Source organism: Spodoptera frugiperda, chromosome 23, assembly GCF_023101765.2.
Source record: "Spodoptera frugiperda isolate SF20-4 chromosome 23, AGI-APGP_CSIRO_Sfru_2.0, whole genome shotgun sequence".
Lineage (NCBI taxonomy): Eukaryota > Metazoa > Arthropoda > Insecta > Lepidoptera > Noctuidae > Spodoptera > Spodoptera frugiperda.
This window is the reverse complement of record NC_064234.1, coordinates 753840-1710785: the sequence shown is the minus strand read 5'-3', so window position 1 is coordinate 1710785 and position 956946 is coordinate 753840. Positions and strand designations below refer to the sequence as shown.

The 956946-nt window shown below is 36.4% G+C and overlaps 34 protein-coding genes and 3 long non-coding RNA genes across 71 annotated transcripts; 18 read left to right on the top strand and 19 right to left on the bottom strand.

Moving 5' to 3' along the window:
* Window positions 1–356: 356 nt before the first annotated feature.
* On the bottom strand, window positions 357–27809 carry LOC118266673 (solute carrier family 2, facilitated glucose transporter member 3). 6 transcript variants are annotated; one of them, XM_035580147.2, is made up of 13 exons: window positions 27560–27805; window positions 15695–15795; window positions 11011–11265; window positions 10374–10520; window positions 7433–7593; window positions 5460–5584; window positions 4760–4900; window positions 4007–4144; window positions 3518–3714; window positions 2879–3091; window positions 2200–2302; window positions 1617–1785; window positions 357–1225 (listed from the first exon to the last, which is right to left on the bottom strand). In XM_035580147.2, the coding sequence occupies exons 3-13, from the start codon at window positions 11038–11040 to the stop codon at window positions 1117–1119; spliced, it is 1533 nt and encodes a 510-aa protein (XP_035436040.2). In that variant the 5' UTR covers window positions 11041–11265; window positions 15695–15795; window positions 27560–27805; the 3' UTR covers window positions 357–1116. The 6 variants fall into 6 exon arrangements, with proteins under 6 accessions (XP_035436040.2, XP_035436038.2, XP_035436043.2 ...); XM_035580145.2 differs by lacking the exons at window positions 11011–11265; window positions 15695–15795 and having other exon boundaries at window positions 27560–27809; XM_035580150.2 differs by lacking the exons at window positions 11011–11265; window positions 15695–15795; window positions 27560–27805 and adding an exon at window positions 24201–24399.
* Window positions 27810–28055: 246 nt separating this feature from the next.
* LOC118266672 (protein HIRA homolog) lies at window positions 28056–39666 on the top strand. The gene is made up of 20 exons (XM_035580144.2): window positions 28056–28222; window positions 28302–28475; window positions 29261–29425; window positions 29798–29955; window positions 30187–30295; window positions 32520–32680; window positions 32969–33137; window positions 33627–33721; window positions 34122–34295; window positions 34617–34765; window positions 35129–35290; window positions 35638–35839; window positions 36120–36222; window positions 36516–36665; window positions 37053–37199; window positions 37523–37619; window positions 38121–38249; window positions 38839–38960; window positions 39047–39138; window positions 39408–39666. Exons 1-20 carry the CDS (start codon window positions 28186–28188, stop codon window positions 39543–39545), a joined length of 2733 nt encoding a protein of 910 aa, XP_035436037.2. The 5' UTR covers window positions 28056–28185; the 3' UTR covers window positions 39546–39666.
* A 9751-nt stretch (window positions 39667–49417) lies between these two features.
* Window positions 49418–211856, bottom strand: LOC118266615 (death-associated protein kinase related). Of its 4 annotated transcripts, none has more exons than XM_035580061.2 (7): window positions 211279–211854; window positions 52605–52776; window positions 52047–52347; window positions 51452–51680; window positions 51042–51343; window positions 50751–50878; window positions 49418–50473 (listed from the first exon to the last, which is right to left on the bottom strand). In XM_035580061.2, exons 1-7 carry the CDS (start codon window positions 211422–211424, stop codon window positions 50312–50314), a joined length of 1440 nt encoding a protein of 479 aa, XP_035435954.1. In that variant the 5' UTR covers window positions 211425–211854; the 3' UTR covers window positions 49418–50311. The 4 variants fall into 4 exon arrangements, with proteins under 4 accessions (XP_035435954.1, XP_035435957.1, XP_035435956.1 ...); XM_035580064.2 differs by having other exon boundaries at window positions 50324–50473; window positions 50707–50878; window positions 51032–51343; window positions 211279–211856; XM_035580063.2 differs by having other exon boundaries at window positions 50324–50473; window positions 51032–51343; window positions 211279–211856.
* On the bottom strand, window positions 96685–102566 carry LOC126912213 (uncharacterized). Its single transcript, XR_007706834.1, has 2 exons — window positions 102428–102566; window positions 96685–96886 (listed from the first exon to the last, which is right to left on the bottom strand). It is a non-coding gene; the product is annotated as an uncharacterized LOC126912213 (long non-coding RNA).
* Window positions 211857–215285: 3429 nt separating the features above from the next.
* On the bottom strand, window positions 215286–219504 carry LOC118267113 (glutathione S-transferase 1-like). The gene is made up of 6 exons (XM_035580911.2): window positions 219482–219504; window positions 218987–219130; window positions 218608–218666; window positions 218288–218438; window positions 217898–218091; window positions 215286–215507 (listed from the first exon to the last, which is right to left on the bottom strand). The coding sequence occupies exons 2-6, from the start codon at window positions 219125–219127 to the stop codon at window positions 215381–215383; spliced, it is 672 nt and encodes a 223-aa protein (XP_035436804.2). The 5' UTR covers window positions 219128–219130; window positions 219482–219504; the 3' UTR covers window positions 215286–215380.
* Window positions 219505–221403: 1899 nt separating this feature from the next.
* Window positions 221404–225590, bottom strand: LOC118266709 (glutathione S-transferase 1). Its single transcript, XM_050703296.1, has 6 exons — window positions 225442–225590; window positions 223924–224072; window positions 223244–223302; window positions 222681–222828; window positions 222069–222262; window positions 221404–221559 (listed from the first exon to the last, which is right to left on the bottom strand). Exons 2-6 carry the CDS (start codon window positions 224062–224064, stop codon window positions 221430–221432), a joined length of 672 nt encoding a protein of 223 aa, XP_050559253.1. The 5' UTR covers window positions 224065–224072; window positions 225442–225590; the 3' UTR covers window positions 221404–221429.
* Window positions 225591–228742: 3152 nt separating this feature from the next.
* LOC118266848 (uncharacterized) lies at window positions 228743–236481 on the bottom strand. The gene is made up of 12 exons (XM_050702928.1): window positions 236341–236481; window positions 235466–235634; window positions 234950–235008; window positions 233746–233893; window positions 232985–233178; window positions 232537–232656; window positions 231185–231192; window positions 230905–231050; window positions 230389–230447; window positions 229843–229990; window positions 229199–229392; window positions 228743–228887 (listed from the first exon to the last, which is right to left on the bottom strand). Exons 2-12 carry the CDS (start codon window positions 235613–235615, stop codon window positions 228761–228763), a joined length of 1353 nt encoding a protein of 450 aa, XP_050558885.1. The 5' UTR covers window positions 235616–235634; window positions 236341–236481; the 3' UTR covers window positions 228743–228760.
* Window positions 236482–236823: 342 nt separating this feature from the next.
* LOC118266711 (DNA-directed RNA polymerase III subunit RPC9) lies at window positions 236824–239126 on the bottom strand. 2 transcript variants are annotated; one of them, XM_035580216.2, is made up of 4 exons: window positions 238861–239126; window positions 238116–238236; window positions 237680–237832; window positions 236824–237152 (listed from the first exon to the last, which is right to left on the bottom strand). In XM_035580216.2, the coding sequence occupies exons 1-4, from the start codon at window positions 238866–238868 to the stop codon at window positions 237060–237062; spliced, it is 375 nt and encodes a 124-aa protein (XP_035436109.2). In that variant the 5' UTR covers window positions 238869–239126; the 3' UTR covers window positions 236824–237059. The 2 variants fall into 2 exon arrangements, with proteins under 2 accessions (XP_035436109.2, XP_050559255.1); XM_050703298.1 differs by lacking the exon at window positions 238861–239126 and adding an exon at window positions 238734–238752.
* Window positions 239127–241202: 2076 nt separating this feature from the next.
* LOC118266708 (glutamine synthetase 1, mitochondrial-like) lies at window positions 241203–242557 on the top strand. Its single transcript, XM_035580213.2, has one exon. It carries the CDS (start codon window positions 241289–241291, stop codon window positions 242483–242485), a length of 1197 nt encoding a protein of 398 aa, XP_035436106.2. The 5' UTR covers window positions 241203–241288; the 3' UTR covers window positions 242486–242557.
* A 141-nt stretch (window positions 242558–242698) lies between these two features.
* LOC118266707 (glutamine synthetase 1, mitochondrial-like) lies at window positions 242699–244234 on the top strand. The gene has a single exon (XM_035580212.2). The coding sequence runs from the start codon at window positions 242916–242918 to the stop codon at window positions 244128–244130; it is 1215 nt and encodes a 404-aa protein (XP_035436105.1). The 5' UTR covers window positions 242699–242915; the 3' UTR covers window positions 244131–244234.
* A 3059-nt stretch (window positions 244235–247293) lies between these two features.
* Window positions 247294–249273, top strand: LOC118266810 (plasminogen activator inhibitor 1 RNA-binding protein). The gene has a single exon (XM_035580391.2). It carries the CDS (start codon window positions 247496–247498, stop codon window positions 248663–248665), a length of 1170 nt encoding a protein of 389 aa, XP_035436284.1. The 5' UTR covers window positions 247294–247495; the 3' UTR covers window positions 248666–249273.
* Window positions 249274–249404: 131 nt separating this feature from the next.
* On the bottom strand, window positions 249405–350367 carry LOC118266806 (E3 ubiquitin-protein ligase HECW2). 5 transcript variants are annotated; one of them, XM_050703281.1, is made up of 16 exons: window positions 350215–350367; window positions 348309–348722; window positions 312854–312955; window positions 310611–312728; window positions 310350–310494; window positions 309841–310078; window positions 309259–309444; window positions 308708–308833; window positions 307775–307867; window positions 307217–307377; window positions 262030–262245; window positions 255673–255939; window positions 252837–253002; window positions 252302–252514; window positions 251489–251655; window positions 249405–251072 (listed from the first exon to the last, which is right to left on the bottom strand). In XM_050703281.1, exons 2-16 carry the CDS (start codon window positions 348673–348675, stop codon window positions 250814–250816), a joined length of 4824 nt encoding a protein of 1607 aa, XP_050559238.1. In that variant the 5' UTR covers window positions 348676–348722; window positions 350215–350367; the 3' UTR covers window positions 249405–250813. The 5 variants fall into 5 exon arrangements, with proteins under 5 accessions (XP_050559238.1, XP_050559239.1, XP_050559240.1 ...); XM_050703282.1 differs by having other exon boundaries at window positions 348309–348692; window positions 350215–350340; XM_050703283.1 differs by lacking the exon at window positions 308708–308833.
* Window positions 350368–350741: 374 nt separating this feature from the next.
* LOC126912210 (uncharacterized) lies at window positions 350742–351536 on the top strand. Its single transcript, XM_050703299.1, has 2 exons — window positions 350742–350910; window positions 351138–351536. The coding sequence occupies exons 1-2, from the start codon at window positions 350812–350814 to the stop codon at window positions 351285–351287; spliced, it is 249 nt and encodes an 82-aa protein (XP_050559256.1). The 5' UTR covers window positions 350742–350811; the 3' UTR covers window positions 351288–351536.
* A 327-nt stretch (window positions 351537–351863) lies between these two features.
* LOC118266811 (uncharacterized) lies at window positions 351864–353835 on the top strand. Its single transcript, XM_035580392.2, has 5 exons — window positions 351864–352086; window positions 352746–352885; window positions 353161–353334; window positions 353448–353602; window positions 353690–353835. Exons 1-5 carry the CDS (start codon window positions 351972–351974, stop codon window positions 353736–353738), a joined length of 633 nt encoding a protein of 210 aa, XP_035436285.1. The 5' UTR covers window positions 351864–351971; the 3' UTR covers window positions 353739–353835.
* LOC118266809 (uncharacterized) lies at window positions 353665–357505 on the bottom strand. The gene is made up of 5 exons (XM_035580389.2): window positions 357323–357505; window positions 357131–357248; window positions 356624–356817; window positions 355414–356044; window positions 353665–355164 (listed from the first exon to the last, which is right to left on the bottom strand). The coding sequence occupies exons 1-5, from the start codon at window positions 357412–357414 to the stop codon at window positions 354124–354126; spliced, it is 2076 nt and encodes a 691-aa protein (XP_035436282.1). The 5' UTR covers window positions 357415–357505; the 3' UTR covers window positions 353665–354123.
* A 236-nt stretch (window positions 357506–357741) lies between these two features.
* Window positions 357742–365239, top strand: LOC118266808 (tetratricopeptide repeat protein 27). The gene is made up of 12 exons (XM_035580388.2): window positions 357742–357907; window positions 357986–358368; window positions 358723–358984; window positions 359416–359650; window positions 359848–360072; window positions 360421–360592; window positions 360967–361042; window positions 361215–361389; window positions 363890–364076; window positions 364398–364573; window positions 364739–364886; window positions 364967–365239. The coding sequence occupies exons 1-12, from the start codon at window positions 357853–357855 to the stop codon at window positions 365231–365233; spliced, it is 2361 nt and encodes a 786-aa protein (XP_035436281.2). The 5' UTR covers window positions 357742–357852; the 3' UTR covers window positions 365234–365239.
* Window positions 365240–365859: 620 nt separating this feature from the next.
* LOC118266964 (rabenosyn-5) lies at window positions 365860–369978 on the top strand. Its single transcript, XM_035580637.2, has 6 exons — window positions 365860–366396; window positions 367201–367348; window positions 368314–368534; window positions 368775–368969; window positions 369293–369556; window positions 369767–369978. Exons 1-6 carry the CDS (start codon window positions 365974–365976, stop codon window positions 369839–369841), a joined length of 1326 nt encoding a protein of 441 aa, XP_035436530.1. The 5' UTR covers window positions 365860–365973; the 3' UTR covers window positions 369842–369978.
* Window positions 369979–370026: 48 nt separating this feature from the next.
* LOC118266962 (dynein axonemal intermediate chain 4-like) lies at window positions 370027–373701 on the bottom strand. The gene has a single exon (XM_035580635.2). It carries the CDS (start codon window positions 372445–372447, stop codon window positions 370222–370224), a length of 2226 nt encoding a protein of 741 aa, XP_035436528.2. The 5' UTR covers window positions 372448–373701; the 3' UTR covers window positions 370027–370221.
* Window positions 373702–373918: 217 nt separating this feature from the next.
* LOC118266963 (dynein axonemal intermediate chain 4-like) lies at window positions 373919–376842 on the top strand. The gene has a single exon (XM_035580636.2). The coding sequence runs from the start codon at window positions 374060–374062 to the stop codon at window positions 376268–376270; it is 2211 nt and encodes a 736-aa protein (XP_035436529.1). The 5' UTR covers window positions 373919–374059; the 3' UTR covers window positions 376271–376842.
* A 1146-nt stretch (window positions 376843–377988) lies between these two features.
* Window positions 377989–392609, top strand: LOC118267020 (uncharacterized). Of its 2 annotated transcripts, none has more exons than XM_035580754.2 (5): window positions 377989–378149; window positions 388490–388572; window positions 388661–389212; window positions 391332–391552; window positions 391888–392609. In XM_035580754.2, exons 1-5 carry the CDS (start codon window positions 378119–378121, stop codon window positions 392357–392359), a joined length of 1359 nt encoding a protein of 452 aa, XP_035436647.2. In that variant the 5' UTR covers window positions 377989–378118; the 3' UTR covers window positions 392360–392609. The 2 variants fall into 2 exon arrangements, with proteins under 2 accessions (XP_035436647.2, XP_050559251.1); XM_050703294.1 differs by lacking the exon at window positions 377989–378149 and adding an exon at window positions 388003–388404.
* On the bottom strand, window positions 392588–394378 carry LOC118267021 (THO complex subunit 6). The gene is made up of 4 exons (XM_035580755.2): window positions 394131–394378; window positions 393632–394021; window positions 393245–393407; window positions 392588–392988 (listed from the first exon to the last, which is right to left on the bottom strand). Exons 1-4 carry the CDS (start codon window positions 394232–394234, stop codon window positions 392671–392673), a joined length of 975 nt encoding a protein of 324 aa, XP_035436648.2. The 5' UTR covers window positions 394235–394378; the 3' UTR covers window positions 392588–392670.
* Window positions 394379–394577: 199 nt separating this feature from the next.
* On the top strand, window positions 394578–419145 carry LOC118267017 (serine/arginine repetitive matrix protein 2). 17 transcript variants are annotated; one of them, XM_035580740.2, is made up of 13 exons: window positions 394578–394729; window positions 394887–395142; window positions 400744–400851; window positions 409559–409774; window positions 409952–410011; window positions 410124–410150; window positions 410236–410268; window positions 410895–411027; window positions 412926–412978; window positions 413053–415215; window positions 415388–415477; window positions 416323–416418; window positions 418102–419145. In XM_035580740.2, exons 2-13 carry the CDS (start codon window positions 394904–394906, stop codon window positions 418217–418219), a joined length of 3336 nt encoding a protein of 1111 aa, XP_035436633.2. In that variant the 5' UTR covers window positions 394578–394729; window positions 394887–394903; the 3' UTR covers window positions 418220–419145. The 17 variants fall into 17 exon arrangements, with proteins under 17 accessions (XP_035436633.2, XP_035436629.2, XP_035436638.2 ...); XM_035580736.2 differs by having other exon boundaries at window positions 416290–416418; XM_035580745.2 differs by lacking the exon at window positions 418102–419145 and adding an exon at window positions 417579–417784.
* Window positions 418911–420851, bottom strand: LOC118267019 (peroxisomal membrane protein 2). Its single transcript, XM_035580751.2, has 4 exons — window positions 420589–420851; window positions 420342–420434; window positions 419978–420263; window positions 418911–419777 (listed from the first exon to the last, which is right to left on the bottom strand). The coding sequence occupies exons 1-4, from the start codon at window positions 420675–420677 to the stop codon at window positions 419688–419690; spliced, it is 558 nt and encodes a 185-aa protein (XP_035436644.1). The 5' UTR covers window positions 420678–420851; the 3' UTR covers window positions 418911–419687.
* Window positions 420852–421499: 648 nt separating this feature from the next.
* Window positions 421500–424180, bottom strand: LOC118266696 (uncharacterized). Its single transcript, XM_035580182.2, has 5 exons — window positions 423941–424180; window positions 423661–423792; window positions 423235–423401; window positions 423048–423150; window positions 421500–422932 (listed from the first exon to the last, which is right to left on the bottom strand). The coding sequence occupies exons 1-5, from the start codon at window positions 423999–424001 to the stop codon at window positions 421839–421841; spliced, it is 1557 nt and encodes a 518-aa protein (XP_035436075.2). The 5' UTR covers window positions 424002–424180; the 3' UTR covers window positions 421500–421838.
* Window positions 424181–424333: 153 nt separating this feature from the next.
* Window positions 424334–427936, top strand: LOC118266698 (thioredoxin domain-containing protein 17). 2 transcript variants are annotated; one of them, XM_035580186.2, is made up of 3 exons: window positions 424334–424614; window positions 426542–426623; window positions 427678–427936. In XM_035580186.2, the coding sequence occupies exons 1-3, from the start codon at window positions 424470–424472 to the stop codon at window positions 427829–427831; spliced, it is 381 nt and encodes a 126-aa protein (XP_035436079.1). In that variant the 5' UTR covers window positions 424334–424469; the 3' UTR covers window positions 427832–427936. The 2 variants fall into 2 exon arrangements, with proteins under 2 accessions (XP_035436079.1, XP_035436078.1); XM_035580185.2 differs by lacking the exon at window positions 424334–424614 and adding an exon at window positions 424838–425060.
* Window positions 427937–433338: 5402 nt separating this feature from the next.
* On the bottom strand, window positions 433339–479087 carry LOC118266697 (SEC14-like protein 2). The gene is made up of 10 exons (XM_035580183.2): window positions 478800–479087; window positions 444573–444642; window positions 443338–443381; window positions 439415–439535; window positions 437332–437483; window positions 436271–436409; window positions 435617–435816; window positions 435023–435168; window positions 434704–434852; window positions 433339–434467 (listed from the first exon to the last, which is right to left on the bottom strand). Exons 1-10 carry the CDS (start codon window positions 478860–478862, stop codon window positions 434316–434318), a joined length of 1236 nt encoding a protein of 411 aa, XP_035436076.2. The 5' UTR covers window positions 478863–479087; the 3' UTR covers window positions 433339–434315.
* On the top strand, window positions 439891–442340 carry LOC126912212 (uncharacterized). Its single transcript, XR_007706833.1, has 2 exons — window positions 439891–440444; window positions 440792–442340. It is a non-coding gene; the product is annotated as an uncharacterized LOC126912212 (long non-coding RNA).
* Window positions 444670–449949, top strand: LOC118266695 (armadillo repeat-containing protein gudu). Its single transcript, XM_035580181.2, has 6 exons — window positions 444670–445770; window positions 445847–446153; window positions 446257–446602; window positions 446719–447102; window positions 447207–447421; window positions 449748–449949. The coding sequence occupies exons 1-6, from the start codon at window positions 445175–445177 to the stop codon at window positions 449877–449879; spliced, it is 1980 nt and encodes a 659-aa protein (XP_035436074.1). The 5' UTR covers window positions 444670–445174; the 3' UTR covers window positions 449880–449949.
* Window positions 479088–479671: 584 nt separating the features above from the next.
* LOC118267175 (uncharacterized) lies at window positions 479672–480911 on the bottom strand. The gene has a single exon (XM_035580992.2). It carries the CDS (start codon window positions 480770–480772, stop codon window positions 479834–479836), a length of 939 nt encoding a protein of 312 aa, XP_035436885.1. The 5' UTR covers window positions 480773–480911; the 3' UTR covers window positions 479672–479833.
* A 333-nt stretch (window positions 480912–481244) lies between these two features.
* Window positions 481245–484867, top strand: LOC118267125 (probable RNA-binding protein 18). The gene is made up of 4 exons (XM_050703297.1): window positions 481245–481451; window positions 481657–481746; window positions 482005–482208; window positions 482433–484867. Exons 1-4 carry the CDS (start codon window positions 481437–481439, stop codon window positions 482700–482702), a joined length of 579 nt encoding a protein of 192 aa, XP_050559254.1. The 5' UTR covers window positions 481245–481436; the 3' UTR covers window positions 482703–484867.
* A 601-nt stretch (window positions 484868–485468) lies between these two features.
* On the bottom strand, window positions 485469–492611 carry LOC118267322 (RNA polymerase I-specific transcription initiation factor RRN3). 2 transcript variants are annotated; one of them, XM_050703291.1, is made up of 7 exons: window positions 491715–492611; window positions 491263–491359; window positions 488720–488872; window positions 488070–488282; window positions 487447–487811; window positions 487009–487237; window positions 485469–486616 (listed from the first exon to the last, which is right to left on the bottom strand). In XM_050703291.1, exons 1-7 carry the CDS (start codon window positions 492118–492120, stop codon window positions 486409–486411), a joined length of 1671 nt encoding a protein of 556 aa, XP_050559248.1. In that variant the 5' UTR covers window positions 492121–492611; the 3' UTR covers window positions 485469–486408. The 2 variants fall into 2 exon arrangements, with proteins under 2 accessions (XP_050559248.1, XP_035437145.1); XM_035581252.2 differs by having other exon boundaries at window positions 491263–491362; window positions 491715–492610.
* A 209-nt stretch (window positions 492612–492820) lies between these two features.
* On the top strand, window positions 492821–516315 carry LOC118267323 (guanine nucleotide-binding protein subunit alpha homolog). Of its 2 annotated transcripts, XR_007706831.1 has the most exons (4): window positions 492821–493535; window positions 505710–505978; window positions 510527–514764; window positions 514869–516315. XR_007706831.1 is itself a non-coding variant. In XM_035581253.2 (3 exons), exons 1-3 carry the CDS (start codon window positions 493035–493037, stop codon window positions 510882–510884), a joined length of 1128 nt encoding a protein of 375 aa, XP_035437146.2. In that variant the 5' UTR covers window positions 492821–493034; the 3' UTR covers window positions 510885–516315. The 2 variants fall into 2 exon arrangements, 1 of the variants encoding a protein (XP_035437146.2); XM_035581253.2 differs by having other exon boundaries at window positions 510527–516315.
* A 136110-nt stretch (window positions 516316–652425) lies between these two features.
* LOC126912211 (uncharacterized) lies at window positions 652426–655306 on the top strand. The gene is made up of 2 exons (XR_007706832.1): window positions 652426–652676; window positions 654867–655306. It is a non-coding gene; the product is annotated as an uncharacterized LOC126912211 (long non-coding RNA).
* Window positions 655307–685705: 30399 nt separating this feature from the next.
* On the bottom strand, window positions 685706–705584 carry LOC118266846 (integrin alpha-PS4). Of its 2 annotated transcripts, none has more exons than XM_050703289.1 (25): window positions 705374–705584; window positions 704416–704560; window positions 703127–703233; window positions 702517–702584; window positions 701865–701916; window positions 700042–700155; window positions 699422–699505; window positions 699018–699101; window positions 698581–698666; window positions 697833–698039; window positions 697312–697417; window positions 696326–696520; window positions 695672–695769; window positions 694914–695001; window positions 694286–694425; window positions 693301–693503; window positions 692419–692626; window positions 691454–691617; window positions 690419–690500; window positions 689573–689656; window positions 689014–689164; window positions 688561–688645; window positions 687748–687859; window positions 687257–687328; window positions 685706–686748 (listed from the first exon to the last, which is right to left on the bottom strand). In XM_050703289.1, the coding sequence occupies exons 1-25, from the start codon at window positions 705378–705380 to the stop codon at window positions 686635–686637; spliced, it is 2856 nt and encodes a 951-aa protein (XP_050559246.1). In that variant the 5' UTR covers window positions 705381–705584; the 3' UTR covers window positions 685706–686634. The 2 variants fall into 2 exon arrangements, with proteins under 2 accessions (XP_050559246.1, XP_050559247.1); XM_050703290.1 differs by having other exon boundaries at window positions 701883–701916; window positions 705374–705582.
* Window positions 705585–709606: 4022 nt separating this feature from the next.
* LOC118267025 (zinc carboxypeptidase) lies at window positions 709607–718075 on the top strand. The gene is made up of 9 exons (XM_050703295.1): window positions 709607–709816; window positions 710843–710973; window positions 711450–711528; window positions 711867–712017; window positions 713776–713936; window positions 716427–716514; window positions 716745–716947; window positions 717219–717306; window positions 717677–718075. The coding sequence occupies exons 1-9, from the start codon at window positions 709652–709654 to the stop codon at window positions 717859–717861; spliced, it is 1251 nt and encodes a 416-aa protein (XP_050559252.1). The 5' UTR covers window positions 709607–709651; the 3' UTR covers window positions 717862–718075.
* Window positions 718076–718226: 151 nt separating this feature from the next.
* Window positions 718227–738178, bottom strand: LOC118267024 (integrin alpha-8). Its single transcript, XM_050703288.1, has 25 exons — window positions 737982–738178; window positions 735798–735962; window positions 735422–735550; window positions 734671–734735; window positions 734163–734322; window positions 733571–733756; window positions 733158–733240; window positions 732690–732920; window positions 732233–732341; window positions 731577–731792; window positions 731148–731245; window positions 730627–730711; window positions 729856–729983; window positions 728353–728434; window positions 727812–727938; window positions 726960–727149; window positions 726426–726586; window positions 725937–726012; window positions 725409–725492; window positions 724707–724842; window positions 723928–724012; window positions 720017–720140; window positions 719469–719540; window positions 719187–719231; window positions 718227–718976 (listed from the first exon to the last, which is right to left on the bottom strand). Exons 1-25 carry the CDS (start codon window positions 737986–737988, stop codon window positions 718881–718883), a joined length of 2940 nt encoding a protein of 979 aa, XP_050559245.1. The 5' UTR covers window positions 737989–738178; the 3' UTR covers window positions 718227–718880.
* Window positions 738179–772174: 33996 nt separating this feature from the next.
* Window positions 772175–840397, bottom strand: LOC118266951 (uncharacterized). Its single transcript, XM_050703293.1, has 9 exons — window positions 840251–840397; window positions 779888–779970; window positions 777969–778536; window positions 777141–777249; window positions 776907–776989; window positions 775919–776055; window positions 773884–774064; window positions 773211–773362; window positions 772175–772301 (listed from the first exon to the last, which is right to left on the bottom strand). The coding sequence occupies exons 2-9, from the start codon at window positions 779946–779948 to the stop codon at window positions 772192–772194; spliced, it is 1401 nt and encodes a 466-aa protein (XP_050559250.1). The 5' UTR covers window positions 779949–779970; window positions 840251–840397; the 3' UTR covers window positions 772175–772191.
* Between the last annotated feature and the right edge of the window lie 116549 nt (window positions 840398–956946).

Genomic DNA, 956946 nt, shown 5'->3' with positions numbered 1-956946 from the left:
CGTGAGTATAGATTTGCTCCTTTAAAACCAAAACTGCCACGTTTGCCCATGTGTGGAAAAAATAGGGCGCTGGTAAGCGCTCTAAATTCGCTACTAAAAACATATTTTGAAAGTAGCGAAAACCTCTATGATACACACTCGATTCTGTACTGTGGGGCGGTAGCAGCTTGTCGAGTGGCTAACGTCAGATTCTCGAATATTTAATATTATTATTATAAATGCGAAAGTAACTCTGTCTGTCTGTTACGCTTACGCCGTTACGCCTAAACCAGTAAACCGAACATTTTGATGAAATTTGGTACAGAGATAGAACATAGGCTACTTTTTATAAGGCGTTTTAATTTTGACCACCAACCACGCGAACGAAGTCGCGGGCAAAAGCTAGTTATGATATAAAAATATAAAATTGCTTGTATTCTGTGTTGTAAAAAAAATTATAATACCTATTCCCCGTCAATTAACAATTTCAGCACATCCAACAACTTGATCACGAGAAATGAGAATACAGAGTCAAATGGTTTATATTGTAAAGCCATGCTCCCGCACGATTGATACCTTGGCCTCTCAGACCGACGTAAAACAACGACGACGTTCTATTTTGTCACAAAATGAGCTTACCTACTAATATTACTTGTATTTGTCTTTATACAGTTAATTAAAAAACTAGTGACGGTCGAGATCAATCAAAATTTGATTTTAATCCAAAGACTATTTTTGTATGGTATAAGCCGGTAAACGAGCAGGCAGATCATCTGATAATAATAAGTAATCGCCGCCGCCCATGGACATCCAAAAACACGAGAGACTTTACAGTGCGTTGCGCGGGCTTTTGCTTAATATAGGGCGCCAATTTAGCAGCAGGTTTTTCTGACAAATCACTGCAGCTGTCAAATATTTAACATCCAATGGTGTGACACTAATTAATTCCCTATTGGACGGTAAGTGAGAGGTCCTAGCACGGTGAGCGATACAGTAGCTCACATTATCACATATCACATACCAGTTTAATTTATATTAAATATTAATTCCATATTCTCATTTCTCTCATACAAACATAGCAGTCTACTTACGTATCACTCGTATCTATATGAGTTTGTGTCGCTAAGACATATGACGTCATACACCGGAGAGGTGAGACGCGAGTAGTGGCTTGGACTGCAGGCCGCGACTGCACAGCTGTGTCACCTGTGTTGGAGTCTTGCCTCGAGTCTCGGGGAAGTATATTCTGTGGGAGAAAAATATATTGGTTTTTAGGGCACATCAGTAGCCAATGTATGCTGAGGAACATTCTAGAATTTTTCAAAACGTATATAGCTTTTCAAATATTGTGTTTACCTTCTTGGAAGGTGACAGAAGATAGATGGGGCGATACTTATGTCGTAGAACATTCTAGAATTTTTCGTGCTTTACAGATTAATTGCACCAATAAAAGTTTTTTTTTTTTAAAACAAGAAGTTAATTATTTCCAAATTATAATTATTTTTACACAAAACGATACTTAACACATTGAACGCCGTGGTGGCCACCGGTGACCGACGTTAGCGGAGGATTTGCCTTCAATAGTTTTCTATTGGCAGTCAAAGACTTAATATACTTCTTTATTATTTTCTACTTACTTCTGGAAGACAAAGAGTACAGCAGTGACGCCGGAGAAGACGAGGAAGGAGTAGGGTCCGATGGCCTCCCTCATGGAGGGGAACGACATGCCGACGAGGAAGTTCCCTCCCCAGTTGGCGAGGGAACCCCACGCCATGCCCGCCGGACGGGGACCCACCTCGAATATCTCTGTTGATAGAAATGAGCATTGTGAAAATTGGGTGGGAAATTAAGAATAAAAAACATACCTTTAAAAATGTTATCGAATAATAATTATTATTTAAAACTGAAACACAATTTCTTTTAATTTTATCGTCACTTAGAAAGACGTGGTCTATACTTAAGAAAAGGTTTGTCAGAATACTCATTTAGTAGGTTGCTAGGGACAGCACAGACAGGTAAGGTCACAAAATTACGAGTTTTAAGAGATTACTGCAACTCGTCCCTCAGAAGCTGGCGCAGTTTTAGGAGATATCAAAGGCCCTTTTTATTATTAGACTATCGATAAAACGCAGTTTTAACAGATACCTAAGTCCATTTTTTATTAGATTATCAGTAACACTAGTTTAAGTTTATTAATGTGTTAGATGAGAGTCGACTTACCCGAGGCAATAAAGTAAGGAATGGGTCCGAGGCCGAACCCGTAGACTAGAACATACGACAGCACCGCTATCATACACACGTACGGCATCCACGACACTACGTTCTAAGGATAACACAAACATTCATTTAGTACAGAGACACCAGAACATACTGCCTACACAATTTCTTCTAAGATTGTTGTTAAAAATTGCGATAAAATATTACAAAGCTAGAATAGTTCGTAAGTGTATTTGCACGCTCAGTTGTCGTTGAACGTAACAATCACATGTGATACGTTTGAAGGTCTGCTTGTTTAGTTTTTATAGGGTAACTGATAATTAGTGTCCGATATTTAAACAAGTGATTGTACTCATCATTACAAAGAACTTTCCAAAGAAAAATTTTTCGTATACTCATTAGTTATTTTGAAAATTTACACGCGCGTGCAAATGAAATTTTGTTGTTTTGTTATGTAATAAAAATAAAACGAATGGGTATACAAAAGTTTCTTTGGGAAAGATGTTTGTAATTATGAGTACAATTAGGTGTTTCAATGTCGTTCACAAATTTCCAGTCACCCTATATATCTGGAAACTTGACTTAGATCATTATTCATGAGGAATCTTATTATAGTTAATGTGTATTAATATTATATTACAAAGTAAACATTAAAGTTCACAGAATATATGGTGTAACTCACCATAAACCTCATACAAGCAGCTAAAGCCGCCAGTATGACGGCGGCCGTGAACACGGAGAGCAGCAACAGGGGGCGGCGCCCGAACCGCGGCAGCAGCTTCAGCATCAGCACCGCCGTGCACACGTTGATGAACCCGCACCCTATCGTCGCGTACTGAGAGTTCTGCGCGCTTAACCCGGCCTGCTTGAATATTGTCTGCGAGTAGTAGAACACCTGGGGAATATTAAATAGATGATTATTGTCATTGTAAGGTAACATACATACGTGGATGTTGAACAGAGACAGCACGGTAGGTACGGTGGCTGCTGCGCAACGGGTAGCGGATTCTATTGACACGGAACATAACTTTTTGTGATCCACAAATTGTTGTTTCGGGTCTGAGTGCCATGTGTATGTTTGTAAACGCACCTACGCCACAGGAGAAAATCCTAGTGTGGCGCAACGTTTGTTTTTTTTTTAGTCTCAATGTTTCTTTCATTACGAGAACTTGACCCATAATCTTTACGTAACATTCAAAAGAGGTGCTAGTAGTGTTCAACCACAAACTTTCTAATTATCATGATTGCTAACACATACATGGTCTATACTATATGACAAACAATCACATAACGTTATCATTACAACTATCGTAAACCTCACCGCATTAATCCCGCTAGTCTGCTGTCCAGCCTGCATGGTACAGGCGAGCAGTAGGGGCAGCCTCAGGCGCGGGTCCCTCAGCACCCGCAGCATGGACCAGGCGCTGGACGTGGCCTGGGACCCTCGCACCTCCTCGCGGAGCACTTCTATGTCCTCGCTGAGGACGCTTGGAGACACGCCGCGGAGACGACTCAGTTCTGGTGAAGTTAGTAAAAGTTGTTGCATAATAGTTTCGTCCATAAAAGAGGGAAAAAATATGTGTAGATACACAGGGGTATAAAAATGTTGAAAAAGAACTTCAATTGTTTTGGATGCATAAAGCTGGTGGTAGCTTTAATTGATTGACGGACATAGGTCTACTAACCAATCGATCGATTGTCGGCATCTATCGGCTATCCACTGATGGGTGGGGTAACAAACTTAATTTTAACAGCAACATGTAATGGTTTTGTCGTAAATTGATTTATTAAAAATAAATACATATCTTACCTTTTAAAGCTCTCTCCTCATTTTTCTTAACTACAAATAAGTACTTTGGACTTTCTGGCAGTATAAATAACAACGGTAAACATATAATGACTAGCAACGCGTAGACGGACAGAAGGTAGGGCCAATCTTCAGCACGACCTGAAACAATGCCATAAAATTAAGATTATTAATTTGATAGACACTAAAATTTGTTCTACACAGAAGGTGGCATCTCTTGCGACTTAAGTCTTATATGTAAGTGTCAGAAAATGAGATCACAGGGTTTGTGTTAGATACCAATGCTCGTCTTCTTTAAATCATTGACTCCAAACAATTACTTTCATTTAATGACATAAGAATGTAGGGCAAGATGTTCAGTACCCTTAGTGCTTTAAAGTAATCGAAATGAGGGCGCGTTCGGTGCTCTGATTAGTTGGTTTATTTGAGCCGGCAAATCAGAGCGCCCAACGCGCTCTCGTTTCGATTACTTTAAACGTAAAGCAAACTCGGACTAATGGTACTGATGACATATTAAAAGTTGCAGGAAACTGGTCTTATGACTTATGACCCATTTGATGATGATGATAATTAACATAACATAAGATTCATTTTTGCATGATTTTGTTCATGACAAAATATTCTTTAAAATGATGCTATTCGAATATAGCACATTAAACGCCATGGGGGGCAAAAGTGACCGGTGCTAGCGGAGGATTTGCCTTCAACTGATTTTTGTTGGCAGTCAATGTATTAATTAATGGCCCTCCAACTCACCCAATATAAAATCTAACCCCATGACTTGTCCGACGAGGACCCCGACGTTGACCCCCATGGGGCACGCGACCCCCATGGCCCCGGTTAACGCCGCGGGGGCCAGCTCCGTCAGGTACATGGGCACTATGCTGGTGGTTAGACCTGAAAATTAAAATAGTATTAGATTTTAGGACCTTTAAATGAAAATTAAAACTAGGTAGGTGTAGACCCCATCAGATCATTCTGATTTTATTAAGGTTTAGTTAGAAAACTGTTTCGTTTTACTGTAACATTTTATTACACTCAAAAATCCAAATACAAATAAAAAGAAACATTCTTATTGTGTCCCATGACATACGAGGCTAGTCTAAGAACGAACGCCGCGTCGCATCGCACTGTCGCCGTCAGCATACACCGAGTCTACATACATGTCATTACAGAGAATTAAAATAACGAAACATCGAACATCCATTAATTCTTTAGTTGACTCAGTAATTGACCTCCAGAAAGAGAGAAACTGTCACTTGCGACTCGACCAATTCACCTCATTATTAATTTTAAATTAAATTGATATCTTCTAATCCTAAAAACGCCCTAGGGTCCGCCGATACATCGCATCGCCGCGTAGGTACGCTTATGAATATGAGTCCTGATGTAACTTGAAACTGGTTGAGCTTTCCTTTATTAGTTCACGTGTCTATTTAAAAATACTAGTACTTACCACCAGACAAGCCGACTAGTAATCTGCCTAATATAAGCATTTCGACTGAGTTAGCTTTTTGGCACAGCAGGAACAGCAGCCCGCCAGCGACTGACAGCACGCTCGTTACTACAGTCGCCATTTTTCTGCAACAAACATAATAACGATCAGGATTATTTAGAGTTTTGATCGGCAAATGAGCAGGCGGATCACCTGATGGTAAGCAATAAAACAGACTGCACGGTTGGCGCGGTGGCTGGGCAACTGGCTGCCGTACGTGTCGCGGGTTTGATGCCCGCACGGAGCAATTCTTTGTGTGTTCCACAATTTGTTGTTTCGGGTCTGGGTGTTATGTGTATGTGAAATTGTATGTTTGTAAACGCACCCACGACACAGGAGAAAATCCTAATGTGAGGCAACGTTTATTTAAAAAAGAAAAGAAAACAAAAAGAAAGAATTGTGTCACGTAAAGTTTATTTTGTTTTATCATAGTTTGACCATCTCTTCTAGTTACATCTAATGATAGGTTAATGAGAATGAGTGTGAGTCATACTAACTTGTGCATTCCATAATTGATATGTGGAATCTTAATATGATAGAATCAACAGTGTTTACTATTGGCTTGTTGCCTCATTCTCACAATACGATAGATGAAGACCCCTATAAAACATAAAGGGGTCAAAAAATCCGACCTTTCTATGATCAAGGGGGATTGAACTATGGTAACAAAATGAGGGTACACAAAGTACTCTTACATAGTACTATTCCGGAGCTGCGGATTGCCTAGCGGGTTACCGGGGCTCCGGATCGAAAAGCAGGAGTAGGATCGGGGTGGTTTTTAGTCAGTAAGGGTTTGAGACTCCCTCTCGCCTTGCCCAAGGCGGGGGAAAAGACATTGGATGATTTTCACCACCCAAAAAATGCACTACTATTACCATCATTCAATTATCAATCTCAAACTACAACAACACTTTTCAGGTTGCAAAAATAACTATTTTAAATAATAGATGTTATACTTTAAGCGATGAGCTTTAAAGTATAACAAAAACAAAAGGAATGGAGAATCAATGAACACCGTGGAATACGTAACGTAGTTTAATATTTGTAATAACCATCGAATGTTATGCAAACTCCTGCGCATCACGAAACGATGAAATGACACAAACAACGATATTTTTCTCAATATCGTGTCGTATGTTATAGTTTTTGTTTTAGTAATCACTGAGTGGAAAGGAATGCATACAATGTGTCTGGACAGGCTTGGTACTGTGGGTTTATGTTGATTGGTCGGCTGCGTGTTAGTATATTTTTATAGTAAAACGGGTTGAATAAACTCGACGCCTATGAGAAGGATTGGCGACAGAAAGCTCTACAAAGAGATGAGTGGAAGGAGGGTAGGGAGGACTTTGCCCTGCAGTATGTGTGACGACCATGACTGAAAATAAATAATAATAAAAACGGGATCGGGAGGTCTCTGTTCAACTTTGTATTTAGTTTTTTTTACAAACTTAATTAAAAACTGTATTGTAAATGGTTCAGCAGGTTTGGAGTTCATCGCGAGCAAACAAATGCGGTAAAGTTCTATCTCCTATAATCAATTATACAGAAACAAAAGATGCATAGACTTGGAGTATACTTATCTATATTAACGGCGCATTCCAATAAACTACGGATCGTTAACGGCGCATTCCGGATCGTTAAATTTGCGAGCCGTAGAATTTTGACACATTTTGTATGGAGCTTATGTCAAAATTCTACGGCTCGTAAGCAAATTTAACGATCCGTAGTTTATTGGAATGCGCCGTATATCTAGCTACTTCCGCGCGGTTTCACCGGCCGCGCGGCCTATAGGCTGCTTTGATAAATGCACTATCCAACACAAAAATAATAATTCAAATCGGACCAGTAGTTCCGGAGATTAGCGCGTTCAAACCAACTCTTCAGCTTTATAATATTAGTATAGATTAGTAAAAAGTACATAGTTCTTTGCTTACCTCCCTAAACTGTTTGCAAGTACAGCGCCGAGTATGGAGCCGGTGCAGCCTCCGACTATGAAGATGGACACCACGAACGACCAGAGCACGTTCAGCCATTTTTCGTCGAGGACCACGTCGTACCGGGTTATGAAACTCTCGTTGCAAAAACTTTTTATCACCTGAAATACAAAGAAAATATATTAGGTACTACGATTACGCTTTATGCTCCTTTAAACCGGAGCTGCGGACTACCTAGCGGGTTTACCGGGGCTCCGGCTCGACAAGCAGAAGTAGGAACGGGTGATTTTTAGTCAGTAAGAGTCTGACACTCCCTCTCGTTTCGCCCAAGGCGGGAGAAGTAATTGGATGATTATCCCCTTTCATACAAAAAAAAATGATCCTTTAAAAAAATGAAAAGAGAGATAATTGCAATTAGGGAACTTTTCCTCATACGTATTCAAGGACCTTCTATAAATTTCGTGAAATGTGTACACATAATAAATGTGACACCCGCTTTAAACAGAAAACTTTGGCTATAATCCGGACATAAATCTGACAACTGTGCTATTTCGTAAACCAAAAATCAGAAAGATTACCATTATGACTAAAATATATAGGTTTAAATACATGTCGGTAAGAAAGGAAGATGGCGAAAGGAAAAATACAACAGATTTGCAATAAAATCGCGACCTTTTATCGCAATAATCAATTAAGCGTTTCCCGGATTGCCATCCTATAATTACGCCACTGCTCGCTAACACGTAAAAGAACTACCTACGTGCTGACCTAAAGACTCAATGTGACAGTGTGTGAGATTAGTATTATGTTTGTTCTTTCAATTCTCTTTTATTATACACATATGCTACCTACCTACCATTCAATCAATTTTTATAATTATCCTAATCCTTTCCAAACTCATTCTTAATGAAAATAATGGAATAAAAAACTGCTTTTAAAAAACCGACTTCAAAACTAAAACAAAAAGTTAAAACTAAAAAGCATACAATGACTATTATAGGTAAGTGCTAACTGATATGGTAGAAGTCGGTACCTTCCTTACTGTCTCTCTACTAAACCAATCGTTATATTCTTACTAGCATACTAAACAACTTTGCTGACTATACATACATATGATTGACTAGCCCGCAATTACACTTTATACGATTTCGCATCTAGAACCAAGTAAGTACTATAAAAACAGAAGAAAGAGTTAATCAACGCCTATTCTTGATTGCATTCCCCGCGCACGTGTTTCTGAAGCCATTAATGTTTTGAAATGCTAGCTAGAGCCGCTAGATATACCTAAGATTGCCTTACTCATTCATTTAGGTTTTTTTTTATGATTATAGGTACACTAGCTTCTGACAGCGGACCACAATCTACCCCTGTTTCAAATTTCATCCCGATCCTTTTAACAGTTTTGACGTGGCTGAGTAACAAACATCGGTACACACAAACTCTAACACAAACTTTCCCATTCATATTTTGTAAGATGTAAAATATTTTTTTTATGTTCATATTAAATACCATATGTATACTATAATACCATTTTTATGTTCATATTTATTATTTAAGTGTGGGAGAGGCATGCTTCGGCACGAATGGCCCGACCGGAGTGATACCACGGCCTCACAGAAAACCGACGTGAAAAAACCCTTGCGTTGTATTTCGTTGTGTGAGTGAGGTTACCGGAGGCCCAATGACCCCCCGTCTCAAACTTCCCAATCCCCGATTCCCCAAAAACCTTTAAATTCCTAACCCAGCCTGTGGTGTTTCAGGTATCCATGGGCGACTACGATTACTTGCCATCAGGAGATTCGTTTGATCGTTTACCGGTACATAACATAAAAAGAAAACATGTTTAAATCTCATTAGCATCTATAATCTAATCTAATCTAATTGTCTTATAGTTTATGCCTTTTGTAGTGTATTTCACATTAATAACATTATGAAAATTATTAATATTTTTCCTCATAAATGATAGTGTAATGTCCATTCATGTAAACAGACAAGATACAAGATACCTATCTACATCTTGATAGCATTCACGCATAAAAAAGACATTAATTACATTTTTGCTTAGTCACCCTAAAATCGCGAGTAATTTACAAAATAAATGTACTAGCAAATTGCAAATTAACAAGTGAAGTAAACAATTCTTTAAGAAAATTGTATCTTTGTTTACATATTTCAAAAATGCTCAATTTCATGGTCGGATGAACACAAGCTCCCTAGTCACAATTTCTTATTAAAATGTCAGTTGAAGAAAAAACAGTAGGTGGGTTTCATCTGTGTACATAACATTTTAATTCGATAGAAACCAGAGAAATTGTATTGTACAGTATAAAATAAGAATTATGATTGGACCCACATTGTAAAGAAGGTAAAGGTTCTCCTCGAGTGGAACAAAATGACTTTATTTTAGAAAATTTTCACCTGATGGTAAGCAATCGCCACCGCCCATGGACCCGAAACACTAGAGGCGTTACAAATGTGTTGCAGGCTTTTTTGGGGTAGGAATTTAAGGGTTGTTGTTGTGGGAATTGGGCCTCCGGTAACCTCACTCACACAACGAAACACAACGCAAGCGTTGTTTCACGTCGGTTTTCTGTGAGGCCGTGGTATCACTCCGGTCGAGCCGGCCCATTCGTGCCGAAGCATGGCTCTCCCACACTTAAATTGTAAAGAAGTTATACTCGAGTGGAACAAAATGACTTTATTTTATGAAAATGTCACTCATTGCATATTAACTGACATTGTGCCCTATAGATAACAGGTTTTTTGTTCATGTAACAACTACTTCATATATTTCCAAAAGAAGGACATAGGTAAGCAGATTTTCATGAGAAATTCACGAGCCGACGGATCGCCTCATCGTAAGTGCTCACCGTCGATAATGGACACCCAGAGCACCAGAGAATCCCAAATACATAAACAATGTAACTACATAGGTACTTACGTCTGCGGGTGTATTAACAACTCCAATATTGTATCCGACAGGTAGCGAGGACCCCAGCGTAGTGACTATCCCAGCCAGGACCAGGTAGAAGGACCATCCCCCCTTGTAGTCGTGCGAAGTAGTTAGATGCTGGTGCTCGGTGGTTATCTGGGGGATAAAAACAAAGATAATAATAACTACATCAATACTCTAATAGTTTTCTTCTTCCAAATGTCCAGGTTATTTGGAATGATGATAGAATTGAATCTACATTACAAATGTTCCTCCATTAGAGTTTGCCCAGGGTTTTGCTTGACATGTAACAGATTTTTATCGTACTTATTTTGGGGAATATACTATTTGTTTATTCCGAACTACTTTCCTCGAATGCGTACGCGCATATGTTAGCTATTACAATATAATTTCAAAAAATACAGATTTATAATAGAATTTCATTTTCTACGGATAAGAAATTTTATGGTATTTTTAGTAAAACTATAACTAGAAGTAAAATTTCTCAAGGCGATCAAAAGTATCGCAACGTTCTCTGTTTATTTATTGCAAAAACAAACGACACTAGTGACACTAAGATTTAGAAAGTAACGACAAACCTTCACGACAATCTAAATCTACAATAACATTCAAAAAACCAACTTACAAACAAATTAACAAAATCTTTCAGCTTCATTTTTAATTCACAAAAAAGTCCTTAACACACACTAATTAATAATTACAATCCACAATCCACACTTTCACCACTTAATAGCAAACATATTAGTTATTGCTGTGGCCAAGTCGATGGTCGAGGGTAGGACACTGCAGAGAGCGAATACTGGCCAGTACCAGTCACACAGCCAACCGCCCACAACGAAGTAAGTGAGGGCTATGGACGCCGCACCGTGGCCCGCGATCGCTGATATTCACCGTCAAGGAGGTTTTATTGTGTACGGAGCAATTTCATACTTAGAGCTAGATGCTATTTCTGATGCAGGATACGTCGGATCATCGAGGTGGTCGGATGTAGCTGTTTTGATGAAATGTTATTGCCATTTTTAAATGGTTCAAGACATCTTGACAGAAATCTGTATGAGAGTAAAAATTTGATTTGTCTTGTGGTGTTATTTTCCGTGATTAATCTCACAGACGCGTTATAACAGAAAGAAGCTATATTTCTATTTTACATGTTGAGAGATGTTTATAACTTCATTTAATGAAATTTCACTGTAATCTTTGAGCATCCACGGAAGACCTGACTTGGGTTACCGGTTTTTCCCCTCAAAAATAAACTCTTCGGGAATATTAAAGAATCCTAAACCAGTGATATAAGGATAAATGGCTTGATATAAAATTTAAAAAAAATCATAAGCATGATATAGGTACTTAATTTTCCGTTGGTTGTTCCAACAAGGAAACTTATTTACGCTAGCATTAAATAAGATACCCTATTGTCTTACAGGAAATTAATTTACACAATATTATTAAACACCTTAGTTACCCAAAGATAACAAATGCTCGTTGTGTTTATCGTAAAATTAATTTCCATATTTAGGGAATAACGTAATGTTGGTGATGATTATAAGAGCAAACCTCGGCAACGGCTGGCCTAATTTGCCAATTCTTTTCACAGATATTATATTATGTGGAAAATCTTAGTCCATACTTACATAGTAAAATAGTAAAGGGCTGTCTTGTACTAAAAGACCGAATTAAAAGCAAATGTTATCAGCCACAGATAACCTAATGTCCCACTTTTACGTTGATGAATGAACATAATTATCACACGAATTAAAGGATGCTCTTCATTTAGTAACTGCGTAAAAAGTAAACGTAAACATGACATCATTAATATCCATGATTGGATAGTCTATAGATTTTAGAACCCATTAATAAGTAGGCTCTTTATTGCTGTTGAGTGTGGTATTAGAGTAGGTCAGTAGTTATGTATTTAGAGCAGCGGTTCTCTAAGTAGTCTGGACTACGACCTATCTAAATTAAGTTCCTGAACTCAGGGCCCACCTTCAGGGAATTAAACCGTTGCCAATATGAAAAATAAAATATAGAACGGTTGGTTAGTGTATTTTTCTACAGACAAGGCCCACTAATACTTCCCTTGCGAATCCTGGTCTAGAGAATTTCAAGACTCCAAACCTACGTTAAGAAACAAAGTGCTTCATTTCAAAGTTGTTTTATTTGAAAATAAATAAATGCAGTTGGTCGTAAGAGACCAAGAAAAATAAAAATCCAATTCGTTGAAAGTGTTGAGCATAGAAAATCATTGATGCGACTTTTAGAAAAATCTAGCTATTCACATTACAACTGTAACCAGTTTTTATAAACATTTTAAGAAGCAAATATTATTTTAACTGAAAAGAAATCGGTACAAAACTACTAATAAAACTTCTTGCTTCTTATGCAACACTATTTTCCATTCCTTTCCTTTCTAATAAGTGCACTTAGGTCATTCACCAGCAGTTTGAACACAACAAAAACTACAATAAATACCTGTTTTGCCCGCCACACGGGATTGTCGGGATCCAATTCGCAAGGGACCTGATTTGGAGAGGCTTCAGACATTTCAGTCTCATTACTGGGATTATAAATTCCCTGCATTTCGTTTTATTTTTATTTTGGTGGATTCATTTTCACTAAGAACAACCACTTACTGGTGTAGCGTTTTCTACTTTGTCGATGATAATAAGTTTTGAAGGTACGAATACTGTGAGTAAATAATTGACTATCTTTTTCCAATTCGTTCTGCTACGTTATTCATTTATGTGAAATATTAGCTCAGACAACCGGTTGAATACAATAAATTATTGGGTGATTTGAGGAACTTGTTCGTAAGAAGAATAGGCTCCACTCAACTAATTTTTTTCTTCTTATAAAGTAAGCCCTCTGAATTATTAATCTTCTTAGATATAAAAATGAATTTCTGTCAGTCTCGCTAAAACTCGAAAACGGCTGGAGCGATTTGGCTGATTTTGGTCTTGAATTATTTGTGAGGTTCAGGGAAGGTTTAAAGGGTAAGAAACACATGATTGAGGCAGTACGAAGTTAACTGGGTCAGCTAGTTAACTATAAAAAATAAAACCGTTGACGTATTTACTTCTTTTCAGACGAAATCATTTAGGTACCGAGTATTTTAGGCGATAATTCTGAACGGCTGAGGTTTTTATGGTGGGTTTTCTGGACCAAAAAGGGATTCAGTAATCTCTAGTACTATGTATCCATGAACTATATGTGTTCACCCGTAGGCTATATGACTGATAGATGATTGGAAAGTGTACAGAAGTTTCCCAGCTAATGTAGGTTCCTCTAAACAAGTTTGTAAATAGTTAAAGTCGAGAAAGTGATCTTGAAGACATTACTGATGGGATTAACGATGAATTTAAATACCTGTGTAACTAGACATAAAGTGCATTATTCAATGGCGCATTACTATTGAAATACTAACTAGCACAGCGCAGTTATTGATAGAATGTCTAGTTTTATTTAGGATACCTGTCTTTAGGTTAGTAGGTTTAGGACATAAGAGTTAAACATACATATTATCTATTCTTAAGGCCAGTCAATGACATTCAAAACGTTGTTGTTTTGTCTGAGTTTTGAAAAAGTAACATTATTTGTTTTCATTATACTATCTGCCAAGGAAAATTTGTATAACTTTACTCTTTAGGGAGTAATTTTGTAAGTTTTAATATCATTCTAATAACCGAAGCAAAGATAATGAAAATAACGCACTGAATCTGAGAAACGTTCTTATTAACAATTTAAATGGTAGGTACACCATGGGTGTAAATAAGACTTAGGTATTGTTACCAACTTAGTTTTATGTGTTTAAATACATAAACTGGTAGCAGACGTGACATATATATATTTTATTGTGCATTTATGCTAAGTAAAATGCAATTTTAATCAGTAAGTTACAAGTTACGCCCTTAGCGTATTTTTCATCAAGTCAAAACCACGTTTAATTCCCGCCGCAACGCTTAAAACTTTATATACCTACTTAGTTAACATAATTAACGCAGCGTTGACCTCTAAAATCGTCCAAATAACATTCATAATATATTATGTATTAACATACACATCGGTGGGTATTGTCAATAGTCTACGTGTATGAGTCACTGACTTATTATTCAAGAAAGAACCGATTACTATTTTACTACGCTTTGTATCAGTACAGTATATTCTTAGTTCGTATTAACATGCCCACAAAAATCTGGCCGATTATAATGTATCATATTTCATGTCTACCGCATTAAGACCACCACCATATCATAGGGGTGACCTATTATCCGGAGCTACAGACAGCCTAAAGAATTACCGACTCCGGCTCAAAGCAGAAGTAGGAACGGGGTGTTTTTAGTCAGTAAGAGTCTGACACTCCCTCTCATCCAAGGCGGAAGAAGCCATTGGGCCATTTTCTCCCCTTAAAAAAGGGGGTAAACCTATTGCAATACACTAGACACTATCAGTGCTAAAAAGGGGTTCGGAAATCCGAAAACCGTGATATCATGATAATGTTTATTTTCAAGTAACGACATCTCGACCTACGAGCTGGTCTCGTCACGGTAAGATTGTAAGGTTTAAGTCTAAAGTCTAAATACATAAAATCCATTGTCATACTCACACATTAGTACACACCTACTTACGACACAATACCTACCATAGATGCTTTATTTACTCAGACCAAAACTTATTTAGGTAATGATGTTTTTGCATGACATACAAATTATATTTATTGTAAGCATTAGACAAAACACGAGACAATCAGTCTCGGTCCCAAGCACAAAACCTTTTCCCAACGAACAGGCTAAGAAGGTGAAAGAATATTAACAAAATGCAAGTTTTAATCAAGTCTTGTCAGAAGTCTGGTGGACTGTCTCTCTCTTCTACAATGAAGTGTTTCCATACGTATAGGTTCACACTGGTTAGAGATGGCAATATAAAACATTAAGTTTATCAGAGAGCGTTGATTTCCATTCTCTACTAAGTGTAGGACTTTAGTCAAACCTTAGAACAACCACAAGAAGAATAGGGGCTGGTTACAAATCAAAATGTAATTGCCTTCACCGCTTGTTCACCAAGTCTTCATACATTCAGCATCTGCTAAGTTATTCTGTAACTGTGTATTCGAACCTTTCAAAGTGAGCTCGATTGCATTCTCACCCGACAACCAATGTCATGGCGGACCGCAATCGAGTTCACTTCTTTCGAATTGAAAGTTACAGAATATCCTAACTGATGCCTACATTAATTAGTCAAATGCTTACACAAATCACATTTAGATGAAAGCCAACATACAATTAAAGCGTAACACTGTGACATCAAAAGGATACATATAAGACAGACGGTAAGGGAGAACATAGTTAGTCCAGACAGGAAGGTCATGTACTCGAGGAGTATAAGCACTAACGATGACGCGAAGCCAGCTACCAACCTGAAAAGAGAGAAAAAAATCTATGGATAATGGTAAGTTGAATTAAAGTTAAATGAATTATTACTGTCAGTAGCAGCACTGTCGTGGCGTCGTGTATCGCGGAATGCTGTTAATGAATATCAGCCTCTAGCATGGCCTGAAACTAGTCGAGTTCCTCGTCAAACAGCTACGTGAGTAAGCTGATAACATAATAATTAATTTTGTATGTTTCACGTAAGTTATAACAATTGTATATAATATACAGGGTGACTTTGAATTCGACGTATTCCTCTCGGGAGGTGATAATACAACTAATTTCCTACAAAATTAGACCTGAGGTCCTTGGTCCGAAAGTGGCTTATTTCTGAGATATTCCACATTTTTGGTTTTGGTAAAAAAATCCCGAATTGATTACAAAAACATCAATAAATAAAAAAATACTGGTTGGATTTTAGTAGTTTTAGTTTTAATCGGTTGCCAATACATCAGTTATCATTTATAAATACTAATAATGGCAGAAATATCATTCGTTTTAAAATAGCAAGTAATTTCTTATCAAATTTTGTTTTGTGTCACTAATTTGGTCAATAGAAAACTGGATTTATTTCAAAAAAAATATATGACACTAAGCGTACAAACTATTAGAAAAACTTCCTTGGTTTATCAGCTAACCAGAAACGTAAAATTATTTACAAAATTCTCAAAAAGAAATGAATTAATTGATGATAAGTAGAATGTAAAGAGAAAAGGGCAATTTCAAAAACATCTTAATTTGCAAAATTTTGTTCAAAGTGACCACCCCTATGACGAATAACATGCCCGAACACGCTTCCTTATCTCTATGACGGTCACTCTTGGGCTGAATATGCGTCTTATTTCGTCACTATGTTCAAATATGTTTCGAAGAAAAATTTCGATGCACGGCCAATTCCGTCTGTATAAACAAGGGACCTTGTGTAAAAATCAACGAGCGTTAGATTCTGGACACCGCGCTTGCCATGTAGTTGGACCCCCGTGCCAACGTAACGCCTGGGAGCCAAGGTATCCAACCATTGCCCCAAAGTAGTTCGATGGTGCGCTGGATAAACTATCACAATATCCATTATTAACCCCAAAAGCCAACGAAATCCAAAAAACAAAACCATCGGGTTCGCGCATACGGTTTTAATTCAAATGTTTGCATGGGTATCATAAATAATTATTTTATTGGACCCTACTTTTATCCAACAAATTAAATGATAAGAATTATGAAGAATTTTTAAGGAATGAGCTAGGGTCACTGTTTTAAATTTGAATTTAGAAACAAGATGAATTATTCTACTTAATCAATTAATTTATTAATTTGATTGATGAATTTATTCCACACGACGATTGTCAAGTGCATTATCGAACTACTGTGCGGCAATGGTCGGATACATTGATTCTCAGGCATTGGATTAGTAGAGCGGTCCAACTACATGGCATGCACAATGTCCAGAACCTAATGCCGGTTGATTTTTACATGAAGTCCCTTGTTTATACAAACGGAATTGGCCGTGTATCGAAATTTTTCTCCGAAACATATTTGAAGATAGTGACGAAATAAGACGCATATTCACTCCAAGAGTGACCGTCATGGAGATAAGGAAGCGTGTTCGGGCATGTATTCGTCATAGGAGAGGTCACTTTGAACAAAATTTTGCAAATTAAGATGTTTTTAAAGTTGCCCTTTTCTCTTTACGCTCTACTTATCATCAATTAATTCATTTGTTTTTGAGAATTTTGTAAATAATTTTACGTTTCTGGGTAGCTGATAAACCAAGGAAGTTTTTCTAATAGTTTATACGCTTAGTGTCATATATTTTTTTTGAAATAAATCCAGTTTTCCATTGACCAAATTAGTGACTCAAAACAAAATTTGATAAGAAATTACTTGCTATTTTAAAACAAATGATATTTCTGGCATTATTAGTATTTATAAATGATAACTGATGTATTGGCAACTGATTAAAACTAAAATTACTAAAATCCAGCCAGTATTTTTTTATTTATTGATGTTTTTGTAATCAATTCGGGATTTTTTTACCAAAACCAAAAATGTTGAATATCTCAGAAACTAGCCACTTTCCGCCCAAGGACCTCAGGGCTAATTTTGTAGGAAATTAGTTGTATTATCACCTCCCGAGAGGAATACGTCGAATTCAAAGTCACCCTGTATATGATATGTAATTGTATAGAAAAATGTTTTTCACCAAATTGTGTAGCGCGCAGCGTGTAGTTTCCACGCGAATTTACTCTCAACCGATGACGATGTTGAAAGAACCTACCTATGAATTAACATTACATTGTAGGATGGAATTAAACCAAACCCTTGACACGCAACTCAGGGCTGCAGCCTTTTACCATAGCAATCAAATCTAATTAACATGCACCTTCTGAGAAACCATCATTAAGACTTGAATTGATTTAAATCAGTTCAAAAAAAAAATCGTAAAATCTTCAAGTATTATTCTCTAACGTATCTAAGACCCGCATCCATATCTACAAAAATAAGAAACAGAAGCAATATTTAAGATCTCTGAAACATTCTGTAGTAATTTCCAAGATCTTTCTAAAGTACCTACACTTTTGAAATATCAACAAATAAAGAAATAAATAATAATCAGTGAGTCTGTCCGTCAGTGAAGCTAGGCAAGGTATTAATGGTCAAAGTCCCAAAGTCCTAAGTCAGAATGGAAAGCAGACTACAATACCACAACACAATACCAATACCAGACAATAATACCAGGCCTAGTAAAAACAAACTGATTCAACTTAGTACCTGGTATTTTCATAAAATGCCCCGAATTGAGGCGGCAGTCAAAACATTAACCCGACACCTATACCATGCAATGCAGATATTTTTCTGCAATTGCTTTTTAACATCAGACCTCTCGTATTCGTTAACAAATATCGGAAACTCGTGTTACTGCTACATCCACGCATATATTATGTAACTCATAAAATGTTTATGTATAGTAATTACAAATATTATTTTAATGTCCCTTTATGTAAACAACTTACTTCTCCTAGCCCGCGTTCTTCCATGTTATTCTAGACCATAATTTACCTTTGTTCCGAATTGTATCTCAATCCCCTTGGCCCTTTTGACGTGATTGTAACAGTAACAGACACACAAACTTTTTATAATATTAGTAAGAAGAAATGTATTTTATTATTGCTGTATTTTTCTCAAGTTGTTAATTTTCTATGAACAGATAAAAGATATGTTTATATGACCTAGGACATATAAACGTAAAGGAGACTACATACGAACATAATTATTTTGATATTGTACCTATACTAGAAAACAAAATTACACCCGTTTTGTTATTAATTTAGTCAAAACAGGCTAAATGTGTGGCTTAATTAACTCAAAGGGCAATGAACTTCGTATTACCGATTCCATTGAAATGCGAACTAAACAGTTGTTTTCGAAGTAGGCATAATTAACTAAAACAAAAAACTATAGTTAATCATGAACCTTCATTTTGTGAACTCTATTTTACCTATGTGACTACTTATTTACCTATGTGACAATATGATATGGCAATATTTCTCACCCCCTATTACATTGTACTTATAACACAAATGGTGAAAAGTGGGTGTACATTGTTTAGCCAATCCCTTCGCGGATAAAAAAGGCGTGAAGCTGTAGGTTGAAACAAAATACTATTATTAGCAAGCGCCATGATCAGTTAATCCAGTTAATCCGTGATCATGGCGCTTGCAACAGTGCCGAAATATCGGAAACTCTTCAAAATGAATAAACATGGTAAATATCCCGTCATAAGTTCTAATAATAGTGTTAGTGACCATGTCAGTTTAAAAACTGAGACAAAATATTTCAGAAACATACGAGATTTAGTGACAACCCAGCAACCAAGTTCAAGTCACATTTCTTAAACATAGACAGGCTCAGATCACTCGATATAGATAAAAAACGTGACCAAACTTTCGATAAGCCAATAATTAATCAAACAATTCAAGTTTATAGTTTACACCGAAAATTAATCTTGTTAATAATGAAGTTCGGTCAACAATCGGATTTTCACACGTGATCGAATACAAAGGAGTCATGCGATGCGGACATTACACGTGCAACTGCGCCGGCGCAACACGAAAGGCATGTTTACTTCGACGGAACAAAGGTTACGCATACATGACAACACGATAAAGTATACACTGATCAATGGCCGTTTTGATAATTAAAAAAACCTTTCGAAAACATGAGCTAAGAGGATAATCAAGCCCTTGGGAGTAATGCCTTATGTACACGTTTATATATGAAGTATACCATATGGGGTAACCTTTTTTGACTTAATTTAAACCACATATTTGCTATCTTCATACTGTATAATAAAGACCAAAATAAATAATTCATTTTGGATAATGCCCATATATGGGAAAAGCCCAAACAACAATCTCCCAAAACCGCAACTCCTGTAAGCCAAGACTACAGTACTACAGTAACAGTAGATATAATGTAATGAAAAGTAAAACACTGAAGTGCAGCGTGTCTTAGGGACATGAATAACTTTTTTTGAGGGGGGATAATCATCCAATGACTTCTCCCGCCTTGAGCGAGGCGAGCGGGAGAGGGTATCAGACTCTTACTGACTAAAAACTACCCCGTTCTTTCTTCTGCTTTTCGAGCCGGAGCCCCAGTAAACCCGCTAGGTAGTCCGCAGCTCCGGATCATGAATAACTACCTTGGATTGATAATGCTGCTGAACCAAACAAAATAATATTAGCACCCAAACAACTAAATCTTAAAGAACTAATAAAATCCCACCTTATTATGTTATTAACTTTTGATTTTAATAACAGTCACAATCATGATTTTCACACCTGTATATCGTACGTAATCGTCAATTATTTCACACATGCGTTTGCGCATTATTACTGAAACACTACGCGTGACTATTAACTAATACTATTACGTTGATAATAACCGATTATATTATTGAATATTATCTAATAGTTTCACATTCTCATAAAAATACGTGTTAAGCAGCACCTATTTGTGGCATTATGGGAAACAATAGAGTGTTGTATTAGATTTCCTAGTATACCTATAAATAAGAAACTTATTCATAACTAGCGGATGCCCCGTGGATTCGATCGCGTGGATTACAGACTTTCTGAGTAATAAAAGTCATCTTTGTTAGCGACAATAATTGTCCTGTCTGTGATGATACATCTTACCCAATACAGTGTGACATATCCATTTTCAAAAACTGAGTCAGACAGATACTTATAATACAGCATTTCATATTCAACAATTATTCTAATCCTAGCTACAAGATTGTATCTATGCAAGTACTCTCCGTTAGCTAAGTGAGAACAATCCGAATTTATATGTCGGACAGATTCCCCGGCGCGTCAACCGTTCCATCTTTTATAATATGCCTTCGGTAGTTTTTCGTCAACATAACTTTGTCGATAATTGCACAGAAAAAAAACCTTCCGTTTCTCCAAATAAGTTACCGAAACGTAGCCAGGATACGGACGCTAAGAAATCTATATTTGACCCATGTAGTGCCCGATAATAGCGTCCGTGCAACTCCTTACTTTGTCGTAGTGACCTTATTATTAGTCTAATTATCTATTACTAGTAAAATTAATAATAAACCTATTAATAAGTTTCTTTGATAAATTTTCTCTATATGTATTTCTTACTTTTTGCGCCAGTAAATTACAATAAAAATAAAACGTACTTTAAAAAGAAACTGAGAAATGTATCAAGCATATCACAGAGCACATAAAACCAGAAAATAATAAAACAAGACTAAAAAGCTCGCGTAAGTATTTATCATGTTTTTTATTCTAATAATAATAGAGTATCTCAATGCTATTTAAGTATCAACTGTTGCTCAATATCATATACCTTATCAAGGACAATGATAAAGGTACTGACTAGTAGGCCGCTCTATACCCGTTTTACTACTTTACTACGCATAGCACTGGTATTTTAAATTGGTATATAGTTTCAAACGTATATAATACTTATATTTTATCAATAAATGAGCCATTTTCCTGTTTTTAAAAACTACGATGCAGTTGCTAATTACCCGTTTTGGTCGATACTTTTTGACGGTTATGTTAAAACAGCTGTTAAAGTTAAAAGATATTGGTCCAATTACTTTTTGTTATCTCGTAACGGCGCGTCTTTTAAACCACGTGGGTTATCTCCACTACTTTCCATTTTTATCACAGAAAACACACTTAATTTTTTAAAGGAATTACAATACATACTTTTTCGTAAAACTGCACCCAACACAGACAATACACAACACTTGTTTTCGAGAAAAACAAATACATATATACTTCCATTTTCAAAACCATAAACAGGAACACACACACACATACACGACAAAACGTTTACACAACACACAACAAGGAGGTTACATATAAAATAACTTCAGCTGCTAACCTTTTCTTCCCCGTGTTCCCGAACCATGTTTAAAAAAATATATTAGAACATAAACACTACTTAAGTTTAGGCGCGACAAATCGTGAATGCCGTGTATACTCGGATACCGCATGCGTTCGGAGGAGCTAACCTTGAACTCGCCTAACTGTTCTGAGACTGGTAACAGTCGTGTTTGACTTGCAAACAAATTACAACACAACTTGTGCGAGGAGCCGCGATGTTCTTATACACCGTACTAACCACGGTATTGCGTATCCATTAAGAAGATTTTCGTATCAATGTAAAACACGTGTTGGTCATGGAAAATGATGCATTATGACAACCTAAAAACTAAAACAAAGACAAACTCCGGTTTCTCCAAAAATAAACTACATGTTTAAGTGCCTAAGCATTTAAACAAATATTTTAAGGCCGTGATTTTAAACGACTTTTGGCTGATAAATGGATGAAGGAGGAATAACATAGCTAATATATAAAATAACTGCGATTGACAAGTAACCAATTACCAAGGATCTGAATGCATGTTTAGGAATACTAAAATTCCAGTTAAAAGAACTAGAAAAATATATGAAATTAAATTAAGCTCATCTACAGTAAATCACCGATAGACGGGTGATATTTGAAGAATAGTTAGGGAAATTGCTCCAAACATTAAGTAGAGCACTTGAAAGACAGATTTGGCGTGAAGCCAATCTCGACATCGAGAGATTGATTTGTAAACTGTACTTAGGTCAAGTTAAGCTGCTAAGAGAATATAAGATGTCAATTTTTTATTTTAATGTCCATTGCAGACTATATTTAAATATTCGACACGTATTTTTTATTTTCTTAGGGAAACAAATACTTTCGAAGATATATCGATTCCAAATATCCCGTGACGTCACTTCTAGGTACATTTTATACGTAGAAATCACGTATTTTCTCCCACTCCTAAACTTTGATTCGTATAAAATTGTTATCTTATATGACAAAATAAAAAATACGTAGCTAATATTTTTCATTACCATCATAACTGACTAATTAGTTTCATCCCGTCATCATGCCTATTGCACTGTTATGATGCTAGTACTCCAATGGTTACTCTTCAAGGTTCTTGTATTTTATTGATTTTTATTGAGATCCTGCAATCTTCTGTATTTTCATTATGACTCATTTCCTGCCATTTTCAATATGATTTTTGCCCTTCCGTTCTTCGGGTATTGTCGGTCGGCATTTGTCCTCTAGACAGTCTTCTTTGAGGTTGCGTTTGAGACAATTTTTTGCCAAGCTAATTAGCTTAAGCACGCAAATAACCTTATACATTGCTCGTAATAACTTTATCCACTCCCATATACTTTAGACGTGCGCACAAAAAAGAACAGTTGATACATGTATTCTAAGAATATTGCCATCTTGAAAATGAATTCGAAGAGGCATTTCTATAGCTTTATCCCCCTTCTTTTTGTCTAATATATGCTCTGCTGGGACATGCTGCCCTTTCTCATGGACATATTATATTTTTAGTACTAACACATACGGCAGCGTATACGATATCCGTCAAATTAATTTAATACGACACTCTGCGAGGTGATAATATTCGATCGCAGCGCCAAATTCCAAATTAAATTTGATATTATGTTGTTTAGAATATATTTTTTTATCTTAATTCAATTGTGTTTCAAAAAGTCTTGCAGAGTACCACAGAAGTAAAATGTATTTCAATCTTTTCTTCTAGATCAACTTCTATATTTCTATATTGACATCGATGTAGCTACAATTATGTGTCTTCGATGATCGTAGATTTAATGTACCGAGACGATTGAAGATCTCAACCATTCTTATCGCAGATTCCATTTATATAAGCAGGAGGACACCATAATAGCTCTTTTAATTATAAAGTAACACTTATCACGCCACCTCCACAGTATTAATTAACACAATATAAATAAAAACGAACAGGAAAATATTACAATAATAGATAAAAGTAACTTACTTCGCTAGAGGCCGTTGACCCCATATATTTAACTGGGATACACTTGAAAATTGAAATCTGGCTGATAATAAAACCAGAATGTATGAAACTAAGTATTTGATACAGCTCAAATTACTTTAAAAACAAACTGGATACACTATTCACGTGAGCGGTATTGGTGGAGTCGCCTGACCGCTGCGGAGCTGCGCAGGCGCACTACAACCGTAGTGTCCGATGCTCGTCATTACACCTCGTGTTTTGTAAACTTTGGATAGTCGCTGGCAATTTTAACCGGTTATTATCGGTTGTTGGGATAGGACCAAGTAATCAGGGATGTCACGAAGTGCACCAGTTGCATTTAAAACTTACATAATGGAAAACATGACTCGTTAATGTAAGCTGAAGATCTCCCTCATGCTCTATCGGGTAGAGATAAACAAATTGTTTACAACACTAAGTCGTTTTGGTAGATCATAACTCTCCGTAACATCCAAACGTCCTCATAACTAGAAAAACTATCCTATAGCAATCTATTATAAGCAACTGAAAAATGTCCAATGCAACTACGGGATAGGGACCCTAATGCATGAATGTGAATGATCCATGGTGCAAATCATCAGTTACAAGTTCCTAGACAATTTCAAGGATCAATAAAGGGCACGGCTGATAAGACTAGAGGAAACTGCCATAACTCAACGTTTGTTTAGCCGTCATATAGGAAATTACTCCAACTATAACTCCAGGCAATTAAACGATTAATTTTATGATTAGGTAGTAATTATATAGGAGAGGTAAGTGGCTGTACAAGTAGCTTGAACAAACACTGATAAGAAAATGAGATTACAGAAACTTATAATGCATTAACAAGATAAATAAGAAACAATGCCTTATTTTATGGCTTGATTTAATAGTCTCAATATTGGTATTGTTGTTTAAATACAGTTTAGTTTAAATATAGGCTAGATACCTCCAGATGGAACTTCACGAGGGTCGAGTGTGTCGAAGGACGTCATCTGGTCACATGCCTTTCGATATTTTTTCTGGTCTGCACCGGTTTTCTTAGATACTAGATAGACGTGTAAAAATGGGATGTTTTATTTACTTCTTTGTGATAATGCGGATCAGTTCTATAGAGACAGGGCGAGCTGGAGGTGTAGACTATCCATCTTAGACTTTATGAGTCCATTCTACATCCCAATATGGCGTCCAGAACTTTCAAATACCTAAATTGCAGGAACTGCACAAGAACACAAACTTGTTTATTTAAGAGTGTTACCAAGAGACTAATTGCCTCTTCATCTAATCAATTCTGTAGAAATCGACGACATTATAAGGTTTCCCTCGAGGCTTGAGCAATTACATTGAGTACCTAAGAGTGACGATATCCGCACTACTTCTAACTCTCTATAAAGGTCTTATAACTAAAGGCAAAAGCAATAAACTCCTACAGGCAGCAAGCAAGTCGTAATGTTTAATGGAAAGAAATGACCGTATTGTTTGGATGTACTTTAGTCTTTATTACGACAGTTAGACTTCGTACTTTATTTCTATCGTATACTTGACCTCCGTAACTAGTACCAGAGTAAATTCTACTAACACGGAAGCACAGTAGAGACTATGGAACCTTATCTAAATAATAGTCTCTGAAACCAAACTCGAAATGAATTGCAGTACGAAAAAAGTCGATATGGAAAATTAGCTTTTTATCAGAGAAGGACATAAATAGACCTACTTATACTCTCTTAAAAGGACTTCCCTGAACCAAACTCGAAATAAATTGCAGCTCGAAAAAGTCAAAACGGAAAATTTGCTTTTTATTAGAGGAGGATATACTGATACTCCGATGAAGTACCAATACTGGACTTGACAACATCAACATCATCATCAGCTGTAAGACATCCTCTGCTGCCGGATAACACCAGACTTCACCAGAGACCAATAGAAAAATCATTGTCCTAAGCAAAAATCAACTCCTATCACCTCCATATCTCTATACTCCCTTGGATTCTCATACCATCACCTTCTAAGACCACATCCTTCTTTTCTCTCTTTCGCCCAAGTACTGAACCACCAGCCCTAGCCCCTCACATCTACAATCAAGCTCAGTTCACCACACATATACCCTACAATGGCTCACTAATCCCAAACACATGAGCCTGTGTAAATACACATACTCCATTGAACCAGTTTGTACCGGTTACAACATACTCAATGCACTTACTTCCCACCTGGTGTTGCCTTACATCGAGTAATGTTTTTAATTATTAATGAGAAGATAATGAGTCACTTTAATAATTATAATGTAGGTATTTCCATAATTTTTTCTTATTCAGACTTTCTATTGTGTACTATTTTTTTTTTTCTATATGTTTTTTTTTATACTGCTGTAAGCTAATAGTCACTTTATTTTTCTTAAAGAAAATAAAGCTCAAAAATGTTTTTTTTTTTTTAACTTAATTAGTCAACATTTATTACTGTACCTAAGTTACATATTTTTTTATTATGAGTTCTGTTATCATAATGAAAACCTAGTGAATCATTCACCACAATTGTTTGCAACTACTGCATGGCCAGAGACCATAAACTACAAACAATATTGTTTCTTTATTTGCCTCGTGCAGCCTGCCTGTATAAACTTTGACATGTTTACACAACTCTGGCAAAGCTTGTGGCTAATATTATTGCTGCAATAACTTCAAGTAGACAATTAGCTAATTGTTTTCTAAACATTATTATCAAGTAGAAATATAGTTATGTTGCAACTTGCACTGTATTCAAGTGTAGTAAGGTTTTAGTTTAATTGGTGTTATAATGCTTTTTTTTTATAACTTTTATTAAATAATTATTTGAAGGGGATAATTTTAGAAATTGATAAAAAATGTTAATAGTGTAAAATAAATTAATAAATGAAATAAAATATCTTTAAAGTTACTTTATACATTTTTTTATTATTTTATCAATATTAAAATACTGATTTTATGAATCAATCACAATGCAAATCATGCATTTAAGTACCCATTGCATAGTAGCGTCAACGTTGCTATGGCAATTTGCAAAGGCTTTAAATGAGAACGCAAACTACCGATCCAACAAAACATTTACCGAAAAAAACATTGTAGACAAAAATACGTTCTTTATTACGTTTTTAGAATGATCCTACTGTCCCAATTTAAACTTGGCCGAATGCCCTACATTTATCCGCAACCCGCATCGCGTTGCGGTATCCCGTAATCTAGGTGCGTACGATAAACGCGACGGCGCCGTTATCAAAATACAAACGTATGACAAAAAGGTAACAGAAATCTAGTACCATTTTCATACTGGCTTTTCTACAGTTATTTTGCCAATTAATCTCTGTAAATCTATACAATAATACTTACCGGCTGTGATATAATTGGAAATGATCGTCGTGAAAGTGGCTCGGCAAACAGAGTCGAGTGCTCTCCTGACTCTCCCATAGCAAAGTTACAACCGCTGATAGATGGCTGGTTAAAGTTAAGAATCTAGCCGGTATCAGAGTGTCTGCTCCTCTCATACCGTTTTCTTTTATAAATGTATTTTAAAATTACGAAGAAATCAACAGAGCATGAACTTCAAAACGTGCACACAATCGCGTTTCAGTTGACAGTTCCAATAACAATCAGAAATCAATCTGTCAGCCTAAGAGACTTCTTGTCATTGTCGAAAATATCGAAAGTCCCTAAAAAATAATAGTTATTCTTCACATTACCGTATTATTCGTATTCATATTAATACGATTATTACTCATATCGATAAAAAGTTTGATAGATTTTAATTAAAACAGAATCATTGAAAGTAAAAAGTTTTAAACATTAAAATGATGAACCATGCTTCCGAACGCACTCCTCAAATAGCCGGGCGGGCGGCGTTGAATTGTTGATGCTGTCAGTGTCACTTTACAATAAAATAAATAAAGTGGGAAAAAGCTGTATTTATTTTGATTATTAGCTGTTATTTTCAGTTTAATTTAATCAACACATTACAAATGAAGCTGCTAAAGCCCAGTTGGGTGAATCATGATGGTAAATATAAGTGATTTTGTTATTGAAAAGCGACACTACTTATTGGAGGTTTCCTGGGACTAATTAGTATTATTTTCAGATAAACCGATATTTTCGGTGGATATACATCCTACGGGGAAGCGATTTGCGACTGGAGGTCAAGGCGGGGACTCCGGAAGGGTCGTGGTATGGAACCTGAACCCAGTTCTCTTTGAAGCAGTGGAGGTGGACCCCAATGTCCCTAAGATGCTTTGTCAGATGGACAATCATTTAGGTTAGTTGCTGCTTACACTGACTACAGCTACTCATACATATTCTATTTCAATCTGATATCTTATTGCGCATAATTGGATATTTATCCATTTATTGCTTGATTAATGCAAACTAAGACTTGTTCTAACAAAGTATGTTGTTACCATCCTGATTAGATAAAAATTTCAAATAAAACACTTATCTACTATTACTTATGCATACATCTAATCATTCAAACCTATTTTTATAAAATACTTAATACAATTTCACACACATTCCACATTGTTAGAACTTGTATTTTTCCTCACTTCTCTCAATATGAACTGAAAAGTAATAGGATAACCTATAATAATCTCTATAATAACTCTTAATCTTAACATCTTCTTCTAATAGTAAACACTATTGAGTTTGCAAGTCACCCCCTGCCTGTTTATCCGTATTTTTTAATATTGGTCAGGAGAGGCATGCAGGTTTGTATTGATATTTTAGTCCCCATAGTTAACCGGTTAACTATTCCACAGCCACCTGCACACCTATTTGCTATATCCCTAATCATTTCCAGCCAAAGACTTCTACCATATCTCGCAATAATCCTGCATCAACCGGGGATTGTCCTTAGGTATACTTTCATAGTGCGTACAGGGATAATCGCCGGCTGATGTGGACCCCATTACATTTAGATCAAAATTGTTCAACGGGCCTCTGCGAGTTGGCTTTGGCCCCTCGTACGCCTTCCAAATACAGGTCCGGGACCCTGTGGTCCCGAGATTATGTAAAGAACTTATTATACATTATCAAAATTTTCAGCTTGCGTAAATTGTGTCCGTTGGAGTAACGGAGGCAAGTACCTGGCATCGGGCGGAGATGATAGACTGGTGATGGTTTGGGGACTCAGTGTGGCTGCTAATGCCACTCCGGGCAAACATAAGGCTGAGACTTGGCGGTGCTTGGCTACGTTGAGAGGCCATGCAGGTTTGTAATGAAAATATTTCAGCATAACTTGATATCTTTTTTTTCAGTTCAGTTCAGTAGATAACCTTTGTTGTGCAGAATAGAATAAGTTAAGAACCACCTATACTCTTCCCCTGGGTGATATTAGAGTCTAGTAAAGAACTGCAATCTAGCCTATTTGCTAAGAATAGAGTTTATACCTAACTAATGTAGAAGAGGACCGGACTGAATAGTTGCAGCAGCCAAAGACTATTCAGTAAATACAAAGCTAAATAATATAATCACATAATCAGTACTAAATACATACATGTTTATCAACTGGTTTTAGAATTACTAATCTAACTGCTCTCTAAAGTATTAATAAAAAAACTTAATCTCGATTCAATGAAACAGGTGATGTTCTGGACCTGGCGTGGTCACCGCTAGACAAATGGCTTGCCAGCTGTAGTGTGGACAACTCCATCATCATTTGGAATGCAGAGAAGTTCCCTGAAATGGTGTGTGTGCTAAACGGACACAGTGGATTGGTGAAAGGTGTTGCTTGGGATCCGGTGAGTATTTAACTAACTTTATTATCTCTTTCGCATTATAGCAGTCTACTTATTTATTTGTTTAATACAGAGTACCTGTAAAACATTTTTCTTTATTTCTTTCTTTCTTTCTTTGTCTCTTTCTCCCTCTGTCTCACTCATTCCCTCTCTCTCTTTCTCTCATTGCAATTACTATAACTATTGTTGTTAAAATGTAATACTTTCTAAAGTGTATTTTGTAAATGTTTCCAGGTGGGCAAATACCTAGCTTCTCAATCTGACGACAAGTCACTGAGGGTGTGGAAGACTGCTGACTGGGCGCAAGAGATTGTAATCACTGAACCATTTGAGGAGTGTGGAGGTATGTAACTTTGTCTCACATTGCACATTAGCCAATTGCCACTGCATCAACCATGCAGCCTGTCTGTATTGTACAATATAATCTATTTCTGTTCCAAAGTTTCACTTGAATCAGTTCAAGCTACTGAACTGAGGTTTTGTGTGAAAAAGTTGACAATTATAATATTACTAGGATAGATCATCTATGATGATGATTGTATGTAGGCACGACGCACGTGCTGCGCCTGTCGTGGTCCCCGGACGGGCAGTACGTCCTGTCGGCGCACGCCATGAACTATATAGTACTGTACAGTACGTCCTGTCGGCGCACGCCATGAACTATATAGTACTGTACAGGCACGACGCACGTGCTGCGCCTGTCGTGGTCCCCGGACGGGCAGTACGTCCTGTCGGCGCACGCCATGAACTATATAGTACTGTACAGTACGTCCTGTCGGCGCACGCCATGAACTATATAGTACTGTACAGTACGTCCTGTCGGCGCACGCCATGAACTATATAGTACTGTACAGGCACGACGCACGTGCTGCGCCTGTCGTGGTCCCCGGACGGGCAGTACGTCCTGTCGGCGCACGCCATGAACTATATAGTACTGTACAGGCACGACGCACGTGCTGCGCCTGTCGTGGTCCCCGGACGGGCAGTACGTCCTGTCGGCGCACGCCATGAACTATATAGTACTGTACAGGCACGACGCACGTGCTGCGCCTGTCGTCCCCGGACGGGCAGTACGTCCTGTCGGCGCACGCCATGAACTATATAGTACTGTACAGTACGTCCTGTCGGCGCACGCCATGAACTATATAGTACTGTACAGGCACGACGCACGTGCTGCGCCTGTCGTGGTCCCCGGACGGGCAGTACGTCCTGTCGGCGCACGCCATGAACTATATAGTACTGTACAGTACGTCCTGTCGGCGCACGCCATGAACTATATAGTACTGTACAGGCACGACGCACGTGCTGCGCCTGTCGTGGTCCCCGGACGGGCAGTACGTCCTGTCGGCGCACGCCATGAACTATATAGTACTGTACAGTACGTCCTGTCGGCGCACGCCATGAACTATATAGTACTGTACAGTACGTCCTGTCGGCGCACGCCATGAACTATATAGTACTGTACAGGCACGACGCACGTGCTGCGCCTGTCGTGGTCCCCGGACGGGCAGTACGTCCTGTCGGCGCACGCCATGAACTATATAGTACTGTACAGGCACGACGCACGTGCTGCGCCTGTCGTGGTCCCCGGACGGGCAGTACGTCCTGTCGGCGCACGCCATGAACTATATAGTACTGTACAGTACGTCCTGTCGGCGCACGCCATGAACTATATAGTACTGTACAGGCACGACGCACGTGCTGCGCCTGTCGTGGTCCCCGGACGGGCAGTACGTCCTGTCGGCGCACGCCATGAACTATATAGTACTGTACAGTACGTCCTGTCGGCGCACGCCATGAACTATATAGTACTGTACAGGCACGACGCACGTGCTGCGCCTGTCGTGGTCCCCGGACGGGCAGTACGTCCTGTCGGCGCACGCCATGAACTATATAGTACTGTACAGTACGTCCTGTCGGCGCACGCCATGAACTATATAGTACTGTACAGGCACGACGCACGTGCTGCGCCTGTCGTGGTCCCCGGACGGGCAGTACGTCCTGTCGGCGCACGCCATGAACTATATAGTACTGTACAGGCACGACGCACGTGCTGCGCCTGTCGTGGTCCCCGGACGGGCAGTACGTCCTGTCGGCGCACGCCATGAACTATATAGTACTGTACAGTACGTCCTGTCGGCGCACGCCATGAACTATATAGTACTGTACAGGCACGACGCACGTGCTGCGCCTGTCGTGGTCCCCGGACGGGCAGTACGTCCTGTCGGCGCACGCCATGAACTATATAGTACTGTACAGTACGTCCTGTCGGCGCACGCCATGAACTATATAGTACTGTACAGGCACGACGCACGTGCTGCGCCTGTCGTGGTCCCCGGACGGGCAGTACGTCCTGTCGGCGCACGCCATGAACTATATAGTACTGTACAGGCACGACGCACGTGCTGCGCCTGTCGTGGTCCCCGGACGGGCAGTACGTCCTGTCGGCGCACGCCATGAACTATATAGTACTGTACAGGCACGACGCACGTGCTGCGCCTGTCGTGGTCCCCGGACGGGCAGTACGTCCTGTCGGCGCACGCCATGAACTATATAGTACTGTACAGGCACGACGCACGTGCTGCGCCTGTCGTGGTCCCCGGACGGGCAGTACGTCCTGTCGGCGCACGCCATGAACGGCGGCGGGCCCACGGCGCAGGTGGTGGAGCGGGACGGATGGCGCTGCGACAAGGACTTCGTCGGACATCGGAAGGCTGTCACTTGTGCTGTGAGTACTTCTTTGCATCGTTATTATTTTAGCCCATGGAGAAGGTCCTCACCCTTATTTCTTCGTTTTATTGCCCCTCATCCATCCTTCCTCAGAGTTAGAATGATAGACAATATCGAAATTATTTTTATTATCTGCTATTAACTGCTCTCTTATTTAAGACCCTCACACAACCTATTTGCTCTTGTCTGTCCTTAATGCTAAAGATAAAGATTGTTTATTTTTCGTCAGACTCCAATATTAAAACAAATGGCAATGAATTTTCTAATAAACGTTTGTTCTTCCCAGCGTTTCAACAGTAACATATTCGTGAAGGAAGGCAAGAAGTGTTGCTGCGCGGCGGTGGGGTCCCGGGACCGCGCGCTCAGTATCTGGCTGACGTCGCTCAAGCGACCGCTTGTCGTCGTGCACGACTTGTTCAGCGACAGCGTGCTGGATCTGTCTTGGAGCTCCGATGGTGAGGACTTGGAACCTTTACGTAAATAGGGTGACTGGTAATTAGTGAACGATATTTTAACACGTGATTGTGCTCATGATTATAAACAACTTTCCTAAAGACACTTTTTTTGTATATTCATTAGTTTTATTTTTATCACAATAACAAAACAACAAAATTACGCGCACGCGTGAATTCGTATGATCAGCTGTTAGCAAAGAGGCGCCCGCCACTAGTAGGGGTCTCTAGTAACCTCACACGGCTAAACACAACGCAAGCGATCTTTGAGGCAGATTGAACTTCACCTTTAGAGACGAAGATGATTAGTCCCACCCTACCCAGATCCTTCATGCTATATAAATATAACCATGAACCCTATATGCTCTCGCGAATGAAAATTCTATAATACATCTTATGACATATTCTGACAATGACACTGTCATTATAAATCGTAACGTCACAATTTATGTTTCAACTAATTTGAATTTCCCTCTTATTCGTGATAAACAGGTCTGAACCTGTTGGCGTGTAGTTCTGACGGGACGGTCGCCTGCATACAGTTCACTAACAAGGAGATTGGCACTCCACTCACCATCGAAGAAAAGGTAATTTTTGTTCTAATATCAATTTAAAATCAATCAGTTTTATGTTAGATCAGATTAGATAGATGATAGATTTAGATCTTTAGATCAGGGTTCAATAATAATTAATTTAAAATTGTATTGCATTAAGTTTTTGAGGACTTTAGTTCTACTGTAAAGGGTAGAGGTGATACTTAATTGACTGTACGGTTTCCGCGGTTGCTGCCGTGTAACGTGTCGCGGGTTCGATTCCCGCTTGGGACAACTCTTTGTGCGATCCACAGATTGTTCTGGGTGTAGGTGTGATGTTTATGTGAAAGTGTACGTTTTTTTATATATAAAAAATACTAATTATATTGTTTCTTAATTTTTCCCATATAAGTTAAGAGTCATTATGAGTAACAAAACATTTGTTTATCCCCAGAACGCTTTCTACGAGAAGATATATGGCAAATGTCTAGCCAACGAGTCGGGCGGCGACTTGTCGGCCAACTTGTTGGTCGAGTGCCCTGAGATCCTGCTCGCCAGGGAGAAACAGGAGGCTAAGAAAGAAGCTGCTAAAGAAGATTCCATGCCTAAGAATGATAAGTCACAAGTGGTGAGTCAAAACTTACTTTTTACCATGGATGTAATTGTAAATACCGTAACTAAATGTGTACTCAGCAACTAAGTATTTTCTCGCGTTTAATTTCATAGAAAACGGTAGTTCTCGAAATAAGTTGTTGATATGACCAGCTGGAAACTGTTGAATTATGGTATGGTTTAGTTAAATAATGTTCATGCACGCAACTCGCGTTATTGCGGTGATCTCAACTGATTTCGACTTCGATCGGAGCCCATATCTAATTTCAATCTTGTTACCATATGAACATTCTAATATATATGAGTCATTTATAAAAAACTATAATATCTTTCACAGCCTAAAAGCCTGCTAAGTCCGTCTACAGTGTCTACCGTCTCATCTTCAACCCCGCTGCGTCCCATGGACCGGCAGATTGAGACTCGTACGTCGGACGGCAAGCGGCGGATCACACCGGTCTTCATACCGCTCACACAGGCCGATGCCAAGTAAGTTATTATTATATTTTCACGGAATAGGAATATGATGAGCAGCCAAATCATTTGATGGCACCACCACGCATGTGATTCGCGACAGGTGGTGACCGTTTTCATCAATGTCTCTTAAATAAGTAACCCTTATGCAACTATAAGTGACACCTAAAGGTAAAGGAAAAAAAAGTTTAGGTGCGCTAGTAGAGTTACTTGGCGTTCCGTCACGCTAAATAACTCTTAGTTCAAAGATGATTTTAGATGGTTGGTGAAAATAGTAAATAGCCATCTACTACTAGGCCACTAGAGCCTCGAGTATACAAGTTGCTCATCGCCAGGCGAAGTAGTGGCCAAAATAATCACAACCATATTTTGTTCCAGTGAATCTCTAGGCTCCCAGCCGGGCGGTACGGAGAACTGCTTCAGCACATCCTCACAGAGCAAGTCGCGGATCAAGGTGGAGGTCAGGGACGACATCGTCATACATCCCAACGTCAGCAACCACGCTATCTCTACACAGAATAACTCCAGGACTAGCGATAAGTATGTACATATAATATGTATAAGTATGTACAATAATATGGTTTCCTACGGTATTTTATTTTTTCGTACCCGTCCCTAATTACTTTTGTACTGTCTCTTACTTTATAGTATTATTATAGCTTAGACGTAGCCACTGTAAGTCACGTCTACCATAAATTAGTTTTACGACAAGCATGACACTGATCATTAGTAGGTTTATGTTTAAACATTTAGTTTTCTGTATCATCATCAGCCCAGCAGGCAGTTCCCTACTGGCATTTCGGACCCTTCCTACAGTAAAAAAATATATATTTTTGTTACATACAATGTGTGTTTCCCAACATATTATAACCAACAATGTATTATAGTGGCCTAGACCAGCGCCTCCGCAAGCGTGGCGCGGCGTCCCTGCCGGGCCCCCGCACGGACGAGCTGGGCTCCAAGCGAGCGTGCGTGGCCCCCGCCCCCGCCACATTGGCCCCGGTCCCCGCGGGGGGCCCGGCCCTGGCCCCGCCCGCGCTGGGCACCGCGGGGCCTATTGTACGCACTGCTGGGGCACTCAGGCTGCAGGTATGGATAAATTAATAATCATCGTCATGTCAGCCACAAGACATCCTCTACTAATCATAAGCCTCTCTCAATGACTTTCAGATAGCCTGGTAGGAAGGAATCTGATATTAGTAATAATGTGACTAAAAATTATAATTATTGATTAATGACTATTATTCCGATAGCTAAATTCATAAATAGATTTCGATTGTTAAATAATTTTCGGTTGCAATATATAATATTTTCAAAACATATTAAAAACAGCATTACATTTCATTCAATTATTGTATTTTCAAAACAGGTGGTGAACAAGGCATGCAACACCCAATACGGCGCGCTTTCCCGGCTACAGTTACTGCCCAATAATTCCGCTTCCAGCGACCCTGTGTGGGAAACATATTTAGGTATGCAATTATCAGTTAATTATTTTAAAAGAAATATAATATCAATTTCTCAAACTATTGAACAAAAGCTATACCAGTTTCAAGTCACACTGGGACTCTTATTCATGAGCAATGTACTCGTCGCGTCGCGGCGATATCGTGCAGCCTACTGAGTTGGTGGTCAAACTTAATACTGGTAATTTACCGAAATTATTTGCGGGAGTAAGCTGTATTTTTTATTTAATTTTGTTATGTCACACGATGGTCATTACACTAGAACATAATTTAGGATTAATTATTACGTGTGTGTGCAGGGTCCCCGGTGTCGTGTATAGCGTGCGACGTGCGCTGGGCGTGCGTGGCGTGCGCCGACGGCACGCTGCACGCCTGGACGCTGCAACCACACGGACCCGGACACACGCCCGGGCACGCGCACACGCCGCGCCGCGCGCTGCCGCCCATCGGTATGTATACCACTTTTACTGAAGAACCCCCAATTACCCCACTCCCCGATTTACCCAATAATCTCCCTCCCGAATAACCCCCCTACCCCAATCTCCGCCCCCTAAACACCGAAAATTCATAACCAACCCTGATTGCTTACCCTCAAGTGATCCGTCAGCTCATTTACCAGGTTATCCCATAAGAAACGACAATTATAAGAACAGTAGGTCTGGTATCGCAGACCTACTCTTTCATTCGCACGGCAAAACTTAACACAATCCTTGTTTTACATCAATGTTCTGTCAAGCCTTAGTATCATTCCAATCCAGTCATGCTAAAATATGAATCTCCCACACATAACTACATAATAATTTTACTATTTACTAAATAAGCAGTTTGTTCCGCAGCCCTAATGTCGCAGGCAGCTAAGCTGACGTTATCGGGCGACATCCTAGCAGTGGTGACTACATCGGCCGAGCTCGCCATGTGGAACCTCAGCACCGCCACCTGCGTCATACGACCGCTGTGCTTCCGGTCACTGCTCGCCCAGGGAGGTAAGATATAAGATCTTACGTTAGTGTTTAGTAATAGATTAAAATAAAATTAGATTATATTTGTTTAGTTAGTTTGTTAAAATTCCCTGTGATATCCGAAAAATTTTAGATGTCATATATGGCTTACTTACGTGAAGTATAAGAGAAAAGCTCGACTATTTTCAAGTTGTACCGGGACTCATATTAGCGTAGCCAAGTGTTGAGTATATAGCGCAGAGATTGAACTATAAACTACTAGAGATTTTTGCTATTAGTGCACTTAAGCTTATTATTTAATTAATTAATTTAGAATGTCTAATAATATTTTTTGTATATTTGTCCAGTGACTGTGACCAACTGCTTCCTACTGGACGATGGCAACCCCCACCTGTCGCTCAGTAACGGCAAGAGCTACATCTACAGCAAGGAACTTTGTGCTTGGTGAGTGTATAAACGATAAAATTAATGCCAATAGGTTCACCCCCTACCACATGGGACTCATAACTTAGTGACGAAAACTGTGTGTTACTTTATATACTGATCTTCTGTCTAGCTATTTGTTAATTTAAAAAAGTGGCGTTATGTTTGAGGTTCTAGAATGTTGATTTTAATATGAACAGATATAAAATGTAATTTTAGCTATAAAAAATATTTTATCACAACTTGATAAGGTTAAAAATGTTTTTGTCAGATTCGTGAAGTCTCATAAGTAAGCTTTATCCTTGTATATTAGGGCCATAAGTCACCATGACGCCATGGTGACGTGGCCAGCGACGCCGCCAACCAGTTCGAGTTGATGAAACAATGTTTAACATGTTACTTTATTCTTTGATGTGCAATATTTTGATCTTTACTTCATAGTTACCTATGATATTTGTACCGTATGTACGTCCTAGAAGTAATCTAGCTAGTATAATAGTAACATGATATATGTGTGTGCAGGGTGGTATGGTCTGACGCCAGTGACCCAGTGTGGCGGTGTAGCGGCGCGGGCCAGTCCCGCGGGGCGCGCGCCCCGCTGCACGCCGTGCCGCGCCCCCACAGGACTACACACAACGCCTTCGCTAACAGGTACGCTTTAAATTATTGGCCATAACAACTATACATTGTACTGTTTTAATTCTCTAAACTCATTCTTATGTTTGTCGTATTCGTTCGTGTCTTATAATTAAAATCATCACATCCTTTACTGAAAACGATTGAAGAGAAGCTTCGGTAGATTACTGTTTCCTGTGACCTCTCGCAACCGGCATTGGTTCAGACCATGGTGCGGAGCGAGGGGACACTTTGGGCATCGGGTATCGCGCGACGATCTTCGACCACCGTAAGGTCTGGTTCTGGTCGGACGGCGAGCTACCCTTGCTTGCCGTCCGTGCGGCTCTGTGCGTGCCGCGCGCACCTCATAGAGCCATCAGACCACCTCAATTGGGGCCCAGTAGACTGATGCCGACCCGAAACTGCGGACTGCCTAGCGGATTACTGGGGCTCCGGCTCGAAAAGCAGAAGTAGAAACGGGTAGTTTTTAGTCAGTAAGAGTCTGACACTCCCTCTCGCCTCACCCAGAGTGGGAGAAGATATTGAATGATTTTCCCCTCTTAAAAAATCTTCATTATAATAGTACTGCATAAAATGTATAATAACATGAGTATGTCCCCCCCAGTTACAGCGCGGTGGCGGCCCGCAGTTGGCTGGAGGCGCAGGTGTCGTGCTGCGTGTCGCTGCGACTGGCGCGGGACTACCGCCACTGGGTCACTGCGCTCTTCACGCACCTCGTCAACCATGGTACTGACAATTACTCACTTATATCACTATATCATGCCTCATTTCACCTACATTTTTTTTTAACATTTTTTGTGTATGAATTCCAGGCACAGAAGATCAGCTACGCTCAATATTGGATGACATGCTGGGACCGAGCCACTTGACATCTACACCCAAGAAATGGCAGTCCACGATATTGGTACGTTCCATTTCCATTATTTCCAAACAAACAGTTCGCTTGTACATATTTTCTTCGCAGACTTTCTGGCCACAGATAATATAGTGTTATAGAGAATATCACCATACATAGAGACAGAATTTTGTTTTTTGTAATTGTGATAAAAATAAAACCAGTAAGTATACAAAAATGTTTCTTTGGGAAAGTTGTTTGTAATCATGAGTACAATCACGTGTTTAAATATCGTTCACTAATTACCAGTCACCCTATATACCATATTCTTCTCCCAGGGTATAAAGAAACACGACCTTCTAGAAGAGTTCCTCGCGCTGCTGGTCCGTCAGCTGCGCTGGCAGAGGATGTACGCCGAGTACAACGACCAGCTCGCGGAGATCAAGAGCATGGCCACCGTCGTCAACGGACACTAGCTGGTCAAGGAGCGAGACAAGTGTATGTAGCTTATAATGTGTTAGAGTGAGAGCAACGATCTCGAGTGGTGGAGAATATTAGTTGTATAATGTGTTTTTATGGAATGGAATTTGCAAAATTTTCTAAAAATACCTTATTACGAGGATTTTAAGGTTGATAATTCTTTTTGTGCAAGGTAAACTTCTTTTTGCATAGTGCTTTTCTGGATAGTGTTTTAAAAATTATTGTAATAAAAAGAGGTAAAGACGTGATATTAATAATCAACTTGTAGAATAATAAAAAAAAATAATTAAATATGACAACAAACTGAAATGGATTAAAACATATACATACTATAGGGCGCACAGAACTAGTTCATTTGTCTTTTGTTTCAATGGTTGAACAATTATTATTCAAGATATTTTGAGATTGGTCATCAGTCATCATTGTCTAATCTCATTTACGTTGTAAGCTGTAGGTAAACCGCCACCTAACTCCTATTCGCCAGCTAAGTAACGGACAACTAGTTCCGCACGCACTAACACGTAGCCTTTTATGAGGTCGATTAACCTCTTATATATAAGACACAACAGAAAATACGTTATGTCTAGAGTGGACCCGCGTTTCGGCACAAGACCAGTTAAATGATGATGACATATTAACCTCTGGCTGTAATTTCTACAGTACGTAAATAATCTGCAATGGACCTTCGATCATTAATCTTATCTTATTCTATTATATAAAAATAAGTCGGGTTTTCCTTCCTGACGCTATAACTCCAGAACGCACGAACCGATTTCCACGGTTTTGCATTCATTGGAAAGGTCTTGCGCGCCGTGAGGTTTTTAGCAAAGAAAAATCTGAAGAAAATCAATAAAATAGCCCGTCTGGTGACGAAACGGAGTTCGTCGGGTTTTGCTAGTTTCTTATAAATTTTGCTCAAAATTTGCAACTTGTAAATTGTTTTAAAGACTTCACTTCTAATTATTTTAAGTTCAATACTGCCTTAGTTTTATCAAGGTGTATTCAATCAATTTTAGTAGGTTGTAGAAGGATGACAGTAGTCACTGCAAGTTTCAAGTACTAACATTTAGCCGAATCAGAGGGTGTACTACGAGTTTGTTTTATGGTTAACGAGATATAACTACAATAAGCCCTCTGTTTGGTTGATTTATTGGAGCAGGTCAATCAGACCGTCCAAAGTGGTAACATTTCCATCTCGTTAACACGGCGTCCTGATGTAGACGCGAAGGGGATGCGGTGCGGCGCGGCGCGAAAACAAAAACTGTTAAAATCTATTGACGTGGCCTACGCCATCAACCGCGTGAACTGGATGAGGTGCCGTCACGTTTTTGTTTATAATGTCGGAAACAAAAACAAAACGAAGCGATTCACATGAACGCTTTGTGACGCGTCGCGACGCGACAGCTATAACCGCATCGCGTTGAAATCGTGTGTTACCGCATCGCTTCGCGTTCGCTGCTAGATCGCTTACACAGGACGTCGCGTAAACGTAAAATACTCGTATTAAACCCTCTGGTAAAGATTTAGTTTGACCGCTGGGATAAATACTGACAAAACTAACTGGGTTACCACATCGAAAGTGCCTGTAGGTGTGTTCCAGGTTAAATAAATGTAAATGTATTGACATTTGGGGCTCATTTTCTAAGAGTAAAATAATTTCATGATAAAAAATATGAAATGAAATAAACAATCTTGTAAATATACATGTCTTTAGTTTTATAACAGAACTCACGACCTCAGTGCGGTTTCATCCGGTCTGCATCGAGCAGAGCTGATGTTTTATAGCCTAGAACAAAAAGACTTGTTCAATTCGGAGCAGAGACTGCATATCGGTATAAAATATTTAAATAGTACTAGTAAAATTTCACTACTCTTATTTGTATACCGGCTTTTGAAGCATAATTTCGGTATCAGATATTAAAATTTGATTAGAAATATATGAGTACTCAAATGTATATACTGGACTAATTTCAGTACAACAATTATTTTAACCGATACTTTATTTCTGTACCAAAACACGAGGCGGCGCGCGACAGATGGACTTTAGTGCACGAAGGAATAAGGGCGGGGCGCGGATAGGGGAGGACAGATGAGTTAAACAATCGAGAATAACCGATAATTCATACGAATATCTTACTTATATGGATATGATACAGATAAATTACCGCTACCCAAATCATCTGTTATATATGTACCAAAATTATACGATACAAGAATAATTAAGATACACGAATCATTTCTGTTTGAATATCTGTACGTTATTTTTGAATAACAGAATGTTTATGGTATGACGTCATACAGAAAAAAATGTACAGAAATTTATACCGGTATACAGTTCCTGATTCGGAGGAGTAGTTTCCGAAATAGGTGCGTCCAAACAAACAAATTCTTCTGCTTTATATATTATCAATACAATTTTTTTTTTTCAATCTAATAATCGGTATTGACATTATGAAACAAGAAATCGAATGGACTACCTATATAGTTCAAGTCACACCTTATTTTGAACGAAATGCGTTTAAAAAAATGTAGAATTGTGGGAGACTATAACATATTGTAAGAATAAAATTACTCTTAAATGGTTGCGCAGGAGTGGAAGCAATAAGATTGGTCGTTGTAGTAGGTGTTCGGAGATAGATCCGCCTTATACTGTAGTAATATTATAACGTTACCTATTTAATAAGATATTGCACTATAATTTTACAGGCGCCGTGTTTGGATACATATTATTTCGATATTTCAATAGGTATAATGAAATATTCAAATAATTATATAAACACACTTTCATTAGTTAGGCGTCTGTATAATTGAATGCGTATCATTGGCAGTAACACTGATTTCAACTACTTATTTACGTAAGCAGTAAGTTCAACTTTTGATATTTTTTGTCAAATAGTTGTTCAAGGAATTTGGTCTTTATTTACGAAATAATAAGGGAAATTTTTGTTGCAGTAGAGCTATCTAATTATCTTTTGATTTGTCATGTTTTCTGCATAAAGAATAGAGTTTATTTTATAACGTATACAGGGTGTCCCTGAAGTCGACGTCCAACAGGCACCAGATGATCGGCAAGGTTCCAAATGTTATCAGAAAAATATAAAAAAAATGACGAATGCTGCAAGCGAAATCACGGGTAAACAGACAATGTTGTTTGACAAGAGATCCTCGCTGATTTTCAACATGATGATAACAAATCGCGTGCAAAGTGTTGTCTAGTGCATACGAGGTTGTAACGTATGATTTGAGTACACTAGAAGAATTTTTAGTAAGTTCAAATAAATTCATCGAAACGGAGTTTCGTTGAAAAATCTTTTTTTGTGTCGAGTTTAAGAAATAATTTGCAAAGTGCTATACCATTTTATAATTAATTAAATGCGCCAACTTTGGTGAAATTTGCCACTACTAGCGCCATACATAATTTATTCAGTACAGTCACTTAAAGTAAGGTGAAAATTTTATTCAGAGTATTTGGTTCCTCTAAAACTAACAATGTTTTCCAATCTAAAGCAGTTGGCTAAGAATTTATGATTCCATATTACTGGAGCACTATTCAGGATAATGTAAGGAAGACTGCAGACGAAAAAATAAAGATTTGTAGCAACAAGAGTCAAAAGACTGGCACAGGGTGTACTTTTTCCTGGATAACACATAAGTCACTGTAATTTAAAAACTGTAGGACTTATATTTTTTTATATTTTTCTGATAACAGTTGGAACCTTGCTGATCATCTAATGCCCGTTGGACGTCGATTTCAGGGACAACCTGTATAATGTTTACTTTCTTTCTTTCTGTAATTAAATTTAATCTTTATTTTCAATATCAATAAAGTTGAGTTTAGTCAGTGTTGCCAATGATATGCTATGTGTATTAGTAATTATGTTCACACAACACCCCCATACAGTTGTGTTCATATCAACTTATGAAGTAGAGAGTAGGTTAAGTACCATGTGTATCCTGTTCGTATATTAAACATATGGTTTGGAGACTGACATCATAAAAACTGGTGAATGTGATTTAATTTAAAAACTTATTATTTAATTTAAAAACTTAGTATTCTAGGGTAAAGGCGTGTCTGATTGTAGCTCTTGTATATTCGTATTTAGTTATTAGAATGTACATACAATAAAATGCATCTAAATATACAATTTGACTGCAAAGATGGCGCAGTGGCTTCGCAACCGACTACTGCGTAACGTGTAGCGGGTTCGATTCCTGCATGTAGCAACTCTTTGTTTGATCCACAAATTGTTGTGGTCTGGGTGTCATGTGTATGTGAACTTGTATGTTTATAAACGCAGGACACAGTAAAGAATACTAATAAAGGGCCACAAAATTTAAAAAAAAAACCAAAAAGTTACGTTATGTTCAATTGTTATTTCATGGTCTCTCTCCAAACCATATTTAAAACTATATTGTAATCATAACACCAATTACTGTAATCAATCATACGTATATTACTCAGTAGATACTAGATACATAGAGAGAACTTTTGTTAATATTTTAAATGTAATCAATATCGTAATATCATATACACTTGATATTTTTGTAAGAAAATTATCCCTTCCTTACTCTGGCCTGCTCCTAAGAAGGGAAATATACTTACACAATTTTATTATCTTCTGAAATATTTAATACCTTTTTTATAAAGAACTTAAGGGAGGTTTGCCACAAGAGATGGGCTATGCTATGTTGCTGTGGACGCGTTTGGCTTCCACCAAACATATTCATTAGTACACATAGCTTAGTGTACTGGTACAGTCGGACTCAGACAAGCTATGTTTTTATGTCATGTTTTTATATGGAAAGATGCGTGCTATGGATGGATACATAGCATACTCGAACTGCTCATGTTCCTTGCACAGCCACATATAACTTAGTATCGGTGGCAGAGGCGGCCTTAGGGGGTGGCGAACAGGGCAATCGCCCGGGGCCTCGCTCTTGCAAGGGCCTCGCGCTACACAACCGAAGCAAATTTAAAAAAATATAGATTTTATTTAACTTTTTATTTTGATCCTTAATTACTTATTCAGGTTATAACATAGCGGTAAATTAAAATAAAGTTAGTTACTTAACTAATTCCATTAAAATTACTAAAACAGCTTTAATTTTACAATAATGTCTTGGCAGTGTACTTCCAACGCATTTGTTGCAAAATTACAATAGAAATTTCTAACAGTGTAATTGATAGTACTTGAATATCGCGCCTCAAAATACTTGAAGATCTGTTTTTTAATCGTATAGCATTCGGGTCAGCTCGGGAGTCGAGACAGTTAATGTTCTGCTATTCTATCTCTCGGGGAATCCCCGCGTTTCATTTCGTTCGTCAACTCTTATCACCTTGGAATTATTTTACTTACAATATGAGTTACAAAGTCGTTACTGTACCGTAAATATCTTTCAATTTTACGTTCTTATAGTATTTAAAGTATTGAGTGAGCTGGAAATGTGTAAAATATAGTACCTATTTGAAGTATTGAGTAAGCTGAAAAAGTGTAAAAAACTGTGTGATACTTAAAAAATATTTCTGGCTGTTTAATGCGAAACAATACAAGATTTACGAAATGAGTTCGGGTGATCGTGATGTCGGTAGAAAATTTGAGTCAGGTAGTTCAAAAAAGAAACGAGCTATCAAAAGAAAGCAGGTACAAGAAAATCTACGTGGATTTTCTTGTACTTGCTTTCTGTAAGTAAAATAATTCCAAGGTGATAAGAGTTGACGAACGAAATGAAACGGGTAACATGTATAATACAAAAAGATTAAAGGAAATTAGTGATAGTGAACTTTTGAAACGATGCAGCGACTTACGAATATCTATGACAGTAGGAGAATCATGTGATATTGATGGACATGAATTGTACGAAGAACTGAATATGTTCATTCGTGTGTATGAAGGAAACGACGACATTATCTCGGTGCTGAAATACATAATAGAAAAAAATTAACCGAAGTTTACCCCACTATCGAAATAGTCCTGAGAATTATTGCCACCACACCTGTTACAGTTGCGTCTGCTGAAAGGAGTTTTTCGAGGCTTAAAATCATTAAAACATATTTGAGGAATTCGATGACACAAGATCGGCTTTCAGCCCTTGCTATTCTTTCCATCGAAAATGACGTAGCTCATTCGTTAGATTATTCTGTTTTAATTAAAAATTTTAGTCTTAGGAAAAGTCGTAAACATCAATTTTAAAATGTATCATCCCTGTATTTGTTAATTTTGCAAATCTTTCAAAGTAAAATCTTTTAAAACTCAAATTTTATTTATTTGTATTACTTTAGTATTTCTCGTCAAACATAACAAGTACCTAAACCAAACAACCAGACCTACTTTCGCATCACATACTTTTTACGAAGGACAAAGGGCCTCGCAAAGACCTGCCGCCCGGAGCCTCGCAATGGGTAAGGCCGCCGCTGATCGGTGGAAACGGTCACATAGTTTGGCAGCTTACATTTTCGTAGGATAGGCTATAGTATTAGCAGCATAGCACATTTCCAGTGCAAAAATGCTAATCTTCGATGAAACTGTAGGAATGTCTAATACATCTTAATTTTTTGGTATCTAGTGTTAGTTAATTTCTAAACTGCAAATAAGGAAAACTAAATTCGTTCTTCAAAATCCATCCCAGAGATATGTTTGTGTAGATAGATTAAATTAAAATGCACGAGTACAAGCAAGCAATGTGAAATAGTTCACTTACTTTTTGGGATTAATTGACTAAAAATTGTATATCGACTAGAAAGAAAATGGATAAAGTTCATTAAAATTTAAAATAGTAAGGATAGGTATTTGAAAGTTCGAGTTGAAGCGATAGTTATTCTTGCGAATGTATGTCGTTGTGGTTCATTTCGTCTAGTGAATTAATTGATATGATCTCGTTCAATAAATTAAAGTATGAAATACTGTATTTGTAGGTACATTAGCTATATGTAAGGAAAATACTGACATGAATCAGTGATGAGAGTAAAACTGCCTTAATGGATGTTCCAACTTATGAAAAACATGTTATTTGGCGTTCCATTGTCACTATCTACACCAGTAGGAGGCAGGCGTAACGATAATATGTAGTCTGTAAAAATATTTCTCGGATCTAGTCAAATTGGTTCCCTGACAAAAGTATTATGCACTTATTTTGGACAAATACTAAAAGTAATTCCGTTTTTATCTTAGTAATGGTCAAACAATTTATACAGAAGTTAAAACTCTGTTAATGTGGTTCGAATATGAACCTTATTGCAGACTCATTTAACTCTATTCTTACTACTCAACTTACCATTCTCTTCATTTTACGTTCTGGTCAGTGCCGGCGTGAGGGCCACTGACACCCCGGGCGAAAATATTGTGGCGCCCACTTGAGGGAAGCAATATCAAGTGTTAGAAGTAGTTTTTAATTTTTTTTGGCGCCCCCCAGAATTTTCGCCCTGGGTCATCGCCCCATCACGCCCCCCTAACGCCGGCACTGGTTCTGGTCAAACTACAGTGATGTATTTCATTTAAACTGTGTATTTTATGCTATCTTAGGCCTTCTGTATCCTTAGTTTGTTTTACGTTTAACGAGATCGAAACGCGTCCTCGTTGGTTCATTCGCACTGACCAATCAGTTTCGTTTTCGTTGAACGTAAAGCAAAATCATACTAAGGGTACTGTCCACGTTGCGTCATTTGGCGAATGCTTACATTCGCCACAAACTCTCAAATAATAGGCGGCCTGTAACTGACAAATGCTTGCATCCTGTTTCAAAACGAAAGGCGGCAAAGGTAAATCCGTCTATTTTGTCATTCATTGGGGGAGGCCTATGTCAAGCAGTGGACGTGTGCTGATGATGCATTCGTCTATTGACGCAACGTAGACAGCAGGCCGTATGTATGTGTTTATTATAAGAAAACATTAAACGTTGTGATTAATTTGTATCTATCCAATAATTATACGTAGTTGTAATGTTTACTTCTATACCTAATGCGCTCTAAGAAGGTGCGGCTGACAGATGCCAGTATGACGTTGACGTCTCTCTTTAGGGATGGACATTAGAAAAATCTTTTTTTATCGCTATCGATACTCGCAGCATACATTTAATTCTCTTGAATTTTTTTATTAAATGTGTGTGTTATTTAGTTGTGCAGTCTAACTACGTGTATATACTTGTCAAAATAAATATTTTATGACCGAGCCCTGAGGTGTTTCAGAGTTACAGTTTTACAGAACCGTGAAGAAAACAAGGATATATTAGTTTGTATATGTTAGATTAAGTACCCCCACGCATTATCAATGGCGCCGGAAATGTCTAGAAAAATGCCTACTACATATTTCTGCTTAGATAATGTCACTGTGGTTTGGGCAGAGAGAGCCGCGTCTACAGTGGATTTACCCACATAATTAAAGGTTTTTTAAGAATGATAATTGAACGACGCACGATTTTCGTTTTTTATTCTAAAAAAACATCGACTACCTATCCATCGTAGCCGTACATCCCATCACTAAACACGACTATGGCTTTACGTTATACGCATAACACTTTACTTTATTTTTCATTTCATTAGATTTTAATTGAATACTAGAACATTCCGGTTGGTTTTAATTTAATTAACTACGCATCCGAATGATTTAACATAATACGAATGTGATACAGCTAAAATATTAAGGCATAATTTTTAAATCGCAGCAACTTTCAAGAGTGATACGAAACGTTACTGAATCTGTCAGCCGCACCTTCTTAGAGCGCATTAGGTATAAACAGTTCCCAGTTCTGCTGTATAAAGAAATTGGAACAAAACGTGCTATGTATTATATTTAAACATAATGTACATACAATGAAATAATCGATATTTGTAATCGTTCTTGAAAATAAAAAATATATTCTGTAATATGTTTTCTGATACAAGTAGTAGGTGGGCTGCCCTGGACTTTACGTAAATATCACTTTAGAAGAACTGATTTTGAATTCAATTGATGAGAGAGTCCAATTATCATAAGGTTTTTTACACCATAGCTCTAATAACATAACTGACTGAAGTCTTCATTGACTTAAAATACCCTTTTTTGTTCACCCAACTTAATGGTAACTGCTTGTATCATTGAACGTGTCGATATAGTGCCAAGTTATAGTATTGTATGTGATCCGACATACAACTGCACGGCAAGACTGTTTTGTAGAATTAGAAATAAAATCTGTATTTCCTGTATTTATGATTTTTATTTACCTACAACAAACATCAACAGTACATGACAGTCCACTCCTTTTTTAGGGTGGACGGGGTTAATATTCAAATAACTTGTACTTGGGCGTGGCAAGAGGGAGAGTCAGACTCTTGAATAAAAACCACCCCGTTCCTACTCACATTCCACTCCTAGATATATCTAGGAGTGGAATGTATAGGTCTCCTCCAATCTTATGGGCAGACGTGCTCCACCGTAGGCCGCATCATCATTTACCATCAGGCGACATAGCGGCAAAATGTCGGCCCACTTAACATTAAAAAAAAAATATCTCGAAATAAGGGGTTTGCCTAAATCAAATGTGACTAGATTAAAATTTAAGGTTTATCAAAGAGCTCTACTCAGCCAGGTTTCCTCCAGTTAGGACCTCTAGTTTTTGAGATATTTTTTTGTATTTGGATTGTAAAAATATATTTAGCCCTACAGTAAAATTGGGTGCGTGCGAATAGCCTGACATCCATTTTAGGAGTATCAATACATAGAATTTTCAGGGTTAAGATTCGATTTCCAATTTCTGTCTCAGGGCAGAAAGAAATGGAAAGCAATATTATCTCAGCAACCATTTCTACATTAGCTACTCCAGCACAGTGCTGACATGTGCTGGCTAATAGTACTGGCAGCATTATAAGGGTTTGTTATATAAAAGAAACAGCGAGTATTTTATATCACAATAATTTATTTTATACAAATGAGTTATTGATCACAACAGCTTTTAAAGGTAATGGATCTTCGAGTTTAGTTGAACAAAATGAATTCAAATGGATGAAAACAATAGTATACAATACAATATATGAAAATATTTTCAGTATGAAGGATGAATTAACTACACTCGATGAACTTTCTTCATCTAAGCACATTTACAAAGAAATTAAGTCGCAAGATTTGAGCTCATGACATTCATAAACAATTTAATTACCTACAAGCAACATCCCGTAAACGGTCACACACGGTGATAAAATTTGAATATTGTACAAGACAACAACTACACCGATATGGAATCGTTTCTCCTACATTAGAAAATTTTGGTCCCAACACTCGAACATATCGGCAATATAATCTATACCGCTCCGGCTAACATACAACGTACATCATCTGTTAAACCATTTGAACACTTAGACGCTACAATATAACTGTGGTCGACACATCATTATCTAAGTCGCGGCTCCGCGCCGCCCTATGTACACCACTGCCCCATCTGTATACATGCCTCGATACTCAGTATCTGCATCGGCAGCGCGAACTCTACCACTTACACATATACAAGCGCAGGGAGTGCGCGGGCGCATCATTATGCATTTTGTACCGTCGGGGGAGCGCCGCGGTCGGCTGTGAACCTGTGTCCCCGCGACCGGGGCGCTCGCTAAACAAATATACAACTGTCTGGCGACACTTAGCCTATATGTACAGAGACAGAGCAACCCGGCCACGGCTAGCCACAGCTAGGCAGAGCTGGCCACCGCTAGGCAGAGCTGGCCACCGCTAGGCACAGCTAGCCACGGCTAGTCACAGCTAGTCACAGCTAGCCACGGCTTGCCGCAGCACAGCCACAGCTAGCAGAGCACGGCGCGGGGCCGCAGGGCGCGGCACGTGCAGTCGGCGCCGCACTCGTGCGCCGCCAGCGACAGCTTGGCCGGCTTCTCGTAGTCCGGCTGGAACTTCTTGCACAGCGCCAGCACCGACGGCGCGTGCGGCGGGGCCGACTTGCGCGACACCTGCGGGAGACACCCAGTCAGTCACCACGTACATAGCCGACGATATATGCTAAACTAAACCTAAAGTAACAATACATTCACGAGTACGAGTAGCGTCCCCCGAAGCGTCACTCCATGCAAGCGGCCGCTGCACGTCACATCACATACACGTACACGAGACCAGCAGTCCTAGCAGTACCAAGTATCAGCCCGACACAAGCACACAAGTAGACATCCAGGCTGTATGTTCTAACCTGACCGACGGCTGCGGGGCTCAGTGAGGTAGTGCGCGTCTCACCTTAGGCGTGGAGGGGGCGTCGGGGAAGGGGGGAGACACGTCGCGCGCGTGCGCATGCTTCAGCGGCTTGTCGCGCTCCTCGCACTCCTCGCGACCCTGTGCCGAGGATGGCCGGGACTCTGATGATTCTGAAACCATGTCATACATTTACTTGTAAACGTTACAGTTTGCCATGGTACGACAGATGAGAAACAATGTAATGATTATATGGAAATATGGAAAATTACAAGTTATAGGAAAGCTAGGAAGAGTAATATGAGATGACGATGACGATAACGTACATTAACTCACCTTTTTCATCATCATGTGACCCGTTGGTCCCATTACAGCCGTTGACGCCGTTGTGACCGTTTACACCATTGACCCCGTTTACGCCATTAACGCCGTTACACCCGTTAACTCCGTTAACGCCATTAACGCCGTTAACTCCGTTGACGGCGTTGAGGTTCTCGTGGTTGTCGTCGTCGTCGCCGTCCGCGTCGGGGTCGCTGGCGAGCTCGGCGTCAAACCCGACGCCCACGATCGCGCGCGGCAAGTTCGCCTCGTCTTTCAACCAGGGGTGCTCCAGGCACTCTTCCACTGTAAGACGACCCCTGAAAAGTGCAAAAGATCACATTAGTATAATTTATAACAGCAAAACCAAAAATATAAGCAACCAACTGAAAAGTGGCAAATGAAGAAGTGCTTCAACGAACACTCACTTAGGATCAACAACTAGCGTCTCCTTGATGAACTGAATGGCCCTCTGCGAGACTCCTCGGAACAGGTCCTTGGGGAAGCTGAGCTGGCACTGTGCTATGTTGAGGTAGGTCTCCTGTTTGGTCTCGCCCGCGAACGGCGAGTACCCACTGAGGAGGACGTACGCCAGCACACCAACTGACCAGATGTCTGCGGCTAGCGAGAGGGGCTCGTACGATAGAATTTCTGGGGCTGTGGAAAAATGAAATTTCTTTTAAAATACTTTCGATTCCTATAAAAGATCACAAAAGTTATAGATTTTCTCTGAGTAGTGTGCTATATATTCCAATTAGGTACTGTACTTGTTCCTCATTACGCTTAAAAAAATGCTTCTCATGTGTCTTGAGAAACAAAAAAATATTTCTTAAGACCCAAATAGAAACAGATATTTTTCAGGGCATTCTTACTCCCTACTCATTAAATGTCGATGGCAGTTAACTGAACAAAAATTTTCACTAAGCCTTGTATGTAATGCCAGTCAGACAGTTCGGCCCTCTAAAAGAAAGTCCAAAATTGGCGAATAGAGAACGACTTACTTAACTTATAGAGAATACTCACCAACATAGTCCCTTGTGCCTAATATCTCCCGGACGTGTGCTCCGGGCTGTATAGCGCGACTGATACCGAAGTCACATATGAGAAGTTCTTCTCCGCCGGCTGTGAGTAGTAGGTTCTGTGGCTTGAGGTCGAGGTGTGCGACGCGGCGCGCGTGTAGGTGTGCCAGCCCCTCCAGGACGTGGCGCAGGGCCCTTCGCGCCGCTCCCTCGGACAGACGGTCTTCTTCGTCGAGGAGACGCTGCAGTTCCCCGCCAGCACATAATTCTAATACAATCGCCACTTCCGAACGGGTTTCGTATACCTGGAAATGAGATGTGAACAGTCAGATGTGATATAATTCTTAATGTGTTTGCGATACCATTTTTTGGGTAGGTATTCTGTTTATGTACACTACCTTCTTATAAAATAATGCCTCCAAGACAATGAAATTTAAAAGTGGAGGCTCTATACCATCTTAGGGCTGCTCTCTATTAATAGTTCTTCTTCATTCATCTTTGAAAAACTGTCTGATTCAACTTTGTTTTTGTTTTAAGACGAGAGTATGTAAGGTATTCTCACCTCGTGTAGACTGACGACGCGCGTGCACTCCGCGCAGAGGTCGAGCACGGCCACCTCGTGCAGGATCTCGCGCGTCGTGTCTGCCGCGCGTCTCCGCTTGCGAATGATCTTTGCCGCGTACTCTTCTCCAGATACTAAGTGGCGAATCTTGCGAACTGACGCGAACTTGCCCCTGGAAGAACAGAAACAAAAATAACGTTAGTAAAGAAGTCCAAAAAGTTATTAACTCTTCCGTAATCACACAAGATTATCTCCTTATTCGATAAATGCCATAACACAGGACAAGAAATACCTGCGTAAAATGAACTGTCGTGTAAAGTGTAAATATTGACGTAAGTATTTAATTAAGGAGACAACCCACGATTGGTTCGGTCTCGTGGATGTTGGATATTCAGGCCAGTAGGAAGGGCTTACACAAATTTATGTAATGTGCAAATCTGAAATTAGTTCCCATTGCGATAGCAAAACGGACGACATAAAATCCAGTGCCAGCGAACAAATTTATCGAAATAGAAAGCCTCGCAGCCTACAAAATTGACTGGTTACCCTTAAATCAGGTTTGAAGGCAAATGTGATATTACCGTCATTGTAATCGGTTGATTTCATTACACTGTCGCCGTTTAAGACAAAGTGTTGCTCGTAAACACATCAGGCGCAGCCATTAGGCGGCATTAGTCGGAATAATTACCAGCCGAGAGGAACGGCGCGCGCGCACTCCGCGAGGGGATCCTTACAGGTGATCTATGGAGACGTCGTACATCAACGATTTATGGAAATTGGTTCCGAACTATTTTTATGGGACAGCTCAAATATATTGGTGCGGGGAGGCAACAAAATGTGTATAAGTAACACCGACGGAGCATAAAGTACGGGTCGGTTCCCGATCTAGATCAGGAACTCATAACATTGTGTTCCTACGTACATTAGCATAGCATAATTAGCATAGGTCGTTATTTAGACTTTCTCTTTCGCGCATAACGAACCATTTCCCAAAACTAGTTGCTGGAGTAAGTAGTAAATTCTCTAGAATAGGTCTCATTAGGGCCGTAAACGACGCTGTTACGCCACGGAACAAAGGTTTATTTACGTTACGGGCACATATTAAGTAATTTTCTTATACTAACATTGAGTGAGAAAGCCAAGTGTTTAGGTTTGCGGGTAATTCTAAGTATCGCATAAATCTGAGGTTTGATTGCGCGCACGCAGTTTGCAATTAAGTAGCTGCGTGGTGCGGGCGCCGGCGCCGCCAGTACAACGTAGTGGAGACAGAAGTACCGTTTCACAACGTAACCGATTTATATAAAGGAAATTATCTCTCTCAGACAATATTAGATAATATTTACATTAATAGTGGCGTCGATTAGATGACACCATCTTGAATAAAGGAAAATCTTGGATAATTAGATGACAGACAGACACGGACAATTCAATTTGACGTTTCAAAGGAAAATCTTGGATAAAAAATACAACCAAACCAAATACAATCAAAAAGTTTATTAAACACTAACAAACCATATTTTTAGTGGATATTCTGAATTACCTGTCGCGGTCACCGCCAACACAGTTCTCCGGAATATACGCATGTAAGTAGGCATGATTCAAGATTTACAGCCGGATCCACTGTGTGAAATATTTCGCGGTATTCCAAACTTGGGATGTGGTTGCAATGTGAACGCATTGTAATAATTATGCCTTGGGAGTAGATATTTGCATAAAGTGAATAGTTAACGGGTTATTCACGAACTAGGGGTATATAAGCACGATTTTTTTTGCCAAAAGCTTACATACTTTTACTATCATAACACCGTCTTTGATTTAATCCTTTTATACGATACCAAAAACCCAAGCACAATTTACAAAACGGAAACATCGGTGAATCAAAAGCGCGTTAAAATTCTAAGAACTCTGACGCACGAGATGAATCCCACTTGATTCAATTCAGAAGTTATTCCGCCATATTTCTGGAGAAGCAAACAATTGGTCACAGTCACCGAGTAAGGAACACGACACACGAATATTGAATGACATGTCTCATATAAACACACGAAACAATACAAAAAAATCTGAATAAAGAAATGTTCCCACGTATCTAGCTCAATGTCGTTACGTGGGTAACCGACTATATTCTACTAGTTAATTAATAAAAACAGAGAATTCATTGTAACATGAATTTAATACCGTAACTGTACTAAAAACCGGAGCGGATTACGTAAAACGTAAAACAATTGGGTATTGAGGCCAATGTCGGCACGTGGAGGACGTAGTGAGGGCAACAGAGGGCATCGGAGGGCATTGGAGGACAACCTGGGGCGGGTAGAGGGCGTATCGCCACCCCGTGCCCGAGTGACCTCGCCCCGGGTCACGGCTGCCCGGGCGGGGTGGCGGCGAGACACCTATTTATAGATTTTGTTGGGTTTGCACTTCTATTTCGGGTCGTTTGCCTTTCGTTGGTTTAAAAATAAATAAAGGGGTGTTTTAAAGTATTTGGAATGAACTTATGAACTGTCTGTCTGTCTGTGATATCTTAAAGTATATCAAGTTGAAATGCTAATACACGCATTGCGATTGCAATTTTAACACGCCTTAGCTTAGCCTGAAATTATGAGCATACATATACTTTCAACTCCTCAAAATTATTCCCATTCAGGACACGCAACAAGGTTTTACACCAAAGACTCCTTAAATACGAGTAACACAGACTCAGAAATAGCTTCAAATACAACAATTCACAAAACAAATAATACTTTATTAATATCAAGCAACAATTACTCCAAAATACGTAATAGTTACCTCACCAGCACATCGAAACAGAATCAAGGGCGTGCCAGCAAGGATCGATAGTCCCGCCCCCTAGCGTAACCCAGATACAACAACTCGACCATGAATGGGGGATGACGCGGTCTTTGCGTAGCGTGTGTAAAATTAATTGAATGGATCAAATTTAAGATTTAGGAAGGAAATGTTATGGAAATGGTTCGTTTTAATAGAGGGTTGTTCTTGGGTCATATCACGGCGTAGAAAATTGATTAGATATTTTCTTAATGGATTTATTTTATATATGATTTATGTAAGGTCAATCTTTCGCATTTGATATATTATTATTTGTCAATATGACAATAATTATACATTAGCTAACTATGAAATAAAGATGGATAGGTTTGGATGAAATATCGCTAATCCGCCCACCTTGCAAAAACGTATTAATGTAATAGACACTTTATAAGTTAGCTGCGCAAGAGTGCCTATCATGTAAAACATGAGAAAACACTGTTGACACCGTGTCACTGTGTCAAGTCGCGCGTTGACCTAAGATGCGCGTGCGCATTCCGCACAACTGTTGCGCAGCGCAATCGCGTATGTAGGCAGATATATTGTGATCTTTCATAGAATGTAAAAAGTGAACGTTGTATTTATTACTTTTTGTAAATTGAAGTAGTTTAAAATATTATTCAACGAAACATTACTAATTTTATTATTCCTTTTCGCGGTTAATTTGTTGACAATTACGTAAAATTTAACTTAAATCCGAAGAATAAATATTTCACGAAGTCTGACCAAACAATCATTTGACGTCACTTGGTAATTCCAACCAGACTCGGCTCATCATACCAAAGTACTTACTCAGAGGATACTCGAAATAAATATCATGCAATGTTTTTGCCCATTTAAAGTCGGCATCCAGTGATTGCGGCTTCAGACGAGAAGTCTGTGTACAGGCATCGAACGCCGACGAATTTCGGCGAAAATGGCCGCACCTGCCCAACGACAGCTGCGCCAGAGTTGCAAAAACGCAACCCGTTCAAACGGATGCAGGGCTTGTTTTTTAGGAAACTCTAATTTGATACATGATAACAGAATGACAGAAAACACTTGCAAAGTTGGTTGTAACATTGCATTAAAACCTTGTTTATGAGTCTTGTCTGACTTCTGAGTAACCTCCCGCCTGTACAAAGATTGGTATGAAGTTCATTCCACTTGAAAATTCGATACCGTCACCGAATAAAGTAAATGGGAGTGAATTGGAAGATCGATGCAGACGATAGTGTAATCAGAATGAACTACATTACCACTGGCGTTTACTGCCCCACCTACAAGATAACTATGATGAATCGAACAACGACTGTGAGAGATAACGTTTCAGATCACGAGATTATGAGTTTCGAGCAACACCGAGCGTTTTATGCAACGAACAACATCTTATTAAAAATATCATAATCAGTTACAGCGCAACCCGAGCTTCAGATCATAGCAATTTAGTTACTTATGGCTCTCCATCAAATTGATAAAGCTGGTCTGCAACACGTATTTATGAGGAGCTGTCAACTTCATGAATATGCGAGCCGCGGGTAGTGCACCGATAAAACGGTAATTTTTTCATATAAACCGTCGCCGAGAGTGGTGGTGCGTCGTTATAAATCACAATCACGTTGATATGGATCCGTTCATCATAGTCGGCGTTCACTTTCCGCCGGGGTCCCGTAATAATAAATGCAGGCCGGGTGCAGTGCGGCGCGTCCATTTGTTCCGACTCACTTTCTGCATAATAAAGCGATTTGTGGGCGGGTTGCGCCGCTTGAGCAACGCGTCATTAGTCGCGTGCACTTCTCACGGTGCGTGGCGCAACAGGCGCAACGGGCCTGACAGCGAAACCCCGTCGCGTTGCGCAACACGCTCCGATCGATGACCGACTAAAAGCGAAAAGGCGTCCTTGGCAGTGAATCGAGTGCGCGTACGCCAGTACACCGTCCGGTAACACTGGTAAACAGTATTTTTGTTAAACAAAATAGAGTCGGTTTTTTAAATACTACTACCTACCCGCGTTGCGATCACCCTCAGTTTCCGTTAAATATAAACTAAATTGATTACGCGAATTTTGCTTACCGACGTATGTACCCGATAAATTAATATTGAATTATTGAAATTAAAACGGTTTCTTTTTTTAATTGTTTTTCTGTACATCGTAATAAGATGCGCCATCCTGATCTTTAGTTACGCGGTCATTACTATTAAAAGTCAACGTCGTAATTTGACACCATTAGTTATTGTTATTTTAATTGTTTTGGCTTTCCGGTGCGAAATTTGGACAAAACCTGGACTCCTAGTGTTTGTTGTGCACAATGTATTAGTTTATTAACATCATGGGCTAAAGGATCGACCGTTTGCAGTTCCAATGATATGGTCTGAACAGAAAGACCATGTATCAGATTGTTATTTCTGCCAAACTTCTATCAAAGGTATTAATCACAAATCTAGCACACGGTGAACTATCCGAATTTACAATCTGCTCAAAGATCTATCTCACACAGTGATGATCTGCCTGTTCGTCAGCCTCCAGGAAACACGGATGACGAGAATTCTGATTCCTTCAACCTCTTATCAGCTTACAAGAATATGGGATGCAATATGTCGCTCAAGATACACTTCTTACACTCTCATTTGGATTTTTTCCTCAAAATTTGGGAGCCGTTAGTGATGAACACGGCGAGCGATTCCATCAGGATATATCCAACATGGAAAAACGGTACCAAGGCAAGTGGAGTCCGAACATGTTGGCTGATTACTGTTGGACACTCAAAAGAGATGTACCTGACGCTAAATATTCCCGAAAATCCTGAATAACAGTCAAATGTTGATTGTTTTTCTTGATTAAATTAAATTTTCAACCATATTTACTTAAAAAAAGTGTATTGCAGTTGCAAGAAAACTGAATAAATGCAGATTATTAACAGGCTAATTGTAGATACAAAATATCCCATTCAAATTAATTTAACTTTCATTGAGGTCATTTTTGTCACACAGTGTAATTATTCATAAGCGTTGCACAACCGACGCCTGCGCCGACGATCGATGCGCCGTCAGCGCGATGTGCGCCCGATACCTCCGCGCCGATGGCTATCGACACGCTCCATCGACCGCGCTCAGCGTAACAGGACGCCTCCAGCGTCATCCATCATCTCGAATCGTATTTCTTAATCACATCTTATAGATAATAATGCGTTAAATCGTACATCGGAGCGCGACTCCGAGTCCATTGAATCATGACTCAGCTGCCACGAATGTCATAAAGTTTTAGATTCGCGCGCTGGTATGTTTGCTTTATAAATATGGCTCGGTGGACAGGTGCCCTCGCAGCGCCGGCGTCTAGCTGCTGGACTAAAAAGGTCCGATCTAGAAGCGGTTACGGTCAGACGTGGATGGACGAAACGGTGCGGCGGCCGAGCGGACGGTCACGAGCCCGATTTGGTTGTGATTAGTGGCCGCGGACGTCTAACTGTGTCCCAAGGAGGATAGCTGTCGCATAAATATGGAGAATGACAAAACGCGACGACCTTGCGCCTTGTTAATTACTATAAACAGTGCAAAATGCATAGACAGCCAATGAGATGATAATGCAGTGACATTGAATGTTGTGTCGCAGACAGACGTTCGCGTGTGTAAGACAAGCAAACGGCCGCAGAGGCGCGCGGCCGACGAGTCGACGGAAGTCGTAAAATTTTACAACTGTTGTCGCCGGGCCTCGATTAGATTTATAGAAAGCTTTACTGCTCCCTTGTGCTGGTACAGGCAATCGGCCAGCAGTAGCAGGGGTCAACACACTAGTCAGCGTGACTCGCACTCGACCAGACAAAGCGAACACAAGGGGTGCTCCGACGAGATGCAATCAAATTTTAAATTAGAAATGTGTACGTCAATCGAAATGAATTACACCCCTAGTTGGGGAGCTAATTAGTTTTATAGATCGAATTTTCTATTGTTAACTGTAACAAGGATTTGTGGGTTAATGACCCAATTCTGATGAGGGATGCTTAATAAAAACGTATTAGAGTTCGTAAAATAAAACGTACTCCTGCTATAACAACATCTATTCAAAGCATTCTAGCTACTTTAAAACTCCATCTAAAATAAGGTGATGCAATCTGAAATAGCTAGCCTAAATATCGACCTTCCTGCGAAAGGTACAATGATGTCTGAACACTTAAGAAAGAGCCCCAATCAGAAGAATAGTAAAGTGGATTGCAGTGTTATTATCTTTTTGCTAAGTGTTGAGGTTTTATCTGGGCGTGTGCCGTGGTATTACCGACAGTTTGGGAGCAGTTGCCTCACACCGATGCCATCGAGTTTGCGCAACGTTAGATTGATGGGGCTCACTAACAATGACTTGAGTACCTCGCTGTTATCGAGACACCACGACACCGCTCTCGCAATGCTGATAGCTGTGAGATATCACGCAAGGGGTTCAAATGTAGTTTCATTGTTAAGAACATGTGACAAGGCTTTTGGGTATTCATTCATCATAATGCTTTGATACGATACGAAATGGACCAGGAATAGTTATATCTTTGGGGCACTGTATCAAACTCACGAAAACTTTCTTTATAGAGTCATATTTTTCTTAAATCACCGATACCAAGACAGGAAGAAATATCGAGAGAATGTTTAAAATTATAAAAATAAACAATATACAAGTATTTTGCACACAATACTATTTTCTTTTAAAACTAAACATGTTAGAAGACCATAACTATGAATATTTTATAGAGGTGGTGTCCTAACCAGATCCATATACGGCAGACAAGCCTACATAATATTGTGCAAAGATAACATAATAATGTGAACGGTGGGCCATTAGAATAGGAATTAATGATTAATAAAATACTTTTATTGTAGTTTTAGTGCATTATTATTGCGAAAATTGACCAATAAACGGTTATAAGAAAAGGTTGGAGGATCGAAACTTGTTTATTAGAACATTGTGGCTATGAAACCAAGTTTTACTGAAACTTTACTTGTGTTTAGAATTAGGGAAAACAGCATTTCAAAGATCCAAGTACATAATTGGATTGGACTTTGTTCTCATTATGACGAATCGCTTTCCTACTGTCCAACGCAGTTTTCCCTATCACGTGATTTTAGCCATGCCTAAATGATTTGTTTCTATAAAAATAAAGTGGTATACTAATTAGGATGACACACCAAAGGCAAATTTTTTACGATATTTTTCCGCTTGTCATCAACCCGCATGTTTATTATTGTCAATTAGCAGTCCTAAATCTAGAGAAGCGCCCTCTGCAGTAAAAAATATAAGTAGAAAATTATGACTGTATGGAACTAACCTCTCGGGTTTTGCAGCCACATCTTAAGTAGGATAATATCTAGTACGTTATTAATGTTATTGGAGCGTCGTGCGCCTGCGCAGGCTACGACTAGCGGGGGCGTGCCGCGCAAATAAAGACACGCACCGTTATAAAATATAATTGTTAGTGCTAATACATTATTAATTGTTATTTATTATTCACATTAATAGTTATTTAGAGTTATGACATTTTCATGTGTCTAAATGTAAAATTGCTAATATCGGTAAATCAAAATTATAATGTTTGTAACAGAGATCGTCACGAACCACTGTTACTGCGGTATAAGAATTGAGAAATTCATAAAATCTTAGCCTAGAAATTGCTTACTTTTGTGAAATTACTTATTTCAGTCCCATAGCTACAAGGGACAAGGGCTGCGCCTGCGCAACGCACGCCGTTTGAAACGAAATGTAAATTTTATTGTGTCGCAGGCGTGTCGCGACCAAACATGCAAATTAGATTAATTAAAATTCCATAATATAGGCGCCAGGGTTGACCCTTCGATCACTTACACTGAATCCCTTCATCATTAAAGTCTAACAAGAGAATTTTACAGTACAAATCATTTATCGTTCAGTGTTCGTACATGAAAAAAATACCCCATTGTTCAGCCGAAAACTACTGACATGTGTATTATCTTAAGACGTCAACATGCTAAAGGTAGGTTTCTACCTACCCTAGCATATTTTGTTTTTGTAAAACAATATAATATTCAAGCCATAACGCCATAAAATATGTAGACAGAATAACCATCATCATTATAAACATGTGACAATTTAATCATTATGCATTGAAGGTTAGAAGTACGTGGAAGACAGCTTCGATTTATTGGCGCTATCAAATTTCCTGGTAGTGGCGCCACTGTGCCACATTGGTGGGATGGAAGTACCAAATATGTAACAATGCAGTTTTAAATAAGAATAGACATGGAGTGTCACCTTAATTTAGTGCCATGAATACAATTTGCCGTCTAAAATGACATATTGATTTATTTATCTATGGCACATGCGTACACGCAATAGCACTTCAAAGTTGTACAATTCGAAGAATTTATTTTATCATATCAATCTCGTGTATTGGTAATGTTATGACAACGAAATGTCAATTGCGTACTAGCCCTAACTTTATACAAGAGGGGCGAGCAAGAGGGGGGCGGGGCAATCGGTGCGCGAGCACCTGCCGAGCCAGCGCGTGCGCAGCTGACGCTTGAAATATGGAAATTGGGAATTTATAGCAACTTTATGAAATTTCGATTGTGGCGTCGTGTCTGGTTGCTATGCCAGGTGCAGCTAGTTTGTAAATTGCAGGGAAACGGGGTGGAGTTACATTTTAAGTTCCCAATTATTATTAGTTATTACCTAATATTCTATTCATGAGAATAACCATATTAGAAAAGAAACGAACTATTACAAAAACATCCAACTGGTATATGAAACAAAAAATCTGCTGTACAACCAAAAAAGGACATCATAAATCGAAGAACAAATCTATTTCATACATACAACGTTACGGTCAATTCCAACAAACACAAGCCGCGTCACTAGCCGCTGATAAAAGGTACTTCTCCATAATCCGACGACTGTTAAATGATTCATAAAGCAATTACATTTTTCTGTACCAGTATAGAGTTACCGCCTGGCAATCATATCGCCCACGAGCACATTGTATGATCAGAAACAATCACGGAAACGGGCTGCAGATTGCTACTTAGACCCATCAATAGCTTTAACAATGGTGTAGCGTAACAGCTAATTAGAAGCACGAGTAGTGTAGTGGGTGAATCTGATGTAGATTAATTATTAATTATGTTTTAGAAGAAATTTTGTTGAAAATGGCGATGATAAATGCAAAGCAATTCGTTTTTCTAAGTCCTATGAGACGGGCCTTTTTTGATGACGGGGAGAAACCTTCAAAAGGCACCTAGCTTTTTGGGGATAATAGACTAGGGAGTGTAGGATATTTACCTCACTAAAACCACCCGGTGGCCACCCTCAACACATGAAAGGGGCACCGAGAAAACTTGCGGTAATTAGCAATACCTACGTGTCAACTTTCTTTTTAACACTATTGTTAATTATCTAGTCTAGCTTCTACTATAAATACTCGAAGTCTTTCAAGATCATTTGCTTTACTGATGGTCATAAGCTTCATCGTATGTTAACAGAAACTAACATTTATATATGGTTTATTAATCGAAGTCTGAAGATAACGAGGCAGACGCATCACTAATTTAAATATCGTTTTCGTGAAGTATTACCGTTTTAAATAATATTTTAACGAAATCAATTGCGAAACAGTTGCGGTCGTATGATTTTGTTTGACCTAATTCAAGTTAAAGGGAACCGTTGAAGGTAAATTCGTCATACGCCTGTCACCGTGTTATATTAGACGAGCTGAAGTTTATTTTCCTCAAATCACACGTAATTTATGTATAAAACTCACGAACAAATCTCAGAAAATATGAATAGTGTTTACTTTTCCATTCGATGACATTGAAATGTACACAAATCAGCAGTAACATTAATCACGCACCTTGATTTTGTTTTGATTTTACGTTGTGATGACTATATGAAGGCATAGCAACACTCGGGGCTGTCCTTGTCACCAGATCAGCGCTCCAAGGCGACTGAGTGTAATCAAACGTCGCTTTATGACACAGCCTAGTGATTCGCGACTAATATAGTCATTAGCATGAGCTTGGTCTCCTCAATAAGTCATTATCACTGCACTAAAACGGTCTCAGATGCGCGGGCGCCGCGGAAGCGTTACGTCTCACAACAATTATTAATAGGTGCGCCCACGCAACACCGCCCATCGCCTTTGATACGCCGTCACCTGACGTTTTACGAGCAAATAATTGTATGGTTTTGAAGTTCAAGACTAAAAAGAGTAAACACCAAACAGGTTCTTATTGATGTCAAGTGCGGTAAATAAATAAGAACCGTCTGGCTCTTTCACCATCGCTTTTTACGATGTGTTATAATTGTGGGAACAGATATTATATATTGTCAGCGTGCAAATGCATTTCTTATGTCAAAAGTCAAAAGTCAAAAGTCAAAATCATTTATTTCAAATAGACCAGGAAGGCACTTTTGAACGTCAAAGCAAATATAATAATATTAATAACGTCTGTCTGTCGGTCAGTCCTCTAGTGAAGCTATTTGCTCGTTCCAAAGTGTAGATTCCTATGGAGAAGAACGAGCAAGAAACTCCATAGGTTACTCTTTTTCAATCAGATTTACAATACAATTCTTGGTTACATTGTTTCGATTACTTCAACTATGTGAGAACAATGTAAAACTAATAATTATACAGTCAAAGCGATAGAAAAAGAAAATAACCTAGAGGACAATAAAAATTAATGCAGTCCGGAGCTGACCAGTCCCAGTTGACAGCGCCCGTTCACGAACATGACACGTACACCAGCACCGCCCAACTCAACCATGTTGCAGGGAATCGAGCGATCCAATGCCCGTGCCACCGCCAATGAGACCTTTGAGTGAGCATGACAACTCCAAGCTGACATAAATGCATTCTATTAGTCTAATTTGATTTTAGTTCATTACAGGGCTCTCACATTTACAATGATTGTATAAAGTAGAGAACACATCGAAATAACATGGTTATATTACAGAAATTTTTCGTTATCCTGTGGAGCCGGACCAGCTTGCCTCCAAGCATTTTTATCTTCTATGTAATCATTTACTTTGTAGTATGCTTGTCTACATAACGTTTTTTTAATACAAAGTTTAAATTTTGATTCATTCAGATTCTGTATTTCCATTGGAACTTTATTATAACATTTAACACAGAATCCCATAAATGACTTACTTATTTTTGACAATCTAAAAAATGGTTGACTTAATCTATCCTTATGCCTAGTTTGATAGTTGTGTCTGTCAGATACTTTCGCAAACAAATGTAGGTTTTTTCTAACATACATAAGATTTTCATAAATAAATTGACATGGAACGGTCATAATATTGATCTCCTTAAACTTTTCTCTGAGAGATTCGCGACGACCTAGGTTGTAAATAGCTCTGACGGCTCGCTTTTGTAGGATAAAGATAGACTCAACATCAGCAGCCTGTCCCCACAGCAAAATACCATACGACATGATGCTATGGAAGTAACTGAAATATACTAGTCTTGCCGTGTCTATGTCAGTTAGCTGTCTGATCTTCCACACAGCATAAGCTGCAGAGCTCAATCGTCCCGCTAGCGATGTAATGTGAGGACCCCATTGCAATTTGTCATCTACAGTGATTCCTAGGAAAGTAGTCTCTTTTACAAATTCTAATTTCTGACTATTTAATAATACATCGCATTGGTTAGTCTTAACATTTGGCAAAACAAATCTAATACATTTTGTCTTTTTATCATTTAATACTAGGTTATTTGATGTAAACCAATTTTGAACCTTCATTAGAGCATTATTTACGTCGTCATAATTATTTTTTTGTCTATTTATTTTAAAAACTAATGATGTGTCATCAGCAAATAATACCATCTGAGGTTCATTCTGAAATAAATGGGGCAAGTCGTTTATATATGCCAAAAATAGGAATGGGCCTAGTATTGAACCCTGCGGTACGCCCATAGACATGCTAGCACCCGGTGAGTTTATTTTATTTACTTGTACTTTAAGTTGCCTATCCCGAAGGTACGACTTCAATAGATTTAGTGATATACCCCGAATACCATAATGTTCCAGCTTCAGCAATAGAGTCTCGTGTTCAACGCAGTCAAATGCCTTCGAAAGATCACAAAATATTCCGATAGCATCCTGTGCGTCTTCCCACGAGGCGAACACCCGCTTAATTAGAGCTACTCCAGCGTCAGTTGTACAGCGTCCCTTGGTGAACCCGTATTGTTGATTGTGAAAGATAGAGTTTGTGTTGAAGTGATGCAGCATTTGAGTAAGCATCAGTTTTTCAAACACTTTACTGAGCACTGGTAAGATAGAAACCGGCCTATAGTTATTGGGCTCCGCACTATCACCGGATTTAAACAATGGAACAACTTTACTATGTTTCATTAAGTCTGGGAAGACTCCTTGATCTACACTTTTATTAAAAATTAAAGCTAAGTAAGGTGCTATAGTCTCTATAAAAGACTTACACACCTTAACCGACATTCCCCAGAGATCTTCAGTTGACTTAACTTTAATATCTTTGAACGCTTTTATCACTGTTTGGGGGTTTGTGTGTTGAAATCGAAAATCTATTGAGCATTTCTCGACATTCTTTTTAAGAATATCTATAGATAGTGTTGGAGATGATTTCAAGGCTTCCGTAGTTTTAAGTGGAATATTTTTAAAAAAAGTTTCGAATTCCTGGGCAACTTTTATATCTGTACAAATGCGTCCATTTTCGGTATTTAAATTAAATTCAGAATTACGTTGTTTATTTCTACCTGTCTCGCTATTAATTATGTTCCAGGTAGTTTTTATTTTGTTATCCGCGGTTCTAATTTTACTGCTAATGTACAGAGATTTAGCATGCTTACAAACCGTTTTAAATATTTTAGAATACCTTGATACATGACTGCGAAAATCCTCACTATTATTAAATTGTCTCATACCATATAACTCAAATAACTTTTCCCTACTTATACGAATACCTGGTGTAGCCCAGTCACAAAATACAAATTTACTTTTAATGTTTTTACGTTTTAAAGGGAAGATTTTATCAAATTGTGTTTTAACAATGGACAATAAGTTGGCATAAATCTCACACGGGTATTTACTATCATGTATTTGGTCGCATAATTCATTTTGTAAGTTCTGGTTCAACGACTCAATTTTTTTATCTGTAATTTGCCTAAACATAATTTCTCTTTTTGGTACAGTTGTAATAGTATTAAAATTTACTGTTAGCCCACTGTGATCTGAAGGTAATTTATTGACAATGTCTTTATTAAAATAATCACAGTTACAAAAAATATTATCGATACAAGTCGCCGAAGTGGATGTTACTCGGGTGGGCTCAAGAAAAATATTAGACAAATCAAAACATTTAAAGAGACTTAATAAATTAGTACTATTTGAGCCGTTCTCCAAGAGATCAATATTAAAATCGCCACATACTATGGTACATTTACTATTGGAACACGTTTTCCTCAATACGTCTTCCATTACTGAGCTAAAAGTATTAAGGTTCTGTAAATTAGGAGGTCTATAAACACATACTACAATATGCCTATCCAGCTCAACACAGGACAACTCTATTGTATGCTCTATCGAAAGTGATGCAATGTCATGTCTTTCTTTATATTTTACTGATTTTTTTATTAAAATCATGCTACCACCATGTATCATTATTTGACGGCTAAAATAGTTACCAACACAATAGTTTTTAAAATTTATAGATTCTACTTGATAGCCTTTCAACCAATGTTCCGTTACACAAACAATATCATATTTAAATTTTTCTAAAAACAGTTCAATCTCTAAAGATTTTGATGAGAAACCCTGCATATTTTGACTAAACAATGTCAACAAGTTATTTTGTTTATTCTTATGTACTATTTTGGCTTTAGAGTTTAATATACTGCCAGAAGATACCTTACCAATGCATGAAACTTGGTTATCTTCTGTTGTCTCAGACATTAGTTTAAACCGTTATCCGGAGTATTACCCACATTTGTCAACAAATTGTGAGTCTCCTTCGTACTATTATATGTACATTTTATCTCTATATTATTAGACTGTCTATATAATATAGATTTGTCACTTAAATTATTAAATACTAAATTAATAATATTTGCTAGCAGACTAGCAAGTAAAACTTTACATTTTCTTGGAATAAACATGTATTCCTTGTTCAAATGAAAACCACTAACAAATTTGTTAGTGTCAAAAAATATTAATTTGTCCTTATGACAACATGTCAACATAGAAATTATTTTATTTAAATAATATATATTTTTATTTTCTGATTCTGACAAAGTGTCAGAATATGGGAATGCACATATTGTTCTCATTCCTACATCTAAATCTAGTAAGGTGTTGATACCATCCACGATGTCCCGCTTTTTTACCCTTGTACTATCGCCCATCAATAACACAACGGGTTGATTTTTTGTGATACAGTTTTGTTTTATTCTTTGTATCATTTGGCAAAATGTTATATTATCATAACAGTAATTAGTTACTTTATTGTTAGGATTAAGGCAATTTGAAATAAGTGACCCAAAACCTGCTCCCATTGAGTCTGTGAACACACTAGCATTGTTAACAGTAGATTTAACAATAGATTTAGTTATTGTATGCGCTACAGGTATAGGTTCTGGCTCAGGTTGCACGGTGTGGGTACAACTACATGTTAGGTTATTTGCTAGTGACTCATATCTCTCGGCACTATAAGTTACTAGGTCGACTAGCTTACCTGCCTCAATCATGTGTTTACTAATTTCAGATTGGGCAGATTCATATTTTTGGAACATTTGATTTAAGAACATTTCCCGTTGTAAAAGTTCTTGTTGAAGAGCTTTAACGTCTAACTCATAAGTTGCCTTACTTTGTTCCAATTCACTAGAACAAGTATTTAACTCACTAATTAAATTAACTTTTTCTTTCCTTAATTTTATATTTAAATGTGAAAGATTTTGCCTCTTTTTAATTTTCTTAATTATTTTATTTATTTTAATATACTTTTTAATTTTATTACGGCTGCATAGTAAAGGGCATGCGGTGATGGTATCATCACCAGTCAAATCTATTGTAACGGCTGGTTCACACATGTCACCAGATCCACTCCCAACCAACTCGTCATAAAGACTTTGAGTGTTCTCAGTTTGAAAAGATTGTTTTGAAGCCTCTAACCTGTGTATCGTTTTGTCTGCTTCTCTCAATTTATGCTCCAGTTGTGTTATTTTAGTGAGAGCATGTTCATGAGTGTCACTACACTGCTGGAAGGTAGCGACCTGTTTAATTAACTCACTATGTTGTTGTAGTAGATCTACGCTCGAACATATGACTAACCAGACGTTCAATTGCCGCATCGAATCCGACGGATGCACGTATCAATTAGGTATAAATATCGTAGCAAATTTCAGCTAACGGGTACAGACGATATCTTTTTACATTGAAAACATCGAAGGAGATGCTCACAGCTTAAGATATTCAAAAAAGTTCACGTGAATAATAACGAGCCCAAAGGGATAATTCAATTTTATTTACGACGGTCAAATTGAAAACAACACGATCCCGAGTGCTCATTAATATTAATTCAATTGAATACAAATAATTTAATTTAAAACTGTATCCCGCAAGGTATGATATTATCCCTAACAGTCTCGGGGCACGCAATTCAATCCGCAAGTGGGTAAATCTAGAGCTTCCTCGTGCAGATAGTTGCGCACGAGTGTATCATTGTATTTGCATCGATACGAACCGGTCGCCGGTCTAATTGACCGGTACATTGTCGCTCACCATTTAGATCACTTTGTTGAGATAAGATGCCAGCCTGAATATCAGTAGGCTGTTGCAGATTGATACTTGGGACTTGTGAAGTTTGTGTGAGATGAGAATGAAGTGGTAAGGAACTTGAGTTGTATATTTTTAAGTAACATATCCCTTCTTTTTGTGTGACAGCTAGGTTATAGTTCCAGAATGCTCCCGGTGAGATATCTAAATAAATAATATGTATTTCAAAGGTGACTGACTGACATAGTGATCTAACAACGCACAGCCGAACCCAAAGGACGGATCTGGCTAAAATTATGCATGCGGATAGATGATATGACGTAGGCATTCGCTAAGAAAGGATTTTGATTAATCTGCTTCCAAGTCCATTATATTGTTAATTAACTTATTTATTCGACCTATAATAATAATAACAGTATCACTACTCCTACCTGCATTAACAAGTATTCATATATGAATATTAAAACATATGATCGTTATACATTCTGCGGTGCTATGTACGTGATGTGTTATTCAATTAGATATAGTCTTTGGAACCGGTTCTGCAACTAATTGTCGGTGTATTGTCAACGCTTGTTAATAGTTAATCTATATAGATAACATCTGATGCTGATTTATTGTGCTCCACTTCAATTATTCATTAGAAATAATGAGTATCCAAGTAATCTTCCTACATGCAACGCCTTTTATCCCCTAAGGGTATGCAGAGGTGCACATTACGGCACGTAATACCATTATACAATGTAGGTACACCCAATTTTCACAATTTTTGTTATAGTCCCATGTAATAGGGGGTGAGCGGTTTGCCATACTGGGTACAATTTCAGACACCGACTGAGAAATTTCCGAAAATCCGCAAATCGTCCAACAAGTTCTAACATAATCGGAAAAACGTTATAAAATGTTTAAATGAAAATATATCAAATTGTAACCCTGAATAAAGAACATAATTCAACATTACGCCATCGCTACAGGATGTTTCACAAAACTACCCAATATTAAACCTAACTTAATTAGTTAACCATTCATCATTAATCCATTACCGTAGCGCAGTCTTACGAAATTAAATCGATTTGTTTAGTCCATTATGCGCAACACTTATCAAATAAACGTTAAATAGTTACCTTGATAAATGAATGCTTCATTTAGCTTGTGATTAAGTTAGAAGATTTTGTAATGTCGATGTTTTTGTCCGAATGATTAGTCGATTAGTCGATTAGCCGAGCGTCCCGCGGTGAGGACTTAGAAAGTGAGGCGGAAACATGGAAAGATGTGTGTAATTATGTTCAGACGGAGATACTAATTAAGTTATAGTATGTTAGGTCTTCCTGGTTAGGTTACATAACTATGTCTCGTATAAATCATAGGATCCGTGTTATAATTTGACATCAATTATGTTCGTTTAGTCCATACTCGGCCCCTCGGTCCCTAAAAAAGATTTGCTCATTGGTGACACTAATGAACAAACTCGGCCCCTAAACACAGTTCAAACTGGACCCCGGGTGGAGGTGAGAGTGGATTTTCATACAACAGACAGGCAAATCTCGTCCACTTTCGGCCACTAGTTTGAAAAACTAATTTTAAACGTTTACTTTTACCATTTGTTAAAAAAGGCTTAGTGAACTTAGAATCCTAATTTCGCGTTTGACAAATACGATTACAATGATCCAGTGGTTAGTTTTACAAAAGAAAACGTTTACACAAATATCGTGCCAGTAACACGAATAAAAATACTTCTATACAACAATATTGCTCCACAAGACACTTCAAAAACTAGTCCGACAATACTTGCATCGAGATAACGCTTTACTTAGAACTTAGAAGTGGCGGCGTCTGGGCAGAAAGAAAGCGCTAGTCTCAAGGCCGGGCCCACATATAGATCGCCCAGTTTAGCACGACTGCGTGGCAACAATGCTATGTAGACTAGACATACATGCTTACTTTTGTTTTAAGTTTAGATTAGAATAAAAACACAAAGGTGTTAAAGTTGTAGTAATGTCAAAAATTATGAAGAAGATTTGAAGATGGTGGATGATTAACCATCTAACAGAAATAAAGAAAATTAAATTTTTGGACATAAAATGGGCACTTATGAATTTTTGGGTGGCAATGAATGTATTTCATATAGTTTATTTATAACTTTCCCAGAAAATCCAAGTTTACACGGTAGCGATGGAAGATACTCGCACGTCTCATCTCCATACTCTTGAAGTTAACCGGCGAAATAAAACTTTGTAAATTACAATTTAATAGACTATCAAAATCAAAGACGATGTACACTTAATAACTCGTCAATCTCGCCCGACGAGTTACCTCAAATGTTGTCTTGTACAAAGAGATGCGTTCGTTGCTACTCGTACGAAACTTTCTCCCGATAACCTTTCGGTTACTCTCGAAGCGATCTCGTATCGGGTGACCTCACGACCACCAAGTTCTTTGCAGTCCGTACGTGGTTGCCTGTTTTCTATTCAATTCTACTCCAAATGCGTCGCAATCTGATAGTAGGGGCGTTTGTTAACCACGAATAGGGTTGCTATTTGGTGAAAATGAAAGTTAACTTATGTTTTCTGCCCTTAATTAGAAGTGTTTAGATTGAATCATGCTGTATAAAGAGGTCTCTGGAAAATTACTTGGTACCAAGTTTGGTGGTAAAAGTTTGATGTCCGTCGTATACGTATGCGTTGATAAGCTTTAAATTAATGGTATTCAATTACCTTTTAAAATAAAATTGATGGCACATGACATGACCAAAAAGCTTCTACCGGATGAGTGAAGTAAAGCCCACTGGGTTTGTACTCGTAACATGAATACTAATTAACATAATTTAGAGAATTGGCAGCCCTACAAGTACAAGGTACAAACAATCTAAGCTGAACCCGATTTAACCTAACAAGTAGCACAGTTCCGCACAGACACGACAAAAACACGAGACCGATGCATCGATACTATCTACCAATTTACCGATCGATCGAAAAGAGCGCAAGGTCGCGCATAATGCGCGTGCGCAACCATTGTTGGATCAACACAGTTGGCTGTTATTGTTTTTTGCACGATGTCGATATTTAATTAGATAAATTATTTAGAACTACATTTGGAACACTCATGTGGGTCATTGTCAGTTTGCCGAAGATGCTTTTGTTAAAGATGTTGATTCAAGTATTTTCGAAATATGGACATGGTGATGATAATGTGTTTAACAAACTTGAATCAATCTGAGTACTTATGTATTCAGGTATAACAGACCTTCTACAAGTTGTCAGAAGCACTTAACAACAGATTTGTACATTATTCTTTAAGCGAATAAGGGAAACGCTTTTCTTGACAGCGTGGGTTGGGCTCTTGCGTTTGAAAAGTTGCCTACAGGAGCAATTAGTGTGCGAACACACATCGCCACGCCTTCGTCTAGACGTCTGACGGTCTAATGCCTGCCGCTAACGCTCACGGAACAACAACACTTTCCCTGCATACCATTTTCCATCATAATGACAGTCGTTAAGGACTTTTCAAGCGATATCTGAGCCCCTATCTCTGCAACAATTCAAAGGACGAATCAATATTTCAGCCATTACCGTCCGTCACTACATGTTCGACATTGTGGACGACCGATAGGCGATCGCTAGCAATTAATGTTTTGTCAACAAGTAATTACGTTCGGAGCGGTCGTCGGGACTAACCAATTTACTACTCGGCTACTGGACAACATTGCATGTTATACGAATGACAAATACTTCACAAACGAGGCTAGTGTATGCTCATTTGTACCGTTGTACGTTTGAAGGAGTTTGTTAATTCACTTATGACAGGCGATGATTGATGTTGTAGCATTTAATTGGTGACTGCGATTTGTATCTTACGCGCCGAGTTAATTGCTGTTATCGATACAAACATCGTTGCATCGAGATCTCGATTAGGTATATAATATCTAATGGCGACCGGTAATGAGATGTAATAAATCATCTCCGAGGTTGACGCACCGGGATGGAGGGCGAATGATATCGGCGGAAATGGATATTATGATAACGATGCGCCCGCGCAGCTCGCCGTGCGCGCTGCGGGGTTAGCGTGCCATTTGCAATAATGCGAGGGACGGTAATGTATACTAAGGAGACTCGATTGAGTCGTACATTTTAAATTCATTGACGCTTGTATAAACAAAGACACAGTTGAACATTTCTGTATTGCTCTGAATCGTATAAAAGCTGTTATTCATTACGTTGGAAATCATATTTCTGTCTTTGTTATGACAATGTATGTGTATTTAGTTGCATTTATCCGATGCAGTTGAACGACAACGACTGTCTTTACATGTGACTTCATAAATATTGAAATTTTATTGATAGCCAGCCTGTTACAGTTGCTCGCTAACTGGATTGAGTGCATTTTGTAGTCAGCATCGGCTGCCGACTTAAGTCCATCTTTGGGAGGAATGCGTGATAGCTGCATCGAATGATAATTTGACTGAAGCGGAGTATTATCGGTGGCACAACGGTGAACCTTCATTTCCGCATTGTGGTGCGTTGCAAGACAAGAAACCTGCATTAGCAGAACTTTGTCTAGGGCGGTTGTGCGGCATCGCAAACTGTGCACACAATAGCTCAGAGCGCGACATTCCGTATTCCAGGCACGGTGCGCCGGCTCACATTAAAGACACCGTAAATTACATGCTTATCTCAACACAGAGTAGCGGTACATGTGCCGGCACACGCCGATCAATGGAGTGCTCAGCACCCGTTTATTAGCAGTCTATCCCTGCCCGTGACCTACCTCAATATGGGTCATTGCCAAAGCGCTGTTGAATTTTACGATAATCGCTTGCGAAACTACCATTGGCAAAATTTCAAGATGGTGTAGTGGCGTCTGTAGTAAGTCTGACAGGATTGTGGCTCAATCTGAGCGCATGCAGTGAATCATCACCGCCACATAGTACGTCCCGGAATGGAATCGCGTCCATTGTGATGACGACTCCCGCTTAGATGTTTTTTCTTATTAGTACGAATGATTTCATACCTAATTTCTCTAGCCGAGAGTTCACTTTCCGTTTCATGAGCAGTGAATCCGGTGCGTCTGGACGCTGTGTGTGATTTTAATTTTAGAATAACGGAAACCGCGGTGCAGCGCTCGTCGCGGCGGAGTCGCGTTTTCTCGTTTATTTTCCCCCCGGCCTTCGCATGAATGGGATGCCGCACGCCGCCGGTGCCGCCGGGGCGACGGTCAACGTTCAGCCGCGGGCCGCTTTCATTTCAGGCGCGGACACTCAATAATATGGAATGGATTTATAGTTCATTAAGCTGTGTGCGGTAGCGGTGCATTCCTGGCTGCAGCGCTGACGGGCCTGTCGGCTCGCGATTTGTTAAATAAACATAATTTCGGTTCGTCGAACTGTGCCAGAATAAACACGGTGTGCACCGTCTAATATGGAGAGTGAAAGCGGCGCTGGCGGGTAGTGACAAATTCCTCGCCACGTGGCACGTGTTACACCCGCGGTAACATGAGCGGAAGGAATGCGCCCCACAGGATTGGAAGCCATTCAAACTATTCGTGTTAACATCACGAGGTTCTAACAATCGATTATAAATATAATACGTTTAAATCCGTTTATGTATTTTCTTGTAGACTAAGTCGGTATTGCTTAGTAGCGCTTAGAAGAATGTCCGCCTAATATCTGGAAATCAAGCAATTTATAAAATGAAGTATTCCGTGCAGCTGATGCAACAGGATACAATGATCCATTAATATTTTCTGTGATACGGCAAAGCAGCGACCGGGCAGCGCGGGCATTATTTGAGGAACAACCATGGCAGAGTTTAAAATAATGTATTTATTGAGCAGGTTGCGCGTTAAGAAGTTAGTTGGAGAGGGCATTAAGTGTTTGATTTTATTCAAATTCCTTAGTTCGCTGTTGTTCAGATTATATTCGACGAGTAATTACTTCGTTTGCCACGTTTAACGTCAACTTTTAAGTGCGCAAACTCGGAAACGCACTTTACTAGCGTCGGGATGCACGACTTTACGTGCGGGGTTCTTAGAAATGCTTTCGTATAAACTGCATTTTCATGTTAAAAATGTAAAAATACGGCGACAACTTTGTAAGAGGTCGTTTATTCCTGTTGCAGTTATTAAAGATAACTATCGCAAGTTATTTGCCTGTCTATAACGCTAATGGCATTTTGAATTATGTTGAGGTCTCAAAACAGGTACAATTCAAGCTCCAATTTTCTAATGATGACAAAACGATTAACGTTATCCACATGTGAATCTAAGTATAAAGAAGTTATAAAAATAACCAGACCAAAATAAAAATCAAGGTAGGTTTCGCTTTTAGCCCTAGTTATGCGTGACATTCAGGCTGACTCATTCGCTCGGGAGGCCAACGCCGCTGTTTAGGTAAAAAAGTAAACACACGACGCACACATAGTACCCGTCCATTGACACATACGGACAGACATATTGAAGTATATAACAACATACATTGTGAAACTGGTTTTGTTGTATATAGACCATAATATGACAACTAGTTCAGATTAGTTCTAGATCAACGAGGATCGCCAGAAGGTATTAGACTAAATTATAGCTTGTTCCAAATACTGACATTTAATGTTTGATATAAATAATGAAGCTAAAGGAGTGGGTCGAGATATTTGACAGTTGGTAAGAGGATTTTGATCGTTAAATTATATTAGCCGAGTTAAAAGGCTCCAGGCAGATATAATTTGAGGAAATGTGCGGAGAATATTTTTATGGTAAGAGTAAGTGACCGCTGAATTAGAGTTTGGTTTGATATAGAAGGATTAATGCCGTTAAAGATTTTAAAATAACAGTTATTGATAATGATAGTGTATCAGCGATATAAAAATACACTAATACTGTAGGACGAATGAATAAGAGAGAAAGAGAACAAAGCAATGAAAGATAACTAGCAAAACATAAAGAGGTGGTCAATGGTCATTACACCAAACAAATTGGGACCAAAACAGTGTGCACTCAAAGCACGTAATTACAAAATTAAAACATGTCAGACAATGGCATTTCCGTTGTGAACTGTTCACAATATTAATTAACAACGCACTTTGCTTTTCCAATTAATTCTCAGTGGCGCTCAATTGAGCACGTGTTGCGAATCTACCTCTTTGTTTATGCACCACGTTGCGCATTATAATAATGTATGGATACTCGTGTGTGTCTCACAAGGTCTAGGTTATATGGTCTTGCTATAATTTTCTATAGGAAACTAGAGTGACAAGATCTGTTTTGTTTGCTTCGTTCAAAATCCAATTCATACCTTTGTAAGGAACCCGGAACTAAGTATTACTATAGTTCACCAATTTCCCATTACAAATAAAAGTAATTGGGATTTCCACTCTTTTTTAACTCATACCCGTATCTTCAAGAAACGTGTCCGCGTGTGACTCACCTGTAACAAGTAAAAAAATAAAAATCAGTATAAATCAACAAACACACAAACCAAACACATTTAAATACTTGCGCAGGAGTCGCGAAATTGGACCTGTTATACGAGATATCTAAACACACAAAAAGCGAATGTAAATCAAAACGGTCGTGGGAAGTGATCGTTAAACATTAGACTCGTTCCTAATGTAATGATTGTTGTAACCTATATTTATTTAAATTTATTGCCATCCTAAATAAAGAGCAGCTGGCAACATTTGATACTTTGTGACACTTTGTCTGGTGGTGGCATTTACATTAATTTTTAGGAGTGAGTCAATATACCTAAATTAGAAGTTCGGATAGGCTGACAAATACAGGGTGCATGAACATAAATGGACTTGTCATGAAATATACATACAATAACAAAGATAGAAGAACGCTAGCAACTATTTGATCAAATCAAAACAAAAACAACTAAAAGTATGTGCACACTAAACAAATATCAATATTGAAACAACCTCTTAGACAAAATAGAGAAATCAAGTTCCCACAATCATGATGATGGAACAGCGGGCGCAAACAACGTTGATGTGTTAATAAAAACGATCCAAGTGGTTAGTGCAGACGTGTCGCAATAATTCGGCGCGTGGGCAGCTGCAACGGTCACTACTCTGCGCCCACGCACAACTGAAGACATAGATAACTTCTATATTATTTGAAGCCTTGCGAAATAAAGACTTTGAAGGTGATGAGGCCATTCTTATGAGGAGAGGATTCAATGCAAAACAATATAACATAGAAATAAAAAATATAATCACATGATTTAAATCATCTTAGGTAAGGAATTTAGCTTTTGGAGCAAAATGATCCTGCCCAAGAGTCGTATATCGGAAGTTTCAAAGAAAATGATATCAAAGCTAAACCTACGGTTAAGAAACATCCAAGATAAAAACTTATTGTTACCGTCAGATAATGATATCATAAATCGCCAGATACACGATTGTGACATAACTACGACAGACGTGGCGCTTGTCACGTGAATAGAACTTTATATAAAAGGACAAGTAATATCAAATAACACGGTAGCAATGAAGCTGTCAGATATGACGAAAGCTGTGTTTATGTTAAATCGGATATAACAAGATGTAATGACGGCAGTATAATTGAATTTGTCCGTCAACGTAAAAGGTCAATCATGTACCACAGGTCGTAATTCAATATATATTTTAACCAAGAAATTATGATATTTAACATAACCGAGGTATCCATTCAAGAAGCACAAATAAACGCCGACGCTATTTTAAAGGTCTCCCATTGAATTTCGTTCAATAGGAATTTCTTGATGTAAGATTGTATTGGATTTATAGTAATTGTTAATTTCGAATCGTACGTTAATGAGTCGAAGGTTTTCATCAGATTTTAATCTGTTTTACTCAACGAGCCATGTCTTTATCTGGATTAACCTCGAAGGGACGATGGCTGAATATCTATTATTGCCTAGTTTGACCTTGAAGCTACTGAGAATAATAACACAATTTATTGGAAAGTAATTGAAGTTCCAAAAAACGGTAAACTTGAAGTATTATTTCACTTTCGAAATAATTTATGAAGGTTTTCAACTCAAGGATCGGAGTGCCGTTTAAGTCTATTCATATTTAAATGAAATCACATTTCCTACCATAATCTGGTCGTTTTTATGTATCTACAAATAGTACAAGCACATTTTTAAACGCGGTCTCATTGATAGTCGCTACTTCATTTACATAAATGTCCACTTCATTTAGTAGTAAGCGATCCTTGTGTCTGTTATCTAAGGAAGTGGTTACAATCAAGTCAACCTCGCATTTTCCCTTTTTCACCTTTTAAGATGTTGTTTTCGTTGATATCATTTTGGTTGAGTCAGACTTTTATGTTAAACGGGGCTTTTGAGTTATAAATATTTAAATGAATGATCTGATACGAAATATTTTGATCTTATTCAGTTTCAAATTCCACAACATCTGGTTTAGTTAACGTATGAATGCAAAATCTTGGATGGGTTCCAGCTTCGTCCTAAAAGAGCAAAATATGAACAACAGTGTTGTGCCAAACTTTGAGCAATAAAGACGTCTGGCGCAGTTTCTATATCTGTGACCGAAAGTAAAGAGCTTAGTAGTTGCATTCTTGCTGAAACTTCACACTGTATTCTTGCATCGTCTATGTGTAGGCAGACTTTTAAAAGATTATACAGCAGACAGTGTGGCTTTAAAACTTTTTGTATTGCTCTATAACAAAAGGTTATCTTCTCAAGAACTTGGCTTAGCCTTTGCAGACTCTGTCAGGACTAAGACTCTTGTCAGAAGTATTAAATACGTTTTAGGCTAAAGATGTTGTTGATCTTTTAAATACTACAATAGAGAAAGTAAGTTTTTAAAAGTCCAGACGACTTACACCTTTACATTTTTCTTTACACCTTTACTTTAGTTTACCACAAGACCTTTTTATAAAGAATCTTCTTGGAATGTATGTTCGTGACTTCCCAAATAAGGGTGAAGTGTGTTCCTATCCTTAGACCACACGGGCGTCGGTCTAGACAAACCTGGCAGACAGGGAGCAATTTATTCGGGACTACGACCCCACGACGGCGCGACTGCGTACGTTCATATTGATCTCGTTGACTCTCTGCTCAACTAATTCACGCACTATCATAATAACTTTATTTACAACTCTTTGGGCGTGTGAATGAACGCCGTATACTTTTAGTATGGTAAAGTAAGTAATATATATGTACTCGTATTACCTACTTTTTCTAGCCTTGTATGTACATATATGGACGATTTAAGCAGTTCAAGTTATTATAATAATTAGTAAAGATAATAGTTTATACCTAACATTAAAAATAAATTCGCTTCTATGGCAACCTATATTAGAGATTGAGGTCTCCTCAAATAACATATGGCAAGAATTGCAGTGGCTAACTGATTCGTAGCTTGCGCAAGCGTTCATACTCTCAATTAGCTGCCATTGCGCACTGATTGAGTCCATACTTCATAGTTAAGTTTATTAATGTTTTCTCCTCACAATTAGTAATTACTATGATATCGCAGAGGTGGGCTTCGCATAGCAAAGCAAGTCTGACTAATGTTTTAATCACAGTTTTGTTGTAGATATTAATTACAGCGAAGCATGCCAGTGTAATCTCTTTATTCTGATTAATTTTCATAAATAAGGCGAGAGCTTATCGCGTTAGCAGGAAATAAAGTAACGGTTTTCTGGGGTAGCGCATAAGCTTCGCATTAAAATGGCGCACGAGACACGCCCCTAATGACTATCAGACTTCGTTATACATTGGATTTTAATTTAGAAACCCGTTCTATTAGGGGAATTGAACATATTACTGTTAAATAAAAGCTCTAAAATATCAGATAAACGTCGGTTATTTTTAAATTATAATCACATAAACTGTCATTGTTATTCCTTCGCACTAAGATTTTCTATATTCGGTATGCATATTTCTGAGCAGATATGGAAATTTAATTGCGGTGCGCCCGCGCGGCGTCCCGACGCCAGCCGACCAATTAAATATATTGATAGCAATAATACCTTATATGGTGAGCTGTCATGAAACATCACACGTGACACCTATTACGGTGTGAATGTTAGTGATTGTGACACGATACTTACTACCAAACTATGCAGGGATTTATTGACCGTGCACGTAATTAAAACTTGGCGACGGTTACAAACGTTACAAACTTGTGATCAGTCAACACGATTACATCTTAACTCGCAGACCGGTCGGAAAATCGGTCAATTCCATTCAGCGTAGGCGGCCACTAATGGGCGAATTTTTAAAGCCTTTTATTTTATTCGTATTAGTCTATTTTTAACGTTTGCAAAATGTCGTTAATTTAAACGGTTTATACATATTTGTATTGTTATCGCAAAAATGTTAATTTTAAGATTCTTAAATTGTCATATAATTTTATTTATTGTTTCCTGTCATTCGTTTTGTTGGTCAATTTTAAAGAGTCAACCAATAAAGGAGTACAATGCACTACCATTTTATCACTTAAAACAAATTCCATATGCACACGTAATCGTAACCTGGTCTATTTGACCCGGGGCGATCACAAATAACGTCCCTCTGTCCGCTGCTGTGAATGGGCCGACCATTCATCGAGTGCGACGGTTAAAGACGCCCATTCAAGCGACCCACGCATGCCGTGTGTGACTCCGGTGACCTGGCCATAGTACCGGCTAAAAATACCAGTGGACGTGGTGCATCTACCTTCAGATAAGTTCATGCGATATAATGTAAGTCTTTGTTGATAGGAAATAGTTTCATTGATAACATTTAAATTGAATTAGTCATAGAAATTATTTTGGTTGAGTAGAAGTTTTACTAAAATAGCTTAATCAAAATAAAAGCAAAGTTACTCCGTAAATTCGAAGCAAAATCAAGAACTGGCATTGAAAAGAAACCAAACGTGACATGTCAAAAACATTGTACACACGACACGATGCATGCACCCGGAACTACCAAAACCCTTGACACGCAAACCACCATGACTCATGGAAAAATCTAATCATACAACACCATTGAACAATTTCCATTAAACTAGAACGGGTCATGAGAAAGCCCAACGCGGAAACCAAAGAACAATGATAGTTGTTCACGAAACGCGGGAATATAATACAATTACTCTGTAATTTCTATTACATGTGTAACTTAAAAGATTCCGGACGTTTCTGGTACAAAATTGATTGGGTCAAGGAGACAGTAACCAGTGGAAATGGATTTTAGAAAATTGTGGACAAAGAACGCGACATTCTCACAAAACGTGTTCCTCAAGGAAGTGTACTGGCACCAAAGATTTTTCTAACACCTATGACGAGTTGTGTAATAAAATTTTACAACATGAATATGAGAATTTTCTGCTACAAGATACTTGACAAACGTACGACATTAACAACGTTGTTTTAGTAGATTCAAGTGAGAAACTCAAACACGACTTCTGTGTAAACAGAATTACATAACGTGTTCCTCGAACGACCCGAACGCTATTGAACTTCATACCAGGAACACTACAAACCGTGTCAGCCAGTGTCAAACGTTGTTTACTTTCAACAGAACATGCTGCATCATCGTCTCCGAGACAGCCTTGCAAGCAATCACCTCGGTCACTCCTCACACTCCTCACTGATTGATATTAATCATTAACATCGAACATAATAGGAAGTGTTGTAATTGGACTGTCAAAAACCGCAACAACAACAAAGGAATTTTATTCAAATAAATTGTTGGTACGATCAAATTTAATTCTGCATTTAATGATAGTATTGTTAAGCATCATTGTAGTGATGAAAGACCCTCATGGTCAGTATTTCATGTTTATGGCCGTATGAATATGGATAAGCATGGATAGTATACTGGTGTGAAAATAACACCTTAATACGTGGTAATGAAGCAGTTGTGGCTTTAGCTATTTGATCATTGTTGCTTTTTATTACACAACATTGAAGGAAGGATTTTAAATATTTTGCCAATTAAAGTGTCTATAAATTTTCTAACTTCATTGTACAAGTTGTCTTCATTATTTATACTTATATCCTTTAATTACGTCCAAAATATTATTTTCCTGTTTATTTAGACTTTAGACTGATTCATTTATAATTAATTATTTGTTAGTATATAAAACGTATGTACAAAACTGTAAACGTATTTCTAATTTAGTTTCTGTTATAACCACAGGCAGTACGCAATGCAACGTCAATGGATCATACGATGTAAACGAACTTAGTTACTGAATGACACAAAAGGCTATAGGTACAATAGGTGGAGTTTAGTTGGGGTTACATTTTGAGTCATTGAATGAGATAGAAGAATTTCCATTTAAAGATACACAAATCAAATCAACAACAAAGTTCAATAACCAGGATTTTATAAAAAAACCTACGAAATTCTTTAAATCAAAGACTATCAACCATAGTCATTCTTGCCATAACATTCACAGTCTGTCTCAGTTCGTCACACTGCGAAGTGCGAACACGTTTAAGACTTTTGGTCATAAGTTTCAGCGTGGCTTCTCACAGCAGTGTCTATGACTAAATGACTAAATAGCCAGAGGTGGCAGTTTGTCGGGTCGGTAACCGGTCTAGGGTCAATTTGCCGTGTCTGCCGGGTCCGTTAGCAGCCCGCTTCTCACGCCCGTAGACAATGACTATACAAACACATTGTGCGTCTTGCGTTTAGATTGTGGAGCTGCGGTTTCTGTTAAGTCTTTTGTTTAGATGTCGTTAAACAAATTGATATTCTCAGTGATATCTCACTGTAATAGGCTAAAGTTGGCGCAATATTTTAATACTACAACAATGAAGTTTTGTTTTAGTATGCCAGTGGTATTTTAAAATATTACAGATAATATGTACGAAGTAAGTAATGCGTATAAAGCTGCAACAGGTTATCCGATTGAATCACTAGCTGATAACCTCTGTCAATCTCAAACAAAGGAAAGACATAACTTTTCTTTATTATATAAATATGCTAAGTGCTTAGTAACACGATTGCATAGCATAAATATCCCATAAATATCAGAAGTCAACATTTTTATCCGCGGACATCGCGCGGTAGGCGGCACAGATAATCAATTGCTGACTACATAGCTATGTAATGAAGATAATGATAAGTGGTGACAATATTTATGTCAACGTCGACAGGGTGACAGGCGGCGACGTGGTGAGACATTAGGGGTGTCAAATGTCCTAATATTTTACGTGACATGTCGTTCATTTGAGTAAAGGTGGCATGTCGCCGGAATTCTAAATTGTTTCCTGTTTTGTAAACCAAGAAGGGCAATTTATTAGAAGATGCAGCAGAACTAAAATACCAGAATGTCATCAGATATATTTCAAACGAAAAGTTGCGCGTCATTAAAAAGCAATGAGGCTTTGAATTTTCATATTTTCCTGTTAACGTTATGGACTTACAAATGTAAATAATGTTCCGCCCCATATGCTGGCTCAATTGGCGTACTTAAAAATACAGACAGATGAGTCTATGTGGAGCCTCATCCTTTGTGAAGTCCACTCAAGTCAAGTGCGTATTGTCAGCCCTGGAGAGGCGACGACCGACTACAGCGAGCAATAATTGCATCGATACGTGGGGAATTATTGTCTATATGTTTGCACAAATCACAATAACTCATTATCTCATTGTTGCCATGTCATGTGTGAATGCTGTTCGGTTATTTGCGTCGCAAGCAGTTTGCTGTGCGTAATTCAGAAGTGTCTTTTAAGAAATATTCATGATGATTATCTGATTTGATATTCGTTTACACAATTTTATTTTCTTGGTCTGATATTATGCGTAGGTAAGGTACGTACTGCTTTAATTATATTTTTTATGTGAAAGAAATCTTACACCAATTAAAAGTTATTTGGTTCAGTGAATCTACTGATTGAAGATTAAGTTAATTTAACACTTCAACAGTTTGGGTCCCCTAAAAATCGCACCAATCATTTTTATTCTTCCTTTTATCTTAGATTGTTTAATCTACACCACATTTTGATGTTGTAGACATTCATAATCCCAAAGGCAATATTTACTTTCCCCTAAAACCACTTCTTACTTTAATAATAGTTGCAAAAGATGAGGGGGAGATAGAAGCAAGAGGGGTGTCCCCTTAAAAGTTTAAATTTTATTACTTTATTAGATCTCCTAGTTGATGTTTGACAACAGAATAGACTGATAAACATTCTATATAAAATTTAATATAAACGATACAGATCTAGTACACCGAACACTAGAATTGTATCAGATTGTTATTACTTTTTGCCGCTGCAACACGTCCATCTCAGCACAATTTCTATTCGCCTCAAGAACAGCCGTGATCTCTTTCATCAGAAGAACATTCTCTTAGAAACACAACACGTACGTATCAGTTTCTACGGTTGTCTAGACAATATTTTTTCTTCACAGCAATAGGTTTTTAATTAGTAGATCGGTAAGTAATAAGCGATGGTTGGTAGGGCATAAATATTGCATGAGTTGCGCAGGCGCCGGCGCGCGGCGCGACGACTTCGCTCGACGACGCCCGAACGCGTGGCGCGAACGATAAGATTGCGCGGATGACAAATAGATGGGAACCAGTGATAGAATGGATAAATTATTGATTATAAATGTATGTTTATTCAGTTTCCAATTTCCTGAAATGCGTAATGGATGCTAAAGTTAGCTGTTTTCGGGTTTATTCTGCAAGTTCATTTCAAACATCACATCTAGATCACTGCTTTTTATTTAGGTTTCCAGTATAATTTTCTTTTAAATATTAAACAAGCATTATTTTCCCTTTGCTGTTTTAAAAGCTAATTTCATTCCGACTTGTCTGATTTATTTCAATATTTGTGACGCAAAAACCTAATCACTTTCACGTCCGCATTAGAAGATAAGGCTGTTTGCTGTTTTTATTAAATAATCCCATTTAGGTCTATATCAGACACGTGTAGAGCAGTCATTAGCATGTGATAAAAAACCAAATATTATCAAATCGCGATCATCCAATCGCTTGTATCATCGAAAACGTTTCTGCGCACGTGTGGTTCCATCACACCGCCATGTGTCGCAGGTCTCTTTACATATCCGATCGCATAATTGGTGTTTTAAAGCTTCGATTATCCGGAAACATACCTCTTGAATCAATGGAAGATTATGAATTGCCTGATATCTAAAATTTTGAAGATTCTGTATGTAAGTTGATTATGTTAAAGGATATTTTTCATTATTATGACTATGGACTTATGAATAAAGTGAATTCCTTTACAGTGCGCATGCGCATCTATGACAAACCATTTTTATTCAGAGTATTTTAATACTCTTATAAGAGCTTTATTTCGATGTGTACGTGTAATTTACATTTCTTTTTAACCTTTCAACCGATTTGTTGTACAAATTGTTCGTGTTGAATGGGAAATTGCTAAAAGTTAGCGGTGCTGTATGCGGAAGGCGAGTACGGTTTAACGGTCATCGTCTCAGCGGTCGTAAAACAAGGAATTTTCTAATTATTTCTGTTTCTGTACTGTTACCACACATGTATAAGAGAAAGACGGGCATAATGAACGACTCTATTAGTCGTTTGTTTATCAAGCCGACGTAATATACGAAACGGCTGTACAGACTCTAATAAACTTCGCAAACGTGTAAATCGTGTTCTAGTAACTAATAGTTATTCGATCTAGTAAAACATAAATAAAAAAGAAACGTTTTATTGAAACAGATTTACAAGCAAAACGTGTAAAGGCAATAAATTCGTACGGAACCCAATTCACGTGTCAACCGCACCAAGTACCTACCTTTTGTTTTGTACTGTATCACGCACAATGAATATTTCAATCGCGCATAATGTTTGTCCAAGACGTAAATTAATCAGTAACTGTTTTATGTCAAACAATCATGGCAAAGCTTGAATTCCAATACTTTAATATGCATTGCGGATTTGCTGGAGTATTGGCATTAAGTATAGCTTATAAATAACGCAATGGTATGGACATTATAGCCCCAAAGTTTAAACAGACATGCTTATTGAAGTTTAGTACTAGAAATACTTTGTATTGATACGTGTTTAAATTCATAAACCTCAAAATTTTACAAAACATATATTTACTAATCCATCTCTCAACGTCACGCCTTTTATTCCCGAAGGGGTAGGTTCACATTACGGCACGTAATGCCGCTATACAATGTATACCCACTTTTCACCATTTGTGTTATAAGTCCCATGGAAAGAGTGAGCCTATTGCCCTAAACTGGGCGCAATTCCAGACTCCTTGCTACCACTGAGAAATTCTCGAAAAACCGATAAAAGCCCAGTAGTACTTTGCCCGACCCGGGAATCGAACCCGAGACCAATCGTCCGGCAGTCGCACTTGTGACAACTCGACTATATTATTTACTGATCCTTTTAAAAAATATAGACATGATGTTCATGTAGTTGTATTGTAATTTATGTTCTATGTATTTGATACGAGTTCTCGGTATTGGATCGAAACTCTATTAACGAAATTGAACAATGCGATTTGATCGACTGATGCGATCAGCTTAGAATTTTGATGGATTGGAATTGATAAGTCTGTTCACTATTGTTGATAGCCAATAACGTAGTATAACATGAAAAAGGCATTATTAACTTTTTCTAATGCAAAAGTTAAATAATGATGATCAATGAATATGGAAACATCGTTTCTAATCTACATTCCGAATTGTGTAAAACAAACTGCGAATATAGGCCAAAAGTCAACAGATTTTAATCGAGCCATCTGACCGAGTAATTGAATTACAAAACCTCACTTATGACTCGCTTCCCCATCGCGCCGCAATCTCCCCTCTAGAACGCAACTTCCAGACTCCCCTTCAGATTTTCATCAAACGAGCTTAATTTTTTCGCATCCAAATGGCGGTAACGGTCGTGAACCCCGCGGATTCAACGGGCCGGTCAACGCACTCCGGCACGGAAACGATTTCAGAGCGAGAGAAAAAAAATCGTGTTGCGATGAAATTTCATACTGACAGCGATTCCGATGTCTATTGAGCGTGTAACGTGCGAGAGTAAACGGAACTCTTTAAACGCACATGTTGACTAACGTTTTACCGCTGCGATTGTGCGAATACCGGCCGAATGTGGCTTTTTTTCGTTTATTTTTTTCATGTTTTTGATATTGGATCCCTGGGTGGGCTTTGAATGGAGTTTTGTTTTTAAATAAGGCATGACATAGGCATCAAATTAGGGTTCGCGTGCTCTTTTATGGTAATGAGGTCGATGATACTTCAAATGCAGATTTCAAAGGAGTATTCTCATGAATTTCATGCTGGAAAACTTGAAGTTCTTATTTATAAAGCAGCATAGTAATTACACAGCTAGTAAAAGCAAGACATGCAACATTTTATAAGACAAGAAATAAGTGAGATCTAATTTGAAATAGATAAATATTTTCCATATAAAAACTAGGTCTGTCTGAGACTGGATTGTGGAAAAGTTGTTTAACGATGGGCGTGGGGTTAAAAGAACGTGACTGAGCGGGACAGCTTCATGGTAGTTAAAAATTACGTAACTTTTGTAATCGATTTGGGTGTAATTAACGTCACAGATCGCAGCACGCGTTTTGATTACCAGAAATTAGTTAATTAGATTTAAAAATTAGTATTAAAGTCTTTTTATTAACACAATTTTGTATAAGCTTAATAGTTCCGGGATTTTAATACAGCGAAGAAGATTTTAATAGACATAATAGAATTGGATTTTAAATGTAAAACAAGTAATTTTATACGCAAATAGTTATTTTATTTTATTCTCTTAATATGCCTGAAGAGATGAAATTATTGAATGTAGAACGACGATCAATCAGCGCACACGCAGGAAGTAAGAACTCAACGAGATTTATTAAATAATCGTTTCATACTAAATACAGATCGACCTTTGGAAATTCTTTTGTGTCTAAAACACAACAATGGAGATTTAATAGAGGAACAACAATTAATAATCACGTCCGTGTTATTGAAACGAAATTACAATTGTTTTATTAGGTACTAAAGATGCAGTTAAAAAGCCGCAATTATAAGTGCGTACTACATCAAATAAGAATATAAATCAATATTGTAATAAATAAGAATATATATAACTTTATCGGTTAATTAATACAAAGTAAATAAACAGCGGTGAAGATGAAAAAGGGTTTACGCGCACCGCGGTGTTCTTCTTCGTATCACAAACAAAGGCTTGCGCGGGCGCAGCGAGCAAGTTCATTGCCGCGAGTTGCGCATGCGATGTGCGATAAGCCCAATTTGGATGCACTGTGACGAAAATCATACGTGCTTGCACATAACAATGTTTTTTTAGAAAAACCTGGTCGTGAGCTGGTTACTAATATTTGGTCTGTTGTGACGAAACTATGACAAGACGACGATGCGTAAGACAATTGTCTTTAAGGTGCAATATTCCTTGAACACCTTGATAAACAAGCTTTATTTATTTTCATGTCTCCCTTACCTCATGTATAGCGACGTGACCCCAAACAGGCAATTAAACGAATCACATCATACATTTATTCTAATTAGGATCCCATGAACAACAAACATTGTGCACTTAATTAAAATGACCTGTCAACAGGAAAACACTATATATAGTGTACAGGGAAATCCGATTGTAGAGCAGGAATTCTTTACATTACATAGAAATAACTATACCTGAGTACGTGAGTTAGACAGTAGACCATTTGCATAGTCAAATGTATACTAAGTAGAAATATTTCACTCGGTTTCGTAGTAAAACAATAAACTGAGTCACGCGACATTGCAATCAAAATGCAATTTTACTACCAGACTCGGTCTGAAAGGAATTTACGTAAGTCATTTGTCAACTGCGCAAATCGTCGCAGCAAGTCTAGGTAGGAAGCATTGTGGAAATCTAGAAAGATTTTGCTTCTGTGAACTTTCATCATGACTTGTTTTCTCAATCTTCTTAAATTCAGTAACTATTTCTAAGTTTCTACTCAGAACGAAATAAATAAAAAAGGTTGGCGAAGCAAACAGAACTTCATAAAATTAGTAGTAGGTATTTGGATCCTAATCCTAAGTAAAGCCAATTATGTAATAGTCGTAAGTTAGGTTTGATTAAGAGCTATTTTTAATTATAACTTTCGTGAGATATATTAGATTAATCTAGCATAGCTTGAAACTAGTCGAGTTCCTCTTCAAACAGTTACGTGAGTAAGCCGATAACAGCTATTTTATTAATAGATTTAGAAACTATTTAATAATGAATAACTCGCGAATAGGATGAATACCCCATAATATAACATAAGTAAAGTTCCCTCGTCTACGCAGGCTCTTGTAAATACTAAACTAACACATTTCCATCAATACAAATCCATCTACATTTAAGCCTAGTTAACTTGTAATTTGTGTCTTAATCCTATTTGAACAGCGTCGGTTTGATAGATTGTAACAACAGCCATAAACTGCTCCGGCTAATGCCTCGTCTACGGTTATTTTAAGAGTTATGTGGCACTTATAGATAGGACAGTTTCATTGTAAAACGTTATTGGGGTTTAAATAAAAAAGTGTGGACGTAAATACAGAAGCACAATCGTTACACATGTAGCAAGAAAAAGATTTGTTTGTTAATTGAAAAATCAATAACTTAAAGAGTCCCTCTGTGACCCGAAACTAGTAAAGCTCGAGTAAAGAGTAAAGAGTCCATTTGTGAGTAAATCGTGATTTTAGTTAATTTTGTATGTCTCACGATAGTTATTATAAAAACAAAGTTGCATAATGAGTTATAGCTACATCACCCTTCAAGATTAGCAGAAGATACTCTAAATGAACTCTTCAAGCCTTTAACAAATGGAAACCTTTTGCAAGTTCTGTTCATATCAATCGTGTTATTGACTACAGCACGACTACAGCAGGCTTCCCTATCACCCATAAAACTACAATTTATGATAACAATTAACAATAAATTCCAGAGTTCCATTCCATACGGGACCCAAGCAAATCGTTGAGCCGGCAAGAGACCCGTTAATCCCACATAAAAAATTGATATGTCGCCCTAAAAATGAATCGACCATAATGGTCATAATCCTCCTACGAAGTCATATATTACGGAGACATGTTCAAATGTAGGTAACAGTGTCAGAGACCACAGTGGAACTGTGTGAACTTTAATATGAAATGTGGAAACATAAAGTTCAGAATAAAATGACCATTAGTGTTTCCTGTAATTTGTGGAGGATGCGGGCTTCTAATGTGGTGTTTAGTGCTGGTCTGTGGTGGGGTATTTACTTTAAACTAGGAATATGTGTGGAACGAGTATGGTTTTTACATTTTTTTCTTTATGTATTTATCGTAGGGGATTTCTTTGCCACTATTCTTAGTATCAGTATCACCAATCAAGAAATTATTTTTAAAATTAGAATCTTTGTGTTATGAATTATGATTTATTTAAGTTAAACGTTTAAATGATTTCGTATAAATTACAAAATGTAGGTAAATTGTAATTTAGTGACTTGTTAATTATAAACAACCTATTCCAAGGATATATGAGATGAGAATAGTCCGACCTCCTGCTGATACGAATTAAGAAATAATTTTCGAAACCGAATTCCGATTACGATTTATGTTTTAGTGAAAAATACGGAGAATCGAATACTGTTAGTAAAGAGACAAACCAAAATGTGTTCCTTCGCCAACATAGGAAACTAAAAGCCTTTAGTACGTTTTTTTAAGCAAGAAAGCACACGGCCCTCCTTATGGTAAGTGGTAACCGTGGCCTATGAACGCTTGCAACACTTGGGGCATTACATGCGCTTTGCCGACGCTTAAGAAACCTATTTACTCCCTTCTTGAAGTACCATATTGAAGTCATCGCGGGAAATGTACCTGTAACAAAAACAATAATTTTATTATTAAACATTCATTGAATTCAAAAGCCAGTTTTGTGGTTAGTACAAGGTTTGTAATTGTACGAAAGAAAAAGTCATTCATATATTTTGGATAAGTTCAAAAAGCACTTTTAAAGTTGGTCCTAGTCGTATTCACACTTAATTTATTCTAAAACAAATGGTCGCAATGCAGCAAGCCACGGGAGAAGCTATGCTCATGTAAAATATTGTTCGAGGCGCGAACCGAGAGAAAGTTTAGACATTGGAAATCGATTTACAAGTGTATAATAAATAATAAGGTGTACCCACTGCTATTGACTGATGCTGTAAATTAAGTATCGATAATACATCGATAATGTCGATTGTAAAGTCGATTGTTTATCATTGAAATTAATTTTGTATTTAGTTTTTGAAAATTTAGACGTAATTATGTAAAATAAATGAGAAACAATGACGCTTAAGATGAACTGACCGAATTACAAATCCAATGGAGCGAAATGAACCAAACGAAACAGCTGCAATCAAAAACGAACAACTAAAAAGAAATCTGTAACAGAGAAAACAAAACTACCCACTTCGGTGCGTCCCTCCATTGTGTTAATTACTACAGAAGCAGACAGACGGACAAAAAACCCACTCGACTTTAAAATTACAAGCAACGGAAAACAATAAATAAAGCAAATAAGACAATGGGACCCTCGGGGCCGTATCTCGAAAGCGAAGGACTATTACGAATGGTAACACACAATAAAAAGGTTCCCACCTACGTGGTGAACACAAAAAAGGGGGGTTGGATGGGCGCGCACGCGCATATTTTCAACTTGGGTGAGTTTGAGTGATGTAAGGGGACGAACGTGGCGTTTTAAAAAACTGGAATGATTGACAGAATTTTTAATTGTTACTCTCAACAGTATTAAATGTAATAAATCTGTTTTTGTTTTGTAAATTTTCTATTAGGGGTTTTAAATTGTTTACAGTAGGTATACTAAGCTCCTACTACCACTTTTTATTTAGTTACAGAATAACACAAAAAGATATCTAACAAAAACGTTTAATTAGATACTTAATGAACATACACTAGTCCATATTTTGTACGTATGCAATATTGGCATTATTTAGGCATTATCCGCTATCATTTTCAAATTGTGCCCTGCCCAAATCGCCGCGTACGCTGACATACCACGTGTATTCCGAGACACAGAACGACACATTTGTCACAGAGTCCTGCTTATGATAATATTTCGCCTCCACGCTAAGGTGAGCGGCAGGACAAAGCAACCGCTTATCTACATGATGGATACTCTTGTATACTCTCTGTTTGCTTATCTTTTGTAAAGGATAAAAATCTTTTAGTCAACGTACAAATTGAGGAGGCGACGAACACTTTTTTTTCTGTCGTACAATTTTCTCACAATGGACAACATGATTTAGGACTTTAAAGCACTTAAACGGACAATGTAATCATAAAATTACAAATAGACAAGTTCTACGTTGCCATATTTCAAGACGCGCCGGTTCTATTTGTTTTAGTATCTTCAAATAAAACAGTTTTAACAGTCGGTAAACACGGTCCCCAATGCGCAGTCGTTAAAACCGTCGCGACGCAAGCGCAACTCGAGCGCATTCACACTGATCACAACTGTAGACAACATAGTATTTTTCTCAGCGACTTAATAATGGGAAGAACAACATAAAGTCAGTACATAAGCTCACAGAATTTACACAGACTTGTACGAAAAGGAAAAAGTCGCGCGACATTCTTACGCGTTTCAGCGCAAACATTACGACTTAAAACCGGCATTAAAGTGACATACAAGCAATTAAACATGCGCCGGCGCAGCGGGATTGAGTTTACATTGTTGTACCAACAGTTAGTAATATACGTCGCGCGTGTTAACGTGTTTTTAAATATTTTAGTCAATGGTCTACGTGGGCCTTGCACGTAGATCATTAAATATGTTTAACTCGACATTTATTTTCGTTAAGTAATAATTTTTATTGCTCCTGTCGTTCATATTTTCAGCATGTTCGTTAAACAGCGTGAACTGTTCAATTAATATTGAGGTTAATGTGGCTTTTATCCTTATGCATTTAAAATGATGTAGTATATAGCCGTAATGATCGTTTTAGTGAATAATTCTATCCTCACTTGAGGTAGGATAAAATGCATAATGTATACGTGGAGTAATGCACTCGAGATGGTAATTTAATAACCAGGAAATAAAGTTAAAATTCCTTTGTTTGGGATATTACTAATGGTTTATATGCCGTTACTCATTGCTACACGGATGCACTCAGGGACGCATGAGACAAAGAGAAGTGGAAATAAATAACGCAGTAATTATTTCCTTACATCATCTCGTTATAAACACAATTCAATTTAAGATTGACTATTTAATTGAAGGCACAACTTCACGTAACTTAAATTAATCGAAACTACACCATCCCTGTATACCTACCTATCTACCTTTTAAATTGATAGGGTTGTCAAAAACACATTTTTAATTACTTGACCAATACAAACAAAATAATTATTTTACCTGTCAAGTCAAATAATGATTTTACGTATAATTAATATCCTTGGGCTATAAACTTCATATATACGTATTTAGCATACGTACACAAGTAAAATTATATTCGTTAATTTACCGTGTGAAATACGATGAGCAAAAAAACCAGAGGAACTCATTAGAACATTTTTCAAAAATAAACTTTATGTCATGGAGAAAAACTACAAAATACCATGAAAACAATAAGTCATAGGGCGTAGTCCGTAAGTCAGTATGTTAACATAAAACGTCGAAGTTAATTGGCGAGAGAAATTCGTAAATTTGAGGCTAGCGTGAGTTCTGGCACTACATCTCAACGAACGATAATATTTTACAAAGATACAGCGGTAGTTAACTCTTTGGTTTAATTATTAAAGAGAAAAATGTTCGTGAGAGACATGAGCCTGTACTTGACTTCCAACATATAAAAACAAGATTTATAAATAAGTTATAATAGGAAGAAAGTCTGTTTGTCAATCAACCACGCAATTAAAAACTGCTGTACCGATTTTAATCAAATCTACACAAATGCTGAGGGAAGTAGTGAATGAAACTATTGTTTCATAGCATATGTCGAATTCATTTTCCGTCAGTCTCTGATGCATTTTCAAATATTCATACTTGACAATAAGAAAAATGATAATCACAAGTGGACTATGTTTTCAATAGCAGGCCTTGCGAACATTCGCCGACTTGATAGGAATGTCGTCCAAGTAAATGCACCCGTATGGGAATACTGCAAATGAGGTCTTAATTAAGACATCTATCTGTATTGTACGCAGCTATAATATTTATAAAAGGAGACAGTTTTTTTATACGTATGCAAGTTAATTGAGACATTGTTATAAAAAGTAAAGCAGGGATATAATTGGGTTCGAGTATGCGAAGCGCGTCGTGCCAACCCTACGACTAGATCAACGAAAATAAATTTCTTGAGGCCTGCTTTGGTCTCTGTAAATTCCAATGCACTAAGGAATACAAAAAAAATATTTAACAACAATTCCTCTTGTTAAGTTTAGCTACCAAATATAAGAGGAAATTAAGTAGGTACTCGGACAGACAAGAATCTATCTACAAGTGTGTGCTTAGCACAAATAGTCTAGCCTCTAGGTAGCCATAATCCTAATGGCAAGCAATACAAAAGCATTCTTGTTGGTTTAACGACTCACAAGTTCGATTTAAAGGCCTTACATTGCAACTTTACAAGATCGACGTTCGTCATGAAACATTCACAGAACCATAGTCAACAGAGGGCAGGACAATGTTTTATGTTGTTAGGTTGGCACTTCCGCATTCTCTAGAGACAGTGCACGTGACGTAGGCATTGTGTGCACTAGGCACTATGTACTAGGTACACTTGTATAACATACTCAGCTTTGTCCAACAACGTATGGTTCCGTGAATATTGTGATTTACGATGAGTGGTTATTGATGTCTCGTTTATTTATATTGGTTGGTGATAAATTGCATCGTGGTTTATTATTTTATCGTCACTTTGACAGCTGTCATTTTTGACAGAATTACTCGCGGTGCAGAAAAAAACGTACTATGTTATTGTCTTATTTTTATAGCTATGCAATGTATGTACTTTAAAGATTGGATACGTCCGTGCATGTCAAATTTTATAAGGTTCGAAGATGATATGAAACAAAAAAGGAAATTTTCCGCAAGATAACCAGCGATTACGTAGCACTTGGATGCCTGCCCGAGGCTCATCCCACGGTACTCTTGCATAACAGGATCTCGTTCCGTGTTTTAACATCGCATCTGCGCAAATCAATCAACACCAAGCTATGACAATGATCAATTTGAACGACGTGAACGCACGATTCACCGTTTTCCGAAATCGTTCGAGTTCTGAGAAACGGGAATCTTGTGATTTACCGTTTTAATTCCCACAGTTTTCAAGAAACATGTGCACGGGTATTTGCAAAAAATAAATAACGTTGCTATACTATAGTAATTAAGAACATGGCTGCAATAACACTAATATTTGTGTAGCCTGGTTACAATTTGTTGATCTCTCACAACTTGAATATTAAACTGCAATGCAAACGAGTGTTTGAGATTAAATATTTTGTTTTGTAATTTATTATATTTGTTGTACTTATAATATCGATAATGAAGGTTACGGTATTCTCTTTGTTTTACGAACAATGCCTTGCATAATATTATCAATATTTGTTAGACATTAAAATATACATTGCGTTCTTTATTTTCAACAAAAGAGGTAAACATTTGCCATTACACCCACGTTTTTGAATTCGCGAGTACCGGGCGCTTATAAATGACAACAGTTATTCGAACGTGTCGACTGTGAACCTATACTCAAGTTCCATAGTGCTTCATAGTCATAGCACTAGGAACAAAAACCTTTGCACGCAGAATCCGCACTTATTCACGCCTCGAACAAAGGCTGGGGTACTTGAGTGCTGGCTTGCCAATGTACCCGGCTGCCCTCAAGAGCTTGGCGACAGAAAACCGAAGGCATTTTGATGAAGCTGCGGGAAATGAGGCGAGGGAAATGCAATGAATTTAATTTTATTTGTGCTGTACGGCTGTGAGTGCGTGGGGCAATAACCTAGTGAGTGTTAGTGCAAATGAGAGCAAATACTGCCATGTTTGCCTTATTTTAAAGCTGTTTTTGCTCTTTACTTATTTAGCTATTAAAAGGATTTACTTTTCAATTTAAATAAGAAACTGACAACGACTTTTTGGACTTTAAATACTCTTTAGGAAATCTCCTAATAACGTGTTGATTAAAATAATTAAATCTACATTAAAGTTCTATTAATTTCCGCGTTAAAAACAAGTAAAGAACTACAGACTGTACCTGTTTGTAGTTCTTTACTTTTGAATAGCACATTATACTGTACCAGTATTTAGAAATAAAAATTGTATGTGTCATGTAATACCACGCTATTTCCAGCCTATGTATACTATGTGTCACATTAATCACTAAAGTAAATAGCACCTGTGTTGAAAGGTTACATAACTATGACGTCATTAGGTCTTAGTTACGCGTGCTTCTGATATGACTTTGTTATTTTTATAAAAAAATGCATTTCCATTTGATTTTCTCGCTTTTAGGTAGATATGGCTTTGTTATGTTTTAGATAGATATGCTATAGTGTTACGGGTTAACTTATACAAATGAAACGCGTCGGTTATTGTATGCCCATTTACTACACATTTGCAGATTAACTTAATAGCTAGACTTAAACCTATGTTAGACTTAGCCTAAACTTAATCTAATTTGGACGCCAGGAGAGTTATATTTTCTGGTGAACTCTGCCAGCACCTCAACCCGCTAGCTCGTATTCTCAGGGTCTTGTTACATGTATTAAATTCTTGCAACAAATATCCAAACTAAAAAGGGCGTTGCTTGAAGCTATAACAATGACAACATAACTATAAATACCTAACATGGATAATCAATGTTATACGTTCCTTAAGACTAACACTTACCCCTGTTTGGATGATTTGGATACACTTGCACAATCACTATGCCTTTAACAGTATATTAAATAGTCTCTCAATATGTTAACATTTCTCCACTATGTACGGTGGATGATGGCGCTCAAATAATTCACAATGACCTTAATTTTATTTATGGACACACGTCCATCCAATACAACAGAAATGTCGGAAGTGCTTCACCCTACCCCACACATGATGAAAATCAGTTAAAATTACAAAATCAAAAAACAAAAAGAATACCCGCGACCTGGGATCGAACTCAAGACACCTCGTTCATGTTTCAACAGCGTAAGCCACTCGACTACGAAGGCACGTGTGATTGATGACGAAATAAAGAGTATACTCCCCACACAATTTATATGTCCCTTGAACATAACATATACCCCCACCGTAAGGAAAAAAAAAAATTTTTTTTTTTTTACACTCTTTTTAAGTCCTTAATATGCCAGACACCAATAGGTTTGCCAAGAGTATTATTTAAACGGAAGACCGATTCTGATAGTTTTGCTGTCACTATAGCTTTTTCATATTTTGGTGCCAACTTGGCCATAAATTTATTTTGTGCTTGCGATAAGTACTTTGTTCTTTTCCAGACAACGTCCCCTACTTGAAAAGACCCTTCATTGCGTTTCCTGTTATAAAGCTTGCTGCTTCTAATATGAGATCTATTCATATTTTCGATGACATTCCTATACACCTTATTTCTAACTATTTGGCTTTCTATGAAAAATTTTGTGTTAACTAGCAAATTGTTGATGTCTGGAATCAAATCCCATCCAGTATCTGAGCTGGAGGTTGAAGTTTCTCTTCCTAAAAACAAGTATGAGGGCGTGTACCCGGTAGTTTCATGTACCGCAGTTCTAATGGCGTGCGCGATTTCTTTAAGGTTGACGTCCCACTCATTATGCTTCTTTGACTTTATGTAGGATGAGATCATAGTGCCTATCACCCTATTAACCCGTTCTGTGGGGTTACTTTGTGGATGGTAATTTGGAGTAAACCAAATTTTGTACCTGTACTTTAGCGCTAAATCTCGAAATATGTTTGATACAAATTGTTTGCCATTGTCACATATGATGGCCTTTGGAGCTCCGAAGAGTAAAATCTGACTTTCCAATATTTCACATATTTTTTCTGTCTTCCCCGTTCTAAGAGGAAACATGAGAGTAAACTTACTAAACCAACACGTAATGACCAAAAGCATAGTATGACCGAGTTTGCTTTTCGGAAAAGGGCCCATCAAGTCCAGTGATATGACCTGCCAGGGTCCCGTGACCTCCCTATGCTGGCCCATGTGTCCTAGCGGTAATTGTTGCGGAACTTTAAATTTTGCACAGGTCTCACAAGATTTTATGTACTGCTTGATATCTCGGATCATGTGAGGCCAGTAATAATATTGCTTCACTCTGAGAAGAGTTTTCCTGATACCAAAATGTCCTGCAGTGGTCTCATCATGACACTCTTTTATTACCTTATTTCGCAAGTCAGTTGGAATAAAAAGTTTAAATATGGACTCACAATTAGGATACTGTTTAAGTTTCACTTTTTTAAATAAAAGACCATCCCTAACCTTCCAACTTACATCGCCTTCCTCACCACTTAAAATCTTGTTTACTTTTGCCTTGTACCAATCATCTTTATCAGTTTCACCTATGTTAATCGAATTAACTTCTATACTTGATTCGACAGCTCTAGAAAGGGCGTCAGGCACCGTATTACTCTTTCCTGGTCTATGGACGATCTCAAAATTAAATTGCTGAAGTTTCATTGCCCACCTAGCCAGTCGCCCGTGAGGATCTTTCATTTTATGTAACCATTGCAGTGCACTATGATCTGTTATTACCGTAAATTTTGTTCCATCTAAATATGGTCTGAATTTTTCAATTGCATGAACTACACTTAATAATTCTCTTTCTGATGTGGAGTATCGCTTTTCCCTATCTGAGAGTTTCCTACTTAGGTATGCTATTGCTTGCTCATTTCCTTCAACCTTTTGGCAAAGTACCGCCCCAATACCCTTACTAGAAGCGTCACATTGGACTATAAATGGCTTACTATAATCTGGACAAGACATCACCGGTGTCGTTGTGAGCAGTGTTTTAAGTTCTGTAAATGACTTTTCAGCTTCATCATTCCATATAAGCTTTTTACTTTTCTTTGTTTTAGTGAGATTGTGTAGAGGTGCTGCCACCATGGAAAAGTCCTTTACAAAACGCCTATACCAGCTAGCCAGTCCAATGAATCTCTTAAGCTCAGTCATATTTCTGGGTCTAGGAAAATTCAGAATTGCCGCAACCTTATCGGGATCCGTGCGAAGTCCTTCTTTATCAACTATATACCCTAAGAATTTCAAACTTGGCCTTGCAAACTTGCATTTTTCAACATTAATGCTTAGATTGGCGGTTTTTAAAATATGCATAACTTTTCCTAACGTCTCAATATGTTCTTCGAAATTTACTGAACAAATAACTATGTCATCCAAATATGCCCAGACCTTCCCTTCTAATGCATGAAATAAAATATCCATCAGTCTTTGCTGAGTTTGGGAAGCGTTCACAAGACCGAAGGGCATAACCTTGAAATGAAACAATCCGCGGCCCGGAATAGCAAAAGCAGTCTTTTCCTTACTCGAGTCCTCCAATTCAATTTGCCAAAATGCTGATTTTAAATCAATGGTACTCAAAAATCTGGCGTTTCTAAGACTGTCTAATATAGTTGATACTCTAGGTAGCGGATATGTATCTCTCTTAGTGACCTTATTAATTTGCCTACTATCCAAACACAACCTATTGTCACCATTTGGTTTTTTTACAATTAGCACTGGAGAACACCAGGGACTATGAGACGGCTCCACTACGTCTTTTTCTAACATTTCATCTAACTCACGTTCTATTTCTTTTCTGATTACTGGTGAAAAATTGTACTGCTTTTGATGTATTGGCTTGCAATTCCCTGTGTCAATTTCATGTTTTATGATGGTTGTGCGTCCTAACCCTGATCCAATTGTTTGTTTCATCGTGTTTATCAAATGAGTTAGAGATTCCTGCTGCCCTTCACTTAGATCATCTCTTGACATTACAGTTGGTTCTTGAGACGATAAGGCGCTAACCATTTGGCAATAATCTGACGTTTCTCCTTTAAAATCAATGAATATACCAAACGTAGTAAAAAAATCTTTCCCTAATAAAACTTTTTGTGATAAGTTAGGCATGACCATCATCCTTACTACATTAAAACGACCGTTGAATTTGACAGGGACATCTATGATTTCTGTGATGTTATGACGATTGCCATCGGCAGTAGCAACCTGTAAGTCCTGCGAGCGGTATGTTTTCAACCCTAAACCTTTTAAAGTCTTTGCTAGTTCACTGTTAATGACAGTTCGGTTTGCCCCCGAATCTAAGAGACCTACATATGTAATGCCCAAAATATCTATCAGTACATAGTCCCTATTATCATTGTCTTTTTCTAGTACTACTGGATTCAATTCCCCGCGAGACATAAAATTCTTAACCGCCCTAAGCCAGTCCTGCCACTCCTTACCATTTCTATCTAGGGGAAAGTTTATTTGGCAGGTTTGGAACTTTCCCCTACAGCGTTTCCCTTACATACACAGTCTTTAATTGTCACTCCGAAGCGACCGCATTTGTAACAAAATAACCGCTGTTTAGGAACAGTACATGACCTAAATAAATGTCCTACCTCGCGACAATTCCAGCACCTACCAGTTCCCGCCTTTTGAGATTTTGAAGTAACGTTGTCAATTTCAATGTTTGTCGAAACTTCATTAAAAGTTTTGTTGACTACTGGATTTTTATAAGCTAGATCAGGTTCTAAATTAATTCTCTGAACTCTAGGTTCTTCAAATCTATCACAATTTATTTTAGTCCGTTCAACTATCCTCAAAACATCCACTATTTCGGAGACAGAAAAAAAAACATCTCGGCAAATGGCCCTTTGATAATATGGCTGTATGTTACGTAAGATGATTGTTATCTTCTCCTGTTCTGTGATCGGTGACGGTAAGCGATTAAACATGTTTTGAAGAATTGACATGTAAATTGTGATAGACTCGTCCTTTCCCTGTGTCCTTGCCTTAATTTCCGCTATCAAATCATCTTGGTAAAATGGGGATTGAAACGTTCTTTTTAATAAGAGCACTAATTCCTTCCAGCTTGTAGCATAAACTTTGTTAGCCCTGAACCATATTAAGGCGTCCCCCTTAAAGAAATCTATCGCATAACGCCACAAATCTTCATCGGTTGCATTCCTGGCTTCTTTAATCTCATTAACACGCTCAATAAATGCATTAACGCTGAGGCTATTGTCAGCTGAAAAATGAACTCCCCATTGACTAATCGGTACAAGTTTACGCTTCGAGAAATCTATATCCACTGTAGAAGTTCTTAGTAACTTTGGTTTAATTTCCTCCGGATCGTGATAACTATTGTTTAAAGAATTATCATTCTCTAATTTCCTAATGATATTATCCCCTATGTCGCCTAAAGTTTCCTGTAAAACCTGCTTAATTTCCGAAGTAATCTCGTCCTTATGATCCTCGATGTCATCTTTCGCTACAAGCCTGTTTAAGAGGGTATGACAGTGTGTGGATAATTCTGTCTTTATTTTATCATCGGCCTCTGTATCAGTTTTAATTAGCACCAATCTATTTTTTACATGGTACAACCGTGACACTAGTCGTTTAAATAAATGTCTATCGGGTTTTCCCGTTATTTCGTCAATACACGCGGCTAGGGTTGCTAATTTTGTTTTGCAACTATCAAGTTCCGCGAGAGGCGCTGCTAAAACATACCGAGGAGCCCTGATCTCGTAATTAACTGTCCCCGACTGTTCCGTAATAAGTAATTCTTTCAAGAGTTTCTTTAGCAAATCGACATTTCCCTTAATTGAAACACCTCTCGACTGAAGTTCATACTCTAATTCCTCTTTTAATAAATAGTAAGGATCCATAACGCAAAATATGATAATTACTTAACACAAAATATAAAAACTATAAATGTGAGGTATCGTCCACAAACGTACAATTAGTAAAAGTTACAATATGACATTAAACCAATTACCTAACAACTACCCTTCAATCTAAAATTGTTAAAACTCAAAACTAAACTAACGAAAACAATTTACAGATACCTACAGAGCTAGTATAATCATTTAACGTTGGGCGCTATTTTGTTACGGGTTAACTTATACAAATGAAACGCGTCGGTTATTGTATGCCCATTTACTACACATTTGCAGATTAACTTAATAGCTAGACTTAAACCTATGTTAGACTTAGCCTAAACTTAATCTAATTTGGACGCCAGGAGAGTTATATTTTCTGGTGAACTCTGCCAGCACCTCAACCCGCTAGCTCGTATTCTCAGGGTCTTGTTACATGTATTAAATTCTTGCAACAAATATCCAAACTAAAAAGGGCGTTGCTTGAAGCTATAACAATGACAACATAACTATAAATACCTAACATGGATAATCAATGTTATACGTTCCTTAAGACTAACACTTACCCCTGTTTGGATGATTTGGATACACTTGCACAATCACTATGCCTTTAACAGTATATTAAATAGTCTCTCAATATGTTAATATTTCTCCACTATGTACGGTGGATGATGGCGCTCAAATAATTCACAATGACCTTATTTTTATTTATGGACACACGTCCATCCAATACAACAGAAATGTCGGAAGTGCTTCACCCTACCCCACACATAATGAAAATCAGTTAAAATTACAAAATCAAAAAAACAAAAAGAATATCCGCGACCTGGGATCGAACTCAAGACACCTCGATCATGTTTCAACAGCGTAAGCCACTCGACTACGAAGGCACGTGTGATTGATGACGAAATAAAGAGTATACTCCCCACACAATTTATATGTCCCTTGAACATAACAATAGTTTTAGAAATATAACATTACACTACATTATAGGTACTTTATTATTACATTTTAAACGTAGGTATTATACATTCAGGATGTCCTGACACACCAAAATAATCCCAAAAAAACTTTAATAGCAACGCAGGAATCAAAAATAACACATAAAAAACTCTTTAACATCATACATTTTACACTGAATGCTATAAAGTTAAGTGATACAAACAGTAATTTATAATATCATGACACTACACTTAAAGCCAGCAATAATTGTGTGGTAGCTGTCTCATTTCGTTGAATGATAATGGCCGTTGCCATATGAGATGTAAATGAAATTATCACTTTTTACTTTTTATTGAAAACATTTACGTCAACCTTTGCCTGTGTTGAAGGTAACAATATGACTAATGAGAAGGAAATAATTGCTATATAATGGATATAATTGGGATTTATTGACAGCCTCGGTCGTGATCTCAACTCTGGGTCAAACTTATAAGCTGTGTTGAAGTCAAAATATTTAATGGTGTTTTAAAACTTAACGTGGAAGACTAAAGGGGGGCCTTTATTCAACCGTGGACGTCTTCCGGCTGAAGATGATGATGATACCTATGAGTATAGAAAGGAAGAAAATAGGCAAATAAATAATAGATGGATTTCAATTATGATGAATGTATATGAAGGCATAGATAGGAGTTTCTATGGACCCAAACAAGTTGGATGGAATAAGAACGACAAGAACACGTCCGAAATGGAAGACACACACCAATTCTAGACGTTATATTACTTTATATGGACAATTACACTCGATAGTTATTTGTAAAAACAAAAATATTACATACTACACAACTCTATCAGCGGATGTTGACATAAAAATAGAACATAGGTTTGATAATCGGGTATTATGACGCACATGGGTAAGAGCTTAGCGATTAATCTTTGATTAAGACGGTTATTATTAGTCCATTCATTAAGTTAATTACAAGTCGAGTATGATATGAGGCAGACGAATTATCAGACACCGCATACAAGTACAAATACTTTGGCTGAATTATCGGAATCCCATTATCTTAGTATAATCATCCGAAGCGTCATCTCTTCCATGGCGCACCTTCGTCATTCTGACCTGATTGAGATTTACAGACTAAAAACGTTCCTACTCCTGCTTCGAGCTGGAGCCCCGTTAACCTTTACGTCGTCCGCGGCCGGTCAGGATCACAAGATCCCTGCCTTCTACGACCAACCTCAACCACCATTTTAAAGACCATTGGTCCATTGTGTCCAGTAACTCAATACAAAAAGCAATAACTAAAAGCATTGAAGGGTCAGTAATTAGTAATGTCGGAAATGAGCCAGTAGTCGTTAGTTCATAGTCAGAGTTGGTCTAATTTATTCTCGGTCCTGCTATTAATCACAGAGCTGAAAAGGGAAGGAATACAATACAATAAAATATGCTTGTCTGTAGTGACTTATTGCTGGCTGTTGCTTAGGGTCACTGAACTCTTATATCAATAGTTCCTACCCGAGAAGGAATAGGGATTATGTTTACAGTTACAGGTAAACTTTAATCTTAGTCTGGATTTATGTGAGATGTTAAGACTAGTTATTACTAATATGAACTTAACAATTTTCAATTCATTCAGTTTTTATAATAATTATCGTGAAATAACTGTTTACTCCCGTAAATATATTAACAAAAACTCTACTAAAGTAGGCTGCGCGAGACGTAGCCGCGTCCGCACACGCTGTTCATGAGGAAGAGTCCCTATGTAACTCGAAACTAGTAGAGCTTTTCTCAGTATATTTAGGTGACGTGAGTCAAGTGAAAAATGTCTATTTAAAATAAAAATATTATTAAGAAAACAGCTACGTACCTTGGTACACCTTTTCCTAACAGTAGATAACCTAGCACGAAATGAAATGAACCTATCTAGTCGTAATCAAGAAGAATGTGTTACAACATGTTTCAATAGACAGGACATACAAATGCAAACTTAACCTTTAATGCCATCCAATAGGTGTACGACTTATCTTTGTCTACAAAAGAGAAAACTGGTAAACAAGCCGAGTGTATCAACAGAGCAGAGTTATGTTGTTGAGTAAATAAAACTTAATTAAACAAGCGAGGTCGGCGCGGACGCAACCTTTAACGGTGCAACCACATCTACAGAACAGACGGAACAACTGCACAGGAGTCGAAATCTATTCATTAACGTAAGTACGAGAGATTTTGTTGATATGATATTGAGGTAAAGTTGGTTGGGAGTGCTGTTATACTCTTATTAGTGGTTTTAATATTGCACGCCTCCTATGACTTCTTTAGAGAGCATCTACCTTTATCTCTTTACTATCAGAAGGAAAATAATAGTAGAAAGGCCCACATTGGTTGAGGCATAACTAAATTAACTAAAAACCACGCACTACATTTTGTAGAATATATTTTTTCTTAAAAAAGTATTAAAATAAGCCACCAACATTTCTAAACAAAGTATGGCTTTACAAATACATACACAAAGTATATAATTACAGCTGCCACTAAAGTACTACGAGCAATTCCAAACATAATAGCATCATTTCGCACTCTGTATTGAGCCGTCAGCGTCACTCGCATACAATGCGTGTGCGCATCGCCAGTGACACCGGACGCGGCCCGTTATGCAGCACATCGATCATGCGACGAACTTTGTTTATCCATGCCCTGACCCTAATGAGGTGCACATTATTACAGGTACATAGTGTAATGAGTTTGTCATTTTTGTCATATGAATGATGTTAACATTATCTATGGTCTTATGTTCCGTAATGTATGGTAATGTGGAGACGACATGCTTGTAATTAGTAACTTGTATCTGTAATACAATCGTATTATCATAATTATTGATGTTCTTACATTATTAATGTTACTTCAATGCTAGAGATATTATACCTATTGAATGTCGCGACTATGTATGCAGGTTATTTAATCTGCTCTCAAAATATTGGGTTACACTTCAACAATGATCCATTAGTATTAGTGAATATGATCGATGCTTAATAAATATGAGCTTAAGACGTATTAGGCTCAACAACTATACAATAATCACGTACGACAATTTATTTTATTGCTATAAGTCTAAATACATTAACACGTGCGTGCCTCCCAACAATGTATTTCTCGTCATTTCTGCTTGACCTTTTTAAAACGAGCAAAGCATTAATTTAAGACTAATGACACTTAAGGTTCTACAGAATTAGTTTCTGGTTAATATTAGAAATCCAATTTACAATGACCATGAAAGTTTCAAATAATTACTGTGTTATTGACATGTATGTTATGTATGTCACTAGTATGTCAATGTCAGTAATATTTAGGAAGACGGTTTGTTATTTGCATACATTAATATCTAAGTTAAATGCTTGTTGGATTGTATTAAACTGCGATTAAAAACAAATTGGTATGAGATGGGAGTGCAGCGCGTTGCGTGGGCGGCATCAATTGGACGCGCGGCTTCACCGCGCATCACATTTGCTCTACGCAACGAGCCATCAAAACTGACGCACAAATAAAACGGTGACAGATGGAAAATTGCAATCTGCACTCACGACATGAGGGATAAGCAGAGAGAATAATACAGCACTTCTCGTTATTGTCTCCGGCCGAGAGTGGCCATTAGTCGCGGAATTTTATCGCGTTTATTGCTTCGCTAACTTTTATGTCTGAAACGTACGTTTGTGGAATGTGGAGAAACAAACGACTAGACATCATATATTTAATGTCCAATGCGTAAACTTGTTCCAATTAAAATGCCACGCAAACATCTTTTATTATACAGACTCTCTCTAACTTAATCTCTATCAGCAAACAGAGATTTAAGTTATCTCGATATTACTTTTTTCTGAACAATCGATTAAATTAATCGAATAATTAAAACTCGCATATACATGGTAGATGACATCATCAATTTATCGTGGATGTGCCCAATACAAACATTAAAATTTTTTAATCACGCACAAATGACTCGCCGACAAAATAATCGATATCATTTGTTTGGAGAAAAAAACGACCAGTAAACACACAACGATACTCGGATCGATTGTGTTTAATGGTTAGTTGATTTTAATCGAGAGGTAATGAAACAAGCCGGCGGATTCCCATAACAAGGTTAGTGGATTGAATGTATCTAGTTCGCAGACGAATAAAAATATTTGCTCGACACAGATGGGAATTTACATGGCTGTAAATTCTTCACTAACTACAAAGATATGTAACAGAAAGTCCTATAGACCTTTTTGAGAATTAAATGAACATTCCGCCTATATAATATCTGGCTGTCCGTATCAGGATGTTGCATGTATGTAGGTTGATATGTTTTCACATTTGACGTCCGACTTCTGTCCGTCTGCTAATTGCCTTATAAAAAATGTATCTAAGGATAAACTACTGGGTTATTACTGCAACGGTTATTTGCCTAAGTGCAGTTCTGCGCCAATTACTGACAGTGTAAATTATGCAATTAATTAGAAAGCATGAAAACGCTTAAAAAGAGTTCGGCATTATATAACACCTTTCGCGGGATCTGGTGGTTTTTGTAATTGTCACGATCATTCGGGCGCCCAACGCATTTACACTTCGACGATTGCAAAACTTTTTTTTACAAGTGAAACCGATCAAAAATGAACGAATGCCGCTCATTTCTGCAAAGATCAAGTTACAATTTGAATATAAAAAAATATGAATTGGATTTCTCTTTGATTTTATTGGATCGATTCAAATCAATTACGATGGACCAGAACCTAATTTCTTTGCAGTTGTTTTGACAATCAAGTTTAATGTTACGCATTTTCTTTTAGCAGAAAATCAGACTTGATGAATCCAACGCTGAATCCGTCAATCACGGATTTCTAAAATTAAAAACCAATTTCTTTTTCAAAGATTAAACAGTAAAAAATAAAGTTATTTTGTATTTACGTAACAATACATAACAAAGCACATTGAACGCACGAACATGGCTATACTGACATGAAGAAGCATCCACTTACATCACACCTATTAGGGTAATGGACACGAATTAAAAATCATTTCCAAACAGATTACGGGTTACACAACAGAAATAGGAAATACCTGCCTTAAGAGGATATGTTTTGTCTAACTAGTTAAGTGAACAGTTCTCATAACACAACGCCTTAAGTACTGCAGATAAAATGGTATTACCAAAAGGTGATTTGAATAGAGTATTGTCCGGAACGCTTATCTCCTTAGTGTGCCTTTGTTGCATGCAAATCTCGTCTCATCCATTTTGTTCGATATCGGTCAACGAAACTTCGTGATACAAGACGCAATTTGCATCAGATTAACAACTGACTTATGGCCAAATTACGGTGTTACCAGACCGAACGATAATAACATATACAACCGGATTTATTTACGGGGACAATGTGAAAAAATATATTCATCGTAACGGTATTCTTGATGGAAATGATAAAATATAGTCGAAAGGTCAATGGGCAAATTGTATGGGAAAAAAACCCACAGCGGACAGAAATGAAATTATCAGGATATATGAATAAAATGTGTCTAGTTTATCATGGTAAGGGTCGCTTTCTTGTGGGATGTGGGAGTATGGAGAAAAATAAACTTTTACATAATTATTTATTCGGCGTGATCAATATCCTTAACATAATTCGCATAGAGCTGAAAATTGGCATAGGCGTTAAGTACATCATTATAAACAAACTGTCAAAAATCCCCATCGATCTCACTTTTGGTAAAAAAAATATTCAAGGTTAAAAGGTCAACATTACGGTTTTTATAATTTTTCTCGAAAACGGTAAGTTCTATCGTTAAAATATGTTCGACACAGTTGTAGATCATACAATTTTCTACAAAAATGGTTTATCGTTTTTAGTCTTACGACTTTTCATTTGTGAGATATCACGGTTTTAAATAAATAAATCATAGTTTACATAACTCAATGAATTTGACTCGCTATCTCTCACGAGATTTTACCTGCTGCACGGCTCCTAAACAAACTTTAACACAAAAAGAATAATTCGATTCAGATCAATAGTTCTTAAGATTAGCGTGTTCAAACAAACTCTTCTGCTTTAAATATTAGTAGGTACTACTTCCGAACTGATTTATCTGCTACTCAACATCTATTAATTGTAGCGAGATATTTTATAGCGTATAGCCTTTCTCGATAAATTGACTTATTCAACACAAAAATAATAATTTGGTGCGAACCCGTAGTTCTAGACATTAGTGCGTTCAAACAAACTCTTCAACTTCAAATAATAGTAATACTCCTGCTCGGTTTCATTCGCTGCTCGGCCCCTGTTGACCGTAGCGTAATATTTTATAGCTTAACCTTCCTCGATAAGTAGACAATCGAAAACCCAAAAAAATCGCAGTGGTAGTTCTGGAGATTAGCGCGTTAAGAGATTCAAACTAATTCTTTAGTCTTAAATATAAGTATCACTCCCACGCGGTTTTACTTGCTGCTCGGCTCCTAGTATATCATCATAGCGTAATGTCTTATAGCCTATAAGCTTCCTGGATAAATGGACTACTCAACACAATATAATAATGGTCTATAAGAACTGAGCAGAGCGATTGAAACAGCGCCGGAATACTTAGTAACTTAGTATATAGGCTAAAGAGTTTGTATCTTTGAACGCGCAAACCTCCAGAACAACAACATTGAATCGAATTATTCCTTTTGTGTTTGATAGTCCATTTATTGAGGAAGGTTATAATTAATGAAATATTACACTATGCTTAATAGAAGGCGAGCATCGATTGAAACTGCGGAAAAGTAGTACTAATCTTTTAAGCTGAAGAATTTATAGAACGCGATAATCTCAAGAACTAGTAGTCCTAATCGAATTGTTTTTTTGTTAATTAGTCCATTTATCGAATTTTGTTATAAGCTATAAAACATCATTCTACCTACAATTAAAAGGAGCCGAGCAGCAGGTAAAACCCCGCGAGTATTATATAAAATATGTTTTATTTCATTAAAACCGCGATATCTTACGAATGGAAAGTCGTAAGGGTAAAAACGATGAACCATTTTTGTGGAAAATTGTATGATCTACAACTCTGTTGAACATATTTGTACGATAAAACTTGCCCTTTTCAAGAAAAATAGAAAAAACCGTAATTTTGACCTTTTGACCTTGAATATTTCATTTGGTAAAAGTCAAATCGATAGGGATTTTTGACATTTTGTTTATAATCATGTAGTTAACATCTATACCAATTTTCAGCTTCATTAAGCGATTTGGGAAGTATATACAGGATGCGACTTAATTTCGTCTATTTTTGGTTGTAACTTTTTTGTCCCATGGATTAAAAAAAAAAAATGATACCTAATGTTAAGTAAATTTATACTCTTTCATTTGATATCATTTTCATTCGTGTCCGCGACCGGGTCGGATTCCGCCCAATGACCTTTGAGGCTGTGTTATGACACCCATTAATTTACCAAGTAATTGTTGGAAAAAATTGTGGCGGACCACACAAGTTTGACAGCCACAAAGAAATAAGCCAAGCTTAATGCTTTGCTATTTCCAAATGTGAAGAAGTAACTGGCTTATAAGGTCAACTAAAATTCAGTGTAAAAAATGCCATAAAGAAACCGAATCAAGGAAGCGAACTTAGAACAGAAGAATCCGTGAAAAATTGCAGACCTGTGCAAAATCAAAATAAACCGAAGGTAATAAAACATGACAAAAAGTAGCAGTTTATTTGAAACGGGCTAGTCGTGACTGTGATTAATGACCATTAATTAACCGGCTCCGCAAACTGCAGAAGATGAAAATTGGTTTGCTTTCATTTTGGACAATGGTTTCCCGAAGTGGGACACAGCCGTGAATGGGGACAAAATATGACGCGGAATGATCGAGGAGCGGCAGACTGCCCGTCGCTGGCTTTCTCCGTGATTGGTTACCAATTAGCCGTTCCGATCTGACAGCACGCTGGATATACGGCCAGGAAATTCGGAAGACACTGTAATTAGTGGCGACCTCATTTAAAATTTAAATTTCATTCCGAGAATATATGGGCCATCTTTTATTACTCTGAATTTATGCATAATCATTTCTGTGTAACCGCGTTACACTTCTGATTTCAACCTTTACAAAGCCGTATTAAAATTGAATCAAGATTTTCTGAGTTAAAGGTATGTACGATGCGGAACCTTGAATACTTTTAGACCCTGAACAATTGTTTAAAGATTTTCAAATAGACATTACTTTTCGAATTTAATTCGGATAGCATAGAACAAATCTCAAATATACAATAGGCCTACATCAGCCTGCATGGTGTAGGGTCGAATTAGAAGCTATTGTTCGAGGCACAGCGGCATTAGGGCCTATTGTTTCATGTGCAAGCGTACGTCCGACTAGGAAGGATGCGAGACAGGTGTTAGGAGATCGGGTCAAGGATAATGACTCTAATGTTTATATCATTGTTACTGGTACAGGTACCATAGATCACAGAGATACTATTGATATTACAATACAAATATTGTTAGAATGCCGAATAATACAAGTCAAAAGGTTAGCAATGAAAAAAGCGTTATGTGTAAAGTCATTACAAAATGGCTGGTTTCTGACAAGTTTGACTAATGATTGGATAAAAATTGATTACTGGTCACGAATAAACTGGCGAACGAAGGTCGCTCGCTATTGACAAAATACAAAATTAATATACTTCCTAAATAAAATTCAGATAAAGATCGTAATCGTGCATTATTTACATATCGATTTTAGAGATATCTAAATCATTTCGTAATTTATTTCGTTTATTGTTGGACATTAAGCCTCCATTTTATTCAATTGGGTCTTTTCTAAGAAATGGAGTAACGTAACCATAAAATGGACGCATTCAAGTGGAATTATTTTGTCAATGCAGTGAATATCGATATAAAAAGAACTTTAATCGCGACGGGGGCCTTTCTAAACATCAAGGCAGTGTTAAATAGTTAATTTATTCACCATAGTCGGTACCTCCGCCCGGGGCTCGTCTGACAGGTGTCGTGTGTGGCTCAATAAAGTTCCTTACCTGAAAAAAAAAAGAAAAAGTGTTTTACGACCAATTACTCAAGGACAAATTGTAGCGCTAGATGTTAAGAAACTTGGACCGGTTACGGTCAGTTTCACGTTTATTTATAGTGTCCGTTAACATATGGGGTTGAATAAACATGTTTTAAGAACGATATATTCAGTGTACAAACATGAGGAAGGGCGCATCAAAACGTTTGGGTCGACGCCTTTCGAGTACAGACCACACAGAGGAGTTGCCGATGGTATGTATGTAAACAGGTGATCTGGAGCAGGGTGGAATCAACTTCCAGAGAACGCGACGTGTGGTCCAGTTAAAAGGGTCCTGGTTACAGTGGTGTGTTTAGATAAAAACCAACAAAGTGTAACCGCGACAGCACGCATGCGTCGTAAAGCGGACGCTGCGCCGCCGCCGCCGGCCATATGTCAAAAGTCAAAGCATTTATTTCAATTAATCCTAAATTAGGCACTTTTGAAACGTCAAATTGAATTGTCCGTCAGTCTGTCTGTCAGTGAAGCTAGGCGCTCGTTCCAAAGTGTTGCTTCGAATGGAGAAGAACGAGCAAGAAACTCCATCGTTACTCTTTTCAAAAAATGTTTTTTACAATATCTCTGATACATTATTTGATCATTTACCTATTGTCTATATATGTAGGAACAATGTAACGACAATACGACGTCAGAACTATGGGACAATAAAACCAATTTGTAAAGAATATAAATTAAAAAAGCGGGTTGTTTCAAACATAGTGCCCACATATGTACACTTACAATTTTGAAATAATGCTTCTATACAAATAAAAAATAATCTTTAATTTAATTTTTCAAATAAAAAAATAATAAATAACTGCTTGATGCCACAGGATCCCTAGACTACATTGGAATAAATTACTACTTTAATTTAACGTGTAACTAGTGATCGTATTAGAGCATTGTCTAGTGTGAGCGAGTGTCCAGTGGAGCCGGACCAACATGCTGCCACACATTTTTATCTTCAATATAATCTGACAGTTTATAATATGCCTGTTTACACAGTTCACGCTTTATACAAGATTTAAATTTTTTCTCGTTCAGATTCAGTATGGTGGTTGGTAGTTTATTGTAACACTTAACACAAAATCCCATGAAGGATTTCTGCACTTTGGACAATCGGAATTGCGGTATAGCTAACTTATTTTTACCTCTCGTATTAAAATTGTGTCTGTCGCTTCTTTTTTCAAACAATTGTTGATTTTTTCTCACGTACATAATATTTTCGTAAATGAATTGAGAAGGCACTGTAAGAATGTTTATAGTTTTAAATAGTTCTCTCAAAGATTCGCGACGGGGCAAGTTATATATTGCTCGAATAGCTCGCTTTTGCAAAACAAAAATTGATTCTACATCCGCAGCTCGCCCCCACAGCAAAATGCCGTAAGACATTATGCTGTGAAAATAACTAAAATAAACAAGCCTTGCCGTACCTACATCCGTCAGCTGCCTAATCTGTCTAACTGCATAAGCAGCTGAGCTTAGTCTCCCCGAAAGTGCTTTTATATGGGGCCCCCATTGCAATCTGTCATCTAATGTGATACCCAAAAATACAGTCTCCTTAACAAATTCCAACTTTTGTCCGTTCAAAGCAACATAACATTCGTTATTTTGTACGTTTGGCAAGCAAAATTTAACACATTTGGTTTTTCTCTCATTAAGCGCCAAGTTATTAATAGTAAACCACTCATAGACTCGAAGAATGGAGCTGTTCACGTCGTCAAAATTATTCGTACGTCGACCTATTTTAAAAATCAGTGATGTATCATCTGCAAACAGAACCATTTTTGGTTCATTTTCGAATATGAGTGGCAAATCGTTTATGTACACTAAAAAGAGGAAAGGACCCAATATTGAACCTTGAGGAACGCCCATTTTTATCTCAGACCCTTGTGAATTAACACCGTTAATATGAACTTTTAGCTGCCTATCTCCTAGATATGATTTTAATAGACGGAGCGCAGTGTTTCTAATCCCGTAATGATTTAATTTCAGCAAAAGTGTCTCGTGGTCAACGCAATCAAATGCTTTTGAGAGGTCACAAAAAACACCTATGGCATCCTGTGCTTCCTCCCAGGCACCAAATATTTCTTTCATTAAAGTAACACCGGCGTCAGTTGTACAACGACCTTTAGTGAAACCATACTGCTGATGATGGAAGATGGAGTTTTTATTAAAATGATGAAGCATCTGAGACAGCATCAACTTTTCAAACACTTTGCTAAGGACCGGCAAAATAGATACAGGCCTATAATTATTAGGTTCTGTGGTTTCACCGCTTTTAAATAGTGGGATAACCTTGCTATATTTCATAAGGTCAGGAAAAACACCGTCATCTATACTTTTATTAAAAATCATAGCCAGATAGGGCGCTATAGTTTGAATAATTGTTTTGCAGACTTTCACTGATAGTCCCCAAAGATCTTCAGTTGATTTTATTTTAATTTCTTTAAAGACCTTTACGATCTCTAGAGGATTCGTATATTGAAAAATAAAGTCATGTTGACATGATTTTACATTTTTTTTAAGCAAACTAGCTGAGAGTGTAGCTGAAGAATTTAAATCTCTAGTTATTTTAATAGGAATATTAGTAAAAAAATTTTCAAACTCCTGTGCTACATCACATTTTGAAGAAATTTGTCCAATTTCAGATCTTAATTTAATTTCTGAATTATGTATTTTTTTCCTACCAGTCTCATTTTGTATAATTTTCCAAGTTGTCTTTATTTTGTCATCAGCTGATTTTATTTTATTGCTGATATAAAGACGTTTTGCGGCTTTGCACACTAATCTAAAAGTCTTTGAGTACGATGTTACATATTGTTGAAAATGGGGGTCGTTATTATATGGTTTCATGCCATAAAGATCAAAAAGTTTATTTCTACTCTTTCGAATACCTACAGTAGCCCAATCGCTAAATACAAATTTGGTATGAATATCTTTATTTTTGAGTGGCAAAATATTGTTAAATTCCTTGTTTAATAGTTCAAAGAAATCGTTGTACAACTTATTCACATTACTAATATCAAATGTTATTATACTTAATTTACTGGCTAAAGAATTGTTTAATTTCTCCAAATTTCTAAATGTAGTTTGTCTAAATCTTATTTGAGTTTTCAGCAAAGGTAAATAAGAGCTATACGCAACCATCAGTCCACAGTGGTCGGATGGCAAGCTATTTATAATATGTTTTTCTTTGTAATCACAATTACAAAAAACATTATCAATGCAGGTGGCGGTCGAGGATGTTATTCTAGTTGGTTCTAAAAAAACATTTTTTAAATTAAATGATCCAAACAAATTTAACAATTCCATACTGCTTGTACTATTTTCTAATAAATTAATATTGAAATCGCCACAAACAATTATTGACTTGTGACTAGTAGAAACCTTTCTTAAAACATCCTCCATGACAGAATCAAATAAAGGAAGATTCTGATAATTAGGTGGTCTATAAACACAAACTACAACATGTCTATCCAGCTCAACACAGGACAACTCAATGGTGTGTTCAACTGACAGTGCTACAATGTCTTTCCTTTCTTTAGATTTAATACTATTTTTAACTAATATTAAGGACCCACCATGTAATATTTGTTTTCTACTGAAATTGCTAATTACATTGTAGTTTTCTAGATTTAAAGATGTTAGTTGGTCCTCCTTTAACCAATGCTCTGATAGACAAATTAAATCAAACTTAGTTTTTTCTAAAAACAGCTCTAATTCTAAGATTTTTGAGGAACAGCCTTGAATGTTAATATAAAATAATTTAAGGTTGTGCTGCTCCTGTGTATAATTATTTTGAAATAGTTTTATACTGCCAGAATTTACCTTATCATTCATATGATTTATAAAGGTACCTTCTGTTGTCTTATAATCTAGTTTAAACCTAGTGTCTCTGTGCTGTTAGACACTCTAGACAGCACAGATTTGTCACTACAACTACTATCTGTTATATTAGTTATAACAGTGTTAATATTATTTGCTATAAGTATAGCAATTTTCTGTCTACATTTTTTTGAAAGATGTATACCTTTCTTGTTAAATATAAGATTACTAATAAATTTATTAGTATCAAAAAATAAAAGTCTGTCATTTTGACATGTCATTTTGTGTAGTATGTTATTGAGTACACCTATGTACTTATTCTTTGAAGAAGAAAGTGTATTTGAATATGGGAAAGCACACACAATTATTTTCCCACTATTTGATTTTAATAAGGTGTCCACACCATTCACAACATCCCCCCTTGTTAATCCTAAACTGTTGCCCACCATTAAAACTAAAACTGATTTTTCATCCAAGTCAGTATGAGTTATTTGTTTTATAATTTTGTTATAACTCTATGGCGGAAGCGGTTCGCATTCTTAACGAACGTTGTTAGTGGTACAGATACAACGAAACCTATTTAAAAAATCGACGACACTAATGAGAGAAACCGCCGTGAAAAATTCACCTAAAAGGCCCAGCAGGGAATCTGTTTATTTCGCGGTTTCTCTTCCGATCTGTCACGAGTATATTATTAGGCAAACCTAAAACGGTCTCAATTGTTATTTGGTTGCTATATCAAAGACACAATGGCTTACGAAACGTTAAGTTCAAGGTTTGGAAAATGGATTTGCAGCAACACAACGTATTGCTCTTTCCGCATTCTGAGGCCACAACGAATCGTACGGTAGACGCAGAGGCAGTAATCAGTGATCCATTAAACGCCCATGCTGAAATTAGATAGCACACACAATGGGAATAATTACACGGCGCTAAATACGCGGAAGACCTTCAGAACTCTGAGCACGACGAAAGATTACACGCCAAAATATAGGATGGTCCTTCCGTTTTGTGGTGGGTTACTGTAATGACAGCTTCTAGTTCAGAAGAGGTAGCAACTTCTGCATTTAGAAGGATTATATTCAAATGTATGGACGTTGAAGTAAACGGCTTTTTGTGTGTGGACCCTTGGAGCGTTACTAATGTAATTCGCGAAGGGATCTCTTGGTTACGTCGAGTACCAAGGTCGATGTTTTTTGCTGTCGTCTTTTATGTCTCGGTGGAAGAATTTACGACAGGCGGTTAACATGGCCCGCACGCCTAATACGACGGGATCGTTACATGCAAATTACTTACGATAAGGGGTTTATTACACAACGAATGGACATTGACCTTGTCAAATGGTTTAGGAGACATACCATTGTAGGATTTTTTAATTTCAAGTATTTCCGCGCGGTCATATTATGATAATACATATTCTAGAATAAGACAATTATTTTCTTAAACACGACTATAGTTTTAATTGTTCGTGAACGATCGCGTGTGGGAAACTCACGCATTGTGTTTTCCACCAGCTCCAATATAATAATGGAACTAACTAATGTGCATTAATATGTATGCTCATATGTACTCACATACATAATCATTTGTTTAAAACGAGCAAGTTACCTACCTGAAGGTCATAGGACACATTAAGTAAATAATTTCAAAACTGAATTCTTAATCACAGGTTTAATGGGCGTGTTAAATGCTATTTACAATAAATACGTAGTAAAATTACTAAGTATGAAGAGGACTAGGTAAATCACATACATATTTATAGAGAACTCTGCGAGATTTGAAGAGGTCAAGTTAGAATGGTTGCAATACTGGTTGCAAGCGATACTGTGTCAAGTGGAGCTATTAAATAATAAATATAATTGCATCGTGTTATAAAAAGTAATAATCTTTTATTGCTCAGGACGTATGCAAGGTATCATAATCGTAACGAAGCCGGTCTTAGCAATAATTGTCACAGTGCAGGAGATAACAGTACAATATCATCACGGATACATATTTAATTGTCTTTGTAATGGCTCGCATAGATATTTTACGTTGTTTGTGACTATTATAATGGGAAACTAGATTTTATGCTACACATAACTGAGGTGTTCGTTCATCGTGTTTCTTTGAAGTGATCATATTTTTATTGGTATAACTAGCTTCCGCCCGCGACTCCGTCCGCGTGGATGTCGGTCTTCGCGTGGATGTTATATTTCTCCATTTTGAGTAACTCTAATAATGACATTTTATAAATATCTATTGGAGCCAAATACGGTGAGCCCCATAATAATTAAGGGTATCCCTCTACTGCTGTTGAGCTTGCGTTCTGTAGTATAAAAGTGAAAAATTAAGTTTTTTTCTACGTATTTTTCCAGGATAAAAAGTATCCTATTTTATGCCCAGGATAATAAGGTATAATTATACCAAGTTTCATCGAAATCGAACCGTTAGTTTTCACGTGATGCCTGAACATACAGATAGACAGACAGACGGACAGACAAAAAAAAAATAATCACATATTTGGGTTTGGTATCGATCCAGTAACACCCCCTGCTATTATTTTTTTCAATATTTTCAATGTACAGAATTGACCCTTCTACAGATTTATTATATGTATATGTATAGATAAACCTAAATACCTATAACTACTATAATTAATAATACCTATACCTATAATTAATAAAAGTACCTACGCTTTTACCTACTTAATATTATGGTAATTCATGTATGTCTTTGGTGTTTCTGTACCGATTTCTATGATTCTTTTTTATTAAATAGGTAATAATGTGAACATTTTTTAATTAAGGATAAATGGGTGCTATAAACGTAAGAATAGGTAGACAAATATAATCAGAAAGCTCCGAACTGCTAAGCTATCGGGAGTTATACGTGTTATTGTGAGTCAACTATAAAAGATAGACATTTGCTGTCGTGGAATATTTTTTAAACAATTTTAAGGAGAACATTTCCGTCATACATAATTTCTGTGTAGCTTTAACCATTAAGGCTGCACACGCGACGGAAGCTAAAAAAATGGAGTAAGTTCTCCTGTTTTCCCTACATTTCCCTTCACTGCTCTGCTCCTATTGATCGTAGCGTGATGAAAAGTATACTATAACCTGCCCAGGAGTATGAAGAACAATTGTACCAAGTTTCGTTGAAATCTGTCGAGTGGTTTTTATTTCTATAAAGAATATACAGACAGACAGACAGACAGACAGACAAAAATTTTTCTGATTGCATTTTTAGCGTCAGTATCGATCACTAATCACCCGCTGATAGTTATTTTGGAAATATATTTCATGTACAGAATTGACCTCTCTACAGATTTATTATAAGTCTCTGCGTTTGAATTTAATAGATGTATACTCACTTAGGGCATTGAAAAAATAGTTTAAAAACTGACTTAAACTAACTTAAAACTAAAGAAAGCTACGAATTACGAATTTATAACAATTAAAAAAGAAACTATATTACAACCTATCCTCTATGCTATAATAACCAAGCTTAAACTAAATAATTTAAAAGAAACGACTTAAATCTAATCTAATTAATTTATAAATTAGACTTACAATTTTATTAAAAAAACTAACTACAGTAACTACTAATAATTGATATCAAACTAAACCTACGTTAAATAGTTTAACCAAAAAACCAGGAAAACCCAACAAATAAACTTATTAATTGACAAATACAACGAAACCAATTTAGAATATACGAAACAGCAGGACCACTACTGACAAATAATCATACGACTGATAATACACTTTTTCTACGATAGTACCGAAGCGCTCGGCCGATACCCAACCAAATGAATGTAACGAAACCATAGCGCGATCTATTTCGATCCCAACGCCATCTATCGAGGATAAAGACAACTTGGATTATTTATTTATACTCCGTTCGGGCATTTTCTTTGTACTAAAAGTTTAATTATATTGATATTATTTTTTTCATACCTTTTTACTATTTATTTACTTTTTTTCGATGAATTAAAACAATAACATGAACCGAAGTCGTGTAACGATCGACATAGAATTATCTATACTCCGTTAGAGCATTTTCTTTGTACTAAATGTTTTATTATATTGATATTATTTTTTTCATACCTTTTTACTATTTATTTACTTTTTTCGATAAATTAAAACAATAACATGAACCGAAGTCGTGTAACGATCGACATAGAATTATTTATAAATAATTTATTTCTTATTTTTATTTTTTGATTTTTGAAATAAAAATATATCTATGTCCTTTCTAAGGTTCTAAACTATATCTGTACCAAATTTCAACCAAATCCGTCAAATAGTTGCGGAGATTAATGGTATAAGCATAGAATGTTCGACGTGATTCTTTAATTTGACACAACTTTTTTATTTATGAACCGATTGACATGAAACAAACACTAAATGTAAATTTAAGCATCCCACAATATATTCGTGAAAACCGCATCCAACTCGGATCAGCCGTTTCTGAGATTAGCGCGCACAGACGAACAGACAAACAGACAAACAGACAAACAGACAAACAGACAAACAGACAAACAGACAAACAGACAAACAGACAAACAGACAAAAAAAAGTTAATTACATTTTTGGGTTCGACATCGACATAACAATAACCCCTGCTATTTTTTTTATTTTTATTTTCAATGTACAGACAGCACTTTTCTACGATTTTATTATATGTGTAGATATAGATATAGGCAGATAGATATAGATATAGATATAGATTTTTATTTTTCGATTTTTGAAATAAAAAATCCTATGTCCTTTCTAAGGTTCTAAACTATATCTGTACCAAATTTCAACCAAATCCGTCAAATAGTTGCAGAGATTAATGGTATAAGCATAGAATGTTCGACGTGATTCTTTAATTTGACATAACTTTTTTATTTATGAACCGATTGACATGAAACAAACACTAAATGTAAATTTAAGCATCCCACAATATATTCGTGAAAACCGCATCCAACTCGGATCAGCCGTTTCTGAGATTAGCGCGCACAGACGAACAGACAAACAGACAAACAGACAAACAGACAAACAGACAAACAGACAAACAGACAAAAAAAAGTTAATTACATTTTTGGGTTCGACATCGACATAACAATAACCCCTGCTATTTTTTTTATTTTTATTTTCAATGTACAGACAGCACTTTTCTACGATTTTATTATATGTATAGATTGCTGGTGTAATTTCCGCATGCCAATTATAATGAAGACATCATTGCATTCAATAAGATTAATTATTTGATATCACTAATTTAACTGTAGGAAGACATTATTAAAGTATAATTTCAATGAAGGTGATTTAAATACTTTATTGATCAAATTACACTTTCAGAGGTGTGTCTGATGGTGAGGATGAAATAAGGAAGATAATAATTCGAATTTTCTTCAAGAACTTTGAAAAAATGAAGAATCATAATCACAACGCAAGCGCCTAATTCCCACAACATACATATACAAATACTCGTAGCCACAAAAGCGAGGCATAAATAAGAGCGTCAGATCTATATCGCAAATCTAAAAGGGAGCGGCGTACGAAGGCCGCGGTCTAGTCACGTTTAGAAAGACTAGCAGATATCATACTGGTCTCTCAGACCCCATATCCAACACCCAAGGTTGGTCGTGACTTGGGCCCAAAGGTCAAAGGTTACAGCGAAAATCGAACGCGTCCTGACAGCTTGACGTATGTCGTAGACAAAGGTTGATAAATTAAATGCTATCGTGCAGTCCAATTTCGAAATGTTTATTATGATATAGTTTTGATATTTGCGAAACCATTTCTCGTTTATATTTTGAGTGATGTGGCAATTTAGTTAGAGCTTGGCTTCCATGTTTCTATTAGTCCATCACTAAATTGGACTACTAAGCAATATTTGCTTTTGTTAAATTCTCATAAGCATCGTTTGAGACACTCCGGACCTTGAAATATTTCATCCAAACCGGAGGTCATTCATCACGACTCGCAATATTTTCTCAGGTATGATATTTTTTGTTACCATTATTGTAACGTAAATGAACTCTTCAGATGTTCGGTCAAGCATTTCGATGGCAAGCGGACAAAAAGCACCAAGACTGCTGCGAGTCCAATCGATTATAGCCGCTCGAGACGGTCCGACCGGGCAGCGCCTTTGTTTCCATTTATCGATTGCGCAACATCGATCATCAGTTCCGATGTATAAACAAAGATCTTTTTATTCAGAAATAGCATTTGGTGTAGTTGCGATTTCTCTCTGGTACATTTAATCCGAGCCATTGGCTTTATTACAATGGCGTGCGTCATAACTCAATAGAGTTGTCTAATCCGGCCACCATGTTTTACAATAATTAGAATTGTCAAAGTAATAAACCGTAACTATGGAAATTGATATTGTACCAAGCACGAACCTGTTATGGTTTTGAATAATTTGCTCGGTGTAAATCCGTGTAATGCAAAATAGAAAGACGATAAGGCATTGTAATGTTGAGAAAATTCAGGTTGAAATTGGCTACATTTGGATTTCCTTGAAACGGAATCAATTAAGTTTGCAGATTTTAAATACAAATATGCAAATGACATTCGGTGAAAAACAAGCGACATAATTATTGTTTTCAGATGGAAGTTATGACGAACTGGCGCAATATCTTGGCGTAGAGTCGTGCAGTGGTGAAATTGACGGTTGACAACGCCTATCTATTAGGTGTAACGTGTAAGTAACAAACCTTGTTACCGAGCGAGTCTCATTAGCGAGCCGGAAACAGGGCGAGGGGATGTCGCGAACGAAAATAAATTTGAGCGAACATGCGCAGGCGCTTAATGAATGCTTAACGATGGCGCATTGTTCATTTTCAACCGTTAATTTTTAGGCTTGTTCCTCTTTCAATGTACTATTATCATGTAGAACAGCATTCTGTTGTTGCATGCTAACTTTACCTTATATGTATAATTGTACTCCGAACGCTGATATACAGGTGTACCCAAAACTTCTTTATTTTCAAAGAGACCTGGTTGTAGCGAGGATTAATAAAAGTATCGACGTAGAACAGGTTACCAACATGTTTATTGAGGACAACCCTCAATAAAGAAGCCCCTACATGCAATATTTTTAATATCTCCAACATGTAAACAAACAAGAAGCTATGGCCACAATGTCGCGTTAATCCTTCTTTATCTATGCATTCTAGTCATTATTTTTTCTCTTAAGTTGTGTGCGTATTTCGCGGTAGATAACATAATCTGGCGGTAGCGTGCGACAGGTGGTTTAATTAAATTTATCGCCCGGCCCGTGCCGATCGGCCGATGTTATCGGCGATCGCGGTAAATGAGAGCAAAACAATGCACCAGCGCAACTGCGGTAGGTACCCGATAATACTGCTGCACGCACTATTGTACATTATAAAACGGGACCGTGAAGCTTACAATGTTTAGGAATAGATGGCCACACAATGTTTAAATTATGTGCCGGCGGTATCAATGGTTTTAATTAACGCGATTGGATTTGAGATTGGTAAAGGTTGAGCATTGATTAAAATGCCAACATTTATTATTGAGCTGGCCTTACTAAATGAGCACTAGTTAGTCTAAGTCAGGCAGATGCACGATGCGACGTTTCTTTAAAGAGACTAGTTAAAATGTTCATTAGCTGTAATCATAAAAACAAATCATGACACCCAACTACATTCCCAAGCTTCCTTGGCATACAGTTCACCATTCACGCACATCTCTCACGCGCGTATACGCATCATTTCTAATTACCGCAAGCGGATTCGCCGCTTTTGTATTTCGAACGCGGACAAGCGCGCGCAGGCGCTACACAAACTAGAGCGTGCGAACGCCACGGCCGTCCGCTTATGGTAAACGCTGATGAGCAACGCGCTCGTGGCCCATCACTAATTACCATGCCTTAGGGTCAGCGTGCACTTCCCTACAAGATAAAAACGTTTGTACAACATGCATTTTACTACAAACAGTCCTTGCTTGTCCATATCTGTCGTAAAATGCAAGCTTTGGGTGTTGACAATAGGATGGGAAAGTAAGTAAACTGTCTGGAGGACCACAACACATTTTAAGGCACAGATAACATTAGCACAACGCCAAACTGGCATTTTTTATGTTTCTGTTTTGAAGATTTTACATATTTCTTTTGTCAATGACACTTGAAATCAATACAACTTTTTTATTAATCTGCTATTGGGCGTTTGGCTTACCTTTTCATATATGTGCAACTTATATCAAACGTACTATCAGCCTTTTATTATCATAAAAAAAACTAAACAATAATGGATTAAACTTACATAAACCAACGTCAACAACCTATGTAAAGCTTTTTGCTGGCATTAACGAAAAACAACGCAGACCTCGTCTTACTCTTGTTGTGTAGATGGATTCATCAGATTTGTCCCGGCTCAAAGGTTTTTGTCCGCGATTCGTCTCGTCGGCGGTTCATTAAGACAATTGGAATGAAACCTGAATGGTCCGGTCACGTTTTGCGTGGAGGAAGCTCATGTCATTAAGGACTATTAAGAAGGCTCATGTAATTGCTTGTTAAGCCGCGACAAGGTCGAACGCCATACTTGTCATTTCTTTCTATTATTAGACTGCTGTAAATAAAACCATTCATTAAATTTTATGTCTCGCAAAAAGCCGTTGCAATTACTAGAAGTATATGTGTGTCGTGGATACTTTTTTTGTTAAATATTTCTAAAGATCGTTGTGTAGGGAATAAGTATCAGTGGTTTATGGTAGAACTATTTTATCTGTAGTTATATTTTGAAGGTATTTTAGACACTACGTTTTAAGTTTTTTGGATTATTTGCTTACATTTAAACGTGACCTAAAACTAACTTCCTTATTGTTAAGCGTCCAAACCAGTTCCAATTTATTTGCTTGTTTTAAGTAACAATCTAGCAACATTATACCATAGTTTTTTCACAAGCATCCGCAATCCGAGTAGCAATAACCAATTTTTGCGATTACCATAGAAACATCAATGATTTTTTGTTTCTGGTTTTTATGTAGGAAAATAATTGAAAATTCAATTATATAGCAACAGTTCGCCGAATTTCATATTTCGCGCCACCAAATTGGATGACGATAAAATAATTATCTACTTGAAATTGATTTTTGGGTGTAACGAACTATGGTCATTGTATTTGTTATAATGATCGAAGAAGATGAATTTTCGCAATTAATTTTACGCTTGCAAATGGCTCCATTAACGCGGTAATGACAAATTGGGTGCGAAATGGACTGTTTCTTAATTTTACTCAAGAATGTAGTCATTTTAAGGTTTATATTAAATTGCAATATAATATCTCATATCACTTTTAATAATCTAATAGTAATTTACGCTGTAATTATGAGTGACACTTAACACAATTACCGCCAAGCCCTAGTCTACACGGACATATATCATGACATTCCTCAGAATATTATAAAGTGAGAAACGTATGTATTGTTTATGTCGCGTGCCTTAGACAATCCGGCTCGTTGTACCACTGACCTAGCACAGCACACTTGCTTGTTTTTGCATCGTTCGTATGTTAGCAAAGGAAGATTACTGGTCTTATTATGGAACGTTGGTAGCCATCATCATAAATTGAAAAGGGTTGTGTTTCTTACGAACCAATGTTGAACAAACATTCACATACTTAAACCTGGTCGTACTTTAATTAAGTATCATAAAAACATCATTCCGGGTATAAGGATCGCATAAATAACGTCTCCAGACTGTTCATAAAAACTTCACACCTATAAACGGTCCATAAATCCCACCTGTCATTGTCACTCTGTACCAATTAAAGCAAGACAGCTATAGTTATAGAGCGTATTAATTATAGAACTCTTACTAATGGCCACGAGCAATGAAATAAGTATATAATTTTAAAATTATAATACGGGTGTCATTCTGTGCAGACTCATTTGACGCTTTAAATGGGAAAATATTTCATTCACACAAAAAGTGTAAATAAACCACAGTAAGTTTTACAAATGGAGTAATTTATTTATGGGATGGAACCATTAGAGAGAAGACACAATTTCCGTAATACATTTAATGACAATTTATTCGTGACGTCACACTCGGTTACTAAGCTAGCACCAGAGCCATCAGCCCAAGAAGTAAAACAAAAGGCCACACGCCCTACACGTTAATGGACTTATAATAACAAAGACCATGAATAGTAAACGTTGTTCTCATGGACATGGACGCTCCCGTGGATAATGTCCACAGTCATTAGCGAACAGGAAGCGACACGGCGAATTATTGCCACCGCATCCATGGGCTAATTGGAAAATCTGCTGCCACCTACATGCTGATGGTATGTGCTGAGCTTGTAGCAGTTGCAAGTTAGTTTGAATATGCAGCCAATAAATTTGTGGCAAAAGACAACAAACTTTACCCAAATCGCCTTTAAATGAGGTCTTAGAAACACAAAACAGATAATGGTTCCATGGTTCCAAATTTTAAAGAAAATATGTAGCACAAGGCCCATATTCAAGCAAACAAAACAATAACAAGGTTACAGCCATTGCCCCGTCAAGACAAAAGACACTCGATCGGCGATTAATCAATGTGATGAACGTTCAATATATCCTTACCGAATCCAAGTGCACGTAAATTATCTCCATTACCGAGTAACACGAGTTTAAATGCCACTAAATACCAACGAAGGGCCTCAAACCGAATGGAGTGCTGCGCACACGCCGCGAAAAAGTAATCTTTATTTAATTAAACGCTTTAATACATATCAATAAAAATGCCGACCTTTAGGGAACGAGTTGTACGCGAGCCTGTCCGACGACTAATGTTTAACGCGAATTATTGGAAGAAACACAAATACGTGGAGAACGCGCTGCAGCGGAAGAGGAATGCAGGGCATTGGGGCTTCCTTGAGAATGTCTTAAGCTTGTTAGCTTTTGAAGACATGCACATGACTAGAAGAATTGGAATAATGGACGTAAAGTGACGGTAGGTCTCGGGCTGAATACCAGCTGAGTCCCACGGCGCCAGTGACGACCTCGCACACTTACCGCCTTCCCCACTTGCAGTGTAACTAAGCAGAGGCATGGCCCATACTACTATATAGAACATAATAAAACTGAATGCTAGTCTAATAAACGCTGGGGAAGCTTTACAGCCGATAAACAGCTAAACGGATTAGACTACATATTAATTATCCGTCATGGAGCAACATTCTTTCATTTTATTGCCTTTATAAATACGCCCGATATAAATTGCAGCTATTCAGCTGGTTACTTTCGAGAGACCTCGATATTTCATATGTTGCAACTGGTTTCATTCAACACAAAATATCTACACACATTTAGATGACATTTGGCTGGCGCAGTTCGTGACTGCAAAATGACAAGTCGTGGCATTCTCAAGTATTTTTCACCTTTGCGAAAGGAGTCGTGATCGGATCGGTAACAATCGTAGTTCCAGGCGGCCGATCTAATCGAAATAGGTCGTACATACGTTTGGTGCGCGGGCGCACGGCATGCTTGCGCAATACGAGCAAAGGGATTTACTATTTGAAAGGTCGTATAGGCAACAATGACAAGAATATTGCACGTGGATATCGTTCACGTTTGCATTGAATAGAACAGGACTCCCGACAAAAGCAATTAGGATTACAATAGATTAGTTATCGCATGTATGAATAAAAACAGTTTCTGATCGACTGATTAGAACGGATTAGTATGTGCACATAATCTGTAATGTTTAACAGTACCTATACATAGTTGCGATTCACCATGATAGGACAGAACACGTATGATTTTCTTATCGGGAGATAAAGTAGCGGTGCAGGCGATGGTCACCGGGTGGTTGGACCTTACCCTGATCCTTCGGTCCTTGTCAGCATCAATCCGGTTGTTCTTCATTAACATCGGCAAGGCTTATTTTTAGCTCGGCCGTCCGCTATCGTTGGACGTTTTTGCTGCAAGCCGGCCCGACATGCCTCTGCCGTAATTTTATAGTTCCGGAGAAACGGTTAAGGGAAGCGACATACGCACTTAAACGCCGCTAATTATTTGTTAAATGCGCTCGATGGCGCCATTATGAAATATCTGTGATGTTGGGAGCCGTTTGTGGGAAATTATGTTTCAGACTAACGATCTTAAAAGACGTTTATTGATCGTTTATTATAGTATTTTATGGGGTCTTCGAGAGAGGGTTGTATTTAGACAGACGATAGATAGATCCTAACATTTTATGCCTCCGTTTATTGGGAATATATTTACTGTACTGCTTATACATTTTAATCCATTAGGAACGATGACCAGACTCAATAAGCTAATACGGCGAATATGGAGAATATGGCTGCAGTGCCACAGAGTATATGTGAGGTAATGCTATGTTGGAGACACAACAAAGGATAAGCAGACTGTTCTGGTTGCACAATGCAACAGCAACAATACCGTGGCGCCGACTGAGCCATGCGCGTGCGTCGGATTTATCGTCCTTTATGAATAGCAAGAAATGCAAAGCTACAGAAGGCTTATAGACGTTAGACTAATTAGTTACGTACATCAAGTCCGAAATTAATGTAGAAATAAATGCGTATTTATATTCGCAATTTTGCTGCTACCTTACTTAATTTCTTGATATCTTTACTTACGATAACTGAGTTAGCAGTCGCTAGTTTCTACGATAATATCATATTCACAATGAACCTTCTCTTTCGAAAACTGTCAAGGCACAACCGTTACGCACGCGCCCTAGGCTTCACTGCTTCATTTGCGTACACCGACTCCATTAGTCTGATATTATGACATCTACCGTTATTGTGCACGATACATTCGTTAGTAAAATCAGATTAGCCATGTCGAGTAAAATGTCAAGCTAAGCGATACATAGCCGTTGAGAAACAATAGTACGCGGACCGCGGTATTGAGTGCCAGTAGGTATTAGTAATAGGTTAGCGGTTGGCAATATGCCACGGAACGATTGAGTCGAGTTATTCCCACGTACGTGTCTTAAAAGGGATAAAAATGTGTGTGATGTATGTATGTCCGTGTATGGCTGTGGGCGGGACCGCGGCGAGGGTCTTTCGCATGAGTCAGTTGGTGTTAACTCGTACCTATGTGATTGAACATGTTCTAACCCTAGCAATATCGTTACCCTCGGCTAGGGGAGATACTAATCGGATATCAGTTGACAAGGTGTAAGTAATTGTAGCCAATAAAAGTTGTCAACATCTGATATTATATATTGTAACAACGCATCCATAACGCAAATGGGCCCTTGAAAAATTGCTTTGTTGTGGAAAACTTGTCACCATAAATAGATAGGTATATTGAGTCAAATGTAAAGAAAAACGAATCAAAGGTAAAATCATTGCTAAACAATATAAAAAAAAAAAACTTTAAACTAATCGGTATTATAGGACAAAACAAAATGTAATGAGTAACTAATTGCATATAAACGATGTATTCAAACATTCTCACGTTACTGACAAAAAGTCACACGGTCGGATGCAATACTGAGTAAAGGGTAATGATAGTGGAGTCTGTGTACTTAGATTAAGATTGCTTTTTACTTGATTTAGTTGAAGCGTTGCGTACAGACGCGGTTTACTATTGTGACATCTGCGTTAAGAAAGCTGGGGTAATTTCACGAGTGACGGGATTTGGACACAAGAGCGCCGAGCGGGGGAAAACCGCAAATAACTTAATATTATTTTTGGACGTTATAGAAAAGTGGGAAGACCAAGTAAATTGTCTTTAATAGTAATACAAATCTAGGACACATAGTTTATATACATATAATTGATACAAAACATTGATTCAAGCCAAAAACCGTCAACAAAACAATATTGTACCATCAACTAAGACCACCAAAGTAGTCAAGTTAATTTATTTATCAAGCTTAATTCAATTAAAGCATTCCTTCAATTCCAATGGCAAATTAAAGCATTGCTAATGGATAATATGTTGTGCACTGTGCAACTAAGGATTTAATTAGCAATTTGCAATTAGACATATTGTTTCTGTACTATTTCACTGAACAAAATATGGACCTTTATTTTTTAAAGTTTGGCAAATCTGAAATTAGCTTGTTGCCAAAACAAAGTTCAATGAGGCATGAAATTAGAGAGCCGAGAAATCTAGATTATAAATTAAGATAAGTTCCATTTAGGGTGTTGTAACATCAATATCAAAAGGATTACGAAATCGAAATTAGTGATCGATTGGAATACAATTTTGGAATACAATCAAAACAAAGATTTTTATTTGTTAGAATGGCATTATGAAATGAGTGTAATCATCATTAGCAGATCACGATAATCCATGACATTTTTTAAAGAATATGTAATTTGTCAAAGTGAATATCATCAATAATAGATTATAAGAGAAAGATTATAGACAAAGATTTCATCGTCATTATTATATTTCGTGACACTATGAAAAGTTTGCACAATGCAAATACGTTTTGAGGAAACAATTTAGCATTTGCGATAGGTTAATTACACCTTAACAATCAACGTTTAAAAGCACGATTTCAAGGCAAAATCTAATATATCAGCTATCAGGTGACGGTTCTAAACAATAGGCGTCGCGGACGTTGCTGACTCAGCGGCCTTGCGCGTGCGCATCACTACCAGCACCGCTGCGCCGGCGCATCGTTTCACGTCATTGTGTTTTATTCAATAAAAGCTCGTTAACCTGCCGTAATTCCTATTAAGTAGCTGTTAATGCCGCCTATTGTTGTTCTGACGCGGTTTTTATTGTATTGCCGGATAAAAAATATTTATGAACAACAGATTTAGTTAGCATTGTTTTCGTGTGTACCGAAGCAACAATTCGGATACATTAAAATATGGTAACTGTAAGTTTTTTATGGAAGCTAACCTAACAGTTAATAATACATATTTTCAAAACAATCCAAAGCTTTTTATGTTAATCAGTAATACCAGGTATTTTGATAAAGTGCTGATTGATGATCCCCTCGGGGAAATAGGCAGTGTTTGTTTTCACTATGACAGGGATTCTTAGTATGAATGCGCCGGCGCCGATACAGCACGGTCATCCGATAACATGGCGTCTGATAACACGATAGGTCTGTCGTAACCCGTTGTATAACGATGCGAACAATAAAAACATGATACTGGTTTAAAAGTCGAGGTACTTTCACCAAGCGTTAAGCACCCTATCGAATGACAGCATGTTTTTGGGAGACTGCCAAGTCGAGTGCTTGCCAAACTTTGTTTTATTACGGAAACTTATAATTTTCTTTGTATATTTTTACTTGCATTCCACTTCATATTTTCTTGAATGCACTTTAAACTATATGAAGTTATCCTCAATTTTAAGGACAACCCTTTTTGAACTGTGTTTGAAATGCCCGTGCTACTTAAAGTACTTAGTACTTAGTAAAGTTCTGTGAAATGTAAAACTGAATTATGAGAAAATTTTAACGAATTTTAGTTCAAAGCCATGAAAATTATGCGAAAAGCTCCCAAATGTAGAACTACGAATAATACATTTTCGTAAAAAAAAAATAGAAACATTGAGTACAACGTGAAACACAAGTATTCTTTTACACATTCAGGAACAAAAGCATCTACCATTCTACCAGTATCGTTTCAGATACATTCACATTAGCTAAAAGACAGGCTTTTAGCCAAATGTGTCGCTTTGCATGGAAAGTATAGTGAGTTGAGTGCGTTTCTGGTGTATGCGTTAATCCCCCAACCGCATGCAATACACCCTCGTCATTACAACCCCCTTCAGACAGATGAGTCTTTTATTCATGTGTGTTTGGAAAATCTTTGCATATGAGTTTTAAAGAGGAATAATTTTCGTGAAAAATATGAAGGAAATTGAAGATGTGTGATTGATTAACGAAGGTTTGGGTCCTTTTGGGATTAATATCATTAATGTAAAACAATTGGCTTACGCATTTGGTAAAGAATTTCAGTTTTGACTAAATAATATGTTTGTCTGTCTTTGAGCTAGTACAGCTAGTAATGAACTAATATGCAGTTTATTTGTTGATGCAGTTTGACAACAAAGAAAGGGATCAAAACAATTACATTTACTGTTTCATGGTCTTCGTCCTCCTTTTTGTATAATTACAATTGCGTTCGATGATATTTAAAAACCAATATAAATACGGCTTTAAAAAGAAACTATAAAAAAACAGTTACAATTATTGCAGTTTCAATATCATGCTGAGATACATATAAAAGTGTACCGGATATGCATTGCATGCGTGTGACGTAATGCATTCTAATATACAATGTATATGGAATTGGAGTTACATAATATATTTTAGATAAAATACAACGTGAATGAACATTTGGAAAATTTATTTAAAACTTCTAAAAGTTTCTAAGTGGTAGAAAACATCTTGTTTTAACGTGATCAACGTTTTTACAGGTGGAAATGGGGAAAACTATATTATAACTAGAATTGACCTATTTACGACCAAATTACATATGGAAAAAGATAGACAAACTACATCACCATCAACATAACATTCAATAGATTTAAAAAATATTTCTACAGTAACATTCTACAAAACGGCTGATAATCTTTAATGACGATGTGGCGCCAAAACACACTAACAAAACGAAACGTGACCGTTTACAATCACATTTTACACATAACAGATTTTTAAACAACAAAAACACGTGACTTCTTTGTATAAATTAAAGTTCCTACATATGGAATTGATCGTTAACATATTTATTTATACATACGAATAAATAAAAATCTGCATAAGATTGTAATTAAAAATGATAAGTTGCTTGTTTAATGTAAACACAAGAAAATATAATTGAGTTAAACAGATTTCTCGTTCCGATGTTGTAAAAATATTTGTTTACATAAACATTCTATAAATAAAGACTTAAGAATTCGGTTATTCTCTTTTAAAATTACGACAGTATGTGATATGGTACCACAAAATATGAATGTAGAGGGAACTTCAAGTAGGTACCATGATGCATGACAAGGGACTTTCCTCGGCAATTCTTGATAATAATATAAAGATAAGGAAGATGACTAAACATATATACTTAAGAACTACAATTGCCATTTGACACACACATACTTCAAAAAATTACGCATGTTATTTCCCCGTATGGGTACAATACAAAACGTAACCTCATTCGCATCTGGTCTTTACTGAGTCTTTCCTGCGAATGAGACTGTAATTGCTGGTAATCGTACAACCACCAGACGAGCGAAGCAACAATAAATCAAATACTAAGTAATCCATTCAACAATGATTTCATTCTTAAACACACAAAAGACGTCGACAATCGAGACAGCTAAAGACACGTGAACAAATAATGAACAAAAAAATGTTAAAGATAAACGATAATACCACTGAAATATTACATGCGTGACTCTCAGATTAACTCTAATGCTTGTTGACACTTCGTCTTGATCTTGTAACAGATTCGTCGGTGTACGTAGGTGTAACTCATTGTGCACCAAAATTATATTAAGCTGTAGTAATCGATAATTTTTTGCGAACATAAACTTAATAGCTATTATTTTCGCCTAACAAGGTTCTGTGTACTTTTTGTTCCCAATTCAAAGCAGGAAATGTTTAGATTTGGACAGAATCAATGTCATTAAGTTCATTAGTTTAGAAATGTTATTTCAAACCGTAAAATAACTCCACTTGAAACAAAGGTATTCGATTTCCCAACAGTTGGTCCATCTGACATTGTAACACTAGACTTGATCCAAATGCCAGACAACACATGTCACGCAGACGACCCGTCAAGAATGTTGAATTACTGCATTATACTCACCCAAACATCTCTCTCCGAATGCATCCAAGTTTAAAAAGCATGGCGCCAACGTCAACGAGGTCTTTACGCAATATAATACATAAAAACTCTTTTAGAATAGGTGAATTGAATTTTTATAGTCATTTAAGCCGAGTATCTATGTCGCGGCAGTAAACCGTGCGCTGGTACAGTTAGGAATCTGATACGTGAATGTGGCATTCTAACGTGCGCCTACGCACCCATGATACGTCGCCATCGTTTTTGTTGCAAGAAAAGCTTAATGGCATCAAATTAGGTTTGTAATAACCAACGATGTAGTTAATGATGTTCGACTAAATACGATAACAGGAATCGCAATAAAATGCTTGATTAAGTACGGACCAGTCGGCATTGTTCACGAACGCTTCCGACAGAAGCTAAGTTATTCAACCGCCTACGCCAAATTAAACGGCGATCACTTTGCATTAGAATTAACACCATTGTCGCCGATAATCAATTACGACAAACCCATAAATGTATGTCAGCTGTTTAAATGTATGCAACGCGTTAATTGTGCAATTTGATTTATGCGCCTTGTCACAAGCTCACAACAGCAAAGAGAACGCACGTGGTACATGTTAACGATATTGTTTGATCGAATGATACCGATTAATCGTCGTTTATGTGCTGTGTGGGTCGAACCGACAACATATCCGATATTTTCTACATTATACGGTTACTTTGTGGCGACCGCGAGCTGATTATGGTAAAACGACAAAGACCGTTACGCATAATATTAGTGTTATAGAATATTTAAAGTATTTAGATAACCGTTAACTCGCTGCTATTCGGAAAACAATAAGCAATGACCCTGAATTGTGGACACTCACAAGATTTGCATCCTAAGTAAACTGTGCTGTTGTTGGAATGAAGTTGTTTGCCGTTTAAACAAGGGGAATATTTTCGTATGGATTGGCAAACAAGCGGGCATTTCGCGGGCGTGCATTAACGCTAAGTAATGTTCAAACAAACACAGTCCCACGTTGGGCGCCAGTGGGGCGCCTCGGATTATGCACCCGGCACGTGATGCGTTCAACTGTTTACACTTTAATACTTCCTCCCTTATGTTTCTATGTTTATATTTCGCAGCTCAATAAACAGAAACCGTTCCCGCTTTCATTCAGGGACCCTACAGCTAAAATCCCCTGCTGAGTACAATGCATAATACTTTTGTAAATGTGCATGACACGTGTCCAGAGACCGCCGTTAGTAATTTCCAAGTGAGAAAGCTAACAGTATTGAAACTAATTGCGTATAAATCATTGTGATTGGGTAACGTGACGGGTGATTGTGACAATTCTGATGGAAATTTACCAAACAATGGCAAGTCGGGACGCCAGCAGTTGCATAGACAATTTATTTGTAGTATGCAATGGGTGGTAACAATGGACGATGCAATTACCTAATAGGATTTAAGAGCATAAAGTAAAAACAACACCTACTTTTTGGATACATCCAACGCACTCAAGTAAAAAACTAATAAGGAGAGAACTTTCACGATCGCAACCAAAATCTCGGATGTCAATGCGAGGGCGAACCAGCGGAACATCTTTCTACAAACAGGAACGTGTCTGGACATGCAAGTGTGATTGTAGCGCCTACACCGACCGTTATAATGAGCCGACCTACTTGCATTCAGACACTGTCCCTCATCAATGCAGCTTTGAAGTCGGATAAACGAGTCTCGAGTTACATATGTTAATTTTAACGAGGATAATGTTACAGGTGTTGCACGTTCTAAAATACATAATAAAGGAAGTGTGTCGCTACGAACTAACTTTTAGAAAAGTTAAAGTTATGTAACTTTATCATATAGACACAACAGGAAAATAAAATCTCATCTTTTTGACATTTATTTTAAAATTCTACGAATATCCGATCAAACGGCGTACGACTGTGTAAAAAGACCATATTTGGCACATAAAATTGTTCATTAGTATGTGGTGCGCGAGCGCACCGTGTGCTGTGCATTATTGATGCGCATTGCCTATATCTTGACTCTGTACACTAATGGGCCACGTGTGCTGATATCGGATATCTTCCACAACGTCATAATTGTCAACTTTAAAAGCATACAGTTAAGAAACAATTTCGTATGGCAATATTTTTATTCAAGTCCACTATTATGATAAAACTATAACCTTCTGAGTAATATTGGTAAGTAACACTAATGCGTTTTTGTATGCAACAGCCATAAATATGATATATCTGGAGATACGCGAGTCTTTAATACCGTGTAGACAATTTCTTGAGAACGTAATGGACAACACACATTTTAGTTACTGGTGATTCGTAATAAAAATATTTATTTTAATTCACTTAAAACGGAGTGTCACGTGAGCCTTTTAAAACCTTTACGGATATTTGATATGGCGATTTGACAGCTGTCATAATTTAGTGAAACGTTAAAGCTGAGAATAGGCTGTTGTATTCGAATTCCGAATAAGGAACACAACAAATAATATTGAAAATTGACAGTTGAACAAAAATGTTATTTTAAAGCCGTCTGGAGTTGGAGACTGGCGGTCGATAAATCCTGTTCGACGTATACTTCAAGGGCGTGCGGCTATTTTTAGCGCGTCCCGAGCGAAGGCCGCCGTTCCAGGCAGAGGCACGAAGGACGTCGCGTCCGGACGAACACGAACGTTCGGATCGGAGTTCGAATTTTAATGTTTTTTCTCCGAATCGCGACGGCAAAGAGTGCCGCCTTTTGGGGGTTAGATGTGTGTCGCAACCCAAGCAGGTATTCGTACGAGGACCGAAACAAATTCGTTGCATGAGTTGAGAAATGTAATTTACGAATCATTTTCAAATTAAAGGGATTTATAGTGAACCATCCTAAAGGCTTAATCGGAATCAAATGCGAAGTTAATGATACAGCTTTGGACATTTAAGCCGTATTGGGACGATAGTGTTAGAGAAAACAGTCATTTAGATATATGGTTACGAGTAAAAAACTCACGAGGATTTGTAATTGAATAGCTGTAATATATTTTCATTACGAAACACAACACTATAACGCCATAGAAATAAATCTTAGCTTAGTTAAGTCATCTACATAGTGTGTGTAGCATCTAAGGTCCCATTCAAAACAATTAAGACAAGGTTGGCAATATTACGAAACGATGGAAAGTTCCATTATATTTTAATACAGAATATTATATGGGTATTTATTGTTATTATAACGTGTTATTGTTTATTATCCGATATTATGACAGCGATGATGCAACAAGGAAAATGGACGATGGTTATAAACAAAGAGAAGTAGACGAGGAAGCTTTAGTCCCGTACCGGGTCAAAGCCGATTTGCAAATCTGTTTAAAAGTGACTCTTATTAAGAATCAATTATTATTATTTTAGGGTGTTCTTAGCAGTAAAAGTTTCTGATATCAAATAGCTTTAAATGTAGATCCTTCGAACAGATAAAGTAATTAACTATGATGCTACGATTTACGAGTTCCATACTAGAGAATTGTAGTACTAAAATGTCTATGATTAGCTATCTAAACTGACAACGACGAAACAACAAGAAACATAATACATACAAATCCGAATGGCGACAAGGTATTAGCAGTGACATACCCATTAAGCTTGTAAGATAATATCTGTCAACGCTGCCAACTTCTCCATCTTCGGCTGATGATCATCAAAATGCAAATACAGCGTCCGGTTGTACACCATTAACGTCCATCTCAACACTTTTGATAACATTCTTAACACTTAAACTTAATAAAAACATCCGTTCATTTTCCGCTCCGTGGAAATTATTAACAATTCCGATTTTAGGTCAATCAAAGTTTTAACTGCCTTTGGTTTTAAATGGAATATCTGTTATATCACACGGAATTTGAAAGGGTTTATTACAGAAGCCATAAAACCTGTGATTTCATAACACTGTTAATTGAAAAACCCATAAATACATGTTCTACGTTATTATTGATTGCCATAAACCTTCGATCCGAGATTCCGTGCAAATTCTATCAAATATTTATGGAAATTCGGTACCGAATTCTCGTTACCTAATAACACGAATATAATATTTGTGTTTCGCCACACCAGGTAGTTGGAACACACAACATATTAATTCTTTGATTCTTTTTCTTATAATGTGGCATTATGTAAGGATGACTCCTGCGTCAGATATGTTGTTAGCAATAGATTATTTTGAACCAATCATTTGTTTGGATGATCTCATCTGATGCATATAAGAACAATCTCCGATAATGAAAGATTTACATCATATGAATGTTATTTAAGTATAAGAAACTGTAAAGGAAACTGTCACGGTGACTAATTGAAAGGACGATGACAATGCAAGTAACAGAGTAAGTAGTCAACTCGGACCACATACCTACGGCCCATTTGGGACGAGTTGCAGAAAATAAAATTAAATAATATTTTTAGTGGTCAACTCGTCCCACGTCACTACCACAATGAGATAAGGTACAGTCAGTAGCAAAAGGGTTAGTGTGGAAATAATAAAGTTCTATTACTATGTTAAAAACAAAAGATTTTCTAGGAACTTCATTCTATCTAAGTTATCATTTAGTTCATAAGTGACCGCCATGGCCATTGTTAATGCCACACATGTTTACTACTCTTAATAATTTTGGATAACACATGAATTTGTGCGATTGCTAAAAAAAAAATTAGGTAGTAAATGATTTAACCGACACTAAAAAAAGAGATTCTTACTTCGTAAGGATTTTTTAATATGAAATAATCTATGAACAAAATGAAAGTAAAGAAAAAAAATATTTTTAATCTTGTGTTGCTAACTGTACCAAACATTGATAAAGTTTAAAGATCCATACAAAAAAAAGAGTGGGACGAGTTGACCACTAAAAATTTAATTTATTTTTAATTTCCCCAATTCGTCCCAAATGGGCCGTAGGTATGTGGTCCGAGTTGACTACTTACTCAAGTAACACAGACCCTAACGGCGCGTTCCAATAAACTACCGATCGGTAAATTTGCTTACGAGCCGTAGAATTTTGACATAAGCTCCATACAAAATGTGTCAAAATTCTACGGCTCGTAAGCAAATTTACCGATCGGTAGTTTATTGGAACGCGCCGTAAGGCAATAAAGGGATAAACCCAAGCCGGCAAAAGGTTACATAACGTTGCATTAAGTTGATGTAACAAAATGACGGGACAGACTTGCGCAGGAGTTTGACACTGCATCACTTTCGTACAGTGAAAGTATGATTTATATTAAGGATACGAGTATGCTTCGAGGCATTCAATTTATATCGGCGACCTTTTATCTATACATATAATAAAATCGTAGAAAAGTGCTGTCTGTACATTGAAAATAAAAATAAAAAAAATAGCAGGGGTTATTGTTATGTCGATGTCGAACCCAAAAATGTAATTAACTTTTTTTTTGTCTGTTTCGGCGACCTTTTATTGTATTGTCTGTTCGTCTGTGCGCGCTAATCTCAGAAACGGCTGATCCGAGTTAAATGCGGTTTTCACGAATATATTGTGGGATGCTTAAATTTACATTTAGTGTTTGTTTCATGTCTCGTGAAGAACATTCTATGTAATCGTAACTATTGTTCACAAGTATTTAGAGGTAAATTTACTTACTGACACAAATACCTACTTAAGAAAAAAGCCAGTCCAAGGCAAAAATTGGCCACTTTCCGTTAAAACGGCCATAAAATGTTCGATAATTCATTGGGCCAAACATTGACCAATTACCTCTCGTTCGCTATTAAGGAACATTAAACACTTGTTGAATAAATCTTGTGGCCACTTTGCCGTGTTGCCAAAAACATGACACGAAAAGGTGCGCGTGCTCGGTATGCGCCCCATGATTAACTGTGCAAATATTGGACATTGATTTACTTGCACACTTTGAACAGTGTTTTTGGTTTTTGATGGTATCGTGAAATATGGAAGAGAGTATCAATAAATAATGGACGATAAATACGATATTTTTATTTAAGACCCCTAAAACACTTTCTGCTTATTCTGCTACGTGACTATAATAGTAAATGTGCACTAAAAATACGAGAAGTTTATTAATATTTACACAGTACTAAATTACTAATTACTCCATCATCTAGCGAAGCAATTAGCTGTACAGATAGTAAACAGTAGTTCTCGCAAGTGTTATTGCGCATGGCTTGTAAACGAAAACATTTTCCATGACGTGCGTTGTGCAACACATGGCTATACATTACACGTTAGCGAATAAATATCAAGTGAAACAAAGAAAAAACAAGTGAACATGAGTGTTTGTATGTTCGCAGTTCATATCTGGCGGTAATTTATTGTGGCGCCATGTTGTGGTGGGACCGACGCGTGCGCACCGCAAGCCCACCTTAATACGTCTTGGATTAGATGAATACTACAAATACAAGTTATTATGCATTTAACGTAAAATAGAGTTAATTGCATTATTTTCTATAACTACACTTTTATGTAATGAAACAAGATTAAACCATTTTTGGTGATCATTTGATTTCCTTAATAGATAAAGCACTTAAACGGTCGCGGCCGACATAAAAGTCACGCACGTCACACGTGCAGCCACGTTACATACTTTCGACCAAAATGGCATAATGATATAATTATGTTCAGCCTAAGTATCTAATCGTTATTTTTTTCAAGCCGAGGCCCTTGAATAGACTAAAAAATATCCGATAGAATTTGCAATTCCTTGGCGTAAGTACGTCTATTTTATCGGTGGCCATAACTCGTCGGGACAGGTTCCGTAGGCGGGTTGGGTTGCAATAAAAAGCGGGGTGGTTACCGAACGGAGCCGGGTCGTCGCCCCCGCGCGGCCTTCGCCCCCCGCCCCGCGCCCGCGCAGCAAGGACGTCGCCCGCCGTTGCATAACCACTCGCACGCAAGTCGTTGATACCGTTCTGAGATGCGCTCGGTGTCGTCGTATAGGCTGCGAGTGCACCGGAATGAAAATAAAAGCTGAATGTACGCATAAAACCGTCCTATTGCTATTCATATAAACGTCAATTATTGAGATTTTTACACGACCACTCCACGATATTGACTTAATCCATTGTAATTAGACGATTTTCACTTTCCAGCAAGGTTACTTGCGTTTGTTGATTAATTGTGATTAATTATGATAACACAACACGTTAGCGAGATACGTTCTACGTTGTTATGAATAGCATCATCGTTAGATACCAATAAGTAATTGCGACCAAAGCCCATCGTTCGCGGAAGCATAACTTCATTAGAAATGGTGTGTTTATCGTACTAATAAGAACGTGATCTTGACAGAACTACATTGTGGCCTTTCGAGTTTCCTCGATACATAACAAGTAAGGAAAATTCTTAGCCCGGTTTTCTAGGTACAAGATTTTGCATTCCCAAGGACCTCATTAATATTCAGAGCGTATTTACATGCCTCCGTAGATAGAGACTAATGGTAGGGGGCCAATTGAGACTCGAACGTGCGCCTATAATTGTAGGAACTGGCTGTAGGGCCGAACGTAGCCGCGGGCGCAAATTATAATAGGCTCCAACGAACAGCCAATAATAATTGTGTTGTATTGATAAATGCCAAAAAAGATTTAAACTTTAGTACCTAAGTAATAAATAGAAATATTGAGGATCAACGTCAAAATAAAATAGTGTTTTTAAAGTACGGGAAATATTGAGGTAGGTCGATTAATTGTGAACGGTTTAATATTCGTGTAGCATGGTCTAAAGTAGGTGACTTACTTGCATATAATTATTTGAGCAATAATTATGGTATCAGCCGTCAAGGTTGGAGTATGCAGCGGATATAACAACTGACTATTAAACGTTTTAAGGTTCAAATAAGAATGATATTTTATGTACGCTATTAAAGCTGTTTAAAGTGAACCAATCATTTACTTGAATACTATAAAATCTATACAATTTACATACAAACAAAAATGACTGCGTAGAATGTCAAACACCATGCACAATTCCATTTATTTTGCAAAATGGCATCAAAAGCACATCTCTACATCATTTGTTTAAATTTCAAGCCAGACCCTACTCAAGATAACCAACTTAAGGGATTTGAGAGGTGTCTCAACACGGTCCGCCGACCATCAATCACTGGAATCCTTACCACAATGGGTATCAGCAGAGTTCGTAGAAACGTTACTGTCGACACGGCTCTTACCTGTAACAAAGACAGATATGGTTAGCTAATGCAACGCTTATAAAGTGCGGCCAGGAAAACTGTTATCGATACTAGCAAGTTCAGTTTTAGACAAAACACTGCCTAAATGGTTTGAAACAGTAAACATGTCTACAATTAAATATAACTTTTATAACGTAAACAATAGAGATAAAATCTTATGAATTTAAAGATTACACACAATGTTTATTTTCTAAATTGCAACAAACTTATTCTTCACCTTTAAAAACTTCTCAGTATCGTATCGCTGACATTCAATTTGTCTAAACTAGTAAATATCAAGCACTTCGCTCGCTTTATGGCCCCGATCAATCTCGCCACTCACATCCAACCTAGGAACAAAGGATTAGCTGAACATTTACCATTTATATTCTAAATATCAACTCGGTTTCGCAAAGGCCCTCTGTTTACTAGTCCAAAGTAATTTTCTGTGTGAAATCATGCATTGTGAGGCACTTAGTGATTTGATAGTTTCAACAATATATCCTTTTGAGATTGAGAAATACTTTATAGTGTAAAATTGAAAGTTATGTTTGAATATTAATATAAAATCTTCCGAAAGTCCGATCGTGATTTAAGTGTCATAACAATGCTGCAATTTTAAAGTGATATTGGGAGAATCCACTGTAACTGCAGCAAACATTTAGAAGTTTCATCATTCAGCAACCCGAGCGAAAAGAAGAAATTTTCGAAACTGTTCCTATAACTAAGAGAAGGTACGTAATATGTATATGGACATAGGATATTGACATGGACGTACATATTTCGTGTCTACTATTAAATACACAAAGATGGTAAAACTGACGCAACACATGAGATTATTACGTCAAAATAAATCAGAGAACTGCTTATAAATATAAAATCAAAACTTTTTATCAAGATAAACGAGAAAAGGCTCTTTAATAATATCGAGGTCAGTGAGTAACTGCGATAATGAAGTTACTGTATACAGAAGCCATGCGATATCACTTGGCTCTTATCAGTTATTACTCAAAGCACTAACAGGGAATGCAAAGGGACATAGCATTAAATGGCAACACGCATTTGGGACGCTTAAGACGTGTTTATGCCATACACCACATTTCCAGTTTCCATGCTTTTTGAAAACCAAAAACTCCGAAATTCTTTGCTAAACTCAATAGTAAAATCTCAGATCCCTTAATCGGAAATACCATTTGTGAAGAGGCATGTTTGGCATTTACAACGATGCTTTAACACCTTATATGATTAAGAAATTAATTGTAGTTTAAAATCTGGTTAAGTTAAATCATTATGTACAAACGAAACATATTTAATAACAAAACACGACCGTCAGTGACCCGCGCACGCTATCGGTGCGATCTGAAGCGGAACACGGCCACAATGCGCGAGCGCATATTATATCGATTACGATAACGCCCCTGACGCATATCAAACTACGACTGGGTTTATGAGGGCGGCTCCGAAGATAAGAAATGCGAATATTTCACTAACAAACTATGTATGTCACAGTTAATTTTATCCTGACATTTAAGATGGTACTTTTTTATGTCATAAAATTCCAAGATTCGTTTTACTGCTAGGAATTTTATAATATTAAAGTTATTTTTAGACACCAAGCATTGTCTTCTTGTGCAAGAAAGGATAATATTTTTTTAATAATGCCACGGCGCGACATCTCATCATAATCAAGTTACACGGAACAAAAACACATAAATATAATAAATCCATTCACCGACACAATGCGTTCATTAAACGGTCCGCTGGCTTTACCAGAGTTGTAATAAAAATCCATATAAAGTCTAGGAAAAATATTAATTCATGAATTGTGCTGAGTTTTTTGTGGTGCAACGGTCATATATGGCGACCACACACGGGCACTGCAATGATGCATTGTGGCCGGAGTGAGAGACCACAGAGTAGATTTATGGCGAACAGCACCGGCGTGTATGGCTAGTGTAACAGCGTCCCTACATGTGGATTTATTTTGTTTATGGTCAATAGGTGCATAGCTACACCGAGGCACTGAATGTTACACGCATCGCGCGCTCAGGTGCGTCTGTGGTCCAAGTCATACGCGACAGAGTGATGTTCACTTTGAATTTGCTTTGTTGCAAAAATTTTCCACACTGTTCTGTGTATATATCTTTGGAAAATCGAATAACGACTGCAATAAAATTTTCCCTTATATAACACCTAAGTATCATCATAAGCAAGGTGAAGCTTCACGAGATAAAAAGGACTTATAGATAAAATTTTATTACTCTCAATGCTATGACTTTGAAGTAGGTACCATCGCCAACTCTTGTAACTTACACCAAATTAAGTTAAACCGTGTAAAAGTCGAGCGTGCTCAATAAACGCGATAAACAAGCGATATACTTAGGAGTCGATAAGTCGCGCGACACGGCGATAAGTCGTGCGACAACGCGATAGTCGAACGTTTGTATGTAAATACTGTCTGCTACAGATTCAGTATGGTTTTTGCCAAGTTTGGTTAACACGTGCGAGGCTTGTTCATTCAGGTGACTCATAAACTCTGTTGCTACGACTAATCTTAGTCATATCATAATGTATGTGGTTTTTATGTTACTGTTAAGTTATATTTTATTGAAACATTAAAATCGTTCTTCAATTAGTCACGACAAAGGGCAGACATATTTGTTTAGCTGCTGAGTGAAAATCAAATAATGTCCAGTTAGTTCCGAGAATAACACGAGGGATTGATTCCAAATATAATATTCACATTTATAAATCATATCCCAAAGATGTTTTGCTTAGGCTTTCACGCGTGTCGTGACAGATTGCGGAGTTAATTTAGAAAGAGTGACCTTAATTTTTGACAAGCAGATTGAAAACATAAGTAATTTATGTAAGTACAAGACAATGCTTTTAAAGCGAAACCACAGCGGATTAGTAACATCAACGGGTCGATTCCGAGATTTTCGTAAATGGAACGTGAGATATCGCGTGCAAAATTATATACGTGATTAAATTTCGCGATTTCATTTCGAATGGCGCTGCAACTGCCGTGTTTGTTTGAACACGCGCGTTGCGTAAATGCAACCATCGAATGGCCGCAAAGTGACAACCAACAATTTATCTAGCAAATAGCAAATAACTGCAACTGTTTGAGTGTTTGTGTCTAGTGAGGTTTCAGAATACGACCTTCGACTCTTTCCCGTGAGAAAAGAAGTAAAAATAATAAGGTTTTCTTTCCTGTAATTAATTTTCTAAATCTATTGTTCGTAACTTTATAGTGTATTAGATATAATAACCGTTAATGGGGTCAAGTATACCGGAAACGCGTTGCCCGCTGCGCACGCGCTGCCCGCTCCTATTCAGTCTTTATCGTGGAACACAATGGTTGTACAATATTGCAGTTCTATCTGTTATTGTTGTACTCTTTCGTTTGTGCGTACAATTTACGCAACGAGTGGAGTATCACTTAAGTGACGTAGATGTAATTATGATTTATTTATCAGACAATAACAACAGTCTTGCATAAAACTTGTCGCATTTGTATATCAGATGTCTTAGGAGATAAACTACGAGTAACATCAATGTTTAAGATTCCATTCATACTAAATCTGTGTATCACAAAACTCATGAAGGCTCGTTAAGATAAATATCGTCGAGACGAGGCCAATTACATTAATTGGCGCGTTTAATATTCTTTTCACTGCGCAAACGAGTGTCGATAAAAATCCACGTTATCCACATTCTGCACATTTGCATTTGTCGGCAGCAAGTAAGGAACGCCAACTCTCTCGATTAGGGTTGAGTGTTGAGGGCGGATGAAAATGGAAAATAATTAGAAAAGTATAATTGTTTCAAAGTTTTTCACAACAAGTATGATGATAAGTAGTAGTATACTTAGAAAAAAAGGTTAAGGTTTGCTTATTCAACCAGACCAACCCCAATGCTAACTTTCAGTCGTAGGGTTATGATCTTATAGATACATACCCAACTAAAATCCTCATTTAAAACCCTATTTCAAAAACCAAAGAGACACTTAGCCCAGCTCTAAGGATCCACTTCACTTTTACTGGTAACCCTACTAGCCAGCCCTATTCCACGTAATACGCAATGTGATTAATGGCGATGTAATAGCTCTATTACGTGCCTCTGCCGGCACTCCGAGAAATTCCCGTCCCTCCCGCAACAAGCGTATTAATTGACATTTGAGAAAGCTGATTTAATTGCAAACATTAACCAAAATGTTAAGGTGTCAGAAACGATTATCGCTCTTGACTTTTTAGGACCCCACAAAAGGTTAATAAAGAGGTATTGAAGTGTAATTTTGATAAATATCTTCATTGCAGGGCGTCTCGATGTAATGTGATCATTAATTAACTTTTTGGATTTATTGTTTTGTTTAATGTTAAGTCTAAGTGTCAGGGGCAGTCGGCCACATCTGTGTCGAACGATTAATATCTGTCATCGTTACATTTTGTCTTGAAACAGACTGACAATTGCATTCCGAAAAATTATTACACGCACACTGTGTACGATGTTTATTATCATTAATAACTTAACATATTCTAACAGCTGCATTTCCATATTGTGAATTAAAAGCAAAATGAAACCTTGTGTGTGAGAATTTAATTAAACCGTTCAATTAAGAGATGATATTCTTGGAACAAAGACATGCGGATAGGTCTTTTGAAGTTCATTATCCAAAAAAGTAGAATTCACAAGGAAATCACGTCAATTTTTACAATTATCAACAAGACTGTCGTTCGTCGCTACCTTCAGTATAATGAGGTCGCGCGCTAATAATATGCGCACACGCGATGCAGCATAACATTGCGAACATTACGCCGGCGATTACAGCACATACAACATAATTATACATAACAACAATTATAAGTTTTGTGAGAACGTTACATATGGCTGGCCACGGTTACTACTGAACACCAGTCCGGTGTGAGCCACTTGTTTTTAAAGCAGTTTTACGTGTCTTTGAATTAAATTATCTACTTCGTTATGTCTTCCTTGTACACCCAAGTTTTTATGCTTGTTAAACTCATAATAAACGTAGCTTCGTTTTAATTGTTAATTTTTGCATTCCACTTTGACCTTTTACTATTGGAAAGGCTCACAAAGGGTGTATTACTTATACAAAAAGTAACAATTGCATAAACCGATTCCATGCTGAATGCTCCAACAATTTTTCCGTTACTGCAACTTATAACAATAGTCAGGATGATCAAAGAGAAACACCAGCAACATAGACCTCTCGTTGTACTGAAAGCTTACTTCCAGCTAGGCCAGATTATGTTGGATTTTCCAGCCCGATCTAGCGTCGCCGGTACATCTAAGCAACATGTATAACTTGTATTGTGGTGTAACCTAACATGCAGTGACGTTGTGGCCCACAACCGTAACAGAACTCCCTCAGATGATGTAACTTGACGCAATCGTTAGAATCTAACCATATCCTGTTATCTTGCTTTCTTGGTTTACCATTAAATCAGTCAACATTCAGTTTATTGGTTGGTTCTTTTCTTGAACGGTTAATTTTTACTCATGCGAAGAATAAAGATGTTCTACTGTAAATGTATCAAGAATATAACGAAACATTTGCTAATTTTTTGGTGTCATATCATGAAGTCACTCAACAAAAATGTCAGCAAAACTGATGAGCCAAAATATCCAGCATGTGTTAAAAGTCTTTCAGTCCAATCATATGTTTACTTCAGAAATATGATCAGCAATATTCTGTTTCAGGAGTACTTGCGTCATTTCCTATATAAAAGCTCGCTGATATCAGACGGGCATTATGGTACAGATCGAGTGCTTGCGACAAGAGGGCGCCACCGTCTTCTCGAAGATGCAAGATTTATGCGCCTGCGTCGTGCGCTTAATATTCTACATCCGGCAGCCACTTTCCAAACAAGCGTGTTTGAAAATTGCCGCATCTCCAGCACAACACGGCACAATAAATGAGGAACGATTTGTAGCTGAATTAGCATTCATTTCGGTATCATTACACACATTTTTGGAACAAAATATGGCTCAAGTTTTGGTAATTAATGGAGAAGTGATAGTTTTCCCTACCTACGCATTGTTTTCGTAATAGAAAACTAACATTTCTTATTTTAATATCCCATAAAATTCCATTCAAAATCAAAATGTTTTCTGCAGATGACTGCAACATGGCTTGAAAGCATTCAATGTTCATTAACGCCTTACCGTTTTACGTCTACTCTAATAAAGAGTTTCATTGTTATGGACTCTCTCAATTTCACTCGACGTTTCATTCACAACCATTTTACGATTCAAATAAACAAGCTGTGCCCATTTTTGTATCGCGCCATCGGAGCAATAAACTGTTACAAAGTACACCTTCCCAGAAATGTGTTTTAGAGACAAAACGTGCACTATGGCACGGTTAAATTGCAAATTTTATGGGTTTGACTAAGCCGCCCCTGGTGCCTGCGGCCAGTTCAAAGGGCTACCCTCTGGCCCGCAAGACTGGGACACGATATCAATGCATCGACCAAACAAAAATACACCTTAGTCTTTGTTGTGTAGAGTCTATTCTGAGATCGTTGTGTGAATAGCTATTGTCAAAAGCATAAGCATTACAAAGAGCAAAGGTTCCGAACACTAAAAATGGGAATAAGCATTACTTTCGTTTCGAAACGAACAATGGCCGCGGCACGGTGGGTTTATGGGAGAAATCGCTCTCAAACTAGGAAGCAAGTAAATCGAACTACACTAATTTGTTTTGCCTTTTGCAGTAAACTGAGAAAGCAACATTTATGGGTTAAGCAACCATGTATATAATGGCTTTCGAGTGGTTTTCAATTTCACATGAGCAATAGGAATCACATGAATCGAGTGTCTGAATAAGCTGATGATCGTATACCGCTGTTTTATGTATCTATATTGTACTTTCTTTGTTTATGTCTATGTTTAATGCCGATGAAACGAGTTTTCTTAATTGTTTCTTACTTGTCTTGTAGTATTCGAAAGCGATGTGCTGTTTTGAAAAGTTGCTAGTTGAGCGTTAAGAGAACATCTATTTTAACAGTGCACTATTTAATCTAACAACGCATCTCACCATTAAGTAAACCAGCGAGGTTTCATTGAAAAACATTGATTTCATCAATATACGTGCTCCTGTCCCTAACCTAGAAGATGTAGCGAAAAATACCGAACAAGGCCGATGAGGCCGGTTGTTATTGCGCCCGCGCAGATCCACTGATAGCAGAACAAGAGGAAAAATAGCCGCGTAGGCAGGTGCACGTAGCTAAAATTTAGTCTAATGAATGGATTTCAGACCAAAATCTAGCTGTGCACCGTACTATCGCACCATCTTACTAAGAATACACTATTCATAAGTCCGATATAATCTTAGCATGCAATTTTAATTCAATGTAACAGATTATATCATTGAATTATTACTGGTTTTACAATTCTATGAAAAAGTTGAACTAGTTTCCAGTCGAGATTCATGGAAAATATTTACATGATATAACACGAATTTTATGTGCGATAACAAAATTTAAATTAGGTTATGTTTTCCTCTCTATTTGAGACCAAATGTTGGTTTAACTTCGCCTATTGCGAAATTTTATAACTCCATAAAATGTAAGCTAAATACTGACTCACACATGAATACAAACAATGGACATTTTGAGAGATTTTACTCAAAATACAAAGCTACTAATTAGTACCTACCTATTAACCAGCATAAAACGAAATGTACATTTCGTAGAGATAACTAATTGCGGTGTTGTTTATGAGAATTCTCCAGCATTAACGTTTAATTAAGATCTCAATCGTGGTGGCGACTCGTCTCCCCTTATCTTAACTATCCATCAAATGTAGCGACATCTAGGCAGCCGAGATAATCTACGCGTTGACGTATGGCCCAACATTTAGGGACCCGTGTTTTATTTCAAATAAATAAATTATATTTTAAAAACTTATTAATTACATTGAAACTTTCTCCGACCTAAGATCTTTTAATGAGCATTGTAATAAACATGAGCAATGCAATATACATCACCAACCCACTGGCCGTACATTAAAGGGTAAAGTTATGACAGTGGCGTTAAATTAGCATTAATAAAGAATTTAATCATAATATCTCATTAGTAAAACCTAGCACAGGTAACGAAGGTGTGAAATCATCACACATCTTTCAGGCTTCTCTTGGCTTACCATCAAAGAATTGAACGCATGAGGTAACTAATCGTGGGATCTTTGGCAAACGCAATCAGTTTCAACATGACTTTAGCATTGGCAAATTCAACTGTATCAAGGGACATTCATCTTAACGACCCTTACGAAAGCATGAGACGTGGTGAGGAGACTTTGATTTATCATGTTGATACCAATCTAAAAGTGGCACCAAAATACAGTGAGCTGTTATGAGTGATATACCTTTTGCATCACATGAACCAAATACAAGCTGCAGACAAATATGTAGGTAGAAAGAAAAACTGACTCATAAAGAAGGCGTTTGCTGTTATACAGCAGCTTTGTTAGTTTTGAAGGCGCCAAGTCAAGTATAATCCCCGTTGTCAAAATAAATCTGAAGGTGTGAACGCGCTGTATAATCCCTTGACCTATTATCCCCAGTAGGACGATGGTCGGAAGAACAACAAAACATTCCTCAGACATTGCATCATAATAACGCTCATCTGACGATGAGTAATGGCTTGTTAGAACCTTAATTTGTTGGTGACGTATGGCTAATACATAATAGATGATGCTGGGTATAATAGTGTAAAATTATAGGGTTCTTATTGGAAATCGATTTGGTGACGACATTATCATAAGGCCTTGGTTGAATAATTAATACTCGTGCACGAATACCTTGACGTAACGTAATACCTTCATATTACGTTTTTACCCTTATATCAGTTGTTTTACTCTCAAGAAATCAGTTGATGACTACTTTTCTGCTAAGTAAATCAAAAGTGGAGCCCTAATTGAGTACTGAGTAAAGGTGATTTGCAAAAAGTAACACATCCATCACAAGAAAATCGTCACACATCTCGAACCTTGATACCCAAGGTTGTTACCTTAATATCAGTTCTCAAGAACACAATCAGGAGATGCGATCATACAGATTCTTTCACCATTTGTACGAAGGAGGCAAAAACATCAAAAAGGCCGCGTCCACACACAATTAGCGCGGGTTCTAAGAGCAACCGACACTACCTCGCGGCAAAAAAGTGATAAAGTACAACATGTAGCCGGTAAGGGTTCCGCAGAATTGACACACATTGACCATTAGATTGTAGACGTAGAGGTTATTATTTATTGTACTTGGGTGTAGATTTTTAGTACAATGGGAAGTTTTTATGAATACTACTTATGGTTTCACAACTTTTTTGGCAATATGATAATAAACTTGTTAGAGGTTGCATAGAGGAGTTCTGATATTGTTAATAACAATTATTTCTTAAATCTTGATGCACATATCAACCCATGTCTACAACACCAAATATATCAGATACTAAACATAATTCATATTAATGCTTCTAAAGTATTTTATTAACTAAAGTATATCAGTTTTACGGAACCCGCAGCCTCATCACGTGGATGTCGGACTCGTCTCATGACCGGGTCACGGCACGGAACCGCGTTAACTGACCGTGCTCCTACATAAGGGATAACACCTGACTAAATATTTATGAGGTGCCGTGTGATCTCCAATTAATTTGAAGATATGTCGAATGCATCAACGCCGGCGCAATGTTTTGACTTTAACAACGATGCGTCCGCTTTCTGAACTCGATTTTAAAGATGAATAGACTTGCTACAAGACTACAACTAGCATTGGAAAAAAATGATACATACTCCATTAACATAGTACCGTTTTTTTTTTGTTATAGATCAAGTACATAATAATGACTGTCTTTTAACGATTTCTGCTAAAATGGCACACACGACAATAAAATTAAAACCAAATTCAAACATAAGTATTATCTACATCATCATTCAAGTTCTAAGAAATACACACCGCCACAGTGAATCGGGAACAAAGAATCGAAACCGTCATTCGGTCTATTGAATCCATCGAAGGTTCGAATGGAAGTGACATGCTTTGTTATAGTGTTAGTGTAAAATAGACATGTTGAACAGTTGAGTGTTTGCGTGTCATTCATACAAGGATACTTTTTTGTGGAGTTATTTTTATACTTATGTACCTATTGCTTTACATAATAATACAGGTACTCAGTTACGTATGCTATTTCCTTTGCCAGTAAATGGTACTTGTACTACTTAATAGGACCTTTTCCGACCAACTTCTTTGTATTTTCTGATAGTTCACATTGAATATTTTTTATACTTTGCTGTGTGTTAAAATATTTTATTTAACACTAAAGCTCAACGGCCGTTTTTTTCGAAACAACGTCATAAAAATCTGAACTTGCGCAGGCGCACCCAGGGCGCAACACGTCCGACATTGTTTTGCGTTAATAAAAAATATGTACGAATTATGTCGACCTTGTATACTTTTTGACATTTCCTTATATTGCTGCCTAGTATTTATTTATATAACCTTAATTTTATTTAGTCCTTACTTTTTGTTGATCAAGTACCTGACTCGCTTATTCATAGGCATTGAGTTTATTTTAGAACTGCAATAAAAAGTTTATGTTATTGGAATCAGTAAAGTGATGAGGTAATAACATAATCATTCTGAGCTATGTACTAAACTGAAACATTAAATTCATGTGCAATAGAGTTTAAAAATCTTATTATGTAAGATCCAATAGCAAAGACTACTAAGAATTCGATTAAACGCCAACCCAAACATTGTAATTAGCTTGCTAAAGCAATACTTTGAATACTCGTATACAGAAATTAGAGTACTAAATCGTGTTCCATTATAATAACAATTTAGTTAGGTACGTAGAAGCGAGCACGCTGCGCACTGCAGTGAATGTAAGGTCAACATGGATAACAAAACGACAGTTTATTTATTAGCATACCCCCCGGCTGTTCTACTATTACCATTGTCAGCTGTAATACGATTATGTCCAACTAATTGCCACCGATCTTAATCTGCCAACTCTAACTACCCTCACGCCCATATATCGTTCACTTTGACATATCGCGGTAAGCACTTGACTTTGACATTTATAATTACTTGAATATTGAATGTTATTGTTTCTTTGTTCGCCAATTTAGTGTACGGACATCCTTGACCTGTCGGTAAAGCGATTGCAATTATAACTATTAAGCGGCGCCTACGCACCTCGAATACGCAGCGCACTCTCGTTTACGTGGGCACGAAATTCACATCAACAGGGATTTTAATATAAATTAATTCTACCGTATCGTCGGAAGTGCTAATTACATGGCGAGGTGCGGCTCTGACAAGGGATAATGGCGGCTCAACACAGCATCAGTCTATAAACTATTATTAGATAACAACAACCCACATTTAGCTAGAAATATCGTTTTGAGAAACGGCCGCCGCCCTCTGAAATAATTAACATTTATAAAATGTGAGACTGAGGTGTTATTTCCCGGAAATAACACCTATAGTAAGCTGGAGGCCCTGAGCACTGTTTTACAGGTGACTTGTTCAGAGTTTGTTTACATTTTGTTTGGCCTCAGGCAGGTGACATTACTAGGTCGATCGCAGGAGCAAGCAACTCCAATTGCAGAAAAGGACTAATTGTAATGTTACAGTGCAGCTTTTCAAATGATGTATAAAGTCCAGATGTATGAAGTCTGACGTGATTTCACGAATCAATCAGTTACTGCTTCAATTGCGCACCGCACAATACTATAAGCTGAGCACAATGTAAACCAACATGAGTAAATGTATCAACGACTTCCTTTCTTTCCACTTCGACGAAGTTCACTTTGTGTAATTAAACAAACGGACGTTAGCCCGTTGCCGTAAGGTCAAGCGGCTTGCTGCAATGTTTTGGAACAATGCAACATGGCGGCTGGTTGCAACTGTGATGGTGTATCGCAACATTAGTGTTAATACTCCGGCCATAGATTCCCGCGGTCACTGTCTCGTTGCACAACGGTCGCGGCGAGGTATTCACGAGTTGTTTACAGAGGTAATTAAGCTGTCGGACTCGCGCCGCCCACTGTGAAGACGCGGACGTTTCAATTAGTCGCAACTAATCCCAGCTCTCGTGGAATGGTGTCGCAACCGTTTGCACAATCGGCGCGTTATCACGACGCGAGCTGATAAGCGGCGTCTCTCGTGAGAGTCGTGCAAATATTGCAACACAGCGCCGCTGCAAGTAAATGTAGAGCGTGCGCATGACACTAACATAGCCAATTATTGTGGCTCGACATGAATCCAATCTCCCATGATCCCAGCAAGTAAACTAAGACTTAAGAAATCCGTATGTATGACATCGATCGGGACGCGATGCCCTCAAATATGTTTCTGCGAATGGTTTGTGTTTGCGTAACTGTGGGTAGGCGTTAGCAACGTGTCGCGAATCGTCGCTCTAGATGCACGGAGACAATACGTTGCGCCAGCGCGAGGCACGACACCGGTTTGCGCAAGCATACAGCACTTAAACAACGTGAAACTCTTGTATCTTTCGATTTACGGATCACGGAAATCTTTACCCCAAAGATAAACAGGGTATTAAGTCAATCTGCCCACGACTGTGGCTTCTACCAGCAGTGCCTTAGTTCGTGATATTAAATGGGAGAATAATTTCATGTAGAGTCATAAATAAAGATATACTGGATCCCAATCTCGAGGACAGCTGAAAGTAGCTCGACTTAATGCAGTGCGTAATTTGCATGGGATCGTATCGACGGACTATCAAAGATGTTGAAAGAACCGAATAGCCCTCGAGTCCCCCCAGATCGCCCACTCGCTCTCACGGCGTTGGCGTGCTCCAAATTAATATTATATTGTGTTACAATTACGGCAACGCACACAGATTTATCTGACTTTGCAATAGCCAGCCGTATCGGCGTGTATATCGCTCTTATTTGGGTCGTTCCAAATTGCTTCTCTTATCGTATTTTCGCCAATCAGTGGGCGATTGCTAACCAAATTGTCTCATCCTATTTCATATCTGCAAACAGGTTTGACGGTTTAAAAAAAATTGTAAGATGTATGTACAATACAATAGTCTCCGAGTGTGATCGAGTCTCGATCGGTAACCTGACCGGCGTGGGAACAAACAGCGACAAATATGCGACAATAACCTTTTGTTGGGCTGTGCGTGCCTCGCACTCTTGCAGAATATTCCGCATTTAGAGCTAGGCTGCACATGGGGCACTCGTTAAGAGGTGCTATAAAAATAGTTCGACGCCATTGTGTCTAACAAAGACGTGTTAAAAATTCTCACATCTTAAGTTGGCTAAAGAGGGAAAGGTATGTAAATGAGAATGTCTCAATGAGTCAGAGAAAAAGTTAGCAACCGGTCAGTTATCACCTCGGAGCGCTAACTGTTGTATCGATACAGCTTTTTTGTAAGGTCGTACGGTATATGTGGATAGTTTGGATATGTTAATGCATGTGTTTATCATTACCAATTCTTAGAAAGTAATTATAACAGACACTTCCGACGCCCGGAGAGTGTGAACGGACGGACTATACATTTGAACTGTTGTTTAGCACTGGAATCTTGTTATCGATAGAAGAGACAATGAAAACTCGTACAACTGTATAAACATGCTTGAAGACGACATGAACATCGAGCTAGCAACGGAGAGTGCATTCCTCGTATTTGTTGGCTGCAAAGCAAAGTTTTCTTTGGTAATTCATAGTCAAATACAACGGTCGTTCGTGATTTGCGTTTGTGTTTGCTAAAATGTGACCGGATCGTCAAAGAGACACGCCCGATAGGTACAGTAACCTCGATGACTCATGGACTCGCCTGCCGTGGAATCATAACGAGAAACCGTTGAAAAATTATCAAATAAATTCCTATTTTGTTGTTGTCTAGATTATTTGACAAGATGGCGTATTTTGTAGTAAATATATATGGAAAAAACAATCAAATGTGATGAGACTTAAGTGTGTTAGTAAAATAACAATAGTTTAGCTCATTAGTACTACTTATATGTCTAACACAGATCGTGAAGGTTGAATACATGCAAAATCTGAATGTAGGACATGAGGCAACCCGCTGCGTATCGCAACTGCGACTCAAATCATTAAAGCACATACAATAACTCATATTAACTGTAATACTACAGTTAATGCCGGCTCCATTTGCAATAAAAAACTAATAACCATCCGCAATTAAATGGTTGTTCTTGACCTGAGGAATAATTTTATTTATATCTGATTTGATATTGATTGCTTCATGGTTCCCTCATAATGGAACCTATCCAATACTGATGATTTAAACAGTTTTCTTATTCAGACTCACACAATTTTTATATAAGAAAAGTCCTAGCGTATCTCGTGTTGGCTTACTATATTATCTGATTACTTATAAAGCACAATCTTCAATACAAGTTCTTGCTAAGACCATTCTCGTAAATGCTTTCAAAACAGTTCGCAGTTATACTCAAACATTTAGGTCAAGGCATCCATACCAAGTCCTTTAGCATCCGTGAGGCAAAATATCTCATACCTCCCAGCGCAGCATAAGGCATTTCCTTATTGAGCAGACCGTCCCGTGGCAAGATCTCCAACTATTGGAACTCCATGATTATATCAGTGGAAGTAACTGAGAAATGGAACTAGTTATTGCTTGTGACAACTATAAAACGTTATTTATTAGTGTTTGTGAGCTTAGAGCTCTTGATGAATTTATACTGATTTGTATCGTCTTAATAATTTATTTGTTGCACGCGTACTGTACTCAAATGGTATGCAAATAAATCGTTGAAAGTTATCAACACTGAACTGTCCTCAATAGTGTGGTAACATTACAATGTGATTTATTCAAAGTCTCTTAACATTTTGGATGCGGGTCATTTGCAAAATGTTTGGGTGCGCAAGAGCATGATCTTGACACCGACTAGGTGATAGACAATATATATAGAGAATACATGTCAGTAGAACGTACTGATACGTGGTGAGCCTTATTTACATTTTACGACGTCGCGTGTTGTGTAAAAACATTGCACTAGCTAGTCGTAAACTAGCAGTTTCATGTATGATACGAAAAAGTTAAGATTCCTATTATTTTTGATCATGATACAATGTGCTAAAGAAGTTAATGAGCTCTGTAAATTTTTCCAACAACCTAATTATTTCCGAATTAAAATGTAAGTATGTAAATTGGCACGTTCCTGATTATTCTGTGGTCATCAAATTACCTTTTTTTCTTCTTTTGTAACTGAGAATAGTTTGCAACAATGTAGTAGAACAGGACTTAATAAAGTATGAATCCTAAATGACGACCACCCGTATTCTGCCAGGCCGCACGACGCTAGTTACCTTTGTCATTTAAACGTAATATATTTCAATTGTCATTTAAGAGTCCTTTAGACATAGTGCGGCGCGGCGGTACTCAGAGTCCTGGCTCATTAAATATTAATCATGTCCTAGCATCGGCAAAAACGAGATAGATCTGATAGACGTCGCGGTACCGACATATGTCCTCCTATTGAAGCCCACACAATCGTCTATTGACATTGACACGCCTAATTACAAGACATGCGCATATCGACCGCGAATACATCAACCATCGGTCACCGCCATTCTACTCATTCAGATGTCAATCCCACTAATAGTGCATAACCTGGTAACTTTGTGAAAGCACTTACATTTAAAGAGATGCGAAGATGGTTGTAGTCACAGTATTTGGCAGCGTAATATCAAACTCAAATTGGAGTAGTAGGTACGACCTTGTTATTGTATTGTAATAAGAAGCAAAATATTCTATTGTAAGCTTGGCTTGCGCACGCGCACCTTCACCAACCTGAGGACAGCTGCACTTAGGTGTGGTGACATTTTATGGTTAAATTTTTGCATGCCAATAAACTTCTATGTTGAATGTGGCTTATTAATTCAGTATTGAGCGTTGAATTCTAATTCCTTCTGGTCAATGGTTTTACTCAACATTTCTTGTTTTCGAATTGTATTTCTTGTTGAGTTTCTTTCCCAGCAGCTCGGTGGTCGCTTTTAAATTTATATTCTGTTATCTTTTTGTCCATGACAATAACAGGCGAAATAATAATTTCCGCAGCTGTCTGCATCATAATCGGGTTCATTGTCAAGATTAGCTCAACGCACGCACAGCTCTTCAATATTTTTGAAAAATCTTTTGTTAACTTACTGATTCTTTTGAGATTGTAAAGGTGTACTCGTCTCCCTAAATATATTCGGGTTAGTGAACTGTTGAACATGTTTTAACGAGTGTATTTGATTTTTGCGCAGATACCTTCCGTAGCCGTTGGCCGCCGTGAGTCATCCTCAACGTGTTTCGATTTTTAAAAGGTGTTTATTGAATTGACAGGTTCAAGCACCTAAATAAAATATTGATTTTATTTTAGTCCTAAAAACTTTGCTTTATATTTGCAGTCTTATTTTTGGAGTCCTCATCAAATATTAATTTTTTTGGACTTCAGAATAGATCTATGATGAATTTCTCTATTGTAGATAGGTTCACAATTCGATATCTTAGCGAAGACACAAGATGCGCCTCATTAAAACGATCAGACAAGCTAATCTACCATGGCATGCAACACGTTGCTGTAACAAGCCAACAAGCAAGTCCACGTAACTTATATTTCTCTTTAAAATATTGCCTTTTTCATTCAGCCATATTGTAATGTGGGCTGTAATGTATTCAGGCTTCCAGACTTGGCAAATTGGTCACACTCCACATGTGTGCAACTTAAAAAAGGCACTGCATATTGCATTTACACAATAGTTTTCACTCTCATTACTGTTATTTAAATCTGCTGTTGAAGTTTTTGTAAAGACAAGTCCTTGGGCACGCTGATTGTTCATTCTTTACGAATTATTCACTAATAAGTGCTTTTGTGTCCCTATTATCATAACAATAAGCATAGCCTTGTGAGAATAAGGATATTAATTCTCATATCCATATTTTATCTCCATTATTGTACTCAGTACCTACATTTATTTTTTCTTTTTGTTTATCTTATGTAAGTGCTGAGATTGTATCGCCATCAATGGAAAGTTCTAGAAATTCGTAGTCAACATAGCAGTGGGCAGTGACTTATTTATCAATCAAACTTTAAAAAGTAAAACGCAACTGGTGCGGAACGGCCTGCTTTACTATCAATAAACGAAATTAATGATTTTACAGCGGGGTTTTAGTTTAGGGGCAATAAATAGTTTTTATCTGAGAACGGTTGATCCCCATTCGTCAGCAGGGCAGCACTTAGCGAATTGGGGCACGGTGCGCGCGCGCAACTGCTGCAGGAACACGCAGATCACGACGCCCGCCTTTCACCTTGTGTTTGTGTTGCCAGTGTGAGCGAGACGCGATTTTGTAAGAGTTTTTATATCCTTAAAATGTGGCGACACTAAATATCAAACATTTTAATTAAGAAATAAGTAGGGGTCAATACACCGTTACAGAAGTATAGTTTTTCTGTGTTTAATTATGAAATGTTCCAAAAATTAAATAACAGTTTCAGCAAGTTCATAAGTGTCACGGTTCCAGTAGTACAAAATGTATCCTCACTGTCACGAAGTTTTTCTTGCACAGTGGTGCCACCCACAGATTACGCTGGGTCACGTAGAAACCATTCAAGTGTCATTAGCAGGCGCATACGCATTATTTTATTAAACGCTAGTAAATTATGTGTGAGTCGAATAAAAACGTGCATAATTACCTACTACACCGACGCTTAGGACAAATGTATGCCACACGTTCGTATCAAATGTAATTAGTAAATGAAAGCAAACCCAACGTATTGCTGTGCCCATTCCATTAAGTCTATCGCGTTCACAGTGAAGAACTGCAGAATTTAAAACAGTCTTAGGAATTAATAAGAGCAAAACACGACTTAAACAAGAATGTAGAATTCTGAGATAGTAGCGAGCGTTCCAACATTATCTACAGGAATTTAAAATACATCATAAAAATTATAGGCCGATACATCAGCCGCCTTGTAACTCTCTTGTACAATCAAGATAAAAACTCTTAATGATGAAAAATAAAAGTGGTATCTGACAACGCGCTTCGATTTTGTGCAGTTCGTGTGAAGAGTAATGTAGTGAATTGAAGCGCATGGTGTGATCAAAGGAGTGTGCGCGCGCACCGATCACGAGTGCCATTGCTGTAATAGAATAATTAATGGGCGCCGCCGGACCGCGCCACTCCGAGGGTCACTGACAGACCCGCTCCCTTCCACATGCGCGCGCGTCGGAGTGTGAGGGCGAAATGTGAATGCAAGTTCATAGCACTTTAAGGGTGTGCGTCTAACCGAAATCGTGCATCCGCTTCATCACGGACGCCTAACATCCATTCACGTCGGCCTGAAAGATATATTTTCTATTGCAAGGCGCTGTTATCTGTACTCATTTAAAAGCTAAACCCGTTGCCATTAATCTTCAGATAATTTCCATTTCTCCTAAAAACTACATGCGCAATTAACAGAACATTTATTGCTTCAATCAATTTGGTACAGATATAACTAAAAATTGAAATATAAGTCTTCTTGAAGTTTTGAAATTTGGTAAATTGTATACAATAGCGTGAAATATTGAGGTACTTTGGTGCGGAACAAACTGAAAACCTATAAATAATTTGTAGTTTCTAAAGTCTGTTCCACTTACGAAAGCGGCTGAAGGCTCAGTTATTATCAACCATTCAAACGGTAGTGAACAATACCCTCGGTTAGGGGGTCGGGCAGACAAACTCATGCAAATATCCGACACTTAAAGTAATCACCGGTTGGCGGCTACTATTGTTTTCGGTGAAAAGATTTTTGTGACGCAAGGCTCGGCCAACGGAACTCATTGACGCCGAAATTTGCACCGTTTGTTGGTAACGCTATCTCGAAAATATATTTGCAGATTTTTGGTGAAGTGATGTGAAGTTTCGCATGTAAGTAGGTACATGTTACAATGACAAGTTGTTCAAGGACTTCGCACAAGATTTCGAGAGTGTTGGTTAGAGAATATGAAACCGAAATGATGTAAACTGTTTAATATTGATTTAGTTATATCTATATACCTTATGCAGCAGAGAGCATCCTCTTAGCACGAACAAGAGTGGGGCATGCGGCATAAAGTTATGCTGTCAAACGGTGACGGTGACGTAAAAATATATTGATTGCTGTTTATATCATCTGATCTCTTATAAATGGCAGATGTCAATCTTGAAATGCGTTTAACGATGCTTTAGAGTCAGTAAGAAGACACTATAAATGGCTATTCAGTTTTCAGCCTATGGTAGTTGATCCCTGTCGGGGTGGTCGACGTGCTCTAATGCAATGCAAGCTCGCTCGAGGCGCTCCCGACTTGAAATATCACGGAATCTTGCGGTAACCCAGATGAATATATGTATGTATTTCTATATTTGAAACTAGATATTAAACGTTTCCAATGTCCTTATAGACACTAGCGGCTGCAAGTGGCGAGCAATTACTATGATTTCAGTTTATAAGTAGATGGGTGATATAATTGTCAAAAACAAATGCATTATTCGGACGACCTCCGCGGATATGGCAAAGATCATTATCGCGGCCTTCAACGTGACATCCGTTGTTTTCCAACGAAAACTTGCGAGGTGGTCGTACTGGTCACCCACGACAAAGACGTGGCTCGTTAGCCGATTTTATTGTGAACCAAGCCATACATGGGGAGGCATGAGCCAGGTATAAACAACTTAATGGCAGGGCGCAAAATCGACGGCAAATGACCGACATGTTTCAGAAGATACTTTTGGGCATTTCGATATCCGCAGCTAAAATTGCCAAGTTACGTCATGACCCGCATGATGCAATATTCAGGAATTCGAGTACAATTTAGGGTAAGTAAAGTGCATAACACTCGTGCTCATTCTTCAAGGACATGTAAAGCGACAAAAAATATCAAGTTGCTTGCTTTGAGTCGAGCATGAGTTTGTACAAAGTTTAAAAATAACGTACGTTGTTTTTACATTCAATTGTATTAACGGTTTGTTAGTTGTATTTGCTTAATGTTTTGCAAATGTGTAAGCAAGTGAGAGGCCACGTATCTCGGAAGTTACGTGCGAATGTGTCGGAGGTCCAAGAGCACGATAGTGATCTGCGGAAGCTGCACTTACGGGAGCCAACTCTCGCTCCTATTGTGAGCAGTCGCCGCCATCACGGCGATTGCCCTCTGAACTACAAAGCGACGGAATAGCAACACACGCGCCTCCGAACACAATAGAAACAAAACTCCGGCACGGACTCACCGGGACACACCAGGAAACGTTCCGCTCTGCATTTCTATCTGTGCGGTAAAAGGAGAGAGTTGCTCGGAACACTGTATCGAGTTACGAGTGTCCGTTTCAAATGTGAACGACAACCGCGGATGTGTAACGTGAATATCGCTAGAAACACCGTTGTCTCAATTGCTCGGCGCGCTCCATGACAAAGTGTGAAGTGGAGGGCTCGGTGGTGCGATCACCGCAAACCACGGTCTTTGTCGACAGCTAATAACATTGAGAAAACGCTGTAATCGCGCGACCCACTTGCGGGCCTGCCCTGCGGTGGGACCGCTACGCCATCTCAATTTCGCGTCGGCTCTTGCGGGCCGTTTTTCACCGATATATGTCCGATGCTCGCGCAAGATAAAGGCGTGGTAAGCATAATGATGGAAATGGGAGCCGGTCCGATCCGATGCGGAGCATATCCGCTATGCCATCGAAGGATGCTATCAGCCAGCCACGCGTTTAATGCTTCACTGTTCTGGATCGCATTCCAGAAATGGCTATATAATATTGTAATCTCACCTTGACATTTGCAATTCCTGTGACGAAAATATTTGGTTTTCAAGTGGTTATTGTTGGCGTACGCGTAGTGCTCGGGGAATGGAGAGTTGCGCATGAGTGCGACACAATGGCGAACTCTCGTCGTAAAAGATGGCAGGAACTAAAAGGTTCCCGTCGTCATTTGACCGATTGGCCATAAAGCTCGAGGCTCCGACGATAGTTTTGTCCCGTTCGCCCGACGATTGAATGCGCTACACATGATGTATGTTTCCATACGTTAGAGTTTATTATCATCCGTGCACGCTATTTATTGTACTACGATAAACGTGAAGAATATACAGTGCACGAGTATAAGTCATATAACAATGCGTCTGATATGAGTTGATTTCAAATATTAAATACTTAGAACGGAATCTGCGGAAATAGATGTAAGTTTATTTTGATGAAAGACTGATCAAAATCATAACTTGTGGTTTACCTTTGCACAAAGTCGTTATGATTTTAATAATAAAACAAATACAATTTGTCTTACATAATGTATTAAGTCATCCAACGTTACCCACAAAGCTTCCACCCGCGAGATTACGACAGCTATGCAAGCGGAAATGTATAATTATTGTAATTTTATTTCGTGGTGCGCGTGCGACACCGAAATCGTGACGTCACGTGGACAAGTCGACTACGAAGAAAATGGTGTGATTCATTCGTCAAATCGTGTCCGTGAGGTGCGCGGGCGCATATTGATGCGGGCACGAACCGTGCGCCCTCCGTGCATGCCTAACGAGGGACCATGTTTTACTGACACTCATAACGGCTGCCACATACCGAGTAGACGCACGCCTGGAGCTTCCACAACACCACACTTACCTGGAATGAGAAAAATAACACATTAAGTTCAATGTTACCAAGGCAGTAGAACTGATAGACTTCCAGTATCAACCATTAATCTTTTAACAGTTCTTTATTTACAGATAAACCAAAAAAATAATTGCATTGATGTGGAAAACATCAACACTCTTCCTAAACTTAAAAGCATGCCCCGAAAACTGAAATAATGATAGAGACATTAAACACTACGGATACATTGCAACATTTGCAACACATTCGTGGCCTAACATCAGATATTATCGGCATGATAAATGTTTTCATACAATCATAAATTACAAAGTAATCCAAAACGTGGTTGTTTATTGTTTTTTATTACTACAACACCATAATCCAATATAATTGCGAGGTGAACGTAACAATTGCTTAAGAACAAACCCGAGACTGGAGAGACAGATCACTTGGTTTGCGCAAACGTAGAGACGCGCAATAGTTTCATTAGAACTATGACATTTACATATGTTTCTGTAATTGAATTAGGTAGGTATGAAACGAATCGGTAGCCCGCGCGTACCGCACAAAAAGGTGCAGTTGTGCAACAATCGGACGCAAAACGGCATAAACGGTTCAAGGTGGGCTTTTTAATCGAACATTGATTCTATCAATCCGTAATTTACTATGTCGCAATCATCATAGTTTGTTTCTAAATGCGTGTCACGTTTTTGTGATTAGATAACAGTTAATGTCGATAATAATAAGAAAATAAGTCGGTCATTCTCCTCTATGCAATACTTGGGTACGCATATATCCCGTCTAACTCAGGGTACGGATTTCTCCTCCTTCTAGTAAAGCTCAAAGATCCAATAATTATACAGCATTTGCATATTATGTTGCAAAGACTTATTTGCTAATCACTGTAGACTCAATATGCGAATACAGCATGTGACTTTTAATACTAACACTAGCGTCATCGCGGCAATAGACTTAAATAAAGCAATACATTCTTAAGACAGTTAACCCGCAACAATGTGAAATATCACCGTATGCGACTAGCAAGTTCAGTCAATAGTTCGCTAACGAAGTTCACACCCGCCACGTCAATAGTAGAGGCCCAATTGATAAGTGCCGAGCAAAAAGCCGTATGGAATTTCTGCTCGTAACTTAACAATGGTCGTGTTTCGCTGTCGCCGTTTACAACGAGGGTCCAGGTCAAGCGAATACAGTTCTCGTGTCGGCTTTTCACTCGCGGATTGTGGAGATTGAATGCGCGCTGACGAGCTGACATTAGGTGAGGGTAACGATGCCCAGCACGAGGTCACGATATTGTATACATAGCATAATAATTACACGCTTCAAATTTAAACACAAATACTATTACTAAAACTACGACAAACTGCGTCATTCTCAAGCAACAGCAAGAAACGCTGCGAAACACGCAAAACATAATGTGTCATCGGAGCGTGGTAACTGATATTACGTCAACAATCGTGATGGAGATGTCGCAAACGATACGTGTTCAACCTATAGCAAAATTAACAATGTCGAGATGTTAGCATCCGAAACCGATACATATCGAAGTACGTACTTAGTGCAGCTTCGTGTACAAGGCATGTGAAGCAAACGCAACAAAGGCTGGTTGCATAACGCGGGAAAACTTTAGATCACGACACGGCCGGCCTGCAGCGATTATCGAACGAAGAATACCTAATGTCGATGGTAAACATAGTAAACACACAATTAACTCTTCAGCCCAAGCTTATAATTTAGCTGAACGTCACGCCAGCGATAGCTATGTGCGCTGTCGAAGCGTGTGCTTACACTCGCGGTGCCCTCATCGGACCAATAATTCCACGCTGCACCACGATCGTTAATTAAAAAATGTTATCTCATTAATCAGGCGCCTGACCGCACTCCGATCGCGATCAGTAGCACCAATTTATTACGCTCCAGATAAGAGCTAGTTCTTAGGATCGTGATCAACATACCTACAGATATTATTTTATTGGTAACAAACGAGAGTTTCTCATAATGAGACATTCTTATCAGGACTATAACACTGTGGTAATACATAACATCCACAATCAACAAACCTATCGGAACTCTGGATTTCACATGACATACATGAGCGTAGTATTTGAATGAGAAGTAGTCTCAGTCGCGCAGAAGTTTGCATAGTAACTTACACGAAGCAACTATTAGACTAGGTGTCGCCCGAGTCGTTAACGACTTCATGGAAGGCATCGAAGGCGCTGTTACTCTGTGCACTTTTGTGAAGACAAGATTCTTGCTAGCTAGCGTCGCTTAAGAAGGTAAGACCGTTCCCTGACTAGCAATTTTTATGAGTTCGATCACACGGTGTGCAGGGTCCGCTTGTTCTAAGAAGTGCAGCGTTGCACCTCGTGTGTTTGACCGGTGTTCGCTGATTCATGTTCCCATAATAATGTTGTATCGACGTCGGTTCCCGGTGGCGGCGGGTGGTCGCGATAACGCGCCGTGCGCTCGCGCATCTCAGCGGGCGCATTGTCTAACTATACAGTGATAAGATAATTATATTACTCCACGCCTAATTTATTGTCCATGTTATCACCCCACCTCAATTAGAACAGACGACAATATTGTATCATTCTCCCTGCCTACTTGTCGTGCATGGTGCATCGTGTAAACAATAAGTTCCATTTCATCGTTGTGTTGCATTATAAAAGTGAAAATCAACAGTTAGTATGACGTGGCTGTCGTATCCGGTGGTGGTCGGGGTTCCTAGCACCAAATAGGACACTTCGCTTTCTAGGAAAAGCCTGGCGAAATGACGAACGACAATGCACGACCAGAATACAAACAAATCATTAAGCCGAGCAGTTCATATTACATCCTTGATTAATCATCGCCTCGTTGCAGCGAACAACACTTCTCAGCTTTTATTTGTCTCGAGCGCATCTGCGTGCACGATTCGGTTGAAGCGATGTTAATTATTGTGAAGGGGACCTAAAATGAGGGCACATTTCAAAGAAACATAATGAGCGTCTCCTACGTTTTATAAACATCACAACTAAGGTGTGTTGGGTCAAGGTGATCACTTGTGCAATGTTGGAATAGAGACCAATCGGTTGCTAACAATAGAGGAGAATGACTTTATGGGTTGCGGTTTGGTTTAAATGGATCGGTTCGTTGCGTCGCGCGCTGTTGGCCGGCGGCGGCGGTGTAAACGACCTATGGCAGCAGCGCACACTTCACCCAGACTAATGGAATTCATCTCACACCACGCGCGGTGCACCCGTGCCCGTTCCGTTACAAACAATGACCTCCCCACAATTACACGCCGATTCAGTTGCACAACCTGGCATTACGCACCGAAACAAAATAATCGAAAAACGGTACGGAAGAAATTCAATCACAAGACACAAACGATGTAACGGGACAGTTAAATCGCGTCAAGCGAAACGAGAGCATTTAGTTGTCACATAATTACCTGACAGTATTCAAATCGTTCTATTTGGCAAACGTGTGGTACTTTCTGCGTCAAAAAGGAACGCATTCGAGAGCCAGTGGACCTCCGATCCGCCCACCGGTACCCGAACTGGGTCACTGCCAATTTGCGAATCAGGCATCATTGTAATCGCATTACGACATGATCGCGACCGGCTGACGCTCCGAAATTGACTTGATCCACAGTGTAGCCAGGCGGCAACACGACATTGGAATCTGAACTTGGATGTTATATGCCATGACCCTCGCCCATGACATGCGTTGGACAAAATCAAGATATTTACGCAATGATGTTGACGTCACATTTGAATATCTGATATCGTTGTACGACTAGTAAATTCTACTAAAGTATGAATACAATGTTCGCATACAAGTACCGACGCAACATCAAAGTGACCTTCTGCTGTAAAATTGATCATATGCAAAACATTAATTTTTAAACTTACAAAATGGCGACTGAGAGCCGCCAGCGGTCAATATCTGATGTCGATGGACCAATTGACGGGTAAATAACTTCATCTCATCGCATAAAAGATTATTACCCATGTAAAGGGGAAGCGTGGTTGTATCAGATATATGCGTCTCCTCGTCGAGATAGTCTCCGCAGTAAGATGGGAGATTACACGCGATCGCACCATCACATACAGCGCGTTGTTTGAACGCTACGAGTCGCGATGGGAACTCCAAACAACCTTAGAATAACCAGTCATAAATACGTCTCCTGCGCCGATATGAAGCGTGTTTCCGTTCAGATAAACTCACATAATGCCCGTAATTTTATTGGTGTACATAGTTTAGGAAGTCGTAAATGAAGAAATAAATACCGAACTCTCTACCAATACAGGAACTTAAAGCCTCCTAAAAACTTTAACAGAAAGTTATAACGACTGTGTACAATGGGTGTTTATAAAATCGATTAATTCCATTAAAGCATAGCGCGCTGTGGTGATTTGCGACTTCGTTGCGCGTAATTATATCGCTCAGAGGGTATTTATTGCATATTTTAATTTAAACGACATTAAAATAGCCCGGAACTGAACGTTCAAGGGCGAACCACAACAATATTTCACGCGAAATTCCAAAATATTCGGCTAACACCTTAATCTCCAAGAAATAAGAATCAGAATCGTTACCAGGCCGAAAACCGTACCGAAACGCATAATGCGTGCGTTGAACTTAAAAGGTTGTGACAGGGGTATTACGGTAATTACCTTAATTTGTAAACACAAAAAACGGCCGTCGACTCCTCGTATGTTAACTGAGCGAAAAATTAAATAACTGAGATGGCGGTGAACAAGAGTCTGCGAGTAACTATTAATTCGTTTAAAGTACGGATTGCGAACCAATTAACGCATCGCGCGCCCGTTTGCGAGAGCATTATCAATTTTCCGTTGAAATGTATAATTGCACAATATTTTTACGGATACTTATTCATCCGAAGCAGATATTCCCGAGAAGACATTTATAAATGAATTCGTATTTGTTGCAGGCCAGCGGCGGTCTCTAAAGAAGTTGCGTTGTGCGCTATCATCGCGGAAAAAATCGCTCCAATTGAGTTGAGGCGCGGCTCGAGGGCGTGCTCCTAACGGCGGGCTTTGCATATCGCTTGCGTGAATCTTCCCGGTGACGAGCACCAAAGGAATGTGTCGGGAAACTGCGAAGCTGGTCGTTGACTGATTGCCCAAACAAAGCATCGCCCGCAGCCGCCCGCATATGGTCACATCTATTGTATAAAAACAAAGCAATGAAATTATTGGTGAATCAGCGAGCGACGCCTTTTGCGTAAGGTCACGGTTTAACACCTCATTCACCAAGGATTCCCACGATGCGTAAATCAAATCGTTTAACGAGGAAATCGACTCTTACGACGACATCGGGCTAGGTTTAATTAACCAACTCCTTAAGTGGACGACCTTCGCTGGTGACAGATGCAAGATTAATTCGCAAATGCGTATTAAGATGAGACATCTCTTCATCGCTTCGGATTAACAATTGCAACGAACATTGAATGAATGTAACCAGTTTTTTTGTCCTGTCTCTACGAAGAACAAACACGCATTCATTGCAAAACTTAGTTGAAAATCCATATATAGAGAAGTCAAGTTTATTTGGTGCAGGGCCCTCGACATTCCGTTGTTTCGACACTGTCGTTTCAAATTCCTTAACCAACTGATATGTGGTTACGATCGGGATGTGCTTAGACGGGGACCATCTAAGGTTTGAAAAGGGCTCAGCTGAACATGAAAAGTGTCGTTTGGTCCTCAGTAATTGGGCCCCACATAGGCGGCTTACTGAAAATGGTATGCGCGTGACCATCCGAGATATAATCCGAGCTATCTAGTCTATCGATAGTGATTTACTGTGGTCATTAGCATACATGGAACAGGTGTATGGAAGGTGATAATTGCGTCCTCTAACTGTGTGTAAACGATTGGCGCGTTTAGATAACGACGTACGCCATTTGCGTGTGCGCAGTACGCTCCTTACTGCTTATCTGTTTGTTTGAGCCTTTTGTGGACAGGAACGGTGGCTGGCAAGGTAATTGTCTGTTTTTCCGATACCTAGTAATAACATTGCATGTACACGTTTTATCATTTAGGGCGAGGTTTTCATGTATAGTTTTTTAGTTAAAATATTTTAGAGTAGTTAAAATAGTGCTGATAGGATGTTCAAAGAAACCTTGTACTTTTATGGTTTAGGTGATATAGTTTACGTTCTAACTAACCTACCATAACCGTGAAACTGAATATAATACAGATACAGATAGTTTTATTCCTTAGCAGCTTCGAATCCCGTTGGAAAGTCCCAGGGCGCCGAGGGCGACGGAAGCCGGTCTTCCGGCACGAGCCCGGCTAGCCGCCGTGCATATTGAATGCAGCTAATTAATGCCGCAGCTAACTACGATGCTGATATGAAAGTAAATGTTACCTCTTTTGTCCTTTAACGGGTAGTCCCGAGGCGGTGGGAAAATGTTGCTATTTTCTTTTTACATATTTTGGGCTTATTTTTGGATTCGATTTGACGATTATTCTATTGAAGTATTTCATCATCATCAGCAAATTTATATGTATTACATACAACAGAATTAGAATGTAATGGAGAACAATCTAGGTAATGGCCTAACTTCCGTACAAGTCTTAGATAAAATGAATACAATCAGTTGGATACTACATTACATAGTTTATAAAACCTTTGCTCCTAAACTGTTCATTACTATTACTGCTGATAAACCTAGAATATTTCCAGACCTGTCGTTGATTACATGATCTATTCGCACGTGAGATTGTTTATGTTGCTTATCAATCAGTTATTAGTTACTACAATGTGCTAATTATTTATTATGATATTTATTGCAGACGTCTTGTCTAGTCTATTGGATATTTATAAAGGTTTGTTGTAGCTACGTTTCTGTATTTGCCTTTACTATTATTTTAAGTCTACCTTTAATCTAAAGCAGCTGCAATTATTTGGCTATGCAACTTTTGACCCGGCAAACCGACCGCCTCTAACATTTTGTTCTTACCTTTAAACCTTCCCTGGACTTCCACAAATAATTCAAGACCAAACTTAACCGAATCAGTCCATGTGTTCTCGAGTTTTAGCGGGACTAACGAACAGTAATTGATTTTATCATAGTACTTTAGAGAAGACTTGTAATATACGTCTCTAACAGCAATTAACGCTTTATCTACAAGATAATGAAAGAATAATTAAACATGCAGAAGCAACACTGCAGATGTTAAACAAACAGAATGACGTTGACAAAATAATATGCACATATACTTAGTACTATTAGCGAAGTATTAAAATTCCTTAACGCAATGATATGCAAGTCTCTACTGATAAGAAACATTCATATCATTACATATTGTTCATGATAATTATTGTGAAGCACTGGCGACCTTTGAAGCAAGAAATACTGAGTAAATCCAGACTAATAAATAAAATTGAGTGGAGTGTCTGATTGTAATATTTATACCTATATTTTTGCCACATGCATATGAATATTTTTATCTATGCATACGTTTGTTTCATCTAATCTCTGAAATGGCTGGACCGATTTTGATGGGACTTTTATTGGCAGGTAACGAATGTACTAAGGAGCAACTTGGCTGTTTTTATAAATTTTAGAAAATAAAAAAAAATTGAAAATAAAGTCACAAAGTCCGTAATCGACGCTGACAGCGAAGCTGCGGGCATCAGTTAGTAATAAAAATATCACAAAACCAGAGAGGTCAAGAAACCCAAAACTGAAATCCAAGACTCCCTATAAATAAATTATGAAGCAAAGAAGCCGAGAGCAATATGTTTACCTGTCCTGTCCCCTCTATTCAGGAGAGGGAACGACGATCGTTTCCTGAGCCTCCCCTACCTTCCTACAATTTCTTTGGTAACTTTCATGCGTGTAAACCAACCCTGCATTTCCCTAGAGACATGAAAGCTACATAAAGTAAACGATCCTTCAGAATATAGACTTTAAAAATAGTTAGCATGACGCCCAAAGCAACTAAATATAAGGGGATAAGAGATACTAGTCGGTTTATATTTCTGAAAAAGGACAGTACATGCGTTAAACCCTTTCTTCCATAGGTAAAATATTTGGTAAAACTATATTTCACATAGACAATGAAACTAGTTTGATCATAATAAACACTCACAGTATAATTTATATGAAGGTAAGGTAGGTACTATTGGAGTTAACCACAAGATTGAACGTCAACCAGACAATGGGACCATAAAGGACAGCAATACATCAGAATAAACCTGGATTTAAGTTTATTATGAGTTAGTGTCAACTGTCAAGTAGAAAGTGTCTTATGATGGAAGTAGCACAAACTACAATGTGGAATATATTTAAAGTTAATAACAAAAGCTTCGTTGAGGTAGTAATTAATGGTCATAAGTGGTCATAAAATTACTTGTTCAAACTTAAATGTCAACTGCTAACACTCCTTAGTAAGGTTAGGTTAAGTTCATTTTCCGCGAATATCGACGTATTTTCATTGAAATTTGTCACACACAATAAAGAAATAAACTTGGATTTTACACGTCGCTAATCGCTTACTATATTACATTCGTATGTTACTAAGACAAGTTAGAATAATGCACTAAATAGGCATGGAATTTTCCTCACACACCAGTCCTAGGCACATAATTATAGAAAATAAATTCTAAACTGACAGCGCGGAAAAGATTATTACGGATAAGTAAAGAAAAACAGAGAATTTCTATGGATATTTTTACTGTGCGAAGAACATACAGATTGTATCGATAATGAAAACATAGACATTACACGTAACGATATTCTCACGAGGCCTGCGTACGCGCACGCCCTTAGCCGAGGTTCCACGCCAGCAGTTCGACACGGTCCCTGGTCGCCCTAATGGTGGCAGATGCTCCCCTACACTTCTGAATACGTTGCCCTTGGCATTTCACGGTGGACGACTTTCGTTGTACAAATGAAACATCTGACAATCTTAAGAACATTCTGGAAAACAGTTTAAAGTATTCATTCATAATATTTTTCCATCAAAGGATTCTTCATAAAGATCTGTTTACAACGTCAATGTTCACATGCACATGTGTTTTCAATGAACGTTTGATAAACAAGAATAAAAGTGTTAATACTAATACGCAAATACTTTTACGTCATACTCCTCTTGACGATCGTCGATCAAACAGTAATTAAGTCGTAGACACGATCATTGATCACCTTAGTCATACATACTCAGAGGAATGCACTGCCATAATTTAAGCCATTTTTCAATAACATTAATTCAAAATCACGGAGTAGCGAAAGCATTTGGCAAATGAAAAAGGAAAGTGGTGTGCGGCAGGTGCGCGCGCACATCGCGAGGTGAGCCCTTCCAGGGCGAGGGAATGGAATGCGACTATTATTTATTAGAGGAGTCGGCGCCGGCGCACGCCACCGACCTTATGATACAGGGTGCTATGGGAATTCTTCAAATTGTCTGAGAATTCTAAAATGTTTGAAATTTTAGCCTCGCGATATATTTTACCTGGTTTCTTGATCAGAATGCAAAAAAAATGTATTTGTTATGGGATTGGTTTTATTTTAATAACAAACAAAGACGCCGATGCTGGAGGATCAGATTACAGCGTTGAAGATTAACGTTTTACTGTAGGGAAAGATTATTGTTACAACAATTTTGGTCAATCTTATTACTTTATCACATTCTTGTTGGAAATGATAATTTCCTGTTACCAAACTGTTCTGTTAAATACCTATTAGGTAAAGGCGTGCCAGGTAATGCAGGTATGTCTGATATTCACTTCGTACTGTTTCTGATTAGAACAAACCCCATCCTGTATCCATGAAGCTAGAGAAGTGCACGTTATCGGTGGATGCTGTGGGCATCGCTGCGCCGGCGCCGCGCTCCGCCATTGTTGAGCCCCCTCCACCATGCTAATGTTCCACCCAGCCGTAATGTCCGATACTCGCGCTCAGATATAATAACAATAAAATAACAGATATTGGCCAATACGAATTATGTTTTAATTTTAGTTCTTAGCCGAGAGCTTTGCTTTGCATTTCCTTTTATATCTACTTGAATTGTTTGCGAGAATGCCACACAACTATAAAGTTACGATAATTTATATTGAACAGTCCCACTGTCTATTATGAGAGCTCCAAACTCGGCAAGATTGGTATTCTTAATAGCTCTGCGTTAATGATGTTCGTTAATCCTGAAACAAACTTCCACATTCCGATCGGCGTAGCAACCAGACGAAACCGACCGAATGGTGTTAAACGACTAGATCAGGAAAGGCAAACGGTTCTAGGTACTAATAATAAGCGAATTTCTCAGGAACCGCTCGTAAGTTCACACCTCGAGGATCACGTTACTGGTGTTTGGTCGTTAGCGCCGCCATTACCGCTGTACGGGTAAAGAAGGACATTCATGGTACGTGGAATATGTCGGAGTAAGGCTGAATTCTGATGGTTACCTTGATTGTGGACTTTCTTAGAATTTGTTTTTTCTTCAGTTCAACATATATTATAGCATTAAAACAGAGAAACTTTTCTTGGTTTTAAATGAAATTAATACGACACAAGATTCCTGATTCAATTACCCTTGAGAGTGATCAGATACGAAAACAGCTAATACATCACAATCAACCAATTCCAGTTTGTAACAATTTTACTTGAGAGCCAACACGGAAACGTCCGTGGGCCGAATACTCCACACAAGAATTTTGACGAGCATTAACGTTGACGACAAACAGCGTGTCGGCGTGATTTAAACGAAATGCGTACTGTGTACAGGGCTCTTAACTTAGGTGTAGGCGAATAAATCTGGGGAACGGGCCGTTAAGGGGCAATTGTGCGTCGCCGAAACGGCGTCCGTCGGCAATTTGTCGCCCGACTACCGCCAGACGCAAGTAGGAAACGACTGAAATGTCTGCAGGGATTAGGGCTGGGTTCTATGACACTCTTAGAGTCAGTTGGATCTTCTACCCACGCTTATCATAAACATCAAAGCGACATCAAAGCGTTGCATTAATAGCATCTGTAATTACAGCACCTTTGAACTCGTTCCATATATTTTTGCAGTAGTAACAAAAATGAGGAAGAAGGCTATCAAGAATTCTGTTAACAGAGAAAGTCGTAGCAACCAGTATTCTGAGTGCAGTCCTTATCGCTGTGTTTACACTACAAGATAATTAGATAAAACTGACAGTAACAAATTACATTTTCCTTGGCCTTTAAATAAAAAACGTAACATAGGAAAATTACATTGTCGGTGACATCCTTGGATCTATGAAGCAAGCCAGGACTATAAGGATTAGTTACACGAGGACAAACAGTTCTACTTCACGCTGTTGGTAAAATTATTGTGTGTTAACACAGTACTAACATCAAAACTATACTTAAACAGGGAATAAAACTTGGTATGTAAGGCCCTAGCCGCAACGGTTAGACGACTGTCTGATAGGCTGGCGACGCATGCGATTTTCACACAACAATCTGTTGACAGGACTGGTGTTGGCACCGCGTTTAGCTGTGTAACATGTTACATAGCGAGAACATTAACATGCCGCTGCAACATGCAGCAATTAGTTGCTACGGAACCGTGAACAATATCGTGAATCAATAAAACCTGCCGCTATTTCATGTCAAGAGCCAAGGAAAATGAGTAATGATAAGTGGATTACAAGCGTTCACGGTAACTGCTAAGTAGCTTCGCGTAATATTCAATTAAACAGAGACGTTCTACGGAGAAAAGTATCAAGTATGTAAACCAATGGGTTGTATTGTCAGTAAGTATTATTACGGTCTAAAACACGATTCCGTAAAATGAGTGACGATATTTCTTGCCAAAGATTATCTTATGAATCCTTCCTGTGCCAAAAAGTCCCAAATTGCAAAACAAATAAAAATCAGCTGCTCAATTTGCAAGCACGATGACCAGTTTACGTTGCAAAATGCCTTACCAAACATACTATTACCAATAATAATAAGTGCAGGCCAAATGACCATACACTCACAAGCTGATTATTAAAAAAAGTTCACATTACCAGTGTTACCATCCAAACCGACCGTTAAGTGTTGCTTAACAGTTTTTTGTGGTAATAAAACCAACATAGCTGTCGATTTGCGAGTGTACATTATTTAACGACTCAATCATGTAATAAGGCTAGACCACAGTAAATACAAAACAGTATCTTAACTGGACTATTATGTTATAGCGGTAAGGTCATCAGCAAACCCCTTACATGAGCTGTTTCGTTCTTACACTGTAATATTCATACTCATTGTTCACTGTCGAAACTTATGATGCACTATGGAGTTTCCTCTTTCAGATTTTACCTGAGTTGTTTTACTTTTGGTTATGTCACTGTGGTTGGAACTTGTCTGACACTGTTATATTTTGGAGCTCACCTGTAATTAGGGTCACAAGCCAAAACGAATGTGTAATCAGAATTTTGTTGACATTTCACATTAAACTTATTTGTGGTTCACTTTAAGATGATGTTTGGGAGGTCGGAAATCGAGATTGCTGAAATGTCCAAATGTCGTGGAAACCTTATAATTATAAAAGTGTAATAAGAATAAGTATGTCGCACGCGAATTTAATAAAAACGTTGTGGTAATATATTGCTCAATACATTTTGAAATAGGTAATTCCAACCCATATTTTACATACTTTCGAATTTTAAGATATTCGCTGATAAATAGCAGACCAAAAATCATATTTGTCAATATTACGTCAACTTTATAATGTGATATTCAAATAAATTGATCAACATGCCATATTTCACATTGAGTTGACATTCAGCGGGCCGACGATGTACAATATAAATAATTTTATTTAAACACCGCAAATAACATCAGTCCCAGTAATGATGAATAAATGTCCGGTCAATTGAAGCCACTAATGGAACTTGAAGATGCTTTACTTCTTTAATTGACTTAACAAGTACATGAATCAGAAAACTAATTATAGAGTAAATATTTCAAACTAAAATACGGACAATAAAATGATGTGAAAGACCTCATAAAACTGAATAAAATTTATGATCGTTAAATGGTTGGCTTGTCCTTTGGCACTGTCGCCAGCACTTAATATTTATGCATTATAATTGTGTGGGCAAGTGGCGCATGCGCCAATTAAGCAAATCGATCTATCATAATCATATCTAACGTATTAATAGAGAGCGGTGAGCGGCTGCGCCCGCGCCATGCAAATGCTGCGCGAAACGTGTCAGGGAGACTCAAGTGTTGTCGCGCTGCTTTGTGATTGTCGTAAGCACTTATTTCGACCTCAACCAACAGATAATAATTATTTCCCTTTTACTGCTCAGCGGACAGTGAGAATAGAATTAATACAAGTTAAATTACTTTATCCGTTACTTTGGTACACCACCAACGGCCTTAACCAGAGCTTTCCCTCTGAACAAACGGTGCGAGAACAATGTCCAAACCCTCGCCAAAACCCCATAACTAATAATGACAACATAAAGTAACGCAAGTTTCATTTTGCCATTCCAATTTCCTTCCTTTGTGTTTGTAGTTTTGTACTGTTGGGTTCCCAATGAAATTTTCCTTGGTGTCGTTATGACATACCGGACAATATTAATCACAGTAAGAGCTAGCACGCAGCAAATTACAGAGTTAAGTGAAAATAATTACGTCGTGTGAACGATAAACACCATACAGATCGTAGAAACACTTTCGATGTTACGCAACTTTTTTTATAAGACCAAAGGGCTCACGCGCCTTTTCTTTTATGTAAGCAAAATTGCTTATGGAAAGCGAAGGACCGGGCATTGTACTCGCGGTATCTTTGTCAGGCCATCTTGAGAGGATGATACGGCTGCCTATAAAGATAAATCTATGATGTCGTATAGCAATAAATTTTATATTGCTTTCCAAACTGATATATAATAAAAGGGCTCCAACATCCAACACTACTCTAAACTAAACCGCTCTAAATGTCTGCAAGTTGCAAACGCGTCGTATAAATTCGATCGGTACAAAGCTGTTAATAATGGCGAAGATAATTTTAATGGCTGTTGTAATACACACGATTGTAATGAAACAAATAAACTAGATTCGAGTGGGTTTTCGAACGCAAACCGTGTGGAAGCATGTGTTAATGTAGTGGACACTTCGTATTCAAGAGTGGTGAACGCGTTTCGTGTGCATGTCATCGTGAATAGGCAAGCTTACATTTATATTCTGATCGTACAAAGAAGGTATCCAGGTGTTTTACGTACAAATTATGAGATAATTCGATAGATCGATAATAAAGGACTCGTGCTGCATATTCTAGAGTTTAAAGAAACAATAGACCATGATGTGAAAGAATCGTACGATCCGAAGCAAGTTATAAACTTGGACATAAATAAGCAAGTAGGTGCTTTAGATCTAGAACAATAGAACAGCCCACTTCAGTAGGTTCTTTCCCATGGATCTCGATCCACCGATTACCATTACGCAATAACTATAACTCTGAGGTTTTACATAGACAAGATCATGTGTTACAACTATTCCATATCGGTGCTTATTCAACTCGGCCGGTTTGCAATTCTAACTGAACGGCTTTGGCTTCTATCGTTGTATTTGTATGAAATACTGTTTATGTGTTTTTATACGATTTATTATGGGATTTGATTCGTTTAGTGTATTATTATTGACAGTCATTTCGAATCAAAGTAGGACGTAACGGAAGCTATTTATTTTCGTAATTACACGTGGTTGTCAAGAAATCTCCTTTAATATGGAATCCAATGCAGTACTTAACAGCATTGATGAATATTCGATTACTTTTTGCGCAGTAGTCCGCCCTCACACAAAAGAACGTGACCCGATTTTCAATAGAACCATTTACAAATCGCATATCAACACTTCTAACCAGCTACATTAAAGTTAGTCATAACATTTTTAAAACAGAAGTATTGATGAAGAAACAAATGGAATTGTTTGAGTTAGTGTGAATAAGTCTCATGGCAATAACATTCCAACAGCACAGCTTCATAGAATGGAAGTGAGCTGAACTAATTAAAGTGAATAAACAGTCAGGTCGCAACAGTAAAGCTAACAAACGTTCGGCCGAAACAATACCGGGGGAGAATGTAAACATATTGCAAATATGTTAGTGCACAACTATTTCTATTATAGTATAGTGGACAACATTACTGATTAATGTTATTAGAGGTTATTGTTCTGTTGTGCAAACATCAATATGTTGAACATTTGGAATTGTTTAACTCACGCTAATGAGTTTTAATCGTAGATTCTTTTGAGATTACCTCTCCACAACTGCATTTAATGTGACACTATTTGTCAAAACACAAGGAATTCCGGAATGATGTTCCTTTAATAATTTATTTGACGTTATATTCAGACAATGACGTCTTTAAATAAATATTTAATTTAAAATTGTTAGGTAAGTTCAAATAAACATGACGTTCAGTACTTCCCCATTAGCCACCAAAACCCAGACAGTCATTTATTTAGATAGCGGTCACAACATTCACTGCAATTAAAACTCTAGTCTCATTAGTCAGACAGTCGATTTTACCTTGATCTAGGGATTTCAACAAGCTATAATCCACTTTGATTGGATATCAAGTTAATTACAATTAAGATCGAGTGTTAATTTCTCTCAGAGGATTAAAGGCCTGTACGAATGTTTCAATGTCAGAGAAAGTGGTTTCGTACGTGATGTGCAACTGCAATTTTCTAATCCACACTTCCGATGCGAACATTAAAAGCTCGTTTGTAGACCAACAATGTAATATCCTGTGAGCAAATAGTTATGTAAAGGGAAATTACAGTGTTATGGTATTATGGCTTGACATGCATCCAGTAATGTTGACCTGAATTAAGGTTCCATTCCATTACCTACATTTCGTTACGGCAGTAAAGATCTATCCATCTATATCTCCAGATCTACTCCCAACGATTAACCCGATTACATCGATTCGACACAGCTACGTGGGCTGTCAACGAATAATCAAATATTTTTATTTTTTATAAACAAATACATTGACAAGTTTTCTCACGAATGTTTACTAGTTTATTCACATAAAAAGTTTCACTAATGAATTCAATATCTATCGATTTGCGACTCCATTAGAGCGTAAACAAATCTTGACATTCACCTTTCATTGGCGATCGTTTATGGCGAATTTCCGGTTGGTCACCGCGAAAGCTGTCGTCGTGACGAATCAGCGATCGAGATCGACGCTCCGATCCCAAACACCCGAATACAGGTTCAAGATCACGATACTTTCGTTAAAGAAATCGTCTGCGGACGTTTCGTAACCGTCGACTTATGACCCGGCCCCTTATAAAATAACAACGTAACCAAAACATGTCGAAAGTTCGCCAAAACTTTGAATTCTAACGACCGATTTATTTGATAATAAAATGTGTAGAGTATTAGAAACTACCTACATGTGAAGCATTTTTATTTTAATAGGTATGTAAACAAAAAAATATTTCTCGACTACGAGTAATCGAGAAATCATTCATATTGGATTTGTAGGTGAGAGCATAACCTAGGCTAGGTTGGATTGAAATATTGTGTCGGATATGAAAACTAAACTTTCAACGTAATCGATATGGGCTGTTACAATACTAAAATTATTGCGTCCTGTGGGTTTTCTGCGTGATAGTCTCCGTGGTCACTGAGTCACCAAGCAACGAATAACGATTGAGTTCAAGTTTATTCTTGACACATTAACTTCTTTATGACAGCGATTAAAATATAAAACACGTGATATTTATGGGTTAACACATTCCCGTCTATGGTTAAGATCAAAACGTTAGTATAGTGGCAGCAGTCGTAAAAGGAAAACCTTGTTTATGGTTTGTAAACACACGTGTAAAAGTTTCAACTTTCGACTTAGTCTATGGAGTCCTGATCGCATTAATCTTGCACAAGTACGCAGGTGGAGCGGCGCCGGCGCACCACGCTGCCACCCACTTGTCGAGACTGAATCTGTTATGACTTGAGATACTAAATACCGCTTCATTTTAGTGCTAATGTTATTTGACTGAGGCTATACAACTTCACTTGTTGCAAAGCCATAAATTCCTTTTCGGATGTAAATGCAAATTCAAATGCAAAGGCGCACAAGTACTGAAATGGAATAATAGTGTTGTACCAGCTTCAATACATCCGATACAAAAACATCAAACAGATTGAAAGTTTTCAATGCATTGACAGCTATAGAGTGTCGGTCTGACACAGTTTCAGGTCAAAAATCCGAACCTAGATAAAAAGCAGCAAATAAAATTGATTATAAAAAAGTGCAATGACCTTTTTACCATTATTGAAAATAAGGAAACGTGAACATCTGTTTCTATACAAATAGTGCTGCATGTTTATTTATCCAAAAGGCGAAGAAATCTAGTTTTAGTGGAAACTGGAGCAGAAGCATTCCAGGCGATTCGCGGCGCCAGCAATTTGTTAAACGGATCAGGTTTATTAGATGCGGTGACGTCACTATTGTGGAACAATGGCAGCCATGATAGGTACTGATTGTTTTCGTTGGCAAAATTTTGCACTTCTTCTTCAGTAAATAAATGCACCTACTAGACACTAGCGTTTTTTCTTTTTATTTCTTGGTGAATATTGTTTGACACAAGTATTTTCTATTGATAATGTATGCGTTATGAAAGGCAATTTAATTACCTGTAATGAGATTGTTAATTTTTTGGTACGGAGGTTTCTTTAATGAAAACAATTTTATAATCCAGTCCAGTCAGCATCGAGTTTCACAAAGCAAAGTACTAACTTACATTATGTATATCGTATATTTAGTACATACTTGTTTACGATTCAATATTCTATTGTATTTGTATCGACAAGATATCTACAGCTACTATTTACTGTTAGCATGTTTCGTCGTGTTTACATCGTAGCCGAGGTTAACACCCTTAAGCCGGTGCGATAAAGAAGAGCTGAAGAAAACATACGTATTTATCAATAAATAAATAAACTAATACTTTTAACCCAATTTAATAAACTTTTCTTATTATTAAATCTACCTTTAGATATCAGTTTTACGTCACGCAACTCAGACTTTAGTTTTATGAATTGTAGATACCGATAAAATGCCATATCTCAAATATTCGAAGACGCATATAATGCCAACAAATTAAGGAAAATATAATTCGATATTGCGCACTTTTAATAGAAATGTATATGGACTTTATGCTTACATTAATATTTTACAAAGACTCGATAATTTATTAATGAGGCTTTCATTATAAAGGTCTATTTTGCTTTTTAAGCACGGACTTTCGTCATTTGCATATCTTTTGTGCAAAATTACGACAGCGATCAAATAAAACGTTATCTTTATCTTTTGTGGTATGCAAATTTGTTATGGAGAATCGGCCAATTCACCTTTGACACTATTATAGAAGTTCTGTATCAAAGAAAACACGTTGGTCCAAAAAAACATGCTATTTCTATTCAACATTTCTTGAACTGCGGAAAAACACAAGAACGTTAGCTCAGAACGCATTACAACCACCGTTAGGTAACATCGAATTATTAATCGATATTTTTATAACTTTATCGATTATAAACTAACGACGACCACGCAAAGTAATACCAGTTAATTGCTGAGATAAGATTATTGTATGATCGTAAAATATTATCGTAATTTGTTAGTGCAGTGATCAAACGCTAGCCTTATGCAATGGGTAGAGCACCGTGGACCGTGGGCGCAGTGTACTTTATCGAGTTTCATTATTATTTCTTCCAATAAACTTCTGTTTTATACAAGATAAGTAGCAAACACAGCAATATAACCATAATATTTTACAATCAACAAACACATACATAAAATTCTCCTAAATGTACCTATAACTGCGAATCCTTTTTCATCTTATAATGCGGGAGCTCTATAAATAAAGTAGGTACGAGGCTGCTCTTCACATTATTTATTTTGTCAGAGCACCCAAAAACCGTATCCAAGCTTACGTCACGCAGGTAACTTCATGACATAATGTACACAAATACTTCAATTTGAAGTGTGCAATTTGTTTATGACTAAAACATTTCGAAGGTCACTGCGGAAGGTCGAGTGTTCGCTATATATAAATTAATATGTAAACTTTTGATATAATCGCGTTGTTCTTTGAAACATTGACTGATTAGATGTGATATTAAAAATAAGTTTTTGTTTGTTTTCATAAGTAAAAGAATCCTATCGGATCATGTATGCACAGTGCCAGGTTTGAATTTGCAAAGACGAACCATTATCTCAATTATAAGATCGATACTTTTACAACTAGTACCTTAGAAAAAAAACCATGTATAACCATAACTTTACTAAAGATACTATAACTTAACCATCAACACCAATTAAAACCACCCCATAACCATAACCGAATTACGCCAAACCCCGCAAATCCCCCTGAAAGGTTCAGAAGTCCAGTACCTAATTTGAATCAGTCCGCCTATCACAGCGTTAATTACTCGCCTAATCGGATCAGCCAATTGATAAACGGGCTGGCATGTGTGTCAAGTGATAATTAACTGACATAGGACGGTAATTAGCTGAAGAGGTGTTGCGACATTTAGGCATCGTGTCAACAACCTTGCTCTATTATGAAGACAGTTTGACGTTTTGTGGACGTCGAGAGTAATTACTTAAGATACGTGGATTTTCAACTACTCGTAGATAATTCGGTTTGCTAATTAGAACTGATAAGTTTTGAAGTAGAAATTTTGTGTTAAACTGTTTAGTACCGTACCTTGAATTTCAAGACAAAGTAGTGCTTAGAGTTGAGGCAGGGTTCAATGAATGTTTTGATATTTACCTGTAACAAAATAAAAACAAATCATTAATACAGATAACGTAAGTAATAAACAAAATAAATACATTTGTTATTTTTGTTCATAAAAGTACTGTATGTTTCCGTATGACTAAATAAATCTCGTTTTATATGCGCAATCTGTGGTTTAGTAAATTCAATCACAACGAGTCATCGATCGGTTACTCGATAAATATTCTGTTGGAAAATACCGAATGGGCGTTTAGCTAGTGATACGATAAATCGATTGTATGTCGTGTCGTGTTGCGCATCTGTAATCGATATAATCGCCGGATCGAATCATTGGGGGCTACGTCATCGCGATGTTTCCATCGAACGCGGATTGTTTACAAAACTAAATGTTATAGTGCAAAATGACAGTGAGAGAAGGAATCGTAATTTAATCGAATAACTAATCCTCGGAAGGCGAACGAACTAACAACAAGAAAAATGTAATCACACGTTTAGCAGTGACCTAATAGCAATCTTAATTAGCAACATTATCTCTGTATAAAGAAACTGAACAATAACGAATACAAGAAAACAAAGTAGTATTATTGCAAGAGAAGATACAAAACAAATTAATAATAAAGTATCGTGGCAAATAGCTCAATAGCAATTGTTGAGCTGAACAATTGGCGTGACGGGTTGACCCGGGAGCCAATCACAGCTAATAAACACAAATTAACTACTGATCAAACAGATGGACAGTCGGACTACTTCTCACATGGCATGGAATAAATAGGCCAATCGTTGGCGGCATGGCGGCTGAGATTCGTTTGTTATTCTTCCTAATTATTATTGTTCTACAAACGTGCCAAGCATCTTTGACGTTTCTCAGAACGGCATGTTTCGCTAAATTGAACACATAAATAATGATGTGCAATAAAATTAATCAATAGGAAGTTATTTGATATTTCGTTTTGTCTATCGATTGACTATTGTTTATGACATTTTGTTTAACAAACATCATCAACTACATTCTGTCCTTGAGTAGTCACAATAGAATAATAATAATTACCATTAATCATCGTCAACTCCACGAAGGGCTCTATAGTTTCGCAATAAGACAGATCGATTGACACGGGAGGAGCCAAGTGGGCCGAATCGATTCTGATTAGTTTCGGCACTGTATCGGCCAGCGATTGCACAACTATTAAGGTTAATACCGTTCAAGGACTCCATCCGGCATATTGAACCGATTCGATCCTTTATTGTCATGGTACTCGATTAATAACAAATGATTTAATAGCGCTCATTGTGCACTGTCAACTTACTACTAAGTTCACGGCTGCATTGAATCGAGTTGTCGATACTCGATACGCTCGATTTCATAACGATATTAATGCGAGTGAATTGGATCGTGCGTAGGAATATTCATCATGATTGTTGACAGCCGTTGCGTTAGAATGGAGTGCAAATGATTGATTGGACACGCAGAAGAAGACAGTGTATTAAGTCTTGTTTTTATTAAAAAAAACCACGTCAATAGAACTACATTTATTCAAAGAACATGCAAGGTCAGATGGACATCAATCAAAACATCACAAAGAAAAGTAGACGTAGACTTTCTTTTTATTAGCACATTGCAGCGTCGCAAAAGGATTTCTACATGTAGGAAAAAAGAGTAAATCCACTCTTCATTTTGCTCTAAAACCGCTCATCATTATGCAGACTCATGAATAAGACAAGACACGAAACAGCCTTTTATGCATCAATCGATTTAAATTAAATTCATCGGGAGGCGTTGTCGTTGATCTTTTCACATCACTCAAACAATTAAGAATTCCGAAATCGATTATAACATCGATGTTAAGGACAAAACTGAAAAGCGCCGACACTAATAACTGGATCGGTGTCCCTTATCGATACTATTTATCGCCAATTGAAACCGCAATATTTCGTCACATCGAGAGGTTTGTATCGAAATAATTGGGACATAGACTTTAATTATAGACTAGCAAGATATGATATTGCATCTTAATTGTACAGTATAGTCTTGAGTATTTCAATTAGGTTGTATTGACGTGAAATTAGTATTGACCTTGGTACTTTCATAGGTTGGTTCTATTTTAATTGCACAATGAGTTGAGTGCACACAAGTCGTGCGCAGGAGTCGATAGATGTTCGTGACCGCCGCGTCACATGTCGACGTGAACTCTTCGCCCTTGTAGCTAGCCAGCTAATACTATGTATTCAATGACATGTACCAAGGGACCATTCGAATTATGTTTTGTAATTGAACACAGCTGACGATTTAATTATTTTGGAATAGTGTCAATGTTACCTAAGTACGTTACGTCTCACAATTATTAAGCAATCGGTGAGATTCCAATCAAGTAAATGTATTACGTATTATTAGCTTGGTCTATGATTCACCTTATTAGTATTGTCGAGGCTTTACCAATTTGTTACACAAATCCATGCAATACAAATAGCTCAGTTTTAGTCACGTCAAGACTGCAGTCACTTAAAATATTTAAGTAATTTGTAAAGCTCTAACTGAGTATGAGTGTAATAACAAATAAACCATTCGACTCGACAGTTATAGAAGCTAACCGCTTCCCAGAAGTGGCGCTAGATAAACAAATTGCACAACGTTTCCTTTATTCCCATCCAATGCGGAAACCGACAAACAGATGCATAAAACATTCAAGATTGAATTGTTAATTGTTAAAACATATGTAATGAGCAAATGCACCGCGGCGTCGCGACGCCTGCGCCACTACTCAAAGAATTAGGTCGTTGGCGTGCGCCGGCGCCGCGCTCTTCGTGCGTGCACTGTTTACCTAAGCTAAGATATATGCTCACGTTCCTAGCTTGCTCCTGAACGGTTGAAAGCATGACTAATTAATTGACGAGCACTGAGCGGATGCACTCACTCGCATCTAACGCGATGAGGTGTTTTAATTATTGTATTTGAAATAGAAAGTAATGAAGAAAGTATTGTTAAAAAGATTAAAATGATCGGTTTATGTATTTCGACGCTTGAGATTAACACGCGTATGAAAATAAAGGATTTAAAACCCGGATACGGAATGTCATCCGTTCCAGAAGGACGTACATGCAATGAAAACGAAACAAAGAGTGTTGCAAAAGTTGCAAAAATCCTTAAAGGGCCATTTAGCAAAACAGATGACAAAGATAACACTTTAAACGTACACAAACAGGTAGAGGAGGCAGAGTCTACTTCCGCAATTATGCGGCGACGCCGGAGGGTTACATCTGTTCTTACTAAAAGGTTAACGAGAGACATTACGCACATTTTTGTCTGCACAAACGGCAAAAACGTTGATGGGATGCGAACGGAGAAATTGAACATCTTACTGTCATAAGACATCACTGTCACTGACATGGGATTTACGTAATGTTGAGACTGCTCTACAGGTGATTATGGCAATGGAGGTTGTGCTTTGATTTCTCTATGAGATAGATCCCACTATTCATCTTCATACACGTCAATGAAAATATGAACGTGTTGATATTAAACTCGTTATGTAGCCGATTTTACAGCGACACATTGACACATTTGTCACAAACCGTCCACGTTTGTCAATTTGCTGGTGATAAATTGTAAACTCACAAATCTAATTGAAAACTAGACTTCACGTATGGTCACAAAACAGGGTCGTCGTGGCGAACTCGGCGTGCGTGTTGAGCGTGTGTTCCATGCTTTATAGAGCGATATGTAAGAGGAGATCAGGTTTACCGTAAGGCCCGATTACGTCGCTTATAAATCGAATCCGGCCCGGACAGACGACACGTAGCGAATTAACGGTAACGCGCCGAATTCGGTCGCGTGCGATCTGTTGATTGGTGACTGAAGTTCAGCTTTGATAAAGACGATCGACCGGCTCCAAGTATTGGAAGTACTGGATGCTTTTAATTAAAGTTTCAATCTTCAATAAGGCCACATGTTTGAGGATGTCGTTATTTATCGCCCGAGTACGAACGAAGAGAGGAAACCAAATTAACAGCTTGTAACAGTTTCACAAATGATGCTTATCAAGTTTGCGGTCTGTGTGAAACGTCTAGCAATTTAAAACAAAAATTAAGATACAAACAGTTAAGTTAATTAGCATGCGGTGTAACGGTGAAACACATCACAAATCTGTCACGGTGCTTACGAGGTAACAAAAATATTATGTCAACTTTATTAATGCCACGCCATCGGCACAGTAGCAGCTGCACTATAATGAAGCGATTTTATGCAGAGGCTAGTTTGACATCAAAAAGGAACAATAAAATTAAAGACAAGCTCAGAAAATGTAAGAGGAGACGATGGTTTTCCACTGGTTAAATAAACTAGTTAACGAATCACCATTTAGTAAATACTTACCGAGTTTAAATATGCATTCAACTTTTAGTACTTTGTTACATGTGAATTCAGAATAGCCTAACCTAACCCTAGTGATATGTCATGGCGCATTTTTCTAATTTGAGTAATAGATTAATTAAATGAGGTCTAGCTACTCTCAATTGGAAATATAAGAGGATTTCCATGGTTCTTAGCCAACAAACCTAGCTGAGCATCGCTTCTCGACTGTGTAGAAGTATGATTGCGACCACAAACTAACGGGGCACTACATTTTACATTTCATGAGCACAAACAGCCCCGTGGGAAACGTCAACTGAGGCTCTGTGGCCCTGTGTACCTTCTTACCCATACCATAGCGTAGGAGTCCGCGTTTATTTGTCTACGCCTTTTTTACCTCCTTGTTAAAGAATGAACACTTTTCTAGAAGACTCGACTAATATCTATAATTTCACATTAATTAACTTATAAATAAATCGTTTGAGGTAAAATTATTTAAAGCGGGAAAAAACAATAATTAGCAAAAACAAATGTTGAATACAAATACATATTGTATTGTACAAATACGATTGTTAACCATTATCTATTATATATTGGTTTATATTAGCAGTATTTACCTATTTATTTATTCATTTAATAATGGAAAAACATTTTCAGCACCTGATATTGATTTTATTTATACATTATGTATCCTTATGTGTCCTTCAAAGCTGAAATGTTATCCTCGTGGGTACATGTTCACTACAAAAATTTCTGGATATTTTAGGACACTAAAATATTAGAACTTAATTAAGTACCAACTTTCAGTTAACCTACAGACAATGGCGGCAATTTTCAAAAGCACGCTAACTAACAAAACAGTGGCTAGTTCATTATAACTAGTTATTAAAACTTTTATTGCATTTAATTGTTAACTGACATTACACGTGAGGATCCGTTTAACTGGTGTGACTCTGGCTCGCAATTAACGCATTAAGGTATTGGAACCGCGACTGATAACTTCGTGCGACAAAAGAAACGGTACAGACAAGAGAGGCCAGGTTTTAATTGCTGGAACTTTAATTAGAATTGTCACAGTAACCTCATTAACTCATTAGCCAACAAGATGGTTATAAATACTAGTCCACTATGATAATTATGATAAAATATTTTGATATCTTTATAATTACATTTGCACCAACGGTAAATGTGTGAATCTATTTTTAAGTACGCATCATTATAAACAGACAACAAGTAACACATTAACTATGAAACCAACAAACAAATAAACGACGTAATTAGCAGCCAACTAGCCAACTTACACCTTGCATACGATAAGTAAACAAAAATTATCAAGAGGCCATAAAAATATTTATTTTCACAAAAAACCCAAATTAAAAAATACTTACGTAGTAAAAATGGAGTATAAAATGATATTTAAATACGTTATTTATCTCGTAACGATGGCTGTACGTATGTAATGACAACCACACAGACTGGCTGATCGTTTTACGATGTAATTTATTTAAGTGATAGTAAAGATTTCATCAATATTCATTCATATCATAAAACCACAGGAAACATTTACGAATATTAAATAAGATGCGTCGAATTTCGTGGCCATGATGCCAAGTGTCTGCTTACTAATTAATTGAGTAGGTACTCTTCAATCGTATACTACGTCAAATTGAATATGTAAATAAACTTATATTTTGTCATCGTAATTTAACTTAATCGTAACATCGTAAAAAGTTAGTTTAACTTAAACTAATAATTAAGAACTGAGACTAGAATTCTTACGGAATAGCTAGATATTATATCTCGTTGAGATAGCATCAAAATAACATATCGAAGCTAAAAGAATCGTATAAGCTGTTCTAACTAGCAAGTAATATTATAATCATGAAAACACAGATAAGAGGACGGAAATAAAAACGGATCACAATAAAAAAAAAATTAACAGATTGCGGTAAATTGATGACCTGGCATTTGTACAATAATCACGAAGGAATGCTGGATAATTACCAATCACCAGACATGAACACCAAGTGCAACGACCCCGACTTCCGACCCCTGTTTTGGGGCAGACGATCGCATTATCCACGTCTCATTTCAGTCGAAAGAATCCCTACAAATTACGGATTAAAACTAGTACCTACTTAACGTTTCCGACAGATTGATTGCAGTGCCTGCCTTTTTAAATCCCATCCATAATTTTAGTAACGACAGTAAAAATGTTAATAGCCACATGTAAGTTTACCAAGAACCATCTGCATATTCCGTGAGGACATCAATCTCATGCAAATTACTTAAACCACTCACCCCACATGCGCTTTTGGCTATTTTATTAATGAACGCGATATTAATAATCAATTTAAGCTTCGAATACTGTACTTTTATACAATGTTGCTATTTTTTATGGGTGTGCATTCTTTTATCCTTCCGACATGGAGGTGCGATTAATTTTATTTTACATATACGAATTTCACAGCAATAAAACACAACATTGTTTTCATTCCATTAAATGGTAATATTTTAAAACATGCACTCCAACATTTTAAACTTAAACATTAATATAAAGTGAGCATTACAATGTGAATGCATTGTTTAATAAAAACAGCCGAAGTAACTTAAATTGAATACATTAATATGTTTGTTTTGCTTTACTGAAAACAAAGACCGGCCCGACAAGATAGGTGAGCAAATAAATAATATACATGTCATTATAATCAGACTTAATTCTGAAAGGTGAACAATAACAACTGAGAACAATAAGTATTCCCTGTTTATTATGTGTTGCGGTATGGCATGACCTAGCAGCTCGAAATAGATTTATCCTGTTCCAATCTACAGTATAATAATAATTGAACGTAAAATACAAACAAAACCGCCGCCATATTGAACACATCAACTAACGATGGGAACCCGACACTGAGACACAGCCGTAACGAGACACGCTCATTTCTTTAACAATGCACAACCAAAATAGGAAAACCACGCTCGTCAAGAAATCCGCACCTGCCGATGACCTCGAGTCTAACGGGCATCCCTCCGGACGGCCAGTGCTACGGAAGCTATCAGACGTGAGAATTGCCTTACAGCATGTTGGTGAACCAGGGATCTACACTGGCTGGTGAATTTATCCAGCACTTTGAATAAAGGTCGCGAGGTCGAGAGCACTACAACGGCTGGTTTGCGGCGTCAAAAGACTAAGGTTATGTGTGCCGAATAACTGTACAAATAAACATTGGCAAGTATCATCAAATTAATGTTACACGTGAGTCATGATTTAGTGATCCTACTGATAACCTTGCGTCGTCATCTGAGAGCTACATTAAACGATTGCTTGCTAACTAGCTGGTTTAAATCAAGCGTTTACTTTCATATATTCATGGGTTTATTTAGTGTTGCAACTTCGTCGTGTCGCCTTGAATATTATTACTCATTAGATTAGAAACATACCGTTTTATACGTATAATGAGGAGTAAAGTTTTCCCACGGTGTATGCCCACAAATGACTAAATAACTGTCGGTGTTCCGCAACACGTAAGCATTGTTTCGTCTTACAATATGGACTTTCATCCTGAATATGAACAAACGTAACCCAATCTACGCTTCAATAAATACATATCTCGTTTCCAGTTTTTTTTTGGAATTTAGACGAACAATCTTAAAACATCTAATGATTCAGAAATAAGAAATCGAAATCAGTTTTCCCCAGACAATCTCCAAATTACTTAGCAAAGATAAATAATGGGAGGGCGTTTAAAATGTTCACCTGTTTAAACTTATCCCTCCGACAAGCCCAACCTCCGTCTGCATAGAAATCTAGCATGCCATAGAGATAGCAAAACAGATCGACAGAGCAAAAGGCTATAGAAACAAAACAATTCCGCAATGCAGCAGGATCAATTAATATTGAAATAGGCAGACACCCACCTGCTCTGCCATGGTAGAGATAAAACGCGACCGCCAGACAATATTATGATAAATGGCACGTAGGATATGGACGCCATAATTTATGACTTGTATGCAACGATAGAAACGCTTCCTTACACTTCACAGGGCCTCCATTAGATTATAATTATCAATTAACCTCTTAACATAGCGTTTTCTATTATAATTTTATTATTAATGAACCCTTATTTTGACGTGAAGTTAAATCAGAACCAGACATCTTTTAGATTGGCGTGGAAGACTTGTGGTTAAAAATAACAAGGATGATTTTGAAATACTGGTAGTTTGGTCCTATTAAACTTTTTCTGATCACACAACGTGAGTGAATTAGCCGAATCCAATTTGTTTCAAAGTCACCGCAACATTGTATATAGCAATAAATTTCCCACCAAGAGTGTGTTGAAAGGAACATTGATTTATTGAAATACTGTTGGTACGTGATCCTCGAGAACGTGTTAAGCTGTCGGTTAATGTAACTAGCCGGCTAGTTGAACTTCGTTAGACGGGTTTAATGTCGATGTTAAATAAAGAACTTTTATGAACAAGCTGCGTTCCAATCCAACCACTGTTTCTGTTTGATTCTTTAACTTAAAATGTAATCCTTTTTATAGAATTGTCTACCGCGAACTCTGACAAAGGACTATAAAACGTCTTGATGAACATGACAAATAACGAGACAAATTGGATGAATGGATTGAATAGTGTTCATAAGGCTATAAGGTGGCGCCGTGCAATGACACTGGTGGCCGACGCACCCAGTTATAATCCGTTTTATTGGACATAATCTTATCAACGTGACGTATTCCACAAAGGACCAGGCGGAAGACGAAATATAATATTAAAATAAACATTCTGTAAATGGCAAAAAACGATTTAGCCGAGTGCGTACGTTCCTGCAGAAACAAAATAGCACTATTGAGATAAAATTAAGTCACAAAGAAACCCGGCCGGAGGTCACGCAGTCACACTTGTCGCTCCATTAATTCCGTGTTAAACGGCAATAACTTTGCCGTTTTACGAGTCGAATATCTACTGAAATTAATTAACAATACGAGCTTCCGTAGTTGATGCTGTGCGAATAATCGAAATGTTTATTTAAATCGGCAGAGGTTAAATTTAATTTCAAGATGAACAATGATTATTGGTTAACGCGATTTCACGCACTTGCCCATATCATATTTTATGCCATATTTGGGAGCGGAGAAGACGAAATAATTTTACCAACTTACAGAAATTATTGGGAAGCGGTTGTGCAAGTTATAGACTGATCAACGATTTTAATTTTTAACATTTGACAGGTGACATTTACTTACATCACGTCTTTGAATCAATTTGATGACTCAGAAGGAAGGAAGATAAAATCTGTTGCGAAAAATGTTTTGCATACTTGACTTGTTCTTAAATCACATTCAATGGTCATATCAATTTCATAGCGGAAATGAGAATTTGCGTTGAACTCGATTATAGCTTTTACCTAAAAGGGAATAGCGGTTAATTTCATGTGCCGTTCCGTGACCGAACCTTCGATGTGGATTAGTTAAATTAAAATCCTTATTAGTTTACGCTGACGGTATCGCCCTGGTAATCTCTAAGCAACAGTTTGATCAATATGCTGTAATTTGAGCTGTCAACACCGCTTACAAGGAAAACGTTCAAGTACCAAGTGTTAACACAAGCGGTAATAATTGAATACTAGCATTAGGTAGATGCAACGCGAGTAATTAGCTTAGAAGCGTACTAGAAGAGTACCTAGTATAGTATACTAAAAAGTTGGGCGAGAATTTTCCAAATGTTTCTATTGATAAGGCAGTTCTGATTCAATACACGTAACGTATTAGGCGCTTCGTAACACAATAGTATGCAAATATAATGAGGTATACATTAGAAACATAGTACTATGGATCGATTACTCATATTTTACTGACGAATTTTCATAAGAATTACTGAACTATCTTCCATACATCGTACTTACAATCTTTGTCCTCGCCTCTTGTCTATTTCTATGTTAAACCTTATCATATCAGTAACCTTCACGACAGATAGGAATTTATTTACGCAAGATGGATCGCAGCATACCACAGTAAACTAATCGCTCATTCTTATGTAATGGACCTCGTGACCGGGTCATCTGCGAAGCGTCATAAATATCAACTATGTAACAGACACAACTTAAACAATTTTAGGAGTTTTGATCGATGACTGCGAACAGGATCTAAAAGAGAAATAGTAGATACTATTGTTAAATGTACTATACAGACAATTAGACTATATTTAGTTTGTTGAGGAAAAAATAGCAGATGGGTAAATTATATTCGTCATTGTTCTAATTATATCCAGAAGAGAGAATGGAAGAGGAATGAGATTCTATTTGACAATAAAATGTCTACAAAAGTACGTCCTCTTTGATCACTCTTGCGATACATACAGGGTTTTTAAGTAGATAATACGGTTTAGGCTTATCTGCGTCGAATCGATAAACCTGATAAGGATAATTCATTTATCAGCATTGCGTTGTTTTAATATTCGTAAAAGTAATCCGGATGGTTCTAGAAAATTAAAGAAATTAACATGCAATCAATCAACTGCTAAGTACACAATAAGCAAAACAAGTTGTACTTTGAATTAATCATTTCTAATCGAGCACGTTTGTCACGGACCGCGATTAAAACACATCTCGATAACTACGCAGGAGGCCTGAATCATCAAAGTATATTTGAAAGACGAAAAAACGTGGCGGTTTAACTCACTACCTAATCTACCACCCACATGGCGATCAAATTGGTTCTCAGTTCACACACAAACCAAATTAGTGCTAAACACATGTGCTTGTGTGTACGGAAGTTTGAATCGCTAGCGCAAGTAGTCAGACCAGCATCACAGTCAACGATGTCATCGCCAGCCATGTTTCTGACCATAACAAACACATAAAACTGGCTACTTAAAACTGTAAAAAAAATAAACAGCTTCTTGGTAACATTTGCAATTTCGCTGTCCTTAATTTCCCAAGAGCTGACAGAGTTTGACTTATTCGTCAACTCGGCCGCAATAAACTCGACCGCGCGGTCGAGTTGGGAAGATTTAAATCTACCTATTATTTCATTGTGCATCTCGACCGTAGGAACATTCACTATGCGGTCGAGTCGACCCGGCTAATTTTTGTGATTTTTTTTTATTCGTCATCTCGACCAAGTACAAAATGTACATTTGAGTAGAAAATGTTTAAGGCATATCATGGAAAGATTTATTTTGTTAGGCCGATTAAAATGCGTGCTGTGCAACACCAAGATCGTAGATGTTTCATTACAATCACCCTTTAGTTTTGTAAAATGTAGCATTTTAATCATGACCTTACATATATCCTGATTAGTGAAATAGTTTTGTCTCTCTCTCGCAACTTGGACTCAACTCAACTGAGCAATGCTTGATTAAAAAACATCTTTTTATGTCCTTAATTCTAATTTTAAGTTATTTTATATTATATAATATACCGATAGAAGAACAAAAATTTAATTAAAAACGAAACACTTTTGTATATCACTGTACAATTAATGCCTCATATTTTCAATGTCGGTCGAGTTGACGAATAAATGATACTAATAAATAGCTTCATCAACTCGACCACGTAAATCGGCCGAGATGCATAATAAAAAAATAATTAATGTTTGAATTTCCCGACTCGACCGCGCGGACGAGTTTATTGCAGCCGAGTTGACGAATAAGTCCATAGTTTGACCGTTGTACTGAATTTGAATTTCTTATTGCAAGCAAAAAGTAGTTGCGATCATGCATAGAGTACTGATTTTTCTCTTTACATATGGATTACTGATGGCGATGCATGATATAAAGTCGATGACGCCGGCTTACAGACAGATACACATGTAGAATTATGCAAATCCCTTGCAAATCTTTCCTTGTAACGAATACGGTAGCCATGTCGATTTCGCATAAGGCGCTTACAACAAACATTGGTCATGTTACGTACTGGAATTATTTATTCATGGTCAAGTTTATGATCAATAGACTGCACTGTTATCGTATTATCCTGAATTATAAATGGCTGCTTTAATACAAGATATTTATACATACAAAATTCAATTTACGCAGTAGTGTTTGAAAGTATAATCCAAAATCTTTACTAGCATCTTCTAACATAAACTAGGATCATTACATTGTAGGTTATCTTATGAAATATTCTCTTTTGTTCTCTCGAGTGTATACGGTGAGTATATCTGCTCTGAGAATGGAACAAACTGAATCATATCACCATTTCTATGCAGAACAGTCCAGCTAGTGACACGGCACCGGCATAGAATGCCTCTGCAATCGAACTTGGCGACGTTCCCAACCACCTAATAAGATTCATAGTGTAAATCAACCAGTAATTTAATACTCTGTCATTACTTCCTTTTGTCTTTGATCTGTTTTAAAAACTTTGACCTTAGTATTCCTTTTTAATATAATATGAATATTTATAACACTGTTTTGTTTATCTGAATTGTGATAGGCCACCATTTATAGTTTATAATTAATGTCATGTTCAATGTCTAATTTGATCTAATGAAGCTATTTTCCTGATAAACGATATATTTGTTATATTAAACGATTTAGCACGTAAATATTGCGGAAAGGTCGTGAACGCCACACGTCTCTATAATTTATTGATCTCTATGTGCGTAGGCGCAGCCCACATACCATTAACTCAAATAACTATGGACGACCGTCCTGTAACTAATTCGTTTTCGCATACCTAATCCAGAATTAATTAATATGGCAGTGAACATTTCTTATTTATTGACAGTGACAAAAAATTTAATTTATTAGTCTTCGTTGAATGACAAAGCTCTATAATTACGATTTTTAAGATACAATCTAAAGTATGATTCATCTAACCGGCATCAATCGAATTTATAACTTTTGTGAGTCTCGTCAAGCACATAAATAAAAAAGAGGCACGGGAGAACAAATACTAATTTGAAGTAGTTATTTTTATAACAAATGATTCTCTCTATAAGAATGAAATAAAAAATACAGGTAACACTGAAGACATCAAAGCCCTAGAGCCCATAACATTAAATAACACGTTACACTAATAGAGGCAATTAGCAGAAATGTTTACACAAATTAATCACGACCCGAACACATCCATCCACCACTAGGGATGACCATGCGCAATTAATGAGAGATAATCTTGTTCATACAGTCACTATTTCTGATGAAACTAGCAATCGTAAAATCTTTGCAGTCGATGTGAGAACTCGTCGGCAAATGAAAACATTGGAACCGGAATACATGTCATAAGGCGGTTTCTTCATAGCAAAGTAACATGTGTACAAGTCTATAAATATTTAAATATGCTACAGAGTTCACTTAATATTTCTTTAAGAGTAGGTAAGAATCAAACCAAATACGGAATAGAATTATCAGATTTAATTCGTATAAGGTGCTACGAGTATTTACAAAACATTTGAATTGTGGACGAATTACGAGCTCAAGGAACCTCTAAATCTTAGTATCCAATAAGCTTACATTACATACGAGGAGGAAGAGATGTTTTATCGATGCGAGCCTGGACAAAATGCCGCATACCAATTATGGGGGACGCAACACTAGCGTGAAATATGGCCGGCGTGGCCGCAGATACCGGTGAGATTTGCCCTAGGAGTAACACTACGCGGTGTTGAATTACATGATTTACACCCTTCAATACGTACATAACAAATATCTGATACAGGTATAAAACAACACGTCCACAATAAAGATTAACAATACAGATGTTTGTATAACCAGTTCGGATATCGGATACATTAAAACAGAAAACTAGAAGAAGTAAATTAAGTAAATAACGCATAAAACTGATACAGGACAGGCAAGTGTAAAAGAATGCTGTTATTTACAAGAAAGTAGAACCTGACTAGAAAACTGTAACAATTAAGTTGGAAGATGAAAATAATGATCATCGCAGCAGCTGACCTTGAGACAAGAAAACACTTAAACAAAGACTGATCACAAACAACACTTATTATCTACTGTGCGAGAGCATGTGACAAGACGAGATCGAGACCGTTGCCACACCGGTCATGATGTGCGAACGCATTCCTGATTTGATACAGAGAACGCTGCGTCAGCGACGGTGCAAGTGTACAAACACATTCACACACGCTCAAATGAATATTTACACGAGCGCTTGCACAGATAACAACACATTTTGAAAGTATCGTCGAAGCAAATAAAAATTCCACCACAATAAACACAGAACCAATTAGCAACAGAAAAATAAGTAAAAAGAGAAATCGGTTCCATTATCGGCTGTTCACGGATCCGTACAAAAAATCAGCTGCTGTTACAGTTTACGGTGGCAATAAACGTTATTTGCGCTGTCGTCAAATTCTGCCTTTAGTTTATTTTTGTGTAATGGCCGTGACCTCTTCACCGGGAGATATCAGCGAATGACCAGCCGCTCTCGCCCCTCTATCGCTTTCTTCTGACCCGCTTTTCATAAACAATACTTCGACAACGGCACACCGCTCGCTCGGACGCGAGAAAGTAGCCGATAACATGCAAGAGGCGATGCCAGTATCAATTTAACCAACAGCCATAACATGGCCCTGCTGAACAACACTGCCGATGCATGTTGCAACGAGAATCTAAATACCCAATTGGTTACGGAAAAGTAATATCCGATTGCGAATGCAGTTTAATTTACAGTGTGAACTATTACGATAAACAATTCGGATGAAGTGAGGTGGATTTTCAAAATAACATTTCTGTTTGTTTAACCATTACACAGAGTTTCCACAACATTATAACTACAGTCGCATTTTGATGCGACACGCCACCCTAATTGAGACAGATTATTCTCTATTCAAAAGGACAGCCGCGCGGTACCGTTACACTGGGGGAATAACAGACCAGATGTCGCCTTTATTCGTTTACCGGCGACGTCGTCAAGTTCCAAGCTATAATATAAAACTTCATTAGCTTGGTATATTTAGTTATAGATTTACAAATTAGATGTTCGATCATTCTCGTCTTGTACAGGCAAATCAGGCATTGTTTAACGAAATGAGGATGTACAGAGTAAGAGATCTCGGCCACAAAACAATGAAGGTCATAAATCACAGTTTCCTTCGTATAACAGTTGCATCCTACGGCAGAAGCTTCGCGGCGGCAATCCGGCGCACTATCTAAATTGATGGTTTCCGGTGCACATTAGAGCAGAGTCTATCGCGCAGCTGTCTGCGTACGCGACACACTTCATTTGCCACTGCGCGTGCGCCCCGTAGAAAGTGACGCTTTGTCATCGTCCATACTCGCCCAAAATCGAACAAACTAACGTTAGAAAGAGACAAGTAAATGCAAGCCGGTGCAAGGTAAAACGAGAGGGTCTTTCATTGTGTGAGAACACTGAAGTCGCACATTTGGCGTGTTGGCATCCGCGCACTCTGTTTCACGGTTTGTTTGATCTCGCACATCGGCAGGATTCTGCGTCGACAGCATTATCCGGACAATATCTGAACACTAATTTATCGGAGCGGACGATGTTAGTTTCTGAACATAGAGATTGTGATCGAGGAGGTTTCTCGTAGCGGTCATCATCTATGTTTACCATAATAATCGGTCACCGAACCGTGCAACTACATAATTGAATCTAATTTCCGGTGATTTAATCATTACAGATCCATCAGCTGACACAGTTACAGTTCAAAAAAATATATTAGTAATTTCAGCTTCAATAGTTATTTTGCTACCGATAGGATTAACAGTATTATTTAAGTAGAATTCTAATAGTTAACGAAGTTTTTGTCTAACTATTTATTATTCAACGTGATTAGAATTTTTTATTACGGTCCATATTAGTCGCACACGTGGGTGGTTCTGTATCCAAGTAACAATTGATTAACTCTAGAAGACCGTACAGTAGGAGATACCAAACACACGAGAGATCGGGTTACGGTCGTTAATCAAAGCACCTGACTAGGAAGAAGATAAAAGATAACTCGTCTTTGGCGACAAAAAACCGAGAGTTGAGTGACGACATACAGCCGACGACGACGGCAGTGGCCCTCACTCCTAATGGCCTTTTTAGACACGTTAACAACGTTCCACGAGGCTGTTTTCAGTTCATCACTCCTAGAACATTGAACTCTTCTATCCTATAGATAAATATTTCGGTAGTTATTCGTTAGCTGACAATTTGATCATCTCGCTGTTTGTGACCATCGACAATCTCGAAGCAGCAGACATTTTGACTCGTTGTATTAGTCATCAAGAAAAGGTTAATTAAAAATTAATATTTTGTATCTCTCACAGGTTTGTGGCTCACGGATGAGTCAGTGGTCGGAAGGATGATAATCGTTTAGATCGGTCTTCGATTACGTCACCACTGCCTCTGTAGGTACAAATCAATATTTTTTGTCCCGAAACAAACATACAAAGATTGTTGAATTTTGACTCGGTAATCGAGCTAAATATAACCGTTTAAAAATGAACTTACTGTTGTGATAAATATGGTAATCATTCACTCACCTGAAACAAAGTAAGGTAACATTAGATAAGTTGTATAAAACATAGGGCTAGCCAAGAACAATGGGCGTAGAGAAAGGCCAAAATAAAGGTCAGGGCTGCGACGAGTGTCCCATTAAATATTCATGGGTGTATTCGCATATTGTATGACAAAGAACATATTTTTAATGCGCTTGGTGCAATAAGAGAGGACAACGCTTCAACAGAGAACTCGGATCATAAAATGGTACAAGGTGACATTGAGAATACGTGAATTGACCGGCGCCGGCGACGGAGGCGGTGGCTCTCAAGTTTTTAGTTTTGCATTTCCTCTTATTCAGATATTTTTAGAGACTACGCTAAATATTTGCAGCATCTTAAAGGTAATTTAAGAACACCTTCCATTTTTTTTTCGTATAAATGCTTTAAGCTTATGTTTAATTTAAGAAAACCCTACTGCAAATTTTTTGGAAGAAACATATTTGTATTATGCTTCTTTTTCATTACAGGAAAGTCATGTTAAATCCAAATCTTGGACTTTCTTTTGCTGCGTTGAATGAAATCTTTAGTAATTTCAATTAATTATATTTAAAACGATCCTCTCGATTATTTCCCCACTTGTGCCACATGAAGGTATCGTGGTTGTGCCGCGGGGCGGTGCACGAGTCTGCACGGTTATGCTAATGCACAGATGCGCCTTTTCAGACCTGTGCTCGCCTGACCACCCCGCAAGCACTTACAAAGTTGCACAACCACCATCTACGTATCTACCTAGGCAACGATGCTCATATTCGCAACAACTGCAACAAGTTATGCATGCGGTTATACCAAACGAAGATTCCCAGATATTGACAGGACAAAAATGGTAGATAACCTATCTTAGTAGCAAGCAACATTTCAAAATATTGATTGGTATTTGTTCCAGTGTTGCCATTCGTCTCTTTAACTAAATAGAATAATAGAAATTTAATCTTAGGTGTTCATAAGATTTAATTACCCTAAGCCATAAATCGACTCGATCTGGAACCTAAGTACAGCTAATGGCAAATACTTAAGTACAAAAGTAAGACGGGCATTTGTTTATTAATAATACCGATTAGGTGTATAAAATAATCATAATATAAATCCTTCAAACAAAACAAACTTTATATTAATGAGTGACCTTAACAACGTTGCCTAATTATTATTCAAACGTTATGAAATACATGGATCACGTAACCGTGTAGTATTTTAATCACACAAATCAACCTACCTATTACGTACATTTTTAAGTAACTAAGTTGTGGATAAGCAGAGCATTAATTTCTGATCATATAGCAAATAGAGAACTTAGTGTGTTCAGTTTGATGTGTGGGGAGCTGGCACGGCCGGCGACGGCTCCAATTACCCGCCCCGCTGCGCACGCGCCGCCGACTACGCTGCCCTTGGACTAGCTGCTTACTTCGCACACGATATAACCAAAACAAAATGTGTTCAGTTCAAGCCAAACATTCGGAATGGAATGCTGTCTGGGTTTAAGTTAGAATAAGCATAAATTAATCTAAATCCTGAATACCGCATCGGCGCGGTTCTAGTCTATCCGTCTGCGCAAATAAGCAGAGTGCAGCGGTCGTAATCCTGGCTGATTGTAACGTATGGGGGATAGATCCGAGCGGCCGACAGACAAATTCGCGCGGTCCTCTCCTTCGCGATTAGCATGACATTCCATTTCTTCGCCGGATTGAGCCGTCAGAGGCTACAGGAGATTTACGGCGGCGATAGCGAGCGCCCTTCCGCCGTGCTGATAAATAGCCTCTCTAATTATATTTACGCAGCGCCGGTCGACGCGCTATAAATCCCCACCGTGGTATGCAGGAATAACATCGCCGTTTACAGCCAATACGAGCCGAATCGTAGGATCCATCATCGCTGACGTGAGTATTAGGTCGAAATTAGTAAACTAGCAATAAAATGTAATGCATTTCAGCATTAAAGTCAGCATCACTTACACAAGTTTAGTGAGCAGCAGCACGCTCCACAAATCATGTCGTATAAATAGAACGCATTCTTAGGCAGGATGCACGTGAACGTGACGCCCGATACCGTAGCTACCGACTGGATGGAAATACTCCGGAAGTGTACAATTAAAGACAAGCGAGATGCGTATGACGGACGAGTCACTGAACTCGGTCCAAGGTTATGGAAGGGAGTGTAAATAGTCTCAACGGCGAACCGCATCCATCAAGCGTGCAAACAGTGTAACCGAGACACGTCAATATTAGTCCGAGACCTTTGTACGGATACATAGGTATTACCACCTCAACGCATTTGCATCCATACCGATAACGACGATAAGGTAAATTATGTTTCCAGGTAGAGTGAAGATAATGACATACGAAATAAATAAGGTAAGACTTGGCCTAATTTCTTAGGAAAGTCCATTTATGTTACACTAGCTTTTGCCCGCGACTTCGTCCGCGTGGTTGTGTTAGTGGTTGGTGGTCAAAATTAAAACGCCTCCTACTCTTTTTATTTGCTATAAAAAGTAGCCTATGTTCTTTCGTTCCCCATAAAGTATCTAAATACAAAGTTTCACTGTTACAGCTTTAAAAATGACGAATTTCCATATGACCATTCATCCCCTATTTTTACCCACTCTCCCCTATGTTACAGCTTTAAAAATGGCGAATTTCCATATGACCATTCATCCCCTATTTTTACCCACTCTCCCCTATATTTTGCAATAAAAAGTAGCCTATGTTCTTTCGTTTCCCATTAAGTGTCTAAATACAAAGTTTCACTGTTACAGCTTTAAAAATGGCGAATTTCCATATGACCATTCATCCCCTATTTTTACCCACTCTCCCCTATATTTTGCAATAAAAAGTAGCCTATGTTCTTTCGTTTCCCATTAAGTGTCTCAATACAAAGTTACACTGTTAGAGCTTTAAAAATGACCAATTTCCATATGACCATACATCCCCTATTTTTACCCACTCTCCCCTATTTTTAACCATTCTCCCCTATTTATTTTTTTGCAATAAATAACAAAGCATGAATAACAAAGTTATGACATTTCATTATCTACACTAATATTATAAAGAGGAAAACTTTGTTTGTTTGTTTGTTTGTTTGGTTGTAATGAATAGGCTCAAAAACTACTGGACCGATTTTAAAACAATAAAAAACAATAAAAAGTAGCCTATGTTCTTTCGTTCCCCATTAAGTGTCTAAATACAAAGTTTCACTGTTACAGCTTTAAAAATGACGAATTTCCATATGAACATTCATACCTTATTTTTACCCATTCTCCCCTATTGTTTTGCAATAAAAAGTAGTCTATGTTGTTCTTCAGGGTCTATTCTTTCTCTGTACCAAATATCATCAAAATGTTCGGTTTACTGGTTTAGGCGTAACGGCGTAAGTGTGAGCCGCGACCTCTCCCGCACGCGCACCCCTGGCCTTAGCGACGTCCACTTCGCAACGGGCCGTGAAGCAGAAATCGTAATATTTTAATTTCACCACAACTTCAAAACCAAACGTCCAATTTTAATCATTCAAAGACCAAATATTATCAACATAAACTGTACTTATTGATGAAATAATTTATTTTGATAAGGATTAATAGCATGAGTAAAATAAACGCGTTTAAATGTAGTCCAAAAAAATTCAAGATTTTTAAATAAAAATGTGGTTGTTGTGCCTCACTCGACATAGATAGGTATAGTGTGTCGCGGACTTTTTTGTAGATATTTATCAGATCTACAAATAATTATAACATTTTATGGTTCTATCTTTTGTAGTTTAGGCAGCGTACGCAAAATAAGTAACTTCTTTGGTTGATTTTTTTCAGTTTGTGTCCGAAAAATCCAAATATCTTACGGAACCCTATTTTTTTCCAAAATAAAATATAGCCTATGTTACTCGTGGATAATGTAGCTTTCGAATGGTGAAAGAATTTTTAAAATCGGTCCAGTAGTTTTTGAGCCTATTCATTACAACCAAACAAACAAACAAACAAACAAAGTTTTCCTCTTTATAATATTAGTGTAGATAATGAAATGTCATAACTTTGTTATTCATGCTAATGCTAATACGTCTGATTCAGGCGAAAAGCAATTGAGCTCACTGGGGCATCCTAGATAGATCCAAACACTAACGTGTAGTGCCCAGGCTAAATGTTAACTTTATTATAGTTAACATATTATTTCTTCTTTCAGATTCATTAAACAAAATTTTACACTAAGCTAAAATCAAGCATGTTTATTTACTTCGGTCAACAAAAACAACGTAAACCACATATTTAGATCTAAAGAATAATAAAGTGTGAGTAACTACTCCGATATTCTAATATTCCATACGATATCGTATTCTAAAATTAGTTCATGACACTAGTCTGATAGGCGATGCCATCTTGCATATCCAAGATTGTCAATACTAAAAATATTGTCAACGATAGACAGGACTGCGCCGTAGTCGTCGAGCCGATAATATCGCAGGAATAATCTAGGTATGCGATCCATCCAACTATTTCGAGACTGTGATCTTCTCGCCAACACAAATATAAACATACAATAACCGCCTCTCCTGATGAAGTAATAAGACAGTTGTTATTATCGAGTGCAGGTCGCATAACTAAACGCGATAGGGAAGATCGAGTCGCGTATCATAATCAGTCAACGTTTAATTCATACAACTTGTCAAGCGAGCAGTTTCTTAGCTGCTTCGTAATTAGGTATATCGAGATCTGAGTATTACTGCCCATATCTAGACGCCGAAGGTCGGCCAGACTTTCGCTACGTAGCGGCGCTGCGTGGCCACATTATGCCAAGTGGCCCAACCCGAGTGTCGGAAAATCTAGTCGCCTACACGAATGCGCGGTTAATACGCGATGCAGACACCGCGCGGCGGCGATCACATTACCATACAGACAATCTAAAAGTCAATACAGGAGCCGTGTTGACATTGGCCCACCGTTACTGTTGGTTTTGTAACGATATCAAAAACCCGCATTCCAGCGGCTGTGTTGTTGAATGAGAGGCTCGATTGTTCTCGAGCGGCAAGCGAACGCCCACGTGCGCCGAGGTGTCGCGCTGATTGCACAACCAGCGGTCGGCGCACGCCCGCCTGCGATCCCGACACAGGTGACCATTTGCCCGACGACCTTGCGAATGAAGGGCAAGTCCATCGACCACAGTCACCAGGACGTCGTAAAAGAATTACCATACCTCCAAATTACATAATTACCAACCAAAATTGATGAGAATAGATGCAGTCGTAGTTACATTCAGGGCGGTAGATGTAGTAAAATAGATCATGGGTTAAGAAAAATAGTTGTTTAGCCCAACGCAACGGTAGATAAGGTATGGTATATGCGGCGGACGCGCTGGCCTCGCTCGCGTGCCGCTGCATACGGATCGGGTTTCGTTCCGCAAACTCGAGATAACTGCAGCACACCGTCGAGACTCACTGCATATTAGGAGCCGACTTTGACACATATGCAGCAGTAGCCTTATTGTAACCTCTTACTACTGTTGTCTTATTTGAATTAGAAATGTGAGGTTCCGCTTTAGTCAAATAACTAGTTAATTGAGTTTCCTGACCGCTGCGTTGGTTAGTCATGTCATGATGCCAGAGCATTCCGAATGTCTAACGGGCTACGGCTAAAAACAGCGTTCTAATAATCGACACTCGATCTAAAATAGCCTCGTGACAAACGAAACCGAAAGTGATGCGTGATGCAACGGACCCGAATTTAGCTGGTGCAGCCCAGGGCAGTGCATCGGCCGCGAGGGAACGCTGAGGCCGGCGCCGCGGGTGCCAAACGGCTGGCATTTCGCACTAATGACACGAATAAGATATTAGCACGGATAGCTTGCCAGTCGGCGCCGGCATCCAACTCAGGTATTCGGGCCGATCGTAGAATCAAAATTAACTAACCCGCGACCGATTTATATCAACAAGGTATTTATAAGAAGGTAAGTTAATTTAAATCTTTAACAGAATGTGAGAAAAAGAAAACCGTTATGTCACCACATGAAGCTTATTAAATAATTCAACTGTGTAATCCGATGGACTTGGAGGTGTCGTTGATATGCAAAGCTTGTTGGGCATAATCGTCTGCGTGCATGTGCATACGTTTGTAAGGGCGTGTGTGGAGGGAGGCAAAGCGGCGGTGACACGGCGGCCGCGGGTCGGAGGTCCGGCCGCATTCCGCCGCCGCATGAAAGTGAAACCGCTTCGACGACCAACCGCTCAGCTGTAGAAAGTCCACGATTACATCTCGCCAGCGCCGGCGTCGCCGGACGAGCAAAAACTGCTATCGCGTCGAGTCGCGCCGGGCTCCCGGGAAACGAGGCGCCCCAGGCGACGTCGCGCGGAGAAATTGCCAATAACCGCTGGCGGGCGCTAAATGATTCCTTTCATTTACCTACTCAAACGCCAGTCGGCCATACCTTGTTGAAATGTTAAATTTCACTTAAACTAACCGTAACCAAGTGACCGGGGGCTATTTCCGATAGTTGACTTTTGTGATAAATATGAAATAAATAACACCATCTAATTATAGAAATGATCTAACGTTATTTTTAATATTCGTTACTCCTATCGTGTGGAACAAATGTTAGAAAGAACGTGCATATCCAGTTTGGGTATCCTATTAGGGTTACCTAAATAGAAAATATAAATTAAATCACGTTAATCAAATTACATACGAGGTGTACATTTTCTATAATCGTGAAATTGATCAAAGAAGTATGTCGTAATATTCTGAATACCTAGTATATTTATTAGGTTAAGTGATCTTCCTCGGACTGGTTTAAACGCTCGCCCAAGTTTGTTGCCACTAATATCCATTTGCGGACTCATATGATGACCACTCCTTTATTGGCGTAGTAGTTCAGTAGTCTGTTTGCAACGGAAACATACTAAGTAAATACGTGAACCTAATGAGCAACACTAAACGATGACTTTGTGAATGGTAATTAAAATCAATTCTTCGTACTAATTTTATATGGGTTTCTAATAAGCACGAAGCATTCCATGGAATATTTAATGCATGCTTTGTAGTTTATGTACTGAACTGCACTGTACTGTACTCGGAGACATTTAATGATTACTGAAACTATTTCTTAACAACGATTTTATTCCGAAAAACTGTCATGAAATAACTCTGAGTACGGCTGTAAGAGTCAGAAAAACGATTGATAAACTTTGTTTTGTGTTTGTTGTTTTGTGATTGTTTAGTAATTCTAGATGTTGCACCATAGAAGATCCAAAGAACTGCTTCATTTCTTAGAACACAACAAAGGAAGTATATTGTATATCAGAGAACCGAGCTCACATTTTAACACCATCGCTGTCTAACAGTATCTGCGAAAATCTAAGTAATTAACTAATGTGATTATTATAAAAACTCACACTGCAAGACTACGACACATGGTGAGGGGAAAAGGCACCTTTTTTTCCAACCAGTAGAACTTGTCGGTAGCCGGTATAGAAGAGGGGAGAATACTAATCATTTGACAAAAACTACAATTAACTGGTTGGCAGCTAAGTAGGACCGGTAGTAAAGAACGGTACACCCGTGACTGCATCGTCACGAACTAAAGAAATGGACGGTTTAGAACGATGCAAATTAAATGTTCGCATAAAATAATGGTATGGCGTGATACGGCAAGCGTTTTGATACTTAACGTATGTTGAAGTTAGTTAAAGGAATAATTATTTTATTTGCACGTATTTATTTAATTTCAGCCATGGTCGTCCCACTGCAGGGCAAAGGCCTCTATTATCCTTATTTATACGTGACTAAAATATATTTTCCTGAAAATTTACAAAAATATTGCAGTTTAGAATCTCAAAAGTAAAATAACCACATTCTGAACGTGACGTCTGACGCCATTCCCATAATTGCGTCATAATTGTGTCAATTCTGGAAATAGACATCGGGTAGGAAATTATAAAATTCACTTATAATACATGTGTACAATGCTACGTGTGATATTCATAATTCTAGTACTATTTACGTGTTATACTTGTTAGATAGCTATCGTAATCGAACCCGTCTACAACTCGAAACAACAGTATGATGTGTTTTACGTCACACACACATAATAATACATATGTATGTCTTACTAAATGCTGACGCGCAACGAGGCTTGATAAATGATACTCAACTTACTCGCGATTATTAATTAAAAATGCACTTTATAATTATTTTAATAGAGTAGTATCTCGTTTTGTTTTTAATAATGTATTAAATAAAACGAACTATTCAGGAACGTTGCGATTCCTATGTTAATTTAATTTGCTTAAATAGGTAGTTATGGTCGAGTAACTAACTAATTAAATTGGTAATGAAAAAAATACATAAGTTATCAGTTATTGGTCAATATTACACCTGTTTTCGTCGTAATTTGGAGTTTTGGAGAGTTCATACTTAATCTTTTACTAATCACATAGATTATTTGTAACTATTATACACAAGTGACTACATGGAAATATTTGACCATGATAGTTAGTGTTGAATAGCAACAAGTGTGGTAGGTAATTGTACGTTACATTACGTTAAAATCGTCATTTGAACATGAATTTAGAGTATTGTTTGACCAGTATCCACTTTAAGTAGTGATAAGTGCCTATTAGATACTAACGTCGGATTTGATAAACGCAATCAGCTGTTTTAAGTATTCACAATACTTGAACAACTACAACTACTACTGGTAGGTAAAATACCTACCTATTGATTCCGTTCAGAATATTCAGATTGACTTGTTAATTAATATTAATTTCATTGTTATATGCAATATTGATTAATATGTCACTAATCTTATACTATCGAGTCTATAACAGCGCCTTCTAAATTAATTAATTCATCAAACTGGGTCGGGTAATCAACTTCTTGCGACCAACAATAACTACATTAATTTAAATACTTACATATTGATATTATTATCAATTATAATGTCAATTAATTCTACTAGTCACTAGTAGAATTAATACACGTCGTTACACTAGTAACTAGTGTAACGACGTGTTTCTTATTAGGGAGGTTAGTTATGTACTGCAACGCAATTCGTAGTAATTAGACTCTAATTATTATCCTCTAATTATTAGTGGAATACCTATGTAAACATTAAATTAGGTAGTTACTGTACTTTACTTTTTATAATCTTTCAATTGTTCTAACAATTTCTTAGTACAAATCGTGTTCTACTTAGTACGCCTACTACCTGACACCAAGATAAGATAATTCAGTTATTTTTTCGTAATCTTAATCCACGTAAGCGCGTTAAACTTAGCGCCTTACTCGGAATTCTTCAGAACCGTACAAAATGTTCTCGTGTAGAGCAATTCAACGGATAGAATGTAATCAATATCATGAAATTTTCGGTACATGCAATCTAGTATTGTGGTATAATTCAATACCGTGACAATTACATTTTTTCACGCGTTTTTCAATTCTATTCTGTAAGAGAATAGACTACTACACACTACACTACCTATTGTTAAAGATTTGGGGGTCTATGTTCACCAGAGGATGTCTTCTTAATTCAAGAAAATATAAGGGTTAATTTAAATGATGATGACTAAAATAGCAAATCTACACGACAAAAGTTGTCAAAAAGTGTACCTATGTACTGTCTCATGTCTGTAATATAGGTTCCTATTATCGTTATAGTTATTTCACGAAACGAACTGTGCTTTAAAACTAGGTACGTCAACCCCAACCGCAAAGAAAGATGGCAGCTGACAAATAAAGGCGGGAAAACGGACATTCAAGTTGCAACGGCTGAATGGCCGCGTTCCTCGACATTTGATCACAATGCCGACTTTGTGTTCGTATGCACGGCGCATATTCTCGACAGACTGATTGATTCACTAATTATGTCACGTTGGGCGACAGGACGGCTACCTACTTGACGTTTAATGGGAGACTGATGTCATGGTTTTTAGAAGCAAGATTGAGGTGTAACCCCTCACTTAGAAATGAGAAAGTTACACTATGCTTATGTACATAACGATAATAACTAATAGCCTAAATAGCAAAAGACAAGGATTGAAACCTAGGTAATTTAGGTAGATAGAAAAATTCTAGGATCATAACATCCCTATGATAGAAGCTTATAACAAACAAAAAACGATTGTAATTTAGTTAAGTAAATGAAGCCAACTATGGTTCATGAAATGAGTAATAAATATAGTAAAGGTAACAAGGAACTACCAAAAATATAGGTAGTTACTTAGTTTAGTATCAGATCAGTAATTGTATACATAACTAGTTATTTATACAATTTATTAGGCCACTAAAGATGATTACAATAACTTTAATTAGGTATGTTTCCATTTAATTGGTCATTTTGTGCTATGATTGTTGAATTTTATTTGTAATGCATGTAATGAATGAGTTGTTATTTTTTTTATGTAAGTTATTTTATGTAAGTTACTAGAAAAATATAAGCAAATTGCATATTTTAACAAGATTATCTAATTACATGGTATATTTAAATGAACTGTAAATACCATTGGTCATTAATTACAAATACATAGTCTAAACAATTGTACAAGATTTATGAATATAAAAGAAAAAAACAGTAAACTAGATAAAAATCACATTTTAAATATTACCAATGTCATGATGAAACCTTGTAAATGAAATAAAACTGTTATCATCTTCAAACAATTCTTATTACATCAATTAAAACTTCTAGAAATATAGTTTTTAAAAAGATAAAGTTATTTATTAAGTAAATAAGATTTTATGCATGTTTGTACACTATGTTGGTAACATCATTTTGTTTGCATTGAAAATTGTTTTAAGTCTTCCTTTATAGCGAAAAATACTTGTTATCAGTGTTATCTTGCTCCTTTACACTCATCACTCATTATTATCAAGAACATGCTGATAAATAGTTAACTTTGCCATTTTGTAACCATATTGAAAACAATATAAATTGCACTAGGCACAGGTATCTTCCATTCTGCCAATTTATATCTATTGTATTGGCTGTATGACACACAGTTATGATAAAGTTTTAGATTATAGACTGCCAGCCACTTTGTGATAACAATAATATGCATAAAATATCACATCATAACACATTTTATACACTTTTTTGAGACTTAAAACACATTCCAATAGCACAACTGAAACCCTTTATGTCATTCCTGGTAAGAATTCATTAAAACTTGTTAAGATAATGACACAAAAAAGTTTGTAAATAGTTTTAACAACTTTGACAGCTGTGTGTGTGTGGGTAGGAGTGTGGGACCAATCTATCAAGACCAAGTATGCACGCAAAAAACAAAACGTGGTTTTTGCTTGCAGTTCCTTTGCTTGCGTCCTTAGCTACATTCACGAGTAATGAAAAAAAAACTTATTGTTCGCAGTCTGTCGTCAGGTATACGAAGTTTAAAAGTAAGTTTGTTTACCTTGCAAAGGGTGTCTGTTCGACGTGGTAGACGGAGGTGATGGGTTCTGTGCGCATGAGGCTGCGGAGCCGCTCCTCGGGCAGCTCCAGCAGTCCATCACTCGCAGTTTTGAAGTCAGCTTTACTCAAACCACTTAAAACACTCATTTTTAAAACGTGTAGACGACTACCGACCGAGTCGAAATCGAAACGGTTACAACTCAAAGCGTCACTAAACGAATCACAATAGTCCTTATATCAACGTATACACTTATTAATGTAAAAAATGGCATCAATTAGACCACATGAAACATTTTAATGCCTCCGGTTTCTCAAAAGGTAACCGAGTGCTCTCCGTTGTCATTGCGAGAAACGGTTACAAATTCATTCAAAACGCTCCACTTTGAATCGGCACGATAATTAAACAAACTTCAGTTTCACTTCATAATATTGTAATGAAAAAATATAATTTGTTTATTTACACACGCGTTCCGGAAAAACTAAAAATTGACAAGCGCTGCGGGACAGCTGCGCATCGACGAGTCGACCGCACTTCGCCGTACACGTTTCTGACGTTCCGTTGAGACTCGAACCGAGCCTGCCCATACCATTCAAATTCCGATTCCAGCGAATGTCGTTGTTCCAACGTTTTAAGTTCGAAAGTTGCAAAGCAAGGTCAATGTGTAAATAACTTAGAAGTTTTATTCCTCAACAATAGATGGCGGTTTTATCTAAAGAACGTACATAGTACAAAGAATTAAGAGATGGCGTTAGTAACTCATTCAACAAGTGGTGTATAAAAATAGGTTACATATTTCACTTATTTCTTGGTATAACAAACATGGGTATTCTAGTTAAATCATCATCATCAATCATTTCCGCATATTTTAAAAATAATCCACACACAAACACTATACGTAGCGCCACCTAGTGGTAATAAAACAATAAACATGATTGAAGTTTGTAAACAAAATTCTAGATGGCGTTTAAAATAAAGGAAATAGGAACATGATAGGAGTTTGAAAAGTTTTTGATACTGTGTTTTTGTCCACAAGATGGTGATAGTGCGAACTTCTAGATCTTCGTCCAATAAGAAATTAGGTAGTATCACAATTAATATTTTGTGATTAGTCTTCCTACATTTGCGCCATCTATACCCCCCCATATTAAATGAATACTAAAAGCATTCATTAAAACGGAGTTGAAGGTTGAAAAATTAAAATAGTGCATAATATTTATTATCCTTTGTAAATATACATTCATCTGATCCATCCATAACACTGGTCTACAAATTTTGACTTTAAAATAGTATTCTTCAAGCAAAGTAGTTTTTTTTATTTATCTTCACATGCTGGTAACGAAAACAATAATTATTTAGATAAATTAGTTTCCATTTATTAGAAACGAATTTATGTTTTTTTGCCACTCAGCCAATTTCTCAAACCTTTAGGACACGGATTGCAGCAGAAATGTGAAACCCAGCTTTTGTCCTGGTGTGATACGTCTTTGTTAAAGTAGTAAGAATAGGCTTTTTTATCATATTCGATATAGAACACCTTTGTTTACTAAAAATATCACCTCTCCGCAAAAGTAACAAAAATTGACGGGATTATTCACTCATTTCCGAGACATTATGTTATAAAATATTTTTTAGTTTCACTTTTTTTTCACTTTTAGCACATTTATTATTCAGTAATACATAACATAGCACTAAAGTACGATATTTTTAACATTTGATGCCAACTAACAAAGTTAATCGTAAAATTTGGGAGATATGAGGTATCTTGAAAACTTAAACTAATAAATTACTTTACTTATCAAATCGTATTTAGCATGTATAGACAAGCAAAAATTAGTTAAAATTATTTCGGATACTTTTTCATTGTAAACTAGTGTAATCAGTCAAATAAGGTATTGCAAAAAGCTTTTCTACTCTCATCTTGCGATTGATATCATACATAGGGGAAGTCCGGGAGAGTTGAACCACTTTTAATATAAAATACCATAATTATTTGTTTATTGGGTTTAGAGAATCGATTATACACTTATGTGATGCCTTACTTTAGTAGGTATATTTGTGCTTAATTATATTGCTAATAAATGCGCTAGTAACATTTTATTGGCATTTTACTAAAAAATGAAAAATGAGTCAAGTCTCCCTAACAACAGGGACACTTGAACCGAGGTATGGGGAGAGTTGACCATATTGTTTTTGTGGAAAATAAAAATCATTTTCGGCTTCAATCATAGTTTTAATATCTTATCTTATACAGTAATTAACTTGTTTTTAATACTGCTATCAAAGAAAATGTAATTAACATAACATTCTTCAGGGTTCCAAATGGCAAAAAACGGAACCCTTATAGATTCGTCATGTCTGTCTGTCTGTCTGTCCGTCCGTATGTCACAGCCATTTATTTCCGAAACTGTTGGGCCTACATAGTTGAAACTCTGTAGGTTGATGTATTTTGATAACCGCTATCCGAATTTTGAATAAAAATTAATAAATTTAAATATTAAAGGGCATATACATGGAACTGATTAAAAAAAAAATTTTTCAGCTAACCTATCCGTGATGGGTGTCTATGGATAGGGCTTTAAAAAAGGCATTAAGGTTCCTAAAACCATTTTTCGTCAAAATCAACCGTTTGAAAGTTAGACGCTTCCAAAGTGAAAAAATTAGTGAGTGTAAGTGTAAAATTTTAAAATAAGAGAGTGAGAAAACTAAAAAAAATATATGCTGTAGATTTCAATAGAAACTAACAACGAAAATTGGTTTGAACGAGATATCATTATTAGTTTTTAAGAAATAAAACATTTTCAAAAACCGCAAATATAACTTTGTCGTTCATACAAACACTATGCAAAACCAAGTTATTTTATAACTTTTATATTGTGGCATCTATTTGCTACTACGGAACCCTTCATGGGCGAGTCCGACTCGCACTTGGCCGGTTTTTTTGTAAAATTGTTTCAAAAATGCCATATTTATTTTTCAAGTTTGTCGAATAGAAGCGCCTCCCTTAATTTCATCTATGGCATTTTGCAATTCCATTTTTGTGAGTTTTTTTCGTTTGCGAGCATTTTCAGGAGGCTTGTATTGAAAAGGCATCGTACAAGTTGGCACTGCAAAAACAATAAATTATATTAAGACAGAAAAAATATATTAAGTAGGTATAATTTCCCTGCACAGGGAGACATGAACCACTGAGCAAGTCTCCCCCAACCACCCTGGTGCAACTCTCCCGCTCACACTAATTCCCAATTTAGTTTATGACAAACAAAAACCGCTGATCGTAGAGAAAAAACACTAAGCACACGTCAAACTACATTTGTTTGGCAATATAATAATATCAACACACAATACGTACCTCAATAAATAGGACAGCAATCACAAAACTACTTAAAACAAAAAAATATACTCCGCAGCAACAGAAACACGTTTTACATTGTCACTGACGAACCACACCACTAAGATGCAAAATGGCTGCATACTTATGATTGGCCTCTTGAGTGCGACCAATGAATGTTTTGACGTTTCGTTCGCACTAAATCCAAATACAATTTTGAAAGGTGGTTCAACTATCCTACCTGGGCAAGTCTCCCGGTTTTCCCCTACCTAACTGGTGACCAACACCCAGTATTTCAGCCCCACAACACAATGTGTAGGTGTGTACTAATTTATTGCTTTTAGTGTGGCAGAGCCATAGTTCGGCACGAATGAACCGGCTCGACAGGAGTGATACCACAGTGACTTTACAGAAAACCGACGTGAAACAACGCTTACGTTGTATTATTGTGTTTCGTTGTATAAGTGAGTTTACCGGAGGCCCAATTACCCCCCCCCTTCCTTCCCAATCTTCTCAATCGCCGATTCCCAAACAGCCCTTAAATTCCTAACCCCCAAAATGCCGACAATGCACTCTGGTGTTTCGGGTGTCCAGCGGAGCGGCGCGGCGGCGATTGCTTACCACCAGGTAAAAAATACTAAGATTTTCTTTAAAATAAAACTAAGAACTATATTTATTTTAATAATTTTATTTAATTAATTACTTAGGTAAGGAATTTAATACAAAAATACAATTAATTAATTAATTAAAAATACATTATATTCATACAATAAATTATTTTCTATTTTTCTGCCAGGCTGCATTGGCGAATTCATCTAAAACTTTCACACCTGGTAGTAAGATCTTCTTGAATGATGGGTGCTCTTCTAACCTGGACATCCACGCAGACGTCAGGGGAAACCTTTAGAAAAAAAATTGACAGTAATTTTATTAAAGAGAATATATGGATATTATAAATATTTTAATACTGGGTGATGGAGAGCTTGTATAAATAAGAAAAAAAGCTTAAATAAAGCTTGACCGACCATAATTTCAGATTTCGTGCTATTAGATTTAAGAAATTGAGAAACTTTCGAAAAACTAAAAACAAATACAATTCTTTTCTCAAAATCAGTTTACTCACGTAAATTAATGGAGAATTCTTCTCTTCATCATGAACAGCGTGCGCCGACGCGCCCATTAATTTACGTGAGTAAACCGTGTTTTAGTTAATTTAGTATGCTCACGATAGTTACTTATTATAAAAATCACTATTAGGTAAGACCATTTGAAAACGAGACAGTCTAATAAAGCTGTAGGGTTCAGTAAGGCAACGCACACTAACGTAAGCGTTGCTTATATAGGGTGTCCCTGAAGTCGACGTCCAACAGGCACCAGATGATCGGAAAGGTTCCAAATGTTATCAGAAAAATATAAAAAAATTCTAAGTCCTACAGTTTTTAAATTACAGTGACTTATGTGTTATACACGAAAAAGTACACCCTGTGCCAGTCTTTTGACTCTTGTTGCTACAAATCTTTATTTTTTCGTCTGCAGTCTTCCTTACATTATCCTGAATAGTGCTCTAGTAATACGGAATCATAAATTCTTAGCCAACTGCTTTAGATTGGAAAACATTGTTAGTTTTAGAGGAACCAAATACTCTGAATAAAATTTTCACCTTACTTTAAGTGACTGTACTGAATAAATTATGTATGGCGCTAGTAGTGGCAAATTTCACCAAAGTTGGCGCATTTAATAAGGATTCTAAAATGGTATAGCACTTTGCACATTATTTCTTAAATTCGACACAAAAAAAGATTTTTCAACAAAACTCCGTTTCGATGAATATGTTTGAACTTACTAAAAATTCTTCTAGTGTACTCAAATCATACGTTATAACCTCGTATGCACTAGACAGCACTTTGCACGCTATTTGTTATCATCATGTTGAAAATCAGCGAGGATCTCTTGTCAAACAACATTGTCTGTTTACCCGTGATTTCGCTTGCAACATTCGTCGGCAATATTATCGCTAGACGAACTGGTGTTGTGCATCTCGAGCCATCGTACCCGGGCTTCGGCATTTTAGCTGAGCACTGGCTTTCTTGCGCCGTGTTATTTATTTTTTAAATTATTTTTTGCTTTACCTGCAATTCCTTGTAACGGTGCAAATAACTCTTTCTCGACAAACTAAAGAATATTTGATGCTTCATCCCGCATTTGATCACAAGGCATGAACACGTAACTTAATCGGAGGATTCACCCATTTCTTTTTTTTTTTTGATGGGGTTATGACGAGTAATTGTGCGTAAGGGCTCATGTACACCATACCACTACCGCGTCGATATGCTGTGTACATGAATCTGCCGCGTCCGTTCCTTTTGATTGTGTTTGATGCACTATGAACATCATATTGCAATCATTCAATATTATTTAGTGAAACATGATACACAACATCAGTTCCTCTAGTAAGTCTATTAATATTGCCAACGAAAGCTGCAAGCGAAATCATGAGTAGACAGACAATATTGTTTGACAAGAGATCCTCGCTGATTATCAACATGATGATAACAAATCGCGTGCAAAGTGTTGTCTAGTGCATACAAGGTTATAACGTATGATTTGAGTACACTAGAAGAAATATTAGTAAGTTCAAATAAATTCATCGAAACCGAGTTTCGTTGAAAAATCTTTTTTTGTGTCGAATCTAAAAAATAATATGCAAGGTGTTGTGCCATTTTAGAATCCTTATTAAATGCGCCAAGTTTGGTGAAATTTGCCACTACTAGCGCAATACATTTTTTTTTAAGTATGGTCACTTAAAGTAAGGTGAATATTTTATTCAGAGTATTTGGTTCCTCTAAAACTAACAATGTTTTCCAATCTAAAGCAGTTGGCTAAGAATTTATGATTCCATATTACTGGAGCACTATTCAGGATAATGTAAGGAAGACTGCAGACGAAAAAATAAAGATTTGTAGCAACAAGAGTCAAAAGACTGGCACAGGGTGTACTTTTTCGTGGATAACACATAAGTCACTGTAATTTAAAAACTGTAGGACTTAGAATTTTTTTATATTTTTCTGATAACAGTTGGAACCTTGCTGATCATCTAGTGCCCGTTGGACGTCGACTTCAGGGACACCCTGTATAAACTATTGTCACGCGCTTAGCGCTCTCTGTTGTTATACACTAATCGTAGATGTAACACCTAGGTATGTGACCTAGTGAATAAACGATTTAAGTGATTACTATCTATCATTATACACAGTACCTAAAAAGCTAAACTCTAACCAGATCAACACTCACTTCGAACCATCCAGTTTATGAGCAACCTGGATGGATATGGCAGTAGCGCCAACGCTCAGGTCGGCTATAGTTAAGTGATCAGCTGCAATATACTTGTGATCTTTCAAATACGCCTCCAGCACGCTGTATGCCGCATCAATTTCCGCTTTATGCTGCTCTGTAGGACCGTCTAAGTCTCCGAATACAGCTGGTAACTAGAAAAAATAATAATATTAATAAAAAGAAAATTTTATAATCTTGCTGACTGTAGATTTGGAAATTGACAGTAAAACAGCAGCATGCCGTATTATCTTCAAAGAAGCAGGCAGATATGTTTTTTTTTAAGTATGGTTTTAGATTTCAGAGACAATTTTAGTGATATTGTATGTTTTCAGAAATATTAATACTTACAACACAGCCCAACAGTTTGAGGAAGAACACGCCAGCATTGAAGAACATGCACTGGTCGACAAGGGCGCGCGTGCGCACGTCGCTCGGGTACAGAGACTCGCGTAGTTCACCTCCACTGTACACTGATAGCAGGTACTTCATGGTTGCATGGCTGGAGGAGAAATATAATTAGGAATTACATAATCGTTAAGATAAATAATTTTTTGTTCAACCTGATGATTTTTGATTATCTTGATGTTCCTTGGGAACCTTTCTCAATGAAAGAATGATTTAGTTAATAAAGACTAATAACAATTAATAGTAAATGATAAATACCTAACCTTTCAGAGATGATAAAGTCGCCGTCTATCAATGTCGGGATAGTTCCCATAGGATTGCGCTGTAAAATAAATAATTCTGTAGAATTTATATAAATTATATTATAATAAATAAAGTGACAATAACTCACAATAAACATAAAATAAAGACTGGCTAAAGTTTGGCTAAGCCTTGCTATCATAACCCAACAATCAGTTTATAAAAAAAAAACTAATTATTATATTTTTCGGTCAGCAGACGCGACGACGGTCTCCGCGTCGTGTGTCGCGGAATGCTGCTCATGAATATGAGTCTCTAGCATAGCTTAAAATTAGTCGAGTTCCTCGTTAAATAATTACCTGACATTGATAATATAGACCATAATATCACCCTTTGTTATACCTTCAGATGTTCCGGCGACTTATGTTCCATGTGAGGTAAGCTGACGTCTTTCAGGTCCAGTTCCAGCCCGATGATATCAGCCAGCATCCGCACCGCATTTGATGGAGGGCTGGAGTTGCTCTTGTATAGCAGTGGCGCCATATTCTTTATTGATAAAAAATATGTATTTATCTATACTAATCTGTACTAATATTATAAAGAGGTAAACCTTGTACCTATGTAAAATGTAGTTTGGCGCTAGTCTAGTAGCGAAGCTAGTTATAATTTTTTATTTAAAAAGAATGAAGGAAATCCTTATCATTGTAACGTGGATCCCTATTTATTTAGGAACTCACTCAGATAATTACAATAGGTACTACACTAAAACTCAGGATAGGTACAATACAACAATAAAAAAAATTAAGAAATTGGTATAACTTCTAACTAAAATCATAAACTGGTTAGTGAGAGAAGAACTATTTAATTTAAAAATAATTAAATTGATAGATACACAACCTTTACTCTAAAATTCAAAATAACACTATACAAATACATACCTAATAGTATACTTACAAATATATGTATGTAATCTCGAGTTACACACGGCAGTTCACACGATCCTAAACTCTTATCATTGCAATTAACTGATAAGAGTAAAAAAAGGTTATGTTTATATCAACAACCAACAATGATTTTGTTTTTTTTTTATAGTCATGTGAACTAAATAATTACGTCCCCTAAGGGCGCATACACATGCGAGTCTGCGGACGGCGACCAATGGTAGCTAGCCTCAAAGAGCCAGACCACCACAGATGGGGCCCAGTAGGACTGATGCCCGATCCGGAGTTGCGGACAACGTAAAATATTACCGGGGCTTCGGCTAAAAGCAGGAAAAGGAACGGGTGATTTTTAGACAGTAAGAGTCTGATACTTCCTTTTGCCTCGCCCAAGGCGCGAGAAGTCGTTGAATGATTTGCCCCCTCAAAAAAAAGGGTGCATACACATCCCCTAAGGGCACATATACCGTCGCCCTCCCCGCTAACTGTCGTATCTCACAAACCGACGTATCTGCACTGACATTTAATAGATACCTTAGGGCTTTAGGGCGACTACAAAATTAAAGAATAAGCCAAGACCTATATAAAAAAACTTTTGAATTCATTGATAAAGCCACAAATAACGCATCTACAGTAATTTAACTGTAACGCCCGACCGAAAAACGGTTGCCCTGGAAAAACATCAATTTGTAGTTAGGACAGTTAGCCGGGAGGGTGACGATACATCCCCTAAGGGCGCATACACATAGAACATCCGATTTTACACTGGATCCTTTTTAACAGATTCGTCGCTATTAGAGGTAATTTCACACATCATTTACTGTTTACAGAGCATATACGTGCACACAACATATACGTGCCTCCATTGCCTCGATGGTCGAGTGGTTGCACTCGCAAGGGCGACTACCGGACAAGGGGTCTCGGGTTCGATTCCCGGATCGAGCAAAGTATTTTAACGGTTTTTTTAATATTTCTCAGTAGTAGCACGGAGTCTGCCCATATGGCAATAGACTCACCACCTGTTTCATCGGACTTATAACACAAATGGTAAAAAGTGGGTGTACATTGCATAGCGGCATTACGCGCCATAATGTGCACCTATGCCTATATACCTTCAGGGATAAAAAGGCGTAAATATTGCAGCCAACGCCCTGACATGTTGTTACATAACATTGACCATTGTTGTAGTAATTATTTTATTAACATTTTTTAGCACACGACACCACTAAGTAATACCGTTATCACACTCTTATCACGCTATATGGTTCAGTAAGTCATGTTATAATTTCGATCAGTCATGCCAGTATTGTTGGTCATGGGTGGGTTATTCCATGGTCACACGGCACCATTCCTTATCATGGAGTGATGGGGAACTCATCTGCAATCGATTAAACAGGGATTGGCATTTTGTGGTGAACTTCTTTGGTGAATAGGTGTTGTTAATATTTTTATGTAAATTACTTTTTTCTCTTTTGTAAGAACGTGCATATAAGTGATGAGCGGAGTATATTTAATACTTTACAAGATTTAATTTTTAATAATGGCACAAAGCGTTACTGAGGAAAAGTGGGTAAGTGCACACAAAGAATAATGAACATCTCTAGAAACTTTGTTAAATAATTTTGTATTAAGTTGTGAATTATTGTTTTCAAATTCAGATTTATTTCACTAGATTAGAGTATTCTGTCCATACACAAAAACCCTGTATGTTTGATTAATATATATTTTAACCTGTTTTACATTCAAGTTAAAAACCTAAATCCACGGAATACAGAAAAGCATTACCACCTCAATAAACATACAGCTATCTGTATGTTTATTGAGGTGGTAATGCTTTTGTATGTATAGTATAGGTTAGTAGAAGTCAATAAAAAACTAAGACAATTATTAACATTTTATTATACAATCTACTTCTTCTTATTCTTGTCCCAGGCGGCGTTGACAATGTCTCCGAGGATCTTGGCGCCGGGCACCAGGTACTTCTGGACTGATGGGTGCTCCTCCAACCTGGCCATCCACGCAGCCGTTAGGGGGAACCTGGAAGGGAGAACACATTAAGGGTATAAGAAAATTAAGAATACTAAAGTTTGTTAGTTTTTTACGCTAGTATATAGTTATGTGTAGCTTTATACGCTGAACTGAAATCTTGCACGCTTCCAAGGCTAATTTATAACCGTGCACGCATGTCAAAATTAACACAGAGTTATTTAACAACTTGAGATTTAGTGCCTCAATAAAATTATAATATCAGCTGAGTGATAACCACAAGGGCAACGACCTCACGGCCAACCATGTTGCTAGTGCTTTCAATTTTACGTTGGTTTGAAGTTTAGACAATTATCAATAAATTTTTTTAACCATGGGTTAACATGATGTTCCCATAACGACACCTATAAGTGATAGAAAACCCGTTTTTTGGAATAAAAGCTACGAATAAGCGGAATTAAAAATAAAAATCTATTGTATTGTTAGTATAGCATCAATTTTCGCAAAGTAACGCCTGATTCTATTCTAAAGAATAAAAACTATTTTAAAGTTTAACTTACTTGGCAGCGTCGAGTTTATGTAAAGGTTGCATAGAGATGGTGGTGGCTCCGACGCTCAAGTCGGCGATGGTGAGGTGGTCGGCAGCGAGGTACTTGTTCTTGGCCAGGTACGCCTCCACGATGCCGTAGGCTTCGTCAATGTCTGCCTTGTGCTTCTCTGTTGGACCGTCCAAGTCACCGAATATGGCAGGCAGCTGGAACATGAGGAATAAATGTACTTAAGTATTTATCGATATGAAAACAGATTTAACGCTGATTTCTTTATTTCAAGCAGATAGTGTAGGTACTAGGTACTATAAACAATATTCAATTTTATTTGGATAGTTTACTGATATTATTGATATGATTTTCTGATTTTTTCTTTTGAATTACAAAGTGTTTATAAATGTATTGATATAGTTCAATAAAGATTTTCTGGGGACCACGTGATAATATCGTTATATCGTGACGAGTAGGAATTATCGAAAGTTTGAATTAACGAGAGTCGACTGTAGTTCGATTTTATCACAACCCTAGCAACATTAAATTCGAAATTCCACTGGCACCCTTCCCAAATGAAATCGAGTTCTATCTACCTATTATTACGAAATGAAAACAAGTTAAAATACTTACAACAATAACTTTGAGCCTGATGAAGAATATGCCGACGTTGAAGAATATGCACTGGTCCACTATGGCGCGCGTGCGCACGTCGCTCGGGTACAGAGACTCGCTCTTGTCACCGCCGTACACTGACAGAAGGTACTTCATAGTGGCGTGGCTAGGAGGAATATAAGAATGATATTATTTAGAATATACTTATAGTATATTATATAGTAAAAACACTAAATGACCTAATGTACTTTACATTATTCGTTCGTATAGATATGTACGATACCTCAAGGAAATTAAATAATTGTACCTTCCTGGACTATTTGAAATAAATAATTTTGACTTTGACTTTATTGCCTTTCTTCGGTCACAATAAAGACCCGATCTAGCAAAGGGTTTTTGGCTACCAACCCGCTTTCTGCCAAAACGGCGAATCGAAGATGTGGCCGAAGATGGAGCACACAGACATAGAAAATACCTATTCACTCTGACCTAAAAAGATCCGGGTTGTTTTTCCCAGATGAACAATGTTCAAGTAGTAAAGTACTCGTAACTATGAGCAATGTTCTGTATGAAATTATTACCTTTCAGAGATGACGAAGTCCCCGTCAACCAACGTTGGTATAGTACCCATAGGATTGCGCTGCGGGACAAAATAATAAATAATAAAATAAAGATATGAAATATTAAATGACAAATGGCAATAACCAGTTCTAGATGAAATCAATTAAATTTCGCGGTCAGTTAACTTTAACCTTGTAAGTTTCAGCAGCTCTTTAGATGTGTAGAAATATAATTATTAGCATTTTAATTAGTCTTTTTTCAGTAAAATAATATTATTTTAAAAATCGCAAAATACATATTATTAATTATTTCCCACGTACGTACCTATTTGCATTTAAGCTTGTCGTATATTAAGTGTGGGAGAGCCATGCTTCGGCACGAATGGGCCGGCTCGACCGAGTGTGTTACCGGAGGTCCAATTATCCCCCTTCCCAGTCTCAATCACCGATTCCCCAACAACCCTTAAATTCCTAACCCCAAAAGGCCGACAACGCACTTGTAACGCCTCTGGTGTTTCGAGTGTCCATGGGCGGCAACGATTGCTTACCATCAGGTGATTCGTCTACTCATTTACCGGCTTATTCCTATAAAAAAATGTATTAACATAGCAACATACATAATTATGCTTTATTATTATTTACCTACCACCTACATATTTGCATTTATACCTATTATTTTTCTAATTTTCTGAAGAACTTACCTTCAAATATTCAGGGGACTTGTGTTCGAGTGCACCAAAGTTGACATCCCTGACTTCGAGTTCCAGCCCGATGATCTCTGAGAGGATCCTTAGCGCGTTGGCGGGAGGGCTGGCATCTACCTTGTAGAGAATCGGCGCCATCTTGTGTTCTGGATGATAAGTAAAGGTAACTTTTAAATAGAGGAATTTTTATGGGAAAGATAAAGTGATTAGATGTGGTTGGATGCAAAATTGCATATGGTTAAAGATTGAGCTCGATGCAGATGCCGATTCTCTACAAGGTATAGGCAAGCAAACGAGTTGAGTGATTACCCGATGGTAAGCAATCGACGCTGCCTCTACAAATCCGTAACACCAGAGGAGTTACAAGTCCGGCAGTTGTAACTCCTCTGGTGTTGTATTTCAGTAGTGGTGATGGTGACACATTACACCGCGTCAAAAACTTGGGATAATACAACAGACAAGAAGGAAAATATACAAAGGTAATAACTTCTGCCGAATCATTCAATACATTTACTATATATTTACAAATCGTCATCCGATGATATGTACACAACTACACACAATCACAAAACTGTAGAAGAACAATAATAAGCGTGATTTTCCACCAGAAATGTACAATGTTACGTTGCTGTGGATGCGTTTGGCTTCCACCAATCATATTCATTGCTACACATAGCATAGCACTGGTAGAAACGGACTCAGCTAAGCTATGTTTTTTAAATGGAAAGATGGGTGCTATGGATGGCTTCCCTGCTATCGATACATCGCATACTCAAGCTGCGCATCTTCCTCGCGCAGCAACATAGCGTACTATCATAAGTTCACAGCTTAGCCATTACATCTTCGCAGCATAGCTAGCACATCACTCACTGATGGAAAAGCACACAGCATCAATAATTAAATCAATTATTATTACATGTGTCGGGGAAGATCGTTAGTTACTTGGAAATTAAAAACAGATCCCAAATGATCTGAATGATCAGAATGTAAATCCCAATGCTCTCAAAGAAGTATGTGGGAATTCATTTTGATTTAGGCAGAAATTACAATATAAGAAAAAAATATATTGAGCAAAAACATAAAAGCTGTGATTAATCACCAGTATAAGTATTAAGATAAGATTTTTAATTAATTACCTACATAGATATGAAACGCTAAATTAACAATAAATAAATAAATTAGTCTGTACCTACTTTTTTCTAGTTAAATGTGCACTAAGCGCTTACATAAAAAATATAAAAGCGATGAAAAGGAAGCTTAGATGCTACTTCAACATTTTTACTTAATAATTTATGTACTTCAGTAAAAATACTTATCTAACAGATACCATCATTTAAAAATACTAGAATTTACTATTACACACACAAAAACCTCTCATGCCATCAATCCCACTCCTATATCTACGAAACAGATCATAAAATCGTCTGAACGAGATACAAATAACACTTAAGTTTATAAACAATTAAACAAGTAATGCTAATTTGTTTATTCATTTTAAATTCAAAGCAAACTCACCGTGTGTTTAGAGCCAAGGTCTGCTTACAACTGTCGAGTTTAACGTATTATTATATAACTTATATACGTATCTATGTATACTGGATATACATACCTAATCGTGGGTAGATAAGAAAAATTTCATACACCGTACTGACAATGCATAATACTAACATACTGTGATACTACTATTCATTTTATCGGCGATGATATAACAAAATTATTGTTCCTCTGTGATGATTGTTGTTTTCATTAAAAGTAGATAAAGTTTTTATTTATAACTAGCTACTCCCACACAGTTTCACTCGCTGCTCGGTTTTGTCGTAGCGGGATATTTTATAGCCTATTTATAGCCTTATATAACCGTCCTGTACAGCACAAAAATAATTATTAATATCGGACCAGTAGTTCCAGAGATTAGCGCGTTTAACACGTTCACTGTCTAGTGACTCCAAATGCAGCATTTTTATCACACTTACATGTCCATGACTCCGGTTGGAGTCATAATCCAAAAGTAAAGGACCATGCAAAAAATTGTATGGGCAGTGTCCCATCCCATCAACAGACATGGGACAAGTTTCAATATCATCATTACGTCCCATGAAAAGTACAGTACCAATTTTTAGTTCGGAATTCGATGGGATTTTTTTTTAAAAAAGACTTGAAAAAATAAGGTATTTTTATTTTAAAATAAAAAATGACATTTTTGACGATAATTACAAAAAGCAATTGCTACAATTTACTACTCCGACTCACTGGAGTATCGCCCTGCACAGCGCACCCGACTCACTGGGCATGCAGCGGCACAGTTCCGACTCACTGGAACTAGGGACAATCTACACTGGCTCTGGCACCGCCATCTCAAGCATCGACCGCCGTCTCAACAGGATTGACCTCCGGTCTTGAGGGGAGTGATGTGGCCACACCTGATAATTGGGTAGTTTCCTAGGTCAAAAATAAATTATTTTGATATCCCAAAATAATCGTTTTTTATTCATTCATTTGACGATATACTTATTTATTTAATTTTTCTTGCTATTTTTTGCGTAATAAGTATGCTATTTGACGCAAAAAAATTATGACGTCATAATTTGCAATGTCATACAAAATTCATAGAAAAGTAACGTTTTTGACATTTCGATAAAAGTATTGAATTTGACTAGTAGGATAATACCCTATTGACAGATGACAGAAGTTGCACATAGACTATCGACGAGAAAATCAACGGATGACGTCATAAATATCCTGAATCGCACATATGAAGTTTACATGCGAATTAACACGGATAGAAAATCCCAACGAACAACAGCTGGGCAGAAAGCCCGCCAGGCTGCTCACCTCGTCTGGTCGGAGGATCTTCCTTTTCTTAGGGAACTTTACTCTCTGTTCCCTAAAGGTCCAATAAACAGGAGGCAGCAGGAGGTTAGTAATAGTCGGCAAACAAGCCGATAACGCATAAATAAACGACGCGAACACAGCAGAACGTACTAGCCACGACTGAGGGAGGTGCGCGGGCGCAGGCGTCGAAAGGGTGCGCTCGGGGTAACCGAGCAAAGAGGGCGGGTAAAGTACGTCTTACGGCTAATCTCTCTCGAGTTTTTTTTAAATAGTACATTTTTAATTCAGTTATTAATACTTCATAAAACTGTATAAGTATAACATATTTTTTTTTATTGCACGATAACCCCATATCCTACAGTGATGTCGCCATAGTAAAAAATAATCATAATGTCTAGATGTATTTAATGAGATAGGTTTGGCATCTATTGATGATATGGGACGATTTTTTGCATGGTCCTTTTATGTTTTTTATATGACCGGACGTATGAATAAGACGAAAAAGATTTTCATGGACGTATGGTTGGATAACAAAGCTACCGAAAATTTTAAAGAGCCACCGTAAAATGTTGCCAGTTTCCTATATATGAAGAGGGTAAAATAAAACGAGTTTGTAGATGCACGTATGAATATTTTTTATGACTTTGTACTGGGACAGTGAACGTGTTAAAGAAACAAATTCTTCAGCTTTATTATTGTAGTTAATTAATGCTGTGAAAGATATCATATAAACGAATATTAAAAAAGGAGCAATGAATTGATTATTACCCGCCCTACTAGTAAACAACTGTCTATATTTATTTAACTATTTCTAAATTAATTATGTACGTAAACGCGTCGTGTGTCGCGGAATGCTGCTCATGAATATGACCCTCTAGCATGGCTTGAAACCAGTCGAGTTCCTCGTCGAAACATTACGTGAGTAAGCCGATAACATAATAATTTATTTTAAAAAGGCTACAACCAAATTAAAATAACATTTCTTACCAGATTCCTCTCGCTGAAATAAAACGCACTTATAACTTAATGCAATCTTCAGATCACATCGCCAGACAATGACATGACCTTAATAGTATAATAAATTAACTGTTCTATAGGTATGTCTCAGTTGATACATGTTAATAATGGACAATACGTTGTAATGAGACCTGAAGGACGTTTTATTACATATCATAATACATTAATAGGTAAATATTAAAGTTAATATATTTACTTATTTAAATAAATATATTTATCGTTGCAATATATTTCTCAACAGTACCTATGGCTTCCCTAGTGCAGAAGCGTGCGGTTTAGAAGCCATTTCAAGCTTCATTGAAATAAAAATAAATAAGTGCATGTCGTTTCCAGCACGCATTGAGCAAGCATAGTGATTAATGCTCAAAGTTTCTCCATGTGAGGCCCTTGGTCAGCAGTGGCTACTTATAGGCGGTTGATGATGTTTCTAAGACGTACTGCGTGGTTTATACGCAGTCAGAAACTAATTGTTTTCAATAATAATTATTAATTTATCATATTATTTTCGTAAACCGATTTGACAATACAATATACGTAATACCAACGTTACAATTAAGTACCAAATATTAAGTCATAAACATTGATTTAATAAATCAATGGTCATAAATCTAACGTATTAGATATTGGTGAAATCGATACGACTATTAAGTCTAGTATTCCTTATTATATTATTGATTTTTATGTATTATTATTAATTACCAATACATAGCATAAAATAAAGTCGCTTTTCGGTGTTTGTGTGTGTATGCTTAGATCTGTTAAACTATGCAACTGGTTTCGACGCGGTTTTTTAATAGATAGAAATTTGTTAACCAGTTTTATGTTATTATGGAATGAAAAGATGTGAAAAAAACTTAACATAATGAGGTACATAGGTATTTATATTACGAATTACGATATGCAAACAAAAGCATTAGAACTTTTCTCTAATCTATTTTTTCAGTATAAAATATAAAGGTAAATAATATAAAAAAGATATAGAAATTTATTGATTATTTCTTGCAGTGTAGTATTGCATGGCGGTGTTAAACTTGGCGATGCCAGGCAGTCCTATTTGTATGAAGTAGGGCTCCTTCTCCACCAGAGACAGCCAGTTCCAAGTGTTGGGGAACCTGTCGAATTATATTAAAATCAATAAATAAATAAACACGTAACAATCTTATATATATAAAATGAATTGTCCGTTAGTCTCGCTAAAATTCGAAAACTGCTGGCAGAAAGTAGTACAGATCTATATTATACTAATATATTATAGCCAAAGAGTTTATTTGTTTGAATGAACGCCCAATCTCCGGAACTGGTCCAATTAAAATAATATTTTTTGCATTGGATAGTGCATTTGTCGACAAGGCTATGGGATACAAAACAAGCCAAGCAGCGGATGAAACTGCGCGGTAGTATCTAGTATGAAATAATATCTTACTTCTTATGGTCCAGTTTGTGTATAACCTGTGCCGCTCCCATGGTCATAGCTAGCGACAGGTCCGCGATGGTGAGGTGGTCGGCTGCGATGTACTTGTACTTCGACGCGTACGCCTCCACCATGCCGTAGGCCTCCTCCAAGTCATTCAGGTGCTTCTGTGTAGGCGCTTTCATGCCTTCCATTATTGTTGGCAGCTGAAAATAGAGTTCACTTAATTATTTATTATTTAATTAACTAAGTACAATTGACGAAAACTGATTTTATTTGTTAATTAGTTAATTATCGTCGGGATCAAAATAGGATTTGACTATAAACTTTGTATGTATAAAATCGTTGTGTGTGAGTGAGGTTACCAAAGACCTAATTGGGAAGAATATTCCCCAACAATCCTTAAATCCCTAACCCCCATAAGACCGGCAATATACTTAGTGTTTCGGATGTCCATTGGTGGCGGCGATTGCTTATCAGCTTATACCGTAAAAAAACAGCCTCTTCTTACACTTAGCGGGCGATTTAAAATGTTTTAGTTTATCAGAGTGATTGTTGCTGGTCCATTCCTTGTTTGACTTTAAACAAAATCCGCGAGAATAGTAATGAAAAAATATATACTATTCACACATACACAGTTCACAGTATATACTCACAGCAACAACTTTGATCCTGACGAAGAGTATCCCGGTGTCGAAGAACATGACCTGGTTGACGACGGCCCGCCTGCGGACGTCGCTCGGGTACAGGCGCTCGCTGTGCTCTCCGCCGTACTTCGATAGCAGGTAGATCATTATTGCGTGGCTGGAGATGGTACAAACCAATTTATAAGCTTAAATTTGGCAGTACAGGTTTTGATTACTTTTCGTTGATATTAATAAAAATTTAAGCGTGTAAGTAAATAAAAAACCGAAGATAACATGGAATGTGGCATTGTGCTCTGTATGGTACTTACGCCATAAAATGAAGTATGTATTACATTGTTTTAGCGCGATGAAGTTGTTATGTTTTTTCTTATATGTCTATTGACTCAAAGCATGAATGATTAAATTGGTAAATACACAAAGTATGCCAATAGATGACGCCACTCGTCTGTTTGTCGATATAATTATATTTTAGTTTGATGCGATGCTTTGCTCATATATATATTTTTTAAACTTAATCGTGGTACACTTTCAAACTAATTCAATTGTATGATTTACCTGTCAGCCAGGATGAAGTCATCGTCGACTAGTACTGGAATCGTTCCCAAAGGGTTCAACTGCAATTATTTAAAATAAATAGTGTATAAAAAGCAGAATTTCTCTTAATTCCCTTCAATGACATCCTAATTTGAAAAGGACTGTCTAAAATAGGACTAATCATATTTTGTGGTGACAATAAAAAGCTAGGAAACTTAATAATGACATGGGATTCATACTATAACTGGCAAAATATAGGTCTCTCTCTACATACCTCTAAGTCTAAAGGATCTATTCAGCTAGTTGAAAATTTTTGTAATAACTATCATGAGACATACTAAATTAACTAAAAACCATGGTTTACTCACGTAAATTAGTATCGACAAATATAAATTAATGAAATTAACGCGACGACGCCGCGTCTGCGCACACTGCTCATGATGAAGAGTCCCTCTATGACTTCGAAACTAGTAAAGTTTCTCTATTCATTTATGTGAGTAAAACGTAATTTAGATGAAAATAAAAGAACTCTATTACCTTCAGGTAGTCCGGGGACTTGTGTTCCATCTTGGAAATGTCTGGCTCCTTGTAGTCCAGCTTGAGTCCGATGATGTGCGCCACCATGCGCACGGCGCACGCCGGCGGACTCGCCGCCAACTTGTACAGGATCGGCGACATACCAACTGGAACATTTATTTATCTTATTCATATTATAAATGGGAAAGTTAGTGTGTTCTTATGTCAAAACAGCTGAAGGCATTGGGATGAAATCGCTGGCAGAAACTAGCTTAATTTAGCTTAGTGCCAGTGCCTTTACCTGTGTTGCTGAAGTATGAAAAGTAGCTTATGTGTTACTTCTGACCATAATCTACTCCTGTTTCCTTCAGCCGATTTGACGTGATAGAGTAACAAACATGCACAAACCTTGACATTTATAATATTAGTAAAATGAAGTCAGAACGACGTGCACAACAAATTTACATTTGCTAGTTAATATTACATCTAGTATAGACTAATAAATAAAATTAGAATGTCTGTTCATAATATTGAAATAGTCAATTTTTACTAGATGCATATAAATAACCATACGATACATACATTTTTGTCTCTGTTTGTTGTGGCTAATCTCTAAAACGGCTGGACCGATGTACTAAGGAGTATCTTAGGCTACTTTTATTAGTCACAAAGTCCGTAATCCACGCGAGCTAAGCTGCGGTAATTAGTTAGTTCTAAACAACTATTTCACAACAAAACTACTATAAATGAATTATTTACCAAAAACATAAATAAAATTAAAAGTAAACTCTTACCAAACACAACCACAATCGGGTACACAATATGAAATAAATTTCGTGACAATTGTTATCCTCAAAAGATAAGAAATTACACAAAGATATGCAATGTGTAATCAATGATAACTGAGAGTTCAAAGTTACTATGTCAGATTATTACAGATAATTATTATTGTATCAAGTTCTTGTGACAGTGGTCTAATTATGCATTATAATTGTGTAACGAAATGATAAGAAACATGTATTTAATTATGTTTTTTGATTACGTATTGATTACCTCCACTTATCGTTACATTAAAATATTATATATATTTTGTATGCTATTTATTCTTATTCTTAGTTCATGTTTGGCCAATTTATTTTGTTGTTTTTGAAATTGTCCCTTTGTTTGTTTTTCATTTCATCATGTCGCGAGTTTAAGACATGATTTTTTGTGTGAAGTTAGTTCCAACTAAGTTAAGCTAAGCCTATGTCACTCTCCAGCCTTTCAAGGCCGAAAAGTGACATAGGCTACGTTTTGTCTCTTTCAAACCCTCAACATTCTCAAAACATTCGGCAATTTTCAAGATAGAAAGCTAAAAATTGGTATGTGGACTATTTGTGACTAAATAAAAAATAGTGTATCTACTAATAAAAAGCCGCGGACGGAAGCCTAGTTAATAGCATCATGAATTTATTGTTATTAGTGATCCTTCGTACTACGACAGATCGAGCTGCAATGCAAATACTGAAATACACCATCCATTGGTGACACATTGTAGTAGTACCCATATACAAAAGATTAGCTTACCTTTTCCTCCAATCGGGTTTATTCTCAAATAATATTAGACTCTTTCATAAATAATAAATAATGATTTATTTCTTTTCTAGTTTCGACTTATTGTGCTGCCAGATTTTATTGATGACTTTCGCGAAGTAAGCGACGCCGGGCGCCATCACAGTTTTGAACACTTCCTCCTCGTGTAGACGAGACAACCAGTCCGCGCAGCGGGGGAATCTGCAATTGATATTGAATATGAAGGTTTAAAATATTTTACCTCGTTAGTAGCAGATACATGTGGAATTAAATAGTTTCAACTCGTGTTCAAATATTCAAACACAAAACGCTCTCAATAATATTTCTGTCACTACAAATTCTTTGAAAAAGACCCAGAAACTTCTAGCTAAGGTATCGTGCTATCTCAGGCTGCCTTTGTAACTCAAAACTAGTAGAGCTTTTCTTACTATATTTACATGAGTCATTCGTTATTTTTAGTTAATCTAGTTAAAAATCTATAATCATATTATGTAATAATATAACATAACTACTTTGTAGATGTACTCACTTATCTACATCCGTTTTAATGAAGGTCTGCGCGGTGGAGGCCGTGGCTCCGACGGCGAGGTCGGCCAGCGTGAGTCGGTCGGCGGCCACGTAGGCCCGCGCCTGCAGGTAGGCGTCCACCACGGAGTACGAGGACTCTATCTCCTCTATGTGCTGCGCTGTCGGCGCGTATATACTGCCCGTGAACGTTGCTCGCTGGAGGTGGACACATTTTTTGTGATTAGCGTTAATTAATGTTATTTTTTTTGTTACTTTTCTACTTGAAGACGGTGCAAAAGTGTAGGTGAACAATTATTTAAATGTTATTTTATTATTATAGTCACTTTTACTGCCGTACTCAGAGTCATTTAATGGTTACTTCACCCAGTTCTCAGCAATTGTTTTCGGTACTAAGGAATGGTTAAATTAATCTTTAAATGTCTGAGTGCGACAGTTAGTCAGTTATGTTATAAAACTTCACCTGCTGAGTTAGGCTTAAGGATTGATTCCTAGGCCAAAAGAAGTATTATCGACTATTCCATTTTGAAAGTTTTAGAAATTAGCATGGGGGCTGGTATTATGTCCAATGTACGGATTGCCGTACATTGGATGGTAGGCTGCTGGCTATTGTAAGCGGCCTACGGTTGGGACTCACAGCGGTCAAAAAATAATATTGCACTGTCTTTGGGCATCAAAAGTACTCTTTCTGTTAGGTAAGTGCTAGATAGAAGTAAATATTCTCAACACATTCCAGTCCTCCTTTAAATTATGTGTCTCACTCACCCCGACTGACATAAAAGCAGCGAAGAACACGCCGGCATTGAAGAACATGCACTGGTCCACTACGGCGCGCGTGCGCACGTCGCTCGGGTACAGCAGCTCACGCTTGTCGCCGCCGTACTTAGATAGTAGGTACTTCATTATGGCGTGGCTGAAACATATATTAACACAATATTAGCTTCTGCCAACGGTTTCGACGTCGTTCCTGTGGGATAAAAAGTAGCCTGTGTCCAATCCAAACTACACCTTCTACTAAGTCTTAAAAATATTGGCTGAAATCCGTATCAAAATCGGTTTAGCCAAACAAGAAACGATTGTGTACAAACATACACAGATACATCATTTTCCTTTAATAAAGTTGGTAAAGCCTTTCTAAAGTTTGGCACTTAGTAACACATTGAACAGTTTATTTTATTTCTTTATCAGATTATATCTTTGATTCCTGGATATGTTGTACTTTTGCACATGCTACAAAGTCCATCCAACCACCTTTATTTAATCAGCAACGGAAATGTTATCAAATAATGTACATATGTGTAAACAATATATATGTACATGATAACTCAAAGAGAGCAAGATAATGCTATATTTGTGGTCTTACCATTTATAATCTTAAAAAATTTATAAATGCGAAAGTTTCTATGTTTATTACACTTTCAAAAACTGCTGCTGAATGGATCGGCATGAAATATTAAACAGGGATAGATCTAGGGTCTTGAATAACACAGTGGCCTTTTTATCCCACAGAAATGCGGGTGAAGCCGCTGGCAGAAGCTAGTATACATAGATTTTATTAATAAATACATGAAGTCTGTTTTTCATGTCGTAGCAATGGTAGAGTATGTGAGTCTCATGTGATAAGTAAATATCAAGCTCTTGCCTAAATCATGCACACAGAATTTGGAAAATAAAATATTCGAATAATTTGTTATTGATGTTTTTTGCCTACATTGACCACCTTTCCAGGCAGTAAGGCAGACAAAAGATTATAAAATAAAATACTATGAATACTGTATAACACTCCCACAGTTGCTCGTGTAGTAAAAAGAAAGATTTCTCAGGACTTTCTTTGAGAGGTCATTATGAATAGATGGGGCCATCACTGGACAGCCTCCGTGCAAGTCTTATTTCTAATATTACACCTATTGCTGATATTTGCAAGTTGGTAGATTGTAATATAAAAAAATGTATACCTTATAGTCAATACCTTTCAGAAATAATGAAGTCACCATCTTGGAGAACTGGCACTGTACCCATGGGATTTAACTAAAATTATTAAAAATCATCATTAAATAATTATGTTTACTAGTAATTTAATATACAGTTTCATACATTCATAATTATGTTGACTCTGATTAAATTGGGTTTATATTTTATTGTTCAAGTGGTTACAAGGAAGACGGACTGACTGCTCAGGTGTGGTAGCTAGCCAGTTCTAAGGCTCCTGCGTAAAGCTGAAGAGTTTAGTTTGTTTGCTGTAATCTCATGAGTTACTGCTAGTAACCAGTAAGGTTCAATTTGAATATTTATTTTTAAGTTGGAAAGTGCATTCATCGAGGAAGGCTATAGGCTATAAAACATTATGGTAATAATTAATAGGAGTTCAGCTGAGCCAGCGGTTAGATAACTAGTTACATTTACATAGAATAAAGCAACTTTACAATAAAGATACTAACAATGATCTTATTTATTAAATTATAATAAAGTTCCCCGCCTCACTCACCTTTTTGAATTCAGGGGACTTGTGTTCTAGTTGCAGAAATTTGACGTCGTTATACTCCATTTGTAGGCCAAGCATGTCGCTGAGCATCATCGCGGCGCGGGCTGGAGGGCTGCCGGGGGCCCGGTGGAGGAGCAGGCGAGACACCGACATGGCTCAAACTCAGCTTCAACTTTAATATTGGGAAAATATTACAACTTACATAAAATGTGTAATACAAACTGGCTCAAACTCAGCTTTATACTTGGAAAAAGGTTAAAACTTACATAAAATGTGTATTAAAACTTGTTTTAGTAAATTAATATATACTAACAAAGAGAACTAATAAATGTACCTATGTAAATAAGAACCTTTGGAGTTAACCCATTCAGAGGAAGACTGTTGCCTTTTTTAGTTACATTCATTATGTCATTTGCATTTCAATGATGCTTAAACAATAACAATTAGGTATAGATTATCAGTCTGTATACTGTGAAGACAGTAAATATGTAGGTTAGCGCATTATTTAGCTAAGTAGATAATGATATAGACATTAGGTAAGTAATAAAATATACCTACGTTTCATTTTTTTTTAAATATCATTTTTAACAAAAATGTTAGTACTGTATGAAAACAGAAAAAATGTTTTTAATCTCAGTACCTATGTAGGTACTTAGGTAGGTAGATAAAAGTTCCTACCTATCAAATTAGGGTTAGGTTATCTAACTTATTTACCTTTTACCATTACATACTAACGATAATAAAATTGCGCTACCAACATAATAACGCGAAAGCTATAAATAACCTGCCCTAATGTTTATTTTATAACATACATAACCTCACTTTTTAAACGCATATCACGCATGCGCACAAAAATAAAACAAAAACAACTTACTTACATAAATTGCACAATTCGACGGCACTGTTCACTTTCACGTTAAAAAACACAATGAAATGATTAAATAATGTCTCTGATAAAACAGATAAACATGACAGCGTGATTATAACCTAAAAATAAAAAAGAAACAACACGTGGTGACCTTGATTTTTGATACGCACGATGCCGGTTGACCACGTGCTTTTAAAACTGCGAAAACAAAACCAATTTGATATTTACGTAATACAAAGTATTACTATAACTTTAAATTGATAACTTAATCACTTTTTATGACTTTAAGTACCTACCTACTTATGTTAAAATATTGAAGTTAGAGTACCTATGCTATGTCTTATAGACCTGAATAGTTAACAATTTTAATATTTTATTATACACTTTACCTACATACGTAGGTAGTATTTTATGTTAGTCATACATTTTCTAAATAACATAGCAAATTTTGGTATCTGTAAAGAAGGTCAGTAACATGCATAAACAAAGGAACTTTAAACTTTGATAACTCAATTGAGTTACGTGCTATATTATTGAGACCACATTTTACACTTATACAAATACATACATCAATATTAGATACATTTATATCTTCATCTCAACACTTCTTAGATACAGTCATTACAAACATATTATTAAACGCACTGAACCTATTACTTATTCTAACAACAAAAAAAAAAATGGATATCACTATTCAATTTCTTCGGTTTTAGATTGGCTTTCATTATGTCAAGACTCATTCGCTGGCAGGCATTCATTGGCTAGCTCAATTATTTTACGGACATCTTCTTCTGATAGACGCTCTTCACTCTCTTGGGCGATCTGTAAATAATACTTAATTTAACAACAGGAACTTTAGTTAGCAGACAAATGGAGAGTTGTCGTACTACATGGAGGGCTAGGAGGAGCCCTTTGTTCACAGACACGTGGGTGTCATCTGGATGATAATAAAGTTGATGATGAAGTCTTATAAATCAGAGTCATATATCATTAACGTTTTTTGTTAACAAAACTAAAAATCTATAGTATTGTTAGTGTAGCATAGATTTCCGCAAAGTAACGCCTGATTCTATTATAGTCTATATATTATAGTCTTATAACATTAAGTTAGTGAACCATAGCAAGGTATGCAGTCCAAGTATAAGAAGTTTTAGATTTAATAAAGATAATATGGTCAAGTATTTTTATTATCCGTTAATGAAATAGAATCCGCTATATTTATGTAGTGCCCTCATTATATACTAAAGCTTTACATTTGTAGCTTTGTATGTATGATAAAATTTGTTTTGTGTTTGATATGGTTTCCTTATGGAAAATAAAATGCAATGGTATGTAATTTTTGTGCTTACCAGTTGAATTTCCAGTTCCGTTCTTGGAGGAGTGTTGACCATCATAAGCTTCTCAGTCTTGGTTAACTTGAAGTTCTTCAAACCGTCTAGAAACTTCTTTATACTTGCCGGATTTTGTTTCTTACAGTCTGTATCTTGTAGGTAATGTACGGTCTGCAGTATAAAAAGAAAAATTATACTTTTAAGTCATAAATAAATGGATGTTTTAATATCATGACTTATTCACCACATGGACATAGAAATTACTTTGAAATGACAAGCTATTCAGTTCTGATATGTGTGATAGTCATGATTTGTTTTAATTTAAGTTAATGTATAATATAATTGAACATAACAATAACATAGTGAGCATGATTTAAAAAATTGACATCCATTGACAAATGAAAATTTAAATTGATATAGTTAAAAGGCATAGTAGTAAAATTGAGACTCTCACCTCATAAGTGACCGTAGCAAGTGATCCTTCACGTTTGTGTTTCTTCTGTGTGCTGTCTTTGAGCTGTTGTAAGATCTGCATCACTTCATAGTTACACAGGTAGGCAGCATTCACTTTTGTGCTGTACAATCAAAAGTGCATTCATTAGGTCAGTAGGTATAGGTATGATAATATGTAGCTCATTGAATATGCCATTTGTTTGAAAATTATTTCTCACTCTATAATCCACAACTTTTAAACTTTACTATATTTAACTTAAGATATGCCTTCAAGTGTGTACAACTATATTCTGTTAGCAGTAAAAAACTGTGTTTTTAATTATTGTTTGTTATGAAAGATTATCGCCTACTGGTGATATATTATTACGTGTTTTATTTATACACTAGCGGACCCGACAGACGTTGTACGTCTACACGTAATTTGAAAATTTTTCGAATCCAATGTAAAACATTGCAAAATCAACAACTACTAATAAATTAAAAATTAATTAAAAAAAACATTTTCTAGCAGATAAAATTGGGAATCTAAACCATTCTCAGATCCCCTTGAACACACACAAAAAAATTCATCAAAATCGGTCCAGTCTTTTAAGAGAAGTTCAGTGACATACACACTTACAGAAGAATTATATATATAAAGATTAACCAATCAAGTAAATAAGTAATAAATCCGCCCCGAAGGCTACCCACTGACCCACTTCTTATAAAAATATCGTTTTAATACAGTATAAGGAAAATATACATACGTTTCCATGTCGATAAAATTGTTATTTAGCGTGTTTACAAATTGTTTTATTATTAATAACTATTTTGGCTCATTTATATTAGGACTTTTTATTTGAATAATTTCAAAACAATTTAACACTCGTTTAATATACTATCATAATGTGTATATGCGGATATAATGTACTATTTAATTAACTAAAAAATTCAAATAATTTCAAATAATCGCACAGGAAAATAATGGCAAATAATCACACAGGTGACAGTTATTTTCTACTGACAGTTGACATTGACAGCTGAAATCATTAGCATTTTGTCTTTGTTTTAGTAATGTTGACTTGTTTTTGGTTTTTGTCTGGTTATAAGAAGTAAACGAAGGCACATGTTATGAAATACATGATTTTTTTTTTTTTTTACTTTTAACCTTTTGACCGCCAGAGCATAAACGCTTCGCCGTGCCCTCCACGCCGAGACACAAATTCAACGAAATAACCTTGAAAATATTAGGGATTCCAAAATGTTATCGATAAACCAAAGTGAGTAATAATTTTCGTCTGAATTTGGTTTTGAATAAACTGCTTATAACATAAAAAGAATATTTATTTAACCTAATCTCCCACTGTAATAAACTTAAGACCACATTAATAGCAACTATCAATGAAATATCAACCTTTTGAGACACAAAAATACATATAAAATTGCAGCAATGGCGCGGGCAACTATCCATTTTTTTTAATCTCTCGTTTATGATTAGGGATGTAGTTAGCTGAATAATGTAACTTATCGAGTTCATTTATGTATTAGGTAATCCAATTTGAAAACTGCTAAATAGGTATCTATAATATCTATATAGGTATATAAAAAATCTGTAGATTTTAGTGATATTATTTATACACTTTCATATTCTTAAAATAGTTGCCTTGTATTTGTAAAATGTCACATGAAACTTAAAAATATAAAAAATCAACAATCGTATTTATTTATTATGCTCATTAACAGCCTTGTAATTGAAAAAGGTTACGTGAAACTTAAAAATATATAAAAATCAACAATTGTACCTATAAAACATTATGCTCACTAACAGTCTTGGAATTGTAAAATTTAAAACTAAATTGTATATTATCTATAATTATTATCAATAACAAAAATTTCTGATGTTGATAGTAACCTACAAAAATATTTTATAATTATCTAGAATGCGCAATAGTTCTTCTGTACTATAAACCTCTTCACTCGCCATTTTTGCAATTATAATATAGGTACTAGATAAAATATTTTTTGCAACTTCCCCGCATATAAAAACACGGCACGCGCTTACGACGTCACGAGTTTACCTTTTTTCTCAGAGACTAAGGTTATATATATACTTTTTAATAGTTATTACAAAAAATAAGCGAGTCATTTAGCTGAAGTTTTAATATTACTTGAATTACACTACATCACTAGTAGGCATGTATACATGCCATTGGCGCGAGAGAACATGCTTTTTTAGCCGATATTTAAGTTGTTTTTATCAATCAAATATTAGAATAACTATATTGCAATTTTGTTCACTGTGTACAATTATGTAATAACTGGGTATTCAGTTCTTAAGATACATCAATAAAACACGTGAAAGTAATGATTTAATGTGTTTATTTTGTTTTTCTCTGTGATCTGTTTCTTGGCATCTATAGATGTCGGTGGCGCACAGGGCACGCTTGCGCATGACATCTATACATGCCATTGGCGTTCAAAAGGTTAATGGGTCGACGTTTGACCGCTATCTCACCTGATGGTAAGTGATGATGATTAAAATATAAAATCTCCCAATCGATTTCGATCACGGTTTCTGTCTAACTAGACTAGCCTACTATGCAGAAGATATTATAGTGCGCATATTTGCACTTTCTGTTCCCTCACTCTCTCCGACACAACCTGAGAGAGGGCAGGCTCAGGACCAACGGCTTTACGTGCTTTCCGATACACGAGGGTAAAACATCGCCGAACTTAAGGACTTCGGGCTAATAATGGCCATTTTACTCAGAAAATGTAATTTTCACTTGTGTGGATTCGAACCTACGACACTTTACACAGCAGCCGGTCACCCAACCACTACATACATGAATATAGTGGAGTGTTGTAGCGCCCGCCGCTCCACACCGTTACCACTGTGCTGCTGCAAGCATTTGGGAAACCTCGCAACACGCTTGCAAGCGTGTGGTAGCCACTAGTCCGACTTCATAGAATAATACTTGTACATACTGTAGCCTGTATTATACCTAAAAGGTTTAGTTGTTATAAGTTTAGCATACATTTAATTAGTAACAACCTATTATTTTCCGTTACATTTGTATGCATGGCTTGCTAGTTTTAGTTGAGAGATTCCATGGCCAACTTATTGATAACTTTGATAGTAGCATTTCCTAGGCACAGTTCATTATTTTTTATAAAACTTCCTTTTTTGTAACAATGTATTTCAAAATATTCAATTCAGTATTTTCTCATAAAGGCAAAGTCTTATCTAAACTGTTTTTTAAGTCCCATGTAATCCGAAACTTTAGCCAAGAAACATTTTCTACAGGTTTAGCAAACACGACCAGACCTTTAAACGCGTATATGTTTCATTACACAAATTTAAAATTACCACAAGATAAAATATTAGCTACGTATGTTTGGATTGATGGAAGTGGTATCAACATGCGTTGTAAAGATCGTGTTTTAGATAAAGTTCCTTGTGATTTAAATATGGTTCCGAAATGGGCATTTGATGGAAGTTCAACCGGACAGGCAAGAACTGAAGACTCAGATACCATATTATTACCAGTCGCTTTATATAAAGATCCAATTAGAAAATGTCCACACGTTATTGTTTTATGTGAAACGTATTATGGTGATGGCACTCCTACACCAACAAATCACAGAGCTCATTGTGCAAAAATATTGAGCAAACTATCAGATCAGGAGCCATGGTTTGGAATAGAACAAGAGTATACCATGTTTGATGCAGATTTATGGCCCTTGGGTTGGCCAAAAGTACGTGGATATCCCTATATAAAATCTAAATATTCGTACTGCGGCATGGGTGAACATGTTGCTGGAAGAGAATTGGCTGAATGTCACGCTAGAGCATGCCTTTATGCAGGTATGGACTATGGTGGGTCCAATGCAGAAGTTATGAAGGGGTCCTGGGAATACCAAGTGGGGACATCAGTCGGAATTAAAGCTGCAGATGACTTATGGCTAGGACGATACTTGTTAGGGAGGATCGCTGAACATTTTGGAATAATAATAAGTTATCATCCTAAGCCTATGGGTAAGAATCAGCCAGGAGTTGGGTGTCATCATAACTTTAGCACAAAAAAAATGCGTGATAAAGGAGGTATTACGGAAATTGAAAGAGTGTGTAAGGAGTTATGTCCTAAGCATGGTGAATACATGAAACAATACGGTCTCGGAGACGGTCAAGAAAATCGGAAAAGATTAACTGGGAAATTTGAAACTGCTTCTTTTGATGTTTGTAAATGGGCCATTGCTGATCGTACCGCTTCGATTAGGTTGCAAAGAAGTGTGAAGACTAAAAAAAAAGGTTTCCTTGAAGATCGCCGGCCTGCAGGTGACTGTGATCCATACAGAGTCTGCGCTCTTATTGCAGAAACATGTGTCTGAGCCATAATTATGTAATTTCTACATGTTTCAGTATTAATTAAATTTTTGTGTTTACTCGTTGTAATAACTAAACATCTGTCTTTATTTGTCCGCTTAATACCGATTAGCAGGCATATGATTGCGTTATATAAACCACAACTGTAAAAATTGGTCAAAAGCGGAAAAATTAAGTTGCGGAATTTTCAGGACTTTGCTTTTATCATGCTTAGAGGTTCGTTCACAAAAATAGAATAATTACTGGCATGTTAAAATTTTCTGTTTTAAAGCTAAGTTTTTTTAAAATAATCATTTAGAATCGTTTAAATTTATCTAAAGAAGCAAAAACATAAAACCAAAGGCAGAAACAAGAGCAACCTAAAGATCAAAAGTTGGTAATTTTTAAAAATATCAAAATTTTAGTAATTTTGTTAATAAAATTATAACTAAGAAAATGGAATCCCTGCTCAGGAGGTGCCTTTCAATCAGCAAACCTAAACATACTTTGCCTATCATCAAGAGGCATTTAGGATCCCACAATATCAATCATATCATGAACAAAAAGGTTTTGGATCGGTATTTAAGACTTCCATTGCCTTGTAATAAGGTATTGGCTACCTACATTTGGATTGATGGTTCTGGCGTGAATATGAGGTGCAAAGATCGGATCTTGGATTGTGTTCCACACACCCCAGATGCAGCACCAAATTGGGCATTCGATGGCAGTTCTACGGGGCAGGCCACTACGGATAATTCTGATACGACATTGAAACCAGCGGCAGTATACAAGGATCCCTTCCGAGCCGACCCCCACGTTATAATTTTATGTGAAGTACTTCTTGGTGATGCCGGAAAACCGGCAGCGACAAATAACAGGAGTTTCTGTAATGAATTATGTGAAATACATAAAGCTGAAGAACCGTGGTTCGGATTGGAGCAGGAGTACACTATGTTAGATGTTGATGGCTGGGGCCTGGGCTGGCCCAAAGGAGGCGGGTTTCCTGCGGTAAAATATCAGTACTCATATTGTGGTGTTGGAGCTAAATATATAGCAGGGCGAGATTTGTCTGAAGCCCATAGTAAAGCGTCCCTATTCGCCGGCTGTGATTACGAAGGATCAAACGGTGAAGTTATGTATGCTTGTTGGGAGTGGCAGGTAGGGACAACAATGGGTATCAAAGCTGCAGATGATATGTGGATGACACGGTTTATAATGTCTCGCATCGGAGAGGATTATGGAATAGATGTCACATATCATCCGAAGCCTTTCGGCCACCTGCATCCAGGTATTGGTATGCATCATAACTTCAGCACAAAGCGAATGAGGACTGCACCCGGTGGATACGCTTTTATTGAAGAATGCATCAAGAAATTGGAAAAGAACCATATGAAACATATGAGAAAATACGGAAATGATGAGGCGACCAACAGAATGCGATTGTCCGGAAAATTTGAAACGGCGCCGTTTGATAAATTTTCTTGGGGTATCGCTAACAGGAAAGCATCTATCCGTCTACAGAGACACATTAAAAAGAAGGATAAAGGTTTCATGGAGGATAGGAGACCCGGTGGTGATTGTGACCCATATCTTGTGTGTGGGCTGCTAATGGAAACTTGTTTGGGAAGATCAGCAGGTTCAGGAGGTGGTTGTAAGAATCCGTGTAAATGAACCTTCACACGTAGGTAGTATAATTTAGATTATTTTTATTCATTTGCCTTTGGATACTATGTTATTGTATAGAAATTTCAAGTAAATATTGAGAGATCAATAAATTGACTTTGATTTATGAATCACAATGAAAGGAAAGGAGTGTAGAGTTTCCCTCTTTGGTCTTCCTATGCCATGCTTTAAGTGTGGGAGAGCCATGCTTCGGCACGAATGGGCCGGCTCGAGCGGAGTGAAACCACGGCCTCACAGAAAACCGACGTGAAACAACGCTTGCGTTGTGTTTCGTTGTGTGAGTGAGGTTACCGGAGGCCCAAGCGCTCGTGCACACGATGCCGTCACCGCGCCGATGCCGCACCGTTAGGTCTCGGCCTCGAATTTTGCGGGCAGCGGGGCGGCAGCGGCGGCGGAGGCCGAGGCCTTACGCGACTCATATATACAGTGTAACGGTGCGATGTCGGCGCGGCGACGACGCGGTGACGGCATCGTGTGCACGAGCGCCAATTCCCCCCTTCCCAATCTTCCCCTTCCCCATTCCCGAACAATAACCCTTAAATTCCTAACTCCCAAAAAGCCGGTACGCACTTGTAAAGCCTCTGGTGTTTCAAGCGGCGGCGCCGATTGCTTACCATCAGGTAATACGTCTGCTCGATTACACAAAAAAATGCTATACAAAATTGTAATAATTATTTTTTAATGCCGAATTCACCAACGTCATAGATAGATATTTGAGAAAATTATTTGCCTTTCTCTTAAATTACCTTTATCTACATTTCACCAGACATGATTAAGGCCTCAGCCTCGAATTTTGCGGGCAGCGGGGCGGCGGCGGCGCGGGAGCGGGAGCGGGGCGGCGGCGGCGGACCCGTTCTCGAAACTAGCGGGCAGATCGCGCGGCACTACAGCGGTGTAGTGTTGTGTTCGTCGTTGTGTTGTCGAGATATTTGTTTTTATTAGCGAACGAAATCTTTTTGATTCAAATTTATTCCTAACGCTCGATTTACTGTGGGCTAAAGAAGAAGACCTACTATAGGGCAAGGAAAATAAATGGCTTGTTTTATCGAAATTATGAAGAACAGAGACAAAATCCCGACAAATTCTACGACTACACTAGAATGAGTGTAGAAACTTTTGACTATATTCTTGAAACTATCAAGAGTGATTTCAGTTTTTGCTTTAGTCTTCAATATTCAGTTCGTTTTTTATTTCTTCCCATAATTGGTTAATTTTTCTTCTATTTTTATGGTTCACATCTTTGCTGTTCCATATGGGTGTCCTCTCAAAGATTTCCGAAATCATTTGCTCTTGCACGTCCGAGGACATTTTGATACGTCACAAAAAAAATGTAGGTACACAACACTATACTACAATGCAGACGCGCAACGCGGGCGGTCACCGCTTGACTGGAGTGCACCGCTCGTTGCCCGCTCCCGCGCCGCTCCGCCGCCGCTGTGTTCGAAAACCGGTCCATTTGATTATACGCATAAGATCCTGCCGCTGCCGCGCCGCTGCCGCCGCCGCCCCGCTGCCCGCAAAATTCGAGGCCGAGGCCTAAAGGCCACAAGGCCCATTCGGTTACAAAAAGACAAGTTAGTGTTACAAAAGTTGTAAGACTAGGGGCATTCATATTCATGGCGGAATGGCAGCAGCGACTGTCGCAACCAAGGGCTGGGCTCGCTGTCATTGCAGCGGTAAGTCCCCTCTTTGAGGAGTGGCTAGAGAGGCGCCACGGCGTCCTCACCTACCGCCTGACGCAGGTGCTTACCGGACATGGAAGCTTCGGTAGGTTCCTGTTTCTGATTGGGCGGGAGGAAACGCCCGGGTGTCATCACTGCGAAGACCGCCCGGAGGACACGGTGGAACATACGCTTGCGGTCTGCCCTGCGTGGGCTGAGCACCGCCGTGTCCTCAGGGATGTGGTCGGCGACGGCGCCCTCTCGCGTCCGGCACTGATACAAGCCATGGTGCGGAGCGAGGGGGACTGGGATGCCGTCTCCTCCTTCTGCGAAGCAGTCATGCTAGCTAAGGAGGAGGCGGGGCGCGTGAGGGAACGAACTTCCTCACGCCCCAGCCGTCGCGAGAGACACTCCGGGCGTCGGGGATCGCGCGACGATCTCCGGCCACCGTAAGTGCGAGTCTGCGGACGGTGAGCAAGGGTAGCTCGCCGCCCGACCAGAACCAGACCCGTGCGTGCGGCGCGTCGCGTTCTGCGCGCGCCCCAAAGAGCCATCAGACCACCACAGATGGGGCCCAGTAGGGCTGATGCCTAATCCGGAGCTGCGGACTACCTAGCGGGTTTACCGGGGCTCCGGCTCGACGGGCAGGAATAGGAACGGGGTGGTTTTTAGTCAGTAAGAGTCTGACACTCCCTCTCGCCTCGCCCAAGGCGGGAGAAGTCATTGGATGATTTTCCACCCTAAAAAAAAAAAAAAAAAAAAAAGGGGCATTCATATGAACGAAATATTATTTATTATGTATGCGCGGCAGTTTGGCATCAACATCTACTTAAGCATGGTTGTGGAGGAGCCAATTTGTTTATGGATTTTATATCGAAGGCTGAGATGTCGCCTATTTTTCTTCAGAATCAATATGAATGCAGAAAATTAAAACAAATTATTTTGTTCGAATACTAGCTGATGCCCGCGGCTTCGCTTGGATAACGGATTTTGTGACTGATCAAAGTAGCCCAAGTACTTCTTAGTACATCAGCGACCAGTCAATTCAAGTCCCGTCAAAAGAGGTTCAGCCATTTCACCACATTGCAATTTTATTTATGTATAGATTCTTTATATGTAGTTAATATTTCAGATAAAATCTCTTTTTTCAATTTCGTTAATATAAATAGTACAGCAAATCGATAGAATTCTAGATGTTGTCTTCGGTGCTTATTTTTCTTGAACCTATGCGTACTAAAAATATAAACCAACAATTAGTAACTAACTTGTCTTTTTGTAACCGAATGGGGCTTGTGGCCTTTAATCATGTCTGGTGAAATGTAGATAAAGGTAATTTAAGAGAAAGGCAAATAATTTTCTCAAAAATCTATCTATAACATAGGTGAATTCGGCAGTAATAAGGGCTTTTTATCTTTTAGTTTGCTTTCATAGAATATCAGTGCTACCAATAAATCTCTGGTTTAAAAATAGAGGAGTGAAAACCATAGACAAGAATTTAAAAAGAAAACTGTTCCGCCATTTTCATTCTTTTCTCTATTCCTTTTCGTCATATGGCGTATTAGGTGCGTTCGCTTACATCCGCCATATTAAATGAAATTAATAAAATAAGACAAAATGTCGCCTTACTAAAGTGCGTGAAAATAATCCACCAACATCCAGTTATTGTGTGATTAAATCATCAAGAGGATCACAATGGAGAATTCCTACGGTGTGGGGGTTGTGAACAGATACGCTCTTTTCTTGGACGATGAGTCCGATCCTCTTGATGCGTTAAAAGCGCGAGAGCAGGCGAAGGAGCTCAAAAAGAAAACCAAAGAAGCCGAGAAAGAGAACAAGGGCAAACCTGAGACCAAACCTAAAGGTGGCGCTCCCGCTACCAGGAAAGGTATCAAGGAAACCCAAAATGTAAAGTCTCAAGAAAACAGGAGCGGTGAGCAACAGAAGGCCAAGGGTCCTGCCAGGCCTAATGAACGCAACACGGAGCGTCCTCCTCCGCGTCGCCGCGAGGATCGGCCGCAGAACGGTGCCGTCGAGAACAAGGATGGAGCTCCACGACCACCTCGGCGTGAGTTTGGTGATCGTAGGCCCAACTATGAGCGACGTAATTTCAGCGAGAATCCTGATGGAGCCGAACGCCGCGGGCCTAGACCGCCTCGTGAACCTCGTGAAGCTCGTGACGGACCGCGCGGGCCGCGTCCGTACGACAATAGAGGAAAGCGTGAGTTTGACAGGAGATCCGGCTCTGACAAGACCGGTGTAAAGCCAGTAGACAAGCGCGAGGGCGCCGGCCCTCACAACTGGGGTACTCTCAAGGACGACATTGACGAACTCAACAAAACCGGTTCTGAAGGAGAGGTTGTTGAGGAGAAGGCGGCCGACGCAGCTGGCGCTGGTGACGGACAGCAGCCAGAGGCCGAGCGCGCTGCTGCTCCTACAGAGGAGGAGCCCCGCGAACTCACACTTGACGAGTACAAGGCACTCCGAAATGCCCAACGCACGCAGCCGCAATACAACCTGCGGAAGGCCGGGGAGGGTGAAGACCTCAGCCAGTGGAAGAACTTGGTGATGCTCGAGAAGAAGAAAGAAGGTGAAAGAGGTGAGGATGATGATAGCGATGACGAGTACGATATGGCCGATTATCCGCAGCGCGTGGGTCGTCAGAAGCGTGTGCTCGGCATCGAGTTCACGTTCAACGACACAGCGCGACGCGGCGGCACGGGAGGCCGTGGTCGTGGGCGCGGGCGCGGTAGAGGCCGAGGCCCGCCACGCGAGCCCGAGCCGATGGAGGAGCGCCCGCCAATGCGCGCGCAGGTCGCACCACCAAAAGTTGATGACAGCAAGGATTTTCCCTCTCTTGGCTAGACTCACAGTGAGCCTTCGTTCTTCTCCCTTTCGATAGAGTTACAAATTAACATATTGTATGTACCGTTATTTTTGAAGTAAATATACAAAATATTTACACAAGCGTGTATTATATTACATTATAAAATGTAGTTGATTTCTTCGGAAACCACCTTTCAATTTACTATTGACAATCGGGTTACATTGATAAAGGTTATAGGGAGTTGACTAGTCTTGCTCGCCAATCACATAGGATGTTGTAGAGGGGGAGGATTATTTTTAAGAGTTTTTAATTTTGGATTCACATAGCTACAATATGCATACGGAACTATAATAACAGTAGCTTTTACGATATTGTAATCACATCAGCTTATGATTTAACTGAGTTTTATGGAATAAGGATTTTAATCTTACTGACTGTGACAAGCTATGAACTAACTCCGTCACAATTTAGAGTAGATCATGCAAAGTAACCCTTGTTGCATTTTTATGTGAGTTTGTGTTGACAAAATGCAGACTTTGGGAACTGTAAATAGTTGATATATGTTAAAAGATAAGGTCTTAAAAATAACAAGGTTGATTTTTGTTGTTACACAACTTCAGAAAAAATAAACATTTTGTATGTGTGATATTTTTTCTTAATTTCTTCCTATTTTCTCTACTCCTCCCCCAGCCTTTAGCTAGTGATATCCTAATTTGAATAATTTGTGCAGAATTTGTGCTTGGTGTGACTGATCAGGGGTAAATAAAAGCATTAGAACTGAAGTAATGTTGTATATTGACACATTTTATCACTTTCACACAAAAACAATTTACTTAAAATTTAAGGTAATAAAAACAATACACATTTTGAGTTAAATATTCAATATAATAGAATTATTACTTACAAAAATAAACATCAGTTACACATATGTGTTTGTTGATAAGCACAATAAATAAGATATTTACATTCTGAGACAAAATACTGTCCTATATCTGAATGTTAAGACGAGCAACAACTATTTATTATGAACCACAGCATTACCATTTATAACTATACAACTGATCAAATTACAATTAATATAACAAAGGAACATAAATTGTTTACAGAATTCTGGCTAATTTGTTCAATCATGATTTATTTAAAAGTTTATAATATAGGGATAATGTAGTTTGAGTTCACACAGCAGTGATTGACAAAATATACAAGTGTTTGGATATTTTAATTCCAACTAAATTATTGATAATGTAGCTGACTAGTGTTTGCTTGCAATTGAAGACAAAGAACTTAATTATTAAATACTTCTGAATTACACATGTTAAATACTTCTTCATCATCATCATGTTCATCATGTTTCTTAGCAGTTAAGTTGCAAATATGAAATGATTTTTTTAATTCAACTATTTATTTACGCAATAATATTCCGTGTTCACAATAATTTAAAATTAATGTTCTTATCAAAGGTGATATAGGTTACAATTATAACATAAATTAGTGACGTAAAAGCGTAATTACTAAACACAGGACTTAAGTCCCGTTTCACAGCCACAATATACGTTCACTTATAACAAAAGCGATAATAAAGTACAAACCTCGTAGGTCACGTGGCCCGTTACAATAATAATAAATACCTAGGCACGTCAACACATATTTTCTTTATTAAACTGCTAAAATATTTCTATCTTTGTTTGCCTGTTATACTATAAATTGACTATTATTTACATTGACAACAATACTTGTAATTAGTCACAATTATTTACAGCTTCTAATATATACGGTTTCTTACATACTTCATACAGTACTCTCAATCTCAATCAGTGGTTGAATAAACTTCTTGACAGTCATTTCCGATGTTAATAAATGTGTTAATTTCAAGAGTAGTTACAGTTCACATTCTCAGTTATGATTACTAGTCTTAAATATTTATTACAACTTCACTATGCGGGAAAAAAACGTGGTTATGTAGTATTTTATCACGAATATCGTATCGTACGTAGATAAGGTTTTTTACCACAATAACGACCATGGTGCGGCCGTAACGTACGTAACTCGTGGTCGAGTTCCAGTATTCAGAATAATATGAAGCATTCGCTACTTGAGCTTTATTTAAGTAATGTTCACCGTACTACATCGTCACAGATGTACAGTACGAAAAGCGTATTCATTCAGAGTTCACGGCAGTGAAAGCTTCACTCGATGCCGAAGGTGTTGGTTTCCTCGACAGCCAGCAGCAGCTTCTCGTGCAGCAGGTGCGGCGTGGGGTAGGGCGGCAGGTCGAGGCGGTTGAAGCACGTGTGGGCGCGGGGCAGCGACTCCACGCGGCCCCAGCGCTCGATACAGAAGCGGCGCGGGCCCGTGGAGCCGCGCAGTGCTGAGAAGCCTTCGTACGGGATCGACGACGTGCCCGTCACGAACTGCACCAATCGCAGTCGTTGCTCGTTCGTGAACCTGTCACATACAAAAATGTATTTTTTTATTATAGTAACAAAATAGGTACATCACAAGCTGGTGTAATACTACATACATAATACATTATTCTACCTCATAGGACAATGATGTAGGTAAGTTCATGTATCCATATCAGTAACGTTTATTGAAGCGATTTCTATGATAGAGGTAAGGTGAATTTTATTATTATTAATTCCTTAGGGCCGTTGTTATCAAATGGATAAGCACTAGGTAAATGCTAGTACAGGATAAGGATAGTATGTGTTTCACCATCTTGTACGACATCTATTTTATTTTTATTATACAACTATATAGTAAATATTTCTCTATATGTACTAAAGTAGTTCTATACGGTCATTTTTAAAAAGTTAACTTCGGGGAAATAACATTTAACATTGTAATGATGGACTATTTACCTGTCAATGGCCTGCCAGAACCAGATGATGACAGGGTGTGCGTCGTGGTAGCCCCCTCTGTATTCTGTGTTGTTCCTCCAGTCCGCCACGTCCAGCTCGGGCGCGCCTGCGATCACCAGTTCTAACTCCCGCGCGTCAAACGCTGCCACTAACCGCGGGTCCACAACCTGGTGACAATATATATATGTACATTACTATTAATAACTAAATACGTAAGTACCTTTGTGGAGGAAGAAACTACTGAGTGCCTCCTGCTACGAGGCTTACATTCATACATGGTTAAATGGTCATACTGGCACGCTGGTTACGGTACTCTGCACCAAGCTTTTTCAGTTACGAGTAATAACTAAGGGTAAGAGTTATAAATAATTAAATTTAACTGAGATATGTGTATAGAAATAAAATATATTACATAGATGAACTACCTATACCCTAGTAGGAGTGTACAGTAGTGTAAATAATATGAGTTGGTTCCGTAAGTGTTGGTTAGTGTTCGATAGATGGCGATACCTACTTGTCTTTTTAGACACGAATTTTAAACCAACGAAGGTAACTTGTTGTATTTATTGAGGATAGGTTTGTCATGTAGTTCTGTTCTTCAGGTAGGTTGGACTCCCACCTTTGGAGAAGTATTTTAGTAATTGCAGGTGCAGAGTACTAATGTTAACTGTGTTAATGTTACGTTTAAATGTGGTTAACGTGTATGTATGTACATAAGTAAGGCCATTGGTGAATAATGTTGGGGGCGAATTAGTCTTGCAACAGTTTCCTTTCGGCAGTTGCACCTTTATGAGTGTAGCTCTAGTAACTGACCTCGTGGAAGCCCCGGACGAGCCACTCCGTCTGCTCGGCGACGCCGCGCTCGACGCGCCAGCGCACGACGCGCTCGAGGTACTCCTTCTTGTTGCGCTCGGTGACGGCCAGCTCGCGCCCGCCCGGCTTCAGCTCGCGCTCCAGCACGCGCCCGTCCGCCAGGCGCTCCGACACCGCGAACGTCAGCTCCAGGGACGACACGCATCGCGCTGACTGGAATACGTACATAACTTTATTATTTACTGTACCTACACGAAAAATTTCTCTAAAATCTATATGATTTAGGTAAACTACTACCTCTAGGCCCATCACTATTTACCCCCTTTTTCTTGTCTCGGCTTCTGATGTTTAAGGAAGGATTCAGTACTGTATTTAAAGCACTAGTCTTGATTTAGGAATTCTCAGTAGAAATCGGCGCATGCATGCATGCATGAATGTGGACGTAATTGGCTATATGAAACCCTTATTTTAGGGAAAATTTAACAAACACTGACCTTACTACATGCTAGCAGCTAAATAATGCAAGTGATCTAACCTGTAACCAGCGCAATGAGGCAGCGAACTGTGCGTCGAGAGCGTCGACATCTTCCAGCGCGGGCGGGAGACGCAGCAGCGCTCGGTACAGCGCGCGCGTGAACCACGCCTCCAGCAGGTAGCCGTGCACCAGGGCCAGGCCTAGCACGCGCCCGGAGAAACGGAACCTGGTGACAAAGAAAACATGTTAAAATTATGTGATGCATTACGACTATAACTAGACTATTAGGTATGTCGTGCCTGTGTTAGGAAAGAACTAGGTAGATATCAGGTAGAAGTTTTTTCTGTCAACTCTTTTTTTACTAGTTTCCTCAGATTCCTCACGCCTGTTACATATGCGGCATTAGATCCAGTGTTCTTTAATTAATTCTGTCGCAAGTATAAGCAACATATTTTGGGTAGAGGAATGGTCTAGACATGCATAGTTCAGAAATTTTTCTTAATTTACCAATATAAAATTATAAAATGAAATACCAAATGGCGTTTACTTATTTCGGTAAGCTTTGTGATCTGAGATCCGTGTCTAAAGCGAGTTCAAAATTAACATGTGACCTAAATAACATTTGATTCGTGTAGGAAGTTTTCGAAGTTCGCCTGACCAACCAGAACCCATGCAACGGTGCGTAGAAAACGTTACACATCAGTTAAATCGTAACTCGATATTATTTATTATTAAAATAGTTTAATGCACAAAAACTTTTAAAGTGATTGTATATCTGTTTGTTTGTAACCAAATACATGATGTTTGTTGAAATCTGAGACGTGCACGGTTCGGGTGCGCATGCGCCGAAACGTTGAGTAAAAATAAACACAGAGGGCGCTCGCGGCGGTGTAAAAATAAATCATATTAACGGAAATATCTGTTGTGTTGTGGAAGGGATGCAATGTATATGTTACTTGCAGGAAGATTGTCGTAAGCACAGAATGAGGGCAAACATCGTAAAAGCTGGGATGTATCAGTATTCAGTAGGATATTAAAAGGGGGATTTTGATTACATACGATGTCAGTTTTAACATAGGTCATCTTGTCATAACTGCCTCATGAAATATACTTAGTTAGATTATTAATTTAATGGAGATTTTTCAACTTTTGTTAGTATACATAAAAATAAAAAGTTAAATATTGCATATTATGACTTTTTTTACAAAACATAACTATACTACAAACTTCGTTTATTTGAAGATTTCATCACAATATTCCCATGAATAAGGCATTAAATATGTATGTATAAAGTGTATGATAAAATTTTAACATTTTGTTATTTACTTAGTAGGTACTCATTTATTTTACACAAAATTACCTATTTTATTATGCAAAATACATGACGGCAGTTTCGGTAAATTAATATGAGGGAAGTAATAGTTTTATTGTTTTACTTTTTTATTCAATTTATTATTTTATTTTGGACGTCTTTTGTTTAAGTGTGTGATTAATATCTTATTGTGAGATGTAAAAATTTAAAAGTTAAATAGATTTTTTATAATTATGTAAATATAGAAAACTCAACATTTTTTTTATGTCTAGTACCTAAGTGGTAAGTAGCACGAATATTCTTACTTTAGATGGGAAAAAATATTTGTTGGTCTTGTTTTTCAAATCATCGTTTTAATCATAAAATATTATGAATTTTATGCTTGGAGACTTAGTTATAAGAGGCTGTTACAATGATTCTATAATAAGAATAACACTATTGAAAAATAGTACATATGTAATTGTGCTCTAAATACATTTCTGCATTCCCTCTGGCGTTAACAGGCGTGATGCAGACTATGTGCTTGTAACCTTCATAAGTAAATAATATATATCAGTTGTACTTATTATGTCCAATTTACATATCACTGTCACACAGACAAACGTTTACATCCTATTGGTTTACAGGAAAACATCAAATATTTTACTTAACTTATAGTTAATAAATAATAATAATAGGCCAATCACTACTAGAACCAGGAAGCTTTTGTTAATAATTGTAATTTGAATTGTTTATTTGCATGTTAGCTATTTTAGAGGCTATTGCCACTGTTTGTCCGTCTTTAAGCTTACGACCTGCTCTGTTCCAGATACTATATAGTTTAAATTATATCGTCGTTTGTCGACTTTTTGGCGCCCAACAAGCATAGTCTTATGTATGTAACTATGTATGTATGTATGTTTTCATGACACTATGTGAAACGAAATCTAAGTACCTAGGCACCAACTCATGTATATTTGTTTAATTGTGTGCTCAAAATATTCATGAAAAAGTCTAATTTATGTCCGTTCCCAGGTTCCGAGATAGCTATTGTGTTAATATTAATATATTAGGTACATAGGTACATTTACATTTCTATGACAGGTACAATGGAGAACAAAAGCGTGTCATGAGATATTTTATTGTTTTATGAAGTTTTAAAAGCTTTGTATCTCTGTTTTTAAATTGGGTAGGTATTTTAAGGACTATAGGCATTTGGTTGAAATACCTACTATAAGGCCAGCCGTACACGGACTGCTTCAAGCAGTTATAACCGACTGCTTGAAGCCGCGACTGCGCGATGAACTATAGCCATTCATTCGCTGCCGTACACACGACTGCTCGAGCAGTCGCGACCGCTTCAAGCCGTCAACAGCTTCAAGCAGTCGACGCCGACCGCTCGAGCAGTCCGTGTACGGCCGCCCTAAGTTGAATTCAGGACTTCAGGAGAAATCAGAAAAAGGTGGAATAATTACATATTGGTGATCACCAAATAATTTAAGTTATCTACGTAGGTTAAGCTTTCAGAAGAAGAAAACCTATTATTTATCTGTCATATCTGTTTAATCTTTTTCGCTCCTATAAAACTATAAAATCTGTACTCACCATTCATGATGGTTGTCGACAAACGCCGACATGGGTGACACGTGGACTGTGTAGGTATCATTGGCTGAGTACTCGAAGAGTCCGTAGTAAGGGTTGAAGAGTTCCCTCGACAGTAGGAAGAAGAACTCCCTGCTGGGTCCGCCATAGTCCAGCCCTTCTTCCCCGTCCCATAGCACGCAGAGCTTGCCCTTCTGCAGCTCTTTCTTTCCACAAGACATTATCCTTCTGAAGGCATCTTCTAGAAGATGTTCGCGACGAATGTGGAGTCTGGAATAAGGATCGTTGTTGTTTTAAAAACAATAAGCATATTCTATTAAATATTTTATATAAACTAAAACAGTTCTTGTTGACTTACAGTCAGTTGCAGAAAACTGTCTTTAAATTCGACATTAGTTAATCCGTCATTATCGCTAATATTCCATTAAATTTAAAGACGTTGCACAAAACTGTTGCGGGTCCCTTTAATGGGACTTTAACTAAAGACGACATTAAAAAGTGTTGCAAGTTAAAACACATATTTTGAATGAACTGATTACGTAGTATTTGTATACTCTCTGGAACTGATTGAATGTAAATTGTCATTAAGGATGGAAGGAAGCGAATCCCGCTTCGAAAGAAACCGATTTTTTAAAATGACGATTTATCGATTGTGTTTGGATTTATTTCATGTAGTTAAAGGACACTATAAAAATCAATACAATACCATTTGTTACTACTTAGTTACTTGTAAATTAAGACTCAGTTATGAGTTTTTTCAGAGCTAATTACATTATTTACGTAATAGCTATATCTATATTTTGTATTTGATTAAATATCTCTATATTTGACAGATTAAGCATATGTGTTAATTTAATTAGCTACTATTAAATGTTTTTTGTAGTATCTTAATAGTGGAATACATATAAATATCAAATCTTATTCTAATTCACTGACCGATTCAATAATGTGTTCCGATTTAAATAGGTATCAACCTTTTTGGTTCGCGGGAAGAAATTCCTAGATCGCCAGCTCTAGTTGTCAATATTGTCATCGTGAGCGTTTCTGTCATCTCTGTATTTAGGAAAAATCCAAATTTTTTACGATAAAAATATTATCAATTGCTTTAATGTGGTGTTGAATTATCTTTCATTGGTATCGTAACAGCTTTTGTAAAAGAGAAGATTTAACGTAGCTTCTAAGTGTTTGTTATTGTTGTGATTAATTGAGAATTGGACTCGTCTCGAGTTTTCTTTTGTAGAAAGAATTTTCAGCATTATTCATTAACCATGGTATCTGGTGCAATACAGGCTGGTTCAGGCAGTATGCATCGCCCTTGTACTAACTTTTTAAGCAAAGAATTAACCAAAGAATGGTATAATATTGCACCCACAGAGGAAGTACGAATTGCCCCCATGTAATGACGGTATGGTATTTTAGTAAAATAAATATCTAATAAAATAAATTAATTTAAAACAAGATTAGTCGTTTTATTTATTCTTAAAAATATACAAGGTATATACATCTATTAATACACCTATTCCCCTAGCATGATATGGAAATACCGAATGTTATTTCAAGATGCGAGAAGATTAACAGTCAGTTGCAGAAAACTGTCTTTAAAATCGACATTAGTTAATCCGTCATTATCGCTAATATTCCATTAAATTTAAAGACGTTGCACAAAACTGTTGCGGGTCCCTTTAATGGGACTTTAACTAAAGACGACATTAAAAAGTGTTGCAAGTTAAAACACATATTTTGAATGAACTGATTACGTAGTATTTGTATACTCTGTGGAACTGATTGAATGTAAATTGTCATTAAGGATGGAAGGATGCGAATCCCGCTTCGAAAGAAACCGATTTTTTAAAATAACGATTTATCGATCGTGACTCGATTTATTTCATGTAGTTAAAGGACACTATAAAAATCAATACAATACCATTTGTTACTACTTAGTTACTTGTAAACTAAGACTTAGTTATGAGTTTTTCCAGAGCTAATCACATTTTTTACGTAATACCTATATCTATATTTTGTATTTGATTAAATATCTCTATATTTAATAGATTAGGTATATGTGTTATTTTAATTAGCTACTATTAAATGTATTTTGTGGTGTCTTAATAGTGGAATACATATAAATATCTAATTTTCTTCTAATTCCCTGAACCGATTCAATTATGTGTTCCGATTTAAAATAGGTATCAACCTTTTTGGTTCGCGGGAATAAAATCGTAGACCAGCCAGCCCTAGTTGTCAATAATGTCATCATGAGCGTTTCTGTCATCTCTGTATTTAGGAAAAATCCTAATTTTTTACGATAAAAATATTATCAATTGCTTTAATGTGGTGTTGAATTATCTTTCATTGGTATCGTAACACCGTTTGTAAGAGAGAAGATTTAATGTAGCTTCCAGGTGTTTGTTATTGTTGTGATTAATTGAGAATTGGACTCGTCTCGAGTTTTCCTTTTGTAGAAAGAATTTTCAGTATTATTCATTAACCATGGTATCTGATGCAACACAGGCTGGTTCAGGCAGTATGCATCGCCCTTTTACTAACTTTTTAAGCAAAGAATTAACCAAAGAATGGTATAATATTGCACCCACAGAGGAAGTACGAATTACCCCCAGGTGACGGTGGCTTGGTATTTTAGTAAAATAAATATATAATAAAATAAATTAATTTAAAACAAGATAAGTCGTTTTATTTATTCTTAAAAATAACTACTTAATAGTTAACACTTCTTTAGCATTTACCCAGTCTCTATAAAGAACAAGGTATATACATCTATTAATACACCTATTCCCCGAGCATGATATGGAAATACCTAAGGAAGGCCTATGTTTGGCAGGAAGCTGATCTTCGGTAGATCCAGTAGCGAAGAATCACAAACATCTATATGACGAAAATTGCGCGGACGTAGGAGCATAAAATTTGGTACACTTATAGTTTATGTGTAGGAGAAGTGCAGAACGCTAATATTTTTCATAAATAATGCTTATAAAGTACATTCATAATCAATAAATAAATAAATCAATAAATAAAACATTACACACACTACCATGCATAGTAGGGGAAGGTAGGGTAATTGAGAACGGCGGGTAATTGGGAACACGTTGATAAGTCCCACTTCCCCTCCCCGTATCCCGTCTCGCGGCTATTCGAGGTATGCTTCCCCCGCCCCTAAGTGCGCAAGCGACAGTGGGAACTGGAGGATGCACGCATCTTGACACGGTGAGTCAAAATGTTTTTATTGCATTTTTGTTATAAATTTTGTGTTTTCATACATTAGATGCAAATGTCATATTTTTGAGTACAATGACACCATATTTCGTAAGTTTATTTCATGGATAATCCGTTTTAAAATTTTACGTGTTATAGGATTCACTTATAATGCTATCGAAGGTCGCGACCAGTTTTATTCAAATTATCGACTGCCGGTAATTAGGAACGGTGGGTGGCGGGTAATTGGGAACGTTCATATTTACAATTTGTTTTTATATTTTTATTACAATACAATTTTTTTAGATGAGGCGTGACGTTGATGCAGCCAGACTGAACCAGACACCACCAGTTCAAATATCAGATTCACATGACCACGATAAAGCTTTGGGCACATGTGCAATGCACTTCCAGAGAGACCAGCAAAAGTTACGTGTGTGATATGTGTCATGAAATGAAAAAATATTTTTTCCGTTATAAGCAGACAGATAAATAATGTTTTTAAGTAATAAAAGTTGATTCCTTTTTTAAGAGAAAATACTGTTTTTTGCCTTTTAAGTTAAGTGTTCCTAATTCCCCCACCTTCCCCTTTCGTATTTGACAAAACGTCAAATTGACAGACATTGCGATGATATTAAAAGAAAAAGAAATGAAAAGAGGTTTCTCATTGAAGGAGGTTAATATAATGAAGAGGTTTGGTTATTCATGATGCGCCGGAATATATTAATTTGAATTTTACAAAACGAATAGCAATTCGTTAAATAAAAATTATCCTTGAACGTATGTTAAGTGGTATTGTAAATTAAATCGTATATGGTCGAATTTCGACCACTAGGCGGCCACTAGTATCAATAACTATGTGAGGCCATCAATAGCTTTATTTCTTCGAGTTTCAGTTTCTAAATTGAGTATCTCGCAAATGCGTAAAGCTTTAGAAATCCTGTATCTCACACGAAACTCTTCTCCGTCATGTTTTTCAAATAAATTTATCCTATCTGGTACACGACGTCGTCGTGGAAGGAGCGAATAAAGATGATAGGCTTGAAAGGGACATTATAAATAATACTGTAATAAAGTAAAAAAATATTACTAGCACTATTTACAAAAGAATTGAGAGTTTAATAACAAGTTTAATGGATGTTTGACTAGGCATTAAAAATTATAGCCCCAAACTGTCAATTTAATGCTCCTTTAGCGCTAATGACGTTTTGTGCAACGTAAAAAATAGGCTAAAGTCCCGATTTGACGTTTCTTTAATTAAAGTTAATCCGGCATTAAAATGAGATAGAAATACTTCTTTGTGCAACACTTTAAAGCTTCATTAATATTTAAAGTCACTTTAAAAATTTAATGATCGTTCCTGCAACTGACTGTAAATGAAATTCATAACATTTCAGGAATTACAATTTATTTTTACAGAACTATTATAAACCAACAATCCGTCTCATCGACCAATATTCGAATTAATTATTTTCCGCCATTTTTAGGGTTCCGTAGCCAATGGCAAAAAACGGAACCCTTATAGATTCGTCATGTTTGTCTGTCTGTCTGTCCGTCCGTATGTCACAGCCATTTATTTCCGAAACTGTTGGGCCTACATAGTTGAAACTCTGTAGGTTGATGTATTTCGATAACCGCTATTCGAATTTTGAATAAAAATTATTAAATTTAAAAATTAAAGGGTTTTTACATCCATACATGGAACTGATTCAAAAAAATTTTTTTTCAGCTAACATACCCGTGATGGGTGTCTATGGATATGTCTTTTTTAAAGACATTACTTTAAAAAAGACATATCCATAGACACCCATCCAAAAGGTTCCTAAAACCATTTTTCGTCAAAATCAACCGTTTGAAAGTTAGACGCTTCCAAAGAGGAAAAATGAGTGCCCCCCCCCCTCTAACTTTTAAAATAAGAGAGTGAAAAAACAAAAAAAATATATGGTGTAGATTTCAATAGAAACTAACAACGAAAATTGGTTTGAACGAGATATCAAAAACCGTAAATATAATTTTGTCGTTCATACAAACACTATGTAAAACCAAGTTATTTTGTAACTTTTATAATATGTCATCTACTTGCTGTTACGGAACCCTTCATGGGCGAGTCCGACTCGCACTTGGCCGGTTTTTAAATATATCATTTGACGTTCCATGTCAGCTAACATTTATTTTAAACAGTTTATGTAGTCTATGAAATGACGAAAAAGGTTTAATATGAAATGACGAAAAAGGTTTAATATATTTATTCGTATGAATAGTACTCAGTAATTAAATACTATTATATTATAATTACATCCTACATTATATCTGTCTGGTGTTGCTAGTGGTTGTTAACACTAAGGAAGGCCTATGTTTGGCAGGAAGCTGATCTTCGGCAGATCCAGTAGCGAAGAATCTCAAACATATCAATAACTATGTGAGGCCATCGATGGCTCTATTTCTTCGAGTTTGTTTGTAAATTGAGTATCTCGCAAATGTGTAAAGCTTTAGAAATCCTGTATCTCACACGAAACTCTTCTCCGTCATGTTTTTCAAATAAATTTATCCTATCTGGAATTACACGTCGTCGTGGAAGGAGCGGATAAAGATGAAAGGGACAAAATAATACTGTAATAAAGTAAAAAAATATTACTAGCACTATTTACAAAAGAATTCAGAGTTTAATAACAAGTTTAATGGATGTTTGACTAGGCATTAAAAATTATAACCCCAAACTGTCAATTTAATGCTCCTTTAGCGCTAATGACGTTTTGTGCAACGTAAAAAATAGGCTAAAGTCCCGATTTGACGTTTCTTTAATTAAAGTTAATCCGGCATTAAAATGAGATAGAAATACTTCTTTGTGCAACACTTTAAAGCTTCATTAATATTTAAAGTCACTTTAAAAATTTAATGATCGTTCCTGCAACTGACTGTTAATGTTATGCTTAAGAGTTAAAATTCAAAATGTAGTTAAAAGTACTTTACTTGACCTGGAGATTGGCACTAACGAGCAGTCGATATAAAATGGGGAAGGCCTGCGTATAACAGCGGCTTGTGAGTGATATAATGATGATAATAATTGCTTTCATTGTTTGCCAATAAAAATAATACAGGTCGTACCTCGAACTCTTGTTCTGTATTAAAAACTAGTATTTTACAACTCACTTTAATTTGCCAGGCCCCTGTCCGTAGCCTTTGCTCTCTAGTTTCCTGTAAAAGGCTCGCAGTTTGGCCTCGAAGTCCCGTCGTTGCGGCGCGGGCGCCCTGGTGCTGCGCGCTGCAGCTGGTGACGCGGCCGGCGAGGGCGAAGCGCCTGCAGACGCCGCCGCTATGGAGCACCCGCCCGCCGGCACATAGCTCATGATCTCCTGCTCGAACAGGCTGTAGGAGACAGAAAAATATTATTTTGTAATTTCATTTTGAAATGTAAACTACAGAACTTTCATATTATGAGACCATGCTTTGATTTGTTCTTTTTATAATTTCAAAGTCAAAAATGTAAAGTTCAATCAATCTACAACGAAAACATTCACAGTGGCGCTGCTGTCGTTTTAGGCGATAACATTAGGAAAGAAAAATGATAAATATTATTAATTACATATTTAGTGAGTGTGTTGCTGATATTATTGCTTTTACGTAGCTTTAGGATAAAGTGACAGAAAGGTTTATCTATAGATGTACTGGGTTTAATATTAAACCCAGTCACTGTAGTGTGTCGCAGTGGCATGCCACAAATTCCTCTTTCGCTAAAGGGTCGTTTCGGAATTCACAGCAAATTCTTGGGAAATTCTCAAAGGAACTATGGTAGGTATATTCACTTGCAAAATATTACGGTGACTTTACATCGTACGTGGTTACCCATTTAATAAACTCCGTAAGAAATTAATTCTCCAACTTTGTATGTATAGACGTCATTGTAAAATTAATAGACAAATTAAAATATATGCAATGTATATAAGTAGATACCTACGTATAAAAATAAACGCTGGTGTAATAACAAACAATTTTCCCAACAATAAAACTTTGTTTAGATCATGCACTGAGATAAATAACATAAACTTATTAATTTAAATAACGTAGTTATTGCAAATTGCAAGCTTTATACAATTTCCTTTATTAACACATGAGGAAACAAATTATATTGTAGATTTGTATTTCTAAAACTCAATGTAGGTCGTGTTCAAGGTTCGAGGAATAATACTTAATTGCAACGTGCTTGATATTTCAATGTTTTATCGGCAGAAACGGTGTTAACGAAAGCGCATTTTCCTATTAATTAACAGATGTAATTATATTCAAATAAATAAACGCCATAACTAATTATGGTAGAGTTTATTAGGAAATAAAATTATTCAAAGTAATACCCAAATGAACGGTTTTTTATTACCTTTGCAATATTGTAGAACTATAAACTCTAGACAGCCGTATGTGTCATGTTAATAATAAATGCATACAGCAAGTTTATCGCACATGAAATCTCCACAAAGGTCGAACATAACATTTTGATGAGTACGTTTGTCCACATTTCCAACCTTGTTGCACGCAAAAAGATAAAACCATAAACACTGTACTCAAGTTAAAACCATGTCCTTTGTAATGAAACAGAAAAGCGAATTTGTATCCTATTTGTATAATCACTTCCAGTTTCGTGGTTTCAATTAAAAGTAGGCTCCACATGTGAAAGTGATACCTTAGTTATTTACCAGAGCGTGGACTATTAAACGTGTAATAATAAAGGCGAGCGGTGTGAAACCGAGGCTCATCCATAACGCGGCCAGCACCTGACGCTAATGTGGGAGGCTATGGACACGACTGTCTTCTAAAACAATTTACAAAAACATCCATTATTAAAAACTTCATCAAACAAACGAGATAACAGCATCTACAGACCATCTCCACAGCCGTACTGCCGCAGTGGTCGGCCGAACTGGCCGCGCGGAGCAATGAACCGTGATAGATCATGACCAAAAAGACGAGAGCAAGGCCGGCCCACATAAGACAGAGACAAAACGGCCGGCTCTAGGCCCGTAATACCCGTAATCGATTTAGGAGAGCGGGAGATTTAGAACCGCAACGCCCCCCGCTCGTGATCGAGATTCGGTAATTAGTATAATAATTTCATTTGGGCCCCGAGAGTTATACGTGAAGACACGCCGTGCGCACGCACACCTCCCAGCGCCTGCCTAGATCATTAGATAAAGCTATGTGTGCTTAGAACTGTAATCGATATTTTTATTGTTAGGCTGGGCGCCAAACAAAATTGGTAGACATAACAATTCTGGACAATATTTGATGTAATTTAATGTCGAAATCGAAACAACGACTTCGCCGAAACGTGGTTCGTTTAACATCACGTACAGGTCGGCCATATGAACCTATCCTATCGAGCCCTTTTACAGAGGAACCTTCGACTAATGTTTAGTTTGACCTATTAAAACGATCGTGCCAGAACCGCATTATGTCAGACACGTGCTCAATATTTTCTATTCAAGCTGGAGCATTGTTTGTCGGATCGAGTGCTGTGACAATGGCTGCAGTAATTGAGGAAACATTCGAGTACCTCCTGGCCCGTTGCTTGTGCTCTCCGTTGCAAGGCCGTCTCCCGAGCGGCCGCGACGGTGTTTTGATGGGAATGACCTAAAATTACCCACAACGATACACATAATATTATCTGTTAGATGAGTGTACGTGTAAATTGTACGGTTTGTTATAAGATCGGTGAGAAAATTGTTTCCGGCACGCTATGCGAGACCGGATTAGCATCGCATTTTTGTTAAAAGTCAACAAAGGGAATGCGGCTTAGTAGTTATCGTGATGGCAAGATGGACCAGTCATTACATGAGCATCCGGCGTCGTCGACATATATCATCGAATGCCACCAATCCCCGAAACTTAATGAGTATCGGAGGCATTCCCCCGGAGGTGGGGCGGCGCACGCGCCGCGGGCTGCGCGCGCGCCGGTCACGTACCGCGGCCGGCGGACAGGTGTGCGAGGAGTGTCTCGCTGGGGCACCGCTCATTGTATACACACAAGTGTGATAGCTGAGCAGATAACGCGGACGCTACCCGTGCTTGACGTCTCCATTCTGTGTCAGGGTTGAATCGAAGATGACGCTGCGAGATCCCATCTCGTGTCTGTAGTAGTTATTTAATTAACAGTGACCGTGTTCAGACGATGGTTGATAAGCCACGTCAAAGTCGGAGTTACGAGGGTCAGCTAAAACAGTTACTACGAGTATTGCTACGAAACTTGGCCGGTATAGCTTACAAGTAGACGACCGGCGCGCCGAGCACGTGTGTAACGTAAAAGCGTACTTTCTCTACAAGTTGCGCCTGCGCCCGTGGCCCTCGGCCGTAACTCATCGCCGAACAGCTGCCATTGATGATTCCTAAGAACACTTGCGAGTCGTTTGGAAACAATGCCTCCCGATGTTTTAAAATAACATATTGACTGTTGCAGTGTTGTCTGCAACAATAAAACTCCAGAAAGTTTGCGAAGCACATGTCGCGGCAGATGTTGCGACTTGCATGCATTTTACATTCTTGTAAGTGCAGTAACCACGCACTCGGTTCTTATTGCCATCGAAGAGGGCGATTATTTGGAACTCAAACTTTAATGGTCAATGAAATGTTTAAAATATGATACAAAGTTACACATTAGGCTCGGAGCTTGTAATTAAGGTCCCCTAAAGATAATCACCGATGATGAGCTCTCCTCGCCGCCGGCTCTCGCTGGCAACGCGTTAGAATGCCTCGCTGGGGGAAAGGAAAGCTGATTACTGGCCCCTGGTCACTTACATACCCAGTGTCATTTACTTGAAGCGTGAAGAAAATGTACTGGAGTGTTATGGAGAGATAGTGTTTGACTGGAGGCAAATGTACCCGTACCTAAGTAAAAATTATAAAATTATAAAGCTGCATTCAAACTAGAGCTTCTTTCATGCTGTACATAAATGTTATGTACATGTACAAAAATATCAAATTACTTCCGAGAATGAAGTATAACATTGACACGTCGTCGTCGATCCGAATCGATTGAGTTTATAACAATAGTTTGTTTAAATTTAAATGTTTAGTCCCAAATGAGTAGGTATATTACTAGAAGGCAAAACCGAATTATGAAATGGCCGACATTGGGGCGACCTTTGTGGAATTAAAGCAGATACGTGTCTAATAATCGTGCTAAATTACTTCCTATGATGAATGTGCACAAGAAACAAAAGTTGGTCTTTTGTGGCGCAACAAATAGGTGTTGTGGTCCTCGGTACATGTTTGGTACATAAATCATAATAATATTAAACTGAGAACGATGACATAATACCCCGTACAAACCACTCATTAAATAGAATAATGTGTAGATATTGTTAAAACAATAATAATAGGTTTATTTGTGCTATGTTTTTACCATGAATCCCAATATTTTCCCTGCGAAATTGATAACGAGAGGAAAGACGTTGTTTATCCTGGCGGACAGTAGTCGTAATAATACTGGCTGGTATATCTAATGTTCATGGTACATTAGCATTAACATAAAAAAATCAAAATACATTTATGTAGTAAATGGCGTTTAAATTACTTTAAATAATTCATCAACTCAGTGAGATTTCGTTGCGGATAAAAGGACCAAAATCAAAATGAGTTTCTCTTGTTGTTTATAAAGTAGCTTTTTGTTTTAAAGTATGCATAAACTTCACAGGCGCCTTGTGTGCAGGTAACTCAGTTTTTATTTTATTCATAAATATTTCATAGCGATCCCAGTCTCACCTACAAATTAAGTTTCCAAGAATTTTATAAATTGAAAAATTCTGAGATTATATAATAAAGATGATAGGGGATTTAGGGATGCTGCATAAAAATTAAATTTGCGTTAAATTAAGTCTTTAATGCGGGTCTTTAATACATTAATGTATAAGTTTTTGTTTTTTTCGTTCTGGAGGTGTGCCAACTTATTGTAATCGATTAGTCGAGCCCAAAAAGCTTACTAATAGCTTATTACAAAACCTGTACCTAGGCACCTATATTTTTGTACAGAATTTCAAAAAATAATGTGCTAACTCAGTACCTTTATCCTAATATGTATTATAAGAAGTGATGTGTATTATACTCAGTAAGTATATTCATCCTAATGTGTATTATAAGGAACAACATTACAGTATTAAGTATTTGTTGTTTATTTATTATTAGGGATTCAAATGGTAAACACTTACAAAGCATTAACGATTTTTTGATGACAAGTTGTCGAAAACGATTCATAATAAATCTTTTTCACTAAATATCCGTTATTTAAATGGAAGTTAAGTAGAAAATCATGGTACATTATTTGTCACTATACCAAAACTAGAACACGTTTCAATGGAAAAACGTATCATTGCATTGAAATGTGTTTATCATAAAGTTGAAAATTGTATGGCAAAATAGAGCCAATTTGAAGGATTTATTACGTTGCTATAGCAACTGGTGGACAACAGACAATAATGATATAAACAATAATTTTATCCCTATTTGCTTTGTAAATTATACAGCATTTTAGTTTGGGAATACCCATGATAATTAGTTTACAATTAAGTACACCAGTCCCTATCCTTAAAGTAATATTAATATAAGTTGCTATTTACTGCTTTGTTAAAGTTGCAAAGAGTCTTCTTTCAAGCTATTTTACCAAAATTATTAAGAACCAACTGACGGATATTTTACTTCTGAAATTAGTCAAAAAATGTGTTGATTTAGCGAGCTTAATTAGATATTGTGAAAACAGACCCTAAGTACGAAGTCATTGTTCGAGTTTAGAGAAACAAGTGCCAATGTAGGTTACGTTATTTTAGCGAAAAAAACATATTCCTCGATAATTTAATTCTAACAATATTCCATTAGTCCCATATAGGATAATAAAACAATAAATATTAAATTGTGAACTCATTGTAGGTATGATCATCCAATTAAAGTTGACTCTTCGTTACATAATCTAACTGTTTTGGTTTAAAAAAACATATTCCTCGATAATTTAATTCTAACAATATTCCATTAGTCCCATATAGGATAATAAAACAATAAATATTAAATTGTGAACTCATTGTAGGTATGATCATCCAATTAAAGTTGACTCTTCGTTACATAATCTAACTGTTTTGAGTTTATTTATCTGCACCACCACGTGTACAAAAAATGTGTGTTGTGTAGCAACACCTGTCGCAACCGAGGGCTGGGCTCGCTGTCATTGCAGAGGTAAGTCCCCTGTTTGAGAAGTGGCTAGAGAGGCGCCATGGCGTCCTCACCTACCGCCTGACGCAGGTGCTTACCGGACACAGGAATTTCGGTAGGATCTTGTTTTTGATTGGGCGGGAGGAAACGCCCGGGTGTCATCACTGCGAAGACCGCCCGGAGGACACGGTGGAACATATAACATAACACATACAACATCAGAAACAGGAACCTACCGAAACTAACCTGTTTGTACAACACACATTGTTTGTAAACGGTTTTTTTATTAATATCTCTGTTCCGACGCATTTTACGAAAAAATATTTATCTACAAAATTAAACTAGAAAAAATTTCCTACAATTTATGTATTGATAACTTTTTCATAAAATCAATAGTTTTTGGCGTACGAGCGCCGCAAAGTATTATTCATCTGCACCACCACGTGTACAAACAATGTGTTTTTTTTAAATGTATCAATTCTTAAAAACTAGTTATGATATCTCGTTCAAACCAATTTTCTTTGAAAGTTTCCATTAAAATCTACAGCATATATTTTTTTTAGTTTTCTTACTCACTTATTTTAAAAGTTAGAGGGCAGGACACATTCGATAGACCTCATTTTTCCACTTTGGAAGTGTCTATCTTTCAAACAATTGATTTTGACGAAAAATGGTTTTAGGAACCATGACGTATTTTTAATGGCCTATCCATAGAAAACCATCACGGATAGGTTAGACTAAAAAAAAATTTTGAAGAGGTGCAGTGACCGCGCGCTCTCCCCCTCTATCTCGGAAACGGTGCACCGTATAAAAAAAAAGTTTGGACAAAAGTTGTAGAGAATTTTGTATTCTACAATATTGGTATTGAATACAAATACCAAAAACCCATAGGAAAAGAGATATTTCGAAAAAACCGCAAAAACATTATTTTTGGGACCTTTGACCCTGAATTTTAAGGGTTGCTTACACCCTACCATATGTAGGTTTTGAGACAAGTTTCAGGCAGTCAATATACAAGTATATACAAAATTACAGCTGGGTATCTCAAATTCCGAGGTGAAATCCTAATTTGACTGGACTAATAATACTTTGCGGCGCTCGTACGCCAAAAACTATTGATTTTATGAAAAAGTTATCAATACATAAATTGTAGGAAATTTTTTCTAGTTTAATTTTGTAGATAAATATTTTTTCGTAAAATGCGTCGGAACGGAGATATTAATAAAAAACCGTTTTTAGGCGCCATTTTTTCAATATGGCGGCGCGAGCGGCAGGTGTACGAGGTGGCAAAGTTGAAATTCGAAAAGAGCATACCCAAATCTATAAATTCACCAATTTTCAAAACTCCCGGAAAACATTCCAGGTAACCCCCTTTTTATCTACCAAATGACTGGACTATTAATTGGTTTTATTAATGTACTTTATATGCAAGTGGGACTTGGCGGAAGTGGACACAATGGGGGTTTTAGTAATAGGGGGAAACAATGGCTGACATGGGACTTTGTTAAACTCTGACCTCTCAATTACATGTTACCAACACTGCTCAATTATTGCAGCGTATTATACAGACAACACGTTAATGGATGACTGTCATTCTATCCAAATGCAACTGTAAAATTACACGCAGATTAATCACCATCCCCATTATTCACAGTTCAGACTAAAACTATTTTATTCAACTTTCGCAACATTTTACTTTCTGTACATGACTTTCGCAAAAAAAGAAACAATTATGAGAAACAAAAACTAAACTAGAGCACACATATCTTTGTTAGAGATTTACTTAATGATTCTTGAAACTGTTAAATGCCACACCGAACGTGTATACGAATCGAAGGACCGACTTTTGGATAATGACGTAACACGTGTTTTAGGACCCTATTTCTTATTACAAAGACCAGTGTGTTTACAAGTGTTGACATAAAAGACGAACGGAGCGATCTATAAACGAAATGTGGGTAACTCGTGCAATGACTAATGCTTAATGACAGGAAACGCAAGGACAATGACCGATTGGCAGGAACACTCCCGCGCATCGACTCAACAACGCAGCCTTTGCTTTGTTTCTTTATTTTCTAAACTAAGTAAGTGTACACTTCAATAATCTGATTGTTAATATTTGTTGTATGAAGCTGATAGTGATAGTCTGTAAATGAAAATTAAATATTTTGCGGGAAATGTTTCATGAAAATAGGTTAGTCTGTTGTGATGAATCACGATAGGATTTATATATTTAGATGTATGCTTTATATGTGTGTGTATGTAATCATCTTCCTCGAACGCTATCTTCCATTTTAATAAAGTTCAAGGTGTTGTGAAAACGTTTAAAAAAGTGATATGACGAGTCTATTGTAGACTTGTAGGCTGTCAGCAATCCAGTCCTTGGGCATGTGAGTGGCTACACCAGTTAGACTCGTCCCACAATGCCACTCCAGCCGACTGCCCCTAGTGTCCAACTGAGCCCTATTGTCACGCACTTTGCGTTTGCGCAGAAAAAACAACGCCTTGGTAACAGTAGACGATTCAATTTTGTTGTGTAAACTAAAAAAAGAGAATGATATTGACATAGTGGTTTTTCCTCTGTAAATTGAAAGTAAAGTGGGATATAGAATTACTAACTGTCTGATACAATACTTTAAGTAGTTTTGGTCTTCCATCACAACAAAATCGAGACACCCTGGATGCTTTTAATCCGTTTTTAAATAGTAAATGGACATTAACAATTTTATTTATGGACCATATTAAAAGAGGTACCGGAAAGAATATGAAAATAGTGTTATAAAAACAATGAGCATAAGAAACTATGATTCTCCACACACGTTATAATCTATAGCGCGGTGTTTGTCCAAACGCGAGAACCGAAGCTAATGTGGTCAAAATGCTTTATACACCAAACTGATTTGCCGCTACTAACGATTCTATTTGTAGAGGCATTAGGTACAAAGTTGCATCGCCCATGAGGTCAGATGAATGTGTTTATCTGTATCACATCGGGTCCATCTAAGAGAATGATAGTTCCCATATCGAGTGGATTACGACCGAAACCATTACGCTTTACGACGATTTGATTGGTATCCCGCAACAAACGATATAGGAGCACGCCAGCGCCGTATAAAGTATAGTAACGACACGTAAAAAGCCCACAATTTACGACATCTCGTAAAACTTGTGTCCTATTGTTAATTTAAAAGCGATGAACGGCGATATCTCACATTAACAACGTTTGTTTTAGCCATCGATAACGACGGACGGGTAATTATTTTACGATTTGTTAGTTTTACGAAATATTGCTTGATATGTCTTATCGATTTCTTACAATGCGAGGTGTTTACTGATCTGATCCATTTTAGCGATAACGACTAACTAAATACCAAGCCTGACAGACATGTAGTTAAATTAATTTAATCATAATCCTATCTATTTTGGCCTCCGATATTGCATCAATTATAAAGAATAAAAGATTATCAGGTAGACAAAAATAATATAGTAATGATGTTACAAAAGAGTACAACTCATTTATAATAGAGCTGATAACAAAATTAGACGAACAAAAGCAAACAAGGACAATGCTGGAATGAATAAGTAATGTGCACCACGATACAAATAGTAACCAATATGATGGCTTACTGAAATACCTGATGACGTCAACGTTACAAAGCTATATCCAGATATTTGTTATCACAGATGAGTATCACGCAACGGCATTTCCTGGAGTCGAGTTTATGTTGAGTTTGGCACAAGACACAAATTCAAGAAATTCGCAAATTTGATAAATGGTTTCCTGAATTGGCTGCAAAAGCTTTCAATCCTAAAAATGTTTTCCCATCTTTCGAGTAACTACATCAAAGGAGACAAAACGATTCGGATATCTTGAAACTAAAAAACGGTTATCCGATGCCAAACGACCTATTGAGCATTTGAGAGGGTTTCTTTGACAATTACCGCGATTCCAGAAATTTTGGAGGCACAAAGAAGATCTTACAATTGAGAACCTTTCTAGAGCATCTTGACAAAGAAGCAGATTATATTGCAAACATCTTTGTGTTGTGTTTACTGGGGATGTTTAATGCGAATCTCCGACACTTGTTGATGCGTACGCCTAACTATGTTTGGCTTACGGATTATTTACGACGTAAATCTTAAACCCTTCTTTTTCGGAAGATCTTTAATGTTTCCGTTTCCTACATCTTTTAGAAATACTTTTTATAACATGTCACACGGCTCTCGTAAAGTTATTAGTGTATAAAGTGAGATAAAAATATTTGCTTATCACTATCACCCAAGCTTAAGAAATAGCCTGTTATTTATTATGTACATTTAAGTTAGGAGGTAATTTTCGCCGTAACATTTATGGTAGACTTTAAACAGTCGCCATTAACTTCATTATCTCTATTCAAGTGTCCGTTAAGCGATCAATGATCATTACTCAGGTTTATTTATCTTATATTTGGTGCCATAAAAAGGACATAGACTAAATCTCCAAATTACGTATTCTCACGACCATTAAATTCAGAACAGGATATATATTTCTGGAGACGTAGAGAAAGGAAGCCATGTGTCATAGAATTACATAAACAGAACAAAGTTAAAACTGTTTGAAGGAATTACTGTCCTTGATTTTGTAGATAGTTTTTGGCACGGTAAGAGACCGAAGAGAGACAAAATTGCTGATAGGTACTAAGGCCGGAAACAAGTCAACTTATGGTAATATCCGGCCGAGCCAAATAAAGCGAAACCTATCGAATTTATATTTAGTTGCGCATTGTTACAACAAATTACTGTTCGCCAAGCTTTAGTGAGCTTTTAAACACAACTGCTTTTTAGCTCTTACAGACTTTGTTGCAGATTTTAATTAGTTATCAAGAAAATGAATATAGATCAATCTCAAGCATTAAGGTCGATCGAGATTATTACGGGCGGACGTTGCCACATTTACGGAACTTTGCCCTATTAATTTTAGATAGGGTCCGATAGCAGCAGCCGGGCACCGGTGTTGGCCAATGCCTTGTGACGTCATAATAATTGGCAATCCCGCAAAATTACACGGTGCACAAGTCAGCACAACTTATTCGAGTCCACGATCGGAATCGTGAGTTGTAACGACGCATTGTGATCGATGTCTACGCCAGTTACTGTACCGTGATATAAATTGTAAAATGCTCTGTGGTCTCCCTTGTTACGGGAAAATAGGTCGTCCGGAAACGCGATTGACCTCCACATTATTTATCCCCGAGTTCAAAGGGCTGGGAGACTGTCAACAGTTTTACAACTCAAAGCAAAGCTTTAGTTGTTCTGTTTAGAACTGCATTTTAGTTACGTTTTGTAAATGAACATCATAAAAAAATCTTGGTTTATTACAATTTTTAACCCGATAATAAAAAGATTTTAAGAGTAATCAATAAATCTGTATTCAACTCGCACTGTTTTATTGCAAATACCTTCACCTAAATAGTCTCAAGTAAGAAAAGTTTCACTTGAAACAATAAGATTATTACATAAACTAGAAGAATACATAAGTTTTAATACCCATGCGTGCTAATCGCTGTGGCGTTTTACACATTCATCATTCTACTAAATTGCCCAAACTATATTTATAGGTCATCTGAAATTGCACACAATGTACCATATTTATACTTCTTTAAGCCCATCTATCCGCTTAAAAAGGCTACGTGCGACATTAAGGACCAATTTTATACCTACACAATCGTTATTGTAAATGATAATGACTGTTTGAAAATTCATTACTTGTTGACTCAATGAGACCTTATAGGAACTAGAAAAACGCACTACGAATACAAATTGTTTAATTTTTATTTACGCAGTTCTAATATAAAATCTTGAGGGGAAAGTCCAGAGTGAATCTGTGAGAATACTAGTTCACAATTCAACAATGATGAATGGTACGCGAGTGGATGTCAGCATAGATACGTGGCGTAATTTTTGCATAACCCACTGGAGGTTTTTACTTCGTGAGATAACAGAAAACAAGAGTTTGATATGAATGAACACATTAATAAAAACGTTCAGTTTGTTACGCATGCAGCTGAAAGCGCACGCATCTTTATGATGCGACGAACGTGCGAATAGGAACACTTGCGCAAGCGCACACTGCTTCGTCGTCTCTCCGCCTCACTGTCGAGTTATGGGCTTTTATTGCCACTATTTATTTACTCTAGTTGCGTCTATGATAAATCGTCATGATAAACCAACTTTTCAGAACTCACTTTCTCTATTTGAACGTGTAAAATGGTAATGAGAGAAAAGTTTTGGAAATTATTACTTCGCCAAGATGATTTTGATTACTTACAGGCTGAAGACAACGCCAAAGGTTTTCGAGATGACTCCCATGGTCTTCTTCCAACCCTTAATGAATTGGCGGCGGCGCGCCCCCCGGGGCGGCACCGCGCGCGCCCCGAGCTCCGTATAAGAATTAATTTTGTCGGCCTTCGGAGACCGTAAGGAAACTCCTCATCACTGGCTCAGTCACTTCACTGATCAACTTTGGTAACGCACTGTCATGAACTTCTTAACTCATCTCAAGAAACAATATATCCAACTGTTACAAGGGTCCCACCCTCGGCTGTCGACATACGGCTTGCCTCATTACAATACAATCCACTCCTGACGACTTATTTCGATTGTCCAATTTGAATATCAAATCGGTGCACTGTCACGGAAGGTTCGATTCACGTCGCACTCCAGGTGAAGAGTGTTCGGACGGTGCGTGCGCTCGGCGTGCTCGCGCGGACTACACTGCCGTTACGATACAATCACAGTGTCGTAGAGCCGGGGACGCTCTATGCCCGCTACGGGGTTGTTGTTTAACTTCGTAAGCTCGCCTGACTCACGAGACACGCCGCTATTGCGTTTTTTGACGGCATTATATCAATGGCCGACATAACACGACATTTGATGCAGTTTTCGTTTAAATTTAGCGAAAATCTTAACGCGGAAGACACCTTGGGGCACTTTGTCGGATCTTGCACGCGACAATTACGCACGATACAAAAACAGTGCTCGCTTTCATGTAACTCATTGAACGCCTAGAGGTGTTTGTTGCGTGAATGTCTTACCCTAAGACATCAGAATGCTGGGTACAGCTCGACAAGAGCAAAGTGACGTAATTGTTTAGTGAATTGTAGAGTAATCGCCTACGCATATATGAAATCTGCAAGGATGTTGGAGTGCAATCTTTCGTGCACTTTGTTGATGTCAGAGTGAGCTCAGAATCCTGACTCATTGCGGGCCTGGTACCATAAAACCTTATTTAATGCACAACCTATACCTATATACAACTTAATTCAAATGTTATTGTTATTCATCGATGAAGTAAAAAGTAAACCTATCCATAACGTCTTAAATTTTGTAACTTGTTGAAAACAATACAGAAGCAAATAATATGGAATAAGGTAATTGTAATTTACAGCGAGTATGTACTAAAATAACTACAGCTATTCGAACATTTGAGGATAATGGCAAAATGAATTTATTTGTGGTAAAATAATGTGTATTTCAATCCTTTGCCTACTCGTTTCTAGCTGGTTATAACTAGAACAGCGCGTACCCTGGCATTAAGTCATTCCTTTACATCCTTGGTTCTGAACCAATGCGCGCAAACAAGTGTCCATCAGCACGCAACTCCACTTACGATCTCAAGCTCAACCGGTAACATTATTACAGTATTTATAAACTATTTATAAACACAATCCCGACTTGAGACGCGTTCAGGACCGATGATGGAGGAACGCATTGACAATTTATTGAATTGCATATCGTCAGACATTAATAACTTCACTGGCATGTTGAAAGCTTTCAATAATTTATCGAAGTAACTTCTACTTCTTAATGTCAGAACAAATTAAAAACTCAAGTTATATGAAACGTTTCTAAATCTGGGATCAGATAAAGAGAAAAAAAATGTATGTATCTGATTTACATGTAGCGGGAGAGGTTTAACTAATTCAGTAAGTGCGTCAATAGTAACCCGCGTTAGTCACCACACGTGTGTAACATATCGCTGACCTAAATCTGCGACACTGCTCATCCCATTCTTTTCATTGCACCCGTATGCCACGACCTCTTTTGTAAGGAATATTTTAAAAAGATTTCTATCTGAAGGGGAACGTGAACGGAAAAGTTAACTTGTCGTACTTACCTTAATATCGACCAAATACTATTGAAAAGGACCATAATTAATAATTAATAACGCTTCATTAGGCGGATCGAAGGACCAACTTTGTAAGAACAGCAGTTGTACTTTGACCTGCTTCCGTGGCATGAAAGCTTCGTTTCAATAGCAATCAATTGTAGTCTTTTTCATTTCCCGATGGGCTTTGTTAATGGAATAAAAAGTTTCTAAACATTTCCCTGACACACTTATTATGTGTGTTGTCCTCCATCGGCGTCCTCGAGGTTCTGATGGGTCATACGATAGCTCGTGACGTCAGTACTCCCACAAGGGGGTTCGTAATGTAGTTTATCTTCCATCAATACTAATACGCCCTTGTCGCACCAATAATAGAGACCCTAGGACTCACGTTGTATTTATAGAATGCTTTTATTTCGATGATAGCTAGTTAGTAGCCATTTTATGGAACTCGTAAACATCGGTTTTTTATGATAACCTACTTTCAGAAAACGGTGTAGGTAGGATATGTTCTAAATATTGTTAACAATATTTTTGACGAGTGCCCATCTCGACTACGTATGTTATTGCCCCAAATATTTGTGTAAATAAAAATGGTTGTGTTAGTGTGTTTCGCATGTTTACTTTCGATTTTGCAAGAAGTACGCACGTACTATGGATGCTTTTGATCATAATAAATATTATAGCTTTTTGGTTTGCAAATACTACTTTGATAAATGTATATTGTTTACTTTGGTTTTTGACGATTAAATTACTCGCGGCCTTACATCCATAATAACATACACCGTGTTTATGTCTGTCAAATTAAATTAAATTAGCAAAATAATGGAGCATTGAATTGCGTGCGCAAAATAACAACCGACCTCGCGATTTTAAAATTGTATTTATGTTATGATTTATTTACCAAGACAAATGTCCTATGATGAAGAAAATATAAAACAAAAATGATACATTTAACTTCCATTACGTATGTACAGTTTGCGTATATTAAAACAAATTCCCCTGAACTTCGGACTGTCTAATATACAACTCACTTATTCTGTCACTATACTGAGCCATAGGTATTTTCTTCACAGAATTCCATTCTACACAGATGAATGAAAGCAAACAAATGACGTTCAGGACTACGAATTGTATCTTCCCTATGTACGAGTATAATGTAAGGTAAAGAAGTAATTATTGTACCTTGACGTCATCAAAACGTATTTTTTTCCTTCTTTCTCCAAACAACTTTGACGTCAGCAGTGAATCTTAATAAAATAGAACTGTTATTGGCATTTTAGACCTCACTTTAATATTTGTACCTTTTGGGGAATAAATAGTGATGTCACTTTCATTATATTGAACTATTATCTTTTAGACAAAAGCCAAAACGGGTTATAGGAAACTTCTTCATATCACAGACTGATCCCTGATATAATCTGATATATCGTAGATATATTGTAACAAATATAGACAAACTACAAAAAAACCTCACATTTCTCATTCAATCAAGTCACAAAACACGTAAAGGGTTATTATACCTTACGCATATGTACTGAACGAACTTAGATGCTAGACTGATTGGTCATCGATGCTACATTAGTCACTAATAATTGTGTAATTGCACCTCTATAGGTATAATAAATACGTTTCTTTACGTTAATTCCTTTCTACGTCATAGAAGTGTGCAATATTTCAAATATTGTTGTAATTAGACTTGCACAAGCCCCTTTTCCATTGATAAAATAAGAAATTGTGTTTATGCTTTTATGCTGGGTGTTAATGACTAATTATGGCCTGACTCTGGGGCCCTCCTGGGAGTGCTAAATAAATCTTCTGATAAAGCCATTCGCGGGAGAGGGCATCATGTGAAACATATGTAAGTTTTATTAAATTAGAATTATACAGATAAAGAAAGATAAAAGATTTTCATATAAAGATATACCTAATGTGAACTTTTTATACGTATATTAATTACGGACAGTTATCACGTTATATGCAACACGATATATCATGTCATGTGAGTTTTATATACTGAGAGCAATTTCAAGAACAATGTAAGTACCTAAGTTAATTAATTATTTAAATTAATTATTGTTCTGAAAATAGTGTTATTTTTATTTAGGTAATGACGTACGTATTTGAGAAATTCTTATATGTTTAATTGTTTCATTTTTCATAGGTCTGTTATGATACATTGTGTTTGGTAGAGAAGGAACTAAAAATTCGAGAATAGGTATACTTGGTCGACCCAAATTATCTATGAGTTACACGAGTATTTAATTTTAAAGGTAGTTTTTATTCAAATCGCGCTATCAATTAGAAAATACTATCTGAATTATTTTTAGCGTTCCAATTATATAGGACGATGAACTCGATTTTCTTTCGATTTATTAAATGTTTTTGAAAAACTCCGAATAATTCGTTACATATTACATATTTCAAGAAATTTTGGCATTACACTTAATCTACTACACTAAGCATTTTTTTTTTTTACCAAAACTGGACTTTGTTTTAAAAGCGAGGATACGTGATTTTCTAATTTAGTGTTTTATGGATTCTAATGAAGGAAATCTCAGCCTCATTCTAAGAACCAGATCAAGTCAGGCCTCGCAAAATCGCCATTACATCTTAATTTTACCTTGATTCCGATACCAAAGTCCACCTGACCACAATAATTGTGTAAATTCCAGACAAATGCCAAGTTATTACAGCATAAGTGTTTGTAATATGCTCGTGTGTAAGAAATTGTTATAATGATCCCTTCAATTATTTACGTAACCAGCCGGAAGTGTGTAATATGTATCTTATGTCTCTTCAAATGACCTTTTTGTTACAAAGAATTGTTCAGTTTGTGTCAATTTACAGATATTATTCAGAAGTAGTAACTCATTTATTATGTTGTAAAGTATTAACCTATTAACTGAAGTCGTTGTACAGTTCGCACAGACGTCCGCGTTGCGAAATTGTTTTACTAGCTTTGGAGCATTTCCTAATTTCTAGTAACTAATATTAATAACTATAATAGAAACTTTGGTCATTGTGGGGAATAATATTCTGCTACCAAATGTTCTGATCAATATTTCCTTTATGTCTAGGGAACAAAGGACCAATTTAAATAAATTTGGTCCTTCGGGCCGGACGGCAAATTTCTTTCAAACTATCGATTGACTTGGCGTCCGGGTGTGCGTAACAATCATCTCATGTATCCCTGTCAGGTCAGAGATGTGAATGGACCATCGCGCACGAGGAATGGCATAACTGGCCGGTTGGCTCCTGTGCGTGCGCCCAACACACTGTCATGTTCTAAGCTGTCAAACATCGTGTGGTATCCTACAATGTATGTATACTAACTGATAGCTCTGTTGGATATAAAAAAAATAAAAATCAAAGCAATCAAGTTCAATAAGTTATCGCTAGCCGAAAATTAAGTGAATTTTCTTCTTATTCTTTTTCAATTTCTTCTGCAGAGAAGACCAAAACTATTTGATATTAAAACTTTGCAATTTTGTAGTCAAAGTATTTTAAGCATACGAATAGTATTTCAGTATTTTGTAAGATAAAATCTGATATTTATTCAAGTTCAACGCTTAGTTGAACAGTAGAATTGGTCCTGAGGGACGCGTGCCCGACTCTACGTGATATGGAAGGCAAACTGTAGTTGTGTAACACGATATTTAAGAAAGCCTTCGCTTCCAATCATTATTAAGGACGTGAATGTGTTTATTCGAAATAAGATATCAGTTTTCTAGTACACCATGGACCAACTACTAGACAAGCTGGATTCACCATGGTGATTTTTCGAGCACAATCGTAAAAGCAATAGGCTACCCCAAAAGGCTTGTATAATAGTTATAGCAGTCATAACTTGTAATTGTAACGTTACTTCCAACTTCACAGGGTTGAAACCGAAACTCTTTCTATTGAGATCTATTGAGCAGGTTTTTAGAATTATTTCCGTTATTACCACCTTTCACAGCAATGTTTTCAGTATTGTCGTAAAATGGGCGCCGTTCATTACAATATGTAAGTACCTACTTTTACTTTCACCGCTGCTGTGACAAAGAGACAAGGGCGCGGGGCTCTATTCAAACGCTCAATGTAACGTTACATTGTTTGTCATCTAATTACTACGCCATTAGCTTGCCGAGAAAAGGATTTTTGTTACATTTGTTATTGTTAGTGACACGCGTCCTTCCAAAGCTCCGCTTACGGCGCACCGAGGCCTCACAACAATTGAATTCTGTTATACCTAAATAATTTGTGTAAATGTTTGAATGAGTCATGCTATGGCAAATATTCCAAACTAAAGTATATTTATACTGTGTTAACTGAAAATAACCAGAAGCTATTTTACTAAAAGCATATACAAATGATGTATGTGTCTGTTAGACAAATGACATCATTACACACTGGTGTTGCAACAATTTGATCTTCAATTGTTAGAATGGAATTCACAAATATTCTTATTTTTTCACTAGATTCAAGGTTGGTTACAATAGGACCGTACAAACAGATTGTATCAAACAAAACAGATTGCAGCACAAACTTGTACTTATATCGCCGATAATTATAGCCCAAGCTTAAGAAAGTTCAAAGAAATGGTAAATCAAAGAATTGAATCCCCAGAAATGGGCGGCTGCGCAGACGCATCTACCTGCGTCAAGGCACTACTGCGTACCGTTAGAGGTAAAAAAAAGCTATTGTGGCCCCAAGCTGTTGCCGGGGAAGCAAAGGGTGCACCGATTAGTGGGCTGACCTTATAAGCAATTATTTTTATAGTGAATATTCAGTTTAGGAAAGTTCTGCGTTAATTTTGTGGGTTATCTCGCTAATGCTAATTTCATTTGGAACTTTAAATCCGGAAGTTCAGTCAACTCGGACCAAAAAACAACATGTGAATGTAACAAATATGATTATTGCACGTATAGATTTGACACGCAAAATTATATTTAGAAACATTAACGAGGTCATATTTTGCAGCAATCAATCTTTGGGATACATACGAGGTAAAATGTAATTATCAAATATGAAAGCCCAATAAATACAGATGACAACAAATATAACAGTATTCTGTTATATTTTCTAAAGGAACCCCAAAGAAGAGTTACAAAAATCCGTGAAATGACGACAGCTGTGCGAGAAATTCGTGACATGTGAAATAAATTTTAAAACTTTTTGTAGATCAACAATGTAAAGCGGTTAATTTGACGGATATAAACGCAACTATGGAGTAACGGGAATGTTTAAAAGTCACATAACAGTAATCGAAAAAATAAAAACTATCTTTTTTCGACCAAAATTCTAATTGAAAGAAGCATGTTCACATTGCTGTACAGTGTGAACGTAATAAAAAAAATGTAAAACGTTCTATCATTAAATCATAGAGTAAACATAGAACTATAAAGTGTAGTGACACAGAAACGGTCTTCAGTTGAAACGGAAATAAAAACAAAACGGTTACAAATAGTTCAAAAGGAGCTATATCTGACGAAGGGCTATGAAACGCTGTTCCTTTCCTTTTGACTTCACTTTCTATTAGCAGTGATTTATATTTAACTTAATTAGCATTCAACTTTGAAGATTTCATGCAAATACTCATTATTTTATCCTGATTTAATCCAGTAACAAGTAAAGGTGTACACAAAATGTTCATCATTGTCAAAATGACACACTTCGGAACCTATAATTTGGAACTTGACACAATGCAAGAAACATATAATATTGTATTCCATCAGATCCTGACAGCATTCCGTTACAAGGATCGACGGTGCAGGATTCCTGCACAATTGGTGTGCATTGTCGCGTGTACACCTGCGCGCACGCATCTTACGGTTAGATATTTTTGGCGAGTCTTTTATTTGTGTGGGAACCGATGTTTTGAATAGCGCTTTTTATAACTTATTCCGCCATTGAAGATAATCTGAATAAACTTTATATACAACCATTTAGCAATGAAGGATTTATTCAAATAAAAATAAGTTATTTTTAGATTTAAAGTAAACAGAATGCGAAAAATATTGTTGTGAACTGCGCAGTTTTAGTACAATCTATAAAACCAAGAAGCTGAACGCTTACATTGTAAGAAAGAACATGTACTAAAGCACTTATTTCTCCCGTCTCCGTAATTAACTCGCAAAAAGTGTAACTTTACTTTTTAGTAAGGAATGTAAGAAGCCTGCGATTCAAGCCCTAATTACCTTCCAGTTGATTCAGATGCATAAAGGGCCGGCTTATCAGAGTTATCTATATCACATTGTCCAGTGAATCCATCGCAGATCTTATCTCCCATCAACCGTCCATTGTTTGCAGAACTAATTATACCTAATACCTTTAACGAGTGGATGCCAATGGTACTGTTGACATGCGATTAAAATTTCAGGCCATAATCTAGGACAAGGTTGTATTTGAGGCACCGCTTATGTTTTGGATTATACAATGGAGTAGCATAATGTTATGGTGTTGGTGTGACGTTATCTTTGTAGTTGGTCCTTTGTTGTAGTGTTTCAGAATAGTGAAGTAAATTATCTTAAAGACTAGAGCAAAGTTAGTCGGCTTTAATGTTTCCAATTTCATTTTAAAACCAAATCAATTCTTATTACTTGTTTTAGGAATTGGGGTGACTCTGGAAAGCTTCCATTGCTGAGGATATGTTCAATTTCGTTTGTCATCAAAGAACCATAATAAAACTGTTACACCGCGGACATCTTTTACCAAATCAAACCCAGTGAACGATCATGCGAGAATATCGGATTCAATACCAAATTATACAAAAATAGAACGTTTCTTTGGTAGCTAGTCACCATTTGCGTATCAACCCTGGCATTTGGAAAATGTCACACGGATCGTTGTTATATAAACCGCCTTATATTTGTCATACGAACCCAATATTTTATTAAGTGCATGACCTTCACGAAAATGGAGCACCTTTTATTTTTATATATGTTATTGTTGACGCAAACACTGTAATAACAGTAAAGGTACTCAATAATAATGTAATTTAGAACCACATAAGGATCAACTTTCCACGACAATGATATTAGCATTAAGAATTAAAAAAAAATGTTTTGCTCCAACAGTAATGCTGTTATTTTCTCATTATAAAAAAACTTTTTAAGTCCTTCAAAGCTTTTGCTAAGGACCTAATTAGAAAGCTCGATAGTCATTCATTACTAATACTAAAGTAATAAAGCTCTAATACTTGTACTAAAGCGGCTTCGTTACATGAGTTCGCGTGCGGGGCCTCAGATAAAAGCTATTTCCATAGCCTGGGTATAATTAACTAAATGGGTTGAAGGGTTTCTACATCACGTGACAGCAGCCACGGTGTCACGTGAACTGGAAGCCTCTCGCGGCCGCCCACGTCACCAACCCTATTACATTTAAATTTTCCGTACCTAAGCAATTTCTCATCAACGCACTCACCCACTGTTTACAGCTGAATTTCGATGAAGACCCTTACCTGAAACAACAACATTGTATTTTAATTGCTAATTTAGAACATTTCGCCAACCTCCCTGGTGTTATTAAAATAATATTGCAAGGATTGTTTGTTTGTTTTGTGCGAGCTTGCGGAGGATCACTGAACGGACTGAAATAGTCGACGCGGGCGATGCGGCGCGCGCCAAAATAGCGCCTCACACAGCGACTTGCGTATGCGCTTCTTTGTGAAACCCTATATTTGCCATTACCAGCATGAATTAGATTGTATGAAACAAAACAAGATAGCCAATGATGATAAAAACGGTAAACCAAGTCAAAGTACCTAGGTATTGTATTTAAAACGAAGCAGAATCGATGTTAAATAATGGATGAGATGTAAGTGCCAAGGTCTGAGGGGCCGTTAAGAAGCAGAGGCTTCTGAGTAATGGATACAAGAAACGATAGCTTATTAACAATAATTGCGGCGCAAATAAATCGTTCTGTAAGCGATGAGTGCCGACAGGAACATGTGTACCAGAGTAAACATGTGTCTGCGATATTGCATGCAACCTGAAGGATGTGTTAATGAGTATAACCTTGACGAGTTGTATGTAAGTACGTTAATAGTCCAGCGCATCCTTGGCAGTAGATCCATCCTTTTGTCTTCCGCCTATCTTCCACAATTTACAAGTTTTTTCGACTTTCCTAATTAGATCTGTTATTAGACCTCCGTGAATTTGATAGCTTATCTTTTCTTGATATTTAACTACAGTATAACCGGCCGATGGTTTCACGTGTATTCGTGAAGGTAAAACAAATATTCATGGTGCAATTTTTAGGTTGGAAATGGTGCAATATTTTATCATTTTGGTCTTGTGTACCGAAGGACCAAGTTATGAACAACCACTGTTTTACCTTACTACGTAGGTAACGAAGCCGGCACGTGTTATCGATATCATAATTAACTTTAGTTCCTTAAGGATAACTAACCAATGATAAATTAAAGATACTAATTAAATTTTCAATACTACTAAGCTTTGTATGTACAATGCAGTCAGTCAACACAGCAATGCGCATCGATCAGCTAGATAAAAGTTACAGGCAATCAGGCTGAAATATATTACCTATGTTTATTTTTTATTATCCTATATATATTAACAGATTGTCATCAGACGTCTAATAAACACACGATCATAAAGTGACATGGTTGTACACCAACCATTCATCGAAAGGTGTTGGTAGAAGTACACAATATATTATAACGTCACCCTTTTCTCCAGTTTTGTTTTGAGTCCTACGTACGGCAATACTCTTGTCATCACAGGGAAATCCAATGAAAAAGATAATTTTATAAGACTAAAGTCATTACCACAAACCTACCGATTATGGGTGGAAGTTTAAATGAATCATGTTTACTTTTCAGTTAATATTCGAAGTCAATCAGATGAACAGTTTTAAAGACAGCTTGACGTGCAAACACCGTAAGTGACGTAACACTTATCTTAGGAACCCGATAAACTCCTGCGCAAAGTGGAGCGAAGTCATAAACATTCGGAAGTACTCGTGTTAGCGATGGAGTGCTGTTGACGGTTAAAAGAGCTTCGTGTGGTAAATAAGCATTCAAAGATTATTCGTGAAGACAATAAAACAAACAGTTGCGAGTTTATTTCAGAATTTTGGTTGAAGTACTAAAACTGTACATTGTGTTTGTGCACAAAAAGAAAACGAGGTACGTTTACCATAAAAAAGGAGTTGAGTAAACATTTCTCTGACTAAACTGAAATGACAGAACTCTAATACGAAAAATCATTTTAACAAAACAGGATGTATAAATCAATATCAAGTTAAAGACTAAAACACTTGAACACTTTGTACTGAATTTAGCACTAACTATTCTCAATCAAGAACCAACTTGAGTTATACCAAGAAGAGGGCCATTAAAACTGCCAATTTAATTGTTTTCATTACAATCACTCACTACAAGTGGGTTACGAGAATTAATCTTGTTTGGGGGGCGATTGTATGCAAATACCCGCATCTCATGGGCTTGTGCGGAGCCGTCGATCCCTCATAGTACGGCAATTGATTAATTTTGTCTTGCGAAATCCTTTGTTATTCCGCAAGTACCTACCGTTTATGAAAGGGCAATTTAGTGCTCCAATATTGTTTCTAGTAATTACTTCACAAATCAAAATGGTAGACTTTGAAATGGCTTTAGATTAAGGCGAGTTAATTGAGAACTGAGTGTCACGTTTCTGTTTAACGGACTAGGTACCACTTTCCCTTCGCAAATATGACATAATAGGAAATATTCTTGAAATTGATAACAATACATTACACATTCTGTAAGTATTTTAGGTTCAGGTTTGAGTACCCAAAACCCGTTTGTTACCTTTTACATGTCATCAAAAATTTCCAAATAGAAATCGTTTATCGCGGTAAATGAGCCATAACATTGAATACTTTCATACACACTTCCTGTCATCGCTTTACCATTGTTAAATTAATGATGTTATTTGGACTTGTTTCATTTAATCTTTATCAGAAGTAAGAACTAGGTCCTATCTACTCCATTTCCTCATACCATGGCGTATCGCTATAATTTCAAGGAGTACAGGAGCACTTGTATTACTCAATAATGTTAGAAACAACAATGCAGCAGTTGCGATTGTCAGTAGTGATTATTTAAACAATGGACAATTAAACGTAAAAGTGTGTGTATGCGCATATCTTATGGAATAAGTACGGTATCATGATGTCCAAATGCGTGGTGACACCAATGGAGCCGCGTAATTACTGTACTACTGCGCAAGTTGAAAATTTATCTTTAATCTGCAGATATAGAACTGAAAATTGAAATGTATGAAGAAATTATACTGATTGCACTCATGCCATGACTTAAGACCCGCATTTTCGTACCGAAAGACCAAGTTTTATTGTTAATCCATCATTAACGTAAATGAAATGTTAAGTATATCTAGATCGTTTTATGATAATAAATCTACAAGAAATCATTTATAAATTACATATTTAAAAAAAAGTAAGTTTTAATTATATCGCATGTGTCAAAAGCCTTACTATAGTCACAGAAATACCAAGCTAAAGATAATTTTCATAAACAAACAAGCCATTTGCAAATGAGGTATTATAATTCACAGTAAGTACTATTATTTACCTGACCGCTTGCCACTTACTACGTAATGGTTACTACAATGGTACTTATTGACCTAATTGAGCCATAATTAGCGACTTGAATGAGCATCGTGTGAAATAAACAAACGTAAATAGTTGATTTGTTACAACAATGGCTTATTATGGATTGTTTGATTAGGATTTATAGAATTAAGCTGAATACTTCACACAAGTGCTGCTATTCCTTGGTGAGGTACTGGAACTATACCAAGATTAGGGTATTTTTTTGTGTGGGATTGAGGGTGAACCAGCTCACCTGACGGATGATATGACTATTGATCAGATTCGCCCATGGTCAGTGGTAATAATTCGTAATGCTTTGCCTGTCCTTCGGTGTTTATCTAGATTTATATTGGTCTAATTCTTATTTGACAATGTGCAACATTCAACTCTGCCTCAAGGGTTTGCAATTCATCTGTTCCGACCGGATGTTTCTACTTTAGGTCTAATCTGCCCCTATTTTTAATTATTCAACATCATTTTATTGAAGAGGCATCATTTTATCGTCGTGACTTTATTTTGATTTCGATACGAACTAGACATCTTACTAATCACCATATTTAATATTGTAAATAAATTAGTTAATATTTTTACTGATATTTACACTAGAGAATGATAAATGAAAATAAATAACAATTTACCTTAATTACGAATCTAAACATTTGTAATGTGTAAAGTATTGAATTATTGTGTAAAGTCATGGAGAGATCTGTTTATTCATCTACTCTATCATCAATGTAATTTAATGTATCAATTAATTTTAAACTACATTGCAATTTATCGGTTCAACGGCTAACGCTACGAGTATTAAATGTGTTCAATGTTCATCTAAAATTGGAAACCAAAGCGTGATGATCATGCTAATTACACCAATCGAGCTAGTTAAATCATGATAAAATAACAACTGAATACAAACCAAGTACCTATTGGGTTAATTTTAGAAACATCGATTACCTAATTATATCTGAACTAGATGCATTTTATGATACAAGTATTCGTTAACAAGTTCGGGTACAGCCATACATATACGAGTAAACATGAAAATGTTTAATATTACAAAATATTAGCTATAAACTTTTCACGTTTCCACGCGGTTTCCGCGTCTTTTTTTGATGAGATAGGCCGGCAAACGAGCTTATGAATCTTATGGTAAGCAAAAGCACCAAAGGATTTACAAGTGAGTGGCCTTTTGGGGGTTAGGGATAGGGTCTACGTGCAATTTCAGACTACAATCTGACTTCTCTTTCTTCATATAGGTGATCTCTCCATTAACTTGAAAAAATTTAGACTTTGTAATTTGTTTAAATTGTTAGACTTAGGACATCGATAGTTTACAACATATTGTATTTACTAATAAAAAAGGTTAACAATGTTTGCCACGTATGTGAAGACCTCTTATCATAACTTGATAGTATGCAATCGAAAGGCCGATTCGGTCTTGTATCTCGTAAGTGTAAATGATACAAGATGTCACTCAAGGTTGACTCAAGGAGTACAAAATATATCCTAAGAAATACCTAACAACTAGCAAATAATAAAGGCGAAAAGATAATAATGTGTTTAGTAAGAAAAACTTAACATATTATTATCTTCTCGACTTTATGTAAAGTAAGGGCTTTGTGAAAAATCTGCAAAGGATTATTAAGGACAGACAAAAATTTATTGATGATTTAGTAGTTTTCTGTAATTATGTTAAGCTTCTTAAGAATATCAAGTACGCCTGACTCCGAGACAAAGCAGCAAATGATGCGCGTTAACTACGTAGCGCCTAAACACGCAAACAACGGATGCACCGAATTATATAGCGACTACATACCAAGTTCAGGTGCAATATTTTTATTGTTTAATTGCGATCATTATCGCACCAATTTACGTATGATTGAGATTTACCTTGACACACGAAATTGTATATACAATCGTCAAATACTTGGTAACCTCTGATGCGGGCGAAAAAAGTCAGTGTTTGTCAGATTTTTGGTCCTAAGTTCCGAATTAGGACCATGTTTTTAAAAAACCAGTCCTTCAAAACTGATTCTAAGGGTCATATTTGTACAACTAAGGTATACAATTCTTTCGTAATTATATGTACGATGGGTATCATGGTATTAATTCCTATGACCTTCTCACGTGCTCTAGATAATGACAGGATAGCTTACGATACGGTACGATAATTTGTTGGTCAGCACGACCTAGTTGGCGTCCGTGATTGTATCGATTGTAGATATGTATGTATGCAGTCGGTATAAAAAAATGCTTTTCGTCAATATATGTATAATAGCATACCTTTATGGTTTTACACGTGCTTTTATCTGCCTAAAAGTATGGGCGCTTCGCCTAAAAGTTTCAGTGATAATAAAAGTTTTTTATCACAAAACTGGTACCTACCTACTTCCACAAGTCAGGTGTCCACACCAAATCATCAAAACAAGTTAAAAAGCCTAGAAGTGTCCAGAAGAATAATCGATGAAAACCCATCGGAAAATTCTCAATCCATCATTAATTTGCAAGAATAATGCGAAATGCAAACAATCTTATAAATTAAACAAGTCAGCAATCAAGTAATTACCAGATCACAGTTGGAACGAGTCATTATGCCTTTATAGGCGTTAAATGGAAAACCACAATAAAGATATTTGCGAAAACACAAGTCTTGACAAGCGTCCAACATTTCCACCGCCATGCTTTTATTTATTTCGCATTCTTTCGAGTTTGTCATCGTTTCTTCGTAATCGTAATGATTGTTATGAACTATACGTATTAGAATACAAAGAACTATATTCTCGGAATTAGGAATAGGTATATGTACATATATGGAGGGTCTATTATTTGCTAGTACAAGTGTTTTTCATCATAATATTAGGTCCCATTGTGTCCCGAACTACCTCGTTAGTCAATTTGGAGCTTTTATTATCAATGCGTACAATGGAAACAGTAAGAGTCAGTGTACTGTAAACGACATTTCAGAAAAGTTACTCATTACTTTAACTGAAAGTACCCTTAACCGACAAGCATACATGAAATGACTGAACTCGTAGCAATTGTGTGAGATTCGTAGCAATTGGCGTTCCAATGTCTCTACCTACCCATGGGAGACAGGCTATGTATATGTATATTACTCATTCGACAAATAAAACTGATATTAGGTACCTGTCCTTTTGCAGTTTTGACCTTATTAGAAAACTACGTAGGTATAATGTTGACTTGGACAGCTATGTATATGATTCATACAATCACATTGATACAATGTCCTAAAAAAGTTAGGGGAATCCGATTCATTTGGAGAACTGAACGCAAAAACTTCTTGAATGGTATCTTCCGTTTGTGGGTAAAAAAAGCCAACCTCTCCGTTCCAATTAAGGATACTACCACATAATCATTAGAACTAAGTAATCATTAAAACCCAAGAATGAGTTCGATTCCCTCTATAAGTATTATATTAAGATGTCCCCTAGAATTCGTGTTTCTTGGTGATTATTCTTCAAGATTGTTTGTTCAATTTACTTAACAAAGGATACAAAAAGGAAAACATGATGACACGCGATTTGTTCGTTGTTTGATTGCAAACAGCAATGATTTACTGAGATTTTGAAATATTGATTTCAAACCTTTTGACAAATAGTAAACAACGGCTGGATGCAGGTCGCTTCCAACCGGCCTATCTGGAAGTCATTGGGCGAGGCCTATGTCCAGCAATGGACGTCTTATGGCTGATATGATGATGATGGAACAGCTATCACACAGAGAACAGAGTAAACTTCTCAATAAGACCCATAATCAAACAGCTCGAATATATTTAAGAAACATAACAAAATTCTTCTGTAACTTTCCACCATTCTTCTCTAAAAGGGTCTGAACATATTTCGCGATTCAAACCAACGAAGTTAATTAATCCAAAGCCATAATCACACAATGAATCACTGGCTCACCATACACGTCCGGTAACACAAAATATTTCCATATCGGAAAATTTACTCATATGTACATAACCTTCTAAGGAGTGAAGTTACATGGAAACTCATAGCGAATATTTATAGGATATGTAAATAACTGAATACTTATTTAATTATTGTCATTAAATATTTCCACTCTGAAATCGGTGTGGAAAACATATTTTATTTATTACTTTCTGACATCTGGTTTTCTTGTGAACAGTTGTGCATTACACTTTGGCATTCCTTGTATACTTTCAACTGCCAGGAATACTTAATATTATATCAGGGAGGTACATATGGCAACCACTCGCTTAGAAATGTTCAGTAAATATAAATTATTTTGAAAATACACAGATTTTAATTAGTTTACCTATGTAGTGACGACTCTCATTCTAGACAGAAAAACTATATTATTTATTCCACAAATTACAATTTTTGACAAGAAAAATTCAGTAAACTCATTTCAAAGTACCTAAACAAATGTTATGTTTTCCTCCAGGTATTTATGTGAACCCGTTCCTTAATTTGTTTCTTCTACTTCTATGAAACATATAGGTAACTACGATTAAAAGTTCCATCACTTTTATTCACATATCTCACTATCAGACAATGACATGTCTAACCGGGAAGCTAAGCAGCAGTTAAAGAAATTATAACCAGAAAACCAGTTCACTTATAAGTAGTGCTTACTCAGAATATACTTATAAGTAGTACTTACTTAAGGTACTTCTCTAAGATCCATATTTCACACAGTAGTTTAGAATGATATATCACTCTAATCCTTACCGTCTAGAGTCAGCTCTAAAGATAAATGCGTTCACGGTCTGTCAGATTGTAAATGCAGATTGAAGCATGCGCAGGCGCACAAAGTGAAAACAAGTTGGAAAGAAAGTAAATTCACTACAATTGTGTTTTAATTAACATACGGGTGTAAGATTGTGTGCATAGATTATAATTTTTTTGGGCTGAAGATAACGTGTAGTGTTTTTAAAGTGCGATCTGATTTTTTTTTAGTGAGATGCAAAAGATGTTCAACTAAAATGTAGGTTGGTGTAGGTAATATTTTCTATGAGTTATTTCATTCTAATTTACATAATGCTTAAAAACGTGTCTATAGTCACAGCCAGACTCAGGAGACCTTTTCTTGCAATTAAAGAATTCATATTATTTTATAACAAAGCCTATATTATAACGACTTGGCCAAAAATATGTAGTTCCTAAGAATCTTCAAAGTTGTAACTTATTACGTAACTTAAAATAACTTTAAGCCGCTTTTGTAATCTGCCATCTGCGCAAATTAATCTAAATTCCCAGAAAGATTCCCAATTAAAAACTGTCAAACGAACATTAGCTGATGACATTGAAACCGTCAGATTCTACTTGGAATTTGGGACCTTTTGTTCAGAGTCCTTGAAAAGCGATCATCTTTTAAGTACAGTCCGAAGCAAAACTATCCGTTATAAAGTATATATTCGTAAGTATATATTCCACAAACGGATGGACGGACAGAAATATTTGAAAACCCATTTTGACAGTCGTATAATAATATAATATCCACTTTACGCCAGTTATCAATCCCATAAATTTATTATCAAGTTGAGAGCGTATTGTCATATTAATTTTACCTATAGTACTGAATACTAATGTACCCAACACTCTTTACTTGGCAGTCCCACTAACTGCTAATTCAAAAACAAATCATCTTAAAAAAAAACAGTGATAAAAATAACCATTTTGTAATTAAAGAAATCTGTGGTCAAATGAAACAATCATGATGAGTTCATTTCACGCAACCTACACACCGCAGAGTACCTCGAAACAATGACACGGTTTGGATGTAGCAACTTTGAAGTAACGCAACGCATTCGACAGATTAATGAATACATTGGAAATTCATGAAAAAAATTGTTAAGTTATTTTTATCACACAGCATCGAGGTCGAGTGCGACTGCCGAATTAGGGGTCTCGGGTTCGATTTGCGGGCTATATCACTAGGCATTTTTCGGTTTTTTGAAAATTTCTCAGTAGTATATTGTTATTTATTTACATATTTTTTTATTTGTGTCCAGTATATGGCAATATGCTAACCCCTTATTACATGAGACATTTTATTCTTATCATACAGACGCGAAACAGGTTATGCATTTTTTTCTTCATGACAAACTAATTCTATTACAAAGTTTATGATTTAATATTTGTGATGTCGACTGTACAGTAGGTACTTTAATATTATTTATGCTCTATAAACGCCAATATATTATTATGGCACCTCATCATAAATATACGGGACACGAACATACAACTATACTTCTCAGAACCCTCACAGAATATTAAAAACAAAAGACAAAGAGATAAATTATTGAACAAAAAACTGAATAAATGATTGGTATCGTCACTATTGTTGTTGACTTACGGAAAATTAAGTTATAAATCTAAGAAACACCATTAAAAAAATAAGGTAACAAAATCACAATGGTAAAAAAAAAACAATCTCGTTGATTTTATTTGCATTGCAGAAATATAAATGCAAACGATAAGAAAAATAATATTATGTAAATTTTGTGAAAAACAACTTCCTCTGACCTCCATCTTGCCGCATCGATATAGTCATCAAATCAACGTGCTTAATCTTCTGTATACATAAAACTCTCCTGTTACTGAATGAGTGACTGACTGACAACGCACAGACAAAACTACGGGACATTTTTTTTTTTTTAAGGGGGAAAATCATCCAGTGTCTTCTCCTGCCTTGGGCGTGGCGAGAGGGAGTGTCAGACTCTAACTGACGTAAAAACCACCCCGTTCCTACTCCAGCTTAAACTACTGGACTTAAGAAGCTGAAACTTAGCAAGTATGTTCTATAAGGAGTATAGGGGAGCGAGCACTAAGAGAAGATTTCCCTAAATTCCTATAGGGAACCCGGAGAAACGTGACTAATCTATTTATGCGTACGGAGTCGCTGGCAAAAGCTAATTTATACATAAGAAATAATATATAAAAATCAATCGCAGTTCGTTAGTCTAGCTAAAACTCAAGAACGGCTGGTTTGATTTGGCTAATTTTGGGTCTTGAAATATATGTGGAAGTCGAGGGAAAGTTTAAAATGTGAGCCAAAAATGTAGTAGTATGTGTGTAGTAAGACATACAAATCTGAATTCAGAAGATCTAGTATCTAGTAACCAAGGTCTTACCAACCTAGGTCACTATTTATCAATACATGTTCTAAATCTAAACAAAACAAGAACATACCCAAACCCTACTTAATCCAGTGATAAGTGTAACAAGATTAGAGGTCAGAGCCACTTGACACTTAATTGATTTGAAACATTATCACAAAACTAGTAAGGTTCAAAATGTATTGTAGATAGTAGATAGATGGGAGTAGCTTCATGTGCTTACGTCTAAGCATTTTCCGTGTTTATCAATGCTTGGGACAAGAGATAAGACTGGATCGTCCCGTAAGCCAGTAGCTAAGTCATTATGCCTCAACAAATGATCAGAAGTGTGATAAAGACGTAGAACAAATATCTTTAATGGTAGTTATCTTAAAACTATGGTCAGATATGAAACTGTAAGTGTTAGATCGACTTGAACTCAATTGGAGTGATTTTACTAATGGTTCACTTTTGAAATTATGTATAAGGTAAATGGATGGAGTGATGATTTCGAGTTGACTTACATGGTGTTGTTATAACTGAATAATTATTTTTAAATTTTCTAAATATAGTATTAATTTCTATCCGTGCCTGTCAATTTGTGTTTCCTTAACTTAATTTGCGGTTCGTTCTGTATGATTTTCCTGTCATATAAAATCAGTCACACACCGAAGCAGACAGATCCTATTTTGGAGTCGGTGTATATACATCAGAGTACGTCTCATTACATGATTGGATCCGATCACATAAAAGCTGTTGTATTTTATAAGACCTTATCTAATACTATTGTGCAAAGTTGCAAACCAACAAGTAGTCTAGCCAAAACCATAAGTAAAGTTAATAAAATGTTATTAACTTTGTCAATTATGTGGACGCCATGACATGGCCAGCGGTCCTTTAACTACGCTTGTCGCAAGGCAAAAGTAACAGTTAATGTTTTTGTAAAACGCGTTAAATCTACGTGTTTTCGTAGAACTGATCATTATGGTCATTTAAATAAAACTAAGTTTCTGGGTTGAAGGCAAAGGTACAATACAACTGTGCACGACAGCAATATTATAAGGTGGCGAGCCGCCCGCGACATGTACCAAACCTGATCGTTCCTGTTAAAAAGCATGTTTAAACACGAATATCAAAGGTGAGCGGCGGCGATCCTTTGTTCCGCGCCGCCGCTGTCTGGTTTAAACATGCTCCTGGGCTTGCACGAACTTGTTCGTAACGCAGAACGCCCGCGACGTGCACCCAGGACAGGAACGATCTTGTTTGCGCGGCCCGCCTATATAAGGACGACTCCTTTCGAGACGTCCTCAGTGTGTCAATGAACGTCATTATGTAAGTGTCGTAATGAACCTTTTACGTATTGTTAAATGTATCGTCAGAGTGTGTTAATTGTTGATTAATTAGTCGCGTATGTCAATCCACCACGGTGTTAACATCATTTGTAACCTATGGAATAAAGTATTGAGTTAAATCAGTACTAGAGTTATTTCTCTCCTCTACATCCTCATACAGTCTACTTGCTCACTGGACCACATCACGGGTACGTCGAGGAATAGATCCACAGCCTGATCCCTCCGACCCGCACATTCTGGTCCTTCAGAGCCAAATCAAGTTCCAGCAACATGGTCTTAACACGCAGCCGTAGTGGAGAGTCCAGAGGAGAGCAGACCCAGCAAGAGCTTTCTGTGACCGCCGGACCGGGTGCCAGCACCCCGGCACCAGAATCGAGCTCGGTCCGAGTGACGGACACAGGAAGCGGGTCTACGACGACCACTTACATCGACGCCACGCTCAAAGCCAGCGATACCAGGTCACGCGGTTCGACATATTCAAAGAAGAAGCACCTCACAGAGCTGCAGGCTAGAAAACGGCTGGCCGAGATGCAAGTTAAGCTGCAAGAAATAGAGCTACAACGCATCATAGCCGAAGCTGAGTCGAGCGACGACGAAGAGCTGAAGGACGACCTCGCCTCCGTGAGGACAGGAACGTGGCTAGCGCGACCCGCGCCGCCACCCGGAGGTGAGACTCGGCCGCCGCCTCACGACGCCAGCGGCGGGAGGATCAGCAGAGACGCAGCCCACGCAGCGACAGCGACGTACACCGGCGCCCCGGCGGGCGCGCACCCGCTGCGAGACGACGACGGCTACGGCAAAGTGCGTGAAAGTGTGTGTGCGAATACAAAGGGCAATATCGCGAGTGTAGTATCAGACGGTAATGTAAGTGATAAACTAATAGACGTAAGTACCCTCGCCGCGGCACTAGCGCAGGTCATGCGCAGTACGAGAGAGCCGCCGAAGTTCATGCAGCGGCTACCAGTCTTCGATGGAAAACCCGGTGAGTGGATAGCTTATAAGGCCGCGTATTGTGACTCACACACGTATTTTTCTAGCGTAGAAAATGTTGCTAGGATTAGGTTAAGCCTCAGAGGCGCCGCAAAGGAAGCTGTAGGGTGTCTATTATTTAGTCAATCTGACCCCCAGGTCATTCTAGATGCACTAGAAAGACGTTTTGGTAGGCCTGAGGCTTTGATAATTATGGAATTAGATAAATTAAAATTATTACCTAGATTAAATGATAACCCTAGGGATATTTGTATATTTGCTAGTCGTATTGCAAACACAGTAGGTACGATAGAAGCACTAAATAGAATTCACTATTTACATAGCCCCGAAATGTCGCATTGTATTATAGAAAAGTTAACGCCAATATTAAAACATAAATGGTATGATTACGCGGCAAACAGAAAGCTTGAAGATACTCCCGTATTAAAGCTCTTATCTATGTTTATGAATGAAGAGGCCGACAAGTGTAGCGCGTACGCACTGCCAGAGCGAGATAGTGATAACGCCATTGATGAACGACGACGGCGCAGAGTTGAGCGCACGTTTATGGTGAATACTCGTCAGAAAACATCAAGTGAGCGATGCCCGGCATGCAAGCAGCACGGCCACAAGTTACCAGACTGCAGTAAATACAAGCAGCTAGACATAGATAAGCGATGGAATATAGCGAAATCAAATAACATGTGTTTTAGATGTTTAAGAAGTAAACACAGAAGAAATATGTGCAGAGCGCCTACTTGTGACGTAAAGGAGTGCAACATGAAGCATCACAAACTGTTGCACAAAGAGCGTAATGTAAACACAACGCCGCCCGCGCCGCCAGCGATGACGACACACGAATCCGTGACGTCAGCGCGGGAAACAACTTCGCCTCACAATCGCCGCGCGTATCTGAAGATTGTTCCTGTGACATTGAGCGGACCATATGCTAGTCTACATACATACGCCTTGTTAGATGATGGGAGTACAGTCACCTTGATACCCGCGTCGGTAGCAGACATCCTAGGTGCAGATGGGCCAGAAAGTTCTATGTGCATACAAGGCTTAGGCACAGAGTTCAAGCACGAGCGAAGCCGAACCGTAAGCCTCCACATACAAGGCAAGTACCATAGCGCCCCACAGAAGATAGAGGCGGCGCGCACCGTAACTAGGTTGGAAGTCTCGGCGCAGACTGTACATACCGAAGACCTAAACAATTGCAGGCATTTAGATGACATTAGGAACACTCTTGTTTATGATAGCGCGCGACCAATGATTTTGATTGGTCAAGATAACTGGCATTTGTTAGTAGCCACGAAGACACGGACAGGTGCGCGCGACCAACCTGTAGCATCGTACACAAAACTCGGTTGGGTTTTGCACGGATGTCAGTACACAGGAAATAAAGACACAAGTACATTCTGCGGCCACATTACAGTCAAAGAACCGGTATGCTTAGAACCTAGGATACCTAGAGAGGACCTACAACAGAAAACCTTAGGTACCCTAGAACAGAAGAGTCGAAGATTACCCGACAGAAACTTCAGGAAGAAAAAACAACAAGCACCTACAGTAGTCAAGTCTCATCTAGGCACCCTAAAACGCCTAGATAAGAACAAACAACGCGCCGAAAAATCAAAAGTAATCGCCACCATACGAAATAACAGAGCGACGCCCGGCGACAGCCCGTTATCAGTGCTAAGTACATGCAGCGCTAGCGCACGGACTTCACATTCGCGCGGGAAAATCAAAGCGGTACAAGAAACTGTTGTACCCGAACGTAGGAATAAGCCTAAGAAGTTATGTATTACGTATTTACATAAAGGTTTACGTAATAGCGGGAATACTACGTACCCGTACTCCCGTATAGTCAATCAAGTACGGCCTCATGAATTAAATTATTATGGTCCTACAATGGTAGCTGTAGATAGGCACAAAGATAAAAGAATGTGTAAAGCATATAGGAATAGCTAGCTCAATTAGCATAGTTTTAGCTAGCGCCACTCTTAGGCAGTCTATAATTAGGTATTAGGTTAATTTATAGATATATGTGTAGGTATTAGGAATAGCTAGCTCTTAGCGTAGACTTAGCTAGCAACTAGACTAAAGTTTATAGGTATTAGGTATAGGTTAACATTTAGATATAGATTAGCTAATAAGTATAGGTATAAGCTAGTCTAGAATAGTATGTAGTGACAACGCTACCTAAGCGGCTGATAGGGACTTAGGTGAAAGCGCCATAAGCACTTTAAGTTAGGTTAGGTTTAGGTAGTGAGTCACATGCGTGGTCTATAAGCTGGAAGCTCGTACCACCGGTGTCGCCGTATCGGCGAAGATGGGAACGTGAGTGCCTGCCGCGCCTTTGAAACCGGCGGGACCCTCGGCAGCAGCACCCCACCCAAGGTTGGAGACGTCGTCGTAACCTACGACCCTGACCTTCCATGTAACACCTGGCCCAAGGGAAGAGTAACGCAGGTGCTACCCGGTGCAGATGTAGAGGTACGAGTGGTATGACCAGAGGACCCGTACTCCGAAGACCAGCGGAGCGCATTGTCGTGCCCACCAAGGAGTCGCCTGATGGCGACGGCGGGAGAAATGTGCACGACAGCAATATTATAAGGTGGCGAGCCGCCCGCGACATGTACCAAACCTGATCGTTCCTGTTAAAAAGCATGTTTAAACACGAATATCAAAGGTGAGCGGCGGCGATCCTTTGTTCCGCGCCGCCGCTGTCTGGTTTAAACATGCTCCTGGGCTTGCACGAACTTGTTCGTAACGCAGAACGCCCGCGACGTGCACCCAGGACAGGAACGATCTTGTTTGCGCGGCCCGCCTATATAAGGACGACTCCTTTCGAGACGTCCTCAGTGTGTCAATGAACGTCATTATGAAAGTGTCGTAATTATCCTGTTACGTAATGTTAAATGTATCGTCAGAGTGTGTTGTGTTAATTAAGTAGTCGCGTATGTCAATCCACTACGGTGTTAACATCATTGTACCTATGGAATAAAGTATTGAGTAAAATCAGTACTAGAGTTATTTCTCTCCACCAACATCATACAGTCCACTGGCTCCCTGACCACATCACGGGTACGTTGAGGAAACGATCCAAAGCCTGATCCCTCCGACCCGCACAACAACATTGGAATTAAAGTCACAGGTACTAAAGCCAACTACCATGTATGAATTCTGGGACAGGTTCTCGGATAATAAAGAAAAAAAGTAAAGTTTTGGTGTCACTATCTATAGTAACATGACTTTTTTTAAGGGGGGGAAAGTCATCCAATGTCTTCTCTTCTCTTTGGGCGAGGCGAGTGGTAGTGTCAGACTCTTACTGACTAAAAACCACCCTATTCTTACTCCTGCTTTTCGAGTCGGAGCTCCGATAACCCGCTAGGCAGTCCGAAGCATAGTAACTAGACTGAACTAGGGATTGCAATCCGGTATGATTTTCAATCCGGCCGGAATTCACCGGATTGATGCTAATCCGGCCGGATCCGGGCGGATCCGGCCGGATTTTAAAGTTACTTAGGGCCTAGTATTTAGTGGTTTATAGTTTTGATAATAATGTATAAAAAAAAAAAACGTATTTATGGAAAATAAAATCACTTTTAATTATATTTTTTGGTATTAATTATAATTTTTGGTACTATTTGTACTAAATCAAATTATGAAACTATTTTTAATAATAAAGTAATCAGTCTGACTCTCACTTATTGCTGTACCTATTTATGTAAGTATCTGAAAGTACTTAAGTAATAATAATACTATTAAACTCTTATTAATAATCTACACAGTTATATAACAAAACAGTCTTTTAAATTTGTACTTATAAAATCAACAACTTCAGTTCATAATCCTAAGAAACAAAACAAGAAGCATTTATTTTCTGCAATGCAAAATTCAAATTAAAATTATTTCTGTGCCTGAAAAAACGATCTAAGAAAACAAATAGTGTTTATTGTACTGTCTCCTAGTCTGCTTCTGATGGCACTACAAATATAACCTGCGGCAGAAAAGGCCCTTTCTGCCTCAACACTGGTTTGCCTAATCGCCATCAAGTAACTGTAGATCAGCGAAATGTGTTTTCCTTTTACTCCTTCTACTCCATAAGCAGTCATTTCTTTTTTAAGTATTTTCTCATAATCTGTTTCTGTTTTAGCATTAACTTTTCCTCTATACCCTAGATACATAAACATTTCCGTTCTGAATTTAACAAAAAAAGCAGGTAAATATTCTGACTGAACAAGTAATAAGTTAATAATACACGACTACACAATCGCATTGTGAACTTATATTGAGCTCAGAATTTTATTTCTCTTTCGGTTAGGTATTGAAATCGTGTATTTTTTGCTTTACCGGATCCGCCACCGGATCCGGCGCCGTCTCACCGGATCCGGTAGGTCCAAAAACACGCCGGATCCGCCGGATTACCGGATCCGCCGGACCGGATTGCAATCCCTAGACTGAACTCATTTTTGGCTAGTCCAAAAATATCATAGTAATCAGCCATTCTTCTTATATCAGACTTAGTACTAAAACAGGTATATGTATTATGTATTTAAAGTTCACATGCAATGCAAAGGCGGACCGAGTACATGTACTTATTGACATATGAATTTAGCCATTGAAGAATACTTGCAATACCAAAACAATTTTTAACTTTGACTTATTACTTCGAGTTTTGGTATTGTCTTACTAATTATACGCGTTTTATCTTTTCTATAGCTAATGACTGTACTATCAGCTTTTCTTTCGGTACAAAACAATTAGGTTTTTGTGTTCACCTGTTCGCTGGTAAACGATAAACACCTGACATTTACGATTGATGACAATTTCGACTATTTAAATGGATTTTTGGGACGACCGATAGTAATATGTTAGAAAATATTTCAAGTACTAACAGTTACTGAAGTAAGAATGACATAAGCTTTATTCACACTTGGTTCAGTTGCGTAAAAATGTTAACGATTGGCTTTGTCTGTAGTATAAAAAAATCTAATTTATGAAAAAGAGAAAAATTTAACTGGCGTTTGATAAAAACTATAATATTCCAACAGAAAACAGTTTTATACACGACAAACTTAGTTATAGTAAGACCGAGTTATTTTGTACATTCTAGGTAGGTAGTATGTACTGGCAGAATATATTAAAACTTTAGAAGCACGTAGTTATGCAAATCACTTTTCTATTACCTCTTACGGAAAATGATCTAGATGCAAAAGTGTATGTAAGTAGACCTAACGGAGACAATAGGATTTGTGCTTAGGGTTGTCACGTTACGTGTCAGAGATAGGTGCAAAATTATAAGCGCGAAGCAGCCAAGATGATACGAGTAATATGGTAAGTTTAACTCCTTCAGGTCGGAAAAGTAATTTCTTATTAAAGAATGTTAAAAGTAAAATTGTTATCAAAATCTCTTCCATATTATTTTGACTATTCACTAAACCATAATTATACTTTCTGTGTGGTTTAAATAAAAACATTAGGCTATCTAACGAAAAAATAAAATGCACAATCTTGCCAACCATACAAGCTTTAACGGGCGCAGACAAATGCATAGTGCATTCTAAAACCAACATTATCTTGAAGAAACAAATGGTGCAAGTTTTTATTAACAGTCTAGTATGCCTACCAGTCTAGATTACAAGGTATCCTAGATGACTAAGAACAAGTTAGTACTCATCTTACACCACAGATTGTCACAAATCATAGTGCTGATGACTCTATATTAACTTTTTATAGATTAAAATTGCTTGTTACACGAAGTGAGCTTTCAAATAATTACACACTAGATACTTAATTGTTCGGAAAAACTAGATAAGACTAAAACTAGATAATTGTACGAGAGCATCCATACTATTGTAAACTCGAACGATTTGAGAGACTCTTAAATTATATTTGTAACTCGATTGAGTTGGGATTTTAAGTTGGGGTGATCTGCAAATGTCTAATCTAGAACATCATCTTTACTAGGGAACCATTTATGTAACCCTACTTATTTACTTACGTTTTCCTTTTACATTTTACTGTATCTCAAACTATTTATTTTATCTTATTTAAAATTATAGCACAATGCTGGCACAAAGGCGAACATAATGCTATAGGCATTCTTTCTTGTCAACCTTTAGGAGTTGTGAAGACAACAGATACGTTAGGTTCAAATGAATCTGACATGAATTTTTTGATAAAACAATAATTATTTGATACTAATCTGTCCTAACAAAAAAATATAAATAAAACTAATACAAAGAGAACCCATACTGTCATTGAAAAAAAAAAGAAGTCATTATTACAGGTAACAAATCAATAAGCTTGAAATGAAACGTCATTGCATTGAAATGAAAATTAGTGATTCAGATGACGATACGTACTTAAGTACTTATGGAGGTAATTACTAGGGTAGGTACATAACTTGACCACATCGAATGATGACTGCAGCTACCCTATTTGAAAGCATGATTCACCTCGAACAAACCTCACATGACATCATCGAGTTAACTTAGTACTGGCAATAATACCTAATTAATCGACGTACCTATAACTAGGGATACATGAAAGATCTGCCTATGACTGCCTGCCAAATAAAACTAAACTTTAGCATCAATATAATAGGGTTTATTGTTAGGAAGATAAGTATTATAACAACAGCCTATGACTGCCTGTTAAACTAAAGTAGACTTTAGTGTTAAAAAAATAGAGTTTTTATTAGAATGAATGTTGTTATTTTTGCAAAAAATGCTTTATACGTGCGGTTGAGGATCTAGGATTAATTCGCAATAGTTAATAACTGGTCGCGGTTGCAGACGAACAGCAAAAACTGCAGCAGACCTACCATAACAATGTTTATACCGTGCTCGCCGGAGTTATGGAGGAACTATTTCTGGATATGACGGAACTTGGTGTAAAAACTAAGTTTTTTTTAATAGATAAGTCTGTGTAAAGAAATAGTAGTGTGTTGAAAGTTACGTTTTGTTGGTTTTCTGCACGGTTGGCGTAGTGGTTGGGTGACCGGCTGCCATGCGCTAAAAGTAATAATGGCAGGAAGTTTTTTCAGTACAATGACCATTATCATTATTAGCTTGGAATCAGGAAGTTCTGTTAACTGGCAAATATTGATAAGTTTTCAATTTAATTTTTGATTCTTGACTAAGCTATCGACCGATAAACATAATATATTAATTTATTGTTTGACATTCAAAAACACTTACTGACTCAAATTGAAATATATCATTAGACTTTTAAACTTATTTATTATTAACTTGTCCAAATAATCTTTTCATAAAATCACAATACTTGAATGAACTTATTGAATATTGAATAGCTAGGTTATTCTGTAATTGTCATTCGAATCATTCGAAGTGAGGTCAATCGCATTCTCGCCTGTCATTAGTCGAGATTATTCTCACAACCAATGACATTTTTTTGAGGGGGCAAAACCGTCCAATGACTTCTCCCACCTTGGGCGAGGCGAGAGGGAGTGTCAGACTCTTACTGACTAAAACCACCCCGTTCCTTCTCCTGCTTTTCGAGCCGGAGCCCCGGTAAACCCGCTAGGTAGTCCGCAGCTCTGGATCAGGCATCAGCCCTACTGGGCCCCATCTGTGGTGGTCTGATGGCTCTTTGAGGCGCGCGCGGAATACGATTCGCCGCACCACAACCAATGACATGGACCGCGATCGAGCTCACTTCTAATGTTTCGGATTGACAATAACAGAATAACCTAGCTTGTTGAACCTAGAATGTAACCTTCGGTCAACAAAGTGCAATACCCTAAGCCTAAGCTTTGAGTAATTTCTTTGGTATATGAGTCATGAAACTAGTACATTCAAATAGTTAAACTATTTACTACTTTAGAGTGCCTACTGCCCTTCACCGTTCAAACTAAAATATATAATTTCGTTCAACTGTCATGACAGTAATAATAACGTCTAATTACATATAAGGTTCACTAGTGGTAGAATACATAATATGATTTATGTTTAAAATAATAAAGTGTAGTTTTCTACGTACAATTGGTAGATAAGGTGATTTTTATAGATACGCACGTTTGTTGTCTGACCGCAGACCGCATGCGTAATATAGAAGCTATTACATTACTTCAACTCTTCGTTTTTTGCGCTGCAATAACTAAGTTGGCAAAAAATACTCAGAACTATTAATTTTGTATTTTATTGGCATACGTTTAGAGTGCATTTTATAGATTTTTTTTCGGTCAGGCTTTGCTAAGAAGTACCTATATTGATAACGTTACGCCAGTTTATTGCCAAGGAGATAGGTAGGCGTTCTTATATACAATGCATCTGCATTGTATCTGGACTGGACTGAATCTGTCCTAATCATTAATTTACATTGCAAGCAAGCCTTGATTAAGACATTTTGGACTTTTAATTTCAGATCGCTCCATAACTCATTTGTAGGTACCTACCTCAATAATAAATCCCTAGATTGTATTATAAAATAATTTATAAGTATAATTATATAATCAGTTATTCTGACCGCACCATCTATCGCTTCCAACAAAATGAATCATCATTCATCATATAATTGCAATCACAATAATTATGCAAGGATAATTACTATTTACCATAGAAATAATAGATTCAGTCAGTCGTATAACAATGATTCAATAGAATTAATCAAATATTAAGTATTGTTGTCAATTTCACAATGGACAATATAAAATTCACCATGGTATAAATGTACATATTAAAGTGTAAAATAAAATAAATAAATAAAAATATACCGATGCTTAGAAGAAGAAATATAAGTTTTTAAACTGACATGGTCACTAACACTAACATTAGAACTTAAGACGGGATATACATATATGTATAACACAAATAAACATGGTAAATATCACGTCTTAAGTTCTAATGTTAGAACAAAAAAGGTGATAACTGCTAATAAAAATCAATCTAAGAGGTAAACCTCTGTACATACTAAACGTAGACCTACCACTAGTTAATGACATTTTCACAAACTATTTTTTTTTTTGACAAAGCGGGTCATGTTTCAAATCCGTCGATTGTACATTCACAGTCTGTGACTAATTACAGCACATAGAGTAAATAAATAGCGTAGCAAAGTATACGTTAGCTGACCAACTCGCCCAGACTGAGTGGCACCTGTAGAAGTATGTCACCAAATTACATGGAATTATAAATATATTAGTTTTGATTTTTTATGGAAACTGTGCCACAAGTGATTGTGAGAGGAAGTGTCATTTTAGTGACTAACGGTATAAGTCGTAGCGTGCAGAAATATTGATTTATTTATAATAATTAGGTGTTTTAATAGCAACTGTTTATTTATTTATCTAGAAGGTCAGATTTAAAATATGTTATTTGTACCTGCTCTAGGAAAGACAGCCTCATTTTTATTTAAAGAGTGATGATTACTATTTACATTATTTTTTATGGTTTAAACTGGTAAACGAGCCTACGAAACACCTGGTAGTAAGCATCCCCGATTTTCCAACAACGCCTCTGGTGTTTCAAGTATTCATGGGTGGCGGCGATTGGTTACCATCAGGTGATCCGTCTACTCATTTACCGGCTTATTCCATAAAAAAGAAGTAGGTATGTACTCTATCGAAACCCTAAATTATTTATTTCTAACCAAAGTCAACAATGCCTTGTCCCTTATTATTTTGAATTTAAAAAAAGAACTGGCTTAATGTGGGTGTGTGCCGCGTGACCTTTGTCCCGCCATTTTTTCAACGTATAAGTAAAGTTTAAGTAGGCAAAGTTAGATTTATGCGAGTAATATAAGTAATGACTTGATTTATTACTTCTCCGGTGTCAGTAAGTGTTGGATTCTTCTGGTGTGTTACTCAATAATACATAGGTAATGTAATTACTGATTGTTTTTTTTTTCATTGTGTTTACTTATAAAAATATTTAATAGTAGGTATTTAAGTTTTGTTATTATTGCTCAGAATTTAGAAATTGGACCAGCTAATGATACTTGACAGTGTGTTAGATATTGACATGAATTAGTAGGTATTATGCAATTAAATATTTTCAGAATAGAGAATTTCGTATAACACATAGAGAAAGTTTTTAAATTGTAAGCAAATTATGACAACTCTACTTATCCCCCTTACAAATGAAATTTTGAATTGCTTTAGCTGTTAAAGTAATTCAACTTTTTATTTACTATCAAGAAAAGAAAAAAAACAGAAACAAAGTATCTAAGCTTCTATACAGATACAAGTAACGCCATCTATTGGTACGAATATGAACTAAACTTATATATGAAAACAAGAACTTGGCATCTATTTTTACACCGCTTCCGCATTATTTTATTTAGTCCGAACTAGTTTTTAATTTCCCATTTCGGTTGCCAGATTTTAATACAAGGAAATGAGCATCTTTTTAAGGTTAGGAAGATATTTAATATTCTCAAGTCCATATTTAGACGTTTTGCTGGCAACTGATACATGATACTTATATTTTAACACGGTTATTAATAAAGAGTTTATTTCAACAGATAATATAAACTTAACGCCTTCATGAACTTGTCCAGCACCATGAATACGCATTTTTCTTGAAGTTTTGAAGATATTTGTCGGTTTGGAAATAAATAACATTTAATTCCACAGTATTATATCTATAATAATTCAGGGCATGGAAGGCAACCTAAGGTAGTGGACATTTTGTGGCTAGTATGATGGATGATAAATGAATAATGATGAATGTTTAAGTGAAAAAAGTCATTTATTTCAAGTAATCCTTAATTAGCCATTTTTGAAACGTCAAATTGAATTGTCCGTCTATCTGTCTGTCAGTGAAGCTATGTAGGTGTTCTAGCTAGGCAGCTAATTGAAGTTTAAGTGTGTTTCTGTGTTTCCTGATGGGTACAACCTGGGTGTCTTCGAAGCCCGAGTGAATAGGTTGCTTATGGGCAGACGTGCTCCACCGTAGGCCGCATCATCACTTACCATCAGGCGAGATAGCGGCCAAACGTGGGCCCATTTAATATATAAAAAAAAAGTGCTACCTGAGTAAGCAGGTGAGCTGCACGTCGTTCTGGTACCGAGTGAGTGCGGGCAGGCCCTCCACGCGGACGGTGTTCACCTTCTCCCGCAGCCCACCGCCGCACCCACCGCACCGTTCTCGCAGGATTGACATTATGTTGGGTTGGCGAAGGAATGCTACCACCTGTACAGAGAAAGAGATTTGTAAATACACGGTCTAATATTATAATTATTTATTAAACATCTGTAATACAATAATTAAAACATGAAGGGCATTCGTAAGCATTTGTAACAGATAAGAAAATTATAATATTAAAAAGATAAAGAGCGTGGGCAGATGTATTCCTTAACAGTGGGACTACTACAGGTCCCCTTTCCAATCTTCCCAATTTCCAATTCCCCAACAATCCTTAAATTCTTGCACTTGTAAAGCCTCTGGTGTTTCGGGTGTCTATAGGCGGCGGCGATTGCTTACTGTCAAGTGATCCGTCTCCTAGTTTACCGGCTTACACCATAAGAAATGTATTTTATTTGCGACTATGCGAACTTTTTCAATTATATAGCAATAACGATTGCCTCACCTTGTCATTATATGCAACAGGTATTTCTTGATGTGTGTTGGTTACTTGCGCATCCGCAGCGGATAGTGGTGGACGTGGTGGCGGCGTTGGTGCCTATAACACATATTATAATAAGTAAAAAAGGTAACACATTACGAATAATCCGTTTGCGCATAAATGGACTTTGCAATAAGAATATAAAATTACTAATTCTTAGGCTTCACAATAATGGTACAATTCAGATTTGTGCGCAAAAACATTTGTACTATGCGCAAACGGATTCAATCTTGCGCAAAATCAAACATCACTAAATAAAAAAATAAAAAACGGAATAAAAATAACTGAACTCAAAACGTAGCTGATAAACAAAAACATGGCATAAAATGAGCAAGCAAAACCAACAAAAAATAACTGAACAACCAACATAATATATTGAAGGACAGACACAAAAACCTTGGACCGGACGAATACAAGCGAAAATAAACGAAAATGGACATCCACAAACATGCCAATAACAAAAACATAGGACAACACAACACTGAAACATTCAAACCATGCTTATGGCACGAAAACTATGAAAAAATGGCGTTTCTGTACTGAATTTTGAAAAAATGTATCTGTATTTCCTCGTAGTGTTCACCAAAAGTGTACATATAAAGTAATGATTGCCTCTGTAATGTAAAAATGTATGTCAAATCATAGTAGCACAACAAAGGATAACGAATAGTTGGAATATGTATGGATATGAATACCCAAGTCACATTCACAATGATGCGAGAGTGTAGTGTATCAAATGAAATGTTGACACGGCAATTTGATCACTGTTTCAAAGACCTTATGGCTGATTCAATGATTGAAAAAAATAGGCATTCCAATCGTTTATAACTTGAATGAGAGACAACACCGACTGCGAAGCATTCCACTACAAAACTAGAGAGAAGCAAGCAAGGTCACCGGTGGATCTACGAGGGGTCGACGTCGCTGCGGTAGTAGGGGGGAGAATGGTCCCGCCGCCGCGCCCCGAGGCACTCGAGGGTCGATGAACGTCGTCCGCCGCATCACATGGTCCACGAAGAACCGCTGCCGTAATACACTCAATTCGTACACACGTCACATAACCAACTATCACATAATAAACATCTCGTCAAAATATAGTAAGAACATCTTCCATCGGTGTTTGCGACTAAGTTTTCTCACCTTTTTCGTCTTCACATTGCAAGAATTCTTTGGCTTATGAATCCCATACATAAAAATTATATAACTTTCATAAATAACCTGCACTTTAGTCTAGCTTTTAGTCAACCTGGTTGAGATAAGCACAAAATCTTAACTAGATTTTGTTGAGTGCGTATTTTATCGCTTCCTATCAGCATTTACTCTTCACAACACTCTCAAGGGAGATCTCATAGATGGTTTTCGCGATATTCAACTCTCAATCGGTATTAAAACCTCATTTATTTTCCTAACATTCATCAACCACTTAAAATACACCACTCATGACGTACCTTCCCATTCCTGTCGAGTTTGGTGTCCCATCCGAGTGGCAGTTCCCTGTCAGATTCACTGAACATGTTGACTAGAGCCACCAGATCCCTGTTATGTTGGTACCGCTCGAACGACGTGGTGTCCCGTCTGATCTTCGAGATCATGTGCTTCAATGTGGAGTTACCGTTGTATAGGACGGACGCTTCCTGTAATTAGAAACAAGGTGGTTAATAAAAAAATGTAAACAACTACGGGATTTCTTGATAACATGATAGATGAAGAGTGGACGTTACATTTCATAAGTTGCATTTTAAAATCCTTCGGGGAACAGATAAAAGGCGTGAACTCATGTTAAAGTTAGCCACCCTAACAATACTTTAAATGGCAGTATTCAAAAGCTATAAAATGTCATCCAAAAATGGGAGCAATAATCGATATCATCTGAACTGCTGAAATGGAAACATAGATAAAGGATATGAAACGGAGAAGCTTGGTAGAAAAGGCAGGAGCCTGTACTGTAGCCAGTAGTGGGTAAACCTACGTCGATATAATGATGATAACTATAACTATATGATGATGTTATATAAATAGATAATTTTTACCTGGTTCATATGTAGTATAGAGTAGAAGTCAGGTCTGGCGAGGAAGAATGCGGCCGGGTGCGGTACATGCGATGTGTCAGGTGCTCGGGACGTGGAGGCGCCGGCAGAGGGCGCGCCAGTAGCGCCGGCCTGGCCTTGCGCATGCGCATGCGCATGGCACGGCGGCGGGGATGCGCAAGCACCGGCTTCTTCCTCAGCTAGTTGTGTACGTGTCATGGTGCGACGGATTGATTGGTATCTGGAATACAATGGATTTTGATATTTCAATTAAAGATTTATAGCATTTTCCTAGACATTTTCTGATAAGTCACCGAAACAGTTAAAAATACTTTACTCAATATGTATATGAATTTAATGATGCTTGAACTTAGATAAATAAAGACTCTTTGAACACGTTGATTAAAAGTTTTGTAAGACATCTCGGTAAGGCATGTAATTAAGATATTATTACACCAAACACGCTTTATACTTTAATTAAAAATATTTTATTGATGAACTTTAAAACTTACCGCCTATCTAACTGTCGCCTCTGTACTTCTGGCGCCGGCGACCGCGGCGTGGTGCCGTTGAGTCCCGGCCTCTGCCACGTCGTGGTCCTGTTGATGTGGTCGATGTAGAACACTCGACCGTGGCTGTCCATGCGAGCCTCCCAACCTGGAAATACATAAAAGATATTGGTTACAAACATGTAAATGACAATGCAAGTCTTAATTCACACCGATAGATGGCAGTAGTATTCGATATCTTGCTCATAATAAAATTATACACACCTGCAGGTAAAGGTTCCTCGCATTCGATTATCCCGCCAATCATATTAGCAGGAAAATCGCCCGTCAAAGCCATCTGCCTCGATGCCCTTTCCGGAATGGAAGGTAGCCTTATACCGGCCATGTGCCTCAAAGGCGTGGGTGAGGCGACTGCGTTGTCATTGTCGTCTATATCCTCGACCGGCCTCGGCCTCCTTAATACCACATCCTCCGGCGGCCCTGCGTGCACTATCGTAAAGTGATTACTATTTACAAATTCCATATTGGGAGACCTAATTTCAGACGTCCTCAGTTCGTTCGTGAACTCCACCATTTCGAAGTTTTCTTGTCTCGCTTCAGAGTTTTGTACAGGGGGCGGGTGTAAGTCTGGTGGTGGTAGTGGCCGGGGTCTCCGCGCGTGGTGTGTGGGCGTGGGCGGGCACTGCGGCACGGCGCCGCCCGCCAGCGCGGCCACGCGGGTCAACACGCGAGGGTGCGGCCTCACCGGGCTCTCTACATTGTTCGCAGTCTTACTCGGAGAGTGCTTTGGAGTTCCCTCGCATCCAAGATTTTTAATCAAATGTCTCGGTAAGCTCGAATGCTTCGGCGTTGACGAATCACACGAATGTTTTCGATTCATAATCATCGTCCCCACGCTTGGCATCATTTTGTTTGAATCATCGACTGGTGACGTCGAGTGTGAAGAGTTGCAGGAACTGTGACCATTCGAGCTATTGTTGTCGGTTTCTCTGGTAGGAGGATCTACGTGAGACGAATTTAGGAACGCTGTCATCATGGTTGGTGTAGCGCGGCCAGAGTTCTGCCTCGTTAGTGGTTTGTGACCTTTTAATATTGTAATTTCTTTTTCCTCAATCTGGTTTCTGTTGTCGTCCTCAAACTCTGAGTGATTACTAATATCATTTAAAAACGTGTGTTGAGCTTTTTCTTCAGACTTGGCATGATTTGGCGTTCGGTTTACTCCGTCCACTACATCTTTGGGTGGACTGGGCTTTTCTTTCCGGGCAAACGTCGTCGTTATGTAATTATCGGGTCCAATATCTTTTATAAACAAAATCTTATTCCTACTCACGCTGGGGGCGCCATCAGGTACATCCTTAGATCTCTTCTCCTCGTTAAGCCTAGACAACTTCATAGATGAAATTGTGGATTCACATAAGCTGCCATCAGTTTCAGGTGTCGCTAAGGGAGCAACATTTTGACCTCCTCTCCAAAAGCTTGCCGTTGAAGACGTAGCTATTTGATTGCCAGAATAAAACTCTCCAGGTTTGAAATCGTTTAGTTCCCCCTGTAAAACAGCTGAGTTTGTTATGTTATTGTCAGTGAAGAACTGTTCATCCGTATCGATCAATTCAAAGTTGAATGCGTCCTCGGGCTTTGTTAACTTTTTTGGCTTTCTATGTCTGGGTACCTGTGGCGGAGACAACGCGTGCATTCTTTCAAGCGGTTTGTGTGACTGTCTCGGCGGTAGCGGTGGCACCGGCGACTTCTCTGCTTCACTAGGCACATTCGCACTCTCCACGTCGTATACGAACTTCATTATTTTGCAAGGATTCTTTGGTGACCATATTTTGTAATACTCAGTGCCCGGAGAAGTAGGTGAGTCAAACCCGCTGTTAGCTATTGATTTCTTCTTGACGCCATTGAGTGCCTGCCCACCGCCTGTGTCCACGGGTGGAGGACACTTCTTCTTCACTCCCGAGGACGTGGGTTTGCAGTCTGTAGTACTCCGAGATTCACTATTTACATTTTGAGATTCTTGACTTAAATTACTAACTAGAGATTTACTAGGATCACATTTTGTTTGTTCGAGATTGTTCCCGTTACTTTCTAAAGCACTAATTGAGCATTTGTTAACGTTCTCGCTGAGATTTCTGATTTCGTGGCTGGTGCCGGGCACGAACTCGATGCGGGGCGGGTTCTCCGAGTTCATCTCGAAGCTCTCGTTGTTGTACGAGAATGGTGACACTTGGTCGCCGCTGCGTTTCCTTGAGATTCCCTCTTTGAGTCGTAGAGGTAGCTTCTTGAGGTCCACCTTGAAGCGCGTAGGCAGCGCCGGCGACTCTGCCGCGCACTCCTCGCCTTCGCCATTGTAGTAGCGGAAACATAGCAGCTGTTCACAGTCTGGAATAAACAAACGATCCCGATGTAACAAATAAAAAGAAAACACAACGAATTAGGTACATATAATTAAGTGAGATGTAAATGTAGTGGGTGAGTGAGTAATATAGAGATAATATAATAATTACCTTCATAAGGTTGATTAGGCTCGTCAAGAAGCCACATTATGTCGCCGCTGGCGCATCCGGTAGCCGGCACGCGCCCGACGACTGTGACCGAGCCCGCTGACTCTGCAACCGACAACACAATCATTGTAATTAATGTGATAACTTGATAAACGTAAACATTCGCTGAATAAACTAAAGATATGAATGATAAACCAGTTAGCTGACCCATGTCACCATTAAATAATATGAGACAATTCTCAGCCATGTTTTCGTTGATATTAAAACTTTATGTATATTTAAATACAATGCATATTCAATGAAGCTAATTTGCATAAAATATTAAAGGAAACCATGAGGCTCACGTTAGTAAGAAACAAAAACCAAATGATGTTTGCGAAAACTCATTTGGTGGGGCCGGCGGGTACCCGCATGAAATACAAAACGCGCAGGTGCAAAAGAGTCGACATTAAAAACAAACAACAAATGAGGTAAGTACCTACGGCGCAGTAACAGAGATCGCAGAACCCTCCGCTTTTTTATCTAACAAAAATCAAGCAAGCGTAGGCTGACTGGGCGCAGTTCGGCGCTGCACAGGCGCATCACAAATTATGCGCCGACGTAATCACCGGATGCGGGAGTCGCCCGCACATTTTATGCGAAATAATCGAAGCCACCGAATTGCCAGTTAATTGGGGAAACACGACCATAAATTTCACGGGAGCAAATTGATTCCGCAAGTAAATTTACCAGGCTCGGGCCGGCCATTACCATATTTTGATTGGGCTAATATATGTGCGGGCGGTTAACATCTTCCTGTCGCTGATTAAGTGTTCGATACCATCATAAATATTGAGAATGAATGCGCTTGCTGGCGTCTACGTCAAAACTTGGCTTTATTTTGAACTGCGCTTTGCGTCCTACCAGGAAGGGTTCGGTCGGGTTGTCTGAGGAGAAGGGAAAGGGCAAATCATGAAGCTAACACACGGGCGGATACACGTAGGACAGGATAAATCGCAGTATTATCTCGAAACTGTTTCCGTTTGGAAATAATTACTGAGCTCTAGAGGCAGACACAAGATTGATCGCTGTCATTACTTTTTTGTTTCAAGTGATTTGTTAGAGCTTTTTGGGTAAGGACATTAGCAGATAAGCACGTAGTTCCATGCGTTGAAATTTGTTGGTGGCAATTTCCTGAGTAATCTGTGCCGGGGGTGATGATGGAATGCTGTCAGCTCCGAGTTCACATGCTGTAGACCGTGTGGACGTGCAGTCGTGGACAGTGTGACGCGCGCGGTGACACAGAGGGCGTCTATTTCCGGGCGGTGACGCAACATCCGCGCGCTTCCGTCCGCAGGATACGGGAGGAGATACAAATGTCGCGACACTGGCGGAGATCAACCGCTGTGCTTCCGCGGGATTTGCGATAATGATGACAAAAACACTGTGATGACTACACCAGTCACTAGGTATGTAGGTTACGTAGTATAACATAACGTTTGAAAACAACAGACTGTGGCTACTACGGTAGGAACCTGTATATATTACGGCTAGTTCAGGGAGCGGTGATGGATTAATGACTTTGATTGATGGAGCGATATTATTATGTACTAGATAATATTTGTAGAAAGGCCTAAATATGTGGATGAACCAACGATTTTTCTAAGAAATGCCAGACTATTATTTAATTTTCAGAAAACAGAACACATGTTGAACTAAATTATGGGATTACTTATCATATCTATTTTAGAATCAATTTTTGGAACACTCATTTTCTAAGAGGGTGACGAGGGAAGCAAAAATTCACATTAGCGATATATTTCCGCTCATTTTCGGGAATAGAGAATCATAATGATATTATAACTAAATATGAATGACGTGTAAATAGCATATCTACATGAAAAGGAAACATCTGTTACTCAGTTCACTTCCCGGACTTGTGGTAAAAAATCCTTGTGATATATCGGGTAGTATATTATGTTCCTTCATATTTCAAAGCTTCTTGTAGTGTGCAGGCGATGACGGAGTTATAAACATTCGCGATATTGAAACGCAAGTGCACTACGAGAGGAGGAAACAATAAACAGTATCCGATATACCTCACGGATACACAAAACACATTAACATTCAAAGCTAAAACGCAAACGAAATTCACTTGAATTTTGACTAAAACAACATTGAGCAGCACGACACGTTGGGCTAACAACGCCATAATTTATTAATAGGTATCTACTCACTTAATTCAAAAAGACAATTAGTTCACTCATTTACATTTGCATAATTTATGTTTAATGTTAACCAGTTAATATTGGATATATCTTAACTCGATGCGTACACGCAGTTTATAAGTGGGCTTAATTAAACCTCAGAGCATTATTGGATAGCATCCATGGGAACTAGGCATTAGAAATTCAAACAGCATCTAGCCAGTTGTAAGCACCGCCTGGGAAAAGCTAAAGGAAGTGCATATTAAAACATGGAAACAAATTGCCACGATATTAAATTTTAAATTCACGATAGCAATTATATGATTCACGTTGAGGTATGTTTCTTGGATTTACATGTTAGAAGTGCAAGGGCAATGTGGACTATGTGTCACCTAACCGTCCGTTTGGCGGAAGCCAGCAGTTAAACTAAACGCCGGTCATTCCACGACCCCTTGAACACATCTGTCACTTTACGCCTACGCCCCAATGTTTTAAGTGAGTTTTTTACAGGGCGACATGATACGTCTTAAGTGGTACCCTCCGTTTCACACGATCTGTGTCAGACTCCTCGTATCCTTGAATTTCGTAAACAATACGTCTGCCGGTGATGATGACAGTTGTATACCATTGAAGTTTTTGCTTTTTGAGAACGAGGGGAAAGGATTTACTGGTAGATACGATTGTGGTTTTATAGATTTCCAAACTTCATAAATATTTTTTTTTTATTATAGATATATAATATATAGCTGAATAAAAAGAGCGCTTTTAGACTAAAATTAAATGCATGCATGTAAAATGCATTATGTGATTTTTATGGTTTACTGACAATACAATCTAAGGATATTTTGTTTTCTTAATTTCGATCGAAGGGCAGGATGTAAGATGTATCAGAAATGTATCATGTTCTAATAAAAAGATCATGACCATATAAGCTTCAGGTATTATTATATCAGCACGCACATCTATCAGAAAAATGAGAAGCAATCACTATAATTACAAGTGTACCACACATTTTTTACCTAAACTAGAAATAGAACAACCCGTATCCTTCTTAAAATAAACTGAATTACATTTCGAAGTGGGGAAATGACAGTTTAAAGGGGGTCGGCTCGATGACAGACTCCCATTAGCCTGAGTGACGATTTGACAGTTTCACGACTTTGGGTGAGGTTAACGTTGAAGTGAGCTTTGTTTCCAGTTCTCACGAATACCTTTCAACGTATTAACAGCGAGTTGTTGACGCCAGGATCTTAAATCAGCTTTATTTTTGCCTTCACATCCTTTGAGATTGTAAAGATGCATACAGTTGCAGGTTGCACGTCATTCAACACCTTGCTACCGGTCCGTTTGCGTTGGTTGCCATTTACACGGTTCAGATCTGAGATTACTACTGAAATGGAGTGAACATAATAGAAAATATTGTTAGCTAAAAACCAATCTAGTCACCACCTTGACTTTGAGAACTTTAAAATATCATATGTTGTGTGGCAAATTGCAATTTTCGCACTGCTAATGAGTGAAAGTGTAGGTACAAGAAACTCGAAACAAATTAAAACCGTGACAATTAAGCAAGAACCACGACGAATTTAATAAACCAGAAAAGGACCTACTGGCCGTCATAAAATTGGCCAATGTTAATTCTTATTTTAAAATAACTTCTCGTTCATTCAAAAGGTACATTAAGGACCGGTTAATTTTACGAGTAAAGACCACTTAAAATTCCAAAGGGTGGGCACAAATCGCTTCAGATATCGAACGCTGCGGACAAAGCTTCATCTGAATCCATTAGCACCTACATTGATAAGTTACGGTGACATTTACCTTCTAGATTTTACTGTCAATAGGATGACGAAGGTGTCAATACGATATGACTAAGATTCACGTAAATATTAGAAGCAAATAAAAAGAGTATAGTGGGTAGAGTGTTTCGTTTCGTATTTTATATGCACACCTTGGTTTTTTTTATTCATTCAGAAAATAATCTAAAGTTCATCAACCCAATCATAAAGAATATGAATGTATAAATACGTCAAATTATTGAGGTATTTTCTTCTTTCAAACGTGAATTTTTAAAACCATTCATGCCAAATTAATTCTTAATAGAAAAGACAAGTTAAACCACTTGACCTTCGTTAATTTTCCGTTCATATGTAAATCCGGTGTGACTCATTAGCGTCTAATCGCAATAGTAGAATGCGTGTACGCCGGGCCCCTGGAACACACTCCAATACTATTGGAACTGATTGTGATTCATTATAATAGAATATTCATTAGCACGTGAATGAGGGCCTCACCTCACGCTGTGTTTATTGTGACGTCATAGCCGATACTAATAATATCAAGAGATTCATTACAATTAAAAGAAGAGCTGTTAAAAAAGCATTTGTAGTATGTGTGTGTTAATTACTGAGCTCAGCTACCTACGTGCTAAGTCAGGTATTAACAACCTTGTAGCGCCCGACCGCGCAACCTCGCCACATCACCCGTGCCAAATAAGGCGTGATATTATCTGACCATTTGATATGGTTGTCACCTCATAAGGGCCACTGAATATGGCCGGAAAACACTGCGCCCAAGTATTAGCCATACCGCTCCCACAATGGCCGCGCTAGTTACCCAATAAGGGCTTCTAGTGTTAGACCGAGCTGCCCGTTATCACCATCTACGGCGATATGGATGCAGCGAGCCAATAACTTAACGCAGAATGAAAGAAATCGACTTTTATGCCGTATATTTATATTCATTCAGCTAGCTTATTATCATTGTGGTTAAGAAAACAAATTCAGATTCCAAAAGATGTAATTGAAGCGATAGACGAACGTGTGGGCGGCGCGGGCGCAACTCCGAGTGTATCATGGCAATCGCCGGCCACTCAATTATGGTGGCCAGGTCTAATAGGGCATTTAGCTGTCAATTACAAGTGATCGACTCACTCGCCAGATAAGTGTTCTAGATTGATACCATTGTCAACAAACTGAAGAATGCCAGATTAGAAATTTCGTTGATCAAATACTGGTTCAGATCGAGTTCCAAGTATTGTTTTGAATATTTTATTATCTTAATCCAAAACATGACTTTCCAATAGCTCTTGCGTAGGTAAATAACATAAAATAGCAATAAAAACCCGGTTCGATTCGACTATTGTTTCGGATCGGTATTCTTCTTCGAAGTGTGAGGTAAACATTTTCCTCGAACACTACTCGACCCACTAATTTAGATACATTCTAAATATAACATAAAGAAATGTAGTTTAGATTAGCGCAGTATCGATCGCCACGTGCGGTCCATTGATCGTGTGGATGGCGCGGAGTGGGGGATTCATTCATTCATGCGCACGCGCATCGATCGCGACCTCGACGCGGCCACACCGGCGCATGCCGTTCGCACCGCATTTCGCACTCTGCTAAATGCATGGTTCACATTACTAGAGTCATAGTCATAAACAATTCTTAGTCTTGTCACTCAGAACATATCCGACAACCGAGCCGATGAACTCTTACGACTATTGTTATGAAAGATTGCGATATGTATCATCCTCGATCGAGACCAATATTTAATTCTGTTCACAGTGGTCCTATACAATAATGGATTTCTTGTCAGTGGGTTGTCGTGTGGCGACGCCTACACCGCAATTAAGTAACGTGGAATGTTGATCCTAAAGGTGAGTGTAGGTGACAACGAAAATATTAAATTAACTAGTCGATTAGGTAATAAAGTAAACGTGCGTTTGTCTGGTGAATTAGGCAAGTGCTAATATTTGCGGACACCTACATCCGCCAACCTGCCGCATGCCGGTCGGCCGTGCCGCGGCTCAACGTGTCAATAAACTCCCACTATGTTTTACTAGCTAACACTACGAAATGGAGTAACTAGAAAGTGCACGAAGGCGAAATCAATATGCCGTTGTAAGGCACAAGTATACAACACAAATATTGAGCAGCCTGTAGACTTCATTCATAGAAATTGCCACATATACCACCTTCATTTCCATGATCTATTCCAAATTACGATAGATTGAATCTGATATTGAGAATATCTGGGAAAGAAGATACATTCCAGAGCTACATGTCGAAATGAAGTAAACAGTAGCACTTGTAATACCTACATACTGCAAAATTATGTAAATCCTACACAATCAGCAAGGTAAACTAGTAGGTATAGGAAAACAAATAACAAGTCTGTAATGCAGCCACAATGCTTAACATGCAATGTGTGCACAATATTGTTACAAGTTAACATGTAAAACAGACATCAGTACAATATTTGTATGGTAAAGACAAAACCCAACGCCCGTTGATCACACAGATCATCGGCACACAAACCTACGCATATCAATATTTTTTTATCACAGTTTGCTCTCAATTAGAGTAGCTTTAAACATGTTCCCTATCCGAATCGATACTGATCATAGTGACAAGTAAGTATGAGTATTAGTGAGCGGGGGCGGAGTCCTAGTGTGGCAGTGGGCAGTGTGGCCGCGGTGGTGGTGCCGCAGCCAGGAGTGACGCGTCACGTAGGCGCGTGCGCTCGGCATGCGCGACGCGCCCACCGTTACGCCGCCGCCATTATAAATCTCCTACTATTCCGCAGAATTTATGGGAACGTTGCCAGCGACATCCTTGCCCATCGACATCAACCGGTTATCGACTGGCCACTTACCTACTCCGATTCCGGACACGTAATGGCCGTCGTAAATTCGACTACCCAATTTGGAATGCGATACTATTTAATTTAAAGGATACCGAAATTGGTTACGTTTGAATTGTACACTGAACGTACTTCCGTGAGAGTGACAGTTGCGCACGATAGGGTAAACGAACCAGTTGCGAGCGATGGGGAATTCCAAGCTAAAACTCCATTCAATAAAGTATTCAATGAGCGTAGTGCTTTCGACGTGTTAATACAAATACGCAAGCGGAATCAGGATTCAGAGTGCGGCATGCAAAAGAATAAGCTACATCAGACGAGAACCGGGACGAACGACCTCCACATCTGCAAAACGAATACAAATGTCCTAATCGGGTAGTCGACTAATGTGATCAGTCAGCACAGAAGTGTAATAAATCATGAGAAAATAACGAGAAACTTGTTTGCATTCATTGGAAGATTGCAATAAAAGTGCACACGACGACTACAGCAAAATAATATAAAATCGTAAAGTCGCTAAAATACGATGAAGAAATCTTTTTTTATCTATACCAGTGACATCATTGTGCCCAAAGGTATTACAAATTACGTTGTTAATTAGCATATTCATGTGCTAACCATTGACAAAGTTATAACAGTTATTAAAATTTGAACGACGAAGTACCTTCACCGAATTGTGGTGGTATTGTCGCGCGGCCTTTCAACGACCGAATACTTACACGCACTTCCTGTACTACGGGTATTGAATTGGCGAAAAACAATGACCACTAATAATAACCGTTCGAATGGCTTGTAACAAGATGATAACACATACGCTCGACCAACCGGGCTCGTAAAGCTTCGCGTGCCATTGACCGTGATCCGCGTTCAAATGTCAAAGGTTAATCTTCACTAGGATTTCCGCCTATAAATACACGTTAACGAATTAATTCTAAGTAACAACAGTATTATCATAATCTGCCATGTTTGCACCTACACTTCTGTAATGATCTTTTGTATCTTACAATTTTTGGAACATAATGTGGGAACTAATTCTTGCATATTTGCAAACAATTGGTTGTGCAAAAACATGATTCGCAGACAGGTATCGTGTGATTGTGCAGGCTCATTAACTGGGTTTTTAAATTATATTTATTGTGAGAAAAGATTAACAAAGGCTTTTGAAATGTTTGCGTAATTTGAGAAGAGATTGGGTGAACGGACGAGAAAAACTTGCATTATAAAATTGCGAGGTCTAAAATGACAGTCGAGACTGGACTGACAAAAGGTTAATTGTGTGGATTCCCGACTAATTGACGAGTTGTATAATAGAAGCGCATCTTCCTGTGTCGTGTGGCGTCAGACACAGACGCAACGTTCGTTACATTAGTTGGTACTATTTTTTCTGAGAAAGGGAAGTGGACGGCAGACAGGTGAGCCGGTAACGGTGGAATGGCGACGAGCGAGCGGCCACGTCCCGCGCGTCCACATTCCTGGATAAATCTTTATCTAACCGATGCCGTGCCATCAGGCATCTTAGCCGACGACGAAATCCCAAACATTCCTGTTGTACGGTAATGTCCTGCCTCAACAAGTAATGAATACAGTTGTTATTTATCGATCTATAAATATCAATCTTTCTTCAGCAGTTTAATCAAGTTAGATTCTAATATGTCAATAACTTTGTAAGTAACTTTAGATGGAGATAATTCTGTCGCATTCACAGGCTGGTGTAACGAGTGCAGTGGTAAGTAGAGCGTTGCATTCCCACATGATAAGTACCGGTGGTTGACGATTGTAATGCCTTTTCTACGTAGGGAACTGATTTATCTGCGATTCGCTTCCGTTCAATTGTTGTAAGCGCCGTGTGAATTTCTTAAAACTAAGCTTTTACTATAACAGTAAAAGAAAAGAGGTGAGTAATGTCCTTATTTTGGATAATGTTCCAGTAGGTATACACAAGAATACATTTCACTGCAATGCTAAATTGAACAAACAAAATTCTGTTAAAGCAGAAAAACTGAAATCTGTTTTCCATTAACCAAAATCAACAAAGGGATTTTGACTAAACACGATGAAGTTAAAACAAAATAGTAAGTCATTCAGGCTACGCAATTCTAAAATCTTATTTACTCTAGTTGACTTATTTTTTTTTAGTTATCGCAAACAGTCAAAGTTTTAGTGCAACCATAAATTGAGGATATGAATTATCCCAGATATTCGCCAAAACATTAGATATCTTAATTGAACAAGACCGGACATTATGACGTCCTTCGCTACACATTCACAATATTTTAGGTCACAACCACTTTCCTCGTTTATAACCTAGGCATCATAAACATGCAAAGCTAGTACTAGCACTCGGCAGCGCAGCGATACGATCGATATCCTGCATGTTCCCACGCGATCGTCGCGGAAGTCCGTATCGTTCTGCTAGTGATGCTGGACTGGTGCCTGGACATCTTTCCCACGGTGGCCAATGTCCGGAACCTTGCAAATATGTACTCATCTAAACTTTCTTAACTTTCCCAAAATAATAATCACCGTAACTAAGTTTATTCTGTACATCGTAATGTAACCGAAGCACCCGGTGTTGATATACGTACTGACGGGAAGAACCAAGTTTTGCAACTCGTTTATTCGGCCGTGTTCCGGTGTTCTACGGAAGCGCGTATGCAGTTTCGGGTTCCATTTTTAACATACCAGCACTTGCTTATATCTCGTTGATATGACAACGTTCCTGTTATAGCACAAACTGTTGAACGACACGCGAAACTTCCTGTTTTCCTTACATGCTAAACCACTATAACTTTACATTAAATGCACTACATTTAAAACGTATCGTCGCATAGTGTCCGCATTCGGAGCTGCAATATTTTGCGCTCATAAACGTCGCGATAACGGCCAATTTAAAAAATAATTTGCTTTTGAGTGTTCATTTTATAAAATGGCGAGCTGAATGCAGCTTTAAGAGGGTCGCTTGTCATTATTATAAAGGATTTTATGTGTCTGGGGTAATCTGATTTATCTTGGTTTCTGTAAAATCCTGGTAATGCGGTCGTTAATATTAATTAATCCACATATTGCTCAAGTTCAAGTAGTCACTGGAGCTCTTCGTGCAACGCACGAGGTGGGTTCTCGAGTTACCGACACCCTATACCCAATATCTCACCTTATCTGGCGAGCTTATGTGTCATAAGCGGATCAGACGCATCATAATATTAAGTTATTCGAAGCGTCATAATCTCGTAAATAAGCTGATAAACAAGAATAGTAGACAAGGGACCTGGATACTCATTTACTGCAGAAGCGTGACAAATAAATAACTATTAATGTTAATGTTATGCATAAATAAGTGAAGAGAATGAATTTTGCAGGAAGGGTTAAGGTGCAGACACTAAATCTGTTACGAAGTTTTAAGAAGGGTGTGGTGAAAGAAATCCTCGTGCTTTCAGCTTTGAAAGTTTGACATACACTTAACGGATAAGCATCGAAATCACTTCTAAGCCTTTTCAAAGATAATGTGCCCATAAGCCGATAACCCATCCGTTGTCACTGTTAAGAGCTTTACCCTAATTAGGTCAGAGAGCTTCTCGAACTTTCTACACTTTTTTCTTTTAATTATACTCATTCACATATCAGTGAATGGCTTTCACGACACAACGAAATAATATGTCGTTACAAACCTCATAATTGTTTATGTAAATTATAGAATTAGTGACCGCATGAACTTTGTTGATTCTATGTTTTTTATTGTTTATTTACATTTGTTTTGAAAGCCACGACAGTGAAAATACATTATTTTTACCACATCACGTAAATTCGCAAACACTTATCCAGGTTCCCTTAAACATACATATTTGAACCCGTAACATACTGTACTTTAAATACACAATGAACATTTTTCGAAATGTTATCAAAAACAAAATCTGAATACGAACAGCTATTTAACACTAGAATCACTTCTTAAGAACCAAGGCACTTTAAACTCGGTCGCGATCGCCGACGTGCTCTATCAAGAAAAGCATTTTGTAACTGTAACTGGACCACTTAGATCGTCAAGCACTGTCTATTGTGTGACACTAGCAAATCCAAACATAGAACAGCCCAGCACACAAATTGAATCTACGTACCAGTTCACTTACCTTGAGTGCTAATTTCTGGTAATATACACAAGGTTAATGATATTTTAATGTTATTAAAAGCGAGAGTGCACTACAACTTTCCCCGTTGCGATATTGACCGATGACGTTTGTTATCAGTACGCATGTACAGCGTATCAGACTGCGCAGACAGCAGGGCTTAGTTGATTAATGGACGCAACAATTTTAATAACCACACTCATTCATTAAGTAAACTATTGAATGCACTTCATTATAGAATTACCTTTAGATTACTTAGTTACAAACAAATATTCGAGAACTAGGAACACAGACGCACGTTCGGTCGGCGTAATTCAAGACTGAACTATCGATCTCAAATACGTGCAGCACTCTGCAGTCTGTAGTGCTGCTCACATACTATTTGTACGTATCTGTTACCCACTTTGAAGCTTACCGCGGAATAAAGCTGTCCAACTATAGATGCTTGCAGTTATTAACAAACATGTTCAAAATGTTTGTCAATACTTTAAATGAATTTTAAATCATATAAGTGATGTAATATTAAGATAGTTAAAAGCCTCAGCTTATCCAGTGCGGTCTACCACAGACCACAAGCTTGTCACAAGACCTATTCAAATGCCTGTGGTTGAGTTGGTCCCCTTCATGACAGCATGCTCCTTAAGAATATTTGCAATTACGGAACTATTCCAATTAGAACTAATATTAACTACATCGTATGACGACAGTCGCCATTAGAAATAAATACCGGCTCCACATAGATACCAGACGTCCGGATAATTTCCGCATACTACTACAATCAATCTAACTTTTTTCTTTATTTACGTATTAGCTCGTTTAAACAAATTATTCCAAGGAAGCTATAAAGAACAGTGACAAATTAAACGGTCATTTTTAATACAAAATTATCGTAAATCTTATTCTTTTTGCATATTTGAAACATGTTTATCAGGGCTGGTATTTGTTGTTAATAAATCGAACGTAATTTACTGGAAGGATCACAAAAGAACTTGAATGAAACAGTACCAAGGACAATTGTGCGTACATGTGTCGAAGTGTCACACTAATTTACATAGCTTGTGACCGGATGTCAGGCACCGGCATCATTTGTCCGTGCGGTGCATGTTCGCGCTTGTTCTGATGCAGCCGGTCAAGGCTGACCTTGGGAGAGACCACCCGCGGCTACAATACAAGAGGACTACTCTCATGATGTGAGCACTGGTCAACTCTACTCTATACCTACGAATGCACACGATTGGGTTCAACCACAAATTCGTATTTTCCATCTTCTACTCGGTCTAATTGCCATTCATGTACAATGCAAGGTTTGCGGTGTGAAACTAATTTCTTTGTTGGTCTGAACTGAGAACCTATAAAGAAAATCGTAAATATCCAAATAGTGAAGAATATTGTATGCATATACTTAATGTCTTCACACAGAGCATAATGTCGACACCACAGGTATGAACACATCAAGATATTTAACTTTCGGTTGCAACAATCTTCATTAAAATTGCAAGCATTCCGAAATACATTTGGCTATATTTGCCGCACAAAAAACAATCCCAACAGTAAACATTATCTAAATTATAATTGCTCGACTGCTTTTCGAGGTTAAGTACTTATTTTTTTATAAATCGAGATTTTTTCTTTAATGTGAACAAAAACATCGTGTGTATTTAGTTCTCACAGATAGTACAATAGTATATAATTACTGTTTATCAATCTTTTGTTAAAAGTACCACACTAATAACTGACAGTAGCAGTATACGTAATGGCGGATGCCAATGATTGCGCGATTTTTTAGGTTAGTTGTATTTTAACGATGCGGGTCACAATGATAATATTAATGAATTCACTAAACACAAAACTACAAAATTCTACATCTCCATGTGTTTACAATGTAGTTTAATATACATATTACGGTCAGTTTTAATTTCAAATAAAAACGGTATATTTAGTTTAGCTACGTGTTTTTTGCCTGCCTTATTAAACAGAAAAATTACTACGTACTAAGTAGGTATAACATTTAACTATACCTACTACTACGGCATATTATTTAACTATACACACTACCTATTTTAAATCCTATGAAAAAGTTAAATACTTAGATAAGGAGGAAAAGGAATTTATTCAAAAACTCTCGGAACATCATCATAATAACATTTACATTTTACCTTTTTTATTACCCGTACAACGATATCACAGATCTGATCTAGCGTACAACATTGGAGTGAAATGGTAATATTTAGTTTATTTTTTATAACATATTTATATTATCTAGCCGAGGATATAGATAGTCAATAAAATCAAATGTAAATGATAACCAAATATGTCTAAGAATGAAATCACTATGCCCAAGTCTACTTCAAACTTTATTCCATTACTGCTTACAAAGTTAGATTGTCCTAGGACATAGAAAGGCTATCTAGTCCACACATGTACATACAATTTGGCACGGGCTGTGCCATAGCGTCACATCCGGCCCGATGACCGCTTGGTTGCGCAAGCGCACCAACATGGGCATTGTATGCAAAACGTTCGCGCACCACTCGCCAAATACCGAATGTTAACGGTACTTTAAACTTTACTAATAGGGATTTAGGGTATCGAGAACTTGTGCAATCCTTTAACACGAATCGATTGAGAAACTCGGTATTTCGATAAAATTGAAACGATTTCAAGGACTGTTAGCCATTTAAACAGTTTAATAAATGTTAACTTAGAACATTAAAGTGGGAAAAACCAAAATAGACGGTTTTCTATTTTAATATCACCTTGTTTCGTTCGTCAGCGATAGCCTTTAATTTTCCGGTCCATTGTTAAAGCGTGGGGTTTATGGTTTCCCGGAAAAAACATGATGTAAGTGCTTTCTACGTAGAGCAGTGAATGTTGTACATTGCCTCATAGAAAAACGTTTCAATACAAATAAAATAAAAAAGAACATTATATGAAACAACAAAGTTAATGTCAAAGGCCCTAATCCTAGCAATATCATTAATAACTAAACTCTATCGGACTTCATTTTATGGACTTTTTTAAATATTCCAACGCTAGCGAACTTCCGGACGTGCATACATAATGAGATTAAATCGTTCCCTAAGCTACAAATGTATAGTAAAAATACAAAAGGCTGAAATCACACACCCGTTTAACGAATGATGTTTACCCAAGCTTCGTCGGACAAACACACTGGCCTTTTGAAATGCGCGTACGACGCTTATCCGCTATATCAAAAGGACCGGAAGGATATTGAGCTCCTTTCCTCCATTTTCAACGCAAGCTAATGTTAATTTTTTAAGCAAACAATCTTTATGATTTTCCTTTCAACGTCAGATTAAAACTTCAAAAGATATATTTTTTTTTTTTGACAGCTCATAATAAATTGATGTCGAATCTTTAGCAAACAAAATATGTTTACGATATAGAAATTCTCTGCGCACACTGCGAGCAAATATTTAGAATTCGACGTGCCAGATTTTTTTTAAGGAAAGACTGTTCAATTAAGTTTTAATTTTTCCATTCAAAATTATATATTTTGATAATACTTTATCTCTTTATTTGTTTAAATTAAATACCGAATAATGTCATCACATTATTCGGTATTTAATTTTGGTAACGAAAATCAATGTCCAATCATAGCTTAAAGAGCTGGTCTTGCTTCTTAGATTAATGCAACGCGATAACCAAAATGCAGCAATGTGGCAAGTAGAAGAATTATTCAATGTTGTAAAGAACCGTCTGCTCTATCTTCATCTTGCCGAAGTCACTAAGAAGCGCATCGTTCATGTGAAACAAATCCTGACCGGCACCGGACATCCGTCTTTGTCGATATTCCCGCTCTACATCAAAGGGAACCACTCAATTTTAAGCACAAACAAGTTTCAACCTTAAAATTGTAAATTTAGAGTCCACAGTAATATATTTGATAACTGCCAGCCATTGAGAAACTGGTCTAATACATCTTGTCACCAGAAGAGATGATTAAATTGCAGTGGACAGCGTTACAATAGCGGAAGCGGAAATAAGTCGTAGTGTTACAAATTGTGATGCACTCCACGCTCAGAGAGAGCAGGGTCACAATATCCTTTCGAATTATGAAGATGTGCCCCACTCTGTATTCACCGACATTGACATATTAGAGTTCAATTGATAAATATGACACGTGTTTAACGTTGTAATAAATACTAAGTAAATAACAATTAATAGTACATATCCACGCTTTACAAACCAATTTAATTGATTGATGTGGTGTTTGGCCTTCAGCGGATCGTGACGCCAATTACGAAGCGCTTACCTGGAACGAACAGAAATTTAATGATAAAAAAAAATAGATGAGGAGTAACAGAAATAGATTACGATATTAAATTTGTCACTCTGTGCCGCCAGCCCGAGTGGTCACTCGCGCACTCCGTAGGTGTCGCCCACGTTCAATCCATTTCCGTTGGAGACTTCAGAGACGAGACACGTTCTTCCCTTGAATTCTCGCAAACGTTTTATACTTTTTGATCCTATCGATTTCACATGATCGTATGTTTGCCGATGAATATTATCCAAAGCATTATAAACGCCTAAACTTGATTCCAACTAATGTTGTGCCGATATATGCACCGGCTGATTGGTTATGAGAACGAGAAACATCGACCTTGTCGGAGGACTCGCTCGGTGGAAGTGGATGGTCGTAAAATAAAAACGGCCCTCGTAGCCGCACAGACAAACAGACAGACAACTATAGCATAATATAATATGGCGAGACGCTCACACGATTGACGGTCGATAGCTCCTTCGACAGAACGTCGGCATCCGGCATTCAAGGTGACACGGCCCATCCTTGCAGATCCGGTCTCGGCCAAAGTATTTAGTATCATCACAGAAATTGTAATAATCACCTAATTATCATGAGAAAAACACAGAAACATATTTCCCATTAACATAAATCAATACACGTAGTAATCTTGACAGTACATTTAGGACATAAAAGCAGGCATTTAATAGTGTAGCCTCCATAAATCCTAAGAAATATAAAACCTTTAGCATTAAACGCCGTATACTGAATGCTTTAATGTCCAACGTTATTATACTAAGCATTCAGTATTAGGCATTAAATCATAATGATGGTCAATAGAATACCGAATCATTACTCAACGTGAGATTTGAAATTACAGTCATATAATCCGCGGGACCATCACCAGGGCCAAGGCAATGGGCACAAATAGTTGAGTAATACCACTAATGGATGGGTGACATCGAGGCGGAATGTTAGCCCAGTGCGCAATGGATTGTCGTTAAATTGAATTAGAGCGCACCACCGGCTTGCGCCCGCGCAGTTCGTCGACCGTTCGCCCACCACATTCACCATGCTTATTGATCTCATTCAGCCGATCCTTTTTGATTGATCAACCTTGATGTGGGAGTGACAGCGTTCCAAACATGTGACAGAATTTATGATTTTCGCTTGTAAAGAGATTATAGAGATCATATTGATGCAACGCCTTCGTGACGACAATGCGTTGCATAAGTAGTAAATAAGTATTTCTATTCTTTATGTAGGTACCCGTGGGTAGGAGGAAAGTATATAGGTAGAACTACGAAGGCGTGCGTGGGTACAAGCCGGGGGCGGTCACATTTCTCCCTCCAGAGACAGTGCCTATAGTTAGTGTTCAAATGAGCTGGTTCTTAATGTGTGATAGTGGCGCGTCACGCAGACTTGCATAATACAATGCAACTAGAATAATAGCAGACGGGAAGTGAACAATCATAGAAAATGTTATGCAAACGCGGAATACCGCACAGAATAGTTGTTTTTACGTAAACCGTGCTAGGGACAGGCACTTATGGTCAGCAATGTTTATACGAGCTCGACGACTGCCGACCGCAGAATCAGAAGTTGCCGGAATATTATTTGACTATCTTGTACTCTGTTTAACGTTGTACTTGAGAGGTTATTGCATATGGTCATTTAAATTTTTATGTAAATGACAATTAAAGGACATCTTGGCAAATGCAGTGTAAAGATTTACTTCTAGTCAATACAACTTTACGACAAACAATGATAATGGATGATGTTGAATGAATGTCGCTCCACGCAAATAGATTGAAAACTTTGTTTATCACGTGTCATCCTAGATATCATTTCTTTACATAGAAGTAACAAAACAATATTAAATTGTAACAGACGAGCACCGTTGGAGAACACCGTGTAATTTATATTCATAATGGTAGAAAACATGCAATAGCACACGTGTTTACTTTCACCACTCCATATTAGTTACAGCATGTTGTCATCTTTATATTTTAAAATCAATTGTTGTTCGTTAGTCTTGCAAAATCTCGAGAATGGCTGGACTACTTATGATCTTGAAATGTTTGTTTGTGAATGGTCAGGGAAGAGTTAAAAGGGTCGATTTTATTTTTTGCATAAGTAAAATGTATCTGTCAATTCCTGTAATCCTGTTACTTTGAAGAAGAAACAAACACTTAAGAAATTCAGAACATTAGTAAATGTTAATAATATTTAATAGCAAATTAAGTTAAACTTCTTAATACGTACTGGAGACTATACAATGTCCTATTTAATTTTTCACGATAAAGGTCGTGTAGGATACATAACTTAGAGCCTAATTAGCCAAAAATTGACAATTAGTAACTACACTATCATATGTAATGTTTAAAGTAAGTACTGTCATTACAGTTTCAAGAAATAAATCCAACAACATCATTCATTTCCACTCCTTTTTACTGTACTAAGGTCTGCATTTTCAATATTAATTAAAAACCAGTTTTACAAACAACGTTATCCAGTAATATGATAGTCGACGAGTAGCTATAAAGTTATAAATAATTGTAAGGGAAATAATTCTCAAACAGATTCCTTTATGCGGTTTTAACCGCAAACAGCTTGAGAGCTTTCTCACTTGTCCATTATATGCGGTATTCGATAGTCTTGCATGTTTTAGGTTATTTATAACATACATAAAATTATAAAGAGAAAAGAGATTTAGTGCATTATTAAATTCCTCAGCACGACTGATCAAATAAATAACTATAATTTCGTGCATATTTTGGCAGTTAGCTATACAAGGGGGCGCGAGAGCATCTTGATAATCCGTCAGCTCAGTGTATGGGCACGTGTCTCGGGTGACTAACACGGTCGTCTAAAATATGTCTGATGTGATTAAAAGAGCACCACAATAATGTCATCAACGAATTTATTAAACAAAAGCATTATGGGCATGCCGCTATGGTAACGCCACTGAAAGTGTGTTTATAGCATCCGCCTTCCTGCTGTGGACCGACGAAAATACCGTTACGCCCGCACAACCAAACTCCATTGATTTACATACGCAAATCATGACGAATTGCCCACAATGCGCAGCCGAAATACGCCATGTTCGTCCAAAACATAAAGCAAAGTGAATCATTACCCACTTCCACCCACCGACGGACCATAATCGTATGAATGGAGATATTATCCTAAGACCTTTTCAGAAATTAAGCAAAGTTTCACGTTTCCGAAGGTTATTTGTGAACTCATTAATATTTCATTCCAAGAACAGTGTTTGGAATGCAGTGTATATCAAAACACTGTTCAATGTCGAGAAACATCGACATTCAACGTTCGTGTGCCTGTTATTACCATAGAACATATCCGCGACATAGTTTAGATGAACTCTTATCATCAACCAGTATAACTATAATAGGTAACTAGTGACTAAAAAGTTGCTTCGGGCGTCTAGCTCAAAGAGTAAAGGTCTCCATTTATGGAGTCTACCGCGAATCCCCTTCGTAGAAAAAATTGAGGCACTATTGGTTACCTAATGCAGACTATAATATGTACCGGTTGAGTTATGGATTAAGTCATGGCGGAAACGGCCTTCAACAAAAACAAACTAATGCTGCATGGTGAGGTTTAAAAAATTTTACACTCGTTAGCGCATCCGGTGAATTACGATTGCGCGTGGTGTCTTTTTGCTCCAAGTTTGATTTAAAAAATAAACCGATCAATCGGCCAGCATAGCACACCGCGAGGGAGAATATCCTGTCGCCGCGGGAGAGTGGGGAGGAGGTTGCGCGCAGGCATCCATGAATGGTCCTAACGAACTCGCTGGCCTTGGCAGGACGGCCCTCTGGCCCTTTAATGCCGCGGCTAGCTACGGGCACAAACTTGCCATCTAGAACTACATAAACCATTAACGCCGTGTGATATATTGCTTCCTCCTGTGTTGCATTCATAAATACTTGAATAATGAATTTTAAGTAGACTGATCACCAATATAAGTTATCTCGAGTCAAGAATTAACGTAAATGCAAAGCAGGAAAATATAAAAGCTTGAAATGGAGAAACATAAATATGTTGCGATTATAATGATATTACATTCAATCAATATTATATTGTAGTTCATTATAAAACAGGAAACGCTTCAAGTCTTGCACACACAAGCGCGTATGAGCGCGGTAAACATCTCATTCACGATCCTTTGATTGAGTTTGAATGAGTGACGTGCTCAGCGTTTACAATTCACCTCGTAACAGGAAGTGAAACGAGTCCAACTATATCAAGGACGCTAATATTGGAACATGATTTGTTACTCCATTCACCGAGGAACCATTACAAACTTAATTTCTTTCATAACCTGCTTGATGGACACATCAGCATCGGCGTTCGTTATTTGTTTCATAATATTCATATTAATTCTAGTCTTAGGCTATGATATGTTAGTGAGTATAGATGAGCAGGTAAATGATTGGTACGACCTTGAACGGACCAGGATCGACATGCTAACCCACTTAACGCTGCGTGCCTGCGCGTGCCGTCAAGGGATTACGGTTCGAGCTAATGACGCCACCATTTATAACATCTGGTGATTTGCTTTTATTTGTTCAGTACTAACATGAAGCCAATGTCAACGGTTACTTTTAATTATACAGTATACATAATACTAAACTAAGCAATGTTTTAATACCTACACCAAAGACATTATGTTTTGTACTATGTATTTACACTTTACGACTTAAAAGGCAATGCATGTAGGTCTATCAATATCAAAAAATCTGTTAAATAATGTGATTACACTTTCCGAACAGTGACTAAAGGTCAATAGCATGAAAAGGCGGAAGTTCACGAAGTTAAACTCATTATTTGAATACTTTCCGTAAACCAGAATCCGTGGTGCCGCGGACGAATGGTCAAGTTTACATCAAGAAGTTCCGTGCCAGTGGTGATGGTGGTTCTCAGGCAGAGCCCGGAACGCACGGAAGAAGTAACGTTACGCCTTCGTGTAGTCGCCCAACCGTCTCTCTAAACACATTAAAGCGATGAATCTCATTGGTCTAATAACCTTACGTCATTTACAAACAAACTACACGGTCGCATCAATCGAACAAAGTGACATGCGCCACGAGGAGTTGCCAATAACGACACGCCCTCACATCTCACATCAATGAATGAATTATCCGCATGTCAACGTACAGCATTCTACTTGTTTTGAATGCAAACAATACAAAACTAAAAACCAGCTTTCTTAACCTACCTATGTGATTTACTAGCAAAAAACATTGGAGATAGACAGCGTGTAAAGACAGAGGGTCAACTCGTGATCAATGATTGACTATGGTACGGTTGTAATAAGCTCTTAAGCCAAGCACGAATTCTGATTCACGAAGCTTATGCAGCGGAGTAAATGCCAGATCCATTATCATTTGGTGTCAGTTAAAATTGCCGTTGTAGATCCGTGAAGGAACGTTGACCTGGATAAGCGAATGGGCCGCTTGCATATGATACTGCACTCATATTCAATGCACAAATGACCAGTTTAGCAATCGGTTCACAGCCCGGATCTGCGTCTTGAAAACAGAATAAGATGTGAACAATGCCTCATTATAGACCGGTGTTGTTTGTGTGACCACCACGGTCTGAACTAAGGAAGTCAATATCTATTAGCTCGTCACAATAGGTGAGCGACATCCGAAGCTCATTACTGGTATACGTTTCCGTTGGCGATTCGCAACACGCGAATAAATCGCGGCCTATTGGAATATCAGCAGGCTTAATACGGCGCATACATAAGATGTACCCAGTTTCAATCAGTTTAAACAATACAGAAGTTACCTACTGGTTACTAAGTTTTATCACGATTTACTTGCATTTTAACACACTTTATGCCTTTAATAAAATACTGTAAATTAAGTTTGCAGTTGGAAGTCATTGGGAAGCCTATGTTCAGCATTGAACGTCTTACGGCTGATATGATGCTGATTATGAAGTTTGCAGAAGAATATTTTCATCTCCCATCTGTACCTTGAATTAGTAGTCACTGTAAATAAATCTACGAGTATCTAAAGCATTATAATGTGTGATGTCTCGCAAATACCTTTTAAATAAACCTGTCAGTATATTTGTGTTATTAGCGTTAGTAGTCTCGTAAACAAACGCGGCCTTGAATAGCACTTGTTTACGGATACAAATGCGTTGGCAAATGAACTTGGATTTATAGTTAGTTTTGTGAAATAAAAATTGGTCCAAAGTTACCTGCAATGTTTATTCATTTAGGCCTATGGCAAATCTTATCTTTGTCGGCGGCAAATGCATGTCCATAAACCAATACAAATAGAACGTGAGGAGGCATAATGTTCGAGCGCTAGTGATCCGTGCCAACAATCCTCAGGACATAAAGTAAGCAAACATGATTTGTTTTGTTCAAACAGCGTGTGTTATCTCGGCGGTTTACAGCCGTATTATCTGTGCGCACCACCGCACCACCTACGGTGAACATAGTAGTCACAAGAGGCGTACGTGCTTTTTCTACTACACAAACATTTGTCATGTCAATATTGTCGCATGCCCCCGCGAGTGTTGCAAGAAGCCGCCCTATGTCGACGTCATCCCACAGACTTTGGATGAGCGCAAACAAACGTGGGGATCAAAAAGCGAGACCAGTCGTTAATAAAATAAATAAAAACAAAACACTGTTAAAGACGCGATTTAAAGTCGCAGAATGAACAACGTGAGTCCGATCACAAAGAAATAAACGTGAAATTGACGTCAAACAATGATCTTAAGAGAAGAAATTCAACAAGCGAACCCATGATCGCTGATTTAATGAATACATTTTACAGGGCAGCAGTACAACGAACAGCGGAAAGCGCATAATGACTTCCGTTCGTCGGACAACGAGATACATCGAAATAAAACAACACGCCCGTATCAACGGACGGACTCTGAATCGCGAAGATCCAAAGATTCGATAAACACAATGTATTGTAAAAAAAGGTGAAAGTGTTATCGTTACATAATTTAATTAGTCCAATTAAGATATTGGATATATGCCAAAAAAATGCCTTCGTCGTGTTGTTGTCGTGTGATCGTGTCAGTCGGTGTGTCGTCCAGCAGTTACTTAAGGGACTTTGATAAACGGATAAGGGAAGTGCGGTCGACATAGCGCAAGTGCCCCACCGTTCATCGGCTTGCGATTCTAATTTTGATATATCCTGCGGGTTTCCTGCGCAAGCACCGACCGGAACCGGCTCACTCTCAACTGGTAATAAATAAACCATACGGGTGTTCAACGTCTTTACTCATGAACCACTGGGAAATCTAGTAGTATGACTATCTTCTGCTCACAGTTCTATAATTTGACTATTAAGCAAACATACGTAGGTATGCTTTCCAGGTCATGGTTTGTTAGCATTTTGTCCGCAATACTGGCAAGCAAGTTCAATATGAACGTGCATACCTTTAGACAGACAGTTGACGCTAAATGAATGTTACCGTATAAACACTAGAGCTAACAATAAACCTATTACTAAGCTGGACTCACACAATGCGTAGCTAACACCATCAATCACCCATTCACGAGTCTTAACATTATTGTCTATTCGTGTGAGCCATGAATGATAACAACACGGTCTACTAACAAAAACAAATCGTATATTAGCATACCAGAGATTGTAAACACGCGTACAGGCATTGCTTCCTCGTCCGTCAGCAAAGATATTCTTTGTAAAATGATTAATATAAATAAAAATATGGGATGCTTTCAATAAATCATCTATATATCGCCTTCAATGTATCAAAATATGAAGAGATAACAAAGGTTTGAGTTGGCTTTGCCAAAACTTGTAGCGAAGGCAGAAAGTTCTTTATAAGTTACCAAAAATTCAAACTGAGCTAGTCTGTAATCAGTTCACATCCTCTTTAGACCCGCGTACTAAATGTGCAAGTTAACACCTATTGTTTCCATCGATGAGTACTCTTTCCATTCACTACACCTAACGAGTCCATTGACTGTTTCTAGGAACTACTTCGATTGTTCAGTTCTCAGGACGGCACCTTTGGCCACTGCAACTTGGAATATCTACATCCAAGTATTTCTACGAAACAGCATCGTGGATTTTATTTTCTACCTTAAAAGTCAAGGAAAATTACAGAGGAAGCAATAATGAAAACGTGTGATTTCATGCAACAGCTCATAAGCTACATGCTACGGTGAACACAGGCGTAAATGATGGCGTCAACTCAATCACAGTTCAGGAGCTCGTCATGGGAAAAGTAATGGAAATATGTTAACTACAGACTAAATTTGGTTTAAAACAAGCTTATTCAACCTGGGACACTTTTTTTGTAATTGATGAACTTTGTCTCTTGAAGACCACATCTCCCATAGAATCATAAACATAGTACACAGCACAGAACATAACTATAATTAGATACAAGACTTAACTTAAAATTATACCTTGTGGGAATGCTAAAAAGGTTCTCGTATAACAAAAGTGATTAAGTTCATAAATAACAATATGTCATTTAATAAACATTTGTTCAATGATGACGCTAATTAATCTTAGATTGTTACAATCTTCGATAACTTACACCTACACTACAAGACATGAATGGGACAAAAACTGAAGTAATCATTGCAAAGATAATTGAAGCGGACCTGTTCATTAGTAAAGAAAAAAACGATAAAAGCTTTGACGTTCACGAACACGACACAAAAACGATTCACGACAACAAGTCAACTTCTGTAAATCCAAACCAGTGGACGACCGCCGCAAGACATTGTTGGAAACAAATCATTAGTAATTTAGATTGGAACATATTAAAAACAATCCCATCAAAAACATCCTGTAAAAAACCCAAGTCTCGCAGCACAGTCTTTCTACCGTCAAAAGTTGTGAGATCCATGTAATACCAAGTCGGTTAATCTATTTAGTGTCTACTTGAAGGACCTTCTGTCTTAAGTTATTACATAAGTTATTATCATGCCAATATTAAAAATATTTAACGTTTTAAACAAATAGATCGACTTGGACATCGCTTGATTTGATTATTAGTATGTATCACACTACACAGCACGACGGGCCAGCGACCAACAGGAACGAGAGTTTCAATCGCGTGAGGCGCGAGAGACTAAAGAATCTAATATAATATTGTAATATTCATTTTGTTTTCATGCGATGTCCAAGTCGATCTATTTGTTTAAAACGTTAAATATTTTTAATATTGGCATGATAATAACTTATGTAATAACTTAAGACAGAAGGTCCTTCAAGTAGACACTAAATAGATTAACCGACTTGGTATTACATGGATCTCACAACTTTTGACGGTAGAAAGACTGTGCTGCGAGACTTGGGTTTTTTACAGGATGTTTTTGATGGGATCTCACTTCTTTTTGTAGAGCCTTTCTTTTTGATACCATCTACTTCTAACGAATTTTGTTAAAGGTCTTATGATATTTTCTTATTTTTATATGTAGTCTTCCTCTTTTTCTTTTCCGGTACTACTTCTTGAGCTTCAGCCACAGTTTTTCTCAAAGCCCACTCCCTGTCTCTATGGGCTTTTCTCGGAGGCTTTGATGTCTCAATTTTTGACAAGTCTGGACGGTAAATACTTCTTAATCTGTTGTATTCACAAATTGATGATTCCTGCGCTTTAATACTTCCAAAGTCGACATTAGTCGCGCTAACAATTTATATATAACAGATTTAAATTATAATATATTGTTTTATTAGATTTTCGTACTTCAAGACATGTCCAATCATGTGTTTTTCATTAGGTCGACCATTTTACAAGTAATAATGTTGTTCAGTTTCATGGGCTAAACACACCCTTACCCACCCTATACCCCTCCCTTGCCTCATATGGTAGGTACCTATCTACACCTATTAAATTTATAACCACCACCAACCACCAACTGCATAAATAACTTTGTAATCCCATATATTTATATGGGATTACAAAGTTATTGATGCAGTTGGTGTATTTGGAAAACTGGACCGAAATTACAAAATATTAAAGTTTTCCCATGATTAAGACACTAAACTCTATATGTATTCCAAATATGAAGCTTCTAAGTCTGCTAGAAGTGCCTTGGACTTTTGATGATCGGTGAGTCAGTGAGTGACAAAATTTAGAAACTTTAACAAGTTGTCATTCTTAAACTACTGGTTCAAATTGACTGAAATTTTAAATATTCCGTGTTTATACAATGCCGGATTAGTTACTGAAGATTCAGGTTTCTTGCTTTATCCACAACCGAATTATAGGGGGTCGAAAAAGGCCCGAATTGCTTCGAGAAAAGGATGGTACGGCCGTGCCGCTTTTTTTTTGCTCGACTTGGCGGGGGCACTGCCGTGCCCCCAGATAACATCTGCAGCATTGAAAGGAGGAGCATTAATACATGACCATAATTGGTATAAAAGATAACGTTTATGGAATCGTGACTGCAGACCTAAAGACAAAACTCGGCATGGGGTGATACTGATATCCCGAGGTTTAATTGGACAAGCGACCTTTTACGGAAGGTTTTCTTCAAAGTAACAGAGACTCACGATGTCGGCTGTCGTCGCCTGATGTCGCGATACAGGAAGCTGGGGCAAGGGGCGCGGGGCATGCTACACGATATCCCTTTTACGCGGACCAATTAACGGACCCCGTCGGACCGGATGTGCGTATACACATACATTAGCACCTCCACCCTTTACTAATCTTTTTATGAGAACTAAAAACGTCTTGAGAAAATATACAGCAACGCGAAATCTTGAGTGTCAAGAATATTTTATTGTCATTAATATGGTTACACACACAGCGAAGACGTGACTTCATTGACCGGATTTCACACCATAGGCAATCGTCCTTGGTTGAGCTACTTAACTCCTAAGCCGACTATGGCACAGGACAATAAAACTTGCTAAGCATACAATTACATCCATAAGTGGAGAACACGAGAGTAATTGTATTCGTTGCGCGTTTTATGTGGGTATATACGGTACGTCCAGTCCAGACAGACGGGACGTCCCTCTACAAGAGCTACATTTATTTTGGAAACGTAACACATTACCGTGTCGCCAAATCTGTCCAACAACACATTTACAGTGGCAATAAATTCTCCTGGCGGACTCCTGACTTAGTTGTGCACCTAAAATAGGTCAAGAGCTGGGAATTCACAAATACCAAAATATTGAAAACATCGACGCAAGGAAATGAGTAACGTGAGTTATTTTGGAGAAATGCAAATTCCTCTTTAGCCATTCCCAAGGACTTTTGGGAAATTAGCACAAATATTGAAACAGCAAACTTAATTCATTCTAAAGAAAACAATTAACTTTTGAGCTAAGCTTTAGAAACCCCTAAAATAAGACCCAATAAGATTAATTGAAAACAGAAATAATGTGCTAGATGTGACTTTAAATTGGTTTTTAGTTCTGATGGTGCAAATCAATTAAACAACATTACAAAAGTCATTATAACTAGAGGAAATACTTTGTTCTATTATTAGTTATTCCAAAAGAAGGCGGAAGTAAGCCCGTGCCGCCAATAACAAAGCCATCGTATGGCAAACGTCTGTTACTTCCGTTTTGTCGCGTACCGGTAACCACCCTCTGGCAAGGGCTGTTCCGGAAGGGACAAATAAAAGTACTTTAAAATGAGGCATTCTTTAGTTCCGACTGAGATTTTATTATTTCAAATATATTTGAATATTCCTTTCCTAAAGTCACAATAAGAAATTAGCTATATATTTAACATAGCCACCGTCAAAAATGAATACTGATTATACTGAACAATTCCTTAGAGAAGATTTGTGTGAGATGCTACGCGAACGCAGCGATCGCGGGCTCATAGCCCATTACCGGCCGATCGTATAAACTTCGAACATAATTTATCGCTTCCTCTCTGTGTTTTTCATTCGGCAACAATGCTCTTCTCTCCGAGTGTGAAGTTAATGGGTTTACGAGGTGTCGAGGGTAATTTGCTTTAACGGATCTGTGGCTTCATTTTGATAGCATATCCATTATCGGTGCATATTTAGAATATATAGGAACGATAAAATCGCAAACTGCAAAAACAATATCCTTGTCAACAGTCGCCACCGAACACCCCGTGGATTTAAATGCATGGAAACAATGCTGAATCAACAAAAGAAATCTAATTACGAGCCCAAGAGAAACAGCGGGAATCGTTTCTTAGCGAGCTCGCCTCGTGAGAAACTGTCTCACAATTTCTTTCTCGTTGCAACACCACTTGACTAATAGCAGTTAGCATCTATGCCGAAGCTCCGTGAGAAATAATTTGACGGCCATAATGGTGCTGATGAAAAGTTTAATGATATATTTGCCAGTCGCAACTCATTAGCTGACTAGAAATTGCATAGATGTAATGCTTTTCAAATGATTTATTTCAATATTCAGTTAGGCCTTGTGTCTTCATTGAGATGATAGTTTCCCAGAGAATATGATCTATACTCATAAGATTCTAGCTCTTCATCACTCGATGAACAGGTAAATAACATTATTGAATGAAGGAAATCCTATGGAATTGATAGGTTAATGCCGCTATAAGGGAAGACGCTAATTCAAAAGTTTAATAGTAAATTACGGAAGTGACGAAGCTGCTCTACAATAATCGAATGGATACCTACATTTCATTAGATCGGTGGCCGCGTCGCGTCATTTGCCTAACACAATGATAATACTGGTTTAATGTTCGGATTGGGCAAAGTAAAGAAATATGCATTGTTTATTAATTGAGAAAAAATACTTATAGCGATATAGATATGGTAGTACTAAAAAGGCATGAAAAATGGTGTATCAGAGCACTCTACCTGCCACTTGAGGATGTAAAAGACAATATGTTATATGAATATCGTACAGTGAACTGTCACAACGTGCGCTGGTTTTCATTCATGGGATAATGCAACGCCGCCGCATTGAGGGGAAACAGGGAGCGCCCATTTAATTTCCGCAGACCAAAGTGAAGCTTTTAGAGCATTTTATTTTATCGAAAATATGTACTTATACTATGAATAAAAAACAAGTCTACTTTCCAGCTAGCAGTAAGCCAAGAGAAATGCTTCAGAATATTGGAAATACGAAAAGACCTTCAAATAAGTATTTGCATAAATATAGGTAGCTAGACGAAACCCTAAAAGACACACATTCGTAACTGGCTAATAATAAGTGGGGAAAGGCTAAAAGATTTTATCGACTAAAAGAGTCCATATCAGTTAATCATAACTTTACACCAGTTTCAAGGTACAAATCAATTAGTGCCAGTAGATATTAAAGCTGGAGTAGCGGTAGATATAAAAGAAGGAAGACTGCTAGTTCATTATGCGACAACATGCTCTATAAAAATTCTCGTCAGAGATAAGACACTTGATAATTGTCTACGATAAGCCAGTGCCGTCGATCAGCTTCCTGTACAATTGAGACTTAATTATAAGCTGATCCCACTACACCATCACATAAAATAAGATTATCTTCCTTCATATTTGTACTAGATGTAATTTCCGTATTAACATTTCTTGCACCTGTTTATCGTAACAAAAAGTGTTCACCACAAGAGGCCAGTTAGAAATGTACCTAGTAATATCATCGTAATGGGATGAAATGAAGGAGTGTTCCAAGCGAGGCGTGTCAATTTAATATCCGCTGGTGGGCTCATGATGGATGGCTGTTTTATTAGCTCCCGGACAGAGTTTACGCGCTTACACGACACTTCAATCAATATCATGAGGAAAGCTTCTGTTCTAACTTTCATACACTGGAAAGTATACAAACATGTGACTGACAGTGCGCAGAGACGGTTTGTGAGATCGGAAATCTTCAACCTCGATCGAAATGTTTAATCGAACTCTGTAGATGGGAATTGAAGAAACGGTGTCATACCGAAACCGATCAATATCACGCGCAAACAATAGGGGCTCATCAATTTCAAGCAGACGTGAGAGGTGAAAAAAATTGGCGAGAATCAAGTCCAGGTAGAGTTTGCTTAGCGCCTTATTAAACAGGCTATTGTGTTGCAGCGGCGCCTACTCTGACCATTTTTTGCGGACAACTAATAAACAAAAACGAAACGCATCTGTCTCGCTGACTGTCATGGTAAATACCAGAAATATTTTATTTTAAAATTTTAGGGTCAATTGTACATCACTTCTTAAGTAATGAATTGGTAATTACAAATCGAAAATACATTTATATGTTACAATTTCCCCAGTGCACAGAAGTATCTATCTATTCCGGACGTATCTAAATGTTCATGATAAATAAGTACTTAATTACAGGAAAGCTATTAGAGGCGAGTTCTAGTCGGTACACATAGATAACGAATATGAATGCACAATATTCAAATACATATAAATAATTAATTACTGAAACATTTGTTGGGATGTATTACAATAATTATTGCTCAAGCTAATTGTGCTAGATATCAAGAAGACACGATGGCGTACTACACCTACAAATATTAAACTAGGTGGGCACCCACCTACAAGTCAGCCCACAACCGTATTTTTCGTTCAATAAGCCTAGAGCCTACGTGTCACCTTTGCTAATGCTCGCTAACCTAGCATTAGAAGTGAAGGAAAGAAAAATTCGTAACGACTTACTCACCGTATATGTCAAACTGTGTCTACCGTTGGCGGCTTTCCCGTAGGCTGGTTTTCTTATAGTAATAACGTTCAACGTCTCACCACGGAATTTGTATCGCCACAGAAACAGAAGCAAAGCAATTTTCACTTAAAAGTCAACTGTCAATCAAACTTTAACACAGACAAGCACGTACGATTTGAAACTTTTAAACGTAAATATGTTCGCACGGGCATGCGCTCGCGTGTTAGCGCGTTCATCGAGGGCGCGCGGCGCGACTGAGCGTGAGCGGCGAGAGCGCGGCACGCGCCGGTGGGGGCTTCATTCACAAATCGAGTGGCGGGGACCGGAGGCGCGGGGGCCTGACCCATAGGCTCATTCATGCGATTACCAAGTCGGTGTGGTGACCTGCGGCCTGTCGCCTGTGGCCTCACAGTACGGTCACCGTCTGTTCGATCCACCACATCCCACTTTAACGAGTACCTAAAAATTTCAATTCAATGTCGAATCATCTCATTGTAATGCAAAGAAAAGCATGCCAACTTCCTGTTCTTGTCGAAACTCAGGTTTTGTGGAACCGCACAACGTAACTAGCAATTTGGAGAATTTTACTGCACACAACAATGAATACACAATAACAGCCATTGGCAATACGACCGGTGATACGTGTGTACAATTGCGACAGCGACCTGACACAATTAATGCAACTACAGAACCGGCGAAAGTCTGGAGAAATTCGAGAGTCGTATTTGTATTATGGAGGACATCTGTGCATAATTCGGATAACACTGAATTAAATAAATACATGCGCACCCGTATGTTTGCGCCTTAACCCATAAAGATCGACATTGTGAGCACTCACTTCATAATAAATGACGACAATTTTATCGTCGTATCATGATTAAAACCGCTACGTATAAAACGGTGTCTTGAAATCAGATCCCGTTGCGACACCGACGGATTTACAGCAATAATGGCTTGGCAAGCAAGAAAATGACAAGCAACATTGCCGGTGAAAGGCTCTAAGTACAGTACAGGGCACAAGCGGTTTATGTAACAAAGTGGCTGCATCGCACGTGCCCTGCGTTGCTTCACTTTATTGCGACGCATTTTTTTTTTATTTCGTTGAAGACGAGATTAACATTCGCACTGCGTCTGATGCTCAGAATATTCGAGATCACAAATAAAAATATTTACGCTTTTCAGTGGTCTATAATTTCTTTCTCGACCAAACCAAACTTTATGACACTTGATCTTAATTTATATCCTTGACCTTTCACATTATCCATCAGGTTCGCGTACAAAATTAAATAGCGCCTCTTTGACTACGTAACAGACGAGTCGGCGCTCTCGCGACTATTACGTGAACTCGGGAATGACCTCAGATAGACACGTAATTCATTCGTCATTAAAGTTTTGAAGTGTGACGTGTTTTTTAAGAAATACTAACATGACTAAGTTTCTACAGGTAATCTCCAAGATCTTAACAGTAAAATAAACAGAATTACTTGGAAATGCAACACAATATACAAGCTGAACTATGAATTAACTGGCTAAGATATGCAGCCTAACTGGTAATTCTAGTAAGGATCAAGTTTTGAAAAGTGGAAAAATAAAACTTCTAACACATTCGAAGGTAACTAGAAACTAATTACATTAAATACACAGTAAACGGCATCAGAGTGCACAGTGACATTATGGAGTGGGTTATAGCCCCAACTGGTTGCATTTATGGTGCTTAATTAACTAACTGCACGTACATGTATAGGCAACTTTCATTAGAGGTCGTCCTTAAATGATCTTATCGCTTTCTAAAACGATGGCTACCTATCGTCTTACTGCGAGATTCTCAAATTAAAATCTCGTTGAGTTTTGTTTAATACACTGCACTCGGATAATAAATAGTGTCTAGCAAGTATCTAAAACACTAGAAAACATTTTAATTGCAAACCATTCCAAACCCGTTTGGAACCTGCTCGAATGTGTACCCATTATTGTAAGCGATGACGATAATATGCTTGGAAGCATAACAGAATAATTATATTAAGCTGGTATACATACTATTACATCTTCATAAAACTATCTGTCGTTTGATCAAGATGTCATTTACACAAAACAACCAATTTCATTCACAACCCTATCAATTGTTTTGAAATCCTAACCACAACTCTCGAATAATGCTTCCTGGTTCCTGGAAGTCGGAATTTCATAAACTAAAGTAAGATTAATTAATTTACTTTAGCTATGAGACTATTACTTAAAGTGCAGCTCAAGACGGAGTGGAAAGAGCGAGCATTAATGGCATCACCGACATGATTAATGATAAAAGCTCTGACGATAGAAATTCAGTTCCTTGTGGCATTACTGTGAAAAAATATTCTTAGGTATGCTGTTACATATATTATCGTTATTACAATAAGCATTTCCGTTGCACGTTCATTGATTCGTGACTTCGAAATTGCATCACCAGATTTTGTCACTTATTGTTAATGGTGTATTAAGGCTGAGCGTTACTGCTGATTTTGTATTTAAAATTTTAAGGACAAGCAAATTACAAATTTTGCAAAAGGTTATTGTAATACATTCTTACAGTAAAAATTGCCTGGTATAGTTAAATCACATTTTATTGAAATCAGTTAATTTAAAGCGGCATTAATCCGACGTACTAAGTAACTACCTATATTATTTTAGACTACAACCTCGCTAACTTGTGAGATAATCTGGGATGCCTTATTAGAAACAGATAATTTGGATTTTATTAATCAGCTTAGGTCGATTTTATAAAGACCTAGAGGAATAAGCAAGTTTAAGGATCCACACGTTGACGGATGTTCAAATCCTTGACAAACAAAGGGCGGCCTACAAATGACGAATGCTTGCATTTTGCTTAGAAACAATGAAAACTGTACACGAAACACCACAACTGTACTTATGGTTTGTTAAAGATGCATGCATACGTCAAATGACGCATCGTGGACAGTTACCCTAAGTTATGCGGTTTGAATTCTAGCAAGAAGTTTAACTAACTAAGAACATTATGATAATAAAGTTTTTGAAGAGCACTGGAGATGGCATTTTTCCCCCTTTGAATAATATTATTGGGGCATTGATCTCTTCACCACGATGATGATGAGATGGCAATTACATAAGACCAAGTAGAAATAAAAAGATCCATTGGTGCAGTACAATTATTTTCACATTTGTGTACAGGGTATCCTTTACCACCGTTCCATGTTTTATAATTGTTAGTTTTAACGCAAATGTGTAATGTATTCCCGCGAGTGATAGTATCTACGAGGGGGGTATGTCGATTACTCACTCCGCTTCCTGTTGTCAATTAATGCAATGACCGGTACCGCAGCCCGTGTATACAGTTATAACACCAATCCACCGCGAGCCAGGAGTCATATAACACTGTCTCCACAAGTCTACACACTGCCTAACGACAACCAGTTGTTAAGTGCGTAGAATGTGCTGGACGCCAGGATTTATTTTACGGAATCTCTATGCAATTTATTGGTATGCAAAAAGGGGGACTTTCTGAGTTATTCATATAAATATTATATTAGTAACATTTTGGTTAAAATGGATGTTAAAGGTTTTCGAGATAGACCAAATTGGGAACATAATAGTTAAGTATAGAAATGTATGTTAACATTAGTTATTTCAATTACGTCTTTGATCACCAAAAAAGATATGGTGTATCGCGTTTAAATCATTGTATTGTAAGACAACTAGACTCGAGCCAAGTAGACAGAGTTCGCAAAATCGAAAGATGTTCTAGAATCATATTGACTTCTATCAAGATAATTCTAAATAAACCTGGAATTTCGACTCGCACTTTTAGAAATCTAGTAAACAATTACATATTTGCACTAAAAGATATCAGATATTACCAAATAAAATACGACATACAATATTCAAAGACAATAAAAACAAATAAACAAAGTAACAAAACTAATTTATTAGTGGAGTAGTTTCATATGACAGAAACATCATACGTAACCTACGCAACCAATTAGCGAAAAGTATCGCTTTCAAATTAGCGAGAATTATAAACATAAACACAAGATAAAATGGGAATGAGTCACTTCATCGAACTGAGTAAGAAATAATCCCACCCAAAACATAAATGTGAAAGGCTGCCAAGTTCGATAATATTGGAATGCTTCGCCTATAAAAGAAGTGAGATCTAAATAAGTACCAAGTTCCATACACAGACCTCAGTTAAAAATGATATAACAAATTGGCAAGTTTTCACACACTTTGTTATAAACCTACTAAACGCAATGAGTTAGGTATATAATTTTCTATTAAAACTTGCCAAGTTATATCATTTTTAACTGAGGCCTGTGTATGGAACTTGGTACTTATTTAGATCTCACTTCCAGTTTTATAGGCGAAGCATTCTACGCCATATTATCGAACTTGGCAGCCTTTCACATTTATGTTTTGGGTGGGATTTCATTTATTTTTGTAAGGTTTATTTTCATTTTTTCTTATTTTACTTTTCTTTGACTAAATACAAACCTTCGTAACGAATTTTAGGTCGCTACGACCATTGGAAGATATAGATAATTTTTTTGTTTTAGTTCCTTAGGGGTATGAATTTACACCTTCATTATTTTTAAAACCGACTCACACTTGGCCATTTTCAGATTTTTTCCTTTACTTTGACCTAAAGACCTACCTCCATGCCAAATTTCAAGTCAATACGACCATTGGAAGTGGTCTAGGTTTTTGATGAGTGAGTGAGTCAGTCAGTCAGTGAGTGTATAGTAAAAATAGCGATTTTCTGACGTCAATATCTCAATACCTACAATAGGTACATTTATGAAATTTTGTATTTTAGATAAGCAAGTAGATCTCGACAGATACTAGAAATTTCATATGCGTAGATAAAATAGATTTTGAGTTATAGGTGGGTCGAACTTGGCCCGAAATGGTTCGTGTAATATAACCCACGGCCGGTGTGTCGGTTTTTTGCTCGAACTTGGCGGACACACTGCCGTGTGTCTAGATATTGAAACCATTGGATCCATATGAATTAAAGTAAACATTAATGTTTGAAGTTTTTACGATTCATTGATTAAATTGGTCCCGATTCTGTACTAAAACCACCGAGGGGTGAGCAGGACCTAACTACGATCTCCTCGCCGCCTGGGAAACGTGGAGATTATTGCAAACTTCCTCTTAAGAAGGAGGCCATTATTCAAAGCATTTTGGCTGTTAATTAAATTCATATTGCAGTATAATTTTGGTTATCAACTTCATGTTTTCTGTTTATTACGGCTTTACATTTTCATGAACACTGTCCCAACCAAGCAAGACAGCAGACTCTATTTTACCGCGACTTTTTGTAAAATTGTGAAACCGGCGCCCTAGAAAATACAGAACTGGTTTGCGTGACATAACCTTAAGGCGAGGCAATACTATCCGTTACGTAACTTAGATGCTATTAAATGCAGTTGGTACTCGAACATGCGATCCTGTGTATTTTGAGAATCGTTTGCCAAGTACTGTTTGCATATTTGATTCGCACCACTTTACAAAGCAGCGTTAAGTGTGTGCCATCCTTCGATTGAACTTGGACTTTAGGCGTCAGCCTATCTTACGTAGTTTTAATCTAGGTACCTGCGAAATAAACAAACATCTCCTTACCTGTGCAACATAACGCGATGTAGTCGTCGCTCGTAGCAGTTCCTGACGGCAGGTTCCATGCTATCTTGAACTCGTTGCCTTCTGCAGTCCAGGTGAGCGTTGCTCTCTCATTGGCACCGTATAAGTCCTTCTTCTCGTCCACCTCGCTACTCAGAGTCTCTTTATTTATGACGTCTATGGCACTGTCTTCTTTGGATGTATTGGCACTTGGTTTGTCGGTATCTACCGTCATTTGACAGTCTTCGGCATGTTCGGTAGTCGGTTCGTTGTCAACCACTGCTTCCTCATCTTCGGCCACTTTTTCTTTGTTTTCTTCATCGTGCTTTTCGTCGTTCGTAGGAAAGTCCACGTCATGTTCTTCAGACATGACTCTTAGATCGCGCACTTTAGTAACACATTGTTATTGTTTATTGACTGCAATTTTGAGTTACAGAAGAATAATGGAAAACATCAAATTGAAGAATGTATGATTGAATAATTGAATACTGAAATTTGCTACGTAATATGCAATAAGCTTTGACTCATAAAATAAGATGAGGCGAAAAACAACGAAAGGAACCAAACAAACTCGCGAGTTGAAGATGCAGGAGTTAGAATAGGGGTAGTTACTGGTTGTGTGGAAGGGACACTGAGACTGACACGTGGGAGGGTGGGGGCAGCGAGACGAGTGCGGGGCGGGGGCAGCCGGCGACGTCGCGACGCCAGCCCGACCGGCGCCGCCGCCGCCGACGACCTACTGCCAACTAATGCGGCCTATTCAACTCTCAGCAAATCACTACAAGTGTTATGATTACTGATACTGTATCATAAGGATTCTCTTACAGATTTTCTAATTATATACAGTTGTTATGTGATGCCAGATTTATTATTATTTTATTCATGTTTTATATTTTCTGTATGAAATATAATTATGTACATACAAAACTTAATCAAAACATTAAATTAGAGAGGCAGAAATTATTAGAACCAGCTTGTAGTCAGTAGCACACATGTGGCATACTAAAGGTACCTCTTTGTATAGTAATTTTATTTTGTAAAAATTTTAAGTTTTTATTTTAAAATAATTTTATTAGACAAAACATATGATTAAATGGTATCGGTCTACAAGCATCTACAAGCTTTAATGATCAACAATACTGGTCAAAAGGATTGTTAGAAATATTTTATAGTCTTACAAAAGTTATAAACATCAATAATAGTGAAAACATATAATAATATTATCATGTTTCTTTTGTTATTTACAAGTTATATTAATAAGTTATTTTTTCTAGTAAGAAGACAAATTCTTCTTATTATTATGTGAACAACAATTTATTCTTTAAATTGCTCTCATCTTTATTTTTCAATCAATACTCATCTACAATAGAATAATAACTTTGGAGTATGAATATTTTTTCTTCACTTCAAACCACATATTTTGTCTATTGTATTTGTACATAACTTGATTCTAATAATTTTGGACAGCATCATGAGGTGTAGAATAATATTTCTAGAATTATCAATATCTACATATTGATAATTCTAGAAATATTATTCTACGAGGAATGGTATCAAAATGTTTGTGAATCAATGTGTATATCTGACTGGTGAATTATAATTACATCAGGGGAATGATTTCAATGAAATGTGGAAAGCATAGTGGTAAGCACCAAGAAAGTATAATAGTAATAGAAGAGCAGAAGTTTAATGATTATGTAGGTTCTATGTTGTTTTTGCCAAACGTTTCCGATTGAAAAGCGACTTTCAACAAGATTATGATGTTTATTATCGTATTATCATGCGTTTCTACTGCACAGTTATTTTTTACTTTCAGCATCTGATCAATAACTATGCAATAAAAACAATATCCGCCACACAAACAACAGTATGTATTTGATATGAAAAATGATAGAACACCACTACATACACTTTTCCGGAAAATATTTTGAGTTTTTCACACAAAATTCACAATCAGTGTTTTTTTATTAGTGATTTTCGAAAAAAATTGGCTTTTCTCCAATGCAGGCGATTCTTTCCGCAGCGGATGACATTGACATTCATTTTTATAAGTTCAGAAACGAAATACGCATTTTTCCGACAAAAGTTAATTTGAACGAGTAGACAGTTTAATTCGATATCAAAATCAAATCCTTGGTTCTTTTAAAATTTTAGATCCTATTAAAATAGTCTAAATATAGCTTAAAATTAGTCATACGCCAGAACACCTTTTTGTAATGATTTTTAGACGTGTAGGTTGACTGTCAAACGAATGAGAAGTTGCGTTCCAAACCAACTTCTCCAATGAATTCTAATTTATAACATATCGTCTCGTGCGAAAGCGAGATAACGATAAAACAAAACAAGTAAGTAAATATGGGAGTACGAGACAAAACATCAACATGTTAAAACTTTGTAATATATAAAAATTAATGGTATGGAATTTCAGCTGATGTTTTTAAATTAATTCAAAGTTCAACGGTGTTCGGAGTTTTATTTTTATATAATTTAAATAATATCGATTATAATGGCTTCAATAGCTCCATCGGATTCAGAGTCGAACGTTAGTGGTTTCATGCGTTATAGTGATAAAGACGTGAAGTATTTGTACACTTCCATAATACAGGTAAGACTACTTCTATTTGACCAGATACCAAAAACTTACATACCTCTATTATCTTCAGACTAGTAATAGTAGTAGCGTAGGTACTGGTGAACGGCACTGAGATGGCCTAAACTAATGACCCTATATTGCTAAGTTTTAACCATCTAAATTATCTGACAAAACATTTTAAACTTATATTTTTATACAGTTGAATTTTATTGTAATCAAATAGTTTGGTATGTTCGCAGAGTATGGAATCAATCAATCAAGACATCTCCATAGTTGAAACAAATCTCAAAAACTTGGTTCAGCAAGCAGGCCCTTTGGAAGGACAACTGTCTGCGCTACTACAATCGCTGCCAAAACCAAACCTCAATTTGCCCATGGAGACGGATTAACACACTGAACCTTATGAGCAGTTGGACTATGAATACAAAGACTTTAGATAGCAGCAGAATGTATGACTCTTGTGCTAATAAAGTGAAAGCAGGTGTTATTTAAATAAGTTTTAATCTATAGTAATAAGTACCTGTTATTTAATATGTGTAATATAATTATTAGTAATGCTTGATCTATAAATGTGTTACTACTTGTGTAATTTGTTGCTTTGGTAACTAACTATGAAAAAATAAAATGTTATCAGATTATATTTTATCTTTATCTTACATTATTTTCTGACATAGCCCAATGTTGGGAGAAATTCACATAAATGTTACACCCAGACCAAGAACATCAATTTGTGTTTCATGAAAAGTATGGAGTCATACAGGAATTAAAGCCATAACACTTATGTAGATGGAGCTTCCCAGTCGCTACACTTATTATCAATCCATTTAATTTAAATAGGGGCCTACTAATAAAATAGATATGATATAGGACAGATATGGTAATAAAGCAAAGCATATAATAAGTAAAGCCTGTCAAATAATGTCCAGAATTTAGGTACTCCACCCACTGTCAAAGTCAGAAACCTACTCAATTTTTAAATAAATGTCATTTAACATGACAGTCATTAAATGTGAGATTTTGCTTCATAATTATATAAATATACTGAGTGAATTTTTATCTGCTACCAATGCATAATGGCCGCAACTTTGGGTGTGGTGTCTACAAGGCCGCCGTCGCCAAATCGTGTCGAGGCGATCGCCAAAATACTAATACAAAATTGTCCCTCCTATGGCCCGGGCGTTCTTTTAGGCTAGTATCACGCAAACGTTACCTCAGAAACTATCATCTCCATTATTTATTAACTTTATTTTATTATCCTTTGTTGGTTTATCGGAGAGGTTTATCAATGGAGGTAAGCAGCATATTTGGCACCGTAACTAGATATTCACGTTGCTTCTTCCTTTAGGTCGCAGTCACTCCCAATTGATAGGGAAATAAAGCATCGAACGAAACTGAAACATATGCTTTGATGCTGAAATGATGCCTACTTAAATGTTTTTAATGTCTTAATTTTATATTTACCGAAGCACCCAGTAAGCTCCTCCCAAAAGGGTGTGTAGAAAAAAAGGAAAAGAAACCAAATCTTGCTAAGGCAATTGTTGCCACACCAGCCACTTCAGGTAAAACCATAACTTTTAATAGGTACACTATTCTGTCTGCTAACCTACCTTATTAGGTACCTTCCCTTACAAGACTATCAGAGTAGTGGTAAGCACCTAATAGAAGGAACCGAAGTAGATAGCAACAATCTACGGTGTAGAGAATTAGACTACATATGTTCGTTCCTTCCTTAAGCTTCACCCTGTAGACCTCTCCGATATAATCAGTGCGTCACGTTATTACATTTTGCCAAAAAAGAACTATAGGTAGTTCCTGCCACGTGATTTTTCAAACGTATTTTTCTACAGGAAACTGGGTAGAAGACCGAATAGAATGTCAAGAAACCGGTAGTTTTTACTTTCCTCCAAAAGAACATATTGATTATAAAAAAATGAAACCAGAATCAAGACAGCCCGACTTCAGACAAAATAAACTAAATAGCACACAGGTTAGATGCAAAAAATAACACTAGTGTATATTTAAGACGGACAGCGAAAATAAACCTTCTCTAGTTAGAAATAAAGTTCAGTTCAGATTGGTACTATACATACTATAGGTACTACCTACTTTCCACACGAGTGCAGTTTTCTCTCTACCACATACAAAATTGGACCAAGGGGGAGGCCTTTGTTCAGCAGTGGACGTCTCTCGGCTGATGATGATGATGAACATACAAAATTGACGCTAGGCTCCAATCTAACTTGACTGTCACCTCTTTTACAGAGTAATGTGGCCACCATAATAAGACACGATAGCCACGACAAATGTCCAAACTACGCAACAACTAACGATCTGGTGTACAACCACCTGCCAAAGCCCTTGTGTGGGCCAATCCAGCGTTACTATAAGAAGGGGGAGCATCAATTCTATCCACAACCTGATCTTTTGAAGTGTTTTGTACGTACTCAGCCATATTATTACTTAAATTAGAAATTCAATAGTACTTTAGTCATGGTTTCGATGTAAATAGTATGCCGTCCCTCTTACTTCCATACTGTGTACTTTTTTAGGGTAATGTGACAGAGTGGGGTTTGAAGGAACTTATGGAATACGAGTGGCGGTGCACAGATGTGTCTGATTACATATCGTCCTTATATACAGACACGTTTGTACCCCCACAGCCTCATCAATATTTACAAGCGAATGAAAGGAAGGCCAGAAATTCGTTAGTACCTATTGCGTTACTAAGTTAATTTATTTTAGATTCAATAACAATGAAAACAAAAGTACAATTTTACGTTTTTTATTGCAGGAAATTCACAAAAAGTTTCCGTTATAAGATGACAAAATCAAAACGATGATAACATCAAGAATCATTTTCACTTTTTGCAAAAAATTATTTAGTCTTTACATATCACATTTTGTTCGAGAATAGGACAGTGACGTCCATATAAAAATTGTTAACAATACAATAATTCTTAATGCTTTCATATCGCCAACACCTGGCACCAACACGAGATCAGCAAATACGTCTTACAAACTAAGTTTAGTCTCAAACGTTACAACTAACAATCGCTTACAACTAACATGATATAACTTAACAAAATGTTCTTAACGTAATGGCAGTTCACGGAACTTTATAAAAATGTAAAAAATAAAGAGGTAAGCAAGACAAAAATATACGTAACGAATTTAAAGAAAACAAGTAAGAAATGTCAAGGCAGTTGATTGACTAGTCGTCAAGAGTTAGCGAGTTGAGAAGGAATTGACTTGTGGCAGTTTTATAAGACCAGACCCACCGGGAGTCTTGAATAAACTGCTCTGCGCATGTTGCTGGTGATGCACAAACATGTTCGCTGACATTGTATTCTGTTGAGCAAATTGAGCTTGCGGTATATGGACATGACTGTTATACTGCATTTGGGGAAATACTGGCGAACTTATGCGGTTGAAGTTCTGTGGTGACTGGAAACCATTTAAACTGCTCATGGTTGGAAATCGATCTAACACCATTGGTTCCCCGCAGATGGACTCTTCTCGCGAAGGAGGCTGCGAGAATATGTTGCGTTGGTTTACGCTAGAAGTCTGAGATTCGAATCCCGAACTTTGACTCGAGGAACGACTCCCATCTACACTAAATATCTGACGCTCACCTTCGGAGCCCCAGTAGCCGCCAGCCACCCAAGAAGTACTATGACCTAGTTTGCTCGGGGATATAAGAGGCCTACTTCGAGCCATAGGCGTCGGAGCAATAAAACTAGGAGTAGCAGTGAATTTTCTCAAGGAGAAAACTGAATTGGTAGTCTTTTTTGTTTTTTTGGGACTACCTATACACAAGGAACTTATACTTTCATCTAATTCTGAGTCTGAATCATCCTTTATGAGTTTCTGATATTTATTGAATGAAGGTTTGACAAAAATTGTGTCAGATACAGAACTAGGGCTGTTGCTAATCACTGAGTTGACACAGAATGTCGAATTTAGTTTTGGCTTTGTCCATATACTGTCAGTTCTTGGTGTAAAAGTTCTGCCATTCATCATACTTGTATTTAAACCTAAATTTTCATTTGAAGACTCGGAAAAATTGTGTAAGCCGAATTTGCTCAATGAGACATCATCATCACTGTCTAAATGCATAGTGTCGTCGTCATCATCAATTAGTGTATTTGCTGATGAATTTACAAGATTCTTCATTCGTTTTGGTGAAGTTGGGCTCTTCATTTCTATTTTCTTAGCTTCTGTCTTGATTGATTTATACACCAATATTACAAATAACATACACAATATCTGTAACAAAAAAAAAAGAGATATAGTCTATATTATTAGTTTGTTTACTTTAGTAACAAGTTTTGTGGAGGATGTACAGGGACTTTACATTTTTTAATAAATATTTATTGGTAACTGATCTTTTGTTTTACTCAAAAGTACTTAAAACCCAAGCAGGTAATCACTTATTGAAAAACCTTACATAAATGTATATTTTACACAAGATTATTTTAATATCCTTATGAACATTGAGGTAAATGATATACCAACCTTAATTAAGCTCAAATAGGTAGGTTCCACAGCCACAAAGCGATGACCTAATGTTGCAATGACATATACCAGCCACTGCATGTCAATAAGAATAGTATCCTTCAAGCTGTTCACGTTCCAGATGAGTCCAATTATTTGTAAAAAGCATACAAAACTTCCTAAAGTTTCTTGAGTAGATATATTTAATTGGTCTACATTTATGTGTCTAAAATTAAAACTTTTTGGCATCATGTTCACTATGTTTATGTCATAGAAATAATTTTCTAAAGCAGGGAATGTCAGAGTTGTCTTCATTTCAATAATAGAGTATATTCTTTCTAGAAGACCTAGTACTATTACTTTTATATTAGTTATTGTACTAAGTAAATTCTTGTGTCTTAATGTTAAGTTTGTGTAAAGTTCAAAAGAAACCAGTATAAAAAGTATAACTGCTATAAGCATAGAGGTATTGTTTATAAGTTTTCTCAACAGCTTTGTTTGTTTATATTGCTTTTCTTTTTCAGACTTGTTGTCTGTAGTTCTTGTTTCTAATAATTTGGACCCCAGAAGGGTTTCTTTTTCTTTGTGCAATTTCATTTGGACAACTTTACGACATGGACTGCATAGCTTGTAAGCTTTCTCTAACTGCAACCTGGAATGTAGAGAAGTACAATTATAAACTTATTGCTTTTACAACCACAACTAAACCACATAAAACAGAAAATGTACATGTTGTTTTCCTCTTTAGTTCAATAAATTTTGCACAAAGATGAAAAATGTGTGTGTAATGTAAGTGTCAAAATGGATCCACTTGGTACACCAATAAATCCACAACTGGAATGTATGTACAATCTTTATTCAAAATTATAATATTGGTAGAGATGAAACTGGATCAGTAAATATGACTTCTTACAATGACTGATAACATGAGTTAAACAATTCGCAACAGCTTAGATAAGGTAACTGTGTGAGATAGAGAGACTTCCTAAAATTATTCATAACAAGTATTTTTTCTCTCAGGTAGGCAAATTTTTTTTTCACATTTTTCAACAAAGGGATGGAACAACAAAGCAACACATGGTGTTATACCTTTGAACTGATTTATATACAGTTATATATGAAATTCACCACAACTATGGGAAATCAGTGAAAATAGTACAATGACCTACTTCACACAAGTGTGGCATGATAAGTTGATAACAGCAGTAATTACATTAATCTCACTAATTACCTGTATGATTCTATTTCGTCATCAAACTTCTTATCATTCATAGGAACAAAATTGGCTAGCTGGGTCACTTTCAACTGTTGATTTATGTTACACATTTTACAGAGGCCGTTCTTCGGTGGACTTCTTTTGAAGACTTTAGGTGTTTGGATACCCTGGTCACTGCACGCCGTGATCGGCTTATTGTAGTCTCCATCCTGAAATAATTAAGTACACACATTCGAGTCTTGTCTTGTCTAAACCACCATTGTCATTATCATATCGAGTGTAAAAAAGCTAAGTCAACATTCAGCCAATTTTTTTGCACAATTTTTTACATTCTTAGTGACCTACAAAGCTGAAACATTGCCAATATTCCCAAATAAAATTCGATGAGGTGAACCATTATACCCTATGCAAAATGGGTAATTTATAGTAAGAAACATATTTATATACAGCTGATCATGATGTGTAAATTATATAACACGTGATAACAATCGTAATTTCATTCATAATCAGCGATAACCTTACCTTGGTAAATCCATTGTACTGATCACATTTTTGGCAAGTCCAGCTGTTGCGTAGTGGATATTTTACCCAAAAATCATTATTACAGAACCAACAGTTCACGCGCCAAGGTAAAGCTGATCTGTAAAAGCAAATAAGTATTTTTTTAGGAATTTGTCGGGCGGGAAAGCGTTATCTATAACCTCTCCAACTTACCGTAGTTTATAAAGTAGTTTTACTAGTAGCACGGTACAAAAAACGATGACTATACTTATCAGCACTGATTCCATTTTATAAATATATTTCATTTTCGTCAAACTTTAATTTCATAAAATCTTAATTTTCCCTAACCTAAAAGTACACCCATCTTGTATGCCATAGACTATATTTTTCCAAAGACTATGGGTATAGACTATAGACAAAGTGGACGTTGAAAGGCAAAAAGACAAAAATATAGCAAGCAAGATTAAATTTTCTTATTAGGAAATACTATATCTGACTATTAATTCATTTTTGATGCAGAAGACGTTGATATTATAAAAAATTGGTTATATTTTATTAAAAAAATATGTAATTAAAATACCTATATCCAGACTTAAAACGATTTCATCTTTGACAATGACACAGCACTGACACCTAAATGACGTCATATTTTTTAGGTTATATTTATGTCAAAAACACGAGAGCAGAGGATAAACAGAACATTTTGATAAAATTACACACTCTTTATAATTACACAATATATAATGAAACCAGACTCAGTTCTATTTTTGTGCAATTTCGACGACCAACTCAATACCGGTAAGAACAGAAAAGCACTACTATTTACTAGTTTAAAACATAATGTTATGTATTGATTTTGAAAATCTTTAATTTCAGAAAATGAAACTATTAAAAAGTTATGGTCGGAGCAGTGGTCAGTTAGAGACCAGGAAATATGTAAGGAATTGTTAGCAACGGGTCTGGATACAGATGCGCTCGGTGATTTATTGAAAACGTATCAAAGAGATTCTAATGTGAAGGAAAACATTCTTTATGTCTCTATCAGTTCGTTTCTAACGTTTTGTGATCGCAATTGGAACCCTCACCCGGAAAAATTGTGTATAGAAGAATTTTTTGGTGTGGAATGGCCAAAAGATATTGATGCTAATATTCTTCTGCAAAGGGATTCCGAGCCAATCTATCTTAACGTGATCTATCCAGAATTATTGTACTTTTCAACACAAGTATTCAGTGCTTTGTGTAATGCTGATCAAAGTTTGGTAAGATTGTTTCTTATTAGAGTAGGAACCTACTTTATTTAAATATAAAGTTAATCAGGCATTAAATAAAAAAAGGTACTTGGGCAGTAGGCTACTTCAATTTTTAAACATTCCTACTTTCTTGATATTTCTCGTTGGTTCCTAAGTTTTTAATATTGGAATGTGTATGAATTCTTAAATCTGAAATTAACCTTGTAGTTGTGATGGATAATGGGATATTGGTTTCAAAGACGTTTGGAATATTTAATTGAAGTAATCTTGTTGTAACAAAAAGTTCAAAAAAGCAAACATATTTCATTTATGAGTTAATTACAATTTATTTCCATCTCAGTATAATTTCATATTAATTTACAGCTACACCTATGGTGGTACTTCAGAAGTAAGGTGGCACATCAAAGGAGTTTGGAAGATACCAGTGCCACTCTGTATGCGGAACTGGAAATTATAATAGCAAAATTGACCAACCTCCTTCATGTGATTCAAGATAAGCCAAGACTTCAGATCCTATTGTGCATGGAGATAGCTCAAGCCTACCTAATCTATGGTAGGGTGCAAAGGACTGAAGAGTACCTGACTAGAGCCAGAGACCTTGCTGGGTTGAAACTGGAGTTAACAGGTATTTAATATAATTTTAAGCTTCTTAAATATTTACATTCAACCTGCTTAACAAGCAAGCCCTCTTATGTAATGAAACCAATAGTCTAGAAATGCACTGTCATAGTATAATGATAATGAACCATGACTAAGAAACATGACAAGACAATATTTATATTATAACATTTATATTATTTTATACCTGCTTATAAAAACATGTGGTTTACAAAAATGTAACTTTTTACTTCATCTCCCTTCACATTAGTTAGACAAAAAACTTATGAAGATACTAGTACTGTGTTCCGGTGGGATAAAAATTACTGAATCACCAAAATATGATGTCTGTATACCAAATTTCATTAAAATCATTGAGTAGTTTCAGCATTACCAATGGGCAAACATACAATAAAACAAACTCTCACATTTATAATATTAGTATCATTTCTAATTCAGGTATACTCGGTAAAAGAACAAAGTTTCAACAAACAATAATACCTCAACTGGCACTATCAAGTGAGCTGGACTCCAGCATAGAGAGACCAACAGCCGAGGAAAGCCATGGCAATGCTGAGCTGCCTCCCGACCTGGAACTGCAGGATGACCTTAGACTGAGCAAGATTCAGTACACGGAGTCCATCAGCCAGGCTGAGCTTCCCAGTTTAGAGCAAATCCTATGTTTGCTGACTGTGTAAGTATTTTTCTACATTTACACCGGTAGTAAAACCACTAACATTAGAACATTTACCTTATTTATTTGACTATGAGTTATTTTTTATTTTATTAACACTTCTGTATGTACCATATGATGGCGGACTTTACCTCCACCCTTTGCCATGAAACAGGTGTTGACTGACCAGAGATTTAAAAAAAATCCTTTTCTTTCAGGCAATATTTAATAAAAGCTCAACCAAAAGATGAGCTGATGAATGAAGAGTTGGAGCCGTACATCGCAGCTGTTCTCTCTCCAAAGAAAGGTGCGTGGCCCACTCGTGTAGCTGCCCTTCTGATCAGATGCAAGCTGGAAGCCAACCACAAGAGGACCGTGGAGCGAGCCATGCTGCAGTGTGAGACCATTGTTAATGATAAGACAGGCGCCAGTTCCACTACTAGGTAGGTCTAGATCGTCCATATTCTGCTCTTAGAGTACTTATACCTTACCTTAAAAACGTCAAGATCTTTTTAAACTGACATGGTCACTAACACTAGAATTGGAACTTAAAACGGGATATTTACCATGTTTAAACATGGTAAATATCCCGTTTTAAGTTCCAACTCTAGTCAAGATCCTTGATAAAATAAATCTAGTTTTTTACTTCATAATTCGAAGTCGAAGCATTTATTTCAATTAATCCTGAATAAGGCACTTTTGAAACATCTAATTGGATTGTCTGTCAGTCTGTCTTTTTAAGTAACAATGTAAAAGAAATACTTCTAATCGAATTCATTCTTCATTTACAGATTGTCCTACCTCTGGGGCACTGGTTTACAACCAGCCTGGGTGTGGAGGCAGCAGTTAGCCGACCTGTACCTCAACCTGGGTCTTGTGAAGGCAGCCTTAGAGGAGTACCTCAAACTACAGCTCTGGGAAGATGTTATTGTGTGTTATACTGCTCTACAGTTGAGACATAAAGTAAGGGTTTATTTATTTTTTTTTTTTTTATTATTCGACAAAAACTAACTAAGTAACAAAAATTTACTAACTAATTACTAGTTGACCCGTAAACTTCGTACTCAAACATTTTGTTCCCACCCTTTAAATCTTTCCTGGACTTCCACAACTAATTCAGGACCAAAATTAGACAAATAGGACAAGCCAATGAAGAGTTTAAGGAGACTTAACGAACAGCAATTGATTTTTATATACAGAGGTTACATTTTGCTTATGGTTGATATCTTTAATCATTAACTTACTTATGAATGTTGAAATGTGTTTTACAGTTTTAGCTTTGATCTTGTACCCTGTAGTTTGATAAAAGTTTTTATAGTGTCCTGATATGTTTTCAGGCAGCTGAAATTATACAGCAGCAAATTGATATAAATCCGACTGTGAAACTGTACTGTTTGTTGGGTGATGCAACAGGTAAGTGCAACATGCAAAATTATAAAAATATGTATTGACTTCGGCTGGATTATAACCATCAGCAATGTAGTCCGTGTCAGTCAGCAACATGTACCATATAAAATCTGTGATATTTATACATATGTATATTGATATATTTTATTTATATATTTATATTTATGTATATTTTCAGATGATGTAAAGTGCTATGAAAAAGCATGGGAGTTTTCAAATCACAAGAGCAGTAGAGCCCAAAGGCACTGGGGTAACTTCTTGTTTGATCACAAGAAGTATGAAGAATGCATTCCGCATTTCGAGAAGTCAGTCGAAATCAATTCTATACAGGATCGAGTCTGGCTTAGATTAGGGTATGTATTCTATGTATTTAATCGGTGCAGATTTAAATAAATTATATGAAGCCCAGTACCTTTCAGTATTCTAAAAAAAAAATTGACAGCAATCCAAAGATTTTGACTAGAGATAAGTTATTAGTTTTGGTTGTTACCCAAAGACTATTTGTATGACCAACTGCATGAATGAGATAGAAGACAAAAACGAAACGTATTAAGTGGCGCTCTGGGGCCGTATTATGAACTCTTATTTCCAGTCAGTTTACGCCGTGAAATGAATTGCCCGGCTAATTCGTATTATGAACACAATTGCCAGCCAGTCAGTGGTCACGTGACAATACAAACCGATTTCTGCACGACTTTTGGCTGGCTGGCTGGCGTTTACGCGTATTATGAACGCTATTTTGACGTTTCAATTCTCATGTTAGTTGTCAAATTACGACTTCCAAAACAATTCAATAAAAGCGTCTTACTTGCAGCTTAAACTGAATTGCTTAGTCTTGAAAAGTTTGTTTTAGGGTTTTTATTTAGTGTTTTTATCATAATGTGTGAGGAATTGGTAATATTTGATTTTTTGGCAAGTAGTGACGAGGAGCCGAGGCGCCAAATGGCCATACAGCGTAAAATACGCTATCAATGTGACCCATTCTCGATCGATGACCGTGAATTGGTTAAAAGGTATAGGCTTACCGAGGAATTAGTGCGAATCTTTGCGATGTGCTCAAACCTCATGTCTATGCAAAAAACATAAAAAAAACATCAAAAACATCAATTGCAAAAACATCCAGAAGATGTCAGCCAAAACTTCCCATCAACATCAACCGAAGAGGCTTTTATTGTCTCACGAAATCCGAAACTACAATGGAGAATATACCACCTCAGGCATGAATGTTCACGTGGGTGACGTGGCATTACCAAGGAAGAGGTGCACCGGCTACTCATAGAAATAAGAAAACAAAAATTGAAAATCGAAAATAAAAATTCAACAAGTACTTGTTGCAACCGAATAAAATTGGAAATAAAGGAGAAGGGGACTTTTGGGCCCAGCAGTTAACTAGTTGAAATGTATATTAAAAAAACCGTCATATTTTTCTAAGGGAAATCACAAAATATGGTACCTTGTTTCCATCTAGGAAGCGAGAAAACTTAAATTAAGTTATAAAACTAAATAATCATTTATGTATAACGGTACTCTGTGATTTAAACTTCTTAAAACACTTCTGTCTGACATCAGTCAGTCACCGATTGACAGATGACACTTGTTCGTTGTGTTTCGTTCTGAGTGCGTATTTTCCATGTTTTATTGTTAAACCCCACGACCTCGGCTTTATAAAGGACTTTTGACGGATCTTGCATCTCTAAATTACCTGACTCTCTATTTTGGACAACTGTTTAAGCCTATCAATCGGATATTGACGACATGGATCGCTGTGTAAATTGTACGATTGCGACTGTTCGCAGTAACTCTGTTGGCAGAAGAGTCTTGGAAGATGAGGCGATTTTATCAGTTATTCGTCAGTGGCGTGCATCTCAGCCTGTATAATATGGTATCTCAGTTGGGAAAGCAAAAAATATACGTACCCCGACCCCTACACAATTCTAAGATGACATTCTCCCAATTATTGAAGATAAATAATACACATTTTATACTAATATTGGTGTTTTATTTATATATCCTCCTGTCCCTTTTTTAGTTTTTAAAAGGTTAGTGCCTACTGCTTCTAATGGCCTATGCACACCACGTTTTTTAAACGCGCGGCGTTTGTAGGACACAAATGCGCGGCACCGCGCATTTGTATCGATACAAACGTATTTTTTTTGTTTCATTTTCAATGTATAAGTATACAAAGCACATACAATGCCACCAACCACTTGTAATTCCCGCCTCTCGTTGAGTTGAATCAACTGCAGTGTACAAACTGCGTTCGGAAACTATATCTATATCACATAACGTACAAGTCCAATTTAAATTGTTATCCAAGGTCATTATTATTTGATTTATATTTCACTATGTTTTGTACGTATTGTTTTATGATATATTCTGTTTTGGAAATATATTATCTTATGTTTCAATACTAAAAGAAAACCGTAACTTACCGAAAATAAAAAATGTATACTTCCGAACGTCGCCGGCAAACATTACAAACCAGCCATAGTCAAAGTAAACAATTCAGAAGGCGGCCTAATAAATGTATGTCATAATACGAATTTTAGCCAGGCAGTTTACGGGCGTGAAGTGAATTGCCTGGAACTTGCATGGATGTTTAAAAGTTCATAATACGGCCCCTGTACCCTTAGTACGAATTTGTTTTACGTTGAATGAAAATGAAACGAGAGCCCGTTTGGCGCTCTGAATGGCCAGCGTGAATGAACTAACCAATCAGAGCGCCGAATGCGCTCTTGTTTCGATCTCTTTAAACGTAAAACAAACTCGTACTAAGCCCTCTGTTATTTATACCATGTTTCATAAAAAATATGTATGTTGTGTTGTGATTTTATGTATGTTTTTATTCTACAGATATGCAGCTCTAATGGTGGAAAACTGGGAGGTATCGGCTAAGGCGTATCGTCGCTACACATATCTGCAACCTAACACGTTCGAGGCATGGAACAACCTCGCCAAGGTGTACGTCAACCAAGGAGACAAGAAGAGAGCTTATAGAGCTCTGATGGAGGCTTTGAGATTCAATTATGATAACTGGAAGGTAAATGTTTATTTATACCTTTAGTTAGAAAGCAAAGTGAGAACCAATTTTTCGCAGCACTGTTGTAAACATCTACCATGTAATATGAGTGAGTATCGCCGTGAACCAGCCTATTCTAGGCTTTACGATACGAGAAATTTTAGTAAATAAAAAAGGTTTTCAGCAAATCCCGTGCTTAGTATATGCACTTGCGATCACTTAATTAACGAAATAAGTACGTTCGTATTGTTCTCGTAATTCGGGTGGGACGGTCAAATATTGAATTTAAATGAACCAATGTGTTTTCAAACAAATATTTAACTTGATTTCTTTTCTCCACAGCTATGGGAGAACGTAGTAATAGTAAGTATGGACACTGGACACTTTGAAGACGTGATCCGCGGCTGCCATCGTCTATTGGACCTACAGCAGAAGTTTGAAGATGTCGAGGTTTTGCAGCTGCTGGTCAGAGCCATTCTGGCAGACGCCAAAGATGCTGATGGAAATAGTGCGGCTAGGTGAGTGGTGCTCATTATTTGCAGTCAGCCCTTGGCTGTCCATGGACCATCAGCTTGCTTATCCCATATCATAAAAACAGCTTATTTTTTTAATTCAACTAATCTTTTTTTTTGTTTTCTATTGAACTCGTATAAAATTAAGTCGTATTTTTTTATGTATTATAGATTGCAAAAGCGAGTCCTGGAATTATTCGGAAGGATAACGTCAGTACATCAGAATAAACCCGAGTTATGGCAGCTCTACTCTGATTTAAGTCCAACGAGTTTGTTGGCGGCACAGCGGTTATTGAAGGCGTATAAAGGTTTCACCCAGGTAAATAATTGGCCATCCATATGTTCTGTAATTTTGTAACGTTCAGATAAATTAAAAAAAAAATACTTTTTCTTTTTTAGACTGGCAACTGGACCAACAACCCAGAAACGTGTAAAAAGGTGATAGACATGGCCCAATCGGTTTTGGAACTTAGTAAAAAAGCCCGCGAAGAAGCAGAAGAGAAGGATATACTTCAGGCTAATCAACAGCTGTCTTCAGCACGACTTACTGGCCAAGCAGTCATCAGGGCAGTAGAAAAACAAGACTGGCCAGAAACACAGAGTAGCTTGGAAGAATTAAAACAATTATTTTCTAATGTTACTGAATATATGAAATCAATAATGTAAATGTGATTGTTGGGCTTTTATTTAAAACCTTTCTAGAATAAAGTGGTTAATTTCACTATTGGAGAATGAACAAAGTTGTGTACATATTGTGGTATGCAGGGAAAGACTTACCTACTGCCGTATTCATACTTATAATGATACTGAAACTAATCCTTTTAACGATTTTATTCCAAAAACAATTGCTAAGGACTGGGTGAAGGAACCATTAAATGGCTGAGAGCAGTTGTTAAACATAAATACAAATACTTGTTTTTGTGTTCTGTGGCCACATCCAACCCTTTAGCGAAGTACTTATTTCTTATGGTTTAGTGTTAGCTGTAGCTGATTATTCTTGTTGCTTATGCAGGCAGCAAATTATCGTCATATTATATTGATGAAGGATAATATTATCAGCTCATGATGGCCCCTTACTGAGGACGTTGATTCAAACGTCCGTGCTCTATTTTATTACAATAAAAGAAGCTCTATGGAATAAAATAATGGATGTCGGTCGATGTGTAAATTAGTTTATCCTTTCTTACAATATTATTTTCTAGCAAATAAATTAATTCCAATATAGTAGTTTAAACTTACGTAAAATGAAACGTGAATGTGTGCGTAAATGTCACTGTCTTATCAAGTGTCAACGTCAATTTTAATTTGTGTGAAGGCCGAGGGGGTGTACAGTTTCTTTCTCTTGTTAGAAATTGTAAATTAATTACTGTGCGTGAATAATGGTGTCTAATTAGAACTGCTTAACCATGGCTACGGCTAACGACGATGAAATATTAGAGGGCTTTCTGTGTCCTATATGTAAGGCTGACTTGAAATCTGCTTCTCAATTAACGAGCCACTTTGAGAGTTTACACTCTGAAGAGCAGGATGTATTGAGGTCTCTGAAGGAGATATTCGGAAAGGCGAAGAAAATAATACTGAATAATGACGACTCGGACTTGAAGGAGACGTTTGATCGTGCGTTAAAGTTTAGTTACCAGGAACATCGGTATTTGGATGAGGAGCAAAGTATAGGTGTGTCCCGTAGTTCCACGGATTATTTGAAGGGAGTTAGGTCGGCGCGGCTGGAGAGGTACGCGACGGAGACCAACAAGCTGCTAATAAGGCTGGACAAGCTCGTGTGCAACATGCCCAGTGACCCTAACCAGAGGAAACTACATGAACAGGAAGTGAGTCAACTTTGAATTTAAATTACAGATTCAAATTTAAGTTCCATTGTTGTTGTCATTTTCTGTGTCGAGTTCCTTCATTCATATTCTACATCAAGTTAAGATGCACTTTGCTTTATATTTCTGTATTATTAGGCTTCTATGAAGATATTTAGGCTAGAAGGTGGCTCGATATGGGTATGAAGTCTAGAAACCATGGTCCCAGTGGGAACATGGTATGCATCCTTGCGAACCTTATTAAGCCCTCTAATGGGGATGCAGAAGGTTCTAGACCAGGTTATTGTTGAATAAGCTATACTAGACTAAGCTAGGCTTTTCTTCAATAACTCTTTGTTTACAGAAATAATAAAGTGGTAATTAAAAAAATACTTGCTGATGATGTCCGATCTTACTGTTTAGTGACCTTCTTTAATCTGTTATTATTGTACAGGTAGGTAATCATAGCTCTTATCTACAAATAGTTTGGGAAACATAATATCCATCAAATGATAATGTGTTTAAGATAACACTATTGTAGGTATAGGAATTGATTTTTGTATACTTTATGCTATTTTTGTATAGGGAAATCCAAATATGTGGTTAGTTATTGTTACTGAAAATTGGTCAACAATTAAAAATGTATTTAACATTTTGCTCAGGCATTATATTCTATTTATTTATGCAATATACTTTACCACCCTATTTTTGATCATAAAGTATTTTCTTTTCACTTTTTGTTTTATGTAAAACTGTACTAACTATACACATGGTGCACATATTTCCAAATATTGAATTCTTAATAATTTTAAACATCCTGTGTTCCAGGTGGTTCCATGGTTAGATGGGTCCTCGGTGAAGCTGTGTCCGAACTGTGCGAAGACTTTCAACTTGACGAGAAGGAAGCACCACTGCAGACTGTGTGGCTCCATCCTCTGCCATGACTGTTCTCTGTTCCTAGATATTAATGTAGCCCGTGAGTGTCTTTCAATATATTTTTAGATGTAAGAAGTTGACAGATCTAATAAATCTATTATTCTATTTTTCTTTCTCATTTGAGTATGTAAAAAATAGTACATAACTTTCTCGATTTATATTAGGAAAAAATAATACAATTAATACATTAAACCCCATGAGGAGCAAATAAGACAGGTTCTAGTGGAGGATTTGTCTTTAACATATTTTTTTGGCAGTCAAAGTCTTAAGCTTACTTTTAGTGCTAATTTAAGACAGACATAAGACATATAGATAGGATATTTAAGAGAAGGCAATTTCATACAAAATTCAAATAAAAAAGTCAAATTTTGACATTACTGATTGAATTTGACTATCTAAATTTAGATGTGTTTTGAAAATCTGTACAAATACTTCAAAACATCAATGCCACTGTACTAGTACTAGAATGCTAAAGTTCACCATCGAAGGAAGTACTAACTAGATCAACAGTGACAATTGTAAGATTATGCATTGTGCTTGGGGAAAGTGTGGCACAATTCTATGCTTCAATGGCATTGAGTGAATTGACTTACCAGGCTTGAGTAACGATTAAACAGATGTTTGATTTTATACCTTGTTAATTTAAATTGGAAAAATATTATGTTTATAAAGATAGAACTATTAACTAAGCTGTTAAGATATTAGAACAAAAATATTTTATTTTGAATTGGTGCAATGATGCTTGGCTCAACTAGTGATTAATAAAATTGAACTATTGAACTTGTTAATCTCTAAAAGCAACAGACCAGAATGACAAACACTTTTTTTATAAAAAATAATTTCTGACAGAAAAAGTCTTAACTGGAGTAAAAACTAGTAACTTCAATGCTAGGAAACCAACCTCCATTCATTCAACATTTAGCCTCACCCAGAAACCGAAGACCTCATACTTAAACTTCTTCCAATAATTCACTTCTAATAAAAGTAAACTCTATTATATTACAGGAGCCATAGTAGACCCATCAGTAGCACAGACTTCCAACCCGCCTGATCATGAGACTTCAGAGAAGAACGGTCTCCGTCTCTGCGAGCACTGCTACAATCTGATAGAGCTTCGAAAACAGGTCCAGGAGAGCAGGAATGCTAAGACTGTGCTCGTCACCGCTTATGAACAGATGAGGAGTTTGATGGACAAAGCCAGGCCCGATGTTGTTATGTATGAAAAGGTATCTTTTGTAGTCTTTATTGAGGTCTAATTGTAGTCTGTATCAGTAGTCTTTGAGAAATAGTAAAATATAATTTAGTTTCTAAGTATTATAATTGCAATATTACTTGGAGTAATCAATGCTTATGGAGTTTTTTCTTCTTAAGTACCGTTTGGAGTTGCCAACTATGCTAAACGTAATTTAAACCCAGCACATTTTACTATAAATTTTACAAATTCAACATTAACCAAATTCTCACAGATGTGTCAAAGTCTCTTCGACGGTGAGACGACATATAACCTGACAGACGTCAACAAGATGCGCGGGCGCATTGGGAAGCTGGCGGAGGGCATTGACCTGTTGAGCAAGCAAATAATTGCGTTCCCAGCTGAACCTGGGACTCGGCAGGCCAGGCTACAGACTGCTATACGACAGGCTGCTGCTCATTATATAAAAGTAAGTGATTCTTCTTATTCATGGTAAACACTAACAGACTAAGAACTATCAAAAATGTTTAATAGATTGTCACCGTTATTGCAAAACTATAAGGTTGAAAATAACTCGACATTGTTTTAGCTACACTAGGGGCTCCAGTATGTAGCGGCACAAAGGCCATTAAAATAATTGCATCACACTGATTAGACTAATCTTATTCACATACTGAAAGCGCTAATTTTTTTTTTCATTTCCATCCACATCTTAATATTTGAAATCATTTGTGGTAAAAAATCAAACACAAAGAGTATTTTTTATGCTAATAACAAACATTCTAATTTTAGGAGGATCTCTTATCGTTAAGAAAGTTACCGACTGAGGCTCAAATAGAAGAGGTTCGGAGGCAACGGTATGAGAGAGCAGAGAAACAGATACAGATGGAGAGGGAGAGAATGGAGAGACAGAGAGACAGGATGGAGGAGATGGCAGGACCCAGCGTGTCCAGGGTCGAGAGCAACCAGGATGATGACGACAACCCACTGCTAGAACAGATGAATATCATCAGGGAATACATCAAAGAAGCCAGGAAAGAAATGAAGTTTGAAGAGGTAAGTTAATATTGCATTTTTTTAAAGAAATGGTTAAATGACCGGTTCTGTCACATGGTAGTCAGCGACCAGGGCCGCCAGAAATTTTCGAAAAACAGGAAAACGCCCAGTAATTCTTTGCCTGACCCGGGAATCGAACTCAACACCCGTTGCCCCATAGTCGCAAATAAAAGTAATGTACCTAATGTATTTATTCTTTATTCCCCGCAGGTAGCTATACTGGAAACGAACTTGAAAGAACTGAAAAAGGAGTATCAACTACAGAAACTCTGCAACAAGTCCTAGTCATTCCAAGCACATAGTTATAGAACATTATGTATATTATTACTTGTATCATAATTTATTTACCTTGTCAACACGTTGTTGTTATATTTTGTACCTTATGAGATATAATATAAGAATAAAAATCACCAATTAAACAATCCTCGTTTATTTAAAATTTTAACATAATTATAACAAAGTAATGTAGGTAGTTTTAATAATGTAAATTAAGTTAAAGTATAGTCTAAAATAAATGTAAGTATGTTATAAATACGGCATGGTTATACTAAAGCTACAACAAAAATATCGATATATCGCGACGGATCTATCACAATAATAATAATATCTACATTATCACTATTTGTTGGCCATGTTGCGTTGCGAGGTCTCCTTGTTCGTTCCAGCTACGAACCTCGAACCTTGCGGGCGTTGAACCTAAGGAGCTTGTCCAGTTGCTTTAACATGCTTGGTCTGGTACAGAGAGCTTTCCTTATCGCTTCGTCCAACAGTTTCTTTTGATTGTATGGCGCTATCGGCGTATCCGACAAATATAATGTATGCAGCCTGCCCTGCGTGTCCCCGACGTACACATTGTGGCCGGATTTCTCGAACCTTATGTACGTCAGCGTCACGTTTCCAGGAAACTGGTACTCGGCACATGGCATGTGAATCTTGCGACGCAAGTCCCAAACTGACAACGTATTCCCACTCGTAGACAGTAAGATAGTCGAGTTATTTGGACAAAACGATATCCCGTTAACAGCGCTTTGACAGACTAATGTCATTACAACGTCGTCCATGCCTTCTATCCACAGCCGAATAGCATTGTCAGCGCCACACGAGGCCAGCAAGTAGTTCATAAAGGGCGAGTTACACAAGTCAGTGACGGGGCCCGCGTGAGCGCGGTACACGTCTATGTGCTGGTTCAGATAGTGCGTGGAACATCTGTGTATGCAGCCCTCGTCGGTGCCCACCAGGTAGCAGTGGTCTATAGTGGGGTGCCATATCATACACAGCACCGCGGGATATCGAGTAATGGGCACGTCATGTTTAGGGCACGGTTTGGTAGTTTCTAGTCCCTTCAACTTGCCTTCGACGGCAGATACGCGCATCATGGGCGTACTGATGAACTCGTGCGTTTTTGTGCTTTGCAATCTACGAATCCGTCCATCCTGACAAGCTACCATCACGTACTCGCTGTCTCGTTCTGGAGAAATCCGCCAAGTTACTATCCAAATTGGCTCAAAGCAGGGATTTGTATCACGTTTGCTTTTTGCTATTATTTTTGGAGTATATGAAGTGATATCTAGTATTATCACATCACCGTCAAAAAACCCACATGCCAACCAATTAGGATGTTTTTCAGAGAAGCCCACAGACGTGACAGGTACTTCAAAATTGTAAAGTCTTTCTGGCTTACGTGGATTTTTGGTACACCAAACACAAACGATGCCTTTACAAACATCCGCATAGCCGAATTTTCCATGAGCTATAGCGCAAATGTTTGGGCATACCGCATTGAAAGATATATCAATTATTGGTTTGTTCAAAGTCTCCTCACATTCAAAAGTCCACAAATTAGTTAAAGTGTAAATGTAAACTAAATCTAATGATAACGGATCGACAGTGACAAGTCCCCGAAACATTTTCTGGGCGGCAGTGAACTCCAAGGAAGCGAGTACACGTTCTGTCAGGAGCACTGCGTCCAAGTATTGCGGCGTGGCTCCAATCGCTTCGAATGTCTTTGGTCGCGTTTTCTCTGGATGTAGTAGCTTCCTTCTCTTCTTCCGCAACATATAGGGTGCTGCGGACTGGTACATCACCATCTCATCATCCTCCTCCTCTTGATCCTGTATCATTTTAAGATGCGCGTAAGTGTCGTGCATGTCCCACATCGAAGCGAATGACATGGCATTCTTCTTCTCCGGCCTCGTAGCTATGGTATGCCGGGTGAGTGTCATTTTAGCATTGGTCTGAGTTTCTTGATTAACCATTTTTCGGTTTTTACCTTTTCCAACTGTAATGAACTCATAGAATGTATTGTCGGCTTCAACGATTTGCCCTTCCGCTGATCCTTTGTCACATGATAAACTCGGCAACGATATTAAGAAAACAGTTTCAGTTTCTTTGAGCGTAACAAGCATTTCTGGAGGGTACGACGTTATCGGATTCATTTTTGGTAAATAAAATGCAGACGGCGCCAAGGAAAGCTGACCGTCATCGGTGTCTATGCCCTCCTCAGTGTTGAGTGTGTGATCGATTTCGATGTCGTCAAGATTGATAGTGGTGGCGATAACTTTAGGTCCACCGCCGCCCATGGCTATCAAGGACTTGGACCTCGTGAATTTAATGGCTGCTTCACTTCTGGATCTCGATTTCCCGTCAAAAGCTGTGTTTGTCAGCTTTTCATCCAGGATAGCGTACGCGGGGTCAGTGATATCGTCAGGGGTACAATCGACCCCTTTGAAAATCACCTTGTACAGTAACCGCTTGTTTGTTACCACGGAAGGAGCTAGTTTCACAGATTTACCAGAAATAGCAGGCTCAACACCTAAAACATATTCAGACGACGAGCTTACACTCCCACAAACAGCACGTCTAAGTGAAGTCGCGCTTTCGGTTATTACCATTTTCAAAAACTGGAGAAAAATATACTAGCTAATAAATTATAATAAATTAATAAATATTTTTAATAATATTAAAATAACTGTATAATGAAGTAATAAACTAGACATGTGGATTTTTACTTCTGTATTGTCATAAAAATGTCACATATTATAAGGTGTGAGGTGTTATGTGAACACTGACTGTGTTCAAAGTTCTCCTATACCTACTTATTATACTCTTTGGTTCAAAGTAGGTGTTATTAATGTACATTATTATAGATAAATCAAATGACTTGATTCTAGATTCAACATTTTTAAACAGAAAGCTTCCTGCAATCTACCTGTACCTTCTACTTATACCAACATCTATTTTGACGAATCTTAAGTATCTTTCTTTTATGTTAAATGGGTCGGCGATTGGCCGCTATCTCGCCTGATGGTAAGTGATGATGCGACCTACGACCTAAGGCCCATCTTACCTCTAGACACCTCCATTATGTTGCTTCCTTCCCGTTCGTTCCTTTTAGTCAAACAAAAGAATACCAACTAAAAAAACTATAGGTACCAACCTCAATCGAATAGTTTCTCGATTCCATAATTATTGATTCAATCCCTATTTCGTTTCATTTGGCAATACCATTGCTTGGCAACAAACAAACCACGCTACTGGGCATAAAGTACTATATGAAGCTCTTTAAAACAGAAGATTTCGATAATTAATCTTGAAACAGTAAAAATAATCAATTAATAAAGTACTCAAAATTATTGCCTCTGAAAATGCCATTTATAAACCTTTATCACCCAACATATATTGTCCCATATAGGCAAATACATAGGTACCTACTACTGTGCATATATTAAAGGCTAAAGCGGTAAACTTGTTCTAGTTTACCAAAAAATAATTATTTCATAGGTGTTTATAATGAGAGATCTAGGATTTTATAATTTATTGTATGTTTAATGTACACATGAGCGTATATAGGAATGACATGCGATATCAGTGCACAACAAGCGTGGGCGTGATGATATCTTACTAGTATTATAAATGCGAAAGTTTGTTTGTTACTCCGTCACGTCAAAACTGCTGAAGGGAGCGAGATGAAAGGAACAGGAGTAAATTTTGTTCTGGAGTAGAGTATATGTCATATAGGCTAGGTACTATCTATGACACGGGAACGCAGGCGAAGCCGCTAGCACAAGCTAGTTATGTTAACACAAGTAAGAAGTTTTAAACTATTAGGTAATTTTGGACCGCCTTTTACGCAAAAAGCTTTAAACAGAGAGGAGAGAAAGGAAGGTAGGGAGGCATTTTCCCTGCAGCGGGACGATCATGGCTGAAATCTAAATCTAATCTAATCTTTTACCCATCGCCTTCTTTATCTATTCTGTGGTAGCCTGGGTAGCCTTTGTCAATAACGTCAGAATGCAAAGAGTGTGAGTCAATGAGGTTATATAGTAGGTATTTGTAATATGTCAGAATCATAGCCAACTGGAATTCTTAAACTTACCTACGTAATGTCATTATCCGTACAATTACAATCACTTTGCTGCATAGTAAAATAATATAAATATTACGCTTAAGTTACTCCATTTCAAGCCAATCTTTTAAATAGAGTCCATCAAAGAGTTAAGCAAGATGGTGGAAGCCGACATTTCTGTAGTATCTAATACAAATTCAAGAAAAGATCCTTCAGTATACGAATTACGTGAACCAAGTGCACATCAAACTAAGTCCGTGAAGCTCACTCCGGCTACTTTAGATATGCGATTGTTCTACAAAGTGATAGTCAAAGGAGTAAATGTGACTCCAGATAATATACTGGATCCCGCATACGTAACGCTGGAGGACCTGACTACACATGCCGCGTTCGATCATAGGTCTCGAGCTAGATTTGAAGCAGCTATTAAATATACAAGATCTAAGTCCAGAACAGGTTTAGAAACAATTGCTATTGCCGCTGGTGCTAAAGTCTATGCTACTACTATAAATTTGGATGACATCGAAATAGATGTTTCAATCAACACCGAGGAAGGAATAGAAGTAGAAGACAACAAAGTTGGTCTTGCTCCATCCGCATTTTACTTACCAAAATTGCCACCACTCACATCTTATCCACCAGAAATATTTATCACTCTCAAAGAAACTGAAACAGTTTTCTTAATTTCTTTACCGTGTTTATCGTACGAAAAAGGATCACGAGAAGGAAATTTCATAGAAGAGGATAATGCTTTTTATGATTACATCACCCTAGGAAAAGGAAAAAACAGAAAAATAGTCAATGAAGAAACACAAACACAAATAAAAATGACACAGACCAGACACACACTTGCGACGAGGCCCCAAAAAAAGAACGCCATATCATTCGCGTCAATGTGGGATATGCTCGATACATATGCACAAATTGAACAAACGGTAGCCGAAGAAGACGATGATGAAATGGTAATGTATCAGTCTGCAGCAGCACATATGTTACGGAAGAAAAGAAAAAAAATTGAAGTACATAGACGCATTGGTAAAACATTTACGGAGATAGCAGCCACGCATCAATATTTAGATGCTGTACTTTTGATGGAACGAGTGCTCGCTTCATTGGTATTTGCTGCACAACAGAAGACGTTCCGAGGGCTCATCAATATGGATCCTTTATCATTAGATCTAATATATGTATACACATTGGTCAATTTGTGGACATATGAATGTGAAGAGACTCTGAACAAACCAATCTCTAGCATATCTTTCAATCCAAAGTACTCAAACATATGTGCTATATCTCATGGTAAATTCGGTTATGCAGATGTCTGTCAAGGCATTGTTTGTATTTGGAGTACAAAAAATCCAAGAAAACCAGAGCGACTTTATCGATTTATAGTACCGGTAACTAGTGTCGGTTTCTCGAAAAGAAATCCGAATTGGTTGGCGTGTGGTTTCTGTGATGGCGATGTAATAATATTAGATATAACTTCGTACTCTATCAAAATAATAGCAAGAAGCAAACGTGACACAAACCCTTGCTTCGAGCCAATTTGGGTCATAAGTTGGAGCTCTTTAGAAATTGATAGCGAATTTGTGATGACAGCGTGCCAAGATGGAAGAATCCGTAGATTTCAAAGCACAAAAACGCACGAGTTCATCAGTACGCCCATGATGCGCGTATCTGCCGTCGAAGGCAAGTTGAAGGGACTAGAAACTACCAAACCGTGCCCTAAACATGACGTGCCCATTACTCGATATCCCGCGGTGCTGTGTATGATATGGCACCCCACTATAGACCACTGCTACCTGGTGGGCACCGACGAGGGCTGCATACACAGATGTTCCACGCACTATCTGAACCAGCACATAGACGTGTACCGCGCTCACGCGGGCCCCGTCACTGACTTGTGTAACTCGCCCTTTATGAACTACTTGCTGGCCTCGTGTGGCGCTGACAATGCTATTCGGCTGTGGATAGAAGGCATGGACGAAGTTATATTAACACTAACTTGCCGAAACGCCGTGAACGGCATAGCATTTTGTCCAATAAACGCTACTATTTTGATATCTGCAAGTGGGAACACATTATCAGTTTGGGATTTACGTCGAAAAGTTCATATACCATGTGCTGAACACATGTTTCCGGGTAATGTAACGTTGACGTACGTAAAATTTGCGCCTTGTGGACATAACGTATTTGTCGGGGACACGATGGGGAGGTTGCATACTTTCCATTTGGAGGACACTCCTATACCCCCGTTTAATCAGAAAAAGCTATTGGATGATGTTATAAGAAAAGCCCTGTGCACCAGACCTCACATGTTGAAGCAACTCGATAAACTTCTGAGATTCAAAAAGCGGAAGTCTACTTAATGCCACTCGTCACTACTTACATGATATTCTAATCTTGAGAACTTTAAGCTCATTGCGATTTTATACAGATTGTTTTTAATAATGCAATTTGTCAAAAGTTATTGAATGCTATTGTTACATAGGCGTGTGTAGGTTATACCTATGTATGTTATATTAATCAGCCTAACTGGTAGGTATTGACCCGGTTAGATGCGAACTAAAATCGCGACCAGCTAGCGAGGTCAGATAGATAACCAAAACGTTCATAGACTACGTTCTTCAGTCGAAAAGCGTTGGTAAAATCACTGGGGTAGGTCGACGTTCAGTAACTAATCAGCCAGATTATTCTATAACTATCAATTCGAACTTTCCACGTGAGCTTAATCGCATTCTCGTCTGTCATTCGCCGAGATTATTCTCACAACCAATAACATAGCAGACCGCGATCGAGTTCATTTCGATTTTCGAATTGAAAGGTGCAGAATAGCCTAGCAATATGTCTTAACAAGAAGGAATTTAAGTTCAAAATCGTCTTATAATTATGGTTACATTAAGTATTTTTAGTTTCTTAGTTATTAAATGTTATTATCATAGCTAATATTTATTTATTTACGGGGTAAAAGAATTAAAGAATCCACAAGGATGCATCTAGTAGTTGTAGAAAACATGTAGAACATAATTATCCTCTACATAATTGGAGGCATGATGTACGCAACGGCAAAACCGATTGTTAATGATGATTTTTTTTTTATTATTTTTTTTTTTTTTTTTTTTTATAAAACGTTGCCCCACATTAGGATTTTCTCCTGTGTCGTGGGTGCGTTTACAAACATACAAGATCACATGCACATGACACCCAGACCCGAAACAACAATTTGTGGATCACACAAAGAGTTGCTCCGTGCGGGAATCGAACCCGCTACCCGTTGCAGTGCCGGCAGCCAGTTGCCCAGCCACCGCACCAACCGTGCAGTCAAAAGTTATGGGACTCCTTCAAAATTTTACTTATAGGTACCATGGTATATATGGCGCATTACAAAAGTATGAAGAGAAAGAATGAGCCTACCTATATTCTTATGTATGACATGTAAGTACATATGTGGGTTCCGCAGAGCATATCGCACGGCGCGCCGCTCACTCCACGTCGCGCTTCGCCAGGCAAGCGTGATTCCGCTTATGGGCCTCACCTCACCGCACTTGTCTGTGGTCTTAATCACCCGCCTTAGGTCAGATTTGTTATTATGTGCCATTACTTTAATTGCAATAACTGTTAACATAAGTAAGGGATAAAAGGATGCCATTAAACTTTAACTAGAATTCGTCTCAGATACATTTCTACAACCTGGATGTCTTAAAACTTTTCTAAGTAGCTTAAGTTTCAGCTTGATAAAATAAAACAAGTAAACTGGCTCAAAAACGAACAAAAAACTAGAGATACTTTCGAAGAAGCCCTCTTGAAATAGGCACTTATCATATTAATAATAGTACCTACGTTAAGTATGTTTAGGCACTGATAAGTGAGACTTACTTTACCTTAGCATCATACCAAAACAAAGAAACTTAGAACTCACACCATAACAAAGAAAATATTAATGGCTCAAAAACAAAGATTACTCATTTGCAAATTGAACGAGCACACCATATCAGGAGTCCATGCATTCGGATGTAAAGTTTATCCACCCCGCGACGCTACCGACGCAGGCGCACCCGAGCGTGACGGTGGCCAGCTCGCTGCAGACAGCATTTGTGTCGCGGGCGCGTGCGCGGGAACACCTGGCGAGAACCCAAGAACCCCATTAACTACAAACAAACACACCTGCCAAGTAGCCACAACAAGAGTACTCCAGAAGCCACCAGCGCCAGTCAGCCATGAAGAGGATCTTCAACAAGTTCCGAGAGAGTAAGTTGCTCATACCTTGCGTAATGCCAATTATTTAACTAAATGATATAATTGTTACATGTGATGTGAGCTAATTGATGTTGGCCAAGTCGGTGAGTGTTGTGTTCCGGTGTACTGATGTACATCGGAAGATATTTGATGCGGTCTCTTTATTTTTAACTATTCGCGATCGTCTATTCGTAACTTTTTTATTTTTACTTTTTCAGACTTTAGATTACATATTATTATTCTCAAACATTCTACATGCTCCAATGATTCTACATTTATATCGAGGCTCGTACTCCTTTACCTACCTACTTAACAGAGCCCAAGAATATTTTTATTTTTCAAAATACCGCGAATGCGCGCATATTTCGTCTTGTTGCACATAAAACGAGTACCCGTCATGTAGAGCGTAAATTAATCGTCTTCATGGCTAGTTCCCGTCGCTCCCATCATCGGAAACAAAAGCACAACAAAGCTAAAGAGCAACATGGTACACTATTAGATACTAGAGTCGGGTTAATTTCTACCCGCACCGCCGCGCGCCGCCTACATTTTGTCGGCGGTCTGTGGCGATGAGAGCATGCGTGCGCGTGCGTCCATCGATACACGCCGTATCGGTAATTGCATCTCCTTTTAAGAATGTAATAATAAAACTGACCAGGATACTCGTGGCATATGGGTATTTGGAGCATGCAGCCCCAGCTTGTACAGCGTGGGTACACAGTGACTTACCTATGTGTTTTATAATAATTTAAAACGATGCAATTTCACTGTCAGTCTGATGAATTTGAAAGCGTGTAATGACTATACTTACCTAAAAGTTCAAACAATTACCTCTTCGGTTAAACTGCACGAGTAATTTTAATGTCTTGCACACGAAAAATGCAAAAATGTTAAACATATTTCGCGAAAGTAGGTGAGATCGTGCTACAGAGCGAGGAGCGCATGCAATTCCGAGATGTTTCGCTGGGCCATCACCGTGACAGGACGAGTGTCCACAGGCGGCGCGGCGCGGCTGCGCGGGCGCAGGCCGAGGGTCGAGAGGTCGTGCGCGCAGACGCGCTCCGCCCCCCTAATTGCCGCGCCCCACGCAAATAAATAATTTTTATCCACTGCGTCGAGATCACGCTCCTTCTTGACCTTAAATTATTGTACGTAAAGCTCTTTTTTCTGAATTTTTAATCGGTTTCCCGAATGCCAGTGTAGCAGGAATTCCATGTGGATGCCGAAAAGCAGCCGAGCGATGATCGCGGTTTTATGATACCATCGCTACGTCGAATTGTTAATGATATGTTTTGAACTGGCTATAGATGTAATAATTAAACGTTTTGCGTTGAAAGTATCGGCTAATCTGCGGTTATAGTCTTACAGATATCGATAAGTACAGCTTTTAACAAGTCTCGATTAGATGTAGGTAATGCTCAAGTTGGGACAAATCTAAGGCTATGTTTAGACGCTGTAAAACAAATGATATCATAAACGAATCATAGAGTATTGTCGAGCTGCGTCGGCGTCGTCTACTTAGAGTCCGTCTAACAAATTGCATTCTCTGTTAAGATAAATTATGCGAGATTCAGTAATCCGAGAAGAATAGGAATGTAGCCAGTGGGCTATGTAAAATGGAAGGGACAGCCCTTCCTGGAGCACGTCGCGTCATTGCGGATACCCCTTAGAAACGACATGTGACGGAATGATGTAGAGGGTCACTTTCCTAGTTCAATGAATAAAAAAACCATACACTAGTAGAGTTTCACACGAGCCTGGTTATTTTATTTACTTTGTGGAAAATTGAATTTTCTTTTTGGGATTTTTCAAGGTTATTTTGTGTTTTATTCGATAGCTACCTACTTTCTGTTAATATGTTTTTCTATTACTAGTGGTCTTAGCAGGCAGGATTGTGAGTATTGGGTCCTTGAAGTAGTTCACAACCACAACCAAATATCTAAAGAAATCCTAGCTCTTCCAGTCTCTCTTTGAATCTGTGTTACTATTACAATGATAAACTTTGTTGCATAATAAAACTATACAGATTAAGCCTATTGTGGCATACTTTTATTTATTAGTACCATTGTTGTTTTTCCTATCAAAACGCATTTTATCTAATAGAGTCGGCACACAATAGCTATTGTTACTTCTTGATATTCGGGTGCATTTTGATTGATACTCTGTTATGAAGGATTGTGGGCCTACGTGAGTTGTGGCCTACTTCGAAGTTTAAAAAGTTTTGGGATTGTTATTTTGTAAACATAAGATTACGTCAGCTAAAGCTCGATAGCGTCGTGTCTGTAAAGTTAGAGCACACTTTTGACGAGTTATTGGAAAGGTGACATTAAAAAAAAGAGAACTAAACAATTTGTAGCCAAAGAACGTCACTGATTTTCTAGCACTTAGCTTTTTGCCGATTTCGACTATGGAAGTTGAGGTTAGTTTACCGGTAGGTGCACTTGAAACCACTTGACCAATGAGGTAGTGTAGGCAAGTATTTGGAAAATAATAGGTACAAATAGGAGGAATGAAAATGCTTCGGCTGATATGTATAACGAAATCAATTCCAAAGTAATTTGTTACATTATCACCTTAGACGCCATTTCGTCACATCTTCAGACAAGAATGTCACCGGTGGTTAACCTAACACGCAAATCACCAATTGTCATGCACTTTGCAGCTTCGGAGATGGTAATGCACGTAATAAAGGATTCACAGATAATTACGTGGCTGCATTGTAAAGATGTCAGCACCATCGCCCCGCCAGTGGTTGGAGCCGGTGAGTGGAACGAATAACGCAGCCCATACTTACGATTACCTATTCGCCACAGTCATACTATGTTTTGCGACATTAGGAAAGCGTTCCACTAAACTCTACGGATTTCGCTTTCTATCATCCGTAAATTCACCATTATTTAAACGGCAAAATACTAATATTGGCAGACAAAAATCACCGCTTTCTTTAACAAAAAACCTGTTTGGTCGCGGCTAGACAAATACTTGAGTTATTAAGTTTTTCTACCGGATTATATTTGAGTTCAGGTACCCACTTAATGCTTTTATAATAAGTCTAAAGTTTGTTTAACGGGTAAAATAAAGTCCTGTTCGGTTTAAAAGGCTTTTTAAGTGAATCGGTTTCTCTCAGCATTAGCATCCACATTTTTGCGCTTGTAAGGGAATATGTAGGAAAAGACGCAGTCATTACAGGATGCACTATGATGCGCACAATGCATGAATCGTGCAGGTGTGCGTCGTATGCGCAGACTGCGGAGGACCATTACAAGTATGCAGCAGAAAATCCATTCCATACAAAACTATATCCATCAAAAGTGAGAGGCTAATTAAAAATTGTTATTACAAATTATTGTTAGTTGACTTTGTTAATGTTGTATTTTAAGACAAACTTTCATTTAAGTGTTTGTCAGTGTTGCATAAATTGTTCATCGACCTTTTGTAGTGCGTGTGCTTGGTATCAGAGCGCTCGAGACGCAGAATGCGCCGGCGCAGCAATTTTACCTTTTCGCCGATTGTGGCGTGCAATGCGATGTAGGAGGTGCATAGAGGAAGTAGAGTTGGCAGAGACACTGTTCAGATCGTAGGACTTAATTAGCCTTTAATACATAGATACTTAGTTAGTTAAGTAATAGTATGTTTTTTGTATAATACAAATAGAATGACTAAATCATGTCAGTGTGTTTGTATATTTATATAATCTCATAAATCTTTGACGTGGTTATCTCAAAATTAAAAATTAGCAGCTGAACATGCACAATCGATTACTTACATAAATCGCAAATCACACATCGATTAGTAAACGTATCGGTGTCAATAAATTACGACACACCTCTCCTTCCGTTTAATTAAAAAATCATCAATATTAAAATAAATGGATCTTACATAATCATAAAAAAAACATTATAAACTTGTTGAAATTTTGCGTTTTACTTTCACTAATAGCTTCTGCCTAGGTCGACTGGTTTTGGACTTTTGGCAGTCAACAAGGGCTTCAAATCTGTAATGGATAAAGATAAAGTATGTGGTTTTCGGTAAAGGTGTTAAGTTTAGGTTTAATTTTACTTTCCCTCATGAACAATATTCCATACTGGCAACAACAACAATAATCAGCAATACTTTTGTGCTGTCGGCGCGGGCGCAGGCGGCGGGGCTCGTTCCCACGCAATTATCGGTTGCCTACACTTACCCTTAATTCCCTCCTGCCCTCCTACCAGTTCCAATGATCCCTCAGACGCTGCGTTCACGAATTTAAGTCACGGACGCCAATACGTAATGTGTGCGGTTGTAAAGATGTTAGGACGTGCATCATTTTCTTACGTAATTTTATTGAGTGAGAGAGAAATTAAATGGTTTTTTTTAATTTTTTGAACAAATTTTATAATTTAAATGTTTTGGCCAGTTATCTCGTTAATGACATCATATTACTTAAATATAGAAATATAGATACAAGTTTGTTTGATATTAGTTTATATTTTAATCTCAAAATGTTAGTTCTCTTCATTTAAACTCCGTTTAACGACTATAATTTTTATTAGTAGCTAATATAATATGATACTCCATAACAGTACCATCCCATTACAATTAATTTAACAAATAATCAACACGGCTTTAGTCCACACTCACAAAGATTAGATTAAGTCATCCGCTCGTTGTCAGAAAAAAAACTCGCTCCTAAAAATAACTCAAGTTTTTCAACGAAAACTGAGAAAACAACCATTAAGTATACTCAAGTGTCAGGCAGTTAGCAACATAAATGACTATACAGAACGCCTTTATCACTACTAAACTGTCACAAACTACAAAAAGAAAATCCATCACAAACATCAGAGTATTCCGCCAGTCATAAGTTGTGCCCTACCTAGAAATCTCCATACTAACATTGAAATATTGGTGATGTCTGTGTGTTTTAGGCTCGTTAACACAACGGAACGGTGGTTACTTTTTAACGGTTTTGTTAATCAAAAACAAACAGTTGACGTGTTTGTTTGTTTGTGTCCAAAGTAATTGGAATTTAACCCCCTTCCTGACGTCCGATCAATCTGATATTTGGTACATACTATTAATTACAATACAATATAAGCACCGTTTAACATAAATCAATATTTTATATAGGTATTACTTGTTACTTATTGCAGAAAATGTAATGAAAACCCAGAGAAAAGCTGTTTATTTTCACCATAATTTATGCACCTTATAGACTAAAAATGGCGCCACTATCGTTTTAAAATGCCCTATCATTGTTTTGCTACATCCAAATTCCTAATAGTCCAATTTAATTTCCAAAGCAAGTAAAGCCGTTGGTCCAAGCTAGTAAACCAATAAATCACCACAACTTGCCACTTTTAAACGTGAACTTTATGGTAGATTTTTGCAAGATAATGTTAATGCTATTAAGTTTATTATTATCTAAGAATGGAGGCGTTCCAAAAAATATTTCGTGGACGAACATAATTACTTATCGATAATGATCGACTTAATAACAGGTTCAACTAATGGCTAGTTCGTATTGTAGTTTAAACGTGAATTTTTAATTTTGTTATTGATCACCTAAGTACCTATAGTTTCTCTTGGCATAAACTATGCTTAAGTCAAGGTCGATAGGTATCATCTTCTTGGGATCTGCTATTAACATCAATAGTCTGTGAAAGTACACTGCTGGACTATGAGTCTCCTTAACATAAGTTTGTTGCAGTTCAAGCTAACAAAAACTTAAAGATCCGATCAAAACTCTAGAAATATTAGAATTTAGAAAAACCGGCCAAGTGCGAGTCGGACTCGCCCATGAAGGGTTCCGTAGCAGCAAGTAGATGCCACAATATAAAAGTTATAAAATAACTTGGTTTTGCATAGAGTTTGTATGAACGACAAAGTTATATTTGCGGTTTTTGAAAATGTTTTATTTCTTAAAAACTAATAATGATATCTCGTTCAAACCAATTTTCGTTGTTAGTTTCTATTGAAATCTATTTTCTCACTCTCTTATTTTAAAAGTTAGAGGGGGAAGGGTTCCGTTTTTTGCCATTTGGCTACGGAACCCTAAAAACAAACTATAACAGTTTGTTTGAGTAAGGTTATCAAAACGCTTAGCTACTATGCCCTGCTCTGATGTTTTATAGCTTACCTATAGCTTTCCTCAATAAATACCCTATCCAAAACAAAAATAATTATTCCAATCGGACCAGTAGTTCTGGAGCATATTAGTGTAGATAGATGTAGATTACTATGGACCGTTCTACATTTAGGAACGCGACGTGGTAGATTGTCAGGAAATTATTAAATGTTAGCGTTAATCTATTGACTATGTTCTGCTAGCTTTGAAATGTCACAGAAACATGAATAATATCTTTTTCTTGACAGTTCCCGTAATAAATTAATATTCAAATCCGTCGATTTCATTATAGATTTTTTAGTAAGATATCATAAAAAATACAGGTTATTTTCGAGCAAATAAATCTGTTCCAAAAACATTTAACTGTCGCTACTGCGGATTATAAGACAATCACTAAAACTAAAATAAATGAATTGAAGGAAGAAAATTAAATAAAGAAAATCTTTAGAGTCATCAAATTATTATTTTTTCTGGATACCGTACACGACATTGGAGGTGTTATAAACTTTATAACAGATGCATATTATCAAAACATGAATGATTTGTTTTACGAGCTAAGTCATTGTGCGGCTGCGCGGCGCGCGGCGGGACTCCTGCCGGGATGCGTGTGCGCACGTTTTCGGCAGTTGTCGTGATCTGCGCAGCATTCCGGCTCATTGTGAGGACACATTCCCCACATAGCGATATGCTCGTGATTTGCCCTTAAACGCATTGTCTTCCGTTTTCACGCCTCTTAAGGTTCGAATAAAAATCGATGAAATATTTTCGGAATGCTTTTTATCGATCATTATGTATTTTTGTTTACTGTAAACCCATACTTGTAAACCTTTATTATATGATTATAAATGGCTAATTTATAGTGTAATGTTTATCGCAGTTCGAAACGTATTGTTACTAACCCAGATAGTACTCTTACTCGATATGCGGTTTATTTGAAGGGCTATCAAAATTAAGAAAGTTACCGAATCTGCATATAAATTACTATACTGCTAATTGCAATTAACCTTCGAACTCTCCCAGAAGATTTATCACATACTTCCAATAAAAACCAATTTTCCAAATTGTTTAATTACGATAAAAGCCAAAACCTCGGAAACCATCATGTTTAACACCAATAACTTATAATAAAATCCCCAATACGATGTGGGTGGCCGAACGAAGGCGTCTAATGAAAGTAATTAATTTTGTCATAATAACAGCAGACATAAATATGTTTGTTGTGGCCTGGCCGCGGTGTGTGACCACAGCGGCCATATTTTGTAACGAAATTGTATAATTACGTGCGTATTTCAAGTATGTAATAACAATTATTATGTGAGAGCCGCAAGGTAATATTGGCCGCTATAAAACCGTGAAATTGGCGTCCGAGTAACGTACGCGACACAGCATCAACAAACTGTCTCACTTTCCAATTTCGTGGAATGTAAAAAGCGTAAATGTTATAGCTGTCGCATTTATTTTATGGTGTTCGTAAATAAAGAAAGTAATAAAATTGTCACCATCGGGTATAAACAAAAATCGCCAACGAAGTAGCGTAGGCTGAAAGTTCATTGTGTGGGTCCATGACCTGCAACTTTTAAACCGAAAGTTCAAAAGAAAGAATTGCTAAAATGGTGGCTAAGTGCGTGGTTCTCAACATCCAATTTTGATGATGCTGCCTATTTTCTAAGCAGCAGTGGTGTGTGTTGTTTAGAAAAAGTTATTTCTTGAGTCTACGAGTCTAGACTGACAAATGTGTTATTGTTGAATTTTAACGACCATCTGACACTTTCGTTCTTTTTTCTTTCATATCTACTTTTTAGTGTAATTAGGACGCGCGACGCGCGGACGTTTTCTAACGGACGTAAAAGCAACGATATTTGTGAAATGTATTGTCACTTGATATTTATTATAGTCCAGTCAAATAAGGTTAAATTAGGTAAGAATCTCGGAATGCGAGATACCCAGCTGTAATTTTGTATATACTTGTATATTGACCCCCTAAAACTTGTCTCAAAACCTACATATGGTAGGGTGTAAGCAACCCTTAAAATTCAGGGTCAAAGGGCCCAAAAATCGTGTTTTTGCGGTTTTTTCGAAATATCTCATTTCTATGGGTTTTTGGTAGTTGTATTCAATAGCAATATTGTAGCATACAAAATTCTCTACAACTTTTGTACAAACTTTTTTTTATACGGTGAACCGTTTTCGAGATAGAGGGTTATCTCTTCAAAAATTTTTTTTCGTCTCACCTATCCGTGATGGTTGTCTGTGGATAGGACATTAAAAAATACGTCATGGTTCCTAAAACCATTATTCGTCAAAATCAATCGTTTGAAAGATAGACGCTTTTAAAGTGGAAAAATGAGGTCTATAGAATGTGTCCTGTCCTCTAACTTTTAAAATAAGTGAGTAAGAAAACTAAAAAAAATATATGCTGTAGATTTTAATGGAAACTTTCAATGAAAATTGGTTTGAACGAGATATCATAATTAGTTTTTAAGAATTGATTAAAAGAATTGAGAAAGTGGAAAATTAAGTGTGTTTTTATTAAAAATGTATCAATTCTTAAAAACTAATTATGATATCTCGTTCAAACCAATTTTCGTTGAAAGTTTTCATTAAAATCTACAGCATATATTTTGTTTAGTTTTCTTACTAACTTATTTTAAAAGTTAGGGGCAGGCCACATTCGATAGACCTCATTTTTCCACTTTGGAAGCGTCTATCTTTCAAACGATTGATTTTGACGAAAAATGGTTTTAGGAACCATGACGTATTTTTTTATGTCCTATCCATAGACAATCATCACGGATAGGTTAGACAAAAAAAAAATTTTTTTGAAGAGATGCAGTGACCGCGCGCTCTCCGCCCTCTATCTCGAAAACGGTTCACCGTATAAAAAAAAAGTTTAGACAAAAGTTGTAGAGAATTTTGTATGCTACAATATTGCTATTGAATACAATTACCAAAAACCCATAGGAAATGAGTTATTTCGAAAAAACCGCAAAAAAACGATTTTTGGGCCCTTTGACCCTGAATTTTAAGGGTTGCTTACACCCTACCATATGTAGGTTTTGAGACAAGTTTTAGGGGGTCAAAATACAAGTATATACAAAATTACAGCTGGGTATCTCGAATTCCGAGGTGAATTCCTAAATTGACTGGACTATTAGAAACATTCGTTTTATACACGATAATGACAGTTGTCCACTAAAGAGCCAGTAGAGACGACCACAAAACAAAAAATATAGAGAAAATAAATTGCGAACTATCTCCGGCGTCTAACTTGAAGAGAGCATCGCATTCAACGCGGATTTGCACTTGCAAATATGCATTGCGTGCATAGTTTATCTCAGAGATCCGAGATGATATATAACTTTTGCACGCAGAAATGAACGGTTTAAATCCAAGTATTCATCAACCAAGTTGTTATTATAACAACAATTTATCTAAACATAGCGTGCTTTAATTTCTTCTAGTTTTTATGTCCGTCACGGTTCCTTAAACAACACTAAATTGTAAAGGAATCTCCGGCCATTAAGGAAAAAAAATACAAATGCGGCACGAGACAAGATAACGAAACACAAACACAGGTGTTTACTCTTTACGCCTCAAAAAGCGTGAGAAGTGTTAAAACGCTCGCCTTTAGAGCTTATTGTTTGACTCTTAGCACCTGACTATTAGTGGCTCGTGACTGCCGGTTTTCTACCATAGCACTCGTATAGGTGTGATAGTTGGTTGCGCATAAATACTGTATCAACTTATGCAAATAAATTAATGCGCGATATGATTGATGACCGCATCTCCGACCGAATGTTTGCGGCGGCTGCAAATCGTGTCCCGAGGCAAGTCGACGTCTTCCACTGAGCTCGCATGAGTGCGCCCACTTTGAACTGTGAGAATGTGCCGAGATTTTTTAAGAGGAGGGCGATGTCGATAGTGTATCAGTTGGAGGAACCAGTGCTGGGTGCGAGGCCGCCGACGGTGGGCGGCGCGCGCATCGGGGATTTATGCCGAGCGACGTGCGCGAGAGTCGGTGGTGCGCAGTGCGCGGGAGCCGCCGGGTAGTCCGGGAGCGCGCATCCCCCCGGCAGGGCATTGTTTCGCGCACTCGCCCACTTTCATTGTTATGACTGCGACTTGATTATTTATGCCCAATAATCCGCTCAGCTGACTATGGTATAAATCTCGTTATTAATAGTATCCAGTGAGGCATTAAGTGCGTCTGATTGTGATTTTTAATCGTTTATTATTTAACTTCCAGAAATCACGTTTAAAGAGTTACCGCCGCCGTACAGTGAACGAGTGCTTGCTTTTGACGTTAATGATCAAGGATTGAACAATACGGTATGTTTCATAGAAACGAACAAAACACCATGATTAATTTAATAACCGTGAATTTTGTGTAACTGTTAAAGTGACTTGTAAATTCCAGAGTAACGCACCTCCAGCATGCGAAGTCTTAGACTTGCTAGCGAACTGCAAAATATCGTCGCACGTAGATGACGATCAAGATACCAGTGTTGAGTACGCCGAAATTAAAGACATGGGTCTTTGGCACTCCACACCATTAGCACACCGCCACAAATCCAAGATATCGCTTACTTGGGTGCTGAAAGAAAATTTGGAGAATGCGAAGCTGACTAGTGAGAAGTTTCAAAGTGAAGATAGAATAAAAAACACAATAATAAAAAGTGAAGTAGATAAGAATCACCATCAGAAGCCAAATGAAATCGAACGTTACAGAAAGTGCAAGCCTAGAGATGTGAAAGATAGGGTCGTGGGACGTAATGAGTATTATCATAATCTTAGGTTTAGAAATGCGTGCGAAGAGTTTGCTAACGTGCAGGACACGTACTCGGATACCAGTGTGGCTACGGAGGAGTACGTCAGGAAGAAGCACCGCCATCGCCACAGGAGGAAGAAGAAAAGCCCAAACGGAAAATTTGGCTACGACATACGAGATTTGGACAGCTTCCTTAGTGAGGTAACGTATTTATTATTGCTTTAGTATTGATCCTTACTTGCATAACAACAGACCTTGTACACCACCAAAATAACGAACCTACTCATCATACATAACCCAATTTTGTTTTTAAAAGTCATTCATCATATCCTGGCATTCTCATTGCGATATTAACGGATCTTTTTACAAAAGAATTTAAATGCACCTGTAAATCTCGATCATTATTCATTTCTTCTGCGTTATTATGACGTTACGACGTACATACAGTTTTTGTGCGTTACCTCGACGCATAAACCCGATTGCACAACGTAAGCCGCGAAATTGGCGCAAAATTGGACAACACATAAATTGCAAGTCATTTAAAAATTTCGATATCCTTTTTGAAGTTTTTAATATAGGTACAAGTAAATTCGGCCGAATATCGGTCTGGAAGATTATTGAGGCAATTTTGTTGCTGCGGTATGTATTCAGGATAATAATCCTTAAGTGAACGTTTCTTAGGGTTGTTGTAATGTGGGGTTACAAGATAATCTCGAGAGGGCCATTCATCAATGCGGTTTATTTAAAACAACAATATATCTTTGTGGGGTTAAACGCTACGGTGTTAATTGCGCCATTTCGACGGCACGCCAATACCATATATCACGAGAGACTTTAAAAAATCGACGTAAGAGGTCACTATAATTTGTAATTGACCTTTGTGGAACATAAGATTTAAAGCGCTTTGGAAAATTATTAGTTGTAGCGTGTGTGGCTGAAATCATGTCTATTAAATTGTTAGTGGTACGCGATTATAATTTTGTGGATGTTAAATGAATAGGTAGGTTTGCATAAGAACTTTTGTTTTTAGCAAAGCTGAGATAAAATTAATTCTGCTGATATTTTTACCGATAAATAATGTAGTTTATTATACTGGCACAAGATCTTAAATAGATAGAATGTGTATATGGTTTATGGACGGATGAAAGCTTAAACGAAGATACCGGCTAGTTCTTTTTAAAAGAAAATAATAACACAAAATTAATTCCGTGAATGCGTGTGCGTCGATTGTTATGTAAAACAAATATGCGTATGTAAATGATTTGATTATACACTCACGTAAATTGTACAAATTATACAAAGAAAAAGCAAATTACTCTTGTGGTAAGTAGTTACAAAACTGGAGATTGTAAATTACGACATTACCTTTTTCTTTCATGTTTACGCTCAAAACAGCAAAACTGACACATACGGACAGATAAATATAACAGGACATTCTTTGCGTTCTTTCAAATATCACTACACACTTTTTTAGTATTTTTTTGTATTGCCAATGCACATCAGAACAACATAATGTTGAGTAAAAATCACGGTTTACTCACGTACATGGAGAAAAGCTCTACCAGTTTCGAGTCACAGGGGGACTCTTCATCATGAGCAGCGTGCTCATACGCGGCGACTTTATTTTTAATAGGCGTGAGAAAACCGTGATTTTTTTATTTAATTTAGTATGTCTCAGGATAGTTATTATAAAGACATAATATTATATTTACACACCAATGCAAGGCACCTACGCCGTGAGTAATGAGTAGAGTACCTATATCTTCGTCCAAAAATATATTATAATTGCTGCAGCCGTTTTTAATCTCAAGGGAACATCCTTTTCCATACATTTATATTTACGTAATTGATTGTTGTGACAAGCATAAATAAATAAGTGCATTCCTGTATCAAATTATTTTTTAGTTTATGTAAAAGAGTATTTCTTTTACATAAACTTCATGAACTGATTTATAGCAATTTTATCCGACATCTGAATATGATTGACATTACACTTACCTACCTACTTTAAGCATATATGTAAGTAGGTATTGTAGTGGATTCTTTGATATTAAAGGTGAATCCAAATAATGGATTAGTTCTTTATACGGAATTCCACACGGATAAAATACCTTATTAATATTATAAACACGAAAGCGTGTTTGTTTGTATGTCTTTCTTTCATGTTGCATCAGCATTTTAGGCATTTTTGACCACGCGGGCAAAGCCACATATAACAACAACTAGTATTCAAATGAAGAAAAGATAGACTAAAAAATAAAGTCCACTTTAAAACCATAACTTAAAATACTCTCTTAAAAACCACATTTTCTTCTTCCAGGCTACAATAGACCGTCCAGGCAACATTCCAGTCGTGATAGCATACCCTAGCACCCTGTACCAGACCCAGAAGGATGTCCAGCAAGAACTGTCGCTGCCACTGGGCACCGTCGTGAACGCGGTGTTCAAGAACGAACAGTGGCTGTATGCGCAGACGCCGCACGGTGACGAGGGTTATGTGCTGTACAGCGCGTGTTTGCCCCTGGGAATACTGCCTAATAAGTACGTTGTTGAATTTTCTACTTTATTAATTCTATTAATATGAACCTTTTTAGTACAAAACAAAATCCGATCCAATGCGCATTTGAAGAGTATTGACTATAGTATATGAAGATATGAAAGGGGCTCATTATCCAGGAGTGACTGTTGTTGATGATAACGAGACACAATAAGTAGATACCTCTCGGTAGGATAGGTATAGGCACTGCAGTTTCTACTCAAACAGAATTTCATTCAAACTTCAAATAGTTAATTACTTTTTAGCACACACTAGAGAGTATAATTGTCTACCTATTTTATAAAAATATTTATTCGACGCTATCTTCATAATTTTCCAGAACATCACCACAAAAGAAGACGCCATGTTGGGAGAGCAGTACCGACATCTACCCGCGACCATGCGGAAACCTCACAGACAACGAGAAGGAACAACTGCGTGGGCGCACGCGATCCGAGTGCCGCTATCCTTCCAAAACTACGCGTAGAAAAACCAAGAACTCGTGCGCAGAAAAAGACTTTGATTCTTTGTACTTAAAGACCAAATCCGTTTGTTCTAATATTGATAAGATACATGAGAAGGAGAATAGAGATTTTAGACAAGTGAAGAGACATACTTTATTAGTAGTGAATAGTGATTACGTGGGGAGTGTGTTGAACAAGACTTTGACGGTGCAGAAGGGGGATGTAGTGGTTCTGGTGCAAGGTGGAGGGGTTGAAACCGATGTAGACGCCGAGTGGTTCTACGTCAAGAAGAAAGACGGTAGCCAAGGTTTCATACCTGCTGCAGTTGCTGGACATGGCTACATTTAGCGCTCAAAAACAAAATCTCTAGTTCCTATTCATGACAATTGCAAATAAGCAAAGAAATTGCATTTCCAATGTTGAGTAATAGAGTTCAAATTGCATTTGAAGCTATTCTTAGTAAGTGTTACAATAATCAAAGGATTTTTGTTGCCAGCTTAAAAAAATACTGAAATTGAATAAAAAAAGTCTTAGATATAAGTGTGTGTGTGTGTGTGTGAGTTGTAAATAATAAAATTTTGTTGAAGTCATTCATTTATTGATTGTCTTTGATTATAAAATTAACTTATTTGTCAAGAAATATTACCTAAATAGCTTACCTATCGAAAATGAAGGACTTGGTCTCTGTAGTTGAAAGTGGTGCATAGATCTATCTCTGGACTGGAGCCAGCGATGGCCAAAACCTTGGGATTTGTTCTTAGGACTGCTGAGTATACTGTGGTTGCAGACACTGGTAGTTCCACCTTCACTTCTCCAGAGTAACTGAGTTGGTAGAAGTGCTTAGCTGCTCCTCCTGCGAAGACACTGTCGTCGTAGAAGAAGGACACATGGATGCCATGGTCAGGAATGTCGAAGACTGTGACTGCATCCAATGAGCGCAGGTGCCAGAGGGCGAGGCGTGGGCCGCCACCACAAACCTTAAAATTAAAAAGAAAAAACAAATTAACAATTATGTTGGGAATATCCATACAAACTTACATTTTAAGTCTACCTATGTATAAAAATTCATGGTTTAAATAAAATTTCCACTACTGAGAAAGTCCTAAGTAAGTTAGGTTTTGAAAGCTTGATATTTAAATGATGTTAGGCTAATTTAAAATAAAGCTATACTCGATTTCAATTATGAAGGGTGGTGTAACTTTATCTATTTCTGGTTACTAGAATGATACTTACAATCCAGTCCTCTCCGAGAGCCACAGATCCCACCCACTTGCCAATATCAGGTCGGCTGACTTTGCTGTTAGTATGTGGCTCCAGTTTGTTGTGGCTGGAGCTGGTACGAGTGTCCCAGAGCATCACGCACCCATCCTCACTGGCTGTGATTAATTGTTGGTGCCTGTAAAGAAGAATGGTTTATGAATAAGGGTATTTGTTAGTAATTGCAATGATAATTCAGTTAAATTTTGGGCCTGTATTGAGGAATTATAATGTATTATGCATTACATTGCAGAAAAGATATGATGTTGCAGTATTTACTTTTATTTTAATAAAAGCGTCTACATATCTAATTCTCTCATATAGAAAAAAAGTGACTTTACTACAATATAACAAAGTTCTCACCTTCCATCTATAGCATGGATAAAATTATTGTGTCCCTTGAACGTGGACACTAGCCTCCCATCTTCCAAATGAAAAACATACACATTGTTATCTCCACAACCAGCATACAGCTTCGATTCATCTTCAGATAACCACAGACTGTTCACATCAGTCTGTTCCATAGACGAACGAGAAGGTATTCTTATACTCCATGAAGGTTTACTCAGTTTTGAACTAACTGCACTCTTCCAATCCCAACCTGATATTTCATTTACTGTTCCAACTATTAAAAACTTTTCTGTACTCGCTAGACTGCATATTTGGTGCCCAGACTCAAGAGTGTGAATGTGTTTCGGCTTGTTGTAATCAGATGTGAGAAGCTCCACCACAGGATTGAGGATTCGATCCAAACTGAAAATATAGTTGAGATAAAAATTAGCAACGAGAACATTAAGATAAAAACTACCAGACAAGTTAATGAAAACTGAAGGTTATTGAAGTAACTTATAAACAAACTTACTCATAAACAGCCAACTGACTGTAAATATTGCCGGCGATCAAATACTTTCCGCAAGGAGAGAGTGTTTGGGATAACACTGTGTTATAAAGAATTTTATCAAGCATGATTCCAATTTATGGTTATAATTCTGTATTTATAACACAAAATAAGCCTTTATTTAAGTTATTTTTCAAGATTTATTGAGGACTCGTCTTTATAAACAAAACATAACCTCGAACGCAAATGTCATTTAAAAAAGACACATAAATGACATGACCGATAGTCAAATCAAGTGACACTAACGGCAAACAAAAAAGGATCGCTATTCTCTATGGTAAAAATTCAAGGTTTAATAATTATAAAAACTATTAAGTTATGAATAAATAAAATTGTACGAGGTATTCTTTATATACAATTTAGTGTTTTGATTCATTGATTATTTAAAATATTTATTTACACGACGACCGGACCTACCAATTAAAAGTATATAAATTAGTCTATAATGTTTTTCTCAAAATGGCAACTCTGTAAGAAAGTCATCCATAAAAAATCAGAACCAGCTAAGATGGACGTGTGTGTCTTATGAATAAAAATTGAATTAAACGGGTTTCTGGTAAATGGTGAGATATCTGTGTTCATACATATTGATTTAAATAACTGATCAAGTGATTCTACATTATTGTAACAAGTTAATTTTCTCAACGACGCCAACTTTGTGATTGTCAAGTTAGCCATGCCCCTCACTCAGCATGCCATAAATTGATTTATGATTTTTAGGTAAATAGACCGGCAAAATGTATAATGGTATTGGTTTGACGACGCCACGAGGCTCTGGTACCAATGGATATGTGCAAAGAAACTGGGCGGGAGTGCGGAAAACCAAAGATTCAGTGAATTATCGCACTGAAGAAGAAATAGCCAAGTTGGATTCTGCGTCAAACAAACAGCCAAACCGGGAGATTCTTGATCATGAGAGAAAGAGGAAGATTGAGGTGAAATGTGCGGAACTAGAAGATAGTTTGGAAGAACAGGGGTGAGTAGATAAAGTTATAAACCTTGTTTTCTATGAGTTTTATTTCGTGACGTAATAGTTAGTATGTTTTAAAGTAATCTGAAAAGTTATATTGTTCAGTTTTATTTTGTGGTATTTTATTGCCGAGCAATCGTTCTTCATGCACTTTATAAAGTCCACGTCATTCCTTTTTCAAGTTATTGGCTTGTTACCTTAACAATCTACGCAAAATAGTGTTCCATTATTGTTCTGGTTTTAATCAATTTCTTATTATTCCGTCGTTTGTGATTATAACTACAATAATGGAGCTTGTTCCCGCTAATAAGGTTCTCAAAATGAAGATTATTGCTAAAAAGAGGTAATTAGGAGTACATTTAGCCAATTGTTAATGAATAATGATTATTATTCATTTTCATTAACTTCAGTTGGAGGTTAGCTTTAATTGGTTATTGTTGATATCAATTGTTACACGCATTTTAGTTCTTGTCTACATCTTTTCCGCCCATAATGATGATGTGTTTATTGTTTAGAATTAAAGTGTTATTTTTTTAAATTTCTGTCTGGTACAAAAGATACACTGGTACCTTATGAAAAGCTATAATAAGACAGTGGTACAATTTTAACAAAAATAAAAATAAATTTAGACTGAACTTACATACATTTATTGACTTCTAATTTAAAAAAATATTGCTCTATTTTTCATAACAGATATTTTATATGTATCCACCTATAATAAACTTGCAAATTGTTTAAAAAGAAGTTATAATGCATTTATAATTAAAGCCGCAAAGTTAATAAACTAGTTCCTATGCAGTATGGTATTAATTAAACAAGAATTTTGCTGGTGTTATCAGTTGAATTAATTAGTGCACATGTTGTTTTTTTATACAATTCTCATTTCAAGCAACTTTTAATTACTTTGAGAAGAAATGGTCGAACCAGTGTTCCAATTTACTGGATTGCTAGTACATGCTATTCTATACAATGTGATAGGGGTGGGACTTCTGACCCGTTAAGGCTGAGTACTACATCTAATTTTATTGACAAAAAAATAATTTGGGGGGTTGAACCCCTAATTGAAAATATTGAAAAATAGTGATTTTTTCGGTAAAAATAATTCACAAATGATTTTTTTTCTCACCAAAACATTATCAAACATATGAAAAAAGTAATGAATAAGTTAGCCAAGGTGATTAGCTACCGTTTGTCGTTTTTTTTTTGTTTCTACGACGCATACAACCTTTGATATCAAAAAAATATTAAAATAGCCATAACTTTTAGGGGGAGGGGATTCGACCCCTTCGACCCCCGACTTTTGCCGATAAAATTAGATGTAGTATTCAGTCTTAGCGGGTTAGAAGTTTTACCCCTATCACATTGTATAGTAATAGTGTGCTATTTAGCTTAATTTTGTATTATCACCTAACTCATAAAGTAACAAAATTCTTTGAAAACTATTTTAAAACTTTAACTAACTAATTGACTGCACGGTTAGTGCGGTGGCTGGGCAACTAGCTGCCGTGTAACATGAAGCAGTCTAGCTTCACATATGAAACAATTCTGTCGGTCTGGGTGTTATGTGCATGTGAAATTGTATGTTTGTAAATGCACCCACACATCAATTTAAAAAAGTGGTTCATTTCCAGTTAAAACTGTGAGAATAATGTATTTTAGAAGTAACATACTTTGATTCCAAACCTCTTTTAGACAGCAGCATTCATTCAACAAATGAGAACAGTGTGTGATATTTTCCAGACTATTTTATTTACCTCTTTGATTTTGTAAATGATCTCCAAAGCTTGTATAAATTATACCATATAAAATACCACCAAATAATTATGTTTATCTTAGCAACATCACTCTCCAGTGCTTTACATGTCTGTCAATGTGTGTGTAATACAGATAAATTGTGTATCTTTCTGCATTTGAACAAACCATGAGTGTATGTGCCAACATTAAAATAATTAAATGTGTATATAATAAAATTAACTATGTTATATGACTTACTCGTTATATTCGACGAGATCACTCGATTAGTTTCGAGCTACGATGGGAATCCATAATCATATCTGGTTTGAAACTAGTCGACATGATTTGTCGAAAAGTTAGTTGTACATCATAATAAAATTAAGAAGACGTAATTTTTAGGGTTCCGTAGCCAAATGGCAACAAACGGAACCCTTATAGATTCGTCATGTCTGTCTGTCTGTCTGTCCGTCCGTATGTCACAGTCATTTATTTCCCGAACTGTTAGGCCTACATAGTTGAAACTTTGTAGGATGATGTATTTTGGTAACCGCTATTCGAATTTGAATAAAAATTAATAAATTTAAAAATTAAAGGGAAGGGCACTCCATACATTGAACTGATTCAAAAAAAATTTTTTTTCTGCTAACATATCCGTGATTGGTGTCTATGGATAGGTCTTTAAAAAATACATCAAGGTTCCTAAAACCACTTTTCGTCAAAATCAATCTTTTGAAAGTTAGACGCTTCCAAAGTGGAAAAATGAGTGTCCCCTCTAACTTTTAAAATAAAAGAGTGAGAAAACTGAATAAAATGTATGCTGTAGAATTCAATGGAAACTTACAACGAAAATTGGTTTGAACGAGATATCATTATTAGTTTTTAAGAAATAAAACATTTTCAAAAACCGCAAATATAACTTTGTCGTTCATACAAACACTATGTAAAACCAAGTTATTTTACAACTTTTATATTTTGTCATCTACTCTTTGTTACGGAACCCTTCATGGGCGAGGCGGACTCGCACTTGGCCGGTTTTTTTTGTTTCGAACCGACTTATCAAGTTGCTATCGAAGTATTTCATGTCTGTGATTTATAATTATAAAAATAACCCCAAAAATGTATGACGAAAGAAAGCTTCAATTGCATTACATTAGTCTGTTACATTTTCAAACAAATAAACTAAATGTATGGGCTGGCCGTGAAACGTACGGGATCCGGGATAAACCGTGTAGCCAAAAACTACACATTACTTATCTAATTTATGCAACCAAAACACAGGAAAGCTGATAACCAATGCTGTATTTTTAAATTCACTGATGTTCTGAGCCCACATTCACATAGGTTTTCAAATAGTCCATCGTGAGCTTCGCTAATAAAAATTTAAATTTTGGGACATGTACGGAGATTATGCAAATATTTATCTTCTGTAACTAATACGCTATTAGATTGATCATTAAAAAAGGTCGTAAATTAAAATTGGCCGAAAAAAATTTCATTAAAATTGTGCATGCGTTGTAGTTCCACCCCTTACTTTCGGAGAAATAATTGATATTAAAGATTTTGCGCTTTCTAAATGAAAATTTTCACTAATAATTACGCGTAACTATCACGTAACATAAACAAACGATCTCTCGTTTTATTAAACGCGATTAGATTTCCTAGTCCTGAAAACAAAACGTGTTGAAATTGTTCAAGTAATCGGTCTATCATCGTAAACTTAATTGAAAGATAGCCGTTGCGCGCGGAGTTGATAAATAATTGAAGACAGATGAATCAGACCATTCTTATTCAACTGTGTTCAATATATTATAGGACGAATACGGTTTACCCTGATATAATACGGGACAAAAAGGATTTAACCCCGGTTTTTTTGGGACTTTCATTACTTACTGCTTTCTCATGTTAATAATTAATACATACGCAAGCCTTGACCTTCTTTGAACCCCTGAGTAGGGATTGCAATCCGGTCCGGCGGATCCGGTAATCCGGCGGATCCGGCGTGTTTTTGGACCTACCGGATCCGGTGAGTCGGCGCCGGATCCGGTGGCGGATCCGGTAAAGCAAAAAATACGCGAACGCGATCTGGGAACGTCGAAAAAAAGGGTATAGGGGGAAAGTTAATGCTAAAAAAGAAACAGATTATGAGAAAATACTTAAAAAAGAAATGACTGCGTATGAAGTAGAAGGAGTAAAAGGAAAACACATTTCGCTGATCTACAGTTACTTGATGGCGATTAGGCAAACCAGTATTACCAGTTTATATTTGTAGTGCCATCAGAAGCTGACTAGGAGCCAGTACAATAAACACTATTTGTTTTCTTAGATCGTTTTTTCAGGCACAGAAATAATTTTCATTTGAATTTTGCATTGCAAAAAATAAATGCTTCTTGTTTTGTTTCTTAGGATTATGAACTGAAGTTGTTGATTTTATAAGTACATATTTAAAATTAACTGTGTAGATAATTAATAAGAGTTTAATAGTATTATTATTACTTAAGTACTTTCAGATACTTACATAAATAGGTACAGCAATAAGTGAGAGTCAGACTGATTACTTTATTATTAAAAATAGTTTCATAATTTGATTTAGTGCAAATAGTACCAAAAATTACAATTAATACCAAAAAATATACTTAAAAGTGATTTTATTTTCCATTAAATACGTATTTTATTTTCTTTTTATACATTATTATCAAAACTATAAACCACTAAATACTAGGCCCTAAGTAACTTTAAAATCCTACGGCCGGATTAGCATCATTCCGGTGAAATCCGGCCGGATTGAAAATGATACCGGATTGCAATCCCTACCCCTGAGCCTTTTGCCGCAGGGATCGTTAGAATTTAAATGGATGACAATTGAGGACCTCTATCTTTGCACGGGTCAATCCTCTTTTATGTAAGACTTGTTGCAAATAGGGTTACAAAACCTAAAATAAACTTCCTTTCTTATTCATGTAGAAACTAAGCAAAAGTGCCAGGTCGTGAAATAGAGATTTTGTTCTAGAATTGCATACCTAGTTACGATTATGATTTCATTAATTTGTGTTCCTACCATATAGACAAGAAAACAAGGTAAATGTTAAACGATTAATTTAAGAAATTAACAGTTTATTTTTGTCAAACTAATATTCAAATGCGCTGTGAATGACCAGCAATATTATGCCACACATTGACATAATACGAAACAGATCCAAATCCGTTCAAAATAATATAATTTCATAAACGCAAAAAAATTACGCCTTCCAATAAGCGCTCGAACATTTTTAAAGTACATAGTATAAATGACGGAATAGGTGACTCAAGTAGTAACAAGTTCTTTATTAGCTAAAACATACAATTGCACATGTTCACTTAGGTCACGTTGCCTTATCGATTTATTACTCAATAAAATCCCTTGTTTTTATTTTGTCCAATGAAAATGATCCCCTTTAAGTCGGTGCGTATAGATCGCACCCCTGTTTAGGGGCGATGGCCGCTGCGCCGGAGTCAGATCAATAATTCAACAGTGCGAGACTGGGCCACCCTTCGCGTTATATATTATTCAATAACCAGACCCCGTCCGCACTCGGTTTACAGTCGTGCAACAAGAACGTCTTATCGGGTTTTATAGTTTTCAAAAAGTAATTGTACGCCGTTATAGCGGCTCGGCGTATCATGCACTGGTAGGTATTACGCTGGGAAATTTATTATAAGATTTTCATGTACGCTTGTCGGTACGCGGTCGCTCACTGAGACATTCGTGAATCCATTGGCTGCAAGTAAACCGTCCACGCGTGTTCGCCGGCGCGCGGCCTGTTGAGGATTCCGATTGTTTGTAATATTTTAATATTAAAGTGAATAAATGAGTGTTTCACTGGTATGGTTGCGTAGGTTGCCGAAGGAGGAGATCGCGGCGCGAGTGGCTGCCTTCAGAGCGAAGATCTCCACCGCCAGCACTGTAGAAAAGGAGGTGCCGAGGGACGAATTCGGGAGAGTTGCGTGAGTACCTTTTAAATATTTAGACATAAATTGTACAGGAATAATTTTATTAAATGTTAATACAGAATGTTGAACTGTGAAACGTGTGACATTTTTCTTTGAATTAAAATCAGGAAGTTATTCATTCATGTGTTAATTTACGATCAGATCACACTATCAGTATAAATTACTGATTAACATGAATCAAGACGAGCAAAAATGCATATATTCAGCGATATTCAGATCATATGCGCACGCGCTTATTGTAGCGTTAAAATTCGAAAATATTATTATACACAGTTATTTAAATTAAATTACCAAGTAAAAATATAGTAAACAAAATGCACTATTATCGAGAATTAAATTTAACGCATTACGTGTACGTTATCGGATTTTATGTTAGTAAAAACGTGATTAATTTTCTAGTTGAAATGTCCTTTAATAAGTTCGATAGGAATAGACATAATAATGGACGTAAAATACTAAAGATACACTATTCTATCTATAATTTAACGACTAACTCCAGTCTACATACAGTATTCATAATGCTTTCACATTTGTCATGAGGAAGTAATCACTTAGCTCCTCAATTTCTACGTGTTGTATCAATTGATGGCTGATTAAATCAAATTCTCTTGCGTATGATAGACATGGGAATAAATACGAGGGTAATAAACTTTATGAGTTTCATCCTTGCTGATTTTTATAGAGACCGTTGACTTTTGTCTTACTACCTATGTACCTACCCGGAGCTGCGGACTACCTGCGGACTACCTAGCCGGCTCGAAAGGCAGGTGAAGGAACGGGGTGGTTTTTAGTCAGTAAGAGTCTGACACTCCCTCTCGCCTCACCCAAGGCGAGAAAAGTCATTGGATGATTTTCCCCCTAAAAAAAAAAAAAAAAAAAAAAAAAAAAAAAAAAAAAAACCCTATGTACCTACGAAGTTATCGTCTCATAATCTGAAGGGATGAGCCTTATTATCCAAAAGTGGTTTAATCTATGATTGTTTAGACAAGTCTAGAAAGTACTTTTAATGTTTTAAAGTGCTAAACTTAGATAAAAAGTCTAAATTAATTAGGTACTTGAAAGTTATTATGAAACACGTTTTTTAATTTTCTAAAATGTCTACAATCTCAATTCACTGTCGGGTAATCCAATTAGTCGTAATCGAATGCATGAAATTAACGAATTTCAGTTTAATTCTATCTTATACCGAAGCAAAATTCAGCGCTTATAGAATGTGGACGCATAATCAAGATTTTAATTAATGTGATTGCCGATTTGCAAGCGTTAAATTAATTTTCGCCGGTTATTAGTAGTTTAATTAGATATTCGTACCCACTAATAACACTTCCATGTAAATAATTATATTGTGAACTTTATCCAGAACGAATGCATTGGAAAATTTACTGGTAATTAGTTAAATCTGTATGGCTTAATGTGCCATAACTGCCATACCTTTCTATAATTAATGTGTCCCTATTGGTCACGCGTTGTTAAAATATAATACTAATCACAATATTTCTTGAATAAATAACGAATCAGGAAGGATCCATTTCTCCATGAATTTGTAAGATATATTTTAAGATAATAATCCTCTACTAGACTACATCGCGGTTCTGCCTTTATAAACGTTCGTCCGGCTCCGATCAATACATTCTGCCAAGGCATTGAAACTTGAAAATACAGGTGTAAATCTTTATGTTCGTAGAGTTCTTTTTTGCTTGTCACCATTGTCTGGAAATATGTACTCAGCTGATTCTCTTACAAACTTAGGTATTATTTATATGGTACACGCGTCTGCTTCATAACAACATACGTTTGCTATACTTTATATATTTTAAAGATAATGCTTGTCCTAGAAATTTTTAACATATGTTAAAGTTATACGCCATATATGCTTATTTGTAAAGATAAAATAACTCGGTAAATGAGGGTAATGTCCGTTGCACCTGCAGGTGAGCTCGCTCAGCTCGCTGCCACCCTATATTGATTTTTCATCTCCACCTTACGGTTTATGCTTTAAAGAAAGGTATGGGGTTAACGTGTGAGGTTCTTAAGCCATGTAGCTTATCACTCTGCTTATAGTCATATTACACATGTAAACGAAATACAATGTTTTGATGTATTCTCAAAAAACTTTACCATTAGCTTTAATCGTGTTGATAAAAAAAAACTTTTTATTGTAATGTTTGTGACAGCATTAACACAGTTTCGAAACAATGTTTTAGTTCCAAGTGCCACGTATTTTTTGAAGTTTTATCCGTTTACAGTGCTAAAGGTTTTAATCTGTCAACAAAATAACAATCAATACATAACAAATATCACAATTTCAAACCACACACAACCACTAATATATCCACATAATCGCTGACTCCGACAAACGAGCACATCATAAAGCGAAGACACTATTTACGTTGGTCCGCCGATCTATTTCAGTTGCTCCACATCGATAGCATAATTTATAACGATCGGTATTGTCTCGTAAATGTCAGGTAAACCTGTAAACCTTTGTCTCAAGTAGCCGGCGTACGTAAACCACGATCGTTAACTGTTATGATAGGGAGTGTTATGATTTTCCTAATGGAAGGTCTTTGTTTGATAAAATGTATTGTGTTAGGAGTTAGAAGTGTAAAGGATTGGCTGTTTGGAGGTTTGTTGTTATGTTTTTGTGGTGATTAGTGAAATGACGTTTTATTTTTCGTGTCAGGCACCTTAATGCTCTTAGTATCAACTATCGTCATTAGACTAAGTTAAAAATAAGATCCTTGATTTCGATTGAGAAATTAAAACATGAGATTAAAACAAAATCCACTCTTATTGTACAAAACTTACCTTTATGATAGTTAATAAATATTTTGGCTTTTAACTCGCATAGAAACTAAAGTGTGTACCAAACACCTATGAAAATAGTCACCATTTTCCGTATGAATGTGAATGTGAAAGCAATACATTACTTAACGTACCCATTTCTTGTAACCAAGGTCTGTGGCCATAGAAAAATGTTTGAAAGAAGCCTCACACTTTACACGCTCATTGTTTCTTAATGGATTGCTGAAGTTTTGAATAAATTACTTTATAACTTGGCAGCGGTTGGAACACGTCTCTCGGGGGCCATAGACGAACTTTTAAAAACGTTCACTATGTTCATGTTATTTTTATGCTACTTGATTGCCGGTATTCCGTCCTCTAGGGAACGCCTTAGAGTCGGCAAGGGCCATTTTATCGCCCAGTAGGTAACTGGGTAAGCCAATTACGTCTGTTCTCACATAAAATCGCGGCTTGAATTGTTCTCTGAGGTCCTATCTTTAGTTTTCTTTCTTTGTTGTATAAAAATAGGCTTTTTATACTTCTTATCATTAGGCTGAGTTACGTATTTGACGCTGAATATGTGTTAAAAACTTAAGTCTCTCGAGGACTTTTTCTTCGTCGTTCTTTTCATAGCAATCTGTTAAAAATCTTGGATCAAACTTTCAATCAACGTTCCAGTAGCTGCTTTCAATATTAAATTAATGATCTCATGTCTATTAAAGAGCTTCATATTATCCTATAATTAATTCAAGACATTTCAAAAGATTCGCATATTAATTTTCTAAAAAGGTTTCGCTTTCATCAAAAATACCAAACATAGCCACTAATTAATTATAGCACCTGTTATTCTATTTATAGAATCTCAGCAGAACCTCGCGGACCTCGGCGAACGTAGCCGATACTGTAGGGTCCTTGCATATTGATCGCGTTGCATGACGTCGGTACCTCACACCCGCGATCCGCGACAGGGAGACGGGAGGTCACAGGAGTTTTAATACGATGTACAACCACCCCACTCTAGAAATAACTACTTACAAACCTAGTCATGTAAACGTTGTAACCGAAACCTTTATACAACATTGTAGTGTGTGATTTAGTACAAAATTATAGTTAACCACCGTAAATTATGGTACATTTTAGTCATTAATTTTATCTTAATGGGATTGGAAGGGAAATCTTTCATTTAAAAGGTACATTATCATGAGTTTTTTCTTCTATAAGAAGGTGTCTACTTTCGTCATCAAATGACACTTTCGTGTATCAAAAGGTTTCAGTTTTATTTCTTTTCACGACTACGTCACGTCATCATTACGAATTATGACGCTAAACTGTTCAACTGAAATGACTGTCCTTCCCAAGTTGATTTGATGTTAAAATAATCACTGTAAACGTATTTTTGTTAGCAAAAATTACGTGGGAAGTCAATGTAAAAATGATTGAATGGAAATCTAATCTCGAATGTAATACAAAAACGAATTATCGTATTACTTGGTTCGTTTATAACTTCGTGCTTATACTTACTAATACTAGTAGCTACGGCAGAATTTGTTCTACTCATTTAACTTGCACCCTTCACAGCTGTTGTACGGGAACATGCAAATAATGTCATAATAAAATCATGCAATGAATGGGGAAACAACCCTTCTAAGGAAATTTGTTTACAAGTACTCGACAACGGCATATCATGATAGCCTAAAACTGGATGTAATATTACCGTGTGGTGACGGCACATTACACTACCTCTACTCTTCCCGTGGTTGTTAGTAGGAACCAATTAAGGGGATCATCTAATTAGGGCGGTTAACAGGGCTCTATGATAAAGCTGAACCTTTTAAACTTTACTGTTACCTCCAGCCACCCTGCAAACCCCTCTCATATAGAGGAGACCCATAGACCTACAGCAGGTTGTTCATGAGGAAAGTTTAAAAAAATTAACACAATTTTCTTTTATTTGCCTCAATTGAGAACCGCGTGTCAATGATGACGTCACAACTAAAATGCCATATCGAAATAGATTTCCTTGACCTATCTTCAGTTTTTGTTTTGGGAAATAATCTATTATATATAATGTATTTATGATGAACTGATTTGATCAGGTGTTCCTAATTACGCAGTAGATAAGTGTTGTTGTGTTTGTTTTAAATATTAATGCGATGTCCGTTTGTTTGTAGAGATGTCAGTCTTGGTTATAGACTGACCTGGCATAAGTTTTTCGACAATAAGTAACATATTTTCAGTCCATATTAAGGTAAAGGAGATATTTGAAAATAAGGCTCCCATAAGATTTATTTTAACTTATCATCATCATCAGCCGAGAGACGTCCACTGCTGAACCGCCATCTGCATTCCTGATTTCAAATTCGACTTATAAGTACCAAAGTTTAAAACATGCAATCGTACAAACAGTACCTATGTTGTTTTTTATTACGCAAGCAAATTGCCTCGAGTAATAAAGAAACAATTTGCCATTTTGAACAACGATATCAGATTTTGTCAGAAAATAAAGAAGTTAAACACAATGCACGGCTTCGTTTTACGGCCATGACGACTCACTTGAGCATTTTATTGCAGTCTTTACCTACTTAAGTACCTGACATAATGATTATAGTGATGTCGCATTTGACATATCGTTCTAACTTAGTCCTTCACCTGTCCGTGGCTTATGTTTCCTCACGATCCATACAATAATTTATTCAGACATTCTAAGGCAAAGAGATAGAGAAAGTTTCCACGAATGCAGACAATTTCGTACAGAAACTCACACACGAGCATTTATTTTCTTTTTACCTCGTCCCAAATAATGTACTGTTTTATTTTTAATAATAAACACGAAAGCGTGGAGGTGTGCATAAAAATATATTCCACCATCGTTACTTTAAGCTCGCGTACAATGTACGTACATTTTACTAATAAACATTCGGAATTCTAAATCATTACTAGGCCCGCTATAAAATCTGAGTACGTATAAAATTTTGACACATTTATTTATTAGTCACGCGATCGCAAAACAAATGAACGGTGAGACTGGCAGGCGTATATCGTAATTAACGGGAGTGGCCGCGGGATGAGCATAGTGCGTGCCAGAAACCGCACCTCCTTGCTTATGGACGGCTAAAGATACGCGTACCCGTGATACATGGGTATTTGGCACGAGATGAGACCCGCCTGCCAGGATCAACACTGCGATTGGCAGTCTGGCAGTGAACGATCAGGCGCAGGTGCGCATTGTACAGCCAACTATAATTCACATTTTCGGATGCTTTCGTTACGCTGACTGTCATTTATTATTTGTCAATAAGAATAAGTCTGCGCACTTTATTATTACGGAAATATACGTGTGTAATTGTGCCAATTGTTATGACACATTTTTTTTATTCAGACCTAATTTGTATGTTCTAATAATACGTAAAACGCGTAGTTCCTTTGAAAACAAAAATATTAATGCGTCGCTTACCCTAAAAAAGTCACGTAACTTGTAATTAAAAAGCAATGTTTTATTTTTTATCTAGATCGCGTGCGTAATGTTATTGGGTTCGTTAAAATGTTTTATGTTATTCGTTGCGTACACATAATAATTATTTCACATAAAACACGGCACCAATCTCTACAGTAGTAAGAGTTACACTTTTCCTAATGATCCAATTAGTTCTTTGTACGAACCTTAATTGTTTGCTCCCATTCTCGAGCAGAGAATAGGCTGCACTTTACGCTACTAGACCGACTTTAGGGCACTCCGTTTGTTTCCCAGAATACCGCGGGCCCATTGTTTCTAAACCTCGGCGTTCTATATAGAAAGCGAAGCTCCCTTTCATGAAAATTTTCCAAAGATATTCAAGCCCCGTAATCGAAAGTCCCGTCACTAGAGGCTTTCAAACAAATTGAATACTTCATAATACAAGCAAAGCCTCAGGGTTACGAAAACAAATGGGTCAATGTTTACTGTTAAGTGTTTTATTATTTTCGTTATCGCATCGGGAAATGTAGGTACACTAACACGTGTTATTTATGTAGAAACTAGGTCTTGTTCTTATTGATTTAGTTTACGTTCTTCTCTCAAATATCTGGACCGGTTATGTGTACCATAACCTACATAGAAGAAACATAACGTGCTTGTTTTTACACTGATTTTAGTATACCTACCTAATAATGCCTATGCCAAATACTTCTTGTTTTAATTCTCTCTATGTTCGGAAAAGTAATAATTGGGTATTTACGTTTTATTCCTCTTATTGTGACAATACTTTAGAATAATAAAAATTTATCGAGTCCTTCAAATACTCTATTAGTTATTAAGACACAAAATACACACTCCTCTCTACAAGTCAAATGCTCCGACATAGCTAACAAGATTAATTTGCTATTATGATTTGAATGCGACTGATGACGTGTTCGTTACAGTGACACTCGTAAATTATTACTAATTGCTCGACGATACAACTATTATCTATTACTACTAGGAACTAGCTATAAAGTCCTAGCAAAGAAAAATAATTCCTACAATTTAGAAAGCAAAAATAGTACTATCGGTCCAAAAATACCCATTTAGATGTTGAGTTTATTAAAAAGCGTGTGCACGTACTGTTCAGGAATAGAACTAAAAACGCTGCGATATTTTATGTCGTCAGTAAGCAGGCGCGACTGCGGATAATCCGATTTGATACATCACTACTAATAAGACATGACTTTTACACGGAACACAAATAAATGAAAATTGTAATGGATGGGACATTTGACTTTTCCTGGCCACACAGCGCAGGCAGGTTACTTAACTTGCGACTGAATTGTTCAAAATAAATTTAATTTGCTTCGAGAAAGTATTCGTTTTGAAAATGAGAGTAAATTACTAGAGGGCTGTACAGAAGGGTGTGGGGGAGATCCCTTTGTGCGATCGCCGCGACAAGGCGCGTATCCGATGTTTGCGCAGGCTGCGCGCGTCTGCGTGTTTCCTGTTATGGCGCCCGACGCCCCGCAGTAGCGCCGCCGGTCCGCTGCCGGCCGCTCTAGGATGTAGCCCTCTACACTCCTCTGCTCAAACAAGTCTTCCGCGGCACAGCCGCCATGCATTAGTCTTAGGAAACATTAAATTAGCGTTAAGAAACCAAGTCTTCCATTAGTTAAGTAAGTAGATTAAGATGCAAAGGCAGGGCAGGGCTCCGCGACGCGATGCAACACAAAACAATAGGGTCGTATTCGAGCGGCTGTGGCGGGGCACGTTCCAAGCTGTACTGGCGGGGCCGGCGCGGCGTGCGCGGGCCTCCTCGCACGAGCCCACCTCGGACGTGGCGCTCCCGAGCCTGGCCCCGCGGCCCGCGCCGCCCGACGCGCTCGCGCCCGCGCTGCGCACCATCCTCGAGGGGCTCCGCAACTCGTGCTGCTGCCGCTGTAACTGTAACGCGACAGATCGCAACTTTAACGACAATTTGCAGGTCTGTCTCTCCAACGATGAGGAGAGGAAGTCCATGCGATCCGTCATAAGGTGTGCACACTATTTGATCAATATCTTACTGTACGTATTGCACCGTAGGTCTTACAGACAGTTGTACTATAAATATGGGTCACCGCCTTCGAGCGATATGAATTTTCACGTTTCATTATAACAAACTCACATATCCACAGTTCTAAAAGGTACTAATTGAAATAACTGTACGATTTCACACGTTTTCGACATACTTACTAGATGCGTAAATCATTGATTCTATGCAATGTCAAGATTTATTAAGAGAAAAATGGTTTTAGTAAAAAAAAATGTTTTGCTAAAATAATGTTTCCCTATTTTTAGCGCACTTAGGTGCTGTGCAGGTAAATATGTGTTAGACGGCTTTTGTTTTATTATATACAAAAGTAGTTGATTGTTTTGGTATTATGATAATGACTTAGGAAGCGGTGAGGTTACATAGTGTGTTGTATTGTTTGTCAGTGTTCGCGAGACGCACGCGGTGGCCGAAGCCCAGCAGGAGAAGAACGCTCGGCTGCGTGACGCGTTCGGTATCTCGCCGCGGTTCGTGGAGGGCTCCAGCTTGGACCCCGAGCGACGCGCGCGCGAGCACGCGCAGCGCTACCCGCTTGTGCGCACGCCCAGCCACGAGCGCGACGAGAGAGACCCGCACCCACCCAAGAAGAAGAAAAAGAGAAGGTAATACACACTCTTTTTTTAAGGCAATAATCCTATTCAAATTACTCTTTCCTCTCCTGTTTTCCTAAGCTCTCTGAAGACAATATTGTAATAAAGTAACATTCAACATCTATTTCTGCTTCTTTACTATACCTACTGTAAAACTTTTGTCCTAATTTGTTATGTTTTCTATTCCAGTACATCACCTGATGCTAAGAAACTGAAGAAGAAAAAGTCAAAGAAAAATAAAAAAGAAAAGTAAGCGTTCGCCATTTATGTAACTTAAACTTGAGTATATTTGTTTATTTATATCTTTTTATATAATTTTGTAAATATTGGCGTAAATTTCATAGATTACATTTGAACCCAGACAGGTGACGCTTCGGTTGTCCAAGAGGCAAGTATCAAAACATTTATTATAAATTGCCTTTTATTTATTTCTTATAAATTCAAGTATCAAATATGTCTGGTGATGATTTCAGTGAAAGAAAAATGTTATGGAACTTCATCACTAGGTATGGTATGAGGTTTAATACAAACTTTATGTATTTAGATTGGAAATTAATGGTATTTTTATTGTTCCTTCAGGAAATGGAAATTATTGTCGTTTTATAGCTGTAGGTTATTGATTACTATAGCGCAGTGTTGCAATGCTTTCAAACCTTACATGCTTATTTCATAACAAATTGTAAACTCAATATGATTACTTGTGTTAAAAGTCCATTCCTTCAAATTATAAAGTACTTAAATGCTACCCAAGAACATAAAATCAGGTCTCAATCACTAGAGCTTATCGTTATTATAGGGACTTTTGTTTCTTTTTTATTATACTGTAAACAATAATAATAAAGCATTTCGAAATCCATTGTAGCACATCGGATCAAACATTTATTCTGACGGCGCATTCCAATAACCTACCGATCGGTAGGTTATTGGAATGCGCCGTTAACCTACTTCCTTAATATGACAATTACATATGGATATTTCCTAAATTCTGTCAGTTTAAGAATAAATACAAAACACATGTAACACTATTATCTACTTATTCCTTTAAACAGCTGTTGTACCTCAAGGTTATGATAATATATTACTAGACATAAAGCAATGGGTAGATATATAAATGATGTTTATTTGTTACCAGACAAGAAGCGAGCAAGAAAAAGAAGAAGCGCTCCAAGTCACCGCCGGAGTCCGACAGCTCGAGTAGCTCGGAGGGGGCGCAGGACAGCGACTCCGCATCCTCGGACGACGAACGACACAAAAAGAAAAAGAAGGTAATTAACACATTCACTCAAATCCACTCCTAATGTCTAGCTATCAGATAGGAATGCTGCCGTTCAAAGATTATGTTTAGTTTGCTTACAAACTCAACAACTATGCTTTGAAACTCTTTTGAAAATTAGCTTCCTAGATTTAATGGCAAATTTTCTTACAAGCAACTCTGATTGCTCACATCTAGTCTCGGAACATGAAACATAATCTTTGAGTACTGAGTTCTAACGTTACTACTCCGTGTGTGGGGTTTGGGGTACCGACTAGATAGTGCCACGCGATGCCTCGTTTAGATTAACTCGGGATTCTTCCGCGTGCCTCCACTCGACTCCACTGCCTCTCAGATAATGTTCCATCCTTCAGTAACTAGTACAATGATATAGTGACTTGGCAACAACCGATTAGCTCGAGTAGCACATTGCTTTCTTTATTTTATGTTAATGTGTAACGAACACATTGGCCTGATACAATGAATATGACATTCTCGGCACCTCCTCTGCATAAAATATTGGCTTCACGAATTTTGGTTTGTGTATAATTTCCTCACACGGCCCTGTCTCCATCCCTCTACTTGCATCGTTCAACTGTCCAACTAACTGTAGTAGCCACAAGTTGTTGTACCTCGGTAGTGTCCGAGCTGGTCGTACTCGCGAATGTTCCGGTCCACTAGCGGTCCGTGTGGGGCTCGATACGTATTATTTAAATGTTATTGTCTTCTTACCTCATTTTTATTTTATTTTCTGTAAATACAAGAAATAGCCAGTAAAAATTATCTGTTTAACTGTGCATCATTTCATAGGATAGCCATCTTTATCTGAAGAAATAACGTATACTGTAAGTATATCACAAAGCAATAACACTCAGTAAGACACTATGTTAGGTGAATACTAAAATTATGTACTCCGTGATAATTTTGGTAATGCATTGTTAACTACCGCATTTGTGACTAACACACCGCTCACGATGTATCGCTCCGAGCGAGCGTGAGTCGGAGTGTGCAGTGATGTATGCATGGAGTGTAGTACTTGCAACAGATGGTGGTTCTCTTGTCGTGCCGCGCGCGTGTGCCACCGCAACCTGCCGCGCCGCTTGCTCAGCCCCGACATATGCTGTACTGTACTGTACTATACTATAGTAACACCAAACAAGGCGCGCGCACGTTTCCGTCGCACACACGCCGCGTACTAATATCCAGACTGTCTGATTATTAAAATGTAACTAATCCATAACATTCTCCCTCTTCTCATTTACCCAAAACTAATTAAGGATGCTCCACATGTTTAAATGGTATACAATACCACCACCGTTTGTTAAATAAGGTACGTTACCGAAGTGTTATATTTACATTTGATTTTTGTGTATTATATGTATTTATGATTAATTATGTTGAGCCGTAATGTGTTACTAACAAGTTATCGTAAGCGAGTAACGCACCGGTGCCAACCAGACAACACTCATTATGTTCCCTGTCTATCTATCTATATGTTTATTTATTTATATATTACCTTGAGTTGACACTTCGAGAATGTTATGGATACTCTATTGAATAACATTCTAAGATACCGTCCAGAATACACTTCCAAACAGATTACATGTTTATTTATACTTGCTTCCATCAATAGCTTTAAGTATATTTTAATTTCAACTGTTCTCTTTTGTTTGATGCCTATTACTATTCCTTATTAGAGTGCATGTGTACAAGTGATATATTTTTATTGTTTTGTCTTTATGGAAACTCTCCATCCGGTTCGTTGGAAGCCCCATGAAGAGTTTCTGGTACAAGTTTTAGTGAAACATGTTTATTTGCCATTACCACTATAGTCTATTGTATTGGCACTGGTGTTGTATGCCCGACTATTCGAACTATGATCTTTACGCTTGTTGTCAAATTTTTGAACAGAAAAAATCGAGCAGCCGACGACGCGGCAGCAGTGAAGCTTCGAGTCGTGACAGGTAGCTATTAATTCATACGTTCTGCTATTTTGTTCTGAATTCATACAACGGAAAACTAATTTATGTATCTTTAGTTCCCCAGTAAAATACCCAAAAGAGAAGAATCGTGATCGGGACAGAGAAAAGATTAGGGATCGCGATCACTCCGTTGAAGAAAGAAATAATGATATTCAGTACAGAAAGGTAGACCGAGAGGAGAGAAACAAGAAGTACGACAAACGTGACGAGCCTCCGCCGCGGGACTCCCGGCACAACGACAGGCGACGACAGCACTCGTCCTCCGAGGACAGAGACTCCTCGCCAGAGTACCGACAGAGGTCCTACATCACCAAAATAGAGAACAAGAAGCGAGAACCTTCAATAGAATCAGACAGAGAGAAACGAAAGAGTTCCAAGCGATCAAAACGTGATCGCCAACGGTCTTCTCCGGAATCAGAATCAGAACCCGCTCCCAAAGGCAGATCCGAGAAAAGAAGCAGGAAACACTACTCCAGAGAATCCAGCCCCTCTCCACCACCAGAAAAGAGGCGGCGTAAGAGTCCCTCCCAGGAATACAGAAAGCGAAACGAGGACACTTATTACAACAAGAAGGACACTCTCAAAGAAAACAATAAAAACCACAAAGACGACAGAGAAGAACGTAAAGCTTCAAGGAGAAGTGAATCTCCAGACGACAGGTACAGCCGGCGCGAGAACTCGCACCCCAGGAGGAAGGAGAAAGGTAACAAATATGAGAAAAATCATAAGAATAATCACGATAATTATGAAGAGACTTCATCCAAACGAAAATTTAGAGACGTGTCTGAAGACAAACCACGGAGGAAGAAGGACAGAAGTGTTTCTAGAGACAAAAGAGATTCTTCCTCGGAATACAAAGAAAAGTCGCCTGTCCACAAAAGTTCTAAAACCAGAGAATCTCGAAAAGAGGAGAAATCGGTAAAACGATCAGAAAGAAAGTATTCGTCATCCGAGTCCGAATCAGAACCCAAACATAAATCAGATAAAAGTAAAAACAAAGCTCGCTACTACAAGGACAGGAGCGAGTCTCCGCCACAGAGAGAACATCGGAAACGAAGCCGTTCCTCTGAACACAAGAGGAAAGAATCCCCGCCCGCTAAAAGCAAAGGTGATAAACACAAAAGTCGGAAATCAGAAAGTAAACGTGACAGCAGTAAGCCCACCAGAAAGTCCCCTTCACCAGAAGAACGATCTCGGCGCAAACCGTCACCGAGTCGCTCCAAATCTCCAACTCCACGCAAAAGCTCAAAAAAGGACAAACGAAAGAGTGTAACACCTGTTAAGAAAAGCAAAAAGTCGTCAGAGCGAGGCACCGCAGAGCGCCGCGCCTCGCCCTCCAAGCCCGAGCACCGCGAGCGCTCCGACAAGGATCGCAACCACGACAGTCGGCCCGCGCACAGGGACCGGTCGCGGTCGCGCTCCGCACGCAAGAGTCGCAGCACTTCTAGTCTAAGCTACTCTCCAGCTCGCCGCAGCCCCGAGCGGTACAGGGATATCATAGAGAAATTACCTGAAAAGGATAAACGCAAATACATCAAATCTCCGTCAGACCTACAACCCAAAATGAAAAGCAGCAAAGATTTGGCCGAAAACTACAAACCCAAAGCGGTTTGCATGCGTAGCTCGTCCAGCGAACTGGACGACCATGAAATTGAATTTACAAGGATAGACGATAGGCTTCGGCAGGAGGAATTAGACGTCAAAGAACTCAGTAGACTGCAACAAAGACTGGCTAAACTAGCTAAAGTGTCGATCGAGCGCATCCGAGTCGAGGAGATGATGAACCGACCGTCGACGTCGACGTCGGCGTGGCAGGCCACGCGGGACGAGTCTCAGCCGAGAGAAACGGAAATAGTCGTCGAGAACAATAAAAGGAAAGATAAGAGTCCCGTGAACCCCGCTAAAGATAAAGCTAAAGAGAAATCTCCTGCGGCAGTGGAAGAAGTAAAGAAAAGCCCAGAAGTGACTAAGGCTCCAAGTCCTAAAAAGGACACGAGTCCACCGGTGAACGTGGAGTCGTCGCCGGAGGTGAGGAAGAGCGAGGATGTGGCGGGCGGGGGCACGCGGCGGCGGTGGTCGCGGTCGTCGTCGCGGCGGTCGGTGTCCCGGTCGCGGTCGTCGGTGTCTCGCTCGCGGAACAAGTCGTCCCGCTCCCGCTCGCGGTCGCGGTCACGCTCGCGCTCCTCCAGGTCCAGGTCGCGCTCCTATTCCTCCTCAAGGTTCGTTTTATTTTTATTGCATGAGTCAAGACATATTTATCATTCAATAATAAAAAATATTAAAGAATAAATTCTATGATTTGTAGACTCATTTTATATAAATTAGCGGTTAATTAGTTCGCGTTAGTGTTGCTATTGTATGTTGTTATAACGTTGATGATGTTTGTTTCAGACGGTCTCGCTCAAGTCGGTCGTCCTCGTATAGCAGCCGGAGTTCCTCCAGGTCTTCGCGCAGCACATCGAGGTCCACCCGGTCGTCTAGGTAAACATTATCTCTTAATCGTGTTGTCCCGTTGTATCTTGTTTTAAATCTAACAATAAAGTTTTGTCACATTAAACAATTTCGAATTACTTTTGTAATCCAAAACCGATTTTAATTAATTCCTTGACTAATCTTTAAACTTTATTGTTTGAAATGTATGTAATAAGATAGTGTACAAACGTAAAAAGAGCTTACGTAACTTCCAGCGGAATACAAGAGATAAACTTGTATTATGAGCGTATAAGTGATGGTGGGTACTAATGTTTCCTAAAAATCTGGCCACAACTGTACTTGCCTATGAATAAAATATTCTGGCAGTCAGTGCTTGTCAGTACAGTTTAAACTTCCATAATGATAGTAAACTGGCATTGAAACACTGTAGAAACAAAAAAATGTCTGGCCATATAAAAATAAAAATCGAGCACTAGATTAAAAAAAATACGCGACACACGTTAAGTCACAACGACATGAGCAGTGTAAGATTCAATTAAGAAAAAATAACGTCTTATTCTTAACCCAGTGGTGATTAAAATAAAAACCATTTTTGGAATAAGATGGACATTATGCTAAGACAACAGGATAGTTTGTTTGTTTGAATTAGTTAAAAATAGACCTTAAAGAAATGAGTTGCTTCCAAAGTATTACTTGTCTTACCTTTGTGAAAGCTTCCATCCATTCAAAGTAAAACGGCTCAAGGGAACCAACACATTTCTTTTAAATAATTAACAAAGATATTAACAGTAAATTTTTCTTTCCGCTTAATGAAAATCGAAAAACAAACAATGCATGCATGCGACATTGGTATCGATCAGAACAATGACAGGCGTATACGCGGATTACCGTAGATCGAGCGAGTCGCGCGCACGCACGCGATCGCGCTCGCCTTCCATACCGCGCCGCGCTGGCTCGCCCAGCTTCTTGGATAGGCGACGGATCACGAGGTATCTCTCACATTCAAGAACAGTGCTTTTATAAATAAATAGTAATACTAAAATACTATGCTTGCTCAGTACTGTTTTATCAAATTTGCCGCTAAAAGCACTGTATCTTGATCAATAGGGATTTCGTAAGTGCAATCAACAATGACATTCTATTTGACAGGTCCACATGTCGTATTGTGAGTCATAATCCTCCATAGTAATTTTTTTAGATTTTGTCGAATAGATGTCGCGTTGGTTGCGCAGTGTGTTACTTTTTCTGTGTGTCGCTTTTTTATACTGATTTATTATCTATAGGTGTGCTTGTTATTTTATTTTGCGTTTGTTGTGTCATATCATGGTAGTTGTGATTCATTTTAATAATATTAATGAATAGTATTCATACATAATATTTAGAGACTCACAAAATGTTTACATAGATGTTAGCGTTTAATGTGACGTCTCAAATAAGTAAAATAGTTGTAATTTTAATATTGTCTTATAAATCCATTATTGGATCATCTTCATACTAACACACGTGTGTGGGTATTGCACTAGCTAATAACTCCATGATATGGCACTAAATCATTACTTTTTCCTATTATCTATTTGGTTTTTTTTTTGTTTTCTTTATAGAAAAAAATCACGAAAGTATAGCACGAGTTCAGAAGACACGAGTAGTAGCTCCGAGTAGTGAAGTGATTGTGCTATAGTGTGGATTAGTTTAAGTAACATTATGTATTGTATTCAAACAATAAGCCCTATTTTTCACGTATAAATATATTGCTAAATCATTATTATCTCTTTTATATCCTGGGTGTCCATATCTGTATAGAGGCTGATTAGCTTTAAATATGTTTGTTTGATATATCCCCATTGGCTGTGAATATTTGAACTACCATTGGTCTCTGCATCTTATTTATAACTCTAGATGTGTGTTTTCGTCTAACACTGATCTTGCTAACAGGGTGTGCTACTAGTTGTAAGATATTAATTAGTTTTAAATTGGAATAATGATTTTATATTATATTTAATTAATTAATCAATTAAATATGGGATATTTTAAAACTGTCACTAGTCGATTTTAATGCATTTTTAACATTAAAAATAAATGAAATCGTTTTTTTACATTATGTGATAGTTTGGAAAGGGAACATAATTTAATAGTTGTTTTTCCTCCGTAGCGCACCCATAATAGATCTATCATACTCTACAAACAAATTCAAGTATAGAAGAGGATAACGTGTGCCAATGTGATATACGCCTCATGGGAGTTTACAGTGATGGCCGCCAGATGTAGTCAGTGTGCTATTTATCTAGAACATGCCGAGTGTGTTCTGTTTCAAGATTAATCATTTTGTTTTATCACATTAAAGTTTATTGAATCGATTGTTTTGTTGTTTTTTTTTTTTTATCGTTTTGCTGCATGGTAGTGAAGCTAGAAGCTGTACACCATTTTGTAGAAGAAGCTTTCAATTATGAATGTTTTATTTTTCTTTAATTACTTTTACAAGGTAAGCCGTTGTTTCTAAATTGCATCCTTCATCCTCAATTTTTCAATTAATATTAAAGTTTTGTTTCAAATTAATTTCAAATTGTCTCATCAAATAATCAAAATTAAATTCAATAATGATCATGTATGCTTTCTTATCGCATGTCTAACTGTACTAACTCATAAGCATCCTACTAACACAATAACCATAACAGCGCGCGCAAGCGCCCCATCCCGTACCGGAGGCCGACACCATCGACACCAACATCCACCGTCAGCAGCCGCTCGTCGCAGCACAGCTGGTCCCGCTCCCCGCGACCCGACAGAGAATAACAACCTCTAATACTAAATAACACACACTTAGGACCATTTAAACCAATATTCAACGACATAACATGCACTTCTAAACTATTTACTATCTATATCTATAGCTGTACCTATTCAATTCCAAAAAAACAAAGTTTATTATGAAATTTAAATGTCTGGTCAACATTTTTGTAAATATGAACCGCATGTAAGGTAGCAAATAAGCCAAAATAATCGACTTTTTGATTGATGTTTTATCAAAAATAGATTAAGATAATATTTTATCTAGTCAAATGTGCTTACTCTAAAAATTCCTTATTGGAAACGAATACTTGATCTCTAAGTATTGCATTTTTTACTTTCGTTTTGTTGTTGATAATTTTATTTAAATTATTCTCCTATTTATTTTATTGTAACGGAAAATACTCTAGTCAAAAACGAGTACTTAATATTTATAATTTATTAGAATAAAGTGCAATATATTTTATTGAAATCTCATATTTACACTATTTAATTGATTTTACTAATTTAATTTTACTCAAGTCATTTTACAAACTATTTATTTTTCTATTTATTAAAATACTATGGTAGAATAGGTAATAAACTGAATAATTCTAGTGTTATAAGGATGTATTGTATGTAAATGATTGGAACTATCTATTTGTTTCAATATAATTATAACTAAGCAATAAATATGACGATACTCAATAATACTCAGTTGTAACAGTATAAAACAGTTTAATAATGATATAAAAATATAAAGAGAACTTATACATACTTGGTTTGTAAAGAGAAATTTCATCTTAATTAAAAAATGCACTGCGTAAGAATTGATTTTGCAGATTATGAATTAGTGAAATAGTCTTAGGCACTCCCACAAACCTGTGTAATATTAAATTAATATCAAGGTAATGGAACAAACTGCTGTTGTCAAATAAAGTACCCTGATACAACATTATTATTTCATTACAATAGTTGAATAATTTGATCCATGTCCCTGACCAGTAGAAACAATAAACATACCTCACATAAAGCAATTAAATGATATCGCTACAAGATAAGATTGTGGGCCTCGCACCAAAAACCTTAATAAAGATTATATAATAATTCTTTTTATTGCAGAATGTAACAAAATGCTTTAAATTATTTCCCTACAAATCACAAAGACAGTATAACAATTGCAGCTTAGCAATATATCACTTTGTGATAAATAATCTTGTACTCCATAACTTTGCATTGAATACTTACATGTGCTAGGAGCATAGTCATGTGCCTTATTTATTGCTTATCAATACAAAAATGCGTAAATAGAAATATAACAACAATATTAAATTGAGACATTTACATCACTAGAGAGGTCATCATATTGCCCCTAACCTTTGACCAATAACTCGTTGACATTTGTAAATATTTTTAAAAAGGCTTTATATAAATGTTCGTCACCCATCACAGATTATATCACCCACCACCTAGTGTTGAGCATAAGTAAAATTCTTCATTCCTTCTTCTGCTGTTGCTGGCGTCTCTTGGTGGCCAGGAACATTGCCCAGCCAAGTCCAACCAGATTCATGAATAGAACTCGTAGCTGGAAAAACAATTATTGATTAGATCATAAAAGAAGAGTAACATTGCAAGAGGAAAACAACAATTTTACCATATCTTTGTTAATTTGCCAAAAAACACTAATCCGATTAGATATTATACTTTATGATATTGGTACCATGATTATGACTTTCATAAACAAAAGCTCAGTAGCCCACATTTGAAAATGCTGTCAGTACTTACCATTGGTGGGATAAAAGCAAAGTTGATGACTTGGAACAGTGTTAGCCATTTCCAGTTTGCTTCTAAAATAGGCCAGTATAGAGCAAACAGCTGTTTTGTAGCGGAATTATGTGTTTTGCCCTCTAGTCTTGCAAGTGTGTATAGAGAGAAGGCTTGGATGAATGGAGCAAACAATAATCTCTCAAACAGAAGTTTCTTCACAAGAGGGAATGCAACAACTTCCTCAGGGAACAGTCTTTCTGTGATTTCATATAAATAATGTGGGATGGTGCCGCCGAAGAATAAACTGAAATAAAAAAAAATGGATTATTAAAAATTAATAAAGGTATTATTACTAAATAGAAGGAAGTTAAGTGCAACTTACCCATACAAGGCGAAAGCAGCAACTGAGTCTACCTTGATTTTTTCACCAGCTACTAACTGGGATGCTAAGCTGCCAACCGAACCTACCACGCAACTGTAAAGTAATTAATTATTCAAACAACACGGTTAGTAACATCGATGGTCATAGGTCAATACAAAATTCACATTGATCTAGACTTTGAAGTTGAACTTTGATCGACGTAAAGCATACACACCAAATTAATTTATTCACTTTTAACAATACTCACCTTGTGATAGCTTTGGTTTTAATAGGATGCAAATATAAATTTTGTAAATAAGAACTCAGTAAATTCATAATTGGTTTTGATAAGGCCATTTTTTCTTATAAGCAACAAGACGGTTTACTTTCGAGTATCACAATGAACTTTAATTATCTAATTTGATTATTCTGCCCGTATTTACAGAATAAACTGGTGATAATGAAAGTATTTTGTTATCGCTTATCAATAAACGTAGTACAATCCAAAGAGAATATCGTACGATAATTTGACATGTGTCAGTTGTCATCTAATCATGTACATGTACATAGAATATAAAACAAGCTATTTTCTTTACAGGCTACATAGACACATTCACCTTAATCATATAAATATAAACTGAACTATTATTACTATTTTAATTAATTAGCTTTTTTAGAATATCTGTTTACTGTTTGACGAAGTGGACGGAAACGCCACTGCTTAGGAAGGAGTTTCAGGTTCGACCTAGAGTTAGGCAAAGCATTGTAATATCTTCTGAAATGTGGGCTGTGTATGTTTCTGTCCTGCTAACCCCTTTGGGAAATAATGAACATAATTAGTGGGGTGGGGTAGATACTTCCCGTGTGAATGGCGCGTCGTGATCCGCGCGCGCCTCAAAGAGCCATCAGACCACCAAAGATAGGGTAGGCAGATGCCTGATCCGGAGCTGCGGACTACTCAGCGGGTTTACCGGAGCTCCAGGTTGAAAAGCAGGAGTAGGAACGGGGTGGTTTTTAGTCAGTAAGAGTCTGACACTTCCAAGGCGGGAGAAGTCATTGGATGATTTTCTCCCTTAAAAAGGGTAGGTACTTCGGTTGGAGAAACAAAGTTTGTATAAATAAAATATTGGTATAAAAAGGTGTTGTGCTTAGTTACATTTCATAAAAATCTAACTTTTATTTACATAGTCTTTATTCAGTAAAAAAAGTTTACAATCATGCTCATTATTAGAATAAATTGAATCTTTTACACAATATATTAAATAAGAATAACTACATTGTTGTTGGAATCGAATGTAAAGCATTTTGTTACAACACAATTTTCAGTCCCTTTTTAGTACATGTGAGTAAAATGTAAAATTGTGTGGCTTTTGCCAAGCCAACCTGTAGCAGTTAGTTCAAATATACAATAAGGCAACTTATAAAATGATCATATTAGTATTTAAATTAAAATTTCATCTAAAATATAATTGCTTTCTATACAAACTTATTCTATAATTAAATTAATTTGAACATTCACTAATTCTCATCATAAAGTTTGTCGAGCTGCTTTTGTAAATTGTGTGATGTAACAGCCGGTGTGTCAGGCACATGATAATCTCTTTTAGCAACTGGTGTGTTCAGGAAATTCATATGTTCCTTCATTTTCATATACATACTTAGAGCTCTGTTACCCATATCAGACTTCACAGGTGTAACTGTTTCATTTGAAACATTTGGCATTGATTTACAGAATACTTTTTTTCTTAAACACAAATTCTTTTTTGGTATTTTATAGGATGGTGACTTTGAGCAAGATTTGATCACTGAGCATGGCTTGCTAACAACTGGTTTGTGTTCAGGACTTGACTTCTCATTCTTCACAGTTACTAAAGCTTCACTGGTCTCTTTGGTATCTGTTAAAGTTTTGTCTCCATTCTCTTGGGGCTTCTTATCATTTATTAGTTTCCTGACATACTTCAGAGAAGTCAGTTGTGACTCTTTGATTTTGTTCAGTGCAGCAATACTGTTATCTATCATCTTCAAGTTATGTTCTGTCTGTTTTTCAATCTGCAGTAAATCTTCTAGTTCTGTGCTCATTTTCCCTGTAGTGGTCACAGAAGCTTTATTCAATAGATCACACAATGACACTATCACACTTTCTTCTCTCTTTGTGTTCTCCTTACTCTCTGAAGGTTTATCAAAGCTCATGATGGTATTGTCATGATACACTGCAGAACTTTCTAATTCACTGGAGTGATTGAAGTACTCCTGTACATTTCTGTATTCCTTGAATGGTGTGGACACAGGTGGTGTGACTGCAGCTATGTTCTCTAGAGTTGGTTCCTCAGTTATTGCTTTAGCTTTGGCCTCAGCATCATTAATTTCCTTTTCTTTTTGCAAGAAGCTAGCATCACAGCTAGACTTCCATGATTCATTAGACATTGGAGTGTCAGGTATGGTTGGTATAATCTGTTTCCTAATCAGTGGTTTAGGTGGAACAAATTTCTTGATACTTGGTTGGTGGGAGATATTTTCCTTATTGGCAAGTGTGAGGCGGCTTACTGGTGGTTTGGTTATAACTGGTGTTTCTGATATGTTGTTGATCCCACTTATCCTTACATTATTGCGAGCTGCAATTAAAAGACAATGGTATAAAAAGTATGAAAAGATAGAGAGAAATGAATTACTTCCTACTGATACTGTTTCAATTGCCTGCCTGTCTATAAATAAATAAATGATACAAACCTTGTAATAAATACATTGACTTCTTTGGTCTGTATTCAGGTTTGGGAAACTTTGGAGCTTCAGGGGCCATTGTCACTCTTGTGTTAGTGTTACTCATAACAGGCTGAAATCATAGGAAAAATTATAAACATTAAACCTCCCATATTTAGGAACAAAATATACAAATATATAAAATAAATTCTCTTACTTTAGGTTTAGGTTGAAAGTTAAGCACTTTCCTAACAGGATTTAATTTCATTTTGCCATTGGCTGTATGGCTTATTGTCTTGTCCACCTTGACAGAGGAGTTCCAGTTTTTTTTCCTGGCACTTGTAGCTCCTTGAGCTGGTCTCCGTGGAGACTGGACTCTTAATGCTGAAAAAGTAAGTATATGCATTAAATATGGAGTAATAGAGGTATTAAGAAGACATCAGTTATTTATCTTATTTAAATATAATTTAAATAATTAATATAACAGGAAAGTTCCTTTATCATTTAAAGTATTATCTTTCTATATCTAGAAGTATAATACACTCCTCGATTTATCAGTTAAAAGTTACAAATTATAGACCTGAAAAGAGTGATAGTTATTTGGAACAATAAATAATCTGTATTGTTTGTTAATTTTACTTACATAAAATATCAGCTCTCATTTCCGCTATTGTTAAAGGTTTGACTACCTTTTCTGCGGTGCGAGTCTGTACCATGGTTTGGCGAGGTTGCTTCTTGGCAGTCAGGGTTTGCATGCTATCTTTAGACAAAATACCTGGAAAATAAATAGTGTACACATAATAACTATAATAAAAAACAGTTCATTACCGTTTGTTATGTAGCTGAATCTAGTATTTGTGAGAATGTGTTAGTTTTATTACAGTGTTATCCTTTCGGGAGTAAACAAACTTTCGAACACTTACCACTAAGCCCAGGCAACAATTCAGCCATGGACTTCGGTTTTATACTCGTCGTTGTATCCATTGTGAAAGATTTTATCACTCAGACGCCAATTAAAACACAAAAACAATTGGAATTCACACGTAAACATTCAAATAATCTTTATTTTCAACCGTTTCTGCAGTTCAATCTGTCAAAACCGTTTTCCTTTAGCTTCAATACTGTATTCTGTTGTACGCATAGTCTAGAGCAGAATGCAGAAGTTACAAGGTCCAATATGTCGCATATCTATATACCAAACCGTGTAACGGAACGTTCTTATTATAGTCTATGACCGAGTACATGCTTTTTGATTGGCTGATTTTTGTAACCATAGACAAGAGTACATGTCAAACTTTGAAAGATAGTGTCATCTAGCTATGTCATGTCATGTGTTGATGTGTCATTCCATTCCATTACAAAATCATATAAACCGTGTCATTTACTTGCTGTCATTGCCCTGTTGTTCTTTCTACCGGTCGCATAATTTTCCTGTGTGTATTATAAGTGAAAATGGTTACGACACTTGAATTGCATGGATATGACGAGTTTCAAAAATATGTTGCAAACATAGATCCAAATAGCCGTTCAGTAGTAGTGTACTTCACTGGAGAAAAGCTGCCTTCTGGACTTAGTTGGTGCATTGATTGTGTTGAAGGTACAGACGATACATTAATTAAATACTACTTAATCAGTCAAGGCACTGTATAATTTAACTATGTATTTATTTGAACGTGTATATATTACGTAAAATGGAGATATCGCGATGTTTACATTGTTTACAAAAAAGTCGATGTCATTTAATTATTTCATCGTCCGTTGAGGTCGTAATGCCAGTATTTTACGACCTCTTTGTTGATTCTTCAACTTCAAAAACAGCCCATTGACAATTCAAACGCCTCAATTGTCAAGTGATTGATTTTTAATTATATTTATTTTGTTAAAATTTTATTTAAATGGAGGTAAACCATCTTACTCTTCATGAATACGATGAATTTAAAACTTACATTGCAAATTTGCCAGAAACTGGTCCACCAGTTTATTTTTTCTTTACTGGTCAGAAGAAGGAGAATGGCCGTAGTTGGTGTATCTATTGTCAAATGGGTGAGATGATACTTTTTATCACACAGGCAGAACATCATTTTAAACCTTTATGATAAAAATAACACCTGTCATATCACTAGGTTTGTGGGTAATAATTAGATTTGCTTCATTCATAATGACAATAAGGCAATTTGCAGTATTTCAATTACAATCTCTTTGTTCAATTAGTAGCTCACTCATAAGTCAAATGCTTGAAGCATTTTGTCAAATTATTGATTTTGAAATTAATTGTGTAAAAATCCGCCCCGAAGGCTACCCACTGACCAAAAATTTTCTTTAAATGGAGGAGAAACATGTAACTCTTCATGAATATAATGAATTTAAAAGTTATGTTGAAAAGTTGCCAGAAACTGGTCCACCAGTTTATTTTTTCTTTACTGGTCAAAAGAAGGAGAATGGCCGTAGTTGGTGCATTTCTTGTCAATTGGGTGAGAAAATTATTTTATATCCATTTCACATCACAATGTCTCGACAACCAATATCTACTAGATAAATTGTAATATAAAATGTAATTTGTATGAACTATCACTATTTATCACATAAGTACATAAAATGGTTGTGAAACAGGCTAATTAATCAGAGAGATATGTCACATCAACAGCCTATAACACTGCTGACCAAAGGCCTCTTCTTACACAGACAAGTATTGAGTATTAATTGCCATACTTGCTCAATAATAAATTACTAATAATAAGCTCAGCTTTGCTCACGATGTTTACCATCACTGTTTGTCAGTAGTGTCTTCATAATCTGAGAGGGTAAATATAACTCGGTAAAAGTCACATTATTACTAAAATTGCCAGTAGTAGGTTTCCTACCTGCCCCCTCATGCATGAGAAGGCGGAGGTCTTAAATCTCCAGGCCACCCCAAATTTTTTTAACATTATTAAAACAGACTGCCTCATTGGCCGAGTGGTTGCAAGTGCGTCTCGGGTTCGATTCCCGGGTCGGGCGAAGTAAGTATTACTGGGATTTTTTCGGTTTTTCGAAAATTTCTCAGTAGTAGCATGGAGTCTGGAAATGTGTCTGGTATATGGCAATAGGCTCACCACCTATTTCGTGGGACTTACAACATAAATTGTGAAATGTGGGTGTATATTGGCATTATGTGCCATAATGTGCACCTCTGACTAACCCTTCGGGGACTAAAGGTGTGATGTTATAAAAAAATATATATATAAAACATACAGACATATAACTTTATTAAAACTATTATAATATCACCAGTGTAGTTGTGCTGTGGAATATAAATAGGTTTATGAGTAATAATTACATTTGCTTCATTATCATCCTCATACGACCAGATGCATGAATCTGATTGAGCCTAAAGTAGTTATAATATTATGCTATTTGGTGCTCTATAGTTTCTGCCATACATTATAACAATGGCATGAGATCATGATTATGACATAATCCAGTTTTTCTCTAGGAGATTTTATCCATTGTGCAAATACTTATATTATTCTTTAATTATTTTCCAGCTGAGCCTGTAGTCAAGGCTTACCTGAATGAGCTGAAAAAAGAAATTACATTTGTCTTTGTTGATGTCGGCAACCCTGAAACGTGAGTATCATCTATCAATACTTTATACTTATTTTATCAGCCACAAGGCAAACATGAAACTGTGCCCTAAATAAATATGGTACTGTAAATAATTTTTTGACTTTCTAGTCATAGATTTCTCTTAAAGATCCCCAAATCAGCTTGTTACAAGTATATATTTCATGAGTATCATTCTGGTATGTAATTGTAGTATGTAAATCACGCTTATTTATTATAAATGTGAAAGTTTGTTTGTGTGATGTTTGTACGGCAATCACGCTATTTTTTGAAAAAACTTTGCCCCACGTTAGGATTTTCTCCTGTGTCGTGGGTGCGTTTACAAACATACAAGTTCACATACACATGACACCCAGACCCGAAACAACAATTTGTGGATCACACAAAGAGTTGCTCCGTGCGGGAATCGTACCCGCTACCCGTTGCGCGGCAGCCAGTTGCCCAGCCACCGCACCAACCGTGCTGTCAAAACGCTGAAACTACTGAACGGATTTTGATGAAATTTTGTATACAGATAGGGTAGGAGGTGACTTGGGTGATATAATACTTTTTATCTCACGGGAACACGAAGCCGCTGGCAGAAGCTAATGTAAAATTACTACTTTAGCATGAATAATAACAAATAAATCAATACTCATTCATTTACCTCTCTGTGTGAGTAACAGACCTTTGCCCCACAAGGAGACAATACAGGCTGATTTCATATACATTCTCATTTATTACCTAAACTCCTGATGTCTTAAATGCACTATTGTTCAATTTTCCATACAGATAATTCACTGTATGAATGAATAATGAATTAACTTATTTATTGCTGACAATACTCACTATGATTTTTATTTATGGGAGTTTAGTGATTATTTCCATTCAGATACTGTTGAACAGCAATGTACTGATAAATTACATAACATTTGAGACCTGTTTTGTAATTTTATAACTGTTATCTTCTTACATACATACATAACATCGCGCCTATCACCCAAGGGGTAGGCAGAGACAATGGAACGCCAATTGCTACAAATCGTGTAATAGGTATTATATTAATGCTTTGTTATAGGTGGAGGAACAAAGCTTGCCCATTCCGGACAGACAGCCGCACAAGACTCATGGTGATTCCAACAATCATTGTTTGGAATGGCGTGCAGAGACTGGAAGGCAGCCAGTGCGCAAAGAGGGAACTACTAAACATGCTGTTTGAAGACGAAGACTGAAGGCTGAAGATCACGGAACTGCTCTAATCTACCTGATATATTATATTCTTGTATATAACACGTATGTACTCATAAGAAAGTGGAGACAAAAATCGTTACAAAATCTTTAATTTGTTTTATTTATGCCATCTCACAATCTGCTTTTACTATCAGTCTAGTATTTTCAAGGTAATGTAGATAGTGTCGTTACAATCCATGTTTTGTTGCTACATCATTACAATACTCTTTTTATCTACGTTTATCATAGTAACACCAATATATTAAATACCTAATTGAAATAAGTATTTATCAAGAAATGAAAACACTAGTGGCTCTGGCTTCGTTTCTTGACTCCCAAAAAATACACAACATAACTGACTACAATTTGTTCCTCAAAAAGAATATTACATATAAGTCTAATTTTCGAGTTTTCTGAAATTGAGAAACTCCGAAAACCGTTTAAAAAAGTTTAACTTGTAATAAAAATATTTTTATTTTGTCTCGAACCCGATGCCTCTGGCGCTGCACAGTGGACCGAAACGGGCCGGTAGTGGACTTAGCAATGATAAAAAAAAGTTTTAATATTTTTAATTTTTGAATATCGGGTTGCATTAATCTATTGATTATAAGAAACTATTTCTGAGGTGGTTTTTCTGATAACTTAGTATTTTCGGAGTAAATAACACTCAAACTTATTTTTGTATGGAGCAAAACAAAAAACAATCCAAATCTCGGAATTCTCAAATTTTCTCAAACAATTGACTTCACCCATGCATAAGGCCTTTGTCCGACCGCTACCTAAGGTTAGTAATCCCACCCTACCAACCCATTTCCGTCCTATCTCAATCCTTCCCTTCCTGTCCAAGGTGCTGGAGGCCTGTGTCCATAAACAACTATCCCATTTTGTTTACAAGCACAGTCTAATAAGCCCGTTGCAATCTGGTTTTCGACCAGGCCACAGCACTGTAACCTCGCTCCTTAAAGTGACTGGCGATGTTAGGGCTGGCATGGAGGATACCAAAGTGACAGTCTTGGTATTGGTAGATTTTTCCAACGCTTTTAATATGGTCAGTCACGATATCCTTTCGGCAATCCTGTCCCATCTTGCGATCTCCGGCGATTCATTGGAATGGTTCTCTTCATATCTTCGGGGGCGTCAGCAGTCAGTCCAGCATGATGATAATTTCTCTGGCTGGTGTGATCTGACGGCAGGCGTTCCTCAGGGCGGCATTCTTTCTCCACTTCTTTTCTCAATTTTTATTAACCTCATTACTCCTGAACTTCGGTGTGCGTACCATTTGTATGCGGACGACTTGCAGTTGTACCGTCAATCTGGGGTGGACGAGCTACCTGATGCTATCAGCAGACTTAATGGTGACTTGGCAGCTGTTCGAAGTTGGTCAAACAGGTTCGGCATAGCTGTCAATCCAAACAAGTGCCAAGCCATAATTATAGGAAGCTCTTGGAGCCTCAGATCGATTGACGGTGCGACACTGCCTCCCATCTCCTACAATGGTGTGACTATCCCATACAGTCAGGACGTCAAGGACTTGGGCTTAATTATTGATAGCACATTGAGCTGGCGTGCACAGGTTACTAGTGTTTGCCAGAAAGTTACTGGGTCATTGAGGGCGCTGTACCGTTTGAGGAATTTCCTTCCATCCTCCGTAAAGGCACAGCTGGTGCAGAGCTTGATTTTCCCCATTATTGATTACGCTGATGTCTGTTACTACGACCTGAATGCAGATCTGCTCAACAAACTGGACCGACTTCTAAATAACTGCATTCGATTCGTTTTCAACTTACGTAAATATGATCATGTTTCTGCACATAGACTGCAACTAAAGTGGCTGCCCATACGCTTGCGCAGGCAGCAGAGGGCATTGACCACTTTATTCTCTTACCTTGACTCTCCTTCTTCGCCTAATTACCTTGCTTCTTACTTCCAATATTCTTGCGCTAACCACACTAAATTTCTTCGTTCGTCTCAAAATCGACACCTCCAGTGTGTCTCTCATCGCACTGACTTCCTTCACTCTTCTTTTTTCATTCAAGCTGTTCTTCTGTGGAATGCGCTCCCCAAGGAGATCAGAGTGGCAAAAAATCGCAGTTCCTTTAAATTTAAAGTCCGCGAGCATATATTTAAGGATTGGCAGTCGCAAAACAATTGAGGAAACTTATTTCTTCATTATGTGTATTTTTATTTATGCAGTATATGTAGTCGTTTAGCAGTAGATATATATTGTATTATGTGTATGTATATGTATATAATATGTATTATATGTATATGTATTGTATATATTGTATTCTTATATTTATTCTTTTGTACCTATGTTTTGGCTTCGCATCAATCCGCTTCATTTCTCTGCACTACCCTATGGTCGACTGTTAGAGAATGCCTTAAGGCATTAAGTCCGCCATTCACTGTTTTTTTTTTGTGATGAAGTATAAATAAATAAATAAATAAAACGTATTTTTGTCCTATTTTAGCGCCTATGCTCGGGTCACGATTTTTCCCGATTTGGCCGCAATTTCAATTTTTGTTCTTATTTCCACACCACCCTAGAGGTTAAGAACTAGGCGCGTTTTTAGGGTTCCGTAGCCAAATGGCAAAAAACGGAACCCTTATAAATTCGTCGTGTCTGTCTGTCTGTCTGTCTGTCTGTCCGTCTGTCCGTCCGTCCGTCCGTATGTCACAGCCATTTATTTCCAAAACTGTTGGGCCTACATAGTTGAAACTTTGTAAGATGGTGTATTTCGGTAACCGCTATTAGAATTTTGAATAAAAAATAATAAATTTAAAAATTAAAGGGGGGCACTCCATACATGGAACTGATTCAAAAAATTTTTTTTTCGGCTTACGTATCCGTGATGGGTGCCTATGGATAGGTCTTTAAAAAAGACATTAAGGTTTCTAAAACCACTTTTCGTCAAAATCAATCGTTTGAAAGTTAGACGCTTCCAAAGTGGAAAAATGTGTGTCCCCCCTCTAACTTTTAAAATAAGAGAGTGAGAAAACTGAAAAAAATATATGCTGTAGATTTCAATGGAAACTAACAAAGAAAATTGGTTTGAACGAGATATCATTATTAGTTTTTAAGAAATAAAACATTTTCAAAAACCGCAAATATAACTTTGTCGCTCATACAAACACTATGTAAAACCAAGTTATTTTACAACCCTTCATGAGCGAGTCCGACTCGCACTTGGCCAGTTTTTTTTTTATAGTGGTGTCCCCTTTAGGTCTCATCCACCATGAATCAATAAAATAAATAAAAAGCATTATTAATAATCGTAAATATATATTCATAACCATAAATCTTAAACAAAATATACAAATACATTTAACATTATTCTATAAATTATAAAATCACAAATTATTACAAGTAAATCACACGTAATTGTTTTAATTTAATCACTGTCAAGACTATCTACGTTAACGAATGCAAAATTTTCCTTTGTTGAAATTAGTGGATCAGAGCTGCTCAAAATACATATCTTCATTTATAGATGTTCTATTGCATTTCCTGGAATGGTTTTGACGGTACCTACGAAAGTCTTTATTTCTAGATTCGGCCGCTTCTTCAGATAAGTGTCCAATTGGTATTAGACCAAAACTTTCAATGATAGCTGCACCATACATAAGAACTTTATGAACACTTGAAGGTATATAGTACCAGCTGTACAATTTAAATACAGTTGCATTATGGCTTAAGCATATTCGTGAAATTTGTCTGTGTCAAGCTGATAGCCCGACGAAATTGCTACTAAAATTATGGAAAACCGCCTAATTAGGTCCTCATTGATACCAGTTATTTCAGCAGTCACGTTCGGGCTTGCAAAAAATCTTCTAGCGGTGTTTCCGTCATTGGTGGAGCCATGACCTTGTTTGACAACGTCAATCAAAAGTCCCATCCTATTTTTAAACGCGTCTTGTATATTTTTCTACCTGTTTCCCATAATGCACTTGTTGTCTCCCTTTACAGTCCATGAGCTTTTTGCCATCTTCTATTTAAATTAAAACAATACTTTGCACAATTTGATTTCACGGTCTTTTTATGTTCATCACTTAATTCGTCTACAAGTTTGGACCTTATCTCATTGTACAAGCCATCACTATTTTTATACTACCACCACTGTCAATGTTTTTAAGGGTAACGAAGAGGTCAAGGTTTGTCACAAAATTTTGAAACATCTTCACAAACGCGGTTATCACAAATAATGAATAATGTGTAGGGGTAGTACGTCTTTTACGTTGGATAATAGAACACTGAAGTGGATTTGAATGCAACTGAATATCTTGTGCTATGTTGATGCACCAATCACGTTCCGACACGTCATAACTTGTGGTTGTGTACGTGCTCTCTTATCACTAAATTCTCGGAAATATGTGTAAAACAAACGACTGCGAATTACAAAACAAAAAAAAAAATTTTTTTCATTCAAAATACAAATGGGTATATCTCTCAAACTACTAGTTAAATAAAAAAAAGTTCCTGATGATAAAAGTTTATAAATAATACCTAGATACCAAAAATATATACATTTCATTTCTTAAGTCCAAACTTTGTAATCCCAGCCCACTGTGCGCTGGTTTGGTCATAATAATAGGTAGGTACTAGGTAGTTAGATTCATGGTAGGCGCATGGCGTCTGACGACGCGACTCGTCCAATAGTTTCATTGAAGACATGATTCTTATCTAAAACGTCCAAAGAGTAGATATTTACACTAAGCACCTACATAATACCCAGTAATAACGAATTCATCATGAAATTGCGTAGAGGTACGAAGGCGGAAGTTTATAATGAATAAAGTAGGAAAACGGGATTTCCATTATGAATGAATTGTTAGTAAGTATCTTCCTACATTATTGTTCATATAGCAAGTAGCAGCTGGAAAATCCAGAATAGATTCAATAAAGGAAAATAAAATACGTAATAAAGTAAAATCTGAGTTGATGAGTATGCAGAACCAGTACGTCAAGTCAAATACCTAGACTAGGTACTACATACCTACTCTACTACCAAGTACTTGTACTATAGGTAAGATTATATTACCATATCGAGGCATCCCAATATCTATGAGCGTCAGCAGTAAGGCCCATAACAAGATTGTCCATCTATCTAGATACTAGATGGACAAACTCTCAAGTCTCCTTTTCCTTGGATGACACCACCCTTGGTTGACAGATTGAGGGACAGGGTTGGAGTCACCTTGGCTTGAAATAGGCCCATTTATAAAATGTCAAACGTATCTTGACGAATACCTTGTACCGACCCACTTATGTTTTTAGCTATACCTACTAAGTATAACTCTATTTCATCATTCAGCAACAATTCAGTTTCAGGGCATAAGAATATCATATTTTGCTGACACATCTAGATTTTGAGGTTTACTTACACGCTACATATTCACCTATGCACTTATGCTGTTGTGCGTGTGTGGTATCCACTATCCATAAAGCACTGGTACTAATATGATAGGGTAAAAAATTATAATCAGGTTTTAATAAATAAAACAACGTGTCTTAGGTACAAAATTTTCTTATATTTAAACATTAAAACATTTGTTGAATAAAAACTATCACAGAAATGCTTCCGTTTCAAATAATGTAGATACCTCCGTTAAATGCATAGCATTTGTTCTTATTTTACCTATTTACCATCAAAGCTCCCACTATACTATGTATCAGTACCTAAGTAAAAACATTGTTTGTCCTAAAAATATTCTTATAAAACTAATTTGGGATAGGTATAATTATTACAGGACCTTCTACATAAGTACAATTTACTTACATTTTTTAAATTTATAAACTATATAGTGAAACATAATTTTATTTGTAGAAAATTCTATAAACATTTAAGTAATTAACTGTATTATAATACACATACCTACTACAAAGGATTTCATCTAAAATCGTCCTTTTAGACAGAGCCGTATTACCTCGGAGGTAAACTAGGGAAGTGTCTAGGGCGCCAGAGGGAGCGAGACGCGCGTGCTTAACTACCCACATGTAGTGTAGCGGTGGCGCTAAAAATAACTATGGGCGCCAATGAGGTGCTTACCAATCTTTAGGGTTTATCTGCCTCTGTATTTAGTCTAAATTTTATATGCTATTTGTAACACACGTCAGAAGTGACTAAAACAGGATAAAAGTATAAACGTCATTCTTTAAAATATACAATAAGGACGAAATAATAGAATTATAGGTAGGCACTATATAGATCGTAGTATTTACATACCTAGGTATATATCTACCGAGTCATTTACCTACTTAAAACTTCCTTTGAAAAAATACTTGACAAGGTTGAACAACAAATAAATCGCACTCGGGGCTAGTAAGATAGTCTGATCTGATTAAATGGCAATAATAAAAGTCTATCAAATACTATCAATCACAAATCCATTGTCTACCATTAGCTAAAGAAATTGCCGTGAAATTTTTATTGCTGAATTTTTAGGGGCAAATAATAAATCTATTTAGTCTATGGACCCAGTCATTTTTTATAAGGTGGTGCTGCAGGCTGCGGCAGACTGAAGTTCGTCCGTGGGATCGTCACTGATGTTCAAGTCTCGCGTAGGTACAGAAATCAGGACATCATAATAAACTTTTTTATTGCGAAGGAACGCGCTCTTGTTGTCGAAAATGATCGAATCTGTAAAAAGAGATAGGTTCTTTATTAATAATCGCATTCCTATTTTCGATTTGGGGATATACAGATTCATGTTATGAGCAGAAAAAGGGAAGGCCTATGTGAAGCAGTGGGAGCGGGTGAACCTAGGCTAGTATAGTCTTAAATTTAGTATCGATCTATGCTGGAGATACCTTACAAGTATTACGGAGTAATTTCTAAAAAGGGGACATAAAAAAAGATGTTTATTTCTAACTTACATGTAGCTGGTCCGTTGACGGCCATGACACCGACGTCTGCGGGTCCCTCAGTCACCTTCCGGGGCCCATGCACGATAGTCTCGTTGCCTTCTTCATCTCGTCGCTTGATCACAAACTTTATGTCATGCTGGTCCACTCCGAACTCCCATCTGTCGAAATTCAAACAATAGTTTAGTAGGTACTTATTACTTATGGGTACCTACACAGCTACTAACATCTTTTAGAATTTTTGTTTAATAAATAAATAGATTCTTTATTGATTTAATGGCAGTTATAATAAAATAATTTACGAAGAAATTGGTAGAACAAGGATGCTCACTTCAAAACACTATCATTGTCTGAGCAGAGTAGGTCGATGACATGTTTCTCTCCAGTCTTGATGGTGACTCGCTTGAACTCCTTGTCCGACTCGTACGTCTGGTTGCTAGTGTAGTAGCTTTTAGGAACTTTACCGCCTGGCTTCACCTAAAAACAGAGCCATATTTCAAAATCATAAATAACAACTATAATTTAAGTACCTATACCTAAATCTATGCTAAAACTGCAGTCAATCACCAGATCCAATAAATATTTCTGTGATCATGTGCGATCCTTAAGCTATCTAAAACCTATTTTACACCATCTAGGTATGTTCTGAATCACGTGTAATAGGACATGAACACATTCGAGTATAGTGGACACATCCCAGATCCAGACACAAGTGCTACTGAGTATTTTTCGAAAAGTCGAATGAAGACCAATAGGTAATTCTTAGCTCGACCGAGGCTCGAGATGGAAATAAAAAAGTTATTCAAATGTAGTGAAGAAAATCTTGGGCCTTTGGGCCGTTTGCCACTGGGCCCCTATAGAACCAGTTCGACCCTGTTATCATTTACAGATTAATGAATGAATTTAAAATGTATTAGGTACTTACAAGAAGGGAACATCTTGGATCGCCGTCCTCGTCCACCATGGTGCCTCCGTAGTGCACGGGAAGCTGCTCTTTATCTATCGTTGTGAGGACCTGTGCCTGCCACTTCTTGGCATCAGACCCATAGATCTTTATCTTGGAGATTGTGTACTCATGCATGAACTTCTTGATCACGGAGAATGCCAGGGAGAATACTTTGGGAGCTGGAACATTTAAAAAAGGTGTTAGGTAATTTGAAAACGTTTTTTTTTTTGTAAATAACCTAATGGTAAGCAATCGCCGACGCCCATTGACACCCGAAACACCAGAGGCGATACAAGTGCATTGCCCGTCGTTTGGGGGTTAGGAATTTAAGGGTTGTTGGGCAATCGAGGATTGGAAAGGTGGGCCTCCGGCAACCTCACTCACGCAGCGCAACACAAAGCATTCATTGTTTCACGTCGGTTTTCTGTGAGGCCGTTATTTCAGTCCGGTCGAGCATTCGTGCCGAAGCATGGCTCTCCCACACTTAATACGGTACCTAATATGAGATGAGACTATGGTACCTAGAAAGTTACTATTCATATTTGTAAAGGCAGACGTTATTCTTTTAATTTAATAATGGTGACCCACGTCTTCAGATTGTTAATTTCGATTAATTTGCTCTCTTTCTCTTACCATTGATAATATAGCAGATCTTCAGTATCTCAGGGTAGTTGGCTTCGTAGACCTGCAGCAAGGTGAACACCATCTCGGCGGCTGGTTTCCACGCGTACTGCTTAATGTTGAAACCTTCCAAGTCGAATAATACTGTTACCTGGAAATTAAGATTATAAAGACTAAGCCAAATCACAGCTATTCAATCTCAACTATTATATAACCAAAAGATTATAATTATTATCACTCGTTAAACTATCGCACTTCGGTGTGTAAGTGATCGTCATCATAATTGTAATCCCCCTTTTTCTTATTAAAAGTTGGCTACCGCAGGCGGCAGACTCTGGCGAATTATTTTCATCAAACCAGCCGTTTTTGAGATTTGCTCTTAGAACAAAACACTTATGTACGCTCTAGGAGCAACAAAGCTCTTATTTATATTGAATTATTATACTGTATAAGTCATGGTTGTAAGTAATGTATAATCTACATATAATAATTATACATAGTTCGAAGATTAATATGGTAGCAACTGGTTATACGAGAGACGGGTAGGCACGAGCTCCTTATTAAACAGATTTCCTCAATTTGCAATGTTATATAGTAATTATACTGATTGTGACCTAAGTAACTCAAGAATGCATTGATATACATCATCTACATGATTTGCATTAAATTATAGTATATAAAGCATTCACTGATTTTCTGTGCTAACGTTCAGAAGCGAGTGATAGTTATAAATTTTGTTGAAATTAATGATACCTATACATAAATTAACTCAATCTAAAGTTTGTTATGGAAGTTTATTATTTTTAGGAAACTGAACAAAACAAGTAGACAAAATGAAAACAATATTATTTAATTAGGCCCAGGGGCCCAGGCCCCAAAGGATGACGTGCGGCCCTGGGTTTTAAAAATAATTTAGCTACCTACAGCAAAGATTTACTATTCATATTTAATTACTAATATTTAATTACTAATATTTAATTACTATTCATATTTAATTGAATTGAGTTAATTCCCGTATATTACGTATATACTTGGAAAAGGTAATAACAAGTTAATAAAACCATGCAGTGTACCTTTAACGCGGCTGGACCATGTTCTTCAGCCTGTTTCCTGGCGCTGGCGAGGTAGTTCTCCAGGTGTCTCAGGACCATGCGAATGACGTCAGTCTTTGTCACGGAGTGTAGGAGACCCCACACGTCTAGCCCCACGAACGGGACGATGATTACTGAAAAAAATTAAATAGGATGAGATGTTTTAAGGGGACTCTCGGATGCCTCGATGCCGCTGCACAAGTTTCTAGTTGTTTTCCATATCGAAATAAGGGTGATATATATCCGCTTCTACTTTCTATTCGACATTTAGCTTAGTATAGAGCAATTTATCATTCGTCCATCAAGTTACCTCTAGTAGTGTTCTGTACCTCTAGTGGTACTTATTGTGTAACGACTAAACGAGTAAAGTGATGGGAAATAGCGGGACCAGCGGAGTAACTAGCATAGTAATAGTCGGCTCAACTTAACAGCCGGCAAAACTGGTTCTCTGCACTCCATATTAATGACTTGAAGAGTTTCTCATAACACCCACCACGTTTTAGCTTAAAAATATTAGACAAAGTACTACTGCACAAAGTGTGCTACTGCACAAAGAAATGTCTCCCTTTATTTGAAATTTCATCGGATACTAGGAAACCCCTTTAAACTTTCAGGCACATTGGCGCCATACCAAATATCTTTCCACAAACAAAAATAGAATCTATTTTTATTCGACCTTAAATTGTACTTAATTTTGAAAGGAATGGTAATTTTAAATTCGCCGCATCATGTTGACATATTGTTGCCTAAACGCTTGTTTCATGGCCAAGGTTGGATGAAGAAACCGGGGGAAGTTCATGACTTGTGTATTGTAACTCCGGTTATGAGTGACAGTGACTTTGACCCACATGTTTCGCAAGCGAAGCGACGCATACGCATGCGTAGAGACGAGACCTGTGACTTACGACTACGTGATATGTACAAAAACTACTGCTCGTACGGCTTCTGAGACCGTAAACATGAGTGGGTAAATGAAAACAACATACCTATCTAGTTGAAACGTAAATACGAGTATTAAATGTTTACTGCCAAATTTTTACTTTTACGACCGGGATTTTAAAATTTGGTAATTTAAGTACAATTACTAGGTACATATTGAAAAAGACTTGCACTCATTGGTTCACATCACCAATACACAAAAAGGCTGCAGTGCGCGAGGAGTTCCCACGAATTAAAGCTTGCCACCATACCTGACATGCCGACTACGATCACTTTGCCAAGATTGTCACGACTAGGAACTAGGAAGAAGAAGATTGAGGAAGAAATACGAATTTTGACAATTATGGATCATCACACAAATTGATTAATTAATTGTTGCGTTTGCAAAAATTATCCACGCATAGGAAGTACAAACTAATGATATAATTTTCGATGAAGGTGATTGACTTGTATCAGAGGTCACATAGGCCACTTCACATGAATATTCAATAGTATTTCTTTTAGCTATTGATTGTTCAGTCAATGATAAACAAAACATAGCTAGAACATTAGCCTCAGACTGCTTATGTATTCAAACTATGCATACATAGCTAATTAATACCTAACTTGTAAAACATCGATTATTGAACGTAATTGATGTAGGTAGGTATTCTGCACGTATATGTATATTATATACTAAGAGATGTGCTAATTAATTGAAAAACCAGAATAATACTAAATCTTGACTGACAGGATATTATCGAAGTCTCAAAAGTTTGGATTCAGGGCTGTAGTGCAGAAGGTTCACGGTACCTAGGTGTTAGAGGGCATCGATGAGTAATCAACCTTTCTTTAGTAGTTATCGGATACAAAAGTTGGTAAGAAGTTTTTATTGCACCCGGTTGCTTCATGGGCTAAACTAAATACGTCCCTGTATCAATTAAGAGTTTAGATAAAAAAAACTACATGAGAAGGTTAAAACTGAAATCGTTTGATTTGTGTAAACAACACATGCAATAAAGTAGATTATGAAAATTAATGGTCTATTAAAATAAATACTTTAATTCAACTCAGGTATTCCTCATTTAATACTAAAATACCTATGTATTTTAACAACATACAAGCCAGCACGAGGTATTTAACTTACCCGGTGATCCTTCTTTGTCGAAACCTGTAGTCCCACTGGGGAAATGTTTGGTCAACACCTCTGGTGCCTCCCAAGTCTGAAGAGTGGTGTCGATACCCCATTTCTCTCGCCATTTCAGGGACTGGAAGAAAATAATAAAATGATATAAATAATGATAAAATGTGAACATAAAATTCAAATTGATCAAACTTTAAAATCAAACTAAGTAAATCGAACTAACTACAAAAGACCGTGACTGTATTGGCTACACTGATCTATATCTGGCTATCGCCAAGAATAGTTGTTTAGCTACCATTTCTTTTTCTCAATTGGTCTTGGTTTATTGTTATTTTGCGTACTAACATGTTTTATTTTAATTTGCAAGCACAGCAAACAAGTATAAGTAACTACTTTAATATAATTATAATATAATATGGTATAGGTATAATAAGCGTAGTCCATAAATGTTAGACAAATGAATATAGTTGGTTAATGGTTTTATGTACATAGTAAAACAATGGAGTCAATTCGTCACACGTAGGAAACAATAACAATGCATATGGTATAATATTAAATTCTGAGAATATAATTGGTAATTTTATACTGAAAAAAGTAGGTATTAGTTTTTTCATTAAAATAAAATAAGTTAAAATCTAAAAAAGATATAAATAAAATGATTAACCTTTTGTAATTGCTCTTTTAATTAAAATTGTTGAATGGAAAATCCTAATAGTTACGACTTTAAAAGATAACTTCAAGATAAGTTAATTTCTATTGTTCCTATGATAGTGTGAGTGAACTTTAAAACCAAATTTATTTTGTACCAATATTAAAGGTGTTATATTTGTGTACCTACTAATATATGTTCACCTTATTTATCATTATTTACTTGTATTGTGTACATTAAAGAATAAATAAATATATTTTATTGACTTATAGGGACACAATACAATCCGGTTACGGTGGCAAGAAGTTGCCTCTAACCGATCTATCTCGAAGTCATTGGGAATAGATTTTCGTTGATTTAGAGTGAAGGCCCAGGCCAGCTAAGGTTGCTTCGTCGCGAGAGACACTCCGGGCGTCGGGGATCAAGCGACGATCTCCGGCCACCGTAAGTGCGGGTCTGCGGACGGTGAGCAAGGGTAGCTCGCCGCCCGACCAGAACTAGACCCGTGCGTGCGGCGCGTCGCGTTCTGCGCGCGCCTCAAAGAGCCATCAGATGCCTAATCCGGAGCTGCGGACTACCTAGCGGGTTTACCGGGGCTCCGGCTCGACGGGCAGGAGTAGGAACGGGGTGGTTTTTAGTCAGTAAGAGTCTGACACTCCCTCTCGCCTCGCCCAAGGCGGGAGAAGTCATTGGATGATTTTCCACCCTCAAAAAAAAAAAAAAAAGCTAAGGTTGCTTGACTGGGAGGCCAAGTCAACAATTGGTACAAACGACAAAAATGACACTCATTGGCTTTGTGTTAGATATTGGGGCCCGGGACTCGGTGCCACCCATGCTTTACTTGCCCAGTCCGGCCCTGACAAAAATCAAAATAAAAAAGACAGTATTTCGTCAATATTAACTAAAACAATAATCATTGATTTATCTGATTGATGTTCTTACATTATAAATTTTCCAATCAACTGTTCTATATTATATTTCCATTAAGTTAATCTGTCATTATAATGTTTGTTTACTAATAGAATTGAAGGAATGTTCACGAAAACACGTTTAGTTTACCGGCCGGACCGCGATTTGTGCAGTAAAACTAATATCTAGTATTTTTTTATCTTTATAAAACCGGTTCCCTAATGGTGCCGTAGTATGTTAAGTTCAAGTTTAATCAATTCCGTGTCCGAGTTTTGTTTCATTGATATACACATTCTAACCTATTTGTTTAATATTTTTTCGTTATTGTTTCTAGAAACTCAGGCAATAAAATAGCAATTTTTCTGGCCTATTGCCAATTTTTCTATGCAAGTGAACTCGAAGACCCTTGTCCGGCAGTGGCGCGGTGACCTGTCTACGTAGTATACCCTTTTATTAAAAAAAGTCTAGATGCAACTAGGCCCTAGTTACTAGGGGTTACTAAGGAAATGGCGAAATTATTATGTAAGTTACAAACTTACAATATTAGTATCCCGCTTTCACCAAGAAACTATGTAAGAACTAAGAACCAGGTGTGTTAGTGTTACCTAAGCTTCAAAACACTTAAATAGGTTCTATTTGAACACTAACCGCTTAGTGCATTACTTGGTCGTAAAACTTTATGCTAGCCAGTACATTCTAGGTAACTTCCTTACTAAAATTGTAAATATGAATGTATGATTGTTCGTTACGCTTTCGCGCTTAAGCCGCTGAACCGATTTTGATTAATTTGGCTGCAAAGATAGATGAGCTGCGGGTTGCAGAAATGAATATTGGGTAAATCTATAAAAATAGATTATCTTTCGTAATATTTTTATTACGCGTGTGAAACCGCAGAACTGTGTTAGAAACACATTAGCATTTTTTTTAGTGCAGTCGCGATATAAGTAAGGTAGGGTAATTGATCAAACTTTTAATGTTAACACATAATTATGAAGATACCCAGAGCTGAGGACTGCCTGGCGGATAACCGGGGCTCCGGCTCGAAAAGCAGGTGTTGGGACGGGGTGGTTTTTAGTGATGTCCAACAATCAATATCAAAGAGTCTGACAATCGAAAGTCTCGCCTCGCCCAAGGCGGGAGAAGTAATTGGATGATTCCCCCCTCAAAACAGAAACACGTTGTGCAGATATTACTTATACTATACTATGTATACTTGGTACATACCTAGGTATAAATATCTAGGTTTATGATAAAATAAACTTATAATAAGAATGTCATTTTATACTAATTTGTCTTACTTGTCTAACCTCGGTTATCAATTTAATATCCTATAATACTTGAATAAGATGTGCTTTAGCACTAAAATACAAAGTGCCTGCATTTACTTAGTGGTCATAAACTTTCAGTACCCAGATACTAACTTATATACAACATACAAGCTTTTATGATTAGTACATATTATTACACAACAAACAAGTTGGTAGAGGACCTAAATATACACATACAGGTTTGATAAAAGCATTTGAATATAAAAATAGACATTGCAATTAATAATTTAATGTTTGAAATTAGACTTTCAAAACCAGAAATACTATTTATAGAACTTTATCTTAAAGAGAAGTGTTAGGTAATATACGGTACGATATTTTTACAAACAATTACAGTAAGCTTTTCTATAATTCTCAATTCGAAACAATCGGAATTGCCGGAGTCTGTATTTCCTGATAGGTATAACCTGAATTTCTTCAAAGCCCGAGTAAATAGGTTGCTTACTCCATCGTAGGCCGCATCATCCATTACCATCAGGCGAGACAGCGGCCAGGGTCGACCCATCAATAAGCAATGACACACCAAAGACATGGTAGACTGCGATCGAGTCCACTTCGGTTACAGAATAGCCTAGCAGAACACGCGAGTTACCGCTCACACATTAAAAAGTAAAAAAGTCATTGAGAGTGTTGAACTTTTTTGATTGAAACCAAAACCCATTAATTTCGATCCGGTACTGCAGATTAGATTTACCTACTTATTTTCAGTTTCATAACATGAATGTAAGTGTTATTATTTTTTATTGTGTCTAGACAGTTTAAGTAATTTAAACCTAGGTATCTTTCATTTTGATTAAGTAACTTGTTAAAGTTGACTATTGATATTTTGTTCTCTATTTGGTCTTGGGCCCCTGGGATCTTTTGGTAGGTACCCGGACATTATTGACCTAGTACGGCCCTGTTGATAATGTGTTAAGAATAAAAAAATACTTTTTGTTTGTCTCGGGTTTATAATCATGTGGGTGTTTTATTTACCTTCTACATACACCTTCGATGTTGAAATGTATGAAATGAACGTTAAATGAAACAATTGTACTTACGTCTCTTAGCATTTTTTCTGCTGCCTCCGGGTCCCATTGTCTAGCTGAAAATAAATATTTTTTCGTGAATTATTTAAATAGCAAATATAGATACGTTTCGTAGACAAACCAATAGCAAGAAAAAACACGTAGGTATCTAGGAAAGACAATTCCACGTATTTAATTTATAAATATCAATAAAATAAGGTACCTAGATGACTAATATTTATTTTAATGCCCATCTTGTAGATTATTTTAAATTATTAGATACGCATTTTTTTTTTGTTTTTTTTACGGAAATAAATACTTCTGAAGATATTATATTGATTTAAAATATCGCGTGACGTCACTTCTAGGTACATTTTGTATGTAAAAATGACGTGCTCCCACTCCTAAACTTTGATTCGTTTTATCTAAGTATTGTTATCTTTAAACGACAAAATAAAAAAATACATACTTGTCTCTAACATTTTTTCATTACCTAACTGGCGGACTAAATAGATTTTTAATTTTCTTAATACTTACGTCAACATCCCTATTTTAAAACATTATTAATAATAAAGATGGATATTCTGTTATTCACACAACATAAACAAAGAACAAAGAATCTGCATTTCTGTCACACTTCGGTTAGGCCAGGTCAGTCAACCACGCAATAAACATCTCATGATTTCTTTGCGGACAATGTTTTATTAATATCAAAATAAGTTTAGCGCCAACTCCACCCGAGTATCAAGATGATGCTAAAATTTTTCACACACAGTATGCATTTTTAACAAAAACATTATTGATTTAATTTCAACAAGGAAGCTTCTATTGCCTAAATCAATGAAGAATTCAAGGTCATCAAGTCATTGTATTCAAATAATAAAATATATAAACCTGATTTTTATTCACTTAGTATTTGGGCTCCTAATAGAACTTAGCACTTTAATGCAATATTTCGTATACCTATATTGTAACATGTTAATCTATTGTGAAACCAGAGCTGCGGACTGCCACGCGGGTTACCGGCGCTCTAGCTCGAAAAGCATTAGTGGGAACGGGGTGGTCTTTAGTCAGTAAGAGTCTGACACTCCCACTCGTCTCGCTCAAGGCGGGAGAAGTAATTGGATAATTTTCACGCCCTCAAAAAATAGGCAGCTATAGCGAAAAAATAATTCGGGCTAAATCAATTAATATTATCAATAAGATTTTGTAAATGTAATATTAGTGGCTGTATGTAAGTTTAAATTTATGAATTAAAATGCACTCACCTCTGAGCCATCGCAGCAAAAAGTGATCATTGTGTTCCGGTTTCAAAACATCTTTCACGCTCCTTCGGAACTGAAATAAGAAAGAAATCATAAGTTATACACAGTTGAATAGTGCTAATGCTATGCTGGATTTAGTTTTCCCTGACTAATGCCACAAGACACTGGCTTTAAAACATTTTATTCCTATTATTAATACATTAATTCAACTCTTAAAATACGAATTCCACGCCGTAAATACGTGACCCCTGTAATTACAAAATGAAAAAAAAAAATAGTAGGAAAAATGAAAAACCCGTGCCTATAAATAGTTCTAAAACATTTGGTGTTTTGATTGGTGTTAAAATTTTTTCATCGTCTCCTTTTTGTTTTTCTGCATTTTCAAACAAGCGAAGCAGTGAATAAAAACTGAATAAATAACCCAAACCTTTTTACGTGTCTACAACTGTTTTTGCTGTCAAAGATTGCCCCAAGAAAAGGAATAAAACATTGCTTGGCAACCATATTGACAAGACACAAGCTTCGCAACACTTCTAACAAGACTATTTTTATTTACGAAACTTACTTATTTATATTATATTATTGACGTATTTTAATTGAACATCATGGAACAAGATAATATATCGACATTCAGCACCGATGGCGGACAGGACACCGTCGGGCTGCCGCGCATTGTGATGGTGACTGAGGGGTCAGACACATCAGCATCATCCCCTTCGTCAACATCACCAGAGGAGGACAACTGGGCTGATCTTATTAAATCTTCAGAAATACCTCCAGAATACTGGCACATACAGAAACTAGTGAAATATATGAAGGCAGGAAACCAGACGGCCACCATGGTAGCTTTGTCATGCCTCAAAGACCATGATCTTACCAAAGAGGTGAATCAAAGGGCAATACAAGAGATCGGAGGGTTAGAGCTGCTAGTGAATTTATTAGAAACCCGAGATTTATGCTGTATTTTAGGAGGTTTAGCTGTGCTTAAAGATATAACTCCAAACATTGAAATAAGGAAGAAAGTGACGGACTTGGGAGCAATCCCGTTGTTAGTAGGATTATTGTCAGACCCCGCGAGAGACGTTCAAATACTGGCAGCCGAAACAATCGCTAATTTGGGCAGAATTAGGAAGAGCAGAAAGTTCTGCAGAAAATTTGGTGGTATACCTAAATTAATTGACCTGTTGGATATAAGAGAAAAGTAAGTATTTTAAAAATATGCTGATATTTTTTTTACTATAATTTTAACATAATAATACCTACACGGGTACTTTCAGAGCTTTGCTAACACCTCGTGAAAACTTGAACCAACATGAACTCCAGTTTTTGGACATCGCAAGGGCGGGAGCAAAAGCACTTTGGTCAATGTCGGCATCACAAAGAAACCGTGAAGCTATGAGGAAATATGGCATGATTCCCTTGATAGCACGAATGCTGAAAACTATCCACCTGGATGTGGCTGTCCCCGCGGCAGGGTTACTGCAGATGTGTGCTAATGAAACGTCATTCCAACTTGCTATCCAAACTGAGAAGATGGTAGATGACTTGATTAAACATCTGGCCAACGAAGACAAAGACTTAAAGGTATGTAAAGACCGACCAAGGTTAGTGTTCTAGGTTTCATCAGTGCATTTCGTAAAAACTTCAAATATTGATTCATGGTATTTGCTTTGCATATTATTTTTAGACGTACTGCAGTTTGGCTATTTACAAATGCGCTAGTGATCCGGCAACGCGACACATGATACGTGACGCTGGAGGATTGGAGTTACTGGTTCAAGCTATATCAGATACCTCTAATAGACCTAATAAGCCTTTAATGGCAGCTGCAACTGGAGCTATCTGGAAGTGTGCTACCAGTGATGCCAGCGTCAAAAGGCTGGATAGCCTGGGTACCGTTCCAATATTAGTAAGATTGTTGGATGATGAAAATGATGGAGTACTGACTAATGTAGCTGGTGCACTAGCAGAATGTGCCAAGTACCCACCAAACAGAGAAAAGATTAGGATTGCTGGTGGTATACCGATGCTCAGTGAGTATAACCTTGTTTATGTTTAGTATATGTAAAAGTTTAATAAGATATGCATATTATATGCAATTATGTATACAAGGTTACTTAATGAGCACATAAGTAAATATTTTTTACAGCACATCATTTAAACAACACACACAAGCCACTTTTAGAGAATGTTCCACTGGTTCTAATGGAGTGTGCTAAAGAGCAAAACTGTATGGCGGAAATAGACCGACTAGATGGTGTGAGACTTATCTGGTCATTGCTCAAAAATGATTCGAAGAAGGTGCAAACAAACGCGGCACTAGCGCTGAGCCCTTGCGTACAGAATGCTGCAGACTCTGGCGAAATGGTCAGATCGTTTGTTGGTGCTTTGGAACTGACAGTAGACTTGCTAGATTCTGATGACCACAACGTTTTGTCTGCCGTGTGCGCTGCCATAGCTACTATCGCAAAAGATAACGAGAATCTCGCTGTTATTTCGGATCACGGTGTTGTTTCTAAACTGTCTAAACTTGGTGAGTTATTGGAGAAAGGAAATTTTTATATATTGCGTTAATAGACATATGATAGACTCTATCATTGATGAAAATTGATTACATTAGTTCGATGTTATTTACAGTGAACACGACAGATGACCATCTTCGAGCGAATCTTGGCGTGGCGATCGCTTATTGTTGCGAATGGGCTCAGAACCGCCAGGAGTTTGGCAAGCGTGGTGCCATTACTCCTTTGGTGAACTACATGACGTCACGCGACCCTAACGTGCACAGGTCTACGGCACTGGCACTGTATCATCTCTCCTTCTACTCACTAAACTGTGTCACCATGCATGCCGTGAGTAGAATGTTTAAAATAATACGTCATTTTATGCCATTAACGCCAAAAATAACCTTTGTTCACTACCTTAATTTTACTTTACAAGCTTCTATTAACTTGCTAACGAGTCTCGTATAGTTTTTGTTCAATTTAGCCTTTTTGTGTACTGTTTAAATGCTGTGGCCTGCGTATGTCTTGTTGCGCAACAATATCGTTTGTCTTAAGAGGTTTTAAAATTTAATGGTAATATGGATAACTAAAGATATTTTTAGAGAGATGTAATTATTGGCAACGAGGTGGTTAAAATACTTACCTTCGTATGTATGAATTTAAATAGTGAATAAGTATTTCAATTATTTAAGTACTAATTAATAAAGTTAAGTTCTCACTATTGTTTTCGTTCTTTTTTGTTGTTTGTTCAAGAATATTGTGATCATGTTTAAAATATTTTCATGGTTCTGGTTTTCCCGCATGTTCCATAATAATTTAATGATATTATAATTATGGTACTTAAGTACCTATGACGTGAGTTTATTTTAGTCATAATTATCAATTACCATATTCACAATTGCCGGAATAGGCGTAATGTAGGAACTTTTTGCATCCTACGAAGATAAAACAGAACAATTAATTTTACAACTTTATAATTCCTAGATATTTCGATATTTATGTACTAATAACTACTATAAGCAATCAACTGTAATTATAATTAATAGTCCAGTCTTGATGCTTATTTTGTCTTACTTTGTTACGATATCTACTCGATTAAAATTGTATTTCAGTTAATAAATGCACGAAGGTTATTTTAATTAATCCGTAATTAATTAATATGTTCATAACAGTTTTGCTCTGATTAAGTTACCTTAAGATGATTTCGATCATTTACTTTAAAAGGGTCTTGTACTTGTTTCTGTCGTTTCTATACAATGTGATAGGGGTGAGACTTCTAATCCGTTAAGGCTGAGTACTACATCTAATTTTATCGACAAAAGTCGGGGGTCGAAGGGGTCGAATCCCCTCCCCGTAAAAATTATGGCTATTTTAATATTTTTTTTTTACTTTTTTTGATATCAAAGGTTGTATGCGTCGTAGAAACAAAAAAAAACGACAAACGGTAGCTAATAACCTTGGCTAACTAATTCATTACTTTTTTCATATGTTTGATAATGTTTTGGTGAGAAAAAAAATCATTTGTGAATTATTTTTACCGAAAAAATCACTATTTTTTAATATTTTCAATTCAACAAGAGGTTCAACCCTCCATATAATTTTTTTTTTGTCGATAAAATTAGATGTAAGTAGTACTCAGCCTTAACGGGTTAGAAGTCCCACCCCTATCACATTGTATATCGTTGCCAATCAAATAAAAGCATGGGAGTTGACAACGATGACACCGTAATTCAGTGACTTTGTAGTTTTATTGGGACTGATTTCCTTATAAAAAAATGAATCCGGAGCTGCGGACTACCTTGCGGGTTTACCGGGGTTCCGGCTTGAAAAACAGGAGTAGGAATGGGGTGGTTTTTAGTCACTAAGAGTCTGACACTCCCTCTCGCCTCGCCCAAGGCGAGAGAAGACATTGGATGATTTTCCCCCTTAAAAAAAAAAGATTTCTTCATACATTTTGTTTGTCGTTGATTCCGAACTAGTGATTCTAACTTAGAATTTCTAAGTTGGTAGATACGGAGAAATCCTAACATGGTTAAACCAAACATCCAGATTGTATTAGTTCGGGGAACGCTGCGGCACCTAAGTGTAGATCTATACAAAATATTTGTACGACCTTCAGATTTTATTCTTATTTGCACTAGAAGGTACTGCATGTTGTCCTTCAGCTGTTCTTCCCTTACAAATCGTGTTTTTAAACTTGTATCTTTGCCTTATAAGAGAATTTGTTCAAGATTAAGTTAATGTATTTAAACTTGATATTTATGTAGACAACAACATTCTCAGTTGCATTTAATAATTATATTTTATTTTGTCGTATTGTAAACAATCTTTGTTTGAGAGCAATATAATATTTTGTATTTAATTTTATTTATTTACTTTAAGATAGAGAACTGCTATATTATTAAAAATTCTCAATGTCCCAGGATTTCTTCCAAAATTGTATTTCTCGATGTCCTGGCCACTGTCAAAATCAGTCAGTTCAACAGTTGACTTATTACTTTAGAAATATCAAACTGATTATAACAAAATAATCAGAATAACAATATTATACCTAATTAAAAACGCTATTCATTACTCGGTCTCGGGGCCCCGCGATTTCTTTGCCACCGGGGCCCTTCAAGCCTAAGTCCGACCCTGTCAAATGTAAATAAACATGTAGGTATTTTGGTTTCAGGCTGGTGTCGTCCAGTTTCTTCTAGAGACAATAGGATCCAAGGATCCAGTACTGCAAGAAGCGTCAGCTGGCTGTCTATGCAACATCAGGAAATTGGCACTGGCCACGGAGAAAGTCAAATTGAAACAGTAGAGTAGAAATATTTATTGTATGTTTTGAGACCGTATTGTAGATAAAATAAAATTTTATGACGTAAATAAAGTTTTATTTTTATTTTGGTTTTATATAAATGCAATCTCCTACAAAAAATCCGTTGATGCCATTTCATTTATTCATTCATAGTTTTATAACCCTAGCTGGACCATGTAAACCGTGACCAGGTAAAAATAAGTTTCAAAGAAATTATCACAAATAAATACCAATGAATTACCTAGGTATATCGAATTCAACCGTATTGCAGAAGGTAAAATCGTGGCTATGTTATGGTATTATCATGGTTTTACAACAAAACAAGTATAAAGTATTGATTATTGATTAGCCTAAAGTGTTGATTATAAGCTGCGGAAAATTAAGGATAGCGAATCTCGAATCATGTAGCAAGTATAAAAAAATTACATTACAGCGATGAAATTACGTAGAAATAAGGTAAGTAAATAGTAAATTGTACTTTGTTTTGAAGGTAACAAGGACGAATTTTGTAATGTTTTGTTTATAGTGTGCTTTACAGAATACAGAATTGGTTTGGAAATATACGGTCGGGAAAATTGCTCCGTGTGGTAGGTACTATGATATTACCTCATATTTTTGATGGACGACAACAAACATCACTTGTTTCATGTGACCTATGCATATAATAGCATAAATCATAAATTAGTCGGCTTTTTGACAATTACGAATTTAAGGGTTATTGGGGAATATGGGATTGGGAAGGGCCTACGGTAACCTTAATCACACAACGAAACACAATATAAACGTTGTTTCACGTCGGTTTTCTGTGAGGCCATGATATCACTCCGGTCGAGCCGGCTCATTCATGCCGAAGTATAGCCCTCCCACACTTGTGGCACTACACAGCGTATATAGCTGACCGTATACCATAAAATAAAATTAATGCAAATTACACACAAATGACTTTGCATGAAAAGAAATGATGGACAGCATTAACATGAATGTTGTGATCATGTCATTTTGATCTCTGACATTGAACTGTTGCATTGTGTTCCAACTTATCTTGTGATTGCTACAATAGACTATACCTACTACTTATGTGTATATTTATACTTATTTTGTTGGTACATTTAATTTTGTGGTCGTGCAAAAACTATGAGCTATATTTAGCTTCATTACAGGATGCACGATTGTTTTTATCTAGAATTCTAGATAGAGGTTTAGGTTACATTGCAATGTCGAGCCAATCAAGTGTTTTTTTATTGCCCTTTTTTGGTAAACACAAGTTTGTATAGGTATATTTAATATGTATAATATACTTCGTAAATATATCTTTACACATATACAAAAAACAATTTTGCTATTCGTTAGTCTCGCTAAAACTCGAGAACGGCTGAACCGATTTGGTAAAGTTTGGTCTTGAATTATTTGTAGAATTTTGGGAAGGTTTTAAAGGTGAGAAAAATAATGTTTCAGTCGGTACAAAGTTTGCAGGGTCAGATAGTCATCAATAAAAGTATGCTTACCGTAATAAAATGGCCTTTTCACCTCACTAATTGAACTGAACTTTACTTCAGGTAAGTTGTTTCGACATTTTGCTATCTATAAGCTTTCTCAAGTGAAAATTGTGCAAGCACAATAGCATTATTTCTGATCGGTATTGATTGGCTTCACTATATATTATTATTCATTCATTAACACGTTCACTGTCCAGTGACTCCAAATGGAGTCACATTTTTATCAAACTCACATGTCCATGACTCCGGTTGGAGTCATAATCCAAAAGTAAATTTGATGTTTTTTATTGACCGGACGTATGAATAAGACGAAAAAGATTTTCATGGACGTATGGTTGGATATAAAGCTATAGAAAATTTTAAAGAGCCACCGGGGGTAAAACATAAAACAACGCTTGCGTTGTGTTAGGTTCAGGTGATACGTCTGGTCGCTTACAAGCTATGTCATAAAAACAAACATTTAAAATAGATTTTTTATAATGGGTATTGTTATTTTATTATTGTTTGCATAATTTTGCACTGAGCAATCATGCGCATGACTTGGAGTAAGATCACAACAGTCAACAATGTCTTTGTGTACCGGATAAGTTATATCGAATTGCAAAACAATAGATGTCTTAACCGTTTTGTTGGTATAGTACTAAGGATTATTAATTTTATTATTTTAAAACTAGCTGGTTACAAACTACACGTCCCAATAAATAAGCTGATCTTTTGTAAATACCAGTGTAAACGGAACACTCCTGAAAAACGCAACAATTTTAATTTTTGATTCATTTTAATTAATAATTTTTGTTTCCGTTTTATTCATGGAACATCAGCTTTAAGCAGCTGTTATTACAAAAAATAAACACAAAATTCCTTATTTTTTTAAATAAATCCCGTTTTTTAAACTCTCTTGTTTGCGGCGTTTGGGAGCGTTCCGTTTACACCCTGTATACATAAATATAGGTAGGTACTATTGTATGTAGTTGTTTTTATATAAGTATTGTTTTTATATAATCTCTTGATGATTGCCCGCGTTCTTACAAAATAGATTCAAACAACAGTCGAACTATGTTTAAAAAACCTTGATAATTTACTTATTTCCCTGTGAACACCGTGACTTAACTAATTATTTTCTGTTGAGTTAACAATCTAGCACATGTTTTAGTGTATTTCCCAAGTCTTATAATTAGGAACAGGAAAATTTACTACGTAGAAATTACATGGCCTCATTAAGCCGTGTTTGCGCTGAGGATTTAAGTAGCTAGGCTGTTAAAAAGTATATTGCAAGAATGTAACTTAATTCGAGTAAATATTTAATGTTTGTTTTAAGTTACAACAGTTATAGAACAGAGACAGTTGCAGAACTTAGGTAAGTAGTTACTACTTACTTTTTTTTTAAAGAGGGAATATCATCCAATGTCTATCATTCGAAAAAGGTTTGAGCATTAGGTAATCACCAGGCTTTGTTTTTTTTATAGGGGTGGAAAATCATCCAATGACTTATTCCGCCGTGGGCGAGGCGAGAGGGAGTGTCAGACTCTTACTGACTAAAAACCCGTTCCTACGCCTGCTTTTCGAGCTGGAGCCCCGATAAACCCGCTAGGTATAAGGTAGTCCGCAGCTCCGGATGTTACTACGTACTTAAGTTCTGCTTTTGCAAAATATTGTAACTTCCAATTTATACATATTGTGTGGTGGTTTAGCTTGTTAATTACATTGATAGCTTCAATATATTATGCAGTTTATGAGGGGTGCAATCAGAGCATGTAATATTCTTAAATAGATTTGAATGGAGATAGAATACTAACAATGTTGTACTTAATTAATATTTCCACACAAATTGGTATTACCATGTACCGTACCTATTTAATGTTTAGATAATTTTGAATGTTTAACTGCCGCATTCAAATACAGTTAATGATTACTTAAACTATTCCTTAGTAAAAAAAATGTATCGAAAATAATTGTTAAGGACTGGTGTTTTTTTAACTGTACCTAGTTAAATCATAAGATGTTTAGAGTGTAGGCTGTATGGACCTACATTTGAACTGTACAGTCAGACTGTACAGTAAAACTGCCCACTTAAAATAAGGTGAGAAGAGTGCATTACACATTTTATTCTACAATACCATTAAAATTACGAATGTTATACAATCTGACTGAAGTTTTGTAAGACTCTTCTCGCTAACAATATCAGCCGCACTTTCAATTAATGTTACAATAGAGTCAGGTCAAGTATAATTGTTACATATTCGTCACACTTCAGTTTATCGTGTTACTTCACAGTTTCCAGTTTGCAGTAAATGAAAGGGACCTTGCGACGTGAGCACTGCCACCGGACACGACTCCAAGGACATTGTAGCACAGCACATAAAATAATGGTAACCAGATATTATTATATTGTGTTTAGGATATTGCTACATATATTAACATTAGTTGGAATTGTGCCCAGTATATGGCAATAGGCTCACCCCCTGTTACATGGGACTTATATCGCAAATGGTGAATAGTGGGTGTACTTTGTATAGCGGCATTACATGCCGTAATGTGCACCTCTGCATCGGGGGGAAAAAGTCGTGACGATGCAAAAAAAAATAACCTTAGCTTTATCAGATATAGACACTTTTTTTCTTAAGTTTTATCAGCGCATTCCTATATTAATCAAAGTGCAATCAATCGGAACAGAACAGGTGTACTGATGTCGAATCTAATATAAATATAAATAGACTCACCCCCTATTACACGGACCTTATAATACAAATAGTGAAAAGTAGATGTACCTACATTGTATATCGGCACGTGCCGTAATATGCACCTCTGCCTTCGCGTATATATACAAGTTCTTTATAAATCTCTGCAATTCACGTTTAATATGAGGTTAAGTAATAATTTACTTTACCCAAAAGTGTAAGGCCTAAGTGTAATACTTTCCAAGTGACCTTAAGTAAGGGTGACTTAAGGTCACTTGTGCAAGTGCACTTTGCTTTGCTCAATAATATTATTCTTTATCATTTAAGCAAACAGAATGGTTTGCGCAAATCGTCCGGTCAGTTTTGAAATCCAATGCATTTGAACCTTGGCTGGAGAGCTCTCGTCTCGTGCATGTGCTAAGATTGTGTACGTGTAGACTATAGACTACCTAGGCTGTAGGTTCATATTTTGTTTTGAGAACACACAACAGTTACCTAGAAAAAACGTGGAAATATGATTTTCTTAAATCACAATGGACATACCTACTTATTTTTAAATAAATTTTGACGTAAGCGTACTTAACGTCTTTGCTATGTACATTGGTAATTAATTTTAATATTGTTTTATTTTATCTTTAGCTACTGCTACGACATTTTTGTTTTTATGCGTTAAAATAATTTTACCCCTGTAGGTAAGTTATGCAACGTCACACCTTTTATCCCCGAAGTGGTAAAAGGTGCACATTATCACATTATGGCTCTTAACGCCGCTATACAATGTACACTAAAGTAAGTAAGTCGTATTATGCACATATTTTACGCTAATTTAAAATCATAACGCATAACTATACTTAGCTATTACAGCTGAGTGAGGTAAGGTTACACTGTTTCGGAATTATATTAACTTTGTCCGACTTTGTCGAATCAAAGTTATCCAAAAATAATGTTAATACTCTAAAGCCTTTGTCCTCTTCGCGGCTTCATTCCTTAAAGCTGCTGTAGCCGTGTGTTCGCGCTGTAGTCATTCATCCACGGAGAATCTTAACACCGCGATTCAGAAAACAGCCCTCAATAAAAAGTGCCATCTGTTGGTAAAACTAGAAACGTAAAACGTAGCCTGTTGGGGTGAGCGTAGCCTGTAGTCGAATACTTTGGCCATTCTCGCCCTCTACTAATACCGACCTCACCCACAACCTCTGAACTCTGAAATCTGTAGGTAGATGACCAGATTAAATTTTTCTAAAGAATTGCCATATCCTGTATGCCAAATTCTTTATTTCCAAATAAATAACTTTACGTGCAACCATTGAGTTATAATGTGCTAAGTACCTACATTTACAGGGTACAACCTATAAATTGGAAGGAATAGCTCTCTAATAGTTAGGTATTTTCTCTGGTCACACTAATACATCGTCAATTATAGGTAATACCTCCTGTCATCGGCTTCGCCCGCGGTCCCGTGGAATAAAATGTGTGCCTTGTATTATTCCAGACCATAATCTACCCCTGTTTCCTTCAGTCATTTTGACGTGATTGAGTAAGAAACAAACACAAAAACTAACAAATATTCGCGTTTATAACATTACTAGCGACCCGCCCCAGCTTCGCATGGGTGCAATGGTGATATATTATACCTGTATTATACATAAAAACCTTCCTCATGAGTTACTCTATCTATTAAAAAAAACCGCATCAAAATCCGTTGCGTAGTTTTAAAGATTTAAGCGTTCATAGGGACATACAACATGACAGAAAAAGCGACTTTGTTTTATACTATGTAGTGATGATATTATAGGTATAGGTAATTCTAGTTCAGTTCGATTACAATATTTACAATAGGTACACAATCATACAGCCGATAAGTTGATTTTCAATTTATTGTTTTGCAATATTAAAAATAATATTGATATACAAATGGGAGAGCTAGTACTGGGGCTTAATTACGAAACATTAATTTTTACGTAATAAAATTCGTAAGTATTCAAATGTTCCCGCATGTTAAATTAACACTAATACGCTAATGTTTCTCGTATTACATTATTATTTACGGTTTACGAACAGTTTCATCGGTTGGCATTGTAAGTAATGGCTTAGAAATTGCTTAATTAGCACGCAATAATAAATTCTTATTCAGATTCAGTATACAATGTATCAAAATAATTTACGTGTCATGATAATTAGTACCTACATAATGTGCGACTTTTTGACATTAAAAAAAGAACGGTTACAATTTTTGAATATTGCATAATTCTCAAATGTTTTCTTCCATTTATTTTTTTAAAGCTGATCTGGTACAGTTTTTGAATTTACAGGTTAGTCTCAAATGTTTTCTTCCATTTTTTTTTAATCTTACCGTCTTTGCATTTTTTGAATTTGCTGTTTATTCTCAAAAGTTTTAATTTAATCTGAACAGTAATCTGAACTATTTTTGAGTTTCTAGGGTTATTCTCAAAAGTTTTGTTCAATTTCTTTTTTTAAATCTGACGCTCGCAATTTTTTAAGTTAAAAGGATCGACCTTGACACAATGTCATTCTTGACTTTGAATTGTCAATAGACATTATGAGCATAGGTTAGTCATCAGCTTCGTCGAAACTAGTGCGAAATGCAAATATTAGTTTTACTAACATGTCGTGTGCTAGTTCCATGGTGCTAGCTTGAGGGATTTCCCATAGGACTTAGATAATGAACTTAAATAAGGACATTGTTTTAGATTTTTCTCTGGCACTAGGATCGAAAAATTAACCTGCTGCACTATTGTGTGTTATGGAAAATATAATAACACACTTGGAAGCTATACATATCGCTCCTTGGGTTTGTAGCCTATTAAACAAAAAAAAATACGGTCGAATTGAGAACCTCCTCCTTTTTTCAAGTCGGTTAAAAATAGATTAACAATTCATTACGAAGAAAGTCCTGTCATGCCATATAGAGGGCACCATAGCGCGAACGACGCCATATTTAAATTAGTATTCATTTATTGGTTGGAATCCTTTTGTGGAATAACGTCAGCCGGCGATCAACTTTCGAAACGGCTGCGGCAGGAATATCTTCCGTTTGTTGGACGTTTGGACAAACATTTGCCAAACGTTTACAAGTTGGAGCACAACAAGCAAATATTTGTCGAAACATGACTGCGACTGTTGTAAAAGTTGTAAGAATTATTGACCTTCACCAATTTACACCTGACTGTGTATTGACAGTTAATATCATAGGCCTTGGGAACATTGTATTGGGCGATGCAGCCGAGTTCCGTAGGTACCACGATAGAGTCAGGGAAATATTATATGCAACAATACATCATATACATACAAAAACATAATTAAGTGTCATAGATGATGTCGCTATTGCACGTACCTAGTTAAAGACCCAACGATTAGGTATCGTAAGTGACCCGGTTTTGGCCACTTTAAGAATTTTGTCGACTTTGAGGCTTTCTTAACTTATAGTTTTTGTTATCACGAACATATTTCTTGTAAAAAGTCATTTAACATGTATTAACCTTGCCTAAGAAAACCCCTTTTTTAAAGAACGTCCAATAGAAAAATAACTGTATAAAAAAGAAAAAAAAAGGGAGGTTGTGCCATTTTTGGCCAGATTCGTGCCATTTCTGGCCACGGTCGTGTGCCAGTTCTGGCCATCAAAAAATACTATAAAAGTAATCAAAATTTATTAATTAAATTGGACATTTTACAAACAATGATTTTTATTTAGTTTGGAAAATATGAAATATTATTACTTCACTTTAATTTAACTTACAAATAAAGAGAATTACCATTTATATGACGTTGGTAAAACCTGCAAAGTAAACTGACCTTCCCTTTGTGTGAAGGCAATTTATTGCATCTCTGAGAATGAAAAATATGTATTTGTTGATATGTAAAGCCAAGGAAAAAAAGCCACGATAAAATAAAGGGGAAGAAGTGGGGTGTCTATGTACTCAACTTTTGGTCAACCATGTGGCCAAAGATGGAGAAATTCATAATTTTGTCTCCATTAGTGGCCACCTTCTAAAAACCTCACTTCAGAAACATATGGCGACAAAATAACTTTAATTTCACTTAGACAATATATTCTTCACGTAGTATTAACATAAACATCCAAACAATAAGCAAAGATTTAAAAAATAAAAACGAAATCCTGACCCGATCGCCTTAGCCTTTTTGTTAAGATCTTAACAATTTCACCCTCAACTAAAAAGAATGACTTGTTGCATCGAAGTGAAGTTTGACACATCAAAGCTGCCAACGGTATCAGTGTCTCCAATATTCAATATTTTAAATACTGTACCTCACAGAGTAATTTATTTGTCCATGCCTTAGTTATAAATATTTGAAGGCCCAAATGGCCACAAAGGGGTCGGTGGCCACAACCGGGTCACTTGCCCTACTTGGAGAATTTATTTATCGCTCTGAATATTGTAAAATTCTTACATTTGATATTAGTGCTTTGGACGTTTTCCTTTAATCCTGCTTTTTGAATTTGGTAATTAAAACTTTAAACACATTTTTATAAGAAAGATATCCAGCATTTTCTCTTCCACAGTGTTATTCAAAGTATCTATTGTTCGTGGTTGCTTTCTTTTTCATGCCCTTAATCTACAATCATTATTAAGAAACCGCAACTAACATACGTTCCGGAACGAATTAATAGCCAGACTGTTAAGAGAATTACTTTAATATAATAGACTAGCTACTTCCCCGCGGTTTCACCCGCTCTGCTTGGCAGCTATTGGTCATAGCGTGATGTTTTATAGCCTATAGCCTTCCTCGATAAATGCACTATTCAAAACAAAAAAAAAATTTTAATCGAACCAGTATTTTCGGAGACTAGTGCGTTCAAACAAACAAACTCTTCAGCTTTATAATATTAGTATAGTATAGATGGAACTCTAAAAATGTTTGTAAGTTAAGCTTGACAAAACCGTACGTAGAAGTAAACAGTTTGTTGCGCAAGTAGTTATTGAGATTGCGTTCAAGTAGCATGTGGAAGCGGTTTCTGACCTTCACCAATAAGGTTTTGCAATACAGCGACACATGCACCGATGTAAGCAGTGACACTGTGACGAACTGCTGTCACAAACCAACATTGACTTTATGTCGCAACAGTTAAGGGTGTTTTTCGATTACCGTTACACATGCACAGTTGTAAGCAGTGACACTGTGACGAACTGCTGTCACAAACCAACATTGACTTTATGTCGCAACAGTTAAGGGTGTTTTTCGATTACCGTTACACATGCACGGTTGTATGCTACGACAGTGACGACCTGTCACAAACCAACATTGACTCTATGTCGCAACAGTTAAGGGTGTTTTTCGATCACCGTTACACATGCACGGTTGTATGCTACGACAGTGACGAACTGTCACAAACCAACATTGACTTTATGTCGCAACAGTTAAGGGTGTTTTTCGATGCCCAGTCGGTTTTACTCATAAACAATGAATGGTTCTAGCTTCATACTTACAAGTAGCAATTAATTTAATGCGTACGCTTAGAAGTGTCCGTCATTATAATAGTCGGTTCTCAAGTTAAATAGAAACTAATCATCGTTGACACATAGGTTATGTAAGTCTGTTATCAGATGTAGATAGTAATCCCAACAAAAGTCATGTTTCAGATGCATTATCTTAATTGTTATGATTTATGATATAAAGGCTTATCTTTGTTTCATTTAAACTTAATTTAAACTCGACAGTGCGGGCTATTACTATATTAGTTGTGTCTTAGAATAATGTTTTATTTACACGTGTATCTATATTTAGAAATGCGTTTATATTAGAATTCTTTAAACATCCTGAAAGTTCAAGGAAACGGACAAAAAATATGAGAATTAGCGGCTTAGTGTTGCGTGTTTAATGACTAGGCTATTTTTAGATACATTGAAATCTAGTTATGTCCTAAAATTATTATTAATGGCACCATTCGTTTCTACGTTTATAATTATAATTTATCTAGTTTCATGTGAGCTTACATAATAATTTATGTGATTATTATATTTTATTTTATTATGTTTTTTTATGTAATGTCTGATAAAATTACTATTATTATTTATGTAGATATACAATTAGATCATTAAGCAAGTAACCCAGTACTTACAAATTGAATAGACTTATTACATTAATCAGGTGTAATTAAAACAGTACTACGCGTGTTTCAAAGAATAATTTAGGGCATAGATTGCACATGCATCTCACAATGTAGGTTATATTATAATGATACCAATAAGTATAAAGTAGATGTGGAGCTGACTTCCTGAGTTGCACAGATACAGTAATTACAGACATTGCAACTTGCAAGCTTGTACATAAGACATAACTTCACTGTCATTGATGTCTCGATTTGATCGATACAAATTATGAACCTAAACGCATTTCAATAAAAAAGCAAATTAGTATGAAAATTAAAAATCTATTTAGTTCATCAGTTATACGTTATGTATGTCTTTTTTTTCAAAAGTATTAGTTTCCGTAAGAAAATAAGAAATCCGTGTCTAATCCGGAATCCGGGGAATCATCGTGAAATACGTGTCTAATTTTAAAATAATTTACTATACAGACAATAAAATAAAAATAATAATCTACCCTATTAAACGAAGTTGCTTAGGTATTAACGTATCCTGGACAAATGCCAAATTATTTAAATTTGTATTAAACTAGCGACCTTTTCATTTTTGTTTTGATTCCACCAATTCAAAACTTCGCGAACGTGTGTTATTCTGCAATTTTTGCAATTATGTGCCTTTTTATGATGTAATCGGTTATTTTTAATCATCGTATAATAATATAACATGCTCCTAAATATTAAAAAAAAAAACATTGTTGTTAAATATAAAATCTTACTAATATAAAATTTAAAAAAATCTTACTCATATTATAAATGCGAATAATTTTGTGTTAATATATGTATGTTTGTCTCAATCACGTCAAAATAGCTGAAGGGATCGGGTTGAAATTTGGAACAGAGGTAGGTTATAGTCAGAAATAAGATATAGAACACCTTTTATCCGACAGGAACGCCGTACTCGCTAAAAACTATCATTAAACACTATATAAAAACTAGCGGAATGAAGGTATTTTGATTTAATTATTTTGTAAAATAAACAAATGGGTAAAGTATCCACATAACTGTTTGACAGGATTACTCAACTAGTTTCCAGCCACAATGGGGCCCACAATCAAGAGCAGCACCCGCGACTAGCGCCACCCAACTAACTTATGTTTATAAACCTTCGATTTGTTTGTGAACAATACATATGTTACGGTAAATCTGATTAATTGAAAATTATTAATAATTTTTCAAAATTATTAATAATAACCACACGTTTTGGTAAATGTGAATAATCGATCGAAATTTATTACTTTTTGTAGTAATTATTAATAATTCACGACACATATTGGTGAAAGTAATAAAATAAATATAAACCCGATGTTTTTTGACCAGCAGGTATTTATTTATAATATTAAACACAGTCTTACGATTATGTTAATTAGAGATCACACAAACAAGGTTACTTGTAATTGCTTTAAACCGAAAGGACAACAAATTCACATATTCTGAACTAGAATATTAAATAGTGCCCTTCTACATTTATCTGGGCTCGCTGTCATTGCAGCGGTAAGTCCCCCCTGTTTGAGGAGTGGCTAGAGAGATGCCCCGGGCGTCCTCACCTACCGCCTGACGCAGGTGCTTACCGGACATGGGAGTTTGGGTAGGTTCCTGTTTCTGATTGAGCGGGAGGAAAAGCACAGACACGGAACAATTATTGTTTCATTAACAAATTCAACACGAATCCTTAAAGCAATAATCAACAATCATATTTGGTTAGCCTGTAAATCTTCTGTAGCACCTAAAATGCATCAAATTAAAATTTTAAAAGTATTGCCATAGAATTCAACAAATATTTGTTGTGCAAGTACAATATATTGCCGTATAAATTGAAATAAAAATAACATTTTGGCCACTTATTACATTTATCACCACTAGGGTAAAATTATTAATAATAACCGACAAATGTGATTAATTTATCACTTTTACCTCGAGTTTCGGTAATTATTAATAATAGTAGATAATTATTAATAATTTTCAATTATTCACTCTTACCGTAACACATATACTGAACTATTAGTCTGTTTATTTCAATAAAGATGATCATTATTAATCGTCCTGGAAATTGCAATGCTTCCTTACGTGGTTTGATCGTGTTATTCATTTTATTGCGAAGTTTTACGATGCCAAACACGTGTCTGTTTGTTTGATAATAATGTAAACTCAGGTCACGTGTTTATTATTATAATATGCTTTATTTTGATTGTGTATCAAAATTCGCTGAGTATCAACTGTTTAGGTATTAAGTATATTATATTTATTACAATCAGTTTGTACGTAATAATTACATGTAAATACCTATTAGCTGCAACTAATGTAGTGATATGACCTTATCGTATACCTCAACTTATAGGTATAATTGAAATATTCCAAATAATCAGGTTCATGAAAACAATTATCATATCGTCGACTTTTGTTTAGTTACAATATAAATGAGACAGACTTGTTATTTATTTGGTATTCTTTATTAAAGAAATAAATTAATATTAAACAGATTAATAGTTAATATTTAATATTATACAGATAAATCATCAGTTGGTGATTAATTTAAAAATATCTAATTTTATAGATTATTATTCAAATATTGTGCGACGTCACGCCTTTTTTCCTTGAATTGGTAGGCATATATGCACCTGCATATTACGGTACGTAATGCCACTGTACAATGTACACCTACTTTTCACTATTTGTGTTATAAGTCCCATGTAATACGGGATGAACTTATTAAAATATGTATACCAGACACAATTCCAGACTCCGTGCTACTAAAAAAACTGAATAAACGAAATTATTCAAATGTGTATAAGATAATATATCTACACGAAACGTGTCAACTTTCGAGACTAAGTTAATAATAGTTGAAAATTTCAATGTAGCGTGTCTCTATCTGGTTTATATCGTGTTTTAACCACCATTTTCTAAACATCTTGTCGTGTCACCTAGATCGCTTTTTAATGCATGTGCAGACAATTGAGTATCGTTGCGCGATTTATGTAACTAATGCAGTTCGAGTCATTAAGATTCTTGTGTTAGTTCATCTTTGCATTATGCAATAATGTAGGTACTGCAGTAATCGACTATTGTTCATCATTGTACTATGCTTCTAAGATGTAGGACGATGGTCGATAAGTGCAGATTAACGCCATATTTGACAGACTACTACATACGGTTGCGTAGGTTTGGCTATGTTAAGTTACCATGTTAAGAGTGCTTTTCTACCAAAGATGTGCTATGAAGATGTAATAGCTAAGCTGAGAAACTATGTGACCGCTTCCACAGATACTACGCTATGTACCTAGATGTAGTAAAATGCGCTATGAAGATTCGCAAAGTTGAGCGGTGAACATGCGCAGCTCGAGTATGCGATGTATCAATAGTAGGGAAGCTATCTATAGCACGCATCTTTGCATATAAAAACACTGACTCCGTTTCCACCTGTGCTAAGCTGTTTGTACCAATTAATATGATTGGTGGAAGCCAAACACATCCACAATTCCACAGCAACTTAGAATAGCACATCTCTGGTGAAAAAGCACTCTAAAATTTGTGTCGTGTACTTAAGACATTAAATTAAACTTATTATCATTCACATTTACAATACTTTACGTAATAAAATAATCGTACATTTTTAACAAGCAATCGAAAGTATTATTCTTATAGTGCTGACTAAACATTTTCAATGAGGCGGCACTTGCTATTCAATGTGGTTGGATAAGAGATTGTCATTACGTATTACCATTAACGATGTTATTGCCACTATGAGAAAATAGAAAGTTTATATGGAAGTCATCGCGAATATCACATCCTCATTATATCGCGGATTTTCCTTCAATCTTCAGAGTTTATAATCGTTCAAGTACGTAAACGAGATAAACAATATTTGTAATTAGATACTTATTTGCCCCCTTGGCCAAATTACCCCCCCTTTCCATACGCAGATTCCCCAATAACCCTTAAATTCCTAACCCCCAAAAGGCCGGCAACGCACTTGTAATGCCTTTGGTGTTTGGGGTGTCTATGGACGGCGGCGATTACTTATCAGGTGACAATTTGACTAAAATGCATTTAATGACGCTGGTAAAAATTTTAATATACGTAATTTTAAGTGAAATGTCAATTTAAGATATATTAAATACCTATGCAAAAAGTACTATCTTTTTAGTTGTGCTGTAAAAGAAATCAGTAGGTATCTAAGTAAGTACTGTACTATAGTTGATATCCTACGGATTAATAGTTAGCAATCATACTTTGATAAAATTGTGGAACATTTATCAATTTACTTATCGACTATCTGGCTACCACACATATAAGATTATTAGTTAATTAAAATATGATTAACATAATCTATACCAAAAACAGTGGTACATTATTATTGACTGTTCACCCGTGCAAAGCAAAATGTTTTAAATATGTAATTACAAATTGTTTGTACTTTCTGTTGATTTGTATTTAGCTAGGTAACAGAGGAAACCACGCTTCTAAGCATTAAATTATCTGTACACAATAATGGACCATTTAAACTGCGATAACTGCCAAACTATACCCTGTGCGCTGTAACAAGGTGCGGCTGACAGATGCCTTTATGACGTTGACGTCTCTCTTTAGGGATGGACATTAGAAAAATCTTTTTTTATACTCGCAGCATAAATTAAATGTGTGTGTTATTTAGTTGTGCAGTCTAACTACGTGTATATACTTGTCAAAATAAATATTATATGACCGACCCCTAAGGTGTTTTAGAGTTTCAGTTTAAAGAACCGTGAAGAAAACAAGCGTATATTAGTTTGTATATGTTAGATTAAGTACCATCACGCATTATCAATGGCGCCGGAAATGTGTAGAAAAATCCCTACTACATATTTCTGCTCAGATAATGTCGCTGTGGTTTGGGCAGAGAGAGCCGTGTGTACAGGAGATTTACCCACATAATTAAAGGTTTTTTAAGAATGATAATTGAACGACGCACGATTTTCGTTTTTTATTCTAAAAAAACATCGACTACCTATCCATCGTACCTGTACATCCCATCACTAAACACGACTATGGCTTTACGTTATACGCATAACACTTTACTTTATTTTTCATTTCATTAGATTTTAATTAAATACTAGAACATTCCGGTTGGTTTTAATTTAATTAACTACGCTTCCGAATGATTTAACATAATACGAATGTGATACAGTTAAAATATTAAGGCATAATTTTTAAATCGCAGCAACTTTCAAGAGTGATACGAAACGTTACTGAATCTGTCAGCCGCACCTTGTTACAGCGCATAAGGTATAACTATGATGATAATAATTATGGCAAACCTGCATGAGTATAAAAAAAAGCTGCAAGACAACCAGTCTTGCAGCTTTTTTTTATAAATTACCATGACATTTATAATATTATTTATACATTTATTTTAATTATTTATTCTTTATTTTAGCATTTACAATATTAATAGTGCAAGTCTAAGTTTGTTCCAGCATGTGTATTGAATCTATTTACTTTATTTCTTTAAATTGATTTTATTTCAGTGGACCTCATATTCCAGGATTTGATAAAGTAGGCCCATAGTCTTGTGAACTGTCACAGGTTGTTGATAAAGCTACAGGAAGCTGCAAAATTCAACAAGAAATAGTATTTACATTCACAAAAAATCATGAAATAATAACAATGCGACCGACATCGTTCAATGATAACCAGTTCTTTGTTTTGGTTACTGCATTTAATTACCTACTATTGACCTGAAGGAAATGAACTTGGCTGACAGTTTAGTCAGGCACATATTACTTATGTATGCTAAACCAAAATCAAATAGGTACTACTTTGGTATAGCTCTGACAAATCACGCTAATTTAGGTAATAAATCTAAATATATATAACTCAAAGGTGACTGACTAGCTGACTAACATAGTGATCTATCAACGCACCGCCCAAATCACTGGATGGATCGGGCCGAAATTGGATGTTATGATGTAGGCATCTGCTAAGAAAGCATTTTTATCAATTTTACCTCCAAGAGGTCAAAATACGGGATGAAACTTTGTCAATTTGAAACTGATTGGACTAAGACTTTGCATGCATAAAGCTACTATGATGTAGGCATCCCCACAGAAAGGATTTTTATAAATTCCATTAATAATAATACTCCTTAACACGAGCGCATAGCGCCGTGGGCAAAAGCTAATACTTACATAAATTAAAAATACGTACACGATACGGGCATCGGTACGAAATACTGAATACGGTTCAAAAATTAAATAAGCGCATACAATGTAGGTATAATGTATATAGCTATACCTACATTAATTGTGTATAAATATAATTGTGTCTAAACATTTATTTCATGTAACGTTGTTCAGATACTGTGAGTACGTTCTATTATAAGAAAAAAACTATTATATAACTTAGAAAAATGATGCTTTTTTTCTTTTGTATGTACTTATTGAGCGGCAGACATTACGTTGCACTAGTGAAGAAATACGTCTCCTTCCTGGTTCAGCTTCCTAGAAATTAATTTAGATAAACAATCTTTTTAATTACATCTGCCTGTGTCTTTTCTTTTTATTTGATCCATAACGAATATTATGCAAACAAGTTTCAATTGATGTTCTTATTTTTTTTCTCGATGCGCACCAAGTCTTATGATTTACGATTATACAGAATATTAGTAACATAATAATTTCAATAAATAAAAAATAACAAAAACAAGACCCCACTTACGTTACCTTTTAAAAAGAAAAAACAAAACGCAATTCAAATATTGGAGAATCGCCCTTCAAATAACGTAACGTAACGCCTTTACAATCACAGTGTTGCCATCGATAAAAACATTTACGTATAATTTGAAAAAAAAAAATACGTTTCATAATACAAGTAAGTAGAAGTGTTTGAATGTAAAAAAGGTAAAAATAACTATAAGTGTCGCGGTCAGCAGTTGTGTCAGTCAAATGTCGACACAACGAATAAAATGATCCTAGTTACACGATCGCATTGCGCTTGCATTCCCGCAGATTATGACTCAATCGCTGTACATAAGTACTATGGGTGGAATATAATTTCGTAAGCAGATCGACACCAGCAATTTATACTGCGCTAACTCAAAAAGCGTACTTTACAGTAGAGGCGTTTAAAGGGAAAAACGTGATAACTTTTTCATTAATTAAGATACTTTTTTGAAATTTGGTATGCTTAATATTTAATTTATTCATTGTAATATCTCATATTTATATTTCCTTAATTATTTCTATTTTTTGATTCAGCGCAAGTTAGCCGTATATAAAAGTAATTCATCAAAAAAATGTTACATCTTATACACGTCTAACTAACGTTAGCGTAGTGTAGTACGGGACGTCGTAGTGCATGATCAATCATCTGATGCATATTTCAATATTTTATAAAGAACATGTACTTACTTACAAACAGAATAGTCAACGTACCATTAATAAACTAATTAATACGTTAACACATAAGTATTTACTATGTAAAAGTCGCTAAGTCGTTCATTTTACAAACGAACAAGTATACACACGAACGCACTAAACTACGCTAACTATGAGTTAGTGCAGTGTTGCACAGACTTTGACCAAAGTGATCCGCGCGCACACTCCGCTAATAATAGTTAGCGTAATATAAATCGAGTGATTTCAAAAAGTACCTTTACTTAGCGTTTTATAAGATTTGTAACTTTCTTATTTTTGCATATTTCTTCTCAATTTTTTTATGACGTATGTAAACACACATTTTAAGCAACTTGGTATAAAAAAAGTTTTTTCCAAATTTCGAGTTAGCGTAGTATAAATTGCTGGTGTCGAGATGATTCTAAAGAATTTATTGGATAGTTAGAAAAAGGTAAAAATAGAAACCAAACTTAATTTGACAAACTGAAGTTTTTAACAAGTTCCAAAAAAAATTACAAAACGGATATGAATGAGGGGTAAAGGGCTAGAGGAAGATATAGCGACCAGATTGGCGATTTATTAAAGACGGGTCAAATTAAAAGTGTCTTTACCTGTCGAGCATGCATGAAAAGACTGATGACTGTTGACAACGCGAAAGAGGTGTGTAAAAATCATAGCATTTGGCGTTCCATTGTCACAGAGACAGGAGTGGAGTTATGTATGTATGTAAGTAAAATGTATATAATATTATAATAATTATTATTTGAAGCTGCATTGCTAAACTGGCAGAAATTTTGAAGACATGGTCGAGGTTTTAGAAAACGTCAATCCTTATTTTATCCGACAAATTAAGTTGCATTGTATTATAAAATAGGTATTAATATGTGCATGTCTCGTTGATCATCATAACAGTAGTTATTGTGAACCAGTTAAACTGTCGTTATAACGTTACGTTGACAATCTCTGGTTGGCAGTAAGTGAGAAATGTAAACATCTTGTAACAGTCACTAGTTTGCGTTATGCAATATTTTTATAACTAACTACCGATGCCGTGTAACAAGTTGGTTAAACTCATCTACTTAGCGTTTTAAATAACGCTTAAACACCCTGTCTTAATAGATACATTAATACCTAAGTATGGTAGGTACATGCATGCTAATGGTATGGTTCAATACTTCTACTACATAATATAAACAAAATACCTGGTTGCACTTTTTCTAAAAATGTTTAAATAGTTCATAATTGTTACTGACATTCTCCACAAAAAATGATTCTCCGAATCACTACGGAATAAAACAAAGTAGCTTTTTTGTCTGTCCTTATGTTATGCTTAGATCTTTAAAACTACGCAATGGATTTTTACATGGGGTTTTTCTATTCTAATAATAGAATGATTCAAGTCGAAGGTTTAATACCTACTTCACACTGTTATAATACTTATTATAAATGTGAAAGTTTGTTTGTTCGGATGTTTGTCCGTCAAACACGCTGACACTACTGAACGGATTTTGATGAAATTTGGTATACAGACAGGGTATGAGCTGACTTGGGTTATACAGATTTTTAACCCACGATAATGCAGGCAAAGCTGCTGACGGAAGCAAGTGCATAATACTTAATTATAGTATAGAAACACTAATGGTTATTAGCATTTCTCTACTCAGTCAGTCAGAAATAATTCCAAATACCATTACTGAAATTAAGATTACTTTTAATTTTATTTTATAGCCTAATTAGTCTATATCCATAATGGAATTACGCGACTTATGACTTATGTTTTAATACATTTTAAATGTTAAAAGTTTTTTTTTTTTTTTTTTTATTCTTTTGAATTTTTAGGGACTTTTATAACGCACAGCGTATGTCAGTCCCATCGTACCCTAATACAGTGTAGTTATACATCAAACCAACGGAATCAATTGATCAAGGCCATGAAGCTGAACAACTTTCTTGCATCATCACTAGCTGGCTGACTTAATATCTTGTGGAATGTGCCTATATCGTTTTTGTTCAACTTCAAAGCCCTGAACAACGTACTTCTATCAGACTCAAATCGGACACATTCCATCAACAAGTGGTGCAGGTCTTCTATAACTCCACACACTTCACAATTTGGGGATGTTATTTTTTTCATTAAAAAAGCAAACTTGTTACATGGAATATGTCCTGATCTGATTCTGTGTGCTGTAACCACTAATTTTCTACTTAAGTGACTGCTTGTAAACCAGGGAAAGCGAGGAGGCTGACTTTGAATGGTCTTGTACCAGATTCCTTTTTCAACTGACATTCTGTCAAAGTGTTCCTTCCAATTTTCATGACAAATAATTTTGAATTTAGGCAATCTTTCTGAATAATCTAATATAATATTGATTTCTCTGCCATGTTTAGCAGCATGTTTTGCCAACATATCAGCCTTCTCGTTCCCTTGTATTCCTATATGGGATGGGACCCATTGCAATCTCAGCTGAACACCTTTTTGAATAAGTTCGTCTATCTTGGATAGAATGTCATATGCTACCGAAACACCTCTGTGGCCAGAGGCGCATCGAGCTATATGCTGAAGCGAACTTTTGCTATCAGTACAGATGACAGTACTTCTGTTTTGACAATTTAACACATATGTTAATGCCTCTGAGATTGCAACGAGTTCCAACGTCATTATGGATGCAGGTTTATTAATTTTAAAGAAATTATTATTTAGACTATCTACATCCACGCTGGGTATATAGTAAGCTGCACCGCGGCCTTCTACACCCTTCGACCCATCCGTAAATATAGTAAACCAGCCGTAATATTTTGAACATAATTCCTTAGTCACTTCATATTTAAGTACGTTACAATCATAGGATCCCTTTGGCGATTTTACTGACTCTAAATCACAAGCAATAATTTCGTTCACATTAATGTTAGTGACCCATGTTCTCAAGGTGAACATAAATAAAGGGTAGGAAGAAGCTACCTCAATTTCTTTAACCTCATTAAATGATGAAGCCAATAAAGGAATTACCTTATTTCGCCAGTAACTGTTTTGGCGAAGATTATATAGTTCATCTAATAGACTATTAGTTATATTATTTTCTACAGATTTAGCTTTAAGACAAAACTTATAAGCTAAATATTTTCTTCGTATGTACAGTGGAACCACACAAAGCTCGCTCTCCATAACATGTATTGGAGTAGATTTTATAAAACCCCCTATAATACGTAAAGCTTGATTTTGTAGTTTATTTAATTTTTCTAAGTGGCATTTTGCACTTGTATCATATAAATAAGAACTATAATCTATGCGACTTCTAATCAAAGCTATATAAATATGTCTTAAATGTTGTGGATGCAATCCCCAGGATCTACCCGCCAAGACTTTAAGCAAATTAAGGTTTCTTTGAACTTTTTCTACAGTTGTGCCAATATGTTTACTCCAGCGTAAGGACCTGTCAAGCCATACTCCTAAGTATTTGTAACTGTCAACTTTTTCTAAATTATGATTATTTATGTTTAGTTCTACCTTTGGACTTCTAAAACCTCTGTTAAAGATACATACTTTAGATTTAGTAGCCGATAGTTCCAAACCTAATTCATCTAAAACGTAACAAAATTTATCTAGCGCCTTTTGAAGTGTACGTTGAACATGTTTTAAATTTTTAGACGTTTGGTACAATACAAAATCATCTGCGTATTGACACATATTAATATTTTGAATTTCATGGAAACATTTAATTGTTACAATATTAAAAAGTATAGGTGAAATTGGATCTCCTTGAGCTAATCCTCTGTCAGTACATCTTATGAAGAATTTGCTTACATCTGTTTCATCTTTTATCATAAGATGTCTTTCACTCAAGAAATTCCATAAATATTGGCAAATAGTTTTTCCGATTCCTATATCATCTAAAGTTTTTACCAGCACATCTATTAACACGTTATTATAAGCATTTGTGATATCAACGAAACAGGCTACTGTTGGAGTTTTATGTGAAAATCCTGTGTAAATTTGACTAACTAACTTAACTAAACAGTCCTGACAAGATTGTCCTCTCCTAAAACCAGATGTATATTTGGATAAAAGCATATTTTTTTCAATGTACCACTCAAGCCGCTTTGTCAGCATTGAGTGGAAAATTTTACATAAACAAGATATTAAAGAAATAGGTCTTAGTTTAATATTATTATTATTTGGTGTGGACTTGGGTATCGGTGTTACTATTATCTCCCGCCATTGTTTCGGAATAATACCAGTGCTAAAAATAAGATTGTATAGTTCTAGTAAATATTGTCTGCTTACAGAAGACAAATAAAATATCAGCGAGTATGTAATCCCATCAGTCCCAGGCGCAGTGTCTTTTCGTTTAAAACAATTTATCATTTCTTGTAAAGTAAATTTATCTTCTAGTACTGCATTATTTGAGTTAAACTGCTGCTGTTTTGGGTAGACGTAATCTGGAGCGAGACTGCATAGAAGTTCAACCTTGTGTTCATTTGAAACAGATAATCTGGGCGACACACGTCCTTTAATCCAACCCATACGTTTCCACATTTCAGAACTAGATGTTTGTTCATTAACGCTACTACAGTAATTTCGCCAATCTTTAGACTTCTCTTGACTGATGGCTTTCTTAGCAACTTCTGTTTTGTGCTCCAGTACACTTAAATTATTTGGTGTGGGATTTCTCCTAAATATTTTTAAAGCCAGTCTACGCTGTGCTACCAAACGGGATAAATTAGGATTCCAGTACGATTTTGGACGAAAACCATTACTTGGGTTACTATTAAGTTTGATAAAGGGAATATTTTCATCAGCGGCTTTATTTAATTGTTCTATAAAATTATCATATAAAGATTGTACATTTCTTGGGACTACAGTTTGTATTAAAGAATTTTCTAAGGCCTCACTATAATTTGACCATTTTGCTAGTTTGAAGTTCCGCTTTTTAATTGTAACAACCGGGTTTAAGCTACTATTATATTTATATGATATTTTTATAAACAGATGGTCACTACCTAGATTTTCATTTATAATCCTCCAGCCCAATAAAACAGATAAATCGGTAGATACAAAGGTAACATCAGGAGAAGTATTTTGTGCAACTCCATCAACTAATGCCACTCTTGTCATACTACCATCATTAAGTGAAATAAACCCTGAGTCTAAAGCCGTATCATACAATTGAATTCCTCTGGCATCCGTTTTGGAGGACCAAGTTGCATGGTGCCCATTAAAGTCTCCAGCAATAATACATTTGCTTGAAAATAATGAAAATATTTGTTCCCAGTCAGAGAGGCAAGTACGAACCGAAGAAGGGCAGTATACTAACACTATATTTTTAATTTCATTACAATTTACAAGGTTTACGCTCATAATTTCTATTCCAGGATTATTTATGTAAGTCGAACACTGTTGCACTTTTATAGATTTATGTATTAAAATAGCTAGTCCACCATAACCATCTGGCCTATCCCTTCTTAAAGTATTGTATCCACTTACATTGAAATGTGTATCGGGTTCTAACCAGGTTTCTGTTACTAGTGCTATGTGTGCTTTTTCTTGTGCTATTAAAAGTTCAAATTCATTACGTTTAGGCATCAAGCTGCGTGCATTCCACTGTACAATATGAAGCGATACATTATTATTTCTATTATCGTTAGCCATTGTTGAACATAAATATTATTTTTTTCCATACATCATCACTTTTAAACACTTTAAAAATTAATTCACTTAATACATCGAACAAAATTTTGGCTAACTCCTGTAGTTTCACCTGCCAACTATCGACAGAGAGGCAAATATCTCTTACTTTTCTGTATAAACTATAAAAATCTAGCTTAGATCTTGTATTGGATGTCTTGTCTGTGTTTTCAGTTTCTTTACTTGTGATTTCTGATTGTGTATTACTACTTTCTTTTTCCTTGTCACTCCTTATAAAGCTGGTTTCTATATGTTTCTTCTTCGGCATATATCTCTGTTGATTCTTTTTCTTTTCTGAACTGTCTATTTCCATCATATTACCCGGTGCAGAACTTGAACTTTGATTATTTGTTTTTGCAATCACCGCATCCTTGTATGTTTTAGTCTGTGTATAATTTACATTCTGATTTTCTAAGCCTTCAGGACTATCATAACTCTTTGTATTCCTAATAGTAGTGTTTAGTTGTTGAGTCCCTCTTTCTTTAAGATATAATTCCAATCCTTTCCTATAAGTGCAATTTTCTTTGGTCATAATATCTCTAATTCTTTTCTCTTTTATGAAGCTAGGACATTTTTTATGCATTGCCATGTGTGGTCCTTTACAATTAACACATACATACTCATTTGTTTCACAGTTTGGGTGTTGATTGCCACACTTGGGGCATATAGTTTTATTAGTTGGACATGATCTAGACAGGTGACCGAATTTCCAACATTTGGAGCACTGTGACACTGGAAACGTGTAAGGTTCCACTTTAAACCTACAACCGTACCCGTATACGTACGGTGGTAAAATGGCACCTTTAAAACATATTCTGACTGTTTCGGAATCAATCCATTCTCCACTGTCCGATAGCTTTTTAAGTCTTTTAACAGATATAATTTCACTCTCACAACTAACATTTTCAAGAATTTCTTTCTCATCTGTTTCCAAATCTACTTGCCTCAGGGTACCATAGCATAAACTTACTTCATCAGTCATCTGTATTCTATAACCTAAATTGGTAATCTTTTCACAATTCATCATCTTTGTAGCACATTCTTTATTTTCGAAATGAATTAAAACCCTGAATGCGCTTTTATATACCATTTTAACTATATTTGAAATATTACATGATTGTAATAGTTTAGCCATTCCAAATTGTTTCGGCAAAGTTTCTTTTCCGGTCACACATATTATACACTTCTCCTCTTCAGTATTCTTTTCTCCGCCCGTTAAACTATTGTTAAACGAGTCTTTCCTATTCGGTCTTTTATGTTGCCTAATTACTGTTACAAAGTCATCTTCCTCCACAATCTCCTCCTCCTCCTCCTCCTGTCGCACTCTCTTCTCTCCAACTTGTTGATCACACTCTTCACTCTCCTTCATCTCCTCCAATGACGCAGAACTAAGTAGTTGCTCACTTTCTATAACTATGTCCTTTTCCAACGTTTCATTATCACTTGAGTCACACGAGCTCACATTATTATGTATTTCATCCATTTAAAATTAACATTATAATTAAGAGGGTATACGTAAAAAAAACACGCCGCGCGATAGTAATTACAGTCCGACGTTCCAATCGTGTGCGTCCGACTCGGCTGCTCACGCGCAACTGTTGTTAAAAGTTTAATAGGTATTAGGTATGCTGAAAGTTAAAAATCAATCTGAAATGTAATTGATTTATGCATGTAATATAAAAAAATCCATTAAGAATCAAATAAAAGTTTAATAATAATTATTGTAAACGGTAACATTCATCATAAGATCTTAAGTAATAAAACAGTAATTATCTGTGGTTTTATTACCTAAATCGAAATTTTTGATATTTTTGCCCACTGTCCGAAAGTCTAAGTAGGTAAGCACGTTTCGAAAATCTCGATTTGAACAATAAATATTTAAATCTGTACCAAAAATCAACATCGAGCCGGTTTGTTAAAAAAAAACAAGACGGTGAATTTGCATTTTTACGATATATTTTACATGAGTTTTTTTTTTTTTTTTTTTTACATTTAATGGGTCGACGTTTGTTGCATCGTTTCTAAAGTATTCGGCAGTACCGACATTGATAACGACAAAAAAACCGGCCAAGTGCGAGTCGGACTCGCTCATGAAGGGTTCCGTAACAGCAAGTAGATGACTTAATATAAAAGTTGTAAAATAACTTGGTTTTACATAGTGTTTGTATGAACGACAATGTTATATTTGCGGCTTTTGAAAATGTTTTATTTCTTAAAAACTAATAATGATATCTCGTTCAAACCAATTTTCGTTGTTAGTTTCCATTGAAATCTACAGCATATATTTTTTTCAGTTTTCTCTCTCTCTTATTTTTAAAGTTAGAGGGGGGGGGGCACCCATTTTTCCACTTTGGAAGCGTCTAACTTTCAAACGATTGATTTTGACGAAAAGTTGTGTGTTTTTAGGAACCTTAATGTCTTTTTTAAAGACCTATCCATAGACACCCATCACGGATATGTAAGCTGAAAAAATTTTTTTTTTGAATCAGTTCCATGTATGGAGTGCCCCCTTTAATTTTTAAATTTATTAATTTTTATTCAAAATACGAATAGCGGTTACCGAAATACACCATCTTACAAAGTTTCAACTATGTAGGCCCAACAGTTTCGGAAATAAATGGCTGTGACATACGGACGGACGGACGGACGGACAGACGGACAGACAGACAGACAGACATGACGAATCTATAAGGGTTCCGTTTTTTGCCATTTGGCTACGGAACCCTATAAATTGTCAGCAATAAAAAGACATAGATAATAAATAAATTAACATATGTCAGCGTCTCCTCTCTGTACCCTTCATTTTTTGACTTTAACATTCTATATTTAACATTCAAAAGTTGTTGCACTTTGTTATCAGCTAGCATAGTTTTGCTGTCCTCTACCTACCCTAATACATAGGTAGATACACTAATAAACGTGACTACATATTACAGAAGAAATTATTATACATTAGGTATTATTTTTATTTAGTTTACACTATTTAATTTTAACTAAGTAATTTTTGTCAGAAATGTATAAGTATTGGTAATAGCTTTTCTATAAAAAATATACGTATACATATATAAATGGAATAATAAATAGATTGGTTTCATACACAAAAATTATGTTTTTATTATTATTAAGGTTGAAATCTGTTAAAGTTGCAGCATTGTAGAGCGAATTTCTTCGTTATTGATGTCGGGAATGCTTTCGAAAATAAAGTTTGAATGACATTCACGTTCTAAAATCAAATCAAATTATAGTGATGCTCAATTATTAATACTGATTTTATTTAATTCTTGTTACCTATTAATCTATTATAATAAAATTATTGATAAGTTTTCTATCTTTTTTTTTACTTTATAACCACCAAAAGGCGTTTTGCATTTTTTGGGAGAAAATACTAGGTGTGGGATCCTTACTCACAAAAACCACCTCGGTGGCCATTATCATCACCTACAGGGGACCGGGTCCTCCAATAGACATGTTCTCAAGCCCTCAACATTGAATAGGCCTTGGTAAATATGCGCAATCTTAGTCCCTACTAGAAACCTATTATCCTACATCATACCTATAATTATTTCGTTTGGGGAATAAATGGCACGATGTATGCACCTCTACATAACTATAAAATCTACTATGTTGTACCTATGCACCTATATATTTCTATATAACTATAAAATCTAAATTGCTAACATAAGGCCGATTATGTCTTCAGTGACAAGGTTTGAATTATTTATTAATAACTAAAGTTACGTAATAAAGACCCATGTGGATCGATAAAACTCGTTATTTCATTTAAATCTGGTCTAGGTCAACTATTTTTGCTTGCATCGCGATCGCCTTGAGGGAAGGGAAATTATTACGGTTTTATGCATCAATAATGTTGGATTCCAAATCATCGAGTTACGATTAAGTTATATCTAAGTATCGCGAATTCATTATCGATCCGATGCAGTTTTGTGTAAAACTTTCCTTTGCATTTTGCTGGTATTACCATGGTTGATGGTATGCCTAAGTGGAAGTGCACTTGGTGTAGTGGCTAGGCTTGTTGCTGTGCAACGTGTCGCGGGTTCGATTCCTACATTGTACTATTCTTTGTAGTGATGAACTACAAATTGTGGTTTTGCCCTTGGTGCAAAGTATGAGTAAAATTAAGTATGTTTGAAAATAAATGCACCAACAAACCATTTTAGCATCACGAAAACTAAATTTTAGGTCAGTAACAAGATTATTTGTAGGTATTTGCCTAGCAAACAGATGATACTGGGAGTAGAGGTTACCCAATTTAGGTCGAAAAATAACAATAATGAAATCAGATTGTACTTATATTATTCTGTGCTTAAGTCCCGGAGCTACGGACGACCTAACGGGTTACTGGGGCTCTAGCTCAAAGCAGCAGTAGGAACGGGGTGGTTTTTAGTCAGTAAGAGTCTGACACTCTCTCTCTCGCTTCACCCACGGCGGGAGAAGTTATTACTTGATTTTCCTCCCAAAAAAAAAATCTCAAGTAGGTATGCAATGAAAACACCAATGCTTGTAATGTTACACAACCAAGGAACTGATTAAGGAAATAATCGCTGATAAAAGAATACGTAGGTAACAACTGGCACGTACTTCATGGATGCTTAATTAGCTAATTTGTTTTCATAATAGGTTTATCACTGCCTGTCCTGATAAAAGGATTTCTTAAAAGATCGGTTAAAAGTACATATTTTATCGGGTAAGTACCTAGGCAGGTACATCACTATCACTAGGTAGAAGTTATTTGACAAAATTGGAACTAGGTACGCTTACTTTACGTAACGTTATCATAAGGAAACTTGTGCTCATAATAGGTGCCTACAAAAAGTTACTACCTTGCCTAGCAGTTAGATATTTAATTTATTATCATTACGATTTTGTTATGACTTGATATGCACGGAAGCCTTGACTTTTTTGTGCCTAGATCCAGTGCCGGCGTAAGGGCCACTGACACCCCGGGCGAAAATATTGTGGCGCCTACTTGAGGGAAGCAATATCAAGTGTTAGTAGTAGTTTTAATTTTTTTGGCGCCCCCCAGAATTTGTCGCCCTGGGCCATCGCCCCATCACGCCCCCCCCTAACGCCGGCACTGCCTAGATCATGTTTACGTTCAGGTATTCAGCATTGAAAACTTCACAAGGTGGCATTAATTATTATTTACTTATACGTAAACGTAAATGCCTAACACATTACCGACTGATTTGTTTATTTCTTAGCTTCGCATGTTATTATTAAGATAATTGCACCTTAAATGAGGTTTTGTTCACATTAGCGTGCTAAAATTAAGATACATTAATCATTCCTGCCCTAGTCTGTTCGCAGTTCCTTTGTTAAAATATAGGCACGTATGTATTTCATTGAAAATGCAGAATTTGCAATCATAACAAATGTCAGAAGAAGGTAGTCAAAGTTAAAATGTACGTAGGTATGTGTAATATTGGTTCTTTCCTTACATAGGTACCTACAACACGATTAGTTCCGATTTCTATAACATTTCACCGCGTAAACAAATAAAGCACATCACGTTTTTTGAATTAAAAACAACAATATAAATTATTATTACCTTCATCAACGCGAAGCGCTGATCATCGTCAATTCCCACGACAGCATTTGAAGAGGGTGCCATTATCACAAACTATTACGATATAATAAAAGTAACGATCGAAATAACGATATACTTATCACGATTGATAAAGTTACTATGCGTGCGTGCAACACTCGCGGGTGCGCGCGCCTGAATGACGACTCGACTTGACGAGCCAGACAAACGAGTGCGTTTGCGCTCCAAGTCGAACTCTCGAACTAATTTCAAACTGTGAACGAGTTGTTGCTTGCTGACTCGACTTGATCGAAATCGAAAGGTTTGTATTCAACCGGTACAACAATAGCGGTCACGATAATCGTGGTAGGGAATTTGGCGCGTAATTAAGATTTGATGCGCTTGCGCCGGCTGCGTCTTTAATTAATATAACCCTATGACCGCTACGGATCAAATATCAACGCAATTGTGCGCTGAGTAAGAATTTAATATATTTATCCATATAATAGAGTTAAAAATTGTGGTATGACAAGCACAAATAAAAATTTTATCCTAAAAGTAGTAGGCAGAAAACACTTAAACCTATTTTATTAAGCATTTAATTTTCACCATTCTAGTTATTTTATGGTATAAACTACTCAGAGTCATTTAATGCTTATTTAAACTATTCTTTAGTAACGAATTTGTATGGAAACAATTGCTGCAATTAACACTGAATGCGCGAGTAAGCTTCACACTAGATTGTACATGCTATTATTACCTACAATATTTAATTTTTAAACAAAAAATGCTTATTTATTACTTAGGTATTATTGTGGGACTTTAGATCTATGAATAGACTATTAAAATGCTTAATTTAGATGTAAGTAATTAGGAGTCGAAAAATAAAAGAAACCTTTTAAGAAAATATTTTATTTACATTACATTACTTTGCATTATTTACATAAACTCATTACAAAACAATAGGTATTTGTCAACTACATATCTTGGATCGCAGATCCTACTTAATTTCTAACCACTTTGATTTGTTCATTTCTAACTCAGTTCTAATTAAGTCTTCATTTCATGACAGTGAATACCACTCCACCTCTCTCCGGTTCTTCATCATGCACCTCCTTGTCACTGCCCTCAGGGTCTGATGCATCAGAATCATCGCTGTCCACATTCCTATACTTTCCAAAGCTACTTTTATCTTCAGGCAACTCCGCCATCTTGATTCCTGCACGAGCCAACAGTTTCTCAGCAGCATGCTGTGCCTCTATTTCTTTTAAATGTGCATTGTATTCTTTTTGGAGTTTCAAAGACTCTTCAATAGACAACACTTTGGCTGGACCATGAACACTGGGAGGGGGAGTAGCAGCTGTCACTTCCCAATGTTTATGCTTTTTCCTCAGAATCTCTTTCTCTGGGTTTTGGGAATCAGATTTTGTTGTCCTAAAAGGTTTGAAGTTGCCTGTACTTTTGGGTTTTGGTTTAACTTCTGTTTTTTCAACTATGTACTTCACATGAGGCAGTTCACCTATCTTTAACAAGTCTTCTGTAGTTATAAGCGGTTTTTCTGGCGGTAATACTTTTACTTGCTTCTCTGGAGCTGTGGTTTGGCTGAGGATGTGAAGAACGTCTTCTGGTTCACTGTCGTCATCAGAATCGAGGTACGTGTTATTGTTGTCTTGTATTTTGCCAACCCATTCTACTTGTTGCACAACGTCTTTGTCAACACCATTCAGTTTCATGTTATCAAACATACGACAAGTTTGTTCTTCTTCCTGCTTCGCTTTCAATTCACTAACGATTTTATCATGAAACGCCTGGATTTTTGCACCCTTGTCAGGAAGCTTGGATATAAAAGCCTTGTTGTTCAATAATTTCAGTTGCCTGTCTCGTAACTCGCATAGTTCTGCGATAGTCTTTGATGATAAATCTGTGATCTTGCCATCGATTTCAGTTTTTGGTGGAGGTGGCAGAATACCTGGAATCTTTTTAATTATTGGCTGCATAGTTTAAATACCTTTAACATATGTAATCTAACTTTAAAGACTTCTGATTAGACTTCGTCTACTTGTAGAAACTTGTTTATTATTTAACAATCTGATTCACTCGTGATTGTGATTATTAATATGACATTAAACGTCAAATTACTTCACTGTCACTGTCTATGATTTGATAGATGGTACTAAAGTTGCCATATTTAGGTTCCTCAGTGGGTACTGGGTACTGTTAGTATTTTTTTTAGCACTCATATAATTTTCTAAACCTCTAAAGTAAAGTTAATGACTAATTTTATTTAAATTACTGTCTTCATATTATTTTTTAACAAAAATTTTGCAAACCTGTAAAGATTAAATCGACTAAATCCGTCTGTCAGTTTGACAGAAGCTAGCATACTCTGTGGTCAAAATTGAATGAATGATATGTAAGTGAGTGAATGAATCATTTCATTACAATACTGTAATGAAATGATTCATTCACTCAAGGATCTGTCAATTTACTTGATAAACGCTTTTTAATTTTTATTGTGTAGAAAAATTGTATTACGCACATTAAAATGTATTAAACTGAAAAAATAATGAATAAATTATAGTGTTAATACCTGTTTATTTCAAGGGACAGTGCTAATTTGCAGTGTTGGTCTTGGATTTATCGAGAACAACATATAAAACCATGGAGGACGCTACGGTATATTTTCACGCATATTTTCTTTCTCAGATGTTTATTATTGTATTATTTAAGTGCATATTTTAGACCTATTACAAGATTGTAGGTTGTTATAGTTATAGCTACTTACATAGCTATTTTATGGTCAAGATTTTAAAGTTTGTGCATCCTTGATGCGTGCTATTCTAATTATGGTGATCGATCAATATTTGACCTCCTTTTTCAGGTACCTTTGCATCTCGAGCCGTTTCAGCACGGCGAAGTGTCCGACAAGAGGATTTGGATCGGGAATCTCGACACCAGAGTTAATGAGTATGATTATTTTATCTTTTATCCTCTACATTTTGTGTCCATTGTGATTAACAATAAGTATTCACTCAGATTTCTGCACTTCTAAGACTTCAGATTAAGTACTTATTGACACATTACTTTTTCAACAAGATTATAGATTTTACCCTAAATGTACTCTTGACCTAAGTTCAACTATTATAACACAATAATTCATAAATTATTCCCTTTAACTTTTTATTGTTTATATATTTTTAACAAATTACATTTTTCTAATTACCGGTATCAACTACTGAAACTGGTTCGTGCGTACGGGAACATTGAGAAGTTTGACATGCTGTTTCATCGGAGTGGTCCCAATGCGGGACAGCCACGGGGGTTTGCATTTGTTACGTTCAAGCTGAGGCAGGATGCAATCAAAGCCATGAACTCACTCAACGGCCAGATGCTTGGCACAAAGAGGATAAGCGTCAAGTTTGCTAAGAATACTGTAAGTTGGATTTATTTACTTATGCATATTTTATTTAAGCAATATATTGATATTTCTGCACTCAAATAAAGTCGAATATATTTTGTACTAAATTGTGTTCAAACTTGATCATTTTACACGGTATGGATGAATTTATTATTTTTGTATAAGCCTGATGCAAATGATTAATTTTATTTATTGATTAAACTATAGTTAATGTAATTTCTGTGCAATTTCTGTTACAGGATGAACAAGAGAAACCAAAACCGGAACTTGGCATAGCAGTTCTAGCAGGTGCTAAACCAGAGCTCAAGTTAAGCAAAAAGACCGCTATCCAGTCAATCGAAGCTAAACTTAAGATGATGGAGAACATGAAAGCAGGTGATGACTTCGTAGTCAACAAGTTAGCGGCAAATGAGGCTCCAGTCATCGCACAATATCAGACTAAACAGTATCAACCTCAGAAATCTATTTCCTCCTTTAGAAGAAGACATCCATACCATAAAAAGAGATAGATTGATCTTTTTTAAAATGCCTTAATTTTATGGAGAGTGATGCTACCATGAAGGTTAGGTTGTAATCTCAATCCCATGAATTTAATTTCTTTATAGAATGATCTCCATTGTTATAGTATGTGTTTTTTAGGTTGTTAACACATGAATAACATTTACATTACATGTTCTATTGTACTTAATTATTTTTGTGGGAAAGTTATAAAATGTTGTTAGGATTATATGTGATATCATTGAACAAATTATATTTTTTTTATAATGACAAATAATTATTTGTCATTTACATTCATATTGACCACTTGTCTGTCGGTATATGAGACATAATAGAAAACACATTGTCTTGCGTAGATCTGCGTTCTGAGATACAATGGATTAACCCATGGTATGCCAGAACATAGGTCTCAGTGAGACACAATGTATTTTCTATTATGGTTCATATAGGCATTCCAGAGGGTTAAATGCTGATTTAATAGTGGTACTTTGTTAATAATTTTGTTGAATGTTACCTATCTGAACTTTATCATGTTTATTTAAAAATATCTTTCTTTTTTGTAACTGTTGGTAGGTGTCATGGTAGCATCGAATAGTATTTGTAAAGTGCTGTTTTACGCAAATAATGTTAGTTTTTTATAGTAGTAACATTTGTGATTTATGTATAAGTGCTAAGTGAATGATTGACTCTGATTTTGAAGATGTCAATATTAATCTATATTTTTGTCAGTCTGTTTATTGACGTTAGATCTTAGCTTTATTAATGTTGGTATATTATTACAGAGGTAGGCAATGTTATTTATTGTTCATGAATTAATAACTTTACTAATACATACTTCTCTTTATGTTTAAGGCCTGTTTCACAAAGATCAAGTCCATTAATGACGTGAACTTCATTAATTGGGAGGAGTAGGGCCCCCTTTACCAAAAATCACGAAACTTGACATGGGGGATTAATACAATATTAAAAGCGTAAAAAGAACGCTATAAACCTCATTTGATAAATGGACCTCATGATTTTTTTCCATACAAAATACCTTTTACAAAAAAATAAACCGACTTCACTAAAAAAGTTAAAAATAACTTTAATTTCGGAAGTCGGTGTTTCTCGGTATTATTTGTTTGTTACACCGACTTCCGAAATTAAAGTTATTTTTAACTTTTTTAGTGAAGTCGGTTTATTTTTTTGTAAAAGGTATTTTATTTCACACTTTTTAGTTGCGATACTCAGTATCGCAACTAAAAAAGTCGGTTAAAATTCTCTATCTCAATAACTACTTATTTATTTGTATTGTCACAGTCACTTAATTAACTTTATTGTGATTTCTATGTGAGTATGAAGTTCCATTGGCCATTTCTGGTCTTCTTCATCAGTTCCAATTCTTCAAAGGTTACTTTTTGACTGTAAATGCTTCAATTCTAGATGAATATACCAAAATCACTATATAGTTCCCTATAATATTTGAGGAGTTCCCTCGATTTCTCTAAGATCCCATCATCAGATCCTAACTTGGTGACAATGGGACCACCTCAGAACTATCTACTTTCGAACAAAAAAAGAATTTTGAAAATCCGTCGACAATTGACGGAGTATTCGATGAACAAACATACAAAAAAAAAAAAAAAACATACAAACAGCCGAACATAGTACCTCCTCCTTTTTGTGAAGTCGGTAAAAATATCTAACAGCACAATAATCTGTTATTGTGACAGACACAGGCTTTTCCTAAGAAAAGGAAATTAATTAATATTAATTGTTCCAAGCAAATCTGCTTTGCGAGAGAAATTCATTTCCTTTATGTTTTCCAAAGTTATAGAGACATGTGCAATGTGTATCCAGAACATACCTAGTTGTCTACTTAATAATTTTAAAAAGCAATTATAATGTGCTCTTATATGTATCGTAACATTGTTGCCAGTCTATGTAATAATACTTATCGAAATTGTAATTTGTGATTTGAAATTAGCTTTTGAAAATGTTGTATACATTAGTGTAAGCCTTGTACCATCAGTGTGTTCATTTCTGTGTTAAAGATCTATTAAAGTAATCAACGAATCGCTTAAGTACACTGTCTAATGTATTGTAAATTATTACTAATTAATACTCATACTTCAAAATATTTACAATTGTATTTGTGATTTGTGTGCAGTTGTGAATAAATTTAGTTTTCAACACATTTCTGGTTGTTCTTTTTTTTTTAGTTTTTCTTGTGATGTGCTAGGAGGTTAAGACGCCCGCTTCCAGGCATGAAGGCATGCTTTCGAAACCATCCAACAGTAAAGTATCAATGTGAAGATTAATTATTTATACACCACTGACAAACAAACAAAACTAAAAGGACGCATGTTAATGTTCGTTTATATTGTTGAATAACAACATAACATAGCATTACGCTTTTTATGTACCTAACGAAGTTCGAATCTCTGAAACGGCTAGACCTGGGGACCTATACTTGAATCCATTTCCAATCGATCGACATTGATATGAGAGTAGAGATACAACACTAGCGCCCTTTGCATCCGTATTGCGTGGAAATCAATGAACTAAATGGTATTGAGTCTGGGTTTATATTCTTTACTCTAAATGCTATTTTAACAATTACGTAGTATCTCACTACCAATGAATATGATTGGTGGAAGCCAAACGCATCCACAGCAACGTAGCATCGAGCACATCTATGGTGGAAAATCACCATAAGCGCCCAGTTCGGTTACCTATAGTCCTGAAGATTCATGAAGAAAACCACAAGGAACTACTCATTAAAAATAAAACTCGTATTTATTCTCTTGAATCAATAAATAAACTTTATTATGAAGCTTCTTAATGCATTGAATAAAATGTACATCAGTCCCTTAAACTATGTAACAATACATAACAATCAGACAAATTGTACTAGATATCAAAATATAGTTTATTTCTATGAGTTCAACTTAACATAGGCATAGGTATTTATTATTTGAACAGATTCACTTAACATAAATTCTTGTACATACGATGGGTTGAATATAGGCCAGGGGGCGTTCGTGCGGCGAAAGGGGGTCTTTCTTACAACAAGTTACGTAACATCAAAAAATATTATTAAAAAAAAAAGTAAAATAGGAGGATGAAGAATAAAAAATCTTAAAAAATTGGGTTACGTAATACTTGAACGCCCCCTCACTACACTAAATGGTTGCTTCACAAATAGTATGTATGTATAAAACAGTTTGCTATAATGCTCTCAGCATTTAAAAATATGTTAACACTTAGTTCACAATTTTAACAAAAGAAAATTGCTTAAATCACCTACTGTTTGTGAAAACAATTCATATTTATTATAGATTACATAATAAAATTGCTTATAATAAGATCAGAATTGTTACTAACCATTTAGTAACTGGAGTAATATATTTTCTATTAACTATAACTGCAACGGCACGCCTTTTAGGGCGAATCTACTATACTGCGTTGCGGCGTCGCATCGCAAAAATCTACGACCGGCCGCGTATCGTGGAAATTTCTGTTGCGTCGTAAGAGTGCGACGCGGCGACGCGCTAGCGTTCAGTGGGTATCGTGGGTAGGTCGTATCCGATGAAATTTTTGCGTCTCGCATTGTGTTTCGACGTCGTTTTTGCGATGCGACGCCGCAACGCAGTGTTGTGGATTCGCCTTTATCTCCAATGGGGTAGGCAGAGGTGCACATTACGGCACGTAATGCCGTATTATTCACTATAATATCTATATAAATATATTCTCACTGGTTCGGAAACCCGGTGAGATGCCGTGGGACAATGAGGTAGCTAGCCTTTGTGTGGGGCTGGCCATGACTAAATAATCATCGTCTTCTTCTAATTTCCTCTTCATTGATGAGTACTGGGTCTCATCATCACCTTCTTTCAGCCAGTCCTTATAGTCTATACATAGCGGCCATATTATTTTACCGGATCTGTAAAAAAGATAAAAATGAGTAAGTAAGAGAATGTTTTATTATAACTTTCGTGAGACCTACTAAATTAATTATTATGTTATCGGCTTACGGACATAACTGTTTGACGAGGAACTCGACTGGTTTCAAGCCATGCTAGAGGCTAAAGTTAATGAGCAGCATTCCGCGATAAATAACGCGGGTGTCGGGAACAGTCGCGTGACAGTCGTCTCGTCATGTAAAAAAGCCTTCTGGGTACTTCTGTATTTATTGATGTTTTTGTGACTTTATAAATTGACGCCTACTGTGTCACTATCGCAGAATTTATAGCTTTAAACACTGAATATCTAAACTTATAACCCGCAGACGTCACTTAGGTACTAAAAACAAGTTTCAACATAACATCAACTTACATAGGCAAATTATATGGATCGTAGGGGAACCACTCGTCGTATTGTTGCACAGCGGTCGACTGCAGCGTGTGTCGCGCATTCTTTTCAATGATGCCCTGGCAGTACACCACCTGGTGAGACCTCGTGATGGAAGAGAACGCCCTCGTCACTTGAGGGGGGCACGTGCGAAGTGGATTCAGCGCACACGTCACCAATCGTGGCAGGTTTAATGATTCCACGAAGTTAACATCTGAAAATAGCAGTAGTTGTTATGTAACCAATAGGTATTCATTATGTTTAAATTAAGTTGTCATGTGTCATGCTTTATATTCTTTAGGGTTAAGGTATACTAAAATAGTAGGACTTATAGTGAACTAAAATGTTTGACATGAATCAAGACGACTTTACTCTTTTATAAAAAGCTCTATTGTTATAAAAAGTCTAGAAAATAATACTCACTCTCTTTATTCATAAACAGCAAATGATGTTTGAAGGCGACAAGGTAGAAAATCGCGTGGCAAATAGCGTGGAATGCGCCGTGGGCTTTGGTATTGTCGCACGCTGCCGTTGACTCCTGCGTGGCGGAGATGTATGAGTGACACCACTCCGCCATACTCTTTAAATACTTAATAAGTCTTGTGTTAGGGACTCGTACACAACGAGCGAGTAGTCCCGCTAAGTGACTGGCGGCTGTTTTCCTTGTGGTAAGGGCCCCTGGTCCCATGCCTTGGAGACCAGCTGCGATGGTCCAAAGGTTGTCGAGCACACGGTCGGCACATTGCTGGTTAATCGATATTGTGTATAGAAGCAGGAACTGGACGTGCCTGAAAGAAATATAAAGACTGATTAAATATTTGAAATGTGGCTGAGTGATTGCTTTTCAAAATTCAACCTTAATGTGTCTTTATGTAGTTTCTAATATTCGTTGTTGTTTAGAGTGTAAATTAATGCTGTTTGTTTATCGAGAGCTAATGTTAAATCAATATTTAACAGTTACTGTATTAAATTTAGCAATTAAAGATAAGATAAACTGCATAAATAACCCTAAGTACTAGATACAAGTTTGAAATTCCTTTACCAACCTTATGCTATATGTGGGTAAGATAATCCTTTCGAAGACAGTGCATAAGATGTTCATGATGGGTTCCCTTTCATCCTCTAGCCATTTGAGGACCTCCAGCATACAATAATCCAGGGTAATTGATACTTCATCCTGACAATCTACGTCCATGTCAAACATTGTGTCTGATTTAGTTTTTTCATTTTCTGCTATATTCACGTCCATACTTATCATTCTGAAAATCAGACATTATTTTGTTGTAGACATTTATTTGAATATGAACATAATCTTTTATTATTATAGCTTTTGAAGAAGATAATATCATGCTTTAGAAAATCAACTAAAAAGCACATAATGCAAAATATGTTTCTGATCACATTTAGCTTAGCTTATCAAAGATATGTACAGGACATTATACTATAAATAAAGTTCTATTAATGCTATTTATATTTGAACAAATATGTACGGAGTCCCATTTACCCCCCTTTCCAGTCATCCCAATCCCCGATTCTCCAACAACCCTTAAATTCCTAACCCCCAAACACCCAGTAACGCACTTGGGCAGCGGCGATTGCTTACGATCAGGTGATTTGTCCGCTTGTTTAAAATAATAAGTAAAATAATTGTCGGTTTGGCAATATTGAAATAAATCCTAATTATGTAAGTACTTACTTATTAATAACTGCAGTCATGACTTGTTCTCTGAGGGAAGGAAGGTACTTGCTCATCCATATTAAGTTGTAGATGTATGCTCTGTTTATGTAGCACCCTGCTTTGTAGTACGGGAACTGGTCTATCATTATGTGCATTAGTAGATCGCTAGTCCTGTAAGCAAGAAAATATAGCACATGAGAATGGAATTAAGAATTTTAAGTTGTTTTACGAGATGTATGGTGCAATAAATATTTGCTGATATGCTGACAAAGGCATGTATTTTTTTTTTATTAGTTTTTGTTGACGACCTTATATTCCTGAGTAATTGGAAGAAAGATTGTCCAACCTCTTTAAGAAAATTTTCTCCATAAATTAAGAGTTTGCCTTGCCTTGTCAGAATTAGTATCTTCTTGTCTTGTGGGTTCTCATAACGAGAGCGAGACTCAAGCCCACATATCTGTTTCCTATTCACAAAGATGGATAAACCTTTCGTCTGCGGGTATATGAGACAACAATAGAACACACATTGTGTCTCGCACTGATCAGTGCTTCAGCATACGACGGGTTATGTAACTTCGTCCAGAACAGGTAACAATGTTTGTGTTCAGCTTGAGAGACATAATTGATTTAGTAATAGCCATACTAAAAGTGTTATGGGAACAGACTTAGGGGATCTCAGGGAGTTGCAAGTTTAGCCTGTGTTGATTTTCAATATCATAACAAATAACTTCCTTCCTTATCATGTATTATCATTTGTGTAATGATATTCTGTTATCTAATGATGGTAATTTCGGCTTACAAAAATGACTCACAGAAAAAGTACCTATTTGATGTTTTTACCATACAAGTTTGGTAATATCAAATAGGTACTGCATTTATTGATATTTTTGTATGGTTTACAGTACAAAACTCTTTTGTTTTATATTGTACTGTATTTCCAATCACACAAAGAAGTGGTGCAACATACTTACTACTTCAAACTTTTTATTTATCCAATTCGTAGATGACTTTGTTCATATTCAGCTTTGCAGGAAAGCTAGAAAGAGATGGTGCTATTGGCGTGTTGTGTCATCTCTGTCATTGCAACAACTATGCTTCAAGGCCAATAAGCTCTTCACCAAGGAGGCTCCTTGTTTTGTTCAGCCATGATGGTTTTGTAATGCCAAAAGTTATTCCAAATCCATATCACTCAAGGATTTGTCAACAGTAGCATTATTTTAACCAGTTTCTCTTTCGGTTGGTTGCTACCTGTGTATAACATTTCCATATAAATTGCATTTGCTACTTTTCAAATGCAGACAAAATCTCATAACATATACCTAATTTGAAATTATTGGATGTATGCTTTTCCAAAAACACATTTTCTTAATTGAGGGTTCAGACAGACAAGTGACTATTTGTAATAAATGACAAATAAATATCACTGTGACCGAGGTTTTAAGGTAAAGATAATAAGATGTATGGACATTTCTGTACTGTTCCCTTCTATTAAGAAAAGTTAAAAAAAAAAAATGATGCCCATGCCCCTTTTCTATTGTGTTGTTACTGTTGCTTAGTAATTCCAATCCCAAGACCCTTTTTTTTTGTTGCTAAATAATTATTGTTGTAAAAGTGGGAGTTGGCACTGAGAATTATTTTGCAGATGATTACCTCTTGTGCATTTTTATCTTATTTGGAAGTGTTTGACAAAATGGCGGACCCGACGCCTTCAGTTGTACCTACTACTGACTAAAAATAGCTTGTCTGTATAAACCCATACTAGATGATTCTATTCAAACAATAAATCTGCTGACATATCTATGGTGAATTGACAACCTTCAACCTTGGCAAAGGAAGTCACACATTCTGCCATATAAAAAACTTCATCCATTGTTCCTCTTTTATGTAAAAACTATCCAAGGTTGATCAAGTTTTTGGGTAAATGATTTGCTGTGAAGTGACTAAGCAGGCTTGGTAGGTAAACTAACAGTGTTTAGTTAGCTACTTACATAAATGTGTGCGAACCTTGCACAATACTTTAGTAATCTCAAATGTATCTTTTTATATATATTATAATATATTGTATAAAATACTTCTTGTACATAGATATCAGTATATCTATCAGATAACAGTTTATCTATTACAGTTAAATAAAAAGTCATATTGTATATTTTCTCTAGCACTTTCCTTATAATCTAATCACAAATATCAACTTTCTTCATGATAGTCTTGTGAATTCGTTTTTTAGGTCATGAGATAAGATGGTAGATGTCTGGTCTATTAATTGTTAATTGTTATAGGTCAGGGACATGGCTACACAATATAAACAATATTGTTTACATAGCAAGGTCATTGATATTGCAACATGTTTGAAAGCAGCTGAGAACATCTGTTTTCACAATGTGATTAGAATATTAAAAATTCTATAATCACATTTGAAATTTAGAATTCCCAGTACATATTGCCAGTATGTTATCGTTTTTATCCTTAACTCATTAATGTTTTCACTCAAGGTGAAGTTTCCTCTTGTTGAATACTATTGTGCAATAAATAAAAATATGTATTTAAAAAAATGTACTTACATAGGCATTATGGCGACTATACGTCCTATAATATCATGTATATGTGACCATTTAACAAGAAGTTCATTAGGCGGTCTATCTTCCCAGTTTTCTCCATCTTCTAAAATAGAAAAAAAAATTGTTGAAATAAAAATAACACATACAAAGTTTATTAACTTGAACTTGAAAATTTAATTATTAGACATTCTTAAAAAGCTTCAAAATAAGTGAAAGTTAAGTTGCAAAGTTGTTGAAAAACATTGTGAAATAATGTTCAGGCAATGTTTTGACAGCAAAGTTTCAGTTTCAGCAATATTGCACAATATTTATTTTGGACCAAAACAAAGCTAAGGATGCTCTATGTTATGTTATTATAACTTAAGTTAACTAATTAATATTGTTTATAAGTGTACTATAAACTTTAAGGAGATAAGTGTATATGTTGGTATTGCACAATGAAAGTTAAGGCTCACCTTTAAACAGCGTGACTAGTCGCATCATGACTACAGGGCAGTGGTAGGTGTGTGCTGTGACCAGGTTCAGCACAAACGTCCTGTACAGGTCCACCAACTCCTCACTCCTGTCCAACCACTCAATGTTACACACTACGTTCACATACTCAGTCATCTCCCGCCCTAACAACACCACGCACGATAGGCTGTCATCAAACACTATCCTAAAGTTGTCCTCATTCAAAGGATATTCTTTTAAAACTTTTATCAATTCTAGGTAAGGTCCAGTGTTTTTATTTCTAACACAACTCAACAGTATTTGTTCTACTTGATTCTTTGTAAAGCGCAGCCTCATCCGCGCTAAATCTGACTGCCGCTTAAGGGTCTTTTGCATCAAAGATGCGACGCTCTTCGGAGTACCCGACATCTTTATTTCTTGAGATCCGACGATATTGACTTTAAATATTCTACTATCTCCGGCTGACGCAGCAATTCTGCCTTCTTGTGGTTCAAAACTTCACGCAATATGTTGCTGCTGTCTTCAAGTGTTGTCTGACTTTGCGGTGACTGGTCGTAGCTGGTACTCGGCTTGTTGAACCCGAGACTCGGGTCTGACGCCTCGGAAGTCCTCTTGTCTTTCAAGTAGTTTTGCAATCTCTCCAAAACTACCTTGTTATCACCTTCTTTTTTTTCTGGGCTATAACCTTCTTTGGACATCGCTTTTTGCTAATTTTACATTGTAATGTATACACTCTACGAACGCAAACTAAAGTGTATTGAATTGGTATTTAAGTATATTCAAGCACTTCCCTATATTTAACAGTGTAATACTTTTATAGTTAAAATTAGCCGAGGAGGAACACGTGCACGACTACGCGGAATATTAACTTGACAGTATTGTAATGTTGACGTTTGAACATTATATTTGCCGCGGAGAAAGAACGAATGATTTCGAATGATTTTTTCTGTTTTCCGGTGAATCCTCTTTAGTCTCACATAGATGTTAGTCGATTGCAGTGTTGCCATACTAAAACATTGCCATGGTAAACATAATAACTATAGGGGATTTAATTTCGTGGAACACAGACATAGTTGCAGCATTAATGACAGCCAGTTTATGTTTTACTATCTGTGGTTTTTCATTTCTCAATGAGTTTTGGGAGGGGTAGAATGCGTGTGTATTTCTGATTCCGGATTTATGCTTTAATTTATTATGTATTGTCGTTAAATAGTGTGTACGTTGTGGTATTGCGAAAATGTGTGTTGAATGAACAGATATATGTAGTGTTAAATACTTTGCTCAGTTTCTTTCTATTATATGGGCGTTGATAATCATGCAAAATGGCCAACGATTTGTGGTCATGTACCTGTTGTACGGAGGCTCTTACGTGTTGGTTGCGTCTAAAACTGTCGCCGGAGGAAATAGAGCAGCGATACAGGAGCAAAGAAATAGATAAAATATTAGAGAAGGAGAAGCAGACACTGCGACGACAGGTAAAACTATTATTGCTCGGTGCGGGTGAAAGCGGAAAGTCAACATTCCTGAAACAGATGAGGATAATACACAAAGTGAAGTTCGAGCCGGAACTGGTGCGCGAGTACCAGCATGTGATATACCAGAACATAGTGAAGGGGATACAGGTGTTGGTGGACGCGCGGGATAAGCTCGCCATACCGTGGGAGAACCCGAGGAACTTGGACATCGGGCAGCAGGCGCTGCACTTCAACAGCACGTCATCACTGGACAGTCGGCTGTTCGTGCATTACGCGCCGCACATACACTCGCTGTGGTTAGACAGAGCCATAAAGAGGGCCTATGACAGGCGGAGAGAATTTCAATTGGTAAGTTACAATGTTCAATGTTTGCCAAGTAAACAATGGTACTACACTACACTTCTCTTTGTTACCAATGGGAATCCCTTATGTGGTCTCACCTCAATGTTTGTTTATGCCTAATGGTTAATTCACAGGGTTGCATTATGTGGTAAACTTGATCACAAAGATATATGATCAAATAATGTTATAGAAATAATTAATTTATTGTGCCACAATGCTACTGTTGATAAAACAAACAAGTTATTGTTTGTTTTTATTGATAGTCAATTGTTTTTCCTCTGATATTGACCAGTGTAAAATGAATGGTGATAATGTTAAAGGTAGACTGAGGTCCCAATTAATAAGGAATTCTTTGTTAACTTGTGCTAAATTTATTTTAGTTTTGTTGTAAGTTGTGAATCATTCGTTTTTGTTAAAGGTGGAACTTTGTTGTTTATTTTCCAAGCACTTATATTATTTATAACATTTTCTAAATAGATCTTATTAGAGAGAAGTTTGACACAAGTTCCTACAAGAAATAAGTCAGTTTTGTTATTTCCTTGTTTTTGTCATAGGTAAATCTTTTCATGCCTCAAAGCTTAGCATTTTGTGCCAGTTAATTTTTTATCTGATTTCTTAGTGTTCAATATACATTTTGATACATTTACATAGTTTTTTATATTTTTAAAACTAGGAAACAAGTAGTAATAGAGCAAAACAAAACAGTTAATTAGATTTTCTATTAACTTATGTAGTCTAATTGGCATTTTAAGTATTTCCTGTAGGTCTTAATAACCTACTTATTTACTTGAAAACTATGACATACAAATATATAGATAGTTAGTATTAAAGAGGAAAAAAAAACAAGTTACCTCATGTTACTAAGTCTACATAATCCTAAAAGTGAAATTTTGTACTGAACTGACTGTGCAATGAATAAAGTTTGGCACCAATAACAACACATGTGAAGAATATAAATTACTTCACTGTCATAATGTATGCAATTTGTATGATGTTTATGCATGGTTCTTACACTTGCATAGGTTACATACAAGAAACTACATAATATGATAATGTTAAAGTACCTTTTTATAATTGAAAACATGCTTTATTTCTATTTAAATTAAGGTTCACTTTAAAAGATAAGAATGCTTTGCATGTTATTCAAGTAAATTAGACTGAAACATGCTTTATTTACTTCTGAATAAGGTTGATTTTACCAAATACAAAGTAATATTTTTTATTCCATTTTCATTTTATAAGTAAAGTTTCTTATAGAATGAATTGAAGGCTTATGATGAAAATGTAAAGTGGTTTTGATGATGTAATGAATGTTACAAGAATTGCATTAATAGCCCCTTATCTGATAATGATATTAACTTGTAATAGACACATTTAACATAATACAGGTATCAAATATTATGTGTTCACATTATCTCATACTCAACACATTATTGGAGTCTCAATACTCTTACTGCCACACTTAGAGTCATTTAATGCTTACTTAAACTATTCCTTAGTAATGATTTTGTATGGAAAACAATTGCTAAGGACTGGGTTAAGTAACCATTAAACGACTCTGAGTGTGCGAGTTAACCTGTTGTATGCTGGAGTGCAGATCTGTGTGAAACACAATGTGTTTTTTATTTTGTGTCTCGTACACAGACCAGAGGTTAATGCATCTTTTAATATCAAAATTAATATTACTGTCTATAATGGACATTCATGATTTTACTGAATTAGATAGCTTTCACATTTCAATCAAAGATTATGAAATAGGTATAAAAACTATTCTTTCTTCGAGCCCAATAATAGTTCTGAGGTCAGCACCATCTGGCAGAACGTCAGTAATAGCTAACATGGTGCAAAAACTTAGAAACAATAAACAATCACCTTTAATATACTAACAATAAGCTTCATACGTCCAAGTTCTTTGTTTTCCCATAAACATTACATATTGCATCATTGGACACTTTCATTAATCTGTATAATGATTCACCAACACCACATTCAAATGTTTTGCTTACTTTGCATTATAATAGTGTGGCTAAAAGACAATCATAGCCACATTATTCTTTGTTTCTTCTAATACAACTGGACTATGTCTCAAGCACTTAAAATAAGACTGGTGCATTATCCATTATCCTGTGTTAATAGTCACTTATGAATGAATGCCACTTACAATCAGGCGGGCCGTGCGCTAATTTGCTACCATCATGGTAAAAAAATGCTTTCTGTAAATTAGGTACATGTATTTTAAGTTGAACATATTTGAATGGGAGCATGCATCAAAAGATTTATGGCTGTTGTTGAAGCAAAAAGAAGTATGTAAGATTCATAGCAATTGGTGTTGCATAGTCTCTGCCTACCCTTGTGGTATACTGGCGTGAGGTTATGTATGTACGTATTTGGGACCTGGGTGTGTCTTATGACTGGCCATCAAGGAATGTTCAAAAACTGGTATCCTTTTAACTTTTAGTGACCTAACTTTGGTCCTATGCTGCCTGTCGGGCATAAGGATTATGAAAAACTCTTTCTTAGGAGAGAGGCCTTAGTTTCATATTCCATCCAGCTGATGATGATTTTGATGATATTAGAAAGAAAGTGGAAGGAAACAATAGAATGTTATTTTAAACTATTTAGTAAGCCAAGTTAATAGAAAGAGGTTCTACTCAAGTTTCAAAATAAAATAAGTAAAATGAATTTTATTGTCTAAAACCTGTTTGTACTGACACATTTACATTGACTGTAGGTAAATTCTTGGTTCAGCTGACACTTTGTTTAACACCTTTTTATTGTAACCTCATTTGATATCATTTATGTTTGTCTGAAGCATTTATTGTTATTTTTGTTTGCCTCCATAGTAATTTTGTTTCAAAAAACACCTGTGTCCAACCAACCAGACCAACCAGGTCTAATGTTTTATGATGATTTAAGATTATACTCACATTAGGACTAATAGGGATTGTTATCTACATTGTTATCTAGTTTAGGCTTCTTTTTTTGAAGGGGGAAAAATCATCCAATGATTTCTGTCGCCTTGAGAGAAAGACGAGAGGGAGTGTCAAACTCGTACTGACCAAGAACCAGTCCGTTCCTACTCCTGTTTTTCAACCCGGTAAACCCGCTAGATAGTCCGTACCCGCGGTAAACCCGACTACCTAGCAGTCCGTAGCTCTGGATCAGGCATCAGCCCTACTGGGCCTCATCGGTGGTGGTCTGATGGCTCTTTGAGGCACGCGCCCCTAGTTAAGGCTAGAGCTCCATTATTATACAAAAACTTACAACTGTAGCAACTAACAACTACTAGAAGAGTAATAGGTATATTTTTTATTCACAAATAATACGAATTATTGTAAAGTTCTAGACTTGTTGATTTGCGTGTTGAAATTTCATTCCGTTCGTTCGTCGCCGTACACAAGGGTCGGTTCTCGTGAATTATGGAGTTAATCTGTCACTCAATTAATGTAATTTGGCTGTGAAACCAGTTTTTTGTCTTTCGGCAACGCTCCAGAATCGATTTGTGCCCTTAGGTACGTTTAAAGCAGGTTTTGGTCTGATAACATGAAAGTTGTGCGTGCTTAGAGGGTCATATAAGATCGCGGTTAATTAGGGTGCAGGTGCCCGCTTGGCAGGTTTATTTTTAAAGCTGTTATACCCATATGTATAAGACATTTTACAAGTTTTTCCTATCGTGAATCACCTACGTCTTATTTCAGCACTGAGGACGTTTGTGTATCGAAACAACTAATAGAGTAAACGACTATAACTAATTCTAAGTTAAATCTGTAATGCTTATTATACCAGAATTGAAGGAAATCCCCTTAACAACTTTCTTGCAAGGAAGCCAAAGTCGGACATTGTTGTCAACAAATAAAATTACAGGCAATACGAAGCCTTAAAATGTATAAAATATGTCATCGGAGAATAAGCGACCCTTTATCCGGAAGTATGTAATATCGGTGAACATGGTCGCCGCATTTCCGACCCTCAAAGTCGAGGATATTCAACGGCTTATTGAAAGACTTATACCTTCAAGAAATGAGGACGGCATTTTCTAAAACTTCTCCCTTCCTTTACTTTAAAACTTTAATATCGAGTCTTATATTATTTGTCTACGTTCTTTGAGCTTCTTAACGATTTAAAACTTTCTTTATTACCTGTTTACTTTTTGTAATAGTGAAATATCGTCACCAATCCGAGTTGCGTATATGATGGGTGCATTAGTAGTGAAAAAATCTTTATTGGCTGCAATGACCTCTTAATTGACCCTATTGGACCTCGAAACTGCATAAAACAATAGCTATACAAAGTCCTAAACAAGTAAATATCACAAGTTATAGTTCATATTGTCCCTAGTTCGCGGGTTAATGAACTCAGACAGCACTTTCGCACCTGCCTTGCTCACTCACGTAGCTATTTAGATTGGTAATCTAACTTAGTAATTTTACATTTCCTATATCCGGGACGGATAGTGTAGCGTGAGCAGTGGTCTGTGATTAGATGATATTACTGATTTATTGGTTTATAGTGTTTAATGACGTTGATAATTAACACGTAAACGTAATGTAACGTATCAAATGTAGACCAAAACTGAATGCTCATTTTGTGGGATACTGAATATATCAACTTTGTGCGACTAGGGTGTTTGAAATCACACAATTATCTATCATTATCGTCGCTCCTAAGGTCTTATACAGGGCCAAAGATCAAATCGTAAAACGTTTAACATAACAATTAAATGTACGTAGTTATACGAACATGTAAAATATCGATTATGCCATAAAAATAATATCGCTCGATATATCATTGTAGGTGACCATCTTGAGAAACGAATTTATTCCTTTTAAAGTCTTGGGTCGGACATAAATAAAATAATTGTAATTGCATTCCTTATCTCATTTGATTAGTCACAGCTAGGTTGCATCATGCGTTCTGTGGCAACGCTTTACGTGTTCTCCGTATGCGTTCAAACTAATCTATAATGTATTGATAGTCATTTAATTTGTTTTTATTATATTCCAGAATGGATGGCTTCACTGTTACTTAGATAGATGTCTCGAGCTTTACCATGAAATTAATCGAAAGTTTTATAATCGACAATCGATATTGATTTCACGATGATTTGTGTTTAAATAGTTAGTCGAATTTAATAAAAAACTTTGGTCAGTATTAGTTAATGCAAATAGAGCTTTTTTTGATCACTTAAAGTTTTTTGTCTTGTTTTGATAATTAGTTGTTTATTTAAATAATTAAATTACGTCAGCTTTAGGTTGTAAAAAGGTTTTCTGATTAACAAATGCAAAAGTTGTTCAGTTTTAGAGGTAACTATTCCAGAAGTATAAACTAATATTGAAACACCTCAATTCAGGTCACTAGCTCGATAATATGAAATACGCTGAACATTTTTCCATTTTTAGTGTTAATAAAGGCCGCTCCCCCGTTCGTTGATCTAGAAAAAGTTCAAACGTATAGTTGTGGCGCTAGATAATAGAGTGTGATAGAAAATTTGAATTGAATTCGTCCTTAGTTCACGAGGGGCCTGACCCAATACCGAACCGCTCATTATCACGCGAATTCTTGGAATCCATCGACGCAGTTATTGTATTACTTTCCCTTTTTTGAGTATGGATTTTATTGACAGTTTTTCTATATAATATTTGCGAGTAAATAGGTACTTTCTGTCCTAAGAACTAGGTATCTATGTTAACTAAAAATTACGGTTTACTAACGTAATTTAACGGAGAAAAGCTCTACTAGTTTCGAGTCACAGAGGGACTCTTCATCATGAGCAGCGTGGGTAGATAATTTAGTATGTCTCACGATAGTTATTATAAAAAGATACCTATGTTATTATTTTTATCAACTTTAATCAAAAGAGGAGGTAATAAGTTTGGTTTAATGTTTTTTTATGGATACAAGACAAAAACCTTTATGTAAATTCAAATGTTTGTAATAAGTACTGCAACATTTATTTTAAAGATATTAATCATCATCTATTTGAATACGTCTCATTTTTTCGATAGAATTGTTTTTTTTTCTTCAAGTAAATGGCTACACCAGTCGTGTTGTCTGTGGCCTTGTTAAGGTGTTCAAAGTGCAGTTGTACCGGCACTGTTTATGTAATAAAGAATGTAGTACAGTAACCAATGAGGTCCTACACGTTTTGCTATTTTTAATGTTCGCCAATTTTTGAGTGCATATTTACTCATACAATTCAAAGTTAAACTGTTTAACTATTCCAAACAAACCATAAATACGAGCGCTTTTAAAACATGTTAAAAGGTGCTTGGCCTTCTTTTTATAAAAATCTAATTTGTTCAAATAGGTAAATCCAAACATTCCGCATGAGTGCCAGTTAGCATCGCTGAAAGCTTAGTTTTGACAAGTAGTTCAACATTACAATACAGTTAAACCAATTAGCATTGCCACTTGCCTTCGTCTCACCTCTTTATTCATAATACGGCGTGCATCCATAAATACATTAAAATACTTTAACAATAATTAAGTAATCCCAAGCATTACATCCTGGTTGTGCTTTCCCTGTCATTGGCGTCATTTTCGCATTCACAGCGTAACCGACGCATCGCTTGCCGACCTACATTCCACTACACCTACCATAAACTGTTCGTGTCGTGTATTGCGAAAACTTTGACTAATCTAAATAGATTTTCTTGCTTAAACTTGGTAGCAACCACCTGTTACATTCAACATAGTTGGGTGTAGAACAAGTTTAGAGTGTCCAAAGTGATTAGGTTAATCCGTAATTAATTGTCCAGTGATCAGACAGCTACAATCAAATTCCCTAATGTGTACGTTACACAGTAGTTCCAGATTAATTACTTAGCGTCCGTATCGCTACGCTAATCCCTAAGGATTACATTTCCATTTTCCGTAATGAGGTCAGGACAAGAAGCATTAAGTCGCTTCACAATTTAATGCCTTTTTATCTCAAGGCATCTTCGCGAGGTTCCAAGATGGTCCTTACGAAATTGGGACACTAAACCATACCTTGGTCTTTCGTCACATCCATCCCAGACACTTTTAATTGCGAAGATTTAATTTCCTAGTCTTAATAAATGGCGTTACAGTTCGTCGGACGTTTAACGATGATTGAAACTGACTTGTTAATGTGTCTGCTCAAGTATTTAGCTGCGTGATCGATGCGATTTTAAAGTGACCACATATGGCCGCTTTTGGCAAGCGCGCGGCGTACTGCTGTTTCTAAATCATCTTTGACTGGCGTCTTCCACGTAAACATACATATAATACTCGAGATTAGATGACTATAGGAAGTAAGCATCGATTTCTGTTGGCTGTGCTGATCCAATATTGAATTTATCGGTTAGTTAAAGTGCAACGAATCCTATGATTTGCGCGAAATAGCAGCAGCTGATGTTATAACGATTTTTCTCACAGCATTCAAGTTTGTATTGGAAACACCAGGTTTATTATTGTTTTTTTTACAGTGGATATCATGAGAATATTAAATTAGTTATAACAAAAGTGTTTTCAAAGAGCTCGGTATGAGCTATTGTATCAGAACTATCTCTACAAAACAAAATCATGGGTAGGCATAGTGTTAGAGTTCTACAGTCAACATAATAATTGTATAATGTTATTGAAGTCTTTATAAAAGCAATTGAATAAAAAACGTTATTCTCCCTCGGCACAGGTGTTCTACCTGCCTCAGGAGCTTCCTAAAATGTATAAAATGCATGTTGTGAAGTTGGTATGCCTGTCTATCGAACCTAGTAAGCGTTCGATTTTTACTTTCGCGGTTCAACTACTAGCCAGACCCCACTCCTTGTTCAACGTTCCGGCACCTGATTCTTGTTTGATATGGCTTCTATGAAGCTGACGTCCATTCTTTAGTTTTCCTGTGAATTTTAATTTTAAACTTGACCATCAAATAGTTTTTTGTTGCCAAAACAACTCAAGTAGGTAAATAAAATACTTATTAGCTTATCTGCCTAATTTGAACAGGGTCTTAAAATGTGATTCACAGCACATCTGTGATTATAAAAAAGGCAATTGATGCTGGCTGCTCTGACACACTGAGCATAGATCGGACGTCATCGTTTTTTTATTTGTTTTTTTTTTTCTACACGCATGAATCAGTGTGCAAAGCGTAGTAAAACTATTTGCTAACGCCAGTGTTTTCATAATTCGTTGCGTTAAATTGATTTCATTTCGTGATAGTTCTTATCTTGATCAAATACTACTCGAATGTTCGGCGTACGTATTTCCTTCATGTTAGTTCTCGATGGTGTGAAATAGTAAAACCTTTGTATGAAGGGTTTAATTATCGGTTTCGGTTTACACCACAATAGCCTCGGACTAATAAATACTAAGTAAACTGCTCCCATTTTGTTAATGATATTCTTTTTTGTTATTTTGCTTCGTGTTTCTTGTTTTATAAATGGGCTTTGGTAATTACAGAGATTGGTATTACGTTTTATTTTATTGAATTTGTTTTTTTTATGAATCTTGTATTTAGAACAGCCTATTTTTTTATGTATGGCTGCATGGGTATAACGCTAATTCCATGTCAATAAGGATAAACATGATTTATAAAATTATAACTTTAGTTTTGTAGACAAATTCCACGGTGTCATTCATCAATCTACACTATGTAGAACGTCTATAATTCTTGTAAAACAAAAAAATAAAAGACAAAGTTTCCGATCGGAAATGCACACCCCATGACGTGTACAATAAGTGGTCGACCTCTTGATGGCAATTCATAAGACAAGTGTGAGAATGAAAAGTGACGTCATAACCGACAACTAATATCACTTACAGATAACTGCTCAGCTTAAGATAGCATTCAGAGAAATAGATAGTAGTTTGTAGTTTAGTAAAGACTCCTTAGATCCTTTGTTTTGGCAGCACCAACAAGTAAACACGTCATTCTTAAAATACAGTGGGTAACAACCGCCGTCTGATTCATGATTTGATTAAAAAAAAATGTTCTAGAACGTGCAGCTGCAGTGAATTCTTATTAATCACAAAATTTTCCTCTAATCCATTAATTTATTCGCACCGTCACGCCTTTTATCCCCGAAGTGACGTTATGGTACGTAATGCCACTGTACAATGTACACCCACATTTCACCATTTATGTTATAAGTCCCATGTAATAGGTGAGCCTATTGCCATATACTGGGCACAATTCCAATCCCCGTGCTACTACTGAGACCGAAAATCTACGAAACGAAAAACCGAAAATCCATTAATTTACCAACAAGTTATTTGTATAATAAACAACACTGCTCCGGAAGACTGCAGTGAAGGAGAGAATGGGTATTTTTTAACCTATAGCTACCAGTATTTCTATGGATTTTACACCTTTGGACTATTCCCAAAAGCGATGCATTTTTTTTTAAAACAGCTCTAATACTCCTGTTAAATATCAAGTTTCTTTGAATGAATGAAAGATCAGACGGTCCCACCTTCACAATAGTTAATAGATTATACCTTTCCGTTCGTATCTCAAGTGGAATATTGTACTCTCTTTGTTATATGTCGTTGACCATAAACACAGTTTCATTCATGGCCCATGGCGATGGCGGCTTGCCCCGACACGGTTAACTGAAAATATAGTTACCAACAGTTTTGCAGTAACAGTTTACAATTTTACACCATAGATTTGTAGTGTTTCTCCACTGATGTATGGATGGAGCATGCGTATGCGCAGGTGAAATTAAACAGTTTTAGAACTAGAACGAGTTTGTATTGCTAGGTTATTAATCCCGCTTGTAGACAGATGCTGGGCTAGTAATGTTTTAATCTTTCGTATTTTTTTAGTCTTATTAGTATAATGAATTAAGGTCCATTATTATAACAGTTTTAAATGAAATTGTAATTACTTTATAGTGTTTTGTGAAAAGCCAATTGTTATTAATATGTACAATTAAAGATTTACGTGGTTTCTAATAATAAGAGTTTTTCTGGTAACTTCCAAAGTAAAATATGTTTAAGTCAAAATATCAAAATATTGAGCATCTAAACAAAACAAGAAAATTGAAATAAATATCGGATTCATTTACATTCCTATATCTGTGAATTGTGAAAAAGCATTTTCAAAAGTCCGGCTATTTACACTCATAAATATCTCGTAATGTAAAACAAGCAATTTCCTTCTATCTGAAGAAGCCAGGTAGCAGGGCGTACCTAGATAGAAATTTTCGCTTGAAATTCGAGTTTGCGCACTTAAAAATATCCGGTATTCAAACATCGTGTGGACTTACATGAATATTACATTACTTTGAGATTTATAAAGCACTTTTTTCGTCTGGAAACCTTTTTTAGGATCCATTTTCGAAAGGGATAGCGGTACCCTATTTTGGTACTAATTTTACGCTGTCTGCCTTCGTTCGTTCGGATTAAACTCAGAATATATTATAAATAACAAAGAAAAAATAGTTGTTCTTGGTAGGAAATTGACTACTAATTCAATATTAAAGGGGACCACAGAAATATTATTTTATCTATCGTTTAAGCAAAATTTGGCACGAAAATGATGTGAACACGCTTTTGTAAGTTCCCTAGTGTTGCGAATATCCTGCTTGGGCTTCTTTGGCCACGAATTCCCTATGCTATAGAAAATATAAGGCTTCTTGTCTTGTATATGTAATAACTTAACTGGTAAACTGATATCATTCAAAGTTCACCGCTTTTCCGCATCGTCTACCAACATTTTTTTTTGCGTAGTGCACACATAAATTGTATTGAACTGATGTGTACGGTACGCATTCTTGCGCCGCAATGCGGCCAGATGCGGCATGGCTATGCGCTTAGCTTTACAGAAATTTTATTAATGTACATAGTAGTATGTGGTCACTGCGACGCTTGAAGTAGGTCTCTATTTCGTATGACACTAATGCATCCGGCATACGACATACAAACATGAGAACGAAATGATTGAATCGTTTTTGCGACCGCCACCCAGCACCTAATCACAGACACACATACATAATTCTGTGCAATTATAGGCTCTGCTTTTTATATAGCTGCCTTACGTCATATGCATTCTTTGTACGACATAAATACTTAGTTCCGGGAAACACAAACTTTGAATAGAATATTGTACTTAATTTATATTGCATAATGCTAGATGCTCGTACGGTCTCCTTTCTCTCACCCGTTATTACCGTGAAGGTGAATTCAATCGATAATGGGCAAAACAATTAAACTAAAAACGGAAAATCGCAATTCTTTTGTGGCGTGCGTGAATTGAAATTTTATTGTACCTAGGTATAATCTAGTTTTTGACGAGTGACGCTTTACTTTTGGTGCTGTGGCAAAAACTAAGCCGTTACCTATTTTTATACTCTTTGAACTTTATAAATTGTTGAGTCTATCGAGCTGGTAGTTTTTGTTGAATTCAAACTTTAGAAAAACCTAAATATTTAATCATGACTGGCAGTGCTGTTTTGATACAGTTTGTGGAGTCATTGAAAGTTTTATCTGTTAGTTCAAATCTTGAAAATGAGTAATGAATGGAATAAACAAGAGACTGTAAGGCTCTTTACTCTAAACTTCTTTGTTATACGAAATGTTCATCATAAAACCATGAATATAAGTAATGATTTGTTCCATTTAGGACCTAGCCCTATTAGCTACATTGTAATTAAATAGTTTCGGTAAATTCCGCAGTAATCGTGTCACTTGTTCATTGTGTAAGTTTATATTTAACGCGGATTGTGCCGTGACGTACCGACTATGACCCACCTGTTAACTAAATACCGTTATTATGTGTATGTGTACTTACTTATTTACTTTACATTTTAAACGTATAGCTCTATTGGCAAACAGATTTATTTATTTTGTACTATGCCAGGCTTCCTGTGTGCTGTTCCTAGCGAAAATAGGTCACTTGCTTTGGATATTGTATGAGGCGATATGAGGCGACTGAATTGATGTCGGATGAGCAGTGTCCATGCTCACACTAAGTAGAGACTGTCTATTGAATCATAACTACGATTAATGTTTTGTTTTTACGCCCATTAATTATAGTGCTAGACGATTAAGCACTATAAGTATATGCTTCCTACAGTTTACATTCAAATACCAACGTCATACATGATTCTTTGTAAAAAAAAAACCAACAGGAAAATACCAAGAAACTAGACTTGAGGAAAATCTTCTATTTAAGAACTGGTCAAATGTATAAAGCAATGTTTTTGTCGATTCCAGAGTGATTCGGTGAGCTACTTCTTCGATGAACTGGAGCGCATTGCGAGACCTGACTACATCCCCTCCCACCAAGACATCCTGCACTGTCGGAAGGCCACGAAGGGCATCACGGAATGTACCATCAACATCAACAACGTGCCATTTGTATTTGTCGACGTGGGGGGGCAGCGGACACAGCGGCAGAAGTGGACGCAGTGCTTCGATTCCGTCACGTCCATACTCTTCCTCGTCTCCTCTTCAGAGTTCGACCAGGTCTTGTCGGAAGACAGGTAATTTATTGTTTCATTCCCATTATTTATAACGCCGACCTTTCATTCGAACACAGTTATTCTTAACCATCGAGTCGTTTCAATGATAGTTATTTAATGAAAGCGAATAAATCACTCCATTTTGAATAATTACTGCAGTACACGTACCTTCTTAGCAAGATTAATCAAAACATTAATTTATTCGCGTTCAAGAAAGAATATTAATTAATGAAGTAATCAACTGGTAAAACGCGAAAGCTAATTACTTAGTGGAGTGTCGTTATGAAGAATTTAATATAGTTACAAATAGCACACGCTCCGCCCACGTTGTCGGATCATAAAGCAGTCATACCGCGCGTTACATAAACACATATTCTAAAAAATTATCGTGTAACCGAAGTGAGGGGGTTGTACAAAACAAAAAAAAAAAAAAAGAACTGTGCTATTTTCTATACGAGCGCAAGCTATTAGTTACATACCTACGTCATTGAAGCAGACCGTTCGCGGGATGAATGAAGTTTCCCTGAAGTGAAATTCTCTTTTTAAATCTCCACGTGAAACTTGATTCATAATACCTGGATTATGGGTAAACAAAACCAAAACGGGAGTGATCTATCTACGATATAAGTGCCGGTAATACTCTGTGTCGTAATTTAGTTGCATTAGCGGCAAAACGTTGTCTATCTACATGTACATTGTACAAGTAAATAAATATGGTGTTACGTCACTTGCTGCGGGTTAATGATGAATCATGGTACAATCAACGGGTGATCGTTGTGACGAGAAAATCACATTTTATGACCACATCTATGGCGGTATTAGGTACATATGTTTTGATTAACTGCGAAATTGTTTTTGTTAGTTATGTTAAATAATGCCGTCATTCATATTGTTATTGTACCGAATTTTCCTGAAAGGGATATTGTTCAGATTGACGTCGAACAATATCCCTTTTCGTCGATCTTTGAATTTATTTTTCGCTTATGATAGGTGGTATATTATTTTTGTGGAAATGACGCCATTTTCACGAATCGCGCATCAATCTAGAATTCTAAAGCATGCGTTGCGTGTTTTTTAGATTGGTAATGAATTAATTTACTTAAGAAGCAGTCAATAAGTTTTTATATAACCAATTACATATACCTATGCTCCTATAAAAGAAAGTTGTCAACTGCAAACACGATGGCAAATACAATCACCGCATTAATCATGGTATAATGACCTGTCATTGCCCACCATCGCGATACTTTGAACCTTACGTCAATAACGTTATTAACATTAAAACTTTAATGACGATTTACTCTTATCTCTTGTGGGAAAATGCATGAGCAAATATCTCTTGAATTTATCTATGTAAATGAGATACGTATCACAATAAAAACATGTTAGAATGAAAGTAGTTTTTTTAGTCGAGTCAGCATGATTTCATGAGTAACATGTGGAAATGGTAGGATTACTCTAAATTCTTCCTAATGCTACTATGAATGAGAGTGATATTTGCTTGTTAAACTTTCCACGTGGAGATTCGGATACACGAAACTCGCAAAAATAAATTGGAAGGGACATTGATTGATTAATTATGTTAAACGAACAGTCATAGCCAAAATCTTGAATACATAAAATGAAATCAGTAAAATACAGGGTGACCAAACCTAGATTACCAATTTAATTTGCCGGTATGGTAATTATCAATGCATCTGTAGAACAAAAACCAATGGTACGTTGTACGGGTATCTCCTTCGACCCAGTGACTCATTGGTCATCGATGTCACAAACCAATAAACGGATATTTGATTTGTGGTGTCGATGTCCTCGACCTTACTCGATTTGCTTAATGTAGTTACAATGCACTGACTAAGAGACAATTTTTGAGGAGGGATCTTTTAAACTGTGGCTCAATATCCGGTCCTTTTAAAGATAGGTTCAACAACAGTAAAGGTTTGATTAAATTTTACGCTCAATTTAAGAATGTATCTCAAAACCTTTTATTTTTTGAGGGGGAAATATCATCCAATGACTTCTCCCGTGTGCGAGGCGAGAGGGAGTGCCAGACTCTTACTGACTAAAAACTACACCGCTTCTACTCCTGCTTTTTGAGCCGGAGCCCCGGTAAACCCAGGCTAGGTTGTCCGCAGCTTCGGATATCTCAAAACCTTGCTCTCAATAGTGATAGGTTATTCTACACCATACCCAACGGATAGTCTTATCATTTTTTATTGAAGCTCAACCGAGAATCAGCTCAACATGTTACCTACAATAGGGTCTTATTGTGATAACAATAGGGTTTATAATAGAATGCAAAAAATGTTTCAATTTTCGCCTACCGTAGTGAAAGTTACGACTGGTATTCATATTTTTCGCGTTACTTAGTTACGGTGTTTAACCACAATACAATACATGTGTCTGAAAACATGACATTTGAATTTTGTTGACCCGAATCTTGTTGCGTGTTTTCCTTAGCCTACTTCGGCGTATCAACGGCACATCGGAATAATTTTTAGTTTATTGATTGAGGTTTTAAGTTGGTAGTAAATCACCCCCTGTCTGAGGTTAGTAGTTAATAGTAGGCCTCTTAAATAAACGTGTTTGTAGAATGAGACTCATTTACAAATGAATACGGATGTCGTATATTACTTTTGTTTGAAGTCTCGTTCTAGATTATAAGAAAAAAAAATCTAAAACAGGTTGTGATGATTTTTAGGCACTGTTTTTAGGTCGGACTTTAATCACTTTGAGATTCAAACAAAATGAATGAGGAGCGAATATTTGTTTTTCAAACAAACACATTTCTATCACGACCTTTAGTATATAAATACACTAATACAATAAGCGTGTACAATTTGTTTTTGATCGAAGAAACGTCCCTATTCGATGAACCATGTTCGTAAACATATTTTTGCCTTTCATTGAAAGCTAATTTATTTAGTGAATTCATTAAACATCGGTATGAAATTACCGGCGTAATGTGACTACTAAAAATACATTAATTTTATTTTTGTTCCGCATATTGGTAACGTTCACATCGTAAAACCATTTTGATGCCAATAAAATGTATAATTATGATTTTATATAAGACAAATATGTGTTTCTTGTATTGCTACACGTGTACACTGGTTTACGTATGTGCGTGTTTATGTATTTAAGAATACATCGGTGAAACTTTAACATGTGTCCTTAGTACGAGTTGGCTTTATGTTTAACGAGAGCGCGTTCTTCGCTCCGATTGGTTGATCCATTCGCACCGTTAAGGGCAATATATGAAGAAAGAACATTTTGGTAACACGTCTAACTTTTCAGATAAATTCATTTGATAACATATTTCACTTTATACTTCTACAGACAATACCACAAAGAGTAATCAAACAAAAAGTTTAATTTAGAATTCTATTTCGAAATGAAAAGGTGCCTGAGGGATTAGAAACTCAATTTGAACAGTACGAGCGAACCACAGCCGCAGCTAGTTTTGTGAATAAAGTTTTTATTGCGCCCTAAAATATTTGCCTAATATATCTTTGGTTAGCCCAGATGTATTCCTTTGATGTTGCTTGCTACATTTTTGCGTTACGCCGCCGTATACGCATTTGTGAATCGTGAATGGAATGGAAATAGGTCGTTACTTTTGGTTAACAAATATTATTTTTATGTACTGAAATGTATTTTTACGTGTGTTTAGATGAATGTGATTATTTAGTAGTTATTTAGCTATAAGTCATACTAGGTCTGATTAAGTTGCTGCGAGCTTAGCAGACGCGTGTTTTGAAAATACGTATCGATCAGACAGCCTAATAGAACAATTAGATATTATGAAACAAACATTCAATGTTTGACTTTATATTTAAAGTGACGATGTAATTGGCAGAGTCTATTATATCCAAACTCCAGGAAAACTAGAGTTAAATCAAAATAATCCCACTAATACAGCTAATCACTCCATTGATTCCCCGAAGCGGTTAGTGGCATGTCATTGGACATCCGGCTGTCCAGATCAAGGTCGCGATAATGTACCACATTATCATTGAAAACATGTAATTATGTGCATTATATACCAAGGGACACTATTTAATATTTATCATACACTGCTCAACAGTTAATTCATGCCAAGAATCTGCCTTAATTTTTCCTCTGACGATTTCATTATAAGTGTGATTGTCAAGGCTAATTGAGATGTTTGTTTGTCTAGTATAATGGTTTAATTAAATAATCTTAATTTTAAATGTCGCTGGGTTGTTGAAGTTGAATTTATGTTATGTATAATTCTAAAGGAAGGATAAAATATTAATTTTAAGCTCACTAATTGTTAATTAATCATCATCATCATCAGCCTATAGCAGTCCACTGCTGGACATAGGCCTCCCCAATTGTTCGCCACTTTGCTCTATCACTAGCAAATTAATTGTTATTAATATTAACTATTAATTAAATTAATAAATATTAACAATTAGTGAGCTTAAAATTAAAAACGATATTAGTATCTTGATGCTTTTAATTTTAAGCCGATTTGGAGCGACGGCCGCTGAGCAACTTGTAGTTAAATCGTCAATTCTAATGCAATAATTCCTCCAATTCCAGGAAAACGAACCGCCTAGAAGAGGCGCTAAATATCTTCGACACGATCGTGAACAACGTGAACTTCAAAGGCATCTCCATCATCTTGTTCCTGAACAAGTCGGACCTGCTGGCGCGGAAGGTGGCGAGCAAGGAGACGGACATCCGCTGGTTCTACCCGCAGTTCGCGGGAGATCCGCACAACCTGCGCGACGTGCAGATGTTCCTGCTCAACATGTTCGCCAACGTGCGCCGCGAGCCCAAGACCACGCTCTACCACCACTTCACCACCGCCATCGACACGCACAACATCGAGGTCGTCTTCAACTCCGTCAAGGACACGATCCTCAACCGCAACCTCGAATCCCTCATGCTGCAGTGACGGACCAAACAAACTGTAACGACGGAATTGTAAAATTGTGATATCTGGCAATATTCTGATTTCGTGATTCCACTTCGCGACTATTTTCCATTATTGTGTTTTGTTTCTATACTTTGCTAAACAGCATAATAGTGTAAAGCACGTTTGAAAAGACAAACAATGTGATGTTGATGAAGGCCTAACGGTATGTTAGAGCGGCTCTGTATAAATGTAATATGACATGTATTTATTTACCGAACGTATGGGGTTTGGTAAAACTATGTACCTTAGTGTAACGTATTGTAATTATAAAATTTGTATATCAGTATATTTATGACCAAAAATGTAGATTTTGCACGTGATGGACTTATTATGATCACTTTGAGATATGAACACGCGCGTCCGGGTCGGTCGGACGCGCCGTAGTGCAGTATCGTAACACGCAACACGTAAGTGCGCAATATTGTAAACGTAGTGAATTAGATAAAGTGCGGTAAGCCAGGGGGATTTTTGAACTTTTGCCGTTTTCTATAACGTTTTCTTGATGATTGTAGATTCTTTTGTACTGATTACACTTTAAACCCGCTTGCGATTGTATTAGTGTTGTGGATTGACGGTTTGATTGGAGTACATTATTAAAAACAATGCCATGTAACCCCCATTTATGCAGTAAGTATACAATAATATCAAAATTCCCTGTTGTATCACAGCTTGAAGCCATAGTTAGAGTTACTCCAAAGAAATGGTCAGTCCTGTACACGTCGCAAGCAATAGTCTCTCAATGTAGCAGTGCCAAGTCGCAGCACGAGGGGAGTGGGTGCAGTGCCGGCTGCCGCTATATCATATAGATGTAGTTACAATGAGATTGCTCTTATAGGGTGCCACGAAGCAAAGGAACACCTTTGCGTTGGGAAGACTTTATATAAATCCCTCCCGGGAGTAAAAATGTATATAAATAACCATTGTTAGAGAAATCGTTTATAATCTGTGATTAAAAGTGTAAAAAGTATTAGGCTGTAAACAGCAACGAAATGTAAGAAAATGCTTTTTGACGTTTGACACGGTTGACATAATGACGCTCAAATTTTTTAATTCATTACGCTGACGTTGGTATCTTTTGAGTCGGGTGTTCTCATCGAGTATTCCGTCCCTTGGCACAATTTAATGCAAAGACGTGTAATCTCACTATAGCTTCTACGTATTTTTAATTATAAAAATTTTTTGTACAATATACAAGATATATTTTGAAGGCGGGCACAAAGGTGTACAACCTTTTTGATAATTTTAACGTGAATTTTATCTGCACTTGCTTTTGTACGTGAGAGGGAATGATCTGATTTTAATTATTATTTAAGTACAACGCATAATTTTCGATCATAATAATTATACTCATTTAGTTGTAAGTGTCATAAGCTTTAGCATATTTATTTTGAGATCGTCTACAACTATTGTTTATTTACGTGAGAGTTTTAGATACAAGTTATCTATTTATTATGTGTACATTTTTATGGCTGGTTTACTGAGGCTAAATGTGTAAATACCTCTTAACTTTATTATGTATATCGTTTCTTAGTATTTTAGTTTTAAAAATTTCGTTTAATATAATGGTCTGATCGGTTAGTAATGAATTACGGATTTTATTTCCAATATCAGTGATAAATTTGCATTTAGTAGTGCCATTGTGTGGTGCAAACAGTGTTGCCACTGGAAAAAAACAAGCCTAACAATATACTGTCAACACTGCCGCGTAAAAAGTCGTTGGAATTTAAAATATCATTTGATTATTAATTATTAAAGTAATGTAAACTATGTAACACAGTGCTATTTTATTAGAATCGATTTGTTTGACACATTTTTGACAATTTAGAAGTTTATCAAGTTACTTGCATTGATGCCAAAGGTTGACTAACATCTGATGACGCGAGGGAATGATATATAACGTGTATACAATTGTTAGGTGCTCAGTATTGGTATCTGATAGCATGCTTAGTAAGGCCTGGCTTCTAAGGTATTGTTCATACTCGAATACATTAACATTAGTCGTAAATATGACGTTTTATAACGAGCCATTTCACGGTTACTTAACCCAGTCCTTAGCAATGGTTTTCGGAACAAAATCGTTACTAAGGAATAGTTTAAGTGATCATTAAATGTCTCTGAGTGCGGCAATCAAAGTAATTTCAAGTTAATTATAATACAAGATGATTCATTTAATTCTAAATATGAATACAATATGGCAATAATATATTATATGTAGGAAATGTTTTGAATTCAAATTTTAATTCGAAATATACTAAAAGTACAGGTAATAGTTATGAGCAAACGAAGAACTCTTCAGTTTTATCGATAGTAGCACTCCTCGATAATTTTATTATTGCTATAAGATTATTGTTTTAGGAGTGTATGAGTCAAACATTGCAGTTTTAGATAACAACCGCAAAAAAAAAGAAAAACAAATAAATACCAATAGCATAAACACAGATTGATGTCACGGGACACCCGTGTTTTGCGACGCCTCTCTAAAACCGAGATCGCGTTTGTCGTTCTGATTGGGTGACTTGAATAAATCAACCAATCAGAGCACCGAACGCCCTCTCGTTGCGATTACTTTAAACGTAAAGCAAACTCATACTAAGGGTACTGGTCCCCTAGGCACTTTCCTAGTTTGCTATAGTCATAATATGGCTGCATAAATAGATTTTTCTTAGCGTTTATACAATTTCAGCTCATTTCGCTGTTGACTCAATTAACCGATATCTATAAGAAGTCAGGCCTTGAAAATGGAACACTACAACCCTAATGACTGATATCTATGTATAAAAGTCTTCATTGCACATTATTACGTAAACACTTATCTTTAAGGTTCAAAATTGCTTGGCAGATGTTGGTTATCGGATATGACTAATGTTCGCGCAATTTCTCAAATAATTGGACACTCTGATTGTGGTACTAAACTATACTCTGTTTTACTGTTTAAGAACTTAAGTTTCAAGGATTTCAAATACTTTAGTTCTTTTTTCTCTTTGAAACTGTTTTCTTATTCTTGTGACGGTTATTCTCAATAACTTACGGTGAATTTGTGTATAAACGTCAAAGTCTATTCGATTTTCAACTATCTTGATTTGATATAAAGTCGAATTTCCATTAAACTGGGGATTGTATTTGGATATATTTTGTCTTGCGTATTTTGTTATCTATCTTTAGTAGCCATGTGTTGACACGTAGGTTATTGAAAACGTCCGTTAGTATTTTTCTGTACTGTATACAATAATTGTGAGTGTCTGGTTAGACCAAAGGTGACTACAAAACAAACTATACTTTAATGGAGTCTCATTTTAGCAACAATGGTTACTAGGACGCATTTTATTGATTTTAATACTTTTTTAACATATGCTACAATTACCAGATTTCTAAGAAATATATTATCATGAAACTGCAAATAATATTCGGCAAATCGGTAAAAATAAAATGTTTACACAGCATTTTACAACGTACCTAATAACTTGGGATAAAGATAATTTGTTAAAAAAAGTGTTAAAAAATATCGAATCTCTATCCAATTTATTTTAAACCTTATGAACCTACCAAATTAGGTAGATAATCTCATACTAGAAACAGTATAGTTTGATGCGCAGTCACCTTTACTATCTATACGATGAACTAATATTTTTGTGACCAATATCGATAAAGAATAACAACCTCTCAATGAAGGCTTTTATAGAGCATAGCACGTCTGTAACCTAAAAACCACTTTATGTCTTAGATATAAAGGTGGTTTTCGCATTAAGGTGTAATTCAGTAATATGAAATGAAGGCTTTTATACAGCATAGCACGTCAGTAACCTAAAAACCACTTTATATCTTAGACATAAGGATGGTTTTCGCATTAAGGTGTAATTCAGTAATATGAAATGAAGGCTTTTATACAGCATAGCACGCCTGTAACCTAAAAACCACTTTATGTCTTAGATATAAGGATGGTTTTCGCATTAAGGTGTAATTCAGTAATATGAACTGATGTAGAGATTTGAAAAGATGTATTAGTGAGGTGAATGTGGGTCTCAAATCGGTAGCGACTAAGTCAAGGTGTGATTTATACAATGCTATTGTAGTAACTGTTGCGTGGAATATTTATTTGTACTGGTTTTCTATCTTTATTGGATTTTCAATCTTACGTTTTTGTGATAAAGTTGAAAATTGATTAAAGATTTTTGAGCTAAAAGTATCTTTATTGGATTTTCATTCTTATGGTCTTGTAATGGGGTTGAAATCTGTTGAATGATTTTTGTTAATAATTTGTACCCTTACAGTAGCTTCAATGAGTTGGACTGTGTAGTTTATTAAGTTAGATCCTTTATAACTTTACGTTCTGTAATGTAGATCTGAAAAATGAATTGTTGATTGAATTTTCTATTTTAAACCTAACTGTTCTAATTAAATTTTTCAATGATTTGATTTATGAAATGTAACATGTTATGTGAAATATTGAAAAACATTTGTAAACTTTTTTACTGCCTACTTAGACATAGCATTTGACGTTATCGTATTTGTCAGCAATATCTGCTCAATTTTAATATAGTTTGAGCAATAATCACTCGTTCTCTTGATGTTTGAAGCTCAATTTTAGGTTAGTAACACATCATAGAGTTTGCCATGTTAGATTGTCTTTACATAAACTACGATTCAACGTTAAATGTTATGTCAAATCATTTCTAATATGTTATCAATGACTGTTTATTTTTTTGCTCACCAGATGTCGTTATTGTAGAGTAAGGTCTTGTTTGTCCAATTGAGAATTAGCTGGTGTCACACCATTGGACATAAAATTTTTGACAAATATAGAGATTGGACAAGCGGACCACTCGCTACATTAAACATTTAAAGGTAAGCGTCCAAATGCCCACATCGTACGCATTCCGTATGACGTCATCGGTATGCTTCGCATGTAGGCATTGCCGACGCAGTACGCAGTACAAGACAAACTAAAATCCGTTGCGTGCGATGCGTCCGATACATACGTTGCGGGCCTGTGGACGCTTACCAAGCCAGACATATAGCGTTATTATGTAATTTATTTAAGCAATAGTTATTATTGTAGGTTATTAAAAATGAAATCTGTAAAACAAAGAATGTTCCACGCAACAGCAGTATATAAGTAAGCTATGGGTGCCAATCGTTTTGTTCGAAATATCCACAATGTAAGTATAAAATAGCATCGTTAGGCCTATGGAATATTTCGGTAGTTCGAAGCCCTAAGCCCGAAGCCCTAAAGCCCTAAGGAAGTGGTTGCTAAGTTAGTTGTATGTTATGAATGTTAAAACATATGTTAGGAGTCGTTTTACACTCATGTTAACGTATGCTAGAGTGTTGACAATATCTTTTGGAATTCCTCTATATTTTGTATACAGCCCAATATTTATTGTACAGTGTAATAAAACACCATGCATGTATACTTCTGTTGTTTTATTTTTACATACATACGTCGAGCGAGCGAGATTTGTTTATAATATACAGATATGTTCAAAAAAAAACGCCACTCAATTTTAATACGCTTTCAAAAATAGTTCTGTCTCTATAAATTCATGGTAAAATGACACGATAGCACGATATTTAAGTACTTACAACTTAAAATTGAGTAGCATTCAGTAATCGGGCGTTATCTACCTATATTTGGATCTTCGATCGAGGAATGATTTTTGTCGCTGCAGGTATTACTACCTGGGTATAATACATATTTGATTTTATTTTTCTTTAGATATAAAAACATGAAATAACGCGAAGAAATGTCAAAAAACCAGTCAAAAAGATTTTAATAAGAAAAACTTTATAAGCCTTCCTACTTCCTTGATGCCTATCAGGTAAGTTCATAAAGTAAGTAAAGATGGCGCCTATATTAGTACTTCAAACTTAAAAGTTATGTCGACAAGAAACTTTAAAACTAAGTTTTAAGTAGGCACTTAGTTAGGAACATAATTCTTCGTATACCAGATACTTTAATTAAGGGGTATACGCATTTTAGTTACGAAGAATTATATTATATAGATTTTGAAACTCAATAGGGTACTTTGTTACAACATTAATAACGTCTTATTTTAGCGGTCGACGGCACGATGGAATTTCATCGTGCAGTTGACGGCTTGAAGCGGTCGCGACTGCTCGAGCAGTCGGTTACGGCAGCGAATGAATGGCTATAGTTCATCGCGCAGTCGCGGCTTCAAGCAGTCGGTTATAACTGCTTGAAGCAGTCCGTGTACGGCTGGCCTAAGAGGTGGTTGTCTACGTTATTAGACATAGACACTGTTTCTCCACTTCAGGTTGTCTTATGTCAAGTCCCCGTTAGCCTAGCTGGTAAATAACTAGTATCTTCTATAAGTGAGCTAAATAAATATTATTATTCACTTTACTAAACATAACTTACATAGCAGTGGTGACACAATTTCATTAATTAAGACTGAGTAAATTTCCTATTCATTACTGAATAAAAAATAGGTAGGTGCCATTCTTGAATTTCAAGTGCTAAAACTTTAAAATAAGACTAAAGGATGGATATAAATGAGCTTAGTTCCTTTCCAAGAGCTGGTGTAGTGGAACGTGACTAATTCTCTTATTAATTTTATAACAATTGTCGGATATTAATAACTGAGGATTTTCGCTCCAGATGTTTCGTATTCATTAGAGAAAATCTCGACCCTTTCACTCGTCACTAATGAATTAGTACGCTGTGACTTCTTAACTTGTGAAAGTTAATGATAGTAGTGGCACGGCACGCGCAATGCAGTGCTTTCTCAAACCGATTTCGTTGCGCCTCATTAGTGACGCAAATGCGTAAAGTTTTTGAAATGCGATTGTGATTTAGGTAGGTATGATTCTAACTTGTGGTATTGTTTAGGTATCTAGGTAGTATAGATTCAGATTGTTTATTATGCATGTTCAGTTAAGTCTTTTTTAACAGACAACGTTATTATCATCACTATGACCAAAAGCCTCTTCTCACACGGAAAAGGTTTGAGCATTGATCACCAGGCTTGCTTTTTTTAAGGGTGGAAAATCATCCAATTACTTCACCCGCCTTGGGTGAGGCGAGAAGGAGTAACATACTCTTACTGGCTAAAAACCACCCCGTTCCTACTCCTGCTTTTCTAGCCGGAGCCCCAGTAAACCCGCTAAGAAGTCCACAGCTCCGGATCACCACTCTTGCTAAAAGCGGGTTGGCGTATGATTAAGTTATAAAACACACCTGGGTTCCCTCAATAGCCAGGTATCTACGTAGGCACTAATGTAATTGGGACTTATACATATAGAATACACCAGTGGACTACCAATTTTTATTGAACAAGAACTGTGGTATTTGGAAAGCCGATAAGGACCAGACTACTTCGCAATGCGACTGTCTCTTCCACAATTTGAAATTCAAATTAGATAGGGTACGTAATACTATAGCGATCTATGAAAATATCGTTCTGTTTTTACCTAGACATTGTAAGTACAATCAGCTATGTTATTTGATATGCAAGTAAGAATAAGGATATCACAGTAACGGGTTGTAGTAGTTGCTAATAGCAAATATTATAAGTAAAAAAGTACAGATTTTTTTTTCCTTATCCAATGACTTCTCCCGTCTTGGGCAAGGTGAAAGGGAGTGTCTGACTCTTAGTGATTAAAAAGCACCCTTTTCCTACTTCTGATTTTGGAGCCGGAGCCCGTGCTCATAAGCGCGTAGGACGTGGCATATTAAAATGTGGACAATTGGTAACGGTTTTGTAGTAGTTATGAGATTGTTAGATGGAAAACAGAGAGGGTCGTGGTTTGTAACGTGCCGAGCTCCCCGTAAACTGTCACGCATTCTGTTAAAAGGAATTCCAGTTATGACATCTCTTTGTATTTGTTTCAAGATTGTAATTAAACCATTTAACTAGCCTTTACAACGGTCATTAGCTACTGAATCACTTTATGTTTTCTGATACTAAATAGCAATAAGCTGGTACGAGAATATCCCTTTGTATTTTGCAGAGTAGATAGGTAATAACTATTGCGTATCTACCTAAGAACTATGTGGACTTACAAGCTACCTGAAAATTTAAACAAAATGCATACAGGAGTCTTTAAAGAAAGGCTTTGAGGAAGTTTCGAAAAGCGGCGCAGTGTTGAATCTGCTACATTATACTCGTATTCACAAGAGGTATTAGAATCTTATATAATAGCCCCTTTCGTTGTTTCGGGGTACATGTTACGACTTATTTTCGGTACAAAATACCCCGTGTTTAATATCTTTGTTACACAAGTAACAATGGCTGGTTTAAATAAGCTTGGTTCCTAGAATAATTTCTGTGGAATAATAGAGTCTTGTATTAGATCGAGGCTTAATTCTATTTGTAAATGCCTATTTACCTATTTAGTGAAGTACTCTGTTAGAACTTAAATGTTAACCTTATTTGCCTTCAATTATATGGGTTGTGCTGTAAGAATAATGATTTCAAAAATAAATTACATCTCAATCTTTCCAATCCCCGATTAACATTAAAATTCGATTAAAATTCCTAACCCCCAACAACCTTAAATGTCTAACCCCCAGAAGGTCGGCAACGCACGTGTAACGCCTCTTGTGTTACGGGTGTTTATGTCAGAGTATCATCAGATTGATCATCAATCCGTCTGCTCGTTTTCCGGCTTATGTCATAAAAAAAGAAATAAGAAATAAAAAAGATATAAGAAACAAAGCTCATAATCATTTTCAAAAACAACGCAAAGAGTTTTCAAAAAAAGTTTGACTCGTGAAGGATTTGAACCTCCGCCCTCCGATGGTCAACCGATGAATTATATCGGCGCTCTAACCTACTGAGCTAACGAGCCTTGCAGTCTAATGCTTAAATTGGCATTTGCATCGGTAGTATGACGTCATAGTTACGTGTTTACTACTCATAGATTAGGTCTGATACTCATCTATCAGTAGATATCTATGATAAATGATAATTTTCCATACTTAATGATTTTTGATTGATGAGAACCGACGAAGGTCCTTTTTTATTACTGGGCGAAACCTGCATTAATGGCGTCTAGCTTTTTGGGGATAAAAGGGAGTGTGAGTTTATTACCTCACTAAAACCATCCCTCAGCACCTGTAAGGGGCACCGGGTCCTCTACTAGACCTGCTCCGGATAAGCGAATCTCTTAGTGCTAGATAAGTTTCATACGATTTCGGGGTCCTATAAAAATTACATCATCGTGTTTTAATATCAGTATCTATAATAATTATTTTCAATAAAAGAACATTAAATTAAAAATGCAAACTTGGTTAAAAAGTACTAAAAAGTTTGACTCGTGAAGGATTTGAACCTCCGCCCTCCGATGGTCAACCAATGAATTATATCGGCGCTCTAACCTACTGAGCTAACGAGCCTTGCAATCCAGTGCTTGAATTGTCGTTTGCATCAGTAGTATGACGTCATAGCTACGTGTTTACTAGATACTCATAGATTAGTTCTGCTACTCAATGGATGGATGAACAACGCTTCAAAATGATAAATGTATGGGTTTTCCGATTTTCCATACTTAATGATATATTTGAAAGATGTTAATACCTACATAGCTAGCTAGGTACCTACCTAGCTCCTTTTTTATTACGGGGGGAATCCATCATAAAAGGCGTCTAGCTTTCAAGGGATAAAAGACTAAGGAGTGTGGGATTATTACCTCACTAAAACCACCCTGATGGCCACCCTGAGTACCTGTAAGGAGCACTGGATCCTCTACTAGACCTGCTCCGGATAAGCGAATCTCTTGGCGCTAGATAAGTTTCATACGATTCCAGGGTTCTATAAAAATACTATATCATCTTGTTCCTGAAAAGTGTGAATAAGAACATTAAATTAAAAATGCAAAATCAGGGGGAAAAGTATTAAAAAGTTTGACTCGTGAAGGATTTGAACCTCCGCCCTCCGATGGTCAACCAATGAATTATATCGGCGCTCTAACCTACTGAGCTAACGAGCCTTGCAATCCAGTGCTTAAATTGCCATTTGCATCGGTAGTATGACGTCATAGATACGTGTTTACTACTCATAGATTAGGTCTGATACTCATCTATCAGTAGATATTAATGATAAATTTCCATACTTAATGATATTTGATTGATGAGGACCGACGAAGCTCCTTTTTTATTAGGGGGGAGGGGGGAGGAACCTTTATAAAAGGCATCTAGCTTTCTGGGTATAAAAGACTAAGGAGTATGGGATTTTTACCTCACTAAAACCATCCCGGTGGCCACCATCAGCACATGTAAGGGGCACCGGGTCCTCTACTAGACCTGCTCCGGATAAGCGAATCTGTTAGTGCTAGATAAGTTTCATACAATTTCGGGGTTCTATAAAAATATTATTATATATCATCTTGTTCCTAACATCAGTTTCTATAATAATTATTTCCTGTAAAATAACATTAAACATTAAATAAAAATGCAAAGCCAGGGAAAAAATATTAAAAAGTTTGACTCGTGAAGGATTTGAACCTCCGCCCTCCGATGGTAAACCGATGAATTATATCGGCGCTCTAACCTACTGAGCTAACGAGCCTTGCAGTCTAGTGCTTGAATTGTCGTTTGCATCGGTAGTATGACGTCATAGTTACGTGTTTACTAGGTACTCATAGATTAGGTCTGCTACTCACCTATCAATGGATGGATGAACAACGCTTCAAAATGATAAATGTATGGGTTTTCCGATTTTCCACACTTAATGATATATTTGATTGATGTTAATACCTACATAGCTAGCTAGGTACTTACATAGCTCCATTTTTATTACGAGGGGAAACCTTCATAAAAGGCGTCTAGCTTTCTGGGGATAAAAGACTAAGGAGTATGGGGTTATTACATCACTAAAACCACCCCGATGGCCACCCTGAGCACCTGTAAGGGGCACCAGGTCCTCTACTAGACCTGCTCCGGATAAGCGAATTTCCTAGTGCTAGATAAGTCTCACACGGTTTCATGGCTCTATAAATATCATATCATCTTGTTCCTTCAAAGTGTGCTTAACATCAGTTTCTATAATAATTATTTCCTGTAAAAGAACATTAAACATTAAAGGTAAAATGCAAAAACAGGGAAAATATATAAAAAAAGTTTGACTCGTGAAGGATTTGAACCTCCGCCCTCCGATGGTCAACCGATGAATTATATCGGCGCTCTAACCTACTGAGCTAACGAGCCTTGCAATCCAGTGCTTGAATTGTTGTTTGCATCGGTAATAATGACGTCATAGATACGTGTTTACTAGGTACTCATAGATTAGTTCTGCTACTCACCTATCAATGGATAGCAATAAACAACTTTTCAAAATGGATTTTCCGGGTTTCCACATAATATTATGATTCTAACATAGCTAAACGAAGCTCCTTTTTTACAAGAGAAACCTTTATAAAAGGCGTCTAGTTTTCTGAAGATAAAAGACACCACCATCACTACAACCATCCCTGTGGCCACCCTCAACACCTGTAAGGAGCACCGGGTTCTCTAATAGACCTGGAGGCCTACTCTAATTCAACGAAAAACGAAGATTCGTGCGAAACTTCGCAGATTTCGTACTACAATTCCATTTATTGCGAACTTTAGAAAACAAAAATGAACCAATGAACTGAAGATAAATAGGTAAATAGGTTTTGATTTGAAATTTAAAATATAAAGTTATTTTAAGTAATTTAATTAATAAATAAAACCTACGGCCGGAGTAGCCCTACTGCTCCGGATAAGCGAATCTCCTAGTGCTAGATAAGTTTTACACGATTTTAGGGTTATATAAATGTTATATCATCTTGTTCTTAACAACCGTTTGTATAATAATTATTTTCTGTAAAAGAACATTAAATGTAAAATGCAAAAACATGGAAAAGGTATTAAAAAGTTTGACTCGTGAAGGATTTGAACCTCCGCCCTCCGATGGTCAACCAATGAATTATATCGGCGCTCTAACCTACTGAGCTAACGAGCCTTATGACTCAGGTACTTAATTTTAACCCTAGTATTTGCAGGATGACGTCACGAATACGTATTCACTGTCCACTAATCATTGACTTATCTATGTGCAATAGTAGGTACGTACAACAATTGTTATTGGTTAAGGAAAACTTAAATTAAAACAATAATACTTAACAACGAGGAGAAGAGATGAATGAATCTTATTGCATTATTATTTGTTTAGTAGTTTTTGAGTTAATTTTGATCAGAGTTTTTTTTTTAACGGGGAAAATCATCCAATGTCTTCTCCCACATTGGGTGAGGCGAGAGGGAGTGACAGACGCTTGACTAGACTGACTAAAAAGCATCCCGTTCCTACTCCTTCCTGCTATTTGAGCCGGAACCCCGGTGACACACTATGCAGTTCGCAGCCTTAATAAGAGATACGTTCAAATCTTGTTTAACAATGGATATTTATTAGAGTGTGGTTGTTCATAGTGTTTTAATGGTAAAAAGCCTTTAAAAACCATAAGAAAATTGAAAAAAAGTGTCAAGAAACATGTCAAAAAGGTTGACTCGTGAAGGATTTGAACCTCCGCCCTCCGATGGTCAAGAAATGAATTATATCGGCGCTCTAACCTACTGAGCTAACGAGTCTTATTCACATGCGACGAAAACATCGACCACTATCCGTATTATGACGTCATCCTTAGTCATCGCCTGGCGAAGCGTAGGGAATGACTCATCATCGGGTTGAAAAAATATGGCGCAAGTTTGGATTTCCTCATAGAATACAAATAGTTGGTATCTATATAGGTCTTATAGTACGTTAGAAGAGCTGAGAGAGAAGTTTGAGCTGCTCATATATTTTAGAATCTGTGTTTTTAGTTTAGAGGTAATTTTAGAGCCACCTTGTTCAGATGTTGACGATCAAAAGATCATTTTGTTTTGCACGGCGGTATTTTTAGATGACATTGTTTGTTTATGTTGTCTTCTCATTGTTTTACACTGTTGTGTGGGTAGATACAAAAAGTTGAAGGTCAAAGAACTGGTTATTAGACACGACGCTGTCATTATAGTGACATGACATGTTTTAGTGTGGATAAATCAGCTGTTTAATAGTAGTTTTAGTTTGTAAAATTGTAGCCTGATTGGTATGACAATGGGTAGTGAAACTATTGTCATAATAAATGCCTATAAATGCTTGAATTAGATAGAATGTGATGATACAAATTTGCGTATAAAACTTTCACCATTTGTGTTATAAGTCCCATGTAATAGGGGGTGAGCCTATTGCCATATACTGGATACTATTCCAGACGCCTTGGTACTACTGAGAAATTTAAAAAAAAACCGTAAAAAGAACCAGTAGTTCTTTGCTCGACTCGGGAACCGAATCCAAGACCCCCTGTCCGGTAGTCGCACTTACGACAACTCAACTTTTTTTGTTTTATATTTTGTACATACATAAATCGTAAATGAATGTTATTATTGCATTGATTGTTAGTAAATATAAATAATGCTTATCAGAAAGGATATGATAAAGATACGTTGGTTAGATAAGACAATGATTACAATTTATCAAAATTGCGATAATAACTTTAATTTCGGAAGTCGGTGTTTCTCGGTATTATTTGTTTGCTACCCCGACTTCCGAAATTAAAGTTATTTTTAACTTTTTTAGTGAAGTCGGTTTATTTTTTTGTAAAAAGTATTTTATTTCACACTTTTTAGTTGCGATACTCAGTATCGCAACTAAAAAAGTCGGTTAAAATTCTCTATGTCAATAACTACTTTATTTATTTGTATTGTCACAGTCACTTAAGTAACTTTATTGTGATTTCTATGTGAGTATGAAGTTCCTTTGGCCATTTCTGGTCTTCTTCATCAGTTCCACCTCTTCAAAGGTTACTTTTTGACTGTAAATGCTTCAATTCTAGATGAATATACCAAAATCACTATATAGTTCCCTATAATATTTAAGGAGTTCCCTCGATTTCTCTAAGATCCCATCATCAGATCCTAACTTGGTGACAATGGGACCACCTCAGAACTATCTACTTTCGAGCAAAAAAAGAATTTTGAAAATCCGTCGATAATTGACGGAATATAACTTTATTGTGATTTCTATGTGAGTATGAAGTTCCATTGGCCATTTCTGGTCTTCTTCATCAGTTCCACCTCTTCAAAGGTTACTTTTTGACTGTAAATGCTTCAATTCTAGATGAATATACCAAAATCACTATATAGTTCCCTATAATATTTGAGGAGTTCCCTCGATTTCTCTAAGATCCCATCATCAGATCCTAACTTGGTGACAATGGGACCACCTCAGAACTATCTACTTTCGAGCAAAAAAAGAATTTTGAAAATCCGTCGATAATTGACGGAATATAACTTTATTGTGATTTCTATGTGAGTATGAAGTTCCATTGGCCATTTCTGGTCTTCTTCATCAGTTCCACCTCTTCAAAGGTTACTTTTTGACTGTAAATGCTTCAATTCTAGATGAATATACCAAAATCACTATATAGTTCCCTACAATATTTGAGGAGTTCCCTCGATTTCTCTAAGATCCCATCATCAGATCCTAACTTGGTGACAATGGGACCACCTCAGAACTATCTACTTTCGAACAAAAAAAGAATTTTGAAAATCCGTCGACAATTGACGGAGTATTCGATGAACAAACATACAAAAAAAAAAAAAAAAAAAACATACAAACAGCCGAACATAGTACCTCCTCCTTTTTGTGAAGTCGGTAAAAACACCACATAACGTAATATCACGCTTTTTGTTCCGTGGAGGGGTAGATAGATGTGTACATACATAACATACAGGGTGACTGGTAATTAGTGAAGGACATTTAAACACATGATTGTACTCGTGATTACAAACAACTTTCCCATAGAAACTTTTTGTATACCCATTAGTTTTATTTTTATCAACGCCATAGCCATATGGTCATATGTATTAAGTACGTTTCTTGTATAATCATGATCATTGTAATATTATTATATTGTACAGTGTAGGTTTAAGTGTGGGAGAGCCATGCTTCGGCACGAATGGGCCGGCTCGACCGGAGTGATACCACGGCCTCACAGAAAACCGAGGTGAAACAACGCTTGCGTAGTGGTTCGTTGTGTGAGTGAGTTTCAACAAATATGCGGCAACGCACTTGTAACGCCTCTGGTGTTCCAAGTGTCTATGGGCGGCGGCGATTACTTACTATCAGGTGATCCGTCTGCTCGTTTATCGGATTGTTCCATAAAAAAAAGTTATGTTATTGCGTCCTAAGCAATTGGGGGAAGCCCATAAATATAACAGAATAAAAGAAAGTTCCTACTTTAAAATGTCTCTCGACAAAGATTGCAGTATTTCTCTTCATATTCCTGAGATGACTTAACAGTGCTATAAAATGTTCATTAGAGCTTCAGTTAATTAACTTTCGACGACGTTTTATTGTTTACTACGCTTTATGATGTGAATGTATCGCCATTATCAAACAAACAAACTTAATGATGAATGAAATAGCAAATTTATGTGATTCTTAATGTATCTATCTGAAGCAAATAAGATCATCATCATCATCATAATCAGCCGAGAGACGTCCACTGCTGAACAAAGGCCTCCCCCTTAGTTCTTATAATGAGATCATAATTAAATCTAATTAAGACATCTCAGTAATAAACATGGCACGATGTCATTGACTTCTTTTTAAGAAAATAATATTTTCATTAGAACTTGAGACGGGATTTTACCATGTTTTTGATCAAGGATGAAACAGTTCATCCGTGACCATGGCGCTTGCAACTGTTCCAAAATATCTTTTTTTTTTAATTATTAATAAATATGTTGGAGGGTTTAATCACACAATGTGTTCCAAAATATCGCAAATTCATAGACATAAATAAACATGGTAAACATCCCGTGCGGAAATATCGGAAACTCCTGAACATAGACATAAATTAACATAGTAAATATCCCGTCTCAAGTTCTAATGATGGTGTTAGTGATCATGTCGGTTTAAAAACTTATATTAAGAATACTTCATCAAAAATAATTTATTTGGTAAAGCATATTTTATTATCTACCTCATGACATCTCCATCTATACATATAATATGGTACTAGCAAACCTGGCGAACTCCGTTTCGCCCTGTATTCCTGCTTTTCTCTTAATTTTTCCTAAATTTTCTTTCTATAAACCTCACGTAGCCCGAGACTTTTCCATCGAATGCAAAACCTTGGAAATCGGTTCTTGCGTTCTGGAGTTATAGCATCAAAAAGGAAAACCTTCAAGGCCCGAGTGAATAGGTTGCTTATGGGCAGACGTGACCGTAGGCCGCATCATCACTTACCATCAGGTGAGATAGCGGCCAAACGTCGACCCGTTAAATGTAAAAAAAACCCGACTTATTTTTATATTATAGATGTAAGGATCGAGTCGTATCCCAAGCAAATCCTATTTAGAAGTAGGCTTACGGTGTTACTAAATTGAAGTACATATTGATAAATGCCATAATTCTTCGATAAAACCTTAAAAAAACATAAATAAAAAGAAAAACGCATTTACAAAAACGGTTGACTCGTGAAGGATTTGAACCTCCGCCCTCCGATGGTCAAGCAATGAATTATATCGGCGCTCTAACCTACTGAGCTAACGAGTCTTGTGTTTACGTGGCGAAAACATCGACCACTATGCGGGTTATGACGTCATAATTAGTCACTGTCTGGCGTAGCGTGAAGACTGACTCATAGCCTAATGAGTCGGAAAAAAATTGGTGCAAGGACGGGATTCTAAATGCGATTTTTAGATTGTAGATAAATAAACAGGAGATAAACAGTTTGGAGGTGTAAATGAAAATGAAATGAAAAAATGAAAAAGCGTTTATTCACTTAGTTAAAACTACTACAAAAATATATGACCTCTGCCAAACTGCATAACAGTTTGTTGGCAGATGCAGCTCCCTTAAATTTTACAATTAGAATAACTTTGGGTAGCTTTTCCATAATCTATAATTAAATACTTAAAAACTATTTACCTATTATCTAAATGCGCACTTGAAAATCTAATATCTAGTTAGGTTAAAGTAAGCATCACTAAGTTTAATGACTGACAAAAGAATCGAATAGATATTTTTTCATTTTATGTTTAAACACAGCTTTTGTTGCACAGCTATTTTGCAGTTCTGAGGGTATATCATTAAACATACTCGGTACTAAGTATTTCCTACATCGCTGTCCGTAATAATTTATGTAAGTGGGTACTATAAATTGTTTTACACTTTTCGACCTTGCAGGTCTCATGCTTACAGTTTTGACTTTAAGGTCATTATTACAGAAGGTTTCTACAGCGAGTAGTAACACCACCTTCTGGTGGACCGGCAACATATTGCATACAAAAAATAGCTCATCATAATAATCATTATGTTTACATCTTTTTTTAGTATTTTTATCAACCAACAATTTCATAAACCTTATTTGTAAACATTTTATTCTATCTAAATATGTTTTAAATGTATTACCGTAGCATGCCAGTCCATATGAAAGCAATGAGTCCACCAGCGCATAGTAGACTGTATACAAAGTAGCCCTATCCAGTACAAAACTGAGGTGATGGAATTTTACAAGCACCAATCTAAGTTTGTCACATAAGTGAGTTATATGTGTTTTCCACGAGAAGCTATTATCTATAACTAAACCCAAGTACTTGTATTCTTCCACCACCTCAACATATGCACACGTACAATACTTTGCGTCACCATGTAGGCATTCATAGCTATGACCCACCACGCGCGGCTGACGATCAAAGGTTCTAAGATACGGAGATCGTATATACATACACTTAGTTTTATTAATATTTATTATAATCCCATTATCATGAGCCCATTTAATAATGTTTGTTAAATCATCCTGAATATTCCTTTCAATTACATCTAAATCTCTATCGGCATACACTAAGCAAGTATCGTCGGCATACATATATATGCGACACTTTTGAACTACATTACACATGCTATTCACATGCATGATGTATCCAACGGGGCCGAACACGGAGCCGGTCGGCACCCCGCACGTGACGTCACTGGCCTCCCCGACGACGCCGTCAACAACAGTTCGTAATGCTCGCTCTGACAGGTATGCATGGAACCACCTGCTTAGTGGTCCCGCGATGCCACATTCCTCCATAGCTTGAAGCAGCTGGTGGTGCTCCAAAGTATCAAATGCTTTTTTAAAATCAATGTAGACCACCACCACCTGCTTCCTTCGACCCAGACATTCATTGACATCATCCGCAAACTGTGCCAAAGCCGTCGCCGTGCTCCGCCCACGTCGGAAACCGTGCTGTGCATTTGATAATATATTATTGTGCTCCATGAAAGCACTGACTTGGCTCACGATGAACTTTTCAACAATTTTATTTATTACAGATAAAATCGCTATTGGTCTATAATTCGCGTAATCACTATGCGTACCTTGTTTAAATATAGGTCTTATCAATGCCGTTTTTAATTGGACAGGATACACACCCTTTTCAACACATAAATTAATAAATAAAGCTATAACAGGGCTTAGTTTTGATTTTAACAATTTAATTTCTTTTACTCTTATTTTATCTATACCCTCAGACTTATCGCAACTTAGCATACCTATTATTTTATCTATATCCTTTGGGTAGGCCTTTTGAAAGCGTAATGACATGTTACTATTATTTACATAGTTAGACCTATCCAAAAACTTATGACTACATACATGTTTTATATCTAAAATTTCTTTAGTAAACATTGAAGAGAATTTATTACATATGTTTATTGTACTTTCCGACTTACTTAGATATTTTAAAATTACAGAGTCTACACTCTTTTTCTGCCTCCCTATCCATGAATTAATTTTTTCCCAAATTTTCCTAACATTTTTGTTACAATTTTTTATTACCTCTTGACAATATTTATTTTTTGCTTTATTAATACATTTATTTACTCTGTTTCTATATTTAGTATATTGTATCCTCAAGGTCATATCTTCCGGTTTATCTTTCCAATACCTAAAAAATTTATCCCTGGTACTAATCATGTGTTTAAGTTCTTTTGTAATCCAGGGTTTACTTTTTCTTTTATTACACACAGGTAATTTGATTTTAGCGTAATCATAGATGTCATAAAACATTGAACAAAGTCTATCATATAAATCTAGTGGGCATTTACAATCCATAAGTTCTGTCCATGTTACACTATGCAGTTTCTCTAACACTCTCTTATCACATATTACAGTTCTTTGCGAACGCACACCACTTGCCGAGTCACTGTTCAATTCCAGTTCATTCGCCAGGCACACACCAATAAAATAGTGATCGGATAACTTACATGTTAATACATACGCAGCTGTCACACGCTGAGATCGAACCCACACATGATCGATGCAAGTCCGTGTCACTTTGTCACCGTACACTTCCTCCCGCGTTACGTCACACACACCGCACTCCATCCCAATCTCACTCATATTGTTTGTGTACTGACTAATCGTACCCGAACCGGTTTTACACAACAGATCTAAGTTCGTATCACCGATCAATATAACCTCGCAGGTAGCTGGAATCTCAGACAATGTTTTATGCACTTCATCAATAAATCCAATTTTACTTGTCATCGGCGGTCTATATACAACCATAATATGACTCATTCCCCTTCCATTTTGACAAAGCTGCCCGTGGATCATCTCATAATAACTTGATTTAATTACATTTGCAGTAAAGTTTAATTTATTGTTCACGTACAAAAATATCCCCCCTCCTCTTCTAGTTTCCCTTGTACTTATGTATGTATCAAAGCCTTCTATGTTGTATAAAGATGATTCCTTTTTTCTAATATTAATCTCTGTTAATGCTATTATATCCAACTTTTGCCTGCAATCATTAATCAAAACAAGCAATTCATTGAAATTCTTTCGTAGTGATCTTATGTTAACGTGAATAATATTCAAATTGTTATCTGACTTTAATAATTCCCTTTGCCAGCCACTGGAACATGTATACTTATTATACCTTATGTGAGAGTTAACATATGATGCGTGATCATCGAATTATAATATTAGAGGTACTCAGTATTTGTTACATCATAGGTGCATTAATCACGTCACTTGTTTTCTACGTATATGTTTATGTCGCTTAATGTGCGAATTGATCTTATTTTTGTGTCATTCGGGTCATCTTTTTTTATCAGCACCCTACCATTTTGTACCCAGATGTATTTAAATTTTGGTTTGAGCTCATTTTTTGCAGTCCACAGCAAGTTGCGGGTATACTTCGTAAGATCTTCGTTGATATAAATTCTTTGTTTATTCCCATTAGCAAATATATCATCATTGGTAAGCTGGTGCGATTTTCGCGTGGCTAGCCATTTATCGCGTTCAGATCGCGTCGCCAGCGTTATAACAATTGGTCGCGGCTTATTTTCGCGTTGTTTGCTCTCGGATTTGGTTTCTACTCCTACCCTCATTGCTTCCGCTATCATACCACTATCTACTCCTAGCTTACTTGCTACCGTCTTAACTGTATCTGCTGGGTTTTCGTTTTTCTGTTCTTCCAAGCCACATATTTCAATATTCCTTCCTTTCTCGCGTACTTCTAAATATGCTAATCTTTCTTCCAGAGCTTTGTTGCAGGTCTCCAAATGCACATTCTTATGTTCCAACGCTTTAATCTTTTTATCTGATTTTTCCTTTTCTTCTATTAGTTGTTGGTATTTTTCAGCGTAGAAGCTTATGTCATCTGACATAGTCTCCAGCGTCTTTTTCATATTAAAAACTATCTCAAGCTTTTGGTTGACTTCCGCTAGCAATTTTTCCGGCGTCGTATGAGACATATCAATGTCTATTGGTGACGGTCGGTCGATTTGTGAGACTTGACATTCATCACAAAGACCAGAGTCATTAAATGCTTTGATTTTCACGGCACATTTTTTATGAAAGACACCCTCACACCCATTACATTTAACGATACTGTCCACTTTAGCACGGGCCAGCGATAGCTTACAAGATTTGCATTGAACCATTGCTACGTTTCTATATTTTAATCGTAGGTATTCGTATTTTATTTTGTTTTTCGGAAATACTCGCTCACGTTCGCACGGTGGGAGCGCGCGCGCAGAACTGCTATTAAATTAATAACATCGCATTCGCAACTTTCCTCTGCTATTAAATTAAGATTACAATTCATTAATATCAATATCATGTATCTGTCGCAGGGATATGATAAAAATAGGGATTTATCAAATCATCAGAATTGTTTAGGGAAATGATAAAGTCGTGTTGTTATTTTGACATCCTCCGTGGTTTGATCAAATCCTTTAGAGATTTGGCCAAATCCCTGTTTTTATCATATCGCTGCGACATATCCACCATACATGAAAGTAAGCACAATTTCTTGACTGAAAAGTCCAAACTAACAATGAAAACTGAGTCCTCGACGTCCGCAGTGCAATTTGGTCCAACTGTAATGGGAGCCTACTGCCAAACTTATCTCTGTTGACTTACAAATAACTTTTCAAAGCCTAAACTATTCCAAAATTTTCCTTTATAAGAGGTTCTAAAAGTATCTGCTACTGCTTTAATGAGAGGTAGTGTTGTGTTTAAAGATTACAATAATAGTGTTGTGTTTAAAGATTACAATAATAATAAATATAAATTACTAGCTACTTCCGCGCGGTTTCACCCGTTCTGCTTGGCTCCTATTGCGTGATGTTTTATAGCCTATAGCCTATAGCCCTAGCCTATATTCAAATCGAACCAGCAGTTCTGGAGATTAGCGCGTTCAAACAAACAAACTTTTCAGCTTTATAATATTATAAGTATAGATTAATTTTATTAGTTATGAGTAATTTTCTTTTTATACAAAAACATGTGCTTTTTTATAGACGAACCATCGCTTTCACTGTCTCTGCCGCTTTGTCAATGAAAACAATTGCTATTAAATTTTTTCATTGCAATCTTGTAAGTCATATTTCTTCACTATTGTAATCTTCGAACACAACACTACCTCCCATAAAAGTCGTTGCAGATACATTTATAACACTTTATAGCACCCTTAGAATCAAAGTGACTTCACTCAAAACTGTATCACTAGATTTTTACCATAAACTGGCGTTATAATATATACTCTACAACCAAAGAACTACTCCATAAGAACTTGCAGTTTCTGGATTCGGCCACTTTCATTCTAAGGGTGCTATAATTATATGAATTGGATCTAATTTCACATTCATGCTTACATTTAAATGTTGAAGATGAATTACGTATTTAGTATTTAAGTACTCGTATATTATTGACTACTTACAGGTTACTACTTGAAGGTTTACCAAGTAATTCGGAACTGTTATCTTGGTCCTCCATTTTATGGCTTCTCAGAGGAAGGTTCTTGAACATTTCCCGCAATTTATAGTCTTTTTAATACCCATTTTAAGTTAAAGGTGGAAAGATTTTGCGTGTTCTGGCGTGGTGGCCAAGAATCGGAGGCGTTTTATGTGTGTTTTTTTTTGTAATCTTGGTGGGATGAACGTTAAAGTTGCTTTGTTTTCTTTGAAAGTAACAATGAGAACTAGGAAAAGCCATTAGTCGACTAATAACTTATTGTATTAACTGTAACATGTAACTGACACATAAGTACTGAAGTACAATGAATATGAATTTAGTGGAGTATTGAAACAAATCTTCTTCACTAAGGGATATCTAGGAATAGCTCAGTTTTTGTATAATATCCATACATATAACTTCAGACTGCTTCGTTGATCGAGGGGTCGAAAGTGCGACTGTCGGGCAAGGGGCCTCAGGTTCAATTCCCAAAGTTTTATTTAATTCCACAATAATTAAATTACAATACTTAATTAGATATTTATAATTAGTTTGATATTTACTTTACACTTGTTTGTCAACTCGAATAAATACCTACATAATTATTATTTTCGTCAGCTAAAGTTTTAAAAGCTTTTTGGCATGTATCTCGGTTTCAGTGAAAGCTTTTTGGCTTTCCAACTTAGTTATCGATAAAGTTATTACCTAGTCTGAAGTTATCGTCACGCCTTTTATCCCCGAAGTTCTAGACAGAAGTGCACATTATCACACGTAATACCACTGTACAATGTACCCCATTTTTCACAATTTATAAGTCTCATGTGTGGTGTTAAGTCTATGGCCATTCACCCAGCACATTTACAGACTCCGTGCTACTACTGAGAAAATGTATCTTTCAGAAAACCGAAAAAATCCAGCAATGCTGTGCCCGACGATTCTTACAACAGACCCCGCGCAGTTGCGATCATTCGGCCAACGAAGCAGTGTTGTCTAATGTTTTCCCTAAAATCTCAAGATAGTCGGATGGCATTTATTACAAGCTAGTTTTAACACTTATATTACTTATTAGCGATAAGGATTGACAGCAGAAAGCTCTACATAGAGAGGAGTGGAAGGAGGGTAGGGAAGTTTTCGCAATGCAGTAGGACAACCACGGCTAAAAATAAAATGACATGAATAGTATTAGCACACTGCATTTATTTCAGCTTTGGTTTAAAATTAAACTAATATCCAATAACAGGAGCATACAAATATTTAAAAAATATAGGAATATGAGTACCGGTAACCTAATATTGGGGCTTGTTCCAGTTTAAATATAAAATTTTGAAATATGTGAATCATGTCATAGGATTTTGTGTACGGTATAGCTAAAAATAGGGCTATGGGAGGAAACGGATACTAATAAAAATGAAAAGTGCGTTATTACATACATACATACATACATATCGTCACGCCTTTAATCCCTGAAGGGGTAGGCAGAGGTGCACATTATGGCACGTAATGCCACTGTGTACACCCACTTTTCACAATTTATGTTGTAAGTCCCATGTAGTTAATAGGTGGTGAGCCTACTGCCATATACCGGGCACATTTCCAGAAGTGCACATTATCACACGTAATACCACTGTACAATGTACCCCATTTTTCACAATTTATAAGTCTCATGTGTGGTGTTAAGTCTATGGCCATTCACCCAGCACATTTACAGACTCCGTGCTACTACTGAGAAAATGTATCTTTCAGAAAACCGAAAAAATCCAGCAATGCTGTGCCCGACGATTCTTACAACAGACCCCGCGCAGTTGCGATCATTCGGCCAACGAAGCAGTGTTGTCTAATGTTTTCCCTAAAATCTCAAGATAGTCGGATGGCATTTATTACAAGCTAGTTTTAACACTTATATTACTTATTAGCGATAAGGATTGACAGCAGAAAGCTCTACATAGAGAGGAGTGGAAGGAGGGTAGGGAAGTTTTCGCAATGCAGTAGGACAACCACGGCTAAAAATAAAATGACATGAATAGTATTAGCACACTGCATTTATTTCAGCTTTGGTTTAAAATTAAACTAATATCCAATAACAGGAGCATACAAATATTTAAAAAATATAGGAATATGAGTACCGGTAACCTAATATTGGGGCTTGTTCCAGTTTAAATATAAAATTTTGAAATATGTGAATCATGTCATAGGATTTTGTGTACGGTATAGTTAAAAATAGGGCTATGGGAGGAAACGGATACTAATAAAAATGAAAAGTGCGTTATTACATACATACATACATACATATCGTCACGCCTTTAATCCCTGAAGGGGTAGGCAGAGGTGCACATTATGGCACGTAATGCCACTGTGTACACCCACTTTTCACAATTTATGTTGTAAGTCCCATGTAGTTAATAGGTGGTGAGCCTACTGCCATATACCGGGCACATTTCCAGACTTCGTGCTACTACTGAGAAATTTTCGAAAAACCGAAAAAAGCCCAATAGTGCTTCGCCCGACCCGGGAATCGAACCCGAGACCCCTTCCCGGCAGTCGCACTTGCAACTACTCGGCCAACGAGGCAGTCAGGCCAGTTATTATGTCGCGTTGCTACGCTATTATGTAGCAGCGCGACAGTCGCCGCGTCGTGTGTCGCGGAATGCTGCTCATGAATATGAGCCTCTAGCATGGCTTGAAACTAGTCGAGTTCCTCGTCAAACAGTTACGTGAGTAAGTCGATAACATAATAATTAATTTAGTATGTCTCACGAAAGTTATAATAAAATTAGAGGTATTATTTATATTAGGTAATATTTATAGCAATTTTCGTTCCATTGTCTCTGCCTGTCATGGGAGACAGGCGTGAGATTATGTTTTCGGTTATAGGTAGTTCCAATATGATGAGTCTATCTAGAGTAACTCTTTTGATCGAATTTCAACCTTAAGTTATTCTGCATAAGAGATGAATAAAATGTGATATATGAAGGTTTGAAGTCGACGAGCCGAGGCGAGTAACAACGTAAAGACAGGCTATTTGCTTTGCCTCGGTACCCCTTGAGTGACTAGCTAAGTGAAGCATAGATTGGCTACCGTCTAAAAGTCTATTTGACAAAGATTGTTCGCTATTATGACAAAAGTAAAATTATTGTAAAATATGGTCAAATAATATTAAAAAACTGCTAGTTTTGAGTACTATTATGCGATACTCATAAGAGGAAGGCTGTCCAGTGGTGCTGGCAACTTTAGGGAGCATTTTTATAATCAAGATTTTTATTGTATAAGCCCGTAAACGAGTAGATGGATCACCTGATGGTATGCAATCGCCGCCGCCTATGGGCACGCGAAACCACAGAGGCGTTACAAGTGCGTTACCGGCCTTTTGGGGTGAGGAATTTAGGGGTTGTTGGGGGATCGTGGATTGGGAAGATTGGGAAGATGGGGTAATTGGGTCTCATGTCAGTCATGTAGATAACGAAACATCGAAACAATGCGTGTTTTCTAGCTATTTTGCTAAATTACAACAATATACATATATAACAATAAAAGTTTAAAAATATAATTCAAACAAACCGTACCGAAATAATTCAACAACACAGATAGGTACGTAAAACTCGTTACGGGAGATCCACAAACTACACAACTACTGGGCGGTGCGCGGCGGCTCGCAAAATTGCTACCATCGATACATTCGGATAAATGTTTGCACCAAAATTCAGTAAATCCTATACTGTTGTGAGTAAATTAGTTTTCCCTTAAGTCATTGGATGAACGGCAATTCGGTGCAATCTTTGGCGCTATTTTGCCATTAGTGGTCGTTTTCAAGCGTCGAATGCGGCATTGGCGGCATTTTGCGGCCATGTTGTGATTACTTCAATTGGATCAGAGAGAATAGACTGTTCGCTAGAGAGTGGTGGTATTTCTCAATTGAAACTTGGAAATGTGTGTTGGATATATTTGGGAAATAAAAGGGTATATTATTGCACCGGGCATTGGGAATATTGAGTGCAATTGTGGAATTTGATGTCATTTTAAACAGACAGGATATATCTGATTCAGAAAAACAATTAAAATAATATGTTAATGTAGTTAATTATCAATTTTTTTAATTATTCCACGTGATCATGTTATTTGTAGAATTTTATAGACTTATCTGTTAATAGTTTTGCCATAAACCTACCTAATTTTTCACGAATTCCCCCTACATTCCCTCTATTCAATATATCCGCTATTTTCGACTAAAAACTCATTCATTTTCATACCGCATTACCATAAAAGTCACGAACAATAATGTTTACTGTTCACACAATATAGTAAGTAATGGTTGAGAAGTTCAAGTTGAAGTGTTCAACACTACTCCAGCTAGTTAACTTTACTAAAAGGCTCTATTTTTACGCCTTTGTGTGAACCCAAAACCACAAACATTTCCCACATATGTTCAGCGAGTTATTCAAAGAATTTCTCACAAAACTTAACTCACTTTTGTAATATAAAACTTTTTAGAAGACTTTTTATTTTCATAAGTGATACTGGCAGTTTGTGTAACAAGATCAACATATTCGAAAAAAGAAAAAAAATATATGTTTATTTTTTTGCTGCGTTAATGGCTTTTCTTATGATTCTTTCTGACATTTCAGCCAGTGTTGATGTAGACAGTTCTTTTTTTTTACTTAAGTGCTGTTAATGGAAATCACCTTACCTATTAATGTAACCAAAGAGTTTTGCATAATATCAAAACACAATTCAATTTTAATTGATTGTCCGTGTTTCTACGGAAAAGAGATGTAATAAATAAGCGAATAACACGAATTTTGTACGTTGTAGCTAAAAATCACAACCGTAACTATTTTATGAACAACGATGACGGTCAATTAATTTGTTCAATGGACACCAAAACAGGAAATAAGACCGTTATAAATTAATTATGATACTGATATTTTCATGTTTTGGGCCCACACCGGTTTTGTATTCGTTGTTCAAACAATTTATTTTCGACGGAATTCCGCATTTATAAATCGCCGTCGCGTCCGACGCATTAATCGGATACTTTATCGTTTTTTGTGCACGTCGGTTGATTATGCGAAAACTTCGACTATTTATAGTCAGTATAATGTTTATGGGATTTTACGGTTTCTATATTTATTTCTGCGTCTGTTTCTGGCTACGTAAAGATAAGGTAAACAGTTTGGAATACCATTACTTACCTTATTATATTATCATTCAGCCTCGTTGGTCGAGTGGTCGCAAGTGCGACTGTCGGGCAAGAGGCGTCGGTTTCGATTCCCAGGTCGGGTAAAGTATAACTGGGCTTTTTTCGGTTTTTCGAAAATTTCTCAGGGTATCACGGAATTTTGCCCAGTATATGGCAACAGGCTCACCTCCTATTACATGATACTTATATCACAAATGGTGAAAAGTGGGTGTATATTGTACAGTGGCATTACGTGCCGTAATCTGCCTACCCATTCGGGGATAAAAGGCTTGACGTTGCTTTTTTACATTTCATTTTGAAACAACCTTCTTTAAAACTAACCTAATCTAAGTATAGCTAAATATCTTGCATGTATTAAAACCTGTAGTGTATAGGTGAAGCTATGGTTGGTATAACGAGCCACAAAATGCGGTTCAGCCACAGCTCCTGGCTCTCCACGGTACAGTGCACCCAAAGTGACTGACACTCAATTACCCCACCTTTGTTTACTCCGGAACGTTGCAAATTGTGAGAAAATAAATATTTACAAGAAACTTTGCTTCTGTTTGTGCTGTGTTTCATGGTGACTTGCGACATCTAAATTGGTAGTAGGTAATAGTATGGGTAGTTATTTTTAGTATAAGACTTGAGTACAGATGATAGTTTGCTTATTTGTTATATACTATTAAGTAATTGAAAGAGAGGGAGAGCTCAATTTACACCCTTCGGCAAATCTTCCCAATAATCCAATTCCTCAACAAAACCGACTTAAATTCCTAACCCTTGCTAAAATGCCGGCAGTGACGCACTATGTAACGCCTCTGGTGTTTCGTTGTCCATGGGCAGCGACGATTGCTTACCATCAGGTGGTCCTTCATGCTCGTTTACCGGCTTATACCATAAAAAAAAATATGGTAGGCATTTTAGATTTAGATGAATTTTTACACAGAGGCTAATAATTTCGTTGCTCAATCAAACTTGAAAGGGTGGAAGTCGGTCGTATAACATTAATCCACAAAATCTACATAAATTCCGGAAAAGCTGAATAAAAAATAAAAAACCCAGTCCGTAAATACACATCAAACCGCGGAATAATTACCGGAATACCTTTAGCGAATTAATCGCGAAAAAGCAATTTCTAGGTCGACGTTTAATTCGGGCTTTCGTTCAAAGAATGATTTATATCTGCAATCAATGTGTCGACTGAAAATATCATTGGTTTTCGTCGACAGCGAAACACCCATCCTTTTGCCGCGCGCCGTGATAACTGTCAACTGATATTTAATTAAAAATTGTTGATACTTTTATTATGAGTCCGCGGTAATTGGATGTGAAGGAACAATAATAGCATACGTGTTATTATTTACACATATATTAAATGGAGGCTTCTGTTCAGCAGCTGACGTTTTCTGGCTGAAGATGATGATTTTTTTTGAAGGGGGAAATCATCCGATGACTAATAACTCACCACTGTTCTGCTTAGCCGAGAGCCCTGGTAACCCGTTTAGGCCAGCCACGCAGGTAGCCTGATGAATACAGGTACATTGTATAATAAAATTAAATGAGAGTTGCGTCGTCACTTACTGACTAAAACCACCCTGTTCCTACTTCTGCTTTTCGAACCAGATCCCCGGTAACCCACTATGCAATCCACAGCTACTGACAGTGAAAATGTTATTAAATAGGTTTTATGCAGAGGTAATACGAGCGAGAAGATTCTACTAAAATTATTTTCAGCATTTTATCTATTACAGCACCAAAACACCAAATACAATCTACCGGTTTATGCGCGAAATTGAAGAAACTATCTTTGCAGTATCAACTCAAGTAACGTTTGCTGAGCATATGTAGTACTTATGTGCATACTTTTATCTTCTATGTATTGTACTCAGGATCCGAAGAGCCGTACTTAGCGTTGTGTGCGGGAGAGCTCAGCCGGTGTAGTTCGCTGCGTTCGACTTTCAAGGGTTTTCAATATAGCCTACATGTTATACTGGCTACGTTTACTGATATAGACAACCAACAGTAGTTTACAGATAAATATGTAGTCTTTTGTTATGATATAAGCCGGTAAAACGAGCAGACGTATTACCTGATGGCAAGCAATCGCCGCCGCCCATGGATACTCGAAACACCAGAAGCGTTACAAGTGCGTTGGTTTCCTTTTGGGGGTTAAGAATTTAAGGGTCGTTGGGAATCAGGGTTTGGGATATTGGGAAGGGGGGTAATTGAGCCTCCGGTAACCTCACTCACACAACGAAACACAACGCAAGCGTTGTAGTCACTTTTTTGTATGGTCATCTGACCTCCTTGTAGATGAACGTATAGCGCTACGCTTACGTGGCCTCCTTTTGCAAAAATGTTTATCCCATCAGTCATCAGTTCCTAATGCTAATGCTCGGCGTAAATATGTGTTAACTGCCATAATGATGGCGATGTTTTTGGACATGAATAACTAAATTATATATTGAAGTAAATGTTTTTGGGGAACCAAATGAAATTGGAATCCCACCGTGTAGTCGGTAATTCTATGTATAGGCAAGTTCCATGAATTCACGGAACTAATATATAACGTAATTGGCAAGTGGGTGTATAAAATAACAATCCTGTACTCAACTATTGTTTTGGGAAAATTGGGTGTGTTGTTTATTTGTATATAAACCTTCTTAGATAGTAAATCAAAACATAACATTTCAAAATGTTTTATTATCCGACAAGGTAAACAGAGTTGTGCTTGTAGGAACAATGTAATACTCTTTTTTCGTCAAATTCTAGTGCGTTCATGCAATAGGTACTGAGCCTAATGTCATAATCTGGTCATAACTGTAATAGTTACGAACTTATTAGGAACTGTTGAAACACCGAAAAAATACCAAATAGCCCGAACCAGCAATCTAACGAGAGACTCTCTGTTCTAAAGCCACGCTCGCGATCACACCACCATCGAAGCAGTCATTAGGTACCAACATCAATCGTATTTTTCCGCAAACATTTAGGATTTCTACGAAAAAAATTAATCCCTCTTAGTCGTAGGTGTTGATCTCATTAATTAATCACCTAAGGCTTGTTTTCCGGGAAAAATAATCTCATCCATTTCCCAAAAGATAATATCGAGATCGGAAATAAATAAAGTAGTAGTCAGTGGTAGAAAATTCCCTAATTATTATAAAGAAGCTTGTGAAGGTATTACGAACGGTATTATTAGAAGCAATACATCTATGTATTGCTTCTATAAACGACTCTTCGGTCACTTCATGTATGACTGAGTATTCTAGAAGGATTTCGTGTCTATTTTTGGGAATATTTTTACGAGAGGAAACTTATTGACCGACTACGTATCAGGAAATTGTAGAACATACTAAAGTCTTGCAATAGGGTTGATGACTAAATTTTATTTTAATGTCCGTGTTTTTTATTTCCTTACGAAACCAAATATTTTCGGCGATATATTGAATTTGAAATATCGCGTGACGGTACTTCTAGGTACGTTTTTACCCGACTGCACCAGAAGGAGGGTTATGTTTTTTTAGAAATGTTTCTCCTACTCCTAAACTTTTATTCGTTTTATCCAAGTACTATCTTTATTTTGGTCATATAAATGACCAAAATAAAAAAATACGTGTCTAATATTTTTTCATTATCTAACGTCAGTCAGTAAATTAATAAATCAGTAAATTTTTAATTTTCATACCCCGTCATACCTACTGTTGTTATTAGAAAATAAATCAGTAGTATCATCATGTACTATAAAAAATCTAAGAAAACTTAAACCTTAGTTACATTTCAAAGTGCTTGCTACCGAACCGCGTTGTCTAGCGGGTCTATATTTTGTTACCAGTCGAGCTGAGCAAGCGCTCTTCAATTAGGTGCAAGAGTTTGAAGCCATTAGAGCAAAACTCCGTCTCTGATAACAGGCCAGCTCGTTATATTCCGAAATCGCACCGGGACGCAGTGCACCACTTCGTTTTCCTTTTTCAAGACTACGGCAGTGATATTCCATTCGTTAGTCGGTAGGGTAAGGTTCCCGAAATTGTACAGGTATGTAGATTAAACTGCTGTTTTTAACCCGACTGTCAAACGTGGGGATTATAGTAAACCCTTTTAAGAAGAAGCGGTCTATGCACAAGAAGTACTATGTATTTGCAAACAGATAATTTCTAGCTTACAGGCTATAAATTAACTAATTGGCCATTAGGTTAAGTGGCCACTGCTGACCAAAGGCCTCTTCTTGCACGGAGAAGGTTTGAGTATTAATCACCATCACATCAATCACAAAAAACAATAATTTAATAATAGTTTCCTTACGATGTTTTCCTTCACCGTTTATCAGTGGTGTCTAAATAATCTTAGAAAGTACTTAGAACTCGGAAAACGACTCATTGGTACTTTGCTGTTGGTAGGTTTTAACCTACACGTGCATGAGAAGCGTCTTAAACCTCTGGGCCACCACGACATATTCAAATAATACAACATATATTGTACCAGTATACCAAGACAAATAGATCATATTCTTCGAGTCAAGGGCCCTTTAACCGCGAGATCCTCTTAAAACATATCCAACTAATTAAAATCCCAGATTAATACAGAAGGCAATTAAGTACTTTCGCAAACATACTTAATTATAAATTGATAGAATTATCTCTAAGTACACTACATATAAGCTACGCATTAAAACAAGGTTATAATTATGTAATTATCTAGAATGCGTACATCAATCCGAATACATTGTGTGTGCCATGAATATATAATGGAAACGCAATGAAAATCAATTTTAAATTCGATTCCGATGCAATTGATCCGACCGAATAAGTTAAAACTCGATTGGACGAGATTTACTGGACGTTTGTCCAATTCAGTTTGACATTATTCAATTTATTGTTACCTAAGTAAACTTTCTTGGTTATATTTTACGTGGAATTTTCAAATAGTTAAAGGAACGCTTTTTCTGACCCTTTTTTCCGCTTTTTTATTTCGTCCCGTTGCTTTGTGAAAATGAGAAAGAATGCCAGCAGGCGCCACTACCCTTTGTGTCTCGCCCAAATGAATCCGGCCGGATAGATTGGGTTCACCCGTAAAAGTGCATACAGGTTACTGGATTTGGTTGATTGACAATTTGCCGGATCTTTTGATATTGGGCCCTTTATAAGTTGTATATGGCCGGTGTATTTCAATATTCGTAGATGCCAAAGTAAATTGTTATGAAATTATTATCTCGTAACTGCAACTAAATTAAATCATAGCCATCCTAGATGTAGGTAGATTTATACAGTCAATTAGTTTTTTTTATAAAACGTTGTTCCGTCCTATGATTTTCTTCTGTTTCGTGGGTGCTTTATAAACATACAATTTCACATACACATGATACCTAGACCCAAAAAACAATTTGTGGATCACACAAAGTGTGGCGACACTCTGACAAGTAACAAGTGACAGATGACAGAAGTCGCACATAGACTATTGACGAGCCAATCAACGGATGACGTCACAAATATCCTGCATCGCACAAATGAAGCTTACATGCGAATTAAGACGGATAGAAAATCCCAACGAACAACAGTTGGGCAGAAAGCCCGCCAGGCACGACCACCTCGCCTGGTCGGAGGATCCTCCATTTCTTAGGGAACTTTACTCTCTGTTCCCTAAACGGGAATCGAACCCACTACACGTTACGTGACAACCGGTTACCCAGCTACCGCGTTGACCGTGCAGTTGCTACAGCTAGGAAAAAAAAATTAAAATCTGTATAGTAAACCGTGTATAACAACAATACCTCTCTAATAACACATTTATAAAGAACTAAATACTCGTGTTTAAAATAAAATAAAAAACTAATGAAAAATAAAATACAATTTTACAACACTTTTATAGTACCTATCAATTACATGTTTGAGCTAAAGCAAGCACGTGATTCGATACACACGAATTACAATATAGGCCCGAATATTACTGGCACAATAAATATATATAAATAGTACAAAACTCTTTTCGAAACATACCTACGGATTTTCTATATAATATGTGTAATACAAGTAAATAAAGGGATTTTGTTCCTATACACAGTATATACTGGGACTATATAGTTTTTGCCAGCGACTTTACCCACATTCCAAGGATAAAAAAAAATAGCCTATACACATACATAAGCTATTTTTACAGTCTATAATAATATCTATGTGTGTTGTACCACATGCAGATCCGTGCTGTAGTTTGGGCACCAACATACATACAACATTATGGTATACATACATCCAAACCTATATTTAGGTATTCATAATGCGTCATTTTGGTAATTCATAATAAACAGGTTGTTCTTGAAAAATATACGTAGCTTAATCAAGGTCTATCTATCTATACATAGGATACAGGTATAAAAGGGATGTGAGTGAAAAATTCATATCGGGTCACCGTGAAGTGCTTTGATTGGTCGACCAGTAAAATTGAAATGGCCGGCGATGAAGTTTCGAATGCAGTTATGTTTTTTCAACGTACTATATAGTGTACAGTTTAAAAAGATATTTGGTCTTCTATGAAATTGAGTATTTCGGAGTAAAATTTAATTTATAACTTTTTAACCGATTTAAAAAAAAGGAATGTTCTCATTTTGGTCGGTATGTATGTATGTATGTTTGTTTGTGCGCGATTATCTCTGGTTTGGCTAAACTGATTTTGGTGCGGTTTTCGGCATAATATTATTCAGATTTAATATTGGTTTAAAATGCCACCTGACTTTAAAAAATGGAGACGGTAAAGAAAATTTAAAGGAAGTTCCCTTGTTTTTAATTATATTCTATATTTTTATTTAGTTCATATTGTTTAAATGTGTTAATTTATATTTGTACTAACAATATTAGTTAAAACGTTCTTTTTAAATAGTATTTGTGCGATGTACGTTGGTGATTGAATTTTATTGTAGCAAGATAATATCAAAGAGACAATGGAAGGGAAAATATATTTCTATGCTTGAGGCTGAAAGTGTTTACTTTTATTTACAAGTAAATAAAACATCATGGTTATACTCTTCAAAGGTTTCAATGGTTGTGTAAGAAGCATTACTTCCTATGTGAATGCTTTCATTGCAGACACTCAATATCCCTTGTATTTTGAAGTTGAAGTTACATTCGGGATTAAAAATAACAATCCCATTTTTTTATGGTATAAGCCGGTAAACGAGCAGACGGATTACTTGATGGTAAGCAATCGCGCCGTCCATGAACACCTGAAACACCAGAGGCGTTGCAAGTGCGTTGCCGGCCTTTTGACGGTTAGGAATTTAAGGGTTGTTGGGGAAATTGGAAGATTGTAGTTTCACGTCGGTTTTCTGTGAGGTCGAGGTATCACTTCAGTCGGGCCAGCCCATTCGTGCTGAAGCATGGCTCTCCCACACTTATAATAATACAGCATTCCAATTGTTACAGTTATTCTGTCATCAGTATTTAAGAAGTAGTGATAATTATGACATGGTAAATTAAATACCAAAATAATTAATATAAGCAATTATAAGAGTCACAAATTAATGACTTACACATTTCACTTAATAATGAGCGTAAACAATTTTACAAAATAGAGGGTAGTATGTGTTATGTGAGCCGCGACCGCGCGTTACAACGCAACCACGCGTGCGTCTCAGTCAGTCGACAGCGACAGTTACTAATGATCACACGTCGCGCGATTAATGAATATACTCAGCGCTATTAGTTACACCATCTGTGATATCGCTCTGTTTGCTCATTGGTCACGAACTTTGGACCCTATACGACCTTCGTCTTCCGTACTTTCTTTGAGAACAAAGTTTTAGGGACTGAATTACATACAATAGTGTTGGGTACTTCAGTCTGTCAGGCGGTTATTTATAAGTGTGTACGAAGGTCACTGAAATAAACAATAGGAAAACAATATTGCCGATACAAACTTATGGTTAAGTAAGACCGAATTTGTTGCGAATAAAATATGTTCGTGTATTTACTTTGTTCTTTTTTCTAGCTTCGGCTACTTTATATTTACGTAAGGCTTTTCTATTCATGCGTGTATTGTTAAAATAATTTTTTTGAACTTTCTTTATAACAATAACCTCTTTTGGAACCACGCGACCAAATATTATACTGTCAAATGCACAAAGTAAAAAGAATAATGACTTATTGTCAAAGAAACGTTTTACAGGCCATTCCGCTACGAGAACGCGTAGCCGGCGAGCCGCGTAGCACAGTGGAGCGCGTCGCCTACGGCGTAGCTACAATTTGTCAGAGAAAGTCATGTTGCTCAGTGTCCATAGATAATTTATATTTTACACGTGCCGCCTAAAGTCCTTGGATTGGTTATATTTCCTATAGAACTTATATATTCTATATAAAACCGTCCATTCTATATAAGCGATGTTATTTCCGCATCTATGATTCAAAAGGTTTGTCGAAGATTTTTTCCCGGATGTTTGCTTCCTGTCTAAGACCAGGGAAACTTCTAAATGAGTCTAGTTCCACGATAGAGATTTCCAAGAAATCAAAACAACCTTCAGTCATAATTTATAACAAAGGACAATGAAATACTTGTTTTTGTTTACTAAAGTCAAGTCAAACAAAAGAAAACGACTTTTGCACTTAATGAATTCTTGAAATCGAAAAAGGAAAACTAGAATTCATGATAAGTTTTTGAAAAAAACAAAAGAAACATTTTTATTTTATCCACTTGAACCACGACTTGTGAATAACGAACAGAAAGATAAAAAGGAAAAGACCTCCAAAGTCCTGCCAATAATTTGCAATTATGAATTAACCACAACAAATTATAAGCATGCAGCAAGCCGAAACAATAACAGCAATTAATAAAACGACAACACCCGAACACTGCCGAACATTCCCGAATGGAAATACAAAGCTAATCGCGATCATGCAATATCCACGACGCGACGCATCAAAGGGCTGTAATTGGCGCGAACGAGATCATGAAATTCGTCACACTGCTATTACGTCACGAATAAAATCATGACGAACGCCATCTTGTCTCCCTTGGAACGTCCAGCGCGACGTGACCCATCAATCGGAGTTAATGGCGTGAAGCGATCAGCTGTCAGGGCTCTAGTTTAAGTGGGCACATTGTAATGACACACTGGGATCGGTATTGGCCGTGGATTAAACAAGACTGGATAGGAATTGAGTTTATTTTCGGGAATATCTGTTTCTGACATGTGAAATAACATGTTTGTATGTTACTTTTAACAGTGTCTTTATTTAAAAAGAAAATGAATAGTAACGCGATTAGGTACTTAACTCCAAAACCCCTGCTAAGTGTGTGTTTTGTTCTGTAGTGGACATGTTCTTTATAACGACGATGAATATGGTTACCGTTAAGAAAATTAATGCATTTGTATAATACACTTGGGAGCAAAGAAATGGAACCAAAAGCGTTTTTTTTTCATTTTAAAGAACACTCTATTACTAATAGAGGTAGAGATACTCATTTTATCGGTAATTAAATTGCCTTTCAGACGACATACAATTAATAACATACTTGTATCAGCAAATATTTATCAAGAAATGAAAAATAAAAAAAAACGCTAGCGAATCCGTTGCTTTGCTCCGAAGTGTACTTTGTGTATCATAATGAAGTCAAGACGTCACCCTCGAACATTCAGCAAGCGAATAGAAAGTAAAACGATTACTCTGTTGCCTAGTATGGAAAATTGATTATTTCACATCCAGTTTCATGAAATCCACAAGTGTTGTAGGTTGATGAGGGTGTAAAAGCTATTCAGCCGGAAAGCTGATAGCAAATATGGCAATAACACAAGCCATCTTGTATCTTCGTATGTTTGGCTTATTTATCTAAATGTTACAAGTATTTTCATCATGTATGTACTCAATGTCCCACGCAATATTGATTACTATCTCTGGTATATTTAGGTTCATTTTTGTGGCTTGTGATAAGCTTGAATTAATAAATTCTTAGAAATTATTGAGAGGGAATGCTTACATTGAATAACAAACATTGTTTACAGGTGATTTAGGACTCAAATTTGAATACATTTGAATTTGTTATCATAAATTTATTTCTAGTTCTATTAATTTATTCAAAGTTTTAAGCAGTAATTTATATCTGTAGGTACAAAACTAGTACTTCTGTACTAGTAATAAGTTTTAATTACCTATGGCTACCAAATTTGAGTCTGTTTATAATATTGAAATAACCGTTTTTACTACATGCATATGTATACATACGTTACATGCAACAAAATAAGATGATTTACTATTTTTGTCTGCCTATTTGTTCTGGCTAATCTCTGAAATAGCTGGATCGCTTTTGATGGGAATTTGTTGCCAGGCAGCTGATGTACTAAGGAGTAACTTAAGCAACTTGAATTTGAAAAAATGAAAGCAATTAAATACCCAAATTCTGTCAGAAGTCATTAAGTAAAATCATGACAATTTTTAAATATAGGCGTTATTAAAACATCAGTAAAGTCAAAAATACATCTGTCATCAAAAATATTAAAGTAATTGAGTAATCGAAAACGGCATTATAGAGTTGAAGGCTCAAGCTTAAATCCTTTTATACTTATTTATGTTAATCCCTACGATACGTATTAATCCATTTATTTTGAGGATTTCAGCGTGACTCGAGTTAATGTTAATTTTATTTTAAAGGCACCATAATGTAATAACGATTTAGTTTGTTATTTAACATTGCGTGTTACACCATTGATATGATGCAAAGGTTTTATTACGAGTGCTAACGTTGTTTGTGAATTGTGGACCTAATCTTTAAATACTTAAGGCTGCTTTTTCCATCAAAGATGTGCTATGTAGATATGCTACGAAGATGTAATAGGTGAGCTGTAAAGCTATGTGAGCGTTTGCATTGATAATAAGCTTTGTAGCTGTGCGAGGATGTTGCTCAGGTCGACTATGCGATGTATTGATAGTAGGGAAGCCATCAAAGCACACATCTATAGCACGCATCTTTCTATATAAAACATAGCTTAGCTACGCATCTACAGCAACATAGCATAGCACATCTCTGGTACACACTACATATACGATACACCCTAAGGGTCATACAATAATGTTAGACCCTTAAGTACCTAAGTAGGTTTTGACCTTTGGTCGATATCAAGCGAGCTAGGTTAAGTCTTAGTTATATTATATATTTAAAGTAGTTGCCTCGTGGTTCTTCTCCAGTGAAGCGTTCTCTTTGTAAAATTACAACTTTATACAACGCGTGAGGTTGAATTTGGCATGATTAGTTTTATCATAATCGCTCAAATTATGTCAAGAAAAAAAGGATTTTCTCCTGTGTCATTTACAAACATACAAGTTCACATACACATTACAACCAGACCCGAAACAACAATTCGTGGATTAAACAAGGAGTTGTGGAGTTGCTCCGTGCGAAAATCGAACCCGCTACACGTTACGCAGCAGCCAGTTGCCCAGCGGCCGTGCCAATTGTGCACTCATATAATATTCCCTAATGTATTTGTCTATCTTGTAAACCTAATCTTAAAACTTGATCTGTTAAAAAACTTCTTCGACGATACCCAATCGTTTCCAAAGCACGTACAATTCTGTTCAGCTCACATAACCTGATCCGATAGCATTAATATATCAATAGGAAAGTTGCTAACTCAACTGCTATTTGTAATATGAAGGTAAAAAGTACTGGAAGGTGTCAAGTTTTGAATAAGAATAGGATACGTTCACCCGATGACTCGTACGTTCTGCTTGAATGAGTTTGGACGTGACCGACTTACTAAACTGATCTTCTTATAGACGTTTTAGCACCCCCGATACTTTACACTGCACACGCTCCATCGCCTCTCATGTTCAGCCCCCACTACAAATATGTACTCACAAACAGCATTGATGCTTTACCAGATTAAAGTAGGTATGCCAATATTTTTTCACCGCTGCAATGTGGACGCTCGCGGAGTGTCAGCTTGTCAGCCAATATATTGTTTGTTGCGTCAACGAAACTCTTTGTAACTGTAGTACACGATAAATAAATACGAAGTGGCTTTTCGTCAAATTAAATATTGACGCTACGCCGGGAATATGAAGCAATTTTTTCGTTGCCTCCCCCCTAAAACGGCACAAGACGAGCTTATTTAGCTGATGGCAGTATAAAGGGTACTTTGTCAGCGTAAAATCGTTGTCTCTCTAAGAAATTTCGTTCTTATTTTTCACTTAGGAAGATACATTTTGTGAAGTAAAGCAGGTGTTGATATTTCACGTTCTAAACGGTTCATTAAGGACACTTTGTAAAGAGAGGTTAAGACGATATAATTTACTTCTAAAACAGACATTTGTGGATTATTACAATCTAACTTTCGCTACGTTCTCAAAGACCTAATGAGTGTTTGTAGACAAAGGCAAATGTTTGCAATGTCTTTTGTAGTACACTAGTTGTGAACCTTTCACTTCGATACATAGTCTTTGTGAAATTTCTCTGAATTTTAAATTCTAATGAGGTCTCAAATCAAAGAAATGGCGGGCAAACTTTAAATGAACCCTATATTTTATGCTCAAATAGAGCACAGCGCTAGAATGCAAACAGCCTAATAATTTAAAAAGGTTTCATGTGAATGGATGTGAGGAATATTATAGTTTAATATTGTCTTTAGTTCTATATTTGAATTCCTTAGACACTGTTCAATTCATACATACAGTTATTTCAAACGTCAATTGTTTTATACTGTTTTATTTGATTTAAAAATAAAATATTATTGTACGGGTTTTATTTTATGAAAAACACAAAAATATAAATGGTGAAAATGTTTCTACATTTATTGTTTCAAAATACAATAGGTGGTGCGATTAATCCTGTCAAAGCTATCGACAATTTATAGCAATATTAATATCGCTTATCTCACCAACCACGTCCTCGTGATAACATTTATTTGGAAAATTCAAGCATTTGTGCAACTGAAATATAAATGTGAAAGTGCTACGCGACGCTCTTGTCGATAAGCTGACGTTTTAATCCATTTGCGGGGATGATTTAGATAGAAAAGATGGCTGCTTGTTGTGGGAACTCGTATAAACATTTTACAACGGAGTAGAAACATAAAAGGGCCTATATTTTTATTAGGGGATGAAATATTATATTGTATTTTATTCAACATATTTCTTTTGTTGCTGACTTGTAACTGAGAACGACGTTGAAATTTATGTGCGTACATTGTTTTTATTAACTATTCATGTACAAGGAATCTCTTTTGAACATTGTTGGTGGTTTAGCGATAGCACCTATTTTTGAAATCAAAAGAGAAACACTATCGTATCGATTTAAACGTGACTTTTTTATTATGAGGGGAAAATCATTCAATGTCTTCTCCCGCTTTGGGCAACTCAGATTCTGACTCAGAGTGTCAGACTCTTACTGATTAAAAAGCACCCCGTTACTACAACTGTTTTTCAATGCACCCAAAACTTAGTTCATGACAACTAGGTGGTTTCTGCTATAACGAAGTATTTAGAAATGTGATAATAGTTTCAGATGTCCGTTTTAGAGGATGACATACAAACATTTTTGACGAGGAATTGGCAAACAGTTACGTCAGTAAGCCGATAACGCAATAATTAATTTAGTATGTCTCACGAAAGTTATAATAAGATGAGATACAAATTAGTCTTTTACGTACGTAACCGTCTGAATATTTGAAGTCATTTTCCATTAAAACCACTAAAAATCCATTAAAGCACAGTTCGACGCACAAATGAGTCGTATGTCCCATGTTTAGACGTGTAGGTGGATGGCAGCACGGACGGGGTCGTTTAATAAAGAGAATGTAATGCGCAATGACCGCTCGTGACGCGCTCCAGTATCCATTGTCCACTGCATCGGAGCAGAGGGTTTAATTAAAGAGAACAACTAAATGACGAGACATTCTCCACGATTGTTTAGGGTCAAGGAATCCTGAGCTGATTGTTATGTGATGTGATTATGTGTAGATTGTATGTATAATTGTATAAGTATGAAAACTGTATGATTAATAAAGTAGTCTTAAATGTAGATTAGTGTCCTTAAAAATGAAGAACATACCGTTCCAAAGAGCCCTATTTTAAGTTCGACACGATTGGGCCTGCTCGACGACGACATACGATACCATGGTCTCACAGAAAACCGACGTGAAACAATGCTTGCGTTGTGTTTCGTTGTGTGACTGAGGTTACCGGAGGCCCAATTACCTTCTCAGCCTTCTCAATCCCCGATTCCCCAACAACCCTTAAATTCCTAACCCCGAAAAGGCCGGTAATGCACTTGTAATGCCGATAGTGTTCCGGGTGTCCATAGGCGGCGGCGATTGCTTAAAAATGATTAGGTAATAAATTTGAACAGACTATTGGTTAGCGTATAACGTCTGGAATTGTACTCAGTACCCTTAGTATGACTTTGCTTTACGTTTAAAGTAATTGAAACAAAAGCGCGTTCGGCGCTCTGATTGGTTGGTATATTCGAGCGGAACTCGTACAGTACAGTACTAGGTTTGTATCGCAATAAAACAGAACTGGCATTTAACGAGCGAACAATTTATTCTATTGGGTTCACCTCTCCTTGTTAGTACTGAAATAATAGATAGCTGAAATATTATTTCAGTGCAATTTTTATTAATATTACGAAGACCTTATGTTTTTTTCTGAGGGGTAAAGTCATCCAATGACTTCTCCCGTCTTGGGCGAGGCGAGAGGGAGTATCAGACAGTTACTTACTAAAAACCACCCCGTTTCTGTTACCATTCATTTGGTAGTCCGCAGATTAAAGTCAAAGTCAAAATTATTTATTTCAAATAGACCGGGAAGGCACTTTTGTCATCAAAATCATTACGAAGACCTAGTATTTTCTTTCCAATAACAAAGCGACCTAGACAATGAAGAAACTAGAAACAAAAACACAATGATCATATTCTCTTTCAGAATTGATAAAGTTGTGACACACACGACATTATTGTTAATATTCATCGCAGAAAAACCGCTTTCTAGGACCCTTGTGGCCTAAAAGGGTCGGCTGAGTGAACTAACTCCTAGTTCTTTGATAATCGTGTTGGAACTATTCCGTTTTACTCCTTAGACTGTAGTACTGAAGGGAGTAGTCCCTTGAACAATATAACTATACATAATATAACTATAGTCTCGTTAGTCGAGTCATCGCAAGTGTGACTGCCGGACAAAGGGGCTCGGGTTCGATTCCCAAGTCTGGCAAAGTATTACTGGGCTTTCTTCAGTTTTTCGAATATTTCTCAGTAGTAGCATGGATTCTGAAATTGTGCGCAGTATATGGCAATAGGCTCACCCCCTATTACATGAGACTTATAACACAAAATTGGTGAAAGGTGGTTGTACATTATATAGCAACATTACGTGCCATAATGTGGACCTCTGCCTACTCCTACAGGGTTAAGAAGGCGTGACAATACAAATTAAGGAACTTGGACATGTCAGTTCGTGTGTATAGAGTGATAAACGCAAAATGGTAGTTAGGAGAATGGCCGCTAGATGGCGCTCGGCCATCATTATAGGACTGAAGTGTCGCATTAAGAAACATTGTTGTACATTAACACTCTAAATGTAGTTTCGGAGTTAGCGTGTTATTGTAAATTTTATCTTGGGATTTGAGGTTATAACTTAAAAGTAAGTATGCTACTTTTCCTGTAAGAGTACATTGTAGAGTGAAATGTATAGTAATAATAATGAAATTAAGTCTTTAGGTCTGTGTACTTCTGGAGCTGCGGACTGCCTAGCGGGTTACCTGGGGTCGGGCTCGAAGAGCAGGAGTAGGAACAGGGTGGTTTTTAGTCAGTAAGAGTTTGACACTCCGAGAAGTCTTTGAATGATTTTCCCAGCTTCAAAAAAAGGGCCTGTGTAGTGTTGAAATATACAGTACTAAAAGTATAGTTTGCTAAAGGTTTCGGGATCGCTAAATACCAATAGTAGTATTTGTTGTGTTTTGTTACGAATTATAAATATATAAGTAGAACCGAAAAAATATAGCCAAGTAACACACTAAAGAGAGTTCAAGGCTTCTATTCAGCAATTCTAAAACAACATCACCACGTAATTTAGTCCTAGAGATATTCACAGTAAAATCATATCTGTCTCCTTGCCTAATATGGATGGCACAATTTGTAGCATAATGATGATAGCATCGTGGGTCCTTAGCGGGCTTTACTGCGGTGTTTGGCGTTCAAGATATGTGGGTACTGTAATATTCATGTGTGTGCGCAGATGCGCGACAACCCTATTCGTGCATTAGCCTATTATTGCATGTTCCCCGGATTAGATTAGTTACTGCGTTGTGACGTCACAGGGTTGTCAATGTTATTAATGCTCTTTGTGTCGAGTTTGGCGGAGTATGATACTGGCATTAGAGTTTACGCTTGTGTTCGTAAACTGAAGTTCATTGTACCACAAGTACTGACTATTGTCCTCGGGAAATATGGTGTTGAAGATATAAGATACCTAATAAGATTACCTACTTGCGTACATAAGCGCCTATATAGTAACACACAGATGTTACAACATTCGAAATTTTTGAGCCTCAATTTGTTTTATACTTACCTTAACTCTTGCGATATGTAGTTCTTCTGATAAATCGTGAATATTTTTAAAATCTATAGGTAGAAGTTTTTAAACTGACATGGTCACTAACACCATCATTAGAATTCGAAACGGGATACTTACCATGTTTATTTATGAATTGTATATTTGTATAGGTAAGTACATGAGATTTAACAACATGAAGTTCTCGTAAAGTGGCGAACTACAAAAGAAAAGATGAAACAAAAACAAGTATACCTATGCTACTTACACAAATATAGGTGATTACATCAAACCGACATCAAACGTAGTCACAAACTGTTTATATTTCTTTAGTCACAAACGACATAGCAGTGTTTTGTTTAGGAAAAAACCGCGTTTAATAATTAATTCTCAATTCCGCTGACATTTGGTAGCTATGATTAGTTTAGCCAGTAACGGGGGCAAAGCTACGTGTTTTCATTAACTTGCCGAGTTTCCCCGTTCAATACAATTTCCTATGCATCGCTTTTATAGTTCGCCGTTCAAGAATCGAGTTCTGTGATTCTATTCGATAGTTTTTAAAGTTGATTGATTCCGTGACTCGACTGTTTTGTTAAAATCGGGGTAAAAGCATATGGAGGGTTAGTAGAAATGTGAATCTTTGAAGGATAAAATGAATTAATCAAAGCGTTACTGTCAAGTGTAAAGAAGTTGGTTGGTTCACGAGAAAATATTATTAAAATTAAACGTGTAATTAATAATGTCATATTATAAAGTCAAAGCATTTATATGATCAATTAATCCTAAATTAAACACTTTTGAAACGTCAAATTCCAATTCATTCAGTCTGTCTGTCAGTAAAATTGGTATTTTTCTATTATTATTCATTGGAATGACCAGTATGTTCGATATATTAAATTTTAGTGTAATTTTAGCTTTGGCAGTTATTTTTACATTCCAATTACAAAAGCCTAAGTGAATTCATATTTGCCAATACCAAATCGCAGAGGATTACTAAAAATAAATTCAGTTAAAAGAGATTAAACTATTTCATAGTTTAAAAAAATACCGAACATAAAAATAACATTTCCAACGAATATTGATTTGAAGTGAACACATTCGCGATCACTTTGATATTATTATCCGAGTATATTTTTCTATCTGACACGTTAAGCCTAAGATCAGGGGCTATCAAAAAAACTTGTTGGCAATCTATCTTTAGTAATAACTAAGATGGGCCGTCAAGAAACTTTGTCCTCCTCTCATCCGCAAGATTTCTGTGAGGGAACCAATCCAAGTAATGGTTTGATCGAACGACACATACGTCAGACGCCAGCTGTTGGCCGACATATCGCTATACGCTCTCCAGTGACACTTCAATCGTGTTTTATAGCTGTGTAATTGATTAGAATGCTATATTTAGTATTGAACAAGGCGTATAGTGACGGCAGAATGGAATAGAATATATTTTTTAAGACTCATATTTTTTTTCGTATGTTGTAAGACGACTAACTGCCGCACTTAGAGACATTTATTTATTACTTAAACTATTCCTTCTGTTCCAACTCCTGTTTTGAGGATTAACTTATTTTTAAACAATAAAGATACTCTATACTAAAATTATTTCTTTCAATAATATTAAAGTACATTCATCTATCTTTATGATTTTTTTCTCTGGTTTTGAAGAAAATACTCCTAGGAAAATGTTGTTAGGTTGTCTGCAACTCCAGATTGCACAAAGCGTGGTGGATCGTTATCTCGTCTGTGTTTAACGACTGCAGATCAGTAAGTGATGTGAAGTGTGGAAATTCGGTGACTTACGATCACTTAAATCGATCTTTCAGCTTTCTGATTTTTCATGTTATTGATAGTGTCGTCTAAATAAAACTATTTAGACGTATAAATTATGGTATCTAAATGATTCTTTGAGTAACTGGTTTCAGTTATTTCTAACTAATTGAGATCATTTATTATAAATATGGATCAGGAAATAATCATCAATATAATAATCAGTAAAGTAATCCTCAGACAAAAAAAAAAAACAGTATAAGCAACTATCAGAATCATTTTTCTATGTATTATATCAGCGGGACGTAATAAATCAACAAGGCTGTCAAAAACGAAAAGTGAAACAAAAAAATAATAACCCAAAAACGGTTGAATTGAAAACCGCGACGTATTTTAAAACAAAAAGGAGTCCAAATGTCGTATTCCGGAGTCGTATCACGTCGTTGCCCATGTGGTCGCCAGCGGGTTCCGTCGCTTTAGAAAAATGTATACGACGGACGTGACAGCCCTACGATGGAAAGACTTCTATATTTAAACATAATCAGAATAACTTCTGGCTTGTTTATGGTTTCTTGAAATGTTTATGATATTTTTGTAAGGAGGCTTTTCTTCGACATCAGAGAGGGAATATTCATAAAGATAGAAGATAGAGAATGTATTTTAATATTAATGAAAGAAATGTAGAAATAATTTTACTATGGAGCATCTATAATCTTTAAAAATAAGTTAATCCGTTCAATATTAATTACCATAGTTAGTGTTAGTTTACGGACATGCCAACAAAGATATTTTCTTGCAACTATGTAGCGTTGCATAGCAAGTGAGCTGTGTTGATGGTATATCGAACATGTTTCCAGTGCACTGGTTGTGGAATCTTAGAAGTTGCACCCAAGGAAGCCGATACATATCGCATAAACCAAGGCTGCGTGCAAACTCATGAAATTCATAGTGCAACATGGTTTTGTAACAAAACCACAAGATTGTATTCTGAAAATGAGAAGTATTTATGGTATCGCTGTTTGTTTGGTAGACTGACTGCCTCGTTGGTCGAGAGGTCGCAAGTACGACTGCCGAACAAAGGGTCTCGGGTTCGACTCCCAGGTCGTCAAGTATTACTGGGCTTTTTTTCGGATTTTCGAGAATTTCTCGGTAGTAGCATGGTATCTGGAATCATGCTCAGGATATGGCAATAGACTCACCCCCTATTACATGGGACTTATGACACAAATGGTGAAAATTGGATGTACATTGTATAGCGGTATTACGTGCCGTAATATGCACCTCTGCCTACCCCTTCGGGGATAAACGACGTCGTATGTGTGTTTGTTGTTTGGTAGAATAAGCCTAGTGGATATAATTATACCTACAACTACAATTAATTACGTGTCACAATGTCTAAAGAACATAAGTTCGGAGACTGGGAACTATGACAAATTACGTTAACTTCTACTCTGGCTGAGCTTACCAGATGATAGTTCTGTATCCTGTAATGGTATTCTTATGTAACAACGCAACGTTACGCCTTTTATCCCCGAAGGGGTAGGCAGAAGTGTACATTACGGCACGTTATGCCGCTATATAATGTACATCCACTTTTCAGCATTTGTGTTACAAGTCCCATGTAATAGGGGGTGAGCTTATTGCCATATACATACTGGACACAATTCCAGACTCCGTGCTACTACTGAGAAATTGATGAAAAACCGAAAAAAGCCCAGTAATACTTAGCCCATCCCGGGAATCGAACCCGAAACCTGTTGTTCGGTATTCGCATTTGCGGCCACTCGACCAACGAGGCAGTCTCTTACGTAACAAAGTTTCATAAATACTTCCAAAAATGTCCAATGAACAAAGAATATCTCTAAAACACTCACTACATTGTGTTCGACATTTTATTTTGCATAACAAATGCATTCGAACGTTGTTCGAAGTATCTCCGATTGTTGCGATTGACACAAAAAGTTGTCAAATCCCCCCCCATTTGCATAAGGTCGTATGTGTAACAATGTGGAGGATCCCGGCGGGTGTCAACACAATACAACACGACACTGGGGCACCGGAAAGCGGAGTAAAGTCCGTAAGCCGTAGAAATATTCTATCAGGCCGTTTTTTTTCTTTTATTTATGGCTCAATCTCTGATGTGTTGTTCAAAAAAGGTCAGGTATATTCGCTACTAGTACTATTTCAACTGCCAATGAAGTTTCAGCTCACAAAGTAACTGAAACATGTAGTTGGGTATTTGTAAAGAGAAGATACATGCATACTTGAGATATGTCGCGTCCATTTTCTTTGATTTGAAGATGAATTCTTATTGCCATTGAAACAGGTTAGTTTCCTACTAGAAAAGTTCAATACTTTTTTCGAAGTGTTAAAATCTATATTTTCTATGTCTTTTATATGAATAATACGTTATGACGTCATCAGATTTTAAATTGTAATAGTAGACCTTTTTCTAGAAAATTAGCTAGAATAAACCGAAAATTAAGTAGATCATCGAATCTATGAATGAAAGTGAACATCAAATATTACAATATTTTATCGTGTTATTAATTTTTGTCTGACTGACTACCTAATTTGTAAACTTGCTGGATTCTGATAAATGTAAAGCTAAATTTAAATCACACATGCTTTGTATCACGCGAATATGAAAAATAAAATCAGTCACATACCGACCGATGGCACACAGACATGCCTCTCCAAGTATTAAAATGAACAACATAATCTAAACTAAAGCCAACCATTTATTACAGTACAGTTGGCAGGAGTGGTGGTGCGAGAGCCCGGTATTGGCACTCAAGCCTAAAATGGCGGAGGTATTGCCATTAATCGACTATCTAATTACTTGCAACCTTTGGCAGGCTCGTCGCTTGTCAACAAAGCTTATGAGTGAATTTAAAACGTATTATGATACTTATAGGGTATATAATCGATGGGTTTTATGGGATCGTGTGGTGGACCCCGGGTCGTGTAATAACGTTTCTCACCTGTCATTTTAGATTCATGTTCCGTATTTGGGAGATTTTCTTCCCGATGTGAGACTGCTAGTGTTGGGCTTGAATTTTAGTTTAGTTAGTGCTGCTGCAAGTCTGTCGTGGTGGCCCAGAGGTTTAAGATGCTCGCTTCTCATACATGGGGATGCCAGTTCGAAACTTACCATGGGCAAGTACCTAAGTCACTTTTTCTATGTTATTATAGGTACTTTCTAAGATTATTTAGACACCATTGACAATCGGTGAAGGAAAACATCGTAAGGAAACCTGAGCTTATAATTTCAAATTATAAATTAAGAAATCGCTAAACCGCATTGAGCAAGCGTGGTGATTTTTTTTTTTTTTAAAAACGTTGTCCCACACTAGGATTTTCTCCTGTATCGTGGGTGCGTTTACAAACATACAAGTTCACATACACATGACACCCAGACCCGAAACAACAATTTGTGGATCACACAAAGAGTTGCTCCGTGCGGGAATCGAACCCGCTACCCGTTGCGCGGCAGCCAGTTGCCCAGCCACCGCACCAACCGTGCAGTCATTAATGCTCAATGAAGACCTTCTCCATGCGAGAAGAGGCTTTAGTCATCAGTGGCCACTGATAGGCTGTTGATGTGAGGGTAGATTAAGTATCTTACCTACTATTTCTTACCCTGTTCTGTTCTGTGTAGCTATTTCTTATCCTACAGGAAATTGGATTTATTTAAAATGAATGCTACATTGTAAATAATGGTTTTCTTGTGAACCTCCTTACAATACTTCCATCACATTTGTTTGATTTTCCTGTTACGAGCCCTTTTCTGCAATCCATCTTGCTTTTAGAACGATGGTAAATTGAAACGTGTAATGTATGTACAGTCCCTGGTCACATTATTAGACGCACTTTAGTTTTTTGTTCAATATTTAGATGAGTTGAAAGAAAGAAAGAAAAACAGTTTATTTGCACCGATTACAAAAATAATAAACATACATAATTGATAAAATAAAAATAAAAGTATTCACCTGATTGAAAAAGAGTAACCACAGCAGTTTCACGCTCGTTCTTCTCCATAGGAATCTACACTTTGGAACGAGCAAATAGCTTCACTAGAGGACTGGTCGACAGACAGACATTTTAATATTATTATATTTGCTACATAATAATATAAAATTGAAAACTATATTTGTTTCAACACACTTATCTTCGAAACTACTGGTTCTAATTGAAAAATCTTTTTATCGAATAAACTATTCGTCAAGGAAGGCCATGAGATATAAAACATCACGACGCCCAATAGGAACCTCAAAACACCAAAATAATTATCTACTAAAATGCGGGTGCGTCTAATAAATATGGCCAGGTACTGTACATATGTAAGCCTTTGAAGACCTTTTCGTTACATTGGCATTTGAAGGTACATTTTTATCAATAAGTAATCAACTTAAGTTGGAATGACGTAGCAATGAGTGGCGGTAAATGGATGAGGATGGGGCCTTCCTGCTTGCTGTATTGTGTGTAATTGATTTGGAGTTTTAGTAATATATAGGAATTCAGGGTGAATGACCGCGTTTATTTTTTCTTCTAGTCATTTACCCTTGGTGAAGGACAGCGAGTACTTTAGGTAGTGTGTGGAACATTCGATTGATTGATAATACGTGAATACTGAACAGTTCACCAAAATTTATATCTTCATCATATTTTGATTTTAATTAGACTTTTATAATATAATGTTACGAACGGATGGATGGATGGGATGAAAAGTATCCTATCACTCAGCTCTTACCATGTCTGTATACCAAACTTTCATCAAAATCCGTTCAGCAGTTTCAGTCCAAAGAAACAAATTTTGCCATATAATATTTTAGTCTGATTAGGTATAGTTTATAAATAACATTAAAACTATTTGTGGGATCACAACACAGTTTCATTTTATCCCGAAACAAATGAGCTACACTCCAACACTTCAGAGCTCAAGAACGCGTATTTCTATTAATTACCTTGTACACAAGATTACGTGTTTTACCTCATTTAGATGTGTAATGTGCTACATCTCGCAACACGTGCGTCATGTTGCCAGGCAATGGCTTGCTATCATTATTGTTTAATTGGTTATTTATTACCGACTCAGAAGTAGGAGCAAGAAGGTAATTAATTTTGTATCCAGATTAAGGAAAAATGTATCTCATTTGGTGTATTAAATATATATTATATTAGAGACCATAATATTATGCATGTATTTATTATACATAAAACCTTCCTCTTGAATCACTCTCTATCTACTAAAAACTGCACCGCATCAAAATCCGTTGTGTAGTTTTAAACAATTAAGCACACAAAAGGACATAGGGACAGAAAAAGCGACTTTGTTTTATACTATATAGTGATTATATTGAAATAAAAAACCTTTTTAAAAGCATCAATATATTTCTTTCACGCTTAATATTGTTTAACTTCACAATATTTAATATCGGTATACCTAATCACTAGTCAACTGTACTCTTTCGCATCCTAACAACGACTGGCTTTACATTAAAATAATCTTAATCAAATGACATTTAACCACTCCACCCAGGAAAGATGGGATTACGTCACATTTATTTATTTTATTTTATTTTATTTTACACTTTATGTACATTCCATACAGAGGTGGACTTAATGCCAATTTGGCATTCTCTACCAGTCAACCTTGGGGTGATGCAGAGAGACAACAGTAGGTGTAACAACACTAAAATATTAATAGTAAATTTTAAAATATTGAATTATTAAGATAAATAAGCTATAATTATATTGATAATTATCATATTATATATACAATAAATAATACAATATATACTTACATATATATACATCATACATACATACATACATACATACATGAACTATGTATGTGTTGAGTCAGTCAGCCTCTTCCATAGGTGCTCACGAACCTTAAATTTGAAGGACAGTCGACTGGTCGCCGTCCTGACATCCGTAGGCAGCGCATTCCACAGCAGAATTGATTGTATGAAGAAAGAAGAGTGAAGGAAGTCAGTACGATGAGTTGGACATTGTAGAAGAAGATTATTAGTGGAGCGGAGATACTTGCTGTGGTTTGCGCTTATATACTGGAAATAAGAGGATAGATATGTAGGAGAATTGGGGGAGTTTAGAAGGGAGAATAAAGTGGTTAACGCCCGTTGTTCCCTGCGCTGGCGTATGGGCAACCACTTTAGTTGCAATCGAAATGCAGAGACATGGTCGTATTTACGCAGATTGAAGACGAATCGAATGCAGTTATTCAGAAGGCGGTCAAGTTTGTTGAGTAGGTCTGCATTCAGGTCGTAAAAACACACATCAGCATAATCAAAAATGGGGAAAACCAAGGACTGGACAAGCATTATCTTGGCGGAGGACGGAAGAAAGTTCCTTAAGCGATACAGAGACCGCAGCGTTCCAGTAACCCGTTGGCATATACTGGTGACGTGAACACGCCAGGTCAAGTTGCTATCAACGTACAAGCCAAGGTTCTTCACATCACTGCTGAACGGAATGATCGCACCGTTGAACAGAACAGGCGGTATAGCTGCAACGTCAACCCTGCTCAGGGTACGAGACCCTCCCACCACGATTGCCTGACATTTATTCGGGTTTACAGCTATTCCATATTTCGTAGACCAGTTGTGTATAGCCGCCAGGTCCGCGTTCACCCTCGCGATCGCCTCAGGCAAATCACCGAGCTTAGCCCGACAGTACACCTGTAGGTCGTCGGCATATAGATGGTACGCACACTGGAGTTCAGATGTAATAAGGTTTATGAAAATTGAAAATAGAAGAGGAGAGAGAATACCGCCTTGAGGGACGCCAGCTTCCAGGTGATTCCAGTTTGATGAACTCTCATCGACGTGGACTGACTGCTGGCGCCCCTGAAGATATGAGGAAAACCACACCAGTACATCATCAGAGACCGAAAGATGGGAGAGGATAGCTAGTAGGATATCGTGGTCGACCATGTTGAAGGCATTTGAGAAGTCCACCAAAACCAGCACTGTGATCTCGGTGGCCTCCATTCCTGCCTTCACATCGCCAATAACCTTAAGGAGTGCGGTGACAGTACTGTGCCCAGGCCTGAATCCAGATTGCAGCGGACTAATAAGACAGTTGTGGTAAATGAAATTGGAGAGTTGCTTATGGACACAGGCCTCGAGCACCTTGGATAAAAAGGGAAGGATGGATATTGGACGGAAATGTGTAAGAAGAGTGGGATTGGATATCTTTGGAATAGGACGGACATAGGCTTTGCGCCATGTAGATGGGAAAACATTGGAGTACAAGGAAAAGTTTAGGATATGAGTTATGATTGGGAGGAGTAGATCCAGTATGGTTGTGACCATATCGCGCGAAATACCATCACAACCCACCGCCCTAGATTTGATAGCAAGGATAATCTTCCGGGTCTCTTCCAATTGCACTGGTGCAAAGCAGAAGGGACGAATTACACAGGGACGACTCAGGCCGGAGATGAAAGAGAGAGTTGCTCGTTTGGTTTGGAGATCCAATTTAGGGACAGTGGAGAAATGGAGATTGAGGTCGTCCAGACCAAACGAACTAGGAAGGTCCGAGTGTTGCGATTTGCCGATGCCCAGAGTTCCGAGGAACTTCCAGATATCGGCAGAAGAAGAAGAAGAGGAGATGGTGTTGAGAATATGACGGCGTTTAGCGTTGCGCACCATCTGATTACACCGATTCCTAGCAATCTTGAAGGCCGCCCAATTTTCCTCGGTGCGATCTCTCTTGTGTTTACGAAACGCTCGGTCCCTGCGTCGCATCGCCATCTGTATCCCCTTGGTCATCCAAGGCGCAGGAGGGCGTTTCAGTTTTACCCTCTTTACTGGAGCATGACGATCATAGAGGTCAGTCAAAGTGCCGTTGAAAATGTTCACCTTATCGTCTATGTCGGTTGCCTCCAGGAGTGATCCCCAGTCAATGGCCGACGCGTCCTCTCGAAGTTTCCCAACGTCCATCCGCGCAAAACAACGCCTGTACAGGACCCTAGGCTTCACCTTGGGTGGTTTCAGGACATAGGACAGGAAGATCAGGTCATGGTGGGAGAATCCTGGAGCCTCATGTTGGCCATGAGACGAGACCAGATTGGGTTTGGACGTGATGATTAGGTCGAGCCAGGAGTCCTCACCAACAATGTTATGATGAGTAGGTTGGAGAGGCAGCAGATGAAGACTAGCTGACTCAATCAGACACCGGAGTCTACGGGAACGAGAGGAGTTGGAGGCTAGGAGATTAGTGTTGAAATCACCCATGATTATGTGGTGATCGTAATCCGAACCCACAGATTCTAGTACCGATTCGAATTCAGTGAAATAATCGACCGAAGGAGGACAATAGACAACGCCTAAAACAGTCTTAACCCCCCGGACACAAACCTCAAGAAATATATATTCCGCAGCACAGCCTGGGGATGAAGTTGAGAGAATTTTATAGGTAAATTCGCTGCGGAGATATATGGCTACACCACCTCCTCGCCCATCAGTGCGGTCGTTGCGAATGAGAACATATCCAGTTAAGGGGTAGGTGGTTGATGGTAATTGAGGCTTGAGCCAGGTTTCAGATATCAGGACGGCATGCACACTACTGTTGTTAAATGCCTCATAGAGGTCATTGTAATGACTAGGCACACTCTGGGCGTTAATGTGGCATACATTGATCAGACGACGATCCTGATCGCCAAATTGATTGTGGAGAATATCACCCAAAGTGCCGCCCAGCGAACAGTAATTGTCACTTCCAAAAGAGCAATCATCACTCGCAGATACAAAAGAATCAGCATCAGACATAAATATATAATATGTACTTATAACAAAATATATGTATAATAGATAATAATAAAATATACAATCAATAAATATAGATAAAATTATTAGACAGAAGAACGTTACGCACAGAAGATGCTTGACACCAAAATATGCAACTCTGCACCACCCGCCAGCCAACATCAACGAAAACAAGAGGAGAGGAAAAAGAACATAAGACAACACAAGCAATAACAACACGCAACAGACACACCAAGCGAACAAATAAACAAACAAAAGCAGTGCCCTTTACTATTCCATTCCAAATACATACTAAAATACGTGAAAAAGTAAGGAAAAAAAAATCTAACAATAAACAAAGCAAAAAGAAAAATAAAAATACAATTAAAACACAATTACAAGACACATAATAATTAAGCAAATGATTTAAATATATATTATATTATATTTTCAAATGTATTTTTTTTTAATTGAATATTTAAAAATGTAAATATCAAGTAATGTAAATAAATAAATGGAATAAAAAAAAAAAATCAAATGATATTCATCATGCACGTTTCTAAACGCAATATGGAATGTAAACACATTTCAAAGTATCAAATGTAAAATTACAATTATATAAATCACATTATTTCTTTAGTTTTAATTAAATATTTAGATAAACCAACTTTGGTTTATTGGTGGTTACTTAACCACAACAATTAATAAAATTACAATAAAAACACATAAAAAATATTTCTTTACTTTTACTAAAATATAGGAAAAAGTACTTACTACTGACGAACATTATTTCCATGTTTTTGGTTCCATAACTTCAGTAAGTAGGTACCTACATCCACTACGTATTACATCCTTGTAGAAAGCAAACACAGCTTGTAGCCAGGAACGTGCTAAAATTACCAAATCGACCAGTGCAATAGGTAATATCGTACCAGATTGTCCAATTGGACCAAACGCCTCATGCTTAGTAATTAACTTTTATATTATATTTCGACTTTAAATCAATTTTATTAATTTTATATCCATACTAATAAACGTGAAAGTGTGTATGTCTGTTTAATTGTCCGTTTTCCCCGGCAAAACGGAGCAATGAGTAGACGTGATTTTTTTAATGGAGATAGTTAAAGGGGTAGACTCATAGGCTACTTATTGCTCACACATACACCCACCCCCACACCCAAACCGCTTCATCTGTGCACAGACTTTTATCCCCATCAGGTACAGTTAAATCTGCTATACTGCATAGTATATAATATATTTTTATACTAACGTGAATGAACTATTCCGGTTTGTTTCTCAAAAATGTTGCGACGTAAAGATAGAGCATGCTCGTATCATAAAATATGTCAGTTTTGGAAGCTTGTCTGAAACTCGACCGAGCTGTTTCTCTAGACGCTGTCGCATGGACGTGAGTCCGCCTGGATGTACAGGTTTTACTGTACAAGCAGTCAGTGTAATAAATTTTGTAGAAAGGTGGACATAATATAATATATTATGTTTTTCTATCATTTCATCATGTTTCCACAAGTTAAGTAGATATGAGATTGGGTTAAACGCATGCTATTGTAGGATGCAGTCATCAGTTCATTCAATACCCCAATTTGAAAACAGAACATTGTAAGCATAGACAGATACTAAATGCGAAAAAAAAACAAAACGAAAAACGGTTGACGTTGTAAATACGTTAGTTGCATTTGTTACTAAATATTAAGTAGCCTTTTTAGAAAATGTGTTCCAGGAAAAACATTTTATTTATATTTATTTAAAATCACCTTAAACTGGGTTCACACCACCAAACACCTTATAGGGTTGACTCTATTGCGACAGCTAAGACCTTAAACTAAACTTATTATTATATTTGCCTCTATATACTAACAATACATGATTGATACAAGTTTGAGACCCACCTACACATTGTTTTAATCCATCGTACAGCACACTAGGCTTTTACGTCTCACAAATAAACCCTAAGCTAAAATAACTCGCCTAGAAACAGATAGGCACTCTATGCAAGGTGGAGTGCTCTAAAACCGGCATCAACCTAAATAGATGTCTGCTACTACCTCTACTCGCATGGTAGTCTCTTCCACGTATTGTTTTATTTTAACAAGATGCCGTCCCTATGCTTAGTTTTTTCATTGGTCGAGTGGTCGCAAGAGAGACTGCCCGGCAAGGGGTCTTGTTCTTTTATGTCGTGTGTTTTTCTTTTATTTTTTACAGTAGTAGCACGGAGTCTGGAATTGTGCCCAGTATAATAATATGGGAATAGGCTCACTCCCTATTACATGGGACTTATAACACAAATGGTGAAAAGTGGGTGTACATTGTATAGCGGCATTACGTGCCGTAATGTGCCTTTCTGCCTACCCCATCGGCGATAAAAAGGCGTGACGTTGCGTTGCGTTATTTTTTGCTAAGAGGATTGGAAGAGTCATTTTGCATTTGTAGAAGGTTATGATGTAACTGTGTGTAAATGTGATTATTTTTATGGTTGAAGACGGTAAACGAGCAGCCATGTCACCTGATGGTAAGCTTTAGCCGCCGCCTATGGATACTCGAAACCCCAGAGCCGTTATAAGTGCATTGCCAGCTTGTTGGGGGTTAGGAATTTGAGGGTTGGTGGGGAATCAGGAATTAGGATGATTGGGTAGGGGCTCCGGTAACCTCACTCACACAACGAAACACAAAACAGTGGTTTCACGTCGGTTTTCTGTGAGGCCGTGGTATCACTCCGGTCGAGCCAGCCCATTGGTACCGAAGCATGGCTCTCCCACGCTTTTGCCCCACGAAATTAATTTTTGTGAAAATCTTTTCTTCACTTTATTCGGTTTTTAATTTTCGTTTTGATGAAGAAAAACAACCCTTACGAACGGCAATTAAATAAAACGGCACTTACATAGATTGTTTGATCCACACATTCCAACGTGGGTGGGCAATTTAAATCCGGCCCTGCGTATTTATTGGTTCGCAATGCCGCGCAGAGTTAGCGTAACTGAATAAATCTCGATGTCTATGAATATTAAATAGTATGCTAGTTGCTTTCTCTTTTACCTTAATTGTTTACTACAGGATTTAAATACCTTATACATGACGTAAATACATATTAATGTTACGTAATCTGCTTAAAATAATTTCGTTGTTTTCTATCTGCCGCTGTTTCTAGTAATATGTAGGATTAACAGAATGGGTAGTGCGGCGCGGCTCCGTGCGGCAAAGGTAAGCCGTGTACTATTTCCACGCTGAATGCTAATCCCTGTTGGCAGCAGTAAATTAAATACGTTCTGTTACCGCTTCAAAAACAGTTATGCGTTTATGTTTTGGGCATGGAAACTACATTTTTGCTGAAATATTCACGCTATAACCCACGAACGACTCACAAAACTCACAAAAAAGATATCGAATAATAATATTTGAAACAAAAGATAATTTATCTTGGGCCCTCGGTAGCCATAGTAAATGGATAAAATTGATCGATCATAAAGAAAAGAAAAAACTAAGACCGATATAATAGAAAACTCGTAAATGCTGTCGTTTCTGATTTCGTTTAAGTTTCGCATTAAAATCAGTCAAGAAAATCCTCTGAACAAGCATCCACAAAAGATAAAATAAAGGTTTTTCCCGAAGCATTATTTTACAGTCTTTTAGTTTGTATCATAATTTATAAGAAAAATTGCTTCGACAATTTTTTTTGCGGCTCAGTCGCTAAAAATTGTGCTCTATTTCTAGTGTGTTAGAGTTGGTATTAAGTTATGTTGGGGTACAAAAGTTAGTTGTCGGATCTAAAACCCTTGATTTCGCGGTTGAACGCTCGGACAAACTAAGAATGGACAGCGGGTTGTTGCGGTCGCTTCGTCCCAATATTCATAAATCGTGGTGTACTTCTGAACTTTTAGTTGTTTACTTTGATTGTATCGTCAAGTTGGCCGACATGTTAAAAAGTATTGAGAAATGAAGCGGTTTCTATAGAGAAATCTGAAGCCGATTTTGTGCGAACATTTTATTCAAATCGTGCGAAAAGGTATTTTCGTTCGGCTGAATAACTTTGTGTTCCTTTTCCTTGAACGTTGAGAGATGAAAACATTCTTTCAATTTTATTTTTCCGGACATTTGACATTAATTGAATTAAATATTGTGATCATTTTTAATTATTTTAACATATGAATTAAATAACGTGCAACGGTGACGTACAGAGATTTACTGAAAACAATAGAAAATCTACTTTCTCAAGTTTTATTTGATATGATTTTCAATACAATAGGTATGTTTAGGTTACGACACCGTACGATTAATTATCTGTGCAGTTTTATTTCCGATTCCGATTCCCCCACAACCCTTAAATTCCTAACTCCCAAAAGTACAACGTTCTAAAACCTCCGTGCAGTCGAACTGCACAGATAAATCTATTTGCTCGTTTACCTGTTTATAGGCTGTAATGGACCTACGTTTAACTGTACAGTTAAAATTGTGTTAAACTGTAAGGTGTGCGTTACACTTTTATAATGTATGAATTAGTATTTATTAGCAAAACAAAGGTATTATTAAGTAAACCACGATGCGGTAATGTATTTCTACAATTTGATTCCGAAGCCATTTAATTATACAAATGTATTGCGGACACATTGTGAATATGTTAATTATTGGCTTGATTGGGAATCATTATGAGCGATTGATGAAACCAGCCATCATTGAGTCATTTGTGTATTTATTTGTAATCAATGGACATCAAAACACTTGATTCTGTTTCAATAAATTATTGCTGATTGTCCATTTTGATTCAACATGAGATCGTATATTACTTGAAAAAAAGATGAGTATTCGAATTTAGATTAAGTGCGTTTTTTTACGTTAACACCATTGAAACGTTATCGCGTTTTAGCCCTCTGATTGGCTACTCCAAATTATCCAACCAATCAGAGGGCTAAACGTGAATAAACTCAGTACTTGGATCATGTTATACAATACGTCTTAGTTGTTGTTCTCTAGTAGTCTTACTGAGTACCTACATGTGTCATCGATCGGGCGAATGAAAACCGTCTGGCATACGTAAATGGTATTAACCGTTTAAAGTGGCATAAGCCTCTATTACGACACCGTATCGGTTTCTAATCCTCGTTGAGGTATCTTAGACGTAAAATATATTAATATAAATGTATGGAATATAAAGCAGGAATCTGTTTTTGGCGTTATTCAAGGAATTTGTTGAGCGTGCGATGTATTTCGTGGTACAGCAGACGTTTTCGTTTGCGTCGTATAGAGAGATTTTTTGACGTAATTTTTACTACCTATTGCGTCGAGCTCACAGATCAATCACCATATTTTTGTAATATTGATAAAGTTTAATATATCATCTTCAAATTTCTACGAAATATTTGGTAGGTTCGTTTTTAGTTCATATTACATTAAAGATAGAAATGTTATAGGTAGTCGTTAGAGTTATTTCTGACATGGATAGAATTTGGCTATATTTACTATTTGACTAGCGATCAATCTCAGATTAGCCTTGACACCTACTATTTTCCGATGTTGCCAGTGAATGTGTCGAATTTTTCTTTACAGAAACTTTGTCCTAGCAATAAGAATCACCACGGAGCTGCGGACTGCCTAGCGGGTTACAGGGGCTCTGACTCAAAAAGCAGGAGTAGGAACGAGGTGGTTTTTGATCAGTAAGAGTCTCACACTCTATCTAGCCTCGCCCTGCTCGCCTAACTAAAAATAGAATAACATTTAAACGATCGAGGATTTCCAAATTTAACTACACGTTGAAATATCTCGTTGATTATTTTTATTAATATAGATTTTACTAATTTCCTAGCTAGGTATAACTAATTCGTTAGACACGATGTTATCACATGTCATGTTAATAATGATGTCGTGTTATCAGATAACTTTGACATTTAATTACTTAAACAGTTTATTCATATACCAAGTTTATGTAAGTTCATGATGTTCGATAGAATAGTAGTCATTATATAGATAGTCATTTCGTCACCCAATAGAACATTCAATAAAAATGTCTTCAGTAAAATGGTTGAACAAGCTATTGTTCCTCGAGGCTTTCTTAGGCATTTATAGGAATTATTGTACACACAAAAGAATAGTGAAATATTTAATTCTATTTCAAATATTCATCCAATCTTCCCTACTCGGTATTGTAGTGATTATTCGTTTAAGTTCAATATGGCATTCAGATATTGCAACTAAAAATGCTTTTAGTTTTCTTAGCGTTGTAGTTGGGTTAGTGACCATTGCAACGACTGTGTATAGTGTCTACACTAGTGAAACCTTCATGACTTACTACTACAACATCTACCGAATCTCCCAATACTTTAAACAAGACAAAAAGATGTTTAACACCATAAAGAGAGTATACGGATTCTGTACATTATTCACTATATTCCTTGTTGTGTATACTATATCCAGATCTATTGAAGATTTAATAATAACGCTTACAGAAGAAAGTAATATATTACTTTGGGTCATTGCTATGACTTCAGAAGCAATTACAAAAACTTCTTTAATATTTCAACAGCTCATGTTGTATGTGGGTATAATGATATTGGTTGTTCTGACCAAATGTCTGGCGTCGTTGGTCTCAATGATTAGGAACGGCTTGGAAGGTAATGAGGACAGTTTAGAAGCGTGTGATGTCACAGGACAGCAAATCCAAGACTGGGTTGATGTGTACCGAGATTTAACTGATAGCTGCGAAAAATTGACGCTGTGTTTTGGACGCCCTGTAAGTGTTGGATGAAAATGTAACTTACGCGACATAGGATAAAGCTTATTTTAAATTATAATGTCTTGTTCACTTTCAGTTTACGTTTTCGCTGATACTGTCCATGTTTCAATATGTATTGATAAGTTATTACGTCTTTGATTTAACTATGTTGGATGTAAGTATGACCCTGTGCAACTATCAGTTTTGATTTTCAGATGACATATTAGTTTACAAGACTGAGTAAGTCATGAAAATATTCGACCAAGTTGAAGGCAATCTGGATGGTTATTCCGAAATAATTATTCGATTAATTTTATTGTTTACAGAGAGGACAACAAAAATTGCCTACCGAGGAATGTGTGACAATTATTGTAATATTGTTTGTTTGTGTATTTGTGATGACGACACCATTATTTGCTGGTCAACTAGTCAGTAACGAAGGAATAAATCTTCGGAGGGAGTTGGCTGGACTTTATAATGTACTGATTGTTGGTAAGATAAGTAAACGGATTTATTTAGCTTTTTTTGAGGAGGTAAAATCATCCAGTGTCAGACTTTACTGACTCAAAACCACACGTTCCTACTCCTAATTTTCGAGCCGGAGCCCTGATAAACCCGCTAGGCGGCTTCGGATTTAGCTTGCCTTGTTTGACCTAAACAGGATTAAATTAAGTAATAGATATTTTACCTCCTTACTGACTATTCGATCTGATATTTGGTACACACTCTTAGTCTTGATGTCTGCACATTAAAACCGTTTACTATAAAAAATATTTCTTATATCTCCATGCAAGTGATACACTTATAATTCATCGAAAACATCGTGAGGAAACCCACATTGAGCAAGTGTAGTGATTAATGCTAAAGCGTTTTCCGTACGAGAAGAGGCCTTTGGTCAGCAGGGACCAAGCTGTTGATGATGTAAGATAAAATATTCTGTACTGCAATTCTCTTCTTCCTTTATCTTGCAGACTCGGAAGATGCTGAAGCAAAACTGGTTAAGGACTTTATTCGCGTGATCAAGAAGAATCCTTTGCAAATGAAGCTGCTAAACAAATCAGCTGGAATGTACATGTTGCCTGTCATCCTCTCTATAGCTGTCAATTATTTAATTGTTATGCTGCAGTTTAATCATATCATTTAAATGTGTGTTCATTTTGTATTTAGTTTAGATAAACATTATAATTTAATTGTCATGTTTTTCGACTAAACCATATTACCGGTATTTGTAACTCTAATTAAAAATATTAAAATCATTACTTTCCTAAATTATAGACTCAACCTAATAGCTTTAACTATAAGGTGTAAAATGATTTATTATTAATGAAGTATACATTTTTACTTGACCACTAATTCACTTAAATTAATTTAAACATTTCCGTCCTTTTTCAATATTACACGCCTATTAGTCTCTGTCGGAACATATTATCGCTATTAGCAAACATGTCATTTATAAAGTGGTTCGAAAAATTCTATTTGATAGAACATTTTTTTGGTATCTACAAAAATTATTGTAAATTTAAGAAAGTTAAGAAATGTTTCATCGTTTTACACGTATTTGTTCAAAGCACGTTGCAATTCATCATCGTATTAAGTGAATTCTATTTATTGTTCAGTAGTGATAGTACAAGTGAATTTTACATAGTTGGCTTGTATTCTCTGGTTGCATACATCAACTCCTTATCTTTTGTCCTGAACAGTGTATGGCACAGCGAGGCTTTCATGACTTTCCACAGTAGCATCAGTCGTCTCTCCAATCATTTTACCTCCGACAAAGAATTGACAAAGTCCATTAAGAAACTATTCTGGTCACTTCTACCTCTTGTCTTATTTTTTCTAGTTTTCTCCATATATAGAGCTGTATCTTCCATAAAATTATTTCCAAATTCAACGAATCCATTCATTTTGGGTTCTATTCTCGTAAGCTTAACTGTTGTAAGAATAATAATAATATCACAAAACTTTCTTTCCTTTTTGAGTATTATATTAGTTTTCTATTTGAGCAAAAGCCTGACACTGTTGATAACAACTGCCAAGAAAGCCGTGAGGATGAACGATATAAATTTTGGCGAGCAGCGTGACGTCACGATATATCAGATTCAGGAATGGGTAGGACTTTATCGAGAATTAATAATCTGTTGTGAAAATGTGACCGTTGCGTTTGGACAACAGGTATACTGAATTTGTTTTTTGTGATTTTGAATAACAGACGATGTATGTATGTATGTATGAAGATAATTAATTTATTTCCTTGTATTTCAGTTCGTATTTTCGTTGACGATGACATTGGCACACTATATCCTGATGATGTATCACACCGTTTGTTTACATGCGGGGCAGCAGGTCTGCATAAGTATAAGTTTTAGTAGTGTAATTATTTTGTTTTTTTATAACGTCACACCTTTTATCCCCGAATGGGTAGGCAGACGTGCACATTATAACACGTAATGCCACTTTACAATGTACACCCACTTTTCACATTTTATGTTATAAGTCCTATGTAATAGGGGGTGATCATATTGCCATATACCGGGTAAATTTCCAGACTCCGTGCTACTACTGAGAAATTTTCAAAAAACCGAAAAAAGCTCAATAGGGAATTGAACCTGAACCCGAGAGATCGAGTGAATAGCATAGAGTAGATGCTAAAATGTAAGAAGGGTTTTATTTTTCAGAGTGGAGCATGGTCCTTATTCTATGCGTTAGCGAGAATGGTACTAGTCGCCTCCGTCTACTTACTGGTGATGGTAATGTCATTATACGCTGGACAAAAATTGCACAATCAAGGAATGCAAATAAAACAAAAGTTGGCTTCATTGTACAATATATTGATAGTTGGTAAGTTTAATTTCACGATATTATACTTATAAATGTTTCGCTAAATGTGTTGCTAAGCGCAAATCTCGAGAACAACTGAACTGATTTCTTTAATTATTTTTTTCTTAGATTTATTATTGTAAAGAAAAGGGATTATACCTAAGAAAAAAAAATTATTAATCATCCAATGACTTCTCCTCCCTTGGACGAGGCGAGAGGGAGTGTCAGAGTATTACTGATTAAAAATAGCCTTGTGCCTACTCCTGCTTTTCGAGCCGGAGCCCCGGTGAACCCGCTAGGTAATCCACAGCTCGAGAGGCGTTTTGAGGCTGACATGATGATAAAGATGACGATATTCTATTTTTAGATGCAAGTCAACCTGAAAATAAACTGGTAAAGGACTTTATACGGCTGATCAAGAAGAATCCTCTGCGGATCAAGTTGCTGTCCAAAGCATCGGCAGGAATGTACATGTTGCCATTTATACTCATGTTAGCTATCAACTATTTCATTGTATTGTTGCAGTTTAATCATATCATTTAAAATAAGTACACTGTTATGTGTATTGTTACTGTATTTATATTTTTATTTTAAATTATTTCATGTCGTGGTAACTCAACATGTAAGTAGTTTATATGAATAAATCATTACTTTTACTTTAATTATTTAAAACAAATATGTACCTACTTTTTATTTACTAAATGCTCATCATTGAAATAACTGGCGCGTAATTACTTAAAAATACTTTAGGTTATTAAAAAATGTGGTCAATATTTCATCGGTGTCTGAGCTACAAGAACCATGAGTCTTATACGGTGGTTACACGTTTTTTTATCAATCGAAAATATATTCGGCGTTTACAGAAACTACTCAAATTACAACAAGATTAAAAAATGTTTGGTAATCATACAAATATTTGTGTTGAATTTACTGTATTTTCAAGAGATCATTGACGGAGTGTATTCCTTAATAAAACTCACTTCTACTTACAATGAAATTATAGAATTTGGTATATTTGGAATTTTATCGTTCATAAGCTCTTGGGTATCAATTGTGCTCGGTATTACCCGTAGCCACACGTTTCTATCATACCTTATGAGCGTCACTCGTGTCTACGAAAGTTTAAAATGTCACAAAGAAATAATTTATTCATTTAAATCAACCTATCATTGGTTAAGCTTAACTATATTCGTATCTAGTTGTTCATTTGGCGTCGTCGTCACAATTCTTGACGCTATTAACACAGATTTATTTTGGAAACATTTTTTTCCTATATTTAATGCAGTGTCAGAATATATGTGGAGATCTACGATGGTACTTGAGCATTTTATGTTGTTCATAGTAGTCATGACAATAGTAGATCTGACCAAAACCCTGATATCGTTGATGGTAGAGGCTCAGCAGAGAGTGCACAGATGTGGCACAAGTGAGGTTATCACAGGGGAGACAATCAACAGATGGGTGGAACTGTACCAGGAGCTGGTAAACTGCTGTGACAAGGTGGCTGTGTGCTTTGGAGGACAGGTACTTGAGATTTCATTGGTTAATCACGTCAGGATTGCTGAAGCTCGTATCTAAGTGACTATATCAAAGCAATGCGCTTTCCTGGTGCATAGGGTACACCCCATGCACCAGGATGGGGTGTGCACTATGCTCCAGGAAAGCGCAGCCCTGATAGCGTGGTATGTTAGGGCTCGCGCTAACACAATGTTCTGTCAGGCTCCCTACATCAGTGACGAGTGACAATTTCGATTCGCGTACCAATTTTCTAATCCTCGAAAAAATACACAGGAGTAAGCAATATTGTCATTTATCAAATCAGTATTTTTTTATTTATATTTTGGGTGCCTTGAGGAACAACTGCTGAGCCTGTACCAAGCGCAGGTTCGGTCATGTATGGAGTACTGTTCTCACCTTTGGGACGGCTCGGCCAAATACCAGCTGGATGCGCTCGAACACATTGAAAGGCGTGCCAAGAAGCTTATCAATGATGATGCGCTTGTGGAGGCCCGGCTTCAAATTCTTGAACACAGGCGCAATTTCGCAAGCATTTCCGTTTTTTACCGGATACATTTCGGAGAGTCTACGGGGGCATTGCACAACTTGATTCCCCCTAGTCCTTTTCATCATCGAACCACAAGACAATCGGCGAGGCGTCACCGCTTCATCGTAGATATCCAACCATGTCGCACGAAGCGCTTCGCTTCAAGCTTCCTTGTGCGAACTGCTAGGGAGTGGAACTCCTTGCCGGAGTCTGTGTTTCCTGATGGGTATAACTTGGGTGTCTTCAAGGCCCGAGTGAATAGGTTGCTTATGGGCAGACGTGCTCCACCGTAGGCCGCATCATCACTTACCATCAGGTGAGATAGCGGCCAAACGTCGACCCATTAAATGTAAAAAAAAAAGAGACGAAGTAAATCAGTCTGGATACTTGAATAAATAAGAGATATAATTTTAAATTTGTTTTGTTTCAGTACATCTTTTCACTTGCTTGTACAACCGCGCACTATATTAGCGTGGTTTATTTTTTTATTTACTTCAACGTTTTAAAGGTAATTACTTTCTAATTACTACATAGTATAAAACAAAGTATCTTTTTCTGTCTGTCCTTATGCATGCATGCAAGTGGTCACAGTTTTAAAAATAAGCTTCTTTAATCTATGAAAATAAGGTAAGACTTGATTCCGTAAAAAGATTTTGGTTTGATTTACAATTTTAAGAAAAGATTTTGGAATTCCAGGCGCAGGAGTTTTACGGCAAATTTAAACAATGGTTTATGGTAGTTGGATACGTGCTAATAATGTCATTACCCATAGTGGCGTCACAAATGGCTAGTAACCAGTGCGCGAAGTGTCAGCGAGTGATGGCTCGACTGCACAACTCTATGATTGAAGGTAAATATATCAAGGCTGATGCCGAACTACGGTTCTTCCACGTGTGAAACTGATATTTAGTTTAATTTCAGATGCTCGTACAACAGAAAGGAAGATGATAAAGGATTTTCTACGTGTGATCAAGAAGCACCCGCTACACATCAAGTTTATGTCCAAGGTGCCAGTTGGGATATTCTTGCTACCAGCCATACTCACTTTGGTAGTCAACTATGTAATTGTCCTGTTGCAGTTCAATCATGTTGTTTAGTTTTATTTTGTTCATAATTATGGAGCTATGTAAATGTCAATTGTAAATGATTTATCAAATATTAGAGCTTAATAAAGTTACGACATATTATGATCGTAGCGTTTATATATTATATCCCCTCCAATGGATAGAGAGACACGTCGGTATTATCACTTTCTGCCTGATGAAGGTATTTTCCAGACATGGTGGTTTTGGAAAGTAGCTGTTTCGGATTTAGCGGAAGGAAACGCTTGGATGTCGGCACTGCCAGTACCACCCAGGGGACACAGTGAAGCTGATGATGACATTGATACAGGCAAAGAAAAAGCTTTCTGTTCGCGCCCAGTTCTGGTCCAGGCCCGAGTGCGGAGTGAGTGGAACTGAGAAGCCGTCTCCTCCTTCTTTAAGATAGTCAGTCATGCTAGTTTAGGAGGAAATGGAGCTCGTGAGGAAATAAAAATCCTTACTCCTTAGTCCTTAGTCGCCACGGGAATCGCTCATCGGGGTCTGCAGACGGCGATGTACCCTTGCTCGTCATTATAGAGCTATGGGCTCACAAAATTGAAATAAAACTAGAATTATTTTATATAATTCTAGTTTTATTTCAATTTTTGTTTTCTAATAACTGTTAAGTACAAATTTACCCTATTTATTGTAATGTAGTTTCAGTAAGAACTGCTTTTAATTTAATTAAGTGTTTTTAGAAAAGTAGTACTTTTCATTGACTTCCCGCTTAGTCATTAGAATAAGTGAAATATTATTACTTTACCTTATGTAGATATATTAACGTGGCTACTACATGTTCTAGAACGATGCGCCCTAGTCGGTGGTTGAACGTTTTTTCATCTTTTGAAAATATATTCGGTGTTTACAGACACTACTCAAATTACAACAAGATTAAAAAATGTTTCGTAATCATACAATTATTTGTGCAGAATTTACTGTATCTTATAATGATTATATATGGAGTATATATCTTAATAATACGTCCTGCTAACTACAATAAGTTAATAGGATTTGGTATATTTGGATTGTCACCTTTCTTATGCTGTTGGGTAACATTTGTACTTGGTATTACACGTAGCCCCACGTTTGTATCATACCTCATGAGCGTCTCTCGTGTCTACGAAAGTTTAAAATGTGACACAGAAATAATTTATTCATTTAAAGCCACCTATCACTGGTTAAGCTTAGCTTTATTCGTAGCTTGTTGTTTATATAGCGTCGTCATATCTGTTGAAAGTGATGAATTAAGTTTGGTTAGCAATAAAAGTATTTTGATATTAACTGATATGTCAGATCTTATATGGAGATCTACGATAGTATTTGAACACTTTATGTTGTTCATAGTTATTATGACAATAGTAGATCTGTCCAAAACCCTGATATCGTTGATGGTAGAGGCTCAGCAGAGAGTGCACAGATGTGGCACAAGTGAAGTTATCACAGGGGAGACAATCAACAGATGGGTGGAACTGTACCAGGAGCTGGTAAACTGCTGTGACAAGGTGGCTGTGTGCTTCGGAGGACAGGTACCGGAGACCTTATTGGTTTTTCATCGGTGACGTATGTATCTTTAACCTCAAGGTGCAAATGCGGATGATTTCATTAATTCCCAAATTATTTTTGTTTCAGTACATCTTTACACTTAGGTGTACAGTAGTGCACTATATTACCCTGGCCTATTATTTCATTTCCAACAACTTTTTTAAGGTAATTACGTTTAAGTTGATAGTAAATTAGGTTTTATTCATATTCAGGTACTAGTAGTTTTTGGGCTCGCTGTAATAGCAGCGGTAAGTCCTCTCTTTGAGGAGTGGCTTGAGAGACGTCACGGCGTCCTCACCTACCGCAATCTGTTTGGTTAGATTTACAATTTTAAAAGAAGTTTTTTGTAATTTTTGGTATCAGGTACAGGCTCAGGAGTATCAGGACAATTTCAAACTATTGTTTATTATGGTTGCTTACGTGATAGTGATGGCGTTACCCATAGTGGCGTCACAAATGGCGATTAACCAGTGTGCGAAGTGTCAGCGAGTGATGGCTCGACTGCACAACTCTATGATTGAAGGTAAAAATATCAAGGCTGATGCCGAACTATGGTTCTTCCACGTGTGAAACTGATATTTAGTTTAATTTCAGATGCTCGTACAACAGAAAGGAAGATGATAAAGGATTTTCTACGTGTGATCAAGAAGCACCCGCTACACATCAGGTTTATGTCCAAGGTGCCAGTTGGGATATTCTTGCTACCAGCCATACTCACCTTGGTAGTCAACTATGTAATTGTCCTGTTGCAGTTCAATCATGTTGTTTAGTGTTTACAAATAATTATTAAACTGGATTTTCGTGAAGATTATCTCACAAAGATATTTTTACGAGCTAGAAACCTCTAGTAGTGTTGAGTGCGAATTTAGATGTGCGTGTGAAAATGAACCTTCTCACTTCTTAGTCGCCACAGGATTCGTTCGGGGTATCAGGACACCGTAAACGTGGATCTGCAGACGGCGATGTACCCTTGCTCGCCATCATAGACTGGGCTCACTACGGTCAATGCCTACCTGGGTTGCTGGTAAAGCGTAATTAGTTATCGCAATCTCAGCTCAGAGCAGAATTTTGGATGGGGTGATTCTAATCACTAAGAGTCTGACACTCTCAAGCTATAAACCATTGTGGGAGGTGTCACGATTTTTGCGCCTATATATGTATAATTATACTTTTATTTCTTTTTTTTTTTCTAATAACCGTTAAGTACAAATTGACCATAATTATTGTAATCTAGCTTCAGTAAGAACTACTTTTAATTTAATTAAGTGTTTTTAGAAAAGTAGTACTTTTCATTGACTTCCCGTTTAGTCATTAGAATAAGTGAAATATTATTACTTTACTTTATGTAGATATATTAACGTGACCACTACATGTTTTAGAACGATGCGTCCTACACGATGGTTGAACGTTTTTTCATCTTTTGAAAATATATTCGGTGTTTATAGACACTACTCAAATTACAACAAGATTAAAAAATGTTTGGTAATCATACAACTATTTGTGCAGAATTTACTGTACCTTATAATGATTATATATGGAGTATATATCTTAATAATACGTCCTGCTAACTACAATAAGTTAATAGGATTTGGTATATTTGGATTGTCACCTTTCTTATGCTGTTGGGTAACATTTGTACTTGGTATTACACGTAGCCCCACGTTTGTATCATACCTCATGAGCGTCTCTCGTGTCTACGAAAGTTTAAAATGTGACAAAGAAATAATTTATTCATTTAAATCAACCTATCACTGGTTAAGCTTAGCTTTATTCGCAGCATGTTGTTTATATGGCATCGTCACATCTATTGAAAGTAATGAATTAAGTTTCGTTAGCAATAAAAGTATTTTGATATTAACTGAAACGACGATTGAGTTCTGCAGCTTATGCTGTCTGGAAGATCAGACAGCTAACTGACATAGACACGGCAAGACTAGTATATTTCAGTTACTTCCATAGCATCATGTCGTATGGTATTTTGCTGTGGGGACAGGCTGCTGATGTTGAGTCTATCTTTATCCTACAAAAGCGAGCCGTCAGAGCTATTTACAACCTAGGTCGTCGCGAATCTCTCAGAGAAAAGTTTAAGGAGATCAATATTATGACCGTTCCATGTCAATTTATTTATGCAAATCTTATGTATGTTAGAAAAAACCTACATTTGTTTGCGAAAGTATCTGACAGACACAACTATCAAACTAGGCATAAGGATAGATTAAGTCAACCATTTTTTAGATTGTCAAAAATAAGTAAGTCATTTATGGGATTCTGTGTTAAATGTTATAATAAAGTTCCAATGGAAATACAGAATCTGAATGAATCAAAATTTAAACTTTGTATTAAAAAAACGTTATGTAGACAAGCATACTACAAAGTAAATGATTACATAGAAGATAAAAATGCTTGGAGGCAAGCTGGTCCGGCTCCATAGGATAACGAAAAATTTCTGTAATATAACCATGTTATTTCGATGTGTTCTCTACTTTATACAATCATTGTAAATGTGAGAGCCCTGTAATCAACTAAAATCAAATTAGACTAGTAGAATGCATTTATGTCAGCTTGGAGTTGTCATGCTCACTCAAAGGTCTCATTGGCGGTGGCACGGGCATTGGATCGCTCGATTCCCTGCAACATGGTTGAGTTGGGCGGTGCTGGTGTACGTGTCATGTTCGTGAACGGGCGCTGTCAACTGGGACTGGTCAGCTCCGGACTGCATTAATTTTTATTGTCCTCTAGGTTATTTTCTTTTTCTATCGCTTCGACTGTATATTAGTTTTACATTGTTCTCACATAGTTGAAGTAATCGAAACAATGTAACCAAGAATTGTATTGTAAATCTGATTGAAAAAGAGTAACCTATGGAGTTTCTTGCTCGTTCTTCTCCATAGGAATCTACACTTTGGAACGAGCAAATAGCTTCACTAGAGGACTGACCGACAGACAGACGTTATTAATATTATTATATTTGCTTTGACGTTCAAAAGTGCCTTCCTGGTCTATTTGAAATAAATGATTTTGACTTTGACTTTGACTTTGACGACAGATTTTATATGGAGATCTACGATAGTATTTGAACACTTTATGTTGTTCATAGTAGTCATGACAATAGTAGATTTATCCAAAACCCTGATATCGTTGATGGTAGAGGCTCAGCAGAGAGTGCACAGATGTGGCACAAGTGAGGTTATCACAGGGGAGACAATCAACAGATGGGTGGAACTGTACCAGGAGCTGGTAAACTGCTGTGACAAGGTGGCTGTGTGCTTCGGAGGACGGGTTCCCTCTATCTGGCAGAATTTTAATGCTCCGAAATTTGTTTGGCATAACACACTTGGCAGAATCTTCTTTAAACGAATATACATATGGCATAAAAATCATTTAATATAATTATTGTTTTGTCGAATGTTTATATGTCCGAATTTACAAAGGCATACTTTTAAGATGGTAGAATTTTATTTCGCATAATTACGTTTGGCAAAGCTTAATTTTGCATAATTTTGTTTCACATAACGTTTATTTAGAGCGACGATTGTTTGGCATAATTTCACTTGGCATATTAAGAAGATGGTAGAATAAAAGTTAGTGAAGTGACAGGACCGAATCGCTGCAAAACCGACTGCACGTAGTCTTGTTTGTCCTACCCCTAGAGTGCAATTTAAAATCGCGTAGGCGCGGAGGGGCGAGGCGGCCCGCGGGCTGAGGAGCAGGCGGCTATGAGCGAGTCGCCGCAGCTGAGGCTGGCCGGCGAAGCCGGCCAACAAGCCGAAGTTGCGGTGGTGAGCGAAAGCCGTCTGCGACGATTAGCGCGCGTGGGGCCGCCGGAGCCCCGCAGCGCCGGAGCCGTGACAGAAACCATGCTTGCTTGCATGCTGCTTGCTTGCATGCTTGCATGCTTGCATGCATGCTTGCTTGCATGCTTGCATGCATGCTTGCTTGCATGCTGCTTGCTTGCTTGCTTGTTTGCATGCTTGCTTGCATGCTGCATGCTTGCATGCTTGTTTGCTTGCTGCATGCTTGCTTGTATGCTGCATGCTTGCGTGATAGATGAGTCTTTCAATTATTATGGATATTAAAAGTATGCCAAAAGACGATTCTAACTGTGAACATTCTGAGATATGATGGTTCTACTTTTTAATTATTATGGTTATGAAATTTATGCCAAAAGACGATTCTGACAGTGAACATTCTGCAATATGATGGTTCTACCTTTCAATTATTATGCGTATCAATTTATGCCTAAAGATGATTCTGACTTACAAAATTATGCGTTTTTAATGTATTACAAATGATGGTATACCAAATGATTTTCTGCGAAATGAAGTTTCTGCCATGCGTTGTTATCTATACATATAATAAAATCGTAGAAAAGTGCTGTCTGTACATTGAAAATAAAAATAAAAAAAATAGCAGGGGTTATTGTTATGTCGATGTCGAACCCAAAAATGTAATTAACTTTTTTTTTGTCTGTTTGTCTGTTTGTCTGTTTGTCTGTTTGTCTGTTTGTCTGTTTGTCTGTTTGTCTGTTCGTCTGTGCGCGCTAATCTCAGAAACGGCTGATCCGAGTTGGATGCGGTTTTCACGAATATATTGTGGGATGCTTAAATTTACATTTAGTGTTTGTTTCATGTCAATCGGTTCATAAATAAAAAAGTTATGTCAAATTAAAGAATCACGTCGAACATTCTATGCTTATACCATTAATCTCCGCAACTATTTGACGGATTTGGTTGAAATTTGGTACAGATATAGTTTAGAACCTTAGAAAGGACATAGATATATTTTTATTTCAAAAATCAAAAAATAAAAATAAAAAATAAATTATTTATAAATAATTCTATGTCGATCGTTACACGACTTCGGTTCATGTTATTGTTTTAATTCATCGAAAAAAAGTAAATAAATAGTAAAAAGGTATGAAAAAAATAATATCAATATAATAAAACATTTAGTACAAAGAAAATGCTCTAACGGAGTATAGATAATTCTATGTCGATCGTTACATGACTTCGGTTCATGTTATTGTTTTAATTCATCGAAAAAAGTAAATAAATAGTAAAAAGGTATGAAAAAAATAATATCAATATAATTAAACTTTTAGTACAAAGAAAATGCCCGAACGGAGTATAAATAAATAATCCAAGTTGTCTTTATCCTCGATAGATGGCGTTGGGATCGAAATAGATCGCGCTATGGTTTCGTTACATTCATTTGGTTGGGTATCGGCCGAGCGCTTCGGTACTATCGTAGAAAAAGTGTATTATCAGTCGTATGATTATTTGTCTGTAGTGGTCCTGCTGTTTCGTATATTCTAAATTGGTTTCGTTGTATTTGTCAATTAATAAGTTTATTTGTTGGGTTTTCCTGGTTTTTTGGTTAAACTATTTAACGTAGGTTTAGTTTGATATCGATTATTAGTAGTTAGTGTAGTTAGTTTGTTTAATAAAATTGTAAGTCTAATTTATAAATTAATTAGATTAGATTTAAGTCGTTTCTTTTAAATTATTTAGTTTAAGCTTGGTTATTATAGCATAGAGGATAGGTTGTAATATAGTTTCTTTTTTAATTGTTATAAATTCGTAATTCGTAGCTTTCTTTAGTTTTCAAGTTAGTTTAAGTCCGTTTTTAAACTATTTTTTCAATGCCCTAAGTGAGTATACATCTATTAAATTCAAACGCAGAGCTCATTATGTTGATTTTTGAAGAGTTCCCTGGAATATCTTCCACATCTCATTTTTGAAGACATCCCGCGAGATCGGGAACTATGTGGTTAAAACCAAAAATTTGCCGGAAGTCACTATTCCACGCGAACGAAGTCGCGGGCAAAAGCTAGTGCAAAATAAAATTATGACCAAAAAAATTCTACTAATAAAGGTAGACCCTCGGAGGACAGGTACCGGAGACCTTATTGGTTTATCATCGGTGACGTATGTATCTTTGACCTCAAGGTGCAAATGCGGATGATTTCATTAATTCCCAAATTATTTTTGTTTCAGTACATCTTTACACTTAGGTGTACAGTAGTGCACTATATTACCCTGGCCTATTATTTCATTTCCAACAACTTTTTTAAGGTAATTACGTTTAAGTTGATAGTAAATTAGGTTTTATTCATATTCAGGTACTAGTAGTTTTTGGGCTCGCTGTAATAGCAGCGGTAAGTCCTCTCTTTGTAATTTTTGGTATCAGGTACAGACTCAGGAGTATCAGGACAATTTCAAACTATTGTTTATTATGGTTGCTTACGTGATAGTGATGGCGTTACCCATAGTGGCGTCACAAATGGCGATTAACCAGTGTGCGAAGTGTCAGCGAGTGATGGCTCGACTGCACAACTCTATGATTGAAGGTAAAAATATCAAGGCTGATGCCGAACTATGTTTCTTCCACGTGTGAAACTGATATTTAGTTTAATTTCAGATGCTCGTACAACAGAAAGGAAGATGATAAAGGATTTTCTACGTGTGATCAAGAAGCACCCGCTACACATCAGGTTTATGTCCAAGGTGCCAGTTGGGATATTCTTGCTACCAGCCATACTCACCTTGGTAGTCAACTATGTAATTGTCCTGTTGCAGTTCAATCATGTTGTTTAGGTTTACTAATAATTATTAAACTTGATTTCCGTGAAGATTATCTCACAAAGATATTTTTACGAACTAAAAACCTCTAGTTGTGTTGAGTGCGAATTTAGATAATTATTCAAAGTAATAGAATTTATAAAAGCTATTTCGATGGACCCGTTATGTTTTATTGTGACATAGTTTTGATGACGTAACTACCTTAAGTTTATAATTTAGTTCTAATTTTATTCATAATATTGTATGTAACTATGTAAATTTGTACAGTAAATGATTTTTATTAAACATTACAGCTTTATTATTTTTTATGTGTGGGAGAGTCATGCTTCGGTACGAATGGGCCGTGACCAGTTCTGGTGTTAAGCGAGAGGAACTTGGAAGCCATACTGAATTATATTAATGGAGAAATGCTCTACTGGTTTCGAGTCACGGATGGACTCTTTATCATGAACAGCGTGCGCAGACGCGGTGAGCAGGCTGCCAGTAGGCTGCGCTACGTTGACGCGTCTCTCTGTGACTCGAAACTAGTAGAACTTTTTCCATTAATATACGTAAGATAATGTAGATTCAGTAAGAACTACTTTTACTTTAATTGAGTATTTTTAGAAAATAAGTACTTTTTATTAACCTGACATACTATTACTTAACTTTATTTCCATATATTAACGTGGCTACTACATGTTCTAGAACGATGAGCCCTACTCGGTGGTTGAACGTTTTTTTATCACTCGAAAATATATTCGGCGTTTACAGAAACTACTCAAATTACAATAAGATTAAAAAATGTTTGGTTATCATACAACTATTTGTGCAGAATTTACTGTACTTTATAATGATTATATATGGAGTATATTTCTTAATAATACGTCCTAATAATTATAATATCTACATGGAGTTTGGTATATTTGGATTGTCACCTTTCCTATGCCATTGGGTAACATTTGTGCTTGGTATTACCCGTAGCCCCACGTTTCTATCATACCTTATGAGCGTTACTCGTGTCTACGAAGGTTTAAAATATCACAGAGAAATTATTTATTCATTCAACTCAACATATCACTGGTTAAGCTTAGCTTTATACGCAGCTTGTGGTTTATATGGCGTCGTCATAACTGTTGAAAGTATTGACTTAAGTTTGGATAGCAATAAAAGTATTTTGATATTTATTGAACTGTCTTATTTTATGTGGAGATCTACGATAATATTTGAACACTTTATGTTGTTCATAGTTGTCATGACAATAGTAGATCTGACCAAAACCCTGATATCGTTGATGGTAGAGGCTCAGCAGAGAGTGCACAGATGTGGCACAAGTGAAGTTATCACAGGGGAGACAATCAACAGATGGGTGGAACTGTACCAGGAGCTGGTAAACTGCTGTGACAAGGTGGCTGTGTGCTTCGGAGGACAGGTACCGGAGACCTTATTGGTTTATCATCGGTGACGTATGTATCTTTGACCTCAAGGTGCAAATGCGGATGACTTTATTAATTCCCAAATTATTTTTGTTTCAGTATATCTTTACACTTAGGTGTACAGTAGTGCACTATATTACCCTCGCCTACTATTTCATTTCTTTCAACGTTTTTAAGGTAATTACGCTCAAGTTGATTATAAATTAGGTTCCATTCAGAGATGAGACTAGTTTTAACAAAAAATATTTTTGATTTGGTTGACAATTTTAAGAGTCGTTTTTGAATTACAGACGCGGGCGTATCATAACGATTTTCAACTTTGGTTTATTATATTTTATTACGTGTTAGTAATTACATTACCCATAGCGGCGTCACAAATGGCGATTAACCAGTGCACGAAGTGTCAGCGAGTGATGGCTCGACTGCACAACTCTATGATTGAAGGTAAAAATATCAAGATTGATGCCGAACAACGGTTCTTCCACGTGTGTAACTGATATATAGTTTAATTTCAGAAGTGGATACAGCAGAGAGGAAAATAATAAAGGATTTTCTACGTGTGATCAAGAAACATCCGCTACACATCAGGTTTATGCCCAAGGTACCAGTTGGGATATTCTTGCTACCAGCCATACTCACCTTGGTAGTCAACTATGTTATTGTCCTGTTGCAGTTCAATCATGTTGTTTAGCCTTTCTAAATAATTGACTTTTTCTAGGGGCCACCTCAGGATGTAACTGTTATTATCTTATTTACTTTACTTATGACTATCCATGAGAAACCATTATACTTAATAGGCCCAATCCCTGAATCATGCAATCCTCAAATCTCTAACCATCAAAAGGTCTGCAACGCACTTGTAAGTTCTCGGAGTTGTATGTCCTCATAGACGGCAGCGACTGCTCACCATTTTCGTCTTTTTTGATGACGGGTGCAAACCTTCAAAAGACTCCTAGCTTTTTTGGGGAGATAAACTATCAAGTGTGGGATTCTTACCTTACTGATTCACTAAAAGGACCCCGGTGGTCACCATCACACCTATATAAGGGGTACTGTGTCTTCTAGTAGACTTGCTCCTACTGCCCTATCCCATGAAAATTTGTAGTTTAATTTACCACAATCATGTCGGTGGACTCGTCTTGCTTACTGTCCTGTACCATAGTGTTGTTATTTGCTCATAGTGTTAGTAGTACAATAAATGTTATATATAAAACAATAAAATTTGTATTACTTTAAAAATTCCTAAACAAATCTGCATTGTATCATATGCTGTATACTGAATTCAATATTTAAAACAGAGCACATTTACTTCAGTCTATTTCATGGCATATATTCCTTTAATTTTAAAATAATATTCAAATGCATGTATTATTTATTAATGATTGTATCAGCTAAAAGACGTCCACTGCAGTATGTAGGCCTCCCCTAATGACTTCTCAACATATATACACATGAACAGGAAACATTTGAAAAGTATTTACAAAGAGTGTTTCCTACAATTAGGAATTTACTTACATATTGATTGATAGTCTTTTGCTTCCTGTTAGATATTACGAGTATGTTTGTGTCCCTATAATAAGAAACATGCGTCCTATATTTTTGTTGAAATATTTTTTAATAATTGAAAACATTTGTGGTATATACAGAGTTTATTCAAATCAGACTAAGATAAAAAAATGTTTGATAAGCTTACATATATTCGTCCAGAATTTGTTGAATGTTTTGGTCATTATTGAAAAACTAATAATTTTAAGAATGGCTACTTTTTATTACCAATATACAGAGGTCGTAATATTTGTAATGCCGACTTACATAAACTATTGGATGTCAGTTGTGGGCAGTATTACTTATAGCCATGCCTTTACATCATACCTTATGAGCGTCACTAGTGTCTACGATAGTCTAAAATATCACAAAGAAATCCGTATTAAAGTAACATTTTATTGGGTATTCGTAGCATTAAATGCCCTCTGTCTTGTATATCGCCTCTATACATTTTTCAACGTTTTTCAAAGTCATTTTATTTCGGGAAGATATTTTGCAATTCCTATTGCAACGTCAGAAATCATAGTGAGAACTGCGATAGCATTTGAACATTCTATGTTGTTCATAGTTGTTATGACAATAGTAGATCTGTCCAAAACCTTGATATCGTTGATGGTAGAGACTCAGCAGAGAGTGCACAGATGTGGCACAAGTGAAGTTATCACAGGGGAGACAATCAACAGATGGGTGGAACTGTACCAGGAGCTGGTAAACTGCTGTGACAAGGTGGCTGTGTGCTTTGGGGGACAGGTTAGCTTATGTATTTCGTAGATTTTATTCTATTGCAAAAATTTCATATTTGATTATATCAGAAAGGTTATTGTTAATCTAAGACCTCATTGAACTTTAAGAATTCATGAGAGATTAATATTTTAATATATCCATTTTATTTCAGCATAAGTTTTCACTAGCGTGTTCCACAATACATTTTATTTTCCTACTTTACTATTACATATATATTCATTTTATACAGGTACGTTTGTTGAAATTTTACTTCATTATTGAGTAGATAGTGCATGTTATTTAACGTAACGATTATTTTTGTTTTAACTGAAAGTTAAAAGAATTACATTTGGATTACAGAAGGTGAAAATTTTGGAGGATTTCGAGCATTGGCTTATGTTAGCTATTTATATAGTGCTGATGACATTACCCATAGTGGCGACACAAATGGCGAGTACTCAGTGGGCAAAGTGTCAGCGGGTGATGGCTAGACTGCATAACTCTATGATTGAAGGTAATTAAGGACATGGCTGATGTTAATCGCTACATATTTTTTTATCGTTCCCTAGCTACTTCCGCACGGTTTCACCAGGTCTGTTTGACTCTTACCTCACGCTAATCTCCGGGACTACTGGTTCCATTTGAGTGATTTTCTACTATTGAGCAAAAAGCTGTTAACTTTAAGTATTCTTCACCAACCATGCTTCGTTTACATAAGAGGGGTTGCCATAATCTCCACTCTTGGAGGTTGCAAGAGGAATCCATTTTTGATGTCTTTTTTTTTATTTTCTGGTTATCAGGTAGTAGATGACCTGATGAAGGTTTAGGGAGTCACCTATGTTCAGAAGTTGATACTTCTGAACATCTTTACGTAAAAATTTTTGTCAAAAATTTTTATGTATGTTATCGACGCAGTTTCAGATGCTGGCACAACAGAAAGGAAGATGATAAAGGATTTTCTACGTGTGATCAAGAAGCACCCGCTACACATTAGGTTTATGTCCAAGGTGCCATTTGGAATATTCTTGCTACCAGCCATACTCACCGTGGTAGTCAACCATGTAATTGTCATGCTGCAGTTCAATCATGTTGTATAATCAATCTTCAATAATAGGTAATTAATATTAAATAATTGTTTCGTATACTTCAGTGGTCTACTTTGGATGTTTTCTGCGTGAAATTAAAATAATAATAATTATGTAAAATAGAGTTCTCTTTTATTTACGATTCTTTTTTATTGAATACAGAGCAGACGGATCAAATGGTGACATATCAGCATAAAAGTTCACTACACTTACTTAATTACTGGACACAGAATGCATTTTTATTGAAAGATTAATTATAATATAATTGGTGAATTTTATTCAAACACAAAGCTGTGTTAACTGACTAATGACACAAAAGCTGCCAGCAATCAGTTATTAAAACTTAAAAAAAGGGAAGTCGTTTAAAAAGTTATACTTAAGTTGATTACTGAAATAAGGTATACAACATATTTTTTATTAGAAAGGTGTATCTTCATATTTCTTGTCTCATACTTAAGAAACATGATAAATTAGCCACTCAATAACTATAAATGGAAGGTACAATTACTTATGGACATTTGATATTTAGATAGTACTTTAACTCCTATTTAAGCACTATTGTACTCCACTGTTTTATAAAATATGTCTCCTATAAAGTGGCTAAACGTTTATATATTGATCGAAAATGTTTGCGGTATATATAGAAACTACTCAGGTCAGACGAAGACTAAAAAATATTATATAGCTATACAAATATTCGTCCAAAATTTGTTGCACATGTTAATGGTCATTTATAAAATATATCTATTAGCAATGGCTAATTCCGCTGTGTTAGATTATGTGGTGCATGGTATAAATACAGTGTCATCTTACTTGAGCTAATGGATATCAATTGCGTATGGTATAACTTATAGTCATTCCTTCGCATCATACTGTACCAGCGTCACTCGTGTCTACCAAGTTCTAACATGTCACAAAGAAATAAGTTACTCATTTAGAAATACCTACTATTGGGCTAGTTTAGTTATGAGTACATTATTGTTCATAAATGCGCTCGCTACATCTGTTGATGGTTATATAATGCGTTTTAAATCGCAAGGAATTGTCGAGATTCTCAGACTAATTTCAGAACTTGCGATGAGATCCACAATGGCATATGAAAACTTTATGTTGTTCATAGTAGTCATGACAATAGTAGATCTATCCAAAACCCTGATATCATTGACGGTAGAGGCTCAGCAGAGAGTGCACAGATGTGGCACAAGTGAGGTTATCACAGGGGAGACAATCAACAGATGGGTGGAACTGTACCAGGAGCTGGTACACTGCTGTGACAAGGTGGCTGTGTGCTTTGGAGGACAGGTATGATGAATTTAATATTATAAGTTATAGTGCTATGTCATATTACGTTCTGATATGGAGAAGTAAGTTTTATCATTATGCAGATGTTTATTAATTCCTTCAATTATTTTTATTTCAGTACACTTTTTCATTAATGTTTGCCATTTTACGCTATATTTTGCTGATACATATTAGGGATGTTGCGAATATCTGCATCCGCATCCGCATATGCGAAACATCCGCATCGATTTAGGCATCCGCATCCGCATCTGCATCCGCAAAAATCGATGCGGAGCTGATGCGGATGCGAATGTGTTGCAGATTAGTACAAGAAAGAAAGGGGCGGGTCCAGCGAGTGGCGCGTGTCGCGCGCTCTAGCTAATTGACCAATAAGAAATCAATTATTTTAATTACTAAAATGTATAATTAGTACTTAATAGTACTTGACTTGCTTCTTTATAATTTTACTGATTGTTTTGGCTTGTCTTTTAAATTTTTCTCCCAAAACTTAAGATTTTTGTAAAGATCCGCTTCCGCATCCGCATCCGCGGATGTTTGCCCCCTGGAATCCGCATCCGCATCCTCATCCGCGGATGTGAAAAAATCAGCATCCGCAACAACCCTGATACATATTATTATTTACTTCGAATTAATAGGGGTATGTATTGTTTAAATTAATTTATATTTCAGTAAGTTACGTTAGAACAGACAAAAAGCGTCACATTTTTTTAAATAAGAATCAGTATTTTTTGGATTATAGTTTGAAAGGGGTATGGATGTGAAGCTCTGGATTGTTGTGATCACTTACGTGATAGATATAACATTACCTTTAGTGGCGACCCAAATGGCACGTAACCAGTGGACGAAGTGTCAGCAAGTGATGGCTCGACTGCACAACTCTATGATTGAAGGTAATATTTAATATTAAGGCTGATGTTAATCACTCGTTTTTTTTATTATTTCTACAATTTTCGTCACAATTATGGAAAAATTTCAATAATGCACTTTTTCATTCAATAAAAGCGTGTTTTGGATATTTTTAAACCTTCAAAGTAGGAAAAAAAATTCGTAGTTTAAGACGTTTTGAAGACAATATGGGTAGTGTAAACTCAGTTTCAGATGCTAGTACAACAGAAAGGAAGATGGTAAAGGATTTTCTACGTGTGATCAAGAAGCACCCGCTACACATCAGGTTTATGTCCAAGGTGCCAGTTGGGATATTCTTGATACCAGCCATACTCAGTGTGATAGTCAATCGAGTTATTGTTCTGTTGCAATTCACTCATGTTATTTAGTAAGAAAAATCTTTAAAGTAGACTTAATATCAAGTTTAATTGTTATACCCGAAGCTGAGGACTAAATAGCGGAATAGCAGGGCTGCGGTTAAAAAACCAGGAGTAGGAACGGGTTGGTTTTTAGTCAGTAAGACACTTACAAAAAGTAGAATTGTAAAATTGTTATGAGTAGTTTTTGTTTGATGATTTCTGTTTCAAAATTTTTTTTTCTTTGCTTTTGTATGCCATTCAAGTATCGCTTTAAGGAGGCAAATGTTTATATTATTTTATAATAGTTTTCAGCCTCGTTTGTTCCATGGTTACGCGTACTATTTTAATGTGTTTTGAAATAAAGCCATCTGTACTCTTTAATGTCAACTTGCTTTTTATTTTATCCGATCGATAAAAGAAAATTTGACTCTTAAATGAAATAAAGTACCGTCACGTAAATGTTATGGTGATGACTAACCAGTAGTTAGTTGGCCTTAATTTAAAAAATCTAAAGTAATCGTATTGCGGTGTGAAGACTACCAGAGACGGATATGGATGGAGAAAGATCGCACGTGAGAAGGTGATGCATAGGGGTGGTCATAACCCTCAGTACTGACGAAACGTAGAGGAGTAGGATTCACTACAACCACTAGGGATGATGACGGGGTTACAAAATAAAAATCTATTTAGTCCGCCAGTTAGGTAATGAAAAAATATTAGATACGTATTTTTTATATAAGAGAGATACTTAGATAAAACGTATCAAAGTTTAGGAGTAGCCAATACGTCATTTCTACGCATAAAATGTACCTAGAAGTGACGTCATGCGATATGTTAAAATAAAAAATATGTCTAATATTTTAAAATAATCTAAAAAACAGACATTAAAATCAAAATAAGTCGTCTACCATATTAAATAATGTATAAACAAAACTGTATAATGCGCCGTGTTATTACTTAGAAAGTAATTTAAATATTTGTTCCGCTTCCATTATAGATATTACATCATAACAACAATATGTCTCAAGCACGGTGGTTGAACATTTTCATACTATTCGAAAACGTAAACGGCATCTACAGAAACTACTCAAGTCAGACAAAGATAAAAAAATATTTGATAATTACACAAATATTTGTACAGAATTCAATTTATCTGTTTATTAATGTTTATTCACTGTATGCTTTAATAACTGTGGCCGTTTCATTTAGGGATTACTTAGAATATACTTCATTTGCTGTGTTAACTTACATGGACTATCTGGTGTCGGTTGTGTACGGTATTACTTACAGCCACACTTTCGCATCATACTATAGGAGCATCACTCGAGTCTATGAAAGTTTAAAATGTCACAAAGAAATTATTTATTCGTTGGAAACAAGACATTACTGGGCTATCGTAGCTTTTATCATAGTTACTTTCGTGTATGGTTTCTACAAAACTATCGAGATTTTTCCAAGCTATTTTATTTGGAACAACGTCACTGCAATTCCCATTATAACAATAGAAGTAATTTCTAGAACCACAGTAATAGTTGAAAGCTGTGAATTCTTCATAGCCGTTATGGCAATAGTAGATCTGTCCAAAACCCTGATATCGTTGATGGTAGAGGCTCAGCAGAGAGTGCACAGATGTGGCACAAGTGAAGTTATCACAGGGGAGACAATCAACAGATGGGTGGAACTGTACCAGGAGCTGGTAAACTGCTGTGACAAGGTGGCTGTGTGTTTTGGAGGTCAAGTGAGTATCTTTGACAATTGATCTGTGGTACCTAAATTATTAGTTAAAATATAGCTTTTGCTAGCAACTTCATTAAAATTAACTTAATATCACACATTTTTTGCGCCTGTATTAAAAATATTTTCTTATATTATATGCTTAATATTAAATTAAGTTGTGAGCGTTTCACAGTACTAGTATACTATTTTACAAAATTATTAAATCCTTCATGACTTTTGGAATTAGATATCAACATCCATATACAATAGGTAAGGGAACAAATAAAGTATCACTATAAGTAACGATGAAGTTTCTTGCTTGTTCTTGTCCATTCGAAGCTACACTTTGGGACGTACACCTAGCTTCACTGACAGACAGACTGACGGACAATTGAATTTGACTTTTCAAAAGTGCCTAATTAAGTGTTAATTTAAATAAATGCTTTGACTTAGACTTTGAAATTAATTTATTTTGCTTTCAGTTCATCTTTACATCAGTGACTATCATTTTTAATTACATATTCATGATTTACTATGTCGTATACTACAAAATTATTGAGGTATGTCCTTCAACTTACATTACTAATGACAATGCTCTTTACTTCAAAAGATAATTACATATTTAATAATTTACAATTACAGACGTGGAATATTTTTGAAGATATTAAGATTTGCGTGACTGTACTTTGTTTTGGAATAATAATAACAATGCCTATAATAGCGACACAAATGGCAAGCAACCAGTGGGTGAGGTGTCAGAGGGTGATGGCTCGACTGCACAACTCGATCATTGAAGGTAGATATGTGATGTATGTTTGTATGTACTTCTAATCGGGTTAACGATGACGAAACTTTCTTGAATATCGAATTTCATTGTATATATACTATTTAAAGAAGTAATTACTCTAAGTAACAGATTTGAAATCATTTGTTAAAGGCTGTATAATTTTGTGGTTAAAATTGTCACTGCTGAGCCAAGATACTCATGTCATTAATGTAGAAATTCAGTTTCAGATGCTAGTACATCAGAAAGGAAGATGATAAAGGATTTTTTACGTGTGATCAAGAAGCACCCGCTACACATCAGGTTTATGTCCAAGGTGCCATTTGGGATATTCTTGCTACCAGCGATACTCACTGTAATAGTCAACTATGTTATTGTCATGCTGCAGTTTAATCATGTTATTTAATAAACATTTGATTAATACCTAGTAAAGATGTTGTGAAAGAAAGAGATTGTATTTTGTATTATAAATACCAAGGACGGACATGACGGAAGTTATAGTGTGCGAGCGAAAGGTGCGACCTTAACACCCATAAAGCCCCGCAACGCACCTGTAAGTCCATGTAATGGGCAGCGCCGATAGCTTATTATCAAGTGATCCGATCTGCTCGTTTGCCGCCCAATATCATTATTTTGGACACATCGAAAGTTATTCACTCTTGGTACTTACCTAGTGAATTCGTTATAAGTTATTGAGTTTTTCTGTAATTTATTTTATTCTTGAAACATGTCTCCTATAAGGTGGCTGGGCATGTTTGTAATTATTGAAAATATATGTGGAGTATACAGAAATTACTCAAGTCAGATCAAGATTAAAAAATGTTTGATAATCATACAAATATTAGTTCAGAATTTTGTATATGCGTTGTTCATCATTAACGTATTGTTTATTTTGTTAAAGAAGGATTCTAGTCTATTGACACCAGCTAATTTCATTTATTGTGTTTTTGTTGCGATAACTCAAATGGGCTACCTGGCGTCTGTGGTGTACGGTATTACTTATAGCCGCTACTTCGCATCATACTATTTGAGCGTCACTCGAGTCTACGAAAGTCTTAAGTCCCATAATGAACTTATTTATTCATTTAAAACTACGCGTTACTGGGCTGGCATAGTTTTTAATTTATGGGCATTTGCATGTAGCGGCTACAGAGCTGTTGAAATTTTTCATAGATATTTTGTTTGGAACAATGTCACTGCGATTCCCATTATAGCGGTAGAAATTAGTACAAAATTTACTATAGTATTTGAACACTTTATGTTGTTCATAGTAGTCATGACAATAGTAGATCTGACTAAAACCCTGATATCGTTGATGGTAGAGACTCAGCAGAGAGTGCACAGATGTGGCACAAGTGAGGTTATCACAGGGGAGACAATCAACAGATGGGTGGAACTGTACCAGGAGCTGGTAAACTGCTGTGACAAGGTGGCTGTGTGCTTTGGGGGTCAGGTAGGTTAGGAGATTATTAAAGAAATGGTAAAAGAAAAAAGTGTTTGATGTTACTCATAACATATTCCTACAAGTATTTTTGTTTCAGTATATTTTGTTTCTATCTTCTACCATATGGCAGTCCATTATCTTCATTTACTATGGGATACGTTCAGAAATTTCAAGGGTATGTTCGTTAAACCAGTTACCATATAAAGTAACTTGATTTTGCTTTTGGTTTACAACTTTTTAAGACAATATTTTTGAATTACAGGATATTACTGAGTTTTTTACAATCAGCTTGTTTATACTTATTTACATAGTGATAATGTTAATGCCCATACTAGCGACACAAATGGCAAGTCACCAGTGGACCAAGTTACAGAGGGTGATAGCTCGACTGCACAACTCTTTGATTGAAGGTAACATGATAAATGTTACCTACTCATATACATAAGTCTTTTGTTGAAAGATCACTGGGTGATTTCTTCCCAAATATTGGAAAACTTGCAATGTCCTACAGTCAGAGGCGTTGTGTGTTCTGTATAGATAAGACCAGCATATTTTCTATCTGACAATATGTATTTTAGATGTCGATACAGCAGAAAGGAAGATGGTAAAGGATTTTCTACGAGTGATCAAGAAGCACCCGCTACACATCAGGTTTATGTCCAAGGTGCCAGTTGGGATATTCTTGCTACCAACCATTATCTCTGTGGTAGTTAACCAAGTTATTGTTTTGCTGCAGTTCACTCATGTTATTTAGGAAAAAAATCGATTAATACTCAATAAAGATGTTGTAAAAGAAAATAACTGTATTTTGCATTATAAATACCTACTTTTAATCGTTATTTGCGTGTAATTGAAATAAGATAGTTATTTACGCACATATTTTTAAAGGTACGGTGGACTCTTTTTACCCGACTTGGCGCAGTCGGGAAGGAGGGTTATGTTTTTTTTTTATTTGTTCATCTTAATTTACTTATTTTGACATTATCAGCCTTTAAGGCTCTCTGCTAAGTAAAGGCCTCATATCACAGGAGAAGGTGCGAGCATTCATTACCAAGCTTGCTCATGATGGATTGGCGATTTCAAACATATTAGATGTTTTAGCTAATTACAGAAGAGATAAGAGATTATTTAGAAATTATCAGCCGGGGTTTCCTTAGGTCGTATCGCGTTACGCACGCGTGTTAAAGCGGCATCAGATCACCATAGATGGGGCCCAGTAGGGCTGATGCCCGACCCGGAGCTACGGACTATCTAGCGGGTTTACTGAACTCAAAAAGCAGGAGTAGGAACGGGGTGGTTTTCAGTCACTAAGAGTCTCACACTGTCTCTTGCCTTTCCAAGGCGGGAGAAGTCATTGAATGGTTATCTCCCTCAAAAAAATGTTTCCTTATGATGTTTACCTTCACCGTAAGTCAGTAGTGTGTTGATAACTAAGTTAAAGATGTGTGTAATTGTTAATAATTATATATGACCAGAAATCAGGTAATCATACAGGTTCCATAAAACTTCGATATTAGTTCATATGAAATTAACGTACGCCCAATCATTAAATAAAGATAAAGATATTTAATAATAATGGTACTTATTAACCTAGTCTATGAAATACATTATGTAGATAAGTAATGTGTTTTACATCCATTATAAACATCCATTCAATTTCTTTAATTTTGGAAACATGTCTCCTATAAGGTGGCTGAACATTTTTTTAATAATTGAAAATATAAATGGAGTATACAGAAATTACTCAAAACAGACCAAGTTTAAAAAATGTTTGATAATCATACAAATATTGGTTCAGAATTTGGTTTATGTGTTAGCCATCATTTATGTGTTTTATTTTTTGCTATACAAGAACTCTGTTGTAGCGACAAAATATGTAAGATACTCGTATTGTGTATTTGTTTTTATAACTTACATCAACTACCTGGTGTCAGTTGTGTACGGTATTACTTTCAGCCACAACTTCGCATCTTACTATATGAACATCACACGTATCCACGAAAGCTTAAAGTCTCACAAAGAACTTACTTATTCTTTTAAAAATGCACATTACTGGGCTAGTATCATTTTGAATGTATATGCAACTGTGTTTAGCGGCTACAGGGCTATCCAAGTTTTTCAAAAATATTTTGTATGGAATAATATCTCTGCAATTCCTGCTTTAGTGTCAGAAATTATTACAAGATCTACGATAGTATTTGAGCACTTTGTGTTGTTCATAGTTGTTATGACAATAGTAGATCTGTCCAAAAATCTGATATCATTGATGGTAGAGGCTCAGCAGAGAGTGCACAGATGTGGCACAAGTGAAGTTATCACAGGGGAGACAATCAACAGATGGGTGGAACTGTACCAGGAGCTGGTAAACTGCTGTGACAAGGTGGCTGTGTGCTTTGGAGGACAGGTATACTACTTGTAATGGATTTGTATTTTTAATGATATTATGTAATTTATATCTTTTTTAAGTGGGGTATAAGTGTAATATATGTACCTACTTGATATACGTCAATTTATAAGTGCAGATGGGTATTTATAAATTCTTTAAATATTTTTGTTTCAGTACATTGTCTTACTAACGTCTACCATATTGCACTTCATTGTTCTGATTTACTATGCTGTGTGTACGAAAATTTTAAGGGTACGTTTATTTTACAATCCTCAAATGTTATAAATGCTAAATTTTCGAAATGAAATTTGGCATACGGGTAGATTGTGGTCTGAAATAACACCCGCCGTAGGATAAAATAGCATAAGCTATATATTTATCCCACGGAAACCCAGGCAAAGCTGCTGGCAGAAGCTAGTTGCCAATATACTAAGAATAGTAAGAACTCTCATGGATGTCACTGATACTGACCAACTGGTTCTTTGATAAGCCTGATCTCTTTAAACAGCCATCACCAACCCGCTTGCTTCATGAACATTATGGCAAATCCCTTTTTTGTAAAGGACCTAGTGTCTGGTCTAGCCTGTAGTCTGGTAGTGTTCTCTTATAAAGTAAATTGTTTTTTGTCGTTCATAGTTTTTTACGACAAATTGACCCAATTACAGGTGGAAGATATTATTGGGATGTATAAAATTGGTTCCTTTGTGCTAACCAATGTTATAATGATGTTAATGCCTATAATAGCGACACAAATGGTAACTAACCAGTGGGTGAAATATCTGAGGGTATTGGCTCGACTTCAGAACACCATGATTGAAGGTATGTGATACTATTGTGATGAGATTAAGTGTAATGTAATGTACATGCGGTATTTTTCTTTCTTCATCCTGTCATTTTTCTCTTCTTTGGTTTAAGTTCATAATATTAATTACCTACCTCAATACGTCCTTGTATAACTGAATGCGTGAATGTGAGTAATGGAAGCTACAGCTACACAAGCAGGTATGCTTGAAGGAAAGTTTACCATCAGGTGATACGTCTGCCCGTTTGTTTGCCTACTATTCCATAAAAAAAGCTAGACTTCGCTTCATAGAATTTATAGTAGGTCCGCCGTATCTAACAGCAATTTTTAATTTCTACTTGTTCTCATAGGAAAATAGCGTTTTATTCGTATGTATGTATTTCAGATGTAGATACAGCAGAAAGGAAAATCATAAAAGATTTTCTACGTGTGATCAAGAAGCACCCGCTACACATCAAGTTTATGTCCAAGGTGCCAGTTGGGAAATTCTTGCTACCAGCCATACTCACTGTGGTAGTCAACTATGTTATTGTGCTATTGCAATTTAATCATGTTATTTAATCATCGTTATATGGTAGATGTTGTTTATGGGTAGGCGTGCTCCATTGTAGGCTGCATCATCGCTACAGACAAAATAGCGGCCAAGCGCCTACTTGTCACTAATAAAAGAAAAACTTCAATAATTAGTTGATAAAGTTGTTGTGAAAGAAGTTTACTCTATTTTGTATTATAAGTGAACATGACATGTGTACATCGCATTTTATTTTCGTGTCATCTAAATGGGGCAGTTGCACAACGAGACAGTTACTTACTTAGGCAAATGTTTGATGTCGGTGAACTCTCATTTGTTATCACAATTCTATCGTATGTACTTGCACTTTGGAGTCCCCAATCAGTGTGTATTTTCAGTGTTTAGTGTATTTTTAGTACTTAGTGTTTTTTCTTAGTAAATAGTACTGTACTCTTTATTATTAACCATAATATATATTTCATGTTTCGCTTTTAGTTTTATTATCATTCGGATTATACGTGTCACAAAGCCCAAACATTAAAAAACTTAATTATGTAGATGACTTATACGTGTCAGAAGTAATGTTTGTAACATTACTTCATTTTGGAGAAACATGTCTCCTATAAAATGGTTGAACATTTTTTTAATAATTGAAAATATAAGTGGAATATACAGAAATTATTCAGATCAGACAAAGTTTAAAAAATATTTGATAATCTTACAAATATTGGTTCAGAATTTGGTATATGCGTTAATAATTATTTGCGTTTTATATATTTTTTTAAATAAGGACTCTAATGGTGTTATATGGAATTTAAGATACTCGTATTGTGGATTTGTTGCGGTGAATCATATGAACTACCTGATGTCAGTTGTGTACGGCATTACTTATAGCCACAACTTCGCATCATACTATATGAGCGTCACTCGTGTCTACGAAAATCTAAAGTCACACAAAGAACTTATTTATTCATTAAAAACTACACGTTACTGGGCTAGCATAGTCTTTAATTTATATGCATCTGTTTTCTGCTGCTACAGATCTACAAAAATTTTTCAAAGATATTTTCTTTTGAAGAATATCTCTGCCGTCTTTGCGGTTCAAATTTTAGCGTCAGAAACTATAATAAGATCTACGATAGTCTTTGAACACTTTGTGTTGTTCATAGTTATTATGACAATAGTAGATCTGACCAAAACCCTGATATCGTTGATGGTAGAGGCTCAGCAGAGAGTGCACAGATGTGGCACAAGTGAAGTTATCACAGGGGAGACAATCAACAGATGGGTGGAACTGTACCAGGAGCTGGTAAACTGCTGTGACAAGGTGGCTGTGTGCTTCGGAGGACAGGTACCGGAGACCTTATTGGTTTATCATCGGTGACGTATGTATCTTTGACCTCAAAGTGCAAATGCGGATGATTTCATTAATTTCCAAATTATTTTTGTTTCAGTACATCTTTACACTGAGGTGTACAGTGGTGCACTATATTACTCTGGCCTATTATTTCATTTCCAACAACTTTTTTAAGGTATATAAATTAGGTTTTATTCATATTCAGGTACTAGTCGTTTTTGGGCTCGCTGTAATAGCAGCGGTAAGTCCTCTCTTTGAGGAGTGGCTTGAGAGGCGTCACAGCGTCCTTACCTTCCGCAATCTTTTTGGTTAGATTTACAATTTTAAGAGAAGTTTTATGTATTTTTTTGTATTAGGTACAGACGCAGGAGTATCAGGACAATTTTAAACTATTGTTTATTATGGTAGCTTACGTGATAGTGATGGCGTTACCCATAGTGGCGTCACAAATGGCGATTAATCAGTGTACGAAGTGTCAGCTAGTGATGGCTCGACTGCACAATTCTATGATTCAAGGTAAAGATATCAAGACTGATGCCGAACTATGGTGCCTCCACGTGTGAAACTGATATTTAGTTTAATTTCAGATGCTCGTACGACAGAAAGGAAGATGATAAAGGATTTTCTACGTGTGATCAAGAAGCACCCGCTACACATCAGGTTTATGGCCAAGGTGCCAGTTGGGATATTCTTGCTACCAGCCATACTCACTGTGGTAGTCAACTATGTTATTGTCCTGTTGCAGTTCAATCATGTTGTTTAGTTTTTAGTTTACAAATAATTATTAAACTTGATTTTCGTGACGATTATCTCACACAGATATTTTTACGAGCTAGAAACCTCTAGTTGTGTTGAGTGCGAATTTAGATATTCAAAGTAACAGAATTTATAAAAGCTATTTCGATGGACCCCTTTGTTTTATTGTGCCATAGTTTTGGTAACGTGCCTTAAGTTTATAACTTAGTTCTAATTTTGTTCATAATATTATACATATGTAACTATGTAAATATTTACAGTAAATGATTTATCAAACATTAGAGCTTTATTATATGTTTTAAGTGAGGGAGAGTCATGCTTCGGTACGAATGGGCCGTGACCAGTTCTGGTCCAAGTCCTAGTGTGTGGAGCGAGGGGAACTTGGAAGCCGTCTCCTCCTTGTTTAAAACTGTCAGTCATGCCAGCTTAGGAGGAGGTGATGCTCGTGAGAAAATGAACCTTCTCACTTCTTAGTCGCCACAGGATTCGTTCGGGGTATCAGGACACCGTAAGCGTGGATCTGCACACGGCGATGTACCCTTGCTCGCCATCATAGACTGGGCTCACTAGGGCCAATGCCCGCCTGCATTGCTGGCAAAGCGTAATTAGTTATCGCCGTCCCAGCTCAGGACAGACTTTGGAATGGAGTGTTTCTAGTCAAAAAGAGTCTGACACTTAAGAAGTCTGAGTGTGGGAAGACTAATTTAACGATTTTTGTGCCTATAAATATAATTATAGTTTTATCTAATAAGTGCTTTTTGGTTTTCTCAAGCTTCCTATTTTTTTTTTCAAATAAAAGACATAAATAAATTAATTATGTATATTAATGGAAAAATGCTCTACTGTTTTTGAGTCACAGATGGACTCTTTATCATGAGCAGCGTGCGCAGACGCGGCGAACAGGCCGCCAGTAGGTTGCGCGACGTCGCCGCGTCTCTCTGTGACTCGAAACTAGTAGAACTTTTTTCATTAATATACGTAACATAATGTTGTAGATTCAGTAAGAACTACTTTTACTTTAATTGAGTATTTTTAGAAAATAAGTCCTTTTTATTATCCTGACATACTATTACTTAACTTTATTTCCATATATTAACGTGGCTACTACATGTTTTAGAATGATGAGCCCCACTCGGTGGTTGAACGTTTTTTCATCACTCGAAAATATATTCGGTGTTTACAGACACTACTCAAATTACAACAAGATTAAAAAATGTTTCGTTATCATACAACTATTTCTGCAGAATTTACTGTATCTTATCATGATTATATATGGAGTATATTTCTTAATAAGACGTCCTAATAATTATAACATCTACATGGAGTTTGGTATATTTGGATTGTCATCTTTCCTATGCCATTGGGTAACATTTGTGCTTGGTATTACCCGTAGCCCCGCGTTTGTATCGTACCTTATGAGCGTCACTCGTGTCTACGATAGTTTAAAATGTTACAGAGAAATAATTTATTCATTAAAATCAACCTATCACTAGTTAAGCTTAGCTTTATACGCAGCTTGTGGTTTATATGGAATCGTCATATCTATTGAAAGTATGAACTTAAGTTTGGATAGCAATAAAAGTATTTTGATATTTATTGAACTGTCTTATTTTATGTGGAGATCGACGATAGTATTTGAACACTTTATGTTGTTCATAGTTGTTATGACAATAGTAGATCTGTCCAAAACCCTGATATCGTTGATGGTAGAGGCTCAGCAGAGAGTGCACAGATGTGGCACAAGTGAAGGTATCACAGGGGAGACAATCAACAGATGGGTGGAACTGTACCAGGAGCTGGTAAACTGCTGTGACAAGGTGGCTGTGTGCTTCGGAGGACAGGTACTGGAGACCTTATTGGTTTATCATCGGTGACGTATGTATTTTTGACCTCAAGGTGCAAATGCGGATGATTTCCTTAATTCCCAAATTATTTTTGTTTCAGTACATCTTTACACTTAGGTGTACAGTAGTGCACTTTATTACTCTGGCCTATTATTTCATTTCTTTCAACGTTTTTAAGGTAATTACGCTAAAGTTGATTATAAATTCTTAGGTTCCATTCAGAGATGCAACTAGTAGTTTTAACAAAACATATTTTTGATTAGGTTGTCAATTTTAAGAGACATTTTTGAATTACAGACGCGGGAGTATCATAACCATTTTCAACTTTGGTTTATTATATTTTATTACGTATTAGTAATTACATTACCCATAGTGGCGTCACAAATGGCGAGTAACCAGTGCGCGAAGTGTCAGCGAGTGATGGCTCGACTGCACAACTCTATGATTGAAGGTAAAAATATCAGGGCTAATGCCGAACTACGGTTCTTCCACGCGTAAAACTGATATATAGTTAAATTTCAGATGTGGATACAGCAGAAAGGAAGATGATAAAGGATTTTCTACGTGTGATCAAGAAGCACCCGCTACACATCAGGTTTATGTCCAAGGTGCCAGTTGGGATATTCTTGCTACCAGCCATACTCACTGTGGTAGTCAACTATGTTATTGTCCTGTTGCAGTTCAATCATGTTGTTTAGCCTTTCCAAATAATTGACTGTTTCTAGGGGACCACTTCAGGATGTAACTGTTATTATCTTATTTACTTTACTTATGACTATCCATGAGAAACCATTATACTTAATATGCCCAATCCCTAAATCATGCAATCCTCAAATCTGTATCCCCCAAAAGGCCTGCAACGCATATTGCTCATAGACGGCAGCGACTGCTTACCATTTTTGCCTTTTTTGATGACGGGTGCAAACCTTCAAAAGGCTACCTTTTTTGGGGAGATAAACTATCGAGTGTGGGATTCTTACCTCATTGATTCACTAAAAGCACCTCCGGTGGCCACCATCACACCTATAATTATAAGGGGCACTGGGTCTTCTAGTAGACTTGCTCCTCCTGCCCTAATCCATGAAATTTTTTTAGTTTAATTTACCACAATTATGTCGGTGGACTCGTCTTGCTTACTGTCTTGTACCATAGTTTCGTTATTTGTTCATAGTGTTAGTAGTACAATAAATGGCATATTAAAAACAATAAAATTTGTATTATTTTAAAAATCCCTAAACAAATCTGCATTGTATCATATGCTATATACTGTATTCAATATTTAAAACAGGCACATTAACTTCAGTCTATTTCAAATATTCCTTTAATTTTAAAACAATATTCAAATGCATGTATTATTTATTAATGATTGTATCAGCTAAAAGACGTCTACTGCAGTACGTAGGTCTCCCCTAATGACTTCTCTACATTTTAATAACACATGAACAGGAAACATTTTAAAAGTATTTACAAAGAGTGTTTCCTACAATTAGGAATTTACTTACATAGTGATTGATAGTCTTTTGCTTCCTGTTAGATATGACGAGTATGTTCGTGTTCCTGTATAAAGAAACATGGGTCCTATATTTTTGTTGAAATATTGTTTAATAATTGAAAACATTTGTGGTATATACAGAGTTTATTCAAATCAGACTAAGATTAAAAAATGTTTGATAAGCTTACATATATTCGTCCAGAATTTGTTGAATGTTTTGGCCATTATTGAAAAACTAATAATTTTAAGAATGGCTACTTTTTATTACCAATATACAGAGGTCGTAATATTTGTAATGCCGACTTACATAAACTATTGGATGTCAGTTGTGGGCAGTATTACTTATAGCCATGCCTTTACATCATACCTTATGAGCGTCACTAGTGTCTACGATAGTCTAAAATATCACAAAGAAATCCGTATTAAAGTAACATTTTATTGGGTATTCGTAGCATTAAATGCCCTCTGTCTTGTATATCGCCTCTATACATTTTTCAACGTTTTTCAAAGTCATTTTATTTCGGGAAGATATTTTGCAATTCCTATTGCAACGTCAGAAATCATAGTGAGAACTGCGATAGCATTTGAACATTCTATGTTGTTCATAGTTGTTATGACAATAGTAGATCTGTCCAAAACCCTGATATCATTGATGGTAGAGGCTCAACAGAGAGTGCACAGATGTGGCACAAGTGAAGTTATCACAGCGGAGACAATCAACAGATGGGTGGAACTGTACCAGGAGCTGGTAAACTGCTGTGACAAGGTGGCTGTGTGCTTTGGGGATCAGGTTAGTTTATGTATTTCGTAGATTTTATTCCATTGCATAAAAATCATATTTGATTATATCAGAAAGGTTATTGTTAATCTAAGACTACATTGAACTTTAAAATTAATTAGAGATTAATATTTTATTATATCGATTTTATTTCAGCATAAGTTTTCACTAGCGTGTTCCACAATACATTTTATTTTCCTGCTTTACTATTACATATATATTCATTTTATACAGGTACGTTCGTTGAAATTTTAATTTATCATTGAGTAATTATAGTGCATGTTGTCTGTACGTAACAGTTAGTTTTGTTTTAAGTTATAGTTTTAAAGAATTACTTTTGGATTACAGAAGGTGAAAATTTTGGAGGATTTCGAGCATTGGTTTATGTTAGCTATTTATATAGTGCTGATGACATTACCCATAGTGGCGACACAAATGGCAAGTACTCAGTGGGCAAAGTGTCAGCGAGTGATTGCTCGACTGCATAACTCTATGATTGAAGGTAATTAAGGACATGGCTAATGTTAATCGCTTTTATCATTTACTAGATACTTCCGCGCGGTTTCACCAGCTCTATTCGACTCTTATCTCACGCTAATTTCCGGAACTACTGGTTCGATTTGAGTGATTTTCTACTATTGAGCAAAAAACTGTTTACTTTAAGTATTCTCCACTAACCATGCTTCGTTTACATAAGAGGGGTTGCCATAATCTCCACTTTTGGAGGTTGCAAGAGGAATCAATTATTGATGTTTTTTTCCTGGTTATTATGTAGGATACATGTAGCAGTAGACCTGATAAAGGTTTAGGAAGTCACCTATGCTCAGAAGTATCATCGTGAAGGACACAAATTTTAACGTAAAGATTTCGATGCAGTTTCAGATGCTGGTACAACAGAAAGGAAGATGGTAAAGGATTTTCTACGTGTGATCAAGAAGCACCCGCTACACATCAGGTTTATGTCCAAGGTGCCATTTGGGATATTCTTGCTACCAGCCATACTTACTGTGGTAGTCAACCATGTGATTGTCATGCTGCAGTTCAATCATGTTGTATAGTCAATCTTCAATAATAATTAATATTAAATAATTGTTTCATATATTTTAGTGGTTCGGGTGTTTTCTGTGTGAAATTAAAATAATAATTATTATGTAAATAAAATAGTGTTCTCTTTTATTTACGATTGGTTTTTCATTGAATATAGAGGCGGATCAGAATGTTTACATATCAGCGTAAAAGTTCACTACACTTTCTTAATCGCAGGGCACAGATTGAATTTTTATTAAAAGAAGATTAAAACATTAATTTGTAAATCTGAATTTAATTAAAACACAAAGCTGTGTTATTCTAACTAATGACACAAAAGCTGCCAGCAATCAGTTATTAAAACTTAAAAAAAGGGAAGTCGTTTAAACAGTTATAGTTATGTTGATTACCTGAAATAAGTTTATACAACATATTTTTTATCAGAAGAGTGTATCGTCTTATTTATTGTCTTACACTATAGAAACATGATAAATTATCCACTCAATAACTATAAATGGAAGGTACAATTACTTATGGACATTTGATATTTAGATAGTACTTTAGCTCCTTTTTAAACACTATTGTACTCCACTGTTTTATGAAATATGTCTCCTATAAAGTGGCTAAACATTTATATATTGATCGAAAATGTTTGCGGTATATATAGAAACTACCCAAGTCTGACGAAGACCAAAAAATATTTTATAGCTATACAAATATTCGTCCAAAATTTGTTGCACGTGTTAATGGTCATTTATAAAATATATCTACTAGCAATGGCTAATTCCGCTGTGTTAGATTATATGGTGCATGGTATAAATACAGTGTCATCTTACTTGAGCTTATGGATATCAATTGCGTATGGTATAACTTATAGTCATTCCTTCGCATCATACTGTACCAGCGTCACTCGCGTCTACCAAGTTCTAATATGTCACAAAGAAATAAGTTACTCATTTAGAAATACGTACTATTGGGCTAGTTTAGTTATGAGTACATTATTGTTCATAAATGCGCTCGCTACATCTGTTGATGGTTATATAATGCGTTTTAAATCGCAAGGAATTGTTGAGATTCTCAGACTAATTTCAGAACTTGCGATGAGATCCACAATGGCATATGAAAACTTTATGTTGTTCATAGTTGTTATGACAATAGTAGATCTGACTAAAACCCTGATATCGTTGATGGTAGAGGCTCAGCAGAGAGTGCACAGATGTGGCACAAGCGAAGTTATCACAGGGGAAACAATCAACAGATGGGTGGAACTGTACCAGGAGCTGGTAAACTGCTGTGACAAGGTGGCTGTGTGCTTTGGAGGACAGGTATTTAGAATTTAATATTTTAATATAATATGCTATAGTGCTATGCCATATGTTCTGATATGGAGAAGTAAGTTTTATCATTATACAGATGTTTATTAATTCCTTCAATTATTTTTATTTCAGTACACTTTTTCGTTAATGTTTGCCATTTTACGCTATATTTTGCTGATACATATTGTTATTTACTTCGAATTGATAGGGGTATGTATTGTTTAAATTAATTTATATTTCAGTAAGTTACGTTAGAACAGACAAAAAGCGTCACATTAAAAAAAATAAGAATCAGTAATTTTTTAATTATAGTTTGAAAGGGGTATGGATGTGAAACTCTGGATTGTTGTGATCACTTACGTGATAGACATAACATTACCTTTAGTGGCGACCCAAATGGCACGTAACCAGTGGACGAAGTGTCAGCAAGTGATGGCTCGACTGCACAACTCTATGATTGAAGGTAATATTTAATATTAAGGCTGATGTTAATCACTCGTTTTTTATTATTTCTACAATTTTCGTCACAATCATGGAAACATTTCAATAATGCACTTTTTCATTCAATAAAAGCGTGTTTTGGATATTTTTAAACCTTCAAAGTAGGAAAAAAATCCGTAGTTTAAGACGTTTTGAAGACGGTATGGGTAGTGTGAACTTAGTTTCAGATGCTAGTGCAACAGAAAGGAAGATGGTAAAGGATTTTCTACGTGTGATCAAGAAGCACCCGCTACACATCAGGTTTATGTCCAAGGTGCCAGTTGGGATATTCTTGCTACCAGCCATACTCAGTGTGATAGTCAATCGAGTTATTGTTCTGTTGCAATTCACTCATGTTATTTAGTAAAAAAATCGTTAAAGTAGACTTAATATCAAGTTTAATTGTTATACCCGAAGCTGAGGACTAAATAGCGGAATAGCAGGGCTGCGGTTAAAAAAACAGGAGTAGAAACGGGGTGGTTTTTAGTCAGTAAGACACTTACAAAAAGGTAGAATTGTAAAATTGTTATGAGTAGTTTTTGTTTGATGATTTCTGTTTCAAATATTTTTTTTTCTATGCTTTTGTATATCATTCAAGTATCGCTTTAAGGAGGCAAATGTTTATATTATTTTATAATAGTCGACTTCAGCTTCGTTAGTTTGTTACATGGTTACGCGTACTATTTTAATGTGATTTGAAATAAAGCCATCTATACTCTTTAATGTCAACTTGCTTTCTATTTTATCCATTCGATAAAAGAAGATTTGACTCTTAAATTAAATAAAGTACCGTCACATAAATGTTATGCTGATGACTAACTAGTAGTTGGTTGGCCCTAATTTAAATAATCTAAAGTAATCGTGTTGCGGTGTGAAGACTACCAGAGACGGATATGGATGGAGAAAGATCGCACGTGAGAAGGTGACGCATAAGGGTGGTCATAACCCCTAGTACTGACGAAACGACGAGGAGTTGGATTCACGACAACCACTAGGGATGATGACGAGGTTACAAAATAAAAATTTATTTAGTCCGTCAGTTAGGTAAAGAAAAATATTAGACGCGTATTTTTTATATAATTATAAGAGAGATTCTTAGATAAAATGCATCAAATTTTAGGAGTGGGAGTCAGAGCCAATACGTCTATTCTACGTATAAAATGTACCTAGAAGTGACGTCACGCGATATGTTAAAGTAAAAAAGATGTAGCTAATATTTTAAAATAATCTAAAAGACGGACATTAAAATCAAAATAAGTCATCTACCTTATTACATAATGTATAAACAAAACTGTATAATGCGCCGTGTTATTACTTAGAAAGTAATTTAAATATTTGTTATTATATGTTCCGTTTCCATTATAGATATTACATCATAACAAAAATATGTCTCAAGCACGGTGGTTGAACATTTTCATACTATTCGAAAACGTAAACGGCATCTACAGAAACTACTCAAGACAGACAAAGATAAAAAAATATTTGATAATTACACAAATATTTGTACAGAATTCAATTTATCTGTTTATTAATGTTTATTCTCTGTATTCTTTAATAACTGTGGCCGTTTCATTTAGAGATTACTTAGAATATACTTCATTTGCTGTGTTAACTTATATGGACTATCTGGTGTCGGTTATGTACGGTATTACTTACAGCCACACCTTCACATCATACTATAGGAGCATCACTCGAGTCTACGAAAGTTTAAAATGTCACAAAGACATTATTTATTCGTTGGAAACAAGGCATTACTGGGCTATTGTAGCTTTTATCATAGTTACTTTTGTGTATAGTTTCTACAAAACTATCGAGATTTTTCCAAGCTATTTTGTTTGGAACAACCTCACTGCAATGCCTATTATAACAATAGAAGTTTTTTCTAGAACTACAGTAATAGTTGAAAGCTGTGTATTCTTCATAGCCGTTATGGCAATAGTAGATCTGTCCAAAACCCTGATATCGTTGATGGTAGAGGCTCAGCAGAGAGTGCACAGATGTGGCACAAGTGAAGTTATCACAGGGGAGACAATCAACAGATGGGTGGAACTGTACCAGGAGCTGGTAAACTGCTGTGACAAGGTGGCTGTGTGCTTTGGAGGACAGGTGAGTATCTGTGACTATGATCTGTGAGACCTAAATTATAAGTTATATTTATATAGCTTTTGCTAGCAATTTAATTAAAATTAACTTAATGTCACTCATTTTTTGCGCCTGTATTAAAAAGATTTTCTTAAATTATTTGCTTAATATTAAAATGAATTGTGAGCATTTCACAGTACTAGTATGTATTTTATATTATAAAATTACTAATTCCTTCATGACTTTTGGAATTTGATTTGGAATATAGACCCATATACAATAGTTACCTATTGTAATTGGAAAATTGGAATCAAATAATGTATCACTATAAATAACGATGAAGTTTCTTGCTTGTTTTTCTCCATTCGAAGCTACACTTTGGGATGTGCACCTAGCTTCACTGACAGACAGACCGACGGACAATTCAATTTAAAAAATGCCTAATTAAGGATTAACTGAAATAAATGCTTTGACTTTGAAATTAATTTATTTTGCTTTCAGTTTATCTTCACATCGGTGACTATCATTTTTAATTACATATTTATGATTTACTATGTCGTATACTACAAAATTATTGAGGTATGTCCTTCAACTTACATTACTAATGACAATGCTTTTTACTTCAAAAGATAATTACATATTTAATACTTTACAATTACAGACGTGGAATATTTTTGAAGATATTAAGATTTGCGTCACTGTACTTTGTTTTGGAATAATAATAACAATGCCTATAGTAGCGACACAAATGGCACGCAACCAGTGGGTGAGGTGTCAGAGGGTGATGGCTCGACTACACAACTCTATCATTGAAGGTAGATATATGAGATGTATGTATGTAAGTACTTCTAATCGGGTAACGATGACGAAACTTTCTTGAATATCGAATTTAATTGTATACTTATAAACTATTTAAAGAAGTAATTACTCTAAGTAACAGATTTGGAACCATTTGTTAAAGACTTTATAATTTTGTGGTTAAAATCGTCACTGCTGAGCCAAAATTCTCATGTCATTAATGTAGAAATTCAGTTTCAGATGCTCGTACATCAGAAAGGAAGATGATAAAGGATTTTCTGCGTGTGATCAAGAAGCACCCGCTACACATCAGGTTTATGTCCAAGGTACCATTTGGGATATTCTTGCTACCAGTCATACTTACTGTAATAGTCAACTATGTTATTGTCATGTTGCAGTTCAATCATGTTATTTAGTAAACATTTGATTAATACTTAGTAAAGATGTTGTGAAAGAAAGATATTGTATTTTGTACTATAAATACCAAAGAAGGACATGACGGAAGTTATAGTGTGCGAGCGAAAGGTGCGACCTTAACACCCATAAAGCCCCGCAACGCACCTGTAAGTCCATGTAATGGGCAGCGCCGATAGCTTATTATCAAGTGATCCGATCTGCTCGTTTGCCGCCCAATATCATTATTTTGGACACATCGAAAGTTACTCACTCTTGGTACTTACCTAGTGAATTCGTTATAAGTTATTGAGTTTTTCTGTAATTTATTTTATTCTTGAAACATGTCTCCTATAAGGTGGCTGGGCATGTTTGTAATTATTGAAAATACAAGGTGTCTCAAAAGTAAGTTCACATTTGCTTATTTTATTACGCGAAAGCAACTATTCTGAGGGGCGCGGGGTGTATGTCAGTCGGTAGTCTGGCTCTTGGGAATTTAGTCGCTATGGAGCGTTTCTCTGGTGCGGACCGTGGGTTGTTCGTACGTGAGTTTTACAAAAACGGTAATTCGGCGACTGTAGCGCGTAGAAAATTCTGCAGTATTCGACATATTCGTCACTTAAATGATGCGCCTAGCACTTGACTCATTGCAAAACGGGTTAAGAAGTTTGAAGAGACTGGGTCAACTCTGGAGAAACCAAAATCTGGGCGGCGAACATCAAGAACAGCCGAAAACGTGGACAGTGTTACGGCCGAATTATCGGCCCTTTTTTGAAGATGGAAGGGGACGCACACTTACAGTGAATTCAGAGCGTTATGTGGAGATGTTAGACGAGTTTTTCGTAACCCAACTGCAAAACTTTCCTAGTTACAACCAAAGACCATGGTTCCAGCAGGATGGAGCAACTTCACACACGTCCAACAGATCTCTGACTCGAGTTCGAGAATTTTTTCCGAACAAATTAATCTCCAGGCGAGGTGACATAAATAGGCCTCCACGGAGTCCCGATTTAACGCCTATGGGTTTTTTCCTGTGGGGTTATGTCAAATCAAAAGTTTACGCTAATAAACCGACTTCCCTGGCACAATTAAAAGAAAATATCCGCCATGCAATGGCAGCCATCACGGAGACTACCTGCCGAGCTGTCATAGGCAATTTTAGTGCCCGACTAAATGAATGCCTAGAGCGCAACGGTTTACATTTGGACGATGTTATTTTTAAAAAATAAATTCCCAAACAGTGTACTTTAATATATAATAACATTTTTTTCAATAAAGCTAAGACTTTTCCTTTAAAAATAGATTTAAATGTGAACTTTCTTTTGAGACACCTTGTATATGTGGAGTATACAGAAATTACTCAAGTCAGATCAAGATTAAAAAATGTTTGATAATCATACAAATATTGGTTCAGAATTTTGTATATGCGTTGTTCATCATTAACGTAGGTATTGTTTATTTTGTTAAAGAAGGATTCTAGTCTATTAACACCAGCTAATTTCATTTATTGTGTTTTTGTTGCGATAACTCAAATGGGCTACCTGGCGTCTGTGGTGTACGGTATTACTTATAGCCACAACTTCGCGTCATACTATAAGAGCGTCACTCGTGTTTACGAAAGTCTAAAGTCCCATAATGGACTTATTTATCCATTTAAAACTACGCGTTACTGGGCTGGCATTGTTTTTAATTTATGTGCATTTGCATGTAGCGGCTACAGAGCTGTTGAAATTTTTCATAGATATTTTGTTTGGAACAATGTCACTGCGATTCCCATTATAGCGGTAGAAATTAGTACAAAATTTACTATAGTATTTGAACACTTTATGTTGTTCATAGTAGTCATGACAATAGTAGATCTGACTAAAACCCTGATATCGTTGATGGTAGAGGCTCAGCAGAGAGTGCACAGATGTGGCACAAGTGAAGTTATCACAGGGGAGACAATCAACAGATGGGTGGAACTGTACCAGGAGCTGGTAAACTGCTGTGACAAGGTGGCTGTGTGCTTTGGGGGTCAGGTAGGTTAGGAGATTATTAAAGAAATGGTACAAGAAAAAAGTGTTTGATGTTACTCATAACATATTCCTACAAGTATTTTTGTTTCAGTATATTTTGTTTCTATCTTCTACCATATGGCAGTCCATTATCTTCATTTACTATGGGATACGTTCAGAAATTTCAAGGGTATGTTCGTTAAACCAGTTACCATATAAAGTAACTTGATTTTGCTTTTGGTTTACAACTTTTTAAGACAATATTTTTGGATTACAGGATATTACTGAGTTTTTTACAATCAGCTTGTTTATACTTATTTACATAGTGATAATGTTAATGCCCATACTAGCGACACAAATGGCAAGTCACCAATGGACCAAGTTACAGAGAGTGTTAGCTCGACTGCACAACTCTTTGATTGAAGGTAAAATTTATCGTGATCTACTCATATACATAAGTCTTTTGTTGAAAGATCACTGGGTGACTTCTTCCCAAATATTGGAACACTTGCAATGTCCTACAGTCAGAGGCGTTGTGTGTTCTATACAACGTGTAACAAAATACCCATATACATCAAGAAGCCCTGATGAATACAGGTTAAATAGAATCTCTACACAAAGTTTCAGCTTAAAATACGTTTTAAAAAAAATTAGTACCAAATACTTGGTATCGCATAGTTCTTGATTTCGAATCATACAAACGTGTCACAACACTACAGGGATCACTCGCTAATATTACGAAACATTTTTATTCTGTCAATCTGATCGCCTAGTACCTGTCTACCTAATTTTGATTCGCGCGCCGGCGCGATTTGAAAAATTCATAACTTGGTACCATGAAAACATGAGTTTAAAAAACCGTCCCCGTATCGTTTGTTATGTTATCTAGAAACCGTGCAATTGATATGTATACCCCCTTTTTGTTACACGTTGTATAGATAAGACCAGCATATTTTCTATCTGACAATATGTATTTTAGATGTCGATACAGCAGAAAGGAAGATGTTAAAGGATTATCTACGTGTGATCAAGAAGCACCCGCTACACATCAGGTTTATGTCCAAGGTGCCAGTTGGGATATTCTTGCTACCAACCATTATCTCTGTGGTAGTCAACCAAGTTATTGTTTTGCTGCAGTTCACTCACGTTATTTAGTAAAAAAAATCGATTACTTAGTAAAGATGTTGCAAAAGAAAGTAACTGTATTTTTTATTATAAATACCTACTCTTAATCGTTATTTGCGTGTAATTGAAATAAGATAGTTATTTACGCACATATTTTGAAAGGTACGGTGGACTCTTTTTACCCGACTGCACCAGAAGGGGGTTATGTCATTTTTTATTTGTTCATCTTAATTTATTTATTTTGACATTATCAGCCTTTAAGGCTCTAGGCTAAGTAAAGGCCTCATTTCACAGGAGAAGGTGCGAGCATTCATTACCAAGCTTACTCATGATGGATTGGCGATTTCAAACATATTAGACGTTTTAGCTAATTACAGAAGAGATAAAAGATTATTTAGAAATTATCGGCCGGGTTTTCCTAAAATCATAGGTAGCATCGCGTTACGCACGCGTTTTAAAGCGGCATCAGATCACCATAGATAGAAGATGTGTGTAATTGTTAATAATTATATATGACCAGAAATCAGGTAATCATACAGGTTCCATAGAACTTCGATATTAGTTCATATGAAATTAACGTACGCCCAATCATTAAGTATAGATTAAGATATGGTACTTCTATGAAATACGTTATGTAGATAAGTAATGTGTTTTACATCCATTACAAACATCCATTCAATTTCTTTAACATTAGAAACATGTCTCCTGTAAGGTGGCTGAACATTTTTTTAATAATTGAAAAAATAAATGGCGTATACAGAAACTACCCAAAACAGACCAAGTTTAAAAAATTTTTGATAATCATACAAATATTGGTTCAGAATTTGGTTTATGTATTGGCCATCATTTATGTATTTTATTTTTTGCTATACAAGAACTCTGTTGTAGCGACAAAATATTTAAGATACTCGTATTGTGTATTTGTTTTTATGACTTACATTAACTACCTGGTGTCAGTTGTGTACGGCATTACTTTCAGCCACACCTTCGCCTCTTACTTTATGAACATCACTCGTGTCCACGAAAGCCTAAAGTCTCACAAAGAACTTACTTATTCTTTTAAAAATACACATTACTGGGCTAGTATCATTTTGAATGTATATGCAACTGTGTTTAGCGGCTACAGGGCTATCCAAGTTTTTCAAAAATATTTTGTTTTGAATAATATTTCTGCAATTCCGGCTTTAGTGTCAGAAATTATTACAAGATCTACGATAATATTTGAACACTTTGTGTTGTTCATAGTTGTTATGACAATAGTAGATCTGTCCAAAAATCTGATATCGTTGATGGTAGAGGCTCAGCAGAGAGTGCACAGATGTGGCACAAGTGAAGTTATCACAGGGGAGACAATCAACAGATGGGTGGAACTGTACCAGGAGCTGGTAAACTGCTGTGACAAGGTGGCTGTGTGCTTTGGAGGACAGGTATACTACTTGTAATGGATTTGTATTTTGAATGATATTATGTCATATATATTTTTTTAAGTGGGGTATAAGTGTAATATATGTACCTACGTGCTATACGACAATTTATAAGTTCAGATGGATATTAATAAATTTCTTTAAATATCTTTGTTTCAGTACATTGTTTTACTAACGTCTACCATATTGCACTTCATTGTTCTGATTTACTATGCTGTCTGTACGAAAATTTTAAGAGTATGTTTATTTTACAATCCTACTAATATTATAAGTGCGAATGTTGGTATGTTTGTTTGTTACTCCTTCACGTCAAAACGGCTGAAGGAATCGAAATGAAATTTGGTATACGGGTAAATTATGGTCTGAAATAACACTCACCGTGGGATAAAATAGCATAGGCTATATATTTATCCCACGGGAACCCAGGCAAAGCTGCTGGCAGAAGCTAGTTGCCAATATAGTAAGAAATTAGACGTGTGGTGACGAAGCAGTAGAAGACTTTTGTAACCAACTTTTATAACTCGATGCTGGCCAACTGACGTTCTTTGATACGCCTGATCTCTTTAAACAGCCATCACCAATCCGCTGGCTTCATGAACATTATGGCAAATCCCTTTTTTGTAGAGGACCTGTCTGGTCTTGTCTGTAGTCTAGTAGTGTTCTCTAATAAAGTAAATTGTTTTTTGTCCTTCATAGTTTTTTACGACAAATTGACCCAATTACAGGTGGAAGACATTATTGGGATGTATAAAATTGGTTCCTTTGTACTTATCAATGTTATAATGATGTCAATGCCTATAATAGCGACACAAATGGTGACTAACCAGTGGGTGAAATATTTGAGGGTGTTGGCTCGACTTCAGAACACCATGATTGAAGGTATGTGATATTACTGTGGTTTACTATGATTAAAGGTGTGTTACTGTAATGTTATGTAATGTATATGCGGTCTTTTTCTTTCTTCATCCTGTTACTTTCCAAATTTTTGGATTAAGTTCATAATTATCCTAGGAGAAAGCGGCGTCATTAGGCAGTTGTCCCACCGGCAACGATGAACGAGTAACGAGTAGAGCTAGAACTAGAAACGAGTTAAGCGAGACGTGGCGAGCGAGTGTGTAGTTCTGATATTTGTGTAGCTCGGCTATAAGCGAGTGTGCGAGTGAGGCGGGCGATTACTCGCACTACGATACGCACTGTAGAGAAATGACCACTGGTTGCTCGCTCGGCGTGAGTTTTAATCGCTTGGCGAGTGTCGCCGAGCGAGTGTTATCTTTCATAGCTCTTGTCGCTCAGCGACAAACTAGTGAAGCGAGTACTCGCCGGCAGTGTGAACAGTCAGCGATCAACTATTTGTATATGCATCTCTTTTGTTTACACGGAAAGTATATCTATTGTACGTTTCTTGAGCGAGAAAATAGCCGATAGTTAGTCGTTCACTCGCCGTTGGTGGGACAACTGCCTTAGAGGGATTCTAAATAAAGACTGGGTACTAAAAATTCACACTCAATACGTTCTTGTATAACTGAATGCGTGAATGTGAGTAATGGAAGCTACAGCTACACAAGCAGGTGTGATTGAAGGAAAGTTGACCATCAGGTGACACGTCAGCTCGTTTGTTTGCCTACTATTCCATAAAAAAAATAGACTTCGCTTCATAGAATTTATAGTAGGTCCGTCGTATCATCCTCATAGGAAAATAGCGTTTTATTCGTATGTATGTATTTCAGATGTGGATACAGCAGAAAGGAAAATGATAAAGGATTTTCTACGTGTGATCAAGAAGCACCCGCTACACATCAAGTTTATGTCCAAGGTGCCAGTTGGGATATTCTTGCTACCAGCCATACTCACTGTGGTAGTCAACCATGTAATTGTCCTGTTGCAGTTTAATCATGTTATTTAATCACCGATCTCGAACCGATCACCGAAATCTTTTCCATTGAAGCGGAGCGGAGATTTGGAGCATAGTGATTGGTCAATTCGTGCACCGCTAAGCTCCTCTCCGCCCCGCTCCGCGTCAGTGGAACCACAGCCTAATATATTATTCCACTACTTTGCTTTTCGTTTATATGTCTATGTATGACCTGTGTAATTTTCGCGTCATCTAATTGGGCCTTTGCTGTGTGTAATTACACAACGAGACAATTATTTACTTAAGTAAATGTTTGATTTCGGTGAACTATCATTTGTTATCACGATTCTATCGTATGTACTTGCACTTTGGAGACTTAAGCCCCCATGTGATTATATTTTCAGTGTTTATTGTACTTTTAGTAGTGTTTTGCAAATTAAATAGTACTGTACTCTTTATTATTTATCAAGAATTTTCCATGTTTCTATTTTATCATTCCGACTATACGCATCACAACGCCCAACCATTAAAAAAACTTAATTATGTAGATGACAAATATGTGTTGTCATTACAAACATTACTTCATTTTGGAAACATGTCTCCTATAAGGTGGCTGAACATTTTTTTAATAATAGAAAATATAAGTGGAATATACAGAAATTATTCAAATCAGACTAAAAAATATTTGATAATCATACAAATATTGGTTCAGAATTTGGCTTATGTGTCAATCATTATTTGCGTTTTATATATTTTTTTAAATAAGGACTCGTATGGATTTATAAGGAATTTAAGATACTCGTATTGTGGATTTGTTGCGGTGAATCACATGAACTACCTGGTGTCAGTTGTGTACGGCATTACTTACAGCCACAACTTCGCATCATACTATATGAGCATCACTCGTGTCTACGAAAGTCTAAATTCTCACAAAGAACTTATTTATTCATTAAAAACTACACGTTACTGGGCTAGCATAGTCTTTAATTTATATACATCTACTTTCGGCTGCTACAGATCTACCAAAATTTTTCAAAGATATTTTATTTTGAAGAATATCTCTGCCGCCTCTGCGGTTCCCATTTTAGCATCAGAAACTATGATAAGATCTACGATAGTCTTTGAACACTTTGTGTTGTTCATGGTAGTCATGACAATAGTAGATCTGTCCAAAACCCTGATATCGTTGATGGTAGAGGCTCAGCAGAGAGTGCACAGATGTGGCACAAGTGAAGGTATCACAGGGGAGACAATCAACAGATGGGTGGAACTGTACCAGGAGCTGGTACACTGCTGTGACAAGGTGGCTGTGTGCTTCGGAGGACAGGTACACGTAAACTACGTATAATGGAGTTACATTTTTATTAATATTATATTTCAATTATATTTATTTATTTATCAAGACTTACCAACTAGATACATACAGACAATCTTAAAAATATGGGAAACAACAGTTAGTGTATGCTCTTAAATTAAAGGTAGGCTCAACATTATTTTTAGACCGTATATATTTTTTTATATCATGCCATTATAATATAAAAGAGATTATAATATAGAAGAGATATTTACAAATTCATTTATTTTTTTGTTTCAGTACATTCATCCAATGACTTCTAACGCCATTACTATAGAGGGACTTCAGACTCTTACTGACTGAAAACCACCCCGTTCCTACTCCTGCTTGTCGAGCCGGAGCCCCGGTATATATTCGAAAATTTCCGCAGCTCCGGATATGTTCATTCAGCCCTACTTCTGAATGGTGGTCTAATGGCTCTTAAATGGCGCGCGGAACGCAATACGCACGGGTCTGGTTCTGGTCGGGCGGCGAGCTACCCTTGCTCGCCGTCCGCAGACCCGCACTTAACAATGGTCGGAGATCGTCCCGCGATCCCCGACGCCCGGAGTGTCTTTTTGGGGCGTGAGGATTCGTTCACGATTGCCTCCTCCTTAGCTAGCATGACTGCTTCGCATAAGGAGGAGACGGCATCCCAGTCCCCCTCGCTCCGCACCATGGCCTGATACCATATTATAGAGGTCGCCGTCGCCGATCACTGCCCTGATAGTACGGCGGTGCAGCCCACGCAGGGCAGACCGCAACCGTGGTGTCCTCCGGGCGGTGTCATGACACCCGGGCGTTTCCTCCCGCCCATCAAAAACAGGAACCTCGACTACACCGGCAAGCTCCTGCGTCAGGCGGTAGGTGAACGCCATGGCGCCTCTCTAATACTCAAAGAGGGGACTTACCGCTGCAATGACAGCGAGCCCAGCCCTCGGTTGCGACAGTCGTTGCTGCCAATCCGCCATGAGATCGCGCCGGAGCTCGTCCCGCCACGCACTAATCTGGCGCGGCAGCGGAGTTTACGCGCGTCGGCGCGCAGACTAAAGACGCGCGCGAGCACTTTCGCCTCCAAATCCCACGGCGGTAATCCGGCAAGGAGGTTCGCCGCCTCCCCGGAGATCGTGCGATAATCTGTAAGACCTTGCGAGGAGAATCTGACTGTCCAGAGATTGTGAGTCGGGTTGTACGGTTGTCGGTACCGAGGCTGCTTACACACCAACTTCGACCGCGTCAACATCCCTTATTAGCTGTCCCGGAAGCGCGTACAGTGGCACATGCAAATTCTCCGCTGGTCCGAGTACTCACCATGCTCAATTCTCTCCTGACCTCAGTACCGGAGTGTGATTTGTTTGCAATGAGATGGATAGATGTGTGTCGTGAATGTTTGAGATTTTGTGAGAGGATGGATGTTAGGTAATATAAATTAATATTATGTATTTTGTAAAGATGTGTTTATGTTTTGTGTTTATGTTTAATTTTATTATTATTTAGGTATATTTTTATTTTGGTTTTTGTTTTTAATTGTATCTCTTTTGTTGAGAATTGTATTAGTTTTTAATTTCTTCTTTTGGCTGTATAACGTATTGGCGTAAGCTGTAATGTTGTATACGCAAATTTGTAAATAAATAAATAAATAAATAAATTAAGACTTACCGACTACGATACATACAGACAATCTTAAAAATATGGGAAACAACAGTTAGTGTATGCTCTTAAATTAAAGGTAGGCTCAACATTATTTTTAGACCGTATATATTTTTTTATATCATGCCATTATAATATAAAAGAGATTATAATATAGAAGAGATATTTACAAATTCATTTATTTTTTTTGTTTCAGTACATTTCCTTTCTAACGATTACTATAATGCACTTCATTATCCTGATTTACTATGTTATATATTCGAAAATTTCAAGGGTATGTTCATTCAATTGAATTATTAATTTTAAATGGTAATAAAATAAGTTGTTTTAGCTTTTCTCATAATTAATGAGTTATTTTTTTTAAATTGCAGATTGAAAATTATAGTGATGTTATAGAAGTCGTAATGATTGTAATTATATATATTATAATGATGCTCATGCCTATAGTAGCGACACAAATGGCAAGCAACCAGTGGGTGAGGTGTCAAAGGGTGATGGCTCGACTGCACAACTCTATCATTGAAGGTAATACTGCCTTTATTACATTTATTGAGTACTGTTTCGAGTTTCCTTTTTCCTACATCCCTACCACTCCCGTTATTCGGGTACATAAAATAATTTTAATTAATCAGCTTGAAGTTAGTGATTCACGGAAGACTGGTCTGTTGAATCTAATCGTAATTTCAGATGAAGATACAACAAATAGGAAGATGATAAAGGATTTTCTACGTGTGATCAAGAAACACCCGCTACACATCAGGTTTATGGCCAAGGTGCCAGTTGGGATATTCTTGCTACCAGCCATACTCACTGTGGTAGTCAACTATGTTATTGTCCTGTTGCAGTTCAATCATGTTATTTAATTAAACTTAATTAAATATTAATTTGCGAGTGACATTATTGTTTACTGTTTTTGATATTTATTTTTGCAAGTAGGTTACAATGTAACTCTTTTACACGTCAATCTCTTAAATAACTAGATGAGGCCGGTAAGTTAATGTTTACACACATACTTGAGATCAAATGACTTATTTGTACTCATTAGTGATCATAGTTTCTTTATCAGGACTTGAATATAAAAAGCCAAAATCGTATACCAATAAGAAACCATACAAGACGAGTGCAAAATGTAGGTATGGAATACCGTATCTGCGGACTGCCTAGCGGGTTTATCGAGGCTCCGGCTCGAAAAGCAGTGGTAGGAACGGGGTGGTTTTCAGTCAGTAATAGTCCTTCTTGCCTTGCCCAGGGCGGGAGAAGTCATTAGATGATTTTCCCCCCTTAAAAAAGGTACATACATGGAAAGAAGAGAAAACGAGTTTCTATTCTAGGTAACCGTTTAATTTATAAAACCGACCAATTATAAACAAAGCCGTGCTAAACTGACCAATCACACGAATGCTGCAGCAATCAGTGACAAGCCACTAGTTATGTTGAATGTGGATTAAGTTATCCAATGTAATCGAATTCACAAAGCCTATGTCGGTGGGCTCGTCACGTTTTAGTGCCCATAGTTTTGGTAACGTGGAAATTTGGCCAATATTTAAAGAGATCAATATCAGTATACCGAAACTTTTTATTTAAAGAGAATTTTCACGAAATAATTAAGGTTATGCGGATCTTTTACGTTAGGTTACGGTAACAAAGAGTTTCTAGTTGACGCGATTGACACTTGACTGCGCGGTTGGTGCTGGGGCTGGCCTACCGGCTGCTGCGTAACGTGTAGCGGGTTCAATTCCTGCACGGAGCAACTTTTTCGAACTATCATGTTCCAACGAAAATGTTGAAAAAAAAGGAATAGAATGAAGCATTAGTCTAAGCGTTGGTCATTTATTGGTTGGATCGATCAGAACTGCTAAAAAAAAAACAACGTAAGTAGAACATTTAATTTCGTTTTGAGGAAATGTTTGTCCCTATATTCAAAATTGTGCCTACTTTATACGAATTTAGATTGGTCATTAATATTCTTGGGTCTTTTCGTCCATTAAAATGTACCAGGCTTGTATTCAAAATGTAAATCATTGGGCTTAGTAATCTGCCAATGTTACGGCCAACACGAAGCAAATATTGGTGACCAATATTGGCGGCACGAATCGCTTCTATAATGTTTTAATTTGTATTACTTCCCCGTTCTTTACACTTTAAGGGCTCTTTGAAAAGAAGGAAAAATGAAGTAAATCGGCCCATGAAACGAAAGCTATGTTTTTAAGCTTCATTGAACTTGAATTTTTCCCTTGATATTTATTTATAAGAGTTATTTATGCTTATAATACTCGAAGAAAATGTTAAAGAGAATTCTTGTATGGTTTGAGGCAAAACGTTTATTTTTGAGCTAAAAATACGTATTTATTTGTTGTACTTTTACTAATACAAGGAATTCGTATTTGAAGTGTTACAAAGTAATTTATAAATTGAGATGTTTGATTATTCAAATGTCGATTACCTGTATTTATTTTGAAGTGGGTCCTAGAATAACTTTTAAAACACTAAAATATATACATATAGAATCAAATAAAATTGAGAATATGATAGAGCAGATTATGTAAATTTGATTAGATCAATGTGATCGGGAATCTTTGAAATTGATCAATTCAACGATTGAAATCTAATTCTTAGTATGATTTCTTTCTATTGGAAAAGGTCAATAGATTTGTTTTTATAAGTATTTCAATTTCAGGATAGGCTATTAAAGTAACAACGATGTATTTATTATACATAGTAGTGGACTGAATAAGTTTTTATAACTTTTTTTTACTTGTAATAATGTTTGGACTTGCGGATCTAAAGTAAATTTTAACGTTAATGTGTCATATGTAGGTATCATAATAGAAAAAAAATTACTTGTCACGTCCATTCTCATTTAGTAGAGTTATTTCAGTATAATATCACATAGAATTTTTAGGCAGTCAATGGTTCATATTATACTTTTTAGTAGTCTATGGTGCAGAAAGTTTTAAAAAAATATAACCATGGTTGTCTATGATTGGATTTTTGGCGCGAAGCAAAAAATAATTGTCCTACGTATTATACATTGTATAATAACTAAATAAAAATTGTTATTCAACCGAATTCCTCTTATTTTCACAGAACATTTTTGAAGAATATACCAAAGTCATCACCAACTAAAAACCGAATAGTAGGTACATATTATTATAATATTTTGACAATTCTTTTTTTTTATGTAACAAGCCGGTAATCGAGCAGACGTATTACCTGATGGTAAGCAATCGCCGCCGCCCATGAACACTTGAAACACCAGAGGCGTTACAAGTGCGTTGCCGGCTTTTTGGGAGTTAGGAATTTAAAGGTTGTTGTTCGGGAAACGGGGATGGGGAAGATTGGGAAGGGGGGAATTGGGGTTCCAGTAACCTCACTCACACAACGCAAGCGTTGTTTCACGTCAGTTTTCTGTGAGGCCGTGGTATCACTCCGGTCGAGCCGGCCCATTCGTGCCGAAGCATGGCTCTCCCACACTTAGAACAGTTCTATTCTATCATCACAAATAAATAAATAAAATAAATAAATAAATAAATCACAGAACAGTTTCTATCTTCATCCCGCCTTTTAAGTAGCAAAGGCATTAATGTTATATCGTTTCCATGGCAACCGAAAAGAATTTCAATACGGCAACCACAAGACCGACATTATACTTAACTAAAAATATATAAACGGTTATTAAATTCACCGTTTTAATTAAACTTGATTGAGATTTATGGTCGTTCATATTACGTAGTATGAAAATGTAATTTTTCTCTCAAAGTTATCCTTTTTAATTTAGTTGTTAGGAAGGAAGGATGGAAGGAAGGCGACTGATTCGATTTTGTAAGCACGTTATGTTATTTCATTAAGTTTTGTTGCTTAGTTACTAATTAGGCTGTACTGAGATTTCTTTGGCTTGGTTTTTTATGGTATAAAACGAGCAGACGGATCACCTGATGGTGAGCAATCGCCGCTGCCCGAGGACTCCCGAAACACCAGAGGCATTACCGAAGGGCAGAATTGGGCAGAATTCTGATATATTCATTACTGAAAGCTACATTAATAAACAACATGAAATAAATTCATAAGTAGACATATCGCTTGACTAATTCCTACACATAATCCTTTACACGATAATCCGTAGTATCTCGATGAAAATACATAAATTTCACAAAGTTGTTCAAAGCACACAAGGTTCCTTAATCAGGTCTTGAAACTCGTAACTCCGCCTAGAACCGGTCCGTGATGGAAATTTTGATTCACTCTCATTTATCGGACCGAACAACTTGGTACCGACTAAATTAATGTGTACGCTGTACGGCTACTTCATAAATTAAGGGGTATTGATCAAAGACCCTCTTAGCCTCTTCAAGTACTCCTAAATATATTATTATTTGATTTCATTTGGTACATGTTTCCCCATTTTCAAGAGGACTCTTGTACGTGAAATTAGAATTTTTACTTTGACCAAACCTTCGCTAATTACGCTCCTGACTCGATTATGGTAATTTGTTTTATTAATATTTCATATCATTTTGCTTTGAAAAAATTGTACGTTGTTAAGTGACTACCGGGAAATAAGCTTAATATTACAATTACATAATATTAACGTTACGTAAGAGATTTTGTTTTATTATCACTTGAAATATTGATTTCATAATCGGTGTACATAGTACATACTTACAGGCTGAATAGAGAACCTCCTTCTTTTTGGGTAGTCGGTGAAAAATACGAGAAATGATATTCTTCCAAGCATTTTCAATTACAATAACATTCGAAACGTATAAAAAGCCTTTTAGTTTGTATACACTGAACAGGAAGCTTACGTTGTGGAAATTCGAGTGTATATCCCCGAAGATCCGTATGCCCCGAGGAATGGAATGAAATATGACTGCTTTGTTACTCATACAAGACTATAGATCAGTATGTGAGCTCGGCTAACAAGGTATTTGGTTTTCAGAACCACTCATGTGCGTGCGCCAAGGCAGGGATGGCCAACCACTGGCATGGAACACAATAGTTTGAGCTTGACAGTGATCACATCATCATCATCAGGCCAATTGTAAATTATATTGCTACTGATTCATAGTATACAGTATGGAGATCATTCATATGGCTTAAATAAAACTAAGTACAAGTAGAACTCAGCTACAAAATAAAAGATTCGATAAATCAAGTATTAAATTCTTTGTGAATAGCTCCTACATTGGTACCTTGAACACAGAAGAGTTGTAATATTGTAGGTTGTCTAGGACTGTTATGGAAATGAGGACCGGCTATTGCAATGCACTATTTGTTGGCTTAACTACTAGGCTTTTTTCCTTCACTTTTCTTATATTGTCAGGCAAGATAATAACAAATATGTGATTTAAATTAAGTCATATGAGTTTTCTCCATACGGTATAGTACACAGACTTCACTTATTAAATGGTACATCGATGAATTCAATACCCATTTCTTTTAGAAATGTCTAAACGTTCACCATCCCTGTACTAACGGTGTACTGTTACTGTAGTACTGTAACAGTACTGTTACTGCAGTAACACTTCACTGCATCCGATCGCATTGAAACTCTGGCTCGCAATGACTTGGCGTCGTCACTAGAGTCACACTCCTTGGAGACGTTCGTGTTTGTATTGGAATGTCTATATGTCTTGAGCGACTATACTGTTGGTCACTAACTGGTTGCTCTATTTTAGTGTCTATGTAACTTGGGATATAAATGGACGATTGATGGAATTGAAGCTAACCTGAGGTCTACACTGAACTCCATAGTATTAGATACTAAAAGACAAAGATTTTAAGTGTCGGAGAGCCATGCTTCGGCACGAATGAGCCAGTTCGACCGGAGTGATATCACGGCCTTACAGTAAACCAACGTGAAACAACGCTTGCGTTGTGTTTCGTTGTGTGAATGAGGTTATCATTTATCCCCTACCCAATCTTTCCAAGCTCTGATTCCCCAAAAATCCTTAAATTCCTAACCCTCATAAGGGCGACAATGCACTTGTAACGTCTCTGGTGTTTCGGGTGCCTATGGGCGGTGGCGATTGCTTACCATCAGGTGATCCATCTGATCGTTAATCGTATTATACCATACTTGCAGGTAATAGTTTATTTCGTGAAAACTTACAAAGCCAATAAAAGTCTCGTCAAAATCGATCCAACCATTTTAGAGATTAGCCAGAACAAACAGACACGCCAATTTGATTTATTAGTTTAGATAGAAAGATATTTCTGTCATACTTATTTATTTTTATCTTCTTTCTATGTTTATTTCTAGTGCGATCTTCATTTGTACAAAACCATCGTAATTCAACGTCTCACTTGTTATAGCAACAGCTTGTCGAAGGCAGAAGTCAACACGGATGGCTCTACTTTTGTATGAACCAACTTATCCACACAATTTTCCATTAAATAACTCTTAAAACCATAGCAGTAAGGTTCACTTTCGATTACTAATTCCTTTGCTAGTTTACTGTTTGGCGTTTCAATTTTATCACGTTTTTACGCGTTTCGTTTCCGACGCGTCTAACTGGAAATGTTTTAATGAAAGACAAAAAATGGAAGGATAAATACCGTAGTTTTTTTGTTCATACTATTTTATTTGTAGGTGAAGAAATTGTAGGTACAAATATTATTTTCTGTGATTATTAAAAGTTATGTTAATTAGTTGAGATAAGTTTGAAGTTTGCTGTGTACCTGAATTATGCTGCTTTTCCACCAGAGATGTATTATGCTACATTGCTGTGGTCCACCAATCATATTCATTGGTACACATAGCTTAGCAATGTTTCTATATCGAAAGATGCGTGCTGTGGAGTGCTTCCCTATTATCGATACTTCGCATACCAGAGCTGCGCATCTTCCTCTCGCCTCTACTTTTGGCGGCGCAACTTCGTAGCATAGCTGCATGGCATAGCATCAGTGAAAACGGTCACATAGTTTCACAGCTAACAAAGCAATAAATAGCGTGTTATATTTAGTAGGTAATAATACAAACTCTATAGTCCTCCCAAGTAAGACTAAACACGTAAGTAGGTATTCTTATTATGTCCACATTAAGATCTCAGCTTCCGATCTCATTTGAAGTACTTCAAGTGACTTCAGAATGTAATTAGTAGCAAACTCAATTTTATACACACTCAAGTTTAAAACAAATTCTACTTGAAATACACAAGGGAAGTTTAAGTAATTTTGCATCGTTAAGTTCAGGGTTATTAGTAAGTCCGCAACTTGCTTTGTTTTAACAAAATAATCTTCGTAAGTCATAAGTTTAACTCTGGTATATGTAGGAAGATGATTTTTACTGCTTTAGGCGTCATTCTGATCTGAATTTCAGTTCCTCAGTATGAGTTTGCTTTACGATTAAAGTAATCGAAATGAGAGCGTGTTCGACGCTCTGATTAGCGGGCTCCAATAAACCAACCAGATTTAAAAAAAGAAGTAAAAATCATCTTCCTATTTACTCGAATAAACCAACCAATCAGAGTGCCGAACGCGCTCTTGTTTCGATTATTTTAAACGTCAAGCAAACTCATACTTCTTTTTTTTTGGGGGAAATCATCCAATGACTTCTTCCGCCTTGGGTGAGACGAGAGGGAGTGTCAGATTCTTACTAACTAAAAACTACCCCGTTCCTACTCCTGCTTTTCGAGTCAGAGCCCCGGTAAACCCGCTAGGTAGTCCGCAGCTCCGAATCAGGCATCAGCCCTACTGGGCCCCATCTGTGGTGGTCTGATTGCTCTTACTACGGGTAATTTTTCATATGAAACTCTACATAAAAATAAGTACATACATAAATATTATGTATTATTTAACACTAGTATTCGTTCTGCATTCCGATGACAAAACATGATAATTTATTTGTAAAATTGTAAGAAAAAGGCTTTTTGATTTTTGGTGCGAAATATTTTATCAGCTCTTCAGTGTATGAAAATATTGAACAATGAAAAAAGTTCATTGTAACGAGAGGAACAAGGCGTTTGCTGAATAATGGCTTCAATATCTTTTGTATATTTTTTAATATTACTCTGTATTCAATTATTGTGTAACATGCTGCAATAAAAATCGCAAAATGATACGCAGTGTATTTTTAAAACTTTACAAACTGTTCTTTTTTTATTAAACAAAGTAGGTGCAATAACTTCAGCAGACTATCTTGTTTGACCATTATACTTAAATAACCATTGCAGACACAGTAAATTTATTTCAAAGTAAAAACTATCGCACTTTAATATACCTACATTCAAACAAAATAAAAGGACTTCACAGTCATCCATTATTCATTACGTAACAGAGAAAAATCCATTCAGCAAAAAGGAAATGCAAATAAAAGAACAAAATGCAAGTTTACAATCGTTTGAAAAGCTTCCGTAGCAACTAGGAAACATTTTTCCTGCACAAAACTGATATAAACAAACGATTGCCGGCTTCATATGTCTCGCGTAACGACACGAATGTGCATAGCTAAAAAATAAAAATAGTTTTTATCGCATCGGGTGTCACGGACATATTCTAGATCGGAGGTTTTACGTATCAAACATTTTAATCGTTCCGAAGGTTAGATTCGAAACGAATGTAGTGCGAAATTCAAAACGGCCAGCTGCGAAATAAACGCATGACCGTTCGACCGGTCCGTATGCCGCCGTAAATCTGTATTTTGACAATGGTTTGGCCGACAAAAAAAATTGGAAAAGTAATCATATTCACACACGTTGTAGTTTTTATTCAAATATACTGCGCAAAACGTAGCGGATTGAATTGAAAAATAAAAAAGGAGTTTGTGCGGTTTGAAATGGTCACAAGAATTCGTGCACATCGTACCGATCTGACCAACAACACGATAAAAGAGGTTTTAAATTAATATTGGTATCATAGTTATTGGTTGTACATGCTCAAGTAGGTACTGTAAAGTATTTGTATATTTAATTTAAATAGTAAGTAAACCATGATGTGAGAATCACGTGTGCAATTCCTCGTCCAACAAAATAAAGACTTAATAGAAAACTTAATTTAGAGACTTATCGTAGTATTTTTTTATTGTCGTCCTATATCTTCTCCTGCCTTGGCAAGTGAAGCGAGGGCGAGTCAGACTTTATTGACTAAAAACCATCCTGTTCCTACGCCTGCTTTCGGGTAAACCCGCTATGTAGTCCGTAGCTCCGGTGTAGTCCGCAGCTCCGTACTACAGAAAGTAAAATTTCTAAGTACTCCGTAGTACTTAGAAATTGTCTTAATTAATTTTATTTATCCCCCATCAAAGTTTTATTACACATTGACACGATTAACACAGTTTACATTGTGTATAGTTAAAGCTAGCATAGTTTATGTCACACGCATAATCATTATTCTAAAAAATTTTTTTCAAAATATCCACAATCTAACTTTGGCGAGAACAGTAATCGCGACATCATTTGCCAAAACGTCACTCCATTACAGCATACATTTATTTTTCTAGTCCGCACAAAGAAAATACGCTTTTCATCCTGCGAAAATGTGGCGTGGCGAATGCACTTATATGAATAACTTTAAAACGTGGCCGAGCACCACGCGGCGGGAGAAAACGCAGACCGCCATTGCATTTGTTCCATTTTTAAATTTTGTTTTCTTTTTTTATTTATTTTCGGTTTACGTTTATTTTTTTTTTTGCGTTCATATTTGGAATTTGATAAATGTTTTAATGGTTGTTTATAATTTTTTATTTTACATTTTTTTATTGGTAGGTATAGGATATCTTAAAAAAAGGTGGGTTGATTTTATTTGTACGAGGGATATGAAATGTGTTAGTAGATATGAGTTAAACATGCCTATAAGAGGATCTAATACTAAAATTATTTCCCATTAAAATTAAAAAATTAAAATACTAGATAAACAAAACACACCTAAACCGTAAAATAAAAATAACCACGTAATCCAAGAGGGCGTCAATCATAATTTTAATAAAACGCTTTTATTATGTATTTCCCTAAAGTAGCGATATTTATACGTGTTTTCTGTGGGCAAAGCTGGGCTCAACGAGATCTCAATTTGTAAAGACAAAGCCCCTATCCATCATCCGAAGGGAACGAACTGAAAGAAAACCCGCCTCAACAATTTTTGGTGAAAAAAATGTTGGGTTCTGTACTGTCGACTTACGGACTAAGATGTTATGGATGTCAGGAAACAATGTTATTTTAGGATAGATAGTTGTGATAAAATATTCATTCGGAATGTATCGAGTCTGTCAGTGAACATTGAGGCTTTTGACCTGATAAAGTGACTTTTAAACTGTCTATAATTTACCTCATATTATGTTTTTTCGTATGTTAAATTCCTACTTGTAAAATAAATTATCTATTAGACCGAAAAATATGGATTTTACTTCGTTTTACACCGTAACATTTTTAAAAACAGTTTTACTATGTATGTATTGTTAAAAATAAAATCAAATGCAAAGAGGTTTACATAGTCATAGACTGATTAACATTTTTGAAAATGGAATCACAGCTTTGTAACGAACCAGTGCCAACACGACACAGATAACAAATACCACACACATAAGTCCTCTATACAAATAAATTAACTTATCATTTCTAGGAATAAATGCTTTCATAAATATATCACTAAAAGGGCAATCAGAGGACCGTGCTTCAAGATAAGGGAGGGAGGAGTGTGTGTGGGCACTCGTAAGCAATTACGAATATAAAGTATGTAAGTCCAGATATCCTCAGCTTTGGAGTTACGCTCGTGTTCTGAATAAGTTATGCCAACTACAGCGGACGTGGATAAGTGAATACGACTGGCTGGTACGAGTACAATCAGTTAGCCATTTTGTAAGATAAAATATTTATATTCTTGTCCGATTGTGATTGTGAACTTGGATTTCTATTTTTGAATGTTAAGTTGTGATAGTGATTGTTAAAAATTGTTTTATTTTTTAAATATTATTTTTTATGGTTTTGTTTTACTATTGAAAGTTATAAAAAAGGAAAATATTTCATTGGGAAGTTTTTTTTTATTGAATAGGATATATACCTGCCCCTTTGAAAATGTTTTTAACATCAAAAAGAAAATAAAATAAGTGTCAGAAATAAAACACTCGATTGTATTCCAATCCACTAGCAACCCAAATTCAAGCTATTCGTTTCTCGTTTAAGGCACAAATTAAAACAATCCATCAAAAATTCCTGCTCGCCAATTTATTTGAACAATCAACGTAATACTTCCGATATTAAAATCCTAAAAAGAAATGAAAGTGCCAATTTAACATTCAACGGGAATTAGAGCAATTAATTACCGCGGAACCCTAAAAAAATAAATAAAAAGGTCGTGTTTCGGACAGGCCGAAGATTATCAACGGATAAGTTTGATCAATACCCCCGTAGTCTCGGAATGGCGAAATATTACGTTAAGCCGAAACTGCCGCGTCTCGGTCTCGGTCTCGGCAAGATCGAAGGCCGAATGTCGAAACTGAACTCTGTTTTATCGCGCTTTATTTTTTTTTCTTTCTTTTGATTTCTGATTGCGATTGTCAACTTGTTGATTGATTAAGATGGGTGCTTCGTTTTTATTTCAGAAAATAAGAAATAGAGAAATTGTTTTTGTGTTTCTGAACTTCGGAACGCTATTTTGTTCTTTTAAGCACTTACAGTATGCCACCTTTTTGCTTGTTAGTTATGTTTCAAATGAGAAAAGCAACGGTACGCCTTTTATCCCCGAAGGGGTAGGCAGAGGTGCATATTACTGCATGTAAAGCAACTATACAATGTACACTCACTTTTCACCATTTGTGTTATAAGTAACATGTAATAGGGGATGAGCCTATTGCCATATACTGGGCACAGTTCCAGAGTTCGTGGTACTTTGCCCGACACAGGAATCCGGCAGTCGCACATGCGACCACTCGACCAACGAGGCAGTTATATTTCCTAAATTATATATTAATTTTGAATAAGTACTTACATTATATATTATACACCCTATATAGCAGAAAACAAAATACGTTTTGTAACTACCTACTTTTATGAGTGCTTTAGGAACAGTCAGCCTTTCATCCAGAATTTCTTATAAGTATAAGCTCTAGAACTTAATACAAAGTAGGTACATAAGTACTTGAAATCGGTTTGGTACATGAAGACAATGTAAATAGACAGCTACGTGATAGGCGTATGATGGAGGAGATTAAGAAATATAATTTTGTTTTCCCTAAAAATAATATGAACACGCTTTTAAAAGTGTCGATCTCTTACCTAGAACTCAAAAATAAAAAATAATTGTAATTAAGAAAAAATGTGAAGAAAATGGAATTCGAGCTGATGATTTAGGGTCAAATCCACACTCAAAAGGAGAACATTTTTAAGATTTCATGAAGCATTTTTCAATATAGATATATAAAGTTGATGCCAAATTTCTTTTTGTACTGTGTCTTAACAAGAAAGAACAACCTTGTAATAAATAAATATGAATTAGCTTGTACGAAATGTTATAACAATGTGAAATATTATATTAACTCCGGCTCACTGTAGAAAAGTATTTACATTTTCACATCGGCATGAATCTTCATTTTGCGCAAAGGATGCGCGAAGCAGCCGGCGCGGCGCGCGTTCCGAAAGCTTAAAAAATAAATTAAACACAACATTTTCTTATGCACAGCGGATTTCCAGACAGCTGTTATATTCGAAATTTGTTGAAGCTCACGAAGTTAATTAAATAATTGATTTATTCTCAAAACGTGGTCGAGATAAAGTGATATTTGCTTCAAAAAGTAAGTAATCGGTTTTAATTAAGAGCTAGACTAGAGCTATTTTTTGAATTTTAATGAAACGTAATCAATTTTATTAATCTCAAAGTTTCGATCACATTATTATGCGAAAATGATTTCATTGTCCAATTAATATGTGGCTGTTGCCAGAATGGCCCCTGAGAGGTTAATACACTGTTCTCAGAAGAATTGCCGAACTGGAAATCGCCACTGAAATTATTTTAATTTTACTTACAGTTGGTTAACATTGTTTGTCACGGGTTATTACAAAAATTGTTTTATAATATATATTTATAGTCGCTGTGGCCCGCGACTTCGTAGAATACTGACTTCTGACAATTTGGGTTTATGATTTATTTATGTACTTTCATCATGTGTGTAGTAAAAACAGTTTTTTCAATATTTCACACAAATAGTCCAATCCTATTCCTAGAATTTTAGACTAGATTCAAATTTTACGTTATGTTACTAAAATAAAAGGTTTTTGTTATAAAAATAACAAAAAATCTTAAACTTTCACGTATTTTCCATTATAAACTTAAAACAACTGCACACGAAGTGACAGCGCTGTGCTACGAACAGCAAAATTAAATTATGCTATTCTTATTTTCGATGAACTGATTTTTCTACGAAAAGACTTTTACATAAATATTTTTTAAATAATAATGATGGATGTCTGGTGTGTTAAGCGTAAATTATACTTACTACATGCGAATGAATCTTACATTTGTGGCTTGAATAATAACTAAAAGCATTTACGAGATGAATATAAGATGAGATGAGAACATTAAATTATAATTCAAACTTACATATATTAGATAAAAATATATTGAAAGACAGATAGACTGATTTTGAAAGATTATTTTTGATATGTGCAACGTCATGCGTTTTATCCCTGAAAAGGTAGGCAGAGGTGCACATTAGGGCACGTACAATGTACACCCACTTTTCACCATTTGTGTTATAAGTCCCATGTAATAGGGGGTGAGATTCTTTTTAATATCTTAGTAAATAATAATAGTCACATGTATGACGGAGCATCACTCGACGTTGTAATTATTAATGCTAGATTTGTTCACATACTTCATCATTTATCTTTATTACAGAAGCCTTAGGTACGTTAGAACATGACTTTTATTATCCGTAAATTAGCCAAGACTTGGTTGTCTACTAGCTGTTGTATGTGCCTACGTCCACATAATATCTATATCGCTCAGCCTTCTAACTTAATAAATATATAATAAAGAATATACACAAGAAATATACCATAGAGTTGTTTGTTACAACTCGTGAACGAAAGAAAAACAAATACACTTTTCATTTATAAATTGTGGATACAAAATATCGGTAATTTTCACTCATTTTTTTTGAGGGGTGAAAATCATCCAATTTCTTCTCCTGCTTTAAGTTAGGTGAGATCCAGTGTCAGACTCATACTGAGTATAAACCACTCCGTTTCTAATCCTGCTTTTCGAGCTGGAGCCCCGGTAAACCCGCTAGGCACTCCGCAGCTGCTGAATTTTCACAGCTAGCTACATTATTAATTAGTTATTTATAAGCTGAAAACTAAAAACCCTTTTTGTATCTTGGTAATGATGACAACAATAAATACTTTTTATGTTTCTGTATATTTATCTGTGTTTCCTGTCTGCAAATTTTCTTTACAACATTTTCTCGAAATACATTTTAGAAAATCAACATGGCGTTTGTAATAAATTGAATAAATTACGTATGCAGCGAAGATAATTTTATTTGATCCAATTGACTGAAAAGCTGAAGTAAATCAATGATTGAGTGATCCCTGAGTGTAGACAGGTGTAAACAGTAAAGGAAGCTGCTTTTACTTGATTTATAGTCGGTAAAATTTGAGCAAACATTACCTACTAAGAATCTGGCAATCAAACAATCTAGATTTATGATCTTGAGCTCCTAAAATCTTTTTTAACAAGAGGACAAATTTAGAGGTCTATAATATGTACTCACTTCTTTCGAATCTACTTTAACGTATAAAATTTACTTTTACTTTAGATAGGACGAAATGAAAAAAGAAAATAAAAACAAACTGCTTTATATTAAAGAAAATAGGTACCTTTCTATAGACACTTTCAACACAAGTAGTTTTTGTTAAAAAAGGTCCAATATGACCTGGTGACCTCCGGTATTGCGAGGCATATTTTGCTAACAATATTACACACAGGCACAAATACAGAGATAAAATGGCACCCGTTTACGTGAAAAGAATTTAGCCGTCCGATTGTCCTTGATAGTTTTTGAGACCTATACTATGGGTTTCAGGTATTTTGTATTATTAAAGGACTTGTATTAAGGAATGGAGTTTTTTTTTTTATAACTTACCTATATGGTATTTTGCAATACACATGACCAGTATTATTGTTACAAGGTTTTTCTAGCCTTTTTTAAGGGGATAAAATAATACAATGACTTGGGCGAGGCGAGAGGGAGTGTCAGACTGTTACTGATTAAAAACCATCCCGTTCCTACTGCTGCTTTTCGAGCCGGAAATGCCACAAAATATGTTAATGGTATTTAGTTAGTAAAATAAAAACTACTTAAAAAATCTGTGAACGTGTAAATGGTTGCTTATTGTATAGTACATGTTCGTTTTCTTCATGTACGTATTGAAAGACTGGAAACAAATAATATTATATAGAAATATTTTTTATGTTAAACAGTTTTAATGGGCTTATATTGTATGGTCATCAAGGTTAAGAATATGAACCAAATTTTAAATTGATTGCACGTAAGAAAGGGGGTTAAATTCCAATTAATAAATTTTACCCAAACAAAGAAACAGGTCAAGTTAAACAAAATCGTGTAATCAGAAAAAAATATTTAACCAAACGTAGGGGTTATAGTGTGTCATTCAAGCATAACACTGCAATGGGCAATAAGCACAGGTGTTAGGAATATTCAATTTAGATAAGAGAGCAGTATTCGACGCTTTCGTCGAAACTTGGAGTGGTACATTGTACTGAATAGTCCATTGAGAGTGCGTTCAAGTACAGTTGGTGACGAAAACAAATGCACGCTTTGGAATTTTATCAGAATTTCATGAGTATATTTGTATAGTAATATGAACATACTTTTTACATCATAATAAAATTTTTATGTAGTAAACAGTTTTTCTTAAAGCTGACACTGTTTATTTAATATTTGTCACAAGAATAACTATCAAGCATGAGCTTTTAGGTTTGATTCCAAAGTAAACTATAAATAAATTTTTGATTTCATATACAATGTGATAGGCGTGGGACTTCTAACCCATTAAGGCTGAGTACTACATCTAATTTTATCGACAAAAAAAATAATATGGGGGGTTGAACCCCTAATTGAAAATATAGGAAAATAGTGATTTTTTCGGTAAGAATAATTCACAAATGATTTTTTTTCTCACCAAAACATTATCAAACATATAAAAAAAGTAATGAATTAGTTAGCCAAGGTTATTAGCTACCGTTTGTCGTCTTTTTTTTGTTTCTACGACGCATACAACCTTTGATATCAAAAAAAGTAAAAAAAATATTAAAATAGCCATAATTTTTAGGGGAGGGGATTCGACCCCTTCGACCCAGGACTTTTGTCGATAAAATTAGATGTAGTATTCAGCCTTAACGGGTTAGAAGTCTCGCCCCTATCACATTGTATATGTTACGGTAAATCTGATTAATTGAAAATTATTAATAATTTTTCAGAATTATTAATAATAACCACCCATTTTGGTAAATGTGAATAATCGGTCGAAATTTATTACTTTTAGTAGTGATTATTAATAATTCACGACACATATTGGTAAAAGTAATAAAATTAATATAAACCCAATGATTTTTGACCAGCATGTATTTATTTATAATATTAAACACCGTCTTACGATTATATTAATTAGAGATTACATAAACAAGGTTACTAGGACTTGCTTTAAACCGAAAGGACAACAAATTTACATATTCTGAACTTGAATATGAAATAGTGCCTTCTCGGGCACATTTAGGGCAACTGACCCGGTTGTGGCCATCGACCCCTTTGTGGCCATTTGGGCCTTCAAATATATATTTATAACTAAGGCATGGACAAATAAATTACTCTGTGATGTACAGTATTTAAAATATTTAATATTGGAGATACTGATACCGTTGGCAGCTTTGATGTGTCAAACTTCACTTCGATGCAACAAGTCATTTTTTTTAGTTGAGGGTGAAATTGTTAAGATCTTAACAAAAAGGCTAAGGCGAGCGGGTGAGGATTTGGGTTTTTATTTTTTAAATCTTGGCTTATTGTTTGGATGTTTATGTTAATACTACATGAAGAATATATTGTCTAAGTGGAACTAAAGTTATTTTGTCGCCATATGTTTCTGAAGTGAGGTTGGAGAAGGTGGCCACTAATGGAGATGAAAATTATGAATTACATCCATCTTTGGCCACATGGCTGGCCAAAACTGGTGTACATAGACACCCCACTTCTTCCCCTTTATTTTATCGTGGCTTTTTTTCCTTGGCTTTACATATCAACAAATACATATTTTTCATTTTCAGAGATGCAATAAATTGCCTTCACACAGAGGGGAGGTCAGATTACTTTGCAGCTTTTACCAACGTCATATAAATGTTGATCTCTTTATTTGTAAGTCAAATTAAAGTGAAGTAATAATATTTCATATTTTCCAAACTAAATAAAAATCATTGTTTGTAAAAAGTCCAATTTAATTAATAAATTTTAATTACTTTTATAGTATATTTTGATGGCCAGAACTGGCACACGACCGTGGCCAGAAATGGCACGAATCTGGCCAAAAATGGCACAAACTCCCTTTTTTTTTCTTTTTTATACAGTTATTTTTCTATTGGACGTTCTTTAAAAAAAGGGTTTTCTTAGGCAAGGTTAATACATGTTAAATGACTTTTTACAAGAAATATGTTCGTGATAAAAAAAACTACGAGTTAAGAAAGCCTCAAAGTCGATAAAATTCTTAAAGTGGCCACAACCGGGTCACTTACGATATCTGGGCTCGCTATCATTGCAGCGGCAGCCACAGCGTCCTCACCTACCGCCTGACAAGGTGCTTACCGGACATGGGAGATTGGGTAGGTTACTGTTTCTGATTAGGCGGGAGGAAAAGCACTGCGAGGACCGCCTGGAGGACACGGTGGAGCATACGGTGGCGGTGTGCCCTGCATGGGCTGAAAATCGCCGTGTCCTCAGGGATGTGGTCGGTGACGGCAACGGCAACCTCTCGCGCCCGGCATTGGTTCAGGCCCGGGCGTCGGGGATCGCAGGACGATCTTCGGTCATCGTAAATGCGAGTCTGCGGACAGCGAGTAGGGGTAGCTCGCCGCCCGACCAGAACCACCCGTGCGTGCACGGCGTCGAGTTCTGCACGCGCCTCAAAGAGCCATCAGATCACCACAGATGGGGCCCAGTAGGGCTGATGCCTGAACCCGAGCTGCGGACTACCTAGCGGGTTTACCGGGGCTCCGGCTCGAAAAGCAGGAGTAGGAACGGGGTGGTTTTTAGTTAGTAAAAGTCTGACACTCCCTCTCGCCTCGCCAAAAAGGGCACATTTATCATAAAATTAACAATAAAATTCTTTTAAAAATCTAATCTACCATCAAACATATGCAAAAAAGTCTATCGTGGTACATAAAATTGTAACAAAAATAAAATTAAACAATTATTGTTTCATTAACAAAATCAACACGAATCCTAAAAGCAATCATCAATAATCATATTGGGTTGCCTGTAAATCTTCTGTAGCACCTATAAACGCATCAAATTTAAATTTTAAAAGTATTATCATAGAATTCAACAAATATTTGTTGTGTAAGTACAATATATTGCCTTTTAAATTGAAATAAAAATAACATCTTGGCCATTTATTACATTTATCACTACTAGGGTAAAATTATTAATAATAAGCGACAAATGTGATTAATTTATCACTTTTACCTCGAGTTTCGGTAATTATTAATAATAGTAGATAATTATTAATAATTTTCAATTATTCACTATTACCGTAACATATACATAGAAGCGTGTTTAGTATTTGACCTGTTCCCTATTAGCTAATGAAATACATTGATAAAACAATTGTCCCGATAATATTATGTGTGATTGTATTGAAAACAATTTTAGATATAGGGGTGATGTGTTCAATTTTTTGTCGCTAAGTGTACCCAGGTTTAGTTCCATAGTTAAATACACGTTAGCTGCCTTTGTTGGCACTCACTAAAGTTCGGAATCTCAGTAAACTCCACTGTGCAGTTGATTAAGTTAGTTTTTTCATTTACTTACGAGTACTTTACATAATAATACATTTACTTTGGGTATGCAGATGACAGCACAGTTGTTGAAAGGTATGTGTCCGATGCGCGGACTAGCGGAACACAGATCCGGTCTCTAAGAGAATCCATGGTCGAACGGTTGAACTCGTCCTTGAAGGCGGTCTCCGATTGGGGTGACGCCAACTTGGTCAAGTTCAACGCTACCAAAACCCAGGCGTGTCTATTCTCTGCCAAACGGAGTCAATTTCCGCTGGCTCCGACTTTCCGAAATGTGTCCGTTCCGGTAGCGGATCATCTTGAGCTTCTGGGCGTAACTCTATCGCCTACGCTTAACTTCGGCTCTTATATAGAGTCGAAGGCGCATCTGGCTGGTAGGAAGTTGGGTATCCTCTCGAAGGTGAGACGGTACTTCACACCGGAACAACTGCTGAGCCTGTACCAAGCGCAGGTTCGGTCATGTATGGAGTACTGTTCTCACCTTTGGGACGGCTCGGCCAAATACCAGCTGGATGCGCTCGAACACATTGAAAGGCGTGCCAAGAAGCTCATCAATGATGATGCGCTTGTGGAGGCCCGGCTTCAAAGCCTTGAACACAGGCGCAAGGTCGCAAGCCTTTCCGTTTTTTACAGGATACATTTCGGAGAGTGTGCGGGGGAATTGCACAACTTGATTCCCCCTAGTCCTTTTCATCATCGAACCACAAGACAATCGGCGAGGCGTCACCGCTTCATGGTAGATATCCCACCCACTCGCACGAAGCGCTTCGCTTCAAGCTTCCTTGTGCGAACTGCTAGGGAGTGGAACTCCTTGCCGGAGTCTGTGTTTCCTGATGGGTATAACTTGGGTGTCTGGGGTAAAAAAAAAGTCTATTCAAAACATGTACAGATTTAACTGTGCATATATGTAATTACTGTTTGCTGAATACAAATTTTGCCTCCTCTAGATATTTAGACATAGTTTCTTTTTCTAGAAGTTAAAAATATAATATATGTACTCACGCCGTAAATCACCATGTTCCCGACGGTGGTTCCGTCGGGAACATGGCGACTCCGAGCAACTCTCATCAGCACCGCCACGAGGCTCGTGCGGCGGTCACGTCGTCGCGGGTCGTTCTACATTTCGATCTCGACATACACCCTTACGTGCAAGGATCACACAATAGGAAAATGGCTAATATATAAGATTGTAGGCGTCCCAACCATCTTATACCATTGCCTTATATATTACTAAAGCGACTAACGCTATATGGGTGCCAATCACCGTCGCTAGGTGACACACGCCTTCGCAGTAAGGTATCCACATGCGACTAACACTGTTGATAGGGAACACATCCCATTGTTGGGCGACTAACGACATTGGGACAATGCCGGTGCGGGACGATGCCGGTGCGGGACAATGCCGGTGCGGGACAATGCCTGTGCGGGACATTGCTTGTGCGGGTCAATGCCTGTGCGGGACAATGCCTGTGCGGGACAAAGCCAGTGCAGGACAATGCCAGTGAGGGACAAAACCAGTGCGGGACGATGCCTTTGCGGGACGATGCCTATACGGGACAAAGCCCGTGCGCGACAAAACTGGTGCGGCACGATGCCTGTGCGGGACGATGCCTGTACGAGACAAATCCCGTGCGGTACGATCCCTGTGCGGGACGATGCCTGTGCGGGGACAATCCTCGTGCGGCACAAAACCTGTGCGGGACGATGCTTGTGTGGGACGATGCCTGTGCTGGACAAAGCTCTTGCGGGACGATTCCTGTGCGGGACGATTCCTTTGCGGAATAATACCTGTGCGGGACGACGCGTGTGCGGGACGATGCCTGTGCGGGACGATAAGTATAAAGGGTCAATTGTATTTAGAAATGGTCAATCTCTAGCCTAGATCGCCGCCCCCCGCACCTCGCCTCGTGCCACCATTTGGTTCTAAAAAATACTTATTGCGCAGCCTTCTGCACGTAGTTCAGACCTGCCAAGATCCGTTGAGAGTACTGTAAGCATACAAAGGGACATATAGACAGAGATCGACTTTGTTTATACTATGTAGTGATGTGTGTTTTATGCAAAGTAAATACGTTTTAACTATCTAAGAATCAGATTCGGAGTTATCGTTGAATTGTAGTCTTCGCAAGAGATTTTCGATTTTTGATATCCAAATTGAATAGATTCGCACTTTATTTAATATGCGATCAACATATTGGCTTGCGCAAAAAAATATTATTAACATCTGTGCCACCTTTTTATTTTTTCTACTGTTATCGAAGAGTCCTACTTAATACGGTTCAAAAACACGGTCAAAATTTACTGATATTGACGGAGGATTTACTTTCAATGGTTTTCTATCTGCAGTCAAACTTTTTAAGGTAATAAATACAGTAACTATAAAGTTTTTTTTTTCAAAATTATTCAATGACTTCTCGCGTCTTGGGTAATGCGAGATGGAGTGTCAGGCTTTGTTTTTACTGACTAAAAACCACCCCGTTCTTACACTTGCTCTTCGAGCCGGAACCCTGGTATCCCGTTAGGTCTTCCGCAGCTCCAAGTCAGGCAACAGCCCTACTGACACCTATTTGTGGTGGTTCGCTTAGCTCTTTGAGGCACGTGCGGATCGCAACGCGCTGTACGCTCGGGTCTGAGTGACTTTTTAGATAGTATAACGTTTTTCATAGAACCCAACATAGGTTAATAATATGACCAGGTACATATCAATTCACATCAGACGACATTTAAATCAGAGGGCATATTCGAGAGCCTTATGATATTCGTGAGCGTTTTGTACAGCTAATCAAAATGTATGGGATTGACATTAGCTTCCGAAATATCACGCAAGGAAGCGTGACATTTTCGGTGAAATTCAAACATCAATTACATTTGGATTACTCGCTGGCTCCTGAAATTGGCGCTTGTGTAGGTATAATTATGTCCAATGAATGCTACTTGTGAGGTCACATTTAGCAGTTACTGTACAAGATTTTTTATAATAGGTAAATGTCTTGAGATGTACTAAATTAATTAAAAATCACTGCTAAAAAATTATAGTCAACTTTCTCGTGTAGAGGACTATTAAACAGGCCATTGATGACGATATAGATGAAAATAAATATAAAAAAAAAACATTACATTACTCGCACATGGTATTACGTTCACAAATCTATCTCCATTTCACAATGACAATAATGTCGGTCAACAGATGCCGTCGTAAAGTCGTGCACTGCATTCGTATCCAACGTGCGATCCCCTTGAGAAATGGACGCGATTTTCTAACAAAGAGGACGATATTACATCATCTCAGAGTCCAAAGTTAGCCTAAAGCCTACATAAAAACCAACCAGCGAGTCTAGACCCTCTCAATCTTCATAATTCAATCAAAACGAAATATTTGAAAGGTCTAACTAAAATGGTGCTTGAACAACGGAATGGCCATCGATATATGAAATGGTGATGAAGTACGGTTGAAGGACTTCTCATAAAAATACGAGGATTTCAAAGGGTCTACAGTCTAGACTTTTGTCTAAGGTTTGATATGGAATATTTGCTAAATGTCAGTCCTTTGAAGTACGTACAATATATTCATAAAATTTCGGAATTTCTCGTGAAATATATTGACGTGAAAATTGTTAGTTTAGAGAAAGATTTTGTTAAGTTAACAAGATAATTGCCACGAGGGTCATCGGTGACCGACGTTAGCGGAGGATTTGCCTTAAACAGTTTTCTATTGTCAGTCAAAGAGTTAAATATAGGTAGTTAAGGATACTTTTCCACCAGAGATGTGCTATGCTACGTTGCTTAGTACTGGTGAAAACGGATCATCTAAGCTATGTTTTTTTATATGGAAAGATGCATGCTATGGATGTGTGCTATGGATAGGATAGATTGCATACTCGAGCTGCGTATCTTTCTCGCACAGCTACATAGCTTAGTATCAGTGGAAACTGTCATATAGTTTCACAGCTTAGCTATTACATCTTCGTAGCATGTCTACATAGCATGACTCTGGTGGAAAAGCACCCTTAAGCTTCTCTTTGCCAAGAGGTGAGTTTATTATATTATGTAAATATGTAGTTGCTAATGATATTGTGTCAATCTAAAGTCACGTCAATTCTGGTAAACTATTTCATATTTTTCATTCATTTCTATTCGGGATTATTTGGATTAATGTAGTAAAAGCTTTGATAAAATGATAAAAAAACAACAATAGGCTCGAATCACGAACAAAAATCTCAAGATTCAAATTATCTGATTCGACAAACACGAAATTTTTCAAAAAAATATCTTATAAACGATATATTAAGGTTCAGTGTACCTTGTAAACGTTCTTTATACACAGGGTGTATAATTTATTTCCATTATGAACGCGGAGCCGGTTGAGAACAAACACATTTCGTTCGCTGTAGAGTTTGTTTAGGCGTCGCTTGCTTTACTCGAGAACAGAGTACACCCGCTGCGGTGACATTGTTCTAAAGAATTAATAGCATACGTTATAAGAATTTCAAATGAAATATAAAGGTGAGGTTAGCCTAAGAGTTACGTAAATTAGGGTTTATGTTTAGAGGTGACGCGCGGTACTATTCTGTGGTTCATTTATTAAGTGTATGGTTAGAGAGGCTTGTTTGTCGTTTCATAACAACCTGTTTATTTAGTCGACGCATTAATATCAACAGTTTCAAGGTCATTGCTGGACTATGAACTTAAGAAATGAAACTTATTAATTTATTTACTTACCTTAAGAAAAATGCCCGTCAGCTCAAAACAAAGTAAATTAATATAGTTTTTCTAAATTGCTGTTAAACAGCAAACAAGTAACAAATATTGTTTTGTCGAATAAAGTCCAATTACTCAAGGCTGAAGGTTTTGCTTGACGCGGCCCAAAAAACAAGGTCTCAGATTGAAGCCCTGAAGACTAAATGTTTGACCCCTAAAGCCCTCGCCCCCTTAAATCATTCCTTCGTTTAATTAAAAATGTTCATCTCGTAGTTTCGATATTTTTATTGTGAAAAATACTCAGCTCGTTTAAAAAAGTTCGGATCTAAGTGCTCCCCGGGTGACATTTGTTTTATAAATATAAATAAAAAAATGGTATGAGGTCAGTCGCTTTTTTAAAGGGAGGAAAATCATCCAGTGACTGCTCCCGCCTTGGATGAGGTGAGAGGGAGTGTCAGAGATAGACATATAGAGACTAGATTCGCGATATATGGTTAGTATTATAAAATTAATGTTACATTATTAATTTATCGACTTAACGATACTTATAATAATACTTATAACTACATTATTATACTTAAAACTATATAGGTAGACAAAATATACTAAGTAATAAGAACTAGCAAATTAACTTTGAAACTTCCAAAAATATCTATTCGAGGACAAAACTTTAGCTTTAGCAGCAAAACTTTGGTTCGCTCATTATAAAATTATAATTCAAGATAAAAACCCGCCGACAGACAGCTAACTCGACGAAACATTAACACGTTTCGTTAATAACCGTTTTATAACGTTTAACGTTGAACGTTTAACGTTATTGCGTGTAACTGTCGACAAATAATTATGATTCGAGAACATTCTGCGCTGATTTGATAAAGTCGTCGAGATGTACTGAATGTGCCATTAACTGACAACTTGATGAGTGTTCCTCTCGTATAGTCGTATCTTCTGCACAGTTCAGAACATGGTTTATGCTCTTATTTGCTCTTAAAATATTTGAGAATGTTGAAAAGTTTTGTTTAGTTTATATTATAACTTTCGTGAAACGTGACTGCCTCGTTGGCCGAGTGATTGCAAGTGCGACTGCCGGGCAAGGGGTCTCGGGTTCGATTCCCGAAGCGGGCGAAGTAGACCTGGGCTTTTTTCGGTTTTTCGAAAAATTTCTCAGTGGTAGCACGGAGTCTGGAAATGTGTCCGGTATATGGCAATAGGCTCACCACCTATTACATGGCACTTACAACATACATTGTGAAATGTGGGTGTACATTGACATTATGTGTCATAATGTGCAGTGCACATTGTGCACCTCTGCCTACCCCTTCGGGGATTAAAGGCGTGACGTTATAATAAAAAAAAACTTTCGTGAAACATGCTAAATTATATTAATTATGTTTTTCGGCTTACTCACTTAATTATTTGATTCGACTAGTTTCAAGCCATGCTAAAAGTTGTATTGTTTAATTCTCAAACTTGTAACTTATGTATCATTTCAGACTTACCTGATAGACTACAGATGTATCTTTAACATATTATATCTTTAACATAAAATATATTAATTTTCCGTCAATAGATACCTACTCAAAATTTGTGTTACAATAAAATATTAATAAACTAAAAGTACCTACCTAAATATACAATAACAAAGGTGTTTTAAAATTAGAAAATAAATCAGCAGGACAGTTTGTCCACCGAAAATAACCATCCAGACAATACAATACATGAATATAGAATAATAGCATTTCAGGACATTTAATCAAATACAATAAATAGCCAGGATTTCTGGGAATCTACTCAAACAATATGTTCCTATTAACAGCAATCGTTGGTACATTGGTCCTTGAGAACAAAAGCCCTTTAAATCGTCCAAATATGAAGAATCGTCGAAATATTGGGAGATACGATGAGTCCTCTTTTATGCTAAAATTGAATATTTTTTCCGAATAAAAGCGTGTTGATATTAGCAAACGTTGTGTATTTGAACAAAGGGCGGGCCTTTCATTCACACACTTTTGCTAAAGTAATGCGGTGTATATGGACAGAATTTGTGACAAGCTTGCTTCTTGCAAAAATATTTTATACCATTTTTTTTCTTAGTTTGGTAGAAGCAATAGTCACGATTTTGGCAGTTAATTTATTTATCTCCTTACTAGCTGGCCAACACACAAAAAAATCTAACCATTTAGATTTGTCCTGGACTTAGACAAATAATTCAAGACCAAAATTATCCAAATCTGTTCAGACGTTTTCGTGTTTTAGCGAGACTAACGAACAGCAATTGATTGTTATAGATATAGAGAGAACATTAGTGTCTGCTGCCGTCTCGATCAATCATGAAGTCACTTACTATTTTGTCCAGATGGCGATTTGATAGGTTAATAGTTAATACCTTCTATAAACATACGAACAACAATAATGAAGCCGATTAAAACGCGCCCGGATATAGACATAATGGCAACCCGCATCGAGCAAGCGTAGTGATTAATGCTCAAACCTTCTCCGTGTGAGAAGAAGCCTTTGGTCTGCAGTGGCCATTGATAGGTTGTTGAAAATTATAAAGATATATTTAAAAACATACAGTTTACCATCCTTACCTCCTGTGTGTAAATAATTTCAAAAGACGCGCCTATCGCTCCAGGTACCATTTGAAAATTCTCTTTAATCCCGTTTTTATCAAAACGAACATTAAGCGCTGTGAGAGTCGTTACATTACAAAGTTCTGAGAAATCTTATTATCGTTATTGTGATAAGGAACTTGAGGATAAGGTGTATAGCCATTTAAGTTGCTAATATCTTGAATTAACATTGAGATATAACCGTTTACATTTAATGGATCCATTAATGCCTGTCAGCAGTGTTTGGCTGTGTTTCATAGGTTGTTGTTGAGTTTATGTTATAATACTAATCGTCGCGTGGTGATGGCAGGCTAGAATATATAGCTGAGGACTACCTGGTTACCGGCGGAGCGGGTTACCGGGGCTCCGGCTCGAAGAGCAGGAGTAGTAATGGGGTAGAAATACGTCTGTTCGTTAATGAAACCAATTGATAGTAATGAATATAACAGTGAATGAGATGGCTCTTTCATGACAGACTCAAAAAGAAAAATACATATAGTCTTCAAACACAACACTACCTCCCGTTACGGCCCTGGTGGATACTTTTAGAATACGTTATCTGTAGTATGTAGGTAAATACGGTAGGTAAATACATAGTATGTATTCTAAGCTCTAAAGTTTTGGTTTGTGGTAGCAAGATAAAGTCCTGGACGGTTTGGCCTTAGTACTAAGTTATCTAATTTCATAAGTACTGCCAAGTCTGTGTACGTCTGTACATGTGTTATGTTTGAGTTTCTTGTAGTCTACGTTAATTCTATTTTATTTGTTGGATGATCAGAAAATAAGACTGTTAAAAACATCTTGTATTTTTATCAAAATCTAAACATCAAAATAATTACTTACTAACAAATGTGAGTGTATTTAATAATTTGACCAGGGACTGTAGATTTCGGCACTATAAGTTCATTTATATACGTCTCTTTGAAGAAACAAAGTATAAGTGTTAAATTACTATTACTAGACGATCAATAAAAATGTTGCAGGCAGGTGTTTTTTCATAACAAACACCAATATTTAACTTGTAACACTACACCTAGCAAGTAAACACAGCAGGATTAAATTTGAATTGAATGGAAAATGTACACCACAGGTATAGTTACAACCAACACAATAAACTATTTACTAGCACTATAACCCCAACTGTACAAGGAATAAAGATTAAATTTGCGTAACACGGGCAGGTGAGGTGTACATCAAAGAGCGTTCGTGTACCCCAGGGTATAATGGCGTGTTATTTGATATTCTACACAAAAATTGTGATTACTTCCTATATCAGTCAACACGTCCAATTTAAATTTTCCCATTGTTCTCCCGTATAGGTGTGTTTTTGACAGTCGCCCCTGCTTTCCATACGATGTAGGTACGTAATTGGTTTTAATTAAGGCTGTACTACACGATTTGGTCTTTTGCCTAGTGTTTGTACAGATAGTACAATACAAATACAAATAGTTTATTATTCCAACAAAAAAACATTACATTGATTGAACCTCCATTTAGGCAAATAATGCCTGTATTAGATATATAACTATTCCTTCATATAACTTACATAGGTTGTAGATGGAATGTGCAAGTAGGTATATATTTTTTTTCTTATAATTTGGTATTGTAAACTAATACTTACATTAGCATATAGTAGTAGATTACAATGTCGTTGATGCCATCGGATCGGTAATAGTGTTCATATCTTTCGAGACCACCTACCGAGGTTATCAAAGCATAAAATTACTGCCTCGCTGGTAGATTGGTCGCAAGATCCGAAGACTCGCATCACCCGACTGATGGGCAAGGGGTCTCAGGTTCGACTCCTTGTTTGGGCAAAGTATCCCTGGGTTTTTTTTGGCTTTTCGAAAATTTCTCAGTAGTAGCATGGAGTCTGAAATAGTGCCCAGTTTATGGCAATAGGCTCAACCCCTATTACTTGGAACTTATAACACAAATGGTGAAAAGCCACTTTTCTTCTTACTTCGTATACATTGTACAGTGGGATTACGTGCTGTAACGTGAACCTCTGCCAACGCCTTAGGGGATAAAAGGCGTGACGATGCATCATTTTAAAAGCAACAAAATATCTTATAATTTACTTTTCATCTAAAGAAAAAATGAAAGCATAAATATTTAGGTTAAACTCAATAGGCCTAAATGTCAGAAACATAAGTTTATCATAATATTCATATGTTAGATTATCTCGATACCGCCTAGAGAAGGAAGTTCATGTGTTGCCAGCCTAAGGCGAAAGCCCAACAATATCGTATGTTCCGTAACAGTACGACTATTGTATCCTTGTAGCTGGCAACACAACGTATTTTCCCTGACTGAACGTTGCCGACCACGACAGGTTATTACTGGATTACAGGAAAGAATTATAATTATTATGTAATTAAGAAAAAAATATAATGAGAAGGAAATCCTCTCGGGTTACCGTGTCCGACAAAAAATATAGTACGATTTTATTCTGGAATCTTTAGGAGTCGAGAATTGCGTCTGATGTAAGTTACTCGTTAAAGGTTATTATAATAAGTAGAGTAATCTGTATTAAATTCACCGACGACAGTGGTTTCGTATGGAATCCAAGACAGTTATTAATGTCCCTGAGACGCGCTGTACTTCAATGTCCAGGTGTTCCCCATGGTTGTATCTACATCTTGGTTTACAGAAGTTGCAGCGGTTTTGTGAGATTGTGTCGAACTTGTTCCAAATATTAACATGAAAAAGTAGCCCATAGTCCAACAGATGATAGTTAAATGTTGTTGATAATGATAAACATGAAGGTAAATGGTTTTATAGACGACATCAGCCATAAAAAATCCGGTCAAACAACCATTCATCATGGGTCCACTACTGAAAAAGGACCATTAAAACCACCTTTACAACAAAACAATAGCTAAGAACTCGACAAAATTGCTATACAAACCGCCACAGTAACCCTATTATCGGATATTCAGACAAAACAGTACACGTGTCAATAATACAGTCCGGATCACCGCGCCAGCTGTCCGGTGTCCGACCCTTCTCCGGTCCGACTGGCCGGTCGATCGGACGCGACGAGATCTGTCAGGCAGTGGCGCGAAAACTATCCGTTTCAGAAAGTAATCACGTGTCCGCGGCCCTAACTGACGGATACATGGATACTTATTTTGTTGGCTCGTTGAATTTTCCCTTTTTTGAGGAAAAATATTTTGTAAAGGAGTCCGGAAAGACTGGCTAGAGATTTTAAGGTATTGGGTCGGTGTTACGGTTGAATGATTGTTCGGTTACCACCATGGATAAAAGAAAGAGACTGGATTGGCCTTGTGGGCGGGCCACACGCGCCGAGGGTGCGAACGAACGTGCATACCGCTGTCGTAACGCTCAAATGTTCATACTTACCGGCTAGCAATCGCTGTCATGTTTTGACAGCGTACGTATCTCCGCAAAAAATATTATATTATGCCGTCTTGCGCTATTATAACGTGTCGGAAAAGAAGCCAGGTGTGTAGCATAGCACGAGAAGGAATTTCTTTTCACCGGTAAGTCCAAAAACATAAAAATACTTGTGATATTTGTAATTATAACATTAGCATTGTAGCCGCACCGCGCTCGGCGGAATATGAGATCGGCGCTTTGACGGAGAGGTTAGTTACCTTGTCGACAAGACATCGACCGGCTATGTCGACGAGTAGTTGATGGTGGCGTAGGAAGTCGGCGCCGATGATTGGCTTGCTGACTTCTGCGACGATGAATTTCCAGCTGTAAGGTCTCCGTAGGTTTAGGTCCAACTGAAGTGTCTTCTCGCCGTAGGTAGGTATGACTGTGTTGTTCGCGGCGTATAAACAAAAGTCAGTTGGAGATATCTTCACGCCTTTTTTCTTGGGGATGACAGAGACGTTAGCTCCGGTATCAATTAAAAATGACAGACGTGAGTTTCTGTCTGTTATAAATAGGCGGTATGACGTAGTAGTTGCGCTGGTTCCCGCCGCATCCAACGCAGCTTTTAGTTTTCCGGACGGGCGTTTTCTTGGAAGTTACATGGGCGCGTGCATCGCTGCGCCTCTTTCCCGAACCTGCGATGGTAGTAACACACTCCATGTGATTGTCCCGTGCGGCGTGGAGTGTTACTACGCTGTCGGGGGTGGGGACGATGTCGGCTTAACGATCGCGATCTGTTCTGAGACCGCCTCGGCGATCTCTGGTTGCAGCGGTGGTTTGATTGGGCTGCCTTGAGTTCTGCGATTTCCCTCGTTAGCATGTCGATTTTGTCTTCAAGACATGCAGGTGTGCGGGGGAATGTGGGGTTCTCGGTGACTGCAGCGACCGTGCCGTGAGGTTGTGTTTGTTCTAGCCGTATCCTGTCGCGCCATATGGGTGGGATGCGCAGCGACGTCGACACGCTCGAGAGTTCCGGCGCTTTCTCGTTGGACATTACGACGAGCTTGATTCTTGATTTTATTAGGAGGCGATTCTTGAGGATCCGTCGACCGGCAGTATCACGTCGGGGTCACCACTTTAGGAGCTAGGTAGGAGAGCCTAGTGTCCTAATAGTTAGGGTTTCTTCTTAGGTAGTTGTTAATAAAACTCCGGCGCGAGATGAGTCAAGAATGTTCGATTTATTCCAGAACTACGCTTTTTTATACTAATATTTACATATGTACAACAATATGTATATTTTGACCAATGGCGACGCGCCGGGGATCGCGAGACGCGCGGGGCGCGCAGCGCGCCTTTTGCACACGGCACTCTCGCTGGCGTGCCTATAAATATTGTGTCAACCGCGTCCCGCGCCCTTTTGCCGCGCGCCGTCGTCGAGTGAAGATCGAAGATGAAGAACACACGTCGCGCGTCGGGTGCAGGTGCGCCGCCTCCGTCCTCGGGCTCCGCTGGCGCTTCATGCTTGCATGCGCGCCGCCTCCGTCGCCGGGCTCCGCTGGCGCTTCATGCTTGCGTGCGCGCCGCCTCCGTCGCCGGGCTCCGCTGGCGCCTCATGCTTGCATGCAAACCGCTTCTTTCGAAGCGACCGCGCACGGCACGGTGTTGTGATAACAATGCTAGTGCCGCTGCGATGTTTCGTAAAACTGTCTTTTTCAAGACAATGCTTTTCCCCGTTTCTTGCTAACAGTGAGTCAAACGTCGCTTGGTAAATTGGTATTGCTTGAGGTATGTGGTAACTGGTTAAGGTATATGGTTGGTAACTGAGGTAAGTATATGGATGGTAATTGGTAAGGTAAGTATATAAGGTTTGGTATTAAGGTATATAAGGTTTGGTATTAAGGTATATAAGGTTTGGTATTAAGGTATATAAGGTTTGTAAGGTAATGGGTATGAAGTAGGTATGTAGCCGTGCGGTGCGGCTACAGCATTATGAAATTTATAGATAAAAACGATATAATCGCAAGCAGACTAATAGTAATACATTGCTTGCGATAGATGAGTACAATCTTGCACTACGTGAAAAATCGCGCAATGTATTACGTCCATCGCGAGAGTCCCGAGTACCGAAACAAAAGTTCATTTCCTTCAAAATCTATGACATCGATAGTGTTGGGCAAATTTGTAATCAATGTCGATTGTTACTATGATACAGTCTATCAATAGCACACTTTATAATTAAAATAATAAGTATTATTTATTACGACTAATTAGTAATATAGATTTTGAGTGAGTTTTATGTTTTTTTTTTATATAGAATGTGACATATGATTTATTTTAATATTATATTTTAGGTTTCCAACAGATCCAGGTGTAAGAAAATTGTGGATTGACACAACTGGTAGAATTAATTGGATTCCTACTAAATGTAGCATATTTCGTTATAAATATAACTATAACCATGTTATTTCAATGTGTTCTGTACTTTATACAAATTTATTGTAAATGTGAGAGCCCTGTAATTAGCTAAAATGACAATGCCAGAATCTCTATAGAGCTTTGCCTCACCAAAAAATATATTGTACATTCATGCCAAATGTAGCATTCAATTGCTGCTCTATTAGTGATAACTAAAAACATGATTAAAAGCCTTTAGAGCTTGCGGTTTCTATATAAATCTAAGAACAAAATATTACATTTAAGTACCAGTTTAGATTAATTGCAGTTATAATGGTAGAAATAATTAAATTAAGTGCTTTATATTATTACAATGCTATCATAGGGGGTTTAGCTATGGAAGGAAGGAATTTCATCACCAATATCACCTTTAGTAATCCTACTTTTAATTCATAGTCATAACGAAACAACAATGTAAACAGAACAGACAGAGCGAATGTCAAATAATGACTTTTTGGACGTAACTGACACACGCATGCCAATGACGTTTCGTTACATCTAATCACTAACGTTCAAACACGAAATAATAATTAGAATATGCATTCATTATAATATATATTATAAAAAAATAAATTAACTAACAGTATGTATTTATACCAAATTCATATTAAAATCCGTACACATGACATTAATAAATCCTTTTTTTATTGAATGACTCTTTGTGTTCCTTTTGCAAGCGTACTAAGAAACGCAGATGGTCGCGATATATATATATATAATACAGGAAGCAGGCCTTGGGTTTTTTAATTCTTTTTATTTCCAATTTTTATCCGCAACTTTATCAGGATAATAATTAAGTAACCAAACGTCTTATTTTCATTGCATAATATTGATTAATTTTACATTTCTTGTACATTGATGAAATTAAGTGGGGCAGGATCTGGCATTGTCATTTAATTAGACTAGTAGAATGCATTTGTGTCAGCTTAGAGTTGTCATGCTCACTCAAAGGTCTCATTGGCGGTGGCACGGGCATTGGATCGTTCGATTCCCTGCAACATGGTTGAGTTGGACGGTGCTGGTGTACGTGCCATGTTGGTGAACGAGCGCTGTCAACTGGGACTGGTCAGCTCCAGACTGTATTAATTTTGTTGTTCTTAAGGTTTTTTTTCTCTCGCTTTGACTGAATATTAGTTTTACATTGTTCTCACATAGTTGAAGCAATCGATGCAAAGAAAAGCAATGTAATCAAGAATTGTATTGTGAATCTGATTGAAAAAGATCGAATGAACAGATCTTCGTTCTTCTCCATAGGAATCTACACTTTGGAACGAGCAAATAGCTTCACTAGAGGGCTGACCGACAGACAGACGTTATTAATATTATTATATTTGCTTTGACGTTCAAAAGTGCCTATGATTTAATTTTTTTACTGATTTTTAACTTATTGAGTAAAAAAATGGTTTTAAAAATCAGTTATGTATTTTTTATTTATTTTACTTTTATTACTTGGTTTCTATTTCGCATGAATACAATTTCACAATATTCAACAATACTTGTAAAACAAAAACAAGATTACTTAAATTTTATCGATATCAACAATCGACCTTTCTCTCGCCCTAGCATACATGAGTTTTTATGCGTGTTAGAGTGTACGTCAAATGCAGTCATTGCGTTTGTGTGACAACCAATAGCAAATTCGAGATTTAAATGTGTGTTATTTATTTGTGGGGGTAATCCGCTCAGACATTGGTCTCTTGCTTGTAGTGAAATTAAAGGGTGGGAGAAACGGCGACACGCGTTCTGATACAAATCAGGAACTATTTCATTTCTACTCTCTTTAAATGTTCTGTGGTTACCACGGTCTTTAGATGAAGTCTTTTTTTTTTAATTTTGTCACGGCACTTGATGTTTGGAAGTTGTAAGAGATACCTATTTGTGTTTAGTCAACTAGAAAATTAAGTTGATTTTTATTTATACAATGTAGTAAAATTCAACATCTACATCCATATTTACTACGCTTAGGAATCCTAAAGTAATGTGTATTTCAAGTTAATATTAACGGTGGCTACCAACACTTTACTTAGATGTAATAAATTTATTTAGTCGATTTATCGCACACAATTTTTCTCTAACTACTTAGGTAAATATAGGTATTATATTAAAAAATATTAACTAAATAATAATAATAACTATGACTAAAATATTTAAAACTTAAAATACCACAAAAGCAATAACTTTATTTAAATCGATCACATTCCAACTGACATGACAAGGACCAAACGCCGCGCCGTACAAAAGGACCAAAAAACATTGAAAATAATAATTTTACTTATATTTTTAGAGAAAAGAAAAGTTCCGTAGAAAGTCACGAACCAGATGTTTTAACTTGGCTTTTGAACTTAACTGTGAAGTTAAAATATCTCTCTAGGGCCTAGTTATGAGATAAGATTTTGCTGAAGATGTTTATACAAAGTAAGTTTTAGAATTCAGCTGAGATAACTTTGAGGGTTGAATAAAAATAATTTTGATTTTCCTAAGGTCAATTTGTTTTTATTACTTTTTGTGGTAAGATTTAATAAATGTTCTGTAGAAAAGTTGTGTTGAATTATTAATAGTGTTATCTTTGAGCCGAGGCTTTATTGAGGAAGGTGGAAAAACGTTTTATGATTGGCAATCAATTGAGTTTGAAAAGTGAGATGCTTATAGAAAAATGCCTCGTTGGCCTCAGGGGCGGCCAGAGGGGTCTCAGATTAACGGGTCGGGCGAGGTATTACTGGGCTTTTTTTCGATTTTTCGTAAATTTTTCAGTAGTAGCACGGAGGCTGGAAATGTGCCCGGTATATGCAATAGATTCACCACCACCGATGTGGGTGTACATTGTACAGGGGCATTACGTGCCATAATGTGCACTTCTGCTTACCCCTTCGGGGATTAAAGGTGTCACGTCCTTATTTAGAATAACACACTTGATCTCTGGGTCAGGCATGAGATAATTTGGTTTGGGGATTTTCTATCAGGTTCTGCTTAGGACTAGGGATAGGTTACATGGATCATACGTAATAAGGATGATGACGGGGCTTACAAATTAAAAATCAATCATATAAGATAACACTTACTTAGATAAAACGAATGAAACTTTAGGAGTGGGAGCAAAGACGTAATTTCTATGTATAAAACGTAACTTTCTAGGTACGTCTCACGATATTTAGAAACAAAATATTTTCGAATGTATTTATTTCCATAAGAAAATAAAAAATACGTGTCTAATGTTTTAAAATAATGTACAAGACGGACATTAAAATAAAATATACTCATCAGGTACATAGGGTACCTAGTGAAATCGATGATGACGATGAGATGATAAGTTATGAAAAAAAAAACGAAAATACAAACTTTATAAATGTTTACAATTTAGTACCTATATAATATATATATTTTTTGCTTTGTAACCATAATGAATGACGTTTAAGATCCCGAATGTTCGCGGAGAAATAGATTAAGTACTCCTGCCAAGAGACGGAGATGAGCTAGTGAGATTAATTCTCACGTTTTCCCAACAATTTGGTAACCAGTTTTGTTACATTTTTACCTGAGGCGTTTTATCATTCCTTTTTATTTATTATTGCCGTTTCGAGTCTACGAGACCATATTTGACAGAGGGATAGACAGTGATATAAGGTATGTTGTGTGTTTATTTATTTATGAATATTGAATTAATTTATTAAGCAGCATGCATGTATCATTTGTGGGCTTGTGGAGGTCGGAGGTTCGATCTTTGGGTTGGATTTTATCATCAAGTTTAGAAGTTTCATTTTTATGTGTTTTTGTTTATTCACGTAACTATTTGACGAGGAACTCGATTAGTTTCAAGCCATGTTAGAGGCTCACATTCATGAATAGCATTCGCACACACGACGCGGCGACAATCGCGCTGCTACTGAGTAGAACGACAGACAGAAAAACATGATAATTAATTTAGTATGTCTAACGAAAGTTAAGCATAAACTAAAATCAGTTTTAACTTGTTTTATTTTAGATTGCAACATTAGCATTATAATATTTCGTTTCTCTATCTGTTTTTCAAGTAAAATGCGTCTTCTACATTATTCACAAGGCATAACATGATTGTATGTTATTATATAATATCTTCACTTACACGCAGAATGACATGCATAATGTCATATCATATTTCCATATGACACTCGTACATCCCATTTCCCGCATATACCATAACTATGACAACGTTTATAAGGAATCTAAACTTGACATCTGTCATGTTAGATTACTGCTCATATCCTAGTGTGATAATGTCACGTGTATTTGATTTCCAGCTATTGGAATAGTTGATACAACTATGTCGTAATTTGAACCGTGTGTAGGCCATGAAGTGACAATAGTGTGTTTATGATTTGGTAATGACGTCATAAAAGTAAAGTTATGTTTACTTGCCGTCTTTTTCATAATGGCAAATTGTTATTAGTCATAAACAGACACATCCCTTAAAAAGGCCGGCAGTACACTTGTATAATTGGGTAGATGACTATTTTCATTTTAATGTCCGTCTGGTAGATTATTTGAAAACATTAAACACGTATATTTTTATTTTCTCAGGTAAACAAATACATTCGATGATATATTGATTTTAAAATCTCGTGACATCACTTCTACGTTCATTTTATATAGAAATAACGTGGCTAACTCTCATTCCTGAACTTTGATTCATCTTATCTAAGTATTGTTTTCTAATAAGACAAAATAAAAAATGGCCTAATATTTTTTGATACCTAACTGACGAACTAAATAGATTCCGTTCGTAATCGTGCCTATTCTCCTGGCATTGCATTATATACGCGGCGCTGATTACTTAGGTATTTATTTTCACGTAAACCATATACTTGTTCGCACTTAGTCTATAAAAAAGTCATAACATTTCTAGATGTCGACCTATTTTTACTCGGAGCGTCCAAAACAAGAAAATCTAATAATAACACAACAAAATTAGGCTTACCATCTGTTACTAACTAATAACCCAGCGACAAATATCTCATAACACTACTTGAGCAAAGAAATTAACCACAGGACAAAATAAGACCAAAAAATATTAGAAATAAAAGCAGAACCACTCAAAAGGACACGAAAATAAATGTCAACACTATGGCCTTACATATACAGTATATAATACAATATCAATTTAGTCAAGAACTAGACCAGACGAGGAACATTACTTGGCCTGAGTAGGTCGCACATTTAAGTACGAGAGTTGGGACAAAGATGATTTCTCTTATAATACCTAGTATAATAATGAGAGACCTGTATGAAATGTGGAAATTAATGTGGTTACTGGAGGCTTAACCTGTAGTATGCTGGAGTGCAGATGTGCGCGAGACACAATGTGTTTTTATTGTGTCTCATATTGATAAAAGGATGGACGCTACACAGCCTAGAAACAAAAAATAATTGTTGTGTATGTTCAATTTTGTATTATCTATGACTATGTTCTCTCGTCTTTGATTTGTGTTTTGTCCTGCATTGTATAATTTTATCGATATAATTTTTTTTTGTCTTTAAATGACCAATATTTTATTTCATCACATATACCCACAGACCACAGGTTTAATCTTCCAGCAACGCATTTATTAACTGTTCCGTTTCAAGTGTCCATGAGTGGCGGCGGCAACGGTTACTTACCATCAGGTGATCCTTAGCTCGTTAGCTATAAAACAAAGAAAATAAATATCAAGACTGTGTTCTTACATAGACAGTATGTAACCTAATATCAATTTACTCAAGCACTAGCCCAGACTAGCATTACTTGTCCTTGAGTACACACATCCAAGTACTATCCCAATCCTACTACATCTGGTCTTGTATATGACAAGACCTATGCTATATTTTACGCATTTTATGTGTCACAACGAATTCTCTTGTAGATACAGCCCTTTTTCGGAATATTCTTGGTAAAATTACTTCTTTGGGGTGAGTTTGTGTGTTTTTGGGCTAGTGGTGTTTTATAAAGGGTGCTAAGTTCGATGCTTGGGTCGGGTAAAGTGTTATTGGAGTCTTTTCGGTGATTTTAGAAGTAGTAATACGTAGTTTGGTAATATGCCCTGGATATTTGTTATACTTACCTCCTGTCAAACCTCGTAGTTCACAAGAGGGTGTTCGATGCCTCCCATATAATGTTATTATCCGGAATTGCGGACTACCTAGCGGGTTACCGGCGCTCTCGCTCAAAAAGCAGGAGTAGGAACGGGGTGGTTTTTAGTCAGTAAGAAGTCATTGGACAAATATCCCCCTCAAAAAAAAACAAACCATGTAATGTATTCTTGTGTTGATGTAACATAAGGATCTGGATATCCAGGTGGAATTGTAATGTATCGTCAATTTATGCCTTTCGAGGCCTTTTGTATAGTTTCGATTGTACCTAGGCTTCAGGGAGACATTGAATACCGACACACATAAACATACATACAATACTGAGCCTTTTTCTCTTAACAATAGTGTCTCGCAGACGGCAGACAATGGCACGTGTACGTTTAATCCGATTGAGTAGTGATACCCTAAATAAATTATGTTGTATACTGATGGTAGAGTAACGTGGGTCTTGTTAGAGCTCACTATGGAACTGGACATGTGATAGAGACTGGACGGCTGAGCTCTCTGATGAATCGGAACCTTTGAAAGTGTGATCTCTAATTTCCGACCTACCTTTTATAAGTGGTGATTATTGCAAACCCTCTCATAGTGTGGAAAAGGCTCATAGTCATGTCACTACATGAACCTTACAAAACTTCTTGAAAGTAATCCATTGGAAACCTCATTAGACAAAAAACCTTTTAAACGTGAGGATTATGGCAAGCCCTCTCATAGGCATGTAGTGGAACATACAAAACTTCTAACTAGTATTGAAAAAGCTCACTGGACAAAAAAGCGACTTAAAAGTATCTCAATAAATTCTTTACCTTAAAAGTATCAAAGTCAAGAAGACCATTATACACAAGAATTTCGCGTCACCCCTAAAATTGATGATGTAAAATTTCCTCCCGTTCGTAATCGTTCGGTAATGCCAGCGACTAAGATAGGGTTGACACCAAGTGTAAATTTGTTAATCGCGATTTAAGTAGCTTACATAATGCCCTTATCGGAGACTTGTTTACGCTCTCCTTTGTGTAAGATTAGGGGATTTTCAAAGTACCTAGTCATCCGAATGATACGAGCTTTCCCAGTTTTCTCTGGGACGTAATACAGAAAAGAAATATGAAAGTTAATGTAGTTTTTCTTGTTCTTACACTCTGTTATGAAGAAAATAAATATTGTGTTACCGAGTCGACAGGCGCTTAAAAATGTATAGCGTAGGGATGTAACTACATTTTGGGGTTACACGTTATATCTTAGTCGAGGAGCTTGTATGTCATTATTCATATTATGTTAATACTTGGTTTTGGATTACTATGTAGGCATTTGATATTGCATATATGTTTTTGAAACTAATTCTGCCTTTTTTGTGGAACACAGTAAACGAGCAGACGGATCACCTGATGGTAAGCAATCGCCGCCGCCTCGCACTTGATACACCAGAGGCGTTACAAGTGCGTTGTGCGTCTTTTGGGGGTTAGGAATTTAAGGGTTGTTGGGGAGGGGGGAATTAGGCCTCCGGTAACACGTCATCCACACAACGCAAGTGATGTGTCACGGTTTTCGGTGAGGCCGTACGTAATTTACTTATTAGAACTTAGGTGACCACATTGCGAGTGTACTCTGCTTGAAATCCTTTCAGGTTATATCAGTTTTCAGTCCGACGACCACTGTAACCAGTGTCAACATTGCGGGATTAGGTATTTACATGCAGATGGAAGTCATTATATTCAGTGTTGGAATCTCAACTCGGAAAAAAGTTAATACCCACACACACGTGATATGACATCTGGGATAACACGTGCATGTGTATGTATGCATAAAACTCTTCTTCAGATTGAGATTCAAGCTTATTAATACAAACACCATAATAATTTTATATCTAATACGATTGCGTCATTGGTCGAGTGGTTTCAAGCACGATTATCGACCAATTTATAGCTGGGTCAGGGAAAGTATTATTGGAATTTAACTGATTGACTGATTGTTAAATCTACATAAAGATCATACAAAGGGAGACCATGAAAAAATGGTCTGTTTTTATTACTAGGTGATGGTTTCATCGAAAACAATGATTGCTTTTGGGGTATATGATGTATACTCTACCTTGCCACACATAAATTATTTTAATCTATTCGTGAGTTTTGTTCCATCCAAGTTTGCATTCTCCTTTAAACATAACATTCCTATACATATACACAAATAACTATTACACAAATTAGCAACAAAACAGTTTCCGTACATATCTGAGATCATTGGCGTAAAGTTTGTCAGCCAGAGCATTCCTCTAATTTATGGTCCCGAGAGTAATTTGTCATTAAACGTCACCCGTATCAATAGACGTTGTACATAGCAAACTTGCTAATATTTTAATGTTCAAGTTTCTGGTGATTCATTGTACATATATGTATGTATAGACTTTTGGTAAATGGCGTTTGTGTAGAGTTATGAGATGTTATGAGTAATGTCGTGGTAGCGCGGAGGTTTAAGACGCCCGCTTCTCAACGTACTAACGGCAAAGTACAAGACAATTTGTAATTTTTCGAGTTATATGTACTTTCTAAGTTTATTTAGACACCACTGACGGCGAAGGGCCTTAGGTCAGCAGTGACCACTTATAGGCTGTTGATGTGATGTAAATATTATGTAAATAGTACTACAATATTTTTTTCGTTAATGACGTGGTTTGCCGTTACCGACCAGTGGGTTACACATAAAAATAACCTCACCCTCTAGGTACTAGTGACAACCAGATAGACTTCCGGAAATCTCGAGACGATTTGTTCCGACGGCGGATGACTCGAATTACAAATCAATATAATTTCTAGCTATTAGTGTTGAAACTAATTATAAAAAAATACTACAAGTGAAGTACATAATTGTGTAAATTATATAATAATAATTGTTTTTGCATATAATTCGAAAGGTGCAAAGGTCTTTTGATTGTGTTGAATTAGAGTTTGTGTTGTGGCTTGCGGTTCGTTTAAAACAATATTGTTTCAAATTAATTGTTTTGGTTTAGTTCAAATATGCGAATGTTATGGAAAGTTTTGTATTTCTTAACTTTCAAGGTAATTTTATACTCATAATAGGATATACTAGGATATACATAATAGGATAAACGGGTTACCGGAGCGCCAGTTCGAAAAGCAGGAAAAGGAACGTTGTGGTTTTTAGTCAGTAAGAGTCTGACACTCCATCTAGCCTCGCCAAAGGCGGAAGAAATCATTGGATGATTATCCCCCTCAAAAAGCAAAAAAAGGGATCGTCAACTAATTAATTGCCTGAACCTTCACGATGACGTAATTAAAAAACGTTTAAAATTTCAAATTAAATACTTTCAAACTGCCAAATTGTTGTCAAGCAATAATGACACTTTAAATAGATGCACATCGTACCTTTATGTTTTGTTTACATATTAAATGTAGATAAATGGATGGTATTAAACTGTAATTTGGTTACTCGTTAGAAAGTTTCAAGTTTTGGTATTAGTTACGAGTATTATACATACATATACATATATTCGTGTATGGTAGACATAATGTTCAAATAATTACTACCCGTATAGGGACATGCAGCCTCCATTGTAATGGTGGTTTCACACTGACATACTTGAGTAGTGTGTATTGTCGTATGTGTCGTGTTGTCGTCAGTTAAATTTTGTAATTAAATTCAACAATAAATTGTTTCGTGTTAATTTACAGTTTTATTTTGAATTAAAAATCGCCTAACACCTCTAATGGCTAGATGATAGTGCTTATTAAAATTTGTGTCCATCATTTTGGAAATTCTTCGTAATACAGGTAATAAATTTGTGTTTGCCACTATGGGATGGGAGTAGGTACCTCAAGTTTGTGTATATAACCTGTATGTATAAAATATAAGATAACCTGTAGTTATAAATTTGTGTTTTCCTATATGGGAGTAGGTACCTCAAGTTTGATATCGCACTGAAAAACAAGTGATGTGCTAACGCTTTTTGTAGTTTTTTTTGCTCTCGCTTTTGTCCTAAAATCGAAGCGAGCTACTTAATACTCACTACTCGTGTAAAATACTAGTGTAGTGCGAACGAGGCATTAGGGCTCGGTTTCCATTAGCGGCTCAGTTCCAACGTGTCGCCTAATTGAATTCCTTGCACGGGCTATTGCGGCCTCTGCCGTGATTAAGGCGTGCCGGTTTTGGGCCAAAATTGCTTGTTTATTCGCCTATTGTCGGACGAAGGGTTGCTCGGGTTGATTGATATTTTTCCTATGTTTGCATGTTTAATTAATTAATTAAACTCAATCGTGTTTGTATTTTAGTACATACTATTTTCGTTTTATTTCGATAAGTTCAGATACTGACAAAATACAGATATTGAAAACCTGAAAATAAATGAATTTCAAATAATAAACAACACATTCACATATATAATAATACTCATTCTTACTAAAATTATAAATGCGAATGTTTGTGAGTTTGTGTGTTTGTTTGTATGTTTGTTACTCAATCACGTCAAAATGGCTGAAGGGATCGGGATGAAATTTGAAACAGAGCTAGATTATGGTCTGGAATACTACTTATGGAACATAGGAGACTTTTTCCACGGCACTGCGGGCGAAACGCTTCTATTTTTTTCGTAAATAGATATATCAGTCAGCACCTATAGTCAAACTCAACTCTCATTAAAATTTCATCCCAAAATAATAAAACAAACTTTACATAATAACAAACACAAAACAATATAGAAATATAAAAACTAAAACTAAAAACTAAAACTCGATGTATTTACAAGCCAAGCCAATAGAAGTTAGCGCTTAGCTTACATATACAGGGTGTACAAAGTTGATGACTCTAATATGGAAGTTGTTTTATACAGCGGTTTCAGTACCGCGCTCGAAGTTGGTCCACAATTTGCAAGTACCTAACATGAATATTGGAGATTCGAAACTTTCTATTGAAGATAATCCTTGTGTATTTGAAATGTGTACATGGATATTCATATGTTTAATTTATGTAAAGTCTTAGTTGAGTGAAGCTGCGGGTGTTATAGAGGAAAGGGGTTAGCAGAATAGTGTTATTTATAGAAATATAGTTTCTTTAACCATTCCTTGAATGAAACTTAGATTACATATACATCATTTTAAACCCATGTAATAAGTGGGTGAGCCTATTGCCATATACCGGGCACATTTCCACACTCCGTGCTACTACTGAGAAATTTTCGAAAAACCGAAAAAAAAGTTTGGTTTTTTCTATTACAACATGGGACTAACAACATGAATTGTGAAATGTGAGTGAACATTGTACGTGCCTACCCCTTAGACGAGAAAGGCGTGACGATAATTCTAAACCAGCTACCATTTTTAACCTACTTGTAAAGTGAGTCGCGTGTTCCAGTTGTCTTGGCAAGGGGATCACAAGTTCGAAGGTAAGCCTGCACTCGATGTTGGCACGACAACTTTCTACCACAATTAACTGGCGAGAATCCCCGATCCGTTTAGTTCTTACCACGGGCTCCAAACATTTCGAGTTTGTTTTCCTATCTTATCGAGTATCTACGGTTAATTCTTGTAAAACTGTTAAGACTGTTAATTTTTGTTAGTGTTGATTTGGGTAATACCTTTACTTGAGAGTTTAATATTAGAAAGATGACTATTTTCCCTATTTGCTGGTCTTGAGATATTGTCCGATTTTAGTTACTATACAAATGTTTATTGTAATCGTTTTGAATCAAATAATTTTGTAACATTTTATCGTATGTTCATCACACACAAAGAGGCAATAGAATTCAAGTTCAAATTAATATATTTATTCTAGGTGTAAATAAAACTATTGTTTATTCCTTGGAAATGGCACGTTCTTGACTTTATCTGCATATCAGAGAGAGAAAATAAACAAACGATATTAAATATACATCAGAACATAGTTTATGACATAACTTTGAAACTTTTACTACACGTACAAGAAAAACATAACCATAGGTTAAACAAATATTTGTAACATGTCAACTTTTTCTCAGGAGATAACAAAAATATGAAGTGGAAATCGAATTTTTAGCGAGATAAAATGGTATAAACTGATAGCAGTTGTTTGGCGAGTGGCCAAAGTAAGTTCTCGTCGGTCGAGAGGTGAATTCCAACTTGGAAACCCACTAATGACACCGGTAAAGGATAAACGTATACTCTGCGGTAAAAATAGGAGAACCAGCTGAACATGTGGTTTCTGCCGTAAAAATAGGAAAACCAGCTGATCATGTGGTTTATAAAAGTGGAGTATTGTGGGTTTCTGATGGGGATTCAATATAGACTTTATTGAATTTGCGACGTACTTATAGTTGAACTACTTGGTTTGGTGATTCAAAGTCAAAAATCAAAGCCAAAATTATTTGCATTACACTTTTGAATGACAAAGCAAATATTACAATATTAAAAAAAAAACTAAATGTCTGCCTGTCAGTCAGTCCTCTAATGAGCTGCTCGTTCTAAAGTATAGATTCTTATGGAAAAGAACGAGCAAGAAACTCCATAGGTTTTTCTTTTTCAATCAGGTTACATTATTTTACCATACATTATTGAAAATAGCTGAATACATTCACGGCTGAAAATAGGGGTGCCAACTGAAAATCAGTGTTAGGTGCTAAATAAGGTTAGGATAAGCTTATGCTGAGTTGGCGACCTATTTGGCATAGGTGTATTGCCATCGTATTTATATTATTTTATTTTCATTACTTTTATTTTGTTATGTTTTCAAAAGTAGCATCCTATTTCTAGAATATTCCTCTTGTATTATTTGTTTTTTTTTTGGTATTGTATGTGTGTGTGTGTTTTTGATTAAATCTTTATCAAATAAATGCTTCTTTTTTTCTTTTGTTATATTATATTTGTAAACTGGATGATATAAATAAGTTAAGTTTTTATAAGGCAGTTTTTAAGTTGGTCTTATAGTTTGTAAGTATGTTGCTAATTAGAACCAAAGTGCATAAACACACATAATATTGCAGTTTCAAAAGTTTGGTAAATTATGACAAGTGAGTTTCACATACCGGTTTTGATTTCCTCGTAAAACTATCTATCTGAGTTTTCAGTATTTAGTTACAGGTTAGAGGCAATCATTAAATGTAACATGAGTCAAAATATCCAGGCTCCACACTCTATTAATCAGCGAGCATATATTGACAAATACCGTGACAAAGAGCTAGCTGCAAATCCTAATCTCTTTGGCGCGATGACAACTCTGCAATTTTCCGAGCCAACTGTATTTAATCTGTGTCATTATTTGTTTTTGAATATAAGTTAAATATGCAGTTACAGATTTATTTAAAGAATTAACAGAACTTTACTTGGCCGTTTGGACGAGAAAAGTTATGTTTTACAGAATATAAACGTAAAGTTTGAGGTGCGGTGGCAAGGTAACAGGCTGTCGCGTAACCTATAGCGGTTACAATCCTCACACATAACAAGTGTTTGTGTGAACCACAAATTGTTGTTTCAGGTCTGGGTGTTATGTGTATGTAAACTTGTTTGTTTGTAAAATCACTCACGATACGGTAGAAAATCCTAGTGTAAGGCAACGATAAAAAATAGTTATCTACGGTTCTGGAAAGCGAGACTTCCGAATGCTCTATTAATTTAGAAGAGAGGGTTCTCGAAAACGATGGTATAACTGGTATGGTGTTGCTAAGGTATTGCAAGTGAACTTAGGCCTCGGCGAACCTTTAACATCAGGCGTCCAAACATATTTGACTTGTTTACCTACTGAATATTTTTAATAGTTCAATGAAGTTTTAAGTGCACCTTAAATCAATTAAATTAGTTATTGAACGGAAATTGATTGCGCACCCATTAACAAATTTCCACGAACACTGTCGAAAATATCAAACTTTGAATGTGAAGTGTTTGCCCTGATTTTACTTTGGCATTTCAAAGCGAGTTACATTTTAATAGCTATTTTAACCGACTGCTTTGTTGGTTAAGTAGTTGGGAGTGCGACTGTGTAGCAATCAGCTGCGAATTTGATTCGAGTAAAACATATAATTTTTAGGTATTTTTTAGTTTTACTCAGAAATTGGTAATAAAAAACTTAAGCCTTTCACTGACAACAAAAAACTGGTAAAGGCTACTCCTCCACTAGTGTCGGGCAGCGTTGTTCGACATGACGACTAATGTGTTAATGGAGTCAAGAATAAATATGAAAATGACGACAATTTTGTCTCTTATATTATTTCTGCACCCTTTCAATGAAATAAAACATTTTGGAAAATAAGGTCACAATAAAACAAACATAAACTGAAAAATGGAAATGCAAAAACAATTTTATTGTGAAATATTTGGTGTGGATATCTCATGCATTGTCCATTTCAAATATTTCATTAATGTCGAAATATTGTGTATTTCGATTGTACAGAAATATTTTCCTACACATGAAATATATTATATTTTTACGTATATTTTATTTACCTACATTGACTACTCCTACTGACTATTGAGTAGTCACGAGTGTAACTGCTGAGCAAAGGCTACTGAGGTTGTTGGTCGAATTGTCAAAATTGTGACTGCTGAGCTACGCTAAGCTGAGGGAACTTAGGTTTTTATGGCTTTCCCAAAAAGCCTCAGTAATACGAGGTGTGGAATTGTGTCTGGAGTAAAGCATTAGGTTCTTTCCCTATTATTATGTGACTAATGACATCATTGCAACAATAATATATAAGTACATACATTCCATCACTCGAAATCCAGATAAAATTAATTGTACAAATAGGTAACTCGTTTATCCCCATTTTATACAACCATAATGAAGTAAAAGTACGTGTTTAAAAATATGTTTATCCTAAACAAATAACATACGGACCCTAATCCCGGAAAATACATGAAATAAAAAGTACAAAGACACTAAATCTAATTATACTGTTTCACCATATTTTAATGTTATCGTCGCCAAATTAATTGTAAGGAGAAAAATACTGCTTCGTTGGTCGAGTGGTCGCAATTGTGACTGTCGGACAAGGGGTCTCGGGTTGGATTCCCGGGTTGGGCAACGTATTACTGGGCTTATTTCACTTTTTCGAAAATTTCTCAATAGTAGCACGGAGTTTGGAATTGTGCCCGGTATATGGCAATAGGCTCACACCCTATTACATGGGACTTATAACACAAATGGTAAAAAGTAGGTGTATATTGTACAGTGGCATTACGTGCCGTAATGTGCACCACCTGCCTACCCATACGGGGATAAAATTCGTGATGTTGTGCGTAAGAAAAAATTGAGTAAAATGTACTACTTTTAGTACAGTCAGTATAGTTCACTTTCGGTTATTTATACCTGTTTACTTAGATCTTTAAAACTACGCAACTGATTTTGATGTAGTTTTATTAGATAGACATGATTGAAGAGAAACGTTCATAATCTTATTTTTTAACACGTGCCAACCCGCTAGCGGAAGATAGTACGTAATAATTTGCACACCTACAGTGAAATATCTGCATTTCTTTCGCAGTGGTGAACAATGCGCCGGTGGGAGGCACGTGATCCGGATTAAACCGGTAAATTGCGTTAAACCCCCACTGTTCGACGCCGATAGAGAGCTATGAGTGCTATGGCTTTTGAGCTCAAATTGCGCACTTTACTGCGCGATTGTACTGTCAAATTCCAAAGGACGTTACTTTGACGTGAAACTTGTCACATTCAACGGCATGCGTGTGAAAAGTGAAAAGGATTTTCGTAGTGACTGTACTGTGAGAGATGTTATGAATTTACAACTTCAGCGTGGATAGTACCCTAGTTAGTTCTAGTGAGTAATTTTCAACTCATAGGATTACGAAAATCAAAAATTAAAAAAAATGTAAAACTATATACCCATATATACCAGTACCAGTATATGGCAACAGGCTCACACCCTATTACATAACACTTATAATAACACAAATAACGAAAAGTGGGTATATTTTGTATAGCGGTATTACGTGCCGTAATGTGCATCTCTGCCTACCCCTTTATAAAAGGCGTGACGTTACGTTAGTTGAAAAAATATAATTTGACCCGGAAATCTCCTTACTAATGGAAAATTTACGGAGCTTCAATACGATTGACGATATTTGTTCCAAAATCCATTTACCCAAGTCAATCAGTTCAACAAGCTGATACTACAAGACAAATGTTCCCAAATTGAAAGGACACTTATCCAGTAATTGATACAATTAATAAATCCGCTTCCGAAACGGATATTTTGAAGTAAATCTAATTCCATTTAGTCCTATTAATTTATTTCAAGACAAGATCTATTTGAAGTTACTCTTGGATTTTACAAATTACTTTATTTCAAATTAACGTTGATTTACGTATTTATTTGTATGTACTTGATGTCAATTAGCTGTTTGATGTAGTTAAAATTTTAATTTGAAGTTAATCTTTAAGAGTTTTTAACATAGCCTATTTAATTCTTCAGTTATGGAGGACGCATATACCTATTATGTGTTTTACTCAGAGCACTACGGCAATTGTTGTGACTTTTGCCCAGATCAGCACAGTACCTATATTTTTCATTTTTCTTAACCTGAGTTATTTGGGGCCGATATCTTACTATTAAAATTTGGCACTGTATTTTTACTCAATTAAATCACTAATCATGTATTACGACAAGGTTCAATGACCTCGCAGTTTATGCATTATAAACGGTAGCTACCAGCTACTTGAAACATCGTACAATACAAAATGGCTGACTGCCCGTATGCCAAGCTGTCACTGCGACACCCTGATCTATTGTGTTGTTGTTGTCAAACGACGCGACGCACTGCCTCACTGAAAGCCTTGCCAGTTGTATTTGCAACTCACGGAGTTGCTACTTAACTGTTCACTCTAGCTTTGTAAAGTTTTCGTATAAATGTAGTTGTTAAAGCTGTAAGTATTATTATTTTTTAATCTCGATTAGATTTAAGTAAAGTTAACCTTGTTACAGTAGGTATAACGGTGCTTTTCCAGAGATGTGCTATTGCTACGTTGCTGTGGATGCGTTTGGCTTCCATAAATCATATTCATTAGTACACATAAAGCTGGTGTAAATGGACTCAGAAAGGTGCATGCTATGGATGGCGTCCCTCCTACCTATACATCGCATACTCGAGTTGCGCATCTTCCTCGTACAACTGTTTTGCGACAGTGCATCTTCATAGCACATCTTACTCGCACAGCTACATGGCTTAGTTGACACGGTCACATAGTTTCACGGCTATTACATCTACTTACATAGCTACATAACATATCTCTGATGGAAAATCACCCAAAAACTTGATCAAGCAGTATCAAATTTGATCCATAGTAATGCACCTACATCACATCACAAACCCTTAACTTGAACTACTTAGCAATAACTCTACGAGTACAGAAAATAAAACAACATTTCCCTAAAACCTCTATCATACTCGCCTGAACAACCCTACTTACACACTCCGTCACTATCGAGGAAAAACAATAGAACGCAAGCATCCATTGTATCCACATCCACACGATCCTCGAGCAAAAACTATAACCTGATTAATGTGAGAGCCGGTTGTTTTTTTTCCAAACCCCTTTCATAGGGACGTGACTAACTCAAATAGTTATAAATCAACCGGATCAATACAAAGGAAAGAGTCCATGTATTAGATTTTCCACCGTAATTTATGGAAACTCGAGACTTTGTCTTATCGTTGAAACGTCTCCTGAATAATAATACCGTTTTCGGTACAAATAGGTTAGCTAAGTACGAATTATCCATTCACTGTGATTAACTAATCTTACTTTCTTCTTGCGTCCCATCCCAATTTAGTTACAAGTTACGAGTAGAAGAAATCTAACTACGTTTGGACCTCTGTAGTTTTAGTTTGGTTGGGGTCAGGTCCTTTAAATACTGCCTTAACTTCCCGCTGTGATTGGACCTCTTCAATCTAGTTAGGTCCGATTTACAATAATTGGTTTCTACTTACTCGTATCAATTCTATGTAAAATACAAGACTTTTATAGGTACGTTTTTCAAAAGTATATATTATCTTATCGTACAAAATAAACACAAATGGCCTCGTAATGGCCATAGCACCATCCATTTCATTATCCTCACTACAATATTCATTCAAAATCGCTGTGCACCAGCACCTATTCAAGTCACCCGCAGCTAAAGTAAGTAACGTCCACAACTGGCCACTTTCAATGGACAATCTCATTAACACCATAATCAGCCAGTTAATGGGGTTTCGGCCCTAATTTCCCGTCGTGTGAACTCGGCCGAGCGTGGTTCACAGATAGTGTGACCCTACCCTTAACATTTCAATTGTTTCTTGCTGACCGTCCGTCCGCAGCATTTAAATTAAACTGCGGCATTTACGAAACGATTTTTTCCTACAAGGGTAGTGTGTTCAAAATTACTGTTTTTCCAACGAAGATTTAGAAGGATAATGTCTATATTTTAACATCTAAACGGCGGGCACAGAATTTTTTGTTGCCGCTGTACTCAAAATTTCAACTTTGTTTCAAAAAGTGATGTAAAAACGTATGGGACGTATCTCTAAGCTTATTTACATCGTTCCTAAAGCCTTTATTATATACGTTATCAACAATAAAACAAGTGCTTCTTGCATGGAATTCTGTCATGAATTATTAATATGACGTTTGACTGAAGGTCAGAATTCTCGTAGTCAACACGCCGCGTAGCACCCTCGTAGCTCGTAGCACGTAGCGCCTACGCGTAGCCCTACATCAGGCCTCAAAGAGATTAGCGGTCCGATTTTATTACATTCGAAAAATACTTTAAAGGAACGTATCTACTGTCCGTTCCGGTTTAAAAACGTGACGGTTTTATGTTGCATCTCACGTTCTTTTAGCAGCCGGTGTCGCTAGGTTTTCGTTTTAAACTTTGTTACTTTTTAAAGTAGCAGAGTTTCATTGTAGACAGCCCGTGATTTTATTACCGCGAAAGTGTCGTGCGAACGAATCTTCTGGAAGTTTCCAAAGGCCATTTGGATGTTAATCGTGAGCTCCTGGGTCCTGCCGATAGCGGTACGGTATCATTCTGTAAGGATTAGTTGGAGTTACTGAAGGATTATGTGGCAATTATTGTGATAGTAATTAGGAGTTAGTTGATAAAATTCAAGTGTTTTATATAGACCGCTTTCCTTTAGTGTCTTGGCGCAATATGTTAAATAATATTTAATAGAACAGGTAACAAAAATATGATAACAATTTTACTTATTACAGTAGAACTCCAATTATCCGAACTCCGACTATCCGAATCGCCGATTATCCGAATCACAAAAATTGACAAAAAAAGTAATTATTCTCTCCCCCCCTCCCCCGCGAAGCAGTGTTTGCGCGTCAAGTCTTGATTGACTTGTCTTAACTTGCCGTTGTGCCTACACTGACTTCCCCCGCAATTCAATAAAAAAATAGTGCAATATCAAAACGTAGCTTTTATGGTATTTTTAAAAAAATCCGATTATCCGAATGGGTCCCGGTCCCCATTAATTCGGATAATTACTACTGTATCTAACTAATACAGTATTTATTCACATTAATTTGGCATAGAAACATACAGAAAAAAGCTCTAAAAAAATGTAACTCTATCGTAAGATAAATAAGTCCACGTGTATCAGAGCTGACTCCACGAGTCGTCTCGTTGCCTACAAAAAATAAATGAATGAGCTGTAAAAGTCAACTTAGTCCGCTAGTTAGTTAGTTCTTATTAGACGGTTGTCCGGCACGTGTACAGTGTTCACACTTCTTTCACTTCTACTTACACGTGGATAAAGCAAGTTAGGAGATACTTCAGTAATGTTGGTTTAAGTACTAACTATTTATTTTTTTAAGTTTAGGTTATAGTTTGTGTCTTATGTTTAGGTTACTTTTTTTATTTGCGGTTAAATTGTTACAGGTAATATTAAAACTAAAAAACCTTGTTTGTTAATCTATTTTTAAATAACACAATGATAATAAGTTACCGTGTGGCTTTTAGCGTAACTGTTGAGCATAAATGGGATAAGGATAGGCAGAGACAATAGAACGCCAATTGCTACGAATCTTACATACCATTTTTGCTTCATCAACAGTCATGAGTCTTTTCGTGCATGCTCGTCGGTTAATGGAATTTTTAATTTAGCCCTACTTTAATATATCGCCAATCTGGGCTCTATATGTCCGACTAGGGCGCCTTCTACCTAAAATACTATATAACTCTCTCTCTTTACATAAACCATTACCTACCTTATAATATACTTTGCAGACACTCTTATTCTATGGCAGCTAATATGTATACATAAAGGGCACTATTATTTAGTCTGTGGTCCACACCACGATAAATGAGGGTAAGGTTTTGTCTAAGTAATTAATGGCACATAATTATTGCTCACTCTGATTTCAAAGTGCTTTAAGTATATTCTGTGGTACATTAAGTTTGCTAGAACTGTATTTAGTGATAACACCGCTATTTATAATCACTATTTTCTTTTGTTTACGTGCCTATGTGTGCTGTTTTTGGAAAGTGATACGGACATCACAGAAAACCGGCGTCACAAAACCCTGATTTTCTTTGAGGGGGAAAATCATCATATTACTTCTCCTGCCCTGGGCAAGGCGAGAGGGATTGTCAAACTCTTACTGAGTAATAACCACTCTGTTTCTACTCCAGCTTTTTGAGCTGTTGACGCCGCAGCTCCCGATCAGCCATATTGGGCCACATGTGTGGTGCAAGGCAGCACGTGACCACTGTGCCACCTTCCTTGAGGTCATTGAGTGGGCGTCTAGATTCTTAACTCTATGCGCCCATAACCCAAAAGAGAAGAAGTGGACTTTTTATGACTGATATTATTATGATCAGGACAATGAAGTAATTACCTTGTAACAACACTGGTATCCGTAATAATGTTCCGTTGAAGTGTTCCAAGTTAAGTCCAGTAAATTGCATATTGAATAATTTATTTCGACGCTGGCAATTTAATCAGTTCTCATAAGTTAAATATTTTACTCATAAAAGATTTATTGAATACGTTTTCCAAATTGTTTCGGCACTTGATGTAATTTGATTGGGACGTGAAATTTTATGTCGTTTCATTTTAATGTTTATTTTTAATTTGTTAAAGTTTATTTTTCCTTAAATTGAAGGACAGTTTTTCGACACAAACATGCTTAAGTATATTAGTTTTAGTATGTGTGTTTTGCTTTTTTAGAGATATTAGTACTGAATTACACAATATTACAATGACTTAATTTAAAAAAAAAAATTGTGTCATGGGTGCGTTTACAAACATACAAATACATATACACATCACACCCAGACCCGAAAGAACAATTTGTGGATCACACAAACAGTTGTTTCGTGCGGGAATCGAACCCGCTACACATTACTTGGCAGCCAGTTGGCCAGCCACCGCGCCAGCCGTGCTGTCAATGTTGTTATTTGGTAACAAATCGTAATTTTGTGTATTAAAATACTATTTTCGACAAAAACCGGTAACAGCCAGTCTATTAAACTGGACGCAAACAGGGTTCATTGTACCTTTAAACATAGCTGTTACTATATAATTTCAGTGCCTGTACCACACGCACGAATAAACCACAATATACAGGTAGGTTGAAGCTAGACATTAGACATTACGAGCCAGAGTCGCGCATTAAGGTTCCGTATCTATATAAAATATCTGGTTCTATTGTAATCAAATCCGTTATCTATAAAAATGGTAAAAAAACGCTTTATATGTATTTTTATATATTTATGTAGATGTTGATGTTTTTATCACAGTGACAACTGAAAAAATATATCATCTGTAGAAATTTTAACAGTTTACCTAGATTACTCATGTAATATTACCTACTTATAGACAGATATACAACAGATTGTAAGTAGTTTTATTATAACTTTCGTGAGACATTCTAAATTAATTATTTTATCGGCTAATAATTATGTTATCGGCTTACACACGTAACTGTTTGACGAGGAACTCTACTAGTTTCAAGCCATGCTAGAGGCTCATATTCATGAGCAGCATTCCGCGACACACGACGTGGTGATTGTCGCGCTTATTCGCACCATCTTTCCGGCGCGCGCGACGCTGTTGCCACGTTAGACTCGTTCGCCGGCTGCGTACGTGTTGGGTTCGAATCCCGGCTCGACACAAAAACGATGTTACGATACCATTCTTAGTAGTTTCCCACTTTACCCTACGGAACCTTAAAAAAATTACCGTCATAAGCTCACTGTAATCATGTACATACCTTCAGGCAAGGTTAGATAAGGAAACAAGATGTTGTCATGAAAAACATGCGCTATACGTCATGTGATAGCGCCCGGTAACACTTGTCATTTATCTACGTGATTATATGTACCCACAACCAAGATATATGGGAAATGTTTGTATGTATGTGTAAACCCCTTGAAATATGCCCATACTTATGTATGTGGCTTAATATTGTAGCGGTGTGCTGATGTCGATGGTATTATGTGGGTAGTTTTATCGATATTTTGAGGTGAAATTACATACTAATGGTCAACGTCAATTTTTGAGGCGATTGCTTAACATCAGATGATACGTCTGCTCGTCTTAAACTAATGACAACGCAACGCATGGTAACCCAGCTATTATCTTGTCATTTGAATTTAAACGTCAAATCTTATGTCATTAGATATATTTCATAACATCAATACAAAAAGGCTGTATGCGCTTGTCTGCACCAATATGCCTCCTACCTACTTCTTTAGGGATTAAAAGGCATCACGTATAACGTTATGTTACGTAGGAAGAATATTTAAAGACTCTTCCATTAGGTTAACGTTGAGAATTCGAGTAAAATTTTATTACGAAGAAGAAAATCACGGAATTTTAAGTAACTAATAATTTAATTAGCTACAATTTCCCTTAAATTAAAAACTCTCGAATAATGTCATTAAAAAATTAGCTGGAGGACAAAAAAGACGAGTTGAAATCTTGTAGAGACAGTGACATTTTATCCAAATTAGTTAATAAATATTTTCTTTTTTCAGCGATGTTGCGCAGCCTAGGTAATAGGTTGCTCGTAATTTTTAGTTAGTTCAGTACGTGTCACGATAGGTACTATAAAAATATACTCAATATGTAGTATACCTACATACTTAACATTACTAAAGTGCATGGTTGGTGCGCTGGCTAAGCAACTGGCTGCCGTGCCATGTGTAGCGATTGCGATTCTAGCATGGAGCAACTTTTTGTGTAATCCACAAATTGTTGTTTCGGGTCTGAGTGCCATGTGTATGTGAAATTGTACGTTTGTAAACGCACTGACGACACAGGAGAAAATGCTAATAAAGGGGCAATGTTTTATTTTATTTATTAAGTGTCACCAACATAAATACAGCAATATTGCACAATGAAAATAACAGTTACATACAAAGTACCTTAGGCTTATCTGTATTTACAATTATGGGTAACCACAGCATGCATATGATTTTAAGTTTACAAGAATATAAAAAAAATAACTAAATAATTAAAATCATAGATGAAAATGATTCTGGTAATTAGATGTACATATTAATTTACAGTTCCCCGAATATCATTTGTTCTACGAATTTAAAAGCAAACACGATTAACGCTCAATAGCGCAATTTGTGTTCTGTTTAATTTATAAACAAAACTTTATAAAATTTGGTAAATATTTGTGATGACATACTAAAACTAATATCCGGAATGCAGGATATTGTAAAAATTTAACAAGCAAATATTTTAACGATTTTGTTGACTGAATCGTTTTAGTCGAATGAATGTTGTTTAATATGTAAATGCAAGGGCAAAAGACTTGGTTACGATTCCCGGTTTAGGCAAGGAGTTATTAGGCTTTTTATACCATGGAGGCTGGAATTGTGCCCAGTGTTCTGTACTACACTGACTGCTACATCTCCATTTCTTGTTATATGGGACTAATAAACATAACCAATGAAAGGAAGGAATGTCTAAAGGACTCGATATCTTAAAATATTAAAATTCCTTGGTATTTTTTAATGGAGGAAAACATTCAATGTTTTCCCTGCCTCGGCGGTTAGGTGAGAGAGATTGTCAGCCTCTTATTGACTATAAACCACTCCGATCCTATTCCTGTTTTGAACCGAAGCCCTGGTAACCTGGTTAGGCTGTCCGTAGCTCCGGGTAAGAACAATGGGTCTTGATATTCATATGGTTTCTTTAATTAAGTTGCTCTCAACTAGTTACAAGCGTAGTCCCATAGCGAAGTCCTTTAAAAGATTAGAACCATTTTCCAACTAGAATAAAGTTTTATCATGTGTATTGGAGTATTAAGAATATAATTCATATTTGAGAGAATACTAAAAGAAAAAGAAAGCTCTGTGCTTTCTTTGTCTTTCGTGCAAATCAGTCATTAAGCTGTTTCGTTTGACATTTGTCTTTGGTTCAATTACCGAGTCGGAAATGTTTTTGAGCAATTTTCAGTTTTTCGAAAGAAAAAACAGTAGAGGCACGGCCTTGGTTTAGGGCGATGTATTACGTAAACAAACCACAAAACTGGTGAAAAATAAACAAACTATAAACTTCACCTTAAATCTAACCGAAAACGCTTCAATTGAGGTAGATAAAAGTCAGTCAACTTCAAGTCTAGGGTTGCCACTACTGGCAAACATCGCGTGCGCTCCCGTAATGAAATTGTGCAGTTCAATTGTTGTGCAAACACTGGTTTGGAGACGGTAGACGAGACGGCACTATTCTGGTAGTGTACAACCCTATTGTGTGACTGCGCATTCCGTTTGTGTGATACATTTAGAAGATATTCTTGTCTGTGAAGTGTAATGTAGATGTGCAAGTTGATACAATCATTATTTACTTACACAGTAAGTTCTTTTCAGATTGCCATCCTATTCTATTTAAGACTTAGTATCATCAACGGCCGGAATACGTCCACTGCAGGACAATGGCCTCCCCCTTAGTCCTCTACGCCGAACGACCGCTCGCGACCTGCATTCACTAGGGCCCTGTGACTTTGACGATGTCGTCGGTCCACCTAGGTACCTTCTTTGCCGAATTTCCATATTTTGGATTTTGTCTCGTGCATAGCTCCTCCTTCGCGCGCTGAGTGACACTAAGTCTCTCTAAAAAGCCAAAAGCCGGGGCCACGTTTCAGGTTCGTAGATTATCATTGGCAACACACACTGATTAAACACCCTGATCGTTAATCACTGAGAGATTTTCGATGCAATGAGGATTAACTTTGAATATTAAAGTGTAAAGGACCTTATTATTTAACTTAAATAAGGATCTAGAAGGACCTCATACTACTACTTAATTTTCGACTATTTAATTTTCATAATAAAATTATCCTGTCCATTTTAAGTTTTATCTGAAAAAACTACTTATAGCTCTTATGCACGACGTCCATTATTGTAATTACTCATTTGTACATGTATGGTATACAATAAAGTATTATGTACTGTATTGTATCATGAGGCAATAATTTGATGTACCGAATTGACAGGTCCCTCATAAAACCGGGTCCATTGTAAAAATGTAGCGGTCGTAAAATAAATCCTTATTGCAGGCACCTGGTGTCTGGTACAACATCATATAGGGGGTACAGTCAGTAATGTAAATAAGTTGCTTTTTCTATTGATGTATGCCAAGCGTGGGGACATTTTTTTTTTATGGGATGTGCCGATAAGCTACCGGGACACTTGATGGTATGCAATCGGCGCCGCCTGTGAACACCCAGAAACACTAGAGGCGTTATAAGTGCGTTGTTGGTTTTTTCGGGGTTAGGAATTTAAGGGTTGTGTGGTAATCGAGGACTGGGAAGATTGAGATTGAGGGTAATTGGGTCTCCGGTTAACCTAATTTATTTACCTACCTAAAGTCTTGGCGGAAACATACCCTAATGTCTATGTTAAAGTTAACCTAATATAAAATTTATTCACAGTTTTTGTTGCCATAAGCCTATACGAGCTTGACAGACAACGATGAAATGGTTACCGTGGCTTATCCGGTATCGATGAGAATCGGCCAAAATCTATTTTTCATCCCCCTAAATGTTAGGGGTAGTACAACCCAAAATTTTTTACGTATAAATTATTTATTACCTACCTAAAGTCTTGCGAAAATTCCCCTAATGCATGTTAAAGTTGGTTAAATAAAAAATATTAATTCATAAGCCTATAGAAGGAGCATTACTTTCGTCTCTAACTGTACACACACATCGTTAGGACTGAGTTACACTGACCAGGTGCGACCGAGTGAGCTCCGAGGAAGTGCTGCTGTGTGCCAAATTATTATTATTATTTATTAGCTTTTTGCTGTGAGTTCTCAGAAGATTAAAGGATAACACCTGTATTTTCTTTGTATGTTTGAGTTTATCGCTAAATCTAGTAGGCTGCGCGATGTCGTCGCGTGCGCACGCTGCTCATAATAAAGAGTCCCTCTGTAACTCGAAACTAGTAGAGCTTTTCTCTATTAATGTAGGTACGTGAGTAAACCATGATTTTATGTTATTTTAGTTAGAAATATAGTTTCTTCAATCTTATGTACCTTTTGAGTTTGACTGTGCCTTAAAGTACTGATTTGTTTGTTTTCCTAGATTAAAGCAATACAAAGGCCTTACAAGAAGCATTTATCTGTTAGTAACAAGTTAATGAAAGAAAATTTTGATAAAATATTTATTCTTTTTCCAGACATACACAAAAAGTAGAACATATTTGTTTCTTGTTCCTTTGTAGTAAAATGTTTGTATATGAATACAATAAGCTATAGCTGATCCTATATACATAGTCACATATTATATTATGTGTTATACATTGTGTTTGTCCCACGCTTTTTACCATACTTTGTAAATTAATATACTTTGTCAATATTTTTTGTTTATTTTAATTTGGGAAAAAATATTCTATGTATGAAGTTTATGATTGCTAGTACTTAGTACTTAACTGTTTACCGGAGCGGAGCGCCGAGTGGAGAAATGGAGAAATATTAACTAATAGAATTGCACAAAATATTACACAAAACATATAAATTGTACCAATCTATACGTATATAAATAAAATTGAAGTGTGCCTTTGTAATATTAAAATAATCGACAGGGTTCCGTAGCCAAATGGCAAAAAACGGAACCCTTATAGATTCGTCATGTCTGTCTGTCCGTCCGTCCGTATGTCACAGCCATTTATTTCCGAAACTGTTGGGCCTACATAGTTGAAACTTTGTAGGTTGATGTATTTTGGTAACCGCTATTCGAATTTTGAATAAAAATTAATAAATTTAAAAATTAAAGGGAACACTTAAAGGGAAATCTTCATACATGGAACAGACTTAAAAAAAATTTTTTTCAGCTAACATTACCGTGATGGGTGTCTATGGATAGGTCTTTAAAAAAGACATCCAGGTTCCTAAAACCATTTTTCGTCAAAATTAACCGTTTGAAAGTTAGACGCTTCCAAAGTGGAAAAATGAGTGTCCCCCCCCTCTAACTTTTAAAATAAGAGAGTGAGAAAACTAAAAAAAATATATGCTGTAGATTTCAATAGAAACTAACAACGAAAATTGGTTTGAACCAGATATCATTATTAGTTTTTAAGAAATAAAATTTTTCAAAAACCGCAAATATAACTTTGTCGTTCATACAAACACTATGTAAAACCAAGTTATTTTATAACTTTTATATTATGTCATCTACTTGTTGTTACGGAACCCTTCATGGGCGAGTCCGACTCGCACTTGGCCGGTTTTTACTACTTTCATATGAAATAACATACGATTCATATATCAAAATATATTTTTGAAAAAAAAAATCTATCTGTCTGTTTGTTCTAGCTAATCTCTAAAATGGCTGGATCGATTTTGACGGGAGTTTTATTTGCAGGTAGCTGACGTATTAAGGTGTAACTTAGGTTACTTTTAATAGTCACAAAGTCTGTAATCCACGCGAGCATAGCCGCGGGCATCAGCTAGTAGGAAATAATTTTAAACGATTTTTTCAAATATATCCTTCTATGCGGTAGTAATGTGCCGCGTACCAGCTAGTACCTAATGAAAGTATCCTACAAGATATAAAGTATTGCCACTTTAACGGTCACTGACCCCTATAAAGTTTGTTCCGAAGAAACCAGTAAATGTACGACTCCTTAAGTTACAAGTACTGGATATAATTGCAATTTATTGCTGAATTTTATAGTACTTGTGGTAAAATCTTTAAAACTGACTATTGATTTGGATTTCATTATTATTATTTTTTTATTTCTTTAATAAAACGTTGCCCCACATTAGGATTTTCTCCTGTGTCGTGGGTGCGTTTACAAACATACAATTTCACATGCACATGGCACCCAGACCCGAAACAACAATTTGTTGATTACACAAAGAGTTGCTCCGTGCGGGAATCGAACCCGCTACACGTTGCACGGCAGCCAGTTGACCAGCCACCGTGCCAATCGTGCAGTCAAATCATTGTAGTGAGCTGCTAGACACGAGTTTTGGATGAACTAGTAGGTTGCTAGAGCTCCGATTCGAAGCAGGAGGTACGGGGTGTAGTCACAATTCGAAACAACACCGTGACGGAGTCGGAGATTTTGACCTTTATAAATACATATACGATTCCTAACAAAACTGGGAAAAGATATGTATTATAATAAAAAAAATCTAAACCTCTACCTATTCCGGAGCTGCGGACTACCTAACGGGTTTACCGGAGATCCGGCTCGAAGGGCAGAAGTAGGAACGGGGTTTTTAGTCAGTAAGAGTCTGACACTCCCTCTCGCCTCGCCCAAGGCGATAGAAGTCATTGGATGATTTTCCCTCCTCAAAGAAAACCTCTCCCTATTGGGACAGGTTTTCTTTGAGGAGTATAACTATACACTATCATCAATTTTCCCATTCACAGTACTTAGACCAGTTTGAATAGTGTAAGTAGAATTGTACGTAACTTCGTAACTACATGGAAACTACTAAAACTTGTATCAATAGCCTGGTTACTGAATAGCTATTATTCAAAACCTTAACATGACGGAATACATTTAGTACCGTATTATTGACGGTTATAACAATATGTTAGGTACAGACTTTCAGTATTCCTCTGAAGTACGAAGACGTACAACGGTGAAGGCAGAGTAGAATTGAAAATGTATTGAATATACATATACTCTTCTTAAAGGCCAACTTAGTAACTAAACTTCCTTAAAGATGATGTTTAAAAGACTATGATAAGAGTAAGAAATTTTACAATACCAAAGTCGATCGCTTGAAAATGGATTGAAGAGTAAGCCCCCTGGTAATCCGTTTGTTTGTTTGCCGGCCTATTCCTGGTTGGAAAATATTTTTAGTTGATTCATTATATTCATTATACTAGTAGCAAAATGTTTAGTCAATGCTTTTTCACTACCAAGAGGCGCAAAAGGCATCATGTAAGAAACTAATTACTACTTTATCTACAAAAATCAATTCCTCCACTTTAGTGAACTTCAATATAGATTTTCCTTGAAACTAATCAGCACGCCATGTTCGAAGCACTATTGTTTCATGACCTAATAATATTGCTACACATCTGAAACTCTGGCAGACCCAGCTTCTGTTACCAAAAGCACAATAGCTAAGAACCTTACTGTACCCAAAGTTAGGCCATCAATCATGATCAAGGACCTTAAAGTTGGGGCTATTGTGGCGCCCCCTAGCGCCCCGATTATCTCGTTTATTATTGTTGAGACTCTTTTGTTGGTGTGACCGCAGATTTTATTGTGACCTTCGTGTAAAGACGTGTAATATTATATCAAGAAAGTGATATTTTTTATCAACATGCTTGTTGTTCAGATGAATTAGGTATGATTCATGACTTGAATGCAATTTTTTTTGGAATGGGAAAATCATCCAGTATTTTTCCCACCTTGGGTGAGGCGAGTGCGAGTGCCTTACTGACTAAAATCCACCCCGTTCCTACTCCTGCTTTTTAAACCGGAGGCCCGATAACCCGCTAGGCAATCCTCAGCTCCGGGTCTTTTGAATGAAAAAGGTCTTTTGAATAAATTCAAGTACTTTAGTAATTCAACTAGATTCTGTAGTTTGATTAGGGATCGGTATGCCTAGCGTTTGTTTTGTAGGTAGAGTAGGTACAAAACCTGTATTTCCCATATTATATTGATATTCCATAAAGAAATTTTGAAATTTTCATCGATTTAGCTTCAAAATTAACGGAGTTTCATGGAAACTTACCCCCCCTTTTTCAGCCCCTATTAGGCATATTTTCCAAAAATCCTCATTGCATCATTCTTAATTTGTAACCAAATAGCCGAATATTAATTTTAATCGAATTAGCTTCAAAACTGACGGAGTTTCATACAAACTTACTCCTCCCCTTTTTACCCCCTTAAAGGGCGAATTTCCAAAAAAAGGATAGCCTATATGTTAGCGAGGACTAATAGCTATATAACAAAAAAAGTTTCATCAAAATCCGTCCAGTAGTTTTTGCGTGAAAAGCGAACAACAAACAGACAGACAGACAGACAAAAATTTTTTAAATCATGTTTTTCGCTTCTATTGGTTGAATAAAGATCCCCCATCTTATTTTTTCTTAAATATCTGTAATGTACAGACATGGAGTTGTTATAATTTTATTATATGTATAGATATAGTACATGGTTAAATGCTATCATTCGTTAATAGAAGACACTGTAAAAAAGAAAAAATATAAGAAATTAAGTGAAAAACAAAAAGACATCATTTAAATCTTTTAATAGTTATTAGTTATGTAACATTTACAGACTAGGCACAAATATAATATTATTATAATCTAATCTATATAAATAAGGCGTTCTAAAATTATTAGCCATGGCTTTAATGGGAGGTATTGTATTTGAAGATTATAATAGTAAAGAAAATTCGGACACCGGACCTTCTAATTCAAATTGAGAACATAAATAAGTTAAATAAACATTAACTCTGCTCTGCATAAGGTAGTTCACAAATACGCACGGTGCGTCGCGTCATCAACAAAAACAATAGATAGCAATTGTTTTCAGAGACAGTTAAAAGAGATAACTCTATCATAACAAACTAAAATACTCATAATCAACAATTTATATTTATATACTATTGTAATCTTCAAACACATTATTACTGCCTTCCATAAAAGTCGTGGCAGATACTTTTAAAGCTCCTTATATAAAATAAAATCGTGTTAATTACACTATTTAATCGGAACAGCTTAATCGATTTGGATGAAAATTGATAAGAAGATAGCTTAGAACCAGGAGACGGACATATAATTTTTCAAATCACTTTAATGTATAATGTACAGTGTGGTCTACAATTTTAATACAAAAATATGTTCAAACAATGGGCCCTATTGGGCACCAAAAAAGTATTAAATCTACTAACGTAATATTGATAACATTGTTTTAAAAAGTACTAGCTGATCCGGCAAACTTCGTACCGCCTCAAACATTATTTTCTCACCTTTTATACCTAAAATTAGCCAAATCGGTTTATTAGCCGTTCTCGAGTTTTAGCGAGACTAACGAATAGCAATTGCTTTTTATAATATATAGAATTTATTTCATCCAAAGATATCTCCAAAATCCCACGAGAAAGGGAAGAAAAGAATTTGTGCTAGTACAATTTATTAACTTATGGTATATTATTATTATTTTTTAGACACGAGTATATCTTCATCAGTATCCTTTAATTCTTCCAATACTGGCCTTCGCTGTTGAGATGATTGAGGACTGTTCTGATTGGGCATTGTAGACCTCCTCAACTGTTTCGAAGAAATATAAAAGAAATTAAATAGTTTTATTTTTATTTAAGCTTTTTACAATTAATACAGGTTAATGCATATTTAATAGCAATCAAAACCAACTAAGGTTTAAACTTGTGCTATCATGAATCCATCCCAGAATCGAAATTATATAAAATAATGAGTAACCTATGTATAGAAATATTCTATGAACCTCAAGTAGGTAATTGACGATAGGTATAGAGAAATATGAAAGTAGACGATGTTAGAATTGGAACTTAAAAACAGTTTATCCGTGATCATGGCGCTTGCAACAGTGCCGAAATATCGGAAACTCATTACAATTGAAAAACATGGTAAATATCCTGTTTTAAGTTCCAATTCTAGTGTTAGTGACCATGTCAGTTTAAAAACGTATATAGAGGATGTTAGTTGAACCCTTCTAAACAAGAGTATTTTATAAACAGCTTTGTTTAAAAGAAAAAAACACTTAACCTTGCATGTAATAGATATTACTATAGATACTTACAATAGTTTGTCGTTTAACGCTTCTTCTTAATTTTTCTAATTCTTGTTTCTTCTTACGCTGCAAGAAGCCGACCTTGGGAACAAAACATAAAATGATAAATAAAGCCACTCCATTTTATGATGTATAATTATATACATATAACGTCACGCCTTTTATTCACGATGCTGCCATACAATGTACACCCACTTTTCACCATTTGTGTTATAAGTTCCATGTTACAGGGCGTAAACCTATTGCCATATACTGGACACAATTCCAGACTCCGTGCTACTGAGACCGAGAAATTTTATTTTTGTAATACTTTGCCCGACCCGGGAAGCGAACCCGAAATCTTTTGTCCGGCAGTCACACTTGCGACCGATCGTTTAACGGGGCAGTCTAATTATAACGTATAATTATATATTTTAACAGTTACGTCAGTAAGCCAATAACATATAATAATTAATTTAGTATGTCTCACGAAAGTTACAATATAAAGATTTTCTACATACCCTGTATAGAATGAATGCAATGATGATAACGAAGAGCAGACCCACTACGACTGCGGAGATGATGATAGCCAGTGGTACTTTCGCATCTTTCAGGGTCAATAATGTGGAAATTCTGAAAGAAGGAACAATTTTGGTTAATGAATGTTGGTAGGTACATGAAATATTCCGGAGCTGCGGACAACGTAACACCGGCTCAAAGCAGGAGAAGGAACGGGGTGGTTTTTAGTCAGTAAGAATTTGACACTCCCTCCCGCCTCACCCAAGTCATTGAATGATTTTCCCCCCTTAAAAATAGGTACATGAAATCCTTTTTGGTCATAAATACAATTGGGGGGCGAGCCTATTGCCATAAATATGCCAGTCTTAATTATTTTTGCAATTGTTTAATAGAAAAGACTCAATATAAACCAATACTGCAAGCCCTTGCTTAACAGTCATACTTGTGACACCACTCAACTGTCGCCATAGGCGCGTGAGAGAGTTAGAGAAAAATCCTGGGTGACAGCTGAGGGCATCGGGGATCGCGTGCTGATCTTCGGCCACCGTAAGTGCGGGTCTGCGGACGGCGAGCAAGGGTAGGCGCGTCGTGTTTCGCACGTACCTCAAAGAACCCTCAGACCACCACAGACGGGGGCTCAGTATGGCTGATGTCCGACCCTGAGCCGCGGACTAAACGGGCTCAAAAAGCAGGAGCAGAAACGTGGTGGTTATTACTCAGTCACCCAAGGCGGGAGACGTCATTAGATGATATTCTCCCCTCAAAAAGGTAGTTATTTATAAAACAGCTATAACAATGACTTAATATTTAATTACCTGGTATTATCTCTAACGTCGCCAGGAACAGGTTCAAATGAGATCGAAGTGGAGATGGTCACGTTCTTTTCTTCAAGAATTTCCTCTGAAAACAATATCCAGTTAATAATGAGCTTCCTTATAAATGCTATGTTTCGTCTGGTAAGTGAGAGTCTCCGGATCCCCGATTAGAAATTCGTTAGGAACAACGCTTGCGTTTTGTTTCAGCGTCAGAGTGAGGTTGCTGAAATTCCCTCCCTTTCCAATCACCCCAATCCTCGAATTCCCTACAATACTCAAGTTCCTAATCCCCAAAAAGCCGAAAATGCACTCCAAAAGCCTCTGGTATTTCAGATGTGCAGGAGTAACGCCGACTGCTTACCATCAGGTGGTCCGTCTGGTCATTTACCGGTCTGTACCATAAAAGAAATTTGGTCATTCACTAAAGTATATTATAATATAAAAGTTACTTACCCAGTTCTTTATTAGGCTTTATAAACATAGGGATTAGAATTTTGGCGACATCCTTTTGTACTCTCAGACTTTCAAGGACACAGATATACAACAAATTATCACTTGGATCAACGTCACAATTCATAGTGTTGTACGTGTCTGATACATGTACCTAAGAAGAAAAATATTATAATTAAAATAAAGTTATAACTACAGAACTGTTTTACTTGGAAATTAAACGGATTATTAAGTTCTGTTTTGATAAAAGTAAAATAAAATTATGACTATATAACTATTTTATTATTAATTAGGAATTAAATGGATTATTAACGTTTGTTTTTGGTAAAAGACTTAAATAATACTTTATAATGAATTAATTTTAAATAGTACATAGATAGTGTAATGGCTGGGCATCCGGCAACGCGTCATGGGTTCGCTTCCCGGAGAAAGCAATTAGTTGTAGTTGTGTGCTCCACACCTTGTTGATACGTACATTATGTTATGAAATTTATCGTCAAAAAATCAGTGTTAACTATTGAATTGAGTTTGTTAGCAAACAATGTTTTGAAAAGAAACTTACAGAAACATCATCCACGAATTCATTGTTCTCCAACTTTACTTTTACTTGAAGCTTCGCCCAATGAGTTGGTCCAGAGTTCGTCAACTGTAAAAAAAGATTATTATAACATACATACTTTATCCCCGAAGGAGTGGGCAGACATTGACACCAGTCTTCTATCTGTGGTTAAAGTCCAAGCGAAAAGACGTACCACGACCCGAAATTAGTTGGAACAGGGTGTTTTTTATTTAGTAGGACTCTGATACTCCCTCTCACTTCACCCAGGGCAGGTGGGGTTTTTCGATAATCACCCTCATCAATAATAGGTGCACATCTACTATGTAATGTAAGAGCCTTTTTTCACCAGTTTTTGTTTAATCATTTAAATACTTTTTATATAATAAACTAGCCGACTCCGCGAACTTTATTTCGCGTTGGAAATTGTTCTACGCAACTTTGTTATTTCTTTCTTACATAATAACCTTCTTTCAACAACAAACACAAAAAAATGGTTCAGCTGTTCTCCATATTTGCGCTTAGTTACATATTTAGGGTGCTTTTCCACCAGAAATGTGCTATGCTACGTTGATGTGGTTGTGTTTGGCTTACACCAATCATATTCATTGGTACACACTTATACAGAGCTTAGCACTGGTGGAAATTGGACTTATGGAGTTATGTTCTTTTATATGGAAAGATGCGTGCAATGGATGTATGCTATGGTTGGCGCATCTTCCTCGCACAACTGCATAGTTTCACAGCTTAGCCTTTACATTTTCGTAGCATAGCTACATTACTACATAGCATATTTCTGGTGGAAAAGCACTCTTAGTGATTATTTTTTATATTATAGCTGAAAGGACTCACAGTGTACACATGAGTCATCTTCTTCCCCTTTTCTGTTACTTCTTCTCTGGTCACGTCAACGATAGCACCAATGTCATTTTCTCTGCAATAGCCAATAAATAATTGTTACCAAGGACTAATTATTGTAACCAAAGACTTTATTCCTCTATTGAATAAAAGTAAAATTTTGTACTTATTTAGGTAATTAAACCCAAATCCCAATCCCAATATTTATGTATTATCAAATCCCACGAAGAATACACCGAGTTACAAGTTATCACGTATCCTGTATATTATATAATATGTATATGTATATCTTCTATACGCGCTTTCGGTTACCCAGTGACTGACTGACTCCTAAGAAATCCCATGAGATCGGGGACTATGCATTAAAATCGCAGGCTCTCATCTAAACAACGTACCTATTGGAATGAAATTCGGTAGAACGATTATATTCCCGAGCTGGGAAAGGTTAGTTTTACACAGTATAGTTTTAATCGGTAAAACCTGCGACCTAAACTATGCGAATCGACACTACGCGTAAAAACCCTTCAAGTACTGCTTTATTACAAAAATGGAAAGAAATTAAATTCATCGTAATCATACCTTAGAATCCATCGATTCTGACGACATTTGCTACTTTTTTTATGTGTGGGAGAGCCATGCTTCGGCACGAATGGGCCGGCTCGACCGGAGTTATACCACGGCCACAACAAAAACCGACGTGAAACAACGCTTGCGTTGTGTGAGTAAGGTTAGCGGAGGCCCAATTCCCCCTTCCCAATTTTCCCAATCCCCGATTCCCCAACAACCCTTCAATTCCTAACCCCCAAAAGGCCTAACCGCCTCTGGTGTTTTAAGTGTCCATAAAAAAGCCTTCTTATTTTAGAAAAAGACTAATAAAATAAACCTAATTCTGCCATATAAAATCCTAAAAAAGCTTTTTTATTTTGGAAAAAGACTAATTAAAAAACACAAATTCTGCCAGAAGTCCTTATTCTACGCGGACGAGGTTGCAGACAAAAGCTTGTTTAGTAATATAAAAATGATACTAACCCACTAGCGGCAATTCCACTCGGATCCGGCTTCAAGTCAATAGTGTACGGGCGAATTTCAGTAGGTTTGGCATTTTTGCAGTAATCGTACCGCGTTATGTTAACTGTCACGTTTTTGTCCAAGTTATTGAGTTGTTTCATATCCAGGTCTATTGAACCTGTGTCCTGGAGATAGAGAAGTAAATCAGTATTACAGTATCACAAAATATACAAAAAAAACTTAACAGTACGTAAATTTGGGCATACAATTATTTTCTCTGATATAATGACCTTTTTACGAGAAGTTGCGCAGTTTTTTAAACAATTTGATGTTCAGTTATCAGATTCTAGTGATTATTTATACACATAAGAAATAATTTTACACAGAAATCACAGGTTTATAATAAAAGGGGGATGACGACAATGACGACGAAAAAAGCTCAAATGAAATTATGACGTAAAAATTGCATTACTTGGCTACTGATAAAACTACCATGTTTAATAAAGATTAACTCTGAACGAACTAAGATTTGGAACTTGGCGCCATTATGACTTTTATGCAGCTTAAAATTACTTATGTAATGATGTAACACACATAGCTCTTGGAAGGTGGGACCAGAATTAATAGAAACTCTAGCATCATAATAAAAAAATGCAATGGAGAATGTTAACGTTTTTAGACATGTGTGTAACTATGAAGCCCTCGATGTAACGAATTGATCTGTATACTTAGTCTTGTCGTACAATCAAAACTGACCAAATTATATGCATCTAAAGTTTTGATGACTTGCATTTCTCATACAAAATTAACGTTGTACTGTGACGTCATAGTACAACGTCTCATATATTTTATTTTTTAATACTTATAACTAAGTAGTAGGTTATCACTTAATAATGTTTTAAAGCTATTTAAATATAAGAATGTGTAGGTATTTTTTTTAATTTACGTAATATTAACATTCTCCATTGTTTATAGTTTATACGTACCCATTTATTGCCATGTCTGATAGGCGTTATAGGCATACAGAGCAGACTGGTACCATTGGTCTGACAGGCCGGTGGGTACCTCAGCACCCTGGTCCCGGAGATCTCCACACGCAAACAAGTATCATATGCGACCTCCCCGTTGTTAACCATAGATACAGATATATGCTCCGTCTTAGTTGAATCGATTATGTATTTATTGTCTTTGATACTGAAAATGTTAAGCGCCATGTCATGCGTGTTTGTTATAAAATTAATGTCAATGCTTTTAAGATTTTTCATAATGTGAGGTTTTTTATATGGAGACATATTTTTTGTTTAATACAGATTGAAGAATATTTGTGGAACTTCAGTATCTACCACAAAGAAACTAATAATACTAATTTTAGTTTATTTTTTTACTAAACACTGCCCCACCCTGTTGTTTTCTCCTTTGTCGTGAGTACGTTTACAAACATATAATTTCATATACACATGACATGAAACAATAATTTGTGGATCGTACAAACTTGCTTTGTGTAGGAATCGAACCCGCTACAGCCAGTTGCCAGCATTAATTTGAAATAATTATATGTATTGTCTAATTTCCACTTATATGTATACATTTCTTGTTCATGGGCCTGAACATACTAAGACATCCTGTACCTATAACAGAGTTTTTTTTAATGGGACAAGCCCGCCACAACCTCACATACCGCTGCAACTCCTGTAAGCCAGGATCTACAGTAGATACAACCATGAAAACACCGGAACAATGAAGTCCGGCGCGTTACAGGGCCTTGGATCCCGTAACGAAATAAATCAGAAGATATTATTAGGGGAGAAGAAAATAAATATACATATTTGTATATAGCAGTTTAGTAATGCATTTACATAGCTACTTACTCAAAACTCAAAGAAGGTGTCATAATGAAATTGGGCACACAAATCTTGCCCGCGCATTCGGCTGCCCACGCGGCCTGTATCACTTGCAAGACGCTTCGGTCACTGAGGATCACACGAGTTCTATCAAACTTCTTCAGTTGCATGGGATCTTCTATCAACTTTGTCTTAACTGCGTAGTTTATCTCTGTGTCATATTTCCCGTCCTAAAATATTGAAAGACATTATAACACAAAATCACGTACGTAATAACTTAACAGCACAACTTGATTCTCGAAGCAGTAAACAAAAGTGAGTACTAAATGTATACACATTATTTTGATAGTTTTTAAAATCCCGATTACGTAAATGGTATCAATACTGGGTATAATATAGTCCCTTATGTATGGGACAAGCCCGCCACAACCTCCCATACTGCCGCAACTCCTGTAAGCCAGGTTCCACAGTAGATACAACCACTGAAACACCGGAGCATTGAAGATTGAAGACCGGGGTTTTTTTTTTTGAGGGGGGAAAATCATCCAATGACTTCTTCCGCCTTGGGCGAGGCGAGAGGGAGTGTCGGACTGACTAAAAACCAAGTCGTTCCTTCTCCGACTTTTCGAGCCGGAGCCCCGGTAAACCCGCTAGGTAGTCCGCAGCTCCGGATCAGGTATCATCCCTACTGGGCCCCATCTGTGGTGGTCTGATGGCGTTCTGTTCGGGCGGTGAGCTACCCTTGCTCGCCGTCCGCAGGCCCGCAAAGTCCGGGGGTATAATGTAGTCCACAGGCTGCTGTTTTTTGTTCACGCGATGGAATTATTTAGCGTGCGGTCTTTATGTCCAGGAGATTATATGTAATTAGTTACTTTGGTCCCATTTACTGGGATGGTATGCCATGTTCCAGCATGAGATCGCAGCTAGATTAGGTATATTTTTGAATCGCCAAATTCATATATATAGAATTAGTTATGATTATTAAAAATGTAATAGTAGGTAATGTACTCACAATAGGTAGAATGAATGGAATATCATTACAGTATTCTCCACGTTTTTCCTTCAGGTCTGTTTCGAATCTGAAACCGTCTGGGTCGTTGGTTGCGGCTAATCTCGCGGAAGAATGGATCATCATCACTGTGGTTGACAAACCTGTCGAAAGTTTTGAGAAAAATTAAAGAAAAAGAATATGAGTGCAGAACTACAATAAAATTATTCTTAACATTTTCCGTTGGTTAGGTTTTTAAATTTCAGACAGCGTACATAATACTTATATATTGAATTAAAAAAAAACCAATAGCACTTTGATTGGTCTGGGTACCGATTCCCTTTGGCAGGCAGTTGCGCTTGCGATCACTTGCGAATAGAAGCAATCAATGACGTATACAAAGGTAAAGAAACGTTTTGACGTGATTGAGAAACAAATTTATCGAGGCCTTCCGGCTACAAGTGGTAAGTAACATTTCTTTTGCGAATTCAAGTTATACACATAATCGGAATCTGGTAATTTTTTTCATCGAATGATATTTATAACTCGCATAATAATATCGCAATAATGTCGCTCGCCCCCTTTTGACTCGAAGGCATCGATATACACAAACTTTAACATTTATACTCGTAGTAAGATTAAAAGTACTTACGGGCTGTGATCTCCTCTGGTAAAGTTGGATACGTTACGGTTAAACAAACTGTAAGATTATAGTTGATTTGAAGAGAGGTAGCTCGATCCTAGACAGTGAAAGAGAGAAGAAAGAAGAAACTATTAATAAAGAAAACTATTTAGTAGCAGTGTCAAAGCATTATTAGTCACTGTACTCATCATAATCATCATCATCATTAAGATCCTGTAGCCTCTAGCCAAATGCCATTTAGCGCTTGTCTATAAGAACAGTAGAAACTTAAATCACATAAAGTGTGGGAGAGCCATGCGTCGGATGGACCAGCTCAACCGCAGTGATACCACGGCTTCAGAAATGGGCGTGAAATAACGCTTGCGTTGTGTTTCGTTGTGTGAGTGAGGTTATCAGAGGCCCAATTACAGACCCCAAATGATCAGAGAATGCAATGTGCAATCTCTTAACTGGCTCTAATGACACAGGTGGGTGATTCTTCAAAAAACTTTAACTTTTATTTAACAAATCATTATTCTCCCGCGTTATTAAGCATCATGGTAGCTTATTGTCATCCTTATTTATATTTGATTGGTTGAGAGCAGTGTCACAGCTTAATTTATTGAAACCAAATTTTGTGTTTCAATCGCCAGAATTGTTAACTTTTGGGTGAGGATAATGACGCCGTTAACTTTTTGTGACTTTTTTGAAGAATCACCCAGGTACCAAATATGTAGGTATATTCTATCACATTATTCTATCTTAAATCAATCGATTTTATAAGTTACCTTTAGATTGGGGAACTTAGCGGACGTCTGTACAGTTATAGCAGCCAGACACCTCAAGAGAACCACTGTATCATTGTAGGGCGAACCAATAGCCAGTTCTAGGAAAAGAAAACAATATTATTACAACAAGCAATGAATATATAGTATATGTATTATTTTTTGGGGGTTAAGAAACGTAGCCACTAGCACTTTTTTCTTTTTCACTTCTTGATAAATATTTTCTGATACAAGTATTTTCTTAATTGGTAACGTATGGCGTATAACAGGCAATTTAATTACATCTAAATTTTGAGATTTCTGTTGTAAATTAAATGAGATTTGTAAAGATATAGAGGGTTCTTTAAAATCAATAAAATGCTAATGACTTCTCCAACCCAACAATAAATTTGTCATTTACATTAAATCTTATGTCGTATCATATATTTCATAACGTCATTACAAAAAGGTTGTAAGCGCGCGGTCCACGCGCTGACAGTGCGCTTAAAGCATTTAGGTATAATTTTCAAAGCAAAAAACGCCGTGCCACAGCTGTGCCGCACTGTTTATGTTTGCGATGACCCTTAGTCTTAGAAAAGCCAAGTTTTGAACTCATACCTGCTAATCCTTAATTTTTGAGCTATAAGAGCTATTTTATCAGTGTTTAAAAAATATTACCATTGCATCCATTTCTGTCATAATCCAGCAGTGGTGTGAGACTCAGACCGAAGGATTTGGCGTAACTTGGTTCAGGTTCAATTTTTTGCATCCATTTCAGAGTCATCTCGGGCTTATCACTGATAAGATCACGTCCACTGTACAGATAGACTACACCACTACCGTCGTTTTCAAACGGTGCACTGATTGCTATTTCTGTAAAATACGTAAGTTATTAGTATTGTATTAAAAAAAAACCACTAAGTCCACAAGTCTCAATTTTTCGAAAAAAAATTGCTGCACCTGTCTAAACTAAAATTTGTGTGTAAATCAATATATGTAGTTAAAAAAAACAAAATGGCGGATTTTTGGCGCCAAATCGAATATTGCTTAATCTCTAACCTGAACGACTTGATGGATTTCAGCTTGAGAGGTGTCGTTAGATTCGTATTTACTGTGAGAGTGACACTGGATATATCAAAATAATAAAAAAATAAAAATATGGTGGATTTTTGGCGCCAAATTCGAATATTGCTCACTCTCTAGCCTAAACAACTCGATGGATTTCCGCTTGATAGGGGTTGTTTGATTCGTATTTACTTTGAGAGTGACACTAGATACCTATAATTATCAAAATTTTAAAATAATAAAACTAAAAGAAAATAAAATAAAATAAGGTAATTTAAAAAACTAAAAATCTGACTGCGTTTCTTTATAATATGAAAATGAAAAAACCCTAAAACAAGAAAGTCATCGTAAAATTAAAGCAGTCGGGACTCGTTCTAGAAAGCAAGCCGTATGTGCCCTCACTAAGTCTCCATCTTTAGAATGGGTCCCGACTGCTTCAATTTTACCCTCATCCCCTATTACATGGGACTTATAACACAAAATGGTGAAAAGTGGGTGTACATTGTATAGCGGCATTACGTGCCGTAATGTGCATGTGCACCTCTGCCTACCCCTTCGGGGATAAAAAGGCGTGACGTTGTGTGTGAATTAAAACTAACCATCTTTGTGGTCACCATTCAGGTCTCCCACGTTTGCTATAGCACTTCCAAACTGTGCCCCGGCAGACTCCCCGACAATCCTTCTTTTGAATATCGGAGACAATTTCTGTAAAATTAAAACATTTATATTTGTAATATGCACTGTAATATATCTGTTCAGAATACGTTGCCGAAGACTGCCTCGTTGACCGAGTGGTTGCAAGTGCGACTGCCGGGCAAGGGGTCTCGGGTTCGATTCCCGGGTCGGGCGAAGTATTACAGGGCTTTTTTCGGTTTTTCGAAAATTTCTCAGTGGTAGCACAGAAATGTGCCCGGTATATGGCAATAGGCTCACCACCTATTACATGGGACTTAACATAAATTGTGAAAAGTGGGTGTACATTGTACAGTGGCATTACATGCCATAATGAGCACCTCTGCCTACCCCTTCGGGGGTTAAAGGCGTGGCGATATGTATGTATGAATGTAAAAAAATCCAGTAAAATGTCGAGAGAAAAGTATTTTTATCATTATTTACTTACATTGCTCTTGGGGTTAAGGTAAACGTACACTGCTCCCAAGTTATACGTGTCTGCCTTGGCGTATGTGGGCGCACCCACTATCAAGTCGGTGAATTTGTTGGACATTTTAGCAGCACACAGCACGGCACCGAACATTGAACCAACGACGTCAGTGTCTTCCCCTTTGATTAGTTTTCGTATCAATTTAACTTTCTGATAAAACAAGACCTGTAATGACGAGAAACGGGGTAATGAAAGGATATTTTTGTTGTCAAAGTCAAATCAAAAGGTAATCATTTATTGCAACATTACGCCAATATAAGGCTCTTTTAATTGTCAAACAAAAAAGGTCAGTCCTCTAGTGAAGCTATTAACTATATCTAGCTCGTAAAAGCTGCAGATTCCTATGTCTTCAGCTTGTGAGTTAAAATTATTCATTGGAACTAATGTGACATTAAGCCGAGATAGCATGCTTAACATTAAACTTCTCTGCCGTCCACAGCTCTGGGCAGTGCCGGTTGTCTAGGGCGGTTGGAAGCGACCTGCATCCAGCGGCTCCCTGAGACCTTTCAGGATCTCATCATTTTTTATTCAGTCTCGCAAAGAAACTCCGAGCATAGTCCTTTCCATAGCGCACTGAGTGACCTTGAGCTTATTTATAAGGTCCATAGTGAGAAACCACATTTCAGCACATTCCACTTTTTGACATACATTTAAAGAGTTATTGTTATTAAGAAGTAGGATTATTAAATGTGTTTTGTTAGTTTACCTCTCCAAGTCCACTAGTTCCATACGGCGAACCAATTGCGTAATATAATTTCTTATCTAGAAACATGCCGGAGGCTACGCTGTAACCTGCAATGTATCTATTTATTAGGGCTATCAAAGACAGTGGTTTATAAAAAATGAGTAAAAGATATATTATAATGTGTAATTTAAGTTTGGGAGTACCGTGTTTCGGTATGAATAGGCCAGCTCGACTGAAGTGATACCACGGGGTCCCATAAAACAGACGGGAGGTAATGCTTGGGTTGTGATACACCATAACTTCTCCTCTCCCCAATCAATCCCCAATTTCCTAACCTCCAAAAGGCCCCTGGTGTTGCGGGTGTTCATGCGCGACGCCGTTTGCTTACCATCAGGTGGACAGCATGCTCGTTTGCCGGCCTATTCTATACAAAATGTAAATAATGAAAAATAAATTACCAAAATCGAATTCAGGCATCATGTCTTTGTTGTATTTAATAAATATTGGTATGTTTACTCTCGGCTTGTAGATCATGACACGACCTGAAAAAATAAATTTGTGAAACAAAATTATAGTGTTTTATAATGTATTGTATACATATTAAGCATAAACGTTACATAAAAATAGATTACTATTTATATTCAACATTTTATTTTATTATAGGAAGCTTCAAAATATATTATTATTTATTACATACATACGCTGTCATCATCCCTATTGTCCGTCAGTCTGTCTAATGAGGTTAAGTGGTCATTAAGAAATGTAGTTTTGTATAGAGAAGAATGAACAAGAATTTCCATTGTTTAAGTATAGTCTAGTACCCACAGATATATATTATATACGGTATATTGAGGTCACTTACCATGGAACATGCCTGGGCCTCCAACCAGTATGCTGTCGTCGCTAGCGACATCTATACTCCAACCAAAGGAATCCATACGTGTCTCTGAAATACAGGTTTCTATTAAATATAATAACATAAAATGTGTATATAGAGGTACATATGTACAATTTCCATCAATCATGTTACGACTCCTATTAAATAAGTGAGCCAATTTATCAGGCTATGGGATACTATTGCAGACCCCATGCTACTAAATAGGTATTGAGAATTTAAGAAAATCCCATACAGATACCACTTTACACAATGAAGCAAATCTCATACTGCGACCCGCTGCATTTTTTTTAACTATATATCCTACATACAGATTTTCTCCTGTGTCGTGGGTGCATGTATAAAAATACAAGTTAACATACACATGACACCCAGTTTCGAAACAACAGTTTGTGGATCACACAAAGAGTTGCTCTATGCAGAAATCGAAACCGCTACCGTACACGTTGCATGGCAGCCGGTTGCTCAGCCACCGCACCAACCGTGCAGTCAGTATTAAGCGGTAAGTGGTAGAATTTTGGCAACTCTTTAAGCTAATTTAATATTAATGTATATTGTATTTAAATACTTAAGTATATTGTATTTACCCATTTCAGATTCGGCGTCATTGTTCCTCTCAGATTCAACGATTTGTCTCCTTTCAACCATTTTCCCGTTTTCATGCGAAAAGCATTTACCGAAGGTCACGTACTTGTTAAATCCTACAAAATAAAATAAGATTAATGAAAGCAATACACTATTTCTTTCAGAAAAGGTAAAGTAATTTTTTCAAAGGTATTGCAACTTCTACAATGAAAACATGAAAATATCGAAACAATGAAGAAATGTGAAGGCACAAAAACAGTGGAGTCCAGCGCATCTTATGGATATGATACAGAAGTCTTGGATCCAGCAACGAAATAAATCAGAACATAATTACTAGAGGAGAAGAAACGGAATAGTTACCAGTTTCTAAGTTCCTCTGTTTTTTAAGGATAAAGTTTAAATTCTCTAAAAATAACGATTTACTTTCGTAAATAATATATTATGCATATTGGACATTAGGAGAAAACAAACTTAAATCAAAATTTATTTATACTTCAAAGGGTACTGAACTTAGAGGGTAGTAAGATAGAACACTCATAGATTTTTTACATGATTCGATTGGACTACCGGCAACACTTGTGTAACTAACTCTTCTGATGTTGCGAGTGTCTATGAGTTTTATTTTTTATATTTGATGGGTCGACGTTCGGCCCCTATCTCGCCTGTGATAAGTGATGATGCGGTCTACGATACAGCACGTCTGCCCATAAGCAACCTATTCACTCGGGCTTTGAAACATCCAGGTAATACCCATCAGGAAACACAGACTCCGGCAAAGAAGCCCACTCCTTAGCAGTTCGCACAAGGAAGTTTGAAGCGAAGTGCTTCGTGCGGATGGGTGGGATATCTACCATGACGTGAGTATCTGAGCAGTGCCAATGATTTACGAGTACCATCTGCATAACCATTGAATTGAAATTGAAGTGTTTTTTTTCTTATATTTAGTGACATTTCGTTATTTGCGTTTGCCTAAACCGAGGATTGAACTCGGTCAAATGGCTCAAATTTATCTTAAGCTAGAAACTAAAACATTTGTTACATACGTTTAAAACACATTGAAAATCGTCATAACACATTTTTGAATTAAAAGCAAAGATGTTATTACTGTTTGATGGGTTATGTAAAATACTAATGTATGGAATCAGGATTTTGAGCAATAATAGATTATAATAACATTTAGATTTCCCTTATTATATTGTCACTCCACAAAAATAATGTTTTAAATTATAATTATTCGTTATCATATCTTTTCATTATCCGGTGACATACGAGTATAAATTAAAAACTTCATAATTCTGATTACTACTAATAACCAAATGAGTTTTTACAATCTAGAGATAAAATTTAGGCATGTTCTATGGAGCTTAAATCAGAAGTAGCTGTAATACACATCTTTACTTTTAAGTGAGTGAAGAATACTTACAAGGTGCCTAGACAAGTGCCTATCGCTTAAAGTGTAGATAAACATGTATAGAAAATCCTAACGAACAACAGTTGGGTAAAAGCCCGCCAGGCACGATCACCTCGCTTGGTCGGAGGACCCAGGTCTTTTCTTAGGGAACTTAACTGTCAATTCACTAAAGGTAACTATTTCTAATTTAATTGTTTTTAAAGACCACTTTTCTGACTTTTATACAAAAAATAATTACTCTCAGCTACTCACGCGAGATGTTGTGATCAAAGAATTTCGATAGGCATTTGTCTAAAGCACAGATTAAAGTAATCCCAAGTACTATGGATTTGTTTAAGCTGGAGGATCCAGTAGATGGTGATACATCCTCGGTTGAGTGGAAGCCATTCAATTATTTCGAATAATTGGACTTACCATTCTTATCAGACTTACTAATATAATTTTGAGTGTAACGTGGAGCGCACATCTGAAAGAAATACATTTTCTTAGACAGTTGTTTGGATTGGTAGCCACGACAAAGGTTTGGTTAGGCAATAGCAGTAACCTACGGGTATTACCACACCAATCGAGCGATGGTCGATCAATACCATCGATCGATGGTAGAATGGATTAGTCGACGTCGATCGATAGCCGATAGATACCATCGATCGATGGTGGAATGGATTGATCGATGTCGATCGAGATTCCAGCCGGAATATAATAAATCTGCCGAGCGCTGCCATCGACCGGCAGTCGATCGATTGGTAAGTCGACCGGTATGCGTCGGTCAATTAAAGCTACCACACTAATCGATCAATATCGACTGATGCCGATAGGTGTGGTAACACTCTAAATACATCAGACCAAGACAGTATTTAAATTATAAAACCATTAAGCAAATATAAAGAGGAGTGCGTTACAAACCACGCCCCTCTCTATTTTCCATTATGCTATTCCATACTACAAAAACTTTGGTAGTTGTCTACATTTTAATATGCCACTTTCTGAGTGCAGGGCCGTTTTTGTGTCAGAGTGCACAATCAGATTATGGCATCTCTTCTTTGTAATGGTCATGATAGACACTTACCATTACGAAGTTGGGCCCAGATTTAACCGTAGCTCCGAACCAAAAGTCATGGTTATACTCTGCAGGTACTGAAAGAATAGGATAGGTCATTATTATATATACGCTGTATCCACTCACACACATTATACAGTATGGAGATCACACATATGATTTAAATGAAACTACAAGTAGTACTCGTCCACAGATGGATAATATAATTAAATATTTAAAACTAGAAATTAAATTATTGAAAATTTTAAACAAAATAAATAATGAAATTAATCAAATATTAATTTTTGTACGAACAGTTCCATGTTCCTTGATTACAGAAGAGTTGTAATGTTGTAGGTTGTCTAGGAATGTTTGGCGCGCACCGTAGGTGTTCAAATTAGCTCAAAGAAAAAAATGCACTTTTTGGCTTACTTACTGTGCCCATTTCACTAATTTTTCGTATATTGTCAGCCAAGATGATAACAAATATGTGGTTTCAATTAAGTCACAAGAGGTTTTCCCATACAGCAAATCATTTCAATAAGCATCGAGGTAGCATCTACAGCCTATGCACTACTGGAATACGGTTTTTTCTTGTGAGGCCGTGGTTTCACTCAGTCTATTAAAAAGCAATACTTACGAGAGTTCCTATCGATTGTCACAGGAACATTGGAACAGGATCGAGACGGTATGTCACAGTCATATACAGCACCGATATTATTTTCCCTCGGCGCACTTATTACTAATCTGTAAAATGGAAATTACATTTTCAATACACGCAATTATGTTTTATTTCTATTTTTGTTTTTTTTTGTTTCTTTGAAAAGCGTTGCCCCACACTAGGATTTTTTCCTGTGTTATGGGTGCGGTTACAAACATACAATTTCACGTGCACATGACACCCAGACCCGAAACAACAATTTGTGAATCACACAAAGAGTTGCTCCGTGCGGGAATCGAACCCGCTACCCGTTGCGCGGCAGCCAGTTGCCCAGCCACCGCACCAACCGTGCAGTCAAGTTTTCAATAGTCATAGTCTACAATATACTTTTCAAATCATCATCATCATCAGCCTGTTCTCGTCCACATCGTCATTCTGTTTTTTAAATAATCGTTAAAAAAAAGCATTTTAAATGGAGATCAATTTTGGACAATAAGTTTTCGTCAGACATTTTGGATTCGTTCAACGAATCCAAAATGTCGTTGTGCCAAAATGTCCAAAATGTGTTCGTCGATCAGTTATTCATTTCGGTGTGTAATTGGTACATGAGCGCAGCCAGTTTTCAATAGAATATATTACATTTTGACAAGAAATATATTTTCCTTAAATTGATAATTAAATATAAATAGTTGCTCGTCTCCTCTACGAAATACACATTATTATAATAATAATTTAACTACGTGAATTATTCAAATATGTTCTAAAATTAAATTAAGTTCTACGTTAATTATTAAAATTATAAGTTAAAAGGAAAAGAAATAAACGTAAATTCTAAAAACATATTTATAAATGAAACAAAATATGACATCAAGCAATTAAAATAATAATAGGTACAATTTAAGTTATCGTTTGCTTTAAATTTCCTGATATATTACTGTGACAAGATTTATTAACATCAGTTAAGCAATTTAAAACTAACGCCCGAATATAAAAACTGTGAAATACTCAAACGCTACTCAATTTTAAGTTGTACTTAAATATCGTGCTATTTGAGAGCGTCTTAAAATTGAGTAGCGTTTGCGTATTTAGGCATAAGCTATCCTAACTCTCATATCCATTAATTATATTAAACATAACAAAGATAATTGCTCAACGGGCCTCTACGAGTTGGCTTCGGCTCCTCGTACGCCTTCCAAAGGTCCGGGACCCTGTGGTCCCGTGAATGGAAGCGGTAAGTAATACTATTTAAAATAAATAATTAAACTTACTTTGTATTTTTTTGGTCATAAGTGATACTATATCCGAAATAGGAGTCATTTCGAAGGAGGTTTGGTGCCTGGAAGATTTCTTTCTCGCCGGTGAAGTACATGGCTAATACGCTCGGCCATGCTGCCAGGCACAGGCAAATAATTACTAGAAAAAAAAAACAAAAGGGTCATTCACACGTTATCATTTATTTAATATTATAAATGTGTTTGGATGTCCGTCAATCACGCTGAAACTACTGAATGGAATTCGATATTTGGTATACAGACAAGGTATGAGCTGGTTTGGGTGATATAATACTTTTTATTCAATTGTTTAATACTTATATTTTATTATACATATATTATATGACATTTTATTTTACTTTATTTTAGTTTTAAGTTAGTTTTTCCTTTTTTTAGGTATTTTTAAGTTGTAAATAATGTGTAAGTAGTCATTATATGACATGAGCACTATAAAAATAAGCTAGAAAATATCACTTTCACATGTTAACACTAAAAACAATTGCCTTCCTGCTCTATTTGGAATTCATACTATAATTTAGTCTTTAAAGTATTACTAGCTAATTTTCATGAAATAAGCAAGCTATTTGACGTAAAAAATATGACGTCACACTTAATACTTGGCATCAATAGCTTAAGTTCTTCCTATTCATATTTAAATGGCGTACAAAAATATTTTGAACTAACTTAAATAACTAAATTACAATTTAGCTTGTTGAAAAGCACCTTATTGACGTACCACTACTTATATTACTTTTATTATAAAAGCTAAATTGCCCATACGCATATTCAAATAAATTATTATTAATAAATAATTCTCGATTTTTATTTACATTATTAAAAAATATATATACGATATCAAAAAAAAATAGTCTTATCAGTAATTAATAAATGCTAATTGCCAAATTTAATTATTTTATCAGTAATTTTGATAGAAATTAATTAATATGTAACTTACATTTCATGTTTTTTCCGTCAATCAGCACTCCACATATTCACAACACAGAATGCTAACTGATTTGTTAGTTCCCGTCAGTTGTATTAATTTTCCTCAAGTCAATATGAGGTCATTTACACATTATTTTTATAAACTGGGCGGTGTATTCATTATAAATTAATTGGTGGCAGAGTTATATACATTTGTGACCACTCTTGCTCTTCCAGTGGGTGTAGTACACCGTCTAAAGTATACTGAAGAGAGAATGGGTAGCGACGTTCTCTGATGAATATGAACCTTTTTAAAATGCGATCTCCAGGCAGTCTGCTACGCGAGGACCTTTGGTTAAATTCCTTGTTTGTATTATGGAATTCCAAACTCATTTAGGTTTAATAATGGATACGCCATATGACTGTGTCACTCTATGGTATTTTAAGATCATTTAAAGCATTTCAAACAATCAATTTACCTCCCAATTGTACTCAAGTTGAGATGTACGCGGAAAAATCAATTCTATTTATGTGTCGATACGGTTCAATCTGAACAAATTGTGTTTTTATGTTTAGCTTGTATTTTTTTCCTGTATTGTTTTTGCATTGAATTGTATTATTAAATTATTTTAAAACAAATATAATGTTTATAATTAGAATATTACAAATATATGGGTTAATAATTGAATACTTTGTATTTTAAGGCTACGAAGGCTTTTGGTAACAACGTGTAGAGGCTAAAAACCTTACAATTTATTTATTTAATTTAACTTACAACTGTACAGTTAAAACTGCACAGTTAAACCGTATGGAGTGTAGCGTGCATTAGCTTTTTTTAAAGTTAGTAAAGATTTTCTTCAGGCAGGACTAGGATTTTCTCCTGTATGTGTGGGTGCGTTTACAAACATTCAGTTTCACATGACACCTAGACGCGAAACAACAATTTGTGAACAAAGAATTGCTCTATGCGGGAACCGCGAAGCTGCTACACGCTGCGCGGCAGCCAGTTGCCCAGCCACCGTGTCAATCGTGCAGTCAAGATCATCATTATATAGATGAAGATTTGTTTAAAGTACAATAAATGTAAATGAATCTGAACGAATCTTATTGTGTGAACTAACCATAGTAGAACACATTCAATATATTATCTGAATAGGATTCGCTTCAAAACAATTGTTACAGTTAAAATGAATTTGTCTAACTGGATTAGAACTAAACTTTTCAGACATGGCGACTTCATTTAATTTCACCTCGCGATATATTTTCCAAAAACAAGATGGCGGCGATGAATACGTGACGGAGAAGTGTTTCGTAATTAAAAGTTTAATTTGAAAACGTGTGTCATGAACTCAAAGATACTGGTGCTGATAATTTGTTTTTCTATGTTTAGAAATTATTACTTAGGTTCCTGAGGGTGCTTTTCCACCAGAGATGTGCTATGCTACGTAGATGTGGATACATGTTATAGATGTCATGTCATACATATAAACATTTGGCCAATCATATTCATTGGTACACATAGCTTAGCACTGGTGAAAACGGACTCTGCTAAGCTATGTTTTTTATATGGAAAGATGCGTGCTATGGGTGGCCTCTTCTCGCTTGTTCAAAGCAGATAATTAGAAATTATAAGTGTGGCTTTCATCACGATGATGTATTTATTCTCTCACCGTATGTTAGTAGTGTCTAAATAAGTCTTATATTGGTACTTGTCAGGTTTCGAACCCACACCTTCATGTATGAGAAGCAGGGGCATTAACCTCCAGGCCACCACGACATATCCATCTTTTCTCAATACTTCACGAAGTGAGCACATGATTATATAGGGAAGATCCTGTATATTCTGCAAGCTATATAGCTATATTACCAAGCCGTTGTCAAGGCCATAGCCTTGCAGAGATCTTTCAACTTATTATCAATTATGTATCATTTATGTAATGCTTGGGCTACACTATAGAACGCGTGTCGTTAAGAACTTGCTTAAGCGCCGCTTAAGGCGCCAAGGTAGTATAGTGTAGCACTAGGTTAATAAAATAAATAAACACAGCATACTTGTAGGTAATCCATTGTTCTTTGTAATGTTAATCTACATTCAAGTAGCATTCGATATGATTCACTTCAATTATCTTTATCACTACAAACATAGTATATAGGTATACTTACTATTATACCTGGAACTGCGGACTACCTAGCGAATTTACCGGCCCTCCGGCTCAAAGAGCTGGAGTAGGAACGGGGTGGTTTTTTGTCAGTAAGAGTCTGACACTCTCGCCTCGCCCAAGGCGAGAGTAGTCATTGGATGATTTTCCTCCCATTAAAAAAATACTATTTTCCAAACTATAGCTGCAAAATGTTTACAAAAATCATAGTTCGTTATATTATAGCTATTATCTCTGTACTCTTAGTATGGGTTTGATTTACGTTTAAAACGAGAGTGCGTTCGGCGCTGTGATTGGCCGGCTCGTATAAACCAACCAATTAGAGCGCCGAACGCGCTCTCGTTTCGATTACTGTAAACGTAAAGCAAATTCGTACTAAGGGTACTGTACTGAGTAACTAGTCTGATTGTACATTTTGTGTGCATAGGCATTGAAACAAATACATAAATACCTTTCTATGGTATTCACTTTCTCTTGCCAAAGAATGACGTAAGAGTACAACATTTACATAATGGTAGCGTAAAGGTTAAATTTTTCCCGTTTCACTTTAACCCGCACCTATTTACAAGTAAAATTATAATACCATTACTTGTTGATTTCAAGTTATCTGTGACAAGTCATACGACCTAGACATACTATTTTAAATTCAATGACGTAAACATACAGTATATATTTATATGTACACCTATATAAACGATAGCATAATAGTTATTTAAGAGTACGCCATTAAATACTTTAGAAATGCAAATTCTTATTATTTCCGATCTAAGAATCGGACACAAAATCTGAGAGGGCTTAGTACGAGTGTGTTTTATTTTGAACGAAATCGAAACGTCACCATGTTCGGTGTTCTAATTGGCCTGCTCTAATTAACCAACCAATCAGAGCGCCCAACTCGGTAATGCTTCGAATTCGTTAAACGCAAAGCAAACTCATACTAAGGGTACAATATTCACTTTAACATAGTTATAGTAGACTGCACGGTTGGCGCGGTGGCTGGGCAACTGGCTGCCGTGCAACGTGTCGCGGGTTCGATTCCCGCACGGAACAACTCTTTGTGTGATCCACAGATTGTTGTTTCGGGTCTGGGTGTCATGTGCATGTGAAATTGTGTGTTTGTAAACGCACCCACGACACAGGAGAAAATCCTAATGTGGGGCAACGTTTAAAAAAAAAAAAAAAAAAAAAAAAAAAAAAAAAAAAAGTTAAAACTGGCAATCGAGACCGTATACCTACATATGTACACTATATATATATCCGAAAGTTATGAATAATCGTTGTATACTTGTATATTATAAATATTAATATGTGAAAATTGTATCATGTGGTTACACGTGTATGAATAAATGTATTTTGATCAGATGTTATACTCTATTAGCGTTTATTCACAACTTCGTCGTGTTATTTATGAGCAGTATTTATAGTAAAATAAATATGTAGTGTGGGAGAGCCAGCCATTGGTTCGATCGGAGTAATACCATGACATCACATAGAACTGGCGTGAAACAACGATTATGGTATGTTATGTCGAGTGAGTGAGGTTAACAGTCTCAGGTGAGATACTATGTATTTAGACCACATTGACCATGCATCTTAAATAGTTCCTTTGGAGTTCTCGAGATTAGAGCGAACGAGGCATTTACTGAATTTCCCCAAACTTAATCGTCACAACAAATCAGGTAGTACCTACTAGATAAATACATTTATACAATAGGTAGAGGATCAAATAATGTATCAGAGAGCTTGTAAACAATCATTTTTTTAAGAGTAATGCTGGAGTTTCTTGTCCTTTCTTCTCCATTAGAAGCTACACCTTGGAACGAGCACCTAGCTTCACTGACAGACAGACTTACTGACAATTCATTTTAACGTATCAAAAGTGCCTAATTACGGATTAAATGAAAAAAATGCTTTGACATTGAAACGTAAAATGAGTGAAACAACTCAATAATACTTAACTCGACGATCAAAACAATGCATTCTCTAATCAAGCAACAAGTTTATCTTTAGATCAAGGATGCACTCTTTAACTTGACATACAAACATACAATTCAAAGAATCTCTAGTAATATGTTGCATACCTACCGTTATCTTTTAAATATAAGCCCTTACTGTGTACGGCACCTGATCAGTACTAGCACTCTAGCAAAATGATAATATTCTATTTGTTCGCATGTCTGTCACTCTCACTTCTACAAACATGCTTGACAGATAATGATAATAATTACAAAATGTATAGTCACCACAAAATGTATTATATTGAAGGACACGAAGAAGGAATGGACAAGGCCATGGATTTTCTTACGAAGAATTATGTGAGTAGATTTATTATATTTTTTTTTACTGTTCTTTATTTAGCCTGATTATCTCATTAGCTGGCTCACCCCAGATCACTGCAGATGGGGCCCGCTAGAGCCAATGTTCGGCCGGGGTTGCTTAAAACAGGCCATAATATACCGACTTACCAAAAAGTGAGTACTGTACTGCACTGTAACAGTGTAGAAAGCACCTCTACCTACCCATTCGGGCATTAACAGGCACTACTGATGTATTTATATATGTATAGGTATGTTGTATGAACTAATAAATACAGACAGGTTTACTATCAAATTTTGTTTCTATTGGTTTCAATGTAAATTATTACTTTATCTATTTAGTTTTTTGCAATTAATAGGTTAATTCGAAAACATGTTATACATACTTTCTTTATATTACTGTTGTATAATAGTATTGTTAAATGATCTAATTTCTTTTTTTTTGTAGAAATAAAATTCAATTTTCTAATTCCATTCAGGTGAAAATTTTCTATTAATTCACATACGATAAAACGCAAATTATTTTATGTGCTAAACAAATTTGCATTGATGCAACTTGGCATAGATATAGATTAGTCTGGAATAGCACATAACGTCGGTCGCGTGCAAAATTCGCTATGTGCTATTTTGTGGTTTTCGGAGTCTGTGTTTCCTGATGGGTATAACCTGGGTGTCTTCAAAGCCCGAGTGAATAGGTTGCTTATGGGCAGACGAGCTCCATCGTAGGCCGCATCATCACTTACCATCAGGCGAGATAGCGGCCAAACGTCGGCACATTTAACATTAAAAAATAAAAATATATTTATTATGCAGTTTTAATTGTTATTTTAATACACATGTACTGTAAAGGCAACTATGTGATAGATGCAATATTTAAAGAATTACGAAAAGTAAGTATGTGACATCCATACATCGAAAGTCCCGTGTAAACACGCTGCCTTTTTGCATCTCGTTCATAAATAAATAAGATGCAGCAAGTGGTTTTCTGTACTTTTTCTCAATATAAAATCTTATACTGTGTCGTAGGAAATACCGTACCACTCAAGATCTGAAAAGGGTTGTCATATGCTGGTTGCTCCTGAACTGGTGCCTTTAGTGGAAGGGATCTCATACACACATGGCCTCAACACAAAAGTCATTCTCAATGATTTTTCTGAGTAAGTACCCTTTGGATGGTATCTTTTTGTTAAGTATAGCCCTATCCTAGAAATTTTACTCTTTCATAAGCGTGATTCAAACATTTTAAACGATCTTGATTTTAAAACATTGCCCCTAGTAAAGTAATCGAAACGAGAGCACGTTCGGCGCTCTGATTGGTTGGTTTATTCCAGTCGGCCAATCAAAGAGGCGCACGCGCTCTTGTCTTGATTATTTTAAACGTAAAGCAAACTCGTACTCACGGTACTGGTAATGTTATATTCTTACTGTACAGTTTTCAAAGATTTGTTCTTTGACTGCCAATATAAAACTGTTGAAGGCGAATCCTCCGCTAACGTCCGTCATCGGTAACGACTATGGCGTTCAAAATGTTAATTTGACGTAACAACAGACAAGAGAACTAAACAAAGTTTGGACTCGTTTTCAGTATCCGTACTGTTATTGAAAAATATAATAATAAATATTATTTTTTTAGATTAATTCGTAACGAGAAGAACAGAACGAGTAAAACCAACGATGGATTCTCTTGGACTGCTTACTATGACGTCGATGATGTAAGTAAACATTGGATCATGAAGCAAATACAAAGAGGAGATGACATTATGTGATTGTACACTGTGATAGAGAAAAGGTTATAAGCGCTCAGAAAGTGACTCGGTAAAATGTGGGCAATTGACCAAGTTTTTGTAGTATTTGACAGTTAGATGAAAAATTGAGAAGAGCTTGGTTTGTAACGTCTCGCGCTACACGTAAAGTGTTACGCATTATGTGAAAGGGAAATCCAGTTATGACATGAACAAACAAAGTTCGGGGTAGCGGCTATTTTCTCTGTCTATCATCACCTCAGTCAAATTAAGATGAATTTTTAATCAATACCACGTCTGTTTATCAGATTTACAACTATCTCCAAAACATGAGTGACCAGCATCCACAATGGGCGCAGCTGGTGGTCGGTGGGCAGAGCTATGAAGGTCGCCAGATTCTGGGGCTCAGAATCAACACTCCTACTGATGTAGACAAACCTGTTATGTTTATTGAGTCAGGTATGTACAAAATTAGTAACTGGTATATACTAGTATAAAGTGGGTGTACACAGTGGCATTACGTGCCATAATGTGCACCTCTGCCTACCCCTTCGGGGATTAAAGGCGTGACGATATGTATGTATGTATATACTAGTATATTATAACGACGGGCCAGTGCTGAAAATCAGCGCCGCGACTCGAGCTATCGCGCTCGGGTCACGGCATTTTAACTGAGTACTGGCCGTTTTGCGCCGCACGTACTTCTTTTTATCAAGTATTTGTATTAATCACTTTTGTAATCGATCCAAATAAACTGTGATTATTTTATATAAAAAAAACTTAGTGTCACACCACGCTAATATAATATTAAAATATTAAAAACGTGAAAGTTTGTTTGTTTGTTTGGATTTTGTCCGCCAATCATGCTGAAACTACGTATTATATATAGGATACAATTGTTATCCCACGGGATTGCGGGCAAAGCCGTTGGCAAAGCAAGTTTGTATTATTAATAGTTAGTTAGGAATGTGATTGTATTAATCACTTCGCGGTTTATATTTACTCATTTTTCCTGTGATTTTAGTAGTGAAGCAAATACAAAGAGGAGATTTCATAACTGGATTTCCCTTTAACATAATACGTGACACTTTATGGGACACGCGAGACGATATAAACCACGCCCTTTTTTAAAAATGTTCATCCACATTAGAATTTTCACCTGTGTCGTGGATGTGTTTACAAACATACAAGTTCACATATACACACGACACCCAGACCAGAAACATTAATTTTTGGATCACAGAAAGAGTTGCTCTGTGTGGGACAAAACCGCTACACATTGCGCTAAAGCCGGTTGCCCAGGCACCGCACCAACCGTGCAGTCAAAATTTAGTTTAACATTGAGTATCATAAATGTATAGAACATTTAGATATTTTTTCCTTTTTTTCTACAGAACTATTTCTAGTAGATACGAGACCTTGAATCATCTCGCATTTTATATTTCGACTCGATTGTCATAATTTATTCATTCAAGATGGTTATCAATCAATCAATCTTTCAATCTGTTCAAGCAACAATGAGTTCCTCCATATTATGTCGATTACCATAATAAAATTCAAATGTATTTCGCTTTTTATTACAAACGGCCAGTATTATCATAATTACATTCCATATATGAATCAATATCTTTTGAATCGTAGCCAGAGACAAGGAAAAGAGCGGCAAATCTGACATTTGTATTTTTTTATATTTTCTAATTTCCTAACTACACCATAGTTTGTTTGTGTTAAATTAAAAACTAGATTAAATTGTGCACAATTAATAATTTTTAAATAGCTTTGACGGCAATGGAAAGCATTTAATTAGTTCTGCTGATAACTTACTATTGTTCTTATATTTATTGACGTACAAATGTTTATATTGCTCTCATATAGAAATTATTTATTTATTCCCTTACTAATTACTACTTATCCATTCAAAGGTTGTCTGTAAGAGATTGTTTTTAAGTGATAAAAACACCCATTTGTACTATCAATTACTAAATGTTTGTCCATAGTGTTATTTCTGCGGACTGCCTAGCGGGTTTACCGGTACTCCGGTTCGAAAAGCAGATGTAGGAATGGGGTAGTTTTAAGTCAGTAAGAGTCTGACAATCCTTCTCGCCTCGTTTAAGGTGAGAGAAGACGTTGGATGATTTCCCCCTTTAAAAATAGCGTTATTTCATGGTGTACGATAATCTTAAAATAATATTTTAAATGTAATACCCTATTTGCCAGGCATTCATGCAAGGGAATGGATAACTCCTGCCACGACGACGTACTTCATCAACGAACTGCTGACCAGCTCCGACCCAGAAATTATGGAAATGAGGGACCAGTTTGACTGGCATATCTTCCCAACAGTAAACCCTGATGGGTACCACTACAGTTACACTAGAGTGAGTACTAGTTAACTATTTATTTATTTGACTGCATGATTGGCACAGTGGTTGGGTGACCGGCTGCTGTGCAATGTGTCGCGGGTTCGATTCCAGTGCTGGTCATTATGGAATTTCGTGAGTAAAATTACCATTATTAGCCCGAAGTCAGGAAGATCCGCGGTGTTTCACCTTAGTGCCTCACAAATTAGTCTTAGTTTAGATTAGTCCTACTTTATTTCTGAACAAGCTACTCCCGCGCAGTTTTTCGCTACAGCTGCTATTGGCCTACGCAAAATTATTTATAACCTTAGACCAATAGACATACAAATGTTCTTTTTTCAATTCAGACTAGCAGTTATAGAGATGTATGTAGCAGTTGTAGAGTGTTAAAACAAACAACTGTTAGTATAGAATCATTAAGGAAAACCTGAAATATTTACCTTCCTTGCAGTTTCAATGGGTTTCCTTATTTTGTAGAAGGACAAATCAATGTCCTATTTATATTACGTACAAAGGATAAATCATTACGATTGTTCTGGTTTGAATTATTTGAAAATAATGACTCGTGTAATAAGTATGTAGACAGGGTATGGAAGTTATTCTTTATATAAATTAGTTCGCCAGTACAGACGATTCGAAAATATTACAAGTGCAATTGAAAGGCAAAGAGGTCTCATGTTCAATTTTCCGGTCGGTCAAAGTATTGCGCGGCTTTTTTTAGATATTTCGTAAATTTCTCAGTACCTAGTAGCATGTAGTTTGGAATTGTGCACAGTATATTGACAATAAGAGAGGCTATTGCCATATATTGGGGGTGAGCCCTCTATTACATGTGATGTATAGTGAAAATAGGTAGTGTCACTAAGTATCACCATGTGCACTCTGACTACTACTGCACAAAAGGTGTGACGATACTTTATTGGTAAAAATATAATTTAAAACTGGTTTAGTCACGTGAAATATTTAGAAAAGCTCTACTAGTTTCGACTCTTCATTATGAGCAGTGTGCGCGGGCGCTGTATGGGTGTACGTACTACGTCCCGGTTTCTTTAATTATAGTTCTTTATTATAAAATATTATTGATATTTTAGATATATATTTTTATTACTCATACACGCAAATAAATATATACTGCTAACATTACTATGTACGTAAAACGGAAAATAAGTATACGTGTAGGAAACTAGTATATAATATCCACGAAACTTCGAAAATGATATTTACTGCTAGTCAATAAAGTCTATTTTACCTTACTTTCAGGAAGACATATATAGATACGTGGTTTACAGGAAATCTGTTGTTTTTATTTATGTAACTAGGTAACTGTAGGTATTCTATGTACTTTGTATATTACAAATAATTATTTTTATTCCATATTATATTTATTTAATATCCTCTAGAATTCCCTAGATTTTTAAATAGGTATCTACTACTTATTTTATTTATTCTTTTATTTATTACTCGCTTCTGTCATCGATTTTGCTCGCGATCCTGTGGGATAAAAAGTAACCTTTGTGTTATTCCAGAACATAATCTATCCCTGTTCAAAATTTCATTACAATCCCTTCAGCTTCAGCCGATTTGACGTGATTGAATAACGAATACATAGGTATATGTATACACACTATTAGTAAGATTCTAAGAACTTACATATTTAATTTTATTATTTCCAGCAAATTAAATTAATAAATATGAATTAAGATAAAATCTTTCACATTTTTAATGGTTCCCTCTATTTAATTTTTTACCAGGGACGAGAAAACAAATTATTTACTAGCAATTTAATACTCTATCTTAGGAACTAAGAATTCAAAAGAGAAACTAATGGCCGTTCTCAGCCACAACCCCTAAATCTTTCCATCTTTTAACTAAGAGTTACTTAGCGTCAAAAACAAAATGTCGTTAAATCACCTACATAATATCTTAGCCTATAAAACTTATGAAATACGAGTATAACATAAAGCTTATTCCCTAAAGGGAGTAGGCAGACAGCCTCAGTTATCTTATTATTGCCACGTTGCAGACCGGAGCCAATTGCTATTCACTGAACATGATTCCTCACTGCGTGCTACGAATCGGTATTACCTAATCGATTACTCTTAGACAGATCCTTATCTGAGAATCGAACCTCATGACTTTGTTGCATTTATAATCCTAATGAGTTTTTATCTCGTTTGTCGTCAGGCCTTTGACCCCTGAAGGGTTAGGCAGAGGTGCACCTTAAGACACGTAATGCTACTGTATAATGTACCCCCACTTTTCACAATTCATGGTGTAAGTCCCATGTAATAGGGTGTAAGCCTATAGCCATATACCGGGCACATTTCCAGACTCCGTGCTACTACTGAGAAAATTTCGAAAAACCGAAAAATGTTTAGCAATACCTGGGAATTGAACCCGAGACCTCTTGCCTGGCAGTCGCACTTGCAACTACTCGGCCAACGAGGCAGTCTGTCAGTTTTTATCTTGTGCCAAATAGTTAGTAATTAATAATTATTTTGTATCTAGGATCGAATGTGGAGAAAAACTAGATCTCCGTCAGAAAATGGATGCTATGGCGCCGATCCTAACAGGAATTGGGACTACAATTGGTTGGGTATGTTCCATCACTTAATTTAATCGTTATTAATAATAATGCACCATCAAATTCAACATAATAATATTATTCGTACAGCACAGAAGCCAACAAGTCAACCTACTCCAATCTGTTAAACATTTTATCATCGAATTTTCGACTTAAATTCAAATTAATAGAATTGAAAATTGGATAAACTTACAGGTAAATCATATAACCTAATGCGTTTGTAAGTTAAATGTATTTTGCAGATTACGGTTCATCAAGCAACCCGTGCAACTACCAGACATATGCTGGCTCTAAACCATTCTCAGAAATTGAGACTCGGTCTCTATCAGAGTATATCTCAGGACTGGAGAACATGCTAGGGTACATCGCGTTCCATGCTGATGCCCAAATGTTGCTGCTTCCCTACTCCGACTCCAGTGAACATGTCGACAATTATGACGATTTGGTATGGTATTCATTCAATGTACTCTTCTTTTTAATAGTAGCACCGGTACTAATGCCTTGTACTAGTAGGATTATCTAATAATAAGTGGTCATCTTAATCCATCCCTGTAAAACGAGTGTGTCACCAAAATTGTAGGAAAAGAGAAGAGTTCTTCTTGTTGTAAATATTTGTCCATGAAAAAAAAAATAAGACCCCAATAACAACGTATGATTTCTAGCAAGTACTTTTTTAAAATCTGATTATTAAATTGTAACCTGTTTTTACCTCTCAGAAACAAATTGGCGATGCATCCCTGAGCCGGGGTTACGCAGTAAATAAAGCGAAGTACGACGGTCCTGGAACTGCTTCAGAAATATTGTGTAAGACTTTTAATAATCTTCTTTACTCCAACTGGATAACTCGGTTCCTTGATCATAATATTTTATGATATGAATATGTTATGGAGTTCATAACATCATATTAATATCGCATGATCACACATTCACAAGTGCTTGCTGGCTTGATTCCTGAATCGAACAATGTGCATTTGGGTCGATTAAGGAGCATTTATGTAAAAATTTTTGTTAACATGTTTCTTCTGCTGCAACTTCTAAGCTAAGAATATAATGTATCAATATCAGTGGTATTGAAGAACCAAGTTTTATGGACAAAAATAGCTAAATTCTGATCTGGTAGATTTCGCTATTCTGTGGATTTTTTCTAAAGTTTCTCTAATAACTCTAATTTCAGATAAAGCATCAGGAGGCAGTATAGATTGGGTCAGGTACACCCAGGGTACTCGTCTAGTGTATGTTTACGAGCTTCGTGGAAGGTTCTTCCAGTGGCCTGCCAGTAGGATCCACGAGCAAGGAGACGAGGTTACACAGATGATGGTCGGGCTCGTCTCAGAAGCACGCAACTTGGGATACTTCTAGAAACACTCAAATCTACACTTTGGAACGAGCGAATCAAACTTCACTAGAGGACTGACCGACAGACAGACGTTATTAATATTATTATATTTGCTTTGACGTTCAAAAGTGCCTTCCTGGTCTATTTGAAATAAATGATTTTAACTTTGACTTTGACACTATGTATTGTTATGTCAAAGTGAACTGAAACATTGCAAATATACTTTATTGAATGATTCATGGTCTATTGTGTCTTTTACCAAGTTTGTTAAATGTTTGTGGCATTCAAAACATTTCATCCCCTTTTTAGAAGACTGCCATATACCTAATAAGAAGACCACCGCCACCTAATAAGAGTCTTTTAGGAAAAGGTAAATAAAAGAAAAGAAATTTCTTAAATACTTTAATTTATAAGTAACTATCAACACTTAGTGTTCAAATATTCAAAATTCCAGTCATATACTAAATAAAATACCTTGATAAAATAAAATAATATTACAAACTTACAACTTCGTCATAAATAGGTAACGATTCTAAATTTAATCATTCTCAGGAAGGAATCAAATTTTACTGATCTGATTCTGCTAATTTTATTGTTGGGTTTGTTATTGTTAGTAGAAGCTTTTTATGTAAGAAAAAACAATAAATATACGCAGAAAAAATCTGAGACGAAACTAATTTCATCAAAATCAGACAGATCACTGTCCAATCATTTGTAGGCCATAAAAATAAGATTGGATAATTTGAAAAACTATAATATAGGTACTCGTATGTTTCTTACATTTTAGTTACATGACCGTGGCAAAATAAATAATTTCATTTAAACGCAAGTACTGGTTTGTTTTTGTTTATAAATTACTAGCTTCTGCCAAGCGGCTACGCCCGTGTTACCGTGAGATAAAAAATATCCTATACCAAATTTAATCAAAATCCGTTCGAGAGTTTCAGTGTAATTGACGGACAAAGAGCTAAACATCCAAACAAACAAACTTTCACATTTATAATATTAGTAGTGTGATCAGTTATTTTGTTTTCTCTTATAGTTAATTAGGTTTGTTTTCAACTAAGCCTACGTTGTCATTAGTGGTCACTGGTTGAGGCTCATCAAAGGGAGAGTCATCGTCCACTTCCATTTGTAACTGAAAAATAAGTAATACATAAATATATTTTTATGTTAAACAGATTTAATGTGCATGGTCATCAAGAATAAGAGTTTATACCAAAAATTAGATTGGTCTGTGCTCAAGAAGGAGGTTTAATGCCAATTACTAAATTTGTCCAAAACAAATAACCAGGTTTGGGTTTTTTTAATCTATTTAAATTTAATAAATAAATGGGTTTATACTTACACCTTCAGCCGGTCCATCTATTGCGGAAGCATGGTTACTTCGTTTCTGCAATAAAAACATGTTTTATAACTAAACATATAATAAATAATGTACATGCGAACCCGTATTGAGCACGCGTGGAAATTAATGCTCAAATCTTGTCCATGTGACAAGAGGCCTTTGGTCAGCTGTGGCCAATTATAAGGCTGTTGATGATGATATGTACATTTACATACAATTTACATATTTTTTTTATGGAAAGCTATTTGATTAACTATAAATTAAAAATAAATGAGTACTTACAATACTCTGTCTCCTTATCGATTCTTTAGCAATTAGAAGGTTTTTCTTTTGTTTTCTTTTGAAGAATCCGTACTGAAACAAATAGTGAATGGTTAGTTAGTTAAATGGTCGCAAGTACAACTACTAAGAGACCTAAGACCGCTTGGTATTGGTTTAGACTGTCGGATCAGACAAAATAAAATTTGGAATTTCTCTCTCTCTCTATTTGTCTCTCTCTTTCGAGATGACATTAAAAGATATTTTTTAAGTGTGGAGTATTTTGCTTCCAGAGTCATACCACGGCCTCATAGAAAACCGACGTGAAACTACGCTTGCGTTGTGTGATTGAGGATAACAGAGGCCCAATTAACCCCCTTCCCAATTTTCCCAAACTACGATTCCCCAACAACCCTTAAATTACTAACCCACAAAAGACCGGCAACGCACTTGTAACGCTTCTGGTGTTTCAAGTGTTCATGGGCGGCAGCGATTGCTTCCCGTCAGGTGACCCGTCTGCTCGTTTACCGGCTTATTCCATAAAAAAAAAAAAATTATAAATATGAACTTACCTTGTAGAGAATAAATGTGATAATCGCTAATAGTATAAGCGCTACCAAAAGTGCTATCAAAGAAATCAGTAGTTTGTTACTACCTAACGTGATTTCTTGCACTATTGGGATTTCATTGTTCACCCTGGAAATAATAATATTTTACTTAATTTTTGTCATGAAATGTTTTATACTTCTTGGAGGTGTGAAACTTCAGTAAAAGTTAGTTTTTACTTGAGAACTAGCTTTACGTTTAACGAAATCCTGTTCCTACTTCTGCTTTTCGAGCCAAAACCACGGTAACCCGCTGGGTAGTCCGCAGCTTCGGGTCGGCATCAGCCCTACTGGGCTCCATCTGTGGTGTTCCGATGTCAAAGTCAAAGTCAAAATCATTTATTTCAAATAGACCAGGAAGGCACTTTTGAACGTCAAAGCAAATATAATAATATTAATAACGTCTGTCTGTCGGTCAGTCCTCTAGTGAAGCTATTTGCTCGTTCCAAAGTGTAGATTCCTATGGAGAAGAACGAGCAAGAAACTCCATAGGTTACTCTTTTTCAATCAGATTTACAATACAATTCTTGGTTACGTTGTTTCGATTACTTCAGCTATGTGAGAAAAATGTAAAACTAATATACAGTCAAAGTTACAGAAAAAGAAAATAACCTAGAGGACAATAAAAATTAATGCAGTCCGGAGCTGACCAGTCCCAGTTGACAGCGCCCGTTCACGAACATGACACGTACACCAGCACCGCCCAACTCAACCATGTTGCAGGGAATCGAGCGATCCAATGCCCGTGCTACCGCCAATGAGACCTTTGAGTGAGCATGACAACTCCAAGCTGACATAAATGCATTCTACTAGTCTAATTTGATTTCAGTTAATTACAGGGCTCTCACATCTATACTTATAATAAATCTGTAGAGAGGTCAATTCTGTACATGAAATATATTTCCAAAATAACTATCAGCGGGTGATTAGTGATCGATACTGACGCCAAAAATGCAATCAGAAAAATTTTTGTCTGTCTGTCTGTCTGTCTGTCTGTCTGTCTGTATGTTCTTTATAGAAACAAAAACCACTCGACAGATTTCAACGAAACTTTGTACAATTGTTCTTTATACTCCTGGGCAGGTTATAGTATACTTTTCATCACGCTACGATCAATAGGAGCAGAGCAGTGAAGGGAAATGTTGGGAAAACAGGAGAACTTACTCCATTTTTTAAGCTTCCGTCGCGTGTGCAGCATTAATGGTTAAAGCTACACAGAAATCATGTATGACGGAAATGTTCTCCTTAAAATTGTTTAAAAAATATTCCACGACAGTAAATGTCTATCTTTTATGGTTGACTCACAATAACACGTATAACTCCCGATAGCTTAGCAGTTCGGGGCTTTCTGATTATATATGTCTACTCTTACGTTTAGAACACTCTCATTCATACCTAATAAAAATGTTAACATTATTACCTATTTAATAAAAAAATTATCATGGAAATCGGTACAGAAACACCAAAGATATACATGAATTACGCTAATAAGCCAACGTGCGTGAATACTGAATCTAGGGGTCGCAAAACCCGTGCGTGCGGCGCGTTGCGTTCCGCGGCGCGTTGAGTTCCGCGCGCGCCTCAAAGAGCCATCAGACCACCACAGATGGGGCCCAGTAGGGCTGATGCTTAACCCGGAGCTGCGGACTACCTAGCGGGTTTACCGGGGCTCCGGCTCGACAAGCAGGGGAAGGAACGGGGTGGTTTTTAGTCATTAAGAGTCTGACACTCCCTCTCGCTTTGCCCTGGCGAGAGAAGTCGTTGGATGATTTTCCCCCCTGAAAAAAAAGGGGTCACAAAACCGGATCATTGAAGCAAAACCGGTATTTTCGGTATTGGCTCCAGACCAATACCGGTAATCCGGTATTTTCGATATTTTCGGGATTAAGCGAAAGTTAGCAAATTTAGTATAAGTAATAACGTTCGTTTGCGGTGGAATAGTAAGTAGGTATCCAACCTAAATGAATTTATATCTACTATACATAATTATAATAAATCTGTAGAAGGGTCAATTCTGTACATTGAAAATATTGTAAAAATAAATAGCAGGGGTTGTTACTGAATCGATACAAAACCCAAATATGTGATTAAATTTTTTTTTGTCTGTCTGTCTGTATGTTCAGGCGTCACGTGAATACTAATCGTTCGATTTCGATGAAACTTGGTATAATTATACCTTATTATCCTGGGCATAAAATAGGATAATTTTTGTCCTGGAAAAATACGTAAAAAAATCTTAATTTTTCAGTTTTATACTACAGAACGTGAGTCAACAGTTGTAACTCAATAGAGGGATCTCTTTAACTATTATGGGCCTCGCCGTATTTGGGTCCAATAGATATTTATAAGATGTCATTGTCACAGTTACTCAAAATGGAGAAATAAAACATCCACGCGAAGACCGACATCCGCGCGGACGGAGTCGCGGGCGGAAGCTAGTTTACAATAATTGTATAAAGTACAGAACACATCGAAATAACATGGTTATATAGGGTGTCCCATAATTAACGCAAGGTTTGAATTAAATAGAAAACGGCTTTTTTAGTCTTTTGATAGTTATATTTTTATTGACTCGTAAAGTACATAGGATAGGGTTATATATGGAATAACACATCGGACAAATGGCCTCCACGGCTTTGTTGAAATTTGCCATGACCATTCTGCATAAATGTGGCTGAATTTCGTTGATGCAGCGTTGAATCTCCTCCTTTAATGCACGGGTGGTTGTGGGCTTGTTGACATACTTGTGATTTCAAATAACTCCATAAAAAGAAGTCTAATGGTGTTAAATCATACGATCTAAGAGGCCAATTTTGATCACCAACACGAGAGAGTACACGACCTGGAAATGTCTTTAAAATATTCTTTAATAATGAAGACACGTTGTTCTATCATGTAACGCTCCATTTTTAATAACCCTATACTGTTAGCTGTCAAATTGCTTGTTTTTCAGGGTTGCCAACATTTCACTGCACAAATGGGGGCAAATTCAAATCTTGCGTTAATTTTGGGACACCCGTTATTACTACGTTTTATTAGTTATCCTCTGGAGCCGGACCAGCTTGCCTCCAAGCATTTTTATCTTCTATATAATCATTTACTTTGTAGTATGCTTGTCTACATAACGTTTTTTTAATACATAGTTTAAATTTTGATTCATTCAGATTCTGAATTTCCATTGGAACTCTATTATAACATTTAACACAGAATCCCACAAATGACTTACTTATTTTTGACAATCTAAAAAATGGTTGACTTAATCTATCCTTATGTCTAGTTTGATAGTTGTGTCTGTCAGATACTTTCGCAAACAAATGTAGGTTTTTTCTAACATACATAATATTTTCATAAATAAATTGACATGGAACGGTCATAATATTGATCTCCTTAAACTTTTCTCTAAGAGATTCCCGACGACCTAGGTTGTAAATAGCTCTGACGGCGCGCTTTTGTAGGATAAAGATAGACTCAACATCAGCAGCTTGTCCCCACAACAAAATGCCATACGACATGATGCTATGGAAGTAACTGAAATACACTAGTCTTGCCGTGCCTATGTCGGTTAGCTGTCTGATCTTCCAGACAGCGTAAGCTGCAGAGCTCAATCGTCCGCTAGCGATGTAATGTGGGGACCCCATTGCAATTTGTCATCTACAGTGATTCCTAGGAAAGTAGTCTCTTTTACAAATTCTAATTTCTCACTATTTAATAATACATCGCATTGGTTAGTCTTAACATTTGGCAAAACAAATCTAATACATTTTGTCTTTTTATCATTTAATACTAAGTTATTTGATGTAAACCAATTTTGAATGATGGCTCTATGTGGTGGTCTGAAGTTATGTCTCTAGTATAGTATTAAATTAATGTATACTCACAAAGTACTTAATGGTGATAATCTTTCGTCTAAATATAATGTACTTGTAGAATTAGTCAGGAGCTTATTTTTGACCAAATAATTGTCTGAAAAAGAAAACATAATAATTTAATTAAGAGTATAATGAGTTTTCACTTGTAATATTTCGTTTTTATCGTATATAGTTTAGTTTTAAAATATTACAAGAAAATAATGTGATGTTTTATATGAAAAATACTTCTTTGTTTATACAATTGTATAATAACTATTGTCAGACCAGGGGCGTAGGTAGCGCCTTATCTGCCGTATCAATTATACGGGGCCCGGGCTACCGTGGTTGATCATAGTAGGCTCTGGACTGCGTAAGCAAATAATAAATACGTCCCAATTTTTTATTTCAATTCAGAAATTACAGAAGTCCAAATGACCATTTCCTTTTTTTCGTGTAAAACATGCATTCAAAAGTTCGCAGCATCTTTAGAAAAATTTACGTCGTCATAAGGGCCCCAAATATGGGTTCGCTGTTATAGAATCGGTAAGTTCCCTCTTTGAGGCTTGAGCTAGAGATAGGGCGCGAAAAGTAATATGATGACTTTCTCACCTCAAAAAAAAAAAGAAAAAAAAGGGGGCCCCAACAAATTTTTATACAAGACCCCACCAAGGCAAGATATGGTCGTGTTTGAGATATACTAAATTAACCCGTACCTACCCGAAACTAGTAGAGCTTTTCCCAGTACATCTAGTTACTCGTATATACGTAAGTAATCCGATATTTTTAGATAATTTAGTTAGTTAACTTACTTAGTTTGCCAGCATTTATTTCAGCTGTGCCAGTGATTACTTGTGTTGAGTTTGGCATTATGTCCAAAATGCAGTGGTGGACAATGTATTTGGTATCTTCTTTCCGTGCGCATTCGCCGAAATCCATTGTTAATATCTGTATAAATAAAAATATATACGAACTTACATACACATATTATATCGTCACTCCTGTCTTCATATTCACTATCAAGTTAGTATTACCATAGACTATTGACATGCAAATATATCTGTCACTAGCTACTTCCGCGCGGTTTCACCCGCTACTTGGCTTCTATCGGTCATAGCGTGATGTTTTATAGCCTATAGCCTTCCTCGATAAATGCACTACCCAACACAAAAATAATTATTCCAATTGGATCAATAGTTCCGGAGATTAGCGCGTTCAAACAAACAAACAAACAAACAAACAAACAAACAAACAAACTCTTCAGCTTTATAATATTATTAAGTATTAAGTATTAAGTATCAAGTATAGATTAAAAAATCAGAACCTTACCGTCGCACTCAGAGTCATTTAATGGTTACTTAACCCAGTCCTTAGCAATTGTTTTCGGAAGAAAATCGTTACTGAGGAATAATTTAAGTGATCATTAAACGACTCTGAGTTCGACAGTTAGAGCTTTAGCACTAAGTAAATTATTGGTTTTAGGGTTAAATGATTAAAAAATCAAGTATACTTACATTAAAAGACTTCAAGTATTCAAGTTTATTCATTCTAATATCTATTTTAACTTTCTTCCAAGTTATGAAACCGCGGTTTTGAATCTGGATTGGTTAAAATAGCAGGATTAGTGAACAAATAATAGATTTTTTTTTTTTATATTAAATGATTCTAAAATTGAATAGTACGACAACCAGTTCAGTTCTTTTATTCTTCGAATAATTTCAAGGATATTTTCATTGTTACTCACTATTTTATTTACTCTGTGATGTATATTATTATTAACATAGTTATACATAATACGTATTTTTTTTAAAGTTGCCGGGCAACTGTGATTAGGGGGATTAGGGAGTAGATTGCCCTCTGGGGCAACTATGATTTTGTCGTGGATGCGTTTACAAACATTAATTTCACCTGCACATGAGACCAAAACCCACAATTTGTGCATCACACAAAAGGTTTTCCGTGCGGGAATCGAGCCCACGGCACTTTGCACGGCAGCCAATGCCCAACCACCGTTCCAACTGTGCATTGTAATATTTACTTACCACATATTCATGGTCATCATACACTGTATTAGAATCTCTGATTTGTTTGTCTGTGATGTTCATCTTGTGAGCATAACTGTAAAAGAATATCTACATATAATTACCTCAAGAATACAAAAAAATAATAATATCACAACTTTTAGTAATTTCACTCGAATGTTAACTATATAAAAAGAATATAGGTGTATGGCGTATCGTCACGCCCTTTATTTCCGAAGGGGTAGGCAGATGTAAACATTACGGCACATAATGCCACTGTACAATATACACCCACTTGTCGCCATGTGTGTTATAAGTTCCAAGTAATAGAGTGTGAGCCTGTTGTCATATACTGGGCACTATCCCAGAACCCGTGCTACTACTGAGAAATTTTCAAAAAGCCGGAAAAAGCCCAACAATTCTTAGCTCGGCCCAGGAATCGAGCTCGAGATACCTTATCAACTAACGACGCAGTCATAAAAAGATATACATAGATACGGTAAAACTCACCCACTCAATGAAATGTCGGTTGAATTTAATGTGTAAGGTACAACGATGTGGTCAGTAGTGATCAGTTTCTGGTTACATATCTCATACAGTTTCACTTGGACCTCTAGCTCTTTTTGTATATTGGTAACCGTGGTCATGTTTAGGAGCAAGTTTACCGTGCACTGGAAATGAAATAAACATTATTTAACTACTTCAAATAAGTTATTTATTTAGAAATAGACATACAGGTAGACGAAATGGAAAAGCATTGTTTTGGAATCTAGGGTATATAAAAGATCCCATTATACCCATGACCCATTGTCGAAGCAAGGCAGTTATACTGATAATCTTAATTTCAATTTGAGCAAATTATTTTTTTTGAAAATTAAAGAAGAGGGCAAGATTTTCAATTCCAGTTAATCCGTGATCATGATCATCCGATTGCAACAGTGCTGAAATATCGGAAACTCATAAAAATTGAAAAACATGGTAAATATCCCGTTGCGAGTTCTTATATTAGAGGGCATTTTAAAGTAGAAATAAAATCAACATTACACTAGTCTCCCTCCTCATAGGTCTGTCTAAATAACATTTGTATCCTCCGTTATAGTCCTCACAGTCGCCTCGATTGAGAGCCGCCCCGCTCACTTTCACCCAAACACAGGAATCATAGGACGCGTTCCCATCGTTTCTGACATTGATCGTCACAGTTTCATTGGGTGATGATCCCACCGTGTAATTTTTACTGCAAAAAAAAATGACATTAGTTGACGAATTGGAAAAGACCTAGCCTATATAAAGTGATTAACAAGAAAACATTTTTTTAAAAAGGGAACCGCTTTTGACTTTCTTTACCGCCTCCATTTTTTTAAATGAGGTAGGCAATATCCTTAAACCTTCTCCTAACTCTGTAAATCGGTCAAACGCAACAACATACACACGCACATGTTAAACTGAGAACCTCATTTTTTGTAGTCGGTTAAAAATAGAACATTGTTGTTTATATAATTATAGACAATTTCAAAATAATGTTTTGTTACAGTATTCAGAGATATTTAATGATTACTTAAATTATTCCTTTGTAATGGTTTTGTTCCAAAAACATCTGAGTACGGTGGTAAGACTAATATTGGTAATTGGTGGACTATACAGCATTGTATTTAAGCAACTGAAAAGAAATAAAGAAATTTACTGCACGATCTTACATTCCAACCCAAGTATGCAGATTTAATGAAACTTGGAAATTTGCATGCCATGACGAGTGGCAAACATGTCTTAAGTGCAAACTTATATTGTTCATCTTATATACATGCACCTACGTGTATATGTATAGATACATATGTTTTGGCAAATAAATGATTTGATTTGATTTGAAATGCTTTGATTAATGAGGAGTTGATTTCTTACCTGCCTGACCATAACAGCTTCATGGACAGGTTGGGAATGCAATCATCTCCTTTGCAGTGTCGGGGTACATCTATACTGGTATTCCATTTGCTGTTAGGGCCTCCTAGCACCCATGAAGAGTTGAATTCTGTGAAAGTATCACAATAAATGGAGTTGGGAATGTCTCAAATCTATATAAGGTGTTCTAAATGTATCTACCACGGCTTTAATAGGAGGTTGTTGAAGATTATAATAGTAAATATATTATAAATTATTGATTATGAGCATTATTTTTTATACGAAACAATCTACGTTTCAGCTTGTTATTAAAGAGTTATCTCTTTCAATTACGAAGCAGCGCATCGTGCGATTTGTGAACCACTGTAGTGTTAATATTTATTTAACTTCTTTATGTTGTCAAATTGAATTAACGATTCCGGGGTACGAAATTTCTTCATTATTGTAATCTTTAAACAAATCTAACCCTACTATCGATAAATAAATAATTGAATCGCTTGATTGACTTAATTATGCCATGAATATAAAACAAAATATTGCTAACCTGAATTATTAGGACGCATCAAGTAATCGTTTCTTATCTCTGCATGAGAAAGGAACTTGTAGTCACCAGGTTCTTTGTCTTGCTGTAATGAAATGTAAAAAAATAACATTTTACCATAGTTTAATTGTGGCTGAGAAAAAATGGTACTTAATGATTATAATATGTGACCGAAGAAAAAACTAGATACATTTCATGATGTTAGTCAAGTTTCAAAGTATATCTACAGTTGTTGTGCTAAAAATATCTTATTATTTCTTATACTTTGTACATTGTACATTGTACATATTATATAAAGCTGAAGATTCGATTGCCTCGTTGGTGGAGTGGTCGCAAGTGCGACTGCCGAACAAGGGGTCTCGGGTTCGATTCCCGGGTCGGGCAAAGTATTACTGGGCTTTTTTCGGATTTTCGAAAAATTTCTCAGTGGTAGCACGGAGTCTGGAATTGTGTCCAGGATATGGCAATAGGCTCACCCTCTATTACATGGGACTTTAACACAAAATGGTGAAAAGTGGGTGTACATTGTATAGCGACATTACATGCCGTAATGTGCACCTCTGCCTACCCCTTCGGGGATAAAAGGCGTGACGTTGTGTGTGTGTGTGTGTGTATAAAGCTGAAGAGTTTCTTTGTTTGTTTGAACGAGCTAATTTCTGGAACTACTGGTCCGATTTGAATAATTCTTATAATGTGGGATAGTTCATTAAAAGGAATAAATTTTATTCAGGAAGGCTATAGGACATAAACCATCACGCTAAGATCAAAAGGATCCGAGCAGAGCTAGTGAAATCGCACAAAAGTAGCTAGTTTAAGATGAATTATAAGTCAAATACTTGTTTATATATACCAGTAGCCACTATACTAAGCGCATGTAAATACAGTTTATGTGAATAGTCAAGTAGTACCTATTGATTTTAACGATACCTAGCTATCGAATTATTTCTTGACTTCGAACCCACTTAGTTAATTCTACGACTTTTTGATATCTTCAGGAGAGGCCCGCAATAAAACCAATGTATCGGAAAACAATTGAATAATTCGTTCTTTTATGACGTTATGTAACCAACGAAAGATAAGTGGTATTTTAACAAAACTGGTGTAAAGTCTTGCTGGGGGCTTCCTAGCGCTTTTAAAAGAAATAAATGTATGAAAATGATGAATCTTCTTCAAACTTGTATAGCTTCTACATCTTGAATTCTACAACTTCAGTGCCAGTTAATAAACTATTGCTCCAAATGTGGTTAGGTTACTGGAGGCCCAATTACCCCCCTTCCCAATCTTCCCAATTCTCGATTCCCAAACAACCTTTAAATTCCTAAACCCCAAAATGCTGTCAACGCAGTTGTAACGCCTCTGGTGTTTCAAATGTCCATGGGCGGCGATGATTGCTTACCATCAGGTGATCGGTCTGCTCGATTACCGGCTTATACCATAAAAAAAGTTTTATCTCTTTATGTATTACCTAAAATCAAGGTTTTAACATAGAAAATAAAACATAATTACCAGTTGCACAGTGACGTTTCTACAAAGCGATCTGTCCCTTGAACAGGCCTCACAGGTAATGTCCAATTTAAATTCTGGATTAGGAATTATTGCTGCCTCACCAATGATGGTGTTGGACACCGCTATATCTGTTAACAAATGAATAAAAAATAGTAAGATTAATGAGAAAGGAAGAAAGAAAGAAAGAGAGAATTCATTTATTCTCCTATGCCTCGCATTGATATTCTACTGGCCCCTTACATGACTCAGAAACATCGATATTACCGATAAAATACATATTTAAAAACAGAACAAAGCAAAATACATTTTTTTACAAAAGAAGAGAAAACAGAAAGTTTGTAGGCAGGTAAAAACAAAAAAAATAGCAAATACTTATATAAAAAGAAAAACATAAAGTACTAGGCCATGCAGCCCATACGTGCATTTATGCAGTCGTGAAACAATTGAATTACTTAATTAACTCTTAAAGCCCTAACCCCCAAAAGGCTGGCCACGCACTTGTGACGCCTCTGGTGTTTCAAGTGTCCATGGCCGGCGGCGATTGCTTACCATCAGATGATACGTCTGATCGTTTACCGGCGTGTCCCACAGAAAAAAAATATTTAATAAGTTTCGATAGGAAACATGATACAGGTGGGATGGAAATGTCAGTTTCAAAGGGTCAGATTGTTTAAATTTATCAATGTACAGTCTTAAACTGTACACGCTGTATATCCATAGTGCTAATGCGGCAGCTGTATCATGTCCCGCTTATTATTTTGCATAACTTACATGCAGTGATGTCCAATGGGTACTCAGGTAGTTGCACTCGTGCGCAGACATTCACTACAAATTCCTTGTCTTGTTCTTTTACTATCTGTTGGCGAAACGTGAAAATAAAAATGTTAAATACTACGTATTTGTTAATACAATGAAAATATTTTAAAATGACTTGACATAGTTTTAGGATATTTACAAATCATATTTAAAAAAATGTTATTCCTTTTTGGGTTCGCTGACAAAAACTATAAACAACTAGCAAATCCGGTGAACTCCGTTTCACCACTAATGATTTTCCCTGTTTTTCTGCTTTTCCCTTGGATTTTTTTTCCTGAATTTTCTTTGCTATAATTCTCACGGAGCCCAAGACCTTTCCAACGAATGCAAAAGGCGTTCTGAAGTAATGGCGTCACGAAGTAAAACCCAACTTATTTTTATATAATAGATTACGTACTAGATGTTAAACTTGTACAAAAACACTATTTAAAATTAAATTTTCCAATTTTGTATAGTACTAGCAATGTGAGTAATACCTGTTCTCCGATTAGACTGCTGGACAAAGTCACGGTGATTTTCTGGACACATTTGAAGAACACCGCTCTGCCCGTACTCGGCGATCCAGCTACCAATTCTGTTAATGAAACTTTTTTTTAACGCACTGCCGTAAACTAAGGGTTCCGATGAAAATGGATCTTACACGTGAATATCCTGTCTACGCCTTCAGATAATAAAAATGCTTAAATTTTTTTAAACGTTTACCTACACTAGGATTTTCTCCTGTGTCGTGGGTGCGTTTACAAACATTCAAGTTCACATACATATCAAATTCCAGACCCGAAATAACAATTTGTGGATCACGCATAGAGTTGCTTCGTGTCTAGCCACCGCGACAACCTCGGAGTCAAAGTGCAGTGCAAAGTCACCGTTCAGTTTGATAAAAAAGAAGATAATAAGTATCTCACCTTTACACCCATTGACGTCAATATCTTCAACGAACTGGAGGCTGAACCCAAGTGTTGTGTATTCCTTCTTCTGGATTCTCTGCGTCAGCTTCAGGTCTGATAGCAATATGAGCTTATAGTCCTGCACTTTCATCAATACGTTGTAGACTTCGTGACCTGATAGTATGTAGATAGCTCCTTGGCCATCATTCTCGTACGGAGCACTTACTACTATTTCTGTAATAATATTAGGATGTTCAGGTTTTGTTTCATATATTTGGAGGTTAAGTGTGGGAGTACCATGCTTTGCAAGAATGTGCCGTCTCGACCGGAGTGATACCACGGCCTCACCGAAAACTGACGTGAAACAACGCTTGCGTTGTGGTTCGTTGTGTGAGTGAGGTTACCGGAGGCCCAATTCTCCCTTTCTCAATCCCTAATTCCCCAACAATCCAAAATCAGGTGATACGCCTGTTCGTTTACCGGAGTGTTCCATAAAAAAAGTTTTGTGAAGGTCGATTTCGATGATCGGAACCCAGACCATGCATAATTTTACTTATATCTTATTGATACATGGAACAACCACCATCAGAAGATGGCTGTTCCGTGTAAACCACAAGTAGAATCTTTTCAGAACTTATTAAGATCTTAATTGGTAAAGGAAAATTGTTATTAACCTGATTTGTTATCACCGTCTAAATCATTTGCGACTATTGCAGATCCAAATCGGCCAAAGGTAGAGGTACCCAGTATTGTTCGCTGTCTTTTCCGATCGTTTATTGTAGCCTGTGAATGACAAAATAGTTTAAGACAAGAAAATGTTTCTACTGAAGTGCTAAATATTACCAAAAATGTCAAGGTTGATTTCGAAAGAAGGACTTTTTTAAAAAAGAAACACCCTGCCCCTCACTAGGATTATCTCCTGTATCCTGAGTGCGTTTACAAACATACAAGTTCACATATACATTACACCCAGACCCGAAACAACAATTTGTGGATCACACAAAGAGTTGCTCTGTGCGGAAATGGAACCCGCTACACGTTGGCGGCAGTACAATTGTACAAGTACAATTTTAGTATCAATTTTCCATTGCTGAGTAATATAAGCTCAAGCTAAATTGTGTCATCAATTACCGGATCTCCTCCCAAATAGATGTGCAGAGCTCCACATTCATAGCATTCGTCATCGGACAATGCAGGAGCACCCACAAGCAGCTCGTCTCGACCATCCATATTGAGGTCCTTAGCACTTAGAGCTGAGCCAAACATGGCGCCGATTGCTTTATTTACCAACGTCAACACGTTACGGCCTTTGTATTTAAATGATAGTACATTTCGTTTTGGAACATATTTCAAAAATGCTATCTGAAAAAGAATATTTGTGTCATCATCATCATCGATGGTTATGTATCTACGCTATTATGTATCTTTCTCGCCTCATCAAAGGCAAAGGTGCGAAAAGTCATTAGACGACTTTTTACCACAAATAGGCTATTTATGTATGTTAGGGTTCATTATTATATTTATTTCCTCTTTGGACTTGGCATCGACCTTGCAAACAGCCTGTATATAATGTCTTATTTTGATAAACTTTGTACTCACTTCGCCTTCCATAGTTGCACTTTCCATACTGAATGCGTACTCTGTAACATCTGAAAAAAACTTCCCAGCGGTGACAGCATAACCTGGACAAAAATGTATTATTACTTGAAAATAAATAGGTAATAATGGTGGATCAGGAGGCTTAGTACAAGTTTGTTATACGAGATCAAAACGAGACCGCGTTCGAACGTCTTATTGGTTAGTTCATTCGAGCCGGCCAATCAGAGCGCCAAAAGTAGTTTATATAAAATAAAATTTTCAGTCGTGATAATAATTATCTAGACACGGGACCATATTTGGTAGATCACACAGAATATTATTGTTGTGTGAGTTCAAACCCAGCACACAACAGCCTATAGCCTAGTTTGCAATGGTTAGTGTTTATTTTTATTCTTATTGAATTTTATTCTTACCTATATTGTAATGAGCTCCTAAAAATATACGATTTCTTTGATTTGCCGCTAAAGATTTGGTTTCATCTGTGGGTTTCGACAACGGTGTATATAAAATGTCTCCCTGCAGTGAAGTTTTTATAGTAAGCAATACTCCATTTGTGTCATCTGCTAAAGTAGTCCATCCAGTTCCACCTGTGATTAGAGCTGCAAGACATACATATTTTTTTAAAAGTATACCATAATCTTTGTCACCCTTATTATCGCCATTATCGGAACATGTCCTAGTGTCCATAATTTTTTAACATACATATAGACTTTAGCGTAAATTTTGAGTCTCGCTAGAATCCCATAATCATGAGCTATTGTCTTAATATTGGAGTCCTACTGACTAAATTATGCTTCAATCCTCGCCTCAAAAATAAAAAAGGGTTTCGGGACAAGGACAATGCCATACCGCGGCCTGGCTCGGAGCAGAAGTTGGAAAGGGGTAGATGTTAATCAGTAAGAGTGAGTAAGTGGCACTCCCTCTCACCTCATCCAGGGTAGGAAAAGTTATTCGATCATTCCTCCATTAAAAGAAATAAGTGATAAAGCTAATTATTATACTTACTAGTCTCTGTCAATGAAATTTTTTTGTCCAAGTATCTTTCTAAGGTACCCTGATATCGAGTCGAACCTACACTTTTATTATATACGAAGCATGTTCCAAAAACGTCTCTTATTTCTTCATTTGATGTTGTGAAATTCGTTGTCCATAAAGGGGCACAAGTCTAAAAGAAAATATATATACATTATTCTCATCTATGTCGTGGGTACGTTTCCAAATATTCTTAAACATGTGAATATCTAATCTGGCTCAAATCCAGAATGCCAATGAAATACATTAAAAAATGTTCGGTGCAGGAATCAATGTTGCACATCAGCCAATCAATAATGCAATACAACTGATATGATTACAATGATTATATTAAATCTTCGGAAATGTGCGAAATTAAAATTCGCTTACTTTCATGGCAAGAACTAACACAGCTGTTGTTAAGTTTTTATGACTGAGTAGTTTTTAGTATTACATTGTTTTTTTTTTTTTTAAATACAATACATATGTTACCCGTACTTACATAGACGTAATCCAAAGCAGCGGATATCGACGCGCCCAAGTAAAATCGTTGATTAGGACAGTGATCTGAGAAAAAGAAATTGTTATTCAATATCTTTTATCTTACACTTTAAACTAAAAGTTGCTTTGGGACTAAACCTAATATGAACAAACTATAGAGTTTCATCTTTTTAACCCTGAAGATTTTTTTTCACCTAAATCCTACTTTTCACCAGTTATGATGTAATTTACACTTAATAGGTTTTGAACTTTTTGGGTACCATAGAGGCCATATTTGAATCCCCTTGACTAACGAACCAGTCCCATACAATAAACTAACTTCTGCTAGCGACTTGGTACGCGCAAATAGGCGATTTCTGTGTTTACAGTTCCCATGGAATTTAGGCAAATTCTTTCTTGGTGCTCCCACACATTTCACAAGAAACGTACATACTAAATTTAAACTTCTTAGTTTCAATGATTTTATCTCATTCAGTAAGTCAGGCACTCAGTAACGGGAAAGTATTATTATACACATAATATCAACACTCTATACTTACATATATATAAGCGGCCATCACACAGAGATGGTTTAAGCATTAATCACCACGCTTACTCAACGCAGGTTGACGATTTCAAACTTATTAATAGAAATTACAAGCTTAGGATTCCTCACAATATTTTCCTTCACCGTTTGTTACTGATGTCTAATTAATCTTAGAAAGTACGTATAACTCGGAAAACATTGCCTTTCACATGGGTATTATACGTACCATCTTCATATTCTGGCTCATCTACTGCTATGAAGAATTCCCTGCAAGTAATTTCCTCCTTGTCAAATGCTGCATCTAGATTACAACTGTACAATTTTCCTATATTTTCTTCTGTTGGAGCACCGACAACTGTAAAATTATCATAAAAATGTATAAGTCCCATGTAAAAGGGTGATACAAGTAAAACGAAAAGATTTAGGTGATACAAACAATAAGCTATACAAATTCAATTTATCGTAGTCTCGCATTATATGGTTTTTCTTAACAGGCAACGGTCAGTTTATATTGGTTTTCCTAACTTGATGTGTATTCATGTGATCAATGTTATTTCTTCAAAAGTTTCATCTGTAGTATCAAAAATATTACAAGAACTTACATAAACCCCCAAATCTGCTATTGTAAGCAAATGAGAATCCAAAGTCTGAGTTGGAAACTTCATCTTCAGGTTTGATGACTACACTGGAAGGTTCGTGGTAGAACATCGTAGCAGCTGCTAACTGTACGACATCGACCAATGTCAGTATTCTTAACATTTTTCTATCTGTAAAAATGTATAAGTTATAACTTTTGTGAGACATACTAAATTAATTTGATATGTACCTACTGCAAATCTCTCTGACCTCTTTATGCTGTGTCCTGTTTATTATTTATTATAATATATGTGCCATATTGTTTCTTATATATGGTTTAACTTTATATGATAACACCTATCTATATGGAATGCATATAAAGTAATTATTATGTTTTTCGGCTTACTGAAATAATTATTTGACAAGGAACTCAACTCGACAGTTTTAAGCCAAGCTAGAGGCTCATATTTATAAGCAGGACGACACACGACGTAAAACATAATGATTAATGCAAAAATCTATTTCCATCAGCCGAAAGAAGTGCAATGCTGAACAAAAAGTCTGATCAATCTCTCATTTAGTGTAATCACTAAGAATTTTTGGGATTTTACAGTTTTTCGTTGGGTAGGTAATGGGTACATCGTTTTAGTTGGACTCGTATGAAAAGGTGTGTGTTATAATTTCTGAAACCAGTCTTAAGGAAACAATTGAACTATTTGAAATTATTTAATTCTAATAAACAAACAGTTTTTAATAATATCTTCTGATTTATTTCGTTCCAATCCAAGACAGTCATTCATTTCCCTAGGACGCGCCGGATTTCAGTGTTCCGGTGTTTTCATGTTTGTATCTACTGTAAATATTGGCTTACATGAGTCGCAGCGGTATGGGAGGTGGTAGCTGAGATTAGGCTTCTCCCATTAAAAAAAACAGTTTTTAAACGTGAGATGGAGCTGCTGTTGTTTTAGGATGTGCTATGGTTTGTTTGATTAATGCCAATTACTGACGTTTGCTTAATAATATTCAGTTTAGATGATTAATATGTGTACGTAATAGTTTCTTAGAAATATGTACCAGGTTTCCCGTTAAAATGACAAAAGTATCGTGTTATATATTTAGCATACTTAAACTAATTCCGCGTTCTATGCACAGGAAATTATATTTTTCCCTGTTCAGTTATACATATTTGTTGTAGTAATCACATCTTATTAGTTATGTAGATTTTTTAGTTTTATTTCGTAAATATTATTTATAGATATACGTAGTATTAGTCACATCCTAATAGTTTTGTAGATTTTTTCTTTTTCAGTGTTATTTCGTAAATATTTTTTATATAGTGCAATGGAAGTCAAAGTCAAATCTCACTTTAACAAGTTTAACTAGGAATTTACAGCAGGAATTTAAGTGGCCACTGCCATCTGAATCACCAGTTTGATCATGCCCTATATATTTTTTTTTTGACGTGACGACAAAATTTATCCACAAAATATAATATTTTGGTATATAAATATAATATTTTGAGAATACAGGATGTTCCATTTTTTATTCACCGAACACCGGAGTTCGTGGAAACCAACACGCATTCTGTGTAACAGGATAAGTGTATTTGAATCCACATGACGGCATAATTATAAAGGTACTACTACATAAATATATCATTTATGCGTGATATCCAAAACTGATCAGTAAACAAAATTAAGTCAAAGCGTAATTAACTAAATTAACTCGTCTGAAGGTGAGTCATCACCATTACTCAAGTACACCTATGTACAATATCAGAGGAATCACCACTTCACTAGTAAATTGCGAATTATGAAGTACGAAAAATAAACTATATGTATAATAGGGATGATGACGGGGTATGAAAATTAAAAATCTATTTAGTCTGTCTGCAAGGTAATGAAAAAATATTACCAACGTATTTTTTTAATTTTATTATATAAGATAACAATACTTAGATAAAACGACGACAATCTCAGACCTCATTTCTACGTATAAAATGTACTTAGAAGTTATGTCACACAATATTTCAAATCGGACCTTCGTAAGTATTTGTTTAAAAATAAGTGTCTAATATTTTGAAATAATGTAAAAGACGGATATTAAAATAAAAATTAGGCATCTACCCTATTATGCTATAGTTTCAGGGAACAGAAAAAATAGAATAGATTCAGAAAATTACGGTTAAATACTAAAATTAAAGCTCTTACCTTTCATAATGTTCCTTTATTTATTCACAACCTTAACACAACTATAATTTATAATTTAAAACCACACTGTAGCACTTCATATTAGATATTACAAGAGAATTTCACAAAAACTATTGTTTTTAAGCTATTTATTATTAATATTTATTTATTTATACGGAACGGACAAACCTGTAAGGACCGGTAATAATGAATGTGACGGGAAAACATACAAACCTCGCTTTAATTTGTATGTTACCGGCACAAGTTTATTTCAATACTTCCTCAAATTGACAGGATATTTATTGAATTAATGTATAACGCATCCATAACGTAAACTATATTCTGTTAATTTACTCTGATTTAAATCACTATCTCTTTTATTATTTTGTTAAGAAATTTGTACCCTGAGTACGAGTTTGCTTTATGTTTAAAGTAATCGAAATGAGAGCTCGTTCGACGCTCTGATTGGCCGGCTCGAACAAACCAACCAGTAAGTTATGCATTGAAATTAATGAGGTACTTGAATCGTTGGTAAAATTAGTTGAATTTGTGACTGATATTTATTCCTTTCGGAAATATTTACAGTTTCGCATTATCTACTGTTTATGGTAATAAGTTTAAGCCTTAGTTTAGTGTTAGAAAGTGTTAGTTTAGTTACGATATTATTATTCTACTAGCTTTTGCCCGCGACTTCGTTCGCGTGGAATAGTGACTTCCGGCAAATTTTTGGTTTTAACCACATAGTTCCCGATCTCGCGGGATCTCTTCAAAAATGAGATGTGGAAGATATTCCAGGGAACTCTTCAAAAATCAACATAATGAGCTCTGCGTTTGAATTTAATAGATGTATACTCACTTAGGGCATTGAAAAAATAGTTTAAAAACGGACTTAAACTAACTTAAAACTAAAGAAAGCTACGAATTACGAATTTATAACAATTAAAAAAGAAACTATATTACAACCTATCCTCTATGCTATAATAACCAAGCTTAAACTAAATAATTTAAAAGAAACGACTTAAATCTAATCTAATTAATTTATAAATTAGACTTACAATTTTATTAAAAAAACTAACTACAGTAACTACTAATAATCGATATCAAACTAAACCTACGTTAAATAGTTTAACCAAAAAACCAGGAAAACCCAACAAATAAACTTATTAATTGACAAATACAACGAAACCAATTTAGAATATACGAAACAGCAGGACCACTACAGACAAATAATCATACGACTGATAATACACTTTTTCTACGATAGTACCGAAGCGCTCGGCCGATACCCAACCAAATGAATGTAACGAAACCATAGCGCGATCTATTTCGATCCCAACGCCATCTATCGAGGATAAAGACAACTTGGATTATTTATTTATACTCCGTTCGGGCATTTTCTTTGTACTAAAAGTTTAATTATATTGATATTATTTTTTTCATACCTTTTTACTATTTATTTACTTTTTTTCGATGAATTAAAACAATAACATGAACCGAAGTCGTGTAACGATCGACATAGAATTATTTATAAATAATTTATTTCTTATTTTTATTTTTTGATTTTTGAAATAAAAATATATCTATGTCCTTTCTAAGGTTCTAAACTATATCTGTACCAAATTTCAACCAAATCCGTCAAATAGTTGCGGAGATTAATGGTATAAGCATAGAATGTTCGACGTGATTCTTTAATTTGACATAACTTTTTTATTTATGAACCGATTGACATGAAACAAACACTAAATGTAAATTTAAGCATCCCACAATATATTCGTGAAAACCGCATCCAACTCGGATCAGCCGTTTCTGAGATTAGCGCGCACAGACGAACAGACAAACAGACAAACAGACAAACAGACAAACAGACAAACAGACAAACAGACAAACAGACAAACAGACAAAAAAAAAGTTAATTACATTTTTGGGTTCGACATCGACATAACAATAACCCCTGCTATTTTTTTTATTTTTATTTTCAATGTACAGACAGCACTTTTCTACGATTTTATTATATGTATAGATTCTAGCTTCTGCCAGCGGCTTCTCCGGTGTTCCCGTGGGATAAAAATCCTATCACCCAAGTCAGCTTATACCTTGCCTGTATACCAAAATTCATCAAAATCCGTTTAGTAGTTACAGCGTGTTTGTTTGTAAAAAACATATTATAATCACTCTGACTGCAACATGTTTTATTTGTCATTCTTCATCTATACTAATATTATAAAGCTGAAGAGTTTGTTTGTTTGAACGCGCTAATCTCCAGAACTACTGGTCCGATTTGAATAATTATTTTTGTCAAAAAACATCTCGCATGATTTTAAAAAAGCAAATTTTAAATCTACAATTTCATAAAAGGTGTCGGTATTAAAATACTATACATTTATGTATATACATATCTCTATATATTAAAATCAAATGCTGTTCGTTAGTCTCGCTAAAACTCGAGAACGGTTGGACAATTTGGCAAATTTTTGTCTTGAATCCTAAGAAGTCCAGGGAAAGTTAAAAGGTGAGAATATAATGTTTGAAGCGGTATAAAGTTTGCAGGGTCAGTTAGTTTTATATGTGTAAAAAACAGGTAAAAAGTTAATATTTTATACAAAAACATGTGTCAGTTTCTTTAAGGAAAATAATATTTATATTGACCTGTGTACGTAGGTCTCATTGGATAAATACCATTGTTGTTGTTGGTACAATAAATGGGACTAAATGAAACATTTTTCCGTATAACTGTTATAGTTAAAACGTTGATGTCATATAGCTAATTATAGTATATACCTATTTCACCTTACATACTTTAGATTATGGTTGATGAGCTATGACGGAATGGAATGCATTTATTTACAGACTGAGGAGAATTTTTTTTAAGTCCTGCTCATCTTTCTCTTTTTTTATGACTTTTTTTTGAAATTATTCTTCTGTTTCGTGGGAGCTTTTACAAACACCAATTTTACATACACATGACAGCCAGACTCACACAATGATACAGCTTTTCCGTACTATCGAAACTGCGACACGTTGCACGATAGTACAATTTGAAGATAACTTTAACTGATTAGACTGACTAGACCTTATCCACAGTCCGTGACAGCAATAGTTCACCACTGACTGACACCACTTCTATATAAAGAGACCTCCTCTACCTTTTCGGGCCTTAATATCTATGCTCTGCCGATTGTTTGAAGATAGCAGCTTGACATACTGAAACGCTACTCATTTTAATTTGTATTTAAAGATAATGCTATCTCTATCTTTTATAAAGAATTTATAGTAACAGAACTATTCTTGAGAGATTAATTAATATTTTGAAACAAAAACCCCAATTGAATAAAATGTTTACAGGATAATTTTCAATAATAACAGGGATTCCCAAACGTCATAGTATAATGTCGTTATCGTTGTTTAATTAATGTTTACAAGGAATTTAATAATTGCACTAATATTAAACGCTTGTTTCCGCAAATTCAGGTGTAAATGTTGTCGGTAAAGACATACATAAACTTATGTTCTTGTCTCATAACATAAGAACTAGACGGACTGTAAAAATTACTCTTGAATCCAAATCCGATCGATCGACACATTGATATTGCAAAATTTCGTACTCTTGAGTTGCAACACTAACACCCTTTGCATCTGTAATGCGTGGATATTGAATGAACTAAATGTTAAAAGTTTGGCTTTATATTCCGTACTCTGAATGCTATTTTAACAGCTACGGTTGGGGTTGTATAGTTTTGACATTGAATAATTATTATTTATTGAATTGAAATTGCTTTGACATTGAGATTGGTTTCAAGATTAAGCGCCTTGATGTTTTCAAACCATTTAATGGATTAGTAACTAATCAATGCAGCAGTACTAACTTATATACAATCTCTATACTAAACTCGACGGATTATACAGACAGAGAGCTTTAAACAACATGTATTATTATTAAGGCATACATTACAAATACGAGTAAGATCATAAAACACGTTTTCAAATTAAACTTTTAATTACAAAACACTTCTCGTCACGTATTCATCGCCGCCATCTTGTTTTTGGAAAATATATCGCGAGGTGAACAGGTAAAGATGATGTTGACTGTCTCCTGATCGAATGGTTGCAAATGCGACTTTTGATCAAAAGACAGTTGGGAGATCCTATACCGAACAAAGTGTTATTGGGTTTTATTTAGTTTTGAGTAAATTAACATTATCGGGAAGTCTGGAATTGTGCCCAGTATACGACAACAGGCTCACCCTTCTTATATGACTCAAATAACATATTAAATAAAAAAAATAGTTTACAAGTAAGTTTACAAGTAAAGCGATTTTTAGTAAATTTAGTATGTCTCACGATAGTTACTATAAAAGTATTTATTAAAAATTATGAATTAACCACGAAAATAAAATATAGCCTACTATAGGCTGGGCCCTGGGCAATCTCACCACCGTCCGCCCCACGCTGCTCATGAAGAAGAGTCCCTTTGTAACTCGAAACTAATAGAGCTTTTCACGGTATATTTATGAGAGTAAACCGTTATTTATAGTTAATTTAGTAGGTATGACTTATGCAAGTTATTATAAACACTCATAACATAATTAGTGAAAAGTGGTTGTGACATTTTGTTTTTAATAATGTTATTACATTAGTGGTTTGTGGTTGGATATGTTTCATGGTTGTTACAGTTCGTTGTGCACACTATGCAACTTTAATTAAATTACAATACCCGTTTATCATCCTCCTACAACTATTAAACATCTTATACAGCATATTACGGAAATAAAAACCGAATAAATTCACTTATTACATCAAGATTGAACTTTCGTACATGGCGATATTAAGTTTTTCCAACTCATAAAATGTAATCCCAGCTTAGTTTTATATCTTCTCTCATTTCATAAAGGACGTTACTCTATGATACACTTAAAGTTTATGGGTCTTATTAAAGTTAAGCACCCAACTAGTATAACCTACGTGGTTAGTAGGGCCGCGTTAATAGGGAATCTTAGTACCAATTTCTCCCGATAGACGGCGCTGTTGACGTAAATAGCCGACGCATCGAATTAGTTTTTTGATGTGTCTAATAAAAGGTCGAAATGAATGTGATTGTTTTATTGTCGTTGTGTGTGTAAGAAGGTTCTTGAAAGTGTACTGCTACTTCTATTTGTGTGAGCTAATTAGTTAAAAAGATAATAAAAATATACACAGTACAGCCAGTACAGTCTTACAGAAAACTAGTGTGTAATAACGTTTGCGTTGTATTTTATCGTTTGAATGTTGTTACCCTTTAACACTGGTGACACATAGATAATTCTTCATGTAGGTACATCTACATAGGTGAGGGAGAGCCATGCTTCGGCACGAATGGGTCGGCTGTACCGTAGTGATACCACAGCCTCACAGAAAACGTGTTGTGTTTTGTTGTGTGAGTGAGGTTACTGGAGGCTCTCTTCCCAATCCCCGATTCCCCAACAACCCTTAAATTCCTAACCCTCAAAAGGCTGGCAACGTACTTGTAACGCTTCTGGTGGTTTCAAGTGTCCATAGGCGGCGGCGATTGCTTACCATCAGGTGATCCGTCTGCTCGATTACCGGCTTATTTCATAAAAAAAGATAGAAATGTACGTAGCGTAATCTCTTAGTCATTATAATACAACTTAAAATTGAATAACAATTACAACTCTCACCTTTCTTGGAACACACATGTAAACACCATGAAAGAACAAAGAACGCGCCCCCTATGTTCTCAAGACCACTCTGATTCATATTTGTAATGGTTTCCTATATCGTTCCCTAAATAAATATTGCCAGATCGTTCAACGTTACTGTCAATATACGCCCCCTTGAGTATGGCCAGAAATATAAACCTGCTTCATTTCGCTGTGATCTCTGTTTTGTGAGCGCAAGCGATGGCCGACTATCAGTACTTCTACCATTAGTTTGTAGCAATAGTATTTGTCGATAGTCGCTAGCGACGACGTACGGTATATATTTTGTATGGCAAATTTTAGTTCCACAGGCGACAGGTAGAGGCGTTGTAAATATGACAATCCAATATAGGGTTTTAAGTTTTGCTTTATTCCAGGTTCCTGCTATCCCAGTTCCTAGGGCTTTTGACTTCTAGAGAATAGGACCCAATGATGAAACTATTAAAAACCCAATCCAACATAAATCTTCTAATTAGGTTAACACCTTCTACGTTTACGAAAAGTTCCCCAAAACTTTACCTCATAAACTGCGTCAAACACTAATTTACTCACGAAACGGCTCTTAAAAAGAAGACAAAGAAAAAAAAAACAACACAACACAACAGAAGGACAGCCATTTTTACGCCAAACATCGTAAACGAGGATCCTGTTACGAAATTTTAGTAGCCGTCATTTTTAGGGGCCCACTTGTCTGGTAGCAGTGCGCACGACTATTACTGAATTACATCGAGCAGCTTTTTTACAGATTTTCATGAATCGTTACAGAGACGTGGCTTTGAATACAAATGCCAGATCGGTACGGGGTCCTAGATTTATGTTTTTCTCATCGGGATGTGTCTTGCCCTTTTTGTAAAGGGTAATGGAATTTTACGGGCAGTGGGAATGGGATCATGATCTTGGGTGTCCGCCTTTTGAATTCATGTTGTTGATTTAATCGGGGCGAGCTGTAAAACGTTTTATTGGATTATTTTGGAGGGATTGATGGATAAGGCTTTGCTTATTGTTTACTAGCTGTGCCCGCGACTTCGTCGCGACGCGTGGAATAGTTATTTTAGGCATTATATTTATTTTTGCAAACAACTTTCTCAGCTTCATAAATTATAGCTGTTACCCACTGTTAATTTGTGCAATGAAAATTCGTGATAGCACTGGATTATGATTATAAGGAACAATCCACACTCATTTCTATACTATATGTGTTTCCACTGTTTTCCGGATACCTGCGCCTATAGGTTGGGTAACCGCCACCCCGGTTTGTGTTTCAGAAATAAAATTCCTAGGGTACTTTATAGATGGGCTCGCTACATACGCGTTATAGCAGTGGTAAGTCCCCTCTTTGAAGAGTGGCTTAAGAGGCGTCACGGCGTCCTCACCTACCGCCTGACGCAGGTACTTACCGGACACAGAAGTTTCGGTTGGTACCTGTTTCGAATTCGGCGGGAGGAAACACCCGGGCGTTTCGTCTGGGTGTCGTCATTGCGTGGACCGCCCGGAAGATATGGTGGAGCATACAGTGGCGGTGTGCATTGCATGTGCTGAGCATCGCCATGTCCTTAGGGATGTGAATGGCGACGGTAACCTCTCACGTCCGGCTCTAGTTCTGACCAAGGTGCGGAGCGAGGGGGAAAGGGACGCCGTCTCCCCCTTCTGCGAAGCAGTCATCCTAGCTAAGGAGGAGGCGGAGCGCGTGAGGGAACGATCCGGGCGTCGAGGATCGCGTGACGATCCCCGGCCACCGTAAGCGCGGGTCTGCGGACGGCGAGTAAGAGTAGCTCGTCGCCCGATCAAAACCAGACCCGTGCGTACCGTGCGTCGCGTTCTGTGCGCGCCTCAAAGAGCCAGACCACTACAGATGGGACCCAATAGGGCTGATGCCCGATCCGGTGCTGCAGACAACGTAAAAGATTACCGGGGCCCCGGCTCAAATCAGAACGGGGTGATTTTTACACTCCTTCTCGCTTCACCCAAGGCAGGAGTAGCCAACGGATGATTTTCCCCCCTCAAAAAAAAGAAAGAGTACTTTCTAGAACAAATGTTTTCTTTCATACATGGTGACGCAAGGTTATGAAAGTTAGGTTTGTTTGTTTGTTTGTTTGTTTGAACGCGCTAATCTCCGGAACTACTGGTCCGATTTGAATAATTCTTTTTGTGTTGGATAGTCCATTTATCGAGGAAGGCTATAGGCTATAAAACATCACGCTATAACTATTAGGAGCGAAGAAATAAAGGAAAATGTGGACAAAACGGGGGAAATTATTAATTCTTGAGGGCTTCCGTTGCGTGCGCTGCGAAAATGGTTCAAGATACGAAAATTATATGTATGAAAGAATTATTCCTCTTAAAATGATCTAAAAAAAGTCCGCGACAGTATATGTCTATCTTTTAGGATTAACTTACTAGAATCGTTTTTATGGTAATCAAACTGGGTCGAAATTAATGCATTATTTGTTAAGAGTTGTATTAACTAAAAAATATTAATCTTTATCGAAATAAATGTGTTGTTCATTAAGAGTATTTAATTGTGAACAAAATTGTCTTTGACATCACTAAACTTCAATAAACATCTTAGAAGATATGACAATGTTAAAATAACTCCGGTATAAAATTCACCCGCGCCGCATGATGTGCGAAACACGACGCTGCCAGGAGGAGAGGCATTGTTTGCGAACGACGCGGAGCCTGGTGTAACTATACTCAAAAAAATTATAGTCTTACTAACGAAGTAAATCATTTTTTGATCATTGACCATCAAAAGGCTGAAACATTTGACAAACAAAAAAATCCAATTCTTCAATTTATTGTCATAAAAATATGATAGGGTATAAAAATATGTTCCTTAAGGATTTCATAACCTTGCGTCACCATGTATGAAAGAAAACATTTGTTCTAGAAAGTACTCTTTCAGTTTTTTTTGAGGGGGGAAAATCATCCGTTGGCTACTCCTGCCTTGGGTGAAGCGAGAAGGAGTGTAAAAATCACCCCGTTCTGACATGGCCTGAGAGAGCCTGAGATCTGTAGTGGCCTGGCTCTTTGAGACGCGCACAGAACGCGACGCACGGCACGCACGGGTCTGGTTTTGATCGGGCCACGAGCTACTCTTACTCGCCGTCCGCAGACCCGCGCTTACGGTGGCTGGGGATCGTCACGTGATTCTCGACACCCGAACTGTCTTCTGCGGCGGCTGGGGCGTGATGAGGATCGTTCCCTCACGCGCTCCGCCTCCTCCTTAGCTAGGATGACTACTTCGCAGAAGGGGGAGACGGCGTCCCTTTCCCCCTCGCTCCGCACCTTGGCCTGAACTAGAGCCGGACGTGAGAGGTTACCGTCGCCATTCACATCCCTAAGGACATGGCGATGCTCAGCACATGCAATGCACACCGCCACTGTATGTTCCACCATATCTTCCGGGCGGTCCTCGCAATGACGACACCCAGACGAAATGCCCGGGTGTTTCCTCCCGCCGAATTCGAAACAGGTACCAACCGAAACTTCCGTGTCCGGTAAGTACCTGCGTCAGGCGGTAGGTGAGGACGCCGTGACGCCTCTCAAGCCACTCTTCAAAGAGGGGACTTATCACTGCTATAACGCGTATGTAGCGAGCCCATCTAAAAAGTACCCTAGGAATTTTATTTCTGAAACACAAACTGGGGTAGCGGTTACCTATAGGCGCAGGTTTCCGGAAAACAGTGGAAACACATATAGTATAGAAATGAGTGTGGATTGTTCCTTATAATCATAATCCAGTGCTATCACGATTTTTCAATGCACAAATTAACCGTGGGTAACAGCTATAATTTATCAAGCTGAGAAAGTTGTTTGCAAAAATAAATATAATGCCTAAAATAACTATTCCACGCGGACGAAGTCGCGGGCACAGCTAGTTTAACTATACAAGTCTTTGTTTTGCCGGAGTTTGTGTTTCCTGATCTGTATATCTTGGGTGTCTTCAAGGCTCAAGTGAATAGGTTGCTTACGGGCTGGTTCTCCAACGTACGCCGCATCATCACTTACCAGCACACGAGATGGTTGTCAAACGTCGACCCACCAAATTAAGAAAAAAATAATAAAGATTTTGTCACCTCTTCGTAAAAAATTAAACAGTATGGTCTATTGTTACAATCTTGTACTGATAATATTGTTTTTTATTGGTGCTATACTTGCGAAGATATGGTAGACATAATAGGTACTGAGATCTCTGACCCCTGGTAGACAAGGATTAATTTGAGGTCAGCTCAATACATTTTTTTCAAAACCTTTTTTAGTCTTTAGACAGCAAAACGGTTTGTTGTTTACTGCTTTTTAGGTATTGATGTATAAAACCCATATACATCAATGTTGTAAGGGATTTTTTCGAACGAAACAAGAGGATGATAATATTTTGCGATATTTGATGAGGTTATTCGGTTGCAATGACAAATAATACCGAAATTCATCAAACAAACAATAATATCTTTAATCTCCGTTCTCTGTCCGGGAAAAATATTGCAAGTATATATTAAAAGTAAGTGCTGCCATTCCAACCGTCCGGTCTTTGGCCGACTGGATGGGAGCCGGGATATTGTCGCTGTAACGCATCGCATAGACGGATCGTAAAAGACATGGCGAATCCTCAAGTTTGGAGGGTAATGTCGTACTTAAAACTGACTTCCTGACATAAAAGATTTCAAAGAAACGACGATTTTTCTAACAACCATTTCTTTAGCATACATTGCGCGTATTGTTTCTGGCACAAATGAAATTTTCAAAGAAAATACGCAATGGACAGCGAATAAATTTGTGAAGGCAAAGTGTCGTTCGATTCGGAGATGGTTTGTGAATCCAGTGGGATGAGCCCCGCAATTTTTTTATGACTTTATTTTACTCACGGGACATGGTGCGACGAGTATGCAAAATTGTGCCAAGCGGTAGCACATTAAGTAGTTTTATTAAATCACTTAGGTAGCTGTTTAGATCATAATAAAATCGGATTACTGTCGATATTATTCGAAAGCTTTTTGGCTTCAAGTCTACTTGAGATCTTAGTTTATAAGCCGAGTGAAGTTAAGACTAGACGTTTTGAGAATTAATTTTATGTTGCGAAGTTTTGGCAGATTCGATTTCAGCTCGGTCTTTTTTTAGCATAACAGAATTTAGTATCAGACAAGAACTTGTTTATTTAATAAATGGTTTATTTTTTGTACTAACTTATCTAAATATATTTAATTCAAAGGTGACTAACTGACATAGTGATTGGACGAATCAGCCTGAAACTTGTCATGCAGTTAGATGCTATGACATGTATGTGTGTCATGCAGGCATGCTCTAAGAAAGGATTTTGATCAATGAAACTGTGATGAAATATGATAATATCAAACTTGAAACTTTGTCAGTAATAAACCGACGTGGCTAAGGCATTGCATGCATTACGCTACTATGCTGTAGGCAATGCCTACAGCATAGTAGCGTACCTTTAGTAGCGTACTTTAGTAGCGTTTTTAATACATTTCATTAATAATAATACTTTTTAATGCGAGTGACGCCGCGGCTATTAGATAGTTGATACATATAATTTGCTGTTCAGCTTTAGGTCACCCAACTTGTTCCCCTACTCGGGTCCCCATTTTGTGCTTACCAGGTGTCAGTGAGCCGAAAGAACCAGTCGGTTCAATCGCTGTGGCTGTAAAATTTCATTAACCAATAAGTGGAGAGTACTAAATAGTCCACCAGCTTCATAACTTAATTCTCTACTAATAATATTTTTTTCTCTGGAATAAGGAGATCACGTTGTTGACCTATGAGGTTATATTTTTAGTACTAATTTTTTTATATTTAATTTAAAGGACATCACCCATTTTGGGTTTAATTCGAACACTTTATTGTTACATAATGTTTCGGAAAATGTAGGCAAAGTGGTACATTTAAAGCTTGAATAAAACTGAAGTTATTGCTTCTACAGTTTTGGTGTCATTTTAAAAAATGCTTAAAGGGTCAAGTACTTACGGATTATTATATTATTTCGTCTTTGCAGGTATTTTCGAATTTAGACCAAAATTGTACTAAGCGCCGACGATTTCCTCTATTAAATTTCAACCCTTAAAATATCTTAATATTTTTTAATCAGGTTTAATACTCAATACTTTATTGTTTTCCACATGTAAGGGTTTTTTTTTTTTTTTTTGAGGGGGAGAATCATCCAATGACTTCTCCCACCTTGGGCGAGGCGAGAGGGAGTGTCAGACTCTTACTGACTAAAAACCACCCCGTTCCTTCTCCTGCTTTTCGAGCCGGAGCCCCGGTAAACCCGCTAGGTAGTCCGCAGCTCCGGATCAGGCATCAGCCCTACTGGGCCCCATCTGTGGTGGTCTGATGGCTCTTTGAGGCGCGCGCGGAACGCTACGCGCCGTACGCACGGGTCTGGTTCTGTTCGGGCGGCGAGCTACCCTTGCTCGCCGCCCGCAGGCCCGCACTTACGGTGGCCGGAGATCGTCCCGCGATCCCCGACGCCCGGAGTGTCTCTCGCGACGGCTGGGGCGTGAGGAGGTTTGTTCTCTCACGCGCCCCGCCTCCTCCTTAGCTAGCATGTAAGGGTTAGGTGGTAAACTTAACTAGGACACAATGTGGACCCTCTCGGGCACAACAATATAAGTTTAGGAGGAACATAATTTTATTTAATATTAAAAGAAAGTAAGTACGGTATATCAAATGACACATGCAATGAAAAAAACAAATTAATTTATTTTAAACAGAAGTCCATTTACTTAGATTCGAAATATCACACTAACCAATGAATTGATCATTTGAAATTGGAATCGCTGGTATTAGCATAATTGTAGAAAGATTTCCTTTCAATTGCCCGTCGGATTGGTCCACGTTGCACTACCAATGGGACCAGATATAAAAAGAAGATTCTCTGTAAGCTTTTGTAAATTATCCTTTTAGAATATCATTCTGAAAATGGTGGTGTAATTGAATTGATTAATCGTTTCTTAATCTATACTAACAATAAGTAATGCTGAAGAGTTTGTTTGATAGTCTATGTATCCCCGAAAGCAATAAAATGTGACTCTATGGTCCAAGTATAACATATTAAGGTGCGAACCGCTAATGAATGGACTCCTTGCCGGAGTCTGTGTTTCCTGCATAATATAATTTGGGCGTACTCCATCGTCGGTCACATCTTCGCTTACCACCAGGCGAGATGTTGGCCAAACGTCATCCTAATAAATATAAAAACAACATGTTTTAACCTCACAAAGACCCTAAACCGAAAAAAGTCATGAGATTTTTCAATAAATCTTTGTCTGAATCTGGAATTGGTCACAAGATTTTATTATCAGCAGTCACGTTTACCCACCACTGGTCTAACGAGGCAGTTGGATTTATTTGCGCCGCTGGGAATTTTTAAGGTCCAATATTTAGGTGTGATTCATGTTCAGTAACTTTATGCATAATTTGTCGAAATCGAATACTGCCCTCCCTTAAGGCCTGTAAAGTTTTCCTGTTTGCTAAACCAGTATGCTCTAAATATTTATGTCTGTGTAAGTTATTATGGTCTGTAGTATTTTTGGAAGAAGCATGAAGAGTATTTTGTTTTTGCTATTTATTTTTTTATTTTGTTTCATGTGTTGTACTGTAGCAATTATGATTTGTCTTGTATTTTTGGTGCATCGTGGCCTGTGCCGAATAAATTAATTACTTCCTTTTTTATTTTCTCTTTTGAGAATTTTATATTAATCTTTAATTTTTTGACGATTGCTTTGTCTCCGGAATAGATACGTTTTATACGAATGTTCATAGATTGAGGAATATTTTTGGAAATAAAGATGGTTGGATTTAGTTTTTATTTTTTATTTATTTCTACTACTTGACAATCTGTGTCAAAATAATATAACAAGCCATTCTTATGAGGGTATCTTGAAATGTGTCTTGTCAGCAGCAGAAGAGATTCCTTATGAATGGTTGGATTTGGTGTGAAAATAAGTATTGCATTCACTCTCAATCATGTTAAACAATTAGTATACAGACGAATACATAAAATATGATGTAATTTTCTCCAAAATTAAAAGCCGTTCCTCACAATTACTTATAACTGTTGTCCTACGTAAATAAAACTTGTCCTTCTTTATAAAAACGGCGAACTACACCCTATTTTTCCAAATTTAGTACTAAATGGGCTTTTAAAGACTTTCAAAAGACACATTATAGACGTTAAAGTGTTCATACAAAAATACAAATCCCAATTTTATTCATAAAGTTTTCTTGAATATAGGAATAAAACTAATTCAGGCCTTTGGGACGAAACTGCTGTGAATTATGTGGGCTAAAGAAGATATAATGTCGTTTTGGGACCACTCCTAAACGGTATTGGAGATAACCAAATCATCTACGGATTTATTAAAGGCTTCGAGATCATATCGGACATGAAATTTTTCAAATGGTGCGGGATTGGGAATTTAAATGTTACTACAAGTATTGTAGGTTAGTTACTTTTATTTGTATAAGTTCCGGGCAAGGGGTGTCGGGTTCGTAATTTTTTCGGTTTTTCGAATTATATACCTAGTAAGTTTGTAATTCTGTAAGGACTGCCTCGTTGGTCTAGTAGTCGCAAGTACAGCTTGCCGAGCAATGGATCTCGCGTTCGATGTCTAAGCTGTGAAACAGTTTCCACTGATACTAATCTATGTGTGCGAAGAAGATGCGCACCTCAAGTATGCGATGTATCGATAGTAGGCAAGCCATCTATAGCACGCATTTTTCCATATAAAAAAACCGAGTCCACCGTGCAATAAATATATTTGGTGGAACCAAACGCATCCACAGCAACGTAAAAAGCACCCTTTGAACATAATTATTTAATTAGTACATACCAACAGCAAAATGAAAACTGTGCACGCACAGAAAAGTGACGAGTAACAAACAAATATTTATTAGACCTTCCACGAACATCACTTCTTGTTTAGACGAAAAAATCTGAATAAAAACCTAATGTAACTGGCACGAGAGCTTTTGTATGTAAATATTTTTACGAAGAAAATGCGGGATGCCAGTCTAATTAAAATGAATTAGGTTTGTACTGTAGCGTACATTGGATAATTTGGATATTTTGAAGCTTCGCGGTTGACTTTTCGCTTTTATGCTGAAACCTGATATTTTGAACAAACAAACAAGAAAAGGAAAGAAGTCTAAGTATAGAATTTATTTGGGCTTCTTCTGGATAATTTGAAACTAAATTTAGATGTTGCGAATTAAAAATAATGCTACCTACATGAATCCTTGTACGTTACTTTTTATTAAGCTAAGGGTTATTGACAAACCTATTATTAAATAAATTGAGTATAATAATAAACTCATTCTAGTTGGTTTTGGTTGTACGTGCAATTGTTAATGACCAGGTTAAGTTCTATTCGTACGATAAATTAATTATTATCATTGCGTATTAAATTTAATGATATAGAGCCAATTAAAGCCTGGATGGAAATTTTTAGCATACATGTGTGTATGCTAAAAAATTCCTACTTCTCTACCCTTACATTCATAGAAAAGCAGGCCCAAATTAACAACACACCATTTTTTCTACACATATTTATAAAAAAAGGGGAAACCAAAAATCAAATAAAAATTCTAATAGACTTAGTAGCATCAGCCGTAGTACACTTTCAAGCAAAAATTTCTAAACAATTGTGGTACATCGCATCACATCAAGCTGTGAAAATCCAGTCTAAGCTGACCTTCGTATATGTGGAAAGATCATACAAAGCGAGACCACGATAAACCGGTTTAGTATAGCTCCATGTCTAGCCGTGTGGACTCTCATCCGGGCGACACAATTACCTTGTGGTGCCCGTTGAAAAATAAAAAAAAAAATACGTATGCAAAACTTGGAGATTGTTCGCGTTATATAATAAACGCCGGTATATTTACACTTACCTACATATATGAGGGAATAGAGGTAATTTTTAGATTACATTTTGTTCTAGATTATGCATAATAATGGTACCTCGGAACGGCGCCATCTTTTAAAAAAGGATAATTGACGTCGTGCATTTGTTTTCTGTACCCTTAGTACGACTTTGCTTTACGTTGAACGAGCGAAAGCGAGAGCGCGTTCGGCGCTCTGATTGGTTAGTTCATTCGCGCTGGCCAATCACAGGCGGTCTCGTTTCGATTACTTTAGACGTAAAGCAAACTCATACTAAGTATACTGGTCTCAGTATTTATTTCTGCTAATGGAGGTCGTTTTGTAGAATAATTATGTGACTGTGTGTGTGTATTAAATTGTGAGTTCCTTATTTTCTTCGAATTCGTAGTAATCTTCGCAAAGTAGCTTTATAAGTCTATAATAGGAATACTAAGAATTAGCTTAACTAATACATATATTTAGGATCTAAAAGGTTTTGTTTCAAATTAATTAACCATTTCACTTCTTTATTCTTTAACCGACTATCCAAAAAGGAGGAGGTTGTAAAAATTCGCTTATTCAATGTTTTCCTAAAACTCGTTTAGTTTCCTAAAAAAAAACCTTGGGAGACTTTTACATAATATTTGACTAAATAACACCACATACCATATATGGCCACATACCTAAATAAAAACCGCGGATATAGGAATAAGTTCGCGGCAGAATAATTTCATATTCCAAAAACGAAACTCACTATTTGTGATAATAACTACATGTATGCCTCCCTGGAGCCATACTTCGGTCGAAGTCTGCAAGTTTTTCGTCAATACCCCAGAGGACGAGAAAAAACGAGAATACATTTTGGCTACATCCCTCCAGTATAAAGTATTGTGTAAAAAAACCTCAAAATGTAAATAGCAAAATACGAAGGAAATGGGTGTTTTTTTCATCATTTCGTCGAATACTCGTACGTCGAAAATTTTGTTTTTATTTTTTTTTGTTGTGTATGTGACGTCACTACCATTTACTCGTAGGCGGTCATTTTGCGTTGATTACTTTAAAATGTACGCGGTTATTGCTCTTGTTGTGTTTTTTAAAAAGATTATTATGAAAAAGTATCCAAAAAATGTTGATGGAGAGTCGTGATTGCTTTAATTTATCGAAAAATATTTTATTAAAAGTAAAGAAACAATGTATGTATTAAAATAATGTCATCTATATAAATGTTATACATTACATATATGTATAAATGTTTTACATTACAACATTATACACTTGAAACCTATGAAATGGCGGAGGTGACGTAACGCCGTCATTCCTGGGTGGAGTGGGTAAATGTCATTTGATTAGAATTATGTAAAGTCAGTCGTTGTTGGAACGCGAAAGAGTACAGTTCACTAGTGATAATTTATACCGATATAAATATTGTGAAGTGGAACAATACAAATTGTGAAGGAAATAAAATGGCGATTTGAAAAAAGGAGCTGTTTTATTACCAGCATAGATTTAAGTATGGGAGAGCTATACTTCGGCACGAATGGGCTGCGCGACCGGAATGATACTACGGCCTCCTAGAAAACGGACGTAAAACAAAGCTTACGATGTGTTTCGTTGTGTGAGTGAGGTTACCGGAGGCCCAATTCCCCCCTTTCCAATCTTCCCAATCCCTGATTCCCGAATAACAAACCTTAAATTCCTAACCCCCAAAAAGCCGGCAACGCACTTGTGACGCCTCTGGTGTTTCAAGTGTTCATGGGCGGCGGCGATTGCTTACCATCAGGTGATACGTCTGCTCGTGTACCGGCGTGCTTCATAAAAAAAAATTAATAGGTAACCCTCCCGATAGTTTTAGATATTCTAATTGTAGGTAATGCTTCAATAGAGACTAGACACTCGTAGCTTTCGTAATTATCGTGGTCTAATTAGAGTAGAGATCAACGAAGTAATTATCTATTTCTAGCCTAGAGGGATAGTGTTTTAGAACGAACACTAGGTATACTGGTATAGACACTGCTGAATATTCAAGTACTTGTATAACTTGTCAATTGAGCGGTTTGAAATGTCCTACGAACTGCGAAAATATTTCGTGAAAAAAGTAGTTATTAAAGAATTGGATATAATTTTCTTCCGTGTTACATAAGGTTCATTACATAACTTGCAAAAACGTTAAGAGTTTATAGTATTTTTACCCGACTGCGCCAGAAGGAGGGTTATACTATTTATATTTGAGTAAAAAAATAAGTTCATTTCATTTGGAAATGCTACTCACTTGGTTAACAAACAAAAGGGAAACTCTCCAGACTATTAAAAAGTTCCACTTAAATATTAAAAAATAGAGACCAACAATATTAAGTAAGATTTAACATTTTATTGAGCTGCGGATTACCAGACAGGTTTACCAGGGCTCCGTCTCGCAAAGCAGGAGTTCGAACGGGGTGGTTTAAACTCAGTAAGAGTCTGACACTCCTTCTCACCTGACCTAAGGCGGAAAAAACATTGGATGATTTTCCCTCTTAAAAAAATAACTACAATCTATCCGCTACCATTGATTCTCCAACACTGGTAAGGCATATAATTACATCAATTTCATAAAGGCGACGATACGTTCGTCGCCTTTATGAATATAATGGAACATACTTATCACATTTTATTTTCATATAAACATAATGTGGTGTACTAAAACAATTCAAAGAGAAAATTATGGGTCTTAATGTATCCAGGTTTGAAATTATACTACCTAGATTTATAATTAGGTACTGAGTTAGGGTTTGCTATATATTAATGAGTAAATAGTATTTCCATTTTACAAGCACTAGGTTTGTAGTCGGCATTAAATTCGTAATTATTCGCAAGAAATGGGAAACCGCGTACTATAGTTGAGGATTTGTTAAGCGGAATATATTACTATTCTGTTTGTATATTGTTTCATTATAAATATTAAGATGTATATTGTGCACTACTGTAATAGGTTTCACACTAGCACCCCATTTTGATCACCACCATATTGGATCCATGGTACCTGGGCATGCAGCAAATACAAAGAGATGTCATAACTGGATTTCCCTTTAACATAATGCGTGAAATTTTACACGGAGCGCGGGTCGTTATAAACCACGTCCCTCTAATTTTCCACACTACAAAAAAGTTGACAATTGTACACATTTTAATGTGCCACTTTCTGAACGCTTATAATGATCTATACTTTTTTACTTATAATGTCATAGGGGCAGACCGATTTTTTGTATCACATTGCACAATATGGTATCTACTCTTTGTACTTACTTCATGTAAATGGAGCACCTGTATTTTTGTTTGTTCTACACTTACACTCTCTTAAGACGTAGAAACATATTTGTTTAAGAAGTTGAATAATAATTTTATACTAAATAAAACCACATTTCTTTTATCCCGTCATCATCGATATTGTCTGAACATTAGCAAAGTAAACTTCATCCCACGCAACGAAACACAACCAAAACAGCTTTTATAATTAGCTTAAAAACTCAAACTTGTCTAATATAACTTGTAAACTGAGTTAGGAATAGGTATTTGTGAACTAAATACATAAATGTGTCGCTATTACAAAGGCTCTCTTAATAAAACCGCCGTTTGCGGTACCCGCGAAGCTGCGAAGATTTTATCTATAATTCAGGGATATTCTTAAAGATAATCTCATTCGCCAATTCTAAAGCTTCGTATACACTTGGCAACGATTGTCGCATCCTCCTATCTAGCTGCAAAGCGTAGAGATAAGGACAAACTCTCATATGTAGTGTACAGAAGGCCCATAGTACAAAAGCGAACTATCACAAACTGCTCAATGTTGTACAGCTTGCAACGTAACAAGACGCGTAATCTGTTGTTGGTTGTATGCAATGCAACATGTTGCATTATATGTATTTCTACGCTAACGTCAGAAATTTTCGAGTAGAGACGAGACACGCAACAAAAAAGTGCCACTCAAATCAACACGATCGCCTCTGGCGACATGTGGTGAATGAAACCATGTGTAGACAACGTTGCTGCACGAAAGTTATAAATTGACTTGCAGCAAGAGACGTGAAACAACGCTTGCGTTGTGTGAGTCCCAATTATCCCCTTCTCAATGCCCGATTTCCCAACAACCCTTAAATTCCTAACCCCTCAAAAGGCCGGCAATGCACTTGTAACGCCTCTTGTATTTCGAGTGTCCATGGGCGGTGGCAATTGCTTACCATCAAGTAATCCATCTGCTCGTTTACCGGCTTATACCATAAAAAAGTCGCACGAACAAAACGTTTCCTAGTGGACACGATGCCTTAAACATAATCTTATTTTCCGACCCTAAGTTTTGTTTAAAACAAATAAAGACTGAACTTGTGCCGAGTTTGTGTAGTAAATATTTTAAACAACGTTCAGAAGGGAAATATTGCGTGGAATGAATTTATAAATACGTTTTTTATGTGTTATTTCAAGATTTTGTTTTGTGAATTTTGTATTCTTGCAAGGAATATTGTAAAGGTTATTCTGGTTGCTAGTTTTACAGCTTGGGGAAAATTCTACTTTAAATAAGTCGTAGTTATTTCATTCATGTATCTAGTTTTGTATAATAAATATTTTCTATTGTGTAACCACAGAATAGAAACTAAAATACAATAGTTAAAGATTGAATACTATCCTGCAAATAACAAAGAGAAAGTACAAAGTAATTTACATACATAACCTCACGCCTGTCTCCCATAGTGGTAGGGAGAAAAAATGGAACGCCAATTGCTACAAAACTTACATACTTCTTTATCTACACTACAGTAATTTTACATGAATTAAAAAAATTCAGGTAGCCTGATACTTTCGAGGAAAATAAACTTTTGAACATGTCGTCACATGTATATGATAAATGAACATAATATATCCAATATAGATATTTAACTTCATCATGGTTCTTAGTATTTGTTTAATACAAACGAGATAGTTCAGTTCCTTTTGTATAGATTTCAGAATTCCATTGAATTATGTTGTACCTAGAAATTAGGTTGTGGGCGACTTCGTAGTACTCTATTATATTATCTAATGACATGTGTGGCGTTTGTAAAGGATATTGAAAGTAGCTCGTATTGTCATATTCCACTTATATTACAATTACATACCGAGCAGTGCGTAGTATAAAAAGTAAAAAAAGTCAAATCATTCATTCAATTAAACCAGTATATGGGTATTTTTGAAATGTCAACAAATAAATAAAAGTCTGCGTGGTCTGTCCGCCAGTAAAGGCGGTTGTCTCTACCTACCCACATGGGAGACAGACGTGAGTAGTAAGTATGTATGTATGTACTAATATTAAATTGCAAGGACAATAAATTACACTTGATCCAACTAAAGATTTTTATTATTGGCACGCCAAATCGCTAACCGGTACCGATTAGAATAAATATAACTACATTTTGTTCCAAAAATAAAAACGAGACAGATAGCTAGCTTCAACATCAAACAACGTTCGTGTTACCAGCCAGTACCTGCATGTGTTCACGGAAATGGAGAATAAAAGTTTAGTTTCCAGTTCGCATCAGAGAGCACAATCAAGCAACATCGACATGCGCCATACTCCGTATAAATGAGAAACAAAAGCCGAGTTTGGTTTAGCACGTGAAGTATGGCTGCTTTTCTAAAAAGATGTGCTATGTAGTTATGCTACGAAGATGTATTAGCTGAACTGTGAAACTATGTGGAAGTTGCCACAGATAGTAAGTTATATAGCTGTACGAGGAAGATGCGCAGCTCGAGTGTGCGATGAATCGATAGTTGGGAAGCTATCCATAGCACGCATCTTTCCATATAAAAACATAGCTTTGCAAGTCCGTTTCCACCAGTGCTATACTATGTGTACCAATGACATGTAATATGATTGATGGAAGCCAAACTTCTGCTTTTGGAGCCGGAGCCCCGGTAAACCCGCTAGGTAGTCCGCAGCTCCGGAGTTACCTGTACTAGAAATGTAATATCGCTATCCATACGACGCTATCGATTCGATTTTCCATAGATATAGCTGTAATTGCAATAAATATAATATTGGAAGTAGATAAATTCAATAATACTACAGAGCTTAACCCTAAAACTAATTCTTGAATTTTTTGTTGGGGTTGAAATGCTAATCACACAATTAACATAAAAAGTAACATTAATCCTATATATTCACATTAACTTCCACATTAGCATAAAGACGCCTGAATCAACCTCCTTGATGGCAACAGCCAAAGGAATTTATCTTCATGATATTTTGTTAATCTTTTCGTGTATGAAATTTACAGGAAACCTGAAGTTTTCAGCTCGTTTACTTTACCCCTGGGGAGTACTCAGTAATTTGTTGCCGTGCGTGACTTGTTTCAGAATTATGTCATCGCCTCGTTTCCTGAAATTTCAGCTTCGTTTTGTAGAGCGATGTTAGCCTCCTGTAGACTAGGAATTGAGTGATGCTTAGATTTTCCTGAAAGTCTTATAACGATCTTGTATTAAATTTTCTGTTTGAGAATGTTTAACGTTTAATGTAAGGAAATGGTAGGTTAATGCTTAGGTATGTATGAAGTCTAGTTGATATATTCTATTTTCTGTGACCTGCATTTAAAAAACCGACTTCAATCTCCCATTTTTGAAGTAGTAAAACCTACTCCTAATTGTAACAAACACTTTTCTTATCAAAATCGGTTAGGCCAGTTGTGAGATATATTCGTGATAAACATACATACATAAAAATCAAATAGAGAACATCCTTCTTTTTTGAAGTCGGTTAATGGGAGTCAAACACAAAATTTTTAAGGGAGGCAATCAAAATTGATACTCGCTCGGCAGCCATAGTCGCGACCACTTGACCAGTAAGGCAGTTTTAATTTTGTTCTACGAGTACCTTACCTACAATCTGAAGCATTTACTCAATCATCACTACTAACGAATCTCCCCTCAAAAAGTGTTATAATCAAATATTCAGTAGTTAGACACTCAAGTATGACCTATTTTTAGGATCCCTCCTATTGCCTATTTCTGGCATCTCTAGAAAACAAATGAAGATGAACACAAGACGAACGTTTTAGTTTGCCTTGACGTCTCGAGTTGATCTTCATGAACTCTTTAATTTAATATTTGAGAAGGGTATAACGTATTACAGGCGTAGGCGCTCCGTATTTTTAGACTCGCCCTAGTATTTAAAGTTCATATTGCTTTAACAAAATTGCTGTTGACTTTTACGTTGATTGTTATTTGTTTTTTTGTAATATTTCTGTCAGTTACCAGGATTGCTTAGAAGGTAGGTAATTTAGTTTAAGGTAGGTTTGACTTGTATCGGTGAATTACAACGAGAAATAGACTTTAGTTGTATGAGATTTTGTCACATTTCTTGGTTTCAGTAAGTTTAATTTATTATATTTAAGTTCAATTTATTATGTATTACTTGATTACTATGTGTAATATTACATATATCTTTTTTATAATATAATATTAAAGGTAAATAATATATTAATGTAAAGCAATAATCACTCGACCCAAGCCAGCTTATATAAAACAGAGGCCTAATACTGTGTAACCCAACCCAATAATTGACTTTTAAATTCAATATTCGCATTGGCAATCATCTAACTCTAGACAACATACAACATAATTTTATTATAACTTTCGTGAGACATACTAAATTAATTATTATGTTATCGGCTTACTCACTCACACACTGCTCAGTCAGTAGCAGCGTAACAATCGCCGCGTCGTGTGTCGCGGAATGCTGCTCATGAATATGAGCCTCTAGCATGGCTTGAAACTAGTCGAGTTCCTCGTCAAACAGTTACGTGAGTAAGCCTATAACATAATCTATACTAATATTATAAAGCTGAAGAGTTTGTTTGTTTGTTTGTTTGAACGCGCTATTCTCAGGAATACTGGTCCGATTTGAATAATTATTTTTGTGTTGGATAGCGCATTTGTCGAGGAAGGTTATAGGCTATAAATCATCACGCTACGATCAATACGAACCGAGCACAGCGGGCGAAGCCGCGCGAAAGTAACTAGTAATTAATAAACCATACAACATCACATTCACAATCATCTCATCAAACTCCCCATTCGAAAACTAGACTATGATAATGAAACCACACCTAATCCTCTAATATCACAATTCATAATGCCATTATAACATCACAGATTGTGAACACCCGCGTGCCTGATCGACCATTTTATGTAATAGGTCCCTTGCGACCGATAAAATGGTTTGTAATAGCCCCCGGCGGCCATGACAGGGATAACCAACCTCATTTGTGCGAAACTACGACGCTAAAGGACTATTCGCGTGAATTAAAAAGCTAAGTAGCCACTGATTAATGTATAGTAAGGACCTTCATTATGTATTTAGTTGGTTTTCTTCTTCCGTCGGTTAGTTAATTAGGTTTTTTGTTTCGGCAATGACTTGGGACTTGGGTTTTTGTTGTTTTGGTTGTGTGTTGCTTTGAGGAGTTTGGAGTGACCAATAATTTCGATAAAGGTGTAATATAGTTATATCCCTTTTTTTGAGGGGGCTAAATCATCAATGGCATCTCCCGCCTTGGGTGTGGCGGGAGGCGCAGTTGTCAGACTCTTACTGACTAAAAAACAGCCCGTTTCTACTCCTGCTTTGAACCGGAGCCCCGATAACCTAGTAATTAATAAACCATACAACATCACATTCACAATCATCTCATCAAACTCCCCATTCGAAAACTAGACTATGATAATGAAACCACACCTAATCCTCTAATATCACAATTCATAATGCCATTATAACATCACAGATTGTGAACACCCGCGTGCCTGATCGACCATTTTATGTAATAGGTCCTTTGCGACCGATAAAATGGTTTGTAATAACCCCATTCCATGACAGGGATAACCAACCTCATTTGTGCGAAACTACGACGCTAAAGGACTATTCGCGTGAATTAAAAAGCTAAGTAGCCACTGATTAATGTATAGTAAGGACCTTCATTATGTATTTAGTTGGTTTTCTTCTTCCGTTGGTTAGTTAATTAGTTTTTTTGTTTCGGCAATGACTTGGGAGTTGGCTTTTTGTTGTTTTGGTTTTGTGTTGCTTTGAGGAGTTTGGAGTACCGATAATTTCGATAAAGGTGTAATATACTTATATCCCTTATTTTGAGGGGGGAAAATCATCTAATGGCATCTCCCGCCTTGGCGGTAGCGGGAGGGAGTGTCAGACTCTTACTGACTAAAAAACAGCCCGTTTCTACTCCTGCTTTGAACCGGAGCCCCGATAACCTGTTATGTTGTCCGCAGCTCCGGATCGGGCATCAGCCCTATAGATATATACCTAGGGATATAACAGGGATAAACATGTATATCACTAAACTTCGACCGTTTTACAACTACATATTCCTAGTGAGATAGTAATAAATCGCTTTCGTATAACTATGTTACGGTATATAATTATATCCTAAGGAATATAACTTTATTACTGCTTTATCTATCTTACTGCGACATATATACACCTGTTTACTTTTCTTCCGTTCTACGTAACGTAGACTCATGTTTTTTTCACGTTTCACGACTCAAAGTTACTATAAATACATATATAAAAACCTGGTGCACTTATTTATTCTTGATCTTCTTACTTGGTTATCACCTCTATAACCATCAGGATAAAGATTAAAATGAAATACCTAATTCTCATCATCATCATCACCCTAGCGCAAGTTAATCAACAACGACAATTATATCATTCAATCCAGATATTGGTCTAATAAACCAATAAATCTCATCATAATCACAATAGGCATTATCCAGCAATTTACCCATATTAATAGAAAATTATAGTCGTGCCACCCAATAGTGATGTTACGCAAATTGACTGATTTATTGCCGCGGTAATTGCATCTGTTAAGATTAATTACGTGTGTGTGTGTGTGTGTGTAAACGTAGACGACTCATTAGACTATGGCTAATTATGATCTAAGATAGGCAGGTAAGTTGGTTTGCCATGGTTGCAAGTCTCAATTTGTGTTGCAAGTTAAAACTTGTTCACTAATCACATTGATATCATAAATATGAAAGTTTGCCCTTCAGACAAGCTGAAACTATTGAACGGATTTTGATGAGATTTGGTATACAGACAGGGTATTTTTATGCTTTTTATCTCACGGCAATGCGGGCGAAGCCGCTGGCAGAAGTAAGTGTTTTATATTTTAATATTTTCACCTTCCTGAACAAATTGGCTATACAACACAATAATAGTTATTCAATTCGAACTGAAGATTAGCGTCTTCATACAAATAAAACAAAATGTTTAGTTTTATAATCAAGTATATATTCCGTAAATCATTATTTATAATACTAGATTATAGAGGTGGTAAAGAACTTAATACTGAGTGTTGATGACCAAAAGTCGAAATATTATCAGACGGAAAATTACGAAATTAAAAATATATTCCTGCACTCTGACGACATTGTCAAAAAGATTAAAATATGTGATACAAAAATATGGAAGTTGAAAACTGCGGTTGTCGTTGAACGGAAGCTATCGTTTCACTCAGCGTAACAACTTTCGATATAAACCGGTTCTGTTATCCAAACCGTCATCTGCATTGCACCGATACGATATCAGTTTGAAGTATTCGATTTTATCTCTGAAACATTAATCAGTTATGAATTTTATATCGATATAAACATGTGGTTATATTGTGGGATACAATTTTAGTAATAATATACAGGGTGACTTTGAATTCGACGTATTCCTCTCGGGAGATGATAATACAACTAATTTCCTACAAAATTAGCCCTGAGGTCCTTGGGCGGAAAGTGGCTCAAAAAAAACATCTCATCACATTTTTGTCCAGAATTACTGTTTTCTGCATTGGGCACTTAACTCAAACATCTAACGGTAGCCTGCTTAGGTGTTGGTTGGGGCTTTGGTCATTGGCAGATATACGACTATCGGCACAATGATTGCTGAATTTACAATTATTAGAGTTGTTCCGGTTTTAGACCATGTACGGTACGATACGTACGTACGCCACAACGTTTTTTTTTAATGTAAAGTCAAAGTTAAAGTCAAAGTCAAAGCATTTATTTCAATTAATCCTAAATTAGGCACTTTTGAAACGTCAAATTGAATTGTCCGTCAGTCTGTCTGTCAGTGAAGCTAGGCGCTCGTTCCAAAGTGTTGCTTCGAATGGAGAAGAACGAGCAAGAAACTCCATCGTTACTCTTTTCAAAAAATGTTTTTTACAATATCTCTGATACATTATTTGATCATTTATCTATTGTATATATATGTAGGAACAATGTAACGACAATACGACGTCAAAACTATGGGACAATAAAACCAATTTGTAAAGAATATAAAATAAAATAAAAAAGCGGGTTGTTTCAAACATAGTGCCCACATATGTACACTTACAATTTTGAAATAATGCTTCTATACATATAAAAAATAATCTTTAATTTAATTTTTCAAATTAATAAAATCAGTAATAGGTGGCAAACGAGCAAACGAGTCACCTGATGGTAAGCGATCTGCGCCGCATGGACACCCGCAACACCAGAGGACAAAGAGTCTAAACTTAAAACACATGGTCACAATATGTACCCAAATGTACCGCCACTTGCCACTAGGCTGTACCAATTTGAAATAATAATATTCATCATTAAGTTACACCATTATAGCCATTACAAGTTCCATTTAGTGGTGTGGTTAGGGTAAAGTATCTCACAGCGGTTACCAGCTCACCGATTATCGGTTGATAGTTAAAATTGTAGTTTAAAACCACGTGAATATGATTTATTTTTGTTTCACGCATAGTTTCTGGTTTATCTGGATGCTAGTTTGATCGATGTGGTGTTAAATTTTATTTATTGACGTAGTCGTGGAAATTTTAATTTTGCAATAACTTAAGTATTAGGGTGGCCAGAGACGTGCTATGTAGCTATGCTACGAATATGTAATAGCTAAGATGTGAAATTATGTGACTGTTTCCACTCAAACTAAGCTATGTAGCTGTGCGAAGAAGATGCGCAGCTCGAGTCGAGAGCCATTCATAGCACACATCCATATCTCTCATCTTATGTGTAGCAATGAACATGATTGGTAAACGCATCCACAGCAACGTAGCATAGCACATTTCTGGTAAAAACACCCTTAAAACTCGATCATAATTAAATAAAATATGAACTTAAACCCACTTCCAAATCTCTTAAAACAAAATTAAACCAATATTCTCAAACAAGACTAAATTAAGCAGCTTAAATATTCTCGAATAGTTGATTATATTGAATAGAAAGCGCTTCAGCGGCTGTTGGGTGCCGTAGCCATTGATGACATCATTGTACGGCATAACGAAGTGGAGCCTGTCTTTGACACCACTCGAGCTAGGATGGAGGTGATCTGAAGTGGACATGAGAAAAATACCTAACGAGGCAGTGAGTGCTATTGGGATGATGCCGATGAATTTACGATATCGATTTGAATTTTAGGGAAATATTCGGATGAGGTTTTGTGAATAAGGGTTTGAGGTTAGGATTAGTTCTCAGATGTAGTTGATGATTTGATGAAATTGATTAAGGAATAAGGAATAGTGTCCGTGATAGGACTAATGAAGTATCATTATATTTAACGTCAAAATCATTAAGCAGTAGTACTTTGAGCTTTGATTGACTTGTAGTGTTGGTAGGATTCTAATACTAGCATCTTTAAAAACGATTTAAGCTTTAAATGAATTATTGAGCCGTGTAGCGTATATCTTCTTCAACGTTCAATAAAAAAACTAATTGATCACATTTCGTCTCACTAACTTCCTAACAGAAAAATGTACCACGCTCCAAAAATGGCCACCAAAACTACTGCACCAATAAAGCACACACAAAACGTATTTGGCAAGCAACAATGTCCTAGTATCTCGTGCAAATGGCGTCTGGGAAATATATTCGGGGTGATCCCAACTGTGGGATTTGCCTATTAAAGAACAACAACACTTCTAGTCAACAATTTGTGACATGTCCACACAGTCGATTGTTGGAGAAAAGTTAAATTAACGTTGTCTGTGTATGAGGCTAGCGGTCGGAGCGAGACCTTTCCAAGTTGCTAAAATTTAAGTTTTTGTATTAACTAGTTTAGTTTTGCATAAAACTGCCTACATTTATATTCATCGTCATCAGCCTACAACTATCCCACTGTTAAGAAAAGGCCTCTTCTTAGACAAATAAACAATGAGCAGTATAATAATCACTCCTGTTCAAGCATCACCTTCTGTTATATTGCTGGGTTACCGGGGCCAAACGCAAGAGTAGGAACGAGGTGGTTTTTTATCAGTCAGAATCTGACACTCCCTCTGAGGACAATTTATATTATCTGCGTGACAATTAAAAGACGTGACCTGTTAAATCTATATAAATATAACTCAAAGGTGCCTGTCTGACTGATAGTGATCTATCAACGCATAGCCCAAACCACTGGACGGATCGCCTAGCATGTAGGTAGATGTTACGACGTAGGAAGGATGTTTCGACGTACGCTAAGAAAGGATTTTGATCAATTTCTTTTCCCTAGGGGATATAATAGGGGATGAAAGTTTGTATGAAACTTTGTCAATTTTAAGCCGATCGGGCTGAGACTCTGCACGCGTAAAACTACTATGACGTAGGCATTCTATTAAGAAATGATTTTGATAAATTCCATTAATAATAATACTTCCTAACGCGAGCGAAACCTCGGGCAAAAGCTAGTCATACTATAAAACAAACAAAAACGAAGTGAACTATTACTTTAATTAGTATCTTCCCTTCTTCGGAACGATTTAATTGAATGAGTTTATACAACGCTGCGGTTTCAAGAAGCCACTCGGCAAACAAAAGTTAGATTAGTTCACCCATTGTCCCACTTTCCACAAAGAATATATCGCATGCACATTTTTTAATGACAAACTTTCTGTATCACTGGGGAATAGGTAACTGAAAAATAATGGGATTTCTTTGCAATTGGTTGGGGAAGAAAGAAAAATGGCGTTCCGAGGGAGCAAGTAAATTAGGTGCTTGTATTGGGTAAGTTGTTTTAGTCTTGTGTTTAAGTTGGTTAACTTTGTGTTCGGAATTTTGTTTGGAGTTTGGTCGAAGTAAGTGTGGCTTTTGAACATGATTTGTTAGGTTTTTCTTCGAGCAATCATAAGCATAACTGCCGAGCACGCGATCTCAGGATACTTTTCCTGGTTGAGTAATGTATTATTTGTACTTTGTGACCGGCATCTATACATACCCTGTGTGCTTTCCCTTACATGGAACTTATAACATAACTGGTGTGAAAGTGGATGATATAATTTAAATTAATTTGCCTTATATCTTTTAGAAGACTACATAGCGGGATATAAATTCAAGTTTCTATACAATATTATAGACTATTTCTTAATATTCAATCTATAATGTTTATGACTATTCTTAAAGTACCTAAAACTACCGTTTACTGTTATAAAATGTTGATTTTTCACCTCAAAACTATGTAAAGTTTATACTTTGAACGTCTTCTTTTGAATCCATCTGTCGACGGAAGATACGTCTCGAGAAATATACGACTGGGCTAAATCCATCTGGGCAAACCGGGCAAACTTGGACAAACTTGGGCAAAGTTTTTAAGCTGTACTGTCTGCCCATTTGTTTGAGTTGTTGAAACTATTTGAAGGAAAACTTTTCTGTTTTTAGAATTCTGTAGAGGAATGGTGTCAAATGGATTCCTTGACTGCTATCTGTCTTTGTCACAATATAGCCCAAATTCTAGTCGCGCTAAAAAGGATTCTTCTTCAGAAGGAATTTTAAGTGACAGAACTAGTCTAGATGAGTTAACTGTTTTGTAATTCAAGGTACGGTTTTTTGTCACACTGCTGTTATTTATATTTATGTTTTTTATACGTACCTTACAATATGACTGATTGATAGCTTACCCTTAAGAAAAAAAAAACACATCATACAAAGATTAAATAAAACAGTCACTCAATTGATTGGATATCCTATCACACTAATATTATAAATGTGAAAGTTTTTTTTGTGGATATTTGTCTGTCAATCACACTGAAACTACTGATCAGAAATTTAGTACCTATACAGACAGGGTATGGACTGACTTGGGTGATAGGATACAATTTATCCAACGGAAATCCTTGCGAAGCCGCTGGCAGAAACTAGTAACAAAATTGTTATAATCTACCAGTATTAGTGTCCTTTGAAAAACGTTACACTTAGGTATATTATACCAAGAAACTAGAGACAGTGAAACTAGTTTAACAAAGTCAACAAAACAAGTAATTTTAACCCAAAGAAATAATGAATGCCTAAATGAAAGTCAGGAATCACAAGAGACGAGCAAACTTTTCAAATTCAAAGAGCAAAACTTGTTATTTGGACCTTTTCATAAACATCGTTGAATTCATGAAGTCTGCTATTTTTCTTCGCTGTTATGAACGAAAATTTGGAACGGTTATACGGATAATTTATTGGCGTGTTCGACAACATGTAAGAATTTACGGCTTATCCGGAATAAGTATGGGTAATCTAAAGTGCTATCTGGTTTATGAAGTTGAGAGTATTATTCAGATGAATTTGTGTTTTTCCAAATAAGCAGATTTACATAACAAAATGGTCTACGTTATAGCCCATTATCGAGAGCTTTATTAGTTACTTCCATTATCCACAATAGTGTTTTTGTCATTTCACATAGACCGGGCATCGGTTTACTTTCATGGTACACATCAGAACAATCGTCGGTTTGTGTGCAAATTCAGTTGTCGAATGGACTATTGGTAGACGTTACGTCCTAATTGAGCAGCTTAGAGCTTCAAGGAACTATCCTCTTGCAATATTGTTGTAAATTTTTAAGGCGGTAAATGAGCAGACGGATCACGTGAAGGTAAGCAATTGCATCGCCTATGAACACCCGAAACACCAGAGGCAAAATGAGTGTTGCCGGCCTTTTGGGGTAAGTTAGGAATTTGAGGATAGTTGAGGAATCGACGATTGAGAAGACTGGAAAGAGGGATCAATGAGGGTAAGGGGGTCGCTTACATAACAAAACACAATGCAAATGTTATTTCACGACTGTTTTCTGTGAGGCCATGGTTTCACTCCGGTCGAGCCAGCTTATTCGTGTCGAAGTAATGCTATATAATGGAGAATTTTGTAGTACAATGTACATGCAAATTGAACATAATTCAATGCTGGAACAGTCTCGTTTTGAACCAGTTACATAGTTCCTTACATAGTTATCGTAGGTACTATCAGTTTATCCGATATCTGACGAGTTTAGCAAGTACCCTTGTGGCTCATAAATATGTATGGGCTCCCATCTACATATTTATAGTGATTGTTCAACCGTAAACTTGTGGTATGTTTAAGTAATTGCTAACACTTCAATTACAATGCATACTGATGATGTTCCGACGAAAATCTCTATATTTTCACTTTATTATCTTTTGTGGTTTGGCATCAAAGAAATTTGATGGTTATTTGATTATCTTCTTTATTCATACAAGTCTAAAGATACAATTTAACTTGTGTTTCATTCGAGTTTAAACTCAAGCAAACTCAACAAAAATAACCATTCCACACAACATACAACGTCACGCCTTTTTATCTCCGAAGGTGTAGACAGAGGTGCATATTACGGCACGTAATACCGCTATACAAAGTAGAACTACTTCCTAAAAAAGAAAACGGCTGCATAAATATCCTATGCATACTTGAAAGAAAGAAAGAAAAAGCATATATTTGACAGAAGAACAAACACACGAATACTTAATATATGTACATATAATACAAAATAATAATAATAAAACCATTACAAGAACTTAAGTGAAACCATCGTTGACTTATAGTTATTAGTTAGTATAGAAACTGCACATAAAATACAAAATACCACTCAAGCCGCCATCATGATTATTTATGTAATCCCGTCTGAAGATAAAGGCACGTCCAGACGATGCACAACAAAACTGTGTTTGTTTAAGTTCAATCGGGTTTTAAGTGCGTGCAATTTGGGCTCAACGTGTTAATATGATGCAAAATTAATGTGTCATACATTTCAAATTATATTATACAAAATACAAAGCGGGAACTCGGCAGCTACAGCGTGGCCGCAGTGTTAAAAAACTGCAGTGGAACAATGTATGAGTTTTGTTTCGCTGAGTGATTGAGGCTACAGAAGTCTTGAACTTCATTCCCAATTCTCACATCCCCAAAAGGCAAGGTACGCACTTAAATGTCCCTCTTACGGGTAAACAGTTCAACACCAGGTGATCCATCTGCTCGATAGTCGCCCTTTTTTCTTTAATGGGTGGAAAATCATCCAAAGACTTTTTCCGCCTCCGACGAGGCGAGAGAAAGTATCAGACTCTTACTGAGTAAAAATCACCCCGTTCCTACTTCTGTTCTTTAAGCCGGAGCCCAGGTAAACCTTCTAGGTAGTTCGCAGCTCCGGATCATAACTACTAAAGCGCGTAGAAAGCGTGCGTAGTCTGTCCGCGCCCTAATACATACGGAAAATGCGAGAAAAACGTTAACGTCTGGACCAATGACCAGTTTATTTGTCATCCCGGTTACATATCAGATTATGCATGGTCATCCCATTGTATGGGTAACGTCCAATTTTCATATGATACGCATAAATTGTTGCGACTTTTATTTCCTCTGTATGCCTCTATATGTATGTGTTGAGTGGGGCATTATTGTGTGTTGTTACGGTTGGAGGATATTTTCAGGTTCTTTTTATAAAATAGTATAATTATAGTATAAGATATATTCGTACCTCCAGTTTTCTCGTGGAAATAGGGATGTTGACGGGGTGTGGAAATTAAAAATCTAAACAATTTAATACTTACTGTAATCTCACTTTCTTGGCAAGCGTGGAAATTAAGACAAATCTTCTTTTAACGGTTGCATTGATTAAGGTCTAGTGTTTTGAATTCCGTAATTTAGGCGATGGTTAAATCTATTTCACCAGGCATATCGATACCTTTATTTAAATTTCTTTAGTTCACTTAATAAGAAAATCTAATATTCAAGGAAGGAAAAGTTAGAACAAAATTCAAAGAAGTAATTTAAAAGTAACCCAACTTAATTATTAGTGACACTTGATAATACTGGTCTTGGTGCATCAGATAAAGGTACGAACCTTTATCTACCTCCAAGAAAACTGTGGAAGTTGACCTATTAAGTTCAGTTAGTGTAACTAGATCACTTAGTTGATGTTGTTAATCTGGTTACCTGGTTAACCCGCTCGGGTGTCCGAGAAACTAAGAAGCTGCATAAATATTAGGTAGCTATATTTAACAGCAGTATATCAGTTACACAGCGGGCTCCTTTTTATAGTTTCTTTGTTTTTTTTTTTTGTGCAGACTACAGACATATATAATTATGATAGCAAAGAGATTTACTTCTTTCACTTTTATTTATTTAAACGCCCATATATCTATCTAAACGTATGCACGTATATCTCCTTGTATGATAAAACCTCCCATCATTTATACAAACTACTATTAAAATTCGGATCAATTCAATAAATAATCATTTAGTAGCTCAATAGATCAGATTATTACGACTAAACTAAGAGATGGGCAAATATACTACACAATAGTATTCTAAAAGGGAATAGAAGAAATAAAACTCATGTATAAATACGAACAATTTATTAATAAACAAAGTAGACTTGTAAAATGACGCACAGCGCCGTTATTGACAGCCATGTCGAGGAGCTGAATGATGAGGAGCCTCCTTGGTGCAGCTCCGCTAGGCTCTCACCTGGTGGAAAAGACAGATAATCAGATAAAGTTACGAAGAATTTATAGCAATATGGACCGTTTTAAGAGGATACTTTGATGATTTTCTTTAATGTATTTGGAGATGGTTTATGATATTGGATGGTAGGTATTTCTATTTGACTGCACTGTTGGCGCGGTGGCTGGGCAACTGGCTACCGGTTCGATTCCCGCACGGAACAACTCTTTGTGTGATCTACAGATTGTTGTTCCGAGCTTGGGACATGCGTATGTGAAATAGTATGTTTATAAACACACCCATGAGACAGAAGAAAATCCTAATGAGGGCAACGTTTAAAAATATGGTAGCGAGAAAATCGAATGGCTTGCGATTTCAGAGAGCTGCATCATTTCCAATTCTTTTAGTAGGTAAATAAATGTGTTTTGTATTGTAAACTGCTTCAGTTTTAATAAATCCTTCTTTTCGGGCTGTAGTTACAATAATTATCATAGTAATTTCTTTGAGCACTTTTGTAAGAAGCTAATATTATAGTTGCAGCTATGTAGCCGGTTCTTGTGTGAGTACTTGAACCGCTTATGATACTTGTGTGCACTAAACTTGGATATTGCCTAAATTGAGACTTTGGGGACGAGTTAGGAGTTTCATAAGTCCTTCATGTTACGCCAACTTTAGCGAGTGCAAGTGGCGTTGATAGTTTCGGTAATGCATCTTTAATGCTAACTAAGTTTCGGTTTAGGAAGAAAATTGCGAAATTTATTGATGATTGACAAGGAAATACACAATATTCGTAGCACGTATTCATAATATCTACATAGATAGATAGATAATATATTGAAACAAGGCATAATAATATATTAATAAAAAAAAATACGTATGACGCCACAATAAATTACAGTTTATCTTATTTAATGATTATAGTGGTGGTTTTACCTTTGATGACATGCAGAATGACATGCGCAGGCGGCGGCGTAGGGGGCGGGGCTCGGGCGATTGCGCATGTGTACCTGCCCGCGTCGTCACCGCGCACGCGCGCAACGCGCAGTATTGAGTTCGCTCCATTAGACCCGAACTCCGTCCGTACGCTATATTAAACACAGAATAAGTGTCACAAGAAAATGGCAGATGAAATCTAAAATGTAAGAATAACTCGTTTAATTTCTACAAAATATTTCGATGTTAAATATTTGTAGTGAATCAATTCAATTAAAAGCGGTAAATAGATTTCCTAGCTTTAAGATTTATTCCCAGAACGTTTCGTATCGAATTTTCACTTTGACTATGAAGTTCGAGAAACGAAGCAGTACAAAAATAAATTGATGTAAAACTTTACAAGTTCATTAGAAATATGGTTTCCTTAAGATTTGCGTTTCAAAACTCATAACTCATGCAAACAAAAATAATCATGCTAAATTAAAACCATTTGTGCTAAATAAAAAAAGTGTGTCGCGCAATGCTGCTCATGAATATGAGCCTCTAGCATGGCTTGAAACTAGTCGAGTTCCTCGTCAACCCGTTACGTGAGTAAGCCGATAACATAATAATTAATTTAGTATGTCTCATGAAAGTTATAATAAAATTAAAACCTCGTTACATTTTCTATTACCTAATTCCACCTCTGGTGGTGTCATCATTGAGGAGATCGTCCTTCCTGTACCACAGCAGTGACGGGCCACCCTCCATCTTGAGTCCATTCACCTCGCACCGCAAAGCGACAGTGCTGCCAAGTTCACAAACCTGCTCCGACACTGAAGCGCCGGCGCCGTCCACGATGCGGACTGATACTTCTGCAAAAAAGATTTTTATTGGCATCTATTCGATTAGTTTCGAAAATACTGAATTAGATAGATATAATTGAAATTAAATGAATAAAACATCTTTTGTCATGTTATAAGTCCCATGTGATAGGTGGTGAAGCTATTGCCTATATTTATATCGGGCACATTTCCAGACTCCTTGTTACTACTGAGAAATTTTTAAAAGACCGAAAAACCCAGGATTACTTCGCCCGACCCGGGAATCGAACACGAGACCCCTTGCCTGGCAGTTGCACTTACAACCACTCGGTCAACGAGGCAATCTATAGAGCAAAATACATATATGCCTAGAAAATCTTGGAATAAATTGTTGAAATGCCTCTGAGGTATCAAGTGAAGCTATAGTAACCTCAGAATATTGCTATTTGCTTCACTGCCCAAACAGTTTAGGAAGGTGACAGCTTAGCATGTGTCATGTGTCAAAGCTACGGTAAGTAAACACGTTGAGAAACGTCTCAGGATTGTACATTGGCTTGCCTTGTCTATCTTTATGTCAGATGTCAATACACTCTAGGGACGCAAGGAAACGTTGTGGATGACTTGAGAGTATTACTTTGAAACATGACTTGAAAGGTAGTCAAGGTGATTAAAATTAATAAATATTTTAAGGGGGAATAACCATCCAATGATTTCTCCCGCCTTGGGCCAGGCGAGAGGGAGACCCTGTTTCTACTCGTGCTTTTCAAGCCCCGGTAACCTGCTAGGTAGTCTGCAATTCCGGGTGAGTTTCAGCCCTACTGGTCCCCATCTGTGGTTATCTGATGGCTCTTTGACGCACCGCACCCACGGGAAATTAATAAACTAACATTATTTTTTTAAAACCTTAGCTTTTTCATTAATTGGTTATGAGCGTGAATACACTGAAAGTGACTCGTTTTACGGTGACCAATAGACACCCAACTAACCTAGTTATTGTTTTTTTATTGTGTTTATCTCTATAAACACAATAAAGCAATAACGTAGGTAACCTCTATTACCTACGTTATTTACCGAATCCTTCGTATATGAGTTCAATTCGCACTTGGTTTACATTTTAGTTACTATAAATATCGGAATCTACGGAAGAAATACTTTCCGTGTTCCTAACATTTCTCTGTGACCCGCTAAAATTGGAACCTTTGGCATTTTGCCTTCTTAGCATCGCATTGTGACGCAACTCCTTGAACTTATAATAACGGAATGGCTACCTAAGAAGACATTCAAACATTATTTGAAACAATAAAAACAAATGAAAGTTACTAGCAACAATTTAATGAACAAGATCGTTGTTGTTAAACCATTTGAAGTCTTCGTTAAAATTGTTTTAGTATACTTCTATTGGAGCCTTTAAAAAGTTGGTTGTTACAAGTATTTGGTGGCCATTTTCCTAATACTTTCAATAAATTATTGGATATTCAAACTTGTTAAATATCAAGGTGAAGTTCAGGGTGGCTTACTTGACATCAGACCACCACAGATGGGGCCCAGTAGGGCTTATGTCTGATCCGAAGCTGCGGACTACCTAGCGGGTTTACCGGGGCTCCGGCTCGACAAGAAGGAGTAGGAACGTGTGTTATTTAGTCAGTAAGAGTCTGACTCCCTCTCGCCTCACCCAAGGCGGGAAAAGTCAATGGATGACTTTCCCCCCTCAAAAAAAAAAAGGTGGGTTACTTGAGCGGAAATATGTATGGACATATGTCTTATAGTCATTTCTAACTATACAACCAATTGTGTGCCAGCTGTGTATTACGTTGCGTATTAAAATATAGTTTTTAAAAGTACTTCTCAGTATTCACTTCATAACATTTCTAACTTCAATAAAGTCTATTTTACTTTATTCCGAACCTGGCACTCGAAGGGTGACTCTTGCAGTGCGCGGAGGATGTGCAGACAATTGACAGTCGTAGTGCGCTGCATCGCTCGGACGGACCTCCCGGACTTCCAGTCTCCAGATATCTGGAGGTATGAAGCGAGCTGAGTACCTGGGACAGATAGAATGGTATTTAAACAACAGTTCCTTGCTCTTTATACGGCTTTAAAATGTAGTGGCTTTTTCCTAATCTACTATTTATTAGATACTTAAGTAAGAAAGAAATTAATGACAGATACAGTAAGTACTAAGAAAGAAATTTGTGTAAATTAAACACTTTATTTTTGTTTTGAATACAATATATTGTCCGTTGTCTTCGTTCATGCGTTACTGCAAAAGGTGTCAACTGAATACCAGTGCTAAGTAATTTCTATGCCTAGCTCATACAGAGGTGGCAACCCTTTAGGTACGAGCATGTTGTCACCTTGTTTTTATTTCATATTGTGTAACAATAATTATTTTTTCTTGTTGTCTAATGTATTTTTGGTGTATCGTGCCCGATGCCGAATAAATATTTTTTCAAAAATCCAAATAAATAGGGCACTGGGATTATATGGGTCAATTACATTACGACACCTCAGAGAATTCACCAAGAATTTTGTTAAAGTGCAGTCAGTAGGCAATAAAGATAAGAACAACAACAAAACAGAGCATTGTGTAAACGTTTCAAGTCATAACTTCGATCATTCAAACTTTGTTTACAGTAAATAAAAAACTTCACAAAAATCCTCAAAGAACGCTTTAAAATTCTCCGCCATACATAATTTCACACAGTTTGGAAAGTATACGAAACTCTACTTATCCTGTAGGACGGAAGACGGTACGCTTATTTATATTTTCGTTTCAACGAACTTTGTACGGAGTTTATTCAAGAGCAATATATTAAAAAGTTTCAGGAAGACGTCGAGATAATTGAGTGTAATAAGTAAACGTTTTTGTTTTATTAAGTTTGCCAAGTTGTACCTGTCGTCCGCAGTGTACTGCTGGGTACCCGTTGTTAGCAACTCCATCGGCTCTTCGTCGTTTTTCCGTCGCACCCAAGACACCTGGATAATAAAAACTTATATAAAAAAAGAAAAAAACATTCCAAAGAAAAATAAGCAAATAATAAAATGAAAGATGAAAACAGAAACGAAGAAATTGATAAACTTAATGCCATGAAAGCGAATGAAACGCAAGATGAGACATACTTATTACCAATTTATCATGAAGAGCATCCACTTTGCAGTCTAAATGAGCAGTGGACCCAACCAAAGCTTCAATCTCAGGAGCGGCAGCCGCATAAATACTGTTCCCATTCCCGACCCTGATTAAACAGAAATTGTTTGCAATTAATAGGATTTAAATCCCAAATATTCACTCCAAATATCTCCAAGAGATTTTTGGGGAAATATTAAAGGTGTTTTGGAAAGTTCTTAACTTTGAACTTTTTACCTTAAAACCGTCGGTGGAATTATTATTGAATAATTTCGAAATGCCCCAAAAATTTTTCCTCATCAGTAACAAAAACAAATAGGGGAAAATTTTGTCTTTGCAAAGTTTTATTTCAATGAGATAAGATTTTTGAGAATTTCATAAGTTTATGAAAGAAATTTCGTATTCACAAAGTTGAAATTTAATCATAACAGTTTGGCTCTTGATGAAATCAACAAAAGTGACTAAATGATGCTGCCATTCGACCAAACCATTAAGTTGATATAAACGATGTTTTGTTTCAAGCCGCCGACCAAACATTAACGTTGGTTCATCAATTCCATTGTAAACACGTTTGTGATGAAGTATTTAATACACTGTTTTGTTTATACTTTTGAGATTTCAACTCTGTGGAATACGATTTGGGAATACTTTGATAAATTATTTTGAACAATTACTGTGTTATATAAAGGTCCTACTGTATTAATGAAGGACCTTTTAAGGGTCGATTTTGTAAGTGAAAAAGATTCCTTTCAAGAGCTGTAATCATTATTATTCTATTAAGCTTTTACGCTTTGATTATTTTTACAATGAGTAGGTGTTTTTACTTACTTCTCATTCCTGTGTTGGTGTGTATTAGAGTATGTATCAAATATGTAATTAAGGAGTGGAGCACTGGATCCCGTGTCGCCAGGCTTTCGTCTCCTGTCTACCGTGGCTGGTGAGTGACTTGACAGCAGAGACATGGCTGTAGCTTCAATATAACGCCTCGTGTCACTTGCACTTGTAGTGACTTCTATGAATGTCCTCACTACATTCACAACCCGTCTTTTCCTATTCTTCTTACCGTCATCCTCTACACCGTTCACATTATTTACAATTACTGTAGCACCCTCGTTTGATAAACTACCATTTTTCTTACTTCCCTCATCAGCATTCACGCAACAGTCAATCCGATTGTTATCAATACTCGTAGGATCCTCAAGATTGTTGTATAAGTTAAAACTATGTGTAAGATTAATACTAGAGTAATTAAAGTTTTCGCCAAGTTTGCTTTGATTATGTAGGTCAGAGTTAGTGTGTAACATTTGATAGAGTTTGTTTATGGTTGGTTGGGAGCCGGTCTCTTGAAAATTGTTGGTCTCGTTCAATATCCTCGACGCAACGTCGGCGTCGGTGCCTGCGAATGGAAATGTAAATTTTAGACTCGATAAACAATCAACTATTTGGGCACGTCTGGGTATACTTTAACCTTTTCGTTGGAAAGTAAACTAGAAGTTCTCTATTGGATTGTTACCACTTCGGGTTTTGTTTGTTGCTTCAGAAAACATTGTGACAAAAGGTCTTTGTACAAGCATGGTTCAATCTCGCTTCGAGTGGCTAGGCCACTTGTCTAAGTAGGTACATACGTAGGGCATTAGACATACATTTATTTCGAAGATAAACAGTTAATAGTTGAATACAAAATCGAATGTTTATTAAAATTCTTGGCCAGTAACACTAATTGGATAATAAATCACCCAAAACATACGAGTGAAATGTTATGTCGTATAAATTCATAACATAAATCGCCTGCTTGCATTTAAAGTGACTTCAAAATGAGTTAAACAGATACACTCATGCTCGCAGTTCAAGCAGATGTATGAAAATTTTCAACGTCGCTTTTAGCTTTTAAACTCAATCAGAGTAGCATATGAAATGAAACGGCATAACAGCTTGCTTTTAAATAAAAATCTCGAAGCAATTTCTGTGCAGACTTCCGTCCAGTTTGTTTAAATCTCTCTAGAAGTTAAAATATAATAAGAACACTTACGAATAAAGATGAAAGCCCTTAAGGATTTGCAATTTAATTTGGAATGGTGGAGAAAGAAAATTTTTAAATGACCGACATCTTAAGGAACGTTTTGAATGTACTGACGTTGAGATAAATCGTTTTGACTAGCAATGAATTTGTAATGCGCTCGAGGGCAGTCGGATTCTTAGCTCCATAGCGTTGAAGTGCCATTGACGAAGATGGAACGGGAATAGTCCAAATTTTGTAATGGAGCTCTAAATTCTGTTTCGGAATTCCATTTCTGTTAATAGTGTTTGTTTATTTATTTTGGGACATTGTATATATATTAGCGAGTATTCTTTTGATATCAAAGTTGAAGACAACTAATTAGTAGTTTTTTTTTTTTTATAAAAGCGTTGCCCCACCCTAGGATTTTCTCCTGTGTCGTGGGTGCGTTTACTTATAATATACAAATTGTATTTACACATGACACCCAGGCCCGAAACAACAATAACAAAGAGTTGCTCCGTGCGGGAATCGAACCCGCTACACGTTACGCAGCAGCCGGTTGCCCAGCCACCACGCCAACCGTGCATAATTAATTCCCTTTGTTTACAGGACAATATAGTGTACTTTAATAGACTTCAAATAAATATTTGTTGTATTTCAGATAGTCTGTATTTCAATCTTCGATAATTGTTTTTCAAACTATTTTATTTATAAAGTAATTACAAAAAATAATTAAACAATAAATTACCTCTGCAGGGCAGTGCAGCTAGGGCGGCGAGCAACAGCGCCGCGGCCGCCGGCGCACACATCGCGTCTACATCATCTTCGACTCTGTAACAATACAGCATAGGGTCACTTTTTGTTTGTAAGAGAACTGTGTAAGTAACGAAGATTTTTATGTTTTATTAAATGTCTACTTTATACTAAATTAGGTTACAAATATTTTACCTAAACGTAAGTAATTTTGTGACGTGGATTGTGGAAAACGTAAATCTTTGTTGAAAGCAAATCGTCCGTCCGATCGACCACCGTGTGACCCACACGGTGGTTAACGTGTCGACTTAATCCACGGAAAATATCAATTAAAGGAATTTTGCCACACGGTGGTTAACGTGTCGACTTAATCCACGGAAAATATCAATTAAAGGAATTTTGCAGAGCATGAAACAACAAGTGGCAAATACATATACATACATATATGCGTAGATAAAGTTGTGATAAGTGATACATTGTTTTATATGAAGGTTTAAGCGACTGCCAGTTACCAAGCCACCGTACCAACCGCACATTCAAGAATAGCCAACACCTTCATAATTCATAACATACCCTTGTGGTATGGTAAACTTTAACATAAGTTTGGGTTAAGGAAAATATTCAAATAAAGTATAGTTTATACTGGCTACAAAGATACACATGTTTCTACAAAATTATAAATTTGAACGAACGAATATTTTTACGCACAATTTCCCTGTGTACACAAAAATCACTGAATTATTTATTAGGCGGGATTCAATACATTTTAGCTTTTACGTAAACAAGTGGGATTCAGGAAAATCCTTAAAGATTTTATGGGAACAAATTTTGTGTCGGCTCTATGTTCCGGGAACGACGTGTTGAAAAACCTCTATAATATTATAAATACAGGATTTCCATGGAGTAACTATAGAGATAGGAGTATCAAACAAATTTTACCATTGAATTCAAGCTTCGCACCAACCAGTTTATTTCTCTGCACTAACTTTTTTACAGGTAAAATCCTTGAATGGATCATCTCGCCTTTAATGAGACGAGCAGAAGTATCAGGCTCTTATTGAATAAAATCACCCCATTCAATTCCTACTTCGTGCCGCAGTCCCGGAAACCCTTGAAGCTATCCCAGTCTCTGCACTAGGTATCCTATGACTGACTGATAAAGAACATCATCAGGCAATAAGTGTATAAGCCAAAGTCATCAACTTCAGCTTATTTCTGTCCACTACATACATGAACAAATATATTTGAGATATTTATGTTATTATCGATAGCTGATCTTGCTCGGTACTCTCGTATTCCAGTTAATAGACCAGTTCCTCTACCATGAGTTTGAAGCAATAGTATTTGTCGATAGTCGCTAGCGTCCCGGTTCAAAAGTGCCTGTGGAACTATACTATACTAAAAATATTACGTCGTCGCTAGCGGCTACCGTTAAATATTGCTTCAAACTCATGGTAGAGGTTCAGACTGCAAAGAAAAATACTAGCTGCAATTTTCTTTCTTTTTTGATTATGGTGGGAAATCTGCGGTGCCTGCATTAAAAAGGCTTTATTTAATTTCTCGGATTCTATTTTTAAAAACGGCGCTGTTGGTGACTGTTTAATTTTTGTTATTAATTTTTTGTTCTTGCCAAAAGTAGATAGAAGTACGGAGTCTGTAATTGTGGTCAGTATATGGCAATAGACACACTCCCATATTACATGGAATTTATAACACAAATGGCGAAAACTGGGTGTACGTTGTATAGCGGCATTACGTGCCGTAATGTGCACCTCCGCCTACCCCTTCAAGGATAAAAGGTGTGACGTTGACGTTGCCAAAGCAGATCTACTAGGTACCTGCCTATTTTTAACAACTTTATCAAGTTAAAGTTTTGATAAACTGAACGAGTCCCAAGTAAAACAATTAAGTCACCTACATACCTAGTTACAACGTCATAATATTCTTAAACACCCAAACTGTAATCGTTAGAACAACCGCGATATTAATTAAAACCTTCATCTCCCATCAACCGCGAATAATTAAATCGCTTTAGAAAATAATGACTGGGGACAAACTTCTTCCACTAAATGGTTCGAAGTGTTAATTAAATGTCACCAGTACTTTAAACTTCGCTTCACACTGGACACGAGTAAATTGGCCTTACAATTTCAGTCCCCCCCAAAACTTTGGCAGCGTTTCTCTAAAGTACTGAATACAATATTTTGGCTGGACAAAGTTTGGGTGGTAAAGAAAATATGATTAGTTAAAATTGTGTTTGTTGATTTTTCGAGTGTAATAAAACTATAATCTACATAATTTCTTGGAAAAATAATATAAACATAACATTTTACGGTAGTTTATGATATTATTAGCACCCATTTGTATAGAGTCTTCTGGACTATATACGGTAAACCGGGGTGACAAGAATTCGAGGGGTGAATGTATACAGAAGAGGGGTGAATAAATGTTGGGAAAATTTTCTAACATCTATTCACTCCATTCTTGTATTTATACTCCCTTTGAATTCTATTCAATACGTTTTATTGTTAGTCTTGCTAGGTACGAACCTAAGGTCATGAAGGCTGATTACATAATCAGCCGTCATCATTGCTTTCTACTCGTCATTGGTTGAGATTATTCTCACAACCAATGACATGGCGGACCGCGATCGCTCACTTCGAATGTTTACAGAATAACCTCATCGTCAGCTTTTAAGTGGCCACTGCTGATCGAAGCCTCTACTCACACGGAAAAGGTTTAAGCATTAAACAGAATAACCTAGCTGCTCTAAATCAATAAACACGGAATCCTTTAGTAGTTTAGTAATGCAGTAATAACTCCGAAAGTAATTTTATCAGGAACAATACTTAACAGAAGTGAGTTTAAAAAATACCAACAACACCTACAGTAAAAGTTATGTACGAAATAATATTTCTTTTGATACATTTCCTGCCAAAGGCTGACATTCGATTAAACTTATTTAACGACTCTCCAGAGTACTGTCTTTCCATTTTTGGGGTTGCGTGTACATTTTACTCATACGAGAACCTCAACAAAATAATAATAATATTATCTTTAAATAATTTGTATCGTGAAACAAAGATTCTCTCTAAAAAATAATCATTCTTGTTACTCACTTCAATTCTGTAACTCATTTAATTTTAATTTCATTCAATTTGATATTCAATGAATATTACCATGAATATCAACACAGACTAGAACAATATTAAAATTAACTTGACAAATAATGCATTATTGAAAAATAAACTAATGATAATGAAAAGCGGTTTGTGTAAATTTCAATCCGATGTAAAACGTTATATTCGTGAAAACCTATAATTGGCTTTTTGACAAATTATACCACATTATTTTATCAAATTGTATCGCTTGTTGGTGTCCCATGAAAATCCATGTTTAATTAAATGATTAAAACATTTAAAACAATAATTATTTTACTACTACTACTAGCGACCCGCCCCAGCTTCGCATGGGTGTAATGGTGATATATTATACATGTACTATACATATAAATTATAAACCTTCCTCTTGAATTACTCTATCCATAAAAAAAACCACATCAAAATCCGTTACATAGTTTTAAAAATGTAAGCATACAAAGAGACCGAAAAATCGACTTTGTTTTATTCTATGGAGTGATATACCAACGGACCTCTTAATTTCTACCCAACTTGCACCCTTGACCTGTCTGTATTTATTTATCAAGTTTTCTTTTATGAAAAAATATTATCTGTCTATATGTTGTAGCAGTGATCGATTGTGCACGCGCCCAGGGGAGCAGATTCAATTCTAAGACAAAATCGTGTGAGTCATGGCTGCGCAAATATTGCAGTACAACCCTTCAGGGAATATTCAGGTAAAAATATATATAGAAAAATGTTTCTTCAAGTGATAGATCATGGCAGAGATAATATGGAGGTTCATGTACTCAATAAGCTTAATCATCAAGTTTTAACTAATGAAATTTGACTGCACGGTTAGCGCGGTGGCTGTGCTTTGAGTCTGGGTATCATGTACATGTGAAATTGTATGTTTGTAAATACACCCACGACACAGGAGGAAATCCTAATGCTGGGCAACATTTAAAAAAAAATTTGGAGTCCAGTTTTACTCCCAAATACAATCAAATTCTTAATTACATAAATGGCGATACACACTCCACTTCCCGAGTCAATGGGGTCGATAAAACAAATTGATTCGCAACCAAAATTCGCTCCTTATTTATAAATTAAGGAGAAGTTTAAAATTTTCCTTAACAAAGTTCAAACGGGCGTAAAAACAAGAATTAGGTACGTCAAAACGGCGCGGTAACTGGGGAAGGGAAAGAGGGAAAAAATACAATTACCATAAATAAATTATTCAAAACATAATTCCACTCCATGAACCGTAGTGCTACCTCTGACGAGTGAGCTGGAAGACGTTACACCTAGCGCAGTCTTAGCTACTTTTGTGTATAATGAGGAAATGAGGACGAACAAGTGGTTTAAAGAGTTCTAAAGGCTCCTTATAGGCTTTAAAGCTTTGAATTATAGTGATTCATCTTTAATTTTTTTTTTTTTTTATTACGGCGGGAAACCTTCAAATGGCGCCTAGGTTTGTGGGGATAAAAGACGTGTGATAAAAGACGAGTGTGGGATTTTTACCTTACTAAAACCACCCCGGTGGCCACCCTCAACACCTGTAAGGGGCACCGGGTCCTCTTAATAGACCTGCTCCGGAGCCCTACGGTGCAACGCCTGTTACGGCACTTCCCTAGGGAGACGTGTGTCTCCCATGAGCCTTGCTGTGCAAGTTGCACGGCAGCACGTGACTACTGTGCTACCGTCTTCCCTGAGGTCACTGGGTGGGCGCCTAGAGTCCCCACTCAATGCGCCCGTGACCCCAAAGGACCGCTTGCAGTTGATACAAGCGGAATTTCGGCGTATTAGGCGTCAAGGCGGGTGCCTCCTCGACGCCTTCTACGAATGGAACGAGCATCTAGCTTCACTGACTATTCTTTATTTGTTGACATTTCAGTACCTATTTATGGATTAATTGGTATAAATAATTTGACTTTGTATTGACATTGGTAGTTTAAATGTTGGGTATTATAATCTTATCTTACATTGTTCACTTCTGCCAGTGGTTAGTTTTAACAAATACATTAATTCTGACTCTACTGCTGGATCAGGGTTTCCCAACAATGGGTCTTGTTTGTAAAAAAACGTACTAACCAAGCCTTCTATATTTTTTCTTAAATGGGTAACAGGTTAATTCCCTAGAAGGTGTGTCCCTCCAATTTAGGAACTAGATCGTATTTCAGACCATTTAGGTCCTAAATATAGGAGGGTTTGCCAAATTACCCTCGCTTAGCAGATGGGTTAGAGGTCACAGTTTAAGGCTTCGGCTTTACCTGAAAGCGCTACTATCCGGTATTTCTTAAACGTGTAGTCAAGTTAGACAGATCTGACGACACCCGCTTGAAGAGAGAAGATGTCTATATGAAATCCCTAGCTTCCGCCAGCAGCTTCACCCGCGGTCTTAATCTACCCCTGTTCCAAATTTCATCTCGATCCGATGAAGAGCCATTTTAATTCAGTAACAAACATACACAAACACACGATCTTTAATATAATATTAAACTATGGGTATATTAAACTACTCCTAGTAAAACATAACTGCACAAGTCCCAACATCTGATAGTTCTACAGCAACGTTCATAGATGTCGTTGTGTCTAATCTCCACATGTACCGGATCATTATGTTCAAAGTACCCTCATTAAGTAGTGCTCCAGTCTCCTCATCCATGTTATACATAATGTCTGAAACTATGTACTTAGTCGGGCGTAATAAAATGTCGCCGGATTTTGAAATAGTTCTTAGAAGGTTATGTGTAAGTGGTAGTATGTGTGTTACCTAGGTAATGTGTTTTAATAGTAGTTATAAGAGATTTCTTTGTTAGAATTCCCTTCTTATATAATAACCTCTCGCCTGTCTATCATAGAGGTAGGCAGCGACAATGGAACGCCAATTGCTACGAATCTTACATACTTCTTTTTCGTCTTCATCAACAGTCATCAATCTTTTCATGCACGCTCATCAGTTAATGGTATTTTTAATTTGGTCCTTCTTTAATATGTCAATTTGGACGATATATGTCCGTCTAGGGCGCTCTAAGCCGACGGTCCCATTCAGATCTGCTATATTTACTTATCCTTCTTTCGTAAATCTGCTTTCTACATAATGTCCAAACTATCTTACCATCTTCTGATTAATATGTTTATTTGCTTACAAATTAAGAAAGAGTTGTTAAAACAGTGCCGTATTTTTTTTTTCTAGTAAAAATTTTAGCAGACCGCCTTTAGGGAACAGAGAGTAAGGTCCTCTAAGAAAATCAGGATCCTCGACCTAGGCGAGGTGACCGTGAAACTTAATTAATGTTAAGACAGTATTTTTTTTAAGTGTAATTAAACAGAAATGTTAGTAAATCAACTGCCAGTAACATACACATTAAGCATTCCCCAAAGTTAATGTTAATAAACAAATAGAACTCGTAAACTAGTGTTGTAACGAGCAAGTTACATTACGTTTGTTTTAAGGTACTGATAAACTTAAGCATTCACTAGTAATGAGCATTATTGCGAATATTACACTATAAAAGAAAATAAGAGCATTCTACCAAGCATTCCTGCAAAGCACAGTAAACTTGTTTTAAGTCTGATATCTTCGAAAAGAATATTTATGACGAGTATAGAGCGTTCGCTATAAAGTTATGATGGTGAGCTATGAAACGCTCGTAGCAAATTTTTGAGGGGGAAAATCATTCAATGACTTCTCTTGCCTTAGGTGAGGTAAGAGGGATTGTCAGACTCTTACTGACTGAAACCACCCATTTATTTCCTAATCCTGCTCGGGTTCGGGCAGGATACACAGTAACCCACTAGGTCTTTCGCAGCTCCGGGTCGGGCGTCTACTGGGCCCCACCTGTGGTGGTCTGTTTAGTTAGGCTCATTGTTCGGTAAATGCTCGATGTTCTGTTTCAAGTGAACGCTCGGGTTTATCAGCACCTTTAAGTTTAAATTTTATTGGCTCATCAAACTACTTAGTTTACATCTCCATAAACAATTCATTATCTTAAGAGTATTGATGTTGATTGGATTTGTTCACAGAAAATAGGTTTTTGTTCATTAACTAGTGTTTTTTTGGCCTTTTTTGTTTCTGATACCTAAATATTATTAGGTTTTATGTCCGAAATAAAACTTATTACTTTTATAGTTAATTACAGATTCTCTTGCAAATCAATTTACTGGAGGAGATACTATTATTATGTGTATATGTTTATTTAATTCAAAAATTACAACGGTAGACAACCAATTAAATTTAACATTATTTATGCGATATTAATTAATATACATGTTCGGAATCACTGAATTATTCTACATCCAATGATGTATCGCAGAACTGATCGTGATTTGCCTCTCAACGGCTGTCTGCCATGTTATGCTAAATATTTTGTTTGCCACATCATATTACAGCCGGAACCAGAACGATCGTTCATTATCTAGGTAAGTATAGTACTTTTTACACAAAATCATAGTTACGAACATGAGTTTAAGAATTTCTATCAAAAGAAACCTAATATGGTAACTGGACCACAAGTGAGTTTTCCGATTCATAAACCAATGAAACGGCTATTGGTTACATTATGTATAGACATTTACACATCAAGCTATACAAAACCAATATAAATTGACCGTTGAATGTGAGGGACGATCATACAAAGCGAGATCAGGATAAACTGGTTTTGTACATGATGCCTTGTTTACTATTTTCCAAGTCTAGCCTTTCGATATTTCCAGCCGAATCCCGAACTAAAAGAGGGTGGACGTATAGGAGGAGGATATAATTCATAGCTTTCGGCTCTTATGTAGGTAACAATAAATGGCTAAATGTATTTTCTGGATTTTTGTCTGGCCCACACATAATAGGCTTCGATTGAGTCCTCTAGCCGTTCATTTATTTTCTTGTACTTATTTGACACATCACACATTTATTTGAGACATGTTTTTGTAATTAAAATGTATTGTATCGTCACACCTTTTATCTCCGAAGGGGTAGGCAGAGGTTACAGCACGTAATGCCGTTATATAATGTACACCCACTTTTGACCATTTGTGTCAAGTCCCATTTAATCGATTAAATGGGACCTAACACAAATTGAAAACACCCGAGTGTGAGCCTATCACCATATACTGGTATTTTACTACTGAGTAATTTCTCAGTAGTGTAATATTTTCCCGACCCGAGAATCGAACTGACACCCCTGATCCAGCAGTCACACTTGCGACCAGTCGACCAACGAGGCCAACTTAAAACCCAGCGTAAAAACCCCTTTCGATCAACACAGCACAAAATACACAACAACAACAACGAATAAAACCTACAATTTATTATTAGAATTAACACGAAAACTGATGATGTTGACAAATCGTACCGTTGCAAATATAAATTATTCGTCGATCTCCCTCCGAGATAGAATCTCTATATCTCTCTCTAGAACTAAATGGAATTGTCGAAGCGGTAAATAGAATAGCTATTAGTAATTTTGAATTGAACTTCAATAGTAACGCTAATGGAGATTCATTGTACGACGATAAATTGACGCAAAGATCCACTTTGAAGATGTTTTATCCGATAACTCGAGTTTAAAATTGTTATAGAAACCGATAAATATCGGATCGAATCGTTTGAACGATTTTCTTTAGCTTTGTATTTGATTTTAAAAGGAGTTTTGTGGTATCGTTTTTGAATTGTGTCTGAAAAAATTGAAGCGATTTGTGGATAAAGGTATTTTTAATGGTTGTTCGCCCGCGGTGAAATGATTTGTAATCGTTTGTCTATTGTTGATATTATAAATGTATTTTTTTGAAATTAAATGTTTAAATATTTCATAAGTAGATGTACTTACTTTTTATATATTAACTTTATATACAAGTGTAAAATCCTATTCACTAGTAAATATGACGTCACTGCTTAAAACACAAACAAAAATGTTGAAATACATCTTTACCTACATTGTAGGGTAAAAAACTTATATCATAAGGTGTTTATTTTATTACAATTTAATTATGTTTTTTTAACGACCATAATTCAAATTTCAAATATAGAACACACCCTCGCCCTGTTCCACGAAACAAACACAGAGTATAAACGTGAAAATAAATGCTCACTTGTACACGAAAAATCAAACAATGTGAGAAGTGTATCACTGACATATTTGCGCAGGATATTTAAACAGGAAAGAGCTAACAAACGCCTACGTCACGTCCGACGGAAGCGCTCGAGATACGGCTAGGGACGTAGCGAGCGCAACGCTGCAATTCAAATATGGAATATGCATAGATAGTGATGCGACACTCGACTTGTAAGCGATATGTGTTTGGTTTTTTATTGTGAAAGCTAAACTTCGTAGTGCTTTTACACGTAGAGACTTTTTGGAGGAGACATAAAAGAACTAAGATCTTTTAGAGTAACACTAAAGTTATTACTTTTTTTACAACGGAAAACTACCTTTAATTTTGGTACATTCATTTAGTTACACTCTTTTAGATTTCATCGTGAGACTAAGAGAGAGAGAGAAAGAGATAATGACTGAGAGACATTGATGAACGACAATTAATAATAATTGTACTGTTAAGGTACGCGTCCACAGGTCCGCATCGTACGCATCGCACGCAATGGATTTTGTTTGTCTTGTATAGCAACTCATTGGCAAACCTAATAGCGTTGCGTACTAATGACGTCATACGAAATGCGAACGATGCGTGCGATGCGTACGTTGCGGGCCTGTGGACGACAAAATATCTACAACAAGTAGTTCTGTTCTCTACCTGGCCTTACTCTAGTTTCAACTAAGAAAATAAAATACCAACTAACACTACTCATAAAACGCGGATTACCCTTATTACGAATGCAATAAGACTAATATTCGTAAATCAACTACAAAATTACCATAATGCCTCATCAACCAGCCTAATCCGTTTTCCTTAGTGCATCCGTACCATCTGTTCAAACTACGTATTCTACCCTGCATAATGAAGCACGCTAATTGCATCATTCGATATACCGAACTAAATTCAATCTTATCTACAATGCTTTAAAGTTGTTATTGCCTTAGCATGGAAATATATTTACGTCATTTTAGAATGGTTTGTTCCCTTCTTTGCAGTAACTCGTCTTTACGTTAGTGTGATAAAATTAAATAAGAATTTTATGCAAGATTAGCTCTTGTTAACGTTTAAATTATTGTCGGCTAGGTAAAGCTGATGGAAATCTACGGTTGTTTACCTATGTAGTCGATTTGATTTATTTTTTACTAGTGACCTTCGTAGCTTCGCATGGATGCAAAGGTGATATATTATGCCTGTATTATACATATAAATCTTCCTCTTGAATCACTCTGCCTATTACAAAAAACTGCATCAAAATCCGTTGCGTAATTTTAAATATTTAAGCATACAGACAAACAGACAAAAATAGCGACTGTTTTATACTATGTAGTGAAGTGGAAATGAAAATTGTGTTTTGTGAAATGTTAACTCCGGAAATCATCCTTGAATGACTTCTCTCACCTTGGTCGAGGCGAGACTCTTATGTGACAGACTCTTACTGACTAAAAATAACCCCGTTCCTACTTTTCGAGCCGAAGCCCCGGTAACCCGCTAGATAGTCCACAGCTCCGGGTCGGCTTAGCTCTACTGGGCCCCAATTTTATATTAAAGTACGGATTTTCATGCCAAATAACAATGCAATCAAAACATACCGAGCGAAATAAAAAATGTGATCCGAAAGTTTTATCTGATTGGCCGGCGCAAATAAACCAACCAATCAAAGCGCCGAACGCGCTCTCGTTTCGATTACTTTTAACGTAAAGCATACTCATACTAAGGGTAACTGAACAGGTAAAATTTAAACAAAGCTTCTCAATTTAACTTGATGAAAATACGTGAAATAATCGGAATATATAAAGAATAAAATAACATCGAATAATCGGAATAACTGAAAGAATTAAATGAAAATTAATATCTCTCAATATAAAATGCCAAATCAGTAGAATATATTTTAATAAAACAGTTATACTGGTATGCAATTAACTTTTGTTCCAAACGAAAGAATTTTATAAGTGCATGGCAATTTTTCCAGGTTACCTAGTTTTGGCTGGAGTCCAACTGAATTCCTTAATTATTTGCGCCATTTTATTTATACGTGTGCGTTTTTGTTGTACATTTGTTGCATTGTAATTATTTATTTATAATTATACTTTTAATTGTTATTTTTAAGAGGATACAGTGTATTTTAAATTAATAGACGGAAAATTACTGCATGACAAATAGTTAATTGTTATTATTTTTTTTGTTTAAATTTGCAATTATTATACCGCACTGGTTTTTTTTTATTGGTACTCCAATTATTTAATGAATCTACTCGAAGTTTATGCTATTTTTAATAGTATAGTCATAATGCTACGAATTCTTCCCAAACCCTATTCTAGATTCCTAACAACCCTTAAATTCCTAACCCCCAAAAGGCTGGTAACGAACTTGTAACGCCTCTGGTGTTTCGGGTATCCATGCGCGGCGGCGATTGCTTACCATCAGGTGATCCGTCTGCCTGATATAAAAAAGCATATTTAGGTAACTAGAACAGCAAATCCGTTGCTCATTTCATTTTTAATTCATACCAATATAATTATTCTAAATCTTAACACATCCGCTCTGTGATCATCAAAATTAATGACATATTAATAATTACTATCATCATTAATAGATGTGTACAATATCTCGATTTACTTAGTTATAAATAATCAATCAATTAGTTTATTCTTAGAACATCAAAGCGTGCTAAATTACTTTAAAGCCTTAGTAGGTAATAACTTCGTATACACAGAAATATATTTTAGGAGAATTGGAACCCTATATATATTATACAGTGATAATCATGTTGCTGAACTATCGTAGACGGAGACCCTATTATTTTGTTCGTTGAGCTATGTTGCTTCGTCGCAGCATCATCGCAGCGTCGTTTTCCATATATTTTTTACTAGACCCCAACCCTAGTTTCGCATGGGTGCAATGGTGGTAAATGATGCATGTATTATACATAAAAACTTTCCTCTTGAATCACTCTATCTATTAAAAAACGCATAAATGCTTTAACTTTGACTTTGACTAGAAACCTTAGCAACAAGAACAAGTCCTATTACTACTTCTGTCTTCCTATTTCGAAATCTGGCGTGATGTTATGTCAATTCGTTGGATGTAATAGACAAAAGGCCCTTAGCGCCGAGGGACACAGGACAATATCCTGGATCAGTACAATCAAGAGATCTGTTTGTTTTCAGTAATGGGCTCTCTCAGTAAATCCATTTATATTCAACATATTTCTTGTTTGACTAGGATTTTAACGCGTCTTTACTTGCACCCAAAATTGAACAGCATTTAGTATTAAAAACTAATTTAACTGTGATGATAATTCTCTCGAAATTCTCTCAAAACTCTCACTAAATTCTCTATTCTCAAAATTCACAAAGTTCTCATAGTAACTTAGTAGTTACTTGGCTTAAATTCTATTGACTAGTTGATTATTTTATGATTGCTTAATAATGATGTTAACGGGTATTAAAATTAAAAATATAATTAGTCCGTCAGTTAGATAATTAGAAAATATTAGACACATATTTATTTATTTTGTCGTATAAGAAAACAATACTTAGATAAAACGAATCAAAGTTTGGGATATTCATTTTGATACATCCATTAGAAGGGGAGTAAACACGTCATTTCTACGTATAAAATGTACCTAGAAGTGACGTCATACGATATTTCTAATCAATGTATTTTTTCCTAAGAAAATAAAATTCGTGTCTTATATTTTAAAATAATCTATAAGACAGACATTAAAATAAAAATTAGTCATCTACCTCATTCCTGAGTGGAATAACGCATGTTCTTTCTTTGCAATTTTCAAAAATTCTAAAAACAAAAGACTTGTTTTCCATTATTATGGCTCACTTATAATATAATCGGCGAAAAGTGAATTAATGTATGTTTTGCCTTTGTCCACCTTTTTGAGGAAAAAATGGCGTATTTATATTTGTTCCGTCCTCATTATTACTCGTAAAATAATTATCGGTGAAATACTAAACCAAATCTCATGGCTTAAATTTTATATTAAACATGAGGAAAATCCGTAATCCACGTAAATTAAAAGAGAAAATAAATAAAATTGGACGGTCTTGTTTGTAATATTGAAATAACTTTTTACTACATGCATACATATGAATATACATACGATACATACGCCAAAAGATTTTTTTTCACAATTTTTGTGTCTGTCTATTTTTTTGTTCTGGCTAATCTCTGAAATCGCTGAACCTTTTATTAAGAGGTAGCTGATGCACTAAGGAGTAACTTAGGCTATTTTTTATGAGTCACAAAATGCACGCGAGCGAAGCCACGCGCATTAGCTAGTTAATAATAAAGATTTAATAAACTAAGTTCTGGACACGCGCTACGGATGAAGCTATACTTATTTATTTTTATTGTAAAGAATGTACAAAGAACAGCTGACAATAATGGTCATAAGCGCAACTGCCTAGCAAAAGGTCCCAGGTTAAATACCCAATTTTCGATTAATAACAAACTCCTACTTGAGTTACTAGCTCAGTTAGTGTCACTTACCAATTTAGTTATAAGTGCATACCTACAAAAGTCTCATAACCAAATGGTAACAAAAAGTGAGAAATCGTATAAAAATAGCCTTTGGGGAAAAGCTCTAGCAATTCTTCTATATACCTCTAGTTATATTTTGTTATATGAAATACATAAAACACATATGGTGCTTACATACGTTCACGGTACAATATGGTCATCGCCCCTAAAAGGTCACGACTTTATTTACGAACGTACGAAATATAGTACCTACCTATTTTTTGTTGCGGGTACGCTCGCCAGCTGTGAGGGAAAATGTCGGACTGTCCTGTTATAGTTTTAAATTCTGAGGGGTGAAATCAAACAATTACCGTACTTGTCCCGTATTGGGTAAGATGAGGAGTGACAGACTCTTATTGACTAGTGACTAAAACCACCCTGTTTTTATTCCTGTTTTTCGAGCCGAAGCCCCGGTAAACCCGCTAGGTAGCCCGCAGCTGCGGATATTTAGTGTACTATATGTGATTATATTTCGTTAGTAGAATCTGACAAGGCAAGAAAAGCCATTAGATGATTTTCCCTCCTCAAAAAAAAAACAGTACACTATTACCACTGGGGAACAGAGACAAGTCAACATCACTATGATCTAAAGTCCTTGCACTTAAAAAATGCATAATTAAAATAGTGCACAGTTTGTTCAGTGTCCGTTCGTCCGTCCTATGGGAAATGAACGGACCGCTGCAAACCGTTAAAATTTACTGAACATCTATTTTAACGCTCGCGTGTGCACTCTAAACACTGAATCGATTAAATTTGCCAAACAAACGCTGTAAAAGTCAATCTACTGAACTTTGTGGTACGTTTTGAAATCTATTGGGTAATGATTCGGTTACTTTGAATTGGTCAGAAAGGTTTTTTTACTAGGGCTTGCATTCAAGCTCGCAACTAGAGAGGTAATTTTTTTTTTGTTTTTGGAATGATTAAAATCATAAAGTGACTTTATCGTTTTACCATTGAATCTGTTGCAATATTTAGAAGTAGTTTTACCATTTTTTTAATGTTTAGTATCTGAAGGAAGCATAGTAAAATCTAATCAACTCGAATTAAATCACACTAATATTATTGTGAAAGTTTGTTTGATTGCATGTTGGATGTTTGTCCATCAGGCTGAAACAACTGAACAGATTTTGGTGAAATTTGGTATACAGACAGGGTATGAGCTGATTCGAGTGACAAGCTCCTTTTTATCCCACGGGAATGTGGATGAAGCCGCTGACAAAAGCTAGACCATCACAAAAGCATTTATCTTAGTTCAGTTTTTAATTTTTAACCATGAGAAACTTTTTTCTTTATAAGAAACTTTCTGTTCAAAGCAGAATTGGTCAATATATTCGTAAAGCATTCCTCTCTAGTCGTTGACTTATTGCCGTCTCGATTTTTCAAAAGCCATTTCCTCGTACACAACGCTGTCTGATCCACGTCCTTTTAACAAAAGCCAACAATATCGGCATAGATAAATAAAAAAATATACAAAAAAAATTGCAAAGCTCTGAGATCTCTTTGATAACTTACGAAATTCCACTTCACATCGGCTTCGGCTTGCTTTCGGCACCGATTTTTAACATCAGCACCTTAAAGTGTCCTAAACTGACAAAATTCCTCGATAGGTTTTCGACTTTACTGTAAAACCTATAGAGTTTAAAGTTCATTAAATCATTTTATCAGTTTAAAGTCACCCACTCGCATGAAGCGTTTGCTTCAAGCTTCCTTGTTCGAACTGCTAGGGAGTGGAACTCCTTGCCGGAGTCTGTGTTTCCTGATAGGTGTAACCTTAGTGTCTGCAAAGCTTGAGTGAATAGGTTGCTTATTGGCAGACGTGCTCTATCGTAGGCCGCATCATCACTTACCATCAGGTAAAATAGCGGTCAAAAGTCGACCCATCAAATGTAAAAAAAATCAGTTTTTTATGCTCGTTCAACAGGATATGTCCTGCGTCTCTCGAAAGCAAGGAGTGCTTACGATAAAGCGAAATTGTTCGAATGTTCAATACATTTTTATGTCTCGGTTTTTCGGGCTCCATCGGTCCACTTGGGTGCGCGTTTTTGCTAAATAAATCATCCTATTACCGTCGTTTTCTTGTACATGTCGCATAAACGTCACCTGCCAATTTTGTATGGCGTTCGAAACGGTGTTTTGCCATTTTGCTTCGAAGTTTTGGACGTGCACTCTGTTTTTATAATGAACTTACGGTCGTATAGACATAGAGTCAATTTTACTTTGCTTTGATTCTACGTTAATTGATTTATGTTGTAAATGGTTTTAAGTTTTAAAGCACTAATTTTAAATGGATTTTTTAAAGTTATAAGCCGTTAAACGAGCAGACCGAATCACCTGATGGTAAACAATCGCCGCCGCCCAAAGGCACCCGATACACCAAAGACGTTACAAGTGCGTTGCCGGCCTTTTGGGGGTTAGGAATTTAAGGGTTGTTGAACTTGTTGAGTAATCGGGGATTAGGTAGATTTGGAATTGGGCCTCCAGTAACCTCACTCAGACAACGAAACACAACGCAAGCGTTGTTTCACGTCGGTTTTCTGTGAGGCCATTGTACTACTCCAGTCGAGCCGACCCATTCGTGCCGAAGCAGCTCTCGTATACATAAACATTTGTGATTATTTCTGGATAGTCACCCAATTTCATACTTATAATTCTTCATTGCCAATACTGTACCCGCAAAACGTTGTATCATTAATAACAATTTTACTATCAATACCTATTTGATAAAAGCACTTTATGTTTGATGTGGTTTAGTACGCCATTATTCTTTGCAACGACAATAGAATTATATCAGTAGAATTTTTTTACTTAAGAAATTCATAAATAAAAAGGTGTCATGATTAAAAATATAACAATCTCGCACTGAGTAATATCCTGCAGAGAGGCGACAAAGATCTTTTTAAGATTGTCGAGGCAGCATCTTTTATCTTTACCTTTGAATATTTCTTTAAAGGAAGGTTTTAATGTTCATTTTCGGGCTTAAAACCGGATTGCGGTTAATTTAAATAAAAAAGGGCTTTCTGGATCGTAAAGGTCTGACGATTTTTCTTTCTAAGTGTAACATTTGGTATGTAAATTCGAGTAAAAAATTCTAAGTGTGGTACTTTAGTTGCTAATGTCAGATATGTTTGCTGTAATGCGTGCTGAGGAACATAAACATGGACGCCGTTGTGACTGAGATTTTTGGATATGGGAAAGTGCTGAAAATATCTAATGTTTTGTTTAAATATGAGTTTGTATCCATTAACATATTTTTTCAACTAAGACTTAACTAAAAGAAGAAATAGGTACTTGATAATAAATAGCAAGTAATTCGTTTTTAAAGACTTAAAAAAAAGAGGTTGTTAGTTTGACCTGTATGTATGTATCTTTGTGTGCGATTATCTCGGGTTTGGCTGAACTGTTTTTCAGACTTAGGAGATTTGGGAATATTACCTGGCTGTCAGAAAACTGAAGGCGATTCCCTATTTTTGGAAATGGTTTATTTTACCTATCTATTATTACAGCCTTCAAAATAACACATATAAATCTATGGAAACTTGTTATATTTGACAAATATTAAAGAGTAAAAATATCACTTGGTTACTAACTCACTACAAATACATATGTAATTGTATATGCTTCCATATTAAATGGGAAGGTGTGTTTGTTTATATTTTTCTTCACATCGCCACGGAGCGAGTTTATGACATGATTTTTTGTGTAAAGTTAGTTGAGAGGACGTACGACTGGAAAGGGACATAGGCTATATTTTGTCTCTTTCTAACATTACGCAATATTCAAGATAGAAAGCTAAATAATCGTATGTGAACTATTTGGAACTGCGGTCTTTACCAGGCTACGGTTCGAAGGACAGAACGATTAGTCTATAAGAGTCTGACTTTCTCTCTTGCCTCGCTAAAGGCGGGAGAAGTCATAGGATGATTTTACCTCCTCACAAAAAAATCCTTTCAAAAAACGCGTGCGAAGCCGCGAGTGAAAAGCTAGTATTAAAATAAATATTGTTACAATGTTTAAGTTATTCCACATGTAATGCGTGTAGGTGTGATCTAATTCTGTTCGGGAGCAGCCAGAATTATGCTAAACGTGTCTATTTTATTATAAGGCTTAGCTCAGACAAAATGTAATAACACAAGCTTTTCATATTTAATAAATAGAATTGTTATTTTAGTTGCTATGGTAACTCATATTAGAGAACAGCTGGGCTATTGAATACAGATAAGTTATTCTGTAATTTTCAATTAGAAAGATCGAGGTAAACTCGATAGCAATCCGTCATGTCATTAGTTGATCTCTACTAATGTCGGGAGAAAATTCACAGTTACAGAATAGCTTTGCAATTGAGTTTTTACTACGACGACAACAGAAAATAAGTTTTCTGTAATAATTACTGTGGAAAACAAAGTCTGATTCGATAAAATGATAAATGATATTTATTTTGCAAATAGGTTAAAAAATTACACTTTTACACGTCAATCTCTAAAATAACTAGAAGGCCGGCATTTCCTAACAGACTACTCTGAGAAGAAATGCCGAAACAGACTCAGAGTCCATAGTTTTTTTTAAAGTCCAGACAAAATCAATTAAAGATGCCGGAGAACCGTCCATGTTTACTCTGTAGTGGTCTTTTGAGGAAAGAATCACAGCAGTTTGAGCGAACCTGTTCAGATGGTAACACGCATGTGTTAGATTAGAATTAGCTCAGCTGACGGCTGTTGCTGAATGATCCGACGAACAATACCAACCAAAAGAACATTTGGGTAGGCCACACAAATGCTCAAACTGTCAGGGGCCGTATTATGAACTTTTAAACATCCATGCAAGTTCCAGGCAATTCACTTCACGCCCGTAAACTGCCTGGCTAAAATTCGTATTATGACATACATTTATTAGGCCGCCTTCTGAATTGTTCACTTGGTCTATGGCTGGTTTGTAATGTTTGCCGGCGACGTTCGGAAGTATACATTTTTTATTTTCGGTAAGTTACGGTTTTCTTTTAGTATTGAAACATAAGATAATATATTTCCAAAACAGAATATATCATAAAACAATACGTACAAAACATAGTGAAATATAAATCAAATAATATTGAGCTTGGATAACAATTTAAATTGGACTTGTACGTTATGTGATATAGATATAGTTTTCGAACGCAGCTTAAGCTTATTTTCGATACAAATGCGCGGCACCGGCGCGTTTAAAAAACGTGCTGTGCATAGGCCATTAGAAGCAGTAGGCACTAACCTTTTAAAAACTAAAAAAGGGACAGGAGGATATATAAATAAAACACCAATATTAGTATAAAATATTATTCATCTTCAATAATTAGGAGAATGTCATCTTAGAATTGTGTAGGGGGTCGGGGTACGTATATTTTTTTAGTATCTTTCCCAACTGAGATACCATATTATACAGGCTGAGATGCACGCCACTGTCGAATAACTGATAAAATCGCCTCATCTTCCAAGACTCTTCTGCCAATAGAGTTACTGCGACCAGTCGCAATCGTACAATTTACACAGCGATCCATGTCGTCAATATCCGATTAAACAGTTGTCCAAAATAGAGAGTCAGGTAATTTAGAGATGCAAGATCCGTCAAAAGTCCTTTATAAAGCCGAGATCGTGGGGTTTAACAATAAAACATGGAAAATACGTGCGCACTCAGAACGAAACACAATGAACGAGTGTCATCTGTCAATCGGTGACTGACTGATGTCAGACAGAAGTGTTGTAAGAAGTTTAAATCACAGAGTACGTTATACATAAATGATTATTTAGTTTTATATTATAACTTAAGTTTTCTCGCTTCCTAGATAGAAACAAGGTACCATATTTTGTGATTTCTCTTAGAAAAATATGACGGTTTTTTTAATATACATTTCAACTAGTTAACTGCTGGGCCCAAAAGTCCCCTTCTCCTTTATTTGCAATTTTATTCGGTTGCAACAAGTACTTGTTGAATTTTTATTTTCGATTTTCAATTTTTGTTTTCTTATTTCTATGAGTAGCCGGTGCACCTCTTCCTTGGTAATGCCACGTCACCCACGTGAACATTTATGCCTGAGGTGGTATATTCTCCATTGTAGTTTCGGATTTCGTCAGACAATAAAAGCCTCTTCTGTTGATGTCGATGGGAAGTTTTGGCTGACATCTTCTGGATGTTTGGATGCAATTGATGTTTTTTTTTATGTTTTTTGCACATCGCAAAGATTCGCACTAAATCCTCGGTAAGCCTACCCCTTTTAACCAATTCACGGTCATCGATCGAGAATGGGTCACATTGTTAGCGTATTTTACGCTGTATGGCCATATGGCGCCTCGGCTCCTCGTCACTACTTGCCAAAAAATCAAATATTACCTATTCCTCACACATTATGATAACAACAATAAATAAAAACCCTAAAACAAACTTTTCAAGACTAAGCAATTCAGTTTAAGCTGCAAGTAAGACGCTTTTATTGAATTGTTTTGAAAGTCGTAATTTGACAACTAACATGAGAATTGAAACGTCAAAATAGCGTTCATAATACGCGTAAACGCCAGCCAGCCAGCCAAAAGTCGTGCAGAAATCGGTTTGTATTGTCACGTGACCACTGACTGGCTGGCAATTGTGTTCATAATACGAATTAGCCGGACTGACTGGAAATAAGAGTTCATAATACGGCCCCTGAACATAATTTACTAAAACATAAATATGATTATATAAGATGACTGGTAATTAGTGAAGGATAAAAGTTTCTTTGAGAAAGAGTACAATCACGTATTTAAATATCTTTCACTAATTACCAGTCACCCTATACCTATATATACCTCATAAACAGGAAGCAAGTAGAGCGGGTAAACGCTAGTGTATATACGAGTAATAAATAGTTAAATTTATCTCATACTGTAACAAATAACAGACCAGACATTTAAATTAAGTTCGAGACAATAACATCTTCAGACTGTACATAGAGAAATTGTCCAATTAACAATAACCTACTAACGTTTACAGACAGATAGGTCAGAGACAGATACCTACCTACTTTAAAATAATGACAATACTACCCACGCTTTTATACTTGTACTAACAATTTCATAGGATGTAAATTCAAAATATCTTGATAACAATGGGAGTATTTGTAGACTCGTAATTAATTGTTAGTTTGGTATTTAGAATAGTTTTGTTTAAAGCAAAAAAGTGTAAGTCTGGGGAAAAAATAAGACTACTTCTCATTCTTCTCAGCCGAATCACTCTTGACAGATTGGCCGTAGTTAACATAATAAGTCTGTTAATTATTTACTTTTTTTTTATAATATAAGCCGGTAAATGAACAGATGGATCACCCGATGGTAGGCAAACGCCACCGCCCATAGACACTTAAAACACCAGAGGCGTTACAAGTGTGTTGCCGGCCTTTTAGGGGTTAGGAATTTGAGGGTTGTTGGGGAATCGGGGATTGGGAAAGGGGTAACTGGGCCTTCAGTAACCTCTCTCACACAACGAAACACAACGCGGCTGTTTCACGTCGGTTTTCTGTGAGGCCGTGGTATCACTCCGGTCAAGCCGGCCCGTTCGTGCCGAAGCATGGCTCTCCCACACTTAAAAGTTTGCATATACATACATACTACTTTTACAATTTTAAAATACTTAGCAATATTTTATACCTACCAACGTCTAACAAGAGACAGCACTGTCTTACATGTCCACCTTTTACCACTTCTTTATAAAACAAATTGCGTACCGTAGCGTAATAATACAATACCTTTGATTTCAACACTCTTTTCTATCAAAAAGATACATAAAATATGACAGACACCAAGACGAAACAAGCAAAGTGCTGCTTCTAAATTGTTATTTCCATATAACGTGGAAGGGATCGACTCGTTTAGCATAATTTTGTTCCTCTCTGCCTACGACACATAAATAGAAACTGTCAATATTATTCTACCTTTTTTTATAACATCACGCCTTTAATCCCCGAAGGGGTAGGCAGAGGTGCACATTATGGCACGTAATGCCACTGTACAATATACACCCACATTTCACAATTTATGTTGTAAGTCCCATGTAATAGGGGGTGAGCCTATTGCCATATACTGGGCACAGTTCCAGACTCCGTGCTACCACAGAGAAATTTTCGAAAAACTGAGAAAAACCTAGTAATACTTAGCCAGGCCCGGGAATCGAACCCGAGACCCCTCGCCTGGCAGTCGCACTTGCAACCACTCGGCCAACGAGGCATTCGTATTATTCTACCTACCCCATAATATAGTCATGGAAATGCTAATCCGAGTTTTTCGATGAAGTTCAAAGTCAACAAGGATTCATTAATGTTTAATAAGTTTGTTGCTTGGTCAGTTTCGCTCTTGTGTAATCTCTACGAGTATTGTTTTGTTTCGGAGTTTGTGGAGTTATTGACACGTGAACTGGCCTTTGGGTGAAGGACGTATTATTTAATATTTAATATTATTTAGATTAATTATTCTCATCTCTTCAGACTCTTCGAAAGCTTATCAGTGATAAGCTACAGTGCCGCGCGACATGTAGCGGGTTCGATTCCCGCACGGAGCAACTCTCTGTGTGATCCACAAATTGTTGTTTCGGGTCTGGGTGTCAAGTGTATGTGAACTTTTATGTTTGTAAACGCACCTGTAATACAGGAGAAAATCCTAGAGTAGGGCAACAAAAAAAAATTGAAAAACGACCAGGACACTCTATCATAACTCATTTAAAAAATAGCTTCTACTCTCTACCCGAACTTAATAAATAAACGTACAAAATAAAATAATTGTATTACATCACATTCATTTAACGTAAGCTCTTTGGTAATTCTGTTGTACAAACACGACCTTAATTAGTCACTTATTCGATTACTTTAATTCGAAAATAGAATTCGATTATACCATCCCATCCCTAGTAGATTCGACCGTTATAATTATGTTCGTACATGCGTACTATTCGAATAATTTGTATTCAGCCAGTGTTTCTCGAACCACATTTTCCCACACTAGTTACTCGCTAGTGTTATATTATGTTCAAACTATATTTGGATGAGAATCGATGGTAATTGATTTTGTAACTTTTTGCTGTTTTTTTTTTGTGATTAAAGATAGTGGGTTAATTATGAAAACTTTAAGGGGAAAAATCTCGAAATTATTTATAATTTTTTTCGTTTTATATTAATATATGGTGGCAGATAGACAGCATTACTTCAATTAACTACTACTTATCTAAAGGCAATTATAAAAAATGTGTAACATATACAATGCAACGTCACACCTTTTATCCCCGAAGGGGTAGACAGAGGTGCATAATTATTACGGGATGTGATTACCCCTTTACAGTGTACACTCACTTTTCATAATTTGTGTTATAAATCTCATCTAATATGGGGTGAGCCTATTGCCATATACTGGGAAAAATTCCAGACTTTGTGCTACTATTGTCTAACATTTATTTCTTTTTTATGCCTAATTACACTTATAATTAAGTATCAGACACAAAAATTCTATCCTACCATTCATTATACACGTTACACGGGCCATTGACCGAGAAAACAGTACATCTGAATTATCTCCATTAGTTGGTACATGTTATACAACATAACACATATAATATAGGTACAAGTAGGTAGGTACAGTACTCAAGTAACATTTTGCAACCCGTTGCTAGGCTAGGCGGGGCAAAACAAACTATAATTACACTAACGCCTTTAAATATTAGAAAATTTATTTAAACGGACACCGTTATTATTCATACGGAGCTTATCTCCTTTTGCCAGTGTCCTGAGGAAGTCAATTTTGCATAAACATGAAGGCAAGTCCCAAGTGTTAACCCAGTTACATACGTGCGAAGTGGCTTTGCAATAAAATGGTCTCGGAGACCCGTGATTTGTTGCCGCATAACTATACGAGATTAAATTAACAACAGTGGGCTGCTCCGCTAGTGTGTGCACGGTTTTATTTTGTAGACGGCCATTTTGTAACTGGATTTAACCGGTTTGCTCGTAAACGTGGGTTACGATCATCGGGGGGTTGGAGTCAAGATACTGTTACAGGTTTACGCTGATTTGGATGACGTCTTTAGGTACGAGTTGATGATTTGAAGTAAACGTGCTACATTTGGTATGCGTGATGAGCGTACTTGGCTCCTCGGCTTCGATATGCAACACACAAGTTCTCTTCTGAGAACACTGAAAGGTCCAGTGCAACGAATGTTCCCTAATTTCATTTTGCCTAACAGTCGTACTTGTAATCCCAAGTAAAAATTAATTAATGCTATTCAGATTGTTGACTACATACTTATCGTAAGTATTTAATAACTATTTTACCACTTATGAATCTTACTGCCGTCCTCAGAGACATTTAATGATTACTTAAGCTTTTCTTTAGTAACGATTTTGTTCCGAAAACAACTGCTAAGGACTGGCTTAAGTATCCGTTAAATGACTATGAGTACGGCGGTTAGAGGAATAAAATAATGCTTCCATTCGTTTTGCCAGCAAAAAATGTTGAATACCTACAGCTACCAAAAATCATCTATCATACGCAATTAAAAATAGCCCGTCTACTTAGCCCCAACATGCCAAAGATGTGATTGTGTCACGGATCATAGAATTTACTGCCCTGTGGTAGTAATCACTAATTGTGATGTACGTAAGATCCTAATTAACTTAGACGTTGACATTGTCCGTAACTATGTTTGACAAGGATGGATGACAATTGATTGGAGAGATAGAAAGAGATGAGTATATTTTTGATAGCTTCGTCTTCTATTTGTAATGATCTGGTAGTGGTTAGCGGTTAAGTACCATGAGTCTAATAGCATAAATGCTAGACAAACAGAAGTGAATAGGAAAATCAATATAGATATGGGGTTGTATTGATATATGATACATTATGTTAATGTTCATGTCAATCCTATATACGAGTAGATAGATTTTTTGTTCGCTTGTATTTGGCTAGCCATTATTGCTTGTAAGGAAAAAGAAGCTCTATTTTCCAAAAAATATGATCACTTTTACATTGGTGAAAGTAAAATGTACGCTTTTTTGAGGGGAATAATAATAAAACAATAATGACTTCTCCCGCTTTAGGTGAGATGAAAGAGAGTGTCGGACTCTTACCGACTATAAACCACCCTTACTACCCCTCCTTCGAGCCGCAGTCCGCAGCTCGTTGACTCTGAAAGTGCCCTGAAGTAGTTTTTATAGCTATACATTTTTAAGGTAGCTCATAGATGGCGTGATTGTTATGCTACTATAAATTAAAATGTAAGTAATTAGCATAATACTACGTCTAGAAATTTGCATTTACAGAAAAATGGTAGCGGTGTAAATCATATTTTAGTTTATAGCTTTTAAAAGTTATATTCTACCTGCATAAAGCGAAAATAATTATTTTAAAAATTAACAACAAAACATTCAAGTTTGGTGGTATCCCAGGGCTGGGGGACAAAAGATGAGATATAATAGATATAAGGTGTTCTAATATTATATGACACGGTTTAATTGGAGGTAGTGTTTTGTTTTTTTTTCTTGTACGTGGGTGCGTTTACAGATAAACAATTTCATATGCACATGACACCTAGGCACGAAACAATAATTTATGGATCACACAAAGAGTTGCTCAGGCGGGAATAGAACACGCTACACGTTACACGACAGCCAGTTGCTCAACCACTGCGCTAACCGTGCAGTCATCAGTGTTGTGTTTGATGATTACCGTGGCAGATATTACTGCAAATAAAGAAGTACCGTAATAAGGTAGTTTTATCTACACAAATATCTGATATTGGACCTTAAGTTTAGCAGTCGCAAATAAGAGCAATCAATACTAATCGACCAATTGTTTCCTTATTTCAAAATTTTATTGAGAATTTAGTACCTAACTCATGTCCAAAACTACTACCATCTAACTTAAACTAAAGCCCTTAAAGTTGATTTTCCAATAACACAGGTTAATTAAGTGTCAGACCTGTCCCTGAATTTGATGGCGATTGGGTCGGGATTTGATTGATTTCCAATTTATCAATGTTGTTACGTCAAGTTATATCATGTTGGCAATGACAGCTTTCAATAATAAGACGAACTGTATACATGTGGAATGTTTGAATTATCAAAGATTCCATATGTATACAGGTCGTCTGTATCGTCATGTATACCCTAAAACAGGTATTAACCTGTTTTAAGGTATTACGGTAATAATACAATCAGAAAGTAAATTGAGAGAATATTGTCCGGAGCTGCGGACAACGTAACAGTTTACCGGGGCTCCGGCTCAAAGTAGGAGAAGGAACGGGAGGTTTTTAGTCAGTTAGTGTCTGACACTCCTTTTCGCCTCGCCCAATACGGGAGAAGTAATTGGATTTTTTCCCCCTTTAAAAAAAGGGACTATACTAAGGGCGGAGATGTGTATGTTTAATATTAGGTATCATCGCTTATCTTCTACTAGCTTCTGCTGGCGACTTCGCCCGCGTTCTTGTAGGATAAAGAGTATTCTATCACCCAAGTCGTACCCTGTCTTTTGGGAACACCTGTTCTATTGGGTTAAACAGTGACAATAAAGTTCCCTTCGTCTTCCTCAAATGAGGAATATCCACAATTTCCAACTTAGGATAAAAAACATGGACAAAGAAACTCCAAATGACAAGATTCTGGGACACTTCACCAATCACTTCTCGTATACTCAATCAAGTTTTTACATTGGTCGAAAAAAAAATATCTCAAGTTCTAACAAAAATCCGTTACATTGCTCAAAAAATGTGACCAGAACAGATGGGTACAACTGCCGATATATTATTCAATGCTCGTTTCAACCACTTTTCATAAGGTCACTGACGTCACGTCACGTCATCACGCTAAATATTCTATGGGAAGTTATATTTGGTTAACTAGTTCATCCCACGTGTAGAAAACTTTCTTATGACGACATCAATGCGAAAGGTATTTGATAGCTATGACGACATGAGTAGAAAAAAAACTAGTCGAGTTCCTCGTTACTCTTCCGAAATCAAATTAATTAATCTAGACCTACAACCAATGGTCGTATTGACTTGAAATTTGTAGAAAATGGCCAAGTGTGAGTCGGTTTTAAAAATAATGAAGGTGTAAATTCATACCCCTAAGAACAGGTTTACTGTCATTGCTATTCACTGGAATTAAAAAGAAGTGAGATTAAATAAGACACCATACACAGACCTCAGTTAAAAATGATATAACTTGGCAAGTTTTAATAGAAAATTATATATTTGACACATTGCGTTTAGTAGGTTTATAACAAAGTGTGTGAAAACTTGCCAACTTGTTATTAGGTCTGTGTATGGAACTTGGTACTTATTAGATCTCACTTCTTTTATAGAACATTCCAATATTATCAGTTTCAGAAGAACAGGTTTACTGTCATTGCTATTCACTGGTTAATTTTGACACCATGTATAATTATATTGTTTTTGTAAAACGTTGTGATTCTCTGTTTGGTAGTCGCAAGTGATTACTTAAATAGTAACTGATTACTGTTGACAATATTACTGATTACTTAATATATGGCAATAATGCTCGGTATTGAGCGTCATCAAAAAACTGATGAAAAATAAAAACCTTTGGATCAAAATATGGCCTGAAATTTTCGTATAAAAACAAAAACATATGAGCACCTTAAGCGAATACGAGGTAATCCGGAAATTATACAACATGTCCCATCAAAAAAATGTGACTCAATTTTGTGAGACGAAAATTGACCGAGATTTGAAAGACAAATCATTTTTTCATTCACAAACAAACTAACAAGTGATGTTATATCTGCATACTTATGTTATGTTTTGAATGAATAATTATCATAATTTTATTCTCTCTGTATACCTATAATTAAATTTTAGCACACGATGTTCAACTATTCAGTACACTGCTTATTCTCGATTTTCCTATTTAGAATTGCAATTTTCGTGCTTTTTGACCAACACACGTATGTAACTGTTTGACGAGGAAATCGACTAGATTTTTTGTCGCGCTGCTGCTGTAGTATTGCATGATTTTTCCCCTTAATAAAATACCCATTGATATTAAACAAAAATAAGTAAATAAATCAATACGCACCAAAAGTAATGTTACATAATTTTATATATTTATTTTAGGAGTGACCTCAAACGTAAATCTGAATATTAAATAAAACTCCGTAGGTAATTCTCTCACAAAATTTCTATTTATTTTAGAACCGATGTTTATTAACTTTTAAGCGTGGGTAGTTTTATTTCATTGGAAACATACTGGAAGGTGGAATAAGCCTATTTCAATTTATCCACCTTTGGTATCGCTGAAACTTTGTTGTTTTCACAAAATTCAGTTAACAGTACACAGTAATACAGGCACGTGTAAACTTTGCTGTGTCTGACCCACACATTGATGAATCCTTTCACACATCAACACAAAATTTGTCTATTTACAGGTATTAATATTAGAAAGAGAAATTATTTGGTTTTTTGTTGGATTTTTGAATTGACCGATATAATGTTTAACTTCACAGGACTAATTTAATATTTTTTTAGCTTACATTATTGTAAAGCTTACTTCAAGGAGTTACATATATATAATTTTTTACCCTAGACCTAGTAAAGAGAAATTTATATCTAAATATCACATGAGTGACTTAATTTTATATTTATATTACATTTTTAATATATAAAGCTGAAGAATTTATTTGTTTGTTTGAACGCGCTAATCTCCAGAATAACGGTTCCGAATTGAATGATTTTTTTGTATTATATAGTTCATTTATCAAGATAAGATATACTTAGGCTACGATTAATCGATGCTGAGCAGAACGGGTAAAAGCGCACAGGACTATTAGTTATCATAAACTCACACATACAAAAATTAACAGATTCATTCACTCACACACTGACATACCAATGTGTTGAAGTTTGTGACTACAACAAGTAACATTTGGAAACAAGAGAGATAACCGCAGAGTATTATAAACAGCTGAACAACTGGTCCGTGGCTGTCAAAGTTGTTGATAAGTTAGAAAGCATTCAGAGAGGTTTAGTACAAGTTTCTTTTCCATTGAACGATTTTAAAACGAGATCGCGTTCGGCGCCGTGATTGGCCGGCTGCAATGAACCAACCAATCAGAGTGACGAACGCGCTCTCGTTTTGATCTTGTTAAACTTAAAGCAAACTCGTACTAAGGCTACTGACCTTTTTAACTAGAGTGGTTGAAAACTAGTGGACGAGGCTGATGTGCTAAAATAAATAGAGAAACATTTTAAGCTATGTTTTTTAATTTTAATGGCTTATAATTTTCGAGGATTCGGCTTCTATTCTCAGATTGTGGTAAGAGGTTTTCTTAATTTACATCAGTAAGTGTATTTACTAAAAGTTATAGTTTTTTATCCATTTTAGCCATTATCCATAGATTTGACGGCTTAAATAAAAATGAAACTCTTTTAAACACTATATTTTATAATAGAAAAGAAACGAATAATTATGTGTACCTTTTCCCATCTCATCCATCGTACTCGATTGTTACAGATTAATTTTTTATAAAACGTATCAAACGATTAACATCTTTTACATTAGATGACATAATATTATCAAGTCTATCAACACTGTTGGATCAATCAAGGTACTTTTCACCTTCCATATCACACTCGACTATTACAAATTCATGTTTTTTTATACGTTGGGTTCAGAAAATAAAAGGGGTGGTAAAAGGACGAGGTATATGCTTGGTGGAGCATATCAGTAACAAGCTAAGGGTCAGGCAAGGGAAAAAGGGCTCTTCCGTTGGAGAAACGAGGCCGGAAACCTTTTCTGCTCTTATACTGTTAGAAACGTGTATGAGTGTCCATCTGTGAATATTTCTATAAGTTATATGTACATATTTGGTGTTGTCACAAGATACAAATATTTTAAAAGACAAAAAGAAAAGTATTTTTATGTTTATAGCAATTTTCGTGAGACATACTAAATGCTATAACTGTTTGACGAGAAACTCGACTTCAGTTCAGCCATGTGGTAGAGGTTTTCTACAATGAAGCGGCAACTGTCGCGCTGCTACTGCTGACTCGAGTTTCATAACCGTAGTTAGTTTATTGCAAGTTAATTACAATATGAATGGATGTAGCGATTATTTCTCTCAGTTGTTGATAGCTATCGAGTTATAAGGTGACCATATTTTAATTCGTAAGTTTCGTTGTTTTATTATGCTAAATTGTACGCGTGTCGTTAGCCCAAAGTAGGTTGCCGAGTAAACAGAAAAATGTGCGGTGGTCGCGCCCTATTGTTATAATTTATTTTTAGTGTAAACTATAGTCTCTAAAAATATTAGATTTTTAGTCTAAAGTTTGATTGACAAGCACTAAGTAGGTATTTTATAGTACTTCTATTAATAAAACGTTGTTTACTCTGAAAATCTAATTAGGTCTTTAACAACATGATTGGTTAGTAATTAGTGTTGGACCCTAAAATGTAAATTTTCTTTGAAATTTGACGTCTAGCACTCTTACTAATTCTCTTTACAATATCTAATTAGTATCTAAGTACTATTGACTTAGTCAATAAATAATTTTTAACTTTCAAGCCTTTGTTGGTTAGTGCCGGGGTCCCGGGATCGATTTCCGGGTCGGATAAACGTATTACCGGTCTTTTCGGTCTTTTGAGAAAATTTCTGAGTGTAGCACAGCCTGGAATTCTTGTATAACAGTATCACCCATACATTACTAATATTTCCCATAGATACATAATATTTTGATTTCGCTAAGTTATTTTTGTTGGATTTGTCATGTTGGAGAAGGTTTTTTGTAACAAAAAAATCCGACCTCAACGGCGTCAGCGTAATTTGTTACGCTGACGATACGCTAGAGTTAGCGCAGGGAGGTCGCAACCAGGCGAGGCCAACTGCTTGGCGAGAGCGGTTGCGACAGTTGTTATAGGGTCCGGCAAGGGACTCGAGGTGGCGAAACACAAGCCGGAAGCCATGTGCTTTCATGGCCGCGGGAACGCGCCACCTGATGGGTCCCAAATAACGGCTAGGAGGGGTTTCCATCGGCGTCGAGAAGATGAAGTATCTAACTCGTTCGAAGTCGATGGAACTTGTAGAACACTTTTTTTGGCTCCTAAGTTGGAACGGACGGGGGCTTGCGCTTACTACGGCTCCTGCAAACCTCGGGGGCCAAATGCCTCCTGCAGGTTGATACGCGGGGACTCGTGCAAAATTTTGGCCCTCTACGGCGCCCCTTGTAAGGCGCCGAACCTGATGCGGCAACCAGCTCGATGCTCACTTCTCAGAGGGTCATGGCCATCCTGATCCGAGTTCGCACGATCTCCGGAGAGGCGGCGAAGTACTTTATTATAATTTAGGCGAAGGTTTTTAGCGCGTCTTCAGTTTGCGCGCCGACGCGTTCGACGTGGCGAAGCTCCACTGCCGCGCCAGATCAGTGCGTGGCGGGACGAGCTCCGGCGCGATCTCATGGCGGAATGGCAGCAACGACTGTCGCAACCGAGGGCTGGGCTCGCTATCATTGCAGCGGTAAGTCCCCTCTTTGAGGAGTTCTAGAGAGGCGCCACGTTGTTTACTCTGAAAATCTAATTAGGTCTTTAACAACATGATTGGTTAGTAATTAGTGTTGGACCCTAAAATGTAAATTTTCTTTGAAATTTGACGTCTAAACTTACTAATTCTCTTCACAATCTCTAATTAGTATCTAAGTACTAAGACTTAGTCTATAAATAAGTAATTACTTTCAATACTGCCTCGTTGGTCTAGTGCTGGGGTCTCGGGATCGATTTCCGGGTCGGGTAAGTATTACCGGGCTTTTCGGTTTTTGAGAAAATTTCTGAGTAGTAGCATGGAGTTTGGAATTCTGTCCACTATTGGCAATAGACAATGGGTGAGCCTATCACCCATACTTTACGTGGAACTTTAATACAAATAGTGAAAAGTGGGCGTACATTGTACAGTGGCATTACGTTCCATATTGTGCACCTTTGCCTTCAGGGATAAAAGGAGTGACAATATAGCTTTCGTGTTTCTCACAAACAACGTAAAATATTTTATAATATAAAAATTAATCGTAGAATGTGTTGTTAAGCGCAAATCTCTAGAACAGCTGAACCGATTTCGCTAATTATTTTTTGTTGGATTTGTCATAGTTAGGAGAAGGTTTTCTTGTAAGTAAAAATTTACAAAGTTGGCCAGGTCAATTTCCAAGATGAAACGAAGTTCGCGAGGTCCAGTAGTACGTAAAAAAATATGTTTTAGACTAAAGACACGAAAATTAGTCTTCATTACATCAACAAAAATACTCGGTAGACAACAATTTTGTCATTTGTTTTTTCAACAGCAATGTTTTACACCTGAAAAAATACTGAAACGTAAGCCTGAAGGTTCGGTTCATCAAAATTCATTAAATTCAGCCCTTATTTACGACTAACTTTCCATCTGTGACTTCGGCTGCGAAAATTTTAAAATATTTCTTTCGAGTATGCCTCGATCCCATAGGGATATGTGTTAAAGTGAAAGCATTCCTTTGAGCTAGACCACAGAGGTACTTTTGCAACGTCAAAAAAATAGAATAAGTAGGTTGTCCGAATAGTAGATAAGCTTTTAAGTGTTGGAAATTTTACATATTTTATTAAATAGGTATACACAGTCATCAGACTGTCTCACTGGTTGACTGGTCGCAATTGCAACTGCCGGGTAAAGGGGTTTGATTCCCGGCTCGGGCAAAGTATTGCTGGGTTTTTTTGGTCTTCGAATTTTTTTCAGCATTAGCATGGAAGTTCGGAATTGAGCCCAGTATATGGCAATAGGTTCACCCTCTATTACAAGGGACTTACAACTTATACACTTATACAGTATCACGGCATTAATTGCCGTAATATACAGGTGTACTGCCTACCCCTATAGCTATAAGGCGTGACGTTGCGACATTGTAATAAACAGCCAAATGCTTTTTCTTAGTAATAATTAATTGAGGTTCCTGAACAAGTTCATTGCTCTCTATTTTTGTTCGAAGAGTATTGTTAAAAAAATACTAACTGTTCCATTTAAATATAATACGGAACCGTACTTTTGGCTTGTACATAAAGTAATTATGTACTTTTATTCTATTAACTTCTCTTTAATTTCATTGTTTTAACATTTTATTCTTTTGGTTTAGGTACAAATGATTGTTGTTATATACATAAGTACCTATCAAATAATGTTTATTCACTGAGGTATATTTAGACTAATAAATACAATTTGAATGTCTTGTTCAGATGTCGTTGATGCTCCGGAGGCTTAAGACTGCTCCTCATACATGAGAGCGCGGGTCCGAAACCTACCAACTACCTTTCTAAGATTATTTTCACACCACTGACAAACGGTGAAGGAAAACACAGTGAGGAAAACTGAACTTATATTTTTAAAATTATAAGTTTCAAAATCGTGTATTGAGCAAGCGTGGTGATTAATAATGCTCATGCAGCAGTTACTTGGTGATGTGAAGTAGTTGTTAATAACATTCTTGAGTATTAAGTAGAAATATTGTAGGTTTTATGTATGGCCGTTTGGGTTTGATTTTTGCCAATATTTATGCATTTTTTTTGGGCTCTAAGACACTAGTGGTATTTATGTATATTTTAATTTCAAAATATTGAAAATTTACGAGAGAATTACGGTACATGCCATCTTTTATCATACACCAAACACAACTTCAGATTTCATTCTATTATTATAAAATCTAAAAGTACCCATTCGCGATTACGAATCACCCAAAAACATCCGAACACAGTACCTCTTCCTTTTTTTGAAGTCAGTAAAGATGCCTTTTCACATTTTCTGACAAAACAATTTCTGATACCTACAATTATTTTTCCCAAGAAACACACTGAACTTCTCAAAGAATAATACGGGGCCATTAAATAAAAAACAAATGATTGTGAGTAATCTAATTCGCAAGGGTCGTACGTTTGTTCAATCAATATTGTTCGGGCGATGGAAGGCTTGTGGAAGCACTTTGAAGCCTTATTATATTATTCCGTTTCTATTGTTATTCATAATAATTGTATTTTAGTTTTCAACGTAATGTCCATTTGTATTTGAAATGAACAAAAATATTTGAAGTATGTATGTCATTTACGAATATGTCGGGATTAATTTCGTTATAACGTCAAGATAACATAAGCTGAGTCATACATCTCCCTAGTCATATAGCAATGTCACGCCTTTTATCCCCGAAGGGATAGGCAGAGATGCACATTACCACTTGCGCGATCTCGTCTGTTTTAGCGAGAATAATTTCATTCGAATGGACGAGATCACGTGAGATCTACGAGATTGATTTACTTAAGGGTTTTGGTTTGATATTAGAAGAGATGATTAGTTGTTTCTTTCAATTGTTATTTAATAATTTCGCGCGTCAAAGAAGAAGAGAGAGAGAAAAGAAAAAATACTCAAAATAAATATTCATTTTATATTATTTTGTCCTACTTCGTTTTAATAGTATATAATTATTTGCAACAAAACATAGATCTCGAAATTAGTGAGATCTCGCGAGATTGGATTTTGTAATCTCGAGAGATTAGCATGTTGCATTACACCGGACATATCGAGGCTTCGTGCTACTACGTAAAAACATAGCTAAACTGTTTACTTTACAAAATACACCTAATTCCTTCACATATTTCTAGCAAACACGTTTTAATACTACGGTTATGTTTATCTACACTAAATATTTATAAAGCTGAAGAGATTTTTGTTTAAACGAGCTATTCCTTGGATTATTCTCGAATCTGATACCTAATCCTGTTCTTTGGAAAATCCATTAAATGTTAGATAAGATAAGAAAAGATTATGATGCTATGTTTTTTATTATTTATGTAATTTATGGTTAGTGGACGTCGCATACTTTATGAAGACAGGATTTTAGTTTAAATATCTATTATATAAAAATAAGTCGGGTTTTCCTTCCTGACGCTATAACTCCAGATCGCACGAACCGATTTCCACGGTTTTGCATTCGATGGAAAGGTAACGGGTTCCGTGATGTTTATAGCAAAGAAAATAATAAAAAAAAAAACAAGAAAAGAGCAGGTGGCGAAACGAAGTTCGCTGGGTTTGCTAGTTGCTTATATATTTTTATTGCTCATGAGCAGACGTGCTCTAACGTGGATCGTATCATCACTTACTACCAGGCTAGACAGCGGCCAAACGTCGACCCATTAAATATAAAAACAAAACATTTTCACAATGAGTAGTCGAATCACCTAATGGTAAGCAATCCGTGCTGTTTATGGCCACTCGTAACACTAAGGCCGCGAACGCACAGGCAGGTGGCTTGCTTAGCGCCTAGTGTCTAGCGCGTCACCTAGCGAGTAGCCCAGTAAAACGAACGTTCTAAAATGAACGCGACCGGCTGCACTGCGCGCTTAGCGCCTAGCTAGTCGCTTGGCGTGCATCCATGTAAACAAACGTTCATTTTAGAACGTTCGTTTTACTGGGCTACTCGCTAGGTGACGCGCTAGACACTAGGCGCTAAGCAAGCCACCTGCCTGTGCGTTCGCGGCCTAACAGATTTATAAGTGCGTTGCTAGCAATTTCGAAATAGTGATATTGAACTCCTTAGTAGGATAGCGACTATGCACGCTGCAATCAAGGACGAGTCCCTATGTGACTCGAAACTAGTAGAACTTTTCTCCATTATTGTAAGTGTGTAAACCGTGATTTTATTTAGTTTACTTAATATGTTTCACGATAGTTATTATAAAAAAATATATTGGCTATTTTCTCTTGTCAGTAACGGCAATTTACGAAAACTTAATTTGATTCGAATGTTCAATACACAATACGCAAAGGTCAAATCGTTTCTGAGAATGAATACAAGAATCTTTTGTGAAACATAACAATTTGATTTAATTGTTTCATGTTGATGTTGTTTCGTTTATGTTTGCCCGGAAGCTTTTTAATTTTGTTTGTTGTTGATTTAATTATGATTTGATAGATTCTTAATCTCTATATATAAAAATGAATTGCTATTTGTTAGTCTCGCTAAAACTCGAGAACGGCTGGACCAATTTGGAAAATATTGGCCATGAATTATGTGAGTTAGTTAAAAGGTGAGAAAATGTTTAAGGCAATACGAAGTTGTCGAATGCCCGATTTCGGGCAAAGTATAATTGCTGGGCTTTTTTCGGTATTTCGAAAATTTTTCAATAATAGCACGGAGTCTGGAACTGTGCCCTGTATAAAGCAATAGGTTGACCACCTATTACATGGGACTTATAACACAAATTATGAAAAGTGAGTATACTTTGTACAGTGGCATTACGTGCCTTAATGTGCACCTCTGCCTACCCCTTTGGTGATAAAAGGCGTGACGATACAACAAATTAAGTTCCGTATTAACATACTCTCTAACTCCGTCACAAAGTCATTAACAAAAGGCTAATTACAAAATAAAACACAACTGTATTAAATCAAGTAGTGTAATAGTAAATTGTATTAACAAGCCATGCACGTCATAGAGTAATATAATTCCATGGAACTAATTGTTTCCAACAACTAACTAACTAACTAACTACTGCCGTGGCCTGTTCCAACTCATTCCACTAATCACTCCTAATTGCTGGTATACAATGTGTAACTGTTACAACCTGTAGTGATTATAGACTATAGTGATTTTTAGGCTCTAAGTCGAGTTTTCCGGTGATTATTATGTAATAAAGTAGTTTATTAAGTACTATTTTTTTAATGGAACAAGTCGTTAAACGAGCCCACGTAACCAGCCTGATGGTAAGCAATCGCCGCCGCCCATGGACGGCGTTGCCGGCCTTTTGGGGGTTAGGAATTTAAGGGTTGTTGGGAAATCGGGTATTGGGAAGGGGGGTAATTTGTCGTGGTGCTTGCGTCCCCATGGGTAAAAAGCCTATGTCCTATATCCAGACCATAATCTACCCCTGTTCCAAATTTCATTCTGATCCCTTCAGCCATTTTGACGTGATTGAGTAACAAACATACAGTAAGATTTGATAAAAATAATGTCAATAGTTGGTATTTGGTATTGGATATTAAAATAAATACCTAGATATGATATTATGTGGGTTATTTACTTAGAGGTAGGCCATTATGGGTATTTTTAGCTTTGTTTAATATTTCTACATCATAATTACTTGTAGTTTAAACAGACTTTAGTTTAAACACTCTTTCAATTTATAATCTTAGTCCGAGGCACTCTCTTAGGGAACTATTTAAAGAAATTAATATATTGACTGTTCCTTCTCAATACATTTATGAAAATGTAGTGTATGCTCACAAAAACATTAATTTATTCAAAAAGTATTGTGATATACATAATATAAACACTAGAAGTAAAAACAAATATATTGTTCCCACTACTAGACTTAAGAAAATAAGTGGTTCATTCAGATGTCAATGCATACGCTTTTACAATAAAATTCCCAGCGATATTCAAAGTTTGAGCCTGAATAAATTTAAAAATGTTATTAAAGAAAAACTGTATAGTAAAGCTTTTTATAAAATTAAAGACTACTTAGATGATAGTCAGGCTTGGGAGTGAGCCGCTATAATGTCCACACAGGTCATGTTGACATGTTTGTAACACAAGTTACATTTTTATACAATTTGACATGATATACATTAATATCATTCGATATTCTTTTTTTTAACGTATTATTTTTAATATTGTTAGTTTGAGGACTGTGCGAGAGTTTGCCTAGTCATTTCACTTTTAGTTAATTATATTCTGACAGTGTGAGTAATTGTGTGGCCTACCCAAATGTTCTTTTGGTTGGTATTGTTCGTCGGATCATTCAGCAACAGCCGTCAGCTGAGCTAATTGTAAACTGACACATGCGTGCTGCCATCTGAACAGGTCCGCTCAAACTGCTGTGGTTCTTTCCTCAAAAGACCACTACAGAATAAACTTGCACGGTTCTCCGACATCTCTAATTGATTTTGTCTGGACTTTAAAAGAGACTATGACCTCTGAGTTTGTTTCGGCATTTCTTCTCAGAGTAGTCGGATAGGAAATGCCGGCCTCATCTAGCTATTTGAAATATTGACGTGTAAAAGTGTTATTTTATAATCTATTTACAGAAATAAATATCATTTATCATTTATCATTTACACAGCAAAAAGATATTAGTTATGAAAGATTTTTCCAATACCATCTACTAATGTACTAAGTATATAAACTCCTTTTTTTGTACCTACGAATGTTTTGCTTAGTTTAATATGTCCCGTTCTTTATTCAAAGTTTAAAATTCACATAGAATTCTAATCAAAAATGTCGGGCAACTAAGTTGAATAAACAGCAGACTTTTCTACAAATTAATTCACACGTGAACGAATCTTCTGAAAACGAAAACTCCTTCGTTTTATATCTTAAAATTACGACCATTCATAACACCGGTCGTTCTCATACGAAATAATTTATCTTTCTGTAAAAACTATTCTATGTTTACTTCCAAAGCTATGGAACAGTTTTAAAGAAACACTTGAACTCCTTTCAAAACTTTTATCATTATTTTCAAAAGTTTCATTTCAATGCAAAATGTAGATGAAAGTAGTTGTTGTTGATAGTAGTGGTAGCTCGGAGGCATGCATGAGGGCGCGGGTTCGTAACCTACCAATGGAAAGTACCAATGTGTACTTTGTAAGATTATTTATACACTATTGACAAATGGGGAAGGAAAACATCGTGAGGAAACCTGGGTTAAATTTCACGCCCGCGCGTGCTTTTGCATGATCTACTTTTAGCAGCGAGGTGCCCGTGTCCGCGTTGTCTAAAGACTACATAGGTAGTCGTATTTTAGTACTTTACTTTGTTATTATGATAAAAATAAAACTAATGAGTATAGGTACAAAAAAAGTTTCTTTGGAAAAGTTGTTTGTACTCATGAGTACAATCACGTGTTTAAAATATCCTTGACTAACTACCAGTAACCCTATAAATAAAACTTTACTTCACTGATGATTGGCTGATGGACATGCAATGCACAGTCGAAACCTTAATTGATAGAAAACTGGAGCATGTCGGTTTTTTGGGCAGACAAGAGATCATTTGGAGAGGATATCCCAAAATTCCTGCGTCAAAGTGAAAAAGGGAAAATTTTATGCACTAACCGTAGAGAAATCTAGTACAAACAGAAATCAAAATGGTATGCAGCAGTATCTTTTATTTACTTATGCCTTTGCTGGATATCAATTTACCAGTACAGTAATGGAAAATTACAGAAAGGTTGTTTTTACAAATCAAAGATAACTAAGAAGCTAATTAATGAACTTATTTTTATAATAACTATCGTGAGACATACTAAATTAATTAAAAAAATCACGATTTACTCACGTAAATTCATGTAAAAAGAACTCTATTAGTTTCTGCTAGTACGAGCCTACTCTGACTAAAATTTATTTAGACACCACTGAAAAACAATAAAGAAAAACATCGAGAGCTCATAATCTCTACTTAATAGTTTGAAATCGCCAACCTGCATTGAGCAAACTCGGTAATTAATGCTCAAACCTTCTTCGTGTGAGAAGAGGTCTTTGGTCAGCAGTGGCCCCTTACAGGCTGCTGATTATAGTAGACAAACACTAATATCCGTGCGAAGTCGGGGCGTGTCGCTAGTTAATATTAATTAGAATTTCAATTCAGTACTTACTACAGTTTACAAACACGAACTTATTACACGTAAACCACAAACTATGTAATTACTGCGGAATATCACATTTATTATTCAAATTTACACTATCCGCATGACCAATGGGGGGAGGGGGTAGAACAATGGATTTATGAAGCTCTTTTAAATATGCTATATTGCTATATTATAATTAGGGCGGCATTCTACCAGAGATGTGCTATGCTACGTTGTTGTGAATGCCTTTTGGCTGCCACCAATCATATTCATTGGTACGCATTGCTAAGCTCTGGTGGAAACGGACTCAGTTAAGCTATATTTTTCATATGGAACGATGCGTGCTATGGATGGCTTCCATACTATCGATACATCGCATACTCGAGCTGCGCTTCTTCCTCGCACAGCTACATAGCTTAGTATCAGTGGACACGGTCACATAGTTTTAGCATAGCCACATAGCACTGTGTCATGTCTGGTGGAAAAGCACCTTTATTGTCGACGTGTGGAAAGTATTTAAATGTAATTATTTGAATAGCTGTTAATGACTTAGTGCTTGTTGGATGTTTTACGTTATACAGTATACACAAACTACAGTGCCCTCAATAGGAATTTGCTTTACGTTTACAGTAAACAAGAGTGCGTTCGAGGTTCTGATTAGTTGGTTTATTCGAGCCCACCAATCAGAGCCGCAAATGCGCTCTCGTCTCGATTACTTTAAACGTAAAGCAAACTCATACTAAGGGTACAGATTACGCAGACGCAGAAAAAAGAGAAAAATAATAAAGGTTCAGTCAATTTTTTTTTACAAAATGTTGTAATTTTTTGTAGGGAACGAATTTTTGCGAAATTATTAAGGGAACGCTAAATATCGAAATAACATTTTATATTCATAGGATTTTATTTACACATTAATTATTAACAGCTTTGCAGAGAAATATTTCAAGTTATATATTAGGTTGTGTAAACATTTTCCATAAGATAAACTTGAACCTAGACTTCAGACTTAAATTAGTCTGACTAGCAGTCAGAACAAACTTATGTATGTCGCTACATTGTTTTATTAGCGAACTGTTAACTTACAACTGTTAGGTTTAAATATGAACACAGCTGAGACGGTTGAAATGATAAAATAGATTTTAGTTTTTGCTAAGTATTATTGGCCAATAGGTAAAAAACATATTGGCTTTTTTTTTAAGAAACTTTGCACCATGCTAGAATTTTCTCCTGTGTCATAGGTGTGTTTACAAATATACAAGTTCACATGCACATGACACCTATACCAAAATCAACAATTTGTGGATCACACAAAGAGAGCAGTATTTTTTTTTAAGTAAGTTGGTTCATTCGCTCCGGACGCGCTCTCGTTTTGTTTTCGTTTAACATAAATAATAATCTTTTTATTTCAGAAAAATCCATAAACACACATATTAAAAACTAGCTTTTGCCCGCGACTTCGTTCGCGTGGAATAGTGACTTCCGGCAAATTTTTGGTTTTAACCACATAGTTCCCAATCTCGCGGAATCTCTTCAAAAATGAGACGAAGATGATATTCCAGGGATCTCTTCAAAAATCAACATAATGAGCTCTGCGTTTGAATTTAATAGATGTATACTTACTTAGGGCATTGAAAAAATTGTTTAAAAACGGACTTAAACTAAAGAAATATTATAATCTTTCCGAACTTAAGATGAAAACTAACTTAAAACTAAAGAAAGCTACGAATTACGAATTTATAACATTTAAAAAAGAAATTATATTACAACCTATCCTCTATGCTATAATAACCAAGCTTAAACTAAATAATTTAAAAGAAACGACTTAAATCTAATCTATCTAATTAATTAATAAATTAGACTTACAATTTTATTAAAAAATAGCTTTTGCCCGCGACTTCGTTCGCGTGGAATAGTGACTTCCGGCAAATTTTTGGTTTTAACCACATAGTTCCCGATCTCGCGGGATCTCTTCAAAAATGAGATGTGGAAGATATTCCAGGGAACTTTTCAAAAATCAACATAATGAGCTCTGCGTTTGAATTTAATAGATGTATACTCACTTAGGGCATTGAAAAAATAGTTTAAAAACGGACTTAAACTAACTTAAAACTAAAGAAAGCTACGAATTACGAATTTATAACAATTAAATTAAAAAAGAAACTATATTACAACCTATCCTCTATGCTATAATAACCAAGCTTAAACTAAATAATTTAAAAGAAACGACTTAAATCTAATCTAATTAATTTATAAATTAGACTTACAATTTTATTAAAAAAACTAACTACAGTAACTACTAATAATCGATATCAAACTAAACCTACGTTAAATAGTTTAACCAAAAAACCAGGAAAACCCAACAAATAAACTTATTAATTGACAAATACAACGAAACCAATTTAGAATATACGAAACAGCAGGACCACTACAGACAAATAATCATACGACTGATAATACACTTTTTCTACGATAGTACCGAAGCGCTCGGCCGATACCCAACCAAATGAATGTAACGAAACCATAGCGCGATCTATTTCGATCCCAACGCCATCTATCGAGGATAAAGACAACTTGGATTATTTATTTATACTCCGTTCGGGCATTTTCTTTGTACTAAAAGTTTAATTATATTGATATTATTTTTTTCATACCTTTTTACTATTTATTTACTTTTTTCGATGAATTAAAACAATAACATGAACCGAAGTCGTGTAACGATCGACATAGAATTATCTATACTCCGTTAGAGCATTTTCTTTGTACTAAATGTTTTATTATATTGATATTATTTTTTTCATACCTTTTTACTATTTATTTACTTTTTTTCGATGAATTAAAACAATAACATGAACCGAAGTCGTGTAACGATCGACATAGAATTATTTATAAATAATTTATTTCTTATTTTTATTTTTTGATTTTTGAAATAAAAATATATCTATGTCCTTTCTAAGGTTCTAAACTATATCTGTACCAAATTTCAACCAAATCCGTCAAATAGTTGCGGAGATTAATGGTATAAGCATAGAATGTTCGACGTGATTCTTTAATTTGACATAACTTTTTTATTTATGAACCGATTGACATGAAACAAACACTAAATGTAAATTTAAGCATCCCACAATATATTCGTGAAAACCGCATCCAACTCGGATCAGCCGTTTCTGAGATTAGCGCGCACAGACGAACAGACAAACAGACAAACAGACAAACAGACACACAGACAAACAGACAAAAAAAAGTTAATTACATTTTTGGGTTCGACATCGACATAACAATAACCCCTGCTATTTTTTTTATTTTTATTTTCAATGTACAGACAGCACTTTTCTACGATTTTATTATATGTATAGATTAGTAAGTACCACAACAACTTAGTAAAGTAAAGGAAACTCATAATCGATAATAATACAATGCAAATTTGGGATATTGAACAATAAAATGCAATTAAATTTTACTTTAACCTAAAGGATTGCCATCTGGACAATAATAACAAAAAAACCTGGTTTATATTAGTCTAGATAAATCCCTTTATCAATTGCTTTACCAGTACGAATAAACTGTGAACTATTAAATTTACTTAGGAGTTTGCAAATATGGACCTAAAGAAAACGTAGTTATTCCAAATTGAACCGATATCTAAGCAGTTTTCATAGTATTGTACAACGTTTCAATTTTAAAGGTTATGACAGAAATGAGTCGTTGACCTTATGGCCGGTATAGACTTAAACCTAAAAACTTAAAACGAAATTAAAGTTGAATATTGATGTTTAGTGTTTTAGCGCCTGTACGGTAAATAAAATATAAAATCTACACACACACACACAACTTCACGCCTTTTATCCCCGAAGGGGTAGGCAGAGGTGCACATTACGGCACGTAATGCCGCTATACAATGTACACCCACTTTTCACCATTTTGTGTTAAAGTCCCATGTAATAGGGGTGAGCCTATTGCATATTATAAAATCTAATATTGTTATATTTTTTTTTAGTTTTATTATTGAATGAGTATTTATAATAACCTTATAATATGACATACACAGACATGATACATGAATGCATCCGAATTACGGATCAATATTCGAATTTGGCGCCAAAAATCCGCCCTTTTTTATTTTGATATATCCAGTGTCACTCTCACAGTAAATACGAATCTAACGACACCTCTCAAGCCAAAATCCATCAAGCCGTTTAGGCTGCAGAGCGTGCCAAACAATTATACATACATACTCTCGAAAAACATAACCCTCCTTCTGGCGCAGTCGGGTAAAAAAGTAGTAACAAACCTAACTAAACTGATAAAAGGTCAAAAGACCACGACAAGTTAAAACAAGCCAAAATAGACCTTAAATACGAAGAAACGGCAAGATGTATAACATAATTGAGATTCATTAAAATTAACGATTCATTTACGAAGACAATTAACTCAAATATTATTCTTGAGGGTCGATTTGTTTTAAGTGATGGAGAAAATAATAATCAGGGCGATGGAAATTATGCTTGTAATAAAATAACAAACAAGTTCAAGTACTGCGGTGTGAATATTTAATTTATTCAGTTTATTAAACGGTTCTTAGAACATATTTCTGTTACAGTTTAGTTTCATCTTTTTTTTTTTTGAGGTTCCATAATCATCTTTTGACTTCTCCCGTCTTGAGTGAGGCGATAGAGAGTATCAGACTCTTAATGACTTAAAACTACCACTTTCCTTCTCCTGCTTTAAGCAGGAGCCCCAATAACTAGCTATGTTGTCCACAGCTCCAAATCGGGCATCATCCCTACTGGGCTTAATCTATGGTAGTCTGGATCTTTGAAGAGCACGCGGAACGCGACGCGCCTTACACATAGGTCTAGTTCTGGTCGGGCGGCGAGCTACCCTTGTTCGCCGTCCGCAGACCTCAAAACTAACGATAATTACCTAACCATCCTTGAGCTACAAACGATAAACTAGAATGTATACAATAGACAGAACACTAACGGAGATGAAACTAATTAACTGATCACATTAGGTTAAGAATTGGCCTCATCTAGTGATTTAAGAGATTGACGTGTAAAAGAGTTACATTGTAAGCTATTTGCAATAATAAATATCATTTATCATCATGATTTATTATTTATCAATTCCGTACATACAACACTTTCATGCTAAACTCCTAAAATAAACAAAACAAACACAAGATACACGTCATGTGACGTCACCGACTGCAGCAACGTGACAACATTAATTGCGTGACGTAACCAAGGGACGTGCGTACCCGCAGTGCTCCGTCTTGACTAATAAATGAAATGCGGCTTCACGCTGACACATTTCCTCCCGAAGGAAGAGACCGAGGTTTGTTTACCTAATACAATTTTTACATAAACAGACATAAAGTAAAACAAAACAATTACGTCGGTACAAACACAGACGTGACACGATAAATAGTGACGTCACCAAATGCAGCAGCGTGACAACGTTATTTGTGTGACGTGACGAAGTGACGTGCGCGTCCGCAACGCTCCGTTGTGACTAATAAATGACGTGCGGCTTCACGCTGCAGTGTTTCGTAAATATTTGCACGTTCTTGTTTGAGTAAGTAGATATAAATTATTTACGTCGGAAGTGTCGCTGTTTAGTTGGGTTTAAGCCATTTTAAAATTTACATGATTTAATTTTATCGTTGAAAATGGAGGTTAAGATTTATGTATTTATTGTGCCTAGTAGTCATTCCAAGTACATAATATTTTCATAGAATGAAAATGTCGACTGCCTCGTTGGCCGAGTGGTCGTGAGTGGGACTGTTACCGAAAGTGCCCTTAACCGACGTGCATGCATGAAAAGACTGATGACTATTGCTGAAACGAAGGAGGTATGTAAGATTCGTACCATTTGACGTGCCCTAGTCTCTAGCTAGATATAAGCAGGCGGGAAGTTATGTATGTATGCTCCTATCTTACTTTTTCTATATCAATTTCAGTTTTAAGAGAATCGCCATGCTTAAAACTGACAGACACTTGAATTAAGCACTTTTAATTTGACCTCAATGAACATACATATTTCAATGTTATGCAGGTAAACTTACAGTTGATTAATTATACACAAGCAATATTATTCTTTGCCTACACACTACCTAATACCAACATAGCTCCCGGTTATGTTATGAGGTATATTCTCACCGGCCAGTCTTATCCGTTCTTAGCCAAACTATAAAGTAGCTCGAGGCTAACATATGAAGCTTATAGTTATAATAGTGAATATTTTAACTATAGAGAAACATGATTGTATTTTTAAGATTATGCTATAAGCTTCTCCGTGCGAGAAGAAGCCTGTGGTCAGTTGTGGCCACTTAAAAGCCGTTGATGTGATATGTGATGTGACCAATTATTTTAAGTTTTGTTTACATCAAGCATAAATCTTGGGTTCATGCTATTATCAACTATAAAATTTCAGAATAGAGACACATTATTATACCCGATCGGAAATGTTTATCTAGGATCGGGTCGTTTCCAGACTCTTGCTCCTACGATTGACCTAAAAATTAGTTCCTAATAATATAGAATGCGAGAAATCTATAACATAAGACTGCTTCGTTGGTCAAGTGGTCGCAATTACGACTACCGGGCAAGGGGTCTCGGGTTTGATTCCCGTGTCGGGCAAAGTATTACTGGGCTTTTTTCGGTTTTTAGAAAATTTCTCAGTAGTAGTACGGCGTCCGGAATTATACCCGATATATGGGAATAGGCTCACCTATTACATTGGACTTATAATACAAATGGAGAAAAGTGGGTGTACATTGTACAGCGGCATTACGTGCCGTAATGTGCACCTCTGCCTACCCATTCGAAGATAAAAAGCGTGACGTTGCATAAATGATAGAAAATCTATCTATCTATCGTCCAAAAACTAAAGTCAAATAAGGTTAATTACTTCATTTTATTCAATTAGTTTTTATATTATACTATTAGGTAGTCGTAACACCAATGCGTAATGGTTTATGTATGAAATATGGATCTACTTAGCTCATTGTTACGAAAAACACGGCACGTAATTATTTATATGAACAAAACTAATGTTTTGCGGATAAAGAAAATGTGTTTTGTTTCACTGTTTGCTTTATATTTATTTCATTTGAGTGTGTTTTACTATATTTAAGTCATGCTTCTATTCTCTCTTCTTATACAAAACTAGAAATTATTTTGGGTAGTGGTGTAAATGGAATTAACAAAATTAAGATAATACTTGCCCGACCCGGGAGTCGAAACCAAGACTTCTTCGTCAGCATTCTTGTTTGCCACCATACAATAAACGAACCAGCTTAAAAAATACTTTTTATGGTATCTATACGCCGGGTAAACGAGCAGACGAATCACCTGATGGTAAGCAATCGCTGCCGCCCATATACACCCGAAACACCAGAGGTGTTAAAGATACATTGCCGGCCTTTTGCGTGTTACGAATTTAAGGGGTGGGAAGATCGGGAAGGGGAGTAATTGGGCCTATAGTAAACTCACTCACACAACGAAACACAAACGTTGTGTCACGTCGGTTTCTGTGAGGCTATGGTATCACTCCGGTCGAGCCGGCCTATTCGCGCCGAAGCATAGCTCTCTTACACTTAAATGTTAAGAACATCTGAATAGAATGATAAATAATCCAGATATATGACTTAGCATAGTACGTAGTTATTCACTTTTCCAAAGCTAGCAGAGTAGATATGAAACAAAACAAATTCCTTTTACTAATTGTATAAAAAACGCAAGTAAACCAATTCGAAACTGATCCAGTAATTTTAAAACAAAAAGCTATAAAAGATTTGTTTCGCTTTTTTTTTGTAAATAGAAAGCTTAAAAGTCCATTGTAGACAATACTGTCTATTAAATTGACGAGACTTTTACGTAGAAACAGGGTTGGTCCCTCAAAATTGGATTGTTATGCCAAACGAGTACCAGGAAATGTAATGAAACTCACCTTTTTTAACCGACTTAATTTTAAAATTCCTGGTAGGTGTCTTGGTATTTCTTTCTTGTTCAAGAATAACATTTTCCTATTAACTAAAAATCACGGTTTACTCACGTATTATTAATGGAGTAACGCTCTACTAGTTTGTATAGCTGTAGTAGTGACGAATGTATTGTAAATCTTACCACACGGGATAAAACACGCGAACCTAACCAAAGTTATGAATATAAAAATACATTTTCAATTTATTTATTTATATGCTTTATTGTACACATTTTAGTAGCCTAGGTTTCATACATTTTAAGTAATATGCGTACAATGGGCGGTCTTATCACACAATGGTGATTTCACAATTGTGAATTAGAAAAAAAATATGTATGCTTCAAAAAAAGTGTGCTCACTGATGAGCATTTGAGAACCATTCTACGAATTGCAATTACAAATATGACCACTAACAAATATAAAATAGCCTTCCAAATACAACCTCAGATTTCATACTATTTTTTTATAAAAGCAATTTGACCAATTACATGTAGCTAAAGTTAATATTTAATAAACTAAAGGTCGTTAGTTTATTTTGACACCATGTAGCCATTCCCTGCCTAAAGATTGCCGACCGCTGTTCTAATCTACACAAACATACCTGAGACAAGGGTTTCCTACCAGTGTTACTCCACAATGCACTCACTTGATTACATACGCAACAAAATGGCACCTAACCATTTACTGATCAAAACTAAAAAAGAAAGAAAGGTAAAAGTATGAAAATAGAGTGTTTATTGAAAACAGTAGCTATTCTCTTATAGTGAACCGCCGCAAATTCTATTCAATTGGGTCCCACTACTTTTTTGAAGCTATTTTTTTTTTTAGTTACGGCTCGACTACGGTTTTCTCTAAAAAAGTAGGTATTTGGAACAAAACCTTTTTTGGAAACAGTTTTAAAAGAATTGACAATATTTGTATTAGAATTTGAAAGTTGTTTGTGTGACCTTGTTGTAAACTGACGCAACGTCATGTGACATCACGCCTTTTATACCCAGAGGATTAAGCAGAGGTGCCCAGTCAACCTGAGACCCCTTGCCCAACGACTAAGGACGCAGTTCTTTTTCAGAAACATTAATTCATGCAATACCTGCCAATAGTAATCTTAACTTAATTCATAATTATAACTGATTAGAGAGATATAAGTAGTCTGTTTGTTTATTGAAGCAAATGTCCTATCTATGTTAATTTGTACATAGTTAATGGCAGTGATAATTACAACAATCACTGATATTAATATAGGTTCCATATATCGCATGTCAATTAAGATTAATAGCATTAAATATCTAACACATTAATATGAAGTTCATTTAATCGACAACACGGTTGGTGCGGTGGTTAGGCAACCGGCTGTCGCGTAACGTGTAGGGAGCTCGATTCTCGCACGGAGCAACTCTTGGTATGATCCACAAATTGTTATTTCGGGTCTGAGTATCATGTGTGAGTGTGGGTCAACTTTTATAAAAAAAATATATTTAATCCTTATTTATTATTTTGTACAATTATTACTTGACATTGTAATTTAATTAAATAAATACACGAATTATTATATATAGTATAGTTTTTATTTATCGATCCAATTAAAATGATTAAAATACAATACAAAAGACCATTTTAACGTCTAATGATCTAAATATTGATAAGAATTTAAATGCTTTATTAAAAACACACACAACATAGTTCCATTTTGAAATTATAATAACGAAATTGAGTTTTTCATTACATTTTAAATGAAATGGTAATATTGTAAAACAGTTATAATATAGAAGGCAGAAAAGGATAGAATGACAGGTACTAAATATTTACCTAGCTTCGTTTTTGTCGTATATTGTATTTGTATAGGGTTTGTCTTTACAAGAGCACTGAACTTTCTGATAGCCTTTCGTTGTGGTAGATCTGGATCTAAAACAAAATATTCATCATCATCACATCAGTACTGCTATATGTATATAGTCACTGAGTAAGGATGTTTTTCCATCAGAGATGTACAGTCCTACTGTACAGTTAAAATTGAAGGAACGGGGTGGTTTTTATTCAATAAGAGTCTGACACTCCCTCCCGCCTCACCCAAGTCATTGGATGATTATCCCCTCTTATAAAAAATGTGTGTAGCGTGCATTGTGTAGGTATTACCAATTCTTTTGGAACAGATTTAGATTAATTATGTTATGAAATAAAACATAGGCTACTTTTTATACCACAGGAGGAATTTTGTGAAATTTTTATCTTCAATAACCATTTCTATCAACGGAGAAGTAATGACTACGTATACTATACTTACGTATCGACAACAAGATATATAACTTCGATAGTCTGGTTATCAACCTTGATGCCTCATTCAAAAGGTTTTGCCCGGCAAGCATGAGAATATACGTGCAGTATACAGCATATATCATCAGGTAAGATATGACAAATAGTACTAATTGTTTCATTACGGCCTGTAAAATAAAATAAGGTATCAATGTTAAATGATTCTCATTCGGAACGTAATCTATTACTTTTACACATTGATACTCAAAACATTACATAGGCGAATACTTCTTGTCCTATGGAGTTTCTTGCTCGTTCTTCTCCATAGGAATCTACACTTTGGAACGAGCAAATAGCTTCACTAGAGGACTGACTGACGTTATTAATATTATTATATTTGCTTTGACGTTCAAAAGTGCCTTCCTGGTCTAATTGAAATAAATAATTTTGACTTTGACTTTGACTTTGTAGTATAAAATGTAGAAAAACATAAAATTTACGTTTAAATAAAATACGTAGGAAATCCCCATCGCGGTGGTCATGTAGTTGAATGAACACAACATCAATGAAAGGAACATCTGAAAATAAATAAAATATGAATCTACCTATATAGGCTTAGAGAAGTAGACCTTTTTTATATCAAACACAGTCGAGTTTATACATATATATCATAATAATATACATTGTGCTACAATACTTGTGCAATTACTGGGAATTCCGAATGAAGTATTTCATATATATGAGATATACTCAGCCAACGAGGCAGTCAGTTTTTCTATGACCATAGAAATATGAAAATATATATGCTCATAGAAAAACTGACTGCCTCGTTGGCCGAGTGGTTGCAAGTGCGACTGCCGGGCAAGGGGTCTCGGGTTCGATTCCCGGGTCGGGCGAAGTATTACTGGGCTTTTTTCGGTTTTTCGAAAATTTCTCAGTGGTAGCACGGAGTCTGGAAATGTGCCCGGTATATGGCAATAGGCTCACCATCTATTACATTGTGAAATGTGGGTGTACATGATTGTCATTATGTGCCAAAATGTGCACCTCTGCCTACCCCTTCGGGGATTAAAGGCGTGACGTTATAAAAAAAAATGTAAGAATTACCTGAACTTTGAAACATATAGACGCATTTCGGCTGCAATTCAATAAACATTGGAACTGTGTAGCCCATATAACTATTTGCTCCATAGAAATCTGATCATCCTCTTTAACACTGTTTGAATGTAACTTCTTTTGTTTTCTTCTATACTTCACTTGGGCATCAAGAATACTATAATTCAAAGATTCCAACAAATTCTTGATCATTGTTATGTACCCATATACAACAACGTGTCTCAATATAAAACGAGACTCCGTCAAAACCGCGCAGAAAAGTGAAAATAGCTCATCAGTGCTATAATGTTTGCGTTCCAAATACAATTTGAAAATAATTTTCGTAGTCAACACTGTTGCGTATACGATACAAGACAATACAATTTTTATGTATATAGTTTTCACTAACTTCTTTGATTTTTTTATATAATTTAAATCAAAACGGTACTGACTATCCACGACTAGTAAGTTTTCGATAAAACATTTGTAAGTCGATGAAGTGATGATACTTGACAATAATATAAAGAGGGCATTAAATGAGGATATGAATGAAAATATCTCAAATGTGAGGTAAATTTTTGTATAAACTACAAAACCGTCGAACAGAAACTTCGCGAAAATTATACAAAGCATTAATTCACCCAATACACGAAGTTTGCAAAAAAATTGACTTTTCTTTGACAAGAAAACATAATTCCTGTGGACACCTAACACAGTGTCTGTCGTTTCTAATAGTTTTATAATTTTACTTGCCATCTTATAAGACGTGTGTGTTTCTTAAATTCTTGAGACTAAATGAAACATTAAGGTAGCCTAGATAGTCGTATTATTAAAATTATTATTTATTTATTACTTATTCAAATGAAGTACAAATGTAGTACCTTGTACCAAAAGTAGAATATTTGATATAATCAACGATAATGTTTTAATTTCAATGGACTACAAACATATTTTATGGGTTAGATGGCAACAAGTAGATCAGATAACGGAAATACATACTATAATAAACGAGAAGTCTTTATTTAATTAAGATAAAACAGTAAAAAGGAAAACACTAAAATATTCTTAATCATCAATTATTTTAATAAGATAACAATCTCCAACAATTATTGGAACTACCAGTACCAATTCAAATACCTCTTGGTCTACTTTCAAAGAGTTATGTACAAACTCAAGATGACAGAGCGAGAAAGATGTACTTTTTATATAAACTTATAGTACTGCAATGTTGTTATAATATAATGAGCAGAAAGAGATAGAATGATAGGTATCAAATACATCCTCAATTGAGCTTTAGGTGTATACTCTATTCGTAGACGATTCACTTTCACTAAACGATTTAATTTCTTTAAGCATTTCGTTTCTGGTGCTTCTGGGTCTAAAACAAAATAATAGAAATTATTACTTTAATGTTGATAATATCATATTCAGTAGAAAGATATTGAATAAACCCGTGACATAAACAACTACTGAACTACATAAGAGGTATAATAAAAGTCGTTAGTTGGCGGTTTCAAACAGACAGTTTTATTACGTTCCTACAACAGACATTCATAGTTTCATACATAGACAAAGTTTTACCTCAATGGCTATGTATTAAATTAACATTTTGATAACATTCTAATTAACACCCCCACTTTATCAAAATAACAACTTTTTCAGAGTATTACACATAGTGGAGAGGTAAAACAACAGATTAAAAAAATGCCTTTTATAAGCAACAAAACAAGAAATATACAGTTCTGCCTTGGCTATTCTAAATTAACAATTCCAAGATCTTTCATGAACTTGTAATGTTTAACACTTGGCAGACCCTTGGTTAGCAAGTCAGCAGGCATGTTAGCTGTTGACAAATATCTAGCTTCAATTATATCATTTCTCAAAACTTCTCTAATGAAATGGTACCTGACATCAATATGCTTGGACCTTTTGTGTGACTGATAATTATTTGCCAACTTTAATGCACTCTGACTGTCATTGTACAAAACAATTTTATTATAAGTACCAATTATTTCAAACTCTAACTTCTGTAAATATATGGCTTCACGACATGCTTCTGACAAAGCCATATATTCTGCTTCACAACTACTAAGAGCAACAGTTCTTTGTTTCTTGCTCTCCCAAGAAATTGCAGAACCTGACTTAGTGAAACAGAAACCAGTATATGAGCGTCTGTCAGTGGCATCACTTGCCCAATCAGCATCTACAAAACCTACAAGTCCTGCACTTTCTTTGGAATATTTTAAACAATAGGTCTTAGTCTGTGACAAATATTTCAGAATTCTTTTGCATAATTCCAGTGTACATAAGAATAACAGTTGTTAAACTGGCTTAAATAACTGACTGAATAGGCAATATCAGGACGAGTTAGAACAGCTAAATACATTAAGCTACCTATTAATTTTTGAAAAGGCAGCCTTTCTTCACATACATTAGACTTATCAACATTTAATTTACATTCTATAGGAGTTTCTACTGCATGACATTCAGACATATCAAACTTTTCAAGCAACTGGTCTATATACCTTTCTTGATCCAAAGTTACTACATTGGTACTTTTGTCAACTCTCATCCCCAAATAATTTCTTACCCTACCTAAATTCTTTACTTTGAATTTTTTACTCAAAATGTCTATTAAATTATCAGATTCAGACTTACAGTTTGAGAATACTAAAAAATCATCGACATACAGTCCAACTATGGTTTTCTTATTATCACTATGGTTATTAACAAATACACAGGGTTCTAATTTACATTTTTTAAATCCTGATTTACATAGTATCTCCTCAACCTTGTTATACCATGCTAGAGATGATTGTTTTAATCCATAAACAGCTTTTCTTAACTTTAAAACTTTATTTGAACTATTCATGGGAAAACCTTCAGGTAAATGCATAAATATGCTTTCTTTTAAATGACCATTAAGGAAAGCTGTTTTCACATCCAGATGAGTGATGTCCATGCCTAACTGGACACTTATGGCAAACAACAAACGCAGGGTTGAATGTCTAATCACTGGACTGAAGGTCTCTTGGTAATCAATACCAGCCTTCTGGGTAAATCCTTTGGCCACAAGCCGCGCACGATATACCACTTTATTGTCTGAGTCAGTTTTTTTCTTAAACACCCACTTACACTGCACTACACTCGCGTTGCTGGGAGTATCGACAACTTCCCACGCTTGATTGTCTTGGAATGACTGCAGCTCCTCTGTCATGGCCTGCAACCACATCAGTCGCTCTGGCCCACTGATAGCCTCTGCATATGTCAGTCCATCTTCTCCTGTAGCTGTACAACACATGTTGGCGAAACCGTATCTATCAGGCTTTCTTCTCTGACGCTTCTCTGTTACTTCTGGAACTGGTGTGGTAGAACCTGCATGTGGTGTATCTAAAGCTTCTTCTGTGCTCTGTGGAGCTGAACTAGTCTGTTCCATGTTCAGGTTTTCTCCATAAGCTTCTGACTCTAAGCTTTCATCTTCAACATCCAAGTAATCAGATTCCGAAGAACTTGACTTGTTCACAGGTTCAAGTTTCACCACAGATTCCTCTACCAACTCCCCCACTGAATCTGTGCTTTCTAGGGAAACAGTCACGGTCTCTTGACGCTGGGGTTTTTCTTGTATTATAACGTCCCTGCTAGTGGTGACTTTGTTATTTACCGGGTCATATATTCGGTAACCTTTGACATTATCACTATAACCAACAAGTATATGTTTTGTTGATTTCCTGTCCCACTTGGCTCTTTTTTCTTTTGGTGTGTGCACCATCACTGGACTCCCAAATACACGTAAATGTTGCAAATCTGGTTTCCTGCCAAACCACATCTCATATGGAGTTTTTTCTATACCTGAAGCTGTAGACCTGTTTTTGAGATATACCGCGGTATTTGCAGCTTCAGCCCAAAACTTTTTATCTAATTCTGCTTCGAAAAGTAGGCATCTAGCTCTCTCCACAACAGTCCGGTTGCTTCTTTCGCTAAGTCCATTCTGCTCTGGTGTGTAAGCATTTGATTTTTGGTGAATGACCCCCTCATGTTTCAAAAAATCTCTAAAATCATTGCTACAATACTCACATCCATTGTCTGTGCGCAAAATTTTTATTTTTCTGTTTTGAAAGTTCTCTACCATTGACTTAAACTCTTTAAAACAAGTCAGTGTTTCACTTTTATACTTTAAGAAGTATATGAAGGTCATTCTAGTAAAATCATCGATGAACAGTAAAAAATATCTTGCACCACCTATGGATTTGCACTCCATCGGTCCACAGATGTCTGAGTGTATAATCTGAAGGATTTCTGTGGCTCTTGTACCAGTCGAGAATGGTAATCTAGTTTGTTTACCTTCACAGCAAATTTCACAGCTAGACTTACTTGTCACAAATTTGTCCAAGTAATCCATACCATTGACTAAACCTTGCTTCATCTTGTTCATATCTGTGCTGTTTAAATGTCCAAGCCGTCTATGCCACGTTTGTCCATCTACTGTTGATGATGACAACAAACACGTCTCATTTTGCAAGATTAACTTGTATACATTATTGACAAGTTCCGCTTCTGCAACTAGATTGCCTAATCTGTTTTTAATGAGGCATCGGCCGGGTTCAAACACAACACTATTTCCATTTCTTATCAATTCACTAACTGATAGTAGGTTAGTCGCAAGAGTCGGTACGCACAACACGTTCTTTACTGTAACCTCGTAACCGTAACTCGTCGTGACTTTTACGTCGCCGGCACATAATACAGGCACTTTCATGTTGTTTGCTATTGTGATTTCAGGTAAACTTGACGAATCCATCCTATTTGTCAACCAACTTTCGTTTGCAGTCATGTGTGTACTGGCTCCCGAATCAATATACCAGTCGCATTTATTAAAGTTACCACTCAAGAAAACAACACTGAATGCATTTGTTTGCTTTTTCTTCTCTGTTTTTTCGTTTTTAAATGGACATTGAGACATAAAATGTCCAGATTGTTTGCATTTGTAGCATGTTATTGTTTTGTTATTTCTGTCGTTTGACATTGACGTACTCGGTGCATAGATATTCGGAGTTGGTCCGCCATGTTTGCTATTGCTGCCAACTTTACAAAGTTTCTTCTTCTGCCAACTTCGTGCAATAAACGCTGAGTTGTCATTTCCGTTCGCTTCAACTGAGCCGCCATTTTCCATATCTAACAATTTTGTTTTTATGGAATCGGCTGTGATTTGCATCCCGGAATGCTCTATTGCCATGATCATTGGCATAAACTTATCTGGTAAACCAGCTAGTAACAATGACCCAACCCAATCATCGTTTATAATGAATCCAGTTCCACTTAATCGTTGCGAAGTTTCCACAATTTGCGTAACGTAACTGGTCATATTTTCACATGTTTCTAATCTGATGGAGATTAAATGACGTAACAGAGTAATTCTTCTTGAAAACCCCGAATCATCAAATAGAGCTTTCAGTTTTGTCCATAACTCCTTTGTTGTCTTCGTCTCCTTTATGTGCACGAACAATGATGCGTCAATAGTCAGGATCAATTTTGCACGTGCTCTGGTATCTGCTACTGTCTGTGCTGCATCTGTCGCCGCTGCTTCTTGCTTGAGGTACTTGTCCGTGTCCTCAAGGACTAGCAAGTTTTGTACGGCGAACGCCCAGTCGTCATAATTTTCACGACCCTTGAGCTTTGGCACACTCGAAAGAAAACTTGAGTTCATCTTGATTAGTTGATGTCACACGCGTAAAATAAACTAACAAACTAACAATAACTCTCGAAAAAACACAATAACTTTAATTTACTTTGCAAAATCTGAGTAGCCCATAACCTAATAAAAGTCGTTAGTTGGCGGTTTCAAACAGACAGTTTTATTACGTTCCTATAATAGACATTCATAGTTTCATACATAGACAAAGTTTTACCTCAATGGCTAATAGATGGCGCTACTTGTATTAAATTAACATTTTGATAACATTCTAATTAACAAGGTATCGTATCGTTGTTGTATCGTCACGCTTTTTATCCCCGATGGGGTAGGCAGAAGTGCACATTATAGCACTGTACAATACTAGATAAGAGGGTTTGCCATTATATGGATACTAGCCAAAACCAGTTGGAGATTGCAGCTATAAAAGGTTCAGGGTTATGCAAAAAAGGCTGTTGTCTGGTCTCTATCGAATGTAGTAATTCTTTAAACACAAACGGGAAGAGTAGGATTGGTGACAAATAAATATTTTTGTTTCGTTCATTCATACACGTGTAAGTCAACCATTTAAAAGCTGATATTTATTTATTTATCCATTGACCCGAAGTTATTAATAAAACAACACGGTTAGAGTAGAAACCTCATTAAAATGCAACTCCGAGTAAATAAATATCTTATTTATTTACTTACTTATCGACAAGGTACTGTAGAGTTTTGAGAGCCTCTTATAAGTTCTGGAACTCTCGTTAAGAAGACTTTGTCCAGCAGTTATCAAAATGTATGTATAGATAATCAGTTTCAGCATTGAAATTAATATTATTAATATATTCGATATCTGGAGAAATTTCTGTAAAAACATTGTAATTTTCAGTATGAGCAATAAGTGTTTTGGTTATACTACGTTTTATAAGTAGTAATTAATTGTATGAACCGCCTGATTTTATTCGGCCACCAAAGCCTAAGTACTGCAATGCCAGCTATATCAAAAATTTAAGCACTACATCCTTGTTGACATTAATTCAATGTATGGACATTAAAAGAATGTATTTACATTAAATTAACGTCAAACAGACAAAAAAACACCTTCACATTAAAGCCAGAATGATGCCTAATTTTTAAGTAACAATAACAGCCTCAATTGAGTTTACCGTTACCATTACCTAACAATTACCATTGGGATTCTAACATAATAATTGGAAAACCGTTTTAAAATAAGTAGACACTATGGACAGTAATACACAGGCTTGGAAAAAATTGAGAATAATAAAAATTATTTACGCTTTGTAATATTAGCACTGAATTGAACAACTCAAATGATGCTGCAGCACAATCAAGTATTGACAACGTAATGGAACTAAGAATCTGAAAACAATAACATTAAATTAGGATATTAAATATAATTGCCAGTTCAATTTTAATGTTCGTTAAACTAATTTAGGTGCGCTAACTAAAATGAGTTTTTATAAAAAAAAATATTATTAAAATTGTACATAAATAGTAGGTACAATTATATTGTTTTATTATTACTTGTGTGCTCAAAAATAAAGTATTTGTGCGATTTAATTATGTACTTTTATCTTAGAACACAAGATTCATTGAAATAAACACAATTACAACCGAATTCAAAAAGGAAATGTATTTGCCAAATTTGGATGCCGCTTTGAGTCACCCATTGACTTATTTGTATTTGGGAGGTGGAATTAATTAAAATTCTATATTGGCGCACAAATAGTAGAGGACACAATAATCAAAAATAAAATTACCACGACATTAAAGCATACAGATACGCTTCTGCTGCAATTCAGCAGACATTGGAACAGTGTAGCCCACTGTACCACTTGATCCACAGTGAGTTGATCGTCCCACACCTCACTTTCCGAAAGCAACCTCTTCTGTCTCTCATTGTACTTCACTTGAACCTCAAGTATACTATCATTCAAGCATCCCAACAAATTCTTTGTCATCATAACATACGTATACATAACCACATGTTCATTAAAGAACCGTATTTCAAAAAGCATGTCCATAGTCACAAGAATAATCACATTACAACTTGCTCCTGCAGTTATCATAATATAGAGTATTGTAGCAAGAAGAAAACTGTTCAAAACAGTAAATGTTACTGCGTACATTATCAATATCAATATTAGTTTTTTAGACCATTTGATAAAAGTCGGTTGGTCCTGATATCGATCGTAAGCGAATTTAAAGTTCTCGATGAAAACTCTACACGCAGACGAATAGAAGATTCCATTTGCCATTATAATTGGACTATTTAAACTCTTTGATATTCTAAATAACTCTAAGATGTAGTTTACATGCTCATGAATTATATTTATATTCTCAATTCCCACTAGGGCCATAAAATACATATACACCACTGTTTCACATATGATTCGAATAATGCAAAAAAATCGATATCTTTTTGGTAGACAAACGTAATTTCTGTAGACACCCAAGATGTTTTCGATTTTAGAGAGTGTCTTTATAATGCTTTCTGCGGCCATTTTGTTTTGAACGTTGTAACGTACTGAGGTAGCAACTGGAATAAATTGGTTACTTAGTATTATTGGCTTATTAAAATACGTGTAAACGCAACATCAAACGACGATGGAAAGCACAAGGTTTTACTTTATAAATGGTTGTTTGATAATAATCGTTACCAGTTCATTATACGTAACGTATTTGTTAACGAAATGTTTCCGTTTCCATCAAATATTTTTCGAGAAATTTTGTCAACATGATTACATTATGAAAGTAGCTTCTGCCTGCGGCTTTGCTTGCGTTTCCGTAGTATAAAAACTAGCCTAAATGTTATTTCAGACCACAATGTATCCCTGTTCCAATATCAATATTGACGTGATTGAGTAACAAACATACACACCAATTACAAACTTTCACATTTATTAAGTAACCATAAAATTACTGAGTAAGTTGGTTAATAGTTTACTTATTTCCTAAAACTTCGTCATAAAAATGTGAAACTATTGGTACTATAGTGTCAAAAATTAAATCCAGATCTCCTAATAAGAAGTCGGTTTATGTAAGACCAAACCCATTACTAGGGTTTAGTCTTACATTGCAAGTACGACATTGTATAGACATACAACTAGTGTTGAAAAAATGTATGATTAAATTAATAAATACGTAGTGATAAATATTTTTGCGTCGCAGTCTCTACACTTTTTAATTTTAAGATATCTAGGCTTTATGTTCTACCAATGTTACATTATACCTACATTCAAAATACCGCACAAAAATTTGCCAAAAGTATTTTTAGTAACTTTTTTTGTAGTCAAAAGATAACCAAGTTAAATAACTGAAACCCGACTATAGAAAATTCACGTTTTAAAAATATAGCAACCCAAGTAAAAATAGTTAATCTTCACATTTACCTATTATTTATAATAGGTTTTCAGCATCATGATATAATCGCGTAAAAAGTGCCGTCATCATATATTGAATAATGTATTTTAAATGTCATTATGTAAATTAAAATATACTTAATTATATAACATATACGAGTACTAACACATTATGGATATAACAGTATAGTAGTAACAGATATTAGATTTAAAAAAAATCTCACACTGAAAAAACATAGTTAAATAAATTACGGTCAATTTACATCAATTTATGCGTAAAGTAATTGTTTTTAATTACTTAATTAATTCTTGTAAATGTGTATGGGAATGTCGCGTGATGTTTCGGGGAGTGTTAGTTCAACGTAACTTCACTAATTACGAGTCTAATTGTTATACAAATGTTTACTTAGCCAATTAAATTGTTCACAACTAAATTAATACGAAAGGTTCTTAGTATGTTTCATATTAATTAGATTTTTTATGTTGTGTAATTTGCGATATTTATTTTATAAAATTAATTTCAAAAATATATTTTCTGTGGACACATTTACTATAAGTAAATATTATTTTCAATGATTAAAAGAGTATAATAAAATAAAATATCACTTACCTATCTAAATACAGCAAATACACTTAATTAATTTATTCACTAAACACTTTTAAACAAACACTGTAATCCCGCTCACAACTTTTTCACATCGGCTACGAGACTACGCCGCTACGCCGCTACGAGACTACGTGTAGCGCGCTACGCCACCAAAAGTCGACTGAGTACTACGCATGATATTTGCTACGCCGCTTCACTAAAGAACTGATACTAGATACTCAGTATTACATTACAGAAAGCAAACTATTACATTTATAACTTGAATATTAAATGTAATATTTTATGTTCAACTAAAGCACAAGTTTCCTCTTATTTGGTTTCTTGATATTATTATGAAACTTTGTACATTAACCGGAATTTTCGTTTCGGGAAAAATAATTAAAGTTGAGTAATAACAGGAAAGTATTATATTGAGTTTGTATTATTATTACTTTTCTAATATTATGGGTTATTTATGGTTCGTGGTTGCTTTTTAGTTATTGTCTGGCGCGAAAAGATGTTTTGCGAAATTTAGTAAAACTAATGTTAACATGTCAGGTTTAGGAAAAACTTTTTGCTGTAATCTGTGTTCATAGATGGCTGGATGTCGTTATTGATGATGTTCATGGGTCGTTTTTTTTTTTATTTGTAATCTATGCTGACAATATTTATTTTGGTTTTTTTAGTAAATTGCATTTACCCAAACTGAACAACTATTTTTGTGATTGTAAAAGTAGGTAAAACTGTTTGTCGGTTATTGTCTTTAGGTATTTTCGCTTAAGTTACGAATGCATTAGGCATCTGCCTTACCCATGGGAAGATTAGGAAGCGGGATAATAGGGCTTCCAGTAACCTCACTCACACAACGAAACACAACGCAAGCGTGGTATCATTCCGGTCAAGCCGGCACATTCGTGCCAAAGCGTGGCTTTCCTCCTCTTTGCTATATATGTGAAAATATTATTTTTTTGTGAATTATATGATAAGATATTAAATTAAGTTCTACAATAAATTAATTCAAAATACTTTTGATCCCTTGCCCTTTAACAAAATAAACATTCAAAGAAAATTGAATACTTTTAGCATTTCTGAAAATTAACTAATCTAAATATATTTATATTGAATTTCGCTTCAACTACTCAGTAATTAAAATTTCCAAATCAATGTGAACTTCAATATTTGCAACAAACTTACAAAATAAACAAGACCTCTTAATAGTAAAAATCTAATTATTTTCATGATATTCCTAAAAAAATATGTATTAACCGCCTGTATGGTATAATTATACAACGTGTAACAAAAAGGGGGTATACATATCAAGTACACGGCTTCTAGATAACATAATAAACGATACGGGAAGGGTTTTTTAAACTCATTTTTTCATGGTACCAAGTTATGATTTTTTTAAATCGCGCCGCCACCTGATTCAGAATTAGGTAGACAGGTACTAGGTGATCAGATTGACAGAAGAAATGTTTCGTAATATTAGCGAGTGATCCCTGTTGTGTTGTAACACGTTTTTATGATTTAAAATCAAGAACCATGCGATATCAAGTATTTGGTACAAAATTTTTTTTAAACGTATTTTAAGCTGAAACTTCGTGTAGAGACTCTATTCAACCTGTATTCATCAACGCTTCTTGATGTATATGGGTATTTTGTTACACGTTGTATATACACCTTTCAAAATACACCTTTACCAAAAAGTATTGTAAAGTTCTTCCTCACTTATGACAACGCCACGCCCTTTTATCCCCGAAGGCAGAGCAGACCGGGTAGGCAGAGGTGCACATCACGGCATGTAATGTGCACCCACTTTTCACCACTTGTGTTATAAATCCCATGTAATAGAAGGTGAGCCTATTGCCTTATACTGGGCACAATTCCAGACTCCGTGCTACTACTGAGAAATTTTTGAAAATCGAAAAACAGCCCAGTAATTTTTTGCCCAACCCGGGAATCGAATCCAAAACCCCTTACCTGGCAGTCGCACTTGTCGAATCTTCCTCACTTAGTAAGTAGATTTGATAAATTTGCACATAAAGGTGTTATTAAGCCCCATAATATTTATGTAAAGTAATGGAATGGGGAAAATGGCCCATATTGTCGACTTTCCCTAAACTCGACGTGAATTTTAAATCAAACGAGGCTACCTGAGACTGTTATCGAGCAAATTGTACGAAAAAGACCCTTTTTAAAACTGTAAAGATATATTTTAATGATTTTAAAATCGTAATGGGTCCTATTATGTTGTTTTTTTTTAAGTAATTAAGTACAGTGGTCGCTCAGTGGTTGCAATGTTTCGTTACTTAATTCATTAAATATGTTTTATTTTTGATTAAGTTAAAATAGCATTTAGCACATCACATCAACAGCCTATTAGTGGCAACTGCTAACCAAAGGCCTCTCCTCGCATGGAGAAGGTTTGAGTATTAATCGCCACGCTTGCTTAATGCGGGTTGGTGATTTCAACGAGAAGAGAGGAAAGTAACGTGAATAAAGTTTATTTTTTTAGTGCAACCTCACGAAACCGCTGCATCTCTTGTAAGCCAGGATCTACCGTATATACAACCATGAAAACACCAAGACACTGAAGTCCGGTGCGTCTTAGGGACAAGAATTACTGTCTCAGATCCCGCAACGAATTAAATCAGAAGATATTATTAGAGGAGAAGAAAAAAGTATGATAATCTGTTATTATTTACCTTACAACCTTCCCCTAAAGGAAAACTAGTATTGTATATTAAAATATACATAACTATCTAATAAGAAATCCCTGTGGACAACAACACAATAGCAGAAGTTAATCAATCATTTACTGCCCACACGAAACTGCATTATTTGTTCCGACTTATTTCTTACAACTAAATATAATTAATTACTTTGGATCTTCAGCCATTAATACATACCCCACGTTGAGATAATGTATGATATTGTATTCTCTTCTTTAACTTACATAAGTATATGATAATTTTTTATAATAACTATTATAAGACATAGGCTCACCCCCTATTAGACGGGACTTATAACACAAATGGTGAAAAGTGGGTGTATATTGTACAATGGCATTAGGTGCCGCAATGCCGCACCTCTGCCTACCCCTTCGGGGATAAAAAACGTGACGTTGCAGTATAAGACATATTAAATTAACTAAAAATAACGGTTAACCCACGAAAAAATACGTCGCGTAGCCCATAGTAGTCTTGGTTATGAATCCCTCGAAAACTAGAAACTAGTAGAGCTTTTCTCAGTATATTTAAGTAAATAAACCGTTATTTTTAGTTGGTTAAAATGATGCTGATAAACTTTGTTTAGATTTTACAAGAGTACTGTCGATTTTTCAAAAAAATACCCCGTATTTGACAAGGTAACTCCCTAATTCATAAGATTTACGATTTATACGTTGTTTTGCTTTAAATCATGAAACCCGTACTATTAGATTTCACAATTTGACAAACAAGTAATGCATATAAATACGTTTCATGTTAAACAGTTAATACACTTATATTGTGTGGTCATCAAAATTAAGACTATTTACCAAATATCAGATCGATCAGACGTCTGGAAGGGGGTTAAGGTTAAATTCCAATTACTAAATTTGATCCAAGCAAACACACAGGTCAAGCTTAACACATTGAACGCCGTGGTGGTCACCGGTGACCGAGGAGGATTTGCCATCAATCGTTTTCTATTGGCAGTCAAAGACTTAATAAAACCGTTTAATAAAAAGTAAATTGTATAGAAATAACATAAAATAACTTTCATTAAACTATAGATGAGCCATTACAAACGTGTGAACTATCACGTAATAAGATGGTGACAATGTCACACAACTCGCATATAAGTGTGAGCGAGAGATCTGGTAAAAAATATTATTTATGACAGTTGTTTGTCCTAAAGAAGTTTGTTCTAAGTAGACCCCTAGGTCTAAAACTCGAAGATTTCTATCCATGTTTCTTTACTTTTGTTACTTCTAAGAATATATTTCGGTTACACATCTTCATTACCATTGCAAACACGATAACGTTGAAGTTCCTTCAGTACCGATGTATAAAAAAACCAGCCAAGTGCGAATCGGACTCGCCCATGAAGGGTTCCGTAGCAGCAAGTAGATGACATAATATAAAAGTTATAAAATAACTTGATTTTACCCAGTGTTTGTATGAACGGCAAAGTTATATTTGCGATTTTTGAAAATGTATTATTTCTATTAAACACTAATAATGATATCTCGTTCAAATCAATTTTCGTTGAAAGTTTCCATTGAAAGCTACAGCATATAGTTTTTTAGTTCTCTCAGTCACTTATTTTGAAATTCCTCATTTTTCCTTTGGAAGCATGAATCTTTAACAATCGATTTTGAACCCAGATAAAAACCTCAATAGACTTAACTATAAGGGTTCCGTTTTTTCTTAGAAGGCACATAATAACAGGATAGGGTGGTAAGACGAAATGCCAAAGGGTACCGAACTTTGTGGGCGCTAACTTGAGACCCACAAAACGAGAAACCTTAATAAGTCCAATACCGAATGTGTAACGGATTTTTCTTTATGCACAAAAAGTCCCACGTTGGGCGCCAGATTGATGAAATGACCTAATGGCTAATTTCATTTATTTGATTTTGAAAAATATCTCTGCATGCCTATCTGAATGAGCTAATAGTTAGTTAGTTTAGAATAGTTAGTCTGACTAGCAACAAAAGGTTCAGACATTTAATCCAGGGTCCGTTATGTTATTAAAACAATCAACTTTAAAACAAAACGTGAAATTCTTGAACTAACTAATCTCATTCCTACCCGTATATGCGCAGTAATGACATTCATAATAAACAACAACCATAAATTATTTAAATTACATTGTAATAAAATATTCCCATCTTCAGCTTATTTGCGGTTACGTCGTCACCAATTTTACACCTACCTGAAGAACCATGCAGAAACAACATGAAAAAAGGAAAAAGAAACCAAATTGGTGAGAAATTAAATTATGGGGGCGATGTTGTTTTCTCAGTAGAGTTGGTCTGAGTGGCCCTTGCGTGGTAATGGCATCGTACGATGGTGCTTATTTCTGGTCCCTTGTTGATCCAAACGGTAAAGGGTTTCGGAGATCCCTTTCTCATTTTAGGGTTAACCAAACAGACAACAATGTCGAATTTGAATAAATTTCATAAATTCAACTGAGACTGTTTCATTTGTTTTCCTGTGGGCGTTCAATTCCTAGACTTGGTTACAAGTACAATTGGCGCCCAACGAGGGACATGTGTATTAGCAAAAATTCTGTCACACATGTTTTACAAATTGTACATATTTGTTGATTTTTGGTAAATGTTTGTTCCCTTTAGAGTTATTTTTGTTGAATTATTTATTTTTGTAATTGAGCATAATAACAGACGTTGTAGTACAAATTAGTGAATTGTAGTGTTTACAATGAAATTGTAACTCTATCCTCCTACAGTTTCCAAATTATGCGAAATTTAAGCGGGATATGTACATACAATGTTATAATTTTGTTTTGAATTCATGTCTAATTCCTGGAAAGGGTATTCATTTAGTACGAGTATAATAGTAAGCTAATCAACTATTTGAAATGTTAGTACAGCATTATAATAGTATAGTAGAACAATTTGAATTTTAATAATTTATCTCTTCATTTAACTGTATTTTTGGGCTTTTCCCCTTTTTTTGGTACAAGATCACCTGAATCACCTTTGAATTTAGGAAAATTCTTTCTTAGTGCTCCTCTACACTTCTTAAAGAACGTATGCGCCAAGTTTCAGCTTCCTAGGTCCAGAAGTTTTGGCTGTGCGTTCTCTGTCATTCAGTGAGTCTTTTATCAGTAGTAGGACGGAATGGAATTGTGCATGGTGTATTAATAAACTAACATCTCACTATATGGCACTTCATTATAACTACTTAATGAAAAGTGAGTATTACTTTGAACATGTGCATCTCGGCCTACCACTTCAGCCTTCAAACGCATGACGTTTGAAAATGACGTTTGAAAACGTTTGAAAATTACTATATATTTGCTTTAACAGATTAACCGCTATGGGTGGCTAAAATAACCGGCGCTTGCGAAAGATTTGCCTTCAACAGATTTTTATTGGCAGTCAAAATATTAAATTACCTAGTCGTAGAACTTAAGATTGTTTATTTTCCGAGACCCTTATTTCATAGTGAGATCTTATTCACAGTACCTTGACCAGGGTCGAAGATCGGGACAAAATATTGGCAGTTCCCTAACCACAGAGGTCAAACGGTTTGGGAAATTGATTTCAGAAGGTCGCCATCGAAGGCAATAGTAGGAGTAGTTTGTTTTATATTGCTAGTCCTTGTTCGTTCTAGATAAGCTGATCCATTTCTTTTTCGATAAAGTCTCCGTAATACTGTTTTAGTATTTATTACATTGTAATTTGGTACCTATTAAATTTTATAAATCTTTCCCTTACTAGCTGGCGCGTTATAAAACATCAAGTTCTTTTATTGAGTACTTATAATTATTGTGAAATAGTGACAGAACTTAAGTTTTCTCAACAACTGACTTAATCATCATCCTGTAATTACCTTGTAGCTAATTGCTAATTTAATCTATAAGTATCTGTATATTTATTTTACTTACTATGAATACAATTTTGACACATGTGATTTTTTTAGTATAAGTCTACAGATAGATAGGTTATTGAAATTGGCTGCAAGTAAAGACCTCTTCTCACACATTAAACGAATATTAATGGTGAATAATAATCACGCCTAAGGCGCAAATTGGTAATTCCAAACTTATATTTAAAACACTTTAAGTCCAAGATACCTCACAATGTTTCCCTTCATTATAATCCAACTTAGCATAGTCAGCTATATCTACCCTTTGCAGATTTAGACCCTAAAAACAAGCTATCTTGTCATCAAAAAATAAACTTAAAACAACCAAAACTCGGATCATTCATCTTCTAAGATAATCGTCGAAAACAGCTGACTCATTCTCGTACCACGCAGAATTATTACGCGGCAAAATTAGCAGGTCACTTAGTTTATAGAAGAACAGATTATACCGACCTGCCAATACTTATTGTTCGGATAAAATTTAGTGGCCATATATCAGAAACACAAAGGTTCTTAACAATAAACCTTTGCCAAGTTAAGCAGTCGTGTTTCAAGTTGCAACCCTTGTTTTGGCGGCAAGTTTTTGAATTAGTGCGGGGGGCAACCCTGATTTAAGATTATGTTTTGTAAAATGTTTTTTTTTTACTTTTTGTTTGGAGGTGTTTTACGATTTGCTCTTGATTTATTTCGACGTTGTCAGCCTACGTTGGTAAACTTTAATTAGCTTTGTCTAAGTACCTATATAGTTGGTTTTTCTTTATTTAGAAAAATCTAGTTCTTTTCGTCTTTTATAAGTTCTTATTTTTTATCTAATTTATTTAAACTTGATAGGCGTTTCCTTTTTATACCCTCTTTACAACATAATTGTATTTATTATAACTTTCGTGAAACACAGCAACGTCACGCCTTTTAACTCCAAAGAGGTAGGCAGAGGTGCACATTACGGCATCGTGAGACATACTTAATTAATTATTATGTTTTTCGGCTTACTCACGTAATAATTTGATAATGAACTCAACTAGATTGAAGCCATGCTAGAGGCTCATATTCATAAGCATCATTCCGCGGAACACAAAGCGTCGACTGTCGCACTGCTACTGGCGGAAAAACCGAAAGCCGAAAAACATAATAATTAACATAAAAAAAATTTGTTTATTATATGACGCATCACGCAGTTGCATAAAAACAATACCAATATACTACGTTTCTACGAGTACAATAGTAACATCTCAGATCATTCGAACAGAATAGAAAACCAATGATACTTCCACATAATATAAGAGTCTTCCCTCAAAGCTAGCCTTTATCCATACATCGCCATAGAATAGAGTAGACCATATCCTTACCATTCAGAAGCCATTTCCGACGAAATAAATCAAAGGATAGTCGATAAGATGGAGAATTCTTTTATTGGCTGTTCGTGTTCGAATGGATAATGTTCTGAGTATTAAGTAAATATAAAGTAGAATGATAATATAGGAACATAATATTACGTTACGCCTTTTAATCTCCGAGGGAGGTAGGCAGAGGGCAACTGGCTGCCGTGTAACGTGTAGTGGGTTCGGTCCTGCACGCAACACCTCTTTTTTGTGATTTACAAATTATTTTTGGGTCTGGGTGTCATCTGTATGTGAACATTGTATGTTTGTCAACGCACCCATGACAGAGGAGGAAATCGTAGTGTGGGGCAACGTTTAAAAAATAGGTACCTACTATGTAAAACGTTTTTTTTACTAGATTAGTTATGTTATAAATCACATGTAATAAGAGTGGTTTGGATAGGCTACTGTTACTATAAATCGACTTTAATTCCAGACTATATTATACTATTGAAATCAAAACTTCTAAAATATTTGAACCGATCCGGAATATCAAACCTGAAACCTATTGCATTTTTTGCAGAAACATTTAGGTACATACTTCAATTTTATTTTAAACACGATTATTTGTTGTCGTATCTACAAACATTTATTTACAAAAATAACTCACAATTTATGGGAACGTGTGATTAAACCAGCACAGGGGATAAACCCATGTATCACTGTTTGCAATCACAAACTAGTTTACGTAATACTACCGCTTATTATAAACCGTGGTTTAATGCCAGCCTTGGTTTAGTGTTTAACTAGCTCTACAGTTTAGCGTGCTTACTTTGTTCCTAAATATATTAACATATATCGTACACCTAGTAATATATTGGCACATTTACGGTTTTCATAGTTTACCTGACTTGTTTAGTTTTTAGTTTACTGACCAATGAACCGTTGTTTTACGTGCGTGAGGGGGAAAAGTACAATAATGGCATAATGACACTTGCGACCTCTCTCGATGAATATGGAAATAAATAGATATAAAGTCAATTTCGCAATTTTTGCAGATGTGCCAATATATTAATAGGTGAGCGATATGTTATTTAAGTGATAGTTATTTTATTTTACAGTCGAAATTATGTCAATGTCTATCAAAACTCATCGATCGATCGTTTTTTTTTTTTATGATATAAGCCAGTAACCGAATTGGCCGACTACCTGATTACTTGGTAAGTAATCGCCGCCGCCCATGGACACCCGAAACACCAGCGTTATGCGTTGCCGTCTTCTTAGGATTTAGGAATTTAAGGGTTGTTGAGGAATCGGGGATTGAGAAGGGGGGTAATTGGGCCTCCAGTAACCTCACTTACACAACTAAACAACGCAAGAGCTGTTTCACGTCGGTTTTCTGTGAGGCCGTGGCATTATGATATAGGGAAGTATTAGCTCTCCCACACTTAAGCATGTATAAATATATGCTAGGTTCTAATGATAAAACTTGATTATAATGAGCTCTTTGTGAGCTGAACTTAACGAGCCAATCTAAAAAAAAAAAATAAGTACCTACCTATGCAATAATAGCAAAACATGTCAGCACTGGATCCATAAAACTTAATTTCAGTAATTTCTTGTTTTTCAACAGAAATATGAATAATTTAACAATTAACTTTCTGGGCGAGAGTCGAATAAATTATAAGTTTACCGCTCCACGTAGGTACCTTGTCGCGAGGTCGTGGCCCGTGGCCCCCAAACGTTCGTCGTTACGTGACATGTAATAATCACTTTTTGAATTATATTAAAAACAAATTATGTACGCGTGTTAGGTCCGAACTTGATTTTGGTCCTGGGACTAATTTGGCTGAAACTTTGTTGTGTTCAAATTGGTCGTTAATTAGGATGGGTAAACCTTAAGTTTAGGGTCCACGTGAAACTAGGTTAATGTAAGGTTTTGATGGGATCAACATACATTACACCTCACCAATGTTACGATGATGTTTATTCTAAGTTAATTAGTTTTATTTTTACTGACGAAGGCTTCCCAACCGCGACTACCTCGTATGATTCTTAATGTTCACACGTCTGACGTTCGTTATTCGCGGAATACTCGCGAGCGACGGCGTACGTATTTCGCTAATATGGATGTACTATAATATTATTATCAAATTCAGTTTGTTTATTGCTCTTTCAGGTACTGAACGTACTGAACTTAAGAAAAAAGTCTTCACTCCTTAAAAAGAAATGAGAATTACAACCAATGACCACACATAATACTATCACAAGCAAAACTGCAGTCAAGAAACAATATATTACAATCGCTGTCACCACCATTTCTCATTTCCCTATCAAATTTTACTCAATAAATAAACCCAGTACCATAGAATTTGAGGACAAAGACGAAGACGTATGGTTGGTAATGGATCAATAGTAAAATAGTGGAACAGAATATAAAAGAGCAAAGAACTTATTCAGGGGGCGTCCGTACAAAATATGAAATACGTTAGCCCAGTCTTCTTTGAATATATCACTCAGGTTTCACTGTGTGATCTTGGCAGGTTTTTCGATGTAAAATTTACCCCTAATGGCCTAAAGTATTTTGATTCTCATGTAGAACACGTCTCGTCTTTGCTTTTAAGACTTAGTCTGTAATTTGTTGAAATACTAAGCTAGGTTTTATGTTTAGGAGTCAAAGTTATGTAGTAGCGAAAATATTTAGGATACAATTTCAGACCCTTTAATCTTTTAAGGGGAGTTTTAATAAATACTCCAGGCCCTGGGCGATAGGGGTATTGATAGCTTGCATTACATCTGCAACTGTATCTGGCGGACTGGCGTATGGCCAGGCGATTGGACTGGGTCCATCGTTCTGCCACTGCACAAAAAGGGCTCCACAAAAAACTGCGATAACTACCGCACACTTGCCCTTATATCTCACAGCAGTAAGATCCTCCTGCATATCATCAACGATCGTATCAGACACTTCCTTGACTGGCAGATCCCACAAGTCCAAGCAGGTTTTGTCAAAGGAAGGGGCACACGAGAACAGATCCTTAATGTAAGACAAATCATTGAGAAGTCGTATGAATTCAACACCTCTTTCATTATGTGCTTCGTTGACTACAGCAAGGCTTTTGATTGTGTCGACTGGCAGAGCTTGTGGAGGGTTTTGTCGGATCTGGGAGTACCGTTACATCTCACTGCTCTTCTCCAATCACTTTACCATAACAACCAAGGCAAGGTAAAGATTAATGACATCCTCTCAAAGCCCTTCAATTTTAAAAAGGGTCAGACAAGGTTGCGTATTGTCTCCCATACTATTCAACATATATGGCGAGTACATCATGAGGCGTGTCTGCGAAGACTGGGAGGGTGGAATTACTATTGGCGGATCAAAAATATCTAACTTGCGCTATGCTGACGACACCACCCTTTTTGCAGCTAGTGAGGAGGAGATGTCAGTGTTGCTGGCGAGGCTGGAGCAGGTCAGCGTGGAGTTGGGGCTCCATATAAACAGGGCTAAAACTAAGGTCATGATTGTGGACCGTAGCAAATCTCTTTCTATGTCTGGCACACTAAACCTGGATACAGTGAACGAGTTCGTCTACCTAGGCTCGACCATAACCAACAATGGGTCATGTGAACAGGACATTAGAAGACGCATTGGGATGGCAAAGAGTGCTATGTCACAGCTGAGCCGCGTATGGGCCGACAGGAACATATCTCGCAAGACCAAAAGAAAGCTCGTCACCTCCCTCATATTCTCCATCTTCCTGTATGGCGCTGAGACCTGGACCCTCAAAAGGGCTGATCGTTGCCGGATTGATGCCTTTGAAATGTGGTGTTGGAGGAAAATGCTCGGTATTCACTGGACAGAGCGTCGGACCAACGAGTCTATACTAGCCGAACTCCAATCACCCATGAGGCTCACCACCATCTGCCAAAGAAGATTTTTTGACTTCTTTGGTCACATTGCCAGGAAGAGAGGTGATAACCTGGAAAAGTTGCTGATCACAGGAAAGGTAGATGGAAAAAGACCAAGGGGCAGGAGTCCGATACGTTGGTCGGACCAAATCCGTGCCACACTGGAGACCACAGTCTGCGACGCCATCCACATCGCCGAAGATAGAACAGCATGGCGAAATATAGTGAACCAGAGAGTTATTCGTCGGGGTCACGACCCTCAGCATTGAGGATAAACGACGCAAGGAGGAGGACTCTTTTAAGGGGTAAAAGAAGCACAAGAGACTTTCTATTATCAGTTATGTTATCAGAGGCAAGTCTATGGTCATAATATTGTTATGTTAGTTTGAATGACTGGTGACTTCTCCGGTATTTCGAGTGTCCATGGGTGGCAGTGATCGCTTACCATTAGGTGATCCGTATGCTGGTTTGGACCCTATAACATAAAAAGCCACTTCTCATCTGACTGCGCGATTGGTGCGGTAGCTGGGCTGGTGGCTGCCGCGAAATGTGTAGCTGGTTCGATTCCCGCGCGGAGCAACTCTGTGTGTGCTCCGCAAGTTGTTGTTTCAGGACTGGGTGTTGTGTGTATGTAAAATTGTATCTTTTGTAAAGGCATCCACGACAGAGGAGAAAACCTAGTGCTAGGCCAACTTAAAAAAAAATATCGTCTTTTAGTGGGGACGTTCATTTAAGTATGTGCCACACAACAGCATTGAAACAACAGTAACTTAAAAAAATAATACATAGACAATTAACTCCCAGCACAAACTATTGTTCTGTGAGTATTTAAAACTTAAATAAATAATGATGAATTTAATAAATGTTTCGCCATTCATAAGATAATATAATTTTATATTTCATTAAAATTTTTAGAAAAAGTCCAGAAGTTTAGAAATTAATTAATGCTGATTTTAAATGGAAAAATGAATATGAAAATATTTGTCCATCGAATTTATTTAATATGTACGAATACAGAACAATGTAGGTACGTGTAGTACATTTTCTCCGAAAATTTATAATTAAATATTTGTTTTGTTAGTACATTAATAAAATCTATGAAAACGCTGTTTTGTTTTGAAAACTATTTTTCCGTGAACAATTTTCGTTGTTAATATTTTACGCAATTACTACTTCGTAAATCAAGTGGATCCGTGGAGTGGAGCTCAATGGCATGTTCGGAGAGGCCTATGATCAGTAGTGGACGAGAATAGGCTGATGATGATGATAAAGTGGATCCTGGAGATCCAGGGTTTGATAGCCAGATCGTTAATGTGTTACTTAGTTTTTTTTTTTAATAGACACGTCTTTTTAGACTCTGAAGGACTACATGCTTATTTACTGAGAATTTGTAAAAAGCTAGAAAAGACTAACGTAGTACTTTTCCCTACCCGGGAATAGATATCAAGATCTATTTTCCAACATTCGCTTTTGTAATCACTCGCCTATTGGGACAACCTCGTATCGACGGCGGAATAGCAAAATCTCCTAACTGTCATTTTTTCGAAATTAATCGGAATATTATTTTTGATTAACTGACTAACTCAGTTTATCCGTGATCATGGCGCTTGCAACAGTGCAAAAATATCGGAAACTCATCAAAGGGAATAAACATGGTAAATATCCCGTCATAAATTCTAATAGTAGTGTTAGTGACCATGACAGTTTAAAAACTTAATCGGAATAGTAACTAAATGTATGAAAACACAAGAAATGAAAAATGAAACGTTTTTTTTTTCAATTGTCTAAAATTTTATCTTTTCTCAGTTAAGAGGTATTGATACTTCACCGTCCGTATACTTATGTTTTATCGAGTAGCAAGTACTTGTATTATTCAATTTTATTAACGTATGGTTCAATTAATTTGTTTGGTAACGTGTAATATGATGTTAACTCAATTTTCCATTCGACGCACGTTACACGATAAAGGAAATATTTAGGCCATTGCGTACTTATATTAAAATTTCAGAACCATGAGTAGGGCATATTACATAACATCACGCTGCTCTTCCAGAGGGTAGACTAGGAATATAGGTACTTATTATAAGTATTTTTTACCAGTACGAAGAGGAGACTGAATGGTTAAGTGCTAAGTGATATGAAGCCAGTACTAAACTGACTTTTAACTCTTCTGGTGACAAAATGAAAATTAAAAATATACATACTATGTGTACTGCTGTTATTATCTATTACCTTAACTTCTGTTCTTTACTTTTCTCGATTCGTGGCGTGCGAATCTCACAAGGTCCGATATGTGTTTGTGTGTGTAGATTTAAAACATCTACACACACAAACTGTCATTGTTCGACTATGTTGTCGATCAATGCCAGTCCTCTCGTAATAAAACTATTTAGAACTCTAAATTCATAAACAGAAAGTCGTAAGTCAAATTATGTCTCTAATTTAAGTACACGACAAACTAAGTATGAAATTATTTCTAATTTGTTGGATGAAATTACTTCCATTAGCGACAAAATTGATACTTATAGGTACTTACTCAGACTGAAGGACCTCACAATTTATGGTAAATTGTGATGACCTTCAGTTTTTACACGTGGATCTACACGCTGGGTGATTTTCTTCACCCATTTTACTATTCCAGTAGGTACTTAAAATATTTGATAGGAAAATTCCAGGTAACATTTAACACGTTATCTGCCTTGTATTTGGTTGAAGTAATATTATATTAAATATGTGTAAAATAAGGTTTATTTTTGAGTGAGGAGAATCTTTGCGCGTCTCTCTTTTACTGCCTCAATACCACCCTGATTCTCTTGTTGAGAGTTAGTATGTGCACCTCTACCTGTTTTTTTCAAGAATAGGCTAGTTACTAATGTGTTGCCGGCTAAGGGGTTAGGAATTTAAGGGGCATCGAGGATTGAGAAAGGGGGTAATTGGGCTTCCGGTAACTTCACTCACACAACGCAAATGTTGTTTCACGTCGGTTTTCTGTGAGGTTGTGGTGTCACTCCGGTAGAGCCGGCCCATTCGTGCCACACTTAAATCTAATATAATGTAACTAAGATATAACCTTTTAAAATCAAACAAAACATAGTGCACCATTGTGTTTACGTCTACTGCACTTAATGGAAGATGCGCGTCGAGTCGTTGACTGCGCTGTAGAAAGGTTTTTTACGACGTTAGCGGCCAAACGTCGGCCCATTTAACAATAATAAAAAAAAATGTCATAATGCCTGCATTGTAACATGTAGGAAAATGATGGACATAATACGTGTCTATTTAGTAAAAAAACATTCTGTTTATTTTCATGAATAGTGCTAAAAACACATCTCATACCTAAAGCTTAAATAATTTTATTATAACTTTCGTGAGATTCTAGTAAAAAACTAAATTTATTATTATTGGCTTACTCATATACCTGTTTGACGAGGTACTCGACTAGTTTCAAGCTATGCTAGAAGTTCATATTTCATGAGTCGAGTTCCGTGCCCATCGCGCTCTCTGCCTGGACTCACGCGCAGGATAGTTCAGGATAGGACGTTAGGTGCTGGGTTCGAATCCCGCGTCGACGCAAAACATGAGCCTCCAGCATTTAACTAGTCGAGTTCCTCGTCAAACAACTGTTTTTAACACGTAGTTACGTGAGTAAGCCGATAACATAATAAATTAACTTAAAAATAATTAAAAATAAAACATTAAATTAGTAGTACGCAATTACATTATGTCTAATGGCCGATATTAATAACTGAACCAATCCAAAACTCTATATCAATATGAATGTTTGAAACAAATGCAACACAAATTATTTAATTTCAAAAATCTAATTTTAACTTTTTTAAATACGACCAGTAATTTACACAATTCATTTATTCGATATATGAAACAGAGTGTGGATGTTTGAAATGTTACTGTAATGAAAACTATCTTCAATGTTTTTGACATTTCACAGGCGTTGTCACGCGTCGCTCTTCAGTCGTCAGTAAAACCGGTCGTGATTCCTGTGTGATCGATGGTCATAGCTTTATATCCCGGATTTTACGAACTTTTTTGCCATTGTACAAACGTGTTTTGCTATAGTATTGCTTGTGTTGTGCATAGATGGTTTTTTTCGGTTACTATGTACTTAGACCAGTGCAGATACCTCTAATAAAGGTAAAAAGTAATCAAAATGTATAGTAGAATAAAAATTTGTAACTTTTTTTGACTATTGTATAGTAAAGAAATTTCGTACTCCCGGACCAGTTAATTCAATTTAAGAAAATAAGAAGTTAAATAAACATTGACTCTACTCTGCATAACGTGGTTCACAAATACGCAAGATGCGTCAACAATTGATAGCATTTTTTTTTTATTAATTAAGCCACAGAGACAGTGAAAGATATAGCTCTTTCATAACTAACTCATACGTAGATTTTTTATCAATAATTTATAATTATCTACTATTGTAATCTTCAAATACAACACTACCTCCCATTAAATGCGTGGCAGATACTTTTAGGACTCCTTATATAACATGAGTGAACTGTAAAATGGTGATAATATATGTAACGGACAGTGACAGTATAATTGGTACTAGATGCATCTTGACTACTAGCTTCTTAGTGTACTCTATTTGAATCGGATTTATTTTCGTGTAAAGCTGCAGCTTCATGATGGTCTCGGTGACTGGAGATGGTGCATCTGAAAAAAATTGAGGCATTTTTTTTTAATGTGGCATTTGTTAATGTACAAATTCACATAATATACACATCACACCCAGTATGTTGATAATGTGTGGAACAGGTCTGGAACCAAAACAATACTTTGCGTATTACACAATTCGTGCCGAGTGGGATTGAACCCGTGACACGTTGCGCAGCAGCCCGTATTAATATTGACTATCTCAATAGTTGGATAGTCAATTATATTTAAATGGATATCAAGGTACTGAAACCAATTCTCGGAAAGTGGTGCTCCTAAATACAAAGCAATTAACTGTTCACTTAAAAACTACACTTTTTATTTTAATTTCCTTTGAATTCATAATTTTCTACGAAGCTTTTAGTAAGTCTAATAGTCATTAAAAGTTTTTAATAGACTTTTATTGCCATTATTTCATCGAAATTTCTAGACTATGAGCCTCTACGTAAGACCTACCCTAATATCCACACTTTACAGGCAAGTTGGAGATTGTAGTTTAGAAGATTGAGGTTTATAAGACCTCTTCAAAATGACTGGTTTCTATCAAATATGCAGTCCCTTAGCCATACTTAGGAACTATCCACGTTGCGTTATTTGTTGAATGCATGCAACCTTCACAAAATAATCAGCGGGTTTTTCTACCAAAGATGTGATATGCTAGGTTATTAAGGATGCGTTTGTTTTTCACCAATCATATTTATTGGTACACATAATTTAGCACTGGTGGGAACAGACACAGCTACGCTATTTTTTATATGGAAAGATGCGTGCTATAGATAGCTTCCCTACTGTCGATACATCGCATACTCGAGCTACGCATCTTCCTCGCACAGCTACATAGCTTAGTATCAGAGGAAACGCTCACATATTTGCACAGCTTAGCTATTACATCTTCGTAGCATAGCTACACAGCAAATCTCTGGTGGAAACACCCTAATAATAATTATTATTTATCTTTAAACTCACCTGTAGCCAACGTATTAAGTAACTTTGATACATTTCTTTGAAACTTGAGTCCTTCGTTCAACAGACACTGTCCTGCATAGATAACTAGTATAGTGCACCCTAGTAGGTATATCTGTACGTACACTGTATTCGCAAAACCGAAATAAGAAAAGGATTTCTGAAACAAATGATATGGAATTTACCTTATACTAAACTTCATAGAATGACAAGCGACTCAGGCGCACTTTTGGTCCTACTCCAATTTGGTCAATTGCTATAAGCTATAAAACATCATTTGCGCGCGCATAAAAATATAACAACAACTAGCAAACCCGGCGAACTCCATTTCGCCACCAATGGTTTTCCCTGTTTTCCTGTTTTTCTCTTGAATTTTCTTTGCTATAAACCTCACGGAGCCCGATACCTTTCCAACGAATGCAAAATCGTGGAAATAGGTTCGTGCGTTCTGGAGTGTCAAGAAGGAAAACCCGACTTATTTTTATATAATACATAGATAGTTTTTTTTTCTATTCCATGAGTAGAGTTCAATGTTAAAATCGCAGTTACAATTCGTGGCATGCTAACTGCAGCCGATTGCCACGTCTATTCGCAAACAAGTAGTCAAAATGAAAAATATTTAATAACTTACTGATAATATCAATAAGTAGAAGAAAACATACGAAGTCTCGATAAAGTGTATTGTTGCCACACTCAATGATAGTAACATCTGAAATCATCATTACCATTAAGCAAATATAAAGAGAAGATGTCATAACTGGATTTCTTTTAAACATAATGAGTGACACTTTTACGGGGAGTGTGTGACGTTACAAACCATGCCTCTCTCTATTTTCCATCTAGCGGCCCACTACCACAAAAACGTTGCCATCTGTCCACATTTTAATGAGCGCTTATAACCTATCTTCACTTATTTCACTTATAATATCATTAGGCAGATTATCTGATTTTTGTGTAACATTATACAACCACATCATGAAACTTGCCTCATGATCATAACGGACAAAGATATAATTGATTAACAGAAAAATACACACACTTTCTTAGAGTTTTATATTGATACCCACATAAACAGGAACGAACTTAGTATACTTAATATAATTGTACGTACACCATAGTATAGCAAGCAGGTGACGCAGGAATATGACCAACACTTTTGAAATTTCTGCTGTCTGTGTCTCGATGACTGTCAGTTTTAAAACAAGCCCGGGTGTACGTACATAGGTCATACTGTACTTCACTAAAGTTTAGCTTTAACATTTTTGCATTAAGGAATAGAACATACCTTACCTGAAATTTAAAACACGCCGACAACGCTTTGCTGCAATTAACCAAACGCTGATACTTCAAAGCCCACTCATGTACCTCTTCCACAGTTATTAAATCATTACTATTTCCGTTCCCAAGCATTTTACTATAACCTGTCTTACATTTCAAATGAATATCCGACAAATATTCATTTAAACACTTCAGAACAAAATGCAACATCCAAATATAAGTATAGAAAACTAATTGTTCCGAAATAAACCGTATCTCAGCAATACTTTCAGACAAAATCAAAAACAAAAACGCATAACTCAACGCCCATTTCTTCCAATACACTGTAGAAACAATTTTCAAAATGAAAAATAACACGCAAGTAATAAAACTCAGTGTCAAAATTACAAGAAATTCCATCTTCTTACTCCGCATTTTTTTTAAATAAGTATTGTTCTTTTTGTTGCTAGAATCTAGGACTATGAAATCCTGGATGAACTTCTCAAAATGACAAGAACTTACTGTGCCGCAGACCATTAAGGCTGAACTAGTTAAGTATACCATCAGATGGTAGAAGAACATCAAACGAACTGATGCTTCGCCCCGAATATTACCATTATCCACCAACAAAATAGCGTTATTCACAGTCAAAGCGGTAGATATTATCATTTCTATAGTAATACGCATAACACTTAGAAATTTCCGTTTCTTGCTGAATAAAGTATAATTTCGGTAAACTCCTATAACGCTTTCGACGGCTAATAACGTTTTTATAACTTCGTTTTCCATTTTCAGGTTGATTTGATTCGGATCCTGAGCCTCAAATGAGCCGTTTTTGTCGGAAATGTCCTAATTCACGTTATTTGAATAGTTTGTATTTTAGAGTAAGTAAATGTTCAAATTGTTATTTTATGATATTACTTCCTTATAAAGTAGGTGACTGGTTTTAATTTGTTATATGACTGTCATCAGATAGTCATGTTGCCACCATGTCTGTTGATCAAAAATGAACGATGTAGGTACGTTGATTAATGGCTCGTATACGACCATTTAATGGTTATATATTAGTATACAGTTCATGTTTAGTTAGTAACTATTAAAATATTTCTACTAATGTAATTAGTACCTTAACTATTTATTTAATAGCCATAGAATATGCATTAACTTGTTTTTTATCGCAGCGGAAGTCGTCGTGGCGACAACGGGGTGGGGGGCGTGCCTAATCTTACCAGTTAAGAATATGCGGCAGGTCCCGTCACGTTTACAGCTTTACTTACTTCTTTTTTCCTTCTCCAACTGTTTTATTCAAAAACAACTAATAGTAAGATTTTTGAAACACTTGGCATGATAACTCAATGATTTTTTCCCGGGTATATTAAATAAAAAGAAATATATTCCACACAATTTGGTACTTATTTATTACTACATTGATTACATAAATAATAATTTAACTCTCATTCGCAAATTATTCTAACTAAAGTTACTGTACTATTAAGGTGCTTTTTATATATTTCACTACTTCATAGTAGGTTTCCGGGACTCCGGTTTGAAGAGCAGAAGTAGAAACAGAGTGGTTTTTAGGACATAAACGTCTGACACTCTCTCTCGCCTCGCCCATGGTGGGAGATGTCATTGGACGATTCTCCCCCCTCAGAAAAAAGGATGCTTTAAATTAAATGAGGTGATTAAACTGCAGTGCAATTATGACATAGCTAACTGATAGCGATAATATCATAGGAATTAAGTACATTCCCTGCACTACCTTCCCTGTATACTCTATTTTTATAGGATTAGATTTCACTAATAGATACAGATTCTTGATTGACTTGGTTTTCGTGGTCGGATCTGAAAACAAAATAGAAATTAACATACATTTGGGAGCAAAGATCGCTTGGAAGCCACGGGCGTTTTTTTTTTATTGTTTTGAGTTTGCTTTATCTGATTGGCTGGCTCCAACGAACCAACCAATCAAAACGCCGAACGCACTCTCGTTTCGATCTCGCTAAACGTGAAAAAAACTAGTACTAAGGCCCTCTGATGTCTAAATACGAGTATTTTATATTTATCTATCAAACAATATGACATTTAAAATAACCGATCATTGGTATCTTATAACTAAAAACCTCCGATCATAAAGATCTTTATATTACGTTGGCCTATTTTTAAATCGTACCTACTCGGCGCTTGACAACCCGTCCATTCATCTTCAACTACAAAAAAAATAATCATTATGCTAAAAATATAACTAAGTACTCACAAATGGACAAGGTGTTGTTCAATTTGACCAAACTAGTTCTTGTCTTAGTAGCTTCATTCAGCAATTGTTGGCCCCCAAACAGCACGACATTGGTACTACATAGCGCATAAAACAATATGAAACATGTGTGGAATACTCCAAGAAGCTTGTATGGTTCCTGAAAAAGATTATTTTTTTATTACATTGTGTTAATTTTCATACGAGTACATAGGACTTATAACACAAATGGTGAAAAATGGGTGCAACTCTGCCGACCCCTTCGGGGATAAAAGGCGTGACGGTACAGAAAAGGTTTAAGGGGATTACCTAACTTTAAAAAAATGGTGGTAAAACGGTAAAGAAAATTTAAGGCTGTTCCTTCATTTTAATAAAAACTTTTTATTTATATTACGTAAACATAACAATTAAATGAATTTATTTATGGAATTAAAATGAACAGAAATTAATTACTTTTTACTTACGTTTATAATACTTGTGTAAAAAATACAGTAAGACGAGAAGATGTAATGTACCGCCGACAAACATAGTGAGTATATCATCTGAAACACACAATACTGTTTAATACTCTTTATGGGCTTACAAGTAAATGTGAGTAACACTAAATTATTACATAGAAACCACCGACGAGCAGATTGCTGCATTCTTTAAATCTTTGAAACCACTGTGATTTATATACGGTCTGCCAAGCGTGTGTTGTATAGGGGTACTTTTCTATCAGAGATGTGCTATGTAGTTACATAGCTACAAAGATGAAACTATCTGACCATTTCCACTGATTCTAAGCTATGTAGCTGTGCGAGGAAAATGCGCAGCTCGAGTATGCGATGTATCGATAGTAGGGAAGCCATCCATAGCACACATTGATAGCACGCATCTTTCCATATAAAAAATACTGCGTAGCTGTGTCCGTTTCCACCGGTGGAAGCCAAACGCATCGCCAATAAGGTAGCATAGTACACCTGTGATAGAAAAGCACGCTTATAATCTGCCCTTCTACGAGGTAGGCTTTTATATACGTGAACATATTCTAGGAAAACATGTCTTCTGGAAAAAAAATCAAAAGTTATATTGAATAGTTAGGTTACCTGAAAACTAAAGCACTTCGACAAGCACTTGCTACAAGTCACCAACATCATGTAATCGTTAGCCCATTCTTCTATTCGTTTTTCTGTCAAGGGATCATTGACCAATCCTCTTCCTGAACTCAAATCCTTCTCTACACTCTCATACCAAGCTTGCAACTCGGTTATATATTTATTCAGAAAACCCAAAGAACACTGTATCATACTAATATAAATATAAAAAATAACGTGTTCCAAGGAAAAACGGATTTCTGAAAAAATTTCTATGCACACAAGTGCAACGTATACAATTGTTGGTGTCATGTGGTTTAAGAAGATTCTGTGGAAGACCCTGACGCCAAAAAGACATATGCCAAAAATAGGAAGTAATATAATCGTTATGATAAAGATATTCTTCAGCTTCCTTGAACAGTTTTGACTTGATAACCTGTGACGTTGCTGAACAGCAAGTATGTTCCGAGCAAAGATTGCGTAAGAGCTGGAGTTTTGCACCGCGCAAACAAAGGTAGTGCACGCACAAAAAAAATTTGCATAGTAGATCAGGACGAAGCAGTAAACCATGCGACTAGCCGTGTCCTCTTTTCTTATTAGTTCGTAACTGCCAAATAATGTTATCCCAGCAAATAATATTAATTCTATAATAATACGAAGTATTCGTATTTTACGATACTTCGGTTCTGAGTCGTAATTTCTGTATATGCACAAAAAGTTTTCTGTCTTTACTAGCATTGACAGTATTGTTTGTTCCATTTTAAAATAACTTCTTTTTGGTTTCACAGTAGTTAACTAATAAGACATACACGCTCTCACTAAAGTCCCCTTCTGGTATAAAGGGTTAAAATAATATTTTATTAGCTTACAAGTAATTACATTAGGCAAAGAAATAACTTATCTATGAATATTATTCATTTCTAATTCGAACCCGAAAAATTATTTACTACTGACAGCTTGATTGATTTATGATCTTTATGATCATTAAAAAACTATTTTCCTGTTATTTGCTGTGAAAGTAAGCGGAAAATTCCAAAGGTTATTTATTTAATTTAGGGATTTCACGCAACACGGAGCTGTGGACTACCTAGCGGTTTACCGGGGCTCCGGTTTAACGAGCAGGAGAAGGAACGGGGTGGTTTATCGTCAGTAAGAGTCTGACACTCCCTCTCGCCTCGTTCTAGGCGAGAGAAGTCAATAGATGATTTCCCTTGAAAAAATCTAGAATTCATCCTGTCCTGAAGTGCCTATCTTCTTTTGTTAGCATAATATGCATTTAGGCTTAATTTGTCGAGCATAAATAGACAGCAGTTATATAACGTTATACAACATTGTGTAACATTTATAATAGCATGTAACATACTCTACAACCACTGCTATAATTTGTTTAAACACAAATGTTATTGTTACACATTGTTGTATAACGTTTTATAACCGCTTTGTCGAGCTTTACTAAACTGTACTATTCATATCCATCATAAAATACTAATATTCCCTGATTTCACAAATAAAACGTTAGTTAGTTTCTTTTTCGTTTATTTGAATAAAACAAAAACACTCTCAGTGTGAAATTAGACAATCGATAATTAATTACATTATTTTTTATCATTATATAGATCTATATTTAACATTACATTATACCAAACCAATTAAATAACTTCATGTCTTAATTCTCAGAGAATTAAGACGGAGGTATTTTTTCAAAATGTATTTAATTTTCTGTATATAAATGTGATTTATTCTGCTATACCTACAGAAGACAACAAGAATTTAAATTGTCAATTATAGACACAGGTTTCTAAACACAAACCACCAGAAATGTACTATATGCTGCGAAGATGTAATATTAATGTAATGATTATTATAGCTAAGCTGTGAAATAATGTGACCCTTTTTACTGATACTAAGCTATGTAGCTGTGCGAGTAAGGTGTGCTATAAATACGTGCCGCACACGAGGAAAATGTGCAGCTCGAGTAAGCAATGTATCGATAGAAGAGGAGCCATCCATAGCACGTATCGACAGCACGCATCTTCCCATATAAAAAAAACATATCTTAGTTGAACCCGTTTCCACCAGTGCTAAGCTATGCGTACCAATGAACATGATTAATTGAAGCCAAACGCATCCACAGCAATATAGCATAGCACATTTCTGGTGGAAAAAACATTTTAATACTGCAATCGAAAATATACTTTAAAACCTTGAAGTAAACTTACAATACTAAGTCTTAACACAACTATCCTAAGATTCAAATCACATGATTGAACTGTAAGCCGACAATGACGTAACTAGCTGAGAGAGACATTATAATAGGCACTAGGTACATTCCTAGGACTATTTTGTTAGTATATTCTATCTGAATAGGGTTCACATTTACTAGTTTATTCAGATTCCTTAGACGTTTCGTTTCAGGGGCTTGGGGACCTGAAATAAAATAATGTAATAATGTGAAACGTTTTTGAGACTTCTCTGCTGAACCACATCCAACATTAGGAAAGTGTGATTGTAGAATATCCAAATTCTTGTATTTGAGATATGTCACTAAATTTCAATAAAAACTAGTTATTTTACTCTGTATATTATTTAATAATTTGCTTTTTTTAAGGGGGGGTGGAATCATCCTATGGCTTCTCCCGGCCTGGGCGAAGCGAGAGGGAGTGTCAGACACTTACTGAAATTTTATTTTAACTTTCGTGAGACATACTAAATTAATTATTATGTCATCGACTTACTCACGCTACTTAACTAGTTTCAAGCCATGCTAGAGGCTCATGTTCATGAGCAGAATCTGCGACACACGACGCGGCGATTGTCGCGCTGCTACTAGCAAACAGTTCCGTGAGTAAGCCGATAACATAATAATTAAGTTATGATTTGTAGGTACATTATATAAATCACTACTTACGAGTCGACCATGTGCTATACAACGTCGCAATACTTTTCTTTATGATAGCATTCTCGTTAAGAAGATGCTGACCAGCAAAGATGACAAAATAAGCAGAGAATATTGCGTATATCAGAACATACAGACCAACCGTTGAAAATACTATATGGTTAGTCACCTGCAAAGATAAAATTACTCTGTAAAAATATAAAATTGTTTGTTTTAAACTGACGTGAAACAACGTTTGCATTATGTTTTATCATATAAGTGTGGTTACCTAAGGCCCAATCTCCCCAATCCTCGAATCCTAAACAATGGTCAAATTCTTTCTAACCCCAAAAAGGCTGACAGCGCACTTGTAACGCCTCTGTTGTTTTGGGTGTCCATGGGCGGCGGCGATTGCTTACTATTCTGCGTCTGCTTATTTACTGACTTATCCCATAAAAAAATACTAAGTTCTATTGATAGTAGGACCCCGAAGCCTTTGTACTATTTTAAACAGCAATAGCGTATCATGACAAAAATAGCCTTGAAAATATTACGTATTAAATAATTAATGATGTCTATGTCTGCGCCACTAAAAGGTTAAATATATTAAAAATAAATACGCTGTATAAATTTACTTACACCAATAACAATACAGCAGAAAATTCCATAGACTGAAGTTACCAATTGTACTGATGAAATGAACAAAGAAAATAACATCTGAAAAACGAAAACAATATTTAAAAAAGGTTTTGTAGATAAGCAAGCTGATAAAACCTCTGTTTCAGCATATGTATTAAGGTGCTCCCATACAGCGGTTATAAAACGTTATACAACAATGTGTAACAATAACATTTGTGTTTAAACAAATTATAGCAGTGGTTGTAGAGTATGTTACATGCTATTATAAATGTTACACAATGTTGTATAACGTTATATAACTGCTGTGTGGGAGCACCTTTATTAGCCCATGAAATAACTATATCAATGTTTTTAATAGAAAAAAGTAACATAATTGAAATAACAAATCAAAGCAAAAAAAAAGAAGACATAATATTTTTTACCTGACTACTGAAGCACCCAGAAAGTTTACTGCAACAACCAACTAAATCTCGATACTTAATGGCCCACTCATCCAAATCGTGAATCGTTAAAATTTGGTCATTCCTATCTTTTCTCTCTTCGGACGATCTCTTTTCTACCCTATCATATTCCTTAACAACGCTACTAATACTCTGATTAACAGTTTTCAAAAACCAATATATCATAGTAACATACGTGTATAAAACAACATTTTCCAAAATGTGCCGCATTTCTATATAAATTTCTAAGAAAACGAATATAAAATAGAGAAATGTCATCGTATCGCGCTCCATATAGATCTTGTTCAGAGCCTTTGTCATAAACATGATCGCACAACCACATCCATGGAATATAAGGACTATTTTAACAACATGTTTAAACTTTTTGGAGTTATCTTTGTAAAATAGAGATTCTGTTTTGAAACGGTAGTGCAAAGACATGATGTTCGTGAAGAACAATTTGAAGGACCGAGATTTCCTAATCCCGTAAATCATTATAACAAAACCGCCCAAGAAATTACAAAAGTAAAATACTAAAAATATGACTGGAGTTATCCTTTGTTTACTCCCCGCTACAGGAATTAAGAAAGTGGACAAGTTGCTGTAGGATACATAACTTATTCCAACAAGTTCCAAAATGACACGACATATAATAAAAATTTGGTTGTAGAAACTAAGCAATTGAAAATTTCTGTGAACACCTAACGCGCGTTCGGCTTTTAACAAGAGGTAAATCATTTTGATGATGAAAATTTAAAAGAACGTTCTAAACCCACAAATAACTAACAATTATTGATCAAGTAATTTAGTGAAACGACATTAAAATTAGAACATAGATCTATGATAACATCGACGATCCATATCTTTTGTGACAGCCATTTTATTACGGTTTGCATATTATGTGAAAGTAATAACATTTAGTCCAATGGAAATGTTTGGTTGAATAAAGTTATAAAAGCAATTTTCCTTATTTTACTATAATAAGACCATCGTGTATGCTTCCCCGTAATTTCATTGTATGATGCGTTCTTTTCTCTTGTATTTTCGTTTTTGTTTCTCATCTCATAGCTAATATTATAAAGAGCAAATACTTTTCTTTGTAAGCCTGATAATCTTCTGATATAAAAATAATGTTTTTCCTTTGCGTTATATATAGCTACGTGGACTGCATGAAGTAATTAATTCGTAAAAGCAAGTTTGTTAACAAGGCGAAATCATATTATATGTATAAAAATATTTTTTGAACTTGTTATGTTATGAGTTCTTTGTAGTACAGACAATTAGGAGGTGAATTGTCCAATCAATCTTGAGTAAAGCCCTTTACAATATACTGAGCAATCCAAAGCAATTTATAAAAATTTAAAGATAGACATGTTAATGTATTCTTCGATAGCTTCAGTGAATAAAACTCGAAATAAGTATAGAGCAAATAAAACTGTATTAATTATAAATTATAAAAGAAACTATATAAAATTGCTGCGTCACCGCCGTGGTCAGAAAGAGAAGTGCGCAGTTTTCTGCGCAGCGACGCCGGCAAGGCGTCTTAGTAAAACTGCGTTGTGCGCATCTTGGTGCGCAGCGACGCCGGCAAGCCGCCGTGATGCCAATTGGTAAGTGCGCAGCTTTGGTGCGCAGCCGGCGAGTCCAGCGCCTCCAGCCGGCGGCAGGCGGCAGCGATGTCTTGTATAGACATGCTCCCCGGGTTGAAGGGTACTTCAAAGAGGAAGTGGGCAGATGTTGTTGAAGCCGCGCCGAATCGTCCCTCTCTTCGGCTTCAGCTCCGCGACTCTCGTGACGCCGTCGCTGCCAGGGTACACCTTCGCGACGCGCCCCAGCGACCAGCAGAGCAGCGGCAGCGCCTTATCCTTAATCAGGACAAGCGATCCCACCGCTATGTCGCCATTCGTGGAAGCAGGCCATTTTGTTTTCTGCTGTAAGTTGGAGATGTATTCAATATTAAATCTCTTCCAAAAGTGTTGTTTGATACATTCCACACGTTGATAGCGCTCCAGACGACTGATGCTGGTATCAGTGACCTGCGGATTTGGAACAGACATTAGCGAGCGTCCAATAAGGAAGTGAGAGGGAGTGAGGGCAGAGAAATCGAGAGGATTGGTGGAAAGAGGAGTGAGGGGCCTTGAATTCAAAATTGCCTCTATTTGAGTTAGGCATGTAGCCATTTCCTCGTAAGTGAAATGAGTAAGCTGCAAAAGTCGCTTTAAATGGTGCTTAGCTGAACGAACCGCAGCTTCAGCGAGACCGTTAAAGTGCGGCGAATACGCCGGTGCAAACCTGAACTCTATTCCTTCCTGAGCGATTTCAAATGCAACGTCAGAGCCCTGCAAAAATGCATATAATTCATTACACGCTCCGACAAAGTTTGTGCCGTTGTCGGACAAGATAGTACGTGGCCTACCGCGACGAGAGACAAATTCGAGGTGCACAGCTTTTGTAGCCATGCATACAAAAATGCACAGGTAGGACTTAATTAGTTTTGATCCCCGACCTTTCCGGTCAGTTATCAAAATAGGTCCATAGTCGACACTACTATTGAAAAAGGGAAATTTTAAGTTGCTTCTGGTGTTGGCTTGCGGGCCTGACCACCAAAGGGCAGAAGCGCTGATAAGATCAGCCTTCAGGCCACGAGAGATAAGAACCGCCGGATTGTCCATAGACGGCACGTATCTCCACCCACCACCTGAGCTAATTCCTTGAATGTCATTGAAACGATTTCGAAAGAAAAGCTTTAGTTGCTGAGGAGGTGTAGACAACCATCCTAGCATTATTTTAGAGTCACACCAATATCGAACTCGGTGTACTGGCAACGTGAGAGTGTCTTTGACTTCCGTGCAGAACTTGGATCTCAACAGAGCCCCACACAGTTGTAACCGTGGAATTGTTATTGGAATTGACATAAAATCTAAGTACGTAGATTTGAATTTATGATCGAGTTCAAATCTTTTTTCTAAAGATAGAAAACGGCGTTTAGCAATACCGTATGAATCTCCTAGTGCAGAAGGATCAGACTTTAAAGGTATTGTAAGCACAAAACGACCGTCGTCCTTACGCTCTGTGTTATTATAAAAGCTTTTTTCGCATGCCTGTTCTTCTAAAGAAAGGGAATGCTTTTCAGGAACTGGATTCTTATCATCGCGACGCTGAGATTTGCCATGCGACCCGAGCAGCAAACTCCGCGCCATGGCTACCAGCGAGTAGTACGGCTGCTCAAACTGGTCTCTCGTCGCGTATGCCTCGTCCGGATTGTCCGAAGAAACTTCAATCTCCGTCTGTAATTTATCAAATTCTGTGTATAAGGCGTTAAATTTCTCGAAACGGGCTTCCAATTCGATTATTTGCAAGTTTGAAAGATTGTCACAGCTGTTAAGCACATTCAAATAAGCACTAAAGATCGTTAGCTTGGCTTTCATTGAGCTGCGTCTTTTTATTAACTTGTCAGCCATTCTGCCGTTAAAAATATCTCTGATCAGAAAATTTAGCTATCAGAAAATAAGTAACGATTAATACAATTATGTCACTGTATTATAACGCGATGCACTAAGCAATAGAAGCAGGAATAAACATGCACTTAAATTCGTTACTTGTAAATAACTCGACGCGAATAATCACGCTTTGTGCTCATGCAATATAATTAACACCGTATTTCAAGCGAATACGAGTGAAAATAGCTAGTTAACCTAATCAATAGGGCAATGAATAGGAACTATTAAAAGGAAAAACAGCGTTATACTTATAACGTGTATAGAAAGGAGGACTGGAACAACGGTTATCAAGGAATAATTGGAACGAGCTCACTAATATCCGAATCCGTTATCCGCAAAGTCCTGAATGCGACTTCAAATCTTCAACCGTAGGCGACGATGACACTGCTATTTTCTCACGCTGCAGATTGCGACGCGGGAATCCACCGACGTCTCGCATGCGTGGATGTTTCTTAACACACAAAAATCTTCTCGCTGTGTTGCAGTTGTTCTTGCGAAGGACCAAAATGTTAATAGTCACCCCGTATAAAACATATAGGACAATTGTGTTTATAATTATAAAATAATAAAAGAAACTATAACAAATTGCTGCGTCACCGCCGTGGATAGAAAGAGAAGTGCGCAGTTTTCTGCGCAGCGACGCCGGCAAGGCGTCTTAGTAAAACTGCGTTGTGCGCATCTTGGTGCGCAGCGACGCCGGCAAGCCGCCGTGATGCCAATTGGTAAGTGCGCAGCTTTGGTGCGCAGCCGGCGAGTCCAGCGCCTCCAGCCGGCGGCAGGCGGCAGCGATGTCTTGTATAGACAGACATGAACATTCTAAATAAGGATACGCATAAATAAATTGACAGAACCTACAAACTAGCGCAAAAGCCGGAGCACACTAAGAACACGTAATAGTAACTAACAACCTATCAACAAACACATAAATTAATCAAATGAAAATATCACTAAATTAAATAACATGGTTGAATTGTAACATAACTACGATGTAAGTGGCAGAAAGAGACAGCATCATAGGAAAGAGATACATTCCCAGAGAGAAGGTGCTGAATTTAATGACGATAGGATTCGTGGTCACCAAACGATTAAGATCCTTCAGTTGTCTTGTTTCGGATTTGGCATGATCTGAAAAGGAAAATCCGTTTAGAATGACATAGAATTTAATCTGATTGTATTGAAGAAACTTTCCTGTAACGAAATATTAGCAAATAAAGAAAATCCGAAGTATAGTAATGCACACTACACTCCTTACGATTTAACTGTTGAATTTTAATTGTACAGTCAAATTGAACAATTAAGTCGTAAAGTGTGTAGCGCAAACAGATGAACTATACAGTTTTAACTGAAGGTGTATAGGCTGTATGTAGCTCTGTACAATGTGCAGTTCGAATGCACAGATATATTGTAACGTATGTAGCGTGCATAATATGGGTTTTAACCAACAGTTAGGCTTTTTAACTTTAGATTATCGTAAATGTTTGGCTATTAAACTATTGCATTAATCAACAGTGTATTAAAAGACGAAAAAAAGAAAATCCATACTTACGTGAAGAAACTTCACAGGCGAGCAGGGCTAAAGCTTTGTTGAAACTATTAAATTCATTCTGCAACTTTTGACCAGCAAACAGCAGCGTAATGGTAGCTGACATGTGATATATCAACGAATACACAATGTTTGACGTTCCAAGCCTTCGCTGTATGTCCTAAAAGTGTAAAGTCCATTTGAACAAACCAGTCTATACCAATTTCATATTAAGTTTTTTTTATGGTATAAGCCGGCAAACGCGCATATGGATCTCCTAATGGTAAGCAATCGCTGCTGCCCATTGACAGCCGTAACAACAGAGACGTTACAAGTGCGTTGCCGGCTTTTTGGGTTTACGAATCTTGGGGAATCGGCAGTGGAAAAATTGGATTTAAGTTCAAAATAAATTTTATAGCTTGCCGTTAACGATAACTAAGTGATTCCAATAAATAATGAGTGCATTTTTGTGTACATTACCTTCTTGATGATTGCATTAAATATTCCATACATTGAATAGATGCACTGTACCATTGCTACGGCAACAGAGAATAAAAGCTGAAAAAATATAATATTACTTTGAATCCGACTTTCGACAACTCTAACAACAGGATATTCACTTATAAATCCATTTTTAATACAATAATACGACTAAATAAAGTATACAGAGCCTATGATCGAGCCTTGGGGAACACCTTTCGTTATGCTGTATTAGCATTATATTTGAAAGATCACTAAAATATTAAATAGAGGAGGCTGATGATGTTCATCTTGACCACAAGATAAGCCATTATATGATGATGAGTAAGTACAAGGCATTATAGCAACATCTAAGCAGTTCTGATAGTGTTCCACCGGCCCGCGTCTGTTGTTTGTTGAAAATTTGGATGAGTTTTACAAACTTATACTGGTTATAAATAAGCATACTTACCAACTCTTGGTAACACAAAGAGATATTTTTACAGCACGCCATGATATTTTGATACTTTTCCGTCCAGTAATTAACTTTTTTAGGTAAATCGACAATCTCATCATTTCCATCTGAACTAGATTCTGTGTTATCTTGCTCATTGTATCTCTTCAAAACATCATTAACGGCGATGCTCAAACATTTCAAATAGTTGTATGTAGTTGTAATTGCGCAGTAGACAACTAAATGTTCCAAAGTATACCGTATATCCACCCACAGCTCATGGACCACAAATATGATAATTTCTCTCAGAATGTACGTCTCCAAATAATACCAGTCGACCAATCGGACCAGTAGCAGTATGATGCCCATCACGGTGAACACGACAAAGCCCAGGAGACATTTGACTCTCAGATTCTTAGCAGCATTCTCGTAATACTCATTATCTTTGAAACAGTTGTGTAGCTTTCGAAGGTTGTCAGTGAACCTACTAAAAGCTTCTGCAGTCACTACTCCGCCGATCACAATGACCAGACTCTTCAATAAAGTGAGAAACTGCAATATATCTGTCATCAACTTATCCTTATCACTGTAGTCAAAGTCAACGATGTTACTCAAAATGACATTATTCACAGTAATAGCAATGGACAGAGACAACTCGACAATGATCCGGGTGATGGCTATAATTTTCTGATTTTTGCTCAAACTATAAAAGTTTCTATAGATACACATGAAATTTTCACCAGAAATCAATACGTAGAACAAATTCATCGTAGACAAACTACAGTGACAATTGTTCTGGAGAGACACGTTGTTAATGAATTGAGAAATACGTTACTGTGACCTCGTTACCCTAATGTATTACCATTTTCTTAATCATATTACCCACATACATTGTGTCCTTTTCAAACCCATACCCGCCACGTATTGGACTTTTAAGGCTAATTGAATGGATAAATATTATTAGTACCGCGATGACAGTACAAGGCTATAAAGATGAAGAGTAATAGTTCACATAAGGTTCATTTTAGCTTGAAAGGTTTTTAATAATTGCAAAAGTGTGGGTGTTTTTGTATTTACATCTATGGAAAAATTCCATAGTTAAAACATTAGGGTACTTTCCAAGACTTACCATTAACTAGCTTCAGCCAGCGACTTTGTCCGCGTTCCCGTGATATAAATAGTCTGTGTGTTAGATGATCGTGATATACATAGATAGCCTGTGTCCAGATTCCATAGTCTATCTCTAATCCAAAATTTCACCCCGATCCTTTTAGTAGCTTTTGCGTGAATAAGTAATAAACATCTAAACTGATAAACTTTCGTATAATTATAATATTAGTAGGATTATGAAAGACATTTAATCTTAATGATCAATTTATACTTATTATTATTATTGGGGTACGATTCCCGAATCGTACAAAACTCTTAAAGAAATCATAAAAAGATATCAGATTGTCGTCTCAATAACTCTCTTAATACCTTTAACACCAAAACGGTTTTTGAAATCGCAATAATGTACACAAACTCAGTACTCAAACTCAAAAGGAAATTGGGTTTTGGTTCGATTTCCGTTTAGACGATCTAGACACTTGATGATCTAATAATTTTGTTTTATGAAGTCATAACAAAATGTAAATGGGAGGATTATTTCTAAATATTTTTCTTATAAGACGATTGTGGATATTTCAAAAGATCTTTTTTCTCTCCTTATCTAGTAGTGCATTGCGTTGACCCCGTGCTAAGCAACAGTTCTTGGGTTCGATACCCGGAGTCAAAATAAACATAGATAATTTGACTTCTAAAAGATCCCATTAGTGTCTCTACATACTAGCTAAGTTTAAAATACTATTACTACTACTACTACTATTAAAATACTACTATAACTATACGGTACTAATTTTGACTTCATAGCAACTATTATTCTAATATACTTTATGTAGGTTTTAAGAAATAAGAAAATGCCAATCATCGGGTTTGCCTTCCTGATGCTATGACTTCCGAACGCACGAACCCTGGAAAAGTCCTGCGGTCCGGGAGTTTTATACCAAAGCATAAGAGAAATACAGGAAAACAGGGAAAATTGTTGGTGGCAAAACGGAGTTTGCCGTGTTTGCTAGTAAATAATAAAACAATCCACAATTATTATTCAAAACTGTTTATAAAGCAATTGTTCACATATGTATAGTTGACTAAACACTGACTAAATAACATGATTGAACTGAAGTACAACAATAGCATAGTTGACTATAAACATGAGCAGTACTGGCACCAAGTGTATCCCGGTGGACGTTTTAGACATTAACTTGATTTCCAAAGGACTCTTCTTAGCCAACCTAAGAAAATCTTTTATTAACTTTGTTTCGGCATTCATAGAATCTGAAATTGAATGACAGAAATATTTAGCGATTATTTTAGACAATAAGCTCTTGACTGCATGGTTGATGTGGTGGCTGGGTAGCTAGCTGCCGTGTAACGGATAGTGGATTCAATTTCCGCATGGAGCGACACTTTTTGTGATCCACAAATTGTTGCTTCGGGTCTAGGTGTCATGTGTATAATTATTTTGTACTATTACTTGTTTACAAACCGCATTAACTAAGACCTCTTAGAGGTCTTAAGTTAAAATGTTTACTATCAACTAATGTCCGGTATTAAGAAATTCGATTGCGAAATCTGAATTATAGAGTCATTAACTAAATTCTTCTGCAGCCTTCTATGGAAAGGGTTTGCCGTTCAGCTTATAAATAACACATATCATCCGATTTTTTATTCGCTGATCTCACCGAATCAAGTGAGAACCGGTGATTTTATCGAAACTGGTCGTATTCATTAAAGTAAGCCTCTGACTTTTCTTCTCGACATAGATTTGACGATCCAATATTGTGAATGTGTAAATTGCTTCTTACCAATAACTGTCATTGTTTTGTAAAGTCTGGCCAAAATTATTTGGGAATTAGTTCCCTGGTTCTTAAGTAATTGTCCACCCACAAATGGCATGATCAGCATGATTATACCTGAGCAAATAGCTATTGTCGCTTTGCAAAAATCCTCGAGGTCTCTCTAAAACAAAATCTATATTAAAAATAACAACCCTATAAGACGAGAATCTCGTGAAAGCTGAAAAAGATAAAGCCAGTAAACATCTTGATTTAGCTCATGAGAATGTCCACATGTGAGATGTAGATTCAGCAAGCATTGTGCCGATAGTCATATCTGCTAATGGCCTCATAGCCAAAAGTCTCGTCCAACACCTGAGTAGGCTAGCGTCAAATGGTTGGGTCAAGGGCCTGATGCAGTATAAAAATAAAAATTCTAATTAATTAATCCGTCAATTAAATAATGAAAAAATATTAGACGCATATTTTTTATTTAGTCATGTAAGATTTAAATACTTAGATGAAATGGACTGAATGGAATGGAAGTTTAGGAGCGGAAAAATGGTCGTGGTAACTCGTGACGTCACACGATATTTCAAATCAATATATTGAAATATGTCGAAAGTAATAAATTTTGTAAAAAAGCAAAAAATACTTGTGTAGTGTTTTAACATAATCTACTTACCAGATGGACAATGAAACAAAAATTTGGAAACTACATGCTGTTGATGACTCTAATTTGATCCATTGCCATTTTACTATTAACTTTAGTTCTACGGAATGTAAATAGGATACGCTATTCATGCATGGTTTTTTATTATACTTACCGATGATATAAAAGCGTAGAATATTTCATATAGTATCAAAATATAGTTTATAATGGCAAGTGTTAGCATCAAGATGTACTGAAACCATTAAATTATATACAACAAATTGTATTTTTGTTATTTTCTTCCCTCACCACCCACTTAGAATAATAAATTATATAGATTATTATTAATTACCGGAGGCGTAATTACCCCCCTTCCCAATCTGCCCAATCCCCGATTCCCCAACAATCCTTAAATTCCATAACCCCAAAACACATTTGTAACACCTTTGGTGTTTCGGGAGTCCATGGGCGACGGCGATTGCTTACCATCAGGTGATCGTTTACCGGCTTATACCATAAAAAATCGATTTTGAACTATTTTAAAACCACTTTGTCGTGTCATACAATTCACTATCACATGCATGTATCACTTCATCAAAACCCTGTAAGTGGCCATCCACTTACAGGCTTTTTCAGCAATTCAGCCAGAATTTAATATAATTTCTTTGCAGAAAAGGGCTAGGTTGGAAGTAGCCATATCCAGAACTACAAAAAAATGCAAATACTTGCCTGCTTTGCAAAACAATGTGACACTTGTTTACAGCTATTTAATAACTCCTGATATAGAACAACCCATTCTTGAATCTGCTCATTTTTCACATCATACCGTTGATCTGAACTAATAGAACTTTCTAAATTCTTTTGCAACACTGTCATTAAAAAATTCAAGCATTTTGAAGGAAAAACCATAATTATTATTATGAAAAACAACATCACTTCTTCTAACATAAGACTTATTTTTATTATAGATTGGATTACTAAAATAATATTCAATACATATACGTTATGTCCCGAGATGTATTTCATAAGCATACTCGTTCTGTACGCAATGAACACTACATATATAATTACTGAAGAAAAACAAGTAAAGAAGGTAATTTGTATAGATTTTCTCAATTTCTTGTCTTGTTTAAAATACTCTAGAACTGTTTTTACGCTCTCAGTATATGAAATGAAGGCTTGGCTATGACAAATGGCGGTCAAAGAAAACAGCACCAAACAAAAATGTCCAGTAACGGTAACGAGGCCGTACGCAAGGTTAATTCTCTTAAAATTATTAATCTCCAAAAGAATGTACGCTTTAATTCCAATGAAAATCGAGTAACACAAAGTCTGAAGGAAAATTTGAAGCATTATGAGATACTGCTTAAACTTCTTCTGAGTACTGTAACTTCTGTAGATGCCAAATAAGTTTTCTAGTAACATTAAATAGTTTAACAATTTTATTTGGGACATTGTTCTTAAAAGTATGTTTCGTCTAGTATGAGTTAATAGTTCTAATGGATCAGGCAGTAAAAATATGTTCCTAACTTGGTGCTCCAACAAATAATCTAGACCAATCTTATCTGTTAATCGATAACTTTAAGGTGATAGGCTTAAGTGTCATAATACGAATGATCATTAATGATTAATAAGACTGTCTAACACAGGGTTTTCTTAAAAGGTTATGGTCAGTTCATTTAGATCAGGGGGCTCACTCTTGAATACAACTCCGATCGAGCGACATAGATATTGTGAAATTTCGTACTCTTGAGCAACACTCTGCGGACTACCTAGCGAATTTACCGGGTTTCGGCTCGAAAAGCAGGAGTAGGAACGGGGGTTTTTAGTCAGTAATAGTCTGACACTTCCTGTCACCTAGCCCATGTCGAAAGAAGTCATTGGATGATTTCTCCCTCTTAAAAAAAGCGCTGATTGCATCCGTATAGAATTTGGCTGGAACTAAATAGTATTAAGTTTGGCTTTATATTCCGTACTCTGAATGATATTTTAACAGCTACGATTGGGGTTGTATAGTTTTGACATTGAATTATTATTGAGATTTTATTGGATTGAAATTGCATTGACATTGAGATTAGTTTCAAGAGTTAGCGCCCAGATCAGACTTCTAAAATTGGCTTCGTCAGTCACCTGAGAGCACACTAGTGACGTTCCAATAATGGGAGTCAAGTTACCGTGATCCAGAATAGTCAATTTGTTTGATTGATTGAGATAATTGTGCCAAAATGAATTTCTAGGTTTTGTGTATAAATAAACAACACCACAATACTAATGTATTTATTTTGCTCAATAGTATGAAAGACTTGTTATTGTAATGAAACTTCCAAATGTAATTCTGCTGCCACTACCATGTTCCATACAATTTTGTGGAAAAGAGAAAAGTATGGCCATGTGAACGTAGCCTAACACAGCGAGTCAAATATTGAGCCAAGAAAGAGTCAAAGACAGCAATTTTGTGCAAACCGCTTTTGAAGAAGAAGCTTCTGTTCAGCCGTACCCGTGGTCAGTCTGATGATGGTGGCGATGACCATGAAGAAGACATAATAAGTCATTGTTTTTCAAGTCAAGTTAAATAATATGATTAAATTGCAATAAAATAATGACATAGTTGACTACTAGAGTCAATTGGAGCGGCAGTACGTAGGCCCCAAGAGGTACATTCGCCAGTAGCTTGATCTTAAAAGGATGTTTCTTGATCACTCTTAAGAAATCCTTTAATAGTTTTGCCTCTTTTTCCGAATCTGTAATTTTAAATGAGAAATTAAGTACTACATAATTATAATTTAGTTACAACAATACGCCACGTTTGGACATGTAGGCGCGAAGGAGGATGGATGAAAGCAGATTTACGAAAGAATATTGACACCTACGGCAACGATACGAATGGGACTATTTTGGTAGAGAGCGTCCGAGACGGACATCTACAGACCAGATATAATTTAGTTACAACAATAAGATTTGGTATCTCACCAACGGCCATTTTGTTGTAAAGCAGTGCCATCTGTCGGTAGAACTTTACTCCCTGGTTCTGAGCCAGTTGTCCGCAGTAAATGGGCAGCATCATTAATGACGTGTAGCAAAACACAGAAACCAATGAGTTTGGAAAATCCCAGTCTATACCCTATAATAGAGCAATGAGACCAAATATTAATCCTTAGTGACTTTAGTACTTTCGTTCGTCGTCACCCATCCGGAAGACTTTGATTCTACCTTCATTAATTACATTCTTAAATTATACTTAACTCAATCTGAACAAACTTACCATTATAAGGACGATGTAAACAAAGTTGTACATCATTACGACGTAGTTAAATATTGACAAAAAGAAAGAAATAAAAAACTGAAACAAATAAAAATGATTAAGTGTAACATTCTTCTGGATCTCTGCTTAATATATCTGCTTTTCTAACCGGAGCCCCAGTAAATAGTAAACTCTGTAGCAGACCGACAGTCGCCACGTGGACAATCTCAACAGTCGCGAAATTCTGGTCATGAATATGAGCCTCTAGCATGGCTTGAAACTAGTCGAGTTCCTCGTCAAATAATTACGTGATCAAGCCGAAAAACATGATAATTAATTTAGTATGTCTCACGAAAGTTATAAAATAAATTACTTACCTGACGACCAAAGGAAAGCGTAAGGGTTTTCTCACAATTTAATATTTCTTTATACAGTTGAAACCATTTTTCAATCTCCGCCGAAGTAAGCTTACTCGAACTATTACAATTGTTTTCATTCCATCGCCCGCTGTGTAGAACCTCGGATACTAATGACGTCAAACAACAAAACAAATTGACGACGACCATACTCGTGAGATACATCAACAGTTGTTGTAAGGTGACAATCAATTTCAACGTCGTCTGCACTATAAAAACGGTCACATTCAGACTCGTATTTGCCAATGTTATTTTCTGTAAGACATCCACAGATCTGTAGATGTTATAGACAATGTAACATAAAGCATAAATTAGAACCACTTTATAAGTTTTCTTCAAAGAATGCTTATATTTTTCATCATCTTTGAACCATTCGTGAACTGTCACAACACTTTTAATGAAAGATACAAATTCGTTGCTGTAGTAAAGTGCCGAAACGACAGAAGTTACAGAATTCACATACACTGAGGCAGTAAAGTAGGTGTAGATGTTATTTATATGAGTGTTACGAGAAAACAAAGCATGCAGTTTGATAGAAATGATAAAAAAGTATAGAATATTTTGTAACAAAACTTGAACGGTGATGAAATATTTCTTCGTCTTGCTCTGGCTTGAATAATTCCTATACACTCCGATTATATTTTCAATAAATACCATAACTTTCAACCATATTATGAAACTCATTTTCCACGTATTTCTCTGTGGCTTGGAACACGTAATGATCATTACAATTGATAGGAGTTTTCGAGGACATTTTTTAGTTATTTTTAATAATATGATAAACGGCGGTTTCTATTTGGTTTTCTATTGGACGACTTTATCTGATCATTAAACTGTCAACAATTTTTTAATGTGTTTGTCTCTGCGAAGTATGTTTCAAATTGTAAAAGAAATACTTTTAAACCATTAATTGGGACTCCGAACATAACTGCTTAAAAGTGGGTTGTAGGTGGACCGACTAAGTTGAATTCACAGGTTGTAACAATAATTTATTTTCTTAAAAATGAACATTACACTCAATACACAATTATTATTTACATTAACGTGTAACTTAATGAGGAATGCCACATCACATCACCCACGAACTTCACTGCTACACATAGGCCTCCTCAAAGAAATTACAAATCAGTTCATTTGAAACGACCTGCATCCATTAAGTCCCTGTTCATCATGTCGGCTATCCAACTTGTAATTAAATAACATGATTGAACTGCAACATGGTAATGACATAGTTCATGCCGATTGCGAACATAACAGGCAACATATATAATCCCACAGGAATCTTAGATATCAACTTGATCTGCATAGGTTTCCTCTTGATCAGACGTATGAAGTCTTTCAACATTTTCGCGTCGGGTCCATAGGTATCTGAAATATATTATTAACACATTAATGCCATTTCTTTTTTACGGTACACGAGCAAACGGATCACCTGATGGTAAGCGATAACCGTCGCCAGTGGACACCCAAAACACTAGAGGCGTTTCAAAATTTAAGGGTTGTAGGGGAATCGGGGACTGGGAAGGTTGGTAATTGGACCTCCGGTAACCTCACTCACCCAACGCAAGCGTTGTTTCACATCGGTTTTCTGTTTTTAATCTCATCATTGACTACTTCTATTGTCCCTTAGTCCGAGTTTGCTTTACGTTGAACGACAACGAAACGAGAGCGCGTTCGGCGCTCTGATTGGCCGGCGCGAATGAACCAACCAATCAAAGCGCCGAACACGCTCTCGAACAAACTCTAAGCAACTTAAGTATTGATATAAAACGCTGTTATTATGAATAGATACAAGAGATATATGCTTACCAAATACAACAAGTGTGTTATAAAGTCGAGCCAATATTCTATGGAACTTCTTGCCTTGCCTGTACACCTTGTGGCCAGCTAAGATTGGCGTTAACGTCACCGTCACGTAACTGATCATTACAAATATCAGAGGTTTAAATTGTTCGAATGTGCCCTGCCAAATTATATTAATTTAATAGGGATGATGACGGGGTATAAAAATAAATCTATCTAGTCCGTCAGTTAGGTAATTAAAAATATTTGAGACGTATTTTTTTATAAGTTTTTAAACTAACATGGTAACTAATACTTGAGACGGGATATTTACCACGTTTATTTATGTCTATGAGTTTACGATATTTCAGCACTGTTGCAAGCGCCATGATTAATTAATCCGTGATCGTACAGTAAAAGATACATTTCTTAATAGAACTTATAAAATTACTAGAACCATGTAACAACATCCACTGTAGTATGTTGTTGCTTTATGTTGTCATCATTTACATTACATAAAGAAATAAGAAGATTATTAGTTTATAATAATGTCAAAAAATGTAATATGTAGGTACTTACATGCGTGATGAGAAGAAAACATACTTGATATGACGCTATTATATGGTTTACCACTGTCACTATTAACGAAAAGAGGAACTGAAATAAAGTATCTAAAGTATGTAATTAAAACTTAGCTATATTACATACCAATTGTACTAGAGAGATTAAGAGAACACACACAGTTTCATATATTTTATAAATAAATTAAGAAGTACCGTTTATTTGCACCGTTACAAAATAATGCGAAAAAAAATGCTCAAAATCAGCCAGTGAATCAGCTAAAAATGCCGTGTTCCGAGCGCGATAGCTTGAACCACGGCGCTAATTTTGAGTCCTTCCAAAAATTTTAATTTATAATTAATTTGAAGATTATCATGTGGTGGATTCCAATGAAATTCAAATATCAATGAGAATAGAAGTGAAATCACTCAGTAATTGGCACTTGTTCAACCACTCAAATTCAGTTAGTACCTGCCATCCAAAGCACGGAGTCACCCTTTCACAGCAATTGACTAAATCCCGATACAGTTCAACCCATCTCTCAATTTGCTCTCTTGTAATAAACCGTTCGCCAGAATTGATCTCACAAACCTCAAGTCTATCCAGGACTTCCAAAATTCTTGAGTAAAAACAATTTGAACAGTAAAATATAATTAAAATAACATAAGTCATGAGAACTTGCTGCAATATAATACTCATTCTTACGACAAATTGTGATGCCAAACTGGGATAATAATTAAACATACTGAGATTTGAAAATGTAAAGCCGATCTCGAAAGACCTGTACAAAATATATACGCTTACAATGACAATATATGTAACGCAAGTCCAGTAGACCCTTTTAATGGACACGTTTAAAATGGTATCATCTTTAAACAGGTCAAAGAAGGTGCTGATACTTTTTAAATAGGACATGAAGGCGTAACTGCAGTAGATAGCCGATAGCATACAGCACACACTGTGCGAATATGAAGTAATGGAGAATCCACAATAAATGAAAGTTGTTGCACTAAGCCCACCCCTTAATATAAACATGTATAATTTATAAATTAATACTGCAGTGTGCAATGACGTTAAACAAAACACATGTAATATTATGAAATATTGCCTAGTTTTACTTTGGACATCAAAATCTCTGTGCACGCCTGATAATTTCTCAAAAACAAGTAAATTTCTAAACAAGGTTATTGAAGCCATTCTTTAAGAGAAAAATGTTTTATTTAGCACCGTGTGTCTCTTTCAACTGCATAATTTGCTTAATGGATGGAAATTATTGTTTTGTATGCTAACAGTTGTTCAATATTTCATTAGTCTTACTGTCAAAAACTAATTGTTTTATTTTTTAAACGCTGTTTGTATATTCAAACAATGACTCAATATAGGTACATAAAGAAGCGTTGTTATTTTTCTTTGAAATGGTCACGAATTGAAAATATGGTCTTCAAATTACACACACTTGTATTGTTACTTAAACGTAGTATCCGGATTATTTTTGTAAATAACTATACTTATATGTATAGCTCCCAAATTACCAATAACTATTTTTATTAGAGACTAGACGACCAGAAAGTATAAAGAAGAATTTGCGTAGTAACACAACAATAACTAGTCAGAAATCATTATTTTTTACAAAATAAAGCAATTAAGATATTATAAACATTACATTACATAATTAAGAAAGTTTGGAAAACAAACGTAACTCATGTGACCTTGAACACAGTATGGACAAAGAAATACATACAAGACATGATGATGGACAATACATGACAACCTTGATAGATGGTGTATTTAAAATATAAAAAATAGATATTTCCACAAAGTATAAACGTGTCCATTATAAAAGTAATGAACGAAGAAGAGTAAGAATCTTGATAATAAAGAAGTTTTAGAATTCTAGATATCTATCTCTCCCTATTACATTGTGCATAAAAAACAAAATTGATGAAAGCATGAATGGAAGCTACCGTTGTTTACCATCCGCAGAGATACTTAAAAGTATGGTGATTAGTTTTAGTTTAGAGATGATTGAAGAAGCAGTGACGTTCGTGGAAACTGCCATAAGAGTATGAAGATGAGTAATAAAAATCAGATGATATGATTAAACTGCAGCAAAATGATGAGATAGTTGACCGCCATTGTAAGTATAACTGGCAATATATACGTCCCAGTGGCAACATTAGATAACATTTTAATCTGCAATGGATGCTTCTTGATCAAACGAATAAAATCCTTTGTCAATTTTGCTTCAGCTTCCATCGAATCTGGAACTAAATTGATATTTTTGTTTGGCATTGTCTTTGTCTAAGATGATGTTGCTATAAAATCGCTTCCAGTATCACTCAAGTTCTCTGTCTAACATGATTTCAATGGAAAAATGTTCATTTCTTATTAAATCGATAAACACTGTACTCATAGTTATTTAATGATTACTTAACCAAGCCATTAACAAAATCGTTACGAAGAATTAGTTTAAGTAATCATTGAATGTGTATGAGTGCGGCAACTAGTACATTGTTAATAGAGAGATAATTATATTAAACCCTTGAAGTGACCTTGAAAAAATAATTCATGAAGACTTACCAACAATTGCATTGTAAAACCGAGTTACAGCTCGATGGGTCTTCGTTCCTTGGTTTACTGCCATCTGTCCGCCAATTAATGGCATTATAAGAACTAATGTATAGTTCAAAATAAGCAGAAAAACTTGTTTATAGTCAAGTGCATTTGTCTGTAATATAAAACTGATTATATCATCTGTTAATGCTAACCTACTCTAAAAAGTAATTTACAAGTCTCTGCTACCGGCTTCGCTCGCAATCCCCAGGGATGAAAAGAAACCTATGTGTTACTCCAGACCCTAATCTACCCCTGTTCCAAATTTCATCTCTATCCATTCAATTGTTACTAACTTACACAAACTCACATTTCTAATATTAGTAAGATACTTACGTGAGGTCTTAAACAACATATTTGATACGCAAACATTATGTAGTAACACAAAAACAGATACAGCGAATAAAAATACTGAAACAAAACAATATCATTAAATATCTACTTTTGTAGCGACATCACCTTACCGCCATACTCAGAGTCATTTAATGGCTCCTTTTTTTGCGGCGGGAAATCATTCCAATGAGTTCTTGCGCTTTGGGCGAGGCGAGAAGGAGTGACAGACTGTTACTGAATAAATACCACCCCGTTCCTACTCCCTGCTTTTCGAGCCGGATCCCCGGTAACCCGCTAGGCAGTCCGCAGCTCCGGATTTAATGGGTGCTTGACCCAGTCCTAAGGAATTTTTTTGAATGGTTTAAGTACAAGTCATTAAATATCAAGTCATTAAATATCTCTGAGTACGGCAGTTATTCTGCTTAAAAATTACCTGACGTCCAAAGCATAATGATACCTTTTCGCAACAGTTAGCTAAATCCAAATACACTTGAGCCCATTCTTCAATTTGTTCCTTTTTGATAAGATTTTTGTCTTCCACATCCATATCATTACACTGTGCAATCCTTTCAACTGTTTTTATTGACTCAGTTAACCTCTTCGTGTATTTAACAACTAACGCTATAGCAATAAAGAACGTTATATATTGAAATGCAATAGTTGTTCTCAGTATAACTTGAGTCATTATTACAAAAAATACAAACGCTCCGCCACGGTTAGTGAATACTATCGTAAAGTCTATAGTTTTCAGGATGGCACAAGCGACAGTAACTATTGTAATAATGATAGTAGACCAGTATGTTACATTTATAGGCTTCACAACTTTTCGCTCGTCTTTAAAAAAAGCAGCAAGACGGTCAGTACTGTCTAAAAATGACACGAAGATATGGCTCCTATAGATTGCGGTTACAAAACTTGGTGCCAATGTGAAATAAGCTGATATCGCAAACGCACAGTAAATTATCACTTCAGCCGTTTCTCTTGTCCATGCTAAGTATACCTCTTCAAAAACAACAAATGTGTGCACACTTAAAGAAACAAATGTATGGAAAATGATTAAATATTTCTGTATATTGCTCCGAATGCAATAGTTCCAGTGGACGCCAAGTAACGTGTTTATATTCAATAGGTACTTTAACATAGTTCTTGAAGTCATATTTGTTAATGTTGTTACCTTCCGTGTAGATAATGTTAAACTAATAGTATCCATGGATAATAACCATGTCTTTACTTTTTACATTAAGCATACTACTAAAGTAATTGATCATACTCATCATTTGGATAGTGCAGCTATGCTAAACCACTCCATTAGGTAAATTACCTAAAACGATACAATAGTAAATGTTGTAATTGTCAAGGCTCATAATATAATAGTAAATAGTGCGAATAAAATATCGGTATTACGGTATTTCTGAAAGCAAAATAAAATTGTTGAAATATTACTAAGATCGAAAATACATTGAATATGTCTAACCATCCAACCATATTTGGTGTTTTCCAAGGACACATTCTTGGTCCAACATTTCAAAATAATTTTAAAACGGATTGTATTAATATTTGCGCCACTTGTATTTTAATTGCGTAATATTGCCGATAGTACACGTAGTTTTTTTATAAGTATGAACTCTGGTTTGGTTTGAAACATGTTAAGCTTTCCTTACCAGGTTACCGACGTAAGGCGTAGAATACCTTTATAATAACTATCGTGATGCATACTAAATTAATAGTTTACTTGTCTCTGTGATTCGAAACTAGTAGTTTTTCTCAGTATATTTATGTAAGTAAATCGTTAATTTCAATGAATTTAGTTAACACAAGAACGAGTATACATTTATTGCACTTATCTAACACAAACAATTTTAAAGCATTTCATAAACAGAAAATTTATTGAAACCGAAAAGATATGAGCAAACAAATGGACAACAATCATCGGCAAGGGTAAAGGAAATATTAACCAATTGAGACGTTTCAATAAATGGTACAAACAATTTCATATCAGTAAACTACTTATAAGTTAAATAACATGATTAAATTGCAATAAGACAATGAGGTAATTGACAGCTAACATCATCACGGCTGGTGCTAAAGAAGTTCCTGATGAGACCTTTGAAAATAACTTAATTTCCAATGGAAACTTCTTCATCAATCGAATAAAGTCCTTCATCGCTTTTACTTCTGTTTCGTTTGATCCTGGAAATAGAGAAAATAAAATAAGGAAGAATTTGTATTATCAACAGCTCATAATACTGTTGGACCTAATTCTAAACTCTGGAGCTACTTTCTGCGTTTGCAAACGGGTTTTAAAACTCAGTCTGAAGGTTCAAGTTTATCCGAGAGTTGGTTGTCTCGTAAGATACCCACAAGAGACAAATGTACATATTCCTTAAAATACAAATATACCTTCCAAACTCCTTCAGTATTTCACAAATAATTATTAACAGAGGAATTTAGTTCATACCCTGCATTGTATTATGAAGCCGTGCTACCATCCGAAGCAAACTCCAGCTTTGATTTGTGACTATTTGTCCAGCGATTAAAGGCAATATTATCACACTCAAATAAATTGTCAAAATTAGCAATGGTCTTTTAAAATCACCGATGTTTTTAAACTGCAAATAGCAAAAATGATATTATTTTTAAGATCAATAAACATTCTAAGATTCTTTCCTGTGTCGTTGGTACGTTTACAAACACATACCTAATTTCACATACACAACTTGTAGATCATACAAAGAGTTGATCTGTGTAAGAATCATAAGTAGAATAATAAGAAGTACCTCGGTCTGAGGGTAGATGAAAAACTCACATGGAAACTGCACATCGAACATCTAAAAACAAAATTAACGTCTTTGCTGGCTTCACTACGTAAAATTTCAAATTGTATTCCAAAGAAAATACGTAAAATTATATACAACTCACTAGTAAAATCACAACTCGAGTACCTAATCGAAATATGGGGGTGTGCCGCGAAATCTACCCTCATGCCGTTGCAAAGAACCCAGAACAAAATTATTAAAACTTTATACCATTATAACTACCTCACTTCAACTAGAACAATATATGAAAAAACTAAATTATTAAATCTCACACAACTATATACATACGGTACCTGCATTCTTATTAAAAAAATCATCTCAAATAGCATCCAATCAAAGTTACAGTTTCACAATAAACACATATCGCACAACCTAAGAAACAAAAATAAATTACAACGACGACAAGCTCGGACTAACTACGGTGAAAAAACCATATTGTTCGAAGGAGCACAGCTGTATAACGACCTACCAAATGACATAAAGGATTGTAAATGTATTAACACGTTCAAACTAAAACTAAAAAAATATATTTATAAAAAGTATAAATAACTTTGTATTTGTATTTGTATAGCTTCCGCAACCCGCGCCTGATATAAAAATGTACTAACTTATTTTCATTATTTTGTATCTCATTTTAAGTGAACTATTGTATATGTATCGTTCTTATGAGAATAAAATTCTTTAAACCTAAGAATCCCGAAGCCAGTTAACGTGTAGTGAATGAAATGGTCTTAGATCATATTTTACTAAGAAATTAAAATGAATGTGTAAAGCATTACCTGCGTAGGATATATACAAAACTCTTTGTACATGAACAAGATGTAGAAGAATAGTAGTAGTATCAAAGAATACAAGTACTGCAACAGAAATAGCAAATTATTAAAACATGATTGGACAAAACTCAAAAACATTTTTGAACGTTATTAACTTTAGATGTCGGTGAGACATAGATTAATTGGCCTTATATAATATAATTCAACAATTACCAGACGTCCAAAACACATCGCCAACTTCACACAGCTGTTTGCCAAATCTTGATAAATATCAACCCATTTTTCGATTAGCTCTTTTGTAACTATACATGGTTCAACCAAACTACTATCCTTGTTTCTTAAACAATCGTCGAGATCTCGCATCCATGAATAAAAACATTTTGACAAACTCACAATAAAGAATACAGTCAAGAAAAACGTAAGATATTGGTAAATTAAAGTAAAGCGTAAAATAGATTGTGATGCAAAAATAAATATGGTACTAAATACATCTCGACCTGTACTTTCTGTTGCAGTCACTAGAGTTCTGGATACACTTAAAACAATAGAAAATATCGAGGCTATTAAAAAAAGTAAGCCAGCCATTTTCATAGCCTTATTTAATTTTTTGTTGTTCTCAAAATATTTGGAGACGCGGTTCATACTTTGGAGGTAAGATTTGAAAGCAGGGCTATAATAGATGGCATACACAAGGTTTGGTAGACAGGTGATTTGAGCAGAGGCAGCAAAGGCACAGTAAATCAAATTAGATATGCTGTAGCCATTCTCTTTTAAAGCTAATTGGATATCCATAGCACTGACAAAAATATGGAACACGATGGAAATAAAAACGTGCATAATAATTAAACATTGTGCGACCCTTTTCTGAGAACAATAATTTCTGTGTAGGCCCAAAATGGAGCCAAATATTTCGAAAAAACGCAATAAGTTGCTAAGAGACGTCATTGCTTGTTGTTTGGTTTCGAAGCGACAACTATATATTACTGTGTGTGGTAAAAATGAGACAGTCACTTTACTTGCAAGTCAGTATTAAACAACTTTGTACATAGAGATAAGTAATTGGACCTATCCATCTTTTAACGCTATTAATTTTATACTTTTGACAGTTATGTCGATATCAGAATCGCTATTACAAAATTTAACTATTTTTAAACACAAAACACAGTGTAGAATGAGGAATACAAAATTAAGGATGAAATGAAAATTTAATAAAAATTCTTCACATAGAGTTTACCCATAATTTCCAGCCTTTTTTGAGGTGGTAAAATTATCCAATGACTTTTCCCCCAAAAAGACCACCGTGTTTCTACTCCTGGTCTTCGAGCCGGCACTCTAGTAATCACCGCCGTTCCATAGCTGCTGCTCTTCGAGCCTTGGCAAATATGTTGGAGATCGCAATTGAAACGGTTAAGGTTTATCAAAGAGTTATTTATTGATATTTTGGTCGTAGAAGGAAAACTAAGGTACAGATAACTATTTCATATATCAGATAGAGACTTACTATAAATTATACTACATGATTAAATTGCAACAGGACGATTAAATAATTAATAAACAACATTAATATCATTGGTAGTGCTGCTAACCCTGAAGAGATATTTGACAGCAACTTAACCTGTAAAGGATTCTTCTTGATAAGTCGTATAAAGTCCTTTACCAATTTAGCTTCATCTCTCGCTGAATCTAAAACAATTAATAAAGAAAGTATTTTAAAATGGCTCACAATTTTAAAGTAGAGTAGCGTATTCCTTTTTAAAAGACATGCAACGCGCCTGTAACTCGTCTGGTGTTGAGGGGGTCCATGGGCGCTGATCGCATACCATTACCCGTCTACTCGTTTGCCTCCTATTCCATAAGAAAAGACTAGAACATTTTCATCTTCGTCCTCACATTATGCCTGCTCTTATTTCAAGCAATTTGAAGTCCGCGCAATCCGCTTTGCTCGCTTTCTCGGTGACTATAAATATGTCTTCTTCCATTCCATAAACCATTTACTATTTCCATTACTTTTCATAATTTCCACCTGATTGTTTATGATGATGATGAAGATAAATCTTACCAGTAACTAAAGTATTAAAAAGTCGCGCCAAAATCCGATATACTTGTATCCCTTGTTTGGTCACCAAACGCCCAGCCACTAACGGCATCATAACAACTGATAAATGGCCAGTCACAACTATTGACTTTTGGTAATAATCTGATGCTTGCATTGTCTAAAATACATAAAAGTTTCATTATTAAATTAAACTGTTGACTTAAATAATACTTTATAGTATACTTACACTAAATTTACGCCCGTACAGATATAGATACATCAATAAAACGTATCGGAATATTGATAAAAATAATAATAGCAGAAACTGTAATAAGAAACAACATAATTATTATATGGGGTATGAGATAGCTATGATACACACAGTGCAAAAACATATCCATTATAACATTTCTTAAAAATCATTAACTATATACCTATATTAACATTAAACAAATTTAAAATAGATACCTGACTTCCAAAGCACTTCGTTATCCTATGGCAAGAGTTTAACAAATGACGATACACAACCAATAGTTTTTTAATTTCATAGCTTCTTAACAACCGCTGATTTGAATCAAAATTACCTACATTGTTTTGAGCAGCTGATAACATGGAACCTAGACTTTGAGACAAACTAACCACTATTAAGGAAGTAACTGTAAACTGTACATATTGGAATGAATATGTCATTCTCACAATCGCTTGCGACACAGCCGAAGGAAGCGTGGCCAACATATCATTATGTGACATCACTAATATTGCCTCCGCAACTCTGACAAGAGCAAAGGCAGTGGAAAGAAATAACATAATCCAAGTAAACCAGTGTATTCTCTTCAAACTCCTGATCAATTTCTGGTCTTTTCCAAAATACTCTAAGGCAAAGTTAACACTGTCCATGTAAGAAATGAAAGCAACACTGTCGAATATAACAATAAAGTAAGTTAATATACCAGCAACGTAGGAGAGGCCCGCAAAGATACAGTAAATGTAATTGCTCTGGCTAATCTTAGGCCCTCCAAACATAAGGTGGATATATTCAACAAAACACATAGTGTGCACTGCTATCAAGACGATGATTTGTAAAACAATGAGACATTGCGTGATCTTATTCCGGTTTTGAAACGTCCTATGGAGGCCAAATATTTTCTCAATAAATATTAAGTTTTCGAACCACTTTATTGGAGACATTTTTTGTTTTTGTAATGGCAGTCTCTTGATATTAAGGCGTATAAGCTGAAGAACAATCATTACGATTACAAAGGCACTCTAAAGCGAGGAAGGGCGTTGACAAGAACAAGTTACCAAGCTCACATTTGTAATATATTTCAACCATTTGTACCTTTTATAAATGTCTTCAAAAGTGTATTAATCAACGTGTATGCTCGTTAAAAGACAACATCTTGGTTGTTGAATTATCAGTTGCTGTGTTAGGCCTGTATCGCGCTTTCGATCCTCATTTGTTTAATCCATCACCATTCTCATCATAATTATCAGCCATAAGGCATCCACTTATGATCATAGACCTTTCCCCAAATGAGTTCAAGAGCCTCTAGCTAAATGTTACTTAGGGCTTGTCTACAAAGAGAGTAGAAAACTTATATTATACGGATCGGTGTCATCCCCATACATTGAGTTTTCTATTCTCTCGGTAGACAAGCGCTAAAGTGGCATTTGGCTACAGGCTCAGATCAGCCGATTGGAAACCACCTGTTGTTAATTTGTCTCATGTCCGTGTGTATTTACAAATAATGAAAAAACCAATTATAAACATATTTATTAAACTTTTTGTAAATTTGACCATAATATAACTTTTTATAATAAAATAGAAGAAACAAAATTAATGACATTACATTAAAACAAAGTTTAAATTACTGACACTTTCAATCAGACTAGAATAATTAAATATAAAAACACCATAGTGCATAGGTTGTCAATATTTACACAGAAACAATGCTCTTTGCAATTACTAGGCCAGGTGACACGACTATTTTTGATTTCTAGATGGCACTTAAATAATAATTAAGAGATCAAGGCCGCTGGGCACGTCCAATTTAATATAAACACATACAGATTATATTACATACAATTAAAGACAATACTAAAACATTAGATAATGTGATTGAATTGTAGCAGAATAATGACGTAGTTTATGAAGAGGGACAGTGTGATCGGCAGTAAGCACATTCCTACAGGAACTCCACAGACTAACTGGACTTGTATTGGATTCTTCTTCAGTAGACGTATGAAGTCTTTTACCAATTTCCCTTCAGCTTCAGCTTTGTCTTAAACAATATTTACATTGATTAAATCTACATTTGAAATTGTAAATCCTCTTATACAGGGTGACTTTGAATTCGACGTATTCCTCTCGGGAGGTGATAATACAACTAATTTCCTACAAAAATAGCCCTGAGGTCCTTGGGCCGAAAGTGGCTAGTTTCTGAGATATTCAACATTTTTGGTTTTGGTAAAAATATCCCGAATTGATTACAAAAACATCAATAAATAACAAAATACTGGTTGGATTTTAGTTATTTTTGTTTTAATCAGTTGCCAATACATCAGTTATCATTTACAAATACTAATAATGGCAGAAATATAATTTGTTTTAAAATAGCAAGTAATTTCCTATGAACTTTTGTTTTGTTTCACTAATTTGGTCAATAGATAACTGGATTTATTGCGAAAAAAATATATGACACTAAGCGTACAAACTATTAGAAAAACTTCCTTCGTTTATTAGCTACCCAGAAACGTAAAATTATTTACAATATTCCCAAAAACAAATGAATTAATTGATGATAAGTAGAGTGTAAAGAGAAAAGCGCAATTTCAAAAACATCTTAATTTGCAAAATTTTGTTCAAAATGATCGTCCCTACGACGAATACATGCCCGAACACACTTCCTTATCCCTATGACGTTCTACCACATAGGGATATATTCACCCTGTATATTTTCTTCGTTTAGGTATTTATTAAGTTACAAGAATTATACAACAATAAATAACCCAAACTCTACAGTTTATTGAATCGCCACATACGCTTACACCTCATGATAGTCCACAGCAAAAAACGAGGTTGACAGTCCAACCTTGTTCTTTTTTTTAATTGTGTTGTGGAAGACAAATAAACAGACGGATTACTTACTACTTTCCTGCGACTGATTACCTGCTGGTAATCAATTGCCGTCCGAAATACCAGGAGAGTTACAAATGCGATTTGGAGAATGGAGGATAGGGGAGGGGTAATTCGGCCTCTTCTAAGAAGTTTACAGAATACCCTTAAATTATGTTTAGTTATTCTACAGAAATATTATCACGAAAGCTATCTGAGTTCATGCTTACCAATAGTGATTGTATTATAAAGTCGTGCTAGCATTCGGTGATACTTAATCCCTTGACTATTCAACATCTGTCCAGCAAATAAAGGCGTCATCATAACTAAAATGTAGCCAAATACTATAAATGATGTCTTCCCATAGTCTACTACGACCTCTTTCTGAAACACAAACATTCTTTCAAATTCTTACTGGTACCATTTAAAGCTTCACACAAAATCAGAACAAAATGGATTATTGTTTTCGAGACATACAGTTTTCATATACTCACATTGATGGCTTTCATATAAAAAAACTGATATGTCATCAAAACGTAATGTACCATTGACGCCACTAGTGAAAATAAAAACTGAAATAGAAAAATAAAAGATTGTATAATATTGATTGGCATGATGAATCTCCTAATTGTATAAAAAAAGCAACGTTCGGGAATACATACCTGTCCACCACAAAATTTCGTGACCATTTGACAACAGTTCACTAAATCTCGATACTGATCTACCCAATCTTGTATTTCTTCTTTTTTAATATCACATTTAACATCAAACTTTAGTCTCTTCTGAGCAGCCGATATCAAGGAATTTTGATATTTGCAAAATGTGATTAAAGTCATATTAGCAATGAAAAACATGAGATATTCAAAGACGATTGTTACTCTCAAAACACACAGCGACATTATTATGGAAGCCTTGGCTAAAGGGTGTGCACGAGGAATTAATGTATTAAGTTCAATAGACCTAAAGCCAGCAAATGAGATCGCTAAAATTATCATAAACAGAAATACCCAATATGCTTTTTTATCCGCATCCGACAATTTCTTTTCATCTTTGAACTTTTTGAAAAGACGGTTAATGCTCTCGTCGTACGAAGTGTAGGCTTTGTCATACCAAATTGCTGTTATGACGGCGGACATGTATGTTAAATATGCTGATGTGGCAAAACCACAATGAATGATATTTAATTGATTATATTCGTTATCCGGTAACAAATGATACACTTGAACAAGAAATAAAACGGTGTGCAACACAACAAGAAGTGACAAATGTAGTGTTATAATAATTTTCTTTGTTTTTTTCTGGCGGCAATAAGTTCTACAAACTCCTAAAATTCCTTCAATTAATAATACCATGTCCAACATCTTTTTCGTCATTTTTGTGTATTTTTCTTGACGTGCGTTTGTAAAGCGGTGTAGGAAATGTTTTAATGGGCAAGACCAGAACGCATTTAATTAATAAAGTAACATTCTACTTCAACGGTAAATTGACTGTCAATTATTTTAATGGCTTGAGTTGCCGTGGTCATTGGTAACAGCTTCATTTGTTATTACATACTATGCACGTGTAATTCATAAACCTTGATAATATACCTCCATAGACATTGCAAGTCTTTCAAATGATCTTTTTTCCATGACTTTACAAAGGCATTGGATGCTATAGGCATATTTAATGATGATTATCATATTTAGAGCTAATAAAACAATACTTTATAAATACTTACCGTAATTTTAAAAACATAAACACTAGTTATCATTAATTTGTTGCACTAAAAAAACATGATAAGATGATTATTGAGCTTCTTTATTATATCACCAAAGGAGTACCGCAAGGCAACATGCTGGGGCCAACTTTATTCTAACAAAACCATGAACATTGATAATTTTTAAGATAATAATTTATTTAACAGTAATATAAAATCTAAATATAGTCTAGTCAGTTTCACAAAATCTGGTTAACACTATACACAAATTGACAAAAAAAAATTACTTTACTTGTACGAAATATGTGCTGCAGTTGATTTTAACAAACCGCACTGGTATAACTAATTTAATTTACACAATATTATTAAATTGTAACATGACAATGATATAGTTAATTGTTAAAGTGAGAATAGTAGGCAATATGTACATCCCAGCAGGAACCTTGGACATCAGCTTTATATCCAGTGGATGTCTCTTTATCACGCGTATAAAGTCCTTTATCATTCGCATTTCAGCTTCCTTTGAATCTGACAAAATAACATTAAAACAATTGAGATTAAACTAGGTACTTCACTTTTTAGACACGAAAATAGATTTATCGGGTATACCCGTGAAACAACTTCAAAGAGGGTATGCCATAATTTGATTGTGAGGACAATTTCTGTACTAAATATATCATTGTACAACTCCTCACCTAAAATAATCAAAGTGTTATAAAGCCGTGTTAACATTCGATGGAAATTCTTCCATTGGTTGTGAGCCAATTGCCCAGCCACTAAAGACAAAGATGTGTATAAAATGTAAAACATAATCACAACTGTAATTATTTGATCACCAGCCTGTAAAACAAAAAAATAAATATACATACCAAAAATAAAGATAATACAATTAAATTAATTTGAACTTAAATACTTACGGTAAATAGATACTTACATTCCGCATATTCAAATAACATATTTGATATGACAGTAATATGTAGTACAGTATTGTCATTACCAATGCAAATAAAAACTGAAACAAAAATATTAAACAATTGCATAATGACATGCAAAAATTTCAATTCCACAGTGACTGAATGCAAAGACAATAGTTGAATACGAAGGGATGATGATGGAACTCAGATTCGTACTTTGGAAAGATATTTGGATAGACTATATAACCAATAGCGATCAGAAACAGGCTGACGATAATGACGACGATGACGATGGTGATGGAGAAATATTTGCATTTCAATGAAAAGACAAACCTGCCGTCCAAAACACTCCATCACTTTTTCACAGCAGTTCGCTAAATCTAAGTACAGATCCAACCATTCTTGAATAACTTCTTTTGTGATAATCAGCTCATAACTTTGATTCTCATTCACCGCACTGACTTCACCCAGTTTATCTTGAACACTTTTTATCAAAGAATTGAACGATGTCGACAGAATGACAATAAACATTATAACTATGAACGTAAGAATATTTCGGTAAAATATTGTGAGTCTCACAAGAGATTGTGAAAAAAAAACCGTGGTGAATTCAATAGGTTTAATGTCGTTATTTATTTCCAAAAATTTTATTATAACCGTCCCAGATCTGAGCATAGCGAATACTATAGAAAATAATGTTAAAAATACAGTAACAAAAGATAAACGGTTTAAAGAAGTTGATACGGGAGTGTCGTTACCAAAGCGCTGGTAAATACGGTTGATCCTTTCGGCGTAAGATATGAAACTGTCGCAGCAACTGATAGAAGAAACAACTGACACGGTTGCGGTTGCAAAAGACGACACAACGAATATAGAGTAGATGACATTCATCTGAATAATTTCACCACGCAATAAGATATATAGCTCATAAAGAACGGTAATAAAGTTCAATGTCGTTTGCAGAAATATCTGTAAGAAGATTAAGATTCTTCTAGAACTCTTCTGGTAGGAATAATTCCTGTACTCCCCGAGAAGATACCCAAATACCAAAAACCTATTTAACCATTGTATTTGAAACATGTTTAGTCACTATGTTATGTATTATAAGGCTTTATGTTATCTATTATAAGGCTTAGTATCGACTGCTATGCTGCTGTATTTTGTTATTTTAATTCATAATTATGCTGAGTTGTTAGAGTGATTGATAGACGCAATGTCGTAATTATTCTATAATAATACAGTCATTTAAGGTTTGACCTATATACCCACCCATATCTTATTGGAAAACACCTTTTATGAAAAATACTTCATTTCATGTCATAAACTTATCATACTTAATGATACATTCGTTGATTAAAAATATGCAAGACGTAGCGTCTTGATCGTAATTGAGAACCTCCCCATAAATTTCAGATTTTGAAAAGGCCAAAAAACATTACGACCTCATTATTTCTACACAAAATCTACACGAATCAAAGATGGCTTCCTAAATTTAATGTAACGTAGGTACATAAATAATTTGTGCAGAGCAATTCTTTTTCAGCCTAAATCCCGTTATATACTGCTCGAAGCCAGAAAGAAAAATCGTCATTATTTAGGCAGGCGACAGATTTAGTCTTACCTAACAATCTGGGACTATTCTACATTATTACGCCTCGGATTCTAATATTAGATGGTGCTTGTTATCCCTGATAGGTACAACCGTAAATTAAAGTAGGCATTTTAAATTTTATATTTCACAATGGACGAGGTTATCATTGTTATATATTTAATTGATTTTTAAAAACACTTTGCTCTACACTAAGATTTTCTCGTATGTGCGTTATAAATATACAAGTTCACATACACATGACACTGAGAACCGAAACAACAATTTGTGGATCGCACTAAGAGTTGCTCCATGTAGAAACCGAATCCGATACCCAATGCGTGGCAGCTGGTTGTCCAGCCACCGCGTCAACTGTTCAGACAAATAAACTGTGTGTACTGAGCTGAATTGAAATTTTATTAATTATAACACACATAATTTGCTTCGTTTGGTTGATTTTGTATTGCTTGATTGTACAAGTAACTGGATGGCCATGATGGAACTGATGACTTGTAGTTTTATTTGTAAATCTTTTAAAAGTATAAATAAGTCAAGCACCTATTATCGTGATGAAATAGATTTATTCTTAGAAATAAATATAACTAAATGACATGATTAAACTGCAGTATAACAATAAGATAGTTGAAGAACAACATCACAATCGCTGGCAACAGATTCATTCCAGCCGGGAAATTAGATATCAACTTGATCTGCAGAGGATTCTTCTTGATCAAACGTATGAAGTCCTTTATCATCTTCGTTTCTTGTGCATTTGCATCTGTAACGAAAGTTACGTAATTATTATTAATTGTTTGAGTACTGACTACTCTCACTCTCACTCACACTCTCACTCTCACTCTCACTCTCACTCTCACTCTCACTTTCACTCTCACTCTCACCCACACTCTCACTCTCACTCTCACTCTCACTCTCACTCCCACACTCCCATTACAAGAATTACATTTAAAGCCTTTTTTTAGGGGGGAAAATCATCCAATGACTTCTCTCGCCAGGGCAAAGCGAGAGGGAGTGTCAGACTCTTACTGACTAAAAACCACCCCGTTCCTACTCCTGCTTGTCGAGCCGGAGCCCCGGTAAACCCGCTAGGTAGTCCGCAGCTCCGGACATTTAAAGCCTGCCTACCTGTCCCAATCATTTTATTGTAAAGGCGAGCCAGAACTCGGTGAAACTTCACTCCCTGGTTCCTCGTCATCTGTCCAGCAGTTAGTGGCATTATCATAATTGACACGTACGCGAATATCACAATAAACTTGTTGTAATCAGTGGTACGCGTTTTCTGAAAATGAAAAATATTATACATTTTTTTTTTTTTTTTTTTTAGGGCAGAAATCATCCAATGCCTTCTCTCGCCTTAGGCGAGGCTAGAGGAAGTGTCAAACTCTTACTGACTAAAAAAAAAAAAAACCACCCCGTTCCTTCTCCTGCTTTTCGAGCCGGAGCCCCAGTAAACCCGCTAGGTAGTCCGCAGCTCCGGACTACCTAGCGAGCCCAGCCCTCGGTTGCTGCCATTCCGCCATGAGATCACGCCGGAGCTCGTCCCGCCATGCACTGATCTGGCGCGGCAGTGGAGTTTCGCCCCGGCAACCCGCGTCGGCGCGCAAACTGAAGACGTGCGCGAGCACCTTCGCCTCCAAATCCCACGGCGGTAATCCGGCAAGGAGGTTCGCCGCCTCCCCGGAGATAGTGCGATATCCACGGATCACCCGGATGGCCATGACCCTCTGAGACGTGAGCAGCGCCCGAGCTGGCCGCCGCATCAGGTTCGGCGCCCATGGCCCATGGACCGCACGATCCCCGCGAAATATTATACACTTGCGAGCAAAGAAACGGAACCTACTGTTGCTTAATTTTAATTTCTTGATAAATATTTTCTAATATACGTACTGTATTAATTTTATTGATATATTTTTTTCCTTTTTATGTACCTTTTTTTACTTACCTTTTATTTACCGTTCTTATTTAAATACCTTTAAAATTATAATATTTTGTTGTAAAACGATTTTTCTTTTCAATTAATAGAGGGTTCTTTAAAATCCGGCTCCGTTTCTTTGTTCCCAAATGTTTGGCTAAACCACACAGAGCAAAAGTATAGAAAAATATATTTAAAAAAAATTACATTTAACTTACGTTTAAGTTGTACTTATAAAAAAATTGGTACGTCAGCAAGATATATCGTAAAAACGACAGTAAGATAGACGTGAAATACTGAAACAAAAGAGAATGAGTTCTTATAACATGCAGAAAATTAAATACTTAATACATAAGCACTAATAACTACTACATACCAATCTTCCAAAACACAGAGTGATTTTTTCACCACAGTTGGACAAACCCCGGTATCGTTCCACCCATCCTTGAATCTTCTCCGCCGTGATAACTTCACACTGCCCATTCTCATCATACTTCCCATAACACTCCTCGACGACACTAACTCTTGTAATAAGACATTTGTATAAAACACCCACAATCATGATAAAAATGAACAAAGTAATCGGTTGTAATACGACCGTCATTCTCAAAAATAATTGCGAAATCAGGAGAGGAATGTAAACCAAAGGCGTATAGGTAGGCAATACTTTGGGAATCAGCTCAATAGATCTGTATATACCCAGCAGAGCACAGAACGTGAGCAATGCAACAATGCCATGGTAAATCTTCTGGACGGGGTTTATAAAATCCTTGCTGTCCTGAAACCATCTGGAGACTCGAATGACATTAATAAAGTAAGATTTGAAGTCACTGCTGTAATATATCGTGGCATTCACATATAAGAATGATATCACATAAATAGAAGTAATAAAACAACTGTTGATGAAATCCATTTGATCGTAGCATTCCTTACTGGACAAGTAACTTAATATTTTGTACAAGAAAATAGTCTGAATAGATATTTGGGTGAAAATTTGGGAACAGATTAAACATTTCTTGGTTCTTGTCTGGGAACTAAAACTTCTGTAAACACCTAAGAAATTTTCCAAATAAAACAATTTGTTCAGTAACTTTTCTAAAGACATCTTCGTTGATAGATAGGCGACTCTGTATTAATGCTATAATGGATGGAAGATATACATAGCCTTTGTTATTTTTATTTTCGTGTAAGTATTTTACTTATGAATAAAGTAATGTTAGTAAACAAGAGTGTCGCTGTCGTACGAAAAGTAATAACTTTAATGGACTAAAGCAAAATAGTGTTTTAATGTGAACTTGGTGATACCTTTCCACGAAATTAAATGTTTAATAATGTGTAAAGTAATTATGTTAATGAACATTTTTATTTAAGAATATTCTCGAATGTATCTTGTAGTATAATTAATGAATACTAAGAAAAATACTTTTCATAATAAAACACAAATGCAAAAAGAGACGAATAAAAAAAGGGACGTAGATGGTGATCTTTTACCAGACGAATACCAGACCTTAAATAAAGTATCCATGCCATAAATAAACCGGGAGCTACGGACTACCTAGCGGGTTACCAGGGCTCCGACTCGAAAACAGAAGTAAGAAAGGGTGGTTTTTAGTCAGTAAGAGTCTGACACTCCCTCTCGCTTCGCTCAAGGCTGGAAAAATCATTGGATGATTGAAAAAATAAATACCTTAAAAATATATTTTAAATGTACCTACCATTAACCTACTCTTATTCATTTTATATTGTCATACAATTGTAATAATTAAAATTCATTATTGTTATTCGTTTTTCCGATATTCAGGAAGTCATTTGTATTGTCATAAACTAGTTAATTATTCCCTAGCGACAATGAAATAATCATTGGAATGTACTCACGTATATAAAAAACGTGTTACGATAACAGTAACTCACGTTGACAAGGATATTGCGTTATAAACGATATATTTGCTTATATAATAAATGCTATAAATATAATCTATACTTACAATATTATAAAGCTGAAGAGTTTGTTTGTTTGATTGTTTGTTTGTTTGAACAATCTCAGGAACTACCGGTCCGAATTGAATAATTCTTTTTGTATTGGATTGTGCATTTATCGAGGAAGGCTATAGGCTATAAAACATCACGCTATGACCAATAGGAGCCGACCAGAGCGGGTGAAACCGCGCGGAAGTAGCTAGTAACATCATATAGTTACTATGCAGCTTAGGTATATTCCGATATAGTTTATAATTCTTATGTTCTTAACATCAATCTAAGTCAGAAAAAGTTAATTATAGACAGAAAATTGTTTCAGATCTCGATAAAAATGATCTTGTAAATTGTCCACTCGTCAATCCAATCCCCAATTTAGCAAAAGTGTAACTTAGTAATTTGAACTTAAAATAGACATTTGTTCAAATTAATCATCTACATTGAAAATCCTGTTATAGTAAGATATCTAACACGATAACAACTTATTAGAAACTTGGCACACAACTTTACTTTTATCAAACAGTCAAATCAAATTTGATGAAAGCAAAAAAAATAGTTACACTATAAAACCTTCGCACTTGATTCCGTTACGTACAAAAAACCTCTCTCACAATTCACTGTCTGCTAGTAAAATTCAGTATTAATATATTCACTTTCATCTACAAACAAAATGGGCACTTTTCTCGAGAGACTGAACTTGTAATTCCTTTTATATTGCACTTTATCATCTAGACAATATTCCAGCTATCTACAGAAGCTGTTAAGCCTTCATACAACATGCCTTGAGTAGTTACTACACGTTACTTTAACATTATTATGAGAGGTATCTTCTTGTTCGTTTGTTGTAAAGTTTATTACTAGTTCTTTATCAGTGATATGTTTAGAATAATCGTATAAGTATAAATATCGTTGAGAATGATAGTCTACTCTTGAACTATTGGGCTCGCTGTCATTGCAGCGGTAAGTCCCCTCTTTGAGAAGCGGCTTGAGAGGCGCCACGGCTTTCTCACCCACCGCCTAACGCAGGTGCTTAATGGACATGGGAGCTTCGATAGTTTCCTGTTTCTGATTGGACCAGAGGAAATACTCAGGTGTCATCACTGCGAGGACACGATGGAGCATACGGTGGCGGTATGCCCTGCATGGGCGAAGCACTGCCGTGTCCTCAGGAATGTGGTCGGAGACGGCGACCACTCGCGTCCGGATTTGGTTCAGACCATGGTACGGAGCGCTGGGGACTGGGATGCCGTCTCCTCCTTCTGCGAAGCAGTCATGCTGACTAAGGAAAAGGCGGGGCGCGTGAGTGAACGAATCTCCTCACGACCCAGCCGTCGCGAGAGTCTACCTATTCCCAGATAAAAACGCTCAACACCTTTCCACCTATTTCGGATCTAGAACAACCTTTAAATTTTGGATCTAACCTTAGATAAGAAAAAAAGTTAAAGCCTTTAATATTTCAGGATAAAAAGGACACGAAACTAGCGGTGTAAGAGGTTTAAGCAGCGCGCTCACGCAATCTCTGCTCTCAGAAACCCTAAGTGTGATATCTTGAAGACTTACTATATTCCGCCTTTTGTCGAGGAGGGAACATTTTAGCAAATTAATTAAGTCTCAAGTTATCCTCCGAGGAAGACGGATTGCCCTCTGTCCTCATATAAATTGTTAGACGCACCGAAACTCTTAATATATTGCTGAAATTTTCATATTAAGCCAGTGTTGCGGAAAGTGAATGTTGTAAAATTTTACGTAATTTGAACAAAGTTTCGTTTTTGTTTTTATGGTGGTTGTACATGCCATAACTATAGGTAGGTGCATTAGCAGTAGATAATTATATACTTAATTATAAGAGTACTGGCTTTTGGCACGTGACTTCGTCTACGTGATCAAAGGTAAATAGAAGTCTAATGTCACTCTCCAACCTCCTTACTCCCGGTAGACATAAAAAGATACAAAAATCAGCAAAAATATGTTATATAAACAAACACTTTTGCAGGCGTAGATTTTTATATGAAGGATTTAAAGATACATAAATACATACATAACCTCACGCCTGTGTCCTGTAGATAAAGACTATATATAGAAAGTCAATTGCTACAAGTCTTACAAAACCCTTTTTTTCTTTATCCTCTAAATTGTTAAATGTTTCATACTTTAAACAAGCATTAATATTAAAATTCTAAAAATCCTAGATCATATTCTTATTCTTACATTTTAGAGTTCAAAATTAAATTATCTGAACTTAAAACCTCATTCTTGGCATTGGCATGTGCAACCATCTCAAAAGCGGGCAGTATTGCTAATATTTCACTATTGCGCACAACAAACGTAGGTATTTCGGGAGCTCTTTGTCGAAATTCAAAACATTTTAGCGAAAACCTTTGAGACTAAGAAGTGAAAAGTGAAAATATTACTAGGTATTGTTTGCGTATTTTATACCTATATAACATAAAAAGGAATACTAAGAATAGGTACTAAAATCTTTAGGTCTAAGGTCTTAAACAGCTGTTCAAGATTCAAGGATTCTTAAGACGAATTGTCGAAAAGGGGCCGATTAATAAAACTCCAATTGACCTCGTTACTCATTTTTATTACTGTCACAGACCTCCGACATCTTTGCGTCTGTCATTCGAATTTCAAATCTAGTATTTTTTTTATTATTTAGTTATTGTTTTTTTTTATAAATGGAATACTGAAAAAAGAATTTAAATAATGTTCGTTAGATTAACAAAGAGGTTCGTTTCATTGAGGTAATCCAATAATGATAGTTTCATTTCACTAGGTAAAATTTAATATACAAGGTGATTCAATAGACTTTCTAAATCATTTCTAAAAAAATGTTATATACATGCCCTTTCAAATATAGTGAGTAAGCTTTCATAACATTTTATTATCATGGAGGATACATTATACTAATGACACATAAATTGTAAAAATCCATCCATTGGAAATTTTGAAGGTAAGCACTTTACTTTTTGTGTTTGGAAATCTGTGGTGAGCGTTAAACGGCACTGACATTAATGCCGCCAGCGATTTGGCAGTAAATCCCAAAGGCTAGACCAACAAAAATGAGCACCTGTCTTGATTTATAACCGTAAAATCGCAGTTCAGCTCAAACTTCGATCCTTAACGAAGTAATAAACGGGCTTTACGGATATTTTAAAATATGAGATTATTTTAATTAAAAAATGGTGCTATAAGTACTTAATAATTTCAGTTTTGAACATGTCTATCTACCCTATTCGAGGAGTACCGAGCAAGTTGGTCTGGACACCTGTACTCCAGTTATAATAATTTTCACTATTTGCGCGAGTTTCGTAAAGTTAAAGTTAAAGTCAACATTATTTATTTCAATTAGGAAAGGCACTTTTGAACGTCAAAGCAAATATTAAAATATTAAAAATTTCAGTCTGTCGGTCTGGATTGGAAAATGTACTTTAAAATTGACTGTTTAACCTACATTCTCCAATGTACCTACCAAGCATGGTGATTAAGTAAAGAGAAGACCTATAGTCCAACTCTAGACACTTAGGTACGGCTTATTCCATTTTGCTCACCCAGATAACCATATTTATGGGCTGTTGAAATTGATGAATAACATTACAACTATTGTTCTATCTGGATTGCCACTAGCAATTCTGTTTAGACCTTCCAATCAAGCATTGAAGACGACTGATTGACTTCATAACACATTTGCTCCGCCAATTACAAGGCTTCCTTTGTATTTGATATGTATTATGTTCTCCACAATCAAAGCTTCGAATTACCTACAGTTTGGTATCAGTAATTAATTAAACGGTACAGTAATATGTGGCTTTATGTGCTTGTAATAGTGCTGGTACTGCTTTATCGTTTTTGAGTAGGTACCTACATCTGGCATTTGAATGTTGAGAAGTTTTTGTTAAATTCTAATATTTGATTTTATACTGAATTTTTTTTTTTTTTGAGAGGCGAAATCATCCAATTACTTCTCCCGCCTTGGGTGAGGCGAAAGGGAGTGTCAGACTAAAAACCACCACGTTCCTTCTCCTGCTTTCAACCGGAGCCTCGGTAACCTTTTACGTTGTCCGGAGCTCCGGAACTGAATGCTAACGTAATAAAACTATTTTCAATACAATACTCAATACTCAATTCTTTATTGCATTCCACAATGTAGACTTAGGTGGTAAACAATTGGTAGGTAACAATTATGGACCCTGTCGGGCACAGCAAAAGATAATACAAACATATGAGGAGAGGACTTTACATTTAAATAACTTATAACAATTTAACTTAAACTAATAACGTAGACATTATACTAACTTAAAGAATTAAAATTGTAGACTTTATTTTTCTAGTTTTAAAGATTTGTCACTTAAGTATTCGTTGACACTATAATAGGCTTTTTTTATTAATAACTTTTTTAATTTATTTACAAATAAATGGAGCTTTTTCTCATTTTTTATTGTTTCTGGTAGCATATTATATATTTTTACTGACATTACCAGAGGACTAGTAGAGTGTATTTTTAAGCGGGATGATGGGGATAAAACTAAAGTGATACTAGTAATTTTCTAAAATTTCTATATTATCTCAAGTCATAACACCTAATCTTATACAGAAAATGACCTTGAAATATATCGTCGTCTATCGACCACAGATACAGCAAAATACCCAATTCCGCTGCATGAAACCATTTGGTGTCGATTCAAAAGGAAATCGACAAAATAAAAAATCTAAATATGATGAGATATTCAAATGTTATGTAACTTCAGTGAACAACATTAGGGAAATCGGTCCCGGCGGACACTAGATCCGAGGTCCCCGAGATAGTGTACAGAAAACGGGTTTTCGACGAAAAGAAAACTTTCAGTTTGCTATGACGTAACAAGGTTTTACCAAAACGCAAGGATTAAGGTCATAACATATTTTACAAGCACGGTTCCGGCTCGGCTCCAGCTCAGGTCTGGTACAGCGTTGTTTCGAATTGTGGCTACCGCTAGCTGCCAGCGTGCTTACGGCGCATCGCCCGCGAGGTGCAAGCACGCGATGTGACGTTTCACTTGCGCCTAGCCGTAGGCCCGCCGCCGTCCGGCTCGCTGTCAGTGAGTAGTAAGCACGTGGCCCACGCGCTGGCCACCCGCCATCTGGTTTTTTTTTGTATTTACATTATGAAATATATCATACGACATATTATTTAAAGTTAAAATTGGAATGACAAGTTAGGCTGGAGTTTGTCAGAGCAGTGCTTGTTAAGTGTGCTTTGACCTTTATATCCTAAGTCGATTCCTGATTATGATATTCAGTTTTGAATTTGAATGTATGGATTAGATAAGGTATACTTATAGAACCAGAACTGATAAAATTGTTTATGTTAGTCTATTATCGTTAATAATTTTGTATTAAGGTGTTGCGACCCCATTGTTTCGCACCGTCCTCAATATCAGTACCCATTTTATTAGAGCGAAACAAATAGAAGACCTCAATAATACATAGTAAATCGTCCATCCCATTGAACCAGTAAACCTCATGCTTTTACAAACGCATATACCGTGATTATTTCAAATTCATTCGTGTTGTCAGGGCATAAAAATTACAAGTATCTTAGTATCTATTTAGCGCTTGTTTCACTACCTTTATATAAGTGCCCGATAAACTTATGTGACAGATAGGTGCATACAAATTACATTCTTAGTTCAAAATTATCTGATACATAGCGGCTATACAGACAAAGTAAAATAAGTCCTTAGTCTGTCAGTTAGATAAAACTATACTTAGATACAACTTCAGCTTAGCAGTTCTCAAATCTCAAATCAATAATTATCGAAAGTATTTAATTCTACAGGAACAGAACAATGTGTTAATAATGTTTTAGATAATACAATTTAGTCATCTTCCATCTTTGTTATTACTACGTCAGGCGCTGAACAAAAACTTCAAGACCTTGAAGGACAAATCGACCAATATCCAAAAAGGGCTCAAAGCCATCAAGCAGAAATTTCACCGATATATAGTACCTACCTACCTACTTACTTCTATTCTACACATTCCAGTCTACTTCACGTGGACGAAATTCAATGTAGGTATTTTTATTTTTATACGTATTGGGCTTAACTGTCACCGCGCGAACTTCCAATACTCGTATACATAAGAATAACTTTTATTTACATTTAAATAGGTTCGCAAGTGAGATCGGTTTACATGGAGAGGCGGACTTTATGTATGTATGAGTTGATTCTATGTCGAGAAATGTTTATTTATAAAGTTTGTGGATTGAAAATGGAGGTGGCTCATTGGGGTAGTTAGGTCAAGTGTAGGACACAGAGGGGTATTATAAACTTATAAATATAAAAAACTTGCGGTGACCGCGATTTTAGTTTCGCCTAAGGATTTTTTTATATAAGAACAATTGGCTGACATTTGTCGGGCATGTCATCGCCCCGGAGAATCCATCCGACATATTATAATTAAGGGGTTATTCTCACTTAGCTAACGGAGAGTACATGCATTGACACAATCTTGTAGCCAGGATTATTCATCAACGACTTTCTTTGCAATACTAACTTATTGAATCTGAAGGGCCGCATCATAAGTATTTGCCTGACCCAGTTCTTGTACTATCATCAATCAGGACAATTGTCACTAACAACCTGACATTGTGGTAATAGATAATTTATAACATAATATAATATATCTACCATTCCAGTTTTCCCGTTTAATACTTCTAGTAACTACATCTACACCGTTTACCTCGTCAAAGAAAAAGCCACCGTAAAATCACATACATAGAATAACAAGTTACATTTCCTACTAACAATGTAACACCGAAAAGACTACCGTACTACAAATATTTTCCAACTTGAAAAGTAATAAAACTATGACTTTTGTTACAACTGTAATATAGAGAATTACATTACAACCTGCATGTTATTACAATTTTGTGCAGAGCTCGCGTAAATGTGACTACAATCTCTGCTTGCTCCCTGGAGAAAACTGTACATTACCTACGTAAGTGAAGTACAGTCGACCACACACACTGTGTACGGGATAAGAAACAAGTTTATTTATTCTGGATTGGCATAGTATGAAACGAATTTTTGACAATATTCGGTCAAAATCAAAGTCCTTTTCTCTTCTTTCCCGGGAATTCCAATAAAGCTTTAAAAGGTCACCTAAAATGTCATAGATTCTATCTATTTGGCTATTTCCAAAACCTACGGTTACCCACGAATACAAGATAGAAAGAAAAGGGTTGGCACAGTTGGCTGCCATGCAACATGTAGTAGGTTCGATTCCCGCACGGAGAAACTCTTTGTGTGATGAACTTGTCTGTTTGTAAACGCACCCACGACACAGGAGAAAATCCTCATGTAGGGCAACGTTTAAAAATAAATAATGAAAGTTTAGAATAACGTAGCGTGTATCCAAGTTAGTTTGCCGATTGTACATCCCAGCATTGAACGTATTTCGTGGCAAACGTGAGCTCGTTGTTACGCTCACAGGTAAAGTTGTTTACAAATGCTGCAATCCAGTTTAATTTGTGTGTGACAGGTTTAAGTGGCTGCTTTAATGATAGTGAATTTGTGGAATAAACTTGTTGTCCGTATGTGGGATAATTTATTTTAAATTGCAGTGTTTTATTACTTAAATCAGTTTACCACGGCCTCACTGAAAACCGACGTGAAACAACGCTTGCGTTGTGTTTCGTCGTGTGAGTGAGGTTGCCGTGGCTCAATTACCAGAAATCTTGCCAATCCTCATATTTATTTGGCTGGCAACGCACCAAAAGGCTGGCAACGCACTTGTAACGCCTCTAGTTTACCGGCATATAAAATAAAAAAATAACTTAGTTGAGAAGTCGTACTAAGGATTATAAGCCAATCATAAACGAAATGAAGGTGTTGCTTAAGATACAGGTTTTTAGATTACATGAGATTCTGGACTCCATCTTCTTCTCGAGCTAAGAATTATTGATGGATACAATTTTGAATTAAGTGCTGTTTAGCTGTAAGTCCAAGTTACCATAAATATCACAACAAACGTACTCACATACGAAATTACACCTTCCTAACCTAATTAAGAAATAATCCTACACAATACTCCCCTATATAACACAAGTTCAGCATGTTACTACACAACATATAAGGAAGAAAAAAGAGCCGTTCAATCTGGCAACATCGCATCAGTCTTTCAATGTTTTTCCTTGTTACCGGAGCTGTAGTGAAGCGCATTTGTTCCCGGGGCACGTCGTCCGTCCCGGCCTTGTCCCGGGATGTCCCCTCCCTAATGCATCAAGTGTGACGGGTGAACTTGCGTTGTTGCTTTCCTGACTCTATTTTGGTTAGAATCCAATTTCGAGTTTCGATTACGTAGGTATTCGTTTTAGTGAAACGCTATTGTGTTCTTAAAACCCTTTTATTTATTTCTTTATTTAACACGTTGAACGCCGTGGTAGTCACCCACCGATGACTGGTCGGTCACCACCGACGTTAGCGGAGGATTTGCCTTCAACAATTTTCTATTGGCAGTCAAAGACTTAACATCACCTATTTTAGTCGTATGGAACATTCATTGTTTACATCCATTTCGAGAAATACAGCCCGGGTCTTTTCAATGTCAGATTGAATAGGTAAGTGTTTTCTAAATCTGTATGCTCCGTCATCGCATCAAACGCAGACTTATTCATCAACGCTAAAAAAAATTTAGATATAAAATATCAATTACTCCTACACAAGATCGTATGACGAATTAAGATAGTTGGCACGTCTTTCCTAACATAATATAGTTGTAGCTGGAATGATTAGCCTTCTAATATTAATGAAGCCAAACTTTGCGAGTTCACAACATTCTCTGATCATAATTATATTACTATCGACTAGTTTCGGTCTGTCTAGATATTCTGCTCTAACTTTTTGAGGTTTCATATCGAGAGGTTATTAACCCCAATAGAAACTATCTTGTTTTCCTATAATATTATGTACCTATGTTGTCCAAATTATTTTCAAGTTTCAAAATATAAAGTACAATCGTGAAACACAATATTAAAATACATGAATTCAATTTATAATCAACTTTTTTAATTTTATTTTTACACATAAAAACTGAATGGGATATCTACTAAAGTAATAAAAAATTACAATACTTAAAATAGATTAATGAACATAAAAGAAATCTTGAAAGATCGAAAGAATAAGATTAATATTTAAAGTTTTTTGTAAACATGTTTAGCCAAGGGATTTTACAAACAACCTTTAAAGTAGTGAAACTAAAAACACTGTAAATATTTAATTTATAAGTAAAAATAGTATGAGCCGGAGTAAAATATAAAACTATCAAGGGAAGTTGAATTTACTTACAGTGTTCTGTACCACGATATTCATTTATGCCTACAGCATACTATTGAAAGGATACTCCAAATCGATTGAAAGGAAACTCCAAATTGATTCTCGAATAACATTTATTTTGCATAAAAAGAAGCGAATGATTACAACACCAAAACTTATCAGCTGTTCAATTACTTAACTTTAAAACACAGTACATACCTTAATTTATCCAGATAGCGCTTATACAGAATACACTCCCGTGACTATAACTTATTTGTTGTCCGTTCGACTCGGGTTCCGTAGCAAGACTGACTCCGCTCTGCCGATCGTTGCGCCTGCCCTCGATTCTACCCTCTACTTTTTGAGGTGGCGGGCGCAACGCGCGGAAAGCAAGAATCAGTGTTGCTAAAGTGAAAATTAATAATAATATATTTTAAACTTCTTTTTAATTAATATAAATTAAACAATGTAATTATCTCTATAAGGCTATCATTCTTTAAATCATATTATTTCCGACAATTATATAGTTAAATATATGGCTTACTTGACTAATTCCTAACAGCTCGGCCATCCTGCAGTGTAGCGAGTCCCTTCGCTTTAAGTTACAAATATGTTAGGCAAGTATTTGTTTTGTAAAAATATTTAGATAAACTTAAAACACAGTACAGAAAGAAAAGGAAAAAAAAAACAATACTTTTCAGAAGTAGAGAAAACTAAATTAATGAATAATTACCGTGGGAACATTTTATACATTTTATGGTTTAATTATTATAAATAGTTACTTACTGACAGTTATTTAGATTATTTATTTACTGAAGCGATATAGTAATCATCCGTTTAAAAGATAACTCTGTCTAAGTAAATATTCTCAATCTATCATCTTAGTCTACACTCTAGGCATATTTTATTACATATTACATTGCATAACTATTTATTTAAATAACATTTTAATTTTATTGCATAAATACAATATTTGATTTAAAAAGGCATGTAACTTAGGTTATCACATAAATATTCATTTTACGAGTTACGCTATATAACAAAAAATTACACTATTAAATAGAATATAACAATTATTTAATTACTGTTAGATTTTAATCATCGTCTTGAGATACAATGGCATTATCATCGGAATTTTCGGAAGAATCATAATTTTTATTAAAAACAAGCCAGGGTTTAAGTTTATCTATTGCCACAATAGTGTCGTATAGGGGCCGGCCAGGCTTGCGCGTTAATGGCGTGTCTTCAATTGCAAATCTGTCATTAGGTAGTATTTAGTTATAAGATAAGGACCCTGATATTTATTAACTAGCTTTTTAGACCTTCCGTCACTAGGAACTTCTCTGTTTACGCTTACTAGATCGCCTACTGCATAAGTATGTTTACTCTTTCTTTTGGAGTCAAACCGGTATTTATCTTTACGCTGTTGTTCAATTATACGCTCACTAGCTTGTTCCCTAATTTGCTCTAGATTACTGCTAGACGCGTCCCTAGTGTCATCTATGATTTCAGCAAGTACATTTTCCGACCCACTATTGATTTTAAAACCAAACAAGAGTTCGGAAGGACTTTTGCCCGTGGTTTTATGAATGGTAGTGTTTAACCCTATTTGGATATCAGGTACGTAATCATCCCAACTTCTATCATCTTTACCATGAGTCTTAGCCGATAAAGCATCTAAGATCGTTCTATTGAACCTCTCAACTTGCCCGTTAGCGCGTGGCGTAGCCACCGCATTAAGGATGTGTTTGATACCGGTAGATTTTGTGAATTTGCGAAAGCTGTTACTTGTAAACGATGTTCCCTGGTCAGTTATTATTCTAGTAGGAGCACTAACATAACTAATGTGTTCTTGGAAAACCTTTATTGACGTATTGCTTTTAGTATTTCGGACAGGTGTAATGTTAATGTACTTAGTGAAACCGTCTATAATCACTAAGAGATAGCAGTTGCCCCTTTTACTTTTAACGAATGGCCCAAGGTGGTCTGCGTGAATGGTGTGGAACGGTATGCCTACTTTTGGTATAGGGTGTAATTCGCCCTCCTTTTTGCCGGAAATCCCCTTATTATATGCGCATTCTAAATAAGTTCCAACATATTTTTTTATAAATTTTCGCATTTTCGGTCAATGTCTTTTCAAAACGAAAGTGTCCGACGTCGTCATGGTTCATCTTTGCGATCTGCCATCGGACACCCTTTGGTACTAACCACCTAATATCGTTATCTCCCTCACCCATGATACGATAAACCTTGCCGTTCTTAAGTTTGTAATTCTTTAAGATGTCCATAACTTTAACGGAATCGGGGTCTGTGAGAATCTCTTTTATACGAACTACTTTACTATCACTTGACTGAACAGTTGCTATCCAGTCTTCAGTGCCAACATTCAGAACGTCCAAGACGTGATGTTCTTCAACAGCTTCCTCGACAGGATTTCTACTTAGGGCATCTACGTGTTGCATGCGGGTACCTGGGCGGTATTCGATCTCACAATCGAATTCTTGAAGCTGTACCCACCACCTAGCTATACGTGGAATGAGATCCTTCTTTGTCAAAGTAGTTCTCAAGGCATTGCAGTCAGTTAGCACTTTAAATGGCATGCCAATGAGGTAGACTCTGAATCTATTTAACGCAGACACTACAGCAAGTGTTTCCAACTCAAACGAGTGGTATTTTTGCTCGTCAGGAGTTGTTTTTCGGCTGAAAAAGGACACTGGTTTTAATAAACCGTCATCGCCCTTTTGAAGTAGGATTCCAGCTACGCCATGTTTACTAGCATCGGTATGAACCTGAGTCTCTCTCTTAGGATCATACAATGCCAGTACAGGCCTTGTGGTCAAAACGGACTTTAGTTTCTGGAAAGACTCGTCTTGCTGTGCCCCCCAAGTCCATTCGGCATCCTTCCTAAGGAGGTCCGTCAGTGGTCCCGCCATAATAGCGAAGCCTCGAACGAATCTCCTAAAGAAGCTGGCGAGCCCGAGGAATTGGCGCAGTTCATGCTGCGTTTTGGGGACGGGGAATTTGGATATCGCATCGGTTTTCCTAATTCCAGGTTGAATTCCGCCTGCACCGATTTGAAATCCTAAGAAGTCTATGGAATCATAGAAAAACTTGCATTTGGCCAATTTGAGAGTAAGTCCTCCTTTCTTTAATAAAGTTAGAACCTCTTCCAATCTTGACATACCCTCTTCAAAAGAACGTGCAGGGACAAGGACATCATCCATGTAAACAAGCGCGTATTTGGATTTCGCGTCAGAAAGAATTTTGTTGATAGTTCTTTGAAACACTGACGGGGCATTAACTAAACCAAATGGCATCCTTGTAAACTCGAATTGGCCGTCTGGGGTCACAAATGCAGTTTTATCCTGCGATTTTTCCTCTATTGGTATCTGGTAGTAACCAGATGCTAAATCCAGAGAGACAAACAAAGTGTTACCAGAGAGTCTATCCAACTGGTCCTCAATAAGAGGAAGAGGGTAGTGATCCTTTTTAGTGCGTCGATTCAGCGCTCTGTAATCGACGCACAATCTTTTCTCGCCAGTTTTCTTCTTGACTAGTACGATTGGGCTCGCGTATGGCGATGAAGATTCCCTGACAATTCCGGTGTCCAGCATTTCTTGAACCATTTCGCGTACTTGGCTCCTCTCACCATAAGACAAACGGTAAGGTCTGTAAACTACTGGATCGGAATTCTCAAGTTCAATCTTCATCTCCCCCATAGTCGTAAAACCAAGATCTTTTAGGCCTGAAGAAAAGCAATCCGAATATTTAGCGAGAAGTTCTAATAATCCATTTTTTTGGTTAGCAGAAATTTGTTCTCCGCAATGAACAGATTCTTTAACTAAGTTATCGTCAAAAGACACAGGTAGTACGTCAAAACTACGAGTTACGGGACTTACAGGTACAGCACGCGTTATAAGAGATCCTTTCCGTAATGTAAGTACGTTACTGCTCAAATTATGTACAAGGACTTTCCCTAACCCATTCTCAAGTGTGTACCCACCAGGAAGTAAGTAGTGTTCTTTGTTAATCTGTCCGCGCACGCTACCGTTTACAAATATCGTACCCTGACATTTAGTTGGACTCCTAACAGTTACCGCTACTAACTCATTAGGTTCTAGGTTCGTATCTTCGTAAGCCATTAGAAAGACTTTACTATCCAGCAGTTTTTCGAAAATGATTTGATTGGGAGTTTTTGTGATCGTAATGTTTGGCTTCTCCGTGAAAGTGTGGCCTAATAATACCGGGTATTTTATAATGGAGTCGTCTACTACAAGTATTCCTACGTTTTCTTCTATACCTTGCACTGACATGTCAACTTGAGCCTCTCCTAATGGTTGAACATGATAACCACCTATGCCTCGCAAAATTGGTAATTTATCGGAATTATAATTGAGACCTAATTCTTTGGCTATAGATTCTTTAACAAGCGTACATTGGCTCCCTAAATCTACATATGCTATTAGTGGTTTACCTTTAACTTCAATTTCAATCAAGTATTTTTCATTAGAATTTTCAGTGTTATCCAACAATGCAACCTGTTTTACTTGTTTAGTCTCAAGAGCTTGTTTATTTTCATTTGCATTATTATTTTGTTTCGTCCTACAGTACAAGTCTAGATGACCTTCCCTGCCGCAAAATGTACATTTACTAGGTGATTTACTACATTTGAAACTTTTGTGACCATCTTCATTACAATTGTGGCATTTTATTTTGTTAGAAAGATCTGGAGGTTTAAATTTATTTGTATTACTTTGACCCTTACGTTCAGATTTTGATTTTTCGGCTGTTTCCCTACTATGTCCTGGTTTAACGGTTTTTAAATATTTGAGGACATCTTCGGGCTCCTTAAACTGGGCAGCTTGTGCACCCACCCTAATAGCACGATCCTCAATACCATGAACTAAACAATCTACGGCTTTCCCACCTTTGATTCCACATCTGTTAATCAAATTAATTTTGGAATAATAATAATGTTCTAGTGACTCCCCATAACGCACACGCTTGGCCAGCATTTCCATTAAAAGTTCTGCATAATCATCCTTACAAGGAAACGACTCTATAAGCTTTCTTTTCCACTCGCTCCAGCTATAAAGTACTGTATCCAGTCCCTGATACCACGTTTTAGCTATGCCCGTTAATTTTGGAAGAGCAAAATGTATGACTTCACGTTCGTTCCACCCATATATTTCTGCGCATTCTTCAACCTTTGTGAGCCAAGTAAGTATAGTCTGATCCTTACATGTTGGATCAAATTCTGGTAAAACGTTTGTCAAAGAAAGCTTAGAGGTCGAAGATCCTTTAACATTACTTAATATGTCCAGAAACTTATTCAAAATGTTCCTATCATTAGATGGCATATCTATAAAACTACTATTTACGTTATCGAATCGCGGGCCACGAGATCGAGAACGGCATCGTCGTCTCCTTATATATTTAACATCGTCCTCGCTATCGGAGGGTAATCGACGACGCCGACGTCTCCTAGTGGCACGCGCTTCGTTCTCAGAGGAGCTAGAGGATAAATCACGTGAACTGCTACGATTATGTCGCGATCTTTTGTAGTTACGAAGTCGCGGGCGAGCCCTTAGAGGTCTATCATGAAGAGATTCATTTCGACGACTGCCTTCGTTATTTGGACTACTTAATATAGCTAAAGTTGCCGAGTTTTGATGTCGCGTCTCCTCACGACTCTCAGGTCGCTGCGACACCTCCCTCCTCGGTCTTTGTGAATTAAAAATATAAGAGTGTTTGCGGACTTGCCTTTGTTGAAGACTCCCATCCGCTCCCTCACTCCGGCCTTGTCTCGAGCGCTTGCGGACTTGCCTCTGTTCAAGACTCCCATCCGCTCCCTCACTCTGGCCTTGTTTCGAGCGCTTGTGGACTTGCCTCTCTCGCAGGCTCCCTTCCACTCCCTCGCTCCGATTACGCTCCGGAGTCTGCCTCTCCCCGCTTGAATTATTGCGGTTATGGTTAATAGGCTCACCCTCCGATACAGCGTCCGACATTGTATGGTCCATGAATCTGAAACTTATTTCATGCCACGTGTATAATCCATAAAATTATGTTGGAGGTAGAATGGTATTACGGTAACCTCTTATTGAAGTTAAGGTGAGGTTAAATTTTATTAGTGTCCCAATAGTGGGAATATTAAAAGCCTTATGATGATGAAATCATATACATACTTGGTTGTTATTTCACATGATTATGTACTTAAGATTTATTCCGTGGTTACGTGGGTATATTCGAGGCTGTAAAGATGGCTTTGTATTCTCTGAATTTGACTATTGATATGTGACAAATCTATTATTTATTCAAAGTGTACCTTCAAATACAAATATCATTGTAACGGTGTGTTGTTAGCGGACATTCATTTCAAATAATGAGAGCAAAGTAAGAAATATAATGAAGAAGAAGAGTAAAAAAAAAGAAAAACACGTCGGGCCCAAATTATTTATTAAACCTTGTGTTCTCAGTAGAATCCACCCTCAATTGAGATTTAGTCACAATATTACGTACTCCACAGAACCACAGTAAATCCTTAGCTCGTTTAATTCGAGAGAAAACACATACCCGCGATTATACTACCAGGATGTGCCTGGGCAAAGCATAACATATGGCATAACACCAAGTGTTACGTAACATGATAAATTATTATCCAATCCATAATTATGTTTAAAACATTACAGCATCATTAAATTGTAATATCTTCTCAATCGAGAATCAATTTAGGGGAGAAAAGAAAATAAAACAAGTAAAATAAAAAAAAAGGATTGTTGAATTTTGGGCAGAGATAAACGAGTAGTTTGCGTAAAAAAAAAAAAAATCAATATGAGCAAAAACCCGTTGATCCCACTTCTGAGTTGAAAGGATACTCCAAATCGATTGAAAGGAAACTCCAAATTGATTCTCGAATAACATTTATTTTCCATAAAAAGAAGCGAATGATTACAACACCAAAACTTATCAGCTGTTCAATTACTTAACTTTAAAACACAGTACATACCTTAATTTATCCAGATAGCGCTTATACAGAATACACTCGCGTGACTATATCTTATTCGTTGTCCGTTCGACTCGGGTTCCGTAGCAAGACTGACTCCGCTCTGCCGATCGTTGCGCCCGCACTCGATTTTTGATGTGGCGGCACAGGTGGCGGGCGCAACGCGCGGAAAGCAAGAATCAGTGTTGCTAAAGTGAAAATTAATAATAATATATTTTAAACTTCTTTTTAATTAATATAAATTAAACAATATAATTATATCTATAAGGCTATCATTCTTCAAATCATATTATTTCCGACAATTATATAGTTAAATATGTGGCTTACTTGACTAATTCCTAACACTATAAAACATCTATAAAAACCAACAAACCAAATAAAATTAAATTAAAAATTACCTACTTCTTATTTACAAAACATTAAAAAATTCAAAAAATATTTAATATATGACAACAATATTACCTTACCATGTCGAGTATATATAATATTATTCAATGTAGTAACCGAAATAATAGTAACCAATCAGAAACTTTAAACATAATAGGTTTAATAATTCATGTATTAAATATCCTTAGACATCCTTTAGACCCGAAACCCTAAAAATCCAAACTTTAGTTTTTTTAATCACTCAAGTTTTTAAACTAATAATCCTCTATACAATTCATGAATAGAATAAATTAAATTAAATAAAAAAATACAACGCAATTTTGACGAGTCAATCTATTGTTAAACTTAATCAAAACTATTGTTCAAATGTCCTTTGTTATACAACTACAAGGGTAGATTATTGCCAGAGCAAATAAATATTTATTAATATGAAAACAAACAATGAAAGGAGATTGAACAACCATTTAAAATTAATGCTTAAAACAGTAATTTCGTCGACGCTGCCGCTGTAGAGAAACCACAGTTTAAGGTAAATACATAAATTCATTAATTAATTTCGCCATGGAAATATGTAAATTGAGTACTAAAAATGCAACACAAAATTTGATTTAAATAATTTCTACGGTAATTCATAATTTTGTAATATTTTGATGCGATTTTTTGAATTAGTTAAAGTGTAGGAAATGTCTTATTTTGCATTAAACAGTCAATTTTCAATACACGTTATTAAGGAACTTTTAGAAAGAAAAAAAAATTGATTATTAGGTATGTTATCTTATTTACAAGACCTTCACAGATGGATAAGCATTCTTCCCACGAGTTAAGATTTTAGTACCTTGTACGTTGCGATCCAATATACATGGAAAAGTAACAAAACTCAACGTTCTCGTTCAAAATAGACGTCAACGTCAAAGGCTAAAGAAAACATTACTCCCAATATAGATATCCTCTTCAGCGATGCCATAAAATGAAAAAAAAATACTGAACCTAAGCACTCTACACAGGTCGGCGGGACAAGAGGCGAATCGATTGACTTTACCCCCAAACGAAATCCAACCTTAACGACTTTAAAGTAGAGTAGGATCTTCTATGGACGTGTTCATCCATAAGCAATTGTGATTTTTTTAATATCAGCGTCCGAAGCTAGTAACAATGAGACAGACAAAGCGCGGGAAGGCCGCATCAATCTCCTGCTATACCTAATATTGTTGGACTGAACGACGTTGACTGATGGTCCCAGAAGCCAATATTAAATATCGTGGCAACACCGTCTTCATTTAATTACAATGTAATGAATAGCACGAGGATTTTGTTGCTTCTCTCTGGGACCGGATTGAATAATGGGCCCGGTTTATAGTGAAAGCTCACTTTAGTTTTCCATATTGTTTTTAAGCCTTTGCGTCTTATGTGCTGTAGTGCTAATCTTAGTTTAAGAAACATTCACATGTGTGAGCTAACTAATAACAATAATAAACCGGGACAAACATTTTACAGGGAAAACATATTTTAGTATTAATTAAGAAAACCAAATACTTTGAAAACAAATTTATTAGAGCGAAAACCAAAATCATAATCTTTTTTTTCGTGATGGTAACAAAATAATAAACTAAAAAAGGTTTAATGAACTTTTGACAGCTGACAGCTAAGCAGTATCTAATTTGCGCTAAAAGATCTCATTCGTAACGCAATAAGTGAAAAGAAAAAAATACCTCCTTCTATTTTCAAACGTCAAAAAACAGTCTGTACCTATTCTCAAAACCTATTTTCGCTAGTTTGTCTACAGTAAAAATAAACAGTACGAATGTTCCTTTTCTTTACCACTACAAGACGAAAGAAATAAAAGCAAATTACCTTTGTCACACTTGTATCAAAGATGGAAGCAAATTGAATAAAAAGTGTATCTCTGTGTGCTAGTATCTCAAAAACACGACGTAATGTAAACGTTTTTGTTTTTCTGTGAAGAACAAATGAGGCTGGTATTTGTATTTGAAATGTTAAAGGAAAAAGATAAGTGTTGTCGGTATCAGTTTTTATTTGTGTCGTGCGAATTTGTGTCTTATTTGTGTGATGTACGCACGAGTATCTATATCTTTACCACATATTAATTTATAATGTTCATTTTAGTCTATTATTAATGCACAAGAAAAGTAAACAGGGTGACTTTGAATTCGATTCCTCTCGGGAGGTGATAATATAATTTATTTCCTACAAAATAAGCCCTGAGGTTTCTGGTCTGAAAGTGGTTTTTTCTGAGATATACAATTTTGGTACAAACCTCCCGAGAGATATACATCGAATTACAAGTCACCACAGTCAGTTTACAAAGCTAAAGTTTGTTTGAACGCGCTTATATCCGGAATTGCTAGTTCGAATTGGATAATTAATCAGTATTTGCCAACGACAGAGTGGTTATAGACCACTTATTCTAAGTACTTTGTTTCACCACATGACAGGACTAACAATTTCAAACAAAACCATAATACAGTATTATATGTATAAAGCAACAAATAATAACATCGATAATGTAATCTCGATTGTGGCCACGGAATTAGAATAGTTTCCAGATTGGAAGGGGTATAATGAGCCACTTAAAGTTCTCCCCTTAGTTTCAGCCGCTCCGCTGGTAACAAGTTCAAAACGACTTTTGTACCACCAGTGATATAAAACTGCAATTAACTACACTCTCCGCTGCTTTTCTAATTAAATTCTTATAGATATTGGATTAAGTTTCATTTTACTTTGAGTTTGAAAGGGTCGTTTGTTATGAAATTGTTTTTTTTTTGTTTTCTATCGTCAAAGCTTAGATTTGTGGCCTATTGCCTATGTGCTGTGGAGCATCATCAATCAACATGCAAAGATTACCAAATTCATTTCGACCTTTTATTTTATATTTAGATTTATATTGTATGTTTTCAAAAAAAACGTTACCGTGCGTGGGTCGTGGGTACATTTACAAACATACAACATTCACATACACATGACACCCAGACCCAAAACAACAATTTATGGATCACACAATGAGCTCCGTGCGGGAATCGAAACCGCTACACGATGCGCGGCAGCCGGTTGCCCAGCCACTGCGTCAAATAGATCCGTATAACTTTCAATTTAGTTAATCTAAATAACTAGAAAATACAATCATAGTATCCACAACGACATCAAATATGCAAGATAATCAAATCAGGTTCGTGAAACATTATCTATTGTTGGCGCCGAACTAATTGCACAGAATATTAAAACCACTGCTGAGCGCATTATTGGCGAAATTTCACTATTATGCAATGAATTTTCAATAGATATTGTTTCCAAGCTAGTAAGCTGTGACGTCGACCACACGATAAATTCGCTATAATCCTCTATATTGAGAGCAGAGTTTATTGGAATTTATAGACTTTAGTAACCAATGAAATGTTTTGGAAAATCGTTCTGAGTAGCTCCAGTAAAGTTAGACAACAATATCCAAAGGATGGAATTTGTATTATGCATTTTATGTAAGTATTCTCAACTAGGTACCTCTAACATTCAAAAACAAATGTTCGACGGCTATTTCATAAACAATTATTGGTAAAGTGTATCTGTGTAGTTACTTTTAATAAATGAATCCTTAATACTTACTTAAGTGTGGGAGAGCCATGCTTCGGCAGAATGGACCTGCTCGACCGGAGTGATACCACGGCCTCACAGAAAACCGGTGTGAAGCGACGCTTGCGTTGTGTTTTGTTGTGTGAGTGAGGTTACCGGAGGCCCAATTCCTCCCTTCCCAATCCTCCCGAATCCCCGATTCCCCAACAACCATTAAATTCCATCATAATTTAAGGGTGTGATACTGTAAAGACTGTGGAGACTGTATAATAAAAAAATCCTAACCCACAAAAGGCCGGCAACGCACTTGTAACGCCTCCGATCCTTCAAATGTCCATAGACGGCGGCAATTACTTATCATCAGGTGATCCGTCTGCTCGTTTACCAGCTTATTCCATAAAAAGACTTATAAATAAAAAATAACATGACCGACATTGATATTAAACATGACTTTCAAAATGTAAAACAAATACAAAATAATATTCCCAGACTGTAATTTAATGTAATAATATTCAGACAATTCAATTTTATCATTCAGCCTAATCTGATAAACTAGAATTTTCAATTGAATTGCCTGCAGTACGTCTGTCTGTACGTTGATATAAAATTGTTACAGATGATATTTATTGTCTGTGGAACAACAAAAGTTTTGTGCACATCTGGGTCGTGTCTATGGTTTGACGTGCATTGTATTTGACAGCTCACTGTGGCGGGAAAAAATAATACAGATAAAAAATTGTTTATCAGTTTTTTTTGCTGTTAGCTCTGATTTTGCTGTGCTATTCTATGCAGTAGTAAACGTTGAGTTTATTTGAAAAATGGTTTATGATGAATTGAATATTTCACACAAACACTTTGTATATTTTTAATCCATCGCTATCCGGATTTCCAATACTACACATATCAAGAGAAAGGATAAAAATTTAAATTAATTTTAAAAAATAAAATGGTTTTGGCCTCACAACTGTCCATTTCTGAATTATACAAAAAACCGATATATTTTCAAATTCAAATTCTTTATTTGCAAACATGGGCGAACTAACAAGATGTTCTTAATAAATAATCATAACACCACTTGAAACTGGCAGTATAGTCGACAACAATGTATTGGAGACTCGGTTGCCATTCAAGAAGAAAAAAAATATATAAATCGCCATTATCAGGCAATTTAGGCCATTTTTTAACGATTGACATAATATAATTGTATTATTATTCATTACTATTAGAACTAATCACTAAAATTTTTACAATAACTTTAAATACCTAACCTATTGACGCAATTGTGAACTCCCAGACAGAAAAAAAACAACTTCATTTTCACCTTAAAAACAATATAAATTCTCATAACAAACTTCGCCCTCATTTATAGGCGTCCATATAATAAGGACATTAAATATACCACCTTTTTGTTGCCGATTCCTTTTTATGGCGTCATATATTCCATATAAATGCCTGCGAAAGGTTCCTAGTTATTATGAAAGTACTATCGTGGTATCCTCGCCGTGGCCTATCAAATATAATAACAGGTGCTATCGGAAAGTATTTAATTATACTGATATGTTTTTATGTGATCTTTATTGGGTCATCAATGCAGTTTATTGATTTCTTTTATCGAGTCGTATTTTTTTTTTCTTTTGTACCTACGTTTTTATGTGTGATTTTGTTTGGTTGCCGTTTTATAGTCGTCATCTTGCTACTGAATCTTGTTAAGGAGGTCTTTTCTTCTCTTTTTATTGCATTTCTGAAACGTGTTCAACTGATTCCATCGTCTCTTTCTAAGGTTGGTTGTTAACTGTTAAGTGTGGGAGAGCCATGCTTCGGCACGAATGGGCCGGCTCGACCGGAGTGATACCACGGCCTCACAGAAAACCGACGTGAAACAACGCTTGCGTTATGTTTCCTTGTGCGAGTGAGGTTACCGGAGGCCCAATTCCCCCCTTCCCAATCTTCCCCATCCCCGATTCCCGAACAATAACCCTTAAATTCCTAATTCCCAAAAAGCCGGCACGCACTTGTAACGCCTCTGGTGTTTCAAGTGTCCATGGGCGGCGGCGATTGCTTACCATCAGGTAATACGTCTGCTCGATTACCGGCTTGTTTCATAAAAAAAAACTTGCCACGATGTTATTTAATCTTATGATTTTAAATGGAATATGGCGCAAACGAGCAGACTGGTCACTTGTTGGTAAACGATCAACGACGCTCATGGACACCCGCAACACCAGAAGAGTCACAAGTCAGTTGCCGACCTTCTAAGAAGGTATGTAGGTAGGTACCGTACCTAGCTTCTGTATGCAATGGTATCTATCAATTACTTTGATTAGTGTGAAACTAACACGCAACCCATTGTACAATCAGTTAAATAGAAAATCTTTAAAAAAAGAATGCCTAGAATTAGTATTGAATCACCGCAAAAATACACTTATAACTTACCTTGTCTCTTTCGCACATTCTAAATTCGAAACTTTAAAAAAATATACTGGCTGGTGAAAAACTATGAAGTGTGCTATAAAAACATGAAAAAGTAGAGAGGGGTTTTATCCCCACGTAACGGTAAGGCTTAACCAGATTTACCGCCACTGCAATATGGTCAAACCTTTTTCATATAGCTTTCATTTTAGTTTAACACGTGACGGATGTTCTTTGGTTATTTTACATTAAATATAGAAAGGTGTTTTTTTATCGAATTTTCCACAAGGGATTTTGCACCTTCAAAACATGACTCTATTCAGAGAATTGTGGTTTTATTTTTTATACATAATATGGTAGGCTGACTGCTTGTTACATCGGACTTATACAATGTATAAGTAATTTAATAAGTGTTGTATATAAGAATTATGCAACATTTCATTATACACTAGCTTACCCGATAAACTGTGTACAGCCTCAAACATTTTGTTCCCACCTTTTAAACCTTCCCTGGACTGTCACAAATAATTTAAGACCAAAATTTGCCAAATTGGTCCAACCATTCTCGAGTTTTAGCGAGACTAAGAAACAGCAATTGATTTTTATATACATATATATAGAGGTAAATAATTAAAATTTGCTTCCAATCGGTTAATTTGGCAGTTTTTGGAGCATGCTTATATTTAGCAGTGGATAATTAAATGCATGATTATGACGATGAAAAGTTATGTAAAGAAGAATACTATTATGTATGATCACTTAATTACCTACCACATTTTGATGGCACATGTTTTACCTCAAATATAATATTAGTGAATTCACAACTCAGCGCCCCTATCCTCTTTGTTTGAATACGAAACTTCCTAATATTGAATACCTACAACTAGTTGACTACACATACATAGGTATACAGCAAAACTTAGTTCTCTATGTACATATTGTACACTAGTTATTGCCGCGCGGTTTCACCTGCTCTGCTCGGCTCCTTTTGATCATAGCCTTTCCTCAATAAATGGACTATCCGACACAAAAATAATTATTCAAATCGGTTCAGTGGTTCAGGTGTAAAAAAGAGTGAGTTACTTTCGTATCTATATAATTTTAAATCCTCTGCTCGGCTTCTATTAGTCATAGCGTGATGTTTTATAGCCTATAATCTCGATAAATACACTATGCAACACAAACACAATTATTCAAATCGGACCAGTAGTTTCGCCGAGATTAGCGCATCTAACAAACAAACTTTATACTTTAATATTTCATAAAAGTCTCAACAAAAGTAAAGACTAAATATACGCTTTATAGTATAAAATATATGAGCGTGTAGGGACCTGGTTAAACAAATCGTACCTTGGGAATTGTTAGAGGTTGCATTGGCTTTCTAAATGAGGTTGCTTTTTAGAATACCTGACAGTCTCAAGAGGTTTTGTAAAGATTGCTAGGACGATGTATTAAATGTAAATAAAGTCTCGATAACGTAAATTAGTCATCGGCTAAATTCTAGCTTATTTTGAGGGGAGATCAATCATGCTCAATGACTTCTTCCCCCTTGGGCGACAAGAGAGGGAGTGTCAGACACTTACTAACTAAAAACCCGCTATGGAGTTTGCAACTCCGAGGCTAGGGTCTAGCCTAGATATAAGCTCCATAACCAGTCTTTTTTTTTCTTATTATAAAACCTATTAAATCACATACCACTTCAGGCGTAATAAAGCAAACATTTCAATGTAAAACAAAATGATTGCATTTCATAATAAACACTACTTATACTCGTAAATAAAATTACATTCCGTTCGTCTGTACGCGGCCGTATTTTGCATTAAATATACCGAAAAGAGGAATGAAAATAATCCCGCTACAAATACACGAAAACTAGACATTTATACGATTACTGGGGGTGTTAAAACTAGCGTATATTATATCCAGCCGTATGCTCTTGTAGCTTTAAAAGCTGGCATACATTTCCTGGCGCAATTTGCAAAGCGACGCTCCCCTTGATTTACGTACCTACAGAGTCCTGACACCTCTCCCGCGTTTTTAGGGTACCGGGTAGGGTAAAGGGTAAAAACGAGGGCACTATTACTAAAACTCTTCTGTTTGTCCGTCTGTCTGTCAGACAGCTGACATACATGTCAGTAGGTTGTAAGTATCCGAGCGCTGCGGGCCACCCTAGCGGGCCCCTAGGTTACTGGGGCTCCGGCTCGAAAACCAGCAGTAGGAACGGGGTTGTTTTTAATCATTAAGAGTCTAACATCTCATGAACCTTGATAGTTAGACCGTTGAAGTTTTGACAGATTATGTATTTCTGTTGCCACTATAATAACAAATACTAAAAATATACATGTAAAATAGACATTTAGTCGTGCTCAAATACAATGAAGTTGATTCAAATGTCGTTGATTACTCGAATTAATCAATGAACGAATAGTACAGAACCCTTCATGCACGACCCCGATTCACACCTCGTCGGATTTTTAACATAAATTCGTGTTACTAAAACGAGAGTGGGATGCAAACGAATCACATTTTTGTAATTTTGATTTTTAAAAAGTGCCATTTTAGCGTGAAACTGCGAAGGTTTTTGGTTGGCGCGTGAATAGTGTTGTGGATAAATTGGGAAGAGTGGGGTCCTGTCGAATTGGGTCAGCGATACATTCGTGATGTACTCGTACTTGTTCGATATATCCTTTCCAAGTCCGTGCGGCCGTACGTGCGCGAAACCCGTGGGTTACGTAACTATTATACGTTGATTTGTTTTCCGATAAAAAATAATATTCAACACCGGGCATGATACAATGCACCAAAAACACACCCAAAAAAGAATAGAAACAAAAGCAGTACAAACATTAACACAGAAAAATATTTTTATAAGAAACAAGAAAAAGAAATACTATACAATCTAATATAAAAGTAAGTGCAAGAGAAATAATGAACATATACAAAGACTAAGCTTTTTTGAAATGCCAAGAGTACCCCCTTTTTTTAAGGGACGAAATTCATCCAATGACTTCATTTGGTTGCTGAAAGTATATGCACCATAATATACAGCTCCAAAAAAAAGCATAACAACTTAATGCTTTGAATTCATTTTAAATTATTCTCTAGATACTTTTGCCAACTGACAAATACTATCAAATAATAAAATCGATAGATACGTGATCCAGCATCAATTTGCTTCTAATGCTGGACTACTGAAATAAGTCTAGACCATTTGAGTACGACGCCATTTACATACTCTATCGACACTTAATCTCTTAAAAAACAAACTATAAATGCACAATAATTTATGCATGTGTGCATCTCAAAAACGATTTAAGTAGCAATACCTACCTATTTGACATTATCCTATGTACCGAATCTATGATATATATCTTACTATGTAGAAAATAAAACTATAATAAATTAACTGAAAATAACGGTTCACTCAAACCGCTACGTCGCGCAGCCTTCTCGTATAAGTAGACTGTGCGAAGTCACGTTTCCGCGTCTGCGCACGTTGCCCATGAATCCCTCTACTAGTAGAACTTTTCCCAATTTATTTAAGTATGTGAGTAAACCGTTATTTTTAGTTAATTTAGTATGTTTCACGATATTCAATATAGCACTACATTGATGACTAAGTCCATTGACTACACTGACATAGTTATACTTATAAATAGAAGAAATTGCCGAGTAAGGAGTTTTGGGGTTCGATTGTCGGGTAAGTAAAAATATTTTTGGTGATTTTAGAGATATATCTCAGTCAGATAGTACGGAGCTCTGGAATGTGCCCGGTATATGTATATAAGGCGACAGACTAATACCTAAACCAAAACTTCAATTTTATATAAAAATCCTGCATCTCCCACACAGAAAGAACAGTGATAATGAATACATTTAGCCCACAATACATAACACGATGTTACCCTATATATAAGACACAGAGTAATACATAAACACACTTGTGACAATACACAAGACAACAATCAACATTCCCACAAACATTTAGTAAGTGACAGACAGAAAGACAAACAAATTAGTCTCAAGACGTGAGACAACAAACATTGGCGCCAATGTTTGCGACACATGTTTCCTATTGGATTGTTAGATGAAACAAGTTTGTTGTGTTTGTTCTTAACAGATAGGTGAGCTCAGGTAAAGTTTGTAGTAAAGTAAACCGTATTAGCTAAGTAATAAAGGTTGTGTAAAATAATTAACTTCCATGTTATAATAAAGACGATAAAACTACGTTTAAAAAGCCGACATCAACGCATGTTAAAGTGCGAACCTCAATTTTTCAAGTCGGGTAATATGCCTAAATGACTTTCCTAGTCTGAAAACTACTATGCTGAAAACCACATCAAAATCGATTCAGCTAAACGCGAGATAATCGCGCACAAACATAAATACATAAAGGTCAAACCTCATTTTTTGAAGTCTTTTGGACATTTGAATTTTTATACTAAGTACTAATCACTAATTTATGTTTTCAGTCCCGTTATAATTGATGATAGGAAAACTTATTTTCATATACATTCTAGGCCGTCAAGAAGATCTATCGTAGTTTAATCCCGTCCAAAAATATCGCCTTTCATCTATATACAGAACTGAAGAAAAAAAAATATAGTAAGCAAAAAGGGACAGTAGAAAAAAAAACTAAAACATAGTTTAAGTGTAGCTATAAAAAAACGCTAAAAGGATTTCAACACTTTTTCCAGACGAATACCTAAAGAAATTAACAGGCTTAACAATGAATAATACTGCCAAGTTAAACCATTTTTATAACACTATACAGTTTTTTAAACAAAACTCAACTATTTTTTGTTGTTTTTTTCTTATTTTCTACAGCAGACAATAATCTAATCTGACGAGTCACTTGGCTGTAATAAATGGGTGAATATTTTACAAGCATAGTGGCAAAAAGGTTTGCTTTCATTAGTTAGACTAGAGATATTAAAAAGCTTTACTGACTTATTTCGCTAAATCCCTATTTCGTCCTTTATTTAGTTCTGTTTTTTTAAACATTATCTCACACTAGGACCTTCTTCTGTGTCATAGATGTGTTTACAAACACACAAGGCCACATACACATGACACTCAAACATGGAACAACAATTTGAGGATCACACAAAGAGTTGCTCCGTAAACACGTTGTACGGCAGCCAGTAGCCCAGCCACCGAGCCAACTGTGCAGTCATTGTTCTTAACATCCACATTACCTTCTTTAAGTCCCTAACAGACACCAAATAAGGACGACTCATTTTCATCAATTAAGTTATGAGTCATGTGTACTTACTGTTGGTCCAGGTGCCAAACACTCTGTATATTAAGTAAAATAAAATAAATTACACACACAACTTCACGCCTTTTATCCCCGAAGGGGTAGGCAGAGGTGCACATTACGACAAGTAATGCCGCTATACAATGTACACCCACTTTTCACCATTTTTGTTATAAGTCCCATGTAATAGGGGGTGAGCCTATTGCCATATCCTGGACACAATTCCAGACTCCGTGGTACTACTGAGAAATTTTCGAAAATCCGAATAAAGCCCAGCAATACTTTGCCCGACACGGGAATCGAACCCGAGACCCCTTGTTCGGCAGTCGCACTTGCGACCACTCGACCAACGAGGCAGACCAATGATGGTTTAATACTAACTACCGAATAGTGTTGTATCGGTGTAGTCACAACTCGGGTGCAATTCCCCACTCAATGTGCTCCGGACTAACCACTGTCTATTATGGAACTCAGGTAAAGCTGAACGCATACTGTTAGCTTATATGTCAAGTTCAAGATTGTAGTTAGTTACTTTTGAAATATTTTAAGTTACTGTTGAACTCAGAGACATTTATTGATTATTTTAAATAATCCTTAGTAACGATTTTGTACCGAAAACAATTGCTGGACCGATACCAAGGACTGGGTCACTGGCCATCAAATGGCTCTGAGTATAGCGGTTACAGATTTTTAGTAACAAAACTCATAACACTAGAAATATGCTTAAAAAATAAATATTAATTTTTACTTGAAAATACTTACACAAAATGAAAAATAACGTCGAAATCAGGAAAAATCTGGAATCTGGAAAGACTAAACTATTAAATACATCGTATAGTAACCTACTTACCCTTTCAAATAACATAAAAATTCACACAATACCTAAACAGTAAACTAATTTGCATATATTTAAACAATGTAGTCTGCCCCTAAAAGCCATTCCGAGCCGATTGTCAGGACAAATCACGCGGTAAGCCTCGGATTTTGAATTACGCAATTTTGAATTTGATTGGGAATTAGATTCTCTTGTTATTGTTGCACGTTGGACCAAATTGTGGGGTCAATATGGGGTCAGTACCAACGCTATCACCTTCTATTATTGGCACTAAATTATCTCGTGTTTTGGTGAAATTATTTTGATATATCGAGGAGGCTGTGAATGGTAGTAATGTTTTGTTACTAGGATAATGTAAACAAAAGGTTGAACGGGACTTTTACTAAGAATCTGTTCTCAGTCCGTCTCGCATTTTTTGATCTACATTAGATATATTAATGGGGATGATGACGGGGTATTAAATTAAAAATCTATCTATGCTAGGTAATGAAAAAATATTAGAAACGTATGTTTTTATTTCGTCGTATAAGATAACAATATTTAGTTTAAAAAAATCAAACTTTAGAAGTGGAAGCAAATACGTATAACACGTACCCAGAAGGGACGTCACGCGATATTTCAAATCAATATACTTTCGAAAATATTTGTTTCCATAAGAAAATAAAAAATCTACAAGACAGACATTTAGATAAAAATTAGTCATCTACCCTATTGATAATCCACAAAATTTGTTAAGTGCGGAAATCTATTTAACAAAATCAACGTTAGCGCATAAAGGGACATGATGGTGGGGTACCAGGCTAGCAGAAACCGCGGGACGTGTAATTAGTGCTCGTTTGTTCTACGCTGCAAATGCAAATCCGTCTACGAACCGGCTTATGTCACGTCGCGAATTAATGTGGCCCTCAGTTAATTGATGAACGGCTGTCGCTTAGTGAATCAACTTGTTTGTTGAGCTGACGTGCTTTCAAACGATTTGTGGTCCATCGGACATTTTGCTGTTGTTGTTGTTCAGAGTAAGTAGGATGGATTTTATACGTCGTTTACAAATTAATTGGTTACTTATGGATAGACATTGACTTCCTAAGATTATTTAGACACCACTGACAAACGGTGAGGGAAAGCATCGTGAGGCAACTTGGGTTTTATAATTTCCAATTTCATGCTTATAGCATGAAATTGCTAACCCGCGTTGAGGAAGTGTAGCGATTAATGCTCAAACCTCCGTGTGAGAAGAAGCCTTTGGTAAGCATTGATCAGTTATAGGCTCGGTTGGTGAACTTGACATAAAATAGATAAAGTCACCAGACATTTAACCATACGTGAACATTGTCAACAAAAGATCCATTTACATACATCATTACAAAAAAGAAAATAGCTCGTGAAATCCCTATTTTTGTTCAATAAACATAAAACATTGAACCCCGAACTCCATAACATTCCATAGTACACACAATGCATTTTAACAACCAATCTAACTTTACAACTGTACACCAATTCCCGCGGATTTTTCCCGCTTTTCCAAACGTCATAAAAAGAGAAATTGTTTTTTTTTCCATCTCGCAATAGGCAAAGGAATAAATATTTATTGAGCCAAAGATAGTAAGATGACAGTAACCTACTTACTTGGCCGTTTACAAAACATTTCGTAAATATAATAAAGACGTTTTATTAGGTATTCAACAACTTTTTAGTATGTTTCTGGATTTTCTTTGAAATACAATCGATTCTTGTTAATTCGAAACTGAAGGGACTCTTAAAACATTTCGGATTACCGAGTATTTGAAATATCAAATGGTCAGTTTGAATTTAATTGATTGAATTTCTCAAAATGCCGGTGCTGACCTCTGCAAGTTCTGAGAGTTTTTGTCTCTTTCTATCTGCAACTTCGAATTGTTGAGAGTTTAATTCCGATAAATTCAAATTAACGGGTCATTTGGTTACGTAGAATTGATCGTTTCGGTCGAATTAATAAATGAACGAGAATCGACTGTATTTAGAATGTTGTTATAACATTGTATTCCGATTTACTGACAGAAAATCTTTATAAATCATTATTATTTAGCTACATCGTGTGTTACTTTATACCTCCTTTACAACACAAATAGACATAGTAGAAAGTCTATGAAAATGTAACTTCATGAGAATATAATAAATCCTACAGTTGTTTTATTTGATTCTGTGTATTCTACCATTTAATTTTCGGGAAATAAGTGCTCAAAACAGAGTCACACAATGACGTTTATTTATAACCAAACATAATAGAAATTAACTGCAATGCAGTTTCGTGTCGGTGGAACGAGAAAAATATTGAAATAAAAAAATATATACTAGTGCTCTGTTTGCGCCTGACAGCTGTCATTTTGAAATGAGAACGCATAGTGCTCTTTGGCATGTTCTATTATTCCTCGTACGTAGGTATTTGTAGATTTGGTACGACAAATGAATTTTTCAAGAAAACGTATTATTCAAAACAAAAAATGGAAAATTGTCCAGTTATAAAATTTTACGCCTGTAAGGTTATTAAAATTTTATTTTGGAATATTGAATTTTTGATAGATATTGTTTGCTCACATCGTGCACATATTAAACACTGATGTTTTTAATATGATAATAACTATATATATAAATATAACAAATTTTTGGATCACCAAAAAATAGTTATATTTATATATATATATATATTTATATATTAAAGAGATAAGAAGATTTAAATAAAAAGAAAAAATTATTAAACAAACAACACCTCCATATAAGTACCAGATAAACTTATGTGACAGATAGTTCATACAAATTGCGTTCTTAATTCAAATTTTTGTGGATGGCTGAGATATAGCGGCTATCCAGACATTGTGAGACAGGCCTTAAAAGTAAAATTTTAAACAGTGAATAACAAAAAAAAGAATCTATTAAAAATACTCTCAATTAGGCGTCAAAGTACTCTTCCGTATCACAGTTACCGGGGCACGATCCCAAAAGACTGGCAGCATTATCACGTTGATATTATTCTTGTGTCACCTTCTTGTCAAATTTTTGTATCACCACAAGATGTGTTAAGAAGTTTGTCTTATTGAATTATTATTATTATTGGACAAAAAAGAACCGACTAAACGACACGGCGAATAAGCAATACTCATTACAAATGTGAAAGTTTATTTATTTCCGATGTTTGGATGTTTGTCCGTTAATCACGCTGAAACTACCGAATAGATTTTAATTGAATTTTGGATGGAAGATGGATAGCTATATGGTATGAACCATGTAGCTGATTTGGGTGATAAGATACTTTTTATCTCACGGGTACGCAGGTAAAACCACTGGTAGAACCTAATCATACGAAGCACCTCTGCCTATCATTCGAAGAATTTCATCGTATTCCGACACAGTATTTCTATATTAACAAACTCATAAATACAAATCTGATATACAATGTAACTGCGTAAACAGGAATGATCACAAGATCATAATGCAGGCTGGGTCCATCCCTCTGCCGTTTTATTGGCATCCTTGACCCCATTGGACCCCATATTGTAGGGCTGTGACATGACCCCTTTATAAATTTACGTTCCCAAATCTTTTAGCCGAGTTACGTACTTTATTGCGGTAGGGATTTAAATAAAGGATAGCAAGATAGTACGAGTAGGTTCAGAGACATTATTTTTTATTATTTTTTTCTTCACTTTCTGTGTTGCAGTGAATTGTTTTTGATATTATGATGATGAAGAATTGTGAAATTTTGTGACGTTATGCAGCTAATACATATTTTTTTTTTAGAATAGACTGGGAAGCTTACAGTTTATCGACGTTGATATTGCGAAATTTCGTACTCTTGAGTTGCAGCACTAACGCCCACTGCATCCGCATGCGTGGATATTGAATGAACTAATTAGTATTTTTTATGGGGGAAAAATTATTCAATGACTTCTCCCGCCTTGGGTGAGGCGAGGGGTTAGTTTCAGACTCTTACTGCCTAAAAACTACCACGTTCCTTCCCCTGCTTTGAGCCGGAGCCCTGGTAACCTGTTACGTCGTTCACAGCTCCGGACGTCCAACAGCTGGATTAGCGTTTAAATGCCATATCATCGTCCAGACACTAGAGGGATTGCAGCACTACAAACATCACGAGTGTATTTCAGACCATATAGAAAACAAATTAACAACTTCACTGTCCCTATACAATACAAATTACCACTACCCCACGACCATCGGGTATTCTTTTTTGACCTGATACCAAAGATACAAAAATTTGCGAAATTTTATTTTGTTATCATGTAGGTTAGGTTTTTTGTAATACGTTCACGTAATTATAATTATAATATTACTTCACGCTCATAACAAAAGTATGTGCCTAAGTTGTATAAAGAAATGAGTCACCTGTGACTCTTGAACTTATTCCAAAAGTTCTCCGTGACTCATATGTGACTCATTGGACAGTTAAGTTGTTAAGCATAAAGTTATTGATTTATTACTTGAGGTAGTTGAGGTCCATCTTCAGGTTCAAGTTGTTTAACTTAACTACGAAATTCATAATCGTGGCTTCATCTTAGCTGCAGCTTAACAACTTAAAGCCAACAAAATTGCAACTTTGGTAAATAATTGTATCAAGGTAGACCGAGACGAGGTTCCCCAAGTTTTGAACTTGTAAATAGAAATTTCACTTCATTTTACAACAAGTATAAAGTAAATTATTTAGTCGGAAATGTAGGGGTTGTTATTTAATATTGGGTGGTTGATGTAAAAACTCAAAAAGTGTTATATGTATTTACTGCCCCCTTGTGAAATAGTACAAATAATAATTAATCGAAACGGGTGAATAGTAAAAATGATTAGAGACATGAACAAATATTTCACATAATTTGTCTATCCCATGTCTTCGAGGAGCCCTCACCCCGATCTCCATATTATAATCATCATCAGCAGCAAGTTTTCCACGACTGAACAAAAGCGTCACCGTGCAACTCTGCAAAATTTTGAGCGTGCAGATATAGTGCTCCATATCTGCACTGCACGGTTGGTGCGGTGGCTGGGCAACCGGCTGACACCTACCCACATGGGGCAACTCTTTATGTGATCTATACATTTTTGTTTCGGGTCTGGGTGTCATTACACATTGTGAATTTGTACATAACTTTGTTAACGCATCCACAATATAGGAGATAAATAAATATAAGTAAATCCTAGTGTAGGACAAAATTTACTTTAAAAATAAACGAACGACAAAATGCCACCAATATCATCTTTCTTCCCGTATATTATGGCTCAATTGAATTGCATTATATACAAACATATTTAAAAAATAATTGTAAATAAATTAAAATAACAATTTCAACCTTATTTATGGCTAAGCCATAATTCGAAACACTCATTGAGCCTACTCCATCTTTGAAAGTAAATACATTAAGCTGTCTATCTCATTTGTCAGATAATCCTAAGATAACAAAATTAGCCTGGAATTCACTACAAAAGACGTACTCCATCAAAATATTAGATTTTTTCTAATTTGACCTTTATTGGCAAAGGCATTTAAGAGTGCTTTTCCACCAAAGATGTGCTATGCTACGTTGCTGTGGAAGCGTCACCCACCAATCATATTCATTGGTACACATAGCTAAGGTATGTTTTATATGGAAAGACGCATGCTATGGATGGTTTCCCTACTATCGATACATCGCATACTCGAGCTACCCATCTTCCTCACACAACCACTTTGCGGCGGCGCATCTTCGTAGTAAATTTTACTCGCACGGCTACCTATACATATAGCTTAGTCGCAATGAAAGCGGACACATAGTTTCACAGCTTAGCTATTACATCTTGGAAAAGCACCCTAAGAGTGGCCAGAGATGATGCGTCTCTGGTTAGCCAATATTGACCTTTATGTCAATTGAATACTTAGAGTCTAACATCTCTGAAGTAATTTCACTATATTGCATGAGGCTGTGTATAAAAAGGATATGTTGAAACCAATTAATAACATTTAATGAATAAAACTTCAAAGCGACATCTTTTCTTCACCATTTCAATCACAAACGCAGCGCAAATCTGTCCCAATTTACCAGACGAATTTTTTTGATGCTTTGTAAATACGTCAATAGTTTTTAGTGTTCTTTAATTTTTTTAGTAATAAGCTCATCACATTTGGGACTTACAACGTAAATTGTGAAAAGTAATGTGCACCTCTGCCTACCCATTCGGGAATAAAAAGACGTAACGATAATTTTTTTTATTTATTTTTTTTTCCTTATTTATTTATAATTAATATTATATTATGTATTTATTTATAAATATTGTAAAATTAATTTATAATTAAAAGTAATAAAACACGGAAAAAGTAAGAAAAAACTCCCAATTTGTCTGAGACAAAACAAAAATACTGCACAAAAAAAATAAAAAAGTAAACAACAATTGTTTTACAAAACATAACCTTGACATAAATGACACAATTTAGTCATCATAACAGTTCCTTACTACGGTGAAAGCTCAGATTAAATTCTTTATCAGAAGAGATTTGGCCAATAATTTGGCACAGAGCGATCCTAACCAAATAATAATGGCGGCCATCAATAAGACCCGCCAATTCTCCCCCCATTTGTTATTAGGGATTTTTCATCCTCCTCTAAGGAAATGAACAAAGGATATAGATAGTTTAATGGGGGTTTCCGTGACCGAAACAATGTCCGACATGAATTATTTTCTTTAGAAAATTTCTGCCTTTAAATTTTTATTTATTGGAGGGTTTATGAAATTCTTGGTGGATCGGATTCGTAGTGAAATTTTATGGTATCCAAGAATACGGTCTTGAGTGTCAAAAAAAACATAATTATTAAGAACCCTACCTAAGCGTTTATACATAAGTTAGTAAGAAAATCATGTATTTTTCGTAACATGCATTTATAGTAACACCTGATCAAAATTTTTGTTTTTTATAATTTTTGGCGAGTAAAAGTGCTCTTTTGTAGCTTATTTACAGAAATAAAATCATTTTATTTAATTTCAACATAAGAAAATTTGACTTCAGAATAAAAATATTAAGATTTATGGAAATCTTCACTTAACTTGTTTACTCTTCCACCAATCACACTATCAATAATTTAAAAAAAACGTTATAAAAGTAACAAATTAAAAAGAACCGTACGCCTCCTACCAATAGTAAATATAAAATATTTTTATATACTCGTACATAGCGCCATGACATGACTTCAATTTACTCGATAGAATGCAGCGAAATTAATATTTACTCAATCGAACACTCCTGGCTGTTAATTCCATTTTCGAAAACCAAATATTCTTTTGTTTTATTTTTTATCGAAATTCGAACGCACTTTGTCTTTTTTTTAAAGTGGAGTTTTATTCTGATAGTTTGAAGTTGTATTCAACATGGTTGATGAATCTACAGACTGCTTTTTAATAAGCATAACACCAAAGGATCTTATATTACCTCAAAGGATAAGGCCAAAGTGTATCTTGTAGACATTTATTTGGTATTTTTATAGCCATTTGTTGTAATTCCTGTTATTCATAAATTATCCTTGCACTAGTTATGGCTCATTTAATAAAACTGAATTATGTTTTCTATACTCGTACACTTTAAAAATTTCATTCTCTATGCTACATACTTAACTAAGTAACTTTTCTTAAGGTAAGGTAAACTTTTTGGTAATGTAGCACAGTAACAGTGAAATGGAGTGAAGAGAAAAAAAAACATTTATTAACTTAATAAATTCAACCTGAGATCACCGTAGACACAACTCCTTTATTTCATCCCTCCCTTATCTGAAGAGAAACAAACAAATATAGACTCACGTTCACACAGTGAAAACCAACACTAAATTCTCCAAATGGATTGTTTGACTCTGTCCAGTATAATATGGTCCGTACATAAGACACTGCCATCCATTACTCTACTGAGCCGCCTCACTCATTGACTTGCTACAGGGGTCAATGACTCACGCAACGATAATGTCCCACTGTATTTATTATCAGAAGATAGGCGATTGGGCGATTAATTTGAATGAGATGTATAGGTATATATCTTTCTTCGCTTTTGGCTGTTCCCTGAACTATTTCTTTCATTTTGTCAAACGTTTTAACTGGTGCTAAATGCCATATTACTGCCCTAGGAGTTAATTTACTAACTATTAAAATCAAGTGTAACAAATTAGTATAACATTAATACATATATGTGATCGTTGTTGTGTAGTTTCAATTGAATCCCCATATTCGAAATTATCTTAAACACTAGCTTCTGCCAGCGGCTTCACCTGCGTTCCCGTGGGATAAAAATCTATCGCTCAAGTCAGCTCATACCCTGTTTGTATACCATCGTGATTGACGGACAAGCATCTTCACAATGTTTTCCTTCACCTTTTATAAATGGTGTCTAATTAATAATCTTAGAAAGTACATAATTATAACTCGAAAAAAGTCACATTGGTACTTGCCGTTGCTAGGTTTCGGACCTGTTCCCTCCTGCATGAGAAGCGGGCGTCTTGAACCTCCAAGCTACCACGACATTATATTTATCTTATTCCTATCATCCACATCTTCAAAAACCAATACCAATTCTACCAAACCACAGCCCGCAACCAATAACCCGACAAACAAACCATCAATATTACCGAAATCTCGAAACCACTCACTAATAATCAGATAAATCATGAACCTTGATCAACAGCAAATTTGACGTAATTAAACAAGCTGAAACAGAAACACTGAAACAGGGGTACATTTGCAACGGGGAAGCAATGCGAGGCGGTCAATATGTCCACGTGAAGTCATATTGTGCTAATAACCAGGCATTTGTGTGAGCTAGCACAATTTGCACAATTTTGCCTAATATCAGGTACATTCGGTACATTTGACTCGATTTATTAGCTTCCATGATAGATGGTCATTATTCGGTTAGAGTCGTTTTTAGATTTTGGTGGAAAGAATGTTAAAATATAAGTAGTGGGATTTGTGAACATTTTGATTTTGATTTCGTTTCGAAAAAAGATTTTATACGATAAAATATCTACTGAATGACCATCATTAATATTGTTTTTACCATAACTATCATGAAATACACTAAATTAAGTATTTGAAATATACGACCAGTCGCGGTGGGCCACATATTCATCGTCTGTGTAAAAACTATTGTTAGTAATTCTCTTCAAAACAAGCGTAAGCATTAAAATATTCAATAAATGGTTTAGTAAATGACACACATCATTTTGTGAATTACCACCAAAATATTGTCATCTAGGTCCTCGGTGAAATACCAGTACACCAAGAGTCGATTCTCAATTTGAACAAACATTGGTTGTGGGCACGCTACAAGCCAAACTGCAAATGTGTGCCAATTGTATGTATGTATGGCTTGGTGTATATTTGATTTGTGTATGTTGTGTATCGAGAATCCAAATTCCAATACGACATTGTCCTATGCACGGAATACAGAAACTAGGTACTATGGTTTTGTTTCGCATACAATCATATCACTTCATGTTACCTGCCTTCAAACTTTATCTTCTACTATCCACTGAATTTTACACAATGACTTTCATAAATAAGAAAATGGGGAGGAGCAAGCCTTTAACATTTAAACAGTATTCAATGTTAAATGTATTTAGCAGACAAGGTACATGCAGCTAACTCAAGGCTTTGATTAAGATGCCTCAAAGAGCCATCAGACCATCACAGATGGGGACCAGTAGAGCTGATGCCTGATCCGGAGCTGCGGACTACCTAGCGGGTTTACCGGGGCTTCGGCAGTAGGGAGCAGTCATTGAATGTTTTTCCCCCCTCAAAAATAAAATAAATAAAGACTTTAGTTAAGATAAAAAAACTTACACAAAAATGCTAACAAGAATATTATTCATAAACTAGCTACCTTTACACCGCTAACAGCTCCCAACAACTCCTTTAAACATCAAGAAATAGACCATTAGCTCTTAAATTCAAAATCATCTCGCATTCCTTCTACGAGACCAGAGTAAAGCAGTAGTTACTATGCAAATTCTTCACGATGAGTTTCAAAAAATGCACTCGAAAAAAAACTAATGAACAACTAAGACTAAGTACTAAAGTAATACGTGCTCACTCAAAGACTTTGAACTTTAAAATTGAAAGCTTACTCGAGGATGTTTTCACAAGAATATGCACTTATAGCACGGCACGAGTGACTGCGGATTGTGCTGTGAACGAAGATAACCTGGTTCTATGGGATGGCTCTGAAGATATAGCTGTTCCTGACATACAGCACTGGCTCTCTCTAATGGTGACCACACACCATACTTTCTATCGTCCAATTGGCATGATGCAGCCGATTGGATCAGTTAGAACTGATCGTCTATGGGCGTGGATGCCCATGACAGTTAAACTTGATAGCATAATCGAATTTTGATTCTTTTGGCTTGATGATGCCGATTGGACCGTGTGTCACTAGTCAGAAGTCACTAGTCAGTTGCAAAATGTCATCATGCTAGAAACGGATTATAGGCATGCGTCAAATCAATGAGATCAAATCAAACATTATGTGAGTGAGGTAAGCGAGCAGAAGAATAACCCTATAGTAGATAAATAATCAGCATTGCCCATGAACACCAGTGGAGTTACAAGTGCATTGCCAGACATATAAGACAGTCATCCTCTTTTCTATCCCTCCGTTCTCTAGTCCGCTACACGCCATCACTTAGAACACACACTTCTACAGCTGCGAAGGTTTTGAAAGATCTCTCGTCGAGAGTAATTACTTTGAGAAAAGGCCACAGACTATTTTTATGGGTGCGTTTCAGATTTTCAGTGTAGTTACAGACGATACTACGAGCTGGTGAATAGAATAGTGCTTAGCGCTGCTTTTTACAACAAAGTTAGAACTGCATACGTGCTGCTTTCTACAAAAAACTTACAAAAATGTTGGTACTGCATACGTAGGGTTTCCATACCATGTTTAGAAGTTGACAAAAAGTAAGTATTTCTTTTAACATCGTGTCGTACTAGCTTCTGCCAACGGCTTCGCCCATGTTCCCGTGGGATAACAAATATCCTATGTGATGTTTCAGCATATATTTCATAATCTACCTCTGCTCTCAATTTCATCTCGATCACTTCTGCCGTTTTGATGTGAATGAGTAACAAACGAACATACAAATTACAGTGCAACTGCGCATTACGACACGTAATGTCACTGTACAATGTACACCCACATTCCAGACTCCGTACTACCACTGAGAAATTTTCGTAAAACCGAAAAAAGCCCAGTAATACTTTTACCCTGTCCGGGAATCGAGGTTGGATCCATGTTATAGATAAACTCCACAACACATTTACCACAGCTAAGGAAACATCATGGTGTATACAAACACCGTGAAATTGAGTGCACTTGAGACATTAACTCGCGAGACAAACGCTAAGACACAAATTGAATGCAAATTAATATAAACTACGCTGAATAACTACTACGGAAGTGTAACAGAAGTCTAGAATCTATATATCTATATCCTAATATATACAGCTGAAGAGTTTGTTTGCTGGTTTGTTTGTAAATAGTAGTAAATAGGAGCCGAGAAAAGCAGGGGAAACCATTGTTTTCATTGCTATACAATTTCCATTACCATACTTTAGTGTCACGAATTACAGGATGGTGTCTCACGTTCGTTATGTAATTGGGAAAATATTTTAACCTTTACATACAATTTTCACTTTACATAAATACAACGTTTGCCATACAATCATTTATACCTCCGTGTTACTCGAAAGTCCACATTTCACTAAAAATCTCCACCACTGAGACCGAAGCACATTCCCACTTACTTCATCTTAATGACGCTACAAAACGGAGCAAAGACACTTCGCAAACACGAATCAAAGAGGAGACGTTTTTTTTAAAAAAAAAAACACAAGACGCCCGTGAAAGTAGTTCTGAGAACTTCTGAAAACTAGATTTAATTAAGCAAAACCCCAAAATGGAACGACGAAAAACTTTGAAAGAAGCTTTGAATTAATGAGGTGCTCTGAATTTCAGCACCACTGAAATTTGAGGGTTGACTCCAGATGAGAACCCACGTGACCAAACTACATGACCCCCGAGAGGCCATTTAATCTGCTTATTTCTTCGCGATTCTTAAGTGTTCGAAGCAAGAGAGAGGTCTTGATAGTTTGGTTATGCAGTGTTCAGAAGGTGGCGAGCGGAAAGTTAAATTAGTGACTGAAATACAGGTCTCTGAATAGGAGGTCGTCTGGGGACTCTTGTATGGGTTTTGAGATTTGGACATGGATTCAAAGGGAAATGGCATTTCAGTAGATAGGTACCGTTGATTCTCTAATTATCGTTCTTAAGAATTTCTAAGAACTCATATGCTTTATTTCGAAATTGTTAATACCTACTTGTACACCAAAAAAAATCTATAATTTTAACACCTACACCAAAAAATTACTATAATTTGTAACTTATAGACTGCACGGTTGAAACAGTGCCTAGGCAACCGACTGCCACGCAACGTGTAGCGAGTTCGATTTTCGTAAAGAGCAACAATTTGTGTGATCCACAAATTGTTGTTTCGGGTCTGGTCTACAACTTTTTTTTTAATATTAGTTTTGCAGCTTTAGACCATAGCTGGCATAAATTCTATCTCTCTAATTACACCTCTACCTACTTATTCACTTCGTATTACCATCTCACAGAAAAATCTTTACGTCTATAAGTATTAAAAAAAACACAAAAGACAACCTGAACGCTTAAAGTACTTCTAAATACATAAAAAAGTAAACGAGCACCTCATAAATTTTAATAAACCATTTACCACAAAATAGGACCAGAAATCAGCCGTTTCTGGTCCCTGTGGTAACGTTTACGCACACGTTCGCGTTAAGCCGATGATAAACAGTTCGCGACCATTAATAAATTTAATAGACATGATGTACTGACTTGTACTGTTTAAGTTCTGTGTTTGGCAAATACGTTACTGCTATGTCATTTTATTGCGGGTTGTGTGTAAGATTAATTACGCGTTTTGTTTTAATTTCAAAGGGATGGAATGTGGGTTTATATGCTTAGTACCTATATTGTGTTTTATGAAATACTTATGGATAATTTACTTGTAATGTTCTATGTTTGTTGCTAACCTATCTGGGACAGGTTACCTAATATCCCAAGCTTATTTAGTCAGTCTTGTTAATCATCATAACATCCACTATATAAGATATTCTAAAATTATCTGCCACGGTTTTAATGGGAACTACTGTTGTGTTTGAAGATTACAATATTGAAGAAATTTCGTGCCCCGGACCAATCAATTCATATTGAGAACATAATGAGTTAAAAAATGCAAGGAGTCTGGAATTGTGCCCTGTCTGGAATAGATATTAGGCAATAAGCTCACCCCCTATTACATGGGACTTATACCACAAATGGTAAATAGTGAGTATACATTGCATGTACTATAGCATAAAGCACTTTATATGCACCTTTGCTTACCCCTTCGGGGACAAAAAAGGCGTGACGTTGCATAGATTATAATCCGAAATAAACAAATTCTTGGCAGAGCCAGAGGCAACAACTAGTTTAAGATAAACATTTACTTTCTGAGAAATCATAAATATCGAAGTTATTTTAGATTCCTTTAAGCAGCTGTAATTTGAAAGAAAATGTATTGTATTTATTCAATAGGCCTTTTATACAGGCCTTTACAATGAAAGGTCCTAGAATGTATTTTTGGTTGAGCAAACAAAATACAGGGCCTTTTTAATGAGTCATCTTTTGCTTAAAATATTTGCCAAGTATTTGGTATAGAGGTCAAATTCTTTTCACGAAAATGTCTATATGTAATGTAATAAACAAAATTGTCAGTATGGATATTAGTACCTTTTCAGTGCCATATTAGTCTTTGATAACGTCACGCATTTCGTTCTCTTAAGGTGTCGCCTTTGGAGTCTCTTGTTATACATCCTAACATTTTTTGAAGAAAAAAAAGACATTATCCTAATTCACTAAATATACTGGAGGTTAGTTAGAGGAAATAAAACATTCAACAACCAAATTGACTGCAAGTTTTTACTTGTAGTCATCACGTTTACATTATTTTTACATATTATGGCAATAGGCTCAGCTCACCCCTAATACACGGGACTTATAACATGAATGGTGAAAGCTGGCTGTACATTATATAGCGGCATTACGTGCCGTAATATGCACCTCTGCCTACCCCTTCGGGGATAAAAAACGTGTCGTTGAGATAATCACGTTTACGTTTTGCTATGTACAACAGTAGTAGCTACTTGTGTCTCTTTTATTCAATTGTTGGATAGCCATGGTTCGACCGGAATGATGATGACCACGGACTCACAGATAACCGGAGAGAAGTCACCGGACCGGAGGCCTTCCTATCCGTATCCTTTTGAATAGATCCGGAGCTGCGGACGGCCTAGCGGGTTTACCGGGGCTCCGGCTTGAACAGCAGGCGTAAGAACGGGGTGGTTTTAGTCAGTAAGAATCTGACTCTTCCTTTCGCCTGGCCCAAGGCGGGAGAAGTAATTGGATAATGTTCCCCCCCTTAAAAAAAAATCCTATTGAAAAAAGATGTCCTAATATTATGTGCTATTTTTAGATATTAATTGGAAAATACAAGAGAAATTGGAAAACGTTTTTCCATTGCTTTCCATTCTTATTAGAGTATCCTTACTATTAACGAGAAAGATTTTTTGCACAGAAAACGGCAAATCACATTGCAGCGACCAGCATATTAAGACTTCGAGTAGTATGATTGCTTCATACTGGTATAGGTCAGCTTATATTGGAAGGTGCTAGTTTGATTTGCGGTCTATGACTTAATGACGTCACGTAGGCTGTGTGAGTGTTACACGTCATCACACGACTTTGGAAGTAATCTCTATAATGAAGGGGACTGTTGAGAATATATATAGATGTCTATTGTACAATACGTAACTTTTGTGTTAATACCAGTATATGTTTTTCTATCATTGTTACAAGTACATTACATGTTTTAAAAACCTGTGAAGGGCTAGGTGCATAAGCTTTCATAATTTTATTTACATGTCATGGTTATATCTACTCTAGATCCTGCCTTACAGGAATTGCAGCGGTTTAGGAGATTGTGGCGGGCTTGTCCCCAAAAAAATATAAGTTCCCTAAAAATAAAAGTAAGCATATTCCCACACACTGCACATTACCGACATAAAAAATGCTCAAATCACACCACCATATAAGACACAATTTTCTTCAAAAACATTCCAAAAACGTGTACATAATGGCGACCACGTGCCAAACATTTATTTTATTTACAAAAACTAGTTTCACCTCGCAAGTGTGGCGGCCATGTTTTTTTCTTTATATTCCTCAATTTCCTGGCTCTGCGATGGAATGAGAACACACGTCATTTCCGTGGCGCAATGTAAACAAAACAATAGAAACTATTATAGTGAATAAGTTTAGCAAGTTTTTGCGAGAACATGCTGAAACAAGAGCTATTGTAAAGTGATTAAAATTATTGAGGGTTTGCGTTAAAGGTCGATTAGTTGCAAGTGCTACTGCCGTGCTAAAGATCTAAGATATATTGACGACCAACTTATTTATCTCGTTCTGCTATGCTCCTATTAAGCGTAACGTGATGCTTTATAGCCTGCCGTGATAAATTGACTACCCAACACAAAAATCATTATTCAATTCGGAGATTAGCGCGTTCAAACGAACAAATTCTTTAGTTGTACTTATTTAATAGTATAAGATTGTATAAATTATTACAGTGAAACCTCGTTAAGTGAGACTTCAAGGGACCTTCAAATTGGTATCACTTATAGAGGTATTCCACTAACTCAGTGTCTCAGATAACCAGGTATAAATAAACATTTGTCTCATTTACAGAGGGTTCTATTAATGGAGGTGAACATACGGGTTATTTTACATAAAGAGGTGTGATTCTTAAATAAAACAATTTGTTATGTGCACATTATAAATGAATAAGAATAAGTAAATCAACAAACAAAACGATGTTGTCTCAGTTACTGAGGTTTATACATTAAAATTCACTTGCTGTTTCAGTTATAGAGGTAACTAAGATGATTAATCGAAAGAACGAATCCCAGATGTAGAGGGTTGTTTGGCCCACTAATAGAGGTACTTCAGTGCCAATGGGTAGGGACCTCAGTATGAGTTCCATTTGTGGAGGTTTCTCACTTATCCAGGTCCCACTTAACCAAGTTTCACTGTATAATAAAAATGGCATGATCTGACTTCGTTTCCCTGAAAGAAAGAATAGGTAGAGACAGGCCAACAATTTAGTGTTACTAAATTTCGGAGAAACGTCTTATGACAAAAAACTTACTAAAACATGGGTATTTACCGACATAACCATAAGAATTGACGCCCTAACCTTGCTTCATCAAGACACACATTCCAATTCTAATTTCACTTTACAACAAAACAAAACAATAATCGCTTTGCAAAACAGCAAACGAGAAATTGTTCAAAAAATATATAAAAAGTTTGCGAGAAAACATCTACATATATACATACCTACATAGGTACGTTTGCTATATGAAGTTTATATACCTAGTATATATAGGGTACCGAATATTATTGACATTGGCAAACAACGTGAAAAGTCAATTAAGAACCGCCGAATTCGATTGGGAAGCTCTATAGTCTATACTTTTTGTTTCGTTAACTGGATTCCAATCTCTGCGGGGTTTTCGTGTTTTTGTTTGTTAGGATTCCGTAGGTGTTACGGGAAGAAAGTTGCGTCTTAAACAGTAGCACTGAAAATCTTTTAATGTTTGTGTCATAATAAGGGCATCGAATTAATAGGTAATTTTATACACTAAGATATGAATATGTACATAGAAACTAGAACAAACTAAAAGAGGTCTGTTAAAAACGCGAAGTATGTAATATTGCCACCCATTGTACACGCGTTTAAATAAAATTACTGTGGTCTGTTTACTTTGTGAAGTAATTAATAAGTAAACTTAAAGCTAAGACACAGTCGACTATTACATAGAAAAAGAAGTACGCCCACAAACTGCAGACCACAACTCAATTTCCTAATCAGGTTTATTTTTGAGGTTGGAAAATCATCTAATCACTTCTCCCGCCTAGGACGAGACGAAAGAGAGTGTCAGACTCATACTGACTAGAAACCACTCCTTTCCTACTCCTGTTTTACGAGCCGGGCCCCAGGTAAACCCACTAGGTAATCAGCAGCTCCATTCCTAATCGGCTAGACTACCAAAGTAATTTTGGTAAGAAAGCCTAAATAAAACATTTCAAACAGCCAGCAGAACCCATTTCTAAATCATCAATTTCATTTGATCGATTTCTTTAATCCTGCGAGACAGAAGTCACGTTTATATACTCATAGGTATATAGGTAGGTATAATCTGTATTGTCTCGACTTTATGATGAATCGCTAACCATAATGGAAAAGACAATACAAATTCTATAATTTGCTGTCAAACTTTTCTCGATTGAACATCTAGACTTGTTAAGGGAACGATGTCAAAGATTTAACAATGTCTAGAATAACTGTACTTTTTCCCTGAAAAGGACTAATAAAAAACTTAGTAAAATTACTTTAATATAAATCTTATGCTCACCTGATGATAAGCAATCGCCACCCCCCTTGGACACCCGGAACACCAAAGGTGTCACAAGTGCGTTGCCAGCCTCTTGGGGTTAGGAGTTTAAGGGTTGTTGGTGAAATGGGGATTGGGAAGACTGGGATGGGGAGTGACTGGACCTCCGGTAACCTCACTCACACAACGCAAGCGTTGTTGCACGTTGATTTTCTGTGAGACCGTAGTATCATTCCGGTCACGCCAGCCTACTCGTGCCGAAACATTCCACGCTTGAAAGAAAGTTTAGTTGTATTTGGTCGTAAATTACAGAACGTACAGAAAATTAATATCAAAACTAATTTTTACATTTACGCCCACATTCATCATAATAGTATATCATTCATGAACAGTTTTCATAACGTACTGACATAACATAGCGCCTTTTATCCCTAAAAGGGGTAGAGGACCACCAATTAACAGGTTATAACTCCCATATGTTAAATTTGACAGGGCCCTAGTACCATACACCGAGTAACAATTAAAGGATCTGTGCCTCCACATTTGTAGACCAAAAATACCTAACAACACTTAGGGCCTGTTTTACAAAGTCTAGATAGCCGCTATGTCCCATATAAATTTGAATTAAGAACATAATTTAAAATCAAAATTATGAACTATCTGTCGCACAAGTTTATCACCCGATAAATATAATTTATATACAGGTGGTAAAACAAGTGCTTAATCTAACACAAGAAACAAACTTCTTTTATATTAAATCAACTAATAAAACATTAATAGAATAATACTGACGGACAGTGGCAAATTTATATTGGGCTTCTACCATTTGTTACCGGAATGGACCATACGTTTACTTTAGCACCCGTATATCACGATCATATGCGATGCAACGTTGCAAGCGAATTGCATTTCGTACTCACCCTGTAAGTAAAAAGTATTGCTTTTTTTTACTAAAAAAAAACTCTCTTTATATTTTAACGAAAATATTTTCGTCTGCCTTTTTTTTTATTTTTTTACTTATACGTACGTGTGTCGGGTGATTCGAATTCAGTTCGATTTTTTTATTAATTAATTATTATAAGTCGCTTCGATTTTGTTTTTATTAATTCTGATCTTAATTACGTTTTTTTTTATTAGATATGAAGAAGGTACTTTTCCACCAGACATGTGTTAAGTGCTACAAATATGTAATTGCTAAGCTTTGAAACTACGCTACGTGACCGTTTCCACTGATACTAAGCTATGTAGCTGTCCAAGGAAGATGCGCAGCTCGAGTATACAATGTATCGATAGTAAGGATAGCTTCCTTATCCATACCATACATCCCTAGCATGCTTCTATAGCACGCATATTTCTATATAAAAACATAGCTTAGTGCAAAAAACATTCATAGACCAGAGATTTCAAGTTACAAATATAAATAAGTACATAGTATAAACGAATGTATTTTGCAGAAACGAATTCATATTTTCGGGAAAATATTCTAACTGGACGTCCGTGCGAACGTCGTGTATGTACAAATACGACGTTATGATGTAATGTAATTGTATACAATTTTATAAATAGTATGTATGTTTGTTACAGCATCCTATATTATCGTTACACGGTTTTGTTTATTATTAAAAAGTAACAAAATAATACGTCAAGATATATTCATCTGTAATGGACTTTTATATATGTAAACATAACCGAAGACCAATTGCTTGGCATACCTCTTGTAATCTCTTACAAACAAACAAAAATAGACCTAATAAAAATCCATAGGAATCCTACTACTACGTATAATATAATTAATGTGAAAGTGTGTGTGTAATAGGTGTAAGATAAAATAGTTCTAAGCATTAATATTGTAACATGACCCTAATATGATTTTATTCTACATAATTATGGTAATTGTGGTTGTAATAGTATCTAAGTTTATCTGGAACCTGAAGCCTAACTAACTACATACCGTAGGGGGCAAGAACCTTCGGAGCTGCGTACTACCTGGCGGATTACTGGGGCTCCGGCTCTAAGAGCAGGAGTAGGAACGGGATGGATTTTAGTCAGTATGAGCCTGACACTCCTTTCGCCTCGCCCAAGGCGGGAAATGTGAAATGTGAAGTGGTTAAATGATTTTCTGCCCTTAAAAAAAAGTGGGCAACTACCTGTGACATCACCTATGTACTAGTACTATGACATCCTCCATGTAAACTGTAACTACTATAGAAATGTATATAAATAAAGTTCTTTACTCTCCCGCGTACCAGTATCACAGTCACAGTGAGTATGGATGTTTGTTACTCATTCACGTCAAGACGGCTGAAGGGATCGGTATGAAATTTGGACCAAGAGTAGATTATGGTCTGGAATAATACATTGGCTACTTTTTATCCCACGGAAAAGCCAGCGAAGCCGCTGGCTTAAGTCAGTCAAAGATAAAAATAAGTTATAATACAATACTAAAGCCACACGATTCGCTTGGATGGGCCTCCGATATTTATTTTGTTAATGTATTTCGATATTCAATATACACATATAGGAACACAGTGACTGTTCGTCACGCGGTCTCTCCCACGGGTCTTACGGAGCTCTCACATCATATTGGGGTGGGCCGATGGAAATGTGTGTACTGAGCGAGTTTTTTATGTAAATACGGACACAACTTTTGAATATTTTTGGCTTATGTATGTTCATAATTATGAGTTGTATTTTTATTTTAAATCATCATCTTAACAAATAGCCAATGACTGACTGTCGAATAAGTTTCATCTATATGTCAGGCTTGTCGGAATCGCCACGTTCGGCAAGCGAGTTCGAGATTGCAGTTTAAAATGGTCAAATTTATCAGGCAGTCAATCTCTTAGCTGTCTCTTACAATACCCACGGAAAGAGTACATGTGGTCTTATATAGAATCTATCCAACCTTCTCCACAATAACTTTAAACAGGCAAACCACGGTTATACATATAAATATCAACACTCTTCTATCTGCCCCTGCATTCGAAAGTAGGCGTAACGTTACATCACTCATACTCACAAAATAAATAAAATGGAAAGCTATATTTATTACACAAAGAAACCAAAATGGATGCCTTTTAACAATACCATCGGAATCATTGAATAAATATTACGGAACCTCTTTTCAATATTGCGGCTCAGTAACATGAAATGAACAAAGTATATCAAAAATATATGTTTCAAAAAATATGTGGTGGTCAACTATCTGAGAATTCCACTCGATTGCATATTTTGGCCATTCGAAGAATGAGTTGTATTGACCCCAAAACTTTTCTAATGCATCCGAATAGGACGGAAAATGAAGCATAATTTCCTTGTTTATATGTTATCAAAAGTTTGTTATTAAATAATAATATCGTTTACTACATATTATAAAATCGAAACCTTTTTAAAACTTGGAAATACTGGTTCCAAAAATCATTTTATCAAGGATAGTCCACTTGTCAAGGAAGGCTATGAGGTAAAAAATATCACAACGCCAATAGCAACCACTTATCACCTAAATAATTACCAACTAAAAAATGTCTGTGCGTCTAATAATGCGGCCAGGGACTGTATGTACAAGTTATCCAATTAAAATCCCCCCCCCCACCACACACACACTCACAAACACACCACCATTGCACACGTATACAAATAAATTCGGTCATTCATATATTTTCTATTGATGTTTCCGAGAAGCAAATAAACACCGGAAGGGTAGTCCGGCCTTCAATAATGTTCTTATGTGAAAGCCTTATTTATTTCACCCTGAAAGGAAGAGGCTTCGAAGGGCCATGATTGATATTGACTGTACACTAAATCTTTGGAAATCATATGTTTTTAACGCATCATTGCGACTGCTTTTTTTGAGTTATGCAGAAGTGGTTTGTACAAACTTTTGCTAGCTTAATTGTAAGGCAGGGATTCCTAACCTAACCTTTTTCTAGACAACCATATTTTATAATTATTGTTATGTTAGGGACCACTATTGCTATTACTTTTTTCATATGGTCCATCACTCTGATTTTCTCATTCCCATTGTGGTCATCTAGTTGTTGTATTTTTGGTTATAAAATTCGGTTTCGAACTTCTCTAGCAGACGGATCTCCAAAAAACTACAACAAAGTAAGTTCACAGTTGTAGTATCTACATGTAAAATAAAAATTCACCAAACCTCTTGAAATATGTCTGAAATTCTAAAACTAATTCTGTCAGACTAAACCCCGTTGTCGAATCATTCGTTTAAGATAAGAAGAAGCCTTGTAATGTAAAACCAAGTGATTTATATCTGTAAAATATATTCTGTCGATAAAAATCCTTACTTTCGTTGCTAAATATCAAGCTCCACATAACCAGTATATCATGACCTCGCTTTGTATGATCTTTTCACACATTCAAAGGTCAGTTTATATCAGTTTTGTATAGCTCAATATGAAGCCGCGTGTACAAAAAGATTGGCATTTGATTGAAGCCAGACTTAACATTTTTCTTTTAAATTGTGTAATAGTATTGAAATTATCGGTTTGTGCCAAAAAAACTTACTTTTAACTTTGAAAAATCTCAGGTTCAGCATTTTTCTAGTCAAAGTCATGTAGTGAAAGCAGAATATTTGAAGGTGAACATATTTGTTACTGCCCTCTTTTTCCCCGCGGGTATCCATTTAAATTTGCAATCGCTCATTAATCCATCTTTTTTTATGGGACAAGTCCACCACAACCTCCCAAAACCGATGCAACTATTATAAACCAGGATCTATAGTAGATACAACAAACCTGGGTCCTTATGCTCAGGAGTCATACTCAACAGGACATATTACTATAAAATCCCATTCAATACACTCTGGCAACATTTTCTGATCGAAAATGCATGTACGTTGAGTACTAAGTCATATTGGGAAGCCTGGGAAGCCTTTTATCAATATTATGTAGCTATTTTATAGTCTGGAAGTGCATAAAGTCTATAAGTGGCCATACGTTGGTAATCCATTTGGTGATACTTTTTATGGCTCACTCAGAATGCAGGCTATACAGGCTATACATTTTACGTTCTCGTAGCAAGAATTATCGCTACGAAGGTGTTACGCCGTAGTGACCGCTACATTGCTACGCCGTAGTTCGCTTTACGTTATTTTTAAGTAATATAATTTTTCAACGAACTAAATAGAACTGCGAATCGATTTTAAAGTTCTTTTTGGACAAATATTATCATAGCTTCGACTTTAAGTGCATTTAAAAAAAGTCTTATATAATTCATTAACAGAAGAATACTGAAGAATACTGTTGTCTTTTGGTGATCGCGGTTAAATCACCGAGATTTTAGAGGACTCTGAAGCTAATCTTTCATTGACTTAATACCACAATTGTAATGAACATTACTACATTAGTATGGAGGTATGTTTCAGGAAAAACCAGAATCAGTCAATGTCGTAGGCTGAGAGGCTTTGATCTGATTAGAGCCTGTGATTGATGTTGCCAGGTGGTAAACTGTTCGGATCGACACCTCATCAATAACCTGAGACAATGACATGACAACACTCACCCCAGAATTTTTGTATCTGGCAATCTAATTTCGGAAAATTCGGAAAAACTATCTCTTATTTTCCTTTCGACGGATTTCGTTTTATAATGATTGATTGTTGTATTTGCGGTGGTATAGTTTCTATATTAGCTTTATTTATTAAACCTCGGAGGAATGAGCGTACCTATTCCTTTATTGACTCCTCGGGTGTTAGAGGTATCCAATATCTATAGGCAGATATACCTCTCAAATCAATAAATCATCCAGACATCTTAAGCCTTCTTGTGCTCATTCCCCAAAAAGTAACACACGCTAATGAAAAAGAATACACTTCCTCATTATTCATATTAACTCGATCACCAAGCTGTATTTGTTATTAGAATCTATCTTATTTACTCTCAGAGGAAGTAGAGTGTATCTAACCATTTTTACCCCAAAATTGTAACAGTTTGAAATTCCCACGCATCGACGAAGATATAAGAAATAATGTATTTGTTCACAACCTTACAATGAACGCATTATTATTCACAAAATATGGCTACCTGTTACACAGTAAATTAGAACAGCGAACCGTGAAATGAGAAAATCACATACCGCCGCATACATTACCTCCGCCGTTCCGAAAGGCGTTATCACACTAACTGCACGGTCTGGCACATAAACGAACTTGAGAAAACTCTATGTATTAATAACTAGAACTTTAACAGTCGGAGGCTCTCCGCGCCGCTCGGCGACTCTCATTAACGTTCGCCGCGTTCCAACTTTACGGTACGGTGTGCACGACGCCCATCTTAATCAAGTCGAAGTTTGCGGCCGTATTAACGAACAATGAAAACGAAACGTGTCACCATTGTTGAATGGAGCTCCAGCTTATGACTGAGTGAAACTCTTAACAACGATAATTAGAACGGCAAACCGCTCCGCTGCCCTATTGTGTCGAGGAAATCATTATAACACAACCAATGAACCCTGACCCCTCCATAGTCCACCGGTGTCGAGCACCAAACAATATCGAGGGGTCAACATACGTCGGGTGATACAATCTGGGTAAATACCCCAAGAATTTCCTATAACGGCGCTTATTGTAACACCTTCCGTTTTTGTGGAGTGAAGCGAATTTCGCCCTCCGGTTACCCGCAAATTGAGGATCTCGGTGAAATAGCGACTTTTGTTATTTTTTGTAATAATTAAAATAGCTGATTGTCTGGGTATATTATGACAGGTACGGACTTTAAACTTATGAACCTCGACTAATTCGTGTGCAATTTGAAAAAATTGCTTTCATACAATTTCACTCTGTAGCACTTCACAAAAAGTATTAGTATTTTTTATTTTATCGTCACACTTTTTATCCCCGAATGAGTTGGCAGAGGTACACATTACAGCATGTTATGCCACTGTACAATGTACTCCCACATTTCACCATTTGTGTTATATGTCCCTATTGTATTGTACAGTATACAGAGGGTGAGCCTATTGTACTTACCGGACACTTCCACTACCTTCCAGACTCCATGTTACTACTGAAAAATTTTCGAAAAAAACGAAAAAAGTGCCAGTTTGCTTTGTCCGATCCGGTAATCGAACCCGAGACCCCTTGCCTACTCCGAATCGTACTTGCAACCACTCGACTAACAAGGCAAAAATATTAATAACAATATTAAAACCTTCCAACCCACAAAAGGAAAACTTGACAAGAAAACGATCCGTCCCACATCACTATAGTTGTTCAATGTCCACATTGTTCCCGTCACCGTGACCACTATAACTCATCTCCTGGCTGTGCGTGATCAGCATCTTATCTCTCAAGTGTTCATATGACAGACGATTTACTCGGGAACATGTCACATCGGCTCCCGACCTACACGTAATGAAAGAAACGATTTCCCGATTCAACACACAAGCCACAAAAAGGATGACAACCCTTAAGAGAATATTTTCCGCAAAATATGACGAATTCTTTTAGAAAATCTACGATTTATTTTATTCTCTATAAGAATTGTTTGTAAGAAATATATAAATTAGTGTACCAGGAAACCTGTTTTAATTATATTTTTCTGCTCAATGTTCTGTTGTACTGGAACAATAAACTTTTACCATTTTAATTTTCGAGTTTTTATGCTGTGCCCTCGCCAACATCAGTGTGTAATTAGATAACTTTCGGAACAGGCACCAAAATTATTTGTTTAAAGGTAAAGTATAAAATTAATTAGCCCGCCCCGCACCACGGTACAAAATTCACCGATATTCTGGTATAATCTTTATATAATTAAGAGCCAAACTTTTCTAAATTTGTGAAACGTTCACTGGGGGCTGAGAAATTAAATTAAGCCCCCGCATTCGGAGTAAGGCTTGTTATGTATGTACGTGCGTGTATATGTTTCAATTTACCGCCAACATAAAGGAAATTACAAGGGTCCAGCTAACTTTAAATCTTATTTAGACGACACGACGAAAGATTAACTGTTTAGAGTGGTTCAATTAGGACGGCCCGCCGACTGTTAATGGACCAGTCGAGTTATGCGGCCATGATGGATTTTCTGTGTATGGTTCAAAACATGTACATGTTCCAACATGTTTCTGGCTCGTTAATAGGTCGTTAAGGGCTCGACTATTCCAGAAATAAACTCGTAGGCGTCTCGTCGGTGCGAAATTACTCTTCAGTTTTCACTTTAACTTTCAATATTCCAAATTGGTTCCAATTCAATTCTTATTGTCATACGTTTTATTTATTAGGAGCTATCTTATTGGATCGTGTTTTAGAACGTATCGATTTTATAAAAAAAAAAAAAAAACAGATTTTACGCCCGAAAATTAGCTCTAAAATTGTAGCTACGTTACGTTATTCGATACTCTGTGATCTGAAGATTCTGAAGTTCTGTTAGGTCATTTAATATTTGCCGTTCATTCGTGAAACTTGTTTTTTCATTAAAGCCTGTGAGATTTTCCTCCACAATGCTTACTGAACACAATGGCTGACGTTTCATGAATAACATTCGTAAACGAAATTACGTGAGCGAGATAATTAATGATTTAATAGTTAAAGATGAAATGTTATTTTTGAATTGAATTTAGGGTCAGTATTATGCCATTTCTAGCTTTTACAATAGGCAGTAAATGTTGAAGGTTACGCAAATAGATTTATTTATATAATAGAAGAGTACGTACGTATGTATAATAAGATAACATGAATAGGGATGATGACGGGGTATGAAAATTTAATATCTATATAATCCGTCAGTTAGGTAATAAAAAATATTAGACGTATTTTTATATTTTGTCCTATAAGATAACAATACTTAGACAAAACGAATAAAATTTTAGGAGTAGGGGCAAATACATTATTTCTACATATAAAACTAACCTAGAAGTGACGTCCCACGCATTTCAAATCGATATATCTTCAAAAGTAGATATTATTTTCGGTAAAAAAATAAAAAATACTAGGCTATACTAGGCTAATATTTTAAAATAATCTACCAGAGGGACCTCCTCCTTGCGTCGTTTACCCTCAATGCTGAGGGTCGTGACACCGACGAATAACCAGACGGTGGAATGAGCTGTCGTCGGCGGTATTTCCGAACCGATACGACCTTCAAACCTTCAAGAAAAGA

Excerpts from the sequence above, each read along its gene's own strand:
- LOC118267020 (XM_035580754.2), top strand. The coding sequence starts at position 378,119 with ATGAAGAGGATCTTCAACAAGTTCCGAGAGA. Across the intron at positions 389,213-391,331 it reads TGGACAGCTTCCTTAGTGAG|GCTACAATAGACCGTCCAGG; the intron begins GTAACGTATTTA and ends TTCTTCTTCCAG. Across the intron at positions 391,553-391,887 it reads CTGGGAATACTGCCTAATAA|AACATCACCACAAAAGAAGA; the intron begins GTACGTTGTTGA and ends ATAATTTTCCAG.
- LOC118266808 (XM_035580388.2), top strand. The coding sequence starts at position 357,853 with ATGAAACCAGACTCAGTTCTATTTTTGTGCAATTTCGACGACCAACTC. Across the intron at positions 360,073-360,420 it reads GGCGCCAGTTCCACTACTAG|ATTGTCCTACCTCTGGGGCA; the intron begins GTAGGTCTAGAT and ends CTTCATTTACAG. Across the intron at positions 361,043-361,214 it reads TTTGTTGGGTGATGCAACAG|ATGATGTAAAGTGCTATGAA; the intron begins GTAAGTGCAACA and ends GTATATTTTCAG.
- LOC118267024 (XM_050703288.1), bottom strand. Across the intron at positions 726,587-726,959 it reads CTATGAGGAGGGAGACTAGT|TGCACGGTAAACTTGCTCCT; the intron begins GTAATGTTGATT and ends TTTCATTTCCAG. Across the intron at positions 720,141-723,927 it reads TTATCACCATTAAGTACTTT|GGTGAACAATGAAATCCCAA; the intron begins GTGAGTATACAT and ends TATTATTTCCAG.
- LOC118266672 (XM_035580144.2), top strand. The coding sequence starts at position 28,186 with ATGAAGCTGCTAAAGCCCAGTTGGGTGAATCATGATG. Across the intron at positions 30,296-32,519 it reads ACCATTTGAGGAGTGTGGAG|GCACGACGCACGTGCTGCGC; the intron begins GTATGTAACTTT and ends AGTACTGTACAG. Across the intron at positions 35,291-35,637 it reads AACTCCAGGACTAGCGATAA|TGGCCTAGACCAGCGCCTCC; the intron begins GTATGTACATAT and ends AATGTATTATAG.
- LOC118266962 (XM_035580635.2), bottom strand. The coding sequence starts at position 372,447 with ATGGTAATAACCGAAAGCGCGACTTCACTTAGACGTGCTGTTTGTGGG.
- LOC118266806 (XM_050703281.1), bottom strand. The coding sequence starts at position 348,675 with ATGTCTGAAGAACATGACGTGGACTTTCCTACGAACGACGAAAAGCAC. Across the intron at positions 312,729-312,853 it reads GCCTAATCAACCTTATGAAG|ACTGTGAACAGCTGCTATGT; the intron begins GTAATTATTATA and ends TGTTTATTCCAG. Across the intron at positions 308,834-309,258 it reads AACTCGACAGGAATGGGAAG|CGGTTCTTCGTGGACCATGT; the intron begins GTACGTCATGAG and ends GTATTACGGCAG.
- LOC118266708 (XM_035580213.2), top strand. The coding sequence starts at position 241,289 with ATGTATTTCAAAATATTCAATTCAGTATTTTCTCATAAAGGCAAAGTC.
- LOC118266709 (XM_050703296.1), bottom strand. The coding sequence starts at position 224,064 with ATGGCGCCGATTCTCTACAAGGTAGATGCCAGCCCTCCCGCCAACGCG. Across the intron at positions 222,829-223,243 it reads GACTTCGTCATCTCTGAAAG|CCACGCCACTATGAAGTACC; the intron begins GTAATAATTTCA and ends TATTCCTCCTAG. Across the intron at positions 222,263-222,680 it reads TCAGGCTCAAAGTTATTGTT|CTGCCTGCCATATTCGGTGA; the intron begins GTAAGTATTTTA and ends CTCATGTTCCAG.
- LOC118267025 (XM_050703295.1), top strand. The coding sequence starts at position 709,652 with ATGATAATATTCTATTTGTTCGCATGTCTGTCACTCTCACTTCTACAA. Across the intron at positions 713,937-716,426 it reads ACCACTACAGTTACACTAGA|GATCGAATGTGGAGAAAAAC; the intron begins GTGAGTACTAGT and ends TTTTGTATCTAG. Across the intron at positions 716,515-716,744 it reads TTGGGACTACAATTGGTTGG|ATTACGGTTCATCAAGCAAC; the intron begins GTATGTTCCATC and ends TGTATTTTGCAG.
- LOC118266697 (XM_035580183.2), bottom strand. The coding sequence starts at position 478,862 with ATGGCACCCTCTTCAAATGCTGTCGTGGGAATTGACGATGATCAGCGC. Across the intron at positions 434,853-435,022 it reads GACAATGATAGTGTTTTGAA|ATGGGAGTTCGGAGTGGACC; the intron begins GTGAGCATCCTT and ends GAATTTCGACAG. Across the intron at positions 434,468-434,703 it reads CGTCAACGGACCAGCTACAT|ATTCGATCATTTTCGACAAC; the intron begins GTAAGTTAGAAA and ends CTCTTTTTACAG.
- LOC118266698 (XM_035580185.2), top strand. The coding sequence starts at position 424,913 with ATGGAGGTAAACCATCTTACTCTTCATGAATACGATGAATTTAAAACT. Across the intron at positions 425,061-426,541 it reads GTGTATCTATTGTCAAATGG|CTGAGCCTGTAGTCAAGGCT; the intron begins GTGAGATGATAC and ends ATTATTTTCCAG. Across the intron at positions 426,624-427,677 it reads GATGTCGGCAACCCTGAAAC|GTGGAGGAACAAAGCTTGCC; the intron begins GTGAGTATCATC and ends GCTTTGTTATAG.
- LOC118266809 (XM_035580389.2), bottom strand. The coding sequence starts at position 357,414 with ATGAAATATATTTATAAAATGGAATCAGTGCTGATAAGTATAGTCATC. Across the intron at positions 357,249-357,322 it reads AAACTACTTTATAAACTACG|ATCAGCTTTACCTTGGCGCG; the intron begins GTAAGTTGGAGA and ends TTGCTTTTACAG. Across the intron at positions 356,045-356,623 it reads GACGAAATAGAATCATACAG|GTTGCAGTTAGAGAAAGCTT; the intron begins GTAATTAGTGAG and ends TCTACATTCCAG.
- LOC118266848 (XM_050702928.1), bottom strand. The coding sequence starts at position 235,615 with ATGTCGGTGTCTCGCCTGCTCCTCCACCGGGCCCCCGGCAGCCCTCCA. Across the intron at positions 233,894-234,949 it reads GACTTCATTATTTCTGAAAG|CCACGCCATAATGAAGTACC; the intron begins GTATTGACTATA and ends TATATGTTTCAG. Across the intron at positions 228,888-229,198 it reads CACAAACTGGACCATAAGAA|GTTCCCCAACACTTGGAACT; the intron begins GTAAGATATTAT and ends ATAATTCGACAG.
- LOC118267323 (XM_035581253.2), top strand. The coding sequence starts at position 493,035 with ATGGCCAACGATTTGTGGTCATGTACCTGTTGTACGGAGGCTCTTACG. Across the intron at positions 493,536-505,709 it reads GGCGGAGAGAATTTCAATTG|AGTGATTCGGTGAGCTACTT; the intron begins GTAAGTTACAAT and ends TGTCGATTCCAG. Across the intron at positions 505,979-510,526 it reads CAGGTCTTGTCGGAAGACAG|GAAAACGAACCGCCTAGAAG; the intron begins GTAATTTATTGT and ends CTCCAATTCCAG.
- LOC118266951 (XM_050703293.1), bottom strand. The coding sequence starts at position 779,948 with ATGTGTGCGCCGGCGGCCGCGGCGCTGTTGCTCGCCGCCCTAGCTGCA. Across the intron at positions 776,990-777,140 it reads ATGCTCTTCATGATAAATTG|GTGTCTTGGGTGCGACGGAA; the intron begins GTAATAAGTATG and ends TTTATTATCCAG. Across the intron at positions 776,056-776,906 it reads CAGTACACTGCGGACGACAG|GTACTCAGCTCGCTTCATAC; the intron begins GTACAACTTGGC and ends TATCTGTCCCAG.
- LOC118267017 (XM_035580736.2), top strand. The coding sequence starts at position 394,904 with ATGTATAATGGTATTGGTTTGACGACGCCACGAGGCTCTGGTACCAAT. Across the intron at positions 411,028-412,925 it reads GACACAAAAAGAAAAAGAAG|AAAAAATCGAGCAGCCGACG; the intron begins GTAATTAACACA and ends ATTTTTGAACAG. Across the intron at positions 416,419-418,101 it reads GATAGGCGACGGATCACGAG|CGCGCGCAAGCGCCCCATCC; the intron begins GTATCTCTCACA and ends TAACCATAACAG.
- LOC118266696 (XM_035580182.2), bottom strand. The coding sequence starts at position 424,001 with ATGGATACAACGACGAGTATAAAACCGAAGTCCATGGCTGAATTGTTG. Across the intron at positions 423,402-423,660 it reads AATGAGAGCTGATATTTTAT|CATTAAGAGTCCAGTCTCCA; the intron begins GTAAGTAAAATT and ends TTACTTTTTCAG. Across the intron at positions 422,933-423,047 it reads GTCAATGTATTTATTACAAG|CTCGCAATAATGTAAGGATA; the intron begins GTTTGTATCATT and ends TTTTAATTGCAG.
- LOC118266964 (XM_035580637.2), top strand. The coding sequence starts at position 365,974 with ATGGCTACGGCTAACGACGATGAAATATTAGAGGGCTTTCTGTGTCCT. Across the intron at positions 366,397-367,200 it reads GGAAACTACATGAACAGGAA|GTGGTTCCATGGTTAGATGG; the intron begins GTGAGTCAACTT and ends CCTGTGTTCCAG. Across the intron at positions 368,535-368,774 it reads ATGTTGTTATGTATGAAAAG|ATGTGTCAAAGTCTCTTCGA; the intron begins GTATCTTTTGTA and ends AAATTCTCACAG.
- LOC118266673 (XM_035580146.2), bottom strand. The coding sequence starts at position 22,140 with ATGGTTTTGAAAATGGAAGTATATATGTATTTGTTTTTCTCGAAAACA. Across the intron at positions 4,901-5,459 it reads ACTAGTCGGCTTGTCTGGTG|GTCTAACCACCAGCATAGTG; the intron begins GTAAGTACTAGT and ends TTTAATTTTCAG. Across the intron at positions 3,092-3,517 it reads AGACTAGCGGGATTAATGCG|GTGTTCTACTACTCGCAGAC; the intron begins GTGAGGTTTACG and ends AATATTCCCCAG.
- LOC118266711 (XM_035580216.2), bottom strand. Across the intron at positions 237,833-238,115 it reads TTGCTACGGTCACTTATGAG|ACCGTACATTACCTACAAGA; the intron begins GTGAGAGTCTCA and ends TTTATACTGCAG. Across the intron at positions 237,153-237,679 it reads CGGAACTGGAAATTCAACTG|ATCGCCCAAGAGAGTGAAGA; the intron begins GTAAGCACAAAA and ends TATTATTTACAG.
- LOC126912210 (XM_050703299.1), top strand. The coding sequence starts at position 350,812 with ATGGCTTCAATAGCTCCATCGGATTCAGAGTCGAACGTTAGTGGTTTC. Across the intron at positions 350,911-351,137 it reads TGTACACTTCCATAATACAG|AGTATGGAATCAATCAATCA; the intron begins GTAAGACTACTT and ends GTATGTTCGCAG.
- LOC118266846 (XM_050703289.1), bottom strand. Across the intron at positions 695,002-695,671 it reads CTAAGTTCCCCAATCTAAAG|GATCGAGCTACCTCTCTTCA; the intron begins GTAACTTATAAA and ends TTCACTGTCTAG. Across the intron at positions 688,646-689,013 it reads AAAGCCTAATAAAGAACTGG|AGGAAATTCTTGAAGAAAAG; the intron begins GTAAGTAACTTT and ends TATTGTTTTCAG.
- LOC118266963 (XM_035580636.2), top strand. The coding sequence starts at position 374,060 with ATGGTGGAAGCCGACATTTCTGTAGTATCTAATACAAATTCAAGAAAA.
- LOC118267019 (XM_035580751.2), bottom strand. The coding sequence starts at position 420,677 with ATGGCCTTATCAAAACCAATTATGAATTTACTGAGTTCTTATTTACAA. Across the intron at positions 420,435-420,588 it reads AAAACCAAAGCTATCACAAG|TTGCGTGGTAGGTTCGGTTG; the intron begins GTGAGTATTGTT and ends ATTACTTTACAG. Across the intron at positions 419,778-419,977 it reads TTGCTTTTATCCCACCAATG|CTACGAGTTCTATTCATGAA; the intron begins GTAAGTACTGAC and ends TTGTTTTTCCAG.
- LOC118266707 (XM_035580212.2), top strand. The coding sequence starts at position 242,916 with ATGGAATCCCTGCTCAGGAGGTGCCTTTCAATCAGCAAACCTAAACAT.
- LOC118267175 (XM_035580992.2), bottom strand. The coding sequence starts at position 480,772 with ATGCAGCCAATAATTAAAAAGATTCCAGGTATTCTGCCACCTCCACCA.
- LOC118266615 (XM_035580061.2), bottom strand. The coding sequence starts at position 211,424 with ATGAGTGTTTTAAGTGGTTTGAGTAAAGCTGACTTCAAAACTGCGAGT. Across the intron at positions 52,777-211,278 it reads GAACAGACACCCTTTGCAAG|GGGCAAGTTCGCGTCAGTTC; the intron begins GTAAACAAACTT and ends CTGTTCTTCCAG. Across the intron at positions 52,348-52,604 it reads GCGTCGTCAGTCTACACGAG|GTATACGAAACCCGTTCGGA; the intron begins GTGAGAATACCT and ends TCTCATTTCCAG.
- LOC118267322 (XM_035581252.2), bottom strand. The coding sequence starts at position 492,120 with ATGTCGGGTACTCCGAAGAGCGTCGCATCTTTGATGCAAAAGACCCTT. Across the intron at positions 488,873-491,262 it reads ATAGTCGCCATAATGCCTAT|GACTAGCGATCTACTAATGC; the intron begins GTAAGTACATTT and ends TCTTGCTTACAG. Across the intron at positions 486,617-487,008 it reads GATCCATATAATTTGCCTAT|ATCCGGTAAAATAATATGGC; the intron begins GTAAGTTGATGT and ends TCTTTTTTACAG.
- LOC118267125 (XM_050703297.1), top strand. Across the intron at positions 481,747-482,004 it reads ACACCAGAGTTAATGAGTAT|CAACTACTGAAACTGGTTCG; the intron begins GATTATTTTATC and ends AATTACCGGTAT. Across the intron at positions 482,209-482,432 it reads TCAAGTTTGCTAAGAATACT|GATGAACAAGAGAAACCAAA; the intron begins GTAAGTTGGATT and ends TTTCTGTTACAG.
- LOC118266810 (XM_035580391.2), top strand. The coding sequence starts at position 247,496 with ATGGAGAATTCCTACGGTGTGGGGGTTGTGAACAGATACGCTCTTTTC.
- LOC118266695 (XM_035580181.2), top strand. The coding sequence starts at position 445,175 with ATGGAACAAGATAATATATCGACATTCAGCACCGATGGCGGACAGGAC. Across the intron at positions 446,154-446,256 it reads ACGAAGACAAAGACTTAAAG|ACGTACTGCAGTTTGGCTAT; the intron begins GTATGTAAAGAC and ends TATTATTTTTAG. Across the intron at positions 447,422-449,747 it reads ACTGTGTCACCATGCATGCC|GCTGGTGTCGTCCAGTTTCT; the intron begins GTGAGTAGAATG and ends TTTTGGTTTCAG.
- LOC118267021 (XM_035580755.2), bottom strand. The coding sequence starts at position 394,234 with ATGCTTGATAAAATTCTTTATAACACAGTGTTATCCCAAACACTCTCT. Across the intron at positions 394,022-394,130 it reads AGTCAGTTGGCTGTTTATGA|TTTGGATCGAATCCTCAATC; the intron begins GTAAGTTTGTTT and ends CTATATTTTCAG. Across the intron at positions 392,989-393,244 it reads CTCTCGGAGAGGACTGGATT|GTTTGTGGTGGCGGCCCACG; the intron begins GTAAGTATCATT and ends TTTAATTTTAAG.
- LOC118267113 (XM_035580911.2), bottom strand. The coding sequence starts at position 219,127 with ATGGCGCCACTGCTATACAAGAGCAACTCCAGCCCTCCATCAAATGCG. Across the intron at positions 218,667-218,986 it reads AGTCGCCGGAACATCTGAAG|CGCAATCCTATGGGAACTAT; the intron begins GTATAACAAAGG and ends TTTATTTTACAG. Across the intron at positions 218,092-218,287 it reads TCAAACTGTTGGGCTGTGTT|TTACCAGCTGTATTCGGAGA; the intron begins GTAAGTATTAAT and ends TATTTTTTCTAG.
- LOC118266811 (XM_035580392.2), top strand. The coding sequence starts at position 351,972 with ATGGCCGCAACTTTGGGTGTGGTGTCTACAAGGCCGCCGTCGCCAAAT. Across the intron at positions 353,335-353,447 it reads CTGATCTTTTGAAGTGTTTT|GGTAATGTGACAGAGTGGGG; the intron begins GTACGTACTCAG and ends GTACTTTTTTAG. Across the intron at positions 353,603-353,689 it reads GAAAGGAAGGCCAGAAATTC|GAAATTCACAAAAAGTTTCC; the intron begins GTTAGTACCTAT and ends TTTTTATTGCAG.